This window comes from Camelus ferus, chromosome 34 (assembly GCF_009834535.1).
Source record: "Camelus ferus isolate YT-003-E chromosome 34, BCGSAC_Cfer_1.0, whole genome shotgun sequence".
Classification (NCBI taxonomy): domain Eukaryota; kingdom Metazoa; phylum Chordata; class Mammalia; order Artiodactyla; family Camelidae; genus Camelus; species Camelus ferus.
The window spans coordinates 6,050,725-7,204,157 of NC_045729.1; the positions used below are offsets into that span (position 1 = coordinate 6,050,725).

Below are 1,153,433 nucleotides of genomic sequence, written 5' to 3' on the forward strand. Positions count from 1 at the left end.
TGTTAAGGTGTGTTGGTGACTCTTTTTATGACATCTCTAGGTCCTTCCACAAGTCATTGGATCTCTAACTTTCCCTATATTTTTATTTCCCCCTGCTTATTTTTATTTTCCCAATATATATGTATATATATTTTTTTATGTTCCTCACACTTAAGTAGCCATAAAACTGCAAAGCATTTTAGGCTCTTTATTATAAATTTGTAATGCAGATACCTAAAATTTCCCTTTAAACATACTATTTTCCCCTTAAACACCTATTTCTTATTATTGTAAGGGGTTTGATCAGTAGATTTCAGCGTAAAAAAGGACTCTCTACTGTTTCTATAACACAACAGGACTGGACATTGGGATGTTGACTCCGAGGACCTCCAATAGTTGTCATTATGAACAGCACTTAAACGTTAACTTTTTCATAGGTGAGTCCCATGTTAAATGAGATGAAATATATTCTATTGAGTATTTGATTCCATAAAGAGCTACATGGGTTGCTAATACTTTAAAAGAACTCACACATAAATAAAAATCTAAAACTGTTTTTAAATAGGTGAGTTCATATGGTTTTGGAGTCTCACTGGGCTATACAAACTCTGGGCCTTAGTCTCCTTGTAAAACAAGATGACTGACAAACCTCAAGTTTTATTAGTTTATTTTATTTATATATTTTCTGAAATTAATTGTACTATCTTTAGCAAGTCACATGAAATTCGATTCCTCTTTCTTTGCGATTGGTCATAGAGAGAATTATAAAAGGCCTCAGATTTTAAAAATATGCATAAATTAAAACTGTACGCATTTTTTAAAGTTATCTAAAATGTATTGACAAATTGTATTCTAATATGTCTGGTTGTGATTTAATTAGGTGATATTTTGTTATACTTAAAAATATAAAAATTGCTACCTATCCACTTCTATTAAACACATTTTAAATATAAATATAAACAGAGTGCTATACATAGCTTTGTGAGTTATAAGCCCCACATGTTAGTTTACTGTTCACACTTTGTCATTTTTTGTGACTAGCAAATCTAGACTTCTACATATTTGGCTACTAATATTCTATGCATAGATTTTTTAAAAAAGATATGAACTTAACTATTTAACCAAGAATATGAGTGATAAGAATCAGAGAGTCACCTAGGGAATGCCATGACAATCTGACATAACTAACAGCAAAATTTCATTCTAATTCTTCAGTGATTCAGAACACTTGGTTAAAGTTCTTTCCGTCCTCTCGACAGTGTTTCCTGGCCACAAGCAGAAGCACCAAAAACTCTGAGAAAAGCCATTGTTGAAAAGGGCTGGAAACCGAGCCATCCTCCCAAAACTTCAAATTCAAAATGAGAGGGACTCAGAGATAGGGAAATCCCTGTTCACTAGAACTGTGTTTCCAAATACTTATTATGTGTCTATCCATCACTGATGATAAGAAATGTAACTAAAATGGTTTATAGGAAAGCAATAAAAATCAGTGACCATGAATATTATAATTTATTTTTATGTACGGTGCTACTAACAGCACTTGAAATTTGGTTCCATTTTTAGTCAAGGCTTTCTCCTCAATGACTAACTCAAGCAACCGAAGCTGAAATTAAATCATCATATTCATGGTCCCTGGCTGTGCAACTTGGCAGCTCGGACAAGGGGGGCCTCCCGGCATACTGTGTAGACAGGATAAAACCACATTCACATTCAACTTGACGCTCCAGTTGCCTGTTATAAGAAGGGCTGCAAAATGAGAGTAGAGCCATGTTTTAGGCCTAGGTTGTGGTAATGAAGGCTACCCGTCACACAGAACTTTTTTCTTGTGTCCTGTAATTTCATTTCACCAACAGTTGCTAAAGAGTAGGGTGGCAACCAAAAATGAGAACCACTGTCAGAAGGGGCCAATTTTATGTGCGGATGACTGTTTTTATCATCTGATGTAAAGTTGTAAGTGGAAGTCCTTGTTCTCAAATTCAGTCTCCACTGTTGTCTGAAGTCTATCAGCAATCATTCCTTCCACTGGAGAACATAAACACTTCTCTGGATTGTTCCATTTCAGTGGAAATAATTTAGAGGAGGGAAGCTCTCGTTGAATACCCAAAAATCTTAGAGGGAATAAATTTGTCGGGTATTTTATTTATTCATTAATTCTTCCAATCATTCATTCATTCATCTCACTGGTTCCTACAACTGGTAGAGCACTGTTTACCCGTCAAGCACTCTTCTACGTGGTGGAAATCTTGAGGGGAGCCCTTGAGTAGCTTATCCCCAGCTGGCAGCAGACCCTGAGCTGATGGGAGTAACCAAAGTGGGGGGAGAGGCAGGGCAAAGGGAAAAGAGAGTCACCAAATCTGCTCTGCTCCTTCACAGTTTTGCCTGACGCTGGCACTGGCCATGCCCACAGGTGTCCAACCTCAACCACAACTGGCGAAGCATGCAAAAAGCTGCCTTGAAAAAGGGAAGTTGACTTCGGAAATAGAGGATTCCCTAGAGTCCACGATTTCATTGGTTGAGAACAGGTTTTCCTTAGCATTAAAAAAATGTTATACTGTAAATGCTTTAGTGGCAGAATCCAGCTAGTCTCCCACAGAAGCTGCTCAGCATATGAAGATGTGTATGTTCAGCAGATCTAAAATTGAAAGCCTCATCTTCCTGATCAAACTAACTCCTCTATTATTGTAAATAGGACTGACCAGACACAAGACCTGAAATCACAAAATCACCTTGGACTACACATTCCAATGCTCTTTCTCACCACCCTATATTCCATGTTGGCCGTGTTCTTTTCATTCTCCTTTTACCATCCCCTCCTTCTTCCTTAAGTTCTACCTCAATCTGAGCTAATGTGTCAATAGTCTGACTCATCTCTCTGCTGTCAGCATTCCTCTCCCTTCTTTTCTCTCCATCCTGAAAACTGCCACTGTAGCATCATTTTGATCATATTGTTCATGCTTTTGGTGCAATGTAAACACTCCTAAAATTTAGTTTCAGGCCCTTGTTGTATCTCAGTTTGTGCTACAACAGACCCTGAACCTTGCTGAGCTTCAGATAAAATCTGGACCCCTTAGCTTGGTATGAAATTTGTCCTCAACCTATCTTTACTATCTTAGGTATAAGCACACATTCTAAGGCTCCTTTTTCAGTCTGAATGGTTTACTCTTCACTTTTCCACTTTCATATATTTACTTGTAATGGTTTCACAAGCAGAGAGAGAGAGAAAGAAAGGGGAAGGGGAGAGAGAACCAGAGATTCAAGTTTTATGCTGCCCTCGATCATTCTTGGAATGTCTCTTGAGTCTGACTGTCAACTGTAAGTGAAGTGTTAAATATCTAACTTCTCAACCTTATAGGCTCTTTCTGAGTATCAAAGGAACTAATATTTACTGACTCCTTGTTATGTGCCAAACATTTGGCAAGATTTAATAAGGTAACCCATTCTCTTATTAGAATCTTCCAACGATTCTGCGATTATAGGTAGGTCTTATTTTCATTTTGCAGGAAAGGGAACTGAGGCAATAACTTGTGTGCAAATACTTTCCAAACTGAGAAACAGCTACAGAAATGTGGATTTTTGTCTGCGACCTCCTATTAAATCTTCTGTTTAATGCCATCTAAATTTCTTTTTTCTGCAACTACATTTTAAGGTGTTCTAAGGGATTGAATGATTTTATGTATTTCTTTAGAGTGTATATCTTCTCATGATAGTTACTAGACTTAGTAATTGGCTGGTAAGTATTTTCAGGTTTATTTTGACAGACAGCTTATGTGATGGTTGACTGATTTTACTTTTCCATTGGAGGAGCTAAAAATTTTCTTTCCTCTATTTTTGCCTATTAGGCGGCAGCCACATATCTGACATTAAGGAGGCCTTGGAGGGGTTACTGAGGAAAAGAGATAAACTTCACTTATTTGGGCTGCCTCAGGGTGTTACATGTAAGTATAAATAAGATTTGTCCTGTTTGCAAATATTTCACAACATATCTAAATGAGCCAATGCGATCTGACCTAATGAAGGGGGAAATATTAAGAGTAATTCAAAACTATGTGCAGCATAATTTTAAAAGATTTTTTAAGTGATGAGGCAACTGAGAATAACATCACCTCACTGGTGCTCAATACAACAGACAAGATAATGTAGATACTCATCAGGCCCTACCTTTGAACCTGGCTTTGATGATTTAAATAGAGAAAGTAAAACTAGTTAATGCTTTATGCTGTGCACCAGAAACTGACACAACACTGTAAACTGACTCTCCTTCAATAAAAAAGAAGGCAAATTAAAAAATAACTAGTTGATGTTTGAGCAGGTATTTGTTTATTCTGTTTATATGAGGTGTAGCTCACAGATGAATTTCAGGAAATAAACCAGCTCCCAAGTTTGTGTGTGTATCTGTGTGTGTGTGTGGGTATACCATATGTATCATATACCATGCTACTCAACTCTAAAAACAAATGCATTTCTTTTGTAGAAAATTTTAAATGATATGTTCTAAAAATTTCCATATAAATAAAGATGTTAGATTCAAAAGGCTGGCCCATTCAACCTAATTGTTAAAAATGTACCTTAGGTAAATGTAATGATTAAACCTTCTTGGTTAAATAAATGGGTTTGATTTCTACTATTTTTTTTTAACATTCTCTAATTAGAAAGAACATGTTTTCATGGTGCTTTGCTCAAACAGTTTAGACTGGCTCCCTCTAAACCCATTTTTTTCACTATGAAACAGGATGCCTGGCACTGAACAACATTTCCTTTATTGCACCATGTTAAATTCCAAACACTGTTATACATCTTAATATAAGAAATATGTGTGACACAGCACCTTTTCCAAGACAATATGCTTGAAATGAAGTATGAACTAGGGAAATTAATCCATCAACATATTAGATGACGATGGTTTAAGGAAATCCAGTCTTATCTTTTCCACCCATCAAGGCCATGTGTTTTGCCTTTATCCACTAGAGGGGGTAATGTTCTTCCATCCTAAAAGGACATGGAATTATCCCAATGAGATTTAAACGCATACAGTGACCTTATTTCTTTTGAAACCAGGTTAATTAAATAATATAACACAATAGATGCCAAAAATATCAATGAAAGTTGCTTCAAAAACATTTGTGACACAAAAGTCAGAAATAGTTACTGTTTCTGTCCATCCTAAAATTTTGCAAAATGTGTGACTGTAAGAATGCGTAAATGTATTTCTTAGCAGAGAGAGGAAATTTTTGCATAAAGTAATGCTTTCTATGACCATTCCAAAAAGTACTGTGTGATTAATTTCAGCTTATTAGAGTTGATAATTGGATTATTGTCTGTTTTGTTCAGCAAGGAAGCAAATCACCTCTTTACTTCTAAGAATGCATTTAAGAAATAATTGGAGAATTAAATAGATGTATAGAGGTTTATAATAAACATTGTAAATACATGAATTAGACAAGGTATAATATGGCTGAATAAAGATACAAGATTTGGACTTGAAGATCAATAACATATATAGAGAATTGGGTTTTTTACGTTAAAAATGTACAATTGTCACTATCGTGCTAACAATTCTCTTTTAATAAATTCCAAGTCAATAAGACAGGAATTTTTTTCTTTAAACCTACTGAAAAATAGTTTGAATTGCAGAATAGCCAATCATATTTGGTTGTTAAAAGATAATCAAAATAATTGGTTAGAAATAACTAGTTGCCAAACTGATGAGATGTCATAATTATAATTAACTGTGCTATTAGGTCAGTTGTTTAGTTATTTCTATGAATAAGAAAAAGCCTAATCAAAATGCAGAATAATTAGTTCAGTTGAAAAAGAGAGATACAATTTGTGAAAAGCAAGTATATTACATCAACCGTATTTTTTGTAATTCTAATCATTTTCTAAAATAAAATATATTTCTGTTTCCTGGAGATTATTCCCCTTGAATAATAGCTACAATAGCGGTTTCGAATGGTGGGTGAATATCATACTTACCATGTAACTTTTGAAAATATTCATGCCCAGAACCCCCTGCAGGAATGCTGATTCAGCAGATCTAGGATGGGCTCTCAGCATAGAGACTATGTTAAATCTCCAGATTTTAATCTGCAGGCCCGGCTGAGTGTCACTGCACTGCCCAAAGTACTAAATGCACCTGACTAGGTTTTGCTCCTTGCTTTCTGACCCCTAGAAGGTATAGAATTAAAAAGTGTTTGGAGGCAAAAGAAGAAAATCATAGTGAATTATTATAACTTTTTGCAGGAAAATCTATTGTATGAGTGAAAGTAAAGGCCTCAAAATACCTATGTGTGATAGGGAATTCCACATTATAATGCAAATAAACATGCTTTTGAAGTCCTGTATTGTTCCTTAGTAATTTGCACTGCCTGGAGATCTTCCAAATGCAACTAACAAAGGCTTGTAGAAAGGACTTACAGCATCATGGAAAAATTTTTGCTATAGACAAGAACAAATATTTACAAACAATAGTTCCAAATAGACCCCAAACGCTATAAATAACTATTGTGTTCTTATAAATATATTACCATAAAAATACAGTTATTTTAAAAGTAAGCAATATATTTATCTATGTTACACATTAAAACAAATTACAATAAAGTCACATCTCAAATGGAGATCTCATAATGATGGGAAGTTAAATTGTATGCATCTAAAAAGAGTTCAGCCTGTTTCACAATGGACTTTGTGCCACCTCTAATTTATTTTACTATAAATAAGATTTTCCATATATATTATAAATAGTTATTATTAATTCACAGTACCTGATTTACTTTAATCAATATAAGAACAAACTGTAAAACAGAGGAAGATTCATTTTTTTTCCTCCTGGAAAGTCTTTTTTACGTTTACTAAAAAAGCACTGTGGCTACAAAGAACAACAGGGCATAGCTCACAGGCCAGTGGAAGGAATTAATATGTATCCAAATGCAATGTTGTAGCCTGTTCTGTGTGTATTAAAGATGCTAGGAGTTATGGGTGCCCAGAAGAAAAAGTGTCCAACTCTGCCTTTAAGAAGTCCGTCCCGATGTGGGGAAGGTGGTAGTTGTGGACCATTGTTGAAGAGTCAGAAACACTTCCAAGACTCATTCATTTGTTTCATCAAAGTATGTGGAGTACATACTCTGCACAGACATGGCTTTTTTTTGTTTGTTTTGTTTTTCCCAAAAAGTAGATAGTCCTTAAGAGATATGTCCAAAATTAGCCAGAACAACAATGCAGAGTATGACAAAGGCCGATCGGGGTGCAAAGTGCTACAGCGGGTTTAAAGAAGGAAAGCTCTTCGAGAGTATGTGGCATTCGCCAGGCCTTGAAGTCCAGGTAAGATTGTTTCTGGAGAAAGGAACACAGTACCTAGAAGGCAGAGGCAGGAAAACACGGGGACAACCTGGGGAACAATCTCTGTTTCTCTAGTTTGCTTGGAGAGTGTGTTTTGTCCTTTAAACCCTGATTACATCCTCCTCTATTCCGGGAACAATTGCTGAGCAGTTCTGTTCAGATCAACACTCGAGCTTGTACTGGAATTATTGGAACCAGTTAAATAATTAATTGTGTGCTATTTTGCATCATTTTCTAATTATTTATTATACTGTTAAACTTCTTAGCTCTTTACATTGTGAATTCTTTGAAGGTAGAGATTGATTTTGTACACATGCAACAACTTCCATGTAATTTTTTGTATATATATATTTTTTATTGAAGTACACATTGTTTACTATACTATTTAGACACATAGTTTGAATTCAGTATTTGTTTATTAACTGATAATATAACCATATGTAGTAGTGATAGACTTGCCAGCTAAGGTGTAGGAGAATTAGTTAAATTTGAATTTCAGATAAACAATAAAAATATTGATGGGTCTTACCTGTACTAAAAATAACATTCACTGTTTATTTGAAATTGAAAATAAATTAAACTATATGTGTATGTGTGTGTATGTGTGTGTGTGTGTGTGTGTGTGTATTCTTACATGCATATTCTTCCTAAATCTGGAAGCCTTAGGTAGTGGTGTACTTTTTATGGCTTTGTCAAAATTTCCAACATACTGAATGTCACTTCCTGACTTTTCATCCAAGACTAAACTCACCTATTTTGTTTGGAGGCTGGTTCTGCCCAGAATAATTGAAGTGCATAAAATAAGAAGAATAAAAGAATCAAAGACATTTTTCAACCAAAGACTAGTGATTGAAGATGAAAGAATAAGTAAAATCCAATGGTTGAATCAGAATGAACAGAGTCTACCCAGAGGATGGGAGTGATGCAGATTAGAGGAAAAAGTTGTCTGAAGGCATAGATGGGGAGATAGGATGGGAAATAAATAAAAAACAAGAGGAGACAGGAGACCCAAGGTTTTTAAAAAAAAAAAAAAAAAACAGCAAAAAGGGAATAAAAAGAGAAAAAGGGGTAGGAACAAAAAGTTGATGAAAGTAGAAGAGAAAAAAAGCAGGAGATTAAGAAATAGAATGAGACTTGAGGAAGTAAGAAAAGTAACAGACATGCGCATGTGCTCGCACACACACACACACATACAGGAGGGGAAAAGCCTGATTATTGGAATGGAGTGGCAGAGATAAGTTCTAGGGAGGAAACATGGGCTAAGAATAAAAATCTTTTAAAAATGAATTAATATTACATACAATGGATTATTATTCAACCTTAAAAAAGAAGGAGATTCTGCAACACGGCTCATCCCAGATGAACCTTGAGGACATTACGCTAAGTGAAATAAGCCTGTCACAGAAAGACAAATGCTTCACGAGTCCACTTATACGAGGCATCTAATACAGTCAAATTCATAGAATCAAAGAGTGGAATGGAGATTGCCAGAGGCTGGCAGAAGGGAGAAAAGGGGAGTTGCTGATCAACAGGCATAAAGTTTCAGTCAAACAAGATGAGTAAGTTCTAGACATTGGCTAAACTACATGGTGCCTATAGTCAACAAGACAATATTGTGCACTTCATAACTTGTTAAAAGTGTAGATCCCTTTACCAAAATAAAGTAAAATAGATAATGTTATGTATCATGAAAATTATAGGCTGTGAGGAAAATGTTTCAAATGGATGACAAATAATTCGTTTTTGTACGGTAGAGCTCTCTGAGTTGGTCCAGCCTTTTTCTTCCCTGTCTACACAGGCGAGGATGAAGACGAGTAAATGTCATCTCACTGGCTTTTTTGTGGACTGGGAGCCTTGTTTTTCCTTCCTATAGAAAATGTTGAGCATCAGCCGACCATGAGACAGACGTAGTTAAGTAACACTTTTAATTCATCTGCTTCAAAATCCTGTGACGTTTACCCCAAATCTTGGACAACTGTTTGATGGGTAGTTTTATAAGCCAACAACAAGTTCTCTTGCCTGCGTTGGTGGCTTCTTGGTCATGCCACATTGGCAAACGGGATGAATTTTTTTTTTTTAATTGAGAATATACTGAAAACAAATTTTCCTTATAACTCTGATTCTTAACATGTATTTGGTACATGTGTGGGAGGGACAGGGCGAGGGAGTTCACTGAAAAATTTTATTGTTTCCAAAACTAATGAAAAGCAAAGAAAATCTTCCCTGATGGTCCACGTTTGTTTTCAGTTCAACTTCAAAGAGGGAAAACCTGCTTTTCTAGGAAACTACAGGAGGGCTGCTCAACTGTCCTGCCTTGAAAACCTGCCTCCCGCATAAATCAGCTGTGCTGGCAGTGCACTTCCCTGAAAGAAACCGCCGTCTCTTCCTCTGTCTCCTGCTTATCTTGAATGCATAGCACTTATCAAAGCCAGATAGGATGAAGAATTATGGGCTACGTATCCTTGTATTTATATACATTATTCGCTGTATGTCCAAAAAAATAGGGCTGAACTTCCTAGGTTAACCTAGAGGATGAGCTCTAGAGGAAAGCCACAGGGCTCTGTCTCGTCCAGTTAATCTTTTCTGGTCAGAGACTTAGATGACGACATGAAAATACTTGTCACATTTGCATGTGAGCATAATGTTAGGAGTTGAGAAATTCCATGTATGATGGAGTTAAGATCCACAAAAACAAAAACAAAAACAAAAAACTTCAACTTGTGCGAAAAGGGTCAAATCTAAGGACATGAAACTTAATATGGGTAAATTGGGAACTTAACACTGAGGGGGGGTCCCTTTTCTTCCCTCCTTTCCCTTCTCTCTGTCTCTCTCTTTCTCTCTGTCTCTGTTTCTCTGTCTCTCTCTCTCTCTCACACACATACACAAACACAAACAACAAAATGGCATTTCTATCATCTGCAGGGAGCATGGCTTATTGGCAATTGTGTAACAAAGATTTACGGATTTTATTTCAATGAGAGCCAGCAGTTTGATGTGGCTGACAAGAAAGTTAATGCACCTTTTGAGTGTGGTAATAGACCTATAATGGTTTGAATGAGGGAAGTGACTGTCCTGCTCAGGGAGCTGGTATGAACAGTCTTGGTGTGTTACGCTCAGCTCTGAGGATCTGGGAGACGTAGACAAATTAGACTATATTCAAAGGGGAATAATTCTTGGATAAGGAAACTCAAAATAAATTTCCATGTGTTTCATCTGAACGAATGGAAATATTAGCCTAGAGAAGAGAATGTTCTTGGGCAACAGTAGTAAGCTTCCAGTTATTTATTCATCAGATATCTGAGAGGGTATTAAAAGGAAAAGAAATCAGACATGTTCTCACGAACAGAAGAGCTAGAGCTAATAAGCTTATGTTGCAAGGAGATAAATATTGGCTTAATATAAAGAAATACTGGCTGCCTGAACTTAGAGTAGTTAGTTTTAGAGGAGTTCTCCACTTGAGGAAAATCAAGGAGAGGCTGGAAAACCACTTGGATGTTAAAGAATTCAACATCAGAAGAATCAATATATTAGATAATATTTAAGGCCTGGGACACAGTATAAAATAGCCAGTGAAGTTATATTCTCTGAAGTCAAACAAATCAGATCCAACATTTAGAGTCTATGTGATGCTGACAAAGTACACAACTTCTTTGATCTCCCATCTTTCTTCTTCTCTCTCTTTGTTCTTTCTATAACATAAAAAATAACAGAAATTAACTCAGGATTATTGGGAAGATTAAATGAGAAATGCATGTACAGTGATTAGTACAGAGTCATTATTTAAAACATGATGTATTGTTTTATTTTAAGATTTAGGTCCATTCCAACTCTGGCAGTTGGAAAACATTTGTAACAAAAATTTGTGTTTGACTTGGAAAATCTTTGCATTGGGTCCTCTTCCAATATTCTCTGCTGCTACCATGCTTGGTTCTCTCTCTCTCTCTCTCTCCACCCACCGCCCCACCCCCGACCCCTCTTGCCCCAATCTCTCTCACTTAGCATGATATGGAAGGTGTGTAGCAGTCCTAGGACTCATTCGCACTCTGCTGGCTGGGACTATGGTTACAGCTTATTAAGTGCCTAGAAAGTTTTTATTTCTTGAGCATATTAATGTTACCTTGGGAAAATGCAGAAGAGAAAGAAGACATTTATAGGTCTTGATTTCAACCTTATGACAAACTCCTCACATGTAATTTGCACCCCGTTAATTAACAGAGTGCTTTTTTTTTTTTTATCATTGCTTCTGATGTGTCCTATTAAAACATAAGGAGAACTACATGGAGGAGCCAGAACTCGCAAATGGTGTGGTACAGGCAACAGGAAGAGGCGTCCGGATAAGAAGACAGGGACAGGTGATGCATCCAAGTCAGTGGGCAAGGAAGGAGTGCAAAGCGGATTGGACCCCAGGGCATCTTAGCATTCAAGAATCAAACCACACTTTATATGAAGCACCATCTTCATCTCTAAGGATACAATCCTTGAATTAAAAGAAAAAGAGTGTATGTATGCATGGGTATGTGTGTATGTGTGTATGTATGTATACAGAACCAGCTTCATGAATGAGCATCCTGTATAGTTTTACAGGGTTCCATGCTTAGGTGAGTCTGCACTTGGTTTAATGCTCTGCTATTGCAGTATTAAAAGTCTTAATATTTTAACATAGAGTGTACATTTCCATTTTGTATTGGGTCATGCCAACTTGTTTCACTTGATATGCATTAGAGACCTATGTATATGCACACATCAGTTGTCATGGATTTCTAAAGATGACTAGTACTAGTTTAGGAGGCCATCAATTAGTTCTTGCAGTACTCTGGGCTGGATTTATTGGGACCAGAAGAGCTGGATTACTTTGATACATTACTTTCTGCATATTTTGGCTCCAGCTGTCTTTTGGCTATGTTTACCTTATTCTTTCCAGATTTTAAAGATTATTCTTTTTAATAAAATAATAAAAGCAATATAGAAATGATGCCATTCTCCTCCCATTCTCTCATTTGTTAGAATAATATTGTCTTGAGCAAGAAACCTAATTCTTCCTTTTTATTTTTCTGCTCAGTAGCTAAAAATATCATTTGGTTGCCTTCAAGATTTTTTTCCTTTCCTGGTATTTTCAGTTTATTCTGGACTTTCAATTTTTCTAATGCTATTTTTAAAAATGCATGCCATTCTTTTGTATTATCTCGCCTTCTTTGTGATTTTTGTTTATCTTCTTCAAATCTAAGCTCATCAGACAGTTCCCTGGGTTACATTACATGCCTCCCCTGCTTCATCCTCATTGAAAAGGTTAAGGCAATACTGATTAAGGTAATACTTTTAGAGAATCCTCCTTCCCAACCCACCCCCAAATATTCTATTAGGATCTCTGACAACTGATCATAACTTGATTTTCTTTGACCTTTAAAAAATGTGTTTTAATTTTTGACTCGCATACTTAAAATAAGCATAAATGCAATTTTGAAGAGATATTTGTGGTCTAGGCATGTATAAAGTAACTACATGCATCCATCTCAGAGCAAGACCTAAGCAATAGTGCTCGTGGAATGCATGAATGAATGAATACCTATATACATGAGTTTAAAACCAGGACCGCAGAGGGTGGGAAGGGATAGATGGGATTTCAAAATTGTAGAATAGATAAACAAGATTACACTGTATAGCACAGGGGAATACACACAAGATCTTATGGTAGCTCACAGAGAAAAAAATTTGACAATGAATATATATATGTTCATGAATAAGTGAAAAATTGTGCTCTACACTGGAATTTGACACAACATTGTGAAATGATTATAAACCAATAAAAAATGTTAAAAAAATACATGCAGATCAATAATAGCCATGCCTGAAAAACTGATTAAAAAATATTGAAAGAAAAAAAAAAGGCATGTCTCAATTTAGCTACTGTCTGTTTAACAAAGTGAAAATGTAGTCTTAACAAAGCAAGAAAGTTCTGTTTAATGGCAAAAAAAAAAAAGGACCAAATAATATTTGCTCCATTAGTAAAATTTATAATTAGCTAAACTTTATAGTTGTTATTGTAGAGTTCCTTCCTGTTACGGTTCCTCTTCTGTATTTCAACCTTGATCAATCTATGGAGGAAAATACTAAATTAGATGTAAAATTCTTCCTTTTTGGGGAAAAGAATATTATTCTTTTTTTACAACATTGGGTTCACCTTCCTAATATTTTGTTGAGGATTTTTTGCGTCTATGTTTATGAGAGATATTGGTCCAGTTTCTTTTCTTGTAACGCCTTTGTCTGATGTAGAATTAGGGCAATGCTGGGCACATAGATTGAGCTGGGAAGTGTTCCCTCTGCTTCTATTTTCTGGAGATTGTAGGAATTGGTCTTACTTCTTCTTTCAGTGTTTGGTAGAAGTTGTCAATGAAACCGTCTGGGCCTGGTGCTTTGTTTTTTGGAAGGTGCATTATTGATCAATTTCTTTAGCAGGTACAGGGCCATTCAGGTAATCTGTGTTTCCTTGTGTGTGTTTTGGTCCTCCTTTGCTGTCCTTTTCTTGTCCATGAGATCAGTAGTGATGATCCCACTTTCATTTCTCATACTGATCATTTACATTTTCTCTTTTTTTCATAGTTAGCTAGGGCAGAGGTTTATCGCTATTATTGATCTTTCCAAAGAACCAGGTTCGGGTTTTGTTGATTTTCTCTATTGTTTTCTGGTTTCAGTTTCATTGATTTCTGCTTTAATCTTTTTTTTTTTTTTCCTGCTTGCTTTAGACTTTTTCCTATTTCCTAAAGCAAGCTGAAGCATTCATTTTTAGCTATTTTTCTTTTTATAATATATGCACTATATGCTATAAATTTCCCTCTAAGCATTTTTTTTTTTTTTGCTACATCCCACAAATATCAGTAAGTTGCAATTTCAGTTTCACTTATTTCAAAATGTTTTTAATTTCTCTTGAAATAACCTATGGGTTATTTACAAGTGTCTTGATTAACATTTATATTTCCAAATACTTGGAATTTTCCCGCTATTTTTCCTCTTACTGATTTCTACTTAAATTGTGGTGTGAGAGCAATACTTTTTTAAAATGTTTTTTATTTATTTATGGGGGGTAGGCAATTAGGTTTATTAACTTCTTTATTTTTAGAGGAGGTACTGGGGATTGAACCCAGTACCTTACGCATGCTAAGCATGTGCTCTACCACTTGAGCTAAACCCTTCCTATTGACAGCAATACTTCATATAATTTTTATACTTTTAAATTTGTTGAGGTGTGCTTAAGGGTCAAAATGTGGTCTATCTTGGTGACTGTTCTATATGAGCCTGAGATGAATGCATATGCTGCTGGGTTGTCGGTTGGAATGTGTTATGAATGTCAATCAGATCGAATTATTGATAGCTATTCAGGACACCTATGTCATGGCTGATTTTCTGCCTTCATGGAATAACCCGTTACTAACAGAGGGCTGGGGAAGTCTGCAACTGTAATAGTAGATTGCTCTAGTTTTTCCAGCTCTATCAGTTTTTGACTCAGGTATTTGACACTCTGTTATTAAGTGCTTACATGCTTAGGATCATTATGCCTTCCTGGAGAATGTAGCCCCTTTATCATCATGTAGTGCCCCTCTTTACTCCTGACAATCTTGCTTGTTCTGGGGTTGACTTTGTCCGAAATTAGCATAGCTACTCCAGTTTCCTTTTGATTAGTTTTAGCATGGCGTTTCTTTCTCCATTCCTTTACTCTTAGCCTGAGTCGTTATATTTAAGTTGGGTTTCTTGCAGATAACATACAGTTGTATCTTTTTTTATCCATTCTGACTGTACATCTTTTAATCGGTGTATTTAAACCATTAACAGTTAAGGGATTATTGATATAATTGGATTAATACCGATCATATCTGCAACTGTTTTCCTTTTGTTTTGTTTCTTTGTTCCCTTTACCCCTGAATTCTCTGGTTTCATTGAGCATTGTACATGACTCCATTTTATCTTTTCTTTTAGAGTATTAATTATACTTAAAAAATAATTTTAATGGTTTTTTCTAGAGTTTGAATATCTTTTAAACTAACCTAAGTCTGTCTTCAGATAACACAATACCACGTCACATATCATGCATTTTCCTTAGAACAAAGTGTTCCCAATTCTTCCCTCTTGTCCATTGTGACATTGCCCACCACATTGATCGATTTGCTCTAATCACCTAATACATTGTGACTATTATTACTATATACAGCTATTTTTTAGGTCAATTAAAAATAAGAAAACTAAGACTTTATTTTACTTTTATTTGTTCCTTCTCTAACTCTCTCTTGACCTGTATTATTTTCCTTCCACTGGAATAATTTCTTTTAGCATTTCTTGTAAGCCAGGTCTGCTGGCAATGAATTCCTCAGTTTTTGTTTGTCTCAGAAAGTCCTTATTTCTCCTTCACCTTTGAGGAATAAACTTTGCTGGATATAAGATTCTAGGATGGTGAATTTTTTTTCTTTCAGTGCTTTTAAATTTTCACTTCATTTTCTTGTTTTGCCTGGTTTCCGCTGAGAAACCCAAGATAATTCTTATCCTTGCTCCTCTGTGGGTAAGGTTTATGTTTTCCCCTCTGACTTCTTTCAAGATTTTCTCTTTGACTTTGGTTTTCTGAAGTTTGAATATGGTATGCCTATGGGTGGATGGGTTTTCTGTTTATTTGTTTGTTTTATTAATCTGCTTGGTGTTTATGTGCTTCCTGTGTTTAGGGTTTGACGTCTACTAAGTTTAAGTTTCTGGAGTTGCCATAACAAATGACCATAAACTGGGTTGGTGATAAGACAGAAATTTATTCTCTCCCAATTCTAGAAGCTAGAAGCCTGAAATCAAGGTGTCAGCATGGCCATGCTCCCTCTGAAGGCTCCAGGGAAGAATTCTTTCTTGCTTCTTCCTGGCTTCTGGTGATGGCTGGTACTCTTCAGCATTCTTTGGCTTGCAGATACATCACTCCAATTTCTGTCTCCATCTTCAGGTGGCTACTTTTCCCCTGTGTATGTCTGTGTCTTCACATGAACTTTTTATAAGGACAGCAGTCATTGGATTTAGGGCACAACCAAATTCAGTATAATTTCCTCTTGGTGAATTACATCCGCCAAGAATCTATTTCCAAATAAGATCACATTCTGGGGTTCTGGGTGGAAATAAATTTTGAAGGAAGACTGTTCAACCCAGTACAGTGTCTATAATTAAATTTGGAAAGTTATTGACCAACATTACTTCAAATATTTTCTCTGCCTGTTCTTTCTGCTCTTTCTGGTATTCTAATTATGCACACGCAACACCTTTTGAAATGATCCCACAGTTCTTGGATATTTTGTTATATGTTTTATTCTATCTTCTGTTTTCCTTCTTTTTTCCCTCTCTCTCTCTTCATATTTCACTTTGGGAAGTTTTTATTGACTTAAGTTCAAGCTCCCTGATTCTTTCCTCAGACATTCCAATTACTGATGAGCACATCAAAGACATTTTTCATTTCTGTTACAGCATATTTTATTTCTAACATTTCCGTCTGATTCCTGCTTATAGTTTCCACCTTTCTGTTTACATTACCCATCTGTTCTTGCATGTTGTCTACTCTTTCCATTAGAGCCCTTAACATACCAATCATAGTTATACAGGTTTCCCCTGCTCTCCAAAAGCAGAGAATTCCTACGAAACCTTTCATAAGCTGAAATGGTGTAAAGCAAGGGAACAATTATCTTAGGACACAGCTTGCTAACAGATGCACAGAATAAACTGAGATTAAAGCACAGATGCTCGTGGACACAGTTCAAAGCTATGGTAGCTGGATGCTGAGATACTGAGTGTGGTTCCTGGGGAGGGAGCCCAGCACTGACACTCTCACTGCTCAGGGTGTGCATCCTCTATAATGATTCACTGAAAAACAAACACTGAACACCATTTTCACTCTTCTCCTTTTTCCATAAAAAGGGAAAATCCTCTTTGGATTTCTTTTGGCTAGTGAAAGCAGAGACTAATATGGGTGTTTCAGAAAAGTGAAGTGGCATATAGCCAACATTCAAAAAGCAAAGGCTACCCGTATTAATTTCAGTCTGAAAATTCTAACAACGCTAATATCTGAGTCTGATGATTGCTTTTTCTCTTCAGACTGTTTTTTCTGGTCTTTTGGCACGCCTTGTAATTTTTGTTGTTGTTGAAAGCTGGACATGTTGTATGAGATATTAGAAATTGGGGTAAATAGTGCCTTAGGGTGAGGCTATTTATCAATGTCATTATGATTCAGGCTAGGTTTATGTTTGCTGTAGCTGTAGGTGCCACAGGCTTTAAATGCTTCTAGCGTCTTTGTTTTTATCCCCCCTTCTTCCTTTGGGCTTCCCTAAGGACTCCTTCTCAGAGGGAATCCGTGTCTTGCAATTCTTTCAGCTCTGAGTCACTGCCATTATTCTAAAGCCCTGCCGTGGTCATGGTAAGGTGGAGGGAAGGGGAAACAATCATACTCTGATTAAATCTTAGTTAGTTAGCGGGCCTGTGTCTTGGGCTGGGCTATGACCTTCACAAGTGTTTCTCCTGCGGTACAGCTTTTCCTCCCAGCTCCCTTCCCTGGCTGCAGGGCTCCCCATCTGTTTCCTTGAAGTCCTGTTGACTGTATTTTCTCCCTCTTAGGTGAGCCAGGTGAGACAAGAAGGCCAGAGGAGATCAGTGGGAGGAATGCCTTTCTTCTAGCTGGAATAAATCTCTGGTAAAGTCTTTCCCCCTGGAGAATTCGTTATGGCGAAGGCACCAGGTGTATTATTTCACAATGATTACTCATTTCCTTCCCCTGCCAGACCCATGAGGCAATAGATCTACATGGTGAGAACTTTACCTGGAGGTAAAGTCCCCCAAAGTGGGGTGGGTGCTATTTAGGATAGGAGTTCCTCACTCTCACACCAGTTCACATACAGCCTCCAGCAAGTCATCTAAACGACCACGGAAGTGCTCCTGCAAGTTAATAGCTCCAGCACCTTCTGAGCCACAGAAGCAGATCCGGACTGTGATTCCTGGGATGTGCCCATCTCCCCAGGTTTTGGAGTGACAGGTTTACCTTATGATCTCAGTTCCCTGATGGGTCCAAGAAAAGTCATTAAATTCCAGTTTGCTCAGCATTTTCTTGTCTTAAGAATGTTAGGAGTGATGACTTCCAAGCCCTTTACATGTCAGAGCTAAAACCAGACATCCATTTGGAATATATTGAATACTTTATTCCTAGTCTAAATTTCTTTTTAGTTTTTTCTAATAGCAAAGTCTAAAGTCTTCAAAAATATAAAATGAAAATTTAACATTTTTTCCCACACATTTGGCCCCGTTTTGGATACCAATGCACACTGCTAGGGTTTGTTGATGTTTTTGCGTTTCCCAGTATTTCTAGGAGGCAGATATTACCTGGGTGACCTTGGAAAAGTTCTCTCTTTGTGCCCCAGTTTTCTCATGGGTAAGACAGAGTCTGAATGATATATGTCTTTGAGGATTATTATGGAGATTAAATGAAATAATGTACATATGGAGGCTTGGCACAGTGAATAGCTGGCATTAAAATGTCCTCAATAAACATTAACCTGTTATTAACAATTTTTTTGTCATTATCATTCTCCAGATAGAGAAGATAAATTTTTTTTAATTTAATGCAATTCTCACTTCTGGATTTTTTGTTTTAGAGTCTTCTGCACTTTGCCTTACAGCTGGTGGTGGAGCTGCGGTAGCCACAGACTTGGCCAGATGAAGTGCCATCACCCTGATTGTGTGCCCACAGTTCACTGAATTAGTTCCTCTGAACTCTCCTGTCACCACCCACATGCTGGCAGCGTAATACAGCAAAGACTATAGTTTCAGATCAATCCAACGGGTAAGTGGCCCCTGGAGAAAGGCACTAAGTATTCTTTGCTAGTCTTTTGTAAAACTTTGAAAAAAAAAGGAAGTTTTTAAGACTTCAATTATGATATAAATGTTATATTTTATAAGATTTCAACTGGTTTATTTTAATTTTATTTTCCTAGGAAGTCACCTGTTCTTTCTCAGTTTTGCTAGTATTATACTGAGGTATTGGTGGGGGAAGGAAAATGGGGTGAGCAATTTCAAAAAAGATCTTGCATGATTCAGAACTGTATCACCATAAGCTCATTTCTAAAACTCCATTTACAGCAGGGGCCAAGGCTGGAAGTTCTGACAATGCCTTAGGGGAGGATTCTCCCTGGAAAACTGTGGCATTGAATAATGATGAACTCCAGTACAAACCAGGGCACATTTAAAGAAATTCAACTTTAAAGAATGCTTGAATCTTAAAAAGTCTTTACATGAACTTTCAATAGGCAGGTTTTCTGCATTTATATGTAGACGAGAGAAGAAATCTAGCCTCTGTGTCATAATTTCTTACCTTTTTGGGTACATTTGATTCTTTTAATCTGTTTCATTTTTAAAACAATGCTATCATTTCATTTACAAAAATGACAGTAAATTTTTATACACATATAAATATTTTAGTATTTAATATTTTTATACTATTAGTGGGACACTTGAAGGGGCAGCAAAGATTTGTGTAGCCCAGATCCTAGTATGTTCTAATCTAATAGTTTATCAAAGGCTGATGGATTTATAGGCTTTCTTTTAAGATAAACAAAATGGAATTCTATAACCTCTTTATTATTTTGACAAGTGTATAGATCTTTTATGTTGTCAGATTATTTTTATAATCCGATAATACTTGATGTAATTATATTTGAAGGCTACAAAATACATTTGTAACCATCATCTTATTTGATCTTTATAACAACACGTGAACAAGGGAGGTCAAGGAGCTGTTGCTAGAATTCTGATGTAACCAAATCTGCATGCGCATCTCGGACCCTTGGGGTATTTAAGCAGTCTTCTAGGAATAGTTTCTACATAAGGGCCTGACGTTCCCTGGCGAGATACAGAGAGGATTTGCATTATAGGTCTCTAGGATTCTCATTCCCAAAGAGGAAAAGACAAAGTTTGCCTCTAATTTCTAGTATTGGGCATGTGTGAAGATAGTTGGATGTGGGGTATCTAGAAAGCAGGGAACTCTCTAGAGTCTCTTTCATAAAGGGCCCTAAATCTCATTCACAAAGGGTCCATCCTCAGGACCTAATCACCTCCCAAAGCCCACCTCCTAATAACATCACATCTGAGGCTAGGATTTCAAAGGATGAATTTTGAGGAGACATAAGCACTCAGTCTACTATAGGGAGATTGCTCTAATTCCTGCATTAGTTACTACACTTTTACATAAGACAGAAATTAAACTTAAACCAACTGAAGCAAAATAAAATTCATGAAATAAATCGGAAAGATACTAGAGTGGATCAAAATTAGAAGAACCGAAAGAGTGAACAATAGAAACTAGGATGGCTCAGATGACCTCTCAGGTTGGAATAATGGCCTCAAATGTGCTCAGAACCTTTCTCAGTCTCTTTCTGTGTTTTTACTTTATTCTTTCAAGTTGGTTGCCACCATACATTTGGATTCAGGGCTGAAAGCAGCTCCTGGGCTTAAATTCTCACAAATGAAGCCTGAGGGAAAAAAGGGCCATTTCACCCAGCTATGCAGGTCTCCAAGGATGAAAGAAAAGGACCATATAACTAAAGTAGTGGGAAGACCTGCTCACATAGAGAATGGAGAACAATTTCCAGAAGATGAGAAAAGATGCTGGACCCAGAGAAAAATGTTTACTTTGTAACTGTACTCAATTCCAAGTAACAGAAGACAGCAAAATTGTGGCATAAAAATAAAGATCTTTTTTTTTTTTTGTCTCAGACAATGAGAAACCCAGAGGTAGGCAGTCATGTGGTTTTGGAAAACTTCCTAATTACTTCTAGAACCCAAATCACTTCCTTATTTCTTCTGAGCCATCCTTGGTATGTACTTGTCACTCATGGTCACAAAATGGCTGCTGTAACCTCTAACATCATGCCCATGTTCCAGGTCACTCCAGTCAGAGATGTGCTGTGACACTTGGTTTGGGTCACCATTACATTGTTTTGTTTATGGCCACATGAGCAGTGTCAGCAAGTAGTTGCAGCCTTGATATTATACATGACATAACCCAAGGAAGCCAGGATATCAGAAGAAGCATTTGATTTGTATGGGTTAGAGTGAAACAAGGTTGTGTCCACATGTTTGTTTGTACTTATTTGAGAGGAGTTACACTTGAGGTACTTTTGATGGCCTCAGGTGCAGCAGAAGAGTAGTGTGGGGCCAGCCAGGTCCACATGAGGTTTTCCATATTCATAGCATGTAGATGGAGATGATGAGTCAGATTGCCAGCTCCGGGTGACTCTTGCCAGACTGCAGTGCTGGATCTAGGAGACAAGAAGGGCATTAATTGTTCCCCACACCATCCTTAACACCTGCCCAAGTCTTGGGGGTTCCCTCTTCAGTGGCCAGGACTGTTGTTCTCCTTCCACAGCCATGAAATTGGTGTGTTCACACCAATAGCCATAAATTCACCCTTCTCTAATCATCTCTGACTTAGACCTAGACCTTTTTCTATAAAGGTGAGGTGCACATGAAACAAGGCATTTTTACAAAATTTGCAGAGATTCATTATGTCCCCTACTTTGACACGTGGAGGCCATGTAGGGGAGCTTGATGAGCAATGTACTAAATAACGTGGTTGTCATCTTTAGGATCTAGGACCTCATCATTCCCAAGAGACATTCTGGGTAGTTGAACCCAGAATTTGAATTTTTTAGATCCACTTTTGTCCAGGGCTACCATCCAAAGAGGGGGCCAACCAGAGTAGCCCAGGATTGCTGTTGGGGGAAGAAGACTTCACATGCCTAGGAACGGTCAGGGTCAGATGCATGCAGTGGATTTGTATGGAAGATGAGAAACACTGAGCTTGGAGAATCCACAGCTTTTATAAAAACCACCAAGTAAACTTACTCTTTGTTTTGGAGGGAGCCATTATCTCACCCCCTAAAGTTTGCTTATTGTAAACATAACCCTGAGATGATGACCTGTGTAGAGAGTGGCCAAGGCATTCTTGGCCTATGTTGCGTGGCCTGTAGGAGTATGAGAGACCCGTGGAGGAGTGTTTCTCCCAACAGAACTATAGAAAACAATCCTCTGAAACTCATTACTGTCTTGACCCAGAGGAAGTATGTCTAAACATTCCTCAGCGTCACTAGGATGAAGACCATCTCTCCTCCCCTAGGAAAATTTTCTGTTTAGTCTTTTTTTTTCATTTTTCAGTTTTACTTTGTAGAATTGTTACAATTTGACTGCACATATACATTGTATTGCCTATAAATACATACATGCAATATACTGCACAAATTTTTTTTGGTTTACATATATGTACTGATCATTGTTTCTAAGAACAATTTAGAGCCTTAGCTTTTTAAACTTACATAGTTATCAAAGGAATAAAGCCAACCACAAAATAAGAGTCAACAGAATGTGGTAATCCAATCGTAAAGGACAGTCAAATGTGCTTACACATATTCAAGAAATCAGTCATCTAAGTTATAAATAATAAGTAGTTCCTTTGTGTCCCCCTTATATTTTTGATTCCACATATAAGTGATATCATGTGGCATTTTTTCTTTCTCTTGATGTCAGGAATAATCAGGCTTCTCTCTAACAATTGTAAATATGGAAATGGACCCTTTTTCTTCCTTTTTGGCTGCTGGAGAGGTTGAATGTAGTCTCAATATGTAGCTCAATTCTAGCACCATCTCTGGCACAAGGAGGTCTGCAATAAACAAAGTTAATAAAGGACATAGATCTGTAAAGTGAGATTTGCCTTTTGTGGTGAAATCACTCCTGGTTGCGTTTTTATTCCTCTGCTCTTTTTTATCTCTTTCTCTCATTTTTCTTAATTTAAAATTACAGCAAAGATCCACAGCTCTTATTTTTAATAAACTGGACTTCAAATCCAGGTTTTCTAATGCCAATGCTCTCCATTGTGTCTAATTCTATTCTCTTTGAAGTCAGAAAACAGGTAGTCAATATTTTTATCTTAAAAAATTCGTGAAGGAAGTTCTTCAGTATCCCATTATCTGTCTACTCCCCTGTCACTACCTGGTTGGTTCTGTTTTGAATAGTTTGGTCAATTTTGTCATTTTTCTATGTAGTCCAGATTCTCTCATTTTCTACATGTAGATCCAGACCCTCTGATGTTAATTTGAAGATTTCTTCTCAATTTCCCCCAAGCCCCTTCAACATTCCCAGACCTGTTAGCTACTTATATTACTGGATAACCATCTTAAGACTAATTTTTTTCCCTACAAGCAATACCACACTTATTTATATCTATTGCCCTTTATCTGGTTTCGGACAAATCATCTATTTCTTTATTTTTGGATTGAAACATTTATGAGGCTTTATATGGTGTGATTTCCTGCTATAGGAAGGCAGAAAAGCGCACTGTGGGCCCCAGCTATGTCCAGGTAAACACTCAGCATTCAGAAGCTGCCTACATAAAGTGAATATTTTTTTTGTATAAAATCTTAATCATTTACTTGTTTATGCAGCAAAAATTAAATGTAGCTGAAAATTAATAAATTATATTGCACAATCATTTGTATTGAAATAACTGGAAGCGGCATGTGACCAAATCTGAACCACTGGGGTAATGATCAGTTGATTATTCTGTCCTGGAGCAAACTTACCTGGAAAGCAGTCATTTTGAGCATACAAAACAGTTTAGGGTGAAATACCTTAACATATTTTTGAAAAAAAATCAACCTATGAATTACGTTCTAAATTTAAGTGCATTAGCATTAATGAGAAGATGGAGGGTAAAAGCTACCTCAAGATTAAAATTTTATTTACTTTCTTCAAATAATTTATTGGAATTCAAATACCAAAGACATTTTTTTAGTGATGAGTTTTAACCACCCGCCTGGTTTTATGTGCTTTTGTTGACCTTTCTCTTTGTTCTTTCATTTGTCCACCGTATTTCATATTACATGATGCATTCAGTAATACAGTATCCAAAATCTGAAAGAAGTAACAGCAATGGGAGTAATCATGAATTCATAGACTCAAATACCTAAAACTTACTGGGACTCAAGCTTAAGATATTATTGCCTTGCTTGATAATTTGCTCTGTTACCAGTTCTAAATCAGCAAAATATATTAGTCGTTATCCTTTTCCTTATAAATCAAATCAATCTATCTCATTGCATGTAAGCCTTTATATAATTTTGAAACAAAATTTGTAGCAATAGCAAAGACAGACTATATTGTAAAACCTAAACCTGAAAGAAATCCACACATTAAAAAAATAATTTTTTACATGTTTAAGTCCTCTCACATTGTATAGTCATTATTTAAAATTAAAGGACAGAAGTCAAATTGAGAAACAGTAAAATTAAGAGACAAGATGTGGGGACTACAAGCTGTTCCACTTGAATAGAACCAGTCTTGTTCTCTCTGGTTTTTCCTCCCAGGGAAGGAAAATTTAACAATCAGAATAATAAACACACTTCACTAATAAGAGCAATGCAGTTGTGGTTTTGGTTGTGTCAAGTATCTGGGTTTTATACATTATTTCCCCTTTTCAAAACTGTGGCTGAAATTAAAAAAAAAAAAAAAGCTCATTACAAATACTTACCAAAATGAGAAAGTTTAAAAAATTAGAATTCACTTTTAAATGTATATGCTGCCTCACATTTCAGTCATCTTCGGCAACTAAACCAGTGTTGGCAGTTTTACCAACTGTCTTTAACCAGTTGGGTCTGGTTCTCAGTTAATATAGTACTACTGATCCTTAATTCGTAGAACCACAGGGGAATGTTTAAATAAAAGAGCACTCGATTTCATAGTAGTTTTTAAATGAAAACATATGTATCTGTAATAGGGCTTTAAAAGTTTTTTTCAGTAAGAGCTTAATGTGTGGCATCTGTTAGGTACAGGGTGTCTTTTTCAGTGTTTCTGAAGAGGCACATAAGGCCCAGTACAGTTAATAGTTTAGATGTCAGTATCTCGGGAGTTACCAGGAGTAAGTGTGCCCAAGGATGGGAAGATTGTATCAGTTATTATTCCTTCTATAGAGAATCCCTTACTGTATTGAGGGAGAGAAAAAGAGAGAGAAGGTCTCACAATAGTTTCTCGAAGCTGGTTGATTTGGAGAAGCTTATTTTTTCACATTTGATATGCATATTGTGTTTGGCGAGACAGTTAAAAATAAACATGACATAAACCACTCATATATCTGCAATCCTTATCAAATATTTCAAGGTTCCTTTGAGCAGTGTCAACATTTGAGTCCATAATTGCTAAATTGAAATCATCATTTTATAATGCAGTCTTGTTAATGGAGTGAAAGTTGATAAACCATCTCAATTTTTCTTTCTTTTTTTTTTTTTTACTTGTAACACAATTTTATTACCAATAATTCTTTCTTTTTTTTTTTTTTTTTTTTTAACACTGACTGAGGTCCAGGTTTTAGGCTAAGGGCTTTATGAGAATGATACCATTTGATCCTTGCTACAAAGCACTACTATTATATCCATTTTACAGATAGGGAAACTGAGGCTTTGAGAATTTAAATGCTTTGCCAAAGGTTACCCACAGAAGCAGGTGTCAGCATGGTACTTGAACCCAGGTCTGTGAGACTCCAAGGCTCATGTGCCAAACCACTGCCACAGCAGAGTGCATCCACTGGCATCACTTTAGAGTAACATAGTGCTTCCCCTAGTTTTGTTTTATTTTGTTTATGTTCTCCAGGAACCTCTGGGCTCCCCTTTAAAACTTAGATGGAGCAATCTCCACTCTCAGCATATACTCTCCTACGAGCTCAGGGCCTGGCTCCTTCCCCCTGAGGAAGACACCAGAGGGCAATCTCTCAGCTCTCTTTAATTTTTAAAGACAATAAAAATGCATAATTCATAGTTATTAAGATGGCATGACATTTGGTTTCTTGCCTCATCTAATTCCCCTCTACTTCTCAGGTCACAGATTTTCATTATCGATTAGTATCCCTCACTCTCTTATTTAGGATTCCCAAGTACCCTATCTCTGCTATTTTTAACATACAGGCCAAATAAATCCAAAATGAACTCTGTACATGTCAACCAGACACCCAAATAGTGTATCCTCCTCATATGTATTCACTAGCATTCCCCTAATGCCTCCAGATATGTTGGGGGGCTTGAGGTTGCCTCAAAAATTTTTAGAGAATCTTTAACATTTTGGACAAATGTAAAGATCTCTTCCAATAATATTTCTAGAGCTTCTAGAGGCAATTAGAATACAGGGATGCAGATTGATACAAATCTCAGTTGATATGCCTTTATTTTCCTCCAAATTTTGAGGGTTACATCTATACAGTTGTCCCTGGGTATCTGCAGGGAATTGGTTCCAGGACCTGCTCCATATCCAAATCTGAAGATTCTCAAACCCCACGGTCCACCCTATACATCTGGGGATTCAACTAACCACGGATTGGGTAGTATTTATTGAAAAAAATCTGCACGTAAGTGGGCCTGTGCAGTTCAAACTCATGTTAATCAAGGAACAACTGTAGTACATATCTGTCTATGAGTCTGTGTACGTTCACTGCATATACAGCTCAGTAGATACACTGAAAGGTAGTGTAACAAAATGAATAAAGGGCTTAACACTGAAGTACTTTGGTTTGAGTCCAGGCTCCATTACCTGCTAATAGTGTAACCTTGGACAAATTATGAAACCTCTCTGTGCTTCAGTTTCCTGAACTGCAAAATGATATAATAAAATTATGTACCTTATAGGGTGGTCGTGAGGATTAAATGAGTTTATACATGTAAAGTGTTTAGAACAATGCTTGTAAAATTACACAGTTCAAAAACTTTAGCTATTTTTATTATATACATTATATGGAAATATACATACATCAATATAATATATAGTTGCTCAGCCTAGAAAATAAGATAACTTCATATATATTGCTAAATGTCTTTTATAGTTAATATATATATGGATACTCCTTTATCTGGCACATTTAGATTTTATTACAAATTTCCTGGTTACCTAATAACCAATGTGAGTATACCAATGTGGCTTATGTCTGAACTGTACAGAGTGTACATTTGGTATTTTTAAATCTATGCATTTAATGAAAATAACATTTCCCACTGAAAAAACTGGCCTAATAAAAACTGCAAGTGCATCAAGACGAAGTGGAAGAGCTTGAAGCGGGAGCGTCTGGACTGGCATCCTGGCACAACCACTTTGAAATGGTATGATTTTGGGCAAGTCATTTAACCTTTCTGAGCTTTAGTTTTCTCATCTGCAAAGCAGGGATGTAACTTTTTTTTTTTTTTTTTTTTTGCAAGTATGTGGTAAAAAATAGAGACAAAATCCATAAAAAGAGCACTTGGCCAAGAGCCCGGCACACAGTAAATGCTTGATAAATGGAAACACTGATCTTTCATGTGTCAGTCCCACTTCAAATATGGGTATTTTTTTTTTAAGCCCTACACAAACAAACATTCCACTGGAGGTTTTTGATCAGCTCTGTCGTTGCTGTATAATGATCATGGGTTAGTCTTAAGGCCATGTGGTTTCAATAACCATAAATGGTTGGAAGTTCTGCTGCCTGTAGGGGCAAAGAAAGAAGAGGTTGGTGTAATTCAAGTTTCACCAATATCTCACCAGGCAGCTTGCAACTTTGCCCCTTCTTCCCTCTGCTCAGCCTCCCATCTCCTGCAAGTAGGAAGCCTGCTGATTCCAGAAGCTGTTACCCTGCTTGGTGTGGTGGGGTTAGGCCAGCCATATACGTTTATTACCCATTGGCTAGAGAGCTGGGGGAAAAAGACTCACTGTCCCTTTATTTTCACTGAGTAGGGGCTGAGAGGAAGTGGAAGTTCACTGTAAACAACAACCCCTTGTCAAATGTTACTTATTTTTATATAATTGGTAGTGAGAGGCCTTTTTTTTTCCAGTTGGCCTGATTTGCCTCTTGCACATTATATAAGGGCCTGGGTAGTAACAGCTCACTGTGAAAAGCAACTTCATATGTGTGTCGTGAGAATAAATCATTTAATGTGTGCCAAGGACTCTTTAGAAAAAAATTACACTTAAATTCAAGGTACAGTACAATTATTAATGGACTCTTCTATTTTTACACGAGTGGCTCAGACTTGAAGCTTGCATGATACAGGAAATCCGAGGAAAAGTAATGTATAGGAACAATGTTTCATTCACACACGCAGAGAATTTTTTCACAGTTGGTGAGGCCACATTGATCCAGCAATTTGAATGTTATTATTATCCATGGTCTCTCTCATTAAATTCTTAAGAAAACATAGTAAAATTGTTTAAGGATACACATTTAGAATGCTATATCCAGAGCTACATCCAAGTTGGCAAATGATTGTGCTGCTTATAAATTCTAGGCAGATGATAATTTAGAGTCCCCATGAAAGCCTTGAGTTTATTTGATTGTTCTCTTAATTACTGGGCTCTCTGCTATCAAATATTTGTGGAAGAGGAAGCTTTTCTTTGTGGGAGTGGATAATAACTGTGCTTACACTTTGAAATTTTTGCCTTGAGTTATTAAGATTTGCATTTCTTACTTTTGTTCCAAGGAAAGGTGTTTAGCCATTTTTAGAAAGCAGGTACCAAATAATCAATCGTCCAACACCCTAGAAAGTTTCCACTCCAGACAAGTGCAAAAATCTCAGGTATTAGCAATCCACTTCCAGAGACAAATCTACAAAGGGTGGAAAGGGGGAGGAAGGATGTATCACTTTTCTAGGTGAATTTATTGTGGTCGGTATGTGTCGCGTGCATTAAGTAACTGTATATATGCTTGCTGGTTGCCGTTTAGAAATCAGCTAGAAAAAGTCTGCGAGAGATCGCAAACAGGCAAGCCCGGAGCCTCCCTCCCATGCTTCTTCAGTGCCCTGCTCCTCCAGGCGCGTGGAGAATAAACAGACTGGTCATTGATCTCCTGGTGGTGTTGTTGCACTCTGGGAAATGCTGGGGGTGCCGAGGGACGCGGCTCAGTCGATGGATGCGCGCCTGAAGGAAATCGCCGAGATGAGGACAGAGAACATGCAAATCAGCATCAAGCTAGAGAACGGGAAGGGAACAGAGAAAAAGAAACGTGTTGCTCGTATTGTGTCTAAGTCCCCTTCTCCGTCAGCCTCCTCCAGACCCGTTGCCTCCCTCGAGGGCCCTCCCTCCCTGCCCCTTTCTGGACACCAGATCTAGGAAGATGGGTCAGGATTCCCCCGCTCCACCCTAGTTCGGACATTTAATAGGATTCCCCTCCCCCACGCCACCACACCCCACGCCACCCCCACCCCCCACCCCGGGCAAACCGGCAGCTGTTTTAAGTCAATGGAAGTAAGATTGGTGGAGATAAGCGCCGGAGCAGCCCGGGAGCTGTCAGAGCACACACAAATCAGCCCCACAGCTTCTGCTCCGGGCATTACCTACGGAGTTTCCTCGGATGGTGATGCAACTCCGAGGGTCTCTCTCTCTCTCGCCTTCCTGCGCTGACTCGTGTCGCAGCCCAAGGAGCCGAAGCCCAGCGCCGAGCCTTTTTAGATCCCTAAGCACCATCCCCTAATTCCTGGGCATTGGGATTTTCGGCTTCACCCACACAGAACAAAACCAGTTCAACCACCCTGGAGGCAGAGATGAGAACGCCTCAAAACTTTTCTCCCCCCTACCCGCCCAGGAGTAGGTGGGTGCACAGTGCCGGCGGCGGGGACCCGGGGCGCGGAGCCGCTCTCGGGGAGGCAGTGGTCGCTTTAAAAACCCAACCTCTCGCCGCTCCAGCCTTGGCGCTGGGCGGACGGCGGCTCGCCTCCCAGAAGGTTCCGTGGCCACCCGCAGACCCCCGCGCGCGCCCTCCCGGCCGGCTTCACCGGGTGCAAACGGGGGTGGGGGGCGCGGAGGGGCCCAGGTAATGGTTACAAGGCAGCGGGTGAGGTTCCAGCGCAGGGAAGAAGTTGAAAAAGGGGACTTGACTGAACATGAATGCGTATTTATAGACGCGGGCTCCATCGAGATCTAGAGATAGCCCCCTCTCCCTGCCTCCTTCCCCTCCTGCCATTTCATTTTATCGCTCCTTTAAGTGGAGGGCAGATTTTTTTTTTTAAACATTCCTGCACGGTGTGGGTCATCGCCGCGTTATTTACAATCTAGTTACTCTGCCGCAGACGGGGAAGCAAACTCTGGGGCTCCTTCCCTTCGGATGGACAGAGAGGGCGGCCGGCCGGCTAGCGGCAGGAAGGAGGTCAGGGTGGGTTTGCGGGAGCCCGGGGGCGACCTGGAGGCAGCGCGAGCCCCCGGCGCCGCCCCCGCGCCCGCCCCCGCCCCTGCCGCACCCCCCGGGGCGGGCGCCGGGCCGCGCTGACCCACGGCGGGTGCGCTGCCCTCGCCTCCCCCATTGTTCCGACTGTCTTTTTGCCTTTTGTTATTTGCACTCGCATTGTGTTGTTTGTCTCTGAAGCCGCCTCATGACCAGCAAAGGGATTTCACCTCGTCCTTGAGAGCTACACGGGGAGCGCGAGCGAGCGAGCGACGGGGGCAGAGGGACACGCGCGCGCGCGCACACACAGACACACACACACACACAGACACACACACACACACACACACACACACACACACACACACACACACACACACACACACACACAGAGTGAAAAAGGCGAGCCACCAAAACCCATCTCCAGTCTCCTCCCGGGGGCCCCCAGCCCGCCACTGTGCCACTTTGCATCCCACGCCTGAGGAGACGCGGAGGAGAGCCGGTAAGGTGCGTGAATCGCTGCGTTTTAACTTTGTTGTTCGTCCCGACGTGGTTGCGGGCAGCCCTCCAAGGCGCAGAGCTCCCCTCTGCCGCTCGCCGTGCCCGCCGCGCAGCGCTCGTTCGCGGCTCCAGCTGGAGAGCCGGCGGAGGAGGGAGGGAGGGAGGGGGCCGCCGCCGCCGCCGGAGTTTCCTCAAGTACGGAGGGAGGGGGACGGGGTGGGGGCGAGGGGAGGCGGCGGGCGGCTCGGGGCTGGAAGCGGCCCTGGCGCCCTCGGGGGGCGGCCGTCCGGGGGCAGCCTGGCGCGCGGGCTTGGACCCCGTTCAGGAAACGGGGTAACTTTATATTTGGGCTGGGGAGCCTGCGTGCTGTGGCCGGTATTGTTTTGCAAGTGGTGGCGGTGGAGGTGGTGATGAGCGAGGAGGGCAGGAGCGCAGGGAAAATCCTAGGCTCGCTCGTGCATCTCTGCTGTCGCCGAACGGCAGCCCCTCAAAGTTGGACGAAGCCCCTTACCCTTCCTAGGACAGCAGCGCGACCCCCGGCCCGCCCCAGAACCCGAGGGGACCCCCCTTCTCGCCTTTTTGTTTCGCTTTCTGCAGTCCTTCCCACCACTCCCCCGCCCGGAATTTCGGAAACGAGTCTCATCCTTCAGGATTCTAGGGGTTTCAGAGACCGGAAGCTTTAATTTTTAATTGCAGCTACTTTCCCCCCCACCCCACTGCGTGGACGAAGTGGAGACCGCTCACGTGTTGTGTGACTTTAAGCGCGGGGTTTGGGAAATCTCGCCTGCACTTTCGGGCTACAGTGGTAATAAACCAGGGGAAAAGGTTATGAGAGTTGAAATCAAATTGGATTTGGAAATGTTTGCTTTTGATAGCAGCAGTTTGTCGAGTATTGATCTGCTGGCATCGGATGCACGCGAAGCACTGTTTACATATTTTAATAGTAATTTTCCTTACACTTTGCAAAGCGAATATATTAACAAATAGTTTGACCCTGGTGAAGATCTGAAGACGTTGGCCTCTGTGACTAAATTCAGAGTGTGGTGAATGTGAATTCACTTTGATGTCTTTTCCCTTCTCAACTAAAGCCGGTTAAAATGAGGAATTCCGTGAACATGCAGACCAACGTTCTCTGTGTCAGCCAGCCCAGGCACTCTGGGTGGCAGTCAGCTGTATGTACTTCTTGAGAAAAGTTTAGGGATTTGTTCTAACCCAGTTGAGGGCCTCACAATATCCAAAGTAGTTTGTCAAGAAAGTCATGAACCCATTTCCCCAGACTCCCTTCAGGCCTAGCACAGTTCTTCAGCCAAGGGCAAGACCAAGGAAGATCTGTGGGACTTCGGGTAGTAAGTGTGGGAATCTGCAAAGGGACGCAGCAGAGTGATTTGTTTCCTTGCTGTTCATAAGTAATGGCCCCTGCTATCCTTAAAAACCAACCAACCAAACAAACAAAAACCCCCCAAACCGACCCGAACAAAACAGGCCAATGAAGTAGGTGGGTGGGAGATTTGCAGGCAATGGACATTTCAATCAGAAAATCCGGAGGAGAGTTTTTGATCAGGATTACGGGAGTGAGGCTCAATTGCCCAGAGTGATTAGGTGAAGGGCCAGATGGTTTTAAAGTATACGGAAATGTTTTTAAGTTGGACTTTTATAGCATTTAAAAGGAGAACGATTTCTTAGAGTCTTTACAGAACTGCTAAATTTTGATCTGTCTAATTTTGAAGGAATTCAGCTGTAAGTGAACTGCTGTTAGCTCTGATAGGGAAGGAATCTGGTTTCAAATAAAGATACATAGGACAGAGTTTTTTTGGGGGGGGTGCTTCTTTCTGATTTAAATATAGCTCTGAGGCTGAAGCGTAGATAAATGCAGCCACAATGATTTAAAAATCATAAATACTTACACTGAAAGTTCTCTTAGGCCTTGTGTAAAGTTCTCCTGTAGATTATGTCATCAACTGTTTATTCCTCAGAAGTATACAAGATAACAATCATAAGCATCACTTAAAACTGATGCAACACAGCATCAGTGAAATCCTTCAACTGGTAGGGGTTGCTTTTGTTTGCCTAAAAGGTAGATCTTTCATCACATGAGTTGTTTAAAAACATTTAATTGTGGGGGTGGGAAGGGATGTGCATAATTATTTAGTTATTTGTGTTAATTATATAGTAGCATACTCGCTTGAAATTCTTCCTTTTTTCTTTCTTTCCAGTGGTCTTCTAACAACTTTGTACGTGAAGAAATAACAGTTTTTGTTTGTGTGTGGGTTTTAAAAAAATCTCTTTTTGTAGCCTTTTTGAATGGGCAATATTGAACCTTAAAATAGGGGAAAAAAAAGCTTCAACTATTAATACAGAAACCCAGTATTTGTTTTGTTGTTGAGATTAAACTGTTCTGGTTGAATGGCAAACAGAATTCAAAACTCAAATTTATTTGGTAAATAACCAGGCATTTGACATACAGTGGTTATTTCAAGTTAACTTAGTTCTATACATGTAAATGCACATCCTGTTTAGACTGACACATGGTTTTGTAAAAGAGAAAAATGAATGAACGCTTATAAAGATGTTATCTGTGGCATATATGGGGTAAATAGTAAGTAACAAAAGAATGAAGTTTATACTCAAGCATGGCTGCTTCCTTTTTTTTTTTTTTTTTTTTTTGTCCTTGTTGGGGGTAAGGCATGAACTGTGGGGAGAGTTTAAAATTTCATTTTCCAGCTAAAAGACTGAATTTGAATGCTTGGAGAATTTTTTCCATTATAAAGCAAATGAAAAATATAATGATTAAAAGAATATACTGTCTTCTTGAAAAACTCTCGCCCTTTATTGAGTGATAGGCAGTCATTGTTTTGAAAGTATGTCCAGATTATATTAAAAATGTAATATGCAGGGCAGGACAAAACTTATTTTTATTAATCTTTTAAAATACACTGTATTTCAAATAACTTAGAAGTCTAATGTTGAACACTATTTAGATTTCCAGCAGGTAAAATTGTTGGATACGATTGATTGGCGTAACCTGGATGATTCACCCAATATCTGATCATCTCCAGTGGTAGAGAATGCTATAATTAGAGTTCTGAGAGTAACCTGGAGAACTTATTTGTCTAGGCCTGAATTCAGTGCATTCCCTCACACACTCAGTCACAATTTTTTAGCCTTAGAAATGTAGCTTTATTTTAAAGGCAAAGAAAGTGCTTGGCTATTTCAAATAAACTATACCCTGAACTTAGATTTGTAGATAGTTAATAAGATAAAAGTCCAATTTTGTTCCAAACGTTGTTTTAAAACACCCATTTGTAAATTGTCTACATTTGGTTTTCATATGTTAATGATTTGGGATCTGAAACTTCTTTCAAAAAGGCATTTTGGTTTATCTTTAAAAACACCATGCAAAACTGTCTAAACAGCTCTGTAAATAAACTGTTCCAAATGCCTCAATTTGATGAATGAATTAAAGAATTATAGTTCCTAATCCAATTACGATCAGTCTTGTTATTCCATTTCCCATTCCAGGGTGCTTGGGGAGTGGGGATGGTAAATGATTCTCAAATGTGAGTGGGTCCTTGTTTGTTTTCCGTGTGTGATATAACAAAAACACTTGTCCCTAACATTTAGGAGAAGGACTTTAGACGTAGAAGCGTTCCTTACTGACGTTCAGTTGAACCAACAGTTCATTTCCATGTAAAGTTGCTCATAAAGGAAGAGTCAAATGAAAATTTTAAGAATATGAAGGAAGGATTTAACCTTCTGCTTAAAAATAATAAATTTTTACATTGAAAGGGGGAGAAATGGAGCCCGTGAGGCTCACAGCTGGGCAGACACTCGGGCCCTTTTAGAAGCCGCTTTCAGTAGGGCCATATTGGGCCATTTCCACGGTACTTCTTAATAAACTGGGCTACGTGCAGTGTTCCTATTTTTAATAAAAGGGAATATGCTTTTTGGGTTGTTTCCTCCAAACCCCTACCCCTTTAGCTACCTACTTGGGTGCTTTTGAATGCTCCCCTGATCAGGGGCCTAAACTTCAGGATGAACCCTTGATATCAGCCCAGGTTGCTTTAATGGACTCTTCTGAATTCCTGCCCATTTGCCCAGTTTAACCACTGGCTCATAAACTAATGAATTCAAAGGTGGTAATAACTCATTATGATTTAATTATCTAAGTATTATTATTATTGTTGTTGTTGTTATTATTATTATTATTATTTATTACTGAAGTTTATTATGACCAGCTAATTCCTTAGAGAAAGACATGGAGTTTCAAGTGAAGCTCCCAGGAAGAAATACTTATAAACATAGGGATTTTTTTTCGTTGTACCTCTCAAATCATACCTTATAGGAAAGTAATTACTCTGCTTACGAGTAAGGATGACAATCAGTTCAGGGCAGCATACTGATAAAAATTAGGGGGAAAAGGAATGAGTTGAAAGAATATATGAAATCACCACCCTTTAAAAATCAAGCCTTAAAAAAAAAAAAACCCAGAAAAAAAATGCATCTCCAGAAAGTGGCAGTGATGGTGGCAGTGGTGATATTGAATTCTACAGGTAGAGGTCCGTTCATTCTTTATAGTTTAAAGTCCAGTATAAGTTAAAAAAAAAAACCTCACCTGATTATATGTTCGATGCTCAATTACTTGTCATTCAGTTACTGCATGATTATGTGCTACCCCATGTCCAAAGGGGACAAATAGTGCAGTAGTCAGAGGGATGGGCGGGCTCTGGTTTGATGTCCGGGTGGCATTCCCTGGAAGCTCAGGCACGACAGTGTTGTCACTGCAGCACCAGTTAAAGTCTTGGAGGTAGGGAAGTCGGGGGAAAGCACGATGTGGAAGAAGACATCCCAGTAGCTTTGGGAGCCTTTCAGTTTAGGTCTATTTATACATTCTTCTGAGACTTCACTTGGAGTTCTGAACACTCAGTACTGTGCCCCTTTTCTCAGCCTCTGAAGCTGGAGATTATAATCCCTTTTCTTGTAGGGATATTGCATGGATTACACTAGAAATTGTATGGCAGATTCCTAGAGCCTAGGATCTGTCATGAACTAGGTGCTCAGTAAATGTTAACTACACTCTCCTCTCTCTTCAGTCAAGTCTGCCTTCTGATCATTAATAATGTTTGAAGCTTCATTTTGTGCTTGCTTTGAACTTATTTGAATCCACGAAGAAAAATATATCACTTTCTTGAGGCTGAGATCAACACTTTAAAATAGTGATTCAGCTAACATCTATATATGATCTCCGACAGTGTGGCTTTATTAAGATGCTGTATTTGGTGCAAGTGTGAATTCTATCTTTTATTCATATAAATGTTCCTTCAGTGATTTTATCCTACATTATAGGTAAAGGCAAACAAAAACTTTAGGACCTAACTCTCATTATCATTTTTGATTTCCTATTACAGATATAAACTAGTGAAAATTTATTGTGATTTTATCCATTGCTAGTCATTCATCTCTGGGTTTTATTAAGTTTAGTAGATGCAGAAAGAGAGAAATTCCACTTGGAAAAAGAAATAAGTCTGACTTTGTAATGTTTTGCCCCACAGAGTCAACAGTTCTTTCAAAGAGAATCTCATAGGTTTGTTTGTTTAAATTGGATGCGAGGACAAAGGCACAGTCATTGTACCATTGCCTGTTTGAAGAGATGATGTATAGGAACATGGAGAAATCGTGGTTGTTTTCTTTCCCCAATGATTTAGAGATTTTCTCTGCAAGTACAGCTGACCAAAGGAAGGGCTTTTTCAAAAAGCAAATACATGACTTGATTGTTGCGTCAGTTTGGGTCCCTCTAGAAGCAGATGCCAAGATGGGATTAGACATGTAAAAAGTTTTTTGAGGAAGGGTGCAGGAGAAGCCTGGGAAAGCCTTTCAGCCCTGCTCCAGGTTTGACACTTGGGCAGGGAGGGAGGGAAAGAAAGAGGATTCAGTAGGAAGAAGCTTGACTGTCCTGCACTCCGAGAAAGGTTTGGTCAGGTGGATGAGTGTCAGACGTTGAAGGAGCCCTCTGTCTTGGAAGAGTGGCCTGCATTCACTCCCCCCGCCCCCCACCGGCTCTGCTCAGCCCTTGGCTGGGAGCAGCCCCCTGAAAGCAGGGCCTAGGTGCACCAATGATGCTAGAGGCAGGGTGGGGGCGGCAGATGCAGCACTGAGTCCGTTAAGTTCTGGCCACAGGAGATCTGAGCGGTGGGGTTGCGGTTTGGCAGTATAGCCCAGAGCACTCACTCTGGTGGGGTGGACTTCCCACTTAAAAAAAAAGACCTGGCACTTCTCTGAGTTCTGATGCTTCGTTTTTCCTCCATTATAAAGTGGGAATGATGATAGTATTGCCTAACAGAGTGCTTGCTAGCCAAGATTAAATGAGGTTATATGAGATCCTATGTACATCCATAGTACCGTGCATGGCACAGAGGAAATGCTCAGCATATATGTCTCTGTTTTTAATATACTCATAAAATACCACGGAGAGGGATAGCTGAATTGTATCAGGTGATCGAAAATACATTGAAACAATAGGTTTTTCACGTAATTGGAAGGTATTATTTATGCACGCAAGCATCCCTAACGTTTGTCTGTGAAAAATAACTCGGTTTAGTTCTCATGTTCCAATCCTTGTTTTTATGAGGCTGTAAACCGTGCAGCAGATAGACCCACTGACCTTGACCATCTTCAGGTAATTTGCCCTGAAGCGTGAGGTAGACAGAGTGCTCTCTTCATTTCCTTACCCCTCTAGGCTTCCTATTCAGTTGAGAAGCAACTTGCACTGTAAGTCTGCATTTTATCTTGAGCCTCAAACACCTTGCGAGTCTTTGCTCCCCTATGTGACTGTTCCTAAACCAACTCGCCAAGCGCCACAAAGCACTGAACTCAAGTGGCCCTCAGCGCGAGCTCCTGCTGTGATGAGTCACAGAGCCACCAGCACTTTGTTGCGTTAGATTTGATCACTGCCATGAGCAGTCCTTCGATTGTCAGCTAAGAGACCCTTCAGGGAGTTGTCCCTTAATAGAAAGTCTCTTTTCTTCCCTCCTGTTGTAACTTTAAATTAAAAGAAACTGCAGAGGAGCTGGTGGCCTTGCAGCAGTTCATTCTTCTACCCACTGGGAGAACAACATCTGAGAAAAGACGTTATTGGACTGAGAATTGAGTTGTTGCCTTTTTTTTTTTTGGGCCAGCGTTGGGGGTGGGGCGGTTGCGAGGGAGGATGAAGACTGGACCCCAGTAATGTCAGGGTCGGGGGCGATCCTTCCGTATGTGATGGGGAGCATTTGGGGGATGTAAGACCTCGACTTAGCATGCTGGAATACGTGAGATCACTGGTATTTTGCCCCTGATTTGTAGGTGGTTCTCTGTGTTGGACTGTGGGAAACTGGCACCGGGACAACTTCAGAATCCAAGGAGGATGGGAGGCAGGAAGAGAGAGCTAATTTTTGACACATTCCTCAGACAAGTGCCCCCTCTGGGGAATCTGTGCCCAGGAGAAGGACTGCTTACTGTGAGGCTTTTGGCATAGTTTTCCCCAAATAGTGACTGCTGGTTGCTTCAATGTCACTAGTTAAAAAGGTCGCCAACTTTAACATTTGGAGCGGCTCTCTGCTGCGCCAGGCGTTATATCCTCTGTAGTCTCTGGTCCGTCCCCACTCTGGGTTAGAGCCTGCCCTCACATCTGATGTCGGCCAAGATCCCCTGGTGTACCTCGGGGCTGCTGAGAGCTGAAGTTGTTTGATGTGTGGTATCAGGAGCCGCCTGAGGTTTGCGTGGAAGTTCTTGCGATGCTCGGGGTTACTCCGCGGCACTGGCAGTCTTTCACGTGCGTCTGGCACAGTCAGTCTCATTAATTTACTCTTGCACTGGGAGCTGCTTTGGAACAAGTGCATACCATGTCTTCTAATTCTGTCTTGACTTTCCCTGCTTCGCTTTCTCAGCCTCGTCTCCCCTGTACCTTTACCACCAGCAGGATAGTAGTGCCTTTTCTCCATGAACTGAGGAAATAAAGTGATCATTTTAATGCACCCTAACCAACCAACCAAACAAATCTGTAAGTTTGTAAAGAAACTTAATGGCCCCGCTGTTTCTTTCTAGGGACTTCCTCAGCCCCACAACATGCCTCCCTTTCTCTGTCACTGCCCGTTGGGCTTTTCTTAACGTTTCTCTTCCCACAAGGTCTTTCTCTTCCTGGCACCGTCACTACCGGGCATTGAGTTCATCTCACCAGAGGAAGTGAGATTTGGAGGGTGTTGCTCAGTACACTGCTGCTGGGTTTGGAAGGGGTGGCCATGGGTGACAGACATGTGGAAGGGAAGTTCCTTGAGGATACCGCGTTGTATCCACAATCACAATGCCTGGAACAGGGCAGCCACAGAATAAATATGATTGCTGAACCAACTTGTCTTGCAAACTGAGCTTTATTCTGATTCAAGGCAGCCCTGCATGATGGGGAAGTAGGAAAACTAACAGTGGTTGAGCATCGACCATGTTGCAGGCACGTGCTAGGTGCTTTACATGGATAATCCCAGTTTAATCCTCGCAGCCCACAGATTAGGTGGCTATTATCCCCTTTTCACAGAGGGCCGAACAAAGTCCAGGGGGTCAGGTGCTTGCTCATTTTCCTCGACTAGTGAACAGACTCACTGCCTGGACGTCAGTCATTTTGACTCCACCCCTTATGTCCTTTCCATCATGCTGTGGCCAAGATCCTGGTGTGGGCTTCCTATCCATGAAATGGGAGCACTAACCATACCTGTCCGTCTGCCACGGGGTAGTTAGGAACAGGTGAGAAGCGGTTACTGAAAGTGATGCCTGAGCTGCAAAATAATTTTTTTGTTGTTTTTTGGGGGGCAGGTAATTAGGTTTGCTTATTTATTTTGGTGGAGGTACTGGGACTTGAACCCAGGCCCTTGGGCATGCTAGGCATGCACCCTACCTCTGAGCTCTACCCTCTCCCACCAAAATAATTTCTAAATATTGGTTATTAATATCAAGTATCTGCCACTGATCCGTTTATTGACCAAAAGAATATTTATTGAACATATAGATGGATGTTGCTTAAACTATACCTAAGAGGAAATATTTCCTGATTTGAAGCAGGGATTCCAAATGCATTAAAACTGACATCAAAGGAGTTTATAGGACAGTGTGTCTCGAAGGTGGTCACTCAGTCACCTCGCTGAAAACCACCTGGGTTGTTTTTGAAAATTGATCTTTCTGGCCCCTACCCAGACGTAGGGAACTTGAATCTCTTTGGCTGAAGCCCTGTAACCCAGAATTCTTAATAATTGTGGCTGGCGATTCTTTTGCACATAAAAGTTTGAGAACCAGTGATAAAAATTTGTGTTGGTTTAGCTTGATGGTCAGTTATATATATGGCACACGGAGGTAAAGTGAGATGCTCAGAGAGTAGCAGCAGTGCCAAGATAAAGCACAGCTGATTGCCAGAAAGGCTTTTTTAGTTGTTGTTGATTTGGTTTTAGGAGTTTTGAAATAAAATGTAAAGACCGAAGTAAATTTCAGTATAGAGAACACTGGCATGCTTAAGGTCAGGACTGAGGGGGCCTGACACGGGGGAGGGGTTGGGGTTGGGGTTGGGGGGAAAGGGTGGCGGTGATGTGCATGCAGGCTTGGAAGGATCTTTCTGAGACAACAGGTGATTAGGTAAACTGAAGACCAGGGGTTGACTTGTTTATTCAGCTCTGTATCCCAAATATTTAGGAGAGTGTCTGGAACATAATACGTGCTTGAAGACCTCTGCTTAATGCATGGAATGAATAAAAATAGATGGAGGGAGAGGGTAATATGTGGAAAATAAATTAGAAGAGTTTGATTATGGTGATGTGGTTAAGGAAGTCGAGAGTGTGCTGAAAAGGCATCCTGGTGAGACAAGACAAGGACAGGGTTGTCATTAGACTGATATGGTCCTTGCAGGAGAGTGCCTTCCTGCAAACAAACAAACAGTGCAGAAACAAACCTGAGGCTTTCATGGGATCCAATCGTCAGGCGACTGTTTGTGTGTATTATCTTGGGAGCAGCAATTACTACATGAGGATAGGGACCAAGTCTGTTTTGTTCTCCATATGATCATAGTACTTAGTAAATATTTATTGAATAAATGACCTGGTTTCCACATGGGTTAGAAAAGAAAGCTTTTGAATGATGCAAAAAATATCTTGTAAAAAGAGAAAAAAAAAATCTTTACAAATGCTAACCAATAGGTTGGTGATCATGAAAATAGCAAATCTGCATAAAACTGCAAGTTCTTGGTCTGTTTGGAGTTTAGAAGAATCTCCATCAGTGCTTTGCTGTTCATGTCACATTTATTTCACTGTTTTGAAAATCCGCCGTGGTGCCTAGCCCAGTGCCTTGCCGATACTGGCTACTGAATACGAGTATTTGCTGCAGAGTGCGGTCAGCGAATGAGGAATATTGACTTGGGCCTGGGTAAGGGGTGGGGGTGGGAAATTGAAAGTAGATGGAGAGAGTTGCCTTCCTTCACTGAGAATTCCCAGAGCGACGTGATCCAGCGACCTTTAAGTAGGCATATTTCCCATACAACTCAAAGCCTGGTTATTGGAGTCTTGAGGGGAAGGATGCGTGCTAAGTTAATGACTGCAAAGGTGGCTTCAGCACTGCTAGAGGAGACAACTATTCATTTGATCTGGAAAGTCAGGCTGGAAAATGTATTGGGGGAAAAAACGGTAAAAAGTAATTCTAAACCGAACAGGAGTTTCAGTAGAAAAATGGCTCTAATTCAAGCAGTATAATGTTAACATCAATGCGCGTCTCGTGGCTCAAGCCCCGCATACTGCTTTGGAAATAAAAGGAGATTGTGTAAAGAATTAGCAATACAAGGCATTTTTAAGTGCTTTATTGCAGAGGCCTGTGATACTTTGTGAAATCTATGCAGGCTTTTTCTTCCTGCTGTGCTTAATTTCAGAATCTGATGCTATTACCTATCCTTGGAGAAAAAAAAAAATCACTCTCTGTTAACTCTTAAAAACCGAGTTTAACATTGCAGTTGCTTTCAGCATAATCTTTCTGACATTTCTCAGGAAGAGAGAAGACATGTGTTTATCTCCGGAGGGTTTTTGCCTCCAAGGTTGATATCCAGGATTGCTTCTAGGGGGCGGCATTAGAGTAAGAGGGCAAGTTGGAAATAAAATGTCAAAAGCATAAGTTTAGAAATGGCTCAAGCAGCTTGAAGAATAAGGTCCCTGAAAGAGTCGGCAGAGATTGTGTTTGGCGTGAATCCAGATCAGAAGCCAGAAAGGCAGATGTGTTATAAAGATTAGGCAGAAGCCAGGACAAGAGTTAACTCTTTACAATACAGATGACTGTTTTCTTGTGATATAAAGACAGGCTCCCCAAAATAAGTTCCCTGGCATGCCATCAGTGCCCCTTCGCCTGCCTGGCTTGAAATAACAGTCAGTGTTGATGGATTGTTTACTGTTGCCAGGCATTTTGCTAAGCAGTTTATTTTCACTTTAATGATTCTTCCCAGCAATTCTCTGGTGTAGATACAACTGTTGCCCCATTATACAGATGAGGAAACTGTGCTGGCCCAAAGTAGCATAGCTGGTGTGTGGTGGAGCTGAGACTTGAATTGAGAATGTCTGATTCTGAAGCCTGGACTGTTACCCTTTGTAATTTAGAAAGTGTATTTTAAGTCCTGTTGAGTCATTCCTCAAAATGATGCCTCTGTTCCACCCCGCTTTTATATGTACTTCTATCACTCTAAGATGGGCTCTTTTCAGCTTATTTCTGAACTTTTGCAAAGTTCCCCAAACGACGACCTCTCCTTAGCACCTGCTCTGTTTACCGCTGCCGAGTCGGTCTTCCTGACATGCCAGGTAGACCATGTTGCCCCTTTGTTAAACACTCAGAGTGCCTGGATACGACACTCAGATGGGACCCAGACTCTCAAGTCTGGTTTTTAAGGGCCTTGCAACCTACCTCCAAATCTTCTACCTTCCCAGGCTCATATTTGAAACGTTCCTTTTGAGAACAGTTTGCTTCTGATCTGGACTCAAGCCGAACTCAGTCTGAACACAGTTTCTCAGATGACGCCCCAGCTGTCTGCAACACGTCAGTCTCATCAACCCTTTCCAGAATGCTCATGCCAGTGGCCTTCCATGGGCATCATATGAAAAGCTGATGCTGGAATCTGAACCCTGTAGGACTCAGGGACTTCTTCCAAAGTTGCTGTTTCCATTTGCTTTATTTTTTTTTAAAATTTTATTGAAGTATAGTCAGTTTACAATGTTGTGTCAGTTTCTGGTGTACAGCACAATACTTCAGTCATAGCATACAGGAACATACATATATTCATTTTCATATTCTTTTTCACCATAAGTTACTATAAGATATTGAATATAGTTCCCTGTGTATAGAGTATGAACTTGTTGTTTATCTGCTTTATGTATATTAGTTAGCATCTGCAAATCTAGAACTCTCAATTTATGCCTTCCCACCCCCCTCCCCTCTAGTAACCATGTTTGTTTTCTACATCTGTGAGTCTGTTTCTGTTTTGTTAAATAAGTTCATTTGTTTTTTTCTTTTCTTTTCTTTTTCTTTTTAGATTCCACATATAAGTGATATCATACGGTGTTTTTCTTTCTCTTTCTGGCTTACTTCACTTAGTATGACAATCTCCAGGTCCATCCATGTTGCTGCAGATGGCATTATTTTATTCTTTTTTATGGCTGAGTAGTATTCCATTGTGTAAATATACCACAGCTTCTTAACCAGTCATCTGTTGATGGACATTTAAGTTGTTTCAATGTCTTGGCTCCTGTAAATAGTGTGCCTGTGAACTTTGGGGTGCATGTGTCTTTTTGAATTAGAGTTCCCTCTGGATATATGCCCAGGAGTGGGATTGCTGGATCATATGGTAAGTCTGTTTTTAGTTTTTTTGAGAAATCTCCATACTGTTTTCCATAATGACTGCACCAAAACTATATTCCCACCAGCAGTGCAGGAGAGTTCCCCTTTTTCCACACCCTCTCCTCCATTTGCTTTCATGCCTCCTCTTCATTTGACGTTCCTTGGTTCCCAGTCCACGTGACTCTGTACTTCAACTGTCTTTTTTTGTTTTTCTCCCTCATTCATTCAGTAACTAATATATATTTACGGAGCACCTACTCTTAGCCAGATACCACAGTAACCGCTAGAGAGTCTGTGACATGGGGAACAGGCACACACTTGTATGCAAGGACTTAAATTCTTTTAGGGAAAATTAACTTTGATTAAAAAAAATCATCTGCATTTATGATTTCAAATTGTGGAACTGTATTTCAGAGAAGTATGTACAACACCTATCGGAAGTCTCTGATATTTTGGCCGGACAGTCAGAGGAGGCTGGCGTGAGGAAGTCACATCTGAAGGATGGTTAATGAGGTAAAGAGGAAAAGAGAAAAAACAAAAACAAAACCTTTTGAGGCATACGGAGTAGCATATGCAAAGGTCCCAAAGAGAGAGAGAGAAGGGTGTGTTGTTGGCAGTAGAACAACAAGGGTGTGTGGCTGGAACAGAGTGACTGGGAAACGGGTATAGATGGGGCTGTAAAGGTAAGTCTTCATAATAAGGGTGATAAGAAGCCCACGGAATACTTTTAAGCAAGAGATGAATAGAATTTGTGGCCAGAGCACGTAGACCAAATGTAAGAGAGGAGGGAGTGGATTTGGTAGGCTAATGAGTGATTTACGCAACAGAGATGGTGGCTTGGATTTTGAACTTTAGCAGTACTGTTAGAGATGGAGACAAGAGGAAGGGTTTCACAAATACACATGGAGGGACAATCACCCAGTTTTAGGGGCTTTGTTCCCCATTCCCCCATCACTAGCCTAATGGGATATTTTGCCTGGTAATTTACCCACTGTTTCCACGTTTCATAGGTTTAGAATAGAGACCCCTAAGTCAGTATACCTCCCAGGGGCTCTCCTGGCTGGATCTGTACCTGCTTTAGCCCCCCCCTTTTTTAATAGCTTTATGTTTTATTTATTATTGTATCACTTAATTATTTTATTTTGGTAGGGGGAGGTAGCTAGGTTTATTCATTTTTAGGTACTGGGGATTGAACCCAGGACCTGATGCGTGCTGAGCAAGCCCTCTACCGCCTGAGCTACCCCCTCCCCCACCTGCTTTAGACCTTGAGTATTCAAGCAGAGAGACTTGACACAAAACACGCAGTGCCTCCTGTCTGTACTTACGCATTTGCCTCCACATTTCTGTGCTTCCCTTTTGTACATTATCATCCCTTCATACAGATTTCCTGAAACCCTACCCAACCCTTAATTTTCACTTTGAATTTTGCTCTTTCACAGCATCCTCCTAGAATATACTGAGTGAAGAGGTCTCCTTCTGATCTTGTGGTATTTACGTCTGTGACCACTTTTTAAGCTTTATAGGTCATGCCAGATTGTAAGCATGTTATGAACATGTCTTGTCCTTTGGGAGAGATTGTGAGTTGCTGCCCAGGCACGTGGATGCTGTAGTTCAGTGTTATACTCCTGTATTGGATCACTGTTTATGTCTTCCTGGCATGGCAATCTCTTAACCTCTCTCAGTCTGTGATTCTTCATCTGCAGAATGGGGATAATTATATGTACTTCATAAAGCAGTTGTGCGGAACCAGTAAGAGAATGAGTACAAATTACGTAAAACAGTCCTTGGCCCTAATGAGTTTTACCATCTGATGACATTTTAATTAAGTTCATAAAAATTTTTCTTTGAAATCAGAAACCTGTATCTTATTACTACTTTTGTCTACTTGGAGCTCTGTAAATATTTACTGAATTCAGATTTGAATTTAAGTGTATGTATCATTTCTGGCAGGGGATACAAATATAAGTAAATCTTGGTTCTTATCTGCACAAACCTCTGTTTGATAGGGAAGCTAGTAACATAAACTGGTGATTATATATCAAGTGTGATAGGCATAGTGATAGAGTATTTTGAGAACACAGAATAGAGGTTGGGGAAGGTTTTCTAAATGAATTAATGTGTGAGCTGAGCATTTTATCAGCCAATTGAATACATATTAAAATAATGTGTTTACATTGTATAAAACTCAAAGTTACATAATAAAAGTGCACTCCTGGCTTACTGACGATCATGCCCACTCGATTCGTACCACTTCCAATTCTGTATTTCTAAATAAAATGTTCACTCCTTATTTTTCTTTTTTTTCAATAAAATGTTAGTTATTGATTGCCCTCCTACTAGTTGGCTTTGTTATACTGCTCTTCCCCGACCCCTTCTTCCAAAGATCGTATGTATTCCTTTCCCCATTGTCCCAATGTAATCTCATCATTTTTTTTAGGGTTAAATCAGTTCCGTAAACAGTTACTTGACTCCATAAATGTTATCACTGAGAATATTATGTATTGATTACTTTTACTTTTTATACAACATTTTTTTGTTTTCCTGGAGCTACTAATGGCTTATGTTCAAACCTGTAAATTTTATTAGGAGTGTTCAAAGTTTACTGGAATTTCTGAGTCAGGCTTAAAAAGAAGCAGTGGCACATCCAGGGTAAGTCTTGGGGGGCAGTCAATCCTGGTTGCAAGGAGCATTTTATCCCTGACATAATTTACAATTATGCCTTAGAATTAAGTAATAAAAAGCCCCTTGACTTTTAGTCAGTTACATTATACTTCCTAAAATTTCTGCAGTCACTGCACCCTCTTATTGCCTGCACTTGGGCATGCTGTGCCCATCTTACACCTTGGGGAGGTTCTGAGTTAAGCTAAGTGTAGGGTAGGGGGAAGTGCTCTGAGAAGGGAGGAGGGTATTCCAAGCACACAGGACAAGATGAATAAAAAGGCAAGGAAGTGAGAAATAGCATGGTGTGTTTGTGAAATGACAGAGTCTGGTGTTGGTAGAACATTAAGTACATGCTAGGAACCAGCTGAGATGAGGCAGTGATGGTATTGGCAGTATCAGATCAGGGTGATCTTTTTATCATAGGCCTGTATGCCCCACATTCTGTCTTGCAGGCTGTGGGGGATCATACAATGTTCGGTAACATGATGTGCTTCGCTTGTGAATGGACTGCTGACACATTAGCCCCCAAACGAAGAACCAGCTCCTTAGGCCAGCAGTTAAAATGCACATTTGGTGACATGTTAATACTTTAGGGGTACCCTGCCAGTACAGTTTTTGGAGCACGTAATCTTCTAGAATGTGTGCATGTGTGCGCACACACACACACATATTCATCATTTCTGTATGCGTGTTGTCCTTGAGCCAATATTCAGGGCACAGTAACACCGAGAGCAAGGTTCAGTTTAGATGATAAGCCAAAGTAATGGTGGTATTGCATCAGGGCTCCCCAGACGCCGACGCTGACATGTAGATTTGCATCAGTTGATTTACTGGGCGGGATCTTGGGGACAACACCTGCGAGGGGCTGAGAGAAGAAGCAGGATGGGCCTGAGGAGAAGCTGACTGTGATGCAGCTGAGGCTTTAGCTAACTGCCGAGGAGCTCTGGAGCTGGATGGCTCCTCAGAGATGTCCTGAACTGAGGCGAGGGGCCAGGACTTTGCAACCAGACATCGGTGCTGGACATGGGCCCCCCTGGGGAGCCAGGGGAACTTTGGATGAGGGCAGCTCTTGAGAAGGGCTTTAGATGTGAGTCTCTAGATGCTAACATCTTGGCAGCTGGGAACTGAGTGCCGCTGGGTAGTGCACCACAGCATCCACTAAATACAGGCTTCACAAGGCTCTCTCTCTAGTTTCTTGAATTCGCATAGATTGTCCTTGAATTACGGCCAACGAAGAACTAGCAGTGAGTCTAAGAGATACAGTTCTACCGTTTTCCCATGTTCACTTATGTTTGCATTATTAGTATTACTTGAACAGCCCCAGATTTTTGTTTTGTAGGAAACCTTTTTAAACCACTTGTCTGCTTTATGAGGGTTAATTTAGCTAAAAAAGAGACAGTGCAGTCCATAAGCCACTTCCTCAGGCATATGAAAACTGTAATGTGTGACAAAATGGTGAAATGAGAGAGAGGGAAGGGCATTCAGTCGTTCCTGTTGTGAAATGAAGGCCCCTGTGGGAATCTATTAGTAGTTAGATTAAAAAAAGAAACACATGGATCATCTTGAACTTCCAGCTTTGGAGAAAATGTCTTTATGGAATGAGGCCCAGGGAACATTTTAATTGGAGGTAGGACAGCTGATCGGACGTAGACATATGGTGGTGGAGATGGTGTCTCTGTGTATTGATGAAGGAAGAATTCTTGCCCAGTATGTGGACAAGAGTGTAGGCCTCTGTTTTTCAGATTCCCAGATGGGCATCTAAGTCACTCCCTCCTTACTTTTCTTCCCATGTGTGTTCGCCAGCAATGGAAAAGAAACTATTACTTTACTAATGGTCAATACACAAAGGCATGAGATAAAGAAGGAATAAAGGATATCTGCAGAATAAGAAACGTTGGTAGAAGTTGTAACATTTTTTTTTAGCATACCAGTGGCACCCACCTTGAAGACTTTTTGAGCTAGTTTTCTAGAGCGTAAGTTACATACTAAATAGGGGAGAAAGTGCATTGGCAACAAATTTTGGTAATTGTATGAGTTTGACCTATGCAACTATTTAAATGAGATAGTGTCAGCTACACGAATTAAAGATAATTAAGATTTTAGAACACAGTTGTGATACTTTAAGATATTTTAAAAATCATGAAGGGAGTGTGTGTGTGTGTGTGTGTGTGTGTGTGTGTGTGTGTGTATACACATGTGTATGTCTGTGTGTTTGTGCTAGCCAGGGTCATAATGACTTAGCAGTTTTTCCTGTTTAGCAATTCCTCATAATTAACTAAAAGGTTGGGGCCACAGTGACACCATTACCCCTCGGTATATCTGGCTGTAGTTTTATGAGCTGTATCCTGTCTTCTATTCCAGAATGCTTTTGAAAGTTCTCTCACTGCTTATTTTTCCTCTGATTCATACATTTACAAATCAGTTGCTTGCAGTAATTAAAAGATACTTTTATTTGTGTCATCTCAGCAATAGGGATCCTGAAAAGACAGAAATCTTTCATAAATGTACTAAGTTTCTTCATGCCCTTTTGGAATTTTAGATGTTTTAAAGTATTTTTATGGCAAAACTCAGCCTGGCTTTAAAGAATTATTTCAGATTCATCTTGTGCCTGAACTTTACATGGCTTGGCTTCCTTATTAAGAACTCTTATTTTGCTGGTAAAAGTTCATTTCGGTTGTGTTTTCATTTTTATATTTAACAGTGTCTGCTAACAAGGTGTTGGTTGCTTTGAATTTCTTGGAAGGAAGGGGATAAATACATTTCATGTAGCATTATTATTTTCATTACAGGTAAAATTAAAGGTAGCCAGATTTGGAACCAGTATATAGAAATCTTAATAAGGATATGGTAATCATGGTTGAATTCCTAAGGAGACCTAATCACATAATCCTAAATAGTTCTTAAGTTAAAAGGCAGAAATCTCATTATACTAGAGAGTGACATTTTTAAAAAATAATAAAAAGCAAGATTCCTTTTTTATATACAGAGACATGGTCTTTCCATTACTGAGTAAAGGACATATACTGTCTCTCAAAAAATACTGTGCCTTGAAATCTTCAGGTGATTCCATACATATTTGTTCTTATTCTCTTTATGACCATTTGTATATTGATCTTAACAGTAATTTTAAATGCACAGTGTTGTTGTATTTGACTGTGAATTAACTCATATTCATTCATATAAAACATTTTTATTGTGAGTCTGTTCTTTGCCTCATAGGACCAGCGTGGAGGAGTGAGGTCACACAATGGTAGTAAAAAGAGAATCGGCTCCTGCCCTTATGGAGTTTCCAATCTGGTGAGAAAGATGGAGGTTAATCAGCTTATTCATGCTGGACAGACGTTCTCTCCTCCAGTGTAATTGTGACTGGTAGCTGGATCGTTAATTTAAAAAAATCGCTAAAGGATACACTCTCAAAGGAATGGCACTACCCTTAAATATTTTAGGATTTTAAACATAATGTGCTTAATCAATTTGCTTATCGATGTTTCATTGATTATCAGTATTCATCAATTTGCCAATCAATCGCTGGGTAGTTGAGGCTTTGGAGGCCGAATCTCTTGAGTGACATTCTCCTTGTCATCTTCCTGGGTAAGTCACACCCAAAATGTATAATCTATGGTTTTTACTTTTGATTTGCTAAAAATGGCAGGAGAACTTAAAAGCATTTGGCAAGCAATCTGAGTGCAGGGTTCGTCTAGGTTTTTAACAACATTTTTATTCTAATTTTCTGAAGCTGTTTGACACCTAATTTAGTGGTTTTAAAAAACAATTTACCTTTATTCTTTCCAAAGCTTTCACTCTAGTGTCACTAACGTTCTTTTACCCTCATATTTTATTACTTATGTAATATTTAATGAATTTACCCCATTACAATAACAAATAGAAATGATCTAAACAGGCTTGGATGGAGCAGTTAAGTAAAGTAGTTTAGAGTGGGAGTGTGTGGTGTGCAGAGGAGGTTTTTGCCAGTAGGGTGCCTCTGCTGAGAGTGTGCTCTGCAGCGGGAACGGAGCACACCAGTTACTCCGGTGACCTGGTGAGTGTAAGTTGGCTGTGAAAGTTGTGCTCTGGGACTGGCGATGAGTGCTGTGGAGAGTCTTATGGAGGAAGCGTACAGGGAGCTATAAAGAGGTATTACAGAGTAGCCTGATTTATTCTAGAAGTCACAGCAGGCTTTCAGGACCATGAGACATTTGGGCTGGGATATGAAGAGCAGTAAACTCTGGTTGGAGTAAAGAACAATACATGAAAAGCTCTGAAGTGGGTTTAAAGTTGGGATATTGAGGAACCAAAGGAGACCAGAGTGGCTGGGGCACAGGAAGAAAAAGGCAAAAGCTGCGAAGAATGAGGCTGGAGGAGGAGGCAGGAGTCCTGTCATGCAGGGTCTTGTAGATGCTGCTAAGGTTCTGGGTTTTCATCCAAGTGTAGGGGCAAGTAATGAAAGGATTCAGATTTGCATTTGGAAAAGGTCATTCTGGCTGTTGTTTGGAAAATGGAGTGAATGGGGCATCAGTTATGTAGTGATTAGAGTAGCCTAAATAAGAAACCTTGTCCTTGTCCCCAAAACTACTCTACCGTTTTTCAGGGCCTTATCCTGCTACAGGTCTAAACGGGTCCTTGAAATACTTGAGGAAAAGCAGAACCTAAATTCATCACAGGTATAAATATTTTCAATACCCAGAAAGACCTGGAATGGTATTTTCTATAGCACACTTTGCTTACCACTTCCTCCTTTTATATTTGTATTTATATTCATGATTTCAGCACATCATGTTTTCAAGACAACAACAACAGCAACAAAAAAAAGGAAAAGTCATTCTTTTAAGCTTGTACCATGCAATTGATTTTCTTTGAAAGGACAACAAGTGTGTTTATTTTATCACTATAGGTCTAAAAATTAACCATGAAACATCATTCTCTGCTTCTAAACTATGTGTAACAAAGAAATGCTTTATTGCAACTTCATCAATAATTCAAATGCAACTTAAAAGAAAGTAGGGCAGCTTACGGGAAAAAACACACTTGTTCCATAATTGAGTCGATTAAATATTATTGAGCCCCATTGTCATATTCATATTGATGACACAACTTTTATAACGGCAAGGAGTCTAATAAGAAATAAGACCTCAGAATTACAAGACAGTGTGATAGACATTTCTGGGTTTTTTTTTCTATTGTGAAATGCAAGTAGTGAAAGAAAACTTTTACCTGTGTGTGATAATGAAGGAACAGCTTGTGAAAGGTGCTCTTATCGGGATTTTGGTGGTTTTCAAGGCTGTGCAGTAATAGCCAAGCTATTTTGGAGCTGTGCATACATTAGCGTTCTGGTGACGCATAATACAATAACGTGTGAAAAAGTATACGATCACACCTTGTTTAAATGTGCAGTTTTTGTGCCTAAGCCCACAGTGAGCTCTTGTCAGGTGCTGAATGTATATAAGAGAGACAAGTTTATAGAAGCTTGCAGATTGGGGCTGCATGCAAATATCTGACTATGAAAATAATAATTTTTGAAAATTGTGCTTTTTCGAAAGATCAGAAGAGTTCAGTTTATATTGTACGTAATATTTTGCAAATCAACCTATGGTTAGTTTCACCCAGTGGAAGCTTCAGAATGTACATAAATAACCATCTGAATGAAAACGTATATCTGCTCTATTTTGTATTTGCACAGTTTGAGTGAAAAGCACAGGGTTTGATTTTTAAAGACAACGATCGCAGTATAATTTATGCATTCATATTAATGTGGCTTTTCAGAATTGTCACCCAAAGAAGCAGAACCCTGGTTCCATTGATGCCCTTGTTCAAAACATTTCAGAAAACTTCCTCTCAGAATTGTCTTTTGAATCATTTGCAAGCCTGACTAAAACATCCATCTCATTACTTTCTATTCGCATTTTATACCAAGATTCATCATGCTTTTTTTTTTAATTCGCCTGAGTTGGCTATAAATGTCTCTCTGAAATGATGAAAATGGCTAAAATTGACTTTCAAATTATGAAATTTGTCACCATTGAGGATATTTAGAAATGTGTATGCATGTGTGTGGTGCAGACTTAGAAAGCAGTTTCAAAAAGGAGGTAGAAATCCTGTGAGTAATGGCTGATCTTTAGTGAGTGAGTGGTGTTCTAAGGCGATCGCTAGGAACGGAAAAGCACGTTTGGATGACATGGTCTGTTTGCTTAAAAACCAGTCACATTACTTTTTAATGACACTGTGTACCAGTTTTTGCAATGTATACAAAGAAAAATGCAAATACATCTTTTGGAATGCAAGGCCAAAATATCTTACACAATTAGTAGCGTATTTTATTAGTAAGACAATTAAAAGATTTAAGCAACTACAATGCTAATCCTGTGTTGGCAGATTCTTCAGATAATGGTCTTTACTTGGGAATGTCTCTGTATAATTTTATTTTATTTAGATACTGTCTTTTACTGTCTGATCTATATCTTTGTATATTTCCATTGGCATCGTATGTAATTCGTACCTATTTTCATGTCATTTGAAGGTACTAGTTGGTAGCATTTGAAACGTTCATTTCAGTTGACCTTTTCCTATGAGTAACAGACCCAGTTATCAGACTATTAATGCTTGTTTTCTTAACTATCAGTAAAGAACCCAAATAGTTACATGTGTTTCAAATGTAAAATAACTGGATTAAATTCTAAGTATTTTCTTAGATATCTGTGGTCATTCGGTACAACTCACACAATGTTTATGTGTTGAATGATTTATGAATAAAATGAAATGAAGTACTAATGTACGTATCTTAAGTGCTCACCGTTTATCTCCAGTTTGAACATTTGTGTTGTGTTCTTTTTAAATGGGTAGGAAATGAAAGAAATGGTTGCCAGAGAGACTCAGCTGAGAAGTTTTTATTTTCCAAGTATTAGAACTGGTTTTAGTGCTGTCTGATAGAAGGAGAACAAACAATCAAATACAATTTTGTGGTCAGTTTTTGTGATCCTGTAAGATTAGTGAAGATGAGGAGCCCACAGATCTTAGATATTTTAGGACTTCTTTCTGAGGCAGAGGATGGCAGGTTATAGCCCTTAGGCAGGACTCTTATTCGGCGAATAAAGTTTTATTGGAACACGGCCATGCTCATTCATTAGCGTATCATCTGGGGCTACTTTCAAGCTTCAAGAGCGGAGTTGAATAGTTTTGGCGGAGAACGTACAGCCCACAATGCGAAAATATCTAGCGGTCCTTTAAGAAAAAAAATTGCTGGACCTGTAAGATAAAAAGTTATACCTGACATACCCATCTCTATGAAAAATCCAAAGCATTTAGAGAGACTTTTTGGAAATTAGAGGCAGCATACAACATATTTGGAAGCATGGCTATAATCCATTTGTCAGAGGGTATAAAAAGACTCAAGGTTTAAGAGGAGCTCAGAACAAGAGTGGGACCTCCCGCAGGTCTGGGCTGCAGTCAGTGCAGACCGTCCTGCCCCTTGGGCCGTCAGGGTAGGCAAAAGACCTAGAGGTGGTCTCTGACTTCAGCTTGGGGCATTAACAACAGAAATCAAATACCTATGGTTTAAGCACGTCATTGGTAGCTCTTTGAAAACGGATAGATGACAAGTGCAAACCAGTGTTTGAATGTGAAGATCTGGCATATACTTTCGCACCGCTTTTCAGTATAACCACACACACCCTTCGGTGACAATAAAAGACTTCTTGTTTAACATGGTGTGTAATTTGTGCAGACTAATTTGTGTCATAGTAATTCTTTTATCCCGGTTAACTGTGTTCATGTTTCTTTTTTTCTGGTTTTGTAGTGCTAAATGGGTTTTTTTCCCCCCTGAATGCCTTTGTCCTTGACTATTCTAAATATTTTAAAGTACAAAGTTTATGCAGGAATTGTTCCAGACTAATAGCTACTTCCTTCATATTAACACCTTAGTTTGCATTAATGAAATTGGGTGCTGTTTCGTTCCTTTTCCTAACAGGGGGAACAGTTTTGGGGGACTAAGTCAAACTGAACATATACTATACCTTTAGTTCTTTAGTAACTTTATTTTACCTGTTAACTGACATGGATTTTTGACAACAAATGTCATATTTGAAATTCCACAGAATGAAACTAGAACATTGTGATAATGTTCATTTACAATCTAACCTTTCATTGACAGTTTCTAAAATCTGTAATAGATTAGAAAATAAAATCCCGGCAGCTTTTTGTCCCCCATTAAGAAAAGTAGATTCAGAAAGCTTATATTATAAGTGGATCATGGTACCGCTTACCAAAAGGTAGGAGTTTTATTCTTGTAGGAGTTAGGCCAGTAAGTAATGTTTATATCCTCCTGATAAACATTTCTCCATGACTGAATTTTGAGCGGAAAACTTTTTTTCCTAATAGGCTCTGAGTGAAAAAAAAAGAGGCTTGTCCTCTGACTCTGTGTGTGTGTGTGTGTGTGTGTGTGTGTGTGTAGATCCATCTTAATACCAACTAATGCCAACATCTGGCAAAGAGATGGAGATCTGGGAATTTGTTTCTTGAAACCCTGGGACAGAGTGTTCTGCTCTGACCAGCAAACATAGCTGTGGACTTGAACTGGAATCTTCAGGGGCAGAAACGTCTTAAGTGTCTGGAAAATTGGCCTGTTGAGTCACCATGAAGGCACTAAAACAAAACTAATTTTAAGCAGGTCAAAGTTCAGTGTTTCCCTCTGGAATTCAGACTTTTTAAAAAGAGTCTCATGTTTAAGTGAAAAGGGTCAAAGTTGATGCACTGTTACAATGTTTTGAATGCTTTCCCTTAAGAACAGCCACCCAAGCTGGGATTAGCATGAGGAACTGCAAGGCTGGCACTTCAGCGTCTGGGTTAAAAATATTTTAAAGCAGTAAATGCAGTCAGTACAGAGAGATCCCTGGGAGCCTTTCTATTCAAAAGTGTGTGAGCTCAGGGCAGTGACTGCAATGTAATTTAGGGCAGTGTATGCTTCATAGCTTTGGAGAATATTGCTTCCCGCTAATGTTCCATCGGAGGATGGTAGGATAGTAGTAATTTTAGAAGGTGGTATTCCTGTTTGTCTTACATCGAAAACTTCAGAATAAATAAAAGGACCCATCAACTGAACGAGAAATGTAACTATGGAAAAGTACCAATGAATCTAAATTCAAACTGAACAGATGCAAAATCAGCATGGGTGTAGGAATATTTTTAAGGCGGAAGCTACGGCGAAAGCAACTTCGCAGGGAATGAACTGCACAGGTACGTAAGGTATGTGGCAAATGACCTGCAGAAAGTTTCGAGAAAGTGCCTTATCAACACCGAGGTGCTTTAACTCTGACCAGATGTGATGCTGTTGAACATCTGAACTGAGGAATTCTTTTAGAAAATGGAAACACAGGAGGTTTAATTTCAGTAGCTGGCATGCAGATGATATCCAGGTATCCGGAGGATGCCAGAGAATCAGCCAGTCAGAATTCCTTGAATGAGATTGTACTGGGATCATATGGTGGCCTTGCCCCGAAGTGTCTGGTTCCAGCACTTTTGATGTTACAATGTTATACACTGCCGCTTAATGCGATTGACTAGGTATTTTCTCAGTCTGAAGATCTTGTTACTGACTGGAAGGAGACCTAAACAGCCTTCTTAGACATTGAAAAGAGCTTGTTATTTTATGGTTTGTGTCTAGGAAAGAGGAGAGGAACATTTACTCTGCCTTCAAATTTAGAGACTCAGCTAAAAACTGCATGGCTACGAAATTTGGCTGGTATCCATAGTCTCCTAAACTTCCTACGAAACTTGGGTTCTTCTTATTAGCTGTTTTCTTTTTCTGTGATACAATTGCAGAATAATTCTGTTGCTATTCATCGTAAACCTTTGATACTCACTTTGAAGAGGCTTTACTTACTTAGTTATTTATGCAATAAATATCAGTTATTCCAGTTTGAGGAATTACATTTTGCATGGTGTTTACTGTCTCAAGAGATATGAACTCAGTCGTGTCTGTTTACTTTAATGAGATAAGCCTGTCTCACGTGGTAATTTTTGCCAAAACACAGAATGGAAATGCATGAGGAAGAAGGAAAAGCCAAGTTACTATATGGCATGATGACTCTCTCATACGGTTTTTAATTGGAACATGACCTGAGTTGGGCTGAAAGATGAGAAGATGTCACACAGCTCTTTGTGTTTCCTTCACCAATACAGGTTGATAGAAAGTGGTCTTTGATTTGGATCCTTGAATTCAGTTATGTTTATACATGTTAACATTATGAAAGCTGCTTATTTTAACGTAGTGATGCAGAAAGAAGGATAAGAGAGAATGAAACACTACCAAGGTTAAATTAGGAGAAGTAAAATGATAAATGATAAACGTGTTTAGGAATTGGTACTAGGATTATAACGCAGGGGTAGTTTCAGTGTAAGTTCTTAGATTTCTCTGAATCTTAATTATGGACCAGCAATTTAAATTTTTGAGCAGGGAATTTCCAGAACAAAATTTATTTACCGCCTGAACTATATAAAGAACTAGTTAGAAACATCGGTCTACTCAATATTCTAATTTATTATCTCAACATGACTGGTTAACAGTTTTATTACAGATGACCTTTAAAAAAATAGTTGTTGCTCTGAACTTTCTGCCCCTCAACGTGTCTTTGCAAGGAGAGCCTTGGAAGGGAAGAGTGTTAAATCTGTCTGATAGTAAAACACCCTGATTCTTTTTCCTTTCCCGGCATCTCCAGGCTCTGTCAGCTGTTAAACCTGTGCTCGCCGCCGACCGCTGGCTCTGCATGCTGTGTGGATCCTTTCGTTTAACTGGCCTTGCTCTTAGCTTCCCCACTTAAACCAGCTATCAGGCTCCTCCAGGTCAGCCAGATAGTTTGCCTCATAGCAAGCTCACCTGAAAACATCTCCTGGGCGAGGGCCTGTGATTTCATGATGAATAGTCACCTCAATGGGGAGCTGCAGAGCTCACCTCTATCTTCCAAGGGTTAACAGTAACCTATAATAATAATTTGGTGCCACAAAATGCTTCTTTTATGCATTACCTGTTTCCAGAGGCCTAATTTAGGTTTGTATCAAAATGGATATCACAAACAGTACAGCTTCCTGCTGAGAAGCAAAGTGCTACCGAGAGACTTTCTGTTATTCTTTTGGTGGCATCTGGGAGGGGTGAGGAGACACTCGGGGGGAAGGAAGCAATCGTCGGATGCTTACAGTGTCGCCCGGGCAAGCCTTGGTGGAGAACGGTTTTCAGAGGCAGAATAGCTTGATGGAATTGTTATATCAGAAACTGAACTTTGTTCTATTGCACTTGATAGGAGGCAAATTTTAGAACAAGGCAAACAGCAGAAGTGGTTATAGCAGATAGCTTATTTTTCTGTATGATTTTCATACTTCATGCTCTGGCAACAGTGACAGTGCTTACTCAGGTGTAAATACAAACAATAAGACAGTGCCGAGAAAGGTTTAAACTTCAGAGCGTCCATTGAAAGCCTTATTTCCTCCTCACGGAATCCCTGGCTGTGCTAGAGTCAGTCCAGCAAAGTTAATCCATCAGCGGGTCCCATCTTTCACTTTGTACCCTATTTTTAAATCGCCCAATGCAAAACCCCAAACATGCAAGGCTCCTCTGTTGTCCTCGTTCTTCAAGCAAACAGAAATTTATCATAATTTTTCTAACGTAACTATACCCTGGAGTATTTGCACTTTAAATAGAAACTTGTGCAGAGTTGTTTTTCATAAATGTTTAGAGTTAGAATTTCTGGCTGTGCTGGTAGTGAGAGATGGAAAAACATGGCAATATTATTTCACAGACGGGGTCTTCCAGGGAGCCCTCAGTTCACACCAAATAGGCTACATTACCATCATAGCTCAAGCCAGGAGCTGATTTTAGCCCAAATACATGACGGTAGGTGACCTGTGTCCTGGAATTCAGTGGTGGAGGCACTGATGCGCTTCCATGCTTTAGTCCCTGTGGCAGCCTCTGGACTGCACCCGGCCCTCGGTCCTCATACCTGGAAAAGGGATGGGAAAACCTCCAGGAGCTGGGCACATTGTCAAGAACTCCATCCCAGAACTTTAAGTCTGGCTCCCGCTTCAACATTTTGCTCTTGGATGTTTTCTGAGAGCGCAGGGTTTTTCTTGGCCTGCCGCTTCCCCAAGTGGCCAGCCCTCGCCTCTTCTCTGTGTGGTACCCTGGGGATGTGTTCTCAGAATGCCCGTTTCCCACCCGCCCCTGGGAGCACCGGGAAGGAGCAGCTGTCCTCGCTTCCCCACTCCCACTCCAAGGAGAGGCTTGGGTGCACAGGCTTCTGTCACATGCTTAATTTGTGCATCTCAAACACAGCTTGCTCTGCTCTGCATTTTGGCTCAGTGCACATGTTGATCGTGTTCGTATAGAAGTTCATCTTGGGGTATACTCATGAAGGGATAATCAATATGATTTCTCTTTCTAGGGACTCAGTTTTTAAGAGTATTTAATGGCTATTGGAAAAAAAGGTTAATTTTCTTAATACACTGCAATAACATAGTCATGACATTCTTTTTGATTCTTTGAAAAGCTGTGTAAAAACTAGATTTTTAAAGAGTTTCTATTATAAAGGCTGCTTTCCGACACGTTATGTGTTTCCTTATTTAATGGGCCGTAATTCATTTTGTAAATGTTACTCTTTCAAAGTGGGAAGACTTTCTACCACCGTAGTCTGAGAGTTTGGTCACTATTCTTAGGGATGGCTCAGATCTTCCTTGTAATAGCAGCTCCCTGAAGAAACCAGAGAAAAGAAATAACATCCAACCTTCAACTGCAGCTTTTGTCCCATTTAAATTGCAGTGGATAATTTTGAAAAACTGTAAGTGGGGTGATGATGTAAGATGGACTTTTAACTCTCTTTTCAAAGTTTCTTCCAATTTTTGTGCTTATTTCAAAACCTTTACCTAGAATGAGAGTGCATTCATGTAGTTTAATGTCCTTTGTTTTCATTTTTTTTTTTTATAATGATTGGTGGGTAGAAATGTGCCAGGGCTTTGGGATCTGCGCCTCCTTTGGACCCCATAGGATGTCAATGGACTCATTAGGATTTAGCCAAGTTTTATGCATTATTCATAATATACATTCACAGCGTGTGCACTGACGACCGTCTCCTGTGTCTGCTTAGTCAGAACCATTTGCATGCTATATTATGGAACCATAATACAGAATGCATTTAGCCACATTTTCTGTATTATCCTTAATACATATTGTCATCATATTCTGTTATGGGGTACGTGGTGAATGTGTTTAAACAATAGCACGCACTTGTGCATTATGACTCCATAAAAACAAATGTATAATAAAAGTCTTGATGGAAGTAATTATTGCATATGTGCAATAATAGTTTCTAAAAAAGCCTTCATATTATTTCTAGTTTGCTTTTATTGTTTGATTATCTAGTTATTTGTTTTATGTTGCTTTATGCCTGCTGGACTGATGTCCTGAAAATTTTAATTTTGAAAACAACATACCTTCTTTATCCCTCTCATATCCTTCCTCGTTAGTTTCCCTAAATGAGTATTTTAAAGTGTAATATTTAAAAGGGACTCGATGATTAGGAAGAGCATGTTTCCTAGCTACCAATTAAAGATCTGTAGGGTATTTGTTATAAAGAGCCTGTGTTCCATGTAGCAGCAAGAACTGTTATGTATGTGAGAAATTAACATCAAATTATTAACATCAAGTTATCTTCCATATCCAGGACAGAGAAGCTCTGAGTTCTAAAGTCAACAATGACTCTCCTTTATTTAAGGAATTGGCACCTTTATCTTTTTATTTTGGACATCTTGCTTGCAAAATGGAAATGACCACTATTTAATTGCAATAGGATATCAGATTCATTATGTCTTTTTAAAAAGATATTAATTTGGATCAGAGAGAAAAAAATCTAGAAATATAGCTATGTGTCACAGGTGTGAGGAAAACAAATTCTTCAAAACTCTAAATGATAATTTGTTGAAAAGTTAAGCTATGATGGAAATTTTAGGTACAGGATATATTAAAATGATTCACTGAAATGATAAGTCTTTTCTTTTGAGAGGGGTGTTGGTGGTTTTTCAATAGTTTGAAGTCATCCCCTCTTGGTTAGTTACTAGAGAACTCATTTTAGAATGTTCATGTTGAACACCCTACAGTTCATTCAGTGTCCTCCAAATCTAGTGCTTTTACACGTGACCACTTCCTATTTCATTATGAAACCATTTGTAGGAACAGATTTGGAGTTAGAAGCCAGTAAAAGATGGTAGTCTTAGTTTGAAGGGCATTCAGTCTTTTTATTGATAATGATGCTTTTATCAGCAATCTGTTTACCTTGCAATCAGTCTTATGAAATTTACCTTTTAGTTTTGTTAGACAATATTGATGAATTTTTTTTTCAGATAAATGACCTCACTGAACATTTGAAGTGTACCCACTTGATAATGTTGTAAACCATCCTCCAATGTCTTCTCTTTTCAGCAAGTTTGATATTTTGCATCCAGATAAAATGGCTCTTTCAGTAGTGTCCATATTCCTTGGCAATCTGGGGGAAAAATAGATTTGATGCAAAATCTGATTGATATCTTTTCTGCCAGTCTCAGTATATTATTCTGTTTCTCCATTGACTTTCACATAGTTGTCTGCATGCTGAGAAGGCAGTAGATTCAGATCTTCTGGCTTTGGATATAGTTCCAAATGTGATGGATTGAAAGAGAGAAGGATATGGTATTCACCAAAACCTAGATAATTTGGTTATATGGTATAATATGATTTTGTCAGAGAAAGAGAGATCGATTATTAGAGAAATAGGTAAAAGGGTGTGCCTTGTTAGATGGATGCTTTTGTGCCGTAGAGGAGGAAAAGGATCTCACTGACTCCTGTTTTAACAAGCTGTATTCTTTCTACTCTTATTTGATATTTCCTTCCAGTGGGCTTACTTAACAAAGTTGATTGCTTTGTCCAAGTTTTACTGTCAGTTGAAATAGTGCCTCTGCACAAAAATGTCCTCATGTTAATTTTGGTGTTTTATTTTTTCAAGTTTTTAGGAAAGTCATTGACCCACAGTCTATATGTCGATGAAATGAAATGCCTAAAATGTTTTGTTTATATTTTTTACTAATTAAGATACATTTATAAATGAGACGGCTAGAAACAAATTCAATTTTTTAAAATAAAACTCTCAATGTAAAGGAGTGCTGAATCTAATTCAGCATAGTTACTTTCAAGGCTGTATACATACCTCTTTGAACGGTACTGAAATTGCTCAGAATATTTCAAGAACGCCTCCTTGAGAGTTGCCATAGAGCCTGAGGCAGACTCTTTTGATAACCTCAGTGGGCAGATTTTCTAACTTTGAAGAAAGGCTTTATCTTTCAAAATAGTCAAAAGATATATTTGAGCCAAGTCTGGAGAATAAAACAGGCAGTTAGTCAAAAGGGGAGTGGGAGGGGAGGGCAGCACAAATTGTGGAACTGAAGTGACTGGTCTGTTTTCTTGGGTCAGTCATAAATTGGAGGATTACAAAACAGGGCCGCCAAAGTGTTTTAAGCAATAGCCACAGGGAGATGAGAATATAGTTTCTTAAGCTGAATTCTTTGAAGAACTACACTTTTTTTTTTTTTTGTCTGCAAAAGTTTAAAGTATGGTTTAAAATAGATTTAAAATATGTTATGTTACTTTGTAGTTATACCTTACACAGTCACAATAGATTTCGTGTCTTTTTTGTGTTCATCTGTTATAACTGACATGCAAAAATGTATCCATTTTTAGATTGGTGTGCCTGTTCTTTCCAAATTATGAGAAATGCAGAGTTTTTCAAAACCGTTAATTCTGAGCTAAGATGAAGTATCCAAATGGAAAAATAATTTGTCTGCCTTTTTGGTTTTTCAGATTATTTTTTCATATAAGTATTTTCCAGATTTAAGTAAGTATGTATACATATATATATATGATCTTTTTCACTTTATTTTCCATTATAGGTTATTACAAGATATTGAGTATTGTTCCCTGTGTTAAACAGTAAATCCTTGTTTATTTATTTTATATATGGTAGTATATATCTGCTAATCCCATACTCCTAATTTATTCATCTCCCTCCCTATCCCCTTTGGTAATTGTAAGTTTGTTTTCTATGTCTGTAAGTTTGTTTCTATTTTGTAAATAGATTTGCTTGTATTATTTTTTTATATTCCACATATATGATACCATATAATACTTGTCTTTATCTTGCTTACTTCACTTAGTGTGATTTCTCTAGGTTAGATTTTAAAATTTTAAATGTAGATTTAATTTTTTCTGCTTAATTTGGGTGAGAGGCTGCTTTAATTTTCATAATAATATTTATTTCAGGGAGTTTCTTCGTTTACGTTTACTTGTGGCTCTTCATGACCAGCTCAGCCGCTTGTAGACTGGCACAGTGACTTGCAAACAGATCGCTTCCATAGATAAGCAGTAGGAAGCACATACAATTATATACACACAGGGAGTTTCATGGCTAACTTCCATAGTAATACATGTGAAGAGATCATGATTTTGGAGATTTAATAACAAGGTAAATATTCAGCAGATGATCTTACTTTTCATTTTGGAGTGAATCTCAGCTATCACCATGTCCAAATCCCTCATTTTGATACCCTCAAAACTTCTCGAAATGCCTCACTGCCATGAATAATGTTAGAAGGGTTGGTATAAGGAAGAGCAAATTCAACAAAGAATGTTGCACTAAGAGAAAATAATTGAGCCCTATTTTATTTTATTGTAGATAATTACAAAACTCAAATTACTTAGGGAATCGCCATGTTCTCGAGGAGAGTTAAGACATGGAACAGTTTTTCTTGTAAGGTGACCAAAGGCGGATGTTCAAATTAACGTGTATACTAAACGTAAGGTTTGGATGAGTTTGGACTAGGTATCACTTTTTCTTTTAAATTGGAATTAAGTTCGATTTGGCTTTGTAAATATTTGTTACCTCCATAATAATGCAGTGAGTTTACCATAGATAACTTTTTTTTTTTTTAAGTACCATGGAATCCTAGCAGTGTTAAGAGATTTTAACAGTTTTCTTTATTTTAGTAGTTCTGTCTAAATTTCAATTACATATTTTTGGGTCTGTTAAAAAAAGACCTCACTCTTTGATCTACTCTGTACAATTGCATATTGCCATTACAATCCCTAGTCCAGAGAAGAGAATACATTCATTTAGCTTCGTTGGGAAATGTCCTCTCCCTCTGTTTCTCCCTCTGTCCCTGTGTGCTTCCTTTCTCCCTTCTTTCTGTTGTTGTGGTTTTTTTGGTACCTTACATCCCTAAGTTAGTTCTTATTGCATACTGGATGTGAGTAGAGAAGGGCAGTAAAAACTGACTTTCTAGTACAGTTCTATATGTTATGTTTGTGAGAGTTCTCCTAGTTCTTAATGGCTTAAATATGTTTGCACATGAGTCCCATAACATGCCCCTCCCGCCGTTGTGTTGTTGCTTCAGAAAGAGCCTGGCAGAGAGGGGATCTAAAGCCATCATCTGGGTTTTCTGTACTCAGGCCACTTCATTTCTCTGCATTTCTCTCTCCTCACCTGTAAACTTGCGTGTAACTTACAGGATTTTTGCAAGAATTTAAATGAGTCAATGGCATGAACTTTTTGCATTTTGTGAATTGGTGATATTCAGATAGATGTCAGGTGTTCGTTCCTTGATTTGCTGGAAATGCAGAGCAGCAAGCTGCAGCTGGATCTGCCGTTGTTTTTGTTGATGATTTCTTTAAAAAAATATGTTGCATGCTTTTTCGATGAAGCTCAGACTTCATCACTTTTCAACTGGAATGGCACTAGTCCTCCAAGTTCTACTTCTTGGTTTTTTCTTTCTCTTGAGTGATGTCAATATAAATTTTAGTTCAGGCCTGGGGATGATGTGTGTATTTTCTTTTTGTTAATAGGTATGTGGTATATAAGTTGAGTATTTATAGCTCATTATTTTGATAACATGCTACAAAGATCCCAGTAGTCAGATTTAATATTTGTTTTAGGAAAGAATTTGCCACTGCAGACAAATTTATTTTAGACTGACTTTTCTGAAGAACAGCAAATTTAAATGGTTGGGGAAAAAAAACCAACGTGATAAAGTAATGTGATATATTATCTGAGTTCGTGGGAACCATTTGTAATCTTTCTGTACTCAGAGGATATTAAAAAAATTCTCTCCATCTTCATTGCTTTATTTTTTGTGTAGTAGTAACTGGCCTCTCGACATGGGCTTGTACTGTTAAGTTACAATTCCAAGTGAAGCAATAAAGACAAACAATTCTGGGTGTTGGCTGTAGCATCTCCATTCTGACTTTAGCCTTCATCTCTTATCTCCTTAATTCTCTTTTTTTCTTCCCTTGTCAAGAGAACAGTGATAATATATTTTGCAAGATTGCTCAGATGACTAAATGAAGTAATATATACATAAAATCTCAAATATTCTGAAATTGAAAAGTGGCATATCAGCTACTAAAATACTGAGTATTTGCCTATGAAAGAGACAAACTGTAATGCCCAGACTTTCAGGAGTGATTTGCAAAATCTTTCTTTAATATTTAAAATTCTCTGGTGGAAGCGCATTTTCAGAACTGGCATACTCATTCACAACCTGTCATTCTTCCTACAAACCCAGTGAAGGAAACTGAGGTCCAGGGATGCAAGACGAGACTTTCAAGGTCACATGGAGAAATAGGAGAATTGATCATAGAACCCAGGTCTTGTGACGCCGTTCCTGGGCTCTGTTCTCCACTCGGCACAAGGCCGGGTCTACCATTTGGCCTGCTTTGGTGGTAAGATGTCTTTCAAGTGAGAGTGACGTCGTATCAGCAGCCTTCACCCTTCTCTCGGAAATGAAGACTCTGGAGAGGCATTTTCCTTTTGCTTTCCTTTCCCCCTTGTGGTTATTGACAAAGCTTGGATCATGTTGAAACTTGTTGCAACCACCAGGGAACTCTTTCAACTTTTAATAGTTATCACCCGGCTCCTGATTAACAAGTAACCAGCATGATTATGCTCCAGTAAGTTGGAAAGACTTGTCAGAATGTAATATTCAGATGAGGATTGGACCTCCAGCCATGAAAAAAAAAAATCCCTGTTGATATTTTCCGTAAAAGGGGACGTCCAGTTCAAAACCAGCAGAGCTGACTGCCACTTTGAGTAAATGAGATCCTGAGAAATGGCTCTGAAGAGAGCTCGTTAGTCACGGCTCACATTAACACAGTGTCCCCTCAAATTTGTTGGCGTCTTTCTCATGAAAATGCTGTGTAAGGAGCCCTCAGGAGGTTGTTCTTTCCCTATGTTTTGCCCTGAAATAAAACAAAAGTAGTAAAAATTTTGACACTTGCGTTTGTGGAAGTGTGTGACAAAGACAGCTTTTGGTAAAGGAATGTTTGACAAGTGTTGTCCATTTAAATCAAAGAAGCAATGTGCTCCAAAGGCGAAAGGAACTTTTAAAAAGTCATGTAAACTTAATTCACCATTTCTAAAGTAATTGACATTTATATTCATTACAACCTGTGATGACTCACTCTCTCTCAAGAATAAAAAAAAGAAGTGTCTTTCTTAAGAAATCAGTGGGACATTTATCTCCCCTGAGAAACGAGTTGGTGAAGTGATCCTGTCTGTGTGCCCCCACCTGCTCCCAGGTGAAGAGCTGGCCCTCGATGACTGAATACGCTTCTTGCAGAATGTCAGAAAATTCCCTTTATTTTCTTTAGATTCTATTCAGCAACGTTTAAGGAGACAAAAAAAAAAAATCTTCAAGAGAAACAGTAAAAAGAGAAATAGAAGTAGAGTCTCCATTAACAATTGTGTTTTTCTGTGGATTTCGAAGACTGAATTGTTGTCTCAGTGCCAGATCTAGAGGTTGGTTCCGGTCATGTCCCGAACCAGGTTATCACTAATGTCAGTGCTCACAGATAGTCTTAGCAAGGACACTGATGCGGCAAGTTTTAACTTTGTTATTTAAGTGCTAATAACAAAAACACAACTAGGTTTACTGTTTCACCTCTCTCCTCAGAGCCTGTGTTTATGTGGCTTCGAGATGTCACATGAAGACATTTCTCTGGGGAGGTTAGGATCTCCAAAATGTAGTCCGTGGTAGCTGTAACTGAATACTTCCCATGTGCCAGGCGTTGTCTTTGGCACTGGGGATAAAGCAGTGGACAAAACAGACAGCCCTGGCCGTGGAGGAGCTTAACATCTAGTGTGCACGATAGAAAATGAACTAGAAAGAAAGAAATGTGATAATTTCAAAAATATGTAAATGAATATATGTATGTATATGCAAGACTGGGACACTGTGGTGTACACCAGGGATTGACACATTGTAATTGACTTTACTTCCATTAAAAAAAAAAAAAGAAAGAAGATAATTTCATATGAAGAAGAATAAAGAGCATACTAGGATAGAAAGTGGTTCCCAGGATCTGCTTTGGAAGAAGCAGTCAGGGAAGAGGATGGCATAAGAGTTGAGATCTGTGTGATGATCCAGGAGGACAGATTTCTCAGGAAAAGGAACAGCACACAGTGGGGCTCAGCGACGAGGAAGAGACTAGCTCACTCTGGGTGGGGGAGCCCCCTCTTTCCCTCACTTCTCATACCTGTTACACGTGCATCCTCAGTCATGATCTGCCTTCCTATTTCTTCTAGAGATTAAAGGCATGAGAAGAGGACTACTTGAAACTTCCGTCGCCTGGCTGTGCACCTACCTGCACAGATTCTGCCTTCTCCTTGTTCACATGTATAAACCGTAGGGGATCCTAGGAAAGGCTGATTCCTCCACTTGTGCACAACATCCTCTAGTCTGTCTCCTCTGCCTGCTCAGACGGTCCTCCACTCGTGCTTCTCTTTCTCTCCTCCTCATCAACTTTTCCCTCTCTGCTGTGTCTTTCCCATCCACTTGCCATCAACATTTTCCTCTTAAAATGTTATTTCTTCCATTTGAAGAGGAAAATCATTCTCTTGATGCCACGCCTTTCCAGCGACTCCGCCGTTGTCTCCATCTGTTTAAAGAATTCCTTGAAAAGTTGTGTAAATTTTTTGCCTTCAAACTCTTCCCTTCCCCTTTCCCTTGGAACCACTCCAGAGAGGCACCCGTCTTCATCACACCACCGAAAGCAGTCAACAGTGGCCTCCAAGTTGCCGTGCCAGTGATTAATTGTCAGTCCTCACCTTTCTCGCCCCGCCTGCAACACTGGGAGCTGCTGTTCACTCTTGCTGCCTCATAGCATGCTTTGACTTGGCTTCCATTTCCTTGATTTTCCTTCTACCTACTAGCTGCTCCTTTTCTGTTCTTTATTTGATCTCTTCACCACTGTAATCTCTCAATATTGGTGTGCCCTAGGGCTTAGTTCTTGGACCTCTTTAATATCTAAACAAAAATTTTTAGTTAGTCTTTATCCAGTCTAATGGCTCCAAATGCCATCATGTACTGATGACTTTGAAATATATATATCTGGAGCCCAGAGCTCTCTCCTGGACTTTAAAGTCATATTTACAATGGCCTACTTGACATCTCTTTCTGAATGGCTAATATAATAGGTACGAATGTGAGCTCCTGATCTCTCCCCACCCCAGACTCCTTGCTTCTTCTGCGGTCTTTCCCATCTCGGTTACAGCAATGCCATTCTTTCAGTGGCTCAGGCCAAATCCTTGAAGTCATCCGCATACAACTCTTTCTTTCATGTCTAAGCCTCTCGGGAAGACTGTCTTCTCTACCTTCAAAATATATCCGGATTCTGACTTCTTAGCACTTCCTTAGCTGCCACCGTAGTTCAAGCTTTCCGCATCTCTCATCTGGATGACTTTACTAGCCTCCTGACTGGCATCCCCGCTCCCACCATTGCCCATCTGTAGCCAGTTTTTGTTGCACAGCTGGTGTGATCATGTTAAAGTGTAGGTAGATCCTCTTACTCTGCTGTTCAAAGCCTGCAGTGGTTCCATTTCCCTTACAAATCAATAGCCGTGTTATTACAGTGGCTGACAAGGCCCTAATGATTTGTTATTCCCCTACCACTTGGACATCATAGCCCAATACCTTCCCTTTTGCTTACTCTGCTCCGTCCACACGTGTGTTCCTCAAACACTCCTCGTCTTCTCCCACCCCAGGGCTTTGGCGCTGGCGTCTCCTGTCTTTAGGAGCACTCTTCCTCCAGATACCTGCATGGTTTGCTCTCTCTCCTTCTTTAGGTCTTTACTCAAATGCATTTTCTTAGTGAGTTTTTCCCTGGCCACCCCATCTAAAATGTCACCGCCCTTTCCACCCCTCCCCAGGAACGCACATATAATCCCTTTTTCTGTCTGCTGCTTCCTGCTTTATTTTTCTTCTTAGCTCTTATTACCATTTTGAATTTTCCTATACATTCTCTCAATTTTTCTTGCCTCCCTCAACTAGAATGTAAGCTCACCAAGGAGAGAGATATTTGTATGTTCTGTCCATTGCTGTATGCCGAGAACTGAGAAGAGGGCTCAATAAATAGTTCTAAACGAATGAGTGAATGATTCAATAGAAGAGCATACTAAACCAGAGAAAGATTAAGGGAGCAAACGTTGAACGATGATTTAGTGAGACAGAATTTTGTTTCTAGGGCTCTAGGATGCCATGCCATGTTCAATTTTCCAGCTCAGCATTGTTTCCTGGGCATAAAACCAGTTTAATTTTAAAAGAATAAATTTTTTTAAAAAGAATGAAGATTTTTAAAAAAAGAATGAAGATTTTTAGATTCTCTTGGAAGTATAATGATCATGCAAATCCTACATATTCATATCTTATTTAAAGAAGTTAGAAAATATACAGAAGAACTATAGAAGATTGCTGTACAGGCTGCAGAAGTTTTGTTTCCTAAATATTAATACAAATATCATGTTAAGGAAGTAAAACAATTTCAAGTAATGGTTTTTTAAAAAAAAAACTCACAGGTGTAAAAGAGAAGCATATGGTTGAACAGAGATTGCCAATGAAATTGACAGATGATTAACATTCATTAAAACTTTTAATTAACACCTTGGAAAATTCCATAAAAATGATACTGTATGTAAATGACGATGTGTGATATCTTGGAGCATTCTCTTACCTGTTTCACAGAGGGGGAAGAAACGGATCACAAAGCTGCTTATGGTAACGATTTTCCCTCGCCTGGGGTTTGTTTCGCGTGTCATCTACTTGTGTCAATCATGCAGGTTGGAGCTGCCAATATTCTAAATATGTTTGTCTGACATATAAGTGATTCTCTGGAGGAAAGAAAAACTACCTTTTAGTTTCTTATCACTTCTTTTCAACATTTCATGGTTAAGTAACTGCGGGAGAATTTGAGCTTTTAACGTGGAACTTTTCCAAGCTGATTTAAAATCTGGTTCATTCAAAACATGGTAAATAAGATTTGGGATCAATAAATCATATGTAATGTAACACTGAGGGTTGTGAGAAGCTGACTTTGTGAGGGATCCAAAACCCTAAATTGCACTTTATTTTGTATGTTGAGAATACATTTTCTGTTCACCGTTTGTGGTGAAATGGGAGTGTTTTCTGCTTGAAGATAGTGGTGATGGGTGTATGTAATATTTCAAAACTTTTTACAAAAGATATAGTTACTATAGGATTTTGTTACTAATTTTTGAATTCTGCCAAAAGATGGCTTTTTAGTGTTTTGCTCGGAGAATTATGGTACAAATATAAGCTTACCTACCTGTTGCTGATTTCAAAACCTGGGAAGGGGGGAATGGTAAAAGACATAGAAATATGTTTTTTTTGGACAGAAATGTGTTTTAGTTGTTAGTAGATGACATATTTGGTTATGGTTAAACATACATGGATGGTCTAGGATAATCATTAATGACATGAATTATTCTCCCAAACTGTCATCTCTTAAGAGTCTCAAGGACCACAGAGAGTATATGTCTCTCTCTCCCTTTTTTCCTTGTACTATCTGCGTACAGTTATGGCATTTAACTTCCTCCCCATCTCTCTTCTGCTGCTTCTCTCCTCTCCCACCTCCCCTACCTTATCTTCTCTCTGCCTTTCTCCTGAGTTTTCCATGCTTCTGGGCTAAGTGCCTATTGACTTGACCATTAGACCCACAACCAACAAGCGATGGTCCTCTTCTTACGAGCTGCATGGTCATGTTGAGTTGAATGATGTTAGGTCTTCTTGGAGAGTTCTGTTCTTAAAAGCTATTGAGAATCTATTAATTTGCTGCTCGAGCTGTTTCCTCTTTGGTCAAAGGGCAGCAGGTCAAGAGGAGATAGAATTGGGTGTCACAGCAGTTTCAGAAGGCTGATGTTTGCAGAAAGGTAGCTACGTAAGTGAGGCATTATTATAATTTAAATTACTCAGTGTGATTTTAAAGGATCAGTTATCATATGCCTGCTTTGGAAAGCTAATGTGTATTTTAGGTTCAGTATTTAAGTTCCTTGCAATAATTTTTTTTATTCTCTTGTTTATTATTTAGGAAGTATTAAGATTTTAAGTCATTCTACAGATTAATTGAAGGAGTTAAAGCAATGGAACTGAGATATAAAAGCTTTAAATCACAAAAGAACAAATTTATATTATTATTTTTATCTTCCCGAGTGTTAAGAACCTAAATGTTTTGTAGCTGAAACATAAAGAATGGAGGAAGAAACAAAAAATTACACTGAAAATACTAATTAAGCATGAATGTTGCCTGATTTGTAATTCCATGTACAGAGATTATAAAGAAGAAATGTGGCTCAAGAAGGATGAGAGGTTCTAAATCTGTGATTCTGACTCTATAATTGAGAATAATCCTGCTGAGAAAGAAAAGGCATTAAATAAAAGTGTAACTATATCAGGAACTCTTTGATACGCTCAGAATCGAAAGGGTAAGTATCAAAGATAGAGCAGGGGGTACGAAGCTAGGGCTTGTAAGAAACAGGAACTTGAGGAGAGTTAATGGTCTTGGCCATTCATTCATTCCATCCACGTTTGTTGGGAACATTTATTATGCCAGATTATTTTGTTTGCACTGTGGATACTAGAATGTAATGAGGTCTTTGCTCTCAAAAATCTACTGTGATAACATTGGGCTATGTAATTAATAATGGACATAGCAAAGGAAGAACTCTTCAACCCCTGTTTTCTTTCCAGAAGGGAAAGTGTTGATTTCATACACCTCAGTGGAAATTCAAGCCTGGGCAGGATAAAGAATGGAGTGAGAACTTCTTGAAATGAGTTCAAGGTTCTAGTCCTAGATAAACATATATTTGCAAAAGAACTTGCTCATGTAATTTTGAGAAAAAAAAATGTTGGGTAGACCATAGTTTGAGATTACTTAGGTAGATTTTTGGCAAGTAGAACAACTGAACTCATTGATAACTGATCAATGGAGGAGTGTTAACGGGATGTGGACTGTGACCTCGCTCTTGTCTTTGAATATTTGTTGACAACTTCAGTAAAAGCCTGCTTACCAGATCTTTAGATGACAGATATCTGAGAGGGGTGGCTTAGATGTTTAATCAAATAATTATGACTCTATATTCAGGTAAATGTAAAAGTAGTATATAAAATTCAGATAGTAGGGACTCTCTTGAGAGAGATTCCTTATTAAAAAAAGAACGCAGAGTTTAAATGGTTAATAAACCAGAGGTTTGATGGTACTATTAAAAAAAGAAATAATTGGCTAATTGTTACAAGCCTTATTGATAAACTTGAGTAGCTCCGAAGGCCTAACTAGGGTCATCACAGCTGTCTTCAGAAATCTGAAGATTTGGCACGTGGAAGAGACAGCGTAGTGGCTTTGTGTTGCTCTCAAAAAAAAAAAAAAAAAAAAATGCAGGAGATAACTGGAGATCATTTTAGTGCTACAAAATGGAAAACCTCTGACAAACCAGAGCTGTCCAGCAACGGAAAGGACTACCTTGTAAGGCAGTGAAAGTCTTGTTATGAAGAAAGAAGCAGGCCATTGGTATCAGGACAAGAATTGTGTTAGGAAATCTCTAAGGTTTCCTATCTTTAGAATTGTGTAGTTCTACAGTTTCACAAACTTGTCACGACAGTTTGAAAAGATAAGAGGAATTTACGCCAGGGGAAATACTATGCATGTGAGTTGGGGGCATTTCAAAGAAAATATCAAATTAGTGGCAATCCTGAAGACTAGAAATTAAAGTCAGAATGGGGAGTGGCTATAGCATTTCTCCTTCAAACACTTTGGGGCTGGTCTCAGGTAAATACAAAAGTATGTAAAGCAACACAGTGGTCTGAACTTGACCCCTAGTTTATTGGAGAGCTGAAGCATAGACACATATTGGTGATCCCTTTAATTATTTCCTAGTGTTCTGCCTCTCCTTTGATTAGAAGACATGCTTGCCAGGTAACAAACAAGAGGTTTCATTCGGGAAACCAACAATCCTTGCGTTTGTATTGAATTAAATATGGAGGTTTCATGAAACCATGTTGGATTCCTAAGTACCTAAAAACCACTTTAATGTTGCTCAAATTAACTTCATTAGGCCTACCTGATATTTTTTATTCTGTCAAGTTAACACAAAAGACTCTGGATGGATTATAGTCCATGGTCAAACAGATTCTACTTGAATTTAGAGACAACTCTGCATATACACTGAGATCCTGGATTTGAGAAAGCCCTGAAAGGTAACCTAATGCGAAGTTCCCTATTTTACTGATGCAGAAATTGAGTCCTAGAGCTATTGACTGACTTGCCTAAGGCAATTCTGTTTAGTCAGAATCAAAGTTAAGATGAGAACCCAGCTCTTATGACTTCCAGTGAATTCACATCTCTTTTATTGTACCATACTCTCTCTTTTAAACTAAATGGAATGTTTGCAGGGTCTCAAGATGCAGAACAAGAAAGGAACATATATCCACATTGCCTTCATTAAGTTAAAGGTGTTATATTTAAGTCTTAGGTATTTTTCAGTTTTATTAAACTTTGATCTCTGGAAATAAAATAAGAGTCATTTGTTAAACTTCTGTTCTGGTGCAAATGGAAGGGATGGAGGTAGGATTCTGTGGTTCATTTCAAAAAGGATTTAGAGCTTATGATAGCCTTAGCAACTTCCCTAAATTATGTAGATTTCTATTCCAGTGGTAGATAGATCAAATATCTGTGTTTAGGACAGCTTTTAAGCTGGTCAAATCTAAGATGCCTGAACAGAATATCACTTTACCTATATAGTTAATTCAGGTTTCTGAACTTCTGGCAGAGAGGAAGGTCAGCATGTTTGAGCACTTTGCTACAAAGTCTTTAAGAGTTTTTACTTTTTTTTTTTTTTGGATATTTATTCAAAGTCTTTAAGAGTTAAACAATCTTTTTATTGTGATTCTTTTGTGTATTCTCCTGTGTGACTGGAACATAGATTTAAGTAGTGGTGCTTCACTGTTTGCAACAATAATCAACTCAACATTGGATTTAACCATGATAATGACTTATCAGTTAAAATGTATTGCAGTGATCATTTCAATGCAGTTTTTATTGAGCAAACTCCTAAATGAGTATCTGACTCACTAAAATTTATAATAAACGTTAAGATGTGCTCAATATATGTTTGTTGAATTAATTCCATTAAGATTTTGAATAATCAACCGATACATGTTTCTAAGTATCTGTCTTTAGAAATAATCAAATTTATGCAATTTGAAGTGACTAAATGTTTTTGGACAATTCTCGATCAGTCATTCTTGTGTTTATAAATACCATGTAAATTGGCATAGAGATTTAGCATAATCATGAAACCTTGGGTATTGTGGGGGAAAGATGTTGGAATAGGGTTAGGGGAAAGTGAACAGATTACCAAATTAAAGTTGATTTAGAAAATTTAAATCAGATATGAATTTAAAAGTTGAATAAATAAATATTTGAGAGTAAAAAAAATCAAAAGAGAAAAAATTTTTCCAGCCCATGTGACTTCAGGAGGAAGACAGAGAGCTAAGGCAGGGGGAGTGGTTTAGAGATTTCCTTGCAACAAAGTAGTCATAGTAAGTTATTGCATGTCTTCTGTATACTGAGCCTGTTCCAATAACGTGTAAGTCACAGTCCCTGGTCCTGCGGAATTTGCTTCCTTTGGGTAAGACACTCATATATGAAGCAGATTGTTACAACTGCCTCAGATTCGCACGATGGTGAAAATAAGTGGAATACACCCTAAAGATTGTCCTCGGCTTCCTTCCTTCATTGCCCCTTCCAGCCAGGAACACATCCTTGCCGTGCGCCATGAGCACAGTCTATCCTGGGACAGAGCTTCATGGCATAAGAAATCCTTCTTGAGGCCAGGTCCTCACCTCAGAATCATGTTCACACTTGGCATGTGTTCCCTCTGGTCAGACTTCTTACCTTGTGCTTTAGACCCCTTGGTTCCAACCCTAGCTCGTCATCAGAGTCACCTGTGCAGTTTTAAAATTCAGGCATTAGCAGAATCTCCGGGGCTGTGGCTCCGGCAAGCGTGTTTTTAAAAAGTCCTGTACATGTGTTTCTGATAACTTTCAGCTACTCTGGTGCCAGAGATCTGCATGCTGTTTGCTTATCTACCTGGTCTTGACTTCTGCCTGGTTATTCTCTTCCTGCCTATGTAATGGCCCCTCCTTTAGGTGTTTAATTTGATTTGTCTTAATCAACATTTGAGGAGGGGCATAACTCTTTTAAGATCATTAAAAATTTGAAAATTGGAACCAGTTGATTGAGTTATAGAGAACCAGACCTCAGTTAAAAATCTCTGCCATATGCATTGTATCTCCTCTGGTCAGTGGTTATGTGTTTATTCACTCCATCATCTTTGTGTGGAATATCCTATTTTCCGTGTCTTCATTTTGTGTTCTGTAATTGCTTCCAAAACACACTGTGCTCACCTGTGTGTTGATTGTAGACTAGCAAGATGAACACATGTCTATTTTGAGCCTGAAAATATACTTGTTTCTGTAGCTACCTGATTGTGAGATTAATTTGAGAAAAGTGATTCCAGTCTATTTAAATAACTACTCTGATGTAGTAAACATAAAGCGTCTTATTCAGATGACAAGTTTCTTCTTATTTATTCTTAAAATGGTTTGTGAAGCCATTAATGCAGATAAAATGAAATCAGATCATTTTAATCTAAATTTTGTGGTTGATACGCTCAACATTTATCAATAAAAGTAAGATTGGGAGTGTCAGATTCATTGCCTGGCCTTTATGACTATAAATGGATTTCTGGTTCCAATGTTAAAGTACAATCTGTCTGACATGATTTAAATATTTAGTGTAGATAAGACCCAAGTTAACAGATTTGCTGGAGTAACATGAACTAATTTTCTAGTTATTTGCTGGGCCAAGAGCATGACAACCACATATAAGTGTGGATCAAATAAAAATGAGGGCCTTTTTATAGCTTGCTGACGGGAGGCCAGTACATTCCACATTAGCACATCTCTCACTTCCCATAGGGTAGGAGGTTAGTGCTGTGTGCTTTCCTGATTACTTACTGGGTGGATGGCATTCTGGCTATGACTATTAGTTACTCTCTATCCCCAAAGAATATTTTAGGAATTCATCTATTAATATTTCTTATATTTGTGAATTGCTGGCTTAAGTAAATAAGTCTGGGCCTGACGTATCCCTTCATCTGTCATCTTTTGTTTGTGGCCATAAATGTCATGGCCATTTTTATGATCATATAAGATCCATCGCTTTTACCCTGAAGCAATTTTAAGACCAGGAGAAAAAAAAAAAAAAAAAGATGGGAGGGAAAATGAGGATGAAGCAAAGGAAAGAGTGACTAGGGCAGAAGTCCAGCATCAAATGTGAGGGGCACCAGTGGGCGCTTGGCTCTTACTGTCTTTGGAACACTTTAAACCAAAGGATTCGCTTTTGTAGAATTTTAGAACTGAATGTAACCTTAGAGATAATATAGTTCATAGGCTTCATTTTCAAAATAAGAAAAGAATAAGAAAGGTTAAATGACACGGTCATGGTCACACAAATGGTGACGTTGTCTACCGACTGGCCATCATGCTGCCATTCATCTTTATTTTTAGGGTGAGCAAAGTAGGTCATTTGCCTCAGAGGTTCAGGAAGGCTAAGATCATCAGCTGCCTCAATTTTGCCCAGTGAAATGGGCATTTTTCCAAACCTGATTTTCTTCACTCCTTGTGTTTGACAATGTTCCACTCCTCATCCTTTCTTGAAATTCTCTGTCCTTTCAGTTTCTGTGGCTGTGTGGTCTCTATCCTCCGTCTAGCCTGAGCTTTATTATTTTTTCCTTCGGGGGCACCTTTAGGCTCTCACTCCTTAATGCTAGTTCTCCAGAGTTCTGCCCTTGGCCCACTGTTCTCACTCTTCATGCTCTCCTTGGACAATCTCATTTACCACTTATTTAGTACTTTAATTAGAGGCCCCACAGCGTGATAAATACTGGATACTGGATAATGACAGACCTGACCCCTGGACTGTGGAGTGGGTCATCTTATCTGTTGTTGGGGTTTCTCATGCTGCCTGTATTCTGAGGAGTCTTGAATTTGTAGTTCTCATGGTGATGGACGCCCTGAGCTCTGCGTGTATAACTAGCTTGGCTGTTTCACGGAGATTTGAGATGCTTCATGTGGACGTTATCATTTCCTTTTTTTCATCGTTCCTTTCTTCAAAATACGCGTTTCCTCCGAGATTCCATATTTCACTGTCAAAGACACGCAGCTACTTCTGCAGAAAGTTGAAAGTCAGCTGTGACACTTGTTCCTCCTTTCCCGTCCAAGGACTGATTCCTGGCCGCTCTGTCTTCCTCCTCCTCTACTCTCTCTTACTCCTTTGTCGTCCCTTGTCTCCAGTTTTGGAGTAGGCTCCTAACAGGGCTTCATGTCTCCAGCCTTGCTTCCTTTTCCACCACTTTCCTGAAATCCGCTCTGCACAGGGTCGCTGGAGTGATGGTTTAGACCAGAGGGTAATTGAATCAGGTCAGTCTCTGCTTAAAGCCCTTGTTTGTTTCCCCATATTCTACAAGGTGAAGCCCAGCTCCCTAGCCTGGCACACAAGGCCATCTGTGACCGGGTCCCACCTGGGCTGCCCTGCCCTTCATACTCAACTCTCTGCTGCTCTCTGATGACAATACAGTGTTTGTTGAGTCAGCGTTCTTGCTTATGGCATTTTTCTCTGCCTGGTAGTAACACCCCAGCTCATGGTTTCCTGCTCTGTATCCCTTGGCTAAGCTTAAAAAAAGTTATTATGAATAATTTCAAATAATCACAGAAGGAGAGGGAAACATACAAAGAATACATATATTTAAGGTTAAGATTTTGACATGCTGATTCATTTATTCTTCCCCTACCCCGTCCCCTTTTTTCTTTTACAAAAGTATTTAAAAGCAAATCCAAGATGCCATATAATTTCACCCCTTCTTCAATATACATCTTCAAATGTATGGACATTTTCATACATAACAACAATTATGAAACCTAACAAAATTGACAGTAATTCCTTGGGATCATCTAATAATCTGTGCATAATGAAAATTTCCAAGTTGTTGCAAAAAAAAAAATCTTTTTACAGTTAGATTGTTTGAATCATGACTGGAATAAGTACTACATACTAAATTTGGTTAAGACTCTAATTCTCTTTTAATCGGAAACAGTTCCCACCCTCCTCTTTTATTAATGCTGTTTTCTTGTTGCAGAAACCAAGTCAGTGGTCATATAGAATGTTCCACGGTCTGTATTTATTTGCCTTCTTCTGGTGTTACTTAACTTGTTTCTATATCCATTGTACTTCCTATCAGTAGAAATTAGCTCTAGAGGCTTGGTTAGATTCAGTCCCCATTATCTGTCTGTCTTTTAGGGTAAGACTGATCGGTGGGTTCAAGTGGTGACAGCCTCATCCTTTCCTTATAAAAGTCACCATCAATCATTGTGCAACTAATGGTTTAATCCATTGATGATCACTGCCTGAATCAATTATTTCATTAAGGGTTGCAAGATGTTAATTGCATAATTCCATAATTTCTTCCACATTCACTGGCTGGAACTCTTCTAGAAAGGAGGATTTTACCACATCAACTAAGAACATTTTGGTTACCCTGAGATAGGAGTTGTATAGGCAGGACAGAAAAAAATACTAATACTTTGTTTGGATTACCTGGTTAACTCTTAATCATCCTTCAAGGCTCCGTTCAGGGGATTTCATCTGTAGGTAGCCATTGTTAATCCTGCAGAGCCACACTAAATGTTACTTTACTCTTGCATGAAGTTCTGTACTTACCTCTGTCATTAGCTTTCTCACAATGAAAGTATCTTAGGTTTTTAACTGGAAATTCATTTCACCGTGGATGACATGGCCTAAAGCAATGCTACTGAAAGCAATTTGGTAGAACACAAACTACCCAAATAATTTGTTCAAAATCATTATTGCATCTCATTTTTCTCTGAGGCAGTTTTTGTAAACTTGTATATATCTTGGAGCGTTTTTGTCTATTTCAGAGTCTTTAACTTGTTTTTTCTTTTAAATTTTGAATTGCTTGTCAGCCAGCTGTGCTTACTTCATAGATCTGTAATAGTTACAAGTTGAAGACAATATACATGTTTAAAAATGGGACATTGCTTAAGTAAAAGATAGTATCCCAAACAGTGGAGTAGTATACAGTCATTAAAAATAAGATTGCAAAAATATTGGCATGTGAAGATTTTTATATTCTATTATGCAGTGACAGAAAAGATTACAAAAATATGCTATGGTCTTATTAATTTTTTTTTTGTTGTCACACACAGAAGTGTTGTCATCTTATTATGTTGTTGTTTTTATTGGTATACCATGAGGAAAAGTTTCAAAGTTTATTTACAAGGCAAAAATAGCCTAGAGTCAAATTACTCTCAGAATTCCCATAAATACTCAAAAATACAGGATGCTGGCACCAGGAGGACCCCCCTCAGGAGGCTGCACTGATTGGAGGAGCACTAGACCCACATCTTCTGCCCCCGTAGCTCTGTGCACAAGTCCTCCAGGTGGTCAGCAGGCAGGAGAGGTGAAGGCATCCTCGTGCTGTTCCTTGTCTGCATATCAGGTATCCAGAAGGAGACACCCTGTGGGGAGCACAGTGTTTCCTTGGGTGGGCTGGCCTTTAGATCCCAATTGGAAGGTGGAATAAATTTTACATGTGAATAAACTGTAAATGATTGGCTGTCTAGAAAGTACCACTAAGGCTAGACTTGGGACATTGTCCTGATGAAATCATCATTATTAAAAATTATATCTGTGAAGAATTGTGCTCTATATTGGATTACTACAATTGTGATATACAGATGAACATTGGCAGTGCTGTCCTTTTGAGGTCTGTGCTTTTGTATTCTGTGTGTGTCTTGAATGAGGGTCCTTAAACTACAGATCCATGGATGACTTTCAGGAGTTTATGGATTCTGCGAATTGGGTGTAAAATTTTAGATATATATACTTTTTTGTGTAGAGAAATCAGATTCTCAAAGGTGTCCATTACTCAACGTAAGGCCCTTAGTTTTTGTGCCCAGAACTGGGATAAAACAAATTTCTGCTTATATGAAATTTTGGAAACATCTGTCTGACCTGAAATCTAATTAGTAGGTCAGCCTCACGCATGAAGTAAGATATATTCTGATTTCTCATAACTTCCGCTTATGGTGATAGTCAGAAGTCTACTGTGAGAGTACCATCCCAACACACCCTAGCTTTACATCCTTTCATGTGCACGTGAAATATGATATACACGTTTAGAAAACATATTTTATGTGTTTGCTGCTTGAAGTAATTAAACTACTTCAATTAACACTTCAATTTTTTTAATGGTTCTGAGCTTTCCAGTGAGTAATAAGTGGCTCTTTGTTTCCTTATATAAGTTATATTACTTTAATTATGCAGAGGAACTAAGCAGATGGGGTAAGAAAAATAGCACACTAACTTGGGGATCTGGGAGATAGAAATAGGGGGCTCCGTCCTCGGGCAGGGGAACCGCAGAGGCAGGAAAGGGCCTAACGAACCAGAAGTGGCAGCGAATCAAAGGCTCCGAGCCCAGAGGTCTAGGGACTGCAATGGGTTTTTTTTTTTGTTTTTTTTTTTTATGACAGAGAAACAAAGTGGGAAAGGCTGTTAGAGCTTTAAATTCATGTCGGGTTAAATGAGTCATGTGTTAGTACCATTCATTTACTCCAAAAGATAACATTTAGAAATTTCCCAAATTACTACAGACAGTCGAGACTGAAGAATATCAGATGTGGAACCAAAATCCCCAAATTCTCTCTCAGCTTGACCGTTTTCCTTGGATGATTTGCTTCACTCTGCCTCTCAGTTTCCTCATCTGTAATAATTGACTGATCTCATTCTTTTGAGGAGTAAGTTAGTGAATACGTACGCAGTGCATAGAACAGAGTGCAGTAAATGTGTGCATCTGCTGAACTGAACAGGGCCCTGGAAAGGAGCTGAGAAAAGAGAAGGTTGGGAATGGCTGTGAAGACAGTGGAGTATGTTTGGGGGAGAAAGAACCCCCCCATCCCCGCTTGCTGTCCCCCACCCCAACATGCACACCTGTAGACACCCAACCGTTGGCCTTCTAGGTATGGGAGTGGTAAAAGCTTCATCTTAATGACATATGCTCTTAGGTCAGTGTTTTATATAAAATTGGTGGACTCATGGTGCATGTGTGTTTGAGAAGTTGTGTGATAATTACCTGTAAACTAAAGAAAAAATACTGCTGTTTGACTCACTTGGCTGGTGGTTTGCCTTGACGAACTTATCTGTGTAACAGTGGTGAACAGTGGTGAGCAGTGGTGGGACACACCACTAAATAGTTTCTTGTTATCAGAACACCTGTTTTCTCTGGGTGTGTGTTTACAAAGTTCTTATGGTTAGATTTATCCATCGTATGGCTAAATATGGACATATTCAAAAGAAGTTCCATGCTAAAAGCATGACATGTACTGACTCTTCTTTTTTTTTTTTTAATTGTTACATAATTCAGTAACATCTCAAGAAAACACCACCGTTTTTCTTATTTTTAATTTCCAGTGACATCTGTTCTGTTATATTGATCGTGTTCCTCCAACAAGCTTCCATTTCACTGTCTCTTTTGTTTCTATGGCTTCTTTCTTTGTTCCAGATATAACCCAGGTTATTCCACATTGTAACTTTCAGTTCAAGACTGATGCTGGCATTACACAGGTATTGATCTCATTTAGCTGTTGAAGCCGTTGTTTCTGAAGCTCTGGAAGAAGAAAAAAAATCAACAACACACTGAGCACAGTGGGGCTTCCTTATCTTTTCTAGATTTGGGCACATTTACAACATGGTCAGATCTCAGGACTGTTTTACTAGTGCTACAAGTAAATCCTAAAGTCTCCCGCAAAGATTCTGGTTTTTAGTCTCTCTTTATCGGTACCACCTCCTCTCTGTGCACCATTTGCAAACCCCAGGATTGAGAGCTAATACTTTAAATAGTTTTGATCTTTTTTTTCTCACCTGCACCTCATCTTATCTTAAATGCAGCATGAAAAAAAAAAAAAAAAGTGAGAGCAGCCAGGGTGGTTGGAAGAATTGTAATTGCACCTTGTTGGATTAGCTTGAGGCTCAGTTTGCTAGACTTTTTAATCCACTCATCAAGGTAGATAGGAATTCAAAGGAGATCAGATTTTGCTTAATAAAGAAAGAAAACTAGAGTTAGAATGCATTATCATTAGCCATCATGGGCAAGAAGAAGGAAGGGTATGTTCTATTTGAATGTTTATATGTACAATTTATTTATTTAGTTCTCCACTATTTTTGCATTTGACATCAATTTTGGAAACATGGTAGATAGTTTGAAAATAATGTATACATATGCTTTAAATTTTAGGTTATGAGAGTGGCATGCTTGTATTTTTGTGGAATATTATTAATTCTTGAAGTGATTACATTTGCATATTTTGTTAACTGCTTTTACTCTTTAAATGTATATCTGTACATTAGGTATAGGCTTAAGTGAAAAGCTTTTTAGTGACCTGTGATTTAAATGTTCATCTCTATATTTCAGGGACATTCTTTTCATGACCCTAAAGTTTGTCATGGAGTTCATATTCAGAAGACTAATCACTTAGTCTTGTAAGAATAAGCACAGTGGAACTGTTCTCATGGCCTCAAGTCTGATAAATTCATAGTTTAAAGCATAAGTGTTGAAATTATTAAACTGTACAATAATGATCAGAATAGTTCTCTAAGAAAATTAGACTATAAAATAGCCAAATTAACTGAACTAGCTATTAATTAAATTAAAAAAGGCTGCTGTGAAGCAGAGTCACAGGGAAATAGCCCTGGAGTTACAGAAAAGAGACACTACTGTATGTTCCTGTATAATTTGATTGGAAAAAACTTTGAATTTCTAATCCGAGAAACTCAAAATGTGATTGTTCAGTCTTGATGTCTGTTCGCGTCGACGGGTGGTTCTGCAGTAAGTTTTATCAGCTTTACTGTAAAATGCCTCACACTACCTTCTCTTACTTTTGACCTGGGTTAAAAAAAAAATACTTTAAAGTGATTTTAGACTTAGAGAAAAGTTACAGAAATAATACAGAGTTTACTTAACATCCCTCATCCAGCTTCTGCTAATGTGGACAATTAGTGCAATGCTCAAATCCAGGAAATTAACACTGATACAATACTATTAGTATTACTAAACACAGACCTTATTCTAATTTCACTAGTTATCCCATTAGTGGTATTTTTCTGATCCAAGACCCAATCCAGCATCCCACGTTATATTTAGCTGTTGTATCTCCTTGGTCTCTTCCAATCTGTGACAGTTCTTAAGCCTTTCCTTGTCTTTCATGACCTTGACAACTTTGATGGGTGCTGGTCAGTTATTTTACCAAATGTCTCTTGATTTGGCTTTGACTTCCCGTGATCGAGTTGATATATATGTATTTTGGCCAGAATATCGCAAAAGTGATGTGTTTTCCTCAGGGCCTCCTATGAGGGAGTACATCATGTTTTATAACAGTATGGTTATGTTAATCTTGATCAATTGGTTAATACGATGTTTGTGTTTCTTCACTGTAAACTTACTGTATTTCCCATTGAATTAGTAAATATCTTGGGGGAGACATGTAAGACTATGCAAATATCTTGCTTCTTGAGCTTTTCCCAATGATTGTAGCACCTATTGGTGGATCTTACTTGCAGCAATTAATACTTTAAGAGTTCACGGGGTGTTTTTGTGTTTCCCTCTCTTCTCTTGCATTTATTTACGATTTTTCTGTAAGGAAGAGCTGTTCCTTCTCCCTCATTTATTTATTTACCTATTCAAGGATTAGTGTTCATCATTAGTAAGTGTCATTAATCCCATCATTGTGAACTCACGGGTGTTTATTTTTATTTTATGGTTTATGATCTAATACCATCTTTATTTATTGCTCAGGTTGTTTCTTTTCTGGCCATTGGGAGCACTTCACGTTGACTCCTGTGTCCCTTTGAGATGCCCTTATCTGTTTTCCAGCACTTTCTCATTTTCTGGCACCGCAAGATGTTCCGGGCTCACCTTGGGCTTTCCCTGCCACCCCACTGGCATCAGCTAGTTCAGAGTGTCTCCTTATTTGTAACCACATACCGCTGGATTGCGGTATTTAAAAGCTAATATCTTGCCCCATGAATTTATGAAGAAGACTCGTGCTTTTTAAGAGGTTATATAAAAAGAAAGAAATAGCAAATAAATAAATCAGAATATTTAGAGGTGTGTAACTGCAACCAGAAAGGCTGTTTCCAAGTGTTAGGTCTGGGCAAGGTACGGCATCCTTTTGAGGATGTGAAGACATTGAAAAGCATCACATCTGTGTCTTCTACCAAGAGGACCAAGAGGCATTTGTAATAATCTTTACTTTTTACAAACATTCTGTTTTCTTTTTTTTTTTTTTCTATTTTATTTCTGTCTACCATATCAAGTAAGAATTATACAGCACCAGGGAGGAAATGTATTTGTTTTTCACGACTACTTGAAAGTATGGAACATGTAACAAAAGCAAAAACAAAATATAATCTGTCTATTAAAATGAACACTTAGGTTAAAAGTCTTGTCTGTGCCGGTCTGGGCTGTGGGAACCTAGAGCCTTTTCACGTGACTCCTCCCTGCTCGAGGTCTTCCGAGTACACACAGGCATTTGTCCTGCCCCTATCCTGGCCCCTCAGCCCTGACAGCTAAGTGGGCATCTTTGTGGAAAATAACGCAGACTCAACAAGATCACAACCTTAGTGCTAAAACTGCTCTTAATGAGGTGCTGTGTATGAATTAATTAAATTAGCTTGCCCCTTGTGTGGCAAGCTCTGTTTAGTGTTTGTCTGGTTGACTAATTTATGAGGATAAAATTATGGTACAGTCTCTGCCTTGCTTGTTTTCATCAAAGAGATGGGCTAATTTGTAATGAAACTTTATCAATCAGATCATGCAGTTGGGTCCACCCTCCCAGCTCTGACTAATGAATTAAGGCTGTTTGTGTTCTTTCATAGGGGGCACATCCTGTGGCAGCCGAGAGGGGAGGATGCGTCGGCTATAGATTGATTGGAAGATGGATTGTTTCTTTTCTAGCAAACAGATAACGAACTTTCCTGTTTTCTGTTCCTTGGCATGTTTATGGCTTTATGATTATCTTTCTTTTATGCAGGGTATGAATTTAAAGTGGAAAGTGTGCAGCTTAGATTTGCTTGGCAGAAACCAAAGGTTGTGCATTTAGTACTGGAACTGCGGTAGCTAAGAACTCGCAACAATGGGAGAAGGAGTAATAGTCACAACCGGCAGAGAAATGGAGAGTTTTGAAAGGCAATATTCTTCAATGTTGGGAAAGTAATGAAAGGTCAAAATGAAGCTCAATAGAAAAGCCATTATGAAAGGAAGGAGGAGAATTTGGCTTTTATGTTGCTGTCAGGATTTGGGATTTGTTTTCTTTTTATTCTGACAAAACTCTTTTGGGGTGTGTTTTTTTTCTCTTCAATTCAAACAGTTTATACAAGTGTTATTTTAAACTTCCTTGTGTTTACATCATCATGTCTTTTGAAAAGAAACTTTTTTCTTCACTTTTGTTATCTGGGAGTTTTTAAGGACAGAGCCACTGTTTGTAAGACCTACACACTCTCATGTATATGCATTAATGTGAATATTTCCACTTACCCTGCCTGATTAAGAAATAAATACGAGATAATTCAAGAATACTTGTAAGAGATTCTGTAAGTCTATATGTATTTCAATGTATTAATGTTATTATTTTGAAATATATATTACTTCCCAGTATCTAATTATTTAATTTGTAAAATGCTGGCCATAGGAAGAAATTTTGCAAATACAAAAATAACATAAAGCTCCATGTCAGACAGCAAGTCAGTGGCAGAGGTGGATTTAGGATTTCGAGTTCTGACTTCTGTCCTGTCATCAGGCTACTAATCTGCTTGATTTTCTGAAAGAATTTGAGGCCTGAGGAAAGAAGATGCCAGAGACGCATTTCCAAAGAGATGAGTCACTTTGGGTGGTTTGATATAATAAAATCTGTGTTTATTTTGCAAAAGGCTTTTGAACAGATATTAGAGAAACAAATTTCATCATTATGTTCAACTTTATACTTCGTAACATTGTACTTTCTGTTCCAGTAGTTAACAACACTAAGTTCATAGTTCTTCTCTTCCTGTTCTCTCTTGAGAGTTTTCTTTTAAAAAGAAAAAAAAGACAGAGATTTTAGTGTTTTATCAGAGTGGCTTAAAATGTTATTAGTATCCTTTGCCTGGGCTATTAAATCAGCCTTTCATCTTCCTAATGCTATGCTATGCCTGTGTCATTTCCTTGCTAAGAAACCTTCTGTGGCTCCCCACTACCCACATAATTCTTCCTCCTGACACCGAAGACCTTCCATGATGTTAACTCAGTCTCCTTTTCCTGTGTTTGGATGGGTACCATCCAGACTAGACTATTCCGTCTTTCCTGAACATGCTCCAGATTCCCGTCCTCACGTATTTGCTCGTGTTTTTCCCTTTCCTTGCAGAGCCCAGAGCATCCGTCTCGGCTAAGTTCCCACATCTCTTTTGAAGTCCATATCTCATGCTCTTGACCTTGTGAAAGCTTTTCTGTCTAGGAGGGGCAAGAACAAGGCCCCTGGTCTCATGAGGCTTGCCTTCTGGTTGAGGATGGGGGAACGGACCATAAGCAAGAAAATAAAATGGGAAAATACTTAATTTCTAGTGGTAATGCATGCTGTGAATACAGTGAGCTAATTATGATAGAACTGTACTCGGCGAGTGGGCAGGTGGAGGATATAGGCCAGATTAGATTGAGTGGTTCAGGTTGGGCCTCTTTTGAGAAAGTGGTTTTAGACTGTGGCTTGAATGCAAAGTAGGAGCCAGCCATGGGGAGATGTAAGAGAAGAGGGGAAAGGCACAGAGGTCTCGAGACAGGAGAAATCTTGGTGAGTTCCCAGAATGAGAAGATCAAGTGTCTGCAGCACACTGAGCAAGGATGCAGGAGTAAGAGATGCTCTCATAGAAATGGGGAGAAGCCAGGTCATGTACGGATTTGTGAACCAGCATGTTCAATGTGCGCTGATTTTAAGATCTTGGTAAAGATTTAGGCAGAAGGGTGTGATGATCTGATTCTTTGCAATTCATTCCATTTATTTCAGTTATTTGTAGAGTCCTTTTTAAGTAATGGAATAGAAACTCTTCTTGGGTAGGAATTATGTACTAGTCAATTTTGCTCATAGGTTAGAGGCCGTAAGTAAAATACTGGTCAAAATGTTGAATGAATGAAACTTGGGGGATTTTGAGAAATTATTGTTGTGTGTGTTTGGACTTAATGTTTTACTGAAATAGAAAGAATCAAGATCATCCTTGGCTCTTCACTGGTGGCCATGCTCACGATCCTGAGGAAGAAGTATGTGGAAAGAGCATAGGCTGATATGGTGGGGCTATGCCACAGAGGGGCTGAGAGTGTGAATTTGGGAGTCAGATTGTCTGAATAGTTGTCTTAGCTCTATCACCGACTTGCTGGATCTATGGAAAGTTACTAGTCTGTTTCTGCACCAGTAAAATGGATAATAATATTATCTACCTTATTAGTCTGTTGTGAGTCTTAACTGAAATCATCCATCTAGAACACTGAGAAGGATGCCTTACATTTGACCAAGACCCCATAAGTAAATCCCCCAGATTGTTAGGACAGAGGCTCTGCACAGTGTCACTGCTGGAGGGCCCTTGCTGAAATTCTTTCAGGCTTTCAAACCAATCCTTAACCTCCTTGCCCACTTTATCTGGGATTTTTTAGGATGATTCTATTGGTAGTTAATAAGGTAAAACGGATGAACTGCATTTTTATTTACTGTTTTTCTGGGTTTTTTTGTTGTTTATTTCTTTAATTAATTTATTTCTTCTTTTCATTGAAGTATACTCAGTTTACAATGTTGCATCTGTTTCCTGTGTACAGAATAACGTTTCAAGGAACTTCATTTTTAAAAAATAAACACTCAACTAAAGACTTCTACTTTTTTTTTTCTCTTGTGGCAGCTGGGAAATGTATCTTCAAATAATGTTTTGGAGAGAGGTGTTACAGCCATTTGGTCAACAGCAATGATCTAATTTTTATTAATTTTCTTTCGTGATGGATTCCACTACAAAGTGGTATGAGCAGCTGTAGCCTGGCTTTGGCTTTGATGGTACCTTGTTCTATACCTTGTATCATTATATATGTTTGTAGATACGCCCTGCCGTGGCTTCGTAGTACTGTCCTCGGTGTCTCTGCTAAAGGACTGTGTTATAGGTGAGATCATACTTTAGCAGCTTCCTCTGGTATGAAGTCCAGGGCAGCTCTGTGTCATAGCAAATTCCATGCTTAGTGGTGCTTGTAAAAAGCACAAATAGCGGGAGACATGAGCTTCTTTTTTCACTTTGAGAAGAAGCCAGTAGAACTTGTATACCCGTAAAGCGTAAGGTGTAAAGCAATAACTTTAGTCTATGCTCTTTAACCAAGTTGTATTTTAGAAGTTTGACTTCTGGCAAGCTCAAGTTACATCAGTACAATTCTGGGGTGCTCTTTTTTTTTTTTTTAAACTTTCATTAATACACTGAAATTTTGGATTGGAAAACAATAAAGTAATGGTGGAATTCAGGCTGGAGCTCTTCGAGGGTGTGGTTTATTGTTCCTTTTCCAACTCTTAAATAATTCTGAACATTTTAACCAGCCAAACACGAAAATCCCTCAAGGCTTTTTGCACAGTTGTTTTGTTTCTCTTCTGCTGCTCCCAGTAACATTACATAAGTTACCTGGAAATTGTGAAGCTTGGCACCCTGAGCCAGACAGCCAAAATGCCTGGGATTCTCACTTCCTTCCAACAGAAGAGTGAAGCTGGATAATTTGGGGACGATAAGGAAGGATTTGGGAGAAGCGTTAAAAACGAAAGATACTTTTTCTAGTTATTGTTCTTTTCCATCTAGTCAAAGCCAAAAAGGACAGAGGCAAACTGTGTCTCCAGGGATTTGTAGCCCAATTTGGCTTTGTTTCAAAAAGTTTGGGGAAACTTTCAGTAACCTCTCAATGTTTAGGCATTACTCTTCTTTATAGGTACTTTTGTGTGTGTGTGTGTGTGTGTGTGTGTGTGTGTGTGTGTGTGTGTGTGTGTGTAGGAGTTGTTTGAAAAGGAGCAAAAGTTACAGTTATTAAGATGCTGGAATTCTACCACCACCACTTCCCCGGCTAAAACACACACTTTTTGGATCAAGGACTATGGAGGCTACTGTAAAACTTCAACACTCTTTGGTTATAAGATTAGACCCTTTCAAGTTTGTTCTCCCTTGAATAGTTTAGATCCTCGTGGCAGTTTCAAGTGAATTTATTGTCACGGAATAAAGTTACAGGATTCACTTCATGTTTAATTCTCAGATATAGTTTAAAAACCTAGAGTGATTTATAACACTTAGAAATTATCCAGAGTCAGATCCCAACTTTGTCTTTGACTTGGCCAGGGAAGGGCTCTCAAGGAACTTTGCTCTAGATGTGGGCCTGCGTTCTTTGCCCCAACCACACACGCCCTGCCCCGCCAAACCCTATGGTTCTTTTAATTTTTATTCTCAAATCTACACCTTCTCTGGTTACACTAGTTAATTAGTCATTCTTAAGTGGTACAGTTTTGGATGTTAGCGTGTCATGAGATCTACTTCATAACTTAAAACATTTTCTTTTATCAGATTCTTGAACCTCAACTAGAAATGACTTGTATCTTTTTGATGTTGTTGTCCTGGAAGTGGTCCTCAAAGTAACCACTGGTCTCAAATATTCACTCAAACGGAAAAGAAACCAGCATCCAGATTCATTATTAGAACCAGGTTAAATTATCTGAAATTATGTTCCCAAGAATCTTGTGAATTATCTTTTCTAAATAACTTTCCTAGTATTTTATAACTACCTTTTGGGCTCATTTATAGTTAAGTGGAGGAAGGAAAACAAAACAAAACAAACAAAACAAACAAGAGCAAGAGGGTTTCTTACATTCCCTTCAAGTCTTCTGATTCTGCACCTAGTTATGCTGGCTTCCCTTGATTGAAATACGTTCCCACTACCCTGGATATTGCATTATTCATGTTAGGTCCATATTCTAGTGCAGTGCCCACAGCAGACACCCAGAATGACTAAATCACTGTGATACATTTTTAGTTGTAGCCAAATTGAACAGGAACTAAACCTCACCATTTCTTGAGTAAATGTCAGGTTATCACTAGATAACCTTACTTTGGCAATGGTTCAATGGAAAACAAGATGGACCGGAGCAATTTTATAACAGAGCTGGCGGTCCATGGTAGATTAGAAGTGATTGTTCCAAGTGGCCATACTATCATGGTATCAGATAATAAAATTATTTTTTAAAGCAAAGATGATATAATATGCAATAGTCAGATCCAGCATTAATGGCACTCTAGTCACTTTGGTGATAAACTTGTTGAATTCTTTGCATAATAAATTCTGTACTTAATTATTGAAGCGATACGACTTTTCAGTATTTGTTTTCATTACACTGAGGGAAAGAACAATCAGTTTTCTTTTAGGCTATTGTGGCTTTTTCATTTTATTTGTATTTTTGTTTTACAGGAAATTGTGATACATTGGAACTGCCTCAACATAGACTCCTGTTACTCTTAGAATGCTATGCATTACACTGTAAAACACAACATTAAGATAAGAAGTCCTTTTCTTGAAAGCGTATTATTCCCAGGTATGAGTTAAAGTGGGAGGTAGAAGTTGGGAGAGTTGGATCCTCATTTGAATTCAGTCACATGTTTATGATGTTTCAAGTAAGTTTTATAACCTCTCCATGTGTTTGTGTTTTCCATAAGCCCTGATAATAATAATCTATGCTATCTGTTTCATATAGTTGTTGTGAGGATAAAATGAAATAATAAGTGTGAAGCACTTTGAAACTTTCAAAGGCATTATTATCTGCTGTCATTTTTATTGGATGGCCTGGATTAGAAAATATATTCCAGTTTCTTGCTTGGCAACTGATCTACAGGGAGCAGTGAACCCATCAGGTCCCACAATTATCTTGTCTTTATACACTTGCTAAGTGCAGGAGGAGCTGTGTCTGTATTTTTTATTACCCTGTGTTGTCCTATCTGCTGGAGGTGGAAGAGAAGGGAGTGGAGTGGCTTCCCTACCCAGCCATTCCTTGTGCATGTTCTACACATCAGAATGATTTATCCAAACATTTTTCCTCTTTCTGAAGCATGAAAACCTTGAAGTTATTTTCACTGTAGGCAGGGAATCTCAATAGATATCATTATTTCTAAAGAGCTTGTGTCAATTTTTTCAGTTCTTCCACATCACCCAATGCATTCCACAGTTGAAGTTATCATTTGGTGCAAGTACTTCTGCATTTAAAGAGGGCTCAGTTGCATCATTACTGACACTCACTTTTTAAAACCACACTTTTTATTTTAGAAGAATTTTAGATAAACAAACAAGTTGCAGTACAGCGTCCCCATATACCCTTCTCTCCAGCTTCCTTTATTATTAACATCTTCTATGAGGATGGCACATTAATTACAGTTAATGAACTAGTATTGATGCATTATTATTAACTAAAGCCCATACTTTATTCCCGTTCCTTTACTTTTTTGTAATATCTTTTCTCTTCTCTTCTAGGACTCCTTCCAGGATACCACATTACGTTTAATATCATATCTCCTTAGACTTCTCTTGAATGTGACTATTTCGTAGACTTTCCTTGCATTTGATGATCTTGACAAGTTTGAGTACAGCTGACACTGACTTTTAACCAGGGAGTTCAAGCTTACTCATTAGAAGGAAATAAGAGAGCCACTTCCGACCTACAAATAAAACCTCACTGCGTGAAGAAGGCTCTAATTGATGGGGAGCTGTAGGATAGGCGAGGCTTACAAAGTCCAAGCAGGGTACTAACAAAGGTGATATCCGTTTATCTACTTTACATGCTTGTTTGCCAAAAGGGCATGATTTCCTGAAGGAATACCATCTTTGTTATATCATCAGTTGTGCTCACGGCAAGAAAAATATTTTACTTAATGAAGCAGGGAGAAAGAAGACATCAGGAGGCTTGAATAGTGCTCATATATATTTGAATTTTCTTACCTCAGTGTATTCTGTCTTAAAATTTTTTAATACACACATAAAACTTCACATCTTAACCTTAACATCTGAGCCCTTGCATATAGCAATAAATCTAAACTATTTTACCCTCTAGTCTTTCATGAGAGGTCAATTTTCATCAGAGCTATCAGGAACAAAATACATAAGTATCACTTGTAGATTCCAAGAAGTGACTCAGTTACAGTAACATTTTTTAGCACCACTTGCCAATGACAAGATGGCTTTAAGTGTTTATTATAACCCTGAGTCTCTGTTTCTATTAATACTTGAGGGGATTGAATCGTTGACTTTTGAAGGCAACTTTACTAAAGTCTATGAAATGATTACTTTTTATCATTTCAGGATCATTACTGGTCTTGTACCTTATGGGCCAGAACCCGTTCTTCACTTTTTGCAGTTGTCCGGTTTTACTAAACATTCTGAGATAGTCAATAAAAATGCATCAATACTAGTTATACTAATTGTAATGGTATGCAATGTATTTAACTTAGGCAAGATATTTCCTTTGGGGGGAAATGTTATTTTTAATTTCATACCAAAAAGGGTGAGACTTTTCAGGGATTTTTAAATCAGGGGAAATGAGGCTAAGTAGTCAATCTGAAGGCATTTGTGTCCTTTATTATCTGACTTTTGTTAGCTACCAAAATCAACAGTTTTTTCAGTGGTCAAGGATTCATTAGTGCTACATTTGGACTTTGACTTGTGAAGCCTTTTTTAACCAGTCTGAAATGTGTGAATCTAACAGGCTAGTGTGAGCGGGAGACAGATGGTGGTTCTTCCTTCCTCTTTTGATTGGTTTGGGCTTAAGAATTTCATTATGACCAAGAATTTGGTGAGTATACGTGTCTGCTTGTAGTTCTTGCTTTAACCAAAGCTGTTTATACTTGATTGCCTCAAAGCAATTAAATGGAGCAAAGATGTTGGGTTCTTAATTCGGCAAATGCATTTGAACATGTAGTGACTTGCTGGCTCATAATTTACCTTAATTTTTTTTTTCTTTTTAACTAGGAGTGTGAAACAGCAAATCTCTGTAATGTGAAAGGCAAACCATTTTCTTATGCCATGAGGGAAAACAGTGCAGGAAGGAAGAAAGGAAGGAAGGTAGACCGAGATCCATTACTTACACACTTTTAAAGTGAGCGTTAATTGCACTGGACTCCAGTCCTGGACTTGAAATGTGATTCCAGTGTTTATCAGAATTTCCTATTCTTTATCCTTTCATCAGTCCCTTATCCCTTATCCCCTGTTCTCCTTTTTGGTTTCCTGTATTGGTCAGTTCAGTACGGTTTGGTTATTACTGTACTTCAAAGGGCTTTTGTGTGTCTTTACTTTATTTATTTATTTATTTATTTATTTATTTATTTATTTATTTATTTTCACTTTTAAAAATTTGGCTCAAATATTATGTCTAACTTTCAGAACCCCCAATTTATCATTTTGCATTGCCTGGGAATTTTTTTTTGTTTTGTTTTTTGAACCAGACACCAGCATGTGACTCTAAACTTTGCTCTGGTGATGGTTGTGGGAGGGATGTTCAGGACACTCATGATTGGTGTAATAAAGGAGGTTAAAATACTCTGGCAAAGGGCTACCATAGCAAGAGGAGGCTCTTGAACCCTTCCCAGAAAGCCTTTTAGGTGCTGCCACAGGCTGGAAAAATTTCCATGTAAGGGCCCGATTCAGCTCAGAGTTACAGATCAGTTGCTTTGGGTTTTACCACAAACGTAAATCAGAGAACCCACCACACAGAGTCATCTGTAATTTCCCCATTAGCTAGCCCCTTCCCTCCAAGTGCACACAAGCCAGCGTGAATGGCTGCCACCCAGGCAGCAACCCTGGCCTGAGGAGAGAAAGGAAGAAAGACACGTTAGGTTTTTGTTTGTCGGTTTGTTTGTCTATCTTGGTTGGCTTCGGGATGGAAAGAATAAGGGGAAGCTTGTCTTACTTCTTGCTGTTTTGAATGTGGCCGCTTCTTTTGGTTTTTGTTATTTTTAAAAATCTTTTTTGAGGGGGGGTGATATCGTTTTTAGCCATGTGTTTTAAAGGTCTGGTGCTAATGTTTACGTTAAAATAGGCATAAAGGAATATTAGAGTATCATGCTACAAGTAAGTCTGCAAATGAGCAATAGAGAAGAAGAAGGAAATGAGAGAGTTTCTCCATGCCCATTTTGGATATTTATATGGATTTTGGAGCTCTTCATGTGCCTCCAACCCACCCACACAACACCATTAAAAAATATGATGTGTGTATCAAATACAGCCTGAATTTCCATGAAAGCATTCCAAAAGAAACTGTGAGTTGCCCATGTAACCAATTTTCCCCTGAATTTTCCTGTGTAAGTGGAAAAAAAAGAACTGTTCGGGTTTCAGCCACACTCGGGTACACTGGCTTCATACCTGTTTCCACATGGGCTTGCATAGTGCTAACGGTCATCTTTACAGAAAATGCTTCGTCAAAAAGGACAACAGGCTGGTTTATAGTGAATAGAAGGAAAACGGTACCAAATGTACTTTCAAGCAATCTGCCTCTTTCTCCCCTCCCCTCTTTGAAGGTTCAATGCCCACTTCACGAACAAGCTTGGGAAACCACAGGGCAAAATTCCAGGAAACAATTCTTTTCTTTAATTAAGAACTCCATACAAGTTCAAACTAAAATGCGAGTCTGTTCTCGGTGCTTTTCTTGCCGCGCATAGTGATTGGCTATGTAACCTGAAAACGACGACAACAACAACAACAACAACAACAACAACAAAAAACCGAACAGTAGAATAAGTAGTTTCTTTTCTACTCATCGCAGCGTCTGTCCTGCGCCGCTCTTTGGCCACCCAGAGGTGGCAGAGCCACACGCTGAATGTGTGAAGTCGGCTGTAAACGTGTAAACGGCAGCAGGACCTGTGAACCCAAGAGACGGTTGCTGTTAGGGCTTCAACATCCATTTTGCCTTCTGTCTCTGTGGGCAGTGCAGAGTGAGCTCGGATCTTGGAGCCTTTATACATGACGTGGAAAGTTAGAACATGTTTTAGGTGCATTTGTGGGTTGTTTTTCATAGACAGACACCTTGATGTGTGGTTAGCAAAGCCTGAGAGAAAAATCTGCCCCAGCTGATCTGGAAGAGACAGTGAAAACATACACCTCCCTCTGTCTCCATCAGCCTTATTTTTTGGGTCCCTCTTTGGGATGACAAGAAAAGTGGCCAGCTTGACCCTGAGAATGGGTGAATGCTCACTGGATAGTTGTTACGCGTTTTGACCACTTGACAGTGCTGAGTTTTACTGAAAGCTCTGGAGGCAAGAATTCCTAAACGCTCCCAACTGTTTGGAGGCAAGGTTTTCTGTCGAGTGAATTAGCCTACCACCTTCGCTGTAGGTCTTACTTCTTTTCTCTTTATTCCTCGTCCCTTAGATTCTTACTCCGCAGGAGGATGCCCGCTCTGGCTAGGCCTCCTCGGGCTTCTGCCAGGCCCTGTGTGGGGTGACGGTCCAGCCTCCCAGAAGCCCACTCAGACCCCGGGGAATGGAAGCAGCCCCCCTTCCCCCAAACAGATTTCACCATGTGCCCCTCTCTCCCACAGTCTCCCTCTCACTTGCCTAATGTAGGCTTGAGAACCTGCCCCTCTTCAGGCCGCCATTCCACTTTGGTCCCTGGCCCTGAGAGTTGATCAGGTCCACTGAGGTCTACAAGCAGGAAGTGATTCTAACTCCTCCATCAGAGGCATTTAGGACGAAGGAGTTGAAGTAACTGGAAATCAGAGTGCAAACATCACTGCTTCCCTCTTTAAAAGATTTGGACATCTGTGTGGCATAAAAAGGTCATTTTAGACCTGAGGGGTTTCACATTGTTCCTTTAAGTTAGACCTTCGATGTAAACTATTTTCAACACTTGCCATGAAGAACAAATGACCTTTAGTTACTTGCCCAGAAGACAAATGGTACATTAACACAATAAATATAGTTTGCTGGGATCTCATCTCACCCTGGCTTTAACTTTCTACTAGAATATGTTAAAACTGTAGAATCCTTGACATCTCTAAATGGATTAAAATTAATCTGTGATACTTTACCTTTTGAATTCTGTGTAGATTTGTGATAATGCCAGTTCATGGAAATGGTCCAATATCACCTGTGTACTTCAGAGCACATTCTGGACTTGGTTATTTGGAGGGGATCTGGGGAAGAATGGGGCTGGTGTTACAGAAGGATTTTTAAGTGTAGACAATTCTTATGGCAAAATAAAAGATTTAATATTGAATATCTGCAAAATGAAATGCAAAATTTTCTAGTCAGATCTAACTGCAGATTTAATGATACTGTAGGTCTTTTTGTAACACATTGATCAGACTTGTATCATATCTGGGAACTTGGCAACTTATTGTGACAAATAAGCAATAGGCCAATCCTGTAGCGTTAAGGGGCTGAGGAATTTTTTTTTAACCTTAAGTGAAAGCAAACATTTTTAGTCATGCTTGAGTAGAACCATGACAAATCATCCAATTATCTGCATTTATCTCCTCTTCTTAAAGTCCATACCTTTGACAGTTTGACAAACGAAAAACTAAATATTTTTAGTTTTGCTCCAGGGAAATAAGACTTAGTTTTCCTCTGTTGTGTTTTAATTGCGGGAGAAAGGTGTTCCCCATCCTGCTACGGGAGAAGGATGAGAGCCAAACTCTCACTATCTTCTATGCCCTGGGTATGGAATGGACTGAATCCTAATGTCTCCCTGATTCTAAAATGCCACTGAAAGTTTTCCTCTTTGGTAAAGAAAGAGGACCCTGGCTGCTGTGAGCCTGATGGGCAGAAGCATTTATTTACCTCCCGGAGCTGCTGCTTTTTTTTTTTTTTATTGAGTCATAGTCATTTTACAACGTTGTGTCAAATTCCAGTGTAGAGCTCAATTTTTCACTTATACATGAACATACATATATTCATTGTCACATCTTTTTTTTCTGCTGTGAGCTGCTTCTTTAGTAAAGCAGACATTAGAATTTGTGATGATGACAACCTTTTTGAATGGGATCCTGAACTCAATACTGTCTTTCCTTGGATGAAATAGCTGTAGAAGTAGAGTGTTGCTAATGACAGAGGTAATTTTTGTTGCTCTGGAGTAACTTCCTGGAATATTAAGGAGGATTGCACATTTTTAAATGAAGAAATGGGCTATGTCAAATATTCAAAGAAATAGCAGGGAAACATTCTGGCTTTTTCTTGCAGATTTAGTTTCCTTATGTACCTGCCTTGTGTCCCTTTCAATGAATATTCATAAAATATTCTGTGCTGTGCAGATTTCTCATGTGTAAGGCCTCCTTTTGATTTTTGTAAAGAAACATTGAGGATATCTGAGTGGGTGGGGGTTGAAAGTTAAAATATTATAAGCAACATTTATATAAAATAAAGATTTAAAATATTATGACATATATAAAATGTTACAAAGAAAGATTTTCTGAACATTTTTTAAGTTTGAATTTTGTTCTCAGATAAGTAAAGCAAGGCGTAAATCTTTCTTTGGCTCTAATGATGGATTAGTTAGAAATTTATGATGTTTTCGACTTATCTTAGGTGGGGGTGCTGGGAGCTGGGATGGTAAGAGATAGGCTTTGGTTAGCTTTGTTTTTTTGATGAACTCCTGATTTAAGCAAATGCCTGTGGCACAGAAGTTTGTTTACTGTTCTTTCCTAGGTGGAAATTGGCAATTATACCTAGTTTTCTTTTCTTTTCTTTTCTTTTTTTTTTTTTTTAGATGCCAAGGCATCCTACAAAATGTTTCGTGTTTCTTTTGTTAATTAAAAAACGAAACAAAACAGACATAGGTGATGAAGGGAACACATTAAATGTAATGTTTTTAGATACCAGCAAGGTATCTGTTTATAACACTGAAGACAGTGGCATTAGAGTGAAACAAATGCTGATCATGTGGATCTATGTAACAGGGAAACCTTCCAGTATCTTTCCTGAGGGCTCTGCCCCTAATCATGGTATATAACTTACTTAATCAATAAGCATCTTGCTGGTAGGAGGATCAAATTCGAGGAGTCTTCAGGAGTGGTATAAATTAACCTGTTGATTGACAAAATTAAGGTTCAGATTCATCTCAGCAGAATGGAATAGATCGTTGGGATCAATACAAAGTCTCAATACCCAAGGAGATAATAAAGGAGTGATTTCCTGGTTTTGTGAGAGAAAGGGATTAATATTGTTGATACTGTTTGGGTTCCCTCCCAGACCAGCATGGTGTTGGGTTGCAGTAACAGAAGTCGAGCATCCGTTCGAGAGCAGTAACACCGACATGGAACCGAAACTACTCTGTGACATTCCAGGGGTCTTATTTTTTCACTAATTTTACGTGCTTCCTTTAAAAAATTAAAGGGGATGCAGCCAGGATGATGAGGGAACTTGGGGAAGAGACAGGAGAAGAGAGGCTCTCAGAGTCAAGGAGGCTCACAAATGATCTTTGGACACAGGATCCTTAGACTTTCTTTCTTGTTCAGCCATTAAGGGGACGGAGGTGTGGGCTCAGTCAAAAGAAGAGCCTTTTGTTACCACTGCTTCAGATTGAAATGGGCTATCATTAGCAATAGTGGACTTCCTGAACATACTCCACTGAGGTTGAATTCATCATTTGTTACGCTGTTAGAGAAGAAACTCATACATCTGGTCACAGTTGGACCAGGTAACTTCTAAGTCTCCTTTAGGTTCTGAGATTCTTGAGTTACACATTATTTATTGAAAGGAAAATGATTTGTGAGTTAATCTATTTATATATATTCCATCTCAAAATAATTACAGAAATTGAAAAGGCTGTTAGGGAAAAGTATTATCAGGAAGCATATAGTGGATACGTTTAAAATGTAGTGGATTGTGTATAAAAATGCCATAATAGTAGCTACCTGAAAGACATGCATTTTTGACAGGTGGAGAAGGAAAGACAGGCATTTCAGGGATGTGGGGAGGAGTGATAAAAAGTATCTAATCATCATATACAAAGAGGCCGTAGGGTGGGAAAGTAAATAATAGTAATAGTTGCCAATTATTGCTACCTATTCTATGTCAGACTTTTTGTAGGTGTTTTTGGATACATTTTACTAGTCTTCATAACAAACAGGAAGGTTTCGTATACACATATTACACATGAAAAAATCAAGTGCAGAATGGCTGCCACGTAGAAAGCCAGTGGCCGAGACACAGAGGAGTCATTCCGGTCCAGTCTTCAGCCCTAAAAAGTCTTGCTAACAATTGTTTGGATAAGTCTATGCACTTGTATGCTAATCTGAACTACTGGTTAAGTTATTTTTTTTTAATCGCCTCCAAGATTGGAGTTTTGGTTACGAAGGCTGGAAAAACCTTGGAATTGTTTATACCATTTGAAGCCAAGTACCTCCCAAATGTTGTTTGGATGATCTGGCCTCTGTTCTCATCATTATTTGTTGGGATTTGGTGTTCACATTCTGCAGTCTTCATTCTGCTGTGAAATATTATTAGTGTTCTGTTGAATAACTTGTGTTTACTTCCTTCTACTATTTTACTCCAACCCATATCAGTTTTTTTCTGGTATAGGTCATTTCCCCAGAACCTAAATGCTGTTATCTCCTTCTCCATCTGTCAGAATCTTGCGACTCCTCCTTAAAATCCAATTCCTGAATCTGCTTTAAATTTTTCTGTCTCTCAGAGTTTCTCATCCCTCTGCACACAAAAGCATTCTTCCCTGTATGTTTTAAAAATTAACTTCAGTTAGGGGTCTTGTATTATTTTATCATTTGCTTATTTTTTCCACCTCTAGATTTAAACTTTTTGGATTCAGTCTTACACAAAGCAGTGGGTTGAGGAGAATACAAGTTATTTATGGCTATAATCATTTGATGGGTAAAATGGCATCTACTTAGGGGAAAAGCTCCTGCATGTTCATTGGAAACTGATTTCAGAAATCTTATTTTAAATAATTTTTTAAAGAAATACAAGGACCATTTGTGATGATGCATGCATAATGTTAATTCCCACGGGGAAAATATAATTCATTTTCTTTAGGAGAATCATTTTATCACAGGGCAGTCAGTGGTAGCAAGTAATTCCAACACACATGGGCACGTGCGTGCACACACATACACACACACCCCTCTAGTCTAAAAATCTGAAGGTGCTCAGCTGTGATTCAGTCTTTCCTAGAAGAAGCAAGCAAAAAAAAAAAAAAAAAAAAAAAAGGAAAAAAGCAGCTTTTCTAATTAATAAGATTTAAAACATTGTCAGCTAGCCAAAGGCAAGGGGATTCAAGATTATCTCCAGTAAGGCATCTTATTTCTGTAACTCATTTTTAATTCAAGAAAACATGGTCCTTGCCCTCAAGAAGTTTATAATCCTTTGAAAAGAAATTAAGAGGAGGGGGAAGTCTTTAGTAAGAGGCTACCTTCCTAGTAAACCAAATGGAAACAGTCAGAGACAAGGGGCAAGAAAGATGAATGAGTTGAAGGGATTGACTTATGAGAAAAGATTAGAATAACTAAATACAGATAGTTTGGCTAAGTGAATACTATGGTAAGAGACATGATAAATAGCCAAACTTAGTCCTTTGTAAGGCTTTTGAGAACAAAGAGTCTCCATACAGGCAAGATGATGTTTATCAGTGCTATAAACTTTGTACATTTCTTGCTTCTCTTTTAAGTCAGCAGCATACACAGACTTGAAATGTAATGGACAGTGCAAACCTAAATTAATCTCTGCCTTTGTGACATGATATGTATCTGATTCAGTACACTCCTCTTACCCAAAAAATGAATTATTTTTTAAAAAATTTTGCAAAAGCACTTGAGGACTTCATGTGTTGTTTGGGGACGGAACTAATAAAGAAAATACAAAAGTTTGATTATAAAATGAATTTTATGTGTGGAGTTTAGAAGATGAAAACTGCTGAGAAAACCAGTTTATAGCCAATTTAGGCTCTTTGTGGCTAAACTGTCACCTGGTAGCTAAATGAAAGTGTAGATAATTTGGGTGTTGGTCCCAGAAGCTTACCACTGTCAGAGTAAAACGATCTGTGGGCAGACGCCTGCGAAAAGAGGCTGAGATGCTGTACATGATGATTTGTGCATCCTTGAAACAAAGAAGTTCCTCTGCCCTTGCAAGCCGAAGTGATGGTAAAATACACAAGTCCTCATTTGCTTTTCAGTTTTGACTGAGAAGACAGCCTCTGTGATGAGCCTCTCATCTGAGAGGAAAACTTGTGGTGCATTTAAATAACTGAATTAAAGTGACCAGGAATGGGGATGCCCAAAACACAAGTTTAGTTTCTGTGGTGAGTGATTCAGAAAAGCCCGTTAAGAACTTTCTCTGAAAAAGTTTGCTGTGGAGCTAAGTTAATTCACCCGCTGTTTCCACTTTCTGGAGAAATGCTGCGTGTCGTTACTTTCTTCTGTCTTGGGTAAAAGAAAAAGAAACATTATCTTCAACACATAGTTTTATTCTTGAAGATTAGAAAAGCCTGGTGCTTTTTAAAGGGAAATTGAGAAATCTATCTAAAATGTCTCTCTCATTAGTTGATAAACTGAGGAAATATGTCTCTTTGTAACTGAATTTGAGTTGCCTTAAACATTGTTTGAAGTCTGCATTTTCACTGTGGTGCTCTGTATTTTCACTCTAGTTGCTACATTATTGTGATAATAGGGAAATATGTATATGTGTGTATATATATTTGCACACATGTAAGTTAAGTAACAAAAATATCCAAAATTGATTTTCCATTAAAGAACAAGTATCAACATAAGTAACATATATCAATGATATAATTTTGAGCAACCTTTTATTAACAATACTCTTACCGTGAATTTTCAAGTGTGTGTACGTAATGTGTCAGTAATCCACATTTATGTGGTTTCTTCTGCTCTGTATGGTCCTTCAGGGATACAATTTATACATATTTAAAAGTGGTATAATAAAATGAGATCACAAGAATGAAAAATTATCCTGAAATACAAACTTTCTAGAATGAAGAACTTAGGAATGTCTGCTTTTTGGACACACTTGGTTCCTGTACTCTCGGTAGGAGGCTTGGACATACTGAAATTGAATTTCAATGAAAAAGTGGGGAGATTTTCATTTCTTAAGAGATCTAACGTTGCACACTGATGGATTACTTATCTTTACTCTGGTGTATGTTGATATGTATAATAGTACCAGTAGTGGGGAGAATGTAATTTCTGGTAATACTGAGTGTCAGCGTTTCAAAGACTGAAAAATCTGTGAGTAAAATTGTTCTTAATATGTTATCATTGCCAAATGAAAGCTGTCCTGATTTCCCCATTCTCTCCTCTGGGGAATCATACTTATCTTTCATTCTGTGTCAGGAGAAACTGTCATTTAGGGGCAATTTCTGTTCCTGTGCTGGCATATTTCTTCTGTTTATGTTCTTTCTTTTCCCATATGGGAATCTTCCTCTGTGTGTTGAGTGTATGGTTTATCCACGCGTAAGTGGCGGCACTGGGGGCTCCTCCTGTTGTCTTAGGAGTTGTTGCTGTTGAGAGGTGCTGCGTAGGATGGATGCTGAGGGGAGTGGCAATTTTCTTCTAGTGTCTGAAGTTAAAGATGGTTCTTCTGTTTGCATGTTTTGTTTTTCTACTTAAAATCTCTCAACGTGTAAGGCTGTATGTGACTATATTCATTAGGATGGTTTTGAATAATCAAGTATTCTCCCAGATCATATTAGACAGATTTATCTAAGATATTTTGAGAATTTCAAAATATTTCTGAATTCAGGTAAATGGTTCCATACTACGTACTAGATAATCCAGGCTGTACTGAGGTCCTGGAGGGCAGACACAATCCCAGTTGGAGAAAGCAGTGTGGCACCTGCTTCATTGTGCAGCGTTTAGGGCCAGACCACCTCAGTCCAGATTCTTCCTCTAGATCCTTGCTAGCTTGTGGGAACTTGGGCACATTAGTTAGTTGTGCCTTAGTACTTAAACTATTCTCTTCTAAATAGGAGGTGTGTGACTCTCAGAATTAAAAAGAGTTAATCCTGGCCAAGTTCTTAGAACTCTGCCTGTGGTAGTAGGTATCCAATAAGCATTCGTTATTATGATTTTTTTTTAAATGAATTCTTCAGCCCCTAGCACAGACCTAGCTCATACTAGGTAAGCATATAATAAGTACATATACACAAAATTGAATAAATAATGGAATATCCCTTTAGTATTTCCCTGTGCACAATTTTATGGAACTTCTTTTTCATTTTATATACATGGATCTTTGCTGAATTTATAATATGTGCAGATACTGTCTTAAGCACTTCTGAGTTGGTGATACATTATACATGCTATTAAAGGAATGCATGCTCTTGGGTAAGTTCTTTAACTTTTCTGTAGCTCATTTTCCTCAACTGGGAAAGGGTTGTTGCAAAAAGTAGAGGAGACTTTCTATATAGAAATATATATGTAGAGTACTTAGGTAGTGCCTGGTCAGAGTAAACCCTTAACAGATGTGAGTGCATTTTCTAGTATAGGAGGTAAAATGTGTAGAAAACAAATATGCAGGGTAGGAAATGACACGCACAATAAGAGAGATTAAAGTGTTACCATGCATATTTCCAATGGGGCCGCGGTCGGGGTAGAGAGGAGTGGTCAAGCAAAGTTAGGAGGAGTGGGCATTTGATTGGTCCATTGAATAACGTGTAGAATTTGGACATCCTGTGTGCAGAGAAATGGCATTTCAGGTAGAGGGAACAACATGAATGAAAAAATCGGGTGCTTTAATGGGAACAATGAGAGATGCTTCTTGTTTAGACCACAGGAGGTGTCCATTCATACTAACAGCAGGGGAAAAGTGAGGATGAGGGTTGGAAAGGTAGATTGGAACCAGGGAATAGAAGTTCTTGTGTAAGTTGAATGTTACTTGTCTGGCATTTGAAAGATGTGTAAGATTTCTGAGCAGAGGAATTGCGTGATTGGAACTTTTCTGAATTCATTCAGGAAATTTTCATTTTGTATTTATAAGTTGGATGGAATAGAGATGGAGATGTTGGAAGCAAAGCCATTTACAAGTAAGATGGAACGGAGAAGATATTGGGTGATGGTACAAGCAAGAGATAATGAAGTCCTGAGCAAGTGCCAGTGGGAATGCATTGGAAGGAACGGACGGAAAAAGATTTCTGGGGAAGAATTGTCAAGACTTGGCAACTGGATATGGAAGAAAAAGCAAGAGGATGGTCAGAACTTCTAGTTTTAGGTAACTAAGAGGCTGATGCTGCCATAAACAGAAATAGGGAACACCGGTCATGGAGCAGGTTGAACAGGAACAGTAGCGAGCTCCATTCAGAATTTATTGAGCTTGAGATACTGGCCTCCGTCCTGGTCACCTGTGTGGAGAGGTCTTTCTTTAAGTAGGTGGGAAGAACTACAGTTCTATTTATAAACTGTGAAATTTGTGGATGGAAGGTAAACATTGCACCATTCTGATAAAGCTATTGAATTACAGTGTTTTAGGAGAGTACCTTTGTTTCTTTTCCTTCTTTCAAGAAAATAATAAAATGAGAGACATATAAACAGAAGAATGTAGATGTGTTCTTTAGTGATCTTAATGGATAAGTGGTAATCTGAACCTTTATGAACTTGTGATTTTACTATTAAATATAATAAACTATGTGTAAATAATAGTAAGGTTTTATTAGTCAGAGTGAAAGAAGAAAATTCAAGATTAATTCTGATACCTCAGTAGTAATTTAAAAAGCTCTTTCAATATACTGCCAAAAATGTATTTTGTGGTGTGATAGTCTTGGATTCCCTAAGTATTAGACAAATTCACTTTTTATTAATGCTTTATTGTATTTATTTTGAGGGTTCTGTGTTTTTTTGGAAAGTTTTTCTGGCTTTTGAAAACCTAACAAATTTGTTAAGTTAATAAAATATATGATTCTTAGACAAGTTATTAACTGGTAGCTTCATTTAAAGTTAATTTAGCTGTTTTTTTTTTTTTAAATAGAGTTCAAGAGGCAGATGAACTGTGCTGACCAGTTGGCATCTAGTATACTTATATCTACATGACTAATCCTTGTATCTAAAGAAGTGTAACTATAAATAATAATAAATACATAATAGATAAATACTTTCAGCTGAACAGTGTTTACCAAGCTCTTCAGTTTATAATAGCATTTGACACAAGTGTAATGACAATATTCATCTTGTTCCAGAGAGAACCTGAAACCTAGAGAACTTAGGGAGTTGTCTATTTTTTGAAAAGTAGTTCCTTATAATTAAACTGAGACTGTCATTCATGTACAGTAGTGAAGAATTTATCCTTTCAATATTTGTCCTTCATACCTAGGGCATTTAGTGTTTCTAAAAACTGCTGAACAGTGGTCATTTTCAACATTTTGGTGGTGAAATTTTGATTGTTAAGTCATAAAATTCTTTCACTAAATCGAATATAGCAATATATTAAAAATGTGAAATCTTCATCCTAGATCTTAAGTATGAGTTTACAAATAGAAATGATATTGGAAGCTATAAACCCATTAATTTTGGAATGTTTAACCTTATTTTTGAAATGTGTCATGAAATTTTCTCATGTTGGAATTCTCATTCTTATCAGTCACTGAATCACAGACTAGATCTTCAATATTAATTTATTCAATTTCAGTGGCAGAGATTTATTTTTGCATTAAGCTTTGCGAGCCTCACTGTGTTCAGGGACCAAACAAAGATGAATAAAACATCGTCCTCGCCATCAAGGAACCTCCAGTCTTTTGGGGAGGATGCACAAAGTGCAGTGGGGTGGTACCCGAGAAGAGGGAAGCAGAGAGAGCCCTGGGAGCAGGCTGGAGGAGGAGTCGCAGCCTCGGTCATCCAGCATCCTCTTGGACAATTACAACAATGGTTGGTTCCCTGCATCTTAGGCCAGCCACTTCTGCTCTTGGTCAGTTTTCATTGTTGAAAGGCTCCTTTGCTTTATTTTGTTTTGCTTTAATGGTTGACCAAAACTGACCACCTTGGAACGTCTGTTTATGGGTCTGAGCTGAATTCTCCCCAGCAGCCCTGCACTCTACACCAGTGCTTTGCCAACTGTGATGAGGACCATTCCACTTTTTTTTTTTTCATTCCGACTTCTACTCTGTCATGAACTGGTGCTGCAATAAAACACTAAGATTGGATTTGTAACATGGGAAAAAGAAAACCAAAGACATACAAATCCCAAGCCTTGATTTTTTTCATTGTTAGATTCACAACAGACATTAAAGGACCCTGTCAAATTTTTATGTGTTTCTGCTATGTCTTACTCTTAGGTGCGATATCCCTTTCCTTGCAAACCAGTGACAGTTTTTGAAGGGACAGCGACCCTCAGAGCACACACTGGGCAGTGCTGCTCAGCACATATTTTAGGCTGTCTTTCCGGAGAGTTGATTGTAAAATTTTCTCTTCTGCTTTTAATTAAAGTTTAGAATTAGCCTGTTGACGTTACTCTAATAAAATTCATTCTTTCTTTATTTTATGAAATAAAGTCTATCTCTTGCAAGGTACTCATTGTTCCAGTACTCTTGATAATACACAGGGTGGCCAGAGCCAGGAAAACAAGGAGAGGTGACAGCACTGGTCCTCATAGGCGGTTCAGAGTGACTCTCACTCCTTTCCACATCGCACTCATCACTGCTGGCTTTAGCTCAGTTCACAAACATTTTCGTGTGCCTACTTTTTACAAGATATTATGCTAGATGCCAGGAGTGTAAAGATGAATAGCTCATGGTTCTTACCCTCAAAGTGCTTATGGTCCTATGGGAGAGACTCTGACCAAGTTCTGTTTTGACATATGTTCAATATACCACATTTTGATACATAAGTTATGTAAAATAAATGTTAATAGTTTCCTGAATTTTACTGCTTCTCATCTCAAATGAGTTGATTTATTTTTTTTTTGAATGTAGATATAGGATAAAGCACATGGAAATAGAAGTTAATCCATACAGAATCCTCATTAATAATTTTCATACTGCAATTATTTAAAATATTTAAAATAATGATATAGTAGTCTTGTCAATTTTTCTTGTAGACCAGATTTTCCCCATGATAGCTATGAAGACTTAAAATGACATTACATTGGGTGTGTCATCCAGATGGAGTTATTCAAACAGGATTTTAAGGCACCAAATAAAGGCAACCAGTTTTCTTACTTTGTAAACTAAGTTATTTTTGTTAGATAAGTCGTTCTAGAAGGGTTCTGTGTAATAAGCCTTGTTAAACCAAGCATCTGTCTAAGGCAAAATTAAATATATTAATATAGAATTATTTATGTAACAAAGTACTTATAAAGCCTCATTGTTTTATTTCAAATTTAAAAATGATCCTTCAAGTCTGACAACTTCATTTCTCCAACATCTACTTGACATCTTCCAGTCATTTAGTCCTTAAGAAACAATAATTTTTAGCATTCTTTATACAAGTAAAATATACTTATGTAAGTGTTCACTCCATTTTGCTATTCTGGTTGGAGAAGGATGTGGGAGGCTTGGAGCACCCCAGCCTCAGCCTCCCCAGGATCACTGCACAAGGCCCCTGGGCCCTGTAGAGCGCAGTTGGAGGGTTAGTAATCACAACATCCATTTTAATGGTTGAGTTGCATTTCATTGATAGATGAGCCATAACTTTCCAAAAGTATTTCCTTTGTAGGATGTATCATTTATGTTCAGGTTTTCATTCTTTGGGTCTTTTTTTTTTTTAAGCCATTTTTTAAAAACTTTGCTGATTGTATTTATTTTATTTTTTATTTATTTAAATGGTCAACCTTTATTGGACAAAGTTTTGATTACTCAGGATTTTTATCACATATTAAATGCTTTTCTAGTTTTCCTGAGCATGGCTCGCTTTGCATGTTTTCCGTATCCAGACACAGTAGTCAGATACGCAGAGTTGCTTGATACACTAGCACTAAAACCACCGAACTCTTTTTTAGGTTTGTGTTTCTCAATCTGAGAATTTAGAGCATACATAGGGCATTTGGTAGGAACTAGAAAGGCTAGACCTTTGTGGACTTCTTTCTGGCTAAAGGTCGACTCTCATCATTTGTGGGAGGCTCCGTCTTACACCTGTGCTCACTCTCAAGAGATGACTATGGTTGGGATTTGTTCAAGAGCAGTTAGACTATGTATTTTGGTTGTTTGATCTGGGGAAGAAAACCTAAGAACACTCTGCTGGTTTTGTGAGATCTGAAGGCAAAGATTTAAATGTTTAAATGTAAGTAGTGGGGCTTCAGAGATGATTGAAAACACCATAGTCAGTTGGTCTCTTTGCTGGGAGTCTGCTGCTGTTCATTTGAAGAGTTCAGCCAGTGGTGTGACCTCGCTGGCTCTTGCGGGTTTGCACCAGCTCCTGTGAGCCAGGGTGCGCCTCTCTTCCCAGCCCCACGTTCAGTGACTTCATGGAGGGGTGGTAGCTGAAATCGGCCGTCAGGAGGTAGTTCACCATGAAATTTGCAGAAGCTTCAAGTCAGGGCTTTTTTTTTTCCCTCCTGGAGAGTTGATTGTTAAATATATGCCAGCACAGCACTGGTTTTGGCTTCAGTCTTGTTCTGAATGCAGGTAATAGCGTGTGCTGATCATAGTTGCTTAGTTTTAAAAGTACTTCCCCTAGTTGCTTTGAAAGGGTCCCCCCTCTGCATGGTGCTGTTCTAGGAACAGCGGATATGTATCGTAGAAAGACAACTGTTTTTGAGTAGTCAGTACTCTGTGACTAACCAGAGGGGGAAAATTCTTGGCAAAGGTTTAAAATCAGGTAATACTTAAAAAAAAATTATATCATATACTCACTGGTATTATGCATTGCAGAATGACTTGCCTATTATATTAGTTTATGTACCAAAATAATTCACCATAGCTGATGCCATAGGTACTGTTTTTAAATTATGTTTTGTTCATGGCTTATGTTACCTCACATAGAACATTATATGTGGGTGTACATATATATATAGTAATCCTTAATTAGTATATTACTTCTTTTTTAACATTTTTTTTGAGTTATAGTCATTTTGCAATGCTGTGTCAATTTCCAGCGTAGAGCGCGATTTTTCAGTTATACGTGAACATACATATATTCATTGTCACATTTTTTTTCGCTGTGAGCTACCACAAGATCTTGCACGCACTTCCCTGTGCTACACAGTATAATCTTGTTTATCTATTCTACATATGCCTGTCAAATATTTATTTCTTAATTATGATAAGGCAGTGTATGTTCTTATTAAAGGCTCTGGCAACTGGAGCCTTCTCTGAGTGTCTCCAGGAATTGCTTTTACAGGCTAGGAGGTGAAAATTCAGCGTGCACACAAACTCAACTCTTGGTATATAAACCAAAATAGATTCCAAGTACAATCACCTTTATATTAATGACCATTTGAGGACCTTAGAAAACACAAGGCTACTGATAGAGAGGTTTATTGTTTGGACATGATATTTAAATAAAACATCTGAAACTTAGTGAACAATGTATCTTTGCAGTTTTATTGCACCGTGTCCTCTACTGGCAGTACGTGCTAGGGTAGAAGGAGTTACTTGTCCAGAATCAGAGGTTTCTCCTAATTAGGATTATCAGTCCTGCTACTGCTTACCGCATTATAAATGAAGGTACAGTCCTTTGAGAAGGGATGTGATGAAAGGATGGGTAGTTTTGGACCATGCCCTCCCGATTCCCTGTAACCTTTCTGAGTGGCTGTTCCCTTAGCTCTACTGTGCTGTCAATCAAAGAACAGCCCGACTTCCTCTGGTTCCTTTCACACGCAACTTATCTGTTGGAGTGGCGTTTGTCTGATCTTTTTCTTTTCTTTTTTGGGGAGGGGGCATGTTTTTACTTTTAAGATCTTCTCTTTCTTATGTAAAAAAGGCAATTAGACTCGTATCTGTTTATTTTAGACAAAATGGCTGTTAATTAGTGTGATCAAAAACCCTGCCATTGAAGACCATGGGTTCCACTTTGTAGGTGCACTAAATTGAGTGTGCTTTGGTGCCAGTTGACATGATAACAACTCAAAGTCTGGCTTTTTAAAAATTAATGAACAAACACATTTAGGAGGCTTTGTTTTGTCTGGTTTAGATCTATAGGCTCTGAATGCACCAGAGTTCTTGTTTTTTACTGACTAGTGCTATTGCTTATTAAAAGTGCATAAACTTACTGAAAAACTTTTTGATAACTTCATATAACTGATGTGTGAAAGCTACACCATTTTCATTTAATTGGTTCATTTATGATTTTATAAGTTGGAGTACAAAGCATGCTTATTTATTCTATCAGTAACACACACTAACATTTCTTTTTGTTAAGTTGTCTGCTTACCAGAACTCTAGAAACGTCTTAAATTGTCAGCCCCCTGGGCACCTGCCCCCCCCATCTTCATGCCCCACATTTAACATTTAGAAGAATCAGGCAGATCTAGTGTTTATTTAATATAAACAAAGTCAAAAGCATGGGTCAGTTTGAGACAACTCAATCTCACACATCTTTACCATCCTCAGTGCCTTATGGTGATAATTAATGTTCAGAATTACGACAGTAGGAGAATTTTGAGAGTCTCCTCTATGGAAAGATTAGATTACATCCATGATGTACTACTTCTAAGGCAGAAAGCCATAAAATATATACCAACAACTTTTTATATTGAGGCTTTAGACACAAATAAATTTCTAGTTAGGTAGTCAGAAAATTCAATCAAAATCAAACACGATTGACCACAACATCCCCGCTCTTTATCATTCTGGTTAAATGAAGTTTAAAATTCATTGTTTGTCACACTGAAGAGGAGAAGAATAGAATGACAAGAGTATTAGGGAGCGAAAGACCCAGCTCTTTGGATGTGTGCAAACTTTATGTTAAGATAGAAGCACTAGTCATAACCTGATTTCGCTAATGTCTGGGAAAACTGGATTTAAAGCTGATGCCCCAGATTATCTGTGAAACAGCAGTGAAACTTGAGTTTTGATTGACTACTTTGGGAAAAGAAATGCATATTTGTGAATGGTAATAGGTCCAAATGCCTCACTAAAGTTATTTAGAATTAAAAATCTAACAATAATAGCTACTATTTATGTCATGTTTAGAGTATTCCAAGCAGTATTCTGTGCTCAACAGTGAATTAATGCTTGAATTCATTTATATGTTATTGTATTTAAATTTTACAGTAACCCTGCAAAGCAGGCTTTTGTATACTTATTTTCAGTTCTGGAAACTGAGGCTCTGAAAAGTTAAATTTCTTCCTAATAAGTTCAGTCAGTTGGTAAATGACAAAGGTGAGATTTGAAGTCAGATCATTCTGACTCCAAATGCTTTCCACGGCCCTGTTTCCCAGTGTTTCTTAATGATAGGTTATTTGGTAAACGCGTGTTTTCCTATTCTGTGAGAAAATCACAGCATCACCCTGTTTTCTTTATGTTTAACTTTTCCAAGCTAAAAACACAGAGTTCTCCCATTTCTAGTTCTCTCACTGTTTAGAATCCTTTATCAAACACCCTTACGAATGAAAAGCTGTTCCTAATGGATTTGAACATTTCAGTGATCTTCACCACTTACCTTGGAAGGTTCCTGCCGTCATCTGTCCTCACTGTTGAACATTCTTTCTTGGTATTTAGCTTAAATTTACTTGTCTTGATTATACTCATTACTCCCAGTTACCTCCCTTATTGTGGATGTGTCAGTAATGATCCATCTTTAGCCAACTGGACTTTGTTTACAGTTCTTCCCACAAGATTGAGGCTGATGTTGTAATGATGCTTAGAGATGATATAATATAGATGTGGGTAATTGGGCAATCAAATTCAAAGTACAGTCTAAACCTAGAATTAGTAGGAAAGTAATAAATGGCCCTCAGTGTTGGTTTTCCGTGTCATCTGCGCTTTGGTTTGCATTTGAAGACATCTGTGCTTGATACCTTAAGCTTATTCATACACAGTGACTTTCAGCATGCGCGTACACCAGCTTAATTACCAGTTTAAAAGTGTATTTTATGTATATATATATTATTGGGTATGACATCAATCTTTTATTTTTTAAATTATTTTACACTAAATCAGCATCTCCTACAGCATAACCTTTGATCATATTTGCTTACAGCTTCCTGCCCTCCAGTCCTTGATTTCCATTTCCTTTTCAGTAGTAATGAGACAAATTATCAAACCAGCTCATTTGAGGAAACTCCAATTGTAATCAGTTAGCTTGATGGAGGGAAGGGTTTTTGGTATGCAGCGTTCATCCTCCCCTGTGGATACCCAGTGTAGTAATTGAGAGCTTAGTTTAGTGTACTGGGCACCCACAAAGCGAGCTTTGCAAAATAAAACCAGATTTCTTCATTCCACGCAGAACAGATATCTGTTCATACGCTGCGTGTGTCTAAGGATTTTTGTTTTGTTTTGTTTTGTTTAACATTTTCATAATGTGGTAACCTGGGGCATCACGGAGAGTGGTCCTTTATGGGCTTCTGTACAGAATTGAAGCTCTAAAGGCACGAGTTAAATAAAAAGCGTCACGAAGTTGTGAATCTAGAACATGAGTGTGCAAGGGTGAGAGACCCAACCCAGCAACAGAGATCCATCAAAAAGAGTAGCCAGTAAGAGAACCCTAAAATAAAAATCAGGAACCAAAGCAGAAATAAAGGAAAGAAAGGTGGAAATGGGCCAGGCCTTTACAAGCTCAATAGAGAAATAATTCATCTTTTTTGAAAACATTGTTAAAATCCCCAAAGGCCAAGAAAATGGAAGCCCAGGAAGAGAAATGTGAGTATTTAAAAATAAAGCAGTTAATGCTATAGATGATGGACAGTAGAAACCTGATAAAGACTTTAAGTGCTGAGAGACTAGACAGACAGGAAGCCATGAAAAACAGTAACAGTGGGAAGAGGAGAGGACACCCTGAGAACTATTTTGTGGGGTTGTGTTTGACTAGACACACATGGGAAGTTTCTGTATTCTCTGAGGTCTAGGATCAGTCGATAATGGCAAATACAAAAGCTAGCACTAACAGAGTACTTACTATGCTCCAAACTGTTCTAAATACTTTGTATGTTGTATATTAAGTAATAGAATCTTCGTAATAACCGGACGGGGAAGGTGTACTGTGGTGCATCCCCATTTCACAGGAGCAGGTGCCAGAGAGATTAAGTAACTTGTCTAAGTTTACCCAACAAGAAAATGGCAGTACCGGGCTTTGCAAGCAGGTTGGGCCAGAACCCCTTCTCTAACCACTGCACTGCCTCAGCCCTTTTCAGGGACCTGAGGCTTTATGATGTTTGATTCCCTTCACCTGCTCTATCCAGTCAGTCACCACATCCTGACAACTCCAGCTCTCAAATATCTGTACAATTAATTGCTTTCTCATCAACCAGTTCTCATGATCTCAATGGCTCCAGTGTCACCCCCTTCCAAACCTCCTGCTCACTGCATCGGTCTGACTTTTCTAAAATGTAAATCTGACCGTAAAAACTCCTTCCATTAAGATTGTTCAGTGGTCTCCGTCACATCCAGGGTAAAATCCAACCTTCCAATGTGGTGTAAAAGGCCATTTTGATCTGATCACGGGCCCTTTTTTCCCCTTGTGTACCCCAACAAAACTCCTGCTGCAGAGGGAGTTGATCATTTGTGGTTGCCTGCACACAGCCATTGTTCTCTGCCTCCCTGTGTGTACACCTGTCATTTCTCTGCCCACAGGTTCCTTCTTCCTTTCTTGGTCTGGCTAACTTCTTCTCGTTTTTCATCATTCACTTTGGGCAACATGTCTTCCTGGAAGCCTTGCCTGATCCTGCAGAATGAGTTAATGCTCTGCTTCTGTTTTCGAATTTTATGCTGTCTGCAGTTCTGTCATAACGTGTGCACTGAAATGTGCTCAGTGGTTTCTGTTTTCCTCGCCAAGTGGTTAAACTGCTGGAGTACAGGGTTCGTGTGCCTATGGCTCTCATGCAGACTGACACAGAGTAGATGCTCAATAAATGCTTGTTGAATGAACAAGTGGAGAAATGAGTGACAGTCTCTGACAAGTATTTTGACTTTTGCCTTTGGAGTTTCAAGTGAGGATATGATTTAGTATCAGACCTTACTCAAATCTTAATTCCTGTGTGTTCTTCTGAAAATGAGAATGAGGGCCAGCTTCTTACCTTTACTGAGGAGATAAATACAGGGAATGGGTTTATATTACATATGAGAGCATACAGTGGAGGAAGTAAGACTTCCCTGGCAGTTTTGGTAACCAGAATTCATTTAAAAATGGACTGAATGTTTTTGGTGCACTTAAAAAGAAAAGGGGATGCATTTACTTTTGACTTGTGGAAAAGCCAGCATTGTGGAATATCCTAGGACAGAGGCTCCATGTGACTGCATCACATTAGCTGGGGAAGTTTAAAAATCAGAGATTTCTTGGACTTCATCCTCAAAGATTTGGTTTCATGGGTGTTGTATAGGAGCCCACATACTGTGTTTTTTATGAAGCATCGTGGCTAATTCTTATGTCCAGCTCACACTGGAAGCTTTCCCGGGGGTCGGGGTGGAATACTGCTATTTGGTGTGGCAAGAAGGTACCTGGTGCTGGTCCACAGGGATTAATTACTTCTACTCCTTGCCTTTAACCAGGAGGCTCCTTCATGGCTGTCCAGACCTCTAGTGGAAGCTAACCAATCTGTGTTTTACAGATGTGTGCCTATGCCAGGATCCTTGGAGGACCAAGGTAACTTCGTAATTAATGAGAATTTCAAGTGGGAAAGGTGGTTCCAAACTGCTTTTAAAAAGAATTTTGGAGTAAGCCGTGCCATCTCAGAGGTCTTAATTACTAACTATATTGCTCCTTCCTCCCTCTTTCCCTTTCTTCCTTCCTCCTTCCCTCCCTCTCTCGAGGTACAGAAACAGTATGGAAAAAAGATCCAGGTCTTAAAAAGTAACCTTTTTCCTGGCACATGGTATAATTCGAATAGTACTATTGGAGTACATGCTGTTACAATATCATAGTATCGTAAGTATAGGGAAGTGAAAGGACATAACATACGGGGATGTTTCCCATCTCTGGGGCAGTGCTGTAATGCATCACTTCTGTTTTTGTGTTGGGAGGTCTCCTGAAAGCCCTCAAAGAGTTTCTGTGGGGATGGGATGATGAGCCGCGAATGATTTGCAGTCAACACTTAACCTGTTGCAACCAGCATTTTGGTTGATGTTTGCCAAATTGATCTATATCTTACATTCATTTGACCCCTGCCTGATGTAATTTAGTTTTGTAGTTGAATTGTTTGCCTGAAGTTTCCTTTACTCCTGTTGCAATGATGCAGCTTTGCTGAAAAGATACATGATTAGCAGTCTGTCTGGGTTCAGGTCCCAGATGTGACAGTTACCTGTTCTGTGACTTGTGCAAGTTAACTGTCCTCCCTGGCCTCGGTTTCTCATTGGACAGGAACCAAGGTTGTATTTTCTCACTCTTATATTTTCAGTAATCAACACAGAACCTGGACTGCTTGATGTGCCCAATAAAAGGGTTGATTGAATGAATAAATAAATCTCTAAATCTCTAAGTTGGAATAAAATACAATGTAGTTTTTTTTTTAAAGAAAATAAAATAATGGGTAAAGGCACATAGAACAGTGCCTAGCATGTAAGTGCTCAGTAAGTGTTAGCAATGATTGTTAATTTGAAAGCAGAGCGCTGTAACCATTAGGAGTGAGAGTGTTGGAGTTAAAAGTTTGTGTTTAATTCTGCCTCTGTCGTTTATTAGTGTATAACTCTGAGTCAGCTCGTTAGCCTCTCTGAACTTCAGTTTTCCCATCAAGGGGAGAAGGATGAGGGCACTACCAGCCTCATAGCATTGTTGAGCATTAAATGAGATATAAACCTCTTGGCACAATTACTGGCACAAGGTGCTCATTCAATAAGAGATAGGATCATTGTTATCAGTACCATCACCAAAATGTCTATCAATACTGTGACCATTGCCACTATTTGTAAGATTACCTTAGAATTATCAGTGGTGCTCCGTAACCTAAATGCTTCACTGACTAGAAGACCAGAAGAGGAATATTTTCCGAATGCTTCTCATTTCAGTCTTCATGTCAACATGATTCCCTTTGAAAGCACCCACATTACTAGCCCATTTTACTAGCTAGACATGGACAAGTAATTTAAACTCTGCACCTCAGTTTCCTCCTATATAAAGTGGGGCTAATAATATTTTCTATCTCATAGCATTTTTATTAATACACGTAACTAGAAGAGTGCCTGCGTGTAATAAGTTCTCCAAAAAATGTTAACTTTTACTAGAAGTAGCAGTAGTAGTAAAAGGCAAAACAAACCAAACACAAGCTCCACATCCCAAAAGACTGAATATAATAAGTACGTAGAAGCATATGCCCACATATTGTGTAAGTACATACAGACACACATCTGTATGTATATTTCTGCAAATACTGACTTTCTGTCATTTCCCAGGGTACAGATTCCACGTTCCATCAGAGGAAAGCCAAAAATCTAAACCTTTTATCTGAAACTGTCCCTAATGTGTCCATGACTGCCAAATAGGTAACCCCTATTCGCCAACACGCTTTAAACTGATGAAATTTCAGATCCGTTTTACATTTTTTAAATTTATTTCAAAAAGCCAGTAAATACGTGAGCAAATCCAGAGTGACGTATTTGATTTCAGTGGCGTGAACGAGGAGAGAAAGGTTTGTGTTTCTGGTCATGTCAGGAAAAAGATAGCTGAAGAGTATAGATTTCAGTGTTCTGAAATAAAAAATGACGCCTGACCAGGACTGGAAGCTTCAGATCAAAAGGGCAATTTTAGAAAATTGTGGTGAGCGAGTGAGAGCACTAGTTTATTGAAGAAATCAATTTGCCATCTTAACCAATGGCACCGGTGCCATCCCTATAATCTCTGAAAATAGACAGGACACTGTGCGGTTCACCAATCCGCAGATCGCATCTGCTTCCTTCCACCTGGCAAGCTCACACCCTTTTCAAATCAGATGCTATCGCCGGAGCTTTGTGGGTTTGCAAAGCCACAAGTTTATTAGTTAGATAAAATCTCTGAGCGTTGAGAAGTTTAAAGCTGTGTTGTCAAACCGCATTTCAGTTATAATGGCAATTTCCAAAGTAAATATGACATAGTAACTTTTAAATCTTGTCGTTCTGTTTCCTTGAGAGTGTGTGATGTGTGATAATCTACAGCACGGCTTCCTGTCTTTGTTTTCAAATTCAGCTGTACGTAGAGGGTAGCAATTGAAATACTTAGACTCTGCAATTGATGAAAACACCTCCAGCAGCCCCATGTGCTTCTATGGCTGAAGGTGGGGCAAAAGTGTTACAAAGGAAAATAAAATTGGGCTTTATTTAAAAAAAATTAGATGTAATTGACATATAACATTATATTAGTTTCAGATATACAACGTGATGATTCACTATTTATATGTATTGTGAAATGATCACCACAATAAGTCTTATGAACAGCCATCATTATACATTGTTATAAATTTTTTTTCTTGTGATTAAAACATTTAAGATATACTCTCTTAGCAAGTTTCAAATATGCAGCAACAGTGTGATTAGCTATAGTCACCATGCTGTACATCACACCCTCCTGACTTCCTTTATAGCTGGAAATCTGTACTTTTTAACCCCCTTCACTCCCTTCTCCCCACTTCTAGCAACCACCAATCATTCTCTGTATCCACGAGCTCATTTTTGTTTGTTTGTTTGCGTGGTTTTTTGGTTTGTCTTGTGGATTCCACATATAAGTGAGATATTACGGTATTTGTCTTTCTCTGTCTGATTTCTTTCACTTAGCATAATGTCCTCAAGGTCCATCCATGTTGTCACAAATGGCAAGATTTCATTCCTTTTTTATGACTCAATAATAATAATATTCTCTCTCTCTCTCTCTCTCTCTCTCTCTCTCTCTCTCTATATATATATATATATATATCACATTTTCTTTATCCATTCATCCATAGCTTAGCTATTGTGAATAATGCTGCAGTGAACAAAGGGATGCATATATCTTTTTGAGTTAGTGTTTTAATTTTCTTCAGATAAATACCCAGAAGTAGAATTGCTGGATTATATTATAGCTCTATTTTAAATTTTCTGAGGAACCTCCGTGCTGTTTTCCACAGTGGCTGCACCAACTTACATTCCTGCCAGCAGTGCACAAGGGCTGCCTTCGCTCCACATCCTCCCCAGCACTTATTGTTTCTTTTCTTTTTGATGATGGCCATTCTAACAGGTGTGAGGTGCTATCTCATTGTGGTTTTGATTTGCATTTCCCTAATGATTAATGACTTTGAGCACCTTTTCATGTACCTGTTGGCCATCTGTTTGTCTTCTTTGGGAAAAATGTAAATATGGCTTGAAATGTTTAAGGCAGTAGTCAAGAGGAGAAAACAACCTTAGGGCAGGGAGGGGTCCTCTTTCATATATTATTCTGTCTCATTTAATGATCAGAAAGGTCTAATGCAACAAAAACTTACCAGAACTCAGTATTCAAAGACCCCAATAAGCCTTTTTTCTTCTTTGTTAATATTTGACTTTAGGAATAGACACTAATCCTAAGGAAATAGCCTGATACCAGGTAACAATTTTGGGAAAGTGCATTGCATGGTGTTCATTTAGGTTATTACATTTTCTTTCAAATTTTATACATGGAATTACTAAATGAGAATTAATTTTGACTGGGAACTATATACAGTTAGGAAAATGGAAGTTCTCAGTTGATCCCAGGCTTACTCTGTTACCAAAATGTAGATATGGGTAGTTGGCTATATTTTTAACATTACAAAAAATGGTCACTGTGAAAGAGTAACAATGTCTTTCCAATATAATAACATGGTGATAGATAGCTTGTATATTGTTGGATACTGTCCAGAGCTCTTCTACACGTATTACCTCACTGTATCCTCAGGTAATCCTATGAGGTAAGAAGGGCCAGTAGGATAAGCTTCATTTTACATCTGAGGGTGTTGGCAAGAGAGAGGTCAATGGCATAACCCAAAATACTCTTAATAACTGAGCTGGGTTAGAGTCTCCAAGAGCAGAGACTATTCCATATTAAACTGAAGTGTAATCTTATGAGGATGATAATATGAAATAAAATTGGGTTGTGCTTATTATAAACCTTAAAACATTGGTGCTACATGATAGAAAGCTATCTCAAAGAGAAACAGGCTTTTTTTTTTTTTTTTTTTTTGGCTTGGCTATTATTACTGTCAGAATTAGTGTTCAGTGAAAGTCAGGTCTTATTGTTATTATTACATAGATTTTGGAAAATTACTAGCCATACCACCCAAACTGAAGTAAATTAGTGCTACTGTAAAAAGATGATAATTTATGATACATTTATGGTAAAGTACTGTTGTTATCTTAAGTTAGCAACATTGTTGCTGTTTTCACCACCAATCAGAAAGCAGAAATTAGTTTCTTTTGTGTAGTAGAGGGAACTATGTTCAATATCTTCTAATAATCTTTAATGGAAAAAAATATGAAAATGAATATGCATGACTGGGACACTGTGCTGTACACTAGAGATTGACACATTGTAATCGACTGTACTTCAATTTAAAAAAAATTTTTTTAAAAAGCAGAAATTTCTTATTTGAAATTAGAGTGAATTGCTGTTTCAATGGAGACAGAATGTAATGGCCCATGGTTTTATGCATTTGAGCAAAAACTGTCACTTCATATCAAACTGTCAGCCTCGCATTTCTCTTACCTAAGGTATAAATCTGTGGACATCTTTCATATTGTACAGTGACAGCATCACGAGCGAACTCCAGATTCAGTGTGTTCAAAGCAAGAATCACAGAGGCCGCTTTTATGGCTTACTTAAATGACCAGCTCAGAGCACATTAGCCTTAGTGCAGTGAGTCTTTCTGCACAATAACACCTTTTGTTGTACAGCTCATACAGTGAATTCAGTACGTATCCCTGGTACCACTGGGCCAATGTGGTATACTTAAGATGTTTATCCTTATTCTTTCTTTTGTAAATGTATTGACATTTAGTAGAGGGAACCCAAATCTTAAGCCAAACATACACAGATGCCTGAACATTCATGCTTTTTTAGGAGAGCAAGCCTCTAATGCGTATACACAATATAGGGCAAGTGTATTTGGTGGTGTCAGTGTACTGTCTCCAACAAAATGTGGCCTGCAACAGGAGGCCAATCCCAGGTTTACCTGGGTCAGTTTGGATTGGTCACATGGTACCCCATAAATTACCTAGGGGCATACAGGGATGAGTTGAAGTCTTCTGGAAGAGCCTGTGCTTCCAGAATAAGTCCACGAAGACCTATTCCCACTGCTCTTGTCCTGCCAGGACTAGTACAGTGTTGCTTTCTCGCAACCCTGACATCCATCTGCTCTTAACACGTCCTCAGAAAAAGAGGGGAAAATGCATCTCCGAGGGAGTACTGGAGAAAAGAAAAAGGAATGTTCAGGTGTAACCCCATACAAATTATCCCTCATGATGTGAGAGAGCTTTTGTGAGGACCAGGGAGATTTCTGAACTGAATAAATCCAAGTAAAAACAGTCCTGGAAAACACTGCCATTTGAACCTAATCCACTTAACTTGGGCAGTCTTTAAGTTGCCCACTTACTTAGAGGTCCTTCTTTCAGAAGTTGAGCACCCCTGTCACTGAGGAGTGGTCAGATTAATTGTGCTGTCCTCCGTGCTGGCTGGCTGGAGTCCTTTTTGTTACTTCTAATGTAAGCTTTTAGAAAGCTACAAAGTACAGTGACAGACGCTATCATATTCAATTGGACATGCTTTCTGCAGATTTGTTAAGGATTTACTCTACACATTTGTAGCATTTAGTTGCCATGGAGATGACCTCAGTGGTAAGAGGAACAGCCTTTAGGTTGGACCTCCGATTTTCCTTTCATTTCCATTTAATTTGATTTGACTGCAAAATGTCACTTCCATTGCATTGATTAAGCTTCACTGCTGCCACCAGCCCTGTTAGAAAGGTGAAAGGGCGGGCCAGCTGCTGTCATTTTGCACCCCTACCCTTTTCTGATATCAATACAGATAGGCTTTTGAGATGAGAAACTCCTTCACTACATTGATGCAGACAAAATTCCTCTTGTTCACTTCATGAAATAAAATAAAACTAAAATTATGCTCAGAAATCTTTATTCACTCAAAAGCACCCTTTATGTAACCTCAGTTTTTCTTTCAGCTCCATGCTCCTGTAAGTATGATATGTAGTGTATGAAAACTAAAAATTACTATGTCTTGTGTTTCCCTTAAAACTTTTTTAAAGATTAAACTCAGCAGTTGGTTACCCTCTTGAAATAGTTCTTCTTTCATAGTTCAAATGAATTAGAAATGAATTACAAAATGAAATTGCATATATAAACGTAAAGCATTCTTTTTTGGGGGGGAGGTTAGTTAGGTTTGCTTACTCTTTTATTTGTTTATTATTATCATTATTATTAACAGAGGGACCAGGGATTGAACCCAGGAACTCGTGCACGCTAAGCACTGCACTCTACCACTGAGCTGTATGCTCCTCGCCGAAGCATTAATTCTGGCTCATCTGGGATGGAAGTGCAGTCCTTTGGTATTAGTCAAGGCAGAGTAGGAAGCAAAATGATGCTGCAAAGTTTTTCTTTGGTTTTCTATCCTACTCTGCCTGCTTCTTTCTGTGTTCTCTCCCCTTTCAAGTAACCCAGAACTCATTCATCTCACCTTTTAGGTTAAAAAAAGAACCTAATTTGATAAATTAATTCAACATTAAGATTTGAGAAAATAAACGAGTTATCATCTTATGAGTACAGCATTTTTATTTATCTGGAGAAGCAGAGGACATTACTTAACACAAAAACTTACTGCTAATCAGAGAACTCCAGTTACAAGTGGGGAAGACAGTTTGACAGGAAGCCTTCTGGACACTTTTCAAATCACAGCACCTAGATTCCAGCCTCAAAATGGATACTTGGTTCTGCTGTGTTTAGGAGGTTACTTCATTTGGCTTCTTTAAAGGCACTTTCATTTGGAAAAAGCACTCAGTTGCTTGATGTAACATATACAAAAAACCTGTGAATTCATGGCTGGAAAAAATACACGTCAGTGATCACTAAAGACACACCAGCACTTTGGAGGCAAAGGACCTTCACTAGGGCATAGTGATTGCCTGTTTCTATAAGAAAGATAGCTTTATTGAATAGAGTTGAGATTGGCCGAAAAGGAAGCAGTATGGCTATTTAGATACTGGTTTCTTGGTTTGTGGGGTTATGGCTGGCATCACTTCTGCTGTCCTTAGGGAAGTGATACCAACATTCTAATCAGGGTCCCTTTGGATGGTTCATATGATTTCTGTTGGACGTCTAAAGTGATGTGCATTGGGAGAGGACTGATGGTTTCTTTCTGGCCCCTGCCACAGTAATTGCACTTAACCAGACAAGTTTTGCTATGTTGGAATATTCTAGAATTCCAGTTCCTAACACAGTGAAAGTTATGAGTGGCCCTGTTTAGTTGTTATCTCTAAATGATTCAGAGTAGTGTCTGTCAGACTGTAACGTGCAAATGAATCATCCGGATAGCTTGTTAAAATGCAGGTTCTGATTCAGAAGGCCCAGGGTGGGGCCTGAGATTCTGTGTTTCTAACAAGTTGCCAGTGGAGCCTGATGTGGCTGGTTCCCAGACCACACTCTGTATAGTAGGGACTTAGGGCAGGTTCTCAATTTTGGCTGGACTTGGGAATCACCGGGAAAGATTAAAAACATCTCTGGCTGGGTCCCCTTGGGCCCCAGAGATTAGCATTTAATTGAGTAGAGTGTGGCTGGGTATCAGGATTTTTAAAAGGTCTCTAGGTGATTTTGATGTTCAGCCAAGGTTGAATACCACTGATTAGATAATGGACCTATGAAGATGGGGAAAAAATACACAGATGATAATGTTATAAATAATATTTTCAAAACCCTCCTCAGGGTTTTAATTTTTGCTATTAATCTGGAGTTTCTAGAGACAACACAGAACCAGAATAGGTAAATAAAAACAAATTCATCATTCCAAATTCATTAATTGCAAATATTAGTCCACCAATGAGCATTTAACACTATTATCTTCAGCAGTTTCTTCTCTTGGAAAGTAATTTAGGAGAGGTTGCCAGATTTAGCAAATAAAAATACAGACCTTGAGGCACCATTGCAGGCCTGCTGAATCAGAACTTGCATTTTAACAAAGATGCTCAGGTGATTCATATGCACAATACAGATATTGCCTGGGACACACTTAAAAAAATTGTTTATCTGAAATTCAAATTTACTGGGGGTGTGTTGTATTTTATCTCGCAACCTTATTTAAGAAGGAATTAAAATTTATTTCAGTGTAGAATACAAGCGGAAAGTAGTATTCTGGAGTTTAGAGAACTCTTTTAATATCTTAGCTCTCGTTTCACCTTGTCTTCCTGTGTGTGTAAAAGCCTCCTGATTTTTAAGCCTAACATAAAATAAAACCAGCTGATAAACCTCAAGATGTCATGCTGTGTTGGAAACAAATAAGACACATTGTTCTGTGTTGCAGGAATGAGAGTCAACTGTAACACTTTTACGGTAATAATTAGTTTGCATTAAACCTGCTTTATTTTTTCTTAGGCTTATTTATTTTAAAAATTGTTAGATTTAAAATCCTTTTGTTATGGAATTCAGAAGCCACCTCATTAAACTAAAGTGTAAAAATTGGTTGTGCTCATAAAACTACATATACCAGAATTCTGCAGAAATAGAATTATGCAAAGGCTTATCTTACTATGAAAACACAGTCCCACAAGGCTAAATGTGCTGTGTCTTTATACACAAATAAGAAATGCTAATCTTTGAAAAAATTGCTCAGATTAACTAAAATGTCAAAGCCTAGCACTGTTAAAAACAATATCCATTGTTATAAATGCACATTTAACTGGGCTCCTGTTGACTAGCATTCTCCAGTAAATCACAGATGTTGAAAAAAACAGGTTATAAAAGTGTAATCACAAAAATTAATTTTCGGGTTAAGGTAAAAAAATAAATCATTGACATTATGGGATTTTTCTTTTAACTGTCACCCCTTTTGGAGTCTTTGTCACACATCTGGTATTCTATTAAGAAGAAGACATTCATATGCTGATATTGGATACAGTGATTTGCGCTTTAAAATGTAGTGTTGAGAACTCTATTTGGAATGTGTTGCTGTGTATAAGATTGAGCTTTAATAGTGTTATATTTCAATCTATAAATAACTTTTGCCTCCTCTCTGACATTAAAACAATGTATGGCATTTGGCAAAAAGTAAACTGCCAAATGATTTCTTAAGTGCCTAGTTAAGGGATGTCATTGTAAATTTTTTTATACTGGTGAAAACACTATAAGAATGCGTCTTAGCTTTGCTAATCCTTCAATATAAATGATGTCTTTTGGCACTCTGAAATCATAAATGCTAATCAGCATTCTGAAAAATGTGGCATTATTGATTTTTATTTATGATGAGTCAAGTTAACAGGTATACTATGTAATGATGCTGTGCTTAAATTAGTAAGAATCAGGAAGGTAAATAATAATGGAGGTGTCACACTTACAAACACGGGAACCAAGAGGAAGATAGACCTTGTTTATTTGTAGTACCAGTGAGGCGCTGGGGTGAAGGGACACACCAGTGGCTTCGTAGTCAAATCTCACGTGACCTCACTGGACTGCCTTTTAGGAGTTTCTGTCGTTTGTAAAATGAAGAAAAGAATATTCCTTCACAACAAAGAATGTTGTTGTGAACATTAAGTAAGGTACCGTGTTAAGCTCCTAGCATGGTGCCTGTAGATATTTGGGAAAGAGTTTCCACCTCAATCACCGTGATCCCCTAAGTCCCTCCAACTCATTGAGACCATTCTCCTTCTTTCGTAGGGTGTCTAGAAATACAAAACTGCATGTAGGATGCTGAAAAGAGAAAAACTGTTAACTCTTACTTGGCCAGATTTAAGCTCAGCTGTGATTTTGTTATGTGAAGTCTAGTTAAAAGTCTGTTTAGGAAAACAATTTCTGATAAAAAACGAACACACGCTTGTAAGCCAAAAGATAGAGGATCTGGTCCTGGGACTAACTAGATAGTTGATTCAATGCAAATTATTTAATTGTTCTTGGTTGACGTTTCCTCGCTTTTACAAAAGAAGTAAAGTTGAATTGTACTATTTCTTTGTTGCCTTCTTCCTCCTTTTACCATGTTTCTGGGGGGTCGAGTTTCCTGCCGTGCTGGGTCAGGGAATGGGAGTGTGTTCAGGATCAACACCCAGGAGTAGGCAGAGGGAGGGGCTGGACTGAGATACAGTTACAACCCAGGCCTCAGCTGGTCCACCGGCTGATCCACATGCAGGCTTGGGCGCTGCAGGGCCCCTTAGAATGTTCTCCACTGAGGCAAGAGTGCTAGTTCTCTGACTCCCCAGATGCTTTCTAGGGGCACAACTTTGGGCAAGGCAGCCCCCTTCCTTCTCATGGGGTCAGGTCCTGAGGAGGAATCACTTGGGAGTTAGCAGCAGCCAGACTTCCTGGCAGCTAGAATGAGTGCCTCGGTCTTGGAGGGGGATCTGACACAGCCTCTACTGCCCGAGGTTAGATAATTTTTCCAGCATCCCAGAGTCATGGACTCATGCTCAGTGGAACAGTAGTCTTTATTGGAGTGCTGTCTTTTTCAGAGATGTTTTTGGGGACCTGCTAAACTTTAGAATCTCTGGGTGTATTCGAGGGTGTTATTTTCAGTGCAGGCTCTGCTTATGCATTTTCTGACATGAAATTTATCACAACATTCTGATAAATCCTCGCTGAACCTCACAGAAGGACGGACTTTTGGTACTATTTTCAAGGGCTCTCTCTTGTACAAAGCTCTCCAAAGGCACCATGCAGAACAGCCTTGGCTTTTGGAGTTTCATTTGTAGTTGTGACCAAGACAAAAAAATGCTCAGGTACAGTGGGAGACATTTAAAAAATGGTAATAGTCTTACAAGTGACTGAGAAAATCAGCCTGCTTTGGAAGTTTTTGATTCTGCTCAGGTTATATTATAGTTTGGAATAGGAGAATTCTTCCTGCCTCAGTACTGTTCACCCATCTTTAATTAGCTGATCATTTCTCAAGTTTTAGGATGGTGTATTTCACAGATGATGTGCTGTGGATCAGACCTCTGGACTGAGAGGTATTTTTATGTTCGTTGAAACAGAAGGGGCTGAATGCATATGACCATCAAGGAGGTAAAGCTAACTTTACTATCTAAAGAAATTCAGTGTGTTCAAACATGCCAGCGCATTCTTGCATTGGTCTTGCAGTGGTCTTATTTGGTGGAACAGATATAGTGTGAACCTCTGTATCCTCTTAGCTGGCCTGAAAATGGGATGTCAAACAGCATATAATCATCTTTCTTGTTTAAAAAAAGGAGAATGAGAGAAAGTGATTTCTATTTGTGTCAGATTTTAGATGTCTTAATATTTTCTTCCTGTCTAATTTTGCAGAAAGTGATAATAGAGTTCCTGTCAAATTAGAGGCTGCAGACTTTTAACCTATGTTGTGAAAAAAAAGTTAGTTATTATTACCATAAACATAATTCAGATAAAAATTTAGTTGTAATACCATTTATGTTGAAGGGTACATTCCAAGCATATAATTTTACTCATTAGAAACATTAACAATTCAGAATGACAGTACATTGGAGAAGAGATTAAAAACCATGAAGGTTTTTGAATTAAGTCTTTTGCTTCCAAAGATAGAGCAGATTTAAAACTGGAAAGATTAGAGTGAAAGTGATTCCCTTAAAAATGTGTGCGTCTCTGTTCTTACGGAACGCGAAATCACTTTTTAAAATACCGTAACTGGCCACATGTTTGTATATTTGAGGCAGAGGACAAAGTGAATCGTGTGGAGTGAGGGATAAAAGTGAGATAGGAAAGAAGCAAGTGGAAAACTCACACTGTGTCCAACTTCATGGCAAGACCTACAAGCAAGTAACATTCCTCATTCTGATGAACCAACAGTTGAATCTGTTTTATTAGTCACCTGAGAATTACCTGCTTGAGTTGGACTGTTAAATGTGAAAATGACCCTGGATCAGTCTTTAGAATTTTTCAGACCTTTATGGAGACTTGTGACAATGTCTCTCATCCTTACCTTTTCCACGGGCTGGTAGACAGAGCACGCTTTCTCAGTAGTTCAAGTATAGGTACAAAATACCTAAGCAGGTGCATTTTTGGTGTGAAAGGGTTTTTTTTCCTCATCCAAATTAATAAAACAACAGACTGACTGAGAAAACGAAGTGCATATTCTCTCACATGGCTTTTAGCAGTGTTATCAAATTGGGTCACAGATAATTAGATTAGTTTGACTACCCTATGGTTTTATTTGGGGCAATGTAATGTGGCGACTCCCTTTGCTCTTGAATGTATATAGGATACAAGAAAATGGAAACACTCAGCCTTCAAAAATGAGGGAGCTATTATGTCAGACTCAGTCAGAGAGATGTAGACACTGACAGTGTATGAGTACCTGAAGCCACTCTGTTAACACTCCTTTGGTCCTGCAAGCAGGAGTCACAGAAAATTGGCTCATGGTTCTCCATCTAAGCTTGCTACCGGTTGATTTCCTTTAATTGGCTGTCATGTCCTTTTGCCAGAAATTGGCTCTATTTCCTCGCTGCTAGAAGGAGGACTGATCTACTCTTGTGAGTGTGCTGAGGCTTACACCTGTAGGAATATAGTTTCAAACCTAGTTTTCCTTTGGAAGATGTCTAACCATGTGTATCTGAGTATGCAACCGCAAAGGAATTACAAAACCTAGAACCAGAGAGGCTTTTCAAAGAGTCTGGCTTTTCCTAAAGACAGTATTGCAGTAGAGGGGTCATGAAAGCCTCTGGGTGGGCCCTGATCTGTAAGGTATTATTAAGGACAATTTAAGGATAGTATCAAAGAAATTTAAAAATAAATAGCATAGCACAATGCTTGGTGTAAGTATTTTTCTTAATCTATGGATAACTTATAAACCCACATCTAAATGACACTCTGAGTAGATTGCTCTCATGTTTAGAGCATAGCCACTTAAGCGTGCACTTTTGCTCAACTTCTTAAGAAATCAGGCTTTTTTTCTTATTTGAAATCATACTGTCTTTTTTTTAGAAAAAAAAATTCCAGCATTTAACTTTGCTTTTCTGAACTAACAGGCATTTTTGGTTATTTAATTACTCTAACCACATATTTCCTGAAATGTGGTTGTCTACTAATAGTTTTAACCACAAATACAGATGCTCTAATTTCTACTCTTTTAAAGATTTTTTTGAATTAGGTCCACTCCCATCATCAGGGGGAAGGTTAATGTAAATCTAGAATAAATATTTTAAAAATGTAAGAAGTGGGTACTTCAAATGTAAAGGAAAATAAATGTAACTTTTTTTTTTTGTCTGAAACATGTCTAGCAAGGATTTTAAGTTTTTAAGACTTTCTATTTAATTACTTTGCATTGAAGCCAGCTGGTTTGGTAACTTTCATGACCTTATATTCCCTGAATGTTCTCATAAATCAAAGGAAGAATATGCTCAATTGTAACATTAGTCCTGGGGAAAATTCCATATCTGAAAACAAAAGAAAGAAAGGTAGAATCAAGGTTGCCTTGGGAATTTTGAGGTCCTGGGTGAGGTTAATTGGGAGGGCACGAATTCCTTTATCCTCAGATTTTTCTTTTCCTTTCTCTTCTCTCCCCCCAAGCTTTCCTGCCCTCTAACCCATCAATTTCTCTTGCAGCTTGAGCCTTCACACTTTAACGTCGAACCTGGAAATAGAAAAATATTGTAACAGGCAAGGGGATGGCCTTGATGGTCTGTTGAAGTTCTTTTTAGTGGTCTGTTTTAAATTCCAAAGACTTCATAGAAACTCAAGGGTGAAGTGGCCCTCTCGAGGTCATCAGTGCGGCTCCCTCCATGTAAGAAAGCCTCCCACATTCCGGGAGCTGGTATTAACAGATGGTACCAAGGAACCTCTTCTTTCTCTGGGCTTCTTCTGCCCTGTGGACTATCTCGCTGGCCAAGCAAGGGAATGAGGTGCATATCAGACTGGAGAATTTTTAAAATTGTACATTTTTACCTTCTTTCCAACCGAGATAAGTCATTTCTTTAGTGAGCCACTCTTTTGAAAGAGATCTATGTTAAATGTCTAGGTATTGGTTTGAGGCGGAATGGGGTTTCTGGTGGATGAGAAATTTTAGGAAGTCAGAATCCCACTGAGAGCAAGCAATTCAATGAACATTAATTGAGGACTTCTGTCCAGGCATTTACAAACTTGAATGCCTTAGAGGACAAGGCTGGTAACATCACTCTATGATTTGAGCCCTATATAGGGCAATAGGGATGGTGTGAGGCCGGAAGCAGTCAGGACCCGTGCTAGCCAGTCGTAGCATGTGCTTGGGCCACATTCTGCCCAAAGCATTCTGTTGGCGAACCTTTCAGTCTCTTTGCATGATGTCTGCCGGATCTTGTGGAAGGTTCACAAGTGAACACCTAAGATTCCTGACCTCACTGAGGTACAACAGTAATAGAAATTATTAATATTCTAATGGCAGAAATCCTTATAGAGTGGCTGCTAGGTACCAGGTGCCATGCCACTATGATTCAATCCTTATACTAATCTTAGGCGGTGGTCATATTTAAGTCCCATTTAAAGATGGAGAAGTGGAGGCCCATAGAGGATCAGTTACTTACTCACGGTCTCTCCTGTAATAACTGTTGGAGCCCAGGTTAGAACTGCATTCCTCCAACTCGTTAACTTCGAAAACCCATGCTCTTAAGCCGCCATGCAGGTGAATCTCAAGCTATCTTCTGTGTAAAGTTAATAGATATGTTTCCTTAAGAAAATGACAATTGGTTCTATAACCAAATAATGGAAAACGAAACTGAGCTACAGAAAGTTAAACCCCACACGTTACTTACCGGGGAACTCTTTTCATTGTCTTGAATAGTACTGTGTATTGTGAATCCTCTAAAGTGGGTGTATTTTGCAATGTTTCCCAAGCTAGTGGGAACTCTACAAATTATCTCAGGACCTAGTGTACTGTGGAACGAACTTCGGGAAATTCTTCTCTATAATACCCAGACCCCTCACTGAGATAAGTGTTGTCATTAAGGAGCAAAGTATTTGGGGTACACACAAGATAGATACCAATTGCGTGGTCAGAGAGTGCATCCAAAGGCAGGTAGCATTTGGGACTGGGTCTTAAAAGTGGATAATATTTTCACAGATGATGATATTTACACAGATTGTATTGAAGGTTAGAAAACATTCCAGGAGAAATGATTTCAGTCAGAGGAGCAGGGCAAATGTACGCATGGAGACAGGAATGTGCAGTGGTGAATTTATTCGGGGAACGTAGAAGACTGGTAGATGAGTGTCATTTGGTGTTTATCATGTGTTAATCTTATCATGAATTATATTTTATTATATTGGTCTTATTCAAATATTAGAAAAGCTCCCTTTCAGATTTCAAGTCAGATGACAGAGGATGTCATCTTCACTTGTGTTTTTAAAATTATTAATTCACTGAACGACTATTTACTGACTGCTTATTAGAGTCCAGACCCTGTTTTGGGTGCTGAGGCTACAGCCGAAAATGAGGTATACAAGGTTTCTGTTCTTAGACAACTCGCAGACAAAAGCAATATAAACGTAAACAACACAACAAGAAAATGTCAACTGATGATAAGTGCTCTGCAGAGAGAGCAAACAGGCCGGCTGTGATGAAGAGCGCATTCATGGCTGTTTTAGAGTAGCAAGAGGTGCCAGACATTTGAAGATCGTGGGGAACACGTATTAAGCAGAGAGAGCAGCTGGTGCACTGTACCCCTCTGGGGAAACGAACTCGAGGTTATGGGAACAGAGAGGAGGCCACTGTGGTTGGAGCCTTGGCAAGGAGGAAAATGGTAAGAAGAGTTCACAGAGAGACTGGTAAGAACCAGGCCACCGAGTAAGGAGTTAGAATTTTTTTCTAAGCGTGTCGGTTAGCTATTGGAGGCATGCAAGAAAGGGCTTGGCCAAGTGTGCGTGCCTGTGTGTGCATGCGTGTGGTCTCTCTGGCTGCTTGGTGGAGACTAAATTGCAATGAGAAAGAGTAGTAGCAGGGAGGCCAGTTAGGAAGCAATTGCAACGGTCTAGGAAGGACTGCTTTGGATGAGGGGAGGTAGCCGTGGTGGAGAGATGGAGACATTTCAACATATAGTTTTTAAGGATGTGCTAATGAAATGGATGTAGGGGTTATTTGGAAGGAAGTTAGGTGTAGGTTGGTGGTATTTGCTGATGAGGAAGACTGAGGGAGGTGCAGGTCTGCATGGAAAATCCAAAGTTTTGTTTTGAACACATTAAGTTGGAAATGCCTATTAAACATTCAAGTGGGAGAGGTCAAATTAGCCATTGAAAAGGTGAGTCTTGACTTCAAGAGTGAGGTCTGGGCTGGAGAGGTAGGGGTACGTTCTTCCACATTCTTCCATTAACAGAGTTGAGAAGGTCTCCAACAGTTAAAATACATTTTAAAAGGTTAAAAAAACAAGTATATAAAACATTTATAATTTATAAAAAATTTAAAGTGAATGCAATATACACATTACCATAGTGGAGCCTGGATTTTGGGCACAACCAGTTTTCTCATCATTTATTAAGTACCGGTAGAGAAGCGAGAAAGCATTAAATTGTAGTGTTTAATACCTGGAAGGTCTCCTGGAGTTCAGATACGCACGTCCTCGACAGTGTTCTGGACAATGTCTTTCTAGCAGAGTCCGTTCTGCTCAGGACTGGAATGGCACGCTGCTGCCTCCCAGGGCGAGTGACTCTAGGTTTATAATAGGTTCTTTGTTTTCTTCAATAGGTAATTTCCCACTTGTAATCTTACCTCCATTTTTACCAAATGCTACAACTTGAGACTTGGAAGAGCAAATCCTCAATCTGTGTGACAGTCCCTCATGTATTTTGAGATAGTTATTGTGTCTTTTGTGTTTTCTAGGTTAAGCATATCCTTGGAGTACTTTGAGTTGCTTCCCATGCACTCGACTTCAGTCCCTCTGTCCGTTCTGGTTACTTCGTTTCCAGATCATTTTTTCTGCATCCCTCTCCAGCATGGCCCTGGCATTCGTGCGTTCCCCACGCCACCATGGCTCCGTTCCAGCAGAGCTGAGTGGAGTGGCTTAGGCTTCAGTGTTCTAGATATACTATGCTTCTGTTGATGGGAGCCAATCCAAAGACCCTCTCCACCACCTTTTTAAATAAAGCAAATCTTTATTTTTACAATCGTTTTGGATTGTAAAGGTGAAGATAGCACAGAGTTACAATAGACTTCCCATTCGGTTTCCCCTGTTGTTAACATTTTATAATACTGTGACGTGTTCGGCACAACTAATGAACCAACCATTGGTGCATTGCTTTTAACTCAAGTCTATGCTTCATTTGGATTTCCTTAGTTTTTAGGGAACATGCCCTTTTTTCTGTTCCAGGATCCCATCCAGGGGGCACATTTCATTTAGTTGTCACGTCTCATTAGCCTCTCCTGGGCTGTCACAGCTTCTCAGATTTTCCTTGTTTTCTGTGACCTTGACAGTCAGATGTTTCGTTGACTATCCCTCAATTTGTGTTCGTCTGATGTTTTTCTTGTGGTTGGGCAGGGGTATGGGTTTTGGGGAGAAAGATCCCAAAGGTGAAGTACCGTTCTCGTCACATCACGTCAAGGACACATGCTGTCAACCTGACTTATCACCGATGACACTAACCTGGATCACCTGGTTGAGGTTTCCCATTGTCAATTTACTGCTCTTCTCCCTTTCCATGCTGTAGTCTTTGGAAGAACAGCCCACACTCAGAAAGTAAGGAGTTAAACTCCACCTCCTTGGGGAGGAGCACATATGTAAATTATTTGAAATTCGATACCAGAGATTTGTTTCTTTTCCCCATTTATTTATCTATTCAGTCATTTACTTATATCAGCGTGGACTCATGGATATTTATTTGATACTTTGGATTATAATCCAATAGTACATGATTTATTTTGTTGCACAAATTGCTCCAGCTCTGTAGGTAAGAGCCTTTTCAAGTTGGCTCCCACGTCTCTTTGACGTACCCAGATCATTTTGTTTTGCCTTGTGCTTTAAAATCTGTGCGACTGCTAATGCATGAATCTCCAACCTTATATTGTGCTGTTGTTTTGGGGGGGTGGTTATGGGTATAAAAACAGATCTTATGATTCTCCTTATTAAATTTCATCTTCTTAGAGTTTCCCATTAGCATCATCTCTTGCCGACTAGAGCCGTAGCCTCTCACCTGGTCTCTAAACTTCCATTCTGGCCACCACCCCCTGCACTATATTTGGTTTTTTGAACAGCAGCCAGAGTGATCTTTCTAAACGAACCAATTATGTCACTGTTCCTATATCAGTCCATGATTACACGCTTCTCTCTTTGATCTCCACTCTTAGCCTTCCTCTCACTCCGTATGTTTTAGTGACACGGTTGTCCTTTCTGTTCCTCAGAGATGTCAGGCTTTCCCGCAGGAGGCTTCCCTGACGCTGGGCCTCTCTGCCAGGATGTTCTTTCCTCATATCTTCAAATGGCTGATTTTCCCTCGCTGTTCAGATCTTAGCTCAAATGACACCTCCTCAGGGAGGCCTTTTTTGGAATCGTTTCAGTCTTTCCTTATGGTATTGCCATGTTTTATTTATCTTATAGCAATCATCATAATGGGATATTTTCTTAAGAATTTATTAGCTTATTTGTTACCTTCTGCTTCTCCCACCTGTTAGAATGTACCAGGGTGTTGGATCTCTTGTTCATAGCTGTATCTCCAGTACACAGAGCAGTTCCTGGCACACAGAAGATGCTCAGTAAATATTTACTAAATATCGATGGCTGAAGGCCCAGTTACTTCTTCTGAGTCACACTTCTCTCTGGGGTCTTCATAATCTGCTAGGCTTTGTGTTATGATTCCTTTGTAACTTCATGGTGTTGTCTTTTATAGGATTGCATTGTCCAATTTTGATGATAATTCTTCGGGTAACATGTTGTGCCTGCCATACTGCATTTGCTCCTTAGAAAAGAAAGCGAACCCTGTTTCCATGAGCGCTTGCTGGAAACCTAAGACGTCCTGGAAACCCAAGCTCTCCCTGCGTGCCCCCTTCCCTTTGCCGATCACCAGGCCAAGATAGAAGACATAGAAACAGAACTTGAAGCCACCAAAATTTTTCTGTCCAACTAATATCAATTAAAGTAGAAGTTCTTTCTGGATATGGTGGTTCAACATTTTATAACCTCAGATTTATTTTCTTATCCAGCTTATATCTCTGTCTTGACCTCAACAAAATCAGCATGAAGTCAGCATCTTAACTGAAGCCCAGATATGGCATATCTGATATGCTCTTTGAATTACCACCTTAACCCATTCTGACTCCTTATGATCCCTGTTTCCTGATCTTAATGCTCAAAAGCCATCTCTTTAACAATCCATGTCTCTCTTTGGATCTACACAAAACTGGGTAGTCTGTTGCTATGAAATTTACTTTTTCCTGTTGCCATTGTTTTTTACTCTCCTTGGACTCATAAGTAATTACATAATTTAAAAAAATTTAACAAGATTCTCAAGCATAATGTGTTACCATGTTAAGGAGTAAGTTAATCAGACATGTCTGATCCCACACAGGTTTGGCCACCATCTAGCCTGCCTGGGCTGCGTGGCACCTTACAGTCACTATAAAATGACTAATTGACAATTCCTCACTTACTCCAGTGAGTCATAGTCGTTCTGACTTACAGATAAGCTCTTCGCAGCAGTGTGAGTACTTGTGACTTGCTTCCTGTTATAATAAGAATTGCATTTGAAACTAACATTAGTCCATGGTGATGGGCCCCAACAGTAGAATCAGCTGCTGCCTTTCAGTCTCTCTTCTTTCAGATACTATGAAACATATCATCTAGTATTTATTCTCGCTGTGGTGCTGTCTTTGGTCAGCTTCCTTTGGGGACACACTCTGAGCCCCTGTTATTCGCGTCATGGAGGTTTACTGTTGTTACCAATTGTTCTTGGGAACAATGCCTACAAGGAGTGCAGGAAGCAGGATGGGCAGATGGAGAGGCTGAACTGAGATGCAGTGGCAACAGGGGCCTCAGCCAGTCCTACGGGGAGCTCTGGACCTGGGCTGGCCCTTCAGAGCCGTCCTGAAATGAGTCTGCGCTGTCCTTTGTACTTCCTCGTTGAGCAGTCATTAGACATTTGCTGCCTCTGGGGAGGAGTGGAGCCTTTGGCAAGGCAGCTCTGAGGGAGGGCCCAGAGAGGGGCTCAGCTGTGAGCTGTTCGTGCTCGGTACTGCTGGCAGCTGGGACAGCAAGTGGTACTGAAGCGAAGACTTTCAGTTGTGTGGACCGAACACAGCAGCATCTCCTGCAGGTGAATTCAGGTAGATTTCATGTTCCACTCCTAACTTCCTATTCCTATACCATCTGTGTTCACCTCAAATTATGATACTGCTGTTCTTGCCTAAGGTTCTGTATCTTCCCTGAATATCACCTTCTTCAGTTTCCTCATCTATAGAGTGTGGATGATAATACACACATATGTGCACACACACACACACATAGAGTGGCCTGACATACATAGTTGAAAGCTTAGTAGATGTTAGTTTCTTCTTGCAGACTTATGAAATGCATCTTTAACTGGGCTAAGGCCATAACAATTGGGTTTCACAGACCTCTGTTCCTCCCTTTGAAACAAAACAGCTTCCTCTTCTTGCATCCTGCAGGCATTTAAAGAAGGGTGTAGCATTGAAATATGAAATGTGTTTAGAGAACTTAAAAAAAATCATCAACCCCCTATCCAGAACTCATTCAGCCCCTCCTACCTCCTTCACATCAGCCTCCTTGTTAAACACCTGTTTAAAGGCTACAGGTTTCTGGAAGCTTCTCAAACTTCTGAACATTAAGCATTTAATGGAGTGATAATCTGAGGGTTTACTGACCAAGTCCTTTATTTATAGCTGACCAGAAAGCAGCGTATTTTTGCAGCTATTACCTGTAGTACTGCAGTCGAATGGGTGTTGAAAAAGCCACTTTTCCTTGCTCTTTCGGAACAGGTTTTTCCTGCAAAGGAAACTCAAGTCTTAGTCTGTGACATTGATCATTCACAAGAACACCTGATTTGAGTCAATGCTGATTATTGTGCAGCTTAGCTATCGGGATGTCGTCCTTCCTCCAGGCACCCAGTCTCAGTGCTTCTTTATCAAACATCTCTAAAACCGCGACAACGCATTCTTGTTCTAGCATCTTATATGTGCGGAGCAAAACAGACCCTCTGCTGATGTCAACAATGCACGTCCTTTTTTCCTTTGTATGAACTTAGTTTACGTAAAGAAGTGAATTGTCTCTCTAAGATATGAGAGAATCACACTGGTTTGGTGCGCTGAACAGTTTACACTTACTGGCACCGTGAAGTCAATCAGTGATTTTCAGCAGATCACGATATGAAAGTCACCAAATTCACGTAGCATCTTAGGTGTTCACTGAAATTGAGTGAAGTCATGGTAACCCTGTTTCAGTAATCTCATTTTCAGCTTTACTTCCTGGGCCCATCTTATCATTTTAGGTTTTGAGGCTTACACGATTTTTTTTTTTTAAAGTACCATAATACTTAAAAGTTTCTAAAACTTACATGTTATAACTACTTCTGAAAAGAAATGGTTAGCATGTGATGTCTCAGATTACGCCAGGTTGTAGAAAACTGTGGTTCCTGTACCTCCCTTGAAATAAGAACTAATGTCCTTACGATGCCTAGGTTGCCCTGGTCTTTCCGGTTGCCTGGTTACCCCTTTAACACATTATGAACTATCCCACCTCTTGTTCCCTCCCCACCAGCCACACTAGCCTTCTCCATATTTGTCTGAGCTACTGGGCCAGCCCCCACCTCAGGACCTTTGAGTTTGCTCTTTTCTCGCACACTCTTCAGATAAATCAATGATTTGTTCTCTTACCTCCTTCAAGTCTGGTCAAATGCAGCCTTCTCATTAATGCCTCCTCTGACGACTTTTAAACTCTGATACAGCAGACCCCTTCCCGAGCACCATCTCTTTGCTTGGCTTTGTTTTTCTCCTTGGTGTGCACCGTCTTCCAGGATACCATGTGTGTACCTCTTGTTTTGTCTTCTCCGCTCACCAGACTATGGTATGCATGGGTGCAGAAAGTTGTGAGTGTTCCGTCCACCCACGAGTTGCTAGTGCCTAAAATAATGCCTGAAACTAAATACATATTTTTGTCCCATGAATGAGTGCAAATAAGATGAAAGCATGTAATCTACACTGAAACACACTTGACAAGACATCAGATACAGAGTGAGCTATGACTGAGGTAGCACTGCATTCTAACAGGATAATAATATCGTCTCTTTTATGAACCTCAGCAGCTCAAGTTGTTTTTCAGAAGTACCTTCAGAAAGTGTATCTATAAAGTGTTTTCCTTCCTCTGTTAGCTGCTTTTCTTTGACTTCTGGCTTTGCCTGTCGGGGCATATAGTCCAGTTTTTCACACCTTGTTTAGACTTCCGTGTTTACTGTAATTCTACTGTTTTAAGTTTCCTACCTCCTTAAATCCACAAGGCACTTTTAGAAAGGATTTCCACGTATTATATTTGGTTCAGAAAGCCTTATCTCGGGCAGACATATTTGCCCATTTTCTTTTTTATTAAGAAAAAGTTTTATAATCATTATACATGCAGAGTGTTGTTCCTACAGACTGGGTTAGGATCTCTCCATGAAACCACACACAATAAAACAGTTTCCTAAAAAAAGTTAACAATGCATAATATGCTGATGCGGTGCTTCGGAACACTTCATTATTTCTTTTCCCCCCATTGTTTATCATTGTTTTGTCAACTTTCCATATCACTACCCACAATGCTTTGGGCTCGGTTTTCTCTGAACATTCCTTTCCTCTGAACTTACCATGAACTTGTGGCTGTAGAATGCTGTCACAGAATGCCATAGCCACTTTAGAAAGGGGGAAAAAAGTCAACATTTTTGTTGTAAAAGGTGCAAAAAGAAGCTCAGATAATATAAAATAGTGATTTCACTTGTCCAGTAGCTGTTTTAGGCTGAAGTCTGATGCTTTCGCTGAAAGGTGGTTAGTGTAACAGTTTGAACATACGTCGGGAGAATCAGGAATTGAGTTTGTGGAGAGAGGAGGAAGAGGAAAAAGAGTTATGTTTCATCAGATTAGGTAGACTGGAGGATGAGAAGGATTACACAAACGCCAGATATGATAAAAGAGAGGATGGAAGCCCTCATCACACGTGCAGTGAGGGGTGACGCAGAGGATTGTTTGTTTTATACAGAAATACAGGAGGAGGGTTTTTTTTTTTTCATTTCTGATTATTTCTCTGCTTACAAGGTTATATTAGGGAATTATTGTTTCTTCTGTCAAAGTGTCATGAGAGGGGCTTTGGACTGGGAAATAAATCCTGGGTTCTCATCCCAGCCCTACCAGCGGGTAGAAGTGAATGGGAGTGTCCCACGATATGCAGTCTTGCCCGACTTGCCACCCCCGGTGATTATTTGGTAGAAGGAACATCCATGAATTCTGTATGTGGGATGTGGCCCAGGTCATAGCAAAATCATGTTTTTTTTTTTTAAATGAGGATATTAAATATTTTCCCTTATGTGGGAGGTTGTTACATTTACTGTGTTGCATCAGAGCTGTGGCAGGACTCCAGAGACCAAGAGTAATGTGGATCAATCCATCTATTCAGGATTTGGTAGGAGATGGAGAAATCTCATTTTTCGTTTGTTTCCTTGTTTGACCTCTTGGTGAGTGAGAGACCAGGGAAGGCAGGCCATAATAAGGTTGATGAATCCTGTATGGTAGTAGAATCCTGTGGAGAGAATTACGAGTGCCGAGGTGTTTCTCTTTGTCTCCACCCCCCCCCCCCCCCCCCCGCAAAGTGCATGTGGACAGGAAGTCAGAGAACCCCTCGGGGAGCTTGGTGGGTGGGTGGAGCCTGGCCCCTGGGGCGTAGGTGCTGGTACTTGACAGAAGCATGCAGAAGTGAGAAGTCAGAAGGCCATGGCAAAGAGGCAGATGCATTGGGAATAAGCCCTATTTCCACAACCAGGAGGAAAAAGATGTTGTTTTCTGGAGGTCTACTGGATCCCATAGAAGAGAGCCAAGTATGACGTCTCTCGCCACTTCTCCCTCTCCACCCCACCCGTACACTGAAGATTTTCCTGTTGGGAGCAAGACAGCCTGGGCAGAAAGAGACTAGAGTCTGATGATCTGATGTAGAAATTGAGCGGGGTTCTTCAGTTAGCATTTATGGCCAGTGCCCAAGAATGGCAATCTGAGGATCTCAGCAAGGCGAATCTCTGAGGAACCCCTAAAAACTCAAACTGTGAGAAAGACATTGGTTAGTGGCAGAATATGACTGTCCCAGCCAAGGAGGACCTTTTTTAAAAAAAAATCTCTTACGTCTTCCTCTTCTCATCCTCTACTCAATCAGACATCAAAATTTGACTCAGATTTGTACTGACTAAAATTTCAAATTGTCCCCAACTAAGATGTTGGCTTATTTAGTAAACTGTTTATAGAACAGGTGGTATGTGGAGGGCATCGAGCTAGGTTATGTTATTTCCTGACCCCAAAGCTTATGTTTAGCAGTGAGTTCAGTTTTCGTCTTTTTCTTAATGCAATTTTAGTCTTCTCAGAAATAATTGACAATTGCATTGATAGATAATTTCCAGGTCTGTAAACACAGTTTATTATATGAATACTCCACTTCCACTTGAGTGAGCAAGGTGAGAAAGAGATTGAGCTGAGAAGACTGGGACAGGAATAAGCATGCTTAGGACGGTCTCTTTAGACAGATGGGAGGGAAACCAGAGCAGCCAACCACATAACTATATATTATTCATTGTTTTCGTCTCATTCAGTTGCTGAGTTGTTTAATTTTAGCTCTTGGTGTTAGGAAGGAAAGAACTTCTTTTGCTCATTTGCTTCTTAAGTAAATATTTACTGGACAGGTACTATGTATAAGGTATTGTGGTAGACATATGTCTTTCCTGCCCTCAAGAAATGTGTAATGGAGTAGGGTAGAGAGATTTTATTAGGACACATTACTGCAATATTCAGAAACATTTAGTTGGTGAGATGTGAATGGTATTAAGAATCTTTTATTGCAAATGATAAAGACCCAATTGGAAATAACTTGGACAAAGAGGAGATTTATCGGCTCATGTAACTGGAAAATTCAGGGAATGACACTTACATCATGCACAGCTAGAACCGTCAGAACAGGGAACACTGCCCTCTTCCCGTTACTCTGCTCCGCTCATTAGCTTCATGCGCTGGAAGCTTTCTTCTTACAGAAGCAGCTCTAGGCTACCCACTCTTAGCTAGTATCCCAAAGGGAAGAGAATGCATACCTTTCTCCCCCCATCTCCTGACCATCCCACAGAGTTTCTTGTGGTTGGCACATTTTGGATTCCGTGTGATTCCTCAGTCACTCACCGCGGCCCAGGGAGATGGAGCTGCCCTTGGTTAAATGCCTCCTTTTTTGGGAGTGGAGGTGGAAGGCGTGTTCTTTCACCAGGAGAGAGCAGGGGAGGAAGCATGCAGGCAACACTGCCCTCTCTGTTAGCTGGCTGAGGGACAGTGCTGGGGAGGGAGGGTTCACTCTGGTGATTGCAGAAGATGTACAGGAAGTGGCGGTCCCCACAGCTGTGCTTTTGAGATTGCAGTAGGGAGTTTGGTGGGACGTGGAGGACGGCTTCCCTCTCAGGCAGAGGAGCCAAACCATGGCATTTACAAAACTCAAAAAAATTCGAACAATGCCCTGTGACTCTCTTTCTATACATAGCGTAGCACCTTGAAGGTAATCCATTTTCTATAACATTGTCCTTGGTTTATCACTTTCCCTTCCCTCCCACTGTGGCCACCAGTTCACTCGTGCCATGTCATTTCTGTTGCCCTGGCAAAGGTCGCTCGTGACTTCCTAATCTGCAAATCCTGTGTCCTCCTAACAGCACTATCTGACTTGGTATCTCTGAGTGTTTGACACTGTGATTCATACTTCTGGAAAATTTCCCCTCTCTTGACTTCTGAGACAGGAAGCAGCTCTCTCCTGGCTCTTTTCTCTCCCCCTGAAATTCTTTCTGAGTCACTGCTGTTGGCCCCTTACTTTCTGACCTCTCCTCAGTGTCTCTTTTCACCAGAACTCAAGCCTGGCTCTCTTCCCATTGTACAAGTTCTTCTCTGGTCAACCCATTCATTCTCATCATGCATCTGCAACCACCTCTCTGCTCATCTGTACCAAGAGCCCTACCAGAATTCTGATCCTGCACTGTGTATCCCAAACTCCGGGATCCACAAAGGTCACAGATTGAACGTTTACCTTATGATGTTTTTATATCTAACTTATTCTTACCATTCTCACTATTGTTGCTCCAAATCTTAATTTGTAATTCATATCTTGCCAATGATTAAGGAAGATTTGATGTGGCTCCAAGCTCTGCTTTGGCCTTGGTACTGCCAGTATTCCTGGATAATCTCATTTTGTCAGTGACGTTGCACATCGTAAATTATGCCCTATCTACATTTAAGGGGCAAGTAGTTAGTATTTCAGATTTGGTTTGCATTTTAGATAGGAAACAGCACAGGTTAGTAATGAGAGAAGTAAACCTTGGCGGGAAGTATATGAAGAGGCATGCAGCCTGGTCTGCATATTCCCAGAGAAGGTGTAATGCAGGCAGAGCTACAGAGAGGTTACTGAGGTTCAGGAAGATGATGAGGTGTACCGCTCGCTATGTTTTCAAGCCAATGGCTACAAAAGGGACTTTAGTTCCCTCTAAAGCTGCGATTCCCTGCCTCAGTTTTCTCTGCATAGTTATCCTTACATTTGAAACATCAAAGAATTCATTTGATGACCACCTTGCTATCTTTAAACAGATGTCCATCCTTCACACTCCATAATGACCAAGTCCGGACAAGCATAGCTCATCTTCACTCAAGTGGGTGCTCTGATCAAGTTAACTTCTGCTATTTTCGTCAAAAAGTCTATCACTAGTTGACTGCTTCAGAAAGCAGGTTTTAGAGGCCCACCTAACATTACTTTGCCTTCAGTACAACTGACAACAATTTCAGTAATTTTTCCAACTTATTTTTGTAGGAACATTTCACTATGGCCAACTTCTTAAATAGATAATAAGGCGTACGTGAATGAGTGTGTGCTGCAAACCAAAGAGTACATTTTTGGGTGCTAAAAGATAAGTTTGTAATATTTTACCCATATGAAGATCATTAGAAGCTAATGAATGTTGAATATTAAAAAGCATTGTAGATTTGTCCAGGATATTAAAAATATTTAGTGTCATCATCAGAGTGTTATGTTTTATCATCTATTTTGCTTAAGAGAAAGGTGTAAACATCATTTTGACATCTGAGAAGAATCACCTCGATTCTCAGCCCTCCTTTACTTAAACAGCAAGTCATACAGTCATATCAGGGCATAATATTTTAGTACCTGATGTTCTATCTTCATGCAGGTTGGTTTTCATTTTATTTTAATTTTGGAAGCATGACCGTAGTCCCTCTTTTAATAAAATAAAATAAATACAGTGAAATATTTATTTTAGTACAAAACACAGGATCATTGTAGAAGATTTAGAAAACACTGGTGAGTGAAAAAGAAGCCAATACAATTTTATTCACAGATAACCAGTGTTAAATGCATCTAGACTGTCCAGGCTTTTATTTAGGACTATAATTAAAAGAATAATAATTGGATCAGTGTGTGTGTGTGTGTGTGTGTGTGTGTATTTTCTCCCTTTAAGAAAATACCATGCGTACTCTGGATTTTGTATGTAGCTTGTTAGAGTGTAACTTTTTCCTATCAAGTAATAATTACTACTAGGAACAGTATCCTATCATCAGGGTTGCTATAAGAAATATGCGTTCTTATATTCTGTTGCCTTTTGATAATAATAGTAACAGCTGACTTTTATTGGGAGTGTCTCACATGACAGGCACTGTGCTCAGTGCTTGCCATACATTGTTTGACTCCTACAACAATTCCCTGAGCTTCCTGGCAGTGTCCATCTTTAATGGACAAGGACCTGGATCACAGACAGATTTATTACTTTGACCACTCGTAGCACTAGTAAGTGGCAGCACCAGAATTCAAATCTAGGTCTTTGGACATCAGCCTGTGTTGAAAACTACAACACAATACAGTGAGGACATTTAGAATATGTATAGTAAGATGTCACACTGGGCGGGCTTGCTCACTCAGTGTCCAGTCGATCTGCCAGTCATTGAGATTCCCGAGGTGGGGTAACATTGTTACCAATGGAAAGAATAGAATGATTTTCCTCTAGTAATTCATAGAGGAGATCCTGAAGTCCTGTTCGAAAAGCACTCCAAAGTACGTTTTCTGTTTCTTCTCCCTGCTTGGGCACTGTCATCAAAGTCTATATAACCTCTCTGACTAATTTTCAAGAGGTGCCATTATCATCAAGAAATGCATTGTCAACTACCAAGTCACTTACCTTAATTGCTGTCTCTGAGCCAGCCATCAGCAGCTTGCATGGAATACTTGCATTTTACTTCCCTGTTAAAGATACAAGCTCCCTTCTTGGGTACCAAGCAATGGATAGAACTTGCATATGCGTGATGGAGACTTTAGCATCAGTAAACTATTTAATAGATTCAGCACTAGAGTTGCCTCTCACTTGTCATAGTTCTCCATGAACTTGTTGCTGAGATGGGGTGAGTACAAGCCTCATAGTCAGAAAGGTCTGACGTCAAACCCCAGTTTTACCACTTATTAGTGCCATGATTTTGGGTATACTGCTTAATCTCCCTGAGCCTCTGGTTTGCCATCTGAGACACAGATATAGAGACAGGTGGATGTACACTGTCTGGTCCACAGTGGATGACCGACGAGTATGAAGTCTTTCGTAAGAATTATGAAGACGACCTTCTGCTTGTATCTACTCTCCTGTGGGATGAGCACATTGTGACCATCTCTTGTTCAGTAAGCTGAATTTGGTTAAATTCCTGTATGGAAAAGAACAACTTAATTGTGCAATTTTCAAGCATAAAGAGACGTCAGATATAATCCAGTTCAACATTCTGATTTTAAAGATGAGTAGATTTGAGGGCCAGAACTGGGAAATCAGCTGATCGGTGGCAGAACCAAGTCTCCATCATCTTGCCCAGTATCTTGGCATGAACAGTAAAGTTACTGCTGATGGCTGACAATGGAGATACATTTTACAAAGTTTTATTTTGGGAGCAGTCCTTGAAAATAAGGTGTATGCAAGATTGACCTCTGTAATCCAAATGAAAATTTGAGTCTTGGCAATGGAGTTGCTAATGAATCAACAAGGAGAACACAGTAAAGTCAGAAAGTGGTCTCTGAACTCCTAGGACTCGGATCTTTATAATGAAGCACAGTTGTGCTCAACAGAGCATCATAACTGTACGTATGTGTGTGGTATTTTTTTCCTGCTTTACCTCATAGAGTGAATATTCACTTTAATTTTACATACTTTTAGAATTTCCTTAAATATAATTATTTGATGATTTTGACACCTTGCAAAAATTATGCATTAGGCTTTCTTTAAAGATGCATAACATGTATTTCCCACATTCAGTTCTTTAAATTTTAGCTCATGTTTCAAATAGACTGTTGGTGCATCCTTAAATTGCTTCTCCGAGATTTCCAAAAATGACTTGATGAATGATGATAATGTAAATTTTAGAGTAAAACACGTAGTTAAAAGAAACTGTATTAATGGATTTGGCTTTTTGGAATAACATTGATTTGTCTTTAAAAAATTTAAATTTCATATCAGTGAAAATTTGGTAATTATGATTTTACTTGACCTAACTTGTGGAGTAGATGAAAATGCCAATGGCAGATAAAGGGTGTGAGTGTCTCATTACCATCCTTATCTTCTTTATTGAGCTGCCATTTGTCAAAGTGTGATCATTAGATGTAACCCATTGTGCTGGACTTTGTTCTGATGATTCTTTAGCTTTTTGTTTGTTTGTTTAATCAAATAAAAATAATTCAGAGGTTGACTGACAGAAAAAGATTTGTGTATTTACCTGCTGTAGGCATTGTTAAAAAATGTACTGAATGACCTACAAAGCATGCCTTTTTATAAAGATTCAAATTTTGAAATGGAAGGATTTGTGCCATATATGTTTTGTTCCAAGAGAATAGCTTGATGAGAAAGTAACACCTAGTGAATAAATCATTGTAGTTTCTTTCATAGAAGCTCTTCTTGTATGCGTCTTCTCCACCTCTGTCCCTACTTGAGAAATGTTGCTGAAACCAATTAATTTATCTTTGAGTTTTGAGCATTTGCTGAATGTCAGGGACTATGCTAACAATAAAAATAAGTAACATTGAGTTTTCACTGCATGGCATGTACGATTCCACCAACTTTATACATGCTAACTCAACTATTCCTCAAAACCACACAGATAAGGCACAGAAGGTTATTTCTCTTGTCCAAGGTCAAACGGATAGTAAATGTAGCATTGGTATTCGAACCCAGGCTCCACCCCCACCCCACCCCCCATACTATTAACCAGTTCACTATATTGCTTCGGTGAGTTAGAAAATACGTTTAAAATGATGGCTTTTATACTTACAAGGGCAGTGACATGATAAGAAAATTAGCTTCTTAAAGGAAGGATTTAAATGAACTTTTACTTTTTCTCCACGTCTGTTTGATCCTTACCACTCAAAGACTGCTCTCTTGTCTTGTCATGTGTAGTTGCTACATTGATTTTGAAAATGCACTTGAAGCTTGGTAAAGACGAAGAGTTTGTGTCTTTGACATTTTTGGTAAAAGAGTGATGAAAAGATTTTAAAATTTCCCAAGTTGTTCAGATTGGTCAGGATGGTCAGCGCGATAAGTTTCTGTGTGAAGCCCGATTTTCGCCTCTCCTGTTAATAGCTGTCGGTGAAGTTAACAGAGGATTTGTGACATGGAGAGTTACAATAAATCATTAGCATGGCCACAGCTTTCCTCCCCCACCCCACAACGACTGAAAGATTAATTTTAACTTTCTCAAAAAAAAAAATGGGATCTGATATAGTATTTGGAAGGGTTATCAAAACACGCCTCTGCTGTTTGGTTTTCAGCCTATGTTCAAAATCTCTGCAGTCAGCAACAAAGCCCTAAAAAATCAATATTTTGGCTCCTTGACTCCTGGTAGGGGTGTAAGGGCAGGGTTTTCGACTTTAAAATTTGCCGCCCGATGTTTTCTGGTTTCCTTGCCCTAGCTTTTCTTGAGATAGGGAGAGGAGGAAAGTTTTATCAGCCCCTGCGGCTGATTCCACCGTTGCGGATTTCTGCCTGTTAGTCTTTTGCTGTTACACACAATCACACCTCATATATTTTGCTCTAAAAGCAGAACATCTGAGATGATTCTGTGGTTGAAAAAGATCTCAGAGAGATGGGAGATGGATTTAATGTTGCCATTTTTAGATAATGCTGTAAATAGAAAGGCAGCTGTCCTCGGACGCATAGCAGATATATAGTACATATGCTGAATAGAAACAGATAAAAGATTGCACTCAATTAATCCTCAAGAAAAGTAGCATTTTAGCCACGGACGCAGTCATTGCGTTTTTAACTAGTGCCCTTGTTCTATACCCTCCTTTGATAAAATCCCATGCTTTGAAGGTGACTCAGGAAGGGAAAATTTCCTATTATCCTCAACTGGCTTTAAAGCAGTCTGTTTTTAGTTAATTGCTCTTCCTTCTCCCATTTTTAATCTTGTAAGCAATTCAAATCTACAGATATTACTGGAACACCTGTTAATGTATAAAGCACTCTAAGTGTGGTGAGGGGAACAAGTCATGAAGTATCTCTTGTTATAGAAAACACATAAGTAGAAATTCATCACGCAAGATAGAATACGATAGTTGTTATAAATGAATTGGTATCTTCAGTTCAATAACAGTTGAATATTTATAGAACACCTCTGTTTCAGATACATTAGGTACTATGGATATTAAGATGAATTAATAAACCCAGTCCTCAAGGAGCCTTCCTCAAGAGAGGTGGCAACAAATGAAAAACTACATTCAGTGATTAAATATAGAGTTTAAACGTTCAGAAGTAGCAGAGGGAGGGAAGATGAACTCTGAACTCTCCCGGAAGGTGCTGGGTCGTAAGGCAAGACTTCATAGCAGAGTTACTGAGTAAGCAGGATTTTGAGGCACGAATAAGAGTTTAGTAAATAAATAATGAGCAATAAAGGCAATAGAAGGTGAAGGCAGTACAGAAAAAAGGAAATATCGTGCCCAAAGTTAAGGTGGCATGACACTGTGTGATATTCTGGAGACTGAATTATCTGAGGTCACCGTTGGCCTGTGCAACCTCTCTGCACTAGGGGAATGGTGTCTGGAAGACAGGGTTAGGAAAGTCTGGGCCAAAAGCAAAGTAGATTGTACATGTAAACTTTGTTTTTATGACAACAATTTATATGCTTTCTCTTTAAGATAGATCTGGTTTCGACTCCTGACTCTGGAACTTGTTGTTTTGTGATCTTGAGCAGTTTTCTGTACCCTTCCGACCTCAGCCTTTCAACAGTAAATGGGGGTTCTGATACTTAACATAAGACAGTACGTTGTCTGATACCGCGTATATAATGATGACTTACACTGTCAACCTTTGGTGTTTTGGTTGACCATCTTTTGGTAGCGTTCCTTGCCGAGAGGCAAAAAGATAACTATGTTGAGTCAATGCAGTGTGGCTGTGATTCTTCCCCTGAAGTCTGGGATTTAAATGATGTGGGACAGGACCTGAGTTCTAGTCCTTCCTTAGCCACAAACTGAGACTCGTGGTCTTGACTCAGAATGTGCCTGTGAGTTGATTCCTCTCTGACTGGGGGCGGGGTGGGTTGTCCTAAATATCTGTCTGACTCATGTCCCTATTGCTCTGAGTGGTTTCTGAGGAGCAGTCTAGTGACTTGAAAGAGATAAACCACACAACCTAATTCCAGTAAAGCCTCACTGCATCAGAAGTTTGCTTTGACAGTTTCTATATGGGGGGAAACATTGTCTACAGCAACTAAGCTCCTTTTAAAGAATGGTGGTGTCCCCACTGTTGTAAAAAATGACAAAAGGCGGAGTTAGTACCCCCTAAAACTCATTAAACATGCAGAAAGGTGTTGGGCCAGCTCTGCTATTTCATTCAGAGGTAAGTGGGAAATACGGAGCGTGGTTTGAAGGTTTGGGTCTGCGGTGGTGAGAGTGTGGTTAGGCGGGCTCTCAGGAAGGTGGAAGCCTGTTGAATTTCCGTGCATCAGTATATAGAGGAAGTACCGGTGAATCGTGTTATTGGTTGCTGAAGTTTACATCTTGAGAAAACTTGGTTGGTATTGACTAAGGAATACAGTCCTTACTTCTATAAATTAATTGTTATGCTCACGGATAACGAGCGCTCATTCACAAAGTACAGAGAGATTAAGAAGAACATGCAGTCGGTAGGGCCACAGTCAGGGAGTGTTAACTCCAGATTCCAAACCACAGCCCTTTGATATGACTTCCTCTCATGACAAAATCTAACTGCTCTTTTCACCGTACATTAATTTTGATATCATTTTGAAGTAATAGCATGTATGGCTCTGTAGTCTCTTAATGTAGACAGTCCTCTCTCTCTCCCTTCTGTTTCCCTTGCTTTGGTCCCACTGTTAATCTAGTAACCAGCCACTTATTGTCCTGATTGTCTTGTAATTGAAACTGTAAAAGCCCATGGCAGGTAAACCTATGGCAGGCAGATGGTCTCCCCAGTGTGTCAGCTGTCTCGGATGTGGGTGGTTTTTATTTTTTTTTTTGAGGGTACTACAATGTGGTCTGGGGAAAAAAAAAAAAAAACCACACACACACACACACACACAAAGAAAAGAGCCCAGATCATACAATTTGAAATTTAACAGAATGTATTTGCTAACACTTTTCAAAGTTGCCTGAAGACCAGAATGCATTCTGGAAGTGTCTTTTGTGGAGCATGCAGTGAAAGAGAAGGAGAGGGAACTGCCATTCAGGGAAGAGTGTAGAGGTGGTCACAGCAGATTTTCATCAGTGGTGTTTGTAGCTTTGGTCTTTTGGTGGCTGTACTTCTTTTTTGGGTGGCGGGGAGGGAGGGCAGAAGTACCCCCATGTTGTTGCTTGCTTCTGCTTGTTCTCATAGCAGCCTGAGGGGAAAAGTGCTTGTTTAAACACTGATATATTCCATAAAAACCAACAATTATGGCAAGGTTTTTAAAAAAGAAAATTACATTAAAGATGAATGAGAGTATATTGAAATAATTATGTTTTAAGGTGGTATAACATTAAAAGATATTGAATGGAATATTGACTGTTTTGTGGAAATAGCAATAATGAGATTCCTGTCACCTAATCTTACAATAATTGGGTTATTACTATGCAAATGAAGGTATTACTTTAAAAAAGTAAGGAAGCAAGACAGATCCTTGAGGCAGTCCTTTATCTATTCTTAAAGCTGTGCTGTCAATTCTCTTTAGACTGAAGATCCTTTTCCAAACAATTTGGAGATGCTCATTTCACTCTGTGCCCCTGAAATTCCATTATAATATTTTTCAGCTGCCACAGGTAGCAGATCAGTGGCTGGTAATCTTACATTTTTTTTAGCTCTTTGTGGAACCCAAAGGAATAATTAAACTGTGTAATTATTGCCCACTGTCTTTTTTTCAAATGAAATGTTGTGAATTTTCCTGGCAAAGATGCATGCTGGAGCTCTTATCTCCACTTTCCACACAGCTCTATCATTATTGTGCCATGTCAGGTGGTACCAACGCCTCTGAAAAGCCACCAGGTCATTTTGGGCTAGCAGACCTCCTAGGACACCTATACGGCTGAGGAAGTGATTCCATTAGTCTTCAGTCATCCTCAAATCAATGGCCTAGCCATTGCTGTCACCATCATGTCCATTTAAGCTCCTATGGCACCCATCAAATGGATAGAAATATTTGGGACAGTTGCCATTGTGGTTCATGACCCAGGTAAATACCCGTGTGTTCAGCAGGGAATGTTATTTCAAACTGTTGATTGCTGAGGCTTTGGGTAAAAGGCGATTATATTTCCTGGGAATGTTGTATGATTTTTTTTTTTTAACTTGGTTTATGAAGTGCTCTCTGGATAAGGAAAGATACAAATTTCCACTTTTAAAGTTCTCTAGTCTTCCTCCATAGGGAAAGCATCAAACAGAAGTCTTGGGCTGAGCTTTATTGAAATTTCACAATGGACTTTTTGTGGTTTTCCTATTCTTTGGTAGTATATACTAGATTAGTCAGAGCAAGTAGATTTGAGGACATCATGAAAGGAAAATTTCATTTACCAAGTACTTTTGGTTCCAAGGATTAGGAGGTCAAGAAAATATAAGCCTTATCAGTTTATTTCAGAATCAGCTGAGACCTGAGAGACTTCATAAATGTCATCAGCAACTGCTCTTTGCTTTATGTCCTGCCGTAGTTCTTAAGGTAGAACTGGGGCTCAGAGTGGCTCCTGCGCATCACGTTTGCACCGTTCTCCGTTTAGTAGGGAAATCTGAGTCAGCTTCTATTTACATGAGTACAGTTCTGCTGCTTTATTGTTATAAGGCATGATTTATCAAGTATAGGTAACATTTTCAAACAGTTCACAATCCTGAAAATATTCATTCTAAATCCATACATTTCTATTATCCAGCTAATTTGATTGGCTTCAATAAATGCAAGAATATGGGTAATTTTTATCAACTGTCTGTGAAAAGGATGTTTGGGGAAAATGCAGCATTCTAGCACATCATTTGGGTTAGAATCAGGCATGTTGCTGTTACAAACAACCCTAACATCTCACGTGCAAGCTCTGCTGTGAGTTTAGGTCATTGTGCAGGTCAGTCATCCACCTGGTTTAGCTTTTGAAACTTCAACTTTATGGCACCTTTATGTATACCTGCTTCCATGAACTCCCAGGCCAGGGAAGCACTGACAATTAAATACTTTATTCCAGAATGACAAACATCACTTCTCATATTTCTTTCCTAGAACTAATCATATGGTCACACCTAATTTCATTGTGATGGGAAGTAATAGAGGAGAGCCAGATATTAATCAGTATTAGTACACTGAGCATATCCAGTATTTATGTATTCGACTTCTTGAGAATACCTTTGAAATATGAAATGCCACTCATGATGTGTGGGTGAAACTACAGCAAAGAGTGTAATGAATGATTTTTGTTAAAAGCAATAAACATTTCCCTCCTATTCATTGATGTATCCATTTGTCTAGACTTCCATGGGCCTTATTATTCTCGGGTTTTCTGGAACAGGTTTTACCTTGACTAAGGTCACTGTGCAGTCAACCTTTACAGATAGGATTATAGTCAGCTTTTAAATTGTAGCTGTGACCAACCTGCAATAATGATAAACATTATAAAAGAAAACCCTTTGTCCAGGTATGATGAGGGTTGGTGGCATTAAGGCAGCCAACAGTTTCTCAGGTTGGAAATGGGGTTATTTGATTTGTAAAGGAAAGAAACATTAGAATCAGAACATTCTTCCGTTCATCCTGATGAGATCTACAAAGAAAAGAGACAGAAACTAACACAACATTGTAAATTAACTATACTTCACTTAGAAAAAGAAAAGAAGAAAAGAAAACAAAATATAATGAATGCCTCATTATCTTTATATACAAAGCAGAATGTTTGGAGCTAATAGGTGGTTGCCAACAGTAACAAAATCTTGTATCTTATTTTTAACTTTTTTGGGTAGCAAACAAAAAGTGAACAGGAGTCCGTTTGACCTGAGGGTGGGGAATATATTACTACTTAGGTGGAACAGCTTTCTGTCATCCTCAGAAGGTAACCAAGTAATTTCTTTAAACATCATCATGAACTCAAGAATTTAAGCATATCTGATGAGTTTGATCTATTATAATTCTTATCCTTTTTGAATCTCAAATGGTCTCATCTTTGACCAATGGAAACCTCCCCTAGTTGGCTTCTGCGTACTTTTGACATGAGTACTATGGCCGTCTTTGACAGCTTCCTTGGTATCTGGTGTGTCAAGATGTTCTGGACTCATTTTGTACGTATCCTGCCCCGTGTGCTCCTCCAGGCAGTCTTGTGCTTTGAACACTAGGTATGCTCATTTCTACTGACTTGGTCACTATTTAGAGGCCTAAACAGACAGTGCCATTTTGTATATACATATTTTTATTGAAATATAGTCAGTTGAACAGTGCCATTTTATGGGCTTAGATTTTTCACTGCCGGTGCTTAAGTATTAATTTTGGGTTATCAAATTTCATGTCAAAATACATTTTAAATTGTTCTAATGTATGTGTGAGGTCTGTCAGAAGTCCTACTGTTTTTAGAGAACCATATTTCAGACATAGAAGACAGTCTGTAACATCTTCTAGCTACCAATCATATGTGTACATTTTAAATGTCTGATCTTATTAGTTCTGTGGCTTAATACTGTGGGCAGAGTCTGCTTTCATGATTTGTGTTCATTTTTGGCTCTCTTTTGGCTAGTGGTGATCAAATCTGCTACAAGTTCCTGTCTGTACAGCCTTTCCATGTAGATTTCTAATTTCGTTTTTTAGCTTGATTGCTCCACCTTGATCACCATTTACCAATGCTTATTTGCTGCTGTAACTTCCTCAGAAGTTGTCATATATGTTCTGTTTCTTATATATTTCTGTAAACATTTAAAAACAGTTTTTAAATGAGGGGGTGAAGAAAATAAGGGAGTAAACAGCACAATTATCCTCATTTTACTTAGTGAATATAGCCCATATCATAGTTGGCTTAAACGATTAATTGCAATTCTAGACACTGCACCCCAAAGAGAGTTTGGCAATGAGACATGGAAAGTTACAGAGTCTATAACATTTGCTTGCCCAGAGAACCCTTTCCAGGCTGGGCCGCATCTGTAAGGAGCTCTTTTTGCTAATAGGACCAGGGAATAAAATGCCCCTACTTGTAGCAGCTGTGCAGGAGGAAGGAGGAAGGGTGGAGTTGTAAGATCTAAAGTTTTTGCATTTATTAGAACCTTGGTTATGTGTAATTTTGGAGTGCCCTCATCTGACAAGAATACCTGGACCGGTTTGGGTGACTCTGCCAACTGACTCCTCCATCTTTTCAAAGGGCGATGTTCTGCTCATCTGACACGGATCTCCTGGACTAGTGCTTTCAGATACAAATAGCTCCCCTCTTCCTCATGTTTACTCGTCCTGATTCCACTTTCTCGCGTCTTCTGGAGGCTCTAAGACTATCCAGAGGGCCATTTGCAAATGATACACAGTGTACTGGATCATTGGAGTATTTTTTGGTAAAGAAATTAGGATTAGTTTTTTTTTAAGAACCCAACCAGATTTAATAATAAGAAAGATGGTATCTCACATAGTCAGACCTTAGAGGTTGGGCAGATTATTGGGTTGAATTTGCCCAGTGCTTTCAGCACCTTATCTCTGCAATTCCCTGAGCCCTACCCTCCTCTGGATGTTAGCTCTGTTCTTAAATTGAAAGCAGATTGCATCAGCCGCTCCGTGTCTGACAACCATAGTTTGAGAGAGAGACCATCTCTTTCAGTGGCTCTGTCTTGAATGCGAGGAAGTGTTTTCCTAGTGGCAAATCTCATTTATGTTTCATTGGCCCACGTTGTGTCGTATGTCCATTCCGGGATCCAAAACGTGTTTCCAGGGGAATGGCATTCATAGGTTCCTGTGGGCCTGGGTTCACCAAGCAGTCACTGGAAAGGCGGATGGGATTGCCTTAAAGTTAGCAGGACCCACCACAGAAGTTGGCCTCGGTCCCTCAAACCGCACAGCTCTTGCAGGCTGAGGAAGGGGTACCGAGGAGAAAACCACAGTATCTGTTACATTATGTCTTAGGGCTTATTTGTTCCTTCATATGTTCATGTCTTTAGCTATAGAATGTGTGAGTAAGATAATGAGCAATTATAGCTGGAATAAGAAAGAGGGAAAAAACCCCAACATGATACCATGTATCCAAAGATGTATGATTTGGTTGTAAAATTATTTCGAAAATTTTCACCCGGTGTGAATTTCATGAGCAACCTAATGGTATATCCCTTTGTACGTCTCGTGAGCTCAGTGAAAACCAACTTCTGTGAAATGCGATTAAATTTGCCCTTAGGAGCTATCATCTGCATTGAGGTTTTTTATTCTAACCATCCTTCCATGACTTCTCCTCACAACCCTCTGCTGTAGGTCAAAGAGAGTCCCATGCTTGCACACCACCACCCATATTTTTCTAGACCCATGCCTAGAATATTATCTGTTCTCCCCTCCAACTTTCCAGATCTTTCCTGTTCCTCAAAACCCTTTCGGTGACCAGCCCAGTTTGAGGTTCTTCTTTTACACTTTCCTGTGAAAACTTTAACTATTTTTTTCTATTCAGGTCAAATCATCTGCTGTCTTTTGAGACTTCCATGTGTTTGAGCTATTATTAACATCCTTTATTATTGATTATGACCTTTTTGAAAATAGAAACCCTTGATATCTTAATGAGTCCCATGAAAATTGTTTCTTTTCATGTGGTCATCTTGGAAAGGCAAGCTTAAAGAAGCTCTCATTCTGGGCATAAAAATAGCTCACGATTATTAAGCATTTACTGTATGCCCAGCACAGTAACAAACACGTTATGGGTGTCATCTCATTTCTTCCTCACATACACATGCACAAACTCCAGGTCGTAGGTTAGACACAAAACTATCTCAAAATAGGTGAAGCAACAGAGAATAGAGTGTTACTCTAACAGAAAATAACCTTTGTGCTCACAGATTTATCTCCAGGTACCCCTCTCTCCCTCGGTCCTCCCAGGCCTTAGCTTTGCGTTCCCCTCAGTTGACATTTTTAGGTTTGAATGGTCCTCAGTAATGTCAGTCACAGAAAGAGAGAGAGAGAGAGGGTGCAAATGAGCAAAAGGGAGAGAGAAGGAGTCTTCCAGCAATTGTTGGGGTGATGGGGATCCCCACATGGCTTCCCGGAACTGGTCAGTGATTACTCAGGCCTGAGCAGTCAAACCTAAAGTGCAGTGAGAGAGGGTATGGGGCCAGTCCTACTTGAACTGTGAAGCCTGAGAATTGGGGCAGCATAGTTTTTCAATGAGATGCTGAGTAGCTGATTACTCTGGTAAGTATTATTTCTAATTTCTGGGCTTAGAGAGATTCAGTAACTTGCCTGAGATCACCCAAATAGGAAGATTCAATCCAGCAGAGTTTATGCTAGTAATCACTTTGCCATATTGTAATTTTTTTATTAAATTGTGTTTGAGTATCAGTGCTTAAAATAAAACATAGCCTCTTCTGTATGGGTCTTATTTTATGTATCTTCAGGAGCAGTCCTTTTCAGATACTCAGTGCCTCTACTGCCTCGTAGAAGCTTTTTTTTTTTTTTATACCAAGTCAGCAAATGAACCATTATCTGGTTATTACATGCCAGTTGAGTAACTGGATTTGCTTTCCTAAGGCCATGTTTCAGTCACCATGGTTTTTTTTTTTTTTTGCCCAGATCTTTGCATTAGAATACTTTCATAGCTTTTTATGGCTTCAGAGACGCCACACCTGGCAAAGAAATTTCAGAAATTGTTGGTGGGGAGTAATTTGCAGGGGCAAAGCGTGCTGGCTGCTGAAATCTCCTTCCATTGCCTGGGGAGGTGCCTGGGTATAAGGTGGGGACTCATGAGGATATTACATGGGTTCGCCCAGGATCTGTCAATAGAAGGACACTTGGCCATGCTGTAGACAAGAAACCAGGACAGATGCAGCTGTGGATGCTGGAACCCTGGTTCTCAGAGCTCCTGAGATGAAAGTGTGCTACTCCTGTTTTCTGTGGCTCCTTTTAAAATCCAGCGCCTGCCCTGCTCTTGCTTGGGCCCGCCAGCGGGCCCTGTTTGTCAGGTTTTTCCTGGCCTCTCAGATCCTGGAAGAGACCACCCACCTTTTACTGCAACTCTAACTTCCCGTGTGTCTCCCTCTCACCCAAGAATTTCAGATGCGTTTCCTATAAGTTTTGACATTATTGTATTTTAGGTGCTATTTAATTTTTATGTGTATTGACACACAAGCATACGTTTTGTTGAAACAACCCCTTTCCTGACGTTCTGGAATGCATCCCTCATTCTACTTTTTTCTCTGCTAATGACTTTTCCAACTTTGAAGTAGTTAGATCACAGCTTCTTTATTAATACGTTTTAATGACTTTGTTTTCTCCCCATCATCTAACAAAGTACGTTGCAGATATTGCTCAACAATATATTTATTTAATTTGACTGAGTCCTCAGAGATGGGTTGAACTGTCTATGACGCTGACATGAGGACCAGAAGTTTCCTCATTTCGTAGAGATGGCCTGAATGCTGTGCTCGCTCTGCACTGGCAGCTTGGGTTAAGAACAGTTTACCAGCCTTATCCACAGATGGGTATGTAGTTCTTACCGTCTTTATTCAGTCTTTAGCATATCAGCTGAGGGGATCATTTGGGATTGCTCTCTGTTTTCAGATTTGAGAATTCAGTGTATTCTCAGGAACTTGCTTCTAAACAGGAGTAATGGCTTTGTGTTGTAAAAAGCATTAAAATACTATATGCTGTCTGATCCAAGCTAGATGTTAGTTCTTTTATAGTTTACATTTGGTCCATGATGGTGCTGTGACTGGAAAGGAAACTAGTCTTCTTATGTAGAAATGTGGCCTATTAGCAATGAAAAATGTATTTATAGGTTGTCTTTCTATTAACAGTTCATAGTCTATATTGAAGGTGTTTGGTCTGTTCATCCACTGATTTTTCACTGGTAAAAGGTTAACTTCACCTTCAGTCCGTGAATTTCAACATAGGAGTTTACCTGTTTAACTTTTTCATGTTAAAAACCACAAAGGCTTTTCTAAATTAGCAGGGGGCATTTACACAACAAATTAGCGAAAAATGTTATGAGCTTTCTTCAGCTGGTTTGGTTTTAGCTGCCACTTTGGAGCTTTTACACTTCCTTCCCTTTCCCACCCCATCTCCAGGAGATAAAGAAATATAATTTGCATCAGCGATAGAAATGCCTCTGAGATCACTGCTCTAAGTGTGCTGGGGATTTGGAGTAGAAATCCTGAAAAAGAGAAAAAAGGCAAGGGTAAAAGCTCTGTTGACTAGGGAGTTTCATAGGCATGTGGTGAGAGCACAACATTGGACGTGTGAATACAAATTCTGCAAGCTTCCTCTCTGCTCGTAAAAAAAAAGAAGGCTAGGTGTGTGGAAGTTCTGTCTGGTTAAAGAGCTGGACACCGCGGCAGCTGTATCGCTTAGGTTTTGTTTCTGATTGCAAACACTTCCCTGTTGAAGTGTTTAGCACGTGCACTTCTTGCCCTGCTCCTCAGCACATGTGGGCACCATTGGTTGAGAGGAAGGCACATGGCTCTCTCTGTACATGATGCTGAACGGTGCTCTATCATTTGGCCAGTCCACTGGGCTTGAATGGAAGGGCATCTGAATTCTCACTTTGGTGCAGACCATTAGCACGTTCACCCTCTGCTGGCATCAGGCCACGGAACTCAAGGTGGCTTGTGCACCAAGTTTTTCCCTGAAGTAAACTTAATACTTGTACTTGGCGAGGAGGTCAGCTGTTAAAGGATGATTGTTTTTTTTTCAGTAGGATCAGGTATTTGTTCAAATGTATATAGCAAGTGGAGGCAATTTAGACAATTAATCAAAGTGAAATCTATTCTAAAAAAATAGGAAGACCTATTATAGATTCACGGATCTGTGTATTTGTGGGCTCAAGGATAATAATAATAATGGGATATGTTTCAGAGAAAAGAGACGAGTAAAAATAAGAAAGAAAATTAATGGATTTGAGCCCAAGTAAATGAAACTGTATTATTTAATTATAGTATCTGACTGTGAATATAAATGGGAGAAGTAGAGCAAGAATTTTTTTTAAAGTTTGGATCATAGAAGATTTTATGACTAAAATAGGAAATCTGCCACTCAGAGCTACAAACTGGAAGTTTGATCTCTCACCAAATGAATCAGGGAGTATAAAAAATATTTTGGGAATTGAGGATTGTCCCTTTTGTACATATTCAAGTGTTTTTTACACCTAAAGGGAATGAAAACTGCATAATGTCAGAAATATGTCAACATCCTTCAGATCTGCCACTCTTTGGTAGCCTGGGTACATGGGAAAAAACTCATCAATACACAATGGAAAAGGACATGCTAACTCTTGCAGCTTTATGTCGGGACACCGTGTGAGACAGTGCCTACGAAATATCTGTGGTTGGGCCATTTATTTGCTATCAGTTGCTACTTTTGGCAGGTGGCTACATTTAAAACCCAGCATTCTGGTTAAATTCCGATGTAGATGAGTGATGATGTTCCATCTGCCACATTCTTATTTTGCTTTCCTTAAGGAAATGAAGCATAACTGTATTCCCAAGCAGAGTATTGATACCCTTCAGATAAAAATTTAATATTTTTATTCCTCATTGTGCAGTTCAGTGTCATCAGACCTCAGTTCTAGGCTCATCTCTTTCACTGACTCACTCATGACCTTGTGCAAGTTTGTTTCATCTCTCAGAAATGAATTTCCTATAAAAGGTGAGCAATAGTCTAGGTAATTGTTCAGCTTATTTACAGTTGTAACAGATTATGAATTGTTGATGGCCCATATCCTTGATTAATAAAAGGAAAATTTTGTCCAGACTTCAGAAACTTTTCAGACTTCTATTTACTTTAGTGTGTTAGAAAACACATTCTCTTAGGCAACGTCTTTAAAATCATCTATCCAAACAAGTATACGTCAACTGACAGAAATCTTGGTGTTTCAAATCAGTGTCAAGTATTTTTTGCTCCCTCACTAATCCCAATTCACATCCCGGTTATATTTTTAGTGGAGGTATGAATGTGTATGTAGTTTTGTGTGGGGGAAACCAGGACAGTATCTCACATAGCTACATTTATTGTGATGTTCAGATTTTGATTTATGAAATCTGACATTTTTGCAGAAATACTCAGTAGAACATGATTCATGACACCCTTCATTCAAACTGGTAATATGATGACACCATCAGACTGTGATAAATTATGTATATTTGATGTCATACCTAACCAGTAAAAAGCTATATAAAGAGGTACTAAAAAATGTTATACATAAAGCAAAATTGAATTTTAAGAAATGTTGAAGGAGGGCAGGAAAAAGAAACCAGAGAAATGAAAAATAGAGAAAAACAGAAAACAGAAAATAAAATTGCAGGCTTCAGCCCTAACATATCAATAATTACATTAAATATAAATGGTCTAATACAGCAAATAAAAGACAAGATATGTGAGAGTTTATTAAAAATGGCATCCAACTGTAATGCTGTCTCTTTATAAATTCTCATCAAATATAATGATATTGGCAGGTTGAAAGTAAAGAAAGGATAAAAATATATCATTCTAACATTAATAAAAATGAAGCAGGAGTTTCTATATAAGTAATAGATAGAGTAGACTTTGAAGCAAAGTAAATTACTAGTGACAGAGAGGGATATAATATGATGATAAAAGAATTGATCTGTCAAAAAGACATGAGAATCATAAATGTATATACACCAAATTACTGAACTGCAAAAAAATGACATATTTGAAAAAAGAATAGACAAATTCACAAATGTAGTTGAAGATCTCAACACCCCTAACTCATCAGTTGATAGAAAACTGGACAGGAAATCAACAGGGATATAGAATACCCTACAGTATCGGTAACCAACAATCTCTAATTGACATTCACAGAACACTCCACTTGACAGCAACAGAACACACATTCTTTTCATGTGATGATGGAACATATACCATGGTGGACCATGTCTACTATCAGAAAACAAGTTTTGGCAAATTTAAAAGAATTAAAATCATGAAGAATGTATCCTTTGACTACCATGAAGTCAAATTAGAAGTCAGTACCATAAAAATAACATGTAAATCTCTGAACACTTGAAAATTCAGCAACATACATTATAAATAATCTGTGGGTCACAGAGGAAGTCTCAAGGAACATAAAAATACATTGAACTGAATGAAAATTAAAAAAAAAAATGTGTGGGTCACAGACATAGAAGTGCTGAGAGGCATGTTTATAGCACTAAATGCATACATTAGGGAAAAGGAAAAGTCTCTAATCAATAATCAAACCTCCCACTTCAAGAATCTAGAAAAAGAAGAACTGAATATACCCAAAGCAAGCAGAAGGGAGGAAACTACCTGCCAACATCAAAAGGGCAATTTGAGTTTACTGGAAACATCTCTACGCACATAAATTTGACAACTTAGATTAAAAAGGACCAATTCTTCAAATCACACAGACTACCACAACTCACCCAATATTAAATAGATAATTTGAATAGCTGCAACTGTTAAGGAAATTGAATAAGTAATTTTAACATTTCAGAAAAAAATCCAGTTCCAGATGGCTTCACTAGAGAATTCTAACGAACACTTAAAGAAGTAACATTTCTACACCATCTTTTCTGGAAAACCATTCATTTTATAATAGTGGGATTATCCAGTGGTATTACCAAAACCTAGCAAAGATAGTTCAAAAAAAAAAAAAAAAAAAAGAAAACTAGAGACAAATATCCCTTACAAACACAGACACAGCAATCTTTAACAAAATATTAGCAAATGGAATTCAACAATATCTAAAAAGACGTATATACTTTTACCAAGTAGGGTTTATTCTAGGCATACGTGGTTGGTTCAATACTTGTAAAACTATCAGTGCAATTCAACATGTTAACAGGCTAAGAAGAAACATCACATGATCCTGTCAATTCATGGAGAAAAGTATTTGGTAAAATTCAACACCCATTTATGACAAAAACTCAGAAAATTGAGAATAGACAACTTCAGTTTGGTATAAAGCATCTGAAAAAAACCTCTATAAATTCTGTAACTAACATTAAACATTACTCTTAATGATAAAAGACTGAATTGTTTCCCCTCAGATCAGGAACAAGGTCAAGAATGTCTGCACTCACCACCTTTACTTAATATAATGCTAGAATCTCCAGCCAGTGAGGAGAAAAAAGGAAATTAAAAGCATAGAGATTAGAATGGAAAAAATAAAATTGTCCCTATTTGCAGGTGACACGATTGTTTATGTAGAAAATCCCAAGGAACTTTAAAAAAACTCCCCAAACTAATAGCAAAGTAGTAAGATATAAGATAAATATATAAAAATCACTTGTATTTCTATATAAAAGCAATGAACACTTGGACACTAAAATTAAAAATGCAATACCATTTACAATCGCTCAAAAAATTAAATACTTATGTATAAATCTAACAAAACGTGTATAGGACTTGTATGCTGAAAGCCACGTAGTACTGATGAAAAGTCTAAATAAATACATACATCATGTTTATGGATTGGAAGACTCACCCTAACAAACATATCAATTCTCTACAAACTGATATGCAAGTTTAATACAATTTCTATCAAAATTCCAGCAAGATTTTTTTTGTAGATATAGACTAGATTATTCTAAAATTTTTATGGAAAGGCAAAGGAATCAGTAAAGCTATACAAATTTTTAAATAATGACCTCTCCCCCAAATATATATATATATAAAAGAATTTTTAAATAGAAGAATTAAGTGGGAAGAATTAATCTACCAATTTCAGGATTTATCATATAGGTACAGTAATCCAGACCATGTGATCTTGGCAGAGGGATACACACATATAACAATGGAATGGAACAGAGAACCCAGAAATTGTCCCACATGAATATATCTGATTGATTTTCTTGGCAGAGGTGCAAGATAAATTCAATAGAGGAAACAACCTTTTCAATAAATGTTGAAGCAGTTGGATATCCATAACCAAAAAAAAAAAAACAAAACCTTGACCTAAGTTTTACAACTTATACAAAAATTAACTCAAAATATTTCAATAACTTAAATTAAAAATTTTACAACAAAATTTTTATGAAAAAATGGAAAATCTTCAAGATCCAAGGCTAGGCAACACATTTTTAGATTTCATTCCAAAAGCATGATTCATAAAAGGAAAAATTGATAAATTGGACTTTGTCAAAATTAAAAACTTTTGCTCTGTGAAAGTCTCTGTTAGGAAGATGAAAAGACAAACTTCAGACTGGAGAAAACATTTGAAAACTATATATTTTCACTGTTATTAAGGATTAGTATTAAGAATATGGTCTTTCAAAACTCTACAATAAAAATGAAACAGTCCAGCTAGAAAACAGACAAAAGATGTGAAGAAACATTTTCATGGGAGAGGATATATAAAATAATATATAAGCACATGAAAAGATGTTTGACATCATTAATCATTAGAGAAAAGCAGAATGGCTAAAAAAAAAAAAAAAGGAAAAAGAAATGGTGACAACACCAAATGCTGGCATGGACTGCAGAAATGGGCTCACTCATGCATTGCTGATGGGGATGTAAAATGGTACAACCATTTTGCAAAACAGTCTGACAGGTCTTTAAAGAAGACTTAACATACAGCTACCATAAAACCCCTAACAGTTGTGCTCCTGGGCATTTATCTCAGAGAAAGGAACACTTACGTTCACACACACACAATGTATACAAATGATTATAGCGGCTTTACTTTTTAGAAAAATTAACTTTTGTTGAAGTATACTTGATTTACATTGTTATGCTCATTTCTGGTGTACAGAAAGTGATATGTATGTCTATATTCTTTTTCATATTCTTTTTCATCCTGGTTTATGACAAGTTATTGAATATAGTTTCCTGTGCTTTACAGTAGAACCTTACCATTGATCTATTTTATATATAGTAGTTTGTATCTGCTAATCCCAAACTCCTAATTTATCCCTCTCTGCCCTCTTTCCCCTTTGGTAACCGTAAGTTTGTTTTCTATGTCTGTGGTCTGTTTCTGTTTTGTAAATAAGTTCATTTGTATCATATGTTAGATTCCACATATAAGTGATATCATGTTGTATTTGTCTTTCTCTGACTTAGTATGATAATGTCTAGGTCCATCCATGTTGCTGCAAATGGCATTATTTCACTCTTTTTTATGGCTAAGTAGTATTCCATTGTGTATATACCATATGTTCTTTATCCACTCATCTGTTGATGGACATTTAGATTGCTTCCATGTCTTGACTTTTGTAAATAGTGCTACTCTGAACATTGGGGTGCATGTATCTTTTCAAATTAGAGTTTTCTCTGGATATATGCCCAGGAATGCCAGGAATGGGATTGTTGGATCACATGAGAACTCTAATTCTAGTTTTTTTAAGGAAACCCCATACTGTTTTCTGTAGTGGCATAGCAGCTTTACGTATAATAACCCCAAACTAGAAACAATGCAGTGCCCTTCAGTGGGTGAGTGGTTAGATGATTTATACCATAGAACACTGCTCAGTAATAAAAATAAACGGCTATTGATATACACACCAACTTAGATGAAGCTCCAGAGAATTGTGTTGAGTATATAATTTCATTTATATAATATTCTTGAAATGACAAAATTATAGAAATTTTATGTTAGTGGTTTCCAGGGTTTAAGGAGGAGGTGGGGTGGGAGGGCTATAAAAATGCATCCTGAGGGACTCATGGTGATGGAAATGTTCTGTATCTTGGCTTTGCAAGATGCCACCATGGGGGGAAATGGGGTAAAAGATATAGGGGATTTTCTGTCTTGTTTCTGACAACTGTATGTGATTCTACAGTGATCTCAAACTAAAATATTTAATTAAAGAAAAAGGCAACCCACTAATGACTTCTACATTAAAAAGTCTTGACTTGATCCTTTTCAACCTCCTCCTTTCCTGCTTGCTCACTTTATCCTCGTCTCTGCTCAAATGCCACCTTATCAGAGAAGTTTTTCCTTAGTTTCTCTAAAGTAGCCCCACTCCCATCACAGTCTATTTTCTTACTTGGATTTATTTTACTTCTCTCTTTAGAAACAGGCTTGATGCTTTTAAAAATTCCAAGGTTTTAGGATAGGAACCTTAAATTCCCTACTATGCCTCCTTGTTTCCGTGTGTTCTTCTGAAATTTGGTGCATTTGATTTTAAAAAACAAACCAAACAAGCTGATTCATTCTGTTTTCTTTCCGTCTGCTGATGGCTCAGTGTCTGTCTCGACAGAATTTAAGGGTTCCATAGTAGGAGATGTTCTGTATTGTGTTAGGCTCAAGTTTACCACAATCTACTGATACTTCCCCAAACAGCTAAGATTTGAGAGTCGACCTCCTCGCACCATGATTCTGCCTCTAAGTGACTTAGCTCTAATTCTCTTCTAGGCTTTTTCATCTGTCCACGGCGTAAAGACACACTTCAAGAGGATCCTCAGACGTCTTGGACAAGCTTCCCGGCGTGTGGCAGGTATGTGTCCACACACTGAGTGTGCAAGAAGTGTAAGTTGTTTTATTCTTCTATAGCTAAATCTAAATCCTCCATTTAACCATGTGGAAGCAATCTGAGGTCCATCTGAGCTCCTGGTCAGGTTATGAGGGTGAGGCTGATGTATCCGCTCCTGGGTGGTCATCTCTCCCTTAGTCACGTGTGTCCTTCCATCCCTTGTCAGTGCTTGTGAGCCATTGCTGAGGGACACCTTGATCTTCCTTCCAGGGGCTTCTGCTCTCCTCTTGGCTTCTTCCAGATACTTCTTGGGCATGCAAAAATATGCTCCTGCTGAACTAGAAGAAACTCTCTGGGGTGGCATAGAGCTCTTTGCTCCTTGGATGCCACTCTGAAGCATGAGGTCCTTGTTCTGTTGCTCCTGACTCATGCTATTGCATGAGGTCCTTTGCAAAACTGATCTGGTCCATCTCTCTGGACATACCACTTCATCATCTCTAAGGTCCAGCTCAGTCTAAGAAAGACGACCCTTTCCCTCAACCATTATCTTCCAACAACATATTTGGAATTTCTCTCTGTTAACAGTATTTTGAACAAGCACAACTGAGGAAGTCAATCAAAACATGGTTTACTCTTTTTTTCTTGTTATTTCTTTAAAATGAATAGGAGAAGGGGGGTGGGTATTCCCCTCCCTCTGGACAAAACGTAGGTCTCAGGGAGGCTCTTTACCTAATAGGATTACTCTTAGATTAAAAAAAAAAAATTCTCTCCACACTTTAAATCACAAATGTAGTCTGCATTCAGAAATCAGTGTGTCCAATCTTAGACCATCATCATAGCTTGAAAGTTAATGTATCAGATCGTCTCTCCTGCCCTGTCTGAGACCTGTTCTTGGATTGGGCTGTTGCAGTGGGAGAGGGTGTGCTGTCTTCTCTCTCCACCTGTCACCTCCTCGCCAGTGTGCTGGCTGCTAGGGCGAAATGCTGAAGGTTTGAAACATGGGAAAAAAGAGGAAATGAGCGGCTTAGGGATTTTTTTACTTGAACTGGTACTATGTGAAGCCAGCTCCAACTTTCCGGGCCTGGCAGGTGTTTAAAACTGATAATCACTTGGCCGCTTTGGGGGGACTTTAGTGGCTTCCCTGCTGGACCCATCTGGCTTCAACTCTCCTGACTAAGACAGGGCTTCTCCTTCAGCTGTCCACTCCCCACTCAGCTCCTGGTTTTCGGCCAGTCCATTCCATGTGAACTCATATTCAGTGTCTCAGGAATATTTCCAGATGGTCTTCTTGGGCTTCAGGCTGGCTCTCTCATCTGTGGCTCACACCTGCTTCATGAAAATGTGAATCTCATGACCCTCTGAGGGCAGGAGTGGGTGTGGGTACTTCTCAGATTCCAGAGCTGCTCCTGGCCTGACCCTCTTGTCTTCCAGATCTCTAAGGGAGAAGCCAGTCCATTCAGTTTTCCCAACTCCAGGGGACACATCCAAGCTGTCTAAATGATTCTTTTGAAGCCTCTCTAAAGACATAAGAGAGCAGAACTAGCCCCTTCCACCCCTCTTGCTTGGGGTGAGGTGGGACTTGACAGAGGGTAGCAGCTCAGTACAGGAACCTCTTCATAAAGCTTCTCCTCACTTTTGTTCTTTGGTCCTTTACATTCTTTTGTTGGGTTTTAGAACCATCCCACCAGTTCTTATAATTTTTTTAAAAATCTTGATTCTGGTCTGGCTCTTTACTTTGGAATTTCATGCCTGTTCAACAAAGGTGCCTCAGTTGAATCTTCCAATCTAATATCTGGTCACTCCAGTGCCACTAGGAAGAGTTAGGGTGATGCAGGGGAGGGGTAAAGGTTCAGCCACCGCACCCCCAACTTGCTCCTAGATTCACTAATGTCTGTATGGCCTTGACTACCTTATTTTCCACCGAGGTATCTAAATCTCCCCTCAGCTTAGTAAATAAACAGGAGGGTCTCTTCTAAGTCTGTTTTCAGTGCATGAGAATCATTCTGATTTCCCAGAGGGTCTTAGGCTTTTGAAATTCAAAACCCAATAATTGACACTCCTCTATCCCCCGTGCTCCCCTCCTCTGCCAGCTTGTCCTGGTGAAAATCCAAGTGTGGAGTATAGCAATTTGGCTGACTGAATGGAGAAAGAAGCAAGACTCAAGGAAATAAAATAAAATATTATATCCTATATGATAGAAAGTATTGCCTGCCCTCTTTTGAGTATGTACCATGTGATTTTTTAAATCCAGATAATGGCACTGCAGCCTTTATATTAAGGATTTGACATTTGAGGGAACCAGATGTGTTAGTTTGCCAAGGCTCCCCCTGTAACCAAGTACAACAGCTGGGGTGGCTTAAACAATTTATTTGCATTTAGAGGAACTTATTGTCTTGCGTCTGGAAGATGGAAGGCCGAAATTGAGGCATTGGCAGGTTTGGTTCTCTCCTCTCCTTGGCTTGTAGACGGCATCTTCCTCTCTCTTCACATCATCTTTCCTCTATGAGTGGCTGCTCTGTGTTCAAGTTTCCCTTTTACATAAGAACATCAGTTATATCAGACTAGGGCCCACGCTAATGACCTCATCTTAACATAACTAATTCTATCTGCAATGACCCTATTGTTAAACGTCACATTCTGAGATGGTGGGGGTTAGGACTTCAACATGTGAATTTGGAGTGGGGGTGGGCACAATTCAACCCATAACACCAGGGTTCAAAGAGACTCAATAATTTGATCGTCACGCAGACCTTGAAATGCTGTTGAGAAGAGTCCGCACCACGACAGTGTGACTCTGAAGCTGCGTTCTGTCTGCGTTCCGTGACTACACTTCATCTCAGGCGACTCTTGCAGGCAGCCCTGTGCGGCGGGGAGAGCGCTGTCTTTCCTTTATTAAGCAGCCAGACCTGGACTGGCTGAGGCATGGCTCCATCCAGGAAAGGAGCTCAGACTCAGACCTAGGTCGTACCATCACGTGGACTCAGAATAGCGCACCTACACAAAGGAGGAACAGGAACGTGCTTGTGGAGAGTTTCAGTCTAGCACCATGGTACCACAGGCCAGAAAATGAATTTACACCTGAACTACAGGTACAGATTGTGCAGAATTCAGAAGGCTCTGTAACTACTTAAAATGGTATCAGTGTGACTTTGGTCACCTTAATCCTATGACCTGTGCTTTGCATTTTTGATATTCTTGACCTGTATTCATATCTAAATATGCCGTGTGTGTGTGTGATCTGCTTCATGGAGAACATACTTAAACAATGTGTAATAAAATGACATATTTAAATCATGCAAAAGAAAAAGGATAAAGGGTTTGCTGTAAAGTTCCTGCAGGCATTTACTGGATAATGGTAATGATAGCTTTACAAAAGAAGGATAAAATATGTTTAGCTTCAATGAGGATTATATTTAGGAGAATTATCAGATTCTTTTGGATATTTTCCTTATAAAAACAATTCTTTAGTGCTTCGTTGGTGGAAGATAGGAATTATAATAGTGATTCTGAAATGTGGCTTCATGCATAAGAACGTAATTTGAGTCTTAATGGTATCCATCACTGTTTTATTCCAGATGGCAAAACATTTTTTTTTATTCCTTTCAGTTAGTGCTTGAAATATGTACCTATGGAAATAAGTCCATTATAAGATTTTTCTTGCCAAAACTAATAGATGCTCACTTACTGAGAAATATGTGTATTGAGAAATATTTAAGAAAAATACACTTTAATGAAGCTGCACTAATGATATTTATTTAGCTAATTGTGTACAGGAATCTAAACATGATTTCAAGTAGACTGTTGGCCATGTAAATAAGCCTGGCACAGGTGTGCAGAGTTTTAAGAGAATTAGATAGCAGATCTAATGAAAATTGGAGTAAGCCTCAAAGAAATGTTTTATTATGAATTAGATTTCCCACTTATAAAGCAAATAATAGCCACCTAACAAAAATATTTTTAAATAAGGGTAAAAAATTGCTAACAATACCAATAACCAAAAGCAGTAACAGTAACCTCTTGATTTATTTGCATCTCTGCCTTTTCCATTCATTTGTCTTCTGAGGATTACTGAGCACTTAATGCAGGCACTTGGGAAATGAAGATGGTGAGGACAAGGTTTCTGCCTTGAAGGAGATTTTTATTTATCAGGGGAAACAGACAGAGTCCGTGTAATGGGTGATAAGTACAATTCTGGAGGAGAGGGGGCCAAAGAACTTGCTGTCAACTCTATTGTCAGGTCTGGGAAGACTTCAACAGGTAAGTTGGGACAGAAATATGAGAAGAAATCCGTTAGCCAGAAAAGAGAAGAAAATACATTTCAGTTGGAGGAAAGAACACCTGCTAAGGTATGGGATGACTGAAATGACATCATACCGAACTGTAAATAATGCAGCAGGTCTGGAGCCATGGTAAATGAAGTTGGAGAAGTAGGTGGAGGTGACATCATGGGAGGATTTGTGCCAATTATCCTGTTGGCATGAAGGTTTTCACATAGGGGAAGGAATATGATTAGAATTTCATTTTAGGAAAATTGATCTTCAGTAATATGATTGCACGGATGGCTTAGAAACTTCAAACCTCTAAAGGTTTGATAGGGAGTCAGATATACAAAAAAGCGGAAATGAAGCTTAAATTAAAAAATGCTTGGCTTGCGTGGGCCTCGAAGAATATTTCAGTAGGGACTCTAAAATGTGTTCTTGTGGTCATGTTTTTATAAAATTTGCCAAAAGTATGAGTTTTTAACTTCAGTTATATATGAGTGCTTTTTCTATATTACTGCCCCCCTGTTGTGCTTCTCTTAATGTTGGGTGGCACTGATGACCCACATTTTGTATTCACAACTTTATCTTTTTCTTTAAAGGGCCCCCAAGTTGTATCAGCTTAGGCGTCACTTTTTAGATCTAGTCCCAAGATGATAAAAGTGCAGGAATCCAGAAGAGAAACGGTGGGTTCTTAAACCAAGACAGTGCTATAGAGTTGAAGTAGAAAAAGATGTGGAAGATTAAGGGGGAGGAATTACTATTAAGTAAAATCAGCGCCTCCTTTTCATTTTACTGTGAGATAAATGTTACCTCCATAGGAATCTGTTTTTCAGGAGGAGTTATTGTGGTCTTTTCCTGGTAGTGATTTAGGAAGTGTTAGGAGGTAATTATAATTCTTTTGTGAAAGTAGTTGTACTACACACTCTAAATGCACGCTTACATACCTATATTCTAAGAGCTCGAAATAAGTGAGGCTAAAACAATTTTATAGATCAGATTGTTTTAGACTAGGTGGTAGCAAACTTTCTGATAAGGACCAGATAGCAAATATTTTAGGCTTTGCAGCCTAGGAGGCAAAATTGAGGATATTATGTAAGTACTTTTAAGAGAGCGAAAAGTTGTCCACAAAATTTTTATCGACATAGTTTAAAATACAGTAATAATACAGTAAATTTTGAAAAACAGAAGTCTCATATTGAGAAAAATTGAGTTCTTTTTTGGGAGGTAAGACATTTCACTTAATTGTAGTTCGGTGTTAGTGTTCTCTGTCATCAGATTGATTATAAATGTTCATCCATTAAACCATTCTTATTTCATAGGGAGTGAGCTGGATTTGGATCACAGGCCACACCCCTGTTTTAGCTAATGACATTTATGTCATTTTTTCTGTTAGGCTTTGTCAAAATATTTTGTATGATAATAAGTTTAATTTGTGTTGCATACTTCATTGGAAATTATGACCATCAACAACTTGCAAAATACTCATCAAAATGTGCGTGCGCATGTGTGTGTGTGGTGTGTTACATGTGTGTGGTATGGGCCATTTTACTCTGCATAGCCAGTGGAATTTGGGGTGTATCTGGGGTATCAGCACTGTTACAATGAAGCATTTTGTCTCTTTAGATTAAGAGAGTGGATAAGTGAAACAGGAAACTAGACTTGGCAGGTCCAAGTTGGTCTGTTGGTATCCATATTTGAATGACTTCGACTGTTCCCTGTTGTTGACTTCGAGTTGACTGTAATTGGTTCTGTTCATTAACATCTGTTTCTTCTAAAATTTTTTAACTTTTTTTAATTGAGTTGTAGTCATTTTACAATGTTGTGTCAAATTCCAGTGTAGAGCACAATTTTTCAGTTATACATAAACATATATACATTCATTGTCACATTCTCTTTCACTGTGAGCCACCACAAGATCCTGTATATTTCCCTATGCTTGCTTCTTCCAGCTTTTGAGGCTTTGGTTTTAGCTTTGCTGTTGCTCAGCAACTTTCCAAAAAGTCTTAATTCTTCCCCTATCCTCCCTCAGAAACTTCATGTCTTGAAATATTTTTTATAATTCACATTTCATTCTTTAAGGATTTTTGTGGCAAGGCCACCCAGTTGCAACAGTTCCAAGAAAGTAAAGGAGGAAGAAAGAAGGAAAGAAACAAAAGGAAAAGATATGAAAATTTAAAAAGCTAAGAAGCAGATTATTTCACCCACTTTAGAGACTGGAACATCTATCTCGAAAGTTTCAACTGGAATTTGATTCCTAAATCAAAGACCAATTTTTCCTTTAAACTCTTAATGAACAGTTTGAGAAGTCTATTAAAACTTGGGTGAATTTAGCTACTTTCATAAAGATTGGGTTTAAGAACTGACCATTGGACTGCAAGTATATGTTTTATCTTTTTAGTCAATATGGGTGCAAAGAATTAGTATCTTTCTAATGTATATTCAAAGATAATTCAAATAAGTGAACTCAATATGAAAACCTTATCTTATTGGGGGGGATGGCTCAGTGGTAGAGCACATGCTTGGTGTGCACAAGGTCCTGGGTTCAATCACTAGTGCCTCTGTTAAGGAGAAAAAAATATATATATATATAAAAAGAAAACCTTATTTTAAAAAATACAGAAAACTTTTCTTACATTATGAGTACATAGAATATTTTGATTGAATGTTGTGTTTAGTGGAGAAATGTGCTACACGTGTTTATACAACACGCATAAGCTATGTATAATTTTTAGAGATAATGTGTTACTAGACTGCAATTTGTATGTTTCTGAGAGTCAGCACAGGAGAAAAATTCCATCAAAATTAAAGTTTGGTATTACTTTCTTCTCTTATTTACTTCCATAGGCTCTTTGGAAAGCAAGGTTCCAAATGTGTATTTCCACAGTCTTAGTGTGCTCTTCTCAACAATTATCTTGTTTTTTAGCTGCTGAAATATGTGACAATTAAAAAAATTTTGTTTAATTCCACATTTTGTTTATACTTTAGATGCAGAAGGCCTTTGCTTTTTTAGAAAATTGGTACTAACAATTTTATAATTCCAAAAACATAATTTGCTCCAAAACAGCATTCTTTTGTATTTTTTACTGCATTCTTCAATTATTGTTAATTACCAATTGGACTCACTGTGTCTTAAAATAAAATTCCTTTAATAGATATTTATAATCACAATTATTGACAAATATCTGATATTTGTTATTCAAAAAACATTTGTTCAAACAGAAAATAAGTAAATTATTTCACCAGAGGCAAAAATGAGCCTCAGGGCCCTTCCTTCTATGAGTTCTTTCGAGGTTTGGGGAAAAGCTGTAGGCAGTGTGTTCAGATAATCATACGTTTTGTAAAATGTGCGATCTAAACTATTTTAACTGCAGTCGTTTTTGACCAGTGCCTCCACTTTCGTCTCCGTCCATTCCTTTTCTGTTTTGTGGTGGCATTGGCGAGACCGTGGCTTTGTTTTGGTGGTAGTGTGGGAGGTCTACCAAAGGGCAGTCAAACTGGTGATACAGTGATTTTAAATTAAATGAGATATAGTTATGTTGTTGGCATGGACTTCCAAGTATAGTGAAGTTACTGGTGACAGTCCGCTTTATCAATTTACTGGAGCCTTGTGACACTCAGGTGAGGAGCCAGAGGCCACATTGTCCTATGGATACGTCGGTCCTGCAGCACTGACCCCTGATGTGGGTCGGGGGGAGAGGAGAAATGAGGTTTGAAATATACAGAGACTTCTCTGTGGAAAACCTTTCTTGTTGTTAGATGTGTAATGTTATAAACAGAGGCTATGGTTTGTATCAATGCCCAGTCACAATAGAAGTTCTCTTCTGTTAGGAATTTAATGAATAATGCACTTCATACTATTATTAAATCATTGTGTAATTTTTATTTTTTGATGACTATTTCATAAGTAGAATTTCTCAAATATCTGTGTTTTTAGGGCACAAATTCATAGCAGTAATACAGGCAGCAAGGATCACTGTGTTGTGCAGTTGCGTGTTTTCTGAATCCCAGTTATGACTAGTTAAGAACACAATTTGATTAAACATACTAGATAGAAGAATGGATTTTGAAAGTGATACATTTACAAAGAGGCAGTCAAAGAGTGTGCAGCCAATGACTGGAGGGAAAAAGCATTAGAGAGGTGTGGTCAGGGAGCTAATTAATATGAATATAATTTTTTTCCAGCTTTTGTGATGTTTGTGACACTTCTCAACACTTTAAAGTAGTAATTTCTTGGGATTTTTCCACTGTAAATCAATATTCACTTTCTTGTTAAATCAAACATTTTAATTTGTGTTCTGTATCTAAAACTGCATAAGCTTTAGGCCCCCACAAAAGCTGAATCTACAGAATAAATATTTATTAAGTACTTAGATGTCATGAAGGTAAGGATTGCTTTTAACCCAGCATAGAGCCCAGCATATATTTGTCACTTATTATGTGTTTGGAGTTGAACACGTCTCCGTAATAACAATTAGTTATTTTTGTTCAGTGATGACTGGTACTTTATGTGGACATTAGGTAATATCTGTAAGCTGTAGCTAAGAAGCATTTCTACCTTCTCAGGATCTTAAGGTGATGAAATCATCCATTCTCCAAAGCATTTTCTTAGGGGTGAAAAACTGCTAAAAGTGCTTTATTTAAGCAGGGATTTGAGGTATGAAAATAATATTTACTTTATCATTTCCCTCAATCACCTTTTCTGGTTTAACTTGTCAAAAAAAAGGAATGAAGGAGAGGGGAGGGAGGAATGAGGAGGGGGAGAAAGAGAGAGAGAGAGACTCTCAGAAGTCCAAAGACTCTGTGGTTGCATTGGATTATAATGTAATGGTAGGAGAGCCTTTGGCCAGGACACAATTAGCACTCTCAGGAAAGGAGCATAGTACTATTACGGCTTTCTGTACAGAAGTCCTTCCAAATAGTAAGTTTCAAACAAGAATTTATGTAGCCAGTGCATTTGTTTTGGGACAATGGTGTCTACCTGTTTTCAACAACTCCTTGTCACAACAGGGCAGTACTTACAATGTTTCAAGGAGTTAAGCCCAACATCTTCCTTTGGAAAACACATTTTACATTTGATCATTTTAGCTCCCTGACAAAAACCTTGTGTGCTTAGCATCTCTGTGCTCTACCATCTTCCAGTGGTACCTGGAGATTTAGGCATACTCTACACAACATACAGCCCCTTCTGAAAGCATCCATTTAGGGGACACAAATAGGCAGGTCTTCACAAAGATGCGTCTAGGGTGACTGTTCCTCCGTCGTTCACCTGATGGCTTCTGGGTGTATTGTTGGATGACTTAAAAAGCGTTAGCTGGAGGAATCCTGAGCGTGGATGCGTGGGCAAGCAGTGTGTGCCAGCACCAACAGGGTTAACCAGACTTGCCAGCATGAACAATGGAGACCGGGCAGCTCTAAATGAAATGAGCTGAATATTTCATTCGGCCACTCAGCTGCCTGCTCCAATTGCCTCCTTTACTAAAATAAGAGCTTAATCTAAAGTGACAACAACATCAGTTTCTGTGTGCTCCAGTCACACTGAACATGACTTCCTTAACATAAACACTATTTACATGGACCGTCTGGATGTAGCAGGGAAGCAGGAGCGTGCCCAGCTAAGACACAGGGTACAATGAAGGACGAGAAGCAGGCAGCTGAGAATTAACATCCGCAAATGAAAGCCTGACCCTCAGAGGGCATGTCCCTGATACGTTTTAAAATGAGAGAGCATTGCACCAGTAACCTTAGCCTTTGTAAAGACTATGCCATTTAAAATAAAATAGCACCTTTTCAGTTTAGATACTTAACCAAATGCATTATGTCTGACCCATTTTCCAACTTAGGTGACACGAAAGGATGGATCCCTTGCTGCAATTATTAGAATCTTTCAAACCATTGCAACCAATAACCTCCCTCTCCAGACTCCTTCTCATAGCAGCCTGACTTCTTTGAGATAAAGAGGGCATCTCGCTCAGTGAGGGCAGGGCAGGCAGAGATGGCAGGGGAGTGGGAGGGAAGATGTGACCTTTGAACTCAGGGCTTGATGTCAGTGCTATAGCAGTGCCAAAGAAATCCCTGTTTGAGAGTAGTTTTCAGCTTGAAGGTTCTGGAAGATTAGAAGCAGGGGTGTGACAGGGTCCACAAAATAACACAAGTTCCTTCTTTCGAGTACCCCAGACTGGGTAACGAGGGAGATAGAAATCCTGAATATGCATTATTGATGGTTTATTTCCGCAAGGAGGATGCTGTGGCATTGTTTCATCATGCTAGCCACCCTCTGTGAATTTTAAGGGTCACAAAATGTAGACATATTTAACTTAACCTTATTAAAATTATTGACAGTCAGTGGAGTTTGGTGGTTTTTCCATCAGCTTCATAGATAAGGGAAGTAAGGCACAGAGAACTTGCTCCTACACCTGAAGTCACACAGAGGATCAGAGAGCAAGAGGGAAAGAATTTTGGGGGGGGGCCAGTTATTTCTACTTCCTTTAGTTTAACATTAGTATTCTCATTTGTCTTAAAACTTTCCTTGACTGAGCCTTATAGAAGGCTGGTACCAGGCATTGATTTGTGGCTTCTGGGCTCCATAGACCTGAGGCTGCTGACAAAATGGTAGCTTTTTTTTTTTTTTTTCAAATACAGTTCTGTGTTATCTGTTCGCATCGTCCAGGATGTGCCTGAGTGAGCATCCCTGCGGTCCCCACCCCTGTGGTGGTACATTTTAGATAAAGCTCTTATTCTCTGCAGAAGAAAGAGAATGATCATTTGAAACAAGTTTCTTTTTTAAGAAAGGTATCATGAGTGACAGGAAGAAAAGTGGGAGGGTCATCCATACCGTGCTGGCCTTAGCAGAATGCTCATTAATCAGCAGGCATTTATCGAGAATCTGTGAGGTCATCAATCATTATTTTAGGGGAGAGAAAATTGTCTCTGGCCTCTCGAAGCCCACCATCTAGGGAAAAGGTTTGTCATAATTTAGGGGTAGAAAAAGACTTTTAGACTTCTGTAGAAAGCCTGTAAGAATATCATGGTTGTGAAACCATATAAATACTGTTTTTTGTGGTTTGAAATAATGCATAACTACTGTGCTTTCATCTTCATTTTTAACTTAAGGGAAACGTGAACAAGGTGATGCCTTTTGGCTCATCCCTTAATGAGCGCTGACCAGCTCTCTCAGGTGCTACTGTAGATGTGTCCCCAAAAGGGTTACACATGTTTTCACACAGTCTGACGGGGAATCTGACCCTTGTACAAATATCAATCGCACAACTTGGTGAGTGCCTTAATAAGGGACGTACCAAATGCCTGAGAGCAGAGGAGAGGTGGAGATAACCACACCTGCCCTGCGACAGGGCACAGGAGGAGGCTTCTCCAGATGACAAGGACCTTGACAGCTGTCCTCAGTAGTAGCCAGCTCTTCAGCTTGGTCTGGACAGTCAACAGATGTCAGCTGGGAATGGCAACACCCATGGGAATGGGGTTCCTGCACAACTTAGGCTTTGAGGCAGCCACTGCACAGGCTAGTAAAATCAGTAGCATTTGCTGAAGACCAGTGGGAAGCTGATCTGTGCTCGGCACGTCTCTGTCCTGTGCCTTGGCTTCTCTCAGCTACAGTAAAGGTCTCGACGACCTCTTTTTCTTTCTCATGTGAGGGTAGACTTGCCTTCTCTTGGGCTGTCTCTACCCTTTGTTGCCTCTTAGTATGAAGGGGCGTGATTCGTCAGAGAGAGATGCAGAGTTTCTCTTGTTGTAAGTGATAAAACCCATATTGTAGAATTTCAGGGTTTTAATGAGAAGGAGATAGACTCAGGCAGTCAACTATCTCTTCCATTTTCTTTTAGTCACCCTTCTCCCAATTAATTAATGGTGGTCAGAGGCTCAGTTCTGAAATACTATTGTATATCATTGACTAAGCCACTCATAGTTGTATGTCTTCCCAGTGCAGGACATTTTAAGAATATTTTGCCACTCTTAACTTCATGTAGGTGCATGTAAACCATTGCCTGTAAATTAATCATAAAACCCTTTCCTCCTTTTCTATTTTCATTTTAAACTTTTAGGGAAAGATGAATTTGTTGCAAATGTTGGATTTGGTCTTATCTCTTCTTTCTTCTTTTGAAGATGAGGGACAAAATTTCTTTTATGCTATAGTACAAGACAGTACTGTGTCATAATTTTTTAAAGAATGGGAGATTTTTGCCATTTTGAAATACGATCTCCATACTGAGTTATCAGTTTTCGTGAAGACGATCATGTTTTAAAACATAATCCAGGTATAAGTTTATGTATCTCAGAAGTTGCTGTTTAATCATGTAGTGCTTTTATTGTAAGTTTTACATGGTTAATTACTAGCCCAGGAAGGAACTTTTCACATCCCATCATTCAGACATCTAGTCATTGGGGGAGGGGCAGGGGCGAGTGGTAGATTCAGTAGGTGACCCTCAAGCTGTTTATCCTCCAAGCCCTTCCAACACTGTTTTCTATAATATCGGGTTGTCATTCTGTTATCTCTGACCTTTATTGCCCTGTAAATGCATCCCATTGGCAAGACCACAACCCCAAAAGTCAGCGTCATGATTTTGCAGCAGCTGTTGCTGCAGAAGGTAAATGCCGTGCAAATATTGATGAGCTTGCTAATTTGTTTAGGAGACAGAATTTAGAATGGGGAACAGGATTTGTCTGCTAGCTGTCATCATCCATCAGCCCCAGGCTGCCCCAGGCAGTGGGTTTGCTTTTTGCCAGCTTCTAATTTTGCTTTATTTTTCCTTAGCTTCAATCTACTTTATTCATTTATTGTAATTGGGAGAGTGGTGGCTGAGATAGGGGAAAAAAATACTCATAGCCCACACTCGAGATTGAAGGCTCTCATCTGCTGTGGTTCCCTGATATCAGCGGATTCAGGCTGGACCTGTTGGTCTGTTGATTGATCGAGTTAGTGAATGAAGACTGTGCTCTCACACGGGGGTCCTGTAGCACAGTGTGACTGGAAGACTTGACAAAACTGCCCTCAGTCCTATGTGTTTCTCCCTGTTTCCATCAAGATCAGAATTTATATGATTAGATTTGTTTCTTGGGGGTTCTCATTCAATTTATTAAAAAAAATTGTTTTGAGTGCTCACAGTGTGTTGGTTATTATTATAGATGGCTGCATATATAATGGTGAACAAGACAGAAAAAACCTTGCTCTGAAAGTGTTCAGATTCTAGGGGTGAAGATAGAAATAAGCAAATAAATGTGCAGTACTTCCTGATAGTGATAAACTGAACGAAGGAAGTAGAGTCGAGTCATTAGTAGGGTCGAAAGTGCTATTCTTGATGATACCTGAGACCTGAGGGATGACAAGTCACGCGAAGGTCTATGGAGAGAGTCGGTCTGGAGAGAAGTCGCAGAAGAGAAAGAAAGAAGCCTGTCATCAAAGAAGACGTAGGATTCAGAGAAATAAAATTTGCCTACTTAATTTTACTGACTGTGGATATTAGCCTGACTTTCCTTCTTAGTTTAAGAGGACAGTAAAAAAAAAGATGGCACTTTAATATTCTTTCTAAGAAAATTAGAGTTGGCTTTCATGACACAGGAAACATGTTGAAAAAGTGTGTGTTCTCTCCCCTGTGTGTTCCACCAGGACCCCATTCTGGGGTGAGAGGGGGAGTGATGCAGCCCCCACGTAACCCATCTGACTCTGTGCCTGTCCAGAAGGCAGGCTTTGTGCCACATCTCACTCTGTTTGTGGAGACGGGATCTGCAGGGATGGGATGAACAAGATGATGAACAAGGCGTGAAAAGAGAGTGAAAGGTCCCTAGAAGGACCATATAATGGAGGGGCTGTATTCAGCAACCCCATGGGTTGCAGGCTACTTAGACTGGTGACTTTAGAGAGGTTACTTGATAAGTTGTGGTTTTCAAAGATTGGTACTTTTACTTGGGTCCATGCTCTATATCTACTACATTAAATATATAGCAATATAATCATTTACATGGTCCAGTGTCAAAATACAGAAATGAAGATGCTCGTCTACAACTGTGGACAACATCCAAGCACACCACCAATATGCCCTGCCATCTTAAATGGATGGAGAATTTGGAAGAAATGTTCAAGGCTGTGGAAGTATATTTTTCTATTTATTTTGATTTATTTCTGGACATCCAGACTGTATTTGATAAATACTTGATGAAAGTCTTCTTGGATTTTTCAGAAATTACCTTATTTTTCTCCCCTCAGTATTTTGTACAGTGAATCTTACTGTTTACCAAGGGCCAATAGTTTTAGATTATTTGTTCTTTATTTCTGCAAGTACTATTTTAATTTTTATTAACTTGCAACTCAGATTATTGTGAGTTCATTGTAATGGATGGCATTGTACGGGTGTAGGCTGTTGATTTTGGTGTAAGACACTTGGTATGAGATTATGGTTCAGGTAGGCATTTCCTAATTAGGTTACAAGTATGCAGGACTTTATCAGTTTTTTCCAATTCAAACCTTGTTTTAGTCTTTGCTGTTGCTTTTAGGTTTCACATTGAAGGAGAAGAAATTTCTCTATTTATATAGTTTTTTCTTCCAGGAGACATTTGGCTTTAGCATAAGAAATATTTATGAATAACATAGGGTTGACGCTAGGATTAAATTATTTGGTAAGTGTAAAACATTATGCAGGGCCTGGTGCAGTGTAAAACTAATACACGAGGCCTACCGCACAGTTAAGTCTTAATAACAAATAGCTGTGGTCGTGGTGATGCTGATACTGATTGTAAAGTACTGTACCCAAAGTCAGTTTTACCTAATGAATTAGGGGGAAAGTCAGTATTTGGTAAGTAGTTTAAAACCTTTTATCTTTCTAATTTGTTTTTTGAATTCTACATGCTTCTTAAAGATAAAACATGAAACTTTTAAAATGTACTCATGAGGTCTCATCAACAGACCCTCAGAAACACGTGTGTGTAAGTTTCCTTGTCATTCCTGAAAAAAAGTGAGATGTCATATATCCAAGGATGGTGTTTCATATTTGTTCTTCTGGATCATCTAAACTCTAGTCATACATCAAGTCAGACCACCAAACCTGAGGCTATTACTTTAGCATTCGTTACATATGTTGACTGTATGAATTTAGCTGCTTGTGGTTTATCAGTGTATGAGGAACTTTAAGGAATTGTCTCTATTTAAAAATCAAGTGGCCATATGCAAATTTCTGTACTTTTTGAAAGCGTTATTAAAGATACTGCAAATTCTGTCATACCTTTCAAATAAGGACTATGCAACCACAAAAAAAGAATGAAGTAATGCCATTTGCTGCAACATGGATGAACCTAGAGATGATCATACTAAGTGAAGTAAGTCGTAGAAAGAACACTTATATGTGGAATCTAAAAAGTGACACAAATGAATTTATTTACCAAATAGAAACAGAGACATAGACATAGAAAACAAACATGGTTACCAAGGGGGAAGTGGGGGAGGGATAAATTAGGAGTTTGGGATTTTCAAATATTAACTACTGTATGTAAAATAGATAAACAATAAGGTCCTACTGTATAGCACAGGGAACTATGTTCAATATCTTGTAATAACATATAATGAAAAGAATATATATATATATATATATAAAATGAATCACTTAGCTGTACACCAGAAACTGACACAACATTGTAAATCAACAGTACTTTAATTTAAAAAAGACTTTTAAAACAAACCCCTTTTAGTGGTAAGAGCTAGGAAAATTTGGTTTGGGAATATAGTTTTTTTTTTTTTTTTAACATTGTAAACGTCTTTCCTGAGCTCCATACACACGTATCCGAATGGCGGTTCTCCTTGGCACATGTGCATGAGCTCCTCGCACCTGCTCCCCTTGGAGCCTTCCCAGTAAAAGGAAAATCCATCCTTCCCATTGCTCAGACCCCAAATCTCTCATCATCATTGATTCTTCTCTTTCACTTATAGTCCGCCTAACCCCTGGGCAAAATTCTGTCAGCACTACCTTCAAGATAGTTCCAGGATCGGAGCCCCTCTCCTCATCTCCACTTTCCACTCTGGTCCAAGCCACCATCACTTCTGCTTGTGGCCGAAGACTCCTAACTGGGCTCCTGACTTTGTTCTCCTTCCGTCCGTTTGCCTGTGGCAGCCAGGGTGAGCCTGGACTGTGCAAAGCACCGGAGTCAGGTTGTCTGCTCCGGACCCTGCAGTGGCGTCTTTCCTCAGGGCAGTCCTCACTGTGCCCTGCAAGGAGTAGAGCAGCGCCTCCCCCCTCCTTGCTGACTTGTCCTTGTGCTGCAGCCTCCTCGCCCCGCCCCGCCCCGCCCCACCCCACCCCGCCCACTGCTCTTTCTCCGACACGCTGGGCACCGCCCCTCGTGGGGCCTTTCACCCCGCGGGGCTCCCTCTGCCTGCAGGGCTCTTGCTCAGGACACCGACGGACACCAGGTGACTCATCCCAGGACTTCCTGCAGGTCTTGCTTGACTCAAATGGCACCTTCTAGGTTGGGCCTTTCTTCCCTTCTATCTGAAGTTTCCTATAGTCCTCCCCTAAACACTTTCTGTCGTCCCTGGCTTTCCTTTTTCTCCTCAGCATCTCCCTAACTAACACTGTGTCTCCGTATTCATGTATTTGGCCTGTCGTTTGTCTGTATGACTAGACTGTTAGCTGCACGAGGGCAAGGAGCTTGATCTGCCTTGTCCCCTGCTCTGTATCTAGAGCCCAACATAGCTCCTGGCAAGTGGAGACATTCAATAAGTATATGTTGAATAAATGAATAATTTAAGGTGGATTTTGGCTGGTGCTCTGTATTGATGGCTGGAGACGGCATAAATAACGCACAGTGTTTTCTTCTTGAATTCCATGTAGACAGCTTTGGGGTTAAAGTCAAGTTATTTTAAAATTATTTGTTTTCATTTCTGCTCTCCCTGAAGTACGTGTCTGCTTTGATAACTATCTATCTTGTCCCTGTTAATTAAACACATGTCTTTTAAATGTATTTATCCAACTTTTTTGAATACCACACTGTGCAGGACAGTGTATCAGGCTCTTAAGAGACATGGTCCACCTTTTGAAGGACACTTTAATTTAGTTAGTGGGGCAAGACTAGCAAATAATCCAGATAGAAGGGCTATTTTCAAATATCAGAGAGGGCTGTTTAAGGAGGATTCATAGAATCCCAGTTGAGATTTTTGAGAAAAATATGTTCTCCTTCCTCGCACAGGCTCTACAAATTGGGGTACATGACTTGATTATATTAAACAGGATTCTCCAAGTGAATTCATTAATTCACACAACTGCCCACTAAGAACCATGAATTTAATAGTCTTGTGTGTGTGTATTGTGCTTTCGAACAAACACACCTGACACGTTTATCAGGGCTTCCCTAGTACACTTTTACTGTAATTTTAAAGTTCCCCAACTTAATTAAAGAAACATTCCTGAATCTATCAACTTCAGGGTAATGATCTATATTAGTATTAAAAATAAACACACATATTTAATTATACCAGTTTGCTCTTTAAGAGATGGGATGTTTTGGTTGCTTGTCCGGGACAAGCACTTGCAAATCAGTTAGTTTAATTTTCAGGTTGTCAGCGAATAAAAACTGCTATCTGATCTGCAACAGTGTCTGGCTTTTGGGGCATCAGTTGTGGCCAGACTGCCCTTTACCATTTGTACCTGAATGGGTGTTTATGTGCTTCCTGAGGTACGGTTCTCACACCGGTAATGCATGCCTTCCAGAGGCTGGACTGCTCTTGTGCATTTGTGTGTGTGTGTGTGTGTGTGTGTGTGTGTTTGTGTGTGATGGCCATCTCAAGTATAAATTACACTAGTGCAGAGTCTGAAGACTAATTTTTCTCAGCCTGTTGCATACTGCCCTATAGATGTCCGCCTCCTTGGAAGTTTTACTTGTTTCAAACTTTGCTGGAAATTCAGGGATTTTCTGATGAGTTGCCTGTTACTGAACAGACTTAGAAATGCAAAACTCTTAGTGTATTTTCCTTGTTCATCTTTATATTTGGGGAAAGCTGGGTGTATAAACGATGCAGTGTAAACAATTTGATATCATTATCATTTTGGCTGTGCCCATCAAATTCTTTGGTTGCCTCAGTTTACTTTCTTGTCCATTCAGCTTTCCTTTTAAGAAAATGTCAAGAGGATGGGACGATTAAACTACTCACCCTTAAATATAAAAACTTCATGAGTCGCTGGTAGGGCACGGGGTTTGTCTCTGGGTTCTACGAGCTAGATGCACACTAATTTACTAGCGCTGGAACCAAATGGGTTGAAAATCCTTGTTTTCCCACCAGATGGGTTATTTTAAAATATCACAAAACTTCTGAGGTTATTTACATTACAAATGTGCTGCTTCACACACATCAAGAATTGAGTACCATGTTTTGACAGTAACTCCTTTATGAAATTATATGTTGCGCAAGTGGAGTAAAATTCAAGTCATTCTCAAGGGAGCAGGCTTATGAATCTGGATGAGGTCACACCTCTTTAAAGATGCAGTTTGATAATCCGACATCAAAACAAAGGAATTCTGTTAATCCTCTCACAAAAGTGCAAATTGCTAATCAGATCCCTGGGCTGGGCTGGCAGCTTGGTAAACAATGAGCTTGGCAGAAGAGCAACTTTGGGCGGATAGATAGCTGAGAAGCTTGGGGTACCAGCGTAGCCCCTGCGTTAGCCCAGTTGGGCCCGTTGTTTCGAAACAATCGCGGACGTCAGTGGGGGAGGTTCTTGTGGTTCTTGTGTGCCCCTGCTTTTCTCCTTCCATGTTAATGATGATGCAAATCAATCTTCCTGCCTCTAATTTCACTTCACGGGTGTAGAGGCTACTGTGCCCCTATATTCTTTTCACTTGGATGCATGTGTCTTTTGAATTTCATTACGCATTCCTCTACAAGCCCAGAGGGTTTTCCTTCCTTCCCATAAATAGTGTGGTGGTATTTGAAAAGGAAAGAATAAATCCTAACCCAACTGAAAAAAGAATCTTCTTCTGGAAGGTGCAATAGGATTCTTCTTTTCTTTTTTTTTTTTCTTTTTTTTTGTAAGTGATAAAACCCAATTTGAGGCAGCCTAAGGGAAATTTTTAAAAAGCTGGAATTTGTCGGGGAAGGGAATACAAGGAAAGCAGATAACCAAGTTGAGGGGAGGCAAGAGTGTAGATGGGCCTCAGGAACAGTTGGAACCAGGGAATCATCCTCTGTCGGGGCTTGAGCCCCCTCTCCTGTCTGCATGATGCTTTGGATGTTGGCTTTGCCCTTTTTTGCTTCAATACAGATTTCTCCATATGGGAGGAAATGCCACCATTGATGGCAGCTCGGGAATTTTACAGCTGCCTACTTTTCCCATTTTACTTAAACTATCTCAGGGAAGGACTGTGATTGGAGTCTCTTACTTAGATCAGGTGCTTGTCCTGGACTAATCAACCCTGTGCATCTCACCTCGTATTCGCCGGAGTGTAGAAGGTGCTTGCTGTGTGTCTTCGACTCTGTCTCCTTTGGGCTTAATGAAATATGTGACCAGCCAGTCTGAGACATTTTAAAACCCGATGATGGTGTGAAATGATTTTGCACATCTCAGCATCGCTCTTCTCACTTTCAGTGTATTTGACCTTCTTGGCTTTTCCAGCTTTCACCCAAACATGATTAAGAGTTAATTTGAAAGTGAAAAATGTAACTTCTTTATTCTAAAAGGGGCTTTTATTAAGGGAGTGCACTATTTTGAATACTTCCAGCTAGTTATGTATCTCCTATTAAGAGAGTGTAAATTATTTAGGTGCAGTGTGTGTGTTGGGAAAGAGTGAAAATTCTAGTCTTGGTGGTGGACCCATCTTCCAGCAGGTAAGGGCGGTATGCTTCTGCTGCAGGACAGGATGGGTTGCCGTTGGCATATTGGTCTTTGGTCAGAGGAATGATGTGGAACTCCACAAATCGACGTCTGAAAGAGGAAAACTGAGTCAAATGTAGAGGCTGCCCTTGGTGGGGCCATGCTACCCACAGCCAAAGCTTTCTGAATAAGGGCACTGTCTTTTTAAAAGCAATAGGGGGTAAGGATTGAGGGAGTGCTCACAGCGGTAAGTATAACACAGCTGTGCTCTGTTTATGCTTCGGCTACAATAAAAAAGCTATAAAATGTGAGATGTCATAGCTCCACTTTGCTTTATTTATACTATTTCCTCTGAGCTCTGTCACACTGCACATTCATCTGCTAAGTTGCAGCAAGAATGGAGATTAAAATATCACAGCTCAAAATAGGAGTCAAGCGGAAGGAGATTCATCATAGCCCTATTAAAAATATGTAAATACGGGAATGAAGTCATTTTAAAGCTGTACCGTGCTCCTCCTTTAAGAGCTGAGATCCCTTGAGCAAGTGGTGGGCACTGCAAGGGCTGGAGCTGGGGGAACTTGTTCCCCATTTCCTCCACCCATGGAAATTCTTTTAAGATGAAAGACTGAATTGCAGATTATACTGTTTTCCTATAATCATGCCTAAGTTCATAATGGCAGGAAACCTGATGCAAAACAAGAAAACAAAAGGTTTGGTAATTAAAGGTGATACATTGTTAACTGGGCTAGAGTTATTAAAGTTCGGATCAGAAGTCTCCTTGTTGGCCTCAGCTATTAATGAAGCCTTGAGAACCACCCCCACCTTCACCAAGAAGGATCCTTCAATAGGAAAGTTCCAAGAAGGAAACAGACTTGGAGAGCTGAGGTGGCTTTCCAGAATCCTGTTGCAAACGACCGGCAAGCTAAGGGGTTCTCCCTAGAACTTTGCTGGTAAATTACTTCTTTTAGCATTTCCTGTATCTCTAGTCATGACAGAAATGGACTCCCTGTTGTCTATATGGTGTGCCTGGGAGAGCAGGGAATAGAAATTTTAGAGGGAAAGACTGGGATCTCTCAGATGGTGTTAACACACCTTTTCTGCTCCCTTCCATGTGCTCGTGGGTGGCTGCCGCTGTTCCTTTTTTGCAGTGATACTAAAGACCGACACTGAAGTGCTTACTGGGTACCAGCAATGGCTCTACGTGTGTTATGTATTAATTACTTTAATTCTCACAACAGCCCTATACGGTCGGCATGACTACGCATATTTTACGGGTGTGGAAAGTGAGGCAGAAGTTCACACCACTAGCAATGAAGAACAGGAATTCAGACAGAGCGATCTGGCTTCACAGCCTGCACTCTCGACCACTGTTGCCTTTCCCAAAGGATTAGGAACACACTAGAAAGAGCACCGGGCTGGAAAAGAGGAGATCTGGGTTCCAGGCGCAGTCCTGCCATGCCCCCTAAACTGATTTCCCTCGCCTGTGATATGAATGAAAAAATGATGTGTCTTTCCGGTTCCAACTTGGCATGCGTCTGTGTACGACTACCTCATGAAAATAAATTTTTTGAGTAATAACTTTTCCATACTCTTATTTAGCTTTAGTTTCAGAAATGATTATGTTAAACATTTCTCACATGCAAGTGATTCTAGAATTTCTTTTGTCTTCCGCTGTTCACTGTGTTTTGGGTGAGTTCTTTGGGTTGCAACTAATCAGCGCATCATAGTTAACTAAAGACTTTCTAGCTTTGTGACCTTGAGCACATTTCTTAATCTCTTGTGCCAGTTTTCTCATCTCTAAAGTGAGTGAAATGAAAGTATCTGTCCCGTAGAGCTGTTGTAAGAATTAAGCCAGGTACTCCCTGTGAAGCACTTAGCATGGCGTCTGCTCAGAGGAACTATTAGAAAATACCAATGTTTGATTATGATTACTGTTGATCACTCAAGTCTCATTTCATCTCTGTCTCTTGCTCCTCATGCTTGTGATTGACAACTCAGTTAATGTTTTTTTGTGATTGCATTCATGAAATAGAAGGGCTAATAAGATGCCATCAGAAGTTACTGTCTGCTTGTGGTAGAAATATTAGAGCAGGATGGAACTTTGGAAAATGTGTAGGCTACCCTTTAATGTGATGAATAGAATATGTGAAAGATCAAGTGACTTTTCCTAGCGCACTCAGCCAGCAGCAGCCCATAGAGTGTGGAGGTAAAGCCTTCGGATCCTAGCTGCAGTTTCCAACGTCGTGCTGCTACCGATGGAATTGTTAAATGGAACACGTGAAAGTTCTCGAAATTTGTAAGAGGAAGTGCAACACATATCTCAAGGATTTAAATTAGAAAAATTACCTTAGTATCTCAGATTTATAGCAATGTAAGATTTTAGATCATGTGTCCTTTGGGCAGACTTCACAAGAAGACACTAGGAAAGATGCTTGAGGCTGGCAGGGGTGTGCAAGTGATCATCTTTCTTACTGACTCTTAAAAAATTGATGTTCTTGGTCTTCTTTATGTTGAGTGAGGTAACATGTGACTTTCAATAGTATGGGAAGGAGTCCATGTGATATACTTACAGAAGGTATAAAGGAATAAAGAAAAAAAGATTTTTTTTTTTGTTAACCATTTAAGTAATTTAAATAGGAAAATAACCTGGGAAGGCATTGTAATAATTTTTGGGACACATCTAACTGGGTCAGAATTTATCCGCTTCTACTCTAATATGCAGCAAAAATGGAGCTGTTTCTGTAATGTATGCTTGCTCCTGAGTCCCTCCCCTCCTGGGCAGATTGAAAAGTAAGGCAGGGTGAACTCAACATAGCACAAAATAATGCAGCGTCCTTACTATCAAATCACCTCTTTCTGTCTGCTAGTTTCTCTATTTCGCTGTCCAGGTCCAGGACGAGGGTGGGGTGAAAGGGGAACCTTGGGTTTAAAATGTATGGAAGCGTCCCTCTCAGGTGGGAACATTGTACTTACATGACCTTGAGAGGGTGGCTCTTCGTGCTGGTCCTGCCCCTGAACCCACTGAAGGAACCATCTTTGGGGAGTTTGTGTATCATTGTGGCTGGCAGGGGAGTGCGGAGCGTCACAGGTGTGTGTGCTGGCTCTGGGGCTGCACTGGGGTTGTCCTCTGTATCCTTCTGGCTTCTGCTGTCTGCTCGTGTCCCCACCGCTGGGGGCCTCTGTCCTCGCTGATGTAATCACCCCCCTCCCCGATCTGAGCCAGAGCGGCTGCTGCTGACCTACTGTTGCCTTGAATTTGAGGTCCCTCTTCCTTTCTCCATCCCAGCACTTTCTCAGCTTTCTCCTGTGTTGTGTGTGTGTGTGTATGTGTGTGTCTCTGTGTGTGTGTTTGTTGGGGCCGGAGAGGTGCTGGAACAGAGCACAGAAAATTTGGAGTTCATTGAACACGCACACACCCTGTGAGGTATAATAACTAATTTTAACTCAGTCTTTCTGTGCACCTTCCTTCACCTGTGTTTTCTCATTTCGCCCTCACCAACCTGGTGATGGGTGCAAAGCTTACAACAGGGATTCACTGAGGAAAATTTGGCATCTCCCAGCTCCTCCCTAACAAGTAATGTCTGTGAAACAGGACTGTCAGCCCCTAGGCCCTTGGGTTCTTCTTCTCCAGCTGACATTCTCCTGCCCCAGCTCCTTATAGGTTAAATATCAAGATATGGAGAGAGCCTGGTCCCTGCCTCAGAGTTCTGCCTCTCTCCTCGCCCTGGACTTCTCTCTGCTTCCTCTCTGGGTACCCGAGAGTTCCCATACTGACTCGATCTGTTTAGGGTGCACATTTTGCTTCTGCTTTTTCACAGAGACCAGTTTGGAAATTTTTTAACTGCTTTTCACCCTCGAGTTCTGTCATTCAGGATTGTCGTCTTGCTAAGTGAGCTGTTTAATAGCCCCTTTGTTCTAACTAGTAGCTGATCTCCCAGCCTACATTCTGGAGTGTCTACTCTGGGCCAAACCTCCGGGGACCCATACTTGAGATGGAGGATGCGAGAGCAAGGGAGAATCACCATCGCAGCACACCTGGGATGTGTGGGGTGGCGCAGGCCAGTCCCTGCTTCCCAGCCTTGCTCCTGCTCTCCCACCTCGTGTATATAGCACGTGGATTTTACCCTACAGGAGGGATTAAGTCCAGTTTCGGCTTCTCTCAAGAGGACCTACCCATTCGTAATTTACTGACAAGGAATTCGGAGTGTACCTGCTTCCTGAATTTGATAAATTTTCTTATATGATTAGGTACTTTGTTTTATGGGGGCACAGAGAAGGAAGGGGTGCCTCATTATGCCCGAGAGGGTCAAAGAGGGCTTCCCAGAGGGATGAAGCTGAGCCAGGGATTAAAGATTAATCATAGTTTTCTAATTGAACAAGATGGGAAGGAAATTTTTGGAAGTGCAAATCTCAGAGAAGAGCAGGACCTTATCATTGTGCCCCTATCACATAGTACAGAACTTGGCATGTTGTACACACTTAAATATTTAGTGAATTAGTGAGCTAATGACTTTATCTTGAAGATCGTTGAAATTGATCATTTTCAGTAGAAGAACATAATAAGGTTTGCGTTTTATAAAAAAAAATAATGTGATCGCGTTGTAGCAAATGAATAAAAAGGGAATGAGACAAGGAGCAATTGTAGTATGTTCTACAAAGACTCCTGGGAGAGATTCTTTTTAAGTGACCCCCACTCAGGTGCTTAGAGATTCTGTGTACTCTGCACTGAGCATATGGTGGTTTCCCACATATGCCTCAAGAAGACACAATCACTGCCTACTCCTACCCTTAAAATGGCCCAAGAAAATGTGGAGATAATTCACAGTATATTTAAGAGTTACCTTCTTAACGCCTTCCATATAGGAGACAGAGTTGAGTTTTCAAAATGATCTACTGAAGAGGCAATAAGTACATTTTTGTCTTTGTCCATATGGGATGCTATAACAAAAATACCATAAATGGGTGGCGCAACACAATAGAAGTTTATTTCTCACAGTTACGGGGGCTGGGAAGCCCATGAGCAAGCACCCTCAGTGTCTGGGGAGAGCCTCTTCCTAAATGGCTTTTTGCTGTGACTTCGCTTGGCGAAAGGGGATGGGGAGCCCCCCAGGTCTCTTTTACAAGATTACTAATCCCACTGACGAGGGCTCCACTCTCATGAACCAGGCACCAACAAAAGGCCCCACTTCCTCATACCATCATACTGGGTGTTGGGTTTCACCATAGGAATGTGGTGAGGACACAAATATTCGGTCTGTAGCAGATGGCATAGTACCTCTTCTGTGTTTCTGGTTCAGAGTGGGTCCATGACTTTTCAGTGTTGGCAGTGGTAACTGGGGTTTATGTGGTTAATGAAACCCGGCACGTACCTGATAAGGTTTCCAGAGTGAAGGACTGAAGAGAGGTCAGTAAAATATATGCAGAACCCTCAGCTCCTGGGTGTGTTCGCTTTCTCTTGGTGTGTATCGTATTATCAGAAACTTAGCGGCTTAACACGATTCCCATTTATTAGCTCAGTTCTGAAGGTCAGGAGTCAGTGGCTTGACTAGGTGTGTCAGATCACAAGGTGTGACAAGGCTTAAATCAGGGTTGGCCAGGCTGAATTCTTACCTGTACAGTCTTGGGGGGGAAAATCTATTTCTAAACTCATTCTTATTAGAATTCAGTGCTTTGTGTGTAGGACTGAGGACCCCTTTCCTTGGTGGCTGTCAGGTAGGGGTCTCCCGCATGCCTAGAGGCTGTGTGTGTTCCTTGCTGTGTGGCCCCCTCCATCCCGGAGCCAGCAGTGGTGTGTCAGATCCTTCCTATGTTTCAAATCCCCATCTTCTTCAGTCTTTGACCTCTCGACCTAGATTTAAAAGGTTTATGTGGTTAGGTTAGGCCCACTTAGAGAATCTCCCTGTTTGAAAGTCAACTGTTAGATAATATAACCTATTCATGGGAGTAAAACCCATCTCATTCACATCTCTAGAGATTCTCAGAAGGAGCATATTCACAAATTGGGAGCAATTTGGGGACCATCTTAAAATTCTGCCTACCAAACTATTATTTGTAAAAGTTTTTTTTTTTTTTAAACAAGGTTACAAACAGCCTCTTACATGCTGCATTAGGAGAAGCAAAAAAAGCATATGATTTAATTAATATTTTGTTTGAAATCCAGTGTTAGTAGCTTAAGAGATTGAAGTTAATAACTTAATTTTCAATATCTGAACTTGACAGATCTATTACTAATTTTTAGACCATTACTAATTTTTAGAAATTTTACTTGTATGTGAGTCATTTATGTCTAAGTAGTACAACTGTTCATATTCCTTAAACAAAATATTTCTTTCTCTATTACGAGGGGTGATGGGGATTATATTGTTTGTACACGGAAAAATAAAACAGTAATATACAATCTATACATAAACACCATCAATTCAAAGTGATTTTCACTATTAAGTGAGAATTTTGTGAAGTTCACTAACGTGGTAAGTTAGATATTTTTCAAAGCTTTTGGGCTTTCTAGATTTAAAGAAGGAAGTTGTGAGAGTTTAACCAACTGTACAGTTAGTCAGCTGCAGAGTTCGAGGGAGCTGGTCTTCCACACAAGACCGCTCTCATTTCTGACACCAGTTGCACGTTTGAGGGGTTTCCAAAACCACCCTCAGGTTTGGAAGTTCGCTGGAAGTACTCACAGAACTCAGTGAAAGTATTTACAGTTTATTATGGGAAAAAGATACACATTAAAACCACCCAAGGAGAGAAGTATATAAGGCTGAGTTTGAGACCAGAAGAACCAACCACATAGAGCTTCCATTGTCCTCCCCTGTGGAGTTGGGATGTGTTACTTCCCCAGCGTTGGTAGTGACAATGCGCATGGAACCTTGCCAGCTAGAGGTGCGCACTGAGCCTTGGGTGTTCAGAGTTCCTTCTGGGATGGGACCACATACTGCTCGTATGGATGACCCTTCATCTCCAGCCCCTCCTGGATGTCAGCGTTGGGTTCATACTTTTAGTCTCCAGGTAGTTTTGGGGGCAAAATTGATACTACATGGCCCAAAGCCCCCAGGGTAAGTCACATTGTTAGACTATGCTGTGGCCAAAGCCCTCAGTCAAAGGCACTTCTATCAGGCATGACACTTGGAGGCCCTAGAGATCACCTCCCAGTAGCCAAAGGCAAAGGCCGACCTCTTCTGGGGTGAAGGTTAACTCATCAGAAGAGGAAGGAAGGAAAGAGGAAAGAATACCAGTAGTAGTTATTTCTTGAGGGCACACTGTGTGTCAGGCAATGTGCTAAGTATTGTTTCCTTTAATCCTTTGAATATTATTAGAAAGATAATAAAATTATCTTTATTTTGAAGACAAACTAAGATTTAGAGAGATTAAGTGGCTTCTTCAAAAAAAAAAAAAAACCGTGTACATTGGTGGAACCAGGATTTGAACCTGTGTCAGCCTGACTGCAAAACCAAAGACAATAAGAATACTTAACGTCATAAGCATTTAGGAACAATTATTTTTGAGAATTGAGTTTTCAGAATAAAGTTGTCATTCAAATGTAGAAGAGTATGCCCTGTTACTTTAATAATGTGGGATGTAGAGGGAGAAGGTTGGTAGATAGGATGGTTACTTCATTGAACTGGTACCTTCCAAGTGGATTCCAGTCAACACTGCATCATCTAATTCATTCAATCACATTTATGGGTGTGCGTTATATCTTAGGTGCTGTGCTGGACTCCGGTGACCCAAAGATGGTGACAAATATGTTCCTGTCCACAAGGAGCTAGCGGTCCACTGGGGTATGTAAACTGCTTATTGTGTTTTATTTTTAATATTGCTTTTGTTTAAAGCAGAGTACAGAGCACTCAATGCGTAAGAAATTTTTGCATAGAAATTTCACAAGCGATTGAAACAATTTTTTTTTTGGACCGGATGAGCTAACGTTAAAAGTTGCAATTTGGAGATCGTTGTTCGTATAACTAAGTCAAGTAATTAAACTCAGGTTGATCAGATTCTATAGTAATAGGATAGATTTTTTAAAAAGTCAAACTACTGTAGAAAACCCCACAGCACTGAGATTTGTATGTTTCCCCCTCACGGTAGTGAATGATGGCAGGTGAAGGAGGAGTAGGAAAGACACCAGAACACATCACACCCAGGAACAACGTGCATTTCTTCTCCACACCTGGAACACTGACTGCGCTGCTTTTCGCTGGTTACTTTAGTGATAATCATTATCTTTCACCTTCTCTTCATTGATTTTTTCCAATTGAGCAAAGTCTATATTGGGATAAAGCAGGACTCCTTATTAAGTTAATGTTGATTTTTGGTCAACATGTATTTTATTTAAGTAATTTTATTGAATTTATAGTTTGCAATAGTCTATGTTTACAATAAACCATGCAGTTTGCTGGGAGTAAGTAGTTCTAAAAAATTAAATACAGTCCGTGCAGTAAATACAAATAAGGAATATTATATTCTAAGGATAGTTTATATATTTTGTAGGTTATTACAGAAGGATAGAATTAGAAAATAAAGTAATAAAGTAAAGTGAACTTGATGCCCAGGAGCTCATACTGATGCTACACAGCCCCAACAACTATATATTTGGACATATTTAATAAATATATTAAAACGCTATCTAGATTAAGCATTGTAACTGCTGAGAGTGCAGTTATAATCATTCAAAAATGTGAATAAACCAGGAAAGAACGTGTCCTTTTACTTGGCAATATGATTTTAATTTTTGAAAGTATTTAATTTCATAAACCATATCCATCATCTTTGTGTAGATAAATGTTGTGGCAGTTTTTTGAATGAACCTCTTGGTTCCCTAAAGAAATTATGGATACACTATAAATTTACAAATGAAAGGCCATTTATCAGAGTTATAAATATGAGTGTTGATGCCTGTGCAAACTTGAAGTGGTTTAATATCTATCGGCTTTTGTGTATAGTTATGGCGAAAGAATATAGATATCGTAATACTTAGACGGTGTCGTAACATTGGCAAAGTGGTGAGAATGACATGCAATATTTTTGGAATAGCATGGCATTTTCTTGAATTACTGCCAGCAAGAGAACATAAATCAACCTTAATAATGGATATTCCAAAGGTGTTTATTAATCTATTCATTTAATCTAAAATACTCTCTCTTGGCATTTATAGAGCCAGTTCAAAGGAAGTGGCAAGTGTTTCCAAACTTCAGCAGTTACTTTTAGGGGCCCCGTAATTTTAACTAAGCCTGGTTGGAACGGAGGTCAAAATGCATAAAAATCCGTTCCTCCTAATCTGTGCTAGAGGTATTTGCTTAACTAAACTATATTTCCTTTCTGTATCTGATCAAAATCTTAATTTCTTCCAACTTTGATGAAACTGACTACACGGCCCTCTATTTGAATCTTGTTTTTAAAGTCTGTTCCCCTCCCTCCATCTCTCTCTGTCTTTCTCTCTGTCTGTCTCTGTCTCTCACTGTTTCTCTTCCTGTCTCTTTCTTTCTCCAGGAAAATAATCCTGCACTGTGTAGACTTTGAAAAGGACTAGAAATTGACCAACTTCCTGTGTATCAAATTAAGAAATAGCATGTGGCGTATGATTTTGACAATATGTAGTGAGATTAAAGACAGGTAGGGTGGACAGGCGTAGAGTACAGAGTGGGGAATTTATGTATTAGATAGGAAAGGTCAGAGAAAGCCAGTAGTGGTTACGCCGAAGGAGTCAGCTATGCAAATGTTGTGGAGTAAGATGGTCTGAATGTGTGCGTGTGTGTGTATGTGTTATTTATTAAAATATGGAAAGTCTCAGCACAGAGCTAACTTCTGGATTAAAATAATGTAAGCAAGACATTTCTTTCCCCCATGTCTCGGTTTCTGCTGATGCGGCTTCAGTCGCTGGCTTCATTCGAGGGCAAGGTGGTGGCTGTAGCATTGTGTCGGCGGGAACATCCTCTCAGGCCTCAGGCTTCCGCTCGAACAGGAGAAAGAGAGAATCGCTTTGCTAGAAGCCCTATCAAAGTCTCTTAGCTCTAATTCACTTTAACAAGGTGAGGATAATCCTGTGCATCTCTCTTGGAGCAGGAGATGGTGTCAGCTTCATCATTTTCCGTGGACTAGGTGTTAGGATTGTATCGCAAAGGGAGATGGGGTACTGTTAACAGAAGGAGGGTGCATGCATGGTAGGCAGCAAAAAAGAATGGTCTTAATGGTATATACACGTGAAATTTCACATATAATTCCAGAAATCAGTAGATTTCATAGCAATCCATGGACTCTAGGTTAAGACACTCTTAAAGTGACATTGAATCAATGCCTTCTGAATACCACCCCACAAAACCCAGCATTGATATCCATAGTCATACAGGAAAATTAGTTGTTACTGGAATTGTTTCCTGAATAAAGAAACAAAATATATTCATTTTCTTTGTGCACAAACCTCAAATAACTGTCTAAATGATTATATCAAATTAAGAAGAAAAAAGAAGTTATAGTTTCTTATTACTGAAGTGAAAACGTAGTGGTTCAGCCTGAAGCTATTTCTTTAACTATTATTTCATATAAGGGAAAGAGGAAAAATCTTTTAGTCAGGGTGAAAGCTTTATAATGGCAATATTTGAAGACTTCCATTAGGGAAGAAAAAGAACTTTTTCAATGTTGGTTCAACAATTTTTATTGCTATGAGAGTCTGTGTTTATTTGCATCCTAAATCCCTTCAATTTAGTTTCATTCAAAAATATGAATCAGGTCTATGAAAGTAATTTGTAAAGGAAATCTTTTTTGATAACTGGCCCAAATTACCTTTCGATTCGCTGATTTTTTTTTCTTTTTAGGGTTTTTTTTTTTTTTTTTTTGCTAAACATGTTGGTAAAGTCATTTATTTTCTTAAAAACTATTTTTAAGTGAAAAATCTAGTGAGAATTGGTAGAAAATATAGGTAGATCAATCAAAGCAAATATGAATACTGTAAAGATACCTACAGAGTGATTGTGTATTTTTCATTAATATTGGGAAGAAAACCACCTCATAACAACATGGAGACTAAAGCAGCAACCATCCAGATGGCAGTCATAATTACGCTTTATTTTACATAGATTTCTCAGTTTATTGACAAGAAGAAGGGGTTAGCCTGGGATTTTAAATTGCTTCACTGAGCATCAGAAGAGTTTTTCTTCTTAAGGGAATCAAAATACCACTCAAAAACGGGAAGGGATTCCATGATCACCAGGTAATTTTGAAGGATAAACGTGTTGAGAAAGGTTCACCATCTCACCTTTTGTGTCTTCACAAAAGCAAAAACCCTCTGAAGTTTTAACGCTCTTCCTCATAAATGGATTAGCTTTTTAACCCAAATCTTCTGTTTATGACTAAAGTGAGTTGTCACTGCTCCTTGTTAAGCTGGATACTCTCAGTTGTGAAAAAGTACATTTATATTTTTTCCCTACTCATTAATGCCAGTGAAATACAACTGTTTTGGAGGCTGGCCGGCTTTCAGAATATTTCCACAAAGGCTGTGGTGTGTCTGGCTTTCCAGATTAACACGTTGTTTTTAAAAACCGTCTTCTGGAAACCTCAGTTTACCATCAGTTCTTATTTCGATTGAGAAGTAGATGGATCTGTTACCATCCTCGCTGTGGTTTTTGTTTTGTTTTGCTTTCTAGATTACAGCATATCTTTACACAGTGTCAATTACCTATGAACAGGAAACAGCAGGCAGTTCATTCACTGAAAACTGATGTATGGATTTGGTCACTATACATTTATCTCTGTTTTTCAGATTCAGCTTTAATTTTAACCAAGATAGGGACTTGCTTCTCTCCATAGTAATATTAGGCATCAGTAGAGTTTGGAGGAGAAGTGAGTTTTTTAAAGAACCGACTTACTTTTACATATAAGAAAAATGTTGTTATTCTTCCATTTTGGCTAAGACAAATCAGTGGGTATTTTTAAGGCTGTGAGTTAAGGCAGGAATAAGGTATAACTCCTGTAATCCTTTCTGAAGACAGAAGATAGGGAACCAAAAAACTGCAAGAGAGATTCAAACTATTTTTTGTACATGATGTCCAATTCAGCTGTGTAGGTGGGAAGTTTCAGATAAGATTAAATGCTTTTACAGATGTGAGCAGTCAAAACATTCCGTACTATTTATTTTAAAGGCTTTTTAGGGAGAAGGAATGGGTTTCATTCAAGACCCCAAAGCATAGATTTCTGAAGACAGCTGCCTGTCTGAAGGGGATGAACTAGGGAGAGAGCAGAGAGGGAAAATCCACGTGTATATTTGAGTTTCACTTTAGGACTCTGGTTAGCTTTGGCCACTGGTAGGGATTTTTCTCCAATTAGGAGTCAAAAGACAAAGCAGGTAATCTGAATACTCTTTCCCAGGTTTTCTAAAAGTGCCTGTGGAACAAAACATGTCAGACAAGTGGTCAAATAGGGCCTATAACATGTTCTCTGTTTATTGTTTTCATTCTGTTCTTTACCGAGAAGGAAATAAAAGAAAGCTTGAGGTTCATGACAGACTTGGGTTCTTGCTACACTTCCAGCTCACTTCACGAATAGCTCTCTACTTCAGAGAAGGTTAATATTTTCCAGAGATGTTCCATAGGTATTCTAAATCATGCTACAGACACCTGCTCCTTTATATGGAGATGTTATCCGCCTAGGATGAATCAGAGCGAGGTTTTTTTTTTTTTTTTTTTTTTTTTTTTTTTGGTGTGCTTCCTTTCAAAAACCTCATTAATCTCAGTGTGCAGAATTTAGGGGGAAAGTTGTATTTTTCTAGTTGACACTGTTTAATGTAAATGATTTACGATTATTCCTTATGTATACACAATAGGCACTTTATAAATTGGATTGTTCTAGGAGTAACACGATACATAAATGTTATTGCTATAAATTCTGAAGTTGGCTATATATTTTTGTATCACATAACCAGCTGACTTATAAATGCTGACTATTCCGACCTGCACTTTCTACTCAATATTGTAAATGGTGATTTAGGTAAGCCTCGCTGAGATATACACAGAGGCACTCAAACTGCACAAGATCAGGACACCTGGCACCCCTCCAGCGTGGCTTCTGGCTGTTTTCCAGGGGTGATGGCAAACAGAAGGAAGAGTGAGAGGGGAAAATGAAACTGTATGTAGCAGAAAGATGAACCTAAATTATTATTAATTTTTGCCCAAGAAAGTCAAGACACAAGTGAGAGAGAAGAGGGGAAAAAGCAGAGCGAACAGGAGAAAAGCATTAGTCAAACCAATTCAGTGAAATATAGGTAGATACCATTTCACAGGCAAATTTTTATTATTTATATAATATTAAATAAAGGTAAGAGTAGAATAACAGCTGTGTAATTATATATGTATAACAGTTTGTTTATTAGTTTATTTATTTGCTTTAGTGCAATTACCTTTTTTATTAAAATAAAGTCAGTTTACAATGCTGTGTTAATTTCTGGTGTACAGCATAGTGTTTTAATTATACACATATATATATATTTTCCTTTTCATATTCTTTTTCATTACAGGCTATTACAAGGTATTGAATATAGTTCCCTGTGATATACAGTAGGACCTTATTGTTTCTCTATTTTATATATAGTAGTTAGTATCTGCAAATCCTGAACTCCCAGTTTATCCTTCCAACCCCACCACTTCCCCCACTGGTAACCATAAGTTTGTTTTCTATGTCCGTATATCTGTTCCTGTAACAATATATTTATATTATTTTCAGTGTGTAATATAAATAATATTTAATTACTGTTTCTTGCATTTATGTGAATGAAGTATTTGAGGAATGGAGTTTTGCAAATCACTTGATTCTGCTGGTGGATCAGGACGTTTTATTATATGTATAATGCTATTATACTAATAGCCCTCATTTTTCACCATGATAACTTACTAGTGATTTTCTTTCTGAGATCCTAAAGAATTAAAAAAAAATCTCTGAATAATTGGTCATTTTAGATCCAAGTAATTGCTAAATACCGAGGTCATCTAAAATGCTGAGTTAGAAGGCAAGAGTGATGCTGATATTCCTGCCCAGCCCTCTTCATAGCAGCTTTCTGTTACTCCTGGTGTGAAGTCCTTACCTGATCACACAGTCCTCACACCAGGGCTGATTTGAATTGTTCTCTGCCCTAATTTGTGTAAAGAAGAACTGGGCCGTGAAGAATTCTATTGTGTTCATAGTGTCTATTCTGACAGTGATTTTATAGTGCATTTCATAGGCTAAGTGTTCCAGTTGATTCCCTTCCCTCATGCCCTCTTAACTATATTGGTGTCTACACAATTGATCTGGTTACCCATGAAGTCAGTCCAAATCAGCTGTTACAGTGTCTGAAGATACAAGATCAGTAATTTTAAAACCTAGAGGTTGCTGTCCTGCAATAAAGGACTAAATCTCATCAGGCAATCCCCAATTGAAAAGATTATGAGACTGAAACTGTGTGTGTGTGTGTGTGTGTGTGTGTGTGTGTGTGTGTGTGAAAGAGAGAGAGAGAGGGAGAGAGAGACTTGTAATAACAAACATTATTTATTTGGCTGTTACAGTAAAGGAAACATCCTAATGTGTTCCTTTATAATTTCTGAAATAGGCTCTAATTGTCGTGCTTTCTGGAGCTATCCTGGTGCATGCATGGGAAAGAATATACATATGCATAAATCTCTATATTTGTAGGCACTATAGTCAAAACAACTGATTTGCCTAACTGGCTTAGCGGCAAAGCTGACTTACCCTTACCCACCCACGAGCAAACTCCCGAGGGGAAATAGGGCAAAAAGGTCACAGAGAAGCACTGAGCCAACGATCTTTTACAAAAAGTTACTTGAGAAGTTCCCAGGCGCACTGCTCCTCTTCTGGAAGGGAGATCACTTCATTCTCTGCCCATCCTGTGTCAGCAGCAGTAGCTTTGGATTCGCTGTAGAGGAAGAAAGCCTGTTTCTTCCTTGCCCCTGCACTGCACTCAGGTAAGCACAGACTGAAATCCCAGAGACTGCTGTACCGGACTAGGCTATGGGGGGAACTCTCGTGCTGAGAGAGGGCTTGGCAAACCTCAGTTCACTTACCCTGTTGAATTTTAACCACCATTTAAAATCCTGCTTTTTCTTATAAGAGGTTCAATTTAAATGCAAAACCTCCTGATTTAAATACACACGTACACACACATGCAAAATCAGAAAAAGCCTCCTAACTTTTTGTTACAGAATGCTTATAATAACTGTAATTTACTGAGGATTTTTTCCCCCAAGGCATTTTTCTTGGCCTTTGCATGTAGTATCTAATTTAAGCTAAGTACTTTGTGAAGTGAGTACTATTATTATACCCATTTTTTCAGCTGAGGGAATTGAGACAGAGAGAGAGAGAGGGAGAAACTGAGTCACTTGCCGTGAGTCAGCAGCTAGTAAGAGGTGGAGCCAATTTTCAAACCCAGGCTGAGTGACCACAGGGCTGAAGCACATACTCCCCTGGGTTGATTTGTAAACAATGTTCAGTGCTTCGTGTGTGAAAAGGATGCACTGGGGCTATCACTTCGTAGGAAATAAAATTTGGGTGTTTTCCCCTTAGTATTAAAGGTCACTCTCTCCCTCTCAGACACTGTTGTGACCAATGGCAAACCTTATTTGAGACAGCCAGTTAGAATGAGTGTAATGGTTGGCGGCCACAGAAGAGAAAGGAACGTACTGGTTAATATGAGGCTCTGCCCTGAAGACCTTGCTTTCACGGTTACCGCAGTAAACAGGGAGCTAATGAATCATAGATGTTAGTGTCATCAGTGTCTTGCAGTTTTGTCCTCCTGGGTAGCCACCATCAAGAAGGACAGAGTGCCCTCTATGAATATGTATTTAGTACTAGATATGGCAATTTATTCTTTGGAAGAGCACTTTATCATTTTGGTTTTGATAAATATACAAGCAATAATCAGTAGTTAGGAGTTTCAGGCTAAAATGGATGCCATTATTAGTGATTTAACAACTTTTCCTGTGAATTCCATGTATGTCCCCAAGACTGGGTCATGCTACCCAGAGCTACATATATTCAGCTTTCAGAAAAGCTCGCTTTAAAAACCTCTTGTGCTGCGAACCCTTTGGTTCTCAGAACTACTGGCGTCACTCATTTCCAAACTCTGAATATGCAAAATAAAGTATTCGCACAAAAAACCTAGGAGGCTGCAGAGGTCAGAACATTTGTTTAAACTGTTATAGAATTAGCTTTTTCAGTTCCAGCTCCCTTTTCCCTGTCGATTTGCCTTGCTAATAAGGTCTTACTTACTCCTGTTCAGTTACTTTCTGCCACGATACCTCTTCTGTTTGGATTTTTCTCTTCTGATTTGAGCAGACCTTCCTAGTTCCATAGAGAACTTCCATGATAATAATAAAACATAAAGGCTGTTCAATAAATAAGGATGATGACAACAGTGAAATTTAAGCCAAACTGGGCAAAATGGTATCTCACAGCATGAAATTCTATTCTATTTTGGAATTTGGTCTTTACAGATATTTTTCTCTGCCTGAAACATGTGTGCTGGTTCTATTTATATAAGAGAATAGTGACATCCTGTGTGTAGCTAGACTAATTGCTTCTGTAATTAACCTATTTGAGAAGGAAGTGACATAGAAATAGAATATCATTGAGCACTAAAAGAGGCAATTTTGTCTTAAAGCAAACCTCTAACTTCACTAGAGGGTGTGGACCAAACAAAAAGATTCGGTCTCCATCCCTAATTTTTTTCAGCATCTCTCTTCCATCTTCCTTCCCTGCCTTTCTTTTTCCCTTCCTTCTTTTTTCTCGTCTCTGTACAATTCCACTAGTCTGCTCCATTTTTCACTCTGCTACCTTCATTTTCCATATTATCAGGTAAAGATCTAATGTTATTATGAGTGAATATTCCGTTTTTAAAATAGAATTAAGGAAAGATGTAAATATGGTAAAAGGAGACAGTCTTTTTGTTTCAACGCTATTGAAATGTCTTTTCTCAGGTCAAGGGTATAATATGCATAGAATCGTTTTGGTGTCTTAGCAGCTGAGGACAAATATCTTAGGCTTCTTTTTGTCCTTTGATCAAATATATGTTAATTACCTTTAGAAAAGAGTCTGCGAGCATGGCAAAAACAGGGTTTCTTTTGACTCTTAAAACCAGAAGAAACTACTGGAAGTCAGTATATTACAACGGAAAGAGTGCAGTTTGGGGGCTCAGAATTATTCATATCTCACCCCAAATGTATGGCTAAGGAAGAGCATTTTTTTTTCCCCTGAAAGTACCCTTTTCAAAATTTTAAAAGGTAATATGTTGATATCTTGTTAAGACATTTGAAACAACAGTGGGAGAAAGCCAGACCGAGAGGCATGTAGGAGAAGTTAGCCAATAGTGTCCCGAGGCCCGTGTCCTGACTCACCCACTTCTCGGTGCTCCCGCCAGCCCTAGCCTCCGGCGCCATCCTCCACCCTATAATCAAAGTGGTATTTTGAATCAGATGGCTTGTTTAAGATGGTTTTCATGAGATAACAAATGTTATAATTGATATATTTTTCAAGCCAGGTAACTAAGTTTGTATTTTGTGTGCTACAGTGATTTGAAAGAGCTTAGGTTAAAGTTATGACCACTACTGAGAAGAAGTTCTTGTGAAATATTTGAGAATTTTAAGCCAAAGTAAACACAATCGCCACATTATATAATGATTGCTAAGTGCAGAATAGTTGAAATAGACGTGGTTTGGGGCTTTAGACCATGGTGGACTTGGATTCCTTGACTTCAGGGATAGTCTTTCCATGCCTCAGTTTCTTTATCTGTGATGGAGGGGTAAAAATTACTCTTTTATAAGGTAATTGTGAGACTTTAGTGAAGAAACATTCGTGTAACACCATGCCTAGTGCCTACAAGTAAATGCTTAACCAACAGCTAATATTTCAGATAACATTTGATAAAACGAAATGATTTGGATACAAAATAGTTTATTGTCAAAGAATTTCATCTTACCTGGTTGAGCTGTTTCCAAATGGATTTGCTGAATGCCTTGTCTTTGCATTTATTGTTTCCTAATCTTCACTGTAATAACCTTTCACTTCTATTGATAATGTGTATTAGCAATAACTCGATGACCATTCTTGGATGGAGGGGTAAGGACTTTTTTTTTTTTAGAAAGTATTATTCCTTGGGAAAAATATGAAGCAAAAGAGGAGAAAGAAACAGAGAGAGGTATCCTGTGCATCACCTGGGTGATTCATCCTGCAATCACTAATGATTGTCAGATTGCAAAAGAGGCTCGTTATGAGTAAAAGGAAACCCTCGGCTCTATGAAAATGGTCATGTGGTCATAACTATGTTTTGGCAATTGTGCTAGTTAAATAGAGTACCTATAAACACTGGGGTGCCCAGCAGTTTTACATACGTCTCCCATCTCGGTGACTATATTAGTGATCTTCAGTAAGATAGGGGATTATGTGAACCAGAATCTCAGAAAACCGTCCTCAGAAGATTCAGATTCAGCCACTATGTATTATCACAAGAACATTTACTCATCCAGTCAACAGAACTTTGTTGGGGGCATATTGTATGCCACCCACTGTGTCCGTCTTGGAAATACAGTCACATACAAATTAGACAAGGCACAGAGCCCCACAGATTTTACAGTCTGACAGAGAAGGTACGTAGCAAAGTAATTACAGTAAAATATGTAAGTCTTAGAATAGAGGAAATTTTTTGATCCTTTGGCCAGACTGAGGTGTGAATTCCTAATTGTGGGTGGTGAGGGTGGGGATGTTCCTTTGTCCTTTGAACTTCCATAGCATTTTATTTGTAGCTCCATTTGGAAACATCTTGCACCTTGTTCCTTTTGATTGTGGCATCTCTTCTAGACTGCAGATTCCTTAGGCACCAGGCAGGAGACCTGTGGGACTGTCCTGAGCATCTTTTAGAGAACATACGCTTGTACACTGCATGGAGTAGGCACTAAGTAAATGCAGCTGAGAGAATGAAGCAAAGAAAAAGTCTTAGCGGCTTACTTCCATTATCTTTCTTGTTCTAAATTCTTGAGGATTGCACTTCGAAATTCCTTCTTCTTCATGTTAATGGTGGTTAGAAGGAGGTAAATAACCAACTGAAAGTCATTACCTCTCCTCAAATTCCTCCCTGTCACCTACTATTCTCTCAAAATTTAATCCGCAGCAGACACCTCTGGAAGAAGTTAATTATTATTTGTAGGACTTTCAGTGTTCGCTGGGCAGAAGGTTGGCTTTAGTTGCCACATGAAATAGTTGCAAATAATAATGGAAGAAATGTCTGTTTTTTGTGGTGTGGCCCATGTGGGGATGTTCAAGCAGGAGCAGCCTTTTTTTCTATCACGGGACCTGTCAAGAGAATCAGTGTTAGGTTAATTAGTATCTAGTTTTAAAAAGTCGAAACTCTTCATTGGTTCTGAGAAAGATCAACCGTTTAGCCGGGTTTAGTATTCACTTGCCATTTGCTTGAATGAAAGCACTCTAAAAAATAAAGCTGAATTCTGACAGCTTTTAAAAAGTAGGAAAATCATCAACCCTTAGACAGAAATGCAACCCGTAGCTTAAGAAAATTCAGGATTGAAAATGATAAAGGAAGGATTTCGGCAAAGAAGACGGAAGCCCTTGCATATTCTTCTGGAAGGAATGGAGCTGCGCTGAGATTGAGGCCTGAGAGCTGGGGTGTAATTTAGTGAGCTGACAGGAGGAGTGAAGTATCTCCTCAATATCTGTGTTTGGCAGAAGAGATGAATGCATACATCAGGAAACAATGTTTAAGTGTTTTATTTCCTTATTTCAGCCTGTCAAACTGTCAGTATAGTTAATGGCCACCAAGAGAGAAAGAGAGAGGGAGGGAGGAGGAGAAACAAAGGTACTATGGAATCCGAAAAGAAAGAAACCAGGCAAGCATTTGCATGTTTCTGTGGCATGATGGTCAGTCAGACAGAAATAGCCCGCCATATCCATCTCTCTACCGAAGCCAGAGGTGCAGGCTCCTCCCTGCCACCCCTGAGCCCTGCTTCTGCCTTCATCTATGTCCCGCAGAATCGCTTCCCTGCACTTTGATTTCTGCGACTCCTTTCACTGAAGTCTAGATTGATTATCAATACTTAAGGGATGATTTTATGTTACATTGGTAGCATCTAATTTTGCTCAATTTTCCAAGTTTACTATCTTGTTTCTATTGTTAATAAAATCTGGTATTAATGCTGTTTATGCAGAAATGTTAGGTCGTGTCTATAAAACATCCCTTTTTAGTAGTTTTGAGTGTTTGATGGTCCTCAAAGAATCATTGGGCTTGATTTGGACTTACTGTATCTTTCTTTAAAAAAAAAAAAAAACCCAAAACATGCTTAAAATGCTGAAATTAGACATTTACCCCTAGGAGTACACAACTATTTTAAATTTCTAGAAGACTCTTAGCACAGCCAAGGGATTTTTGTTTTATAAAAGAGCAGTATTTATATTGGATCACTTTTGTACTGGAAATAGTTATTTTTCCACAGAAATGGAAAAACCTCTTATCATTCACGTCTACGTCAAAATGGATTTAAAATCTTCAAATTCACTCCAGTGATGAGTACTTTTCATAATGAACAGTTTTCCTTGCCTTAGAAACTGAAAGCATTTACTTAGGGGAAAAAAAAGACAATTTGTTTTTTAAATATCAATTTAAAATTCTTATAAAATGGTCTAAGGAGAGCTGGTATGGGATATGAAATACACTGGGTCCTGAACTGGCCAATCATCAAATCACCTGGAAGGCATTTAAAAGTACAGACCCTGGGTGGGGCCCCGCTCCAGATTGGCTGGAAGGGAATTTCAGGGATGGGGGCCCAGCATGTGTGTGTGTGTAGGATTCATCCCTTGCTGGCTACTTACAACCCTCAGGTGATGTAGGATCAGCCAGGCTGGGAACCACACTGTCCTTGTCCTGGAAGTAGCCCTGCTCTGAATTTCCCTAGACTTTTGGCTTCTTTCTCCCATTGTCATTCACTCAATGAGTAATTTTGAGGCAAATTGCAAGCTTTCAGGGAGCATGTTTTTCAGCTCTGTACAATTGGTAATGAGCTTTTCCAGCTTTAAAGTCTTGTAACTTCATTTCGCCAAGGAGTTTTTAAAAATTTAAACTTAAAAACTGAGTGAAAATGCACACACACAGGGTTACTAGTTTTTATTCTTAGTTTAAGTGACTAGAGGCAAGCAAACAATAATGAAGAGTCAAGGATTCTCCCCTCTCGCCCTCCGTTTGATGTATGAGTTCTTGATTGGACCTTTCTTTTCATGCTATCAGTCGTGAATGTGAAAATTTACCACACTGTCCTTCGGCTCTTCTGATGCAAAACTGAGCTCTTCCCCACACACCCAAACTTCACCAGTGCTCATTTCTTAATTTACAGCACCACCATGCACGTGGTGTTAGCCAGAAACCAAGTCACTTGCCCTCTTATTTAGTTTTGATATCCTAGGTTGGTTTTACCTCCTAAATGTTGTTCACCTGCCAACTTCTTTTTAGCTCCACCACCATCCATCCTGGGTACTGCGGTAACCTCTCAGTGGAGAGTCTTTCTTTACCGTTCTTGCCATCTTGTGCTCTAGTCAATGCTGAGTGCTTTGAAGAGATTAAAAATGTGAATCCAATCAGAAGTCTTTCCTAGTGCAGACTTGATAGGCTCTCCATTGTACTTAGAATAAAGACCAACATTTGTACACTGGCCTGCAAAGACCTGCATGACATAGTCTATCCTTCCCCCCTTACTTTCTGTACTCTCGGCACACTGGCCATCCTTCAGTTCCTCACAGAGAATGCACTCCCTTCCCATCTTGGGGCCACTGAGTTTTCTTTTCCTTTTGTCTGTGAAGCTCTTTGCTTCCAACTCATCCTTTTCAGATCATCTGAAATGACATTTCTTCAAGAGAACTTTTTCTGATGCCCGAGATATGATCAAGTCCACTTGTAATATGCTTATGTAGAATAACTTGCATTCCCCTCCAGAACACTGTTCACAGTTTATAATTTATATTACTACAGTAGTTTGGCTGATTTTTATCTAATCTATAAAAAAAAAGGCTTGGTAAGAGTAGGGACCTTGACTATTTTGCTCACCATTGATTCCCTAATTCGCCGGTGTGTAGCATATAGGAGGTTCTGAAGAAATGTTTGTTGAGTGGAAGAATAAATTAATCAACAGAAGAAAATTGCTCACTTAGGCAGGAGCACCTCCCCCGCCCCCACATGTACTCTTTCCAGTTCTACTGGTATATGTAGAGCTTTGTCGTTTTTCTTAACAGTGCTCCTTTCCATAGAAAGGAATGATAATCTCTCAACCTGCCACCACATCTCATTCATTGTTCCAGGAGCATCTGAACGTCCGGCTTCAACCCTGTTCTGTGCTGTACCTGAGGTCAAAGAGGCATGAAAAGGAGTTGCTCTGGGTGTGTCTGCATTCTTGGGATGAGATCTAAAACTGTGCATAGCTCAGTGCAAGAAATATGGGTAGAGAAGAAGTCCCTCTAAAGGTTCTTTACAGGAAGTGGAGACTGTGTTTTCTGGACCTCCCCCTCCTTGTTTGTTCAGGTAAAGAGGTTGCCCCATGGAGGGTACACAAATTTCAGCTCTGACTTGCTGAATCAGGGTGGCAGATTCCTGTCTTGACATTACGTGTCGACACAGATTATTGCAAGGACAGCTTTTGGAGATGGAGAAGGTTTAAGGCGTGGAGTTTAGTTAAGGCAAGGTGTTTAGTGTTGTCTGCTTTTCAACGGTGATCTATTTTCTATAAGATGTGATTTGGGAAACTGGAGCCCCTGCCATGCACCTCATGCATTTGAGGGCCCTCTCTCTTCCTTACCCTCCTCTGCCTGTGCCCCTCACACCCAGTGGGTGAGAAATCCACTAGGCTCTATTCTTGACATGCTCCAGGAACCTCATTCCTTGCAATTCTCCACCCGAAGACCTCACATCTGTCGACAAGGCCTGTGCAGTCTTCTTCCGTGGTCTGACCTTCAGGGGTCATACTCCACCACTGGTCTGTGCGATCCAGGGTCCAGCTGTTTGGGAGGGGCTGGCCTCAGACAAGGCGTACCTCCATTCATTCTCTTGTCCTGGGTCCCCAGATGTTAGGGAGCTGCTGGAGAGTAGATGAGTACTGCAGGAAGAAGGCATATAAGCAAGAAGAGAGGACAGAGGATAAAGTCTAAGGAGAATCCTGGCATAGTCCAGACAAGTTAATGCTTGACTCGCGAGCAGATAAACCAATGAGTGAGCAAGATAACTTATAAAAAGAGAAGCCAACTAGAAAAACTAGAATTAGTAAAGTCAGGCCCTTGGTTTGTACAGCATGACTCTCACATCTAGTCAGCACCGAGCCATGAAGAGTGGGACGATTTGTTCTGGAGAGAAGGCTCATGAAAATGTCCGTGTCGTGAACCTAGACCCAGTTATCATGGCCCCACTGGAGCTCAGTCCGTTATTCACTTTTTTTTTTTTTAAAAGAGAATTGAGGGTTGATTTTGTTTCAATGTTTGTTTCTCATCATCTAATGAATACATATTATTTTCCCAGAATTTTCAAGAGTGAGGTAGAGAGAACCTGTTATTCTAATTATTGAGGGGAAGTACTAGCAGCCCAGTCTGGAAGCTGATAGCATAGTTAGAATTTACTGTCACGAAAACACCTGCCCATTCATCGCCGTCCTAAGCAAGCAGAATGGCAGTGATGACTGCCAGAGGAGATCAGGCAGGAACGAAGGGTGGGACTTCTTTAAGCTTTAAGATGATGACGCAATTTCATTCAACAGGCAGCTCTTTTTTCCTTAAGCCAGCAGCTTTCTCTTTCCTAGTACCTTCAGAATCTTTTCGCAAAGTTGAGAGAGCTGTAATTTTAATGTAACTATTATATTCAAGACATTAATGACCTGAATCACTGAAAATAACCATGGTAACAGGTGAGAAATCAAAGATAGTTAATTTAATTGCCACAGAAAGAAAATAAGTGCAAATAATCTATAATTCTTCATTCCCAATATGTACATGTTATTTTCTTACTGCATTAATTACCCAATAGTTAGACAGAAATTATCTAGTTGTTGCTCCGTGACTCCCCATTGCATTCATGTAATGGTTTTCATTCTAATAACTAATCATTATAATTTCTTACCTCAGCAGTTTAGGCTGCTGCGAACTGGGTAACATGTTCATTCAGTTGACATTAGCAATTTTTAATAACAATAAAAATGATACTTTAAGTATAGTGGAAAGGAATTAAGCAGTTCTTTCAACCTAGTTACCTAAAGGCCACTCTAATTCAGTGCGTCTCCATAAACTGCTGATGATCTGGGACTACTTCTTAGAAAGAGTTCAAAATTCCTCTCCATTTCTTAACTCTTTTTCTAGGAGTTGCTGGAATAGTTCCACAGAACCCTGCTCGGAAGTGAGGACAAATTGTGGAATCCTAACTAGGGGTCACATTTAGAATCACTGCCAAGGATATTAAATATTAGGTTGTGTGTCTTTTATGGTCCAATCTTTTGCTGGGCCTGGGAGTACGATGGAAATTCAAACAGGGTTAGAGGTACAGGTGGTAAAGCAGGAAATCGTGACTGATGGGCAAGTTTACAGAGTTTTTAAGTTCTCATTTAACTCATACACCATAAAAGATGTAATAGATGGTATTAAAATTTCATGACTGTGTGCAAGACTCTTGTAGTATAGTAATGTGGGGGATAATCAGTTGTATAATTAAAAATAATATCTACTATTTACTGAATGCTTTTTGTGTCCCGGATAAGGTCATTTAATACTTACGTAAATACACACCCCAGCTCCTTAAGTGAATTCTTTTATCTCCTGTTTTCATATAAGGAAACTAAGGTTAAGTAGCAGACTGAAGGTTATCTGAGCTAGTACGTGAGACAGCAGACCCTAGGCTGCGGTCCACTAAGTTCTAAGGTTTCTACAGAAAGAATAAGCAGGAGCCATTTCAGCTCTGGCACTCATAGCCAGGGCTCCCTGAGTAGAGTATTCAATTTTAATTGATCCTGTTTCTATTTTAACTCTAAACTATACCAAAGCCATTTCAGAAAGAATCTGTCCCATCTTTTAGATTGCTTTCTCCATCTCCTTGGGCAATGATATCTCAAAAACTGTTTCAGTCAGTAATCTAAAAAATAAATAATGAACGAAGGTAGATACATGCTAAAAAAGGGAAACACAGAGCCACCTCACTTCCATTAGGACGACTGCTGTCAAAAAACCCCAGAAAATAACAAGAGTCAGTGAAGATGAAGAGAAATTAGAACATTTGTGGAAATGTCAAATGGTATATAGTTGCTATGAAAAACAGTATGGCAGTTCCTTGGACAATTAAACGTATGATTTACAGTATGATCCAACAACCCCACTTCTGGGTGTATATCCAGAAGAGCTGAGAGTAGGGTCTTGTAGATAGATTTGTAAACCCATGTTTATAGCAGCAATAAACACAACAGCCAGAGATGGAAGCCAACCAAGTGACTGCCAGTAGATGAACGGATAAATAAAGTGTGGCATATACACATGAGTTATTATCAGCTTTAAAAAAGGAGGGAGATTTTGACATTTGCTCCAACCTGGATGATCCCTGAGGCCGTTATGCTAAATGGAATAAACCAGTAACAAACAGATGAATCCTGTATGATTCCACTTATGTGACATACCTAGGGTAGTTAAGCACATAGAGACAGAGAGTAGAACTGGTGGTTGCCAGGCTGGCGCAAGGGGGAAGGGGACTTGTTGTTCAGTGGGTATAGAGTTTCAGTTTTGCAAGATGCAAAGGGTTCTGGAAATGGCACGTGCAACATCGTGAATGTATTTAACACTGCTGAGCCACATGCTGAAAAATCCTTAAGGTGGTCACTTTTATGTTATATGTACTTTACCACATTAAACTGTAAAACAAACTATGAAGAATCTGAAAAAGAATATATATATATGTGTGTGTGTGTGTGTGTGTGTTACTGGGTCACTTTGCTGTACACTTGAAACTAACACAACATTGTAAGTCAACTATACTTCAGTTGACATCAAAAAAAAAAAAAAAAAAAGGAAAGAAAACTATGAAGGTTTTGTGATGTTGTGAGAGAGAGGACCTGGGGTCAGGGGAGGACCTCGTTAGGTAAGTTGTTCAGCAGAGACATGTCTGGGACGTGGGCAGCACTGTGGGGGTAGTTCTGCACAGAGCCGAGGAGAGAACTCTCCAGGCAGAGGGAGCTGCACGTGCAAATCCCTTGGCTGAGGAAGAGGTCAGCGTATTTGAATGAAAAGGAAGTCGATGTGACAGAACATAGTGGCAGGTGTTTGGAGAGAGGTAGGAGGGGCTGGTCACAGAAGGACCAGCGGACACGGAAGGGCTGTGGACTGCGTTTTTATCGTTATGTTTTAGCTTCATTTACAAGGGCTGTTTGTACCTTAGGAGATCACAAACTTTGAAGTGCTCACTTTGTTTCGGAAATAGCAGTTGGCGTACTTATTGGTGTCATGATTCAAGGATCTCTTATTGCACCATTTAAAAAAATCAGCAGCGGTGGTGTGTTAACTTGGTGAGGATTCATTTTTATTTATTAACCATATTATTTCTGGGGCAACTGCAACCTGAAAAGAATTTCTCTTTGTATCTGTCTACCTTGGAAAACACCAGTGAACTACTGCTTAAAACAGTGCATTCATTTTAGACTTGAAAGCACTTCAAAGTGTCTCTGGAAGTTTTCGGGGGCCAGGTCAGTCCATCAATCCTTCCTACAGTGATTTTGGGGACTCTGGAAGCCCTAGTTTAAGCAATTAGTGTTGCTAACTTCTCTGGAGATTGTTCAGCACAATCTCCAGCAAAGTTATTCATGACAAATAGTTTAATACTGTAGTCACATCCTAGAAATTACTTTAAATTTTTATCGCCTTTAAAGTTTATCACAATGGCAGCTGTCATCATTTAAATACATTTTCTTAAGTAAAAGCCAAAGTTGCTACAATTAAAACGTGCGTTTTATTGTTAAATGCCCCTTATACATTGACTTTCTTTGATGGAGAAGCCATTGTTTGAAGTATTCATAAGCCTAAAAAAGTTGTAGATCCACTTTAATAAAGTAACACATTCATGCTATGTTCTGCATCATATATATTTTTTTCTATTTCAAGTAAGTCTGGAAATTGTGTCCTACTTTAGAATATTGTTCTCTACTAGTCATGGTTCAAATGGCAAAGCAGTACTGAAAGTTCTTCTCTGACCTTTCCTACCCACTTCCCACCTGACATTTGTCTCAGATTATCAGGAATGTGGAAGGATTCTGGGAAAATACCCCCAAATGCACTGATGACGTTCATTCCTCCACATTTTCCTAGAGGAGCTGAATCTGGGAGATTGGAAATGTGACTTTGAAGAGAAGCAGAAATATATTTGTACTGGGATGACTTGTCTGCTGAAACTTAAAGGTGATGAAGTGTGTGTGTGTGTTTGGCCCAAACACCGAGACAGGGCAGTGTGAGTGATTTATGGGGCTGAATGAGAGGGATACCTGGCCGGGCTGCCGTGTTTACACTAAATGTGCAGGAGTAGAGGAGAAGGGACAGGCATGCTTAACGAGCAACAGAACAGGGTGCAGCTATTGTGAATAAGCCCCACATCAAGCCAGGAGTACCTGAGGGTTATACATCCTCCTTCGTGACAATTCCATTAATGCCTGCAGTGAAGTAGGGGTAAACTTCATAGTTTATCCATTTGCAATTTAAGAATTTCAAGAGAAGAGAATGGGGATGAAAATATTTAACATTTTAAAGGACTCTGAGATCCTAGGTTGGATATGGCAGTAATCACTGTCATAATTCTTTAGAGTATCGACCTTAATTTTGTGCCTTTTTATTTGGAACATCAATATTATAGTTTTATTATTGAAAGTACTTCTGGTAACAATTCATGTAATCAATAGCAAGTAAAGGGCTGTAAAGAGCAGGACCCTGTTCTCAATGAGATTTTTAATAGCTTGGATGAGCCAGCTGAAATTTGAAATAATAGAACCAGGAAGTGCTTTTTGGGGTGGCTGCACACTGGAAAGCCAGCTGAGGAACAGGGCTCAGTGGTGGATCCCTGGAGAGGGGTCAGGCACTTGGAACTTGAGCTGGGCCTTGCAGCTTGTGTGGTCAGAGGTAGTGGACCTTAAAGATTAGGTCCCCTAAAGTCTTGGAAAGAAAGTAGAAGTTCTGTGGACCTTCGGTATTTAGGATAACTTATCTGTGAATTTTGTATTCTGTCTCGCAGTATAGCTGTGTTCATGCTCAAATAAAATAATGTTTGCATTACATTCAGATTGTTTAAGGTTGTTTTCCTGGTCTGATATATCAGGAAGTGATGGCCTGTTTCCACACACGGTATTCCCTTACACCATCACAAATCCGCACATCCTCAGGACTAAGACTTACACTCCGGTTTGAGCAGCGAGGCTGTGCAGGATCACAGCGCATTTAAACAGAAGGGCCTTTTCTTGGCCATTAGCATGTAATCAGGCTGAGTAAATAAGAGTTTCTTCAGTCACTAAAAGACTCTCCTACCATATGGTATGTGTACACATTCTTTTGTACAAGTTTGATGGGCTTTATAAGCCGCCCAGGTTTCCTTTTTATAAGTATAACTGGGGCCCAGATGGTTCCATTTGCTGATAAGAGTACTTTTCAATAATATGCTGTATGATTGGGTGCAAAATCAACATCCTCCAAGTTTCGCTTTTAAAGTACAAGCCTTTGTTTTGTATTTCCGCCTGCAGCCTTTTTGACCTTTGTCAAAAATATTTTTCAGTTATTCAGAGCACACTGATGTGCTCTAAAAAAAGACCACCCAAGCACATCCCTTTCAGTTGACTAATTCCACTTAGAATGAGAAGCAGAGGGGCATTCTGTCACTGCTGCGGATTCTAGAGGACGAGTCTCTTTCGTCAGCTCACAGCTCTCTGGCTTTGTGTCATCGTGTGAAACGGCATGACACCGTGGTCATCTGCATGCATCTCCAGTTTGGAAACTTGGCCAAGTGCTGTTCGCAGGAAGCAGTAGCCCTTGGTGATACCCAATGTACACCCTCCCTTAGTTTCTGTTTGTTTCAAATTCCAAGTGGCAATGAGGATGGAAAGGATAAGGAACATAAAAGGGGTTTTAAAGGTACCGCTGAGTCCTGATTGATGAACATGACAACTTACTCTCCAGTGCCTACATACTAAAATTCTCCAAAGTTATAAAAAGTGGTACTATAACTGTTTTGCCAACAATGCCCAAGTTAACAATTTTAACACAACCTACAGTTGGCTTTCTGGCCACAGCACTGCTTCCCCTGCCCCCACCAAATAGTTCCATTTCTGCCATTGCCTATTTCTCCTGTGGATCGTTCAGAGCAGCCCCTCCAACTTTTTACCTGCAACTCGACCAGACCAGCTTGTTTTTAGGCAGAAAGATTCATTCAATTATGTGTTTGGTAAATATTAAGTATCTGCTGTGTGCTCATATTGTCCTTAAGATTGGGGGTATAACCGTGAATAAGACATAATCTACCAAATGTGAAGCTGAGAGCAGATTAAAGACATAGACAAGAGACACAGGCTGAGTGTTGTGATACCCTAGCTCAGCTCTAGCTCAAAGGTATGGGTCCCTTTTGTGTCCTCATGTTGTCCTCTCCCAATGGACTACAGTTCCGATAGAGGAAGGCATGAGATGGGGTAGGGAGCCCCAAGGAGCAAGCTGATTTATCCTGCATCCTTTTCCTTATGTTACCATAACCTTGATTCAAAGATTATATAATATAAGAGACAGATTGTGGAGAGAAGAACCAGGAGAGAAGTGGTGCAGGCAGATGTATCTTAGGGAGTAGAAGAACACAAAGATGGTGAGTAGGAAGCCAGTCTGGACCTCTGGGAGACTCTACAAGCCATTTTGTCTCGCATTTATTGCATATGACACTTTACATCCATAATGTTAACCCCTTACTTCCCTACATTTTACTTGTGAAATGAGAGTGGATGACTATTAAACCTGCTTTCTAGAACAATTGAATTACTAGTTTGAAAAGGTGGCTGTGGGCATTCTAAGCCACAGGCATCAATGATGTTAGGTAGGTATTAGGTGAACACATGAGATGGAATGAGTTTGATGTGGGTAGAAGGAAGTGTAGATGTGGGGAAGTGATAAGGCTAGAGAATTAGGTAAAACGTAGATAAAGAAGCCTTGTTATATGCCATTAGTACTTTATTCTGAATGCTATGGGGATCCTTTAAATAAATACAAATCATTTGAATGACATAGTCAGATTTATAATTTAGATCTCTCTCTCTGGTTGCATTATGGGGCCGAATGGAAGGATGGAAAGACAAAGGTCAGGGAGGTCAGGGAGGCTGTTGAAGGGACCCAGACAAGAGGAGATGAGTTTGTAAACTAAAGCAGTGGCAGGAGGAGTAGATGATAGGGGAGATACATAAGAGATATTACATACTACAGATCTATAATCCGTAAGACTTAGTGACTAACTGGATGTGAAGGAAAGGGGAAGGCCCTAAGATTATTTCAAAGTTCCTGATCTTGGTAACTACGAGTATTTTCATAGCAAATAAAGAGACAAGTTTGACACAATCATAAAACTGGTTCAGCTGGGGACAGAGTAAATCTGTGGTGCATGCAGGACATCCAGTTGGAGTTAATCTAGTATGCAAATGGAGGTGTATAATCTGGGTCTCAGCAGAGAGGTCTAGGCTTGGAGGGGTAGATTTGGTTAGAAATTGGTGATTAGAGAGTTTGGATGAGGTCACTAAGAGTGACTGCAAGGAGTGAGAAAAGAAGAGAATCAACCCTGGAGACCCAAGGAATATTACCTTCCAGGTATGTTAAGAATATAAGATGAATAAGGCTTGAAGACCTAATGTGACTATAGTTGATAATAACACTGTATTGATAATAGAAATCTGCTGGAAGAGTAGAACTTAAATGTTCTCACCAGAGGAAATAAAAGAGGTAAATATATGAGATGATGCATGTGTTAATTAACTTGATGGTGGAATTCTCTCACAATGTATACGTATATCAAATCATGACATTGTACACTTTAAGTATCTTATACTTTTATTTGCCATTTAGTACTTTACTCAATTGTACCTCAGTAAAGCTGAAAAATAAAAAATACAATAAAAATAGTGAGAGAAAAATTTTAAAGAAGAGAATCAAGCAAGGTTTATGGGCTGCTATGAGAGCTTGATCACAGTGTTTGATGTTTATAATTTGAGAGTGCCAACAAGTTCTGAGTGGAAAGAATTAAAAACAAATGTTATACATATAGCCAGTGTTTTATAACAATTACAAGTGGAGAATAACCTTTAAAAACTGAATCACTGTTGGACACCTGAAACTTACATAATATTGTACATCAACTATACCTCAATTAAGAAAGATAGAAAAAAGCCAAAAAGCAAACTTGAGAACAATATAAGGCAGTAATTTAGAACCTGGTTTTAACATAATTTGGGATAGTCTGTGGCAGTTGGGGAAAGCAGAGTCCATGTCAGATGGTTCTATAGAGGGAATTCACAGAGTGAACTAGGCAAGATTGGAGATTAACAGTAACAGGAAGCAACTACTACCTTTAGAGCTGGAGGAACCAAGGGAGGAGGTGATGGTACCAGAAGTCAGAAGCCAAGGCTGCCCAGTGGGAACTGGACCCAAAGCAGCAGCGGCCCTCAGAGAGAGGGACTGTCCTGTGGGAACCAGACCCCTTTCCTGCCCCCAGGGAGGGTGGCTATTGGTGGAGATGCTTCCTGAAGCAGAGAGAGAAGGCTTCTGTCTCCTCCCACTTAACTTCATTCTGCCCGTTCCTCTGGTTGGATGAATCTGACTTCATTCTGCCCGTTCCTCTCACTGGATGAATCTGATTTAAAGCTAGCTAGCAGTGGCGCCTGGAGAAGCACTATGTGTGAAATTTAACCCCCTGAGATACACAGCAGGGTCGGGGTTTGCCTGATCTGAGACCAAATTGACAGGCCTATCTCTAAATGGATTTTTTTTAAAAATCAAGATTATAAAAGTAGAAAACCAATAAGATAAGATGTTTAATTTTCTTAAATTATTAATCAGATGCTTTTTGCTCCTACTTATCAAAACTAAAACTCTATTGCAAGTAGATTACTAGTCATCTTTTAAAATTACCTTACAACACAAGAACTTTTATACTGTGACATTTCTATAAGACTGTGTCTTTTTCCTAGATTAGTAGGGACTAACTGAATAAAAAAAAAAAAGCAAAAACTGGTATTTGGTTGCCTAAATGGCTGTTAGTGCTAGAACCACTAGGTACACTGCATTTGTACAATGGATCAGTGTTCTCACTGAGTCTTCTCCCCAGATTCAGCTGCCTCGGTGGGGATGTGCACTTCGTCAAAATGAACTAATAAAAAAATCTTTCCGACAATTAGGCTTCCCTTGCTGGGCTTAAAATAAGGGAGTGTGTCGCTCTGTATTAAAAGGTGTGCTCTTGATAGAGTCTTTTTTGAGGTCCTCAATCAAAGGCCTCTGCTTTTTAGTAAGACCTTTAAACAGCATCAGCCTTTCCCTCAAAAGAGAAAGGCTAAAAAGAGTGCCAGACTCAATTGAACTTAACAGAAAATCCATTGGTGACCGATGAAGCAGAAAGGCTGTGCTCACATCGCTGGGTTGAACGCTCTGTTGTATAGATCAGACAAGCCCATTTAGTGTCTGCTGGTTCACACAGAGTCAGATACTTGTTCACCAGCTTTAGCTCCCAGATATTTTAATGGTAGTGTTTACCAGTTAGGGTGGGAAACCAATGAACGAAAAATCTCTGGGTGGATTAACTGGGTCAAGCTAGTTTCTTGCTTGGATTTTAATTCCCTGGGTAGTGAATCGAGTGCCAAAGCTTTGCTATAATGTTATCATACTGAGCAGCGTTTATTGGATTCAATGTAATATTAGATCTAGGATGATCTTAAAATATTCATCCTATGAATACACTCCTTTTCAAAGAAATTTAGTCAATAATATGTATTACTATTAAATAAATTGTGTGAAATAACTTATATGATTTTAAAACAAGCAGAGAAGCCCGTTGAATGCTGTCTCAGGCTGGGTTCCCCAGAAAAAGACTCCGGGAGGAAGATTCTGCATAGGCAGTTGATGGAAGAGGGTCCTGGGAACATCTGTAAGAGATGAGGCAAAGGGGCTTGGACAGCAGGTGGTGGTGGTCTGCCAGGTCATCCTTCCATCCTTATCCCTAATTGTGGTGAGCAGGCTGAAAACGGTACCACCCTGAGCCACCCCTTCTCATCGAGACATTGGGTATTGGCTCATTACTATTAATTGGCTTATTATTATTACCTTGGGGAAGGCAGTTCCTTCAGCTGAGGGAAATTTCCATTTTCCAGAAGTGACTCAGTTGTGAGCTCTCTGCTGCCAGCTTTTCCCACAGTTGGGCAGTTGCCCGGATCTTGAAGAGGGGGACCTTTGTGGCACACCATAGCATGCCCTACATCTGATTACTACCTTGTTCCCAGTGTCCACTTGTCATGTCCACCACTGTCATTTCTGTGTGAGTTACCAGCATCGAGGGGCTGTACTGACACAGTTGCCACATAATGGTGTCCTTTTTGTGCAATTATTTCTGTGCTCCATTTTCCTCATTTTATCCAGTGATCTTTGGAAAATGCAAATTGAATTCTCCCACTCCTTTAAAGAACTCTTCCATGGCTCTCAGTGCACTCACAGTAAACACCCAGTTCCCTAGTAAGGCTTAACATTTCCTGCCCTGGCTGTCTCTGTGGCTTCACGTCTGAACATTTTCATTTTTTGCACTTTGTATGATAGCCGCCATGTCCTCACCTCAGGGCCTTTGCACATATTGTACCTTCTGCCCAGATTGCTCCAGGCTGTCTCTGCTGGTCCCCATCATACTTATGTCCCGTTAGCTCCTATTTCAACATCAGCTCAAGGGTCTTGCCATGAGTCCTTGCCTGATTCTCCAGAGGGGCTTGATTTCTGGTCACATACCCTCCATACTTTCTACTGCATTGTGTCCTGTCCTGTACTTTTTCTTAGCGCTCTGTGTGTGTGTGTGTGTGTGTGTGTGTGCGCGCGCGCATGTGTGTGCAGACAGACACTGAGAGAGGCAGAGACAGAGGAAGAAAGAGATGGGATATTTGCATAATGTCTGTTTCTGAGTTCCAGGAGAGCAGGGAAGCTGACCGCCTTGTTCAGCACCACACTGTGCCCTGAGCAAACTGCCTGGCACACAGTACATGACCATTCAAACCTTGTGGAGTAAATAAGAATGAATAATCAGTCTGAAAAGAAAATCTGGGCAGGACTCTGGTCAACCTGAAAAGTACAATGTGACGTACAACTGCCAACTCAAGCATTAAACTCCAGATTTTATTTTCTGATTAGAGGGCCAAAGTGTAATGTATTTATTTCCCTTTTCTTCTTTTCACTGTATTCCTGGTGTCCCTCATTCTCTTTAGAATATATACATACATACACACACACACACACACACACACACACACACACACAAGCATAAATATGCATAAGTATGTATATATTCTATATACATAATATGGAACGTGTTTTACATGAACAGATAACCCACTCATTTGCTCTGGTCTTGTTTTATATGTATCTTGACCTTTTCGCATTTTAACACATCATAGCATATATGTGTGTATATATATATGTATATATGTATAAATATATATATATATTCCTACTAAAATTTAAATAACGTGTGTAAAGTATAGAAAATAATTGAATTATCCAAGTAAACCAGCAATAAAGTAAAATATTTATAACAATTAGAAAATAAAATTTATAAGTGTGAATGCTTAATGTAAGCCTTGATATTAAATAATATTAGGAATGAGTCAATGGTACTGGGTTTTACAGGATTTATATTCAGCTAGGTAAATAAAGTTTCCATTATTTATATTTGCATTTCAAAAACCAGGGAAAAGAAAGCTCTTTGACATCCCTTAAATAAATGACTAAAATGTTATATCCTTTTAATTTTTCCATTTAAAAATAACATGGAGTGCATCTCAGTCTAGTTGAAACAACTCATCTTTTTGTGCAAAAAAAAATTTTTGTTGTTGTGTTACCTTCTGAGTACATGTGATTCCAGAAAGCTCTTACATCATTGCTTAATACCAAATAATTCTAAATACAGTTTATATTGTGTGATCTATTTACAGTTTGTTTGATAAAAAGCCATGTTTAATAAAGTTTTGGTGCCTTACAGGTTTACCCATTAGCAAAAGTTGCCTGTCCTGCTCTATGATAATGTCATTTTTAAGAATTCAAGTAATATGTGTCTCTCAAACTAAAGAGGCAATATGAGAGCCACATCTTTTCAGTCAAGTTCAGACGTAGAAAGCCACTGGATAACTGAGTTAATCCATCTGAGAACTGTGAACTGAGAACAGTGTCTGATTAGAGAACTTAGCAGTAAGGTAACTGTTGTCCATGTGCTCAGGTTCTGAAAGCCGTGGAGAGAAAAGAAACTTGGCTGATGGTCTCTCTGGAGATGTTACTCTCTTTGATTTTTCCAAAAACACAAAGTAGGTGATTATTGGTTAATAAGCTTCGCCATTGTGACAGTTTCCTTGTCATCTAAGTCATTAACTGCAGCAGAGAATTCTGAGATCTCAGACCCTTTGCGTCTCCTTTCAGTAAATAACCAAGTGCAGCTTAAACTTACGTTGCACGCATTTGGTGGGTAACTCCACAAAAAAAATTTTTTTATTTTGGCTAATACAGTTCCTTTTACCAAGTTTATTTGCCTGGAAAGTGCCCAGACGTTTTCATTTGACTGTGAAATGTCTGGGCCCCATCTTCATTCTCTGCTCAACTTGGTTTCTTGTTAATAAAAACTGATGGTACTCACTGCTCTGTACTGACGGCTGTGCCTACAGGTTGTTCTCTCTTCTTTCTTACACTGCTTCTCCAATATTTTAGTTTTATTCTTATTTCTTATGCCTCTAACAAGGAGGAAGGATTTTCTTTCTTTTTCTTTCTTTCTTTCTTTCTTTCTTTCTTTCTTTCTTTCTTTCTTTCTTTCTTTCTTTCTTTCTTTCTTTCTTTCTTTCTTTCTTTCTTTCTTTCTTTCTTCCTTCCTTCCTTCCGTCCTTCCTTCCTTCCTTCCTTCCTTCCTTCCTTCCTTCCTTTTCTTTCCTTTCTTTCCTTTCTTTCTTTCTTTCTTTAGCATACTATATTTAGATAGTAAAGCAAGATGATTTATATTATACATACTTGATGGAAGTAAGAATTACTACCATATGAGATTTTTGAAAGTGTTTGAATACTAGTTGCACTTGAGTTTTCATGCAAAAATTTCCTCTTTGATTTTCTTACCTCTTAGCGGATGCCGTGAATGGGAGTTCTTCAGTAGCTTGGACAGAGCCTTAACTGATGTTTCCCCCTTGATTTCAGAACAGTTCTTGATACAGATTTGAATGATTGCCTGAATCATTTCACATAAAAAAATTCCATCCCCATATTTTATTTCCAAGTCTAAATTTAAGAAATAATAGTCAATTTCATGTTAGTGCCAAAAGAAATTTAATTTTATGTATGCATAAAAGGTAATGTTCCTAAACTGGAACCAGCAGCTATTGAAAATATACTTGATAAAATATTCTAATTCCTAAGCCTTGAAATTATATCGAAAATTTGGCTAAAGAAAGCAGACAATTGTAAATAGCACCTACAGAGAATGTGCCTAATCTGAACCCTTTTTACACGTGGAGTTAAGGACAGGTTTATATTCAGTATCACAATTTAACTTTGCTATACATTTCCTGGTGTCACCTGCCTATCCTTCAAAATGCCGGCACTAAGAGCTCTGCCTCGTTAGAACCTGCCCCTAAAAAAGGATAAGCCTTTCATACCTTAATGTAAGTTTGGGTAAATACTTTAATTCCTGCAAGGACATATTCTGTACAGCATAGTAGTGAAGAGAATAGGACTTGGAGCCAGATTGCCTGGGTTTGAATCCCAGTAACTCAGTTACTCTCTGAGTGACCTCAAATAGGTAGCTTAACCTCTCCCATCCTCAGTTTCCTCAGATGTAAAATGGGGCTAATAATAGTTGTTGGGAGGGTTAAGTAAATTAATGTCTATAATGCACTGATAACAGTGCCTAGCACATGCTAAATGCTCAATTAAGTCTATTGTTATGATGTATAAAATGAGAATGAAAGACAATGCCCTCTTTTTAGAGACTTGTGGAATCATATGACGGATGGAGAATGATTTGGGAAGGAAGAAGGGCTCCCCTACTCCTCCCGCTGCCCAATCTCTGTAATAGCTACAAGGTGCAACCGCTGCATGTTGTAGAGCTATGTTTGCTGGATCTCAGAGAATCTGGAGATGGCGGGAAAAGGAATTTTTCTTTCATGATACTAAGTTCATTGCTGTGGTTTGTAATGGAGACAAAAGAGCTAAGATCTAATGAGCGTTTTATTTTTTTTCAAAATAGTTATCATGTTTACTGTTTTAGAATGGAGGAACTATTTTCACATTTTAGACAGTTTGGGAAATAAAGAACAATGTGAAAATAAAATTACCTTATTATCTCAAGAGCCAGGGAAAGGTCTCTAACTTTTTTTATGTATATTTAATCCAGATCTCTCTTTTTTACGTAGTTGGGATCATAATTGTAAATATGGTGTTATAATTGGATTTATCACTTACTTTGAACAACTTTCAATGAGAGGGAATATTCTTAATTAATGAGACTTAATGATTTGCCATCATGTAGATATATTCCAGTGAATATGGTGTGCTCTTATTTATGTGAACATTCTCTTACAGGTGGGCCTTTAGGTTGTCTGTTCTAAACTACATCTTTGTGCACAAAACTTTGCTTATGTCTTTGATTGTTTACTATAGACAGAGCCTCAGAACTGGAGCTACTAAATGAAAAGGGCACATGCATTGTTCCTCAGGCTTTGGTACCTTTCCATGAGCAGCATAAAGCAGTGCCAGGCTCACGGTCCCCTTGCCAAGATTTAGCGTTTGCAAAATGATAAGCACTATGAGATATCCCTTTTTTTTTTAAATTTGACACTTCTTTGATTTTTAGTGAAGCTGAATCTTTTTTATGTATTTTATTTCCACTTGTACTTCTTAGTCTGCAAGTTTTCTGTTCACTTCCTTTGTCCATTTTTCTCTTGAGATATATTTTCTATGTGATTATAAATCCTCAATATATTAAAATTTTCCTTCTATTTATTATAAATATATTCTTAGTCTTTAGCCTGCTTTTTACTTTTTAATGTACTCAATGTTAATTTTTGTTTATGTGTTGAAATCTGTAATTTTATTTCTTTTATTTCTTCTTTTTATATTCAGAAATATTGCTTTTATATTCAGAAAATATAACTACTTACATATACTTTCTTCTAATTCTGTTTTAATGCTTTTTTCTTATTGCTTAATTTGGAACACAGTATAATTTTCCCCCCAAATAGCTGTATTCCCCAATCCATTAAATAATCTTTCTATTAAATTATTACATATACTAGGGTTTGTTTCAGGCTTATACTGTTGTGTTAAATTGATTCCATTTTATTTCATTCAATTTATGTTATTGTTTATTCTTATACCAATACTATTACTCAGTTAGTTGATTTAGCTTCTTAATGCACTTATTAAGGATGCTTTCCTTTATTTTCTTTCTAGATGACCATTAGATACATTTTGAAATATCCAACAATGTCAGTTTGTATTATTATTAAAACAACATTAACAGCAACCAAAGGAGTTAACTAACAATATTAAAAGCTGGCAATCTCATTTTGCTAATAATTAGTGGTATGGTGTATCTTTTAGTGGTCCCTTTTTTTGTTAGCGTATGTGATTGAGACAAATTTCATCATGTTCAGGCATCATATACTTCTATTTTTAATTTACTAAGAGTTAATTTTTTGTTGTTAAACATTGAGTGGATTTTTAAAAATATTAAAATGCCATTTTGTCTTCTGGTAAGAGGATCATATTAGTGTGAATTCTTTTATCAATAGATATAATAGCAGTAAACTCTTCTTGGGTTAATGGATAAATCTTTTAAGATACCATTGAGTTTATTTTATTTAGATTTTTTCCGTATGTATTCATGAATAAGCTTGGTCTACGTGCCATTCCTTTGAGCAAAACTTTTCTATGTTAATGTTTCACATGTTAAGCTTCCATAAAAAATTTATTCTAAGGAAGTATTGTAGTTAGAAATTTATTTAAAATGTGCAGTATGTTTATTCTATACATATTTTTTGCTGATAACTTTGTCCAGTTTAGTATCAGTTGTAAACTAACATAATATGAATATGGTAGCTTCCTTTATCTTCATTCTTGGAAAGTTTGGAAGAACTTATTGGTGGAAAAAATACGACTCTAATGCATACTGTGGTAACTCTTCTGATGTTTTTCATAGTTGTTCTTGTTATTTTAAATCTATTTCAGTTTTCTTTTCATTGGTTGAATTTTGATAGGTTTTCGTTTCCCAGTGACTTCAAACAGATCACTCCATTTCTTGTCAAATCAAGAACAGACAGCTTATCTAATTATCAGTTTGCAGGATCAGCATATTCCTGTTTCCATCTTTTTATCCACATCTCTCTTAAAGTCTCTTCCACCTCCCAACTTCTGTTATTTCTGTCAACACTTCTATTTTATTCCAGTTGACACATCTCTCTGTATGGTTGCCATACTTAAGTCTCTGAGCTTTGTTTGTAGGTTGACTCTGAAACATAAAAACAGTTCTCAATTGAGAGTATTTGGGATATTATTGTTCTCTGGGTTCCAGAATCAATGGAGAATATTTCTAGTGTACATTTCAGGTGGTCACTACATTCTTACACTTGTGTCCTCTCACTGTACAAATCCTCAGTCAGATTATCTACACTAATCATTCCCCTTTTCCCTGGGGACCTGTTTAAATCCAGATTGTCTTACTACTACTTAGCTTTTCTCCTGGGTCAGATCTCACTTCCTGAGCTTCGTATCTTCTTCTTTCTTGGTTTCTCTCAATTATTCCCTAAATTTGATCGGGGGGACCACCTTTAGGAACTTTCTAAGTTACATGCCATTTAAACCTTCACAGACCCCATTTATCTGAAAGTGTCATTATTCTCTCTCGCATCTGAGTAACAGTGTGGCTGGGCTTAAATTTCAAAGTGGAAAAGGTTTTTCTTTCAGAGTTTTTAAGCTGTGTTCTTTTATCATCTAGTATACACTATTGCTATAATTCAGATGCCAGGCTAATTCGTGTTCCTTTGAAGACATGCTTCCCTCCTGCCTTTAGGTTTTTTTGGATCTTTACTTAATCCCCTGTTCGGAAATTTGATGTGGATGTTCTAGGTGTGGATGTTTGTTCATTCATAAGATTTATTTTCTTGTTGTGTTCTGGGAAATTCTGTGTTATTTTTTATGGAGTAGTATTTTTCCTTTTACATTTTTTTGGAGATGATATTGGCTAGCTCTTAGACTCTGTTTTGGTCATCTATGTTAACTTTTATCTCTTCTGTCAAATATTCTGGCCCTTTCTATTTGTTCTATAGTCTCAGATACATTCACACCATTTACTTCAGACAGTTTCTATTAATTTTTTTTCAGCAGTTATATTTTAATTTCCTAGTGTTCGTTTGATTTTTCCAAGTATTCTTTTTTTCATAAACTTGCTATGTGGGTGCCGTATATTCTTGAGACTAATGAGTGGATTCTACATCAAATATTTTGAAGATCTCATCCTTTCTATTAATAAATTCCAGAGGGCTTTTGTTGTTCATCTTTTATATTGTAGACTTTTCTCAGACACTTAGTGATCCATTGCTGCCCATCATATTTAAGAGCAAGGCAATAAAAAACTCATTTCAAAGGTTAGTTACAAATGTGGGTTGACTTAGTGCTGAAAATAGCAGGTGAGTTACCTGCATTACCTTGGAAGACTGCTGAGATGCTGACTTCCATACTAGCTGGATTAATTCTTTTTTGACTGTTCGGACAATTTCTTTGGTTAAGGACTTAATTTTTTTTAACATGGAAATAATATAAGACTTGAGGTGTCAGCTGTTCCATATAGGGCAGATCTGTGAGAACCCCTTTTCTGCCCCACTTCTACTTCTCCATGGTACCTAATATTGGGGCTCTGATGGAGAACTGGTCCCCTTTCCAGCTGCAGCCCTGTGTATTTATCTTCTAGCGGATGGCTGCTTCATCAGTCACTGCCTCTCTGTCTGCTTTCCATCTCCCAGAAACTTGGTGAAACCTCATGACAGCTGATGGTCTTCCTCTCTTATTCTTCAGTGTTTGGGTTTGTGACTCTTAAAAAATGCTTTTACTCATGTCAGTGGAATTTTGAGAGAGGAAATGAGTATAATCAAATGATTGTATTTAGGTGTCTAGCATGCTGTGTACACACATACTCATTTATTTTTTCATTCATTCATTCATTCATTCATTCATTTATTCAAAACATATGCTTGCCATGTCTACCGGGTGTCAACTGCTTTCAAAGATAGAGCCTTGAACTGAACTTACCAGAACCCCTGCCCTCATGAAGATTTTGTCTGAGTGGAGCCTCGTGGATTAGAAATTAGGAGGCTTGCTCTATAGTGAAGGTGAAGCAAAATGTCATGGCCACGTATTATTGAGAAAAATAAAGGAGAGCCAGGAAGGACTGATCGCAGAGCAATGAAGGTATTGACAGGCTTCACATACGCTGCCTGAACAGGCTTACCCTGTCCCTCTTTCACCGTCTTTGGAAGCAGCATTCTTCCTGCCCTGAGGGCCCAGATCATGTCCTTGTGTACGTATGGTCCAGCCCTTCTCATTCTTTTTATTGAACATTCCTTTTAGGTATACCTCTTCTGGACACATCATCTTCTATTTGTTTCTTAAGCCAACCTGAATTATTTTTTTCCCCACAGCGGAATTTAACGTTTCATTTATTGTCATAATTATGTGTTAATCTTACTTGTCATGACTTTGTTTAGACCTGCATTTTCTGTTTTTCATACCTTTCTTGCTTTCTTTTCTTTTTTGTCCTTTGTGACACTGAGTATGTTTATTTAATGTTTTCTTCAGTGATTTGGGAGTTCTGTATCTTGTTTATAAAGAGTTTTTAAATAAATATTTGCGATAGTATTTTCTCCTGTGTTAAAAGTTAAGAACGCACCACCAATGTTTGAATTCTACTCTCAGAAAATGAGCAATTTGACATGCTTTCTACTCCCCTGATCTACTTCTAAACCTTTGTCAATATAGAACCAGATGCCAGTCATTTTTAATTTCTTAATTTGAGTCATGCTAAACAACTAGATTGGAGAGTGAGTGGGGGAAATTCCTGTTTTATTGTAGTGAACTAATGATTCTTAATTAGTCATTCACTAGTGACTTTTTTTGCTATGTAAATTTTGGTAACATTTTAGTATGTAACAATATAAGAACATGGCAATATCTGGGTTTATCTCTTTCTTTTGAAAAGATGAGAGAAACCTTAAGAGTTAAATATATTTCTTAGTCTTAACTCTTTGGAAATAAAATTTAATATTAATAGAAATATTTTTGTATAATTTTTAAGGATGTTTCTGCAGTACTGCAGAGTCAAATATTAAGGTTTCTAAAAACGTTTTTAAAAGAAAATCAACTTGAAATTTGGGTTTGTTTTTTGAACCAAGTGAGAAGGCTTTAAAGAAAACAGTTGTATTAAAGCAACAGATAGAACATAGTTTAATAGATTTTAGGCAAAATGTAATGATAATAAAGGTACTTTGTATCTTCCACACCTCCAAAATTTGTTTTATTCGTTGCTTGTGTGCCTTTAAGATTAATTTTAAGCTTCTGCCATATCCTGACAAGAGGGAAAGAGTTAAATAATTTTCCTTCCTACCCACTTTCTGTGTAAATCTGAGTAGCAGCTCCACTACAGGGAGATGTGTGGAGGTAGAGAAATATCAAACCAAGCTTTTGCTCTCTGTGGATAATAAAAATTACCCACTTTCTCACAGATGTCAAATCTGGCAGATTTCCATAGAAAATTTGGATTGAATGTCAACTACCCAAATTATTTTAGTATCTGCTGGAGTGTGTGCTTGGCAGGGGTTTCAGTAGGAAAATAGGAAGTGGGTTTGAAAACATTAATAATATCTGAATACAACTCCTTAAGCTGATTGTTCCATAGATGAGCCAAAGCATATATTGTCCCTGCAAACCAGAGCCCTCCAGGAAGTCCAGGTGGACACATTGTTAATGTTTCAAATATAGATGTTGAGAAGAGGGCTTATTTAGGGAACAGGATTTGCTATCATGGGTAGATCTTTGCCTTCTCTTTGAGTAGTTTCGATTGCTAATTAACAACTAAACATAGTCTAAATGATACAAATACCATGTAGGCAATGAAGAAAAGTTAGATTTTATTAGTTATAAATTATTTCTGGAAAGATAGATTTTTTTTTTTCAAAGTGTACTAAGGTTTGGTTAGAAGATCTGAGTTCCAGTACTGACGTTGACATTCAGAAGGCTCTGTCTTTCCAACTCACAGTGTCCTTGTCTGTAAACCAAACAAAGATGTGCTGCATTATCTTTAGTCTTTAGGGATACTTTCAGCATATTTTTGATCTGTGTTGATAAGGAAAATTTGAGATAACTTAATACCAGATAAATTTAGTTAGTTAGTTTCCCATGAGAAGAAACAAAGTTCTTTTGCTTGAGGAAGAAATTAAAACTGCAGTATATCAAGTAACATAAGATGAGTTCTGAGCAGTATTTCAATATCAAGGGATTAGCTTCATCATCACGTAAATCTTACATTTCTATAAATGTGTCTATTGTTATTCATCAGAAGTACTCATCTTTCCTCTTCCAAATGACATTTCACTGTGAAATTTATTCATTCATTTGACAAATACTTTTGGAGCACCTGGTATGTACCAGATGCTGTGCTAAATGTTAGTTAATGAACAAAAAAGGACAAAACACCTTGCCTTCATGAGGTTTGCACTCATACTATGCCAGTGATAGATGTGGGAAGTGGAGACGATGTGCGTTTTGTGGGTAGAGTGGGTAGCAAAGGCTTTGCTGACAAAGTGAAATTTGAGATAACAACTGAAAAAGGAGAGGGAGTCACGCCAGTATGTGAGAGAGGAGAGAGGAGCGTTCCAGGTAGAGAACACAGCGAATGCAAACCCCTGAGGCAGGAGCGTGCTGGACGTTGTACAGACTAACACAACACTGCTTCATGCTCTCATTCAAAACTAGGTACTATTCACCAATTATATGCCAGATATCCTCCCTTTTCTCATGAAGTAGAGATAGATAAGCATGTAAACACAAGCACTAGGATAAAAATATGTAGGAATCATGAGAATTTGTTAAGGGCACAGTGAGCCCTCAAGGAGCAAGTGGTCAGTTCTGTATGGAAGGTCAGGGAAGAATTCATATCAGATATGTTCCTCCAAATTGTACCATAGATTGCTCTTAATCCTTTTCCTCTGTGCAGATGCTAAGGAGAACTGTTGTATGTGTATATAAGGAATGGCATGAATATGATGGAGGATTTTCCTCTAGTTTCTGCGGGAGAAAGTAAGAAGCAGGTGGGGGTAACATGGGATTGTAGACTCTTGGGACTGGAATTGCCTAAACTTAGGAGGCTTGAATTAAAATTTTTCTGACAAATCTTAATAATGACAGATAGCAAATGCCAAGTACTAAACACAGACGCATACACACATACATATACTTAACAACTATTTCTGAGGTGGACACTACTATTAACCTTACATAAAGTGCTCTATTATTTAATCCTCATGACAAGACTGTGAAGATTTTATTGCCTCCAGTTGGGTGATGGTTTTCTCCACCTCATTCTGGAGCCCCGATTCTTACCAGTCACAGGGTGGGATTTATTTCGGTATGTAATAACCCACATCACTGAGAATGTCCTTTTTTATGTGCTATCTAAAATACATCTTCTCATTGTCATGAAAACACATGCTTCTCCCTCTGCAGACACAGGATAAAGTTATTCCGCACTGTTCTTTGTATATTATGGTACCCTTATAGTTGGCTAGAGTCCTCGTTGAAGGAAAGACGTTGAGGTTTTATTGGCAGTGTCCTGTCTTCTTCTACATCAAGACCCATTGTGTGTCCTGCCCGCTGGGTCTTCCTGTTGCTTCTTTCAGTGATTCTTCTCCATCTGATTTATGTGACTATCTGGGATAGCTCTAACATAGTGTATTTAAAATATTGTAAATATTGATTTGTTTGAAAATGCTGTAGGTGTTTAAATCTGCCTTAAATCAATTGTGAAATATTATAGTCATATTTTATATCTATGGATATATAACTTTCAAAAATTTTATGTAGAAGTCCCACTGAAAGCCTAGTTTTTACCCTCACAGCCAATAGTCTTAGCGTGTATAACATTGTGTTCTGTTCAATTAATACTCTAATTTTAAGGGTCAACTTTGCAATTTCATTTTTTTACAAATAAGTATTGAAAACTGATATGTGATGAGATTAAGTAACTTTTCCAAGGTTACACAATTATATGACTGCTAGAACTGGAAATATCTTCCCCTTCATTCAGGACCACAGTATGTCCAAAATCAGCTATTTACCTCACTCTTGCTACCTCAAATGTTTATTAATTTGTGGTTTGTATTAAAGGAGAAAGGAAGAAATAAATATTTTCATTATCACATGTGAGAAATAGGAGGCTTAAAAAGATTAAACAACTTTTCTAATGTGAAATGTACTAACTAAATAATAACTAACCTTTATTGACTATTTCCCAGGAGCTAGACATTGTAGTAAGTCTTCTGCGTATTTGTTGGAAGTTCACAATAGCCCTAAAAGCTAGATATTGTTATTTTAATTTTACATACATAGCAAAAAGCCCCTGAGGGGCAGAGAATTTAGGTATCATGCCTAGAGACATACTACTAAATGTAGAAAAGATTATGTAGGTAATTTGGCTTCACCATGTGGGCTTTTAAATACTGTGCTATATATTTGTCACAATAAGAGAGGATATAGAGTTTTAAAATAATGATTTAAAAACAGGTGGAATTTGGAACTGCTAATATATGTATCGCAAAAACTTTTCTTTGTTAACAAAAATGAATGACACAACTACCTATAGAATTACCCGTGCAAAATAGTCTTTTCTTGCATTTAGCTATGCATAGGAAAACTAATACACATAGTTATTAAAGACGAGTTTCAAGATCAAATAAGAGAAATAGTTTGAGAAAACCCTAATAAGAGATAGAAACTCGCTTACCATGGAATCAGTTTAATATATTTGTCCATCTTTTCTACTAAAGACAATTTATGGAAATGTTTGAACCTTCATTTCGCATCCAGAAAGGTAGAGCACTTTGAAGATGATTGGGATTTTTCCCAAACAAAAGATTTAATGAGTTAATATCATGAATAAAGCTTAATTACTAATTGCTACATTTCAAAACCAACTTCAGGCAAAATGACACTTGAAATAAAATTTGAAAAAATGTAAGACCCGAGTCCCAGATTATTGCTTCTTTTCTACTTGTTAAAGCATAGAATCTGAGCACCTGATGGTGATGCAGGAAAACAGATGTGGGGCGCGAGGAGGGCCGTGTCCCAGGCTTCGGATGAGCCCCTGGGACGTGCCCCGCCAAGTGTGGGTCCTTGGCTTCGCGCAGGAAAGAATTCAAGAGCGAGCCACAGCTGAGTAAAGGTAGACTTATTCAGAGAGATACACTGAAAGGCAAGAGAAAGGCCACGAAGTGTAGGGATTGAGTGCTCAGATTAAAAGTAGGTACACGCTCCATAGACAAGAGTTCAGGCTGTCTCTGAAGAGGAAGAGAGAGGCAGCCTCGAGGTGCCCTGTTGCTAGTTTTTATGGGCTTGGTGGCTTCATATGCTAATAAGTGGAAGGACCAGTCTAAGTAGCCTGGGGCGGGGGCTGGGATTCCCAGGAAGTTGGCCATTTCCCACTCTTTGACCTTTTGTGGCTAGCCTTGGGACTGCCATGGTGCCTGTGGGCGTGTTATTCACCATGTTAATATATTACAGTGAGCGTATAATGAAGCTCAAGATCTGCTAGAAGTTAAATCTCCCACCATCTTGAGCCTCAAAGACCCCTGGGGGTTGAAGCTTTTACGATTTTGATGTTAACTCTATAGCATTCCTTGAATGGCTGTGCCCTGCCCCCTTCCTGTCTCAACAGCAAAGGACTGTCCAGCCCACTTCAGTGTTACCTAAGTGTTCTCTGGGTCCTAAGGTCATCATCTTTCCTTCAATGGGAAAAGTCTGTGATACACCAATTCATGGCAGCCATTATTCATACATAATAATTTAATAACAGACATACCTCTCTGTTAATTGAACATTTTCCTGTAGTCATTTTGCAGTCTTTATCAAAAAATTCCAGGAACTGAGCTAAGGCAAGTGAAACTCACTCTTCTTTTTAAAATTTTGACTCTTCCTCCCATCTGAAGTGTAAATAAACTTTATTTATCCCCCTTCCCAAACACAATTAAACATGGTGTGGCAGGCACAGTCCTTCACTGTCACCTCCCAACACCAGGGATCAGGTGTAGCTCGGCTCATGACCTTTCACCCAGTCTTTAATAATTCAGGAGACCGTTTACATTTTTCTAATATTTAAAACTGTAAAAAAGCACCTCAAACTTGATAGCAATTAGAAAGGACATTTTTCTTTTCCTCATGAATATTTAAACTATAACAGCGATTTTTTAAATTATTTGGGATATTCTCCTTAATATATTAACATTTAGACACGTTATCATTTAGAGTAATATTACTCTATTATAAAAATCTACTTTTTTTGTTGTTTTAGAATTTATTGATTTATTTACATCAGACATTTGACCATTCAATTTTTTTAACGGAAATACTGGGGATTGAACCCAGGACCTCATGCATGCTAAGCATGCACTCTACTACTGAGCTATTTCTCTCCCTTAATCTCCTGAACTTTTAAACATTTTACCTTAATGAAAAAGTATGCTCAAGTTACAGAAAGTCAATATGATTTGTATCTGGAGTTTTGAACCTTATTTCTATCACTACTCTGTCACTAGTTAATTTAATAATACGTGTATTTCTATCCTACAGTTTTGTCTCCTTACCTGTTAGTTTCACTCTGCAGCTTCACTGAACTGATCTGAGGATGAATGGAGTAATTCATTATTACAAGAATTAATACATGTATTACAATGGTACACACTTACTTGGACGGCTTCTTGAAACAGATTAATGAGCTGACCCATTGTTTCTGAACCTGTAGATTTGTGTGAGGTCTGTGAATGTGCAGACCTGAGACGTTCCCAAATGATACTGACGTTGCTGGATCAGATCACACTGCCTTATAAAACTGATTGAGTTAAAAAAAAAAAACTTAGTCACATAGTAGTAACACATGATTTATGTTGGAATGGGAGAAAGGGCTTGATCTTGACATTGTTTGAGTCTTTGGAGGTACTAATGACTAGAAACCACGACAGAAACCCTTGTCCTCCACTGCTCCAGCTCACACTCTCACCCCATCCTTTTGTGAGTAGGAGTCTGGTTTCTTCCCCAAGCGAAAATGTTGACTATGCAATGCAGAATGTCATTAACAGGGGTTTCTTGTTTGCAGGTAGTTTTTTTTTTTTTTTTTAACTTCTTACACTTTTAACTCATTATCAAAGGTATAATGCAGAGAAAATGTGAGACAATTCAGTATAGTCTCTGTGAGAAACGTCAGCTCAATGAGACACTAGCATAATGGTTTCAGATTTTTTACCGGAAAGAAAATTTAAGTCAGTCTTAAAGAGGAACCTTAACTGAAATGGATAACTGGGGACACACACACCACACACACGAGCATGCTCACACATGTACAGTGTTGTTTTTTTTTTTTTTTGGAAGGTGCCATTCTTTCCATCACCTCTATCCGTATACCTCTTATTATGATAAACATTGTTTATTGGCAATAGTTGTTACTGCAGGCTTTATCTTGTTTCGTTCTTAATGCTTTTTAAATGCCTGTCCCCATCTTGGGGTGGGGAGCGGTGACCTTTTTGACTTTTCATAAAGAACATCAAAAGTAGTACTTAAGCAACTCTTAAGTACACTTTGCTGGCAGTGACAAGGTGTGGCAGATAATGAGGAGCAAAACATAGGTACATCTAATTTGAATCTACTGTCGCTGTGACATAGGTTGCTACCTGGACCTCTCCATCTTATGAATGAGATTCCTAAAAGGCCATGATCAAGTGTATAACTAATAAACAGCCTGAGAAATTGAATGATGGATTTGCTCTCACTGCTGTTTGGTTGACAGATGGGAATCAAACAGACATAAACTCTGTACTTCCAATTTATTGCTGGGAAGGGAAATTGTGTGCCCAAAATGCCATAAGACAGGTTGTTCTTCCAGCATTTATAGTCTGGTGGGAAGGAGAAAATAAAGGTCCTGTAGTCTTTCAAAAAAGACAGTTTTAAGCCATTTTCAACATAATATCTCAGACTTCCAGTTTGGATGAGAAGTGGGACTATCAGGGCCAAACTTCTGAACCTTTTGAAGTTCATTCACATAATATAACTTATTTTTCCCCCCAGTTTCTGTTCTAATTCAAGGTTGACGTAAATGAAAGATTCTTTAAACAGCCTGCTGCAGGTCCTGAGTAAATATTCTACTTATAGTAACCCTAAAGAGGCTGCTTTGAAATGTTAAAAAAATTTTTATAAGTATATATTTTGATTTTTCTATGTTCTGTTTAGATGGTCCAAATAATTACTTGTTCAAATGTGTTGAGTCAACACTGTAAAACTAAGATAGTCTCTGGTAAGGTATGAATATGAAATGAGAATGTGATATTCATGGACCTGAAATTTAAAAAATATGTATCTAGAGGCTTATTTCCAGATTTAACGTGTTGTTTTCTTTGGCTCTTATGTGATAGGCTTTTAAACACTGCGATGTGAAAAATTTCTAATGTTCACCTTTGGGGGCTTTGTCTTTGGGAAGATACCAATATTGTAGTTCATGTGTCTCTTTAATTGTAATTATTTAATGTTTAATCTTCAAATTTCATGCAAATACAATTAGTAAGAATTCTATCAGTATAATTACCCACTTGAGATTTTTCTGCTCAAACATAAATTGGAGTAGCTATGTCTTAAATACATGGAAATTTATTAGTTAATGAAGAAATTTATTAATTCATGAACACTGGTTCCTCACCTATCATGTGTGGATATCAGAACTGGATTCTTAGACATTTCTCATCCGTAGATGAAACAGTGAGCTTTGCAGGGAGTGAATCTGTCAGACATTCTGGATATGACATTAACTCTGGCTAACGTTTTCTCATAAATAAGCCTGCTAAGAAGGGGATGGGGAAAGGGAATGTGGATGACTTAGTACAACACAGACAGGAAAAAAAAGCTAAGCTCGCATTCTATAGATGGCGCACTGAGTAGAAAATTTGGAATCTGAAGACTGCTGTGTTAGGTTGGTCACAGAAAAAAGTTTCATGACTTTATGGTAAGTTGGTTTGGTTGTATAGTCAAAACATACCCATACTTGAGCAAGAGGAGATAAAATCTGCCTTTGTATTATTCAGAGAAAAAGTTAAACCTATGAGCAAAGACACTAGATAAGACTTAATTCTAAAGAATAGAAATAGAAATTGGAGAGATCTGCTCCAGTACAACCACTTAAGCAAAATCACTGAGAGCATAAATAGTGAGATCAGATTAGCCAGGGTTCCAGGTTAAAGACTTGAAAGTTTAAGACCTATAAAGGAAAAATTAATAGAAAAGAACACTATTGAAGTAAATTGTTTGGAGCAATCAGGAGGAAATATTTTATGAAATGATTTTTAACTTGATTGTATGAAAACCAAAAGAGCCAAAAATAAGAGGGAGGAAAGGAATCCTTGTTTGTTAAAGTCATAATTGGTCCACCTTTCATGCTTTTGTGCAACTTGTAATAATTTTTTCCAGACATTTTCTATATATTTATGTGCTCATGCTAGAGTTTTATCACTGTGAATGCAAAGTGAAGGGAAGCCTGTACCTGCCTCCAAGAAGTTTAGCAGTCTAATAAAAACATAAACAGATGACCACAGGAGTGATGTCAGCGGCATGGCTGAATAAGACATTTCTCCTCACGTACCCCCTCAACAACAATCTGGCATTCATCCATGGATCAAGTGCCTTTGTAGGAGCTGTGGATCCAGCACCATACGCCAAGGAAGCTGGGAGGAGTCCCTCCTCCTTGTGCATCTGGTAATAGGCATAGAGCCCTTGGTCCCAGCTGTAGACCTAGCAGTGGCCCATGAACTGACTCTAGCCCTCTTGGCGGTGGTCCAGGAGCCCCTGAAGAAACCGTTTCATTCAGTTACCCATGGACCAGAGAGCCTTTGTGGAAGTACAGGTTTCCATAGCAAGAAGTTTCAGCACACCATTGGAGCAAAAGTCACAAGTTTGAATACTTTATTTTTTAAAAATTTTTAAAAATTGAAGTACAGTCAGTTACAGTGTGTTAGTTTCTGGTGTATAGCACAATATCCCAGTCATGCATATACATACATATAGCTGTTTTCATATTGTTTTTCATTAAAGGTTATTACAAGATATTGAATATAGTTCCCTGTGCTGTATAGAAGAAATTTTTCTTAAATCTATTTTTATATATAGTGGCTAACATTTGCAAATCTCAGACTCCCAAATTTATCCCTTCCCACCCCCTTTCCCCAGTAACATAAGATTGTTTACTACATCTGCGAGTCTGTTTCTATTTTGTAGATGAGTTCATAGTGTCTTTTTTTTTTAGGATTCTGTATGTAAATGATATTATATGGGATTTTTCTTTCTCTTTCTGTCCTACTTCACTTAGAATGATGATCTCTAGGTCCATCCATGTTGCTGCAAATGACATTATCTTATTATTTTTTTATGGCTGAGAAGTATTTCATTGTATAAATATACCACAACTTCTTTATCCAGTCATCTGTTGTTGGACATTTAGGTTGCTTCCATGTCTTGGCTATTGTTTATAGTGCTGTTATGAACATTGCACTGCACGTATCTTTTTGAATTAGAGTTCCCCCCAGATATATGCCCAGGAGTGGGATTGCTGGATCATATGGTAAGTCTATTTTTAGGTTTTTGAGGAATCTCCATACTGTTTTCCATAACGGCTACACCAAACTACATTCGTACCAATAGTGTGGTAGGATTCCCTTTTCTCCATAGCCTCTCCAGCATTTATTGTTCATGGACTTTTGAATGATGGCCATTCTGACTGGTATGAGGTGATACCTCATTGTAGTTTTGATTTGCGTTTCTCTGATAATTAGTGATATTGAGCACTTTTTCATCTGCCTTTTGGCCATTTGTATGTCTTCACTGGAGAATTGTTTGTTTAGGTCTTCTGCCCATTTTTGGATTGGATTTTTTTTTTTGTTATTAAGTTATATGAGCTGTTTATATATTCTGGAAATTAAGCCTTTGTCAATTGCATCGTTTGCAAATATTTTCTCCCATTCTGTAAGTTGTTATGTTTTGTTTATGGTTTCCTTTCCTATGCAAAAGCTTATAAGTTTAATTAGGTCCTATTTGTTTATTTTTGCTTTTATTTCTATTGCCTAGGTAACTACCCTAGGAGAACATTACTGAGATTGATTTCAGATAATATTTTGCCTATGTTTTCTTCTAAGAGATTTATAGTGTCTTGTCTTATGTTTAAGTCTTTAAGCCATTTTGAGTTTATCTGTGAGTATGGTGGGAGGGAGTATTCTAACTTCATTGATTTACGTACAGCTCTCCATTTTTTCCAACACTATTTGCTGAAGAGACGGTCTTTTCTCCATTGTATATTCCTGCCTCCATTGTCAAATATTAATTGACCATAGGTCTGTGGGCTTATTTATGGGCTCTCTGTTCTGTTCCATTGATCCATGTGTCTGTTTTTATGCCAATACCATGCTGTTTTGATGACTGTAGCTCTGTAGTATTGTCTACAATTTGGGAGGGTTATTCCTCCACCTTCGTTCTTTTTCTTCAATATTGCTTTGGCAATTCTGGGTATTTTGTGATTCCATATAAATTTTAGGATTGTTTGTTTTAGTTCTGTGAGAAATGTCCTGGGTTGAATACTTTAAGAGAGGAGCACTGAATCATGAGCCACATGACTAAGGATGGGAAGTGGCTGGGAAAATATCAGGTAGGGCTCTCGGAGGGCATTAAAAGGATGTGTATCCTACTAACTGTGATGTGGATTTTATCAAAAAACCTACCCAGGACTTTTAGGTTGCTTCCATGTCTTGGCTATTGTTTATAGTGCTGTTATGAACATTGCGGTGCATGTATCTTTTTGAATTAGAGTTCCCCCCAGATATATGCCCAGGAGTGGGATTGCTGGGGAATCCCACTGGGGAAGCTCACCTGCAGTCTCCTCAACTGGCCCATGAGCACCCTCAGGCTTTGTGTGCCTCACCCACCACCTCCTAAACCTTGTGGCTGGTGCCCTGTGTGTGCTCCTGAGGGAAGTGGTGAGAGTCAGTTTTGGCAGAGAGCCAGTAAACACATGCAGAAGGTTGGCCGAAACCTGTGGGCCAGGGAGAGACCACAAAATTGAGCCCTAGGATTACCTTTGAGAAAGCAGCAGGGAAGCTGTCAGCACATGCTGCAGGACTGAGAGAGGGGGTGGAAGTGTAAGGATTCTGCAGCAAGAGGGAAGAAGAAGCATGGAGCAATCGTAGCCATAGAAGGTCTGAGAAAGCCTCGAATCCCTAGCAGGGAGATGTGAAGTATTTCTTTCCCAAAAGCAGTCAGTAAACACTGGAGGAGGTGACTGCTACTTCATATGTGAAGACAGCAATATAAAACTTCAAGGAACATGAAAAATCAAGGAAATATGACACCACCAAAGGATCTCAGGTAATTGAACTCATAGACATGCAGATCTGCAGTTTACCTAATAGACAATTCAAAATAGCTGTTTAAGGAAGCTCAATGAGCCGTAAGAAGACAGAGAAAGAAAATTCAGTGAAATCAGGAAAACAGTATCTGAACAAAATAAGAAGTTTAGCAAAGTGACAGAAATTATAAAAAAAAAAAAAAAAAAAAGAACCAAACAAATTCTGGAGGTGAAGAATACAATGAATGAAATGAAAAAAATGCAATAGAGAGCCACAACAGCAAAATGAATGAAGCAAAAGCAAGAATCTGTGAAGCAGAAGACATGGACTTTGAAATTATCCAGTCAGATGAGAACAAAGGAAAAGAATGAAAAAGAGTGAAGAAAGCCTACATGATTTGATGGATACCATCAAAAGAAGCAATTTGTGAATTAACAGAGTTCCAAAGGGAGAACAGAGGGAGACGGGGGTAGAAAGCTTATTTAAAGAAGTAATGGCTGAGAACTCCCCAAATCTGGGGAGAGATTTGGATATCCAAGTTCATGAGGACACATTCTTCTCTAAGACATATTATAATAAAAACTGTCAAAAGTCAAAGACAAAGAGGTAATCTTAAAAGCAGCAAGAGAAAAGAAGGCTGTAACTCACAAGGGGTCGGCACCCATTCCCCTCATAAGGCGATCAGCAGATTTTTTAGTAGAAGCTTTACAGTCTGGGAAAGACTGGGATGATATATTCAAAATGCAGAAAGAAATAAGCTACCAACCAAGAATACCCTACCCAGCAATGTTGGCCTTCAGAAATAAAGGAGACGAAAACTTTTGCATATGAAAAAAATCAGAGAGTGTTCATTACCACTTGACCTGCTTTATTAGAAATTCTGAAATGAGAGGATGCTATTTTATTTAGTATCATGAAAACATAAGAAAATCTACAACACACTGGGGAAAGGTAAGTGTATAGTCAAATTCAGATTACTCTAATACTATAGTATGATAATGTGCTAACAACTTAACTCTAGTATAAAGATTAAAGGACCAAAGTATATAATGCTTATAATACACAATATAAAAACTGTATATTGTGACATCAAAAACATAAAAGGAAGGTGGGAGGGCGCATGCTTAGCATGCACAAGGTCCTGGGTTCAATCCCCAGTACCTCCTCTAAAAATAAGTGAATAGACCTAATTACCCACCCCAAATAAATAAAATTTAAAGAAAACGTAAAAGGAGAAGTAAACGGATATAGTTTTTGTATGTGATTGAAGTTTTTATCAGTGTAAAAATTGGATTATTATATCTGTAGGATGGATGCCTCCTGGTATCCACAAATTTTACCATAGATTGACGAACGATAAAGAGAGGGAAACACAGCTAATCACTGAGAAATCATCAGTTCATAAAGGAAGGCAGTAAAAGATAAGAGAAAGGAACAAAGGAATTACAAAACAGAAAACAGTAAGATGGCATTATTAGGGACTGCCTATCAATAAGTACTCTAGATGTAAATGGATTAAATTGCCCAGTCAAAAGATAGAGAGTGCCTGGAAGGATTAAAAAGAACACAAGACCCAACTATATGCTGCCTATGAGAGACTCACTTCAGCTTTAAGGGCAAACATAGGGTTGACCTGAAGGGATGGAAAAGCCGTTCTGTGAGAGTGGAAACCAAAAGAGAGCAGCAGTTGCTGTACTTTAGTAAGACAAAATAGACTTCTAGCCAAACCTTTAGCAAGAGATAAAGAAGGTCATCTTATAATGATAAGGGCTCAATTCATCAAGAGAATATAACATTGAGAATATGTATACATCCTACATCAGAGAACCTAAATATATTCAGCAAATATTGACAGATCTGATGGGAGAATAGACAACAATACAACAACAGTAGGAGATTTCAACACTCAGCTTTCAACAAGGGACAGGTTATCCAGGCTGAAAATCAATAAGGAAACACTGGGCTTGAACTATACTTTAACCTAACAGACACATACAGAACATTCCATCCAACAGAATACACGTTCTTCTCAAGTGTACACAGAACATTCTCTAGAAGTGATCATGTAGTAGGTCACCAAAAAAAAAAAAAAAAATCTTGGAAAAATCTAAGAAAATTGAAATCATGCCAAGTATCTTTTCAACAACAATGGTATAAAACTAGAAACTCATAACAAGAGAAACACTGGAAAATTCACAAATATGTAGAGATTAAACAACATACTCCTAGACAGTCAGTGAGTCGGAGAAGAAATTAAAAGGGAAATGAAAATATCTTGAGACAAATGAAAGTGGAAGCACAACATACCAAAACAGACAGGGTAAAGCAAACGCAGTTCTAAGAGGAATGTTTACAGCAATAAATACCTGCATTAAGAAAAAAGAAAGATCTCAAATAAACAACTTAACATCACACCTCAAAGAACTAGAAAAAGAAGACATTAAGCCCAAAGTTAACAGAAGGATGGAAATTACAAAGACCAGAGTAGAAAGAAATCAAACAGAGACCAGAAAAACAATGGAAAAGACCAATGAAAATATGAGCTAATTTTTAAGCAATAAGCAAAAATTACAAGCCTTTAGCTAGATTAAGGGAAAAAAAAAAAAAGGGAAGAGTCAAATAAATGAAATCAGAAACAAAAAAAGGAGACATACAGCTGATACTACAGAAGTGCAAAAGATCATAAGAGACTACTATAAACAATTACATGCCAAGAGAACTGGACATCCTGGAAGAAATGGATAAACTCCCAGAAACCTGCAACCTACCAAGACCAAGTCAGAAGATTTCAGTGGACCAATAAAGAGTGAGGAGATTGAATTCTTTGATGAATGAATATACAATCATTATCTGTCACATTGACAGGCACTAGATTGTTCCCATATTTTCGTGATGGTGAATAATGCTGCAGTAAACATGGGAGTGTGCATATCTCTTTGAGATCTTGATTGCATTTCTTTGGATAGATAACCAGAAGTGGGATCACTGGTTCATAGGGTAGTTGTATTTTTAATTTATATGTGTATATATAATTTATATATGTACATATACACACAGGCATACCTCATTTTATTACGCTTTGTTTTACTACACTTTGCAGATACTGCATTTGTTACAAATTGAAGATTTGTGGCAACTACTCTATCAGCACCATTTTTCCAACAGCATTATTTTAAAATTTAGATATGTACATTTTTTAAGACATAATGCTATTGCATCCTTAACAGACCACAGTAGAGTGTAAGCATAACTTTCATATGCAGTGGGAAACCTGCTTTATTGCAGTAGTCGCTTTATTGCGGTGGTCTAGAACTGAACCAACAGTATCTTCAAGGTATGCTTGTGTACGCACATACACACAGACGCAGACATATACACAATGAGATACTATTTGGCCTTGAGAAAGAAGGAAGTCCTGTCATTTGTGACAATGTGGATGGATGTTGAGGGCATTATGCTAAGTAAAATAAGTCAGTCAGAGAAAGACAAAAATACTGTATTGCATCACTGACATGGCGAACCTAAAAACAAACAAAAAATACTGAATTCTTAGAAACATAGAGTAGAATGGCAGTTGCCACAGTCTGAGGGGTGGAGGAAATGGGGAGATGTTGGTCAAAAGGTGCAGGCTTTCAATTATCAGATTAGTAAGTTCTGGGGATCTAATGCATAACATGGTGATTATAGTTAACAATACTGTATTATAAACCTGAACGTTGCTAAGAGTAGATCTTAAATGTTTATACTACAAAGAAAAAAAATGGTAATTATGTGAGGTGATGGAGGTTTTAACTAAATGTGATACTCATTTTGCAAGGTGTAAGTATATCAAGTCATCATATTGTACACCTTAAACTTACATGATGTTACATGTCAAGTATCTCTCAATAAAGCTAGAAAAAGACAAAACAAAAGTAGATCACCACAATGAACCATGACGTGAGTGATATAAACACGCACAACCTACCGGGTTACTACACAGAAGAAGAAATTGTTTACTTTGTCAGGAAAGGTTGCCATTCATGGAAGGCATCGGAGAAGGGGTGACATTGGAGTGAGGTTTGAAGAATGAACTTTTGTTCAAAGAAAGATGAAACTGCGTATCATGGCATTAATTTAATAGTGCAAGATGTTGCTATTGGAGATAAAAAAAAGGGAATCTAATTTGATTCTCCATAATGAAGGATTTTCTACAGCATATTATATGGTTTGTATTTTATTCTGAAGGAAAATCATATAATTTGATTTGTAGTTTAGGAAGTTCGCCTGCTAACCATGTGTGGAATGGAGTTTAAGGGGAGAAAACAATTATTTCACGAATTCAGATACGATGTGAAGAAAGCTAAAACACAGAAAATAGCATTAGGGACAGAAAAAGAAGAGTAACTTTCAAAGATATTTTAAAAGGTAAAATCAATACTTAGTGATTGATTATGGGTCATAAGGGAGAAGTATAGTCCAAAGTAACCCCCAGCTTTTTGGCTTGGAAGAATTGGTGACTAGTTATCAAGTAACATAAGGACAGGATTGGGACACAAAGAAATAAGTCATAACTTTGTTGATGGGGGTTTAGAGTGCAGTGGTGATTTACCAGATGTACAAATGAACAGGGGAAGGGAGAGGGGGAGGTTCATGAATATTCATGCTAATATTGGTAGAAACTGGGGCATGTTTTTGACAAGTGGGAGAGAGTCGGTAGGAAAACAAAAGTTGAATATACCAGAGAGGGATGGAATATAAAAACGGGAGAGTGTGGCGTGCAGAGCCAGGCAGAAGGATGAGCCTGGACAAAAGGGACCTCCTTCTCAGGGATGGCTGGAGACAAAGAGGCAGCATGAGTGAGGAGGCAGAAGGGTGGAGGCCAGTCACTCTGTATGGAGGGAGCTGGACGCCTGGTGGCCTCAGTTTTGTAGTACAGGATGTCATCTAGTGAGATGGAGCCTGGGTAACAGGGGTAAGGACCGAGGAGGGTGTTAGTGTGCAGGATAATAATTGAAGGAAATGTGTTAGGAGGTTACTAAAAGCAAATGAGAAGTCATTGCTATCACTGAAGCCTCAATATTAGTACAAATCCTTGCAGTTTTGCAGAGTTCCCCAACAATGCCGGGTTGCACAGGGTATTACTAATGATCATAACCAACATTTTTGATTGTTTATTATGTACTAGGCACATTAAGTCCTCAATCTTCACCACAAATTTATGAGCTAAGTATCATTATTATTCTCATTTTAACACAAGAGGAAACCAAGGCATTGAGAAATCTAAAAGTGGAGAAGACAGATAGCAGCATATTTAGTTAGGCTTGGGTTCAACATCCAGGAATAGGACAACTAAAAATAGCAGAGGCTTAAACAGGGTAAAGGTTTCTTTCCTTGTTTAAAATGTCCCTAGGTGGTCAGTCTAGGGCTAACGTGACCCTCCATGGTTTCAGGGACATGAGCTTTTCTGTGTGATTGCTGTTCTATTTCCAGGCCTGCCTCACAATACAACGTGTATGTGTGATACGATATGGAACACTGCTGATGCTCCAGTCATGAATCAGACACTGAGAAACAGGAGGACAAGGAAAGGATGCCTCCTCTCTTTCAGTTAATGACCCATCTAAAAAATTACACACACCACTTTTGCCTACACCCTTAGAAGCTGGTTGTGTGGCTACATCCTGCTCCAAAGAAGGCTGTTAAATATTTTTATGTAGAATAAATAAAATTTGGAATAAGGGCAGAGCAAATAGTGGGGAGGTCTCTTACTTTGTTTAATCTACATTTTGACAATTTCAGATTATTTTGCATGGAAAGAGAAAAGAACGAAGAATTGAGAGTGCTAACAAAGAGAATCGTTAAGTGATGAATTACAGCAAAGATAAGATGTGAAGCCAAGAGGTGGCTGATGGATGGAAGGAAAAAGAGGGTAGAATGGCCTTGAATAACTTGGTGAAGTCAAAGAGGAGGTTTCAGCATTACTGAGTGAGAGAACTTCATGAATATTTCCTTAAGATGGAGATTGTGTAAAAATCTCGTATGAGAGTTGACGATTTCGAAGTTGAAGAAGGAGTTTAGAAAACTGCTTCTTATTACTGGGATAATGATTACACTGTTTCATTTTGTACAAATAACTTAGTCAAAGTTCAAGTTTGATTTACAGAGTCAAGTTCAAAATGACATTTGTTACGTTCAAAATTGCGAGTATTTAAAATAAATAATGTTTCAGATAACTGAATCTTTTCATTCAGTGCAAACCACTGAGATGGAAAAGTTCCTAAAATTGCTTTCTTTAAATAATACGTGGAACGTATTTTATGATTGACATTCATTGTTAAATACAACTGTCAGTTATTGTCCTGGAGTGAAATAAAATGCTCTCAGCTCCTTTTCATCTTGTTACAGGAGTTTCTTCGTGATACGTTGAAGTTCTCTGATTCTAGAAAACTGGCTTCATCTTGCTCATTTTAACAATTTGGTTGCTCCTTCATTCCCTAGAATTAGAGGTTATGAAATGCTGACCCCAGGGCAAAAGGTTACTATAATTAAAAAAAACTAAAACTTATAAAAAAAACTTTCCATTTTTAAAATCTTGTCTTAGGAATCAAATTGTCTCGTAGCACCACTAGTTTCTTACTTCCAGACTAGAGGGGGTTTGTACAAATGGAAACCCTATTATACTTTCAGGAAAAAAAAAATGAAAATGAAGACTCTCCTACCTAATAAGGAATGCTTTTTAAAGCAAGCTTTATTTTTAACTTAAAAATTTTTAATTTCTCTCTAGATATGTTCTGAAACGATGTGTGGAATGTAAATATAATTGGCACAGCCCTATGTCATTATTCCTGTATACATGCTAAGAGATGTTCAAGCTTGTGAATTTCTGTGCACTAATTTGTATTTTTGCAGATTTTCTGCTTCCTTCCTACTTTCACATCCAAAAGTTAGAGGGCCAGAATAGGGAATTCCAGTCACTTCTAATGAGGGAGCTAAGAGAGTACTGAAAATTTTACCAACTGTATGGAAATTTGGTGAATTTTGAAAAAGTACTGTCATGAGAAATCATTCAGATAAATTGTGTCAATGTCGAGTCTGTTGTTAAATGTCAGAAGGGGGCAAACGAATGTATGTCTTTCATTAGGTGAAGTTTCATAGGGGCGGCAGAGGTGGTGATGCCTCTGGACTTCTGGTTGGTAGGTATGACTGGGTGCCAAGACAGACCTTCCCTGCCTTCCAGCTCGCCTCCCCCTCTGCCCGTCTGCTTATTCCAAAAACATAGCAAACAAGTAAACTAGTCATTTTAAGTCATCTTGAGAGAATTCTGCCTCCTGGTACTTCCTTCACGTAAGACTCCAGTGATTTCTACTCTGTAATTGCCACCTAAGAGGATACCGCAGGTGACACAGGTGGCTGTCCCCAACATGGCTGTCCCTGCAGAGGCTACAAAGCTTCCGAGGTAACGCAGGCAGCGTCACAGTGGTCTGATCACTGGTGGGCCCCTAGTGATGTCAAGGAGAAGCCTGCGGCTGAAGATCCTTAGCTTTGAAGGCAGGTTCAAAAAGGAGCCACGAGCCGCTGCTTTCTGAAGGCTGAGTTAGATGAACAGATGTTTGGCACTTTCAAAATTTCTTTGTGGGACTTCAAGTTTCACTTTCATTGGCGCCCAAGGCCTTGAGAAGAAAGAAGACCACATGCTGGAAAGGTGCAGAAAGGATGGTTTTGATCTGAACTCGTTTCCCCTTTGTATTTGAAACTAGAGGAAATTAGTCAAGCCTCCTAAATGATTTGCCGAATGGTAATTTTGAAAGAAACGTTTATATTTTATTTTGATTTTTCTATTCTTGATTCTGATAATGAAAGTCATAAAAAAAAAGCCAATAAGGGATGAGCAAGAATCAAGTTAGTCATACCCTATATATGAATTAATTTGAAACTTTGAAGAAGAGTTGTCTTTACACGTTTTACATAATAATGCAAATTATTATGATGTTCAAACAGCCTTTTAAATATAGAAAACTTGTGTTTTCTTAAAATACTCATACTTGAAGAATTAAATGTTTCCTCTTTTTTTGCTTTTTAATGTCAATCTTCTTAACTTTTATTAACTAAATAACAAGTAATATATGTTAATTCCAAAAGGTTTTACCATTTAATAGATGGATATAAACAAGAAGATAAAATAGAAAAAGCATTCTTACTTCAATTCAGCTATTCCATAGCTAAAAATGCTTAGGCAGACCTAGTTAGTAAGAGCACAGAAGATGAGTTAAAATAAAAGGAAAATTGAAGAAATCCTTGTCAAGGTGAAGAGGGAAGACGAATGCTAGCTAGTGGATAGATAGGTAATTCACATGAGTTCAAGGAGGTTCCTTTATGTTGAAGCTTTGTTCCTTGCTAAAGTGTTTCATTAGTTCTTTAATTAACCCATTAACTTATTAATTAGTTAGCATTTATTGAATATTTATTAGGGACCAGGAACTGTGTTTGACACTGAAGGAGCATTAATAAATAAAACAAATAACTTACAGCTAGTAGAGGGACTCAGCCAACTTAGCATCCAGCAACAAGTAAGTACTGAACACCTGCTATGTTCTGGGTGTGTTTCCAGGTACTAAGGATATAATAATGAACAAAGCATATAAAAAATCTCTGCCTTCCTGGGGGATGGCAGATAATGAACACAATAAAATCGGGAATCGCATGTGGGAGCGTGTCTGTAAGGAAGAGCCAGGGGGCCCGGGCAGCTGGAGAAGAGTGCACGGAGGACTGAGTAGCAGGACATGAGGTCAGAGAACAATTGGGAGCCAGATCATTCAGGTCTTGTAGGACATTGTGAGGACTTCGGCTTTCCTTCTGAATGAGATGAGGAACTTTGATAGGGTTTTGAACAGAGAGAACTGAATTGCGTTTCAAAAAGATCATTGTGGTGTAGTACGGAAAAAAAATTGGTTGAGGAATAGAAACTGGGAGGCCAGTTGGGAGGCTATGGAGATAAGTCAGACAAGAAATCCTGGTGGATTGAATCAGGGTGGTAGCAGTGGAGGTGGTTCAGAAGGGGTCCAAACCTCGATTTAGGGTAGTTTAAAAATGAACAAGATTTGTCGACCCAAATGAAAATGGGGTATTCAAGAAAGAGAGCAGCCACAAGCTGACTTGAGGATTATGGTCAGAGTAACAGGGAAGTGGGCATTTTCCTTAACTGAGGTTTGAAGAGGGGAAGAGCAGGTGTGAGGATAAAGAAGAGATCAGTTTTCAGTTCTGAACATAAGTTTGCAATTCCTATTATATATCCAAGCAGAAATATTGAACAGAAGTGTGGGCTGGAAATATAAATGTGAGAGTCATCGGCAAGAAAATTAACGTAGACAAAAATGGAAAGAGAGAGAAGGAATGTGAATATGGCTACAAAGTCTAAACCCTGAAGCACAAATTAATGCAATAAACTGTTAGACAGTGAAAATAAACCCAGACTAGAGGTCCTCTAGGAGCAGCTAACCCAGGGAAAAGGTTTTAAATTTTATTGCAAATTATGGGGAACTCTTGGAACATTTTGAAGAAGGGAGCCACATAATCATGAGACCTAGAGATGGAAAAGTTGAGAATAAAAATTTAGCAGAAACCTCATAAAATTTCTACTCATACTGCTCATATCCTTTATATTGTGATTTAAATCCAATTCCCATATATCTACCATCAGTGAGTGGGCAAAGACCAATGATCCCAACTTAAGTGGAAAAGTTTTTTTTCATCCTATTCATTACATAAACCAAAGTCTTTAGTTTCTTTTCTCAAGTACCAGTTTCTTTGAGCTAAATGTATATAGTATTTTTTTTTATCTCTTGTTTTAAAGGGAATTTTGTGAAACCCTTAAGTTTTATATACATTTTTGGAGAGTTTATGACTTTTATCCCCTGCTAAATATTTGCCTGGGGCAAAACATGTATTTTTGTTATCGCTGGTTTATATATTTTAAAGGATCTTCCCAGACATCATACTCCTAATCACAGCTTCATTATAAAAAAAAGAGGCAGGTAGTCACTTCATGATGGAAGGAAGGCACTGATTTCTGGGATTCTGTAAGGGGCCAGGTATCCAATAGGAACCTCTTCAGCCTTTAGAAAAATACTAAATGATGTGAAGTGTTAAAGAAATGTGAACTTTCATCTTCAAAATTTCTGCTAACAGTCTGACTTGAAAATGATTCCAATCTACTTACATAAAATAGTTAAAATTATTCTCTGGTGATGATTGACTAAATTATACTTATTTTGCCTTAAGACATCAGGTTTGACATAAACCGAAAATCATTTGTGTAATTATTATGTTCAGTCCTACTCCTAAAATATTCCACATGCAAAATCTGATTTTTTTTTTCCAAAATTGGTTCAACAAACGTGGCACAGAGTAGATGTTTGATAAAAAGTTCATGAAATGCAGTAGTGTATGTCTGCTGTCTCAGAACCATTAATAAATTTGAAAGTGTATATTTTTTTAAAGTAGAAAAAGAAAAAAAGAGAGGGAAGAAAAAGAAAACACTGAAAGCCCTTTGTAGCCACTTAAACTATTGAGTCTGATCTGTTTCCCTGACCTGTTCTTTGATAGGATTGAATTATTTGCATGTAGAATTAATTCCTTGCATTGTTAAAACTCAGCTCTTCATTACTTCACTTATTCTTTGTACTCAATGACTTCTTCTTCTACTTGATATATTATCATTTTTTTCCTGCCTTTTCACCCAAAATAGATTTAGCTTGATCAGTATCATAGATTTCACGAAAAAGGAATGTGTAACAGTATTAAGAGGCATTGTACAGTGGGTTCACATATAAAATGTATGTATGTATAATGTGTGTGTAAGACACAAATATCCCGGGGTCGAGAATAGGTTGAATTGAGGAAGTTGATTACAATGTTAAATTTTCTCCTCAAGGTGTTGATACTTTCAAGAAAGCTTTTAAATATTTATAATGTAAGGTTATATTGTTAAGTGGCTGCTTCTTGGAGTGATGACATGGTGTAGGAGCAAGCCCACAGACAGTAATAAATAACGCATGGAACAGTTGTACTTACAAAGCGCTTTGCAGACAAGTTAAATACAGTGTCTTTGTTACTGATTGATAAATATTGTTTACCTGTGATTTTGTACTTGAGAAATAAAAGTTGGGGAGCACAAATAGAGCTTACCCCTCTCAAATCCTTTTAGGAAAAAGGTAGAATATAAATAAATTTAGTAAATTAAAACTGCTTGTGACATGTGAAGTCATTTTCTTAGCAACAGAAATGGCCTTTAAAGATCCTCGCTTGGATGTAAGGGGAAGTGATCACTTGATCATTTTAAACACCACCTCCCTCAGTTCCAAAGCTTGAGAGTTACCATTTAATATTTGAGTTTGTATTTTATGTCTAACAATCAGATAGGGAAAAGGTTGCAGTGGATTAAAAATACCTGCTTTGACAAGCATATCAAAAAAGATCATATCATTCCGAATCAAGTACTGGAAACTAGTGCTGATAAGGTCATGTTAAGAACTTTTAGTTCTCCAAGTTACTACTTGTAAACACAAGTGTAAGGAATAATCTTTATCTTATTTGTATTCCTTTTCCTAATATGTTCTTTACAACTTTTATTTCCCTCTTGTCTGTTACTTTGTAAAATGGATTTTTGGCTTTACTTACTAGATTTTTTATGCTATCTGTGTACCAGAAGAACGGGAAGGAAGGAATATTTGTCAAATCATCTATTTAATATAAAAGTCTAAGATCTCCTCGTGAAATTTTGCCTTAATTAATTTCTAATTTTTCACAACTATCAATAACTGGTGCTTTAAATAACATTTTGTCTAAATGTTTATTGGAAAAGCAAAAGTTTTTTTTTTTTTCCTAAAGAAAAAGTGGTTAAAATAAGAGCTTAACTAGTTTTCATAAAATCAACTTTAAGATCTAAGGTGTAATTAAGTAGAGGAAAATAGAGAGTAACAACAATAACATACTTTTTAGCAAACTGCATTTCTGTGGGAAGTGTTTATAATATTTATTAACATACAGAGTTAGTCTTAACCTGCTAGAAAGAAGAGAAAATGCAACACCTTTCAAAGATGCAAATTGACAATTAACAAAACAATAGAATTCTAGGCCTTCCTTTGCCAGAGGTGCAAATTGATAATCAGGCTCTGCTGAAAAGCTGGTTGTTTCTATTTAAAAGTTATCTTGAGATGAAGGCTCCCCAAGGAAGAAGAAAATAAGAATATGACCATTTTTGTTAAGTAGAACATCCAGTCTATGATGGCATCATCATTCTGCTGCTCTCTGCAGTGTGTATTTGAAAAATCACAGCCAAAAGGGAGAGGAATGTGTGAATTCGGTTTCTCTATGTATCTAACAGCACTGCTTTGCACATTGATTGGTGATTCTATGCACTGTTCTGACCTTTACATTTAACGTATTGAATGGTATGGGCCCTGGGTACCTGAAGATCTAAGAATACTTAACTGTGTCTCTGTAGGGCTCTACTGTGCTGAGTATGTGTTTGTGAGTTCCTGCCACGGCAGTGGGTCTGTACACTCACCAGTCAATTTTCCATAGGTGAACACTTCAGTTTCTCTGATTTTCTGTTCCATTTGATTTTATCTGCTTCTTTGTAGTTGTTGACTTGATCATCAACTTATGTTTACTTCGCCTTTGGAAATCTCTTGCTGTACTGAAAAGTTGTTGTTGTGTGTGTGTGTGTGTGTGTGTTTAATTTGTGATTCTACAGCCAGTCTGAATTTATTGAGTGCCTCTGAGTACCAGGCGCTGTGCTAGATTGTAAATAGAAAGATAATAGAGAAATAGTCTAGCACTCTTCTAAGCTCAGAAGAGAGTGAAGTTTGAAGAACTACCCCCTCCCTGATTCCCTCTCTTCCTTCTTTCACAACTGTTTATTGAGCATCTAGCTAGATCGTGGTAGACAAGAAAGACATGACTGTTCCTGCCAGATCCTACTTCCTCCACTTTGTCCACTTATTACTCAACATTTATTGAGACAGACTCTGTGTATACAAGCATAAAAATGTATGCAAATATATACATGAAAAAAAAAGCATGATCTGTGTACTTAAAGAGTGTGATATTTTGGCTAAATCCCTGAATTTTCCTAAGCTTCAGTTTCTTCGCTAGTTAAAAGGAAATATGATATTATAAGATAAATCTGTCAGAGGGCCCTGGTGGGGATGATGGTGAGATGATGTGTATGAAAATTCTTAAGGACAGTTGGTACTTAGACAGTTTGTGCTTCAGAAGTTAATTGAACTCTCCTGTTCCAGGAAAGTTGTCTACGGTGAATATTACAATTTTATAAAAGATGGCAAAGTTAAGGAAGAGGTTAGTTATGTCACACAATAGATATTTTATTTTATTAACATTCATAGTTTTAACTTTTCCCATTAGTCTCTGGAGCTCTATGATGTAGTGTGTAGTTTTACAGAGGCAAACACCTGCAGCGTGAGGTCTTTGGGAGTCTCCGAGGCTGTAACTAGTGGGGATGTGGTATATAGCACAGTGGTCACCGATCTGGGCTTTGGTGTCAGAAGGACCTGGTTTGAGTCCTTCACCACACACTTGGACAGTCTATTCAAGCTTCAGCCTCTTCATCTGAAATGGGGATGATGAAACCTGTCTCAAAAAATTATGAGGATCGTTGTAACATAAACAGTGATGGCATCAGTAATGTTATTAACTTATAAAGCGTCTGGTACACAGTCAGCCTTCAGTCACTGGAATCGACCAGTAGTATTATAAGCTCGATTGCCAGCTAGAGAGGAATCCTAACAGGCTGCCCAGCGTTTGCATCCCAAAGGCAAGGCTTTAGGATTCTGCCCTTGCTTCCCTCCACGGTGACCGTCAAGTGAGAAACTGAACTTCACTGAAAGCCGGGAAGGCTGCTAATTTGTGGAATTAAACTCAGGCAATACCACCTTCTTAACGGAATTGTGATTCATGAACAACAAGGATTTGTGTAAAGATATCTCTATTTGCAAATTTGAAAATTATAAAAGAACTTAGGACGTCATCCCATAGGGTTAAACAAAGGTCTGGTATACATTTGTGAACTGAAGCTGGGAGCAAAAAGAAGTGAAATTCAGACTGGCGATTGGGAGGGATGGTACGTAAAAGTTGCTGCTTAGCTCTGTGATATTTGTTTGTTTTTTCATTCATTCATTCTAATTACTGTGGATTTGCAGAAAATCACACATGCTTATATGAATATGTAAATACACTATCATACTTCAAAAACTTGTTTTGAAGATTATCTTCTCATGGACAAATATATGACTATACTTTATGTTTGTCCTTGAAGACAAAAATCACAAATCCTTTGTTTCCTTTGTAGATATATGTAGCAGTTACTTGGTGAACTGACCACGTTTCAATAAATATTGATTAATTTTAAAAACTTTTTCACATGCAGACTTACAAGGTGGTACCCGGTGGTGTTTATACCTGTGAGAGGAGATCTTGCCAACCAAGAGCTTCTGAGCATGGCAGTTCGCTTCAGAGTAGTCTTCCCACAGCTGAATCCATAAGGAAACTGAGCACCGTTTGAACCATTGCTGCCGTCTTGTCTTTAATCAGTCCTCAGATCTTTGGGAGGTGAGCATTGGTCTTTAGCAGAAGGTGGAGGACATAACGTAATTTGGTGGATGTCACACAGGCTGCCTGTTATCTCCAGCTGTGTTCTCTTTTTTCTCAGAGTCTTTGTCTTGCCCTGAGTCTGGGAGTAGAGCTGAGAATTGGGCACCTTTCTGACATTTTTCCACCTTGAAGTGTGAGAGTGGAAGGGTAGTTAGCATCCACAGCTCACCTTCTCACTGGGAATGTCTCCAACAAGATTTCCCCCCCTTTCCCTTCCCTCCCTGGGTTTCAGCTATCCTAAATGTGAGGGGGAGATACTCTGCTCTCTGAGCCCCCTAAAGGTCCTAGAGTATCGCCCCTCCAAGCATCTTTATTTTTCTCCCCGCTGGTTGCGGCTTCTCTTCACAGGCGCCATTTTGGTACAACAAACATTCGTCTTCCCCTCAAGCAAAGCCAGGAGAGTGCTTCCTAACTGCTGTAGTGCATCTAAGACATTTGCCTTCTGTGAGGCTGGCCAGGACTCTCTGCTTGTCTTGTGGGATATGATCGAGCTCTACAAACCACAATTTTTGCATGGTCCTAAGGCTACTACTTCAGTGGAAGAATCATAGGGATGATTCATGATGAATGAAGGGGTGTTTCCCCTTGATCCTTTTGGGGTGACTTTGCTACTGATATTCTAAAACACTACAATGAGCTTTGAGCTGCTGTGCCAAGCCCCATCTTCTTATCTCCGGGATCTGAGCTGGTGGTGCAGGCATTACCCGATCTGTGCCTGGCTCCTTGGCTCCCCATGCTCCTCAGGGGTGAGAGGCAAATGCCAACCTTCCCCACCCTCCTCATCTCTTGCCAGCCCTGAATTCTAGCTTCAAGAGTATTTTTGATGGGTGTGGAACTCAGTTCTACAGTGCCTTAAGCAGAGCATGGTACTCAGTTCACACCTGCCAGAACCTGTCCTAAACAGGTCAGATTTACACAGAAAGATTCTAAATTTCCTTGGGCAGAGCCCATCCCTTTCCAGGAAGTGTTCTGATCTGGATTTTTTTTTTTTTGGTCTTGTTTTGTTTTTTAAGAAATTTGGAGTTTGAGGTGGAGGTATGAAAAATGTCTTTCCCCACCTCTCCCTCTCCTAGGTATGCACTTAGGAATTGCAGGAAGATTCATCTCTTGAGCCAGATTTAACAAGGCTGCGTCACCCTCCCTCTCTCCTTCCAGTCACTCTTTATCTGCTTATGGAATTTAAAGCAGAAGTCATTTTCATCACAAGCCACTGATATTTCAGACATGATATGTGACCCCCCCATCTCTGTATACCAAGTGTCCAACAGAATCATAATCACTGTCACAAAACATATTGTGTTCAGTTCTAAGGATTGACATCACTCTTTGTCACAGTCATGCATGTTCAAGGACTTCTGGCAATCCCTAAGGAGGTCCCCATGCATACTGTGGATACACATCAGAACGCAGTCTCCTGTGTTTGAGCAGGGTCATTCCCTTTATTTTCTACTATTTAACATAATTATTGACATCATTATCTTATAATAACATAATTAGTTGTAATAACATAATTATTGACTCTCAGGCCACCATTCTACCAGACTGTTAGGAAATCTAACATCAGTTGTTCATGGGTCTTCTGAACTCTCATCCCTTTGATTTGATTGTCAGAATTCTTCCAGGATCTTCAAGTCAGTTGGGGTGGAAGATGCCCCCAGGTTATTCGATTATCTTTACACTGGTAGCAAGACTCTGTGAAGACCTGATATAAGCCAGGGATATTGGGAATGGAAGGTAAGAGGTAGGTCTGCAGTGGTGGTGGCGGGCTGACTGAAAGGTAGGGGTGAGGGAGGTTGAGGGTCTAGACGGCCCTGTCTCTGCCTTGGGGCACTGAATCAGAAATGGCACTGATAGCAATGAGGAGGAATATGAGAGGAGAGCAGGCTGGAGAGGAGGGGTCCTAAGTAAATTGGGAGACATTTGAATGGACATACTGGAAATGTGGGTCAGGAGAGAGATTTGAGCTAAAAATAGCAAGTAGAGAGCACGGCCAAAGAGGGAGGTCTGCGGAACCCCAGTGCTGTGGAGTGTGCGCTCCTTTCTGTCCTGGCAGCTACCACCCTCCGTCAGACCAAGTGGCTGCCAGACTGCTCCGCCTGTCTCCAGCCGTCCAGCACTGAGCTCATCTTATGGCCACCAAGTGTTTATTTCTGAATCTCAGCTCTGCAGATGGTCTCGCTTCACTCAGAGACCCTCTGTGGCTCCTCTTTGTTCCATTTAGTTCAGTCTCTTTGGTTTGGAATTCATGATCCTCTCTGCTCTAACCCAGTCTTCCATGGCAGCTTCATTTCCCCCTCTTCCTCTGCTAGGCATATCCTTAGTCTAAAACTGAGACTATTTTCAGTGCTTTAACAAGACCTTATACTTTCCTACCCCCGTGCTTTTCTTCTTTGCTCATGCTGTCCCTTTCACATGGAATTCTCTTTACTCCAACATCTGCCTGTCAAAACCTTATTCCTTTACTCTTTCCTATATGATATGTTATTTTTCTCCTTTGGACTCCTGCACTTAATCATGCCTGTTTAAACACATGTATTAAATTCTGACATATTTTTGTCTGGTGTATGCCGTAGGTTCATAGAGTCTCTGTTCGTTAGGATTGGAAGGAACTTCAGAGTTCCATTAGTTCCCGACATTATGTTTTAGTGGAATGTACAACTGAATGATTGCCAACGTTTCCAGCTTTTCAAAAACTAAAAAGTTAATAAGTGGAACTTACTGAGTTGTAAGTTTACCTGTGAGGATAGGCAGCCTTCAAGATATCTCTCCGCCCCCCATCCCATGATCCCCACTTCCTGGCTTTCACACCTCTGCGTAACCCTCTCTCCTTGGCTGTGGGCTGGCTTACTGACTTGCTTATAACAAATCAAATGCAGCAGAAGGGATGAGATGTTCCTCATTTGCTTACACGGGATGTTACTTACCAGTGCTGGAAGCACAGCCACTTAGTACAAATAATAAAATAAATTGTTCGAGCTTTCTTAAACTATAGGAGTAACGTCTGAAAGATCCATATTATGGTATTTACTATTCAGGTAAGTGTCTTCATATGATTTGCTGTATTTCAAGAAAAGCTAGCTGTAATATGACCTTCTATTTTTTTTAGACACTGTAGTAGGTAAGTGGAATCCCTATTCCCAATGACTAAGAACACTTTTGTTCATATCAGGGGCAGAATGTGTCTTAATTGACATTCTTCAGTGGGCAGATAGACATGTGCTTTTGACCTTCTGTTAGCGTCACATCTAATGTCTTACTTTTCCTCCTCTACTTTATACTATTAATATACTGTGGTATTAACTTTGAGGTAAAAAATGTCATCTCAAGGAATATCTGAATTTTACTGGATATGTATAGATTTCATATATTTTTGGTGATACTAAAAAAAGTGTATGTGGCTACAAAATTTGGCTGGGAATTATACTTTATACCCGTCCTTCCCTTTAGCTCATATATTCGTTGTGCCCAATGCTTTTTGGTGGCCTTTCTTGAATAACAGTAAATATAAAAGTGGCCTCTTTTGTAAACTTTGTCTCATGTTATGCATGCACTTTCCTTTGGCCCTTCTGGTTCGTAGTAAATCTTGTACTTCTGGATTTGGTGCAGATTTTTTGAGTGTGTGTTGTTTTTAGAAATGTAGCTCTTTGTTGTTGTTTTTCCCCCATAACTAATGTGAAGTCAGCAATTTCATTTTCCCTACTCTGAGCGCTGTTGTCATCAGCTGTCCCTATATAATGGCTTTTGATATGTCCCATTGTGACACATTGGACCCTGTCCCTAGTTAATCAATCATTTTAGGAGACTGATTCTGGGCAACAATGATTATATTCTCTCTTCATTTCCAGTGTTAAAGTCCTTGGCAGTTCATTTCACTCAACCGTTTTCTGTGGGCTGCAGCTTGAACACCCAGCTACGTTAAAACTCTTAGCAGAGTGCACAGAGTGCACAAAGCCTCGTTCCTGATTATCCTGAGGGAATTCTCTTAACTGCACCAATGGCCTGGGACCTTGGGATGCTTAGAAAAAAATGTAAAGCTGCAATATGACCTGTCTTTATACTGTTTTAGAACCTGCTTTTCCCATGTCTTGTAAGAAAAGCAGCAACACCTTGAAGTTCTTTGAAAACATTTTCCAAGTTCTTACTTACAAAGCACTTTTAGTATAAATTATAGTGAAATTACTTGTGTAAGACTGTTCTCCATGGGCCTTTGCAGCTGTAGTCAGCAGTCCCAGAAATCAAGATACTCATGAATAAATTAAAAAATGAGACTAAATTTATATAAACAAAGACATGTTATTATTTTGTTATATCTTCTTTTAATCAAACAAAGCCTATGGAGATACCTATGTAGGAGTGTGTGTGTGTGTGTGTGTGTGTGTGTGAGGTGGAGAGAGAGAGAGGTGTGGGAAAGGGCTGGAATGCACACATATGACATAGAAATAGCTTAATGGGTATTTTATGACATCTGTGAATCCTCTTGCATCTGGATGGAATCGTGTCAAAAAAATGAGAACTTTCTACCAGTCAGATTTTAATATTTTATTTTGTGGCTGAAATAACAAAGAGAAACCTAACAGAGGAAAAAAATCATTATGCTAAAGTTACTGAGATTTTATAAAGACCTTACTGATGCATATTTATGTATGTGAATATGACTGATATAATTGGTAGCAAAACTACTCTTGCTTCTTGTTTTACCAAAACTGATCCAGTGGATGTATATGGCCCAAAGAGCAGAACTGAGGAAAAACATTTCTGATGTGTTAAAATCAGCTTTGATCACAGTCATTTTGTCCCTGATATCTGTAGGCTTATTGACTTCCTGTAGTCAGAGACAGAGAATGCCTTTCTCCATCCTCCACCTAGGACGGCACAAGTAATACATTTGCCCACTCACATTGGTTTAAAAAAAATAACAGAAAAAGGGTAACTCCAGAAATAAATGTTTTGGTAAGAACCATACATCGTGAGAAACTGTAATAAGGGACTGGAGAATTTGGAATTTTTTTTTTTTTGCTTTGTTTTATACGAATATTTTATTAACTAGCTAGTCGTTCTAGCGTCTGGAAACTTTCTCCAAAGTTACATTTTGTTCCCTGCTCTTTTTGCTTAATTGTGGAGATGTGGAATGTGCATAATTCATGGTTAGCATAATATATCATAAGATACATTCATTATCATAAGATGTATTCGTAGTTATTATAAGATATATCCACTGAGATTGATGCTTTCTGTGAATAATCCAGACGCTTAAGGCATTTGGGGCGACTCTCTAAGACAGCTGTCATGGCATTTCAGTACAAAGTGGACTAGGTCTCAGAGAATTAAATTGCCCCTTGAAGGGGAGTACTTTTTTCAATAACGAATATTGGCATTAGAGTGCTAGGGTGAGCAGTGACTTCATGCATTCAGTTGGAGACAAATTAGGAAGCAGAGCTTGCAGGTTTCATGTGTCTGGGTCTTCCGCATGGCAGAAGGTGGGGCAGCTGCTGGCTCGTGGCAGGAAGCACCAAGGCCACCTCAGAGCCTGGAGACTCTGCCATCTTGTTACTCGTGGCATTTTATAGTGGCAGTGATGGAGGAGGACAGATTTCTAAATAAAACTATGCAAGGATCATTTGGAATACGGAGGTCAGCATTCTAGATAAACGCAGATAAGATTTCAGTTAATGTACACATATATAAAATATGCACAGAGACAAGATGGTATCACAGAAAGGAATTTAAAAAAATGAGTGCCTGATCCCCCCCAGCATTAAAATCCCGACTCTGGGTTCTCACAACTTGTGGTGACGTGGAGCCTCTCAGTTACCCAGGGATTTGGGACTATATGAATAGGAAATAGACTGTTTTTAAGACACAAAGTATGAAAGTTGAAGAAAGATTATAGTTTTGGAAGAACTATTACTGGATGGCTTCCTAGAAGAAAGAAATTGTAAGGAGAGATTAACAGAAGGAATAAAAAGTCTCTTGGTTCACAGACTGAAATCCATTATGCTGTAGGATCTTTACCACAATTTCAGTGGTCTGTTTTACTGCTCAATGGATGTGTTGCTTAGTGAATATTGGTCTTGTTGCAAGGATAATGTCCTATTTGAGTCCAAAATAGCTCACACATCTCTCTTGTGTTTAGTAATAAATTGCCACTAACCATCAGGTAAAAGTTCATTTTACAGGATTCCAGATGGTGCATTTAACACCATTTTTAAGGCTTCCTGTAACTAGCTAACGTGCAGAGTTAATGCAGATATATCTGAATTCCAGTAGACTTTAATTCTTATATAGAGGGTCTCCTCTCCATCTTTCCTCAGGTTTTTCCCTTTTTGGCATGTTTTTCTATTTTTCTGAACCCAGAAGTTACCACTGGCAGGATTTCAGTCTCAGAATTCTGTCAGCCTTTAAAGATATAGCATTGTGGCGTTTGAAAAAGTTATTTTAAAATAAGTTTTAAATTGTTCACAACAGCAGTGTTTACTCGGTTCGCAGGTATCCTCTCAATTCCAGGTTTATTTCTTTCTCGTTGAAATGCTTAAGGAAAAGTTTTTACTTCCCTTTGTGCCTTTAGGAAAGTGCCTCTAGAATTCTCTTTACCTTTGAGATTGTCTTGGGAAAATGAAGGGTTATTGTGCCCTCTTTAGTCTTAGCAAATTAAATACTCTGTAGAAAGCAGAATAAGAGGTCATAGAATCAAGGGAGGTAAAGATGATAAACATCCCATCAGAGGAGATAAATTTTTGCCACTAAAAATAAACCTTTGTTTGAAGCAGAACTTTGGAAGCACTTGGTTGACATAGTAGGAAACAATGACATTCACCAGGGATAAATTCATTTTCTTTTTTTCTGAAATTAATTTATTAAATGAATTCATGTCCATGAACCAGTTGGGAAGGCATATCGGAAAAAATCAAAAATGCTACCACATAAACGGTCTAGGATTTGTTTATTTTGAATTTATATTGAGTCTTTTCTCCAGAGATTTGAAGACGCTGGGCAGAAAATTTTCAATCTCTCAAACAATAGACAGTAAGTCGTAAAATGTGAACCCCTGCCTGGATGGGTTATAATCTCCAAGGCTTTTTAATGTACCCAGATATAAGCACTTGCAGTTATAAAGGAAAAATACTTAAAATACGAGATTCTCACCTGGCTGGATACCAACAATGAGAGATCCTTTGTATAAATCTTCATTTTTTGAGACTTAGGTCTGTTTTTTTCCACTTATTCTGATATTTGAAGTTAGGGGTTTAACCTCAAATATGAAGCATGCTGTAAATTACTAACTATTCTTTCATATTCGTGAGGAATTCAGAGTCAGAGCTACTTGGGCCAATCATGGAAATGTGATTTCCTCCAGGACCATGGCGGGAGAATGTTGGGATAGCACGAGGCTAAAGGCTTACCAGAAACACACGTTAACACTGCGCCTTGTGTGGGGTAATAAAAAGTAAGTGAGTTAACACACTCCCCTCATAGTTTTTTTCTGAGATTTAAATGAACAAAAAAAATGCTATATACTAGAAATAGTGTGTAACACATAGCAACTGCTCAACTAGTACCATTAACACTATTGCTACTAGTACAACTACAGAATATTTCAATATATCATTTCTACTTAGCTGATTTTTCACTTAAATTACTCACCTCCATGGAATAAAATACCTTGACTTGATTTTTAAAATTTTAAGAATATGTATACATTTCAACAGACTTGAAATTAGAATAGAACTTTCATCTTTCAAAATCCAGTTTCTTAAGGGAATCCTCCTACACTGCTGGTGGGAATGTAGTTTGGTGCAGCCTTTATGGAAAACAGTATGGAGAGTCTTCAAAAGACTAAAAATAGACATATCATATGATCCAGAAATCTGGATCTCCTGGGCATATATCTGGAGGGAGGGAACTCTAGTTTGAAAAGATAAATGTACCCCAGTGTTCATAGCAGCACTATATACAATAGCCAAGACATGGAAGCAACCTAAATGTCCATCAACAGATGACTAGATGAAGAAGCTGTGGTATATTTATAAAATGGAATACTATTCAGCCATAAAAAAGAATGCGATAATGCTTTTTGTATCAACATGGATGGACCTGGACATCATCATTCTAAGTGAACTAAGCCAGAAAAAGAAAGAAAAATACCATAAGATAACACTTATATGTGGAATCTAAAAAAAAAAAAAAAGAGAGAGGACATTAATGAAATCAATCTACAAAACAGAAACAGACTCTCAGACATATTAAACAATGTAATAGTTACTGTGGAAAGGGATAAATTTGGGTGTTTGAGATTTGCAAATGTTAGTCACTATATATAAAAATAGATTAAAAAAACCAAATTTCTTCTGTACAGCAGAGAGAACTATATTCAGTATCTTATAATAACCTATAATGAAAAAGAATATGAAAACGAATGTATGTATGTATATGCCTGACTGGGACACTATGCTGTACACAAGAAATTGACATATTGTAACTGACTATAATTTTAAAAAAAAGTTTAAAAAAAATCCAGTTTCTTTTAACTTAAAATTGCCACTGTTGAAAAAATTGTCATTTTGAAAATGGTAGGAATGATTATGGCAGGGTGGTGGTTAATGACTTTTTATTGAGAGTTAATGGGCCTGTATATTCAAAGCTGTCATCCAGAATTTCTGTGGAAGTGAGAATCTGAAGAAGTAGGAGTGGCCAAGGGAGAGGACAGTGGCAGCTGGCTGAGCAGTACCTCTGAGGTACTGTCAGAAGAAGCATCACCCCCACTGAGCTCACGGGGCTGGTGCTGAGTCAGCAGCTGGCACCCTGTGCTCTCATGCAGTTCTCCTCCTTAGGAAGGTGTTCCGAGCAGTCACATACAGTTCCAGATGCACAGATGCTACGTTTCTCAGTGCCCTGGCTGCTGAAGTTCTTGCCCTGACCTGAAGCACTGGGAATGCAGTGAGAATACGAAAGACAGTCTTAAAAGGAATCGTACCTTCTTGGCTTGTTGAGTCATTTGCCTGTAATGAAGGATCTGTTCCTTGTGCTGAGCAATATTAGAGCGTTAGCAGTGTTTAAGGGAGAGTGTAGAAATTTTTCCTCTTTTGGTTAATTGGTTGAGCCTGGGCAGTAGTTAATGAAATCCCATTTGCAGATACCCATGCTGCAGTCTTGGGCTGCTTTTCAGCACGTGATATGTGGAGAAAGGAAAGAACAGCTTGTTTTATTGGAAAGAAAGAAAAAAAAAAGCTTTTTGCGACTTGGGAGAGCTGCAGAAGATGAAGCTGAGCCCTGATTATTTGGAACAGACAGACCCAGTGACTTAAAAGCCTTAAGTGCTGTCCTCTGAGACAGGCATCGTGTTAGACGAGCCTCCTTGGTAGTGAGCATCAGTCACTGTTCAAGATTTTGACCGAATTACAGATTAGATCCTCAGTTTTAATTAGGAGGAAGAAAACGTCATGCAGATGAATAAGACTCTAAACTATATTGTAGTCTCCTCTGAGTAAAAACTGTGAACCGCTTTCCATCACTACCTTTATGACTGTGACTGTTAAATATTAAAAATGATCTTTAATTTAATGCATTGTCTGCAAGTTGGGGTGATGAGTAGATTAGGGATTAACAGCAGGGCCGTGCTGGTGTTACGTGTTTGTCTGTGTTTCTGTCTGCGTAAGCCTGTGTGGGGTGGAAGGGTGTCCAGGTGGCAGAAATTACACTTTCTCAGTAATAAAGTTTAGCCTTTTTAAAACTACTCTTTCTTAAGATCACAATATCTGATGGGTACAGATTTGTCTTCTAGAAATGTGAAGTGATGATGCCCTAGCTAGGAGGAGTGATCTAGAGAACACAGCTGCATAGGAGAGTTGATTTGATGTTGCTTTTACTACCCTGTTGCTACAGTGAGAAGGTTGAATCATCAAAAATCAGCATGAGAATACTGCAACTGTTGCTTCTCCAACCTTCAGAAGATATTTTCCTTACTTATTCATGAGTTTGACAGAATAAATATGTAAATATCCAGGTTGTGCTTATACCTGACAACTGTGTCAAAGGTGAAGGGAGAAGCTAGCAAGAAGAGCACCTGTGTAGTCCTGATTATTGTAAAGCACAGCTGGGTCTGTTCAGGACCCTGTCCTCACGCCCTGACCCAGGACACAGAGCTGTGGAAGGGGGCACGGGAGGAGGGGCGTTGTCGCCGCAGTTGTAAACTAGTCTTAAATGTTTGTGACTTCCCTAATTTATCAGTGAGGAGATCTCCCAGTCATGGGGTAACAGAGTTACTTTTCCAATGAAGTTATTTTGCAGCATTGCTACTGAAAAACTCATGAGAAAAAGATGAGGCAGGTGAATGTTGTTGATCATACCTTAAATAAAACCAGCTTATAAAGAGATATGTCTGCTAATTTAGAATTAGGCTTCTGTGATGGAGCCTGAGATAAACTTTTGTTTGGTGTTCTAGTGAAAGATATTACGAAGTTTCTCCACCATCCTTTTAGGAAGTGTTATTTCTCAGATTTAATTTTCCTTTATTCTTTTTCATGAGTGGCTCAGATTTCAAAGATGAGATGTATTCCAAAATAATACAGTAGGTAAAAGGAGGTTTAAATGTAATGTCCATTAACAAAAGTCAGTCTGCTTGATACCACACACAGTTCATGATTCATTATAGTCTAAAGGCTGCATTTTAGATGCACCAAATGAAAAGTACCATGTAAAGAACAGTATTAGTATCACAGAGCAGAATGTCCGTTGGTGAACATAAACGATGCAGAGAAAGGAGTGTAGTGTTCACACTTGCCCTTTGAATTTCTTCAGGCAAGAAACATCGTGCGTGAAGTTTTAAATTTTAGGATTTAGGTATTTGGGGGGTGCCTGAGATAGCCAGTCCATGTATCGTTCTTCCACTTAATTTCCTACATTGCAACAAAGGCTTTGAATAGATGAGTGTGTTTAAACAAGAGGGAATTGGAGGAAAAGTGTTAAGTTGAAGGGGGGATACTGAGTTCTAAGGTCCTCCAGCAATAAAGCGAGTAATTAGTACAGAAAAAAATTTGCTGCCAATGAAAGAAACTAAATAGAAGTGTGAGTGGGTATGTGTCTTATATATGTGTATATACATATTGTTTCTTTGATTTATAAGTTCATACATATATATGATTAAATATATATCTGTATTATATTTCATCATTTTATATTTTATCATATATCTGTGCTGTAGATTTATCATTATTAAATGTAAAATCCTGCACACTTGGGGATGCTTAGCTGTTTGCCATACTACCTTGTGTCAGTGGATTTCCATATTTTAACTTTCATGGCTGTGAAGACCTAACGTGTATTCTGGGAGAGGAAGGAGCCCGGGAAATGCAGTAACAAGCCAATTGCAGGACCAGCAGCAGTGCAGCCTCCAGTTTCCATATATCAGATCTCCCTACTTGACTGCGGCCGGCTTCATCCCTCTGTGCGGTTGGAGCTACTATGTGTGCAGGAAGTTCACTTTATTTTCAGGGGAACGTGGTTGCCTTCAGTAAGACACAGCTACCAAAACAATTTAGCCCATCCACAGATAAGGGTTACAGTGTACTGTTGTTTCCCTCGGAGACCTTGTTAGAGGTGTCAACAGTGTAGACTGTTTGAAACGGTTGGATACTGTGCATCAATGACTGCATTTTCTGAGCCACACATGTGCCGGGTAGAAAGTGGGAGAGGCTCAGCTTCTCGGGGCGTGAGCACTTGCTTGGAGGTGTGTGTTCACATTTGCTTATGAAACGGTCCCCTTGGGGTTCAAGAAGCAGAAATGAGAAGCCAAAGGGGCTTTCTTGAAATGTTTCCATGCTTCCATGAAGAGGGCATTACACTGGATACGCATATTAGTCACTGAGGCAGAATTCAGGTGGAGGGAGGAGAACTAGAGAAACAGCTTTTTCCTGGTGCTGTTTCTTTAGGATGCTGTTTGAGTGTTTAGGAGAAAACCCCATGAGTCGCAGATGAGGCAGGTGTCAACAGGGGAAGTGTCATGAAAGTCTCAGGGCCTGTCCTAGGGAGGTCCCAGCCCTGGCTGTGTGAGCATTATTTACATGAAGGCAAACGGATATGTTTGATCAAATTCTGTCGGGTCCCTACATCAGAATTATGTTCAGCGTTTTAAATCTGCAATTACAGACACATGTATTTCTGATGCTTTTACAGGAGCAACTTCCATATATTTTTTTTCCTGTGGGACTTAAGATGGTTGGAATAATGTTAAAAATGGCACTTTACTATTTAATGTAGCTGTTTCTATTCTGTTACTATTTATGGTTGTGTCATGGTGATTTATGTCACTAGACATACTGTAAGACAATCAAAAGAGTTAAATTAAATTTGATAATGTATGCCATTTTGGGAGGACGCATGTTGCAGAAGTTAATAAACAATCCAGTTTTCATAGTCAAGTAGAAAAGTATAATTCAGTTTTCGGGAACTTGGATCAATATGCTGTGTCAGCAGGGTGGTCGTGGTATTCCTCTTGGCTTAAAAAAAAGTTGGAATGAAAGTGGAAAATCAGTAATGTTTCGCAGTCCCGCCAGCCCATTTTCTGGAATATTAATGTATGTCTCTAAAATACAGAATCCATGAAGTTTCTTTTCCTCAAATTTTTTGGTTCATAATTGTTTTAGCTTCTTTTTTTTTTTTTTTTTTTTTTGCCACTAGCAGCCCTTGATGTGTTCACACTATTCTTTGATCTCTGATGATGTGTCCAAAGGTATTTGTATGTTTTGCTGAAGATTCATTTTGTAGATACAGCCATGACTGTGTAAATTTTAAAAGAATTGTTGTAATAGATTTATAATAGTTTTTGGTTAACTGATATAACTGATGGCCAGTGCTACTACCTGAAGTTTCAGGTCTCAAAAATGTAAAAGCTTTGACAAGAACCAGAAGCAGTTTTACCTTGAAGAAAGGGAAGCTTAAGTTCATTGCATGGCCCTGGTTGAGTTCCAGTAAAGTGATCACATGAGCATACGTTTTTGTTAAATTTGCAAAATGATTAGTATTACTATCTATTTGTGCTTCCAACTTCCTCTCCATCACTCTTCGCCTTTATGCATAGTGTTGGAATGATGGGGGCTTTTGGGGGATCATGTAAAGGAAAACTGACCTGGAGATACACTTTGTTAAATTGGGTGGGGTATATTTACACCATCCACAGTCATCTTCATCTGTGTTGTGTTATTAGTAGCTGTTCCACGAGGAGCATGGCTCCTAAGGAGTCCTACTGCTGGCTCGCCTGACAGTGTAACTGCAAGTTTTAGGGCCAGAGTCACACCATGTTATGAACATCTACTCTGTCACCAGATACTGGAAACTTGAAGGCTGTCGAAGAGAAACTGGGTTTGAATGTATGGAGCCAGAGGCTAGCCTGTGCAAAATTCTTCCAAATCCTGTCTCTCGTAAGAAATTTGATAGAGGTTTTCTCAAATTTGATATAGTCTGAAAATTTTACGTGGCCTTACCAAAAACAAGTTGTAAAGATGAAAGAATCTTTTCTCAACTACCAATAACAACAGAAGAACAACAAAATTCTATTAACCCTGCTATTGGAAAGACTCAGTTATCTTTCTCCTATACCTATAATTCTGTCTGTGAAATTATTTCTGTAAAATTCTACTCTGTGCATAAAATTCTCTCTGTGAAATTATGGTTGATATGAAGAAATCATAATTTTGTATTTATTTTTTAAAGAAGGCATCCTAAATTATATAAATTTCAGGCTCACAAAACTTGCATCCTCCCGGAATGAGGACACATTTTGCAACAGTTGGATAAATGCTACATAGCTAAAAATCATTATTTTGGTTTAAAACTGTGATGGATCAACCATATCCTCAGATATTCTTTAAATATTGAAAAGCACTTACCACATGACTAGGGATTTGTTTGAATTCATAAGAGTATCCTAAGTGTGATTTTTGAGTATTTTTTTTAAAATCCGGGTCAAAATTTTATTTATGCAATCTTGGGTGTTTTTTCAAGTAATTAAACCTCAAGTATTAGTCTCCTTTTTAGTAAAATACTGTTGAACAACGTCCATTTTTTCACACTTAAAATAATCCCTCAATATGACATCATATTGATGATGATGATATTGATATTGATATTGATAATTGGTAATATTGATGTCAGCAGTTGTGATCCTGGGCCATCACTGATCTTGGTACCCTGTCCTGATTGCTTACTTCTGGCTCAGGTAAGAGCTGGAAACAACTGTATTTGAAGTGCAAGAAGGTAGCACCTTTTCTTAGCTTTCTTTTCCTTAGTTCCCATCCTTACTTGCACCTCTCCCTTAGATTTCTTTGTCAGTCTATCGCAGTGCCTTGCTCAGAGCAGGCACTCCGTAAATGTTTGTTGGGTAAATTAAAGTGGTTATTTTATTTAGCTGTGTGTTGCTGCTACCTTCGCCTCCACTAGCCCGCTGGCGGCTTTTTTCTCCGTTTTCCCAGCAACCATCCTAGTATCTTTCGTGTAATGACACTAAATACACATGGTGGTGGTGATGGTGCTAGTGGTGGTGGTGTGTTTATGTCCTAAGAGAATCAGAGTCTAACCGACCAGGAATATTGTGGTAATATTTTTGCTCTTTTGATAAATAAGCTCCTTGCTACCTCACTTCCTAATCCTGAGTGTTGTCCACTAAACCATATTGAGTTGCTGTTAACATTTATATGCCTGTAACTGGCAGGGGCTGCAGCTGGGTTCAAATCTTGGGCATAAGTTTCCTGAATTTCTTGCTTCTGATTTCTGTCCCTGTGTGCACATTTTATGTGAATAAGATAAACATTAGCAGATTTATCTACATCTCTTCATTTCTATTCTACAGCAATAGCTCCTTAAAGTAATATCTGAAGTTATAGTAATTTTCTTCATATCAGAGACTTTCTAACTATGTTAATAGAAGTTAGCCTGGTTGCAGAGACATTCGTGAGAACTACCTATGCTGTAACATTTAAACAATTTATTTGATCTCTCTTTAGCTTACCTGCTCATGCCTTTGGAACATTGGTGTTGACCTTGTTGGAACTTTGTCTATAATCATGATAAGTCCTTCAATAAACTCTACCGGAAAATGACATTTAAATTTCCAAGTGATTTATTAACCCTTTAAATACTTGATGACATGCCATGGCCCTCTTAGCAGAGATACTCTTGTGAAACTGTTTTCCTACATTATGTCCTCAAATGCCCAAAGCTGAATGACTTCAGATTTTTTTTTTAATAATAAAAGTATAAACATGAGATGATACTAGCATTGTCTCTTGCCTGATAAAAAGTGAGGAGTAGTCTTTGAGAGCAGCAGGGGTAGTGAAAGTTTTCAGCCATCAAGCTGCATCCTTGTATTTTTTCCAAGCAGCTGTATGACTTTGGCCTGGTGTCTGGGCTTCCGTTTCCTCACGTGTGAAAATCAGGAAGTGCATTATCCCTGCTTCTCCACCTGGCCTGCTCCTCCTAAGCATCCTGCAGGACTCCTTGCCATCATCCTTTTGTTTGGAAAGCTCCTGCTGACTCCCAGGGGAGGCTGAGTTCCATCAAAGCCCTTACGGCATTCTGTTCAAGTTGTCTGTTTACTCCCTTCTCTCCCTCTTTAAAGCATGAGTCTCTCAGGGCCAGGGACCATCCCTTTGTACCATCAACGTGTGGCTCAGAGTGGGACGGCCAATGGAAAGTTGATTAGAAAGACATGCCGAGTTCACGTTCCAGCTCTAAACCTAGATCTTGGCTCCAGCAACAACTGGTTATTAATTGTGACTTAATTTACGTAGGTCTTTGTTTCCTCCTGTGGAATGAGAGTAATACGGGCTGCCTCATAGGGTCACTGTCAGAATAAACGAACTAGTACTTGTTCAGCTGCTAACAAAGTGCCTGGCATGTAGAAAACACTCAGTTAATGCTATTCCTATTATTAGTCAAATACATTTTTGTTGAAATAAACTTAGCATTGTATCATATGATTTTCATGGCATGGTCATTCCATTCTGTTTACTGACTAAGAAGTAAAACCAGATCCTTTTAGCCTTCCGAATTTGGACAGGGGGCAAAGCGGCCATCTGTTGAAAAACTATGCTTACTGTTGTCTGTGTGCACTGTTAAGGACTGTGAAAGGTCTGAGATTTGCACCCAGTTTGCAAGCTAATGCATCAGCCTGCCACAGTTTCATGGATGTTGGCAGAAGACACCGAAATCCTGCATCAGAGACAAAGGGCAATGTATCACTCACAGCCAGAGGAGCAGCCGGAGTATCAGCATTTGTACCAGTTGCCTGAACCCTGATTCCCACACAGTGATTCAAAGAGAGCCTGGTAATGCCTACACTTCAAGGGGAGAAAACCTGAGCTTAGGGAACCCGACTCTTTTATATCAGGCAGTAAGCACACCTAACCTTTGTCATTAAGTAAACATTACCCCTGTTACACTGGACAGTGGACAAACCTGCCCCTTCCTCTGGAGGGAAGCTAGCTTCTAAGGCTTTCTCTATGCAAATGTCCTTGAAAAGTTTCTTCTGAAGAAAGGTAGTTGGTGCCTTCACTCGCAAGAAGTACAGAAACACAAAAGACCCAGAGAGAATGGTCTCGCCACAGGGAAATCTGTGTTTCTATAGAGTGGGCTTGTAGCTGTCTTCAGATTCTTCAAGGGATGCATGAACGGAAAAAGCTTACATTTCTGTATCGCTAATTCATTGTTCAGCCACCAAAGCTTAAAGACTGAGGAAGCAAAATACTACGAAGGAGATAACATGATGTGTCTTTATGATTGAGGCAACTTGCCCAATCAAAAACCCAGAATCAAGGCTTTTATTTGGGTCACATTAAGACTGAAACTACATCCAGAGAAAGCACCCTGGACACTGTCCATGGGAAACAGAGTCAGGAGCCCTTGTTTCAGAGAAGAATACAATAGGGCAAGGGCAAAGAGCAACAGCCTTTTATATAAAGAGGATATTATTTCTTATTAGAATGCTTATTGAAATAATTCAGCACATAAAAAGGTGACCAAATTAATTTTTAAGATTGAACGTGCATTGTTGTGAATTTTTTGATGGAAGCTGTACATCACGGGAAAGTCAAAGGTTACTCCCTTAACTGAAATAAATTTCCATTTTCATTTCATATTATTGAAATGTATGCTTTGACTTTCCCCATTTGCTTAGCTTTATTTTCAACAGTCTTATAAGCAAAGTGGTATAAATACCATGACGAATGATTTTCTGATCCATTTATCTCAGTAATGGTGACCTCTGTCACTTGAACCACTGTTCAACATATTGCCAAGCGGCAAAGATTAAGGCATAGGGCATTTTGTGGAATTAGTGACTATCCAAGAGCTGATAGCCTAATGCCAAACCAGTCATTAGTACTCTGCAAATGTTACCATCTGAAAGCATTATTGTGATTATGTAACAAAAGAGAGACAAAAGCAGATGGCTTAAATAAAAATAGTGCTAAACCAGGGTTTCTCAACCCCAGCACTATTTACATTTCAGACTGGATAACCCTTTGTTGCGGGGAGCTGTCCTGTGGACTGCGTGATGTTTAGAAGCATCCCTGGCTCCTATGCACTAGATACCAGTAGTACCCCCGCAGTGTTACAATCAAAAATGTCTACAGAGCGGGTGTGTATAGCTCAGGGGTAGAACACATGCTTAGCATGCAAGAGGTCCTGGGTTCAATCCCTAGTACCTCCATTAAAAAAAAGTCTGCAGATATTACCAAATGTCCCTCAGGGGGCAAAATCACCTTCAGTTGAGAACCACTGTGCTATTTCCATTTTTAAAAATAGGAACATTCTATCAGTGAATGAGAAGGTAGAGGGTGTAGCATAATCCTGGTAAATGTTCACAGCTCCAGAAGTAAATGATGCTTTCATAGTCTGAGGGCTTCCTCTACCAGTTCTGCATGTGATTACAGAGCATGGTGGAAAGGAAAGGAGACTGGGCTTGGGTTTTTGACTTTTTTAGGCTGCTTTATAGTTTTGTGATTTGGGGATCACGTCCTAACTTCTTCTGAGTTATTTTTGAGTCTGTAAGAGAGGGCTCATCCCCTGTCATACCTGCCTTCAAGAATTGCTGCGAGAATCTGACCTGGTGGTTTAAGTGAAAATGCCTTGAAAAGTCGAAGGAGCTCCATAATTGTTAGGATGAGAAAAAGCAAAATGATTTTGTTTTAAGAATTTTTTGAAAATTTTAGAGCATTCCTTGAAATAACTAGAGGAACCCCAGGGCATCACAAAAAAAGGATTTGAGAATCACTCCTTTTGATGCTGCCCTTTAGCCCTGCTTAGCTCACTTTTCTGTGTTCTTGGTTGCCGTGTGCTCAGTGGCTATGACAGAAGGCATGGGTGAAGGAATAGTGGAAAGGCTCAGCTGACAGCAGCAAGGAAGCACCGCTCAGTATTCAGAAAGCATAAGTACTTTGTTCATATTTCCTCGGTATCCAAGAAGTAACTATAAATCGAGAAATGAGGGACTTTAAAAAGGAGACTATAATGTAAATATTGTAAATTTATTCACAATGGATATTGCTCAAGTCAGTAATCATATACCTGACTTATGATATTATGTGTCTTGTATTAACTAAAAATACCTTGTGAATTTTATTTAATAGCTTTATCTTTGGTCAAAAATGATTATCCTTTCTCTATCTGATGCTGAAACCTTTTTAATAATGCAGAATTGCCACAATTTCCCCCTTTTAAATAGTCAGTGCTACCCTTCCTTGCCTGAAATTGTGTGAAAATATATGCCTGAACTTTGAGAAATAGAATAATTTTGTCTTGGGTTAGAATGGATCTTAAAAGCTGGTTGAGCCAATATACCGTTCTGTTCAGAAATCCTATTCTCCGACCTCTAAGGGATGATCCTGTTTGATCTTCTACCCTTTTTTTTTCAGTTTAGAATGTATTTGGAAGATTTTTGCAGGTGAGAAGACTGCGGCAAAAGTAGGTTAAGTGACTGTGTCTTATCCAAGATCCTATTCAAGATTATTTGGGTAGTATGTAGCAAAGCCAGAGGGTGACCTATTCTCCCTTGATTTAAACCCTAAACCGTGTGGCTTCTGTTCAACCAATCCTATTACTGGACAACTCAATAAAAAGTTGTTTTTCACGATGCACTGAAATCTACCTCCTCGTAACTCTGCCATCAACACAGAAACAGAAACAGTACTTTGTTCTTCATGTGGAGCATGGGACAATATATCTAGTCTCTACTTTTCCAGGTGGCAACCCTTCAAATGTCTGATTGAACTTCATGATCGGACCCCTTCCTTACTCTTATGTTTGATCTTTTTCAGGTTGAATGTATCTTCTTCTAATTATACCTGCTTTAGCACATTTGTCATGCCCACTGTGTTCCCAGTTGACTTTTTCTGGGTGCTGAATGCTCATCCAGTTTCCTGCCTATAGGATGAAAGCCAGTTCTGGAACCAGTATTTGAAACAGTGCCTTACCATGGAGCACTGGCTGTCCCTAACTTTGATGTGGACACCCTACTGTTATTACCTGCATTCTTTTCTTTCCATTGCCACATCTCATCTTTGCTCGCATTGTGCTTGCTGCTCTTAAAAATGACAGTCTTTTGAACGATCCTTGAAGCAGATCTATTTATCTTGGTATTTTTATAAAGAAAACATTCTACTTAAGTAGGTGAAAGTTTCAGTGTGTGGATTTAAGTCTGCTTTTTCAATTTTAAGATCCTTTTATGTTTTAAAGTTTCCTCACAGATGAGAGTTCAGATCTGGTAAGTATGTCTTCATCTAGCTATATGATTACTGCATAATTATTTGAGTGTTTTGGGTAAGATAAAATCATAAATATTATTTGTATCCTTTCCCATTAATTATTAAGCACATGTCTGTTTCAGAGAAATTTAATCTATACGTTTGATTCATAGTCCCATAATTTTTCAAAATGTAATTTTATAAGAGCCATCTAACATCAGTCATTTTTATGAGGTGTGTGTGTGTGCGTGCATTCCTAACACCAAAAGGTCATGTTCCGTTACGAATAAACAAATGCCTACATGTTAAACAAGTCTTGTCTAAGACATCAACTTGGTTAACTAGTCTCTGCCATCTACCATTGGGAACATGCATTTTTACGACAAAGCGGGATTTCCTTAAAACAGACTGGCCAGACTCCCATAATGTTATGTCCTGGAGTAGAATTTCCAGGAGCAGTAATAAGTCTCTGTTACTCCTTCACTGACCCAAGGATTAAAGTCAATTAAAGAAAAAAAAAACAAACAAAAAAACAGGATATACGCATTTGACAAAAGGTATGGAAGAAGAAGAGATTGTCTGGTACATAAATAGATTATGAATATTATACATAGGGAACCGCATTTCAGGCACGGACAATATTGGACCAGCATGCGGGGCTCCATGCTGTTGAAAGGGTCCTACACTTCAGGTGGCCCTGACCTGTTTCAAGGGAACTCTGAATAAAGGATAAGCGATGTTTCTGCCAGTAAGTGCTAAAAAGTGAAATAAAATAAGCGCTCTATGTGGTGAGGGTCCAAGCAGGAACACAGAAGCCACTGTGACTATTTTTAAAAGGGGCATATACTATTGGAAAATTGCTACACATCGACAGTAATAAACCGTAAAAGAGGAGCCCAGATGTCAGGCGCGTAAGAAGTTACTAGCATCTTTATGCTGGGAGACAGGTGGAGGGGGCAGAGGTCCCAGGGTCCCTGGACAGAAGCTGGAACCATGCGGGCCTGTCTGGCAGGAGGTAGAGCCGGGTGAAGACGGAGCTGCTGCCTGAGACACCTGGCAAAGAAAGAGGGGAGAAATTCGATTTGCGGCAGGTTGATAGGTGTTGAACTTGGAGATGGTTGATGGGGGTTTTACTAACGTCTCTGTTTTGAATATCCAATTGTCTGGAATAAAATGTTTTAAGACAATAAATGAGAGCGGGCCTGCTGTGCCCGCGCACGCACGCGCCCCCCGCACGCGCCCCCCGCACGCGCCCCCCGCACGCGCCCCCCGCACGCGCCCCCCGCACGCGCGTGCTTACCCTGCGCTCCAGGCTCCGCCCAGTAGCGGGGCGCACCTGCAAGCCGACTGCGGGGGGAGCCCGGGAAACTTGGCCCACAGGGGTCGTCCCCTGTCGCGGGTCAGAAGAGCAGGAGACAGACGAAGAAAAAAAAAAAACGAAGGCAGAGAGGCTGGCGGACACTCGTGGGACAAATGAGGCAGTGTCTCTCCTCCTGCACGAAAGTTCTAGTCCTGGCTCGAACTTTCTGTTGCTCTCTGTGACTTTCGGAACCCCTCAAAAGGTACCCTCCAGCTAAACCTGATTTTGTTGCTATAAAGGTGGGATTGGGAGGACACAGTGTCATTGTCTGACCTGCTCTCTGCCACATTGAGCTTTTGGATACTGGTGTGCCCATGTAACACACCAAGCCTTTTGCACACTTCCTGTGCACGTCCATTTACACGCATCCTACGTAGACTGCACGCGCTTTGGCAAATTTCTGACTACTGATTAGTTGGAATGTTCATGGTGTGAGTTTGAAATCTTTCCCTTGCATAGAGAGTGAGGAATTGGGCAAGGAATGATGATAATGAAAATTTGGATAGTTACACAGGAATGCCCTTCAGCACACGTGTATTGCATTTAGTTGATAAAGAAAAACCATACTCAAGTTTTTACATGTTCGGCTATGAAGGATGAAAATTAAAACAGAACATAGCAAAATGGGAGTATGCTAACCAAGTAAGTATTTGAATTAATATATAAAATATTACCATCATATTGGAATCCATCTGTACTGATTCTGTGATAATAAGCGGGTACTTGGTTCTCAAAAATCTTTAACTGTAAAAAATTGGCATTTAATACTAGAAATAATACTTTTCTATCCAAGAAAAGTATGAGGTCTCTTCCAGGGCCATACTGTATGGTTGTGCGGGTAACATACCTAACGGGCATCTTCTGTTACTCACACAAAAGCACTTTATGTGCTAGCAACTAGGGGAGGTACTGCCAGGAGAAGTTTCACAGCCTTCTCTAAAGAGTGAGTTTGAAGAATATTTTGGCTCTGAATGGGACAGAGCTACTTGCTGGTTTCAGATTTTCAGGTTTACCTGTTTGCATTTGAGCTAAGAATACTTTACTTATCTTTGCTAGTTTCTGGTTAATACCGATTAATCCTTTGTGTGATAGTAAAACCTCTAATTATATTAAGATGAAGATAGGGATCACGAAGTCTGTTCCTGTTCTCAAATGGTCATTGAGACCATGGCATGGTCTCAGTGTATAGATACCAGTGTACCTTCCTACTAAGATACAAAATAGTCTTTGTATATTTTATGAAAGCTGAAATATTTTAATCACTTAGCTTTAAGAATTCACGTAAGTCCTGAATTTAAATTTTTAAAAATACAGTTTGACTTATTTGTATAAAGTCGGAGCCACCAACACACTGAAGAAGAGATTTTTCAGTTGGGTCAAAGTGGGTGAGTGACTGGCAGTGTTGGGCAGTAGTGAAGTTTGCGGGGGCTGTCATTAGACTGGGTCAGAGCTCAGATCTAGCACAACCTTAAGTAACTCATCCAGTTTCCAGACCTCCCTGTGCCTCCCTCTACCATTATGAAACGTACCAAAATGTAGCAAACTGTAAACATTTCTGTTGAGATCTAAGCATAATGGTACATGGTAGAGAGCACCAAAAAACAAACAAAACCCTCTTATTAATTCATTTTTTATTAAAAATACCAACTTTCTTGAGCTATGATTCACTTTTCACGTTCAAGTTAGGTAACACTTTCCCCCTCAGTCTTTCTTACCCCTGTTTCCTCTTTCCTTATTAGCCACTTACCTGTCTATCCTTATGCCCCATACTATTCTTTTTTTAATTTTTTTTTTTTTTTTGCAGGGGGTAGGTAATTATGTTTCTTTAGTTAGTTTTTCAATGGAGGTACTGGGGATTGAACCCAGGACCTCGTGCATGCTAAACACACACTCTACTACTTGAGGTATTCCCTTCCCCCACCCATACTATCCTTGAATTGTTCTGAGATAAAAAGTTTTTGATACTAAACATCTGGATATGTACATATTTTGTGAGATGCTTTTAATCTCTTATTTGTATGGTCCTCATTTACTCCTCTTCCTCATGCCCCTAAAAATATGCTACTTATTGATCACGTATAGATAGCCCCTTCGTCTCATGTGTACGATATCAGAAAACAGCAACGTGACAAAAGTGCAGTGGAATTGAGATTTGGCTCTGTGTGTGTGTAGTGCCTCGCAGTTAAAAAAATTCTTTGAATCTCTGAAATTGAAAAAGCAGAAATTTGAAGAGGTGATGCCTTTGAAATCACATAGGAATAGTTTTTCCCAGACCTCCTTTTTGAGGGTGTGTGTGCGTGTGCGTGTGCGTGTGTGTGTGTGTGTGTGTGTATCGATTCAACATGTGTATATTTCCTATTTTTCCCATCTGGCATCTACTTTAGCACCGGCCTAGCTACTAGCTGTTCTGTGTCAAGAGGGCTTTAGCCTTTTCACTGTGAAAGAGAGAGAAATGAAATAATAATAAAAAAGAAAATCCTTCCACCATTCCTCCCCCCTACTTTTTGTTTAGTTGTTTCTGAGCAAGTTTCTTGCCATTTACCTTTGCATTTGCATTGCTTATTGATTGGCAATTTTAAAATTGTTTATTGTGCTCTTTTGTTTCGCTGTTCAAGAGCTAAAACAAAAGCTACCAGGCCCTGCGAGGTACACATTTGCATGCGGTGAGCGTTGCCCGAGGAAAAAGTAATTGCTAATGCATATTTATGTGGCACAAATTTGCCATTTGTTTATGCATAAAATTATCAATAGTGCAGGGCGGCCCAGCCGTAGAAAATGGTGACCTTTTTAGCTTAATAAATAGAAATCAGCTGTTATTGTGAAGGGATCAGCCATTTATTCTGTGTTGAGGGACATTGCCGGGAAAATGCAGATTGGGGCGGGCAATATCATTAAATGGAAGGCCAGTGACCCTTTCGGTAGAGTCTATCATACCTTATCTAATAGGGGATAAATGACTCTGGTTGGCAAATGGAATAATGAACAACAGTTATTTTTTTTCTTTTTTCTTTTGTAGTTTTATAACTCTATGCATTTTAAGCTAGTAAAACTGGTCGAGAAACCTCATGCTGACCTGTTGCTAGAATTCTCTCAAAAATATGTTTTAAAGTTGCCTTCCTTATTCATCATTCTCTGTGTCAACTTGTACCCAATGAAACAAAAAGCAAGTCAAATGATATTTTCTCAGGAAAATAGATCCTTCTCCAGTTTTTAGCTTTCTTTTTCTTCTCCTTCTTTTTTTTGGCCATACCTTTATCTTTGCATTGCATGTACCTCTGCATTTTACAGGGTAGCTCCGTGTTTGATAACTTGAAAATATTAAAAGTGGAAGAAAATAATCTCAGAATTAAATTACCAGTGGATTGCAAACTGAAGTTTTCTTTGTAAAACTAAGCACAATACTTTGTAAGTGATAAGAATGGCTTCTGAAGTAAGTATGTGGGTCCTTTGGAGTAAAAAAATATTATGAATAATTATTTGGATTAAAGTATTATGAAAATTAATATATTATAAAACCTTCTCATCAGCATATTTTCTTAATATGTAAAAAAAAAACACATAGTCATTACAGATTTTGGTTGTTTCACGGAGTTGAAATGCCGTCAGTCTCCCCAGATCTCACTCATGACTGTGGTTTAATGTGGTGTGATCTCACACTATACATTTATTTGGCTAGTATCTTTTTGGTATGTTGGTGAGCATTTGTGCCTTTTAGGATTTTTTAATTAAGTTTCTTCAATCCCAGGATTCACTATTAAATGGAAATTGTGTTTGTATTTTCAATATTGTAATGTAGTATTGGATGCACTGAAAATGTTACGTAAGTTATAAAACAAGATAATAAAACAGAGACATGTAAATCCACCTCTGAACATGGTGAAACTCTTGGAAGCTACCTGCATGCTCCTCCCTGATTGCATTTCTTAACAAAGGTGCACCACCAGGTTTAAAGTTTCTACAGTGGTGTGTTTGCAGCCACCAGTCTTTCCCTCATGCTGTACTTTGTACGACAGTGCCTTCTGCAGCATGTCACCAGAGTGACTGAGTAACGTTTTACTGGCAAAAATGGGTCTGTTGTTCCATTTTAAAGTAGAGGGTGTAAATAGGATTCAGACACTAGGGTACATTAGTCCATAAAATGAATATATTTTTTATGTCACTTATAAGGTATTGATTTTAGGTCCATTAGATTCACAATCCCTAGTGGGAGAAAAAACAATGATTTAATAGGTAGGTTGGAATTCCAGAAGGAATAGCAGCAGTGATTAACCCCTTCTTCCTCCACTCCCTGCCCCTGTTGTATAATACTGCCAAGGAGCTGAGAAGAGGACTCCGGGGAAAAGGGACAATTTATCATCTGTCTTTCTTGCACTTTAGAAGGGATCACTAAACAAATTTCAACTGGATTATTTCTATGTCTTGTGATAGAACAGATCACTCTCAGTTGATAAAGAGTTGCCCAAATTACTTTCTATAAGGTAGTTTTAAGGTGATGAATGCATTTTATTTTTACAAAACCCAGAGCATATTTATTGAGAGTCTTAGTAATTTAAGATGTTGTTTAGGGAGATGATAGGATATGAAGGAATAAAGCTTAGATTTTTTTTTTTTTAATAAAAAGATCTTTTTCTCAACTCTAAGAAGGCAAAGTTCACCCTGGTGTCACGCCGGTTTATACCCTTTCATAGGCAAGTTTTAAGTGACATTTGTGAGATTGGCCACTGTAATTTTTAAAATAGGTGTTTCCTGTTCCATAAATATGTAGAAAATTATTGGTTTATATAAGCCTCTTTTCTGATAAGAAGATGACTGATGTATCATTTCACTTCTATATAATTAAATTTGGATATAGAGCACTCATTGTAATTCTAATTTCACCCAACTAATGCCACTACCACCTAAAAGGAATTTTCTTAGGCTGCTGTGGCCGTTACGTCTTCATTATTATAGCTCAGAAAACCTGATTACAACATACGCAGGAAAAATTTTGAAATTCCAATTGTCATTCCACTCTTCTGACATATCGACATGTCATGGTTGAATAAAAATATGCCAGCTGAAATCTGACTCTTTGAAAATTTGACCTGACACTGAGGTTATGGTATCAACAAACTTTTTCTTTTAGAATTTCATCTTCTAATTCAAGGTTTCAAAGTTTGGTGATAAAAAAATATAAAAATACAGGCTCCCTCTTGTGGGTAATATTACCACCTGTTTATTTCTCTGTTGCCCACATATAGGATATGGAAAAATTTTTCTGTTTCACTTTAAGTAAATTCTACTGTGGCAATCTTTTTATCGTTGGTCAGATGTAATATTTTGCTTAACTGAAAAAACAGAGTTTGGGGTACATTTTTAGTACAGTTTTTAATGAAGATAAAAAAGTATTTTTTTATTGGCAGTCTATGTGTAGACAGCCTTTATTTAACTGCAGCAGCATGATTTCTGATGTTCAAAATTTTTAATAACTTTTTTCATTTTAGAATACTTTCCATTGTAGTAATTAGTGAATTAATCAAATAATGTGGAGTAGTCTCTGTCAGTGTGGTGACTTTTGGATTTCTGTGCTTATGGACAAAGATCTGATATTGAAGTGAAGTAAACTACCCCCTCCTCAATCACGGTCCAGATAGATAACAATACGGTAATAAAACAGCTCAAATACCATAAACTTTTCATCAAAATTGTGAATAATCAATGGTATAATAAGAATAAACATTGAAGAATTACTCAGTTCTTCATAGACTGAACTGAGTGGGAAGAGACTGAGTGGATACCGAGGCTGTTGCTGCCACCATGTACTGGTTTCCTGCTTTCAAAAGTCTGATTCTTGGGAATTTCAACTGATTGCCAGCCTTGGGAACTGGTAACAAAGCCAGAGTTCTATTCACTGATGAAAGTGGTAACAGCAGTGTTTTTGAGGTTGAGCTGGGTAGTGTAGTCATGGAGATCTATAGCAAGAATTGTGAATATAGAGGTAGCTGAGTGACTCCAGCTGGGCGGTTACTGTGTTGACCATTGCTGTCATACATTTGAATGGAATCAAGGAAAGGACCTGTGAGGACACCTGTAAATCTGTCGTAACTCACTCCAAGAAGGAAGAATTTACCTTAATAAGTTGCCAGTCCTAAAGTATATTCAGGATGTTTATATCAAAATTATACAAAATGAACAACTTCTGAGGTTAACATACATGTCTGTATGCATATAATGTAACTTATATGCTTATAGGTTTTTAGATTAATTCTGGTGGCATTATAATGTCAAATTAATGCCTGTTTTTCTATAAATAATAACTTTATTATATTTATATATCTATATAAATTTATTTTGAAAACCATCAACATTTGCTTCTTAAGAGTCATATCTTGATATATTTACTAAAAAGGAACAAAGCATTGGTAAAGGTCTACTTTCATTTTTTTCTAGCGTTCCTCTTGCTGATGACACAAGTCCTGTTTGAATCTACTTACAAGATTCTGAAGACTGAACAGAGAACTCTGGCACTGCCCTGGGTAGGAAAAAGATATATTCATGAAACACATAATACACATCTTTGAAAAAATTGATTCCTATAAAAATGGAAGTTTTTGTGCCTTCTCTTATTTTTAATTTATAATAAGATACATGACATATGAATATAAGCTATAATACATAGTCTTTTATGTTTAGATGACAACTAAATTTGTAATTATAATTTGCAAACTCATTTTGAAGGTAATGTTTCTAAACTGGCAGATGATAGCACCATTTCTTTTCATTTTCTTAATGAGATACACAGTTCTTGAAGTTGCAAAAGTTTATTTTTCCTCATTGAAAAATGTTTTTTTTTAAACATTATTTGCTGCTTTTTTGTTGTTGCTGCAAAAAAACTATTTGGGGTCACTATAGGTAGGTCATACATTTCCCAAAATTTCTAAAGGCTATTTTGTTTTTTCAAGGTATGTTTTTGTAAACAAATACAAAAATACAGTTTTCCTGAGGCCAAACATATTTTCCAGTTTGCTTCGTAGAAAAATTTAGTGGGCATCTATCTGTGAGTGCATGTAAAATGCTTGTAAAAGTTATACTCTTGGAACAGGAACTGAAAGTTTGACCACAAACCTAGAGTTGAAAATCCTTTTATAGTCCCATGGTTGACTGCTGTAAGGATGACAGCAGAAAAGGTAGGAGATGTGGGATCTTATTGTTCAGGATTTTGTCACTAGTAAGATGGAAAAGACATTCTCTTTCTGTTTAGTTCTAAGAAGAATAGTGAAAAAGCAGTCTTCTTGCAGAGTGAACTAAAACTTACTTACTCACTAATGCACTCTAAAAGTCATATGACATATTTCTAGAACTTCAAGATACAAATTTACTTGTAAAAACCCTTAGATTCAATGGTAGTTGTTATCGTCTTTAAAAGCTGTGTTGTTTTTAAACCCTAAAATATTGTTTAACTCTTTATACAGAAGACTTCCATATATTCACAAATGAATCAATGTAATATGGAAGAAAGCATTGTGAATAATGGTTTTTAATGACAACAGAACTGGAATAAGTCACAGATTATTGCAAATATGAAAATTTTATAGTTTAACAAGTTAAAACACAAGTATAAATAAAATTAAAAGGCAATTGGAAAGCTGGGCCTACTTCTAATAAATATGGCAAACATCCCATGTAAAGAGCTATTATTATAAGAAAGGCACTAACATCTTAATTTAAAAGATAACAAGATATAAGAACAAATAATTAATGACAAATGCAATTCTAATGCAAAAATCTAGTACAAGAAATGCAAAGTTATGTTCCATTTATTATCTAACTAGTAAGTAGTAGTTTGGAATAATGTTGTGATAAGAATGTGGGGCATTAGGTGCTCTCAGTTAATGCTGGAAAAAGGTTATATTTGTTTAGCTTTCTATAAAGTGACTTGACCATCTCTAGTAAGAGAATTAAATGTTTCCAAAGCATTCTGTGCAACATTTTCACTCTCTTAGTTTGGAGAAGGTTTGGTTGCAAATAGTCCAAATTATTTTTAAAAGCTAGAACTTCATATTTTCTTATGTGAAGTCTGTGTAGGCAGTTAAGAGCTAATTAGGTTATATGGTCATTAGGGACCCAGATCCTTCATCTTTTACTTTGTTTTTCTGAACATGTAACCTTTACCAGTGTTTTAGAATATCCAGTATTGGTATCCAGCAAGCATGTCCATATTCTAGTAACAGGAAGGAAATATTTCTAGAAGATTCATGTTCCCTCCCTGTAAAGGACATCTTTTGAAAGTTGTCCACACTCCTTCCATGTACATTCCGTTGGCTAGGACACAGTCACATGACCACGTGACCATGACACAGTTAAAAAGAGCTTGAAAGATATAGTTTTTATTGTGGAAGATAAATCTGGGGGAGTTATTACTGTGGGTGAATAAAAAACTAGATATTAGGGCCCAACTAACTGGCAATTTTGCTTTCAAGAATCTAACTTAAAGAAATAATTAAAGCAGATACCATATATGTAAATATGATCATTTTCATATATTTATAATGGAAATAATCTGAGATTGACTAAATTGTTCAGCAAAGAGCAATAGTTTCATAAATCTGGTTACATTCATATTATACAGTCAGTAAAATATTTTTAAAGAATTTTGAAAGGCATGATATTATGTGTGATGCAGAGTTAAATGAAACAAGTCAGAATCCATGCTAGAGATACAGTGTATCTCCAAATTTATGTGTGTACACCCATACACATATGCACACATATACATACATTCAAGTATACATATATATTACAAATACATTTAAAAACCAGGAAAAATAGCTGAAAGTAAATATGTTAAGTATTATTAGTGCTGGATTATGGAATCATGAGCAACTTTAATTTCTTTTACAGTTTATACATTTTTTTAACAAGTATGATTTAGTATTAAAATTTGAGAAATACAAAAAGTATGTGATTCCAAATGATTTCATAAGAGGCTTAGTGCCTTTGTTTAAAATACTATGTATGTGGTCTATTCAAGGAAAGATGAAACAGCTTATCACCCATCCTTTTCGACTGCTTTTCCTGAAGTTGGGTTGGAATAAGCTTTCCTTCTCAGTAGAGCCATGCAGCCACTTAGAAGTCTTGATCATTTTTCAGCCTGGCTACCTCTTTTAGGTTAGGGCAGATTGAGATCCTGTTCAGTGGCGTTTGACAAGCACATGAAGGTTGCTTTTAGTAATCACACTAGTTTCAAAGGCAAAAAGCAAAATTTTAATGACTTCTTGTGTGTAAGTGAAAGAGGCTGAGTACTGCAGTTCTGGATTGAGTGTGTTCTTTTTTTTTTTTAAAGGATTTTCTACAGTATTATGCTGCCTTAGAACATTAAAGGAGTGAGAATTCAATTCAAAGCTAGGTGAAAAATCACAGTTAGGTAACAGTCTGTGAGAAATTCTTTGGAGAAATTAGAATGAGAGCATTCTTTCCCCCTGAACCTAAGCTCTCTTTGGAACTTGTAAGAGAAGCGTAGTGTAGACAAGCATCAACTTTGGAGACACACTGTTTGAGTTCAGTTCCTGGCTGTATCACCACCTTTGGGTCTGTTCCATAACCACTGATTCCTCACGTGTGAAGCATAATAATAATGGAAAATAGATGGATAAATCATACCATGCAAATACCACATGGACACTGGTGTAACTACACTGATTAAACAAAACAGACTTTAAAGCCCAGACTATTACTGGAGATAGTTTTATAAATGATTGACATTTCAATTCAATAGGAAGATAGAATAATATTAAATCTAAATGCCCCAAATAGCATAACTTCAAAACAGATTAAAGAAAATTTGACAGTATAGCAGGGGGAAATAAACACATCCACCATAGCTGTGGATATTAACTCACTTCTCTTGGTAATTGATGGAATAAAATAGAAAAAAATTAGTAAAGCACTAAAGTTGAAAGACAAAATTAAGAAACTTGGCCTCATAGACATATATAGAACCTAACATACAACTGCAGAATTCACGTTATTTTGAAGAAGTGGAGTCATACCAGTAAAATTAAGCTACAAATGAATAACAAAAATATAGCTAGAAAAAGTTTCAAAATTAAAAAGAAATCACAATAATTATTATAAATATTTTAGGCTTAATAAAAATGAACATGTTACACAGAACAATTATAGAATGCATATAAGAAGTATTTACTGGGAAATTTATACATAAATAAATGCGTTAGAAAAAAAGGGTGAAAATTAATAAGCCAATAATTTATTACAAAAATAACAAAATAAATTCAAAGTAGTAAAAGGAAGAAATAAATTAAACTAAGAGCAAAATTAATGAAATGAGAAACAAACATGTGATGAAGAAGAGAACCAAGAAAGCCAAAAATTGATTGTTGCAAAAGGTGAATAAAGTTTCCAATCCCCTGATGAGACCGAGCAAGAGAACAAGTGACAAGAGGCAAATAACCTGTATCAGAAGCGACAAAGGTGATGTCACAACAGATGTGCAGACACTAATCAGCTACTGACGAATGTCATGAACTTACATTACCAAGTTTATGTTCGGAAATACGAAGGGTTGAATGACTTGGCAAATTGCTAGAAAAAGAATATAACTTAGCAATTTTTACTCAAAAAATGAGATAGGGAACCTGAATACTTCTATAAACATTAAGGGAATTTAATTTTGGTAATAAAAAAGAAAATTCCACACTGAGATTTCTTCAGAGGCAAATGTAAGGAAGAAATAAGTCTAATCCTGCATAAGGTTTTTTTTTTTTTCCAAAAAACAGAAGAGGAGGTAATAATCCCCAATTATTTTGTAAGATTATATAATCTTGGTACCAAATCTGACAAGAATAGTATGAAAAAGGACATTCAGATGCAAATTCCTCTCATGAATATATGGAAAAACTGTCAACCAAGTGTTAGCAAACCAAATTCAGCAATATCTGAAAAGGATTATTAATCATGAGCAAGTTTTTTTAGTTCAGAAAATCAAAGTTTGCTAGCATGTAAAAAAATCAGCCGGTGTAATATAGATAAAAGGACAGTATCACATGATCATTTCAATGAATGCAGAAAAAGGATTTAATAAAGTTTATCATCTATATCTTATTTTAAGAAGTTGTTAGAAAATTGAAAACAGAGGACTTCCTTAGTGTGCTATGAAATACCTATAGCAAACATAAATTATAATAGTGAAACGTTTAAAGCTTCCTACTGTGGTCAAGAACAACATCAGGATATTTGCTATCATCCCTGCTATTTAGCATTTTTGGGAGATCCTAGCCAATACAATAAAGCAAGTTAAATAAAATAATTAGGATTGAAAAGATAATATGAATTAATACGAGCATTTAACAAGGTTGATGTATACACTATACACAAATCAACCCTATTTCTATATATCAGCATCGATTTTTGCCTAGTGTTCAATAACAAGAAGTATTTATTACCTCTATGGGGAAAATTGTGAAATTTTAAGAAATATTTTTCATTCTGAAATAAAGGATGAGATATACCATGTTCACGTACTGAAAGATCCCATATTGTAGAGGTATTCCTTACTCCCAAGTAGATTTATAAGTACAGTGTAATCACAGTCAAAATGCCAACTCATTGTTTTGTCTGTGTTTGTTCTTTGAATAGTTTTGTCTGTGTGTACGTGTGTGTGTGTGTATGTGAGTGTGTGAGTGTGCATGTGTGTGTGATGTGCCAAGTTGATTCTAAAATGGAAAAGACAAGAATAATCAGGACATTCTTGAAAAGGGAGCAGTGTGTAGGATGACTTGCTCTATTGTTACTATAAAGCTCTGTTAGTTCAGAAAGTGTGGCTTTGCTACAGGGTAGACAAGTACACAAACGAGAGAAACTAGAGAGCTCAGAAATGTCTCTTGCATATATGGACTTTTTTTAAATAATAGGGGTGGTACTTTAAAGCAGTAGGGAAATAACAGACATTTTAACATATGGTATGGGGAAAATTGATTATTTATGGAAAAAAATGAAATTGGATCCCTGCACCACACCACATAAAAAATCAATTTCAGCTGCTGAAAAACTAAGTGCAAGAGGTAAAAACAATAAGAAAATCTCTTATAAGGAATTCTCCTATAAGAGAATCTAGGAAAATAACTTAATGATCTGGGAGTAGAGATTAATTCCTTAGATGAAAAAAAGCACACATTCTACGTTACTTTTTTTAAACAGACTTTATCCTTTTCTCCCCAACTCCCCCCAACACATGGCCTTCTTCAAAATCAACATCCCCCACCAGAGTGGTACATTTTTTATAACTTTTAACTGACACATCATTGTCACCCAGAGTTCATCATTTACATTAGGTGCTACATTATTTTATTGTTTACTGGGGGAAAAAAACCATAAAAGAGTGAAAAGACAGGACATGGAGTGGGAGAATAAATTTGCAAAGCATCATTGACACAAGTGATATCCAGAATAGATTTTTTTTGAAGTACAAATCAGTGTAAAAATTTACATAATCCAGTAGAAAAATGGACTAAAGAAGAAATACGAATGGCCTATAATGTATCCAAGTGTCCAAACATGAAAAAATGGTTCACCTCAGTAACAGTCAAGGAAACAAAAAGTAAATTCATAATGAGATTCCACACATGCTTCAGAATGGGGAAAAATAAAATGGCTAGCAGGTCCAGCATTGGCAACAACAACAACGCTTATCCAGTGTTGGTCAGAATGTAAATTGGAACAACTGCTTTTGGATATAGTAATAAAATTTATAGCCCCTGTTTAAACATAGCAACCCTAGATATATATTTCCCAGAGAAATATGGGCATACATGTATCAGGAAATATGTACAAGAATGTTCACAGGAGAAATATTTGTATTTGCCAGAAATTGGAAGTAACTCAATTGTCATCAACATGATGGACAGTTTATAGAATAGTCATACAATGAAATACGGAGCAATGAAAATGCGAGGCTTTTAGTGATCTGATTACTATTAAGTGGAGGAAAGCAAACGGGGAAGAACACCTACAGGGTGATCCCAGGCAAGCAGTTCTATTTTTCAGAGACGCATTATAGATGGTAGAAGTATAAAGAAAATCAAGGGAACACTACTGTAAGTCAGGAAGCGTTGAGCTCTAGGAATGCGGAAAGAGGCTGAGCTGAAGGAGGGAGAATTGGGGTCAGGAAGCACTTCTGACGAAAGGGAGCGTGTCACCAGCGTCCTGCGTGGTGGTTACAGGGGTGTGTGCTTTTGTACCATGTGTTGAACTGAACATATTATGGAAATATTTTCAGAATAGGTGTTAAAATAGTACAGCAGATAGTTCAGATCTGTTCCATTTATTTCTTTAGTAGTGTATTATGTTTCAGGTGGGAGAAATATGGTTGCAAATAGTGTAAATTAAACTGACACATCTTTCAAAATTTAGGTAAAGTAATACAAGATGTTAGTAAAGAATTTCCCGCATTGGAAATGAAGCACAATAGAATAGTGAAATAAGCATTTATTCTTCCCAGGGTTCTTTTTCTAAGAAGTGTGATAAAGGACATTAGACACTGCCATTTCATTGAATAGAAGCAGAATGTTTTGAGGGCTCTAAAATTATGGATATATTATTTACATATGTATTGACGTGCATTGCCAAGTTAAAGCATCTTTGCCCATATCAACAGTATCCACAGAAAGGCTTAGCTGAATATCAGATTTTGTACTGCATTGACCAAAAATAACACAACAAAAAAAAGTACTTCACACAGGTTTGTAAATCGAAGGTAAATTGAGAAGAGTGATGAGTTATACCATTGTTGGCAGTTATTTTTGTTTTGCTTATCTCCTTCTATGTTAACATTCTTTTAAAATGTCACTGCATTTATAGTTATTTGCTTTAACCATTTAGCCAGTTAATAATTTGTGATCCTAAGTGGTTGTTATTTGTACACGCCTTTTGGTCACCTCTCTTTTTTTACTTGCAAATAAGCAAGCTCTTTGCTTTCACTATTTATCAACTCCAATCAGTTTTTTCCCCCTCAGTCACCCTTATCTAGAAAGTAAAACTCTTTGCTGCTTGAAAAAGGAGAATAATCCCAATATATTGTAAATTGTCAAGTGAGTTCTTTATAATTAAAGATTACTCTGCAGTATACAATTTTTAAGGCATTTATCCTGACAGGGTTCAGTGGCCTTTGAGAATGAGCCACTTTGTTGACAAATCTATCATCTAAATTGTGCAACATTAATGAGAACTCCGAGCAGCACACTCTTACATTTTAATGTGGGTGGCAGTTTTAAGGGAGAAAAAAAAAACCCCACCAAAACAAAATACTGAATATGATTGAAGTTGATTTAAAAAAGGTCTGCCACCTGTGGATAAAAATGTGCATTACTCTGAACACACAATAATTAACAAGACTGAAAGGCCATGGCAAAATCCAATGACTCTCTGAAATCAAAACCCTGGTTATTATTTTCAAAAATGAAAAAGAAAGCACTGATTTTCACAGTTACGCAAATACCAGCTTGTGATGCTCCTTACCTGTGCAATGGGCTTTCCGAGCTCTGTAGCTTAATCCGCAGCTCTTCACTAATACACGGCAGAATCGATCCCTGAAAGTACAGTCTTGGTTTGAGTCCCTCATTTCTTAGTTAATAACTCATTATGTGATAGTATATTTCCTGGACAGTATACAATTTCTGTATCCCTTTCTTTTCATAAGCATTTATAAATCATTGTAGATCATCTTTTATTGTTGCACCTCAATCTCTTGAATAAGACTCTTTTTTAAAAATATACGTTCAGCTTAGTTTTCTCAAGTTAACCTTACAAGTGAAAGCACCATACATATTTAAATCTAATGCCACTATCCTCATAATTTCTTCTCAACTCAAAATTATTTGTTTAAATGCCTGATTATGTTTGATTGTCTTTATGCTCTACCTACAAATATCTAATCTCCATCTGAAAAGTTTAGCATAAACTTATTAAGCGTATTTTCTGGATGTTTCAAGTGTATGTACGTATAATGCACCAGGGGAATTTTATTAGCACAATTTGAATTGCAGGGTTAATTTCAAAATGTACATCAGCCTGAGTAACATAATGCAGCCATTGTAGAGATGCTGCCTCGTACTGGTCTTGGAACGAGATACTGCTACTTGAGTAGCCGATGCTGATCCACTTGAAGCAGTCCTAAAACACTAGCCTGGCAGAAAATAATGGTCTATGTAGAATTCCTTTGGCTGTGGCTCTCAGCTTCTTGATTGATAAGGAACAATGAGAGAGAGTCATTCAAAAATCGTAGAAAACTTAGAGCTTTATTACTTTTTAAATGTCAAATGATAATATGTCTTAATACTTTAATAACAACTGCTTGAGCATTTTCTATTATTCAGCAGTTGTTTGTAATTAAGAGGGTTTTTCCTTCCAAATAAAATAATGCATGAACCGTTGACCAAAAGGCTTTAAAATAATGTATGTGAGCAAGCAATTGCTTATTTTTGTGTCTTTCTTTAGGATACTAAGCAAGAAAGAAGCAGTTCTAACAATAATAATTTAATTTGAGAAAAAAACCTTGAACCCAAACTGTCTCCATAGAACTTTTTGCATAATTAGGTTGTACATGCTCTCAGAGGAAGAAGTCTTGCCCACAGTCATGTTCCATAAATGAAAATACATTTTGCATAAATTAGTTAAGTTGAACTGCTGAGATTCATTATAAAAGGTAATAAATATTTCCTAATTTTTAAATTGTTTAAGAACCATAATTGTTTATTTTCTTAGGTGATGTACTTGTGCATATTTTAGAGACTTTAAGAAACAACTTATATTTTACAGTGAATAATTGGTGTTTTGTCATATAATATGATACGACATGACGTGAACATGTTTGACCTGTAATTAGGAAATTTCATTCCTTCTTAGCATGATAAAGCTTTTTGATACAGTGTCATTTTAGGCATTTCGAATCTGTGTGAAAGGACTGGATAATTTTCTAGGTGTTTAGAGAAAAGTTAAATTAAATGTCTTTACCATGGCCAATATAAATTCTAGGTGGATTAAAATTTTTCATTTTTAATAAAAGAAGCTATAGAGTATTAAGAGATAGTGTTGGTGAGTATTCGTTTAAGTAGAGGGAGAGGTGGAAGTTAACTTTAAGCATTAACATCAAAGGCAGAAATCACTAAAGAAAAATTTTGCTAGGTTTGATCACAAAGATGTAAAAGTTTCTTTGCATCTTAAATCATAAGACCGACAAATGAGGACCTGAGAAATATATTTGTAACATATTGGGTTTAATTATATAAATTGCCATTTTTGTTAAAACTGGCTATTGGCAATTTAATATATTCCTACCTAATTAAAATATAATTTAAACTACTTACAAATTAAAGGAAAAGTAGGGAAATTGTGTGAATATTCAGTTAATAGGAGGGAATCAGATGGGGGCTAAACATATAAAAAGTTTGATTGTTACAATAATTTTGGACATCCAAATTAATCGTGAGAGCCTAGTTCATTTAGCAAATTGGCAAAGTTTAAAAATGCCACAGTAACCAATGCTGAAGAGATTGCAGTGAGATGAGGCCTCTCATTTACCAAGGCTCATAATGTTGGTTATAGTACTGCACCAAAGATTCATTTCACACAATACACATTAAAATTTGTTAATGTCGATGCTTGTACTTCTTAGGAAGTTACCTAATATTACATGTATGTACGTAGTAACACAGAACTTAAAACAATAATATATTTTGAAAAAAGTCTCTTCTTTAAAAATATTGTAGTATTTATATATGATGAAATACTAATTTCATGTAAAAATAGTGTTGTAATGACATGGGAAACCAGAATCTATGTTGTCATACATATTTAAGAAATACCTGTTGAATGGATATTGGGTGTGTGCACACACACAGAGGCGTGTATCCTGCATGGAACAAAAATACTGATAGAATATGTGATGAAATAAATAAAGTGCTAAAAGGCTTGATTACAGGATTATATCCAATTTTTTAAAATTTTCACCTTTTTGATTGCATGTATTAGCTACTTTTCTTTAATGAGTATATATTAGTTGCATTTTAAGGAAAAAATACATATTATTTTTTAAACTAGAAACGTCAGTGTAGTAATCCATGTATCAAAGGAACTTTTCTCCTGTGTTTTATTCTAGTTTTATGGCTTCAGGTCTTATATTCAAGTCTTTAATCCATTTCATGTAAATTTTTGTGAGTAGCATAAGATAGGGGTTCAATTTCCTTTTTCTGCATGTGGCTATGTAGTTTTCTTAGGTGATGTACTTGTGCATATTTTTGAGAATTTAAGAAACAACTTATATTTTACAGTGAATAATTGGTGTTCTTAACATCATTTGTGAAAGAGACTGTCCTTTCCCCAGTGAGTATTCTTAGCTCCCTTGTCAAATATTAGTTGACCTTGTATGCAAGGGTTTATTTCCAGACTCTCAATTCTATTCCACTGATTTATGTGTCTATTTTATGCCAGTACCATACTGTTTTGATTATTATAGCTCTGTAGTGTTATACTAGCTTGAAATCAGGAAATGTGATGCCTCCAGCTTTATTCTTCTTTCTCATGATTGCTCTGGCTATTTGGGTTCTTTTTTGCTTCCATACAGATTTTAGGGCTGTTGTTTCTATTTCTGTGAAAAATGCTGTTGGAATTTTGATAGAGATTGCATTAGTAATCTAGGCATAATTTTTCTAATGATAGCATTTCTGTATACCTAGATTGCTATATAAACATATCTAAATTCTTCATTCTAATTTTTAATTAGAGAAAAATTCAAGAGGAACAAAATTTTTCAGAATTTTCAATACGTGAAAGTCTGCACAGCTCGGATGATTTGCTGTAACACTGCCAACAAGTTTATCCAGGATTTACTCAGAAGATCCCAGTGATAGGTGGGGTCGTACTGTTTCACATTGATCTGTGTCAGGTTATTGGGTAGTTCTTCTCCTTGTGCCAAGTTTTGCCTTCATTTACATTCCCCTTGACACCACTGTCACTGAGAGCAATACCCCAGATGTAAGATTTTGGAATACTTTGAAAGTAAGTTCTGGATCGAGTATAATGGACAATAGATACGATTCCTTATTAAGACATTCACCTTTTGAAAACCATCGTTAAATTCTTCGACCATTCAGCTAGCATTTCCATAGTTCCTTTTTTTAAAAAATTAAGCAGCTACCTCATTTTTGTGAGCATAATTCATGTGTATGAATTCACAGATGTAACTGCAGTTGGATTTTTAAAAATATCTGCATTTCTCCCTTTTTCTCACTTTCATAACTGAACTCACCATCAATAAAAAAGTGATTATTACCATAAAATGATCCAGAAGATGAAACAACTTATTAAAATAAAGCAGAGTATACTTGATAGATTGTTCAAATGAACTCATCTTTTTGGATTTAAAGAAATTCTTTTACAGAATGAATTCTGTGTTTGACCACTATCTGACAAACCTCAGAGGGATACAGGAATTCTGGTGCATGACCATTTATTCTATCTTTAAACTTTATCTGTACTGATATTAAAAAACATAAACAAATGGTTTAATTTTAGGAATAGGAATAACTTTTCAACAGTAAATAATGTAACTTTAAAAGAAAACATATACATTAAGACCGGCAATTTTAGAAAGGGGTAACATTTATTGAAACGCAATAGAACCCAAGATGTTGATTGACCCTTAAATAGCAAATATCGAAGTATTTACATAATGCCATTGAAATATAGAACTATAAGTAAACTAAACAGAAAAGGAAGGTCAAAGCTAATTTTAACCTTTGCATTTATTTAACAAACCATTTTATTTATTATCTTTACTTTTCCCTTTATCTCTCCCTTTTGTTTTAAGAGTAATATTATTTAAAAGCAAGAAACACTCATGTCAGAATACCCAAATTACACTAAAAATCAGACTTCAAGACTGTCTATGAGGCAGAAATAATCCAACTATTATTTCTGGTATAAAAAGTTTTTTGAATAACATCATTTGCCCGGAAGCTGTTTTCCAACCTAATAACTCCTGGAATTATGATCTAAAATTTCAAGAGGGTTAAGGCTGCAAAACTACTACAAAGTATAAATGTGTGGGAATGTGACCAGAGGTGGAATCTGATTTAAAATTTCTTTGAGGATGCTCTGGCTTGAAAACAGTAGCCCTGAGAAAGTTAAAAATACATGCATAAATGTTGCTCAGCAAGCTTGTCTTAGTTAAACATATACTACTACTTGCACAGCAATCTCCAAGACATTCATTAGCTAGGGTTTTAATCTGTTTTCTTGATTTTAACCAATTGCTTCAATTCTCTTTGAGTAAAATTACTTAATGGACAGAAAATAAGGTTCAACACATTCTATATGGGTTCGTCTTTTTTTTTTTTTTTTTTTTTTTTTTTTTTTTTTTTTTTGCAATTTCTTTTTTATGGGACATTTTGCAGGTGACATGTAATGCGCATGGAGTCTGTTAATGGTAAAACAATTTTGAGCGTGCCTGCCATCTATCCACTCCAGCATTTTGTCAGGAATTGTGTCAAGAGTTGGATGGAAAAGAAGGGGCAGGAGGCATCGTCTCTGTGTAGCAGTTATTTCTTTAACGTGCCAAGCATGGTGCTGGTTGTTGCAGAGGACATGGTGATACGTAAAATGGGGTCCTGGGCTTCGAAAATGTTCTGATGTTCAGGGGTGTGGTCAAGGGTGAGGATGGCGAAAGTACGTCGGTCCCTCTATTGAAAGGCAGAACACAAAGATTCATAGCTCACCTCTGAGTGCTTCGCCTCTGGATCTGTCTTGGCTGTGCGTGCTAGTTTTTGATGGGGTCAGCTTGCCACTGGTTTAATCATAGGCATTTAATTTAATGTGTGGCCATGTAGAGTACCTGAACTCTTCTTTCACAGACAATACTTTCAAATTTGTTGTCCCACAATGTCTAGGACAATGGTGACAATCTTTAGCAAACATAGTTTGAGGGATATACAGTTCTTCTGAAAAGCCCCGACATCTATCACTGAGCTAGGCCAGTTGTGTTCCAGAATGCCTTCTAAAGACCCCAAGTAAGTGGCTTTTATGACCTATGCTTTAATGTGGTGTCATTGGCCCTGGGTGAGGGCTGCTCTACGAAAGAGCCCCACAAAACTCATTACTCCCACCAAGAATTGCAGAAACATTTCACTGCAAACTACAGTATCCACTCTATAAGACTATGGAAATTTCTAACTCCTTTTTCAGACGCTGCCCCAATATATATATATTTATTTCTAGAAAGAATTAACTGCTACATATCTAAAACAAGAGTGCATTTTAAACTCTCTTCTTATTCTTTTGTCATTCATCCTCTGCAATGCTTAAATCAGTGCAACTAAAATTTTTAGCAGAAAAGTTAGCTGAAGGGGGTCCAAAGGTATTAGCTTACAGTTATAAAATAAATAGGTCCTGGCAATGTAATGTACAGCATGGTGACTATAGTTACACTATTGTTATCTAATGATGCCTGTGTATATATAACTGACCACCAGTGTTTCTTTTGTCACTCACTACTAAAAGGCTTAGTGCCAAATTTGGAGTCTCCATAACCTGAGGTATAGACATCTATGGGATATGTTTACCATAATTATATCCCTCTTCTTGTTTTTATTTTCACCATCTCGTATAATTTTAACAGATGTTTCCTGTTATGTTTCATGTATTAGAGAAGGAACGGTTTTCATGAGCAGGGGATGAAGGAGGGAAAGGCTGTGGAGAAGTGAGAATCCAAAAAGGCATAGCCAAGACAATGATATTTGTGGTGGTTCTTGAGTGGTGGAAATGAGGAGAGACTGAGACAACATGAGCAGAGGTGCAGAGAACAACTGTGTGGTTCCATTTGGCTCAGAAATATTAAGGCAGCAGTGACTCATCAGTCAGTCAATTTCAGATTGATAAACCCAACCTGAGGAGTTTATGCATAATCTTGTCTAATTTGATAACTAATAAGGTTCCACTGATTTTTTTTTCATAAGAGAAATGTCAGTATTTAGCATGCTTTGTCCACTGCAATGAAGCTTTCTCTAGTATGTGGTACGGGATGGATTTTGGGAGAGAGGGAGAAATATTGGAATTCAAGAGACCAAATACGACATGTAATGTAAGTTCCCCAACAGAAACTGTGTAAATGCATTTAATGAGAGTGGGCATTGGTAACCATGACAAATCCAGGTAATTCGTTTGAATGATACTTTGCTATAGAGTCTATTTCTAAATTGAAGTATAGTTGATTTACAGTGTTCTGTTAGTTTCTGGTATACAAATGACCTTATTTACAAAACAGAAACAGACATATAGATATAGAAAACAAACCTATGGTAAGCAAAGGGGAAAGGGGGGGAGGAGGAATAAATTAGGAATTTGGGATTAACAGATACACACTACTGTTATACAGAGTAGAGTCCCTTATAGCTTATGTGCTACCAAACTGTTTAGGCTGAGTCCCTCAGCTAATTTTTTTTTTCTTTTCTATTCTTTCCTTTCCTTTTCTTTTTTCTTTTTCTTTTTGGCTAACCGTGATGTCATAATAAGTAGATACTGTCATTGTATTGAGTACGCTTTTTCAAAAAATTGAGGTATGATTGGCATGTGACATTTTATTAGTTTCAAGTGTACAACAGAATGATTCCATATTTTTATATATTGTGAAGTGATCAACACAAAAATCCTAGTTAATATCTGTCCCCATATGTAGTTACATTTTTTTCACATGATGAGGACTTTTAAGATCTACTGTCTCAGCAACTTTCAAACATACAATACAGCGTTATGTACCAGCTATAGTCACCATGCTGTACATCACATCCTCAGGACTTACTTCTTTATAACTATAAGTTAATACCTTTGGACCCCCTTCAGCTAACTCTTTTGCTAAAAATTGTAGTCACATTGATTTAAGCATTACAGAGGGTGAATCGTAGAAGTATAATAAGAGAGTTTATAAATGTACTCTTGCTTTAGATATACAGCAGTTAATTTTTTCTCTAAACTTTGGTATTTCCTATTTTTTTCATATTCTATATTTTAAATCTCAGTGACAAGAATATAGCTAACATATGTTGAACACTCATAAGCACTTTATAAGCACTTTACATGTATCAGCTATTTCAGCTCTCAGAAAAATTCTGTGAGATAAGTTTTAATATTATCTCAATTTTACATTTGGGGAAACTGAGGAACAGAAAAGTTTGGAAGTTTTGCTCAAGCTTGCACAAGAGAGTTAAAAGGCACCATCTGGATTTGGGTCTGACGATCTTGTTCTAGCGCTTATACTCTTAATAGTATACTGTTCATGAACCCAAAGTTGAAGGAAATTATTCCCTAAGTTTCATTTCTCTCCAAGGACTAAAAATACGGATTTTTTTTATTAACTTTCTAGATTCACTGTCACTTAGAACTTCAGCTCTTTAGAAAGAGAAGGGATCTAAGAGGCATGTGATCCACCTTCCTGTTCATTGCAGAAAACTTCTTTACAACAGGGTGATAGATAATTTCCCTTTCCCATCAAAGATACTTTAAATTTTTTTAAAAAATGAATGCATTCCCAAGAAAGTTTATTCTACTTCGGAGCAGCTCTGTTAGGAAAGCGTACCGTCCTAAATCATCTCTCCACCTCTTTACCATATTTTTTCTACCAATTAGACATGAATTAAAATATATTGGTCAGAAGGAAGCATATTGTAATAATAGTCACAGCTCACAGTTACCCAGTGCTCACTACGTGCTGACACTTTTCTAAATGCTTTCCCAGGATTAACTCTTTTACCCTCATTAACAAGCCACTGGTATGGATACTCAGTTAGGGGGAGGTCAAGTAATTTGCCTAAGGTCACAATTAGTAGTGGAAACCAGATTCTTATCCCAGTACAACTCAGTGCCAAACTCCAGCTGTCTCTTGAGTCACCTTTTGTCCATCATGCTCTTTTTCCTCAAATCAACCCCATCTCTTACCAGTGAATCAATGGAGAAAACCTCTTGATCATGCCTTTTGGGAGTTTGCGTCCTTTCTGCTGCGACAGCTTTTATTCTGCTACCTCCCACCCACTCTTCTCTCACTATCCCCACCACCTCTGCTCCCCCAAGTTGCTGTTTGTGTCAATGAGCTAGGTGTTTTTCCCCTAAGTTTTTGTTATTTCTACTTCTCTGTCTTTGAACTTGGAATTCTACTTGGAATTCTTTTTCTTCCTTTTTTTTTTTTTTTTAACTCTCTTCACTACTTTTTGACCTCCAATTCATCTTTCAAAGTCAAATTTAAGTCTAAACTTCTTGAGAGTGATTTCTCTGTAAAGAACAAGCAAAATAAAGTTTCCCTTCCTTGCAAAAAACTTATTTTGTGGGATATGGAATCTAAAGCATGCAAGATTACGTTAGACGGTATGTAGGCTGGTTCAACTTCACAACCATTCCAGAAATTCTTTTATGTCACGTATAGATCATCACTCATCTTGAATGTTTTTAGTGATGGGTATTTCATTACTTTTCAAACCAGTAGATTCATTGTTGGACACCTCTGATACTTAGAAACTTTTTCTTTTAATAAGTCCCTCATTTTACCTCCCTGTAACGGCTTGTCATTGATCATAGCTCTTGCATTTAATCTGTTTTATCGATTGTATTCCATTTAGCCCTTTGCAGTATGTTAATTGCATGGTTCTCGAAATCTGTCTCTTCAATAAGTCTGAAAATCTTATTTAGTTGGGAATCATAATTTATGCTTTTCTATTTCCCTCAGTGCCGTACATACGTCTCAGCATAGACTAGGTCTATAGTAAATGCTCAGTAAACAATGCATTGAACTCTGCTAATAGTTCAGTACATGTGCGTGTGTATATGTGTGCATGCATTATATATGTATAAATATATAAATCAAAGTGGATTTTGTTTTTTGTGTAAATATTTATTGAAGTATGATCAGTTTACACTATTGTGTCAATTTCTGGTGTACAGCACAATGCTTCAGTCATACACGAACATACATATGTTCATTTTCATATTCTTTTTCATCATAAGTTACTAAAAGATATTGAATATAGTTCCCTGCGCTATACAGCATGAACTTGTTGTTTTCCAGATTTTGTGAAAATCCTCCTGTATTTCGAAGTGAGAGACACTCAACTGGAGTTCAGTCAGTGTTCTGTGAGGTTCAGTGGGTTTGTAGATGCAATTCTCTGTATATTTGTGGGAGAAGGTGAGCTGTGTCTCTCTGCTCTGCCATCTTGGCTCCTCCCCTGAAGAAAAGTGGGTTTTTATATTAAGCTAGCATTTACTCACAGTAATAATAGTACCCAGGGATAGCTGGAATAATGCCCAACATTTGTGAAACTCATTTTCTCTGTCTCCCTCTGTCTCTAACACACACATACACACACACACACACACACACACACACACACACACGGTTCCACTTTGAATATATGGAATACTAATTGCCTATGATGTCCAGCACATTTTTATGTCATACTTTTATGACAAATATTTCAGATATGCTAATCTACTTTGCTCTTTACGAAATAGTGCCAGGAATTTAGATCCGTTACATATTGGATGGAAACTTGAAGAGGACAGTGTCTTAGCTCCTGGGGAGGTGGACTCTAAGAGTGGTTAAGAGTGGAGCCTTTGGGCTCACTGGTCCCTGACTGCCACTGACTAGCTGTGAGATCCTGGACAACTTCCTCAATTACTCTTTGCTCGGTTTTCCCATTTCTAAAATTGAGATAATAGTACCTATTTCATAGAGATTTGAGCATTAAATGGATTGATGTGAGAAGTACATAGAGCACATATCTGGACTTTAATAAAAGTTATTATTGCTAAAAAGCACTCACCTGGTATCTGAAAGAAATCTTGTAGCTAAGCTTGTAATCAAATTTAGTTCATTTTCCAAAACTCCATAGATCTTACATTTTTTTGTTTTGTTTTGTTTTTTTGGTGGAGGGAGGTAATTAGGTTTATTTATTCTTGGAGGAGGTACTGGGGATTGAACCCAGGACCTCATGCATGTTAGCCATGTGCTCTGCCACTTGAGCTATACAGTCCCCGCTCCAGATCTTACTTTTTAAAGAGACATTCTTACGATTTTTCTTTTCAGTGAAACAGCTAGTTCAAGAAACTTCACTGTTTAAATAAATAATATGTAACTTTTTATATCATTATTAACAGTGCTATTATTAGAAAAGGGCTAAAGAATCCTCATCCTCGACTTATTTCTGACTGCTGAAGAATTTAAAGCCACTAATAAATTTAGCAGTGTCAAAAGAGTTTAGTTTTATAAGCCAATAATGATAAAATACTAGTATGACATTTTATAGCTCTTTACAGTTTTAAAAATGCTTTCTTACGCTTTATGCCATTTAAAATGATAACATAGTAATTTTTATTTATAGTTACTACTCAGATGTAAACCACGCAGCCCCTTTTTCCTTTTGTCACCCGAGTCTAGCTAAATTCAGGGAACTTAAAGAGGCCATGGGGCTTTTAAAATTAAAAAATGTATTCAGAGCTTCCAGTTGTACAATTAAAAGCACTGTGAACCTACTCCTTGTGTGAGAGTCTGAAAAAAGGACTAAATAAAAACGAACTTTGATCTTGTCATGCTAAAATTTAGAATCTAAATTATGTCATAGAGAAACCAAAAGTTTCTGGAAAAACTTTGTGCATAATTCATATGTACGTATATATATGTAGTATATGTTAATATATACAATAAGCATAGGAAATATTATTTTGAAAAATATGGCATTTCCAAAATACAATGCATAAGGTCAAATGAGAAAATGATTAAAAATTCAAAGGTGCTAGTCTGAAAATTTTGTTTTCCTAAGGACTTTCTCTGACTTTTCAAATTAACTTGAGTAGCCCTTCTCAGCAGGAAAGAAATACCTAGAATATGGTTCCAGGTGTAAGGTAGCTGACCATGATTTGATGTACCCACAAAGCCAAGCTGCCCACCCAAACTTGTGAAATTCCTTTCCCTTCTCCTCACGCCTCCAAAGGGTTAACTGAGGAGTGCTCTATTGTATTCCTGATGGTTTTCTCTGCGGAAAGCCCAGTGGGCTCTTCCAAGGGACTCTAAACAATGAGCTCAGTGAGGCTGTTCTGTCTAATTACTCAAAGACAGGGATGCTAAAGAGGAATTAATGACAGTTGACAAGTGCAATTAATAATTATAGCAAAGCCGGGAGTCATGCAGCAGGCGGATGACAATAACGGGGTAACTGTACATGGCAGCTTTCATCCGTGTGTGCTCTGTGTGTGTGTTTAAAGTGAGAGGCTTTGTGCACCATGGGCCACACTTCATGCTGACAGGGTAGGAACTGTAATTCAGCAACTCAAATGGATAGTCAGTCATATTCTCATTCATCCTCTCCCCCTCTGTCTCTCTCTCCACTTTTTTTCCCCTCTCTCCTCCCTCCTTGCTTGCAGCTCTTCCAATTTGGTGAAAGAAACATAGTGCAACTTAAACAAAACTTAACAGGAAAGAGCTACAGTTAGCTTGCACGATCCGCTGGTGACAAAGCTACTTAAAATTCCTGGTGGGCAACTGAGAGGAGAAGGGCCGGGAAAAGGCGGTCGCAGAAGTGGGATTTCCATATCAAAGGGCAAGCCTTTGGCTCTGAATGGTAATTAAAGTCCCCTGATTTCATCTTCGTGGTCAAGTCATGAAAGGGGAAAAAAATTAGAGAGAAGAATTTTTCACTCCCTTCAGACTACAGAAAGGAAAGCCGTAAGCTAAATGAAAGTTGAGCTAAAAGGTATCTAACACTTCAATCTTTGCATCTAATAGAAGCTATGATTTTTCCCAAGCATTTATTCAGTTCACATCTTCGTTCTGTCCTGATTATGAAGGATGTAAGATCTGCTTACACTTACTGGGCACACATCTTGGACTTCCCGAGTTTGCAAAGGATACCCGTTTTCATTACCTTGCCTTGGTGGCCCGGTCACTGGGGAAGGGTTTGTACACTTTGAGCAAAACTAACCTGAGAATTACTTCTTCAGGTAACGAAAAAAACATACACTGACTGTTCCATTTTAGATAGCTGTTGCCACGACTGAACAAAAACTTGTATCTCAGAATGCTGCAGGTTTGACTTGCATTTGCTGTAAACTGTGCCTCTTCAGTCTCACTGGTTGCTGGAGCTGTTTTGCTGTCTCTTCAACACTCCCATTTCCAAGGTCACTGCTTTATGAAATAATTATTTCATAAAGTATGGGACATATAAGCAGTTTCAGATTTCTTAAAGAAGAATGCCACTTATGTTCCGGGAAAGAAGGACTTAAAAATCATATTTCATTTTTTTGGATGAGATGTTAAACTTGGACCTACCTCTCTATTCATTAAAGATCACAGAGGTTTTTTTTGTTTTTTTTTTTTTTTTCTTTTCCAAAAGAGCCCAGAAGCCTGGCCAAACTCCAATGCAGATAATTACATTCCACCTACCTAATTCCCTAGCTGCCTTAATTGGAAACAATTCCACTCTATTCTCCATCCCCATTACTTCTTATTCTTAAACTGTTTGGTATCTTTTTAGGCATCTTTCACAAACTACGGTAGATCTTCCGCCCTCAAAGTACTGTTTTGGATTTGCGGTAAGATAAATTATACAACCATGAATTAATACTTAAAAGTTTGTTAAGAACAAAACAAACCACAAACACACAACTATGACTGAATTTCAGCTCACTGTCTACAGTTATGTTGGACCCCCGGTGCTAAGTGGAAAGCTGTTTTCATAAGAAGCATTAGTCCATGCGTTTTCAGAAGGTGATATTGTCACTAAAAGGTCAAAAATTAGTTTTTAGGAAGTAAAAATAATGCAAGAAGCACAGATACCTAGCAGTAAATATACAGTATATTTGGTGAATTAAAATTTCACAAGGCAGCTATTAGGGAAAATTTTATACAAAGGTATAAAAATTTTATACAAATGGGGAAGATGATAGTGAAAAAATATTGAAAGACACTGATTTAGTCCTATATCCATCTGTGTTTTTTGAAGATACAAGAGAGAAAAGAATGGCAGAAGTCAAATGGACCTACCACCATTCTTTTTGTCTTGCTTTCTTTTCTTGTTTCTCTTCATTTGTTATTGAAGTCTGTGATACAGATGAAGAACCAGTGTGATCTGTTCCTGTATTTCTTACCTCTTGTTAAGGAATAAAATGGACCAATGGAGTACAATAATGAATGACTGAAGAGGTGTACACTAATGAAAGCACTTAAAAGAATGAAGGGTAATCAAATTAAAGCCCCAAAAAGAAAGATCACAAATAACATTAAGAGTATAATATAGTAAATTCTGACTTAGAATTATCATTGAAAAGACAGGAAATATTAGTTACATTTATTTTTAAAAAGGAAATTTTATACGTTATTTTCTAGAGCCCAGTAATTTTAAAAAATTTAAAGAACACAAATGCATTGGATATAGTGATACATTGTCTAACCTGCTCTTCCAAGAGAGTATATTGTTTCTGGGATACCACAAAACAGTTAAGAATGTTTGAAAAGAAACTGTGGCCAGATGAGACCCTTAGTTCTTCTAGTTCAGTACTGTGCAGTGGTGCCAAGAATGTGTTGTATGAATACATTCTTACCCTGTAGGTCAAACGGAAAATACTGACAACACCCGAACTGTAGCTTGGGAAGCAGTGGAAGATGATGGAGATGATGGGGATGTTGATCACATTTCTGTAGTGTTAACTCTGAGTCAGAAACTGTTTAAGCATTTTACTTCTACTAAATAATTCAGTTCTTTCTAATACCTTGAGGTACTTACTATTAACCATCATCCCCATTTTTACTGATGGGGAGATTATGGCCCAGATAGTTGAATAACTTGCCCAAGAATTAATTTTGAGTTTAAGGATTACAATAGCATATCATCTATACAGCTTTATTAAGACTTAGAATTCTCTCATTTTTACTTCTGTTGCCTCGTTAAATACCATGGTAAATAACGGTATATATACTATCTCTTCATAGGAAATACTGGATTTTCAAGGTTTTATGAAGTAGTTTTTTTATTTTCCCTCCAAACATGAAATATCTTCAAATTTTTTACTCTAAAATGTACTACATTCCTTTTACATGATAACCCATTCAATTATTTTGGGACTTAGAAAATCAATCTGAAAAAATACCTATGTAGGAATTTCCCATTCCTCTTATGAATAGTCACTGCGTTCTTGCTTCTCTTTTGTTTTGCCCTTTCCATCTTTGCCCTAAAGGCAGTATAAACAAATGACTTGAGGGGGCTTCCAGAGATGAATAAGGATCAATTGTGTCTTTTCTACCATTTCTAGTTCTGGGTTTTCTAGCGAAGTTTTCATATGTGGATCCTATGTTGACATCAATAATTAATCAGTCGGAGAAAGGTAAGATCTTAGATCCTTTTCAAATTACCTGTAACCTTACAGAATACAGAAGTAAAAAAAGAAAAAAAAAGGAGGTACCTGTTTTTCCCCAATCCTATCTGTGAGGAGCTGGGCAGGAATTCAAATAATAATCTTACTCTCAAACAAAAGTTTGTGTCTGGACTGCTTGGTAGGGACACACTTGTCTCTTGTCTCCTGACTTTCTCTTTGTTCTCATTTCTTTCCTTTTTTTTTTTTTTTTTTGTCTTTCTTTCCTTATCTCAATGTCTCTGTGTATCTCTCTTGTTTCCTAGCTCAAGTGCATCATTTTCTGCTATTGTGCTTAAGAAACTTGGCTGCAGGGGCTCTGAAATGAATAAAAATGTAATCCTCGCTGTGCCCATTGTGTGTTCTCATTTGTTTTTGCTGTATCGATTTATCAGCGGAGGGAAATTACTTGCTGGAAGAGAGGATGCCAGTCAGAATGACATTTATTTCATAGTACAAGGAGGCTCTCCAGCGTGTTTCCATGTAACCCAGATATTGGAGCTGTAAAAGGGCCTGTAACAAGGTTTAGTGCTATGATTAGATCGTGTGGAGCACCTTGCTTTCATAACAACAGGCACTCTGCAGGAGCGAGGGCCTCGGGTTATGGTCAACCCTTTTTTTTTTTTTTTTCAACATAGATACAGAATTCAACAATTCCCTCTCCACCTAAACTGTTTCTATTCCAAAAGCCAAATTTTGTAGACTTACAAGAATAAAAGGTATATTTTTAGATGCCTAAAGCTTTCATAACATCAAATTAAATGCAAAAAAATAGATGAAACACTTGCCTATTAATCCCCTTAACTTTATTTTTGGCCTTTTCCCCTTTATTTTGGAGAAATTGTTCCGTTTTAATTCACCAAAGCAAATCTTTTCATTCAGTGATTGTAAGTTACATGTGCTCAAGGCTACCAATTACCTGTGAAACCAAACACATTCTCTGTGTGAAAACTAAGGCAAGTGTGGCAAATTGTAACAGCAGCTGTTTCTGGCTTAGATACTTAGGGGTAACATTTTGTAGGTCTTTGCTAATATTCTTGTAAGCCTGGAATTTAGGAAATTAACTTGTTTCATTGTCTTCCGAATTTTCCATGGAGCTGATACAATTGGAATTTGTAATAGCCATTTTTTTTTTTTCCTCTATGGACTGAGAGAAATGAGTCTATTTTCTAGGGAGTGTGATCTTTTTTATGAGTAGATAAGAGTGTTTTCTTTTCTCTCCCTTCTTTCCTCAGTTTGGAGATTTGTTCATTTTGCAATGTTGGCAAGGGCAAAAAAGGTTGAGATTTGTAGAATGAAAAACAAATACTAAACTTAACTTGGTAAATTAAACAAAAACCTGTACTTCTATTTTTTTAGCAGTACTTTCTTGAATAACTAGATTTGTGATACTGAGGTGTATTATGTGTATGTGTGTGTGTTGATTCCTTTTTAAATATTAGACCATCCCAGTTCAGTAAGGACTGGGACCTCTCCTGATAGAAGACTGGAACTTCCACTCAAATTTACATGTAGGAAATAACATAGACTGTCAGACCAGAAGAGACAAAGCAATAAGTGTTGTAGCTATTTTATTACATTTTATTAAATATAGAGCGTATTTGCTTTTTGGAATTCAAGGGGGTCATTTAAACATTGAGTGAGGGAATGGAAGAACCTCCTGCTGTTCTGAGTCGTATCTCTGACATATAGTTTGAGGCTGCTGTTGTTCAACCTGTGCGTGCTTTTGGCTGTTAATTGAACAAACATTAAAATTTTATCAGCTCCACAAAAAATTAGGATAAGAATGAACCACGTTCATTTCCTAAATAGCAGGTTTATAAGACTAATAGCTAAGACCTGTTATTTATCTTGAAGAAGCACAGTATGTTTAATTATACAAATCTAAGTAGAAGTAACTTTTTGTGTTACTCTCAGCTGACTCACTCAGCCTGTGTCTGCTACCCCAACAGTGTACGCTTTTCTTTTTGAGTCTTCCAATGCAGAACAGTATAGCTGCCAACTCCAGGAGATTTAGTCCTGGGTGTTGGTTTTTACTGTAATACTCAGATGTGAAGTTTAACTGGAAAAGATTACAGGAATTGTAAAGGACAAGTGATCTGGAATCTGATTTTCCACATTTTGAATGGAAAAGACCTTCAGTATGCGAACCAGTATACAATACTCCGAATCGGGGGCCTGCCTGTGTTAAGTGCCTTTCAATTAGAATTGTTGGGAATGCCCAGGGGAAAGGTGGGACATTAAATTAAACGTATCAGACCTTGGCATACATGCTCGCAATTGGAAACCTATTTGGATACCTTCAGTGATAATTCTTAATGAACTTACTTTGTACCTTTGAATGAGCTGACACCCTAAATGACCAGGCACAATATTTTAAAAGCTAAATTAAAATGGAGTTTTGAAAAACCCGTTTGTCCGTGTTATTCTTTGTTGAGCTTTTTGAATTCCAAGATGTTTTAGAACTTCAAAGTGAAATGCTGCTGCCTTTAGATTTTTAACAAAATCCTACAATGGCTGAACCTTTCAGCAAATCTGTCAGCTTCTCTGTTCCAAGGACAACTGCAGTGTCATTTTCTACTCCTGCTGATATTAATGGGAAGCCAACCTTTTGTCATTGTTTAGGCTGTGTCTCAAAAGTTCTCTGTCTCTTCCTGGGGTAATAAAGGTTAGAAATCACTCGCTGCAGGTGATTTGTGTCTTGACTAAAATCGCTTTCACAGGACCTGCTTGGAGTAGCTAGGCGTAAATACTGCAGTGATGATGTAGAATGTGCTAGGTAAATAAATTATATTGGTGAAGATGCTGCCTCATACATTTATATGTATACACATAGAACAAAACTTCACCATCACCGACTTTCAACTTTCAATTTGTGATACTGACAGCAACTTTATTCCACCGCACTTCAAAAGAGAAGTGGTTTTGAAAATAGGCAGTTTAGATAGATTTTTGAAGTCTTAGATCTTTGTGATTTAACTGTTGTTTCCTAACTCCTGTGATCTCTCATTCACTGAATTTAAAGGCAGTGCTCGGTCAAGTTCAAAGTGGACATATGCCTACTTCTCTATCTTAAGGAGAAGGTTTCCTCGTGGTCTGAATACCACAATACCATTTCCCTTTTTTTCTTAGGAAATTAACTTGAATAGAAAGGGAAGAAAAACACTAGTATCAGAAGTAAGTACCAGAACAAAAGTGCTCTAAGAGTGCTGAGTGAAGTAAAAGACCATTTAATTTAAATGTGGTGGTCATTTTTTTTTTTAATGGTGAGATACTGAAGTTAAATGTACAAGTGTGGGATCTGTTCTATTTCAGTGAGGTGGTTTCCAGCTGCAGTGGTTTATCCGGCCGATCAATGGCATGTTGGCCCGCGCTCTCACCCCACTCTTCACGATGCCATGTGATTGTGAAGCAACGTATGTGAACTTGCCTGGTTGACAGCTGTCAACTGTAAATGGCCATATGCAATGATGAGCAAAGTTGTTGTCAACTGTCAATAGGCCATATGCAATGATGAGTAAAGTTACAGGCTGCTGTCTGATTAGATGTAAGAATAGAAATAAGAAACATCATTAAAGCCTGTCCCTCAAAGGTCTAAAACAGGTACGATTTTTTTTTTTTTTTGAAAAAGGCTTGTGTTATGCATCACTAATGTACTTCTGTTTCTCTATAGACCCCACTTCTCTATCGATACACAAGGTCAATCTTGCTGGTCAACACTGACTCTCGGCTGCATGGAATAAGTCTTATCCACCTTATAAATCAAAGGCTAGGACCCGTGATTTCACAGGGGAATGTTCAGGTGGGAGGGCGTTTGGTTAGCAGAGTAAATACAAGCCTGTGAAAGACCTCTTTGTATTCACGCTCTCCTCCTCAGTACAGAGAAGACATTTCATTCGAGACTAAGCATGTACTAAGCACCGTTCTGTGCAGGGTAATGTGATGGGCAAGTGGGAAAGTGTTGCTTTGGGACATGTATTATTGTCAGTCCAGAGAGATGATCCACGGCCGAGGCAGCATGGACCCACACGTCTGTGCAAGCCGTTCTTTGGCATCTTTTGTAAAAAGGGGACATGTTTTTGACCATAAGCTCCACAAATGATCACTGCTGTGTGATTTCTTAGCTTTTCTCTGAGGACCACCTTCCTTTGCTTATTTTACTGGAAAGATCCTCTTCTTTATCTCCTTTGTGACTGTTATACATTCAAACCCAGTACGAAATATTCGGGAAAACATAAACAAGCAACCTTAACCAACTTAGAAAGAAAGGCACTGGAGAGAGAGACAGACAGGCAGACGTAAAGAAGCTACAGTTAAATGATAGCCATGAAGGACAGAGGATGAGAAGATGAGTCTAGCAAGGCTAAACAAAAGAAAAGAAGAGAGAAGAAAATAAATCAGCTTTATATTTCTTCCTTCTAACACAACAAAGCAGCGGGTTCAGACTCTTTGGTCCTCAGCCCCTCGGTAGCTACAATCTATTACCTCAGTAATATTGGCTCTCTGAGCCTGGTGTCTGGGGGAGCCACTCTAAGAATTTGCTCTCCAAAGGCAGATCACCGCATGCCAAACCTGGGTCCCCTCTGCAGGCCTCCCGTTTAAGTCTCCCAAAGTGCACTTCCAGAAAATTCTCTTCCTCCTCTTTCTTCTCCCCTGAAAAGGTAGGATCAGCACAGTCCCTTCTCAAACATTTATTTTCTGACAAGTTCAGTAAAACCTTATCTTGAACAGTTAGCTCCAGAAAGGCCTTTCCCAGACCCTACACTTGAAGAGAGAGTATGGGACATAGTTTTCAGAAATTGTCTCTTGCTTCTGTTTTTTTTTGTTTTTTTGAAATGCCATCAAGAGCTCCTTACTGCTTTCGGGTAAAGATTTAATATATCCACACGACTCTGCTTCTCTGGTCCCTGTAGAACTCCCCCAGCCTTACAGGGCTCCCTGCTTCAGTTACTCTGACATTCCCTTCCAGTCTCCAAGGGTCCCAAGCTCTTTCCTGCCCCCGGGCCTTAGCACAGACCCTCTGTCTCTGTCTCTGTCTCTGTCTCTGTTTCTCTCTTTCTCTCTTTCTCTCTCCTTCATGCTTTCTAACCTCACTTGGTTCTGAGTGAACTCTTAGTCATCAAACAGGTTTCATTTTGAGCCTAACGTGAAGCCTTTCCTCAGTCTTCCTAGGGTTTTCTCATTACCCACCCTCATTCTACCTTCCTTTCCACCAGAGCCATCTTACTCTGGAATTGCATACTCGTCTTCCTGTGGTTAGTGGATGAGTGTTCGTCTCCCTTCCTTGGAACTGTGAGTTCCAAGCAGAGGCCAAGGCTTTTTTCCTCCCCTTGGTGTCCCTACCCTCCAGCATAGTGTTTGGCACACAGGAGACACTCAGGAAATATTTCTTGTCCAAATGACTGCCCCTTCTGTGGCATCTCTGAAAATAAATCACTCTTGTTGTTGAGAGCTGGTCCAGTTCTCTTTTCTTGAGGATCAGGCACACTTCTGTTTGTTATTTTTAATGTGATCTTTATGTGCCATCATATTTCTACTTTGAAAATGATTGATTAGGAACCTTGTAATTTTATTCCCAGTTGCTAGAGCTTGTCTTAGGTTTTGGTACGACAGTTTTATAAATCCTCTCTTCTTTTCTCACTTGCCTGTGGTCTTTTTACATCGTATTTCATTATAAGCTATTTCAAAGCTTTTTGGAAGTATTTGGGGCTATATAATAATAAATAAATGAGATGAATCAATCCCAGGCAAGCCCATTTCCCTACAATTACAGTGGTGTTGGAATACTTTAGTCTTTTGTAAACATGGCCCAAGAAGAATTTTATGTCCCCCCCCCATTTGTGGGAAACATTTAAAAAATATCTTTTACTTTGCACCTGTACACTCCTTCTCTTCCAAGAATATTTAAGCTTTAAGCACTTTCCAATCATTACTTGATTAGGTGCCAACATGTCAGTGTTTGTAATATGGAGGAACTGAGGCAAAAGAGCCAAAATTTCAGAACTAAAAAAAGAAAGTTGATAACATGAGAATGTGTTCCTGCCTCTTAGTCTCTTGCAAGTTTCACTCAGGTGGTATGATGCTAGTTTGATAATCGATGATGTGGAATTATTATTTTAATTTCCTTGAACCCTTCTTCTTAGTTTGAAACATTGACGTTTATATGACTGACAATGACTGATATGATCGTCATAAAATATTTTATTTCAAGTGCCGTTTTTGAAAAATCAGTGTTTATAAATGATTTGAGAAAACCAACAGGAAAAAATGATACCCAAAAAAGTTGAAATAGGCAATTTTTAATAGTCAATGTGATGTGACACCTAAGTAGACATTTTGTGAGACATTATTAAAATACAAGGTTCAATAAGACTAAAATCAAAATTTTTAATGTATATGTACACCAACTGTGTGTAATATTGAAGGTATAGATTTCATGGCGAAAGACTGACCTTGGCCCATGTCTGAAATGGTCGCTTGATGCTGGACAATGATATTAGTGTTCAGCAGACGAGCTCATAAACACAAAATACTTGATACATATACAATTCTACGTTGAAGCCATTTTCTCTTTTGGATAAGTAGAATGTAGAATTTTTCATAGGGTAAGACAGAAATATCTGAAAGGGATATTTCCCTGTCTCTGTCACTTAAGGCCGAGGAAGCCGGCAGAGTATAGAGTTCCACCTTTGGCTTTATGTGTATCTCTGGACTCCGTTACTGCTTCCCCCATCACCCATGGGAAGCCTTCTCTATTTAGGCTCTAGCAGATCACCTCGGGCTGTATTTCTACCCAGATCTACTCTGAATTGTGTGGCAAACCACGTAGCCTCAAGGTTAGGGAAGTACAATGCAACAAGCAAGGGGGAGAGCTTTCTTCTTCCCCCGTTTATCCCTCCAAACGTGGAAAACAACGATTGGTATAAAACTACCAAGATTTATATCAGCTTGGCTACATTCAGAATTTAAATCTGTCCCATATGGTAGATAGTCACCTTGGTCAGTTTGCAGATTGATAAAGTAAACTATTTGACCAGAGACTAACTTCAGAACTATTATAGAAGAGATAGATCGTGAGTGGAATAAAAACATGGTTGGTATTTTTGGCTTTTTCAAAATTAGGAGTATTTCTAATCAGGTAGAAGCTTCAAGTGTAGTTAGAGAAAGTATTATAAAATAATACTGGGACTGAACTCTCCGGGGTTGTGTTAAGGGACTTTCAGTATATACAGTTACAATAATAATTACAGATATAATTTAAAAGTATATAATAACCACATTATAGTTAATGAAAAATCCTGTTGTTCTTTTGTTAAGTGGTTAGTCAGTTAAATCATTCTATAATATCACTATTCTACAAGGCAACTTAGGGTTTTTAGAATGACTTTATTTAATATTATATGCAAACAATACATAAAGAGTAATACTTACATGGACTGGCTGTATGCAAAGAAAGACCTTTCATAGAAAATGAAAAATTAAATTTAAGAAATACACAAGTTAAAATCATATAGTTCATATTTGGAATAATGGCTTTAGTGTTAATTATTTTTCTCTTTGAATTACTAAGGAGCATGTTATTGAGCATTTCCTACTTTTTAACATCTTGGTTACAGTCAAAAAAATATGAGATAGAAATTACTGTTATTACTTTAAATTGGAATATTATTTATGTATTCATAATATATTAAATATAATAAACATATTCAGAAAATATATTTTACACAGAAAACATTATAAACTGAAACAAAGAAAATATTAGAGATTATAAGCTGGCAACAGAGAAATATAGCTTTGGTTGTTAAAACCTTTGTAACATGCCTCTAGTAAATCATGCATTTATCTGAATAATACATGTTTTATGATACGAAAGTGAATGTGCTAGAGTTCCAAGTTCACAGGGGTGTATATATATTTTTCTTTATTCTTGTTACTTTCTTTCTGATTATAAAAGAAAAACTTGTAAAAAAAAATTGAAAGTAATGGAATTACAAAGGAGAAAGCAAAGCCTCCCCAGTTGCATTTTCCCGTCACTTTAATTGTTCATGTCCTCTTACTACATATAAAGATGCCTTCCCATTTCCAATCCCCAAAATGGTGTTGGTAAAATCTTAATTCCATGGTAAAACGGTAAAAGTCTTAATTCCATGTTGATGGGCATTAGGGTTGTTTCCCACTGTTTACTTTGGCAAATTATGCTACCAGTGATTTTATGCACGTGTTCTAGTACACTTAAGTGATTATTTAGATAGGATAAATTACTACAAGTAGAATTCCTGGGCTTAAACTCATGCACATTTAGAATTTTCCCACATACTGCCAAGTTGCCCTCAGAAAGTGTACAAATGTATATACTCCCATAACTGTATATGAGGATTTGTTTCCCTCCCAGCTATTAGCACTGGGTATGATCTTCTTTTAAAATTGTATCTAGAAAAGTGGTATCTCATTGCAGTTTTAATTTGCATTCCTTTGATTGTTACTGTACATGCATGTTTGGAATAGAATAGGATGGCATAAGAAGAGGAAACATACAACATTTGAGTAGCTCAGTGGAAATACAGATCAGGTTGGTATAGAAAGTTGAAAATGGACCTTTCATATTAGTCTATTTCATATCTTTCAGTGTTTTCAGAATGCCCTTTTTTTGGTAAAAACAGTTTGCATGTCATCACACATACATTGAACCATTTGCTTTAGTGGAGGAATGTGCATAACTGTAGCAAAACCTTCTTTATAATGAAATTATTTTAATACCTTTCAGGCAAGAAATTAGTTTCATCAAGAAAACTGATTTAATTTAAAAGAGATGCAGTATTTATAGCCGTAACCAGGTTAAACATTTTTCTTCGCTTCTGTATCAGAAAATAGCTTCTAACCAGTATATAGCTCCAAATCAATTAGTTCAGTTTAAGGTCTCCAAATTTTGTTAATACTCCTCCCATGGCACTTATTCTTCTGTGCAAATCTTTGAGGCCCTTCACAGAACTTTAAAAAATAGGCAAAATAACTTTTGATGGCCAGCTGACTGGCCCAAGAAAAATTTGCAGTAGTGACAACAATGAATCATTTTGATTCACAGAGCTGGATAGTAATAAATGATTTTAACAAACCCTTTAGGTCTTCTTAAAGCTATTTTTTTTTCTGTTTCCAAGTGCCCAAACTCAATAAAAAATTAAAACTGTCTACAATAAGAAAACATACTTTATTTCCAATGGCTTTAATAACAGCCAGAAATTTTAGTAGCTGATTAATTTTCATGAATCATCCAAAACTTACTGTACTTTAGAAACGTAATTGAAGGGAAATCCAGAATACTGATATCCTATACATGTAACTTTGCTGTTTGCCAGACCTGCATGCTGTAGATCTTAAAATCTTAACTGCACAGTTTTTGAATGGCAGCCTAATAGGCTTGAATATCCTGTAGAGACAGAAAGCAAAGTAAATTTTTCCCAGTATCTTCTTCAGAGGTGTCTTTGGTCATCTGAATGCTGAAAACTGGACTTGAAGCTTTGATCTGCAGAGCACACCTTTTACAGCAATAGTGAAAATAGAGGATGGATTTTATTTTTCATTGAGTTGGTTTTTAGGTCATCTCTGGATGCGAACTTCAGTTCTGATTTAAGAGACCCTCCTGCCATAGTCATGGCCAGTAACAGAGTGAGAGGTTGTTTTCAGTTGTCCTGAATTTTGTTCTTATTGTGAAAAATTATTCTGTGTTTTAAATTTTCACTGAAAGTATTTTTAAATCATAAAACAGGAACAAAGAGGCTTTTCTAATCAAACTAGGCAAAGCTACTCCTGTATTTAAAGTATAATTATCTATATTGAAATTATTTTAATTTGTGCCGAAATCTACATTTATTTAACTAGTAGGAAAATATCTTGTTATTTTAGATGTATTGCTATATCCTGCTATTCCACTTTATTTTTAAATATGAAATAATGTGGCTTAATTATAAATAAGGGAAATATTGACTATGAGCCTTAAGTTCTTTGCAATGATGTCCAGGCATGCTTGGGCATCCCCTACTGTTACAGAAGGAGAGAATTCAGAGTACATATAATCAATTCTTCTATTTCATAGTACCACACATAAACTTTTATACTCAAGTGAAACTCTGTTTAGTGACCTATTCTCATACTTGAGTTAGACATTGTTTTTACACCATGCCGTTAAGAACAATTGGTGCAGTAATAACCGTCTCAAGTTGAAAAATTACATTATGTACTAATTTCTGTGTAAAAATAGAATAGACTAAGAAAAACAACACAGTCATATAGACCTTGTTTAATAGTAACAAGCACTTGGTGGAATCACTTTATTTTACATGTAAGTATCCTTTACTTGCCACCAAGGTAAGTGCTCTGGAGTGAACTTCAGCTGTCAGTCTTGCCAGTCTTGAAATATGAGTTAGACATTGGGATGGAAAGTGAAAGTTATTTTTCTACTGATTTTATTGGAGGAGAGAAAGGGTAACTAATTTATTATCTAAATAGGCATTTGGCCAATAAAACAGTAATGTGTAAGATAAGGAATTTGAATACTTGCACATGTTTAAGATTTAATTTTGTCATCTGAAAATCTTGGCATTTGACTCCGAGATACAACACCGCCGAATCACCATACATTGCGTTTTTGTACAGAAAACTGGTTGTTCTTTTGGGAAATGTGGTTTTATAGAGTATGGTACAACCTGATACAATGAATTCTCAGCAACAGCACTGACGAGTGAAGAGCAGGAAGGAAACAGTAGCAAGTGAGGTGTTAACCGCAGACAGAGTAGTGAGACCTCCGGTTTGGGGTCTTAACATCAGCTTCTTTGATCTGCCGTTCAATCAGTGTGACCTCATACTAAAATCAGAATTTTAATTTCAGGTGTGTGATTTGGTTGTATCTTACAAAATAAAGCAAACACCTTAGATCAACTAAAATGAATTTTTGAGGCAGCTTAATATGACTACAACCACCCCTTGGAGTTTTTGTTTTTTAAAATGGATAGTCAGGCAGTAAATAGGATTTCAGTGTATGTCACATTTAAGGATCTCTTTATATAGTACCATAACTTTACGTATATAAAAAGATACATACATTTTGCTAAAATTAGCATAAGGCCTCAAATCTGGAGCTGTGTATTCCCTCTGTGGCAATGCAGTTTTATTCCTTATGTCTGCTAAACCCTCATCAAACATATATACTTGGGTCATTGGCTGGAAAGGGAATGGTCAGGTTAAATCTCCTTTTTAAATAAAAGTTTAGAAAATGGCATAAAAATAAATTGCAGAAATATCTTCAGACATTTAGAACCATCTACTGGCTCTAAGATGAGACTCTTTCTAGTAGAATACTTTGTTTTCTTGTCTTTAACCACTTTCTCTTCTGAGTATAAACTGGCAGTTTAGACATTTCCAAGGGCTTGTTCAGTGTGAAGTTTTTCAGGTGATTTCAGTTTAATGCAACCAGATAATTGTAGCTCCAGGGCTTAGTTAGGTTGTAAAGCTGCTAATCCAGAGAATATTACCTCATCACATGTTGTGCTTATAGGAGACACCTCTGCCTTTAATGGCTTCTCCCCATGCTGGTGATTTCCAGTTTCAGAAGTCCTATAAAAATGAAGCACACCAGGCCAAGATTAAGTCTGGGGAAAAAATCAGAATATGCAGGTTGGGGCAGCAATGTGAAACCTTCAATCTTTTACCGAAGATAAAATTTAATATTTCTGTGGTGTTAGCTTCTACTTTATCTTTTATCATCCATAAGAAAATGTAGTACTGAATTAGAAAGCTGTGTCTTCTTTTGTGTGTGTTTGTTTGTTTAAATGAGCTACTGCCAAAGCATTTATAAATTGTTTAATCAATTACTGCAGTTATCATTTGGAGGGGTCTTCCCTTTCAGTGGAGTGCAGTAATTCACTTTCCATATTTATTCCACTCAGAACCTCTTCTGAAGAGCAATTGTAATGCCATATTGAATAATGATAATGTCAGGATTCTGAAGGTCGTTACTTTTTTCTCTCACCCTGACCAAAATTTGGTATTTCTATTGTAGTGAATATAAAAACAGATGCTTATAAATAAAAGGCAGATCTCTTCATTTGTCAAACCTTTGTTAGCTCCTGTGGCCCACACGCTGAGGAACAATTGGGAAATAAAACAACATTGGGGAGAGGCAGTTTATATGTGATTAAGCCTTTCTGTTCTGTCATTGAATGTTAGAGATGAGCAGAAGTCCTTCTTTAGAGGACACTTCAGTGTGGATGTACAGGTGGGAATTAGGCTTCTGTTGTGTCTAAGGCTAGGTTCAGGATCTGGACAATGCAAAATACGTTGGATCTAAGAGGACAGAAAAGAAGGTAGAAAGTGAGAACCCAGGCACTGGGGCTCGTGCAGGGTAACGGGCCACCTCACGCGGTGAGACTGTGCTCCGTAAAGCGCTCAGCGCAGAGTTAGCCCCTGTAGACGCATCTTTGATTTTTGCCTTCCTCTTCCTTTTCACTCCCTTTCTTCTCTTCCTCCTGCCTCCCTCTGCCTCTCTGCTGTCTATCATGGGAGGGAGGCATGTCCTGTTTTATTCTTAATGGGTCCTCATCTGTCATCTCTTCTTCTACTAAATTTATGTTTTCCAAAAAATTCATGTGTTGGTGTCAGGGCTATTAATTATACATAATTATCTTTGTTATCCTAGAAGGAGTCTGACAATAAGGAAATGGGCAGTTCTGTTTCCACTTGTCTTTTATTCTTCATACCTCAGATTGCAGGGACAGTTGTTCCTCTCCAGCTGAGGTGGCCAACATGAGGACCCTTGTGTGTCTTCTTAGCTGTTATGGCTCCACAAGGTCCCCTCTGGGCTGTGAAGGGAAAGGACCAGGGGAGCCTAGAAACTGTGCTGGCCACACCATTTCCCCTGCCCTGGTCACTTACCTTCACAGTCTCAAAAGCTGCCTGTGTCCTCAGTGGTACAAACCATGAACATAACGTCCCAGTAGAGGTAGGGGTAGCAGAGCGGGAGGGGAGGGGAAGAGGGAAAAGGAAGTAAGAGAAAAAAGATTACCTTTTTTCCTTTATTTTTAACATGTGGAAATACTCCATTCCATTTCATTTAAAAATATATAGCTGCATTGACTTTGTTATCCTAGATTCGAATTAGGGTGGATTTACTTGTTGATATCTTCTGATCACCATTCCGATCCAAAGCAATTCTGTTAATGAATGGAAAAACATTCTCAATTTACCTAAAAACATATAATTTAACTTTAACTATATAACTTACCAGATGATCATCATTTGTACTTGGTTCTATGCAGAATTATTGGCAATGCTAGGCAAAGATAGTCCCAAATGACTTGCAGGGTAACTGTGTGAACAAGATTTTTCTATATGAAATAGATAATTAAATAAATAGTAAATGAGTTTTAAATAGATTATTCATGTTTTGAAAAGTACAGCTTGATTTTTTTCAAATATATAAGAATTATTATTTGTCCTTAATTTGTTTACTTGCTAAAAAAAAACCAAAGTTTAAGAAAGATTTCTAGGCTTGGAGTTTAAATTATTCAAATTGTAAGATAATTTGAAGGAAATTACAAAATAAAGTTGACTTCTAATTGTTAAAATGTTTATTTTTAGTATCCAATAATCTACATGCATGAATTAAACTTGCTTTATTGATGACTTTGGTATTGACCAATTAAAGTTCAATTAATCAATTACAGTTCATTTGGTTCCACTTCAGAGTAATTTTGCTAGCTTTTTTTTTTTTTAATTGTAGAATACGGGAGTATCACAGTGCCCCAGATCTTGGATAGTCAGGACCCAGGGCAGCTCTGCTGAACTCTGCAGGGTTAATAGACACTTCAATAACTCCATCCTGAGCCCACACGTATGAAGTGATTCAGCCACCCTGAATTCAAGAGGATGCCTGAAATTAAAACATTTATTCAGACCCAATAACATGCTAAGCTGAGAACATACATGAGTCATCAAGAGCTATACTCTGGAGTTATTGCAAGAATTTCTACAGAAAGTAAATAATTTCTTGGCAGCCATCTAGTTTTCCAATAGATATTTGCATGTCTAATGATCAAGAGATTTTGGCCAAGTTCCTTAATCCTTTTCCCAAGTGATGCCCTGTTTTAAGCTCCCGGACTCACTGAGCGTTCTAGATCTGCATAGTTTTTCTGAGTTGTAGGTATTGACCTTTTTTTCTTTTTGGCGGAGATTGACCTTTCCCGGAACCCCCCAGTGTGTTTATTACTTTCACCTGCTTTAATGCCCTCATGGCACTCTACCTGAATAAGTACAGAAATACAGGCTGCAGTCCTTATGGTTAGAGGCTGAAAACTTCCAAACAAGACATGGCGCCTGGTAAATGTCTCTTATTGCCAGTCAAGTGCTTGGCAAACTTCTTCAACTTTGCCTCTTATATTCCTCCCCTGGTTTCCACTACTGCCTTTCAGATCTTTCTAATTAGAAGATAAGGAAACTGTAACCAAGTAGCGCTGTGTACATACATCAGGCAAAGACCTACTGAGGTGGTGGCAGCGGCAGTGAGTCGGAATTGAGTTCTTTGTGCTCCTGGCTCAGTTTTTCCGCAGCTAGCCTGCAGCGATCTGAAGTTTTAATATTCTTCCTGTGGAATTTCTAAATTTCATTTTCACAGTTTCTCAGATTTATGGCTGGTAACTCTTTTATCATTAAGTTAATTAATTTTATGTGTCGCCTGATGGATGTATTAGGTTAGAACAGCAACCGGCAATGCTCCTTAGCACTGGCTCTACAGGTTAGCAGAGTATGAGAACAGCACACATCCTGCCATCTGAGTACAGTTCTTTATTACTTTATTACTCCCAGGATGGGTCATGCTAAGTCATCCTTTAGTTTTAGTTTCACAATTTTTGATCAATTAAAGGAAGTCTTGTATATAAGTGAACTTAGTTTTAAAAATCAGTTGTTTTACTCCTGAGTACTTTAAATACCTGAATTTGACTAACTATGGAAACTTAGATCTAGATGAAAATTATGTCATTAGCATTTGAAAGTATCAACCTAAATCTCAAGTTATAATTAAATACATAAAAAATTAAACGCATACAATAAAAGGTACTCTTAAAAAGGTAAACAGTCTGCCCTTCCTCTCCCACGTCTTGTTTATGATTCATTTGGTTACAATAATTCTGTTACTCAGGGTAAAAGGCACATTTTAGATCAGCTTTTTCCAAGATATTATCAATTCTGTATCAGTAGAGTACAAATTAATACAGTGTTTCTATTGTTATTTTGTTTTATGTGTTTTTCATTTGTTTATTGGTTCTGAGTTTTGAATAAACCACAGAAATTCTTCACGTATTTGAAGTCTGGTGATTTCTAGCATTAGAATGGATATGAACCAAAAATAAGCTTAGAAAATTAAAAATTATTTAATTATACCTCTGAGCTACCAAGTTTTACTCAGAAGATAGTTCTAAAGCCTTCTTTTTCTAGGCTATGTGGTTGTTATAAGCCTGAAAAAAATATTTTCCAAGCTTACAGAAGAATGACATAGCAAATGAGAAAGATCTTCAGATGGCTGTTCAGAGGGCCTCATAGAGTGAGGCAGTGCAGGGGAGGAGACAAAAATAGCACAACAAACAAAGCATAAAAATTAGGTGCAAGCACTGCGATCATAATGGAGTGATCCCATTTAGTGTAGTGCAAGGTTTCTCATCCTCGGCATTGTTGACGTTTTGGGCTGGTTAATTCGTTTTGGGGGTGGGGGAAGGAGGTGTGTCTGAAGGAGGAGGTGTTCTGTGCGCTTTGTCTTAGGATGTGTAGCAGCAATCTTGGCTTCTGTCCTCTAGATGCCGGTAGCACCTCCCCCCTCCCCTACTCCCCACAGGGTTGTGAAAGCAAAATTGTCTCCTGACTTTGCCAAAGGTCCCTTGGGGGATAAAACTGACTCCTATTGAGAACCACTGATGTAGCATTTAACAACTGCATAAACCTTGATAATCCTTCAAAGTATAATTATGTTATTTCTTACTAAAACTCTTAAGCCATCAAAAAGTTTGTCTTTAGCACTCTGTCTTTATGACAGGTAAATATCGGATATATTTTAGAAAGCTCTATATTCTAGTGATTGGGATATTTTTTAAAATTTGGTATTGCTTACGTGGTAAATGTCAGTGATTTCAGAAATTCAGGAACAAGGCATTCTTTATATTCCTGTGACACTGGAAAAAAATAAATGATCAAGTATTATGTTGTGAAATATTTGCCTGCATAATTATGCAGTCAAATATTATAGATCTTCTGGCATGACTCCTTAAGCCAATACTAAAATTATCTTTGGTTTCCTGAGCACACATTATAGGACAGTAGACGGAAACGGCGCTAGCACAGTAGGAAGTGCGAGGAAGTTGGCCGCGGATTCCATATTTAGATTTGGACAGCTAAAATTGGCTATGAATAAAGAGCCCATGAAACAAAGAAAGTCTCCTTAACTATTATTCTTGGTAGTTTGGAAAGCAAATTGTACCTTTCCTTCATTCGTCTGAGTATATTTTCCTAAATAAAAATCATGACACAAGCACCAGTCTTTGATCCGTTCATGATTGAACATATTGGAAAAGATTGCTTATATTCTCCAGCCTGTTCTTCCTAGGGATCTATTTTAAAAATCTATCTGGTTATTTAATGCCAAATATGCATATAGGCCTTCCTTGTGCTGGCTACGCCGTATCCAAATGGGATCAAATAGCATAGTTGACAGTTCCGTCTATTGCATTTATATTTTGAACGTCTCAAATTCTGAGAACTCTCAGACCTTACCGACTAGGTGGTCCCTTCAGGAAAACCTAGCTTTAGGGGAGACTGACTGCCTGTCTACACCTACCTCAGATTAAAGTTTGCTTAGGTAATGAAATGTTAAACTTTGGGTTCTGCACTGCCAACTTAAATTTATCGTTTTCATTTTACTGCATTTTCACTCTTACTCTTTGATCCTTTAGTTCTGTAGTTTGTACCTGCATTTCCTGTTGATACATTTTAGTTTATGATGTTAATCTATATTTTTGTGGTATGCTTTGGGTATACTGATTTTTCTTGATAATTTTTGTCTTCATAATTGTATACAATTCTTTTTCTGTTTCATCATTTTTGTTTTTGATTATAATTTCTTGGTGTATTTTATGTATTGTAATTCACATATTCATTAGTGTGGTCTATAAAACTTTTTTATCCTGTCCCATTTTCTTTGCATTTATTTTAAACACTATTCATTTACTCATGTCTTTTGTGTGAATATTATCTTGTATTTTTCCATTGGTTTTCACATATTTGTCTTTTGTAATAAGGCTAGATGTAAGAGGAACAGCTATAAAATCTGTGTTCTGAGAAAAAGGTTTTGAGTATTTTACTCCTCCAATCTTCTAAAGCCTACTTTAAAATCTCAAGTGTCAAAAACTCAACTGACTACAGGAACCAGATAGAACTGATGAGAACTGGGATTAACCCCCCGAGTAAGTGTCTCTATCACACGGGCAGCTTCCATTTAGTATTGGGAGGTTACTGCCATGTGGGAGGGTGGGCATAGCTTTGTCAGACCCTCCAAGTTTTGGAAGGGTGTCAGAAATCTGGATTCTCTCAATTTCTAAAACTGGAAAATACTTTTAAAAAATGTTAACACAGAGTACGTCAAACAGAACACCCGACCGTGGTATCTAGATGCTTCTCGAAGTTATTACAGGGGCCATTGAAGTCAGGTTGTACTGCTAGCCAACAGAATAATTAAATCAAGAGGTTCACTCTTAGTGTCGGTCTTAGGGTTAGAAGTGAGCGGTGTTAGCCTGCCTTTCTGTCCTGTGACACATCTCTAGCAATTACAATCTCAATGATCGGGATTCTCGCCTCTAGGAATAGATTCATTTTATATATTTGGGTTACTTGAATTTTGAAGATATTATGTATTAGCAGATTTCTCTTTGTGTGAAGAAATCGCCCTTAAACATTAACAGCCATCCTGTGTGGTCCTGTCTTATTGTTCTTTGTTATCTGGACTTTAATAACTACCTATAAAATTCTTGTTAAGTGTAAAGGAAATTTCTAGAATTCTCCCTAAATTATCATAAGGACAGTAAAATTAGCAAAAGGTATTAAGAATTTTAGAGACTATTGCATAAATGGAATTTTGTATAAATAGTTGAAAATCGTTGAATGAAGTAGAAATTAGGTATGTCATTGCTGTCTTTGGAAAAATAATACAATGTTGCTTACAGCACATCATAGTAAATTGACAGAAAAAAAATCATACGAAATGAATGTAAACAGGATGAAGTTAACTGGAATAAATTACAGAAAGTCGTTGTTCCTAGATCGATCCCAAACTTTTCAGAAAGTTTGAAGAGAATTATCAAATCCAAAAGGTAATGGTAATCCGATTGTAGATCCCTAGGGCCTAAATATCTTGTGTTTTGGACCTAGCGCTGTTCTAGGAACGGTGGAGGTCAGTCAGAGTGGTCAAAGTGAAAGCAAATTGATGGGTTTTTTTTTAATATTTGATGGACGTTGTCTCATTGGACATGTAAAAAAACCCTATGGCATAATCAGGAGAATTATTATCCCCATGGAAACTAAGATTAAGGAGAATAAATTACATTTCCTAAGACACAGTTAGTTGTTAGATGTCACAAATACAACTGTAGGTCCGTTCATGCCTAGTCCGTCATGCCGTTCTGCTGTTCTGCCATATGATCTTTGGTAAAAGACATCGTTATACCAATCATAAAACATACTGGGGAATCCCTTGCTCTTTGTGGGTTTCTATGTGGGGACACTAGATAAGATTCTCAGTAATTGACAATGTGTCTTTCACTTTAAAGTAGAGATGTGTGTGTGTGTGTGTGTGTGTGTGTGTGTGTGTGTGTGTAATACTGGTTAGAATGTACAAGCAGCGAATGGTGATAACTTCTAACCTATACTCCCTTCTGATTATGTAGTATTTTCAGTTGGTTGAACTATATGCTTAAGACTTTTTCTTCCTGGAGTTAAGCTTATGATTGAGCTTATTAAATCTAAACCCTTCATATTAAATAAATGAGAAGAGAAGCAGTCTCAAAACATAATCCTGGGGTGGAGGGGGGAGGGGGTTCAGTGTTCTTGTTTCATCCAGGTGCGGTTTCCACTGATTGTTATAAACATGTGGCTTGAAAACAGAAAAGTAAGCTTTGTCACTGAGCTTTAAAAAGAGAAGAATTCTGGGATGACCACTTTCAACTGAAATCTGAAGAGAGGGAGCAGTCCCTCTGAATAATGGCTCCCTTCGTCCCTACTGGTCCTTCCCAAAGCGAGAGCTTCTGCTTGACGCAGAGAGACCCAAGGCATCCTCTGTGTGCACCTTATTGATGGTATTGTTGTTGTCTGAGTCCTGTGGATGTCTTGCATGTGAGATACATGGGAAAACTCCAGATTTGAAATCTGCAGAAATGTAGAATGCAAAATGAGCATGAGGTCTTTTGGTAGTTCTCTCGATTTTCAGTATAATTTTTTCTCTTTATATTTTCTCAAGAAACAATAGATCAATATCATGACTGTGTGCTTTTGCTGTTGATGTAATATTTGTGTATATGGGAGTTATCCAGGGGACCTCTGAAAAATGGCAAAATTGAGCTCAGGGTCAGAGCATAGTTCCTGTCTTTTCCTGAGATCCAGAACCAACCTGGGTGGATTTATTACTCCTGGGACAGTCTTGCTTTGTTTCTTTTGTTTGTATCATCTTCCAGATTGAACCCTGATCCTAGGAGTGAGAGTTCAGTCCAACAATTTGTCCTTTTTCATTCATTACATCCTGTGTTCTGTCTCTCCTTCCTCAGCTTCTGTCTCTCCCCCAGAAGGTTGCACTTCCCCTGGAAGTAAACAGTAGATCTTACATATATTAACACTGTGCTCCAGTACTGTGCGTTTGGGTGTGTTCTCTGTGCAATTCCCTGGCAGTCATAAATTAATTAAAAGTAGACAGGAGAGCCACAGAAAAAGAAAGTTCTCTCTTCTTCTCCCCCCTGCCCCCCTTCCTTTCTTTTTCTGCGGGTAAATAGCTAGTTCCTTTGTTCCTGGCTGCACTATTTCATTTCTGCCATCATTGTCCTCATTGTTCTCTGAAACAGGAGGGGTCTGGGCCAGGAGCAGCAAGGTCTCAGCTAATGACGGGAAGTCTTTAAAGTTTGCGCTGCATTTCATCTTCTCTGTGGGAGTTTTAGGACGTATCCAGTGTTTGATCCCCACCGCGCAACTTTGCTTCTAGTTAATTAACAGATCCCCCATTACACACTCTCATCTAGAAGCACATGGGAGGCCTGTTGGGAGGTAATTCAAGGCCAATCTGAATGATGGCAGGAATTAGAGAAATCAGTTGTTTTAGGGCTAATGCTCAGGAAATAAAGATGTCCCATTTTAGAGATCTCATTTGAAATTTTTGATTATTTCTCTTTTCTATGAAAGAAAACATGATAAGAGAATTTTTGTCCACATAACCTTACCATGACTATGCAGGGCAGTTTGAACTTAGAACTCTTTATAACTGCCTGGAAGAAAAATAAAAAGGAATGAAAGAAAGCAGACAATGTTATGAGATGTAGCAACGCTAACAAGAATTTTGGTCTCCCTTTTATTGCTAGCAGTTTCTTTCCTGCCCAGCCTATTAGCCAGGTCACAACTGTCCACAGCAACTTTTCCAGGGCACAGGAGGCAGGCTGGCTGGCAACGACAGCTCAGGAGTGGCTCATTTTGCAGCCAAGGCGAAATCATATTTGGGTCTTGTTGTCATTGCTTTTGTTCCAGGAGTGTCAGGGTGATTTACAAATAATAAACAATAGCTGCAGTGTTAGGGCCCCTTCCCCTTCTAGCTGCCTTCTAGGTGAACGCAAAATAAAGCCAGCCCGCCCAGAGGTAGGAGCTGGCATGTGTGTGTCTGGAACAGATCCCTCGCGTTCAGCGACTTTGCGGTCCCAGATCACAGGTAGCCCAGGTTTTGATGGCAGTTGAAAGGGGGCTGCCATGTTCAATTTCTTGTCCTTGTACAGTTTCCCCAGCCCTATGAGCAATGACCCCCTTTATCTAATGAATTAGGAGCTACTCCTGCCTTGCAATTCTCAGTTCGACACTTGGCAATGAGAATCAAAGCGGGGCTATTTAGTGCAGCAGTAAATGGTCTGCCACGTTAGCCCCCTGGCATGCTAAGCTATTAGGTTGTTTTACTGTTGTTAAAGTTACATTTGTTAGGTGGAGTTGCTGCCCTTCCACACAAACTCAAGCAGTGCCTGGTACTGGTGGGGGCAGCACGTGTGGGAAATGTGTGCCATCCAGGCCCCCACGGGTCAGGCAGCGTGGCCAGGCTGCAGATAAGAAGTGTTCATCTGTCTGAAAAAAGCAGGGGCAGGGATTATTATGATGGAAAGAAAGAAAGAAAGAAAAAGGAGACCCCTGGACAATCGTGGTTTGCACACTTTGCTGTGACTAAACTAATTATATGGGCTCGATTAACCATTAATTTATAGCAGTTCTTAAGTGAACTTCTAATTGTCCCAGTGCCATGGAGAAGGAGGGCCAGGGGGCGAGAGGCACCGAGTAAGCTGGTGGGGTGCTGCACTGACCAGCAGCCAGTGCCCACACACACACACACTGGAGCTGGCAGAATCCCGAGGAACCAAGAGGTTAGCATGGAAATGAAGGAGAAATATATATTCAGGGGGCTTCAGTGGTGTGTGTGTGTGTGTGTGTGTGTGTGTGTGTGTGTGTATAAAAGAAAGAGAGAGAGAATATTTCTGCAAAGAAAGGAAAATGCCAGTACTATATAGCTCCACGCAGCCAGCTTGCAGGGTTGAGTTGGCATTTGGTAACTTGGTAGCGGCTGCCAGTGTGTGTGTGGTGGGAGAGGAGGGAATAGACAACAAGAAAAACACATAGAGCTTAAAAAAAGATGTAAAATGATTCACTTCATGCCATATGGACAAAAATGTTGTCACAAAAATAAGGCCAAAAAATAGTGCCAGGTTAGACTTTTAGTTCAAAAACATATGTATAATCATCCCCATGAACATGAATTTTAATTAGTATTTTGATAGAGAGAAACCAGATATTTTTTTAACCTGCTCTGTTCTTGTTTTCTGTTCCTCTCCCAGTTTTAGCCTCCATTAAACATTCATATACTGTGTGTTTTGTGTCTGTATGAGGAAAATGCCTTATCCCTGGATTGGTGGGAGTGCAAACATCTTAGTTTTCTGTGGCATGCAAAATCTCTTCCCAGCGGCGCTCGCAGGCAGGGACTTGTCACGGGGAGATCCAGAGCGCTGTCCGAGCCCCAGGCACACCAGCAAGGAAGGAAGCCATATGCCTTTCCCCTTTGTCGGTGGCGGCATCTGCACCCATTTGGTTCCCCAGATCCACTCTTCACAACCATCCACATCTCGTCTCTCTGGGATGCCTTTTCCAAATGAAATGAGTTGAGTGTGTATACATATCACGATGTGACAGGGCAGTTTTAGAGAAAAATCGATACATTATGACTTCAGAACCTTTTACAAATGGGACATATAAAGTATTGATAAAGTTAATAACCGCTCACCTTTTACTTATTTGGTTACACTCCACCTACTTCTCAAAAGGATTTGAGATGACAGTGCTCATCAGAAGACACTGTGCTGAATCATCTCTCTTCAGCGAAGTTCTTTCCCACCTTAAATAAGGTGTTTCGATTAATGCCCTGCATGTGATAATGAGATGATGATAACAAATGAAATGCTTACATTAGCAGTGATTTTGCTGCTTAGGGGCCATCCATCCATATCCCAGGGTTTTTTTTTTTTTTTTTTCCTCTTTAAAGGAATACAAGGGAGTCCGATATTTTAATTAAAAATGATGCAATAAAAAACCCGGTATTAAAAATCTATCAAATCTTGGTGCAAAAGCATTAATGTATTTCCTAATATTTACTAGAACCCTCGGGTTGTTCTCTGAGCATTAGCAGCGCTTCATTCTACTCCAAGGGCAAAGATAAAATCAAGGACTATCTTAGGACAGGCAAATTTTATTGCCCTCTTGGGTTCCCTCAGGGATTTCTCAGACTTTTACATTTTGGCAAACACTAACACCAACTTTTTTTTCTCTCCTCTTCCCCTTCTCCCCTGAGGAACCTCTGGTCCCTTCAGCGAGAGTGTGGTGCCTCGCAGGCACTTGTTGAGTACATCTTGGTGCTGGCAGTTTTCTCTGGACTTACTATCTAACGTCTACTCTTCCTCAGAGCCATTAGTCATCATTCTTTAAAGGTTATGACAACAGCAGGGAATGTGTTATTGGACACAGTGTGACCTCAAGCGACAACTCGAGATTCATGTCCATCCATTACATCAGGACTACAGCAAAGATGGTCTTGGCATTATTTATAGGCTGCCTTATTTTTGGAAGAGTGGAAAGAGCTATTGCTAAACTCACTTGCCTGCCTTCAGAACATTAACTCAGGCTTATATTTCCTGGAAGCTATTTCTAAGCTTTCATGTCAGACTTCTGCTAGATTCAGTAGATTCATTCACTCATTTGTTCAATCACTATTTTCAATACCCTAATATGAGTACTAAATTTAAAGAAAATTGAGAGTTGCTCCTTGCTACAAAGATGTTTGTGCATTGGAGAATATTATCTGGCTCATGTGTTTTTAGGACTTCTGTTGGGTTTAGGTTAGTTTAGCGTATCAAAAAATCTTGTGAAATGAAAAATTTAGAAAAGTTCTAAAATGCATTTTCTCTCCCTTAATATCAACCAAAAGCATTTCATAATTGCTTTACTCACAGAGATTTACTATCAAAACTAGGAATACATTTGAGCCCAGTAAAAGCATCAAAGGTAATTCAGGCTTCCCAAGTCTACTTTGTCCTCTTCCGTATCAGAAATGTGGAGTCAGCTCACACCAGTAGACTAAGGCAACGTCCTTACCCACCAGTGTTTTTCTGAGAATTATATGAGGACCTGAAAAAATTATTGCAGGTTATTAATTGTAACATTACTTACAATTGCAGAATATTGGAAATAACCTAAATCCTCATTCATAAAAGACATGTTGAATAAATTAAAGTATGTCCATACAAGGATCATGCAGTTATAAAAAATAATGAGGAAGATCTCTATGCACTAATATGGAGACACTTCCAGAATACATTTACACGAAAGTTTTTAGAAACTTCAAAGAGTAGAGACAATATGCTGTCTTTTGCATTAGAAAGAAGGGCAAATAAGAATAAATACATATATTAGCTTATTTTTACAAAAAGAAGTACATGAAGAATAAGCCAGAATTAATGAAAATAATTACATATATAATGTGTGTGTGGGGATGAATAGAAGGGCTAGAGAGGGAAATAAATCTCTTGAGAGTTACCTTTATATATAGTTTTTGATTTGAACTATGCAAATGTCATATATATTTGAGAAATAAAATTTGATCAACAAGGATGGGGACATACCTGTGATGTTAGTTACTCCCACTGATGGAACACTGAATGGTCGTCATTGTTGGCGGTACCAATACTCTGCTAAATACTCTACCAAAGTCTAGTCTACTGAATACCAATACTCTACTAATACTGATGGTCTAGTAAATACCAATACTCTACTCAATAACAAAGAGAAAGGGAAGGGGGTGCATTTAAGAGATTGATGCCTACTGAGTTGTGTATGTTACTGGTACTTTCCTATTAAGTCTGATATTCACTCTTTATTTTTCTTTAATTTCTACAACTAACTGGACTCCCTTTTCCCTCTCTCATGCTACTCTTCTTGTCAAGCAAGGAGAATAAATGAAACTATTAATAGTTTTCTAAACCTTGGCAATAATTTGAGTCAATGATGTGAATTCATACCATGAGTCAGTGCATATTCTTTGCCAGTTTCTAAGTCATTATAATTATTAAAAACATAATACATTATAGGAAAATTTTCTTGCTTCCTGGGCCATAGTGTTTTTTCTCTTTAATTTTTGTTCACTACACAAACAATGCCAATAGTGTACCATTTCCTACTAATACATAAATAGCTCCCTGAGAATGTAACTTGCTTTAGGAGTTAACCCTTTAGGAGGCAAGAAAGTAGCACTTATTAAAATTATTTTGTGAAAATGAAATATGTCTATGGAAAGGAAGAAGAGAAAAAGGTAATAGATAATTTCTAATTTATTCAACTAGTGGGTTTTCCAGTGGCCCAAAGTATTAAAGTTTAAAATTTTCTCCTAGCTTCTGCCCTGGATGACCCTGATTCAGTATCTTCCCATGGCTTTTTTTTTGTAAAACTAAGATGTGAAGATGTATGTCATTGTAAAATTGGTTTGCATTGGGCTACTTTAGGCAATTGAATTAAAAAAAAATTGCCCTCCTTGCCATTTTGGCAATAGATAAGGTATAGCTCCAGATTCACATTCTCAAAGGAAGAAAGGGTGGGTGGGAGTAATCCTGAGGTTCACTTTCTGTCTCTGTGTAGAATCTGTGTTCAATTTAATACAATTTTAAGGACACCTACTGTGTGTCTTGGGTAATTCCTTGAGGACATGAGTCACTCCTCTTACCTAAAGACTTTCTGATTAAAAAGGCAAAATTTCATAGAATTTCACAGAGTGCAAGCAATCAGATGATTAAACACACTGAGTAGATAAAAAGCTAGAAGACTAGAGTGATGTAGGGAGTGAGCACGCTGTCTGTTTCTCATGAGAACGAAGGAAATTCAGTGATCCTAAATAGCCTCTGTGTGGGTAAGGTTTTAGTTATGAGATAAGCCAAAGATCACATTATTAAAGAAAGCTGTACCATTGCACTCATCAGTGCTTTTCATCCTGCAGTGACATAGTGAAAAAAATAATAGAGTGGAAAAAAGTCAGTTCCCCTATCAAAAGCTATGAAATATAAGTGTTCCCAGCCAAAGAAGGCAAGATATGGAATTTTTTAAAGAAATGTGGATATATAGAATAAATATGCAACCCTCCTGATAATGTTGGCTGATGAAATGAAATTCACCAACTGTAATTCTGGCACAGAGAGACACACACAGCGCCTGCACACACACACACACACACACACACACACACACCCTCAGCATATCCTTAATCATTTGCTATCTTATTTACATTTCATTTACTAGAGTAAATTCTATCATTTGAACTTTAAAAAAATATATTTCAATATTACTTAGGGGAAAAATAAGAAATAATGTGATTGGCTTTCAAATAGCTTATTACCATTCAAATACTCTCAAGTTAAATTATATTTAAAAAAAAAAAGAAAGAAAGAAAGAAACCGTGTTTCAGCTTCCAAAACATTCTAAATGGAGACTTAGCTCTAAGTAATCAAAATTGCTTTAGTTGTGCAGAGCGGCATTAAAAGCCTTGTCCACTAATTGAGTGAAGCGGGCTACTGAAGCAGCCTCGTCCCCTCATTAGATGATCTTGCAGGCACTGTTTGTCATCTTGCATTGCTGGGCTCAGTCTAACAGTACTGCTGGCTCAAATTAATGGTAATTCATTATGACACACCATGTCCTTCCAGTGAAACAACAATGTGAAGCCCGTAGGGCATCTGTCTGCCACTAGTGCTTCTTTATCGCGTCCCTTCCCACTTTAGTTCAAGCGACCACCTTTGTTTGAGCCTTCTAACTTCTTTAGTTAACTGCTGATCGGAGACAGCAACTTGACTGAACAGTTGCATCCAGTTCCCCTCCACTAATGTTATCAAGGGAGAGAGGGTATCAGACAATAGACCAAGTCAGCCTGGAAACTGATGCCACATTCTGAAGGAAGCAAAGTGCATTCATTTGTAGGGCTTCTTTTCAAGTGCAGATACCTCCCATGTAATAAATCACAGGGAATAGGAATAGAAAATATGAAATGTTCGTAGGTGTGCTGTAAATCCAAAGAGAATGAAAGTGTTCTGACTGTATGAGTTTGGTTATTCAACACATTTGGGAAGACATTTCAGGTTTATGCGATGAGCATTGCTGTTCAGAATGCTGCTTTTCTACTCTGATGAGCACGCAGAATGCGACTGCGAGGGAAACGGTTCCAGCAGTGATGCAACTGCACACTCCTCCCAGCAACTCTCAATTGTATGTTTGTATCTATCAGTTCATTGTGTTGATTCAGATAATTTGTTCTGTCCATGGAAGAATGACTCAACTGCCCGTAAAAGGTGTCTACACAATATCTGGATGCGGCTTTTCTCAGAAACCCTTAAATTGCCCAGGACTGTAGAAAAGGCTGCATGTATTGACCAGTTGACGCCAGTGTTGGAGTTGGTGCTTAGTCAGTGTGAGGTACAGGACAGTTGTAGCACTCAGTGTTTTGCCAAGGCTGAGCCGCATCTCACTGTAGGACATCCGCTCCAAGCAATGTGGGCCTGGTGGGATTTTAACAACATTAAAAGCCTGCCTTCTTACACACCATTTATTGTTTGAAATCCTACAATTAGATTCATTCCTTTGGGTTATATGAAAAAAAAAAAAAAACACTTTTCTTGACATATTCTAATTGTTTAGACTAATTAATAAACTACTGTTAGTTGTTAATCATTTATTCATTTATTTATCTAATGTTTATTTTTGTTAACCCTGTCCCTTCATAAAATACACTCTTACAGAATTCATCAGTTCAAAACTAGTGCTCATTACCTCATTTCACAAAATTCTTGCATAAAATGTAGACATATTTGCCTTTACATGGTAGTTCTTAACGTCTCTTGAGTGAGCGCCTGCTTTCTTCACCAAATCTGCTCCATCCACATGCAGTCTCCATCCACCATTCCGTGAACAGCAACTCCGTCCTTCTGTTTGCTCATTTCAAACACCTGGGAGTCTTCCTTGACTCCTGGCTTTCACTGACACCCAGGTCCAATCCATTTGCAAATCCTATCTCTAAAAAAAATGTATATTCTGAATTCACCACTGCCACTCTGGCTCAAGATGACATAAGTTTTGTCTGGATATTAAAATAGATTCTATCTTTATGCCTACCATTGTCTATTCTTAACATAGTTCTGGAAATAAATGGGGGCATTTTTCTTCATCAGAAGGTCTGGGGATTACTGCTGGCATTTAGTGGGCCGAGTTTGGAGATGCTAAATGACCTGCCATGTGCTTGATGGTCAGGACAAGGAGAAGCTGCCCACCCAAAATGCCAATAGCAACTCTATTGAGAAACACTGAGCCCATGTAAAACTTAAGTCTCAGAATTTCCTACTTCTGCTCAAACCCTCCCAATGGCTGCTGATTTAGCCAGTATCCTTACAGTGGTGTATAGGTCTTACACAATCTGTCCTTCCCCCTCCCTTGCTTGTCTGATCTCAGTTCTTATTACTCTCTCATTCACTGAATGCATTGCACCCAGTCTGAAAATACATGCCTGCATGCTATGCCTGCTGCCTGAAAAGTTTTCCCTGATATGCACGTCTCACTCCCTCACTTCCTTACTCAAATGTCCTTTCTCAGTTGCCCTGCTTAAGATCGCAGATCCTCCTCTCAGATTCCTATCCTCAAGCTGTTTTGTCTCCAAAATACCTGTCACCGTCTAACACATTACGTTACATTCTTGTCTTTCTTCAGTCACCAGATTATAAGCTGCAAAAGAGATTTTTATCTGTTCCCTGCCTCTGTCACATCGCTTAGAACAATATCTAGCATAGAGTAGATGCTCAATAAGTAGTTTTTGTTATTTTTTAATTGAAATGTAGTTGATATATAGTATAAATTACAGGTGTGCAATATAGTGATTCAAATGTTTAAAGGTTATACTCCATTTATAATTATTATAAAATATTTGTTATATTCCTCATGTTGTAAAATATATCCTCATAGCTTATTTGATACATAATAGTTTGTACGTCTTTATCCCCGACCCCTATATTGCTAGTTTTTGAATGAATGAATTTAAACTCATAACAACCTTAGGTAGCATTGAATTGAAGAAATGGAGATTTAAAAGCTGAGAGGCCAGTAGATTTGTCAAGAAACACATGGCTGAGTAAAGAGAGGAATTTACCCCTGTTCTCATGAGTACATTCATTTATTTATCTGCTATTTATTAAATAAACTCCAGTTTAAATCAGGCAATGTTCTAGGTGCTATACGTAAGATGAAACAGTGGACAAAACAGGCGAAGTCACATAACAAACTGGTTTTACAGACGCTAAGTGGGACGCAGGGAGTCAAGGAAAAGGAGGAAGGGGTGGTGACGGGGGGCGTGAGGAGGCCTCCAGTTCTTGTACTTTCCCCACTGTACCCTGACTAGCTGGTTTCCACATTAGTAACAATTATTTTATTTGATATATTTGCATACACCTGAAAAGAAAACAAAATGGGGAATTGACACATGGTCAAGTATCTTTTTTTTTCATATTTATAATGTGTTTTCCTTAACCCCGTATATCCAAAACATTACCATTTCAACACTTAATTGATATGGAAAATAATCAGTGATATAGTTTACATTCTTTTTATCACAACAAATCTTCAAAGTCTGATAGATATTTTTATATTTACACATTTCAACTCAAGAGACCAAAGTTTCATCAGAAATATTTGACCTAGGCTGAGCATTTACAAAATTTCAAGAATCTTTTGAAGTGATTGATCTACGTGGTCCATTGGAAAGGAAATGGATTTTGATGTCAGGCCATCTTGGGTTCACATCCCAGCTTTGCCACATGAAGACTATCTGACCCTGGGCAACTAAGTTCAAGTATCCTCATTTGTTACATGTCAATAACACACACTTCATACGGTGGTTGTGAAGTAAAGAGCCAGTGTAGATAAGGTGTGTAATACATAATAAAATAAGGTCAGTAAGTGGTTTTTAAAAAGAATTTTGGCTACTGCACAGGAAGTGGACCTGAATAGGTTACCCGAGGGGGTGTCTTGAGTGCTGAGGGATATGTAGAGGAAGATGGGGTTATCGGGAGGGCACTAGGTGCCAACTCAGAACATTTGCAAAAACCCCTTTGTGTCCCGCACCCAAATCTCAATATACAGTTTGTATAAAAGTTTTGTTGTTCTGTTTAATAATATTTTGTTATTATGGAAGTTATATAATTTATTGGAGAAATATTTAGAAAATGTAGATTAGGAAAAGAAGAAAATAAGACATTTTTGTAATACTAAAATTAACATTGTTAACATTTTGGCATTTATCCTTTGAGTCATTTTTGTATCTTGTGTGTGTGTGTGTGTGTGTGTGTGTGTGTGTGTGTGTATTATTGGTTATATAAACTATAGCTCTTTTGCCAATTAACCAAATTAATATTTTGGAACCAAATTAGTGTTTAGGAATTTAGGCAACTGGAGTCACAGGAATGTGTGTTTGGATCAGAGCTCTGTTAATTTCCTTAGCAGATTAGGTGATCTGTATTTTATTTAACCAATGCCCTGTCATTAGCCATTTGAAGTCATTTCTCTTTAATTTTATTTATATTTTTAGGTAAATGTATTTGTGCATAAATTTTTCTTGTTTTTAGAAGTATTTCCTCAGGATATGTTTTTCAGAAATGAAATTATATATGAATACGTGTAAGATTGCTGTTATATGTGATCCGAATTTTTTTTTAAAAAATTGAACCACTTTTAACTTTCATTAGCCATGTATGAAAGGCCCCACTTTATCATACCTTTTCAGCATGGGGTATTATAATAAAAACTTGTGCATGTTAACTTGACATAACCCATAAATGGATACTTCTATGTCTATGCTAAGTTACTACCTGTAAGTCCCGTGAAATGAGAAGTTCCTCAGTATCCCTTAGAGGGTTAGGAGGACTTTGCTGAGAAGGTATAATGATTGGATTGAATCTGGAGGGAAGAGTAGGTAGAGAAGAATGACAGAACATGATCACGTTGTCTCCTGCATAGGGTTTGAGACTTGAGCAAGGAGAACAGTCAAGGAAAGGATCACTCATCATGGTCCAGGTAAGAGAAGAACATTAATGTGGAGGAGGGCAGTAGCTACTGGAAATGGAGAGGAAAGGACCGATTTTAGAAATATTTAAGAGATGGGGTGAGGTTGAGTCAGTGGCCAATTAGATGCAAAAAGTGAGGGAAAGGAGACTGCCTCCAGTCTTTTCCTGAGGAGTTCTTAATTTAAGAGTTCTAAATTTATATATACATCACTCATTTATTTACCATATTCTGAGTTCAGTGAACTTAGAAAACCTGAATTACAGCAAACAAAGACTATCCCCGTTCACTTGTTAGACAACTTGTTAGGCAACTGTTGTTTTGTCTTGCAGCACGCCTTACCACCCTCCTTCTAGAAAGAGCACCCCCTACACACACACATACACCCTTTCTTCTGGGAGAACTGTTTCTTCATTATCTGGCCATCACAAAGTCATGTGATACAGTCTTGGGCAGTCCTGGAGCTTCATTCTGCTGGCCATCATGAGTGACATAGAGAAAGCACTCTAGTTTTTCCAATGTGTATACAAACACATTTTCACCTGTGACATTTCACTTCCCATTGAATACTCATTAAAATTTAAAGTACCTGTACATGCTCTTGCTATGGCATGAAAAGATTATGATAAGAATAATAAGACAAGCTAACATTGAGTACCTACAAGTGGTACTCGGTGGACCGAGCACTCATGCTCTTGACATGCGTTAACTTATTTGGTTCTGTTAACCACCCGTAAGGCATGGATTATTGTAATTCTCATTTAACAGATGAGGAAATGGAGGAACCAAGACATAACGTCACTTCCTAGTGGCCATGCGTATGCGCTGGAGCTGGGATAGACGGAGTCAACACATTCTTGAGGAGATGTGACATTTTCATTCATTATCATAAAAACCAATACCAATAAGTAAGCATATCTTCTATAATGTTAAACTGCACTTGCAATTACTCAGAATTTCCTCAGAACAAACTAAGTTTGTTAATCTTCTATTTTTACTTGGTAATTAGTTAATTAGTGTGGTAATCAACTCTATAAATGCTATTTCTATTTAGTGATAATGATGATGCCATGTTATGTGTATCCGGTATGGATCATCTCACTTCCTATGTTACCACTGGAAATTTCTACCTTATGTAATTTTCACCTTACTTAATTTATTTATACATATTATAATGTCTACTGTACTGTTAATTCCTAAAATGCAGAATTTATATGTGATTAATCTTCTTAGCCTTCAAAGGAGGCAGAAAAAAGAAATTAACTTTTATTATTGGGTTCTGTAACATTTATTTATTTAATTAATTCTCACTCTAAAAGTGAGAAAACTAAGGTTCAGAAAGGTTTTACAACCTGTAATAAGTCAAGGCCTGAACTCAATCTCAAGTCTAGATGGTCTCAAAACACGTGTTCTTTTTATTTCTCCATTCTGCCTTGTTACAGATATAGTATCTTATGATAAACACTCAGTAACTTTTTGCTGAATAAATGATTAGATAAATAGATAGATGGTTGCCATTCAGCAGATCCCCAGCTTAACTCAAAGCAACATGCACACAGTTCAGAGCAGAAGGGAGCAGACCTTATTTTAATTTCAATAGCAGAAAATATACCTGAGTAGTCAAACTTGTATTAAATAACAAAGAGTCTGGGCATTGTGGTTTGTGTAACTGGAATTGATCAGATTGCTTAATCATGTAACTCTTACCATCATGAAATTGGGTACATATGAGGTAGTCCCATAGGATAATGTAGCCTCTGAGTATTTGTTTAAATGAATTGGGAAAGTTCAAGTTTATGTCACTGAAACTTGATATTTTCAAAGTATATGTTTTCTCATATGCTTATCTAGTTTTGTTTGGCAGCTAAAGTATTCTTTTATAACAGTCATTCTTAAATAGAGACACCTACAATCACTAAAAAATGTCTATATGATTTACAGCTTTTAACAAATTGTATTCTAAACTATCACCATATTTTGGATTAAAAATTTTTTTCTATACTACCAGCCCTGGAAAAATGAAAATTATACTTGGATTGTATTATAATACTTGAGTTCTTTTGAAAGGCTAATCTCTGAAGACTAGTTTAAAAGTAGAGCATCTTCCTATGATTTTATTATTGGTGTTTAATCTTGTCATGCCATGAATGTTACCTGTCAAAGAATAATCCATCAAAATATAAAATTTCTTTCTATTATCTTAACATGAACTTTTTCATGCAGATATGGGTACTTTTCCTTGTAAAAATGGGAATAATATCTTAATGTGTCTTTATTTATGTACTTTTTAAAAAAACGGCTTTTTTGAGTTATCATTTATATGGTGTATAATCCACTCATTTAAAGCTTGCAATTCAGTGTTTTTGAGTAAATTCAAGGAGTTGTTCAGTGTCACCACGGTATAGTTTTAGGACATTTTCATCTAACAAAAAGAAGCTGCATATTCACTAACGGTAATGCCCCATTACCCCACGTTTCCTTTCCCTGTAATTCTAAGTAACCAATAATCTGCTCTATGTCTCTATAGATTCACCTATCCTGGACATTTCTTATAAATGAAGAGATACAATATATGATCTTTTGTTACTGGCTTCTTTCATTTGGGCTAATATTTTCAAGGTTCATCCATGTTGTAACATGTACTTCATTCCTTTTTATAGCTGAATAACGTCTCATTGTATGGATGTATTACATTTTGTTTATCCGTTCATAGAGAGACATGTTGATAGACATTTAGATTGTTACGCATTTTGGCTATTATAATTACTGCTGCCAAGGACATTCAGATACCCCTTTTTGTATGGGCATTTGTTTCATTTTTCTGGTGTGTGTACAGAGGGGTGGAATTGCTGGGTCATATGGTAACTCTGTATGTAACCTTTAAGGAACTGCTGAACTATTTTCCAAAGCACCTGCAGAATTTCACATTCTTTCCAGTGATGTACAAGGGCAAATTTCTCTACATCGTCACCAGCACTTGTTATTATCGTTTCTTTTTAATAGCCATCCTAGTGGATGTGAAGTGGTATTGTGGTTTTGACTTGGTTTACCTAATGGATAATGTTGTTGAGTATATTTCATGTGCTAATTGACCATTTTAATATCTTCTCTGTTAAAACATCTATTCAGATTCTTTGCCCATTTTTATTGGGTTTCTTGACTTTTTAATATAGAGTTGTAAGAGTTCTTCTATATTTTGGATATAAGTCCTTTATCAGATCTATGATTTGCAAATATTTTCTCCCATTCTATATGTTGTCTTTTCACATTCTTGATGGTATACTTTGAAACACAAAGGTTTTGTATTTTGAGTCCAATTTATCTCTTTTTGTTTGTTTTTGTTACTCGTTTTTATCTGTTGGTGTTGTATTTGAGAAACCATTGCCAAACTCAAGGTTACAAATATTTATGCTTTCTTCTAAGAGTTTTATAGTTTCAGCTCTTACATTCAATTGTATGTTCCATTTTGAGTTAATTTCTAATTTTTTATTGAAGTATAGTTGATCTATAGTGTTGTGTTAATTTCTGGTATACAGCATACTGATTCTGTTATATATAAATATATATATTCTTTTTCATTACAGGTTATTGCAAGGTATTGAATATAGTTCCCTGTACTATACAATAGGACTTTGTTGTTTATCTGTTTTATATTTTTTGTATCTGCTAATCCCAAACTCCTAATTTATTCCCCCTCCCTGTTCCCCTTTGGTAGCCATAAGTTCATTTTCTATGTCTGTAAGTCTGTATCTGTTTTGTAAATAAGTTCATTTGTATCATTTTTTTTTGGATTCTGCATATAAGTGATACATGATATTTGTCTTTCTCTGTCTGCCTTACTTAGTGTGATAATCTCCAGGTATATCCAGGTTGCAGTAAATAACATTATTTCATTCTTTTTTGTGGCTGAGTAGTAGTCCATTATATATGTATATACCACGTCTTCTTTATCCACTCATCTGTCAATGGACATTTAGATTGCTTCCATGTCTTGGCTATTGTAAATAGTGCAGCTGTGAACACTGAGGTACATGTATCTTTTCGAATTAGAGTTTTCTCAGGACATATGCCCAGGAGTGGGATTGTTGGATCATGTGGTAAGTCTATTTTTAGTCTTTTGAGGAGTCTCCATACTGTTTTCCATAATGGCTGCACCAAACTACATTCCCACCAGCAGTTTAGGGGGGTTCCCTTTTCTCCACACCCTCTCCAGCATTTATCGTTTGTGGACTTTTGAATGATGGCCATTCTGCCTGGTGTAAGGTGATACCTCACTGCAGTTTTGATTTGCATTTCTCCGATAGTTAGTGATATTGAGCATTTTATCATGTGCCTGTTGACCATTTGTATGTTTTCATTGGAGAATTGCTTGTTTAGGTCCTCTGCCCATTTTTGGATTGGGTTGTTTGTTTTTTTAAATTATTAAGTTACATGAGCTGTTTATCTATTCTGGAAATTAAACCCTTGTCAGTCTCATCTTTTGCAAATATTTTCTCCCATTCCATAGGTTGTCCTTTTGTTTTGCTTATGGTTTTCTTTGCTGTGCAAAAGCTTGTAAGTATAGGCCCTATTTGTTTATTTTTGCTTTTATTTCTATTTCCTGGTTAGACTGCCCTAGGAGAACATTGATTACCGTAGCTTTGTCTTCAGTTTAGAAGCTGTGAAGGGTGCATTCCTCCACTTTTTTCCTTTCTCAGGATTGTTGTAGCTATATTGGATCCCTTGCATTTCCAAATGAATTTTAGGAGCAGCTTGCCAGTTTTTACCAAAAATGCCAGCTGAAATTTTGATAGGAATTGTGTTGAATCTGTAGATCGACTTGGGGAGTATTGTCATATTAAGAATATTAAGTTTTCGGATCAATGAATGTGAAATGCCTATTCACCTTTTAAGATATTCCTTCATTTCCTTCAATGGTGTTTTAGTTTTTAATGTATAAGTCTTCACTTACTAAATTTATGCTCAAGTATTTTGGGTTTTTTTCCCATTCTATTGTAAATAGAATTGTTTTCTTAATTTTATTTTGGGGAAGTTTATTGCTAGTATTTTTATATGTTGATCAAATATCCTATAACCCTACTTGTTCATTAGTTTTAGTAGTTTTTTTAGTGAATTATGTAGGATTTTCTAAATAAAAATAACATTATCTACACATAGAGTTTTACTTCTTCCTTTCCAACCTGGATGTATTTTATTTCTTTTCTTTCCTAATAAACCTGGTTATAACCTCCAGTACAATGTTGGGTAGAAGTGGTATGTGTGGAGACCCTTGTCTTACTCCTGATCATAAGGGGAAAGCAGTCAGTCTTTTACTACTAAATATGATAGTTGTGGGGGTTTCATAGATGCCTTTTATAGGGTTGAGGAAGTTCCCTTTTATTGCTAGTTTTTGAATGTTTATATCATGAAAGGGTGTTGGATTGTGTCAGATCTATTGAGATGATTGTATGGCTTTGTCTTTTACTTTATTAGTATGGTATGTTATGTTACTTGATATTTAGATGTTATGCCAACTTTTCATTCTTAGGATAAATCCTGCTTGGCCTTGGTGTAATAATTCCTTTTACTATTTGATATCTGTTCAGAGAATTTATGTACCCTAGAATTCAACACAAATTATTGAGATTTTTAAGAATGAAAAGTCTTATATAAACTAATAACCAAGAGTAATACAAGTGAGTTGGCCCTAGATCACCTCTAAATCTCTGGCTCTAGTGTGTTAGAACAATATCCCAGAGGTAGAATTGTATTATTTAAGTTTTGAAGTCTTATTTAAAATGCTGATCACATAATCTGGTTGATGATACGGATAACTAACTCTCCCATCCTAGAGCAGAACATTTTATATGTTATATTTGTACAAATTTGGTAATCATGTTGCAAGATAACAAAAATCATTAATACGTGTTAAAGCATTTTGAAACCATAGAATTTAATCATTTTGGGGTCAAAACTTAAAAACCTCTCCTCATAAAAGTTGTTCTACATTCATAAATAAATAAAATAAATTGTGATAAAATAGTTATATGTATTGAAAATTTTTTGAGTTTTTGGATTCTTGTCAAGCCTGTGGTACCATTTTACAGATCAAGAAGATAAACCTTCAAAGAGGTTAGATAAATTTCTAAAGACATAAAGCTCTTCTGCCACGAGACCAGTGATTAAACTGTGGTCTTTATGACACTGGAGTCTGGCTCACATAAAGTGACTGAGTATAAATACGATGTTTCTGTTTTTATTTTGCTGTTTTTGTTGTTATTGTTTTAACCAAGAAATTATCCAGGGAGTTTGTAAACCCTTTATTTTTGAACAACTTAGTATCTAGTATAATGTAGTACTGTCCTTTGATAAGTGTTCATCTGTAAATACATTTTAATGCCCACTAACAAGTTATCCATACAGTATTTCAGTTGTAAGTAATATCACATTATAAGTATATTTTAAGTCAACCGTCATGGACCATAAGGATGGCTGGAATTGTTTCTTTCAATAGAACTGGGCCTGCGGGGATTGTAGGCTACATGCACACAAATGTGCTTACATTAGCAAATTAATAATATAAAGATTTAAAAAAGTGATTTAATTGATACAGCTTCAGTATAACTAGTTCACATTTTTTTTTACAAAATTCGACTGTCACTATAACTTGACTGTCATCTATAAATGTTTGTTTTTTCAGTTATTCAATTATTACATTCATTATTCATTTTTCAGCAATTAACTCGCATTATCTTAGGAGTCTGATACTGTTGTGTGGCTATGAATCTGGTCTAGAAAAAATTTTACAGTGAAATTACTTAATATTTCTTCCAAAGTTATATAGTAGAAATCTTATTTTAACTCTTTTCATAATGTTTCATTTTTTTCACCAATTTTGGAGTTACTTCAGTTTCTCATTAAATACTTTTCTTTCATTTTTTTCCTTAGCATTGTGAGAAATAGATAATATCGAGGACAGCAGGAGTGGGAGAGATTGGACCGGAAGACTCTAGCAGGTCAGGACGTTGCATTCTCATTTGCTTATCATTCTTTTGTCATTAATTCTGGAGTTCTCAGTCTTTCGCTGCTTGTTTATTTCTTGTTCGTGCTTCCTTGGTGTGGATTTCAGTTTTGCAAATAACAAATGGAACCTTTATATAATAAGTTCATCGTTTGGGTATTCTCTTTTTAGGATTTGAGATGAAAAAATAATTTGAAGAGATTTTCAGGAATAGAAGAAAATTTCCTACCTAATAAGATACGTAGTTAACTTGATTTCTCTTTTTCTTTTTATTATATAAACTGTTTTAAAATGAAGACTTTTTGATGACTTTTCCAGAATCAAAACCTTCAAACGTGCAACGTGTTATTATTAATTATGTAATTGTAGTGGAACAACACTTGGGTCATGAACGTCAAGTTTCCTTTTTCTCTGCTTTGTTCTCTGGACGCAGAGGTACCTCTGAAAGCCCTTGATACTCTTCAGAGTCCATCTGTTTAATGCTGCTTTTAACTACTCAGTGTTGACTACCATGTGTAAAATGAAGGTTAATTAAGACAGACGGTTTCTATGTAGACAGAGAAATGCCAACAGTCGAAGGGTCTGCTGTGAGCCTGTGTCAGTCACTGTGGGAGGGTCCGTGTTAGTCACACTCCTCAGTGAGCTGGAGCCACACGGGCCTTTGCAGTCTCCATTGCCCTGAGTGTCACCATGAGGGACTGACGGCTCTGTGTTCATCTCCTGCTTCAGAGAAGTGTCCCAGCTGTCTTACAGGATGATGACAACTCTCACTACTATTGGTTAGTTATTTATGGTAGCTTCGGGATCCTCTCCATTTCTGTTACCCCTCCAGTGTTACCACTTCCACAGTTCTCCTGGGGTTTGGCTTAGCTCCCCCGCATTCAGGCCTCCTGGAGAGCACCTACTAGTGTTTTTTTTTTTTTTTTTTCTCCAGTTTTCATCACATAGAGAGATAAATGGCTTTGTCCTTCTGATCGCATCTTGTCAAGTGATATGGCTTATTCAGAACGGAACTAAGCTAAGTTCTCTGCCTGGATGCTTCAGGGATTTAGCTATTTCCTAGCATTAGGGACTAGACAGATTATTATTGTTATGTATCTTGAGAGACCACTACCCTCCAGCTTAAAAGAAAGATAATTTCAAGTATCTTGATGATGCATTGCATATGCTTAGGTCTCTGCTCTCAGCTAAATTAGGTAAGCGTCCTGCAAAAAGCTGTGTTTACAAAGATACGCCCAGGTAATTGCGTTTGTCAGTATGTCTGCACTGATTCTTGCAGAGTTGAGAACCACTTTTGTGTGATACTTTCATAAAGAGTTTTCTGATAGTAAACATCCCTCAGTTTTCAGTTTACAAATGTAATTGAACTAAACATTAAAAAGAAATAGTTAGAGGCCAAAAGAGGTAGATTTTCTTGGCATTCTGCTGTTGTGTGTATGTTGATCTTAAACTGAATGCAACTGTTTATGTTTTGCAAGTTCGGAAGCAAAATCAAGAAGGAAGAGACAAACATCTCAGAGACCCCATGCAGTTGTGAGGGACAGAAGGAACCTCAATCCAGTCCACATACTTTACAAACCCAAATTGCCTCCCACTGTCACACGAAGTATTAGTTAACAGAGATAAATCTGTGTTTCTTGATGCCCCGTGTGCTATGGAACACAAACAGCTCTGCACACAACATTATACGCATACGTAAAAATTCTCATCATTTGCCATCTTCACCGGTTTATAATTTGATAAAGAATATCGTCGATACTAGTACTTTATTCTGGATTGTACTGATATTCAAAGAAATCAGGAACTTTAAGTTTCTTTTTTACTATTGTTTATCTGGAGAAGTTTCCTGCTGAGCTGGATGAAATGAAAAGATGATTATTCCTTCATTCATTTATTCAACAGAAGTTCCTACTCTCCTGGAACTTTCATTCTAGTGGAGGAAAACATAATTGAAGATTTTAATATATAGATGTTAAGGGGGATACATATTAAGGAAAGAATAAAGCAGAATAAATCAAGAAGGATGGGAGACTGTGTCCGATACCATGTCTAGGGGAGGTCTTTCTGATAGAGAGAGAATGGACCACAGACCTGAATGGAGTGAGAGAGGGAACCATTTAGATATATGGGCAGAGACAGGTACATTCAGTGGGAAGAACAAGGGTAAGGAGTGTGCTTGTTGCCTTAAAGGAGTTTCAGGAAGTGCGTTGTGCTGGAAGCAAGTCAGGAGTGGACAAGTAAGAGATGAGAATGAGGAGGGGAATGTGGTGTCCATCACACAGAGCCTGGGGGACCACGGTGGGACCTTGACTGTTATTCTGAGTGAGAAGGGAGTCGTTGAAGGGATTTTAGCCAGTAAGGGGCATGATGTAACTCATGTGTTTTAAGGATCACTTCGGCTTATAGGTTGAGTAAAAATGTTTAAAATTTTTTCTTTATATACAGAATATAAACTATAAACGAAAATAGACTTAAATTAATAATGGTTAGGGCAACATTATCTGACTAGGATTTTGACTGGTGATTGTGTTCAAGGAGCTATTGTTAAATAGGACCTGCTTTCATTTTTTTTGTATCCTTCATTCACCAAATTCTTTTGAGTTTGAATCATATTCTTTGGTTTTGTATAATAACTTACTGTTTCTTATTGGCACATTAATGACAAGAGTATGTAATATTTAGAAATTTGTGTGTCTGATTAGTTGCTTTGCATATTTGAATTTCCCATTTGTTTGTCATTTATAATTTCAACCAAAACTGTGTGACTTTGTGTAAGTCCACAAACAGGTCGTGAATTTTATCTTCTAGTTGTAAGGGAGAATGTTTGAAAATTATGTTATGGTTTATTGTAATGATTATGTGATCCATAAGACTATTTATGAGAAGGAAACATGGAGTAGAAAAAAAGAAACAGCTTCGTAGGACTTAGGGGGCCTGAATTCTGGAACCAGCTCTGAAACTTACCAACCGGATGACTTGGGGTCTTCAACCTGTTTGCCTGCTAAACGCCCAGCACTGCTTCTCTCATGAGGAGAAGTGCACTGCTCCTGTTACCTCTGCAGTTCCTTTACGTCTGTTAAGCCAGCGTGCACACGTGTAAATAAAATTGGTTGTATTAGGGGTCACCTACATTAGAAGTGACCATTTTCAATGTAAAGGAAAACATAGGTGATACTCTTTCATATAAATGAAAGAGGAAAATATTCATATTTATTTCAGAAAAATTAGCAGGTTAGAGAAGGCATCATTGATATTTGGAAGGAAGGCTTGTTTCTAAAATTACCAATACTATCATGTCAAAGAATCGAAGTAACCATTAATAAAGGAATTTAGGAAGTAGAGGTACCTTCTCCTGGCAGTCTTGGGGCAGCAGTTTCCAATTGCCAAATAATTGTTTATCACAAATGTTTCAAACTTTTAAATCAGTACATTGAAAAACTAGTTTAAAACTATAATGTGGTATATAAGGTTAGGTTTTCATTATTTGGCTATCAGAATATACATGCAATAAATACTTGTTTTTTCATGAACAAATATATAAAAGTCTGTTTATGAATACTTAGTATGATTTCCTTGAAGATACTTGTGTATTCTAAATTATTTCCTTTTTAGTCATGAGAATAGGAATCAGGTTTACGTTTAAACAGAGAAAGAAGGAAGTTACTCTTTGACATTAGTTTTTGAAGGAGAAGATATGTGACTTCAGCTTCACATACACACTGAAAACTTTCTTGGCTCTGCTGTGATTCCAGTCCTTTTTCACTGGGAGGTTCTCCTTTTCCTGAAAGGGGCAGTCCCTCCCGCGTGCTCAAACTCTGCTTACTCCAGAAGTTCCAGGAGCGCTGATTCTTCAATCCAGTGTCTTCAACTTCTTTACTGAAACCTTTACTTTTTAAACATGCTCAAGTTTCCTATCTTAAATAAATAAAAAAAACCCCAAAACTTCCTTTTGATTCGGCTTTTTCCTCTCGGTACCACTCCCTACATACACATTTCCCTAAAGTTTTAACTTACTGTCTCCACTTTCTTTCTTCCCTCTCACTCCTCTGTCTCTTCCAGGTCTATCTTGCCAGCCCTTGGGGCTACAGCCATCAGTAGTCACACTAAATATATCCGGTAGTTCCAGTCATTATCTTATTTGGCTCTTGAGTTCATTCACCTGCTTGAATGACATTCCACCTTCCACTCCACTTTAAGAAAAAGATTTTTTTTCTCTATGCTTTTTGCCGAGAGTGAACCTGTCTTGTTCTCCACTGATCCCTAACATACTTTTCAAAGTACTTTGCTTACAGCATGTGCTAAGTGAATTGAGTTTGGAGATCCAAAACTAAGTATTATGTGAGGTATAATGTCCTCAGGGCTGGAAAAGAGATGCAACGTGGCAGTCTGTGAAGGTTCAACAAAATTTCATAGACAAAACAGTATTTTAGCTGGATCTTAATGGATGCATATGATTTTCCTATCAACGATGTTAGATACTGGTGGGGAGTACCTAGTATATATTTAAGGTCCTCATGTCTTAAGTGTCTTTTTCAGCTTGGGTAAGTTTGGATACAGCACAGGATATACAAAAAGGGGACACAGTGACTGTAAAGATATGGTGGGCTGTTGACAACATAAAGAGACTACAATTCATAGTCTGTAAAGAGGACTCTGGACTTCATGCTAGTGATTAAACTTAGTTCAACAAGGCTTGGGGAGCCACTAAAAATCTTTGTTTGTTTAGGGAATATGGTGTTGACTAGGTCTGTGCTTTGGATTAATTAATTAATATGGTTGGCAGTATGAGGTTAATTGAAAGGGGAGAAGCTAAAAGGGGGAGGTGGGAGACCGGTGCAATCATTAAGCAAGAGATCCAGAACATTAGCGCCAAGATAGTGCCAAGATGGTAACACCTTGGGACAGATACTAGCAGGAATTTGAAGATGCAGTCAATAGGGCTAGACTTTCTGGAGCAGTAAGGGATAAATTTTAAATTTGAGTAATTGAAATAAAAGCCATGCAATGCTCAGATATAGGAAATTAGGAAAAATTGTTGTTTTATTCATTTACTTTTTTTTTTTTAACTGGTGAGGGGTAATGAGTTGTTTTGAGAGTCTTCACATTTGAGATGCCAATGCTGATATATTGAAGAAGCATTCCACGCAGAGATTCTGGTACTGGACAGGGGAGTTGACGATGCCTCTGTATGAGATTAAACTTGATAGTGGAAGTTGCCTCGTTATTGGAAGAAGAGCAGTCCAGTCTGACGGAACACCCTGAGAGACCAAGAGTCTCAATGCCATGTGGAACTTTGGAAAGACCAAATGGAACAGTCAAAGCAGAAGAAATTCTGAAATTTGTATTGTAGTTTTGCTGCTTGACAGGCTCTGTGGTCCTAAAGTAGGCTTTGATTTATGTATGCATTTATTTCTTTTTAATCTCTGCACAAGTCCTGCCTGAGTGGTCTGCAAATAGTAACCACTGAGTGCAGACTCAGTTGGCTCCGTGGAATATAGTCATTTCTGGATAGCAGAATTTTTTTGAAGTATTGAAAATTGTTTAGGTGTTCCTTCATTTGTTGGATCATTCATTCATTCATGCATTCAATTATTCATTCATTCACATAGTCTTACTAAGCCTTCACCTGTGGCAGGGACTCTTTTAATTATATTGCGTGACTTTTTCTCCATCCGTTCTTGAGTAGAATTTTCACGGGTTCCATTAGCATATTATTCTCAGTTAGCTATAGGAAAAATGCTGATTGATTGAGATCTTGTCCATGTATGGAATCATGCAGCCCACATCTCAGACTACGTCTCCTGTTCCTTAGGTTGGTTGGAGGAAGTGAGGGAGAATGTTACTTTTACATTTACAGTAACATAAAGTACATTTATTACGCTAATTCTCTTTTAAGTGCTTGTAGTGGAATACTTAACTCACGAATGATTTAAATCATCCTCCTCAACAGTGGTTAAACACGCTGATGTTATAGAGATCTGACAAACCTAACTATTATCGTAGGACTACTGAGAAGTTCTTGGACAGCAGTGCCAGTTAGAAGAGGGGCGCCCTATCCCTGAACGCTGAATGAGTGCTTGCCTGGGGTGTCCCCAGGAACAGGAGCTGACACAGGTGTTCAGCACAGTTGCTTACTGTTTCCCATCAAGAAGGATGGGGGTTCTTAGCGCTGCTGGTTTGCGGCACTCAGCATATTTGGCAAGCAGTCAGCCCTGGCTGTGGATTTCCCCGGGGAAAATAAAAGCCACAGGAAAGTCATCAGTGTGACCTTCTGCCGGGTAGCTGGCACACGGCTGCTCCACGGGAAGGCTTTCAGTTGTCATTTTCTGAACGGGTGGATATCAGGTGCTGATGGAAGCCCCCCATTCAAGGTGGGAAGTGGAGAAGGAGGAAAAATATTGAGCAGAAGCTTACCAAATAATTCCCAGTCATGAAGCTTAACACCAGCTGATCTGCTGATAAAAGGGATTTTTTTGTCGCTGGGGGGAGGGAGTTTCTTTTTGGTTCTGTAAGCACAATTACAAGCTTTCCTATTCAAGTCTGACCCATCACATTGAAATGCTGTCACTAGTATCATTAGCAAGTAAAGTGTTGAAAACATAGTCAAATGCACAGCAGAGTTCTGGCTCTTAAGTGTCTGGACTAACTCCCAATATTAGGAATAGGAGTCAAACTGCCATCGCTTTTCCTGTGCTAACAGACGCCCTGCCATTAGCAGTCTGAAGGCAATTTTAATAAAATACATAGCCCTGCTGAGTTGGTCTCAAAAGATAAATAAGCAATGTAGAAAAGAAGCTTTTGTTTAAAAGTAATTATTTAAACTATGCATTACAGGTAATTTTCTTTTACCAGTAAGGCAAATGCTATCAGAATTTCAATAATGACTTGGTGGCACTTATCTAAATAATGTGATATTGTCATTTCAAAGACTTAAAGCATCGCTTTATTTTCACTTATATACAGAATGAGGGCAAATTGGATCCAGGCATCAAGTGCATGTGTTTTACAGTTGATACTGCATTTTTTGGGTGGACAGTGTTGTATTCTTGGACAGATATATGGAAATGTAACAAGACAGAGTTCTGGGAACTGCAGACTCGACTTCCAAACACAGTATAGAACAGGAGGGCAAAGAACATCTTTTTATTTTTCCTTTGCTGTCAGAAAGGAAATCACATTTCAGTTTTTAAAAACTCTTTTAATAGGATGCTTGTATGTAAAGCACAGTCACAAGGGTACAATAAATGTGTGCTAGTATCAGAGGAGCCAAAGCTTTGTTTGCCAGAAAGTGAAAATCTCAGAAAGCTTTTTTAGAGTCTGTTTGGAAACCATTAGATACCCACCTTTCTTTCCCTTTTTAGTAGTGATGCACTGGCCTGAAGTCCATAATGTAGAACTAGCTCCGGCCTTACAGTAGGCAGAGTGAAAACTTGCCTACGTAAGTGTGACGTCAGGGGCATCAAGAATGCTTCTATTTCCAAGTGTTATTCAGGGAGAAGCGACCAAGCCGCACGTGCTTTGGAATGAGACAGACTTCAGTTCAAATCCTGACCTTTTTTTTTTTTTTTTTCATGATTATCTCATTTTAGGCAAGTTGTGTGTCTTCTCTAAGTCTTTGTTTTTTCATCTATAAATTGGGAATGATAACAAAACCAACTTTGTATGCTTGTTCTGCAGATGTAATGGGAAAATATGTGTAAAACTTTTGGGATGGTGTCTGGCTCAGAGTGAGCACCCAGAAAATGTTTGTTTTTATACCAATGAACTTCTAACACATTTTAATCAGGAAAGTTATATATTGAATATTGTGCTAGGATTTGGGATAATTATGTTGATCAACATACAGTCTCCACTTGAAAATTAAATGTCTAATGCAAGACAGACATTTTATCAGTTAGCCCTGGTAGTGTGTGCCACTTGTACTGGTACGGGTCTTGTGCATGAAGGAGGCAGGACTTAATCTTGGCCATAAGAAAAATTACCATAAAATTTTGGTTTATTAAACCCTCAAAGGGAAGATGCTGAGCTCTGTGTCTCCACCTGAGCTGTTGTGATCACGGCCAGCTGAGAGTGATTTTCCCAGCTCCTTGTTTTCTCTGTTCTTCCTCTTTTACACTTATGTAAACCTTTTCTTCGATTGTTCGCACCATGGTTAGATGGCATCTGTAGTCAGAAAGAAGAGGTGAATAGGACTTAGCACTCAGATGCTGCTCAGCATTTCTGCTAAAATGATTTGGGGAAAGAGTTGAAAACACAGGTATTATTCTCATGCACTGCTGATGGGAATGAAATTAGAACAAGCATTTTGGACAGGAATTGGACAATAGCTAACAGATCTACATATACACACCATTTGACCCAGCAATCCCATTTTAAGGAATTTATACCGAAGACGTATCTTTAAGAATATGAGAATTACATGCCCATGGTTAATCATTGTGGCATTGTTTATAGTTGTAAAATATTAAAAACTATCTAAATGCTCATGCATAGGGGAAGAGTTGAATACACCAAAACACTGTGGCATCACCACATAGTGAGGTACCATGCAACTGTAAAAAGAATGAATGGATATAGAGTAATTTCCAGGCTATGCTGCGAAGTGGGAAAAATATAGAATAATAATATCTAGAATGTAAGGGATATATAGAAAATACACATGTATCTGCTAGTTGGGACAAAACAATAGGAAAAATAGACCAAAAACTCTTGAAATTGGTTGTTACTTACAGGGGCTGGGTCCGTGAATAGCTATTGAGAGAATGGAAAGGAGGTAGAAACAGTGACGGGGAAGGTGACACTTACCTGAATATCCTGGGGTTTTTTGGGGGGTGGTATAATTCTGATTTTTGGAATTGTGTTAATGTTTCACATACTCAAAAATAAGTAGTTAACTTAAATGAACTGGGGTGTTCAGGGAGCCCCACAGGAAAAACAAAAACATAACAAATTTAATTGTATTTGAATGAATTACAAATGAAGAGGGTGGGGGAAAAAGAGCTCGTTTAAGTGACTTCGCCAGAGTTTTGACTTTAAGACTTTTTAAGAAAGGAACTGTTGTATTCTTGTCAGAAAATCTGTTTTTCCACATAAAATGGGTTAATGTTTCTGTTTTTCATAGGAATGTGAGTGTGTATTTCTGAAACTGCTTTGAATGTATCCTAGGATTGTGGGTAATGAGAGCCATTTTCCTCCCTGTAAAGAAATAGAGAGGGCTGGAATGAACCGTGTGATGTTGGATTGCAATCTGAGACAGCAATAAAACCTCATGGTGTGTTCTCCAGCATGAAATAGAAAGAATTTGCTGTGTAAGAGAGTAATGTCACTATATATACATCAATACAAGTAAGTAGCTGTGAGTGTGTGTGTGTGTGTGTGTGTGTGTGTGTGTGTCCATGTATGAGTTTCTAGCTCTGTCTGCAGAGAGGGCCTAAAAGCAAGAATACCTCAACCCTGATGAGCACCCCTAGTGCCTAGATCTTGGTTTCTGAATATCATTCTCCAGTAGAAGAAACCAAGAAGCCGTGTAGAAATGGATGATTCTACAGAAAGAATATGATGAAAACCTGGCATATCTTGTGGTTCAAGAAAGTAAGGAATGGCTGAAAAAGGGTGGAAACATGTTGGAAGGACACAGGAGCTAATTTGAAGAGGCTCCCCATGGCCACATCTGGGACATTTGAGGAAGGAAATAGTGACAGGAATGGATTATACTCAATGTCGTCCATGGTGTTATAAAAAGTATTGAAAAAATAATGAATGGGAGAGAAAGGAAAGCTCTTTTATCACAGTAGAATACCAATTAATAACTGTTCAGGGAATGATGGAAACAGAGAATGACCATTTGATAAAGACTAGAGTAATAATTTTTTCAGGCAAGAATCATGACTGGATGCTAAATTAGTGGTGACAATATGATGATAAATGGGATGCCTACATAGTGTCCAAGTAGCTCTTCTCAGAATGCTTGTTAATTACAAAGGAGACAGTAGGAACTTCACAATGGACTAACCTGGCAGATACCACCTAAAACAAGGGACGAAAGTTAGCATCACTAGTGATGAAATGTACCAGCATCATGGGCCGCTCTAGTGACTCACTGAGGAGACACAAAAATCATTTCTGTCATGTCCTTGCCCCAAATGCATAACATGAATTTTATCATGAGGAAATATCAGACAACTCAAATTGAAGGACATACTACAAAATCATTGTGTTTTATTCTTAAAAAGTGTCAAGTTCATAAAAAACAGAGACTGAGGAATTGTCCTACATGGAAAGGGACCAAGAAGACATGATAAATTAATATTGGCTCATGGTCCAATAAAAGGAGACGAGTAGGACGATTGTTGAAATTTGAATAAGGTCTTTACATCAGTCCATTGTATTTGATCTGTTCATTTCTTGGTTTTGTTCATTCTGCTGTGGTTTTGAAGATGTTAATATGGAAGAAAGCTGGGAATTCTGTACTATTTTTGCAATTTGTTGTAAGTCTGAAGTTATTTCAAAATGAAATGTTAAATAGAAAAAGAAAAAATTAAAATGTGTGCCTTGAATAAGATGTATGGATGGATGTATCCATTCTTTTTCTATTGTCATAAAGGAAAGAGTTTGCTGTAAAGAAGGTAATATTACTGGGCTCTTGGAAGGAAAAGAATTGTGAAAGAGTGGCAAGTATATCGCATTGTGAATTGAGTCTTATAATGTTAACTGGCTCTGTCAGACACTGTGTAAGCCTTGAGGGTACTTACTATACCTTTGCATTTGCTAGTCCGTTTGCCAATAAAATAGGGATAGTGATCTTAGCACTATGGTTTCTAATTATTCACATCAGCGGAGGGGAGCAGAGGTGTTGACTGTGGAGCCTAACAACAATAATTTGAAGTACTCAAGCGAGGATCAAGATTCAGTGCCAGTATAGGACCAAGTATCTCCTAGTAGGTGTAAAACTCCAGATGATAAAAAGTATTTCCAGAGAGGGAAGATAGAGCTAGTACATTTAGTTTCGTAGATGCATGTGGAGAGATGAGTAATCACACAAAAGCTAAGAAGGATGTATGGGCGCAGTACACAGTGTAGCCAGTCGGTGGGTCTTTGAGAGTCCAGATTCTTAAGTTAAAAACAAGGTCTGGTGGCTCACGTTTTGCCAAGCTGGATGGTGCCAGTGGGGCAGGGTGGTGCTTGTGAAAGTTGTGCGACAGCGTTAAAGGACTAGGGTAAAGGGACAGTAGCAACTTGGAGTTGCATGGCATTCTGTGTACCAGCTTGGTTTCACATTTGTTCATATTCAGAAATTTCATGTTTAATGTAGTTGTAAGATGTAGGTGGAGAGATTCATTCATTACCTATGTTTTTATAGATGAGGAATCTCAGATTCAGCATTTCCAAAATCCTGTAGCTAATAAGTACAGAATGGATTTGTACTCTAGACCAGGACATTCACTTGAGTTTGCTAGACTCTTTCTAGCATCAGAGAACCCCCTCAATTTTCATGAAATTTTTGTGTATAAGATTGCTCAGGAACATTTCTTTCCCCTGAGGAAAGGAGTGATTCTATCAGATTCTTCCAAGGGATCTATGACTTAAAAGAGGGTAAAATATAGATTTTTCTTTACACACTAGTGCACAATATGGAGTGGAAGTATTTTTACCAGACTTGGGAATACATAACTCTTATAGTGCATGTACTCAAGAAGCATCATTATCAATAGCATTTAACAGAGAGATTGTAGGAGTTGCCCAGAATCCCAAGAGTTAGTGCCAGAAATAAAACGGGAGCTACAGTTGCCGATAGTCAGGGCAGAGATTAGCCTATTGGCCACATTGTGAATTGTCTTCAGTGCAGATGGTTCTTTGATAGTCCAGCACCAACCGGGGAGGCTGGAGGTCTGTTTCCCAGGCTGGGTACCACCCACTGGAGGAGGCTGTGTCCAAAGGAGCCTTGAGTAGTAGTGGAGTTCTGATGCCCTGTGGAGACACTAATTAGCGTTTTGAGCATTATGGTGATTTGAAGAAAATTCTGTAGATTGCTTGAGAATCCTGGGAGTGAAGTTAGGGGCAGTAGTATAATTCTCTTACTTATGTAGAATGAAAAGCAGTTTAAATCTGGTAGAGGCCTTGGGTGACTGTTCTAAGTGTATTATCTTTTCAGCACCTGAAACTCTCCCCAAGTTTTAACTTTCTGCATTACTCTAGGGCATTGGAGAAGTTCCTTCATCCAATAGCAGTATACTCTTTCCTTCGAAGAATACTTTGAATGATGTCGGACATTTGATATTTGCCTAAAAGATTATGAGATCTGCTAAGACACACGAATATTGTCAGTACCTGTGAGTGTGTGTATTGCCATGACAGAGTAGATCAAATTAAAAAAAATATCAAACAAACACTTTAATTCTTTACAATTAGAACTAGAGTGCCTTATCTATTATATATATTTGACTTCCAATCTCAGGATTTATTAAAGACTTAATATCAAAATATGTTGTAAAGATCATATAAAATTTAAAATTTAATCTACTCACTAATGATTTACAGAGTAAAACAGAATCTGAGAGCTAGGTAATGCTTATCTGAGCCACTGATTTTGTAGACAGGGAACTGAGGCTCAGTGAGGTTAAATTTTGCATCATTTTACACAGTTAATAAGAGACAGAGCCAGAAAAAGAACCCAGATTTCTTGATTCCTGGCCCAGTTTTCTTTCCATCATGGCATGATGCCTTATGACATGTATGAGATTAGAACAAAATTACATTTGTTGAAATGCATGAAAAGTGTTGTGGGTCTTTTGATGATGTTTTTAGAGGGAGAGAGGTCATGCTATCCTTGATTTTTCTTTTATTTTTTAACTACAATTAATAAATGAATAATATCCTCTTTCTAGCTCATATTAATATGGTTCTACCCATTTTTTTATTTTTAGTGATCTCCCTATAGTTTTAGAAAATACCTTCCTATCTCAGAATAAATGTATGCATCCCTCTGAGTTGCTAATACTTGAGCTGATGATCCATTAAGTGACTAATCTGAGAAATCACCTCTCTTATTAGGTGCGCTGGATTGCAAGTGTCTTTTGATAGTACTGCAGTGGTAGTGTAGGGATTTGCAACTGGCAAGCAGGAATCGAATTGCCATCATTTGGCTTTAGCAAGAGTTAGAGTCTTGTCTCCAACATAAGCATGAGCCAAGGTACTGTCTCCTTTTTTCTAATTTTAGTTGGAACCATTGGCACTGCTCTTACCTAGACAGACTAGTGTTATTTCTACCCAGCACAATCTGCTGGCATGGGCTTCATTCCAAGCCATGCAGTTGAACTTCAACTTCTCCCCCTGGTTTACCAAACAGAGAGAAACATGATTGGATGTAGAGGACAGGAACTTTCACCTTTTTCATTAGAAGGCATCCTTTCAGGCATAGAGATTCTAAGTTTAATTGGTTCCATGTCTGACTCAGAGAATTGGCTCTTATGACTGAAAATTGCAGAGTGCCTTAATTGTGGGTCATGAAATAATTATACTCCAATGTTTTGATTCTGGGACATGGGTATTGTTACATTTAACTGCTCAAGGGTGGGAAGAAAGGTGAGATGTGTCTGTTTTCCAGCCCTCACCTATTCTTTCCTGGAGCAGAGGAGTCGTGCAGTTGTCCTGTCATGTGCTCTAGTCATGGGCATCCATCCCTGCGGGCATCTCTCACGATCTCAGTCCCACCAGCCATGCTGTGGCTTCCATCTGCATTCCTGTATCACAACCCTTAGAGAGACCCCTTCATACCATCAGCGCTCTCCCTCAGCTAACTCCCATACCTTGCAGAGTCAAGAGGGGACGTCACAGCCTCTCCATCCTTGACCCTCTGTGCAGCCATACCTGTCACCTCTCTCCCTACTTCCATTTGTCGTGGGATGTCTGCAATGCTGCTGTCTCCTAGAGTGCCATTCGGGAAGCAGGCCACCTAAACAGAGGCATTTATACGATTTCCCATCCCACCCCACCTACTCTGAGCTCGCGCTGCAGGAGCAGGACCATGGAGACCTCACGTTAGCATTTGAGGTCTCTTCTCCCTGGCGACTCTTCCTTCTGAATTATATGTATCCAAAACACTCAAAATCTTTCGCTGTTTCACATAAGCAGTGGTTTTCCCTGTGTAAAAACAGAAGAATTTTTCCTCTGGTTCCCTGTGACCCAAATGAGTAAGACTGTCCGTGGACTGGGGACACAATGCCTGGGGTTATTTCTTGTACCACCACGCAGGGAACTCAATGGTAAACAGAAAAGACACAGACTGTCCTCGTGGGGTGCACGGTGATGTCACAGAGTTTATTAGTTTTTGTTGTTCTTCAAAACAATAGATATAAACGTGTCCACAAATAGGACATTCTGATAAACAGCTAGAGAGTATGTTTAAATTTTATGGACAGGACGGCTTTGAAGTGTATATCACATCCTGCTGGTTGACTTTGACCTAATTTTCAAACATGGATGAGCTGCCCTCTTATAGTGTGATAGCCTGATAAGATTAATAATAATAATAATCATTGAACACTTAGGCTTTGGTTTACGGTGTTAGATGAATTATGTCGTTTAGTTATCAGAGCAGCCCTTTGGGAAGGGTATGCCTATTGTCCTCATTTTACAGATGAGCACGTTGATGCAAAGAGAGCAGGCCATCCGGAAGTGCAGGTGGGCACAGAAGGATTTCATCTGCCACCAAATTCTGAGTCCTTGTCACTTAGGGATTGTATTCAGTTTCAAGTAACAGAAACCCGAGTGATGGTGGTTTGAACGAGACAGGAGTTTGTTTTTCTTCCATCATGCAGGAGGGTCAGACGCAGTCCGAGCTGCTCCACCACGCTCCGAGCGATCCAGGCTCCCTCCAGCTTTCTCTTCCCCTGCACTCAGGGTACATCCTTGTTCCAGTGCTCACGGGAGGCCTGGTGGGGCTCCAGCAGTCCAGCTCCAGCTCACGTCAAGGCAGGAAGTTAGAGAAGCACAAAGAGCAGAAAGGCTGAAGCAGTCAGAGCTGTCCCCTCCTAAAGCGTTTTCATGGAATCTCCCACCCGCTTCCATGTCTGTCTCAGTGCTCTTGGCCGGGCTCTGTCTATACATTCCACAGCTCTGCTTTATTATTGTGAAGGGGTCTTGACACTGAGTAGCCAGTTAGCATTCTCTGCTATCGCTCTTAATCCCTCTGCCTCACTGCCTTCTCCAGTCACAGCACAAGAATAGATTAGGGAATGTTTTAGTTATTTAAAATAGACCATAAATTTTCCTTTGCTGAGGATCTCCTCCATGATAATGCTTATTAAAATGCACACACATACATACACACAATGTACGCTCTTGGACGGAAAGATATCCTTCTTCTGATGGGATATTCTCTCTAGAATCTTCAGTGAGTCTTTAGCACACGCCTGCTTATAAAGAGATCATAAATCGATCTGGAAATGGGGAACTGAGGCAACATTACCTAAGTTGAGAGAACCTGTCAGGTGATTAAGCCCTGTCTCCACCTCCCAAAATGCTAACTGACAAATCGCTAGTTCTTGGGATAGAATAGAAATGTTTTCCCGTAGGATAGACCATTCTGAGTTTTTTGTTTTCCTCTTCAAGCATGATGGAAGAAAAATCGCCAATCAGAGTATTATCTTCAGGAATCAGTGTTTTCTACTTCAAGAGACTAAAATTCCATGAACTTATTTACTTCTTTATTCCAACATTTGAATAAAAACAAGAGGTTTACATTAAGCTGTGAGAGTCTTGGTTGAAGACTGCAGTAAAATATAACGTGGAGTCCTCTTATCTGATCCACCTTTCTTTGACAAAAACTTAACCTGTGTCTTCTCTGCTACTTTGGTTTTTCCTTTTAGAAAATGTTGTCGTATATACAGGACTTATCTGGGGATTTTATGTCAGTAAAATATATTACAATAGACTGATAATTCACAGGAATTCTGACTAGCTCAGTGCTAATGCAATGCTATTACTTTTTTACACACCTCTATCGCACCCAGCTGTTACATTGTCATTGTGAATGTGGTTAATACATAATAGTGTTTTGATAACAGATTGATCTTCAGTTGCTTTATATGTAAGAACTATGTGCTTCAAAGCTGGTAGGAAAAAGCTGGGCCAAACCAAATAAACACTTATCAGTGTCTTTAAGTATGGAAAACATATAAACAATTAGGGAGACTACACTCACTCCAAGATATTTCTTGGGAATTTCAGGTTTGTTCTTAATAAATCCTTAACCTCAGTGTATTTTCTAATTGATTGAGGGTGTTGGTTGATTGAATTCTTTTTAAACAGGGAATTATAGACTTTTAACATTGAAATAAATTGGATTATTTAGGTGTATAACTTTGCCTCTTACTCATGAACTGTTTTTAATTTTAATTAGGCAGGTATATTGCATTCTTCTCTTTTTTTCATGTCAAACTCGCCTAAGATTATTATATGCACAGAGAATAAATATGTATGATAAAGATAATTAATATAGAATCTTTTGCTCTAATTATTTGACTATCTCATGTGAAAGTATTAAATGGGCCTAAATTAGCTGAATAATTGTCTTAGTTCCTCTTAGTTTAAATGTTGAAATTATGGCTTTAGACTAAGAATTTTTCAACAACAGGAAGTGAACCTTTTTTTTTTTCAAATTGGTGATTGTGAACAAGTTGGTGATTTCCAAAAATGTGAATTTACTTATTTTGAGAAGATGACTATTTCAATATAGGATTTCATGTGATAATGCTTTTCATCAGTATTTGTGATCTGATCACATAAATATTTTAGTGTTGTTTTTCATAAAACAATTTATTGTAGACTGCAGCTGGTGGATAATTGGTTTGTGTTTTAGAGATAAGGATCACTTAACTCTTATAATTGCCCAAAACTCAGTACTGAAGCCTGTACCCATGCACATTTCTTTTGTTGTTTTGTTTTGTTTTGTTTTTTTTGAGGGGGGGATAATTAGGTTTGTTTGTTTGTTTGTTATTATTACTTTTTATTTAACTGACTTACTGGGACTCGAACCCAGGACCTCATGCAGGCTTAGGCATGTGCTCCACCCCTGAGCTACACCCACACCCCGCTCCATGCCTGTTTCTAATGCCAGCCCTTCGGTATAGCTGAAGCCTGCCCTCAAGGCTACTATTTAAGGAATCTCAGTCTTTTTTTCTATTCTATGAACTTCTATAGCTGACAAAAGGGATTTCTTAAAAGATAATTGCATTGATTAATTCAATTTCTGGGTTGAGCTTAAGGTTGTAAATTGGGGATTTCTCATAGAAATTGAATACAAAGAGAAAATCTTTTTCAGTCTTTTTTTTTTTTTTTTTTTTTTTGGTGTATTGAGTGATGCTGAACTCCTAAAAGCTTTCCAACCTCACAGAGCTTCAATAGACTTCTAATGGAGTCCTGAATGCCAGCTCTATTTTTGTTGCTTGTACAGTAGGTGGGAAACCTTTAACTAGTAGGATGAGTCTTCCTTTTCGTTTCTATTGAAAAACTCATGTACTTAACACTTAGGGACCTCTAATGTCTTACTGAAAAGTTTTCTGGTGTAACATAGTATAGGTATATTTGTACAAGTTTAAGTATATATATTGATATGTTGTTCCTGAAGTATGAGTATGTATTTTTATATAAGTATATTTAACCGAACCCAATTTTTATTCATGCGTGTGTTATATGTGAGCGGATATTTCCACGTGTGTATGTATAGTGTCCATATTTATTGTATGTTAGTTAGCCTGTTGAGTATTTCACCAGATAATAGGTTTTCTAATGCAGAAACTGTTTTATCCACATTCCGTCACCCCCAACAGAGTATAATACAGTGTCTTTTACACAATGGATGCTAAATTAATGGTTGTAGGGAATGGTGACCAAAAGAGTACACATTTAATCAGAGAAAAACGTACCATTTGATTTTGATTCAGGTACATGGCAAAGATGTCACTTAAAGAAAGTCCCCTTAATTGTCAATTAGAACTGTTCTATTCTTATCTACTTAGATGGAAGCTAAGCTCTGCCATTTTTATATAGTTTTATTTGTAATTGTGAACATGCAGAACGACATGAGGCCATCAATCAGTGGAGAGATGAGGGCCCAACAGAATTATTTCTGTAGGTGGCCAATTTTTTTTCAATCAAGGACAACTGAAAGGTCATGATTAAAACAGTGATTTTCCTGAAATTGTAAGTAACTGTTAGTGACTGTTTTGCAACAAAGATGTCAAAACTACTTTTTCCTCTGAAAAAGAAAATTATAAGTTCTTGAAAATGTTGGCAGTTTTCCAAATTTCACTTGCACTATTGTAATGTATTTTAATTACTGCATTTGAGTCAGTTTCTTAAAAAGTATGAGGCAAAAATAAGTTAGTGTGATAGTGAGCATACATAGATTAAACAATAGGCATCTAATGTCTCACTGACGGGTACATCCTCATTACTCAGTGTTAGCCAAGGAGTAGGGTTTAATAATTTTTACCCAAGGAGTGTGCATAGCATTATTTCATAATTCTATACAGAGATGAGGAATGATATCACTATGTATTTCTATTAAAACATGGCAGTGATCTTGAGATATTTAAGTAATTTGCTTCACACAGATTGGTTAGCAAAGGCAGCCAAGGATAACAAATGATGCTAGTGACTTCTGTAGGTGGCCCTTTATTCTGCTAGGTCAAAATTGACACCGGTCCCTGGGTAGCGGCAGGAAGGACTAACTGCTGGTTGTCATCTTTCAGATGAGGTGTGGACATGAAGTCCTGACCATTTGTAGTCATTAAAGATTCCTCAGAACCTTTGTAGCAGAGAGAGTTTTAACCACAGTGTCCTGGTCAGTTTCCAATTCCAGTGATTACATTCTGCCTTCTAATGTCTTCCTGCAGGTTCTGTTTTTGTTTATTTGTTTGTCTGGGGTTTTTATTGTTGCTGCTTGCATATGTGGGGCTGTAGTGTCTTGGGGGGATGTATCTCTCCTTGGTTTTAAGCTTTGTATGCTTTTAATCTTCTTTAGGCTATACTAGAATAGAACTGAAGAATTTTGTTAGATGCATATTATTTTAGCCTGCGTTAGTCATTTGTGTTCCATCCTTTTGCACTCTGTTTTAATTTAATTTATCAATTAAGACACATACAAAAGAACAAATGACAAGAAATAATGGCAGGAGGAACAGCAGATATGGTGACAGACATGGGCTGCTCTTCGGGATGCAGTCCAAATGTACCTCCTTTACCTTGGAGGAAGACCCCGGGAGGCAGAAAAGATGAATGACACTTGCTGGGTTTGAGGAGGGAATCACAGGAGAATATTCAAAGTGTTATTTAGTTCACTTAGAATTAGAAACTGGTAAAGTTCCATTTGAGCCCACGAATGACATGGTTCGTTTCCATGTTAAATGTCAATCTTTTTTTTTCTTCATCGATAAGCATGTTAAATTTGGATTTGTAAGGCAGAAGGATATGTATCTGATTTTAAGAGCAATATTTTGATATGTCATAATTTTGATGGCCATGTTTTGAATTAGATATTTCACTCATGATCATTTCTTGTAATCTACAGGAAGAGAAAATTCTATCAAATCAACATTTATTGGATGCCAACCATATTAAAAGAACTGCATTTGATGTATTACTCTTGAAGCTACTTTATTTGGTCCAAAAAACACTGTACCAAGTATTTATCATATTATATCCCTACTGGATTGAAAAAAAAATTTTTTTTTTTTAGTTTTGTTGTTATTTTATTTTTTCAACAAGGACAATGATAAAACAAAATTCAGGATAATTTAGTCCTAACCCAAGCATAAATTTCATCCATTAATCTCAAAGCCTACTCTGCCAACAGCAGTACATAGCAGAAAAAGCATAAACCCATGTGTCATAAGAGCTGTTTCTTAATGCTGGCTTTTACAGTAAAGTCTATGATTTCCAAATGGGTGAGTTTCTTAACTTCCTTGTCCTACTTTTTTCATTGTGAATAGGAGTGATTGTAGTATTTTGACCTACCTACCTAAACAGTTTTAACCAAATGGAGGAAAATACATTTCCTTTTGAAGTAAACTAATTCTGTAATATAGTACTTTCCTCACTAATGTATTATCTTTCATCAGATTGGTTTTACATATAATCCCCAATTAGAAATTACTCTTCATAAATTTTCTGGAATCTTAGCTTGAGATTAAACCAGTTCTGGGTTCCGTGCGGTGGAGCTTTTCTCTCCCCACCGTGTCACCGCCTCTGAAATGTTCTCTTTCCGGTACTGGGTAGTTTTGCTTCTTCTCTAACTCACCTTTTTGCCTTACCTAAGACGTATAAACAAAGGCTTACCACCTCCTTGCCATGCCTGGTGAATCTGAAAATATCTGTATCTGACAGAATCAGGACCTGATTGTCCCTGGGACTACAGAAGGCTGAAAACTGAGTAGTGGAGAAAAATCACCAACAAGGAGTTGGTGGTTAGAGAGGATCTTAACAAATATGGGGAAGCTTCTACACAAAGCATCAGCGATCTCAGGGTAGGGAGAATATCGTGTTGGATGGACAGGCACTGAGTATGGGCAGTGTGCCCACTGGCGGTGGGCAGCGGGGTGTTCCTGGGGATAAGGATGGACTGCCCTGAGTGGAGACTCTATCAGCAAATAGTAAGAAACATCCAGTGACGCACTGGCTGTGAGTAGCAGAGAGGCTTGGCAGAAGTAACAGACAACCACAGGAGACCATATTTTCAACCAAGATAACCTGATGACAGAGACCTGAGGTAAAAATCATGGGAATTAAGTGTGGCCTCAGTAAGGGAGCAAAGCACAAAGTTACCGAAATTATACTAAACCAGCGGGATCCTGGCTGCTGGAACGATGAGGTCTGCCTGACTTTGAGACCAGATAGTGAAGTAACTCAAATCGTTATCATCCTCTGTGGCTTCCTTACCCTAAGATCTTCTGCTGGCCACCTCCTGTCTCACTCCCAGATTCACACAGGCCAGAAGAGGAGAGAATTTATATAAATTCTGAGAACATGAATCTCATTGTCTTCTCTCTTTTCTTCACTTTTGTCTCAATCAAAGGAAGGTCATTTCCTACTTTGTTTGGATCTGTTTTCTTGTAACCATCAGCTTTTTCTCCTCAAAGTTTCTGTAATCTTTATGCAGAAGTTACACCAAAATTCATTGGTTTAAGACACATTTTAGCACTTTTTAAATATATGAGTTTGCAATGCTCCTTAAGTCTGTGGTCTGTCATAATTCAATTGCCAAAGGAATTTTTCTTGATGGTGTATAAAATATTGGGATGCCCTCAAATTAATGGCGCCTTGGATGAAAAACAGAGCTTACCTAAGAGTCTATTGCTGCCAACAGTGGCTTCAGATACAACCTGAATTATGAAGACGTATGATATTGCTGATAGCACATGACGTCACTGACACTCTCTGTCACTGGGGCTTGGTAGAGTCCCAGTAATTTGTAAAATCCCCTGAGCTACTAAGCCACACTTACCCCATCTTGTCACATTCTCATTATAGAGGCAAAAGGCAATCAGAGAGGAGACTCTCATACAAGTTTTTAGGAACTGTCTTCAGAGTAGGAATACATTTATTGCATCTGACATCTCCTTTCTTCTAATAGAATGTTATGAATCAGAGTTTAAGTAGCACCTGTCTTCTCTACTTATTTACATATATGCACGTGTCCAAAAGTTTGGAGATAAAAACAGAATCTCCTTTCTTTAGTGGATTCTATCCCAGTATAGGAACCATGTTTTCACAATCCTGTTTGATTTCTTGAAACTGAGGCTTAATTCTGCATTTTCAATATTGACTCCTTTGGTCACAGTATCCTCCCCAAATTCCTATCTTTATCTCCCTAAAAGAAGCACAGATTTGTAACTGAGACACTTGAATAATACATGGAACTGAAAATTTTTTCTCATTGCCCACCTAATAGATATCTGCAAGGTAATTACATCATTGCTTAAATTTCCTGTTTTGAATTAATGTGTCTTTTGTTCTGTCATAAGTGGAAGCCTTTCTTCTCCTATTGTCAGAGCTGTAGGATATCTGCCGTTGGTAAGCTGAGTATTTGGAATGTGTACCAGTATTGGAGCTTGTCTCTATGTCTTAATATTTGGCCAATATCTTGATTTCATGATTTTATAAAGTACATATACGTAAAACGCTTTACATAAAGTTTTCATGGGAAGAAAATACTGTACAGGGTCAGTGAGAAAGAAAGTACAATATGACTTGACTTGAAAATGAAATGAAAGGATTGTGGGTAAGAACTAGAAATACAGACTGGGGAAGAACAGCTATTTATAATAAGGAGTCATGGGTTTTGATATACTGCTTTTCTCAAAGACGAAGACCTCATTTGAAGGCAATACCAAGCTTCCAGTGAGGGAGAATTGGGCATTAGGATTAGACCCCTCAGGTAAGACTTGAGAATACCCTTACCTACTCGGGGCCCTTACCTGGAAACTACCCACTTATTCAGCTCTACATTTGTGGTCGGTGCACTGTTAGCAGATGGTATTTGATATCACCTGTCAGCAACACCCCACGGAGGAGTGTATTTTCTGAATATTGCTGATTACGTGAATGTAAGAAAGTGCTCTCTTACAAAAAATAAATTCCACAGAATTTCAAACTTATGAATTTAAAAGATAAGAAAGGGTTTGTTTAATATGAGTGGATCTCTGGCTCTCAGGCCTTTGAAGTACTCTCTAGTTTGTCATGCTTTCATCATGTACTTCAGCAATGAGAAGTCAGGAGAGACCTTGGATGCTGGACGTCTGTGCTATAAGAGTTAAGGGTCTAGCAGCCATCTCAAAGCTCTGACGACTGAGGAAGTTTCCAGTGACTGCTAATGAGTGAGAGGAAACTTTGAAACACCTATGGGGAAAAGGTATTGGAGCAAAAATGAGATGGGCTATGATATATACTCAACTCAGAGGAGGCATTCTGTTTAGGTTCTCTGTCCTCGGAGGTAGTAGTTCTGGTGGAATATAACTCATACAATAACATCGACACTAATGGAATATCATTTTCAACAAATCATTTTTGGAGAACACTTTTCCTGTGACTATGCATCTCCTTCGTTTGAAGAGACTGCGTAGGTCATGGTCACTTCTGACCAGCAGAGTTTTATTAACCTCTAAGCTGGTTTCTTTGCCTCCAGGCTCTTCCTATAATAATCTGTTGTACACACTACAAGTGGATTAGTCCTCCTAAATCACAGCTCTGGTCCTGTTACCCCCTGCTCAGATATGGGGAAGGCTCCCTGGATGACATCTAACTTACTAGCCTGATACTCAAGCCCCTGCGCACTCAGGCTCTGTCTCAGATGCTTAGCCAACTATTGGCCACCCTGTAAGGCCCCGGTCAGATGTCTTCCGTTTATAAAATCTTCATTCGTTGTTCTGGAAATAGTATTTTCTTTTCCCACTTTTAAGTATTAAATATTTGTTAGTTGAATGATCTTGTTTCTCCATGTAATCTATATATAATGGATGCATTTGCTATTCAAAAGAACAAAAGTACGTTGGGTACATTGTTAACAATGCTTGGGTATAACTGCTTCAAAGTATCGATCATTCAGAGAGCTCTTTGTTGCTTGTGAGTTTTCCAAAACTTGCTTTTCTTGCTCCATCTCATCCTGCATTACTCAGGCTTTTTGCCTCATTCATTCAAATTCTAGTTTAGGAAGTGCACAGGAAGAAATGAATCATTCAGATCATTTGAAAAGAGGAGAGAGACATTCAGCCTTTGTTCACTCCTGGCTGTTGATCATAACTATAATTCTTCTGTAAGCAATCCAATAAAACTTCCCATTGAGTTGCACTTGTGTTTCTTTTGAGCTCGAATTTACAGCTTACAGTTGGTAGATTAAAAATCCATTAAAATCTATAAGAACAGCAGAAGTTACTTACTCCTTTTTGCTGTAATAAAGATTTTTCTAAAAGATTTTATATTAAAACTCTGTTGCTAAGTAGTGATATTAATAGGCCATTTTAAGTCAAACTTGGCTTGTCCTTAAGGCATGGAAGATTGCACAGGGGTAGCTTCCCATATTCCATGCAATCGCATTTTGGACAGATGACTGAGACACAGCTGATTCTTTTCTCTTGTCAGAAAGACAATGCTAGACTCCATTAACAAACAGCAGACAACCTCAAGGATAAGTGGTAATGAGGACAGTTGGCAAAGAACATGCTCGGAAGGGGTGATAATAGATTCAGAGAAAGAGTGCCCAAGTAATTGTCCTGCAGATAGTGAGAAAAATGAAACAGGAGGAGGGGTGAGAGGTCAAGGATACAGATGTAAATTTAAACTAATATATAGATTAAGAGTAACCCCCAAATCACAATGACCGATCTTATTAATACACTCAGATAAAGTGCAGATATGAAGAAAATGTATTTCTCTCTGCGCCTTTTCAAATTGATGCTTTTCTTTGAATGTGATGCTTTGTACTCTTTGGTATAAATTAGCATGCTCTCAATATCTTTAAAATATCTTTGCAGATGTTTAAGAATTAAATTGAATTTTGAGATGTCATATTTGTAGTTCAGAACACACCAAGACTTTGGTGGGTTAGAATACTATCTTTTCCCTTATTCTCTCAGGTGATTCTTCATCACCAAGTCTCAGATCAATCAGTTACACTAATAAAATATGATACCATTAAATATTTGCTCTGGAGTTGTCTTTCTCCTAGGTGTGGTACCCAAACTCTTCTGAGGTACCCATAGTAAAAGTCCTGGATATAATATAGTTGGATGGGATTTATTTATTTATTTACTTAGCCAGAGTTTATTTCTATTTAAAACTGCTTGAGAGTCTTTAAAATGTCCAAAGCCCCAGGGATATCTTAGTTGAATATGATATTACAGTCAGGTTGTGACTGTTGGTTTATTCATTGCTAAAGCCTCAGAAGGATCCTGGGCAATTATACAGCTTAAAATTTGTTCTTGTATTCTTGTGTCTGGTGAGGTCTGATGTGCTTCATACAAGTCTATTAATCCAGTGATGAAGAAAAGCAATGCTGGTAACAATCATTGTCTTTCCAAGGGAGAGAGGTGTATCATCAGAGAACCAAGCCGCAAAGCAGGAAGACTCCTGCCGCGGAAGAGTGCTGCTGTGTAGAGCACACTGATCCTGCTCCGTGTCTTTCCTGGCTCCGTGGCCTGGGCTCCTGGTCATGCTGAGAGCTACTTGGAACCCTCTCCCCTTTCCCCTTCTCCTCCCCCTACAGTGGTCCTATCTGTTTCCAAGTTTTGATGCTTCTAATTCCTAGAATTTCTGTTGGAATTTTCCCCTGCTTTTACTTTCTATCAGTAAGTTTTATCATGTTTTCTCTTTTTACAAAAGCATTCCATATTCACTGGAGAAAAATACTAGGGCAAAAAGAGCGAGAGGAAGAAAATCAAATTGAAAATACAGCGCTTATCCTGCTACCCAGAGATGACTAGTAAGATTTTTGGCAGACTGTCTTCTATTTTAAAAATTAAATTTTATAATGGTCAAGATACAGTGTAAGTGTATATGAACGATATACATGTTTTATAGAAACTGAGTTATACTGTAATGTTTTTACAGCCTACTTTTTAATGATATGAACATCTTTTCCTGCAGCTAAATATTCTACATGTGTCACTTTAATGATTGCATTGTGTTCTATATTGGACTGTGTGAATGTACCAGGGTTAATGCATCAAATCCCTTGCTTTGGAGCAATTAGTTTTTCTTTCTCTTTCCTACTTTCTATTCCTATCACCACTCCTAGAGTCAAGGCTCTCATCTTACCTTACTTGGACTAGTTTAACATTAGTTCAGATGTGTTTGTGCTTGATGAACTAATCCTTCCATTAGTAAGTTAAAAAAAAAAAACTAAAACTGAAAAAAAAAAAAGAACAACTCATAAGATTGTGGCTTAAATAAAGGCATTGATGACTTTCAATTTTCTTCAGAATAAAGTGCACATTCCTTAGCATTTATGTTTGATTCTTCTCTAATTTAGTCGTGATTTAACCCACATTGACTTGCCCATTACTATTCTTGATTCCCTGAATACTTTGCTACTTCCATGTCTTTGCCAGTGTTGTTTCTTTTGCCAAGAACACCTTTTACTTTGGTTTCTTCCTGGCAATATCCCACTTATTGTTTAAACGTGGGCTCAGCGTCTCCTCCCTCTTTCTCCCGGTCAGATCAGTTGCTCCTTCCTCTGTGCTCCTGAAGCAGTTTGTTCTTGCCCCTGCTGTGTAGTCTAGTGGGAGGAAATAATAGAATAAGAAGCACATAGTTTTGGGACTGACAGTCCTAGTTGTGAAGGCAAGATTCATCTCTTATAATTTCTCCATCTCAGTTTCATCATTTATCTATTCATTCAACAAGACTGTGAAGTATTTACTAGTATTTGTGTGTAGCAACAGTGGTCAGTAGTATCTGGTCATCCTGTGTGCCAGGCCCTGGGTGGATCTCTGGGATACAACAGCAAACAAATAATATTAATAGTGGGAAATATTTTTTGTACAGCACCTATGTGCCAGACAGTGTTCCAAGTGGTTTTCATGTGTGAACTCATTTAATCCTCACAACAGGTTCCATTACCAACCACCTTTTATGAATGAGGAAACGATGGTACCCAGCAGTTAAGCACCTGTGAAGGTCACACAGCTAGTAAGTAGCAAAACAGGGGTTTAAACCCAGGTGGTCTGATTGCAGAATCTGTTCTCACAGTCACTAAGCTTTACTGCCTCCTCAAACAAACAAAATTAGACGGAGACTCTGCCTTTCTGCAACTTTTAGCAAGCAGGGGAGACGTATATCAAATAACTAGCAACACAAAGATAAAATTACAAGATGATAAGTGCTGTGAAGAGGCTGTGCTAAGTATTATGAGAAAAAATAATTAATTTTATATACTTGTGGGCGTTAGGTTGTGTTTCCTAACTTCCTTGCTAACAATGTGCCATTTGGTAAGGAAGGGAGGGAAGAGTGCCACTGGGTCTAGGAAGCAGAACGTGCGAACGCGCTGCGGTCGGAGGGAATGTGGCCTGTGGGAGAACCTGAGAAGGTGAGGCTGCAGGGAGGTGGGACCCAGAGTCCTTTAAGCTGTGTTAGGTCTTATTTATTGTAGGAGCAATGGGGAGTGATTAAATGTTTTTCAGGAAAGGATTTCATGAGCATGGCTTCATAGACATGCTGTGCTGCAGTGCAGAGGAGGCTTTGCAGGAGAGATGGTGCTGTATGATACTCCACAGTACCTGTGGAGGGGGGTCAGATGATGTATTTGAAAGTGTCTAGCACAGTATCAAGCTTGCAGTGAGCACTTAATAAATGCTGCTGTCCTTCTTCACTCATTATTTTATCCACCAGATCCGATACACTACTTTGCAAAACGTAACAAAACAGTAAATGCTTGTTGATTGACTGAATGATTGATAAGTCGTTACAGAGACTTTTCTTGAAGATTTTCAGAAACAAGGAACTGTGGCTACACAATCAGTCCATTAGACGGCTTTATATGTGAGAATATTTTTTTTTTCCATTTTGAGCCAAAAAGCGAACTTCCTGTAGTTGTACTTAGTCTTGCCTTCTGGGCTCGTATGGAGTAAGTGTCAGTCCTCTCCTGGGATAATCCTGCAACGAATCGAAGGTAGTTATTTGAAATATTTCTGTTCCAGATCCTTCAGCCACACAGTGTATCACCCAGACTCTGCCTCATTCTCCTTGCCACCCTGAGGCCCCTGTCTTTCTTTAGCTGTGGAGCTAAGAGTCAGAGCATTCCATGTGTTCCACCCAGTTCCGAAGAAGTGAGGCCATGCATGTCTTTACTTGAGGTGACTATTCTAATTAACTCAGCTCAGAATCACAGTAACTATTTTCAGAGTGATGTATCCCATGCTTAGGCTGTGATTGAGCTTATCTTGGCTGCTTTACATTTATCAATATTTAATTTAAATGTCATTGTTTAGGTTGAAATATTCTTGGACAGTGGTTCTGTCATCTAGTATAATAGTTACTTCTCCAAGATTCTTGTTTTCTATGTATTTGCCTAAAATTTTTTACAACTTCAGTTTTGTTGTTGATAATACCGTCAAATAAGATAGACTTCATGTGAGAGCTCTCATTTAACTAAAGATGTCTCTCCACTTTCCACTGACTTTGCTAGCTGCCATTTGATTAGTGATAAATCTATGTAATTGTACACTTGTCTCTCATGTAATTTTGCATCTTACCTTTAATGCCCTGCCAGAAGTCAGAATCAAATCATTTTGCTGATTTGTTGATTGTTAAATAAACCTTTTGAACGAAGGCAGTGAAGACAGTATGAAATTATGTATTGTGAGTAAATAAAACAGCCACCACATAAAGAGTCCTACCTCTGTGCCAGGCACTCTTCTGAGTGCTTTGATACATTGACTCAGTTAATTCTCACACACACACAAAAACAATAAAATAAGTACTACCGTTATCCACATTTTGCAAATGAGAGTACACCGAGGCACAGGAATAAAATCACCTGCCAACCTCACAGAGCTGGAAAGTGGTGGAGGCAGGACTCCAAGCCTTGCAGTTTGGCTCCAGATGCTGCGTGCCAGCCATGTTGACTCAGGCATCACCATTTCTTATGTGCTATAGAAAACCAAAATCAGAACAGTGAAACAACGTGGTACTTTAGTAAGAATTACTTGGAAACTTTTTATAATTTGGATTTTTTCCTTAATATTCCTTAGGAAAAATATTGCTTGATGCCTGAAATAATGCATATGCTATATATTTAAAATGAATTCCTAGGTATGTAGTGTCTAGTGAGAACGTAAATGAGGAAACTCTGACTCAGACAGATTACACGTGGGGACAGCTTAGTTCTGTTCCTTGTGGTGCACTGGTAACATGATAGTAAACGCAAAATAAATTTGGCTGTAGGGAAAGACAGGGAGGCCTTTGCGATCATTTATTGGATACGAGAAAGCTCATGCATACTGTTTTCAAAATTGTGGTAATATTACTGTTTGTGAAAGGGAAAGAAAATTAGGACTCAAAGTATTTTTCCAGTATTAGACTAGTATAGTTTTATTGGAACGTTTTAAAAAATAGCCTAAGTATGGCCTAAAAGAGATACATAATCTAGAAGAGGAATACCGGTAGCAAATATGTATGTGGTTGTTCTGCATTGGCACTGGAATGAGATTCTTAGCTTCTTTGTTGAAGAAATGTCATAATTGACAAAAATGACAATCTTGGTTGATGCAACACTATCTCCATAAGAATTAACCACTTGGAAATTTGGACTTTTTTTCTAGTCATATATTTAGGACTTTCCCAATGAATTGTAACTATATCAAATAATCTGTCATTAAGCTATGCTGAGGAAGTTTTACTTTCATTGAAAGTACCCTGTAGGTGAAAATAAAATAATCTCCACAGCATGTATTTTTCTTTTTGGCTCCATCGACAATAACCAAATCCTAATTTGGACAACTAATATGCTTAAGTATTCTCTGAAAAGAGCTATAATATATTTGCTCTGTTTAGTTGCTCCCACAAATCATTTTGCTTACAGCTTTGATCTTGAAATATGTGCACTGATGTCTGATTTATACTCGTGGTCTTTCTTGTAGATAATGTTATTAAATAAGCCCAAAGCTGCAAATGGGCCTCTTGGACTCGGGGCATTTGAAAGAGACCTTTCCTTTTAAACTATGTACCTTGTCCATTTGGTTCATTTTGTTGTGCTCCGCTGATGCCTTTTGTCCTCTAGGAAAGCCTTTGTTCACCGTCATTTCACTTGTCATGGCCTGAAATCCCCTTGACTTATAACTATTATCTCTAACAATTTGCGTAACAAATATTCAAAGAAGGTTATTTGACTGAAAAATCTTGTGCTTTTATAACCTATAAACTGTCTTCTAATTTAGTTCTAAATAGAAGGTACTTTACAGAAAACAAATGTGGTTCCACATAAGAATCAAAAGTTGGATTTAGTTTGCATTGTACATACATAAAGCTGAAAACTCAGGAGGTTGTAAACGTATCCATTTGAAAGCTCCAGACCAAATTCCAGGAAGGTGTATATAGAAGGCTATTTTGAATTAGGATTATTCAATTTTATTTTTCCTTACCCCTGAACTTGAGTTGTCTAAGGGTAAGAGCTTACCCATCTTTGCCCCCAGAACCTAGAACAATATTCAGTACATTTAAAAAATAGAATAATAATAATGATAATATGTAATGTTTTTTAAATTGCCTACCATGTGCCAGGCATTAGACTGGATTCCTCCCGTGTGTTGTATCATCCAGTTGTCATAACAAGGCAGACCATATTATGTCTCATTTACATAAGAGGAAATTGAGGCACAGGGAGCTTAAATATCTTGCTCATGATTGCATAGTGAATAGAAATGTATAGACTAACAAATATAAATAGGTAAAAAGAATCTGTGTCTGATATTTCTGTGTTATTAGTAAGCTATATTTATTACTGTCATTAATTTAGTGTATTAATTTTGCTCTGGTTATCCTTGGTGAATGAAAATTGAGGTGGGATTTGTTTACAGAATATTGAGCAACAGGGTAAGATGATCAAACTTACAAAGGTAGAGAAGAGAGTGGAACCATAATTAAGTAGGTGCTGTCTAATTTGCATGGCAGTGGAATCAAACCCGAATGGAGGAGCTGGGGTCATAGAGTCGGTGTTTAAGATGAGTATCTGGTATCGCGAATTCTTGACAAACCCCAGCAAGTCCTATCATGGAGACCAACACCCATCCGTCTGTGCAGTGCAGTACGCCCTTCAGCATGGGAACGTGCTGTTGCCCCTCCAGGTGAGAAGGCAGGGAAGGAGCCAGCTTGTGCTGAGAGCCATGCACTGTGAAAAATACTTCTCTCTAAACACTGGAATCTCCCTAATGATCAGGGGCTTACACCACGAGAGACACGGGACATCTGAGACCTAGAATGTGGCAGATTCACGTCTCCCCGTTTCACGTCTCCCGTTTCATGCTTACTCTGGGCCACGAGTGAGCTGAGTAGAGTGGTGTACCGCTGACGTTAAGAACGAACTTTCCCCTATTTCTGATATATTAAAATGGTTGAAATTCTCATAAGAAAATGCATGTATGATGTGGCACTGAAATATAATCCATGTGATTTGAAATATATATACATATAAAGGAAATCTTATCATTTGTAACATAAGCATTGCTTTAACTTCTATGAAGTTTGACTTTATGCTCCATAAAATTTTGGGTGGAGGATAAGGATGAAGAGGGACCCCAAAGGAATACTGACTGAGAGAACGGATTAGGGGGTGTAGTGATGCCAGGCGGAGAAGGGCCTCTGGCAGGCCCCCGATGCTGAGGGATGCGGACGGGTCTGTACAGTCCCTGCGGGTCCTTAGACCTAAGGTTTAGGAACTTATTTGCAGCAGCTCTTCTAGGAGTGATTGGATCGTGGCGATTAATTCCTGTTAACCACAGTTATGAGAAATTGATATATACAGTTAAGCAGAGACATTTAAGTACCAAGATAACTAGAAATCTCAGTAGAAAAATTTCCTTGGGCCACTTGTTAATACATTTCTGAAGATTGTTTCATGGACTTGGACGGAGGGTAGAGACAGTAAGATGGTTTAAACCAAAGTCACTGGGCTTTGAGGCCTGATAACCCTCTTCTCAGTGATTAACTCATTGATTCACTAAGCAGCCCAAAATACTCAGCTTAGCTGTCAAGGTAGCGTAACAAGAAACCTTTTCTATGGAAAGTGCTAAAAAAAATAAATAGTTCTTTCCCTTTGGCTTCTTTGCGTTTTGCTTTTCCAGATACCAGTTGGTGTTGTAGATTCCTCTGTACTGTTAAATGTTTATTGAACTCACTGTCTAAATAACTTGCATTGCTTATGTGTTAGATTCCTTGATAACGCTTGAGGTATTTAATTAGATTTAAGAAGCACTCTGACACCATTTATAGTTACAAACCATTTCTGCAAGTCATTTTTTTTTCTGCAGATGGTAAAATAAAACTGGTCCATTTTACATTGATTTTTATTAAAGTTCATTTCAGAAGGTTATATGCTTTGAGCTTACCCTCAAATTCTCTTCCTATTTGGGGGCCTGACTATCAGCAGTGGGTGTAGTGGGGGAAACAGATGTTTTGAAGTTAGGTAGGTTTAGATGAAAACCACTAGCTGTATAATCTTAGGGATCTTGCTTGATCTGTCTCATAGTTTCTCCATCTGTAAAGTAGGATTAAGTAAACCTATTCTGTAGGGTTGCTTATAGTACAATACCTGGCACATAGTAGGTGCTGAATAACTGGCTTTCTTTTCTGTATAAAAAGTTCTTAGAAGGAAAGCAAGATGAAACAAAAATTCCTAAGATAGTGTTAGCAAGAGTTTTTACCAAAGGGCCATATCTGGCCTACACAGCTTTCTAAAAACCATTTTTGGAGTAATTGTCAACTTTAAGCATCAGTGGCTGTCATATAAAAATCTGTATTTCTCACTTTTCCTGAAAAAGTATATCTTTGGAGATGCAGCATCCCAATTTCTGTACTGAAAAAGAGCCGGAAGCTGAGTGGCAGCTGCCACTCAGACCAGTGTTTACTGGAGTTCACTGCAGACCCACCAGCCCATTTCAGTCATTCAGATGACCTCTCCAGGCCTTTATATTTGGGGCTCCTTCAGAACATCATCCTCTTCCTAATAGCTCTTCATTTCATGATATTTTGACCGAAGAAGAAAAAAATAAGGTGGGTAGAAATAGATATTTCAGTGCTTAAATTAAAAAGAACAAAAAGAAAACAAAAAAAACAAAAACAGAAAAAAACCCTCAAAAAACCTCCCCCCCCCAAAAAAAAACCAAAAACAAAAAACCCAAGCTCTTGTTTTGATGCTATGTCTAAGGTGATCATGCTTTCCAAATTGAAAACTAACCTGACTCAGGATCTGAAGATAACACTGAATATTCAAAAGTGAGGCTTTTGTAAAGAAACTGTTACTGTGGCTGAGAACCACATGGATGCCCAGTTAATGCTGTTGACTGATGACTGCGGATTTGCAAGGTGGTGTTCAGTTTTATTGCCCTTGTCTGGATGCCCTGGAATCTGGTGGCAACTACACCCCATTTGTAAAATTAAAGTGCTATGTTCATCCTTGAAACAAATGGCAAAGCTATTTAGGATTGGTTTTAATCTGATATTCTGGCAAGGATCCCATTGGGACACACAAATTAAAACATAGTCCTCGGTCAATTATAGTAGTGTATCTTTTGAATGAGAAAGATTCAATGACTGGTTTGACAAGAGTCTAGTGACCCTGCTGAGTGTTATTAATTTTATAGTCCCAAGAGAATAATGAAAGTAGGACCTGTTGTTTAGCCCTTGGGCTACAGTTGCACCATTATCTATAGAAACACCATCTGAAATATCCCCCACAGAATATACTTAAGGGGGACCGAGGTAAGCACAATCATATCATTAATATAGAAACAACCATTAATATAAAAATACTGACATGGCTATAAATGCAAAATGTAGACTATATGGAAGAGACTATTCTGGAGACAGAATCCTTGAGTCTTATTTCTGGATTATTCTGACACTCATTGCCCCTGTGATCTTCTATTGAGGAAATAACCATGAAATGTAACAGTGAATTTGACAAAACATAAAATATTTGCATTTTTCTAGGTTCTCTATTCCGAATTTTCTGCGTGTATTATCTAGAGAGACACAACAGTGCCATGGTTAAAAGAGGTCTTTGGAATCATGAATGTGAGATGAAGAGGAGGGATATTTAATTGCCATGTAAAGTGTTTAAAGTATAGTTCTAAATATTACTAGCAAAGGTTGAGGGTATTTGCATCCTTTCTTTTAGTTTTTGGACAGCTGTGGGCTGTGGACTTCTGGGTGTTTAGGCGGGGATGCCAAGGAGTGCTTCATAATCAAAGTAGCTCATAGTCCCTGCACGCGTACTTCCCGAAGTGTGCAAGTCCGAAAAGGCTGGTGCAGTGCCTGCTCTGCGTTCTGCAGTCTTCTTCTTCTTAATCCGTAATCTTCATAGGTTCCATGGTGATTATTTTCTCCACTGAGTTGTGTCTTCTTTTAAGGAAGGAAACATTTATTTCTTCCTGTTTTGTGTTGTGTTTCCCCTGTTTTCTTTCCACTGGTACCTGGAATGGTAATTTGACGTGGTCCCACCGACCATCCCCAGGCCCCTCGGGGCTCCTCAAATGATGGTAGTATCTGTTGGAATTGACATAGCTGTTGGTAATTCCCCCAAAGTTGTTCTCAAAAGTTTGGTTCATCTAAATTTCATCTAAGAAGCCTATCACAACTCAGAATTTGGGTCCTGCTTCCCAAGATTCTGATTCCATAGGTGTTAGTGGCTCCTGAGAATCTGCATTTTGGCATGTGTCCCTGGTGAGGCATTGCTTGATGGATCCTTCATTTCCACAACTGGTGGAAACTGGGGGTACATTGCTGATACCTTCTCATTCTTAATTATGACTGAGCATCAGAATTTATAGTGGGTGTTTATAAAAATGCCTGGACCTCACACCCAGAAATTGTGATTTAGTGGGTTTGGCGTGAAGCCCGAGCATCTATATCAGAATATTAAAGTGTCCGTCCTCCCCCAACAACCAGACTCCACAGGTGACTTTTTTCTGTGCAGCCAAGATTGATACCCACCGCCTTAGCCCCTAACCTCGCCCTGTCGTTATTTGCATACTTCTCAGTGATTACCAGGTAGAAAGCTGGAAAAAGTGGTCTTCCTTGTGAATAACTAACACAGGGTAGAAAAGGCTGTTTTATCAGCTGCCCCTCGTTTATGCATCGATTTGGTCTCAAAATATGACAAGCTGGACTTAATTGTTAGGGAAAGAGTAAGTGAGACCAGTAGATAGCTGGAAAATAGAGCCCTCTTAGTTTACTTCTGAAGTGTCACATCAATCTGCCCAGCTCAGTGATTAAAGGAGAGGCTCTAAACTGCACCGGGAACCCGGCTCTGATTTGTTCAGGGTCAGGAGCAATGGCTCGAAACCATCTTGTTTGCAGATACTCCTTTCATGTTATTAGGCTGTCAGTTGACAGACTTTGCAAGATTTATGGCTCAAAACTCAAGTGTCCACATGTGTGCGAAAGGGTGGGATGGTGCAGTGGGTCAGATCAGGTTAGATGAGCTGGGAGGAGAGGAAAGGCAGCCCCGTGGGATCCCAGGCGCTGGCCTGTTTGGGGGATTCAACCTCACAATCCCTCTTTCTCTGTTTTTTTCCTCCTTCTCATCCCAGTGAACTTTATTTTTAGTTTCTGGAATTTCTGCTATAGGAAATTAAAATAGAAAGTGAGACTTCAAAGGGAAGCACCTAATTTTTATGGAAAGATTCCTAGGGTGCTTTTAATAAAGTTCTATTGAGGGTGTAATAATGAAGATTGAGGGTCCCTGTTCCCAGCAACTTGATAGAACTGTGCTTTCAAAGCTGAATGAACTGCACTTTATTGGACCTGTTTGCTTCCTTCTAACTTGTTTGAATTGAAATTTCTGATATTTAAAGTCTCACATTCTCTTCACAGTAGGGACAGTAACCTCCTGCACCGTTCTGCTTTTCCCTCAGGTACTTTCCTCTTTCCTGCCAAGATAGACCCTGCTGCCTGTTTCTGTGAACTCCCCTCCTCCCTGGTTTCCCTCCTTCACTTCCTCCATTCCAAACTGAAACTTTCTAAGAGGAAATGTTACCATGTTACTCCTCTGCTTGAAATCCTTCTGTGATTCTCCAGGATGCGTTACATGCAAACTTAGAGCAGCATACAAGGCATGTTTGGGGTCTAGAATTTGTTCCCACTTCCAACCTCCAACTCTGTGCACGCGTGTGCACACACACACACACGCACACACACTCATACTCACATTCAGTAAATTGTTGTCATGCCTCACAATGCCATGTTCTCATATTCTTCCATGTCTGTCCACATTCTCTTCCTTTTTTCTTAGATTTGTCTCTCTCTTTAGAAGACCCCATCAACTCTAACCCTAACTTAAAGACTTTGTATAAATACCTCTCTGTAAAAATGGAAAATTTCCCCCTCCATCAAAGCATGTCAGGGCTGTCTCCTTATACACTCCGTGGGGCACTGTGCAGAGGCTGCCATTGTTAGTGTGTTACACAGTTGTGTCCCCTGGAGGTGGTATCTGAAGGCAGGTTTGGGGCCTTACTTGTTTTTCCCCATTGCCTCATAAAATGTTGAGCAAATCACAATCGAATCTTTAAAAACTGTCTATTGGCTGACTACATAAGAGAAACACAATTAAAACTAGGGCTAGGAATTGCCCCAGAAATATGTTTTGGGGGCAAAGGAAAAGGCTTACTGGTTAAAATATATGAGGAATAAACTATCAAGTTTCAATTTTGTCCTTTTTCTAAGGCCCTTTAATTTAGTAACCAGATTTACCAAGGATCACTGTATTCTGGAACCTCACTGGAATAAACAGAGCTGAAAATAAACAGATAGCTATTTGCCAAGCCACAATTCTTCATGATGGTAGTTCAGGAGGAGGGGTGATGGTCCCCAGATTCTACATGAATGCATATGGTGTTGCAGGTGAAGTAGCGTGGGTGCAGCGACTTGGCAAAGGCTTCTCTTTAGTGGTATCCCAACATGCCATGTCCTCCAAATTCAGAGCATCACTTTGTCTAATAGATTAGCTTCATGAGTGAAAGCCAAGTTGTATTGTTTTTGATTATCGAGAAGAGCATTTTGTGTCATATGTATTCATAATGTGCTTGATAATTTATGTATAAAAAATGCACAGAAACATTTTGTTTAAATGCAAACCAAGCAGTATAAATCTTCATTGATTTTCAAGTTTTACTGCTCGTATTCAAATGTGTACATGTGTGAGGAGATGGGATTTGCCATGGGCTGAGAAATGACACCAGAAAAACGACACATGATGCAGGTCCCAAGAGCCAGTGTTAAGTCTCCATCTCCTACTGCTGTGCACATCTGAAGATAAAGAATTTCCTTATCTGAGAAGACAGAGTGACTCCCGCCCTTTCTCCTGGCTTCTTCCCACCTGAGAATGTCTCACATGTGCTTGTAAATATGGCACCTGGCCATATGTGGTGTTTGCCCTGGTTCCCCTCTTTTGCTCTGAAGCAGAGATGTCACCTCTACGGTCTGATCTCCTCGCAGTACGGCACGAGTTCCCCATCCTCGCATGGGTGCTGCCTGCCGTTCCGTGGGCTGCAAAGGAGAGCTGCCTTGTGATTTGAGTGTTTCTCATGAATTTTGTGAAACAACTCTTTTAGTTCATTTTTGGCTGTTTCTTTCCCCAGGACTCTGCCATCAGCCCCTGAGAGAAATGATGGGGTCAGGAATCAATCTTAAGCCGCATGACCCACCGCACTTAAAAGCTTCAGTTTCCTCTGAAACTAACTCATTGTCCTTAGACTTGGTTTATGAGCCTCTGTTATCTAACGTTTTCTCCTGGGCACCCCTTGTGGTTCAGGTGAATATACACCTTATGGGCACAGTCTCTCTGCCCTCCAGACAGCTGGATATGTGTGCATTTGGGCAGCAGTGGGACCGTGGGGGTGAGTGTGGCTTGGGTCAGTCAGGCCTATGGTTTCCTGTATCTGTAGTGACAGTTATACAGACATAGGGCTAGAAGGCCGCCAAAGTCCGTGAGGAGAGTAATTTGCCCAAGGCTACAGTTAATGCAGTGTCACATCTGGGGCTCTAGTCTAGGTCTCCAACTCCGGGGTCCTACAGCTTTACCATTTCTCATTTCTTGTCTTTCGCCTGGTTGCAGACATAGAGTAGGTGCACAATAAATGCTGAGTGAACAAATGAATGCTGCGTTTCTATCAGCATCAAATGCATCATGCGACAGGATGCTCACCTGTGGAAGCACTGTGAGGGCAATGCACAAGTAACACAATGTGTGTTACGTGTTTATTTTAAAATATCACTTATTGAAAACTACTTCTGAGGAACCGATTTTGAGTGCGAATTTACTATAAAAGCTTAAATTTTTTTTAAAACAGCATAACTCAGAATCTCTATGATTCTGCCTTAGAGTTGATGATTTCTGACAATAGTAATTATTATTGAAGTAGAGTTGACTTACAACATTGTGTTAATTTCTGGTGTACAGCAAAGGGATTCAATTTATTCATATATATATAATTTTTCAGATTCTTTTAACCCCAAACTCCTAATTTATTCCCTCACCTACCTTTCCCCTTTTGGTAACCATAAGATTATTTTCTGTGTCTGTGAGTCTATTTCTGTTTTGTAAAGAAGTTCATTTATATCATTTTTATTTTTAGATTCCACATATAAGTGATATCATGTGATATTTGTCTTCCTCTGTCTGACTGACTTAATTTAGTATGATAATCTCTAGGTCCATCCGTGTTGCTGCAACTGACAGTATTCCAGTCTTTTTTATGGCTGAGTACTATTCCAGTGTGTGTGTGTGTGTGTGTGTGTGTGTGTGTATACCACAACTTCTTTTTCCAGTCATCTGTCAATGGACACATAGGTTGCTTCCGTGCTTTGGCTATTGTAAATAGGGCTGCTATGAACATTTGGGGTACATGCATATTTTTGAATTAGAGTTTACATCTTTTCTGGATATATGTCCAGGAGTGGGATTGCTGGTACTTTTGTTTTAGTTTTCTGACAGTAATTATTTAAAAATTTTTTTTTTCCCCTGGAGAATTTAAACACTACCTCATGATGTTTTTTATAAGATGTCTCTTTTAGGTGTACATATTTTAAAACAATACATTTTATAAGTCAGTATGATTTTTTTTAAGTGAGACTGTAATAAAAATTGAGAACCTTATATCGTAATAAAAATGACTTTTATTTACTTGAGAAGGAATTTTTAATCCTGAAGGACCCTTAGTTTTTATATGGTTGTACTATTCATTATAAGAATCACTTTACTTTCCTCTAAAATTCAGTTTCATTTTTTGAAAGCAGGTGATTGTCTACATGGACAATGTTACATTACATTCAAAAGCTGCACATAGTCTCTTTTTTTCATGGAAATTCAGATTGTAGTAGTAATGTTTATTTGCTGTTATTCACAACAGTGATAGCCTATTAGGCTCTGCATAGAATAATATGCATGAACACATTTGCATCCATCTACATAAATACATAACAAGGATGAGTCCTTAGTACCTATAGGCAAAGCCCACCTGCCCTTCTTCTCATAGATGTATAAGATTTTCCTCCCTCCCTGAGAACTTGATTTACACAATGATGGGACTTCTTTTATACTTGCTAATTCTATTCTCTATTATATTCCAAAAGCATCATATTATCTGCCTTGTCCGATTTGTGTCTGTGCCTCATTAAAGCGGCCTGCTGTGAAGCTAATTTTTCTTGCTCATTTTATTGATATTTTGGGAGAGTGAGATTTTTTTTCCCAAGCAGTTCCTGTTTTAGTATAGGGTTGTAGTAGCTGTCAAAAGAAGGCTTTAAAAACCGTCCTCTAAAATGAATCAAAAATAAAAGCAGCTTATTTTAGTATCTCTATTGAAATATAAATTACAGGTCATTGGTCTTTTCCCCCACTTCCTTGCAATTATTATTGAATTTTTTAAAAAGCAAGACAATGCACTGTATTAAAAAAGGCAAATAAACCTCAACGATAAGAATAGAACAAATGGTTTGTAAATAGCAACAACACACATTTTGTAGGAGAAAAGCATAATAAACCTAGCTTTGTTGTTATTTACTGCAATAGAAACTAAATAAAGTGTAGCAGCAATTAGGTTAGTACAATTCTAAGTCAATCTAAAGTCTCATCATGGAGGGCCAGTTTAATTCTAAAAGTTCAGACTCTATTCTTCTCAGGTCAACTACTTTATGTATATCTATGTTGACATAGATATAGATACAAAGATACCTAAAATATATAACTAGTATACAAACATATATACAATAGGTATCTATAATATATATAAGCTATAAATATATGCACATTGGAATGTATAATTTAAATAATATATATTTATATATACATAATAATATAATATGTAGTTTAAATAATACATAACAGTGGCAGAAAACAGAAATGAGGTGATGCCAATACAAGCAATATCCTTTATTTCTAAGAGATGACAGTCAGGTGCTTTGCCTGAGAGGCGGATGGCAAGTGACATCGTGGAATAGCCAGGACTGCCTGGTTTTGAACCCTGGCTCTTTTGCTTCCCTTCATCTCTCTGAGCCTCAGTTTGCCCTTTTCTAAGGATAGAGTGCTTTCACCATAGCGTCTTTTGGGGGCTTAAGTGAATTTACATTTGTAAAGCACTTAGAAAATAGTGCCTGTCACATCGTAAGCAGTGTTTCATGTTTGTTAAATAAATAAAGATCTCAGTAGCTGGAGCTGATCAGAAACAAAATAAATATTATTTAGAATAACAAGTTGCTATTTTTAGTGAAACAGAAAATGTATACCTTTTACGGATCCATCTAGGATTTAGCATTTTGAGACACAAAAAATTGTTTTCCTTTACAGTATATTCTTAACTAGACCAGGTGAGGTGGAGGGTCAGGGCAGTAGCGAGGGGAGAAAGTCAACATCGTATTCCCCCGGGGCAAGTCCAGGGGCCCGCAGGGACCACAGTGCTGCTTCTGAAGGGCTGATCAGCCCAGCAGTGAGCACTGAGTTAAGCTTACCTCTTCCAGCCTGTTCCACCGGCCACTAGTTGTATAAATTGTTAATAGATGTTCATGGAAGACGTTCCTAAGTAAAATAAATTTGCCAAACACTGGGGTAAACACACTTAAAATAACAATCTTTACAGCTTTTAAAATATTTAATATACATTCAGTACTGAAAGAAACACATGTATTATGGATCAGATCCCAAATTTATTTCACCATGATTTCCTTCTTTTTTTTTTTAACCTTTTTAACATACAATTATTGTTATCTTCCAAAGGAAGAAGATAGAACATCATTAGTGAAATTGTAGTTATTTTTTGGTCCTTATAGTTCGTGAAGAAGAACTGGCTAAAACAATATTAGCTTAGAAAATTGTTAAAAGTTAACAACTGCATAACATTTTGCAGCTTAAGCATATTGTCATATCTATTATTTTCTTCAGTAGCATATTTTCCCCCTTTTCCTCATTTTCTAACCCTCTACCTAATTTCTCATCTCCTGAAATCAAAAGGATGGGTGCAGCATAAGAACCTAGCCATTCCAGTTCCAAGTAAATATCTCCTCATCTCCTCAAAAAGCGCTTTGCTTATCTGAGTTAAATGCCATTCACTGCAACATTATTTTTAGGAGCAAAAAAAGTAGAAATCATCTAATGTCTACCAAAGGGGGAAATGAGTAAACAAAGTTCATGCAGAACTTGTTAGTTAAAATACATGTTAGTTAAAATACGTGTTAGTTAAAATAAATGTTAGTTAAAATAAGTACCTGTTAGTTAAAATAAATGTACGTGTAACTTTGGATAAGTCTTAAAAACGTAATTTTCAGTGAAAATGAATAAAACAGATTTAAAAAAGCAAAATGTGATTGACTTAAAAAAATCTTTCACAATTAGTAATGAGAAAGAAGAGTTATTGCAGGTAACAGTGACATAAGTGAATTAATTGCTCATCAAAATGTAGGTAATCTGATCGTTAACAAAAAAGTTTAAGAAATGAGGAGAATGACAGGCGTGTAAATGCTCTCTCCTTTGCTGTTTCTTGTGTTGTTCTGTACTTACTGAGAATCTCATTCACACTGAAGATTTCATTTATTAACCTAAGTACTAATGACACGTTTATATTTCCATTTCACGCTTCTCTCTTGAAGAGTAATCCTGTATGTTCATTGGCTCCTGGTCATCTTCGCTTGCACATCTCACAGACAACTCAAGTGCCCAGTCCCAAGTGATTCGTTACTGCACTCTACCCTCTTCCTCTTCCACAAACAGACAAATACAAAAAGTTACTCCTCTTTTTGGCTATTCCATATCTTCCTTTCAAATGACACTCAAGTCAAAACCTGCTTGTCATTCCCAGCTCACTACCCTCTTCCCCAGAAACAGCATCATCGGATCCTTTCAGTTCTTTCTCCAAAGTTTCTAGCCCCTTCTCTTGATCTCTTCTCCCACTGCCCCAGTTCATTTACTCTAACAATTTTTTCCCATATTGTTGTAAATTTCTCCTTAAATGTCTCTGTGCCTCTAGTCCTGCTGTTCTCTGAAAGTATCTTCTACACATTCATCAGATCATGTATAGTATCTCTGCTTTCCATAAAATCATTTGATGGCTTCCCTTCAATTTTGCATTAAATCTGTACTCCTTAGCATGGCTTCAGAAGTCTTCCTTGGTTAGACACTGCTTACCCCTTGAATTATTCCTTCCAACCACCTATTTTTTCTCTTTTTCTTCTTCCTTTCTCCACCCTTGGCTCTCCCAGACCCCAACTATATCAACCCACACATCTTTTCCTTTGTGTTTCTGTCTCCCCAGAGTGCCCTTCATACCCCTGGTCCCCTGGTGTACACCTTCATATACGGTTATCTTGTATTTCTTTGTAAATCAAAACCTATACAAATGAAGTGGCACTCAACACTTCTTACAGCTGTTTTGATCCATTAAGATGAAAGCAGTGAAAATTCATGTACTGAATTTCTAAAAGCAGTGTTATAAACCCACTGGATGAGCAAATCTAAATAATCTAGAGTAGTCTACGGAATGGAATGGAATTTCATAGCAAAATAGGAATTTTTATGATTTATGAGATATTCATGGGATTTGTAAATGCAGATAAGCTATCTTTTCTGTTTTTTAAGCTATTTGAGGGCAGGAGCTGTGTGTTTTCATTTTGTAAGCTCCTTAGCCCATACTTCCACATTTTATACACACTTGGCATTCAACAATAAGCGTTCACTCTAAAGAATTCTTTATTTGAAGGCAGTTGAACAAAATGATGTATTAGCTGTCTTTTATGAATAACTTCTACAGATCTAAAATGGAAAAGTAGGGGGCGAAGCACTAGCATTTCGAGGTAGGAAGCCGTCAGGTAACACAGGTGAAAAGTAACCTTTAAATGTTCTCCCTTTGTTTCCCCAGTTTTCACTTTCTTGTCGTAAATAAAGGCACACAGAAGTGGTGGCGTGCTAGTTAGCACATTGATAGTGACTTAGTATGAATTAACCACTTGTTTCCATTCATGGACACCTGGAATAATTAGCAACTGGGACATGTGAATCTAATTTGCAATTTATCCTGTAACAGAATTTCATAGGACACGTGGTTAAATAGAAAACATTATTATTTTTCTTCTTGATAAATATGTTAAATCATCATTTTGTTTTCAAAAGTGAGTATTATATGCCTAGGAGTGAGAAGTTACATAAAAATATTTATGTGTATTGGAGCTTTTTTAATTAAAAAGGAAAGCATATATTATTGTAATGTTTAAATTTGACAGTAATTTAAGGAAGAAAGTTTTAAGTTTATATGCGCTGAAGTAATGCATTGAATTGATGGATATTACTTCTATCTCATAATAGCTAGCATCTTCTGCGTCATAGAAAACGGTATTATTGTGTGCCAGGGGACTCACCGAAGCAAATAGAGTGAAAGGTACAAACTTGTGGAATATTTCCTCATAGAGATCATTCTTTGAGGCCACATGTAGAAAAGGATTAGTCACCCCATGGGCAAAGATATGTGTTTATTTTTGTAATAAACCACTCAAGTAATCTATAACATACACTATACGATTTAATTTCTACTATATCATTTTTATTCTGTTGAAATAACTTTATCTCGATGAATGATTTGAATCATGTCTGTCATTTTGCAGACCCAGGGCTTCCTGCTGCTTTTCTCTGCCTGGGGATAAGGTGAGAGGAGAGAGAGAGAGAGACAGAGACAGAGAGAGAGACAGAGAGAGACAAGAGAGGCAGAGAGTCAGAGAGACAGAGGGGATGGTGATTGATAGATGATAGGCATCCATATTTATGTTTTAAAAATTAGGAAACATTATAGACAAAAGCATTTTGCTGAACAAGAAGTTAAAGATAATTGTTTCTGCCTTTTCATTGACTGTCACTAACTTTTTAGAGGACCACATCATTATTATCCGAAAAACATTTTGAAGACTCCTGCTGCGTTTACACTCTTTAGAGCTGTTTAGACTAATAGAATTCTTGTATTCTAGGTGCTTATAACCCAAACCAAGTAATGCTGACATGAGTCTACAAGGCAGAGATTTTATAACTGAATAAATACAGAAAAAGGAAATTAATTTAGGAGACGTCCCAGATACAAGAGAGTGATGAGTAGACAAAAAAGCATTGCTGAAGTTTGATATTCTCAAATGTAGCGTCTGCAGATGCTCTGGCCCCAAGATCTCCCAGAACCTGGATCAGAAAGCTTGCTGTTTATTAAGATAAACGTGGATTTGTCTGCAAGGGAGCCCTTCAAAGTAACAGACCTCCTTAATGCCATGTGACTAGTTTGGAATGTTCTTAATCATTTGCTTTATCATCTGCTTTAGATCATTTCTGAGAACTGTATTGTGTCAGTAACTAGATTTTGCTATGATTTAAGCTTATTTCTTCATATTTAAAAAGGTTTCCAGGGCTAGCCTTCTCTGGTTTGCACTTAAGTGAAATTAAAAGTCTGACTGTTAGGTATTGCCTTTAGACTAGCTAAAACAGCTCCTCCAGCTTACATCCTTGGGGCCTCATTAGGAAGAGGCTCACAGCACGCCTGACACTGGTTAATATTTGCAGAGCTCATTTACCTACATTGGAAACAAACCCAAAAAAAGGCCAGACAAATCCTCCTGAAGTGAGGAAGGCTGAGGGCATCAGTGCCCATCATCTGGGTCACCCTTCTCTGTCGGAAGCAGATGACCCACCAGGCAGTGACTTCTTCTTTCATCTAAGCTGAACAGAGACCTGTTGAGAATGTCTTCAAATACCTTTGTTGTTAAAGATTCCACAGGACAAAATAGGGAACCCATAACCTTGAGAGAGAAAGGGAGTTAAGGAAAGGATTCCTTTCCAAAACAAAATGTGTTCTTCACATAAACCTAGTTAGCCAGAGGGTTTATCTTCCAAGAGGATGAGGGACAGTCTCCCCACTGCCTCTTCCCTGTTAATTTTCCCTTCTCAGAAATGCAGGGCAGGGTGATCTGCAGTTTCTCTGAGAAAACTGGCCAACCCTTTCTTCACTCCTGTTTCTCTGGATTATTTTAAAAGCTCCGCTTTGTGGTATTGTCGGATAGATGCCGTTTAGATTAATGTATTCATGTGAGGAAATCTGGTGTGAGTAATTATGGGTAAAAAATCCTCAGCAGTTGAACTCTTGTCTTCTCATTATCTCAAACTTATTTAGGAACCACTGTGTGTGTTCATTTATGAGGGTGATTTTGGCTAAATCTAGATGAGTGTGCTTAAATCATAGGCGCTAGCTGGTTAATCCAGGAAGCATCCTCAGCCTTTGGGCTAGCTGTATCGTTGGGCTAGCTGGAGACAATGAAGGAGCTGGTCTGTTTACTGAGGAAGGCCTGGTCTATTATACATCATTCGATAAAAGCCTTCTGGAGAGCATGTGTCAAAAGCTCTTAAACTCTAGTAGGCACTTTTTTTAACTTAATTACTGTCAAAGATTGGCAATGATCAGCTCTAGGTTCAGGATTTTTCTGTTTCCTCTACTTATCCTTTTCCTTCTGTTTACTGCCAGTGTCATTTAAGGCATGAAGCGCCTGCACATTGCACAGCAGTTTCCTCACCAGTGGTTTCCATTAAATTCTCATGTAAACCATAATTTTTTTTTTCAAAACCATATTTGATATTCTTAGGTTGTTTGTGGAATTCTGATTGTTTTTAAATGGGAAAAGTTGTAGAATTTGAAATTGTTGAGAAAGAGTGATACACATTTGGGGGCTCTTGTTACTTAATAATCCAGTTACATTCCAAAGAGCCTAGTGTGACTTTCCCCTTTCCCAGGACCCTAACAACGGTGTGTTAATTTTATTTTTAACTTTGGGGACGTTTCTGGACGATAGTTTTTATTATTATGAGAAATAACTTCTTAAATTGTCAAACTCAGCGAAGCGTTATTAGTAGTCACTCTCCTTTTCCTCTTTGGAACATTTGCTTCTGTTGGGTATAGTAATTACTTGAAACTCTCATCTCCTTACATTTTACACTCCTCTTAATTGGCGTTTACCTTACTGTTCTTATTTGTTCTCCTTAGCTAATGCTCATTAATAGTAAACATACAGGCCCTGGCACTGACTCTCTAATATTTATATTCTCTGCTTCGGGAAGCAGATCCTGTGGGTATATTCGGAGTTTACCTCTGTGTACTTTACAACTGAGCTATGAAACGTGGCCCGTGTGACGTTGCTGCTGGAAATAGTAGCTATCCTCAGGTACTTGACAGAGGGTGGGATTTAGAATACCGGTCAGTGCCAGAGGCACTTTAAATACATGATTTTATTATATTGTCACAACAGCTGAGGCTTAGCAAGAAGTAGCTTTCTTGGCCAAGAGTTTATGGTTAATAAATGGAAGATTCAAGACTTTGTAGAAAAGGTCCTCTGGAGGATTATCTAGAAATCTGCCACTTTCTTTCAGGCAGGAATAAAACCACACTAGGATAACAACATCTCAGAGTAGGAAGGTGTGGAGTTAAGCCCCCCATATCACAATTGAATGAGCCCATAAAAATGGAGTCATCTCTGTGTTTCAGTTTTCTCAACTGCAAAGTGGGGATAATGAAACCTGTTTCAACAAAGTTGTTGAGATCATTAAGGAATGCATATGAAAGCGCTTTATTAACTCCAAAGCCCTGTAGCTGGGGAGTGTGTATGTTTATGTGTGTTGTTACTGTTTGTGCCTGGAGCTGCGTAAGTGAGTCATCTCCTGAAAAGTAACTTTTACAACTTCCCTTTAAGACACGTCATGTCTTCGCCGTCTAGAACTTTTTATATTAAGCTACTCTTCTCACAGATGTTGACATTTAGTCAGTTCAGTTTGGGCCATAAACATATAGAGAAAGAAACACTTCAGTGAGGTTGAACCTAGTATATTAGTCAGAAGTGTCTCTCATGTCCCTCCCTCCCTTTAAGCGTCACTAGGATTCAGTTTCACACCTTTTTCATCCTTTTATGTTGTAGACTTTTAGCTAATCTCCCTTCATCCAATCCCCTCTCTTGCATCAGTCTTCCATGCTGCCAGTGGAGTGATCTTTCTAACAACAGAAATTTGATCACTTCACTTCATTGATTATAAACATTTAATGTTCATCATCGCTCACAGCATGCCATGAAAATGTCCTGAGGGCTTATAAAGCTCATCTGCCCTCCTCTGGTCACCTGCCATTCTTCTCTTTTTTACCACGAGCATCAAGATAGAGTTCAAGAAAGAAGATGACTTAGGGTAATGCTCTTCCTTGCTCTAGAAATATAATCATTAAAACCTCAGGAATGTTATAACATTTAACATGTCTAACTACATTTGATTCATTTCTTGTATATTTTGTTTTTCTTTGTTAAACTTACCAACCTTTTTCTAGACAGACTTACATTTGATTTTTTTTCCCTTTCATCATCTTCATAGTAGGAAAATAGTGGCCTGTAAAGCTAAAGGCTAAGAATTTAATTTTTGTCTCTTGATTGAAGGAGCAATGTGTATGGCAGTAATCAGTAGACGTTGCTTGTACTTTTCTAGATGTAATTGTTATTGACATTAAAACTTTGACTGTTAAAACAACTTTGATTATTGGATTATGAGGGATAGGAATCTTTGCCTAAAGTCATATCCTGGTTAAAAATACTTTATTATAAAATAAACAAAAGTTATAAAAATACTATAAAGACATTTTATTTATAATAGTCTGTTGTTGAAAACATTGGAGTGAATATACTTTTCTGTCCAAGTACAATATTCTGAATAATGTTACATCCATAAGGATTGCAGATCTTCCCAGTCTGTTGGCATCCTGTTTCTGCATAATTATTCACCTTGTCAATTACTTGGATGTGAGTGTTGAATGAGTAGAGTGTTAGTTTGAATGATACTGATCCCAGAATATTCCTCGGAATCTGTTCCTTAAAATAACTGATAATATGAATTTGTTTTATTATCATATGCTATCTTCTAAAATTAGGATTAGAGAATGAGAATATTATATGATTAAGAGCTGTTAATGAGATACTGGGTGATTAAGTAATTTCTGTGCCTGAATAATGGATAGTGAGTTCATTGGGGGAAATTTATTGAGTTTCAAAACCAACTGACAGGTTATTCTAAGTTGTTGGCAGTAACAGGGAAAACACAAGAATCTCAAAGTCAATAAATTCATTGAGTATTTTCTCTTAGAATAGACTTTGTTACAAAATAAATGTTTCCTTAAGATTCAGATTATTTTAAGCGATTTCCTATTTAGGAACAGATAATTGAATTTGCAATGTTTGCGGGGAAAATCCAAGAACATAAAAGAGTAATAGGGACTGTCTTACTTATCTTGTGCCCTTGGGTTTAGCCTGGTATGTTGTAATAGTTCACAAGTGTTTGATTAATAAATCAATGAATGGTTAAAGGGATGGATGGATGCATGAGAGAATGACATAAAGACTTTTGGAGAAGTCAGGGGATTAGACATAATAAATGTAAACAATGATTTTATCAAACCCATATATATATATAATCTACCTAAGAATGATTTCTCACCCCAACACATCATATCCCTTCAAATGAATGTCACTTTATTACTTTGGTCTGTAATTGCTACTGTTTGAAGTAATTTTGAAAATATTTTATATTTAATTTCATAGTAATTTAGAAGTTATGTGGTGCGACAGTCCCCATGCTTCATTATTTATAAGAACGTCACAAAACTTTACCCAAATGTGTTACCAGGTATTTTCACCCAATTCAGTAGACAAAAACAGGTTTTGCTTATCAAGAAGGATCTCAAAAAATACGTTGCAGTTTCTAAATGACAATTCCAGAAACAGAGCAATGGAATTACTGGAATAAGTTTGTTGTTTCCAAGGAGACTTCTTTGAAGGGCAAAATTCATTTCCAAATGTAAAAAGCAGTGCTATTAAATTGTTATCTGCACCGCAAAGCTGTGTTTAATGACAGAAAGATAATGTGACTTGACCCACTAAGGAAGTTACACATATGTATCAATGATTTTCCATAAAGTCAGTATTTTTTCTAAATACATACTCATTCTGGGTAAATGTGAGTTGTTCCTGTGGCATCTTGGCCAACGATAATTCAGTTTGATTCCTTCTATAAAATATTTTCCTCTATAGAAGGAAATTCTGAAATTTTAGACTGTAGTATTAGTGGCTTGTTGATTCCAAGAGGATCAAGGATTTTTATTTCGTTAGATAAACATTTTTATTCTGTTAGTTATTGTGGAGTAAAGCAGTGAAATGATATGCTGCCTTTTCTACCACGTTGTCTTCTTTTGTGGGAGTGTTAATATGACCTACATGCTAATTAATAGAGTAAAATCATTTGAAAGGTTTTGGTTTTCCAAATGTGTTAGACTTTTTGTTTGGAGAAACTGACCTTAGTAAAACTACCTTGAATAATTAGTTCACCTATAACCTGAGTCTTAAAAACTCTCCTTTTGTAAGGAACAGAAGTAAAATATAAGTAAGGTTTGCTGAATTGATAATTACTCAAACAAATTACATACACCATTTTATTTTGAAACACTCAGGATTATTGTATAGAACACAGACGAATTAAGTATAAAAGAAGAATAAGAGAAGAAGCCTGCTTAATGAGTACTGGAGCCCGTGTAACTGCCATACTGTCAGCCTCTTTATTTACTCTTGAATTGTACATTTTTGTGCACTAAACATTGGTGCTTCACTTCATGTGACTGAGAGATTCAAGGGGAATGTCTTAGCTGACTAATTTTTTCGTCTCCGTAATATCAAAGCAGTGTTTGTTAGATTTCTATCAGGACAGGTCATCTTAAAAGAATTCATTTGCAAACCAGTCATTGAAATTCAGAGTGCTGTTGCCCATAGGATTACTGCTATGAACTGGATCTGCAATTCTACTCAACCAAATCCCATCCAGATAGCTAGTTAACACGTTTAGTTTTGTTGCCCTAGACTTGTTAAATTGATCAACCAGTGAACAAATGGTTCAATGAAGATTAAATGAAATTAAATGAAAAAATACGCCCTCTAAGTTATATCTGTTGACATTAAAAACGTGAGAAGAAACTTGACTATAAGAGTTGCATTTGTTTCTGTGCATTTAATTATTGTTTTAATTAGGCTTATAGTTTCTACAGTGTAATGTTAAATATATTTCACCTATTTTGAACTTAGTACAGTATTTAAATGTGTTATAATAATTGCGTGCAATCCTAAGCAGTAATTTAGTTCAATGAAGAATTTTGTTTTGAATTTATATTTATTTAATGAAATATTTATACATTTTAAGAAGTTTTAAAAAGGCTTAACTATATATAAGAATGCCAAAGTGCCATAGATATGCTAATTAAACAAAATGGAGATCGAATAGCTTATGAAGGTAAAATGAAACTCCATTGCAATGAAAATGGAAAGAGAACACGGAAGGTGAAAAATTAGAAATGAGAAGGAAAGTAGGATGTTCTTAGGCTAATCAAAGAGAAATAATGAATATTAAACAGAAATAATTTGTAATTATCACAGACAAATGTAAGATAGAATATATCTTATAACTTGGAACACTGCAGAGAACTTGAGTAATGTTTTCATACCACACATACCTCTCATTTCATGTGATCAAACACTGTTATTTACAAAAGCACATTTTCCCACAAATTTACAGCTTCTTATGAACTATTCATCAATAGATTTTTAAGTCCATGGACAGAATATGGTAATACCTTTAGAATCCTATATTTCCTTTGTTGTGGATAACTTTTGCTGTTCCTTTGGGAATCGGTCATGGAACTCATTAATTGCTGTATCTAAGAAAAATAAGTTTCTAAATTGTTCTTGCAATGAAGTCTTTGAATATATGACTTAATTGCATAATATTTTATGAAGTGCTAAGTTCTCTTAGAATTTTACTTGGTTCAGCTGGTTTAATATATCTAGGACAGATAAACTAGGAATAATGATCTGGCATGAGTTCTGGGGACTGAAGTCAGGAAGGGGTGAATTCAGGAGGGTAGAACAGGAGGAAGGTGAGGAGGAGGAGGGAGGAAGGAAAAATGGTGATGTGTTCCACTTTCTGAGATGTACAGTAGTATAGTTCCCCAGAAGCAGACCCTGAGACAAGGATTCATGTGCAAGTTATTGATTAAGGAAGTGCTCCCAAGAGAAACCAATAAGAGAGTGGAGGGAGCAGGACAGAGAAGGCTGGAAGCCAAACAGGGTATGATTCCAGACCTAGTCTTGTGGAGGGCTTGGAATGTAAATTACACCTTAGAGTTTTTATCATCTCAAGGCAAAGGAGTTGGTTGTCATCCTGCCAGGGACTGTCAGCTGTCATCCCTACCAGGCAGTCTTAGATTATAAGCCCACAGGACCAGGCAGGAGGGGATAAAACCCACATTGCCAGGCACTTCCAGCCCCTGCTCTTACAGTGCAACGGGCCCCAGTAGCCTAAGGGGAGTCCTCAAAAGAAAAGTTGCAAGTGCCAAGGGGGAGAAACAAAGCCTACAGAAGCTGGGAGTTGGGTCCTCAGAATCACTGAAGATGGGATCTGATCTGAGGGGATAGTTGTCCATCCTATTCATGTCCATTCAAAATATAAGCTCTGTTTTTGTTGCATTTCCTCCCTCTCTTTCTACATCTACTTTTTACCTCCTGTTGCTTTTTTGAGTTTCAAGTACCTGACACCCTACAGATGCCATCCAGCTGCCTGCATCCAGGTCCGAACTCCTTCCTCAGACAGATACACCTGTTTTCTTTCCACGCTTGAATGAAAGTCTCGTTTTCTTAGCTCAGCTCAGCTAAGCATTGAGAAGAGACAGGTTCAAATTCACTTGCCTTACTTTATCTTTTGTTTTCAACCCCTATTTATTAACAACCTAAGTGAACATCCTGGTCATATTGTTTTAGACAATTTAGTGAAGAGAACCTGACACTGTACAAGGGAAGAGGTTTTTCAGGACGGAGGCCACCGCATGGGCAGAACATAGCCGTAGGTTGCTAGACTTGCTTTCTGCACCTCTGAACCCAAAAGTTTTTCAATAGCTGCAACTTTTGGGGTTTGTTTCAGAATAACTTCATGTCATGATTGTAGCATTAAGGAAGCAATGTCTTCCGAAATAAGAGAGTTTGATAAGGATGTTTGGAACCTCTTTCAAAATACCCCAAATAATTCAACAAACTAAATGATGAATCAAGAAAAATATCTAAAACCAACGTTTTTCATCTGTCTTGGAAAGCAAGAATCTATTTTCTCTATTCCCATGACTACCAGTAGAGGATGATTAACTAAATTCTCCTGTCTTATCTAGGTTTGACATACATGTAATTTATTTGCAAGAAAACGGTGGACTTCATATGTATCGGGAGTGATCATTATATTAATTCTTTAGATATTTATAAAGAAGCTTCAGTATGAGGAGACCACCCTGAGCAGTGCTCAGGAACAAGAATTCCTGTTCTCAAGGAAGATACACTCATTTATATTTAATTTCAAGTTCTTAGCAGAGCCTAGAGGTTCAAATAAAAATAAGAAAGAAAATATTCCCAAAGTATGAATTTGTTCCTGATTATAAGGCATAATTTACTTCTACAACTAACTCATGATAAGTTTAGATTTTCTTCTAATGAAAAAAATTAAGCTTACACTAATTTTCAGTATGAAGCAGCATGTTATTTTGTTATTATTATCATCAAATATAATATACTAATTATAATTATTATATTATGAAAAATAAGGGCAGAAGAAAGAAAAGAAACATAAATGCATTTTACCCACTACCATAAGATAACCACTTTAAATGCTTTTTTTCTGTCCAAATATTTTATTCTTTATATGTCCAAACAATTTTTGTATCCTAGTTTTTTTCTCTGAACTTTGAACATGTCTTTCTGTTGTTGTAAACGCTTCATAAATCTTTTTCAATGCTTCCCAAGCATTTTATTGAATAGATTATTAGGCTAACAATTCCCTGATTGTTGGGCATCTAACTTGTTTACAAATTTTTCTCTTTTCCCCTTTCAAAAGGGTAATCTGCCAGACGCTAAGTGATCAGACCGCTCCGTGTAGCTGTGCAGAAGGTGCATTAACACTTTAAAGTCCTTTGTTGTATAGGGAGCCTCCACGATACTCTCATGTTTCCTCCTCCTGCCATCTATTTGGAATAAAACTTTCCATGTATGAACAGGCCCTCGACAGGGCTGATTAGGCCTGGAGCCCTGACCGCCATCCAAAGTCAAGCAACCTCGGTCTGAATGACCCTAAAGGGCTTACACTTTAGAGATGTATCCACAGGCCGAGACCCTCCAGTCGCAAAAGGAAGCTGTGTATTTTGAGATCAGAAGGAACCTTGAGGGATGCTCTTGGGTAACGTGGAAGTGACTGCAATTCTTCTGGTTTACCCGGGCAATCTCCTAGAGGAAGAGGATTCTCTTGAGCTGTTTGCATAAAAGAAAGCATGTTGAATTGGAGGTTGGGTGTTCCGGGCATGAGTTAGTCTGGTTGGCTGAATGTTCCTTCCCAGTCTCTCAATTCCAGGGACTTAGGGCCTCAGGAACTAGGGAGGCAAGAGTCCTCTGGAGAAAAGCACGACTGTGGGGGTGGTGTGTGTGTGAGTGTGTGTGTAGGCTTTTAAATGAGAATATTTATTTTTGTTAAAAGGCCTGACTAGGCTTTGAAGCTGATACAATCCCTTGTACTTTTCAAAGACCAGGATAATCTCTTTGGTAAGAATTTAGGGCAACAATTAGCCCTGTGCTGATGTCTACACCAGAACCTTTATGTATGTTTAATGTCTTAGACTCACTTAAGTTTTATTGTAAAGTTACCTCTTGCCATGATTTCAGCAAGGTGTGCAAGAACAAAGGTAAAGTGACAAGGATCCAGGGAAGATGTTGTGCGTGAAACTGTGAAAACAGGATCATAGGTAGGAGGGGTCAGAGCCAGGATAAGTTTACTTGTTCCAATAGTCTGAGCTTTTCTAGAAAACTGTTTTAGAAAGCACATATTACTTGAAACAGCAGTAGGCAAAGCAAGACCAAATTGTGATGTAATCATCAAGAAAACCATATTTGTAATAAGGTTAATTAAATTTGCTGCAATCTTGAGACAAGCATCCTGTCAGCCTGCCAGTAAATCTGGTCTAGCTTTATCAAGCTGAAGGGCACCCCCTCCTTCTCCTGGAACGAGGAGCTCATTGCCAGGGGACACACACAGGCTGGCAACAATAACTAATACGTTATGAGAGGTTAGACAAGTTTAAATAGAATTCGTCTCTGAACTGAAGGGCAAATTGTAAGAAATTTCTTTGTCTGCTGGTGATGCTGTTAAATTGAAAGCTCACTGGGAGGTTTGGTAGAAGCAACAATGGTTGAAATGACGGCCTGCTGTTCGGAGCAAGCATCCTGGCTCCACCGATGGTCCAGACATCTGCTAACAGCTCCTTGTCAGGTTCTGCCCCACACAGGGCACAAGAGCACTTTGCAACATTTAACTCATCAGAGTCTTCGAGCTCTACCCTGCGCTCTATATCAAGAATGTTTATGTAATAAAACCACGCTAATTAAACATTTCAAAGGGAAACATTATTTTAGCACTAATTAGATATGATTACTGTTTTTTTTTTTTCCCTATGCCATGGCTGGGCTGCACTAAGCACCTTCATTTTCTTCCTGCAATTTTATAACCAAGTCTTACCAAATAATGCGTGCTATCCTGTCTGATGGTATTCATTCCAGTATGTTGACAAGTTCAAAAACCTTTGCCAAATTTAAGAAGATTTAAACAAAGAACAACAACAACAACAACAACAGTATATTGAATGTATTTGTCTTGATAGAAGAGCATGTTGAGTTATGTCCCACTTACGATTTTTTGAGACACTTTACAGGTGATGTTCTGTTATTTTTTGTTTCAGACCTGTAAGTTTGGTAGAGGCCACCTGTATCTCTATTTCACAGGTGAGGGAATCCAAGGCACGGATAGGATGAGCAGGTCTGGGGCAGAGCAAGACTGGCTCACATGTGCAGCTCAGCGCTTCCTTTCTGGGAGGCATCCCTTTACAAGAGCTACCAAAGTACTTTTGCCCAAGGTAGTTAAATTCCGCCAGATAAAAACTCATAAAATGTACGTGAAAGTCATGCTGGATTGGTAATAAATACAAGACTTTTAAAATCAATGACATATGACATGCTGTGATACACTTTTAGCTAATGACCACAACAATCTTTGAAATCTGAAAAAAACTGGTTTTACCCAGGCGTATGACAACTTACATCTTTATTTATGTATGTAGTATATTAATGGAAGCCTAAAGAAATTTAAAAACATTCAAGAGAAGATTTTTACAGAGTACAAAATGCTTGTATGTTGAGAAACAGGTCAGTTGAAAGCCTTTCAGTGATAGAGGAAAACTGAGAGTTTTAAATGTTAGAATATTTCTCAATGTATTCAATGAGATGATACATTTCCTAGCTTCTTAAAGCTATTTATGATTAAGAATAAAGCACAGGGGAATATATATCAACCGGTATTATGATAGAATGAATATATATTATTTTGTGTGGTCTTGAGTAATGGTAAGCTTATTTTTTACCTCTTTCCTCAAGTTCTATGAAATCATACTTTTTTAAGAAATACAGAAATTGATTCTCAGCAGTCCTAATTAAAGAGAACTTCAATGAGAAACTTCAGCCCAAGCTTGAGGGCATAGCAGTAGCTGGAGAGCATTGTGTTCCTTCCGCTGTTTGAGTAGCTCAGGAAGGAGTTGCCTTTCAAACAGCAAGCAGCTCACATGATGCCCTCAGGATACCACTGTCATGTCAGAACTTTCTTACCACACAGCGCATATCGTCGTCATCACCACCAAGGAGCTAAAGTTTTAACAAATATATCAGATGTATTTTTCCTCAATTATAATTACACAGTTGAAATTATGGCTATGATTTTTACCAATAACACCCCAATAAAAATAGGTGAGGCACTACCTCATTAAGTCAGTATACCTAAATTTAATGACAATTTCCACAACTGTAGGATTTCTTTTTCATGAATTATGGATTCGTTATGTACACCTTCACAGATATCTTTAAAACTTGGAATAGGAAACTACAGAAAGATAAAAATACTTTCTAGATTAGAATGTTCCTCTCTCCTCCACCAATCAGGTCTCATTCCCGATTTTTTCATTGCTATTAATATCCCTATCTTTCCAATCTGCCATGACTCTAAACATGGCATCTCCTTTTAGTTCTCAATGTCCTTTGACATTTGCATCTAATACATTACTAAATTATATGATTTTTTTCTCTGTGATGTTGTACAGTGATCTCCCCTGCTATTCCACTGACACTACTTTTATACAGACCCTGTTCACCTCCCTCCAGTACATTGTGTTACAAATAGTCTTCCTTCTTAATTCTCTTTACATTCGTCTCTCATGCAGGATATTTCATGATATCTTCCTAAAACAAGACCGTTGCTTTGTTGATTTTTTTTGTTCGAGAACTTTCTTCCTTCCCACTAAGACCTTGCCTTTACCAACAAGCTTGCCACAACTCTGTTTCAGCCATGGCTCCAGAGCCTCTCAGTTACTGTGTCCAGAAGCTATGTATGATTCAGCCCTGATTTTACTTAGTGTCTGTGCTTCATGCTAGATGTTGACTATTTCTCTTTTTTAAATTTTTCATTTCTTTTGGCTTTTGAGACAACATTAAACTGACTTTTCCTCCATCTTTTTACCTACCCAGTATTAATATCCTTAATAGCATCGTCTTCCCCTGCCCATCCCTGAAATGGTGGCTTTCTTGTAGCTTATTTGGCATTTTCCCTCTTAGTCAGCTTTCTTTGAGTCATTTTGTTGACATCAATGGCTTTGACTATCACCTAAATGTCGGTGGTCACTAAATTTTTATCTTTAGCCCATGAACTCGTCTATTACAACTACTTACTGAACATCTGCCCTTGAAGGTACCATGAATACCTCAGTTTTACATTTGCAAGTTGACATCATTTTCCCCAGATCTTTTCTTGCTTCTGTAGTATACATCGTTGTGAATGAACTCATTACTTCTGCATTAGGGTGAGTCAGAACCCGAGAATCTTCCTAGATTGCTCATCACACAAATATTTATTTAGCACCTACTGTCAGGTGGGCATTGCTTTAGGCATTGAGGATACAACAGTGGAGTAAACAGACAAAAATTCATGGTTGCATGAAGTATTCACTCTTCATGTAGAAGAAGAACCTAAAATAACAGACATATACAGTATAATAATAATAATTACAATAGTTTCTAAGTTTATTGGGATATAATTGATATATATTTGCACATACTCAAAGTGTACAATTTGGTAAGTATTGATATATGTATACGTCCCCCAAACAGTCACCCCAATCAAGATAGTGAATATGCCATCACCCCCCAAAGTTTTCTCATGTCTTTATCTACTGTCATTATAAATTAGTTTGCATCATACAGAATTTTATACAAATGGAATCATCCATTATATACACTTTTTTCTTTGGTCTGGTTTCTTTAACTTGTCATAATTATTTAGATTTATCCATGTTATCATGTGTATCAACAGTTCACTCCTTATTATTACTGAGTAGTATTCATTGTACGTATATACATAGTTTATTTAGTCACCTGTTGATAGATGCTGAATTGTTGCCAGTTTGACTGTTACCTGTAAGGCTGCTATTAGCATTCATGTCTATGTATTTTATGGCCATTTTTAATGTGTCTGGAGTAAACACCTTGAAGTGGAATGACTGGATCACAGGGTAGATGTGTATTTAACTTTTTAAGAAACTAGCATTGTTTTCCCACCAGCAGCGTAGAGGAGCCCCACTTCCTGCACATCCTCACCACAACTTGGTGTGGTTGGTCTTTTTAATGTTAGTAGCTACATCTCACAGTGGTTTTAATTTATGTTTACCAAATGACTAATGATATGAGGAATATTTTCATGTGCCTGTTTACTATCTTCATATCTTCATGGCGAAATGTCTGTTCATATCTCTTGACCATGTTTAAACTGGGTTATCTGATTTTTTTATTATTGAGTTTCGAGAGTCTCATATATTCTGGATACAGATCCTTCATCAGTATATTGATTTGGAAATATTTTCTTGTGGCGTATGACTTGACTGTTTATTCTTTAAAAAGTGTATTTTGAAGAATTAAAATTTTTTATTTTTGATGAAGTCAGCCTATTTTTTTCTTCTGTGGATTATGCTTTTGGTTTTGTACCTAAGGAATATTTGCCTAACCCAAAGTCATAAAGATTTTTTTTCTATGTATTCTTCTAGAAGTTCTATAGATTTAAGGTTTATGTTTAGGTCTGTGGCCCATTTTGAGTTGATACTGTAAATGGTGCAAGTTATGGACTAAAGTTTTTTTCCCACATGGATGTCCACTTGTTCTAGCACCAATCTTTGAAAAGGCTATATACTTTCTCCACTGAATTTCCATTTTGCACTTCTGTCAAAAATCAGTTTTCCGTATATCTGTAGGTCAATTTCCAAACTCCCTGTGATGTTCCATTGATCTATTTGTCCCTCGTTGTGCCAGTACCATACTTTTTTTTTTTTTTAATTGCTGTCGCTTTATAGTATGACTTGAAGTCAGGTCAGGTTAGTACACAAACTTTGTAAGTTTTTTCCTTTAAGGTGTATGACTATTCCAGTACCTTGCATTTCTTCTCAATTTTAGAAGGAATTGGTCCATTTCTACAAAAAAAAAAAAAAAGCTTTCTGGGATTTTGATTGAAATTATGTTGCAATTGTTCTTTGTAATCTGTAGAATGATTTGAGAAGAACTGACATCTTAACGATATTGGGTTTTTAGCAATGAATGAAGTATATACCTTTCCATTTATGCGCATCTTCTTTATCTTGGGAATGATTATAATATTCAGTGTGTAGGTACTGCAGTTACTTTTCAGGTGAATCCATATTTTATCATTTTGATGCTATTATAAATGATATTGTATTTTAAATTTCAATTTCTGAATTTTCATTTTTGGTATAGCATACAATTGATTTTTGTGTATTGCTTTTATATTCTGCAACCCTCCCAACTCATTAGTTTTAGTAACTTTATTGGGAATTCAATTAGATTTTCTAATATATACAATTATATTGTCAGTGAATAAAGACAGTATTGCTTATCGCTTTCATATCTAGCTGCCTTTTATTGCTTTTTCTGCTTGTTGCACTCCAGTACAACCTCCAATACAAGGTTGAAAGAAATTGTGATAGTGGACGCCTTGTCTTATTCCTGATCTTAGGAATTTACTCTTTCTTATTTAAGTATGATGCTACCTCCTAGTTTTTTTTGGTAAATGTTCTTTATCATGTTGAGAAAGTCCTTTGTATTTCTAGTATACTGAGCATCTTCATGAAGAGTAGATGTTGGACTTTTAAATACATTTTCTCTATCTACTGATATGATCACATAGTTTGTTACAATTTTTGTATTTTGTATTTTGTATTCTGTATGTTTCTTGTAAGTCTTTGTCTGGTTTAATATCAGGATATGTTGCCCTCATAGAATGACTTGAGAGGTATTCTTTCCTTTTCAACTTTGTGTAAGAGCTTGCAGAGAAATTAATTTATCTATATAATGTTTGGTAGAATTTACCAGTGAAGCAAGATGGGCCTAGATTTTTCTTTGTGGAAAGGGTTTCATTTTGTTTTGTTTTTGTAACTACAATCTCATTTAAAAAATAAACATAAAGTTATTTGTGTTACCTATTTTTTTCTTGAGTGAGCATTGGTAATTTGTATGTTTTAGTGAGTATGTCTGTTTTGTACAAGTTGTGAAATTTGTTGCCATAAAGTTGATTATAATATAATCATTTTAACATTTGAAGACTCTCAAGTGATGTCATTTTTCTCATTCCTCATATTGGTTATTTGTGTCTTCTTTCTCTCTCTTTTCTTTTTCTGATCAGACAGCTAAAGATTTATCAATTTTATTGGTCTTCTCAAAGAACCAGATTTTGTTCACATTAATTTTATCTACTGATATTTTATTTTTTATCTCATTTAAATAATCCTTCTGCTTGAATGGTTTCCTTTAAAATTTCTGTGTGGTGTATCCTCTAGTGATTTTATTGTATTTTATTTTTTTACTTTTGTAATAGTATTTTCTACTTTCTATTTTACTTTTCTTTTTGAAAGATATTTTTGCTGGGTATAGAATTCAAGGTTGTCAATTATTTTCTTTCTTTTATCTGTAGGTTTATACTTTTCATCAATTCAAAATTTTTCATACCATTATTTCTTCAAACATTGTTTTCCTGTCCTCACCTGCTTTACCCCATGTGCACATATATCAGAATGTGCAGTTCCTGGAGTTGTCCCACAACTCACTGATTCTCTGTTGTTCCCTAGAAACATTGTAGTTTTATTATCTAGAAGGTAGGTTTGGATCTTTTTTGTATTTTCCATGTCTTTGGTTAATATTTTCTATCTTTCACCTAGGTTTTTGATTGTACAGAATGAAATTAAATAACTAACAATTATTATTCAACATTTCTGCTATTTCTAACATCTCTGTCAGTTTGGGGTCAGTTTTGAGTGATTGACTTTTCTTCTAATTGTGGTTCATATTTTCCTGCTTCTTTATGTACCTGGTAATTTTTTATAGGATGCCAAATTTTGTAAAGTTTACCTCATTGGATCCTGGATATTTTTGTACTCCTATAAATACTTTTTAGCTATTTTCTAGAACTCAGTGGAAACAGATCAATACTTTTAGGTCTTGCTTTTATGGTTTATTAGGTGGGAACCAAACTGGCATTTTTTTCTAGAGTCACTTTTTCCCTACTCTGAAGGCAAGGCACTTCTGAGTACTTAACATAGTTCTGTGAATTGTGAGTCTTTCCTTCCCAGTGAGGGTGATGAAAATAGGCCCTATGCCTAGCTTGTGTGAAACTTAAGTTACGATTTCCTCTAATTTTGGTTCTTTTTCTAGCTATGGGCAGTTTCCTCACACATATACTGATCTCTGCTGAATGCTTGAGGGGAACCCTCTAAATCTCCCAAATTCTCTGTGCAGCTCTTTTCTCTAAGAATTGGTCATATGAATCCTGACTGCCTTTGTCTTCTTGGATTCATTTCTGTCTCGTTAACTCAGGGAATCTGTCAGACCCACCTGAACTCCCTTTTCCTGAGCAACAGCCTGCAAAATCTCTCAAGAGAGTAACCTAATTTTACTTGTTTCTCAATAATCAATATCCTCTGTTGCCTGGTGTCTAATATTTTACAAAGTATTGTTTCACGTATTTTGCTAATTTTTTGTTGTTGTTTCTGGTAGAATAGTAAATCCAGTCCCTCCTACTCCACCTTGGCCCCAGTGATGTGTGTTTTAAATGAAAAATACAAATACATAAGTGAGTAGATAAAGTGAATGTTGATGAGAATCAAAGTTAATAGATTTGTCAAGGATTAGAGAAGGTGTCTTTATCAAGCACCCTCTCCACCAGCTTCCCATTATAGAGGAGAAAAAGGAAATAAAGAAGATGATATTTCTGTATACCCCTATTAATACTACTAGCAACAAACCTTTGGACATAGTCTGGAACAGATCTACTGTAATCCGTATTTTATACCTCATTAGAGGCTTGCCACTTTAGCTCATGTGTGCAGCAACCAGTACCCTGCATCTCCTTTCTGTATTTTGGGGGCTCAGTGTTACAGGTATCCTTGGCTTAATTTCAGTCCCAAGAGCTGGAATGGAGAAAGCAGCTGGAGAGGAGAGGCAGCTCTGTGTATTCTGTCCCCTGGCTTCTTCTCTCCGACCCTGTACTAGCGAGCACCTGCTGTACATTTAATGTCTCTCTGTTCCTGGGAAAAGCCTCCTTTTGTTGAGCGTGGTAGTTCCTTTTTCTAAGTGGGAAATAGTAGAATAAGGAGAAATTTTCTATATTTCTCAAAATTTAATTCAAAGGGGAGTGCGTAAAAGGGGAAATATAAAGTCAAATCTGGTTAATTTGATCCCAGATATTTTACTATTAAGAAAATTCTAGCAGATTTTGGCGGGGAGTGATAGAATGTGCATTTAGCATGCATGAGGTATTGGGTTCAATCCCCAGCACCTCCATTAAAAAAATAAATAAATAAACTTAATTACCTACCCCCTTCCCACAAAAAGAAACTTCTAACAGACTTTAAATGCTTACCTCATTTTATAATTGAGAATTCCTTTCCATTCAAAAAATCCACCATACCTAAATATAAACATGATTCAGCCAGTGATTAATTCAACAGTTTGGGTAATTACATTCCCCAGCCTCCTGAAAACTATACTAACTTGTCTTTTATCAGATTTCAGACCCTAATAACCCACATTTTTATTACCACCTGTTTACATTGTTACTAGAATTTGGGGCATATGGCACATTGATGTATTCATGTAAATAATAAATAATCAAACAGACCAGTTTATAGTATTTGAGAAAAAAAAGACTCTGTTATTCAAATAGGTTTTATAAAATCTGTTCCATTTGTTTGTATTAGCATTAACTAGTGTTACAGAAGGGAGTTGTCCTTTGGGACAGTGAGTGTCCTTTCTCAATGGGCAGGGGGTCATTTGGCTCCTGAAGAATTATTCCAACCATTTTACAATAAAAGAGACCGTACTGGACAAAAGAGATGGTATAATCTAGTATTCTTTCTTAGTCAGAATCTTTCTTTGTAACCACAGGTAATATTATTAATAAACTTGTGTACTTGTTATCAACCTATGCACATATTTAGATGTGAAAACCTTCTAATTCTCTTTCAATATATCCACCATCTTTCATTACCTGAGTACAGTCCCCAGCCGTTTTTTCCTTAAAACTTCTTGCTGACAGATTTTTCCTTCATTTAATAATACTTTGCAACACTTTGGATATAAATATGTTTCACCTGGTAAGCCATTTTAATAGCAACCTGAATTAAATCATGTAGGAGAAGAAAGATTTCAAAGGAGGTTTAAAACACTCCATATATACCTTGTTTTTTAGCGTTGAAGAGAAATCTTTGCAGAAAGGTTTCAGAGTCATTTATAAAGTTTTGGCAAGGTGTATCTTTTTTCCCAGAACATTCTGATGGGTTTATATTTATTCTTCTATTTCTGATCTGGAAATACTTAATGCATATGCTCTGTCCTTTCTTTTGAGGATTAGTGATTAAAAAAAAACTGTCTTTAAAAAATATGGGTGATTTGATAGAAATATAGTTATCTGCTACTCAGAGTGTTAGGATATTTAGTTCAGTTTTTCTACAAATTTAACTGAAAATTTTGAAGCTGATTTCAGTTGGTATTAAGCAACCTCAGTTTTTTAAAAAAGAGATTTTGGTTGCATCTGTGCATTTTTTGGAAAGGTAGAAGAGTTATTCTGACTTTCTGTTAAATATCAGCAATGAATTATAGACTATTTAGTAGTGGGTACTCACATTGTTGAAAAAATTTTAAGATCTTTTATTATTAAGGAGGAAGAGTTTGTTACCTGTCTTTGTGGTGCAGATTACGAGGTTTAATCTTTTTTCTCAAAACAGAAAACTCTCAAACCAATAACTTTTTTTGATAATATCTGAATATGTATAAAAACATCTCATGATTCAGAACTGGGCTATAAAATGAAACTATACTGAAATGGCATTGGTTTCTTAGTTAAGAGAAATCATTGGGATAAGCATTACCTATATGATCGCAGTCTATCTATAAGGGTAAATATGATCAAATCTACATGCCATTTTTGGAAAAATGCTTTTTTTTCTCATTTCCATTCTTAGTGCATGCCAGTTCTCTAGGCATGTGTTACTCATCACCCCTTTATGAAAAAAGCTTTGGCCAATTCACATATCCTTCTTAACAAAACCTTTTTTTCTGAACACCACTCCCTCTCTTACTCTCTGCTAACATGCTCACTGCATCCCTAACCCTACAGCTTCCCATCAATGACAGCATCTGTATGATTAGGACCAGAAATGCCAACCAGCCAGCACTGACCTGCGCTGTAAGACCATCCATTACTTTGGACTCTTTATCCTTGAAAAGCACTTAAGTAATGTGCATTATGGTATAGGTTTTTCTATATTTTGTTTTCACAACCAGGGTGAATTTGCTCATAGAAGTTAAGAAGTAAGTTGTTTATTCAGAAAACAAACCCTGTTAAATGGAATTTACATCACCTCAGTAATGGTCTGAAGGCTGTGGTGTTTTCTTTTCAGTTTGGATTCTAATTGTGGAGCATGTATTCATTTATGTTTCCAAAGGAAAGCATTCTCTGATCCAGGCAGAGGCAGGCAGGCAGTGCACTCCTGTGTCCCACAAGGGTTGCCTTAGACCTCACTTCTTAGCACCCGAAGCAGTCTCCCTAAGGCACATTCCATTGGCTAAAAAGAATCACCCTTTGAGCCGAATTTGAAATGCTCCAACTTCAAATATGGGCGCATAGAGAGCCAGTGTCCTCTAAAAGATGAAAAATTACAGTGTGTCTTTAAATATAAAATTGTTCAAAACAGCAAGATTGAGATGGTCCTTTTTTTTTCTTTTTTTTTTTTTTTTTGAAAAACCAACAAACAAGAAACAGTTTTGTGGGCTAACCACAGAAACAGGTTCTAAATACATTAAAATATTTTATCCCATTATTTGTTTTGACCAATTGACCACAATATTAAAAATTCAATCATGGAGCAGCTGACAAGTGCAGTTGCCTAATTTTATTTAAGAGTTTTTTTCCTTTTTCCATTTTTCCATCCTGTTAACGCTGCTGCCTGTGCCCAGACAGTAATGGGCTTCTTGTATGCCCACGACTGTTATGATCATGTAAATTTATTGGTGCTTAGAAGAAGCGAGCTATTAAAACATTACAACAGCCATTACAGCCGGGCTCGTGTTGGCTTTCGCTCCCAATGAACATATGCTTCCGAGTGAATGCCTAAACTCTTATTTATGGATTTAATTTAATATGCGGAAAGAATTCAAAATTAAATTTTGTGTCTGCCTCCAGAGAGTGTCAGTGTATAATAACATGGTAATTTTTACACATCTTTATGAGAAATGGGAAAATTAATTCTTTCTGACAAGTTGTAATTATTCGACTTGGAACAGTTGCAGCTGAGCAGTTTGCATGCCTGTTGTCGGGTGTTTCGCAGTGTAAGGGGAAAACTCAGGGATGGAGATATATTGTGCATCTGAGAGTTTCTAATAGCTTCTGACATTCTAGCCTTGCATATTATCAGGGTGCTCTTTAAGGAGTCGAGGTATAATCTATTACATTGCCTGGGACACACACAGATGCAATAGCTGGGACATCCTACAGCAGCTCTTTAAATGTGGGGAGTATCTCTGGGATCATCCCGTGGATGTAAGCGGCTGAAACTGATGTGACACACTTTTATGTGTCTTAAGTGTTCCTCTTATTGTCTGCTCTTTCCCCTGCGCGTACTTAGAACAGAAGGTCATTTCCTACAAGCAGAATTTTAGACCGGTGTTTTTAAGAGGGAATGTTTAAAATGAAAATGTATGTTTTCTTACCTGTCCTGCAAACAGGTTTCCCCACCCCAACCCCCCACGCACACAAATGCTTCCATAACGAATGCCCACTATCCACCTACTCTTTAGATTCGATGTTTAAGAGTTCGTGAAATTGTATGACTAATTTAACGCACAACTAAACCCAAACACCACTGGCTACGTTAGCTAAGAAAATATGGAACATGCTGTATGTGAAGAGACAGTACTCTGATTGACAGGCCAGCCTGGAGGGGAGCGGTGTCATCTCTGTGTGTAGGATCAGTGTAGTCTCTGTAAAATAAATGCAGACTTACAGTGTAAGGAAGTGTTAGCAGATGAACATGAGAAAAACTCAATTGTCAAAAGCAAGCACATTTCCTTTTTTGCTTTGGTACTTCTGCTCCAGAACACAGGGATAAACAAATGGTATGCCTCTGTGGTCTCAGTTGTTATACTGAAACTTACTCTGACATTATTTTAAGTGGCAAGGCTATACTAAAGGTATATATTTAAGAATGAGATGTAAAGCAGTTGCCTCCAGAATAACATGATGCCTTTCGCATGTCCAGGCGAGAGTCCTGTCAAGCTTCTAAGCGGGCGATTGCATTGTCCTGTGCACGTATTTCTTACAGGTGCCACTAGCTACCAGTCTCTCTGCTGTCCATCCAGAGCTGCCCAGGAGTGGGCAATCTCTCATCCAAGAGATGCTGCATCCCACCATTGGTGGTGAATTTGATCTTCTCTAGTTAAAAGGCACAAACCACATCATGATCCTGGATGGAGACAACTTTGGAATTTACACATTTTCTTTTCACTCATTCTTGCAAATCTGCACTCGTGCATTCTCACATTGTGATGTAAGATCAAGAAATATGATGTTTGCGGGTTGGAAATTTATGCATGATAGTTTGTCAGGACTGATGTTACAAAGCTCTAGAACAGAGTTTCCCGACTTGTTGAAGGGAGATTGATACCGGATTCCTCCTCCAGACTTCCCGCACCTCCTCACTACAAGGCGCAGCAGAATCTCAGGAGAGGAGGTGCCCGGCGTAGACATGTTATTTTGCTTTGTTAGACCACATATGCCACTTATAATTGTCAGTAATGACTGCACTTATTTTGGGGTTTATTTAATAAATTAGCTTTCTTTTTCTATGTACTACAAACCCATAAAAAGAAGTTGGGTTTTGGAAACTGGAAGATCACTTTGAAATGCAAATAGTACACTTCATTCTTATCTGTTCTTATAAGACCCAGATACTTTAAAGTTCCAGACCTTTATTAGCCCTTTCAGGAGTAAATGGTATTTTTGAAGTATAATGTAAGATTTTGAGTGAAAACAGATCTAAAAGGATATTTATAGCAAAATAGACTTATTAAAACTCTAATTTATTTGAGGTAGAGTAACAAATTAAAGGCCCTCAGTCCATCTGAACGCGTCAGATAACACCCACATTTAGAAACAACCCCCAACAAACCAAAAGCAACTCTAGAAGCATAAGTAGGGGTTCTTTCCAAGCGTGGGCTTTGATGCTAAAGCAACTTTTTGAAAACAGGTATAGCAAGTCACGCCTTGTGGATACGCTCACAGAGGGCCAGAGGGAGCCCCTGACCCGTCAGAGCTGTAGTCCCCACCTCCTCCCACTGCCGCGGGGGCTGAATCCCACTTGCAAGCTAGCAGCCCTTGGCCAAGCACTCTGCTTCCCCCACTCGTTTAATTTAGTCATTCACTGCCCCTCTCTAAGACAGGCACTGTTAGAATTCCCTTTGCACAGAGGAAGACTTTCAGGGTTAGAGTGGTTAATAATTGCCAAGATCACAGAGCCAGTAATGGCTGAAAGTGAAACTGAAACCCATGTTTCACTGTAAGTCGCTCACTTCCTTTAGTTGAAAATGCTGCCCTGCTCTCTCTCTAGGATAGCTATTAAAACAGAACGGAGAAGGGGTGAGAATCTGGACCTCTGTGGAGTGGACTGAAACAGAACGTACACCCAGGACTCTCCTCCACTGCGTCATCTCCCCTCTGATTTCCCCACTTCTTTTAAGGGTCTTCAGTCTCCCAGCCACCCAGGCTCCGCCCCTCAGCCCTCCCTGGTCCCTCTCTCTGGATCCCCCTGTTCTGTTCTGTCCTGTCCGTCACCGCCCTCTGATACTTCACCTTCCGTGTTTGTCTTAGGTGCTTCTTTCCTTTCCGCTCTTGTTTCTCCATCCTGCTTGGAACCCTGGTTAACTCCCACTAGGACTGTTTAAAATAGCCTTCTGTCTGCCAACAGTCTCTCCTCGACCAAGCTTTGGTCAGGCTTCTCTGAACACTCTTCTCCACCAGGCTCTGACGTTTGTGCTTCCATCTCTGCCTCTGCCTTGCCCAGGTTTAGCAAGATATCTTGCGGAGTCGGTTTAGCTGGAATCCCGCATCCTCGATATCTGCTCACCCTCCGTGTCTGCTCAGGGGCTTCCTCTCCCTCCATCCCCTACGCGACGTCTGACCACCTGCCTGCATCCAGCAAGAGTCTTGTTGGGTTAGGTTGGTTTAGCCAGAAATCCCTCCTCACCTCTGATGTTTCCTCTCAGGAATTTTCCGTTCACTGACCCCCGACCCCTACCCAACTCCTTGGCTGTAAAGTCCCACTTTTCCTTTCTGTATTACGTCGGGTCCCATCTCTCCCTAATGCAAAATCCGGTTGTAGCACTGCGGTCCCTAGTCCTGCTGCCGTAGTTCCTGTGTGTGAAGTCAGCCTGCCGTTTAACAAGTGTAAGAATGAGTACTTTTTTTCTATAACACTTTCCAGTCTCTCATGACATTATTGGATAAACCATCCTCAAGTATACCTCTGACAGAGCCATTGCCTTTTTCAGAGACCTTTCGTGCTTCCACATCACCTACCAAATAAAATATATGTTTTAGTGTCAGATTTCAGGCTGACTTCCCAGTAATCTGAACTGTGTACTTTGTGTTCTGACTATAGGAGACTGCCATTCTCTGGTCACACGTGGTTCATCCCAGTCTCTGCACCTTGGTTCCTCTTTTCCCCTCCACGGGGACTGCCTGTTTTCAGGCTCAGGAAATCTCTTTTAAGGTCCAGGCCATCTGCTGCTTTCTCTCTAAGCATCCCCAGATCCCATCCTGACGTCTGCCCTTCTGTCCTCTGAACCTCCAGACTACTGTTCTGTTGTAATGATTATTTGTGGTGTTTATTCACATTGTTATAAATCTCTGTCCTACCTCTCCAAGGTTAGTGGGACCTCAGGAAAGCAAGAAATGGTACTAATTTTCATTTATCTTTCCCAGAACACCAATGCATTCCACATGGTAGAAACTCAGTAATTGCTTACTGAATGTATAAAAACCTAATTCGCTAAAGGCCAACAACAGCAAGCCTGTGGTCCGACCAGATCGGATATATTGACTCATAGTGAGGGAGGGAATTTCAGAGAACCATGGAATTCCCTTGACGAGAGTTAGGAGGGAGCAGCTTTTGAGGCTCGGTTCTGCTGGAGGATTCTGAGGAGAATCTCAGGGAAGGAGGGGACGGTTTTGGACTGATTACTGTTTCTAAAGTGGGATTAGAAGCGGAAATTAACTAGGAGTTGGATGTTGTTAGGTTTTGACCAGCGCGGTTTAGCAGCAGTTGGGTACTCCTAATAAGAGATGAAAATAGCCAAGGGGATCTGGGGTGACTTCGGTAAAAATGAGAGGGGTTCTAATGGCGTTTTGCAGCTACTACATGGCCTTGGAAGAAAGAGTGTTTTGTGTTTTAAATATTTGGCTTTTTCTGTGTCTGTCCTCCAAGCCTGATTCATGGCAAGGCTTCCTTTCTCCTTTTCAGTCAGAGCTGATTTTCAGTCTTTCTGTTCAGGAGAGATTTTTTGACACTTATAAATAAATAAATTAACTAAAAAATACAGAGGAAAGATAATCTTATTTTTCTGGATTATTACTTAAATAGCTAGAACCTGAAACTAAAATTTTGGAAGAGTTGGGAGACTGGCACCCCCCCTGTGGTTGATAGTTAAAAGTGACTCTTACACACGTGTCTCACGCCAAGTGTTTGCACTTCTTACTTTTCCTTTGAGTGACTTTCGTTTTCTTGCACCACCAGATAATTCTGTATTTTTATTCAACTCTCCCATCTCTGGCTCATTGTTTATTCTTTAATTACAGATACGGAGCTATAGAAATGTGCTAAGAACCTTTTCACGATTTCTTCACTTTCTTGTCCATCTCCCTCCCTCTCAAGTGCCTTTGGTTTAATGGATCAGAAGTCAGCTTCTGTTATGTGTGTTTGTGGGTGTGTGGTGTGCATGACAAACATGCCAAACACACACACATACACACACGAAAAAGGGGATATGAGACAATTTTTATTAAGGTTTTCTCTAGAGCAGAAACAAGTACAATCAATGTTAGAAATTCTTAAGCCATTTCTTCTGATCCTGCAATCTTTAAAATTAGGTTAGAACTCTCTATGGCGGGCTTTTTCATGTCGTCAGACACTGTACTCTGTGCTGTAGAATTTCTCATGGTGGTGAGTTTTAAAAGGTACCAGATTCCATCCATTCCAGTATACTTTCCCTCATTCCTTCTGAGTGAACCCACTAATAAAACCCTAAAAATTTATTATTTTTTCTTTAAATGGATACCACAGCTGAAATCATGTATTATTTGGCTCAATTTAAACATTAATGTTTCTTCACCTGCATTTATCAACCTGTCTACAACCACAATGTTTAGAAGCAACAATCTTAAAAAAAAAAAAAAAAAAAGTGACCTCACCATGCTAGAATTCACAAGGAGAGGTGTGCCATGAGCAGACTGCTCAATTTCAGATTCAACAGAACAAAGTAATTTGTCTTCAAGTAGAACCCTCCCTTCCCAGTTTTGTTGAATGCTACCTGGTCACAAGACAGAGAGAGAGCATGTCAATATTTTGGGTGTGCGCTGTATATCAGATGCGATTATAATCATTATGTCCCTCTTTGCATTTCTCTGGCTCTCTGTTTCCTTTTTAATTGGGTTATAAAACAATTAGTTAACACCATGTCTTCTCAGAACTCCCCGAGTGGGCCAGGAGCTGTTTGTTCTCCCCGGACCTAAGGGGGAGGGAGCCCTCAGGAATCTCATTTTATTTGCAGCAGGGTGAAGGTCAGAGAGAAACCGTTTTTGTTCTTGTGCTGTTGCTTTCTGTCTTGACCTCTCTCGCATTGTTTGGCTTCCCTGCACCCCCCCTCGTGCTTTGAAGAGCCGCACACCAGGTGTTCCTGTTCTGAATTACACATGAAAGAACCTCATCCCTGGACTAATTAACTAGTAAACTGTACCCGCCTCCCCTGGGTTTAATTGATGCTCTTAAAAGGGAAAGGCAGTGCCCCCTCCCACCCTGGATTTCACACCACAGTCATCTCTTCTTTATCTTTCTTAAATGTAGAGGATGGTCCAGATGATTTTGGCATCTACGTAAGGCACCGGGGCCACTAGCATAGTTCATAAAACGATTACCCCGGATGAAAGGAAACTACTGTGGACTTTTCTTCATGACTTTTTAAAGCTGTGCATGTGTCTGTTTCTCCAGGGAGCGTCATGTCCTGGGTGATCTACTTGCTCACAGTAGCAAGACCCAGAATCTCATCAGTAGCTTTCCGCATTTCTGCATTTGCTTTTCCTTCTTCTCAAAGCAGAGCAGGAAGCCAGTATGCCAACCAGTGTTTTCTGGCTTTTTATTTTATGGTGGTATTGGAAATAATAGAGAAATGTTCACATTTGTAGAATCACATAGTATATCATCTTGTCTTCCAGGACCCCAAAGCTAGGTTGCTTTTATTTTTCACCTGCAGGGATCCTGGTCTCCTGATGCAGTGGACCTACTTACACTGTGGGCAAGTCTTTTTAGTCATTGCCCTGTATTCCAGGCAAGTGCAGTCAGTACTGGGTGCCTGTGTAATGCAACAGCCTAGCCTTTCCTTTCTTCTGGACCTCACCTTTAAAGTGTCTGATTCTATTGTTTTTAATGTCAGGATTTAAAACTTAGTGTATGAATTCTGTAACTTGTTCCATCATCATTCAGCTGTGATTATATTATTTGTTGGCTTTGTTTGATTTTAAAACTAGAATCAAAATACTTAGAATAAGTTTTTGTGTGTGAGGGCATTTAAAATGCTCTCTTTAAGAAAAATTTCTTATATAACCTCTTATGTAATTTCTTGAACTATGAATATAGTTACCGGTGATGTACTATATATTTGAAAGTACTTTATTGTGGTGATCATTTCACAATATATAGCAAATAAAAGGGAAAGGTATTTCTGTATAAATTTTCTGTATAAATTTTCCTCGGACTGCTTCTTAAAATTCCAGCCCAAGTATATAGCTATTCTTGGTGCAGTTTCCTCTGGAGTAACTTAACTTTAAGAGCCCTTCTTGTCTTTTCTTGTTTTCCTCTTCATTTGAGCACTGATGGACGTTTATTCTGGTACTGCCTTCCAGAACAGGGCATGAAAAATACAATTAAGAAAAAAACATCATATGTATAATTATTTCTCTAACATGTTAGTAAGAAAATCATTGTTTTTGTTTTTGTAAAAGGCATTAAACCTTAAAAAAAATTGATCATCCTATTGGAAAACTCTGCTCTGTGACTGAAGAGTTTACTTATTAGATTGCACACTAGGTAGGCATGATAAGATTAGAGAGTTTAAACACTTTTGTTCTGAACTTTTTAGTCTGCTTAATTGAAAGCTACTTGAGAATGGGTGTGGTCTGAATATATCATTTCTGTATCCCAGTCCATAGCAGAATGCTTTGGTGTATGTGTGATCAATACATGTTTGTTGAATGTAACTGAATTAACTAAGTAAATTTTTACTTGGTACTGGGTATTGGAGAGAGCCAAGAATGGGAACTTGACAGAATGGTAGAGCAAACAATCTCTCTTAAATTATTAACAAGATGATAACAAAGCTGTGGTCATGCTCCCTGAGTCCTTTAGGAGTTCAGTGAGTCTGAATTAGCCTCTGACATGAGGGGGGGGGGGGAAGTAAAGGGAAAACATGCTGAGAATCTAGTTCAGTGTAGACCAAATGTGGAGGTAGCGGATTTGTACCCAGTGATCCTGTGAAGTCTGAAAATACTTGTTTTAAACATAGACACAGTTTTAATAACACAGATGTGTACCACTCTGTCTCCGTCTCTTTCTCACATATCCTGCACACTGCAGGCACATGCATTTATACTATATGCCGTTACTCATATAGTTCGTAATTCTGAAAGTGTAAATAATGGCAGCGGCAGATCTAAAGTCATCCACCTGATACTCACTTCTGTTGTCCGTTTTCATCCTCTGCATGTTCTTACAGTCAGGTTATAAATATACGTTAAGTTAGTGCAGCATGTTTAAGATGTCAGGTTAGTAATGCATTTCGGCAGAAAACGATTAATTACTCTGTGAAATGGGGTCAAGTGGTTTAAATAAATGAATCCAGTGAACAATAGCTGAGCTTTTATTTATGTGATAGATACAGTATGATAGATACGGCAGATACGATAGATTGAAAAATGCCTTAGATAAATCTCTGGCCATCTAGAAACTTGTAGTCTAATGTCAAAGGATGTCATATGCAGAAAACCATGCCATACAGTATTATCAATGCTAGAATGTAGACATTTTAAAAAACTACAGCTGTGCTCAGAAATGTTAGTAACTCTGAGGAGGTTGATAAGTTTCAGAGGAAATACCACTGGAGCTGAATCTTGAAGGATGAATTTTTGAGGGCAGTTCAGAGATTTTTTCTAGTTTGGATACTTAGATGAATGGGATGCTCTGGGGACGAGAAGAAGGTATAGGTTTGAGGAATGGAGGAATGGACTCTAAGAAATCACTTGTGGATATGTTTGATGTTAGTGGCTTGAACCGCCTAAAGAGAGAGCTCTCTGTAAAAATATGGAGCTGGCACTTAGGGTAGGAATGAGAGCTGAGCATGTGTGTACGCACGTACACACTTGGTTGTCTTTGAGGTGTAGGTGCTCGTTGAAGAAAGCCAGGTGTTGAGTGGCTTTGCCCACTCAGGTGTGGAGGGAGAGGAGGAACGTCTGCAGGGAAAGCGCCCCAGAGGTGGGGAGGAGCCACACCGGCCAGTGTCGTGAACTCCTGAGGCAACTGCATTCTCTGCCTCCTTTCTGTTCCCCTGGAGGACCTGGGCCGTGTGCTGCCATGGCTTGTTTCTTTTCCTCTTCTCTGTCTCCCCCGTTTCCGCGGTCCTCAGTCTAGGAAAATACACGTCTCTTCCAGCAGACCAGCTTCGGCCAGTGAAATGAAACATCCACACAGTGAAGACGTTACAGATTGTGAATTCCGAAGTCCAGCGGATTGGAGCTGCTTCAGGCTTCCGGGAGAGGCGCACAGAACGGGAGTTTTTCCCTCTGCCCCCGTCCCGTTCAGATGAGCAGGCTGTCCTTACTCTTTCACGTGCTCTCCCAGTGTGTATCTTACTCACTGGAGCTGAACACACTTTCCGAAGACACACTGGCCACACACATTATTCACCCTAGACTCCGTTTTCGTCAGTAGTGCTCTCATGTAACCGTTTATCGAAGCATCTGGATGTATAAGCTGCATGTATGTTCACACCACTTCTTCCAAATACGTTGTTTCAGATCTACCTTTCCTTCTCCCTGGTTGTACTCAGCTTTCACCTTTAAAAGCTTTTACCCCGTATCTTTTGGGTTCTTTTTATTAAATGTATTTCCCTCTCTATGAGTTAGGACTCTCAGTTGTAGTAAAATTCACTCAGCTCAGATTAACTTAAACTGGCTTGATTTTAGAAACTTCCTTTCCTCCCCTCCTTTTCTAGTATCTTCTAATTGATTCTGCTCTGATTTACTACTGCGGCTCAGGCCGAACTCGGGGGTCCTCCGTACTGACAGCTCCAGCTCTCAATTAGGGAGGGAGCACCACCCACTATGTGCAATTCAGAAAAACCCAGAGAAAGCCTGATTTGGGTACATCCCCATTCCTGCACAGTTTTTTTTTTTTTTTTTTTTTTTTTTTTTGGTCTGGCCACAGAGGTCAGGTACAGAGCCAGGGATGGGCCAAGTGCACAAACCCAAGCCACAAGTATGAAAGAGGAACACCCCCAAAGAAAAATGGATGAGGAATGGGATAGCATGCTGGGCCAGTGAAATGTGTAGCTAACACAGTCCACAGCATCTCTTTTAAATAATTAGTAAAAGGTACATTAGCCATGGGAAAAGTAATATTCCTGTTGTACTGAACTTTTTAACAGACATAGACTAAAGCCCTTAATATGTTGCTAATGACTATAAATGGCTTATTCAACTGAAAAGGTGTTTAACATTCCTTCAAAGGGACCTTCATTATGGATATATTTTCAAGATTCTCTCTAAATTATTCTTCGCTTTAAGTTAGTATCATCCATCCACCTGATTATGGAATCACAATGGAAGTTAACTCATGACTGAATGTTTGTATAGATTTGTGGTAGTCAGATATTCTGGTAAAGGTATGTAATTATGTTTAAATCTATTAGCAAATCCCAGTTTTCCTATTTGCAGATTCTGTCTTGACACTTTCCTCATCTGTTCTTTTCTCCATTGCCACCTTCCTACTTTACCCTTTTTCTTCTGGACTTAGCAGTGGTGTTCCAGTTGGTCACTCTGCTTACCCTCTTGTCCCTCTCCCACAAATCTGTTTCTCACACAGCCCTAGTGATCCCTTTAAAATATAAATCAGGTTATAAGATATAAATCATACCATGTTATTCTCCTATTTAATGCCCTCCAATGGCTTCTCATTATAACTGGAATTAAATCCAAATTTTTTGCCATGACCAATAGTCTTTGCAGGATATGGCTTCTGTTCTCTACTGGGACTTCAGTTTGAGCCATTACTCTCTTATTTATGAAGTTCAAATCACACTACCGTTCAGTTTGGCAAACATGGCAAAAGCTATCCCCAAATTAGGACCTTTGCATGCACTGTTCCCACTCAGTAGAACTGCCCCCTCCCCTCCCCTCCCTCCCCCCCGGCTTTTTCTTATCCTTCCGGGCTCTGCCAAAATGTCAAGTTTCTTCCTTGCTTTCCTATCTAAATTCGTATCCTGCCCTTTTTTTTCTGGCTTTTCATCATGTTTGTTTTTCTTCATATGCTTACAATTATAGAATTTTATGTCATTATGTTTACTTATTTACTGCCTTTCTCCCCCACGACGTTGTCAGCTTCCTGAGAGAGGAGTAAAGGTCGATGCCTGTTTCTTCACAGTGTACTGTTAATATTTAGCACAGTGGTCGGCACAGAAGTTTTGCTCAGAACGTCCTTATCAGATATCTAACAGAATGCATTTAATAATCTCATTGAAAAATCCATTCATCTGAGAATTAATTTAAAATATTGCTCTATATGCTAATAAAAATAACAAAAAACTCAACAGCAGCAGCATACACTGCTAAAAAGAGAAAGGAAGTTTGTTATAGCTGAGGGACAAAAAACCCAAGAAACCCTCCAGAGAAAGTAGCCAAGGCTGGCTGGATGCTTATAGAAGGAAAAAAAAAATGATCCGTAGGGTAAAAATTATCCATGAGAAAGCATTTTTTACCAAATCACAGGAGATTATGCTATGTATCTACCAGAGTGGATCTGCCATGGGGGCTGTGGGCTAACCTGAGGGCTGCAGGGAAGCAACTGATATAAAAATTAGACCAAACTAGATGGTGTTACTGTAATGTGCTCACTTTTCTATGTGTTTGGTTTGGGGCTCAAGCTTCCCAAGTTAGAGTCCAGGATGTTTCATCCTCATCCAAAGGGAGTACTGGTTTGTTGTCTCATTGGAGAGGAGACTTAAGAATTTAATGCCTTGCCAAGGCTGTAGGATAAAGGAGGGTCTCCAATTTTATTCCTACCCTGTGGCAGCAAGAATGATGGCAAAAGTATGGAGGGGAAGCTTAGGAACTTTCTTAATCTCTGCTTTCAAGTTGCTTATAAGTGAATCTAGGGATACAGAAATTTAGAACTGTCCTGGCAGAGACTCGATGGCATTAGTAAGGTAATGAGCTAACCTCAGTACCCAACTTAATTTATTGTATTTGGTCTTCATTTAAAAATAAGATATTTATTTATCATGTGCAATCGTCTGTTAAATCCATTTGTAATATATACCAGTCATATGATAGTTAATACGAGCACAGAACCATAACACTAGTTTGTTGAGCTTCAGGGAAGGCATCCCTGAGAAGCCAAGATCAGACCTGAAGCAGGGTGTAATTAAGTGAAGGGTGGGAGGAAAGGAAAGAATTCCACTGAAGGAGCAGTTTGTATGAAGGTGGGTGCTGGGATGAGTCAAGTCATCATGGGCAGTGACTCCAGAGAGCATAGGGACAGAGACGTGCTGAATTATAAGATAGAGGGCTATGTCCAGCTAGATGAGGAAGGATTCTGTACACAGGTGTTGGATTTTGACAGAAGGAAGCCAAGGAACTTATTTCATCTGGACAATGACAGGGTAGATTTGCACTATAAAACAGTGTTACTGTAGCCTGTTTCATCAGTCCAGACAAAAGATGCTTGTGGGCTGAATGGATGTTGTGGAGAAGCAGGGAAGCTCAGATTAAAGACCTGTTCAGTCATGTAGACTTTCCAGGGCATAGTTGTTTACTATTTGAGTAAGTGAGTTATGAGCATATTGTAAGGGTCTAGGAAGGAGAGCCAGATTTTTGAAGGCATTGGCATGTAGGTGGGAGTTTAACCTACGGGAGCGGACAGGATTGTATCGTGACTCAAAAGAGGACCTGGAATGTAGCTCTGAGGAACTCTTACCTTCAAGGGTTGGGCTGTGGAGGAAAGAGGGTTTAGAGAGAAGGTAGAGAGTGTCCTGAAAACCCAGAGAAGAGAGCGGGCGTGAGGAGGGAAGTGGCCGTGCTGGTTGAAGTCCTGCGGAGACGTCAGGCGCAGTGCGGCTCTAAAAGCGCCCCTCAGATGCAGCGCTGTGGGGGCCACTGGAGGCCTCGTGGGGGCCACTGGAGGCCTTGCGCTGGCAGCCTTGGGAGAGCGGTGGTGAGAAGCCAACGAGGTGTGAGTAGAGAAGAGAGTGAAAAGTGAGGGAATGCCGAAAAAAGAAAGTCCCAGACTTTTCTCTCTTTGGAGGTAAAGTGATGTCTACGGAAGGTTTTTTGGGTTTTTTTAATTTTTTTTGATTTTATGTCTTTAAGATGAGAGAGACTTCAGTTGGTTTAAATGCTTGTTGGAAGGAAAGGAAGGGGTTCAAGTACAGGTATTGAAAATGTACATTATTTTAAGTTCAGTGCATCTATTAGACACACAGCGAGACAGTCTTTAAATGTTTTCTGAGTTTTCTTTTTCTTAGTACTCAGAGATCACGGTCCGAAGAGAGTGAGGAAAATAGAAGAGGCTGAGAGGCATTTTGCAGCGATGGGGAAGCCTGATGTTAGTTAGTTGCTCTGCGCTGTTTGTAGTTTTGTTGACACGGAGTCCGTGGGTGCTCAGTAACTATTTGCTGAATGACTGAGTACATGTTGTGTCTGTCATGCTATGAGAGATGGAGGTGAGGGGAGGAAGACGGATGGGGAGGAATAAGTCCGCCACTGGTGTTTCCTCATGGGGGTCTGTGTTCATGTCTTCCAAACCTTTACATCCCTCATGAAATTGCTCTGAGATTCCTCCTTCAGGAAAGTTTGACCTATATAATAAATCCAAGAAAAGAACTTTTTCAATGGGGAATTGTATTTGCATTCAAAAATCAGGGTTTTTATATATTTTTGACCCAGGATTAAAAGTCAATCTAATTTTAATGTAATTCATCATTCTCTCTTTTTGAAAAATAAGCTATATTTATCATCATCAGAAAATGTCTCTCATCTTCCCTTCCACAGAGATTCTCTTTGTGCTTAGAGTTTGAGGAGATCTATGATATCACTACATTATTCAGAATGGAATCTGGCGGAAAACAAAACCCTGCTTTACACTTACCAGTGTATCTGAATATGTATCACAAATACTGCCATCATGTATTTATGGTTACTCTTCATTTCTTATATGCTGAATGACTAAATTATAATAAAGGCTGAATAACCTCTTTTAGATTTAAAAAGGATAGTGGCTATCTTTGAGAAATATTTTATTCCAATTAGTCCATTAGTTTCCAGTGGAGACCAGTGGTGAATGTAGCTCACTGGACCCTAATTCTTCTTTTCTGAGAACTCTTGACCAGATTTGTATCACGATGGAGTCTTGCAGATCCATTCAAAATGCATTTCTTTTCTTTTCTTTCTTTCTTTTTCTTTTTTTTTTTCGGTCATATTTCATGATATTGCCAGAAGCGATTTATGCAAGGACATTTGCATAACGGAAGGTGGTTTTGACGTATGCTATTTACAATGAAACCTGCCTTCCTTGTTGCTGGAGTAATTACTGGAGTGTCCCAGAAGATTGACTTTCACTCTCTTCTGTGAACTAATCAGTGAATGGTTTTGTCGGGTAAAGCCATCCTCCAAATTTCCAAGGTCTGTTGTTAGAACAGACCTGTTGTATGCATTGTATGATTTTGGTTTCCAAGTAATTTCTGTGCAGGAGGTACAAAGAAATTTTTCCTACCTTACTTTAAAATCTACATTAGCCAATAAGAACGGCTTGCCGCTGAGCAAACACCTTAATGAAAGATTATTACAAAGGAGAAGAAAGTACAATTACAAAGTGGATTGGGGCAGCAGGAGGGGATCAAGGGAGGATAGAAAGACTCTTTAATTAAAAAAAGAAAAACGGCATACAGTATTTAACATGAGTCTCTGACTGTTCTAGATTTCCCTACAAGATGAAGCTTTACACAAATATTTTTCCAGCCATTTGATTTCACTTAAATAATCAAACTTTTTGTCACAAAGAGGGTGGGATTGTCCTTTCAGGGAGAGGCGAGACTCCTAAAGTTAGTGCACAGCTTCTGGAAGGACACATCGAGAATGAGAGGGGATGGGGTCACTCACCCAGCTGGGAGTGCCAGCTTCTCAGCCCTGGTCCTCAATGGGATGAGGCTGTTTTAGAAAGAACATCTTTATATTATGCATGTCAGTAATGCGATGCTGTTTGGTTTTGTATGCACAGTTGTAACTACTTCTCTTTTTTGGAATATGCCTAATATTTATGTCAAATGGTTTATAGTCAACTCCTGATTGAATCTGGAGGTTGGTACAAGGAATAAAAGGAAAGATGTGTATCTTATTGTAAGTTAAATTGCTTTGGAGGTATGCCCTTTGACTTACTGCAGCATACACAATTTCCTTATAATGCTTAGTGAAATTATCCATCTATTTGAATTTCAGCCTCATTATGGTTGGGGAATGAAAAGCAGCCTGCAAGTAAGCTTTGATGAAGGGAAAGGGTTTGCAGGAGGCACAAGTTGAAGTTGCTTTTCTGTGGAAACTTGCCTGTTAATAATCGAGAGAAGGACTGTTTATCTTGCTAGTTAGTATGTTTATTCCGTGTAATTCAGGGAATTTAAAAAGGAGAGAAGGTGTTTTTCTAACTAGGTCTCTTAGATGTATCGATGCACTTTGTGGTGTTATTGGCTATTTGAATTAGTTACCTTTTTTTTTTTTAATAGTATTGGTCAATGGAATTTTTCCTATGCCAATACTTCTTTTCAACAGAGAAACAAAAGAAGCGTCTATGAGGATGCTAGTGGATTAGAAGAAATGGGCAGTGAGGAAGGCGCTCTGAAGATGATGCTGTAGCAAGTAGTTGTCTCTTCACCTGCGTGAGGCCAGGTGAAGTGCACAGTCAGTGGGGGACCTGGCCATGACTGCTCTGCTCGCTTTCAGTAATGATTTTAATGAAAACACGCTGGTCAAATCTTGGCTTTTGTTGGCGAACTTTATGCGTAACCTCTCACCTTGGTTGACATTGAACTTGCCTCTAATGGCTTCACAGCAGCCCAGCAGCAGTTTCTCAGCTCCTTAAGTAAACATCACATTACTTCAAGTTAACATCACATTGTGTCCTTCAAACACTTTTTCCGTCGAGTTATGTTCTGCTGACCTCTAATTCACTTATAGAAATTGCTTTTGAGAAACTTTCTTTTTCATATTTTTCAGCAAAGCGATGGAAACAAACAGCAGCAAAACAAAAATATAATAGCTTATATAAAAATATAACAGTGTACTGTTTCAGGGGTTATTATGCCTTATAATGTAAACTAAATATCCACTAGGAGTACATTCATTTTACTAAATAGCTTAAAACCTTATTTGTCATACTCTGGTATATTTTTAGGATATACATTACCTTTTAATATTCTGATCTGTGTTCACTTTTGTCTTATGGACAAAATATCAAAAGGTTGTGTAACATTCTGTGAAGGGACTACTCTGCTTGGGGTGATAACTTGTTTTAATCTGTGATGGCACTTTGTCTTGAATCATAACCTTCCCCTTCTTAATGAACCAGACTTTGATCTTGGACAGATACTTCTGATGCCACTGTCAAGCAATTTAGAATTTCATAACCCTTAAAAGTGGAGGAGGAACTTCCATCTGAGGAAAGATCCCCAGAACCCAGTGTCCCAGTGTCCTACCTGGCCTGTAAGTCAGTTCCTCCCCTGTGCTATATCTTTATGATTCTGTAGTCATTGTCAGTTGTCATAAAAACGTATATAATCTGGAGCCATTTTCTAAAATTCTCAAAGTCCTTGATAGCGTCGTTATAAAATGTTGATGCTCCAAAATTGTGTCTGTTTTGTAAGCATTTTAACCCCAGATGAGGAAGGTAATGCAGTGGGTGAAATGGGCCTCGTGTAAGAATTCAACTGTCCCAAAATTTGCTTCGTCGGAACTCAGTTCTGCTCTGGGCCCAGACCTCATGTTAGGGATAATTGGAAATAAAATAGATACCTTGGAAAACTCGGAGAGCACCAGCTTCAACCAAAGGGGGATGTTACTATTTTTCTTTTTGCTGAGTGTGTTAGGTTTGTTGTTACCTAGTCTTATTTTTTTCCAGCAAAGTCAGAAGTGTAGATGCTTGTGTAAAATGTCCCGACTTTTAAATCTTTCTCAAAAAAGGGGGACAAAATCATACTGAAGGCTAAATAAAACATAATTCTTGAATCAGATCAGAGCCTTAAATAATCCATTTGAGTCTTCTGCCATAAGGAAAAGCTACAGGTACACTGTATTTCTTTGTCTGTCAATAAATAGATTATCTCTTTACTTAGTCTTAAATGACTCATAGGCCGGTAGACTTCATGATATTTCTTAGGAGAAGGGTTGTTCAACTCTGTTTTTGAAGGCCATGTCACCATTTCTAATGGTATCTTCCTTTTCTTATTCTAAATAAAATCATTTTTCTTTGTGTTGGTTAGGTGATGGAGGGTTGGATAGTTCTGAAATAATAGTTTGAAAAGGTATTTTATATAATAAAAGATTTTGCTCTCTGGATCTTTACCACTTGTGATATTTAGAAAAGTAACCTATTTAAAGTGGCTAACTTTAGTAAGTATAGTATGACTATTCACTAAATTAAAAGTAAGATTTTTTTTTAAACAAAATACTTAGTGTTGGGATAGAGAAAAACCAGAGCTCTAATACTCTGCTGGTGAGAATGTAAATTGGCATAACCACTTACGAAACTGTTTAGTATGTACTAATGTTGAACATATGAGTGAATACCTGTAATTCCAATTCCGCCTCTATGTGTACATCCAGCAAATACACACATATACATGTTCCCTGAAAGATATGTACTAGAATGTTCAGAGTAGCGCTGTTACAATAGCCCGAACCAAGAAACCACACAGATGCCTAAAGAATATAGAATGTATAAATAAATTGTTGTTTATTTTTGAAGTGGGAAGCTATACAGTAATGAAAATGTGTGGTCTACAACAGCACACAGCTATATATGAATTCCACAAGCATAATGCTGAGTGTGTGAGCCAAACACAAACTAGTATACATATATGATTCCACTTATATAAAGTATATATATAAATTGATGAAGCTGACTTATGCTGCTTCTAAAGTGAGAGTAGTTGTTACCCCGGGAATATTTGGAAACGGCTACAAAGGGAAGGCCTTTTGGGGTGCTGGTGATGTTTTATTTCTTGATTTAGGTGCAGGATTTCACAGATAAGTTTAATTGTTACAGATACTGAGCTGGACACTATGTGCACTTTTTCCATGTATATTACTCTTTAATAACACATTAAATGAAAAAGAGTAAAAGATCTTTTTAATTCAGTGAAATAATTATTTGTATTGGAAGGACATGTATTTATTTTTAATATTCTCCAATATCTTATTACCTATTTTAGTTTCACATTAAGATAGAGTGGAGTGGATTGTTAAATGGAGGTGCTCTATAAATTATGGTTTTACATAGTTACATTTAAAATGTGATTCTTGCCAAGTTCAGAGATATTTTTAAGAATCTGCATTCATTTACAAAATTTAAAAAGTAAAATGTAACCTCAAGTGTAAATCAGCTAGTCATGTATACAGCATGCCCAATATAATGCCTTTCATTTTTCAGTGATTTCTTACAATTGCTAGTGAATAGTTCTAATGATGCAAAAAAATTTATAAAATGGGAAACCTCTGTTTACATTTTGTTCACTATGGAGGTTAAGGAATTTTAGATTTGTTTTATAAAGAATCAAACCCAGAGGAAGTTAAGGAATATTTTTTTTTCAAACAACCAGATTCTTAATGTGTAGTGTCTAATACCAATAAGAAAAAATACCAGTTTAAATTTAAATCATAGATTAAATTCAAAATCTTTAGAATTGTGTAGGACCAAATACTGTTTCAGAATAATCCCTCTTTACTTTTTTGCATGAGCAGACAGTCTCAGAAAGGTTAAGGGGTATGTCTAAAGACAACATCATTAATACTTCTTCTATTGAGATCAGAACTCTCCTGTATTTCTCAACGCCTGTCTTTTCAGTCTGCAGAGAACATTCACATGCATAATCTCAGTTACTGCTAGGTTTCATAGGAACACATTTGTGTAATTTAAAGTCGTTCTCATATTATCTTCCAGATGCCTGTTTACAATAACCCTACTGTGGTATTGGTTGTATTTTTCTGTTATGCTGTTCTCCTTGAAGCTGTCGATGCCTTGATTAAGAAGTAACACAGGTCAATTAGATTCTATTTCACTTGAAGCTTTTTCACGTTTGACCAAGACTATGATGCCTGCTTTCATCTGCAGATGCATTTTCCTGCCTACAATTGAATAAATACAATTACTGATGAATAGGGATTTCCTAGGGTTTTAAAAAATGATCTGTGACCATGTCAAGTAACCTCATCTAATTGTTTGATAGTATCAAGATATTTAATGACCTTTGATAGTTTTTTTTTTTTTTTATTGAGGCTTTGAGAACTGTCTCTGCCAATGATTTCAAGGTAAATAAGGGCTTAGGAATTTTTCATTTTTAGATAATTATCAGGTTTGAGAAATATAAGGCCCAGCATATTATATTATTATATCATATATTATATACATACATGTATTGCATTACATATGAACATTTTTTTAAGTAAAGTGTTTTAAATATTGTTACCAAAGTAATACATACATGTGCTTAAAAAAAAACCAAACAGTACCTAGCAGTGGTTCTGTACTTTATCACATCCATTAGCCCTACAGCATTTTCCAGAGGCAAGCATTCTTATTTTATTTTAATTTCTTCTCCATTCTTCTAAGTCAGGCATTTTTAACCTGGAGTCAATGAATAGAATTCATGAAGTCTGTGTGCTTGGATGGGGGGAAAAGTTACATCCAAATTGAAATTTAGCTTAGGCAACTGTCCACAGTAGTGTTCCCAGAACTGTGACTTTAATCAGTGATCGAATTCAGAAGTATTTTCATATGACATTAAGTAGTTGCAGAATCTATCTTGAAATATTATTTACACTCGTCTCTACTTCCAAAATTAGACCTTGTTATTTAATGCATTAGTGAAGAAGCATGTCTGTTGCTCTATCACGTATTTGTTCAGTATTTTTTATTTCAGTATAATTGATTTCCTTTGCATTTCTATGTATTTTATTTTCTGCATTTGAAATATTATTTTGTGAGTAGTTCCATAGTCTTCACCAGACTGCTAGTGGAATCCATGCCAAGTATATGTTGAAAGTCTATGTTGTCGATACTATGTATACAGCACTGTTTCTTGATTTATCAAATTCAGGCGTTTGAGGGATCCGCTGCTGTGACAGAAAAGGATTCAGCTCACTTACAACATTCTCTCACCCTTTCTCCTATCCTTTGATAGAGTTATAGTGCTCGACTTTGCTTCTCTTTTGGTTGTCTTTTAAATTTAGGAATCTACTCATACTTTTAATTAATATTGCTACTTACTGTATCTCTTGATGTTCCGTTTTACTAAGGGAAGACATTAGCATTCTTATCCTTTTTTTTTTTTTTTTGGCTTTCATTTCCACCCTCCTCCTTCACAATTTCTGTCATCTACACTTCTGTATTAACAATGTCAAAGATAATAGCATTTGCGTTCTGTTCTAAAAGCATCATGATGTTCTGAAAGCATCATTAAATCCCCAATTATTTATCTATATGTTGATTCTAAAAGTTAAAGATCAGTATACAGTATTTACCTTGTTATGACTATGCAAATTTTTACTGTACATCTAACAAGCAAACTATGATTATATGTCCTTTATGGGCAGCTCTTTGTTTTTCATGTTGAAGTTTCTAATTGCCTTCCTTTCTTTTTATTTATTTATTTCTTTGCAATATTTGCCTTTATCATATCCTCAATTTTTCAGACTCTGGCATATCCCTTATTTTACTGCATACCTTCCTCCCACTTAGGGTTTTTTTGGTTTGTTTGTTCGTTTTTTTCCCTCTTATTTCTTCCTGGAGACTTTATTTTCTGAATGCTCTTTGGACTGTTCTCATTATTTTTTGGACTTGCTTCAGAGCTTATCAGGGTCTATCCCCCAATAACTTACTAAGAAACTTTGCATAAGAACAGAAATTTCTGAGACTCCACATGTCTGAACATGATTTTACTCCACTCAAACACTTGACTTCCATAGTTCTATGAGACACAGAAGTCTAAGTTTTCTAAACCATTTCAGTTTTTCAAAATTTCACAAAAGATATGTCAAGATGAGTAATTTATTTAATTGATACTTTGCTTTTTAAAAAACAGCTTATTTTTTGACTAATAAGATTAGGTTATCTGTCGGTCCTTTTATGAAGAATAGTAATGTCTTCTGGATTTGAATAATCTTTAATTTCTGTCACTTCCTTTTATCTTTTTTTATATATTAAAACTTTTTGTGTTGATTCTTCGTGGCTATTTTCTTATATATTCCATTTATATTTTTGTTCCATTTCAATCTCTGTCTTGGAGTTAAAAAAATTCAGCCCACCCATTTAAAATTTTTAAGTGTACTTTTTCCTTTTCTGATACTTCACTATTCATAGAATCTTATCATTTTATAATTCAATGTCTTTTCAAGTCTCTCTGAAGATTTTGAGATTTATTTTAAAAAAAATTTCTCTGCCCTGAGTTATTTGCTTTCCCTGGAATCTTTTTTTTTTTTTTTTTTTTTTTTTTTTAATTTGGTTGTTCCTTTTCAGGCTGCAAACTTTTCTCAAATGTTTACTGATTCTTTCTTCCTTCCTTTCTTTCTTTCTTCCTTCTTTCTTTCTTTCTTTCCTTCCTTCCTTTCTTCTTCTTCTTCTTTCTTCTTTCTTTCTTTCTTTCTTTCTTTCTTTCTTCCTTCCTTCCTTCCTTCCTTCCTTCCTTTCCTTTCTTTCCTTTCTTTCTTTGTATATATATTTTTATTGAAGTATAGTCAGTTTACAATATTGTGTCAATTTCTGTGTACAGCATAAATGCTTCGTACACGAACATGCATATATTTGTTTTCATAAAATGTTTGCGGATTTTTATTTGCCTGTATGAAATTGTAAAGAGAAGGAATAGACTCAGGTCTATATCCGAACAGAAATTGTCAATAAGTAAGCTTTACTTGAGGTGAGGTGGTGGTCAGAAGTCCAGCCACAGTTCTAATCTCCTCAGTCCTTCAAACCAGAGAGGGCTTTTCTTAGAGGATTGTCAATCTCTTTAGCAAAAATTCTTCCTTTTGTTTTTCCTTCACAGGATTTTTGTGTATTGCTGAATTTTGAGCAATATGCACACAGACATGAAGCTACTGAGTGGAATTTTGAGTTCCTTAATGGTCAAGTTTTCCATTTCACTTTCCCTTCCTGCTCTCCGAGTTGGCCCTAATTTCCAAGTGCTGAGCCTTCCTGAAGTGTAGCAGGGTACCTAGTTACATTGTCATTTGTGCTCCCTTCCCGGCTCTTCCAGATTGTGGTTTTCCCCTTTCTATTTTATCAGTCATTCTTTCTCTCATTCCTTTAGATTGTCCAGAAATCTGTTGAAAATTCTTATCCACTGATCATTTCATCCCATGTTTTTTATTGTTGTTGTGTTTTATATCTCTTTACACTTTATTATTATATCTAAGAGATTGGAGAGGAATGCCCACAATCCTAAATCAGAAGCTCTGTATATCACAGCATAGTAATAAAAAATTTATATGGTTTACAATTATTTGAGCCAGAGATCTAATTTTGTATTACATATCAAAACAAAGTATTTTTGTATAGTTTAATATACATTAATTTTTTTCAGACATGCAACCCAAAAATGGTAAAACAAAGAGAGATTATATTTCATTTTGTTCCATGCTTCACTTACGTGTTCATTATTTAAAATGTTAGGTCACCTTGTGATACGTGAGTTACCAAGTAACAGCCCAACTGTATTGATCTGTACTTTTACCTCTGGATTTTTAGCGATTTACACATAGTTGCAAATATATGACTTGATCATTTTTCCTTCCAGCGTAGACATATTGAGAATTTACATATTTTAATACATATCAATTTAATTTAAATTACTCCTTTTTATTTTCTCCTTTATATTATAGCTAGGACATTATATTGATTTTGTTGTAATCTGTGCCCAAGTAATTTATATTATTTATGACTTTCATTTCAGAGTAATAAGGGGACAATGAAAATCTTTATTTAAAAATATGTCTTGGGTCTGATAAGATTGAGAATCAGTAATCGATAAGTCATAGGAATAATTTTTTTTTTTTTTGCTTTTCAGTCTTTATAAGGAATATGAGAATAAACTTCTAAATATTGAAGGAGAAAAAGGAATTCTAGAAAAATTCTTTCCATTGATGCTTTCTGAAAGCAATGATTCAGATACAAGGACCAGGCAGTGTTCTGTGTGCCTGCACCTCAGAGGAAATCAACCACATTCCGTCTGTTTGTTTTCTACTTGATGACTCTTATTTGATGTTCTGCAGAAAAGGCCAACAAACCTTTTCTGTAAAGGGCCAAAGAGTACACACTTTAGGCTTCAAGCACTAGATAGCCTCTGTTACAACTTAACTCTGCCATATTAGCATGGAAGCAGCTGTACACAATTCACCAACATAGAGTGTGGCTGTGTTCCAATAAATCTTTATTGAAAAAAATAATGGCAGCCTGAATTTGGCATACAGGCTGTGGTTTACCAATCACTGGTCTTTGAGATGATCAGATCTCTCGGTATCAGTGAACTGTCATTAGTGATGACGTCATTATCCCTTCCAATGACAAAACCATTTAAACATCTTGAAATATTTGACTACCAAATTTTGGTAGTGAAGCCGTAGTAAAATGGCTTTAGGAGTCTCTTATTTTTGTTAAAGCTTTGTTCCTCCCTATTTGGCTATTTGTTGTGACGATTGATAAGCTTAGCTACTTTATATATAGAGAAAAAAAAAAAAAAACCAGTACTGTTAATCTCTCACCATTCTTGGTGATGGCAAGACACTTTACAGAAGCTGAACCAAAAAGAGATTGTTCCATTAAGAAGGAATGTAGAGAAAGGGGAAAATATCTACAGTGGATTAACCTAAAATAATTAAAGGTCAAGGAAAAATACTTTATGAGTAATGATTGAAGTTGTGATTAGTAAAGAAAAGGGGAAGCTTTTGAGGGCCTCCGATGAGTCATCACATATTTGAAGAATTACCATCAAGAAGAATTCTGAGTTTTAATGGTAGTTTTTTTTTTTCAGCTTTGAGATTTTTAACAAGAAAAGCTTTTTAAAAGAAACCCCACTTCATTAGAAGTTTACATATGAGAAATCTCATGGTTGTAAAGATCAGTAGATTTCAAGTCATCTTACAATCTGAATTATTGGAATTTCCAATTTTAAGAGATGTATATTCAATAAATATTGATTTTGAGCTAAACCAGACAGATAACGGATTTGTTTCTCAATGATGTACACAGATTTGTTAGGCATTAAAACAACCAATACATTAATATATTACAATGCTCTTATTAGTGATACTATCATATGACTTCTATTTCTGGTAATTGTTTTAATTAGACTTGGTAAGACCCAAGAGCTGACAGGGTTGGCTAGTCTAATATATCACTCATGGACTGCATTGTACACACTCTTCATTCCCTGCAGCCCAAACAGAGATGGTGACTTTGCCCTTTGATAGACATTATCTGATGTTTAAAATAATCCATGAAGCCTTTTCTAGATTCCTCTTGGTGATTTCACATTTAGAAATGTGATATGCTTAGTGCAGTATTCTCAACTGGGGGTGATTTTAACCCCCAGGGGACATTTGGCAATGTCAGGAGACATGTTTGCTTGTCACAATCAAGGGCTGCTATTGGGATGTAGGTAGCAGAAGCTTAGGGTGCTTCTAGATGTCCCGTAATGCACAGCAGTCTTCCATGTTTGACCCAGACTGTCAATAATGCTGAGGTTGAGTAACTCTGACCTAGTGTAAAATTTGGGAAATAGGCCTTAGGACCTCTTAAATTCACTCCACCTTGATGCTCATCAATCAGGCACTTTATGTATTTTTTATAGAGATATTTGAAAATGCAGCATTTTCCTATATACATTTGAATCACAGGGAAATCATTGGTTGTCATTGTTTCTTCCTAGATCAGTCATCCATTTGTTTATCAAATATTTAATGTCTTTGATGTAAGACCTAGGCTGACCATCTAAAACTGAGTAAGAGAAGGTCTTAATCTATATTACTGCTAGGCTGTTAAAATGGTCTGAGACCAATTCCAACATGGGGATGGGGATTTCCTCGTACTTCCAACAAGCAATTCTTGGACAGCAGCAGGGTGTTCAGGAATTCATCTCAGTTATGAAACAGTCTATCTGGAAATAGCACCAGCTTCCATAGGTTAAGGGTTCAGTCCTACAAGACTGCTCCCCAGGCCCCACTGCAGATGCCCATCTCAAACCAAATTTACTACCTGTGCTTCTGACTGACTGACTATAGTTTGGAGATTTTTATGACCCCCTTCTTGGGTTCCATCAGTTTGCTAGAGCAACTCAGAGAACTCAGAGAAACACTTGATGAACTAGATCACCAGTTTATTGAGAAAGGATGTAACCCAACAACCACCAAACCAAGGATGCAGAGGTCTCTGTAAGTGTGTCACTCTCCCAGTGCCTCCACATGTTCACCAACCTGGGGGCTCCCCAAACCCTATCCTTTGGGGTTTTTACAGAGGCTTCATGACATAGGCAGGATTGATTAAATCATCAGCAGTTGGTGATTGATTCCATCGCCAACTCCTCTCCCCTCCCTGGAAGTAGGAGGCGAGACTGAAAGTTCCAACCTAGTACTCAGTTCAAACTTGTTCTGCTTGCTGCGTGACAGGCCAGTAAATTGGTAAACGAGGTGCAGGAGCAAGGAATAATGACCTTATTCGGAAAGCCAGCAGACTGAGAAGATGGGTACTTATTTCCTAGAGAACCGTTTTCCCCAAGTCAGAATTCTAGCTCCTTTTATACTGAAAAGGGCTGGGGAGGGGGTGTAGTTGGTTGTTGCAAACTTCTTGATGTCGGAGTCATTTGTTCTTGTAGCTGTCCACGTGGGTCAGGTCACGATGTTCCTGTAAACCTCCAACAAGACAAATGTTAATCTCTGTTCTGCAAGTTTTTATCTCCACTTGAATGGGAAATGACCTTATACCCTTAAGGTCAGAGCCTTGAGAAAGGACTGTCCTGTGTATTTCAAGGTATAGGCAACATTCTTTTACAAAAGATGCAGATCCAGTATGACTAAGCCCAGGAAACAGAGCACAAGGCTAGAACCAAAGGAGCAGATCTAATATGGAGTCAGATTTGTTCTTCCCTATTACAAACATTCTAATCACATGATTGGCTCCTCTGGCAACCAGCTCCTGTCCCTAACCTGCTTTTCAGAAGTCACCACATTAACATTAAAAAAGACACCTTGATCACTCTCAACACTCAGGAAATTCTAAGGGTTTGTGGGAGCTGTGAGGCAGGAAGGCCAAATATATATATTTTTCTTTTAGTTCACAATATCTCAGCCATAAAGGTGCCTGCGTTATTGTTGTGTTGTTTCCTATGAGTTTTGTAACATTTGGTTAGATGATAGCTAATCTTTGGACTTTATTAAAAGCAAGACTAGGTTTGTCATGAATTTTTGGAAGCTTTATTTGCATTGGGAAGAGGATGGGGCAAGATAGTTGATTTACAGAATCTTTAGTTCTATGTTTTTGCTTAAGGAGTCCGTAGACCAAACCTGTTGAAGAACCACTGGTGAGTGGTGATACTTCACTCATCGATTTGGGGCAGAGGGATGCAGTCGATGACTTTTGTAAGTTTCTTTAAAAATATGAACATCGTTATTCCATAATGTATCATCAGACAAAAGTTTCAATGACTTTAGCATTAAAGTAAGTTTGTGTTATAGCAGAGTTGAACTTGTGGATGTATGCTTCCCAGGGACTCTGCTTCTGCCTTTATTTTTTGGAAACTAGGAATATGCACTGTACGCTTAGTTTCCAAATGTGGATTTTAAAATAGTAGCTTTATTTAAAAATAAACAGGAATATTTTTCAGCATCCAGTTTTATTGAAATCTTTACCATTAGTTCTGTTGAAGTGATTTTTGTCATTGTTGTTGAAAACTTATTTTCTCCTTCGTGCTATTAAGTGAGAAAGTAAGGAAGCACCTATGAAGAGCCCAGCCTATTTTTACTGTGTAATGAGCCCCCTAGTGGATATGAGAAGCAGCTAGATTCAGGATTTGCATAAAGAGGCAGGTGATTGTGGGTGAGACTTCACGACTTGTTTCTCACTTTCAAAGTGTTTTATTACAGGATCAGTTCTGTCTCTACTATTTTAATAAAGGAACTCCCCATGATTAAATTGCCTATTTAGAAAGCTTTAATGAGGCAGGAAGTGATTGAAGTGCATAATTCTTTAAAATTAGAAAAAGATAAATATCTTAAACAAAAGTAGGAGTGATGCTTTTGTAGTTTTTCAAAACACTACTTGAAAAGGATTTTACTGATTATTTTGGGCTCTTTGAATTGGCTATTTTCAAATTGTCATAATGCAGCCTAGTGCTGCTATGTGTCTGACCTGGAATTAGAAGATTTTTTAAAGCAAGAATAAATGTGAAGGAAAATTGATCATATAAAAGTTGGTTACTTACAATGAAAGTGCTGTCAAAGTAAGATGTGGAAGGCAACTATTTGTAGTAGCAGTGTAATAAAACTTACAAAAGATTCACTTTGATTGCGTATGAAGTGTTATTGCAATATTAAACCTACAGCTTTCAAATATGCTACTATTCAGAACATTGGAAATAAGACCAGGAGAATAGAGAGAAATGCCCTGGGGGGGTGGAGAAGATTTAAAACACTGCTAGCTCAAAGAACTTTACTGTGTTTAAGTAAAAGTAATGTTAATGATGACCATGTAAGGAACTTGATATCAGTAGAACATTGTACTGCCTGAGTGAACAGTGCTATTCCATCCCTCCCTGAGATACCTTGCTGGCTCATGGAAATGCAACTATTCTGAGAAAGGTAATTTGAGTTGCAAAATAGCCTGTTTCTTTGTAAAGGGCTTAAATAGCGGTAGAGGATAGTACTGTGTTAAACAAGATGCATTTTGCAAATGCAGTATATAAGAAAGTCGGATTTGGTAATCATTTCTGTTACAATAGCTATGTAAAATATAGAGCAAACGTGTCTAATATTCTTGTAAATTTTGTAATGGCCATCAGTAATGTGATTTTAAACTTTTTACTATTTTTTTAATTATAGAAAGGTATCTGTAGGACAAATAACTAAATAGCTAACTTGTTGACAGAGTGAATGATACAGAGTGTGTGTGATATTACAATAAATGACATATAACATCATTCAGGTAATGAGAAGTTCTACAAGTTTTGCTTGATTATTGAAAAGAAAACCACATTTTTTCCAGTGATGAACATTCTTTGATGACAGTAATGATGATGCAGGAATTGGATGAGGAGATAGGAAACGAGAAGATAAAAGGATGGAAAATCTATAATTAACAAAAACCATACACAAACAATAATTAGTGTAAGTGAAATATATTTCTGCAGAATAAAAATGGAACAAAATGAACAATGAAAATCATAGACAATTAGGGTGGATGTAGCTTGGATCATAGAAATGGTGAAAAGCAAAAGATAATGTAATACAACTTGCATAGAGAAACAATAGATTCTGTTCAAAAGCTCTTTTAAAAGGCCTCCCCCTCACGCATGTCGTATCCTGTTCTGCCTTTTCATTAGCATGTTTTCTTTAATGTTTCTAACTTAGAAGATGCCTGAGGAAAATAAACACTTGGCTTGATTTTAAAACTTTGTAGCTTGGCCACAGCATATTTTACATAAGCCTATATATTCTACGGATTGACTTAAACGTGTGCTGGGCTTTGCTTTTGAGTGGCCTGCTGCTCCAAACTGCCTGATGTGTAAATGTTACCATAGCGATGAGTAGTGGACACTGTCATCTTTCTCTTTTTAATTAAGGAACAGATGCAGGTAATGCTGATCTCTCAGTGACCCTCTTTAAGCTGGCATCAACACATTGATTGTTTCAGTTCCTTTCTCTCCCCTGCAATCTTAGCTTTGTCCTTCCTTCATATCAAGGTCTTCATCCTCTTAGGTTAAAGATGCAGGAATCCCTTTTAAACCCTTCCTTTGGGAGCTTTAGCTTAGAAGGAATAAAACACACTTCCACTAAACACCAGTGAAACACTAATGCATTTTTTTTTCCAGCAAGAAACCCTGGCTTTCTCCACTTTAAACTTCAGTCATGTGTGAGTGGTAGTTTGTTAAAATTCTCTGTAGCCTGCGAGGACCATAAATATTTCTACTTCCACAACTTTTTTGAGGAAACAAACATGCCCTTTCACATTTAGTATATTTGGAAAGTTTAAATGGTGTTATCAATGCAATCATTCTTCCTTAAGCTATCATCTCCTAAACCACACTGGTACCATGATTACGTGCATGGCGCTGTTTTAGATGTTTTTTTCAACTAAAAAGAGTTGGTGCCTCAAAGATGCTCACACAGTTTGCTTGTATGTAAAGCAAACAGTAGTGAGTATCGTACCTCAGTCATAATGTGCTCTGGTGGAAGAAACAGTATTTTCTGGAGAGATTAGAAAAGAGGATTGCTAGGTAGCCAGTAGTCAGAGATACAGGGAGGTGCAGAGGAAATGGCATATGCCAATAAAAGTCTGTCCTAACCAATTTTCATTCATTCCACTTAGGACTATTAATGTTAACTCAATACTTTTAGGGTTCTTCTCTATCTCACCTCAATTTTGAGGCAGTTTTGTCTCATTTGAGTTTTGTATTAGATTTCATTGATATTGGAGACTGGATAATCAAATTTCTTATCCCTTTTAAGATATTTCTGATTTCTTTTATGCATGTTAAACAGCATGGGTTCCAATGCATTTTTCTTTTTATTTTCAACCCTTTTGACTTTACTTGTTTTTGTAATCATTAGCAGACACATTTCATGAATTACTTCACACTTTACATTGCATCTAGGGGCCATATGTACTTTTGAATGCTTTCCTAATAGATAGATGGTCTGTAAGTGTGCACAATCATATTTATTTTCAGTTTTCAAACAATGACCAAAAGAGGTTACTTCTTTTTTAACAATCAACTTTATTGAAGCTTAATTTACATTTGACTAACTGTACTCATTAAAAGTATATGATTCAGTGAATTTTGACAGATGGGTAAACCCATGAAGTCACTGTCACCATCAAGTTACAGAGCACTTCCATCCCCCGTATTTGCCGATGCCCCTTTGTGTTCAGTCACTTCCTTTACCTCTGGCCCCAGACAGTCATTGATCTGCTTTCCCTAGACTTGTTTGCCTTCTCTAGAATTTCAGATGAAAGGAATCATACAACATGAACTGTTTCTGTCCTTTCGCCAGCATGTTTTTGAGATTCAGCACGTTATTGTATATGTCAATAGTTTGTTCCTTTTTATTATGTATTTCATTATACGGCCATATAACCTTTTGTTTATCCCTTCTTCTGATGAACATTGGAGGATTTTGTTTTTTTCTTTTTTTCTTTTTTGCTATTCTGAATAAAGATGCTGAACGTTTGTGTGCAAGTGTTTGTCTGACATACATTTTTCTCTCTGGGACAGTTACCTAGGCGTGCAATGCTGACTCATATATTTAGTGAATGTATATAAAAAAACTGGCAGTGTTCCAAAGTAGATGTGACATTTTTATATTTCCATCAGCCGTGTATGAGTGTTCCAGTTTCTCCATATCCTCTCCAACACTCAGCATTGTCAGTCTTTTAAATTGTAGTTATTTAAAGAGGTAGAGAGTGGTATCTTATTGTGCTTTTAACTTATCTTCCCCTATTCCTAATGAAGTTAATTGTCTTTTTGTGAGTTAATTGATCATTCATATTTTTTTAATAAAAAAAATCTGTTCAAATACTTAGCCCATTTTTTATTGGATTGTTTGCTTAATTATAGGCTTGTAAGAGATTTTTTCTTTTTCTTGATACAAGTTGTCAGATACTTCCATTGAAAACATACTTTCCCCAATTCTTTCTGCTTGCCTTCATTTTTTAACATTGTCTTTTTAATTTGCAAATATTTGTGATTTTTATACAATCCAATTTTTACCATTTTTTTCTTTTATGCTTTGTGCTTTTTATGTCTCATTTGAGAAATCTTTGTATATTCCAAGGGCAAAAGTTTGCTCCTATTTCTTTTAACATTTTTAAGATTAAGAAGTACGCAGTAGTTTGGTAGACTAAACTCTTTTCTTACTGAGGGAGGGTATTCCCCACTATTAAGGAAGAGAGTGAAACATGATTTCCTAAATTGTGAAAAAAGGGTGCTTCTTGAATTGTCTGTGGTTGTACTAAAGCTTTTTTCTGTCCTTTTTATCTCTGAGCAAAGCTTACTCTGAATGCTTTCCCTATCAGAAAATTCTCTTTTACTCACATACTCTGAATATAGTAACATTAGATGATCAAGTCATTGATGATAAAAAGGATTGTCTTAGAGTTGAGGAAATATTTCATATTCTTTATGTGCAAATTGAAATTGAATGAAATTGTATTATATTTTTACCAAATCTTTAGTTTACAGATTACAGATTTGTCATGGTTCCATCTAAATGTTCTGAGAAGCAAATGGAATTAAATAGTTTACTTTTTTTTTCAACAAGAGGATTTGGATGAAAAACTGATAGTATAAACTCTAAGTGTGCTTTAGGGATGAGTTCGTCTTTGACATAGTTGGCAGTAGGGAAACAAGTTAAGAGGCTGCAAAAAAGTTTTGAGTCTCTGTTTTGCAACCAAGTTTTGAATCTCTTTGTTTTTTAAATGTTATAATTTCACATACATCCTGATAATAAGCAGTGAATAAATAAAGTAAGAGAGAGGCATTGAGATGAATTTATCAGCTGCCAATCATGTAGCAGATGTCATCAGGAGGACCAAACTAATGGCTGCCTTCATTCTGCACTGAATAATATGTAGTGTCTCTTCTTCTAATGATCTTCTAGCAATCATTCTAAAGTAGTGATCTGAACAACTCAAAATAATAAGTCAAATCTGATTGGACTATATGTGGCTTGAGCGAAACAACAGTAGTCTGAGGCTTTACTTACTGGTGAACAAGGCCACAGCTGTACTGCTGTTCTGGAATAAAGCAATTGCACAAAAAACCCAACTGTTGTGTTGGGACCATACTGTTGTCAGTCCCATTCAAGATAGGCCAGCGCTCTGAATTAATCTGCGTTTATCTGCAAAGAGCTCCTTTGTTGGAGACACTTCTGCAGGAGTACTGCTCCTGGCACTGCTCGCTGGTCTGTGTTGACGGTGTATTGGATTGGAAGGTATTACATCATGGTGAGCTCTGAGTTAACCTTTTGCAGTGACACTGTATCAGGAGTAATGATGATGGTGTCAGTAAGCATTCTCTATGTATCTTAGATATTATAGTTATTTAAATTTTTCTTTAAAAATCATTACTTTAATGGAAAATTTTCAGAGGTTGCTTAAATTAAATCCATAAAGTCTCCAAATTGTATGACCTCATAGAGATGTGCATTTGGTTTCCCAGAAGTTATCCTTAGATTATAAAAGTATCCCTTACCGAGAGCAAATTTTTTTTGGCCTTTGGAGAAATAAAATCTGTAGATGGTGTTTCCTACTGCTTAACATAAATCATCAGTTGAAGCTAACGGTAGTCATTTCAGTATAGAATTTGTGAACTCATTTTATTGTGATAATCTTTTCTGATTTCTCTGTTTCTCAACATGTTGGTTTTCCAATTTCAGTATTAACGTACATTCAATAAACTTACTTTTGTGTATGTTCACATTGAATTGACCAAAGACACAGGTAAAATTATATTCACTATTTATATCAGGATGCATGTGAAATTATAACATTTAAAAAACAAAGAGATTCAAAGCTTGGTTGCAAAATAGAGACTCAGTATTTTTTTGTACCCTCCTGACTTGTTCTGGAAAAACATCACTTGCAACAACAGTTTTATTCCTTCCAGCTTTAAACCTCCAAGACTGTCCTTAATGATTTTTTTCTCATCAGAAGACACATTTGCTGGCTAGGAGGGAAACACTGGCATTGTTTTTCAGGAAGAAGATAATGTTAATGAGCTACAATAAGGTCATATCTCCTCTCCATCTTGCACGTAGTCTTTTATCCCCTATTTGAGAAATACTACTTGAATCATCGTCAGAGCATAACTTTGACACAGAACGTTGGCTTGTTCATATGATGTTATATAAAGTTCCATTCACAATTCTTTCTTAGGTTAGACTATCTTAAGATGTTTTTATATTTTATTCTTTAGAGTCCAAGTGAGAATTAAGATAATGATGTTGAGGGGAAAATTAGTATTGAAGATTTTTGAGTTCCTAAAAACCAAGAAGGCTGAGGTATTCGTAAAATATAAAGCAAAGATTTTAGCATTTTCTCAAACAAACAGAAAAAGCTTCTTCAATAACAACAGTTTACTCTTAATGCTTCTAAACTTGCTCCTTGTATATGAACCTCTTGTGCAGCCTCTAACAATTAGAGGCCGACTTGAATTTGCTTTGCAGTTTGAACTTTGCAGTAACAGGGTGTATGCATTATGGCTCCTTAGAGGAGCCTCTGGCTTCGGCCCGAGATTGTTCTCCTTCACATCCTCACCCTTCCTCTGCTGGCCGGGCCTATTAGTCAGGGATTTCATTTCACCACCTCAAAACTCCTAAGGCAACCTTGTCATTGTAATTTTCACGCCCGTTTCTTTTTCTTTGTTCTATGTGTCAGTGAAATCTTATCTTCACAGTCTTCTGTCATAGGTTAATAGCTTGGAACAAAGTTCAATTAGAGTCTCTGGCATAATAAAACAATATGCGCAGATGAAAAAATTAGTAGCCACTGCCCTTCCCTGTGCTTTGTTCAAGCCCTGCTTGTTGAATTTTGCCCGTCAGTGAAACTGAATTAGTGGATTTGGGTGGAATATTGTCAAATGTGTACATAACGTGTGGATCTGGGAGACTTCAGTGCAACTGTGTTCTCGAAGATGTCCCAATGACACTACAGTGCCCTGGAAATGTTCTTGATGTCGATTGTATTCTCTTGACGGCATGGTATTTAATCATATTGTTAAATCCCAAAACTCTAAATAATGGAAATTGAACATCCGAACACCATCTTAACATTTTTATGCTTTTTGAAAAGAAGTATTGGTTCATTTGCAAATACTGCATTTATTCAATTCAAATCACCTTTGCTAACTGGTTAAAGTCATGGGTCATTGCACTTATTCTCCTCATGCTGCTCTCTGCTCAAGGTCATTTGGAAATGATGTGGCAGATAAATTTTCCAAAGAAATAAGTGACATTAGTGCAAATTTACTAGCTAGATTATTTGAAAAGAAATATGTTGACACCATTGAACATTATCAACAATCCACTGCCATCACGTCCTCCTCCTCCTCCACTCAGTGAGCTGTTAAAAGACACAATTTGTTGTACTATGCAGCTAACAAGAACTAAATAACACGCAGCAGGGGCTACACAGGAAGGCACTGAGTGCCACTGTACTAACTGCCTGACTAATTCTAGCCAGAACAACAACTCTGTATTCACTAAAGGAGGAGAACAGATAATTTAACGGAGATTTGGAGCCTACTTGTTTGTAGTGTCGGGGCTATACTTGGAAAATAGAACCAGGTGAGAGATACGGCCAGAGGAAATCCTTAGCTCCAGAGACCTCATACTCAACTCATGAGAATCCAATTCAATGGACAATAAATGGTATGCAGATGATTTAAAATACTGGATAATCCAAGTTTTTTCTATATGTTTTGAAAAAGAACTACGTGATTATTTTGGCATGGAGCTACCCTCTACATAATACTTCTTTTAAATTAATGTTAAAAGTAACTTGTGTTCCCTGAGCATGTCGACCCAGTTTATACTAAAGGAAGGGAAGGTGAGGGGCACAGCATATAGTAAAGGGAAGGAAAGCTAGAAGTAACATTTTGCCATTAATAATCTGCAGAGGGAATAGAAAATTTTGAGTGATACAGATACTCGTTTTCTCTCTCCTCCCAGTGAGTTGATGTATATTGTTCTGATCACTCATTTATTCAGTAAGCATCAATTATTACACATAGCACCTACTGTATGTTAGGAACTGTGGACAGAGCAAAACACAAGACAGATGAGATCCTGCTTGTGTAGTGCCTGTATTCCAGGGGAGGTAGACAATTATTAAGTTAAAAGGGCAATTATAGATTGAAATGGATGTTATTTCTGAAGGAAATAAGGAATGTGCAGTCACTCGGAGAGCTCCTATAGGAAGATTTCCTTTAAACTTCAAGGTGAAAGATGGAAAGGGGCCAAAGATGCAGAAATTGAGAGGAAGATTTTCCTGGACAAGGAACGGCAAGGGAAATGTCTTGGAAGGGAGCAAAGTATTGCCAAGTTCAAGGAACAGTGAGGAAGCAGGTGTGGTTAGAGCATCATAACTGGTGAGGAGCATAATTTTAGGAGAGGGAAATTAGAGAGGTGGGCAAGAGCCAGATCAAGGGAGGGCCTCTTAGGCAGTGGTTTGAAGTTTTCATTCTGTGAATAATAGAACCTATTGAAGCATTTAAAGAAGGGAGGGACTTGAGCTGATTGAGTTTTCTAAGAAAGACCACTGTCCTCTCTGTGGAGAGGGGGTTGGAGAGGGGAAGGGTAGAATGGAAGGATTTGTTAGGAGGTTATTGCAAATAGAATTGATAAATTGCAGACTAGGATGGTGATTGCAGAGGTGAAGAGGAACGTGGGGTTTGATGCACGCAGCCTTTACATTCAAGACTACCATCATCATTCCAAGGAAGGAGGCTTTACTTATAAATGATTTACTTGGGGAAGCAAAAGAAAGGCGGAAGTAATTTTGGAGAAGTACAGATTTGGGGGTGAATTTCTTGAAAAATCTCATTGCATATTATAAAACCCAAAAATGTAGACATTGTGGAACTGGCATTAAGTCCATCCTATAGACCAGAGAGGGAAGAATTGAGAGTGTAGGAACAGTTAAATTCATATATGAAAGCATGATACCTGACAGGGGTGGCATTAAAAATCAGTAGGGAAAGTATGGGCTCTTCGGTGTATGGTGCTAGGACAATTGCTTATCCATATGGAAAAAAGTAAAATTAGATCCTGGTGACAGAATAAATTCCAGGTGGCTTAAAAAACTGTAAGAGGAAAGCAAAAGTTTAAAAATTCTACAGTCAAAAATAGGAGTATTTTTATGACCTCAGGTGAAGGAAGGATTTCATACAGGAAATTTTACCTCATTAAAATTGCATTTTCTATACATCAAAAGAGTCCATTAAAAAAAACAACAACAACAGAAAAACAAGCCATTGACAGAGGGCAGATATTGGAGAATCTACAACCACTGAAGGATAAACATTTAGGACTTTAGCTGTAGGAGACAGACAAACAACCTAATAGTAAAATGGGCAAAGGAAATACGCAGGCATTTTACAGAAGAAGAACTATAAATGTCCAGTCAAATGATCTACACTTTCACTGGTTGTGATAGAAATTTAAATGAAAATAATATACCATTTCAAGCTCATCAGATTGCCAAAACCGAATGACAATACCAATAGCAGTGAGATGAAGAGCAATGGGAACTCTCCTACAATTTTAGTGGCAGTGGAAATTGGTATAGTATGGAGAGTAATTTGGCAATATTCAACTGGAAAAAAATGAACAACTGAAATATCTTCAACAGACACAAAATAAATTATAGTGTTTATGCATGCAATAGTTACAATGAATGAAACAGGATGACAGGTATCAATATAGATGAATATGAAAATATTACAATCTTTTGATATAATGAATCCTTTTTGGACAAAATGGAGAAAGGTTGCTTTGAAAGTGTTGATTATGGAATGCACAGTTCAGTGATACTTCAGCTGGTTGGATAGTACTAACTGCAAAGTATTGATCAGTGGATTGGGTGCGGTATGACATCCAGTAGCATTTCTGATAATTAACAAACCACCCCAAAACTTAGTCGCTTAAAACAGCTACCATCTTATTTAGCTCACGATCTGGTGGGTTGGCCGGGGTGGTGGAGGCAGCTTGGACGGTTGCAGCCTCTCACCATGTGGTCCTACATCTTCCAGTAGATGAGTCCAGCCTTCATGTGGCGATCTCTGGTTTCTGAAGACTAGCAAGAGAGGACACGTCCCAGAGGACAGGTACTTTCTAGGACCACTGCTAATCTTCAGTGTTCCAAAGCAAGTCACACCTCCAAGCCCAGATTTAGGGGTGGAGGAATAGACTCCACCTTTTAAGTAGGAGCTGTAAAGTTACACTGCAAAAGGGTACTTGTACAGGTGTGGGGAGAATTTGTGGACATTTTTGCAATCTCGTGCAGGTGTCTTTGTATAGGTATCTGTACTTGGTCTGTAAAACTTTGATCAGTTACTTGGATGATGGGCCTTCCCTTAGGGCCAGCTGGAGATGCAGCTTTTAGTAGAATATCTTTACCTGCATTTTAGTACCCAGGACCACTGTTTCTAATGACTCTCTGCCACAGAGGCTGTAAACTTTCTGGGCTTGACCATCTCTAGTGGAGTGGGACTTAACTGCTGAAGCAGCCGACTTCAGGGGTTGTCGTGTAGTTCAGCCTCTAAAGGTTAAGACAGACATTACTTCCCAAGACTGGTTACGAAATATAATGTCTTGCTTCCTCAGTGATGTCTAGGCCCTCTTTGTGAGGAGAGAGTTTCCCTTGGGTGGGATCTTTAAAGTAGATCCAAGAAGATAATTGAAAAAAAAAAATCAACAGCATTTGGCTCAAGTCCTTCTTTAGAGATTTATTCTCCAGAATCGCAGAGAGGGCAAGGAATGAATCAGACATTCAGCCTCATCCCTGTTTCTATAACCTGAGAACTTTCTTCAGGAATGGAGGTGGGATGAGGACCCAGGCCCTTGGGGTCCAGTGAGCTTCCCTTCTCTTTGTCACCAACGTTCTAGGTGGGCTCTGGTTGAAAGTATGTAGCGGTAACCAGCTAAGCAGTGACCAGCTTAGCTTCTAGCTGTGATAAAAGGTATCAGGGGTGGGGGCCGTGAGGGTGGGGGTGAGGGCACAGGGTGGAGGGTGCAGACCAGAAGGAGGTATGCCAGAAACCTTCATAGTGACCCTCCCCTTGGCAACTGAGTCATGAGTCATCGATATTTTCTTCTTTATGTTTCCTGAAGTTCTCTATATCTGTATGAGCACATATTATGTTAAAAATCGGGTTTAGGGGGTAACTGTCACAGAGCCAGGATTTAAATGCAGGCCAGAAACTATACATCATTCAAATGTATACCTCATGCCTACTTTCATCCTGTATAGGTAGATATGGTGCCCACTCTCCGAACATTTGAATGTAGGTTAAAATAATAGGGAGGTCAGTTTGGCTCACTGAAAGAAAGAATTTTCTCGCATGTAAAGTTGTTAAAAAATGAAGCCCTCTGTCCAGCAGTAAACTCCGTCCCTGAAAGCATCCACATGGAAACTGGATTAAATAAGCAATATTTTGGGAAGAGTTAATAGTCTGATTGCAGATTTTAGGGAAGACATCATGGGGAAACTTGCATTAAATGGATGAGTAGGATTTCAGTAGATGAAAAAAGAGAAAGGGTAGGTAGAAATGAAAGAATAGTTAGTAAAAAGAAATGATTGGATAAATCCACAAGCCCCCACCTCACTGGGATTTTCATATGTCACAGCTTGAATGGTTGGAGTCTTTTAATGAAAAGTACTATTTTACCAATCTTAGCATGGATTTCCTGTGTCCTAGAAAGGAATATCTGCCATTTGCCTCTATCTCACTCAATATGGGACCATCTTATTAAATTATTATAAAATAGTGTCCTCTGTTTACTTTATACTTCTTTTGGGGGGGACTAGTTTTTATTTTTTACTTTTAGAAACTTGTCAGATTTGAAATTTTGCCACTGGCTTTAACCAGTAAAACACCATTGACTGATAGTGTGGATGATCATAATGTATCATAGTTTTGTTATGATAGAGAATTGTATTTCATTCATATTCTATATCCTCTTCATCATGTGTCAGTTTAAATACAAGACCTGTGATATTTAAAAACATCAGTGCTCGGTGTGTATTCCTCTCAGAAGTCAAGCGTCTCTGAAATACTGTGATTTCTGGTCAGGCAGTGTCACAAAGCAAGATTATTTTTTGAATCGGTGAACAAAGAACCAAACTTAAGAATGCACTTGGTCTTTGTTCTCCCAAAGTTGTTCTGAATGACAATTAAAAGAAAGAAAGTAAAGAAAATATAGCAGCAGAACGCTTGCTTACTGAAATGTTTTTCTGGTTTCTCCCATAAGGTGTCGACAGTTCTCTGTCAACTTGTAGGCTTGAAAAACCAAAAGCAGTCTTGTTTGTCAGGTGTTCTGCGGCGTCCCTCCTCACATTCTCCCAAGTGCTCAGAGCTCGGGTTCAGATGTTTCAGTGTTACGTAATTTATTCTGTCTCTAAATGTCGTTTCCCCACCATCGCATAATTTGCTTTCAGAAATTTGCTTTCAGATTGGATGCCTACAGCACACCGCCAGTTGCCCTGAAAGTGCTTATGGTACAAGACTTCCTCTATCTTACGCTGATAGTGTGTTGGTAAAATTATCAACTTTGTTTGGTTGTTAGCAAAAATTATGAAAACGCTTATAGTAAAATATGTGTATATTTTGGATATATTTAATCCAAATATTTTTACTTATCCAAATACTTACCCAGTATTTTGATACATTATTTTCACTGAGGGAACTCCTTGACCATACAGTTGTTTTCGTATTTTATCTATTTTTGTTTACAGAGACTCATACTAATATATAATTTTATCATTTCACTTACTGGCATTATATATGTCTCCTTGAAGTCTTGGAGTGATTCAGTCTGTGGTCTTTGACCGAACAGTAAGAAAGAACACTTTATAATTCCAGAAGTCTTCTTCGTGGTCGCACAGAAATGTAGTGAATGTGAGTTTTTGCTTCCCTTTTGTTAGCCAACTATCATTCATTCCAAAATGAGGTAAATGATTACTTTCACTGAGTTTAAAGTCAAGGATTTGGAAAGGGCCCTTGTAAACTGTAGATCTGCTGTTTCTCTTAAAATCAAGATCTAAGTAAATGAAACGTGATGAAAAATATTTCAACAAGGCTTTTCATAAAAGTACATTTTTAAAAAATGAGGTGATCTCCATTTTCTGGGGATTTCAAGGTATTTTTAAATCACCTATTCTGATTCCGTTAAACATCTAAAATGTTTAATCCTTAAATGTCCATCTGGAGCATAACTGGTTCATTATCCATAAATTAGTCTATCTGGTCTTAGGTATCATTTCCTTTCAATGGAGGAAAAAAATACGTGTATACTTTCCTATTTCCTATATAACAGAGGTGGTTAGTAACTACAAAAAGCCATTAGAACTGCCTTATAAGGTTTATTATACCAAACGCTCGTGGAGAGCCAACTAACTTCCCAGAAATGAAGGAGAAGAAATAGTATCTGAGAATCCCCATATTCAGAACACATCTCTCATTCACTTTAACTATTCAGGTCTCATCGTAAAGAATCCCTTATAGGAATCTCTATGGCAATCTGGTGTTTAGACCAGAGAGGCAAGCACATAAGGCATGGCATTTTACCAGTCTTTCTGCTCTTTGTCATATGCTGTTTGGTTATCACCTAGAGGGTACTTCTGTGCCTCAATTTCCCACATTTATCAAAGATGACAATATAGCTCTGTAGTATATACATTAAAAATTATAACCGAAGTGAAATTTTCTACTTGGTTAAATTTTTTTCTATGCATGAATATTATAAAGTATGTATAGTCATAAATCAAGTCTTAATATTCATATATAAATACAAACCTAAAGCTTATCCTTTAGAATGTCAGGGCATTTAAATATTCATGCCAGGTTTCCAATATATCAATTTGTGGGACTGGATCTGGCAAAGCTATCATTTGTAATGATGACTGGAATGCAGATGGATTTTAGTGACTGTATATAGAAACTGGGGGGAAGGGAGTAGCGATCGTTCTTTGTTTTTTAGGATGAAGCAGAAAAATCTGCTCTCTCCTATATATGGAGGAATTTGTTAGAAGCAAGGACTAAAATAAGGAATTACCGATCAGCTAGAAATTACATTTCTTTTATCTTCCCACTTAACTAATATTTTTACCCTCTGAAAAATGTATGGATATTTTTACAGAGATACATGACTGACTTTTGGATGAATACCAGTATTTTTCACTTGCAACTAGGAGTATATTACTGGTGTTATCTAAATACTCCTTAACGAGTCATCAGCAATTTTATTATAGGCATCTCAGGCAGTAAAAACTGATAATTAAACATTTTGTTCCATTCTTAAGTAAGTTGGCAATGAATCTCAACCATAGGACACAGCATTTCTATGGGGTGCGATTCAGAAGGCCGGATAAGGAAGGCACTTTTAAAAATACTTCTAATTTTAAATGTATGTCCTTAAATAAGATTTACTGCTGTAATTGGCCACTGTTGCCAATAGGATTGCATAACGTTTCTCCAGTGGGTTGAGACAGAGAAGTTCACGAATGACTGATTTAGGGGATAAGATGATGTTTGATCAATATAAGACTACAGTCATATTCAAGTGGCAACGTCAGATCACCTGAAATAGTAGTGATTAGAGGGTAGGTAGACAGAAGGAAGGCTGAAATTAGCCCTTAGTGTTTAATAAGTCACTCAAAATATCTTCTTTAACATTAGATGGCCGAGTTACGCACTTCCATTCAAGTAATCAAATCCGTATCTGTGTCTCCTCTTCGTGCTCTCCCTGTTCACCAGCTAGTACCTTAGTATCTTTTCACAATTCAGCAGGTAGTGCGTGGGGAGGTTTTGTAGTTCAGTGTCTCTGCAAACCTCATCAAGGCAGCTTTTAGTAGCGGAAGTAGTGATACAATACTGTTCTTATTATATAAATGGAAGAAAATCGTTGCCTCATATAAATGAAAACAGTAGACAACTGCTAAGACAGCTTATTCAGAAATCATAATTACAAGGAATAGGGAGAATTCCATCTTCAGAATGAACCCTTTTCCCCTAAAATCTACGCTCACCATTAGATTGATGTTGAAAATATGTAAGATCAACATGTTTGTGATTCAGTAGCCCTGTGTTCATACAGCCTTGACTATTTTTGAAGGTGAGATTTATGGACAGGGGTAGCTATACTTCTAGTATTTCTGAAAATACGAGGGCAGAGATTCTTATCCATTGCTCACAGCTTTCCTGGGGGATGGAAGTGTCTCCTGCTTTTTGGCCCATTTCTGACATATCAGGAGAGACTCACTAGTTAGAACAATGGTGAGAACTAAAGACCCCTGTCTCTCTTCTTCCCTACGCTGAGACCCTGTTAGTTCTGGTAGTAGGGGAGGGAAACAAGAGTTGCTTTTATTTTTGCCTGTTGTTCAAATAAATGGAGGCTGTGAATATTTAGAACAGCCTATTTTTAAATACTAGCTCCTTTCAATATTTTAAAAGGAAGATTTCCAGTGGAGGGGGAAAGTATTTAAGAATCATCTCCTAGAAAATGTGATTTTTCCCACAGATTCTGAATGTATGATAGTAAATTAAATGATCTCATAATTTATAATCGGGGGTCACACCTTAACTTGAAGTTCATTGCTCCCCGGTATATCACATTCATAATTATTTTTCAGAGTATTTGCTCTTAGCTGAAACAAAAAGCATATAATCTGCCATTTTAATCATTTTATCAAAGATAAAATAAATTCATCCTTCCCGCCTAGACCTTTACACCCTGGTAACCAAGTAAATTTGCCTGACACTTGTAGGCAAAGCACACGGTTAGTTTTACCCTGTACACTTTCATAAACACACAAGGTAAAAATAGAAATAAGAGAAGATGAGTGATAAAGATAAATATTTATTGCCTCACAGTACTCTTTTATATATACGTGCAGGGGGGGTGTTGCAATTAAAGCATAACATCTCCCTGAAAATGTGTCAATATTGCCTTTTGTCTTAATTCATTTCACTCATAAATTATTAAAATTTTAGTAATTTATGGGAAAATAATTATGATGAATTATTATGAGTAGTGATTGTATAATTAAAACAGTTCTAAAACGCTATATGTATATGTAGACACACATATGAAAAATAGATACGGTAGCGAGGGAGAGAGAAACAGTTGATAGTTCTTTAAACACGGGGCTGTGGTGTGGCTACCCGGGCAGCGTCCAACATGTAGAAACATGCAGGAGCCCTTGGCTCTAAGTTAATTAAATGTATATTTAAATAATTAAGAAAACAGGTCACTGTAAATTTTGCAAAAGAAACATGATTTTTGTACATCATTTTTGTTTAATAATCTTGAAACTCTGTCTTTAATTGGTACTTTCTAAAGTATTCTTAAAATATATTGTGACAGGAATAAAGATTCATGGAACGTATGAATTACAACTTTCTAAATCTTGAATATTCGATTGTGTTGTCGCATTTTACAGCTGTGTGTTGACTGAGTCTGGAACTTCTCACCAGCCTTAGTGAATTTGTATCTAGTGACTAATTTAAAGAAAGGACAGTTTGAAAGCATCGTGGTTTTCTTGAATTTTTGACTCTCCTGGGTCTATCAGGCCACTCAGATTCTACAGAGAGAACTGTGGATACTAGAAATGAAATGATAACGTGATGTCTGAAGTTTGGTTTTGTGGATGAAACATCTGTACCTGGGAATTCATTTCTGAGGTTTTCTCCTCTGAGTAGCTCCATCACTGGTATATTTTGAAAGGAGTGTTTCCTGAGGCATGGCAGTGTGCTTTTCCTCCTCCTCCTGTCCCTCTGCTACTTGTTTGCTAAGTCCTGTAATCCAAAGTCTACACGTTTAAGATTTACTTTAAAAACAAGCAGATAGGTTTCCTATTCTTGCGGCAGCTCTGCAAACACTGTAGGAAGTTAGCACTGCACCCCAGCTGTTTCCTGAATCATTTCTTACGGGAAAAACACACTAAGAGTCTATGTAGTCTGCAGTATATACTGATTTTACCCGGTGCTTCAGAGGGTTTACACTATTTCCGACGAGGACTTTCTTAACTAAGAGTTTATTTTGACAATGAAAGAAAAAAAAAAAAAAACCTGCTCAGTATTTGCTCTCCCTTAACAGCCAAATTGTGTTTGCCAATCCTTCCTTTGGAGACATGGATAGTAATAGGTAAAATGGTTTTAAAATCGTTTTGGATACGCTTGGCTTTCTTAACCACCCAAAAGAAAACTTTTCATTTGGAAAAACTATTTTGAGTTGAGAAATACTTTGAGAAGTATTTTACTACCAAGTAAAATATTTGAAGTGTAATTTAAATTCTTTTTTTTGGGGGGGGGGGCTATTCTTTCTTGTGTGGACAGCTTTCACTGTTTACCTAACTTTGGGTTTGTTTTTTTTTTTTTTAACTAATTTACATATGCTGACTTAAAGCTTTTGTTTTGAAGAGGGTGTCAGAGAGAGGGATATTTTCAGAATTAATTTCTTTACCCATTTAAAAATTAGTAGTTTTTTTTCTTTTCTGTTAATAACAAGGTGGTTTTTCTTTTTTCAAAATGAAGACTCTTTTCTTCTTTCAAATATGACAAATTTGAAACCATTGTACCCCTCCCTCCCGTTTATTAGGAAGTAGTTGCGTAAGGAAAGAGCAGACTAAAGTGTGTTTGTGCGACTTATTCAGCCCATGACCACTATAATAGCCAAGTAATTAATGAACTATAGTTATATAAAAAATGAAATAAACTCCTGGTTTAAGGTAATAATACTTGCAATAATTTATTGTGCATTTAAGGGCTGTGAAGTCAGAATGCCTATCCAACAACCTAGATGCTTCCACTGACTGGCTGTGACCTTTTTTTAAATTAATTTTAAAAATGAGGACCATTTTTAAAATTAATGATGGTAATTGATAATGACTGCAAAGTTATTGTAACAGGTAGGATGGACAGATGGATGTTTGGGTAGGTAATGTGTACCATATTTATATTTTACTTTCAATATTTTTTCTGAAGTTCATAATGAACTCTGTAGTTAAATGTATAGAAGAATGTTTTTAACCTGAAATTTTATTTTAAGAGGGTAGAGCTCAGTGTTAGCATATATGCTTAGCATGTACGAGGTCCTGGGTTCAATCCCCAGTACCTCCATTTAAAAACAAACAAACAAACAAACAAACAAATAAATAAATAAATAAATAAATAAATAAACTACCTCCCAAAGAAACAAACAACAAAAAATTCAAAATAAGTCAACTTGAGAACTGTAATCAAAAAGTACTTTTCTTTAAAAAGTCACACATGGGTTTTTAATGAAAGGACAATGAAGGGGCAGAAAAGTGAGTTAAGAATCTTGGGTCTTGGAGAGACACACAAAATGTGAAATCTCTTTTATTTTGAAGCTAACACTGGAGGAAAAACCCAGGCACTCTCCCGTGTTTTCAGTAATACGAAGGAAGTTAAGTGTGAATCCAAATTCTGTGAGGAGACTGTCTCAAGTAACCATTTTACTGACTCCATCTCACCCTCTGCTTCCTGAATCTAGACACAAACCATATTTTTCTCCTTGGCCCTCTCTTCTCTCTCTCTACCCTCCCCACTCCCCATTCAGGTATATCACTTAGATGTATTAGGTTGACAGTTTGACATAATTCAATCATACAGATACAGCCAGCCTGGTGTAAAACCTTCGAGATCACATTAACCCACTTCCACTTCTCAGCCACCATGTCCGGCTTCCAAAGCACACAGATTTTTCTCTCTCTTTAATGCATTTCTCCTTTCCTTTGGCACAACAGATACCATACCCTCATCTCTTCTCAGCTGAAATCCTGAAGTAACCTTGAAATTCTTTTTCTGGCTTCCTGTCTCTTCCTAGACCAGTCAGCTGTCTTAAGGGTAGCACTTAAAAACCGTTGACTGTGCTATGGCCCCAGTCCTGGTTTCTAGATCTATCCCACATAAATAGCCTCCTTAGAGACATAACGGGCCACTAAATATTTTCTCGTTATGATCCACGTGTTTCTGTTTCCTTTGTGTTAGTGTTTTGTTCCTTCTTTTTCCTCCTCTACTCCTTCTCCAGTGTAAACTCTGTATTTCAACCCTGTCCTGAACCCTAATGTGATGCTTTTCAGATGAGTACTCAGTAACTGCCGTGAATTACCCTCAGGCTGTGTGCCATAGTTCTGGAGAATTTGTAAAATTCTTTCAACTTGTAATGAAAGAAATCTTGTACCTCCTTTGTGTTATCTACAGCCCTTCACACAATGTGAGTGATTACATTGGTTTAGTTGTTTGTCTTTCCAGTAGACTGTAAGCTGCATGAAGACATCTTTCAGTGTGTACTTTTCTGTTGTTTGATACAGTGCCTAGCAGACAGCATATGCTGAATAAATACGGTAGAATAGACGTCGCTGAATTTTGGTGCTCAATACACATTTTAAACCGCATGCATGTAATTATATATATTTGGTCTTTATAATTCACAGCGTAATATCTGATGATAGTCACTATTAATATTTTTCTATCTGCTGTAGGAAGGAGTTGTCTTAGTACACTTTGTAATGTTTAACCTTATAGAGTATGGAAAGGAAAAATGAAAATTTTGTTATAAAGTTAATTGAATAGAACTGAGAAATTACCAGTCGTTTGATTAGTAAATGTGTTTTTAATTTTCATAATACATGAACATGTATATGTTCATGTTGTATAGGGAATGGTCATTAAATGGTCATTCTAGCAGTAAGTGATTATACAAATTCTGTTCTATAATAGGAGAAGAAGCCCTATTTTTAGTGTTAGGGCAGCTGAGAATATCCAAAATAATTGAGAATTCTGTTATCTTTGTCATCATTATGTATATGTATATATATTACAGTTTTGTAAATTACTCAAATAAGCTGAGATATGTTCCTAATAATCAGAATAATCAGAATAACTGTGAAAAAATAACTTATAAAGTGTATTAATGATAAGAGAATTACCTGATTGAAAACTCAACAACACAGGTATCTATGACTTAAGTTCAAAAGAAAATTAAGGGGGGAAAAGGCAATATTTATATTCCTGCATTTCCGGTGAGGTATCTACATTTTCCTTGTATTTTTTTCTTCTCATTAACTGTCGAAACCCATAGAAATAAGTCTCTGTGCAGCTCCAAATGTCCCCATTTCAGTTTAGATGGTATTTCCAATAAGGGCACTGTTTCTTGCAAAGAATATTACATCTCACTAATTGTCCTACAAATCCCATTCTTAATTAAAATTAAAATCTTCATCATAACAACTTTACTATATAGTTTGCAAATATGTGTTCTTCTTGTCTGTGTGGAAGATGATGCTCTGGATACATCTCCCCCCACCACCCCTTCAAAAAGGAGCAGCCCTGGTGAGAAACATTTACAGCAGTTGATTTTGTTTGTTTGTGGCTGCAGCCATAAAAACTCCCATGCTTGTGGGGCACGGGTCTGGTGGTTCAAGGGCAAACAGTAAGTTTCATAATACTGCTAATGCTAGACAGTAAGACAAGGTATAATCATTCTGATTTCATCATCTGCCTCTGTTTTGTACTAAATTGTGCACTCCATCACGCATATGCTGGTTATAATGTGGCATATTTAATTCTGCATTTAGTCTCTGCTTTGCTACCCATGCACGAATATAGCTAGTCCGCTTCTCAAATGTCATGTACCAGCCCTCTAAGAACAACGACAGAAAAATTAAATCCAAAATAAGTTTGAATAACAGTAATGGTGGGAAAATCTATCCCAGGGTTCATTCTTTTTACAGGGAGTTGGCGAACGAGGAAGAATAGACTTTGTCATGTGCAAATATGGTGACCATAAATGGTGCTGGAGGCTTTTCCATTGTCCTCTGAGTTTGCCATGAGAGAAAGCGGGTGAGAGAAAGAAAGACACGTTTGATAGAGTTGTGGAGAATGTTTGAATGGCTACCGGGTGTTGGTCATTGTCTTGCAGTGACCTCAATTCGGTACAGTAGAGACCCTTGAAAGCGCTGCCTGAAGTCACAATACCACTATTCTCCTCCATTTACTAAAAGGGACTAGTTAAAAGGGTGACGTTCCGTGCAGAGAGTTCCAAGTATTCCATGAAACAAAAGGCTCTGAAATGTTTTTGAAGTTATTTTTAATTGAGTTGAACTAATTTAATAAAGGTCCTAAGGAGGAAAAAAAAAAATAAAGGAATGTGATTGTTTTATGATTCCTCACAGATGGAATGGACATTTATAGCATACTTTTCCTTTAGTGTTCCAGAGAACAGTAGCTCCATTTACAGCTACTGTTAGCAATTTAAAACTGCTCCAAAATGAAGTCTTTCAAGAAGTTGACAGCTTATAAATAAATCTGTCTGATAAAATTGAACATAAACTGCATCTGTGGTTAGTTTGCCAAAATTAATTCTACATTTAATTAGAGATAGCAGTCAAACATATTTAATAAAAAACAGTCTTGGAGAGTAAATCAAATGAAGTCAGATTTTAGCAGACGTTTTGCATTTTTTTTGCAAGGAGTGATGAAATGACCTCACCTCTCTGATTCCCGGTTATATGGCAGCTCTGTAGAGTTATGAGGAAGCCAATGAGTTCACACTGTTTGGAAAGGTTCCTTGCTCAGCTTAGGGTAAAGAGAGAAAACGATCATTTTGTGATTTTGCTTGATTTCATCATTGGGTTTTACTTTGATGCCATGTGTATTAAACTAACAAGTTAATAAGCATATTACTGCTAATGATTACAGAGACCAGCTAAGATAATCCTAATTTTTATATAGTAGATAGTACATAGAATTATATATATACACATAATTACAAATACATAGAATTGCCCTTAAATTTTTTTTTTTTTTGCTTTCTTGGAAATCTTTTTTTTTTTTTCTATTTTAAGTTCAGCCATTGCAGTGAGAAGTATTAAAATCATATACTAGATACAATGCTATTTCTTCCCCCTCAAAGACTTCAAAAAATCAGCTTTGCTTATCAAATATTTGTGCTCTCTCTGCATGGTTTAAGCAATGTGGCATAGCTCTGGAATCTCGGGGAAGATGTGAAAACACACAGATCAATCAGAATGCAGCAAACAATATTTTGGGACAAGAGTGACTTACAGTTCAAAGGACAGAGAAGCAGATCTTCAAACATTGGAAGTTTCAACACACAGTCCATAGTCCTAGGTGAAGTATACAGACAGACAATAGAAACTAGCATTAGCAATAACAGTTTCAAATATGTGTAAAAATTATATGTGTCTGCAGTAATACATACAAAAATTAATACCAATTAAGCCAAATTTTATTTTGATCTTTTATAGTGTGATGTTACTTTCCAGCAATGTGGAAGAATTTAAGAAATATTGTGGTGATAACAGTGTTGTACTTAGTTAATATAATATTTGGATTAAAGGTTTATTTTTGAGCTCCTCTATACTCTTAACATTGCAATCATAGAGATAGTTAATCTAAACTAAATATTTTTCTAAAGTATCTACATATTTTGGTGTCATGTACTTACTTATTCATGCAATTTCTGACTGAAATATGCAAAGACTTTATTTTTTCAATTCTTCAGGTTTCCTTTAGCTGTTTTGTCCTTTCAGAAGAGCATTTTTATTTTACATACATGAATTTGCACCCCCTCAAGTAGCTTTATCAAAATTTTGGTAAAATTTTTTTGAATGGTAGGAAGGAAAAGTAGTACATCTTTATTCCTGAACTGAAACAATATATCATTGTTTTGAGATGTGATTTGTGAGCCTTACATTACCTGTATTCCGAATAAATAAATCAGTGGTAAATGTATACAACACAAAAATTCTATCTCCTGGTCACTTTCAGATCTGTCTTGGAATAATTATGCTGTTTTAAAACTCACAGGTAGACTTAGGTGTTAATGCATTATAGTTACTTGATCATTTATCAAAATACAAACACGCTATAGGCTATACATTTTTTTTAAGTATTAAAAATTAGTTTATCTCAAAAAGAGGAGTCAACCAGTTCAGTCATGCTGTAGCGTCTAAATCATTGATGGACATATCTCAAAGGAGTGGCTGATCTCCTTAACAATTCACATATTGGTCAGTTTACAATCATTTTAAGTAACTGTTTCAAACTAGGTATATGTGTCTCAGTACCATTTCAGGATTATCCCATTTTGTGGGATAAATACTAAATGTCTCTCTCATTTAATAAAAAATATAACTAAAACATTGTCCTTAATTTAGGAAACATGTAGAAATATATTTTTTATTCTCATCATGTATTTTTGTCAGTCCTTAGAAAGTAACTTTTAAAAAAAAATTTCCTTAACTTTGTTATCACGTAAAATAAACAGCTTCAGAAATATGGGTTAACAGTTACGTGGTGTCTGTGGTCTTGTTAGAAAAGCCCTTTCAGCAATTGATTTTATCTTGGGCAAATCACTTAATCTCGCTGGATCAAAGTTTCTTCATCTTCAAAATGAAAATATTGACTAAATAAATTCTTATGCAGCTTCTTTGTATTTAATTCCTATGCATTCTACTTTTTCTCTAATTTCAAGTAAATGCCATGTCTTTTCATCATTTTGGCTGGCTTCATGAGGTGACATTGAACAGCCCAAAACTCATGGGGAAGGGAGACAGTTTGCAACTGACAGAGCTGTAGTTTTTGCTTTGTCATCAGGTGTAAAAGAATTAATGACAGATGGAGAAGCAGGTCAGTTGATGTTCTCAAGACACTGGTGTAGAGGTGCTAAGTCCTAGTAATAATATTTTTATTAAAAAATTCAGCAGTGAGAGTAAACTTGTCATTCTTTCATTGCTAAGTAGGTTGAGAGGTTTGGTTAGGAAATACCTAAAAAGGTGCTCTGCAAAGTTTTTTAAAGCCTTGTAGTTCCTTGTAATCAATACCTTGGCTCTGTAAGGTTAGGACTTTATGGAGAGCAGAGAGAAAATTGCTCTCAGACGTCAGTGCTCCCACCATATTTGAGGTTCTCACCATCTGTCAGTGTATCACAGAATCCTCCTGAGTGGGCTACTCGCCTCCTGTCTCTTGTTACAGGTCCATTTATCTCACTGATAATGCCAGTTATGTTTTGAAAATGCAGATCTGGTTATGCCATCTTCCTGACTGAAAACCTCTAGTGACTTCCAGTTACCTACTGGGTAAAGTCTCAACACCCAAGCCAGGTAAACAAGACCCTCAGCTGTCTTACCACTACACAGCTTTCCATCCTTTTTGCTTAAGGTGGTCCAGGATGTGTGCCCTTTCATTCACAGCCTTCAAAAACTGTGCATCATCTTCTAAAGCCAAAACAAATATCATCCCTTCTGCCATGCTGTCCTTTTCTCAGGCACCTCTCTGATTTGGGGTTCTCTCTGTGTATCTCTCTCTCTCTGTGTCTCCCCTCTTCCATACTTAGTGTGCCTCTTAGTCATCTTTTTTATTTCTAATCTGCTTTTTAAAAAATATCCATTACCAAGCACAACATAAATATTTAAGAATAAATAATTGAAAGCTAACTCTGTGGGACAGTGAAATTCAAATAAATGAGATTTATTTTGTTGCCATGTCTTTTATGGAGGTCATTTTATCTATGTACATATTGTAAATATAAAATTTATGTCTTTTCCCAAATTTGAATAATATGTCTATGCCTTGTGTTTCAATGAAAATATAAGTTGCAGTTTTCTATAGTTTTTAATATTATTTAAATATTTCCAAATTATTCTTAAGGTTTTTCAAAAGTGATGTATTTCATGTAACATTCATAATTGTTATGGGTATGTTGTTTAGATGTTAAATTGCCATTTTGAAGCCCAAAGTGAGATTTCAGTTTATACATATATGTGTGTGCATATATATATGTATGAAAATACCTTTCAAAGAGAAGTACCACCTTATATAAATTAGTAATTTCTTTTAATTGCCTCAAATGTTTCAGTCTCATGTGGGTTTTTGAAGTTGCATGCAGCTTTGATGTTTTATTAATTATTTTCAAGGTGGCTTTCTTTCCAGAGCGAAGCATACATATTGATTTTGTGTATGGTGAAGACTGAAATTTCTATCTTGGCACTGATACTTCTTGCAATCAGATCTAGAAAGGGTTTGATCGTTTTTAAGCAACTCTCCAACAGTTAACTGTTGGCTGCCAAAGTTCAATTTAGATAAGTGAAGGGGAAGAGTTTAGAAATTTCACACATTAAATGTGTGATGGGAAAAACCCAATATAATGTATTAAAAATGCAGCCTTTGGAAGGAAAACATGGAGCATCGTGAGAATTGTGTGCCAGTCTCCAAAGGTTTTCAGTCAGGTTTGGTTCAGAAAAGCCCTTGAATATGTTGGAAGCAGATCTTGGAAGGGACTGTGTGGTGTGTCGGGGAAAGCACCAGAGTAAGTCTTGGTTACACATAGTCTGTAAAATCGACTGGGGTAGCATGACAAAACTTGGTCTGTGTAGTTTGCCACTGCCAATCTTCATGATTGATACAGATTGTTGGAGCCATATCTATCATATGGTGCTCCATATTGATTGTTAAAATCTGCAAAAATGAATTATTTGGAGTGTATTTTTCCATCTCATTGGCTAATTTTTCCTGTGTCAAAGAGTTGAAAAGCATTTGACCTTTGCTCTGAATTCCTAGTTGTTACCATGACTAGAAGGAAACGGTATCACCATTCCTTTAACTACTATACTTGAAAAATGATACTGTAATCGAATTCTTAAGAAATATGGTAAACGGTGGCTGCACATTTGAAAAGTCATTGTGTGAAGGTTCTCAGTAAGTGAGTTAATTCTATTTTTAGGGATGGTTTAGATATTTTGTTTTCAAAAATTGCCATCTAGACTTTAGAGAATTAGAAGTCTCATGCCAAATAAACTCTTTTGGAAGAGCTTTTGGTCTTACCAACCTTACCCCAAACAAAGCAAAAATGGCTTTGAATCTTTTTTAGTATTGGGATTGGTCCTATTTATCTATAGAATTCAAATGTAATCAACATGAATATGAAAATACTCCAGACTTCTTCAAATTGAAAAGATTCTGCATATTTGCAAGAGGCAAGTGGCATAGAAGAGTTTCCTTTAAATCACCTATAATGTCAGGATCATTATAAGTAAGCAACCAGAATGCTGAGTTGTACAGCTGGAAAGAACCCACATAAGAATGAAAACAGATGGTATTATCATTCTGTCCCAGGCAGTGTGTGGATTTTTTTGGTCGGGGTCTGATTAAGGTTTCTGAAATTATTAAGTGGATAGATAATAGAGAATACGAACATGCGAGCACAGAGGGCTTGCCAAGTCTTTAATGCTCACTTAAACGGCACCGCCTGCAGGTTCAACAAACCCGTGCCTGGGTTTTGTGGGTTTACAAGGTCCCTCTCCAGAAAAGTTGTTTTGGGTGATGGTCACCATTTTAATTAAAGGAATATCAAACTATATGTTTAGAAAGATAATAATAAGCCACCCAAACCCAGATGCTAAATGCCACACATGTTGGGGAAGGGCTGAAGGAGAAGGAAAACCAAAAAAGACAAAGAGCAAAAGCAAAACCCCAAACCCTCCCTCATTCTACAGGCTGGATTTAAGTTAAACCAATGGGGATAAAGTTACGACCATTTTCATTTTCCATCTCCTGCGACCTTCCTCCCCAGTTTCCTCACTCCCTTACTGCACATCTGATTGTCGGCTCTTGCTGTTTCTTACTCTCCAGTGAGCGTCTGTACGTTCTGAGTGTTTCCTTTGCATCACATTGCACCGTAGTGTAATTTTACTTTGGCCTCCTTGGCTCCTTTGAAAAATAGTTATGAATTAAACAGTTTAGCAAAAAATCAAACAAGCAAACAAAACTCAAGCCATGAGTTTCTGTGATTACTTTCAGTTTGATTCCAACTGAGGCATACTCAAATTTTGAGTTTGCTTATTTCAGCCACTTAAAAAAAAACCAAAAAACAAAAAACAAAACTGTGGTTTAGCCATTGTCTTTTAAAAGTATAATTATCTTAATTAAAATAATAAAAAGTTTCTCAAATTCAGGTGGGCCACTTTGGATAATGGCTCCATCCCTGTATCTGTCTGCAGTTTTACTGTAACCACTTTTAAAAGGAAATATTTTTTCTTTCTTTCTACATACAGTTGACTTAGATCATAGCCCTCTGATGGGAAAAATAGAATTTTTAACTGACATACTTGTCTCTCGAAAGAAGAGTTTAACCAATGTATTCTTGACTTTCCATTTAAGTCTTACATAGTATAAATTTAGGAAAACTCACAGGTCAAGTTTCAGAATGTCAGTACTTGTTAATGAAGTAAAGTCTTTCTATCAGCAGGACGGTAGCAAATTTATTTGCGAAGGATAAAAAGTAAAGCAATCCAAAAAGTAGAAACCAAATTTCTCAGGTCATACAGTACTTTAAAGTTAAGATTTCTGAGTAGGACACAGAACTTTTCAGAGAGGTGTGATAAATGCTTCTGATAAATACTGAAAGCAAATTCAAAAGTGTGGTTTGAAAGGCTTTGGGATTTTCTTTTTCATGCACAAGTTTTGTTCATGTGAAAAAAAAAGTAAGACTTCTTAAATTGAATATTGAGCTTTATTTGGTAATTTACAGAAATAAACATTGAGCATGACACCAGGTTTGTGTGGGAGTAAGGTAAATTTGGGTAAATGACTGATGTACTGTTTGGGTATAAACATTAGATTCCATATTGCAACTGTCTGTCACTACTCTTGTCATTAATCAAATAGGTACTAAAATGTACAGGAATGTTTAACTGTATTTAATGTAGTTAGTTTTTATAATCATTGCTGGTAGCTATCCAGGTGCAGGTGGTAGCTGCTTCTTTTTTTTTTTTCTTCCCGATCTGAGATTGTGAGATCATTCACTGTCTTTCTATAGAATTAGAATCTGAATGTACAGGTTTGATCTGATTTGTGGAGTTTGGTATCGTCCATGGTCCTGTGGCAATGCAGGGCTTAACAATCGTGAACGTTACTGAAGTGTTGGGAGAAGAGGAAGTAAACTCACTTGATTTTTGTGTGTGGCCTGATAGATCAAGCACATCTATATTCTCATATGGAAAAAACTCTATGAATTTGCAAATAAAAAGTATATTTGGAAAAAAAAACCCTGAAAGCAGTGTAGTTCCATTGAACTTAACTCTGTATATGTCTACATTGAACTTTGATAGAAACAAAGGTAAACATATTTTGAGTGTGAATTAACATATTCAGTATCTTTATAGTAAATAGTAGTGTTTAATTTCCAGTGAACCAATTTTAATTTAAGACTTAAGGTAGCTTTTAAAGACAAGATGTCTTAAGTATCCATGCTAACATTATTTTAATTGGCTCACTGTTTAAAGTCATGTTAAAAGGGACTAAAAAAAAAAGCAGTGAAATTTATAGATTATCCAAAAAAGTTACCTTGTTAGACCACTTTATTAGAAATTTATCAAGAAGTTTGATAAAGGTTTCACTTCTCCTCTAAGTTCAAGTTTATTTTTCGTACATTGCCTATGAAATAGCCAAAAGCTGGGAGCACAAGTAAAGTAGAAACCAATAAATAAATAAAAATTATAGTCTATTCTTTCTGCATGGGCATGGTTTTATACAACTGCTTAAATTCATTGTATATATATATATTTCTTTTTCTTCTAAGAAGATATCAGAAGTGTGTAATTGGAGCACTTTCTAGGTAGAAGGTCTAAATTTGAATCACTATGGAAAAACTCTGTTTTCTAATACAGATGTTCATCTGAAAATGATAGATGGTCCTTCAGGGACCCTGAAGTGTTTTCATAGATTCTTATGCCTGGTTGGCAGTTTTATTGAAAATGGCTGTAAATCAGGAAAGAGAGCTGAAAATACATTTCATGTCATCTTTAAAGCAACTGTAAGTTATTGTCCCAGAAAATGAAGAGACCATTTTTACAGAAGATAGCAAGATAAGGTGTTGAAATGGATATAAAGAAAAAAACAAAACAAAACAAAACAAAACAAAACTATGTTCCCACAGAAGTATCCCCAACAGTTACTCATTAGTTCCAGTATATATGGGAGGAGTACGGGAGATTAAAATCAAGATTGTCCAGGGAGGCTAACTTGTAAATTATCAGAGTCCAGTGAGTTTGTTTGTTTGTTTGTTTTGGTTTTCTTTTTTTTTTTTTTTTCTTTTTTTTTTGGTCATGGTGGTTGTTCTTTTACAAGATGTTTATTCACTAGCAAATTGAATTTGAGCTCATATGCTATATAAACCAGGTGAACTCACATTCTCCAAATGCATCTGTTGTTTGCTTCTTCTAAAATAAATATTACAATTCTTGATGAACAACAGCTGGAAGGCTTGCATGTGGTTGCATTCCTCAAGGGTTCACAGGAGGAAATCCCTTGTGCACCATTGGCAATTTTAAATGGAGAAGAAAAGTATATTCCATCATAAGATGTCAGAGCAAAATCTTTTAGAAAATGTATTTTTCATTTTTGAGCTATATATTTTCGCATAGTGAATGAGTCAGAGCATCTATTTTGTACTCCCCCACAATTCTCTGTGACCTATCTATGCATGTCTTTTTAAGTAATCTTTTAGCAATTAATGTGTTGTTAGTGCCGAAGTCCAGTGTGACAATGCATTCAAAATAGAAGCGATTGGATGATTATACTGCTAAGTGGTATTTGTATGGATATCTTTCAAGGCATGTGAGCTACTTTACTAATATTAATGTTTTAATTTATTTTACTTTCTCGGGTGAGGAGCGGGTTTTCTCTGTCAATGTCTCATGGAGAGAGAAGTGGGTAAAACGGTGCTAATGGACAGAATCCTGGATTGAAAGTGAGTGGCTGTGACCACACTGTTGCTTCCAGGGAGCTTTGTGGCCCCGGGAGAGACTTTCATCTCCTTGTGCCCACTTCCTCCTGTATAAAACTAGGGGGTTGGCATTCTTGATTTGTCTTTTCAAACCTGTGAGCCTACAGTGACTTCTAAACAGGTCTCAAGCTTCTTGATATTTGCTGCCAACACTGATCTCATCCCTTTCTGACTTTCACTGTGGGTACTCTCTGTTCCATATATTGTGGGAGTTGAGTAAGTTTAATTATATACTTTATCATGCAGATCTTTTATATTGCAATCTGTTTTTCTTTCAGCAGCACACATTTTTATAACAGTCATGTCTCATAAGGTTAATTCTTATCTTGACAATGAACTATCTAAGCATCTCAAGACAAGTAACCTTGCTGTTTCCTCTTTTTTCCCTTTCTCCTCTGGACACATTACAGAATAGTTGTCGCAGCTGTTTGAAGTGTTGATAAACTTAACAAATTCTGTTGTATATGTATTTAGAACCCATGTAGCATGCTTGATTCAGAACCAAAGAAATGGAACATAGCTGACACTTTAGTGGGAATCCAGAAACCGAAATTCCCATCTGAGGATCAACATTATCTGACTTTGGACCCTTGAACAAGTCACTTTGTGTCTCAGTACACTCACGTCTAAAATGAGGGGAAAAAGACTAAGTAATGTCTAAGATCCATATAATTTTCAAATTCTGTATTTTTTTCCTGTAAATGCTACCACGCAAGTGAACAACTTTGCTTTTAGCATTCTCAAAACATAGTCTACTATTCCTGAAGCATTTTTATTCCTCCATTAATTTAGTGATTCAACACATACTTACTGAGCACTTACTATGAACTAAGCACTTGGAGTCAGAAAGTACAAGATTTGAGTCCAGTTATTATTTAAATGTAGGCAAATCTTTTCACCTTCCTGAGCCATCTGTGAAATGGAGACAGCAAGAGCTGCCTTCCAGGGTTGATGCGAGGATTAAATGAGGCAATAAAGACAATCATTGAGCCCAGTACCTACCAAATAGAATGGGACTGATACTCTCATTAACACTGTTTTATGTGATGCATTTAATTTTTAAAGCATTAATTGTGGGGCATTTTAATGGTCTGTACAATATAAATACAGCATAACTGATTATGTGAGTGTAATGGATTTAGAATTTTAGATGCAGTTTTATGTTGAGCAAGTTACCTATCCTCTTGGAAACTTGGGACAGAAATACTTGTCTCCTCTTGTTCTTAGGATTAAATGAGTTTAAAATGAGATAATGTCCAGGAAATTTGCAGCATAATATTTGGCATGTCAGGTTCAAAGATCTTTGTTTTAGGTAAAACTAACCTGTGGTGATTAGGCAAAGCTAGCCTATTTTTTTTCTAGGCAAACTTAATCTCTGGAGGCTACTTCTGGTGGAGAATTGACTCAGAAAGGGCATGAATAAACTATCTGGGGTGACAGAAATATGCTGTAACTTAATCTGAGTGTTATCACACAGATACTACATAGGTAAAGATTCTTTGAGCTGTACAGTTAAGACTTTTCATTTTGCTAAATGTAAATTATGCCTAAGAATGTTTTCTTCCCTAAACATAAATACCATGTGACATTTGATAACTAGGAAAAAAAATCTCAATTCATAATTTTATTTTTCTAATGTCACAGCTAAAATGTTACCTCCATACAATTTTTTTTTCAACAGTACATAAAAATGAAAAAGGATGCCATGATTCCTTGAACCCCTTGATGTCTGAAAGCAGTTGGAGGAACACTCTGTGGTTCTGTATATTTCACCACCCAATTGTTTCAATTTGGCACACCATATTTTAGAATATTTATTGCCTGCCTAGTTCTTGAATCTACTCTTTTCCCTGGTGCAAACGAAACCATACATTATGGAGTATTATTTTTACGAGGGTCTGGTCAAAAGGACCTGATCAGTTCTATTGCCTCTTTCTTCAAGTATTTGTCTGAGATGAGGAATAGCTTCTGATTTATTCCAATCAAGCTTTATTTAGGATCGGGTCTGTAGGAAGGGGTGGAAATGGCGGAGGAGGGAGTGGAGGGGACAGCACAAATATATACATACAGTGTGTGAAAATAAAGAAAGGCATCTTTTGTTACAGCCAGTTGCAGAAGAAGTTTCTGCTTGCACTGCTCAAGACAGTATGAGATTAGTGGAGTTGTAGCAGAGTCAGGACAAAGACGGGCTGTGTGAGGGGGATCAGTGTGTTTGCTCAGCAGAGCTTTCTCTCCAGTTGTTGACAGATTTAACTAGTGTAATGTTAGGCCTGGCTAGCTCCTCCCCACGATTGTCAAGAGGCAATCTTTGCAGTAGTAATGGCCATGTGGAGTATACCATGAATTCCCTATTTGTATAGTAGCTGTAGCTTAGGGTGGGGATTTAATATTGAATGGACTCCAGATTGTCTAAATTGCAATCACAGTGTTTATTTAAATAGCCTATGGGGACCATTAAAGCATTTTAACTTTTGCTCCTATGTTTCTCATGTTATGAAATCCTGAAGCACATTGGGGAGAAAAGAAAAATCCAGCCTTGTAAAAGCATTAGGATGCTAAAAGTTCTCCCTGCTGCCAAAAATGCTTCAAGAGTTTTAGTTCTCTGAACTAACATGTGATGTGATGGATGGGATCCTGCTGTGGTCCCTAACTAGGGGATTTTCCTTATGCAGATACACTCATCTGTCACAGTGTAATCACTGCTTTCTCAGCTCAGGAGATCCTTTCCAGTTTCGGATCTTCACTTGTAAAGCTGCTCTGTTCTGCTCACAATAATTTTTTATAATGCTGTAGCTTTAAAACTATGCAAAACTCTGGTTTAATCACGTAGATGCTATGAAATTATTAAGACTTTAGCTTTACATACAGAAACGCTGTTTCTTTTACCCTACTGGGCAAGCCAGGGTAATGGTGAAACTTCCATTTGGTGTGCGAGGTCATAAACTTGAGCTACAGAGGAAACAGATACATCGTACATCTATTTCTAAGGCAGGACTTCTGAACAGAAAGCATGAGTTTGGTTTCCATGCTCTGATTTAAAACAAAGTCTAAAAATTCACCAATCATTGTCACTTCAAATACTAACAGAAATTTCTACAGTTGGTTCCCTTCTTCAGGAAGACTTGCCTATTGTTTCGAAGACCCTAAATCTAGATTCCGTTTGATGATGCTGAACATTCTTTTCTATTTTATATAAATTACTTTATTTTAGCTTTTTTTGCGGGAGGAGGTAATTGGGCTTACTTATTTATTTTTAACGGGGTGCTGGGCATTGAACCCAGGACCTCGTGCATGCTAAGCACAGTCTACCACTGAGCTAAAACCTCCCAGTCTAAACACTATTTTCTGATATGGTAGCAGCCTCGTCCCAGAGATCTTTCTGAATCGCTGAGCTCAATTTTCAACTTAAAAAAGATTCCTACTTAGTTTCTAGGGCTGTTCTAACTGCTTGGGAGCTGTACTGAAACAGCTTCCTGTTCTTGAAGCTCCGGCTCTGGGTGAGAGGACAAGGTATGCCTCGTTAGACTTGTTCAGGGCACTCCCAGGGCTCCCTCAGGCAACCCTCCTGTGTCTTTTTGCCATATGTTTATCATGTTGATAATAATACCTCTCTACCTCAGAAATAAACTGGAGGCTAAGGTGCTAATGTATATAAAAAGCTTTGTCCTTTCCTGAAATAAAGATACTATGAGAGTTGTTTTGCTGAGGGCATGAGAAAATCCATAATAGCATTTTGCAGCTGGACAGTGGCCATTTACTTTGACTCAGACCATACACAACTGAAGGTTCTTTTCCATCACAAGTTTTCTGCAATATCGCTTTATTTATCATCCTAATATACAACTAGAGGGTTAATTACTTCCAAATGCATCATGATCTAGGAGTAGTTATTTTTTCTTAAAATTTGCTACATTGCTCTGTGTTTCATATTAGAATCAAAAGTTTCAAATTCCTTTTGATTCAGTGTTCCAAATTCCTGGAACAGTATCATCTGTATTTCCCACTATCCTGTTGTGTACTTGCCTCTCTAATTCTTTTTCTGGGAAACATTGTTGACAAAAATCCATAAATTTTATAGAAACCTCACTTACTCTATGAAATTCCTTTTCCTTATCACCATAAAAGTTGTCTCAAGAGTTGACCCATTGCTTGTTAAGTTTCCCTTTCTTGCTATTCACCTACCTCCTTTCCTCCCCACCTTCTCTTCCCTTCTTTCCTGACTATCTAAAGAAAATGTAAACTATACAGAGGGAACTGAAAAGTATGTTTAATCCATAAAACTGATGATCAGTCTCAGAAATAACAAGGAGTTGACCATATGTCTCCTACTGTTTAACGGGGAGCGATAAAGTATATGAGACTGATTAGAAGAGCCTCTGCTTGTTCTAAGAGTTATACTAGGTAATACTATCTATCTTTCTTTTATCTGCTATCCCTCTAATTTCTAGGAATACTCTTTCTAGGACTGCCACCCTCCAGAAGGGATGTTTAACTAAATTGGTGAAAGGCGCTAGAGTTTGGGACTACAAGGGAATCTGAATTATTTTATTTTTCTGGAGCAAACTCTTGGTACTAATGCTGTTGATGGTTGTTTTGACTGTATTACATTTTGCTGAGCCTCGGGACTGCTTTTGGAAGGTTTAGAAGTATCCAGGGAGGCGCCTGCCACTTTGATTATTCATACCCAGCTCTTTATTTTTATTTGAGACATTAAATAAAAACACACCCTGGCTTCTGCTCAACCTCAACTGGCGTTCATTTTAAAAACAAACCCCAAACTGACCAAATGGCAGCAATACAAGTTTTTCTGTGAGTGAGTCATCGTTCATGTCAATCAGAGTTCATTTATGGAAGCATTAAATTCTGGTGCTGGCCAGGCCACCTTTAGACAATTTAAAATGGGTTGGGATTTGGTAGGCTTGGAATAGAGGACTGAAAGGAAAACCAGGGTGATATTATGACTCAGAAAGTGACTCTTTTCCTTCTGAATCAGAATTGAGCCACTAGTCGAATTAGTTCTCTCAGGAAGATGGCAAGTTTTAGGTGAAAGGTTAAATGGAATCTCTGACCACCAATGTTCATCTTGTTGTTGGTTCAACTCTCTGCCATTTTGGATAATTACTTACTCTTCACCTTTTCCCCTGTTGCTTAGTTGCAGATAGGAGTAACGTTTTCCTTTCTGCATGTCTTAAAACATTTTTCAGGGTGACTATGCACTTTTAACCACTGGTTTTGTTTCAGGAATGTGTTAACTAATTTCTGCAGAGATGTACCACATTTTTTTCTACTCTGCTTTTCTGATAAACACTGGAAAATACCTCTCTAGGTATTTACCTTCTGGAATTTGCTGCTTACCTTACTCTGTTTGTGTACAAACAACATCAGTTCTAGTTTTCACCAATTTTTGTTCAATCTTTGTCTTAGTGTTTGTATCTTTATACTTCTAAAAATGATCTTTCCAAGGATTCATTCTTTCAGCAGACACTTACTGATCACCTATTATGTGTGGCCGTTTCACCTTTTTCACTGTGTCTCCATCAGAAGTTGTTTAGAGTATTTTCATTTTCTTAATTGATTGATTTCTACTTCATACCATCTGAACGTTCAGGATGTTATTAAACCTTACAAATACCTACATGGGTCATACTCGTGTGTGTGTGTGTGTGTGTGTGTGTGTGTGTGTGTGTATTTGTATCGACTTTTGTTAGTTTAACAGTAAGAGCACATTTTAAGTCCTCTGTACATTTCTCAGCCTCCGTATCAACTGATAATCAAGAGAAGGGTTTATATCTTTTTAGCAAATGTACATGGTTGGTCCATTACAGAATAACCTATTTAAATCCCCGGCATATTTGTTCATTCTGTATTTATTTATTTAATGCAGAATTCTTGACATCTTACTATATATCATTAAATTATAAGTTCCTTGAGGCACTATACTACTTTTGGAAGGAAAGAATAAAGGAATACATAGATTGATAAGCATGGTCCCTTCTCAAGAACTTGAAGAACTTGTAGTGAAGTTGCCTTTGTCTTCCCCCTACTCCAAATTAATTCAGGATTTATGTGGTTTTGTATTTATGGGTACTTAGCCTTTGTGTTATTTGTAAAGCAGAGACTGAAAAGGTAAGAATTAATGCTTCATGGAGACCAAGGGCCTAGGTATGACATGAAGAGGTGGGAAGGTTGACAGTGGTCGTTGCAGGCAATTGACAAATAAAAATCATGAACTTTAGCATTCAACCCACTTAGTGATTATTTATTTTGGAGGTATCTGTTCCCCAACCCTTACCTTATTAGCGCATATATTCTCAAATCCATCTTCATTCAGCCCAAGAGGTGATTAGAACCAAATGGCTTCCCTGTGGAAACTGGATTGTTGCCCTTTGATTAGTAAGGACATCATTGCCAAACAACATCCACATGGTTCTCTTGTGTTCTTCTTATCACTGTTGTTAATACCTGCAACTAGTTACCCTTCCTTCATCTTTGAGGGGTTGGAGAACACAGAATAATCAGACAAGACCTGGAGCCCAGGGTACAGCAGCTAGTCAGGACCAGGCTTTTGTTAACATCTCTGCCAGCCCATTGTCATCATTCGGGTAACTGTAGGAGAATCTGGCTATTACACACCCTCCGATCCCAAAATTATTATATCCTTTTGCCCCTTAATGCAAAACAAAGTGTCATTCTTCATCAGGAAGGCTTCTGTATGCAACTGGGTTTAATTTTAAAATAAAAGCATTTGGAAATTGAGGATAATGATCTTCCAATTTGCATTTTCAACCTCAGCTTAAAAATTAGTATCTCAGAGGAATATACATGAAATTTCTTTAGCTGATAACCAATATTTGTGCCCTGTGTCCTTGCATTCTTCTGAGAAAGAGAACTTGGGCTATTAACTCTGTCATATGTACTCATCCTTATGTATTAAAAGACATATTTTAAGCCAAGGACTCTTCTAAGACATGGGTTCATGAGACATGAGTACGTCATGAACTGTGAGCAAGGTCACTCTTATGTATATATGACTGTATGTGTGTGCGTGCATGTGTGTGTGTGTGTGTGTGTGTGTGTGTGTGTGTGTATAGAGCCATTGTTCTGTTCAACAAATATTTATTAAACGTCTACTATGTGCCAGACCCTTTTTGAGGCCAGGATACAGCAGGGAGCAAAGCAAGGTCCAGAACCATGTAGAGCACAGTCTCACAGGGAGACAAAGACAATAACTATATAATGTTTCAAGGAAATACTGACCACATTTAAACTTATTATGGATGCAACTGTATTTTTTAATTACATTACCTTACATTTGTGATTACTATAAATTTTTAACGATTTCTCATTGTTTTTGATGCTGTATTGCATGTATTTGAAAGCAGTTAGTAAACTGTAAAAAGCTGGATGTGTAAAACAGACGAGTTGAGAGCACATCCCCGCTCTGATGGAGCTGATCTTGTGCACAGCTACTGGATGTTCAGAAGTAAATTTCAAGCCTACTGTACCAGTGTGTACAAGCATTATCTCGGGTGCTCGAAAATACTGTGTTACAGTCTCCTTGGATGAATTTTGGGAGCCTGTGTTTTTAACAAACAAACTAGCCAAATCTACTGATGGCTGTGGGAGGACCACACTTTGAAGAATGCCATATTAGAGAGTTTATCAGAGGGGAGCTTGGAAGGGCCTTTCTGAGAACTGAATGCACATATCTTGTTGGTGCCTCCGATTCAGGTGACTGACATTGGTGGTTCATGTGAATTAGTTTAGGCCACGTGCTAGGTGCACAAACCACAGAGATGAGTAAGTCATGAACCCGGCACTGGAAGATCTCACAGTTGACTTACACCATAGACTTCTCTGCTACTTTACAGCTAGTTGTCATGTGATCATGTGGCATTTTCCATTAATATACTACTTATATACTTACATATTATTTGACTTTTTAAATTGTCTCATTGATCCTAGATGCATGAGTTTTAAAAAATTGTTTGTAGTTGTCTTTACAGATGAAAACAGAGGCTCAGAGGAAACTGGTTATATGGAAAACTTCTGGTTATGTAAAGCAAGTATGGGGTGAGGCTAGATGCTATGATGCCAAGGACTGAGTTTTTTCCGTTTCAAGACCTTGGTGTGCCTTATGGTAATATTAGTTCAGAATTTAGAGTGTTTCTTCACCTGTTGCAGGTATATTATTAATATTCAAGAGATTCTTCAGTCCGCCTAAAGGTTGTCATGTACCATGTTCCCAGCCATTGAGAAATGAAATCATTCGTCACCCTTAAGTAAAGCCAGATGCCTCCACTGCGAATGGCAAGGATCTCTTGTAATAGGATTACTTGTACATTCCAGAAAGTTATGACAAGTGGCAAATGAACTAATACGAGGAAATAACATATAGACTTGCTGGGAAGAAGCCAATCTTTGACCGCCTCCGCCTTGAGTGTTTCTTGCATTAGAGGCTCTTCTTAGTCTAGGCAGTGCCATGACTAAGTTTTATTCTTTGATTTACTGTGTCTGACTATTACCTGTTTGTTCTTTCATTCATTCATTCATTCAATAAACATTTCCTGAGGACTAATTGTATACGAGAACAGGCCAAGTCACTAGTTATAAAATTATGAATTAGACATGCTCCCTACCCAAGTATGAAGCATACTGTATGTAATTACCACAGAGACATGAATAAGTATCTATTCTATGATTTCTCAATTCTGACAGTTACCAGTGGAAATACTGGTTGGAGAAGCGAGTGTGTGGGTGAATTCTTCAGTAAGGGTTGAAATTTGTTATAGCTACACATCTGGCAGTACTTAAGAATTATGACTGATTTCATGTTTCCATGGGCACACGGTACATTGTAACACATTAGGTAATATGCTGGTTGATAAAGCACTTTCTAACAGTGTAACATGGTGCCTTTATTCCTTCATCCTTAAGTCACCGTACACCCCATCAGTTCTCACAATATTGTTCCTAGGAGCTGTTGTCAGGATGTTTCTATTATCAGTAATAGCTGCAGTAACAACAGTCTATAGGTGAAGACAGTGGGACATAGAAGAACTTGCCCGGGGCCACTCCACAAAAGACTGGCGGCCTCCCATCTCGTGATACTCTGTTCAGTTTCTAAGCCTCAAAATTGCTTTGAAAGAATTGCTAGCCTGGATATTTTGCTCTTTTATTTTCCTATAACTTAGTGTGATGCTTCATATATGCAGCAGGATTTTCCATGGGTGGCCCACTGGCAGGCTCTAACTCTTCCCGGCCTTGTCTTTAGAAAGCTGTCAGAAAGCCCCACCCTCCACTTTTTCTACAGAGAAACCATAGTTGAAGAGCTCTGGTCTGTACTCACGGTATGAGTCTGCTGGCTTGAATGTAAGACACTGTGCTACATCCACTCATCGGTCTCTGCCACCCACGAACACTCAGAGCTACTGATATTTAATCAGTGGTCCAGTTAGTTTCTTTTCGGCGAACATCTGCGTTCTTCATACGTCATATAGACAGACCACAGACTGACAGTGTGGAAGATCCACTTTGCTGACACCAGAAAGAGAAGTCAAAACTAAAAGTGAAAATCTTTTCAGACTTGATTCCACTCAATACTTACTAGCTCTGCAGTAGAGAGGCCTGGAGGAAAACACAGCATTTCAGAGCCAGAGAAGGATTTTCTTTGCTTGGGCAGGTCAGGTCAGATGCTTGTCCCTTTCTTGTGGTGTGACACGTCAGTTTGCCACGTGTGCTGTCGGGATGTGAGTTTGCCTCTTGGGTCTAGGAGCCTACGGTGTATGACTCTATGCAAATATGAGGGTACCATTTTATGACAGTTAGTTGATTCAACTATTTTAATATTGGTTTGTTTCTTGAATATATCTTAAAAAATTTTTATTCTCTCTCTCAAATTGCTATTTTAAAGAAGAACGAAACTCCCGTTCGAACACAACAATTATTTGAAACCATTTTCCACAGAGCAGGAGAATACTTTACACAGTAATGACTAGCAAGCCGCGTTTTAATGTTCACGTGGCTGCTGCGGTGTCACAACAGCTCCTCTGGAACCATTCCTGCTTCTTACATTATCAGGCCTGTTCAGAGAAGGGAGCAGAAGAGAGAAAGTTTCTTTTCTGTCAAATGGATGCAATGGGTATATGGTGACCGTATAAACCTCAAGTGACTCAGTTATTACTAGGGACCTAATTACTGACCTTAGACTTTTAGGTGACATGGAAGGAGGTTCTCAGAACCAGACTGCTTGGCTTTTTGCAAAAACTCTAGAGTTTTGTACAAAAGTTAGCACTGACACTGCAGTAGTAGCAAAATAAAGTGGGGCCTTGGTTTTCAGAAAATGTTATTTCTGTCTGAATAACCATTTGGACATATGACTGAACATCATGACTATAACGTGGGAGCATGGTAATAATTGGTTCTGGCTCCTCTAGAGACACCGGGGGGCCAGTGGGAATGCTGACGCTGGCTGGGAGGCAATGCAGGCTGACTTCTGGTGTTCCTTAGTGCTTAGTACTTAGGACCCCTTAAAGACTTGTCCCTCTGTTCTTTGATTACACCTGCTATAGGGAGACTGAACCATGGTCATTTCTTTTTTTCCCCCAACCCTGGTTTTCATCCAAGTGTCCCCCTTTTGGTATGGAAACCTGACAGCAGTAATAACTAAAATCTCAAGGAAACAGCCAACGTTCGGTGAGTACTTACCCATTACAAGCATCTTTTGAGTTTTTCACGTACGTTGTCTCTGTGAGGCGATCAATGAGCCTTGGCTCTCTTGGTCGTGAGTGACAGAAACCCAACTGAAATGTGCTTGAACGTAAAAGGGGAGGGCGTGTTGTTGGCTCACGTAAATGGACATTTCAGGAGCTGCCTAGCGTTTGGTGTGACAATCCCAGGGCTCATTCGCTCTCTTTCTCTGTGTTGGCTTTTTTTGACAGGCTTTCTGCATACGGCCTCTGCCCAAGCAACTCCAGTCCTTTATCCTAAAATTAAAAAGTTAGGGCTTCTTTCTTTATAACTCGATCAAAGGGTCCCACATAAGTCATCTGTTGGTTTGGCCTATGTATTGGGTCCATACCTGAACCCATCCTTGTGGCTAAGAAGATAAAATGCTTTTTTTTTTTTTTTTTTTTGGCCAGGGCATGGTTTGAGAGTGAGGGACGAATTGTTTCCTACAGAAAAAGATGGACTTTTTTAAGAGAAGATGCCAGGCAGGTCAAAACAATTAATCTCCATAACAACAGAACAGCGTTATTTTTCCTAGTTTACAAATGTGAGAACTTTGCCTCAGGTCCTAGCAATTGCACAGGAGGATGTGGATTATAACCCCATCTGTCTGATTCCAAAGCGCACATACCCACAAGAGAGGGATCAAGGTTAAGTGTGTAAGGCTAGAGTCAGACTGTCTAGGTGTGATTCCTGGCTCCACCAGTCACTTCCTAGCACTGCGCTTTGAGGAAGTATGTAATCTTTACAAGCCTTAGCTTCATTACCTGTAAAATGGGGATAATAATTGTATCTGCTTCACAGGGTAACTGTGAAGATTAAGTGACATCAGTGTATGTGGACTGCTTTGCACAGTTCCTAACACATTGTAATTGCTGGCTCTTGTTATAGTGTTCTGTTTTGTAGTTTTAATTACCACAAAACTATGATTCAGATCACCAGTTGTTCTGACTTCACTTTTATTTGCTAATTTACTCTAGGTTAAACACTGGATTTATAAACCCAAACCATCACCTGATAAAAATTCCCAGTTTCTTCAACATGGCCGATTCCATGCATTTAATTTATTATTTTTAATATTTCAAATATTATTTTTATAGTCTAATATGATTAACTTTTTTATTATTACTTAATGAAGCTGTAGGTTTGTACCGAAAGGGAGCCCCATTTTCCCCTGTTATATCATTCGCAGCACTTAGAGCTACCTCGTGTATACTGTATATTTTGTAAATATTTATTGATTTCTTTTTTCTTTTCTATTTTAATACTTTGAACATGGTTGTGTCTTGAAATACCATTCATAGGGAATTAGGGGAGATGTGATTCCTTTTTCTTGAGCTGTGTAGGTGAATCCAACTTTGAGGGGGAAGCTGGAAATCAGATACCAGACACCAGAGGAAGTATGCCCCACCCCACCTTAGGTGGGGGGCTGGGCAGCAGGGAGGACCCCGTCCTGGGCTCCTAGGGAGCTGTCCTTTCTTGTTTGCCTCATTTTCAGATAAAGTCAAGGCAGCATGGTGAGAATAGAATTTTCTTTAGCAAATCAATTAAAAACCAAACTTTGAACTAGGACAGTAGTTTTCTAAATTATTTCAGTGCTTCGCAATGCCTCAGTGCTAAATGCTGATCTTATTTACCTGAGATGAAGAAAGCTAGCTATTCAGCAAGTATCACTCTCCTAACCACCAATCTAGCCTATTTCCTTTTAAGGTAATTAAAGATTTTGGTATAAGGGGAGTGTTTTGAATATGGATTTACTATCAAGAACACACAGGAGAGCTGTTTTCAGAGTAAGGTGGAATTTAATGCCAGAATTTCAGTATTTAAATGTCTTAGAGATTAGACTATAGTGATAAAGATGAAATGTGATACGCATATAGTGTATGTGTATATGTATGTATAAAACACTGTATATAATTACAGAGAGAACACCTCTCTAGCAAGTGATAATTTTAAACTCCTTAAATGTTACAATAACGTGAAACAGCATAGTTAGAATAATGCAGTCTTTCCTGAGTGTTGGTTATAGACTATTCAAAAAGGAAACATATATTTGAGAGATCTCCTCATAGGAATTGTGAACGGCTCCTTGACATTTTGTGTTCACCTTATTTAATCCTCCCACCAGGAGAAGGGGCTTGAACAGAGTCTTATACAAAGCTATTTAAGCAGCCTTTATTTACTTATTTTTTAAGGGACTCATTACAGCAACCCAGTCAAGGTTCAAGGTCATTTACTTTTCATGTGGTAAAATAGTGTGACCACTTCTAAACAGTAGCACTTGGACTGGCAGCCTAAAGGCTAAAAAGCCTGTATCTTTTAGCCAACCGAAGACAGTAACTATTCTCTCTGTATTTACAGATTTTTTATTTTCTTTGCAGAAGTAATAACACTCAGTAAACAAGAAAGCGCTTCTAGCATTTTGGAGTTTTCAACTAATTTCTCAGCAAAGAAGATAAACTGTTGTATTTAGTGTAAAAATAGGAGGAACATCCTAGAGACGGAAGTGATTTTTCTAGTGTGTTACCTGCAAGGGGATGTATTGATTTCTATGGGTGGTGCTCTGTTTCTGCCTCAGATGTACATTGTATCCAGGGGTTTAGAAAACAGAGCTTTTAATTCTTTGTAAATAGTAGCATTGTATAAAAGGGGATTTTTTTTTCAACTGCAACTACAAAAAATATTGTGCACATCGGTTTAAAATGAATTGACCTTTTGTTTCAATGAGGGTGGTGTGTTACTTGTTATGGAGTGACTCCATTTGCCCATGCAAATAAGCACAAAGCCAGGATATTATCAGGCAATGGCAAAATTAAGAGGTAGGTCAGATTTAATGGAAACATCTGTCATTAACCCTTTTACAGAAACTGCCTCGGGGAATCCTTGCAGATAAAAGCTATGCTAAGCTATCTTACCTTGCTTTGCAGAGCTGCAAAGGGGTGGCAATCGTAATGCAAAAATTCTGCTCAGAGGATTTACTTTTAAAGAATGGCACATTTTAGAATATGGAAGAAAACTACAAGGCTTATGTTGTGTATCGTTCTCTTTATAAAAAATTTAAAGACTGTGGAACATTTAAGGCTGCTATTAATTTTTAGATTTTACACCAGCAGATTTATTCCCTGCTGTTGGCTACATTATGCCATTCCAGTGAGTGCCATCTTATTAATACCTGTAATCGAAAATGAAATATTTACATGCTGTTTTCTGAAATTACGTAAAACATAAAATTAGAAATAAAAAGGTATCCATAGCTGCACACAGTAATACATTTTTGCCTGTGTTTTGCAATGGTACGAAGAAAAGTTAATTTTACTGAGCATTTATTAAAGATAATTCAATTTATAAACATTTAACAGTCACTTGGATGCCATTTATTTTTGCTGCTTTAAATGATCAGTTACTAATAACAAAAGTACGTATCAGTTGAATTGCATTTGCAGTGAAATTTAAAACACCAGCTTTAAAAGATTACAGTCGTGCAATACACTGTATTCAAAAATAGTTTTAAAAGATTACAGTTGTGCAATACACTGTATTTGAAAATAGTTTATTTTTTAAATTTAGGTAAGTGAACACAAAAGTGTTCATATCAATTTGTTAGGAGGAAAAGAGGGCAGGGGTAAGTCCCTGATTATCTCCGGAGGCAGGAGAAAGTCCAAAACAATGATTCTGGTATTTTAGTTATGTTTATTCACAATATAGTTGTTCTTAAAATTATTTTGCCCCTCTTTTCTCTTAATATTGTTATTTCCACACTTGCCTTCATCATAATATCTTGTTAATTCTTTCTTTACATGCTCTTTTGTGTCTTTTCTCTTTTAACCTTCTTTGTCTTCATAACATTCTTTTTTTGATATTTACATTTATTAATTCAGTCATTCAACAAGCACTTGTATAGTTTCAATGATATGCAAAGCATTGTTAAACTGAGATAGAGAGATTTTAAAACATAACATTGTGAAATCAGTGTATCCTGGCCTTTTCTTTCTTTTACCTTCTTGAAAGTAGGAAGCACAGATTAAAACGCACCTCTCTTTTGCTTACTTCTTCTTCTAAATAAGAGTTTAAACTTATCTAACTAGAAAAGCATTGTAAAATGAATAGAGAGGCCATTCACTTTCTCTTTCTTGGGGACTGTTTATACAATGTCTGATCCCCTTTCTTTGAGTAGCGGGACCTACAAAGATTTGTGCCAGCAGCTGAATGATGACCCATTTTTAACACATACCCAGACTCCTCAAAGTCATGGGACCCAATTGTGTAGAATTATTCCAAATATTACTTTGGGCAGATGAAGGAGGTATGGCATGAAAGAGAGTTAGTGCAACCATGGATATTTATCTTCTCTAAAAATGACAATATTCATTTTGTAAATTTAAGCATTATAATGTCTGAAAACTATTGTTGGACTTTAGGGGGAAAAAAAAAGCCAAGTAATCTTAAGCTCCAAATGTAGAATTAAAAGGACTTGAAATGATTTTGTGCTGTTTCAGAATTCACCTATTTAGAAGTTAGCATTTTATTTCAAAATATAAGTCACCTCTTTTGCTTTCTGTGGTTGTGTGAGCATGTATTCCTATCAGTGGGCCTGTCCCTTGTGGACCGTGAACTGCTCAGAGGTGGAAACAAGTCTATCCACACTGATCGTTGCAAAGTAAAGCATTTATTTCAACCACATACACAATTAGGCACCTAATTAGTGTGGTTCTTTACTGACAAATGCTTTCATACACGAATACTTGATTTCAGTGTGTAACTCTGCTGTGTACAGGAAGGAATGGCATAAGAACGATCAAAAAAGTGGCAGCACACATGACCCTCGACTTGTTAAAGACGGAGAACCTTCAATGTCACCCCTCCCTCTCTGTCATAGTGTTGTAGGCTCTTGGTCCCAGAGGCAAAGCTGACCTGCTTAGTTAGTTGGTTAAGTGCAGGCTTCATGGAGTGCCAGCTACCTTCCAACAGCTCACAGAAGCATGATCTGAGAAGATCTTGCCTTTTTACCTGGTTAATAAACCATGGTATCTCCTAGGTGTCATTGTATTTTGTTCTTATTTCTTCACTCTTAATATCCTTTGCATCTAATGATAGGATAAGATTTTTAGGGATACTGAAATTTAGCTGAAATGCCTGTTTATTTTGAAAGAATTTTTACTTTTGAAAATTTTATCAGGTTTTAATGATTCTCTTCTAAGAACCCTTTTGATGACTAAATGCTCAGAGCAAGACCTGTCAGTCAAAAAACATCTGGTTCCTGGTTCACAGGGGAAAACACTATATTGAAAAGAGGGTATAGGTCATTTAAGGTGGTAAAGATTTGTCTTTTTCTATGTACTTTTTTTTTGTTACAAAGAGAGAGCTGTGAAATTCTGTCTCTGATTTTTAATTTGAGGCAAGACACTGTCTTTTTCCTTCCATATCCCATGGACGGTTGACCTGTAGCTAGAAGACCCCTGTCAGTTAACTGGGCTGTTGGGAAGCCTTGCCTCCTTGTCTCTCTCTTTGATAATCAGGACATGAATCTCTGACTTCTGTCAATAGGTACCTCTTTCTTGAAGGAGTTATCGCAAGTAGAAGAAGCAGTGTTCCTGACTGATTAACCTGCTTTGCCTAAATCTTAGGATGAAATTTTCCCCCTAAGCCAAAACACAACATATTGTTATACTAATAAGATACTCAGAATAGTCTGTTGGAATTATCTTTTTATCCTCATTTGGGGAAAATTGCAATTCACTTACTGCTTTTTTGAATATAGTCACATGGTTCAAAATTCAAAAAGTATAAAAGATGTGTCCCACGAAAATATTTCCCCATTCCCTTCCTCCATTTGCCCAGTGTCTACTCCCTTTGCTCCCTGGAAGTAACAGCTGTGACTGGTAGTTTGCGTGTTCTTCTACACTTTGTCTACTTGCTGATCCTTTTTAATGGGTCATACCTATTCCCAGTCTCAGATTTTATACATGTCCATGTTCACTTGACGTTCATAAAGTGCCTTTCTATGAAGTGACATTTAACAATGTGCACGTTAAATCTGGGTGCTTTTTGCTTGGCTTTGCATTCATCTTTCCACTTATGTTTTGAAGAGGAATTTCATATTTTCTTTGCTCTAATTCTGGTTGCCAGGATGGCTGAATGCCATTCCTGGAAGGGGTGTGTGTTAGAGTTGGCACAGACGGAACAGCTGGCACAGGAAAAGGAAACCATTCCTGTGTCAAGGAGATTTATCTATTCATTATTTTAAAAATTGTGATTGTTACCATCATTGACCATTTGTTGTGTGCGACCCATGTTCTGGGTACCATTTTAAACAAAGAACAAGGCATGTTCTTGGGTAGTGTCCAAGGAACTCCCAGCTGGGCATGTTGGGACTCTGTCTATGGTAAGATTACGATTTTGGTAGCCAGATCGTTAGCAGTGAGTAGAAAATAGTCTAGTACAATTGTTTCAAACTGTACTCGGAGGAGGGCTGTAGGTTTTTTAACACGTAACCCTGGGGCCAGTTAGTGAAGGGAAGGGAAAGGACATAATCCTGTTACTTTTATCTGTTTTTCAAATTGTGCCCTTGTAAGATTTCTATTGGAGGAATATTTCAATGGCTTTAAAAAAGTTTGAAATCCGCTGCTCTAGAAAAGTTAATGCTGGAGTCAAGGAATTGTGTTCTGTAAGTCTGGCTGTGCCTCATTTTCAACTCCACATTGCATGAGGTGCAACAATCTGATGCGAACAAGTTGCAGCCCACTCTGCAAAATGGATCTGATTTTGGAAAAGTTGACTACACGTTATTTAATTGAGTTATGCTTTTCACGCGCTAGAGAAAATCACTATTTACAAGGATTGTGTAGGCAATTTTTTGTAAAGTTAAGGACCTCTTTGTAGAGTGAATAATGCCCTATTTAATGTTGTCCAGGTTTGAGATTTTTATTTATATTTTCTTTGAGGGAGGAACGTCTATCAAATGAGAGCACAGTTGCACTGACTTCCTAAATTATCCAAAAGGTATAACATTAAGGGATATGCATACCAGAGGAAGGAAAAGAAGAAGCAAAGTATGGAGAGGAGTTTTATTTACAAATAATGTGTGAAGTGGCTTCCCAGTTTACAGTGGCAGGGGAGGAGAACAGAGCAGCAGAAAATGATGTGGCAGTAATTTGAAGATGAGAGAATGGAGAAAGATGATCTAGTTTGCTAGAGTGTTTTATTGAGAGACTGACGACTGTGTAATGACTTTAAAGATACCTATGTAATTCACTGCGATATTTTTGTTTAATTTTACTATTTGGTTAAAAATTAGGGAAAGAAGGTTATTTCAGAGTTGACATGATTAAAACGTCAGCACTTTCTTAAAGTTGTGACTGTGTGTTTTGAAGTCAGTCAGTCAGTCAGTCAGTTTCATTTATGTAACGTCTGGTTGAAGTTTGTACATTCAGGATGACTGTAACAACAGCGTTTCACATGCCACCGGCATTCAGTAAATGACTGCTCAAGTCTATTAAATTACGTTCAGATACATCCCAGTAATTCTAACAACACTAACTGCCTTTCAGTTAAATAAGCTGTGAAAGGTTAAAAATCAAGATAATGCAAAATTAGAAAACTCCTATTTTTTTCATTTAAATTGGTTAATTCATTATAGATGTCAATATTTAAGACAATTGAGTAATACCAGAAAAGAGATTCATTATGTTAAATATTAAAAACTGTTCTTTATAGTTAGTAGGATTGTAGTAAACATATTGAAGGTAATATAAGTCGAGATTGTCCACGTTGTAAAAAAAAATCTATTTCACTTAAACTGTAACCTGAAAAGTTGAAAGTTGTGTGTATTTGTTTGTTTAATGCAGTCTTCTGTTTACTTTGTTTATCAATAGTTTCCTGGTTCTGTCATTCCTTTTTAACTTTGATCTACATGCTTTAGGCAGGGCACGAATTAAAGGGGCGAACATAGACTCTGAGGATCCCTCTTGTCAAGGCGCAGGTGGAGGAGAATGAGGAGTAGGAGCTGAGAAAGGCCAAGCAAAGAGGCAGGAGAGGCAAGCCAGAGGCACTCCCAGGCGGAGGGAGGCCATGAGCTGAGGGGTTTGCTATGATGGGCTTAAATGCTGAAAAGAGGTTACAGAGGATGAGGCCAGCGACGAGGCCACGGGACTTGGAAGTTAAGTGGTTATCGGTCACCTTTGAGAAGAGAGCTTCTGGAAGAGCGTAGGAGCAGAAGCGTTTGCAGTGGGTTGAAAAGTGTGCAGATGAGTCGGAAGAGGCCGGGGACAGGGCCAAGCTCACAGGCAGTGCGGCTGTTGGTGAAAAGAAAAAGGAAGCAAAAAAGAAGGGAAGCTGGGTCAACAAAAGAAAACTTGACTATTTTACCAGGAACCGTGGGTCTGATTGCTGTTCATTACAAATGAACTCCCTCAGAAGGCAGTTTTCTTATCTTCCTGACATGCACTAAACAGCTCCGGAATGGTTGGCGCCTTTTTTCAAAGACTTTTAACAATTTGCTTGTGGGTTTTCACTTGTCTACTTTTTTAAATGGAAAACATTACTTGAGAAGATATTTTTGTATTGAATCAGCATTCCACCCTTGCAATGAACGCCCTGTGGTTATGTTGCATTATTCTTTAATTCACTCTTGATATCTATTCACTAGAATTTTGCTTCTTCAGTTTCAGATGAGTTTGGCCTGTAGTTGTGTGTGTGTGTGTGTGTGTGTGTGTGCATGCACACTATACTGTCTTGGTCATGACTTGGTATCAGGCTTGTGCTAATGCTGCAAAAGAATTTTGAGTCTTTTAATCACTTTAATATTTTGAGACTGTTTAAACAAGAACAAAAATCTCTTCAACTTAGTTTTGTTAGAACTAACATAAAACTACCCAGCTAAGGGGAAAAAATCTACTTGTGTCTGGCGTTTTTTAGAAATGGATCTTTAATACTCTTTTCAGTTTCTTCTGTGGTCAGTTGTCCTATTTACGCTTTCTGTCTCTTCTGTTACTCAGTAATTTCTCTTTAAGAAAATTATTTTAGGTTGGGGAAAATGAGTATATTTTAGGCTAAGGAGAAGGAACTAGTGGATGAGAAGGAATTTATGATAAAAACAGACAGAGGAATCATGTAATTAAGGAGAAAATTATTCTGGTGGAAGGAGTGATGGAATAAAAATACAGTTGGAAGGGTCAGAAGGAAGTAGAGGCATTTGAGAGAAGCAGGTAAGGATGGGCAAAAATAGACTAAATTTAGAGGCGGGGGAAACTTAGCAATTAAAGAGGAAGGAAAAGGAAGCAAAAATTTATTCATTGTTCTCTGCCAGGCATTGTACAATGTGTTACATAGAAATAATCTCACTTAATCTTCATACAACCCTATGAAGCAGGTTTTTTTCCCCTCTATTCTGTAGCTAAGGACACAGACAGGTTCAGTAATTTACCCAAAGTATTGCTTCAGGAAACCGTGAAAAGCTTTTATTAGTATTTGCTTAATGTGATCATAGGAGCTTTAAGTCAAAATACTCATTTTTGTTTCCTGTGATTGGACAGATCACATCTACTATTAATCATATATGCTTGTATTTGTGTATATTTGCATAAATGTGCACAACAGCATGTAGGTCTTATGTGCATCTAAATATACAAATATATAAGGCTAGGTGTATATTTACGTAACTCATGTGAGCAAATTCCCCAGTTAGGGATTTAACCTAGAAGGAGCCCTTGCCAGATAATGTCAGTATTAACAACAGCTTCATTTATTGAGCAACTATATACTTGCTAACGGTTTGCATTTTTTCATATTTCTAATCTCACTACCTTCATAAAAGGTAGACTTGTTATCACCATTTTAATAGATGAGCTTATTGAAGCTTGGAGAATTGCAGAAACTTGCCTGGTATCTCGTTGCTGGAATGTGCCCAGCAGGCATATAAACCTAACTTTAAAGAACTATACGTCAATATATATCAGGCACTCCCTCTTTTTTGATATTCACTTATTATCCGTCAGAATTGTTCAGGATGCTCTTTTCTGTTCACAGAAGCCACTCATTACCACTTCCCAGAATCAACGCTGTGAACTTCCATTGTTAGGACTCTGCTAGGTAGGTCTTCTTTGCCTATGATAGTCTATTTGAATAAGCAAAATAAAACTAAACAGACCGTCACTTTTATTTCACTGAAATGGCCAGCCCAGTTCCAAGCACAGGGTAGACCGTTACCAAATGTTTGTTGATGACGTCTGTGACCCTCTGGGTAAGGCATGCCTACTCAACACGACTAAAGAAACTGTACACCTGTTTATCTGTACAGAAATGAAAAATGAAACATTTACAAAGAAATCCTGTGACCACATGACTGGTGATTTTTCTACTTGGTAGAAATTAATCAACGTAGACGTTGGAAAATTCACATTTCAGGACACTTCAAAGACATTTGTAGTGATCGTACGCTGTCACTTACTTATCCACTCCCTTTTGCTTTTTCCCTTTTACTTTTATACCTCTGTGCCCACAGCATGTGAAAGCATTGAAAGAAAATAAGAATCTTAAACTCATAAACATACCTGCTTACCATCTGGCAGGCATCCCAGCAGTCTGGTGATCTCCTTAGTTATCCAGCAGATAGTAGAAAAACAAGAGTCCTGTGAAGATTTCACATGTTGCCATATCCCTGCCAGATGGTGATTTGTAAAACATGGACAAATTGCACTGGCTCCACTTCCCTCCGACAATCACAACAGAAACACTGCAGCAATGGTGTTTAATTTGAAGGCAACTGCAACTGAATAACTTTTAAGGCATAAACATCTAAAGATTATCAGAATAAAATGTGTCCTTATCTCCAGAGAGCTGGTCCTTCATAAACCTGCCATCCTGTGCACTGCTACTTCTAAGATTCTCCCTGGGGGGGAAAAATCTATGGAGGGCTGTGAAGTGTCAATATCATGGGACATCTGATTACTACCTACTGATTCTTTGCCACAACATGATGTTTTTCTGTCACCCAGTGATGGGCTGTGGGACTAAAAATTATATTGATAAATTTGCCATTTGGGCAACTTACTTCACATTGAAACACGAAGAACTGAGTCTACGTAGAAGCAGGGAATTCTCTAAATGTTAATAAAACAGTAAGGAGTTTTACAATAATATTTTCCCACTGTTTCCGTTGTTCTTTGTGGTTGTCTACACAATACTCAAATCACTGGTCAGTTTGGATGAAAAATGTCAAACAAGCGGTTTAGCATTGGGTAAACAAACTACCAGTTTGTGGTTTTCAAACTTTTTCAACCAGCTTTGGTCTTACAGCATACTTGGCCAGGGAGGGGTATCTTTTCAGGTCTTTCAGTGATTCAGAAGTCCACCTGGACATAGCAGACCAGAACTTGTGTGGTCTCGAGGGAAAAGGATAGAAGATAACCAGCTCTTCTTCCCCGCGGCAGTAGCTGGATTTGCTCAGCAGTTTCTCTTCTCTGTAGGGAGTACGCTGCCTGTTTCTTCTTGAGGATATAGATGCCAAGGTTTTATGTCAACATTTTCATCACCCAGAAAGAAATCCCAAGCATATCAATAGTCGCTCCTAATTTCTCCCCAAAATCCACAGCCACAGGCAACCGCTGATCTACTTTCTGTCTTTCTAGAGTTGCCTATTCTGGACATTTAAGTTAAATGGAATCATATAGTGTGTGTGGTCTTTTTGAGTGGCTTCTTTGACCTGATGTTTTCAAGGTTCACTCATGTTGTGTGTCAGTACTTCATCTTTTTATTGTCAAATAATACTCCCTTGTATGGATATACCACCTTTTATTTATCCATTTATCAGTTGATGGACATCAGGGTTATGCCCACTTTTTGTGGAAATGTGGCCATGTACAATAGGGTACAAGTTTTTGTGTGAATGTGTTTTATTTTTCTTGAGTGTGGAAACCTGTGGGTGGATTGCTGTTGTCTGTTGGTAACTCTATTTTTAACCATCTGAAGAGCACAAGGGCTGCTTTTGTCTGTAACTCCCTATTCCATACAGGCAAGGAACACAGTTGGACTTTAAACACATGGAATGTCTGTAATCTAGCATTTTAATTCCCATTCCACAGTAGTCTAATAGAATTAGACAAACCTAAATTTGAATCCTAATCTCACCACCCACAACCTCTATGATCTTGGACATATTACTTAGTATCTCTTAAATTTCATTCCATCATCTGTAAAATGAGGATCATAACACTCACTTTGCCTGGAGTTTGTGTGCATGGAGTGTGGTGACGTGCAGAAAGCAGCTAGCACAGTGCTGATTACACAGCAGCTTTCCAGTAAATGTTGTTTGCTTTTGAGTTTTTGCTTTTGAGTTAATCTGAGATGTATCAACAGACTTAAGGAAAAGTTTTGGGAGTTGATTTAGGTGTTCAGGTGAGGCTCTTCTTGGCTGATTTATCGGCTCCTTGGAGGAAAAAACATCACATTTTTATGTTTACTCTTTAGGATTATATTAGAATTTAATGATCAGAAAACATTAAAAACAATGTATCCAAAACATTGTTTGCTATAAACTTTTAAGAACTTAGTGTTTAAAAATGAGACTTTATTGCAATTCTTATGTAGTTGTGTCTACCATATTTTACTATCTGGGGGCTCATTCCACATGTAGACCATCTCATAAGGAACTGAATAATACTTCCTTAGTATGATCTGAGGAATATTTGGGGGGGGTGTTTACTGAAATATAGTTGACATATAATAATGTGTAAGGTGTACTGAGGAATAATTTCTAGTTGGAGTTTCAAGGTGAGACTTTTCTATAAAGACCTTTCAAATCATTTATAATTTGCAGACAGCGGGCCCTTGGCTGCCACAGTCTGGTGATGTCCACGCAGTTCCATAGAGATGAGTATGGCTTCCTAAAGGAGGTGTTATAAGCCATAAACATGTAAAATCTTTTAGATGTCTTTAGGGCTGTCTTCCTGACTTCATCATAAACCATACTTACCACACACAGAACAATGTGAGTGTTGAAAGATCATGAGCAAAGGGGATTTCATCATCTTTCCCAAGAATGGAATACCCATGTGAAATAATTTTCTGCATGCCTCACGTGTAACTTAAATCCTTTTTGCTTCATTTAAAGTCCATTTCCATTAAATCCATTTTTTCCTGAGGCCAAAGGATTATTAAATGGCATGACAGTCTGTTAAAAGAACAGGAAAGTATTTCTCTAGATTAGCAAGTTTTCTCCATGTCCCCCAATCTTTTAAACTATCCCAGAGAGGTTCAGTTCAGCATAAACGGTGTGACCAGTGAAACTGAGATGTTTCCTTTCTCCAGTCTTTGGGTGGCCATCCTGCTGACCCTTTGAAACTCTAGAGGTATTAGAAGAAACCAAGAAAGTTTTATTCACGCCTCCGAAGCGGGGGACAGGGGGGAAGAAGGAAAGGCAAAGTGTAAATGGATTAGGAGATGTGGCTCAGATATATTCTTGTTTATACTTAAATTCAGACAAAATTTTAAACCCTTTTTTATGGCTTCAGGTATTATTTGTTACATTTAACTTTTTAAAATACTGAATTTGACTTTATTAATTTATGCACATTATCATAATAATAATTATTATTATATTTATTAATTATGTATAGTATCTCCTATATTTTTATATCAAACCAAACAGGAATATTTGAATTCCAAAAATTATTCCAATTTAACTGATTAGAAACACACTCAACTTAGGCTACCAGAGATATTAATAAGCTTCGTTAAACCTTTCTCAACAGACAGCGCGTGCTCTCTTTTAAAGCCAAATTTGAATTTCAAGCCTAGATTACTTCACAGTGTCATTTTAAATCGATAACATCTGGAGGGGGGCGTGGGGAGAAAAGTTCCCCTTTCAGCTCTTCAGAACAGATTCCATTTCAAGCCCGCCAGAAAATTTAGACCTGCTGCAAGTTTAACTTTTTTTTTTTTTTTTTTTTTTTTTTAATTCTCTCCTTGCGCACTCCTCCCCTCTGATTATCCTCTCCTCCCCGGCTCTTAAATGTGTCTATTACCCTCAGGCTTTGACCTTGGGCAGACTGTGAGCACAAAGTCATGTTATTTAGAGTGAAGTAACACCAGTAGTCAGGAAGGAACAATGTAGCTCAAGCCAGATAAAATAAATCTCTCATTTCCTGTCAAGGGACTGAGCCAAAAGCAGTGATGAGAGACAGAGGGGGCAAACCGCGCAAGGCGAAACACAGACACTGGGGGTAGACGTGACCACAGGCCTCCTTTGAATACAGACAACAAAACCAAAACCAGCCAGAGTGACAGGAGACACATGATAGTGATGGAATAAACCAACACACATGAAACAGAGGGGGATCTTGGCATCGCCCTGGCCACAGAAACGACATATTTGAATTGCTGGAGTAGAGAATTCTAAGCACAGGACTGACACGTGTGAGGGATTCCTCTGAGAAGACTGGGAGTTTCGTAAACTTTGAAACACACCTGTGTAGCTGCCACTTTGGACCAAGACAGCTTTAGAATGAGAACCAACCATCGATCTCTGAGTCCTGCGGGCTGCACATTAAATATGTAAATAGCCGTGGGAAGGAGGGACCTCCCATACTCAGCAGAGTGACACAGTGGTGATCACTGACCCATCATTAAGAATTTTGCCTTCTTAATGACTGCTCAATTATTACACGAGCATCAATAGAGTGGCTGCTATCTGCAGGTGCTGTCTCAAGTTATTTCAAGTTTTTTATACCTCTCATCCTTGAAACAACCCTTAGAGGAGGTATCATTGTTCTTTTATTTTTTAATTGAGAAGCCTGAGGCCCTGGGAGGTGAAGTAACTTACTTAGTCGAGAGGGATGGAAGCTTGATCTGAACGCCAGCACTGGTGTCCAGAGTCCACTCCCTTAATTGCTGCACTTTGCTGAATACGTGACCATGCTCTGCTAACATGACGTGTTACTTACCCTACTTGTTGGCAAGCCCTGCTCAGATCTTTCTGAAATCCACTCTTGTTTCAGTAACACATTGAGACTTCTGAATGCTCATGTCAGGGCCAAAAGAAATAGGAGAAAGAGTGAGAGCATGCTACGTTCATTAACAAATGCCGAGTATTTCACTTCTACCCAAAGCTCATCCAAGATGGTAAGGGACTGAGAGTTCATTCATTCATTCAGTTGCTTCTTCAACAAATGCTCATCATTGAGTGCTTACTACATGTTAGGCACTCTGTTGCGCGATGCAGTAGTCTCCTGGCTGACACGTAGTCAGTCAAGGCTACATTTTAGATCCAGTTTGGTGCAGGATATACGGTGTAAGAAATCTTTATGGAGACAGCAGAATTCTTCAAGATGAATATTAGTTTACATTTGGAGATAGTTAGGAATTTTTTTTAAGATGAAATACCATTTAACCTTTTGAATCAAACATTATACGGAAACATTCTTTAAGACTATGCACCCAAAGACTGTCCGCTTAGTGCCAAAATGACAGTGGATATCCGTACTTTAGAAAAATCATGCCTCATTGTGAAAATGTTTCTAAGAAGGTTACAAATCTTAATTTGTAGGCTTCTGTAATCCCCTCTGCACCTCTGAGACCAGAAAAGGTAGCAGTATTTTGGCTCTAACATATAGACTGTGCGTAATTCTCGTTTCTCCTATTATATTACACTTATGTATTAGATGCAACAGCTTTATACTTACCTGATAAACTAAGCTTTCTGAGGGGGGTATTGTGTTTTTCATCTTTGTGTCCCACTGACTGTCATAGTATCTGGAATATAGACGGTATTCAGTATATGACTGTTACATGAATGGGTAAATACATTTTGCCAACACATAATCAGAGGCATGCACACACACACCTTTGTATGTGTAATATTATGCAAATAGTGGATGGTTCAAGATAAATTGTGCTACTAAAGGCAATGATTATTCCTTTTATAAAATAATAACCATAATGATGTAATAGATAATTTATTTGAATGTTTACTCTACAAGGCCTAGTAACACCTGCCTCTGTGTGTTTAGCATGGGCTATTTAATTTAATCCTTACCCTGATTCTGTGAAACAAGGGTATGCTTTGTTTTAAGGTTAAATTGAAAATGATCATAAAATGATGTATCTTTTGGCTTTAAGTATTATTTGATTAAATTTACTGTATTACTATTAAAATTGGAAAAAAGACCGAGGAAAATAAAAAATATTAATCCCGCTGCCCCTTTCTAAGAAATAATATAGTAGTCCGAGTTCAAGAGGCAATGGTAGCTCGCATTTATATTTTGGGGGCAATCTCATACATTTTTGCACATCCACAGAGAGGAAAACTCATGGTGACATGTGCGTGGGTAGAGCAAGAGATTGCTCCAGCTCTGACACACTTTCATTTGAATCAGAAAGAGGCCGTTTATAGACTTTGAACTTTACTTGAAAAGGCAGGCCTTTATATTTATTGTATGTTTAGTAACCTGTTCATTTATGATGGTGACACGGAATGCAGAATATTCTAACAAGATTAGAAAATAAAATCAGACATTTCAGATATCTTCGTTTCCTAATACTTGCACATCCAGGTACCCCATAAATCCTGGCTAGTCTTTTTCTTTCCGATATTTATTGACCTTTTTACCTCTCTGCTTTGTCTTCTGTTGACAGAAAATGGGACTTTTGCTTAATCCAACCCAGGATGTTTCCTTTAAACAAAAACAATTACTTCCTTTCTGCAGGAAATTTATGAATCAGTAAGTCTGTGGAGACAACTCATCTCTTCTTTTGGTGGTTCGCAGCCCAGCGTGCACCTAAGGTCGTCTCAGGCTCTGGCAGGGAGTGATAGCAGTTATTTTTAGGTGCCCCAACTTAGGCTATTGGTTCTAGTTTCTCCTCTCCAAAAATTCATATTTTGGGTATGACAGTTAAGCTTTGATAAATAGTGCATAATACATACTTGGAGAAGCATGTTTGCTGAAGGTTCTGCGTGCTTCACAAAAGGAGAAAATGAAATCGTTGAGAAACGAGGAATTACAAACACCAGCACTGACTATATTGTAACCATAAGTAAAAGACAAAACTCAAATAAAAATTACTCTCGGTAAGGACTGAAAGTGATCATGAAAAATACTTATCTCTTGGTGGATATCATTAGCTTTCCTCATGAAACACCCAATGAGATCAAATATCATGACCCAGACAGTTAAAAGGAAGTGTATCTTATGCAATATACAGCTAAACCATAGAATCCATTGCTGCTGGCGATCACTGAAGTGAATGGCACAGTGAGTATAGTTTGTGAAAAAGTCAGTCATTGTTATGAATGGGGAGAACATTGTAATTACATTATCGAGAGAAACTTTAAGAGACTGCAGTCAGTTACACTTCAGAGCAGATCAATAGCTTGGTCAGGAAGACATATGTCCATATTTTGTTGGGATAGCACACTTGATATATTACTGATCTCTAGGCTCTACTGTGAATACCGGGCAATATTCAAGACAGAGTCCAGTTTAGGATAAAATTTGTAAATCTGTTTTATCAATTGTAACTGCTTTCTTACTACTATTTTGTGTATATGATACTATGAAGGTACATACTGACATTACTGTGCAAAAATTAATGCATAATTACTAGGACCAATAATACCAAGGCTTCCTAAAACTTGTATTCTTTGTTTATTTGTGTCTTTAGTTCTTTACTTTTGTAATAAAAAATTAATGTTTATCCAGTTCTACCTTAACTTTTTCATGGTATATGAAGACTTCTCTTAAAAAGGGTTAAGTGCAGTGTTGGTTAATCACTTTAAAATACAGTTAAAGTGCTCAGTACTGTCTCTTGTCCATGGTAGATATTAAGCAAACAAACAACTTTAATGATTGATTTGGGGCTTTTACAAGTGGACCTGGTATTATTTAATGTACCCTTAATGTTCGGTTTTAAGTGCAGTTCAAAACAACGGTTATAGTTTATTATTAACCAATATATTAAATAAGGCAGATCTTATCCAAATTTATTAATTTGTCATTTATCACAAGGACATTCTCAAATTCAGGGTTTTTTTTTTTTTAATTACTGATTATTTCTTTACAGACAGGCACAGAAATTGTTACCTATTAGTGTTATCAAATTTTCACTCAGGCATTTTGATGTTTCCTGAAATGGGAAACCAATTTTTGTTTCACTTGTGTTTTAATTTTTATGAAGATCTTTTACTGATTTTGTTCATCATTAGGCTCCTCTCATATGAACAGTTTGGAAAGAGATTTTTTTTCCTTGCAGTTATAAATTCACAAGAGGAGCTCAACTTTGATAAAGAGATAAAAATCATTGGTTTAAGGACTTTAACATATGTGGTTCTGGTATTCTGTTCTATATATGCAGTCTTTAATCAAAGGAACTCCAAACACTTCAACATCCTCATAAAATTCTTTTTTGTAACTGACAGTTTTTATTAAATCCCAGATTGAGTCCTGTCTCCACCTTCTGAATCCAAGAATTTGTCACTTTTCTTGCACATGGTATCACCAGTAAGCAGTTCTCTGGAGCTTATAACTTCAGCATCCTCATCTTGACAAACATGTTTACCGTTTAGGACAGAGGGAGTGAAAGTGTACACATATCCAAAATAGGTTTCACTCAGTTCACAAGTATTCAGGGAGCCTAATGATATGCAAAGCTCTTCCATAGGATTCAGAAGATAGAGGAAGCCCCCTTACTGATCCCCCCCAGGACCATCAAAACTGAGTTTTGGGATTATTCAGTGCTGGTGTCTCCAGTCCCTTTGTAGAAAAATTAGTTTTCCTAGATGTCCAGATTTTCTAGTTTAAGAAATATTAGTGTATTTTGATTATTGATAAGGGGGAAATATTCTTTAAAAGTTATACTTAATTAATATATGATTGGGGTTCTTTATAAATTTCTCCCAATTCACAAGATATTCCAAATGGTTAAAGGAGTTTTTAATAAGCATTGCAGATATATAGCTCAAGTACATATTTAATATTTGTAGGGAAACATCGAAAACATTTATGTTTTTCAGTTATCAGCAAATTCATGTAGATTAAGAGCGAATTGCATAATGTTTTCTGACAATATATTAATAATATTGCTACAATTATTTCCTTTCTACCATGAGCAAGTATTTACTAAGAATTTATGTGGGGAAAATCTGTGATCTTTTTTACTTGATAGAATTTTATCACAAACCATTTTAGAGTTTAGAATGTGAGACTCAGGGTTGTACAATAGTGTGTCCATGGACAGACAGTGATAAAGTTAGGACTGTGGTTACTTTCAACTCTAATTTCTGTTCATTTGTCTAACTGCTAAAAGGGTAACATTTTAGAACTAAAATTTTTAATATGCTGATCCTTTGAAATTATCTCAGATATTTCTACAGTTTTGTATTAAACATCACCATACATTCACTGGAGTCCTAGGTTTCACACACACATGGCACAGAAGTTATGTCCCATCTTCCTGGGAAAATAATGCTAACATAATTGAACCAGGACAATGCAATAGACTGGCCTGTCAGAGCACACTGGCACGAATTGAATTTTTATTTTAAAAAATTGATATGTCTACCTGGTTTCCATAATAAGATTAAGATCAGCAAAATTAGGAAATAAGTGTTCACTTCTATTGTATCTGCATAGTTTAGCTTCCTGCAGGACTGAGCCACTTCCGATTGGATACAATAGGCAGTTGATAAGTTTCTTGATTAAATGAATGGCTTTTCCTTGGTTAAGTTTTTAATTGAATGTGTTTAATACATTATCTTCCTTGTATTTCTGTCATTAGAAAACATGAAAAATATCAAAGGAGTGGGGGAAATTCCCAGGTATATATTGTAGGATTTGGATAAAATTTTCACTGGTAAGAAAATGCTGAGACTGTTCTATTGTCATTATACCAAGAAAACAATTTTACCCTTTTCGCAATCATTTGAGCTTTAGCTACTCAAGTGTATATGCTTTCCCTTTTGTTATTAAATGTGAACCATGTCAGATTTGTTAATATGCAAGCAAGAATATTTTACTTTTAATTGACTTTTTTGGTTGCAACAACATTGCAGAGGGTTTTTGTTTGTTTGTTTCTATAATCAATGAATTCAAGAATAGCCCTTTGCATCTAACTCATCTCCGTATTATCTATCCTGTGTTGACTTTAGTGAGACCTTGAACAGTCACCGCTACACAATACACTTTAAAGTTTTAAAAGCTGTTTGTTTTGGCTTGTTTTAGTCTAGCAATTGAGAAATTTATTTAGTCATAGCCGATCTTACTTAGACACAGGAAAAACCATAAAATCATCATCTCTGAATCTCTGTGTTTTTTCAGAAGGCTTCATTACTTCTGGGGATATAAGTGACTCATATGTGTTGGGAAAACTCACATTTTCCATGATTGCTCACATTTTTTGACTTTAGTATTTACCATTAGAAATGACATTTTATCCTGCCAGGGATGTGGGAAAGGGGTCGAGCTCCGGAAGTCTATTTCCTAATAAAACTCTGGTTGGATAGCCTATGCAATAAACGCAGGTAATTTTTCTCATGTTGATGCTAGGAATCAGAAGAAAATATATACATAAACTAGTTTTTAAAAGCAGTGATAATTGTGAGAGTAACAATTTATAACAATATATAATTTTTAATGAGGACATTTACAGGAAAATGCTAGGGAGCTCTGCAGCTAAGTTGAGTCTGATGTAATACACATCTGTAAACAGGAGTGAGACATGGTAAATATTGATGGAAGTATTACAGCTTAGGAAGAAGACTGAGAAATAGCAGGCATTCTCTATCACGTACCACTCAAGTGAATGGCACCAAGTTGAATTATTTTCGATTGGGCTTCAAATCTAAAATATGTAACTTCCCGCCATGGGTAGTGAATAAAAACATCTTCTGTCTTTTTTATCTTCCTTTACTCGAATTATATTGGGACTCCACCTGGATCTCTTTTTACTCCTTTGCAAAAATACAAAGCAAAGTGGGGGGATGAGGTTCCCATTATGTCAATAGGTCTCAAGAATGTGGCAATATTTGGTTGTGTAATTAATTTGTTTCACAAAGGGAAGAGCCCTCCTTAGGATTTTGGAGCTGTCACTGGAACTCCCAGACCTAATCACATGTCACAGGACTGTGGTGAAATCCGGCTCTCTGGGTCACTGGGAATCACAACAGAGCGATTCCCTCTTGACCTCTGGTTTCTAGAGCTGGCATTGTCACTACTCCAGAGGGCAACAGGAAAGCTTGGGTGCGGTGACTATTCAGGACCACTGAGTTCCACGTCCCCGCCACCGACAGAGCTGCCTGCGAGCTCAAGGCACATGTTTCGCTCTGAAGACACCTCCACATCCACTTGGTTTCTGGCTGAAAGAAAGGTTTATTTGGATGACTCATTTATCTCTACCTACCTCTATTAATTTTAGTAGGGTTTTGTTTTTCCTTCTAGAAACTGTATGATGAAAGCTCTCTAAACATTAAGAAAATACACAGGATAGTTTTGTCAGATTTCAAATCTCCATTTCTAGTCTTTCCTCCTTTTTGGATTTCGTTTTAGGGGATGGGGAGTGAGTGGCTTCAGAAAGCATCCTTAAAGTATTTACAGCATCATGCATGAGTCTTTATGCATCTCACTGTCACGTTTGGGCTACTCCTTTTATCACTACTCTGTGTAACAATTTGCAGGAGACCCAGTAATACTAGCATTAAATGTACATTTAAAACTGTAGCACGTAGTGCCATGAAAGTGGAGAAATAGCACTGGAAACTGCTAGACAGACACCAATTAGTCTCTATTTTGAGGAAATATTTTAGTAAAAATGAATAAATAATTCTTGTAACTATAGATATGTACAAGTGCACATTCATGAGATGTAACATCTTTTCAGAAAATTTTATATTTAACTTTGGAATAGAAATAAGTTTGACTGGAATATTTTGAACTTTTTAAGCTAAATGTCACTTAAATGATGTATTTCATCATATACTTCTCACTGCATTTTATATTTGCCAGCTTCCTTGACACTCCCCCAGTATAACTACGATCGTATATTGAAAAATTCTAAGTCAACATGGGGACAAGGTGGCTCTCCTTTTTTCTTAACTCACTCAGTGTTTTAGCTGTAGTTGCTTCACAGCAAATTTATATCCCGACGCACAGGATTATTGATTAACATCATGAAATGTTACCATTCATAAACGGAAGTTCTTTGCCGTCAGTGACAACGCCAAGAAGCAGGCTTCAAGAGGGTTAATTTCTAGGTATCAACCTAGAACCGCTTTATCAGGATTCTCTCCTTTACTATCTATATTTCTGCTCTATGTATGTGTATATACGTTATTTATTTGAATTGTCTTAAGTGCATACTTGAATAGCTTGCGAGGGTCAAAGAGAGTTCAAATGATAGAAAAATGCTTTGTTATTTTCTCCCTCCCCCGCCCCCCTATTGCTAATGCTAACTGATGAAGAGTGCAAGGGAGTGTCCTTCCATTTAAAGAGACAGCCTTGTTCATTTGGAGGGTGTGAATGCCATTCTTGTGAAATACTGTAAATAGTAATTCACAAGAGGGTGACTTTTTTATTGCTTTTACATTGATAGCATGCTTTGTGAAGACTTACAGTTATGCTGCTGAATTTAAGACAGATAAGAATGGAATGTGTGTGTTAATTTAAACATCTGTACATACAATAAAAGAATCCTTTATTATCAGGAAATCAGATCCTTTTATATGTTTACCAATATTAAATAGCTTCTAAAGTTGTTATCCAATATGTAAATAGTTTATTACTTTACTCAATTTTTCCCCCCACACTGCCTTCCTGAAATATTTAGTGAAGGGCTGTGATCATAATATAAATCACCGAATCTACAGTTTCTAAACATGAATTTGCGGCACATCGAGAAGCAGTGTGACTTGCCACAGTAGCATCAGAGCAAACCACAAGGACTGAGAGTCTGTGGCGACAGAAATAGGGGTGCAGCTTACTGTGTGTTCATTTGCATAGAGCTTATTCTTCAGCTTGATGAAAACATAAAGCCCACATATAAAGGTGGCTGGTGAACATTAAAATTACAGACTGATTCAGGTCTCAAAAGAAGGGCCAGAGTAATCCCAGTCAGTTACCGTGCAGATTAACCCTGTGTACCTTCACAGTATTTAATTATTTGGTAAGGTACTACAGTAGAAGCATTTGAGAATTTGAATGCCAAAAGCTGTTAAGTAAGTGTAATGTTGGAATGTTTAATGGTATTAATTATCATTTATACATGGACCGACTCCTCCTTAAGGCCCAGGAGGCAGTGACTCACTGGGTTGTCATTAACTGTCATTATTGCTAGTAAAGTCAACTTCCTATTCATAAAAATAAAGAACAAAATAATGTTGAAAACCACGTCATTCTATAATACACTATTTGTGTTGCTAACTCACTTCTGTATTTTAGAATTTTTCTGGCATTTTGAAATGTAGATGAATCTCAGTATTTTTATCACTGCAGTTAAAGCCTTTTAAAAATATGTGTGTGTGTGTGTGTGTGTGTGATTTTTCCTTTCCCAAGGTTCTCCTGGTATGGGGAAAAAAAAACACCTTACAAAAGATCTGCAGAGGAGTTTTGTTTTTGTTTTAACTTGATCATTTCTAAGAGGGACAGAGATCGTTTTGGAAGGATAACCATCTAGAGATGGGAGCAAACAGCTGGCCAGCTCAGGGCCAAACCTCCTCTAGTCTGAGGCTCTGACACTGTATAGTTAAACCATTCACATTTTGTAATGAACCAGGGGCACGTAGTAGGGTAAATAGTCGTAGAAATTTAAGTTGCATAAAGTTAAAATACTTTCAGTTATACATAGTGAGGAAGATGCTTTTCTTTCTTTCATTAAAAAATTATTTATGCATAATGGCCAATGAGTTTAAGGGCTGTGATTCACTTATTTTTTGACCTAATATGCTTATTACATTTTATTTATGATCACATGATCACTGTTCCTGGATGTGATATCATTTAGTTTTGGTTTCTGGTAAAAGAAGAAAAAATATTCCCCTTCTATGCTGCTTGTTGGTGCACTTCTTTGTTTCAGAGATGCTCCTTGGTTTGACTTATACATTGTCATAGCTTCAGACGATCCATTAAGAAAGCCAGTTTTTATTTCCGATTGTGAGTTTTTATCTGTAAATGTTTATTTATCACTTAATAGTTACAGGGGTTCATGTGCCGACTGTGTGTATGTAAGAGTGTAATACAGGCTGAAATGTGAGCTGTGGTTGTTATCATTGGTTATCATTTACTGAGAACACTGCATATTCTACGACCAGAGTTGGTGAAATTAAAAAGTACATGGCCTTAGGATAAGATATAGGTACAAGTTGCCAAAATAATTATATTACGTTTTCCACCCTCGGAGTCACTTAGAATCTTCTCACAAAGGCTGTTCCTGCCATCATACCGTATTTAGTGAGAACTCGTAATTTGCTAACTACAGGAAAAAAAGCATTGGAAGGAAAGAACCGTGATTTCAGACAGAAATGTGAAACAGGATTTGGGAGACTTTGAGCTTACATTGTCAGGAGACGCTGGGGTTTAGCGTTCTGTTTCATGTGGAGACCCGCAGTTAATATGGTCCTTGCTGAAACTTAAAACAGCTCTATTAGTAGCTTGATTGAGAAGTGGGGGGAGAGGCCTAGAGTAAACAAAAGTGTGCTTTTTCAAGACAGCCTAATTGTATACAGTACTTTTGCTTCCGCGGTTCCTTCTAATCCATCCAATGGTAAAACACACAAGTTTATTCTAATAAAGTAGATAAAATTGTTAGGTAAGTAGGATGCCTGGACCAAAGGGGGAAACGGCGTCTGTTTAACAATCCTCTATTGTTCAGAGGATCACAGAAGTACTGTGGCCTGCCTGTCGCCTTCAATCAGCTTGGGTAAAACGCTGCTTTGGAGGAAAGGAAGGAAGGAAACTTTGAAAGTATTTGCTTACACCTTTTTTCAAAAACTCCTCCAGAGCGGTAGTGATGAGAGTCCCAGGGGCAGGGAGAGATGGGGTTTGTGAAGGGAAGGAGTTCCTGGCTCCCCCGCACCCCCACGCCGGTCTCTTACTTTGGTACTGCCCAGGAAGGCGGCTCGGCAGTCGGAACTAATTGTAACTCACTCAGGAAAGTCTTCATTAGCACTGCCACACATGGTCACCAGATGTGCCACCCGCCGGCCGGGCAGAGGAGGGCTGAGGCATCCGCCGACCGGAGAGGAACAAGTAGCTTCGCTTGAAAACTTCATAATCTGCCCTTTGTTTCCAAGTGTATTGTGTTAGCGAAATGAGAGAGAAGGGAGCTTGGGAAGATGAAATGCCGTCTTGGTCACTCCTTCTCCGGAAGCTGAATGGAATTCTTTGTCTCCTCCCAAACATCAGAACTTTGTGTGACTCTCAGTGTGTCAGGAATGTTTTAGTCTCTTCATCAGAAGTGAGCATTACCTGGATTATCAAGAGGGTAATGTTTTTCTCCTGGCTGAGATGGATAGTCCTAAATTTGGGATCTTTGAATAGAGAGACTGGACTTACAAACTCTGTGAATGACATGTAAAAACTGTTATCTCCTGATTACCATTCCAAAGACACATCCTTGCCAACCAGAGAACAGGGTTCTCATCTCTTCCCAACCCTCATCCGAGTCTGGTAGACGAGGGTGGCATTACAACTTCTTTTGTACAACTGTGCTACTTTTGGCAGAAAAAGAGTACTGATTACAGACCTCTGAGATTCTGTTTTTTATTTGCACTACTTATAGGTAAATTCCCTGGGAATTTGGATTTATTCCTCCTCACTGTGCGCCACAGGAGATTAAATGCAGTCACAGAATTTCTACTGTTCCTTAAAATGTATTCACCATCTTCTTACTTAACTGTATACATCCATCTATAGACACGGATTATTTTGGAAGGCCAGGAAGAAATATCCTATCTAGATGAAACCTCACCTCTGGTTCTCAAAACAGAACCTTTTGGCCCTGCAGGAAATTATGGCATTAAAAAAAATTGTGCCGTGATTTGGATTCTCATAAAAAACATAGAAACTTTGCTATTTATTTATTTATTTTGCACCTGAATTGATTATTTTATTTTTATTTTTTAATTTCACTTTGCAACAACCCTGGAGTTTCAGAGTAATTTTTAAAGTTAGATGTCAAAAACCCTGAGTAAATGACTTGTAAAAATCTTGATTTCTACAACTGAAAATTTCAAGATGGGCTACATGTTTTACTAGCAATTTTAGGGCAGTGCCTTTCTGGGTGGTGTTTTATCATTTCTATTCCTAATCCTGCAGTAGAATCATTAAGATACTTAGAAAAAAAATATAGCAAGTTAGAAGAGAAGAGTTACTTCAATTGGTCTTGGAAAAACACAGTTTAGTTTCATTTTGTATTTAGATAAACGACCCAATGATTATTAACCTGTTGGGTGTCATGGAACCATTTGAAATTTTGATGAAATTTATGGACCTTTTTCTCACAAATGCGCTTATACACAGATTTTAATGTAATTTAGGACCTTCCAAAATCCCATTTCTGTTTGAGATATCTAGCTTAGAGCCTTCCAATATCCACAGTGCCCCACCACCACCAACAAAAAATACCCACAAAGTTCAAGTGTTACAAAGTGTGAAATAAATGACCTGCTCTATTTAGTCCTGATGAGCAGCAGAAGAGAGTACAGGCTGAAGGAAATTCCATTGAAAATGAAATGTTCTTCACCAACATGTTTAGTTACTACTATTAAAAGGGATGCACCTATATTTAGTTTCCTTAGGGAAGTTTTAAGTTTCTTTCAGATAGTAATCACGCTTTCTTTCCCAGTGAGATGTCCCAGAGAGCTTAGCGTAGCTTTACCCATCCAGTACCTTCTGGAATGGTCTGACTGAGTAATTGAATGAATGAATGAGTTAATTTTCAAGGTCATTTCTTGGTAGTTGCTATAGTTAATAAGCAGAAAATGCTACCACATTTTATTAATTCTTAATACTAAAATTGCCATGAGAATGTTGCCTGTAATTGTAGTTTTTATAATGCAACGAGAAAAATATATTCAATCTTCAATTTTTAGTGTATTTATATCAAAGCCTTACTATACCAAATATACTGGCCAATGCTAGCTGATTTTGTTATAGGTAAAATTACAAAAAATGCCGGTATTTTCTGGAAGTAAATTACTTGAAGTGATATTTAAAAATACAGATTTAAAAAAATTTTCAATGCTAGAATAGTGTATAACAAAACTAATATTTATAGTGCTAGCTCTTTTTTTTCTGCCACATCTTATGTATCATTCTTGGGTTGACTATGATTTTTTGTGGAAAATCAGACACTGATATTTATGTAATATTAGCTGTTGCCATAATTTCCCCATAATTTATTAGCTCATCAACAGCCCCAGTGTTATCAGTTACCAACTCAAATTTATCCACTGTCTCCGTGTCGATTTTTTGTGCAGTCTTCTTCTTCCCCACTCTGAATACTTTAACTTAAACTTCGTCATTGCTTATAAACACTAACCTCACTTTACATAACTTCCTGGTTTCCAATTTCTATTTAATATTTCCCCTGTTATGATCCTTCTAGGGCTAAAGTCACTTTTGGTATCCTCAGTCCCTTATGGGTAAAATCGGGAAGTCACAGTTGGCACCGTAGTTCATTGTAAGGCAGCCCCTGCCTTAGCTTCTGCTGCTCTCCCCACACTGTGATCTCCAACCATATTGTGTTACTCTTTTTCCCTTTTTTATGTTGTGTGCCAGCAATTCTCTTCTTCGAGATGTGTAAAAATGGGGCATTATATAATCTTTTATGGCTTAATGTGGTCAGAATGCTAAGCTGATAATTTATAAATGACTTTTAAGAAGACTAGTGCATAATTTGTAAGTTAGAAACTAGCACACATAAGAACATCATAGTCTGAGAACACTTTTGTCAGTGAACTATGCAGAAATTACCACTGTTTGTGTTTTACGGAACTGGCACAATACAGCCACACGGACACTAGAAGTCAACTGGCTAAGTTCTCTCCCAAGCCCTTTCCTTCACTCACCTTGTGACCCAGCACGTGACTTCACCCCCGTGGGCTTGTTTCCCATCAGTAAAGGAGGGGTGAAAACACCTACCTCAAAGGCTGTTATAAGAATTAAATGTGTTAATACATATAAAGCAGTTAGAACCAAGCCTGGCACATATGAGGTGCTGCACTGATGTGGTACATTTGGGCTACCGATATGCCTCAGTTCTTTAATTAAATAGAGCTCTCCACACATACCTTATGAAACACAATGTTAAAAGTTGATTGTCCTCCTATGAAGAAATATTTTATCCTTAAATTACTATGTTTTGAATTATTAGGGCTTCTTTCCTAATTTCTTCTTCATTCAGAAACTTAAAGAAGCATAAGAACTTAGAAGAGAAATAATACTAGAAAACAATGGTCAACATTAAAAAAATATATATATATATATAAATACAAAAGCATCAACCTAATTAAAGAAATATTCACTGGTCAACAAAGCAAAAGCAAAATGGAGTCTATCTAAAAACAGAAGTGTTGGGAAGGTTTTGGCTCTTGGTAAATATTTCATTGAGGTACGTTTAACTGTGGTATAAAACTGATGAGGAGAACGCTCAATTTTAAAATCATTATGAACAGTTGCTAAGCAATATAGAAAACAGAAAACAATGTAAATTAGCTACTAAAATGTCATCATTGCGTGGGAAAAAGTACATTTTAAAATTTCTTCCTGTGTATCCATATATGAGTATATTAAGTCATTATTTCTCATAAAAATAAAATACAGTTATTTATTTTTGAAATACGATTGCTTTTGCTTCTTCGTGGCACCAACTTATTGACTTAGGTCCTTGCAGTTCTTATCTTTGGGTAAAGTGTTTTTCCTCTTATTTGTTTTTAGAAACAAATAAAAACATATATTTTAAACTCACTAAATAATATTACATAGATGCTTGCAGCTAATTAGTGTATGGTTTGAATTATAATTATGTCATCCAAAGGGACTTTATAAATGTAGTCTAGTTAAAATGTGATTCAATCTTCAATCATTCACAGAGGCATACATTCATTATTATGCATTTAGTGCTCTATGATTTGAGCTCTAAATGTAATCCAAGAAAAGATGGAGGGATTTTACTTTTATTGTCATGATTTAATATAGCAGATCCCTTAGTTATCATCCTGTACTAATCCAGGGATTGTTACAACTTCTTAGAGTCTGTTATTTGATTTTTAAATCAGGCTGTTTATCATACCAGCAGAGCAACATGTAAATTCAAGAGGTTAGAGGAAGATAACCCATCTCAGTTATGAGACAATCAGCATATATTTTTCTACTGTCCAAATTTTAGTTTACCTTCAGACAAACCTTCGTTTCAGCTATTTGATATATTACTACTTTAAAACTCTTACCTGTGGCTTCGGTTAATCTAAATTATAAAGAAACTACCAACTTCATTTATCCAACAGTATTTAGTAAGTCCCTGCTGTGTGACAGGCATGGTGCAAAGTGCTAGGAATTTTGCACTGAATAGGACAGTTGTGATCTCCTGTGCTGAGGGATCTTGCAGAATAGAAGAGAACATGGTCATTGAAAAAGTACTGTTATTATGAAAGTGTTGACTGCTATAGAATCTTTGATTGCACAGGGTGCTTAAGAGTAAAGGAGACCAGGGAAACTCATCTCACCCCCAAACCCTGGAAGTCATAGAATAGCATTTTCTAAGACGAAGAAGTGAGAGAAAGCATGATGAAATTAAGAAACCACAAGGTAAGAGAATGGTGAACAAGTATTTAACAGGAACCAGACTGCGGAGGCCCCTGGAAGCTTGTTTAAAAATGTTGGAATGTTCTTAGATTTGTGGTGGTGATGGAAAGTTTGATGTGATTGGCTCTGCATTTTTAAGACGTGAGTTTAGATGTGGGGTGGAAGATGTGTTGGAGGGGAACAGGACTAGTGACAGAGAGATAAGAGTGGCATGCAGGAGTGGTCTGGAGAGAGAGCATGGTAACCTAAAGTTAAAGGCAGAGCCAGGTTCTAAAATGGGGGAACTTGAGGGCAGGAAGATGATTTTGACTGGAGGAAGCGTAGGCACATGAAGAAGGAGCTTCCACATGAGGGCCTCTGTGTATGTCCCAGCCTTGCTTTCGCATTGCCCTGCTTATGACTTTTCATCCTGGTCTTAAATAATACTGTATTATATTACCCTCAAATAACAAACTTAAATAACCTCTCAACAGAAAGGACACTGCTTGTGAAATCAGTGTTGAAGGTGAGTTACCATCCACTGATCCATGTCTTAACCGTGCTGTGCTTCTGCTCAATATAGAGTGAAGTGATGATGGAGTCAAACTTGACAGGTGTTCAGGAGGATAGATAAATATGACCTAATCATTTTCTGGATGTTAGGGATTATTCCTAAATTTCTAGCTCTGGAGTTCAGAGAATGATGGGGTTGTTTAGAAAATATTGGGGGGAAACAGGGGAGATAAGGAATTTAATTTGCTGAACTTTAGATCCCTTCAAGACATCCAAATAAAGACATGGAGGGCAGGACCGTATGGTAGTCTGGAGTGCAGAGAGCCAATTTGCGTGTCCTTTTCACATAGATGGTGCTTGAAGTCATGTGAGTATATAACATATAAAGCAAATAAAGAAAGTGGCCTCATGGAAGATCATGAAGAATTTCAAATTTTGAAGTTCTGAAATCTCAAAAGCCAAGGAACAAGCTGTTTTGAGGAAACAGGATTATTCAGTAGTGATAGATGTGTTGTGGATTTAAGCAAGTGAAGGGATATGTGAATCGGTGTCCACTAGTTTTGTCAATATAAATGAAGGGTTTTAGTGGATTAGAATGGGCCGAGTGGTAGGTAAATTAGAGGCAAGCTGAGATGTTCTGCTACAAAAAATTCATGTTAAGCAATGAGAGTATAGCCATACCAATATGATATGAAGCTTTGTGTGCTCACCTGGCTTTCAAATTAAGGTTTAAAAGTTTACCTATGTATAAATCTTCCTTAAATGCTTCATTGCTGCTGAAGCATGGGGTTTTATATTTATATTCACAGTCTCTGCAATGTCCTTGGAGCTCGGTGTGAGTTTGTGATGGCGATACACTATTCCCTTGGTGGCTTTCTCTTCTCCTGAGTGGATGAGTTTGCATTAACTCTGTTGCCGATGTGCAGTGGGGAACTTTAAAGGACTCTTTGCACGCAATTTAACATCCATCCAAAGTTAGCAGCTCCTCTGTAGTCAAGGCCCCATCAGCTCTACCCACAATACTAATTGGGATTTTCCCAGCCACTGTTTATTCACAATCAGTGATTTTTTTTGGAAGATTTTTTTTCCTCAAATTTCTCTCTTTTGTGATAAGAAATCTTTTATACTCAAAACATCTAATATAGATTTGAAGAGACTTTTTGCATGTTAAAAGTATGTCATCTCCTGTAGTCCAGGAAGTAAGTATCATTGAAACCTTCTCTCCCTTGGTTATCCCGTCAAAATCACTTTCTTTAGGAAGCAAATGCCAAGGCCAACTTTAATTTTCCTTTGCTTTCTTTTTCGTTATGTTTACCCTAAATATCATGAGACATTTTGCTTCTTAATGTTTTGAAGAGTGTAGCTATGTTGAATCTGGCTATGCAGAGAGAATTGAGTGTGTTCCGATTGTAAGATTTTATTTGCAGACAGTAATCCAGTCTGTTATAGGGATGTGGGTTAGAAAGAAAATCTGGTCTCCAGGAGCTAATTGTTGAGTATACAGAGCTCCTATGTTTATTATTCTATTCCTACTAATCTTAATATTCACCTTAATGAAAGCCAGTTCACTTTTCTGATTTATTTGAGAAGAAAATTGGGTGTCCATAAAAGAGTATTGTTATTTATTCCATGGAATTTTTTTTCAGTAATTACAGTCACTGGTATTTTTTTAAGTGTGCTGTTTTATTTTGTGAGTAATTTTGAAAGTTTCTTTTGGTATTTTACCATCTCCGACTTGTTTATTAGCTGTCGACTAATTTGGGGGATTTGAGAGGAATATTTTACTCTTCCCTGTAATAAGCATCAGGTTCCACTAGGTAGGGGTAGAGAGTGTCTACAAGCCTGAGATGGACTCACTTCTGTGTATATTGAAAGGCCAGACAGAGTCAGGTTTTTGTATCTAAAATAATATTTTCTTTTGGAAAACTGCTAGCCAATGTATTATGAACTAGTATCTTTGAATTCCTTCTCTCTAGATTGGGTTCCTGTCATTGTCTTTGTAATCTTCAGATTTTTTGGTATGAATTCTGAAAAATAGGTTGCATTCCTTTAGAGACATGCTGAGTTTACCATCGTCTCAGATTCCTGGCTGCCACACTCTGGGTTACAGTCTTTATAGCCCTGTCTTTCCATTTCTCATTTGAGTGTTAGCCTTTAAGTACAAAGGCTCATCCTCTCCAACTTTGCCCAGATTCCTCTATTTGGGGGCTTTCTGTTTTGTTTCTTTTTTTATTTTCCCTCTCTTTCTTTTTTTGTATTTTACACCCTAATAGTTAACATTTAAAAAATATTTTCCACAGGTTTCTTTACATGATTAGTAAAGACTTCTTTCAAGAAGCTGCAAATTTAAAATTTAGTAAAGGGAGGGATTTTAGTAATCATATTATGAATATACATATATTATGTTCAGAGCGTGTGTCATGTTCAGAGAAACCATTTCTAGATGATGGAATTCCCTAGATGATGCAGAAATTCAGTGTGGATTATCAATCGTACTCTACTTTGCTCAGTGAAAATCTAAGTGCTTAAAATTAGGCTTTATAATCTTTTCATAATTAGGTCAAATAACATTCTGAACACTGAGAGTTACAGACCGGGTATGCTGCGGGGATTAAGAGTTGTCCTTTTTGGTGCATTCTGTCCAACCCTAACACGTGATGGACCCCTTCCGCTTGCTACTTTGTCAGCATCTGTGAGGGTAATAATTTGGAATTAATGTTTGAAAATTATTACATATATTTAGAAATGTCTGAAATGTAGTCAAATTTAGTCAGCTCAACTTGTTTTGAAGCAAAATATTCATGTTGAACAAATGCCTACGAATTCTCATATTTTCTGAATTCTGGTGGCTATTTTTAAGCTCTACTCCTTACTTTTCATAACTGGCATATAGCAGTTGTTTAAGAGGTTAAATCTAAATTGATTTTTATTGCTCTAAAATTTGGTTTTGTTTGGTTAATGTAATATGGTACGATGTAGATGGAAACAGACTGAGTTCATTCTCTTAATATAAAATTAAGTTGATATTTTGATTGGGTGAACGAGATACACTTTATAATATGGCAATAGAGATTGTTTTGTAGTTAAAACAAGGTAGACCTTGACAAGTTATAAAATAGAAGTCTGCCATCTTGGAAAGCATAATTAATTAGCTTATTCTAACCATTACATTCCATTACTGTTGTATTCCAGAATGCTGAAGCGATAAAGAATATTCTCAAAGTACTTACTTTAGTCTAAGGTAGTTTCTGACATGAGGGAATCTGGCTCGATGCTTATTACAAGGTCACATTATTTTAAGAAAAGCATAGCAGAATGGTCAAAACCTAACACTCTGTATTTCAGAAACATGGGTTTGCCACTTGCTTAGGTAAACCCAGTGCAATTTACATATTGCCCTAAGCCACAATGTCCTTACCTGTCAAAAAGGTAATTAAAGCACCTGGAGGGCAGGGATTGTATCTGTTGTAGTCACTGCTGTGTTCACAGTGCCTGGCATATAACAAGCATTCAGTAAATACTAAATGAATTAACAAGTGGATACCTGTACCTCATGGCTCTTACAAAGATTCACTCAAAAAATAAATACTTAAAAAGTAAAATAAATAAACAGATAAATAAATACATGTATATATATATATATAGCTAAGCATATGATACATTTAATTGCTCAACTAATGGACCTTATTTTTATGATCCTTCCATGTCAATTCTAAGGATACGTATTTTACATGGCCCCAAATGTTGGACTGTGTATGCCAATGTCACAGTTAAGTAACAGGAACAATCAGGATTAGCAATTAATTTGGTTGTTTATCTTGTTGAGTATCATTTGAAGTAATGTTTACAAACTGTCTAAAACAGTCAACAAGTTCTGTACTGAGTTAAATTTTCCTCTTCCAAATCAGACCCCATAAGACTTAAAATGCCTACAAGATAATTGTACATTTTATATCTGGGATTTGGACAGCTTTTCTGGATTTCAGACTAATATGAAAAATTTAACATTCATCCAATTTCAGAGGTTTGTCTTAACTATGCAGATCAAGTAATAGCGCTTTTTCAGAAAGGAAATGAAGTGGCTTTAAGAGAAACTTGAGGAATAATCCTCAAAAAGCTCTCGATGCAGCTGTTGTATCATGTGAAACAAACATCTGAATGTGCTCATTATTTGATAGTTGTATGTCACATAAGGAGCATAGCTTGCCTGAATGCTCCCTGGGAATTATGACTCACAGATACATTTATAACTTTTTTGATATCCATTACATTGAAATATAGAACTTTAGTTTTCATATTTGGGGGTTAATTTGCCAAAAGCAATGCCCCTACACCTTTGGATATCTTAGAAGGCAGAAATTGTCATCTTCCCTGGAGAAGACACCAATCCAAACAACAGCAATCAGTTTCAAGGAGGCAAGCACGCCACTTCTTTACTCGTGGTCAGAAGTTTCGTGGAGAGTGCTGACTGCCATCTTCAGTGGTACGGCTAAGTTAAAAGCCATTCATTCATTCAGTGGCAATGAACAAACATCATATTAAAATGCTTTTAAATTTAACTGCATTGAAATTATCTTTCATCAAGGAGTGGTTCTCTTTCTGAGAAGACCATCCCCTTCGATCAGGCTCATGGCTTACACGTGGGAGCACCTTTGGGGCTGTGATCTCAACTGACTCAGCATTGACAGTCCTTGAGAGGGAGGTGCCACTCTACTATGCAGAAGCATTGGGCTAGGCACTGGGAAAGGACAACGGTGAGTCACTCAGCCACTAGATATCTCGTAGAATGGGGGGCAGATTACAACAGCTGCACAATCCTGATTGCATCTTGACCACTTAAAGAATTTCAGAAGTTTCTTTCTATTTTTTAGGATGACTCACCAGAATTCTTGACATGGCCTAAGGTTGCTTTTTATGTTTTAAGGTCCACCTACTCCTGGAGACTCAGCTCACACTCCTCTCTTTTTTGCTGCCTGAGGTCTGGCCCTCTTCAGACCAATTCACTTGTCATGCTGTCTCTGACAGTGAAGACTCTGCCTCTGCCTTCTCTCTTTCCACAAAGTTCAATCCACATTTTTACTTCACATCTGAGAAAAAAAAGTGTCTATTCCTCAGGGAATCTTCCCTTGATAGAACTTAAAACTTCATTATACCATGCACCTCCTTTGTGGCCCATACCACATTTAAATTTTACATTTATGTAAGCATTTGTTTGATTATTTGTCCCATTGGCTAAACTATGAAGACCAGGAGAGCAAGGATAGTGTCTGCTTTTAGTGATCCTTCTCTCTCCAGTGCCTTGCACAGTGCCTGACACATACTTAAAAAATGTTTGATCAATGAGTAAAGGGGTAAATGAATGAATGGCTAATATACATGGGAAAATGCTATGTTCAGTAAAAGAAGTCCTGCCCAAACACTATGGGACTTTAGAGAAATAAACGAATTTCCCAAATGACTAGTCTAGAACACGTGAAGGTAACAACTGTTACTGCATTCTGTAAAGGTAGAGGCTGAAAATCTTGCCATGTCAGATAGGGCGATACAAACCCTGACAGGCCACAATTACTGAGCATCTGTCCTGTAAAGGGCACTTTATTAAGCACTTCAGCAAATCCCTCAGATAAGAATTATATTCACCGTCATTACCTTGAGACACTGGTGCTGATTCCATTAGTCCAAAAGTCTACCTGGGAATTCTCATTAAAATCTCCCTGAAATCATCCTTTTGTCATTTGGAAGAACTCCTCAACTTGCTGTTTCATTTGAGGAGCTTTGGGCCTTGATTATGGTAGGACAATGGTATAATGGTCCTGAGAAGTTACCATTAGTAACTCTTCGGCGTTGACAGGGCGAGAAGTGTTAACACTGCAGGGTAAGCCGTCACATCTTCAGAGCACTTAAACCGTCTTGCTAATGAGAGTCTGCCGTTCTCAGCCTACCTCTGTCCTTAGTGCCGGCTCTGGGAGCAAGAAACCCCGAATGTGGATGAACTCCAGAACTGCTGGGGAAGGGTTGGGGGTGCCTGGCTGTGCCCCTCAGGTCTCCTGAGGCACTGAGACCCCTGTCCCCACCTCGCTCAGAGATTCTAATGTAGCCGGAGGAGACAGCTGCCTTCCGATACCTGCAGCCTAAGGTAATGATGGACTTTGCTTTTCATTCACTTTCCTTTTAGTTAATAGGCAGACCTTACCTATTTTTCTCATCATCTTTTGATGAATGTCCTGTAGTCACAACCCTGCCAGTGTTCTGCCGGTGACATCACCCCCTGGTGGTTGTAACTTCGTCACTGCGGGTGAAGACCTTTCTCTGGAAAGGGAACAGGCCCTGTAGGCTTGGTGCCAGCAGTGTCCAGCTCCCTCCATAAAACAGCAGTTGTTGGGATGTTTTCAGCAGGGCAATCTCTTCTTTAATCCCTGGTAAGAATGAAGTTTTTGTCATATTAAAGGGGAAAGAAGAGAAGCGATTGAGAATCGCTTGAGAGGATGGCTGTGCCGTCCCTCAGGTCCAGCGACAAGAGGACTACAATGGGTAGCTTTCAGAACTACATATGGTCTTCCTTCTGAGGGACTTGATTAAGCGACTCCGGATGAAATTGAAATCCTGTGATTTGACCTTTGTCTGGCCTGGGAGGGCTGCAATTCGCATAACAATTTCCTTTTGTTCTTTGTTTGGCGTTATTAATCCAACATGAGCCTCGAATTAATCAGGGGTAGTGCGTAGCTACACTTCTAATTCACAGCTCCTCTCCTTGTGTCTTTTTTAATTAAGGCCGAATGATAGCAGGCCTTCGCCCTGATTGCCACACTTGCTAACACACGTTGAGGGATGAACAGTCTAAACAGGCGGAATGAGATTACTTCAAGGTTTTCACTTAATTGTTTTCTTCCTTTAAAGAGCACTGACAGAACGTCGTTAATTCCTGGCTGGGAGAGCTTCTTGTACATTTGTTGCTTGTGTTGACTTTGGGATGGGGTGGAGAGAAATTCAGAAGCTTGTGAGTACCCTCAGGTGTAATGACTAAAGGGATTATTACCCAAGTCACAGTTTCAGTCATGGATTGGAACTGTGCCTCACATCTTCATGGGGAATGCTAGGTTGACTAGTATTGGGACCCTCGTCAAAGAACCTCGACGCTTGGTTACCTTACGTTGGGTAGGGTTTGGCGCCTTTGGGGTGCTAAGGACTGCTCAGCATTGCTCAGTCAAAACTTTGCGAGAGTGAATCAGTTGGAAATGCACTCTAATGTGACTCTCGTTGTTCTAGAATTCAGGCTCACACGGTTCTGTCTGCTACTTGGTTCAAAGGGGTGTAATTACTAGAAGGACCTAATGGCAGATGGACTTTACCAGCCAGGCTCTGCCGAATGGCGTGGAACCCAGGATGTAGCATGTGGGGTTTTAGTAACAACTTTCTTCCCTTTGGTATAAAGTTATTCATTGCCTTCATTCCTTCAACTGCTTCTTGTAGTTTAGAAGGGAAATACGACATACAGATAAAGATCAAACGATGTTAAGTAAAACTGAACTCCAACTTACTGAGTTACTTTGCCTCTCCCTGAAAGAAAATCAGCTCTGAGACACCGGGGACCATTAATTAACCACTGTTGCAGCAGGCTTATTAGGGGCTTTACACAACTCCACTGGTACCTCGCTCTTCCCCTCAAATGTCTGACTGACCTAGAAGACATGGACTGTTCGTTACCATTTAGTTCAGGCTTGGACAAAGGTGTAGAGTGGAATAAACACAGCAGTTCATAAGTTTACAATCTTTTCCTTTCTGAGACTCAGGTTTAAAATAAACGAACAAATAACCGGAAGTTGGGCCAGACAATATATGTGGTTCCTTTCATCTTGAAAACTATCATTCCATGTTTACATGTTCCATTTCAGATCCTAGATTTGGTCATTTGTTTCTCTAATCTATGTTATGTCTCTGTCTGTGAAAATAGTGGGCTTCCATTGGCTGGAGATGTCTGTATATTTTCCACAGAACTAAAGGCTGGAAAACACTTTAATTTAAATATGCTATTGTATTTCCAATTGTCCTCCTCTTATGGTTGTGCTCAATGTTATATTTGTTAATATTTGAATAAGAATTATATGTGAATAGGAATATTTTAAGAATAGAATCGATTTGTAGAGGAAGGAGCACTGAACTGGGCGTCAGGGGATCTGACGCGAGGTCAGAGCTCTGCTCTTAACTTGCTGTATGACCTTAAGTGTTTAGGTCTCATTTCTAACTCAGGAAGAATAAACCAAAGATGTCTTCCAACTCCGACTTTCTATGATTCTGATAGTTTCACTATGATTTAGGTCTTTGATGCATTAGATGGGTTGAATATTGTGTTTTTCATTGTAGGATATTTTCAGCTCTTTATTGATAGATGCATAAAAGTATAGGTAACATTTCTAAGCAAATGATAAAAACAGAAATAAACTTCAAGGAAAAATATATTTCTGCCTGCATTTTACTTTGTTTTTAATTTAAAAAAAAATTTTTTTTTGGGCTGGGGGAAGTAATTAGGTTTAATTAGTAATTAGGTACTAGGGATTGAACCCAGGACTTCTTGCATGGCATGCGCTCTACTACTTGAGCTATAGCTCCCCCTTTGCCTGCATTTTAAAATCTAAGTTTTACTTTTAGAATAACAGGCTGCAAAAGTGACCAATGAGGTTGGGCTGAAAAGAAGAATCTTTGAGAAAGAGGACAGGGTGGCAGGTAAAGGGAGACAGGGGTGTGAAGGAAGGTTTAACAGGATGAGAATGATTTGAGTGTGTTTATAGGTTTAGAAGAATGAGTTGATAGAACAGAAGATTATACTCAGGATGGGGAAAAGTGATGAAGCAAGGTCCTGGGGTGATGTGAGCAGAGTGGATCCCAACTGTTAGTGTGGGGTTGACCTCAAGCAGAGGGGAGAGATGCCGCATCCTCTGACTCTGAGGAGAAGTTGACTAGATGGGTTGCAGACAATGATGTGTGTGTGTGTGGATGGGGCAGGCAGTGCATACTTAAGGGAAGTGAGGTCATCTGAAAGTGAGAGGGTGGTTTATTAAAGAGAGTGGTGAAGGTTTAAGACCACTACTACTGGGAGTGAGAGGAGGTGGGAAAGGCAACTGAAAGGATTCTTGAATGGAGTTAGAGTACAGGTGTGGGTGGGGTAGTGGCAAGGATCTGTGCTGTTCTGTGATTTTCCTCAGCTGTGTTTGGCTGCACCAGCTGGGGATTGTGGAGTTCATTCAGAGGGGAGCTCTGGCGGAAGGGATGAGCTGGGATAAGGGGGAGTTCATATGCCTTGGTGAACTGATCTTTTCATACCTCAAACAACCCTAAAAGATAAACACAATTATGGACAGTTTAGAGAGAGGGGAACAGAGGCTACGAGAAGTTAGATAATGCATTGAAGTCAGACATTCTTGTCCCTACACCATAAACTGTCATTTAATAGTTCAACACTCTCCTGGTCATTATTGCCACCAAAATCATTGAGTCGTTAAGTGAATTATATGGACGAGAACATTTCTTGTAAGGATGACATGAAAGTCAAAAGTAAACCTTGTTTGGTGAGTAGATTCCATTTTACGGTAAATGTCAAGTCCATGGAAAATCTAAAAGCGGAAGCCCAGACTTTGATGACCACCAGTCTCTGGCTTTCAGCACTGTGTCCCAGCCTTTGCTCTCTTTTTCTCTTGGCTGAGGTTCAAAAAATAATTTTTTTTCATCTTTGGGAAAGGTTGATAGCCCTATGCAAGTCAAGATATTATTGCCACATTTCCAAAATGTGGATGCCAAACTCTTTGGGGTTGTGATACACCCAGATGGTCTTCATTTTTTGCATTTTTGCAAATGTTATTACCAAATACAACAGTTTTTCCTCCAAAGTCATTAGAGCCCATTTGGCACCTTCTCTAATCTGTCCTACTTGTTACCTTTTAATTACTTTGTGAGGGGATCTAGTTGTCTTGTTGTTGCTGAGGGCCAAATGACCAAGGGGTTAATGGTTTTTCTGTCCCTGGCCAATTGGTTTTTAGTCAGCAGTTATTTATGGGGAAGTCCAGGGGCCATTAGTTTTCAAGTATGTGCAGCTGTACTCTTCACAATTACTAGTCCATAAGCAAACGTGGCCTTACTTTTTTGTGTACGATTGTTTTTTTTCCCCCTGATTGGTTAGACAATCTGTTGCCATTTATGAGTGATTGTTGTTGATGCAAAACATGGTATTGGATTCTATCTTATTATTTGGATTCCATGTTTCATAGGATGCTGTAATCTTGATTCAGACAAGGCACAGGATACGTGCCTCCTGTCACTAGTGACAAATTGCTCCTGCGTAGCAAAATGTCAAGCCTTGCCCACCGCCTGTTAGCTGTACTGTTCTCCATAAATCGGCATCGGCATAGGTGCTGTTGATCCTCATTGTGAGATCAGTGACCAGTTGGCCTTGGCCTTTTTTTTTTTTTTTTTTTTTTTTTTTTTGCTCGTGCTCTGTTCTTTTGGACATAAGGTAGAGATTACTATTAATGGTTCTTTCAGTTCCTAGGAGCTCCTCCCTCTGTGCTGTCTTACTGTGATTTTTTTTTTTCTGCCCTCATTGAATGGTAGTCTTTGATGTCACACAAGAGAATACTGTTGGCTAACAGTCTGGAGACTGCTTCATTTGAGCTAACCACCACATGAAAACAAATGTGATCCATCATATTTCATTAACTAGCTGTCCTCCTTTTGGGTGCCCTTTTTTGATGTCAGAGTGCATCCTGACAGGAATCAGAAAGATATGTGTGATTAAGAACAGTAATAATGCTTATTGCATTGTATTGTAAATTACCTTCCTGAGCCCTGCTACTTTATCAGCCCCACTGGCATTGGCTCCCGTACATTTTTGACTACTCAGTATATACAGTGTATTAGCGCAATGGAGATCATTATGTGGCCTGTATTTGAGTCATTTTTATTTAAGATGCCAAACAATAAGCTGTTGATTGGGGGAACAAGAGGCGAACAATAATGTTCTGTGTCACATAATACACCACCATTTTCCAGCTTTGCTTTAGAAGGGCCCTCTTTATTGTTTTTGTATAAAAATGGTTCTTAGGAGGAGGAATATTTTGCTGAGGTATGTCATTATTTTGCAAATTTCTATTATCTCATCATGTTGTCTTCATTGTAAATTGCAGCTAATTAGGAACCTAGTTAGAGCCCCAGCTTTGAGGCTGGCTTTTTTGTGAAAAGAGCCCACCGATTACCGCACTACAAGAGAGGAAGGGAGAGAAAAAGGAGATTAATCTGGTTACCTAGGCGACACTCGCTTCCATCTGCGAGGAACAATACATTTTTGTTTCCTTGGCTCAGTTCAGATCTGTTTTGTTTAGAGGGGAAAAAAAGAGAGAGAGAGAAAGAGAGAGAGAGAAAGAGAGAGAAAGAGAGGGAGAGAGGGAACCTAGGTCCACAACAATGCTGAATTCTGTCTAGCCCAGGCGTACAGGCTTGATTCCTCTGCAAGTTAGGGGTCTCAGGGGAGTGAGAAGATGAAAGAGATAAGCTCCAAAGTTGTCAAAGGTCATGACCTTGCCACACAAAGCCAGCAGTTTTACCTCTAAATCCCCTTCTCCCAAAAAGCACTTAAGGAAATAATATACTGTGCTTCTCAACACCCCGTAGTCTATATTAAGGGACAAGGTCCCCAAATTTGTGCCTTGAAGGAGTCATTTAAAATTTCATACTAAATAATCAGTGACTCTGAAAGCTACTTATGGGCCCAGTTTTTGTCCTGGCAAGTTAACTTTGACTTTCCTACTTTTTTTTTTTTCCAAGTGGCTTTCCCCAAACCTACCATTTTATTGTGGTGACACATAATGTTTCAGTTATGATTTTACTTTCCAGTGAATCAAACAAATCTATTGAATCAATCCAAGATTGGCGCTTATTAACTACTTGCTTCCACTTACTTTTGTTGTACATCAAACTTTTAAGTCTTTAGAATAGGATGGCCATTTATTTCCCTCAGGGGTAATGTGTGGGTGTTGCCAGGCTGTTTGCTGCTTCATAGATGGTCGCCAGAGAAAGGGCTGAGAATGGCAAGAAGCTGAAAAGAGTCAGGCTAAAAGGCTCGGAAATCTCAGGGCTTCTTTGGGAGAATTGGTTAAACCCACAGCCTCTGATGAGCATAATGCTTTCGGCATCATGTTCTCACTGGTTGGTGTGCCATCCTGCATAATGAGTAGTTACCCAGGAAGGTTATGTGTGATGACATACAGTTAAAGGAGGCTCCAAGAGAGGAGTGCTGGCTTATCTGAGCTTTCCAGTCATAAAATGCATTGATTAAGTCGGAGCAACTGGCTTCTTTGAAAATACCCTGCAGAATCCACTGCTTCAGGCCCCTGGATGTCTCCTCATCAGTCCTCTTTCCAAAATGCATTCTTAATAAAGAGAACATGAATCTTTTCATAACAACTACAAGATACTACTGGTTCTCTCAGTGTGCTGTATACACTAATAGACACTTCTCCTCCAAGGGGATTACCCATCTCTCTTGTTTTATTTGCAAACAGGAAAAAGGTACTTACCCCAATTATTCTGTGCTTATCACTTATCCAGCCCTCTAGAGCATCTGCACTCTTTCTTATTCCCAGTATAGCATTTGGGCAACTCCAAATGATACATCTCATAGGGTTTATAAGGAGTCCTAGAAAACTATGGGGAAAGAAAGGAAACTCATGCAATTCTAATTCATTCTAATACTAATAGATTTTATGGATAAAAACAAAGCAAGCTCTTGCTTCTTATCCCAAACTTAAGCCCTCAAAATGGTACTCTGTTTTCTGAGCCTTTGCAGGAAATCAGATAAGCTTTCCAATTTACCCATGAGTACCTCAAATACGACAAGATACAAATTAGTTTCCGTGGCAAACCCTCCACAAGAGTCTTCTCTCCATAACCTTCCACTATATAAGGACAAATGATCAAATACCACGTTGTTATTCAAAGCTGGAACATCTCACTGAAGTTTGTGAAACCACGGTTACTCTGGGCAATGGCAGAGACTAAATGTGCAATTGTATCTTGGAAATCTACTTTTAAACAGACAAACGAAGTTGTCTCTTGTTATCTGAAAATGAACTTTTTGATTAAAATTATGAAACCTTTTTAAGTTTTGAGAGAACATGATCTCAGTACCTTTTTTTTTTTTTTGAGTGAAAAACTTTAGTAGGGTGCATAGTTATGCGGAGAAGTAGTTGTAACAAGTCAGTCAACGCAGCTCTGAATAGTTTTCTTTACAGAATATATTTGAGCTCGAACGAGCCCTCACTAGGACTCCCATGTCCTTTCCTCATGTGTCTGCAGTCAGTCCATCCAATTCCTGTTCTCAGCTGACTGGAGTCACATAGGGAAACTAATCTCTTTATAAGGCTTTGATTGATTATATGCTGGGAAGGTGGAGAAATTAAAACAAGACAACTGTTTAGTATGTGCAGAAACATATTTTTGTTCATGTTGGATAAGACAGGATTCTTTAACCACAAAATGTGTTAATCTAGTGTGGGAATGTGATTATCACCAGATGAGATGGCAGTGGCCACTCACTCACCTCTGTGACTGGTGTTAAGAGACAGTGAAGAAGGGCGCATGTACCTGATGGATTTAGGAAGTATTTGGTAGTTCTCTAATGTGTAAGTGTCTCTTGTATTCAGTGCTGACTTATTGTTGCTCTCTCAAGACTTTAGGTTCCCCCCACTTAGGAAGTAACTTCTAATATTCTGCCCTGAAAAAGTGGTTCAAAATAGATGCAGAGGAAAGAGTGCCACCTGCTGATTTCTCATCCTAAAGCAATTCTGATTTCCATGGAGATTTCTCAGACCAGATCTAGTAATGCCTGGTACTGTTTATTAAGTCATAAATGACAAGCACAAAGCTTAGAGTTGTGGGGCTACAGTTTGGTGAGTTACAAAGTAGATTTCAGAGGAACTCAAGGATTGATTACAAAAGGTTACCATTTGGTTCAAAGTTCTCTACGTAATTTTGTGGGTTTCAAAAAAAATTTAAATCCATCATTTCATCAGTTTTTCAGATTTTTCTTCTTATTAGTTACAGGGAAAATTGTGGACAAGAGGAAAGTGACTTCCTTGTCAGATGAAATTTCTTTGTCCTGAATTTCTTCTGGGTTCTTCTCAGAGTTAAAAAAAAAAAAGAAGTCTAATGAAAGCCACTTTGTGATGTTGACCTGGAAGTTGCTCTCATGAACATGACTTTTTCTTCATTCTGTCTTGCAAGGGAACATGTGTCTTTCTGGTTGCCTGTGACACTATGCAAGAAAATTGTTTACAGCAAAATAAAAAAATATATTAAGCTGGCTCCTAAATGGCTCATTTGCAAATTAAGATTGTAGAAATTCATCATTTCTGTTTTTCCTGCTGAAGTTTGCAATTCAGGGAAATTTTATAACTTTTTAAACAATTATTAAGGTATCACAAAATACTGGGAAGTTAGGAGAAGTAATGTATATCTAAGAAAGACAGCAACTTTTAGCTGATGAATAAAAAAATTTGAAGTAACCCCTAAGAAGAACTTTTAACTGAGCGTGATTCTGCCATCATATATATCAGTGTAACTTTTGGGGGGGGGGCACGCTTGTCTCACCAATTAATAGGAGAAAACACTGTTTTTCTTAGTCAAATGGCAAAGAGAATGGTCCATACTAATACTCATTCTTTAAAAAATGACTCCCAATTAAGTATAATTTTCAAAGTTAACGAAAATAATGGGTGGGCTAATCCCTGCTTATCCAAAGTGAAACTCATCACCTATTGTAGTTTATTTATCCTTAATTGTTACTTTAAAACAGTTACCATTAACCTCTGCCTCCAGTCTTAAGGTAGTTTTATCTCTCATCAACTCAGGCATGAATCAGGTTGCAGGCACAGCACGAAGAATGAGCAACAAAGGAGTTGTTACCACAAAGGAACAACTCTAGAAATGGGCCAGAGCTGTCAGTATCTCTTCCTACTCTGCAAAGTAAAAGTTAACCACAAAAGATGGAATCCTCTTCTTTTGGAGACATTAAAAAGAGAATAGATGGAAAGAAAAAAAATAAGGAAAATACAGTCACAAAGCATTTATTTATAATGTTAGTAAAATAAAACGTATTTTCCAATCCTTAGAAAATAGAAAACGGTTAGCATATGATGGGTATGCGTGACCACGGTGGCCATTTGTATTTAGGTGAGATCAAGCTGAGTGTGTGTGTATGCGTGCATATGTGTGTGTGTTTGTACACATGTGCATTGTAAGGAACACTTTGCTGTTTTTCAATTTGATTATTTTCTGTAGACATTTTGCAAATAAGCAATCCTACTTATATGTAAGTAACCCTACTATATTATAAACAGTTTCCTAAATAGAACATTTTATTGCTCCTTCCATGTTATGATTTCTCCATTGATATGTCTATTTACTTTTTAAAATGGGAAAAAATGTGGTTAGTAATTATATGTCATTTGGAATTTAGTCCATTAGTGTATTTGGCACCAACAGACTATTAATATTTTAGAACATTATTCTAATTTCTAAAGAAGGATTCTCCAAGAAAGACACAGCCACTGGTAATAATGGCAGTTTTCATGTAAGTCATGAGGTCTCTTCATTCCTCTTTCCTGGGTGCTGGTTGTTAGTCCTTTGGTTTAACTTCTTGTGTTAACTATTTAGGCAGAAGGACTGCTACCTCCCTTTTCTGTCTCCATCTATAACTTTTTTCTTACAGGGACCATACCTCTCAGGATGCATTGACATAACTAGCATTACTGCTAGTTATGTCAATGCCTTTCTTGTATTTCTCCCAAAACACACACACACAGTCATTCATTTGTTTTACACATATTTATTAAGGACTTGCATGTGCTAGCATTGTTCCAGGATATACCTTGGGATATATTGTGTATCCAGGAAAACAAAAACTGACAAAGATCACTGCCCCTGTGGAACTACATTCTAGTAGGAGAGAGGTCAAAAAGTAGTAAGTGCATCTTGACTCTGAAACTTTGACAAATGCACTGAGTAATGAAAAGTAGAATGCTTCCTGGCACATAGTAGTTGTTCAATACTTTTGATTGTTTCCATTGAGAAGTTGTTTTATTGTGAGGAAATGCATGGGAAATAGTTCTATGTCTGCAGTGGTAAAATAAATCCAAGGCTTAGACTAGATTTTGATGGTTGAATGAAGCGAAGAAAATTCCAGGTAATGGGGACCATACAAGAGATTGAATGATATCTTCTTTGGAAGAATGCAAGAGCCACAAAATAATTCCAGAAAGAAATATCAAACTTTGCTCATTTTTCCTTCTGTAACTCTTCAAAACCTGTATCTTAATTTGGAAGATTTTTCTGGTGAAATATTGGGGGAGGGTATTAAAGATGAGTGGGAACACAGTATTACTTTGACCAAACAAATATTATGAGGCAGTCTTAAATAAAATGAGACCTGATATCTTTGGCTTATAAAATTCTAAATGCAAAAAAATTCTTGATTAACTACTGCAGGCTATCTTTAAGCTTCCATTTTCTTTTTGATTTTCATACAGTCATGGAAGTTTCTAGCTGAAGGCTATAGAGATACTCTGGTGTTATTATTCACCTCTTGGGGTTTAGTATCCCTTTGAAAATCTGCTGAAAACCATAGACCCTGTCATTCCAAAATTTAATATATGTACATAAAATGCTGCTTTAAAGTTCAGGTAATTTACAGATACTATGAATTCATTCAGTGGTCCTCAGATTTGACCTAGATCTAGTCAGTCTGTTTAGTTTATAGATAAGAATATAGAGATGCAAGTAGTTAGGATTTACTTAAGACCACACAAGTAGTGAATGTCAGCCTAAAAATAAAGTTTTCTGATTCCTACCATATGAATTATTTCCACTTTACGTCCCAGTCTGGATATTTATAGCTGTATTATAACCCATCCCACAACTTTTAAACTTACACTGTATTATTGCCTCTCATCATTCTGAGACTTGATTGGATTTTTCTGGATGGTTCTCACTTGGGGTCTGTCCTATAGTTGCAGTCAAATCACAGCTTGGGCTGGAGTCATCTGATGGCCTAACTGGCTGGATATCTAAGATGATTTCTTCGCCTAAATGTCTGATACAACAGCTGGGATGGCTGGAACAACAGGAAATATGGCATGGTTCTCCCTCCATGCTGTCTCTTCATATGCCTAACTCTTATGAAGCATGGCAGTCTCTTATGTGGTAACTGGCTTCCTCCAGGAGACCTAGCTGGAGGCTGCAAGATTCATCATGACCTAGCCTTAGAAATCAAGGAGCATCACTTCTGCTTCATTCTGTTGATCAAAAAGCAAATCCCAGGGCCCATTCCAGGTTAAAAGCAAGTGAACTTGCTTGGGTATGAATATCGAAAGCATGGTGCATTGGGGGACCATCTTTGGAAACTGGTTACCATCATCCTTCTTTTATTAGCTAAATCTGACTTTTTGGAAGGAACTTCTAAATAACATAGAAATTTACCAGTAAGTTATTCAAAATTTAAATTTTTAAGTTAGCCTCTTGAAAATGACATATTTTAATAGAGTACTTTTTTCAGTTCATATTACAAAGGAGGGTCATAATACCTTAGAAAAAATGACAAGGAATTGAGAACTTAGATTTCTTTTCTATTTGAAACCAGATCTTAAAAATATATGTGCAGATTTAATCCAAGCTCTGTATCTAGGGTGTCCATCCGTTCCTCCTGGTAATTGAATTCCACTGACTGACATAATTAGGCCCTATCTGTTAAACCTGTTGTGTCAAAATCTTCTTGAAGTGTCTTCATTTACATATTTCTAACGTTGCAGAAACAATCATAATAGTTGTTTCTGTCAAGGCCTGTTGTAGAATGCTTTCATTCTCTGATTGACAGTGATAATAGTTGATACTATGGGTCCTTTATATTAGAGTAGTTGTTTATTTGACATAATATTCTAGAAAACGTGCACCGAAAAATCCTTAAAAAGTGTTTTGGTAAAAGTAGCTTCATCAATTTTTCATCCACTTTTCACTCCTGTCATCTCAAATGGTGTGGATCAAACTGTCCCTAAATTAGTAGACTGGAAAAAGAGCAGTCTTAGTTTCTTATTTCAGGTATTTTCTGGTCTCTATAGTCATTCCTCTCTATAATCATTTACCATTTACTGAGTGGCAGATATACTTAAAATATTTAAGGGGTTTATACCAAAGAAGATATCATTTTTATCTTACCCATTCCTTAAATTTAATTAGGAAGACTTTGCAAGACCATTTAGTAACTAAGGAAATGGACACATTATAAAATAATTCAAAAATATGGAGCATTAGGGACTTAAGTACTCCCTAACTCTTACTGCCTGCTCCCTAATTCTTGCTGCCTCTGTTTTTTCATTTAAAATATTAACACTGGTTAGCTAAGACCTATTTGGAGTTATTTGAGGTGGACTAATACAAAAATCTTTTCTGCCTGATTAAAAACAAAACAAAACAAAACCCAGTCATTCTACAAAGTAGTGAGATAAATGAGAGCTAAAAGTTTACCTTTATTGCTGATAAATAAAGGCGATATCAGAGAAGGTGGGCAGGACTTCTTGCTAATACTGAGTGCCAGGGTTAGTCAGATTTGCCCATCCAGTCATGGAAGGAGTGGACAGGAACATGCCTTGTTTCACAGGGACAGAACCAAGCAGAACTTGTGATCTCTGCAAGCATCTAGCTCCCAAGAGAAAAAAGAGGAAGGAGCTGAGCAACTTATGTTCAGTGTCTCCTACCAAAGCCACTTACACACAGACACACACACACACACACACACACACACACACACACACACACAAGTTACTGCCTCTCCCTTAAAAAGCAGTAATAGAGGGGACAGTGAGAAACCAGGAGTACAGGATAATGGGAGTGACTCCATAAGTTAGGACAACAAAAGCAAAAGCATATTGCCACTCATTTTCCCTGGTTTTTTGTTCTCTTAACATCTTAGGTTTAATCATTAAACCATTAACAAGATAATATATGAAAAGAGTCCTTTTCAAGACAATCTCTTATTTTAATATTCTTTCTGTTCTACTGTCCTGATGAAAAGATGGGGATTCTCTTTATGTGCATAAGAGTGACCATGGGATGCTCTGACAAAAGCTTTCCTATTCACTGACTGGGTCAGGATAATAATTCTTTTCCATTGATGATTACTACAAAGGCCTTTGGCATCAATAGCCCATTTAAATAAGCCAGTGATAAACCTAGCCAAAGGAATGAATCCAGAATGGCTATCAATGCAAAACAATTCCAGATGCAAATGGAGAGTTCAAGCACCATTTAGGGGAACTTTTTCCTATGTGTTCTTTATTTCCTATATTTTCTATATTTCCTATATTTTGTTCCATTAGAAATTTTCCTGAAATGATTGTATAATCAATCTGTCCAAGCTTTGATAATTTATGTTATAGCTGATGAAACAAATACACATTTTTGCTTATGTTTGACTTCTCTGTATTTTATAAAAGATTTCTAAAAGATAGTTTCAAGTTCTCTTGTTCAGTGGTGATAGTTCTTTCTGTGACATGATTCATTCTTTCAGCAAATATTTGTTGAGATTCTGATATATACCAGATACTATTCCAGGGCACTTCTGTTATTTAATAATAGATTTCAAAGAAATATAATGAGGGAAAATATGTTAAGTAAAGGGGATGTGAGGATAGAGGGCTGATTTCAGATAGAGAAGTTCTCTTCAAAAAGGGGTTAGCTGATCAGAGTGCTTAACGAAGTGAAGGAATGAGCCATGAGGATGTCATACTAATTATGGAATTGCATGCCACGCAGAGGATTGTAAATGCAAGAGCTCTGAGGCAGAAATGTGCTCAGCAGGCAACTTGCATGAACATGTGGCCAGATATGACAAAAAGGGCTGCATTTTCAACATGAATTTAATATTTAGTAGTAAGGAAAAAACCAGAATATTTTATTTAAAAAAAATGTGTTCTATCCCATGGATGCCTCTTTTCCAATAATCATGTGGTTAAAGGTCATTCAAGTTGCTCTTCTTCAATCATTTGTGACGGCTTCCTTGAGATGCCTTTTACATCATTTAAAGTTTACCTCTTAAGTACATAATTCAGTGACCATCTAAAATAAATTTATAGAGCTGTGCAACTATCACCACAATCCAGTTTTAGAACATTTCCATCATCCTCAAAAGATCCCTCATACTTTCAAAAGATCTCCCAGTGGGAGTCTCTTTCCCACTCCCAGCTCTAGGCAACCAATGGTCTACTTTAGAGATTCGCTTTTTTGGACATTTTTGTGTAATTGGAATTAAAATGTGTGGTTTTCTGTATGTGGCTTCTTGCGCGTAGTGTAGCGTTTTTGAGGTTACTCCCTAGGCGAGCATGGATCAGCTATTTGTTACTTATTATTGCCAAATAATACTCCATTGAATGGATACACGTTTTGTTTTTCTTTCACCTGTTGGTGGAAATCTGTACTTTTTTTTTACTCATTGGATATCATGAAAAATGCTGCTATCACATTCACATTGAAGTCATTGTATGGACATATGTTTTCATTTCTTTGGTTGGACACCTAAAAGTGGAATTGCTGGTTTTATGGTAAATTTGTCCTTAACTGTTAACAAAATTGCCAAGCTGTTTTCCAAAGTGGCTTCATGGTTTTATGTATAAAACCAACAATGCATGCCTTTTCCTGTTTCTCCACATCTAGACAGCATTTGTTATTGTGTGTCTTTTTGAATATAGTCATCATTGTGGGTTTGAAGTGGCATCTCATTGTGGTTTTAATTTGCATCACTAATGATCAATGTTTTTGAGCACATGTCCATATGTATTTATCTTCTTTGGTGAAATGTACATTCAGATCTCTAACGTGTTTTTGACTGGGCTATTTGTTTTATTGAATTCTTTACTTATTCTAGATACAAGTTCTTTATCTTAAATATAATTTATAGGTATTTTTTTTTCCAGTCTGTGACTTATATTTTCATATTCCTTATGGTGTCTTTTGAGGATCAAGAGTTTTAATTTTGATAAAGTTTATCATTTTTTTCTTTTATGTATATTTGAGAAAGGAAGTTTTTTTCTGAACATTATATAGCTGTGATTTTTACATTTAGGTCTATGATCAATTATGAGTGCTTTTAAATTTTTGATGCCAGTAAGGGTCTTTTAGCACATGGGACATCTAATTATTTCAGCACTATTAGTAGTTGTTGTAGAGATTATATATGCATTTTAAATGATCACAATCTAGATTAGATTAATACTAACCTAATTCTTATAAAATACACTCTGCTCTAATATACTTATATCTTCCCCTCTTTGTGCAAGTATTATAATATCCATTATGTATATATGTTTTTCACTCCATGATACAATAGTATAATTATTGATTCATGCAATCTATGCCTCTTAAAGAAGCTTGGAGGAAAAAGGACAAAAATATATTACATATGTTTAATGTCAACTCACATATTTACCTTTTCTGGTACTCTTCATTTTTTTCATTTTTGTTCCTGTGTATTGAGTAACTATCTTCAATCTGCTCTAATTTTCTTGCTCCATTACAGCTCAATTTCCTCCACCTTCTTTTTGCTGATACATATATATGTTATGTATGTATAATATTGTAAGTAATATTTATGTATAGAAGTGATTTTCATTTGATATGAGGCCAACAATACAGTTTTACAATTATTTTATAATTATTATTTTATGAAATTACTTTCATAAACATCTGTTAAAGGATGATGAGAAAAAATACATATGTTTATACTGACTTTACACAGCTCTTTACTTCTTTATGTGGAATCAGGGTACCATTTGTTGTAATTTACTTTCAGCCTGTGTTTCTTTAGTGTTTCTTGTAAGAAAGGTATAGTAATAATTAGTTCTTTCATTTTATGTTAATCTGGAAATATCTTTTATTTCTCTTTCATTTTTTAAAATTGAAATATAGTTGATGTATAATATGATGGTAGTTTTAGGTGTACTCCATAGTGATTTGACAGTTGGGTGATTATGAAATGATCATCATGATAAGTCTAGTAACCATCTGTCCCCAGACAAAGTTATATTGTTGACTGTATTTCTCATGCTGTATATTACATTCCTGTGACTTATTTATTATACAGCTGGAGGTTTGTGCCTCTTAATCCCCTTCACCTATTTCACTTCCCTTCCTGCTCCTCTCTGGTAACCACCTGCTTTTTTTCTCTGTATCTATGAGTCTGTTTTCATATGTTTGTTTGTTTTGTTTATTTAGATTCCACATAGCAAGGTCACATAGGATTTATCTTTCTCTCTGACTTATTTTACTTAGCATTTCTTCTACATCCATCCATGTTGTGACAATTAGCAAGATTTCATTTTTTATGGCTGAATGATATTCCATTATATATATTATATATATGTATGTATATAATGTCTTCTTTATCCATTTATCTATTGATGGACACTTAAGTTTCTTCCATATCTTGGCCGTTGTAAATTATTCTGCAGTGAACATTGGTTGTGCATATATCTTTTTGAATTAGTGTTTTTGTTTTCTTTGGGTAAATGCTATTTCTCCTTTAACCTTGAAAGATAATTTTGCTGGATATAAAATTCTTAATCAACAGAGATTTTTTCCCCCTCCTGGCATTTTAATTATAGTATAGTTTTGTACTTACTGCTTTATCAAATTGTGTTTTTAATCACTTAAGAAAAGCAAAGATGTTTTTGCATGCACACACATACACTCTTGTATATTTGCAATTATAAATATCCTGTCCCACTTCCTTCAGGACCCTAAGGTTTCTTTGGAGAATTTGTTGTTAAATTTACTGTGATTCCCTTGAATATGATGAATCATTTCCCCATTGCTGCTTTCAAATTTTTCTGATGTTCTTTAGTTCTTAATAACTTCATTGTTAGATTTCTAAATGTGGATCTGTTTCATTTATCTTGAGGTTTGTTGAACTTCTTGGACATGCACTTTATGTTTTTCAGCACAGTTTGGAAGTTTGTGATCATTATTTTTTCTAATATTTTTTAAGCCCCTTTCTTTTTCTGCTTTCCTTCTAGGACCCCTATTATGCATATGTTGTTGTACTTAAGGTTTTCCCTTATGTTTCTATGCTTTATTAATCTTCCTTCAACTTTTTCCTTCCTTCTTTTTAAGATTAGATAAGCTTGATTGGTCTGTCTTCAATTTAGGTGATGCTTTTTTCTGCTACTCAGATTTGCTGTTGAGTCCCCTCCAGTACGTTTTTCATTTTATTCACTATATTTTTCCAACTCTAAAATATCCATTTCAAAAAAAATTAACCTTTTGATTTATATTCTATATTTGATGGCTTATTGCTGTCAAGTTTTCCTTCCTTCTAAAGCATATTTTAAAAATATTTTTTGGACATAATTATGACAGTTGCTTGAAGCTTTTGCCTGCCAAGTCCAACATCTGGGGCCCCTCAGAGGCAGTTTCTAGTAACTGATTTTCCCAGTGTGTGGATTACAATTTCCTGTTTCTTTTATGTTATTGCTGAAAACTGAACAATCTGCCAGCATACTGCAGTCACTGTCATGTCTGATCTACCCCTCCCCCGCCTCAGGAGTTGTTGCTGCTGCTGCTGCTATATTTACTTGCTTAGCAACTTGCCTGGACTCATTTTGTGGATTTTATCTTGCCCTCAGTGTGCCATCATTGATGTCTCTTCCTTGTGTTTTTAATTTATTTCTTCTTTTTTTTTTTTAAAGTCTAGCTTCCTATATTTCCCCTGGATCAGTTTAACAGTCAGACAATGATTAGTCAGAGGTTGTGCTTACATTTCTGAGCCAGTAATATTTTCACCCTTTGCTCATGGGTCAGTGTGTGAGTTGAGAAACACAAAATTCAGGCAGTTAATGAATCTGCCCCAGCTTTTACTTTTTGCATGCACAAGGCCTCACGGTCAGGAAAGCATGAGTAAATAGCTAGAGCTGTCTCCGGGATCTTATAATTATATTCATAGCCTTTCTGACCCCGGGGGTACGTGGGACTCTGTCAAGGCCCACAAGGGCTGTCTCTTTCACTGGATCTCCTGTAAAACTCCTGATGTTTGTCTGAAAGTCTGTTGCTAACTCCAAACAGTATTGCAGCCTCCTGTAAACTATAATATTCGCTTTTCCTGATTGTTTGCCTCAGAGCTTGCTGTTGTTTTTGACAGAGCACCTCAAGGCATGAGCCTTTTCAAGCACTGCTCCAACTCAGTTCTTCCCTGTCTGGCAGAAAAGCTGATGTTCCTTCTAGCTTGTCCTGCCCTGGGAAATACAGCAACAAGGAGCTGGGAGCTAGTGAAGAGGGTCGTAGCAGCTCCACGACAAAATGCTACACAGACTCCCATTGTTTCTTGGAGATTTAGTAGTTTTTATTGGATAAACATTTCGCTACATTTTTGTACACCTGTGGTCAGTTTTCAGAGCTCTGAAATGGTGGTTCTTGGCAGTGTTATCCAGTTTTATTGTGGTTTTGTGTGGAGAAAATTTGCTGAGCTTTTCACATGGACATTTAGGAAAGCTCTTCAGGTTTTTTTTGTTTTTGTTGTTTTGTTGTTGTTGAAATTTGCATAACAAAATAATTAGCTATCTCAAAGTGTAAAATTCAGAGTCGTAGTCATTCACAATGTTGTGCAATCACCACTTCTATATGGCTGCAAACATTTTCATCACCCTAAAGAAAACTGTTCCCATTCAATAATGACTCCCTGTTCTCCCCTATTCTCTCATTACACCAGCCTCCAGTAACCACAGATCTGCTTTCTAGCTTATGGATTTACCTGCTGTAAATATTTCATATAAATGGAATCATTTTGTGTCTTTTGTGTCTGTGTTCTTTCACTTAGCATATTGGTTTGAGACCCATTCACATAACAGTGTGTGTTAGTACTTTATTCTTTTTTATGGTTAAGTAATATTCGTATATTTATACCAAATTTTGTTTATGTACTCATCTGTTGGTAGACATTTGGGTTATTTCCATCTTTCATCTATTGTGAATAGTGCTGCTGTGAACATTTGTGTTCAGATATTTGTTTGAGCACCATATTCAATTCCTTTGGGTGTATACACAGAAGTAGGATTGCTGGCTAACTCTGTTTAACTTTTTTGAGGAACTGCCAAATTGTTTTCTGTGGCAGCTCTACCATTTTATATTCTCATCAGAAATGTATGTGTGTTCCAGTTTCTCCCCATTCTTACCAACACTTATTGTCCTTTTTTTTTTTATTACTATAGCCATCCTAGTGAATGTGAAGCAGTATCTCATTGTGGTTTTCATTTAGATTTCTCTAATGACTACTAACGTTGAACATCTTTTTATTCTTCTTCAATTTTAAACTAAAATTAGAAATTTCCACGAATTATCTTTCAGATCTCTGGAATTTAAGTTCAGCGATCTTTTCCCAGTATAACATCTTTTACTTCATGTTGTATGATATCATTTAATGTCCTGAGTTTGCCTTGCCCTTATTCGTTTTACTCAAGCAGCCAATCATGCAGATCTATCTTTCTTGAATTAAATAGAGTCATTCTAACAACCAAAATGAATCAAATAAGTCAACTTCTCTATATATATTTTAGTCTTACATTCCATAGATGACGTGCATATATCTTGGGATATAAGATGTATTGAAAGAGCTTTTGTGCTTAAAAACTTTACAGTGAATTTTGTTCCAATAAAAGATTTAACTTGCTATTGAAAATGTCCACTTTGTTTCAGTTATACAAGGTGAACAAGTTCTAGAGATCCTACTAATGGCATAGTGCCTATAGTTAGTACCAAAATTAATACTGTACTGTATACTTAGATTTTTGCTAAAAGGATAGGTCTTATGTTGTGTCCTTATTATAAAAAGTGATAATAGTACTAATAAGTAAGAGGGATGGAGGAAGCCTTTGAAGGTGCTAGACAAGTTTATGGCTTAGATTGTAGTGATGGTTTCACAGGTGTATACTTATCTCCAAACACATCAAGTCGTATATCTTAAATATAAACAGCTTTTTGCATGTCAAAAAACAGTCAGTAATAAGAATATAAATAATCCAATTAAAATATGGGCAAAATATTTTGAACAGACACTTCATCAAGTAAGATGGACAGATGGCAAATAGCACATGAAAAGATGGTCAACATTACTGTCCATTAGGGATGTGATTATTAAAACCACATTAGGATACCACTACATATCTATTAAAATATCAGAAATTAAGTAGATGCATATCTGTTGTGTGCTCTTCGGGATATATTAAGTTAAAAAAAAACAAAAAAAGCAAGATGAAGAAATTTTGTGTAGCAAGATGAAGAAATTTTGTGTAGATGAAGAAATTTTGTGTAAGGCAAAGGGGAAGAATAAAAGGAAAACCATATTTTGTGATTTTCTTTGTAAAGGAGAGGGCCCCTAGACAGGGGTAGAAGTTAGACTTTTCTAATATACTTTGTTTTGTAGGTTTGCCTTTAATATCGTGTAAATACATGTATTTTTCAGACAAAATTACACAAAAACTTCAAAAAAGGAGTTGTTAATCAATCAAAGCAAAATTAAAAAATGAAAAGTTAAAAAAAATCTACTTCAGGATCCAGAGCTGGGCAGTTTTATTAGGTGAGTAATGTGGAACTACCACGAGCAGAGGATTAGCCTGTGATGTCACTTAGCCACTATCCTTGTAGCTGGGAATTCTGAAATCAGATCTGGTCCCCCTTGGATCTCAAGTAGTCAGCAGCATTGCTGTTTTTCTTTCATATTTGAAGATGCTATTATCTTTTTTCTTCTAGCAATTTGACACCATACATCTATTAGTAACTCTAAATTATTACTTACTCTAAACATGCTTTTTTTGTTTAAACCTGTTTTTGTTTGTTTAAAGACTGTGGATTTAAATTTTCTTCAGTTGATTTCCATTATTTTTAGTCCACTGAAAGCCACAAGAAAAGATAATTTTCTAAAGGGCTGACAATAAGTCTTGAAAATAAGTACTCTTTGGCTATTTATTATGAAAAGCATATGTTATCAGTGATGATCAGGAAGATAGTGAGTGTACTGTCTCATTCATTTCATTCATTTGTTCATTCATTTGGTCATTTAAGTCGTGTATCTTGTGTACCTAATATGTGCCAAGTGTTCTACTGGCCTTAAAAACACATTGAGAGAGTGATCTTCCCTTCATTCATGGAATTTTCATCTTAATGGGGAGTGTGTTCATATATAATCATACAAACTAATAAAATGCAGCTGTAATAAAGTGCTATGAAGCAGAGTTTCACTGAGTTGTGGCTCTGCGGGGAAGAGCCAGGCAGGCTTCTCTGGGGAATTATATTTGAAACCTTCAAGGAGTCAGTGAAGCAATGAGAGGGCAGGAAGATCTTTCCAGATAGAGGAGACAGTATTTGCAAAAACCCCATAGCAGGAGGAGTACGGTGAATTCGGAGACCATTATGAAGACTCATGTGAATGTTGTAGAGAATAAGAGAGAACATGGTACAAGATCCAACGGGAGAGGTACGGGGTAAAGACCATGCTTTGCCTTGTAGATTTTCATCCAACAATATGGTGTAGGTGATCCTGGATGAAATGGTCAACTTCACTTTTGAAAAATAATTCTAGTTGCTGTGTGGATAACCAAGAAAGTTGGAGCATCATTAGATAAGAATAGACAAACTAATAGACTATTACAGTGTTTCAAACAAGTTGTCATGGTACCTGGAGCTAGATAGAGAGGATGGAGAGGTGCATTTGGAATGGAGATTTTTTTAAGAGGTAAATTGTCCACCCTTGGATTTCTTAGAATATACACTTATATAACAGATTCCGTCTGAATTGGTTCAGGTGAGCAAATAAGGAGTAATGACAAGTTAATTTCCATCTTTCTCCTAAGCATTTATTATCCCATCAATATTTATATTCATAATCTTTCTTGCTAAATGTCAGATGTATATATTTAAATACCATGTTCTCTGTTTCGTTTACTATAGGGCTAGTAAAAACTTAATAGACACTAATTGTTATCAAATTTGCCAAGAAAAGACTCTCACAAATCTTGTTAGTTTTTAACATTCTGTTCATTTTGGAGCCTATAATGTATCCCCAGCAGGGACTGTGCTTGGAAGCACCAGGGACTTCTTGGAAGAAAATATACTTGACAGATCTTGGGTCAAACCACAATCATCCCTCACGAAGATTGATTCTGGCCATAATGCAGTGATAGATATATTTTTGTACCGTCGGGATTTATGTCATTTTGTTGTCTCATTGTTCTAGACATTTTGCCCATCAAATCATGAGCATCTACAGAGATGTATACAATAACAGCTTGTTTTCTTACATTAAACCACCGGCACAAAAATGCTCATTCCAACTTTTCCATAGATCTCTATGAGAGTTTGGAAAATTTGTTACTGAATCTCATCTAGTGACCATAAGTGTGGATAATATTAGCCTATAAAGAAAATAAATCTCATTATTTCTTTAATTTAGACATCTCCTCTCTCCTTCCTCCAGCAAGCCCCCTTCTCCTGCCCCTCATCATGCCAGGCTCACACTGGAGTTTTCTCTCCTGGAAGAACGAGTACAGACAATAAGAAGTTAGAGCAAAACCTCAGAGAAAACAGATTGGTAGTATGTGCTCAAATACGGGAATAATTTAGAGAAAATACAGCCAGGTATTTAGACATAGATACAGACACAGTTGTAGACACAGGTTTCTATATCCGTATCTGTGTTTGTTAATCAGTCTCTCTTGATCCACAGCACACATTTATACACCTTTTTCTGCAGAGGGAATTCAGATTATTTTGTCATGTTTACATTGTAAAATGGATAATTTATTACTGTTCTCTAAAATTTAAAAGTTACTTGGGAAGTTTTTTTTCATATAAGGAAAATTCAAGTAATAATTCCTCTTATTTCTTTACTGCTATTCTTCCGTCATTTTGCTCTAAAATTCCTTCCCTTTACTATCTCACTTTTTTCTTTATTCCCATATGTCTTTACTCATTCATTTCAGATTCCTTCCTTATGCTGTATCTTTGTACAGATACTCTTTTATGTCCATTGCTTCTTAAAGTTTCTCTCACTATTCTTTACTTCAAGTAATAACTTAAAAGAATGTTTTTAACCAAAAGACTCCTGGAAAAAGTCTTTCTCGTTTTGGATCCCTTGTGGCTTTGGGACAACGAGGGAGTAGGTGGGGGGTTGCAAGTGGAAAGGGTACTGCATCTGCACCACAGAGGTATCTGGGAGAAATGTGTGGCATGTTGACAGTCTGAGATGAAGTTGTCATGATGACAATTTGGAGTCTTGTCTGATCTGACAGCATTTACTTGCTTTGCTGCTCCAACTGAAAAAATAAACATTGTGTCTGGGGACTAAATCTACTTGTGTATTCTTGAACTGGATTAAAGGCAGATGCTAAAGTGTCTATTTGGGGGGTTTTTGTTCGTTTTTTTTTTTTTTTTTTGTATTAATACTCTGATTTACCAAAGTTCTATTTTTGTTCTATTTAAAAGGAAGTGATTTGAAATATACATTGGTGTCACTGTGAAGTCAGCTCGTTAAAACTGAAATTCTGTATTATATTGATCATATATTTATTGTTCTGAATAGTGCCCATAAATGTGAAGTGACTTATGGGGTGTTTTAATTCTGTATTGTCTGTGACATCTAACTTATGGACCCAGAGTGTGGATTAGCACAAATTCTGAGTACGAAATGTCCAGCAAAGGAATGGAGTTAACTCTTTGCAGAATTGTCCCAGTCCCCCCGGTAGGATTATTTGTCAATATGCCTGATGATAAGGAAGGGACAGAGAAGAGCAGAATGAGAAGTAATTTGTTATTATCATTTTGTTATCATTCTTCTTTCTTCCACATCCTACTGTGCAGAGGGGTTTAGTAGAAGTGTTACCAGCATGGAGTTGTCTCATGCTTTCATGATTGTGACACAGAGCTCTCTAACCAAATTTTCAGTGGACCTAAAGAAAGGTCATGCTGGCTTTGAGTAATCTGTTGTATAATGAAAGGAGGGTTTCCTTTCTCTTTTTGATCTAAATGGTACTGTGTTGTATACCATGGGCTTTAAAGAAGAAATTATGAAAAATACATATATATTTAAATGGTTTTCCATACCTGCATTCTTAAGAGTCCCAAAGACAATTGCTTCTTAACAATCTATAGGATGATTATTGGACAGTGGATGAGAACTCATGGAAATTTTTTTTTCTGAAAATAAGATACATTTATGGAATAGATAAAGAAAAGATATTAAACTTCTGAGTGACTATAATTATTTTAATGGTTCATATTATAAAAAATGGTTATTGATGACTGTTTTGCAAATACTGTATTAAATATTTTAATAGTTTATTTATGTAATTTGACTTTGAAACAATGACAATACATATATTCAAATTAATAAGTTGATTAGGAAAGGAATTTTTTTGTGGCACATCATTTTCTGTGCAGATTTACTGAAGTAATATTCTAACTGAGGACAAGAAGGTGAACAACCCAGCTTTCCAAAATGTCTCCTTGCCACACCAAGCGTCAACGCTCTTCAGAAAATATTTATAAGCTTTTAAGATACAGATTTTAAGGAAACTTATTAAAGAAGGGATTTTCTTCTTTAATAAGCTCCAACCAGCACTGATCAGAGTTTTCCTAGAACTGCAAATTTATTATTTTCGCTTTTGCTGTTAATGACAATGAAGGCTGATAACATTATATATGTGCAAAGAATATGATTTTGGGAAAGCTGCACAGTAGAAAATAGGTTTTATATTGTCTCTGTCTTTAAAGAGCTAAAGACATTTTAGCAAGTAATACCTGGAAATTATTGACAAGATGGTCTTGAAACCTGTCAAAAGTGTTACCAGAGAAATATGGATCCATCCAGGATGCGATGATTTGGGCTGTATTATTTGTGTTCTATTCTTTTAAATACTCCAACAACATAATTATAGAAAAAGTTTAAAAATATTTCCTGTATTCATTTCTCTGGTTACTGCATTTGATCTATTATGTTAATACAACATTTTATTATCACATGAAGAAAATTGAAGTAGTTATAGTAGTAACTGCCTATGACAGTATTGACTATGAATTTTTTAGTATCTACAAAATAGCATTTTAATACAGGTTTACAATTCCTTATTTGTAGTTTTAAAATTTTTTTGTAAGTCACTTTGCACTTGGAAATTTAGGAATTATTATACAATTTTTGGTAATTCATTTAGAGGAAAACCTAAGTGGACCTGACATGAGGCTGTCTGTTGAGTGTGGGTATTTGTATATGTCATGGCAGAAATATTAACATGTTTGATTATGGGATATTGCCCAGACCTCATTAATAGTGCTGTGTAATATACAATATATGCACCGTATTGTATTGTGATCCAATTTTTTTCAGTACTCTAAAGCTTATTTGGCCTCTGGGGTTTGGGATAAGAATATTCACCTATATTAACAGTTACATTTAAGTCTACCAGTATCATAGAAAAATGTAAAAAAAGTTCTAGTCCTATCTGATTGCTGTTCAAACCTTCCGCCTTATATTATACAGCATCTTTCATTAATTCTTTTTCTAGCCTTCCACCTTATATTAAATAACATCTATTCGGCAGACTACTGAGCACCTACTGTGTAATAGGCATTTTGCTAGGTCCTAAGGAAATAGACAATGTCAGTGCCCCTGAGACGGTTAGAGACCTTGCTAAAAATAATGTGAGGGAATGTATGGAATAATAGAAGCGAAGTGCAGAAGTGCAGTGTAGAGTAGGAAGTGATAGGGTGATGGTTCTTTCTTGGCACTGAGATGTCGGGAAATGGACAATGGGACAGGTGGAGAATTAGAGGAGTCATAGAGAACATGATGCAATTTTCAGAGTACATCAGAGTTAAAGGGAATAGCCTGAGCATAACACAGATGTGAGAAGTGACATGGTTTTTTTCATGGAAGGAAAAGTAATTGTATTGCAAGGAAATTATGGGGAATGTGGTGGAAATGTGTCTGGAGGAATAGGCAGTGATCAGATCATCAAGGTCCTTGATTGCCACACTAAGGAGCTTGGACATTATTCTGTGGATAATGAATGGGAAGCTATTGAAGGGTTTATGGAGGTGAGTGCTATAATCCATTTTGCATTTTAAAAAGCTCTCTTGTGAAGCCTTGTAAAGATGGACCAGATGGGAACAAGACAGAGACCGTTTAAGAGAATAATGCAATTAATGGGACAGATGCCATAGTCTGTAGCACAGTCTTTTGGTCCTGATTTGTCAAAACCTATCTTCCTTACTTTCTTTTTATTCCTTTGTTCTTCCCTCCCTCCCTCCATTTCACTCTCCCTTCTTCCTATCTTCCTTTTTTCCCTTCTAGAATTATATTATGGTTAATTATGACACTCTCTTCACATGGTTTTTAAATGTAATTAATGTTTGTTTACATTTTCCTTTGTATCTCAATATCTTCTCTTTCTAAAGTTAAACCCTTATGATTTTTTAATGTCATCTGTTGTGGCAGTTTTCATGCCTCTTTCTTAGAAGACTTTAATGTTCATGAACTGTCTGTTCAATATCCTACACTCAGTCTGTCTTACTAACAGTCTATGAAGTCACTTATTCACATGACCAAACTCCATTTCTTGTCATTAGAAATGTCCCATATCTGCAATGATCACTTCCTAGTCAATACTCTAACTACGAACTTCGATTTCTCCAGCTCTCCTCTAAGGGTGCCACATAGGATGACCCTAGGAAACTGTTCACATTGTTCCTTCTGTGAGTACAGTGCTAGGAATTTGATAGGAATGACTCCTCCTGGAATTGTGCAGAGGAAGCTCGAACTTCCCTGCTTCACCTGTTGTACTTCAGTCTTACCAAATTTCAACCCTTTGAGTCTTCTCTTTCTCTTTATCTACAGTCCCTCCAACTCCACGTTACTCCCTGTTAATTCCAGACCATTTGGGTGTCACTTCTTTTGCTCTCATGAGAGCGTCAAAGTCTGACTTCAATCTTTTATTACATCCTCTTTGATTTAAACAACCTTCGCTGTTTTTATATGCGACTGTGAAGCATTTCTGAAGGGAATCATATAATTTTATTAATGCTTGCTGATTTTTGGTCTTCTTCCTTAACTAGGACCTTCCTATACCTCTCTCCCACATCACTCTCAAATTTGCTTCACCGGACACACTTGTATCTCTCATGATCCAAAGAAGCTAATCCAAAATACAGAATGCAACCAACATTAATTTCCTCCAATCCCCAAACACTTGTCTATGTCTCAGGCTCTCTTCTCTTCATAGCTACTCTTCCTAGGTGACCTCATACAGCCTTGTATACCAAAACCTATCAGTAGTCTGATGACGTTAAAACTTTTATTGTCAGTCCAGGTCTCTTCCTGGAATTCCCAGGTTTATACATTCAATTGATTACTTGACATTCCTACCCCAATGTCTGGTAAGCATCTGAAACCTAATGCAGGTGAAATAGAACTCTTCATTCCCCTCCAAACCCTGCTCTTCTCTTTGTCTTCTCTGTTATTGTAAATAGCATGATCTTCCAACTACTTTTTCAACTCAAAAACCCGTGAGTTATTACTGATTCTTTTCTTTATCTCTTCCACATCCAGTCACCAACTCTTTTATACTACCTCCCAAAAATAACACAAAGCCAGTCATTTTTTTCTTATTTCTGGTACAGTATTTTAGTCAAATCACCATCACCTCTCACTTGGATTACTGTAATACAATCCTGTTTGGTTTTTTTCTACTTCCAGTTTTACCCCCTAATAAAATTGATTGTCCTCTCACACAGCAGCCAGGATAATCTTTTCACAATGTATATCAATGATATCCTCTTCTTGCTTTAAGCCTATTGATCAATTCCCGTCATTTGTTTTACTATGGCTTTCAGAATCCTCTATGATGTGGTTGTGAATGCCTCTTTAAGATCATTTTGTACTCTTGTTCTTCTAGCCTGCTAGTCTACTGTGTTCCAGCTCCACTGATCTTCGGTACCTCAAACACACCAAGTTTGCATTAATGCTCACTTCCATTAGTGCTCCCACTGGACCACTGGAGTGCACCTCTACCAATCGGTGCATGCTTGGCTTCTCCTTGTTATTTTGGTCTCAGCTTAAATGTCATCCTTTGAGGGATTCATCTCTGACCACACAGCCTGGACACGCAGTCACTCTAGACCACATCATTCATTTGAATTCTCTGCATAGCAGTTATCACCATTTGATCTTTTTCTCTGGCTTATTTATGGATTTTTTTTGTCTCTCCTTGTCTGTCTCATTTTCTGCTGCATCCACACCTTCTAGAATAGTACTGACAGTAGTCAGTCAATACCATGTTAAATAAATCATTGAAGTTCAGCCTTATTAACGGTAATAGCAAGTAAAATCTGCACATTTTCTGAACTGTGCTACATTTGAACTTGAGAGAAGAAAATAATCATTCTTTTCTAACAAAAAGTTAAGGAATAACTTTATATATAATATATATATATATATATTTTAAATAGACAACTACATTCAAAGAATGAAAGGAATAATATTTTTAGGTGAGTCTTTGATTAGCACAAAAAGAAGAGAAACTCCAAGTAGGATTTTAAGCTTTTTTTTTTTTTTTTTCCTGGAAGAGAATGGAGTATAAAGAAGAAGTTTGGCTAACTTGATAAAGTCTGTAACACAAATCTTTGAAGGATCATAAATGAGAATTATGATCCCCAAACTATTTTTTTTCCTTCTTAGACCATTAAAAGTAGGTATTCATTGATACTTTAATAGTCTGGTGCCACCCATACTTGATACTATCTTGGTCTGTCACTTCAATGAAAAAAAAAAATCATTCATGCTGGTGAAATAAAAGATCATTCAAATCAGTTGTTTAGAATCATGTAGCTTAGTCAGTTGATTGACTCAATTTTTTACTTTCTCCACAGACCTATGAATCACCCAAGTGATGAAAAACACATTTTTTTCTTCTAATATTAAATTATGATTCATGTAATGAAATATAATTGTTATTATTGCTGCATTATCTAATTAATTTGATTGATGTTGGTAAACAACTTTTTTTTTTTACTTAACAGGTACTTAAAGTGATGAAAGGTCCTCGTCCCAAAAGATTTTTATTTTGTTCATGTGTATTTATATTTTCTCTCTGCAAAATTCATGAGGACAGGGATTTTGCCTTATTTATTCTTTGAGATTGCATGAAAGCCTGGCAACATGTTCCAATCAAATTTTACTGGACAAAAACAAAATAGAGTTAATATCCAGTATAGGTTAAAAGTTTTCTTACCCTGATAGTTTCTGTGGTAGGCAGAATAATGCCTCTGCCCAAAGATACCCACATGTTAATCCCTGCAACCTGTAAAAAATTATGTTATATTACATAATAAATGGGAATTATAGTTGCAAATGAAATTGCCAATGAGTTCAAATAGGAGATCATCCTGGATTACCCAGATGGGCCCAATATAATCATAAAGTCCCTTCAGTGGGGAAGAAGGAGGCAGAGAGATGGCGCTCTGAGAAAGACTCAACTTAATGTTGCTGATTTTGACTTTTTTTAATTGAAATATAATCAGTTTACAATGTTGTGTCAATTTCTGTTGTACAGCAGAATGTCTCAGTCATACATAGACATGCGTACATTCCTTTTCATATTCTTTTTCGTTATAGATTACTACAAGGTATTGACTGTAGTTCCCTGTGCTCTACAGTAGAAACTTGTTGTTTATCTATTTTATACATAGTAGTTAGTATCTGCTAATCCCAAACTCACGCTTTATCCCTCCTCACCCCCTTTCCTCCCATGGTAACCATAAGTTTGTTTTCTATGTCTGTGAGTCTGTTTCTGTTTTGTAAATAAGTTCATTTGTGTCTTAATGTTGCTGACTTTGAACATGGATGAGGCCATGCGGCAAATAATGCAGGCAGCCTTAAGAAGTAAAAAAGGTGAGGAAACAAATTACCTCCAAGATCCTCCAGAAGGGAATGTAGCCTTGCCAAGACCTTGATTTTAGCCCATTGAGAACCCCTTTTGGAATTCTGACCTCCAAAACTATAAAATAATAAATTTATGTTGTTTTAAGCCACTAAGCTTATGATAATTTGTTAAAACAGCAGCAGGAAACTAATACAGGTTCCCTCAGAAACAAAAAATGAAAGCATTTCAAGGAAGGGGTGGATTGTTTCTTTGTGTATCTATGAAGGCTTTTCACTTAGCAATGGTATTTCAATTTTTTTTCAAGTTCTTTTTGTTCACTGCACACATTCTGTAGGTCATGTATTGTGAGGAACCAAAAACCCAACTTGGCCATTGTAATTTAATTACAAACTACGTTGTCTGTTTTTAGTATGTATGTCAACTTAATATCAGTTAGAGAAGGAAGTGTATAAAAACAAAAATATAGCAAAAAACTAATCATCTTGATTTCACCAGTTTACATACACACATCTTTTTTACAAATACTGGGCAGTAGTTTTTCTCGTCAACAACAGCAAAAAGGTGATGCAAATAAAGTTTGTAATATAGGAGCCTACAGAGGGAGTGCTTAAAATGCTTAAGAGAACAAATGATTTTAAAGCATTTTCCAGTACTTTAAAGACACATATTTACAGAGAAACAATTGCTATACTAATTACAGTTATTCTTATCTGTCCATTATATCAAATACCCACTCACTATTTACTACGCAACATTTTCGAACTTTGATTTGCTGGATCTATAGCAAAGTCTAATTCAATCATTTAGGGCCAATTTAATGGAAGCAATAGGTTTCCAGAATGAAAATGTGTAGTGTTTGAAATTTACCCTACTTTGGCATTTTCAACTGTTGACTCATTCAAATAATTCCTATGGATTTCCTCCTGTATCAGACAGTGAGGATGAGAACCCGGATTCAACATTCCTATCCTGTCTCTCTTCACTATTTCACTAAGTCGGTGATCCAGCCGTACGAGGCACCCTGTTATTCCCCACAGTGGGCCACATTCTCTCTCATTTCTGGGATTGTGAGCATGATGTTCCTTTGCAGGAAACATGCCGATCTCTGCAGCCAGCCTCTACGTCCACCGCGTGATGGGTTTCTGAATCACCCAGGGCTCAGCTGCAGCTGAAAAGTCCCTTCCCTAGAAAGCTTCCCCTCACTGATCCAAGACTGAGCGAAATGTTTCTCCTCTTCTCCCTTGTGCATCTTGTAGGCCCTTGTAATCCAAGTTTGCTCCACACCTAGCTTAGGCAGCATGTTGAAATTGCCTTTTCACTTGTCTGTCTCCCTCAGTTTCTGCAAGCTTCCCAGTGTTCTCTCTCTGAGGCTTAGAACAGAACTGGCCTATAATAGGTTTTTAATTAGTAGTTACTAAATAAATGAACCAATGGCTATGAACCGATGGCTATGGAAAGAAGTATTGAGAAAAATCAAAAGAGGAGAGGTGGTTCTTTTGAAAAAAATTTTTCTGGAGTCTGTAGTCTCAGAGTTGGAAAACAATTTAGAAATCAGGCTGTTTCTGTGGTTGTCTCAGATCCTTCTTGAGGATTCTAATTTCCCAAGCTACACAGGGAGCTTTACTTTGCTTTTTAATATTGTTTAAATTTCTGTTTTAATTCATTTTGTCTTAAAATACATTTAAAGGACACTACAGTAAACTTTGATCTCTAAAAATCCCATCCCTTGCTCCACAGGAAATACTTTGACAAATTGTGAATTGGGACAAAATTTAAGGGAAATCTGGTGAGTAAGTAAGTTCTCTCCTTGGTCAACATCTATCCCCTAGAAATTTCATTTTCTGTTAAAAAAAAATAAAAAACCTTTTTTTCTGCAATAACATTTTGTAAATTCAGCTTTTCATAGATTAGAAGGTACTTACTGTGATTCTTAATTAATAAGGTTTGAGTGCATTTGGTAAATGATTTTAGATTTATGCCTTTCTGATATTTACTTAATTGAAATAGTAATCATATAATTTAGCAGAGGAAGGAACTTCGCAGCTCATCTAGCCCAACTTAGTTTTACAGATGAGGAGTAAATCATTTCACTATCTTTGGGGAAGCTGAACATCTACTTAGAAAGCATGACTTGAGCGTTGGAGCCACCCAGCAGAAGCTGGAGAGAGAGGGAAGCGGGGGATGCTTAGACACCGCCCAAGAACCACACAGTCTGTTCCAGTGTCCCACTACTGGTATAAAGTAGTGAAGAGGACACCGTGGGCCCATTTTTAAACACAGATGTATAAGGCTTCCGTTAGGGACCCTGGGTATCAGGCCTTGGTTCAGCACAATGGGCGCCAGATCCCAGTGACTGGCTAGCCTGAATCTTTTCTGCTACTTGCCCTCCAAGATTAGCTCAGGTTCTTGAGCGTGCTGAGCTGGTGGTTTGCAGAAACCTGAAAAGGGCTGACAAAGGCATAAAATGACACATCTGCTGAGCTGTCCCACAGGGTAACCATTGGATGTGGCTACTGAACACCTGAAATTCAGCTAGTCCAAATTAAGATGTGCTAAATGTGCACTGAATTCAAAGGCTTAGTAAGAAAATGTGAATTTAAAATATATTATTTTTTAATATAATTACATGTTGAATTGAATTTTGAATATATTGAGTTAAGTAAATTATTCAGATTATTTTTACCTTTTTCTTTATAACTTTAAAAAGTGTGGCTACTTAGAAAACATATATTTTATATATGTGATTCATACATATCTTTCCACTGGAAAGCGGTCCTTTAAGGGTAGAGTAGGTAATGTTAAAAACTACAGTTTCAATGGCTGGTACCAAGACTCTCAGTCACCAAACCATGATCACTCTCAACTGTATAAATTGTAGCATCCCCGATCTATTCTGAATGGATGTTCACTGTAGGGCTCTAGACACAGTCATACACATCTCTGAATGGAGAGTTAGGAGAATTGTTGGCTTACGAATAAAAGCAGCAATGATTCTACATCCTGCCCCCTGCCTAGTTCTCTGTAGGAAGTGGGAAAAGTTTCACCCACTTGAAGGTTATGAGCATTCCAGTTCTTTCCTACTTCAAAGGTGGATGTGGCATCTCTCCTGGCTTGAGGGTGAAAACTGTGAGGTAGGGAGAGGAATTGTTCTGTAGGTCATAAAAATGAGCTTTTATGAAAAGCAGGCAGTTTATGGTTGTGTTCATGCAAAAGACTTTTTCCAAATACATTTCCCAAGGCTTAGAATTAGAGTTCAAGTTCAAAATGTTCTGTAGTGCTCACTTCCTTCTCAGGGAGATCATTCTATGTACAAATCCCCATCAGTCATACTTCACTGAATATTCTGGACGCTGATCACATACAGAAAAAGACATGGTCTCTACCCTCTAGGTAGTACACTACAGGACTTCGTAAATTATTAAATCAATATCATATATTACAATACAGTATTGCCATAAATATTCTAGTGACATAGGCAATATTTTCACATATCAGCATGTAAGGAACTCAAGTTAATTTTCCTAGCAATCATTGAGTACACTTGTAGAAAACAAGGAACTATATTTATGAATTGGGAAGAATAACTGTTGGCTATTAAGTGACAATTTAGGAAAATGAATATCAATTTGATAACATTTCTGAGCTTCTTGAAGAAATATGTCTAAGAACTTATATCTTGGAAAAGAAACAAAACAAAAACAAGCAAATGAATCTTATCCTCTATTTAAGAATTCTTCATTCAGAAATCATTTGTTTAATGCCCATATTCAATGATTTTCTTTTAAAAAAAAGTAAGTGAACTAAATCAATCAGAAATGAAAACCAAACTACTCACAACTGTGTGTATGTGTGTGTGTATTTGTGCATATAAAATGTATGTAGAAAAATAATACATTGTGATGATAGCCAAGGTGTAGTTAGTCACTGTCAAGGAACTTTTGATTAGTATCAAGGCCATATATTGACTAAAATGTTGGCCATTAAAGATTAGGAAACACAATTTAACACATTTTAAAGAATTCAAAGAAAGCATGTAGGTAGTGAAATTAGCCTTAGAGGTCTCTTAGTAGATCCTGGCTACTGGCTGAGAACCCCTACCATACAGACATAATTTAAAAGTGTTACAAAATCTCTTAAAATCTGTAGCTTCTCAGTAGCTTCAGACTCAGACTACACTACCATTTAGAGGGACTCTTGTTGCCCCTGTTCTGATGATGACATGCTTCCCAAAAAGAAGAATGTAAGAGGCCAAGGTGTATGCCCAAGCAGACCCAAGACTCCATCTCTTGCTCTTCTATTCCGTACCTCAAGGACGCAGAGCCAGGCTTTCTTGTCCAGAGAACACAAGCCACTGCCAAGGTCTCCCCAGACCTTCTCCAGCCCAGCCTCCGAGGGGTGACCTTGTTACTAGGCACTCACTCTTGGGCCCAAGCCGTCGTTCAGGAGCCATGTGGTTCCCTGGAAGAGAGGAGGAGAAAGAGCAGATACAGCACGGCGTCTGGGGGGTGAGGGTGAGGAGGAAAGAAGGAGAATGCCCTCTCTTTTTCTGTCAGAAAAAATAAATAGGGATAGGCCAGAAGTGTTGCCATTTTGGCATATTGTTTAGATATGTTAGGAAGAAGACAACCACAAAATGGAAATTGTTAAAAGAATAGCATGTTGAAACATCTCCCCTAATATGGCTTAGGGTTCTTTGTTGATGTTACCTCTCCGTATTGCTGGTAGTCATTTCATAAACAGGGGCTATTAAGGATAGTTCCGCCCCTCAGCACATTCTGTTCAGATTTTAGAACTCATCTCCTTCCCAGAATTTTATATTCATAATGTATATATGACATGTCACATGGATTGAAAGCATATATATGTGCATATACATATATAAGGAGATATACTACATTTAAAGGAGTGAGACTTTTATTGAAGTTAAAATGTCACCAGTGATTATATAAAGAAAATGAAGCAATGTCTTCAAAGTTGGAAGGAAAAGAAGATATTTAACTGTATTTTATATTATGCAAGACACTTTCAATCATGCAATAACTTAGGTTATTATTTACTTGCCTTGTATGAAAAGATTGGTCAAGATGATAAACTAGAAAAAAAAAGAAATCTTAGAAAAATGCATATGCAAAATACAGGCAGTTAAGTATGACTGTAAGAAAGGAAGGAAGCCAAAAAGTAAGTGAAAAAGAATTTGTTAGATACTGATGCTTGGGAGATTCTCCTTCAAAAATAAAAAATTAAGATATAAGATTGCATTTTTTATAAGGCCAATAATATATCTCAGTCTATAATTAAAAACAATGTTGTAAGTGTTAATTACCATTTTTTGATTTTTCAAATCTATAGTTGTCATGTGACAAAAATGATATGAATGATAAAACTTTATAATATAAAAATAGAATTATAGCTAATTCTTTTGAGGTGAGGGAGAAGAGATAGAGAAAAGGTTCACTAATTACCGAATCTTTCATAGGATGAATTAAATAGATATAGCCTTAATTGACAACTTTTAAAAATTGTTATTAAGTATATTACTTAAATTCAGAAAGGCAGTGATTAAAAGAACTAAAGAAAAAATGGATCTAAAAACTTGAAGGAGGAAAGAAGAGATGTGATAGTTTATTTCCTGAATACTCAGTTTTAATATGTGTTATCTAAAGGTGGTATATTATTTAGTACAGTAAATGAGAACAGTTATTTAATTCTTTTATAGGGATGCAAAAATCAGACAGTTATTTGGTAACTCTCTGTTAATGCTGACCAATCTTAATTTTCAAATAAATGAGCAACATAATCTATATCTAGGTGGTATGGAACCCAGATTGAGACAGATCTACAGGTTCTCACTGACGTGGCTGTATATTCACTTATGATAAAGGCAGCAGACTTTGTATCATATAGATTGAAAGCAAATATTTCACATTATTTCTAATGTTTATTGTGAAGAATTGGATAATGATGGCAATGGCCATTGAACAGCTGAGAAAGTTATTTATAGCAATAGCAAGTGATATATATGAGGAAGCTTGGTATCACATCTAGTCTCATGATTTAGTTTTTGTGTGTGATTAATCTGTGCATGTTTTCTATTATTAATTCCAAAGTTTTGTTTCCTATTAAAAATAGATCAAATGAAACCATTTTAAACTTCGATGTTCTTGATTGGTTCATGTTTGTTATTGGCTACATTTAGACTTCATTTTTATTTAAGATTGAAGACATAAGTGTTGAAATGTGCAACATGGTATTCTTTAGTTTATGACGGAAAGACAAATTTTTGGACATTGAAAATATCATGAGTCAATCTGCTCTTGGAAAATTACCAACCAAACCTTGCAGAGGTTTAAATTAAGTTAGCACACCTTTGGGTACTTACTTCAGCAGAATTTACTGAAGATTAATAATAGTTGTATGAATCACATGTCATAATAAATTTTTATCCAGTAAGGTGTCGTTTAACTTTCTAAATCCAAAACACACAGTGTGCAAGCTGTCCCAAACTTGTGAACAGGTTGTTTCAAGTAGTTTGTTTGGAATTTGAAATTCACAACACATTTTCCTACAGAAATAAGGTTATGAATTGTGTTTGGATAACTGGACCAGCCCACAAAACTTACTTAATCCACAAATTAGTACCTGGGCTACTGGTAGTCAAGGGAAGCTTGTGGATCAAGAGGGACAAGAAAAGTATTTTTTTTTTTCTTTTCTTAGGTGCAGGGGTAGCCTAGATAAAATAATGAGATAAATTTTGTCTTCAACACTTTCAGCTTCTTTTTACACATCTTCCTCTTTTTCTATTAAATCACGTTCTGTTTATTCAAACGTCAGTCGGATTGACTCTACTTTTTTGGGGAGTTGGAAGGTGGGAAAGTGGTAGAGTAACACAGCATCATTTTATAGCATATTTCAAATTCCAGAATTATCTCTTACTACCTCCCTCTGAGATCCTCCATATTGTGTTGATGAACTCAATGAGATGTTGGAAGAAATTAATCTTTACTAAATTAATTCATATTAAGTAACAGATGATAGTCTCAATGCAAACCTTATTTCCTTGCTGTTGTCTCTGTTTCTCATCCCCAAGTAGTTTTTATGCAAGTATGAACTTAATGGTAGTTCAGAGAAAGTAATGAGGTTAAATACAAAGTTCAGTCTCAGTGAAGTGGGGTATTTTACTATATTTGAGAAAAGGGTCCATCTTATAGAATCTGAATTCTCTTCTAATTTCCTCCTTCCCTGTCTTTGCCTCCTGTATTTGCTGTTGACAACTTACTTTCTTCTTCTAATTCTAAACCAACAGATTTCTATGAGAGTTGGTATTTTGTTTTGTTCTTTAAACAGGTGGTGGGTTGACAGTGAATATGAGGTCTTGGAAAGAGGAGTTATCAGTGGTTTTTGATATTCTTTGTACAATCTAGACATATGAAAGGGACTCAGTGTATTACCATAACAATAGACATAGTTTACTGATTTTTGTGACAGCTATAAATCTGCCTTCAAATGAATGTCTAATGGACTTCCGAGTCACCTCCTAAGTAACATTCCTTTTATTATCCAAATCTATTTATAATCATGTGATTTTCCAGTCTTAGCATTATGTTCATCTGCTCTTCAATAAAATTACTGTAAGTGTGCCTATCCCTAGATTTGTTTCTTGGTTTCTGCTAACTTGTACTATTTTCCCTTTCTTTTCCTGCATTTACCCCCTTCCTCTCTCTCTCTCTCTCTCTCTCTTTTTTTCTTTAATGAGCTCATAGAAATGAATGTGAAACTAGACAGTTGACCTCTTTAAAACCTCTTCATAACATCACACTGCCCCACTGGAAGGAAACATAGCACCTCCCAAAGTTTCTGTAACACAAACAGATGATTCATAGCAGGTCACTAAATGACTGTAATAAAGACAAAAGTAGCCACACTTCAGAGTAACCAACCAACCAACCAACCAACCAACACAAATGACCAAAAAAAAAAAAAAGAGTTAGATTTGGATACATGAAGAATCAATAGTACCCTAATCAATGAACTTGGTGTTTGTTGGTATTTGGTCTTTCGTGTTTTATTTATTTATTTTTTAAAGTAAGTACATAGGATTCATCTTAAAAATTGGGGTCTGGTTTGCCTCTCTTGTTACTGTACTAAGTTGTCAATGAGAAAAGAAACCAGTAAAGGGATATTTAGCTGGCACTCTTTCATTGTCTATCTATGTAACATTTCTAGATTTTTGCAGATCTAATTTTGTTTAATAAAGTATTTGAACATTTTCCATTGCCATATGCCTATTTCTAGTGATCAGGAGTCTAGAATGCCTACATATAAATAAAAAAGACTAATAGAAATTAATTTATTTTAATTCTTGTAACTGACAAATTTAATATGAGGCCGAGGTATAGTGAAATAAAAGTGATTGCTTTAACATAATCTTCAAGTAGAAATGATTTACTTTTAGATTGATATTTTAGGTCCTTTTTGTCAAATCTGCTTTTATAGTTTTTTCTCCAGACATATCTGGAAGATTGTCTTCCTTCATATTTTATCTTTTCCTTTCATTTCAAAATTTCCTTTTATTAATTTCTTCTAATTTTTCTATTTTTTTCTCTGAGTTTTCCTTTATTTTCCTATCACCAAAACTTTATCCTTAATCTTTTGTTTTTCCTTTTCTGTATCAATCCACTCATTTTAAAATTATGATTTCACAAATTACTTTTATGTTTCATTGTCTTGCAAAATGATTCGTTCTCATCCCATACTGTCTTCCTGCCATTCCTGCCCAGAGCCTACTGGTTTCAGAGAACTAAAGCATGGACATAATTGTTTACAGGAAGCTCATAATCCAGATTGTGAAAAGAAAAGATAGGCTGGTTAGGAATTTATCTATCTTTAATGATTCTTCTCCCCATAATCCCTTTATCTTTTAATACTAGCTCATGTCTAGGTGATTTGTTTTTCCTCTGATGTGGAATAAGATTGTAGAATTATGTTTGAGTCAGTAAGATAAACAATGTTATTGTCAATAACTACAGCCAAAACATAAAATGTTTTAAAAGAGAGAGAAAAGAAAAGAAAAAAAAGTTGGGACTCTGTCCAGGAAATGTTTAATGTCTTAGCTTTTTCATTTTGTAATCTGTGTTATCCTGAGGTGTCTATGCTTTGTTTCTGACTCCTATGTAAAAATACTCAACTGATGTTACAGCTTGAAGACCACTGGTCTCATCCAGTCTTTTTCTATGTCAGTCTGCAGACATATGTGCATCCTTGGTGTACAAGGTCTCAGGGTGCATCTCCTAGCGTTTTCCCATCTTTTAATCAAAGCTGTATAATTTTTCTCTCTTTTGCATTTGGAGATGCTATGCAAGACTTTATTAAATCCCTAATTTATATTTATTTAATTCAGAGATGAGTGACTGTGGTAAAATTTTGAGAACCATTAAGTTATTGTAGTTCTGCTCTTTTTGTAAATACAGTTCTTTTAGAGCTGAAGCTCCTTCATTTATAAAATGGAAAGATAATAACTACTTATTATTATCTATTTTGAGGAATATACAATATAGTGGGTATAAAAGTGCTTGCACAGTATTTAGCACTAAGTACCTCTCGATCTTTGTTGATTTTTCCCCTCCTCAAATCTCTTAACTGGCAAAATGTAATTAACAGACTTGGAAAAAATAAAGGATTTAACAGACATTCTAGTTCTCTCTCCAAAATATGAGAATTATTGAAAAGACATTCAACTGATTATTCTTTATTTTGTATTTCCTAGTCTTAAGGAAATCTGGAAAAAAAAAAAACTACACAGCTCTACTATCGGTGACTCAGTTATGTAGTTTACGTGTTTAATTTGTATTTATTTAAAGCTAAATCTCTACACTGTAGAATAAGGGACAGCGGTTAATTATGGTGGTAATCTCCCTGGATAAATCTGTATTAGGTGCACAAAAATAAGTTGTACTAAAAAACAAAGCACACGAAACAGAAGAAATGGAAAATAATAAATGTTGACAAGGATGTGGAGAAATTGGAAACCTCTTAATGTTGCTTGTGGGAATGCTCTAGAAAAGACTTTGGTGGTTCTTCAGAAGCTAAACAGAATTACCATATGATCCAGAAATTCTATTCTGTTATGTACCCAAAGGAATTGAAAACAGAGACTCTAACACGTACTTGTTGTATATCAGTGTTCACTGTAGCACTATCACAATGGGCAAGACGTGGAGACAGCCTACGTATCCATTAATTGGTATATTCATACAATGGAATATTGTTTAGCTAGAAAAGGAATCATATATGCTACAATACGTATGAACCTTGAAAACATTATGCTAAGTGCAATAAGCCAGACACAAAGGGGTAAATATTGTATGATTTCATTTATATTAAATACCTATAATAGGCAAATTCATAGAGACAGAAAGTAGATTAGGGGTTACCAGAGGCTGGAGCAGAAAGGAGGATGGGGAATACAGAGTCTCTGTTTAGGGCAATGAAAGCATTTTGGAGATAGAAAGTGATGATAGTTGTACAACATTGTGAATGTCATTAATACCACTGAATTGTACACTTTAAATAGTACATTACATATATATATATATATTTATCTCCATAGTTTTAAAAATTAATAATAGCTCACAAACCATTAAATTGTACATTTTAAATGGGTGAATTGCATGGTAGGTGAATTATATCTCTGTGAAGTTGATAAAAAGCTGAAAGTCTGTGAGATCTTCCTTTGTTAGGCAGAAAGGAGTCATTCCTTTTCTGTTCACATGATAGGCTGTGGGCTAGGCCAGACTAATTAATGTCACAGTGTAAAAGAGAACGCTACTGTGATTAACTGTTCCGCAGCAACAATGTGGTCTGTGTTGACCGTGAACCTGTGCATGCTGAACATGCTAGTAGGCTATTAGAGGCTTCTGGGCTTCTCCTGCTTGGTGAATAGGTCACTCATCTGTGGGAGGGAACTGTTGACCACAGAACTTCAAAGTCCTGCTTCTTAGAAAGTCATTGTGGAGCTTTGTCCTCATGTGTGTATCCTTGAACTCAGGTAAAATATTTGTACTGTTTGCTAGTTTGATAATAAACCAAAAAAATACAAGCTGGAAGCATACCCAGCTGTCTTTGAAATGATGCTGACTCGAGCTCTAATATTGTTTCAGACATTTTAAACTTTTATACCGTGTGAAACTATCACTTTTCACCCTGAAAATAAGTGGAACATCAACAACTGATGCTCCAGCGATGAAAACTAGCTTGAGCTAGCTTAGTTCGGAGCTAAAGAAAAGTCATGCTGCACCAGTGGAAATTAAATTGAAATAAAGTGTAAATAGACATGAGCCACATCAAAGTTTGGATAAACGTTATTTTAAACAGAGAAAATAGTAGAGGATGGAAGCCTTAGTTTCAGAGATGACTTAGTATTTCCTGATGACAGAGGCAAAACTGCTGTGAATGGAGCTTGGTAGGAATAAAAAGGTGTCCTATAGACCACAGTAAGGGTGATGGATTTTATTCTAAGTGAAAATGTGAAGACTGAAGGATTATAAGCATGAGAAATGACTTGATTTTTGCTGGAAGACCATCAGTTTGGGTATTATGTGGGGGAAACGAGAGTGGGTAGAGACAGACAGAGGAAATTGTGTTACTTTAGCAGGAGATGATACGCTTTGGACTACTGTGGTGATAGTGGCTTTAGAGACAATGAAATAATTCAAGACACATTTAGGACAGAACTAGAAAGACTTGGAGACAAAACAGATTTGGGAGCCTGAAGGAAAGGAAAGTGTCAAGAATAACTGAATCCTAGTTTTGGGGCCCAAACAATTGGGTGGCTGATAGAAAAACATGGGGTTGACAGTAGAGAGGTGATGAGTTTACTTTTGGGACATGTGGAGTTTGAGATGCCTATGAGACATCCAGGTACAGATATGAAATAAGAAGAGGGATCTGAGATAGAAATATTATTTTGGAGTCTTGACATATAGATGTTATCAAAATTGAGAGATTAAATGAAATTGTCCAGTGGGAGAGAGAAGAGTGAGAATTGATGCACAAAGCAAGTAGCCACAACATCCAAATGCTGAGCATAGCAGGAACAACACTCAAAGAAGTCCAAGAAGGGACAGATGGAGAAGGATGATGAAAAACAGGGGTCCTGCTCTAATGGACATAATGAGAAGAGAATGTTAAAGAGAGGAAGGCTTGGCCAAGGTCAAGTAGTATGAGGATTGACGTTTTCATTAGATTTAGTAATAAGGTCAGTGTTAATCGTAGACATAATAGTTCTGGTAGTGCTGTGGGTAGGTGAGAGCCATACTGTGTTTCACTGAGATGTAAATGTAAGGTGGTTAAATGGTAACAGCAAGAGAAGACACTCTTTTGAGGAAGATTAGCTGAAAAGAGTTCAAGAACCAGTACTAGAGAGGCATGTAGAACCCAGTTCTGCCACCCACTGTTTGTCTGACCATTGGCAAATTATTTAATATATATGATTTTGTATGGTCCTGGGGATGATGCTAACAAGGTGCCTACCTCAAAGGGTTGGTCGAAGAGTGTTTATGGCAATGCTTTACTACTTAGTAAGCACTTCAAAAATGTAAGCTATGATTATCTGGCTATTATAACCATGCTATTATAGGGATCTGCTCAGCCACAAAACTAAACTTTATATTCTTCAAAAGATTTCCAACTGGGAATTCCAAAGCCAGGCCAATCAGAAGACAAAAACAGATAGGAAAATTAAGCTCTGTTTATCCTAAATAATCATTTTAATTTCTTATTACTAATAATTGGTTTAAAAGTCTTTCCAGGTTCCCATTTTCTTATATCCAATTTTTTTTATGTGTTTCCTACTGTCCTACAATGTTCTGTTGCAGATAAAAATGCAGTGCTTCTGTTACAGCTATTGGCTTAAGATTATTTTGAATTTATAAGAATTTTTTAAAATTACTGTTTTTAATCAGAAAAGACATTTATCAAGGGAATTGTTATTCTAAATAACTTAGGGACTGTACATTATCTTCGTATTTCTACTCCATGTTGCATATTGTCACTATAATTTTATGAAAATAAACTGTTTTGGTAGATCCTAAGTCACTAAATTAAAAAATAATTTAGACTATCCTACATATTTACTTTTTATATTTCATCTCCATATAATATGCCTTTAAAAATACCAGTTGAACTTTTCAAATTACTCTATTTCAGTTGGTTTTTTTTGAGCTGTAATGCATCTATTTTAAACAGAGAGATTTCTCACATTTCGATTTAAAATGTTCAGTTCATTACTATGGACCCACCTAGTGTCGACTTCTTAAATTCATTTCCTTACTGTGTGTATGCATGCTTATGCTATACATCATATAAACTGTATAATAAATGAAATGCTTAAGTAATCTTAACTTTTAAAAAAACTCATTTCCAGAATCTTAATGTTTTTCTTTCCTTTCTTATGGTATGCATTGTGTACAACATAAACAATCTGAAAATAATTGACTATGGGTTAAACATACAGCTGCTAGAAAGCATCTTATTTGCTCTTTTCAGCATCATTCACTCAACAGGAAAATGTAATCACTAGTATGAAGAGTAGTATTATTGAAAGAGGTCATTTTACATAGGAATTTGTTTGATTTACTTTATGCACTAGAGTTACTTTTCTAAGTTTATAAACAATACCTTACTGGCTGAAACACTGGCTGCTAACACTTACACTGCATTTCACAGTTTACAAAGCATTTTTCATGTATAGTATGCTATTAAATATTTATAACATCTTTGCAAGACAGGTATTGTTATCATCCCCAGTTTACAAGTGAGGCAGCTGAGGATCAGAGAGTTATGAGGGCAGAATAATGACTTGAACCTAGGTTCTCTGAATTAACATAATAAATGTTTGTGTTTATTCACTATATTATATTGCTTCTGAGATTTTGGTATATAACCAAATCAATGCATTATCTATTATAGCTAACTATGGGCTCAGTATGCATATTACATAAAACTTGGCCAGGCTAACATGTACATAAAATGTCCAGAAACTGGCCTATTTGGTAATTACATTAATAAGATTTCATTAACATTAGTGGGCAGTTGAATATATTTTTCTTCACTGCATTTTTATAATCTTACTTTTGGTCAAATAAAATAATTTATTTACATCAACTTAATTTTAATGTGTTTATTTTCAATATATACAATATATTGAAATATAAAACTTACTAAATTTTTATGTCAATCACTGCACAAAATTTCCTGCCTTTCAGTTACTGCTAAAATAGAAACAAACTTGTTTCTTTCCCTTGTCTGGGAGGAAAAAAAGTCCAGTACAGGCCATTTACCCACTCAAACCTCTTAAAGCATTCACTTACTTTTTATTTTTATTTTTTATTTTTGAATGTTGTGTTTGAAGGGAGGAGAAGGGAAAAAAAGAGTTGGATTCTCATCCCTTCTTACCCTACACTACTGCTCCTTAACTGAGAAGACTGACTATGCAATGGGACTTTCTACAACTTCTTTCAAATCGAATAAATAAGGAAATAATCTGCATCAGGTAATAGACAACCCAGAGCTTCTAAGGCTGCATGTTACTGTGGTCTGAAAGTCTCCAAGTGCTACAAAGCCAATTGTAAGAATGCAAAAATATGTGTCACTTACATCTGATGCAAAAACATGTGTCCAAAAACATGTATCACTTAAGTCTGCATGTCTGCCTAGAGATCATGGTTGTTAAAACACTCAGATAATCACAAGAAGATTGTAAGCCCCTATGCGGAGGGTCAGCCCACAATTGGTCCAGGAAGTTGTCCAGTGCTGGGGTGCTTTACTTCTGGTCTTCGTGCCTGAGGTCCCCACCACCAGCTGTGGTGGCCAGTGTTTTGCAGGCAGGATCTGACAATAGTACAACATACTCTGGTGACTAGTGCCAAACCCGAAACTGTCAGTAAAACCAAAGGACACACTGATAGGCGGATAGGTCATCTCCGCACATACGGCGGCACAGGCCCCCAGAGACTGATCAGACATCGGCAACGCCTAGTGTTCAGGCCGCACATGCCCCTGGACCACCTGTGCTGGACCCTGGACATAGACAAGTTGCACCGGCTCCGCGAGAAGGGCAGTGGGTGGACAGCGCCGCCGCCTTCGCAACAGCCCTGCCACTGTAGGTGGTGCCTACGCAGGGCACGTTGGTGACGTCGTTGTGCACGCCTGGCACGTTCCCCTCATGCCCTGCCCGCGCACGGGCTGCCGGGAATGCCGTGGCCCCCCCTCCCCGCCGCCGCTGCCGCCGCCGCCATTGCCAAGGTCCGCGGCCCAAGTGGCTGCTGCTTCAGGTTGAGTTCTTTTGCGAGCACAGCCGTCCAGCTTTCCGGTGTTATGGGTGACTGTCAAACATTCGTTTCTCAAGGTGGGCCAAAACTTAGTATAAACATGTAAATATACTTTTAATTTTCTAGACATGTTGATACCCACATATGAACAACCATACATTTGTATTTAAAATAATCAAACAAAGCCTTTTTGGCTCTAGTTGAGGTGCTTGAAGTGTTTGAAAGACACTAAGGTAAATGGTTGTACCGAGTTAGCTGGTGTATTACATATTTGTGTGTGTATGACGTACATATGTAATACGCATATATTAATCAGTAATACAGTCTATATGGCCAGTGCTTCGGGAGCTATTTATTGTTATGCTGCGCTTTACACATTCAGACAGTTCAGTCTCCTCTAGAAGACTACGCACGCTACTTTTTCAAGGGTGGCCTGGAAGGAGATGTGAACGTGTATTCTTGTGGACATCCTGGATTGGAGCCTCTCACTAACAGGACAGCATTGTATCTTTCTGGGAGAAGTAAAATTCTTACTAATTTAGGTATGTCTTTTCTGCCCCAGGATTAGCTGCAAAGTAAATAAAGGGAATATAGTAAAAGAGTGATTCTGAGGAATACATGGAATTGTGGGAGATATGATGACAATTATAGTTGTATAGTATTTTGGGATAGTGAAAAAATAAGAGGGAAAAAAACAAACTTGAGGTGAAATAAGGCATTTTATGGTACATGATTTAAGATGTTTACAAGTATCTAATTTAAATTCTTTTAATATTTATCTCCCATAATATATCTTAATTTGTTTCTGCAGACCTAATTATTTTGGTGTGATACTTTTCGATCTATACTTCAAGGGGAGAGAGGTTTAGTGAAATACTCTTCAATCCCAATTCTGCTCCAAAACCCCCATCACACAAACTCACTCCTGTTCTGTAATTTAGTATTTCTATTCTCTGTTGGTTTTGGATTTTTGTTTTTGTTTGTCTTTAAGGAAGTGTTCCAAGGCTGAAATGTTTGAAGACTACTGCTTTAGATCTTTACTAAACAGTCATAACTCGTTTATTAGCAGCCTCGTTTTATTTGCAGAATGCTTATTTAAATATTATACACTTCAAATGCAATAACTATCCATGGAATTGAATTTGTTGTCTTCCAACTTTTTGTACTTCATTCATTTATGCATGTGGGCATGCTCGACTCGGGATGTAGTCAATTGTTATAATTCTGTTAAACATATCTCTGAAAGCTCTGTGAGGTCAGGTCATTAAATTAACCAGTCTAGTTCTCCCTGATACTGAATTTTGCTTTTATATGGATATGTCAGATTAAGGAATCAAGGACAATTCCTTGAATTCTGCATCTGCTTTTGTAATTTCTGAGACTGTAGGTATGAAGACAGAGCTGCATAGATGTGACAGAAAAGCATGATTATATTTATTTGACAGAAATTACAGAAAAATAGAAATGAGATAAATGTATTGCTTTTGAACTAATAGAATGTAAGTGATTTCTCATTTGCGTTTTTCATAACTAGTCTTATGTTTAGGCAGCAATTCCTACTTTCTCCTGTGCTTCCTCAATATGGTAATAAGATAGCTTCCTATTTGTTTAATTGGCTTAAGGATTTATTTAAATATGTTTTAATTTAGAAGGTCGTTTGCCCTTTTCTTTGTACTTAGATGCATCCGTTAGAATGTCCTTTATGTAATAGTGTAGTTTACTTTTAAAAGACTTTGCTTGCTTTACTTAAACTAAAAAGAGTGGGCATCTTTAACATATGTGTTGGTATTTATCGTTCCCCTGCCATGCTTCCAGAATATCAGAATGATAAGGGGAAATCATTAGATTCTCTCCATTTAATTCAACAGTTTTAATTGGACAGGCTCATTACTGCATTTTCTTTCAGTGAATTGTGGGTTGCTTTTCCAGTGAATCAAACTGTTCAGGTTGCTTATGAGGTTCAGCCCTTGGCATAATGTCACTAATGATTTCTACAGAACCTAGAAATGAAGGGACAGGAAAATCTATCAACAAAGAGATATAAATGGAATATTTTAAGATCAAAACTATGATTCAAATCTTTATACTGGAAGAAAAGGACAACAGTGGGCAATTGCATCCTTGATCACTGTAAATGCAGTCAAAATGGCAGTGCCTGCCTAATTGCCAAAATAGCATCTGGGCACCTGGAAAAATGGAACGGCAGTTGTATTTGACAGGGATTATTGCCATTAGGAAATTAATAAAGAAGTCCATTATGTTACGAAAGCAGTGGCTAGTCCATTATTTTTCCCTCAAAAACTTCAGACGTTTTAAATTTTATGCAGTTTTTTCTCTCACTGGTATATTTTTCCTAGAGTATACCTTCAGTTGATGCTTTTCTCTTTCTGATGCGGTGTTTAATATGGAGACCCCGTGTTGTTTCTAGAATCTTTTCTAATGGAAGGGAATAAAGTGTGTGTGTGTGTGTGTGTGTGTGTGTGTGTGTGTGTGTGTGTGTGTGTGTGTGTAGGCATGGAATTTATGGTTTCATTTTACCAGAGGTGAACTCTGTTCTTCTGGTATTTCAAGAGCATCTCTCACCAGTCACTGCCTAAATGCCAGAATCAAAGGCTTTTTAAATAGGCCTCTTAAAAAATTGTCATTATGTTGTTTGTCCTTTCTTGAAACTTTATTTTTTTCTGGTTTAGTACTTTACTCATCTTATTAAACAGCCTTTCATACTTATGAAATAAAATCTACGTTTCCTGTATCTTTACACACTTCAGTATAATATTTCCATCTCTAAGTTAGAAACTGCTACTCAGATGTTCTACCATTATGTCAAATTCACTTTTCCCCACAAAAAATCCTATCTTTCAAACGTCTGTTAATACCACCACTGTTGTCTGTGGACTTTGATGCTCCACAATATGTTGTTTCTTACACTTCAGTCCTGGTCTAGGGAAGGCTTCTTTGAGAGAGTAATATTTAAACGTGGTGTAAAGGTGATGAGAGCATGTACCAGTCTTGGGAAACAGATTATACAGTGGCCTGGTACCAGGACACACAAAATAAGGTCCCAAAGTCTCTGAAGGAATTTTTTCCTTCAGATAAAGAATGCTGTGGATACCACAGAACACTGAAATGGTCTGGAGGATACAATAATAAGACAGAGCATCTATCTTTTTAGAGGTTAAAGTTAAATAGTGGAAATTTACGTTCTACCTGGTGTTATGGGAGTCCCAGGAAGGACAACAGGTGGGGGACCAACATGGGATTCCAGTGGAGTCTGCTGCTTCAACAGATCTCGAAGGATGAGTAGAAACTAGCCTGATAAAAGGGGGTAAGGTAGTATGGAAGGTATTCTAGGAAGAATGTACATTTCACACAAAAGCATTGAAAGAAGAATCAACAGGCTGTTTGCTGGCACCTTTACCAGGCTGGTCAGGAGCATGAAGTTCATGGCGTTTAGGGAGAGCTGTGGCTGGATGAGGAGGCCATGCCAGAGCATGAAGAGTCAAATATGACATGTTAAGGACTTTTTACTTGTAGTTAAGCTATCATCTCTCAGATTCTTCAAGCTATATACAAGCCACCTTGAAAGAAAAAAATTATATACCCCTAAGGATATATTCACTGGGGTCTTTGAATTTCAGTTAAAAAATGTTTATTTCAGAAACTAAAATCATACTATATGAAAATATCATTAAATTGAGGGTTATTATTAAAAGTGAGAATTTTGGGCTTTCTAGCAGGTAAAATACTTTTTAATGACAAAAATTACATATTAATGACAGGCTTCTAAAAATAGGGTGTGTGGGGTCTGCTGATATGAGTTTGTGAAATATTGTGTAGAGCTGATGAGTAGCCTTTAGAGAGAGTTTTTAGTTTAATTAGATGTGTATGTAACTAATTTAATTTATGTATATTTAACTATTTTTGAAAAAGTAATGGATTCTCATTCAAAATAAAGAAAAAATATAAAAAGTTTACAAAAGCACCCAGCAAAAAGGCTGTAATCTCATACCCGTCTTCCTTCTGTCCAGTTCTGACCTCCCTCTGCCACCACCATTATAACATTTTTGTTTCATTTTCTGATATATTCTTCCAAAGTTTTCTTATGTACATATAAGCAAAAAGAAACTTGATGTCTTACTTTCATACATTTTGTAGCACATTGTACTCAGTTCCCAGATATGTACCTTGCTTTTTTCACCTTAGATATATATCAACAATTTATATATTGATGATGTTTTCATGTCAGTGTGTAGTTACATCCTTTTTGCTTTTATTAATAGATTTATAATATACCATTGTTTTGTTGTATCCCTGATCAGTGGACCTTTGGGCTGTTAACAATTGTGTGCTATTATGGGCTGTTCTTCAGTGACTAACTTTGAATACATAGCATTCTTCACATTTGAAAGTATGTCTCTAATAAATTCCTAGAAGTGGAATTGCATTCATAGTTTTGGTAGATATTTCCAAATTGCTGTTCATAAGAGTTATATTGATACACTTTTCTACTAGTAATATACAAGAGCACATATTTCCTTAAGTCACAGACAGACTGTTAGTAAGCTTTTGCTGTGTTAACAAACAACCCCACTTTCTCTGTGTATTAGTTTTTTTAAAAGAATTTTTTCTTGCATGTGTAACATGAGGTCTCTGTGTGTCAGCTGCATATTGACTTGATTGGACTGGGCTGGGGTCCACTTGGCTCCATGTCTCTTTCATTCCGGGTAGACTAGCCCTTGTCTGGGATATGCTGTTTTCATGGTGGATGGCAAAAATAACATAAAGAAGCTGAGACATTCACAGAGAAAGCCCTCTGTTCCATTGGCCAAAGCAAGTAACATGTTTAAAACAAAGTCAGTGGGCTAGGAAGTAAATTCTATTACAGAGAAGTTTAGCAAGGTAGAGGACAAATTATTTATACATGAATAATGCAGTCTAACATAAAACGTTGAAATTACTATTTTTTGCCAAGCTGATAGGTTAAAAAATAGTAATCACATTGTAGTTGTAAACTACATTTAAGTTAAAAGATATTGAGCATCTTTCCTTTGTTTAAGAACCATTTTATTTCCTTTTCTTTGAACAAGTCATATTATTTGCCTGTTTTACTATTGGACTGTTGATTTTTTTCTTGTTGATTTCAGATAACTCTTTACATATCATGGAGACTGGCTCTTTCCTTTGATATGGATTGAATATATTGTTTTTCTAAACTTTTGATTTGTTTATGGTACCTTTTGTAACTCAGAAGTTGTTAGTGTTTATATGGTTGGATTTATTACTTTTATGGCTTCTAAATTTTGATCCATTGTTAGTAAGATTTCTCTACTCCAAGATTATATTGCAGTTTTCTCATGTTCTCTTCTGGTAGATTTATATTTTTTTCTTTATGGCTAAATTTTTATCTGTTTGGAATTTATGTTCCTGTTTGATTAGTCATGAGGTAATCATAGAGCATTTGTTGAACGCCACCTATATCATTTACTAAATAGATTGTATTGAATTTCCTCTCTGGGTTTTTTCTATACCTTCTTTTCTATTCCTTTGGCCTTTCAATCCATTCAGTATACATTGTTTTAATCATCAAGACTCTACATTACATTTTAATATCTGGTAAGCTGAGCCCTTATTCTTTTTCAGTTTTTTTTTTTTTGATTATTTTAATTTACTTATTTCAGGTAAGCTTTTGAATTAGTTTTCTGGTGTTTTAAGCAGATACTGGTATTTTAATTTGAGCTTATTAAATGTATACATTCATTTAGAAAGAAATTATATTGATGCTACCTATCCAGGAACATGGTATGTCTTTCTATATTGTGTCAAGCTTTTTTCATATAGGTCTTTATGTGAGTGATTTTATTCTTGGATACTTTATCTTTTGTGTCCCTAATGCTGATGGGGTCTTTTTTTCCCATTATCTTTTGATAACTGAATGTAATCATATATATGAAAGCTATTGATTTCTACATATTACATTGTTCTCCACTGTAATTTGAATTCTCATAGTGCTTCTGAGATTTTCAATTGATTCTCTAATCTATATTTTATCAGCTTCAACAAATTAATTCTAAGTTGTTGAAGTTCAGAAAATGGTTATCTTGCTTCAAAATCAGTTGTCACTTAAACTCCAACAGAATTTTGTTTGACTAAATACCACTTTTATCATTTTATCTTATATTGTGATAACTTTTGGAAGCAGCTCTCTGGTAGTGGAACAGGCACTAGGTTTGTAATTGGAAGACTTGGGCTCAAATTGTGGTTCTGCCTATTACTAGTTGTGTGATCAGACACTAGTTAATTTTTGTTCCTGAACTTTACGTTTTCTGTGACGTGGAACTAATATTCATAACTGACATTTCAGATTTGTTTTGAAAAATAAATGAATTAATGTGTGAAAATTGTAGATTTCTAGTTAATAATAACTTGATAATTGCTTTTATTGGAGCAAGGAAGAATGCCCACATTTTGCACTAGGTCATAATTTCTTGAAAAAAAAGTTTATCTTTGTGTCCTCACCTTTTATCAGTGTTCTCTGGTTAGAAAAGATGCTCATAGAAAGCATAATATGTATTGATTTGTTTTTTTTTCCTTTAATATGTCTAGTGAAATTCAAGGAACACATTCAATACTAGAACAATGCTTATTAAGTTGACTTGTTCATTAAAATTAAAAACAATTGTCCACCTTTACAGACTGAGTAAATCTGAAGTTTGGTCCCGAAACCAGGAAGAACATGTTTTACCTTAGATACTTTTTTTTTTTTAAGATGTGCCTAGGATGCTGGCGTATCTTACAAATGCTTATAGTTTTTTAGTCTGTGCTTTGACTTTAAGCAAAACTTAAAAATAAGTATTTCAGATTACAAACCCATGATTTGTTTAGAGTTAATTAACATTTGAGTGTTTTTAAATACTGAATATACCATTTGATACCTAAATAGTTCTTCAGCTTCAGGGAAATTTACAAGTATCAATTTCTCCTTTTTCCTGTTTATGAAAAAGTATACATTATAAACAATACAGTCTTAATATATAGATGATTTACAATACAAGTGTAAATTAAACATTGTATACATACTGAGTAATCGAATGAATACATTCTTTTGATAATGTCTGTTTTCTTACATTTTTCGTTCTGTGCATAGTTTGACTGAATTATTTTCTAAATTATGGCAGTAAGTCATTTTTGTTAACAATAACATGAAAAAAAAAGAAGCTGTGTATTTGGCAGGAGTTCTACAGAGTGTCCACGAAATTCGTTTTAAAAACTAGGTTTTCTTGAACACAATTTGCCTGTCAGGATTTCTAACATTTCAACTTTTTAGTTTGTCTTTGAGTTTCTCATTTGATGTTTTGAAATTTTGGATAAAAGCAGAATCCCTTGTATTTATTTCTCCCTACAGTACTGGTCACTGCCATCACACGCACATGACGTACTCAGTATAGTAATAAACTGCTTTTACTTCTCTCATTGAATTAGGTAATGCCATTCAATGTAGTTGTACTTATCAGAAAAAATGAAAACTGTGTTTTGAAAATTCAAGCACAGAAATTTTCAGAATCATAAATAGGTTAATTTAGTCATAATATTAGTTCTTTTGAAAATGTGGTCACTTTTTCGTGACCAGTTAAGTTCTCCTGGTTGTTTTAACTTAATTGAATTTAGATGAACTAACTTTAATTAATAAAATATTTTTCCTTCAGTCTTATATTGATATGTGAATATAGAGTTATGCTGTGCTTTAAAGGGTTAAAACAAACTACAAGGATTATTCTTAAAACATTTTTTAAAGGATATATAACTGGGACAAAATAAGAAGGGTAAGAAATTTTATGTAAATTATAAATTGATTTATTGAAAAAAAGATTACAGAGTCAGAATTTGAGAGTGGAGAGGGACCTTAAAAATTGTCTTCCTTGAGTAGTTAAAGATGTACGTAGAACCGCTAATAAGGAAGGAATCGTGGCTCTCTTGGAGCACAGGCCTCCTAACTTTCAGCTTAGCCATAATTCTTTCCTCTGTGCTGTCCTAGATATAAGCAGACTGAACATTGTTAATAGGTAACATTTTCATTTACTGTGAATAAACATGCAATCAAAGAAGAATATAGGGAATAGACGAGTAGAATCAACTTAAAAATGAAGCTGAGTGTTCAAATGTTTTCATACTTTACTCAGTTTCCTTCTTATTTCTACTCTGATTAGTTAATATCAAGAAATACATACCACGACTACAGTGCCAAAATTCCCCTGAAAGATGTGCACTAAAATACTTTGCAGAAATTATCTAATGATTAAGAACCCAAGCCCCAGTGCAGTAATGTTATGGTGCTACTTTTCACTTTGCTGCTGCCTGTGGGTAAAGGGTCAGTGCAGTGTGTTCCCTGAATTTCTTTCCAGGTTGAGAAATTAAATAACAAAGTTTTGTGGTCAAGAGCACTTTTTAAGATATGGTGCCATTTGAATGACTTCTTTTCTCATGAGTTGTATGGTTTTTTTTTTTTTAAATCAGTAGAAGTCTTTTGATTTTTACCACCAGAGTGATTGGTTCATGTCTTTTTCAACATCATGAACTGACAACAATGAGACAACACCACTTATCACAAATAGAGATGATTGTGTAATGAGTAAAACCTTTTGCCTGACATGATTCTTTATATAAGACAGAAATTTCATTGCAAAGTAGTTACATGGCGACCGGAAGATTGGCGCCTGTGCAGTAGTAGTTCCCCTTTATCCACGGTTTCATTTTCTGTGCTTTCAGTAACCCGTGGTCAGCCATGGTCTGAAAACATTAAATGGAAAATTCCAGAAATAAACATTTCATAAGTTTTAAATTACACGTCCACTCTGAGTAGGGTGATGAAATCTCATGCCATTCCGCTTCATTCTGCCCATGATCCCCATCCATCGACCTCGTTATGGCTCCATGATCCAAGATCACCTAAGGAGATGATCCTCCTTCTGACATATCATAAGGAGGTCAATAGTAGCTTAATGCTGTGTCACAGTGCCTGCGTCATTCACCTCACTTCATCTCATTATGTGGACATGTTATCATCCCATATTATCACGAAAAGAAGGGTGAGTACAGTACAATGATATTTTGAGACCGAGAGAGACAACACTCACCTAACTTGTATTATAGTATTTTGTTATAATTATTTTACTTTAGTTATTGCTAATCTCTTACTGTGTCCAATTTAGAAATTAAACTTCATCACATGTAGGTATGGGAAAAACGTACTATGTAAAGGTTTAGTATGGTTTGCAGTTTTAGGCATCCACTGGGGGCCTTGAAACATATCCCCCACAGAAAAGGGGGGACTACTGTATTTTCCATTGGATTTCAAAAATGGAAACTATTTTTAAAAAGAGAGCTAGATTTTATGATGAGTGTGCTAATTCTGTTTATTATACCATAAATAGGATGAGCATACTATTCTTTAACTGTTCTCAATTCTTGTATAAATAACTATCATTTATATCAACTTTTGTGAGTATGGGGTAATCATTGCTCAACCTAACTTAGTCTAATGTTTAAACACTCAGCATTAAAACATGTTTATTAAGCGCTTGCCTGTGCACTTGGTATTTAGTGGCTGTTAGGGTATATTTGAGATACATTAGTATATGGTGCCTTTTGAGAACTCTGGAGGAAAGTTGTCATAACTTTGGTGTTCCCCATCTCTGCACTTCCTAGTTTTGAGACCTCAGACAGGTACTTCTCTTCATAGGCCGTGGTTCCTTCATTTGTAGTTGGGATGATACAACTACGTATCTCATATTGTTGCTTTGAATATTAAATGAGATAACTTATTTTTATATGCATTGCAGTGACTGGTGCAAAGTCCTCAAACAATAAAATCTATCATTTTAAGATTACTTCAGATTATTCTGAAGGAAGTAAATAGTAAGATATCAAACAGTGGGAGCTGTAATGAGGCATGGCATCATCTCTTTGAGGGAAGTATGAGACTAGAGTTTCTACAGTGAACATATTCTCAAAGAATGTATTGTTGAAGAGCACTAGTTGGTCAAAAATCTGATCTGAGGACAATTCGTGTGTATATTCTAACTAACCAATTGACAATACAGAAGAGTATGAAGGTAGAAAAACCTTGAACTTATATAAAGCTCCTACATGCCAATTCCCTTGCATGAGTGTATTATGAGGAATTGAATTTTAGGTCTTTAAAAAGGAGGAGGGGCTATTAAGTTTCTTAGGAGTTTTTCTAAAGAGGTCCAGTTAAAAGGCTCTAAGTCCGAGTTTTAAGCTACATGGGACAGGGCAATGGTGCGCTTGTCAGGCGTTTGGTGAATGGCTCGCAGATGCACATGGCTTGGAATTTCTTTTTTTTTTTTTTGAAAGAGGAATTTTTTTTTTTTTTTTTTACATTTTTGTGACAAAGTAAATAACTGCAGGGAAAAAAGTAGCTGAACTTTTTCTTCATGCTTTTTGTGTCAGCTGAAGTCTATATATTGATACTGTCTGACACTGGTATTAAATTCATTGTGGATATAATGCTAAAATTTTCATTTCTCAACACTAACCTTTCACATTCCATAAAATGTGAAAACTATAGCTTGATGATAGGAACATATATCAGATATTAATGTATAATCCGTACCTGTGACTACATATTTCAATTTCAGTTATTAAAAGTAAAGATGTTTAACAATTCTATCTTAGAATAGGGGAATGGAAAAATCTTCCCTTTAAATTGATAAGAGGGTATTAGAAAAACTTGCTTGAAACAGTGTCTGAAAGGGGTTAAATTTGGAAATAACTTGTTTATGATCTTAAAAGTTTTTGATATTCTCTTTGAGAATTTTCTAGTAGTGTTCACTAGCATATCTTATATTTCCTTAGCCTGTGTGAGTCTCCTTTGTATATTTGCAATGGAAACAACATAAACTCAAAAGCACACTTTCAGGTTCATCCTATTTTCCATAATACTTTTGCAGCAATATAAAAGTTTGTGGTTTGTGCTCTCATCCTCTCTGAAGATACATTTATATTTGTATATCTATGTTTATAGATCATTTTTGTATTTCCCACAATTCAATTAATGTTCAGTAAGTTCTTGTCATTGCTTTTTGTTCACTTACTTATTTATTTTGGTTTTAACTTTTCTTACTATATTTACCTAGAGGACTTGAATATGAAACAGTTAGCTTGAATTTTGGTCACACGTATTTTTTAAAATTAGACTTGTTACAAATTTTTGTTGAATTATTCTCTTAAAGTCATAGTACTTAATATGTTGTTAAGCATTTAATAGATGTTCAGTGAATGCTGTAGTGTGTCTCAATCTACATATATTGTGAAGCCTTCTGGAGACCTGCTTATAATAGTAGAACAAATCTTACTGGAGTGTTAGTTTTGAGGAAGGGAATATCAGATATATAGCCAATTGAATATTTGAGTATATTAAAATTTTCAGGTAATTGATAAAGAATATAGATTTATTTAGCATGTATTATGTATTAATCATTAACACATGTTTAACATTTAAATATTTTAACATTTAATGTAAAATAAAAAGATTTATAATAGTAATTTACTGTTAAGCATTGCATTGATTGGATTGATTCAGTTATTTTATAAAACTGTCAACAACAGGATTTGATGAGGACATTTTGGAACTGCCTTCTCTTTTGCTGACTTCTAAAATCTTGCAGAAATGCTAATTTGCAACATAGAGTTCATATGAAAGAAAACTTTTACAACCTAGAGAGGTACATTTAGAAATATTTATTTCATCCAACTATCAATACAGTACTAACTTGGTGACAATGAGATTATATCAAATTTAAATTCATTAGCAGTTACTCGAAAGCTTTTGCATTCACTTAGAAAGTGAGTACCATCTTGGGATTTTTTATTCAACTATAAATACTGTTATTTTATTCTGTATTATTGTATCACAAGTGAAATAAGATCTGTCTTCAAGTAACAAATGGGCCACTAACCAGTTGTGTGACTTTAAATTTGCCCAAGTTTAAACCCTGAGAAATGAGGGATGTACCTAGCTGTTCTTTTCTGTGCTGCATGTGATCCGTGAGCTAATCTGTGTGAACAAAATTTTTTATGAGCTAGGAGTTCCATTAGTTCAGATTATCATTATTAGGATGATCATTATTATATTTGGCAAATTTTCAAATTATTTCCTAGTCTGTTTCAATTCCTGCAGCAGGGATGATTTTGCAAGAAATAATTTGTTTTTGAATGGCTACAGGAATGTTTATAGAAATGTTGAGATCTTAAACTAACTTCCAAACCATTTAACATTTTCCTATATGTTCTTTGTGTTTATTTGGCATATGTATACTTACACATGCATATATTACATGTCCATAAAAACAAATCCAAAGACAAGGAAGATTCTGATATGAGCATCCTTCCCTTACAGAATAGTTGACCTCAAAAACTCATGCTCTCTCTCTTACCTGCTCTGGTGACCTTCTGGATTAGAGTTTCAGAGAAACAACCAGAGGTAGTAGCTGTAGCAAGACAGCAGCTGGGACCATACGGATCTCAGCATCCTGCCTTATGGCCATTATCTCTGTTTCTATCTTTATGCTGCTACTATGTCTCCTCTTGTGCTCTCTCCGCATCCTCTCCTTGCTGCCTCCTCCTCTTCCTGACTCCAGCTCCCACTGCCCCTTGTAACTTACCCTTCCTCTTTCATTTTTCTCTATTAATACAAGATGAAACAAGATTCTCTAATTAGGAGAAAATTTAAAAACTATTTTTTAAAGTGTATGTAGCCAGGCAGCTACCATTCCCTAAATCCCATAACCACCGTTAACAATAGAAAAAATTATTTTTGTATACTTTATCAATTAGAGTGTATTAGATTGTAGGTCTCTTTAAGTGCTGAAATAAAGATATTTAAAAGAAATGGCACAGTTTTTCTCATTTTTCTATGAAGGAATGGGTTGTTGCTGTAATAAAAAATAATTTGAGGCTAACGACAAGAAAGAATAGTGAGTAATAGCCTTTCCCCTTCCCCAACTGCTGAAAACGAAAATCATGTCAGCATCAAGTCATTTTTGCCACATCCCTTGTTAACAGCTTTTTCAGGGTGGGTCATAATTCTGTGTTTTGTTAGTCTCTTAACTCCATAGTGACATGCTTAAATCTTCTTCCACATTGATTTTGTAAGTATACGTACGTTTATTTTTAGGATACCCTGTGAATGATGGATCTCACTATTAAGTTATTATCAACTTTGGCAAAAAATGTATAACCTTTGAAGAATAAATTTACTAATATGATAATGTTAATCACTGATTTTGCTATTTGGAATTTGTGTGTGGTGTCTCATTGTGTATGTCTAAAAAAGTAAACTTACTGTCTGCCTGTCGCCAGGGAAAAAAAAGTGGGACCTAATCAAACTGCTGTGGGGTCAACCCTTGTGGTTTTAAAGGCCCTTAATGTTGTCCAGCTGCAAAATAAAAGGAATTGGGAGGGGAAGTTGGAAGGAGTGGAGGGGGCTGGGGGGGAATGTGTGGAAAAGAACAGGGAGTCTGGCTTTTATTTTTTTTTTAAAGTGAGTTCAGTGCCAGCCTGGACATTGGCTGTGCAGACTGTTGAGCCATTGTCTGCTCCATTTCCAGAATAGCCCCCAGTTAATCACTTCGGCTTTGAAGGGAATTTCCTCGTGGAATTCTCCACAGAAAATCTAATCAACTGACCTGCCCTCTCAACAATGGAAGGCTTTTTTTTCTCTCTTTCCCTTATTGGGGCGGGCTCTGTAATGTAGCCTTTTGTGCAGAATGAACCCTCCCAGTAGGAGTGGAGAGCGTGTGTGAGTGACTGAGAGTGTGTGTGTGTGTGTGTGTGTGTGTGTGTGTGTGTGTGTGAAGAATGCACACTATCTCGTGTTGGTGAGTGTGTGCTTACTCCCTGACCAGATGCTGCGGTGCACGGGGCAGCCACCATCTCTGCATGCGTGTCTGTGTAAGTGTCTCTCTCTGTGTGTGTATGTGCCTCTGTCATTTCATGTCAAAGGTACATTACCTGATTACCTTCCTTGCCTGCCAGATTTTTATCTAGATAATTGGAACTGCTATGGAGGCTGTGCCTTGCCAGCTAGCTTAGGAGCTGTAAAGCCAGAGTTTGTCCACCTTGTTATCTGTGGCTGCCTGGGCAGAGGAAATTAAAGAGATCCCCAGCCAGGGGAGCGCCTCCCGCCCCGACCTCCCCCGCAATCCCAAACAGGACAGTTTGTTAGTGCCCTCTTTTTGTTTTCATTTTTTGGTTTGGCTTGTGGTTTTGTTCCCTCGAGTGTGCGTTATTTTGGCATGTGGATACCTATTCCCTTCCACATCGCACATCGGGTTTTATGGAGTTTGGAGCCGAGGAAACTTTGGTTGGGTTGCCAGGACGTTCGCACCACTTTGTGGAAAGCACGAGCTAACAGTGAGACCGACAGAGTGAGTGACAAGTTGTTTACAGGTTTCCTTGAAGGGGCCTCTGCTATATTTCAATCTGTCAAAGTTGCTTTTCTTCCCTCAGAACAATGCCTGATTGTTGCGTGTGAGTGTGTGTGTGTGTGTGTGTGCGTGTGTTTCCGTGTGCGCACGGAGGGAGAGAGCCTAGAAGAGGGTGAGAAGGCATAACAATTCTTTGTGTGAAAATGCTATTACTAACATTAAATCTTTTTGCCTAATTAGTTAATACATGCAGTTTAATCGGGGTTCTGTCAGTGTACAGATTTCTCTTTTAATCAGTAGCAAATGCATTTAAAAAATCATATTGTGTGTGAGTGTGTGTGCATGCATGTGCATGTGTGTGACTTTTATTATTTAGAGGAGAGAGAGTATGGGAGATGCGTCAAATGAGTTGACTTCTCACATTCGGTGATGTCTAGAAGGGAGAATTAAAAGGAAAGGACAGGCACCCTGAGGTTGTCTAGTGCCTTGCAGCCCAAGCGCGGCTGGGCTGGCGGAGGGGGGAGCGGCCAGACCCCGCTGCTGGAAGTGCGCTACCCCTTTAAGAGACTGGTCAAGGAGTCCTAGGAGAGGGAGGGGGAGAGGGGGAGAGGGGGGAGAGAGAGATTGAGAGAGAGAGAGAGAGAGAGAGAGAGAGAGAGAGACAGAGAGAGAGAGAGAGAAAGAGAGAGAGAGAGAGGGAGAGAGAGAGAATCAATTGGTTTAGAAGGTTTGGACTCACTTGACAGGTTCAGTTGGAGACGATCATAGGTGGCTGCTGTGACAAAGGGAAATTGTGCTTTTCCAGCATGCTTACTGACCCTGATTTACCTCAGGAGTTTGAAAGGTGAGTACAGTTTTTCCCCCCTAATATATTGAAGTACAACTCTCCCATTTTACAGTAGTCTCTGGCTCAGTTGAAAGATGCTCCCTTAAAACGTGTTTGTTAGAGAAGCTTTTAGCTAGTGCTTCTGCAATCTTGTTAGCTGATTTTTGTTGTGATTGCCCAGACCAAATGGAAATGATTTGCAAAGTCTCCGAGATTTCTGCTAATGTTTGTAGGTTGCGTCCTATAACAGGAAATTAAATGAACATTAAGCATCTCTCTCTCCCACTCGCTGCTTTTCTCTTTCTCATTCGCTCTCTTACTTTCTTCCTTCATTGATATTTTTCTCCCCTTCTGCACCTTTTAAAACGCTTTTGTGTGCAGAGTGTTACCGTTTTCAACATCTCTGTCTCGTAATTTCTGGGGTGACAGAAGGTTTTTAGTGGTGGTTAAAACGGAGGCTATAAGTTCTTATTTGATCCTTCTGTAAAACTTTGGAAGCTGCTCAGTAAAGCACATGACCTTTTGTTGATATAAGAGAGCGGATTTTTTTTTAAAGAAAATTTAATATCACAGTAGTCTGTTAGTAGATTACTCTTGAAATGTCAAAAAAAGGGAAATGGGGATGATCTCTTTTTAAGTTTTAGTGGCCACTTTTTATGCTGTCTTAAGCTGAATTTTGATTTACTATATTTTTCCTTTTGCTATGATGGGAATAAGTGTATTTGTAATTAAGTAGTTCCTATTAGAGAAATATGTGCAATATCCTTCCATTTGATGTTGTTGCAAGTAAAGCAGGGCTTTGAAAGAATTCTAGCCTTCTTCGTGCTCCTGTAAGTACACATTGCAATTTTTAAATTTGAGTTCTTATCCCAGCATAAGTTCATTTTTTGGAACTATAAATAGAATTTTGTTTGCCATTAAAAAGAATTCAAACTTTGTATTCTGTATGGTGAATTAGAAAAAAAAAAAAGCTAAAAAAAGCCAGGATGCATGATACCCAGGCTTTTTTTTTTTTTCATTTTCATGAAAGCTACCTTCTGTATAAACATTTGTTGTATCTGACTATGCAATGCAAGCTAGGTGCTAGACCAGCTGGTTAAAAATATGCTAAGTCAAGCTGTTCATCGCTCAAAAGACTGAATTTGATATGAAAAGACGAAAAAAGAAAGGACAAAGATTAAAACATTCTAGAAGTGAAGCAGTGGAAGAGAAGGGTATTGAGAATAAAATAATGCTTGAATGTGGTCAGATATTGGAGAAGCCAATATCAGATCAGGGAAGAAAGTAAAATAGCCAACATGTATACTTCAGTGCTGTCTTCTTTCTTTCATTTCCTCCTCTTCTTTTTTTTTTTTTAATTTAAGGTGCATCCTCACTAGATAATTCCAGTGAATGGTTGAGCTTTCTTGACAGTTTTGAATAATTTTTTCAAAGTTCTATATATTAACTCTTTAAAATACTTAGCTTTTGTTTGCAAACATAGCGTGTCTCTTATGTAGATATTGAAGTTATTTATATTGGAACGTGCTATTGCTTAATACCACAGGAAGTTTTCAGTATGTACAGAGCAGCACTTAAATGATAGTATTCTTCAACTCTATACTTTTTGAAAATAAAACTCTGAGTCTGATTTGTAAGCCTGTTAACCGACTATTCTTATAAAAAGGTAGTTACATATTAACAGGCTGTAGCCTATTTCTTTATATAGGCAAGCTTTCCTGCTGTGAACTTTATTTGTATTTTTTTCAATTATCTCTTTTTAAACTAAACTTTTCCCTTTCCTATTCTGATGCTCAAATTTCTTAATATTTTTTTTCCTCCTGGTGAGAATTTCATTTTTTGTCACCCAGAGGCATGCTTTTCTAACTGGCTAATTAAATAAGCAAGTGATAATCAATAGAGTTGTTAGTACAGACAGCATACTTGGAAATATTAGTAGCTAAAACAATTTTGAAAAATGTCCTACAATATAAAATTTCTTAATAATTTCCCCTGTGGTTGTAGTGGGGACATACAAAAATCTCAGTAAATCATTACTATTTGTTTACATTGAATTTGTATGGGTGACTGTATCTGTACTCTCATACAGTATATATCATGCAGACTCAATATTTAATATGTATATTCTCCAAAGGAGGTATATATGCAGTAATTACAGTGTCACATATAGTCGGCTTTTTTTTTTTTTTGTCTTTTCAGCTATCTGCAACTTTCATTGAATAAGTAGTTCATTTCTATTGAGTGTTAATTTTTATTCTATTTGCTCACCTGCTATAGATGAGTTATTCACTCAAACTTAGTCAGAAATCTGAAAAGAAGACTTCTAAATTTCTTTATGAAATGGAGAACATTGCTTTAGGGGATATTAATAAGTTGCTTGGGGTTTATGTGTTTCTGAAGTTTATGTGATTTTTTTTCTAGTTTCCTCGGTAGAGTCTTGTCTATCTTCTATTATTGTTTCCAACCTGTAGACTAGTTGGAACTTTAAGGCATATTCAAAACTTAAATATCAGGATCACAGTTTGGATATAGATTTGTCATGTCTGTATTACCAGCCCTAGAAATGAACATGGTCAATACTGTCAGACTGATAAACAGTTGTTTAGTAATTCAGAAGTAGCAACAATTTCATTGTCTGCCAAAAAATATTTAGGAGGTAAAGAAAATTGAACAGTGATTCTAAAAAGCAAGCAGGTTGAAATATATTATTTTTATTTTCAAGCATTCCTAACATAGTTGATTATGATTAATGAAAACACAGTTCTCAGGTGGGAGGTGAATAGACAAAGTATGTTGTAAGGAATTATTTGTAAGCAGAGTCTTGTGCATCATATTATTTAGAGAGAACATAACTGGCAACATGGTCTAAGTGTTAGTAAAGTGTCATTAGAATGAACACTTGAACTCTTCTAGAATTTTTACAATGAAGATGGTCGATTTATATATTTACCTGAAAATAAATAATAAAAAATTATGACAAGATTTTTCCTTTCAGAATACCATTTTTTTATGTTCCTAGAATGAAAATATTTAAAATATTGGTCTTAATTGTCAATATCAGTTTATTTCTGATGAATGGAAAAAAAGCAGTTTTTGTTACTATCAATAATAGTATGTGTTCTATTTCTTTTCTTCTGTTTATATTTATCCTATTTAATTGTAGCATTATAGTTTTATGACTAAGCTACTTGTTACACTTTCTGATTGCTTTATCTTAGAGACATCATTAAAAAGCAAGTGTAAGATGATTACTTGAGAAGACAGTCTGATAAAGTCTAGAAAGAAAAAAAGTTGGACGTGAAGGTAGTGGGATGAAGCAAATGCAGCTTATAATAGTACCTATTTGATTGCTTCTCTCAAAACGGGTGCAGACAACACACTGCCTCTTTTCTACATGTTGAAGAGATTACAAGAGTAAAACCTTCTGCAGTAAAAATTTAACTTTTTATTTACTTTATATGCCCATCAAATTTACTTATGGTCGTATTGACTAAAGAAATGCTTTTTTCACAGTAAGAAACTTTTAAGTTTTTCTGAAGAAAGAAATATATATCAGGTACTGTGAAAAACTATTTTGTAAAATTACCATGAAAAATTGCTATTAGTGGGCTGCAAGAATATTTCTGACATTAGCAGTACTTTAGTTACCTAAAGTTTGGCCATAGTAATAAAATATTTATTCCCTGGACAGATTGATTTAGCTTAATTAAAAACTTTTTTTTTTTTTTAACCATTGTGCTCATGAGTGATAAATACTTCCAGTTAGCAGGTCACCTCTAGGTGTCAATCAAAGGGAGGTTATCTGTTCACATTCTGTCACCTTATGGTAACTGTAAACCTGTAAGTTTGATACTGTTTTGGGGATGTTCTGATACTGCCTTTGTTCATTTTTTAAGTTTATTTTTTATTTATTATTACTTTGTAGAGGAAAAGGTGCCTGATTATAGATTTTAATTACCACCCCAATAATTGGTAAGTTAACTGAGCTAAGGGATTAGTTTGGAGCGCAGCTTGCCTGAAGCAGTGGGCAAACTATACTTCTCTCCCGCTCCCGCTGGAGTACTGTCCTGTAGACTTAGCGGGTGACCCGGCTGATTACCAGGAACAATTAAGGGTTAGAAGTCAGGTAGCTCAGTGTTCAGTAGGTTGATAGGTTGATGGAGAAATGTGCGGGTGTTATAATCACTTCACGCGTTGGTGGGCTCTCACCTTATGTTTCTCAAATATAGTAAGCATACAATAAAGTGTTTACCTGTGCTTAGGGAGCTTTTAACTAAAGTCTGAATATGCATCGTACCTGGGAGGCAGGTAATAAGGCCTGTTCTGATACTTTAGCACATTACTCCTCCATAGAGTTGGAAGCTATTTCAAATGGATTACATTCATAATGCATTTTAAAAAACAAAATTACATTCGTGGATAAAGTCTGATTTTTATTGTCTGTTCTTTTCACTATCAATTCTTCAGCCACTAATGAGTATATGTATAATGCAGATGTGTATTATGTATGTTGAATACCTCCCTTTCTATAGACTAGTTAAATAAATAAAATTGATGGATTTTTTTGTTTTCTTCCATAATTTGTTACTCATGTATAGTTTCAGTGAGGTTAACTAACAGCATGGGAAATAAACCAAGCTTGATGCTTCCCTTCTTCTGGCTTACATGTAGCTTAATATGTGAGGTCTCTGACTCTAATGATGGCAGTCAGATGGAAAGATGTTCAAAGATTTAACCAAAACGTGAAACATCTTCCTTTTAATGGAAAAATTTTGTTCAACAAGAAATAGACTAAAACGTAGCCAGGTCTTTCTTGCTTCATTCATGCTGTCCTTTTTTTTTTTCTTTTTCTTTTCATTGATTGAGAGCATCATCATTTATATTAAATGTAAGACGTGAATGTCATATAGGTGAACAGGATTAAGTAATATTGCTAGAGAAGGAAAAAATGTGAAGACTATGTTCACTGAAGGAACAACATTTATCTGGGCATTCTGTAAGAGAATGCCTCATATTCCTTCATTTTAATCAGAAACTGGTAATGGTTCAGGAGACCTTTTCATCCCTTCTGACTTCTCTGTTTTCTCCTGCAGTTTGGAAGCTGCACTCCTGTCTCCTTAGCATTATCTGTTCTCCTCTTCACTTACTAGTTGAGAGTTCATACATCTCTGGAGATACTGTGGCGTATGGTTCTGCTTGTCCAATGGGGGGTGTTGCATGCTCCACGTTCAGTATCCCTTTCCCTTGGAGCCTGAGAGGAAACCTCAGCAGTACTCCCTGCCTTTGCCAGCCTGAGGAGGCAGAGGCTCAAAGTTGTTCCCAGCTCTTGCGCCTTCACTGTAGAGCTGCATTCTGCTCAGTGGGCTGCCGAGAAGGACCAGACCGAAACAAGATTTAGAAGAATTCTGGTGAGAACTGTTTATAGGGATATGGTATTTTAAAAGAATGTAGTAAACAAACAGAATTGTGGCATAAACAAAGATAATTAGCATAAACAATGTCGTTTTAGGACAGGTGGTTTAAAAAAACAAACAAAACAAAAAACCCAAATATGAACCCAACTTGAATGCTGCCAGTTTGGAACCACTGAACCTTAATCTGTACTTCATGAGAATTACCCAGGTTTGGTGATAAACCTATTAACCTGCTTTTTCTGTTTCTTTTGTATCATTTTCCAGTCATTATGCCCTTTTGTCACCCAGCCTGAAAGTAATTAATCTATTACAAGGCAGGTTAAGGACTTTTTACCCATAAAATATGACAGAAGGAAAATTAAAAACAAAAGCTTGTGGTTGTTCATAGACATTTGAAATCAGTGTTGAAGCTGAAATCAATTCAAATCTGAACTCAGCTCGTTGTATTTCAAATCTCTTTCTTTTTATCGAAGTGACATTTCAGTCTCTTGGCTCTTTAGTGTTAATACACCGACTTTTGTCTTGCCTTAGAATTCAGAGATACTTGCTCTGGCTGAATCATCACTTATGTTATATGCTTATTTCTAAGTTCTGCTTATATCTGCTTCCTATTTTTCTCTTTATCTTTGTGAAGGTGGTACAGCAGGATCTAACTGTAGCTGGTGATCATGCAATGTGAGGACGCTAACTATCGTGAACCATGTTATCTAAACCTCTTGTGCCGTTATGAATTTTTATCTGGAGACATTTAGGTTTATTACTAAATGGCATTTTTTTCTTAATGCCTCGTACTGGAATATTTTGACTTAGATGGAATGTGGAGTGTGGCGAACAGAAAGCTGTTTATTTTTCTTGCATTAAGGACCGAAGTTCTTTATTGAAATTAAAACGCTTTTTTTCTCTTCATTTTCTCGTGGAGAAAGGGGACTAGGAATTCGAAATAGGCAGTTCTGGTATGCTGTAGCCTTTCCCTTCTCTGAAATGAAAGCATTTGTGAATGAGTTTTGGTTTCTTGGAGTTATAAAGATGTGTGTAAACTAGTAAACCATGTCTCATTCATGTGCTATGGAGATTTCTCCTACTTCAGGGACAAAAATAATTTGGCTACTAACGAATTGGGGCTACCTGCCAGTGCCAACACATACTGTAGGTAAGAGGAACACTATAAAGAAAAGCTGCTGGCAGCAAATCCTTTGAAACTTTCATATGTAACAGTGTTTCTATTTCTGCTCTTCACATCTTTGAAAGAATGTGTTCTTTAGAAAAGAAAATGTTAAAAAACAGAAGATATGATCTTTCTTAAAAATGTATTAGTAGCTTCATTGTTAATACTTCTCATTGTGGAGATGCATAGGGTTTTATCATGTCCTATGCACATGAGCCTCCCCTCTTATCCCAACCATTTCTGTCACATTGAAGCCTAAGAATCAGATACATTGAGAGGAGATGTAATATGAAGAAATGAAATTCACTGCATAGGGCCAAAAAAAGGCACCCTCAAAACCTTATAAGGTTTTTATATTGGCAGTTTAAGAGAGTTAGATCAGTTGGGACACTGAGCAGCAATTTCATAAAGAATGTGTCTTCTCCTTTAGGGCTTCGGGAGCATTATTGAGAAAAGAAAGGAAAGAGTTAACCAGCTTTGCTTGTTGACAATTATTTAATCTAGTAGTAAAAGAAGACACAGGCCTGAATCCTGTTTTCTTGGCATATTTTTAATCAAAATTTACTTTAAATGTGGTAAATGATTTACTTTAGTACAGATTTTGGTTTTGTTTTCTGTTTTTATATTAATTAGGATGACGATACCAAGGCTTAGGCTGTTTGAGAATTGGTTTGTGGCCCTTCCACATGTGATCTGTTGATTTGTCATGTTAAGCAATTTTCATCTAGTAAAAGAGCATCCTAATGAAAAAGAAACACCAACACTGAAAGTTAAAAAGTATCCCTTCACATAAGAGGGCACACGATGAAAAAGTAAGGCTTTATTTATGCTATTAATTTTTCATTCACAGTTAGTATAGGTTGCTTTACAAAGTTTGAAAACATTTTTATTCTAATTCTGGAGTCAAGATATTACTTGTTTGCTTATAATTCTTCATTTGGGTTATTTGCCCTGAGCCAAAAGTCCAAAGCCTTTTTTAAAACTCATTTTCTGATGTCCTTTTGTTTGAACCCCCTATTTAAAAAATTTGCTATTGAATTTCATAATACGTTTGAGAAGACTTTGCAGGGAGATGTCATAAAATTAATGTTAATATTACCTCTTTTTTATCTGCACTACAAGAGGTCTTTGTTGCAGATTTGTTAGAATAATGTATAGTATTCTTGTTCTTTAATAGAAAAAGGAATGAACTGGTAGTCAAACTTCAATTTCTGATTCATTCACTAATTCCACTTTGACCTTGAATAAGTGATAGCTGAACGTACAGTCATCGCCCCCATAGTATCATCAGGACGTGGAGAAAACTTACGTAATATGCAAAGTACCATTAATCAAACAGAGCACCTTGGAATGGAAAAACAAAGATAACAATGAATGCTATTTCTGAGACAAGAACTTCTATTTCTCTCCAGTGCTAAACATAGTTAGAATTTGGGAAACAGAGGAAAATGTATTGTTTTTAGAGCCCTAAGGATTATGGGATATAAATATGGTGGTGTAATTGTTTCTAAAATTTTTAGCATTACCGGAAAAATAAAATGGATCTCATTTGACCTATAAACAGTTTAGGAATATTTAATGCTTTAAAAGCATTCTTCCAGAGAAAAAAAGCATATCCAAAAGCTCCTGATAGCAATTTAAGGAAGAAAAGTGAAGGAGCAGAATGTAAAGACTTTTAAAAGTAAATTAAAAGATAATTGGGAGTCACTAGCAATTATGTGAAGAATTTGCTTTTGAGAAGTGTAATAGTTGCACACATATATGCGTATGAAAAATTGAAATTCAGGAGAAGGTTTTTCTCTTAAGTGTAATATAATTTTCAATAAATTGATTTTGATTAAATCACTCCAAATCTTGAAGAAACTGCAGTTTTAGGGAGAAAAATCTTGAAGAAATAGTTCATAAGACTAGAAATAAGGTCCATTTGCACTTCCTCATGTGCAGCACAGAATCCTGTGATCGGAGTTTTAGGGACCTATAATGACATTCCAGCTTTAAAAATCTGAAGGTGGTATTGTAGTCCATATTTAGTGGAAAATTTGCATTCAAGAAGTTGACTAAATCAAGGTATGCTCGAGTAACATTTGGGGCTATTTGAGATTTCGGGTTGAGGTTAGAAATTTAAGTGTTAGAAGGTTAAGGCACACACACAAAATAGACAGGTTGTGTATGTGTGTGTGTGTGTGTTTTGTATTTCTCCTGAAGCATAGAACAATTTCCTCTTTTTCAGTAAAGATTTACATTTGTCAGTGTCTTCACTGACTTGTTTTTGGAAGTATAGCATAACAGGAAGTGTTACTAGCTGGGTTCGGATCTCAAGTTCTAGTTCTTCCCCACAGACTGAGAAGAGATTTGGGGTCTTAACATATTCATCTGTAAAATATGAAGATGGGCTGGATAATTTCTAAAATCTCTCAACTCTAAAATTTCATCACTTTGAACTAAATTTGAAAGATTCCTAGCTCCTAGCTTCCTAGTGGTCAGAATTCTTGCATTTGTGCATCTACTTGGAGGCAGAATATTTCATACCACTAGCCTTTAACATGTGGAATCACTTCTCAATTTACTTGTCAGTTGAGTGGTGATGTGCAAGAGCAAGGACCCATAGTATATTTTAGGAGTTTTAAATCTAAGTACTGTGTATAATTCTTACTCAGGATTAAGTGCTCAAATCTACTGTGAACTATTTTGAAGCTAAATATTTCAAAAGATACAGTTCACGTTCTATGTGTTTGAAACTCTTAGGTGCGTCAGGTCACTATCTTCAACTATCACAAATACTGTGAAAATAAATTATATATAGGTTACTAAACAAGGCATTGTGGGGGAATATGAAAAGCCAGAGAGTGGCATTTTACGTCAAAGAACTGAAAGTCTATTTGTAAGGATGAGATAAAAGAAAAAAAAAAAAAGACTAGACTAGATAGTACTTCATTAGGACAACACCGGGGCTCTGGACAGGATTCTTTATATGAGTAAATAAAACATTGGCCTGGAAAGTGGCAAGATCAGCTAAGATTACAAACAGGTAGTCCAAAGAAAGATTTTAAGTAGTTCTCAAAATAAATTGGGCAACTATTAGCTAATGCAGCAGGCCAGTCAACCTAATATGCATTAATTGGTATTTGGCAATTTCAAGAAAAATGTTAAACCCTGTGAAGCAAGAGTAGAGCAGTGTAAGATGCACTTAAAAAGCTATGCGATCTGAGAGGGCAAGCTTCGCATACTGTTAATATCTTACATTCGGCAGATTGCGTGCTTTTATTTTTAACACAGTGTTTAAAAAAAAAGTACAGTTATACCATCACTAGCTTAATCTTTGACTACATATCTAGGGACCTTCCGTATTATGTGTACTTTGAAAATATGACTATGGTATCAGAAAGTTCTTGTACAAATTAGTTGTGAATGTTAAATATAGATTTGTATGTTTGAGATAACACAGGAATGGGCTATATATGTTAAAATTAATTATTTGCTTAATAATCATGATGCTGAATTTTTTAATTCTATTCCTGCCACTTTTAATTTAGGAATAAAGAATGGATATTATTCTCTACTTATCCTGGTTACAGGTATGAATATTATTAAAAAAAATAAGCAGAAAAGAACATTATTGAACCAGAATTACATTTAGAGGGAGGGAACTGTGCATATTTCCTACTGTTAAACAAGAAAGAAAATCTGGAAATCATCCCAGTTGGGCAACTTACTGCTAATATATTTTATAATCCAGCATTTAGTGATATACGAAGTTGGCATATGTTCCTACAGTTTCTAAATCAAGAATTAAAACTTTGTGATGTATAAGTCACTTAAATTCTTTGGGTTTCAGCCATGCGTCTATAAAATGGGCTTTAAAATGAGTATAAAATTATTTATCCTCTGATGCTCATGAGGCGTCTTAAACTTATGAAAATTTATAAAAATATTTGGATAGCTCTGAACACAAACCACTGAATTCAAACTTTGAAAACAAGTTTAATTTTTGACAAATGTAATATAGTCAGAACTTCAATAAAAATTATGTATTTTGTTTGATATTTGAAAATTATTGTAGCATATGAAGTAATACCTGTAAGAAATTTATTGACTTATTTTTTAAATCTGTAGTTAATACAACTACAATTGTTTAAAATGCACTTATGATTATTGATCCCAGGTAACTTGTACCTGCATACCAGCAATATAGCTATAGTTCCTTCTGACTGCTTACTGCTAACAGTGAAATATCCTTAAAACACATCTCTTTTCCATTGTAGATGTAGGAAATCTGATACATCATAGGTTACGTTTGCATATGCCCATGTAACAAGTATTTAAGTAATGAATTTGCTGATTTAACATACTCCTATGCTTCAACCTATGCAAGTTAAAATTCATTTATTTGTGTATGATCATAAAAATGAATCATTTTATAGAACAAATTATTGGACAACAAAAAAGAGTGACTTTATGTTAAATTAAAAACGTCACACTCTATATTGCTTTTTAAAGTATTATTTGTACAAATATTTTGAAAATTAGAAAATATTAAATAGCTTGAAGAAACTTATCTATGAAAATACAGTATACCATAGATTTTCATAGTAAAAGTAGTATGACTTGTTTTGCATCAGCTACCCAGTCCTTAGACAGGAGGTAAAGCTTGGGGAAATTTATAGATTTATTTTTATGGGCAGCTGTATAGCAAGCAAACAAAACACCCCAGAAACAGAACCCTTATTTTTGATATAAAATTGTTTTCCACTGATATAATCTTTTGAAAGCCAGAAGCCATCCAAAGTGCTGATACCAATTTAAGAAGATGATCTTTTGCCTTAATTATACATCTGGGAAATATTAGCTGAACATTTTGTGGAGAACAGTGAATACCTTATTTGCCAGTTGTCTAAAATGCTGCTAATGATCGACATAGTGCCAGTGTTTTGATGGCTCAAACCTAGGCTGAATATGAATACAAAGAACACAGTTGGGGGAAAAAAGCGCACATTTTATACAAAACAGATTTCAACCATCTGCTTGGCACTTAAGTTTGCGACTATAGGCGATATATGAAAGAGACCACTGTCCACGTTATGAATGGTATCACTTTTATTGGTACCTTAGAAAAACCATAGGGTTTTGAAAGCGAATATAACCGATGATTTTCTTCAGCTAAATAATGAAAACAAGGGCCTCAGCCAAAATTTTGTTCTCTCTATAATCTCTTCTATGTCAGTTGTCTTTTCCTAGCAAAATGGGTTTCACTAAAGTAGGTCTTGGTATATTAAAATACACCAGATAGCACTATGCAAGTGGCCCTTAGGAGGAGAACCCCAGATGGTTATGAGATAAAATACTGTTTGCTTTAGGAATAGGTTGTATGCCTGAGTCTGTTGCCTGAATACTATGGTGCGTGTCAAATCAGCATGGAAGTTAATGGTCCAGAAGCACTTCTGATTTTAATGCTTTCCCATTTGTTCTGAATTTATAGTATTAAGTCAGACCAGGGCTGTTTCATCACTAGTTCAGGAAGAGAAAATCATGCTCTAGACAGTAAATTATAAGCAAAATCTAATTATTTGACCCATTTCATTTACTTTAAAGGTATGAGAGAAACTCTCAATACTGGAATATTGGCAAATATTACATACCAGAAATTTGTAAATTTATAGAGTAGGTGGTAAGAGTATATAGTTTGTCACTTAGGACATTGTAAGCAAAAAATGAATTTTTGACTCAGTAATTTGACCTATCTGACCTCAGTTTTTTCCTTATCTGAAGTATATTTTGTATTATAAATATTAGGAAAATCAAGCTATTGGTGTGTGTTATCTTATTGATTTGTCTACATTGTATGAAATACCATGGGTACATTGAGACCTTAGCTTGTAGGGAAGAAGTACGTGATTTAGTTAAAAAAAAGAAGTGTAAATAAATGTTCTCAGAATCTTTCTATATCTGTACTTTCCAGTATGGTAGCCACTGGCCACTTGCCACTATTGAGTACTTGGAATGAGGCTAATCTGAATTGAGATTTGCTGTAAGTATAAAATACAGACTGAATTTTGAAGACTTAGTTTGAAAGAAAGGGTGTAAAATACCTTATGAAGGATTTTAGAATATCGATTATGTGTTGAAATGATAATATTTGGATATATTGGCTTAAAAAATATGTTGCTATTTTCACCTGGTTCTTTTCACTTTATTAATGTGACACCTTGAAAATTTCAAATTATCTATGTGGCTTGTATTTGTGGCTCAGATTATATTTCTGTTAGATGGCGCTATGTTATCCCTTTCTGTGGAGGAAGGAAGATTAAAACTTCTATCTTTGTCTAGATTCTAGCAGTTCACAGCTCAGTAGAGTAGCAATGACTCAGAAAAACTTAGGTTTTTATTAACTGTCTTCCTTTTTAGCTTTCTTCTACAAGATGGTGAAATTTTATCACTTTTAAAAAAAGCCCTAATAGTAACACTGACTTGCACAGATGTTTATATCATTTACCCAGTGAATATTGTCAGTTTCTCAAAACTTCCATGGAGTTACAGCGGAAAAACGATGTTTGCTAAGGATTGTCTAGATTATTTTAGAGATTATATGTTGGAAGGTACAACTGTATTTGCTTTTATGAAATCTATTATATCTGTCATTTCTTCACTGGGTTTAAAGAAGTTTGTGGTTGGGTAGGAATACCTTCTCCTTTTGCATCCCAGCTGATACTACACAGTTTCTAAACCTGACCCGCTAGTTGAGATCCAAGCTCTTTCTCTGTGGATATAAAGGACAGCACTAACAGTCAGTATGTACTTAATATGTGCCGGACTTAGACTCACAAAAAACTTGTTTGTTACCCTGATTTCGTGAATGAAGAAAATGAAACAGAGAGAATTGCCTCATTTCTGACAGGTAGTAAGTGGCAGAACTGCAGTACCAGCCGAAACAGTCCGCTTGCAGAGACCTCGCTCTTAACCATCAAACTGTAGTACTGATCTTGATAATAAAGTGCTTCCAGAACTTTATAATTATTATTCATTTTAGTGTCAGAAATTTCTTTATTCATTCCACAAATGTATTGCATATACCTGCTATGCCAGGAATTACTTTTGTTGCTGAATAACTATTATAAAAGTGCAGACACTATAAATCAATAACATACAATGACTGCGATATAAACTTCTAACTTTTCTTCTCTGAATGAATTCGTTCGTTCATGGCACAAGGTGAATGAAGTGCTAGGTGGTGGATATCCAGATACCTGGATAAGTATACAAAGGGTTTCTTGGTAAAGGCTACCTGAAACTGTTTTTGAGAGATACCAATTTCCAATTCACATTGTAGATGGACACTCCTTATTGTGAGAAGTGTGACTGTATAAAATTTCTCAAATATCTCTTTCTTAAGTCCTTTGCAGGGACTACCTGTCGAAATAATATCTGTATGGACAGGCAGTGCCTTTTCTCAGGAACTTTGCCTCATTAGTTTTTGCTGTCTTAATTGAGCAGGAAGCATCTTTACAGTACAGTAAATTTTAAGTATGTCAGTGTTCACATCTTACATGGTGATTTTGTATGGAAAACTTTCTGATGAATTAGTAAATAGTGATATAATTAATATGATATTAATCTTTCGATCTAACTTGCAGCCATGACATACCTGTTTTATTGGGTAGCAGGCAGGAGTGTTAGTAATTTTGAGTAGAAAACTTAACTAGGTATGTGACAGGTAAAAATCTGCAGATTCCTGGGAACAATAGGGTATTTGGGAATAGAGATGAACCTTGTGATTTTAATTCCACAGATTTCTCCATTTTACTATTAAATAAGTATATATAGATAAGGTTTGAATTGTTCTGTGAATCTGTTTTAAGTCTTGATCTTTTAAGTGTTTTTTCCATGTAGATATGGCTGAGGTTTCTGGGGCTTTCTTTGATTTCTTGATACCTTGCTAAGGAGAGGTTACTGATGGGCCTTGGAGTTAGACTGCTTAAATTTATTCTTCACCACTTATTAGCCATTTGATTTTTGCAAATTACATGAACTCTCCATGCCTTAATTTTTTCATCTGTGGAATGGAGATTATACTATTTCCCACCATTTTGATCAGTTTTCTGCTTAAATAAGAAAGCATATATAACTTAGTATGCTCAAGAAGTGGATTTAATTTCTTCAAAAAGATTTTAATCATATAGAAAAAATTCCAAGAATATTTCACATAAAATGGCAAATGACATTGGACTGTATACATATATATTAAATACTTAGTAAATAATGGTGAAGCCAATGATTTGCACAGGATTTATTAGTATTTCAAGTATTTCCTAAAAGGATTAAAAATATTAAAAATAAAAATAAAATCTTCCTGTCATAGAATCACTTATATTTTACATATTATACAAATAAATATATTTGTTCTATATAATATATACATTTATACAGTTATATATTATGCATGTATAAAGCATACCATATATGTTTATGTAAGTGTGCATATTGATAGATAAAATAAGGGAAGAGAATTATTTCTAAAATCTTGTCTAAGGATAACTATTACTTGACAATCATAATGGAGTTATAGTTATCATATTGTGATTTTTTTTTTAAAGCTTACCATTTTATCAGTGACTGTGATTGTTTTAGGGGGCCCTGATGTCTGTGGGGGTAATCTATTTTATAAATCCTTAAATCGTCTTTAATAGAAGCACTGAAGAAGATTTGTAAGGCATTCTTCACACTGCCGTTTTCAGTGGAGACCAGATAAGAGAGAGAATGTTGAAAGATAACTAACTTAGTGAAGGAAGGCATTTCTATAAGTAGCTAAACTAACGTTTGCCAGGTATGTAGATTTCCTGGTGAAAGGATACTGGCAGAGATCTAAGAAAAGGCTAACGTGTCCCTTAAACTATCTCCTTTAAATAACAGTTGTTACATCCAGGCTGTTGCTAAGAGATGAGGAACAATCACTTCTTGACTGAGTTGTATTCTTGCCTAGATTGAGGGCACTCCCACCTCCTTCCTTAAAGTGACTCCTAAGTTTAGGGGTACAGTGAGACAGAGCGAGAATGTTCCTCAGGAAGCAGTCTTGGACCTGCTCGAGTGCCTGAAGACCATCAAGCTGAGACCCTAGAGTTTGGTATAGTACAGCAATTAGGGGTTACTGTCATTTGAAGCTCGTTAAGGCTGTCTGTTACTAACTGTCCACTCTGGTGAATGTTTTGTTTCTCCAGATTTTGAACAATACAGCATCTCATTGGGCCCTCTAGGTTGACTTAACTTTAAAAATCATTCTAGATTAACTAAATGAAATAAATTAGCAGATAGTTTTTATGCTTTCATGTGACTTAGTAGGACATGTACAATTTAGAGTGATGTAGACACAGAAACATTACCATCTTGACTTATTCATTTAAAAATCTTTGGTGAGTACTTACTATGTGAATAATTTGGCAACAGGAAAGTACACATCAGTGTGAGAAAAGGAATGGGAAGGAGTGGCAACAGCAGAAAGAGTGTAGAATCAGAAAAGATATCTACAATTTATCACACTTTTTATCAATACAAGAGTATCATTTAGAAGTACTGCTTTTTTTTTTTCCATGTGCAAACTAAAGCATTGCCAAAACTGATGGTTTTGGTTTAGGCATAATGATTTTAAAACTGTTCTTCATGATAGCATTTAGGCATTTATAGATCATGATGGCAAATCTAAGCCATAAGCCTGGAAGATTTTTGACTACATTTGTTACAACTGAAAATATGCTGGTCATCTAAAAAAAAAATGCCACAATTATTTAGAGATACAGAGCTCTTCTTAGTGTTTCCCTTTCTTTATTTCAGTAACTTTAAATCTACAAAAAAGTTGAAAGAGTAACGCAATAAACATCTGTATACTTTTCACCTCGTTTTGCAAATTACTAACTTTTGGCCCCCTCTGCTTTTCTTTTTATTTTTTTCCCTTTTGAAAAGAAAGCAAGTTTCAGGCTAACAGGGTTAAGAACTAGGACTTTCTCCTCCATAGCCACGGTAACATCAGCACAACCAAGAAAGTAACATTAATACAGTAATGTTATAATCCATATTTGATATAATCCATATTCACATTTTCTGATTGTCCCAATAATGATGTTTTAAGCTTTTTTTTCTCTTTAAATCCAGGATCGAGTCAAGCATCAGGTGCTGCATTTACTTGTCATGTCTCTCTGGGCGTCTTCTGATTGTAAATAGTACCTGCCATCTTATTGTCTTGACATTAACGTTTGGCTTTTATAATGTCTCACAATTGAATTTGTGTGGTTGTATCCTCATGATTAGATTCAGATTACATACAGATTTTAAAGACTGGTATTAGAATATTGTCCTTTTTGAAATCACTTAAGATTATAATTAGATCTCTCGGAAGTGGTTACCTCCAAGTTCAAATTTTGTGTACCAAATTCATGGAGACTTTCTTTTTCCTTGGCTTAGATTTTAAGAGATATAATCTGTCATCAGAAAGCTGTCCAAGCCATGGTGATTTGTCTCATAGAGGGCTGTTTGGTACTAGTTGGTACTAGCTGGGAAAAATAGGACTTCTTTAATCCAAGAAACCATCACAATTTATCCATAAAGTCTGCTCTGAAGATGGCCGTAAATATCAAAGCTTTTGCTGGTAATCATCTAAAAATATTGATCACAAAGTCTGTGTAATAGCATTGTAAAAGTGTATTTTGTTAGATTGGAATTCATACTTATAACTACAATGTTTGCTCTTTATGACAAAACATTAGAAGTCAACTACCTCAATCAAAACAAATTCAACTCTTTTCCTCATTCTTCATTCACCATTCCCACATCTTGAAAGTCAGAATAATCTTCTTAAGGTTTCTAAAGTATTTTTTTAATTTTTGGAAAAAATTTAGAGGCAAGTATGGGCTATTCTTTTCTGTTTATCTCTACCACTCTACTATTTAATAAATATGTTAAGATTATGGAATGGAGATCTTTTTTGTTAGCAGTATTTTCCAATTCTCCTAGCTGCTTTATGGCGCAAAGCAGTTACTCAGACAGGGAATTTAAGAATTTGGAAATTGCACCTCTGTACATTTAGCGGAAGGCTCAGCCTCTGGAGTTGGATGCCTGCGTTCGGATCCTGGCTGTATGGTTCACTAACTTTGATGTGCGGCTGGCTGCTTGACTTACCTGAATTTCATTTTCCTCTTATGTAAAAAAGGTTGTGTAGCTATTAAGTAATTGAATATAAATAAAGTGCTTAGAGTGGACCTAAGACAGTAAGCACTAAATACATATTAGCTATTATTATTGATGAATTGTCAATTTTTGTAGTTCCCAACAGAAATTTCAGAATGGCACTTGGGAGAACAGATTTTTAAAGCAACAGTAAAATGTGCATGCCTTCATGAAATACTCAGTGAACACGCTGTATATACAGACAGTTCTGGCTTCTGGAGATTTCATAATGAACAAGACACGTCTGACTCTTGTCCTCATCAGGCTTATAGTCTGATAAGGAGACTGACGTTAAGCAAACAGTTGCAATAAATAAAGGCAAAGATTGTGAGTGGAGAAGTTAGTAGGAGGTGTTGTGGGAACCAGTTCTGTTCTGTGTGTTGGAGCTTTTGTGAGGATGAGCAACTTTTCAAAGCTGAATGGTAGAATTTTCCATACCTGACATTCATGTGGGGCACTAGTGTGGCTGTACAATAAGACTGCCTAGTCTACAAACTTGTTGCAATTTTATGCAAAAGAGTCCCTTGGGTAAGTCGTTTAGCCTGTCTGCTCAGCCTCAGTTTCTTCACTTGTGAAGTGGAGTAGAAATAATGCCTACATCATAGAGCTGTTCTGAAGATGAAAAGAGATGAATCATGGACAACTCAAAGCTGTCCTTTTGACATTGTATGTAACCAATAAACGTTGGCTTATGTTATCAGAGGATTCAGTTTATACTAAGTCCTGATAACACCAGTATAATTAATTAACTGAAGGACCTCAAGTGCCTTAATGTATTCCTTGCATGTGACTGTGCCGTGATCCTGTGTTGCAGATTTCCTTCAGCTTTCTTCTTCCTGCCCCTGTAAATGGTTACAGAGCCTTCTTTTTGTAGATGTATAGTAGTTTGATCTGCAGAACGTAAGTCAGAATATCAAGTTGAACATATTTATATTTGTCCTTGGTGTGTCGATAAAAATGGCACTTTGTGAGAGCAAAAAATAACCCAGTCAAATTACTGCAGTCAGGTAAATTTTAAATGGATTTGAATGAATTAAAGATGAAATATTCCACCAGTGTTCTTGGAAAGTTAATGGAACAAAGTCGGCTTTACCAGTGTGAACAACTGAGCCATTTTCTCTGGGTGTTGCCCTGCTCCCCACATGACTCAGTAACATAGTGACAGTTACTGGTTGTTTACCTACTTCTAATGCCCTTCATTCCACTCAGGTTTGTGAGGGGCGAGAAGACGAGTTCCAGTTGGATGGTTTGAATTGAAAAGAGACGTTGTATGGTCAGAGGGAGGATGAGTGGAGAAACTGTAGGGAAGTGTTGGTTTTGAACAGTCTGTTGATTGTCTCTTTTTATTAAGTGGAAATGCTGAAGAATGATTTAATTTGACGAAGCTATTGACTTGTTATTATCCTGCTAATTGATGGAATCATAAACTTCAGTGCTTTTTTTTAAGCTGTAAAATTTCTAAACATAATATTTTCAGTTGCTTCAGTACAAGCTGTCATGTTATGTTAGGGGTCAATAAATAGTAGTTCTAAAAATTGTTTTCAGAGGTATTCGATTTCCTCAGGTGAAAACATGTATGTTTATAAAAATTAAAATTGTTATACAATTATAGGTTATGTTTATCCTGATATCATTTATATCAGCAATTTAATTATATTCTCTGTTGTGACCTTACTATGTATGATCAGTTAGATTTTGTGTTTTTAGAAAAGTTGGGGTTTTTTTTCTTTCACACTGGTCTTTAATTTCACTTTTTCTGTATTTGATATTTATTGTCAAATGCTCAGATAAAGGCCATACCCATGATATGTGAACCTTGACTTATACTTTGAAGACCCCTTAATTTAGTTGGCTATCAAGCATTATTCAGCTCACAATGAAGAATTTAAACTTTTTTTTATTACTAAGGAAAGAACATTAAGGACAGGAGATAAAAGAAGAACATTTATTACTTTTTTAACAGTTTTTCGACTAATGCTTCTGCTTTTTTTTCTTTTTCATTTATATCATGGTCAAATATGTAACTTTTGCTTGTTTCCACAATGTAACCGTATTATATGATTTTTATAAGATTTTTTATTAGTTCGTTGATTTTACAGATTTTAAGGTGAGAGTAATCCATATTTGGGGAAAATTGACCACTTTATCTAAGGAGGTGCGCTCTGTACGATGGTATCAAATTCTCTGTTTATTGTTTCACTTTAAATTTATGCATCTCTCTGAAATGTGTTTTTTAATGTTAAGCTTTTCTACTTTTATATTTTATAGAAACAGATTTTTAAAATATTATCAGAAAAGCTAACTAACTTATGATTTCTATTGGATATTAATTTAATATTTATATTTATTTACGTAAATTATTAACACAGCTAATTGATTATGAATAGGCTATTTAACATAGTGGTGGCTAACACAAATTAAGGCATTTATATAATAGACAGTTTTCTTTTGAGTTCCTGATTTTTAAGAGTCCAAATTTTCACTTATCAGCTCTTGCTTGCTACTTTTATTAGGTATAAGACCTAGGATGCTTAAAGATCATTGTCAGAAAGACAGCTACAGTTTTTTTAATTGAAAGTCAAGCAAATGAAAGAGCTGTCTGTACTACTGTACCTGTGAACAGCCAACATTGATTTCCTTATTTATGAGTGACTATTTTGCATATGGAGTGAATGTTGAAAAGTCAAAGAACAGTGTTTATATTGCTTTATAATAAATATATATATAAATTTTTCTATACTTAAGTTAACTTAGAGATTAATAAAAATGCATCAGAGTGTTTTTTAAAGGTTTAGAAATTCAGATGTCTATTAAGTTATATTAAAGGGAAAAAGTTTTATGTATCCGCCTAATGTCAGTTTGATAGACTTCAGTATTTTAAAGCGTTCTGTTTCAGTTAAATGTGACTTGTTGATTGCCATAAAATTCCTTGGCCACACACATACTGAGCTCCATTCAGGACAGAAAAGAAAATTCACATATGTGCCTCAAAAGGGCCTTCTGCTAATAGATATTGAATCTCTGAGATCTCAGTTTTCTTGGCTGCTTGGACTCAATGCAGGACAATCCTGTGTTTTTCCTGGTGCCTGGCCCTACTCAGAGTTCTTGGCTTTTGCTCTGTATTTTCTTGGGCTGATCTGGCTTCCCTTCAGGTTTTCCTTCTTCTCCTGGGAGTCATGCTACAACCCAGTGTCCTTTCTCATTTGCCCAATGGGTTTTCACTGGGGAGCTCCATGACTGTTAGATGCCCTGCTTCCATCATCCTGTTACTTTGGAGTGCATTCCACAGCCATCTAATGGACACTAAATCTTTGGGGCTCTGGAAAATGTAACACCCTTCGAAGACAAATGAATTTCAAGGTGAGCTTCTTTCTGAAATCAAGTGAAATCAAACAGAAGCACTATTTTGCATATTTGTCAAAGATGAATTTTTACATCATAGTTTTTTTTCTTTGCAACAAAATATAGATGGTATAACTTGTCATTAAACATGATGGAGAGTGATTTGTAGGTATTATATAGCCTGGGTGTAAAATGGAAAGGTAGAACAGCTGTTCGTGGTGATCATCATCATTTTAATAAGGTGAAGTGTTTTCCACTAATTATGCAAAATACACTGTCTCAGACTTTTGAGTCTTGTAGCCCTGCTTGTATGTATGTGTGTATATGTATGCATACAAAGCAAGACTGAAAGAGAGTAAGAGCAGGAGAGAGAGAGAGAGAGAGGGAGGGAGGGAGAGGTGGCAACTTGGAGACAAATAGAGAAAGCAATGAAAAATGAGAGGGAGTGCCTTTAGTAAAATACCATGAATTCTTCACTGAAGTGATATACTTGCAGTGGAAAGGATAACCCTACTTTCTCTCACACGTAGAAGTTATCATAGGACCAAGAACCTCTCCCGAAGAGCTTATGCAGCTTATTTCAGGTGAATTTGAATAGTTGCTATAATTAGGGACAGTGAAAAGGGACTTTGCCTATTTGTAAGAATTTTTGATATAGTTCATACATGTAATCCAGACTACTAACCTTTTAGAAAAACAAAGCAAGGGATGTTCAGTTTTTAAAATCCGGTTCTCGAATTAATTGTGATTATTCTGATTTTATTTTTATTTGTGTAAGATAGATCCTTTGCTTCTTGTTCATTTTTTGTACTGAAAATAATAGAGAAGAATTGTGGGGTCCTTCATGGCATGCAGCAAAAAGTTCTTTATCGTAGTGACTAATGCAGGGCTATGTTAAGTCCTCTTTGAAATAGGCTTCTTGACATCTCCCTCTCTTCTGAGGTTGGTGAACCTTCCAGTCTGAGTTTCTGAGAATTGTGCTTCCAATAAAGAGACCTCATGAGCAGCCTTACACATCATCTTTAATACTGTTCTTTAAAAAATCACTCAAATCTGTCATCAAAATGATGCCTTTTTTTTATTATAGGACAGAAATGGATGTGATAATGCTTTAGAACCAAGAAACAAAGTGCCATTGGAAAAAAGCATAGAATTTTGACTGTACTGAATATAATCCATAAGTTGAGTTATCCACATTGGGATATTGATCAAAAGTGGATTTAAACCTATGAATTGAGAATGTTTTATGTCTTTAATAATATTGACTTTTACCATGTAGATGATTCTTTACCTGAAAAACACAGTTTATTTTTATTTTCTCCTCCCATTGCATACATTACAGGCTCAGACAAGTCCTTCAGTAAAGAAAAAGAAAGAAAACTTGTTTAATGTGGCTTTCTCCTGATTTATTTGAAAGGAACTTTCTTCTTACAACACCGATGTACTTCTTGGAAGATGCATCACCGAAAACAATACTGAAAATGCCTATGTAAAGATAATCTATAAATATGAGAGTAAGGAATACAACTCCTGATTTAACCAAATCCAATAATACAGAAATATCATCATAAATAAATATAAGTCAACTATTAATTAAGATATCAAGTCATCCTGGTGTTGTGGAAATATTGATTATGGATATAGAACACTCTGGCGTGTTCCTTATCCTTACTAAATCTGTATTATCATCCAGCATCTTGCAGGGCGGATATGTAGTTGCTATAAACCAGGGTCACTGTATTGGTTATTGATAACCAGCATCCACGCTGCTTGGTCGGTGCCACACTATACTCCCTGGTGGGATATGTTAATTATCATCTTTTAACACAGTTTGTTGTGAGGATTAAATGCAATAAAATATTACATACAATATTGTCAGAGCAGTATACACAAATATAACCTTTGCCAGGTTGCTTCCAAGATGCAGTTATTTATGGGAAAATTGGGATAAGCAAATAGATTTTATATCATCTAAAAAAATGTTATTGAATTTAAAATATTTGTTTTGGTGACATCATTTATGGCATTGAATATTTACCTGCAAATAATGTAATGTGGTTATAAACCTCTCAAAATTTAAAACTAGCACTGTAATTAGTTTCCTGTGTACAAATTACTATTCATACTTGTGAATGTATGGAAAATACTTGTGGCACCTATCACTAAATTACCAATTATATTATGAAATTGCATGTGAAGTTTTTCTTGTATTTCTTACAAGAGGAGTATTACAAAAGATTCTGACATGGACCAACTATGAACCACTCTACGATAATGTGAATATTAAGGAGATGCTAAAAATCACACTAATGTAGCACTTGCTTTCCACTAACATTAAATCTGTTCAATAAATTAATTCAAACATAACACATAGAATTATCAGAGCATTGTGAATATTCTTGGTCTGTGAGAGAAATTCCATTGAATTTTACCTGTAATAGAGAGCCAAAGTATTGTGCTGATGTGTGAGGTTATAATTGGGATCTGTGGCTATATTATGAAAACAGTATATAACTATGATAATTGCAAAAATTCAAATCCATGGTAACATATTTGTGATAATTTATTGGTATGATACATGGAAAATAGACCATGGTTTGAATTTTCTATTTACTTATTTCATGAGACAAGAATAAGAGAAATTTAAAATTAAAACAATATGAATTTAACTATAGCTTAGCCAAGCTTTTGTTAGGCTGAAAATGTTGACCGTGTTGCAGTGTCAATTATTAGATGTCCTGAAGTCAATAATAATAATTTGAATATCTTAAAAAACCTCCTTGTTATATTCATTCTGTGAATTCCTTAATACATTTTTCCAGAAATTTTTCCTTATATTTAACATTTTAGTGAATATTCACTTATCCTTTAAGATTATATCAAATAGATGTTTAGGATATTAATAGCCTATTTGCTTATTTCTAGGATAATTTATAGGATATTGTAGACCTTACAAATGTTGTAATATTTCTCCATTGCACCGGATTGAAAAATGTATAGTTTTTATTTGTAACTGAGTAACATCTGATTTAAAAAGAAGAAAACATTACCTCAGTGTTTTTGGTGGTTTCACTAAAATTTCACCTTCATTTGTCAAATTGTATAAGATTTGTAAATTTAGCTTCCAAATATTTTATTCTACATATTGCCTTATATAATTTTTTGATGTTAAGTCTGATTCTGGGTAAAAAAGAAAAATTCAAGAAGGCTTCCCACCAGAGTTGCACAAGCTAAAGAAGTAGTGACTGCGTAGGACTTATTGTAAGGAAGGAGCGGTGGTGTGACGTGCTGCACGTGGCTTCACCGCTGATGGTGAATTCCTATCAGATGTTTGATATTTCTATTACCTTTATACATTCTTAACATCACTTTAAAAAAATACAAATGCACCCATATATTTTAGGTGCAACTCAATAAGTATTCTTTGGACATACTCTAAATCTAAAATCTTTTTATTCAACATTGAGGGAAAAAAAATCTTACCTCAGTAGCCTTCATTGGGATGGTAGAGAAGTTCGTGTAAACATCCCAAAACTACATTATATAACAGCTGCAATAGATAATTCACAGAATACCACGGGAACTCAAGTAGGGAAACAACAGTTCAAACCCTGAAGATAGAAGAGAGTTTTATAAAGGTGCTGACGTTAGAGATGGATCCTGGAGGTTGTCTGGGCTCTTGGAGCACCTGAGTTCATTGCATGAAGCGAATCGTATAATCATACTTAGCTATGGACTTGACAAGAATCTTGTGCGACTCAAGTCCGGGGGGAGAATGTTTGGTGGGGGACAGCCTGTGGAGGGCCCCAGAGGACAGGCTTGGCTGTTACTCTGCAGGTAGTGGAGAAGTGTTGCGTTTTGAGCTTGGGGCAGGGATTGCATGATGGGCTTTATGTGACTTACCTTTTGTGCATGGCACTTCTCAATTTAATAGCTTCTGATAACTCTGCGGCATGCTCATGCCCCAGTGGTAGGTACGTTATTGGTATTCAGGGGATGTTCATTAAATAATCAGCCCTTCTGGCCGTTTATTCCGCGACCTATCTAGCTATTCAGCTACCCATTCCATCTGTGCCCCAGGCCCTAGCCACTCTGTATCACTCTAACCACTTGAACTTCTTTCAGTTCTGTGCTTTTTTTGAGGGGGGAGGTACAACCTCCTCCTTTAAGTATCCCTTTGGATGCTATCTCCTTTCTGAAGCGTCTTTTGTCTGAGGAAGTCCCTGTTCTCCCTCCATGACTTTCACAGCGTCTTCTTTCTACCTCTGTTTATAGCGTTTCTCACAGTTGTGTCTCCTTACCAGATTGTGATGTCACTAGATTGTGAGTGCACCAGCGAAGATCTGTTCATCTTTATTTCCTCACACCAAGCATGGTGTCAACATTCAAGAAATGCTTGTTGAATTGGATTGAACTTTCAAACAATATAGATTTAATGGACGTTCAATTTATATATTTTTATTGTAGGATATACCTGACACATGTTACATATGAATATTGTATGAAAAATAGAATTTTTTTGGACACAAAACCCTGGGTTTATTTTGTGTGTTTTTAATTCTCAATTTAAAGGGGAAAACCAGGAGCACCGTGTGTGAGTAGAGTTTCGAAACTGGTATCTTTTGAAGAATCTTAGTAATAGTCTTGTATTCTGAATGATATATTAATAAGCAGTGGCAGCATGACATTAGACATTTTGTCTTATTCTTTTCTTTTCTTTTTTTTTCTTCTTTTTTTAATCAAGACTGAACAGGAAGCTGTGTTGGCAACCACCACATTGGGTGGAATTCAGGAGGAGGTATACTAGAAAGGAGTGAAAACAAAGATTGCTTTGGTCATTTTTAAGGAGGAACACACTGGCTGGTTTATAGTCTTCTTCCTCTCTTAAAAAAGTGGGAGCCCAAGGAGAGACTGTCCGGTGTGCCGACTGGTCCATTTTTCAGCCCTGCAGATTGTAATCACTTCTGTGTTCTCTTCGCCCCTACTGAAATAATTGTTCTATTCTGGAAGTTAGTGATTGCTGTTTGGGTAGAATGAAGGAGTTTCACTTTGGAAAAAAAATAAATTAGTAATGGAGTGGCAGGGAAGAAAAGACAGAACAGCTTTTCTGTTTTCCGGTTTGGATTCTGCTAGTGGCTTTGCTGCCTTGCCTGCAGTGATGGGTATTGCCAGAACTTAGGGAAAAACAAAGCTAAAATGGCAACATCTCTTAGGAAAATCTGTAAGATTGTAAGAAGGCTGGGTGGTTGTGGGGAGTGTGAGTTGGAGAGCAGATGCCTTTGGTCTGAGTTTCAGTCCTCACAGTCTGTTTGCTTTCTTGCTTTGAAATATTTTTTGTTTCTACCTCCTTGGTTTACAGGGAGCTGGGGAGGCTCGTTTTTGTTGTTGTTTTGAAATGTAAGTTTGCCAACAAGTGAAACAGAAAATAACTGCTGTGACAGACATGTCCCCTAAGACCTTTGCTTCTAAGGGAAACACCTCTGCTTCGTGTCTACAAACAGAGGCCCCAACATTGGAATACCAGATTCTTTTTGTCTGCAGTGCAGTATGAAAATGTAAAATTGTCCCTTTGGATTTTTACTTTTTTTTTTTTAAGGTCATATCAACTTTGAGGTCTTCAAGCAATAGTTTCTCTGCTGACTTGATCTGCTTTTTTTTTTTTTTTCTTTTCTTTTTTAAGTCTTAGGGCAGACATTGTGCTAGTTGTGTACTAGTGGTGAACAGCTGCTTTAAATTCTGCTTATGAACGGAAATTTGAGGTTTTTAAAATGCTCTTATTTAATCATGATCAGACCTCCTCTGAGTGATGCTCTGCTCCTGTTGGTGATTTGTGTGCTTCCCTGGTAGTGCAGAGCCCACTGTGGGTTAGATTTCCTTCGAAAAGGGAGTGTTAGGTGGATTGTGTACCAGTAATTGTTTAAACGGTGTAGATGGAAGAATTATGTTATATATTTGGACAGTCACTCAAAAAATATTTTATGTGTCAGACACTGTGTTAACCCTAGCAGAAATGAAGAAAATGTACATGGTTTCTGTCCTTATAAAGTTGCCAATCTAAATAGTAGTTCTACCTAGTTACCTATTAATTTTTTAATGTGTTCTTTTCACAATGTTATTAGCCTTTATCAGTATTGTTCATAGACAGTGTCTTAATAAGATACTTCTATTTTGAATCATGCTATTGTACATCTTTGACAGATTTTTTTTTTTTTGAGACCCTCGAAGTCACTATGGAAATTTAGATCTAGGTAAGATTTTTTTTTTTCCAGATTTGCCCACTAATAGTCTTCTTTTCTCCTATGTACAGTTTTTGGCAAGCGTATCTTGTAAGGGGTAGGTCCATGGGTCAAACCAGTAACAGTCTTCTTTTCTTTTTAACCTTCATGAGGTGATTTCATGGAGACAATGCCGAGAAGCTTCTACTTCCAATCCGTATATAATCTGTGACAGTTACGATTCTTGGAGTCAAGTAAGACCTGAGGTCAAATGGGAAGTGGGATACGCGAAGCAGAAATGTTACTGATCCAGACTGGGAGCTATGTCTTCAAAGTAGTTTGCTACTAATCTCGAGAACCACCTGGTGAGGGCTGCGAGGTTCTCTTGAAGACTAGACCAGGCAGTATTAAAGTTTGTCTCTTGAAATACACACCGAGGGTAATCTCCCAAGTGAAATGCAAACAACATCTGGGAATTAGGGGATTGTTTTTGAGACAGATTAAATTGAATAATGGCAAATTATTAACACAACTTCTTTTCTATTGGTTTGGCATTATATTAGAAAATTTCTATTTAGGGGTTTATTAAAACTACTATTTTTAAACCTTTTATTTATTTATTTATTTTGCAGCAGAGATGAGAAAAACTATTTCAGAGGAGACAATATGCCATATGTGAAGAGACTTTAGGCAAAAGAATTGCTGATTAAATGAATGCTGATATTTGGCAACAGGGCTACAGACAATAGATTAGATTTATAATGGAATCTACTAATCATGTGTACAGCATTTTCTGGGACAATTGTAATGTCAAATATAATAAACCATCCATATTATCCAAAGGTTTCAGCATTTTGGAATCTAAGTTATATTGTCCAGACTGTCTGACTCATTCATAAATGGTACAAATATGTTTGCCAGAAGATATTTCATTTGGGGGGGGGGGTTAGGCTTGTTTTGTTGTAAAAGTTTGTGTATTTCCTGCACATCATAGAAATAGGCAGTAGAAACAGTGTAGTGGATAAAAGCATACGTTCTGGGACCAAAGGCTCAGAATTGAATTCTGCGCTGCAGCCTACTGATTGTGTGACTTTGGGCAAGTCATTTCGCCTCTGTCCCTTGGCTTCCTTAGCCATAAATAGGGACAGAAGTAGTGACTACTTGTAGGGTGGTAAAGATTAGATAAGCAGGTAGGTCAGTAGATAGGTAGGGAGATAGGTAATAGAGGTATATTTCACTTAGTGTGATATGTTAGGTGTTGTGTAGACATTTTGTTGTTACCGCATTTAAGTGAGAGAACTATAGCTAAAGTGGCAGTGGATGCGGGATAGTTCTAATATCAGATACTCTTCACTGTTAGATTTGCATTGAACAGAAGGTCACAAACTGATGGACTGGCTGTGGGTATTTGTTGTTTTTCTTTTGATTTTAGTAACATTAAAATTTTGAAAATTTCTTAACAACAGTTCAGATTTTGGATTTTCCTCATAATTGGATGTTGTGACCACATTGAGCCATCAATCCCCCTGAAAACCGTGAACCTGGGCTAAGTCACAGCGGCCACTCTAGTCTGGGCAAATGCTCTGCAAATTCTACAGTACCTGCCACCAGCATCCCCACAGATGGGGGCATTTGCACAGTCATATTCTTAACTCATTAATATTACCTGCCCAGTGCCTGTCAGTCTCTGGATTTTTTATGACTTCCTACAGTGTGCATCCTGATTTTTAATTGAATTTTTTAAATAATGTCACCTGTTTTAGACAAAATGTTAAAATGGATGATTTAGAGAGCGTTGTTCTCTTTATGTATAAGTTCTTGAAATGTAAGTAGACATACATTTGAAAGCTGTGATCAAGTATAGCAGAACTTTAGTATGTGCAAATACTTACACCTAGGAATATTGTCAGCAAAAAAAGAACCAGATTCATTCCTGAATGAGTTATAGGGTAAAATTTTTATTCTTAGTTTTTGGTTGATCCTAAGATGTTGATGATTACTAACTTCAGGTATTTTAACTGGTAATTTAATACAGTATTAGTTCTTCCTTTGTGGTAGATTACATGACACTTGGAGGAAAGAGAGGATGTTAAAATTGCATGCCCATGTTACCTCAAATTAGAAATCTCTAAGAACCATGTGCTTTGAAATACTTTGAGTAAGAAAAAAGTTCTAGATAAAAGACCCTAAAAATTAATTAGGAAATGGAAAAACAGAAAGTCAAGGAAGGTACTAGAGTTGTATTGTTAGTAAGCATAAAGCATACATAAAATATATATGTGCTTTATTTATATTAAACATGAATGCAATGGCTTGAAAGAAGAAAGAGGAAAGATCAGTCTTTTCAAACCTACCGTCAGTCTTAGAGTATAACTCATGTAGTAGGTGTTCAGTTGATTGGTTCTCATGAAACTAATTAAGACTATTATAATGTCCATTTTCCAACATTTTATATTTTGACCTTAGACCCGTTAAATTCTGTTGCTCACCACAATATATACTCTCTATATATGTTATACCATATGCCATATATAGAAATATATCTATACACACACACACACACACACACACACACACATACCATATACCATATGGTGTACCACTCTTACCCATTCTCCCCATTCTTTTTAAGAATTAAATCTCAGCTTTGGAAGGGAGCCGTAAAGGTCAACTTGTCCAGCCTGTTAGTGGTAGGCGTGAATCCTCGCAGTAGCATTTCTGATATGTGATCTGTCTTCTGTTTGGATACTTAAAGTGTTGTGATGTTCAGTATCTCATGAGACAAGCAATTACATTTTTGATTGGCTTCGACAGTTAGAAGGATCTTTTTAACACTGAGCTTAAATCTTAAATGTACCTTCTTATAACTTCTGCTTTTAACTCTTCTTTCATTCTCTCATCACTGTTTGTAAATCTTTTGTATATTATATAGCATTATAATTATCTGTGTATATGCTAGGATCCATAAGATAGGGCATACTGGCTCAAAGCAGACACTCAGTAAATATTAAGTGAATGAATTAATAGTTCTGACTGTCCTCTAAACCCACACAAAATAAATCCAAAAAATGTTTTTGCCACATCAGAAGGTTACCTTTCAGCAGTTTTCTTTGATCTATATAGTGAGCTATGTGTGCTTGTATATAGCACAAAAAAATCTATGTGTAAGCTTTTAGAAGTTAATACTTCTTTAGGTATTCAAAAATCCCTGACAGAAATTCCCATTGGCAAATATTGCCACACAAGTTGGTAAAAACGTTTAAGACCTGAACTTCAGTGGTGGCTCCAGGAATGATGCCCATGTTAATACAGAAGTGGGAATTCTGATAGTACATTCCTTGGTAATGCTCTGTGGGTTTCCAAGAATCAGGAAGGCTACCTTGATTATTATAAAACATCTTTTACGCAGTGTTAGCAATTAAAACAATGCTGCTAACATTGAGGTTCAACAAATGATATGATTTAAATGTGTTAATTTCCCTTAGATTATAATTCTGTGCTGTTTCTTGTATTGCCCACAGCCCCCACATGTGAAAGAGAGTTTACAGTTCTTGGCAGTACTGTGACAGCAGTGCTTATTAATTCTGAATAGTTTCTAAATACTCCATGAGCTGAGGGGATATAGTCCATATGGCAAGTAATTGGTGATGTTTAAACTGTCTTGACATAACTCCATTTTGAAGTAGCTATTATTTTGGTCGGCTTTTTGTTGATAGCCAGCAGACATCTACCTGGAACTGAAATTCTATTGGTTTTCTCTTGCCAAATGATGGACCGAGCATTCTAACCCAGCTGTTTTCTCTTGGCGTTTTTGTGGTTATATTAATTTGTTTTAAAACATTTATTAAAAGAACAAAATGTTTTTTAGGTGAACCACATGGTCATTTTGAGAATGAATATGGCTAAAATTATTGATAATAATTTATAGGAAAAGGGCACTATTAATCAACTGTTTCAGCAGCTAAATCGTTGCAAAGATTGAAAAGGAAATTCTTACTAGTTTTTTTTTCTTTGACTCCTTTGTGATAGCTGGATTTCTCAGGTTGAAAGTCATCCTTTTTGGGTTTAGCCTCATGGTCCTCAGATGGCCGTACAAAATGCTAGGTATTGGTCTAAGCCAAACTCTTGAGTTCTTACAGTGCTAGTGCAGCAAGTCCCCTGATACGATATACCTGTGTTCCACATTTACTCTTCACAATAGAAACTCATGTTTTTGGATCTGAAATTCTTAAGTCCTGTACACAGAATGGGGAAACTGTTCACGTAAATAGCAATTTCTAATGGAACTTTTACAATGTGTAAATTTTATAATAATATATCCTACTCTTCCTTTATCCTAAGAGGATTCAGCTTACCTTCAAGAAGGGGTAGAAGGAACCTATTTTACATAAGTTGTTTGGAAATAAATGTCATGTATGTGGCAAAAACCATATTCTGAATTCCTAGCAATGGGGTGAGGTTTCCAGTACATCAGTAGTAGGAAGACTGCCAGCATAGCTCTTGGTGTCACTCATGAGTGATTTCTTTTAACTTAGTTTGAGGCTAAAATTATTTAAAGGTGCAAAGTGCTGCAGTGCCAGATAGTAGAACGTGATTACTCACTTTTCCAGCAAGATTCAGAAATCTTAGCCTTGCACAGTGAGTTCTAAATCTTACTTTTTAAATTCAGAAATAAAAATTTTGGCTGTATGGATATATTAAAATAAACTTTGGCTCTTTAGCAGTAAGTCCAAATGTATTAAACACAGATGGATTCTCATAGTTAATTAGTTGTGTTGTTCCTTAACCTTAACTGTGCTTTACAAGGTAGTGGTTTAAATTAGATTCAATTCAAGTCAATTCAATTCCAAATAACAACAACAATAATAAATAACGTTTATTCAGTGCATATATTGTGTTTGGTCCAGTGCTACTTGCTTTCATATGTACTCATTTACTTCCCTCAAAATGCATAACTAGTACTTCCTATAGCAAGAAAATGGAGACTTAGAGAGGGTAAGTAACATGGTCAAGGTCACGGAGCTAGGAAATAGCATAACTAAGACTCAGCCTAGGTTTTGTCTATTAAAGTTCATGCTCTTAAATATTACCCTCGTGCCTTTAATCTGGTTTGTTGTACCCTGTGCTACATCTTACATTAGACTGAAAAATGAGTAATATTGATTGTGGCTCAAAGAGTTTATAGTTCTAAGTGAGTAACTCACAGAATAACTCATGAAATTGAAAATCCAGAGTGAATAAACTCACTTTGATTTTGGTTAAAAAGCTTTCTTGGGATGCAAAAGTCTATTAGGTGGGTTTCAGTATTGGAGATAAAGACCAGAGTGTGAGATTTTTATATTTAAATCTAGAATTTTCAAGTGGATTACTTACTGTAGTACAAAAGTTGTGCTAAATTTGAACAAAGATAAAAATGAATAAATGTGAACTACCAGCACAGATTAATTTTTTTAATTAGTAATGATAATAGTAATTGATTATTTAAATGTCTGGGTCCTTGGAAATCAATAAATTCCTGTGCTTTATTGCTCTTCTTACATGTTGTGTAGTTGTTGTTGTTGTTACCCCAGTGTCTGGGCCTCTTCTCTCTAGTTCATTTTTCGTTCTCCACCATGATAGAGTGTAAATTATTTTTAAAGAAATGAAAATAGAAACACTTGCTTCTAGATATGCCTCTCGGAAATCCTGAGTTCTAAATTGGTTTCAAGTTACTTATTTAGGCAAATCAATGTCTATTCAATTAAACCTATGTTGAGTTGACCTAAATTAAATCAAACTACTAAAGCATCTTGTAATGTATCATGGAATAGTAATAATTGAGGATTATATTTTACTTTTATAATGGTGAAAATTTATTGTGAATGCACTACTAAGAAAAACATTTAAACTTACCTTATCTATTCTACTTCCTCTCTGTAATTTGTAAAAAGAGTTTATGATACAGCTAACACCAACAATAGTTGATTTCATAGGAGATGAATTAATCTTGAGCTCTCTTGAAGAGACATGTCAACAGCTAATGATAATTATTTTGGAGATTGTTTCACAAATTATTTACAAAAGTTGTGGTTCCTTGAGAAATTTCCTTGGATAAACTGGAGGTTAAGTTACCTTTCCAAAGCTTCACCTGTCTTAACAAGATTGAAACCCTGGATCAGACTGCTCCAGATTGAACTATTTTGGCTGTAATATAACACATGCTATCTTTTGTAAGCATTTAAATAGAGAATTAGTAAGAACCGAAATAAAAATTGACAGCCTACCACTGGGAACATATCCTGGAGGAACAAGACATCGTCTGCCCGTGTGTACATTAGGCATGAGTTGTGATTCTATACAGTGTTTTCTTTTAGAACAGTCATTAAATGCTTGCTTATCATGGTTCCAAGAAGATGACAGTGCAAAGAGGGTGTTAAAAACAAAACAAAACAAAACAAAAAAACTAATGAGAAGTTAGAAGGAAAAAAAAGAACATTTACTTAGTGTAGGTCTAAGAAGAATGTTCAATAAAAGCTTGTCAAATAAAAGCAACAGAAATTATAAAAATGCTTCTAATTCTTGGGAGAAAAAATCAATTTCAAAGTGTATATTTATGTGTCTTCATAAGAAGATGTTCCATAATGAAAATGCGACAGTACTTGGATCAGGTCCAGCTCCAAATTCTAGTTCAGCTGCCTTTAACTGCCAGGACTTTTATCAACTTAGGTAATGACTCTAAGCCAGTTTCTGTAGGTAAAATGGAAGCAATAATGACTACTTTGTCGAGTTTTGAAAAATTCTTGATTGAGATATAATTCATAGACCATTAAGATCAACCCATTTAGTGTACTGTTCAATGATTTCTAGTGTATTCACAGTTATGCAGCTATCACAATTGAATCTTGGAATATTTTCATCATTCTAAAAGCCATCTTGTACCCATTAGTGATCATTTCCCATTCTCTTCAATCTCCACCACACCTCCATCTTAGGCAACCACTAATCTACTTTCCTTATAAATAGATTTATTTATTATTGACATTTCATATAAATGTAATTATACAATATATATCCTTTCTAAACTGGCTTCTTTCACTTGGCATAATATTTTCAAGATTCATCTATGATGTGCTGTGCATCAGTATTTCATTTCTTTTTATTACCAAATTTTGTTTCATTGTATGGATATACCAGAGTTTGTTTTTCCATCCATTATTTGGCAAATAGCTGCAGTATTTCTACTTTTTTGGCCACTAGGAATAATACTTCTGTGTGCATTTGTGTACAAGTTTCTGTGTGGATATGTTTTCATTTCTCTTGGGTATAGACCTAGGGGGGTGAGTTACTGGGTCTTATGGTTACTCTGTGTTTAACATTTTAGAAACTGCCAAAGTTTTCCAAAGAAGCCACGCTATTTTGTATTCCTGCCAGCAGTCTAGGATGATTCCAGTGTCTCCACATCCTCTCCAACACTTGTTATTGTCTGTCTTTTTTAACTTTAGCTGTCTTAGTGGATGAGAGCTATTGTATTGTGGTTTTGGTTTGTGCTCTTGTGATGGCTAATAATGTTATAAAGTATCATATGTGCTTGTTGGTCATTTGTGTATCTTCTTTGAAGAAATGTCTATTCATATCTTTCATCCATTTTTAAAATGGATTATTTGTCCTTTTATTTCAAGAGTTGTACAGTAGTTCTTTATATATTTATATATATACTTGAGTTGCTAAAATTCTTTATATAGTCTAGATACAATTCCCTTATCAGATATAAGATTTGTCAGATTTATCAGTCCCTTATCAGGTATCCAAATATTTTCTCAGATTCTTTGGATTGTCTTTTCACTTTCTTTATACTATCATGTCCAGCACAAAAGTTTTTAATTTTGAGGGAGAACAATTAATCTATTTTTTTCTTCTGTCACTTGTGGTTTTGGTGTCAAATCTAAGAAACCGTTGCCTAACCCATGGCCATGAAGATTTACTCCTGTGTTTCTTTCTAAGAAGTTAATGATTTAAGTTTAAAGTCAAAGCGAGAGTAGTTACGATGACCAGAAGAAGTCCACGTCAGGCATCTGGCACGTATCGGGGCACAGTTAGTGAGAGTCACCCATACCTCTCAGAAACCAGAGTAAATAAGTATGTCCTAGAAAATTTCTTTAGGTCCCTCTCACAATAATGTTGTTACTACTGGTTATATATAACAAGAGGTCTACATTATTTAAAAAAAAACATTTCCATAGAGATTTGAATCATTATTGGTTTTTACTGGTGTCATTTAAAATACCAAGAATGCAAGGAGGTGGAATAAAAAAACTATCGAACAGGTTGGAGCAGATTAAGAGTCTGTTGCTCATTTATGAAAAGTTTGTAAACATGAAGACATGTCATAGTCTAATCAAAATGTTCTCTTTGGGAAATGTATTGAAACTGAGGAAATTTGGTTTATATGTAATGATTATTTAAATTAATATTAATTTTCTTAAGATGTCACAGAACTGTGCTATATTTAGTGGCTTCATTTTCCTTTTTAAAATAATATTTTAGTGGGTGTTGTGAATGTCTGACAGATATCCACAAATGTTTCTGGAGGGTTTAGTAAGTATTTTAAGGAAAGGCAAGGTGAGAAGTCCATGATGGTAAAGAAGTGAGTTTTTAAACGCTGCTCCCCTTAGCACTGGAGTATAGAACTTTTTTTCTCTATTCTACTTTCTTCTGTGTGATGATTTGAATATGACATTGGCTGGTATTGTTTTGATGCGCTTGGATATTCTCAGCTTGTTTCATAAGACCCAAATGTTTATCAGAGGGGAATTATGTAATTATTTCTAAAGGTAGACGACGGCACGAAGCAGGTTGGAATATGCATGGCTATTGCTCTAGAACCGGCTCCAGCTGTGGGTATGGCAAGAGGTAGACTCTGAAAGCGACTGTAGTTCATAGTTTACTCTGAAAACCCATGTTTTGTATTCTGAATGTACATTTTCTGTTGAATGGAAAAGTGTACTGATTGGTGAAGGAATCGCATTTTACCTCATCTCAAAAAGGCTAATCCTTTTAGGTCAGGAGCAGGGCAGTGTGAAGAAGCCTTGCGCTGCAGCTGCGGCGGTCTTTGGATAAACAGAGGTTTTAATAACATTCAAATCATTCAAATATTTGTCCCAACCTCAAAGGACATCCCGAAATAGAACTAAGTCACAGATGATGCAGCTCCCTCTACACAGGTTCTGGGGGCCCTCGCCCAGGGATTTCCTTGGGCATTTAATGTGTGCCACTGACTCTTCATCCAGTGAAGTTACGGTAGCTCTCTGAGCGAGGCTGGCTTTAGTCCTGTGTGAAAAATGTCAGCATAGTATAAGAATGACAAACTTGAAAATAGGAAATGCGTATTTAAATCTCTGGAAAATCTTCCCCTTGATTTGATATTCTTAGATACACACGAGAAGTAGGTTTTTAAAGGATTCATTGGCTCGGTCTAAATTTCCTTCAGACTTCAGAACCATTTCTCACAGTTGTTACAGACTCTTAAGTGTGCATGTAGCTGACTCCCTTCATATTCTATGGAAAACACATTGTTTAAAATAAAAGATACCTACCCATGATTTCAGCATTTATTTTATCTCGATAAAATATGCTTTACTCTCTCTTAATTAAGTGTGTCATTTTCTAAAGTCCTAGGCAGAAATAACTGTCTTGCAGTTAAAAGCAGTTGATAATGTTTTAGTAACAAGGAATCCAAAGCAAGTAAGTTTATGTAGCCCTTAAAAATGTTTTCAGGGAACTGTGTGTGTGGATGGTTTCACAGAGAGGAAACTAGTATTTTAAGAAGTCTTTAAATGATTTTACCTCCATAAAATTGCCATCAGCAAAAAACCAAAAACAAAACAAAACAAAAAAAAGAGGAGGGAAGGGAAGGTTGAGAAGGATTCCGTCCCCTTTGGAACACAAAGGTCTTTCAGTTGTGGGTGATTGGAATGGGGGTGTTTGGGTAGTGGAAAAAAAAATGTTCTAGCATGTGGTAATGAGGTTTAAAAAAAAAGCCAGCAATGGATGATTACTTTTCTCCATCAAGGCTCCTTTATCCTCATAAGCTCAGACAGTGGTCAACATGTTAGACACCCCTCCCTGTTTTATCCATCCCTTAACTGTGTTCTTTGACAGGACTGGTTTATACAGCTGGGCCTTTGTTAAGCTTTGGGGGAAGTACTACAGAGTAGCAGAAAATGTGGCAGAGCACCTACAAAATGGTAAACGGTAAGCACTCTATTGAAGTGCAGGATTCCACCTCTAAAGTTTTGCTTTTGTTTGATTTGTAAAGTGAACACCTTGAAAATCTTTGGTTTCTGTACTGACAGGTTTTGTGGCGATGTGGGGATAATGACTGTGTTAATCAGTAAAATTCCTTTATCAGCGACATTTTAATAAACAAAATAGAAAAGAACTCATCTCTCTTACTGACTAAAATTACAATCTAAAATTGGGCATTTCTATGATAGCAACATAGTATTTTAAAGAACATCTCCCTTGTGCTTAGCCATAGAACTGATTAAAAAGAGAGAGCAATTAGGAAAAGCTATTGATTTCAAAAAGTTTATGTAACATAGTTTGAAATTTTTTTAAATGGGCATTTGTTAGTGACATTACTGTCAGCCCCGTTTGAAACCTAGTGCAAACCTTATACTGAGATCTTACTGTGTCTTTATCCTCGTCATACCTTCATAGGCATTTGATGATTTACTTCTCTACAGTATATGCCATATCCTTTGAATTTTTATTTCACGGACAGGAAGCTGATAGCCTTTAAGTTCTTGCTAAAGAGTCCGTACCCATTTATAGAAAAGAACTAACATTCCTAACTAGTGCACAGTGGCAGTATGGACCATACTTTTAAAGTTTTTTTTTTTCCTAAAAACAACAAGGAATGTGCTAAAACCAGAAAGATTAATGGGGGAAGAAGATAAACAGTTAAGACGTAAAATGAGTTTAGAGGTCAAGCTAGAAAAATAAGAAAGCTTATGGATTTAATTCATATTCATCCAAGCAAAGAAGCTTTGGCATGAAAGGAACCAATGAAGAGGCTCAGCATTCTTACAACACCAACCAGAGCTGCATCCCGCTGTTTTGGAGTTTGGGTTGATAGATGCTCATCGTCTTTGGCACTGCACCCTTGCTTTTGGATTTTTCATGATTATAATGGCAGATTCTTCATTTTGCTGAGAAGTTCAGAGAATTTGTCTTTACTTAGTATGCCTGTCCCTCACATCAAAAGCTGTTGTCCCAGGAGAGATTTGTGCACTGTGTATATGTTCTTTGCTGTCTATTTTGAATATAACATAAATATTTTCTACTTTGTTCATTTTTCAACAGCTGTTGTAGAAACAGGCTGGAACCAAGTCTGTATGGGGCATGGAAAGAAAGAGTGAGTCCCCTAAATTGGCCAGAAGTTAGAAATGTGTAAACTTTTCCTTGTCAGGATTATTTGGATTCCAAAGAGGGGTAGGGGCCATAATATTTTTCGTCATTGGACTACTTAGACAGTCATTCTCAACAAATCTGATGCTGATGCTCAGTACTCCTTTTAGCTGTGAGCCTCCTTTCTCGTTTCTGCTAGGGGAAAAAAAAAAAACCAAAACAAAAGCCTTACACCATTCTCTAGAGGTTTGCTTTTGAAGGCTTAACTTGCTTGATTTCACAATGACCTTTGAAAACAAAAGAAATTAAAACTCGACTGGTTACTTAATTACTTTTGTCATCATTATTAGATCCTAAATAAATTAAACATGCCACAGATTTTATTTCAAGACATACACCATGCTAAGAATAAGTCACTTTTGATTATGGAGCAATTGGCTATTTATTTAGACTTAGCCAGTAATGCGAGAGAGGAGAGAGAGAGAAAGAGTGGGGGTGGCACCGTAAGAGGACGCTCAGATAAGGAGACAGGGAGGGAGGCTCAAAACAAGTACTTAGCTGTATTATTTCGGGAAAAAAATGATATCCTATTTGCAGTTCTGCCGTAGGGAGATTCTCCTGGGAGAGTCAAGATGACCAAGTCATTAGAGTAAGTGAAATGGTATTTCAGAGGGGTCAGTATCACTAAGTAGATATTCCTTTCTATTTCAAACTCTGTTTTTTGTTTTGACGTATGCACCTTACCTGACCAGTGATGTTCATGAATGAAAAGCTGTCTTTCCATTGTGAATATGAGTATGGTGAACTCTTTTTGTAAGTTATGACAAACATGTCCTCATATATATGTGCACGTGAACACATGTGGACACTCATACATCCTCATGAGGTAAACATGAAAAAAACCAAATGGCAGTATTTTAGAAAACAATAATTAACAGATTAGTATTATTCACTGTAATGATAGTATTTAGAAATTATATTTCCTTTGGCTTTTTTCTTTATTTTTTATAGGCTAACAAATTGGAAGGAGTTTTATACTTACTCATTTTTTCCTTCAAAATACATACAACTTTCAACCAAATAGTTTTGAATTATATAGTAAATGAAAGTCGTTAGCCTATGATTGTGATGAAATTAAGGTGGTCCTGTCTAACCTTTCACAGAGAGGTTCCATAAAAAAGAAAAAATATTAATGCTTATTAATATATAATTTGACAGTGAATGTCTTTTCTTTCTTCCCTTCCTCCTCCTCCTCTCCTTCTTTTCTCTGTCTGTCTGTCTGTCTCTCTCTCTCACACACACACACACACACACACACACACACAGACACGACTGCATAAATACGCAAGACACAGACACCTCTCAAACTTCTCTAAAAGGTCAAGGATAGAACAACAGAAATTGAATTAATCCCTGTTTCACTAGCAGTTGTTCTGCTCGAGAGCAGAGAAGATTGTCCCTTTGCAGGTAGTCTACAGACAGCTTTTAAAGATATGTTTTTAGAGATCTTGAGAATGGATATACATTTCATACATTATTCTTTGACGATGCCATCCAGCTGACTATAACCTGAAATTTATACATGTGGCAACCATGTGTCTCAGAAACATCCAAAAGGCTTCTGATTTTTTTAGACTTTATTTCTTTAAGTCGAAGCACAGAATTACTTGCTGAACAGTTTGTCCCAACTTTTGAGTCAGAAAAATGGTACCTATATATTTTTGTTGTTGTTACTTCTTATTATGAATTAAAGAGTTTTACAGCATGTATAGGAAGAGATAGTTTTTGTTAAATTTTCCCCTTCAGTCCTCTGTCTGTCCCAGGAATGGAGTGTGTGGCTACTCAGTGCTCAGCTTTCAGACTCACAAGGAGCCGAGCATCTGGGGAAACTCAGGAGGTGAGCACTTTCACGCTGACTCAGAGACCAGCCGTGTGACTCCAGTCTGGCGCTGTCACGCCTGGTTATGGAAAGGCAAGAACAATGCCTCCCTTGAGAAAGGGGAAAAAAGTCTAGTGCAGTCACAATTTTGATGTAAAATTTAAATCATCCTTCCACATCCTGTGGACTTAGAGCTGTCAGAAAGGCAAAACCCATGCTCAAATGGAAAAAAGCTTTTTATTTCCTTAAAAAGTATACCCTCTCTAACTGTAATAACAAGTTTCAGAACCACAAATCTTAATGCTAGATTATTCCAAGTAATTTATAATAATCAGAACAAAAGGACTTTGACATTTTTAACCTGTAAATAGCTGAAGGTTAAACATCCTTTTTCTCCTCATTTCTGATTAATGACAGATGCATAACAACATGTGAATTAAATAATTGACAGCAAGTTAGTACTTATGTTTTTTTTCTCATCCAAGCTCATACATTTGGTCATTTTACCTACACCTTAAAAGAAATTTCTCTTCAACATTTAAAGGTCTTAATCATTTCTGTTATGTTTTCTTCAAGTAGACTGGCTGAAATTTAGTGTATTTGGTGATTAGAAAGAATCAGATCAAATGTTCAATAACTCCAACACAGGTGTTACTATTTTTGAGATAAGGAAATGAAATTTTAACAACTATTAAATAAGTCAAAGTTAGGTTATTTTTTAAGTACAAAATACTTATTCCCATTTTCTTGTGCTGTAAAGGATGAGAACAGTTTTGATGAATTTTTTCAAAAGAATCTAGAATTCTGTAAAAACATTTACTCACTCTTCTCTTTATGAAAATGACTGTCTATGAGACCTAAAGTTCCCCTAACCAGCTTTTCTTCAGTCTTGTCAGCCTTGTAATGAACTCTGTCTTTTCTGAGTATTTGAATGTTGCATTAACGACTAGCGTTTAATTAAATTTAATACTCTTTCTGCCTTTTTATTTTTCAGGAATACTTTTGCTTTAGGCACTTAGTAAGTGTGGATTAATTTTAAAGTAAGACAATAAAGCATACAGATGAGAAATTTTAGCTGGCAGATACATTCATTTAGGTAAGCTTTGGTTCCAGAAGCCAGGTTACTCATAATAAAGCCATCTTCTTATTTAGAAAATTGTCTTGGAGTCTTCATCCAATAACATATGGTCTAACTTTGGAGTCAGTTTTTAGTGATTTACAATTATTAGTCAGACAGTAAGAGAAGAAAGTAGACAAGGAATCCAGTTTTGAATTCTGAATCATTGTAACCTGAAATTTTGCTATCATAAACTGTTGCTAAACGCTTATGTTTGGTATTTGTCTCCCTTGTTTAGAAAAAAAAAGAAAGACATTTTAAAGTTAATTTTACTGCATAGTTTAGGTGCATTAATTCAGTTCTGAAACATCCTGTGTCCAGCTAATAGGGAGGAACTCACTTCTTTCAGGCACTGACAAGCGTTAAGTTCTGTTTTTGAGTCTTTCCTTACTTCTCGCTAACTTTTGATTTATTTTTCCTTTTCCTTTTCCTTTTCCACACCTTCCTTGGAGAACTCTGTGCCTCTTCACTTTTTGCTCTTCTTATGCTACCCCTCTTTCTCTGACTCTTTCCTGGGCTGGACACGGCTGGGGAAAGCTATTTGGTAGGAGACAGATGTTAGTAAAGAGAAGGGCAAAAAGGTGTTGGAAAAGTTCAAAGTGGTGCTGTTCTTACCGGAGAGAAGGGATGGCAGAATGAACTGCCTGATCTCAGTACAGGAGATTCTCAGAAACTAAACATATGACAAGGTAAACACAGGAACAGCCTTGGTGAAGGTCACTTTGAAAGTTCTTGGTGACTACAACAATCTTAATTAACACGGTCTTAAATAGAGTTTAAACTTTCATAACATTTATTAAATTTTTCCATAAATTCAGGTTCTATTTCAGAACAGAGTAACAAATTTATTGTTACTGTGTGTGGCTCAAAATTACTTTTCTTTAGATTTCCATGTCATGGTATATTTTGTTTTTAAATATTAGTAGAGATAAGTTTCTACTCTGGTGAAATGTATAGTAAGGAATACAAGGGAAATCTAGTCTTATGTATTACTTTATGTTTTCTGTTTTTATATTTCTATGAAATCTGTGTTTCTACTTCCATTTATAGTGTATACCAGGACCTGATGAACTTGTTCATGCCTCGAAATAACAATATAATGAATGAGGTCTTTGTATGTGGGAGCAATGGATAGAGTACTGTGTTCTGTATGAGAAACTGATGGTCAAGAGGATTTATAGAAAAGAGAAGACAAATGTAAACATTTGAAAGACTACATATTTACCCAAGTAAATTTTCTATCTAAAAGACTTCTGAATATTACATAAGACAGGTTTGGTTAAAACGTTTGCATAGAATTCACAGGGTAAACACAAAGCTGATTCTAAATTTAGTGGGAAAATGAAGATGTTCAAAACATGGAAGAGGGAAAAAGAAAGACTAACCCTGAAAATGTAAATAGTAATAATTGAGATTTATAGATTAAAAGTAATGAAACTGATTTTTTCTTTAATTAAATGATATGCGAAGTTTGTGTAATTCTCTATTTATAAGTCACAAAGAGATGTTGGTTTTTTCATTCATTTGAATCAACACCATACATTCACGCTAAATGTCTACGTTGATTCCCATATTGGATAGTTACTATTCAATTGTGAAAAAATCTTTGATAAACAGTAGAGTTTAATTCCTAATATTGATTAATCTTCTCACAACAACTTTAATTACAAAGATAACCAGACAAGTAAATGTAAATGTCCTGAAGTAGTTTTATTACTAGAAAAACTTGAGGAACATAACTTCCAGAAAAATAGTACACTTTTTGGATATGAAGGGTTGCCAGTTTTTATTTTATTTTGTTATATCCCATGTTTGTTGTTCTCTTAAAAGAAGACACATCCTTTCAAGTATTTTTAATTACTTTTAAAATATATTCTGCCATATTTAAGATTTAACATGAGAGATGGAATGTTAAAATTGAGTATTTAGGAAAGCAATCAATGGAAGTTCTAAGTTAAATAAACATCATGGTCCAGAATTTTTAAAGTTTATATTCAGAATGTTTCATTTTACAGAGCTGTTTAGAGAGTAATTATGCTTCCTCGCATATCACTTTGACTTCTCTTTATATGTCTTTGCTCAATCCTTTTCATACACTGTTCTCCCAAAATTGGATGGACTGCAAAACTCAAAATTTCCCCACCTTTGCTCTGTTTTCTTCCTATGACTCTCTTGGAGAGACAGTTCTGTTGTTGAACTGCTGTTTATTATAATGCGAAGACCAAGCAGTGTAACGAAAGATACTTAACCACTTTATGACTCAGTTTCCTTTTTTATAAATTAAGGATAATAAAAACAGTGATACAGAACATTGTGGAAGAAGTCAATGAAATTTAATTACGATTATTGGTTAACTCTACATGTGTTTAAAAGACTACACTGCCTTAGTTACTTCTACGGAAGTCCTGCATTTCCTGATTAGCTGCTATTTCTTTTTTAAAATTCTCCAATCAACAAAGATCTATTTCTAAAACTGAATTTCATATTTGTCTCCAAGTTGGCCTTTCTTTCTATCTTATGAATTTCTCTTATCAGCAGTATTGTTCTCTAAAGTATACAATCAAGTAATCTGCTTACCTTTGAATTGTCTCACCTACTCATTCTCCTTCTCTGGTTCCCACCCTCCATCTTCTATCACTAATTTCTGAGGGCTTTTCTTCCGAACATACAATTCTGACTGTTACTGTGTCACCCGGAAACTGTCTCCAGTTCCCTCTGCCTGCAGTGTCAGTTTCACGTTTTGGCTCAGCCATTCACAATTGTTAGGATTTAACCAGAATCACTATCATCTGGTCCCTAGTTTTCATTCTTATCTGCATTTACTTCTAGAATCTCCTCCTTTTTTAAAATTTTTTTTATTGAGGTATAATAAGTTTACAATGTTGTGTCAATTTCTGGCCTACAGCACAATTCTTCAGTCAGACATAGAATCTACTTCTTGAACCAAACCATTCTACTCATGATCCTGTGTCATTTTATGAATTTCTTTAATTTGCTAATTTCATTTCTCCTGTCTGGAATCTTACCTTCTTTGTGTCTGTTGACATCTGGTCCATCTTTCACTGCCCTGTTGAATTCTCATGATTTGTAGGAAGCATTCTTTGATTATTTTGAGTGAGACATTACATCTCTATTATTGGTCCCCCTTAGTACTCATAGTTTATAACAAGTCATTTGCCTTAAAATATTCTACCTTGGTTTCTTAATTATGTTGCTATCTCAAGGCACAGTAGTCGTTCCATGAATGTTTTTCCATTGGTGAATGACTGAGTGGATATATTTCTTCTATTTCCATCTAGAGTGTTTTCTGTTTCAATCTAGACAGTACTTCCTTAAGGGTAAACCAAAAAGGTTTTCATATCTAAGTTGCCTTTTTCTTCTGTAACACTGAAGGTAATTTGCCTGGCACAAAATAAACACTCATGCATGCAATTCATTCATTTATTTGTAGAAAAAATACATTGAGTGCCAGCTATGTGGTAGGAATTAATTATAACTCTTTCAGCATAGAGGATCAGACTATTTAGAGGAAAAATACGGAGCAATTTGGAAAGACTTTTATCATGCAGTCATAGCTTTAGTGTTAAATCTTGGAAAAATCAGGTAAAATGGTCAAAAATAGACCTGTACTTATTAAAATCCTGTGTCCTAGTTTTAAATACTAATAATAGGAAAAACTAAGCTATGAATAAATGTCTTAGGTTATAATGATGTTCAGTTTTTTTCATCTGGGCAACAAACAAGAGTTGATATATTTTGAGTGGGGCAAAGCCACTTCAACTATGGTGGTTAGGGAAGAAAAGCTGGGACTTTTAGTTTGCTGTATATAAATAGTTTTTATAATTTTTGTTTTTTTAAAAATATGGAACTGCAATCCTTAAAGGAAATATTATCATTCCAAAAGACAGACCAGTAGAAGGTACTACTTCCTAGGACTTTATCTCTGAATTAATAGTCAGAAGTTAAGGGATTTAGAGAAAGACAAAAGCTTTAAAAAGAAACTATTATATACAGAAAGCAGTTTCTATTCTGTGCCTTCCATTTTTTGCTTGTTCCACATACAAATTTCTTTGACTTTGTACTGTTGTCATTTTCCAGAATAACTGCAGCAAAGGAAAGACATATCCTAAGCAGACAGTAGTCAAGTTTAAAGCTGTGAGTAGATGATTCCTTAGTAACAGACCTATTACTAATTAACTGCAGCATTTTATATAAAGTTACTTCGCTTTTATAGTCTTTTACTTATTACATTTTTAAAAGAACTGTAGGATTGTTCACAAATACTTAAAAAACCTTGATTAAACAAGGCTTACCAGTTGCTTTATATAGAAATTATTAAAAAGAAGGATAGTGCTGTCACTGAGCTGAATTTCCTTTTTCTGACAATATTGAGGCATTTTCTAAGCATACTTGTCCTGTAAGACTTGATCTTGCAACTATCTACAGTTAGAGAATAGTTAAAAATTGCTGGTTTTAACTAGTAGCTCTCGTTTAACACATACTGATTGAAAGACTACTATTTTCAGAATGGATTTCAAGTACTGGGTAAGTAGCTCTGGATAAAAATAAAGCCTGCCCTCTTGGATCTTAAAGTTGGAGAGAAATACAAAGAAAGAAAGAATATAAAATATGTCAGGTGAAAAGTGCTGGGAAATGATGTTGGAGCAGAAAATTAAATGAAGTGAGGGAACTGGCAAATGTATGTCTGGGGTGGGATTTCAGATTGAGAAAATACCAGTTGTGAAAGAAAGATGTTTAAGTTAGTGGTAAATTAGTTTCCTGTTGCTGTTGTGACAGATTATCACAAGTTTAGTGCCTTAAGCAATACAAATGTGTTCACTTACAGTTCTGGAGGTCAGAAATCTTACAGTCAAGGTGTTGGCCAAGCTCATTATTTCTAGAGGTTCTAGGGGACAGTCTGTTTCACTGCCTTTTCTAGCTTCTAGAGGTCGACTACATTCCTTGGCCCATGGCCCCTTCTTCCATTTTCCAAGCCAGCTGCATAGTGTCATCCAGCCTCTTTCTCTAACTCTGGTCCTCTTCCCTCCCTCCCTTACAAGGAGCTTTATGATTACTTTGGGCCCACCCAAAATACCCAGAACAATCTCCTCATCTTAAGATCCTTAACTTAATCATGTTTGCAAAGTCCCTTTGGCCTTGTAAGGTAATAAGGTCACAGGTTTCAGGGGTTAGGATTTGACATCTTGGATGAGGGGCATTAGTCTGACTAACACAAAAGATTTGCAACCTTAATTGTAGATTAGAATCAACTGGGAGCTTTAAAAAATTCTGATACCCTGCCTGCACTCCAAAACCAAAAACATCAGAATATCTGGCGGTGGGACCCGGGCAGCAGTATTTTCAAACCAGTTCCAATGTGTATTCAAATATAAGAAAGAACCACTGGTTTAGATTTCTGCTGCAGTCTCACACCCTCTACCCTTATCTCTAAGTTTGCTATGTATATCCGAATACAACTGGGGACATCCTATTTATATAAAGTTACTTCACTTTTATAGTCTTCAGCCTTCACCCAGTAGCAAAGAACTCCAGTAGTTTTAAAATTACTTTCACGTATAGACTAGAGTAGCCTGATTGTGCAGACTTCTGTGCAGAAAACTAAAGGAAAAGTGACTCTTGGCAAAAGCAAGTTGCCCCTTACAAGGGACTCTCTTTCTTATCTTATATTATTGCCATTTATGTAGCTCAGCAACTCCAGGAATGTTATAGACTAGAAATGAGATTTGGTCCATATTCCTCTGTCTCCCCTTTTCCTAAGTAAGCTTGAAACTAATTTATAATTGTATGTTCTAGAAGGATCTCTGCATCTTTTCTTTCATCATGACTCCTACAAGAGATATACTCTCCATGTACCCTGAGGTTTCCATTTGTTCTTTTTTTTCCCTCAAAAATCCAACTGGTCAGCCATTCCCTGAAGCATTCCATGATCCTCTGACTCTCTTGAAGCCCTCAGGTGCTTAACTATCGTGTCATTTGGCCCTTAACCTGGACTGTCTTTCATCATTATTTCTCCTTTTGTTTTAAATCTTCTCAAGCAGTTCATAAGCTTAAAGCAGAGAACGTGAATCACGTTTTAAAATTCCTTTTAGATTAGTGTCTTGCACATAGTAAGTGGTCAGTAGAGGGCTGTTGATGATTTAAAGAGTCCTTTTTGTCTTGGAATTAGATATCGATACTTTCAAGATTTTCTTGTCCACACACAAAAAAGTGAGTTAAAGACTACTGTTATGTTAACTAACAACACAAGTTAGTTTCACACTAAATTGTATTTGTCTGCCTCATGTCAGTTTCTTTGAAGTCTGAGTTTTGCTCATTGGTAGGTCTGGCATCTACCACAGGAATGACAAAAATCATCTCTGAAGAACACATAGAGCACCCCCCAGCCTCGATACTCAAGGTATTCTCAGGTGTCCTTGCAATGAAGCACAGCCATGTAGTTTGAGCTGCAGAAATTGGAACCCTGCATATCCCAGACAGACAATATATCAAAACTTGCAGTGCTTCCTTAATGCTTTTTTAAAATTAATGAGACTTTCTTCTGTCCAAAAGGAAACCTGTTGGTAGACAAATAAAAGTCCAAGAATCTAATGGTATTGATAATCTCATTATCAATATTTTTAGAAGTACAGTGAGTCAGACTAAACATGGATAATGTAACCAACAGATTACTAGCTCTACATAATTTGTTATGTGCTGTACTTTTTTTTCTCATTTTTGTAGCCTATTGATATGGTCATAGTTATTTTATTGTAATAATTTAAAAATTCTTTAAGAAATCTTTTACCTGAACTGCATAAAAATATTATCAAGTCTAACATATTAAGGACATTCTGTAAGTCTCAGAAAATGGAATTGAAATAAACATGAAATACATAATATTCTAGGCCAACAGTTGCCTTCTGACACTGTAACTCCTTCATTTTCAGTGTTTTAGACCTTATACTTTTTTCACCATAGAATGACATGCATTTGGAGAGAATGTTTATTCACTGGACTATAGTGATAATTTAGATATTGAAAGAACCAAAAGTTTTGAGAAGAGTAGTGATGTCTTATCTGTCTTCCTTATCTACCTTATGCCTACTTTTAGACTTTCAATTTTCATAGTCAGTACTGATAATGATACTAATAAAGTAGAAGTCAACAAAAAGGTCATGCCTTCTGAAAGTCATAGAATTATATTCGCTTAAGAAAGGCCAGCTGGTCTAACTTCCTCCTTTGATAACCCAGAAACTGGCTCTTGCCAGTAGCCTGGAGTTTTCAGACAATTAAGCAATTGATTGTACAAAAGACTGAGGTAGACGCTGAAATACCAATTTATTAATTATGGCAAGGATAGTAATGCCCACAAAGACCATAAATGTTACGGTTTATGTAATAAATGAGTAATCTCCTTGTAGGCAAGCTTCATGTAAAACCAAGAAATAATGAAAAGTCTCTTTATTGATTTAATATGTCAAATCACAAAGACTTTATATATTTTCGCTCTGTTCTGTCAACCTATTCTCTTTAAGGGAATCAGAAGTTTGCTTGAAGAGCATAGAAACAGAACAGTGGAAATTAAATATCTCTAGAGTTGAGTTCTTACCTATAGTTTAATCTATCAGCTTGGTGATAGATATGGTGTTCCCAATGAAACTAAGACCACTCTGTTAACTCCAGCCCCTGACGTCTTTTCTACGTATTTGGAGTATACTTGGAGGAAACCTTGGTAACGAGACCAGAAATAGTTAAAGATACCTGAAATGTGATGGCCCATTCTGCTTCTCCTTTAAACACTGCTTACGTGGTAACACTAACATTTCCTCTTCCTCTGTTCTTCTCCTCTGATCAAGATCCCTATTAACATTTCTTTTTAACATGTGCTAATATATTTGATGGGTTTACTGTCAAGTGTGACTGGCCAGGGAGCATTTCTCTACTGTGAGACTGTGTATTTCATGTTGATTTTACAGTTTAACTCTTAGAAGGCAATCTGCTTTCCACATTTTGGGATTTTTTTTTATGTTTTTGAGGAGAGAAGGTCACATTGTAGTTTTAAAGTTTGTAAAATAGACAACAGCTATTGTTTATGGAGTGTCTACTCTGAGCTAAATGCTCCACAAGTCATTTTTCATATGTACAGTTCATTCTTAAAAAGCACTGCAAGTAAATATTACATCTCACTTTAAAGATGAGTAAATTTAAGTAGAGAGTAAAGTAAACCTCACATCTAGTAAGTAGCAGAATCAGGGTTTTAATTCATGCTTGTCTGATTCCGCAGCCCTTAGTTTTTCTACTCTGCCATTATACCTTAATCGAATATCTTTAGTACTCGAATGCACTTTTCTTTTGAAACTTCTAACACTAAGAATAGTATTATTCAGCAGTGATTAGAGGCCTCTCTTTCGGTAGTACACTTTAAATTTAAAAATCAGTGATACATAGGAAAGAAGTGATACCACAGTTAGTTAATGCTTCCCTGCCTCCTGTTCCACTGGTCTAGAATAAGAATGGATGATTCTGTAAATACTCTTTGTTTGTTGAACAAAAATTAGGGCATTTTCAAGGGCAGACCAAGTTGGAAATAAAAGAGAGTTTTTTTCTGAATTAAACATTTTACCTCTGTACTGCTTCTTTATAAAAGCTTTTAATGAAAAGAAAAGGATGTCTTCTATTTAACAAAAAATATTTGCCACATATTTTTAACCTCTGGTAATATTCTCAATCAGACTCAAGTACAAAAAATATTTAATTTTTGTTCAGTTATCTAAGTGTATTGTCATATAGGCATTCGCTAGTCAAAGCAAAACACTTTTTCTTTTGCTTTTTTTTCCTTTCACTTAGGTATTCTAAAGAAGTAAATAAGTCTGAGAATCCACATCTAAATAGTTTTTGGAACTGTGGAAAACAATTAAAATATTTTTATATTCTTACCTTTTTTTTAAACTACTTTGCAAATTTTATATTAGAACTGAATGCCAAAACTGAGTGATTTGGGGAGGCAAGAGAGAAAAATTCTCAAACGTTTCAAGATTAAAAGTGATTGTAAAACTTATTCAATTCTTAATAAGTTTTAAACAAATACCAAACTTCTTATTTTGTGGTCTGAGGTTTGCTTATAACCAGTATTTCTACATTTCACAATAATCTTAATAAAATGCAAATTTGTTATGATGGCAATTATTCAGTTACTTTGTTTATTTTTTGATGAAAGAAATTTTAGTTATTTCCCTTCTTTTAACTGCCAACAGTATTTGCTATTCATAGATGGTCTGTCTTCAATAAGGTCTATCAAAGTGTAAAACGAGATGGGTATTTTTCTTTCCCTTAAAATGGAATAGTCTTTCATTATGCAGTGTTCTTAGGTGAATTCTCTTGTTTAAGAAGCCAGAATACAAGAGAGTGCTATATTAGTGTATTATTCTCACAACAAACAAGCACTGTTCTGCTGCTACCTGCTTGGCCATTGTTTCTGATTGTGTGTGCTTTGCAGTGGTATTTGGATGGTTTCCTGCTCTCTGCCAGCACAAAAAGGCATTTCTGTTACAATGGCCCCTAACCACACAATGACGGCATTAAGGATTTATGTGGAGGTTTCATTATTTTCTCCTCTTTTGTTCCTTCCAGGATGTCTTCCAAGCGACCAGCCTCTCCGTATGGGGAAGCAGATGGAGAGGTAGCCATGGTGACAAGCAGACAGAAAGTGGAAGAAGAGGAGAGTGACGGGCTCCCAGCCTTTCACCTTCCCTTGCATGTGAGTTTTCCCAACAAGCCTCACTCTGAGGAATTTCAGCCAGTTTCTCTGCTGACGCAAGAGACTTGTGGCCATAGGACTCCCACTTCCCAGCACAATACAATGGTAGGTTTCTCATGGTCTGTTGTGCCTACACTCACTTTGTGACCCGTCTACTCCTCTAATAGTTTGGCTTCAGTCCTTTGCTTCGTAATTATCATCCACTTAACAGCCGTACACAAGATTCACCCCTAGCATGTTAGAATTCTTGACAAGTAAATTGATCCCAGTAGGGAGAGCAAGATGAACTATTTTTGTTTATTTGTTTTATTTTTCAAGAACTCTGCTTTTGAGACAATTTAATTAGAGGAAAAAACAAAAATAATATTAAAGTAACACATTTAAAATTAGTACATATGAAAGTTAGGGGTCATGCTATGTCTAGTAGAGGACTTTTCCAGTTAGAGTTGCAATATAGTTTGAACGTTTCTATCATGATAAATCAGTGTTTCCCACTCCCCCACAATTTTGCTTTGCCCAGATTGGATTCCAGTATTTCTTACAGTACTGGGAATATTACAGAATATTATTTCATGGAGATGATAGTTTTCTAATGTGATTATACTAATTTCTAACTCAGTCCCATTCACTCTGTTGCTTTGATAAATAATAATTCCCTGGTATATCTTATTCCAGAATTTGCAACCCAGGATATTTATCTGGCCCCTTATCCTGGGGTCTGCATCACTACAGAAGAGTAGGAAGCTGTGGTTTCATGGATGAGAGGGATGAAGGCAGCATAGCATCTTTGGCTGAAGTTTAAATGGCAGACGGACACACAAACAAATAAAGCTTTTAGGCCCTTCTTAAGAACTTAAATACATAGAATCGGCATGCTGGCGAGGTAGCAGGGCACTTAGCTGCCAGTAAAGTCACCTTCGCCTTTTCAGCATGGCTGCTTGGATGGATGTTGCGTTTTTGTGGCCCCTCTTCTACTTCAAGGATGCCAGGTGATGTTAATTTTAACCAAATCACACCAACAAAAATGTTTCATCACACATTCCCATACCTTAGAAAACAGCTCTGATTCTGTTAAATCCTCTTTTTTTTCTTGGCCTTCTCTAGGAAGTTATTACACATCATAAGTGTACTTGGTACTGAAATATGCCCACTTGTTTATGTCCTTGCATTGCTGTATGTAGAATTAAATCAATAAGAAACAGATTGTTCCCTAATGTCTGTGAAATAAACACTATTCTTTGATAATTCACATTAGATTTAAATATTCCCGTTCAACATTTTAAGCCTTGCAAGTCAAAATTTCTCTGGGTATTTTCTGCTGTGTGGTAGAATTTTCTTACCCAAGAGTAACGTTTTAGCTAACACTTGTGTAGCGCTTTTATAGATGTATTTTAAGCACATGACATGTATTAACTCATTTAACCTTCACCATAATTCAGGGAGGTGTTATCATTAATCTCATTTTACAGGTGAGGAAACTGAGGCACAGAGAGGTTAAATAATTTGCTCCAGCTTACAGCTAGTAAGTGGAGAACCAGGTTTTCCTGGGCAGTCTGGCTTTGGATTCCACGCTTATAAACATTATAGCTCTTCACAAGGGCACACTCAGATGTAATTTTCTAACGACCTTTCACTCATCAAGCTAAATCACACTATCCATCATTCCTTCCTTCTCCCCCTGCTATGAGTTCATGTTCGTTATGTGCAACAACATAACTCCTTGGCCTCCTCTCACAAAGGGTAAATGAGGAAAAGAAAGGGGGCAGTGGTGCTTCGCAGCTTAGCAGGGTAAGAAGGCCAGGCTCTCCATTTGACACTGCGCCAGTGCTAATGCCTTTTCCTGCTCAGTATTTTGACCACAGGGCATACCCTGTTGAGAGGGCTTTGTGGCTTGGTTTTCCTGTGATACTGCTATAAATATAAACACAAATTTAAAACAGTGAATGTAAACAGTTATGACTAGAAGAATACAACAGAGATAAAGGGGAGATTATTTTAAGTATCCTCAAGGATGGGTGTGAGAAATGTACATTAAATTACACACTGCGGTTGGCATGAATGGAGGCTGCGATGCAGCATGTTCGTGAAAATGTAACTACTCGGCCTGTAATGGAGACTCCAGTCCAACCAAATAGAAGCTATGAACTGCTTGCTTTGCACCACACTTCTTGTTGTGCACTGTGGAAGGAGATTCGCACGAGGCATAGCTCCTCTCCTCAGGCAGCTTCATGTGGGGGAGCAGTTCTTAACTGGGGTCTGTGGGTCTTCTGAAGACGAATGGAGAGTTGTGTATTTGCACACGTGTGAGTAGGATTATGGTTTTCCTCAGACTCTCGAGTAGATCTGTAACCCCAAAGGGTTCAGACCTGCTGTTCTGAAAGCCGCTGCAGTTGGTATACAAGTGGTTTAACTTAACTGTAGCGGCTCCAGCGCTGGCGTTTTCTTTTACTGTGGCTCTAGCTGACTACTAAACTTGTTTCTGCCTTGGATGTTTCCTGATTCCACCAGCTTTTCATCTTTGACGGTTGGAAGAGTCTCCTGTATGATCTCAAATTTCCAGCCTCTCTTTGCTCCTGTCTTTCAAGTTCCACTAGGTTTATTTCCCTGGGAAATGAGTTGGATTGTTTACCCGACTTTGGAAACTAATGTGTGTCCTTGTTGCTTACACGATTTAGTCTAAAACTCTTTATCTTAGCACAGAACTCCCTATAGATTAGCACCAAAATATGGCTTTTGTCTCCTCGCGGCTGCAGCCTGCCTCACACCCAGTGTTTCAGTCACGTGGAGATCTTCATACATGTTCATAAAGATACCAGGTGATCTCAAATGACACAGACACTCTTTCTGCCTGGAAAACTGTCTTTTTCATATTTCACCTTCCTGGTGAATTGTGTTTCTCCCACAAGACTGAGTTCAAAACTGCTTTTTAGATACTTTTACTGACATCCCAAGGCAGAATGGTTGCTGCATTATTCTTTTATCCATGGTACTTGTTTGTATCTTTTCTCATGGCCTATGTTATAATTTATGTGTTTACCTGTCTGCCTTTCCATGAAGGCATACATATACAAATACATACACAGGTATCTGGTTGTCACCTAGCATGTAATATACTCAGTTTATGAGTAAATGCAGAGTTTATATGGATGTTTAACTAGTAACTATGTTTCGGGCAAAGTTGTCAAGATGTTATTCATGGTAAGTATGCTGATAGAAATAAAGTAGAAATGTATTATATTCAGAAAACAGAGAGTATATTACAATAGTCATGATATATTCAGCTATTAAGCTGATTAAGATATATTTTACTCATTTATCAGAATGATTGAATATATTCATAGAATTGTTCAACACAAATTAGTTATATTTTCTTCTGGATACTAGGCCATTGTCATAGTCACATAACACGTCCTCTTATTTCAAAAGTGAAATATAATATTTTTTCCTTTTTTAGTATCTTTGAAAAACAGAGACTTTCATGGTGTTTATCATAAACCTCAATTTAAGGAAAAACACCAGATTTCATTGTCAATTTATGTGTGACTTTCATACTCCATTCTTTAATAAAAAGAGAGGTGTTGAGAGATCTACATTTTGTATTGCCCACGTGGTTTAGAGTCTAAGTAATCTCTGTAATGCTAGCTTGAAGTTACAGAGAAATGCTTTCAGATAACATTTAGGTTGGAAGATATTTCCTGAGATAGAAGTTCTGACACCTCATGACTATTACCATATAAAGATTTTTGGAAATTAGGGTTCTGTGTTCATGTTCAGGGTATACAAGTGTTAAAGTTTGGAATTGGATCAGATAAAGATGGAATTCTTTCTTTCTGAAGCTGTGTCTTTTGCCATAATATTTTGGAAAAAATAACCAAGTGGCTGACGAAGAGCAACTCCCCAGACGACTGTAACTGGTTTAAATGCTGCCGGTTCCTCTGTTCTTCAAGGGTGTTGCTCACTGTTGAGAGTGCACTGTGGGTGAGCTGTCTTAAGCAGGGTGTACGCATACATTTATAAAATTCTGTCGAACTTCTGATCAGTGTAAGAGTGAGGCACTGATGACTGTAAGTATGAAAAAGACTGAGTCTGTGGGTTTCTTCTCTGAAGATCTCATCATCTTGCCAAGGAATTAATAGCAAAATTTGTTTCCCATATAATTGTGAAAAAGGTAAAAGGCAAGGTTGGCAAGTCTGGTTCTGACATGAGTGGAAAGGCAGTCCTGGACTTTTTTTTTTTATGAGGGTTTGATCTACCCTTCTTATCCCCTCTGCTCCCTTTTTTAACATGGGTTTAGAAGCTGTCACTTCAGAGTTTCAGAGACAAGCAAGAGACACTATAATTGCTGGCTCATTTTTGATAATAGTTCTTATAGATGGATTTATTTCATGATGCATAGAACTAGCCAGAAGATGTCCTCACGGCGGTCAGCGTAATCATTTATGAGTACCAGAAGGGAAGAGAGTAAGTTTGAAGAGAAACCAGGTAGCAGCCTGAGAGGCAGCCGGGGGGCTCCACGGCGGCCATGTTGGCGGCTTGTTTTCATCTGGCTGCCTCCTCCTCCTGTCCGTTAGATGGTTGTTCTGGTGTCAAACGTGTTGTGAAACGAAAGTCTTGACCACCTGTGGTTACTGAATAATCAGTTGTCTTCTTTTTTTCCCTACTAAATGTTTACTGTAATCTTAGCCAAACTCTATTTTGACTCAAGTTCCTCTAGAGTTGAGTGAATAGTTTTGTATACCTGTAGAATGGCTGCTTCCCATATTGACTGTTAAAATACATAATTATTTATTGTAACAATACAGTATTCTATTAAAAATAATTTGAGTTGCTTTCTATAGATAGCTGAGTATCATATGAAATAAAGATACATTTGTGTGTAACATTTTAACATTTAAATATCCAATAGATTTGGAAATACGATGTTATATGTTTTGGTATCTCATTTTTTACTTGTAACGATAACATTTTCCTGGAATTGTTAAAACAACTCTGGGCATATGGTAGACTGATTAGATTGAATAATTTGATGTATCTCAATGTTAATGTGACAATAGTTATCATAAAGCAACATTCAGGGTGAGTCAGTTTCTTCCTGAAGTCCATCATGAAAAGAAAAAGCTTTCTGTTTAAGTTGATCTTCTATAGAAGTTGGATATACAGCTGAGAATGGAGTATAAAATTATAGCACGGCTCCAACACATGAAATGCAGCCTTAAACACTGAAAGAATTCATTCGATGCACAGAGAGGCTTTTACTTACTCAGGCTCAACCTCAACTCCTGGGATTCTTTATTTACCCAATATAATTTTAATTGCTATATGATAGCTGTATCTTGAAATACCCTTTATATAAATTTTGCTTATAATCTCAACAGTTGTTAGAAATGTATTTTTGATGTTTGACTAGGATAATTTTATGTGAGAAGTACTGTTCAAAACTTAAGAAGGAAAAGAGAAAACTACATATGTGTTATTTAAAAATAAGTCACAGAATAAGACCTTAATTATGATATGATAGAGATTCCTATTTTTATATGGTGGTTTTTATAAGCTTTTAAATGTCTGGTTACCTTTGTACATCAGAATTGCATAAGTTATTGTGATGGCATAATGCATACTGTTGTTAACACCAGTACGGTTATTGTGCCAGTTCTAATAATGAGAATTTCATTGTTTAGGGAGAGCAGTCTCCTACACTCTAGACAAAAGTGTAATTACTTTTGAACGATGTGGAATGTGCTCAGTTTAATAGCATGGAGAATAGATTCAGAAAGATTCAGATAAAGTAAGCTTGGAAGCCATATGTGCAGTGTGGCAGTATAAAATTATGAGAGTAGGCAGTATAATTCGACGCACACATACCCAGTTTCACACACTTTATCTATAAACTGTTGTTTCTGTAAGAGAGAGTCTTGCTTATCTGAACAAGGCCAGTTCAGCTGAAACAAGGTGAAAATGGTGACAAGTTTGTATTTGTTTTTTGTACTAAATTGATGTTTATCATACAATGAAATTACATTGTTACAAACATTATTCTGTAAATGTTGTCAGAAAATACCACACAGAGCTATTTATCTAGATAAAATCCTAGGCTTGTGTTTGAATGTAAGTGGTTCAATCTTTATTCTTGCATTGTTTCCGAAAATTACCCCCAGGGCTAGAAGGAATGAGGACATGTGAAAAACAATCACATGTTTGGGGTCCACCAGAGCCTCTGGATTAAGTTGTGCAATAGATCTAGTTTTGTCCAGTTGCCATCAACTCCATGCCCGGGGTTGGGAGAGAGTCTGATATGAAATGGAGAAAACCTTGAGCCATGTGATGTCCACAGTATTTGAAGTGCTACTGTTGAGTTGAAACTTAACTGGGCCTTGAGAAATTAATGAATGTGCTCTCACATGGAAAAAGAAAAACCGCTACGTGGGAATTGTCAGATAGTTCAGGACACTTAATGAGGGTCTGCTGTGAGCTTCTTCACAGCGTGCTGTGCGGTGACAGGGGAGTGAATAAAAACTTCTAATGCTAAGGTAATGGGGGAAAGTGTGTTTGCTTAGGAAGATTTGGCCTAATGGAATTTAATGACCTTCATTTAATAGGTGGTGTTTTGGAAAGACTCAGCTCAAATATATGCAGTGAGCACTTACCAGCAGAGACAGAGAAGTGGGGAAGAACTAGCCTCTTCCCTCATGTAGCTTTTTGTTTAGTATGGAGGTAAGACAAGCACAAAAATCACCAGACTGTAATATGAAATCTTAGAACCCTGATGCAAGCCAGCAGGTGCTAAGGAGAGTCACAGCTGAAAGATGTCTCATTCGTGTGGATCAGAAACATCAATTTGAAATTGTTTCCACAATAAAATTGCTGGATGCCAAGATATTAAAAATATATACACATTGGATCATTACCATTAACGCAAGGACTTTATACTTGTGTACGGTTTTGCTTTTGCCATAAACATTTTGTTCCCAGAAGAAATGACCAAGTAAGGGAAAAGAGCAAATTAGAAAAATACACTAAAGACAAAATGCCCTGTGAGGCTCTTAATGTAAAATGTAGGGAAGTTAGTAAAATATTTGCCTTGTATTAATAGGAATAAGAGCAACTACTTTAGTTATTAGTGTTTTGAATGTTTCCTGTCTTTAATCTGGGTCGCCACCTTGACTGGAGTGGAAAGAATGATGGGACACTTGGCTAGGGTATTGAAAACAGCAAGGACACTAGTGAGCTATGCTGGGAAAATACTTGAATTGTGTTCCTGATTTTGTTGAAGGGATAGGCGTTCATCTTCATCTCATTTGTTACTCTCTGACCTGCATGGTAGGATCGTTTGTAATTGGAAGTTAAAAATAATGAAAAATTTGGGAACCATCCTTCATTCTGTATCTTAGATGTTTGTTTTAAATTCTTCCTCATTTTCTTCCTTTGACTCCTTTCCTCGTTTGTTCCTCCTCTTCCTCTCTCTTTCAGTTTGCCTCTATCAGAAAACATTCTTAATGGAGCCTCTTGTGGATCAATGGAGCCATTATCAGGAAGGGCGAGGGGAGAGAATCAACACCATTGTGCTCAGATACATACTTCCTTCTTATTTACATATACTGCCTCTTGGGGGGTTGCCAAACCTTCCTGCAGTCAGGCCAGGTTTCTCTGAGGGTATGTGATTAATAAAGATCAGATGGTTCTATGATACAGTTTTTACTGACTTTTTTAGTAAACAGAGACAGTGTAGTTAGTTTTTCACAAAACTATATGATGTATTTCTTCCATTTATTTAGAGATTATATTCTGTAAGTTTTTTTCTCATGATTCAGTGTTGATAGTAGTGATCATTTTATTTTTAACATCCTTATTTGGCAAACAAACAAAAAAAACAATAAATACTTAGAACCTTATGTTGGTTTGCAATTTATTTTTTGAAATTGTACTTACCGGTGAGTCCAGATGTCTGATACCTAGTGCCATGGCGGATGCCTGTGCTCTCTGTGTGCCGCTGACCGCTTCCATTTGAGATTATTTAACGGCCTCTGTCACTATTTTCATTCAGTCCTAGATTGTTCTTTAACTCAATTAATTTTTTGTTTTCTTACTTATTTCCAAAATTTGAGATTTTATAGAGACGTAAAAATGAGAAATAGGGAATGGAGATCATTCACCTACCTAGAAAGTAGTTTTGATGTTAGTGTCACTATATTAACTTAATATGAGTGATAATAGCAATGAGTTTGTCATCATTTCTTATTTTATACTTGAAAAAGACAGTTACCTGAGGGAATCCAAAATAAGTAAGAATTTTGCAGTGTTGAATGCTAGGAATTGGAATGAAATCTGTAAGACTTGCTAACTAAATTACTAATGGGAACTCAAAATATTTCAAATAATACACCATACTTCATGTTGGCTATATTGGTTATATACAACTATCCACTATATCTGGAAAGGACAAATGGTTTTTGTATAATAGTCTCTTATAAAAGCACAACCATTAGGACTTAATTTGGATCTTAAGAAAGTAAAGTCGTAACAATAATGTAACGTAGAATTGGGCTTTCATCGTAATTTCTTTTTCTCATGTATTTCGGCAGTTAGATTCACGCAGTTTTCTCTTTTAAAAATACAGACAAAGACAAATACCTAGATCTGGAGGTGATAAGCTAAAAGGTAGAAGGAAATTCCATAATATAGGATTAATAGGAAGATTGGGGGGAGCACTTTCAAGAGAAATGATTTTTTAAGAAGTGACAATCTGAATTCAAAATGCTCAGAAAACTTAATGCCACATTAGGTGCTTGTAAAAGCACTAAATGTATTTAAATTTTTACTTCCTCCACAAGATCTGAGATGCCTATAATTTGTACTGGTATTAAAACCAAATTCATGATAATATTTTAATGTGCCAGCAGTTTTGATCATTGTGTGCCATTTTTTCTCCATTTCTTGTTAGAAAGTAAATTTTACGTTTTTCTCTATTCTACTAGATACGGGGAGCAAGTTTTTTGTTATTTGAAATGGGAAATAAGTGTAAAGCTAACCTTGGTTGACAACTGTAATCTATCCCTTTGGTAACATGTCTTCTTTATACAAAGACAAAACACTTTAAGAAATATTTTTCCCGTAGACCATTTTTAGGAAGGCTCCATGTGAGCAGATGAGGTGTGAATGTAAGGAGAGCAGCCTTGGCCGGCTCTGTGACACTGACATCACATGATGAAGTAAATGAACACAAGTGACTGGATTTTGTGTCTTATTTAGTCAAGGCTGCTTCTGTGGCAGCAGAGCAAACAATGTTATCATTATATAGAGAAGCAGTGTTTACTTCAGTGTCTCTTCTTAGCTCTTAAAAATCCAGCCTGACTCCAGATAAAACAGTTAATCTTGTTGGTCGATATCCCTAAATGAGAAAAATAATATTCTAAGGGTTAACAAAACACTTAAAATGGAGGCAGGATGTGAAAAGGGAATATAATTGCAAAGCTCCCATTTAGTAGCTTCGTATTTATGTTCAAATATAAAATATGTACCATGAAAAAAGCCAAAACCTGTATTGATGAGTAACAGAAAACGAATTCCAGTAACTTAAAGCGTTACATTTGAAGACGCACTAAGCCTGGTAACCGCCTCTCCTGCGCCTCCTGGACCCTCCGCGCTGTGTCAGCCTACGGCTCGGTGGAGGAGAGTGCCGGGCTGCTGTCAGGATCCGTCTTTTAGGCCTTGTAGCTGAGGCTGGCGTGCTTTGCACACCAGGGACGCAGCAGTCAGAGAACACGTTTCTTGTATGTCTGAGATTATGATTTTCCCAGGGTCATCAGCAGAACATAAGAAGCAACTTTGAAAGTCTTGTGTGAGTATATTTTACAGCCTGTCTACAGTCTGATCATTGCAGCCCAAATATGGGAGACTTCAAACAGTCAATGCCCTTTAAAATATGATATCTAATTATTAATAATAATAGGAATATATAATGTTTCAATGTTTTCTGTTTACCGGTTGCCCTACATTCATTATCTTAGCCAATTTTGTCAGCCTGGCGAGTTCAGCAACTGCGATTATCCCCATTTTACAAACAAGTAGCCTCCCTACATAAAGCGGTTTGCCCGACGAGTAAGTGGTGGGGTTTGGAGTCATAAGTTCAGAACTTGACCACTCTGCTCATTGTCTCCACTCATACAAACATTAAAATAATTTTTGTAGTTTATCAGAATAAATAATTTTAAAAGCCTTTAGAAAGACTCGTGTGAAAATGCAGGCGGAACAATGGCTGCTTGATTATCTACCTTCACTCAGAGGTAACTTGATTTTTAAACTTTTTTAGCTGGCTTTAAGTGGACCAACAGATTTAACTATTGCAGAATGTGTACTAGAAGTTCTGCATAGACCGTTGGGCAGTATACGGATCTTCAAAGGATTATTTGCTAAACCTTTCACATAAAGATTGGTATCAGTTTGTGCTCTGGCTATAAGGCTGTTGGCATAACATAGTGCTTATTAGCACGAGGCCTCTAGTGACAAAATTACTGAGTAAATTCCAAGTTCCAGTGGTATTTGGCAAGTTATGGAAATTCTCTGTACCTTATTTTTGCCATCTGTAAAATGGGGGTGATTATACTAGCATCTCATTTAGAGGGTGCTTATAATATTTAAAGCAGTCAATTCACACAAAGCAATCTGGTGCTTGGAAGATAGCAGGAATTTAGTAAATGTTAGTGATTAGTTGAGTGAGTACTTAAAGAAACATTTAAGTTTTGTGATCCTGGAGAAAAATATTACATTGTATTAAATATCAGATTCCTGTCAATTAAGTAATCTAGAAAAAAACTCTAAGATAAGGAAAAACAGTTTTAAAATGAGAAATGCAATAGAAATCTTAAGTTCTTGTCATTAAAAGGTTTCTTTTATTGGGGTTTTTTTTTTGTATTTTATCCATTAAAAAAGACCATTCATTCAATCTGAGATACTGTCCCGCAGTCAAATATTTTTGACAGATTCAGTTGCCGTAAATACTGTTCATTGGCAGTTAAATTTTTGCTTAATGTTGTTAATGTTGTTCATCAACTGCAACCACCATCACGGCAAAAATCTAAGTAAACCAAGTCAGAACTGCATTTTAATAAGATAATGAGATACAGAGTAGAGTGGTAAGGAGCCCGCACTCTCCCTTAAACAGTTGGGTTTCAGTCATAATTCCGTGTTTTATGAGGCATTTGAGCTTGTCTCAGTTTTGTGGCATCTCACTGTGCCTTTGTTTTCTCATCTGAAAATGGGGATAATAATAATAATAATAATAATAATAATAATAATAATAATAATAATAATAATAATAATAATAATACCTCCCAACAGATACCGGACTTGAAAGGGTTAGATAGTAGAATTCTCCGAAGTGGCTTTGACCACGCCTGTCATTTAGGAAGCACTTAGCAGAAGCGATAGTTCTTGAGTAGTTTGTACTCTGTTGACCAGTTGCTATTAATTACCAAACCAAAACACTGTGCTTTCTATTGGTCTCCCAATAGTCATGCTTCCGTTTGGAAACCTAGAGGAATGTTACCCACATTCCTCTCCCATCCTAAGTGGGTCAGTAGTCTTTCCAGTGAGCTCTGTCAGTATCTTTGGTTGTAATTCACCTTGAACATGAGATGCAGATTCATTTAAGGAGAACGAGCTATGGACCCCATGGGTAAAAGACCCCCTAGAGTCTGACACAGCAAGTATCTCAGGAGACTTGAAAGGCTGAGTCTCCAAAGCCTGTGCTCACAGAAGATATTCTGAGTGCAACTTTCCGTATCTACATGTTGAAATAAGGGGTTGATATAATAATTAAATGAAATAATTGCCTAGCACAGTGCTTGTCATAGAGAGAGTGCTCAGTTAATGTGAACTCCCTTTCCATCACCCTTCGGAGTCTCTCAGCCCAGTTACTCTAAATCCTGATAGAAATCACAGCATTCTTCTGTAACTTCATATATTATACCTCTCTCTAAGTAGTTTACCACAGGGAAGCAACATCAAGGCAAAACAAAACAACAAAAAATATTTTGGAACAGATTATATTTAAAAATTGCTTCCATTTTCTTGCATGAACATTAAAAAAGCTACATACTGATCTTCTTTTAGGACATGGTTAATGAGGTTCAAGTATATTACTATGGTTTTATTAGCATATTCACTTTCTGTTTTGATTTTTAAGTTTCAGTATATTTTAAAATTCCTTTTTGATTTCAGGAAACTTAGAGGTATTGTAGGGGATTTGGCTTTTTTTAAATTAGTATTGTGTTTATTGCTTTTTTAGTCCTTTAATCTCTCATTTCTGTTTACCCATGAGGGCAGCTTGAGATGATGTAAAAAGGATGTGATACAGATAAGAGGCACAATATCAATGAATTTTTGTAATATAACAGCTTGATCTGTCAGAATTCTGACATGTTCTATCTGTTAAAAAACAAAGTTCAACTGAGTAGATTTTAAAGATCTCATTGCCTTTATTCAGTGATTGATGAATCGGACAGCATCCCATCTAGCAAACAGAAAGGCGCTCTGAGGACCTGTACAAAATGGAAGCCTTTTAAAGACTGAAGGGAGCAGGACAAGGAAGTTACGCTAGCAAGAAAGCAGATTGGCTGTGACAAGGTCACTTTGCTTTAGGGGACTGCAGTGGTCTAACAGGCAGATTACCTCACAGTGATTCCTGATTGACTGGTTTAAGATTTCATTTCTGGGAGAAGCCAAAACTGTAATTAACTCTCAGTTTGGTGACATGAGGCTTAGCATAAGTGACTCCATTTTGGGCCTACTGTCTTGCTTTTTAACACATCTAAAACTGACACACCTAACCAAAATAAGTGTATCTCCAGCTGGTAATTCTTGATGGTTAAACATATTAATTCTTAGTGATTAATCTCCGTCCTTGTTTTATTAGGTAAAATGTTGGCTCATCACTTTCCTAATGTGTTCCCTGTGCTCTTTTTATTTCCTATCATATAAATTCTTCTGTTCACTTATGTCCTCTTCAGTGATTTCTATGATTATTTTTGTTTTACATGGATAAAAACATGGTTTACCCCCCTTTTTTACATATGGTATTTTTGCTTCATGTGGAGAGAACTACAGATGACATTTTTAAAAAATACAAATTTTATTCAGTTTTACATTCTTACGTTTACAACCCTGAATATCTCCAAAATGTCCTTACCTAAAACGCTTTATAGTGTTATTACTAGATTTATACCAGTAAAGATACATCAGCTTTCTTAGGGATAATCTCTAAGCAGAATTTACTAAGACAAGCTTTGAAAACTATCATTCCTAGGGAAGTAAATCTCGAATCATGAAACATCAGTTTAATCGCTCCCCTTGACAACTTAACACGACAGATTGAAATATAAAAGCCAATGCAAGTGGGATCAATGGATTATCTAAGTCCCTGAACATCTCCTCTTAAACTGGGGACTTGACAGAGTGGTTGTGAGGGGGTGTGTATTGTGTGTCCCTTGTCATGTTCAGAGCATTAAGTTTTCAGAGATTAGTGCTGAGTAGATGTGGTCTACCTGGACGTGAAGCAGGGAGAGAAGAATTGGGAAGGAATGAAACAGAAAAGAGGGGGCTACAGGGAGAGCAGGCTGGAGAGATTTACATGTGAGAACTCAGGGGGCTTTGTCATGGCAATTGTATAGAGTGATATACAGTGCAAATTGACTTGAGCCTGTCCCCGGATAGCAGGCGGTTTACAGCCTCCATGAGCTGAGATTACTGCTTTATCTTGTCATACTAAATTAACATGGCAACACACTGTTAAACAGTGGTGACCTCTTCATCTGGGGAAATTGCTGCCTAGAAGAGAGATGGTATTTAACGCTCTCTCTCTATCTGTCTCTCCCCCCACCCCTTTCTCTCTCGCCTTATACCCTTAAAGCAATTTGAGGTTAGACTATAGCCATTTTAAAATTATTATCAAAAAATATTTTTTACATTAAGATGACAGTAGATAGGATGCAATTAGATCAAATGGCCACTTTGGGTAGAATAATACGATTTTTTCATTCAATATTCTAAAAATGACATGTTATTTTTATACATTGGAATTTAGAATATATTTGTTGTATTTTCATTTTAGTCCCTTGTTATTCTACAGATAGGCCATTTGTGTAAGAGTTAATTTTCATACTTTCCATAAGAATTGGTTGGTGGTGAAGAGATAGCGGGAAATAAGGTTTATGCTTTAGTTCCCCCACTAGTCAAGGAGAGGGATAGCTCAAGAGAACTAGCAAAGGGACTATGCCCTAAATAGAAGCACCCAAGTTATTTCTTCATCCAGAGCTTACGAGGTACTGCTTCATTCTTCAGGCTCTTTTTAATTTCTTTATTAAAAGGAGAGAGAGAGAGAGAAGGTCATAAGATTAATTTGCCTCATCCTTCTGCCAGCCTACAGCTATTCCCTGCATGTGTTTTCTAAGTTCTACATATAGGAAATATCCTCTTTTTCTCCTGTCGTAAAATGTTGATAAATCAGCCAAAATCCAGTGCTCATTTTTCTGTGCTCAGTACATGCTATTGGAATTTGAGTCAAAGAAGGGGCAAAGCTTCGAAATACCATGTGAGTGTGTATTCCTCTGTGTCCCCAGCTGAAGGCTCTTCATCCCTGAAGTGTAGCTCTGAGAATTGCTTCCTCACTAACCTCTAGAGCAAGTGTTTTAAACCTAGTGTTAAATCACATTAAGGATTGTGGGATGACCTTTATCTAATCTTTGAACCCCCAGGAACTGTGTGACACACCCACAAATTTTTCCTGAGAGTGTCCATAGCTTGCCCCAAGGAGCCTGAGCCACCAAAACAGATGATGACTTTTCTCCAGTGTTCGCATGTCGTAGGGCGTTACTGGGGTGCCTCCTCACCCGGGGGCTATATGTCTAGCAAGAGAGATACTGACTTCCAGACACAGTTATCATCCTGCTTACTTTGTAATCAGGAAGTGTGTTCACCAGGCCTGCCTTGGAGCGCTTTCAGAGGGCTGCCGTGCTGGGAGTGGTCCTGTAGTCCACGCACTGCTCCTGAGCACGTAAGACTGTTTCTCTTAACATCCTTTCCCTGGGTCCACTTTTTGAGCGTAGATTGGCTGTAATTCCAGTATAAGGTTGTGGTTCAGTTCTCCAGGGCCCTGGGTAGAGTCCAGACCCCTGAATCAAAAAGATCATTTAACTTGCAAGAGATGTAGAACAGGGGCAATGTGTTTTTGTGTTTTTATTTTTTCTTTTTTCTTGGACTTCCTTCTGCCCACTTAACCCCAAGTCAGTATGTTACCAGAACTAGGAAGAAGAAAACACACTTTAACTTGGTAGAAGGCGGGGCCTGACTAGTTAAATCCTTCCTGAGATGCCCTGAAATTGTACTGTTTGACTAACACAGGATTTTTAGTGTCAAGGAAGTTTGCTTATGTTCAATATTGTCACAAACGTGATGTTTTTCAAAGAAAAGTAAATGAAAAAATTTTCTAAAGCTCATGATCTGTATTGTTTGAGAGGTGATATTAAAGAGTGACTTTTGAACTCAGTCTTTTTCTTCTTTTTCTCCCTGTTGGTAATTTCTTCTTCACGAGTGTATATTTTTGTTAGATAAGAGGCATTAGCAACTTTTTTTTAGTTGAAATAAAAAGTCACTAAGTAGCCACTCTCTCCTACGTTTAAGTATTTCTAACATTGAGAAGTAAATTTTTACTTAAGCTCAGGCCTTCGAGGTAAGTTGATACGGTGTTATCAAAAATATTAAGCTTTCCCTTACCCCTTACTTCCCATTCCCCTTTACTTATTTAATAAATATGTTTAATGAGCACTCTCTGTGCACTTAGATATTAAAACTTTGAAGGATTTTCTCAGGTAAATTGTGAATTTGATACAGAAAGCCATGGAAGACAGATGCCATTCTGTGTTATATGAAACAGCAATATGAGAAAAAAATAACAGGAAACAGACCCTGGCAAACTTCACTGTCACCTCTTCATTCAGAGCCATGGGGGTTGGGGGAGAACAGCCTGAAGGGCAGGCAGCTGTAATCGCCAGAAACATGGAATGGTAGCCTTATTCTAGGACTGGAGGCTTGCAATAAATAGAATAATAGAATACCCGAGATGATTTTTGAGGAGATTTTTAATATTTAGAAAGTCAGTATGACATAGTATTTTCCACAATATGCAGAAAAACTAAGAGAAAGAAAAAAATACAAACAGAAAGAGAAAGCCTATAAAACAAGAAGTAAAAAAGTTGTCAGTTATCACAGTAAATGTAAATGGGTAAACTTTCCTTTTAAAAGGTTGATATTTCCTGGATTTGTTTAAGTCTATTTTAGACTCCTTAAAAATGATAGACATATGACAAAATAATGCGGCAGTATTAAAAGGAAGGGTAAAAATATAATGAGCATCCACAGATGGAAGTCAGAGGTGTCATTATTATTTTCTGACCAGGTTGAATCAAATGCCTGGTATAGAGCACTTTTTTGTTGTTGTATAGAAATAAAATGTCCTGTATTATGTATTAAATGAACCTTTATAAAGGAGAAAGTTACCTTTAATATATTAAACTACAGAAAGGGGAAAATATTAGGAATATGAGATGTTGACAGAAACATACAATTTTAAGTATTCTTTTCTCTTTCATAGGTTTATTAAATAGAACACAAACATGTGAAGCATTTGATGTATATAAGTTTGATTTAATAGCTATATGTAGATTACTTAAAATTTTTAAGAAAATGTGCTATTCAAAAATTCTTCTGTTAAAATAAAAAGAAAATAAGTCCAATCTCATTTTGAATATCTATGCAGAAATTCTAAATAAAATATTAGAGAAGGTTATCAGTGCCTTTTACTAGACTTCATAGACCATGCCTTAAACAAGTTACTTGGGAAAATGCAAGCAGAGTTTGATAAACAGAAATCTGTATTAGCATAATCTATGTTAGAGGTCAGCACACCACAGCTCGCTGGCTGACTGGCTAAACCTGGCTCGTTGGCAGTATCTGCCCACTAATTGTACTTGTTAAAAAAAACAGAAAAGTTTTATTGCACTGCTTTTAAAAAGCCTTTGTAAATAATCAATAGAGTGATGCTAGTACAATCTCGAAATAACAGGTGCTTCAAATTTAATGGTAAAATCTCTAGTTTCCTTTAAAATCAGGAACAAATCAGGTTCATTCATTCTCACTACTTTTATTTAGTATTATTTTATCAGGTTTATCCCTGTCTCGTTTCCTCCTTCCTCTGTCCTTTTTACTCTCCCTTCCTTCTTTCCTTCCCTGTTTCTCCTCCTCCTTCCTTCATTCCTTTATTTCCATTAAAAAAAAAAAAAGTGGAACTTTTTACTCAAGAAAACTCAGTGGGGAATTTTTCCAAAATTATGAGAAATTTTAATTAGGAAGAAAAGGGTAGGGGAATTTTTGTAGAATTATAGAACCTAAAATGAACTTCTGAAGTCCTTAGGTATCCTAATGAAAACGTTTTAGCAGACAGCTTTCTTAATGCTACAGAACAAATGATTTTCTCTGTGCGCTTTGATTTCTATTTTTTTTTTTAACAAAATTAGTTGACAGTGTATTTTGATAATGTCTCTTTGTGTTTTATTGTTTTTAAGTCAAAAGATTCTACTTCATGATTACTGAATATAAGCATCCTGCTCTGTTTTAAGGTTCCTTACTTTTATGGACAACGAAAAACTTCCTCTTAGTTTGTTACTGGTTTGACATCAGTTAACCTACACATTCTCAATTTAAAACTACACAGTCTCAAATTAAAATATGCCAAGAAAACTCACTGTCCTGTGGTCATAGCCTTGAGTCAGGACCCTGAGATAGAAGGGAGGTTGATGGCTTACTCTTAAGCTCTTTATTGGTCCTAGAAATTGTCTATTAAAAGCTTCAGGGTTTTTGAGCTGTAAGTGAGTATGCATCCAGCAAATTCTATTGCCTTTCCCTCTTTCTTTTGACACTCAGTGGTTTGAGTTGGGAAATGGTATGAATACAAGACTTCAGGGAGTTTGTTTTAGGTACAGTCTGTCTTTCAGAGCATTTTCTCATGATTTATAGGGCTATTCCTTTCCCTTGAGACTTCCTCAGTTTTGATTCTGGCTCTGTCTCCCTGCAGAGTTTACTGATGCTCAGCAGAGCCCTGGACTCACCTTGTGCCTCTTCAAGTTCACCTCGGGTGGGGATCTAGATCATTTTCAGATCATTTTTTCATTCTGTCTCCCATCCTGTAAATCTAGCTTTTGGTTACATTCTAAGTTGCTACTTATAATATTTCAAATTTCTTTTCTACATGGTTTTCAACTACTGAATGAAACCTGTCATGTCTTTACCAAATGCTCTCTTCTTGTTTCCTCTCCCCTTAGGGGAATTTTTAAAAGACAGTAGTTTTATGAGGCCCCTCTCAAATGTCTGGAGATTTCTGCGAGCCGCTAGATTATCGTGTTGTCTGTTACAGCGCTTCACTGAACTTGATTGCCTCACTGCTGCCAGGAGTCCACGACCAGCAGTGGGAACCCAAGGACAAAATGAGGCACTGGGACTGATTTCCTCTTTGAATAGCTATGGTGTCAATCTATTAAACATAAATAAACCAATATTAAAATACCATTTCATAAGATTGTTCCCCTAAGAATTTAGATGAAGAAACATCATTTTGAACCTTACTGGAAATGAATTGTCTTCAGTTTTCTAGGGCAGAGAAAAATTATCCTCATCTTTCCCTTTTCTTTCTGATATGATTTGGCCTTATATACATATTTTTATGCCTATTTATAATTCTTCGATTTATTACACAACACAATGTAGTTTTGTGAATTACCATCATTCAAGTACCTAAAATTCAACATTTTTTCAAGTCAGAAAATCCACTGAAGAGTCTCACAGTTAACCGTGCTTGTACCAAAGCCTTCTGCTCAGTAGTAAAGTCCATCCAGTGCAAGTCTTTTATAAAGTTCTTTATTTAATAATAAGTTAAATGTTGGTAGCACAATGACCGGTAAACACGTGTAACTCTTTTAACTTGCTTCATGAATCTCTTAAATAAAATTCATCCTCATGTGCTTTCTTTCCATAGTGGTAGTAATCCTTTACTCATAGGATCCCATCTATCCTTTGTGGAGAAGAAAAGATATGATATAATCTAAAGCAGAAATAAGAGACTGTTTTGATTTAATAACAAATATAGTATGGAAATTAAATTATACGCAGAGAATTTGCAGTTGAGGTGTGCATGACAATGAACACCTTGGCTGGCAGACTTATACACTGGTATTTTATAATAAAGCTTCATTAGCATGTAAACAAGTGGGTTATTTTTGGTGTCAGCAGTGATATTGCCCTTAATTCTTGGCCCTGGAATCAAATGCTCAGGTATATTGATTTAATGAATAACACAAATATCAAGTTTGAGTTACAGTGGGGAAAAAAACATTTTTGTTTATTAGCTAAACATAATACAACTTTTAAAAATGGTTCCTTTTTCATTTGCTAGAGCTGCCTCATGTGAGGAAAGTAAGGTATTAAACTAAACTTTGCTAATATTTTACAGGTTTAGAGAGTTTGAGAGCAAAGGTCATTTTAACTGTCTATGAATTTGGTGAAAACATTTTCTTCCACTGGTTTAGCTTTCTTTGATTTCCAGGGTGCACTAGCTAACATGGCTGGCAATATTTATGCCTCCTTTTCTTGCACAGTTCCATAGGCAGCCTTTAGAATTTTTTTGAATATAGCCATTTTCCTAGTGTTCTAAAATCAAGGGTATATTCATAACTTATATGATATAACTCTCAAGCTCTATTGCAAACTAGTTACTCAATAGTCCAGTTAAGTAGCAATGTGATCATAGAAGTGTGTACTAAGAACTGTGATTTCATAGTTCAAGAAAAGTATGGAAAAATAAAACTTAAATGTAAACCAATTAATGGAATTTTAATAGTTCTACTGTCATTCTGTACCCAAAACAAATATACAGTTCCAATGTTATTTATTTTAAAATTTTTATTGAGATATAATTGACATATAACATTGCGTTAAGTTTAAGGTGTACAGCATGCTGATGTGATACGTAAGTATTGCAATACGAATACTACTGTAGTGTTAGCTGACAAACACCTCTGTCACATCACAAGATTATCAGTTCTTTTTTATGGTGGGAACAATTAAGATCTACTCTCTTAGCAACTTTGAATTTTATGATACAATATTGTCTGTATAGTTCTCAAATTTTTTGAATGCTTTGTCTCATATCAAACCATGAGAGACTGTATTTTCAGGTCTTTCAATGACAGATAGTATACCTTCTAGAAGAAGAGAAGCAGTCTGCCTATATGTGCATTTGTGCTTGTGGTTTTGAGTATTTAAGTTGAAGGCTCATAAAATCATCAGTCAACAAGTTGAAGGTATAGAAGTAGAGAAATGTAATATACAAAAGATTCATTGAGAATAAATGTAACATAATACTTGTGTTAAATCTATCTTTGCAAAAATGTTACATTATTAAATATTCTTAGACTAATAAGAAGAAAGAAAAGGTACTTGGTGAGAAAACCTATTGTCATAGGCAGGGCCATTTTTCCCATTAGGCACTGCAGGCACAGTACTTTCAGGGCCCCTGAGAATCCCTGTATTCATCTACTGTCTAGTCCAAAACAAAGATGAAGTTATTATTCACTTCAGACCCGTGTTAATTTGTGTGTTATATGGATGTCGCTGTAATATGTATGTATCAGGTAGAAATTTTCAGTAACCCTGTGTAATACAATTAATAATAAGAAAACAAATTTAATAAAAAGTGAAACAAACAAAACAGGTGTTACTTTAGTACTATTTTTCCATATTTTATTTCTTTTTTACTTGTTGGGTAGTTCATTATGTAAGGAAACAGTCAAAGCTGACATCAAAAATAAAACTTTTGATTATTTGTAATTGAGATGCTTTTAGTTCAATATGTGAGCTATACACAGGCATTTTGTTTCTTTTAAACATTTCTCTGAAAGATATTGTTCATTACTTTTGAGGAAAATATATAATATGATTTCAGATTTTTATTTTATAAGTTAAGAAAGACACAATAGTCCCTTCATCAAATTTTGAATAGTTAAGTATTTTTGTTACATTCAGATAGCTACCAGATTTCCATGGTGGCTAAGGGGATTTTTATATGATCTTTGTAATTATAAAGAGATTTCCTTAGTGAGTGAAGTGCCTCATTTATGCACCTCTACTGAAAAAAAAAAAAAAAAAGACTATATCATAGTAAATCATTTACACAAGTAGCAATAGTGAAAAAATCGAAAGATCAGTACAACCAGAAATAGTATTAAGTAATATGAGCACTGGGGGTGGCACAAATCCAGTTTAGAATAAAATTTAGCAGAGTTCTGTTGTCGTGTTCGAACACTTAGTCTGTATAGCTGAAGGGGAAACATAGGTTGAGTAGTTACTGTGGGGTTGCGATGAGAACCTCACACCTTGTAGCTTAGCTGCAGAGAGGCCTGGCAGCAGTGCTGGGCCACACAAGTGCATCTGTGTCGGTTTTCTAGTGTAGCCTAAGTAGCTTGAAATACTGCATTTTTTAATTTTATAAGCTATATGTGAAGTTTTAAATCTATGTATTTTTTCATATATATATATACATTCAAGGTTATCTTAATTTTCATTACTTTTTAAAATTTGCATTTACATGCTTTCTTGTCTGGAGAAGAATGGGTAGAGTTTAGATTTGCTGAGGAAATGTTTTAAGCATTTGAAAGGCCTCTAGGTTTACAGTGCAGAGCACAAACAAACAAACAAATGAACCTTTGCTGTAGGGAAGAAGTTTGGAATGAGGTTTAATCTTCCCTGTACTTTTGCTTCTGTCCCATTCCTCCATCTCCATAATCTAGTTGAGTTCCGGATGGTTTCTCAATACTCGGTTACATCTGTGAGAAATACTTCAATTATCCTTGTACTTATGACCTGAAGTTCTACATACTACTCTTTTCTTCTTCATTTTGCTTTCAATTACTTCTCTTCCCCAGTCTTTGTTTCATTCTAAGCACCTTCTACATTTAGCCTTTACTTCAATTCTGTACTCTCTAATGCTGCAGTATAGGTATAGAATGAGTGCCAGTATGATGGGAGAAAATTGTCACAGAGAAGGAGGCTTGCTTTTATCTAACTTGTAAATGCTTCATCCTTCTGTGTAATGATAGGGGAGAGAAGTCATCTCAATTAAACTAACATTTATGGGCTATCTCTTATATATTAATTATATTGGATGCAAACATGAAAATGGCACATTTTTATCCTGAAAATTCGCAATCTCAGAAAATGGATACACATGTAAATCCTGATCAAGGCTTTGAAGGTATTCTGGTGAGTGTTACGGATGGAGGGGTTTATGATATGTTATGAGGGAAGAGTAACATTTTCTGACTAAAGGAGAAAAGGAAACTGCTGAGCAAATGGTTCTAGAGCAGTGCTTCTCAAAGTGTGGTCTGTGCTGCTTCCTTCATCAGGAAAGACTCGCTATGAATAGAGCATCCGTTGAGTTAAGGATGCTTAGTGGTATGTTCGGCTTCTGTTCCAGGGAAGCTCATTATCTTGTTGTGGACTGAGATTTTGAGGGCCACTCCTCTAACGCATGCGATATACACGTACAAATCACAGCACGTCAGAGGCGCATTGGGTCAGTTTCACATGTGGGGAAGCAGAGTGGTTCTCGGAGGGATCTCACCGAGAGGGTGAAAGTGAAGAGAGACTTTCTAAAAACCGTAAGATGATTAAGCTGAGGCTTGAAGGGTAGCTTTGGTTTGAAAATGCAAGATGAAATGGAGAGAACTTGAGAGGAAAAAGGTATCCCAAGTAAGACTAAGAGAAAAGAGCTCACAAAAAGGAGCGAATCCAGGTGTAGTTGTGAAAATTGTATAATGTACAGTGTACTACTGTTTGTGTCTTTTCAGGGAATTTCTAGGTATTTGTGCGGAACAATAGGCAATTTAGGTTATTTGATTAGAGTATGCTTTCAAGGAATCTGTAAAAAGGAAGTAACATTTATCAAAAAGTAAATATGGACTAGGAATTGTGCTGAACATTTATATTTGTCAAGTCATGTAATGTTCACAACCTCTGCAAAGAAAATATCAGTGTTCCCATTTTACTGATATGGATACCAAAGTGGAGAGAATAGAAGTCACAAGTCCAGTAAGAAGGGGACTGACTCAAAAGACCATGTTTTAATGGAATAAAGTCAAAAAGGTGGATTAATGGCAGATGTTGTAAAGAGTCTTGAATAATATTAGAAGTTTGGAGTTTATAATCTGTAATTGTTGGGGACCCATGAAAAGTTGTAGGTGCATAAATGGCTTTATCAACATCCTATTTCATGAATTAAACATTAATTTATGATTTAGTTTAGACTCTAAATAGGTACCTTAGGGAAAAAAAGTAAAAAAGTCGAATCCTGATTTGTTTCCAGACCAAATCTGTGCAAGCAAAAGTGGAACTAGGGTTTAGTCTGTGATGGAGTGGGAATGAGGGGAGATGGGTGCTCTGTTTAAGCAAAGCCTTCAAATATTTTGGCTAGTAATTGGCTAATTTGTAGTTAGAGAAACACGTAAAGTGTCAAGTAAGACTTTTTTTTTTTTTTTGTCTGTTCTGTAGCAGGAAAAAAAAATTTACATGTAATTGAGAGTTGGATTATGGTGAGATTGCAGTCGGCCATGTGAAAGGTATGAGCAACGATCAGGAGTGTCTGTATTTACTTTTCTTGCTCAAATATGAAAAAACAAAATTTTATTTGCTTCAAAGTGCTTCTAATATATTTTCTTCCCGGCCTTAAGATCATTCTACCAGGCCAGTCAAAATGTGGTAAAAATCAGATAAGTAATTGAGCATTTTAGAGAGATTAGCAAAAAGAAATCTTAATTGTCTTGTTCCTAGAAATACTGAGTAGGGTCATGGAACAGAACAGTTTACTGCAAGCAGGAATGGCAACATGTGAAATTGGGGTTAAACCAGTTAATAAGAAAATTAGTTGAAGTTTTATCACATCTGTTGAAAAACCAGAAAAAGGAAAGGAAAGAGAAAAGGAGAGAAGAAAGGAAGAGAAAGAAATTAAAGTTATGTACCTCGATTTTTATCATTTCACATTTTCTTCAAAATGTCATTTTCTTTTCAATTGAAGGTAAGACTACCTGACTAGTATTTAGTTTAAAAAGAATATATATATAAAATATATATACACACATATAAATTATGTATACATATTATTAGCAACAAAATCATAATTTTATATTAACTATGTATGTAGAATTTATTTGTAGTGTCTCCTTTGTTATTTACACCCAGCTAGAGCTTAATTCACAGATCTGCTTTTCACAGTGAGAGGCACACTGTCCATTTGGTGGTGGCATAGTGCCTAGGAACAGCCCATTCTTTTGCATAGGGACAGACTTAGGCCATTTAATTCATCTCAGTGGTGGCAAATAATAAAAATTCCTAGTTTACCTTACTGTAAATCCGTATTTTTTATTTAAAGAAAGATGAGATAGGAAAATTAAAGTTCACAGAGGTTAGCAGACTCACTTATGATCAAAAGTAGTGACTTTTTTTGCTACACTCCTGTGTGATTGGGAGAATTTTGCTATGAATTTGAGGAGGGAAAACAAAAGTGAGCCAAGAGCAGTAGCTAGTTTGGGTGACAAAATCTGGAATTCACATTTTTATTTATGTATGTTGGATCTGAGGTACTGAGATATTTAGGTGGAAAACAGACTATTGGGAATGTATGATTGAAACTTCCCTGCAAGGAGATAGAAATGTGAAAATTACCTGTGTTGACATAAGATTTGAAATTGTGAATGTAAGAAGAGCCATTTATTTCACAAGTTGTTATTGAGAATTTACAATTTCCCAAGAGAGTAAACCTAAGTCAAATTTCAAGGGTTGAAGTTAGTTCAAATGAGGCAGGGAAGTGAGAAAATAAGGACTGTGTGGCCTTGGGAAGGCAAGGAGTTAAATTGTGGTTGGATTACTAAGTGGAGTGGAGAGTGATGATCAATAAGTCTGTTTGTCATCTGGAGGAGTTCTTAAGTTATTTTTCTGAAAGCTGGGTGGAAGCAACTGAAAGATCTTGAGTACACAATGTGAAGATCATATCCCTAAGAGAGAAGGCTTAGAAAGAATAGCAGGAAATTTTTATGGCTGTTGAATACGTAGCAGAGGATGTGAGGTCATAGCGTGCAGTGCCTGGGATAAGAATGAACGGCAGAGGGTGAACCATCAGAAATCTAGGAAAAGAACTGTCAGTAGTCTCAGATATTTTGAGGAAGCCATGAAAGATGTTGGATTTGACTATTGGAAGATTATTTGTATTCCCTCTAGGACCCAGAATAATGTTTTCAAAAGTGGTTAATAAATTATGTGTGCATGCTTCATTGGTGTGTATGTGGCAGGAGGTGGAGAAGTATTTAAAATGTTATTCAGAAGTTTGACAAAACTTCTTAAATTCACGTGGAACTGCAAGTCAAGGAAATTTAAATGTAAGAGGTGGCTGATTAAAAATAGTAAGGAAAATGGAATATGTTAATAAAGTACATTATGAAATTATACTGGCATGTTAGAAACATTGTATGGGACTGAGAGATGACATACATGGAGATAAAACAAACTTTGAATAGAAAATTAGAAATTAGTAAAGTTAGAGCAATTGGGCCTTTTCAGCCCAGTGAGAAGCTATATAGCATAATGGTTAAAAGCACAGTCGAAGGAAGCAAAGAGATATGAGTTCAAGATATTTGTTAAAAAAAAAACAAAAACAGAAAACAAAATACTTGTGATTGAAGTGAGGTGCGCGGCTTAAACTCAGTTTCTATACGTGTGAAAGCAGTGATAGTAACACTTACTTCATAGGTCTATTAGGAAGGATCAAAGTAATAGCCTACTAAAAACCCCAGTGTAGTTATTGGCACATTAATAAGTTTAATAAATGGTACTTTTATTACTTTGCTAAGAATACACCCTTAGGTTCTGAATGAAATCTGAGGTTAATTATGATAAAGAATATTATAGTACAAATATATTAAATGGAAGTATCAAAAGAACATTCTAACACAAATAAATTAAATGGAAGAATCATCCTCACGCATCTTGCAATCAGAGTGGTATGTAAGATGGCCATAGAAAAATTCGCAGTTACTCAGATGGTCCAGTTTTGGAATTGACACCTAGGTGAAGTGGTGAAAGCTTCATCATCTGAGTCATTCTAAACTTGATTCTACCACACTCAAGAAATCCTGTGGTCAAATTCTTATCCTTTCCACCAGTTGTATGGCTTGTCCAGGCACAGACCTGCTATTGACTCCCCTGTTTCCATGCACAAAGCTGCTATTCACTTCCAGGAAGATCGGTGGCTCTGTGGAATTGGATAAGAATTTGGCCTACAATGAGTGATTTGAATGAATGAATTTGGAATTGGCAAGAAAATACAAACATATGCCACATTTACTTGGTACATTCACGCTTCAAGAGAACTCAGGTAGCACATAAATTCTGTGTAAAAAGCCAGAGATTTTCAGCAAGAGCCTATTACAAAAGAAGCCTAAATCTTATCAGTGTATTTTCGCCCTATTTAAAGGACAAGGCAGAAATACCATATTTAATTACTACTTATTGGAATATCTCTTCTGATAAAGGAGTTTCTTCTGTTAAAGCCGTGTGTCGCACCTACTATTTATAATACTGCTATCAGAGGACAAGACTAACTGTCGTGTTATAGGCAATCTAATATGTGGATTTATTAACTTTTTTTTTTTGATGCATTTTTTTTTAAGCTGGTCTTCATTGGCTTGATTGGTACTGGACTACTTGCAAATTGAACGTTATTTTTTGCTTTTTGTATGGTATATGGGGTAACCAAGGTGGATGGTATATGGTGAATCCAAGGTATATGGGGACCCACTTATGTGCTGGCATGAAGTTGGAGTGAGTCTGAACCTTCTCCTGTTTCCAGTAGAGGCAGATTTCTTCCCTTGATATTATTGCTCATGCAGTTTTCAGTACCAGAGACACTGGGCGTTTATAAAGGAAGAGATGTTACGTTTTTGAGAGCTTCTCCCTTCCGCTGACTGAAACAATAAAAATAAACATGAAGCTGTCGGAATGGCCTCGCGTATAATGTCATTTGCATGTGATTTCCTTTGCTTCTCTAGATAATTGAATTTATTCAGGCAATTTATTTTTTAAATGTGTAGTCTCTATGAATGGAAACATCTTAACTAAAGACAATCCTTTTATTTCCTCTTAATGAAATATATACATGTATGTGTATACTTCTGTTAGAACCAAGGGAGAAGAAGAATAAATGGAAACACCAAAAATGTACCATAAAAAATTAATTAAAAGAGTGAAGTGTGACTCTTGTAACCAAATATTCTTTCTTTGTGTTCACCCCCTATCTATGTTCAAGGTCTCTAGGTGCTCAATGGGAGCTTTTTAATTATTTTTCCCTGTTTGATGTTGCTAAGTATAATGAATGGAGAGCAAAGGACTTCTGTAAGAAGCCACTACATTTGTATCATCTTAGAGCTGGCAAGCACAGCAATACCTGGTTGGTTCCCATCCTGAGACTCAGTCTTAATAAATTTCAGGCTTAAAGAGAATGACTATTTAAATTGAGCTCTATTAGTCAAACAGTGTAGCTTTCTTGGTGTGAGGAATAGAAAGAATACATGCTATTACTTTGGATTGGCATTTTTGTGGGTTATTGAGCACCAAGCCAGAATCACTTGGGATATCAGAAATATCCAGGGATATTCAGAAGCCAGGAATTCAAGTAGAATTGTAGAAGAGAATGCAGTCTGTCCAAAATTCAGAATTATTTGTCACCTGTTTATACTCTCTCAGATTTAATATAATACAATTTTTTTTATACAATATACCCCCAAATACCCCTTGACGGGATATTTTATTAAAGGGGCAAAAACACCATCACTTCTTATTTTTCACCTGTGATCACAACTCTATCATAAAGTACTCATGGCAATAGATTCCTGCAGAACTTTTTGGTTGTTGGATAAATTTCATTTTTGTTTTTAAGTTATTCTGACATCTATATGGCAGGAATTTTGGAGGTTGAACATGCAGTATCAAGAACTCAGAATTCTGAGAGCCCATTCATTGTAAATAAGGGAAAATGTGTCAGCTTCTCATTTTCTTCTTATTTTTACAGTGCTTTTTGTCTTCCTAGAAGGACAATAATCCTTATTCTGATGTTTTTATTCTAGAGTCTTTTCATTTTCCAGTTTCTGTTTTGCATGTTCTATTGGTGCTCATTATTATTTCCAGGTACCTGTTTCGCTTTACAAAGCATTGTTTATTTTTCAGCATCTAATTATAAATAACAATAAAATTTTGAAAACTTACATGGTAAACCCGAGTCACTGAGAAGGTGATACTGACCTTTAACTGCCATTTTTAGACATACGTGAAGAGGACTGGGCCATTTGCTCTTCTACCTGGGTGGACATTTTCTGGGAGTTCATGAACTAAAATGTATTTAACCATTCACTGGAAAATTATGATTCGTAAGTCACTGTTCTACAACCTTTATTTTTTAACATGAATCTTGTATTTTGAGGTGCATCTACATTTAGATAGTTCATATACAAATTTAAAGATCTCAAACAATAAATTCTTCATTTGAATTCCAAGAGAGATTATATGACATCTGCTATTTATAGTACGGGGGTCAGAAGTTAGGGCTAATGCTCAAATTATAGAGTAATTTTCTTATATTAAATTTATTAATTTTTAAAGATATATTGATTCTATTTTAATAATCAGCTCTGTTTGCTAACCATTTTGTTTTTGTCAATACTGTTATCATTACTTCAACCTCCCAAGCAACAACTCTGTTTATTTGGACTGAATTTGTCTCTAGGAGTTGGAAACAAATAGTTCTTTCAACTCCTACAGCTACAATCTAGGGGAAGGCTTTTTATCATCACATATATGGCATGGTAACAGCTTCCTATTCAGTAAAGATCTTTCTCTTCTACTCAGTCCATCCTCCCTACCACTCCTAGGCTAAACTTCCAAACATTCTACTTTAAGAGTAAATGCCCAGTGTAGAGTCTAGAATAGTTTTCCTTTGCCTGTTAGGTCAAATGTAAATAATTCTTTTTGGTTTACATGACCCTTCATAAAATGACCCCCCTATGATAGTCACTCTTATTTATTATTCTCCATTTCTTTGGTTTAAGCCGCTACCTTCTTGTGTGTGTGTGTGTGTGTGTGTGTGTGTGTGTACACTATAAAATTTTCTGGATGATGCTTCTGGGGAGCAATTGTCTAACTCTTTCCCTCTACCTATTCTTTCTAAAGTTCGACCGAAGGACTATATATATGTAACACTTTAATAAACCAATTAATATATTTATGAAGCACTAATAATAAGGTCTGTGGTACATGTCTGTGAATAATCAGACATATTCCCTGCCTTCATGGTATAGAAAGAAAATTAAATAAGTGATCCCAAAACAGTGTGCTAAGTGCTAGTTATCGATAAAGAAGTTTCCTCCTTCCTTTGATTTCCAATGTTCTCTCTTTAAACTACTTCTGAGTGTATAATTTCCTATTATACAACTTAGTATTTATTATAGTTGTTATGATTACTAATTATTTCTTGTGTATTTATTTTTTATTTATTCATTTTAATTCAAGTATGGTCAGTCACAATGTGTCAGTTTCTGGTGTACAGCACAGTGTCCCAGTCATGCATATACATACATATGTTTGTTTTCATATTCTTTTTCATTAAAGGTTATTACAAGATATTGAATATAACTCCATGTGCTATACAGAAGAAATTTGTTTTTTTAACCTATTTTTACATATAGTGGCTAACATTTGCAAATCTCAAACTCTCAAATTTATCCCTTCCCACCCCCTTTCCTCTGGTAACCATAAGATTGTTTACTATGTCTGAGAGTCTGTTTTTGTTTTGTAGATGAGTTCATTAGCGTCCTCTATTTTCTCTTTTTTTAAATTCCACATAAGAGTGATATCATATGATATTTTTCTTTCTCTTTCTGGCTTACTTCACTTAGAATGACAATCTCTAGGTCCATCCTTCTTGCTGCAAATGGCACTATTTATTCTTTTATTATGGCTGAGAAGTATTCCATTGCGTATATATACCACAACTTCTTTATCCAGTCATCTGTCGATGGACATGCTTCCATGTCTTGGCTATTGTAAATAGTGCTGCTGTGAACACTGGGGTGCATGTGTCTTTAAAAATTAAAGTTCCCTCCAGGTATATGCCCAGGAGTGGGGTTGCTGAATCATATGGTAAGTCTATTACTAATTGTTTCTTGTATATTTAAATAACTCTCAAACTTCATTTTCAGCTCTCTGAGGAGCGAGAACTAGCTTGATTTTTTTTCATACTTTCGGCACCTCTTACCACACCTGAATCAGTTGAGTAAGGCAGTATAATTTCATGATGACCAGCGTGGATGTTAAAGTTAGATGATCTTGGGTGTAATTCCCCAATTTACCATTTCCTACTATTACCTTGGGTAAATTACTCTTACAGTCTTAATATCCTCATCTGTTAAATAGGAAAAACAGTCTTTCTGCAATTTCTCTGAGAATTATTAAATGTAATGTCCATAAAACTTTTAGAACAGTGCGTTTAAGAACTCCAAGTATAGTAGCTTTATTTTTACTTAAACATTAGTAAATTTTAACAGATTTTATATACGTGGTCAGGAAAATGCCTAATAGTTTAGAAACATTTTTTAGATTCTTCAAAACTATGACCAAAATAAAATTTATATGTAACATTACTCATATTAACTGCAAAAAATAATCTTTGCTGAGAACCCAGTGTTTTACGTAAAGAAACCAGGGCCTCAGTGATTGTGGATGCTACAAGATGGTCCTTATACAGCTGCTAAAATAGGCTCAAGAAATTCTGATTTATATGATGAGTAAATAGCTTGGCTTGTTGGTGAATTTCGTTAAGTGTGCGTGGACTGCTTAATGGCTCATTAATGAGAACTGCAGCTTGTACTTCTTATGTCTCAGATCACTGGTTAATGTTAATTCGTGCTAAAAGCCCCTTCCAAAGAAAAAGTACTGCTTTTTGCTATAAACAGAATGCTCTATTGAAAGTCTTACTCAGTATAGAAAAATACTTCTGTAACTTTTTTTTAATAGGAAGATGGGATTAGTACAGTACCCTGACATGTGACTGACACTGGGCTATGAAATCAGTCTGATCTAGTGAGGAGACATGCTGCTGGTGAGGGCCTCTAACTCAGGCGCTAAGGGAGCACAGACGAGGACGGCTGGCAAAATTAGAGCCAGTCCTTAATCCGCCTTTCCTCACATTGCCTCTGCTGCTGCTTTGTATTTATAATGTGAAGAAACCTAAACATTTATCTGCAGGAGAATGTAGTGGGGCTGATATTCTCACGAAGAAAGAACAATTTTGATATGTCTGTATAAAGTAAAGAAGAAAGAGGAATATGAAAGTAGAAATGTGGCATAAGTAATTGGTATCATGTATTTATAAAAAGTAATTCATTACTCTATTTTTTTTCAGACTTTGACTTTAAAAAAGTTTTATTTCGTAATGAGGAGTAATTGAACGTTCTTTCTTTGATCACTTTCTGGAGTTATCACTTTGTAGAGAACCATGAAACTGTGAAATTTGAAAATTGAGTATGCAACAGAGTTAAAAGCACACTAATATCGCCTGATATTTTGAGAACTACTTTTTTTTTCCTTAAAAAAAGTTTTTATTAGTTTGATGTTTAAAAATGGGCCACCTAACAAATATTTAAATTATCCTTAAAAAAAGATTCCATGAGTGCAGTTTGATTTCAGCAGAAAGAACTGTGAAACTACATATATAAGCTTTGTGTGTGTGTTGGGGGGGGTGAGTAGGGAAAGGGGTTTGCCTTCTCTTCTCCACTTTCCTGGTAAAGGGCCTGACTTTTTCTTTATGTATTTGTATATATTCTGTGTTTTGTTCATTGTTATATCCCAATATGATGGCCTGAAGTGTACTTATTTTAACAAATACTTAAGTAGCTCTTGCCATTTCTCAGTTACCATTTTATGAGTTTTACAATTTGTAACACATATATTAACTCATGTAATCCCTTAACTAATATAACTCATTATTTCATGACTTACGATCCACTAACAACCCAATGAGGTGGATAATTGTATTATCCCCATTTTACAGATGAAGAAACTTAGAAAGATTAAATGACCTGCCTGGGGTCACACAACTAGTAAATGTGGAACCAGGATTTGAACCAAATCTATTTGGCTTCAAATTCTCTGCACTTAATTGTGAACATAATTATGCTGCTTCACAAGTTAGCAGTCAAATTGTTTTTATTACACTGAGAGAGAAAACTGAGTGAAATATTTCTTTTTAATAATTGTTTTCACTACTACTAAGTTTTAGAGGTCAGCGGTAATATATAATAGCAAGTATGAGTTATGTGTCACTTATTATCCTGTTTTATAGATGAGGAAACTGTGGTTTCAAAAGTTTAAATAACTTGTCCAAGATTACTAAAGGACAGACTTTGCATTTGAACCCTAACATCCTGACTCCTGACTCCAGTTTGCTTAACCATTGCTGCTTTGCTGATGCCGTATTTTACTACATGAGGGATCATAGTTTATTTCACTTATCCCTGAACATGTAGTTAGTTTCCAATTATAAGTGACGCTAGCAAACACTTAGCTTACTGGCATTACCAAGTATGTATTCTGTGTAAGAAACTGTGCTCATTGCTCTGTGGGATAAAAAGAATTCATTTCCCAAACAGATCACAATTTGAGGAATTACTCAAGTATCATTTCTTTCTTCCAACTCAGAGTGAATGGTAGATGAATTATTTTAATTAGTGGCTAGTTTTTCTTTATTTCTTAAAATATTGTTATATAGCCCACAGTGCTAGTGTTAAATGGAAGTGTTTTGATGTGTAGTCTAATATTTGTTTAGAAACATCTTATTGTTGACCTTTGAGTGCTCAGGGAAGAGATTATCGAATGTCTTAAAAGTGTTCTTGCTAGATGTTTAAACGTAAGTAAGACGCAGCACACAGATCATCAGCAGGAAGATAATGAGGCTGTCACAGCACAAAATGTTCTTTGTTTTTACAGGTTCTATTAGTTAATGTATTAGAATTCTCTAAATGCCACTTTTGCTTATTAAGTGGTTTTGAGAGCACATGAAAACATACGTTTTATTCTTGAATGGAGTGTTTCTAAGATTCTTAGCAAATGTGATTCTGGAAAAAAACAACCATTAGACATTTCTGCCTATGTAGCATCCACATGCAAATGAAGATATTTTCCAAAACCTCTTCCTATTTGTACAATCCTTTATTAAGTCAGAAAATTTGCCTTTAAATTTCTGTTTCATTCAATGAAATGAAATTAGGTGGCAAATATTGTATTGGTTTAAAAAAATGGAGACATACTATCATTGTTCTATTTTTATATTATAAGTGAGATTAAACTATTAATAAATTCAAACCAAAGTTTTTAGTGTATTTCTAGAATTAAGCTCTTTCCACAGTGCAGTTTTGACCTAAATCTCAGATTCTTTAATCTGTACAGTTAGTATGAAATCAGTAAACATAAGCCTGTTTCAATATGTACCCAAATGGCTATTAAAAAAATTGTCAGTGTCATTTTCCTCCAACATGTATTGGTCAGTTTTACCTCTGCATGTTTGCTAACTCTTCTACCTCTCCCCCCACCCCTGGAATATGTTACCTTTTGGCTTATCGCTCAGATCCAGTAAGTCCCATCACTTTATGACATCTGTCTTCACCGCTGCGGATTTTAGTCCTCTCTTTCCTCCGCTCCCTCTTTTCCTCCGTTAACTGTTAACAGTTTTTCCTATACCAGTACTTCTCTAGCTTTAAGGTGTATCAGTCTTCCCTGGAAGACTTGTTAAATCACATTTTGGGGCTTCATCTTTTGAGTTTCTGATTTAGGAAGTCTGGGTTGAGGCCTGAGAAAAATGTATAAAGTATTTCCAGGTCATGCCAATGGCGTTGTTCACTAACCACGTTTGAAAACCTTATTTGTACAAATCACCTGTCTTTTATTGTTTAATACCATGTGACTGCATTTTAAGAAAGAATGCACTTTTAAGTGTTTATTTAGTCTTCTGATCAATAATGAAGTTTGAGCCTAAGCTAACATTTCATCTCAATGCTTGGCAAAAAACTGCAAACCAAATTAGACTTTTGCTTAATTTCCATTCTATCGCACAGGAAGGGAGTTTTTTAAAGATTCTATGTTTTAGGCTTTGAAAAAACATCAAATAGCTTTCACGTCTTCTATTTTTATTGTCCAAAATACATTTAAAAATCTTTGAAGTATGACTAGATCCTATATTTGAAATATAATGGAACCATTTTTATAAAATAATAATAATTTAATTAATAAACTTGATGAGAGCTGTCACTGTTTAGGATATTAGATCTGTCCCAAGAGTGGGTTGTGTCTGCATTACAGTTGCAGATGAACCGCTTAAGCTTGCTACAGCATTCTTTAAAAATTAGAACTGAGCAGGTTATGGAATATGGAACTTTCTGTAGATCATAGAGAAAAAAATGTACAGTACATGTTTGAATATTTTGGAATTTCTATCCACTTTTTTATATTGTGATTGAATGACTATAAGAATTTAGAGTACCAATATTCAGGGAATTTCTGTAATCTTATAAAATTTTAAAATATGTAAAATATAAACTTTCCTTAAAACCTGACTTTGGATTCCTATGACTGTCTTGTGAACAGTCTAGAGGAGGCCAGTGCATCCAAGCCTAGCGTCTGAAAAAAAACGCATGTACATAACTTGCTGGTCCTGTCCCTAGACAGATTTATGAACCACTCATCTAATATCTGGAACCTCAGTTAGTTTGCCTTGTAGTAGTTTAAACAATAAGAGTTGTTGATCTTACAAAACTAAGTGAGTTTTACAAATCTGTTTTGGTGGTTTTTTCCAATACAGAAAGGTAACCAGTTATGGTGAGCTTTGTATGTAGATGACTGAATATAGCCCAAGCAAAACTGTCTCTGTCAATTTTTCATTTATTTGAACCACTGAATCTAAGTACACATTAGACAGCTCTTATTTAGACAGAAGTTTAGAGAAGATTTTAAATTGATGGCATTAACACCAACAGTAATCACAAGCATAACAGACACCCTTCATAGATCTGCGTGTAAGTGCTGACTTTTGTTTTATAGGTCTTGGGAGCTGACCTGTATCGTGTTCCCAGAATACTGGATTTGGTCATATTAACCAAAGAAAGACTCTTAGTGTTTGCTGCTGAGCTTTTTTAAGTGTTGGCTTTTGACTCAGTACATCCTTCTTCATATGTTTCCATCCTCTTTCCAGGAAAATTCCTATTTGAAATTTAACTGGTATGACTTCTTAACATGGTAACATTCACTTTATAAAAGTTAACAACTTGTTCTGCCTTCCATTTCAAATTTATGTGTGCGTTATCACAAGGTGACTGCTGAGCAAGAAGATGGCGATTGCCCTTAGTGATGTACTCTTTTCTTCAATGTATTTATTAAAGTATAATTAAAATGTTGATCTCTTTCTAAATGCTTTTCTTAGGAGCAGTAAAATTTCAGGTTATTGACACATATGCTTTTATATTTATCTGAAATAAAATCAATAGTTTGAGGCTCTTTTTCCAATAATAACTAGTCCTTTAAAAATCATCTAATTGTATATATTGATGAGCTTGTAGTGCTTTTCTGGAAAGATACACGTTTAGGTCAGAGCTTCTCAACCTGGAACCCATGGTTTATAAGAGTTCCTACAGGAATTCATGGAAGAAGTTCATAGTTGGAACCATGGGAGTAGAAAATTAACTCTCTAAAACTGTATGTGAAATCCTGTGTGCAGTTGCATGCGTGTGTGTCTGCCTGTATGTATGCCTGAGCATGTGTGTTAGGAGAGCATCTATAGCTATCATCAAGAGGTCTGTCATCCAAAAGGAGGAAGCACTACTGGTTTGGAGTATCATATAGAAGTACAATGAAAAATTTCTTAACCAAAAAACTTCAAAAAGTTAAGTTTTTTACACAATTTTTTATTATTAAATTAATTTTGACATCTAATTAGACAGAATAGGTTACAAATAGTGCAATTTAGTTTCAGAATAAACCTTTGTGATAATGTATTTTTATCCAATTTTTAAAGAATGTAAAGAATAGCTAAATAATATAGCTCTTTTAAAAAACTGAGGTATAATTGACGTAATAGTTTCAGAAATACAACATAATGATTTGCTATCTGTATATATTCCAAAATGATCACCACAGTAAGTCTGATCAATGTTCATCACCTGAGTTACAATTTTTTTTTTCTTGTGATAAGAACTTTTAAGATCTACCCTCTTAGCAACTTTCAAATATAGTATACAGTATTATTAACTGTGGTCATCATGCTGTACATTACTTTCCAGGATTTATTTTAAAACAAATGTTGTGCCTTTTGACCATCTTCACCCTTTTCAACCAAATCATACAGATTTTAAGATATTTTTCAAAGTTTTGTTTTGTCCTGTCCTGGTAATATTTACAAGAACAGCCTATTGCTGGAAGAAGAACATGGCCATGTCAAAACTTGTTCAGCACAAAAGCACTTTATCTGTGTACCTGTGGTTCATTTTATGCTATGTTTATGCAATACCAAAATTAATGAACTTGCATTAATGAGACTCTAATTAAAGATCATCCAAATTTTCTGTACTGTTTTTTCTAAGTTCAAAACTTTGAAAAACTAGAAAGAATGCTAAAGATGCCCACACATTTCATAAAGATAGACTGAAAAAATCAAAAGCTACCAGGAACCATTATTTTGGTTAACCACTGAGAGCTCAAATTTATGTGTTTAGTTTAAATAATCATTTAAACGTTAAAGTTCATATTTTTGAATATGACATCAGCTAGTTTCTGTTTAGGTGGAGAGAACTTTATAAGTCTACAATATAGTTGGATTAACTAATTTCAGTGCATTTATATCATTTCTTTAGAAGTTGAACATATTGGGACAGAAACCTCTCCTTTTCGTGCTTAGTTATTGAGAAGCATATCTTGTTCACCTATAAAATTGATAGATACAGACATCTTAAGGGATTTTGCCTTTGTTTTGAGACAGAGGGGATTAGAACTGGTTGCGAACCAGGGTTCTGCAGGCCAAGAGGCTGGGGTTGATTATCTGTTTCATGTTTTACTAGTTATATGATCTCAGGCATTTACTTGAGTCTGTGTGTCTCAGTTTCTCTGAAATGCAAATCATAATTAGGCTTGCCATGATAATTAACTGAGTTAAGGCATAGAAGGCACTTTAAACAATGCTTGACACAAATTAAATATTTCAGTAAATATTGGTTATTCTTTTTAGTAATTATAGTCTGTTAAGACTATTAAATGCAGTGTTTTTACTACCTTATATGGATTTAATTTTATAGGACCAAAAAATAAGCATGATAATGTTTTTCTTGAGGCCAGAAGTCAAGGATGAAATGTCATTTGGACAATAAAAGTAACACGTATCTGGCTGAGTCTATATATATAATCTCTCTTTTTCAAGTAAATTAGTTTTTCTTAAGCACCAATTTGTCTATACTAAAATTTGAATCTTAAGGTTAAAATATTTTTCTCAAAGAGTTCATAGGAAAATATTGTCTCTAGAATTAATAAGAATGCATTTTTAACAGCTATTTCAGTGAGGATAGGTACATAGATACATTAGGCAGACCTTTCCTTTTGTCTCATGGCTGCAAAGGTGCAAAGAGGGCAAGATTAAGTAGTTTGTTCAAGAATAATGAATACTATTAACCTCATTCTAAAAGTTTAGAACACTCTTTTATCATTATACTTTATTTTCTTGGGATGGGGCTAAATCTTTTTATTTAGTTTTTAATGGAGGTTCTGGGGATGGAACCTGGGACCTCGTGCATGCTAAGCACATGCTTTACCACTGAGCTGTACCTTCCCCCTATTCTTAGACTTTAGAAGTCATACATCACAGTGCTGAGAGCTCATCTGTAAAATACTGAAGCTTGTCCTTGTTATTCATAAAATTTGATTAAATATGTATTGCTGGCTGAGGCCACGAATGCATTTGTTAGTGGCCTCTCTGGTTGTTCACCTTGTTCAGCAAAGTGAAGGGAAACATGCAGTCAATACTTCAGGTAAATGCAGTCCCAGGGCAGAAACGGAAAACTATGGGACTTCTGTGACTGAAGGCTGTGCCGGCACTCCTTAACTGGCCACACACCATGCGCGTGAACAGTGGAGCCCCACACTGAAACCTCTGGTAACTGTGTAAAACTGTTACAGGGAGTAACAGTGCCAGAGGCTGAATCCGACAGGTGACATAGCATTAAGATAAATATGCCTGCATGAAACAGCAGTGACGTTTGATTAATTTTTTTTTATATTGCTGTGATAACTGAGTCTATATACTTGGGAAATATATTAAACTCTTTACAATACGTCCTCCCTCTTTGCAAGGGGCAGAAAGTTTAGAGACATGCAAAATGGGATGTCATTTTATTTCATTTTAATTTGAAATGTCGTCTGATATTTTAATAGATGTCACTGTGTACAATTTGGGTGCCATTCTCTGTATTGATGCAGCCAGAAGATATGTGTGATTTTCAGTTATGGCAAGTGAAGTTCAGCTCCCAAGTTCTCATTTGTAAAGTTTATTATCATCATATAATGTACAAATAGAGTATAAAATAGAAATGTTTGAAGTGAAACTAAAACTGGGTGTCCCTGCTTTTGATCCTAGATATAAATGGGAAGAAAGATGTGTGAAAAGTAAATACAGCAGTTTTGCTATATTCCAGTTTGCGCATTAAACTGTTTATGATGGGTCATTCATAAAAACATTCCTTAGTTTAATGATTGAATTTGTCATTTCCCTTCTCAGAGGTGCCTATGTGTGTGTATCTGTGTTTATATGTTTGCTTGTATTTATGTGTCAGTTTTAAATAAATAATTACAGAGGTATCTCTTCACTTAGCCTGCAGGGGCTTGTAATTATTACATTACGCGTATTGATTTCTAAATCCAAGTACATTATAAGCTAAGATTCTTCTATTAATGTGCTGTCTTTAGAACATTCAGTCAAGACATAGTAATCATCAGAGGCATTTTGCTTGTAAGTAATGGAAACCATTTTTGGGTTTAGAATTATAATTTTGAAGATTCTGTTAGCACATGTTTTTTACCTTTACTTACCCTGCATTGCCTTGGACACACCCCACACACTGATGTCTGTATCATAGCTAATGTCCTGGTACTCACTAATTTTCACAGACAAAAAAAATCATATGAACAGATTATGATTATATTTGTGTTGAAAACTGTATTTTAATATATTTTTAAAAATGAGAATTACAGTTTTATCATGTATTTTTAATATATATTTTAAGCTAGTCAAAAATATTAGCATTAATTTATTAAAGATTAGATATCAACTCAATGTGATTTATCATTTTTCTGGGGTCAGCAGATCCTTATTACCATGTCTTAAATGAAAGACAGATGTATAAACATGGGTCTAAGCTATTGCCCTGAAGATTAAACATGCACACACTCAAATATATTTTAATGGAAACTTTTAATGCTGTAGAATTAAGAAATACACCTAGGGGGAGTCGAACTTCCTCAAAGATGTTAGGATACAGATTTATTTTTAAGAAAAGCTCTACTTTGTGGAAAGGTAAAGGGTTATGGAAGTAAGAGATTATGCAAGGAAAACTTTTAAGTTAGAAAATAAATTTTTCTTTGTCATTTCAACATCCGTTCTCTTGAAAATTTCAAAAAAAAATCAATTTAGTGCCTTTTATACAAAATATACCCCAAACATTATACAGATTGTTAAAGTTTTGCTAGAAATTGTGGAGGAAATAATGACAAAAGAAACACCAAAAATATGCTTACATTTTAAAATTATAGAATAATTTGTTTCATACACATACACAATTATGAAGAGGCAAAGACTGCAAGAAACTTTATTTTGTAGGGCAAATGAGGCTTAAAGTGCAAAATAGCAAAGAGTATCATCAGAAGCAGTGCTTCAGGTAACGGTTGCGGTTGGAAATATCTTCCACATAAGCAGAAATGGATTTGCACTATTCCTATCTGATGTCAGAATAAGCTATGTGACTGATGTCTTCTTAAAAGCATGAGAGGGAGGTGGAGAACTGAAAGAGGAGTTAATTAGGAGTACCAGCAAGAAGAGGCAGCTGCTTAAAAAGAAAATTAAATATATGGAATGTTATTTGTTTAAAAATTATAAGGTCTTCAGAAAGTTCATTACAGATGACCACTACATTTAATGTTCATAGGAAAATCTAAGACTGTCAAACGCAGGAAAATAGACGAATCTAATCAATACAGGCTCAGTAGAAGGCTGAATTGCCATGTATACTGCGTCTAAGGGAGAGAATCTTCGTATTTTTATTTCTCCTATGAATTGATCTTTGTCTCACTCTAGTGCCAGCCTGTAAAGTTAATGTATTCTTTTTTGAAATTTCTTTATTCTTTTTGCTCTTGCAGAGTGCCATTTCACTGTATAATGTTTCAGCTGAATAAGCCACATAACCGATTAAAATGAAAAATTTAAAATGTTTTTAAAACTGAATTTTAAGCAAATGTATATATACTTTTTTCCTTTGCTTGCTCTTTCAGGAAGTTGATGGCAATAAAGTTATGTCTTCATTTGCCCCACACAACTCATCTACCTCACCTCAGAAGGCAGAAGAAGGTGGGCGACAGAGTGGCGAGTCCTTGTCCAGCACGGCCCTGGGAACCCCTGAGCGGCGCAAAGGCAGCTTAGCTGACGTCGTTGACACCTTGAAGCAGAGGAAAATGGAAGAGCTCATCAAAAATGAGCCAGAAGGTAAAGAATGAAAAAGAAAACAAAGTTATTGTCTATAGATTTTAGGGGTTTGATTTGAACCTCCAGTTCTGGTTTTCTCTTTCTCAGAGTTAAATACAGGAAATAGAAACCTAACACTATGAAGATAGTATTTTTTTCTGAAACATGTAAATATATCTACCCCCGGTTTTTAAATCATTAATTTCTGTTGTGATGTCTTAATTTTCACGCATGAGTAAGTTGTAGTTGAGTAAAAACTTACAGAGGCAAGAATAGAATGTGGCAGCCGAGTCCAGGGTAGTCACCGCCTGTGGGCCAGACAGCTGCAGTCTTGTTGCTGCATCTCTAGTTTTCCCCTTCAGGCCATTTTTACAGCTTTGCTACTTTTTATAACCTTTATACAAATGAATGCGTCTTAGGCTACCTTGACATGTCTGTTCTCTGTGTAGCCCACCATTCGTAGGGTTAGCCCTGTCGTGTATGTGAAAAGCAGTGATTCTCTAACGTCTGCTAGGTCTGCTGAAGTTCTGGTTTTTTCACCTTCCGGGATGTCTTTCTTTTAAGATTTCATTTTCTAAATCTCTTCAGTAGTTACTGATAGTGTCCTACAGGTGATATGCTCATGGACTAATCTTAAAGCAAACAAACTAGTGAAACAGTTGACGCAGATGTTATAATTTCTGGTAACTGGGTCACCCTTTATGTGACGGAGGTTTGCTAACTCCTGTTTAAACCTTTGTCCATCCTAAGCGTGGGTGCCACATTGCACACACGCCTCCTATTTCTGAGTCAGATGGAAAATTAAAACAAAACAAACAAACATAAAACAGTGACATAAAAAGACACACTTTACACCAAAAATATACTGCATTTATACTGTTTTACACTGAGTTGGGCTCATTTCTAGTCTGTTGTTAGGACACTGGTAAATTATGAGTATATCTGGCACAAAATGTATGTTAACCAGTATTGGGAGTCATGTGGTAATTAAATATTTCTGGGTCCTTACCAGACGCATAGCTGGGACATGGATTTTAGTTAAAATTTATGTAATTCATATGATCTTACAGTTGGAAGGAATTTTAGAGATAATCTAGTCAGCCAAAGAGTTTTTGGCTCTAATCTGCATGGAGATAAAAATGGGGTTTTGAGGAGAACCCAGACAACCTTTTTTTGTTAACATGCTGCAGTTTTTCCTGATATTAAAACTGTTTTCCTACTATAAGAATTGTTAAAAAAAAAAAAACAGAACAATTAAAAGGGAGATGGTAAAATCACCCAGAATTTTTGCTTTCTCATATAACATCTCTTAACTTTATGATGTAGTTCCTTTTCCTTGTTTTTATATACTCTGTTCATTTTATACGAGTAACTTCCTGCTTTTAAAATTATTTTGCATCTATTATGTTGCGATACATTATTATTAACTAAAGTCCATAGTTTATTCAGATTTCTTTAGTTTTCACCAAGTGTGATTTTTCTGTTCCAGGATGCCATCAAATCACAGGTTAGATTTAGCTGCTTAGTTGTCATGTCTTCTTGGGCTCTTTTTGGCTATGACAGTTTTTCAGACTGTTCTTGTTTTTGATAACCTTGAAAATTTGAGGAATATTGTTCAGGTATATTGTAGAATGCCCTTCTATTGGAATTTGTCTAGTGGTTTTCTCTTAAACTGGGATTATGGGTTTTGGAAGAAGGACCACAGAAACCAAGTACATTTTGTCACATCATATTAAGAGTGCATACTTTCTGTGTGATTTATGAATGTTGCTGTTGACTTTGATCATCTGGCTGATACAGTGTTTGTCAGGCTTCTCCACCGTAAGTCCCCCTGCTCCCTTTCTGTACCATGCTCTTTGAAGGAAGGTGCTGTGTGCAACCCACATTTAAGGAGTAGGGAGTCTTGCTCCCCACCTTCAGAGTGGAGTGTCTGCATGATTTATTTGGAATTCTTCTCCATGGGAGATTTTTCTCTTCTCTACTTTATTTTGTTCAGTCACTTATTTATGTCAGTATGACTCATGGATGTTTATTTTATGCTTTGAGTTATAAAACAGTTCTTTACTTATTTTGTTGATCAAATTGTTCATTGGAAATACCTTCTATGTGACTTTGGCATACTACTGTGATTGTGTGTGTGTGTTTTTTTTTTTTCTGTTGAGCACTTACTTACTTTCTAGCACTATATGATGCTGCAGATTCATCCTGTATATGTCCTTCTTCTAGTCCTAGAATCAGCCATATCTCTAAGAAGTCTTGTTTCCTTCTGTGGAAGAATGATGTTAGAAAGCAAGACCTGGGTATGAAGTGTGCTCTTTGCTACTGAGGTGCCATTATTTTAGGGTCTCTCAACTGACAAAAAAAGAAATTTATGTATATGTATTAACCTGTATAGTTACATATTTTAAAATATTTCTGTGTTTAACTATCTCTGTCTATACTAAAGTAAACATGGGTTCTTACTAATATCTCCAACTCTAATCCGTTTCCACACGAATCATTCTAACCTCATTCCTTGTTGTTACGTACATCCTTTCCCCACCACCAACTGAGAAATTTAGATCCTACCATCTGTCATCCATTTACTTACCATCAAGTTCCAGTATACATGTACAGCAGTATCAGAATTATTAGCTGGTACCACCATGGAAAACATCTTTACCAGTGGAATACAGTACTTTTGTGCAGTTCATTTTGCCTTTAATTTTAGATTCCATTCATTTCCAAAGGTAACTTAGATAACTTACTTTTTCCCCATCCCAGTCAGCGAGGTTGTTCCATGCATTTGTAAACAATTACATTTTTCTTATTTTTTCCTGGTGTGTCTCAAATTCCTAATTTGTTTTATTTGCTTGCATTGTTTTAATCTTTGTGCTGTACATTCCTTTGTGTTTTGATAAGTACATATTGTCACTTATCCAGCATTGTAGTATCATCCGGAATAGCTTCATCACCATAAAAATCCCCTGTGTTTCACCTGTTCATCTCTCCCACCTTCTCTGCAATCCTAGGCAATCACTGATTTTTCTGCAGTCTCTATATTTTCATCTTTTCTAGTCTGTTCTTGCCTTGATAGCTCATTTCTGTTTGGTGCAAAATAATACTGTTATTGTATAAATGGATCACATTTGTTTGTCCATTCACCTATCAAAGAACATCTTAGTTGTTTTTTAGTTTTCTATTATTATGTATAAAGCTTCTATAAATATTTTTTGCAGATTTTTGTATGCACATACATTTTTAACTCAGTTGGATAAATACCTAGGAATGTGATTGCTAAAATGTATGGTAAGATTATGCTTAGCCTTGTAAGTAACTGCCAAACTGTCTTCCAAAATGTCTGTAAGATTTTATATTCCCACCAGAAACGAATATGTTTCTGTTACTCCACATCCTCACCAGCATTTGATATTGTCAGTCTTTCTAAACTTTATCTATTCAAACTGGTTTGTAGTGGTATCTCCTTGTTTTAATTTGTAACTCTCTGTTGATAAGTGATGTTTATCATCTTATATGTCATCTCTTGGTCTGTTTAGATCTTTTGCCCAGTTACTGAGGGTTTTTTTTTTTGAATTTTAGGAATTCTTTGTATATTTTAGACATAAATCCTTTATCAGCGATGTGTTTTGCAGCTATTTTCTCTCAGGCTGTGGCTTTTCTTTGCATTCTCTTAACATTGTCTTTGAGGAACTAAAGTTTTTAATTTTCATGAAATCCAGTTTGTCCATTTTTTTGGTATGGGTCACACTTCTGATGCTGTATCTAAACACACATGGCCTAAGCCAACATCATTTAGATTTTCTCTTTTGTTATCTTTTAGAAGCCTTTGTAATTTTGAATTTTGGAGTTTAGTTCAATCATCTGTTTTGAGTTAATTTTTGTAAAAAGTATAGGTTCTGAATCTAGTTCATTTTTTGCATGTATGTGTCCATTTTTTCCAGCACCATTTGTTGAAAAGACTCTTCTTTCTCCATTGACTTGCCTTTGTTCCTTCACCAAAGATTAGTTGATTATACCTCTGTGGGTCTGTTTCTACCCTTAGTATTTTGCTCATTGATCAGTTGCCTATTCTTGTGCCAGTATGTTGCTGTCTTGATCACTGTAACTTGATAGTTAGTCTTGATGCTGAGTAGTGCAGTCCTCCAGCTTTTTCCCTTTCTTCAGTATTGTGTTGGTTATCCTGTGTCTTTTGCCTTTCTTTGTAAAATCTAGAACCAGTCTTTTGATATCTATAAGATAGCTTGCTGGGATTCTGATTGAGATTGCATTGAATCTGTAGATCAAATCGGAAAGAACTGACATTTTAGCAGTAGTCTTCCTATCCATGAATACAAGCTTTCCATTTATTAAGATCTTTGATTTATCTCAAGTTTTATAGATTCTCTGCATATTGATTCTGAATATTAATTGATTTTATTACATTTATATCCAATATTTTATCTTTTTAGAGTGTTAATATAAATTACATTGTGTTTTTTAATTTCAGATTCCTATTGTTCATTGCTGGTATACAGAAAAGCAGGTGACTTTGGTATATTAACCTGTTCCTGTGACTTTGCTATATTTGTATTAGCTCCAGGAGTTTTTGTCAGTTCTTTAATATTTTCTATGTAGATAATCATGTCATCTGCAAATGAAGACAGTTTTATTTCTGCCTTCCCAAGCTGTCTACCTTTGGTTTCCCTATCTCGTCTTACTGCATTAGCTGACTTCCAGTACAGTGTTGAATAAGTTGGTAAGAGGAGACATCCTTGTCTTGTTATTGATTATAAAGGGAAAGCATCTACTTCTTACCATTAAGTACGATTCTAGCTGTAGATTTTTATAGATGTTCTTTATCAAGTTGAGAAAGTTCCCTCTATTGCAAGTTTGATGAAAATTTTGATCATGAATGATTGTTAGAATTTGTCAAATTTTTTTCTGCATCAATTGATATCATGTATGATTTTTCTCCTTTAGCCTGGTAATGTGGTTTGATTTTCAAATACAGAACAAGTCTTGCATACTTGGAATAAATCCTACTTGGTTGTGTGTTATAATTCTTTTTATATACTGTTAGAATTGAATTTAGTAATATTTCACTGAGGATTTTGCATCTATGTTACTGAGAGATAATGCTCTATAGTTTTTTTTCCATGGAATGTATTTATCTGATTTCATAGATAATGCTGGCTTCATAACATGAGTTAGATAGTATTTCTCTCATGTTAATGTTTAACTTTTATTTGAGGTGTGTTCATGGTCTAGGGGTAAGGTCTAGGAGTCAGCATTACTGTGGTATGTACTGTTCTGCAAAGTAGTTTTGGTGGATTTATCTTTAGATAATATCTTCTATGGAAATCTGTTAGGTACATAAGACCTTGCTAGTCCCTCAGTGTATCATGTTGAGTTCCTTCCAAGGGGGTGCACAGACCTTTTATTTGGAAGTGTATGATGGACCGAAGTAAATAATTCCCAACAGAAAGAGGCCATGAGACAGTGCCCTCCAATTTGCTTAGCAGGAAACATTCAGAGATGTTGAGAATTAGGATAAAATTATAATATCTGGTAACAACTACATAGGCAAAAGAGCAGAGGTAGAACTTCCATGGCAGGAAGTGCTGACAGGAAGAACCATCACTCTTGCATGTGGATCTTAGACTGTGTTCATTATTGTATTGCCCACAGCTTTTTTAAAAATACTTTTCTCCCTATAAATATATTAAAAGCTCAGCTCAAGTGACATGTTATTGAATAATATAAAGACATTGAGAAAATACAGAGATAGTCTTTGTAGAATAATGAGATATAGATTGAACATGGCAAACATCTAAGGCATTCTCAGTTCCAGAAAGATAATTTCTGTATGAATACCTGACCACCAAGAGGGATTTATGTTTATGTACACAAGATTCTTAGACATGCTTTGAGTACACCAGAATGTAAATAGAATCACTGTTATCGGTAAAGAAATTTGCCAAGGCAGGAACGTTTAATAACTGCAGTTGTTGGGAGATTTATCAAGGAGCAACTTATGTATTTGAATAAAGTGATGATCTTAATCACCAAGAAAAAAAAATAACAGGAAGGCATAAAATTGTAACATAGAAAAGGAATAGAATGTTGAAGGAAATTTCTGTCTATCTTTTTAACTGCAGAGAGAGAAAAGTGGAGAAATTTATCTAGGGAGATGTGTGAAAGGCTCAACAGCAAGTGGAAAGTGACTTCCTAAATATTCTGATTCTGATGATTGCTATTTTCAGATTAGGAAACTGATGGTTAAGTATGTCACAGAATGACTGTCAGGGTCAGTATTCAAACTGGTTAAAAATGCCACTAGTCAGAGGTATGGTTGGACATGAGAATGGACACCAACACCTGACATCATCCAAGCATCAGGGCAAGTGACACTGTGCATTACAGTGATCTGTGGTTCTGTAATGTATGATAGCATCAAAAGACTGAAATACCTTGGAACAAATTTAATGAAAGAACTGCAAAACCTCGTTACAGCTCTGTGGTGAGTGCAGCAATACGGGATGAGAAGAGAGGAGATCAGGTGAAGGGAACTAACTGTGAAGCTCACAGGTCTCTGCCACAGAATAATCTTTTCTTCCCTCAAGCGGTTTTTTCCATTGTTTTTCAAAGGCCATTAAAATGTACAGCAGGTTGTGATGAAAATTTCATTAAGCCCGAGCTACATCATTATGAGGGGGCCATATTCATGCCTTTGCTTCCTCTCATTGAGCGGGGGGATGCAGATTTCAGTAGAAAGTCCGTTTTATTCCACCCTTATCCGTGCCCACAGCAGACTAACGAAATTCAGAAGTTAGAAGAGAATGACATGTCGTACAAAAGGAGGCCGCCAAGATGAAGTGATTAGAAAGGAAGTTAGATTTGCATATGGGTTGAAGAAAAAAAAAGGCTTTTTTATTCCAGTTAGCTTATCTTTTCAAATAATTAATTAAAATATTTTAAAAGTTATAATAGGAGAAAATATATTGATGTATTTTTGTTTGTATCCTTTTCCTCCATCAGAATTTTTGCCGGTCATTACTCAGAAAGTTCTGGTGCTAAAGATTCTCATTTGCCCAGTGACACTTTAACTGATGTGCAGCTTACCAAAGTTCATAGTAAATTCTCAGCTCAAACTGTCTGGCCTATGTAATATATAGATATTTTATATTTGGTAGTAACTCTGCTCTATCTGTTGGTTTTTAACTCTTAGACTTAGAAGTTAAGAATGGCAACGAGAAAAAAAAAAAGAATGGCAATGAGGTTTAACATAGTAATGTGTGATACATAGTTCCTATAACAGGGCATTGAATAAAAATATGTATTTGGGGAAGAAAAGGTAGCACGTATTAAGTGCATATCATGTTAACAATAGTGCTAAGTAATTCATATAAAACTCTTCATTTAATCCTTACATAAACCTAATAACCAGGGCTATTCCAAGTTCAGGAAATGCCATACACGTGAACTAAATATTCTGATTCTTATGATCTCCATTTTTGGATGAGGAAACTGATGATTAAATATGTCACAGAGTAACTGTCAGGATCATTATTCAAACTGAAGTCAACCTAAAACTAGAATTCATGCCCTTAATCACTAGCTGTACTGTTCCTCCTAATTAGGAATTTTGCAGTAATAATTTAATGTTACACATTAGCACATGTGTCCCTAAGTCCCTTTGGAATATTGATTAATAAAACAGTATTCAGTAATTTTCTACTAAAGTAAATTTCTGATTCCTCAAATGATGATCAAATTTCCAGAGTTTCTAATGGAAAATCAGCTCAGTTTAAACTGTTTGAGTTTAAAGTGCTCCCTGCTCCCCCCAACAAGAATGCCTTGAAAGACATCTAAAGAAAAAAATTGTTTTAGAAAAATGTCTGGGAGAAAATTAGTTGGAATAATAGAAATTCAGAATTGGAATGAAATGTAGACACATTTCAGCCCTCTGTCGTCATTTTGAGAGAGACAACTGAGGCAGAGATGTACTTGAAATCACCCAGCAAGTTAGTGTTAAAGCCGGAGCAGAAATCCAGTTCACACCCTACAGGACCAGGCACACCCCCCCACCTTTTTTCCTGTTCAGTTTACATCATACATTCTGGTATTCTTTACTGTCTTTGTTTTGGTTTTTTTTTGCAAGTAAGGTCATCACCTCATCTTAGTTTGAAAGAGTATATCACTGTTCACTAAATTTGAACAAACTAAGGTAACCAGTTGTCTCAACTTGGCTGACAAAGTCAAGATAGATGGGTATCTGAAATGTCTTTTGTTCTGAAGTTCCAGGTAGCTAGGGATGGTCTATAAATATAAATCAGCATTAAATTTAGGGATCGGATCCAGATTTTAACTTGATTTTCATTGAAATCTTCGGCTTATTAACAGTGCAGGTGAGCGTAATTTTTCCCTTGATGAGAACTTTATATATCATTTAAAATAGAGTCCTTTTAGATAGAAGTTTATAACAAGCTTCATGTTTTAACTTTCTTATATTAATGTCTGTGTTACCTCCTATGGCTCTTTGGAATGGCCATTTCAGCTTATTTACATCTCTTCCTCCTAGAAACACTCACTTTTTCTTGATTCCCATCTCCTCTATCTGTTATCCTGCTCCTCCAAGTTGCTAGGAGGAGTTATTTACTGCATTCTCTGCATTAGTTTTTTCATCTTTTTAAGACCTGTTACTTGCCTCCCCTCATTGTTCCAGTGACTCCATTGTATTATGATTGTCCATTTATTTTTCAGTTTCTTTCTCTGTGTTAAGCTCCTTAAGGGTGAGGATAGTACACATACTAAATATTTGAAATATTTGTTGAGAGGACATTTATACAGCTTCAGTGCTGCCCAACTGCTGTCTTGGGAAAATGAGAAGAAAGACCTTAATAAATATATGACTCTTCTGCCAAATGTTACGTGAGCTACCTCGTTTAATCCTCAGACTCTGAAGTTAGTATTATTTCTTATCTTAAAAATGAAAAATGTAGGCTTAGTAACTTGTTCGTGTTCCTGTTATATGGACGAACTAGAATTAGAACAAATTTATTATCCTCTGCAAAACTACTTGGCATTGAACACAAGACCATATATAAACTGACCCGACCCTTTTTTCCCCTTCACCTTACTTTCCACCACTCTCTAAGGTGCATGCTCTCATGCTGTCTCATTAAATAAACTGCTTGCAGTGCTCTTAGCACTGTATTTTTAATACTGCTCTGCCTTTTCATACGCTCCTTCCTCTGCCTTAAATACCATTCCTCGTCATATTGACCTAATGAATTTATATTCACGTTTTAAGAGTCACCACCTTCTCTGAACACTTTTGTGAGAATTTGGCTCCATCTGCACTGCTAACACTAACTCATCTCTATTAGTCTGACTACATTACCATCATTGTTTATTTTCCCTCCATCTTCCACGGTTTTAAGTGTGCGAATGTTGAAATGAAAAGTTCTTGATTCAATTATCTGTGCCTCTCTGCTTCCTGATAATTAACTTGGCACATAGTAGGTAATTGTTTGTGTTAGCCATGGATGACAGTCAGCCCACTAATTGACATGCTATAGCCTTTGCTAACCATTCCCTAAAACTTGAATAGATTTCATTGGTTTTCTTGTTTTTACCAACCTCTTTTTTTCATTTCTGATTCAGTTAATCTCCTTACTGTTTATCTCATTCATCCAGTCTTCTCCATCCTTCTCATCATTATTGAATCTTTGAGATCATTACTTTCAATTCTTTCTGTGATTTAGAGGTTAAAGTATTGTCCCAGGTCACAAAACTAGATATTGGATCCAGCATAGAAAACTAAAATACATGCATAACAAAACTTTATATGCTTTGTCTTCACATTAATCTTTTTAAATAACTCCAATATTGCTAATATATTGGCATTATCTATGAATTTGTAGCCATAGGTTATTATAATTTTTTCCCACTACTATAGGCAAAGTGAAAAGTGAATTGGATTGATATATGAATAATTTTCCGGAATACAAAACTGTACTTGTTTCTTTAGTAGTGTTTCAACATGATGGAGACCACCACCCTTTTCTAGGAAAGAGCTGGACATGGCAGAAAGAGTTACTATTTCTAATGCTGGGTTCAGGATGGGGGCAGCGTAGAGCTGGATCTGTCGCCCCACAATCCCCACCCTGCCGCACACACAGTTCATCTCAGAAGGCCTGTGGTCAGAGAAAAATAACTGATTTCCTTTCTGCATCTTTCTTGTTCCCTCCGGTCTTTCAAGGACTCTCACGTATTCCCTCAAGGGTAGAGTTTCCAAACTCAAGATTCATGAATTCCTTCAGAGGACTTATAAATTCTGGAAATTTTATGCAGAAAGCAAAATGGTGAAAAAATATGTGTATTTGTGCTTTTGAGGGGACCTACTTCATAATTCTTATCTGACTTTCAAATCAATTCATAATGAAAAAGAGTAACTACACTGTGAGTCAGCATTTGAGTTTTAGTCCTGATTCTGCCATTGATTACTGTGTGATTGTGGTATAAGATATTTATCCATATAGTTTAGTCTCTGATCAATTTTGAGGCAATAACTTATATGTATTTAACAATATTTGGGAATGTCATTTTATCATCTTGCCCCATTTTGGGGAAATGCAGCTTTTAATTTTAAACAAGGCTTTCTCTGAGTAAAGTACCTGCCTTATAATTTGCATTGTAAAAACATGATATTTACTTGCCTTTAAGTTGCTTTAATAACCGTGTTAATATAATGCATATCTGCCCTCGATTGGCTATGCTGACTGCCCTACTTTCATCGGAGGGTTGTTGAAGGAAACAAATGAGGTAATACACATGAAAGTACTTTATAAATTACCACCAACTTGAAATTGTACGTTATTGTCATTATCACATGCTGACTGGTTAGCAGCGTCGTGTAGGCACACCGGAAACGTTACACAGCCTGCGGTGCTGCTTTCTAAGGATGCTTCCGGGTACTGGCAGCTCTGATTCAGACCTGCAGGATTCTGGAAATTTAGGGTGTGTTATCCACAAACCCAACATTCATGAAAATCCTGGGATAGGTAGTTGCTCTGAAGTTTATTTATATAAATTTCCCTGAATAAAATGTGGTTAGGCAAGTTTCTACCTGAAGAATTACCTTTCAGAAAGAAAGATTTTGCTAAACTGACAAAGATAAAGTTGCAAAATACGATTACCACGAAACTGGGAGAAGCACTTTAATATTGGATTTGTGGATCTCTTGTATTCGTATTTTTATGATAAGTGTGACTTTGTCCTGAAGACAAATATAATTGAGGGCTCCCTTGGACAAGAGTTTCTTAATTTTCTAAGATTTTAGCCTTCTCTTGTTTGGTCTGTTTGTTCTTTCTTTCCTCCCCTATTTTGATTTTTTTTCTTTTCATTGCTTTTGTACGTACACGTGCGTATGTGTGTCATCCTCCTTTCAGATCCCACATATGCTTGGGTTTATTTAGCATCTGTATCTGACAGTGTTCTTCCTTCTCAGTGTGACGCCCACACCTCCAGAGTTGCTGCTCCATGATGAGTGTCTTCCTTGTGTGTGAGGTACTGCAGTTATTTGTGAAATTTTGTTTCTTCTCAAACTAGACTTTATCATTATGTACACAACTGGGACTTTTTTTCTGAGCTTTTTCAGAAAATCTTTGCTCACAGTTTTGTATCACAAGACCCTAAAGGCACAACCTATTACCTTACCACAGTCACCCAGTGTTACATGAAACAGTTCATTGCTTTCAGTATAGACCTCACAAAAAAGTTAGTTCTCTTTTTGTAAGAATTAATAAAATAATGGAATGATTTTGGAAAAGTATATATTGTGATAGATAACAAGTCTTCACCCTCAGAGTCATCTACAAACCGTAGACCATCATTGGGAGAGGGAAATACCGCAAATTTGATTCTCACTCATTCTCTTTCCCTGTCTGTCTCTCTCTCTCTAGCAAATACAATGGGAAATATTGTTCTCTTAGGTAGAAAAATTTCCATGGATATGACTCTGACACCACCCAGGCAGTGTACTACCAATTCTCAGTGGCAAATGTCAGAAATTTCCACTTAACTTTGTTTGCGCCATTTCTAGGATTGGATTGGACATTTTGTAGTTTATAACCAAACAAAAAAGTGAGATTTGTTGGTCATGAATTATACTCTCTTAAAACTTAAAAATACGTATGGATATTATTGCATAATGTATCTTTTCGATGTTTGCTTCTGTCACACCTATTGAAAATAATGCAGTTTAGTTTCTTGTACCTTCTATATTTTACTTGTGCCTTTTTTCCCAAAATAATTATGTGTTAATGGCCTTTTAATTTTTATTGCAAATATGTTGACATATAGAACTGGTTGATTCTCTAAATTCATATAAATCCTTCCCCTTGTTTTAAGACTTCTTCCAGAGGCCCTGAAGAAGATGTTAGCAGCAGCACATTTTCGTCTGGGCTGTGCTGCCGCGTTATATGTAATTACTCTGCGGAGAGGACAGGCCCCTAGTGCGTGATATTTGGCCCTGTGAACATCCCTACAGGCACTGAGTGTTTGATGTGCGAGTTTACATTATAAATCACAATGGCTGCTCTTACACTTTAAATGTCTGTTGTTGAGCAGCCCTTCAGAATTTAAATTGAACCGTATTACATTAACAGACAGGTTGAAATAGAAATTCAAAATTATCGCCTAATTTTACCAACGTTTTAATTATTATTTTATAGGGAAGTTACATAGATATTGGCTTTCCTAAATTCAGAATCCCAAAGCCTTCTTCCATTAAATTAAGAATACTGAAATTCACTTTGAAATTCACTCTTGTTTTAAAACCACATCTGATGAGGTGGGAAAAATAAAAAGTGAACGGATCTGGGGAGAGCCTAAAGATACTTTTTTAAAAAGATACTTTAATTGGCAGAGGTTTGAGTTGCTTTTGTTTAGTTACTCACTGTCCTTTTGACAAAGTACATGTTGAAGAGGCTTTGTAAGTGCTGTTCCACTGAAGGACAAACAAGGGTACTTTTCAATTGAGCCCTTTTAAGTTGTGTTCCTCACACTCCGCTGCTGTTGGAGGCTGCTCCTAATGCATTGTGGCTCCGTGCTCTTCTGTGCCGTCTGTCACTGGAAACCGTCTCTCTTCTTGTTGAGCGTGCTGGAGTCTAACCTGCAGGCACCCTTTTCAAAGGCACCACTGTATGGAAATCGACACTCATAAAAGGATGATAAAGAAAAGAGTTTACTTTTTAAAGGTCAGGACAAGAAGACACCCTCAAATGCTGTAGAGCCTATTTCTTCAGGGATAAGTGTTTTAACTTCAGCACCGAATACGCTGAGTTTGACGCCTTGTAATTTTTCAACACTGAAGTGAAACTTACTCACAGTCATCTCCTTTTCAAGTGGCGTCCGTCATAGCGGTTTATCTTGATACTGTTGATTCCATTAAGTGTTATAGAAAATTAGTTTATATTTCCTTGAAAGACCTTCTGCCTTGGATTGTGAAGGCTCAGGGTTTGCTTTCAGGATCTTCCTTAGAGTGGCAGGTCCCTGAGCTAAGGTACAGGGTTGTTTGTACAAGAAGCCCATTTGGCCAAGAAAGCTTCTATTTTCTTGTTAACCAGAACTTGTACTTTTGTTAATAAAATGTAATAGTATTTAAGACTGTGTCCTTAGTGTTCATCCTCCTGTGAACAATCAGGCCAGCATTCTTTTTTCCGGTGGCTGTTTGTCTGTTACAGGGAGTTCAGTTTGGTTCCAGCTCCTCCGTGAGTTTGTCTACCGACAGGACTGTATAAATCAATCCAAACATCTCTTGACCCAGATGTTTCTAATATTTCCTAAACCTCTCAGATAAGTAAGGTACCCCTGTTTTCCTGGTCCATAACTAAAACCGTCAGCTCCAGACTTTGAGTTATGATGCATGGAGCACTTGAAAGTGACCCGCCGACCCAGGCCACAGCCTGACATGAGGGGAGTGTGCCAGCCTCCTTGCTGCTCGTGGCCCACGGCTTCTGGAGACATGACTTATTCAAGAGTGCAAAGCCAGCCACCTGTTTCAGAGAGGTCCAGGCCCTTGCTGAATAGTAACAGTCTCGTCTGGGGAACACACAGCGTTTGCTGAGCCTGGTGTGTCAGACCGGACTAACCTGGAGGGTTTTGTGGGTTTGCGCACGCTTGTGTTTTGCACTCAGTTACCCTGGGGGCACTTGTCACGACCGTGCATATTAAAATTAATCAGACCTCCTAGGCCTGTGTGGCTGTGTGTTTAACATGAAGAAGTGGATATCAAGCAAATGCCCTCATTAAATAGGCTGCTTGGTTTTGTTCTAGTGGATGCTTGGTCTTTTTTTTTAATAAGAGTTGCTTACGGGGAAGGCACGGACAGCGCTAGCGTTGGTGGAGAGCTCACTCAGAGTTTCCTTTGCCACCTGCTCCCAGAGTCCTGAGACCTCAAGGACTCCCAGTGTGCCCTCCTCAACTACCCTTCACGTGGAGAAGAAATATGGCCAGGATCGTGAGGGAGCAGGGAGGCTAGGGCAGAACAGGATGAGCATATGACCTGGACATCTGGGTTGATTAAGATCGTCCCTCTCATATGTTGATTCCAGATTGTGCTCTGTGCTCCCATTTTTGAAAGATGAACTTTGACACTGAGGAGAAGATCTTGTGTGAAATTCAGAACAAATGATCTTTCTTATATGTCCTGAATTTGAAAGCCAACTTTTATTCATATATCTTTTCAATCAATACTTCTTAGGTCATCTGCATATCATATAGAAACCATTTATGAGGCAATAGGTGAAAAAAAAATATATATATAGTGTGTGTGTCCACTTCTGCCCTGATAGCTTTTGGGCCTTAGCCTGTTTTTCATTTTTCATTTCATTTCAGTGAGACTCTTCTCATCGCTTTAGGGAAGACTGTCACGGGACATTTGGAGACAAGCTTTAATAAAGAGTAAGCTCAAAACACTGAAAATGTCTCAGGCTGACAAAACATAGTAGATTTCTTGTTAGAGTATTTGATGTCATAAATGAGGTAAACTTTTAACACCCTGATCACTGAGCCGATGGATTTTAGTTCCAGTTCATGTGTACTATTTGGCCTTTTATTTTTTCATATTTCAGAAGACAGAAACAGAAAGTTTTATTCAGAATACTTCAAATTTGATCTGAATTTATATATTTGGAATAAAGCATGGAGCCAACATTTGGAAAGCAATTGGAAAAATAATGAAAATCTCTTAAATGTTAAAGAGTTTGGAGTTACAGATTAGCAGATTTCCAAATAACCACAGCAAGTTATCTGGTAAAAGATTACTCTGGCAGGACATGGTCCATAAAATTGATTTGTTCCTTCCCAAATAGAAAGGGTTGGACAATTCCAAAAAAACTAACCATTGCATTCCAGCCTTCCTTCCTTTCCTCCCATTGTATCTAAGAGGTGAAAGGATCCATCCATTAACCTATAAGCTCCCTTCTCTCTGTGGGCGTGTAACTTCCACGTCGAGCACTATATCAGCAGTGCCAAGCAACTGTCTGGTACCTGACAGCATCATAGAAACCCCTCCTCTGTTCACTCAGGTTGCTGCTGGTTATTTATTAACAATGCAGACTGTTCAGTGTGGGTGTATATGAAACAGAAAGGAAAATAAAGGCCCTGAACAAGTAAACACATCTTTCATCATTTCTTTTGTTTGGTGTGTTTACTGTGTGCTATTCTTGGTCGATAGAAGTTGTTTGACAGTTCTGCAAAAGGGTGAGGAAATTTTTCTTGAACTTTATCCTTTTGTTTTGTCTGTAGGAAGAGTTTTCTATTTGCCATTCTCTTTTATTTCCAACCTGTCTACGTAGAATGTTTTTCTTGAAGATTGTTATTGCTTTTAATATGACAAGTACAGGTGATTATGAAACATGATAGACAGTTTTATCTACTTTGTTTGAAATGGACAGTTAAGAGACTAGAATTCTTAGATTGATTTCATTTCTAAATTTTTAACGAGAAGTTAAGAAATAAGGTATTATACAAATCACCTTTTTTACCTTTTTCTAAGAAACAAACCATTGTTCTCAGGCCTTACATAAGCGTCACTGAAATACTGAGCCTTGATTTAATTTGCATTTAAGTTCTATCCTCCCTGCATGTTAACGCAATACGAGTGCAGCCCTTAGTGTATGACAGAATTGCTGGAGAGGTGGTGGCTGGGAGAGCACATCGTAACTGAGCGTATCTGTTTGTTATACAGGACAGTGCGCTTCTGCGCTGGTATGTCGTGTGTTAATAGGTAAGAATTGATTTGCTGTTTTGAGATGAATTAGATCTCTGTTTCATTAGGCCTTTCTTTTCTGAGAAGTTACGCTTTGTAGAAATTTGTGTGAAAGGTTCATGCATCATCGTGTGATGTTAGTCATGTGGAAGACTTAGGAGCAGAAAGCTGTAGAAATGAACAAAATGCACCCTTCTCCCTTTGGAGTTTTGTTTTCTTTCTCTCTCTCTCTTTTTTTTAACCCTAGTGTTTTCTGCTTCAGTCCTCGCTCTGGCGCTCTTACTATTTTTCATCTGTGTCGAGATACCACCTGTAAGGAAACAAAAGCACATAAACAGGGATGTTGCACCACTGAGAGCGGTACCATGTGAATCGGAGAGGTCAGTCCTCCGTCTTCACATGGAGGATCGCACTCCAACCTCCGGGGGGAGCCACTCCCGGTAACAAAGTTAAATGGATAGGAGTTAGACGTGTTTTACGTCAGTGCAGCTTAGCTGTCCTTGTTCTGCGTTGTGGCAGGACAGCCACCTTGCTGTTTTACTTCGTCTTTTCTCCTTTCAGTTCATGAGGATCATTGAGAAGGAACCATCAGAGCTGAAGATGAATTGAAGTTGTGTATGTTTTTAGGACATCTTTTTCACTTAAAGAACATTGTAATTAGGGATTAAAAAAGAGTATTAAGTCAAAAAGCATAGTGAACGTCAGAGTCCTTATTTTTTATTTCCAGGATTCTTTTCTTTTGTTTTCTAAATTTAAAATATTCAAATTAAAGATATTTGCAAATTTCAAAGTATATCCTATTAAATAGAATAGTATTACCTTTTGAGATGGTTTATCTAAACTCCAAGCAACGTGAAACCTTTTGAAATAATGTATAATAATTGGTTTTGAAGACTTATAATAAATCTCTGTATCAGTTATTTTTATCTACGTTTTTCTGGATGTGACATACACAGGGCAAAATCTTCCCAACTTGGTTAGATTTCCAAAATTTCCTTATAATTAATGAATACAGACACACACACACAAATAAATATAATAAATTATAATTAGATTCCCATACACGTATAAAATAAATATAATATATTCTAATTAGGTTTTAGGAGATTTATCTTACTTCAATCTATGAACTAAAAATTTTGGCCAAGAAAAAATTTGGACAAGAAAGTACACAGGTCAGGCTCTCAGTACAGAACAGAACCGCCCATTCTAGTCTCTGTTTCAGTTTTTCATTACCTTTGGACTCCTGTTAACGTCCTGTGTGAAGTCTCTCTTGATGCCCAGGAGAGAGTCAATACCTCCTTTCTCTGTAGCACATTTGTTTTTTGTTCGCTCACCTATTCACTCATTCTCTCATTCTGACAGAAAAACAGTTATTGAGATCCTTTTATATGCTAGTTATTTTATAGCTTAATGAGAACAGAAATCAAAGATATAGTTCCTGTCCTTAAGTTGGTCATGATCTTTTAGGTGAAACAAACCATGCGACTTCTTGGTGAAAGGTGCCATTAAGGATGAGATAAAGGAGGCTCTGTAAGTGGTGGGGGAGGTGGGCTTATACAAAAAGTGAACATATAATCAGTGGGTGTGATAATTTATCCTCTAAACTGAATTGATATTTACATACTGATGGACATATTTTTTATGCCACCTATGGAGGGCACATGGCTATTATGACTACTCTAGCCAATTCTGTTTACATGCTTATGTACAAAGCTGTTACAATACTCACTGAATCTATCTCTCTATGACATAACGTCTTTTAACGTAGTTTCACTCATCATCGCATCTTTTCTGGGTATTTTCAGGTTACTGATTTCTGCTTATCCACAGCCTTCTGAGAAAAATTTACAGCCCTAAGGAAATATTCTAATTACCTGCACTCAGGTTTTCTAGCTAATGAGGCTATACAGATAATGTACTATTTCTCCTTTATCCATCTTTAACCTTTGCTCAGTAAAATAGTAGAAGATTTTATCTTTGAACTCTCGTTTTAGCAGGATGGTGTTTGGAAAGTTGAGTCAAAAATCATATTATAATAGTAATGAGTACCCAACCTAAATCTTCGAGAGCTAAAGTACACTTAGCTTTGTAAACTCTTAATTCATGTGCTGATCCATTATCAAAATTTAAATGTTTAGCCAAAACTTAAAAGATTGTTTGCCCTGTGATTATAACCTCAATTGTAAACAAAACTTTGAACTCTAATGCATGTAAGTATATAACAGATACATATAGGGCAAAGTATTACAACATTTTTTTCTGACAGGCTTACATGTCATGCTGGCAGTTAATAAAATGCAGTCCTTTTTTTTTTAATTCTTTGCCCAAGGAAAAGAGACAGTGATGGAGCAGCCTCAGGGATATGAAAGTAGCCTTAACTTAATTTCTTCCCAAGAGTGGAAAAAGAGCCTCAGTTGGCATTTGATGTGGTCCTTGTGCCATCCTACATATTTTATTGGGTCTCCCAGAGACCTCTATTAAACTGGGTGGGTAGGTCGGCCTGCAGCTGCAGTGAGCTCACTTCCTGTCTTACTCTCCAGCCTCATTTCTTATTTCCTGCCATTCCCTGCATCACCCTTTATGACTTTTGTTCTAGTGAGGCCGAATTGCCTGTGGCTTTTCACAGCTGCCATGTTGTTCTTTGCTTATGATGTCTGTTTGCAATGCCTTTTACCTTACTTTGTACCTGGATGATGGCCATTCGTTCTTAATATTGAGTTTGTTTCACCTCTACCAGAAATTCTCTGCTAATTCTAATCACCCCCATTCTCCCTCCCTTAAGAAATTTTGTCATGTCTCCCTTCATTGGATTTTGACTTCCTAAAGCAGTGGTCAGCCAACTGTGGCCCGTACACCAAATCTAGGCTCTGCCTGGTTTTGTATGACCTATGAAATAAGAATTTTTTTTCCATTTTTAAATTGTTGGGAAAAAATCAAAAGAAAAAAATACTTTACTACACATGAGTATTATATTAAACTCAAATATTTGTCTATAAATGACATTTTGTTGGAACAGTGCCATGTCCACGCATTTACGTACCAAGGTAGTATCCTGTCATGTGATATAATTTAGTGATGTGATGGTGGAGTTGATGAGTACAGCCTATGCAAAGCCTGAAATATTCACCACCTGGCCCTTTACAACAAAGCCCGCCAGCCCCTGTCCCAGAGGTGAGGACAGAGTCCCAGTCTCCCACTATCAAGAGTTCCCAGCGCAGTGACTCCTGATTCAGTAAGTTATAACTAGGTGGTCGAATAAGCAACCTCTGACTTGAACCAAGGCATCCACCCCAGGGTTTCTAGCTCTCTGTGTCATAAAGGAAGTTTAATAAAGGAAATACTGAATTGTGAAGACCTGCATGCTTGTTTTGCTCTATCATTATCTGTGTAATCTTGGACAAGTGCTTTGTTTTCCTTTATTTGAAAATTAAATAATTTTATAGTTCTTTCTAGACACAAAATTCTAGAGATATGTTAATGTTTTTGCTAAGTCAATATGCAAAAGAAGAGAAAAACAGCCAATTGGAGAACTCTTTATTAAGAAATATGAGCAAAAAAAAAAACGCAACAGTGAACTGTCACAGATCTGTTATATACCAGCTCAATCATTGGTGCCAATTAGGTGCTCTGTAGTAATCCAAATAAAAATAAAGTTTGCCATGGGTTTCAGCTATGAATCTCTGGTACTTTAGTATGTTGGAATAGAAGATAAGATCTTTTGTTGTAAGATTTGTGGCTTATAATTTATCTACATCTCTTTGAGTGACAATTTTGTTCAAATAATGAAAGACACTTTTAATGTTAGTTTTTGCTAGAATCCAGAATTGTTCTGTGTTTTCTTCTCTTTTTTTTTAAGTCACGCTCTTCTCTCTCATATGAACCTGATTCCCCAGAGATATTGCAAGCTAGATGAAGGCTAGTGTTGATAACCAACCTGTATATCTTATTTTATAGATTATGAGAATTATGGAGTTCTTACATCTCTAAAGTGACTTCTTTAATTCTAATGGAGGTGCCTGCTGTCATCTTGGACAGTCATATAGGTACTTTGAATGAAAATATTGCAACATAATTTAGTTTCTTTGGATGAAAACCTTTTTTGCGATTTATACCTATTCCTAACCTATTTTAAAAGGCAATCAAAACAGTAAACAAAATTATACTTTTGTTTTAAAATACTCTTACTTCCATGAGAATATTCTTGAGTAAAATTGGTCGTCACCAAAACCTGTAAAAATAATACAGGTGTAAAAGAACTAAAATGGAAAGAGAATTCTAAAAATATTTTTAAATGGATAATTGTATATATTTCTACCTTTTGCTTTGTATGGCATTAAAATTTAAAATAATGTGTCCTGCAGTGTTTTCTAAAAAGCCTAACAGGTTATTTGGAATGCTCAGAATAGGAATGGCCTCCAAATTCACCTTTCCCAGTTTTCCCGAATGTAGGACTTCTATCTTAAAGTTGATGTAGTAGGAAAAATGCTTTCAGTAATTTAAAAGCTGCTAAAGAAAGTGAAAAACTTATGTATATCCAGGAAGAATTTCAGAAAAAAATATTTTTAGAAGTTCTGTGTCAATTTTTATGCAATGACTTCAAGAAATAACTTAATAAATAGACCATTTTGCATAGTCTCCTAGCATTAAGGTCCCGCTGCTGAGCTGTACCACCCCTTCCGTTGCATTCTGCAGGTAGCTCTTATACCGAAGCCTGCAACCCTCCAGTGCGGGGCCCCTCATTGTGGAAGAGAATACATTTCCTATGAATCCACTTGCTTCAGGGTTTGCTATTGTCGATCATTGAATCAGGTCAGCTACTAGCAAGTATGTAAAGGGCAATTCAAGAGGAACAGCTTCAGTGAGATCAGAGCATTTTATGTGTAAAACACTTTTAATTCTACAGGGAATATATGTTGGGGAAAATTAGTATTATTGCTACTACTTTCAGGTTTCTTTTTCTGTTTTTCACTCAACAAGTATTTGCCAAGCACCTATTGCTCTATTTGGAATTCTGAATGTTACAAAAAACATAGCTGTTGCGCATCTATGAATGAATATTCTTTTACTTTAAAAAATGAAAAGCATTTTAACACTCTTACATTCCCATTTGGAATTTTTTTTCTGAAAATTCATTATTGCATTAATGTCAAGATCCACTTTGTGATTTTAAAGGAAAAATACTGCCCTTATTTTGCTGCTTTTGATATAATCATAGCCTAACTAAATGTCAAAATATTGGTAGCATTATTTGTTAAATGTATGAAATTATTTCAGTGAGAATAATTTACCAATTATGCCTTATTACATTCATAAACTATAAGGAGATTATTTTAATAATTGTTAAGATTATACACTTTCCAGAATGCCGAAATAAGTTCCTTAAGAAAAGTCAGATTTGCATGCTTTTTCTTCTGGAGCACAAATGGTACATGGATGAGAAGTGACAGTTAAAAAAAATACATAATTTGTGTGTAAAACAAAATAAGCATTTACTTGGCTGAAGACAGGTTTCTACCTGGGATGGTGATTACAGAACAACGTGTGCTTTTACAAAAAGACATCTGAAACACCTTTCTGCATATTCACTTTTTGGCTTCCTGGAAACATTTACTGTTTAGGAACGTGCTGATCAAATCCTGTGATTTTTATGTAGATGAATGAGCTGATGCTTCTGCTCCCTTCCTTTCCTTGTCTTCTCTGGGTCTCCCTGAGCTCTCCCCAGGCTGGGACAGATGGCTGCTGGTTTAGTTATGTGCGTGGGAGAGAGGGACTTCCACATGTGATTTTTACCATTTGGTAGTAATTAGTTTGTTGTATAAATTAACATTAACTGAACCGTTCTTCAGGCATTGTTTGTAATTATCTTCTTTGAGTCTCTGAGTTGTGTAAAGAGATAAAAAGCAGGGAAGAAATTGTTCTCTATTTTACAAAAGCTGAAGAATCTAGCATTAGGCTGAATAAGACCACCAATTACTGTTTGTATGCCCAGTAGGCCAAAAACTTTGAAATAACTGTAAAACAGAAAAACAAACAAACAAAAAATGGCAACTTAACGGTTTAGAAATAGTTAGAGTTCCTGAAATTGTGTGATTTTTATTTTAAGACAGAACTGAATGTAAGAGAAAAATGAAATATAGTTTGAGATATTTTTCTTCACATTATTTAGCCAATAATTGTTTTAGTTCTCACAAGAACTTCCACTTGAATGTCTGTCTGTCTTAATCTTTTTTCTTCTTTATATGTTACGTACTTGGTTTCGATGCTTTAGATGCTTCAAATAGAAGTATTTTGAGATTAGTATGTCAATATTCATCTGTTCAGGCATAGCTGTTCATTAATAAATGGGCCTTTGATAATTCAGGTTTTAAACTTGGTGGAGTCACAGTTCCCTCTCCCCCCATCCCAGATAAAGGTATTGGGCATGAAGGAAACAAACAATAAACAACCTATGTTTAAAATTCCCCTTCAGTTTGGTTTTGGCCTTTCTCGTATTATTTCTGGGTTTGAAATTTTCTTCTTGTGTCTTTCTCTAAAGAGATCTAATAAGTAATATCATATAACAGATTGTCCTTTAAAGCATAAATGTTTCTTTCTGAAAAAAAAATTCCCATCTGTGTTTTTTCTTTGGAAATTGCTCTAAGAAACTATCAAGAAGAACAAATTATTGCTAGACATATTTTGACCCAAAGTATTTAAAGTATGTCATTGCACTTTTACTGTCCATAACGCAGTCATAACTTTGATGTTGACAAGAAAATATGATGGGCATTATTCTACCAAGAGCTTCTTTACTGCAGCCCATAAGGTGATAAAACCTCAGTCACACCAGAATTAGTATTTGTGTTACCCTGTTATTAGATTATTAATAAAAATGCATACCACAAATAGCTATTTTCTATCATACAACCTTCAGATATTGATCAGATGTTCCTTCTAGAAACTGTAACTAACAGATGTAATTCTTCGCTTTTTAAAAAAAATGTTGTTGCATTTAATTTCATGGAGTTCAATTATTTAATGAGTCTGAAAGATTTAAAAATATTCCAACACCATTGCAAACTACTTGGAATAGTAAGAACAGTTTCCCCTTTTTTAGAATAACTGCACTTAACTGAGCTTTTTTTTTTTTTCAGTGAATGAACAAAACTAAGGTCCCCCCCACCTTTTTTTTTTACCATAAGTAGGAGGTTTATTTCTGAAATGCAAGATGGCATTTTGTATGACGGTAATACACCTTATTAACAGAATGAAGGAAAACTTTTAAAGAATAGAAAATATATGAAGTATGTCCTCAGGCAACAATGAAATTAAACTAGAAAACAGTAAGAGAGAGATGCCTAGAAAATTCCTAAATATGTGGAAATTACACAGCTCACTTTTATTAAAATTAAGGCACTTTAAAAGCTTTTTTGTTTTGAGTTGTTGGATGAACCATTCACATATCTATATTATTCTGAGGTTAACAGAGATATGCCTTTTTTTCTTTTATAATGGGAGTGTTTTAAGAAGAGTTTGTGGATTACAATAAATGAGGTGTATTTTTAAAGTACTTCTAACACAGAACTTATTTTTATGAAATAGGAAAACTAGAAGTACTGTATGCCTAGAAGTTGGCCTCCGGTGAAGTGTATCATCTTGCATCTCCCATAATTAACCAAGATTCTAAATCATGCTTCTCCTTTAAATGTAATCACTATTGACAATTTTAAAAGCTCCAGAGTTTCTGAATTTTCAAAAATTTTTCCTCCTCAAAATAGCTTATGCACATGTATTTTCCCCAAATGAGAAAAAATCCTTATTGTCTTATATCTTTATTTTGGCTGTAAATCAAATAGACATAAAAACCTTATGCGCTGTGCTTTTCAAAACCTAGAGCTGGCAAAGAAGGAAGCAGCCTTAATCCTGAAGATATTTCCTTTCCCTGCTTTACCAGATAGTAGTGTATTTTCTTCTAAATTGGACAGGTATAAAATTTGGTAAAATTTTGAAGGGCAAAATTTGTGTCTGCTCAAAATCATTCCATATACTATATGCTCTCTGTAAACGACATGAGTATAATTTTGGCAAAATATTTCATTAGGATAGTTTTTGATTTGTACATATTAGGATTCTTAATATTAGGCCAAAATATGGCTCTGTGTGAGGGAAAATAGACTTTATGTTCTTCAAGTAAATGTAGATCCTCTTTCCTGAAAGTGAGGCAAGATAAACACTTCTGCTTCCAGACTGTTTGATTTTGTTTCATTTATGTACTTGTGTTCATAAGAATACATAAATCTAGGCTTACCTGCACCTTTTGAGGAAGTTACAATATCCCAGCTTCCCCACCCACACAAGCCTAAACCATTTTTTCATTACTCCCCAATTCAGAAATTTTTATTTAGTATTTCTTGTTTGTTTGTTTTTAGATTAAAACAATCAATTGTTGACAAATACTCTACACAAAACCCAACTCTGAAAAATATTTTTGGCCACCATTTGAAATGCAGACTCCTGTATGACATGCTATATTTTGGATCCAGAGATAAGAAGGAAAGGGGAGAAAATAAAAGCAGCTCCTCTGTGGCTGTGGCTGTGGCTGTGAAGCTCAAAGAGAATGCATTAATTAACCCAAGAGAATTTCTAGGAAGCTGTAGTGAGAAACTGTAGCTTTGAAATCTAGTGATCTTTATCCACTGTTGGGTTTGGGTCAAAGACCTTGGACAGAGAAGGAAAAAGGGAAGGAGGTACATTATAGGAACCAGATGTTAAAAACTGATAAAGGCTGACCAGCCCCCTGCTGCTGAAATCTACCCCCACCTCCATCAAAAAGGTGACATTCTCCTCTGAAGCCCCTCTGTCCTTAGAGGAGAGAAGGAGACACAATTCTGGCTCTGCATTTTTCCTTTGGCCTACCTTGTCGAATGGCCCGAGAAGACTAAACAGGTGTTATCTACTTTTGATTTCAGTGCATTTAAATTAATCCTGTCAGCTCAGCTGTTAAAACAACTGTCATCTCCAGCTGTTAGTAATTTTCAACTGGGCACTTTCACAGGTTGCCAAGATCTGAGCCTGCATCGTGCGTCTCTCTGAATGCAGTAGAGTAACAGTTGTGGGTTTTTTTAAAGGGGCTTGTATTGTAATGCTGCACACATGAAATGGTCGTAATAACAATAATTTCTGAAGATTCTCTGGTGCCATGTTGTGTGGTATATAAATAAACCATGTGCTAAATGCCACTTCTATCTATATTCTGGGATGTGTTACATAACATTTTGGGATATTTAATTTGATGACCAGTAAGTCAACTTGGAAAGGGTAAAAGAGGGAGGTCTGATAAAGACCTTAGGAGACAGAGAGCGTACAGCACCTGCTTATGATGATTTTTTGTTTCCAGAAACAGTAGCTGCTTCTGGTAGATTTACGGTTTTTCTTTCACTGAAATATTCAGTAAAATACATTGTTATTTTTTAACAGTTTGAGTAACTGCACTTTCAAGCCAAATATGAGGTTTCTGGCTAGATCTCTTCCTACTGAAATTTTAAATCATAAGAGACCTTTCTTGGATAATTTCAAAGTTATTTGTTTATTTAGGGGAGGTAATTAGGCTTATTTATTTACTTTTAGTGGAGGTACTGGAGATTGAACCCAGGACCTTGCTCATGCTAAGCACGCACTCTACCACTGAGTTGTACCCTCCCTCTCTTGCATAATTTCAGTATTTGGGATCTATTTCAGTCAGTATGCATCCAAAGCTGATATAGTGGAGAGGAGGAAAGGCTATCAGGAAGTGCAGTCTATTATTAACAATTGGATCCCACTGAAAATGTACAGTAATCTCAACTCTTATCAAGGAGGACCTTCATTTGCCATGGATGTGACCACCTGGAACCAATGAGTTGTCCTCCTGTCCTAACCATACACATTGTACAATGGGAAAATTATAATAGATTTTCTGTTCCTTTTACACAGTATGAATCTGAGTGTTAGCTTTTTACTATAAAAGTATGTTTCAAAAGAAAAATAAATATACAAGTGACAAATTAATTTTAAATCGTTTATGTTTAAGAATAATATCAGATCAATAATGAAAATGATTTTCAATAAAATGTACTAGTCATAAAATTTCTGGCTAACTTAAAATATTTTATTTGAATTTATGTGATACTGATGTTGGATAAATTTGTATTGATTAGTTTGACTATGGTCTACACTGATTAATTTCTAAGGAATTTCTGATTCTGTATTTATTTTAATTTATAAAAATATGCCTAATTTTTAGGAGGCTATTACATGCACAAAGTAAACAGTAATAAAATGTGTATAATGAAAGTATCTCTCCTTCCTAACCCTGTTCTTCACTTGTTAAACATTAGGGAAGTTTATGCATAGAAATATGGAAAGATATCTATGATTTATATTTAAAGTTTAAAAAGTTGCATAATAGTAAATATAGGATTATCTTATTTTTAAAAAGTATGTATGTGTGTTTGTATGCACATTTAAGTATTAGATATTCATCTAAAATATATGTTATTAATACATATTTTACCTTGGATATTTACTTTTGGTGTTTTCTGTTAACGTGTGGCTAGTTACTAGGGATTAGATATTTTGAAAAATGAACAATCTTCAGTAATGCTAATAAGAATCGGTTACTGATGGATTTTGTTTCTAGTTTCTATAAACGTTAATTTACATAACAAGAATGAGCTGTTAAAAACTAATGTAATATAGGAAATATGTATGTGTAGGCACTAAATCAGAGACGATAGGGTGTAGATGGGGGTAATACAGAGGATCATAGGAAGGGCATGCAAAGGGGTATTACTATAGAGTTAGCTTTGCTTCCTTTATTTTCAAAGCTATATTTGCTGAAGTATCTACCTTTAAAAAATTGATGAAAAAAAGGAAAAAGCAGAGTATGCTTGCTCAGACGAGCATACAAACATCGAGTCTGAATGGGAAACAGGTATAATGAAAAACATGTTCTGCAACCATTCTTGTAAAGACTAATATGTTTAATTAATGAGATACTCTGTATTGGTTTCCTGGGGCTGCTGTAACAAAGTAACACAAACTAGATGTCTTAAAACAATGAAAATTTATTCTTTCACAATTCTAGAGGCTAGAAATCTGAAGTCAGGGTGTTGGCCAAGCCATGCTCCCTCTGAGACCCTCGGTAGAATCCTCCTCGCCCTCGCCTCTTAGCTTCTTGTGCTGGCCCTCAAGCCTTGTGTTCCTTGGCTTTCAACTGCATGACTCTCATCTCTGCCTCAGTTGTCACATGGTTTTCTTTCTGTGTCTATGTTCTTACACGGCCGTCTTCTTATAAGGACCCCAGTCATACTGAATTAGGGCCCACCCTTACAACTTCATCTTAACTTGATTAAATCTACAAAGATTCTATTTCCAAATAAGGTTAGATTCACAGGCACTAGATGTTAGGACTTCAGAATAACTTTCTTGTGGACAACAGTTCAACTCATAACACTCTTTGAAATATAAACACAAATGGGATAGATAAACCAACTAACTATTCATAGATATCTATGAATTTATTTAATCACAGTATAAGTTTAAATTGGTATGTAAGAATACACTTTGGAGTATAAAAGAGGAATACTAACTTCAGAGCTTACACAGGCATTGATACAGGGCACTCCACCTACGTGAACTCTTGTGTTGGAAGTCTGAACATCTAACAGTTGACCTGAAGATGTTGGGTAGATACCTAGAAGTGGAGAAAAGGGAGGAAATTGTGCTGAAAGGAAGATGAGAAGATTACAGAATAAAACAGACACATTTATTTTCCTTGTAGCAGAAAATGCTCATTTATGTGCCCTTGAAAGCCACCTTGTTGTCCAAAGCTGCAGATCCTGGCCCGGGTGTAGTCATTCACAGGGTTACAGTACCTTGTGACTGCAAAGGCTGTGTATAGAGTTTTTGGATGTTTTATTGTAACTTACATTCCATTGTCACTGGGGTTGTGACTACTTTGCCAAACACACTATTGTTTAAAAAACAAAGTCAACAATTGCTGCAGTGCACTAAATAAAACCCTGTCTTTCCCTCCATGCCACTATTCTTACTATAGGAAAAGTTTTTGTGGTTTTTTTTTTTTCTTTTAATGGAACAAGGGTAAGTTTTACATCGTAATAGCACCTCAGTTTTTGGTTTACATTTTACATTGATTCCGATGTTATAAACCAAGATCAAAAGAAATATTTGAGTAAAGCTGACTCAGTGAACCTCTTTGTAGTTATGCCAGAGTTAAACATGTCTCTACCACCTATTAGGAGCCGAGTGTTGCAGTCAAAGCCAATCCTCCCATCTGAGTGCTCAAGATGGAGAGGAGAAGACGTGGGTGCATCTGCTCGACCTTTCCTCTGGGAAACAAGGATGCCTTCTGTATTCCTGCCCTGTGCTTTCTCACAGCATTCTTAGGAGCAGTGCTGAGAAATATTAGGTCTAAGTGTAGAAGACTGATTTTCCACTGAACTATGGAAGGTTAATGGAAGATGAAAAAAAAAAAAAAACAGGAGGGAAAATGGAAGACTTTTACTTTTCCTTGGCTCTGTAAGGCTGTTACTGTAAGTCAGGGCAGCGGAAGAATGGAAATGATGGCCACTTGCCTTTTTTCATATGCATTTTGCCAGAAAGAAATACAATTAGTCATAAAGTTAATTATCTAGACTTTAAAATATTCCCAATTTCATAAATTCGAAGAACATATTACAGGGATGTGTTCTATCTGTATCTGCAGTCCCCTCAGAGGAGTGGTGAGCAAATGCTTTACACAGCATTCACTGTCTGATGAGGCACATTTCAAAATTTAACTGCATGCACAGTAAATTATTCAGTCAAAATATTATATTTCAAGCTTAATAGGAAGTGACAGCAGTATATAGAAAATTTGCAGATAGCTAAAACTTTGGCTTAGATGATAATCTTGACTTTGTTCTGAATTATCATGTTGGGTTGTATATATTTATATAGACCAGTCAGATTCTTGTCTATCAGATTCCTAAGATGTTGTGTTGAGGTTATATAAGATGGATAAACAGATTTCTCTTTTAATGGTAGAAAATGGAAACAACAACAACAAAGCTTTGATTAGCTTGAAAGATTATACTAACCTTAGTAATGCTACTTTTTAATAACAGATAACATTTATTAAGCGTATAGTTTTTTCTCAGGCATCAACGTACTTTATATGTTTTCTCTACCTACCCACCTACCTATATGCCACTATAGATGAGGAAACTGAAATCCAGATGGACTAAACACATTGACTAAAAAGTTAGTAAAAGCAGGGCTTGAACTTGGAGATGTCTGGTGGAAAACATCATCCATTATATTATCCATTATCATTTCCTGTAGGGTCACATATGATGCACACAGTTAGTATGAGAGCAGTTGTGAAGTAACGAATAAGTTAATCATTCCCTCATTCATTTCACAGATTTTTTTTTTTGAACAGTCGGGCTTACAGAATACTCTGACATACAGCAAAACAAATGGCATGCCAACCTTGTCACACAGAACGTTATGTTCTCTTGGTGAATACTTTTTTCCAGATGTGTGAATATGGATATGCAGTGACAGGTAGCTAAGAGAAAAAGTCAGATATCAGGAAATGATAAATTTCATTTAAAAAGGCAGAGATATCCTGATGGGGGATAAAAAGTGGATTTTTTGATGACAGGGTGATATCATTGAAGATGGCCAGTGTCTGTCTAGGCAGAGATGGGGGAAGACACTCTAGGGCTTTGGCAAGGGTGTTTGAGCGGGGTGAATGCTTTAATAGTTCAAAGCACAGAGCTTAAAATGCATTGGGTATCATCAGGGGTGATAAATAAATAAACTAGTTTATTGGGAATAACAGACAAATGAATTGAGAAAAGCAAAACAAATTAGATTCTAAATGTAGTTTAGGATCAGGTTGGAGAAGCCCTCAATGCCACACTAAGGAGTTGAAATATATTGAAAATCTATTGATGATTTTCCAGCAAAGGAATATTCTGATCAAAATTCCATTCTCAGAAACCATTTTCTTCATTGATTATTCTGCCTTAGTACACACTTTCTTGAGTTGCTTTGGGCAGCAACAATAACCAAACAGTGGTGCCAAGGATGTGCTGATATAGATCAATATCTATGGACTTGTTTTCCATCTTAGGATTTTAGGTTCCATAGATAGCGGTGGTACACAGAGAGTGTAATCAGTTAGGCCCAAGTTCAGATGATGTATCCAGTCTGGATTTTATGTTACTTTTTAATAGAACCTGTATTTTACTGTAATCCTTGCAGTACTTATTTCTGCCATGAGATTTTAAGTATCTTGAGGTCCAGAAACTTGTTTATTTACTAAATAGCATGTGTTGAAGCAGACTATAGTACATCATAGTTGTTTAATTATTGTATATTGAAATAAGGGCCTTGATGAGATGCTGGATGTTTTGTAAAATAATTACTTACTAAATGGATAAAATTTAAACAAACAGAGTCAAAATCGTACGGCTCTGTAGCTCTGAACAGACATTCATACCTGAGGTTTTGTGACCATATCATAGTTTTCACATTGCTGAGATAGCATTCATGTCGTTCCATCTTTATGAAAGCTTTCAGCCCTTCATTTTCCAGGATAATGTTTATATGTCTTTTCAAATTCAGCTGAACAGTACTTCTTTGAAAAAGGATTTCCTTAACGTCTTGTCTGGCTGGTTAGAAGTACAGCCTTTGTGCTCGTTTTTTCTTCTTACATTAGATTTACTGTTCATACCCGATCACACTTAATCAGTCTATTTCACACTTTCTCCACCAGACTGTAAATGTCTTGAGGGCAGGGAGGATGTCATTTCATTTTTGTGTTCCAAGGCTAATCCAGTATTTGGTAGGTAGCAAATTAGTGTTAAATATTTGATGGAAGGGTGATGGATTCAAGGTTGGAAGGTTAGTTAGAAGGCTATCAAGAGGGCTCTATGATAGAGGTAGTTGAGACCTAAACAATTTTTATCTTTACAAGTGGAGAGGAGAGTAAGAATTTCAGAGATATTGAAGGGTAAAAATTAATGAGACTTGGTGGCAAGTAGTATGTGATGATAAAAAGTTAAAGATGCAGAGTGACTTGCACTATGAAGGTGCCATTAAAGGAGGTTGAGGAGGCAAGAGTAGGACCTGATTTCTTGCTGAGACAGTTGATGGGTCTTCTTCTGGATGTAATAATTTTGAGACACCATTGGGCAATACTGAGATGTTTAGGAAGAAGTTAGTAAGAAATTGAAATCTGAATGAGATCAGGAAAGGACATAAGAATTTGCAAACCATCCACATAATGATGACATAGTGATGAAGTGTGTTGGTGAAAGAGATATTAATGGAGACTTTAGAGGAGAGAGGGATGACTGAACCTGGTAAGACCTACTTGAGGCACATTCGGAAAAGAGTCCTGGAAAATAAATAGTGAGAGAAGAAAGCAAGGAGAGGACGATTTCAGGAAAGTTAAATTTGAATTGAACGTAATTTTCTGTGGGATTTTTTTTCCAGCTCTGCAGGTATAATTGACAAAATTGGTAAAATATTTAAAGATTGGATATACTTACACATTGTGAAAGGATTCCCTCATTTAGTTAATTATGTAGTTTCAAGAATATTAGGGAAGAATGGCTGGAGTCGTAATTGTTAACAGAATAATATTCCATAGTGTGATTTATAAACAGATAATTACTGATCTAGTCAGAAGCCAGATTTCAAGAATACAAAAAGGAAAGCAAGTAAGGCGATAAATTACGTGAGCAGCAGATTTAAGGTAAATAATTGTTTATTGGACATTTCTATTTCCACCTAAAATAGCATACAGACCCATGGAGGATGCTTACGTCGATTGTACTGAAGTGCATTGTAGAAACACACGTTTCACGAACTCTTACAGTTGTCAGTTATCTTCCCTGTGTATCTGGGAAGGTATAAAAGTTACAGTAGACTCTTTTTGACGATCCTACTTTTTTGTATTAAGGATAAGCACACAGCCAAACCACGTCAATTTCCATGAGTAAACCATGTTTTATGAATGTGTTGTATTTTGAGGTATGACGCCAGAGTTAGTACATACATGAGGAATCGGAATGGCTGGTGTTTTTAATCTAAGTCACATGGTGCATATCCATTGACTTGTCCCTTTATAAAACTATGCATCAGGTCTCATGTTTAAAAAGTAAAAAGAGAATTAAATGTCCCTAAAGTTTGTTCTGTGTCTAATATTTTGCATTTTATATTTGTAGCATGTGTTTCCTGAAAAGGGTTTTCTTCTTATGGTAGCTGAAAAGTGGGTTTCTGAAGACCATCATCTTCTTTACCAGGATTGCAAGGACATGGTAGTAGCAGAGAGAGTGAGATTAACTAAAATACCTGATCTGCTTCTCCCTAACAACAGAATTTTGTCAGTAATACTGAAAGCATGAAAGCCATTTACGTTTGAAGGCAGCAATAGGAGTGAAATTTAAATCCAAGTACTGCTGTAATTTAATAAATAGTAATCAACTGAAAAACACGTTTAAGTAAAATTTTGGTATGAAAGTAAATAATGTTTAAAAGTGTGGAGAAAAACCTAGGTGTAAGAATTCAAGCTTTGCTAAAAAGTGAAAAAGTAAAAATTCTGTACATAAAATACGGGAAATATTATGACCTAATATTTAACTGCATCAAGATAATTTTTCACATTTCACCAACAGAAGTTCTGTTGTTGTTGTTTTAGTGGAAGTACTGGGGATTGAACCCAGGACCTCGTGCATGCTAATAAGCACATGCTCTACCACTGAGCTATACTCCCCCACCCTCACCCCCAAAAGGTATGTTTTTTAAGGAATCATTCCGGTAGAAATGTGTGCTCTACTGTCCTGAGCTTTAGCTTGATAGATAATCCACTGGACTAGCCAGAGGTTGACTGTGGTTGAATTACTGCCTTATGTTGACAACCCAAAATTCTGTAGGCTACATGGGGTTTGGAAGATTGAAGGAAGGCATTAATGCTGCCACACTGTTTTCTTATTCCTTGTTCATATTCTCTCTTCCTCCCTCTCTCCTTCTCTTGTTTTTCCCCTTTTCCTTTCTCTTTCTTCTTCTTAACCACTGTTTCATAATTAAACCAGGTCCCCAGTTCTATCATGGCCAGCAGGTCATCTCCACTGGGTTTTGCTGATAGGCTGTCACTGGGTTTGGGTGCTGTAAAGCTGCCCCAGGAGCCAAGGGAAATGGGTCACAAGACTGTTCCTGGCGAGGCTTCTCATCTGTTTTTTAGGACAGTAAGTCCAGAGACGAAGGGGATGCCCCAGTGATGGCTATTTCCTAAACGAGTGTTTCTCAAAGTGTGGCCCAGTGCCCTCCTAACTGCTTCTCACACGGAGTGCTTTTTAATATGCCTACCTTTTAACGAGGTCTCCAAAGAACTAAATGCTTTGCATTATTATCTAATTTAATTTTATAATCCTACAAGGCAGGATTATCCCAATTTTACAAATAAGGAAATGGTCATAAAGACTGTATACGATACTCTTAAAGAAATTCTAATGAAGATGCTTGCTTGTTTTATGATATACTTTCCTCTTCCAGGGCTGTTGCTTTTGTCAGCATAGTTTCCCAGGTGGGCAGCTGCAGTGATCTTTTCCTCCAAATGCAGTGATTTAGATGAGTATTTAGAGGAGTAGGACAGATACGAAGGGAAACGGGAAGAATAAACTTTTCTGCTCTCCATTTGTGTTAGTGGATTAATGGTGTAGATATTTAACCCTATGATTGTGTATTCAGAAGTTTTGTTTTGTAAAGAAAAGTGATAGCTAAACATTATATTATGTCCTAATTTTGACATATTGCCATATTCTACTTACCATTAATGTGTATATTTTAAACATTCTTTTCTCACTGTGTTTATTCCTTTGGTTCATCCATCTGACAGTGACTCATTCACATGTTAGCAAATATTTGTGGAGTTCTTAGTATGTTTGAGAACTGGGTTGACACAATTTCATGAAAGTCTTCTCAGCATTTTATATCAGGATTCAGTAAGTGTTAAGACGTCTTCCATTATTCTCACTGACATTTTGGATCTCTCAGAATATTTCATGTCTTTCAAGTGCACTGTCATTTATGCTAGTGACAAATTTTTAAAAACTGTACATTTATATTCAATACTTTTAGAAGATTGTCAATGAAATTACATCATTGAAAATTAATCTAGGTTATTATTATTGTGAAATGCATTATATCCAACTTTGGATTATATCCAGAGATAAAATAAGTTGTTAAACTTTATATAATTGTTTCAGGCAGAAGCAGCTATAGTTATGAAATATAGTTTGATTAATCTTATCTCTAGAATATTGTCTATAATTTTCTGTTGGATAAACTTTGTTCAGATTAATAATATTGAAAAGGTTTTCTTTATTATGTACTTTATAAACAAAAGTGTTAGTTGAGACAGGCTGAACTGATTTACCTTGTTGAATAAACAGTTTAGTAGCTGGAATATGAACCCTGCCTCTGATTCTAATAAGAGTATGAATTCTTAATTTGCAGTATTTCAAAATGGCAACCATGAGAATGAGAAAGACAATAATCTTGTATTTTTTTGGAGGTAGCACAGATCTTTAGAACCTTAGATTTAATTCAGTCAAACATATATTTACTGAATGCTTCTTATATCCAAGTCAGTGTTCTCAATACAGGAAATACAGCAGAGGACGAGACAGAAAGCCCTAAATGTATGGATCTCCAATGAGAAGAGTCAGATTATAAATGTAATGAATAGATAAAGCAAATCATTTTGTATCACATACAAATAAGTGATATGGGGAAATGTGGTGTGGAGATTGGGAAATGTAAGGGATGATAACTTTATAAATTCTTCCTGAGGAAATGACATTTGAGCAGACTTGAAGGAGATGAGGGAGAGAGCTAAGTGGGTAACTGGGGGGCAGATCATTGTGTTAGAGAGCAGAGTACAAAAGGCCTGGTATGTTTGAAGGACAGCAAGGAGCCCAGTGTGGCTGGAATGAAGTGGGCTGAGGAGGCCAGGTGGAAGTGAGTTCAGAGAGGTGAGGGACCCTGGACGATGGAATGCTGGAGGCTACTTAGGGGACTTAGGATTTTACTGAAAGGAGTGAAAGCTGTCAGAGGGGTCTGAGCAGAGGAGTGCTGTGAAACGTCTTAGCCATCAAATATTTCTTATACTTCCAGACGTCTCTGGAATAGTGCCATAGTTTTAGAGGTTTCCGGAGTTTTGCCAGAACTTTTAATTCCAAATCATTTAGGTACAGGGAATTTGCTGTCACTACTGGACCTTTTTTTTTTTTTTTTTTTCCAAGCACCCATTACGACCTGCTCTAAGATTTGGATTTCTTGTATTTGAACCAAATAAACAGAATTTCAGTTTTCAGTCTTTTATTCAGAAATATTTATAGCCAAAAACTCAAATGAAGGCTGACTCAGTGGTCCTATCATGACTTCATAATTCAGAAATTTGGCCAGGTGACCCACATGTCCTGATGCTTTCAATAAAAGCATGTTCTGTGGCCAAGAGGTACCTGTCTATGTCCTCAACACTTTAAAAGCAGATTTCTGAAACGCTGCCCTAAATATTAAAGACAAAACTTATAAATATCTTGTAATCTGGTTGTGCCAGTACCTAGTCTGAGAAAAAAAATACTGCTTTCCTTTTAGAAGAGTTCAAACAATTAGGTACCAAAGGCGGGCATCAGAAGTCCATTGCAGCAATATGACTTAAACTAATTACGCATCTGATGGTGGTTAAGACCGCTTTGAAGCTGTATTTTTCAGGTTTGGCATTCAAGTTAGACTCATGTTTTGCTTTTTTTTAAGATATATAAAATACGGTAGCTAATTTCTCCTGAAGTAAAAAATATCTCTTGTGAAATAGTACAGAGATAAGCATGCACGCTTAGTTAGCTCCACCTTCTCTCATGTGGTTATAATAAATATGCTTTACCCTAAAGCTTTGGCAGTGTGGGAGATGTTTAAGTGCAGACGTATAATGTTATGTAAGAATGAATAAGCACAGTAAGTTAGAATGGAACTTACTATATTGCTGATCTCGAGGTAGTCTTTTGTTAGTTCTTTCACGCAGTGGAATTGTAAAACTCTACTGTCTTGCAGTTAGGAACAGTTGGTCTTCAATTAGGAGATCCAGTTTAGGAGCTAAATACAGTTTGAGAGTTTAATCCAGATTTAATCCCTCCTACCTAGTTCCTAGTAGAATATAAAAATTTCACCACCACTGATAACCATTTTTTTTCTTTTTTGCCTGTCTATTCTCCAGCTTCCACTGTCATTAAACTCCTTGATACAATTTTAAGCGTTAGTGCTGCAACTCAGCTATGAATATGTGCTCTTTGCTGGTAACTTATGAAATTCCAACTACGCATTCAAATCTACTTTACTTGTACCCTCTCTCTGAAGTTTATCCCCCAGGGATACTTAAAAGTCTTTAGAATAGTGATACATTTACTTTCCCTTCTTTTCTCCATTGACCATCGTGATCTTATTGGGTTCTGAGGGGCTTTGTTCAATGTTGCATCACACTTCCTACTAAGAAAGAAAGAATTCAGCTGCCAGGCAAGACTTTAGACAAAAGGACTGTGGATGGAATGGCAGTATGTAATTTGAGTTGTAAGCACCGTGGATTCATTGTAGTTTAGAAGTTTTCATCATAAGTGAGTTGTAGTTAAAAGGATTTGGTAGACGATTGGGTATCGATAGGTAACAGTTAGGGTTTTCCAGACTCCCTTTTATGTGGCGGAATGGGAGCTGTGTATCAGTCAGGTTCAGACTCTTAAATTACACTCTCCCTCTTGACCTTGTCTTCCAGACTCCAGAGTATTTTTTAGTTTATTAGTTAAGTACTACCCGGTCATTTAAATACCAGAAAGCTCCATTTTGGGGGAAGATTGTTTCCAGCAAGGGAAAATGGTAATCAATAGAGACGTTGCAGATACTTTTATATTTTGCACACACACATGTGTGCACACAAACACACACATTCCTGAGGGTGGCCTTCTGTAAACTGTAGCTTCATTGTATGGCAGCAACTTTTGGAAATTCACTAACTAATAATGCACAGCAAAAGCTCTGTTCTATGGCTAGTTCTACCCACAGAACTCCCATTCAGCATTTTTTCTGTTTTCCTGGATTATTTGAACAGTTAATAGGCACATACACATGAGCACACACTCAAACATACATGCTTCTCCCACATCACAAAAACCACCCTCGCATTTGGCTCTCATCTGATCCTCAATTTAGCCACAAGGCAAAACTTTTAACAAGCTTGTGTTAACTCTATTAAAAAGGTATCCAAAAGTAGTCTCAAAAAGTAATATTTGAGGAACGTAGTTGAGGTAAGGAAAGGGGAAATTATATTTAAAATCATAATATAACTTTTCTGTACTAACAGAATAAAATCTCTGGGGCATCTCTTGCTAGTGTTTTTCATCAGCTCTCTGTCCTTTGAAAAATCTCAAGCGAAGTCCATCCTTTAAACATAAAGGATAGTAGCTCTAGATACTTGATGGTATTGCAGTTTATTCTTGAGGGTCTCTTATTTATATATTTTTTTAATACATTAGCTGGGTTATCAGAAATCATCTTTCTAATCTAAGTTAAATGGTACAGTTTAAAAACTGTTATTAAGAGATAATTAGCATTTGTAGGAGAGTCTAAATTTTGTTTGACTAAGAAGCAATACTATTTTAAAGCTGATACTCTAAAAATGAGATATTCTTTTGTAAACTAAATAAATGAGCCCTAACTTAATCAGTATTTTTATCAGGTGAATAGATGAACATATATAGCTGACAGTCATAGTTTTATGAAAAAGGCTAAATTCAAAACAATCTGTCTTTTGCAGAAATATTGTTCTTAAATGTCCTTATTGCCAGGAACACAAAATATTTCCAGTAAGAATTATGTTTTTGTTTTTCTTACAGTTATTAAATGGCTACTCTGTGAAAGACATTATCCTTTCAATGCAGGGAATGCTTAAATAAATAAGACCTGACCTCTGAGTACCAAGGGAGAAATGAAGAATAGCCCTAGCATTTCATGGCAGTTTTCTTATGGCATCTCATTTAATCCAGTAGTTCATAATCTCCCAGGAGACAGTGATACCTGTATCTGTAACTGTTAGACTGCAGAACTTGTGAAAAAGTATTCTGACATCAACTATATGATTGTATCCTTGGAAACTCTCATAGTAAGAGAGTTTAAGACCGAGGTAATTAGAATTTATAAGTCAGCCTCTATAAATGTATATTTAGGTAAATACTGGCAAATACATATATATAATGCTTACTTTTATACTCACTAAAATAAACTAGTGAGAACAGCATATCAAAGAGAAAGTCAATAAAGTTTTTCATATCATATATGAGTATATTAAAATAGAAGGTCATTCCTTTTTAGACAAAACTTTTCCAATATTCTTCCCCTGTGGTTTCAATGAAATGCTTAATTCATTTTACACCAATCATTTCAATGAAGAATCAAACAGAAAGCACATGCATCTTTATAGGTTTATCTTTAACAAAACGAACAGCCATAGTCACCATACCCTGTGAAAGTAAGCAGACTGGAGAACCATTGCCTCTCAGGAAAGTTGACAGAAAATATATCCAGGTCACAAACTGTAAGAAGGCACACAGTCTGTGTCCTGCGATGCGGAGTCAGCAGTGAGAATCTCTTCAGGTTCTGCCCCCTGGGTGCCTCTTGCCTCATCCTTACCCAGCTCCGAAGGCAGAACCCAGGTTTATCTTGCTTCTGGCTCCACCATGTAGTCGCAACATACGTGAAGGTACTAAATTCAGAATGTTACTCCCTACAGCTTCACGTGATTTTGCTTAATCCTCCTACAACATTATCTTGCTTAACCTAAACATGCATCGAGCAGTTGAGTAAATTCTGCAGAAAGACAGGAACCTTTTAAAACTCTCTGTTCCCCATTCTTAGATCAGGGATTTGATGGGTTTCCTAAACACAGAATGTTTTTAGTGTTTATGTAGGCATTCTGTTTGTTTTTCCTTTAGTCTAATTTAGTTGATTCTTAAACAGTAACTTTTAAGCATATGAATGTTTAGGATTGGGTATCACAAAATGCTTACTGTACCTTCTGGGCAAATAAAAAGATTTTCCAGGGTTATTTTCTTTATAAGCTACTTTTGACTAATGTACTGATTTTAGTCTGTCCCTCAACCCAGGAGTGTAGCAGGGTACAGGGCATTGAGTAGGCACTTAATGTCTATTGAAAAAATGACTTATACTGTAACTACCAATTTTTTACTTTAAAACGTGGAGTCACTTGTGATTCACGTGTATTTCATCAAGAATGCTTGCAGCGGTGAAAAAAGTATACAAATATATATCCACTTATTTTCACATGAGGAGAATTTACAGTTAGGGGAAGATTACTGTAATTTCAGTGGAAGTTCTAAAACCGCTAGGTGAAAGTCTTGTAAGGGGAAAGTTTCAAGTTTTTCCCATATTTGCCTGGTTTTGTCTTTGAATTTTTTTGCCTTGATAATTGGGTTTAAATTTCAGAAACCTTAATTAAGATCTCAGTGGCTTTCTTTACAAGAGCCCATATTACATACATAATTTTCATACATAAAAATCCAGACTCATAAGTACAATTAATTTTTTTTCTGATTAGGAGTAAACTGATAAAGAGCTGTGGGATGATTTTACCCCATATCCTCTACTAATTTTTGCTAGACTCTCTTGTCTACAGACATATTTGAAACAGATAAACCTTTTATTTTGCTATTTGTCAAACTGTGGGAGCATCAGTATTTCAGTTAATCTGTGCTGTTTGCAAAGAGCCACATTAGCCACCACTTACAAGTTAGTTACTGGGTCCCAGTAACTCATATAAACAAACCACTCTAAATGGATGGCCAACATTCACAGTTCAGATCATCTTGTTTTTTGTTTTTTGTTTTTTCAAATTGGCTGAATTTGTAGTCGAATTCATCCAAACTTTAGGATTTGTTGTACTTTCACAAGAACACAGATTGTGGATAAGGAACTTGTAATAAAGTTTCAATAGAACGTAGTAGTCTTTATAAGGCTCAAAATAGCTGTCAATGGCCAATTCATTAAACACTGCAGATGAAACACAGTGTTTTACCCCAGTAAAAACAACTGGAAATTCAAGCATGCTTCCACATTTAGGCAAACCATGTCTTAGAGAACAGAGAATAGAACTGGAACACAAAATGCTTTATTACTCTGTATTTGTAAGTTGAACCCTAGAACATTTTTTTGTCTGTGTAGCATGAGTATTAATGGCATTGCACACCTATGGTAATAGCCACTTTGTCTTAAAAAAAAAAAAAAGAAAAGAAGTGCTTCTGTGTAATTAATGTGTGATGTCGGGTAGATGGGTTGAAAAAAAAATAGAAGTTTGCGTTGAAATTTTGATCCTCAACAGCTGGAAATTGGTAACATGGCTTATTGAGATAGGGAACACTGGAAGCATTGAAAAATATAGGGTTTTGCCAAGTCCAAATGGCAATTTAGCTAATTACTTACTGTAAGAATATAGGCAACTTTTCCTTCATTATAAAGGAATACTAATTACCCCACTCATAGAGCAGGTGTAAGGATTAAATGAGATTACACACGGAAATCTTGGTCCTTGGGATGTACTCAGTATTTGGATATTGTTCACAGAACTTTCCTATGTGTTTGTGTGTGTGTGTGTGTGTGTGTGAGAGAGAGAGAGAGAGAGAGAAAGGGTAGGGGACAGGTCTAGAAGAAGAGACAGTGAAGTTGTTGTAAGAGAAATACTAGAACTGAGTGTAATATCATAAAAATTGCTGTTGAGTTATTTATTGCATGCATCATAGCCAGCTCTTGATAAAATTTTTCTTTCTTAAAGCAATACTTTTCCTAAAAACTTTATCCAGATTTAAGAGATGCTCATGTATATTTTGCAAATCATGAGATGATTATGAAATAATAAAACTCACAGAAACATAGAAAAATTATTTACATGAAGAGAAATAATACCTTCTGGCAATTAAGTAGAATGCATAAACTGGGACAATTAAAGCAAATGTTACTCTATTATGTACTTTTGTTCTCCAGTTTTATAGTTATAGTGATTAACGCCCGAACTGGTGGGTGCATTCTCTATGAATGTATTTTCTTATTTGATGATCTTGTGCACAGATTAAAGATTTGTTACTAGTTTACCTTACATGGTTAGTTCTCTTAAGAATACTTACAGCAAACATTTAATTCATTCAAAGAATGACTCGTGGGGTTGAGCTTGATAAAGCTGAAGTGTTAAATTTTACTGAAAGACATAGATTTGTTGTTTTTGAAAAGTATGGAACGTATCAATGTTTATATATATATATATAATCTTTTAATTTTCCTCTTCACATATGTCTAGTAATATCCAGACCAAGAAGATTTGCTTTGCTTTGTTGTATTCAAACAATAGTAAAAGTGATTTTGTGTTCTATTACCTTTTTCTCTGATCTCCTTGTAGACCTTGAAATTGAAGTTGGCATATTTGTAAATATTTTTTTCCCTAGGTCTTTTTAAAGTTTATTTACTTGGCATATAAATTATTTTGAGAATTCAGTGGTAACTTTGGCTATATTGACACAATAGTTGATTAGCTTTCAGAGATCTAGGTTACTGGTTCTCTATGTGCTACTACTATGTAGGCAATTGGTTCCAACATTGTAACTTAAAAATTGAGGCTCTCAGTGCATAACTGAGAAATAGGTTAGGCAAGAAAGTTGAAGTGTATAACACAAATATAAATCCTGTCTGTAGCAGTTTTAAATTTGAAACAGCTAGCCAGGCACAATCTATATTGAAACCAACACTTAAGAAGGGTGTTTGAATGGACAGATGAACACCCCTACCCCGTTATAGAAAAACAGTAGGGAAAGCTGGCTTACTTAGGAATCTTTCCCAGTCGTAGTGATATATTTGCACTGGTTAATTCTCATATTCTGGGCTTCTTGTAATTAATAGCATGTGGCCAAAGAACAGTTTAAAACTCTCTGGCTTGCATAGATATTTAACCCTGACTTTGCCCTTATATACATGATGCTTTAATTTAGAGAGTAATCTAAAAAGAAACATTGTATTCTCCTTTAAGAATAGACTAAAGGCAGAATAAGGAAAAATCACAAGTAATGTTTAACCTTCTCCTTGATATCACATTTACTAGAAAGGGTATTTTTTGTTTTATCACTGCTGGTAAGAATAGGAAAAAACATGTTTTCATTGACTGTTATCGCAAATAAGTATTATTACTGGTGGACTTAAAATATATGTTAGTGACAGGGTAAGACAGCCTTTGAAAATATTAATGTAATTTAATGTTTTCTGTTAGAAAAAATGATCATAGTTAAATTATGAAAATGGATAATCTTTGATTGCATTATGATTCAGTCATCTATTTAATTCTTTCTCTTTCTTTTCTTTCTCTTTCTTTTCTTTCCCTTTCTTTTCTTTCTCTCTCTTTGTTGCATTCCTTCCCTCCCTCCCTCCTTCCTTCCTTCCCTCCCTCCCTCCCCTTCCTCTGTTTCAGAGATGGTCTATGTCATATATCATATTAGATGCCAGGTAGAAAGGATACAAGAACTACTGATACATAAGAACTGTGAATCACTACATTATACACCTGTAATAATATTGTAAAACAACATACTTACTTAAAATTACTGCTATAATTCCTACCTGGTAATAGGAGACCCCAAAATTCCCATTCAGCATTCTTTGTGTTGTAAATGTTTTGGGAGACAAGGAAGGACGTCTGAGAAACAGGCGAGGAGAACAGTCAGAAAAGAAAGCTGGTTTCATCTACCACCTCATGCCTTTCTCCTTTACACATAGTAATTTGTGTACCTTTCTTATACAACTAAATTTCTTGGACATATTTTTTTCTTATATTAGCCATGGAGATTTATGATTTTATACTTAAGGTTTTGAGAACATTTGTACTTAAATGTGTACGTTCTCCAATCTGAAGAAAAGATTCATGGACAGACCTTAGGGGATAGGTTACAAATATTCTCTATGGTCTTTAATATACTTATTTTTATCTCATATGGGACTTCTGCAGCTACAGTAAACACAGAAACAGAGCAGTTTATTGGTACTTAATTCATTTCTTTTTTTAAACTCAGTACTATTCTCCATTTCCAATGAATGATACCTGGCCTGCATTATATGCTCAATAAATATTTATTGAAATCAATCTAGTAAGCAATAATGATTTCTACATTCCATGTTCTTGTTAAATTGTGTAAAACCATACTCTGTTGTTTAATTATTGTCAAAAGCCCAGTTGCAAAATAGAGTATTCATATCTGATTACTCTTAGTCTAAGAGTAATTTTCTAAATGTTTCAAAATTTTATCCCTAGATGAAACAGAATTTTATGTTCCATTCTTAGGCCATTGTACAATTGCTTTTATTAAACTGTGCTTCGGCATTATATCATTAGTCTGAATTGAAGAATTTAAAAAGAAACGTTCATAAAAGACATGCTATGGCAAGGATATAGTTCACTAAATCAAATCAGGTGTTTCATTAATGAGGACCCACGGGAAGATTTTCACTCAGATTTGTGCAGCAGGAGAAGCTTATTTATACGTAGCAGCTGATTTGTTTGTCGCTGATGGACATCATAAAACTGTAAACTGGTTTGTACATGCTGTTCTGTGAGCTGACCCCGGCAGTTCATTTTATTTCAAATCTTTCTTTTTCTACATTTTCTCACTTATTTTTATTGTTGCATTTTATGTCTACCTATAACTCCAATTCTTTTTTTTTTCTTTTTTTAATAAGCAGAGGGCATAAAAACAAGAATGAATATTTCAGTTCTTTCAAGACACTTTCACATCTATTTTGGCTATCAATCATACTTTTTATTACACCTACTAAAGTACCCATAGAAATAGCAATATTAAATAAATATATGAGCTGTTATCCTTTTCGCTGTGTTCACATGATAAGACAACTTTCCATCTTCTCAGCTTGTTATTTCTTCTGCTGTGTCTCAGATCCAAACAAGAGCACTTTCTCATTCCCCCCTTATTTCTACCCTGCTGATGTTGGTGAGACATGGTTGAACCTTGAACCATAGTATCATGAATTTGTATCCTTGAAATCTTATTTTACTTTACAATAAGCCAAAGTATCTTCGATTGACTAGAAGGTAGCTTGCAGTATGGTTTGTTTCTCGAGTTATGCAGTGTTACATACAGTACTGTGTTCTCATAATAACAACTTAAAATTCCCATGTTAGCAATGAGTTTTTCTAATAAGAAATATAATTATAATTATAATTAGGTTGGTATTGATATGTTTCATATGGCAGTGTTCATCATATGTGCAAACCTTTGATCAAAGCAAATGTGTAATTCTCTTTAACCAATAATAAGGAAAAGAAATTTTTAATTGCCCTTCAGTGTAATATAGTATAAAACATTTGGGGCTAGAATTCAGGAGGCAGAGTCTAGTCCATGCACTTCTGCTGACTCAACGTAAAATCTAAATATCAAATTACTTTGTCATTTCTGTTTCCCATTTGTGTCACATTTAAAACTACCCTGAACAATACCTTACAATGACATTTTTAGGATCAATAAGATTTTAGAGTCTCATTGCTCTCTATTCAAAACTCATTGATACAAAATTTGTTTTCTTAAGAACACAGAAGCATTTTAACTCCAATACCTTGTAAAATTACATGACCACTATATTATACCCTTGATATTTTTAAGAAGTTAAATGTACTGTAGAGTAGACTTATATAACCTTAAATTGCCAAAGCCATTTAGTTCAGCTCTAAATTGATTTGTGGAATTTTATATATTAACCAATATTTACTGTGTGCCCACTTTGTCTTAGGCACTGTTCTAACTCTTGGGGATACAAAGAAAATAGGGAAATAAGATATAGTCCCTTCTCTCAGAGACCGTACTGTCTCCCAACAGAGACAGAAAAAAAAGTGTGTAAATTATAGCACACTTTTACAGATGTTTTGGTAAGACAGAGCTGATATTCAGCATGTACACATTAGTAACATTGAAATTACTCTGTATCATTGATTACTAGTCAGTGTCTCAAGGCCCTGAATGCCCCGTTACTACCCGAGATGTCTCTGCCCTTCCCAGGACCACCTTGGCCTCTCTAAAATCCAAGGATTCCATGCCTGACCATTAAAATGGGGTTTCCATGAACATGCTTTAGTTAGTGGGTCTGCAGTACTCGTTGTTAAGTGTTTTAGTTCTTTTTTTTTTTAAACAAATTTTGAATATAAGCCCAGGATACAGATTGCATAGTGATATCCAAATCAAACTGGGGTCTCAGAGAGAGCTTCCTGAAGGAGGATGTGCTTAAGCTGACTTTAAAAAAACAAGTGAGCATTAGTTAGAGGAAAAGAGAACGGTGGCTCTTTATAGCATCCCCAGTAATTGGTTCATCATTCAGTCCTTATTTGTACAAGTCTTGAGTCATGAGGCAACTGAGTTTGTGACGGGATACCTTCAGTTCTCAAAAACTTCTTTCCCTTATGGGGCTGGATTCAGTTAAAAGTATACTTTCCACACCTTCATCCTTGTTTCATCCTAAGCTTAAAATAATTGCCAAATATGAATTCTGTTTTGTGCTTAGTGAGTTTGAGCTCCTTTTTGAATATAATTATGAAAGAATTGATAATGGGAAAAAAGTGAACTGAAAATTCTTTGGTATTTCCTAAAATAGCATGTTTATACTACCGACAGCATTGGTACTTTAGAATCAGATCTCTTCCTGATCCATATATTCAAAATCTTAGGTACTTTACCATATGATTAACTTTCATGTATCATGAGTACTTGCTTATCAATTATTTGTACTGAGATAAACCTGAATGAATAGTTAATTTTAAAAATATATAGCTTGAAGATATGTAGTTTTGTGGTTCTAGTTCATCCTCTACCTCTCCACCCCAGTACTTGGGACGGAAAGAAGTTCTGGTTTACCTAAAGCTAAGTAACTTTGGCAGAGAACCCATGGGAGAAATAGTTTATCCTGACCTTTGTTGTTCTGCCTTACAAGAACTACATGGGCAGTATTAGTGATTCTCAAACTGTCATCATGGTGAACCCTGCCTTTCGCTACTAAAATCAAAAGAACAATCTTACTAAATCATAAAAAAAGAAGACAAGAACATGTTAATAGAAATTATTTGCTTAATTGTGTTTTTCTTTTATAATTTTTCTTTTAAACCTTTGATGCTATTCCTTGCTTATCTGATACAAGACAAATGAAGAATGGTGCAGGTAAATATCAATACAAATGTGAAAACAGTAGAAGTTACTTAGCATAACATGTATTTTATTCATGGATTTGGCATACTTTGAAGTTCTAGTTACATATCTACTCTACTGATAAAATTTCTTCTAGAAAAATAATTCCTGAATGATAGGAGCATTGGCCTCCTATAGGCACACTGTGAGGTCTAGGTTTTTGCCACTAGAAAAATAGGTGTTTATTAAATATTTATTAAATTGAAATAAATTTGTTATTTCCAAAATAGTATTTTATTCCATTCATGTCATCATTTTCCCAGAATTTTCTTAAAATTTCTTATTTACCAATCAGGATATAAGCATTAATTATTGTCATTGAAAAGAAAAATGTGTGTTAAAATAAGGACATTTTATAATTTAAATAACTATATACAGTGGTTTGAACTTATTGCCTAAAACCTGTTACCAAGAGTGTAGAATCTACCTTTCAATATTCCAAGTGGGAGGATGTCTTTCTGGTATGACTGGAACACCAGCTGTTGTGGGATAAACCAGTGATTTCTTAAGATCTTTATCCTATTATACTAAGACTACATTATCCTTGGGAAAAGAATTGGGTGAGTATCAGAAAAAGAACGGTCTAATGGTTCTTTTTCAAATAAAAGACACTGAATTTATAACAGAAAAATTGTTCTTATTTTAAATTCAAAGACGCTTAGATAACTTGTTTTCACTTCTATTTTAAATATCTTCTTAGTCTGCTTTCCTGTTTGTAATTCTGGTCCAAACAAGAAAAAGAAATGCCAACAATAATGGGAGAAAAAAATTTAATTTAACAACACCATGAAAAATACCTATAATTCTTCTGTTCTCATTTAATTTTAGAGAAATTAAGTAGATTTAAGTGGACTTATTAAAGTTAAGGAATCATATGTTTTCTTTACATCAAAAGGTATTCCCAGTTCATTCTAGTGTTTATATTTTTCAAACTGTAAATCACTTCGTGTTTTATGAACACTTTTTAAAAATACATAGTGTTAATTAACATTATTATCCATATAAGTGATTTATTCTTGGGTTTTTAATGAGTGAAATTGGAATTGATAAAAAACAAAACAAAAATTTTGTTCAGCTATGTATTTTGTTCATAGAATTCTTTCTTAGGAAAGCAATTAGATAAAAAAATAACCTTTGGAAATAAACATCAAAATTTACTAAATATTTGTAATGATTTAGACTTTTCATTGAAATGTTTTTATTTTATTTTGCAACCTTCATCCACTTTAATTTTTTCCACAAATAATTCAATGTTTCGTTTAAACACAAATGACACCAGTTCAGCATTTATACTAATCCTATAACAACAAATGGGTAAAAATGGAAAAATCAGGTATTTAGAAAGTAAATTTTGATGTACAAATTCTAACAGTGAAACATGAATTCTATGGCTGTCCAAATGTCTAAATTCTCAATAAAAGCTGTCAGGTTGGAAAACAATCACCTCATAAAATTTACCTTATGGAACTCATGTTATAAATGTTTTTTTTTAAAAATGTGTATCAAAGGAACTTGTCAGTTGTTGTGATCTTTCCCAAAGAGGAAGTGCAAAGCTTTGACTAAATAGATGACAGGGCTTTTTTTTAATGCCATGAAGAAAGCACTGCAATACTTCTTCAAAGCTGAAATAATCAGTAGACCTTTGGAGAAGTCTCTGTACGCCACAGGATCATTTTTTGTTCCATGTCCCCATTTTATTTCTGTTTATATGTGAATGTATGTATTAATCAGAGAAATCAGAAAGCTATCCATGGATCTAGATGGAACTTAAGAGGTTCTCTCATCCAGTCCATCTCACCAAGGAGCAGCCTCCAAGGGTAACATTTTACTTAAAGCTATTCAGTGACTAACAGAAGAGCCAGGGAAGCAACCAGGTCCTTCGTGCACAAGCATGTGCTTCCTCCACTGCTCCTTGTTTACTAGTTAAAAAACCTAAAATAACCAGGTCACAGAAGTTTAATTTATTTCTTATAGCAATCCTCCGGGTTATTAACTCCATGGAAGTGACAGTATTCAATTTGTTGTTCATCGCTGAATTTCCAGATGTTTGTCCAATGTCTGGTTCATAGTAGGATCTCTATAAATGTTTGTTGAATGAAGTAGCAGTGAACTTTAATGGCCTCTGTGGAGTCTCTCAGTTCCATGTCAACCGAACATTAACAAAATACATGACAAATTTTGTATAAAATTTGGGTAAATTTACTATAAAGACAAAAATAAAATGAAAATTTATTTGTCCTTGATGGTTTTCATATGCTAGTCATTTAATCTGTGGATTAATATCTTCCTGTGCGCTCTTGCAGCAGTATTATTAGTATTAGTATCATTTTCTATTTGCTAGAATAAGGACAAAAGCAAAGTCTAGACAGAGAGTAGTTTTTAAATTAAATTCATGTTTGGCTAAATGAAGTGAACTTCACTTTCACTCAGTTACTCATCATTTGGTCCTATCGCTAACTACTTAAAAATTTTTGCGTAATCCTATCTGATCAAACAAAATCATTTGATCATCCCCTAACCTCCCCAAATGGGTAGATCTTTCAGGATTATACAGTGACTAAGGGCCTGTTCATTGCATCAAATTACTATTTCTTACACTTACAGAAGCTGAGCATACTTCCTCTAACTTTCATTTATTTGACATTTATTTAACATTTAAAAGTTGTTTTGTATAATTTGCACATTGATTAGCAAGGTAGACTCTCATAGAACTTACATTCTAGTAGATGGAGATCATTTCCTATAATGTACGCTATGAAGAAAATATATCCCTGTAATAAGCAGTGACTGATGAGCTAATTTAGATAATGGTCAGAAAAGGTTGGCAAAGGAAGTGGCATTTGCATTGAGAACTAACAAGGACAGTAGAGTGTTTTTTTTGTTTTTTTGTTTTTTTTTCATAAGAAAGGCTTTCAAGGTATCTTATGGAAGAGCATTCATTAATTTGGTGATCAGATAGCTTACAGGCTTGTAAATCTGATTTTACCAGCACAGTGAGAGCAGATTCGTCTTCCTGCAGTAGATTCACTTTATCTAAGCTCAAGAGATTAATTTATTTAACCAAAATGCAAAAATATACTTTCGGAATAAAGAATAACTACTACAAAGTTCAGAGTACTGAAAATCCTTACGGAAAATCTTTTTCTTTTCCTGTAGATAGCTTCATGAGGAAAGCCAAATAATTGTCTTAAAGATGCTGGTAAGCATATTATTGGAACAAGGGAGTTACATGAGTTTGTTATTTATAGCTAATGTACCTACAACAATAAAGATGTTTTTGCTGATGGGACTGACTTAGGTTGGCTCTAAGTTTAGGTGTCCATCTCAGCCTTAGGGATGGTCTAGCCAATGTGGTTGTTTTGGTTGAATCTTTCATTCTCTTTCGCTCTATACATCCAGCCTCAGTCTTTACCTGCCCAACCCCCACCCCCACCCCCAATTTTTGGATGCCCAGAACTTTCTCTCTGACTGACATTTTGTTTTTAGATATGTTAATCCCTTCAAACTAAGTACTTTAGGACCTGAAGAGACATTCTTCTTTTACGTATCTCTGATTTTGTCCATTATGTTTTGATTCTGAGTTTTTAAGCTCTCTATTAGAGAGTTGTACTTTTTACTACCAAATAGTAAAAGCTGCATATATTCACAGTCTTTATGTCTGTCTAGTTGAAGATGACTGAAGATAAAAGCTTATATATAGAAGAGTGTGATTCTCAACTATTACTAAAAAAATATATAATACACAATATAAAAATATAAAATATATATATAATAGAGATATTTTTAGCTCTATACTTCTATCCATTCTAAACCTTTCCTTAGGGTTGAAAACTGAAAACATGCTAGGATACCTCATGATATGATAATTGAGATTAGAATGAAGTACATGTCTGTTGCATGCCTCAAATGTGCCAGATACAATGCCATGGAAATGTCTCGTCCACTAAAAAAAAAAACATATATATATATATACATATATATATGTATTCAATTTCATCATGAAATCTCAATCTTTTTAAGTTCCCTTTAGTTTCTTTTAACCTTAAAAAGTTATTTTCTGTCAGTTTAACAATCATCATGACTCATTGTTCCAGTTTAACTCAGCCTAAATAAAAGTAGTGTCTGGATTTGGCCTTTAATTTGGCTGCAGTTTTCCAAATTCTTTCAACTGTGTTGGTTTAGGAATAAAGAAAAAACATACTCTCCAAAGAAAGACTGATTGTATTCTGAAGAACGGACAGGGAAGAACACAGAGGGAGGTAGAAAGAGGAGGAGAGAGAGCGGTAGAGGGAGAGGGAGAGAGAGAGAGAGGAAATAGAACATATTTAAGTATGTTTTAAGTTTTACTTTGTGTCCAGTTTTCTTTGGTTGGTATCTTTCTTCAGATAGAGTATTAAAAAATAGCTTTTTAAAAAATAGGTTTTTAAAAACTGAAATATTTTAGATAGTCTACCTGAAACCTTTTTCCCTTCTTTTACTTTTAATAATGTAAAAGTAATTTTTGAATTATTTTAAATGCAGGAGGATAGTGGGTAATAAAATTAAACTATGTTTTGTTTTCCCTTACTTTCTTTTCAAAAAGGACAGTCACAGCTGTTTTTAACAATCAGACCTTGTGTGCATGCATGTTTTCTTTATTTCTGTGTTTTTTTGCAATTATCTATTACTAGCAGTCATCTGTTAGCAGTATCATAACACATAGATTAGAAAGGAGGCAGCTTTAGCCTTGTGGGTAGTTGGCCAGAGTGGAGATGAGAGATTTAGAAAAAATAAATCCTCCAAAGCAGCAGCAGACATTTCTATTAAAAACACGAAAGAAAGGATGTACAGAAAAGTCGAGCTCCTACTTCTCGCGTAGGTAAGAAATCTTACCTTTGGTGCCTTGCCCTCTATCCAAAATATGAGTACTGTTATCACAGTCTTCATAGAACATTTAAGCTCTGGGGTGAGGCGTGGGAATCACCAGGGAACGTGACTGCCAAAACAAGCAAATGAAATAAAAGTGGTTAATAATGACAAAGCGAGCTCCCCTGTTTCAGAGCCGCAGGGCCGCCATGCTCCCCCGACTCTTCCCTCCCTTCCCGAAGGACTTCACTCTGACACCCAAGCCTCGGTCTCTCCACATGTAGGTTTAGAGAGGAGCTTTTTATCTCTCTGCCACTCTCCTGCTCTGTACTGAGACACACTATCTTATCATGCTGGACTCAAGTTTTAAAACACCACTTTTCGTATTTTACAGTCCCGTTTAAAACACTCCTATGGCTGTATAATATCCACTCCATCAAAAGCAAACTCTTACCACCTTCCCACGGCCTCCCAAATCTGATCAAATTAATTGCTCATTTTACATCAAACACCTACCAATAATGACAAGTAGAAATTCTCTGCTTATTCTACATGCTTGCTCATTCTATCCCCTGCTTTTGTTCTCTTGCTTTAATCTCCTCTGCTGGTTTAAAATAAATTGTGTGTCATTCAAGAAGTTTTGACTAACTTTAGCTCTGCAGGATCACCTCTGTAGTACTTATTTTTTCCTTTTGCTCTATACACACCAGCACACTTCAGTTTTTTCCTCTGGCTTTATTGTGAGACCCTTGAAAGCAGGGATTCATCTCTTAAAATCTTGCTTTTTAATGCACAAAATACCCAACAAAGTGTTGAACGTGTAACTTAATTTTTTCATTTATTGACATAATCTGCAGTATTTTCATAGGAAAACTCAAAATTTACTTTCAAAATTAAGGAAAAATGACTCTGCTAATTCTTCTGACATAAAGCCATTAGGGTTAACCAGATGTTAAGTAAATAATGGAATGTATAAAGTGTATTACCTCTATTTAATATATAAAATATACAGTATCCAAATTTTTTAGGCAGTTCTAATATGACATTATGAATCTTTATTAGAAATAAAAACTTTAAAAATTTTGTCCAGAGATTTTAAACAAATAAATATTGATTAGGGGAAAACTGCTTGGGTCAGCGTGATTACCTACTAACAATCTGATCCAGCATCATCCGTTAGACTGGAACGTGCGCGCACACACATACACACGTGCACACAGCCACACACGCACACAGACACACATGCACACAGAACTTTTATCTAATTAAAACACAACATATTGGGTTATTAGGTTATTTATCACTATGCACATATATACTTATGTAAGTATATATTCATATTTATTTTGTGTGTGCATGTACATGTATATCTGTGTGTATATGTATGATCATATATTAAAGAGACAAGGAAAACTTTTGGGAAATTTCCCAAAGCTATATGTTTGAGATCAAAAATTGCCAGAGAACTGAAATTAACAAGAAATCCCCATGCAGTTAATTTTAGGCCAGTATGTCTTATTCATAATGCACTTTGCTTCAAACCCTGAAAAAAAAATTAATTTCATCAGAAGAACTACAAATAGTTTTAGCAGAGATATGCTAATACAATAATAGAATATTTCAATACAAATCACTGCACAGGCCCATACAGTGCAGTTTGGGTTTCTCAGCCCTTTCTTCTAAAGAGGCGGAAATTGCCAATCTGATTATGTCAATTCCCTGCATAAATTCAAAGCCTTGAGATCTCTTTATTATGGTATTCAAGATTCATCATGGTCTATTTCTCCCTGCCTTTCTAGTTTTAGCTCTGTCCACTTTCTGATACCTATCTTGTGCCCTAAACATGTCTAACTTCTTTTGGTTTCTTAAACATGCTGTGCTGGCCCTCTTGTGTTACCATCCCTTTTTCCATGTTGCCTTCCCTGCCTGGGTGATACTGTCCTCTTCATTCACATGAAAAACTCCTCTTAGGTCTCAAAACTTAGCTCGGGTAACCTAGTTGTCCTTTGTAGACCTTCCTGCATTAATGCCCTTCCTTCCCTAAGCTGGGAAGCCTCATTCTGTGTTCAGAGTGTCGTGAGCATTCTTCTGTCACTGCTTCTGGTACAGTGGTAATTTGTGTGTCTAACTTGTAAGCATTTTTAGGTCAGGGAATATATCTTTCATCTTTGTATCTACAGTGCATGGCATAGTGACTGACACACAATGGGAATAAATGAATATTTGTTATATAAATTAGTTAATGAACAGTAGGCATTAATGTTCTCAGTCAGCTCATGTCGATTTTTGAAGCGTTTATAAAGATTTGCAATATTATGCCCAAAAATCTTTTTTAAAAAGTGAAAACGTGGAAAAATGTGACTTACTCTCACCTATACATTCATAGTAAAGTAGAGATTCAATATATAATTGATCTTTTATTTGAAATACAGTAGCATCGCATTTAAAGTGGGTTTAGATTCTAAAGTCAGTGGGAAGGACAGAATTACACTCGGAGATACCTCAGAACTTGCCACGGTGGAGACCGTCCTACCATTATCATGTGGTCAGTCCACCAAACATTGCAACATGTCGCATTTCCTTTGGTTCAGCCTCCAGTAAAGTTGTTGACCTGAGTTTCATATTGAATGAAAAGTTTGTGCCTTCAGACATGAAACCCACCTTTGGCAGAATGACACGCTCACACTGGGAGAGGCAAACAGGACCTGAGGCCAGTGAGGGAACAGCAGCCTCAAATCATGTGTCATGTATCAACTCACTCAGTGACGTTTATTGGTATCGGTGACAAACAAAATCATCTGCCCTACCTAGATTGTTATTTTTTTAACTTTTAATTTATCTTACAAATGAATGTAGTTAAATTTAAGTGAATTAAATATTTGTAAAATCTGACTCCATAGTAAAGGAATGAAAGGGGATTTTTTGCTCCATTTACTCTAATAATCGTTACAGTTTTATAGATCCTTCAGAGAACACACTTGTAGATATAAGTTAAATGTATGTGCAGTAAGAAGTTAATGTGTATTTTATGTATATACAGAAATCTGGGAACAGAGGCAGATGTCATGGTTGCCAGTTATATCTCTCTGATATAATCAGTGCATCCAGAAAGAGCCTAAACTCATCCAAAATTAGGGAAAATGTGAGCCCAGAATCTTTTAAAGGACAAGGAAATTATATAGCTGTTAGTTTCCTGTCACCTATGCTTTTCTGATTACTTTATCACTTAATGTATTTAATTAGAGATAACAGATATAGCTTTGCCTATATCCACAGTAAAACTCTTTTGATGTATAGCATCTATGAGAGATAGTTAAGAAACCTGGGTGATGCAAATTTATCATTTTATACTCTAATTACGGGTAACTCAAAGAGTGGTTTGCCCACAGCAGGAATGACTTTCAGTTTATACATAACCTTGAGTCATCTTAAAGCAAAGAGGATCTCTAAGAATCTGGCAGAAATTCATATATACACTCATTCATTCATTCAACAAATATTTTTGTGTGTGTCTGATATATGCAGGGCTTCATTTTAGGAAATGAAAGTACATAATGAACAAGACAGATAAGTCCTCAGTTTTCTTCATATTTTAGTGGAAAGGAAGAGTGGATAAATAAGATGATTTCCATTAGAGATAAGTGCTATAAAAAATAAAGGAAATTGGACAGAAATTGGCTGGAAGTGATAGCAGGGCTATATTGCTGTAGATGGTCTGTCAGAGAAAGCCTTTCTGAAAAGATGTGAGTAAGAGGAGTCAGTCATGTGAAGTTTTTGGAGAAGAGTCTCCAAAATAAAGTGAACAGACAGTGCAGACACACAGAAGTGAGGGTGAACATAGCTAACTGAAGTGTAAAGGTGGCCACAGTGGCCACTGCATGATGGGGAGAGTAGCGGAAAGTGACTGGAGAAACAAAGGAGGCCGAAGCTCATAGAACCCTGTAGACCTTGGTGAGAGGTTTGCATTTTATTCTAAGTCCCCAGACAAGGATTCCCTTGAAAATTCAGAACCATCACCAGGAGGATCTCAGCACAGGACTGATATCTTATGCCCTCCATTCTGTTTGCAGTATATCACCTATTGTTAACTGTTAGCAGGCTTGGTGAGTCAGTACGGTTACTGGCTAAGAGAACAAACTTGGAAATCCAACAGACATGAGTTTGAATTCTGGTTTATTTCCTCACGAGGTTTCTGTTCTTGAGAAATGACCTAACCTTTCCAAGCCCTGGTTTCCTCTGTAAAATACGTGATAATAGTAGTACCTACTTCTTAAGGTTGTTTTAAGAATTAAATGGGATAATTGCATAAACTACCTACATGGTACATAGTAAACACTCAATAAACATTAACGATTTCACTATTATCATAATCATTTGGCTCCAAAATGTGCAATATGCATGACATTTAGAGCATTTGTTTAGTTGATTTGGGGTTACAAAGTTGTCTTTTTGTTTTTGAAATTTTTATTGTTTGTCAAGCTATGTAAGTTTGTCATAGCTATTACAAATGAGAGTCTAAAGGTAAATTCTGTTTTGCATGTACACAGAAGGAGATAGGTCCTGAATTTTGCATTCTTAAATTGAAGTATAGTCAATTTACAATGTTGCATTAATTTTTAGTGTACAGTATAGTGAGTTAGTTATGTGTGTATATATATATATATATATATATATATTCCTTTTCCTATTCTTTTTCATTCTAGGCTGTTACAAGGTATTGAATATAGTTGGCTGTGCTATACAGTTGGACCTTATTGTTTATCTATTTTATTTATAGATAGGTAGTATTCCAGTATTTTAAAAGAGCATCACTGCAGAAAATCTCCTTAAAAGTCCTGGATTCAAATTAAAGGTGTATCTCAGAACAGAAATTTGAATAGTTGAATACTTACCTGTGTAGATTGTATAATATTACTTTCTTCAGTTTTTCTCCAGGTATCTGGTATAATATTCCAGCATTAGTTAACTATTTTTTCTTCCTTCAGAGAAAATGACCAAAAGAACAAGACTCAGTGTGAAAATAGAGGACTTCTTAGTGCACAATTGCTCTTTTCCTCAGGGTGACAGAATATGAAGGATTTCTCATCTGCCTTCACTTTTTCTCTTTGCTATACTGATAATACTGGAGTATAATTATAATAGGAGTCAAAACATTAATAATTTGGAGAACTGAAAGAAAAAAAATACTACTTTTCAATGCCAGCCTTTCATATTATTCCAAAATTTGAATGAAACTCATTATATAAATATTTTGACTAATTATATTTATAATTATAGCCAAAATATGTAAAGGAGTAGAGGGTTTTTTTTTTTTTTCCTCTCTTCCTTACCATTGTCCAGTTTTAGGCCCCAGATCAGAACATCAGTTTACTTTAGAAAGCATACATTTAAACAAATAACTGCTTGGAGTCACTAGTTCTGGAATACTGCTTAGTAAGAAAATTGCTCCACTTACAGATATATTCACAGTGGCGGTAAAAGGGTAACACGTTGATGAAGATGAGGAAGATGCAGGTAGCAGCCATCCTCTATTAAGCACTTAATGTGTGTTAGACACTGTAATGGTCTCTCTCTCTCTCTCTGTCCCTCTCTCTTCTTCCTGTAAGGCAAGCAGGCATCTCAACTTCCCTTTTAAAAATGAACAAACTGAAATTGGTTAAATAACCTTGCCTGAAACCACTTGTTAGTAAAGAACAGAACCAAGATTCAGGATTCAAACCGAGTTCTGACTCTGAAGTTTTCTTCTCCCTATACTGTACTCCTTTTGATAAAGTAATGAAACTGATTTTTTTTTTCAGCCACCTGCAAATGTTAGCCTTATTCCACTTGATTCTTATTAACATTTTAATGTTTCATGTTGATGGTAAGGTTTCATATGGGCTTCCATGGCTTTTTTTTTTAAAGAGATACATCTTCCTATCTTTAAAACCTGCCAAAATGTTGAAACTTTTTTTTTTTTTTTTTGCCTTTTTCAAAGATGAGCAACGAGTTCTGACTTAGCGAATGTCCTGGTAACAGTGAAAGGTTTACGCCGAGTCTTTATGTTGACAGTTCACAGTTCTGTGTTTCTGAATAGATTCTGCCCCTCCTATCCACACTGCCCCTGGATTTAGTGATCAAATTATTTCTAGTTGCAGATGAGGGTCAAGAAATTAGAAGTATTTATGCTTTTACAGAGAACATAACCAAAGCAATCATGCTTAAAACCTTTAGCTAGAATTAATAATGATTCAAAGGAAGCCTATGGTAGAATTCAGAATCTTGGGTATTTATATCACACCCAGGAGTTGCAAAAATAAGATTAGACCTCTTTATTAGAATAGTCTTTCTGCTACTTTTGCTTTGCAAATAGCTAAACATAGAAATGTTCTATAAATGAAGACTGATGTTATTATTAATAAGCGACCCAAACGTAAAATTCTCACAGATACTGAATTGCTTCCAGAAGCAAAATTTGTTATGAGCCTCGTCACTCACTGTGCTGCTTGAGATTTGGTTATTTGAGCAGTAAATTACTTTTAAGGATGGAGATTATGATGAGGAAGAAGAGGAGAGGGAGGAGGAGGGGGAGAAGCAGAGCAATGATGACAAACACCTAAAAATACTGTATTGAGACATTTCACTTCGAGAAAGTCATTTAATGCCTTCAGTAGCCCATATGGTAGGTGTATTAGGTTTATGCTAATTTTACAATACTGAGGCGCAGGAGGTTAAGTAATTTTATAAGATGTCTAAGCTCTTAAAAGAAGGAGGAAGACTCTGGCTGCAAAGGCCCTGCTCTTAACAGTTACAAATGGGATTTTGCAAGAATTAAAAAGAATTACATGTAAAGCATTTAAAAATTAACACCACTTAAGCTCTCCATTAGTTGTTAGCAGTTGCCTAGCTACTATTATTATCATTACACTATACGATTATATGAAAAGTTAGTTTTCATTGTGGACTTCGAGGAGACTTTTCCTCTTTTAATTACAAGTGAAAAAAGACCTTCTGATATTTGAAGACGTAGATGGTATTTCATAATATTGGTCATTTTTGTTTTTAACCAGTTTTGTTACTAAATGTTGATGTGGTTTTTTATATAATCCAAGTGATATCGCTTACATCTCTAGAAGGAATCTGTATTATTGATTTTAAAGTAAAAAAGCCTCTGGAGAAGATAAGCCCACACCCTATAAAGTGCCAGTTAGCACCAAGCGTGGAGTGAAAATAAAAGGGCAAAGACCAAGGCATCAAAAAAAAAAAAAAAAAAAAAAGCCAGCTCCTTCATAGCCACTTGATATTTCTACCATTTCTCTTACTCTGTTTATTGAGTTGGAAGGTAGTCATTCAGGAATTTCAGGTTTGTAGAGATTTAGGAAAAGTACTTGAAATTCTATTTCTATTTTTTATTTCCATCGCAACCACTTTGTATAAAGGCAGGCATGCAAATATGCTGGAAAAAAAGTGGAGATCTTGAACTTTGAGAGAGACGTCCATTTTGGCAAAGGGGGAGGCACACATTTGGATAAATGTATGTGTGCTCCTCAAATTTGGGTGCTAGTCCGAACCACCAGAGCTCAGAATTTTCCCATTTTTAATATACCAAGGTGGGTTAAAGCAGCCTATTAGTAAAGAGAGTATTTTTAAAACTGTTGACATTTGGCTACTGTTCTTTCATCCACTGTTCTGTAGTCTTGACAGAAACTTGGTTTAGCCTGCAGAGCGAAAGTGAAAGACAGAGAAAGGTGTCTATACGAAGTGCCCCAGAGAGCAGCAGAACTCCTGTATGGCAGTATTTAGGCATTGAGTGTGACACTGTATTAACCTTTTTAATGGATGTATGCAATAAAGTGACATGTAAATGGAGCACAAGGGGAGATATGACACTATATCTGGAAAAGGATAAAACAGTTGGTTGAATACTGGGCTATTATAGCAGTTTGCAAACCTTGGATAAACTCAGTCAGCGGTTGTATAATTGGTTATTCAATCCCGACCCTTGTTCACAGCTCAAAGCCAGGAACACTGAGACCTGTTGCCAATTTGAGTGAATATAGTGACTGTACTCGGCCGGGGCCTAACTTTGGAGCCAGGCCTTTTCCTGTGGGCTGGTTTCCACCATGTCTGGGACTGGCTCAGTGACAGTGGGTCTTTTGTTGTGAAAGGCTGGCTGGTACTCCCCTCCTTTGCAAAATGTCTAACAGCTACACAAATATAAGAAAATAGGAAAAGAGACTTACTGTAGCTTTTCTCTTAGTAAGTTAATGTAGAGTTATTAGTTTTCCTTTCATTTTCTTTCTTTTCTTTCTTTTTCTTTTTTTTTTTTTTTGCTCCTTTTTGAGGAAAGTCTGAGTTAAATAAATAAACTTAAAGAGTGATAGAAAAATCTGCTTCTAGATAAGAACTGAACCTTGGAAGTCTCTGATTAGAATATGATACGTATGGAAAATTTTATAATAATTCGATTCACAAAGATAGGTTTCTAAATAAGATATTTTTACTTTTCCTCCTTTCCTCTACGAACATGCATGTACGGAGAAGATTGTTTTTCTTGAATATCTCCTCCATGACTGAAAGATATCGCATGTTTATAAACCTGTTATGTATTTGACTTTAGGAAACAAGCACCCCGCCTTCTCTGCCCAGATTCACTGGACAGAGGCCAACAGACTAACCACTTACTGTTTCTAGTCTAGTAAAATTTGAGAAATAAATCAGTGAAGATTTTGAGTTGAGTGTGTGGTATAAAGCATGCCCGGTCTTACAGTGCCCAGTTCAGAAGGGAATCTGTAACAGGCTCACAGTATTTGCCAGGTAGGTGCTGCTTGCTGATGGGGTGACAGTTCCCAGCTGCAATCAATTATGCTTCCATTATTTCTGTTGTTTAAACATGCCTCGGAATACCAGTTAAGAGGATTTTACAAAATGTATCTAAGTTCCAAAACAAAGTAAAGAGCATGTTAAAAAAAAAAAAAAAAAACCAAATGCATTCTGAATCAAGGATTTTTTTTTCTGAGAGTGGTTGTGATCTCTTTGCTACCCCCTCACCTCCCTGTTTCCACCTCACACACCCAGCATTTAGAAAATCACACACATAGCACATAGTGGCTGATTTAATGCAGGGTTGCAATTCAATCAAGAGGCTGCTGAGGTCATATCATATAAATGGCTACAGTATTTCTTGGCTCAGTTATAGCCTTGATCATTCAGGGCTTTGTTTTTGTTAATTGAGTAGCCTCCTGCTGGGGGGAGCTCCTAAATATTTTGGACTATGTGTCACTAAAGAGAAATTTGGAGGCCAGAGGGTAGTTGGTCCTCGGGGGTGGGAGGTGGGGGCGAGTGTGAGTTTCTGCAATGGATGAGGGAAAAGGAAAGAGGGTGTTCTGAAACCATGACAGGACAAAGGAAAAAAAAAAAGCAAATTGTTTTTGAATAGAAAATTAATCATTGAAAAGGGACTGGCTATTGTGAAGCCAACATAAAAATAGAGGGAGCATTTAACTTGAAATATATGAGAAAAAGCACTATAGAAACTCCAGCGGAGGCCTTTAATGGAAAATACACCCGGCCATCTCATTATAAGTACATCCCTGGGAGCCAAGTGTTACGAGCATTAGTAAGAAGGTGGTATTATAAAAAAAAATTGATTATAACCAAGCTTAATGTATTTGCAGCTTAATAAAAGTATTGCATGGAGGTAGTGAGTGTCATGGCATAATACAGACCTCTTAGTATTGGATTGTTCATAAGTATTGTTCGTAAGTGTTAATCTGTGGAGGCCTTTACTTACTGATGGGAAAATGGAAACTTGTATTGGTAAAGAGATCACAGAATTGTAGACCGGCCCCTATTAACCCCAGAAAATACAGTTCAACATATATCTTATCATCTTAATCTCCCAAATATTTTTCTAGTTTATATTATAATACAATATTGTATATAACAAACAGATGTCTCCCTGAGGTCACTGTTTGTAATTTAGTAAATTGTAGGTGTCCAACTGGAGAGCCTAGAGCTGCTGGTGAGGGATGAAAGCTTGAGATGCCTCATTAATTTAATGTAGGTAAGAGGCTGGTGGGCTTAAAGGATTTGGTAGTAGCCCCATAGAGAACTACCTAAATGAATTCAAATAGTGTGGAATAAACTTTTTTTTTTCCTATTATTTTTCCCCCCTCCATGCTGTGAAACCTCACTGATCATTATTTTTTAGTCACTTCATGTGTCACCACAAAAACAGAAAGGCTGAAATATGTATGAAAACAAGAGTTTCAATTAAACTCAAACCAAGTATTTTTTAAAGGTGTTGGTTTTTAGTTTTTATGCAGCTTTGTTTGGCACATAACTCTTTACGTGTTTTGAGATTTGGCTTTGCTGCCTTATAATTTTGAGGGTACTGCACTATAAGCTGAACAATTTGCTGAGAAGAAAAGACAGAGAAATAAGTAAGCCAGGGTTTTTGTCTAGAACTATGAGCTAAAATAATAAATTGGCACCTACTATATAAAACGAAAACCTGCTAGATTATGTATCTACTTTAATATACCTTATAAATTTTGGAAATAGTCTTGTAAATAATGTAATCCCCTAATTAATCTGAGTAATTTCTTGTTCTTCAGTAGCTGCCATAGAACAATGAGGTTTTTCTCTTTCTCTCTTTACAAATGGAACCCTCTCTTTTATTTTTAATTTCATAAACATATATTTTAAGAAGATAATGTGCCTTTTTATATTTACCCCCATCAAGTAATAAAGGTCAGTTTTGATGTTTGCTAATTTATTGCAATGACTTAAAAGTTTAGTTTACCAAATTCCTTGCAATAAGTTATTTCCTTTCTGCAAATAAGAGTATAGGCAGCTACCTCACTTGAATGATTTATTTGGAATGCTTGTAATTTAACTAAGGATCTCAACTCCTATTATTGGAGCCCCTTAATTTATGAGAATGATTAAATATATGTTTCTAATTTATCATAATTTTTAACAATGTTTTATCTGAATCTTCTTCCTAGAATGATTACTAGCTTTTTGCAAGTAGTTGAGGGCAGTGAAGGCTTTTGAAACCACCTTCAGTGTCTGTCCCAGAGTTCACTTTGGACAGGAGATCTAATGTCCAACAACAGAGACCCTGCAGGGCTTAAATATGCTCTGCACCGTTTTGTGAGAACTAAGATAGCAGGTTCCTGGGGGATTTCAATTCCCTCAGGGAAAATTCTCAGAGATATAAACACTTTCAAATTTCTGACATGTGGAACACAGATCTTTGTGGCTTTTGAAAGACCATTCCCAAGTTTATAAAAGCTTGCTCTCTGACCCCCAGGTCAGAAAATTGGGTGGTCTGTCATTTTACTGGATTCATCCATCCTTTTGTGATAAAATTCTGACCTTTATCTTAAGTTTTAGACTGCTGGTGTTTCATTGTACTTCACCAAAATCTCTATAAACAGTTTTAAATAAGCTTTTCCCTGTCTTTTTTATTTCATTCTTTTATTTCAGAAAATTATTAGGAAAGGATGGGATACATGGCTTAAATATGATGGACATCCATTGAGCCCTTTCTACCTCCACCCACTTTTTCTCCTCAGATATACTTCTAATGAGATAAATGAGTTCAAATTATATTAAATATTACATAGTTAATTTTACTAAATATGTATGTGAAAAGATTTTAGGTGATACATATTTCTATCATTTCTTACATATATGAGAGTGAAGTTCAATGATTAATTCTGATTGCTAAGCACAGGAGAAAGAAGACTGTTCAGTCCACCTCTCTCTCTTCCCTCCTCTTCTCTCTCTCCCCGCATATTTCATTGTTCTTTAAAAAATCTGTGTATCATGTTTGTCTCTCAGTTATTAGATTGGAGACACAGGCTATAGACGTTACTGACTGGTGTTTTTAAGAATATGGAAAGAATAGGCAAGCAAAGTGCTGCTGTGCTATAGGAATCCAAGTTAATTGTATTCAAAGTATAGATTATTTTCATTTTCTACCATTAACACCCTTTCCAGGATTTGTGATTTGTTGTCCTGCCATTCCTTTAAATGAATAATGAGGATTGTATCCCATTGATTCTTCTCTGATTTACCAAATTACTAGTAACATTATTCCGCCATTCCTCCCTGAACCTGCCCCCCTCAGTTCTCAATCATCCCGGGAGGATGCCATCTTCATTTGGCTGACATCTCAGGAGTCTCTCTTTTATCTTTGCCACTTACATAAGCGTATGTGTATCTCTTATATTATGTGTGTACTGCATTACTGGTGAAGGATACATAGGTATTTCTAGCATGTGATCACATGATTCATGGTCCCTTATTTCAGATTTTTTTTTTTTAATGGAGGTACTGGGGATTGAACCAGGACCTCATGCATGCTAAGCATTAATTATTAGCTCTACCACTGAGCTATACCCACCCTCTTAAGATTTTTAAACAAAATTTTTTTTTCACAGTTCTTCACTAAGAATTCTTCATTTTCCCCCTTTTTAATAAATAAAATATATATCATCAGCTCCTGACAGTTCATTATTGCATTTTACTGTGAGTTTTTTTTTTAAATTTGAAATGCTGCATTTCACTGAGTTGTAGAATAGAAAAGTATTGAAATGTATTTGAATGCTTTTAGTTGATAATTTTAAATTACCACTTAAAGGACATTTTGGTGATAGTAAAATTCTTTTACCTTTCTAAAAAGAATTCAGCAGATTCTACTTCAAGTCTTATGCACTTGAAAAAAGTTTTTAATTCAAGTTTCTGAAGGTTTAATAGAATGTTTTTATACATATTTTTATACCCTGATGTGTGTTTACTCATCAAAAAATTACCTCAGGGCTTGGAAAAGTACAGATTCCTGGGATTCCACAAAAACATTATGAGCCGGACTCTCCAGTGGCCTTGGAATTTTGCACTTTAAAGAAGTTTCTCGGTAACTGTGAACTCTAGATGGATAGGGTCCACTTTTGTTCTGCTTCTGTTAATATCCTTCATACCTGGACAAATACGTAGTACACACTGTTGAATTAGTCCACTCTATTATTCTCAATATACTTATCTTTTAATTTACCCTTATATTGCTAGCATGATTTAATTCATGTTATTTTCCTAGTTATGGACAAGATGACAAATTGGCCCCACTTCTGGAAATTATTGCCTAGTATAATCTTTTTTTTTTTTTTACAGCAGGTTCAATTGATAAACAGAAGACTATTTTAGAACTTTTTATGGCAATGCTACGATAGTAACATTTAGGAAAAAAAAATCTATCAGCACATTTATTTACTATTCATTAATCTAGTGCTTGAAGTCAGGCATTATTGTCTTTACCTTTATTTCAATAAATAAAACAATAGGGGAGCAACTCAGATGACGCTGTAGCAATTTGAGTCAAAGGTTTATTGTCTGATCACTGTTAGTCTATACATTTAACAGTGTATGCTGAGTTTATTGAAGTTCAGAGGCCATGTCTCAGTTACTATCACAGTGCCACAGTAGTGGCTTAACAGAAAACTGTTAGATAAAAGAATGAATAAATGGATAGAGTATGAGGCCTTCTAATCTTGTGTGTGTGTGCGTGTGTGTGCCCTCGTGTGTGTGAATTGTGCAAAATAAAGAAAATGTAAGTGTCCATGTTTGACGTACATTTCTTAAAGTAGTCTGATAACTCAGGACATTATGCCGCTAAAAGCAAAGACAATGTTTTTGTACAGTCATTTCAATTCAAATTAAATGAATAAACGAATAGACTGTACCTGCTTGATTTTATACCCACTGCCTACAGTGAGATCGGTTAAGTTGCTGATATAAGAAAATTGAAAATCAAATTGTGCTTTTCTCTTTTGCTATTTTTCCAGAGTTGTTTTTTTTTTTTCGTTTTCTTTGCTTCCTTTTTGTCTTCTTTCACTTGTCTCTTTTTAAATGAGAATGCTTCTTAGAGGTTGATTTTTTTTGCTGTTCTGCATTTTTGGGGTTCACAGCAAGTCTTTCCTAACACACAACTTTAAATTTCGTTGTTGATTAGATTGTGTCTAAGCTTGTGAACATTAAATGCCATTTGCAAATAAAACTATTGTATTTTCTCATCTAAAATTACTGTAAAGATGACACGATCCAAAATCCATGAAAGGTTATGAGAGACCAAATATAACAAGTTGTTAAGGCAGATGGACTACTTCGGTTGAGAAGGCTAAGTGCAAATTTAGATATATGATTTTAAGCAAACCAGAGGGATTTTTTTTTCCTAATTTTAAAATCTAATGCTATGTATTAGAACATAAACTATAATTTGAATTCTAAGTAGTTTTTCAGCTCAACTGTTCAGCTACCTGCAAATCACAATCTCTGATTTATCATATGAATCATGTCAGCTTTTATTGTTCATATCTTTTCAGGCATCTGGCAAGCTGAGATTGCGATTTGTTTTCACATATGTTGTGATAGAGAAGATTCAGGATGTGTCGTGCTTTAGCATCAGGCTGTATGCACTTTAATTCTCACTTCCAGTGGTAAAACATTCTGTCATATTTTTAAAGTATTGGAATTCTTATTCTAATGTATGTTAAGTGGTTTTCTATTTCTATGCTTTTTGTATCTCCTTTATCATCTCTACCACCCACCTTCGTAATTTTAAACAACCACAACAGAATTCTACAATTATGATCATTAATTTTTGTTTTCAGCATGGTCTTGATATCTAATTAAATGGATGATTGTGTGAATACACTCTTATAGTACGATAATTGCTTCATTTATAATTCCAATACATATTTAGGTAATTCTTTCCTTAAGTATATCAATAGGCATATATATTTTGCTTAGAACTATTCATTCTCTTTACTAAGCTATATTAAACTTTCCCTGTTTGTCTATAAATTTGTCTTATGAAATTAAGACTTTGTTTTAAATATGCCATATACTCATATACCTTTTGCTATAATTTCATTCTTATGGCTTGTCTTTTGTTTTTCCTTCTTGTTCTATCTCATATGTACACAATTGAGAAAATACTGTTTCAAATAAAATATATGGAAAATAACAGATATGTATTATAATTTGTCTTTGAGAAGGTTGGTTATTTGCTGGGTGAAATAACAAAAACAGTCATGGAATTCTTTTATGAGAAATAGTTCAAGTGTTACAAATCGACCATTAACTGCTGCCATCATGAGCATCTTCTCCCCAGTTTTCTTTCAAGTTCCCTTAGCTTTTCTGTTCCACCCCTCTTGCCTTAGTAGCCCCTTTGCTTCCTCCTACTCTTCACTCTCACCCCTCTCATCGTGACTAATGGCTAGGACTTAATTCACGTTTCACCACCCACACTTTGCTGACATCATAAATTATTTGGGTACAGATGGACAATATTCATTAGCCATGCACTTTACTGAAAGCCTTCCACAGGAGTGCCTCACTCTCCCATTTTTATTAAAAGTTAAAATGCTTTTCCTGTCATGGGGGTTGGAGTGAGTTAGCCATGAGAGAGGACAGCGCTACGGCGCTAATAAATAAAAATAGTAAATGTTCCCGTTGGTTGAGTGACCCTGGGAAAGGAGCACTACAGAGCTGTTTGTTGTTCCCTCTCACTTGTCAACAGCACTGGCTGAAAAGCTTTAGCCATTGTTGAGGACCTAATAGAACCCTTGGAAAGTTAGAAAGACAACTGTCAAAAAAAAAAAAAAAAAAAAAAACACTCAGGCAAAGATGAGTTGAGTACTTTTGTATTTCTGTGCAATTTGGGGACAATTCCTACATTAACCTAATGGAAATGACACCTGTCTTTGTCCCCCTTAACCACTACATCTCTTCCTGTGTCATCTTTATTGACATGAACCAACTGAAAAATTCATAGGAATGACAGATAAACCAGTGAAACTACAGCTTATCAATCAGTATCATAAAAATATGTAGAGATAGAACCTTTGATGAGGTGTTTGAGTTCTGGGTAGTTTCTGGGCAAAGTGAAGCATATGTGTATATATTTCATTTGATCTTTGAAGGCGTTCTCTTAGGTTGTTGTATATGTTGTAGTTGTAATGTTAGTCAACCTTTTTAAATGTTACTGTGTGCCCAGAACTGTTTTAAACACTTAATTACATAAATTATTTCATTTAATTATTTTGACAATCATACAAGTAGAGTTATTATCCCCTTTTACCGATGAATAAATTGAAGCATAGAGAGGTTGAATTACCTGCCAAAGGCCACAAAACTAGTTATGGTAAGTGATGGAGTCACGTTGTATAATTTTTTTACATTCAGTAGCAAGACATAAGAGAGATTTTGTACATGAAGAATAACTCTGCAATTTCTTTCTGAAATGCTGCCCTCAAATTACTTACGTTATTTTTGCTGGGACCTAATATTTAAAACAAGAAAAAAATAAAGTGTTGTAGTCTAAGCCAGGAAATGTACTTATCTTTCTTGAGTGATGGAGTGAATAAAACTATGAGAGTTTTATAAGTCCATCTCTTAATGGTTACTTTGTGTAGAAGACATAGAGCCATCTTTTGAGGAGTAAACCCAAGTTTATTGATGTGTAGCAATTATGTCATATGGATTATGGTATATTTAATCATGTGATAAAAAATTCTTCTAAAATGTGGTAGAAGATCGAGTATAATTAAACAGATAGGTGAATAGTTTTAGCCTATACATTCAGAAAATTAAAGCCTGTGGGTAATGATTTAAATATTGCAATATTCCCAAAACTGATTACACATTAGAATTTTCCAAACTTGAGTCAGCAGGCCAAAGGTTTTTTTTTTTCCCCCCTGTTAACCAAGCTCTTATTAAATTTCAAGTGGAAACAAAGAAGTATTTTGGCACCACTAAAAGTAAAGTATTTCTAGAGCTTAATTCACTTCAGGGTAATTACATGTAAAAATGAGGCATTTTGAAATCCTAATGCTTTGGAATTTCAGATGTGTTTCTATTGTGCCTTGTGGTGTGTGTTATTTTTTAACATTTCCTCGAAGAACTTGACATTTCCAGTAGCAGACTAGCTGTAGCGCTTGGCTAATGGGACTGTTACAAGGCCTTCTGGTCTTCGGTGCACAGATACTTTCCAGATATGTAAAAGTCGTTATATTACTTCCATTGTGTTGTTTAATATTTGCCCCAAAATGTTGTCTAGACATGCAGCTGTTGTCAACATGAATTGAACTCTTACTGGTACATGATTTCCAGATTTAGCCCAATCTTCCCCTCAAAAATAATCCTATTATCAGTAATTGAATAACCAAATAACAACATATTGAACTGTAATTAGCTTTTGAAGAAAAATATAGTTGGCCAAATGCACTAACTTGCGTTTGTTCTTTAATTTCATGGGGGCCATCAGTGAAAACTTCCAAGGGGAGAATATTGAATTAACAGACCCTAATTCTAACAGATGTTCACCACTCAGACGACCTATCATCTAATTAATTATTGTCTAAAACTGGATGAGGTGAATAAAACTGGACTAACATTTCATTTCTGAAAAGTTTGACTCTTTCTTAAAAGAGTTGTTGGGGTGTGTAGTATATGGAAAAGAATACCAAACTAGGAGTTAACCTTCAAGTTCTGCTCTATCATTAACTAGGTGTATGATCTTAGTTAAGCTTTATCCTTAATTGATAATTTTCAGTCTGTAAAATGAAGAGGCTAGTCTAGACTTGTTATTACCCAGTTTATATTGATAAGACAAGTTATCTCCCAACACTAATGTCCTTGATCGAATAAAGAATCCTGTATAATCCATAAATCAGTTCAAGATTAACAGTCAGACAGCACATAAATAGATCTAAATCTTGTAAAAAGAAATGTAAATTTGTTTAGTGTTAATTAGATTTACATAACAATGGAATGCTTATTTTATGTTTGTTTCAGTTTTACTTTTAAGTAACCAAGAAATTTTTGTTCCATTAATTTCCAGTATGTATTGTAGCAAATTACTTTTGTAAAATACTTCTCTAAATGTTATCTAAAGATCCTTCCAGGTTTAAAATGCTGATTCTGTGACATGAATAATCTACATATGCTTTTACTTCTTGACTTTGAAGGAGGTATTGGTATATTTTGACATTCAGCCATATTGTTGTTCCTTCCAAAAGACAGCTTTCACCCCTAAATATGCACCGTATCAAATGTCAGGAATAACACAGCTTAGTTTAAGCCACAAAATTAAAGTATAAACGGTAGTAGATTTGGTCTGATCTAAACTCCTGAGACTTTGTTTAAAAAGTCAAATATTACACGTACATATTTTTTTGCTTGTTCGATTTTTCAATGAGCTCTGCCACTGCAGCTCGAGGGAGATTAAGGGGGAAAAAAACCCTACATAAACACAAAGCAAAAACCTGAGCTTGTGTGTAAAGCTACTGCACTGGAGCGAATGTGGTTTAATTCTTGGCACTGGGAGCTTGTTGGAGAATTACAATATGTTGGCATGAGTCTCCAGGTCTCATTGTTCCAGATGAGGGAGTCGGTCTTAAGAGTGTTTGGCGCTGAAGGGAAAAAGGAGTGAGAGTTATAGGGAATGAACGGGCTCTAAAGAGGCAGGATGCTGTTGTAACAATGGCTGGCACAGTTAGGGGGGCCATTCACTAGTGGGGATTGCAATAGGCATTGATGTGCAGAAGCATATGTGAGCAAAACAGAGGCAAGGGTGAGAAGGGAAATGCAAGCAAACATAGCAAAAGGATCCTGATGGCAGGAGACGAGTAATCCAGGTACAGTCCCCTTACTATTAATGGGGTGACTGATAAGGATGACTTTCATTTCTCTCTAATGTATCTTCCTGCTTACCTCTTAACGTTTATTTTATTTTCTCTTTTAAAGTATACATGCATTTACCTTTCCCCTAAAAAACAGATCCTTGAATCAGATCCTTGAATTAAGAGGCCATGGTTTTGTATTCCGTCTGTTCTACTTTCTTGCTAGGTGATCCTGGGCCTTGGCTTTCTCTCTGAGTCTTAGTTTTCTCATCTGCAAAATGGATATAATAATGGTCTGTAACATTGACAGAGTTATTGTATCTGACAGCATTCTGTAAACTGAAATGCAATGCAGTTAATAGCAACAATTACTATCTGTCATACTTATTTTAGTATAGAGAGCCCTAGCTTTAATTTTGATGATAATCATGGTACTCCAGTGCTTGAGAAAAGTAAATCTTAGGAGAAACTTTAAAGCGTTTAAGTAAAAGTATGACATATCTTAACACAAATGTAATGGATAATCCAGAATTTGAACATTTGGAAATAACTCTATGTCCACAGACATACCATACGCACAATATAAAATACGACTCTACATGTATTTTTTTTAATCACATTGTAGAGAATGGAATATTTAATAGATAACTGCTATCTCTTTTGCTCCATGAGCGCTGAAGTTACATAATTGTGTCACATTTCACTTTAATTATATTCACACATTAATGGACCAATGTATTATAAATATTGAGATTTTGCCTTTGGTCTTTTGTAGTTGTAATCATTTATATCCTATGGAATCTTTACCATTTTCAGAGAAATTCAGTCATTGTTTTCTGTCCATTTATTGTGCTCGTTATTGTGAGATCATTTTTTACCACTTCTTCATGAACTACCAGTGGAAGCAGATTGTATCATTGCACTTGGTAGAATACTGAACATGAATTTACTTAATTCAGATACAGAGGTGAAGTGGGTGAAATGGGACACTTTAGAACCCCTTGAGCTAGATAGTGTCGAAGTTATGGTGAGAACCCAGGTTGCTTGTCTTTTAACCCAGTAGTCCTTCCATCAAATGTATACATTTTCATTTCGTGACCACTATGTGTTCATAAGTTTTCCTTAAATCGAATTCTAAAGTTCAGAGCCATATAGTGGCTTCACTACATCCTGAACATATGAAAACCATAAGGAATCTTTGCTTTTAATCTCATCATGCTGCTAATAGGTGCATGTTACCCTGGGATATTCAATTTATTCTTTCAAATTTTTACTTCATCCAGCCAATCGAGTTAATAACAATAGTCTTTCCAACTCTCCAAGACTATTTTGCAGGTGAAATGAAGTCGTGTGTGTATACCAGAGAGAACAAAAGACTCTGGGATCCAGTAGGTTGAATTTAGCTCCAGTATTGGGCAAGTCATGATTTTTCCTAAAGCTTTGGTTTCTTAGTGGTGAAACAGATGTACCAATATCTAATTCAGGAGATTATTAGGAAACAGTTGAGATACCACATATAAAGGGCCTGATACACTGTTTAGCACTGAACCCTCAAAATAGTAGCTGTCATTATCATTTTGTTGTCAACAAGAGAGTTAGGAATTTTATGGGGAAATAAATCCTTGGTTCAAGATTCAGCTCTGCCCGTCAGGTATTGTGAAACCCCAGACAAGTCTTTTTCTTCTTCGTCTTCATCTTTTTTTTTTTTTTAAAGCTGGAAGATGGACGTAATAACACAATCTGAGTCTTCAGGTCTTCGCTCTGATTAAATGAGAAAATACAGGTGAAAGCATCTAGCATAGTTCCTGGCACATAGGCTGCTCAATGAATGTTTATTGAATCTTATTTTAAAGTATATACCTCATCGAAATTGCAAATATTATTATCTTTATTCATCCACAGGCATGACAGCCCCGAGTTAGATATATTTCTGATTTTACATCTTCCAAATTACTTGGTTTTAAAGAAGTTATTCATTTTTCTGTAGTGTATGTTACAAATCAAGTACTTGAAAAGAGTGGCATGGTATAGGAGCCTTCTATCTTTATGCAAGTTAATAAAGAGGCCAAGAATGTTCTGCAGGTTTCAGAAATCTGGCGGCTGTTTCTTTAACTCTGCGACTTAGACAGAAGACTTCTGTTTCTTTACGAGCACACTACAGTGAATATTTTGTCTAGCTTCAGGGAAAAAGCTTTGTCATGGACTTTGCAGACAATAGCCTTAAAAGTAAAATGGTCTGCTTTTGGTGCCGGGAGGTTCAGGGGCCTATTGTTAGTGCACAATGGGTTTCTATTGCTGCATTCCTGCTTCGCAAAGGTTTGTTAGCTTTTAATGACTGACAGTGCTCTATTGCAAATACCATATTGGCTGTGCCCTGTTTACATGCTACTCAAGAATTTTTGTAGAGTGCTGGAAAAAAGAAACAGTGGTGTTTGTTTGACCTACTCTGATAAGGTTTAAAAAATGATTTCACTCACGAAGTGTTTACTGGGAATGTAGAAACATTGGAAATCCCTGCAGAAATATTTTAAAGTTACTTTTAAAGCCTCAGTGAACAGAAGTATTGATTACAATCAGAAGAGATTGAATGCATTTTATTACTCAGAATTGTCATTACCATTGTCAACACAGTGGTGTAGAAATAGGGATATTTTAAGAAAAAGTAAAAGTAAAATCTTTAGACTCTTGTTTTCCTTAAATGTGAAAAATGGAGAGATATATTTTGTCATGAAGGAAAAAAAATAGCATTTCACACATTCTGTAGTCAATGTGCACACAGCAGTTGTAGGGGTGTGTGTGTGTGTGTGTGTGTGTGTGTGTGTATGTATACACTATATATACAGGCTATATAAAGAAGTAATCATTCAGAGCTTTTCACCATTTTATTTTCTTCAAGTTATTGACATCTGAAAGAGAAGCATTCCATGTTGTCAGTTTTTCCAAGGAAAATTTCGTCTCCACTTAGTTGAAAACGCCACACAGGCTTTTGTGACTCCGATAGCTGATAACTTTAAGATGCGGGCCTAAGAAAAGTAGATAGCATTAGCTAAGATGATGCAGAAGACGCTTTAATAGGCATTTTACTGTGGAGAGAATTAACCCGTTTCCAATAATCTTATGGTCTCTAGGCCAGACGGTCCCTTTGATAAGTTAACATGTACTCCCTTTATGCTCCTAGTAGGGGGTAAACAAATGTCTGAACAAACACAAATACACATAAACACCAATGTGGAGAATGGCGGTGTGGGTCTTAGATCTGGATAATAAGTGTGGGTATTGTTATTTAGATGGAACATACTGGGACACTTATCTTTTAGTACACACCATTTTCTAACTGAATGCAGTGCTAATCGTGGGATTGAAAGCCATTGTAATTGTGTACCCATCAAAATGCTGACAAGAATATACAATTACATTATTTGGAACTGAGTTTAATGTTTGGGAGTTTTATTAGCATTTATATTTACTTACACATTAAAGTTCAACACAGAAGAAGAGATCAAAACCATATGATGCACAAAAACAAATCTCAGATGAACACATAACCCTGCTCTCTAAGTATCCGTGCCCTGTCTTAATACGAGGCATTGTAAAAGAGTGCGCTGCAAATCTGAAATAAGCAAATAATGTTTCCGTTTTAGGCATTACTCACTTCTCTAGATTTTGCAATCTTTGTAAAGCTTCTTTTATGCGAACTTTTTAAAAAAAAATGTTCACGGTACTGGCAAATCTTTCCACAGTGTGCTTACCACCACACGATGTTAAACACATATTATAAAGTGGATGTAATTGTAAACACACAGAGGGATATAATTACATGTAGCAGATTTAAGAGCTAATTCTTTGCCTTTTTTTACTCTGTATTTTATCAACATAATTATTTTTTGACTGCAGACTAACACCCTGAAATTGACAAGCATCCATTATAGCAGGAATTTGTTCACCAAATTGAAAAACAATGAACTGCAGGTTTATATGTACCCATTGTCATAAAGAATTAGTATGGCTTTGTTCCACAAGACGGAAAAGCTAATGATTTTGAAACAGCAGGTGACAAAATACATTCTTTTTTTCCCTGCCCTGTTATCAGTTTGTTGATGAAGTCATTATGAACTGGGGCTGGGATAGGGATGGCCTTATTTTTAGTGGGTAGATTTTTAATGAGCTACATTATAAAGATAGTCATGTTGATTTCCTTGCATTTTTTTTCTACTTAGAAACCCCCAGTATTGAAAAGCTACTCTCAAAGGACTGGAAAGACAAGCTTCTTGCAATGGGATCAGGGAATTTCGGTGAAATAAAAGGTAATACGTTCGCAATTATTTTGATCCAAAATGTACCAAAATGAATTTGATATTCAAGACTATTAATGGTGATAACATACTTCTGCCCCCACGCATTCTTTGTCTTGGGTGTTTCTTTTTTCCATCTTGAAAAGGGGATGAACCAGGGCTCTTATTTTTCCTCTTTGTGTGTCCACTGTATCTTTACAGTCTTGATTTACATCACTTTTTAAAAATTCAAAGGACTTACTTTATAAGTACTAATCAAAATGATAGGGTTAAAAACTGCATATTTTGAGATGATTTTGTACAGTCTATGTATGGGAAGTATGAATGCACATAATCATTTAAAATCAGAACTAAGGGGATGAGATTTAATTTCTCATATAAAAATAAAATCAAATGATCCTTTCAATTAATTAAAAAGTGTGGTTTCTCAGGGCATAGTAGGCAATCTGTAGTTTTTCTATTCGTTGCCAATAGGACACTTGATTCTGAGTTCTAAAGGATTAATTTTAAGGAAAAAATACTTATTCATCAATATTAAATTATTTACTTATATATTACTGTGTATATTTTTGATAGAGGCTGAATATATATTTAAAATATCACCAGATTTATATTAATATACATGTAGAAATGTGTGTAAAAATAACTTTTTTTTGCATATGTGTGTACATGCACGTGTTCTCCCAGTGAGAGAGGCAATTGTCTTAAGTCTCTTAAGACTCTACTACATAAGAGCATCCTGGAGAAAGGCAGAGCATACATCAGTCTTCTCAAATGTTTGACCTTCTTGACAGTAGCATCTCCATTCTGGAAACTTCCAGAAAATGTTTGCCTGAATATTTCATTTTTCATCCATCTATTTGGAGTTTACATATATTCAGGCTGTGATTAGGATGTGACTGGGTGGGGAAAGAATGAATTCCTGCTAACCAGCAAATTAAGTAACCAAACTCTGGAATGGAATGAAATTCAAGCAAATAATGATCAATATCGGTTGAAGAGCTCGAAGGCAAAGTTTAGAGAGAACAGAGGAGTTTCTGTTTCTTGATTTTGTTGGATTTTAACCCATTTGCACCTGAGATACAGGGTGTCTTCTCCAAGGTTCTTTATTCTCCTCCAACCTAGGTGATAACTGACAGCAAAGCAGGCGGGACCGCCCGCTCCAGGCCGTGTGATCTCATTCCGTTGGAGGACAGACATTTTTCCCTCCCTGGCTTTCCTCACAAGTCTGACTTAAAAGCAGCAACAGCAGTGATGATAAGCACAGAGGAAAGAAGCTCAGCTGTCCTTTCAGGCTTGCCTGTGGGGTTAGTTCAGGAAGCTGCAGTACCGTCACAAAAGAAGTTTCTGTCTTTAATTTTGAGTTTTTTAAGCTTCACATTCAGAGCACAAGTTTGGTTATTGTCCTCTGGTTCTGTTCGAAAAAGCTGTTTTCTGATGCGTTTTAAAAGCAACTGTAGATCTTTCTTCTGTGTTAGGTGCTCGGATCAGGTTTGGCAGAAAACTGGGGGAAAAAGCAGCTGGGTGACTTTTCCTACCTACTGCCCGTGACAGTTACAATTACTGCCCATTGTTCACAGGTGGACTGGAGAGGGGAGAGGATACAATAGCATGTTGCCCTCTGGGGGTAAATGAATTCTTCTTGATGGTTCTTGGAGGGTCGGAGGCGATGATTAGGTACTGCCCAGGAATGTGGTTTTCACGCCACCTCAGAAGTTAGTCCAGAACAATGGCCCGACTGTTTGGCAGCTTTTTTTTTTTTTAAATGAGGCAAGTAAAGATGGAAGTCTCCTGTCTGTGTACAGTTTTCAGTCAGGGTAAGGAAGGATAAGCATGACCTTTTTTTAAAAAAAAAATGAAAATGTGAACTTACTCAATTCTCAGATGATTTATTGGTGATAATTTGGAACAATGTATTTGAGTAGAACCTTTGCATATATTAGGATGTTTACAGTTTTTACCAAGTTTTCGTGTGGATTGAAACTTTTCTCCTCCATTTTTACTGGGTCAGTTTTCATTTAACTTTTAATTTGTTCCAGGAGACATTTGAGTGAGTGAATGAGTGTGTATGTGTGTGCGCGCACGCGCGTGCACACACATGCCCATTCTGAAATCTCTAAGACAGGTGAGGACAGAACTCAGTTCCTGAGGGCTGCCTTCAAGTTTCTGTAAGTGAATTACTTCCAAGGCATTTGGACAAAGAATAAACTTACAGCTCGGCAAAGTTCAAAGAAGTGTTTCTTACTATTAGTATTGAAAAAGTAAAAATGATAAGCCTTTAGAAATAGGAGAAATAAATAGCATTTGGTTTGGGTAGTTTAGCCATCAATAAGTAGTTGTCATACCCACTTAAAATCAATCTCATTTTTCAAGAAACAACGTGAGTTAGTAAAGGAAACCCACTTCTAAAAGCATAAAATTATCTTTCATGTTGGGTGATCTTGCCTGTTAGAATGTATATACCATTTTATAAAATGGTCTGGCACTTTGGAAATGTGAAGTAATTAGGTTTTAAAGTTACATTAGAAACAATCCTCTAAAAAACACACAAAAAGAACACTAGATTCCGTTTTGCAGAACAAAACAATTTGACTAAAAAGCTCTACCGACAGCAGTCAGTCAGTATATGTTATGAACGGATTAGCTGCCTGAACACATGGGTTATTCCTTCTTCTCCAATCAGCCACGTAGTGGAACTGGCCAGTTTACAGAGGTGTCTTGCCCTTACCTGTAGCAGAAGCACTGAGTACTGGCCGTGTGAAAGGTGAAGGAATGTATTTCTGTAGCCTCACAGTTACTGAGAAGAGGAAAGAACAGTGCCTGCATTCCAGTTGGCAGCCAGGACTGTCACACATTGTCTCAGCTAGCACGAAATGCCATTACACTGAAGGTCACTGCATTGGCACCTCACCTGAGGACAGTAGCTGGGGATCCATGGCAGCTTTGACTAAACGAAACATCGTTTGTTTTTCAACAGAGTCATTGCAAAATGTGTATTTTACTGACTTAAATTTATTTATAGAATTATAGCAAAAATATTGGCATACAAAATTCTCTCAAATATTTCTGTTTTAGTCTAAAAGCAGGACATTGTTTGAGAGGTCTTCTGACTAGGTCACTCAGAAAAGCCTAGCTCAGTTTCTCCACCTGCCTTGTGTGAAGAATTCTTTAGAGCCGGGTTTGTTTCCTGTTGGTATCCCTGGTGGACCCTTCTCATCCGCTCAGAGGGTATTAACTGGGGCCAGGAAAGTGTTGTAGCTGGTATTAAGGAAAATGCCAGCTGCAGTTGGTATAATAAAACATTGGCTCTCCTTGAAAGCTATAATTTTGTTCTTTCTAGAAGATGGGGCATAAAGGCTTTCTAGAATGCCAGTATAATGGATTCAAGGAAAGAACCCACTCAGCAAGGTAGTGGCCTTTCAGAACTTGTGAATCAAAGACATGCTGTGTAGATTCAACCCGTGAATTAAAGTAGAGCCTCTCTCAGGTGACATGAAACTTTGAGAGAAAAAGAGATATGTTGATTCAGTGTATGGCTTGAAAGAGATAAGTCTATTGGACTAACATCAGAGGATTTGAAAATAAGCAGGCTTGGAATGGGAATCAGGCCCCAGGTAGTAAATCTAGTAAGGTATCCTTGGAGTTTTGGAAATTTAAAACACGGACACTAAAATCTCAGCATTTAGATATGTAAGCGTTTGTATAACTTTGAAAGTTGTTTTATCCCCATTCTTTAAAAATCCAGTAACTATTGAAAAAACATGTGGTTTGCTAATTACCTTGTGACTCTTTCATTCGTACATAAAATATATGTCTTCACATTTTTCCAGCGGGGTTGGAAATGTTGATTATTTTCTGAGAGAACTGTTGGATCTGGAACTTGTTTAACATAAGAGTCAGCCATAAGGAAGGTACATAATATATAGTCATTTACTTCTAAATAAAGTAAATGTTTAATGTTTTTAATCTACTAAGCTTGTTTTATAGTCCCTTGTAGTTGCTTGTGAGTAATGTTCTCACTTTTTCTAAAAACCGGATCATAAGAACTGAAGAAAGACTACCAGTGCACAGAATATAGATCTTTAAAATAAGTTTGGCATTGTCTATCAAGTAGAAAGTGACTTTATGTTTTCGGCAAATCAATTAGTTGCTCTGTCTTAGAAAGCCACAGTCCCTGTGCCAGTGTGTAAACACAGCCAGTGACAGGGAAAGTGGTTAGCTGCTGGATCGCGTCAATCTGCATATCAATAATCCAGTTCACCTGTTAAGAAGTTTCATATACCTTTTCCAATGGGTACTTAAAAATGCATGCTTTAAGAAGATACTCTTACATATTTAATCTGGATTTCATATTTGAAAACAAAAATATCCTCTCCTCAACATTTTTCTCATTTAATAAACATTCATTAATTTAACAAGTATTCATTTGTGTGAGGGGTGTGAAGATTCTAAAATTAAAATAATTATAAGAACATTATTTTTTCTTGTAGATGCAGGCTTCAGAGCTTACGCCATCCAGATCATCGGATAACAGAATTAACCTAAAACCTTTTCCTCTTTGAAATTAACATTTCCGTCACTCAGGAAGCATGGTGTAGTCAAAAAGATGAGGTGTCACGTTGCCCTGATACTTTCAAGCAGTTGTGGAAATCAGGCTACCTCTTTTGGTTTATTTCCCCATCCCCTCATTTAAGCACAGTTGCAGATTACTATTGATTACATGCCCATTTATGTATCAGCGCTTTGTTAACATCTCCCTTAAAAGATTACTGTAACAAAGCCTTTTGTTCCCAAAACCATGTACTTTAGTTGTGACGGGGTCAACTTGTAAAACTAATTCTGTCTGTCTCTAAAGCCTGAGCTTTTTAAATGATGCTTGGTAGTCTGTCTTCAGTAAAGTTGGAATGGGTGATCTCGCAAATCCTTTAAAACTTGAAAACATCCAGACCCACTACAGCTAGATGATGAGTCCCTCTGAGATGCACCCATCGTTAGCCTGCTTACTTGGTGAAATTTCCTGGTGGACTATCTTGCTTACTGTTGGCCCAAAGTTTGGAACCCAGTATGTATTTGATGAATGAATGACCAAAAGTGCCATGTTTTGAGATGGCTGTTTTTGACTACATTCTAGTCTGTAAATGCAGCAAATTTAATGTGATTTTTTAAAAATGTTTTTTACATTTTACATACAGTATCCAAGTAAGTGAATGGAATGATTTTGGGGAAAGTGTGTAAAATTACAATCTGCATTAAAAAGTAGCCATTTGTAAAAGACATTGTATAGAACCATACTTAAAAAAAAAAAAAAAAGAATGACCCTTGCATTCACTACACCACTGATATTGCAAACATCTTGTTCATATTGTCCCAGAAGCACAGCATCCAGCCCTGGAGTAACAACGGTAAAGATTATAGGTGCTTTTCAAGTGTTCCATTTTACTCTTATGATAGTCACCCTTAAAGCTGAAGCTATATAGTACATATATTTTAAATTCCAAGCCAAAGGCCACCTTTTAAGATATTGAAGCAAAAAGAATTAAACTATTTTTTTTCAAAACACATTATAGAAATCTGGAAGAAGGTAAGAATATTTTTAATATTAACAGTGTACATTGGAATATTAATTTACATTGTCATGTAATAAATGACAGTATTTCCTATGTAATTTTAATTGATTCCAACTTCTGAGGGTATCTATATTTCCATCAAGGCTATGTAACTAAATTTTATTAAAGTTTGACTTCATTTATTAGCAACAAAAAAAGACCAATTCACAGATGTTTTTAAGTTGGATAACTTAACAGTTACTCCTTTCTGTTGATTTTGAAAAATGCCATTCACACCTTCTGATGAGGGGTCTAACTTTTTTCCTCTTGTTGGATATAAGATTGTCATTGGAAAAAAAAAAAAAAAGACCGTCATTGAAAAAAGCTTTAGATGTAAATTTAGAATAACTTAAGTTAGTTTCTAGTTGTTATATTCATTCAACAAATTCTGCTGTCTGTCTTGCCACATGCTGTGTTCTGGGGATGCAGTGGTAGCAAGTGGAGTAGACACACTGCTGCCCTCCTGGGGCTTACGGTCTCGTAGAGGCTCTTTCATTAGGCAGAATTTTAAAGGCAACACAGCAAATGACTTTTAGATCCCTCAAATCGAATACCAGTTGAAAATAACATTTCCATAAAAAAATTAAACCAAGTAAAGACCTATTCAAATTATGACACTGCTAATCTAAGGAATACCAACAGTAAAAGAAAAAAAAAAAAGATTGTGGCTAAGATTCACTGTTGTTTTGAAACAAAGAATTAAATGTGTGTTAATTTTTTTGAGGAAAGAAACAATCTTCAGTTTACTCTTAGCCTCAAAATTCTAGGACTTTTCCTTTCCTGAGTGATTCTTCCTTCCTTTTACTTTTCCTTTAGTTGGGACAAAACTGCTCCAGATTTACAGTGATTTTGATTGTTTATTTCAATTTGATTGTTTATATACATTTCATTTTGGTAGAATAAAACAATATTGGGGAAGTATCAGCTTCCAAAATTTTTTAAATTATTATTTCAAATGTATTTGAGACCATCCTTAATATAAGAAATCTTGATGAATGGTTATTTATCCATTTTCATGGAATTGTACATTACCAGTCAGGTAAGGACTTTTGTCTGTTGTTAAGAAGGCTATTTTCTTCATTTAATAAAAGGTTTTTGGGGTGTCTGCTTTGTGCTAGGCATTACTCCAGGGATATAGTATTGAACAAAACAGACAAGCCAGTATTCTACTATCATTGAGCTTATGCTCTGCTGGGAGGGTCAAAAAATAAGTAACTGTGTCAGTAACAGTACAACATACAGTGCTAACTACTATGTGCAGAATGAAAATGGAGTGACATGATAGAATGTGAGATGGTGGCCTCTGTAATTTCACTGTTTGAGGAAAGCGTTCGGAGTAGTTGGAATCTAAGTTGCCATCTGGTTGGATCTGAATCTGTGTATTATCTCCTCCACTTAAATATAAGCTCTGTGAGGCATGTTCTTGTCTGGCTTGTACCGTGTAGTCTCCCCAACCCCTAGGACAGTGTGAAACATACAGGAGGAACTCTGTGACTGTGTGTTGAATGAATGAAAGGAAAAAGCTAGTCATTTGAAGTAGTTCTCTAGCAGGAGAAACCTGGCGATGTCGGAGTCGTCTGGGGCATTAAGGCAAGGCGGGGAGTGCTGCCAGCATGTACGCAGCACGGCTCCCCGGCAAGAGAACGTGCAGCCTGCAGCGTCAGCGATGCGGGGCTGGAGAAGCCCTGGTCCAGGGGAGGGCCTTCCAGAGGGAAAGAGTTGAGGTGCAGAGGCCCTGAAGTGGGAGCGAGTTTGCATGTGGGTATCAGAGAAACTCAAAAGAGGCCACGTGCCTGAAGCATTTTGGCAAAGAGAAAATGGGAGGAGATGGTGCCAAGAAGGCAAAGGTCTGACCATTCAGGACTTGGGAGGGGAGGGAGTTTGGCTGTTACTCTGTACAACATAAAGCTGTTAAGTGGTTTTCTACAGGCGTGTGGCGCGATCTGATGTGCCTTCTAATGAGCACCCTGAACTGCTGCCTGGAGAATGGGCTCTAGGAGGAGAAGGAGTGCAGGAAGGTAGAACGTTTAGAAACTGTCGTAGTGGTCAAGGCAAGAGAGAGAGCTGGCGGCTTCCTGGATTAAGAGGCTTCAAGTGGAGATGCGGACACATGGGCTGGTTTATGGTATGTTCTAGGGTTGATAGGATTACCAGTGAATTCGGCGTGGAAGATGAGGCAGATAAAAGACTATAAACAGCGTATGCCCGGTGAGATCTCTTGCTCAGATGGTGACTCAAGCTCAGTCCCTCCCTCATGAGTTCTGTCACTCTGTGTTAAGGAGTGTCCTCACTGACCTACACATCCTCTGTGGAACCTGCAGAACTATAAGAATCACTCAAATGATAACCATTCCTGTAGTTACTGGGAAGTAGAAAGGAGCGAAACAGGGCATTTCTGTCTCTTAAGCAGTCCTTCACTCTTAGGGGATCAGAGCAGGTCTAGCATAGACTAAAACACATGAGAGTGCACATAATGGAAACGTGAAAGTTGAGGGGAGGTGGGCTAAAGGTTCAAAGAGTTTGAATTGAACCCAGACAGTAAAATTAGATTTCAAGTACATCTTATTGATGTCTGTATGACTAAGTGGAAACAACGGGCTTTTGTTAATATTTTATATACTGGATGGGAAAACGGTATCTGTTTATATTCATCATCAAATAAATGTCTTTACACGTTGGTATTACATCAGTTATTAAAATGGATAATGTCATCTTAAGCTTTTAAATTATACTTCCACATACTTACCTGAAAAACATTTTTCTGATTATGCAGTTGATAATAATAGTGATCATGTTCATTGTAGAAAAGTTTCTAAGCATAAAAAGATGAAGAAAACATTAAAATGACCCATATCCCACCACCTAGAAATAGTCACTATTAATATATAGATAAACTTTCTTCTAGTGTTTTTTTAAATGTAGATATGTGCATGCATTGAGGTATTAATGCAAATATTTCATTTTTGTCCAGCTTTTCACCTAGCTTTATATCATGAACAAGTTTCCATATCATTAAATGTTCTTAAAAAAGCCTTTTCTCATGGATGCAAAATACTCTACCATGTGGATGTCTCATCATTTTTTGATTATTCCTATTCGACATTTAGGTGGTTTCTAATATTTTATTTAAAATACTTATTAATAGTTCATTTCCTACAGTTTTCCTTGGCTGGATTTTTAGGAGTGAAACTACCTCCTTGAAGTTCATGAGGGTCACGAGACGTGATCTGTATTACAGCTCCTAGTGTGTATTTATAGGACCATGGTAGCAGTTTACTCCTCTGCTGAGGATGTATGAAGATGCGCATTTTACTGTCATTTGAATATTTTCACTAAAACATCTTTCCAGTGTATATTCAGATTATTTAATATTAAGATTCTAATTATAGTAATCATATAGTTATTAGTCTGAGAATAAATGTTCTTCTGTTTGGTGGACCCCAAATATCTGAGGTATAATAAATTATTAGCGATGATTTATTGAGCACCTACCCTGAATAAGGCTAAGAATTGATAATAAGGAGTATAAGGCAAGATTCTTGCCTTGTATTCCACTCAGAATTTCTTTTCTGGTTGTTTGTTCTCTAACTATGTAAATTACTTCAGAAACTTTATCTCCCTTCCAAACGGACACATGAAAATTATAAGCCACTAACTATAGCTCGTACTTCCAAAAAAAAAGCACTTGCTTTTTCAGCATAAATTGGGGGGGGGGGGGCGGAGAAATGCAGTGGGATGGGGAAGGGTGACTGAGTTATAACAGAGCCTTCTATCTAATTACACATACAGGTGGCAAATGCATTATTGAAACAGTGCTTAGTGTCTCATGTTTGAAGTGAAAATTGTAATTAAAAAGCGTGTTCTCTCCTACTGCTCGCACTTTACCATAGGGGTCTTGTCTATCTGGTGAATCTTAAAAGAACAATTAAAAGTGATACTGTTTCTATTTCAGTGAACTGCTCACATTTCCGGTGTATCAAATAAGTGTTTTAACCTGACTTGGAAGATTCGCTGGCATGTTTTAAGTATCTTGAGCATACTGTTTATTTTAAATGACTGTGTGACTTGTTCTCCAAATCTTGAATTTAACTGTAATCTTGAGTGGCCATAATGCGATCTGTTAGTTTTCCAGCTACATTTCATTCTTTCATGATAGCCTAAATTTATATTCTCAAACTTGAATATTTTTTTCTGCTACCTATATTCTATTTTTGAAGAAAGCCTTGTGAAAGGCATATGAGAAAATAATCTAAAACACAACTGGCTAACAGATATTTTTCCTTTTTAAATGTAGGATTCCTTAGTTCTGATTCTTCAAGATTCTCTTTTTTAAGAAAAGGAGAATCATATCACTGATAATAAAACTTCAATCTCAATAATTATGGTTATTAAACTTTCATATTTTTGTCTTCTTTAATTTGGTTTAACAAAAACTACCTAGGGCCAAGGACTGTGCTCTAAACCTCTTTTTATTTCCATCAGGCCCCAGCATAGACCATTAAGAATAATAAATGCTCAGTTTATGATTTACTTGTAAAATAAGGTTTTTTATTTACTTATATAATAAAAGAGGAAAAAGCTATAGATTATAGCTTTTCATTAAAAAAAGAAAATATTTGTACATTCTGATATTTTGTAATAGGTAAATAGCCATCACTTTTACTGTTGAGTTCCAATCTAAAAGAAAGTAACTACATGTTTGGGTGTCAAACCATATATTTCTAATAGTTCTCTATACACCAGAGTCATTGTCCTTGAAAAGCCACTGTCTTCTCATTTCTCTTTTCTTACATGTTTTACTACCATCTTACTTTCAGGGACTCCCGAAAGCCTCGCTGAGAAGGAGAGGCAGCTCATGGGTATGATCAATCAGCTCACCAGTCTGCGAGAGCAGCTGTTGGCTGCCCACGATGAGCAGAAGAAACTGGCTGCATCTCAGATTGAGAAACAGCGTCAGCAAATGGAGCTGGCCAAGCAGCAGCAAGAGCAGGTGAGCGGGCGCTGGAGACGCGCTCGGATTCCGCAGGCAGCACTCTGCCTGCAGTGTCACTCTTCGAGGCAAACGAAGATCAGTAAAAGCCTCTTCCCCCAACCCAACCCCGCCTCACAGAAGTAAATGAAAAGGCAAAATACCAAAACAAGTATCTAAACTAGATAGGGTAATGACCCTGGGAGAAGAGACAGAATAAACAGGTGGAAGAATTATGGTTAGCTGAATTTTTTAAAGTGGGCTAAAGAGAAAAAGTATTGAGCCCGGGCAATAGGAAAAGTCAAGAGGAGGGCAGATTTGGAAAAATTACGTGTTTTATTATGTTGAATTAGAGCTATTGTCAGATTGTCCATCTGAAAGTATGTGAGAGGCAGGTAGAAATACCAATTAACGGTTTTGAAGAGAGGGCTGAGCTAAGTATCTTTGACTAGCTACGTATGGGTGGTCGTTTAAACCGCTGGAGAAGATAAGATTCATTTCTTTATTCCAGAGAAAAAGTAATCAAGGGCTTCTTGTTTGCCAGACGCTGTGCCACAGTCACCTCGATTACCCAGAAAGACAAAGCCCTTAAAAGCTAATGGGAAGAGAAAGACAGTTAACACAGGAAAACAAAAATTAGCAAAATAACTTCAGAGAGTGATAAGTAGCTGGAAGAGGTGTGAGCGGGGTGATTTGAGAGACACTGACTGATAGGGCAGTGCAGTGCTTCTCAGTTTGGGAGGCTGGATCTGGTGATTAAGCCCAGATCTAAATATCCAGGGCCAAGGTGTTTCCTGCAGAGGAGCGGCAGGTGTACAGGCCTTAAGTCAGAGTAGTGGTGATAATTATGAGAAAATAGAACGTAAGTAAGGGTAGATAGCTGGTAGAGAGAGGAAAGTGAACGTATCCAAAAGCAAGAAGCTACTAGATTTGTCATTTAGATTCTTATTGTTGGTGTTTAAGCCTGTGGCCTCTAAGGAACTTTAGTAGCAGAAATCAGATGATGTGAATAGACACGTCGAAGAATGATGTGTAGTGGGCAAATGGAGGTGATGCATAAGGACTGTTACTTAAAGGAAAACTGGCAGCAGTGGGAATGGAAGATAGAAGGTGTCGTGGGGGCTTATATATAAAGACAGCACATCTGTTCTCAGACTGACTCATTTTTCTGTCCCGTCTTCTGGGTTCAGTCCACTCACCATCTGAAGTGGAAGGGGGTGGTCATGATTTTAGTCAAGTAGATTTTTGTGTCTACACAAATACTGCCAAACCTTCTAAACAGTTTTCAAAGTGTAAACTAGCAGAGATGAAAGAGGTGAAGAAGTACTCAGATTATATTTGAGGAGACCTCTTTTTTTCCCATTTACTCTTCTCTACTTAGTGGTTCATCTCTGCTCGAAAGATGATATTTTTGTTTTCCATGAAACACCTCCACGTTTTCCTTAAGGATATGTTTGGCTTATTACTGGAGATGGCCCATAGCCCTCTTGGTTTACCCCTGTGATGAAACAGGTCAGAATGATTGCCTATGAGAGTCTAGAAAGAACACCATTCTTTTTTTGTTCATAACTCTCAGTATCTTCAGACATCTGAATTCTAAAAAATCCTAGGAGCCTCTGAAACTGAAGCCCAGATGGAGATACTTCTTTGTAGAGAACCCCTACTTTGATGGGCCTGAGGGCATGCTTGTCCTAAACAACCTGAGCCCTTATGAATGGAGAGAAAAGTTCCTTTCTTTCTCTTTCACATTCTGGCCCATCCTCAGGTATCATCAGCAGATTCTAGAATTTTTCTTACTCTGACATTCTCCTTAGAACTTCAGAAACCCTTGGGCTCCTCCAGAATTCTCCCCGTATTGCAGAGATGCCAGGCAACAGCGATGCCTCCGCAGCCTGAGAGAAGACCCCTCCCGAGAGCCACAGGTCAGGCTCCTGAAGCGCATTGTGCTCTCCCAAACCCCCCGCCATGCACATGGTCACCGCCTCTGCGGCCACGAACCCTTTCATCAGGACACAGGGACATTTCTGAAGGTCATTTAGGACTTATTCCCTAAGATTCAAGTTTGGTTTATCTCCTCTTGAGAATTCCTTTTGTGACCCTGCTCCCAACAGCCCCTACTCAGTGTAGCGCGTCCCTACTCTGTGCTCACTAATACTACTGTTCCAGTCCTTCCAGCTGCTAGTGAACCTGTTTGAGCTCCAGTCCACATTCGCCTATTCAACAGGTATCTGGTATATCTGAGCACCAGTTTTATGCCAGGTTCTGTTCTACTTACTGGATGCAGCGATGAATAAAACAGATAAAAGCCCTCATGTATCGAATTCTAGCTGGGAAGAGGTAGACAATACACAGGAAAATATAGTGTGTGTTGATAAGGATTATGCTGAAAAATAAAGCAGAGAAATGGGGATGAGGGGGCCAGGTAGAGAGACTCCTTTAAAATGAGTGCTCAGAGAAGACCTCATTGACAGGGTAACAGATAAGCAGAGACTTGCAGGAGGTGAGGGGGCAAGCAGTGCAGTTATCTAGGGAAAGAGTGGAGGGGAAAGCAAGTGCCAAGGCCCAGCGGCAGGAGTATCCCTGGGAAATAGGCATGTCCTTGGTACGTTCAAGAGACAGGGGAGCAGCATGGCAAGAGTGGAGTGACAAAGGAGGGAGTGGGGGAGATGAAATCAGAGAGGGAGCAGGAAGCCAGATCATGCAGGGCCTTGCAGGCTTGGTGTGGAAACTGGCTCTTACTCTGCATGAGACAGAGGGTTTGGAAAACACTTAACATGACACAGCTTATATTCTAACGGGATCCCTCCTGAGGCTGGTTTATAATAGGCTGCCTGGAGCAAGGGCAGAAGCAGAAAGAGCGAATAGGAGGGTCTTAACAGCCGTCTAGGCAAGAAGCAACAGTGACTTCGAACAGGAGGAAGTGAGGAGGGCTGTGGAGCGGCCAGTTACTTGATAAAATCTTTAAGGTGCTTATAAAAGGGTTTAAATATCAGCTGAGATATTGATATGTGGGAGGTAAGAACTAGACTTGAGGAAAAGAGTGTTATTTCTTTTTCTACCCTTTTCTTTCCTACTCTTCTTCAAGAAAAAAAAAAAAAAGGAATATTTTAAGTGAATTCCTAAGACAAAATGAAGGCATGAAAGTAACTATAATCATACCGCTGTACACAGGGGAAATTAAAAATCCACTGTGCAGCCCTGCAGCCCCATCCTCACCATGTAGATTCTTTACTTTCATTCATAGCAGTGGACTCTGCATGTATCAGTTTTTTCCTGATTTTTTAGCTTTCTGATACAAAGGTTAAGGGATAGACTTTTGTAATGACCATAGTGATTAAATCATTGAGAATAAGAAATAGAGCTTATTTATAAGAGAGCGATACGTTTCATGAGGTTAGAAGTTACAGCCTTCTGAGAAATGGGAGAAAGTTTCCTACTCTGGCTCATGTAATGAAGTGTTTAAAATTTTCTTCTCACCTATTCATTTATACATTCTTCATTGAATATTCATTTTGTACTCCTTTTGCACCAGGCATGTGCAAATGGTGAGAACAAAATCTACATGGTCCCTGACCTCACTGTATTTATGGATCTCGAACTAGAAGATAGAAACCTGTTAATTAAAGCAAAAAAAAAATAAATATAAAATCACAGAATGTGGTATAGAAGTAAGTATGTCGAGGAAGGTATCAGAGTAGGTCACAGGGTGACTGTGGCATCTGGCTTAGGAGGCACTTAGGATGACCACACTGAGGACTAACTCCTGAGTTCAGTTTTGAATCTGTTGAATCTGAAGTGCCTTTGAGCATGTCATTTACATGGGTCTGAAGCTTAAAGCAAAGGTCTAGGCTAGAGAAATAAATTTGTAATCACTTGGCATCCTGTGGACGTAGGTATAGAGGGAAAAGAATGGAGTCTAAAACTGAGCCTACAGCACTGAGTGGCTGGCAGAGCCGCTGGCGGTGAGCAAGAAGGAGCAGACTGAGAGGTAGGAGCAAGTCCAGGAAGACGGGATGTCGGAGGAGCCCAGGAGGGAAGTTCAAGATCAAGGGAAAGCATTGGAGTATTGAATTCTGACGAACGGAGAGGACTAGGAAACACTTCAGAATTTAAAAAACTGGAAGTGACTGGTGACTTTATTAAGGATCCCTTTAGTGGAGAGTGGGGGCAGAGACCAGAATTGAGTGTGCTGAGGAGCTGGCAGTTAGGAGTTTGTGGGAGGGAGAAATGACAGTATTTACCAAAACACAGAGACATACCAAAACCTCACTAAGGAGTACGGCATCTTAAAAATACCTTGTGCTGCTCTGAACTTCTTTGTCACAACACCCTCCTGTGTATGAAATACAACCTTTCTTTTCTAAGGACTGAAAATGTCAGAGGCAGTACTTTCTTAACATGTTGCCAGGAAGAGGGATTTTTGAAACCCTAACATTTCACACCGGATTGGATCACGATTGTCATGTCTAGGCTTCATTTATTTGGGCCAAAAGAAACAGAACTGTTCCTGCAGTCTGAATACCTTGTTTGATCTGACTTCAGGACGCATTGCTGGTACGGAGGGGCGCAGGCACATCTATTTTCATAAATGTAATCAGTGTCAAACCTTGAGGCGTAGAACCCTGGTGATTTCCCCCCGGGAATACAGTATACTTTTAAATGTTTCATGTGCAATTTCTCCGCAGATTGCAAGACAGCAGCAGCAGCTTCTGCAGCAACAACACAAAATCAATTTGCTCCAACAGCAGATCCAGGTCAGAAATCATAATTTCATACGTACTTCCGATTAAGAAATAGATTTTTTTTTTGGTTCTCATTTTTAGATGCCCTAACTGGAATGAGGCCCCAAAATAAAAATTACTTTCAGCCTAACTATGACACGTGGCCCCCCATGCCATGGGAATCTTGCACATGGTGGCTCTATCACTGGCCCCGCTGTGTTGGTTTCAGGCGAAGCAAGCTGACAGTAATTTTTAATCCTATACTGAAAGGAAATTATTGTGGAGAATTGTTAGAAATGTTTCATTTTTCTCTGTTCTTTAATGTTGAAAATATGCCTGTAAATGTTCTTGATGAGGGAGGTGTGGGGGAACCAAAGCAGAAAGGAGCCGTGGGTTTTCAGTGAGATGGCAGAGGCAGAGGGACCTTTCTGTGGTATGCTCCGGAGCACGTGTGAGCAAGGTGGAAGCTAGGGAAGGTGGGTCGGCGTCAGGTCAAATTTCACTCTTCATATTGCCTAGAGAAAGCAAGATTGAGGGCTTTCTAACCTCCATATTTTTCTTATGTGGAAATCTGCAATGAGAAGCCAAGTTCCCAGGGATATCCCGTCTCCACCACCTGCTAGCAACATACACTTTGACAACATTTGTTTCCCTTTCTGAAAATTCCCTTTCTTATCTGAGCATTTGTGAGGATTTAATAAAGTCATGGATGGAGAGCTCTAGCGTGGTGTCAAGGCACGTAGTAAGTGCTCAATACATGCTTGCTGTGACTAACAAGAAAAGAAATCTAGTTCATGGAGCACTGAATCCAGCCTGACTTGACATCATCCATCTGGAAGCAACTGTTGGATTTGCAATCACCTTATCTGGGGAGAAATTCATCATTCTCTTGAAGTTATAGCTTGAGAAGCCTATATATTTTATTAAGTGTAAATATCATAAATGACAGAAGCAAACATGTCAAAATTACTTCATTTGAATGTTAATCATGTTTAGACTTCTTTGCCAACAAAGTTTATCCCATTTTGTCTAACGGGTCAGGTACCCTTAATTTCTTTACTTCGGATTATGTAGCCCAGGCAAGGTTTACTCATTTTTGTTCTACCTGAGATTTTAGTGAGTTGGTCACAGCTTCAGTGCAACAGAGAAACATCAGTGAAATGTTCCAGCCAGGACTCCTAGCCTTCCTTAATTATGAGCAGTACATTCCTAATAGGAAATTTCTATCTATTCATATCCAGAGGGTGGTTATTCAGTTCAGTGGTTAAAAACTGTTTATTGGATTTCTTGTTTAGCCTAAGCATGCTGACTTTGAATATAGTTTTAGTTGATGGTACCAGGTTATCGTCACTTAAAATGTTTTTAATTATTGAAAACTGAAGATAATAGTTATGGCAATTATCATTATAAATAAGAATAAATTCCATGAGTGAGGTGGACCTTTGCAAGTTGTTTGGTTTCCTTTAATTTGATGAGGATATCAGTGGTTTTAAGTTGGTATAATTTTTAGGAGACTGAGATCTTCTGTTAAACAGAATTGCAAAAATATATCTAAACGCGTATCATAAATAGGTAGAAGACTCGATCAGCTGTGTTTTCTGACCATTTAAATTGAGCCAACACCTTCAGTACTTTTTTGGGAATTATTCCACATCTGTGGCCACTGCATTCATAATGTGGATTTAAAGCTCTGTCATAATGACAAAATGTTGAAATTGGTGGATTTCTTGCTCCAGAGCATGGAGCATTGTAATTTATAAGTCAGAGCATTTTTTAAATGAAGTGCCTTAAAAATTATCTGTTCGAGAATTGACATGACTATAGAAACTACTCCAGCCAAGTTTAATGACTTAACTCGAGATCACACACTATTTACAGGCAAAACTAGGATCGGAAGCAAAGCTTTCTGACTGTTAATAGAAATTTTGCTGAGTGTGAGAATTTTAAAAGCTTCGAATTTCTATTTGATCAAAATATTATGCTTCTGGTCTCCACTAGTTCACAGAGTAGAAAAGAAAAATAGTCCCTAAAGGAAAGAATGTCATACTGATAGTAATTTAGGGGAAACATTAAGAGATGTTGAGATATTATATCTATGTATTTGTCCTCTTTCTAGTGTTAGTACAGATAAATGATACCGAAACAGTCAAAATTCATCGAGCTATTATTATAAAAAAAAAACTCTGGGAATGTTTCAGGCACAAAATAAGTATTGAGCAAGAGTGACAATCTGAAAGGAATTAATTTTCACAGCTTCTAGTATATTCATTATCTAAAAGTATAGTTCTAAAGTATAAATTGTTAATTTGAAGCAGTCTTAAAAACACTTAATAGTTATGAAAATCACAATATGTTTTAATTAGTCTATTGAGAGATTGTTCATACAGTTATGGGAAGCCCTGATTTAGTGGCATGTGTAAGAAATAGTAGAATAAAAGAAAAAGAAGAGATCCTTTTTCTCCCCCCACATAAATCTCCTATTTCTTTTTTAGAATGTTTTCTCTCCCTTTTCTTCTTTCTACTTCCTCCTTTTCTTTGGTAGCATAAGCGCAGGAGGAAAAAGATGAAAAACCAAACCTGCTATAGTGGAAGGCAAATTAAATTTATAAAAATTTATTATGAAATTAAGTTTTTTCAATGCATACATAATCAATGTTCACATAAGAATTTACCATAGATTAAATTATCTTTGATATCTGGAAATCCTTATATAGTGTATTTTTAATTTGATCTACTTTTTTTCTTTCTTAAATATGGGGCCTTAAGACCCTGTAGAAATAAGCATATCACTACTTTTTTTCCCAGAAATTCCCAGTTTTATTGACCATTAATTAGAAATGTATTTTTCTTTTTTTAAACTTTTTGAATTGAAGTACAGTTAGTGACAATGTGTCAATTTCTGGTGTACAGCACAATGTCCCAGTCATGTGTATACTTACATACATTCATTTTCATATTCTTTTTCATTAAAGAATATACCACTTACATTATTCACCTTGATTGCATTTTTTTATGTTTTGTGCCATTGTTCCTTTGAACCATAGAAAACAATGCATTCCAGTTCCTTCACTGATACTAGTCCACGATTAAGGCTGTCTTAAAAATTTTTGTTTCAACTATAAATACACAAAACATTACCTTGGTTCAGATATTGGGAAAGGCATGCAATGCATTAGATGGATTAAGCAGATCCGCTAGATGGATTAGGTTGGTAGGTCAGAGAACACAACAGATTCTCATGCTAGATATGTTAAATGACAGGAGGGTGATGCTCCCCAACATTTCCTCGTCATTTTACTGATGTCTTTTTAAAGGAGGGGTTAGTTTAGCCATCTTTATTCCATTTGAAGTATATGTCATTCAACTTTAAAAACATATGAACAACTTTGTACATATGTGTTTGAACAAACATTCATATATTCTAATGACCCAGGTTATTTAAAATTTCTCTTGACCTGTTAATTCTATCTACTTTCAACTCCAGATGAAAAGAGTGGCAGGTTTGACTCTTTATTTATTCAAGGAGAAAAATGCCATAAAAATTAGCAGTTAACCAGTTTTTATTCAATCACTTAGAATCAATTCTTTATGAACTGTTCTTATCTCTTTAAAAAGCAACCTTAGCTCTCAAATTGCATGATTCTAATTGAATTGAAAACTTAATCTACATTACTTCTTTATAAAGACTTTATAGAGCTATAGTCTTCTTCCAGGTTTATTCACTTAACTCATTAGAATTAAAAGAAGAAGTAGGAAAGTTTTCTGTCATTCTTGGGAGATCATAAATTAGTTCATTCTGCAAATGAAACCATGCGTAATACCAGAAACATCTCATCTGCCATCAAGAATTTGTTCATTTCTTAATGAGAGTCTTAATTTTAGGAACCATAAGAAGTTTTAGTCTTTTTCTACTATTCAGTAGCATTTTCCTTTAATATTTTTGTTTATTGTCCTTAAAAATAAAAAAATTTTTGCATTTCTACTTACTGTATCCAGCTAACTTTTAATGCACATTAGTACGTGAGGGTGAAATTTATAAATATTTCAGAGAAAAATATCCTAGATTTTTCTTGAAGGTAATCTTTTATGTTTTAATTTAACCCTCTTGATTGTGCTATGATGCACATCTTTAGCAGTTTTATTTCCTGACTAATCTCTTTTTTATATTAAGTCAACCTGTTTCTAATACTGTTAGATGGTTTATGTTTCCAATAATAATCCTAGACCGATGGTTCGTCTTGACCTGATTCACTGTTACCAAAACTTTTTAAAGTAAATGAATGAGTGACCTCTACTTAGCAACAAACTGAATGTTCCTGAAGACTCAGGTTCCTTGTATCTTGAAGCTTTGTGCAAGATGCGGTTTCTGGAACTCTGGGTGTGTAGGGGAAGCATGTCCTAGTTTTACATTTCTTACCAGATTTTTAAGAATACTTAAGGGAATTTAAGATTCTCACTAGCATCTTATAGGGTCAATACAACAACATAGTCTAGTATGAAATTGACTTAAATATTCTTAAGGGCAAATTTAAAGATACTGTACTTTTCAAATGCATATTTTCATGATTTCCATACTGGAAGGGCAGTGTTTGAACTTTCAAAAGAGATTCCAAAAATTTGTTGCATTCGCTCTTCTGATAAACTGTTCCAACGGTTTCCATCGTGTTCTCCTGGGGGCAAAGAATGGGTATTTAATAAGCCCCGTCATTGTTTCTGATTCATAAGGGAAGCACGTGCAGGCCTGATAGTAGGTTGGGGTCGTTAATTCCGTCTGGTGCTAAGGGTTGAGCAAAGGACAAATATCTGTTCCTTTGTATTCTTGGCTGTGCAGTGTGCATTTCATAGTATGTAGGAAAGAGGTTGGTTCTTTAATAGGATTATATGTATCTGTATGGAATTTGTATTAAACAATTAAGCAAAAAGATAGCAGGCTCTCTGGATTTAGACATACTCATATTCAGTTTCTGCGTCTTTACACCTCATCTGCTGTGTGATCTTGGGACAACTGCTAAATCCCTCTGAGTTTCATTATTCCCATCTATTAAATGAGAACTATAATGCCAAAGTCACAGCTGATTAGTCTAAGGATTAAATGGGGTCATCCCTGGCATGTAGTGGGAACACAGTGCTAAAATATTTTTGCCTAAGTCATTAGAGAAAAAAACTTCTTTCTATATTTCTGATGATGGACAATTTAATGAGCATTTCCAACAAAAAGAGAATTTCTGGGGTGGGGGGAAAGAATATAATCTATATGGCAGTAACTAGTGAAAACTGTTAAGTTCAGTGTTCCAAATCTATGATTTTAGAACAACAGATTTTTAGAAAACCTTTATTTAGACCTATCTCTCATTTTGACATTTGTAAACTGAAACCAAGTAGGGTTAGAAGATTTTCCCGATGTCGTGTAAGTTGTTACTGTGGAACGATGGCTGGATTCCAAGTTTCCCAAGTCTTGGCCCAGTTCATTTTTATTTCACCGATGTTCTACCATTTAAGGCTTAATGGCCCAAAGTTTCAAAATGAGTTTTCTTTCCCTGGGAACTTATCCCTACACAGTAAAAATACATCTTGACTTATGTACAATTGAATGATTAAGTTGCAGTCATGGGCTCAACCAATTTGTGATAAAGGTTTCATTTTATTGGAGCCAAAGTTCTCTGAGCTCATTAAGAGTTTTGGTAATTCTTGATAAATTATTATGCAGAATGAAATCCATTGAAATATCGTATTAAAAACATAATAACGTTAAAGGTGAAATAATAGTACCTGACTGACCTGCTGATTTATGATTTCTTTCTCTGAGTGTGGTAAGTTGGAAGCATTTTACCCGCCTCAACAAGACCCCACACACATACATGAACACAAAGAGGTTGCAGAGTAACCTTGTCTCTTTATGAAACTGGAAATGCCAAGAATAAACACCATATAATTAAGGTAGCATTTCAACCTGAGAAGGAAATGTGTTAACTCCTTGAGATCCAACTTATGTTTGGCTGCATGAAATAAAATAGACCACAACTGGAAGGATATAGTTCCTGGCATTCAGATAGATTATTAGGGGAGAAAGTGTGGAGATACAGAGTAACGGCTTTAGAAATGACTGTCCTCTCCTCCTTGTACTTCGTGGAAGGAGAACTTCCTATTGAGAAGATGGGTGGCCTCTCCTGAAAAAACAGTGATGGTAACTGTAGGTCTGTCCTTTACCCAGAGGGAGCCACTTTGAAATCCTATAAGCATTCTTTTTTTTTTTCTAAGTATATCTCCTCGCGATCACCTAATGATAGAATTTCCGTCACTTATAGTATTTCTCTTTCTAGACAAGTCTGTATTTGTAGGTAAGAGATACAGATAAATTCATATGCATATATATTTTAATTTTTATTGATATGACACATGGCTGAAAGAGAACAGGGGAGCAATGAAAGCAACCATCCTCTGTACTATGCCCAGTCAGAAAGAGCCTCCTTAAAATCTGTTTTTATTTTTAATAGCCTCCTAGTGTTTACTTCCGTATATCAAAAATATAATTATAGTGCTATTTCTGACTTATTAACTTGAAATATCATTAACTTGGAAACTGGAAGACTTACTTAGTCCCAGTGTTGCCACCCCAACATCTTCTCCTATTCCCCTCCCTCACCTCACAGTATAGTTACGTAAGTCATTTAAGTTCTTCCAACAGGTACTTTTAAACTTCAGTTTACTTACACCTCTTTTCCTGTTCAATCAACTGTAAATAGTGTCTCTTAACACTCGCCTTGTCAGATGAGGATGGCATCTCTCTTCTCTCACAGCCAGCCGCCAATTTCTGTTATCTGTATGTTTGAATATGTCATAATGCATGTCGGATGGGTGGATGGATGGATGGATATATGTACATATACATACACATACCTGTTGTGCTTTACCTGTTGTTCAATCCTAAGAAATTGAAAATCAACAACGGGTGTTTACATTAAAATATAAGTCTATGTAGTGTTTTCTGGGCAGTCTAATAGGGTACTTCTTATCTCCTTTCTGGTAGCATTGAGCTTTCCAATTGCCTTTTCTTTAATTTTTCTTCCTTGTGCTATTTGCCTTATTATCTCCATAAACTCTCAAGAATAAATCACATCTCCAGAATCTGCCTTCCCTGGATACTGACTTCCTAGTCCTCCGTTCTCCTACTTTCTTTTAGTTTGGTTGGTCCAGCCGACATTTAGGATGTCTGTTCATGGCTCTCCAGAATCAGAATCACTGTTTCCTATATTGTCCTCCTCCTTGGTTTAGCTTCTTGTTTTGCTCTAGAACCACACCAAGGGACTTCCTGAAAGAAAAGGAGGGGCAGAGAATGCATAGGATATAAAGTTTCTGGTATTAAAAAGTTCTAAGTGTATGTGTATGTAATAATGTTCCATTTTACCCTCCATTTGATTGATAGTTTGGCTGCAAATAAAATAAGCTGGAAATCATTTTCCATATATTTTAAATCCATTGATTCATCATCTTCTAGCATCTAAGAGAAATAAGATGCTGACCTGATTTTTTTGTTATGGTGATCAGTCTTTCCTTTCTGAAAGCTTTTAGTGTTTTCTATTTACTGTGACATTTCACTAGGATATATACTGATGTTTTTATTTTGTAAGCACCATGGATCTTTTATTTTAAAGAGTTAACTGTCTTTCTCTCTGGGAAATTATCTTGTCTTTTTTCTCTGGCCATTTTATCCCCTTTGTTTTCTAGTTCTTTCTGGATCTCCTGTTAGGCAGACATTATATTTTCTGGGTTAATAACTATGTTTCTTATTGGTTGTATTTTTCTGTTTCTGTTTCTTGATTCTTCTTTTTAGGGTACTACCTAAACTTTATCTTCTAAACTTTTCATTGAATCTTATTTGAGAAATAACCTTATTAATTTTAATGAGCTGCTTCTTGTTCTCTGATAAGTTTTTTTCAGGTTATCATATTCTTGTTTAATGGGTCATTTCTCCTTGAATATCTCAGGTAATACAAATTTGATGGTGTTTTTAAAAAATTAAATTCTCATTTCCTTTAAAGTGTTTTTTACCTCCTTGTTTATCTTGATTTTTTTCTTCCAGCTTGAAGTTCTAATCAAATTAAAAATGATTGGTTACCCATTCATATTTAAGAAAGAGATAAAGAAAAGTAGGTTAGGAGCTCCAAGCTATGAATAAGACTATCAACAGTTAGGCACTACTTTAGTGAGGACAGAAACCTGGCCATGCACTACATGAATCTTATATATCAGTACAGATAGGTGTTTGATCTGGGATTCCAGTGATCATGCTAGTGATCTTAAGTTCCCTTAGACTGTTGAGTTTCTGTTGAGGGAGTGCAGTGTAGCTGGGTTAGGGATGGACTGATGGGAGCCATTCCAACTAATGCTGCTGTTTCCAACCCAGGTCTTACCACTGTTCTGTCTCATACTTGGGATTTCAGGTCCTAAGACTTCTCAGCAGTTTGGAGGGCAAATTAAGCCCCATTTTCACTTACCCCCCTTCGTGTATACTTTAGTCTGTTTTTACCATCTCCATCAGTTAACATTCTACAGTTGCTTTTCATCTTTCAAAACTTTGGTCAAATTTTCTACCTGTGCATGCCTCTTATTCTTAATTATCTTATGTGACATGGCTTTATACATTTTAAAAATCATTTTAATGGTGTTTCAAGAAAGAATGGAGATAAATGCACGTGGCCAGTCTATCTTGGATTGTAAATCAGGACATTTAAAAAAATTATTTCTTTTTAAATAGGAGAAAATATTGAAGACAATAACTGGGAGTGAAGGAGTTCTTGTAAAGTAGATAAGTTATTGCAGGAAGGTGAAGCTTTAGGATCCAAAACCAAAATTTACAGTTCTAATGTTTGTATAATGTGTAATATATTTTTTTTAGATTCATTGGGGGAAATAGTGGTGACAAGGAACATAGATATGGAGAGTTTCACTATCTTTTTTCCTTTTTTGTTAAAATTTATCAAACAATATGCGTTTATATTTATGTATAATATTAAATTATGACCTCAATATTTTAAACTGATTAATATCATTATGGAGCCCCTAGTTGAAAGGACAACTATATTTGATGATTATACTGAATTGCCCGTGACGACAAGTTTTGAAAGTTGTAATCCTGGTTCTGTAATTCGTTCATCCTGACTTGAGCTCCTCACTAAAAACATAAACAATGCATTTCCTGGAGGGAGTTTTTTTTTTCCTTAATTTTTGTATGTGGAATCTCAATCTTCCTTTTTCTGTTATCCCATTTATGTGTTTCTTCTTCTCCATTCTTTGCAGTATGATTTCTGAAGTGAATCCTGGTTTCATTTAACCCAGTATGGCCATTTTGGAATCACTGAGACTGGCCCAGAAAGCAGACTGAAAGCAGTGTTTCCCATGACTTTCGCCACCTTTTCCAGAATAGCCCAAACAATATATTGTTTTTAATATTATATTTGGTTTTTATCGTAGAGCACACGTATCAGGGCAAAGTGCTACACACACAACTACAAGTCATTTTTGGGAAGAAAGCTGTAAAAAAAAAAAAAAAACTGCAACTGCGTTAGTTACGCAGTCCCGACCTTTGGGAAGAGTTGACCAGTGTTCTCCCCTGAGTTCTGCAGGCCACAGCTTCCCAGTTAACAAAGCAGCGTCCGTCAGTGCCCAGGTAACACCCTGGGAGTGTGATGATCAGATAGTGGGAAACAGAAGAAGGTACCACAAGTAGCTTTGAGGAATATAGGTTGGAAGTCAATATCTTGGCCTAAAATGAACTTCTTTTATTTCGCCTTAGTTTATACAGTTAGTGTGGTAAATAAATGCTTCAGCAGGCAGTGCTCACAGAGTCTTTCGAAAGAATTTCTGTCTCCTGTCTTTGAAGAGAGTTGTTAAATAGGTAGAAAATTCGATGCCAATGAAATTAGCAGAGTGTTTACATAAAATGAATTCATCTATGAAGAGTACTTACTCCATGTGTTGAGGCTTACATTCCAGGCACCTGTGGCACGTGGCAGGTTTCCTTCAGCTCTCTAGCCAGGGTACTGATTCCTACTCAAAAGTTGATACACTTTTATGTAACTTACAATGAGAAACTGACTGACTTTTTAATCTGTGTATATGTGTATTATTTGTCTGTTTTTCTTCAAAAAAGAGGGACTAACAGTTGAATAAAATGAGAAAGGGAAGATAGAACACAAAATACCTTTATGATACTAAGATGGTCCTGAGTTTTTCCTTGAAGGAGAAACAAAAGGAAAAACTAGAGTTGCTTCTTCTGCAATGAATATTGTGTAAATGGAATTCTCAGTCTTAATTACAGTAGAACTCACAGCAGCTTTGTTAAAGCCGATAACTTCTACTTTCTGGCACACTCTTCAGTTGGCCTCCAGAGGACCACAATCTGCTTTTCTTCTCTATCCTCAGTTTCATTTGGTAGATTCTTTCCTATCCTTAAAATGCTGATTTTGCTGTGATTCTCTGACATCTGACTTCTTTATCCTCACTTATTTTTTTAAATGACCTCATCTAATAGCTTTATATACTGTCCTATAGATAATACTCCAGAATTTCTCTCTCTTGCCTCTCTCTCTCACCTAATATTTAGCTGTCTACTCAGCCTGTTTATATGGGTAACTAATAGGCACTTTAAATTTCATATTTTTAAAACAGAACCTTTAATCATCTCCCCAAAACTAATTGTTGACTGACTTAACCCACTATGAATATACCATTTGTCTACCTTATTGCCAGAGACCTAGGAGCTATCTGTGCATCCTCCCATCAGAACTGGCTTTTACCCTCAACAATCTGTCAGTTGATCAGCTTCTTCCACAACTGCTCTAGTCTAGGTCACCATCATTCCTCACCTGGATTACTGTAGGAGGCCCCTAACCAAACTGGCCACCCTCTTCCTCTGTTGACCCGCTAAGTAGATTTTTCACGTAGCTGCTAGAGTGATCTTTTAAATTTAGTTGTGCTGTAACCATGCTCAAAATCATGTCATTTAAGGTAAATTCACTCTCCTTTTCTTAGTCTATTGGGCTGAGCTTGATTGCATCACTGCCAGCCTCCAACTTTCCCCTTATTTCTTCCATTTTAGAAACCTGTCCTTCCTGGTTTCAGGGAATATGCCAACAATATTTCAGCATCAGAATATTTGTATATGTCATTCTCTTGGCCTGGAATGCTTTCTTTAGCCCATCACATAACTCAGACCCTCACTTCATTCAGGTCTCTGTTCAAATGCCATCCTCCTTAGGGAGACCGTCTCTGACAACCAGAATAGTCCCTGCATCCTCCATCAAGCCTCTGATCTCTTTTCCTGCTTGCTTGTCTTTACAGCACTGTTACCCCCTTAAATTTACTTGGCTTTTGCTGTGTCCCTGCCACCGTCAAATACACACCCAGCGAAAAGTTCTGTGGGGTCATGGCTTTTATCTGTCTTGATCACTGCTGTATCCAGAGTATCTGTAATTGTTCTTGGCATTTGATAAGGACTTAAAAATTTGGATTGAAGGCATGAGTGGATGAATGAATACAGTGGGGGCACATTATCCATTCTGTAGTGTACATAAAAATAAGTGAGATGGTAATTTTCTCAAGGGATTAAAATAGCTGCTTTGGGAGCCATCACAAACAGATAACCGACATTCCCAGCACTGTACGTGATTTGTAAAATCATTCTGTACTTTGCACTATACTGGTAAGAAAGAGAGGCCCACTGCTTATTAAGTGGTTGGCACTTTGTGGAAGTCATTTCAAATGATTATCACAAGAATTCAGATAGGACATGGCATTATCTCAGTTTTATAGACAATGGAACTGAGGGATGTGTGTGTGTGTGTATGTGAGATTCAGGGACCCTGACACTTGGGTACTATGTAGTCTAAAAGGTGCCTTCTTCCTGTCTCTGCTTGTTAGGATAGCGATGAGGGAATTAACTCAGATAATCCCTAGAAAATAAGAGTAGTTGATCTTATCAAACTGAGTTAAATCTATTAAACTAGCAAATGTGGCAGGATTTTTTTTTTAAGTAATTTAGTTGTGCTTTCTACAATAGACCAGGTAGAGGGTGCCCTTTTATAAATAGAGGAAATAAATATTTATAAATGGAGGAAAGATAAGTTTCACAGAAGTAAATATTGCCTATAACTAAATCTTCACTTGTAAATGAAAACAGAAGACTGGTTACCATGTTTATAAAAGATAAATATCTTTTAAAATAATTGTTTGATGTGGACAATTTTGTTATACCTCAAAAGGAAATTAGAAGGGAGGAACTAATGATCTTCCATAGCATACACATATGTTTAACTTAAAGAGGTAAACTACTGAGCTAATTTTGATATCGTACACATATATTTAATTAGAGATTTATATTAATATAGCTCGGTATACACAAGTATCTGTACATACATCTTTTTGAATCATTGTTTTCCCTTTTTTTTCTGCTTATTGCCACAATATATATTAAGTTTTTTTCTTCTCCCATAACCATCATCTAATTCTGAACACATTTCTTGCTGCCTGTCTACCTCTGTGTTCCTTTCCATGACTGTGCCAATATCTGTCTCCGTACCTGCTGCCTGACCATCTGACGTAGCCACTAGTCATTCCTTTTACTGTTTTTATGTAATTTTCTCTTCCCCCAAATTCCTTTCTCTGGCTAACTTCTCTCCTCTCTCTTCTTGTTATTGAATTGGATCTTATGTTTCCATTGAATCAAAATCTGTTCACTAATAAACCAAGTGAGTCTAAAAGGTTGTTTTAATTTTAAAAGTTAATTATCTGAATTACTACAGGGTGATTTAAGAGGGAGGGAGCAAAAGAAAACATGAACAGGCTCCAACAGAGGTTTCGCAGGGCGTGAGTATAATATATTGCTGCAATCTTTTCGTGATAGAGGGTGTGTTGTCATGAGTGCCCGTGTCAAGCAGCCAGAAAACGAGGGAGGGAGGGGGCTGGCATAAGGTAAATCAAGAGATAACAATAAAATTCTTCTGTTGCCTGGTGGAGGTGTTTAGGATGTGTTTTCTTTGTATCTTCATCCGCCCCTAATTGAGAATGCTTTAAAATTGAATGACTAGCAGTCAAAACGTGTTTGCTTCAAGCTGAGAAGAAAAATGCTGGTGTCTCCGCTTCCAAACTGATGGCGCTTTGTACACAACTGACAGCTACAGTCACTTTGAGTGACTGATAAGTGGGAAGCTTTGCCACTTATCAAGGAATGCAGGCTGAAAAGAAAAGACTGGAGCCGTTTAGATGCTTTGGCAAGTTCAAAATAACATCTTACATCAGTCAGATTCAGAAGCCCTAAAAGACATTTAAAATGAAGTAATGTATATAGAAATGTGGTACATGAGTATGTGTATATGGAGAGAGGCAAAAATTACTCAACAAACAAGCTGCAAAGCAGTGAAAGAGAAAGCATGGTGGTTAGGGGTCAACATTTGTGAAATGAATCAGTGGTTAAAAAATTTACACATTTGGTGAAATTTACCGTTAGTTTGAAACAAACATTTAAAAATATGTAACTATAGAGTGCCACCATTATTTATATTAGCAACTAGCTTTGACCAAATGGATGCCTTGAAGCACCTGAATAATAAAAATTCATCCACTTTGTAGATAGTAATTTTTACCCTGAGGAAGAATCCCAATTCTCATTCCCCCGCTCTTCTCTTGTGTAAATATTTAGTTTTTAAAATAAATGTTTAAAATATTCTGTTCTATCTGACTAAATAATATGACTATGTAATAAAATAGAATAGGGATATGTTGTAATTTTAAACATAATTTTGAGGCTATGCTAGTGAAAGAACATACAGATTCACTGGACTGCAATTTCCACAAATAGAAACTTTCGAAAGTGACAATTTTTGGTGCTCAGCTATTGGGCTTATATGTACAGCTCATGTATGACCTGCTCTGAGTTTTCTAGGACATTCGTATTTCAGATATTTTCTCTGTTCACATGAGTTATTCGTTCTTCTATACTCTTTGGATCCCTAATAAGAAAGATGCACTATACCTCAATGATTTTAACCCTTTTGCAAACACCATGCTGTCTATGTGAATAACTTGCTTAACTAACTTGCCTGAGTTTGAAAAACCCATAAATACATTTGTTTTTGTCAGGCCATGTGTCCCACTTTAAGGTTGGAGGAAAAAGTCACAGTAACCGTAGCCATGCTTAAGTCCTCAAGCTTGTTTGGCTTGAGCCTGTGTCTTACGAGGCTAAATTTAATGTATAGTCTCTTAATTATTTAAGGAACAGCCAACTGCATGCTTGAGGGGTATACTTATGAAACCTGCAAATTATTTTACTCTTTTCAATTGCTCTAGGACTGAAGACTGCTAATGTTTACATCACTATAGAAACTTTTGGGTATGCTGGAAGATAATCATTTGAGTGAGCAGGAATAAGAATGTTTGGGCACATTATGGCCCTCAGACCAGTCTGTGAACTACTTCTGCAAGTCCTCCTTTGGGTCAGGAGCTTGCTAAACCCATTTTAATTCAGCTATCATTCTTTTTCACTGCAAGCATTTCTTGATGAAGGAAGCAGTTTGATGGTTTAATCCTAGTAACAAGCTCCTGACCTCATCACAGACCAGCACCTTGAATGATACCGAACTAGAACTCTTTGATCAACAAAATGTTATTATAGAAAAATAGACTTTAGAGATAATTTAGTTCAACTTTTGCTTCTATAGATGGAGAAAATGTGGTCCAGAAAAGATAAGGGCTATGCCCAAGTGCCATATTAATTAGGTATAGACCCTGTTCTCTTAGTCCTGGTTAATCATATTACATTACCAGGATCCAAAGCATTACTGAGCACAGAATGAACAGCAGTCCTGCAGAGGCCATCAAATTGTGTTTATTACTTCATCGGGAATCTGACACAGATATTAAATCTTTTGCTAAAGAAATTTGGAACAGTATTTAAATGGTTCCATAAAAATTGTAAATGACACATCACTTTAGGAGAGAACAATTAGGAAATGTTCATCAAATTCTGATTCACTAGAATTATCAGTATATCATTTTGGAAGGCATACGTACAAAACTTTCTTAACGTGTATTTCATTGTTTCATGATGATTTTTGTATTTTAAAAAATTATCATTTTTGCAGTGAGCTAGTGTCTATGCTTGATCCATTTTGGATCAAAATTTATAACATTATATTTTCAGAGTATGTAAACTAAAGAAAAAAAAACAATGTTCTAGTAGGAAAATAATGTCTGATTTCTTCTCTAAGAAAAATGTTCTTTTGATAAACAGTAGCTGAAGCTCTTTCCAGAGTAAAACTAAAATATTTTAAAGGGCCTCTTTGATTTCTAGATATGTTTTAAAAACCTAAATTAGGAAATGAATATTTTGACAAAGGAAAATATTTTCCCATCATGCAATTGACTTTTCTTTTTCTCCCACTGAAAATGAAGCCCATTCCTCAGCCTCCCTATTTAGGGCATTTGATATACTTCTCTCATTTATTGAATGCTTTATCTTTCAGTCTCCTATTATTTTAAAAACATCCTCTTTTTGTCCTATAAAGTGCTTCATTCATGTAAGGGAACAGGAAAGATGATCTTTCTCTAAAATCTTTATCCCTTGAGACATTGAGTGAAATCTCTTTTGTGATTAAAAAAGGCTTCTGCTCTTAAACGTGTTACAAGCACAATCTTGAGGTGTACAAATACTTCCATCAACGTGTCGTTACTTTAACCTGTCTTCTTCTACCTCATATCCTTTTTTTTTTCCTCTTTTTTTTCCTCTTTTTAACTCCGTCTCTTACTCAGTTGCTTTCTCTTCAGTTATTCTCATGTTCGTGACACAAACTCATTCCTAGACAACAGATCATCTCAGTGAAAATTTAGGAGAAAGAACACAATGCAGAAATAAGTATCCATTGGAAGTTATTTTGTAAATACCTCCTTAAAAAAATTAGTCTCCCGTTAGCATGAAAATACTAGTAATCCTTAAAATCATAGGAAAGTTTAGTTATCTGTGCATCTCACTTCTCGCAGTAGTATCATTATATTTTATTTCTCTTATGTGGCCACTAGAAGATACAGTGTTAATACAAGTAAACAAGATTCCACTTTGAGTAATGTAGCCATTAGATTTTAACTCACTTGATATATGTGTGTTCATCCATGTCATGACACAGTTCACGTATCTGACAATTTTCTTCTTTCATACAGTCATGACCATGGAAATGATGCACGAGTCTATTGCAGGAAAAAAGTAAATGATGAAGCCAATCAATGGACATTCTCTGCTTATTTCTAAATTAAAGAAAATCATGATCACAGCACTTACGAGACATACTGCTGAAGTTCTCAAATGCATGTATGCTATTATTTTGCCCACATTTCAAGGATTATTAATTATTAATGGATTCTGATGCTAAGATATGATAATATCCTCATTTCCTTCTTTTTCTGATTAAATCCTCAGAACTTTATGTTTTGTCTAGAATGGAAAGGAAGTGCTCTTCTGTAATCTTTTTAGTACCATGTTCAGAGCCACGCTGAATTAATACTCTCTTTTAGCCCATCTTCTCCATATATCTTTATTTAACAGCCAGTTTTTGCATCTTTCTTTTCCTTTTTCTTTCTTTTTTAAAATCATTTGATTTTCTTCACCTTGAGACTTGATCAGGGAAAGTAGAAAAGAAATATGGAAAAAAATTCTTACAAATTAATACTAAGTTTGATGTTTTATGAGGTTTCATACACAGACTAATACACAATGACATAAATAATATCTGGAAAATGGAGACAGGAAGACTTAGAAAATTCAAAATTATTTGAGTTTTCACCAGAAAAGATGAAAGGATTAAATGTTGCTTGTGAAAACATTGTGTTTTACAACCATCCCAGTCCAATTTAGATCAGCCTTCTGTCATATAATTCTGACAAGTTCCTGAAATTATGGACCCTAAGACGTTGAATGTCTTTGTCCAATCTCCTGGATGTAAAGATTATGATAGGGGGTTTTGCCCTTATATTTAAGGGTTTTACAGCCTCAGAATGAAACTGAAATGCCTATGCGGAGAAATAATTTCTGATTTTTTAAATATATTTTCACTGAGAGCATTCTAGAAAGCTCAAAGAATGTGTCTACCCCAGGATAATTATTCCAATTTATTTTTTTAACTTCTATAAATAGTGACTTCTAGTTTTAAATTAGTATCAAGAAGTGATAATATGCTAAAATTTTCATATTTTTGTTTCAAATCTCTATCCCATAAATGCATATTTATGACTTGGTTCCTTTTATTGATTCCTTTGCATAAAGATTAAAAATATTAAATATCTTGCACTTGGATTGTGCCTTCTATTTTTAGATGTTTTAAGGATGCTAATGACATGTTTATGAAATTTTAATCTTTTCCCTTTATAACAACCATGTGGACAGTAAGGCAAACATTATAATTTACCTATTGAAATCATAAAGGAAAAACTCATCAAGGAAAGATGTACAAAGTTAGGTAGGTATCTTCCCCCAGTGCCACTGACTGTTCGGATAACTCGAAAATAGTCATGAGCCTTTTCTCCTTATGGTACTGCTTTAACTTAAAGGAGAAACAGAAAATAATGTCAGGATGTGCTATACTTATTTCATTACTACTTGTCCCTTCTCTCCACCTTGACCACTGTTAAGTTTTATTCCATCCTGTCTGTGTTAAGCTGCACTAAATGTCAGTGGGATATCTGCCCACATCATCTGTTATAATGATCTGTTCCTGCTCCCGGGGACTCATTCATTGATGCTCTCTTTTTATAATCCTGCATACCCACCTGCTTGCGTAGGAAATGTAATTCTCCCCTTATGCAGTCCTGAGCTGGTCCTAATAAACATGGTGGTGAGAAACGCTATAGGCCTCTTTTCACTATTTAATAGCTTGCTAAAAGTAAAAGAGAAGTTAAAAAAAAAAAAGTCAAAGAGGAGTAATTAAGTAAGGATGTAAATGTTTCTCACTGGTGTTTGGTTACTGAGGCAAAAGAAAAAAAATCAAGGTTGAGGATTGACTAAAACTTATGAAATATAGATTATATTTTCAAAGTATTTTAATACATAGTTTATAACTCATTGCAATGTATAAAGCAAAGTCAGTTGGATTTTTTTGGCCTTTTACAGTCTAGATCAGGATGTTTACATACCTTTATGCAAAATATAAAGGACCTCAAAGTACTACCAATTAGGTAGCGATCACATATCCCAGATACTCTGCTCAACTATAATGAATATATTTTTATCTTCCTTTAAACAATGCTCACACATTATCAAGATTTTCAAAATCCTGTGGGAAAAAGCCAATGATATAGTTTCATTTATTACAAGAGTAAACTGAGACAGTATTTGTAGCTGTTTTAAATCTTGAATGGCCAAAGTAAACTAGGGATAAGAAATGTGAGCAAAAAGGCAACAGGAAATCCAAAGGACTTGGAAGAGCTAAGCGCAGAAGTGCAGAGGCGTTTCTTAGAGTTTGGGGATGGTGGCCATATATTTAAGGAAGAGGGGGCCTTTGGGGACACAGAGAACAGACTGGAGGAAGAATGGTGGTCTATTCCTTGAAAGGCTATATGCACTGTACGTAGAACATAAGGTTTAGAAACTGAAGAGACTTCGCTATTTTCTAGTTGTATGACTTTGGACAAGTTATTTAAAGTCATTGGTTTTCAGCTTCTTAATCTGTAGGTTGGAAATTTGAGTAACTCTCACATAATAATCAGGATAAAATAGTCAAATGCCATATAATGCAAGTGTGCCTTAAAATTTGTGGAGCACTAGCACAAATGCTTGGTGGTGGTAGTGATCTGTCTTTCCCTTCCTCTGCTTCTTATCATGACTCTGAACCTGAATTTTGAGTAACCAGCATCCTAGAAAGGTTTTTGTATGTTTCTTGGTTGCTTTTATCCCCCTGCGCCCCACCCCCACCCCAAGGGAACAGCAGGAAAGAAAAAGCAGAATTTGAATTTACTTTACAGTTGCTATAAATTAGCTTTAATTTGTCAGATACATAGTAGCATGTACGTTAATATTGTGTCTAAAGGAATTGGCTTGATCACAACCCCATCTCCCAGTGTTATCCCTTACACAGTTCATTATCATACATACAAAATAATAAACATTTCTGCCTATTGTCCAAAACAGTGGAAAAGACAGTTATCTGACAAAATCATTGATGATTCTAAGGCTCTTTTCTTTTTCTTTTCCTTCATTAATAATAGTGAATGCTGGATTTCTGTATTTTGATTTACACCTCTGAATTAACTTTGTCCTTTATCTGACTGAATTCAAGTATCAGCCTATTTTCTACGTCTTTAAAGTGATTAATTTATATGTAAGCACACTAAATCATATGAGTTACCAAAATTTAATTCTAGTTTCACAGTGGATCACAGTATCTCCTGAGTGTGCCAGAACTTAAGGTTCATTCATATCTTTTGATTCAAATTTTTGGTAAACTTGAAAATCTCAGAATCATCTGTATGAAGAATTTAAATCAGTTATTTATCAAGTCTCTGGAGACCAGGAAATATTTAAGCTGAGTTCACATTTCAGAAGAGGTGTCACTAAAGGTAATCATGCTTAGATGCTAGATGGTGAGATTAAAGTTCTTTGGTTGTTAACTGAATTGTTAACTATTCTTTGAGGCCAAGCATTTCTTTGGAGAAATGACTACTCTTTCCATTTAACATCCCTTAATGGACTCAGTGCTAAGTTGCTGCATGCCTTACCACTGATATTTCTGTGTCGAATTCATTCTTTAGAAGGACCATATGGGAGCAGTTGATTGCTTCATCACAACTGGCACTTGCCTCCAGCTGTGTCCAATAACCTGGCATAGCCATATTTAGTGGATAACTACTGATGTTGTTATTGGTCATAAAAATTAGGTACTTAGAGTAATAATGAGATTTCTGCAGAGTAGAAACAAGAATATAATTTCTGTCTGACCTTTTAAATGTTACTAACCTATCATGTAATATAAAATTAATATAAGTGTAAGTGATAACCATTTTATTTCATTTTAAATATTGTTTCTGAATTTGTTAGGGTTTACTACATCCTATGTCACTAGTCAGATGATAGGAAATGAAGAGACTCACATTTAGCTTTAAATTCCAGAAAAATTAACTTTACCAGTGCCATCATGGGTTGCATTTTTTTAAAAAATAGGAAACCTTATGATTCTCAAAGAGATAGTTACCAGTTGCAAACAATTCCATGAAATTTCACTATATATTAATTTTTGATGTAAAATTAACATTGATTTCTCCCTACTGACATATGCATAGATATTTGAACAAATCTTTATAAATAAATAGTTTTAATAAAAATGACACTTTAAAATTTGAATGGAGCATTTAAAGACTTACATTGATTTAGTCTTTTGAAAAGCAATTTTCTTCAAATATAGATTGTTTCTCACTATATTTTTTTTGCAGTTGGATTTTTATGTATAATAAGTCAAATTATCATAAAGCCAGACATACTTAGATAACAAATGATATACAACTGAAGCCATACAGTTAAAAATTGCTTTAAATATTTCTAACTTCAGTGAGAACTTATGGTATAAAATAAGGATGGGCAAATATATCAACCAGAAAACATGACCAGTATATATTGTTAAGTTATGGAACAAAATGTAGACTGTTCATCCCAAATAATTTAAATACAGAAAGAGAGAGACAGACAAACAAAAAATGTATCAATCCCTAATGCTGTTAGTGGAGCATGAAACCTGTAGGACAACATAATGCCCCAGCCTTCGTGATCAGACAATACTGATAAAACCAACAGCCTCGAAATCCTCTTGGGCTAAATTAATAATGTTAGAATCTGTATCATCCACGACTGCAAGGAATTTTGCGTACTTCAGTACCATACATTAGGGAAGTAAATCTTTCATCCATTCATTTTAGAGCTGCTGCTAGTATCATAGCCTTGCTATAACAAACGCCCACAAACTTGGTGGTCTACAACAGAAATGTATTCTCTCACAGTTCTGGAGGCCAGAGTCTGATATCAAGATGTTACGTTGGTTCCTTCTGCGGCTCTGAGGGAGAATCTGTGGCGTGCCTCTCCCCTGGCTTCTGTCAGCTGCCGGGCATCCTTGGGGTTCCTTGGCTTCCTGTAGGTGCATCATTCCAGTCTCTGCCTCCGTCTTCACATCCTCTTCTCCCCTCCGTCTCTGTATGTCTCAGACATCCCTCTCTCTTCTTTTATAAGTACACTAGTGTTTGGATTAAGGTCTAGCCTGAATCCAGGATGATCTCATCTCTAGAGTCTTAATTTAATTATATCAACATAGACCCTAATTCCAAAAAAGCCATATTCACAAGCACCAGGGGTTAGGACTTGAACATCTTTTTGAGGGACACAATTCAACCTACTACAGCTGTTAAGATTGTTTATACATTGTGCTATAATTATTTTGACTATTAGGTATCTTGTTTCTTTGAGAGGGTGTTGAGTATTGAGAAGAATAAGTACATGACTGCCAGGAACACTCTCAACACACAAAACTGCTTTATCATTCCAGATATATTTACATTTTAACTTTCGATCAGACTGCAGAGTTGTTTTTCAGTGTGGCTGTAACTTGCAAAGACACTGTATTATCACTGAGTGATGCAGTTGATAGTATTATGAAGTTAGCTTCAGAGGACTTTCTGTTTAAGCCTTGGCTCCGTCACTTAGTCATTGCATAAACTTAGAAAGCTGTTTAATCTTTTCGAGTTCCAACTTATTCATCTGTAAATTCTAGGTAATACTAGCGTGTGTAAAGTTTATAATTAATGACGGTTATTGTAATCATATGTTTCCTCCAGGTGGACCCTGGCTGCTTGGTTTGTCCTGAGGTTACAATCAATAGAAGTCTCTTACAGCTCGACGCTGAGCATGTGGGCACAGCCTAAGGGTCATTTGTATCTAATCCATATTTGTTCAGCTGATGAAACCTGTAAAAATTGCCTTCATCATTAAGAAATGTTACAGTATCAGTTTTACATATTTTTCACTACTCTTATCATCATACACTAGACTCCTGACCATCTGGAAAGAGAATTATAGATCACTTTTGGGCTGTGTCTAATATGATGCCAAAATACTTGATGAATTCAGGCAGATCTTTAAACAAGCGGTTGTGATTAAGTTTTTTTTGAGTTAACAGCAGTGCCTGGTGTATTAGCATCATTCTGACACGGTTATATCACAGGAGAGGTATAGGGGAAATAGTGAGGACTCCAGGCAGATAGAACAGAGTTTGAAAAGGCTGCATTGCTTGTCTCTAGTGTAGGACCTGAACAGTTTACTCCCTCTCCTCCTGTCTAAAACACAAACGATACATCTTTATTTCAGTTTTGTTACACTCATTAGGAGTAAATTCAAGCACCGAGTTAGTACCTAGCTACCAGAAGGTGCTTAGTAAATGGTAATTAAAAAGAAAATATTCTTAGCGTCTGTGTGGTGAAGATGATGATGATGAAGAAATAGAATTTTCCAGTGAAGTGATTTGTTTCGTTTTGAAGTAAGAACCAGGATTTGTCATCTTGTGTTAGGACAATTGCTTTATCACTGTAGTATTTTAAAGCCTTCCAATCCTGCTTTCCCATTGGAATTACTTCAGGTTCCTACTAACATTTTTCTGTTTAGTTTTGTAGACACATAACTAATACTCCATCTTTTGTTTTAAAGGCTATATCAAGTTGATTAGCATATTTTTTCATAAATTGCATTTATATACAGAAATGTATCTAATACATCAGAAGATACAGAAATATGCTTTTAATCTCAAATTTATTAATAATACATTTTTGCCTCAAAGATTTACAGCAGATGTGTGCCAACACTGTTGATTTGTTATAAATACATATTCAAATGCATAATTGTTTTCTTTGTATACCTACACATGCACACACACTTTGTTGCCTGTATTTCAAAGTTTGACAAATATCATACCAAAAACAAGACACAAGTTGTGTTTGGTAAATATTAACTGTTGATGCTAAAGTTTAAAATCATATGAAACTATCCAGCTGTATTATGTATGTACATTGTCTTATTTATTTTCTGTTTGGGAGGTATCAAGGAACAGAGTTTTCTTAAAGTGACACATGATTACATGTCACATTTTAAAGTAAACATGACAAAAAGGCAAAATAGAAATAGACTCTTTGAAAATGAAATACCTCTTTGCTTTTGTTATGAGAATAGCACATTTATAATTAAGGGAATATAGAACTGCATACTTTGTACATTTATAATTTCAAGGACTCCCAGAACTGGTGGATCTATATTGAAAATATTGTTTTTAATATCATATGATGCACTGAAAATGTCCCAGGCACATTTCTGTACCACATATAACAAACTGTCTAATCCAATAGAGGACTCATTTTTCCTCCATATATGAGTGTGTGTATCAGAGAGAGAGGGCGTGTGTGTTTATGTGTAACTTCTTATCCTGTAATAAAACCAGGTATTTTTTTGAGTAAGTGACTTTATCCATCAAAATACTATAGAAATAATACTTTTCAGAAAAGTAGACCTTCCTATTACCAAAATTACAAGAGAAAGAGCTGAAATATTTTATTCTTTCTTAGCTTCAAACTGTTGAAATATTGGACTATTCAAAAGTTCAATGTAAATGTATTAGTACTAATAACAATACAACGAATATGCTGTAATAAAATTTCCAAAACTCATCCAATTTCCCATGTCAACCTTATATCCAAAATACTGCTATGTGACTATATTGATACTATAGAGATTTAGTATTTTGCATACTGATTTAGTCCCTAATATAGGTCACAAACATACACAGAAACACATTTACTATCCACTTCTAAACCGGTAGAAGTGTCATTACATTAGGAATAGTGTTTGAATTAGTGATATAGGAATGATGTCTTCACTCCTTAACTCCTGCACTGTCTGCATTTACTTCCACTGGAGTAGAATTAAAGTTGTCTTAGGATTTTGATCTTTCTCAGGGTACTTATTAATGGATCTGGACCATAAGAATACTGCTGTTTGAATACATTTTTTCATTTTCTTTTTTTGTAAAACCTCAAAAGTCTGGATGTGCACTAAAGGTTTCTTCTATAATTAGGCTTTTGATAGTTCTGAACCTATTTTTTTAAATACCTAACCCCATACTCCATGGGAAATAGTTCTGGACTTAGCAAAAAAAAGATTCTTAGGCAAGGCAAAAGGGCTTCTAGCTCTATGAAATGATTTCCATGTTGTCGGTATATGCTGAAGTGGAATGTGATGTATGAGACAGACAAGCCATGTATATTAACACTCTATCACTGAAGCATCAGTCAAGGGTTATATGAAGTTACAGTTTTACAGATTTGTTTTCTGGAAATAGCTACTGATGTTATCTGCAGCCTCCTAATTACTAAACTTAAACACTTTGAATTTATTTTTGATATCTTCTTCCTCACATTCTGCTTTGTATAAAGTTGTGGGTATACTGATTTGCCTTTAAGATGTCCCTTACATCTTTTCTTGTTTCCTTTTTCCTGCCTCAAATTCAAGTTCTCATTCCACTCATCTCTTCAGTGGCTACCTCCCTGTCCTGTTTGACTCTAGTAGCTTTACTCTCCAGTTGGCTTTCTGCACTGCTGTCAAATCCGCCTCCTTGAAGAAAAACTCTCCTGATGCCCATCCCTTGTTCAAAAGTCTTTGACAGGACCCAACTATCTGCAAGATTAAATGGTTTGTTATTAGCCTGTCATTCACCCTCTGCCATATGGTGCTAGCTTGCTTGTCTAACTTTACTTTCACTTATTTCCTTTTGTGAACTTGATGATTCAGCTAACTTAACTATTCTTCACAATTTCACACTTTGTGGCTTCTGTGTTTTTACTCATGTGGATTCCTGAAATAGTATCCTCTATTCTCTTCATGTCAAGAATAATATACTAAGACCAAATTCATATGTCCTCTGATCCATAAATAGCTCCCTAATCTTCCTAGAAAAAAGAAATTCTTCTGAACGCCTCTCTTTCACCATTTTATTCTTCTTTTGTTGTCTTACTCCTTTCTACCTTGTGTTACACTTATTTGAGTGATTTATTTTCTCTCAGTGAAAAGAGAATTTCAATAGAATTTATCTTTATATTTTCATGACATATATTTGATTATCTTATGAAATGGATATTAATTGCTCGATAAAGACATCAATTAAAAAGAATTAAAAGTCCTCAGCTTCCTCTTTTATAAAAGGCTGCTATAGATAACAAAACTTCAGTCTTTAAAACTCAGTGATGCTTTAATCAAATCGAGAGTCTTTTTTTATCAGCAGCATTATCAAACTGGCTTTTGAAATCTGTATATGTACAAATTAATATTTTAGCCAATTCCTGAAGAACAAGGAAATAAGTGCCTATTTTTAAATACTAGTGTCATTATGTTTATGAAGTCCCTAAAAGGAAAATGTAACCTTAAAATGAATAAATGTTCAATTATTTTAATTTTAGGTCTAAAAAAGAAGCCCAAAGCTAAAACTCAGTCTGCAAATGTGAAATGATCCTACAGTTTATGAGACTTTTTAAAAAAAAGTTAAATTGTAGCACATAATTATTGCTTTCTATGTATTCTGCTCTCATCTCTAGTGTAAAAGACCCTAGTCTATTCAGGATGCAGATTTTTATAACACTGAGTTCTTCTCAAAGCCAACCTAAAGCCATGCACATTTAATCTGACTCATGCTCCTGAAACCTGGACCAGTTCACTCAGAGTGGCTAGGACTAAGGTGACCTACAGACAGGAATTTCTGTAGTTTGCTTTGGTGTTTAGAAGTCGTCTTATAAATCTGCTTCTAAGCTGGGCCTCTCTTGATGTCTAGTGCCTGCTAAAGATTGGGTGACCTAAAGCACCAGGTTGGAAGCAAAATAAACCCCTCTCCATGAGTCATGGTCACCAAGACAGTGAAGAGACTTTTTTATTAGGACTTTTTTATTAGGAGGAGAAAGGTTCAAGATGGTGTCTAAGGCAGTAGTTTCCATAGCATAAGACTTAAATCTGGTCCTATAACATTACCCAGGTTAATGATTTAATTATTTATTTTAGAATTGCACATATAGAAAATCTAGCTTCTATTTCTGGCCGTTTGGACAGCATAGAGAATTTTTTAAAACTGTGAACTAAGTAAAAAATGTCTTAAAATACATGTATTTTAAGCATAGATATACAGTCTAAAGTGTGATTTGTAACCATAGCAATTGTGAATTATGTAGATATAGGTATATCCTCTATTCCGTTCTGCAGGGATTTCAAATATATCAATAATTACGTTGGATTAAGACTAAAATATCATAACATCCACATAATAAGTAGTTTATATTGACATAAAATGCGAATGTAACACTTTATTAATAAAACCTCCCGATTTTTAATTTTTTAGACTTTTAAACAGAATTTTCAACAAAAAGGAAATTTAAAAATACTGTTTACTTGAACTTTTGTATATTGACCTTATGTGTTTTAACTTAAAAAGTTTAGCCCTATTGTGAATAAATGTGCTTTTCTTTATTACTAAAAATATTTGGAGTAATTTGTAATTATACAATTTAAGTTTTTTCACTTATCATAAAGTGCAGTTTATTTTGTTCCTCTGAAGTAGCGACTTCCTGCTTTTTTATTAGTACTTGGAGTTATGTTGTTCCTGGGGCCAGGCAGTATGCATGGTTTCACTTTTAATCCATGCTACCCAGTCCTGTGAGAATTTATCTGCATAACTAGGTAGAACTTACCCAGCAGTTGACTAAATATCTAATTTGTGGAATTTATGTGCGTCCTAATAACGTTTGGTCTTTAGTTTCAACAGTGTGTATAAATACCAATCATATTATTTCATACCAGAGCCAGTAATTGGGAAAGATCATCACATGACCATAATTTATACTCTTTTATCTACTTTTATGGCTGACTCATATAATTTTTTTTCCTCTTTGCCTTTGTTTACTATATTCCAAATTGTTTTTAAACTGTTACACAGGGGATTATGTCCCTTGGGAATGGTCCATTACATTGTGAATATCAGTGCCATTCCAAGTTATTTCAACCATGGCATTAATCTCACTTAAAGCAATAAAAAGCAAATAGTAGTAAGAGGCAAGATGCATAAAGCATTACTTTAAACAGTTAAAAAAAAGATGTTAAATGTTCCCTCTGTAGGAGCTCCTGCCGCTCTTGATACATTTGTGTGCAGCTGAGCAAGAGAAGAGTAGCAGTGGGATTATTAGCGGAGAGAGAAGCTTACAAGGAACATGAAAAGGGGACGCTCCACATTCTGGCTCCTTTCTTCCCGCATGCCGTTAAAAAGAGAGAATCATTTAAACGAGCTCCTGTAGAACTCCCTTTTATTGGTTTCTTTTCTTACGTAAAGTTACCAACAGGTTCATTCATAAGGTGATCTTGAAGGTTGTTTCACTGTCACTGAGCCACAGTTAAGGTGGTTTGTAAAGGGTACCACCCAAGTATAAAGATGCCTGGTAGGAAAATAAGGCCTTTATACAAAAAGAGCAGCAGCCCATCAGATCTTTGCTTTTCAAACCAGGCAGGTTCCCCCTTACAAAGATTAATTACAGTCAGGTTGAGAAGACAGCCTTGCTCTGGGTGTGTGTGTATGTGTGTTTCCCCCTCTAACATTAGAAAGATAAAGGGTGTGATTAGTGTGCACAAAGCCTCTGATCAAACCAGCTCAGAGGTTTGCGACAGGCGGTTCAAACACTTTCTGGATCACTGGTGCTGACAGGTAGATCACACAGGCCTTAAACAGATGTTTAATGAGAAGATGAATGTGTGAGATCTCAAAGGTGCAGCGCCCTTTTACTTGGCCATTTTAGTCTGTGAAGTATTCGACATTGCTAAAGCAAGCCTACTCCTTTAAAAAGGGCAAAAAAGTTACTAACAAGCTTTCATTAAATCTCAACCTTTCTCTTATCAAGATTTAGTATGGCTTAGATTAGAAAGTTCTCAAACTTTCTGCAGGAACTGATGAACGTGACCACACTTTATCTTATAGTTTATGAAATGCTTACTGATGAGTTTATGAGTGTTCTGTCTCATAAACTGTATGTGAGAAGTTTAGTTGGAATAGACAGGAGATGTTCAAAGTAAATCACATTTAGCCAAAAACCAGAGATGTTCAAGGAGCATGTCTTTCCTATTCTTATATACAATTTTGAGATAATATTGGATGAAAAAATTTCATAGTCATGAAAATATACCAAATGTATATGTTTAACTGAATTTCCATAGTGCATTGTATGTCATTAATAATTCTTTAAAAGTATATGTAACTAGGAAATGTTATGAATGTTTTCATTTTCCTTCTTTGACAATAAGTAAAATATATATGTGTGCATGTATGTGTATATATACGTACATGTAAATATAGATTCCACAGATAAATATGTAGTATTACCAATTATTGTATTTCATTACTATCACATGGGAATGTGGATTCGAGATTTCTGTGAGTTGTAGTAATATGTCTGGCTGGTGGTAACTTTGCTAAGTGTCACCAAGCATCACCTTCACATTATTATTGGAGAATCATACAAACTGATAGGAAAGAATATTCAACTGATCTCAGTACTTTTGAAACCTTAAGGCCACAGGTTGATGAGAATGGCCATGATTGACAAAATAAGGGAGAAGTTTCTGCATATTTTGCAGTAGAAAGCGCAGTAGTCATTACAAGCTAACAGTGTTTCAACTCTTTCAATATTAAATTCAAGCTAAACAAAATATGGCTGTGAATCCTAACACCACTGATAGAAAGATTAATGAACCAAAAGAAAGATTAGAGAGCTTGTAGGCACAGAAAATTATTGAGAAATATCGTTTATGAGAGTACTTTATAAAAACTTCATACAGATGCAAACTATTGAAAAGGAGGAAGAGCGGGGTGAAGGAAGGAGAAGAAGAAAATAAAAAGTGGAAAGGGAAAGACAGTGATGACTGTTGAATGGAAAGAGCCCTGTAGTTCTGTCTGCTGTGTCTATTGCGGTTGTATCTAAGGCTGCCTCTCAGAAAACACACGGTATGAATCTGCTTCTCCCATTGCCCCTGTCTGTTTTCAGTAGTGGTGCCCAAATCATTGAGAATCCCAAAGTATCTTCTACATTTAACCAATATTTACTAAAGATAGTATGTGCAGGGTTCTGTTAACACTCACAGACAATAAAAAGGTGAATATGATGCAGTCCCAGTGGCTGAAAAGTTTAGGTTAGGGGCAAAATGTGCTTAAGAGTATTGGAACTTAAAATTGTTTTGAAGTATTTTTCAAACTGTATCGATGTGTGTGTGTTTCCCATGGAAATTAGGGGGAAGCATTCGGTATATAGCTCAAAAATTTCACGTGAAAAATTACTTTGTCTATCCCCTAATTTAATCTGCCCAGATCTGCGCTGAATTTCAGTCACCTTGAAGGATCCCGTTGTGTGGTGGTTGGATCCTTAGTGCCTGGGGTGTCAGAAGGGAAGCAGCTTTACCTCATCTCCTTCTGCTCTTCAGCTTTTTCACTCACTGATTATTTCTTTTCTTAAAAAAAAAAAATAATAAAGATGTAAGAGTTGTTTGTAAGCAACTTTCACAATTATTTCTTACCCAGAGTGTGGGACTGCCTGTTTGAATGTTTCCAAGAAAGTATTGTTCTTATGTGACAACAGGTCAGAAAGACTCTGCATTAATTACACTAACATATGGTTATTAACAGATTCTAGCTCAGGGAGCAATACTTTACAATGTTATCTTCCACATAGTCAGATGTGAGCCATATTGTCAGTGCTGGCAGCTATTGTTTCACTCATTTACTTCACAGAGCTAATTACTCCCTAATAATAACTTTACCTTGGAGTTTTTCACTTGCTTGTGCCAGCAAACCTGTTCACACTACATATGCTAATTATTGGCACTTACTCATTATGTTAAGATAGCTTTAAGTTCAAGCTGTGCAGCCTGGCTTTCGGTATGGAGCCAGCTGGCTGCAAAGTTCCACCTTTTTTTACTAAAGTCATTAAAAGTTTTAATATGGGCCCATCTTGTTCTCTTTACAAGATTCAGTCTTTCAGGAATTCAAATGAATGTGCAGCTACCCGTGGACAATTACAAATTATAATAAGAAGGTCTTTGGTTTCTGTGAGAAATCCTTCCAGCTTGCACTCATTGTGGCCTTTTCTGTTAGATTAGCAAAGATGAGCAAATTCTTTTACATTTAAACTATATGGTCGCTTTATCAGTTTGAGTCCTCTCTACACAAACACACACGTGTGCATACATACATGTACACAAACGTTCGCTCCCTTTTTGATTCATTTTCTTTCAGGATGAATTTAACTCACGGTGCTGTTTAATTGATGAATGTCTAAATGGTAGAAAATCTGGTATTTTACTATTTGTGTAACATCCTTTCTCACGTTTTTTTCTTATCATTTCAAGAGACGTAGGATTACTGCCAGGGCCAGACACTGTCCTTGAATTCTGCTCAGGATTCCCATTGATGTCAGCAGGAGTTAATACTTAAGTGTTGTTTCAGTCAAAGTAAAATATGGTCCTCTAGTTTTAATGAACAAGTAGCTTCATTTGGTTCACATCCAAATATAATTAGTAACTTCTACCACTCAATTAACTAACCCAACTTTGATGTGTGTGAATTTGACCTTTTTAGGTGGTAAATTTGGGGAGGAATCTTTTGAGACTTAGAAATGAATATATACTCAGCCATAAACTTCATCTAACGAAGGTTTTTATCTTGAAAAGATAACTTTTAAAAGATTCAACCTTCTGATCTTTGCCTTAGATACAGTGAGTCTCCTTAATTTTTTATATTACTTATATTGTAAAATAGGCACTAAACTTAGGAATCCTGAGTCTACAGATACTTAATAAAATCCGGTTGAGGCATATAATGTGTGTAAAAGAGAACATTGGAGGATATGAATATTTCAGCCACAGGCAAAGGCGAGAGGCTTGGGTTATGCTTTCAGCTTTCCATTCCATGAGGTAAATCATTCTTCATTTTTTTTCCTCCTTATATTTTCTATATTTTGTTACTCAGTGATTTTCTTTTTTTTTCTTCTTAAATTAATAGATTTTATTTTTTTTCTTTTGGAGCAGTTTCAGGTTTACAGCAGAATTGAGCAGAAAATACAGGGTTTCCACATAGCCCTCCCCGCCCACACATACATGCTCCCCTACCCGCAACACCCCTCATCCGTGTGGCATGTTTGGTACTCAGTGATTTTCTACTAGGGTACTCATGGATAGTGTTCATTTTAGTCTATGAAATGCTTACCTCCAAGTTTCCGGTATTTTTAAGGATTGTTGTAATTTAGTGTGTGTTAGAGGTGGGGAGGGGATATTTGACAACACAGAATTAGAAGAGGAATGAAAGAGAATGTAAGCATCTTTTGCTTTCTACCTACCAGGCGCTCCCCGTGAGTGGTGATAATGGTTGGAGAGAGTCAGTACCAGTTACCAGGATGTTGAGAAGTGGGTTGCATGTCCATACAAATTTACCCTTGTGAGAGGCCTAAAAATGTTTCCTGGAACAAAACCTCTATTAAGTGTCTTATTTACATGTTAAATAATTATATGATAACATGGTTGGCTGATGAGAAAAACAGGTAGTCATTGTTGAAAGAATTATTAATTAACTGCTGGTTCTAATACTCACCCGAGTTGGGAAAGTGCATTTGAACTTACTATTATGTTTATAAAGATTAACAATCACTTGTTGGTTTAATTCTTTAATATGTGAGTTACCCATTGCTATATTCATGATGGAAAAAGAAAGAGTTTGGGGGAAGAGGTAAACAATGCTAATAAAACTAACACATTTAGCTCTGACTTAAGAAAACGATACTTTTTATTTTAAAAAAAAAGTTTTCAGCAGACTCTAAAATTCCAATTTGTATGTATCATTGCCCAAAAGATGTTTTTGTGATTTCTGATTATGCTGGGTCTGTGTGAGATAAGAAGACAGGGTTGCAGTGCCACACGTGTGGGCACACACTGAGAATTACCACAGGTTCTATTCAGAGTGGCTAGAAAGTTTGATCAAGATAAAATAAAATAAAAGACTAATTGCAGTTTTTTTTTTACTCTAAAATGGTCTAAATAGGTATTTAAAAATCTGTATGGAGTGAATTACAGATTAAATAATGAAACTAGCTCAATGAAAATAGTAAACTTTAATTTTTAAACCATTAAATTCTCCATAAAAAGCTCTCAGACTGGGATACATGTTGTATGTTTCTATTTGAAGATTTTGAAACTTTTATTAGCTATCAACCTAATAAAAACATTTAATGATACCTAAGTAGCCACAGGGGACTGAGGAAGACCTCGTTAGGCACTCTATCTTCTGGGTCATCTGGTTTAGTGCTTTTTTATTTAGCTTGAGTAATTTTTGTCACCTTGATTCTTCTCTGCATGCTTATAGAAGCTCTGAACCCAGTCTCTATTTCAGAAAGGAAAGGGGGTTGATAATTTTTTACCCTCTCTTCCACATTTTAACATTTAAAGTTACAGTGGTCACCACCCAAGGGAAGAGAGTGTTTTGGAGCCCTTATGAGCAGGAGAGGATGCTCAACTTTTGCTCCCCTCCCTCCATTCACCCCAAATTGTGAGACTTTTACCTGTGGCTGTTTGAAGGAACAACTGTTCAAAGGCTTTATGCTACAAAAGAACTTGTTTCTGGGTAAAAATACCTTTGAATGTATTTCAGTGCTTATGGGAATTAAAGGAAAAATCTCAAGAAATTAATGTAAGAAAAAATATTTAAGATGAGTTCAGAACATAGAGGACTGTGCTATAAGCTATTATAAAAGCTGGACTTCCCCTGGGGCCAAATACCAACACCAACATTAGGGTCGGAAAATAAACTTTAGATCACCCAGAAGGTGGTGGAACTTAACCTGAGACTCCCTCATTAAGCTTATGCGAACTTAAAACAGTAGCATAACCAAACCGATACAAAACAAAAATCAAAAAAGAAAAAAACCCAAACCTCGGAGATGGGAATTTCACTCATCTTTCTGTCCATTGTGTGTCAGCAGCAGCTTTGCTCCGCATTCTCTTCAATCCAAAGTGAAGGCTTAAGGAGCATCACTCTGGTTTGGGACATGATAGTCCAATAACAAAGGGGAAAAGTTAAGCAGAAAAATTCAAGAGCTCTTACAGAGTGTTGCTCAGAGTTGCACCCATGATTCCCTCTCATGTTTTATGGGCCAAAGCAAGTCACATGGCCAAGCCTGACATCAGTGGTATGAGAAGTAAAAATCTCCTTCAGGAATCCTGTAAATAGGTCATCAGCTATTTTTAAAATGACTCTACCATAGGACCTTAGGTGTTCGAGTTCAGCAGTGCTCCTGAAAACCTAGCAGAATAAAACAATGCTCTCTGGAGGAAAAGCATCTCTAATTTAGTTCCCCAAGATTCCCACAAAGGCAGGTTAAAGAAACATATATTAAGATTAAAAATTGCAGCGCACACAAGCAGCAATCCAGAAAGAATGAGTCAGCAGAAATACTGAAGAATGTAGCCCTACCACTTCATTAATTCAGATATTAGAATTATCGTACAGTGTAAAATAAATATGCACAAAATGCGTAGGCAAATAAATACTGAAATCACAAAAAAGAACAGAAATTAACAGAAATATCTGAAAAAATTCAGTAGAAATTAAAATGATGATAATGGAATTAAAAATTCAATTAAATGGGCAGGTTCTGGCTTTTCCTTCCAAGGACCAGACTCGTCATCGCACCTCAAACAACTAGAAAACCAGACAGAAAACAAAACAAAAGTATGCAGTGGTGGTTCAGTGTTCCCAGAGAGGAAAGGCAGTGAGTGAGGGGAGCCCTGGGAGTGTCACAGCTTTCTGTCTGCAGAGAGGGGTGCCCGGGCAGAGCCTTGACAGTCTTTCTGATTTGAAGAGACAGACAGCAGGTTTAAAGAGCACCAAGACAGGTAAATACAGATATATTTGCAGGACAGAGCACTGGGGAGGATAGCTTTGCAGAGGGGAGAAAATGAGAGAGACAGACTGACTCTTACTCTCTGGAAATCTACAGAGGGTGTTTCCGTCAGATCTTTGCTGAATAGTGAGCAGTGCATATGTATGCAGACTACTGAAGTCAGGTAAAGAACCTTTGAGAAAGAGCTGGAAGAAATGGAAACCCCCAGTTCTCACATGTGGCTAGTATATTTAGCCTTTACCTGCCAAAATAGAGAAACTAGCACATGGGGAATTGAGTCGAGCCTTCAAGAAGGATGTTACCTTAGTAGTGGAACCAAATTAACTTTAGGCTGACAGCTATTCTAAAGCTAACTTCAAAAAAGTAAGTGACTTGAAAGGATCAAATTGTTTCAAAGTGCATCCCAGAATTACCCCCAGAATGATACTTGATGAGATTACAAAAAAGGGCAAAATTTAGAACATTTGTTATCCAATCAAAAATTAGCATGCATGTAAAGAAGCAATAAAATATAACACATAATCAGGAGAAAAATCAATCAATAAAAACCAAACCCAAAGTGGCACAGATGTTAGAGTTAGTAGACAAAGATGTTGAAACAGCTATAACAAATACTCTCCATATGTTCAAGATCATGATGAGAAAATGCATGAAAGATAGTTTTTAAAAAGTGCAAGATTGTACTCTTAGAGATGAAAAGTGCAGTGTCTGAGACAAAAATATGCTGAATGAGATTAGAAACTGCAGAAAATTAGTGCTTTTAAAGACAGCAGTAGAAACTATTCAGCAATAATAAGGAAAAAAATTTAAAAATAGAGTATCAGTGATCTCTGAGTCATGGGAGGGGGTGAAAGAAAAATATTTGAAGAAATAATGTCCAGAATTTGTCAAAATCAATTATAAGTTATAAGCCCACGTATCTAAGAACTTCAGTGAACCCCAAGCAGAAGAAAAATGACCAAATTGGTGAACAGCAGTGATGAAGAGGTAGCCTTAAAAAAGCAGCCAGAGATAAAAATTACAATCCACACAGAGGAAGTAAATTGAGAGATGCTCTTCTTATGCTGTACATGAAGTGGCATAACAGTATTTGAAGGAGACAGTGATAAATTTAAAAAGTATACTGTAAATCGTGGAGCATCCACTAAAAACCAGGCAGAAAATAGTATCTAATAAGGAAGGCAGTAATGGAGATAAAATGGAATCATGGAAGACAATTCTGCAGAAGGGAAAAAGTGATAAAAAAAGAACAACAAAAAAAAATTAGATAAGTAGAAAACAGCAAGATTGTAGACTTATTCCCAATCATATAATTAATCGCAGTAAATATAAATGATCTAAACAAACTAAGTAAAATCAGAGATTGCCATATTAGTTTTTTTGAAAATAAAAGCAAGACCCACCTACATGTTGTCTGCAGGAAATCGCTGTAAATGTAAAGAGCAGCAGGTTAAGATGGAATTAGGAAATGATATAGTAAGTTCACACTAAAAAAAAAAAAAAAGAAGAAGAAGAGAATGGCTATACTCATATAAAGTCGATTCCAGAGCAAAGATACTAACATATCAGGGATATTGAGATTCATTTCATAATGATGAAGTAGTTAGTTTATCAGGAAGATGCAAGTTGGATATTTCAATAACTCTCCTTCTCAATAATTGAACAAGTTGGAAAATTAGTAAGAGTCCCAACCTGACCTAATTGACATTTACTGAACACTCAACAAGAACAAAATAATTATTCTTTTAGCATACACATAGAAAATTTAACAATCAAATCATATTCTGGACCATGAAAATCTTAATGTATGTAAAATGATTGAAATAATTTAAGTATATTCTCAGATTAAAATGGAATTAAATTAGAAATTAGTAGGCAAATGGTATCTATAAAATTCCAAGTTATTTGGAAACTAAATAACACACTTCTAAATAACCTGTGGGGCAAAGAAGCCACCAGAAAATCAGGAAATACTTTTAACTGAATGAAAATCAAATCACATATTCCAAATCTATGACACATAGCTAAAGCAGTGTTTAGAGGGAATTGTATAGCATTGAATGTTTATACTAGAAAAGAAGAAAGGTTTAAAAATCAGTTACCTAACTTTCCCCTTAAAAAACTTGAAATAGAAGAGCAAGAGAAAATTTAACCCAAATTATGCAAAAGAAGAGAAAAAATAGAGTAGCAATCACTGTAATGTAAAATAGAAAAACAAGAGAGAAAAAAGTGAATTTAAAAGCTGATTCTTTGAGTGAACAAAATTGATAAACTTCTAATTAAATTGCTGTGGAAAATAAGTAGACACAAATTAGAAATACCAGGAATGAGAAAAAAATCACTGCAGATTCTGCAGACTGTAAAACAGCAAGGAGTTATAATAAAAACAGTTCTATGTCCATACATTTGACAGCTTAGAGATAAAGGAAACATTCCTTGAAAGACAAACTACTGAAGGTTACTCAAAAAGAAACACATACCCTGAATATGTCTACATTATCAAAGAATTTGAATTTTCAGTTAAAAATCTTCTCACAAAGAAAATTCCAGGCCCAGATGGCTTCACTGGTGAATTGTACCAAATATTTAAGGAATGAAAAATAATGCCAATTCTATACAAACTTTCTTCAAAAAATAGATGAGGAGTGATGTTTCCCAAAACCAAATGAAGGTATGTCACGGAGAGAAATCTGTAAACCAGTGTCCCTCAGAGACGTAGATCTGAAACCTCACAGTTTTAGCAAACCTAATCTAACAACATATTAAAAGGATAATACGTTATGATTAAGTGGTGTTTTTATTCAGAGTGCAAGGTTGATTTCGCATCAAAAATTAAATTAATGTAATTTACCAGATTAATGAAATTATCTATTATAAATTGGTTATTAATTGAATAATCATCTAAATGATACAGAAAGAGCAACTGACAAACATTAAAACCTACTCATGATCAAATCATCTCAGCAAATTAAGAATAGAAGGAAATTTCTCAATTGGCTAAAGAATTTCCACAAAGAACATTACTACTTTCAAATGTTGAACATTGAACATTTTTCTCGTAAGGTTGACTCATTTTTATTCATCGTTTTATAGGAGGTCCAATCCTCCACTGCAGTAAGTCAGCAAAAATAAATAAAAGGCATGCAGATTGGAAAGGAAGAAATTAAACTGTATTTATTCACAAATAACATGATTATCTATGTGGAATATCCTAAGGAATCTATTAAAATGATACTAGTGTTTTAGCAAGGACATAAGGTACAGTGTCAACACACAAAATACTAGAAACAAACCATCAGAAATTGAAATGTGTAAAAAGGATTTAAAAATTCATCAAAAAATGAAATGTGTGGAAATAAATTTGAACAAAACTATGCAAGACCTGTATGAGGTAAATCACAAAAATTTTGCTGAGTGAGTTAAAAAGACCTAAAGAAGAGATATGCCACGTTCATGGACTGGAAAACTCAATAATTCAAGATATTACTTTTTCATAACTTTATTAGTAGATTCAGTGTCATCTGAATCAAAATCTTAGGTTTTGTTGTCATAGTTGATAAGCCAATACTAAATTTCTTATTGACATTAAAAACATTTTCAAAAAAGATGAACAAAGTAGAGTATTTACACTTCCTGATTTTGGCTTATTTTCAAGCTACCCTGAACAATGTGTGATATTGGCATAATGGCAGATACATAGATAAGTAGAACAGACTAGAGAGTCCAGAAATATACACACACAAATGTGTCTTCAATCAATATTTGATAAAAGTATTCAGGCAGTTCAATGGAAAAAAATAATAACTTTTTAAATGAATGGTGTAGGGACAATTATATATTGATATGCAAACAAATGGATATCAATTATTCTATTCTCTCATACCATATGCAAAAACTAATTCAAAATTGATCTACAGATGTAAATATAAGCAATAAAACCATACACTATCTAGAAAACATAGGAGAAGTATTTTTAGTTACCTTGGTTTGGGCCAAGATTATTAAATAGCAACCCCCCCAAAAGAAAAAAATGACATGATGGGAAAATGCACTGATTAAGTTTTATCTGACAGTAAAAGCATGAAAATAGATGGGAAGAGGTGGTCAGAACTCCAGAGATGGAAATAAAATGCAGAATGATGGGTCAGTTGGAGAAGTATGGTCAATAAAAATGAAAATAGAATAGCAGTGCATGTCCAGGGGAAAAGTGAACAGGAAATGTTTGAATGCTGGTCTGTGAATGAGAACAGAAGAAGCGTCCCTGAGCCATTAGAGATAACCAGTTCGACAGCAGATAACCATCAAGTCTGCCAAGTTCTCTAAAAGTTGGTTTTAAAAGCATGTATGGCAATACAACCTAATTAAGAATATACAGCTTCGGTATCTAAACCACAAACTCCTCTGTATGAATTTAGTTAGACCTGTAGAAGAATGCGGTAGCCAATCTGATTGTAGAGGAGAAAACAAAGAATGCTCATATATTAGGAGAGGCTAGATAAATTAGATCCAAATGGCTTGGGGGAAAATAGTACTGATACTGACTTGGTAACAAACATCAAATCTATGAAGGAGCTGTTTCAGTTTGCATGGAAAGGAAAACAGAGAAAATGAGTTTATACCACAGCTTAGGGGTTTCTTCAGATAATTTTCTGAAAGACGTGCTTATGAAATATTGTAATAGATGGGGAAATTATACAAAATTTCCTGGTCTTTAAAAAGGGCATATGCAGTCATCCCTCGGTATCCCTGGGGGATTTGTTTCCGATCTCACTGTGGATACCAAAATCCATGGATGATCAGGTCTCATAATCGGCCATCTGTATCTGCCTTTTCATATCTTTGGATTCAACCAATCATCGATCATATTGTGCTGTAGTATTTATTGAAAAAAATTCCACCTGTAAGTGAATCTGAACAATTCAAACCCATGTTGTTCAAGGATCAGCTGAGCTCTCATCCTTTTTATTATTCATTTATTGAATACCTAATGTTTCAGACAGTCCCTCTGCCTGACTGGTGAAAATAAAAACAGTAAACAAGAACTATGCAATCCCTGCCCCGTAGACCATACAATCTAGTTAATATATGTGATACTGTTTGCATGATTGTGAGTATATTGAGATGTGGTTTTTTTTTTTTAGTTAACGATGGAGTTATTCACACAAAAATGAAAATGTGAGACCCGTTGATGGCAATTACTTAGATAGCATTTAGCAGAGGATCTCTGAAAACTTGCTAAACCACTGGAAGTGAATAAGGGGAGGCAGAGGTATAGAATGTAAGTGAAGCACGAGAAAGCACTAGCTACACGGACTGGTTAGACCATTCGTATAACTTTATAGCCACTCCCATTATGCACTTAAATCTTTATTATTATTACGTAGCCATATGAATCTGATGAAATTATTTTACAGTGGAAGTACAGGTTACTAAGCTGTTCGTAAAAACTGCTTGAGTAAAATGTAAGGTTTGCAGTGTTTCCAGTTCTGAGAGTATATCAAAACCATTTGATTAACCGAAGATGTTACTTCCTGATTATTTAATAGCACAGTATAGTTGGAAGCTTGTCATTAATGTTGTCATATGTCTAAAAACTAATTTTCTAAGTGCCGCTCAGTATGAGAGGTGACTAAATATCACATTATAATTAAGATGAGAACTGTATCATTGTATTGTTGAATTAGTGATGGCAGGCCATTCTGCTCCACAGCCCCAAAGGACCGTACAAAAGGCATTTGCAAGCAAGATGTACGTACAGCATCAGCATAATTGTAGCCGAACGGACCTACCGGGAGTTTGCATGTATGGGGCCCAAAGGTCCAGCTGTTCTTGAAGGATTACCAGGATTTAATGGAAAGCACAGATGGAACCAATGCCGTTGTCTAGAGTATTCCAGGGCAGAGGCTAGTATGTGAAAGGTGATCAGTGGCAGGCTGATTTTAACACAAAACAAAACTTTCTTGTTAAGATGGAAAAAATTTGAACTGATGCTACTGAAATAACACTGATTCAGAGGAAATAGTCCCCATGTTTGCTTCATTTTAGCCGTTGTAAAGATGTCTTATGTGGTGTGCAGCTGTAAGTGGCTTTTTCTGAGTTATTAGAGACTGAGCCATTATTCTGGGTGTTTAGGCAGTTTTACTGGATATGGACCATCGCAATCGTATAAGCTCTCTATTGTGTGACTACTAATTTAGAGTGCTACCATTAGCCGGTAGTTGGCTTCTGTGGGTGAAGGAGTCAAACTGACTCTGAATGTGCATTCTCGGATTTATTATTTAAGAGTTTAGATGTGTTTAAAATTCTGTGAATTCCTTGTCAGAAGTTTAGTTGGGTTAAGTCAATAAACACATTGGTTTCATCCAAAAAAGTGCCTTTTGAAAATAATATTGTCGTTTTTTTCTTACACTAAGTATAACACACTTCTATGCTAAGTGTGATATATATGTATAATATTATATATATATATACATATATATATATACACATACACACACACACACACACACACACACACACACTTCCAAATGTTGTTGGACATCAGCATGCATTTCAGAAGCCCCAGTCATGATCATAAAATATTTTGCCTTAGGTTTACAAAATTCTATCTTGGAAAAACCACTGTTGTTCCTTAAGACCACACATGTAGGCCTAGACACTTTTTTGAGGTTAAGGGGCATTACTATGACTAGTGCCTATTTATAATATATATGAAAACATAAAATGTCATAATGCTGTCTCATCGAACCTCAACACAGTCATCTTCACCCATACTCAATACCAAAGCGTAAAGTAAATCTTCAGTAACAAATCGCTGGTTCGCAATGGTTCATGTATAATTTGACACTAAATTCATACTAAAGGCCCTCTGTTTTTAGAAAGGCTGCCTGTCCGTAGAAGCGACTTTGTAAATACCCCTGGAATTAGTTCTAATGGAAAAGCACCTGGCATAGTGAACTGTTTCACTCAGTGTTATTGTCTCTTCCCGTTTTCAATAGTAAATAGATCTCTTTTCACATTTTTCTACTCTGTACCAATAAAACGCAACTTTTGAGAGGCATAATGTAGCCTTGAGGACTGCAGAAGGGAAACTCCCCTTTCTGCCACTGCCCTACTCAAAAAAAAAAAAACCAGCTGAGCAGGTAATTACTGCAATGTTACAGGATAAAGAAAAGATATGTCATATGCTTCTCTTAAAAGAGAATTTGTATTTCTGTGAAAGCAATTGATACTTGAACCATTTCCTAGTTTTCTTTTGAATAATTAAAATCAGTTTGAGAGCCCAGTATTTGTGAAGTTTGAATGGCATTAGCGAGTCGCCAATTGGCATTGCTTGGTAGTTCTACTATTTGTTTCAGTTTTGAGTTGGGGAATATTTTTGTATTCTGGGAGAAGCTGTTCTAAAATATGTCATCCATTTCACATTTTCCCTTCTTAAGCTGATGTTTTTATGCAGTACAAAAATAAATAAATAAAACACTTACTGGGGCTACAGGATGGTCATAATATTCGAAAAATGGCCCTTGGCCAAATTAACCAGGAAGTGGCAAGGATATAGCCAATTTTTTTTTCATTCTGAATTTAATATCTGGCTCCTTTTTAAGCATAAATTTTGCGCTAAGTTGAGTTATTTTCATTCAGAAGAACCTGATACTATTTTGGCATTCTCTTTTTATAGACTGTACTCTATTCTGCAAATGTTTGGTCTCTAATTATAGCTCACTTCAGTACCTGGATTAAAGAATTAGCAACTATACCAGGGGTTTATACTATAAGTGAATTTCATGCCTAAGGGAAAATTAATTCTGTGACTATTGTATAGAAGATATTGTGCTTAACTTTTATTTAGAAGCTGTAAAGACTCAAAGTGGGAACAGGCCTGTGTATTAGAAGTTACAGTTTGTGTTACACGAAAATAATTGAGCCCATGATCCTGTTATGTAGGCACAGTGTTACATACTGTGTCATCTGTGTCATTAGATTTTGGTATTAATCTAATGGTAGGAAAAGTGTTAAGTCAGAGGAAGTGTTAAACCAGTACTTTTCAAATTGTGGTGACGGGACCCGTAGAGTTCCTTCAGTGGACACCTGGGGTTGGATCGTGGTATTGAGGAAGAGAGCGCCAGGCGGGTGTTTCATAATTACAGTTCCACACTGGGTTTGTCCAGGAAAAAATAAAAAAGATTGTTCTGGCTTGAAAAAAATATTTGAAACCAACAAACTTAAGATTCTCCTCACAGACTAACATAATTCAGTGAGTGAGTGATCTAGGCACAAGGAATCCATTGTCTTCATTACGTTATTCTTATTTGCTAATCCAAATATATAGACAGACACAATTAAAATTTTAAGCTGCTGGCATTCTCAAGTCCACTTTTGTTTTCACTTCTCGATAAAGGAGCTATCTTTGAGCTCTTTTCTGGTTTTCAGGGTATCTTGGCCATAAGTTAGAGTGTTTCTAACCATGAAGTTATAATTTTTCTACCCTCTTCCTTGTCCACTTTTTAAAATAAAAGTGGGAAAATTTTAAAAAGAAGAAAACAAAGGAAAAGACTAGAAAAAAGAACATGGGAAGAGAAAAGGAGATCTCTTTCAGCCGTTTTCATTGACACTGCACTTTCCTGCTCACTGGCCCAGTTCACCATCGACTACCTTGTTTCTTAGTAGGTCTCAAGACCTATGAAGTGTGATTCAGAGCTAGTCTGACTGATAGCTGGCTGTGCCTATGAGAAATAGTCAAGGGAGGTGACCGTTTCTGCATGCACCTATATTTACACAGGTGCAGAAACTGCTTCTGTACCTCTAAATATTTTTACAGTAATATGCTTAGGCTCCTACTTTTTGGTCATGATAAATTAAAATTAATATTAAAGAATAACAAAGAAGACTTTGATGGCCATGATTATGTGAATTGCCTCCATTTTTGTTTTAAAAATTAAAACTATAGAAAGAAGCCAGTTGTACTGTTAAGAAGTCATGTAATTTAAATGACAGATGAGATAACCCACAGTTCAGAAGCCTTTACCATCACTTTAGGCACCACCGGGTAGCTGTGAGGAAGCATTTTTGAACTTACACTTTTGAATTTGCAGTCCTTTGTATTAACTATCATTATATTAAATGTTTTTAAGGTACATTTATCTATAGGCCTATATTCCAGACACACAAAATCTCATGTTCTTTTAAGAATATGCAAATACATAATTAAAATAACTGAACAAATAGCAAGTCCATAAAGGAAAACCTGCAGTTTGTCATTTGCATCAGGACAGATAAGTGAAGGATCCTGAAAAGAAACACTGAGCAGAGCAATACTAGAAAGTTCCAGCTGATCTAGTAGCTGCCTTTATGTAGGACAATAGATCTTGTGAATATTCCTCTTTCTCTCCAGGCAGCTAGCTAGTCTGGTTAACCAAAATTGTTGAGTAATTGTTCTGTGGTTGAGAACAAAATGCTGAATTAAACTGTTCCCAGCACAATAATTGTGTGATTATAGCATTTATGTTGCTGGCCAAAGGAACAGTCATTAGGTTTGGAAGACTTACCAAAACCACAAGTACAAAAAAAATGCAAATCACATGTAAATTGCTGTTTAATACCTATAGTGGCTTAGAAATGGAACGAAGAGTAGAGCACTTTTCTAGTTAAAAAAGATGAACCTGGAAATCTTGTTTATACAGTTAGTATTCTGCTGAAAGTAGAAAGATGTTGAAGTACATCTTCCGTGTCTTTTTCCCCTGTCTACACTGCTTTTATTCTCAGTCATGCATTTGTTTCTCTTGCATCACCCTCTCCCCTTTTCCTGCACTCCCAGGCCCATCTTTCTTAACCCCTTAGTTAATTTCAATACTTATAACTCTGTTGTCTCAATTTTTTTTTCTTTTCTTTTGTTCCTTTTCAAAATTATACAGTGAAAAGAACTTACGAACCAATGGGGTGTGAGGGCCAGTGCAGAGAAGGATTTAATAAGAAAACTGTCAGCGAATACATACAAAATGTCAGATAAAAACCAGTTGCTACTAAAATTGAAATACTGTTATTTCTTTTCATTCTGAACTGTTGTACTTTCCATTGCTGATAAATACAGGTACTGAAACATTGGAGATTTTTCCTGTTGTCCCAGCATTCTTCCAAGGGAACCATTAACAGACTATGAAGTCTCCCTTGAAGAGGATCAGGTCTTGCTAAATACATGTATAACGTTGAAAACCAGTCATGAGCTTTGGGGGTGGTAGGGATGGAAGCAGTGTTCATGGAGTTAAGACTAATGAATAAGAAACAGCTGTTTTGAAAGATGAATGACCCAATAAGAACGAATGATAGGCACACTGACATCTTTCTAGATCAGTTCTGAACTTAGTTCAAGGAAGTGAATAGATGACTTTACAAAAGTTTTCAGGCTTCTGATACATTTCACTTTTAAAAATATACAATGAAATGCATTGAAGAATAATCCCACTGGCCGTGAGGACAGTCACACACACGAAGTAGAATAACTGAAAGGCTGAAAATTCTTTGCTCTGCATGTCCCTCTTCTGCAATTAGAAATACGTTCAATGTTGAGATTTACACCAAAATTAGGATTTAGTGTTCCTATATACTTGCATATCTCATTGGAGAATTTACTTCCTTTTATAAATTTGTGTAGAAGATACAATCATTATTTAAAATTAGTCTTTGTAAGCTATTTCATATTGATACAAATATGGCCTTAATGGACATCAAAATATACAGTTATAGTTTTTCCTGTATTACACATGTTTTTATTCTTTTGAAGTGTATTGCACTCAAGAAGTCAATTTAAAATATGGAGATTTGGTGAAAATTTTAAAGATTTCAGATTTATTAGAGTCTATACTCAGCATGTTAAATGTCATTTTATTTTACAGGATTAGATCACCTTTCACTTTCTTTACTGCTGATATCTCAATAATTTCCTTGCCAAGATTTTCTTCAAATTTTTGAAAAACGTGGTCATTCATACCATGTATATATTTTTCAAACATCTACAGTGTTTTTAGTCCATTTTGTTATTTCAGTGCACAAAATGTTTTACACACAGCTTAAAATATATGTTCAGAGTTTAGAAACTTTGTGTGACTTAAAAAAAACATTGTGTCTTTAAATTTATTCTTCTTGATTGTTTTCCCCAATGGTGCAATCTTCAAACTGTACAGGTTTTGAATTGCTAACCACTACATGATATTAAGTAACCTCTAATTCCTGCCAATCACCCACACATTAATTAGAACAAACACAGAAGTTTTAATGATCCCACTTGTCAATTGTAAAGCACATTTAGAAAATAAGGATCATATTTCAGTAATCAAATTGTACTTTTCATAGAAACATAGAGTCAGTTCCCAGGTAAATATTGCAGTCTGTTCTAAAATATACCTCATAAACCTGAAGCTAGACAAAATCACTCATTCAAAAAGAGAAGTTGTTATTTTTGGAGTTCATATTTAAAAACTAACATTTTTCCCTCCATCTAAAACCAAATGCTTTCATCACAGCTTTGCACAGTACTAAATCTCTGAAATCTGGCTTAGTGTGTGGACAATTTTTGTAAAGGTTCTGTCTGTCTTGAAAATGTTTGTATTCTGTTATTATCAGGTGCAGAACTCTGTATATGTCCATTAGACTAAGCTTTCTAATTGTGTTGTCCAAATTACCTATGTCTTAACTAATTTATTTTTGTCGACTTGAGCTGCTACTAATTAAGAAAGTTGTGCTAAAATGGCCCATGGTAATAAGGGTTTATTAATTTCTCCTTGTAGCTCTCTCAATTTTTGTTTTGTAAACTATGAGACTCTTCTATTAGTTGCCTGTAACTTTAGAATTATTGTATCTTCCACATGAATTGAAACTGTTACTGTTATTTATGGGACCTCTGTATCCATAATAATTCTTTTTTGTGTCAAAGTCTACTTTGATACTAAAATAGGTACGTTAGGCTTTTTTGTTTAATTTTTTGGCAAATATTTGCCAGATGTATCTCTTTGTCATGATGATTTAAGTATCTCTTGTAAACTAGATATAGCTAGATTTTCTTAAAAATTTAATTTGTTGGTCTCTTTTTTGTAACTTATGATTTAGTCCCCTTAACACTTGTTGTGATTAAACTTAAGTGTGTCTTTATTCATGCTTTCTATTTGTACCATATTTTGTATGTTTTTTTTTACTTTTTAATTTTTTAAGTATTAATTTTTAGTTTTGTCATATTATTTTTTTCTCTTTATTGGTCTGGACATTATCTACTCTATTTTTATCTTTTATGGGCTGCCTTTCTTTGATAATTAAAAAATGTCTTCTTATGGTAAGAGAGCTTAAAATTGACAAATATTGTATTCCTCCTCTTGAATTATAAGGTAATCTTAGAACTCCTAACTGAACATTTCTCTTTTGTTTTATATATTATTTTTGTTTGATTTAGCCCTGTCTGAATTTTTTAACCAAATATTGGACATTATTTTCATTGAACAAAATTTTTTAAACTTATTCACATATTCACTAATTTCTTCTTCTATCTCCCCATTCTCTACCATTTAGAAGTTCATTGTCAAACTAATTGTCATTGGTTGATGGCTTCTGTCTTGCTGCTTTTAAGATTTCTCTGTGCCTTTATTTTTCTGCAATTTTGTTACGAGTATGAAGTGATACCTTCTTCTCATTTATTCTGATTGTGTATATTTTGCTTATTGAGTCTATGAGCCTGTATCTTTCAAATTCAGAAAAAATTCTTAACCTGATTTTTTCTTCATTCTAATTTTTAGAATTGTGGCTATCTCTGTTTTTTGTTGTTGTTGTTTTCTTCTATTCTCTCCTAAAATTTTGACTAGGCATTGGTTGGAGCATCTCATTCTAGCCTCCATGACACTTAACTAGAATTTTACATGTTCCATTTCTTCATCTCCTTGTGACTGAAATCTAGCTGATTTCTTCAGATATCTTTTCCAATTAATGATGTTTTTCATCACCTGTGTCTAATTTTCTATATATCTATTCAATGAATTTTAAATTCAGTCATTTTCATTCCTCAAAATTGTATTCAAGTATTTTTCAAATCTTCCTGAACATCTGTGATCATTTTTAAATTTGTTTTAATAAGTTTTATTCTATCTTTTTCTTAAGTAAACATTTTAAGCATATTATTTTATTTGTCATCTGATAATTGAATACTTGAATGTCTTTGGGTGTCCAAAGACACTGGATTATTCTGCATGGATTTGTTGAACTTTTTATTGTGAGCTTATATTTGGAAGAACTTAATCTGTGGGAAATCAAAGTATTTAAATTGGTGATGCTTGTCTACTGGACTGGATTTTTCTGCCAGGATCCAGGTGGAAGCACAATCCAGAGAACCCTTACTTCTAATTTTGTAGCTTTGGTTTTCACTGGCCAAATAGAAAATTTGATATGAATTCCAGGCCCAAGTGATGTAAGGTCTGTGGTTGTATAGTGAAGTATATTATTATCATCAGTATTTCATAGTACTAGAATGTAAACTCCATGAAATCAGGAATTTTAATCTGTTTTTTTTTTTCCTTTTTTTTTTTTTTTTTTTTGTCACTGTCGTTATTTCAAGTACCTGGGAGAATGTCTGGTTACTCTGTAGGCACTCCATAAATATTTGTCAAAGAACCATCATCATCATCAGTGGTTTTCCACCACTGCTGTTGTAGAAACATCCTAGCATGCTTACCTTAATTGCAATATTTTCTTTTTAGTCATCTTTTATTAGTGTTATTTCCCCTCACTGATTGTCTTAGGTCAGTGCAGAAGTCTGGAGTTTAGCTTTTTAGGGACCCAAGGCTACATCATGAGTTTCGAGTGCTGTTACCTACATGTGCCACGAAGTTAACCCTCATTCTCCCCACCTACTTTCAACTCACTAGTCCTTCCTTTCTTCCATGTGCAACTTTCTTGGAGGCTCTTCATCAAAAGGTTTGTTGGTAATTATCTAACCAGGGATCTACTTGTATTGTAGCAACAGGCATTTCTAGGATATCTAATATTTAAAACTGTTCTATTATACTTTTTTAAAAGTATGTGTTGGAATAATTATTTTAAAGCTGTGTCACTCTGTGTGTATCCCTTGAAAAAATTTTCAAGTTTTTGTCATTTAAAAAATTGTCATGCAGGTTATAATTTATTTTGATGTGGTGAGATATACTTATAAGTATTGCATCATTATTCAAGGGACTGTAAAGCATAGTGGTTAAAAGCCTACTTTGTAGCTAAGCTGCATGGATTTGAATTCCAGCTCTTTTACTTTACTTTCTAATTGTCTGACTTGAGGAGTGCCTCAGTTTCCTCATCTGTAAAATAGGGGTGATGGAAGAATCTATCTCTTTTTGTGAGTCTGGTTGAGTTAAAATAAAAGTTAACATGAAAAACATGCATGATGAGAGAAGCTTGAGGAAATAGAATATTTATTAATATTAACAATCATTTATCAAATACTTCTGGTAAAAGGCAGGAAGAAGGAAAGAATTCATGTAGTCAGTCCATGTTTTCATATATGGACGTTTTATTGGATGAAAAGAGACACAATTTAGTCACAAAATTATTATAATTTTGATGACTTAAAGGAAAATTCTTTCTAAGCAGCAGTCTGTGGATTTAGCAAAATACCCACCCATGGTGTTGCATCATTCATGTTAATTTAAATGATGTCATTATGTGTAGGCAAGTTGCAGTGTTTTTTACTGGAAAGTATCAAGTAAATTTGCCAAGTATTACAATTAGCCATACTTACATAGATTATTGCAAGTAATAGAAAAGTCCCTGTTTTTGAAGGTACTTACAGTGATGTATTGTATAGTAATCCTTCTTGACTGGAAGATTTAAAAACTCTTGATTATATAAATGACACTGTGTTCAATGGATTGTCCAGTTACAAAAATATTTCACATTTTCAGCTTCAGAAACATCTAGCATGCCCTTTCTGGTAATTTCACACATGTTTTATTTTCAGTGACAAATGTTCTAGTGAGGGCTCACTGCTAGAGTGTCCGAGCTGCAGTGGAGTGAGACGAGCATCTGAGCGCTGAGTTCCACCAGCGACTGGAGGCAGCTTCCATTATTGCTCGGAGTGTGGATTTTTTACGTCCTCAGGAAGGGAACTGAACGTTAACTCTCCCCTACTATGGTTGCATTTGGGGGAGATGTTTGCAATGTTATTTTTGGTTTTGTTTGCAGGAACATGGCCTCAAAGGCATCTTCCCATACATCTAACAGTGTTCCTTACTGACTCAGTCTGCTCTTTGCATGCTGCAAACAAATCCCCATACACTAGCCATTCACCCCAGTCTAGCAACTGCTAGCCAGAAATTTGAAATTACTCATTGGGAAGAGTTTGAACAGAAGGTAAGCAGTATAATCACATTTGTTTTCTTAAAGAAAACAAGAATAATGTATAAAGTTTGAGGATGCAGCTGTTTACTGTTTACTTGAATTTTTAGTTGAGAGGTTTTAGGTCTGCGGGTGTTTTTGGTTTTTTTTTTTTTTTTTTTTTTTTTAAGCATATACAAGATCATGTTTACAAACCCAGCTCAGTATTCTTTATATGTTTCCATAGCTTTAAGTTACATTACTTTATATATTGATGACTGAGATAGCAAAAAGTTCAAGTGTATTTAACAGCACACAGTGTCTCATATTTGAAATTATGATCTAATCTTTTTTTATGTGAGTGTGTATAGTTTTATCATGAACATCACCTAACTGCATTTCTTGGGTTATTTCTGTAAGGACACATCAGAGTTCTCATTTCTCTAATCTTCTAAAAAATAATGAAATACCCAAAACCAAACTGTTCATGTTACTGACACTAAAACTGGGATCTGAAAAGGATGATGGATTGGGTAGTAAACAGTGGCATCAGTTATTTGCCATGTTTTGAGGCATTACTTTGAGGAAAAGTCTTGAATCCTGAATGAAAGTTAAACAAAGCGTAAGACCCACTGTGTAAAAGGAATGTTTTAATAAACTGGTTATTGTTATAAGAAGAAACCAAAGCTAAAACATGAGTAGACATTTCTAGCAGCGTATTGCTTCTTAAATAATCAGTGCGGTTGATATGTGTTGAGCACCTACTACGTGCTAGGCCTTGAGCTGGGTATTGTGGATACCGGTATGAGTGAGCTAGGCCTTTCCCTTAATGCAGCTTAGCCATGGAACTAGGCACAATTTCAATCTAATGGGATAGTCCTATGGCGTACAGACAGGAGAAGGAAACATTATTTGTTGAACACAGCATGTGTACTCTTACCTTAGGTTTTTAGCATCTCCTCTTCCATTTGCCTGGAGTACTTTTTCCCCAGACAACTGAGACGTTTATTGTCTCACTTATTCCAGGTCTTTATTTGTCACCGTCTCATTGATTCCACATTTAAACTTGTAGCCTCCACCCCAGCATTCCTTTTCCACTGCGCTCGCTCTAAGTTTTCCACAGTACTTGCCTGCCTTATTTATTACAATGCTCCTAGGGACTGTAACAGTGCCTAGCAAGAGTGGGCCCTCAGTAAATGAATGAATGTATTTTGCTTGGAGTGTTTGGTTAGTCTTTATAGAGGCAGTGATGCTTAAGCTGGATTTTGAAGAAAAAGTAATTCTTGAGTCTAAGTCAGGTGAAGTTTTCAGCTACACCTCCTAGTCTCCAATTTGAGAAGAGGTCAGTGAATAAAAGGTCTCTTGTCTGGAAAGAATCATAAGTCTAGTGAGGAAGTGTAAACTAACACAGGCAAGACAGAAAATGTTGAAAGATTTCATAATCCAGTGCGCACTGCATAGAATAAATACTAGTGGTGTAGGATATTTCAGCAAGAAGTAAACCAACAGAGGTCAAAGTCATTGGTAATGATTTCAGGAAATTCTGAAGTAAATGTTAATATCATATACTTTTTATGAAAATCAGAGTGGAAGTTTTACATTTTACTTTCATTCCTTCTTTAGTCAAATATCAAGGAATTTTTTTCTACCAAAATAGGCAGTGAAGACTCATAATTTAGGATCTTTAGAATAAGGTCTATCAAGCAGTTACTGTAGGGTAGGAATTTCTGTGTTAATTACCCTTCTGTTATATGCTGGGCATTTGATGTTCTATTGCATCTCTGTTTTTCTAAGCAATTTTCAGATTATTAAAGTAATATACATACACACGGAAAATTTGGAAACATTTTGTTCAGAAAACATGAAGTAAAATAAAATGCAATATAAAAGTGAAAAAGTCCAAAACGCCACCCTTGCTATAAAGATCTTTTAAATAAATCATAATAGAATTTTATTTTTAAAAGATAGTTTAAATATGATAAATTTTATGCTGATAAATATATGGAAATTAATTTTGTCACAATGTTTCTGTATTTATTTAAATCAGTATTTTTATTTCAGAAAGTTACTGTATCTTTGTTTTATAATTTTTTTGAGAAGAATCAAAGAGTTTAAGTCCTAGACTTATTGTTTTGGCTAGCTATGTGATAATGTGTAAGTCTCCAAATTATTTGTTTTTCTATCAGTTTTGCTCATTAATTAGAATTGGAAATGACAACACCTGACCTGCTGATCTCCAAGAGGCTGGATAAAGTATAAACGAACTAATACATGTACAAGTGCTTTATAAAAATACAGGACAATATTCTACTAATATAATATCTAATATGAGTATTTCAAAGCACGTTCAGTCCTGCTTCAGGCAGTCGTGAAGTTATACATATTTTAAGGTGGTCTTCATTTTTTGCTTTGGTTATTTTTTTAAGTTGAAATATAGTTTACATACTATAAAATTTACCCTTTCAAAAGTGTACAATTCAGTGGGTTTTAGTATAGTCACAGTGTTTTGTAGCCATCACTACTAATTCTAGAACATTTTCATCATATTTTTTAAAAAAGCCCTTACCCGTTAGCAGTCATTCCTAACTTAACCTTCTCCACAAAGTGATAATTTTTTGAGGCATAATATTTTTAAGCACTTATGTTGAACCGAGATTTATATTGTGTGAGAAAAAAATCACTAATAATCTATTATAAACCATTGAGCAAAACATCATAAATCAGGAATCAATAAACAGTGAATTGTATTAAGTTTTCTAATCATGGACTCCTGAGAGATATAATTGGAAAAAAGTTATATTTCATGTTGACCATTATAGTTGTCTTTCATTTGCGTGTAAATGACAATTGACATAACAGGGTATGGCATAAAATAAGATTGTATTAGTATTTACAAAGTCTAATTCTGCTCACGTGAGCAGAGAACCATGCATACGCCTATGAACTAGGCTGGTTTGTCATCAAAAACCATGATAAGTAATACAAATAATCACACACGTTTGAGGAAACAAATAGCTTTTCATTATAAAGACAGACTTCCATTTTATCAAGTAACAGCTGTCAAGCTATGTAAAACATTACCTTTAATAAATAGATGATAATCTGACCACAAATAATGCATCATTTGAGATATTTTAATCATTGCCTTTTAAAATTCTTTTATTCAGCTCAAAATTGTCCTTGGCCAATAAAATAGCTGTGTTTTTCCCTTACTCTTTCATGACTGCTTTCTTACTTTACACCTTATTTTTGCCATGCTCAAGTTTCTTTGATTACCAACTTTTAAAACAGATTTTTTTCCCTGAAGTCAGCAAATATGCTTTGTTTCAGCATGTGTTATGTTTACAGTGTGTCATCATTGTGGTTGACATGAGTTTAATATATATTAAAATGGTGCTTTATAATAACGTGATGCTTAAGTTCTGAAAATAAAGGCTCCTGTTAGGCACGAACACTGAAGTCAACCTGCATCGTGTTAAGAATGAAATTTCACCGCCCTTAAGTGACAGAGGTCTTAATTCTATGCCATTTGAAAATGGCCGTATCCTAGTAACAATACCAACAATAAACACATCACGCGAAAGTAAAAGTGCAGTAGTGAAATGAGCCATTGAAAGGAAGAGTCAGTGACCATATAATATTTCAGCTTCTATTGTATCTAGTAGCAATCTGGTTAAAAAGAAATGACAGTTGCCCTGAAGGAAATAAAGTGGAGGTATTATTGTAGTAGTAGTTTGGGAAGAAAATTGCGCTGTGTCTTGACTGGATTATTTCTCTATCCTGGCAAACTGTCCCCACCTCTCTGTAGTGCTGCTTCTTCCCTTCTTTATACAAATTGAGTTTGTATCATCTAAACTCATAGAGCCCAGGGGCCCTTTGGTGACAGGGAGGGAGGAGGAAAAGGGGAATTAGAAAAAGAAAATGTGACAGGCAGTTTTGAAAAGAAAAGCAATTTTCCTTGTGGGTCTGTTTCTAAATAGGAGTTCCTCGATGCAGTATTTCGCTTCTGCAGAGCAGTCGCAATCAAGTGCATGCTTGTGCTGTTTGGTGGGGCTTGGCACTGACAGGTTTTATTTAGGAGGGGTGGGAATGTAGGGGGATCGGATGTGAGGAAGTTAGTATTTTGGCTGTATCAGCCCAGGAGGCAGAGCTAGCACTTGCTTTGGGACAAAAGTATTTGTAGTCATCAGATAACTTTGCAGTCAGCTTCAATAGCATCACTCTTTTTTTTTTTTTTCCTAGGTTTGTGGGGTTTTTTTTCTTCTTCTTTTTTTTTTTTTTTTTTTGGCAGCCAAGCTCTTAGTAGAACCATCTGTCTTTCTATTAGTATTTTTGAGGCCTGTTTTGAAGCCACTTTGCTTGGCAAAGTCATTTTCATCCTTGGAAACGATTTTTTTAAAAAAAAGTTCTGTGGCTTTTTGCCGAAGAAGACTACTATGTAAAAAATCCACATGGCTGTTCATTTTTGTTCTAAAAGAATATGGCTACTTTGTCTTTGTCTTGAATCAAATGAAATTAGAGGTGCTACAACTCCAGCGTGACTGTTGGGGAGTGAGAGGCAGAGATTGTAATTTTAGCAGTGTTCTTATGTTCCCGTATCTCTCAATGAGATTTTCTTTAGTCTTCCTAGTAGAGTAACTGGAAGATAAATTGACTCCTCTATTCTAAATGTTAGTGTAGTTTTGTTTTGTTTTGTTTTTTCGTTTTCTAAATGCCATTGCTTTGGGTAGGATAAACTTACAAATTGACTTTCTGGTGTATGAAATGAGAAAACACAGACTATTAGTGGTCACTGCAGATCCCATACCTCTTCTTGCTAATGGTGGAAAGTCAGCTTTGTTTTCCTGGTTACTCCAGCTTGGGTAATTATATCCTGCCTACCTAAACCCCGCTTGTCATCTCATTTGGATATTATATTTTCCATTTTCTCAAAAACTGCTGTATAGCATCGCTGTGTGCTTCTAAACAGCCGCTGTGTTCCCCATCGAAGGCGGTTGAATTTCAGTTGTAGGTGAACTGATCCCTGGAGATGATGTGTGCTTGAATTCTATGGTACTCATCAGACTAAACTCTTCAGGAACATTTGAAAAGTTTCAGATTTTACATTTTGTTTGTAATTGTGCTGACTTCAGTCACATAGCTGCCTTTCGTTTTCACATTTGTGTATGTGGTTTAAACTAGTCTTACACCGTAGCTTCCGGTTTTTTGAGCTGTCACACAAACTGCTGCCTGGTATCATGCAGTCCCTCTGGTTTTCTGATTCCTCTGTTTCCCAGTCTAGTAGTGCCTTCCAGTCCTCGCTTCCTGGAGTGAAGTCTAAAGCTCATTGTTCAGAAGCAACTTTGATTTCCTCATAAGCCCCCCTTACTGAGGCCTCCCGGATTTCCTTCCTTTCCCCTGTTTGAATGCTAGAACTCATCTTCTCTGAGCCTCACAGTGGGTCAGGAACTCAGAAAAGTCACAGAAAAGGAAAGACTGACAGCATCATAATTCATTTGGTCTCTTCCAAGGCCTTAGCGTTTTCCATCATCCTTTTTAATTGTCCATGGTTACTTTCTTTTTCATTTCCCGCAATGACCATCCAAAACTTCTACACATTTGCTGAACTCCCTTCCTCAATCCGCACGTCTCTCGCTTTCAGGATATGACCTTGCCTTCAACATCGAGAAAATTTCTGCCATCAGGCCTGATTTTCCTCACCTCCTCATTCCCCTACCTGTAAAACGTACCCGCTTATTATGCCCAGTCTAGAGTTCTGTTCCTCAGGGCCCAGAGCATGCGATGTCATTCCCCGTCGAAGCTGATCCCTACACCTCTGCCTTGCCTTGCAGCGTCCTCTGCAGTTTTGGTCCACCAGCTAATGTCTCTCTTTCCTACATGTCAAATTTTGAATTTCCATTTGCTCCTTACAGCCAGTAAATGAGCAGCTGCCCTTCAGACCCCGTGCCTGCTGTGCCTGTCTCCAGGAGACCTGCCTTGACCTCTGGCTGTGTTGAGTCTCTTGCTTGTGCCTCTGTAGTATCCTGCACACGTCTCTGTTGTTGAGTTAACGGCAGTGTATTATAGTTATCCATCCATTTGCCCCACCAGACTTAGAGCTCCTGGAGAGCAGGTGTTGCACATGAATTCATCTTTGTATCCCTAGTTACCAAAAAAGCTCACATTTCTATTTAGTAAAAATGTTGATTGAATGAATAAACTAATAAACAGACCCACGGGAGTGGAAACTAAATTAATAATCTTAAGTATCTACTTGATATATTAGTTTCAGGGAACCACTGAAGGGTTTTGCAATAGAATATTTACATAAAACATAAAATATTTAATAATGAATAATTGATAAGTATTTACTTGTCTTTTTTTTTTTTTTTTACAAGTGTGGTTGTGTTGGACTCATAAGATTTTAGATGGCGAGACTACATGGAGTATCTATGTGGTAGAATTGTAAAAAGTGTTCAAATGTAATATTTCATCTTAAAGTTTAAAAAATATAGGAAGTAGCCTCTTAAATTTATTACGAATTATTCTCATAATAACATGTCCCCTATTAAAAAGACCAAAATTTTGTGACAAAAGTACTTTACCAAAGTTTGATTATAAATGTCACAAATCTTAAACTTTAATTAGGAGCTTTAGGGACATTTAATCCATTAAATAAAAGAAAATGAATGAAGTCAGCAGTGAAAAGGATTTGGAAATATTCAAAACTGGCAAATATATAAGAATGGATTACCCTAGAACAAATTTGTTTTAGAACTTATCCAGGAAACATGATACTAGTTTGATGTAAGTTGTCCTTTTCTCCCAAACATTGGCTAAATTGCAGCAGCAAGGGACTGAAAATTAGTTAAGATACAGCAGTAATTCCGTTAGTGCTCATCATTTGTGCTCGTTACGTTCTATAAAGTTGCCATGAACACTGAATTAGCAAATACTGAACAAATGCTCCTAGAGGAAATGCAGAGTTAGGTTCCTGAGAGCCTTGGGTCACACCGTTTTCATCAACTGACTAATACGTAGGCTTGTTTTATGTGTGTTTCTGTTTAGACATCTTATTAATGTTTATTATTGATTCTATGTGCATTTTAAACAGCAAAATCTCCAAAAATTTCTTGCTACTTTGCACAGGTCTGTGCGTGACAGCAAAGGCACTAGTGCAAGTGAATTTTAGTGAGTAGGCAAATTGGCAAATAACAGAATCTGCAAATAGTGAGGATCAACTGTATTTGAAATGGGTGTTTAGTTGCGTACATGAATTAACCACACATTTCGGATTGTATTTATTTTACTGTTTACTTTCTTCTGAATATTACTACAGTGCTCTTTAATCTTCCCTCGGATAGTCTAAGGAAAACACATCATTGGAATTATGAAATTAGGCTTATTTTTTGTCTTAGTTCTTCCTCTCCTTTGTAGTTCCTCCTGCACCCTTCTCCTGATTTTCGTAAGTGTTGGAAAAGAGTACTAGATTAAGTGTTAGGAGATGTGCTTTCAGGTAATTCAAGTAATTGTTCAAGATCCCGCATTTAGGTTACTCTGCTTGTACCTAAATGCGGGATCTTGAACAACTTATTTGGCCAAGTTAAGTCTCATTTCTTTATCAGCACAGTGATTGTGTTGGGCCAGATAATCCCTAGGCTCTTTCTCAGCCTTAAAACTGGTATCCTGTGTATGTGGATCTTGGAAAATTCAGGCACTAAAACAAATGATAATACTAAAACAAAATGTATTTCAATAATCATAATAGGATAAAAGTTTAAAGTACACAGACTTTGAAAAGCCCCAGAATTTATTGCAATTTGTCTTTAAAATACTAAATTTTCACCTGAAGCATAATTATAAATTATTGGACTATAAATGCATTACCTGGGTGAAAACTGTCACACACAAGTAGATAGAAATATATGTGCAACAACCAGCTAAGCAATATAGCAGGAAAACTTTAACTTTACAATATTAATAAAATATTTTTAAAACCTTAAAAATAAAATTACTGAGAAGTATGTGAAGCAAAAGAACATTTAAATAAATTGAAAGCAATAATCTGCTATTGGCCATCAAGCCATTAGGTTAATAAATTCAAAGAGAAATTCTGTATCCTACAATTAATGTGGAAAAATAAATGTAAAAACAGCCAGGAAATATTTGAAAAAGAAAATAGTAATGACAGAGTAGTAACATATTGCAAAGCTGCAATAATGAAAAAACATCATGTTATTAAAACACGATAGATAGGCATGTCTGTCCATTACAGAAGTATGTAATAAATTTCCAGTATTTCTGTATTACTTTTCTATTTCTTCATGCATGCATAATTTCAGAAATCATGGATTTATCATAATGACGTTTTATCTGTATCTTAAGAGTAGAAACACAAAGCGGCTGGTACTTTGTGCTGCCATTCTTCTGTGGTGAAATTGAATTCCTCTCTGGTCATTAAATAACTTTGTCATCCATAGGCCTTTTGTGGACATTTGGAGTTGGTGCACAAAGATGTAATTACAAAGCTGGGACTATATAATATATTCTTCTTTATTTATGAATTGCCAATTCATATGTAATTTCAGGGGGGAGGGTATAGCTCAGTGGTAGAGCACATACTTAGCATGCACAGGGTCCTGGGTTCAATCTCCAGTACCTCCTCTAAAAATAAATAATAAAACCTAATCACCTCCCCCCATCAAAAAAAAATAACAATGCAATAATAATTAGTTAAAAAAATAATTTCAGCTGGTGCTCTAAAGTCTCAAGTTACAATAGTAAGTAAATTACAACCCCTTTACTAAAGAAGCTCATAGGTCATAAGGGAGACTCAAGCTATACAAGTAACTGTTATTCAAAACAGTAAGTATTGTATTAGTTTTATGAGGTTAAAGAAGTAACAGTTCTTTCTCCCTGAAAATTGGCACCGTAAGAAAGAAGTGCTTCACAGGCAGAGACATTATGTGGATCTCAAAAGCCTTTGAAAAATAAGTAGAATTTTGCCAAGATAAAAAGGAAAAGAGAAATTACTCAAAACAGAGGAGAAAACACTTTAGAGCATTTTCAAGCATGGAAAAATACCGAGTATGCAAGGAAGTCTTCATGATGCATTGAGACGAGCACAGGATATCCGAAAGAGGGCGGCAGAAAAGCCTGGAATGATGGGCTAGAGACAGATTGTGAAGAATCCTGAATGCCATGTGGAGAGATCTGGTCGTTATTCTTCAGGTGAAAGCAAACCATCAAAAGTTTTTCACAAGAGGGGCATATGAAATTCAGATACGAGACCCATTTAGAAGGAATTTATGAGGAATATGATTTAATATCCCGTGGGCACCAGACTTGTAAAAGTCAGGCAGAATCTCCCTTTCAATTACTTATATACCTGAAAAGTCCTTTGTAACTCAAGGCAAAATATGAAGAAGGCAAAAAGTTTTGAGAGTGACCTCAGCATTGTTGAAGATGGCACTTCTTAAACGTGGATGCACATTGGAATCATCAGGGGAACGTTAAAAAATGCTGATGGCTGGGTCTCACCCCTATAGATTCAGATTTCATTGGTCTGAGAAACAGTCTGGGCACTGAGAGTTTTTCAAAGCTTGCTAAGTGATTCATTCTAAAATACACCTTCGAGTTTAAGAACTACTGCAGTAAAACAAGAACCTACCATTTCTGCAAGTCGAGAAATTATTTCCCAAATTTTAAGGTATCTGAAATTTGGATGCCTCTTTCTAAACCTTGTATGTGTTTCATTTGAAGATCCTTTCTTCTTCCCTCTAAAATACTCTTGTTAAATTTATAACAATCGTATACATCTTATAGCAAATGGCTTCTTAGAAAGGAGAGGGCTTACTATATAAAATAGAGTAACTTACAAACAATGAAATAGAAAGGATGCAGAGTAGCTGGTGGTAACCCTTAACCAGTGTGGCCAGTTTGTTGTTCGTTTTGTTTGTTTATTTGTTTGCTAACTATTCTGGTCAGTAACCTATTCTTACACAGAACTAGCACCCATGCTGTTTTGCCTTCAAATGTACCGCTTGTTTCAGGCCACATATTCCCACATATTTGCTCAATATGCAATCTCTGATTTTTGAGAATTAAATCAATTGTTTTCTATTGGTTTCTACATAAAGTTTAATCTTAAACCATTGTCTTTTTGTTTCCCTGGTTGTGCTGTTTGCTTTTAGTTTTACTCTGTTGGCATTGATAGTTTAAAAATTATTTTGGCTGAAAAAAATGCTTTCCAATTTGGAGACATTGCTGAAAACAGATCCCTCATTCATATAATGCTTATTTCTCTGTCTGCCTGTCTGTCTGTCTCTCACTGTGTCTTTCTCTCCCTGCACCCTTCCTCCTCCCCTCTCTCTCTCTCTCCCACCCTTCCCCCGGGACACCCACACTCACCAACCTAAATTTCAGAAATAGCTCAGAGGTTTACTGTGAAAGATGAAATGAAGGAGAAACTGAAAGTAGACCTTTAATGTAAGAAATTATGAGAATTACAAGAATCGTAAGTGTCTTCCTAAAATGTGCAATGCCAGTGAGAGGAGGGGAAAGCAAGTCTGAAGGTTATTTCAGAGTTGCTGTTAAGGTTAGCAACTGAGTTATTATTTTTTTTTTTTTTTTGGTATATGTGTTTGTTTTACTTTTTGCCATTTCCCCCACTGTAACGTAAGCTCCATGAGCATAGGATCTGATTTTCTTGTTCACTGTTGTGTTTACACTGCCTCGCTCATTTTCTTGTACATAATATATGTGCATTCAGTGTTTTCCAAATAACTGAATTAATGTGAAGAAGGAGAAATATAGGAGAATAAAGTGTCAGATGTGTGATTTCTAGCAGGATCCTAAATTCTTATTCATATGTTCATTGGCAGACACTAACCAATAACCATGTCCACCAGGGAAATCTTGCTTAAATCTTTGGGAAAGATCCTAAGTACTTTAGTTAATGACATCCTCTGCATTAGTCACTAATGTGACATGGCTGCAGAAATGACAGCATTAGGTTATATTTCTAGAAATTACTGTTCAATACAAAGATAGCGATTCCACTGTATTAGATTATTTAATGATATGAACTCTGTATTCTGAGAATCACACCAAAAAATTAAAGTGTATTCCAAAGATGGCAACCAAAACAGAGGCCATGTGGTTTGAGGAATGGTTCAATTGCTTGAAAAAGGGTAGATGAAGACAAAACTATAGCTCAGAGCAGGATCCAAGGGACTAGATTCCAGACAGTTTTGACTACCCCATTCCATGGCCATGGGCAAGTCAGTTCTCTGGCCCAGTCACCTCTGTTATAAAGAAAGGGGAAAGGCTTAATTACCCTCTAAGCTATCTTCCAGCTCTTTTCTTCAAGAATTTAAAATTTTCAATATTATGCGTGAACGTGGGAATCATCTTCAAGTGATGAAGAACTGTTCATGTATAAAATTATACCCATGTAGTTAGTTTTGTTTCAGAAATCAGAATTAGTTCTAACAAGTGGGATTTACAGAAGAAGATTGTAGTTCAACCTAAGGGCAAAGTTTTTAATTGTTACATTAATGCAATAAAAAAAGATTTGCAGTGTGAAGTATTGATGCTTCATCACTGTCAAGGATATCATGTAGGGAAATTATTCATCAAGTTAAAAAGTGAACTTGATAATACCTTCCAATTATAGTATTCAGTATTCTGATTTTCCTGTCTAAAGTAGTCCTAAGCATAGCCTCATGTCCAGTGTTCTAGCAAGCTTATATGCCAGTATATTGAACTGAGTAATTTTTTTTCTTTTATCATAAAATAAGGGAGGGTTGGAAGCATAGAGCACCAAAACTTCTTCTCTTTGATTCGCTCTAATACGTTCAGCAGGTTCAAGGTCAACTGCCGCCATTAATGATTCCCGTATTCCCTCCTGATCAACGGACACTGGCCGCAGCCGCCCAGCAAGGATTCCTCCTTCCTCCAGGCTTCAGCTATAAGGCTGGATGTAGTAAGTACCATTGATTTTTCATTTGGGAGTGGGTGGAGGGCATGGCTTTAGGCAATTTAATATTCCTGCCACACCAAGAAATGAGATCACCCGTATAGCATTTTTATTTTAAAGAGGAAACACAGAAAGTGTAGAAAGGGATTTATGTTGGTATTTAAGAGTGTAGATTATTTCTGTGCTTCTGAAGGCAATATTTGCTTTTTATAATTCAGTTTCATAACTTTTATTCCCAGTGTATTCTTAAAATAGGGGTATAATTTTTAGGTTCTATTTATTTTTGCATAGGTAAGATAAGAATCTGCATTTTAATAGCTTTCCATAGCCCTTTAATTGACAAACCCAAGTTTCCCAATATGCGTTAGTCGGCCTTCCATTTTCAGTCTCCTCTCTGTATTTACAGCCTAATTTCTCACTAGTCTTCTTTAAGTTCTTAGACCAAACCAAGCTCTTTCTTGACTTTGGACTTGAATTGTATGTGTTCACTCTCCTTGAACCTCTTCCAACTCAGATCAGGGAGAACTGTCCTGAGCTAGGTAGATCCCTGTCTCCACGTTCCCTTGGATCTTGTGTATTTTCTCTTTGACGTTAATTGTAAACTCTATAAGGGCAAGTGCTGATTCTGTCTTATTTATTGTTACATCTAAACGTTTAGTACAACATTCAACTGCTTGTTGAATGAATGACTATACAAATGAATGAGCACTCATTACAAACAATACAAGGGCATTTTTGCACTAAATGATGTTACATCAAGATAACTGTTTATATTACTTATTAACTTTAGCTGCCTATGATTTTATAACTTTTTTACCAAAATCAAGATAATGTACTTATTAATTTTGGAAACAATACTTCATTTTCTAAAATTCAAATAACCACAATGCCGACTACAATCTGTTAGATAAAAATAGCAACAAATTCCAAAGAGGGGCTAGACTTCTGAGCTAAGTATCTTCCAGAACATCATGACTATGGCCAGAAAAAAATATAGAGAAAGCAAGTATATTGAAATATTTTCATTGATCAAAGTAGAATACCATTGAAAACAGTTAGTGAAATACTATCATATTAGATATTTATAGAGAATATTACTTTGTAAATTCCAGTAGATTTTGGTTCATTTATATGTTAATAAATTGTCCCATTAGCATCTTGCTATGCTTCAGTACTTATCGTATTTGAGAAACTCTATCCAACATTACAAGAAATCAGATGTTTCCTGTAAATAATGTCTTGAATTTTCATATTTTAACATGTATTCCTACTCTTTAAACCTTTCTTTGTATAATAATGAAGAAATGCGATGTCATTTTTTAAAAATACAAAGTCATTTGAGGGAGGTGGCTCCAACCGTCGAGTCTAGGTAAAAGTGAACTGAACTCAGGACTATAAAAATTCACTGCTCTTTGCAGTTTTTAATACAGTTCTTGCACATCTTTCTCTTGACTTTGGTTTCCTGTGTTTTAAGATGGTGTTCTCACTCTGGACCTTAATTTATTCATGTAATAATTTATTTGTCACATAATTCTATCTTTGTAGATTGATTCATCCAGAAACACCAACTTCTTTTTAGAATTGAGGACTATATATTCTAAATATTTAAAATCTAAGAATAATTTAAACTTTAAGATTTTTAAATTCTGTTTTTACAGTAACTTTTGAGTTTTTAATTATAAAAGATTTTTTGTTTTGTTCCCATTTTTCCTGAGGAATTAGTATTCACATTAAACACATGTTGCCAATGTGTTTTTGGTAGCCTTGGTTACTAAAATGAAAAAAAAAGGACACTTTTAAAAATCATCATCAGTTGCCTCAGACTGCACCTGCAGTGTATTCATATAGACTAGTTCTGTTTTCCAAAAGGAAAATTTTTAAGCAACTATAGAAATAAATCCCATTAGCAAATATTGTGCTGAAGAGAAAACCACATTCAGTTTGAACAATAGCATAACTGTAGGCCTGGAAAAGGTCAAGAACACCACTGCCTCACTCCCACTTGACAGAGTTGGCATACTAAATTTATTCAGTGTTAATGTAACGTGGCTTGGAGAAATTTTTCCCTTCCTCAGGTTGTTAGTGTATTAACCATTTGATATTCATGCCTTCAGTGCGCAGAGTTATAAATGATACCACTTACGTGTCCTTGGAAATAAAATAGAAAAAAAGCTTCTGCAGCTGCTGGCAAGCTTGAGACTAGCGTCAGGCCAAACTCAAACCAAGAAGCAGCCCATAGCAAAAGAAAGTGCCTCCCTGTTGACACTCACTCTGAGTCAGTTTGAATGGGGCGCTGGGTGGAAGCGATAAACAGTCCGGACTATTTTCTTCATGATCGTATTGCAGGAAAGGAATGGAAGTGGGGAAAGAAATCTTATCATCTTCTCTCTTCAGGGGGACTTCCTATTTTACTCCCGTATAATTGTCAGGCACACGTGACTTCTCTGCTTGACACGTGTTCTAATTTGAGTAACATTCCGCAATTCTCAATGAAGGAGACTCTGACCAACCCATCTTGATTTGAGTTTCACGTAAACATGAAAGAGATACTATTTTTTGTTATCAAAAACTCAAGTGCTTTTCATCAATCCATTCAAAGAAAGTATTGATGATAAGTTTTTCTGTTTAGACTATGTGTCTTGATAAGTAAAATAAAAATCTCTGAAACTACATAAGGAAGTTAAAATGTTCTCAATGGGGTAAGAAAGAAAAACACACGTTGAGCAAACTAACCATTGTAGGTTGAGTTAGTATTTCCTGTTTTCCAAAATAAAGATGCTTTTATTTGGACATAAAGGTATTTTCCCTTTAAGAAATAAAATGATAGATGTACAGTGTGAAATGGATATCTACAGAATATAGTTGCTGGAATTTCTCTCAACAGCTAGAAAGCCTGTCATTAAACAATATAAGAGCAAATGAATAGCGCAGTCAGACTTTAGAGCAAACTGGCTACACAGAAGAGAAGCTTTGAGAATGTTGTAGTCCACTCTTATCTGTGAATATGTAGCTCAGTTTACAAGCATTGATATATTAATATCAGTATCTCAATTGTGTTTGGGCATTTGCTGTTAGTGAAATCAAGCATGAAGCACTCTTCTTCATGGATTTGTATCTAGTTATTGCTTTTCCTACCTGCTTCTTAAAATCTAAAAATACTTCCAAACTTCTAAGGAGGTAAAAATAGCAGTGTGTTATTAAATTGAATGGGTTTAATATATAAGAGTAATTTGAAAGCAATTATGTAAATACACTGGTTTGATCAATCAACTCAATTCAGAGGCTGTTCCACTTATGGAAAAAAATAATCCAATAATCTGTATTTTTAACTTGTCAGTTCTATGAAAACTGTCAATTCAGTTGCTATATGTAAACATACCCCAGATTTTATATTGCATAATTAAAAATCTCAAGTTTAAATTACATTTGTGGATACTAGTTCATTTTAATCAGAAAAAAAGTCATTAAAGTCCTTGAATTAAATTTGAAAAACTAAATAAGGTTCCAATTCTGAAATTATAAAATAAATGTATGTACAAATGAACTGGTTCAAGTACATTTTGGATGGTTGAAGAATCCAAGGACACAGTCCATTTGCTTCTGCTAGAAAGGCTGAGTGGAATCCTAGGCTCTTAACCAAAGACTTGAACCTGTGAACTGCAAAGCTTGTATCAGGTAGATATTTTTTGAAATAACATGTACACAGCATTGACGCCTGCAGAACAATTCTAGATTGTTTGCTCATCATAGAAAAAAGTCTACCAAAATTAAAAAGAATCTTGAATATGTATGTTGGTTTTAGCCCAACATTTTAGACTTGAGAGAGAAGTTTGCAATAAGGTGGTTGAAGGTCATAAGTTTGGTCAATACCAGTTTCTCTGACCTCAACTTTCAGTTCTCTTCCCACAACACACAGCTTCCTCACATGCCCTCCCGCAATCAGGTTAAGTGCTGTTCCTTCAGAGCACATCTTTTATAGGCAGAAATGAAAGGAGTAGGTGCTTCTCTTTTTACTAATGACTGCAGTCCTCTGGCCCTCTCCTCACTGTTAGGGTGTAAAATTTCTAGACCCATATTCTAATCGATGCTTCAGAAATTTTTGACAGATATTTTATGTGGAAATTAAAAAAAATCTACAGGAAGGCAAAATCTAATAAAATAATTCATTTTCTATATACAGTAGAAAGCAAACAGTTGTGAAAGAGTTGGGTTGATAGTTTGGCCCAGTGTCAAGTTGAACGGATCACGCACCTGCCGGTGTGGTCTCTCTCCCCAGAGGTGGGCTGCAGTTCCCAAACCATTGGGCTCTTAGTCCCAAACTTGTGTGCTAAGGTACCAGGATGGGGTAGCTGATTCACAGGGTCACACACAATGTTGTAAAATTTCAAGGAAAATAGAGAGGCATCTGTCAGACACTGCATAAAACTGCCTTAGTTGTTTGGGACTCACTACTTAATAAAATGAAGCTGCTGGGCATTTCTTTTGTCCTAAGGGTGCCATGAGAGAATTATTGAGCCACTGATGGTGTCTGAATCCAAGAAGTTTAGGAACTTGTGGCCTAGTCTATTATATATTCATTTTTTAAATGTTATGACCTTTTTTACTTGGAAGTTACTGTCGCCGACCTATCACATTACAACCACAGGGCAGAATGTTATAACAAGATTTATCTTGCACTTACAGAGATATGTGTAATATTATACAGATAAGCAATTGATTCATTTATCTGTACCAATGGGCTATTTTGTCTGTATGATTTCAAACATTCCGTTGTTTTGTTTGTTTTGATTTAATTCGATCTCCAAGAGGCAATTACAAATTGAGAGGTGCTTAGAATGAGAGAACACTGACTGGGGAGCCCTTCACCTCAGCGTGCTTTGTTTAATTGTCCTCGTGCACTTTTCTGAGCTTCAGTTTCCTGACCTGCAAGATGGATTAATGACACCCATTTTACTGACTTGCTACAGAGATTAAATAGGATTATACATGGAAGAGTGCCTAGCAGTGTGTCTGTCTTACTAGGTTTATTTATAAATGATAAATACTGAGTATAATACCAGCAAAACACGAATCCTGTGTCCACTCCCCCCCTAAAAAAAGATTTTAGAACCACACCCAGCGTGAATTACGTTTCACATCCTATGTAGACTCAAGTTCATTCTGCCACGCCTAAATGAGGCTTCCTCTGACTGGGAAAAGTATAATTGTTGAGAGAAAAGTATTATAGTGCCGATGGAAACATTTGTCTCATGTAGTTGCAGTCTTAACCTCAACTATTTTATTTCTAATCACCAAGTTTTAAACTTTTTTTATTATCATTTTCCACTTGTCTGTTTATCAGAGCTTATGTTGGAAAAGATCATGTGGTTTTCTGAAAATGTATTTAGTCATTGTTTTGGCTGTATGAAACCAGAAATATATTCATAAACTCATTCTGCATTTTAACACATTGATTAATTTTTCAGAAATGTGGTAAATAAAATAGCCATATAAAGTTACTGATTGAAATATTTAATTGCCTTATGAGATTAGCTTAAATAAATAGAAGTTGATGAGCCAAGCTTAATAAACTTAAAATATGCTGTATTTACTCTTCATCAGTTTTCTGAACAGTATTTCCGCTTCCAATAAAAAAAGGAAACTCTCAGTTAATTAGTTCCTCATATACCACGATAAAATTAATGTTTAGGAGTTAAATACCATAAACTTCCTCAGGCACATTTGCTGATGTGTTCCTGTTTTCAGTTAATGTCACATGTTTCGTTGTTTAATGGGGGCATCACGTGCGTTCCATTATACTCTTCGGTGCAGCGGGTCCATGTGTCCGGCATTTTCGGAGACTGCATGCTAATTTCTGATGTAACTGTGTTAGCTGACAGACAGGTCATTGAAACAATCAGTGCTGAAACAATCACCAAATCACAAGCTAAAAACCATTGACGTGGTTTGCTTTTATGGAACTGACAAAATGGGAAACATGTGTTGTCAGGATCACATACTGTAGGTTCTTTGTAAATAAGCAGAGAGAAGATGTAATCGTATCTGCAGGCTTCTGTGTTGTGTGTTAGAATTATTATGACCAGCTCTTCCCCTTACCTGCTCTCCCCTCCCCATATCTTAGAAACCAGTGACTTTGGGTGAACCTGACTTAGTTCAGAGCTTTGTAAATATTTATTTTTGTAAAGAAGAACTTTGGTACCTAAACAGCCAATCATTTCAAGTCGCATCTTAGATCAGTGGCATGAAAATATAAAATGATAAAAAGTAAAGAGAATTGAGTACAAGAAAGTAGATAACATTCCACAATTATATGGTGACAGCCACACTCCAGTTCTCAGGGGAGAGATGTTTGAAGGTCAATAAAATGTGTTTGTTTTTTTTTTTTTTGCTAAAAAATGGAGTTTATATTTTTCAGTATTCATCACTGAGAAAAGGAACTATATATGTCTGTATTGTAGACTTAGTATAAAAATGATAGCTTATTTTGTGCCTTATTGTTTATAAAACATAGAGACATCATTAAATTGAAGCGCTGTAACTCTGTGAGGCGATAACTGTGCTATGTGAGTAACCAGTGTTTGATCGTCCCCCCGCACATACACACAGTACCACCACCAAAACACACACGTACAACACAACAAAAAAAGCGAAAGCCTTTTCTTTGATAAAGTCCTCAGATTTTATTAGACTAAAACTATAATCTTTTAATCCGTCTTGCTTGCTTTTTAACATTAAGAATATTAAGAATGCCATTCAACTTAAATATAAACCCACTGAGCTCAGTATTTTCTTTTTGACAGAGTTCTCTTTCTTGATAATGTAGATGTTTCAGATGGAAAGAGTGTTTGGCTACTTACACTCTGTGCTTTCAGCCAAGAGGCCTCAAAGTGTGGCATTACTGTATGAGTTTGCCTAACCCTCAGAATTCTAGGTTTGTATTTTTGTTGCCACAGCAAACACGGAATCTCATCTTAGTATTAAATTCATACTCACTAAGGTCATCAAGCTGAAGTGTAAGCCCAGAGGAGCAATATCTTATTTTATTTGAATAGATGTAACTGTTAACAATACTGGACAACTCTATCGTCCAATAAGCGTGCTCTTTACTGTAGAAAGCTCCACTAGAAGGCAGACTTCAATCATAAGGTCAATAGAAGAGTATGGAAGCAGAAAAAGCATTTAATAAAATAGGCTAAGGTAGTGTCTTGCTTCTAACGCTACCATAGATGTCAGTCTTCCGTGAGGATCGAACAAGTCATGCTCTGGGAATATCGCGTGACTCAGATACGGTGTTAAACTTAACTCTGCTATAACAAGCCAAAATAATACCAGCTTAAACGTGGAAAAAAAGAATATTTCTCACTCACGTAATAGTCCAAGCATTGCTCATGTGGTGGCCCCATGGTATCAGGCCCATGGCTTGTTCTTTTCTTGATTCCATCCGCAGGCTACGGCTCCATCCCATGCTCTACACATCGTCTCCAGCTCCCACGTCCCCACCCCCACCAGTGGAAGAGGCCCAAGCCCAGGGAACTACAACTACTTTTAAAACTTACTGTTTTAAACTGTTTCCCTAATAATTTATTTTGGTCCTATTTTTGAAGAATATATTTAAACCTTTCTTAAACCTGTTTATATAGCCAGCTGAAAACAACGCTTCACATTTTTTTTTTCAAATATATTAAAAGATAGCACTTGCTGACTGTACAGACCTCAGCGAGAAAGTATATGGAACGGAAACTGAAAGTTAGCTGCCTGCACTCGTGCACCCCTGTCATCCCATCCCCGGCAGTAATTACTGTTAACAAGTGGGAATGTATTTCTCTAGAACTAGTTATAGATATAACTATATTATATATTCATACATAAATATGTATATACATCTATTTATATCTAGTCTAAATATGTAATATGCAGGGTGTGAACATGCTTGTATATTATAATATAAGCTATGATTTTATATATGTATATACACTGTATATGATGTGTACTATATAATATAGAATGTGTGGGATGGTAAATATTATATATATGATATTCTACTTACAAATATAAGAATATCATGACCATCTTTCTTCCACACTTTTAGACTTAGATTATCCTGCAATACACTTCATTAAACTGGATGCACCATATTTTATTTGCATTCCCCTCTAAGGAACATTTAAGTTTGTCTATAATACTTAACAGTTTTAGGCAATATGACAATAAACATTTTTGGATGCACATATTTGTCCCAAATGAATTATCCATGGAAAAAATTCCATTCTTGTGTGATATTTTACTTTCATTTATTTTGTTCCCTTTTGAATGTTTTTCACCAGAGAGATCACCTCTACACTCTGATGCTCTCTGAGTTGATTAATGGAGGGTTTAAAACTTTAAAGGGGACTCATCTGAATTAAGCTATGAATAAGCATCAGTGAGCTTTGTAATCGGAAACTATTAATTATTTCAATTTAGTAAATCTGTCAGAAAAAAGTTACTCACAAGGTGTCAGAAGACCTTGGTAGTCACAGTCCCATTTTGTGTTATTCTGTGCCCTTGGGCAAATCATCCTCCTCTTTGTGCCTTAGCTTTTTACTCTTTAAGGTAGCTCCAGTAATGTCTGCCCCACTCACTTCATAAGGAGGTTGTAAAAGTTAGATGGGATGAGTCTGTGCATTTCTAAAGAAGTTACATCATTGTATAATACACCATTATTATTTATTAATTGTATATGCCCATTTTGAAAATTGAATCTGTGATGTAATGAAAAAGATTTCAGGAGTTACCTATTTTAGGTCGCTATATTTCTGACCAGTAAAGACATTTGCATTAATTGTTTTTCACGTTTTAGGGGGAGGGAAAATTTCATAGCATTTCTTAATTTCCAGAGGTTTAAAATGTACCATTAGAGTAGAAAGCTCTAGGCCAGGAGTCTTCCCAAATGTATATTTTGCAGGCTTCTTGTTACAGTGGTTTAGGAAGCCTCGTGTTCTCACTCTACAGATCACAGACTCTGGACGCACCCTAGGAGGAAGGCTGTCTATCAAAAGGCCTGATAGACAGAAAAGTGGAGAGGCTGTAAGACTGTTAAAAAATAAAATACTTTTAAAAAATGAAATGCTTGGTAAATGAAATGAAAAACTTTAATATTAAAAGTGGAAAATAAAAGGGAAATAGCATTTGAATTGGTCTTAAGTAGCTTAAATGAATACCTCTCTTCCAAACCCCTACTTCTGATCCCTTAATCATTTTGGATGCTTTTCTGTACCTTTCATTTCTTCATAAGACACAGAGGCGAAATTTAGACATCATACTCTGGTATAGATGTACATATAGAAGCAATTTCTTAATTAATTAATGATTCTCTTCGAACAGCTTAAAATGAGTTATTATGCAGTAGTTAAACGAGGCCTTGGTTGTAATGCTGGAATGCAGAAGGAAAAGGAGACTTGTTTGATTCTTGTCACCTTTTCAGGGATACTCAGATTTCTTAAGATCATCAGTCCAAGAATTTTCATTGGTACTAGGATTCATTAGTTTTATGGGCAAAGAAGTGAAGAAAAAAAATGCTGTATTTTTTATAAGCAGAAATGTCTTCCCATTTTGAAAGTGTTTCTTAAAGCATTTATAAGGTAATCTATTTTGAAACTAGCCAATTAGGCAACTATTAAATTAAGTAGAATAAAGTTTTCAGTTGCAATGCTACATTAAGAAGGCAAAAAAAGTTTTTTATTTTTAAAAAATCTCTTACTGAAAAAATTTAGCCTGTAACAAAGCAGTTAAGAACTAAAAATCACCTCAAAATAGCTTCTTTTAAAAGAGCTGTATAAAAAAATAGAAAAATGAAAAAATAGCTGCTTAGTCAAACAAGAGATAATTTATTAATTTTACTTTCTCAAAATTCTTATGAAATATTTATTTCATTATTTATTTTATGAGAGTTACTACAAAATATTAGCATTTCTCATAAAAAGTTTGCAATATTAAAGTCACATCATGCTATTCTAGCAAATCTAGAAAGGCTTTACAGACTTTTCTGCAGTTAGAAACCCTTCACCTTTGTTGGGCAAAAAACCGACATCAGTTGTTTCGAACTTCTTTTGTTCCACAAGATGATTTAGGAGAATGGTTTTAAATTTAACTACTTAAAATGGGGGATGAAATGTAGCTGAACTTACTGCTATTTGAGGGCAAAGTTCAACTTGCTTTGGTTTCAGAAAGTCTAAGGTGATTTGAAACAGTCGCTGTGAGGAAGGATTTTGTTTTTATCATTTGCTTATATATAAAGTGTCTTTCCTAGTAAGCACCTTGACCGTGCTCAGGTGCTTTAATGGCATAATACTAGAGGATTCTTGTTAGTGAACAGAAATTATTGTAAGGCTTTGGAAATTCATATTATTTTTCATACCCAAGGGGATATAAATTGCTTTTAAAATCAAAGTTTATGAGATAAACTATGAGATATTAAAAATTGATGTGTAAAAATATGTTACAAAAGATTCTTTCACCATCTGCTTCAGGTCCTCATTTCCTCATATCCTGAAAGTCTATTAAAGTCTAAGCTTCTCTCTCCCCTTCATTTTCTATCCTTCTTTGGTATCATTGGCAGCTGATCTTAAACACCATTATTGTTTGCATTAAACCATGTGCAAAAAACTAATTTGTTCCTTATTTGTATAATTATTTGCTTACAATCTATTTCTTCTGCTAAACCCAAGCTTTAATATGGGAAAATTGTTCTCCTGTGTTTGAAATTTGTTAATTTCTTATTTAAATAAAATATTGTTTTCTTTATTCAGTTAATAAATATTTAACAGTCCTAAGTGGGCAAGGCACTATGCTGGGAACTGGGAATTAAAGATGATAAAATACAGCCCTGCCTTTAGGATGCTCACAGTCTAGCTGGGGAGGAAGCGCTGTAAGCAGGTGTAATAGAGACATGCACAGCATTTTAACAGAAGTGAATGGGAAGGGAATGAGTTCAGTTCAAGACTGACAGGAGGGATCAGGGAAGGCGTCTTGTAGTAGGGATTCCCGAAGTCAGATCCTACAGGATGAAGTGCAGCTGAACAATTGAAGAAGTTGTTGGGGTGGAAGTATCCAGCAACAACATTCCCGGCAAAAAGAAATGGCCTTGATAACAGCTGGGAAACAGGAGATGGAATAAGGTATACATGGACCTATAAACAGTTCGGTGTTGAGAGTATACTTTAAGACGTGAAATGACAGGTGAATAGTTTGAAGACATAAGTGGGTACCAATTCAAGGAAATATTTATAGACCTTATATGCTGGAGGAACTGAAAAACCATTTAAGGGCTGAAACTCGGGGTTGAGGTCACACTGGCGTTTATCTATCCATTCATCCATTTATCGATTCATCCCTGTCAAGACATACTTTCCTTGCTCACTTTTGAACTTTTCAGTCCTTAACACATAGTATACAATCAATAAAGATTTATTATACTTCAAATACAACAGTGAGTATTTATTGTGTACCTGTAATGAGTGCCACTGGAGACTGAGTGGAGAAGTTGTTTCTTTAGCACAGGACTGGAGCCTTGGAGACTAATTGGTAGGTTCTTCCAGTGGTAAGAAATGAAAACCTGAGAGTTAAAAAAGCAGAGCTTGTGATGGATTGGCCACGGAGGATGAAAGAGGGGGAGAAATCAAGGATCCTTTAGATGTACAGGCCTAGGTGACTGGGTATCACCCAAAAAAGATAGAAATACCAGGAGTAGAAGCAGGTTTTTCAAGAAAGATGATGAATTAAGTTTTGCACCTGTGAAGACTGAACTTCCTATGACACAGCTTGGGCAGGTGGAGTGGGATTGTCCAAAAACAACGTGAGAGGCCTAGGCTGGAGTCACTGATTTCGAATATGTTAGTTTGTATATGGTCGTGGAACAAGACACTGGATAAGATCATTCAGATTAAGGGGATCGCATGAGAAAAGCCAAGCACCAAGGATTAGACCCGAAGGAGTACCAGTACTTAGGGAAAGAGTGGAGACAGGTGGAACAGCCTACTGCAGCAGTAACAGCAAGGTGTGAGGAGAACCAGAAGAGCATGTTGTAAGAAAACTCGGGGTGTAGATGTAGTTAGATGTAGAAGAGGGGGTCCTTAACAGGATCAGCTGTTGCAAAACGGTATTCATTGAAGTGTGGCAATTCAGAGGTCGCTAGTAAGTGTGCAGAGTATTTCCAGGGAAGCTCATGAATTGAGAACTAAAGTGTAGGAGGCTTTAGGATTATCACTGAAGACTAGTTTCTATCAATTCGGATGAGAATAAGATGGAAAGAAAATAAATTGCTCCATATTAAACACTAAAAAAAGTGTTTTAGAGAGATTTTGGAATCTAGACAGTTGGTTGTTTTTTTAGGATCGGAGGTAGTTGTATGTATGTTTAGGGACATGCTGTGAACAGATTCTTACCTTGGCATCTGAGTTACTCAGTGTGCTCTAACCGACCTTCTGAGTATTTCTTGCTGCTGTATGAAATGGGTCCAAATGCAGGCTAGTCCACAAAGACATTCTGCTCACCTGTTTGTCCCATCCTTACTTTTAGGCTCAACTATCTATTCATTAAGCAGGTGTTAATCGAACATCTACTGTGCACTAGGCTTTGCAGTTTTAGACTTCTTTCCTCATTTCTAGTTTCGTTTTATTCAAGGCCTAACTCAAGCCCAGCCCTCCTCTGATTCTTTTGCCAATGACTTCAGCTCGAATAAATTCCTCCTTTCTTTGGTAATTACTCCCTTTCTTATTCATGTGATTTTAATTGTGTGGCTTTGATTCATTTCACTTTCCATATTTATCCTATTTCCATATTATTTCACTTTCCATATTCTTATTTTTGTAACTGAAAGTGTCATGAAGACAAGGACTGCACCTTTTATTTCTCTGTGTCCTGCATGTAGTGTTTGACACATGTTAATTGAATGAACGTTAAATGAATTTATCTGTTTTGAAAATTTAAGTATATATTTATATTATGCTTTAAAAATAGTCTGTGATGTTTTCTAAGGCTTAATACTTTCCTTACTATAATAGTAAGGACTGTAGTATTTACTATTTGTGAGATCCTGAATATCTTTTTTAAATTTGTGAATGAGAATAGTAATCGACCCTACTGAATTGTTACCAAGATTAAATGAGATTTTAAACGCAGACCAGTAAATATTTTTATATCTGTGTGAATCTGTATATGTGTATTTATATGTATACATATGCAAAATATTTTAGCAGAGTGCCAACAGTCAACAAGCATTAGTGGTCCACATTTCACATCAGTGGGCGCATAAATGAATTATTAAAAAATGATATTGGAACAATTGATATTGGAACTGTTTGTGTAAAAAATGATTTTTTTTCTCTAAAACACATATGAAAATAAAATATAAGCCCAACTATGATTTTTTCCTTTTTCTCCCAGTATCTCTTTTTCTCCCATCACATTGGCCGACAAATCTGTCTTCCCCATATGTTCCTTTCTCTGTTTCCCTTGTGATTAGTTTAGGCCATTATCATTTCCCACCTGATTTACTGCAGTAATTTTTAACGTGTCTATTTGTCTCCAGTCTCTCCCTCTTCCAGTCGATTCTCTCCCTTGCCACAAAATTGATCTATCTAAAACACAAATCAGACTGTCACTTTCCTGCTTAAAACCTTTTGGTAAAGGTTTAACGTTGCCTTCAAAGTAATGCACAGGGCTTTGCAAGATGTGTGTTCTACCTGCTTCTTTAGCTGTATAGTTTAATGTTCCCTTTCTGCATCAGATACACTGGGAACATTAAAATATCCCTGGAAGTAGGGGCCAATAAAGGATAATGGTCACTGTTAGCACTGTCCTGTGAGTGGCGAGGGGCTCCTTCCAAGCAGAAGGAACCCACCAGTTCATCTGTTGGCCTATGAAACAAAAGAAAGCAACTTCTTTCAAAAGTACCATTTGTAGTGTCCTTTTAAACTTCATTTTGTCTTAGACTCCTACAGAACTCCCTCCACTGGGAAGTTAGAATGCTGAGAGCAAGGTGTTTTAAGTACCAGTCTGAGAAGATGATTAATAAGAGCATCCTTGTTGCACTAAGTGGTGGAGGCTTCCTGTGTGACTCTTCAACAGTCACAAGACATGGAAGGTCCCTACGTAAAGATAATTTGGTGGAGAAGTACCATTTTTAAGAGATACTTTGCAGATACTTACTACTATATATAAAATAGATAACAAGGTCCTCACTGTATAGCACAGGGAACTATATTCAATACCTTGTAATAGCCTACACTAAAAAGGAATATGAAAAGGAATATACATGTATAACTGAATCACTACCAGACATTAACACAACATTGTAAACTGACTATATTTCAATAATAATAATAATAATAACAATAATAATAATAATAATAATAATAATAATAATAATAATAACCTTCCTTGATGCTCTTTCCAGGTAAAGTTCTTTTCTGGAGGTTTCTGGACTACCTTCTCCACTGGTCTGCTTTGCTCATTGTATTACTGGATCTGTTTATCTCCCTTGCTTTATTAGGAACTCTTCCTAGGCAGGGATTGTAGATGTGGATACATTTTAGTTTTTATAGTGCCACAACATTTTCCAGATCCTTTATATTGGTTCAGTGGATGAAAAGATTTGTGAAGTTGACCCTGGATAAGAACATACTTGCTTTTGACTATCTTCCTCAGCTTAAATAACCTTACTGGAAAATGTTGTTTTTCTTATTCCGTGTATAACAACAACAACAAAAAAAAACAGAGAGAGACTCTTCAGTGTCACTAGAGATTATCGTTATCTAAATATTCATTACTTTACTACTAATATAAGTAACATGCTTTCCAAGGGGTTATTGGGTTATTTAATATTAGCTATATCATTTGTATCAACAGATACTATGTACCTCAGTTTATTTTTCAACTTCTTGAAAAGTTTTAGTTTTGAGCTAGAATTTTCCATACTTGGCTTGAAATAAGAAGCAAATTAATTTTGGAAAGGTTTAGGGAAAAACTGTTCAAATGGTTAAAACCTAGGAAAGAGCAAAAGAAATTACTCTAACTAGTTGAAAGTCAATTTGAATAGCTTACACATGTTTGAACTTTTTAAAAGTCCGAATTTTCCATTATCTACTTTTTACTAAGTAAGTATCTCATGAAGTATTTACAAAATAAAACTGTTGTAATATTTTTAGTGCAGTTAACTGAGGGATGGTGTAAATAGATGACAGTATTTACTTCAATGAAAGATCTATTTTTATCCCCAGCTGTTTCTGAATTTCTCTTTTGCCATTAAGAACTACCTCTGACCTGGTCTTGAAGTCTTATATATTCTATGTCCACTTTGGAACACATGCATATATTTTTCATTTCTTTAATTAATAATTAAATTTCTGTATTGGCCATTTTCACAGTTACTGTATTTGTACTTACTGAGTAACTGGGGCAAATTTCAGTCGAACTAGTTCTGGATATTCTAGACCCTAAAAATTGATAGTAAGGTAGATACACTTCAATTTATGTATGTCTGTATGTTGGGTGGAGATGGTTGCATTAATATGGTGCCTTAGGCACAAACCTTTGAAATTAGTTGATATTTATATCTTGGAAACTATAAATGATTCCAGGTACATAATAGCAGTAGTACTTTTTAAAATTCCTGCTGCCAGCCTTTTGTTTTCTCCAGTTCACTTAATCATCAAACACATTGATATGAAACAGTATATGGCAAACACATTGTATTAGTTTGCAAGGGCTGCCATGACCAGAAACCACAAATTGGATGGTTTAAGCAACAGAAGTTTTTTTTTTTTTTTTTCACAGTTCTGGGAGCTAGAAATGTAAGATCAAGGTGTCAGACTGCGTGGATTTCATTCTGAGGCCTTTCCCTGACTTCTATCCTCACATGGTTGTCCCTTCTTATAAGAACACTGGTTATACTGGATTATAGCCCACTCAGATGACCTCATTTTGCCCTAATTGCCTCTTAAACACACTATCTCCAAATACAGTTATATTCTGAGATTCTAGGGTTTGGGACTTCAACATATAAAACTTGGTGGGGAGGGCACAATTCAGCCCATAACACACATATAAATTATTTGTAACATTATATTATGCGTATGTATACATATTCAAAAGAAAGACAACTATATTCATTTCATTAATATACATCCATGAATGCAGGAGATGAAAAATGATAAGATTCTAATAATGAGGGTGAAAGTACAGCTCAGTGGTAGAGTGTGTGCCTAGCACGCGTGAGGTCCTGGGTTCAATCCCTAGTACCGCCACTAAAAATAAATAAACATAATTACCTCCCCGCAAAAAAATAACAGCCAAAACATAAAAATTTTTAAAAAGATTCTAACATGTACATGCATTTTAAAAATGTTATGGAATAGTCTCACTTTTAACTAATGACCTTTAATGCCCATATAATACAAATTTTGTTGTTAATTGGATGCTAGTAATTGGAAAGTACCCAAAACACCTTTGTGGGTGTTTGCCATCAGTCCAAATTTATGAGTGAATCTGTATCTCTAGGTTTGAATCCGGGGTCTTCTTTAAGACCTCCTATTACTTAAACTCTTTAATTAAAATTGTAAATATTGTAAAACTTCATTTCATATCCATCACCTTTTATGTCCAAATATCCTCAGGTCTGGAGTATGAACACTCTCCCAGCTTCCTGCTTTCTCTCTTCCCTGTACCTTCTTCTATCACCTGTGAGTTAAACTGGTTTTCCCTCCATGTCTTCAGCACGTCACACTCATGCTATGTTGCGTTTCACCCTACCTGAAACAGCTCGCCCCTCCTCACCTGTCAGATCTTCCAGGCCAAACTCCCTCTTAATTTCCATCTTCATTCTCTAAAGACTGAAGCCTGGAATTAGTTCTTCCTTAGCTCCTACAGCGCCCACTCATGGGCACTACTGCCCAGACAGGTGCTTTCCTTGGAGAAGCCAGGCAGGTAGCAGATGGCTGGAGACCAAGTTCTGTGCGTTTCCTTGTTTTTGTCTCCTATGGCACCTGGCAGAGTTCTGATCACGTGGTAGATGATATGAGTGCTTATTAATTGATTTTCAACAGGGGAAATAAATTATATAAATGGATTATCACTGTGAAGACACCACAGTCTCTTACTTTTGCTGTAATTTTAACATTATATTCATTAAATAAGGAATATTAATGAACTACAGAATTTCAAGTATTTAAGTTGGCAATTCTAATAGGCATACTGTAATATTTGCTATTTCAGCTAGTTTGCATAAATTCAAATTCAGCTTTTAAACATTTAAACTTTTCTTTATAAAACCAGATAGAGTGTTTTCTGGATTAAATGACGAGTAAAGCCTCCCAGGTAACATCAGTTGTCTCCTCTCCTGTATAACCAATGTTTTTTTTCCCTGTATACTAGATCTGTCTCACTGGCATACAAGCATGCTCCAATTTTTACCAGTGTATACTTCTGTAGTAAAGTTTTCTTAACCACTCATCCTTCATTAGCAACACACCTCACTGAAACTGTCTGTTTCAGTACTTCTCAAACGCATACAGATAGTCTGGGAATCTTGTTACAATTTAAATTCTAATTCAGAAGGTGTATGCTCACTGCCTTAACAAATTGTCCCAAAGCCTAGTGGCTTAAAGTAACAATTATCTGGACACAGCCCCACTCAGGCTCAGAATCTTTCACATCACTGAGACCAGGGTGCTGGCCTGGACTCTGGTCATCTCTAGGCTTGGCTTGGGGAGGAGTCTGCTTCCAAGCTCCCTCCTTGGGTTGTTGGCAGGCCTTGTGTGTTTGCTTGCTGTTGGCCTGAGGACATCAGTCTTTTGCAGTGTGAGCCTCTCCATAGGGCAGCTCACAACATAGCTGCTAGCTGGGGTGAGGGGGACGGGGGAGCAAGCAGGACAGAGTCGGAGTCTTTTTGTAACCTAATCTCAAAAGTAACATCACAGCACTTTTGCCTTATTCTGTTGATGACAAGGCAGTTACTAGGCCCAGCCCACAGGGCAGAGAACTGAACTGCACAAGGACGAAACACCAAGAAGTGAGAGTCATCTGAGAGCCTGCCTTCCACGTTAAATTTGGGGTGGGGTCTGAAATTCTGTGTTTCTAACAAACTTTTAGGTGATGCCAGAGCTGCGCTTGAGAACTTCACTTTGGAAAGCAAGGATTTACATTTACTGCCTCCAGTTCCTTTCTTTTAGTCATTCTCTATTGATCACACTCACTCCAATTAACACCCTCCCCTACTCCAGTGAAACAGTCCTTGCTGAAATTACCAGTGACTTCATTACTCAGTCCCGAATTTGATAAAACTGATCATTCTTACTGAAAATCTTTCTTCACCATTTACAGTTCTTCCCAGTTTTTCTGCTAATTACCTATCTCCCTAACTCTAAATGTTGGTATAGCCCATAATCCAATCCTGGGACCTCTTTTTTATCTACAGTTCACTTCTAAATGGTCTCATGAAGGCTTAGAGCTTAAACTCCAGATATCTGCTGACCACTTTCAAATTTATGTCTCCTATGTAGATTTCTGCCCTAACATTCTAACATGTTTATCAGGTGCCTCAGTGAACACCTCTATTTGGATATCTGATAGTAATACCAAACTTAACACGTCTCAAACAGAACTCTTTATTCCTTCCCCTTTACCTCCCCACCCTGACAGGCTCAACCTGGCAATCTTGCTTCTCATCCATATTTGCAAACCCAACAAATAGTTCCACTCTCCAGTCAGCTGTTCAAGTGAAAAATCTTGGGAGTCATCTTTGAGTCTTTTCTTACTCTCATATGTAAACAGCCATTAAGTTTTGCCAGTTTTGTCTCTTAAGTTATCACTTGACTTTCTCCATCATTCTTCCTTCCAACATCACCACCCTAACCTAGGCCATCGTTACATACTATACAGAGTTTTGCATCTTTTTAGTATAGATTACAGCTTCCAACCAAGTGATTTTACTCAACCCATCTTTTTCCCATGTTCGTAGTTACCTTTATCCCATAAGATACACTTTATCTGCTTTATGTCGTTTATAAGCAATACATAATCTGGCTCCTGATTCCCTCTCCAGCCTGATTTATCTCTGCTTTCCCACCTGAACTCTATCTGTACTTGAGCATTTCAGGGACTGGGCTGTGATATAACACTCGCATTTGACACTGAGTCTTAACAAAAATTATTTTCTTTCCTGCAACATTCGTCCTTTTTTCTTTACCTGGCTAACTTTCATTTAATTCAAGTTTCAGCTTAACCATGAGTTCATCCTAGAGGCCATCTTTGACCTTTTAGACCAGGTTTGGGGCACTCTCAGTGTAGTCCATGGCATTATATACTCCCCTGTCCTACTAGTCATTATATTTTATACTAGTCATTGAATTATCTCCATCTTTTTCTCCTATTAAGCTGTAAGGCCCGATCAGCAGAGGTAGATTCATGTATTTTGAAGCCTGAAACATACAATTTGGGGGACCTTATTTAAGAATAAAAATATGATAACTGTATATATGTGATTTTCATATATATATATAAAGTGTAAAAGAGGATATTCATTTATAAGAAGAAATCACAACAGAGTTAAAAATTGAGGAAGTTTACGAATATAAAAACATATGACCCTGTGAACACACTGTTGGGGACCCTTCCCAGAACCCCAAAGAAAGCTTCAGTAAATTCCCACTAAATCTACCTCTGAACATGAGTCTTCTTTAAACCTCTCTTTCTAGTATCAACAGCAGTGCTTGACACATAGTGGGTGCTCAATAAATATTTTTGAGTGAATATATTAATGAGTTATTTTCAGTTATATTTCCATACATTTGACATTCAACAAGCTTTCACAAATTAGAATTCTAAAAAAACCTTTGTATGTTAGAAAGTTGCTCTTACAGTTATTAAATTCCATTATTTGCTATGGTTATATTTCAAATAACATGTCACTGGGTTCTGTGCAAAAAGTCTGTTGCATCTCTTTACTAAGTGGGAAAAAATTTTTATTTGCATCAAAAACATACGTCTTCTGTATGTGTATATATGTTTGTGTGTGTCTCTATATGTATATAGATCATATATATAGAACTTTAATTTGAATTACTAAAATTTTATTTTTTCCAACATTCCCACAAACAGAAGTCCCTTGAGGGAGAAACTATGTTCTGTTTTCTTTACAGTTTATTTTATAAACATTTGTCTCTGGAATAATAAAGATAACCAATATTTTATATAACTTTTAAAGATGCATTAAATATTTTCTTTATGATGAATTTGTCCTGAAGACAAATTTAAGAGGTTATTTGAATCGAGGCAGTAACGTAGCATTCACAAGATAAGCTCCTTGGCCTAAATTTTCAGCGTCTAGTTTGTTAAAATAGATTAAAGTTTAGTTAAGTTCCCTGTCTAATAACATTTTAACTTCGCTAAGGAGTCGGTGTGTCTTATCAGGATTATCGGGGGGGGGGTGTGTGTGTGTAATAAAGTGCAGCCCTCTGATCAGTGTGCACTTTTTCCTCCCATTTTCCTAAATACATCATGAAAAAAGGATGAGGTTTCCGCCTTAATTGCTTGTGCCTTTTATTCACATTCCTCTCTCAGCCAGAATTGTGAAAAGAGTGTTAGTAAAAAGCTGCACAATAGCGCTTTTCATTAGGCCTCAGCAAGGCGCACAAAAGCAGGCTTTTGGAAGGAGTGAATGCGTGAGTTTAATTTGCAGGTGGAGAGTAGATAAAAGGTGCTGACGCTTCTGTGATTCTCTTCCGTAGGTGACCCTTACCCTGTTCAGCTGATCCCAACGACCATGGCAGCTGCTGCCGCCGCAACGCCGGGCTTAGGTCCGCTCCAGCTGCAGGTAAGTCAGCGGACGCTACGCCAGAGACAAAGGTTAAGTAAACATCGAAAACAGCTATTATCCTGCTAAAGCAAAATAAAACTCACGCGTGATATTTGTCTCACACTCTTTTGTTTTTGAATTTGTGTGTACTGATTCTCCAACCAGAAGTTGATTCTTTTAATTTTTAGCCCCGTTTTCCATGCTAAAGATAGCTTATTGTAATTTTTTTATTGCCTGGTATGATTTAACAAAATGAGCTGTGGTTTTGCTTTGATTACTGTATGCCATAATTTCATCACAGAATGGTCCTCATCAAGATAGAACAACAAAAAACTACAAAAGAGATTCAGATGCTTGTGGATCAAGACAACTTAACAAAAATTACGTTTAAAATTGTGCAAGATGCCCAGTATTTTTGAAGCACTCTGTAGATCTCTTTATTCTCCTGCTAATACCAGCTCAGTTGGATAAGCATGGATAAGTAGACCAAAAAAGCAGGTGCCTAAATGAGCTCAACTGTATCCAGACATCCTCATTAAGACCTTTTTCAGCCCTGCAGAAGATATATATCCATGTATCCGTGAATGTCAGTGACAGCTTTACCAGACATCCAAGTGACTTTAGACATTTTGTCTCTGGAGTTGGAAGGAATATCAAGGAAATTATATTAAAGGTATCTTTTCATCAACTGTTTAAATCCTGGAATCAACATCCTATTCCCCTAGTGTCTGTTGTTACGGACTTTTTATAGTTACACAATTATTTAATAGGAATAACAGGTCATCTAATAGTAGGGTTAATCTCTCCTTGTGAGAAGGTTTGTATTTTCCTTTGCCTAAAAGACACAGTATGCTGTTGAGGCCAGATATAAAGCACTGGTGCTTAATAAAATAAAATTGTATTCATGAAGATGCACTGTCATGATAGATGACCTCAGTCAATAAGCAAAATACAGCTTTATATTGTAGCATCAAGAGACAGGTACATCTGGTCGGCACAGGGAATTGTGGGAAGACCTGGTGGGTTTCTGAGAAGCCGGTTGAGTCTCATGGGAGGAGCTGAGGCATATGTGTTCTGTAGAGGTTAACAACAGTCACTCCTATTCTGCCTTTTCTCTGAATGGCTACAGTGTATCTGTTTCTTTGAGCTGGAAATACCTTGGGAAGTGTTGGAGCCATGGGGACAATAAAAGTAACAATATTTGTAATCCTTTGAAATCTGGGAAATACCTGCAGTACGGAGAAGTGGTTGTCATCAGTGAAGCTAAAACGAGACGTGGAATTATAGGAAGAGGGAGGAATATCCAGCAAAAGATTTGAATGTGGAAAATCGGAGTTTTAGGGATTGAGGCTGTCAGTTTTCAAAGCAAATGAAACATTCTCATTTCCTTTCACCACCGGATTAGTGATGAGCGTGGGAGAGTTGGAGGCTCTATGTTTCATTGCAGGGTTCTGGTAGGCAGTAGCTTCATTAGACAGCAATCCAAACCTCTTTTCCTAGAAAGATAGTATTAGAATATTAGGCACAAATTTTTATCTCCAGCCTTATGATACCACATTCCCTTAAAATTTAAAGATACCAAAAAATTTGTTTATCAGAAAACAAGAAAAGGACACCAAATGTATTAACTCTTACTTCAACTAAAATTGATCTATAAATGGGATAAAGATCTTTTTATGTAAGTGGCATCTACCCATTAAAATATATGACTTTTATAGAATCTCAGTAAATCAACACTGTAGTATAATAAGAGAATTAATAATCTAAAACTCTTTGATGATAGGCCATTAGCACATATACATAAGCAACACACACGTTTTGCTCATGATTTTAAAATAGTACTCAAATCCAAGCATGTGTTTAAACGCGTGTCATGACAGAGAATCTGGCTTTTCTTTGAAGTAGACCGACTCTCGTCTTTGGTGGGGCGCCTACACCAACCTACTGTTCTCCTCATAAACCCAACACTATGTTCATCGATTCTGGACCTTGACTTCAGCTCTCTCCAGAGCTGCAAAGGAGACCTTGTAATACTCTCCCTCCCTTTGCATTAAAATAGCATCCAGATTCTTTTCTTCTCCACAAACCTGCCCAGATGGATCAGAGACAGGCTAACTGCAATGCCTCGTCAGAAGTCACATCTCAGCCCGCACCTAACATTCTCCCCAGTCTTGTGAACCTGCATCTGAGGAGTTCTGTCGTGGTGGAGTATAATGCATGAGCCAGTTTTAATTTTCTCCAAACTCTGCTTTTAATTACACTCTGATAAGTCTCCATTTTCCATCCCTTTATAATACCTGGAGTAGACTTCATCACTTCTGACTCCCTTTCAGTTACTAAGAGTCTCTTTTAAGTTATTAAGATTCAGTCCTAGATTCTAATACTGGGTTCTCTGGTAAGACTTTCACAAGGATTATCTCATTTAATTCTTACTACAGTACTCTGTGTTATGTATTAATAATAACTCCATTTAACAAGGAAGAAAACTGGGTCACAGAGTCCAAAATCCATGGTTTTGAAACAATTATATTTGCTTTTTCCAAGTACAGGCGATTTTGTTTTAAACTTTGGAAACATTGCCCTTCTTAGGACATTTGCTAACTCAGTAACCTGCTAATAAACTTATACAATAATACTGATTAATTGGTACTAATATAAATTTCTTTATGCACTGTGATACTGAAGGAGGTAGAAGGGCTCATAATGACAGCCATCTGCTTCGGACTTTGCGTGTTCAATTTCATGCCTCTTTACACAGGCTTATGTTAATCCAGGCTTCTCTTTTTGAACATCTACATCTAAGAAGGGACACTATAAATTTATTTCTACTCATGGTTGCCTTTGTTTAGCTACCCTTTGTGTTTTCTTTTGAAATAACCTTCTGCATGTAATTGTTCGCACTCGGATAATATTATCTTAAGTAAAACCAATAACCAGGGCCTTTATTAAATAAAGAGGGAATAATGATGAGTACAGTTGTTTTAAAAGACCAGCAAAATGAAAAAAGCATGTTTTAAGCTAAACCACTGTTTACTACTTACATATCATTTTATATTCCTGGATGAAATAATGAAAAAATTACCATGGAATAAAATATAATTTACATTTTAAAAATCATCTTACTGTGTACTTTTAGGAGCAGTTAAAATGGTCTAAATGTTGTCAAATATTTATTTTCTTTCTTTATAGAGAAAAAATGGCTTAATCTGAATTATGCATATAAAGCATACAAATTAACATGTTGTGCCAAGGCACCAATTTATTTATTTCTCTTCTAATGAAATATCTGTCCTTGTCTCCTCTGAGCTTTTTCTGTGCTTTTAAGTCTCTTCTGAGCTTCAGATTCATACAGACAACTGTGTGTTGGCTAGCGGGAGGAAGCACAGGTGTTTACAGACACAATAAACCAACTATAACACGGACCTTGCCAGTTCTCTTCCTTGCTCCCAGACCAGCTCATTGTCTGGCCTTAGCAAATGGCTCCATTCCATCTATTGGTCAACCCCAGAAACCATGAGCGCTGTTATTAACTTCTCTTCTTCCCTCTTCCTCTACACCTATTCATTCATTACCTATTCATTCCACCTGCTAACTACATCAGGAATCCATCTGTTTCTTTCCGTATTAACTGTCACTCTGTGGGTCAGGCCTCCCTCACTGCCTGCGCGATTTACCACAGTAGCCCCTGAACTGGTCTTTCTGTCTCCATCTTGCTCCTGTCAACACACTCTCTACATTTGTCAGAATGGTCTTCCTGATTTTAGAAAACCTGATCATGCCCTTCTGCTAATTAAAGGGGAGATGATCCCCATGACCCTCTCTCTCCCCTCCGATCTTTACAGGTGGCATTTGCTCTTCCAGAAAACTTGCTACCCACCGTCTTTTACCAAGCCAGCTCCCACCTGTCCCTGACATTGCAAGTGAAAACCTCACTTTTTCAGTGAAGTTTTCATTGTCCCCAAGTCTGGATTACCAACTCTTAAGGATTTCCAGAGCACACTGTATTTCCCCCCTCATAGCACTTGTAGAATATGTTTTAAATCCTACTTTCTGGCTTCTACCAGATGATAAAATCTATGAAGTCATTGACTCACCATCGTTTGCACTTAACTAAGTGCTTGAAATATTTTATGAACTCAATAAATATTCACTAAATGAAAGGGTGAAGAATTAATCTTATCATTACACTTAAAATAAATTATGTATCTGTTTTTGTTAGTTAGCTATTCTTCTTTATAACATTGGAATTAAGCTGAATATTAATGATTAGTTTCCTATGTAAATTGATTTTCATCCTTGTGAAAACACTATGCCTAGTACCATGCTTGGCACTACAGTGTTTTAAAAATTATGTGTATAAATGCTCCCACTACCGTATTCAGTGTGCTCCAACTCTTTGCTGTCCCTTGACTTGCCAAGGTACGCTCCCACCTTAGAGTTTTTTTTTTTTTTCAGTTGGTTAGCTACCATGTGATGAATGGATTTTTTTTAATTGAAGTATAGTCGATTTACAATGTTGTATTAATTTCTGTTGTACAGCATAGTGATTCATTTACACATATATTCCTTTTCATATCTTATTCATTATGGGTTATATAAGATATTGGGTATAGTTCCCTGTGCTGTCAAGTAGAGCCTTATTGTTTATCTGTTTTAATAAAGCCACCTTAGAGTTTTTATTACCTGTGCCTCTACCTGCAAGACTCTTCTCTCTACCTGGAAGGCTAATTCTTATCTCAACCTCATTCAAGAATTTGCTCTGACATCATCTCTCCGAGGCTTACTCTAACCCCTGAAATCATAAAATTACCCTCCCAGAGATAACGCATTTCCTGTTTCCCTTATTCTGCTTGTTTCCTATAGCACTAGTCATCTTCAGACATACTGCATAACTTCCTTATCATGTTCCTTATTTATTGTCTGTCTGTTTCAAGTATCCTCTAAGCTCCACCAGAGCAGGAACTATCCTCTTGCTGTTATTCAGTAATGTCTCTCACGTGCTCAGGAGAAGGCTGAACAACTTGCTGGTGCTCAGTACATAAGTATAAAATAAAAACCTATCATGAGCTAATGCTCATAATCACTTTTAATAAAATAACAGATCAGCATATGATTAATTTCTGGAATAAATGATGTTAATTTTGAAGACCAGGGAACATTATATATTTTTTTCAACCCCTATTAGAGGATTCTTAGTATATGAGAAAATTGTAGCTCTCTCTCTTGTGCTCCTCCCTCCCTTTATCTTATTATAACCGTGGACTGCTGCATAAAAAAATGTGTTTTAGCATTTATTACAGTTTGTATAGTTCTTTTAAAGTCATAATTTGAAAGAGAGAGAGAGAGACCAAACACTGCAACATTAGTTTAACTTGTACATCATTTGTTAGTGTGTGTACCGAAGTATGCAGAAGCGTGAGCTGCTGGAGGTGCTTTGACTCAGTCTGACTCACCTTGCCAATACAACACTAAAGTAAGCGGTTTCTATGTAACAGAAGGATGCATTATCAAAATAGTAACTAGCCAATTAGCAGTTTCATTTACTGAGTTTACCCCTTTCTCTTTGTTCTTTCCCCTTCCTCTTCAAACTACTTTCTTCTTCCAAGAACCAGGGATACTTTCTGATATATGTTCTCCTGATATTGTCTCTTTTCAAAGGAGGGAGATTATCTTATATGGAAATTTAATCTAGCTTCATTTCAATATTAAGAAGTGAGTATAATTATTTAAGCAAGAGAGCGTACACTTTGAATCTTTTGGACATTTGTGACTAGATAAAATCAGCTAAGGAAATCGTCTGTTTCTAATTAATGAAACCAAATGATGGCAACAGTCCATCTAACATTTATTTCTCATATTCATTGTCTTTAATTTGCATTTTACTTAATAGGCATCATGAACTTTTTAATAGTAGAAACTATAGTGCAGTATTCGATTTCTATTTTGTAACTAGACTTCTAAGATTTGAAATTAGAAGGAAATATTTATCCACTTATTTCTCAGTTTATAAATACTGTATTCGTGTTGGCCAAAAGATTGTTGCCACCTGTTCTACCTATAGGAAGCCAAAAATGTTGACTCCAACCAATGATTAATAGTGATAAGCGGGGAAAAAAAAGAGACTGAAATCTTCCTGGATAGTTGTATTTTACTCAAATAAGCAAGTAGCATTCATTCAAGAATTTTTATTGAGTTAATTCACCTTTTACTGATTGTTGGTAGGATTATTTTTTAAATGCATAATAATATTTTTGCAATAAAGACTCAGTCACAAATTGTCATAAATGAAATCACATAAGGCTACACTTCCAGCAGCCAGTAACATCAGTAACATGCATTCTCTGGGATGAAGAAAATGATGGATGACGTGTGATAACAGTAGAGAATGAATTACACAAAATATCAACTAAAATCCATCTTTTTTCCTATCTGTCAAGGGTACTGGTAGTCATAGTGGGAATGGCTTCAGTTTTTATCTTATACAGAGTAACATCAAGGTAGATGTGGATGAAAAAATGAAGTTCATCTTTTTATCAGTCTTCTGCCAGTCTCTGAAGGAGGTCAATAATTATGACAGGCCACAGATGAATGTTTCATATTTCCCAGAGCACTGTGAGTGACTGAGCGTGGCTTTCGTGTCTGACCAAGAGAAACCCCCAGAAAATCAATAAGGAGGAAGTAACCATATGGAGAGGTCTAGGTGTGAGGCTTTTTACCTCCTTATTGAAGGAATTACTTACAGGGATGAATACTTGCAAAGATTCTCCACTATTCAGTGTAACTTTTAGGTCACAGTCATTGCCATGCCAGGTGACAAATGATCAGCTGCTCTTCATTTCAGTCGCAGCCCTGGTGTGTGGTTTGCTGCCGTACTTCTGTCTGCATGAGTGAGTTTTCTCGCAGGTTAGAAGAATGAATTCCCTCTTTTCCTCTCCCTTCGACCCTGAGCCTACAGGGCAGACAGACAGAAGCGCACGTATGATTAATACAGCACAGCTGCAAGTGTGAGTCATTTGCATATGTATTAATAGAGGCAAAAAAAAACCCCAACAACAATTAAATTATACACAGAGACATTCTGCATACTAAAGAACATATGCAAATAGGCCTGAGAAAGTGCAGCCAACATTTTCTCTGACTTTTCCCAGCCCACACGGACCAGAGTCAGAACCCAGCAGTGTTCGAGGGGCTCCTTTAGGGAGGAACCTGGTAGGAACCGCTTCCACAGCTGTTACCGCCCCTAGGGTTCCCGGGGGCTGTGTGACACTTGGACAGTGGAGAAAGTGCAGGCAGTGTCTTCTTCACGCTATTTCCGTATTTCCTTGTTTCTAGCAGCTTCATGGTGTCTTGTTACACGCTAACAGAAGCCTCGGTACACATGCACTTCTCCACAGAGTACCCATTTTTATTGTAATGACCGATCAAATGGTAAACTTTAAAACTGTATTTGAAGTTCTGTCATTGCCTACACTTAAATTAATACAGACTATTTATCAACGCCAGACTTCCTGCTCACCAGTCCATGCCCATTCCTCGATGGCGTTCTGTGTTCTCTTAATCAAAACATGGTTAGGTTACTCGAAAATGTTTCTAGGCTAATTACCATACATAAGAGGTTTGCTAGGCTCAAGGCCAATAGTAGGTGCAATGTTAGGAACAATACCGATTTGTCATAATTTTTAAAGTATACAGCTTTTTTATTTTATCAAGAAAAACGGAGCTACTCAATTCTCTAGTCTTGGCTATATTTAAGTAGGGAGAGAAACTAATATTCCTTAGAGTACCAGATTGTGTTGTGGGGGGTGGGTATAGCTCAGTGGTAGAGCGCAAGCTTAGCATGCATGAGGTCTTGGGTTCAATCCCCAGTACCTCCACTTAAAAAAAAAAAAAAAACAGATTATATTTATATTAGAAATTTGTTCTTCAACCCAATTGTCAATTTAGTTTATATTACTAGTATCTTTCAGTTTGTTCAAGGAATGTTTTATGAAGATAAATTCAACCTTAGGAGTAAAATTCTACATAAGTAAAAGTTATCACCTTAATAGAACCAGTAAGAATCTTGAGCCTAAAGAACCCAACTGAGGACAGATTCTCCTTAAGAGGATCAGACTCTGGTCTTAGTACCAGAAAATTGTTGAATATTTTCCACGAATATGATCCATTATTTGTACGGCTAAATCACAAAGCGTGCAGCTGGAATATGTACATTATATTATACGCAACTGGCAAACATAGGGCAGAAGTCTTCATAGTTAATTAATTACATACAGAAAAACTTAGTCTCTCAGCAGGAGATAATTAGAGGGAAAATAACAGACTAAAGCAAAATTTTGTATTATTGTATTAAGGCATTATCTTCAGATAAATATTTTAAGAGGCACTATTACTTAATGAGAGGCAGGATAACATAATGGTTAAAAGTGTGGTACCTGCAGCCGTCTGTTCCTTAAATCCTGGTGCCATCCACAGGCTCTGTGATTTGGGGCAAGTCACTTAACCTCTCCATGCCTTAGTTTTCTAGTCTGTAAAAGGTGGGTATAAATGATACCTTGTTGTGAGGATTAAATGCGATAATATACATAAGGCGTTTAGAGCAACAGAAGTATTAATTACCGTTTATCAAATGCTATGTCCTAGGTAATAATAAATGCTTGGTATTCTTAGTTGATTAATAACTGTTATTAGCTAGTAGTAAAACTAAGTTTTTCTTGCTTAAAGTAAGGCAGTCTCACAAACTTGGACACGGCAGACTTTTCTTACATGGATTTATTTCACAGGGCAACATCTAAAGCAAGTTAGTAAAATTGAGGCACATTGTCTTATTGATGAGGAAATAAGTTTTCCTCCATGTGGTATAATTTTAAGGCCCATCACAAAAATCTTTAGGAAGCAATGAGTTTACTTATCCAGAAAAAAAAAATCTGAGTAGTTACTTGGAGGATCGTGTTCTATGTTTTGCTGTGGCTCACTCTTTATCTCAATATTTATACCTATAAAATGAAAATAATGCCTCCTGTCAGGCCTGTTTCCCCATGGGTATAATGCAGATGAATTGTCTCTATGAGCTGCCAGCAACTACTCTGAACAAATAACTTATACAATTTAAAATGAGTTAGTTACATACATGCTTTTAATGTAATAATGCATTTCTAAATAAATAATATTTTAAAAAAGATTTTCTGATATAACCCTTCAAAGCTTACTTTTTTCTAGATATGTTAGTAGAATATATGCTAAGACACCTTATCTCTTATTCTGCTCCTTTATTGTCTGGGGCTAAACTCTTTCTCATATAAACCTGAGAAAATTTATAAACTTTTTATTACTTCCTTTAAAGAAATAGTTCCTATGTTTTCAAACTTGAATGTGGAAGCGATGGAGTGTGAAAGTAGGGTAGAATCTGAAGAAAGTCATACAGCCTCGTGTCCTAACAAGTGTGTCTGACGTAAAAAGGACCTCAGAGACCATTAAAAGCAGTTGTTCCAAACTATTCACAGGAATCTGAGTGGCTTTCCTACCCCTGAACAGCAGCATTCAGTTTTATTTGTTTTATAGATTGAGTTCTACCGGCTGAGAGTGTTTCAATTAAAGATTCTGCTACTAAAACAAAATTTTAAAAATCATTTTTCTATTCCAATCCTGAATTTTATTGATGAAGCAATTTAGACTTTAAGTAGTGACCTGGCTAAATCAGATAGTAACAGAAGTGTGCCTGGAATCCTAATGGCTAAAAGCTAAATTTACCTTCTTCCCGTTTCATCACAGTATTCTTAAAAATAAATGTGTATATTCGTATATATTATTTTTATGTTTTTCTGTGTAAAAGGAGGGGAAAAAATTGCTATTTTTGCATTTAGGCTATTAAATTAAGAATGAATAAAACAATGGGTAGGATTTGCATATTAGTAACAATGGCAACCTTCTGATTGCTTTCATTTTGCTGAGTTCAACGATTGTGCTCTGTGAATTAATTCTTTTGTGAAAACCTATTGAAAGATCAAGGAATTCAGAAAACAAAACAACAGAGAAGCGTGCAGTTTCATATCTATTTGTTCATAAAAGGTTCAAAGTGAGATTGTTTACATCACAAGTCTTGTTGATATTTTATTTGCTTCTTAGAAGAAAGATAGTATTCAAAGATGATTATATAATCATGCAGATAAGATTTTGCAACCATGAATGAAATGTTCTGAGAGAAGGGCTAAGGAGAAAAACCATGTTACAGTTTTGAGCTATGTTTGGTTGGCACGTGCCTTCATGAGAATTGAAAATAGAGCTCTATTCAGTTCTTTCAGATAAAAAGCTTACACCAGTCCAGCGTATTTCAAATTTGCTGTTTCCTGTGAAAGTTTCTTAGTACCGTCCTGCCAAACTGAGGGCGTTTTTGAAAAGAAAAGGGAGGAGGGAAACGAGCCCTTAATTATTCCATCTTTCTTAATCCTGACCTTTTCTTTAATGCCATCCTCCTTTTTCTGACCCAGCTGCTTCTTGGATTAAGGAAGCAGACAGGAAGCGATGGAGGAACAGACTGGCAGTGTGCTCCCAGCTAGCACAGGGCCAGCAGACTCAGTGCCTCCAGCGGGGCAATTCCAACAGTCTTCTCTCCTGCTTCTGCCATCACTAGACCTCTTCAACTTGGAGTGAAAAAAAGTAATAGCAATAGTTGAAATTACAGTTACTTCCTTTTTGAGATGAGGCAGAACTACAGAAAACATTGGCCCTCCATCTATAGTAAGTAATTAAAATAACACTTTTTCATCGAAAATTTGACAATACTGTGCTCTGCATGCAACCCCTGCTGCTTCAAGTATGTGCCCTAAATAATTTTCATATGGCTAGTTTTCCCCTGAATTGAGTTCTTCAGTTTTAAAGGAACTTCAAATTGTTAGAAATAGGACAGTGAAAACATTTGGTTAACATATAGAAGATAAGCCAGGACATTTAACTAAACAATAAAAGAAAAAGAAAAGCAAAAGTCCTTAAGGGTTCTTCATTTTTATTCTCATCTTAATTTGATTCTTCTTGCATCTGGTGTCCTTCCTGAGAAATTTTAGGTTTTGATGTTTTAGTGTCACCTTAAACACAAGGTACCATTAAATACAGTATGAAACTATAAAGTATCAAGTTTCCTAGGCTCAGTCTTCGCACTGTAACCATTTAGTAGTTTACTGGCATCGTGGTGTACAATCAGTTAGGTGACCTGATGACTTAAGGGTTTTTTTCTTCTTTCCTTAAAAAATGTTCCCCAAATTTTATTTAAACATCTTAAAAACTATTTTTAAGTAAATATTTTATTATAAAATAAATCTCACAAATAAATGATATTTATATGACACATATAGTATGATGAGTTAGGAGTTTGAGCTCTAGGGACTCAGTTTCTTCCCCTGCGAAATGTCACAGCATTGTTCCTACATGATAAAGCCATTGCGAGGATTATATGAGAGAGTTCATACAAAATGCTTAGCATAGCATAAGCATTCAGCCATCATTAGTGGCTATCATCCTCGCCATTATATCCTGTATTCAAGGATCTTCCACTGTCAGAAATGAACTTAACAAATTAATCCGTATTTCAAGTTAGCAGGTCAATTTCTATGATATAGAAATGATGTTCTATAGTACAGAGGTGTATGAGAGAATGGAGAAATCTGTCTTAATTTAATCTGGGGCTGAACATCTTCTTTGGGAGCCATGTACCCCTATGTAACGCAAGCAGAAAGTTTTTATGAAAATAAATTGTCCTTTCATTATAAAAATTTTTCTTCTACATATAAGACTACAGAAAAACCTGAATTCTTCCTAAAAATATAAGAAATGTATCTCTGTTCTTTTCCATTCCATAAGAGGTACTAGAGCATCTTTGTTTTTATGACACTGATAATTATTTGTGAAAGGAACAAACTTTTCCCTTTGAAGGGAAAGCTGTGTGTTATTGGAAAGTTACAGTGTTTTGTTATAATGGGGGGAGATGTACAGCAGACTCAATAGTTGGGGGATAATAAAGACAAGCCAAAGCAGTTGGTCTGTCTTGATCCCTCTAACCTCCCAAACTGCTCTCACCCTACTTCTGAAGTGGTATGTGAGTCAGGTCTCAAGTCATTTAACCTGGCGAGAACTCAAGTCTTCTTATTTCCAAAATACATAGAAAACCTACCTATATATCATGGAAGAAGGGGAAAATGAAGCAAATGAAGCATTAATGAAAGTAGCTGTGAGACCCAGAAATCCCCAGAAGGAGTCTTTGCACCTGACCAGTGGACTTCTCTGGTTCGTGATACGTTTATTCATGTGCTGTCAAGGAAAGCATGAGAGAAGGGGTGCTGAGGCAGTCATTGATCTGAGGCATTCCCCACCAACGCTTTAGAAACTCGACAATAGTCAAGCGAGCCCTGAAGATCTCATTTGGCAAGAAAGTGTATATTGTTTCCGTTACATCTCCATGGAATGAGAAGGAAAACCAGCAGATCAGACCAGTGCTAGACTACCCGATAGACAACCTAACAGCGTGCGTGCGTGCAGCAAAAGGAGGGCCGCGGAGACAGAAGGAAGTAGAGATTTGATACGAAACAGCTTCATGCTAGTCATCAGAGGGCTGGGTTGTTCTGAATTCCACAGCCAGCTGCTTGGGCACTGTAAACTTTCTGATCCTTAGGACTGCTAAAGATTTTAAAATAGGAACTTATGTCCAAAACTAAACCTGTTTCTATTGACAGTCTTTCTCTGTCTCTTTTTTAACATTATGTCTTCCTTCTCCCCTCCCCTGTCTTTCTTCATTTAACTTTTCCTCTACATTTTTAGCTGCCCTCCGCTGTTAATCCTGCTCTGCCTTTCTTCCCCTTTTCTCTGTTCTTCGGTTTTTCCCTTCTCTCTCTTGTTCATCAAGATCTGGGATTCTAGCCACTTTCTTATTCCCCTGCAATTGTGAAAAAACGGAGGAACTATCTCCTTTAGAACTGTTTGCTTGTTGTCTAAACAATTACAATAGCACTCCAGGTTTGAGCAGACGAGTCGGGGTTTTATTTGGGAATACCGAAGGGCAAGGATGGAGGCTGTCAGAGGAAAAAGTATCTGGGCCTCTTTTTTTGGTCTAAATAGATTTGATAACATTCTAAATGATCTTAGAAGATCCTAGCCCAGAGATATTTTCATCCATAATTCATCTCTGTTAAGAAAGCCAGACAACATCGTGCACGCATCAGTGACAGAGGCTTCCATTTAGACTGTAACACCAGTAACGGTCCTGGTTTCACCCACTGTCCAGAGATTGGGAAAGAAGAGTGAGTTCTCTTGGAGAAGAAAAACATAAAGGTAGAAGCACAGTTCATTATTTTTATACTAAGAAAGTACCGCACAGCTGGTCTCTTAGCATCGGCTGAAATGGAAAGAACTGCTTTTCACCTTGTTTATTTACTAATCGGCTATCAGTACTTAATACTCCTGTTACCTCAGACGGTGGGTAGTGACCCCTGGCTGCCTGCTCCCCTGCACACTCAAACCATTTATTATTCATTCTTTATACACCAATAGACATATTAAAGATACAGAGAGATTAAGTCTAAATTTTGTAGTTTTTAAAAATCTTTACAATCTGCAGTGTTAGCAAGTTTGCATTTTTCTGGATTTCTTCTTGGGAAGAAAGATCAGAATGTTTAAGAATTATTAGTTACCAATGTTAAATAAGATTTTTTTCATATGTATGCTTGTGTTTTTTACTTCTTAATTTAAAAAAATAACATACTTAAATTTGATTGTATTTTGGTTATACAGTTCTGTAAGTTTTCACTACCACCACAGTCAAGATGCAACACAGTTCTGTTATACCCCCAAAATTCCCTTGGTCTCTTTGACCACCTAGGAAAGGAATTCTCTCGTCTCTTGCCCAGGAAGTCTCAGCGTGGCTGACAGGACAGCTGAAACTAAGAGAAGCCAGCTGTCTTACAGTTCGATAGGTGTTCTTTAAGTCCCCCCATTTTAATACAGTTTTCAGCTCTGTCTGCTATCCTTGACTCCAACATTTCTTTGTTCACACTCGAGAGTAAACATTTGGTTTTTTCTTTATATTAATTTCTCATCTTATTTTGTTGGAGCAATGACTTAAGTATTTAATATCTGCTTTTAATTTAATTTTTAAACCTTTGTTTTTGTGATCCAAAGCTTTGCCAATTTTTATTAATCTTATGTATACTTGTTTTTCATCATAGTAAAATATACATGACATAAAATTTGCTGTTTGAACCATTTTTAAGTGTGTAGTTTCGTGGCATTAAGCATATTGACACTATCGTGCAACCATCACCACTGCCCGTCTCCAAAACCTTTTCATCATTTCAGTCTGAAAGTCCATACCCATTAAATAATAACTTCTAATTTTTGTCACACACCCCCAGCCCCTGGTAACCACTACTCTAATTTTTGTCTCTGTGAATTATCTGTTCAAGAGACTGCCTATAAATGGCTTTTACAAAATCTGACTTCTGGGTTATTCATTTAACACAGTGTCTTCAGCGTTCATCCAGGTAGTAGCATGTGTCAGAGTTTTCTTCCTTTTTAAGGCTGGATAATACTCTGCTGTTTGTGTGTGCTACCTTTTGTTTATCAGTCCATCTGTCAGTAGATACTCGGGCTGCTTCTGCCTTTTGGCTGTTGGGAATAATGTCGCTGTGAACATGGATGTGCAAATATCTGTTCTAGTCCCTGCTTTCAAGTATGTTGGGCGTGTCACCAGAAGTGGGATTGCCGGATTATGTAGTAATTCTGTTTAATTTTTTGAGGGACTCGCATGATGTTTTCCAGAGACTTCACTGTTTTATGTTTCTTCCAGCAATGCACAAGGGCTCCAATTTTTCCATATCCTCGCCAACATTTGTTATGTTCTATGTGATAGTTTGTTGTCTGTTTTGATAATAGCCATCCTAATGGGTCTGAGATGGTACCTCACTGTGATTTTGGTTTGTACTTCCCTGTAGGTAGTAATGTTGAGCATCTTTTCCATGCTTTATTAGCCATTTCTATATCCTCTTTGGAGAAATGGGAGTAAGATTCTTTTTAACAGAACTCCTGATAATTGATTCCTGGATAATGTTTACTTTTTAATTTTTCTCACCTTGGGTAGGGTCTTTACTTAATATTTTTGACTTAAAGAGGGATAAATAAATGACTGAATGAAAGATTAAGTGCTGCCTCCCATTACCATCCGGAGCATTTCGGTTTCAGTAACCACTGGATTTGGTGCCTGGGCAGGTTCCTTAACTTTACCAGGCTACATTTTCATAATCTATAAATGGGTGTAGCAGTATTGCCCCACTGCATTGTTATGCAGATTAAATATTCTGTAAAATAATTTTGAAACAATGACATATCAACATGAAATTAAAAATTGCTAACAAAAATGGTAATTAATATTTATACTTAGATGTTCAAGTTTTATCATACTTAAATGCTGACTCTTTGTGTTTCTGTGCTGTTCATATGTTAGGATCGCCCTCAAAATAATTCTAAAAATGTTTCAAATATAAACTTTACAGGAACTAGCTCAATATCTTTTAAGAGGTGTATGTTGACTCAGTTGAAGAATGATGAACAAATGCACACACACACACACACACACACAATTTTAAGTTGTGTTTGAGCTCCGTGGATTGTAAGTTTCACTGGGTGACTTTTCTCATTACCAGCAGTGAATCCAAAATATTGTGTTGCCTCAAACTCTGTTGGATTGATATTTAAAGAACTATTAAGTCTCTGGTAAAAGTATTGAGTTAAAGGGAAAGAGCAAGAGTTGGGTTTGGTTTGGTTTGGTTTTGATGGCTTAAAATAATAAACTATAGGTGACTTTATCTGAATTTTGTATCTGAGTTTTCTTCTGATTAATTCTACTGCTTTAGTAACATTCTCCTTCTTATTCTCTGTTAATAAAGTAATAGTAATAAGATTCAGTAATTAAGTTGATAAGGCTATGGTGTGGCATTTAAGAGGATTTTGTGAACCTTTCATTTAAGTTTGTGGAAGTGTGATGTACCAGAAAAATGCAGGATCAATGGTAAGTCAATTTCGTGTTGCTGTACTTTAATGGGTAAATTTCCCCAGTTATGTGGGAGGAGACGCTCCTGAAAAATAGGTGTTCTTGTACTAAAATATTTTCACTTTAAATCAGATTGACTTTATCTTCATTTTTCAAATCATTCTTTTTATTTTCAAACTGGCTGAGATCTGAGGTTGGTGTTCACATACTGATTTAAACCACACGTCAAAGTGTAGGATCAGAAGAGGAATAAAAGACGGTCCAAATAAAAAAGAGAAATGTTAGATTTTTTTAAAAAAGCTAATTTGTCACTTCACTCATTGAGTATGAACTGAATAGACTTCTAACCCTTAAAATACTTTTTTTCCCCTCTTTTTATTGCCTGGAATCTTAAGAGCTTTATCATTTGCAGTCATAAAATGAAAATATACACCAAACCCTCAAAGGGCAAGTATGAAATTAAATTATATTTGGGCAGCTGTAACCTTTTAAAACGATCAGATTCCAGTTAATGTATTTCTTCCTGTTCCAAGTGCTGCCATGGTGTTTGATGGTGGGAAGCAGTCCAAAGGGCATTGGGAGATAATAAATTCACTGTAAATTTCACCCCAAGGCATGTCTCGATACACCAAGGCCCCCATTTAGCAAGGCTGACCTAAAACTCTTGTCACATCCAAAGGTCATTTAGGTTGGGGTTGGTGTGTCCCATCTATCTTTCCTTGATGTAAAGAGTGACAGTTGAAACAGGAATGAGCTCATAAACAGTCATCTGAATATGAAAAAGAAGCTAGCTTTGGAGTAGGTGGGGAAAGTGAAGAGAGAACTCTTTTACAGTAGGACTGGCAAATACTGTGCTTTTTGCAGTGTCAGGGAGGGGTCGGCATGATCTCTTAGCTTCTGTTTCAGAGCAACTATTAGTTTGAAAGGGGCATTACTGGGTTGGGTTGATTTAGAATCAGGTGCTCTTTCTTTTTGCTTTTATTTATATTCGTTTCCCAATGCCGAGGGCAATTTTTAGTAAGTATTTTTAAAAGAATCTAATGTTTCTAACTTCCTTTTACTTTCAAATAATACTCCTTCCCCCATTTAAATCTGTTCTCTTCCGTTAATTTACAAGAGGAACATGTGAACAAATTAGGAGAAAAATTGTTTAAAAAAATAAAGCTTAATGTGGTACTGGAAAATAACAATTTTTCTCCCTATTGTCCACATAATCATAATTTTTTTTTATTGTGGTGAAATATGCATGAAATAAAATTTATCATTTTAACCATTTTAAAGTATAAATTCAGTCACATTAAATTTCTTCACAGTGTTGTATAACCATCACCAGTATTTATTTCCAGAACCTTTTAATCACCCCAAATGGAAACTCTATACCCCTTAAATAACTCCCCGTCCCCCAAGACCCCCTCCCCCCACCCCTGGTGACTTCAGCGCCACTTTCTGTCTCTATAAGTTTGCCTACTCTTGGTGTGTCGTATAAGTGAATCGTACAATATTTGTCCATTTGTGTCTGGCTTATTTCGCTTAGCGTAATGTTTTCCAGGTTCATCAGTGTTGTAGCATGTATCTCTCAATCAGACGCTTTTAAGAATGACCCCAGTTCTTTCAAAAACAATATTCATTTTAAAATATTAAGAATCATAGATATATAAATTACTCATTATAATAGTCATAAGTAATATATAGTGTCACATGGAGAAATAATAGACAACTACTCGATAGATATAAAAAAGATTGAGGTCTTAAAATTCTTCTTGGGGAAGAACATTAAAAATCCTTCCGTTAAGGCAGAGTTCTCTGTTTATCGATATGTTCTAAGTGTTTAGAACAGTGCTTGGTACATAATAGGTAACCAATAAATAAATACTGAGTGAATCAATCAATTTAAGTCAGGAAAGCAGAAGTTACAATTGATTATTTGTCAGACAGCCTGGGTGATGTATGAGAAATATGTTCTGTGCAATTAGAAAGGAAACCTTTGGTGATCAGAGGAGCTAATGCAAGTCAAAACACATTGTAAATGCAAGGTATATTTTTGTTAATTTAATTGATTTAAGAGTAATGTGTGATTTTTGTAGTATAAATGGCTTATTTTAAATATATCTTTCTTATCTTTTTAAAATAATTTAGAAAAATCAAGGTTAGTGACTATGAATCTTAGCAAAATACAAAGTTTTTAAAATATGATTACATTCTTACTATAAATTATACAGGAAAGAATAAATATTTAAATAAGGATGAGACTCAGAATGTTGAAAGTTATATGTCCACATTTACTTACTAATTGATTTTAAGTCATATAAAAAAGTGATTAGGTGAATATCATTCTAATTAAAAGTGGATTATAGGCGAACCAAACCGTTTCAACCAGTTCTTCATATTATATCTAGACTAACCTTGTGGAAACGCAAGTCTAGTTACGTCATTCCTCTTCTTAAACTGTACTGGCTTCGCATCTACTTTTCCAAACAGCTCTCCCAGCGCCCTGGAGCCTCACTACCCTTCTTCCAATACCCAGCACTTGCCGTGTTCTCTCCTCCCATGAGGTCGTTCTGCCAGTGCTTTGTCCTGCTCCTTGTGCGTAGCTACACTAGCTCTTCTGTCTGACCTCCCAGTAATAATCATATTTATAGGAAGCCTTTCCTTGTCTGTCTGACCATGTTATAACTCTCTCTTAAATGTTCTTACAGCACCATGAATTGAGAAGAAAACCAAACTAAAGCATTTTTTACTGTCAGTGGCCAAGAGGAAGGGGCAGGATGAGACTACTGTGAAAAATGCCCTCTTGGGTTCTTCTCACTTCCTTCCCGGCATCTGCAGTAGAGCAGTTATTATCAGAAGAGTGCAGTCTGTCAGAAGTCCTGTGAGATTTGCCCTCCCCAGGCTTGTCCAACTCTTTGCTGCAAAGCCCCAGCCCCTACCACAGTGTTAAAATGACCAGAAAAGAGGTTCTTAAGGGATAGAGGTTAAGAGTTACAAGCACTATTAAAAGACAGATTCTCACCACACCTGTGCCTCCTACCTATGTGACTTTGGGCAGATGACATCTTTCTCTGCGCTTCAGTGTCCTCTGCCACAAATAATAATAGTATCTGTTTTCCTAAGGTTGTTGAGAAGGTTCAGAGAGAGATGGCCTGGGCCTGGCATCCAATCCAGTAAGCATCCTGTCAACTCAAGTTAATGTCTATGATTCCTGCTGCTGCTGTTACCATTCTGTATCCAGATTTCTCTTGAACTTTAGATTAATTCATCTTAATTTATGTACTCAACCAATACTGTTAGCAATATACAATATTTTCTTAATCTCAAAGGTTTAACAATGGAAAAAATGAAGGAAAAACTTAAGGGGGAAATCTGTTGGAAGAAGTCTTTCATTTTAACCCTTTGTACGTGTTGTCTGTTATTACCATCAGTAGAACAAAACAGCTAGAGAAATCTTTAATGGCTGTGGGCTTTCTTTAGGGAGAGTAGAGTTCTGTAGAGTTCCATCACCAGCGATTCAAGAATTTTTTTACTCTTGAAGCCTTGTAACCCTTGGTCTTGGAAACTATCATTAACTCAGAGCTTAGGCAAAATCTCTGTCACTACTGACCAGCCCAGTAGGGGAATCCCGCTGCAGGGGTGGGAGATATCGTCATCGCGCAGAGTCTAAGCTGGGAGAGCACTTTCTTGCAGCGGTGGTACTACGTGTGTGGCTAGTCTGTGTGGCACATGATAGAGAGGGAGCTTTCAGGGACACTCAGACTTCTGAGCCTAGTGGTTATTTATCCTTTGCCAACTGACTGAACTGTTGTGAGCTTTCACTTTCCCCATCAAGCACACAGAATTGTTCTGGTGATTCCTGAAATAGCATGCAGACTTCTAGCAAAGTGGGGGAGTTCACCACAGTCACTGAGAAAATTGTGCACGTCCCCTCCCTATGTGCGCCGAGTATTTTCAAGCATCCAGTATGTATGCATTCCGGGAGTCTGTTTTTTATAATATACAAAATAATACATAAAATCTGATTTAATATGAACTAACACATTTTCTTTTCATATTGAGTTAAAATGCCCACTATTTTTAGTGTTTTGATGACTGTTATACAGCCCCCCAAGTCTACTGGGATAGCATGAACAGTGAGTTCACAGTTACGAACTTAGCCAAAGATAAATGTTTGCTTTAAAAATTTCTCCTGTAATACTCAGCTTTTCTATATATAATGAATATTTGGTAACAAAAGATTCTCCCCCCTGGTAAACAAGTATTCCTGTCTTATTGTTTCTTTGAATGGAATTTCAGTAGTTTTTTTTTTAACCATAAATTAAAGTAATTAAAGATATGAGTATAGTCATGGATACGTAAAAGATTCGAAGAGCTTTCCAGCCAGTGTCCTCCTTACCTTGCCAAATGGAGATGCATTTACTGGTTGGTGACCTCGGGAATAGATGCAGAGTGTTCATCCTCCCACAGTAATGAACAGAAAGTCTGGAGCGGCATAAAAAGGGTCAATCGAATAGGTCATACATCATATGGGGAGGCAGATGTTGGAACATATTGTAATGGATTACTGTGCAGTACATGAAGATGGCTCGTGGAGGAGAAAAAACGAGGAGGGAGTGAGAGAGAAAGAGATAAACTATCAGTTGGTTTTTTCTTGCATGACTCTCACGAATATATCTGGTTCTTTAAGGGGCTTCTTCAATTAGAAAAGTCAAAATGTTTTTCAAGCTATGTGCAATTTATTGGTGTGTAATAAAATGAAGAAAGCCCTTTAAAATCCAGTGCATTTGAAGTGTTTCTTATTTATATGCTTCAGTATCTGCAGTGTGACAGAAGCAGCGTGAGAGCATCATACCTGTGAAAAAGGTCTTAAGATTTAAGTAAGTTCAAATGTATTCTTTCATTTTTAGCAGGATGCCATCTTCACACCCTCTCAACACCGCATCCCTCTTTGATAGTTCTGTATTCCACCCAAGTATCACACTGAGTGGGACTGAATTTGGAATAAAAATATAAAGATTGTCTATGTATTATTAATACTTGGTGATAGCAGCTTTACATGGAAAATATAGCTTTTGTACCTGAATTCACTGTGGCCAGACATAATATTTTACTTTTGTATTCTAGCTTTTCTAAGACATACCACCCAGGAGTAATATCTTTAAGGAGATTTTCATAATGGTGGTAGTGTCTGCCTTGAAGCCCCTACCAGGCAGCCCCATATACCCTTAGGCATATCTTCCAAGTGGCTCACCAGTTTTCTCTGAAGACAGAACGTTCCTTTTCTGAAGTGGATAACATTTATTTGCCCCTTGTGGCTTGTCCTCTTGCCATCTTGAGCTCACCTCTGCATGTCGGCTGACCATCCAGCCTTTCCACTCAGGTCGTTTCCTTGCTTTAACCCTCTGTTGAAACTCATATTCCAACAGTTTCAACCTGTTCGTTTTTTAAATTGTGCACCATGGTTGTAGTGACTATTAGTTATCCTCCATCTTGACAAACCTGTACTGTTTACTTACTTTTTCAGTTTGATACAGTTTTTTCTTTTCCTCGAATCTCTTTAGGAATTGTGTCCAAATGCAAAAGATCCTGCATCCCCCACGTTGTGTGTACTTCCTTGAACTTGCTTGTCCAGGTGACTCTTGTCCCTTGTATACTCAATTCCCTTCGCTCCCTTGAGAACAGCTCCCCAGTTGGAACTCTAGACAGGAGGTGAAGTGAAAATCCTTCCCAAATTCCCCCAGGCACCTTTCCCCTTCTCCCGTAGTCTGTGGAGGATCTGGTGCAGCAGCAGGAGAAACACTTGACTCCCTAGCCCCGCCCCACTTACATGGGTTAGCCACCAAGGAGATTAGGGGAGAACTCTAACCATCTACCCCCTACCCCAAGCCTTTCACCCTCACACAGTCAAGACTTTGACTTGACAGAGAGTCTCAGTCTTAAGAGCTGGCTGTCAGCCCTAACTGTCTGGCTTTCTTTTTTTTCCCAGCAGTCCTCTTAGTAGTTAATAAAAATCATCAACTCAGAGCTCACTTTGATATGCTGGTATTCTTTGATGGATACCAAAAGCACATAGTCCTTTACAAACCTCCATTGCACTTCTCTGCTAGGATTTTTGGAAATTAAACAATATAAAATTTATTATTGTGTAATTATATAAAAATTATACAAGAGGAAAATATGTTTATTTGTATTACTTTTTATTGTCATTATATTTGTATCATTATGAACCTTTTGATAAAAACTATGCACTGCTATTAAATTGGACCCTCACACAGTTTTTCTAATAGGTTTTACTCTTTAAAATTAAATTTGAAAATCAAGACCTCTTACAACTCAATAATAAAATAACCCAGTTTTTTTTTAAAAAGCAAAAGATTTGAATGGACATTTTACCAAAGAAGACAGAGAAATGGCTAATGAGCACATGAAAAGATGCTCAATGTCATCAGTCATTAGGGAGATGCAAATTAAAACTACAATGAGATACCACGTTACTTCTACTAGAATAGTTATAATCAAAAAGTATTGTTGATAATACACTGCTAGTAGGAACGCCAAATGGTTCAGCCACTTTTGAAAGTTTGGCAGTTTCTTAAAAAAGTAAACATGAACTTACCATATGACCCGGCAGGTCCAATCCTAGGAATTGGGTAGCCAAGAGAAATGAAAGCACACAAAGATTTGTACTGGAGTATTCATAGCAGGATTATTCATAATAGCCTAAAATTGGAAACAATCCAAACATCCATCAACTGGATAAATGGATAAACAAATATGGTATATGCATACCAATGAACACTATTCAGCAATGCAACAGAGCAGATTACTGATACGTGCTACAATATGGTGGAACCTCGAAAACATGCTAAGTAAAAGAAGTCAGATCTCTGCTTCTTCGGTCTCTTACAGCACTGCCCCAGTAGTGTTGACTGCAAAAGAAAATAACCTCACAGCTAATCTAGAAGAAGTAGGAGGAACTCATTCTTTTGTTTTAAAAAGAAAAGGGGAGAGTTTTTTTTTTTTTTTAAGTTTCTTCTGTGATATACAGGAAAATCTTCAATACGTATAAACATGTTTTGATGGTTGATTCAAAAGTTAACTGTTCATTGGCACTAAGTACATTCACGTTGTTGTGCAACCATCATCACCATCCATCACCAGAACATTTTCATCTTCCCAAATGAAATTTTGTTCCTATTAAACAATCACATCCCTTCCTGCTCCCCACCCCTTGCCCAACTCCTGGACCCACCATTCTTTCTGTCTCAATAAAACTGGCTACTCTAGATACTTCATATAAGAGAAATCATGCCATATTTGGCCTTTTATCATTGGCTTCTTTCACTTAGCACAGTGTCTTCAAGATTCATCCATGTTGTAGCAAGTGTCAGAATTTCCTTGCTTTTTAAGGCTGAATAATACTCCACTGTACATATCTGACACACTTTGCTTCTCCATTTCTCCCTTGATGGCCACTTTGGTTTCTCCCACCGTTTGGCTGTTGGGACAAATGCTTCTCTGAACATGGGCATACAGGTATCTGTTTCAGTCCCTGCATTCAATTATTTTGGATATACACCCAGAAGAGGGATTGTTGGATCGTATGGTAATTCTGTTTCCTTTTTCGAGGAATTGTCAATAGCAGCTACACCATTTTACATTCCCAGCAGAAAAGCTTATGAATTCAAGGGTTCTAATGTTTCCACATCTTTGACAATATTTGTTATTATTTATTTCTTTTATTAATAGCTGTCCTAGTGGGGTTGAAGGGGTATCTCATTGTGGTATTCATTTGTGCCCAGCGATTTTTAAGGTATGTTTGCCCAGCTGGGAGAATGAACTGTATTTATTAAATACTTCATTAGCTTGATTTTTAAATTGTAAATTTTTATATGTTTATCACGAGTAAGTTTCTGTTTGCACTTTTGCCCTGGAATTGAGCAAATTTAAGGCCTATCCTGTTTTTCATACAGTATACTTGAATAACACCAAAAACAAAAGCTGACAATATTAGAGAAAGAAGTCCATGTTTAAACTCAAGTTGCTCTGATAATTTTCTGTGAAGAAACATTATGAAAAATAATGTGCAAAGCAAATTTATTCACATTGAAACATGCTGATATGTTTTGAAAGATTTTCTTCAGTACATTAGTTTCTCTTTAAACTCCACATTTAAGTTACATTAAGAAGCTGAAATTAAGCTATAAAGATAACACTTACGGAGCCTTGAAATTGCTTTCTGAATTTTTTCCTCACAAATGTTATTCCTTGCCCCTTCCCTTTAAAAAAAAAATGCTTTTCATACACATCATATCTAACATAAATCTTTCTGGTTGGATTTAAGCTTTAGAAGTACACATTTATCAATTTTTAAAATCATAGTAGAAAATAAAGGCAGTATGACCCAGAATTTATTAAAGTTATAATAAAATACTTTTCAATGCATATAAACAATAATAAAAAAAAATCATAGTATACTACAACACACAGATTTTTAAATCTCTAATCAAAATGGTTAACACATTATATGTATGTTAACTTTTGTTGCCAGATTTTGATCCCTGCACTTAAAAAAAATCACCTGCCATTTCTGTGCATACATTTGAACTTCAAGATGCTATTAATCAGGGAGTTTTTAGCTCCATCGTGTTCTTTTTGAAGATTTACATCTATCTGTGTTTGCTTGTGTAAGAGTTTAGAAGTGACTACTACTTATTTCTGAGTGAGAGAGCTTTCTTGATCACCAGGTGTGATAAAGCACTTCAGCTTTCATCCCTATATCTATTTAAGGGCCGATTAAAACAACCTCCTTGGTCTCATTTGGCTAAATATTAAAAATATGTCAAATTCATTTATGGTGATAGTATATCTCTTTTTTCTCTCTTTTAAGTATTGGTGTTTGATATGAGATTTTATTCAGAGAAGATGATTTTACCTATAAAAATTATAAACAATCTAGCAAAAAGAATATTAAATGGTTGCACAGTATATTAGCACTCGCCATCCAGATCTTGGAATCATTTTTTTCCCTTTTCATTTTCACAACTGTTCTTTCAACTCAAGTTATCTATTCAAATGATTGCTACTAAATTTTGATAACCTCATAACTGATATTACTACTCGTATGTTTTTTCTAGTTTAAAACACTATATATATTGCTCTCAGACATTCAGTGGCTTTCTCTTGCCTCCATATTAAATTTAAACTATTTTGCTTATATTTCAAGATTTCCTGTAAGGTGAAGTTAGCCTCCAAACCCAGTACTGTTTTGTCCTTTTCAGGGTTTGTACCTAATTAGGTGATGGTTCACTGTTCTACACCATCCTCTCTATTCCTTTTCCGACAGCCAACTCATTCCTGCTTCTGTGCCTTGCTTTAAAATGTACTTCTTTCCTAGAAGGCCACATCCTTTTTTATGCTCAGCTTGGCTACACCTCTGTAAGGAAAACGTATCAGGATGCACTGACACATCTCCTTTTTCACTGTGCATTTAACAGTGGCGTACAGTTATAGTACACTACGGTCTCGATATTTTATGTTTATCAGTCTTAACTTAGGGAAGAAACTATACTTATACATTTTCTGTATCCTCCACTGTGCCTCGCACAGTCCAGATTATAGAGTAGGAGATCAAGATATATATATTGCCTAGTTTCTTACTTGGTATAATTAATCCATTAATAATTAAAACTATTATTTATTCATCAAGCATTCTTTACCATGTGTTTTTCTGAGTATTTTATATACATTATGTGATTTATTTCTCACAGCAATCATGTAAGGTCAGTTTTATTTATCCCCGAATTTGCAGGTATAAAGGAATTGTGGTTCGGATTAATCACTCAAGGTCACTAGTCAGATCTGAGATTAGAACTGTGGTTTACCTTACTTTTAACTCTTCCTCTAAAAGTAGAAACCATAGTCCTTGAAGGAGCTTAAAATGATGAAGACACAAAAATGTAGCTTTAAGGAACAATTTGAGACAAAAGTGAGGGTCACTGATATGTATAGATAGATATATATAAACATACTTATGAACACATGAGCGCCAAACACTAAGTAACCAATGGATAGATTCCAGCCTAATTGTATGTGACTGTCTCCATTAAAAAAAAAAAAAATCATTGTCTGAAGTAAGTGTAGGGATCAGGGAAGGAAAAGGGAATAAGAATGTAATATTTTAAATAATATAAAGAATGGAAGACCTAATGCTCTGTGGAGTCGGGGAGTTTTTAAGAGATCAAACCAAATCCCTAACATGGTCGTTTCAAGATCAGGGTCAAGTTATTCTGCACAGCAGAAGTGTGACTCTGTTAGCTTGGATAACTTCACATCCCAAGTGTTCTCATTAAGCTTTAGCTTTTTATGTTTAGGTCCCTCAGTGTCTTTCTGATGTGAACAACTTAATTGTTTTTCATATAAGTACATTTATCATGATACACCTTATTTTTAACTCCAGGTTTTATCTGCCATCCTTTAAAGAAAAATGTTAGCCAGGTTTTCTTTGAACCATTTTATTTGCATATAATTACATATGAATGTAATTATATAGGAACATAATATGTAAATGAGTTATGCAGTCCACAGGCTGCTTGTCACTTCAGGTGGCTTTCCAGTGTCCATAGATTCCAAGCCCCTTCCCTCCCAACAAGGCCACCGGTGAGTCTGTGATTGTAGACCACCCCCAGCACAGACACCTGTTATTGTTCTTGATTTTGCTTTAAGAACATTTAGTAAATGAAATAAAATATTAATCGTCTGTTGACTTTCTTGTTTTAAAATCAGTTCCCTCCCAACAGACCCATGTTAATGAATAGACAGATGGACTTAATTTTTTGAAAGAATGAATTAAAATAAGTCTCAGTAGCGTTTATTTTTTAAGTTGCTCACCCTTACGCGTATAACCAGGTACGTAAGCCACGGTCAGCTTTTTTGAATCTCCTGAAGAATTTTTTTTAGCTTTTGAATGGCCAAATTAGGGCTAAGCTGTATTAAAATTTTCATTTTATTTGTGCAGACCCAAAGTAAGTTAGATTCTTTAAGGCGTGAGGCCTTTTTATGCTCCCGTCTTATAATGTAAATTTAAGGAACACGTATATTTGACACAAAATAAAATGTCTTGGAAATAGTTATTTCCTACTTCCAAACCTTGGCAAACTAGGAAAATCAGATATGCTTGGTGGCAAATGTAATGATCTGAGAATAGTGAAAAGTTGATCAGAATTGGGGAAAAGCAGGTCTATATTTCGTTCCCTTGCATAAAGAAAGCCGAGTATGAGGAAAAGGATATGGAAGATTGAGGGGGATGAAGTGCTTGCTACCTAATAGTAGCCACAGTGAGCGAGCAGTAAGCCTGTGACTTTTCTTGTCACTAATTACTCTAAATCTCTGTTTTCTGTAAAAGTATCAGTCAGGTGGATGATAGTATACTGTTTAGGAAAAAATATGCATTTAAATGGGTTAAATATATCTAAGTGAGTTTCATGTATTTTACCAATTTATCTTCTTTTCTACTCAAAAGAATTTTTTAGGACTTAATTCCATATTTAGAAGTTTAAAATAATGCATTTATCTGAATGAGGGAAGAGCATGTATAATTTTTTAATTCCAAGCATGTACCATCTCCTACCTTTAAATTCAGTAAAGTATTTCAGAATATATTTATACTTGTTTTTGTTTTTGTTTTTTTTTTTTTAGCTTCTTTGGGGGTGGGTAGGGAGGTAATTAGATTTATTTATTTATTTACTTTTTAGAGGAGGTACCAGGGATTGAACCCAGGACCCTCGTGCATGCTAAGCATGAGCTATACCCTGCCCCCTATGCTTGTATTTTTAATATTAGTTCTAATACTTCTTGAAAGTTGTGAATCTGTTTATAGTGGTTGATATTTAAACATCTTTTATGAGTAATTGGTCCATATATTTAACTAATAGTGAATTTTTAAAAAATTTTTGAAATAATTCTTTAACAATCAAATTTGAGTTTTGAATAACCACTTTGTTCACATTTTTCTTTTTAGCTACAGGTGTTACGATATCCCATGTCATCTTTAGTATTTATGAAGCAATCTTAGATTTTGTGTGTACTAAACCAGTAATATGTGTTATTTTCCAGGAATAATAGCCACTAGAATCACTTTTAAAGAAAAGGATGTAATTTATACTGCAATATGAAATTTATGAGATGTAATATATTTATCCAGACAGTATTTAAAAATACATATATTTAAAAAATTCAGTCTCAGTACATTGGACAAAATTTTAATTTGCAAAGTGATATCCTGGGATATTGGTTATTTCTTAATGGCTTCATTAACAGTTCAGGATGATGACAAAAAATTACTTTGTGAATTGCAGAATTTAATACTTAGGTTTTTAATACAAGTGTGGGAAATGAATCATCTCTGACGCTTTGAAAGTGACAAACTCTCAGGCATCATATTTGACACCATATCCTCTTACTTTTCATGTGGTCTGAGACTTATAAATTAAATCTTATTCTTCTTTCTGATTGACTGGGATAAGAAATAATACAATTCTAAAATATGCAAAAAAAAATTGGGGGCAAGGGAGGGACAGTCATTATTGATGGTATAAATATGTTTCTTTAGTGTTTCTTTTTTAGTTTGGAGTGTATCTTGCATTTGTTGACATTAAAAAAATAAGCCATAATTTTTATCAATAATTTTAATGTCCCGTTTTCATTTAGATCCAAGTATCTGAAAACCGTGAAAAGTGTGAATGTATTTTTATGTACATATGTGCCGGTCTTCAGTGTTCATTGTTTCATCTTCAGAGACCCCGCTCGCCAGGGCCTCTGGCTTGTCCTGAGTAGCTTCATCCTTTGCGATTTCTCTTCCCAAGAAAAACCGAGATAATCCAGACAGCTATTTCACAGGACTTTTCCTTGAGAGCTTTTCTCTTTAACACCAGTCTTTTTATTACAGAAGTTCTAGCTTGCGTAATAAGATCAGACAAATGAGAAATAGGAAATTGGGTTGTATTTTACATATTATATACTCTTATGTATTTATATTTATATATATATATATTGCTTCCTCAGATTTTTAAATTTTTCCAAACTGCCAAATAGAGATGAAAGAGTATTAATCTAAACATTTGAAGTGACTGAATCTAAAGCAGCCTCTTTGTTTTAAGATACTACATGATATGACTGTCATTATCAAAGTAAAATTTTCCTCTGTTATTATCAAATTACTAAATTAAATTATTATTGATTTGTTGAGTACTTTTTTGGTTATTTAGTAAGAATGGTGATGTGATGACTTAGTCTAAGAGTGTGTGTTTTAAATCGTATTCCTTAAAACTCTAATCCTCAAGTTTATTTCAGGGTTGTCTGTGTTTATATATCATGAGGTAAAGTGGAGTTCTGGCAAGTATCCAGTTAACTTTTATCAATGGAGGTAGACTGATCAGATAATGTTCTTCAGATTTCCTCCTTCCATTTCCTCCCAGTTGCTTTTTGATTGTATTTCTACACAACTAATAATCAGAAAAAAATTGTTACCGATGCACATTTCTGCACATCAAAGAAAGGAAGTACACAGAGCTTGAACCAAAATGGATAGTAAGAAAATTACTTTGTATATAAAACTGCATTCTTGTGTAACACAATGTGTAAATTTTAAAATAGTGGGGAAAATAGGTCTTAGCCAGATAATATGATCTACTTTTCCTCCATTGATATTGGCAAAGAGTAAGTATGGATGGCTGTTATTTGCTCTGAGTCCCTGGATCTGCTGAAGCAAAGTGGTATTTGTCATTTCTCCGCTGAGAAGTCAGTCATGAAAGTTGAGATGACAGCTTCTTTAAATATTCTAGGGCACTAAGCAGAAATACCCATAGGAAAAACACCACATCTGATTAGAGGTACTTTCTGAGAGGTGCATTTATTTTGTTGATGATAGTCCTGTTTTTTCTTTCCCCCCCTCTCTCCTGTAGCAGTTGTATGCTGCCCAGCTAGCTGCCATGCAGGTGTCTCCAGGAGGGAAGCTCGCAGGCATACCCCAAGGCAACCTTGGTGCTGCTGTGTCTCCTACCAGCATTCACACAGACAAGAGCACAAACAGCCCACCACCCAAAAGCAAGGTACCCTTTTGAAGTAGCTACATGTTTGGACACGTAGACTTTTACTTTTCATTCAGTCATATTTATTGAATATTTGTTATGTGCCAGCAACTGGGCTTAACTCTAGATCTTCAAGGAACTAATAGTCCAGTAGGATCAGGAAAGAGTGCCTATAAAGGCGTTTAGTCATTCATTTTTTCAACAGACTTGCACTGATAGCTGTAGTAGGAAGGGTGAGTAATGCAAAGATTCGTAAGATAGGTGTGCTGTCACCAAGTATCTTACAGTCATAAAATAGATACATGTACTCTGTGATGTAAAGTCTTATAAAGACTTAGAGATAAAGTGCGTTGGACGTTATTAGGACCAAGAGATTATTACCTTAAGTGAGAGTTCCTGGGAAGAATTTCCCAAAGGAGGGGCAGCTGAAATAGACCATAAAATATGAAAATAATTAGGGCCTACTAAAAATGTTTTATTTAAATATCAGTAACTTACTATGTGGTACAATATAGATGTAATTTTAGATGTATCATTCATCCAGTGAAATGACTGTGTGAAAATATGAAGATAACAGTAACAGCAGAAGTAAGACTGTTTAGAGGCAGTTTTGTTTTTAGAGCTACAGAAACACTTCCTGAGAGAACATGGAAATGGATCAGTGGAGTTTCAGATAATTCATTTCTTGGCTTAGAAGAAAAGAGAATCTGCAGAAAAATTAATTTTAATTTGTGGTTTTCAGTATCTTACCTAGATGATAATATATGAATGTATTAAACCTTCTATAGAAGTGAGAAGAAGAACCATAAATAATTTTTGTGATGTCACTCAGGGAAATAATCACATATTTTCTGACAACTAGAAAATACAAAGTAGAAAGCTGACACAATTTACCCACAAAATAATACTGTTTTGTCTTTTGCCAAATTACCTAGAAAATTGCTCCTGTTCTTCACTTCATGAAATCATGTTGAGATGTCTAAAGCGTAATAGGGTAAAAGTAGTCACAACAGTTGAAAGAAATGCACAGAGAAAAAAATTAGGACTGAGAGTGGGAAAACTCCAAGAACTTTTTTTAATCCTTCTGTAGTGCCCTGGCAGATGCTTCTCACTGTCGATGTATTAATCCAGGGTAGGAATCAGGAGAGAGAAAGGGATTGGTTGGTGAAATGCACTCTCGCCACCATCTTCTCAAAGCCCCCAAGTCCTGTTTTATATGTTAAGAGATGAAGGCATTTAGAATTGCAGCTTAACCTGGACAAGGAACTTAGACCATGGTTGACCAGAACACGTGCAAATAAATAGTGCAAAATACAGTACTTACTGCTGTGACATTAGGAAATAAACATCTCCCACCTTTAAGAGTTCTTCCAGCGTGTGAATGGACCGTGTATGTTCTGTGCTTGATCTGTACCTAAGGCCTGGTCGGCTTTTCTTTATATTCACAGCAGAACATACATTTTTAAAACTTGGTAGTAACTAACATTTATTAAATATAATTTAATTTCAAAGCAGTGATATTTTGGTGTCTCTGTGGACCAGCGGTTTCAGTGTAGCACATGGACAGCTAACTTTGACTAAAATAAAAATCTGCATTGTCATACACAAATAACTCTGTGAGGTATTATCTGCTGTTTTTCCGTGATTTATTAATCTGATTTCACATCATGTTTCATAATGATGCTTTTACATTAGGACATTTCATTTTATGATTTTAGAGTATATAGTTCACTTATAAATGACTAGCAGGTGTTTTTCTTGCCCCTAGAATAACTTTCATCCTTAATGTCTTCTCCCCAGATCACTTACGCAGATAGTCATGAAGCTTTTGAAGGCAGTCAGCCTCATCTGTGTGTGCATCTGTTTATTTGTTCATTCATTCACTCATCCATTCTAAAGTTTATAGAGCAGTAGCTGCAGTGATGCTTCCTTAGGTGACCGTGACAGGTGTAAAAGCGCCTGAAAGCTTGCTTTGCCACGATCGGAACACTGCTTTATGAGCTGTATGGTTCCAGACCCTCAGAGAACCCCACAGATGAGGTGCCAAGACTGATTATTTCAGTAATGTTAGAATTCTGCCGTATTCTGTGGTTTCATATACCTCCATTTATTTAGTACTAGTGAAAAAGCAGATTGTATTTCTATAGCTATGTTTTTATACAATTTAAAAAATATGTTTATAGTTTGTCTTTAAAGTTTGGTTACTTTTTAAATATTAGCCTTCATGAATTTTCTATCATATAAAGTTTAAGCAAACTGTAGATGTTGTTTTTCTTCCCATCTGCAATTATTGTAAAATACATAAAAAGTTTAACCAAGAATAAAGTGCCTCTTTTTAAAGTAATAGCCATAATTTAATAATAAAAAAAAGTCCTTTCTTTGCTCAGGGTCCTCTAGCACACTGTCTACAACCAATTTTGTTGTCAGAAAAAAATGTCTAAAATGTCTTTGTGTTTTGGCTCAGCAGTGAAGTTGAGTGGGTTAAAAATAGCCAGACCAATAAATATTACCATTGTCAGTTTAATGAAGAATAGGGCTTAAAAAATACAACCAACAGTAAATAAGGAGGACTCATTTCAGTACATAAATTCAGTTGCTTATAGGCTGGAATTGATATTCGTACATAGCGTGATGAACATTTTGCCCTTACAGAGCCATTTTTACTTATATGTAATAGTTATTATTTATTCTTATATTTATATTTTTAAATAGTCAATTCTCTGTGTCCTGGGGGGGGCATTTTCTATGTGTTTTATTGGTGGATTTTCACATCTATCTGACTATAAAATAGAATTCTTTTACTAAATGGCTTTGTGTTATCTGCCTACCTACCTGGCACAAACGAAGCTGATGATTTGTATTAAAAGTACGTTTATTGTTTGGAACAATGGAATCGTAAGCCACATCCAGGTGATGATTAAGGAAAACGATCTCATTGGCAGCTGTCAAAAATCAGCTGTGTTCTCTGGGTTTTCTTGCGTACCCTTCTTCCGAGGTGTGCCTTTGCCTTTGCCTCACGACTCTAGAGAAGGACACAAACAAAACTTATTTGCAATTTGCAAAAAAAAATGGAAGGGGGGAATCAAAAGGAAGGGGCTCCAAAAGACTGTAAAATTGTACAGCATGAGTCCTCTGATGCATGCTGTTTTCAATCTGCTGTGTGCCAGTTGGAGGCTCGGGGAGTGTGTGCGCGGGTGAGAAAGGATAATGCTGAGAAATGATAGAGTGGCTGTGACCTCCAAGCTCAGCCTGGAAATCCAAGACATTGATTTCACTTAGCATTCCTGCTGAGAAATCTGGCGGAGTTCAGTTGTAATAAAAGAACAAGATTCTGTTCTAATGGTAATGGCGTATGACAGACATATCACTTTGTCTGTCCTCAGCACCAGAGAGAGGAGAATTGGAGAAAGGTCACCTGACCTTCCTGTGGTGTTGTACGAGTGCTGGACTGAGCTTTGAACCGCTGCCTAGGAACATAATTATTTATAATATTAAATGATAAAGAAACCCTTAGAGGACTCACAGTGACCCTCCAAAAACCGCAGACAGGAATTGTGCCCTGTAAATGCGAAAACACGGAAAGAAATCTGCTCTCTTCCAAATCTGCACTGGAGAACGTGGGTAGCGTCACTTGTTGAGTGATGCGTCTTTAAACTTACTATTTTGAACTGTTTTCCTTAATGCCTGGCATGCTGTCATTGGTTAATTTTTCTTTTTTATGCCTTGATTTTATTATGCACAAAGACAAGAAATTTTTTTCATACTCTGTTTTGCCAAAGAGTGAAAAATCAAGGCCATCATTTCTCAAGTGTGACATAAAATCTTTCTTAATACATATACACTTGTCTCTTTGCCACTTACTTAATTTTTTGTCCTCTGGATCCTACTCCAAGAGTAATTTTGTCATTGACCAACAAAAGGAAATATATTTAGTTCTTCAGAGGTATTCTCGTAGCTCATGTGTGTCCTCGCAGCAGAGTTCATGGCTAAATATTGGTAATAAACTTTGAATGGAAGTATGAAATGTTGAACTTCCATGCACAAGAGATCCTGCTTAAAGGAAATTTTAGAAATCATTCTACTTCTTACATTATGGAGAATGATTTAGTTAAAGTATCGTTTAGCAGTATTGGTCCTTGAATCTCATAGACAATATTGCTGCTCTGAATCTGCTTATATTCCTTAACAAATGTTTAAACTGATTTGTTTATAGCTTAGCATTCTGCTGCAGGATGGACGCAATTTACTCAGTGACTTTCATTTTGCACCACGTATTTCTTTATTTAAATGGTTTTCTGCATTGTTTGCTGCAATCTTTTAAAAAACCTAGAAAGCCCTTACGTTGTGATAGTAGTTAACTCTCTTAATAATATTTGTTTGATAAGAATAAATTATTTCTTTTAAAAATAATAGAATCAATATCAGCCTTAAGATAGTTAGGAGGAGGAGGCTTTTTATTTGGTTTCACACACAACTCAGGCAGTTGTTAGTAAAGAATAAGCTTATAATTTCGTGTGACCAAGAAATCCTCACATGTTGTAGATGTGCTAACCATCTGAACTTCAGATTTTAAGTGTTTTGCCTTTGCGAAAGTAACCACCTTTTGGGAAAATTTTAAGTGCAACTTATAAATACTATGAAACATCTCTTGGTATTTGAGGAAAACTTAAACATTGCCTGCAGCTAACCAAAGAGTAGTTAGTTTGAAAAGCTGATGACAAGAGAGAATTCCTGGGTGCTTTTCTTTTAACCTTCCTATGACCCCAGTCATACCCCTGGTCACAGTTGTGTCTCTGTCAATGACAGAAGCACATAGATTGTCCAAATCAATTTTTTTTTGTTGTTCTTTTCAAATACTTCTGGCCATGATGTTCCCATTTGCTCAGCAGTAGCACCTGGGAGGTATGACAAGGAAAAGAAATATTTTTCCAACAAGCCAGAAGAAGCCCAAGCCAGCTGACCAGACACAGTCAGATAGTTTCAGGGGCCGTATCGCTTCAAATTCAGAAGCAGGAAGTGAAGCTGTGTTGTTTTATCTGATGCTCTTTCACAGACGCAGAAGTGAAGATCTCCTCTGATTTTGTAGCCAGGTGCTTACGTTAGTAATGTCAGGTGTGACTCCTAGTAAAGCACTTATTTTTTGCTGTAATGGTACCAATCACATAGTTTCATGCTATCAAGGAATTACTTTAGCAGTCACACTGATCTCCAGGGTAGAACTGTGTAGTGTAGTACCATGAGTCACAAAGTGTGGTACACATACACACAAATTAGCAATTTCTGTTGGCGGTATGAACAATCAGAGGATAATCATGATTCATCTTAATTGAAAATTAGTTCCAACAGGAGAGTTAGGAAAAGAAGCTTTTTTTGCTCACTTTGAGACAGTTATAATGCCAATTATAATGCTATGCCGGTGCCAGTTGGGGCGAAAGGTTGACTAAAAAAAGTGCACGTCCAGTATGACCACTACCCAGTCAGACCGGCATCACACTGACTATAAAAACACTATTTTTAATATTTGACAGAAACATCCTTTCAAGATAAAGCAAAAGACATCAAAGAGATTTCGTAAATTTGAAATGGACCAGGAAATGCTAAGGTCTCCACAGTAATATTTTCATTATGAAAAGTTCAGAAAGCAAGAAAGCACTGCTCAATACGATCACAACTTCATTTAGCATTTTCACATTTCACCTGGCCGTGGAAAATGTTTAGTAGTAGTAACTGCTGGAGATGTGATTTCCAGCATGTAAAAATTCCTGGACTATTACTACTTGACTTATTCTTAAAGCTTTTCAGGTCAAGAACTCAAATAATCGTTACTCACTACACAGAGCTAGCACTGGTCTCCGAATGTAGTGCTTCTGAGTAATCCACAGTGCTTGAATAGCGTTAATCAAAGAGGGGCGTCCATTTGTCTGTGTATGTAAGATCAAATAAAATCACTGATCCATCCTGAAACTATTGGACCTAGTACTTTTGTAGATCTCCTTTCTCCTAAAACTTCGAAACAGAATGGAATGTTGGTCTCAGCTAATAATAACCACATTTAAATTGGCTGCTTTCTAGTCCTCTGCTTGAAACACTGTCCGGCATACCAATTAAATGCCAGAATCTTCCGAACACCTTGCCCTGTTCAGCTGCTCTGTGCTTTGTTGAATAGCTTTTGAACACCCCTCCTTCCCCCATATTTCAATATCTATGAAATAACAATTTTGTGAGCCTTTGAGATGCGATATGGATGTGTCGGACTCAAGAGGTGAAATGTGGCCACTATCGTTGTCATCTCTTCCTGGGTGGGACATGTTTACAGTAGGTATCACATAGTAGCCCTGTCATTTTAAATAAAATAGTTTTCTTTTTGTGGTCCCATGTTGCTAAACTGAAATATGTTAAATGAAGTGTTATCAGCAGAACCCCTGTGATGAGCCTCCTCCTTTCCTTTTCATCTGTATTCAGTTAACAGGAATCTCAAACAGCTAGGTACTTAAACAGCAGCTTGTCTGAGCGCAGTGGTATTAAATGTCCAAGTACGTCATTTGGTGATACATTGTTATGCCCCGAAAGAGGGGGATGGGTCACATTTGTAACATTAAAAACAATAAAAAATTATACAGCAAAGAGACAGACTAGTTATAATTTTGGCAATTTTTTTTTTTTTTAAAAGGCAAAATACACAGAGGGATTTAGGTAGTTTCCCCTGAATTTAGCTGGCCTGGCCTGTGTTCCCCAGTATACTGATTCTGTTTTGACAGGAACCTGTCTAGAACACGGCAGCCAGCTCTGATGAGCCATGTCAGAGCTTTTTAATAATGCAAACCATGGGGAAAGCCAGAGGAGGTTGAGCCTGTGCAGACATGGGAAGAGTCACAGAATCACATTTTTTAAAGTGGAAGTTGTCATCAAAAATAGGTCTAACCCAAAACAGATTTACCATCCAAAAAGCTAAGCATCTAACTCATTTTGCTGTTAAACCCTAAATAGTGTAGGGAAGAAAGACCGAACAATGTGAAGGGATGTCCCTGTACAGGAGGGCTGGCTGGTACAGCACCAAGAAACATCGTGGCTAAACTGAGTCATTAACACGTCAGAGACTGAGACAGCGAAAGTGCACTTCTGTGGTCTTCTTTCCTTTTAGGGAATCATTTATAATTCGAGCTTCCTAAAACAGTCTTCAAATCAATTAAAGTGTTTAATTTGCCGTCTTAAATTATTGATCATTTGAACTATTGATTCACCCCCTTCCCTCCTTTAGCCTTGACCTGTGCTAGAACTGATGAATAGATTGAGAAGTGAAACCGTGGATGACTGCCCGCTCTAAAGCTCGGGTCTGAGTCTCTCTCTCCATGTAATTGAGCACATTCTGCTTACTCATTCTCTCCTGTTCGTAAAACAGGAAGAATTTTAGTAGTCTCTTTCACAGAGCTGCCCCGAAGTATAGATTCATTCTCTACATGACAACACATATTAATACCTTAATAGATTGATGGGAAATAGAATATATGCATATTTATTTGTTAAATTTCATCAGTAGATTTTTCTCTAGAGAGAGCAAAGCATTCTAATATTTTTAAGTATTATGAAATAAAGAATGGAAAGAAAGCAATACAGTAAACAGATGTGAATGTAAGAGTCAAAGAGATGTTACCTAAGACAGATGCAAAACTCAAAGTATTCAGAAGTTTTATTTATATAACAAAATGTATCAGATGTTTTGTTTATAGAATTATGGAAGTTTAAGAAAGAAGGAAATTCAGGAAGTATTCCATCCAACACACAGTAACTCAGTCACAAGGTCACTTTGCCTCTGCCTAGTCTCCATCAACGACGCAGGGAGTCCACCACTCCATGAAGTGGCGTCATTATTCAGAGTAACTCAGTGTCAACAATATTCTTATTTAAATGGAACTGTAATCAGCTTTCCTGGATTTCAAATTACGGCTTCACTTAAATGACTACTGTATTTGTTAGTAAAGTAGTAGAAAACGCAACCCAAACTGGATTAAGCTGAAAGGAAACATATTCAGTCACAGTAAAAAAAAAAAAAAGTTTTATTTCTTTATTAAACATTCATTATTAATTAATATAAATAACTTTATTTTAAAAAGGTATTCTGATTTCAGGTGTGGTTTAATAGAGAGACAGGCAGTATCACTGGGAATTGATTTCCGGCTCTCAGCTCTGTTCTTCTCTCGTTCTCCGAGGCACTGTCCTTTCCGGTGCTCTGGCGCCCTATGCTTACATCCTCCGTTCACTGATTAATGCGTGCCCGTTGTGTACCAAGTTCAGTTCAGGACAGTAGAACCACAGCTCCTACAGCTGTGAACAGGACAGTTTGTCTTAAGATCTTGCAGTCTAATGGGAAGTGATAAACTGTGAGCAGTTAAACAGATAATTTCAGATATTAGTAAGTGCTATGAAGGAAATAAAACGTGGTGAGAGTGCCGAGGACAGGCATGGGACTCTCCCTGAGACAGAGTACGAGGGAAGCCCTCTCTGAGACGGCAGTCGTGCACAGGAAAGTACCTGCAGAGGTCTGAGGAAAAGATACTCCAAACAGGAGGACCCGCTATTGCAGAGACCCTCGCATGTGGGCGAGGTGACAGATTCCAGGCTTAGAAAACAGGCTGGGGTAGCTGAAATGCAGTGAGCATGAGGGAGAATCAGAAATGAAGTTAGGAATGAGAAAGACCACATCATATAGGGCTGTTACATGTTAAGGAGTTTGAATTCTATTCTAAGTGCATTCACTTTTTAAGAGAAATTTTATCTTTTCCGTGTGTCATACCACTTGTTAAACTCTTGCAATTATCTACTCATTGTCTTCCTTTCTTAGGGTGTTAGTCTTTTCCTTTTATCCTTTGGATCAATCAATTAATACTTTAAGCATGTCTGCATTACTTCCCTAGAAGCACCCTGGAATCTGAGCCCTAATGACATATCCTGGACCTTGCCATTAGAGAGACAAAATTTAATTCAACAAATATCTATTAATCTATGTGTCTGTCAGAGTCCTAGCACCTGAGGATACTGGTGAACGGGGTAGACAGATCTCCGTCCTCATGGAGCACTGTGTAGGTGGTGAGGCATGTGGTGAGGGATCCAGACAGAAAAAGACAGTCACCTACAGTCTGTTAAGAGCAGCAAGTAAGGGCCTGCAGTATGGATTTAACCTAGAATATTTCCTGGGTTTTCTTTGGATTCACTTTATCAGCTTTTTTCATTAGTAATATAAGAAAACACTCACAATTGATAGTACCTGTCACCACCTATATGAAGCAAATTGCGTGGTTGAGTTTTTGGAGTGAGTGTTTTGGTACTAAAAAAAATTGTTGATTTTTAAATCGTCACCTTAAAAAATAATTGCTATATATTAGTACTCATGAGTTTTAGAATTCTTATTTTCCTTAACGTCTTTTGAGTAGATTAACAAGTCACATAAGAAAACAGACCCTAATTTCTAATCAGATTTTTAGTTTTGATACTAGTTTTTTAATTTTTGATTTTTACCCCAAACTTTGTAACCCAGTGTGATTTCAGTGGATCTGCCCAAGTGCAGCAGACTTTTAGCTGTCTTTAAAAACAATTACTGAAAAGTGTGCTGCAAACTTAAAACAGTTACAACAGGGTAGTTTTAAAGTTATGAATAACATTATTTTTGTCATTGGGATAAACCTGCAGTGTCCTGAACTGAGCATTTTGGACAGGACAGCATTCTTGCAAAGTGAATCACACGCTCTCTCTTACTCTCCGTCTCTCTCTCCCACCTCCCTTCTCCCTTCCTCCAGTTATAAGCTTTATTAAAGTCACACCTTTTGTCCTATAAACATGGAATGCCACTCACTTAAAAAAAAACTTTTCTTAAGTTTATGTAAAACTTGTATAAATAATGTGTTTATTTTCTTGTTAAAAATTCAGTATATGGTTTATTTAAGCATGTACATTCATAATGCACTTAAAATTCTATTTATTATACTTACATTGAGTTTATACACAAACTTCTAATGTATCTATTTTATTGTATTATATTCTATAAAGTGAGATTCTTTTTTAGTTATGCCTCTTTTCACATTTTCTCATGCACATACGATATGGTAGTGGCATTAATTGCACAAAGTTAACTTAAGTTAATCCAGAGCCTGTCCAAAAAGTTGTAGTGAACTTCTCCATCATCATTCCTGCAGTTACTCATTTCTTCTAATAATCAACTAAAGCAGACAGTCATTCTTCATCGTAGTTTTTTAAACAAAGACCAGAAAAGTTGTGTAACTTGATTAGCGTTAAATGTGGGGGGAAATGCCTTCGAGAGATGGACAGTAAGTGGTGTAATTCACCTTGACGGTGAGTTATTGCTAGGGTCTGCTTAATATGATCAGGGAAGTTTGCAAGCACACGTTCCTTATGTCACGTATCTTAAAGTTTGAGAGCAAAGGAGATACAAAATAACATTCAAAATGCAGAAAAGCTCTTTTTTTTTTTTTTTGAAATAGAGAATAATTTTATAGTCCTCTAGTTTTACTTAAAAATAGATTTGAAATTTTTTCTGTACTAAAGAAAGGATTTTGCTCATGGAAATTTTAATCATAAATATTAAATTTGAAAATTGCATTCTTAATGGCTCAGAATATTGAATATTGCTCAGAACTTGTTTAACAGAGTGCTGCTGGGAAAGCAGCATGCCTGAAAATGCAAGTGGCAAAGTATCATAGCTGTTTTCTTTAACCTGAATCGAACTTATATGTCCTCAGATTCTCAGGGAAAGAATGTACCCGTTTCCTAGTCCTGGACATCCTTGTAGATAATATAATTGAATGCTTCTTAGAATTACACTTCCCTCCCCTTGTGAGTTGCAAGACTTACAATATTGCAATTACAAAGTTGCAATATCCTATAGCTTTTGGCCCTTGCAACTTACAGCTATGGACTAGCTGATTCCATTGGGTGACTTTTTCAGAACCCAGCAGTTCATCCTTTATGATTATGGTTTCTCAAACCAAAGGATAAGGATGAGCTCACTAAATTTAGAGAAAATGAGGACCAGAATTTTCGTTTTACAGGTTTTCCATTACCAAAACAGTATGAAGAGAAAAAATGTATACTTAAATAGGAAAAAAATTGTATCCCCCCCACCCCATTGTTTCCCAATACCAGAAAAGATGAAAAACCTTACATTTTCATAAAACCACGAAATACTTTTTATTAAAGTTCTGTTAGAGTTCTTTGCAGGACCAGTGATCAGTACTGAGACTCCATACGAGACTTTCATTTAAATACCAGGCCTTTCAATAACCAACAAATTTTCTTTTTTTCTATTTTATTATATAATTTGAGCTGGTATGGTTTGTTGAGTAATTTTGATGACTTTTGATAGTGTAGATATTTCATAAATAGGAGAAAAAGAAATTGAGACCAAAAATAGAAGGGATGAAATACTGCAAAAAATTTTCTCTTGTGGTATTTCCAGTAGCACCTAAAATAACATAAGGAAAAATTGCTGTTGTGAAGTATGTATAAAAGCCTTGTGACAGCAATAGGAATGTCCTTAAATAGGTACTGATTTTTGTTTTCTAAACTTCTCCATGCAACTCTTCTGAGGATCAAAGTTTCATTTTAAGTCTGCGGGAGCTCAATATTCAGGTCAACCCTATATAAATACAGGGCAAGAAAAGAATTTTGGGTCAAATGGTGGAATTTTTAGTGCCAGTTTTCATGCACATAGTGCTGTCATTTATCTAAAAAAGATGGTTCTGATCCAATTTTAAGAGAACCTCTGGTAATTTTTGTTTGATTTGGTTTTGCTTGTCTTTTTCTATTAGCATTCATAGATTCGCAGTGAGCTGGAATTCTGATCTGCTATATATGGGACTATAATTTATGGACTTGCAACAAACTAAATGAAGGAAAGATCAATTCCATAAGATTGATTATATTAGGAACACTTCCTTTACCCATTGAATTTAAGTGGCTGGCCCATAATACGAGCTCAATAAATGTTTACTAAATGAAATGTTTATATTACACAACTCAATCTTAATAATAGGAATTGAAACCTTAGTTATCACTGTGACATAATTTTCACTGTTTGTTTTTGTGGTTAAATTTATTAATGCAACATTATCTAAGAGAATGTATCTGTATAATTTTTTAAATTCAATAATATATTTTTTAGCTATTGTCAGGTAAGCTTTTGGGCCTTTGGTGTAACCATGTTATTTTCTACAATTCTAGGCATATACAATAAAACACTGAGGAATTTAATGAGCAAAAAGAAATATTTTTAAATTTTTTAAAAATATTCCTTCAAAATGTATTTGAATCCTGTTTGTACAAACAAGATTCACTTCGAATGCACAGTTAATAAAATAGGGAGGAAAGGAAGAAAGTTCCCAACACAGCCGGGGAAGAAATAGGGTAAGGAAAGACTTCCAGGAGATGTGTCGTGTAGAAGGTTTTCAAAGGAAAGTCAGACAGCCTGTGCAAAGACACGTAGGTTGAATTTCCTCTGAATTTTAAAGAAACAAATAGGTTGACTGTAATGCATCTCTAGAACTTTGGGAATGAACTTAAGAAGAATGAAAACGTAAAGTTAAAAATGTCTAGAGGATGAAATCTAACCGCCCTACCGTGGCCTTCTGTGATCTGGCCGCAGTCAGCTCACTAGCCTCATTTATTACTTCTGCCTTTCTCCCAGTCCCAGCAATTTGATCTCCAAATGGAATCGCTTCCTCATACATCATTTTATTTCACCTCTTTTTGCCCGTGTTTGTGCCATTCTACCTCTCTGGAATGCTTTTGCCATCTTCGTTCCACGTTTCTCTCCTGCCTGGCACCAACTCATAAGATCTATCTCAATATCATCTCTATGTAGAATTGGTGATTCCATCATATGTGACCACACTGCACAGATACACTCTCCTTGTGTAATATCACAGCACCCTTACAACACCCTTATAACACTTCCCTTGAATGACTGTGAGTCCCTTGAGGGCAGGTGTTATATCTCATTCACCCTTACTACCCAGCGTAATACTTGACATGTAACCATTTGCTGTAGTTCTGTTGAAAGAATAAACAAACAAACAAATAAGCAAACCCTCTGTGGAAGTAAGCTAAAATATTATGTCCAAAAATATGACTGAGTTTAGGACCCCTTAGGTCAAAGATCAGTATCTTGGATCATCGGAGGCAATTCTCAGTGCAGGATGAACAGAATATGATTGTACCTAAGAAAAGTGAAATAGTACTATTGTACTACGTAGAAAGACCTTGCATACAGAACAGTCATGGAACAAGAAAGTAAGATTTCTTATTGCTTATCCCGTCAGTCTAGATGAGATATACTAGATTTAGGAAATATGAGTGTTCTGATCATTTGAGGGATACCATGAAGCAAAAAATGCATCATTTACCAGCCCTAACTATGGTCTGAGTGAAGTACAGTCAGTCTTCCCTTGGTATCTGTGGGGGATTGGTTCCAGGACCTCCCTGGCCACCCAAAATCCATGGATGTTCGACTGCCCTATGTAAAATGGTATAGGACAGTCGGTCCTCTGTGTCAGCTATAGTTGGCTGAATCTGTGGATGTGGAACCCGCGGATCTGGAGGGCAGGCTATACTCACTGCTGCTTTTTGCCCTGATTCTGATAGTGAAATTTGCTTTTTGAGGTTTCTTCAAATTAGAAAAAGGGTACCTTAAAAAACTCAGCAATATTCTGGTCAGGTCTAAACTAATTAATTAGCACTCTGGCCTACGCATTTACTATGAATACATCTTCAAGTGAATTTCCTCCCTTATGCATGTTGAAGATTTAACTGTGCACTGAAATGAGAGACACAGACTTACACCAATACAGGCTGCTTTTGTTATATTGTTTAACTGACAGTTCAAACAAAGTTTTAGGAGGGAAACTTTTGGTTTTCCCTCATATTTTTAAGATTATCTTTCTCTGCTTCCTTCTTATGCCAGTCTAACTCAAATATGGCAGAGAAATATTTCACCAATACATACTCACACATTTGTTTATATTATATATAAACATTATGGATATTACATACAAACATATATATACATATGTTCATTCTTTACTATTATAATCAAGAATACAGGTTCATTTTATTTGGCAATCTAATGACCCAAAGCAACATTCAAAATAAAGTCGAATGTAAGGTAAATATGCTTGTTCTTCCTCCTTAATTCAGTTTAAAAGATATCATCGAAACTCATGTAATGATACCATTAAACAGTTGCTGTAAAAAAAATCTTTTATGCCATCCAGACCATGAAATGTATTATTCTTTTAATGTTATGGGTTGGGAAAAATTAAACATGAGGCATTACAGCTGAGTTTCACTACACATTAATTATTATAATTGACTATTTCTTAAATGAATATCTGATAAATCAATCTTGCAATTCCTCATGCTTCATGATATGCTTAACTCAATACAGACACTTAAGAATCATTATGCTGTGAGAGCTTTAACACAAATTTGAGATCATTATAATTAAAATCAGACTCTTACCTGATGCTCAGTTCTAAGCCTTTTCATCTGTATTGAATTTTCTTTGGCCTATACCTTGAATTTAATATTATAACAAAGATAGGCAGAATATATAATCAAGCTAAGCATCTTCAATATGTTGAGAAAAAAATTTCTTGTCTCCAGGGTGCAACATAAAAACTGTCCTTAACTGACATTCTATATAAATAGTCATCACCCTTAGAATTTTTTAAAGACATCAGTTCCCTTCTGGTCACTGCCGTGAAGACAAAGAATGCCTTAATGACTTTATTGAGGTTACCATTAAAATAAAAGGAGATTTGCAGACATCAGCTATAAATCACTATAAAATGGCCTGTGGGTAACCTTTGACACAACTCATTTGAAATAAACCTGAGACAGATTCAGAGCCTTTGGCCAAGCCAGTAGGTGGGCTAAAGGTCTTTACCATCCTCTCCTTCATTTCTTGCAATATTAGTTCGTCTCTAAGTGACTGCACAGCACTTGGATATATATATAAATTGACATGTGTTTTGTGTTGAAACAAAATAGATCCACTTGGATAGTGTTGAGGATGTTTATGGCATTTACTTGAATATGGGTACTCTTTTGATGCACTTATGATATATGAATCCATTTGGAATTTACTTTTAGCTGTTTTGTTAAAATATTTCATAATTAGGTGTCACATACTTTTTGCAAGGGTCCAGACTAATAATTCCCTGAATTGAGCTCTTGATGGTTTCTATGATAATGAGGTAAAAACGTTTCTTCAGAATTAAGAAAAATTGCAAAACTTCAGATGTTACTTTGATTTTCAAAGAAATTATTGCTAAACTTTTTTTTTTTTTTCTGTTGGCGTTTAGATGAGAGAGAGGCAGCTCTGAAAAGTTGCCTAGGCTTGTAGGCTTTTGAGTCCCAAGCTTAATAAAGTTACAGCTATTTACAAATCTCTAACCTTAGTGTCTTTATCTGTGAAGTGAGATTGATAATATCTCACACTCTTGCTATAAGACTTAAAATAAAATATGTAAGGATGCTCTATAACTTGAAAGTTTAGATGTCAGGGAGTAAATTGAATGGTATTGGAAAAATCAGCCTTAAAATTGAACAGATGTAAAAGTATTCAAATTATTTTAAAAATTTATTAATATTTGGATTACTAAACTTATTAAATGTACTTTTATATGTCTTGCAATATTTTGACTGATTCCCTCAAATACTTACATAGCAAATTGTGTACAGAACTATTACCATTTTCTTCTTTGGAAGCTAGCTCCCTTTTTAACAATATTGCATTATAAAATCAGCATTTCTTTTGGAGTTGGTAGAAGTTCCCAGGTAAAATTTGTATAACTTTTGTATTCAGTTAGGCATATACAATGCCTTTTGTCTTATTCACTCTCTAATAGGTCAATTATGAGAGAAGGACAAAGGAAGAAAACACTTTGTCAGTCATAATTGGAAAGCAGTTATTTTTGATGAATATCTCTGGAAAGGGAAAATAATCTTTATTTCTAATAAAAATCATCTAATCCCAAATAGCAAATTTTATAGGACTTAATGTTCCAGGAGCCCGTGCTCTTCATAGCTTTCTGTGGTTTCAGACTCTTCAGAAAAAGAGGTGTGAGGGTCAACAGAAAAAGGAAATTATAACCTCTTGGAAATTCTGAAAATTGAATTTTAATTAAACATCTAAGATCCAAAATCCAAATCCCAGTCCTAGTCCAGTTAGTCAGCTGCATTTGTGACAGAGAATTAGGTCTAAATAATCCAGACTAAATAAAATACAAATTTTTTTTTCAAGAGAACTTTTATGATACTTTTAGATTCATCACCGTGATATTTCTCTTAAGTGCAGCTGGACCCTTAAACAGCATGGGTTTGAGCTACATGGGTCCACTTACTACACAAGGCTTTTTTTCAGCAAATATATTGGAAAGTTTTTTGGAGATTTGTGACAGTTTGAAAAAATTTACAAACAAATTGCGTAGACTAGAAATATCAAAAAAAATTAAGAAAAAGTTATGTCATGAATGCATAAAAATATATGTAGATATGTATACAACATACAGACTATGTGTTAGTCAACTGTTTATGTTAGTAAGGCTTCCAGCCAACAGTAGGCTATTAGTAGTTAAATTTGGGAGTATCAAAAGTTATGCTCAGATTTTGGTCAGTGCCCCAAATCTCAGCATTGGTCAAGGGTCAACTCTATTAAAATTTCCTAGCAAGTTACACAGCCTTAAACTGTTGTATCATTTAGTGTCTGTTTATTGCTTCACCAACTGGAATATAAATTCCTTTTCCCCCATGACTAGCACTGTTGGAAATGAGGCCTAAAAGATGCTTTTGGAACAAATTAAAGAATAAACCTATCACAAGAGGAAAAAAAAAAAAGTGAGGCCAGGGCAGATGGGACAATTCTTCTAAATCTATATTCGGAAAGAAAAATCACCAATACCACCCTTCATCTGAAGGGTAAAAATCAGTCTGGGTTAAAACAAGTGGGAGTAAGAAAAGTGAGTTTTGCATTTACATTTTATTTTTACTTATCTTTGGACTTTCTGACCCTTTGTCTTCAATGACTGCCCCTCTTTCTCTGTCTGCAATGAACGGAGTGAAAAGAGTTGAAGTTTGAATGTACTAACCTAATAAAGTTTCAAGTTAAATTAATAGGAAGCCTGTCACGAAGGAGTTCCTAACAATGGCTCTGTTAGCTGACATCTTTGAGTAGAAATCAGTGAGGTCCCAGAGATGTCAAGCTTTCAACCCTAAGGGAGAAAGCAAGAAGAAAAGGGAGCAGAGTTCTGAAGACAGGGAAGAACTATGGAATTCAAGTGGTGAGAAGAATTCATTTGAAGAGATTTAAATGTGGAGGGACCCAGGGCAGTGCGTATGCCCCTTTTTTGTTATTCACGAGTCAAAATGACATTTGCATTGTATGTAGATGTAAAGAATTTTTAAAACACTTTATGAGAAAACGATAGAAAAAAACTTAGAATTTATCAAGAGTTAGCCATTGATTAATCTTAACAATCCATGTAGTTAATATTTACTAGTTAATAATTAGTGTTCTTTCTATTCAAAGTGTATGTGGGTAATAAAAACCAATAGACTAATGTCTACCCTCGAGAAAGTTGTACCGTAAAGGGTGGGAGTATCAGCTAATCTGTAAAGATCCCTTTAAAGAGTAAAGTCTTCTTAAGCTATTTAAAATCTGATTATTTTGCTACCAACCATTCTGGAAAATAACTAATGCAATAAAATGCAATACAATGATACGATTGTTATAGTCACGAATAGTAGAGTGCCACCTTAATCTTCCCTGACCTTCTTGCTTTATGTCTCATTCTCCCTCAAATTTGTCATATGCTTGCATGCGACACATACGCATACATTATACATGCCCATCCTTCCCCAAGGTTCTGTGCCTTAGACAATTTGGCCCTAACTCAAGTCTCCAAAATACACCAGTACACTGGCTATCTGTCGTAACTGTATTAAACATTAAACAGTCAGTCACAGTGGGCTCACCAGACTATTGGGGTTGGATCTGTGCCTGTTAGAACCTATACATGCATGTGGGGGAATTGGAAATGAGGTCTTTGATTTAATTAATTAGTATTAAGTGACTTATGTATGATTGTGCCTTCTATTTCTTCTTCTTCTTTCTCCTGGGTTAGCTATTTATGACCTATCTGCTTATAACTCAGACCAAAGTTTCCCCAGGATCTAGGACAGTTTCAACCCCTTAAAGAGCTCTAGATATTTTTTAAAGAAATGTTTTTAGCCCTCTGTGGATCTTCCAAGTATTTGATTTTGTTGTGTTTCAAGATCCACTCATTATTTTTACATTTTTATGACTGTTTACCCATCCCCACCCCTGAATAAAGGTTTGCAAGTGGTATATTTACCTCTTCTTTCTATGACCCCAGTGGGACAGAGTCTACACTCATTTGTATTGATACTATTTATATTGTTCTGCTGTTCTTTGATATTAAATCCTTTTGTAAATTCAGGTAGAGAGATTGCTGTGTTGGTTTTGCACAATCAGGTGCAGGTAGAGGTGCCGTCTCCAGCATAGAGGTGGGAATAGGATTTGATCTGTTGTAGTGTCTATTTCCTTAAATTTTATTTTGTGAATCTGCATTGCCCTGAGAGCTTCTGCTTTTTTGTATGTGAATCTGTTCCATCGTTTGGTAACTTTGTAGTTCTCGATTTTTTTTTCCACATTATCTTCAAGTGAAACTAACAGAAAAATAACAGTGACAAATGCTTTTTAATTATGAATCTAAGGACTGATCGGGTGGTGCCAAGAAAACGTTAAATTCTTGTATGTGGAATGATCAACTCTTTAATTTCTCTAAAGCACTTTTTAAAAGCTTTTGGAGATATACATTTAGAGGTTAATAAGAGGAACTGGTATGATTATTAACATCAGCTCTTACTGCTCTATGCTTTCTTTTAGCCTCTTGGTAGAACTGTTAATCATTTTAAAAGATAATAGCAATCGTCTGGATGTAATGAACACCATAGGACAAAATAACGCTTATTGTTAGGAATTTGAAGTTGTCTGGGGACCGGAGGTTAAACAAAGTTGAATCTGAAACACCATACATTTGATACTATTTCTTGTTATAATTTCTCATCAGATATTATTGTTGACACTTGTATTCCTCCTGTTCTCCTTTTCAAATAGTTCAAAAACTTTACTCTGCAGAATTTCTGTGAGTGGGTTTTCATTTGGTATTGTGAGCTAAAGGTCTTCTCATATGACATTCTTCTAAGTAAATATATAGAAACAAATATTTTCCCAGGAGTTAAAATGAGATCTTGGTTAAAAAAAAATGCTTTGGAATCATGTAACAACTTAAGTTAGGGTTATATATGTTAACGTATATTGACTACACTCTTTTCTATAGAGGATAGATTAGGTATCACTGCCTAACAAAATAACCCCAAATTTAGAGACTGTAGATAAATAAATACTTGTCTCACACAGTTTCTGTGGGTCATAAATTTGAGAGTAGCTTACTTGGGTGGATCTGGCCAAGAGCCTCATGTGGTTGCAGTCAAGTTGTCAGCAGGGGTTGCAGTCATTTGAAAGCTTGACTGGTGCTGGTCTATCTACTTACAAAGTGGCTCACTCGCATGCCTAACAAGTAAGTACTGGTTATCGGCGGGAGGCCTCACTTCCTTTCCAGGTGCATCTCCCCATTGGTTGTTTGAGTGTCCTCATGACATGGCAGCTGGCTTCTCCCTGAGGGTGATTTTGTCCCCCAAGAAACAGTTGGCAATGTCTGGAGACATTCTGGTTACTGCAGCTTGGGCAGGAATGTTACAAGCATCTGAGGGTAGAGGGCAGGGATACTGCTAAACACTCTACCACGCACAGGACAATCACTCACGACAAAGAATTATTCAGCTGAAAATCAGTCGTGCTGAAGTTGAGAAATCCTGCCCCAGAGCAACTGACCCACAAAAGCAGAAGGTAGAAGTTGCAGTATCTTTTATAACTTAGCATCAGGAGTCAAACTGACATTTTTGCACTGTCCTGTTGGTTACGTAGGTCAGTCCTGTCCATTGAGGTAGGAACGTAAGTGCCAGGAGGCAAGAATTATTGGGGGCCATCTTGGAGGCTGGCTATTCCTGAGAACTTTGTGTTGAAAGAAAGAATGACTTTTTTTTTTGCATTCTTTTTTATTGAAGTATAGTCATTTTACAATGTTGTGTCAATTTCTGGTGTACAGCATAATGTTTCAGTCATACATATACATACATATTTTCATATTCTTTTTCATTTTAGGTTACTACAAGATACTGGATTTAGTTCCCTGTGCTATACAGCAGAAACTTGTTGTTTATTTTATACGTAGCAGTTAGTATCTGCAAATTTCAAACTCCCAATTTATCCCTTCCTACCCCCTTTACCTTCCGGTAACTGTAAGTTCTCTATGAAGAATGACATTATTTGGTTTACATATTTCAAAGAAATTTTTTAATTAAAAAATGAATGTAAAATATTATTGATCTTCCAGAAGCTACAGTTTTCCTCTCCTTGTTTTCAAATATGTATGTGTGTGTTTGTGGGTATAATTTACAGTTTTGAGTCATTAAATCAACAAAGTCAGAACACAAGGAAAATAATCTATTAAAGTATTAACAGGGAAAGAATAGGGAACATTTAAAATAACAAATTAAATGATGAATGCTATTTGAATACCTTTAAATTAATTAAGGGCCAACAATATAAAAGTAAAAGCAATGTGTAATTACCACACTGAAGCTAATGTTCCCCTAACTACACTGCTAGCATCCACTTTTAAAAGAAGCAGGTGTACATTAAGGGAAAGTGTAAAATGGCAGAATGAGGAACTAGAACATATTACCCTCAGCTAAATAACTTAAGACTTGAATTTAAATGGCAATCAAGTCTAATGATAGCATTAACACAGCAAAAGCATACCTATCAGAGAATTCCTGGAGCTCTGTCTGCCTGGTTAACAAGGCATCTTGCAATCTGTAAGTCCAACATCAAGTTCATGAAAAGGGCTTTAGGGCTATGTGCTCTCTAAGATGACAGGCTTGGTTTTTAGGTAACAGGAAGCTGGTAATTAAGGATGGAGCTGGGGTGGCCACCTAGTAGGAGTCCTAATTTTTCAGGAATTTTCTAAGAAAATAATTTTAAGATTGTTAGTTTTGTATTATATTGCCTTGACTCTTGTGTATAAATGTAAACCCCTTCTCATCTAAGTTCTTCATGAAGGATGGATCAGGGATACACCAGTCTTTTTGGGGATCTCTGATACTTGTTTTGTTTCTCTCTCTTAAACCTCAACTAAACTGTAGGGGGAAAATGCTTTTATGTGGGTGGGAAATCCAGGTGAAAGAGGGCTCTTACAGTGAACAGTAAGGCTAGAAGAAGAAAAAGATGAATATGAACACAAGCTAGGGAAGAGGAGTGTGCCCACAGCGCACGTTATGCAGTCCAGCCTGCTGTGTAACTTCCCCACTTTAATTTAATACGATTATTTCATCAGAGGGGATATCAGCAGCATCATGATTAATTTTGAACATGTTTCATGAATGGGTCCATTCCTCCCCATGTGTTATGACTGCTACTTCCTTTACGTGAGTATTTATAATAGATAGGAGACAACCACAGTTGTCAAATTGTGCAGAGGAGATAGCTTGAAATTATATATATTTTGTATTAAATCACTGCATGGTTATCAAAGAATCAAAGCATATTTATAAATGAAACAGTATATTAAATGCACAGGCAACCTGTCCTCAAAGAGTTCAGTTTAATAAAACACAATTCCACATGACTGTATACCTAGGGCTTGAATAAAAAGTAAATGCACCTCTTTGTTCCTTTATTACTGACCATACAAAACTAAAGTCTCAAAGCCACATGCCTAGATGTCAAGTGATTTGCATTTCTCTAAGGCCTGACATAAAACAGCCATTACTAAATAGCTGAAATTCCACTCAGTAAACAATGAATAAATGGGTGGATGATTGAATAAATGTGTATGTTCTTGATCTTTGCCATTAGAATGCTCTAAAGTTGTTAACTACCAAATAAACGTTTGGTTTTCAATAGCTACTTTAGGTAAATATTTAAGGAAGTGGAATTTGGGGACAACTGTGATGTGGCATGAACTAGACCATCGATTATATAACGAGAATGAATAAAGATGTAAATAAAGATGAAATGTTTATTCTGGAGGGTATAGTCATTTGCACATCCTTAATGACACATCTTGTGGTCCAAGGTCCAGCATGTAGGTATAGGTCCCTGTTGTGAAGGCCAAGAGGGCAGCAGGAAGAAAGGAGTGGGCTTCTCTAGAATACTGGCATCTCTGTTCTCTAGTTCTCTATTGAAATTCCTTAGCAAAAAGTGATGGAAGGTTGAGGAGTGGGGACAGAGAAATAACCCTCCAAGATTCTGGAGAACAACTTTTCCTTTGATAAATTGTTTGACTTCTGTAACTAATTTGGTCTCTGCACATTATATAGTTATGAATATTATAAAGTTCTAATAGAGTAACATGTTCTTCCTAAAATGAACTTATGATTTGAAAACCATGTAAATGAAATATATTTTAATTTTATATAGCTTTTTCTATGGTGTTTGTTAAGTTTGTGCGGAATACCCCCGTGTTCATGATCACAATTGGTCTTTCCTCAGTGCATCTGAGGCCATATATTTGTGTCAAATTCTTTCCTTTATCTAATTTATAATTTATGTGTGGAGGGGGTTTTCATTGGCTGGGATGAAAATTCATTAGGATCTCCACAGTATTTCCAGTGCTGTGACCACAGGCCGATGGTTACGTGAAGTGTTTTCTTCCCGACAAGTCATAGTAACTGTAAGTAAGTGGAACATGCCTGATTGCACTTGCTTTGCATTCTAGCCCAGACAGTGAAGATTAGGTGATTCTTTATGAGGGAAAGTTATAATCATGAAGAGGTTCCTCAAACTTGTATTGGCATGTACAAAATAGTACGTATTATACATGAACTCTTAGTATTTTTCTCAAAGAATAGTCTAACTTAACAAGTGTTTAGTATTACTGAAGGAAATTTTCAGCGCTATATAGTGTAGAGAACAGAGAAGCATTAAAAAAAATCACCAAAATAAGTTCACAATTTGTGCTTTAACTTTTAAACTAATATGTAAAATACCAAATGTGTGCAGTAGTTCATTTTATTGCGTGCGTACTGACCTTTATGTGGTTTATTATGTGATAGAATTATATAATTAGGGCTGAACTCCAGAAAATACATTTCATCAACATCTTTTTAAATTTAAGTTTAAATTCGTCATGTAAATGAAAAGAGTATTGTATGCCGAGTCCAAAAACCTGGGTTTCATTAGACCTTTCTGAGCCTGATTTCCTCTCTGAAGTTATTAATTACTTTACAGTATTAAAGATTAAATAAATGATTTGAAATATTTATAATGAATTCTATAAATATGTGGAGAATAGCCTTCTGTTAGTTGAAACCTGCTTACCTTGGCTTACGCATTTACTTGAACTTAAATGCTTGCTTTATAATTGCCATATACAAGATTAGGGCTCTCAGCAGCTGCAGAGGATTCTTCTTAACTATTACTTTATGTAAAAATAAAATAACTATGAAATACGCTATTTTCAAGTTTTAACTGACAGCGTCGTTTAACAGTTGGACAAGTAATTAAAAGGAAATTGCTTTCCTCACTGTTTGATGGTGTACTTGATAGAAATGCTCTCTTTTGCAATGCTTTCCTGACCTTGAAAATTACTTATATTCTTTTATATGTAAATGGTTTATTTATTATTTTAAAATGTATGTTTTATTTGTTAAGAACATAGGTTAATCATGCTCAGCTTTCACATTTCTCCTAAATAATAGGATATTGCAAATGAAAAACAAAGTAGAAAAAGCCTTACCTTTGGTGTTTATTGTGTATATTCATAATCTGGAAGTGCATGTCATAAATAAATAGTTCACTTCCATTTTATAGTTAGATTTTTTAATTTTTCACTTAGTCAAATGAAAAATAATTAATAGAAAATGGGAAACTACTGTAATTTTTGTATTATTCATGAATAATAGGCATGTGGTATAGTAGCTCAGTGGTAAATTATTAAAAGAACCAAATTGTGAAATAATATCATATAATGGGTCAAAATTATTTATATAGTTACCAGTATGAGGATCAAGTGTGTGAGTTCTTATTAATATACCATTAGCCTGGTCAGAGAATGAAAGGGCAATTTTGAATGACATTTCTATCAACTTTGGAACTGTCAACCTCTATTATGTCCTTGGGGCTTTGCACTTTTTGGCTTTCAGACATCTGTGCTGCCTTGAATGGAGGAGAATATTAAGATTTCCAGTGGGTCTCTTGCTCTAATAAATGCTTTGGGTAGTCATTTTTTAGTATGCGCATGTAATAGTTCCTAGTGCTTAAAGCCAAGCATAGGACATTTTATCCCATCAGCGCCCAGGTCTGCATCATCTTCATAGACACCACCTTTCCCCCAATATGGACACTCACACTCTGTTTTCTCTTTGCTCATAAATCTCTGTTGCAACTCAGGGAATACGTTCCTTTCTTTCTGCACAGTCAAGTGAAGCAGCCACCTTTAATTTCTGCAGGTATCCCCTCGAAACTTGTACAAGAGTTGTGATGCTGTCAAAAGCAGTTTTCAGGCCATCGTGACAAAAGCCAGTAGTTTCATACAGAAAGTAGTGAGCAGGTACAACTTTTGACAGGGAGGAAAGTGCCGAGAATATTTATAGTTGCGTAGTAAACAGTTTATAAAACTCCTCTATGACGGGATATTTGGGCTGAATGGCGGGGAGACAATGTGAATTCTAACCCTTATTGGCCCACCGCGTCTCAGGAACGTTTGGCTTGTTACACAGATTCACGTTTTCACTTGTTATTGGTAGCATGTGATGTGTTCTGATAAAATTTTGAAGTTTGAGATAGCACTACATATTTTTAATGTTACCTCCTTATATTGAGGAAGCTTTTCAAAGGGTTTTGAAGCCTAATAAATTTTTTTTAATAATCTCCCTTTATAAGGCAGTATCTCTCAAATGTTAGTGTCCACCAGAATCACCTGGGAGTGCTTATTAAAACTCTACCTCCTAAGTTTCTACAGAGGAGAGAGAATTTGCCTTTCTAACAACTTTCCAGGTGGTGCTGATGGCACTAGTGCAAGGACCGCCTTTTGAGAAGTTCCCATCCATGCTGGAGGGAGAAAAGACACGTGTGTACTCCTGGGCCCTGCCGCCTTCTATAAGAATTACGGCTGACCAGCTCAAGTAGTATGGGAAGACCTAGGAATGATTTCTGCCCTGTAGTTTTTAAAATGCTTAAGTAAACTTTTCAAAATCATATATTGAGCCAGTCATGGAATTATCTGATTTTACTTCCTTCCAAGATTCTGTGAATCCATATAAATTTGGTATCATGGTCAATAATTTATTATGCATCTAGCATGAATCCCAGATTGCCACTTGAATTATCTCATGGATTTTCAAATAAATGTTATTTTCTCTGAAACAGAAAACAGAATGGAAAAAAATGTGTAAGAGTAAATTTCCCTAGCCTGTTTATGGGTTTCCTAAGTGAAGCTAACCATGGAATCAAATAACAGTAAGCCATTTTTAAAACTATAAACTTGAAATGTCATACTATACCATTTTTACCATTTTTGTTAAGTGATTTTTAAGCGTTTTGGAGTAGAAATATACATAAACTTTTGTACACATTAATTAATACATGCTTCCGTGTCACCAGGTCACACCATTTGATTCTAAATTGTCCCAATTTCAATAAATATCCTGCTACTACGGGTAGATAGTTCATGTTCTTAATTCGTGAAGATGAAACAGCAGCTAACTGGAAACTAAATTTTTCTACAATAGTACCTAAGTAAAGTTGGATATAATGTAAACAATAAAGCACAAATAAATGACACAGTATTCCAATTTTAGAGCACAGGAAACTTTCTCAAGTTTGCAGTAAAAAAAAAAAAGTAATACAATGTTAAGTTTTCTGATTCTTATATATTGTGATAGAAGTTTTAGTGATAATTGTATCCATAAATTTTACACATGAACTTACATAAAAGCTAATATAGAAGGGTATAAAATAGAATGTAAAGTATGTAAACTTGACCTACTCGAGTATAAAACAATTGGAAATTGCCATCCGTGCTGAACTGACCACATGCAGATCTGTATACCGCCATGTAGTCCACTGTAAAGAGAACCTGGGAAACAAATCGGATCTTAACAAATGTAACATTCATTGTTTAGAACAGTGTTGCATATAAACAAATAGTACATATTAGTATAATGTTAATTGTGTTTATTTTCATTTTTAGGTCAAACCCAAAAGTGTTTGTGTGAACCTTAGGAGAAAAGATTATTTCCTAGGAAAGTTAGAAAGTTTTCTTCCTTTTTGTATTTCCTATGGAGAACAGTTCTGATCGGGGTACACACCATTTAACTCCCCCATCAGGGATGTTCCAGGTACTCTAAGCACCTGGGTACAAAGATGCTTGGGATTCAACACCTGTTCTTCGGAGGTTGAAAAAAGCTATCTGCATCATAATTTTATGTGAATTGTACACTGTCTCTCAATAAAGATGAATAGTACAAATAATATCTTTTTAAAGAATATTTCTAGGTGACATCACTTACATGCTTTTTGGATAGTTGAGTGCATATGTACTTTCTCTTATACAGAAGGTTTTTCATTGTATGTAGTTGGAAGTGTCATTGTTGACAGCTAACCAAACACGGTAATGTTCAGACTGAATGTTTAGATCACTGATTGGTGGAGTATTTGATGGGAAATGACAGGCAGTGTACCTGTGTTTTTCTAGGCATTTTTAATCAGCCTTTCCTTATCACAGCTCATGTTCTAATGATCATTGCAGGATGAAGTGGCACAGCCACTGAACCTATCAGCTAAACCCAAGACCTCTGATGGCAAATCACCCACATCACCCACCTCTCCCCATATGCCAGCTCTGAGAATAAACAGTGGGGCAGCCCCCCTCAAAGCCTCTGTCCCAGCAGCATTAGCTAGTCCTTCAGCCAGAGTTAGCACAATAGGTAAGTTCTGTTTCTTTTGTTCTTGCTGATTTTCTGTTTATGGCAATTGAATGAAAGCATCTTTTAATGGTAAATCACGCATACCCTGTGCATGGCTTTAGTTCCGTCGGAGAGTTGCATACAATGAACCTCATAGATCTGTTTTAAACATGCAATTGAAGTTTGTAACCGCAGTCCAAGTTATAATGTCCCCCCGAAAATCTAATTGAACTGAACATGTTTGTTGATGTAACTGATGTTCTTAAGTTTATGAAAAAGAGGCTTAACTGACTAATCACAGACAACAGTGGTTTCTGGTTGTTGTTAGGTGACTTGCCTGTTCAGTCACTGAAATTTATTTCCATTTTTTTTATGATGTGTGCAAAGTATACATTATGATGAAGCGCATTCTGCCTGGGTCAGCAGTCAACCATCAGGATGTCAAGTTCCTTTCCGTTCCATACTGCTTGAGATTTACTTGAACACACCAAAGTATTATAAAAAGTTGATCGCTTCATTTCTCCATAATTGTTATCTCAATAGAGTAAGCAAACATTAGAAAATGGCATTAAAAAAAAATCCCATGAATTTGATTTTAGTAACACACAAATTAAACTATAAATACTTCAACCCACATTTATTGATGTGTGTATTATTTGCATGCAGTTATGAGGAGGCTAGCACAGATCAGCCCTCAAGGAGCTAGGGTGTAGTTGGGGCAGAGTCTTACAGTACAAAGCAGCTATAGCGAGGGCTACTCCAGAGCACAGGTAACAGTCCTGCAGTCAGGAAGAGGAGGGTGTTGGAGTCTGTCTGGAAGGATCAGGAAGCCTGAGCTGGGGACAGGCTAATTCAGATGGAGCCTTGAAGAAGAGACATTTCAAGCTGTAAGACAAAACCTGGCATGAAATAGCATATTTTTTGAGAAATGCACTGATTTGGCTAGAATATAGAACGAGTGTGCAGTGGACAGTGATCAGAGTTAAAGCCAGAAGGGGCTGATGGAATCTGTTTGAATGTTATCCTAAGAAATTTTTGACTTTTTTTCCAGAGAGCAATCTCATCAGAACTTTAAGAAGAGTGTTATATTAACAGCAGAAAGAGATTGGAATCAGGGGGATCATCGATTTAGTGCAGGACAAGAGTAAGTTACATGACATAGGAATAAGCAATGATAAAGCAAAGGAGGGAATACATTGAAGACATACTATTAAAGAAGAATTGATATAACTTATCCACAATAGAGTGTACCTGGTGAGGTTCAAATTGGAGACAGAAGAGTCTAGGATTTTGAATTTATAAAATAGAAAGGCTAGTGCCTTCCTTAACTGTGAAAGAGAAGACAAGAAGCGGGTTTGGCAGAAGACATAAATATGAAAATTTTTAAAGTATTGAATTTGAAACATAAGGAGCCATGTAGGTGGAGAAGTTCAGGGGGAAATGGTCAAAGTAAATGTAATATGTGAAAGGAGTACTAGAGTTTTAAACATGGAAATTATTCCTTAAGGATGTTCTTGTATCCATCAGAGTAAACGAGTTCACCCAGAAAGCGTGTGTATGGCAGGAAGAGAAGTGAGATAAAGCATCTTAGGTATTACCTGTTGCATTAGTTATCTCTTACTGTGTAGCAAACTGGCCTAAATCTCACCAGCTTAAAACAACCAGCAGTGATTATCTCTTGGCTTCTCAGGATCAAGAGTCTGGAAGCACCTTAGCTGGGTGGTTCTGGCTTGGGCTCTGTCTTAAGGTTGCAGTCAAGCCGGGTTCCAGGACTTTACTGGAGATGGATGATCCTTTTCCAAGATGATTTACTCACATGGCTTTTGGTTACAGACCCCAGTTCTTTTCTCCATGGGTCTTTCTGTAGAGCTGCTCACAGCATGACAGCCAGCTTTCCCCAGAGTGAGTGGTCCAAGAGGCAGAGCAAAGAGAAGGCCACGGTGCATTTTATGATCTGGTCTCCAGAGTCACACACAGCCAGTTCTGCTTTATTCTTTTCATTGTAAGACGGTCACTAAGTCCAGCCCCACTCAAGGAAAGGGGAATGAGACTCCAGCTCTGAAGAAAGTATATCAAAGTGTCTTTGGACGTATTTTTAAAGCACCACACTTCTTTTTTTTTCCAGAGGAAAACTGATAAAGAGCAAGTGAGTGTCTTAGACTAGAATGAAGATAAGGCAGTGTCCTCCTTGCCGAGGACAAATTAAAGTTTGGAATTGGAGGAGTTATTTAAATGGTCTCGCATTCTGTAGAGAAGTTAAAGAACGTGGAGAAGAGCCTTGGGTTTAGCTGGAGCTCGTGGATGGTGGGGAGGTAGACTTGCTGGAGAGGCTTCAGTAGGATGGTAGAGCAGAACTCCAGTCATAAGGATTCGGAGAACATGAGGGCAGCAAATGCATCTGATACGTGACCAGCCTTTCTGTAAGCGCGGTGTTGAGAAGTGATTTTACTTTGAGAAGGCTGAGTAGAGCCAGGCTTTAGAATAGGAAATCTTATGTCTGTATATAAACAAAGACAAGTTGCAGAGACCTAGCAAGAAGAAATGAGAGAGGATTATCTTTGGAAAGAAGAAATGCCTCTTCTTTTCTCTAAGGCTGAAGGAAATGAGGGAAAAGGGGGTAAAGTTAGAGAAGTTGTGGAATAGACAGCCAGAAAGTGGAAGGGGTATATATTCAAATGCTTCAATCTCTACAAAGTTGAATTCCAGACTCTTTGCCAAGAGGAAGTCAGTCTGGGGCAGGGGCGGTGGTAAGGGGACAGCAGTGAGAAGAGAAACAGTGAAGCCTGAAGTTTTGAGAAGTTTGAGAAGAGCTTGGGGTATACGTGTTCTTTTTATCATTGTGCACCATCCTGTTATGATCTCTCAGTCACTCTTCTCAGCATCCTAAATGGACACCAAGATAAGATTTGCTTTCATGTCTTAAGCATGTAACAGAGAAAAATGTTTTATTTGGCAAGAATGATTCACTTCTGTACTAGACATAGAGGCCCATAAATATCATAGAGTTGGTACACGAGCTCCTTTTGCAGTGTCGCCAGAACTGGAGTATTTCACTAAAGGGATAACTAATATATTTGCATGTTTATCATGTGAGGATTTTTCACTTCAGCATTCCAAGGGTTTAAGTATGACAAAATATTTTAGAAAGGCAAGAATGTATTTAACGACATTTATCATCTGACTTTTTCCACTACTAAAACTTCTCTTATTTTTTTTCCCCTGAAAAGTCCCTTCAGCACATACACATTGCTCATATTTTCCAAGGATTTGATGCCACTACAATTTACTTTTCTCTTTTCAACACATGCAGATGTTGAAAGCTGAAACTGTAATGAGTAATAATGTAGTTGGATAAAAGCTGTGAGCATTAATGGTGTTGTAAAGGTCACCCCTGAAAGAAGAATTAATGTGTTATGCCATTAATAAACCATGGAAAATTGTGAACCAAAAGATAACTTAAGTTATCGTTAATGACATGGGGCTCTTTGCTATATATCTATTAGCTACAAATATAGAAAGTGAGTTTTTGAGGCTGGTGACCAGTATTACAGTGTATTCTGTAAGAATGCTTTTGATAAGGTATGCAGGTGATGGGCAGTTCCAATGAAAAGGGATCCTTAAAAAGCATGAATAGTTCAGAAGAATGATGGATAATTTTAGAATCTTGTGACCAGATGTTATCTTTCCCTTACTGGCCGTTTCCCCCCAGGCTGTGCCATACGTGTAACACTTCAGACTTTTCTCAAAGCAGGTTTAATCTATTTTCTCACTGCAGCTCATTTTCAAATTATGGATCTTTAACTAGATAGAGCAAATATCCATACCATCTCTTGAAAACGTATTATTTTCCAGATAAGGAGCTGAGGCCTAAAGGGGCCAAGTGCTTACCCAGGGCTTCTCAGGAGGCCCCTGGCCCAGTGTAGACAGTCCTGGGAGTCTGAGGTTATTGCCTTTGTTTTAATTTCAAGGAGACACGTGTACATGAAGACCTGGTAACCGGCCCAGTGGGGGTCGAGGCCTCACGGTCGTGGTCCCTGGGCTCCATGCTTTCATTTCATTAGTCGTTGCCTAGCGACAGCCTCTCTGTACCGGTTGTTGTTCTCAATCACCTGTTTTCCTTTCCCTCATCCATCCCATAAATGAGTGTTGAATGTCTTCTCTCTGCCATACAATTGCTAACTCTGGAGGGTAAGTAGATAAATGTCTTGGACTGGGGCTTCAGAGGCCTGTAGTCTTTGTTCTGTCCTGTCTTTGGAAGACATTAAAACATATTCTTACCCTTCATTCCTCAGAGGCAGTAACGCATGAAAATTAAAACTTTACTGAGCAAATGTAGTAGATGCACACTGATTCAATGAAATGAGGGGAAGTACCTTCAAGTCTGTTAATTTGGTATTTTATTTCTACAACTTGCTAATTTAAAATACGATGGTAGGAAGGAGGTTAAACTTTCATTAGTTTGCATTTCTAAGGGAAAAAACTTCTATGAGGGAAAGGTATTAAACAAGAGTAGTATAAGAGTTTCATAGAAAGCCATTGGATTCTCAGGAAGTTAGGGATATTATTTAACATCAGACAGTTAATATTTGCATAGCACTTTACAGTTTACAAATTGCTTTCACATTTATTATCTAATTCTCATGAATTTTCACAGACAAAGAAATAGCTACATATCAGGCTGCCAAAAATTTGATAACTGACCTCAAAAATAGAAAAAAAAGTATTTGTTGAAAGTAACTTGAAACATATGTGCCCTTACTTTTGCCTATAGCTAAAAAGTTCTACGTAAGATAATTAAATGTAGTAAAAAAAGAACTTGTATTACCCAGATAGCACCCGTGAAATCTATGAATTTTAACAAATCTGTGTCATATGGTACAGGCTTCTATTGATAGGGTGACAGAGATAATCAATGAACTTGGAATTCTAAAGGTAGATACTTTCAACTTGGAAATACGCATTTACTCCTTCAACAGGCTGTGGGCCAAAGGAATAAAAAACTGAAAGAAAAGAAATACTCTCAAATAGTTCATAGATTTATGTGCAGTACAAACTTAGAAAAACAAAAGCATTGTGAACAGTGAAAGCATCTCCAAGGTTTTGCATTAGCATGGAGGTGGGAAGTACTAATGATGTGAAGGAGTGTGTCTGGGGTATGTCAGGAAAGTCCTTACAAAAGGGGTGATGTTTGAGTAGATTTCAAAACACACCAGAAAGAAAGTATTTCAGTGTAAGAGAAAAGCTCCAGAGACAGGAGTGAGGGTGGGACAAGGAAGGCCTGTCCTTGGAACAGGAAATAGTTCGGTACAGCTTAAGCACAGAACTCTTGAGAGACCAGCAGGAAATGACGCGGGAAGGATAAGTAGAGTTGATACCGTGAAGAGACTTAAAGTATTTGGAATTTATCCCAGAATGATGTTTTGGGGAAAACATTAAAGAGTTTCGTGTTTCAAGATATTTGGGAAATGCTGCCTACTGCTTTTATCTCTTGAAGATTTGCAATGCACATTAACAGAGTCAAGATTCTGAGAATTCATGCAATGGAGAAACTGTTTTAACTATAACTAAGTATTTCCCACATTTCTTTGAACATGGAGTTTTTTTTTACAGTATATGTAGGTCAGCAGTTTAGGAAATGGCTCCTCTAATAGGCACAGTGAGAGATGAGTGTTTAATCAGGTAAAGTGAAGTGAACCAAATTCCCTTTTTTGGAATATTTCAGAATGCTGCATCTGGGAGCAGAGTAGGAAACAGATTCAAGGAGCGTAAGCTTGAAGACTGGGAAACCAGTTAAAGAGGTTAAGGCATTAGCCCAAGTGAGAGATGAGGTGGCTTCAGCGAAAGCAGGGGCCAGTGGGGATGGAGAAAAGGCACGTTTGAGAGCAGAGGAGGAGGCACAGCTCCTGCGCGTGGTTGCCGTTCATACACGTGGGGTACAGGAGCGCTCTGAGGTGGCTCCCGAGCGACTGGATGCGCAACCGGAAAGGGATTTGGGATATGGAAAAAACAGCCTGAGGGAGGATGATGACTTCTGTGCTAGACACTGCTGCATGGGACGTTGCAGTGGAGGAGCCTGGGAGACAGGTGTGTCTGTCTGGAAGGCATGAGAGGTCTGAGGCAGGCAGTCGGTATTTTACAGCCATTGCGATCACCCCGCGAGTCTCGCGAGCGCACTTAAGACCAATTGCGGTATATTGGTTTGGAAAGCCGCCACAACAAATTACTATAAACTGGGCCACTTAAAACAAATTCATTCTCTCACCGTTTGGAAGCTAGAAATCCAAAGTCAGGGTATCCGTGGGGTGAGTTCCTTCTGGAGGCTGTTTGGGGGAGCCTGTCCCAGGCCTGTCGCCCAGCTCCCAGGGGCTCTGGCAGCCCTTGGTGTCTTTGGCTTGTAGATGCGTAACTCCAGCCTCTGCCTCCATCGTCACCTGGCCTTCCCTCCCCGTGTCTCTGTGTGTCAAATCTCCCTCTCTTTTCTCTCGTAAGAACACCAGTCATTGCACTTAATGCCTACCCAAAACCTGGGGTATCTCATTTCAAGATCTGTAATTTAAACATCTGCAAAGGCGCCCTTTCCAAATAAGGTCACTTCGCAGATTCAGGGGTGAGGACACAGACATACCTCTTTGAGAGCCACAGTTCAACCCCCTACAGGCAGCTTACTCCTTTTCGTCTGCCTTTTGTGGGCTCTTCCTGGCGGAGCAGCCGTGTACTCACTCCTTCTGTTTAGATCTTACCCCATCTACGATTGGACTTTCTAGTTTTTCCCTTTTTTTTTTTAACCCCTAAAAATATATAACAGGGGCCTTTTTTAATTGTGAGAATTTTGTTAGTTATGGTTAAGAAGAAACGCCAAGGTACAAAAAAAACAAATTGTGGTCAATTTAACAAGGTTATAGAATCTCACATTTCTTACATTTACAATTCCTAACCTGCATTTCCCAAATCTCACTTGAGGGGCCAACTGGCCTTTCCCCTGACATTTTCCTTCTAAGATGCTCACCAAACCTCTCCTTAAGACACACCCTTCCTTCTGGTCCTCTCCTAAAATGTAAATTGCTGCCGGAATATATACTGAAGGCAGAATAAGATGCATCAGATGATGATTTGGGGCCTTTTGACCTCTGATGGGTGACTGCCATTTCACTGGACCTCGGTACCAATGGGAAATTGTGTCCCCTCGCAGGTTTTATCACACTAGTCAAAGCCGTGCAACAGGACTGCTGGGGATGAGTACACAGGGAAAATGAAAGAGGGAAAAAAGAAAAGAATTAACATCTTTTACCACCTCCTCAGGTGTACCAAGTGTTATCTACATGTGTTATTTCATTTAATTCTTCCATCAACCTTATGTTCATTTTACAGTTGAGAGAAATGGAAACGCAGTGGAATTAACTGTTATAATTTGGCATATATCACACTTCCTAAGGAGTAGAAACCCAGATCCATTTGAATCCAATGCCCACATTCTACCTAAGTCACTCTGCCATTTTGTGAATAATCTGACAGTTACTAAACAACTGTCATTTATTATGTGAAGAGACCATATTAACTCATTTAATCTTTACAAATTCATGTTTTTATCTAGTGAGGTTGTTTCTGTTTAACCAGTAAGACAGTTGAGATTTATAGACGTAAAACAACATGTATAATTTATATAGCTAGGAAGTAGCAAAGTTAGGATTTTAATTAAGGCTTGTCCAACTCCAAAATGTTAATATTTTTACTGGTGATTGAGACCTTAGACCAAATCTAAGGGGCAGATTAAGAAAGGATCCCAGGCGAGGATATGAAGATGGAGGAATCAGATATGGGAACCAGGGCTAAGATGAGAAACAAGGAAGGAAGGAGTTTCAGTAACAAAGGAACTGTCAGTGCCTGGAATGGGAAGCGTCCCTTGGTTTGGAATTTGAAAGAGCAATGGAGTGGAAACAAGACTATAGCAGGAGTGGGAGCGTGAGGGAGGGAGTGGGGAGTACGAGCTAAAGCTTTGAGAAGCTTGGCTTGGAAGGTGAAGAGACAGGATTGGAAAGACAGGGCAACACAAGTGGAGAGAGACTTTATTTGCTTGTTTAAGGAGGAGAATCTTAAGCACTTACAAGTTGAGGTGGTAGAGATGGGAGAGAAGCTCAAGGGGATGATGTAAATGTGAAAGAGAATGACTGGTAGAGAGTTACAGAAACCCAGAGCACGGATTTAGGGGATTTGCCCGGAATAAAAGGGTGGGCACCATTTTCACTGAAACAAGAGGAGACAATGGGCATAAATGGAGATAGATTTGAAGCTAGCCTGGTGTAGGAGTTGGGATGGGGCCGGAAGGTGAGAGTTCAGCCTTCTCGATCTTTCCAAAATCAGAGGTGAGACCATTTACTGAGAGAGGGAATCAGCAAGGCTGGGAATTTGGTGACTGTGATAAGAATAAAATGTTAAGAACCAGCAAACAATCCAATTATGATCCAACCCTGTAATATATAAATGGCTTTATGATTTAAGCAGATACAAATGTTAGAATTTCAGATAGCATTTTAACTAAAGCTCCAGTCTCTGAAAGCAAGAATGTCTATTTTAAAGTGAACACCTATTTCCACCTGCACGGGAACACACACCTCAAATTGGAACTAGCCAGTACAGAACATATGTGTGTCTGTCAGTTGTTCACCCCCGTCATAATTTGCATCCTTTTTGCATCTATATTAATCATTTTTCCTACACAGTGTCATCTTGGCAGTGCCTAAAAAGCATAAAGAATTCATACTTTTGTTCAGTGCCAGGTGCCAACCCACTTCAAATATACTTGTGCTCTGGAGAAGCCAAAGAGGCTACAAAAACGCTTGGTACCAGGTTGTACATGAACAGGGGTTAGAGGAGAAGGAAACCAGGCTGGTTCTCAGAAGGATCGTAGACCAAGACCATCACTGTCATTTAAGACCGCATTTATTTCTAGAGGAGCAGTGTTCATGAACAGAGTAAGTTCAAGGCTGTTCAAGATAACTGTCAAGTCAAGGATGTGGAGGATAAAGATGAGGTTAAAAACAACCAAAAGCTAAAGTAAATATTAACCCTAAAGTTCTGACCTAGGTTTAAATAGTTGTTTATGATTCATATTGTACTTCTAATGAGCAAGGATGTTTTGTTTTGTTTTCTAATAAGTTCCACTGAGTTTAGCATGGAAAAGCAAAATGTGTAGTAGCTCTCAAGACTCTCCTTTCTATTGGCTGCCCTGGGACTTACCTTTCTGCCTCAAGATTAGAGGTCTAATCTGTATGTAATAAAGGGGAAAAGACACACGGACCACTTAGAAGCATTCCAGCACTGGAGCACTGCACTCATCTGACATCAGCTTCTTCGATAGAAATGTTTAAGCAGCAAGAAAGTAGTCTATGTTTTTTGGCAATCAGCAGATCAGATAGAAGAGTCTCGCAGTACGACGAGGATGTGTAATCTGACATGATTAGACAAGGCTCTTTAGTACCAGAACATTCATAATTGAGACAAAGAAAGAGTATTAATAACACTTTCCTAACACGGCAGTTAGCCATTTTATATTTCCTTTCTTTAATCTTAGTGTTTTTCAACAAATCATGGGATTTAATAGCGTGTTTTGGCAGATTAGAGGATTTATGGCCCAGATGTTTTTTGTTCTAAAAATGGATTAGGGTGTAAAGTTTGCTGGAATCCAGGGAACATGTTGAGGCAAGCCGGTCATTTTATGTGTGATTAGTGCCTGCCTTCTGTCTCACAGTCCCTCCATCTGTCACAATTCACCAATGGATCTGGTTAGATTTAGCCTCATGTCACAAACAAGTCCCTTTTCTGGGCAATTTCATATTATAGATTCAGTTTATGCCATTTTATGCCCTAGTTAAAATATAGGGAGAGTGAAAGATGATATATTAGCTTTCCTTTTAATATTTGCAAAACAATCCCTTCCCATCGGGTTGCTACCCAAAAATCATGCAGATTATCATCAGAATGTGCATCAAAGAAATAAATGACCAGTGTTAAAACTAAAATTAAGTTAAAATTAGTTTGTCTCCTTACACCTGTTATTCTTTAAAAGACATTTTTTGGCTTTTTTTTTTTTTTTTTTTTTTTTTTACCAACTCCGGATTGTGGGGTTGCGGACACAAGTTGGTCATTTGACCATCTTATTAAAAGTGTGAATCAAGTGTGATTATATTTACCCAGTAGCCACAATATCTTACCAGGCAATTACAGGTGCTGGGGTTACTGTCTGTGCTTGAAATTTAGCCTCTTGACTGTTGCAGGTTTGTGTCTGTGACAAGCCACTGCCACCTGTGGTTTATTTCATCATAGATGAACGCAGGGGGGAAATGCTCTTCTTTCACTCAGTTAATGATGATTTGTTCCTTCTGTATAGAACAAACCAAACAGTGCCATTTTCAAACTCTAAATTGACCTTTCCAATACTAAGAGAGTGTCAATGATTAATAGTGATAATTATCAATAACTGTAACCTATGGTAACATTCAAATGATCCTTATAGGAAAAAAAAATCAAAGATAGTTTGTATTTTTGCACTACAAAATATTCAAATAACTAAAAAAGTTTATTCAAAAATTATATTTTAAATGTCTTTCCAAACATGTGGGAACAACTGTATTTCACTTAACTATGATTGATGTTTTGATAACAGATCATGGCACCATGTTGGTATATGACTGTGTGAATCAGTTGTCACTGGTCCTTCATTCATTCATTGTAGATTGATTCCACTGAGAAATTATTAAATGCCAGACACTAGCCATTCCCAAAAAAGAAGCGATTTTTATGTTTAAAAGTTAACCGATCCATGCATTTGTACAAAACATATCCTTCGTTCTGTTACATCTTCAGGTTACTTAAATGACCATGATGCTGTCACCAAGGCAATCCAGGAGGCTCGGCAGATGAAGGAGCAGCTGCGGCGGGAGCAGCAGGTGCTGGATGGGAAGGTGGCGGTTGTGAACAGTCTAGGTCTTAACAACTGCCGGACGGAAAAGGTTGGTTCATAAAATGACTGACTTTCCCAAAATACTTAAAGTGCCAGAATGTTTTTCTTCTTAATCTTTTTATCTTCTCCTCATCCTCAGAAGGATGGTTCTTCCTCCCTTTTTCCTTCTGTCAGTCCGGAACTCCTCATGCCCATGGGGAGAGTTGTAATTCTCTTCTGTCCATCGCCAAACCTTATGGGCAAGTAACACCCCCTTTTTGGCCATGACTTTGTATTAAAATGAAAGGGCATCTGAAGTATCTGAGTCTGAGGGAGAATTTTGCTTTGCAGAGATGGCTCAACTTGTATTTGGGGTTGAGCTGGATTTGAAAATGTTGAATCTTCTTTAATCAGCATAAGCTTGGATGATACTCATGCTCGTCGTCAAAGTATCTAGGATCCTGAGCTTGTCAGAACATGTTTCCACTGCAAAGCACTGTCAAGTTTTAGGTGACTGTGACTTTATTATAAAACGAATTTTGCTCTTTAAAAATGCGGACATCATTATCATACCTGTTATTAAACCTATGCCTTGAAACGTCTGCATTTATCAGAGATATAATAATTTCAAACTATTTTTTCTAAATTACATTGTGTCTTATTCAGAAAAATATTATGCTATTGTAGAATGCTCAGAGTGGTGTACTTCTTTCCCTAATATTTGATATTATTAATTGAAATTTTCAAGTGTTCCTGAATCTCCTTTTCTCACAATCCTGTGGCTAAATAGATAAAGTAGAGAAGAGAAAAAATGATCAGCTACTTAGTGATAACTTGAAAGTTAATCATCGTGGGAAGCTTTCAAGTCAGTCTTGTCCAGGATGAACAGATTGCTAATTTGGATGGCTTTCTAGTTTCCCAGGTTTTGTATGGAATTTTGCATATAATCTCTAAGAAACTAGCAATTTGCACAGTGAAGGGGAAATGTATGTGTGATTCTGTCACAACTGTACTTTTCCTCTGGTCCCAACATGGGTCAAAAGGATGGAGAAATGATTTCCATTCTGTTCTGTTCCTGGAGGGGAGAGCAAAGCATGGTCAAGTTATCCATCCCTCGCAGTCTCACGGCGTAAGAAGAGCGACATTGGTCTGCTCGAAGGGCACACAAATCTTCTAGCTAAGCACCAGAAGGGAAGGGAGAAAGCAAAGTGACAGCTCTGAGAAGGAATGATAGCAAGCATAAAGGAATTTATATTCAAATATTTAAACATTCTTGAAAGGATGCTTGAACAGAAATTCCTTTTCTCTGCACCCCATGTAGAAATGAGTTTAACACTCAGCCAGATGCTAATGCAAAGTGACTCAAGCTATTCCTCGCAAGCATAGCTAAATTGCCGTTATTTGCTAAGCGCATTGAATTCAGCTGTGGATACAGCAGTTGGTTGCATTCAGCAAGCATCTGTACCCCCTTTTTTTTTTTTTTTTAATCCTCTAAAGCAGAGACAACTCTACCTATCTCCCCCCTCTCCTCCCCTGTGCTGGCTGGGAATTGTCAAGTGACAACCGACCAAATCCTTTTGGACAGGAAGCCTTCATCCCGAGTTCTATATACTTGCAAAACAGACCTTGTGGTTGGATCAGGGAGCCCATTAAAAGCACTTTGATGGTATGGAAATTCATCTTCATGAAGCTCCTAGGCCCCTAAGCAGCATGCTGTTTAGCTGTGGTTACAGATCAGTCATTCACATCGGAGGGCAATAATTGTGCTGACGGCTTGTAAGGCAGTGGAAGTACATAAAATAATCCCGGGCCCTCCACCACGGCACTGCGAGTTAATCTTCTCTAATACAGATCAGCTGTTGTTCTAACACATGACTTCATGCCGGCTCCAGTGACTCTGCTCAGCCTTTTGATTAAGTAACAAGAGTGGAACCATCTGCATTCATTTTAGTCCATCGATGTCCATTGTTAGGGGCCTTATTTCCACCTCTCGTTCCACCTCCGCGATCGGGCTGTCTTTGATTTCTCTGATTAGCACCTCCTATTTGGGTTGCAGGAGTGAGAGTCGCCTCTGTGGAAAACTACTGCTTTCAATCTGCCTTTCTCTTTTGTAGAATTATAATAACTTTGAAAAAATCTGTTTTGGGAGTAATACCTGCCAAAATCTTTTGGCCAATTGAGATGTCTCTGTGTTCAAGAAGTTTATGTTCCTAATCTCTTCACCATGCACTTTCAGAGCAGTTGAGTTACATCTTCAACTATAATCTTCTATTTTTATGCATTTTTAAGTGAAAAATCTTAAAATATGATATTGTACCATTGTAATGGTAAAATATAAAAATGTCTAAATCATTGTTGGAATAGTCTGGCAAAATTCTTGGAATGTGTAAGTAAACCTTCTCAGCAGAAGGATTCGAATTAATTCGTCCCTATTACCCTTGATACTTGAGTTTGAAGCTCTTCCAGAAGCAGGTATTACTGTGGTTGCCTTTTCCTGTTGAATGAGCTTAGCTGACATTTCTGCAGAATTAATGATCAATCTATGTCTGTGCAACTCATGGGAATGAAATAATGTCAAATTTATATCTTTTAATTGGTAATGATTCAACATTAGCGCCCTTATGTATTAGGGACGGTGCTGTGCACTTGAGGTGCTGTATTGAACAAGAAAATATGTCATCTGCCTTTATAGAGCTTCCAGTTTAGATCAAACTATGATTTTGACTGTTAATCATGGCATATTTATGTGTGTGAGTTCCTATGGGGGCTGAATTCAGACCCGACGTTGCTGAGCTTATCAGTTATATACCTGCTTATCCTTCCACACAAAGTGACATCACTAGACATATTGCATTGTTACCTTCCTCATACCTACCTTTTTAATAGATTTTCATAATCGTCCAACTTTATCCATAGCCAAGGCATAGTTATAGTTAGATCAGTAGTTGGTTTGAAATTTTGCTCCACAGTTTCTAACGAAAGACATAAACGCAATATATGAAAAGTTCCCCTTATAGTTTGCACAGTCACCTTCTCATATCATTTGAATCCCCAAAGAAGGACATGTTTTCTCTCTTAAAACAATACTCCCAACTTCCTAAACCCTGCAAGTGTATGAAATGAGTGTAAGGAGTCGGGGAGATGAAGGAGAGAGAAAGAAAGGAACTGGGAGAAAGGAAAGGAGGAAAGAAAAAAGCAGAGTAATTCCGCCAGCTGCCTCCCATCAGTCTAAAAGGGGGTAACGTGGCCCTCAAGCCAGGTGACTGGAAACCTGTAGAGGAGATCTGTTTTCTTGAGTACGCAAGCCTTACATGTATTCACTTTTCTCCACATTTCAAATGACCAACATACTTGTCTCAACTCGAATGTCTTAATTCTGAAAAGCTGTAATTGGGCAGCGAGAACAATTAGAGGTGTGAAGATAGGGACAAATGTTTTCCAGTCATATGTACCAAAACACATAATGAAAGTCATTTTTACTGAAACACATTTTAATTGAAGACTTTGAAAAGATTTTTCATTTCTTTACTTTTCTTGGAAGTGTTTCAGCATACCCAGGAACTGTGTATGTCAGGTTTCTTGGAAACTCTGGGACGCAGTGTTATTTATAATTGTCATCTCTGGTTAATTATAGCCTGATTGTATATTCAAATAATGTTATCTTTTATCACCCAGCTTTGTTACAGATTAGTGTTATGGATGAATAAGTAAGCTTCTCAGGTAGGAAGAATCAGAAGAACCTCATGTATTTGCTTTGTAAAAACCACCTCCTTTGCTTCAGTAACACCCAAATGGCAGATGGCACCGTGTTGCCCAGCTATATACTCAGGATCTGACTCTGTGTCTGAAGGTATCCATATCTAATAGGAGGCGATAAAAACCTCCGTTTTTGTCCTGATCCCACCAGGCAACAGTAATACAATAGAGACCCCGTGCTCCGAAATGAGGAGCAGACCAGAAGTTTCCCTGATTACTTGCCTCACTCCCAAGTAGCCGTCCTGGGAAGAGGAGGTCTGCGCTGTAGTATCTGTTAGAAATGGTTTTCATCACATGTATTAGGATCTCTAAGTACAGTAGCTTCCAACAACTAATGATTCATTTTGAGCACATCATGAAATTTAGGAGCAGGGGGCTGGGTGGCATTAGTTTATCAGCTCAGTGATGTCAGCGTGATTATCCCTTAGAGTCACAAAATGTTGCTGCAAGTACGACTGTCCCATAGAGGCGGGTCGATTCAGAAAGAAGTTATATTTTCCCTTGGCTGAAGTTCATTCCTCATTCATGTGGGGATGTTTCACTGCCCCCCTCAAGCCGACTTCCACACACGTCTCACTTGTGTAGAGCTGGGCCATCGCACATCTTTGCGGCAGTTACCGGCCCAGGAAGGGGGCTGCTTGAAATTGATGAGGAGTTGTTTTCGGGGACTGAGTTAGAGATCTTGTCCCGTCCCTCCAGAGATCAAAGGCCATCTTTTGCTGTAAGAAAGGCAGGCTGCCACTTGCAGCACCTCGTTTGGATGTGTCTGGACTTCTGGAAGCTTGATTACCGTACTTTCTTCTACAAATGGACCTTGAGAGCGTGTTGGGAAGTTCTGGTAGGGAAGCATAGCTACACGTGTACCCTTGACTGACGAAGGGCCGTCCTCTATGGGGGAAGGTCATCCTCTATGGGGGAAGGTCATCCTCTTCAGCGAGTGTGCAGCTCTGGGAGGGACGCACATGGAGCGGTGGGGGAGGAGGAGGGCACCTGTCTGACTAGCCAGATCAGCCAGTCAACCCTGGTGATCAGTGAGTGGCAGACGTGGCAGCCAGATCGCACTCACATCTAGGGGATATCTTAAGAGCAAAGATGATATTGGCAGAGACAAAAAGAAGGACCAGAATGGCTATTGGGTAGGAAAAGGCCATTGTCAGCCACAGCTACATTATAAAAGTGGCATCAGAACTCTCAAATATTTCTTTCGTAAAGCTGGTTAGTTTTGATTGGATTCTATTTGTTGTCATCTGTCTAACTCCTTAGGTCTTCACTGTTACATGTCCAGGTCTTCTACCTTGTCTGTGTTACAGAGAGTTAAATTACATACAAGCACGTGTACAGGAAAACATTGCGTGGCGCCAGGTTAAATCAGTAAATATGTGGGTTCACATATGTGCTCTCTGCATGTTGAAGCCAACTTCTCTATTGCTTTTGTATATAAAATAGGCATCAGAGATATACACATACCAATGCATACATGTAATTTTCAAGGCAGAGAATGTATTCATCGAACATTAGATGCCTGCAGTATACCTGAAATCTAAAGAGCTACACATGCTATGAATTCATCAGTAACTGCACAGAATAGCTGGGGAAATATCTCACATCCTTGTGAGATTCGGTTAAAATTCTTTGCAAATTTCCACAGCATAAGATGAAAATTTGGTGAATAATATATATTTTTTAAATAATGAAAGCAGTTTCTCTTTCCGGGGTCAGTCACGTTCATAAGAAGCCTTGCCCCGTACTATGTAGATGGACTTGTACACCAAGCTTAGTTTGCTTCCCGTGGCACTTGGAAATTCTTCCTTTACAACCTTCTCTTCTCTGCCATTGTCAGCCCTTTCCTCTCCCTTTAACAGAGTGCCAAACATGAAATGACAGTGACCAATGTTGATTTAATGTGGATGTTTAATAATGAAAAAAAGTGTGTCAGTCCCAGCATTAGTTACAAATGGCAGTAAGTGTATCGGATGGCAGCCCTGTAATAATTTTACATCCATCATTCTTTCCTGATGCTTCGCTGGCCATCTGATGGATGGAGCCGGCAGTGTTAACTCTTCAGAAACTGACAGTGTATCTAGTTCAGCATTACCGAACACGTGCTCCTTCCCCTCGACAAGGAGAAGGCATGTGAGGAATTGTGAATTACAGGTTTGCTTTGAGAAAGTGAATGTGAAGGAACTCAGACCTTTGCATTCAGTGGCAGATACTACAATTAATTAATGATTTATGGATGGCTTTGTAGTTGTTGCTGTTCGCTAAAATGAATTAGAGAAGTCAGACCAGACCTAGACATTTCAGTGGTTAGAGGAAAAACTCCGTGAAGGAGGAAGGCATGTTAGGTAGATCATTCAGGAGGAAAGGAGTTAGATCATTGCCACAGTGTGACAAAACAGGAGCTTTTTCTAGGGGTGCTGTGTGTGTCCCCAGACTTTTAAATCCTTTGGTTAGAATTTACCTAGGAACAAATTAAAATAACACAAATGATTAAGATTTTCTCTCTATAAAAAGGAATATATAATATTTTTTAATCTCTACATTTACATGTAATTATTTATTTCGTGACTTTAATGAAAAGATACACAAAATCTGAAGTTGAGTATTTGCCTTTTTATTCCTGGAGTCTCTGTACTCCGAAAATGTATATACAATGGACGGAGAACTGCTTTCTAGGCAACTGATTATTAGAAAATCTAGACCAGCTTCTTATGTGCAAGTTGGCATTTGCTCCTTAGGTTTTCTTTTCCTTTGTTTTTCATTCATACAACCTTCTTAATTCTGAGTGTCTTAGCTAGGGAACACTTCTTATGGGACAGGAGGGGCGAGGAAAGCCCCTTAGTGAATATTATCAGCACAGAGCAGCCAGTTTTCAAAGACCACGACAAAAAGGCAAATAGGTATTATGTCATCACCCATCCATCACTCTGTATGTCAGCCTTTCAATAATTCCAATCGACATTCTCGACAGGCTGGTGCAAGTTAAAGGGGCTGTTTGTTTCTAGAAATTGAGTATAGGCTGTCTATAGCCTTTTGTTCCAGATGGTTTTCTTCTGTGTCTTTTCATTTCTTTCTTTTTCTTTCTTTTCTTTTTGGGGGTATTTAATTGAAATACATGCCGAGTTTGCAGACTGCAAAGATCAGAGCTGTTTTCGTCCAGCAGTGGTAACTATGCATTAAACATTTTGATTTGTTTGAGCTTGAAGTTTAGTCCTTTTTTGCCATTTGCTTCATGGAGTTTGTGTATATTTACAGCCTCTGCATTTAATGGCCACATGCCTTATTTTCACAGATGGCCAGTGGAAGACTTTTTCTTTCTCTTAGTATAGCCTGCTTTCAGCTTTGCTACACTTGTCACAGTGCCACTACTTACAGCTAGCAAGTGCCCACGCTTGGTGGGGAGCAATTATGGTGTGAGTTTTTAAGGAGCTTTTTAAAGGTTTTTTTTTTTTCCCCAGTAAACTTTTTATGGTTTAATTTTCTAGCCTTGAAAAGCTGTGCATGTTTTCAAACAGAGAGTCTTGTGTTCTTTACATCATTCTGGTGGAGGGGTTAGTGCAGGATGGTCCAATAAAATGAGACACACAGGGCATGCCAAATTGAGCTTTCAGATAAGACACCCACAGGCCTCTCCGATGATTGAAATTGTCTATTCATCTAAAGATATAAGGATATGCTCACAATAGTACTTCTGAAGAGAGCAAGTTTGAAAACACCGTGTGGAGAACGATCTAGATATTTTTAAAGCACATTTCCATGGAGCGTAGATAACAGGCTAGAAGAATAAAACCATGACTATGCCAAGGTGATGGTGCTGTACATTTACATGTATGTCCCACACTTCAGATTTTTTTCAAAGTTTCTATAAGTAACACAAGAATCACTTTTGTTGTTGGAGCAGAAGTGCGATTTTTAAAACCCTAGTCTAGTAAGAATGGTCTTTCCTTCCCTCTCCCCTTGTTCCCTGCCTCAACGCCAAGGTCAGATGGCTGTCTTCAAGACAGGTAAACATGGAGGCAATGAAGGAGTCAAAGGGACATTTGTTTTTCAGTTACCCTCTCATATTTAGTAGGTATGTTGTATTCTCCAGTGTCATTTACTGCAGGTGACTTTAACAATATGGATTAAAATTATGAGGAAAATGTCCTGAATTTAGCATTTGCTTCAAAGAACCTCATTGAACCTTCCTCTTTTACGAATGGGAAAGGCTGGCTTATGCGTCATAGGAGTAATAACAGCTATTGATCCTTATTTTGTATCTTACCTTTTCAAAGTGCTTTTACATCAAATGTCAGTCTTGTAATATAAGCAAAATAGTATTCATATCTTCATTTTAAAAATAAATACAACTTGAGACGTGAGATTGTTACAGGAATTCAAGTGGTGGGTCAGTTTCTAAACCAAAGTCTTCTGGCTCCAATTTCAGTCTCTTTTCTAAAGGACCACACTTAAAGAAGTTAAAGTAACCAGTGCCTGTTTGATTAACTTGTACCCCAGAGTTGGTCGTATGTTAAGTAATACATAGTAAGTAATGTACATTTTTGAGGGTTTATCACAGAAATCTCCTTTAATCAGTCAGCATCTCCACAGTTTGTGTAACCCTTTTCCCATTATTTTCCCTGTTTCTGCCCCTGCCTCGGTCTCCCTCTCCTCACCCCAACCCAGCCCCTTCACTAGAGAATGAGCTAGAAAACAGAAAGAATATGTTCAGTCTTATTTACTTAGCTTCTCACAGCAGCTCTCATAAAACATGTGAAGTTTTAGCTGTTCATTAAGATGAGATTTTAAATGTCTATTCTAATCTAAATTTTTTTGCCTTAAAACTACCACGGATAATTGAAAAGTGAACTATACCCCTGGTCTTCCTGTTTCTACTAGTCAGGTCCAGCGTTTCTGAACCAAACCATTTCTCCTTAAAATAGTCCAATTACATTTATTTAACTGAGGCAACTACTGGCTACTGAGGCTCCATTCATACGAATGCAGGCGGTTTTATAGCTTTTATTCCATGGAAAGGAAAACTTAGACTGAAAAATAATTCCGTACAGTCCTGTAGCTCAGCAGCTGAGTTCGCCATGGTTTATAGAACAGTTGTCATCAGACAACATCCAGTTTTGTGTTTACATCTGTGCCGCCCTCCCACCTATCGGACATCCTGTGTGGGTTGTGAATTCTGTTATTTTTCTTTGTTGGCCTCCTATTTTTCTCACATTAAGCCCTCTGATTTGACTTGGTGTGCACAGGACCTACCTCTGCCCTGGTGTGAAATAACAAAGTCTTTTTTCGTTTCTAGACTTTGGCTAAATGCTGAACATATATACAGACATCTGAAAACACAGGTTTTTAGTTTTTCCCTCTTCTTCCTTCCCTCTTCCACAGGTACACGCCATAAGCACCACTGTGACAAGTAAGCAAGGGCCAGTATTTTACCACGATATCACTCACGTGTACCTTCTTTGTGAATGGTGTGTTTTCTGCAGACTCCTTTGAGTGGCTGTTCTGTGCATTACACCCCAGACCTCAGTGACTTCTCCCTCTCCGTGGCAGTAGTGTTGAATTTGGTCCTGTAACTGTGTGTTTCACAATGTCCCTATATCTGTAATTCTGATTGTTATTGGACAATCTTTTCACAAATATATTTCAAGAATCATTATTTCTTGGGTTTTGTTTCATAATTGGAAAGATCTTCCTTGAATTTAAGAAAATTATTATAGACTTCTCAATTACAAATGGAGTCCTTTACATTTTGGAGCATAATTAACGACTCCGGAGGACATTATCATCCTGGATAGAGAAACATGTATAGTTTCACACATTTGTCAGAATATTTAGTTTTGCTGGAGGGACTCCAGTCAAGTGGGACATAGAACTGAGACAAAATGAAGAGGGCCTTTAATTCAGCCTGCCATCTGACATTGAATTGCCAGGCAGGTAGTCATGGGGCCAATACCTGAAAACCTCCAGGAAGGGGAACCTTTTGCATCCTGAGATAGCCCACTCAGTGGGGAGGCAGCTCTTTTAGATAGCTCTTCCTTCAGGGATTCATTAGCTTTCACCTGATGACTTACAGCCATTGGTCAGTGTTCTGTCTCTTGACAACATATGGCTAAATTCTATCTCTTTTTCACAAATAATGAGGCTTGATCCTTTTTAAACATTAGAGGTTCTTAAGACACTTAAAGACAGATTGTTGGTCTCCTCTTCAACTCTCTCTTCCAAGGTCCTGTGCAATTTCTCCATTAGGACAATGAGGATATTGATAGGAGCATAACCCAAAGTTGAATGAAGTCCGAAGCATTATGGCCGTCAAGCTCCCCTGGTCTGCATTCCAATTTTTGCAGGAAAAGAAACTAGACCATTACAACATAGATTTTTCTTAATGAATCCACACTAGCTGCTTCTTGTTACCACATCCTCTACTTGGTGCTCTCAGCTGATCCTTCAACAACCAGCTCTGTCTTTTCTGGAGCATACATTAAGGGCTCAGGTCAAATTCTCTTTTCATTCATGAAAATCAGAATTTATCATCTTTCTAATATTTCTCCCACTTTAAAATCAATTCTTTAAAAAAAAAAATCACAGAGATTCATCAATTTTTATCCAGAAGTCATTTTCCTATCTTGGGAAGTTTTTCATCCAAAGTAAGACTTGAATTCATAGAAGCTGTGTGTTTCCTTTGAAACAATTCCATCTATCTTCAGTCACATAATACTTCTTAAGAAAACTTGATCTTCCAATACATTTCACTTTGATCAGATTGCCTGATGAAACTAAGTTTCTATGAAATTTAGCAAGAATTGCACTTCAAGGAACATTTCATGAAGCTGGCTACCAACATTCACAAAAGGAAATAAGATTGTGAAACAAAGTTATGGGTTCTAAATTCATTATTTTCACCATTAGGGGAATCTCTGAATTTAGAAGGGGAAAAAAATAGGATCAGATAAGGCTTTTTAAAATAGATAACTAGACCAAAGGGTGTTTATGGACCTTTCCAACCTGTGAGCTCACAGATCCATACGATTCTCCGATGGAGAAAATGAATGGGAAATACTCCTAAGGCGTACTAGACTTCGGCGTACCAGAGTGTCTGCAAATACCCTAATGGACAGATTCACATTTGATCAGAATAAAATTAGTAAAAGACTTCTTTAGCTTGCATTTTTGAGGGTGTTGTTTGTGTGTGTTTGTGTGTGTTTGTGTGTATTTGTGTGTAATTTATAAACAATTTACAAGAAAGCTTTCTCTACCATGTGTGTTGTTAGATTATGTGGGTGGGTGCTTATTTTTAACAAAATGGCCATCTTGGTAAATGGGGGTGAAACCGAGAGGTTGAGGGGGGTCTTAGACACAGCCCTTGTTTCTTTATAATTTGCTTTACTTTGCTGATGAAAAAAAAATCTCCAACTGATCAATCTTACGACATTATAAATAATCTTTCATCTTCTTTGGTGGTCTGTGAGGTTCACATAATCGGAGGGTTAAAAACCTCTTTTGTTTCTTTCTTCTTCCCGTGTCATTAGTATAGAAGGAGATCATAAAAAAGTGCAGCCAGGAGGGGTGTGACTGTAAGTGAGTCAACATTTGACAGTCACACTCTATTCTGTCATTTCATGGATGTGCTTTTTATGAGTTTTACAGCTTTGTGAGCTTCATTTCAGGGGTGTCCATTATGACAGCTAATCCACAGCTCATCTCTCTCTCTGTGTATGTGTGTCTGGTAGGGAGCAAAGCTCATCACTTACATGAATCCCATTTTCAAGAAGTGATAAAGGAACCATCTACTCGTGCGCTGTTTGACTTAGGCTTCGATAACTAAGGAAATACCTACTTTCTATGAAGTACAATTTTTGTTTGTTTTGACTGCTCTATGAAATATTAACAAAGGATGTGCATCTGAGTCTTTATGAACACAGTGACGTTTTAGTTGTTTTCCGTAGAAGGTAAAGTAATAGACTAGGAGAACTTTTCAATTTAAATTTGTACTAAACATGGCGCTGTAAACCATCATGCTTGAGCATTGAATGGAAAATTTAAAAAGATTAAATACATCGTCAGAGATGATGGACAAGAGGAAAGAAAAAAATCTCAACAATTTTAGAATTGTTACCAACATTCTCCTTTTTAATGCATATTTGTCCACTACTTGGCCATGGACCATAAAGGCTCATAACCACAGTAGGATACTTAATACTCATATCTGAACTAATTATTCCTGTGATTCTTGTATATTGGAAAGAATTTTTATCTTTTCTATTTCCTCCATTTACGTTTTCCCCTCATAATAAAGGCATCCTTTTCATTGTTTAAATTAATGAGAAGCTATCATATATTTAAACCCCAGTTTACAAGTTAGGATTCTGAAACTCAGGGAGGTTAATTGATTGGAGGTTAATATACCTAATATGTATGGCAGAGTTTGGTTAAAATGTCACATTCCTGATCCCAAAGCCCTTATTTTCTGTATTTTCAGGTATGTCCTTTTCCCATTAATCTCTGTGGTCTTGTGCCATTCAGAGCAGAAAGCACAGGTTTTACTGACCACTTCTAATCAGCTAAGTACCCACATCTCTTTAGATATTTCTGAGCTCTCCTTGTTGATTCCCACCACCGCCTGGTGTCATGTGCGAACAATACACATGCTGTTTTTCATTACACACGTCATTGGATAAGCCACAGAGCCCAAGACCAGTTGCCAAATTCCCTAAGTGAATATTAACACATTAATAATAGTTCTTTGAATGTTGAGTTCTAGAGTTACTCACTTGACCCCAAGAAATTATATTGTCTAAAACTTTCTTGTCTTCTGTAGATGAGATACAGTTCACTTGAGTGTTTGTTCAAGTCTGCATAGGATCACAAAAATTTTCAAATAAAAACAGACTTTACCCAGTGTTTCCCCTTGATCTTAGTAAACCTGCAGAATTGTGTAAGACCTGGTTAGCCAGCTGGGACTCAGGGAATTCTGGTTGTTATCCAATAGCTAGTTTGGGATTTATTTTTTTTTTCCCCAAGAGAGAAAGCATACAGATCATCTTGTTTGGTCCTTATTTATAAATCCTCAGGACTATTTCATTTTGGTTACTTTGTAGTGATTAATCTGTTTGCACTCTTTGATGTTCCTCAGAGCAGTTCAGAATTTTGGCCAATATTTCTTTAAATGTGTATTTTGTTTTTTTCATTTCTAAATAGAAAAAAAAAAAAGTAGAGGAGAGAAGACGGGTGAACCTTGGAAGTTTCAGTCCTGCTTTGGGACACGGTCAAGTGTAGGTGCCGTACTGGGTTTGTGCTCAAGAACACTGACCTTAAACTGGGGGCCAGGGGAGGGGGTCTTTTTTTGTACAAATTCTTGACTAATGTGCTTTTGATCAGTTGGAACTAAGAGTGTATACGTTTGGTAAAAAATTGTCACTTGTGCCCAAGATTTTTTCTGTTTCCACAAGCTCAATTTCTTTGGTGTTTCTTATTTTCAACATCTTCCCATTTACCACCTCCCCACCTGATATTTTTTTGCTCTCATTTTGTTTCAGCTGCCTCTGTTTAGAAAGGATTAATTTAATGATAAGAACTCTGAAAATGAAAGTATTGCCTTTTCAGTAATATTCGCACATTTGAAAAGAGGCTTTGGAAAGGGAAATATTCGACCCAGGGTGCAGAACCACAAATGGTCTTGTTTTAGACGTGGTAGGGCATAGGGGGCCCTTTGGGGAGGATGACAGCCAGGGCTGGGCGGGCTTAGAAGAAGTAGGGTGCGAGGGGTCTCCAGTGTATCAGCGTTTGTGCTTTGTAACGCTTGGCTGATTCTCCTCCTGTACGCCTGAGTAGATTCCAATTTAAACTTCTGAGAACTATTCTTAAAGCCAACTCATTGTTTTGGTGGTTCAGTATATTATCTAGAATCCTAATCCCACATAGATCTGTGTCTACCTCTGTACATAAGAATTTAATATGAGCCTTTTTACTATGGGATCAGTTTTCATATGGAATTATACAGCTAATGGTTTACCACATAAGCACAATATTTGTATATACCATGTATTTACCATATAACATTTGAGTTTTACGATATATCCCCTCACCGCGATTCCATTATGTGTTCAGAATTTATCATCAGCCAGTGTTCGGAAATTGTGGCAATGTTACCACTTTGATTTACGTGCTGTTGTAAAGTGTCTTAATTAAAGGCACACCGTGCATTCTCCAGTTCCTACAGTCACCTCTCATTTTCCCTGTTCACACGTCTGAGAATTAGCCTAAATGACTATGCAAAAGGTCACAAAAGAAGGGCAGCTTACTGTGTTTACTCCCGCTGTCTTCCACTGACATCCTCTTAAGAAGTAGCGTAAATTCCACTTTTGGATAACTAATTGAACCATCTTATTATACTATGTGCTTTAGAGGTAGCTGATTTGAGGTTACTTATTGTAAAACAACAACAACAACAACAACAACAACAACAACAACAACAACAGCAACAACAAAACTACTTGTGACTTTCCAGCTCGTCGTTTGCTAGTTTTAGCTTCTTGTAGGATGGCACAGGATCCATACAGCTGAGCTCAGAACCTTCAGAGACATTTAACATTTCATTTGTTTTCTACTCCAATGGCCTTCATTTTGTTTTTTTCTCCTCGAAAGACTTTACTTCAAAATGGAAAACCCTAGAAAATATGTAGCACTATTGTCCTGTCCGCTGTTAAATCGGAACCTGAGAGACTGTCTGTGCTGGGTGCCTTCCCCCAGGACAGTAAAGTCTTCATTGACCCGTGGACTATCAGATCATGTTGATGGAATGTGGGGTTTTTTTTTAATGTAACTGTCTTCTATTTCAACAGCTACATTTACTATAAAGAGAGCCTGTTAAGCTGGTGTCTGTGGTGCTTCTGGGCTCAGCTGAATATATATAGCAGACTCTCTCGGCAAAAGAAATTCAGAACATAGAAAGCAACTGAAAATACAATTTCATACATAAAACAAATTGAGTGAGGGTCTACATTTTTAAATATATCATTTCTTTCAACTTTAGTACTACATAATCCTATAGAACTAAAGTTGATGTAAAGTATTTTGTTTCCAGTTTCCTTACTTTATTTTATAGTGACTGACAGCTTTAAAATATTTTTTCCATTAAATCATGTTTAGACTTTGATGAACAGAGACGTGGGTTCCAGGGCAACTAAATTAAGTGACTTTTTCATCACGTGTGTACAATTGTAACACTGTTGGAGAGTTTTGTAGAGATAAAGTCTATACTTACTCTATGAGGAATTTCCATGCCCTCTTGGCTCTTGGTGGGAACGTTTGTTGGGCCCTTTACCTGTGATACTATCTTAAATAGTTGATTATTTTCTGTGAACATTTTATTGTGTTAATAGCTACTCCACAATTACTGTGGTTCACTTGTGTGATTCATGACTGTGTCCCTTCAAAAATGAGGTGCATAATTATAAAGAAACATGAGCAAATTTTATGAAATCCAATAGGTGCTTTCCTTAAAGCTGTTTGGAACCACATCATCCTCAGGGCAATGATGGGGAGTGCTAAAGAAAGTTGTAAACCTTTTACTGTATGCTTTTCTGTTCTTAAAATTACCCAATTACTTAATTTGAAAGTAGTTTAAAATCTCATGGGGTTTAGATTAAGCATTAGATTTTTCTTGAAAATAATTTGGTTTGTAGTGCCATGTTCTCCATGCATGAATTCAAATCATGCACTGCATGCTTTCAAATGACTTGATGTCTTTGCAGATCTAATTTTGGTATATTTGTATCTCAAATAATTCGCCAACTCAATATTTTGGCTTAGCAATCCAAATCAAATTGTAGTCCAAGTAGCAGGCACTCACATTGAATGTACAGAGACTTGACAAGCAATTAGCAATGAATATTTAAACGTCTTCATTACCCTTGCATGAGGAATGCAGATGGCATGTAGGGAGATGGCAACAAGAGGGCACTACTGCGAATTATGGTTCTATCATTTGGTCACCTGACTATTGGAAGACTTTCTCTGGGCCCCATGCCACTTCTATACTTTTACTGTCTGGCTAAAAATAAAGCAGGCCTTCCAAATGTTGTAAAAACAGGTTGCTTCCATGAAATTTCTATGCACATTTTGTGATTTGGGAAGGTTGTCTCCAAGAATCCCAGCATACCTCCTTCAGGCTTATCAAAGCCAAATGCCAAGACCATATAGGGGCTTCTAAGTTCCTTCAAAACTCCTACTGATCATTTGCTTCAATTACCTCAGTATCATGGGCTGAACGTGCAAAGGTGAATAAATCGACATCTCACCCCTTCCAGAAGCGAATGTATTTATTATATGCGGCCCAGGGAAAAAAAAATGTCTTTGAATAATTACAATTTCCAGATTGAGTCCTCATTATAAATTTCTTTTTTAAAGGAAAAAACAACACTGGAGAGTCTGACTCAGCAACTGGCAGTTAAACAGAACGAAGAAGGAAAATTTAGCCATGCCATGATGGATTTCAATATGAGTGGAGATTCTGATGGTTTGTGAAATTTTTCGCATATATTCCTATAGCATGCAGAAGTGTCTATTTAGTGCCAATTAAAAGTAATAAAAACAACATACAAGACAGCCACCTCATACCCGATTATTACAATAAGAGCTCACATGGACTGGGGGGTTCCCCTGTGCCAAGCACTCTGCCGGGTGCTTTGCATAAATCACCTCATTACTCCCCAGCACAACCTGTGAGATGAGTAAGTACTATTACTGAGAAAGAGATTGGCCCTTAGGAATTTGGAGTCATTTTTCCCCAAGACTTCCGGGCCGTAAGTGCCAAAGGCAGGTCTTGGATTCAAGATCACGTGGTTCTAAAGCAAATGCTCTCAGTCACCATCTTCCCCATCTTTCTCTGCCCTGTTTTTCACACCTGAAACAAACCTTTCAGAAATGTGTCCCTGTAAGCTCAGCTTTAAGTTTTCATTGTCAAATCTGGACGAGAGCACATGGCTCAGAGGACATTTTCAGGATGGTTTCTTGCACTTGGGAGCCCTTCCCTCTTATCCCATGTGCCATGCAGTCCGGTGCCCTGCCTTCCCTCTGCACCCCGTCTGGGACTCCAGCTGTGCAGCCGCGTGCTTCCCTCCTGTGCCTCGAGACTGCAGTCGTCTGCAGCATCTCCGAACATTCTAAGCATCCACAAGGACAACAGGAAAAATAGATGCTCTAATTCGAATAGCATAGCAAAGAGGGAAAAAGGAGGTGCGAGTCCTCTTATGCTGAGTCCTAACGAGGGGACCTCATTCCAGTGTCAGGTGACATGCACGCATCTTAAGAGCACAGCCCTCAACTTTGTTACTATGGCAGAAGCTCCCTGCATACAGCAAAGCCTGCACGAGGGCACACCAGTGAGAAGCATACTTTAGGACAGAGGGACTTCTGTGAATCCCCCAAAATACACACCTGTCTACTCTGTGCCTGGGGCCAACTCTGCTTTTAAGTCCAGTTCTGAGCTAGCCAAGGGACTAGCCAGACTTGAGCATGTAACCCGGTAATTCTATCGAGACCAAGTTTTACTGAATTGGATATCCAAGCGAAATCTGTGTTCTTCTAGCCCATTATATCCAAACATTTCCTTCTATTTTCTGCTTTGCTTAGGCTAATTTAAAGCTGGCCTAAGTTTATCTTACATACAAAGAGCTTGTTTAGCTTTGATGAAGTCACATAATGTTCATTTTATTGCTTCTGTTGCTGTAAGGTGTAAGAACAAGGAAAGACAGATGTGCAAATGATCATTTGCTAGTTACAAACCCATTTTAGAAAGATGTCACCATATATTAGCACTCATTTTTGTCAATAAAAAGACAATTACTGGTAATAACACATTTCATAAATTTTAAGTTGTATTAGCATGATAAAATATACCCATGGTAATCAGCATTAAAACATCAACACTTCTGTTGCTGTTATTTGTTAAATTCAGTCATGCTTGTATGCAAAATATTTTCTAATCTTTGTCAGACCAAAGAGCATATTATTGAAAGGGAAATAATGAGAAGCTCCTAATATGCTGTGTTTTTTGTTTGCTGCTACAGGGTCTTCAAGTCTGGGTAATTTGGGTTAATTTCTATTCCTTCAAATTAAGAAAGGAAAAGGAGTATGGAGGAAGAAAAGCAGTGCTTTTATTGATTATATAAGCCCCAAACCCCAAAAATATTTTACATTTTTACACACTACAGAAGTATATCTCTCTCATCTTCTGAAATGAAAACCCTGGACAACTTGGTGTCAGAGTTCTACATTTTATTCTGTTTCTCCTTATCTGCTGTGCTTAAATTCAAGTATCTCTGGAAGCAGTTTAATCTGCTGAATCCAATGTACAAAGTCAGATAAAGCCTGGAGGAGTGACTGCGGCTCCCACAGGATCCATGTGACTCTTGCTTGCATTTCATCACCCTGAGTCTTGCTGAATGGAATGTGACTATCAGTGGGTCTCTTTGGATAACTCAGATGTCAGGGAGAAAACTAAGGGGAATGAATTCATTATATTATTTTTCACCTTAAATATGTGACTGTGCACTTCCTAAGAAGCCATAGTAATGTAACTATTCATTTGTTCTTTTTCTGCCATTTTCAAACATCTTTCAGGGACCAGACTGTCACTGCTTTATCAGCATATTTCATGCAGTTATTAGCACATAATTTCAAAGAAAAGCCAAACATATTACAGGAAATATCTATATTGTGTTTTGACCTCAAACATTTATTTAGCAGTGTTTTTTATTTATACAACCTCAGAGAGAGAAAAGGGCATGAGTAGGCTATGTCCTAACAGTCTTTAGATAGCAGAGACACATCCTTATCTGTTGTCCATTCTGCTGAACAGATTGGTGCTTCACAATTTTGTGAGCTCTTTGACTTATTTAATATTTCAACAGCAGCGGTATACCTATGGATCAATCCAACTGTTCTCTTTCCAGTTTGCATCAAAGATCACATACTCAAGTTCCTGGTGTCCTCTTGAAAGTAAGTGGTGAAACAGTCCATAGTCCATTGAAAGAAAGGAAAAATATATTAGAAATGGATTAAAAAATATAAATAAAACACTTGCCACCACAAGGCTTATCACAGAAACGTCCTAAGCAGGCATGTGCCCCAAGAACTGGAAGTACCAGTATCAAATGTACTTTTTGTCTTCAGGTATCTTAGACTGAGAACAAATCACAAAAGAAGAGAATTGCCAGAAGTGTTGACACTAATGTGAAGCCATGTTGCCTGTTTTTAGGAAGTGCTGGAGTCTCAGAATCAAGAATTTACAGAGAATCCAGGGGGCGTGGTAGCAACGAACCCCACATAAAGCGTCCAATGAATGCCTTCATGGTGTGGGCTAAAGATGAACGAAGGAAAATCCTTCAAGCCTTTCCTGACATGCACAACTCCAACATCAGCAAGATACTGGGTAAGAAAAGTATTGAGGGCCAAGTGAAGTATGAAGGAAAGGTACGGTTCTGTTTTCTGCATTTGTTGAAAGACATGGGGTTTGGAAGCCCGACAGCTCGTGTTTTCTGCTTATCTAAGCAGTAAGCGCCATCACTGAGCATTTTCTTCTGATGATGAAGCAGTCCATGTTCGTCAAGAAATTATGCCCAAGTTCTGTAGCTAATTTAGCTGTGTGTTTCTATACTAGTTGTTGTAATATTTTCTCTTCTTTAAAAATCTAAAAATATTTGTACTAAGAGTAGGAAAAATATTCTTTTCCTATAAACCAACATTGGTATTGACCGTATTTATTCTTTTTCTTTGCAGACTATAGAATTCAGCGTGTTGTCTGGGTGGGGGTGGGCTGTCCTAGTACTACCACTGAAAACCAGTTTAGATTGTCAAGACACAGAAGATGTCAAATATGCATTTTTTAATTTTTACTTTTAGTTACCCATGTTTTCAGTATCATAAACTTATTTCATATTTTAATGTTAGTTGTTCTCAAATTAGAAGTCCCCAAATGTCAAAATAAATTTTAAAAAAACAAACTAAAAGTTAAGATTGTTTAACCTGTCTTTAAATCATTCAATTTATGTGTCTGAATTCTAAAAAAAATAATAATAATCACTGATTAAAACTCCATCCTAAGTATAAGAGAAGTATCTGTTTGATTACATGAAGTATTTTAGGAAATAGAGCAAAAGCCTTCATGGAAAAAGAGGACTAAAAGAATGTCTTTCTGGTTTGAAGGAGAGAATATTAGAATGATCATATGATTGTATCATAATAGGCTACATGAAAGAGAATGCTGCCTAATTTAATTAAGATTTTCCAGTGAAATTGTATTAATTAAAGATATAGCAGGGAAAAAGCCCACTGAGGTGTTCCGGGCCTCAGTATTTAGTCATAGCTTCAAATAAATGAGTGATCTTCAAATACCCGCAAGATCATTCTAAATGGCTCATTTCATATAAAAGTACAAAGAAAGCTTGATGTTTTCCTTTTTCCTGATTGTTTTGGATAACAGCCTCCGACAGCACGCCGCTAATTCATTCTGCTTAAAACAGGCGCCTGAGCTGGGCTGACATTTTACGTGGTCTCTGGGGATCCTAGTTGACATTTTAAAGGGCTTCTAAGCATTTTATAATACCCTAAAATCTGGTTTTAATAAGCCATTCTGCTGAAATTGTTAACATAAGGAATCACCTTTTACTGTTTGGCGCTAGATCAGGGGATGGGGGACATCTTTTTCTGATTAGATATACAGTAGTTGGAGGAAAATGTGCAAATTCATTACAGACCCCGTGGAGATGACACTGTTGCTCAGCTCAAACTCTCCATTTTTATTGTATTGCCAGATTTAGAAAGGAAAAGAGCACTTCCAAGACCAATTTTTTTTTCTTATTTTGAACATCGCATCTTTTTGACTGAATCTTCCGTTTCATCATCAGGAGAAGCACCTAAATGTATACTTCACTCTTTTTTTTATTGTAGAAGCCCAGTCCTTTGAACAGAACAGGGAACTTACTCCCTGTACGTGGTCCAGGGTGAGCAACCAGCCACACCCAAATCGAGGAGATGTTTTCACCTCTTCTGGAGACACCTAAAGCACTGTCCTGCCATTCTCATTTAGTGTCTTTCAGGGCTTTACATCACAGTTACAGACGGTGGTTGTACCTGCAGAGCTATTAAAACCAAAACCACACCTGTCATTTGGTGAAGGGGTTACCCTTCAAAAGTTATTAATAAAAAAAGTAAACTGTTTGCCACCAAATCAAACCACTGTTCTGCTCTGTCATAAAATGGAGTAAGTAGCTTAAGTATTAACTGGGTCAAAATGGTACCTTAATTCTTAATTTTGAACAGACGTGTAACAATGATATGACCATATTTTTTAAAAAACCATTTTTTATTTATGTATTTATTTTATAATATCATATTTTTAAATTGAAGTGTAGTGATGTACAGTGTATGTCTGATATGACCATATTTTAAAATGTAGCATAGAATTCAGGGATACTTCCAGAGAAATTATATTATCCAGTATCAAAATATTTTGATTCCAATTCATGCCAGAGTTAGAAGCCAACTTATTTGAGAATTTACACATCTTTTATCATCCTTTTCTCCTGTGCATTTTAGCCAGAACAACTTTCCTTAAGTTCCTCCAGGCCCCCTTAGCACTGCGAGGCCTGGACCATTCTACTTTTCCTCTGTGAGATGCTCTTCTCTTTCCCAGCCCTAGAGGAGTCCTCTTTGCAGCAATGCCTTCCTGACCTACTGAAGACTGGTCCCACCTCCTTATCATATGTCCTCATACCTTCCCGTACTTTGCACATTATAATTAAAATAATATATTTTGTACTTAGCTATTTAATAAATTTCTTCTCCACTGGCATAAGAGCTCCAAAGAAATAAGAACCATAAGAATTCACCCCTGCATATCCAGTAGTTAATGCAGCATCATGCACATAGTAGGAAATCTAAAAATAGCTCTTACATTCCAAGCAGGCTACTATGAGGCAAAAACATCCTTTTTACTTAGAGAAACATATTCTTTTTTGAGCTTATAGAAAAGTTGGACTTAGGGAAGACTCTTTGGCAGCTCCTATACTAGCTAAGAATGCTAGTTTCTTTGTTCTCTGTGGTGATAAAAAGAGCCAGTGAACTTAAGTCAACCATTCTTGATCCACTGTTCAATTTCTGTAATAATTCAGCAAGTTGTTTCTTTTCCACTCCCTATTATGAGATCCAGAATTCTGAAATACATACCTATAAGAAACTCCACAAGAAGAATTGATCCAATTCAACACTATTATAGCTTTACCTGTGTTTATATTGGCCCTGAGAACAACATAATGATTTTTCGGGTACCTCTGGAGAATGATGTTGGGCAGTAAGGAGTGTGAGATTGTACAAATGATACGGCCCGACCAGCTGACTCAATGTTGGACACAGCATTGAAATACAAGTTTGAGAAAGGAATAGAAAAATCGACTCTATTATTTCAACTGTAACCTAAGTTTCTGTTGTTAATATAATAACATCATATTGGCTGTCTAGATTGGAAAAAAAATCTGTTTATAAATCTTTGTGACACCTACGTGGAGATACCCCCCCCCCCGCCACCCCAGCCAACATCTGTTCCAATAGGAAACAGTTCTAAGGGAAGAGATGCTCTTCGCGTTCCTTTAACAGATATAACTGCCAGTATTGAGCAATTCTCTGCATCTGTAGGAAAGCGCTGTTCACCAGTAAGCTGGTTTGCATTTGAGATTCGGAGTTAAGGCTGAGCAATGAGCTCATGCGGAAGGCTGAAGAGCTTGCTCAGGTGACTTTGGAAGGCAGGTAGAGGCAGCAGTGCTAGGACGTCTTTGGCAGGGATCTCCTCATTCCAGTGATTTTGGTCTTTGTGGATCTGGCTAGAGTTGAGCTGATTACTTGCAGATAAACACATTTCATCTGCGAATGGATTTTCCTCACATGCTTAGTGGAAAATAAACATTATTACTACTTCTATTACCCCCTACACATAGCCATATGATAGAATCAAAACTTTAAATCATATCTATATTGAAAACTAGCATAAACTATTCTAATTAAGATTCAAACAGTTGTTTCTCACCATCGTAGTTGAATCCAAACCAGAATTAAATGTGAAAAGAAAGGGAAAACCAATTTGGGTTAACATCAGTAATGCATACTACAGCACAGGAAGTGACATTTTAACAGATGACTGCAGGTGATTTACAAGGGAAAAATACTGCTGAACACACACTTCTTATTGTAAGTTTTGACCTCTGCTGGGTCATATGTAGTAGGTGGGGGCAGGGCTATAGGGACATACATGGTACCACACTTCCACTTCCATCAAACCTGAGTTTGAGTCACTGATCTACAATTTAATAGTTGTGTGACCTTGGGTAAGTTACTTCATCTATTTGAACTTCAGTTTTATCACTGGAAAATAATTGCTGTGTTATAAGGTTATGGTGAAAAGTAAAAATGAAACAACTTACGTAAAGTTTTTAGCACAGGATCTAACACACAGTCGTTACCCAGTGCATGTTCATTAATATGCTTTTTATAATTAAAATTTTAATGAAATGAATTTTTAACTGTAATCATGTAAGGATCCTTAAACATTTGGTGGAGAATGAGAATTATATGTAATACATGTAAGAGATATTTGTAGTAAGTAATGTACCCCCATATAAAAATACTCAGTAACTAGACAGTTCCCCTCAGATTCAAAATATGTTAAAAGTTTGTGCATCACTCTTTAGTTCACAGTTGGGTTACACCATGGTCTAATGTAGAAATGAAAGGTATCTCCATTATATCATCTGTGAACTTCTCAGTACATAATGTACAAGTTTGGCTAAATTGTTCATTCAAGACAGAAAAAAATATTGCTCAGTGTTTTGTCTCTGGGTACACAGTTTCTTTGCAGACACGGCCACCAACACCTCTGCGCTGGTGGGATCTCACCTCCCATGTCAGAGCTCATGAATCATACTCTTTTTATGTATTTCTGGGATTTGGCCAGCGTTTTCACTTGAGATGTTCATGTTCTCAGTTCTATTTTTTTTCTTTAGGCTCCTCAGCTGCTGGGCAAATGGGAACGCTAACCTTCTCTTCCCCCTAGGATCTCGCTGGAAAGCTATGACAAACCTAGAGAAACAGCCATATTATGAGGAGCAAGCCCGTCTCAGCAAGCAGCACCTGGAGAAGTACCCGGACTACAAGTACAAGCCGCGGCCCAAGCGCACGTGCCTCGTGGACGGCAAGAAGCTGCGCATCGGCGAGTACAAGGCCATCATGCGGAACCGGCGGCAGGAGATGCGGCAGTACTTCAACGTTGGGTACGGCCGGCGGCCGCGCGCCCTTCGGGAGCACTTCCTGTTACACTTAGCGGGATGTGAAACGTGTTTGCTCAGTTGCGCAGCAGCATTTTGAGAAAGAACTTGAGCACTGTATTTACAGAGACTAACCCCCCCCCCCATATAGTCCCGAGAAAGAACACTTCCAGGTGAATCCACTCCACGCTCCTAGAACAGTGGCTCCAACGTGAGCTTTGCTCATGGCTGGTTTGAAAATAAAACATCTGGAAGGAAACAATCTTGAAGTTTGCTGTTAGACACTTAAGGAGTCTTCCTGGTTCTTTTCCTTGCTGCTTTTCCTGACTTGCAGGATTGCCCAGTGATAAGTTCCACAGCCCCTAAGAACTTAGTTATGTTGAGACAATACAACATAAAAGTGATTCCAGAAGCAAGAAGCACTTGTTTCTGAATATCGAGGGGACTCTGGGCTCTCAAGGCACATGTGTGGCCTTAGAAGATTACACACAGTAGGGGTTCTGTTTAGGGCGCAGCGTTGTGAATGGGGAAGTTTCCTTCTGAATTACAGGTGCCTCTCTCACTGTGTCTTTCCCTGCTGCTTAAGGCGCGACCTGCAGCCACGTTGCTTCTGCAGAATTTTGTCGATCGATCGATCGATAGATAGATAAGATAGATAGATCCATCCTGGGAGCTTCTTAGAATAATAAACACTGTTCTGAAAATGGCCAGAGGATACCTTAGAAAAAAGCCTTTTCCAGTCTGCCCTGTCCCCTCCATTCCCCTGAAAGTATCCCTTGCTCTGTCCAAAGGATCTGTGATTTACATCCCAGTGCATGACTCTTCTCAATGCTGAGCGCAAAATCCAGCACTCCTTGGGGAAACAGTAAACATGAATGAATGAAAGAAGCATAAATGGACATCTTCTATTAATCCCTTCCCCCTCAGACCAGCCACGGAATTTGTAGAGCCCAGGGTAAAACGAAAACGTGGGGTCTTTGTTACAGAGTTTCCAAGAATTTCAAGATTGTGACAACAGAACTTTAAATCAAGTGTAAGGTCTTTCTAAGCCCCGGGGTCTGTACAACTGCAGGGGTGGTTCACCCGTGAGGCTGGCCCTACTTCCTCGCCCCACCAAAACTTATTTCAAGGAAGAGGTGATATTACTCAGTTTCAGTGAGTTTTAGGCAGTCAAGTTTCACTTGGGAAGTTCTAATACTTTAGGAGCTTTCCATTAAAATTGAATCTTTAGATTCAGTTCTTTTTAAAAGCTGTTTTGATGTGTCACAGTGAAGTGACCCTTAACTTGGGGTCAAGGACTTGAGTTCATCTGCTTTATCTTTCTGCACCTCAGTTTCTTTTCATACAATAGATTGGTAACAACACAGAATCATTTTAAGAATCAATGGGTAACCCACGCAAAGGCCTTGTACTTTACAAAGCACTGCATTGAAGTAAGGCATTGGGGTCAAAGGAGGATCCAGTTTTGAAAATGTCAGGTGAAACCCACTACCTTGGAGTTGAACAAGCAGAGCAAATTAGTTATGCAGCCAGACGTGCACCCAACTGTCCGCTCACCCATGGTTTCCTCTCTGACAGGCAACAAGCACAGATCCCCATCGCCACCGCTGGAGTTGTGTACCCTGGAGCCATCGCCATGGCCGGGATGCCCTCCCCTCACCTGCCCTCTGAGCACTCAAGCGTGTCGAGCAGCCCGGAGCCTGGGATGCCTGTCATCCAGAGCACTTACGGTGTGAAAGGAGAGGAGCCACATATCAAAGAAGAGATACAGGCTGAGGACATCAACGGAGAGATTTATGATGAGTACGATGAGGAAGAGGATGATCCCGATGTAGATTATGGGAGTGACAGTGAAAACCATATTGCAGGACAAGCCAACTGATAAGGGTCGAAAGATGGTTGTGACCTTAGGACTTAAAGAAGCCCTAGCTGGTTCATCCTTACCAGTGGCCAAGCACATTAACTTTCTCATACACTGACTGTTACTTTAACTGTTAGTCTTAAATAGTTGGGACATCAGCTGACTAATAGACCTTAGCCTCAAAAGGCTTGGAAAGGAAATAAAAATACAACAAGCAAACAACAATATCAACAACAAGAGATTGAAATAAGCTATGGGTAAAATAATGCCAGTAATTCAGCTGCTACATCCAAGCACTGAAGTCTTACCCGTCAACTTTTTTTTTTAATAAACTTTATGGCTGTTTGTTCTACAATGTTCTAGAAATTCTCACTCAGGTACACAGTGCCAACAAGTGGCTTGTGAATGTGTTTTGTTGTTTTGTGCTACAATTTTTAAAAAGAAATAAGTTTTGTTTTGTTTTGGGGGGGGTTCTGGGTTTTTTCCTTTCCTTCCTTTCCTTTTTTTTTTTTTTTTTTTTTTTTTTTTTGGTAATGCACCTGACAGAAAAAAAAAAAAGAAAGATGATGAATTTCTCTTTACTTCTCTCCACTTTCTCCATCTCTATACTTTAAAGATGGAAGTCTGTGCATGGGGGGGAAAGAGGGAAAAAGAGCCTGTTTTTAACTTCCTTGCTATCCACCGCAAAGTAAGCAATCATTTTCTTTAGAGGACTTTGTCTATTGCACACCACACTACATCTTTGAGCAAGTGCCAAATTTGTACTGAAGTGTTGACCCAGTTGATTTTCTTCCCTTTCCTTTTCCCTGTTCCTTCTTAAATTAGGACAGTGTTATATCTTAGACAATCCCTTGAAAAACCTGAAATACCAGCAGCTGGTGAGATTTGACTTTTTTTTTTTTAATGGAAACTGTAGGTGCTGTTCTCAGGTGAAAAAGAGAGAGAGAAAGAGAGACATTAAGAAATTTAGAGAAAAAAATATTTTCTGATCTTGGATTTTTGTGTGTATGTATGTGTGTGATTATGGTACTAATAGGAATAACAGTGGACCATTGCGAGTTAAACCCACATCTGGGGATGAAAGCCCACATCCCCCCAAGTGACTGGTCTGGAAGCAGCCTTGACCTTGACTTTGCACTTCAAGTGACAGCTTAATGACTACAGGGCTCAGAAATTATATCTTTAAACCTCTGCTATGATGACGATTGGATGAATCAGGTGGCCCTGTGTAATGGGTGCATGAGTAACACGGACGCTGCCATCAGTCTGCTCCCAGATGTCCCTTCTCCCTGGTCAGTTGGTTCCACTAACGTTTGCTTCTTAATGATTTCTGTTTGTTTTTCCTGTTGATAACTTCGAGCAAAACAATCCTTGTTTTCCTTGAATATATCTGCCCATTTTCCAGAAACATAGAATTAGCTTGTTTCTTCAACATTCCATCCTTTCCTGAACAGGAAATGGAACCGATGATCTTTACAAGGTATTTTTCATCTCTCCATGAAATGAGGTGGAGGCCATTTACGTTTCAGAATTGTGGGCCATATGCATCTCATGCTATAAAAAGCAGGATTTGATCAAAAGTCATTGCACCCCAACAAGATGGAGCCTGGCCAAGCCCAGCAATCTTTGCCACTACTCTACTCTTGCTGTAAGATGAATCCGCTGACGTCTGCTTGGTTGATTCCAGCAGAGTATGTGCCGAGAGCCACAGCTGATGGTGATGGGACTTAGATTTTGCCAGCCGAGTGCCAGGGCAGTTGTAGGGCTCATACAGGTAGATGCAAAATCACTTAAAGTCAGTCACCATGGTCTTTGCTGAAGCATCAGACAGTAAATACTCCCACCAGTGGCTTGGATGTGCTATGGTTTTCACTCCAGTCATCATTTTCCTATCCCATCCCCCAAACCTGACCCTAAAGTTTGATTTTTCTTTTTTTTACATAGAAAGAAGAAAAAAATTCTTTTTTATTTTTCTCTCTCTCAAAAGACTTGCTCTGGGGTTTTGCTTGGAGGAGCTGATCATAACCTGCATGTCAGAGATTTTGTTTTGTTTGTTTTTCTGTTTGTTTCTGATGACTGTATTTTCATTTGATCTGCCTCTTTTTGCTAGTGTTGTAATAATGATGATGATGATAAAATAATAATAATAATAATAGTAATAATAATAATAATGGTCAGCTGTTCCCAGATTAGTAAGTTATGTATAATTTATTTCTCCCTTTCTATTTTATTCTGCTCTGATTTGGAAGTGCAGCCAATAAGTTGTTAGGTATTTAAAACAAATTTTCATCTCCAACATATATGTATATATATATATATACATATATATACACACACACGCACACATACACATATGTTCACTCACACAATTTCACGTCTCCTTCCATAAGTCTTCTCCTTTTTAAAAATTTGGCCCCAACAATGTCAGGTTCTGATGTTTAATACGTAACGACTGAATTGATAGGAGGGTCGTGTTCAGTCTTAATTAACTTATGCTCTCATCACTCATTTTAGTTATTTAATTGCCACAGTTATCTAGAGCCAATTTCTTTTTGTTTTTGTTTGTTTTGTTTTTAAGCACTCTGGATTAAAAAAAATAGACACTTGTTTTTATATCGTTATTATGTACAATGTGAAAACAGATTTTTAAAACTTTGTTCTGTCTTTGTTAAATGCTTTCTGACTCATGTGGGTTCACCCCTCACGTTTGCTGGATACTTACCTTACACCACGTTATAAGGACGCTTCGTTTTCATTTCATGGCTTTGGGCTACAAGAATACTTTGTTTTAGCTCCAGGTAGATGCCACTGAGGGCGTTCATGGCTGAAACCAGTTCTAACGCACTTACCCGTGAATTGACAAAACACTTCTGTTTGGTCTTTTTTTGTTTGTTTCTTATTTTGTTTTACTTGAAGGGGAACGTAAAAATTGTTCATGGTGACCTTTACCTACGAAATTCAGAAGTTAGTTTTAATTTTATTTAGTTAGGTTTCTATCAGAGAGACAAAGCTGTGCATGGACTGAAACAGACAGCAGATCCATAGCCCTGCATTATGTTTTCTTGTTCTGATAGCTAATTTCTCGGACTGCCACAATTTCTTTGCCTTAATTTTCCCTAAAAGAAAACAAACAAAAAGAATCATATTAATGTTTAAAGTACTTTGAAGTCATTTGATAAAAGGTGCTATGAATGGTAACCTAACTGGGTTAGCACATTGCCTTTTTGGCATTTGATTGGTTTATACCTTTTGTAAAGGATCCTAAAACCTTGTATTCTTTTTTGGTGCCCCATGATGACAAAAAAAGATAAGGGAGAGGAAAGGAGAGTAAGATCAAACTAGAATGAACGTAAATTCTCCCTCCCCACCCCCGTTCCTACTCGCATTTCACGTTTTCTTTCTCTCTCTCTCTCTCTCACACACACACACACAGACACACACACACACACACACACACACACACACACACACACACACACGGGCTCAACCCAGTACTGAGGGATAATCTTGCCAGAATTCTGGGGTTTTTTTTAATGGTTATTGAAATCAGTTCCTCTAAAAGTAGTCATGTTTTAATACGAATCTAAGCATCACTGGAGAGAATAGGTTAAAGTTACACACTTATAAGTCACTAATAATTTGGCTCGTTACCACAATTGAATCAAATGCAAAACCGTTCTTCAGTACACTTGTACCTAAATTAGTCAAGTCAATGTTTAACATTTATTTGGCATCTGCAGCTAAGAGTTAACCATGTATAAAATCCCTCCCAAAGAACATAATCATTATTGAAACCAAATCCTCTTAGAAGGGACAAATAGGAAAGAATTTCTTTGATGAACCTATTTCATAGGTTTGATTTTGGAGTAGACTTTTTACCTTTAATTCATTTAAAAATTTTATCTTTAACTCTTTCATGGTCCGATTTCAGATATTTTCTTAAGCCAGAAGATGTTACTGTTCCCAAAAGAAACCTCTCATACCACATTTAAAACATCAGAAGCAGTTACGTTCTTATTCATTCCATTGGGTAAATTATTTGAATTGTAATAAACAATTGTATATTTACAAACAGGTTTATAAAATATTTGTCTATCAAGTTAATAGTAAAATAAAAATGGGGTCTGCAAGGAAAAATTTGAAGCCCACTTAAAGTGGTTCAGAGATCTCTTTTGTCTTATAGGGCATAGGGTTTCGTTTAGACAGGCTTTTACAGTATTTAATTTTAAAGTTTCCTGTAACTATCAGTTTCCCAGGTTGAAGATGATGTTTTTTCTACTGACTGATTCCTGTCCTCCCCAGTGTTTCTGTCACTGGTTCACTAAAACAGTATTTATATAGCTCCACTGGCTCTAAAGCTCTTAGTCCTTCTAACAGTTTGGATTTTATGAGTAAAAATGGGAAAAAAGTAGAAAAAAAAAAGACAATCAAATGCCTGGAGCTTAAAACAAAGTATGTGCAACCTACCATCTCACTTGAAATTTAATAAAATAAATAATTATGTAAATATAACATAGAGTTATAGATTTATATTTTGTTCATAACACATAGTGTAATATAAGTTGTATATTTTCATGTTTTTGGTTTTATGTTATCATTCATGCCACAATAAAAATAAAACAGGAGTTTATGTACTCTTAAAAAAAAAGATGTGGGTTGCCACCAACCTGTTTTTTGTTTGTTTGTTTTTTGTTTTTTGTTTTTGCATTCTCTTTTTTCAGTATTACTGCCATGCAAGGCACCAATAAAAACAGCAAATGTGCTCTTTACCTATTATACTGTGTTTCTTTTCACAATTCTTCTTATGGAGTTTTAATCATTAGTTTTCTTACGAAAAGAGCAAAAGTATGAACAATAATTTTGCTTTCTGTATAAATAACCCCACTTCCTGAAGTTGACTTTGAATTGAGAACTAAGGGTTGAAATCTTAAAGTGGGACATTCTAGAAAGCCCTGTTAGACTGCGTCTCTTCACACAGCTTCGCCATCAAGTCAAAAGACACCCTTCAAGTATGCAGCTGTCTAACACACTAAAAACACCTGCAGCCCGAAGCACCCTTCATCTTTTCCCAAGCCTGACACTACCATTGGGGCTGGGTTTCTGTGCTTTGGAATTGAATTTCATTCTGTGGTTGTACAGAAAAATTTCTATATTTTGATTTGTGAGATTCTTAAGAACTATCATTTTCACCTGAGTGGTATCTAATTTAGAAGAATGGATATTTTATTTCATTGTTTAACTTTCTGGCATTAACCTCTGGAGTCTCCCTTCAACTTTTTAAGCCAAATGTTGAAACAGATTTCCTTTCCTTCCAATGGCCATTTTTGCTTGCCTTCCACCATAGTGTGTGTTCCTGTCTTGATAGTTCTGTGTTTAATAGTTTCCCAGAAGAGCTTTTGTTTGGTCGGTTGGTTAGTTGGTTTTTAAATGAGTATCAAGACGCTGGGTCAGATAACATCTGGCTCAAATGAATACGAAGTGTATAAAGAGGCCATCTCCTGCTGACGCATTGCCCACTGACTCCCTTAACAGAAGTAGTTCACAATGTCTGGTCCATGGGCTACCTGCTTTAGAATTAACTGTTAAAAATGTAGATCCCTCGGCCCGACTTCTGATGCAGTGAATCAGAATCTCTAGGGGCAGAGAGAAAGCTCTTGCAATTAACCAGCTCCGAATTATTCTGCATGCGCTGGTGTTTCCAAACAGCCAGGAGGTGGGGCTGTTTTCCCGTTAGCTGCCTTGTTTGCATGTCAAATTCTGCAGATTATTGCCTGCCATGCTTTAACCCTCGACCTCTATAAACACCTCTATGAAATTGAGGGGCAGTGGGTAGGCAAACATTGGAGGTTGAAAGGAGCTCTCAGTCTGTCTCTTCATAGACTGTTGTTGAGGGCCTTGGATCCACCAGTACCATGTCCATCTTTTTCCTTGTTTCTGTGCTTCTCATGTTGTTCATCATGGCAAAGCAGTTGGCTTCAGAGACTCCAGACCACTGGAACACTGAAAATACAACTGATATGATACCTACTTAATATTTGCCAAAAAAAAAAAAAAAATGAGATTCTTTTGGAAGGAAAATATTCATTGTAGAAGTGGAGAAATAATCATTCCATGTAGTGTTTTTAATAGACCACCTATGGCTATGTTGGTCAGAGTCCATCCTGTTCCTTCAGGAAACAGCATCGTCAGGATGTGTGAAGTGGGTGTGGGTGGGAAAATCTTGTCTGCTGATGGAAACGTGGCTCACTCAAGGTGCGAAGTCCCACCTTTGCTCTCTCCTACCAAATAAAGCGCACTGAGTTTTGTCCTGTCATACTCTATTTTAGAAACATTCTGTTCCTGGCCTTCATTTTTTTTAATATCTTATGGAATATTTAGGACTAGCATGCAATAATAGATTGATTTCTTACTGCCAATGCCTTGAACAACCAAAAAAAAAAAAAAAAATACTGGCAACAGTGAAAAGAAACCCATTCTTTTTTTTTTTTAATCTCAATTTTGACAGTTTTAGTTGTTGGTGTTTGAGGAAGTTCCCACATGTATTTTTTAAAAAATCAGGATACTCTTTTCATTCTTATCAAATGTTAAAGTTCAGAAGTCATCCCTATTTATAACTTGACATCATCATTGGAACCTCAGCTTTAACAATAGAGGTGAAGGGAAGCATGAATTAGTTCAATGTCTGAGTTAAAGAATATTTACGAAAAAAAATCCAGTTTATTTTTCTTGAGTTTCTAAAGCAACCTAATAATTAGCTGAGAAGAACTGGTTTATAAGTAGGCATTGTAATTAGTATGTAAAGTGTGTGCAACAGTATTGCTAAAAGTTCTTAAAAACAGCTATGTTTTATTAAACAGGCTGAACAGTTGCCCTACAATTTTGTTTGTTCTACCAATTTGCTTAGCAAACTATTTTTACCACCAGGAATGAACCAGTTCAGCTCTGATCACAATAGTTCATCATTTTTCAATTAGTCAGGTCCAGATATATATTTTACTCTCCCTATTTACTACCATTTCCTAAATATACAAGGGAATATGGAACGGAACGGTACTTTGTTCGTATTCAAAATATAACCAAGGGGGTGAAAGTTTTATCATTAATGTCTCTACTGATTCAATTTAAAAAGGGAAAATAAAATTACCAGAACAATCGTAGGAATTCAATTGTAGGCCTAAGTAAACACCACCATTTTGTACATTGCCTGTTCAATTTAGTATTAAATTTCAGAGTCTGGAAAGCAATCCTAATTACACACAAACTGTAAAATATATTTGAAATAAAGTCTTGTTTATACAAATCACGGCTGTGATAACTTTTTTTAGATAAATTCATGTAGTCCTGGTAGAAAGTTGGAGAAACCATAGGAAATATTTAGACAATTACTTACCCAGAAGACTGGCTTCATTCAGCTTGCGCTAACACTGGCCTTCACTAAGCATTTTGCCTTACATTCCAAACCTGCAACTGACTACAGTTCACAAGTTCATAAATAGTGCTTGCATGAACTGAAGTTTGATTCAGGGCTACAATCATTATTAGTAGGCCCCAAATAATTACACAAATTGTTCTTTTTATTTGGAAATGATCTTTCAAGCCACATTGTCTTCTATTGGGTTAACATGCACAAGAGGAGTTAACCTGGCTTCTTACGGGTAGGGCTGATTTGACATCTGGAAAATGAATGAAATTGCCAGTGGTATAACATTTGGGCACAAATGCTAACTACAGATATTGAAGAGAAAATCTTGGACTGTCCTCATTAAAAAGTTACCCACTTCCCTGTAACCCATTGGTTTTACAGATTTATAAGCTTTGATATTATAGCCTCTTATGTTACCTATATCTTAGACCCTTTCTTATAAAATCCTCTGCTGTAGCTTTATCTTTGTTTCCTGTGTTAGAGTAAAAATTTTCAAAGGTGACTTAATTTTTCAGATACTTCAAGATTCCTGAAGTTTATGTCGGCAAACTTTGATAACATTTTACAAATTTTGCACTTTTCATGTAAATTTTAAACACAGAGAGCCCAAGTTTGTATCATGGAAAAATATTTAGACATTTTTATGAGTAAAAAATTTAAGTCAGGGAAAATGATAAAAAATCATAAAAGATGGTATGGTTTTCTTCCCTTGTCTTCAGGATTTCATATTTAGCAGATATTAAATTAATGATGCTAACCTGGTCCTTCTTGCAATAAAAAGCCAAACTTCTGTCAAAGTTGATGGATCTCTGTTCCCTAGTGCATCATGTTGGCTTTATATCAGTTCATAGGCTCTCCCACCCACTTTCAAAATTTGGAATGGCTTACAATAAATACACAAGTACAAAAATGCCAGCACAATTAGCATATAGCAATTAAAGAGACAAAAGGTAGAGAGTAAGGAATAAAAAGGAATCACACGTATGTTCACACACTGTAGAAACACACACATAGTCCTCTTTACTTCTTACTGTTTGTGTTTCATCTCTCCAAAGGAGACGTGTGTGTGTAGACACTGTCTGAGGAAGACAACTCTAATCACTAAACAGAAAACAGCTCTTATTTTCTTAGCAGCCAGGGTAAAGAAGAAACTACATGGATTAAAGAATTCTCATTGCTTAATTGAAGGAAGCATGCAAGTTTATCACGAGAAATAAACCTTCATTGCCCTAAATTGTCAGATGGATTTCACACTTAAGGGATAAGAAACAATGCAAAGAGCCACTTTTATGTAAGCAGATTTACAAATGCTGTAGATTTGTTTAATATATACTTACTCTTTCAGTCTTTGAACAGTGTTTTATAAAGACAATTTGCAGGGGGTCAGAGAGAAAGATGGTATACATATGAATAGATAACTGGATATATGGATTAAACAAGGATTTACAAGGATAAAGCAGGAAGAATCCTTATTGTGATGAATTATTTATCATGTCTCATAGACTAGCTTTTTTCAGCTATCAGATGTTTCAAATTGGCTTTTAATTATACTATGTTCAGTGTTATGATAGGTTTATACAAGATACAATGCAACTAAGACTAGCACATGTTAAGCAATAAAACAATATAAGAATATGATTAATGAACCAGACTGATAAAGGATTTCAAATCAGAACAAAAATTATTTTAATATTTACTGAGACTTCAGCTTCTAGGTAAATGTAATGAGTGGTAAATGGGCAACCTCCCATTGGAACAACCAGAAAAAGCTGGAAAATTACATTTTAGGGCATTAGACAGCTGTGGAACATATGAGGGTTAGATGAATCATAATTTCAGGAAAGCAGAATTCATCCAAGGTGAAGCTGATGATTGCTAGCCATTCCTATTTAGTGAAAACATTATCAAATTCTGGGCTTTACTATAAAAGACTTGGCAACTTCTAGGTAAAAGAGAAACCAGCAAAATAGTTGTGTGGATCCAAACTGCCTAAGTGGAAACTTAAAGGACCTCAAATGCAAGACTGGTTTTTACTAATGGCATGTTTGCTGAGTTCTAGGGCTGTGTGGAATGTTGGAGATTTATGGTTAAATCTTCCAAAAGAAAGATTGAAATGACAATATTGAGTCTCTATCCATGAACATGGAATATCTCCCTCTTTATTTAGTTCTTTGATTTTATTCATCAGAGTTTTATAGTTTTCCTCATATAGATTTTATATATATATTTCAGATAATATCTAAATGTTTCATTTTGGGGGGTGAGTTTCATTGAGTTTTTAAATGTTGTTGCTATCTATGGCATTGTTTAGGAATGAAGTTTGTAACATTTCACTAATCAGCAGACTTTCTTTTAAAACTGTATCTTCTTGAATGGGGCTGGGAACACAACAAAAAATCTCCAGTATACAAATAATCTGATTGATACTCTACAGCCACAGACTTGGGAGTGCATTATCAAAGCCTAAGAACATCAAGGAATCTTCATAAGGGAGACACAAAAATATCTAATATAAGTGACATATGACAATGATACATAAGCTAACCATAATTTAAGAGTCAAAGAATAAAAGATGAAAGCAAAAAAAAAAAAAAAAGAAGAAGAAGAAATGCTTGAAGGAAATGATTAAAATTCAAAATGACAAATTCACTTTTGGGTTCTCTAAAATGTGTAAAACTGTACTACCCTATTACTCATCATCACATACAAATGAGTAGAAAAGATGATCAGTTTTATAAAATGTATATCTTATTTTTCAATGTAATAATCAAAAGTCATTTAAGAATTGTTTGTATAGGGACATCATTACGATATTCTGGGGGAAAAAAACTTCAATTTTCTGTTCCCCACGTCAGTTGCACCGCTTACTGCAACGGCTGCTGGGTTACTTTGCTAGGGCTGCCGTACAGCAGGCTGCTTCACAAGGCAAGAGAAAGGCCCTGAGGTGTGGGGTTAGGTTCTCAGTTTAAAGTAAAAGTAGACAGAGTACAGTCTGTCTCACTCAGAATGGAAAGCGGCCTCGAGGCGTGGGGGCTGTTAGTTTTTAATGGGCTCAATAGCTTTGTAAGCTAGCAAGTGGGAGGATTATTCCAACCACTTTTGGGGAAGGGGCAGGGATTGCCAAGAATTGGGCTACCGCCCACTTTTTGATTTTTTATGGTCAGCGTCAGAACTGTCAAGGCGCCTGTGGGCGTGCCATTTACCATGTTAATATATTACAACAAGTGTCTAATAAAGCTCAAGGCCTCCTGGGAGTTGAATCATCCACCATCTTGGTGTTAATCGCTGCGTCATTCCTTGAATGACTGTGCCCTGCCCTCTTCCTTCCTGTCTCACTTCTGGTTGCTCCAGCAGCAGCCCCTCCTCCAGCCTCATTGCCTCAGGCTGGGCTCTGTGTCCCACTGCAGCATCACGCAAGTCCCCGCCTTTTCTTGATAAAAGTGATGCAGACCGAGCACTAGAAACACACCTTCCCCTGCCCCATTTCCCTGGGATAAGACCACAGTCTGTGTAAATTTCTATTCTTTGCCCCATAAAGTATCAACTGAACTGCTTGTGCTCCAATCACAAGGAGTAAAATGCTTATTAGTCAAACTTTGATTAAGTTTCTCTCCCCGGCTCTCCGAACTTGACCCATCCTCTGTTTGAACCAGCCAGTGCACAGCCCCTTCTGAGAAAAGGCTGGCCTCAGAGTCAAGCATTCTCTGACCTACTGTCCCATCAGGCCCACTTCTTCACACTTGGTTCTTTCTATTGTTTATTCCTCCCTATGAAAAGAAAACCATTTGTGCCCAACCCTTAAGACTCTTGCGGATGTTATGGTCAGAGTTCTAACTATTATAATGGTCCGTCTTCTTCCACTGCAACAGTTCCCTCACCCCTCATTCTCTTGCTGTGATGTTATCCGAAAACTGGGTTTGTCTATTGGTGGGTGTGGAGCCAAAAGATGCAATCAAGCCAAGGATCAGGACAAGGAAGGATTTATCACTTGCAGCAAGGAGGGAGAACACCTGGGATCTTTCCCAAAATTGTGTTTTCCCAAACAGCAAAATTGGGGGAAGTTTTAAGCTAAGGATACATGCATATTCATGAAGGGTCTTGGGTGGTTGAGAGTCCAAGCTTAATTGAACTGAAGTCGGGAGGGTCAGAAAAGGTCAACACCATCATCCCTTAGGGTCCAGTTGATCCAGTAGGTGAACATTTCAAGCTAATCTTTACCACTGAAATAGAACTGGGAGCCTTTACAACTGGTATATTATCTTTGATATGTTACTTTTCTGGCTTGATAACAATCTGCATTCTTTTATTCCTTTAAGATCATTAATTACTGAGACCTGTTCGAGGGCAAGCATTGCAGCCAGGCTTAGACCACAGAATGGCTTAGGACCAAAATGGCTTCCCTTATGTCAAGAAAGCCATGTCTGGTTTTCTTTCTCTGGTAACCCCTACCCTATCTGCTTACAATAATCCTCTCTCGAGTTAGTATCTCCTTACAAAATCCGGATTTGCTTTTTATTTCACAACATAAACCCCCAAATGAATGTAATTCCTTTTCCTTCATTTCCAAACTGCAAGGTATTGATGCCTATGGTAGGTTTTCCTGAAAGTTGAAGAAGACAAAGAGGGTTCAACTTGCAGCCAAGCAACTACATTAAAATGCCAGTTATGCTTCCTTAAATGCTCTCAGACCTTGACAAATTGGGGCTCCAGCTTGAAGGCTCTGCTTTTTGATTCTCTTCTTACTCCACACCCAAGCCTCTTTACATTTCTTATTCTGAACAGTTGTTCATTTCGTTCTTACATTTCACTCATGTCCTCTAGGGTTCCCACTCCCATACCCTTAGCGTATTTTTTGAGGACACAAAGAAGAAAGCAAGTTCTTTCCCTCAAATTATCAACTGGAGATGGACCTTGGATATTGTGACCACCCAGAGAAGGGACAATTTAGACATAAGGGGCAATGCCTGGACCAGGTGGTCCTAGAGCTACTCTGCAGCTAACTAGCTTTATAATTTCCTAGAGTCACTTAATGTCTCTAGCACCATTTTTTTTTTCTCCTGTTGTGAAAGAACAATGTTGAATTAATGGCTTCAAAGATCTCTTTCATTTCCAAAATTCCCATTGTTCATTGACCCTAAATAAAATGAAGTTTGAAAAAAGGAAGAAATATCTTGAATAACGATGGTCTTGAAAACAAGTAAGCAGAGTATGAGAGAAGTGTTTACAGGGGGCTCCTGGACCAGGAGTCGGGGGAGTGAGTGGTGCTGTGTAGTGGAACCAGCATGGGTTTAAGGAGAGTTAATGGCTTGGATTCAAAATCTGACGGGACTTCTAGTCACTAAGCAACTTCAGGCAAGTTAACTAATCTCCTTAAACTCCAATTCTAATAGGAAATGGTAACTCTTCTTTTTTTTTTTTTTTTTTTTTTGGATAAGGAGTCAAGATAAGAGTAATTTATATCATTTTAATATAACCTTGCCATGTTTCTCTGCTTAAGTGTCTTCCATGATATCTTTTTTGATATTCCTTATTTGTAATGGAATTTACAATTTTTGTGTGTGTCTCCCTGTGAGCTGCACATACCTTAAAAATAATATTTAAAATACAAATTGTATTTATTACCTTGCAAACCTGTTTTGCTAATTAGATTGTGAACTCCTTGAGGAAAGGGAATATATCACTTTTGGTTGTATATTCTCAGGGCCTCAGATGGTGAATGACACTTGACAAGAAGTTTTGTAAGATAAATAAGATAATAAAATGATGGTTGGACAGATGATGGACATGGGGGCTTCGCTAATGGGTCTTGTGCATAATTTCATATCAATCATTCTTCTATTCGTATCTGCAAAAGCAGTTGCCTGAAAAATTAACTTAAAATAAGTAAAGGAGTTTAGTGACATCAGTGGGATTGTAATTAAATTTTGAAGAATAACAGTCATTGACACTTGATAACTTGTCCCCAAGGCTGCTCAAGCTATATCTCAACCTTCAGGCACTGGACTTACTAATGCCTGAGAGGTCATTTTTATTAAATGTATTAACCTAATCTGAGTAAATAATTTGCTTTATATTCATTACTCTTTCCTCCTAATTATGGGAGCATACTCTAATCCTTAACACTCTGGAAAACTAAATTAAATAAGTAAAACATGATTTTAACCGTCTTAGCAATAACACACACACAAAACAAAAACCTACTCGCAGAAACCATGTCTTTATAGCGTCCATAATACACATATTTTCTTCCTTAGGAATAAAAGAAGAGGCGGATTAGAGCTGCCACTGCTCCTGGCTTCTCTGTTGAGCACGTTCTATCTCTGAATTTTCAGAAACTATTTTTTCTGATTTTTCCTTTCTCTCTCTCATTAGAAAGCGGGACAACTTATGAATGGGTTGATTTTGAGCGGAAGTTTGCAAATCTTTAAACCTTGATCAGTGTTCAACCTCAGTTTCCAAATTCCACCTGAAAAGCATACTGGGGAAATGAAGTAGAAGTGATTGTGATTCTCAAAGGTTCTTTTGTCTCTTTCCTGATAGAAAGCGAAGTTATATGTGGGAGGTGGGTAGCGTCATCCTAACCTACTTTATTCTGCCTGAATGAGGAGGGTCAACATATTATCCTATCAGGGAGTAGGTAATTGCATAGACGACTCCCAGAATGACAATAAAGACGTCCTTGACAGCGTGTTGAAAAGATAGGCAAAACTTTTTTTTTCCCCATAGAGAAAAAAGATCAGTATTTAAATGACAGATAAAGGTAGATGATGGACAAAATGCATTATTCTGAAAGTGTCTCCCAGTTTTTCTGAAAGAATTGTTGAATTTTGAAGACAGAATTCAAACGGTTTTAATAATAATACATCAGCTTATCAATAAGACAGTGGAGCTATTCTTTGAAGCCATGTTTTCAAAATTTCTAGTGTTAGCTTTGTCTCCAAGCTTCTAGTGCCATAAAAACATCTGAGAAACAGAAAAAAAAAACCCTTTTAATTTATTTTAATATAGGAATTTTAAAATAGAGTTCACAGTTTATGGATTTTAACTTCAGAAATAACAAACTGTTAGGTAGTTTAGATAGAAACAAGCACTGGGCAGGGGGAGAGGAAGGGGAAAGGAACAACCCAGAAAATGGCATGTGTCTGCATTCAGGGAAAGGGACTCCAGAAATTTTTACTTTTTCTAAATGAGGGCCAGTAAAAGAAGCCAGTTAAAATCAAAGCACTGCAGCTGCTCATGGAAGGGGGTCCTGGGATAACTTGACCCAATGAACCTGCCCCAAAGGGGATGGGCGTGCCAGAGTGCAGGGAACCTGAGCTGTCAATCAATCAATCAATCAATTAGTCAACCAATTTCAAAACCAGGCTATAAAAACAGGAAAAAGGGGGACCGGCGCCATGTTTCCTCTCTTGGATTCGCCCGCTCCCAGTTCTCGGGAGTGTACTATTTTTTATTATCTCTTTACTTTAATAATAAAAATCTTGCTTGTATCACGCTTTCTGTCTCTCGTTAAAAATTCTTTTTTTTCAAGTGATTAAGAACTGAGGTAATTCTTATTTTCCCTTTTCCCAGTAACAAAATGATAGAGGTTTTGAAAATGTCAATGACTATTCTCTTGAGGGGTTTAGCCAAACAGAAACCGCCTTCACTTGAGCCAGTATTTTGGGCAGCTTAATAATTCATGTTTATAATATGTGGTGATTCAGCAAATCGCCAAAATGACAGTGCAGTTGGGTTGGTCTTGATTTCAACTAGCAAAGCTGATAAGTTACCATTTTCATTCTATTCTATCAGGATGGGCTTAACCCAAACAAGAGATTCACAATGTAAAGAAATCTCAATTTAAGATATTATGATCTCATAACTTAATAATCCAAAAGGAACAGTATGGGTGAGCACCATTGGAAAAAATATATATGTATGTCTTTTTAGTTTTAAAAGAAATGCATTGAAAAATGTGAGAAGTATAAAATAGGAAAACATTTAAGAAATAGTCATTTTGGAGTTTTTAACCTCAGGAGGCTGTTTTTAAAAGTTGAGACTACACATATGACACATCTCCCTCCACTTATGTTGGGACTACACCTGAAATAAACCCAGGGTGAAACTGAAAATATCTTGAGTCAAAAATGCATTTAATACACCTGATTTACCAAACATCCTAGCTTAGCCTAGCCTACCCTGCACCTGCTCAGAACACTTACATCAGCTGACAGTTGGGCAAAATCAGCTAACACTAAATGTATTTGATAATGAAGTGTTGACTGTCTCTTGTAATCCACTGAATATTGTACGGAAAGTGAAAAGCAGAATGGGTGTACGTGACTCCCTTGTGGTGGTGAGGCTGCCATGCTCCTGCGGCTCTTCGCTGCTGCCCAGTATCGGGAAGAGCAGAGGGTATCACCACGTATCACTAGACCTGGAAAAGATCAAAATTCAGAGCACTGTTTCTACTGAAATGCATAGCACCTTCACACCATCATAAAGTCAAAAAATCATAAGTCAAACTGCTGTAAGTCAAGGACCTTCTATATAATAAATGTAATATTATCCTTTTGTTTAAAATCTGAACTTTCTAATGAAACATATAGATCATTTTGAATTTTTGTTTTATAAATAATGCTGTGAGCATTTACATATTATAAATCTTTGTTAGTACTTTTTTATTCCTTATAGATATTAATACAGGTCAAAATATTTGAAATATTTCTGGCCAAATTTCTTTCCAGTAAATTTCCTTTTTGCTTCTAGTCAGTTTTGTACCATCTTCACTTTGAGGCAATTGGATCTCCACTCCAAACCTCAGTTCATTTTGCCTCAGAAAAGATTTCTCTTGTTTTGAATAGAAGGAGCCTAGCATCTTCATGGAAGGAATAACTGACCTGCATTTGTGATAAAGGACTCCTTTTCACACCCAATTCTTACATCATGAGTCAAGTAAAACCCCTCACTTTTTTTTAAACCCCTCATTTCTGCCTGGGACATCCTGCTAGATAGAAATTGCAAAAAGAAGTGAGAAGTTTAGAGTATCCACATTCTAGGATGGAATGATGCCCCACTTTACCACCAGCTGTATACATGACTTGGGGGTGTGCAGACCAGTCTTTACCCCTGTAAAATAATGTCATTGGATCTTCTCGAGTTTTCTTCCAGTTTCAAAATTTTTCATGAATCACCTTCTTGAAGCCCTCTGTGATCACCTCAGTCAGAATCAAATTCTCCTTCTTCTCACCTCCAGTGGTAACCTGTTTACTGCCCAAGTGCCTTGATCAACATAGGTGCTGGGGAAAACCATTCCCAAGTTAACACATTAATTTAATTTTTAAATTATTTAATAAATATCATCATCATATCCATGAAATAACCAGATCACATGGCTTGGAAATAATAGATCTTTTCATTTTGAAAATATCTCAATCAGCCAAAACCACTTATTTAAAAAAAAAAAAAGATGTGAGGTAGTACGTAGTGTCTTATCATTTTTATAAAACTTACTTAGCTGTTTTGAATACAGAACACAGGCTTTAGGTCATCTCCTATATGTTTAAGAATTGTTAGAATTATTAATTGTTCACTTCATGCTACAGTGAGAAATTCAAAATAATAATTGTTATTTTAATTAAAACTTCACACAGGTTACAATGACTATTATCAAAAAGACAAAAGATAACAAGTATTGGCAAAGATGTGGAGAAAAGGGAAACTGCGTACACTGTGGGTGGGAATGTAAATTGGTGCAGCCACTGTGGAAAACGGTGTGAAGGTTCCTCGAAGCGTTCAAATCTGGAACTACCATATAATCCTGGAATCCCAAGTCTGGGTATATATCCAGAAAAACTGAAATCAGGATCTCGAAGATATATCTGTATGCCCACATTCATTGCAGCATTACTCATAATTGCTGTGTAAAGGAAGCAGCTTAAATGTCCATCGACAGATGAATAGAAAAAGGGAATGTATACACACATTCCTTTAAAAAGAAGAAAACCCTGTCATTTGTTACAGCATGGGTGAACCTGGAGGACATTGTGCTTATTTTAGCAGGGGCGGGATTAGGTTTATTTATTTACTTTTTAATGGATGTGCTGGGGATTGAACCCAGGACCATGTGCGTGCTAAGCAAGTGCTCTACCACCGAGTCATACCCGCCCCCCGCGAGGGCGCCATGCTGAGTGAAACAAGCCAGACACAGGAAGGTGGCTGCTACCTGACCTCACTTACCTGAGGCATCTAAACTCGTCAAGCTCATACGTGCAGAGAGTAGAGTGGCGGTTGCCAGGGTCTGGAAAAAGGAAAAATGGGAAGCTGTGGGTCAAAGAGCACAGAAGTTTTAGTTATGCGAGGTGAGGACATTCTGGAGGTCTAGTGGGCTGCATGGTGACCACAGTTAACAAAACTGTATTACATACTTGAAATTTGCTGAGGTAGATTTTAAGTATTTTCACCACACAAAAAAGAGAGAGAGAGAGAGAGAGAAAGAAAGAAAATGGTACCTGTGTGAGGTGATGGACTGTTAATTAGCTTGACTGGGATCATTTCACAACGCATATGTATAACAAAACTTCAAGTTGTACACCTGCCCTACATAAAGGTTTTATTTGTTAATTATACCCTGATAAAGCTGAAAAAAAAAATGAAGCTGCTTTTGCTAGAAGATTGTCTCTCCCTTGCGGGCTTTAAAGAAACAAGCTGTGGGGTCCTATTGGGAGCTGCCCAAGCAGAGGGCCAAGTGGCAAGGCTCACAGGGCAGATTCTGGCCAAGAGTTGGCAAGAAAGTAGGCCTCCGAGGCCCTACAAAGATCTGAGCCCTACCAACTACCACACGAGTTTGGAACTGGATCCTAGCCAAGCCTCAGAGGAGACCACAGACCCCGCTCTTGTCTTGACTGCAACTTCGTGAGACCTTGAACCAGAGAACCCAGCTAGGCTCTGCTCAGACTCCCACCAGTAGCAACTGTGAGGTAATGAATGGGTGTCATTTTAGGGGCTCTATTTGTGGCAATAGTGTGACAGCAACAGATAACCACTACAATGGGGAAACAGAACCTTAGCGTGAGGTCCGTGAATGGGCTGAAGGGACATCTCAATGAGCACCCACTAGTCCATTCTTCATGGGGGAGCAACCCTAACTTCCCTCAGTTCCTCAAAATTCTCCAGAACCAAGCAGCTAATGGATACTGTTGTGTATCACTGAGAACGGTTACGGTGTTCATTACACCTGGACGCAGTGATATTTCATAGTTACCAGAGAAGCTGTTGAGTCAAACCACCTGCCAAACATAAATCACAACACAAAAAAGAGGGAGAAACCAACCGAATTGTGACTGCCCTCTTACGAGGCAGTAATTAATTATTACACTAGAAAAGGCTTCCAATAAAATGGACAGAGAAGTCCCAGGAAAAGTTCCTACCAAAAAAGTGGGAGCCATTCCACACCTTACAATTAAGAAATCACCACCTTAGCGCACACACTATTTTATTTCTTCTCCTCGCGTATCTTAGCCTCATCCACGAATACAAGTTAAATCATTCCGAAAATCTTCGCGTCTGCAGCTCTAGGTATTTGAAAATATTCAAAAGAAGATCTCACAACTTCTAAAGGGCATTATGGTCATTTTTGCTAAATAAAAATGAGCCCTCAAGAAAATACTATTTTGGGGTGACAAAGTGATAATGAAAGAAATGTGCTTAAAATGGACAACAAATATGCTTTCAAACTGAAATGATTAAATAAAGATATGCCTGTGGAAGTGATTGAAACTGGAGAAGTGCTGAAATTCAGGGCTGTGCTCAGAACATCTAAACTGGAATAGCTTTAGCAATGTCTGCCAGGAAAATCAAACTTCATTTAAAATTTTCTCTTAGAATTTCTTCATGTCAGTGACATTCTGTGTGTGAGGGCTCCGTTAACATACAATCTAACAGAAGCTGTGTACAGCTGATTGGGGGAAGAATACCATGGTTTACTCTGGTATTTTAAAATGTGCTATCCTCTCCTTGTGTTCTGAATATTTCTGTTCATGGAAATGTGATTTTTTTAACAAGAGCATTTCTTTATGACATTTTAGATCTCAGACACTCAACTCGCCTCACTGAGCCCAAGCAAAGGGCTTTTCAAAGGATAAAGCAAAAGGAAAGTGTAGCTCCGGAGTCATGTGACTGGAAGTGGTTTCTAACCTTGACATTTTTCTTTGACAATGAAGGGGTAGGATCAAGGGGTCACAATTACTTCGTGAACATAAAGGCGAAAGGAATGAAGGAAAAAATGTGTCCGTGGGCGAGACTTCATCTCCATCTCATAGTTTCCTTTAATGCTATAGATTTCTATGATTACTTTTATCATGATTTTAAGTCTCTAGTTACTTTTTATAGTTACATTTTTCCTAGGAGCGTAAGTGATGAATTTCACACAGCTTGATCCGTTCCTGGGTAAACCCAGCCTGGTTAAGGCTTCTCTTCTTTACAATGTGATGGTGGATGTTCATTTCCTTACAGAATCTCGAGAGGCTGTTATGGTGATCTCATTGACCTGTTTTTACAAGAAATGAACAATGGGGGGAAAAATGACAAGAAGATTTTTACTATTGGCTGAAATATTACTGAGAAACCAAAAATTTAGAGGTTGTGCCCTTATTCATTTGTAAGAAATTAAAACACAGCCCTATCTTATACTGTATGGGTCAGTGTTCTGCCAAAATGTTTGTTTGAATTAATCTAGTATTGCTATTATGAATTTACCTCTCAACTCATACCCGCAATTTATTACTTCCCTTAACATGAATAATATCCTGATAGATTAAATATTTAAGCTTTAGCAGTGCAGTAAAGTTACTCATAAAAATGTGGGAGACTACATGCACATGTAAGGGGAGAATTTTTAACCATGATGGTATATGAGAAACCATCAGAGGAAAAAATATTTTTTTATATATTTATATAAATATTTTTACAGGAAGGATATTTACAGGAAAAGATACTACAAATGCCATAAAGAGAAAATGACTGATTTGGAAAAAATAATCTGTGACTTAGAGGTTAATAACTATAACAAAGCTCTTACAAACTGATAAAGCAACAGAAACCTCAGTTATAAATTGGGCAGAGCACACAAAGTAGAAATTCACAGAGAAGTAAATCCAAGTGGCTTGCAGACATTTGAAAAGTTGTTTGAATTTATTTGTTGTCAGAAAAACAAATGCAAGTTACATTTTGAAAAAAGATCACTGTAAAATCGTCATAGTGTCAGAGTTAAAATGATCTATAACACCTATGTTCAGCCATGAAGGCATGTGAAGTTACATGCCTTCAAGTTTTCGAAAAGCAAAGTACTGCTGTTTAGCTACACACACACACACACACACACACACACACACACACACACATCGATAGTGCCCACTGCTCTCCAAAATTGATTTTTCTCTATTTCCTTGACATGGGTATAGATTACATTTCCCCACCTCACTTGCCTGAATTCTGGCCAATGACTAAGCAAGATTGGTATGTTGTCTGGTCTTTCTTCCTCTTTTTATAAGGACACTAATGCCGTCATGGAGGCCCCACCCTGAGGATCTCATCTAAACCTAATTACAACTCTAAATGCCATCTTACTGGAAGTTAGTAATTCATCTTCATCATATGAATGTCAAGGGTGGGATACAAGCATTCAATCCATAACAGTTTCCCCACTGGGCGGGGCCCATATGAACCTCCCGCATCGAATGTGCTCTTCTATGCTCTTGTCTCCTTCCAGCTGATCAGGAGGCTGGGCTGGGCAGCCAAGAAGATGGCAGAGCGCGAGTCACACCATCCAGCCTGAAGTAACTGATACAGTATGCCTTGACCTAGTAATTCTTCTCTGGGGCGTCTACTCTAAAGAATTGACAGCACCAGTGTGCATGGAAATATGTACATGGATAATTATTGCAGAATTGTTCATAGTTATTAGAGTTTTAAAAAAAATTGGAAACAGATGGAATGACTGTGATGAGGGATATGATTGGACAAATTATAGTAAAGCCATACTTTGGAATGTTTTGTGGTCATTCAAAATAATAAATTAAAATCACACTACTTGACTGGAAAGGATTTCCAAGAACTTCTGCTGAAGAAGAGCAAGATATAAAAGGTGTATTTACTATCATGCCATCTTTGTAGACTAATCTAAGGCTTAAAAATCTCACGTGTGTGTCTGTGTTTGTATAGACAGATACATATATTCATTTAATAGAATTACATAAGCAGGGACAACATAACTATCAACATACTGAACTGTAAGATGGTTTCCCTGTGTCAGTATTTGTGGAAGGTGGTGGCAATATTAGAATAAGAGAGGAGAAGGTTTTGCTTAATTCTTGAGTAAAAAGAGGAAATTAAAAAGAGAGCACACTCAAAAAGCATATATGGGGTATGCATTATATCATTGTATGTATGCATTTATGTAAATTATAGTCAATGCATTTCATTAAAAAATTTGATCAATAACAAAGTTGGGACTTGTTGATATACATTTACAAAATAGTTCTCTCTGTGCTACCTAAGAACCCCTTCCTTTCTCCCTCACTAGGTCTCTATTTAATTTTATTAAAATGAGATTCGTACAGGAAACTAACACTTGGCATTAGAATATTACTCACTTAATCAAGAATTATGGAAGTTACCCTTTATGCATAAATAAATGAGAAGAACCAGTAGAAGAAGAAATACAAATACACAAGTAATACATTATAAAGAATTCTATTCACCTCCCATGTTCTCACCTGAAGGATTTTTATGAAGGAATATTTGGCATCAGTTTCGTGGAGGAGTTTCTTCATCTCAAAAGAAACCTGAGTGAGTAAGCATTTGCCAAGAACAGATACAATTCTGCCATATACAAATTATTCACCACGACAAAGAGCTTAGGGCCAGAGGCAGTGATGTGAGTGAGTTTTTTTGTTTTAGTTGTTTCACTTGGGCACATGCCCAGACAGTAGTGGTCAAAGTTTTAATGAACTTCGGATGTAACTTTGATTGAACGTATTACTTGGGACGCTCAAGTGTCCTCCGTTAGAATTTTTACCAGCTACTGCTGCAGAGTTAAACAAGTTTCCTTTAACAAAGAGAGGGAAGATGAACTTGCTGGCCCCAAACTCCACTGGCAACACCAAAAGCCCCCAAACAGCATGATATTAAGGCAAGACCAAAGCATCAACAGACGCTAAGGATGGTGGCCAATTTGTCACCAGTGTCCTACCTACTGTTTTCTCTTTCATTAAGTTTTGGGGACAGTGGAACCAAGCTAGAAACAAAATCACACGCCTGTCCTACTATTTTTTTCTCTTCTACCTTGATTCAGTCTTCCAAAGTTTATAGGGCTGTCTCAGTTAATTCAAGGTGCTGTAACAAAAATACCATACACTGGATGGCTTAAATAACAAACATTTATTTCTCACAGTTCTGGAGGCTGGAAAGCCCAAGATCAAGTTGCTTGTAGATTTAGTGTCTGATGAGGACTTTCTTCCTAACTTCCAGAGGGCTGTCATATTGTGTCCTCATGTGCTTGAGAGAGCTCTATATTCTTTCTCTTTTTAGGAGGACACTAATCCCATTATTGGGGCTTCACCCTCATAACCTGATCTAAACCTAAGTACCTCCCAAATTCTCCACCTCCTAATATCAGATGTTTGGAGGTTAGAGTTTCAACATAAGACTTTGGGCAGGAGGTGGAGAACACAAACATGCAGTTCATTACAAGGGCTTTAATTGGGCTCTAGGAATTATTGTTTGGGAACTTGAGTTTGGAGAAAATTTCCTGCTTCTTGTTTTTTTTTTTTTCACCAAGTAACTTATAACATTGAAATTAATTTGACTACTGATTCTCTTGAGGATGAAGACGTGATTATTCTATGGTGAAACCAGTTGGATGTTTGAGAACTATTCATTTTCAAAAAAAAAAGGTAAATCATAATACTTGTCCTTCAGAGATGCTGTAAGTTTGTGGCTAATTCAGTAAAGTGTCTGACACATTGTGTGGAGTCAGTCAGTATTAGTTAAATGCCATTTGCACCTGTGCAGTCTTGGTCACGTTTCTTATGTTCCTAAGTCTTAAGGTTCTCATACATGAAAGCACTATTGATAAATTCTGCCTTAATAAATCATTGTGAAGTATCTATTAAGATATGTGAAAAATACAAGTAATTTTGCGTCTCAACAATTAAGGATAATAAAAACAAAATTCTGGTAATGCATCACCTCAGGTTTTTTCCGCTCTGGGTATAAGAATCTTGAGTGAAAGTTATCACTCACCAGTAAAAAATGTGTTATTTATTTTAGCATGTACTTTATGACTCATTCCTGGCTTAACATGCCCACCTTCTTTTTTTTTTCTTCAGTCATTTCACTTTTACTTTTCACTATCAATTTGAGTTATGTATGTCCTTGTAAAATATTTAAAATTACCCTGGATAAATGAGGAAAGAAACCTATATTCATACATTCCCAATTACCATACTAGTCATCAATATGCTTAGGCTCAAATATTATCCACCTTCTAGTAATATTTTTAAATGTATTTGGCTGGATATTAATATCTATCATCTAAAAGTAGAAAAAAATTTTCAAAATTTGAGAAAATATATGACTAAACAAAATGAAACAGTTTCTTTACTAAGAGACTTTACATGTTACTATCAATTATATACAAAGACAAAGAATACAGCATTTTTCAAAATTGGTTTTCTTAACTCAGAATGTTATTGAAGAAAACACAAGGATTAGTTGAGAGTAATTAACCCTACACTTGTTTCCTATTCTTTTCAGAGTGGCATGAGGCTGAGTAGCTAGACCACTGCTTTTTGGGTTTTGATAGAATGTAAAGCAGCCTCACTGCACTTAGGAAACAAAGATGCAGAGGGAAAGTGCCTACGTCAAGCCACGACCTTTTTCTCCTCAGGGTATTTGCTAGATTTTGAAGTTGCCAAAAGTGGAATGCTAGAAAACTGAGCTGGGAAACTCTTAAGGACAAAGCAGTCTTTCCTAAAGTATCATACAGTGAGCAAGACAAAGATCCAAGAGCTTCTAAATCAAAAGCCCAGGAAGCCATGCTCTACAAATAGAAGGAAACCAGAGGTAGACTGAGTCTTTTACTAAAATTCAATCCTTCCAGATCCAGCTGAATTCCTGATTGAAATTAGCAACCCCTCAATGATCTCTTTAAAAGAAAAAAGGGACAAGATCTTCGGAACAAAATATTATTATGTGGGAGTCTCTATGTGTCTTTTATCCATAACTTATCATTGAGTGAAATATTACTAAATGTGAATAGAGAAAACAACAATAATGACAAAACAATGAGCAAGAGGAAAAAAAAACCAAAATAAATGGTTCAGTCACTGGAATTAACACATAAAGATTTTAAAATAACTGTGATTATTATATTCGAAAAAGGGAATAAAAATGAACAAACTGATGAGAGTAGAGAACTTTGGCATTCATAAGAATCATCCAGTGGATGCTCTAGATCTGAATATCTGAAATTAAAAATTCAGTGAATGTATTTTGTAACAGATTGGAATCATTAGAACACAAGATTGGGAAACTAGGAAGCAGAAAAATGGGTAATACACAAACTAAATCAAAGAGAAAAAAAGAAAAAATATATCAGTAATCCTTACATTTCTGGTGAATTGATTTCAACAAAGATACCAAGACAATTAAATGGGAAAGAATAGTCTTATCAGCAAAGGTTGCTGGAACAACTAGGTAGCTATGCGAAGAATGCAGTTGGGCCCACATATACAAAAATTAACTCAAAATTGATCAGAGATCTAAATGTAAGACCTAAAATTATAAAGCTGTTGGTCACTTTGGTAAACAGTTTGGCACTTCCTCAAAAGTTAAACATGAAGTTACATTCCCAAGAGAACTGAAATCATGTCCCCACTAGACCTTGTACACATATATTAATAGCAACTTTATTCAGAATATCCAAAAAAGGAGAAACAACACAAATTTTCATTAATTGCTGAATGCATAAACAAAATATGGTACATCCATACAATGGAATATTATTCAACCATAAAAATGAAGTATACTTATACATACCTCAACATGGGTGAACCTTAGAAACATTCTGCTAAGTAAAAGAAGTCAGTGACAAAAGATCACATATTGTATGATGTCAATTATTTGTAACGTCCAGAGCAGATAAATTTACAGAAAAAAAATTAGATTAGTGGTTGCCAGTCCTGGTGGAAAGACAATGGGGTGGAGATGCTAATGTGTACAGGGTTTGGGGATGATGAAAATATTCGGAACTTAAATAGCGGTAAAGGCTGCACAGCTCTAAGGAGAGAGTGAAAAAAATAAACAATGAATTATACACTTTAAAAGAGTGATTTTTAAATTGTACCAAAATATGCAAAACATAAAGTTGATCATTTAAGCCATTTTTAGATGTAAAGTTCCATGTACACCTAAACACTGTACATTCATAGTAAGTACACGCATACTATCACCAGAACCATCTCTGTCACCATCACCAGAACTTTCTTTATTTTGAGAGATGGAAACTCTATGCCCATTAAACAATAGTCTCTTATTCCTCCCTCCCCCTGCCCTCTGTAAAATACCATACTACTTTCTATCTCTATGAACCTATATATAATAAAAGTATAGTTTGTTGATATTATGAACCAATACATCGTGAAAATATTATATATTAACCTATATAATATATAATGTTATACATTGATAAAATATGTTAAATATACAACACACCTCATTTTATTGCACTTTATTTTATTGCACTTTGTAGATAAAGTGCTTTTTACAAACTGAAAGATTGTGGCAACTCTGCATTGAGCAACAGTATAGGTGCCATTTTTCCAACAGCATTGGCACACTTCATGTCTCTGTGTCACATTTTGGTAATTCTTATAATATCTCAAACCCTCCACCAGCAAAAAGATTAGGAACTGCTGAAGGCTCAGATGATGGTTAGCATTTTTTTTTAGCAATGAAGTTTTTTTAAATTAAGGTATGCACATTAGTTTAGATCACTTAATAGACTATACTATGGTTTAAAATAACTTCTGGATGCACTGGGAAACCAAAATCTCATGTGACTTGTTCTATTGAGATATTTGCTTTATTGTGGTGGTCTGGAACTGAGCCTGCAGTAACTTCAAGCTTTGCCTGTCTATTAGAACATATAAGACATATTCAAATATATAAATAGAGAAATAAAATCTTATTACAATATATTGTTTGACAATAATAATAAACTACCCTTTTAATATTACCTTTTTTCTCTTTTTATAACAGCTTTATGGAGATATAATTTATAGACTGTAAAATCCACCCTTCTAAAGCATACAATGCAGTGGGTTTTACAATAGTCACAGAAATGTGTAAACAATACCACGATCTAATTTTTGAACATGATCATCCCACCCAAAGTGAACTTTATACCCATCATCAGAGTCTGTTTTTCCTTTTTAAAGAAAACCTCTGAAAGTTTTAGTATAACCGCATCACAAAAAATGATTTACTTTTTATTGACATGGTCACTTATTATGATTTTAAAATACATAGAGGATGATAAAACACACAGAATAACTTATGATTTGGGGAAATTCCCAAGAATCCACAGGAATTCTGATTTCTTTTTCTCAGATCCGGAAGATTCGTGTCTGTCGGGAATATGGACATCCTATCCCTGAGAAAAGAGATGGAGCAGAGATTCCAGTTGACCTGTGATGAACACACAGCATGAGTAAGGGGAAAACCTTTTCTTGAGCCATTAAGATTTATGGTTGCTTGTTATCCAGCTTAACTAAGTTCTCCTGATCACTCTGGTCATAAACCATGGTTTATGGTTTATGGTTTTATAAACCATAAAAACAATAGCTCAGCTAACAAAAATGAGGGAAGGAGAGGAAATGGGAGGCAACTCCCATGGGCTGAGAAAGGAAGACATAGAATTTATTTAAACATGAAATTGTAGTTGAAAACGAAGCCACCAATTTTTAAGTTTTTCATCATTATTTAAAAATCACTGTATCAGTTAATGATTTTTCACAATAAGCAACAGAAACAAACTCTGTTAAAGCTTCAGAAAAAAAAAGATATTTAATAGAAAGTTAATAGAGTAGGTCACAAAATCCAAAAGAAAGAAAGAATTGGCATCAGAAGGATAGTCATTTAGAAAAGATTTGGGGAACTAGAGAGCTGGAGTTAATGAATAATTTCTTGCGAGCACCACACTCATTGAATCAGCTTTCACTATTTCCTGTCCTAGCATTACTCCACTCAAGATTCAAATATCTTGGGGAATACAATGATTTGTGTCTGCAAAATAAGCATATATCTCTTGACTAAGATTTGTCAGGGCATCTTGATTGACACTCCTACCCAGAGCGCATGCACTGGGGCTAGATCATTCCCCAATTTAGAATGCCAGCAAAAGGGGGGGCTTAAAGAATAGAAATTTACAGCTTTAATAAGAAGAGTCTTCTACAACCAACTATTTCATGTGAAAAATAAAATTTTCTCTGTTCAGCAAACCTTTCCGTTTCATTTCAATTAACTTTCTTGAAGGAATTAAATAATTTTAAGGAACAATTTTATGTGTAGTAAGATCTCATTAAGAGAACATATTTGCAGTAGAGGAATCTGACAAATACTCTCAGCAAGTGATTGGGATCAATATGAACAATGATAAATCACGTTGATAGTAGGTATCTAGATGTGATGTGATGAAAATAACACTTTACATCTACGGTCATTCTCCCCAAAACCCAGAGCCCTAGATTAATCATGAGAAAAACAGACAGATCCCATTAAAGGTGTTGGCGGAGAATAGGTTCTTGTCTCATGCAGGAAAGAACTCAAGAGCAAGGCATAGTAAAGAGAAGGTAAGTTTATTTAGAGACAGAGGTACACACTCCATAGACAGAGTGTAGGCATCTCAGAAGACAAGGGTGAGAGTGACCGAAGGTGCAGGTGGTAGTTTTCATGGCCTTAGTAATTTCACACACTAACAAGTGGATGGATTATTCCAACTATGTTGGGGAAGAGGCAGGGATTTCCAGGAATTGGGCCCTTGCCCATTTTTGGATCTTTTATGGTCAGTCTAGGAACTATCATGGTGCCTGTGGGTGTGCCATGAGACTCAAGGTCTACTGGAAATCTAATCTTCTGCCATCTTGGTTCTAACCAGTTTTCCTGTTCTCATTTGCTGTGTCATTCCTTCAGTGGTTATGCCCTGCTCCCTTCCCTCCTGTCTCAAAGGGACATGCTACAAAATACCTGATCAGTTTTTCTCAAAACTGTCAAGGTCATCTAAAACAAGGAAAGCCATAACCAAGAGGACCCTAAGGAGACATAAGGCCTAAAATGTAATATAATATCTTGGATGGGACCCTGAACAGAAAAAGTGTTAGGAGAAAAACTAAGGAAATGTGAATAAAGTTAATGGACTATTTTTCAGTAAATATAAAGATGCTCTAAAAATTAAAGCTTATTTTTAAAAAGACTATTTTAATCACTCTATTATTTACCTATACTTACCCATTGATGATGTCTGAAAATAAGTTCACCAACCTTGCCTAATGATAATTCTCACATCATTATTTTTAGCTCATATTTTTCCTTGACCTACACATACACACACACACCAATATATACATTATATATGCATGTGTGAATGTGTGTATACATTGTCAGACAAATGTCTTGATTTGGACATCTTTCAAATCTCTGTGGTTGATTGCTAGTTTCATGCCCTTGTGGTCAGAGAAGATGCTTGAAATAATTTCCATCCTGGTAAATTTGTTGAGGCTTCTATTGTGCCTGAGTATGTGGTCTATCCTAGAGAATGTTCTGTGAGCACTTGAAAAGAATGTGTATCATGGTTTGAGGGGATGAAAAGTCCTAAAAATGTCAACCAGGTCCAACTGTTCTACTGTGTCATTTAGTATCTCCGTTGCCTTATTGATTTTCTGTCTGGAAAACCTGTCCAGTGATGTTAGTGGGGTGTTAAAATCTTTGTATTTTATCTTATAAAATCTTTGTATGGAAATTATTGCATTTCCATCAAATTCTCCCTTTATGTCTGTTAGTATTTGTTTTATATATTTAGGCGCTCCTATATTGGGTGCGTATGTGTTAACGAGTGTAATATCCTTACCTTGTATTGCTCCTTTGATCATTATATAGTATCCTTTATCTTTCTTTGTGGCCTTTGTTTTAAAGTCTATTTTGTCCAATGTGAGTATTTCTATTCCCACTTTCTTGTCATTTCCATTTGCATGAAGTATCTTTTTCCATCCTCTCACTTTCAACCTATGCGTAACCTGCACTTTAAAGTGCGTCTCTTATAGGCAGCATATTGGAGGCTTTTGTTTTATTATCCAATCGGCGGCTCTGTGTCTTTTGATTGGAGCATTTAGTCCATTGACATTTATAGTAATTAGTGATAGATGTGTGTTTATTGCTATTTTGAACTTCGTTTCCCAGTTGATTTGGTATTTCTTCTGATTTCCTTTTTCTTTTTTTCTCTTACCGTATTTTGTGAGGAATCCTCCTGTATTTTGAAGTGAGAGACACTGTCAGAGTTCAGGGGGTGTTCTGTGTGATTCAGTGGGTTTGTAGATGAAATTCTTGGTGTATTTGTGGGAGAGGGTGAGCTGTGAGTCTCTCTGCTCTGCCATTGTGGCACCCCATCTTTCAGATCTCAACATACCTCTTGGTAAGTAACAGTTAATTGATGTTACTATGACAGTGTGCTGTAGGAACATACTTTTAATGTCATATAACAATTTATGTAATAAATGTTTACACAGTGGCTATTATATGGCATTGCTGTAGATACTGTAGATTTATAAGTGAAGAAGAGACACACATGTCCTGTTGTCAAGGAGTTTACAATCTATTGAGGGATACAGACCTTAGCAAGTCTTAACACAATGAGCTCTGAAATAAACCAAAGTTCATCCACAACCATACCTCACCTTCCCTTTTACTGTAGCACCTCTCACACTTCATTCCACTCATGGAGTCACGAGTGAGTCATGTCACTTACATCGTGCGCATGATAGATCTTCAATAAAAGTTTGTGGAAACAACTAGTTCCTTTTTTGTTCAGTTTCCTTTGTTGAGTAATTACAGGCAGGAGAGGACTGCACTACTTGCTGAGTCATGTTTATGACACTGAGGGATAAATGGTCGAGAAAAAAGCATACAGTTGGTTTTGATTCTTTTCCAGAGTCCAGCTAACTTTTGGCACAGTTCTCACTCACTAGGTCTTCATGGCTCCTGAGTAAAAGCTATGGTGACAACCATCGCAGTTTGCCAAGGACTCTTCTCTTAGCACTGAATGTCCTACATCCTTGAAAAATTCCAGTCCTGGACCAAACTGGATGGTGGGTCACCCTCACAGCAGTCCTATGAGGGAAGGAGCTGATGGCTCACCTCCACTTGACAGATACTGAAAATAAGCACAGATTTTTAAGACTTGGAACTGGATTCCAAACCCAGGGTTTTCCAAATCTGAGCTTAAGTCCTTGTTCAAGATGTTTAAATGCAGTGAAATAGCAAGTCATGTTGTTACTGGGTTTTTTTTTCCAACTCTCAGAAACTCCCAAGTCCACCCCAGGTCAACTACACTTTTTAGGTTCTCCTGCCTCTAAAACAAACAAACAAAAATTAGCCTGGGTAAACTCTGCAGATTTGTCTTGAAAAATTAGTTTTCTTAGAACAAGTATGTGTGAAGCTTCTTCAGTTTAATTGTCCTGAAAGTCAACCCATTTGGAAAAAAACTGACCATTGCACTCTTGGAAGGATTGCTTGTTTGTTTGCGTAGCTTACAGTTAGCTTGCCCCTGTGGAATGTTTCTAGCTGAAGTCGCTTTCTCCAAGCATCTGATTTAAACATTTATAGTCCCTCAGATTCCATGGGCTTGGGTGAGCTTTTCCAGACAGGTTAGTGATTTCGAGTTTGGCAAGCTCTTTGGCTTTTCAGTCTGTTTTGAGTGAAAATCAATTTACACTCTTTGCAAACATGTGACAGCATAAATCAGGCAATTGAGTTCACTCTTAAAACACAATAGGGGCTTGTTTCATTTTGCTGAGGAGATGGACAAAACACTTTCTACAAGTTTCAAGCATATCCCTTGTCATACCATGGCAATTTGACAAGCATAGTGTTCCACCATCCTGAATTCAATAGATGATAAAAACAGAAGCAAGAGAGGTTAGATTCTCTGTCAAGGGCAGCACACAGGAAGGCAGGAATGGAGTCAGGTTCAGAATTCACAGGTTCTAAATATACTGACCATTCTGGGCTGTTTAATGCCTCTCTGTAGCCCCCTGATATTTGATGTTGAGATTTGGCAGCGTCCATTGTCCTAAAGAACCTATTCAGAAAGGTTTCCCATTCAGATATCTTTTAATTAAAGATGGTCTAAAGAAAAGTGGAGCTTTCAATCAAAACTCCCAAACAGTTGGGTGCTATAAAACTAATTTAAAATGGAATAAAGTGGAAGAGAAAAAGCCGGTTACAATTACACTTCTAGGCTTTAAATGGCAAGTAATTCTAGTGATTAAGAAACTATTGAGGTAATGTGGTTTTTTTTTTTTTTAAAAACATAAAGCAAGAAGGAGTTGAAATTGGGAGTGGATCATTTTTCACATCTGTCCTGGGAGCACTGATAGTAGACTTAAGAGAATATTCTGTTGTAGAAAACTAACAATCACTAAAAATATAACTTTTTTGTTCTCTCCAGTTTCACTTGCAAATTCTAACTTTGTTTATGTCATCTCTTTGCTAAATATACACATTCCGGAACATTCAGCTATCAGCTTTTCAATATTTTGGAAAGAAATTATCCTGATTTTCTTGCCTCAGTTGCTTAGCTAGGTTTTATCAAAGTAGGCTTTGTGTTTTTCATGACAGTAGACTGAATTTCTGGTAGTGTTAAATGATTTACCCCACCCTCAAATGTCTGGAGACTTACAGGAAAGTTCTGTAAGTTTTTAAAGAAATTTTTAATTAAAAAAGTTTTTTCCCTTTAATGGAGGCACTGGGGATTGAACCCAGGACCTCATGCACGCTAAGCCCATACTCTACCACTGAGCTATACCCTCCCTGCCAAAAGTTCTGTAAGTTTTGTGTGGATTTTTTTTCTTTCTGTTTTGTTTGTGTTTCAACCTGTAAGCACGTTCAGTATGAAGAATTGTGAGGTGAGCTTTTCTTTGGGGAAAACCTCTTAAATTTGAGCTAAACTAGAGAGCAGTTTTGCCTGGAAATAGGGCCTTCAGCTAAGGGTGGACACTTCACAGATTTTAGCTGTGAGGCTGAATCACTGTGGCCATCGTCTCCAAGACGAAAACCAAGGACTTAAAAGTGGGCGAGTCTAGTGTTCAGGGCTACCCCAGTGATGGGCCGGCGCCGACTCTCCTGCTGTCTAAATCATTTTGAGAACCTGTGACTGAGTTCGTGCTACATAAAAGCCGGTCAATTCTGCGGCAGCTATGCTGTGGTGACCCCGAGTAATGCAGTAGAAATCAAAAGCATTTTCAGTTGATTTGGGGAGCCTGATGGCAGACGCAAGTTCATAAACTTCATAAAGGGCAGTGGTGTTTAGTTTAGAGCAATGTTTTACTTTATCCACTTGGACCCGAGTCTGGGTCTCTTTGTACTTTCATCTTCATCACTACAGCCTGATTCCCAAAGTCAGACTTACTGAGACGTAGTACGGTGAACGCCAAAGCGGGCAAGGGCTTTTGTAATTAATCAGAGGGTCAACCTTGAATGAGATGGTTGAGGCCGGTTTAAAATACCACCACACATTTTCTAAACATGAGTTCCCCGGGAGTATTTCCCAGATGTAGCCGATCTGGGTAAATTTATGTCAGCCTAGAAGCCTTTGAAGACTATTTCTATATTTTAAGGCAGCTTTCTGCATTACAATTTTCTCTTCTCCAAGTCTGAGGCTAAGACCTCACCGTTCTGTCTCCATTGCAGGTGAGGCACAGGGCCCAACAATCCGATGGAACGAAGAAGGTGACTTCCCTGTAGCAGAGAGGAATGAGACGTGGGCAGCATCCATTTTGCTGACATGTGCAGAGGAGAATGGCCCAGGGACCCTGAACTCTCAGGTGTAGCAGGGACAGAGGTCCTAGACATAACTCTCCAAGTTTCTATGCTCATCTTCCCAGGGAAGTGATATGACGCCTGCAAGCATTCCAGTGACATATTTGGATTTTTTCTTTTTCCTGTAGCTAGTGAGCCTGATTTGCTGGACCTTATGCAGATTATGTGAACTCCAGAGTGTGATTTAAAAGATTTGTTTCCTGCTTAGTTGGAGTAAGAGTCTGGTTTTGCTTTGTTTTGTTTTGCAGTTAAGACCCTCACCAATGCAGAAGTTGGGATCAGAAGTGACTGCAAACAATGAACCTTCAAGGAAATAAAATCTGTGGATTTACTGTCAGGTCTGATTGGTTTGGCAAACAAAAAACAGTGATAATCCACTTGTTAGTAGTGAATAGAGCACTGGCAGCCCATGTTGAAAAGTGGCAAAACCCTTGAGAAAATTATTACTCTGGTCACCTCGAATTAGGTGTCCGTGGAGGGAAAATTACTGCACTTTGAAACATTATCAAGGCCACAAGGAATACTAAATCTGCAGGTTGGGAAGAGGCTTTAAACTCTACTAGGGAATGAAGGAAAGAGAATGATGGTCTCAGACTACAAGATTCCAGGCTCAAAATGTGATCAGACCAACAGAATACTCCAAAAAAAAAAAAAAATCCTTCAACTGGTACATTTGGAAAAGGCTACTTTTTACTGACATTGGGTTTCTCTTGATATCATAAACACACTGATCACTAATGATATCACAAATAAACTAATTGATATTCATAACACTTTTCACTCTCAGCTACAACAGTGCAGTAGAAATTATCTTTAAGATACGTGTCTGCCTCCATCTAACAAGAACTAAACAAATTTCACAAAATTAGACTTTGTTTCAAGCTTGTGGTCTTCTATATTCCTTTTCCCTTAAAGCCTGTTTTCTCATTATTCCAATAGTCAGAAAGCAGACTTGCAAAGTTATGTCTTTGTGGACTTAAAACTTAATAATGTGATAAGAGAAGAAATCTTTTCGTTAAACAGGTGTCTGCTTTGGTAAGTGCTAGATGGTCAAGCTGACTCCTTTTTTAAGAAAATCGTGTTGTGACCTGTCAGTCTGAATTGACAATATGGACCAAACATTGACTTTTCTTCCAAACAGCTATTTTTTGACTCTGAAAATGAATGTTTTTGCAAGCACTAAATACAGTTTATCGATTGTGTGTTTCTGTTTTGTGTCTATGTCTTGGCTCTTAAGGGAGGATGCTTTCACCCTTAATAAAATAACAGAGTCATTTATTAGGGTTCAAAGGGAAGAGTGCCAAGAAGTGGCAGTGATCTATTAATGTGAACCTGAGTCCTTGTAGGGCTCTCAAGTTTCTACACTATTTATAAAATAAATTAATCTACATGATGTAATTTTATATTCTATTTATATCATTATTCTTTATACAACATAAACAGAACTCTGTGATGTTATTACATGTCATAAATGTCATCATAATTTGTCTTTACACATCATAAATATCTTACTTTGTGACATTATTACACCTTCGGGTGTCTCTTTCCATATTTATGGTAATTACATCAAAGTATTTACTGTAATTATGTCATTTGATGAAATTACAGTAATTACTTCGAAAAATGATAGCCCATGACTAATGAATTAAAATAGCATGGAAATTCACATTAAAAATGACATTAAAAAATGCTAAGGATCTAAGATAACCCACAAGAACAAGAACAGTCATCACTGAGTTTTTAACCTCCAAACTTGACTCTACAGGTTTTCCCTTGTTGAAAATTTTATCTTTATTGAGGACAGGAAAATGCTTTGTAATGGTGTGGTAACCATCAAGACATTTAAAAAAAAAAATTGAAACCTAGTTGCTGACGTTATTTTTGGCAAGTTGGTAAAAGCAAAATATAACTTAAAAAATAACTTACTAACCCTCATAGAAGATAATTTAAATCCTCTACAGTCTCACTTATCCTCTCTCTATTATTTACAGTCCATCAAAAATGGGCTTTTCTGATCAATGTTTTATATATATAAAACTGGGTACATGCTGACTCATGAGGGATTGGTTTTCATGCTGAAATTCATATTTGCATATCACAAGACAGAAATCATTTCATTCATTCTGCCTCCAGCTAGACCAACTTAACAATGGCTGAGAAATGGCTCTCTATTTTTAGCAGTCTGCATGGAAAGAGACCGCATCACATCCCACGAAAGTCTTTTTTGAGGCCACGGTTGATTACTGTGGAGAACGTGTCCATCTACTGCTCTGCTGTATTAACACACTGCCTGTCAGGCTTTGCTCACACTTAACATCTTGCCTCCTCCCCTTTACCCATCTTTGTCTTTTTAGCCTCACCAGGGACATTTTCCGCTCCTTCTTGATGCCACACCTCTCAGATTTTGATATAAATATTTAGACATTAAACAAACATTTGAGTGCCTACTGGGTACACTATGTATTCTGAAACCTGGGAATACGTGGATCAGTGAATAAAGCAAACACTGTCCTTATGGAGCATATGCACAAAGAAAATGAGCAAAATTGGTGCCCAAGGGAAAGAAACAAATTACAAGTTATATAATAAATATGTAATTTTTGAATATGTAATGTATGCTATAATATGATCATATGGTGGCTAGAAGTAGGCAAGAAAGTGGTAGGAAAAAGTGAGGAGCAGAGATTTAAAATTTTATTTTATTTTTTTAATTTTTTTAACTTTTTTATTGATTTATAATCATTTTACAATGTTGTGTCAAATTCCGGTGTTCAGCACAATTTTTCAGTCATTCATGGACATATACACACTCATTGTCACATTTTTAAAATTTTAATATGTCTTGCAGTGTTTAAACAGGTCTGACTGAAAAAGTGCCATCAGAGCAAGGATTAAATAAGAAGGGATCCGCTGGTGCATTTGGAGGAAGAGCACTGTAGGTGGAGAGAAGAGCTGTTAAAAGGATTCAAGGCAGGAGCTTGGGTGCTGCGTTGGACGAAGGCATAGGAGACTGGTCAGTAAGGTGGGGTAGGGTTTGCTTGTAGGCTTATGAATTATGAGCTTCTTACTGGCCATCTAAGAAGATATGCAAAGCAGGCAGCTGGTTATTCAAGTTTAGGGGTGCAATGTTGGGGTTTGTCAGCACAGAGATGCTATTTATGGCCATGAGATGGGATGAGGTGGTTAGGGAGGAGTGTAGATGAAGTGGAGAAGAGGGACAAGGCTAGTGCCCTGGGGAGAAGCGTGGAGACAGCAGAGACAACTGAGGAAGAGTGGCAGGTAACAAAACGGGGAGCAGTCTTCCCATAAAGAGAAGTGTTTAAAGGGAGAGAGATGGATAAACAGCGTCAAATATTTCAGCAGGGCAAGTATGATGAGGACTAAAGTGTCACTAGACATAGTGCTGAAGCAGAACATGTCCATTCTCTCTCGTCTAGGCATCCACACGCTAATTATCCTTTGAATCTCAATTCAAGATGCTACTAAACAAAAGTAATAGTGAGCATAAAAAGCTTTATATCTCACAAAGCCTTTATATATATACTAGCTCATTACATTCTCATAGCAACCTTGGATAGTGCAGACAATGAAACTGAAATGCAGAAAGGTTTAAATGACTCATGAAGTCTCAAATCCAAGTCTTTAAACTTGAACTTGTTCCAGTATAGACACTTCAATATATGTCCTATTCAAGGTTTTCCCACTCTTCCAGCTTTATCACTGCCTCTCCTCTCTCAGACTTCCTATGCCAGAGAGCCCCACACTGTGGCCCAGTGAGCCCCAGGGACCCCACATCCTCTCAGGGGATCAGTGGTGAGATCAAAAGTATTTTCGTAATCAGACTAAGATATTATTGGCCTTTCTCTCTTATCTTCTCAGGAGTATGGTGTGGAATTTTCCAGAGGCTACTTGACATGTAGAATCTTGAGAAAATGAACACAGAAGCAAACATAAGAATCCAGCTGACTTCTAGTAAGTCGGCTAGTGAAGAGACTTGAAACAAGTCAGTGTGACTCTTCTTATTTTTTATGTTTTGATAAATACAGCTAGTTTTCCTCAAAGTAAATATTACTGTTAACATGAAATGAATTTTCACTGCTGTTTTAAAGCTGAATTAATGAATTCTTTAAAATCTTGTCTTAACTGTCAATATGGCAAATATCAATAGATTAGCTTACATTTAAATAAAACTCTTTGGGGTCCTTAATAACTTTGCTAACTGCTGTCTGCAGTATTTGAGTCCATGCCTCTCCACTTTGGGGTCTCTAATGTAGGGGTTGTTACTTTTTTGGTTTCCCTTATATAATCCTCATTTATTCTTCTACAATATTGGCCTTTCAGATTGGACCATCTTTTTAATTTTTATTTTTTGGGGGGGTTATTAAGCACTTTCCAACTAACACTTAGTGGTTTTTCATAGATTGGTTGATTTCCTAAATCCCTTTTCTAGTTAGTTAAAAAAAATAAGCCAAATCTGCTTGTAACTTCCCCATTTTTGAAGATAACTTCTTCCCTTAGGAATTCAGTTATTTAACAGATATTTATTGAACAATGTTGTGTAGAAGGGCCTGTGGAAAACACTGAGATAGGTGAGACACAGTTCTTTCCTTTGAGGCGTTTATAATCCAGTAGGAGAGATAAGATGGGATATATTATCATAGACATGGTATATCTGTGATTCAAAGCATGTAGTGTATATCCAGGTAATTGTGCCACCATTTTCCTCAAAGCTGTTTCTTCACAGATTCCATTATTTTAAAATTTGATGTCATTTAATTTACTTTTATGTTATTTCCTTATTACCTTACAATATGGAGCCTTCAAACCAGCATTTCAAACTGAGCCTTTGTCAAGACTTCTAAAGCTGAACACTGAGAAAGAATTGCTTGCCAGAGATGCTCCATAATTTGTCAAGAAAGAGATTTTCCATAGGCCTTACCTGCTGTGTAGAAGAAATGGCCTGGGGTCCTCATATTTGGACAATATGTTAAAAAGAAAGTACCTAACAAGTGAGAATTTTATACTTTGTCCACCATATTCTTTCTGCACAGTTCCTACCAAGATCCCAGGTAATTTACCATATGGATTTATATACAGAAAGTGAGTTCAGAGATCGTAGAGTTACCATTACAATAACACTCAATTCAGCAGTTAACTAGCTGAAACTGATTAGTTGGATACCAGCTAATCATGGCCATAAATGAGCTAATATTTTTTCTCTTCTCATTTTTGGGAGAAAGAGAAAAAAATACAGGAATTCAATCACATACTAGTGTGAGCAAAACCAGGTCACGTATAAAGCCAGTCTAGTTTCTTCTACCATCTAAATGAAGATTCCTTATTAGGGTCATAAGACACTATAAAAAATTCCGTAGTCATTTTCGTTTACTGTATTATTGAGGTAGTACTTATACATATGCAAAAGTTAGTGAGACTTGAACTAAAGCAAAAGCAAAAACAAAAATAAAACAAATAAACAATGTTTTGTTTATTAGAAAATTAAATTTGTCTTAAGAAAACACTCTATTCTTTGGCTATAATCCTGGCATCATTTTGTTATACATTGATCTGACTGTTGTGAGTGAGACAATAATTATAATAATATTTTCTATTTTGGAGTTAACCAAACAGGAAAACAAATGTGGCAAATTTTCATTATTCTTGTTTCTGGCTCTCTCAGATGAAAGAAAGAAGCATAAAGTTTTGCAAAAAACACCTATTATTTGGTTCAGTATCTGTTGAAGCATTTGATTTTGGCCACGATTTCCAAATTAGTTACCTTAATGCTGCTCCATGGCTTCAAGTTTGTTTCTACATTAATGTTGCATGTGTAATCATATCTTGGAAGGAGTGGTTAGCTTGAAAGAATTAGAAATAAGATATGGAATCTGGTCCCCTTAGGTCATTTGTTTGTATCCAGCTGAAGTCAGCAGTGGCTAAAATTCATTACCATCTGGCAGTTTTTCCATGGCCTCTGTGACAGAACCTGTGGTCCTAGCCTAGTACATACTAGACAGATGTCCAGGTCATAAAAATCACAACGATACTTGGCATTCTGTCACCCCCTTGTTGACAGTACCATCACACAGGCCAGAGATCGAAGTGGAATAAAGAATGAGCTGTCTTCATCCCATCCAGTGGTCTGTTGGCAAACAGATACTCAGGCCTTATGTATTCTGTGTAGGGGGATGAAACTCTTGGCTATAGTCAAAGGAAATGCAAATAATGCTAACAAGTACAGCATCTCACTGCACAACATGGTCAGGTGTTCTGATTTATCTCCTTGCACAAACACAAAATTAGATGACTTGGTTAAACTTTCAAATCTTTCCTTTTGGATGGCAAGTGATGTTTCATGTACTCCTGTTGTTTTAAGGTTTCCAAATTACTGGATGAAGTGTGGAGGGCCAGCCACATCCGTGGTTATAACCATAGCCTGTAAACTTGAGCGAGTTATGCGAACTGTGCTTCTTTACAAGCTCTGTATATAGTCAGCCCTCCTTATCCACAGGTTTAGCATCCAAGGATTCAATCAAGTAAGCTTAGATTGCACGATCCATCGTTACCCATCATTGTCATTTCTCTTGTATAGACCCCTTCTTTCTTGTCTCTCTCTCCCTCTGTCATATATAACTGATAAAAATCCAACTTTGTTAAACCCCAGCTCCTCTCTTGCTATGAGCTTACTGTCAAGGAATAGGATGTGACAATCACAATCAAACAGCTACAATGTCTGGCCTCAAACTGGATTCATGATCCTTCAAATGGACCCCCGATAGTGACTGTCAGTTCTATTAAGTTTTCTTAGTCGTTTTTTTCTATTCGGTTCACTCTCATTGTCCAGGAGAGGGTTTCGCATCTAAAACTTTCAATATGCCTTCCTCCTCTTAACTCACAGCTTAGAACCAGGTTTCATATTCCATTGATTAAAAACAGAAGCAACTCAATGTAGGCTCACCAACTGTAACAAAGGTAACACGCTGGTGGGGGAAGCTGATAACGGGGGAAGCTATGCATGTGTGGGGGTTGGAGGTGGGTGAAAAATCTCTGTACCTTTGCCAATTTTGTTGTGAACCTAAAACTGCTCTAAAAAAAAGTCTTTAAAAAATCCTACAAGATGGAAAACAACCAAAAAACTAAAAGTAACCAGAAGAGAACTCCTATACCTTCCCACCGCTGTATACATCAACTTTATCCCACACTGTCATTTCTCCAGTGTCACTAGATTTTTCCATTAGTGGTCTATAGACCATAAGAACATACATTAAAAAAAAAGGTACCACACACACAAAAATACAAAAGCGTAGCCTTGATCACATATTCTCTCCAGCTTCTGCAGCATTTCTAAATTTCTCTTTGGGGTAAAAAGTCTCTAGAAGATTGGTCAGAGCTTGTCCTAACTATCTCTCCTTTCCCATTTAACCTCTAACTCAATCCAACCATTTCACTCAAAGAACTCTGTTAAGGACAATTTATTGAAAGATCCAATGGTCAATTTTCAACCTTATTTTTATTCAAACTCTCACCATCATTTAACAGAGTTCGTCATTCTTATTTTTTTTATTGAAGTGTAGTTGATTTACAGTATTGTCTTAGTTTCAGGTGTAAGCAAAGTGATTCAGCTGTATGTATATATATATATTACAAGATACTGAATATAGTTCCCTGTGCTGTACATTAAGTCCTGGCTGCTTACCTATTTTACATATAGCAGATTGTACCTAGTAGTAGTTTAATCCCATACTCCTAATTACCCTCTTTGCTCCCATTTCCCCTTTGGTAACTGTAAGTTTGTTTTCTATGTCTGGGAGTCGGTTTTTGTTTTGTAAATAAGATCATTTGTACTATTTTTAAAATTCCACATATAAGCAATACCATTTGTCTTTCTCTATCTGACTAACTTCACTTAATATCATATTCTCTAGGTCCATCCATGTTGCTGCAAATGGAAATATTTCATTCTTTCTTACAGCTGAATAATATTTCACTGTATGTGTGTGTGTGTGTGTGTGTGTGTATGTATCACATCTTCTTAAGCCAGTCATCTGTTGATAGACACTTCAGTTGCTTCCATGTGTTGGTTATTGTAAGTAGTGCTTCTATGGACATTGGAGTGCAAGTTAGTCATTCTTTTTTCCTTAAAATACTTTCTTCACTGGCTTTCAGTGCTCTATTTTCTCCTTGTTAGCCTCTTACCTGATTGACTTCTCCATTTTATCTCCATATAATGGAATATTTAAGTACTTAAAATCAGCTTATTATTTTTTGCAAAGGATTGAGATTGACAACCAGAGGAACAATGTCTATCTGAGAGGAGAGAAGAAAAAATTTGAGACAGATAAGAGGCTATGTCCTAGTGATTCATGTTATTCTCACTACCTGTAGAGCAGTGAAGACATCACTCATACACACAAATGAAAGAAGAATGAATTGTTCACTAGCTTTCTACTGATGCTTTTCAGTAAGATGGGGAATATCCCAGTTGGAGTTTAAATTGATTCATTTCTCTAAATCTCAAGCTTATCAGTTTTATCATAGGAGATAATTTGTATAATGTATGCAAAACCCACTAGTAATGTAAGAAATAAAATAATTTAAGATGAGACTGCATATGGCAGGAAGAACGATTTCTTGTGGGTCTTAATAAAATTTCCAGTATGAGTAATTAGGAAGACATGGAATCCGACTTGTCCACCATATTTGGCATCAACTATTTAAAGCACCCTTACATAACCTCGTATTTCATCATATTCAGTGACATAATTTCAGAAGGCAAACAACTTGTTTGACAAGTTTTTAAAAATAATGAGTTGATGCATCTTGTATTCCAGAAGTTTTGACAGCTCTTGCTGCAGCTTGCCTATAACCTTTCCTTTCAATCTCTAATTTGTTACTTAATCTCCATCCTGAAGATAATTTGTAGACAGGGTAGCTGTCTTTCAATTTCGATCTACAGTGCCTAACCCAGTGCCATGTGACAGTGGGTGAGTATTGAATAATAATAATAATAATAATAATAATAATAATAATAATAATAATAATAATAATAATAATAAAAAATATATACTAGTAATAAATGCTTACTGAATACATGAATGACTCTTAAGGCATTCTTATAAGTAAGAGACAAAAAAAAAGTGACTGGTTGAGCTTCACAAATTTTGTTTTGAAGTAGACAAGTTGAAATGAACAGCAAAATATAATCTAGGTAACTGAAAAAGAGGATCTGAGGAAGAGGATCATAGCTTCACTCCATTCTCAACTATCTTGCTATACATTTCAGAGTCAGAGAATGAAATGGCAAGAGATGAGTGGCAAGGGTGACACAGAACAGTTACTTACACTGCATGTAGTCAAATGTTTTCTATTGCAGATCTTAGCAGTTGTCACTCCTTTCACATTTCAATTTCCCAACTGTAATAAGGCTACAAATATGCAATCTTCCCATTCAGATGAGACTGAGTTCCTATTCATATAATCACAACCCAAGTTATCATGAATTAAGTCATGTGCCATTCAAGAATGCGATGTTCACATTTACGAAAGAATTAATATGTGCAGCTACATTGCTTTTAACAAATTATTATTAGGCAGGGTATGAAATGCATTGGTAAGAAATACTTAACAGATGATGCTGTGACAATGTGCTATTAAGCATGTTACTGTAATGTCAATATTATTAAACCTATGTACCCAGCTAATCCATGAATATAAATTACTTTTGTATCAGACACACTTTATTATTTATTAGGATCGGTGTAATAGCTATGACTATTCCATTGAGGCAACCTAAGGGCATGTCTCCATCAAAACTGGAGCCTAGAGAACCATTGAATTCAGATATTATCTAATGGTGCATCCCTTAGGCACTGTTTCTCCAGACCATTTTGTTGAATCAGATGTGACTAAAAGATGTGGTTGTTTTCCAGTGCAAATCAAGATAGCCACAATAACTATTGCCATAATTTGTTGAGGTCTTTTAGCTACCTGCACGGTAGCCAAGTATCTTCACACATTGTTGCAAATTATCTCTCAATTTCTGTAAGGCATTATTCCCAAATGCAGGAAAAACAAATTATGACTAAAAGAGAGTAGAAAGTACCCTGCCTAAAGTGTTGAAGCTTCAGTGTGAAATCTTGGGTCCAAACTCAGTTGTCTTTTTTATACCAGACACAGATTTTTATATAGGTCTGAGTTACATGATAAGCCATGGGCATGTGAAATAATTGGAAAAATTGGAAAATTCGGAATAACTTTTATTTGAGTTCGCTGCCAGCTGATGATACTATGTTTTTTTTTTCCCCTCAGCTTCTCTCTTTGCAAAACAGAGATGGCACTTTATTATAAAAATTGTTGTATGCCATAAGTGTGAAATTATTTTAAAAGGTTTTCCACAAAATCACTGCTATTTCTGAAGTACAATTGGACATTTGGTTTTATTATCCCCATTAGGAAAGTCTGGTGTAATGCACAAGATTATTTCCTTCCTTTCAGCCCTTCTTCCATCCAGTTTAATGCTTAGTTTTGAGATTCAGAATCAGTCTTTACTGAGGCTGTCTTCTATTTCCCAATATTATCTTTGTCAGTAATTTTCCCCACTTTTAGGTATTTTGGGTAATTAAATAAGTATGTATATGTGTTCCCACAAAACTTTCTTCTCTTTTGCACCGTCATCAAAGGCTGAGGGCTGGTAAAGTCAGCACAGGATGTAGAGAGGATGGGGTTAGGGGAGAGAGATCATTTGCTGAGATGAGGGAGAAGTGGCCCGGAGTCTGCAGATCTTCTTGTCTTCATAACCTGCTAAGTACAAGTAACAGACATTGCAACTCAAACTCTGATCTTTCCTCCAAAAAGTGCCATCTCCCTGAAAACAAATACGTCTGTAAGACTCATTAGCAATTACACATATCCCAAACACCACCACAGTCCTTTAATATTTGGATTCATTTTCACAGCTCTCAAGAACAAGATGTAGGCTGCAAGTTTCTTGGAAAGGATGTTAAGTCAACAGCTGGCCATTTCTCTCTTCCTCTTTCTATTTTTCTTGCATGGAAATTTCTATGTTGTGTGATGCTTCTGCTCTAAAATAAAATCTGGGGATGAACTTATGACACTCTCAGAGATGACTGAAATCTACCCTATGTTGTTGCCCTATCTCTTCATCATTTTAATTTAATTTTTATTTTTGCAGTCCAGCTCTTTACTTATTTAAAAGTGTAAACCAGAGGACAGAACCAATGAGTTGGTCTGTGAAGGTCAGTAAAAGCTCCATGGAGGATGTAACAAGTAGAACTGAATTTTGAATTTGGCTATATGTGTTTACTTCATCTATGGAATGGACAGACAACTGAATTCCACATGCTATGCTTCCAGAATGGTGTAAAAGGACAACCTCCTTTGAGTAATTAAAATTAAGCAGATTACACTCGCTTAATAGCTGTTGCTGAAAACCACTGTTTCAGTTTCAAAGTTTTCGTTTTTTAGATCAGGTCCTTATTGTTAGGTTGCCTTATGTCTTTTAGTTGAGAAAAAAAAATCTTCTGGAATGTTAATATCCCTCTCACAGGGTTAAAAATTGAATCAGATTTTAGTAAATCCCAAATTAACCTCAATTAGGGCATCATCATTGTCAAGACTTTAATATCCTTAATTGCTGAGCTGAATGTTTACCACTTTCAGCAGAGAAAAAATAGGGCTCAGATGAATGGAATGAAATAGTTGGATATGAATTTACAGGTACTTGAAATACACATAAGTTTAAGAGTTTGAATTCTATTTTTTATTACATAGTCTCTATTACAAAGATGCAGAAAATTCAGTCTTACAGACATTTGTTTAATGTTTACTTAACATCAATTCATTTAATAAATACCTATTGTATGGACTGCTCCTTATCAGTTACTTCGTGTGCTGTGCTAGGTGCCAGGAAAGGGAACATTTATAAAACCCAGGCTCATTGAAATCTGCGTTGGCTATAAATTAACGATCTTCTACAGTTTTGATCTATTTTTTCCTTTACTAAGATGGCATTTTAAGGATATTGTGGAAATGCAAACAATTCTGTTTAATGTCTTCTAGGATTATTAAAAATTTAACAGATGTCACATGCGAAGCACCTAGTACTTTGTCTTGTGTATTGTAAGTTCTCAACACTTTAAAACGTACGATGCTGCTACTGCTCCTTCTATTACTACTGATACAACTGCTATATTTAAGCTGCATGACTGAGGCTCGAATTTCCTGGATCCTGGATGCAGAGGAATTTAAATCATCTGAGAATGTTGGCATACAAGAAAATAGAAAAGTAGAGAGTTTGCAGCAATGATTTTTAAAAAATGTGCTACAAATTTTGTTACAAGTTTAAATAGAGTCTTGAAATTCCTTGGGTAGTTTGGCGAAAAATTTTCTCAGCCAGATTAAATAAAATTTTAACCTTGAATATAGTTTTGATCAATAGGATAGTAGGAATTGGTCAATTTAATTAACATGGTTTATATATATATATATACACACACACACACATATATATATATAAAATCTTGCTTATATATATATATATGTAAAATCTTGATTATACATATATAATCTTGCTTGAGCAAGACATAGTCTTTCTTATTCAAGCCAAATTGTAAATTTGAGGTCTTCTTGAATCACACTTATTCCTCCTCCAATCAACATGTTGACCCTTTTATTACTGAATAAACCAGATTAAGTAGAAGCCAGCCAATCAAAAAATAATCTTACTCTTTCCTATTGCTCCATTTCTTCTGCTGAATCTCCTTTCCTTACCTCTTGAGATATTTTGAGCTGATCCTTAATCCTTCCTCATCATTTTCAAATATGAACTAGTTAATTCATTTTCTAATTGTAGTAAAAGGTACAGTCCAATCTAATAATTAAATGTTAAATCTCTCATCCAATTAAAACTTATTTTTTCTCCCACAGCTCAGAAATTTTATCATCAGCCCCACCTTTCTCTTCCACTCTTCCTCTCCCATTCACGACCTGGTCTCCGGGCTCCCTCTGGGGGTGCCATGGGAAGAGGGAATAGAGACAAAGGGTACCGGGGTATAACTTGACTGGTAAACGTGCAATCTGGCATGGGAGCAGCTATCCAGTTGCTGATCCTGTCTCTGACGGGTTCCCTAGAGACTACCCCACTGGGAACTCTGGCTTCAGTTCCCAGAGCACATTCTTTATATCTCCCAAGTGATCCCTGGGTTCCGTAAGTCCACTTTTCCTTGTTTAAAACTTGTATAGAGTTTCAACGCAATTCAAGGTCACATTCCTTCATCATCAGAGTCCACATACGGCTTCAGGAAACAAACTTTTACTCCACCATTGGTAAGAACGTGGCACGTTCTTTTTAACATTCCAGCAAAGATTCAGCCAGCCTTTTACCTTTAGACTACTTTTCAGACAAGAATCAGATACCGGTTCCTGAATTTCTCAAGTTTGAGAAGGCACCGGAGTAGGTCCCAGTAAGGTTCTCCTGACGTCCCCTCCCTCCCATATCCCTGTGTGCTTTCAAGGTGAGTGATGACTAAGTGTTGCCTGATATATTTTGATTCATCTCTTAGAAAGTTCTGCAAGGATGATCTAACACATCTTTATTATTGTGAAAGGATATTAATATCCTTTGTTCTCAGATTTTGGGACCTCAGCCAAAACTGAGACAACAGGAATCATCAGAATAGAGAGAGTAACTAATGACATTTCGCCCTTTGTTTAAATGTTCTCTTGAGGTGAGGGGTCGTGTCTTGAGCAGAGGGTTCCTGTCACAACATTATAGCTGTTATAGAAAAGATCACAGTGCCTTACATATATTTTCAATATACATTTACTGATTGATTGTATGGTTAGGAACAGTTTGGCTACTCCCCTATTTTTCCAAAACAGAGCCAAAAATCTCTTCATTATTAAATTCAGTCTGGTTCTTGGGAGGAATGAAACAGCATAGTCAAAGGTTTTAGCTAGAGAGAGGTCGGTGAAGGAACTAATTAGAGTAGTGGGACAGGGTCAAGGAAGCCAAGAGCGTAAAGCCCCTTGAAGTCAGCAGCAGTGGGGAGACATTGCCACCCTTACGTCTGAGGGAATAAGAGGAGAGTGTGATGTTCTTGAAGCAGGAGGAAGCTGGACTTGTCTGCTGGGCTCCAAGGTCACAGTGGAGCACATTGGCTGTCAGACCAATGGCAAGGCAGGAAGGGAGCAGATATACGGGCCCAGGGTGATACACACCCAATCTTTATCCTTCTCCACCCTTCAGCCTCCCGTGGGTGCCTGCCATTGGCTGAATCCAACTGCACACCAGATGGCAAGGGGACCTGAGCAATGCTGCTCCGGAGGTCACCCCTGAGGGACAGAAAAATACAGATAATGGATCAGGGAAGGAGGGGGTGGCAGAGAACAAGAGCATGTTCATTATAGTTTATAAAAATCAAACTGGTGTATATAAGCCATTAGAAAAGATATTATATATAGTCTTTCTTATAAATATAAGAATATTACATAATATAAAACATCATTATATAATGATCTATGTACTATATTTTACATGCACTCTGTAAGGAACCTAAAATACACCACAAAACAAGTAATTAACTATATCTAATATCATATAAATAGTAAAGTATATGATGCATAGCATCATATATAATACATAGCATAATATGTAATGTATAATATATCATATGTATATTTGAATACTTGTTTTGTGGTGTACTCAGGTTCATTTCAGAGTAAACGTATTTGGGGGAATAACCTGAAATCTAAACTTACTTTGACTTTTTGTTCATTTGTTTATTTGTACGCTGTCTTACGCCAAAAATAGTTTGGACAATTCACTTAGATACATACAACATAGTGAGATGAAGTCAGATAATGAGCAGAAAAATAAAGGGATAAATGTTGGAAGAATTGAAGTTGGTTCACAAAATGCAGGCCATATTGTAGGCCAAAAATTTGGTTCAAAGATTTCTTGCAGTCAGTTCCAAAAATACTTCTCTCATATAATATTTACTGAGTCCCTGTGATGTTTGTAGGTGCTGGGGATATAATGCAGTGAGCACAAAAACAAAGTCACAAGGAATTTACATTTTCTTGGAAGATACAGAAACAAAAAGAAAGCAAACATTTAAGATAATGTCAGATTGAGATAAAGGCTATGAAGAAAATAAAATAGGGTTATGAGATAGTGCCAGGGGCAACTTTAGATATTGTAATGAGAGAAAAAAGCCTCTGTGAGGAATAATACTTATACTGAAATTTCAATGATGAAATTATTGCAGTCAAGGGAGGTGGGAGCAGAGAACAGAATACAAAAAGATCTGACCCAGCTAAATTCAACTAGCAAGTATCACATTTTTTCCTAAAGGGAAATATCTTCAATTAACACATACAGAGTATTTGGATGTAAAAACTTCCTACTTACACATAGCTGGGAATATCTTATTTTATTCATCATTGCATATGCTGCTGCTTTTTCATAACTTTAGATGCTTTCATCTTTATTTTTTAACTCTAATTAGTTTGACAAAACATTAATAATTACCACATGCCCAAATATATGCTGTGTATCAGTGTGATAGTCTGCTAGGGTTACTGTAACAGAGGACCATGCACTGGGTGTCTTAAACAATAAACCATTGTTTTCTCACCCTTCTGGAGACTGTAAGCACAAGATCGAGGTGCTCTCAGGGTTGGTTTTGGGTAAGAACTCTCCTCCTGTCTCTTTCTCACTGTGTCTTCCACGTGGCCTTTCCTCTGTGTGTGTGTAGAGAGAGAGATCTAATGTTCTCTTCTCGGAAGAACACCAGTCTTAGTGGATTAGGGCCCCACCCTTATGGCCTCATTTAACCTTTATTACCTTCAAAGGCCGGTCTCCAAGCAGTCAGACAGGGGGTTAAGGCTTCAACATACGGGTTTTGGGAAGACATAATTCAGTCTGTAACAGTCACAAAGAACTTATATGTGAGGACTTAAAACAGTTTTGAAAACAATCTATCAGGTATCTGATTGTGTGACACAAAATGTTCTAAAGGGAACATTAAAGAAGCCTCAAGTTGTTAAAAAGTCATTTACAGAGAAGAAGCAGTAGGACCTGAACGTCAATGATCAGTGAACCAGGAGAGGCTTTCCTTGCTCCTCTGGCAGTTGATCATAAGGAATACTCTATCAGGCCATAGGTGTGAGCTGAGAAAGAGAAATATGTGCACCAGAGATGGATGGCATGGGGTCTAGGTCATGTGATTTACCTGTGGCCAGTATGCATGTGTTCTGTTCCCATGCCAAATCCAGAATTATGACTTTGTGAGTTTGACAATGCCCAGCTTGTGATGAGCATCTCTGGGTGCATAGTCATTTGATGCTTCATGGTAATGTTCTTTGTGTCTACTAGCACTCAGTAGCATCCAGGAGATGCTTTTTGAATGGTTAATATTTCTCTGTTGCAGATGGCATGACCTTGCTAAAGGATGGGTTCAGGAACCCACTGGGTCTGCTGTGGGATGGATCTGAGCCTTGACCTCCATAACTCACCACTCAGATGTTCTCATGTTGAAGGATCAGGACATCTGGCTCTTGGTCTTGGCTCCTGTTCTGTCTGGCTCTGTGATCTTTGTGCCTTATCCAAACATATACCCACAGCACAGCACCGTAGATGCTTTATTGTGCATCATTTTTACACATTAACACTCTCTACCAAAAGGTATGCCCCCTGAGAGCAGCCACTCTGTTTTGGTTGTCTTTGTATCTGCAGTACTCCTGACAGTACTTGACAGTGGTGCTTAGTAAATAATTATGAAGTCCGTTATCTTGGGGTTCTTAATGTTTATAGGAGTCATTTTTATCATCTGTAGTGTGACAGTGTAGACTCAGAAACTATCTCAGATATAGATCTACAACCTCTTATCTGCAGTTCTGAAATCTATAAGGCTCTGGAAACAGAAAGTTTGTGTTTATAACTCACTTGGCAGTAATATCTGACCCAACCTGAGTTCCTTTGGCTGCAAACCTGATCTGAAGTGACACAAGGCTACTTGTCATCTTTATTTATCAGACTTAAAATAAATATTAATCCATATCCCTGCAGGAGTCATGTACTTTGGCTTTCTGCCCCAGACTCCATCAGGGATGTTACCAAAACATTTGTGAATTTGAGAGAGGAGGGAAGGGGGCAGGGCGCAGCCATTCAAGGAATGAAGCAGCAATTAACACCAAAGTGGTGGCAGATTCAACTTCCAGGAGGTCTTGAGGACAAAAAGGCAGGAGATTTGACTTCCAGTAGACCTTGGGCTTCTATGCTCTTTGTAATATATTAGCATGATAAATAACATGCCCACAGGCACCATGACAGTTCCAAGGTTAGCCACAAAAGGTCAAAGAGTAGACAGTGGCCCAGTTCCTGGGAATTGCAGCCCCTTGCCCAGGGTAGATGGAATGGTCCTCCCACTTGTTGGCATGTGAAGCTACCGAGCCCATAAAAGCTGGGAACACTGTGCCTCACAGCTGCCTCTCTAGCTCCTTCATCCTTGGAGATAGCCTACACTGTCTGTGGAGTGTGTACCTACTTTTACTTCAACCTGAGAGCACCCAAGCCCCGCACCTTGTGGCCTTTCTCTTGCCTTCTGAAATAGCATGTACTCTATGAAGCACGTATCTCTCTAAACCTATCTTTACTCAACTGTGGCTCCCTCTTGAATTCTTTCCCGTGCGAAGCCAAGGACTCACAATTGGTGGGGCACATCTCTGGGACTCAACCGAGACCTGGGACATGACACTCGTCTTGCCCCCACATTCGTTTTTTTCCTGTGTCAAATTCCCTTATGCATCGGTCTCTTTTGGCTAAGGGAGCATGACCTGTGCTTTCTGGTGGGCCCTAACCTCTTGTGCCCTGCTCCTTGCTTTAACCACTCAGTGCCCCCCCTTCATCCTCCTTCTATGAATCTAATCAGTCAGATCTTTGGACATGGTGGGGGGGGCACAATTTTAATGGTAGGGAGATTTTTGTTTAAGTTATTTATTGAAGAAAAGCAATGAGATGATTACTATTGAATGTTATATGATACAAGGATTTCAGTTGTAAAGCACTGAGTGTCCAGGTAAGGTCTTGATGGTATCACGATGGGACGAAGCCAGAGAACGAGGCATATATGAACTCTGCCTTGTCAATTACCCACTTCCCTTTGAGGTTTTGAACTGAGGGAGCCAGACTCAACCTGCACTAAGCTACACGAAAAGGCTTTCAGATCAAGGCTTAAACCCACAGTTCACGTAACTGGCTGCACATTAGAATTATCTGGTAGAACGTCTAAAAAATCCTGTAGCCCTGGTCTCATCCCACAGATTCTAATTTAATGGGTCTAGATTAGGGTCTCAGAGTTGGAAATGTCTTAAAAGTGCACCCGATGACTTTCAGGTGCATTCAGCTCAAGCACCCCTGGACCGAACAGCCTGGGTCGTCTTTCCTGTTATTAACGATGATATTGTTTCATCTGAAGATGGTTGTGGTGGGTTGTATAAAAGACACTAATTCAAGGATCTTTTATATCCATACTGTTTGCAATATGACATCACATTTTTCCTGCCATGGCCAATAAAATCAGGTGGCAGTGAGGGTTTGCCAGCTCTGAGACTGGGCTTTAAGGAGACTCTCTCTGCCTGTCCCTTTTGCAGTGGCCTGCTATTACCATACGCGTAGCGTCCTCCACTTAGCTGCTGCCCTGTCAAATCGGGGCAAGAATAAAAACACACGAAGTAAATCTAAGCACAAACCTATTCAAGAAGTGGAGCCCAACTTGAAGTGGAGGCATGAGTTGAGCCCAGCCTAGGGCAGCACACTTCCCACCTGCGCACAGACGTATCACCTAAATAAATGTTCATAATAATCTTTCGGTTTATGATGCAGTCTGGCTGTGGCAATAGCTGGCGAATACGGCAGTGAATACAGAGATTTTATAACAACTCATGATTAAACCCTTCTGATTATTTTTATTGTACATAAAACGATTTTAAATATATTTATTAATACACACATTGCAGAATGTTATCTGGCAGGTAATGTTTTTCAAATTTAAGTTTTTTCTTAAGGTCAAGTTTTTAGAGTGAAAATCTTGAATTAAATGACACCAATATCCATTTAGTATCACAGGGTTTCAAATTAAAAGTGTATTCTTACTTTAAAGTATATTTTTCTTTTTTTAGACCAAAGATTTTACATCACTGACTTTTTAAAAATGTATCAGGTCAATGTGACTATTGGATTGTGTTGAGAGAGTTCTTACAGTTTTGACTGTTTCAAGCAATATAAAGCAATGACACCTTTCACTTTAGGGCTACTGGTAACCACGCCCATCATTTAAAAAATATCCTTTCTTGATTCAAATCCTTGATTCATGCAGTGGGTAAAAGAGTGATCATCTCATATGATAAAGACATCTTTGATGCAATGCAGTTGGTGGTGAATAGTTTGTCTGGTTTTGCAAAGAAATTGTTTTGTCAACATTGTACTAGAGTCTAGGAGTGTGAAATTGTGGTTTCTACAAAGTATAAACAAGTCTCATAGCTTGAAAGTCAAGTAAATTAATTTTAGTACTTGACTTAAACTACGGCTAGGAAGTACTTTGTTTCCTGATTCTTCCTTCTCTAAATAGATTAAGGGTTACATGAAAGTCAAGTTGTGCTCATTTGTCCTCCTTCCAGAGAGATTTTAATTGACTGCTTATTTATCAGTTTCTCTTTAACACAACTGGTTTCTGAAATTTCTCTCTCTCTCTGCTCCCCAGGCCCCTCTCAATTCCTTCCTTCTTTTTTTCCCCCCACCTTCTTCCCTGCTTTCTGTTGCTGTTATCCTCTCTCTTTTCTTTCCTTCTTTCCTTCCTTCCTTCCTTTCTCTCTCTCCCTTCCTTCCTTACTTCCTCTCTCTCTCTTTTTTTCTTTCTCTCCTTCTTCCTATCTTCATTATTTTGATTGACCAAAATGAAAAATCCAAGGCAAAGAGTCTTAATCCTTTAAGAAGGAAAACAAAACAAAGCAAAACTGTTTAGAATAAAACTATTTAATAATTTTATCTCATGGGATTATTACAAAAATTAGGACATGAATCTTTCTTGTACCTTTTTTTGATTCAATTCATGGTGCCTATGCTGTACTCAGTTTATCTGGTGTTCAAGAAGTCCTTATTGATCAATAAATTATGTTTGGAATGATGCTTTGACTTATAATAAGAACAAAAATTATAAAGTAGAGAGGAATGACAATAATGGCTAGTTTCTCTGGAAGATTATTACGATCATAAACCAGAACTTGGCTTTCCTAAATATGCAAAAAATTCTCTTCAAGAAGAATTGTTCAGATTTATTGATCACTTTTGTTGTGCCAGTCACTGTACATATACACAAAAAAATCCTTATTCTCACAGAGGAATCTACAGAACAGAAAAGTTAAGAATCTTGCTAATTCACAGATCCAGGAAGTGATGGACATGGATCAGTCCTAGGTCTTCATTACTCTGGAGTCGGCATCTTTATTTTCTCTTCCAAAACTGCTTAGACCTAGAAAATTAAAAAATAGAGAGATTCAATTCAAATCAAAGGAATTTCTAGTAAATTCATCCAACCACAGATCCGTATGTAAAACAACTTAGCATTCTTAACAGGCAGGAAAGATTAAAAAAGTTTATCAGAAAAACTTGAATTTACATGAATTATACCCAAAAATATTTCAAAAAATAATTATCCTCAAATTTTTTTACAGGTAGCTTTAAACATTTAAATATTTGTTTGGCTAATAGCTATTTGGAAGGAATTTATCTGTACTCACTTCTAGTGGAAACGAACGTGTTGTGTACCTCTGTCTGAAGTTGCTTTAGAGAAGTACATGTGGTAAGAATTATACAAAGGGGGAGGACCCCATGCCCCAACCTTGTGTCAGCTCATCTCAGAAAGGAGAAAATATGGACAAGCAAACTTCTCTAACTCAAATAAATCACACCCACCTAGTGAGCACTTAACATACGCAGGGCATTAGGTTTGGAAAAGTAGTCGGTACCAAAGGCTGATGGGCCATCAGAACATGAATTCTATCTGGAGGAAAGATACTTACACAGTAGAAAAGGGATGGCACATAGTCATTTTGCAAAAGTGTTACAGAAAATACGTTCTATAATAATTGACAAGAAGAGCTCTCCAGTTAGAAGTGATGAAGAAAAGGAAGATATCAAGGGGGGGAAAAAAATCTCACCTGGGGCAAGTAAGGCAGACAAAATACCTGCTCTTGAAAACACTATCTGCAACAGAATGTATTAATGTGGGATAGACAGACAGGGCTATGTCATCCTATAGGGATGAGATCAGTATTAAGCCGCCACTGGACGCTGTGTAATAATCATACATAACGCTTGTTTAATCCTTACCACGTGCCAGTCACTTTAATGAATCCTTGTTACTCTAAGTATGAGTCACAGAACAACACCTTAAGTATTACCTAGCACACGTCAGAAATGCAGTATTTCCATCTCCTCCCCAGACTTCCTAAAACAGAACTGGCATCTTAGCAAGATTCCCAGGTGGTTCACGTGCACATGCATGTTACAGTTTGAGAAGCACTGTATCAGAATGCTTTACTTGGGTAATCCTTCCGGCAACAAAATGGGAAAGATGCCATTAATATCCCCATTTTATAGATGACAGAACTGAGGCACAGAGAAGATAAATAAATTGAGTTAACTAAGTGCCCGCAATTAGTGGCAGAGCAAGGTTCAGACCCATGGATCCAGAGCTCACATCTTACCAACTGCATTTTCAGTTCCCGAGATCAGCTCACAGTGGGCATAAGAAACTTAATGGCGATTGCCAATTAGATTTGCTGAATATTATCCTTCAAGAGCATTTCAATTTATTCTTTTGATTCAGGGCTAAGGGATAATTTCAGAGTCTCCACTGAGATCAGAGGTAGCCTGAGTCTGAAATGAGAACTAAATTCTGGCTACTATTCAAGATATTTAAAAAGAAATGAATATGCATGTGATTGCAAATAGTAAATAGTGCGGTTCTATTTAATTTCTCCTTCCTAGGAAGAGGGAGCGTGGCTAAAGCAGGTGTCTCCTCTCTGGATGCAGGTTCAGCTTTGTTCCTCCTCTTTGCTTCCCAAATCAGCTTGCACAGAGATGGCCTCTTTTTTCTTACAGAAAGCAGAATTCCAATCGCAGAGAACCTCTGTCTCTCCATCTACAGTTGCGCACAATTCAAACTCTGAGTTCTGAGTCTATGCTTTTAATTATACCTAAATCAGAATGACGGACTTCTGTTTTAAGTGTATTCCAGAAAAGTCCCATCCCCTCCCACTACCCCCCCCCCCGGAAGTAGGCTTTCCTTTGTGTGACGCCACTGTGTCTCCATCTCTCTAAAGACTCTCATTGACTTTCCTGTTACAGTCATGGTGGCGCCGCATCCTAATTCTGGATCTTTGGGTAATGAAACATCTCCATGTTGAACTGTCATGAAAAGGCTCTGAAAGAAGACAGAGACTCTTGAAGCAAAGGGTAATTTCTGGGCATTCCATTTATTGTCCATCTTGACTCCTTGCAACCCCCTGGAACTTTAAAGTCAACCATTTGCTTGCTGTCATGCAGGCTGCATATGTTCCAAATGAGTCTAGCAAGTAATGAGACCACAATCTTTTGTACAATGTGTGTAGATACTAGTAAGATTATGTCAATCTCTCGAGACCTGTTTTCCTATTGATTCTGAAAATCATCTTGTAAGCTTAGAGTTAACAAGAATGAAAATATACCAAATAAATAATCAAATGAAAATGGGGCAATTCTTGTAGGCATCTTATATGAATCTAAACACACAAGTCAAAGACAACTGGCTAAATTTTTTTTCATAAGTAAATTCTTTTCAACGTTGTAAAATAAGGCACTGGCAAATTAATGGAAATAACTTTATTTCTAAATATAAACATCATTGTTTTTGTTCTTCAGAGAAATAAGACCTTTAAAATTTTTTTAATTGAAATATAGTCGATTTACAACGTGTTAATTTCTGGTGTACAGCATAAGAAAGGTTTTTATTGGTTGTTATAGAAGGAAGCTAAAGGTCTCAAGAGTTATATTTTGAGGTTCTAAGAAACACTTCGTATGTAAAATGCAAAAGGAAAAGACAAGAGGCCAGCTCTATCTACATTGGAGTACACCAGAGTGTGCGGAAGTTGGGGAGACCGAGATTCTATTGTTACAATGTTACTATTATTTGTTTCTGTACCTTTTTTTGTGTGACCTGAGATCGATTCCCTGCTCAGCTCTGTACCTCAAGAGGCTGACACCTGCAAACTATAATCCAGCTAAGAACCACCAATCTGGGGGGGGAGGTTGGAGGACGGGAGTAAGGATGTCAGAGTATCGCTTTCCTTTTCTGTGTCAGGCTCACCAAAGTGGTGACATCCCTTCCCAGGTCTCTCTGGACATCCCTTTCCACAGAGGTCCCTGATGGGCTGCTTCTGACTGCTGAAAATGCCACCGCCTCCTTATGGATGGTAGCAGCGTCCTTCTGCTGCTAATCTTGAGGCTGTCTCTCTGCACCGTGTTTGGCTTCTTAGCCCTTCTGACACCGTCCAGTAGCTCCTTGTATTGGTGGGGCTTCAGGATGGTGGAAAGAAGTATTTCTTTGTATCAGATTCCTTTTACTGAATTACTGGAGGTCAGCTCAGTTTTCCCAGTGAAATCTTAAGTATACTAAATCTGTTTGAATCCTAGTTTCTTCGTCTAAAAAGTAAATTTAGCAATAGCTTTCTGATGTTTGTTCTAATGACTACAGACAATGGTATATATCAGAGGTCAGTGACCTATGGCTTTCCAGCCATATGTAGGCCACTGTTGGTTTTTATAAAGAAAATGTTATTTGGAACACAGCTAAGCTCACTTATTTGCTGCTTTCCTGATGCTGCTTTTGGGCTGCAATGGCAGGGTTGAGGAGTTTCTACAGAGACCACAAAGCTTTTAATGCCTAAAATATTTACTATTTGGCCCTTGGCAGAAAATCTTTGCTGATCCCTGGCATAGAGCATAATGCCTGTCTCATAGTGGATGTTCCATAATTGGTAGCTTTTATTTTCTTTGTATATTGTACAGGGATATTTCTAGTTACACAGTCCTAATTATGATGGTGCATAGAGAAATATTCTCAAGGTGCTATTAAATAATCCCTGTAAATTAAAATTGGTAAGGGACATTAGAAATTATCTAAGCCTTTCCTCCCAATTTCAATTGATGCCTGTAGTCTATTTCCACACTCAGAGTCTTTGACGGTAGATCAGATCCAGTACATGGAAGAGTAGCTTGCCACGGCTGATCCACGCAATCTGTGAAAGAGTTTACATCATCCAGGTCATATATCAACTGCATACTGAAGTGATGAATTTATCCCACAAAGTACTTTTCAAGTCCTTGCTTGTGTACGTGATGCAGTTCCCACAGACTATATGAAACTGTAATAACTACAGTCAATAAAAAATCAGTGGAAGAAAAATGGCTTAATCTACTCTATAAAGCAAAAGTGAACTCTTATTTTTGAAAGAATTGGCAGGTTAATTAAGAAGTCCGTTAGTGATTATGCTAAGAACATCGACTCATTTTAAATTTAGCTTGATGTTCCTTGACATGGAGATGCAACTGACGTTTGTGTGAGAAGTTTAAAATCAGGCATACGGGAAATTTGTCATACATTTTGCAGGTGACATTTGCCCAAAAGTTAAGCGTGATTTCATAATTGAAAGACAGACAAATAAATTCAAGGAATTCCATAAGGATGTACTTGAAAAAGCATGAAAATCTTGCCCCAAACACTCTATAAAGTTTATTTTCTATAATTATAAAATGGAAATTATTATATGATCTTTTATGGGAAGTAAGTGGGTAGAAAGATGTAATGTTCCTAGAACATAGTAATCACTCAGACAATTGTAATTTCCTTCTGCATTTCTTCAGGACACAAAATAAAGCCAGTTGATTCTCATTTAAAACATATTTATCTTGTTCTAATTGATTTATATCACACACTACATTCCAAATATGAGAGACTCACTCTTCGTATTTCTCAGAATATTTGATTGATGGAAATCCAAATATCAAAGTATAAAACAGTGGATTGGCATTATGACAAAACAGGAATCTAATCAAGGTTTTTGCATCCTTTATATGCATCACATCTTTTAAATAAAGAAATATTAGAAAAGACGTGATCTCAATAAACTGTAAGTTTCATTTCATTTCGCAAAGAATAAAGAATGAATATTTTGCATTCACGTTGTCCTAACCATTATTAGAGAAACACCATTGTTCTAGTCTATAAAGGAAGTTAAGGGAAATTATTTGAGTACTCTTAATTCAATTCTACTATAATTAATATAGTTAAATATGTTTCCTACAGAGTTTATTAGCCATAGACAAGGCTCAGTTATTATTAGCACACACTCGAGGTAGAGACTATAAAATTATTGAAATATTTTCTTAAGACTCAGGACATGAATATCACTTAAAAATGATGGCAGAGAAATGATGTGGTCTTATTATCAGCCCTGTGGATGATTTCAGATCATTCAAAATATTGCATGCTGAATCAAGTGCTTTTAAAGGTACTCTTGTGTGTGAAAAAATCCTTACTGGGTAGACAAGTTAAGAAATCAATACTATGAGCATCTACAACTCAGGAAAAATGCTTTCAATTCACATTTACCAGAAAATGCTGGGGCTAATCAAAACCCCACAGACCCATTAAAAATCCATTCACATCCTGCGACTTACAGCATATTTTGATCAAAGGACCCCCAGGTTTGGTCAAAGTGAACAACTGGGTAGATGAAGAGCCAAAAAAATATATTTTTTTTTGTTTTAGGGACTAGAGTCAGTGTGATGATTAAGACAATGAGATCAAACCTCTGTTAGTCTGGCAACCATATTTTAGGCTACTTGGAAAACTGCTTGGTCATTTAAAAACCTAATATTCTGAGTGCTGTGAACCTGGACTTTATTTCAGAAAATTAATTAAAACATGCCTGACTTTGTAAAACCCAATAACCTAACAACCAGAACTTTTCAGCTGCAAGATCACATTTCAGAATTTCTCAGTTCTGATCACAATGAATATCAAATGAATGAGGTGGAAAGAAAAGCAGCAGGCAGCATATTTAAAACCCTCAGTGCTGCAAAAATAATAACAATAATGTTATTTATGCACAAATATATCGTATTGTCAATTTAAAAGCCATGCACACTCTGTAACAATGTTTCTGAGTTCATCTGATCATGCATTGAACTTCTGCACTCCAATTTCATAATATTTTTACTCTTACAAACCGATTTTATGCAAAAGATGCTTTCCTTTTTTAGTTTTCTAAAAACTAGCCTTAAAATGAGACTCACTGAAGAGCAATACTCTGGAATCTTCTTTCCAATAAGCTTGGAAAATCGGCAAGACAATATGTTGATTTTGTATTTCTACTTCTTGAACGAAAAGGAATTCCACTTCCTAGAGAGAGGTACAGAAATGCAGTTCATCATAATTAGGACTGTGTAATGAGAAATGTGAGGCATAAACATATTTACTACAAAATGTAAATATTGCACCAAAGTGGATTGGGCACCTGGGTCTCATCTGGATTTCCCTAGAACCAGTTCTAGTGCACAGGTAAACACAGGTGTGGATCTTTTCAAATTTGCAGTATGCGATTCTAAAATTATGTGCTAAATCATCTTGTAATGGCCACTTTAATTAACAGCTGCACAAGACTCAAAAATTAACTAGCATGCAATAACTTTTGGCAGTAGCTGAGGAAGTTTGTATATTCACCCACATCCAGGTATATATGTAAAATAAAAATATGTACCTGGAGAGAAAAATTTTTTTAGAATATTATGATAATAGATGGAAGTAGATAAACCTAAATGGAATCGAGGTATGGCAGGGTATCTGGGGACGAGAAATAACTTCTAGATAATGATTTAAAGATAAAGTGGTGAAAAATAGAAATGTGAAGTGGTTGCTTAACTTTGTTTACTTACTCAGGAAGGATGCTTGTCTAAAACTAAGATGCCTCTTTATTAGCTCAGAGGAGAGTGAGTGCTTGATGGTACCAGGGACCACTTCTTTCCTGGCCCTCTTCCCGTGACTCTCTGCGGTGCATCAGAGAACGGAGCTGTGATCTCAGCCTTTCAGGGGAGGCTAAGTTCCAAGGTTTTTGCTACCTACTTTCCAGATTTTGCTTCTCATGGAGCCCACTGCATACAAGAATGCTTAAAGATTTGAAAAGCCATTGCGAGGTAGGACTGGCGCTTTCCCAAGTGAAGCTTCTAACTGAATTATGACACCTAATTGACTGGTAACTCAGGACTTGATCTAGGAAAATCGACAGTAGTCTTAACATTTTAATACTGACTGCTGCAGATAAGAGCGATACAAATTTGGGGATGATGGATGTTGAAATTCCACAGTGAGCACTGAGAGATGGAAACAGTACATAGTCCAACTCTTTGCATGCTCGATGCCGTTTAAATAAATAACTACACCTAATGCCAACATTGGGAAGGGCTTGCGGGAAAGAGGCTGGAGGTGAAGGTGAAGGTTCCAAAGGATGTTCAAAGTGAATTGATACTATTTAATGATTCTGTAGTCTCCCATGCCAGTCTCCTATCATATCTTAATACAGTGTTCACACATCCTTTATGTGAAGTAACAAAAAGTTGGCAATTTTAATGAGCTGGGGCTTCCTGTGACCCCTGGCAGGGTGCAGGGTGGCGGGAGACCACTGCCCCAAGAATGCTGCATATTTAAAACAAGTATCCCAAAGCATTCCAGTCCATGAGTTTTAGAATAAGTAAAACTCAAAACCTCTGTTTTGAGTATAGACTGATGACCAAGCCCTTTGCTCACCCTTGACAGTCTTGTTCAGTTAGATCTGATAGGACCTCGTGGTGTCTCAGATACACTCAGGAATAATGCTGTAATGTTCTGAGGCTCCCACCCGCAGCCCCTCACATCTGCTACTTAGAAGCCTGCTTGAGAATGGCAACTAGTCACTTGCTACTTTTTACCACCAGTGAGGGATGGGGCTTCCAATACCATCAATGTTTCTGGGGCCAATTAGAGGCATTTCCTACACCATCACTGAACTGAAGTCACTCTGTCTTCCACCCAGAAGCGGGGAGAACTTTGTCCCCTATGCCTCAGAGAAGTCCTGCTGGTGACCCCAAGACTAACAAACATTCTTTATTAAAATAGCTCCTTTGGCCCCAGCCAGCAGCCTTGCTGTGAGGGTGCCCAGCAATAGTCCTAGGGGAGGACCAGGAGTTGGACACTTGCAGCCTTCTCCAGGTTTTGCTAACACACCAAGCTCTTCTTTGGGGATCCCTTGGCTCCATGAAAGTCTACTGAAAAAAAAAATCAGTGAGTCCACCTATCAATTCCTCAGACATGCCCAGCTTTCTTAGAATTCTCTTAGCTCCTGCTTTCCTGTATTTTACTGAAGTAAATGGAAGATTAGTGGCATTTTGGATTTTGGATTTTCACTCACATTGTACCAGATGCCTCTCACTCCCTCCATGACTTCCTCCAGCTTCTGTTTTTATTTCTAGGTAAATTACAAAAATGGGTTGTTTTTATGGTTATTGTCCCTCCAACTCCCCGCCCCTCGTCCAAAGTCAAATATAAAAGTCCTGAACTCGGACACTCTGCCACCCCTCATTTTACTGGAAATGTAGTCTGTTTCCTGTTAAAACAACATGGTAGCAGTTTTTGACTCATCAAAATGGTCAGGATCTCATAAAATAATTTTAAATGAGAAGTAGAGATCTGTGTTCTAGCCATTCCTCTACCAATGAGGGGTTCCATGACCTTTGGCAAGATATTCAATTTTCCCTTGAACTGATTCTATAAAATACAAATTGTGATAGGCATTAGTTCATGATGTCATAGAAATATCCATATATACATATTTGGATATCAAATCTGTGATAATACTTTAAATAATTTAAACTAAGTGAATGCCTTTCAAACTACAGACCTCTCAATTCACCAAACGATTTAGCCTTTAAAAAATGGCTTTATTTTTATTTTTTGAAGATACAGATTGCATCTTGCTTTTCCTAAGTATGTCGAAGTTAGTTTGTGAACAGATAAATCTTATGCACCCCATACACTATAATCAAAAAACAAAACATTTGCAATAAGTTGGTATTGAAACCTGCTGTTCTCTTTCCCAGTTTTTCCAATTTAGTTCAAATGTTCCACTGTTTAGCAGGCTCAGATAACTTAATCAATGAAGCTCTTATTTTTGGCATTCTCACATTCCAAATTAAAATTACATTATATTTTTTGGGGAAAACCCCCCACCAGTACCATCTGTGAATTGAATGGTGTCATTACATCAAAGTACTGCAATTAGAACAATAGGGTAAAATTAATGCCAATGTTAAGTACAGATGTGCCAAATATGATGGGTAGTTGATACACAATTCAAATTGACAACCACGTGCAACGTGGAAAGTATCCAGGCATAACCCCGGATCCAGTTGGCCAATGGATGTCATGATTGCCTCACAGAGAACATATTTAAAAGAGATTTATTTGGCAGTAAGAAAAAGTTAGCTTCAAAAGAACATAGTCTATCCTAGGTTACTCATGCAAAGCTTTCATTATCCCAGGATGAAAAAGGGTCCAGGGAAGATAATCCAAAGGGAACATAACATTCCATAGCCACAGAGCAAAATTCCCATTTTTTTCCTTCGGGAATATAACACTTGGGATTTGCATTATATGGCAGATCATTTGGCATTATTAGTCTAATGGCGCTGCTTTTCCAATTTTATAGCTATGACAAGCTATTAGATTTAGCAGGCAACGGGGGTTTCTTAGTATAGGTTAATAGGATAATCCATTTTATTATTTAGGTTCACCATCTGTAAAATCAGATTTTTAGAATGTGTGGTCATGGGCTAGAGTTCCATTCAGTTTAGGATGTTCTGATGTTTGGAATGACTGCTCATGCTAAAACAGTGGCTTTACTTGCAAAATCACGAGATGTTTAATCTCTGCCATTTTAAGTTGACAAAGTGTGGTATTAACAAAGAGCTGTAAGTTGTTCGAGGTGTAAGAGTGTGGATGAGTCAGTGGCAGATATCACTATCAGCCCTTAATATAATAAGTGGTAAATAGCATTTCCCTATGTTAAAATAATTTTGCTTTACTAGATCCAGAAATTTTTAGCAACAAATTTAAAGCAAACTTTTTGTGTGTGTGAATAGGCATAATTAACCGATAAGCCTCATAGCAGCAGCTTTTATTTAAGCAAATAAGTTTCACAAATGAGACAATATTTATAAAGCAAGGAGATCAGTTGCTAGGTCAACAATTATACGGAGATATCAACTGATGCGTTTCTGCTCACGAAGGCTATCTTGAACTGAGGTCATAATGATATTTCTCTATAGAACAAAAAATTGCAGCCCAAGGATAATGTCATATTCATGTTCTTTTCTGAAATGCCACATTTCCACATTCCTTGCTTTCATTATTGCTCAATTTTCTCAGTCTTAAGCAAAGTTTAGAGTGGAAAAGGGAACAAAAATAATGTAAATATAGGGTACTAAGAGGCATAAATTCTCATCTGTTTATCACTCATCATTACTAATCTTAAAATTTACCCAAAATTCCTTTATAGGTAGTAGTAGAGTATCTCTTAATATTTCCCTCAAGGACACTTATCTCAATAATAAAAAGCTAGGTTACTTTTTAATAACTTAGCCTAATAAATACTTACTCAGAACATAGGATATATGAGGTGTTGCAGATAAACAGTGTTGACTAAAACTGCTCTCGATACGATTATCATCTTGTAAGAGGTCCCATATAACTACAAACAAAGCAAAAATGAAAAAATCACAGAAGAAAAGGAGTTTTAATGAGGGAGAAGTCACTTCAGTTTGGAGGGATCAGTGGCGATGACGTAGGAATTCTGAAATTATTTTTTGTGAGTTGTGGGAATAAGGAAATGAGTAAATATGTTGATATTGTTAGCAACTAATATTCTCACTGTGGCTGAAGGGAGATTTTAATAAACTGGGGATTGCAAGGAAGAATTCTGTGGTGTTGGATTGAAATTATGGTTAGTAATGTGAACCCATGATATATATTCATGATACATATCAGATATCTATGTTTCATGATCTGTATGTAACTCATAGTGTATGTGTACATATATATGAAATTCACTACACACACACACACACACACACACACACACACACACACACACACACACACAAGTATGTATTTTTTGTTTTAAATTCTGGCCACTGAATGTTCCTGGCAACAGTGACATCACTATAAGCAATGAGCTGATTTAACACCCAAGTCTTGGTTTCTAAATACCTTTTCCCATTGAAAGGAACAAGAGCACCTTATAGAAATGGTTGGTTACAGAGCTAAGAAAAAGAAAGGACAAGTTGAGCTTAAAACACTTTGTTGTACCAGAAAACGAGAGAATGCTCAGAAACTAAGGGGGAGCATACCAAAAGGAGACAGGAGCCAGCTTGTGGGACTCCCATTGGCCAAATCTGGGTTAGTTTGATTATTACACATTGAACTAAAAAAAAATCTAATAAAGGCAGGAAGGAGGAAGAAAGACGACTGGAAAGGATTTTATGATAGAAAGTCAACAACACATGTTAAAGGAATGACAGACTTGAGAAATCACTGTTTAAAACCATAGAATAATTGATCCAGTGCATGCTAAAACAATGGGAGGATGGTTTGGGGGGAACAGAATATTTTATACAGTCTCATGTTTTTTCAGGTGTAATTTATTAATTATACAAATTAAATAAATGTACCTTAATGGTACAAAAATTCGATGGCCACCGTAAGCCAAGTGATCAGATTTAACAACAATAATGTGACAAAGTGCCATGCTGTGACTCCTGTGGTGATGCTTGAGAAGCACAACATTGGTCACGTAGAATCCCTTCCCCAAATGCATAGCCTCAATCTAATTGCAAACAGTCAGATGAACCCAAAACGTGTGACACTTTATAAAATGTCACTGTCATAGAAGAGGAGAGGAAGTAACGCTTGTGGAATACAAGCGTTACATACATACATACATACACTGTTGTATGTAGAAATTCAGACGTGTCTTGTGGTGCACGATTAACTTGGCCTTGGATAAAGTTTACTTCAAATGGACTCAGCTCTTCTGCGACTGTGATGAAGAAAACTGATGCGTGGTGACAGCACTCGGGGCTGGGAAGTGACACAGGGATTCTCTGTTTTTCTTTCCCTTCTCCTTTCATCTCTTCTTTTTTTAAAAAAAAAATTTCTCCGTATGTTTGAGCAATTACAGTGCTAATGTCACCCAAATAAATGCATGATTAAATCATAAAATTTGAGGTAGTTCATGGCAAAGTTTGCATTCAAATCCTCAAGTTACTTCACTTATGTGTGCTTTAGCTTTCTCATCTATAAAATAGGCATGATAATACTACCTATCTTGCAAGGATGGTAAGGACTAAGTGAGTTAAAAATACTTAAGAAGAACGGTGGTGGTATAGGGTAAGTATTCAACAAGTCATAGCTATTGTTAAAGAATGAAATAATTTATTGTCTGAAGCATGATACTTTTGAGAACAACTTGAATACTTAGGCTGGGATAGCAGGTGTAAATAAGGACTTTTCCAGGAAAACCAGGATGTGGACTAGTCGGGGTTCTCCAGAGAAACAGAGCCAATAGGAGATATATATATACACACACATATAGGAAAATTTATCATGCAAATAGGCTCATGCAATTATAGAAGCCAAGAAGTCCCCACGATCTGCTATCTGAAAGTTGGAGAGCCAAGAAAGCTGGTGGTGTAACTCGTAAGTCCAAAGGCCCAAGAACCAGGGGAGCCAATGGTGTAAGTCTCAGTCTTAGTCCAAAGGCCCAAGAACTAAGGGGCCAATGATGTAAGTACCCCCCTGAGTCCAAAGGCCTGAGAATCAGGAGCACTAATGTCTGAGGCCAGGAAAAAATTTTTATCCCAACTCAGGAAGAGAGGAAATTTGTCCTTTCTCTGCTTTTTTGTTCTATTCTGGCCCTCAGCAGATTGGATCCTGCCCACCCGCACTGGTGAGGGTAATCTATACTCAGTCTACAGATTCAAAATTCTAATCTCTTCTGGAAACATCTTCACCGACACACCCTGAGATCATGTTTCACCAGCTCTCTGGATATCACTTAGCCTGGTCAAATTGACACATAAAATTAACCACCACATATGGCCACCTCAGCTATTATGGTTGTGCTCCTCAGAGTAATTGCTATGTCTTTTGAATGAGAATTTATTATGTCTATGGCACTGAGTAAGTTATGATTTTATTTAATCTGATCAAACTATGTTTAGGGAAATGTTCATTGTCCTCTTATTCTGGATAGGGAAACCAAGTGACAGAAATTTTAATTGACTTCCCATGGTCACATGTCTAGAAAAGGCTTAACTGGGATTGAGAGAGGCTGTCTCTGATTTCAAGACCCATATTCTTAGCAACTATTCTGTATGCTTACCCCACTCAAATGAATCCATGATCTCTCACTGCACTGATGCACGGAGTATTTATTTGCCTCCAGACTTCAGACCATCCATTTCGTCTAGCCTTAATACTTGCTCTTGGTGTATAGGAACATGCGGTCTTTTTCATAAATATTTGACTTCTGCTTCCATCTGTCCATAGTACCCTCTATGGTAAGTAATGGTATCTGATTTAGCACTCAGTTATATGTTGTGGTCTTTTTAAAAGCACTGCGATAAGGGGGCAGTGTAACAGAGTGGCTTTTGGTTGGACAGCCTGGATGAAAGTCCTCATTCCACACGTATTGTCCATCCGACACCATCGCAGTCCTTCAATGAATGTGTTCAGATTTGAGGAGATAAGGGAAGATGGCAGCCTTAAAGAGGGTCAAGTTCAGGGTACAGTGCTCTCATCAATCAAACCATCACCGTTTCTGAATACGTCTGCTTACCTGCAAGTCACCACAGCAATTCTAAAAGGTACCCTCCCCCCCCCCCCATAAGGCTTAGGTCTCCCATAACCACATGCCCTCTTTGCTGTATTGCTTCCTTTCTCTCTTTTCTTCACTCATCTATTTTAAAAAGTCCATTTTCACTTCTGCCCCCTGTTTCCTCCCACCAGATCTCTCATACTCCGCTATGCGTGCTTCCGCTATGAATAACACATCAAACACTGGAATAATGGGTGATTTAACTAATATCCTATAATGCAATACCCATTAGTGCAATACAAAATAATATTATGAGATTTTATTAGCTCATATTAGTAAACACAGATTGCATTGAAAGCTGTTCTTGTTTTATTTTTGAAATGCTTGAATACGATAGACTAATATAAAATACCCAAATTATGCTGTTCTGAAACTGTAAAGTTGAGTTTCCTGCTGAGCAGGTTATGTTAAATCTTTTCCTTTTTCTTTATTCTTATGAAGAATAAGGAAATGGTGGCTACGGGGTTTCTCTTTGTTCGCCTTCCCTGCTGCCGAGGAAACAGTTGAAGAGCACTTCCCAGGAAACTGTGTCTGACCTCCTGTCCCTTGCTTTCCACCAAATACTAGTAACAACATCAAATGCCACTTCTTAGCATTAAAAATTGGATATTATCTAACATTAGCGTCTACATAGCACAAGGTAAAGGGGCTTTTTGGCAGAGAGCCAGGTAATTAGTTCAGTGCAGACCAAACAAGACCATTCGAAGCCTCATTGGAGAGTCCTGGCTATGCTTCTAAAGTCTCTCTCTCATCCTTGCTATAGGAAAACCTGTCAAAGGGTGAATTTAATATTTTCACTTTAAGTATTCCTCTTTTGAATTTTTACCACCCCCTACAATTATACCAGCTCTTTCATTGAACAAAGCCACTATCACATCAAGGTGATGGCTATATAGGAAAAAAAAAATCTCACTCAAAATAATAATGCCATATCTATATCTTCTTATGCGAATAATTTTGAGGATGAGAATAGAGTGACACCAAATGACCATTTCTGAAGTCTGTCAGTCAAAAGGCTTTTCTCCTATTAAGCAAGGAAAGGATCGTGCGTTGGTAATAGAATCAATGTTGCTAAATCTAACTGAAATATTACAATTTTTACTTTGTGAGTAATGGATCTTTAATGTCTGTAAACAGGGTATGGAATGCTTCAAAGTTCTTTGGCTTGAACTATCATGAATGTCTCAGTGATACTCACAGATTATAGATCATAGAAAAACATTTTACCCCATGGTTGGCTACTTCTTGAACATAAGCTGAGTTATTTTTACCAGAAGTATTAATTAATCAATAAAGAAGAAAGGGATCCTCTACTGATAATACACAAGCCATACACAAAATTCTCCAGTAAGCGTCTCCTCCATGCTAACGTTTAGTTAGCGTGGCTTCTTACTTGGCTAAACCCTTGAACTGCTGCCTTATCTCTCTCCTTACCGATAAATTTCTCAGAAAAATTCTTATAGTTATTTCCTCTATTTCCTCATCATCTAGTTTATTCTTAGTCCATTAACATTCAAATATTACCTATGGCCTTTCTGAAACTGTTCTTCGTAGGTTGACTTATTGGCCACTTAATTATAGGTAAATACTTTCTGGGTTCCGACAGGAGCAAGAGGAAGGAGGATTGCAGTGTTTTCCCCTGGTCAATGGTTCCTCCTTTCTAGACTTCCCAGCTGCTACGTTCTGGGACTTCCCGTCCGGTCTCTTTCAGGATGGAGGAAATGCTGGTAGATGAATCTAATGGACAATGAGTGGCAAACAGACAGGAGTTATCAAAGATACATTTCCAATGTAGAGACTCTCAGGGGGAAAACAAAATACTTTTATATAGTTTTCAGTGATCACAATTGCCAAGGAAGAAATCATGACTGATCACATTGCTGATTTCTGAAGCTTTTTTAATTTCTCTCATTTTCCAAGTAGTTTTCATTCCAAAAACATTGGAGGCATAACCTCCTGCCCTTATGATTATATCTTAATATTTAAAGACAATACATTTCATTGGCTTTCACCTTCATTAGCCACCTTTCATTTTTTTTTAACATTTTTTATTGATTTATAATCATTTTACAATGTTGTGTCAAATTCCAGTGTTCAGCACAATTTTTCAGTCATTTATGGACATATACACACTCATTGTCGCATTTTTTTCTCTGTGAGTTATCATAACATTTTGTGTATATTTCCCTGTGCTATACAGTGTAATCTTGTTTATCTATTCTACAATTTTGAAATCCCAGCCACCTTTCATTTTTAAACATTGCTGACTAACTCCATTTCCTCTTTGACTTGCTTTCTCGCTCGTTTGCTTTTCCTGGTATAGCAAACTGGTTTCTCTTCTTCTCCCTCTTTGCAGGTCTTCCTCTTCTCCACGTTGAGATCTTATAGTTTATTCTGACCCTTTCATTGGAAAAACATAACTTTTCAGGCTGAGTACAGCCAGAAAACCAATCCCCGTCAGCTCTTGGACATGTCTCCTATCATGTGATCAAATATCCCTCTGTCTAGAGCAGTCATCCGTTTTGTGTCTCTCTTGTTTAAGCTAAACAGAGTAAAAGCAATCCAAGAGAGGGGACAAGGCTATTAAACAATTCCTTTCTATTCATACAGAGCAAATTGTATCATATATCTATAATATGCATGAGGGCATAGCATAGCCCCAACTTTTCCTAAAATAGAAGTTAGCAGTGGAAAGTAAGAGACTTACAAACTTTTAAAGAGAATAAAGAGGTGCATAGATAATCATTGATATACACACCATTGATTTAATTATGTGAAATGAAAGTCCTGATTTCTAAGAATGACATCCTTGGTGGCAATGATTAGGTAGTTTTTGATATGGTAATGGATAGACCATAGAGAATGGATTGATCCAATGTATTTCTTCTGTTCTTATGAACTTCAATTTACATTTAAAATAAATTATAACTCTTCTCCTCTGACCTATCTGTGCACGAATAATTGGGGGAGGAAGCTTTAGACTTGATACACTTTTTACTCCTCTTCATATATCATCATTACTTTAAATTATAAAAACAAATCTTGTCCATGTTTTTTCTTAGAAGTGGGCAAAGGAAAAAAAGGTTATGCATAACAATGGACTGAAGATTTACATGTTTCTAAAAGACATCTCAATTGCAATTTTCTGATCCCACTGCCCAGGGATTGTACCTTCCCATAGAACCATAGCTAATAACTGAGCCCTCAGATTACCAGTGGTGTAAATGACAAGCTTTCATTTTGCTGCAGTTGATCACATTGCCTCAAATTGTGTTTCATTTTATGGGAACATACACACCTTTATGAGTGGAATATTTTTGATTCTACAGCCTGTGGAATGGGATAGCTAGCACCCAGTCATGCAATTTATTACAACACAGTCATTCCTCATCTTGAAAACTTACATTTCTAGGTTCTTAGCAACACACAAGGTAATCTTTTTTTTTTTTCTTTGCTGGAACTTTACTCACAAATAGACAGGGTTTTTTTTGTTTTTGTTTTTGTTTTTTTGAGAAGGCAGTTAGAGCACAGTACTTGATAAAGCCCCTTGAGTCTTTAATAGCAAAGTGGAAGCCAAAAGTTGTGTCTCTGTGGAGAAAAGCTACAGTGTTCAACAGTGAGGCATAGACAATGGAATTATGCATTCCTTTCTTGTTTTTTTTTTCTCCGTAATATTTTCCTTGAACTGTTCGCTTGTTATTATTTTAATTGAAGGCATTCTTTCTCAGGGCTGAGGTTGTCGCAAATGAGTCAGAGCAGTTTAACTTGTCAAAACATTGAGGGATCTAGATAAAATAATTAAAAATTGTATGGAAGACTACTACATGAGCAAATGCCAAACAATGTTACAGAGAGATATTATGATCAAAAAGTAGGCAAAATAAAGGCCCAACATGGCAACAAAATTCTGTAATTGATGCTATGATTCTTGAAAAGGAAAATTCTATACAGACACAAAAAGACAATATTAACATGGCAATTTATGTCAGACCAAAAAAAAAGAAATTCTTAATGTAAGCCATAGAATGTTGCAGGCAGAATATTATTTGGCTGAAGAGATGGGAGTTTAACAGGGTAGAGATTTTATGACTGACCTGCACTTAATCTTTCCCCTGATGAACATGACTTGTCTCTTTCTCCAACCCTGAGCTCTGTCAACTAAGGTGCAAAATAAAGGGTGACAATCCTTGGCATGTCAGCTGGCTCTTCATGTAGCTCATGACATGGACAGTCCCATCCCAGTGTTCTCAAGGAATCAAATGTCAACTCCCCAAGGTCCGCAGGGCAGCATCAAAAGGAATTAACTCTCAATTTTACTTTTTTTATTTTTTCAAATGGAATGTTTCCCAATGAAACAGCGAGGCCCCTGCTGGTGGAGATGTTTTTTTAAATTTATTTTCTCTCTTTTTCTTTTGAATGGAGGTACTGGGGATTGAACCCAGGACCTCATGCATGTTAAGCACATGCTCTACCACTGAGTTACACCCACCCCCTCAATTTTACTTTGTTGTTAATTTACAAATTTCTTCTTTGGAGATGAGTCTGCTCCTTGGATTGGCTGTCATCCAATCTTATTCTGCCCAGTAACAGAAATAAGCAACATGTGTCCCTGCTTAATATTTTAAATACCTTTACTCCCACTAAACAACACGTAAGACTAGAAAGTTCATGAGGACAATTCTACATGAACCCAGACCCCTGTATCTCATCTTAGACAGATAAACCAGGTACAGAGAGTCCAAAGTGATTCAATCAAGATGAATCTTGAATCTCAAAAGAGCATAACATTGCTGTGGTTTTTAAATTGTCTATTTCTTTGGGCAACTAGAGAGAATGCCCTCTTCATTACTGTATTGCAGCAACTACCACAGGTCTTATTCATGGTAGGTGGGCATCCAATAACCGTTTGCTGAGAGACGGATTGGGTGTATTAAAAGTTCATAACATACCAAGAATAAAACTAATATTTCTAGAATGCGTGTTTTAACATAATACACTATATGCAGGCTTGAAGGCTGTGTGGAGTGGGATTCATTCACATAAACTGGACACTTTAACGTTAATACAACCTACTACTAGACTAGCTTTTCTTGGTGGCCACATCACTCTATAGCGATAACATCATAAACAGGAAAAAAAAAAATCACAGCGCTATCCTGTACTACTTATACCAGAATTTATAGTAACTGACATATATTTATGAATAGAATGGTCTCCCAGTTTCAAAGTGTAACTCAGATTATAGAACACAATGAACTTCACTTAAAATTTCTTAGATTTTTTTCTATCTTGCATGTCAACTTTTATATTGTTTTAAAAATTCCTTTATGCTTAATTTGCTGCTTCATTTGGATTATGCTAATGGGCTGTTATTGACTAATGTCTCCAGTTCAGTTCATCGCGCACTGGGCAGTATTCATCAAATGCTCCTTATATGCCAGCTGAAATTGGTAGTGGTTTGAAGGCAGAGAGCCAAATTCATCAAAAGGATAATGGCTAAATATATTTTGTTTTGTTTTCTGAATTTTAATGACTGAATGGAAGATTTATTCATTATTTATCTATTTTTGAATTTTATCAAATAGTTCTTGTGGTAATTACCCTATCTCTGTATTTATAGAAAAGTGGCACATTATCCAGATAATAGCCTGATTCCATATTTATGAAGTTTCTGTTAAAATTATAAATATAGATACATGGAACGATGTGGTTAATGCCAAGGAAAGCCACTTATAGGTTAAAAATGGGGGAAAACTACAACTAGCTAGCACCTTTTGGTGAAATTAGTATTCTGCATTTGAATTCCATGGGGAAAAAATTATTCTCCTTTAAAACACAATTTATTTTAAAGGGAAATGTTCATTTATTCTTATTGATCAATAACATCAAATTAAAAAAATAAAAAATAAAATTTAATTATACATTAAAGATTAAATTACATTGAACCTGACTTTTTTTTTTCTTTTAGTGTAAAAAACACTAAATTAAACAGTGGGCATGGGTGTCAGTGATGTCATATAGCTACACTTTTAGTTATCATATTTCTGAAAACTCATATTGATATTTATCCCTTTAAAGGGAAACACCAAGAGAACCCTACTTTTATTGAGAAGGAATTTAAAAATAAAGACAAAACAACTTTTAAAAGAGAGTGGTTTAGAAATAGGGAATATAGAATAATAAATTTCCAAGGCATCTGAATTTTCTGCATTGGAAATAAAATTGTATAAAATTATTATTTTAAATTCATATTTGCAAGTTGGAAATTGATAACTTTGCAAAATTCTCTATTTACATTTTTTGACTGAAATTTGACAGATTTAGGTTACTCGGAAGTCTCTCAACTTCATTTTTTCTTCTAGATATATACAATATACATATCTAAGTGTGTGTATTATGCTTTTTCCACTGATTAAAAGTAGACTGAATTGGAAGTGAGTTTTTCTCCCCAAAATAAATGGAATTGAACTTCACTTAAATTCCCAGAGTAAGGCAGACTGGGCTTCCATCAAATTTGGTGGCTTGAATCCCTGACAATCGTTTTCCCTATTCAGAGATTATTCTGTGAAGGCGTGTTATCTGTGATTCACCAGAAAAACAAAGACCACTGAATCTCTGCAATTTGACACCTAAATACAGGACTTCAAAAACTCAGCTAAAGGAATGAATATAGAAGAATGAAGTTCACTATTAAATAAATTTTGAACAATTCATTTAACTGTATTCTCTATAGTAACTTATAAGTACACAGTAACTGTAAATCCCTATGTATTAGGGTGTTAGTAGAAACAGCCTGGGTTCTGAGTGTCCAGAGTAGTGTCTGCTGGGGTTCTGGTGTAGGCCTTTTCCCTTTCTTTGCTTTGTTTATCCTCACTCTCTTATCAATTTCTGTGTCCTATGATATGGACATCCTAATCTGGTGATAATCCTGTGTCAGAGCTGACACAACTTACAAATTAATAAACTGCAGAGGTGATTATAACAAAAGCTTTACTTTAAAATATTTTATTGATTTTTGAAAGGCTCACAAACTTATAAAAAGTTGCAAATATGGTGCAGAGATCATTTCTTTTTCCAGAACCATTGAAGAGTAAGTGGTTAACCTAAGCCTCATTACTTTTAAATACTTTAGTTTGTTACTTCCTACAAATAAGGACATTCTCCTATATAAACACAAAACAACCATCAAAATCAGGAAGTCAGCACTGATGCATTGTCACCATTTGATCCTCAGACCCCATTCATGATTTGCCAGGCATTGCAATGAGATCCTTTATAACAAAGGATTCAACCCAAAATCTCGAGTTGCATTTATTTGTCATGTCTCTTTAGTTCCTTTATTCTGGAACGGTTCCTTAGTCTTACCCTTCATGCTGTTTATACTTTTCATGATAAGAAGCCAGACAGAACAGCTCTTAAACTGAATTTGTCTGATGTTCCTCATGACTATAAAATGGGGGTGATCACCATATCCACCTCATAGGATTACATGAGGTAACAAGTGCAAATTATTTCATGCCTTAAGAGTAAGGAACCAAGAATGTTATTTATGATCAACATTAATATTGTCATTGTCACAATTCAAGCATTGATGAGTCAATGTTTCCCCTCTAACTAAGAAGGAACTAAGCATAATGATTTCTTCTTATTTGAACAAGGCTTGACTTATCTTAATAATTTCTCTTGATCTTCTGTATATCACTGAACTGGAGCCATTCAGAGGGTTTCCAGGGGGTGGTTATTTGATGGTGTACATTACGCCTGCAAGTTTAGAAATAGTGATAAAGACCACTGCTCACAGTTAGAATAGAAATTCAGAAAAGCATTTAGATATGTTCTATGTCAAAGTCTCACTTTGTCCCAAGAGATTTCAGCTAGAGTTATCCAAACGGATGTCCCAGGAGCGTACCATTAGTCCCCTTCAGCCCACATCAGGCGTGCTGCTTCGGCATTTCTTGGGATGGAATCCATTTCAGGCAGGACAGAGATTCAGCTCTTAGGCAAAGCAGGGGACTCTAGGAATTTAATTCACACGGGGACACATCCCTCGTGGCATATTTAATTTCACATAGGCTAAAAGCAACTCAAAAATTCCTCATATTCTTTGACAACATACCCACTCAGTGGGCAAGCTGTAAGAGTTGTATCCTAGAGAAACTTTAAAAAATTTTATTTACATAAAGGATGGAACAATTCATTACAGGAAAAGAAATCCACTTTTAACACAAAGTCCATCTTATGCCCATATGGTTTTCCTTTTCTTTGAGTTTGAGGATTCCACCCACCAGTCATCTTTGGAAAAAGGAAAGCATCTAATGTCATGTGTTACTTACTTTCTCTGAGGCATGTGAAAGTCGCAGGGTAAATTTAGATAGTTTTGCCCACCTTGCTGCCTGTAAGCAAATCTGATTGTGAGAGATTCCACTGAAAGCCTCACATGCTCCTTGGGAAGACAAGGGGTCATTTTTGGCTTCCAGAGATCCTGGACACTGCTTGTACCCCAAGAACAAAACTGGGGATATAATATAGATGGCATGTTGCGTGCTGCCCACTCTATTCCAAGTTCCTGAGCTTGGCTGACAAGGATAATATATTGGAGAATTCAAATAAATACCCGTAACACCACTATTATTACTTAGAAACTTTTTAATAATTAAAAATCAAATATAATCTCTAAGCAATAACGGAAACAAGTAAGAAAAATGGAAACCCTATTGAACAAAATAAAGGAGATGCGTACGCAGTAATTGCATTCATCAAATACATCTTGAGAAATAATGTATCAGTAACTCATATGCTGAGGGAATAGAGCCGGCTTTCCCAGTCCAGCCTGAATGGAGGGGTTTTCCAGGATGTGGGACCTCCAGTGATAAAACTGGGATGTGCTGGTACGCTAAGCGCACCAGGTTGGTTAACAGAGATAAGGCAGTGAACTTGGCTTAGTATGCGGTATTGGTGGGTAAGATGCTGTCACGTGCTCCTTCACCCCAGCCATGCAACCTCTGAAACATATAACTTATTGGATATTCCAGAGCCTCTTACACAGACTTGTTTGCCAGAATGAGTAGTAGGAGGTGTAATTAATAGAAGACCTGCAGCAGACATCACGTTAACTACAAGTACTATAGTTTTTTTTTAATATGCAACTAAGAGTATCAATTAATCACCTTCTGAGGGAAGGTGTTACCTGAGGGAATTCTCCATTTTGTGATTCCTGAGTTTGAGGCACTATGCTCAGACGCCCCACCCTAGCCCCAGGCTGTCTTCACAATGGCAGTTTTGTCCTGGAGAACGTTTGCTCCCTCAGGCAGTCTCCGTGATTTCTACTGATCAGCTGGGTCCATATCTTCTTTTGGAAAACAGAGACTTTTTTTTTTTTTTTCAGTCAACCTTTGGCATCCTTGACTTTAGAAGAGAAAATCTCAGAAATTTGTTTTTTATTCACTCATTTGTTCATTCACTCATCTCTTTAACAAATATTTCTTCAGCAACTACTCTGTGCCAGATCACGTGCCAGGTACTAAGAATTCAGCCGAAGACTCTCTAACATTGTCTCCACCATCACTGAGTTTTCAGTCTAGGAAAGGATGTAACAATAAATAGGCTTCACCTAAATGACCCCAGATAGCATCAGCCCCAGAGCACAAATGTGATTGTATTATCATTAAACAATCAGATTTCCCATTGTCCCTGCCGACCCACTCTCCATCCTCATCCACCCTGCTCTATGACCAGCGGGGAATAAATCCATGGGTTCCATGCCCCCTGCCTTCTGCTTCTCCTGCACCCACTCCTTTGCAAATTCTACCTCTGCAGATAAACCCTCCAGGCACTCCCCTATTGCGTGTTCCCTCTGTTTCCTGTTGGGACATTGATGATCGCACAAAGTAACCTTTGTCTATTTCTGGGGCTCAGAAGAGACAATTTCGCCAGCCTCCAAGAACATATTCATGCCCTTTGGGCTACTGTTCTCCTACCAGTCTCCCTTTGGCATCTCTAGTGTCCACGGGGTATTTGGAGCATCTGCTTTCTCCCATAGGTGTCCTGCCATTTCTGTAACCACCCCTCCATCTGGGGCATTCGAGAGCTGCAGAACACTCGAGATGCCACACCAGCATCAGAGGAGCTTCAGTCTGGGCTGACTCAGGTAGACACAGCACACAGGACTCACAATACTTTCAAGTCCCCATGAAAATTCTTTAATTCCTTTTAGGATCAGAGAAAGAAGAACTTTCAGGTTGAAGAAAATGCTTTCTTATGGAATATTAATATATTCATCTTGATGCCAAATTATTCAAACATATTTCTTAATGTGTGTGTGTGTGTGTGTGTGTGTGTGTGTGTGTGTAGGAAGTAGGCTATGGAGATAAAAGTGCCTAGAGCCCACAAAAGTCATAATGTAACCCTGCCTCACCTTATGCATGAATCCCACAGGGAATTGGATGCAATCATACCTCTTATTCTTAATATCCTACTTTTATTCAAGCATTCAAGAGCCCTTCTTTTCTCATCCTTCAGCAGAAAGTCACTCATGCTCAACTCATACATAAATATGTCTTGCAAGGCTACCAATGACATTACACCCTCTGACTTACCCAGCCAAATCAAGACCCTCTCTCTGACGTAGCAACCGCCGTATCGTGTGAAACGAGCTGTGCTATTGAAAAAGTTGACCTGAGTCCTGACATCGCCTAACCCAACGTCCTGGGGATGGGGAAGGGCTGGCAGAGGTGGCTTCTAAGCTGAGACCTGGAGGAAATGGGTCAGGAAAGATAGCCCAGACAGAGGGAAGGGCGTGTTTAAATTCCCCTCAACCAGTGAAAGCAGGTAGTAGGACAGAGTGCGGCTGAATGGATACGGCGAACTCATTAAAGGATTCAGAATTACTTGAACTTTAATCTGAGTGCAAACTGAATGCAGTTGGTTTTGCATTTTAGAAAGAGAACTCCAGCTGCCCTGCAGGGAACTAGAGAACCAATTGGAAAGGGGGCAGGAGCAGGCCCAGGCAGGGCTAATGGCAGGTTGCTGGAGGAAAAGGGAAGCTGGTCGTCTGAACTTACAGTGGCAGAAGATATTTGGTAGAAATATTACCTGGTATTTGGTAGAAAAAAATCAATAGAAATTGTTAATAGATTAAAAGGAAAACTGAGGAGAGTGGAGTTTTAATTCCTCACGGACTTACTGAGAGGCCTTAGAAACTATGGAGCTGAAACAGAGCAGGAAAGAGGATCATTTCAGTCCATCCAGACAAGGGACTTCATATCCTGTGGCACAAACTCCCTCATTCAATAGGTATTTTTGAGGACCTCCATACTCGGCATCTGGGATATATTATGAATTAGGGCAGATAAGAGTCCTTGCTCTTTGGAGCTTACAGTGGAACAGGAGAGAGAAACCTTAATCCAATGTAAAGCATCCACGTTGTAAATGTTACCCAAGATGGGTACCTGGCTCTGTGGCAATGTATTTCAGGGGAATTTGCAATAGTGAAGAAGATGAGGGGTGATTCCTGTAGTAAAGTCATGGTTGAGCTGACCTATGAAAAACATGTATGTGTTAGCAGGGCTGAGAGTGGACAGGTCTCTTCAAACTGATGGAGCATCACATATAAAGGTTTGGTGGAAAGATAGACCATGATGCCCTCATGAACTTGAAAGGCACCCAGGGTGGCAGGGGCGCAGAGAGTAAAGGAACCATCACACCGGATTAAGCAGAGAAGTATACGGAAGCAACTGCTGGCAGAATCCAGACCAGTTAGTTCAGGCATCCAAATTCACAGTAAGGAGTCTTGTTCTCCCAGGTTTGCCTTAAACATGGACAGTGGTGGAGAGATGCCAGTTTGTATTTCTAAAGCTCTCTCTGCCTGTTGGATGAAGAATAAACTTGAGGGCTGAAGAATCGACAGGGGGTATCCGTGAGCGGGCTGTTGCAGCGGTCCAGACGAGAGATGATAATTGCTTGAACTGTGTGATGGCGGTGGAGATGGGGAATTTCGACAGATTGGAGAGATGTTTAGAAGGAAAATAAGCAGGACTTGGTGATGGACTGGTTCTGGGAGGTGAGGGAAAGGAAGGTGCCTGCATTGATAACTGGGGTTGATGGGAGTGTCAGGAATGGAGATAAAGACCACTGGGAGGGGCCAGATGGACGCAGGTGGTGATGGGAGGGTGGGAAAGTGGGATGCGCGGGTCTGATTTTGGGCAGGTTGAGTTTGAGTGAGCTTTAGAACCCAAGTGAAGGTGGAGAGCATGTGCCTAGTTGCTCACTTGTGGCCTGGTCCTTAATCAGAGCATTAGTCCTTTGAGGACACAGTCCATGTTTTTCTCAGTCATAAGGGAGTGATCTCATAACTTTGCAAATAGTTGAAACTGTAGTTCTTGGCGACAAATAGAGTTGGCTTGCCCCGAAGGGAAGCTGTCAATAATTCTTCTTTAAAAGGATGAGTGACACACTCTTCCCTCTTCTGGGCTCTCCATCCCAGCATTAGCTCAATGAATCTCTCATTCTGGATCCCTGAGGAAGAAAGCCTCTTGTTACTCCAAAGGTAATGTGCTGTCTGTTCCTGGAACTGACTTTCAACATTATTAACCCTTCAACGTCTTCCCAGTGCACTTCCAATAAAGCCCAGACTCTTTGTGATTTGGCCTTGCCTGTCCCTTGGCCCCCTTCCACATTCTGATCCCTTTTCTCACTCTCGTTTTCGCTGTACTGACCTATTTCCAATTCCTTCCACAAGCTCGTTCCCACTCAGACCTCTGCACATGCCCTTTCTCACCCTTTGCTTGGCTACTTCCTACCCATCCTTCAGATCCCAACTGAAATGCCACACATTCAGAGATACCTTCTCTGCCCCTCTGCTCTTCCCTCCCTTCCTTACTCTCTGTCTTGTCCTCTGCCCTTTTCTGTGAAAGCACACATCACAGACCATAGCTGAATATTCATTTGTGTATTTGACTAGTGTCTCTCTCCCTGACTAAATTATACCCTGTGACAGCAGAGACCGTGTGTAATATGTTTTTCAATATTAAGCCAGCAAAGATGCCATGTTTATTCAACGCATGAATGAATGAATGACTAACTGAAGTGCTTCCTCTGTGCCAGGGAGAAATCTAGACAGAAAGATGCCTAAGGTACCAGCTCCACGCTCAGTGTCCAGTGGAGAGAGCAATGCAGGGCGGTATTTCGCTCTAGCAGGTGCACAGACGGGGTGGGGTTGAAGCTGCAGCAGGTGAATACTAACTCTCCCTGTGAGTTTTGGGAAAGGCTCCCAGGAAGGCAGCATTTAATGTGGGTCTTCAAGGATAAGCCGGAGTTCAGTGGGAGGAGAAGGGGAGGAAGGGCAGACAGACAGAGCACCGTTTGTGGAGAGGCTGAGAGGTGTGAGAGAACGTGATGCTTTTTGGGCAGCACTGAAATGTCTGGCCCATGAGCAGGAGTTCACAGAAAGGAAAGGGCAGAGATTAGGCTGGTAAGGGGTGTTGGAACAGATCAGAAAGCCCATGCTGTTTTGTTTAGATTTCATCCAACAGGGAATGGCAAATCATTGGAGATTTCTAAGCCAGGGAATAATTTGGTCAGGATTGTGTCTCAGTAAGGCTACTTCGGCAGCAGATGCACACACGTTTGTGTGTTTGTGTGTGTGTGTGTGTGTGTGTGTGTGTGTGTGTGAGAGAGAGAGAGAGAGAGAGATGCCTGGAGTTCAGGATGTGGGCGAGAAGTTGGTAGCCCACAGGGAAGATGATGTCACAGACTCGGAGGCAGTGGCTGTGAAGAAAGACAGTGGAAGATGGATTTTGAGGGATCTCGAGGAGGAAGAATCGTTAGAACTTGGACTCTATACTCTCTGACCTCATTTTTACTCCTAAGATTCTGTGACCGATATATTAACTCCTACTCGGGCCTCAGAATTTGGGAGAAATATATTCTTAAAGTGTTTCTGCTTTTCCAAAAATAAACTCAAGGAACTTGGATCTCTTAGATGAAAACACAACAGAACTATACATTATACAGCAGTATGGGTTCCCTGGGGTGGAGTCAGAGATGCACGTATGAGAAAAGTGGTCTGACTGGGTCACTTTGGTTAGGATAGCAGAGCGGACAATCTGTGTAGACCTTGGGCCAAACATCCCAATAAACCTCTCCTGCTTCCTTCTCATGACGTGGCCTTAGATGAATACATTGCAAGTTAAAAAAAATGCCCCAGACGTAATTTGAGGCAGTAGGAGGAATTGATATTTCCACATCCCTACTTTTTCACTGTCACTAATGTGTATTTTTGATTTATCAATTTATAGGAGTTTAATAGCAATCAATAGATGAATTTAGATATAGTAGACTTAAGAATTGCCAGAAGGCTGGGGTGGAGTAGGGGATAATATAAACCAAATGGTGGCTGATATTAAGTTTGGGTGAAACTGAGAACCACAGAGAGAGGGCAGATCTGAGGAATACTAATCAAATTAACCAATCTTTGAGTGAAATGAGCACACGTGAATTTGCAGAAACTGTTCAGATCAGTGTTTATTAGGTCTATGTTAAATTCATTTCCTAATTGTCCTTAATGTATGGCATCAGGAAAACACAGAAGATGGAAGAAATACCTTCGCAGTCCCCAGGGATGGTTCCCCGGGGGTGCTGTCCAACAAAAGCCAGCAGCTAACACGGGGGAGAGTGTGACCAGCCAAACTGGAACTGTTCAGTGGCTTCAAAGAAAAGTTTCATATCCTGGCCAATGTGGTATTTTTCTCCTTGCAGTGAAAATTAGTGGAAAAAAATATCCAGAGCCATAACAAGTCATTTGAAAAACTTGAGGGGAAGGGGATTACTCACATTCTTTAAATAGTAATTTGTTGATTTATTTCACTCTTGGGAGAAGAAACAGTTCTGTGAATAGTTTTCCTTATTTCCAGAAAAGCCTTTATGTAAACTTCAGGTGTCTCGAGGACCTTATCTTGTACCCCCAACACAAACATTGCATTAAAAACAGTTTCAAAACTATTTAGTTAAAGTTTGTAGCACATGATCCTCACCTAACATTTCTCTGCAGAGGTTTTAACTAAAATAGATACAAAACAAGAGATTAATCCTGTTACGGAGAGCCTGACCTCAGAATGATGGCCTTCCGAACAATTTTAACCTGTGCCATATGCCCAGTTCCTTCAGCTAATTAATTACTAGCTACTCGTTTCTAGCAGTTTCTACATTTGATTCAAGTGCTAGCTTTGCTGGGTTGAGTCATTTACTACGAACATTTTAGTCTTCCTCACTTGTAAAACAGAATTTATATTAGGGCCTCCGTACAATTTGTGTTGTAAGAGTTAACTAAACACAAAAATGTGTTTTTCAGTATGTGTGTGTGTGATCATAGGGCCACAAATTATTTTCAAGATGGTTAACTTATCCTTTCCCCAAGCCATTCTCCTGGAGCTACACCACTACTGAAAATATGACTTATTTACAAATTATCTGTCACACAAACAATTCAAGGGTGTATACTATGCTTTCAAAAAACCTTTAAGTCTTTGCAATCATTGTTTGCATTCAGATCTTTACATATTGTGGGGATCGGGGGCCATCATTCCTAGTACAGTGTCATGGTTAAGACTTCTCCACTTACTACTAGTTCTGTGTGTACTAGCAGGTTATAAACTACCTGCGTCTAACCTAACTGTGTCTTACTTTCCTCATCTGAAAAATGGGGATCATAATAGTAATAGGACTTTGCATCATAGGATTGTTATGACTCACTGATTGGGAGATATTATTGACAAGAGGATTCAAGAATGGTTTCCAGATTTCTGACAAGGACAACTGGGAGTACAGAGAGCCATCATTTGAAATATGGACTCCAGGGGGAGGAGAAGATATAAGAGGAAAGCCATGGTTAAGATGTTCTCAGTTTGTGCTGCTCACCAATTCTCTTAGATGTGAGGAAGGGTCAGTGTGGATTTGAAAATAAGCCTAAGGTTGTATGGGTTTGGGAGTCCGTTTTCCTGAAATATTATACCGTATTGAATGGCTCAGGGAGCTCTGGACTATTAAAGGTAGACTTTAATCTAGAGCAACCTCTTCATTCGACGGTTCTTCAGGTCACACTACTTGTGATAAAGTAGCGTGTTATGTTGGTGGTCCCCAAAGAACCACACCTGCTGATAGCCACACACCTGCGTGGTCCTCTCCTCTTGACTCTACAATTCACTATAATGAGTAGAATCCAGCAAAAGCAACACTGTACTAATTTCAAGTCTAAAGCTTAAGATGATGTGGGTGCTTCTGCTTTTGTGTTCTTGGAATCCCTAAGCCCCACTGAGAAGTCTGGCTGTTCTGTAGGAGAGGCGATGTGGATAGGGAGATAACCTGACACACTGGGGAGAGAGACAGTCCAGCTGACCCAGTGTCCTGATACCAGGTGTCACTCCCCACGAGCTGAATGCAGCTCCTGGGTGATCACCCTCAAGACTGGGCTTAGCTAAGTACAGCCAACCCACACCATCATTAGAGATATGTATTTTTTAAGCTACTAAGTTTTAGGGTGGTGTGTTATGTATTAATAGCTTATCAAAACAACTGCAGAACCAGGACAAGAATCTAGGTCTTCTGAGTTCTAAGGTCGTCTAGGTAAGAAATTTGTTCTGTTAGAGTTTCCTCTCAACTTTCCCAAAAACTTAATAAAGAATGCAGGTTGAATAACTCTACTTCTTTTTTCCTAGTTGGCTCAAGTGCAAAATTTGTGTAATGATTAACTTCTTGACGTAAATAAACTATATATCCTGAGATTAATGAAAGTTACCTGTCAATTAACCATGAGATAGATCTATCTAGCCATCTATCCATCCATCCATCCATCCATCCATCCATCCATCCATCCATTTATTATCTATTAATTTATATCAAAGAACTAGATGGAAGCTCTCTATCAAACATCTGTGGCTTTCTGAGTCATCATGAAGTACAAGAGAGGTGGAATGAGAAAGCCACTTTTTCTTTCTTGTCACTTCAATTTTAAATCTTTATAATTCTCATGGGGGAATATCAATGGTGGCAGGTTTTACTTTGTTGAATGTTTAAAACTTTGATTGAATTTTAACTGTTCATGAAATATGATTGCTTGAGAAAAATCACCAGAACTTCAAGACCATAGACACCATCTTCTGAAAACAAACTACTCTCCAAGTAAATGAAGTTTAGAGGATGACCACATGTCATCTCTCAAGGAGGCAACATAGATCTGGCATGGGTCTGTAAAAGAAAGCATCTTCTTTTTATTTATTTAGTTTTTTTAGCATGCAGTCTTCTGTTTGTGGGTTCAAATATTAGATATCACTGTAGAACGGCAGGAATCCTATCCATTTCTAAATTAGAATTACATTTGTTTGGGAACTGCTCAGAAGTCTGTCTCATGGCATCTGACAGCTTGACAAGGCTTGTTGCCATGGAAAACGTTTGTGATGTTATATAAATATACTCCCAGGTCATGAGCTGCCGTGTATTTTTTGGACATTGCTGCTGAGAGGGAAATGACTAAACATCTTTTTTAGAAAGGAAGAATAACATAGTAAACAAACAATAATAACAAGTAATAAATATGTGTGTATCCAGTAAATTGGTGCTCTGTTTTCCTAAGAATTAGACTTATGTTCTAAGAACCATTTTAGCTATAAAAGTTCATTTATTGCAAAGGCTTTCCCCCACTTAAAATATTCTTATTACCAGTAATTTTGCAGTATTAATGGTTCCACTATTAATAGACTGAGAGACAAGGGACCTATTCTTCTTGTTCTCTATCTGTTATTCCATTAAGTAAGACTGCCAACCTCGGACTGCAGCTCTATAATGAACCGTGTGCTCAAGCCACAGGGTATATCCTCAGTGAAGGTTGTCCTCACATGTTGTTTTTGGTGCATGTTACGACTAGACAGGAAAAAAGTACAACAACAAGATGCAAGGGGGAAACACTCAATTCAGGTTAGGATCTAAAATAGCCGTTTTCTTTGGAATTGGTGGGAGGTGAAGAAGTGTTGGGGAAATGATGTGGAAAGTCATGGGTGACATCTCTGTAATTTGGCCCCTTCTTATGACTGATGCCCTTTGTGTGAGCTCCCGTGGTACCTACAGTCTGACACACACAAGCCTGTCCTCCACCCTCGCTTTCTCTGACACACTATCATTTATTCAGCCATGAATGCGACCTGCCAGATTCTTATGCTTGGGCAAACAGTGCCTACCTTAGGAGTCAGTGCTGACTGCCCGTGGGGATGCTGCCTTTGCTGTTGCCACGGTGGCCTCTGCTGCTGTTCACCCCTTAAGTCAATAAGGGATGTTACAAATACCACCTGCCTTACGCCACAGTGGAGCGGGAACATGGCCTCCTCATCTGTAAGTACGCCATCTTTCTCTTAAGCAGATGCCGAAGTCACTTTCTACCACAGTCTGGACCCTCTGAAGAAGAGTAATGCCACTCGTGTTTTACAAGTCCACGTATTTGAAAACTACTTATTTTTTTTAATGGATTTGCAGGCGTTCCGCAATAGGAGCAATACCACTCCTATTGACTTATGCTGTGCGTCGTTGAGAGCGGGTTGGGATGGAATGGGACACAGCTATCTATTACACCAGGGTGTCGGGCCTCACCGAGCCGCATCACCCCGTGTGTATAGAAAGAAAAATGGACAGAGGTCGAGGGCACATTGATGGAGAAAACATAACCAGACATTTATCTGATTTTTCACCCTGGCAGATCACTTTTACCAGCATCACATGCTTTGATTCTCTCTTAAGCCCAGCAAGGTGTAGATGCAAGTGATATTTCATCACTGTACAAACGAGGAAACGGGGGTTTGGAGAGCTTTAGGGGTTGGCTCAAGCTGCACATCATGTACGTGACAGAGGTGGGCTTCTCACTGAGCAGTAGCACCTTGCTGACAAGGCATACGGGGCTCACTGCGCGCTGAAGTCGCTCTGGCATGCTTTCTCCACACTACACTGAGCACACTTTTTCATGAAGAAGTCCTCAGCCCAGGGTGGAGCCAGGAGAGGGGTGAGGGGGCGGAGATTCACTTCTCCTTGACTCCTCTGGCTCCCTTCACCGCCCGTGGAGGCTGCTGTCTTGGGGTGAGATGCCCTGTTGTTTTTCTCTCTACAGGACTGACGCTCTCTTTGCACTGGAAACTGAAGGCACAGAAACAGAAGGAATCTGATGTCATCCAAACGAAGGAAAGCAACTCATTTTATTTTTAAACACTGCACCTCTGACTGTTTTTGCTGTAATCTATCCAGGTAGCTCTGTCTGCAGGAAAAATGAAGCAAAATTAACAGTTGCTTGAATTATCTCCATTCTTGAATTTACTCCATGGATACAAACACAACTCACAAGGAGATTAAAAAAAAACAAAAACAAAAACAGGTCCGTATATACTGGTAAATTTGAAACAAAAAGTTTTTCAATTTTTAAAATTTATTTATTTAAAGTTAACATTCTTAATTTTTTAAATAAAAATTTTAAACTTTGGAAACTGAAACATGGATCTTAGTTTTTCTATTTTTAAATTATTTTTACTTTAATTTTTTTTTTTTTTTTTTTTGCCAATGGATATACTGGGTAATAAATCCAGGATCTCATGCATGTTAAGCAGAAGCTCTACCACTGAGCTATATCCTCACCCAGTGTACCTTAATTTTTTTAAATAGAGTTGTTTTGTACTTTTTGACAGCCTCAAGCATCCTCACAGTCTTTGTACATGATAATCTTGTAAAATTATAATAAGATCTGAAGTTTCCATATGATTAAGCCTATTAAGGTATTCTATGTCATACGGTACCGTTCTTAGAATATTTAGTTTCTTTTACTTTAAAAATAAATACAAACAAAATACAGTCATTGATTAAGCATGTTGTATTCCAAGTATTTTCAAGTAAGTAATTTTATTTATTCTAGAGAGTAATAGTACTATTAATAAACAGTCTAGTTTTTCTCCTTTCAGGCATATGATAGGATTGCACTTCCTCACTCCTTTGTAGCTGGATATAGACACATGACTTGCTTTAACTAATGAAATTTAATCAGAAGTGACATATATCACTTACGTGCAGAAACACTTAATTGCTGGAGCAACTTTTCTTCTCTCGTGGCAATCATGAAGGCACAGAATATAGCCTCCATAAGCCTGGGTTCTTGAGTTACTGCCATGAAGAATCACTACATTTTGGTGATTATTTGTTACTGCAGCATAGCCTAGCCCATTCTGACTAATATAGCATTTAACAGATGAGGAAACAAAGACTAGGAGAAATGAAGGGACTCACTCAAATTGGCATAACAGAGTTACAGACCGACTTCACTGGTTCTTCTGGTCCAGATTTGCAACGTCATTCCAGGCTCGAATAATACGTTCTCCAAGAATCTCAAAATTAAAAACACCTGATTTAGCAAACATGTGCTATGTGTCCACGTTCAAATTAACTGGTTCTTTTAATTGAATGGGAAAATTACATCAGTTAAAGGAATAGTGGTATCGGATATTTAAATGAACAAAGATTGAACCTACTAACACAAGTCATTTTATGGATAAACACAAAACTGCTATGCTGTGGTCTTAAAAATATTTAGAAAAGTGACATCTCTGAGTTACTTAAACCTTCTAGCTTTTTCATTCAGACAGGCGACTTCCAAATAGTTAATTCTACCTACTTATTATAAGAGATTGAGAAAGGGAATATCAGCCAGGAAGACAGTCCCTAAACTACTCTGAGTACATGAGACTTCTAACATAGTTGTAAGAAGCTTAGAAAATTCACTTGCCATTTCCACTAATACTCACGGATCCCTGTCATCTGAACACACTGATCTATGTTCAAGTGAAAATGCACTTTGCAAACAGGCTTTTGGTTGAAAATATATTTTTGCAAGATTTCATGACTTGGCAGCCCAATTTCTTCTTTTATACTAAAGAGATTTTTGAAAGATGAATATCTTGGCCACTTCAAAGTCACACAAATTTCACTCAGTTTTCACTTCGTGTTTGCTCTTACTAGTGATATTTTAATATCCCTTGTTTAACTGCTTTTGATGTCGTTTATTTGCTGTATTTTTTGGCAGCCCGTGCCCCACTTCCTTTCAGCTTTCACCAATGCCAGTTACTTTATTTCTTTACCTGATGTTTTTGCACATTTCCTCCAGAATCTAATCTACCAGGATTTATGAGAGAGATATGATTTCTTATTCAAAATAGTCTTAGAAGCAGTAGAGCTCAAACTCCACAGGAAACATTTTTTAAAAATAATATTCAGTCTACTTTTATGTGTCAGATTGGTCTGTCACAACTCACTTAACCCTTCAATTCCTTAGTTTCCCCATCTACTAAGTATGAATAACTGCCATCTTCCTCAGCTTAAACTCCAAGACTGTTTTGAGAAAAATTATGTTTCTAAAGCTTTCTCAGCCTTATATAAAGAACTAGGTATACCTAAAACATATGAATCAAACCTCTAGACATTTGGGACAGAGGCATTTTAAAACAATTACGCTAAAACCTTTGGAATGAGCTGGCATGTTCAAAGTTCAACAGAATTGGTGTTTCCAAGTATCAAAGCCGATCACAAGTTGATTTCACAAAGAACTTAGCAGACTTGCATCATTTTAGACTTCAGTGTCTGAAAAACAGATGTTCCAATATTTCAAATAAACATAACCAAAAAAAGGAACTTGATTACCTGAATAAAGCATCATGCTAATTACCATGACTGGAAGTATTCTTGGTGTTAATAGAAACAGCTAACAGTTCTAACAGTGCTTACTGTATTTCTGTTCCTATGTGGGTTGTTTACTACCTTATCTAATTTACTGTAAATTTCTAACAACAACCAAATAAGATTCCCCATTTTACAAACTCAGAAAGAGTCTTAAGAAGTCAATCAGTTGGTTCAAGTTTACAGAGCCAGTTATCAGCAGTGCTCAGATTTGGAGACGGGAAGTCTAATTCCTGAGCCACACTTTAACTACTACCATATAAGCTTTAGTGATTATTGATCAAATTATTTTAGGAAACTTATGGTAAGATTCCAGGTTAATAGACAAAACAGGAAGTAATATGGAAGAGTTCCTACCACAGAAGTTTCGTCAGGAACATCTTGCCAGAGTAGAGGAATGTGGAGTTACCTGTATTGGCTCAGAGACAAGCAGATGACAAGAATGTGGGAAAATCTCTGAACCACATCAAGCGATGCGTGTTTTCTTAAGATTTGATGGGTTTAGTTCACAGGAGATCGGAGGAGCATTACCACTGTGTTAAAACATTTTAAAAGCTGTCTTATGTTAAAGGAAGGAGGCTGACTCTGGGTTGATCCAAAGACACAAATAAGGGCCCTTCAATAAAAGTTACAGTGTGGAGACAGATTTGGAGTTAATTTGTTAAACAGCCGTCCTTCTGGGAACATCCTATCATCCTATCATCCAGCTTCTCTGGAGGGCAGTTCACAAATGGAGAACCAGATGAGAGCCTGCATCAGAAGCCTCTGATTTGTTCTCAATGAACATCAATGAACATTTTTTTCAATGAACATTTTCAATGTGCATCTGCAGTTGGGGGAACTCTTTTTTAAGAAACTTTTAAATAGATTAATTTACTTTATCTTTATTTCACTTGTATTTTTGAAGTGGGGATGTAATCAGGTTTATTTATTTACTTACTTTTTAATGGAGGTACTGCGGATTGAACCCAGAACCTCATGCATGCTAAGCATGCACTCTACCACTGAGCTATGCCCTCTCCTGCTGCTCAGGGGAACTCTTAAAGGGTGAAGAGCAGCACTGGCATTTGGAAGAAGCCAGAACTCCTGAAACCTATCCAGGGAGACTTCCACAGAAGTTCTGCACATCTAGCATCCTCAGCATGCATATATAGGAAAAGCACTTAATTGTCACTCCCTCTCATTCAAGTTGTAACATTTGGAGTGTTCTTAATTATAAGAGCATGAGGAAGGCTGATCAATTGTTTAAAATGAGAAAGCCCATGTCAGGCTTCTATCGGATTTACTGAAATAATAAAATTGCTTTGGAGACTACATGCATATACACTTTTTCCCCCAAGTCATCTAATCACCTGGAAGTTGAAAGCACTTAGACTGGAAATCCCACGCAGTCAGGGAGTTGAGGTTTGTTGCTGAATTCTCAGCACCCAGCACAGAACCTCGCACCTCGCAGGTCCTCACTAGATAGTCACTGAGTAAAGCAAAGGGAATGCAATAGGCAGTCCCAGGAATTGTATAAACGTGATGATCAGGAGTGAACTGAGATTCAGTTACAGAGCTTCTGGAAATATTTTTAATCTTTCCTGCTGCTTTATGCTTTGACTCCAAAGGCCTGAGTTCAGAACTTAAGAAAATCAGAGAAAAGTGGTCTAGACAGTTCTGGTTAAAACAACAGAGCATCTCATCCATTCTAAAGAAAGAGCCTTTCTTTTGTCGTTAGACTGAGCTTAGCTGTATTTCCAGAAAGCCCTATTTTCATAAAAAGCGGTTTGTATCCACTGCAACTTAAACAGTGAGCAGACTTCTGGATTTAACAGCTTTCTTAAAAATTAAGAACACAGAACCAGACAGCCTGCAGGATAGCACTGAAAAAATTTTTCATTATATTTAAACAATTGAATGTCAACACTAATCACTGATTCCTGCTGGGTTCTATTCTTTCTCAACAAAAAAGGAAACCATTTATTCACACTGTAATGCGTCCTTTGTGTGAAACATTCTAAGTTGTATTCATGTGTAACAGATGATCTTGTCAAGAACGGCTCCTGACCCTGGAAGGGCTACTGAGCAACTTGGGAGTTGGTTATCCTGCCTTGATTCTCTTCCTTTCCGGGAACACTTGATGTGTTTCTAGCCACTGGAGAAAGTGTGCACACAATAGAATCAAACCATGTACGATGAAGGGAACTGAGAGACTGCAGTTGGGAGGGTAATGGTCTGGAGTCTGCAGTCAGAGATGTTCTTTCCTATTATTTTCTCTCCTCTGTTGGAGTTTTGAACAAGTTACATTTTAGAGAATGAAACGTTGTATGTCTCATTCACATGAACGCGGGATCGCTATGAACAGGAGTATTCTTTAACTCATGTTATTTCTGTTTTGGAAGTTATGAATAAGAAAATGCGGGCCCCCCCCCCCCCGCCCCCGGAGCATTAATTACTGCCATGTACATTCTTAGGTTGTTCGCAAACTTTTCCACAGTTATATGTTTAACCACTAAAGGGTAAAAAACTAAAAGAAAAATTCGAGTGAAGAAACTAGATCGATGAGACCCCCTATGACCTACCTCCCATATCGTGAAAAGGACAGAGTATCCTTATGAAACCTCAAAAGCTCCCTGTTTCATTTCTTTGAGGATAAACAGATTAATCAGTCAACAACTAATTATTGAATTATCTACCAGACACATAGAGGCACAGCCCTACGCCAAATCTAGGCAAGCCATGCCAAGATAAATACCTTCATTTGTTTTAAAATTAACCCCATGGCTCTAATAATGTAGTTTGACAGAATACATAAACCCAAATCAGTGATTGATTTTCCGGCATGAGAATGTGAAAGCTTTGACTGAAAATGTTCTAAACATTTTTTAATCTCTCTTTCTTCCTACCCATAATAGTAAAACTGAAAATAAGCACTTACACAACCTGGCCAAATATTTAGATAAAGAATGAGTCCGTAACCAGCAATATCTTAAAATGCGTTTGAGTTATTCTATATGCTACTTAAATAGTTAAACTGTCAGCCTGGGATTTTGTATATATTCCTCATTAGGTTGCCTCAAAGACCCCAGGGTAGGTATATCTGCATTTTAAAATTTTGTATTTTTCCATGGTTTATATACCCCATAAAATGCCTTGAGAACTTTATGAGGGATGTTACATTAATATGTGTTATTATAAATATGATTTAAATATCTAAAGCATTACGGAGTGATTACTGTTCAATAAGGCAGCATGCATAAAAGGGTTATCTCCATGCTGTGCTTAGGTTTCCACAGTATAATATAATGAATTGTTCAATATAGTTTGCATGCTATTTGTCTCTGTTTCTTCCTGGGCTCGAGGGAAGCTGATGTGCAGTCCTCTAACAAGGCGATCATAAATTGCAGAACAATAAACAGCCCTTGAGATTTTTAGATAGTATGTGGTTAGCATGCAATCCATCTTGGGAAACTTGATTTAATACCTCAAAGGAACCTCCCTGACAATGCTCAACATTGTTTTAAACTGCTGCTAAATCAATTAGTGCATTGCAGAATCCTAATGCCTCTGCCTCCTTCATAGCCCACCCCAAGAACTCCAGCTGGTCATTCTGTAAGGCAAAAGATTTAGGGAGCCACTGCATGGATGCACTTGCGTTCCCCTGGAAAACATTAAAGGTAATCCGGCATGAAAGGAAGGATGAACCAGCTTCCCTAAATCATCAAGATCAATGAGGGTGTCATCTTCAAAATTCATTTCAATTTTTCTGAATTACCCTTCTTGCGGCCAAGAAGAATAAATTTAGATAAAAGGTAACACTTATTCTAAAGTCAAGACTATAAGTTTAAGTACCCCTTCTCCTCCAAAATGTATATATTTTTGCTTTAATTTGCACATTTCCTTTGGTGTATATAATGTATTCTGCAACTATGATATTGAAGGATCTCAAGACATTTATAGAAATTAACTCATCCTCACATATCTATTAACTTGTAAAGTAGAAACAAAAGTTAAAAAACAATGATAAACAAAACCCTCCCAGTGGTAAAAGAGATAATGTCAACAATTTCTTAGTTCATGATAGATTATTCAATCTTTTTTCCTACGGCACTAAATGCAATAATTAGAGTGACCCTTGCTGTGAGAGGAGGAGGATCATGACCTCCCTTTAAGGTTTATGGTACTGCCTCCTTTTCTTAAATGGTGTCCTTTTATTTTTCCACATTAATTTATTGAAGACAATTCTCTGGCAATCCCTCGCCTTTCCTTCCATCTTTTGTCATAGTGCAATAGTCTTGCTTTTTCAATATCTCACAGTCCCAGCTAGGTTCCCGTTGCCTACAGGGTGAAGCCACAGATTGTGCTAAGGAGAGAGCCTCAGTCATACCCCAATCACAAGAGTTCTTTCCTTCTAAGGCAAGTTCACTCAACTTGTGCAACTGGGACTAATTGGCTGGATTAGGAAACAAAGCGAAGTGAAACAAAGCAGTTAAATCAGTCCAACTAAAAGAAACTTCTTTTTGTTTTTCCTTAAACAAGACTAAGTACTTGTTTTACTTGATTTAAAAAAAGAAAAGCAGCAGCCTGTTCTGGTGATGTGTAAACACAATCAATGCTTTCCTCAGTCCAAGGATAGTTTCCTCTGACCAAGCGATAATTTCAACGTTTTATGTCTCTGCTCTTTCCTTTAAAGATGCGCAAGGCGTGATTTTCTGCAAGCCATCTAAACTTAATATTAACTCCCATATATAATGGGAATCCTTACCATATTAGTTCCCATACGTAATAGGAAGCTGAAAGATAAAGGCTTTCCCCACCCCCCCACCTCTCCAAATAAATGAAAGAGTATTTAAAAAACCTGATTCATAATTTAGAGCCAGGATAAAGCTCATTTTTCTAACTCATAAGAGCTATGGACATTGCTATATTTCCCTTTCTTTATAATGTTATTTCTAGACAAAGTGAGAAATAATTGCATATTCTCCGAATTACTTATATCTCTGGCTTCATTCTGTGGCTCCTTCTTGGGGTCGTTAAATAATAAATTACCATATAACTGACAATAATTGTTTGCGTGTTTTTAAAATTTATCAGTCCTGTATGTGTATTTGTTTAGTCTCACTATAATGCTACGATACAGCTTGGCAGATTATCCTCATTTTATTTTTTAATGGAGGCACTGGGGATGGAACCCGGGACCTCGTGCATGCTAAGCATGCGCTCTACTGCTGAGCTATTCCTTCCCCACCGCTCCTCATTTTATAGAAGTGAAAATGGAGGCATAAAATGGAAAAGTAGCAAAAGGAACGAGGAAAAACCAAGACCAAAGTCAGGCAATTTAAATGTTTTAATAACTTTTGTAGTGTTTTGATTGGAAAGGAGGCTTATAGTAAAAATTGAGAGAATGTTTTGGTACTAGGTGTCTTTTAAAAATTATCCAAGAGTTCATTCTCACACTTTCTCTCTTTGTCCTCTTAGGTATCAATGAAACTTTATTACACACTGGCGCTTGCCAAAGGCAGCTGTATTTAGTTTAGCAGTCCTTAATAAAAGAAGTGATTCTGATCACAGAATTGGTTTCAATAAATCCTATTCCCGTGTTATCTTTCACAGAACCTAAATAACATCTTCCTCGTAGTCAAACCTTTCAGTGATTTCAAAACCGAACAGGACCTGCCACACAGCAGGGGCTCAATAGTTCGTACCTGTTTCATTGATTGTTATAGAAACCACTCTTGTTCAAAACATGAACTCCCAAGATATAAGGGAAAAAATGACATAGTAGAGCTTCTTTCTTGTCATTTCCTTTCTGGAGTGATCCTATTCAAGTGTCTTTTCTACAATTTTCTCCTTTCACCTCATTCAGATGTATCTCTGTAGTACAGTCTGACCACATTTTTAAGTAATCAGAGGCTCATGGGGCAGTTTGTAGGTTATTCTGGCACACTGTTATTATTGTTTCCTGAAGCTTTTGGATGCCGCATGACCACTTCTTTTCTTGTTAGTGTCTTTATCAGAAAGTGAAAACAAAAAGGTGTTGAACTGAAATCAGTTTGGTTTGTGAATTTCTATTTCTATAGAGCCTCCCCAAAGAGAATGGTTGAAAGATACATTCTCTTCATTGGAGTAATCCAAACTCTCTATACCATTAACACAGACAGTCAGGAGTTAGGTTTTTATATAATCATATCTTCAAAAATGCTTTCTAGCTACTCATTTCTAATTGTTATTCAACAAACAGTTCTTGGTCTTTTTGTTGTGTTAGTTGCTGTACATAAACATTGAAAAAGCGGAGACAATGCAGAATGCTCTAATACAAGGTAGTTTTATTGAGTATTGTAAAAAATATGTTAATTAAATGTGCCAAAGAGGGCAGAGAAAATGAATTCTCTGGGAGAATCCAGGAGGCCTTTATGGGAGAGGTGGCTTTGAGTTTGGTGTTGAATGGTGGAGTTAGATTGTAGGCTTAAATACTCAGCTAGGACATAGATTTTATTCTGTAAGAGGAAGGAGTCATCAGTCATTTTTAAAGCTAGAAAAGAACAGGATCCAAAAGCTTGATTCGTAATATTTAAGCTTTTCTCTAATTGCTTTCTATTCTTAAATTTCCTGCAACCACTTGATATTTAGCTCATCTTTTATTTAGATTATCTTTTATTGTCCTCTAACAGCAAATTTCCGATCCTTTGCCTTCTCTTTCAAGTCAAAACTGGAACTTGAAAATCAGGGTAACCTAATGTTGCTTCTGAAAAGCAAAGCAATCAAAAGCATTGGAAATTAGTCTCATTCACTTTAAATGGATGGTTTTTAAAAATGGATCTTAATAAACGATCTGAGGGTGATAGATGTATTAAACTTAAGAGTCCTGGTCATCTCAGCGACCCCCACGCAGAGACCGCCTCTTCACCAATTCAAATGCCTTTCTCAGGTGCTCCACAGGCTTCTCAAGATGAGTTATTGTGTTAATTACTTCATTCTTACCCCCAGTATTTTCTGAATCTGTAGTAGCTTCCGATGACTGTGCCAGGAGTTGAGGATCGGAGGATAGAAAGTGCATGATCCATCTTCAATAATCATAATTTTTAAATGAGATTTTGCTGAAATGAACATTTTTGAAGGTAAGAAGCATGTTTTACATGTCTGTATACCCCCAAGCGTTATGAGTACTAGCAAGTTACCTAACTTCTATAGATCTCATGTTGATTTTTTTGGAGGGTTATTTTGGGGATTAAATGAGTTGTGTATCCAAAACTCATCATAAAAACTCAAATATTACACCGGCACACCTCGTTTTATTGGGCTTTGCTTTACTGTGCTTCACAGACACTGCGTTTTTTACAAGTGGGACGTTTGCAGTAATCCTGCATTAAGCAAGGCTCTCCACACCACTTTCCCAAAGGCATTTGCTCCCTTCATGCCTCTGTGTCACATTGTGGTTCTTCTCACAATATTTCAAACTTTATTATTATTGTTATTATGTTTGCTATGGTGACCTGTGGTCAGTTTTCCTTGATGTTACTGCTGTGGCTTGCTGAGGGCTCAGGTGATGAACAGCATTTTTTAGCAATAAAGTATTTTTTAAATTAAGGTGCATATACATTGTTTTTCAAAGCCACAATGCTAGTGAGCAATTAATAGACGACAGTACAGTGGAAGTGGGACTTTTATATGCACTGGGAAACCAAATAACTTGTGTGACTCTATTGCGATGGGTCTGGAACAGAATCCACAACATCTTTGAGGTATGCCTGTGTTTATTACACAAAGTAGATGTTCTATCAAAAATTAGTAAATGAATGGCTAATTTAATTGGGGCCTCCCTCCTTTGCACTTCCCAGATTGAGAATTAACTTCTTACTTCTTACAAACTCATTTTATAATGAAAGGCAACTTACTAATGTCACATCTCATTGACACTGAAGTGCAGATATGTTGCAGTCATTATAGTTAACTTGGCTTCAAAGTAGTTATGTTGTTTTCAGGAAATTGTACTTTGTGGCTTTATCTCCCCATGTCGCTTCTGAACTCCAGCAAGAAAACAATGAGGGGTAACATTACAGTAAAAGGGACTGTCTCTTCTATTGCTTATGTTAGTCTCTAGAACCCCACCTGCAGCAGGGATTTGATACCATGTGGAAGGATGGTATTCCTGGCTGTCAGGATATGGACCTGTGATGTTGTACATAGCTCCCTTTTCCTCATTAAAGGCCTACAAAAGTCTAGAAATTAATCTTCTTCTCTTTCATCCTTCTTTCTTTTTTTTTTTTTTTAGCAAACCTCTGGGGACGACTGCCGGCCAGCCAGTTCAGGTGAGGAAAGCAAAGTTGAAGTATTCAGAGGGCAAAGCAGGGAGGCAGAAAACTCAAGCTACAGGATCAGAATTAAAGGTAGGGTGGGGTCAAGAACTTGCTAGTAAGATTCTGACCTTCATGCTTCACATTAGGTTAGTCCTGGAGGATTTTATACCCCAAAACTCTAAGAAGGTTGAGATAGCTAGTCAGTCACCTGGGCTGTTGCTGTTGTGTAAGGACTTGGAATAACAGCAAAAACAATAGGCGGGGAGTGTTGAGGGGGGGTGGTGAGGGTTGGCAAGTCTAGCCTTGTCTCAAGGCCCAGCGTCTGTGCAAAAACTGTGACTCCTGTTGTTCTGATTTCATAGGCACTGAAACTCTTGCCCCCAAATGCCTCCTCACTTGTCTTGCCATCGTGCCTAAAATCTCTGCGGTACTCAGCCTCTGGTTGTTACAGACAGGCCATCTTGGAAGAACATCAGATAAAACCATTCTGAGCCAATCAAATTTCAAATCCAGTTAATGTATCGGTTTAGTTTTGTCTTCCAGGAGAACTCAAAGGGATTTAGACATAGAACTGGCAACTTTCAAAGAGGGGAGCTCTCCTTGAGGAAGACAAGAGCAAAATCTGGATCACTGGACTGTCCATGAAGAGCACTCTAGCAGTGCTAAGCGGGAGGTGTGCACACAGGAAGTGATGGATGGTGCTGAAGACCACCCTGACCACGTCAGCAAAGTGCCCAAAGGCTCCCTCTACCCTCTCCTTACTCTCTGTGGAACTGTATCACTTCGGGTCTATGGCTTAGAGCATTTAATGAACAGCAAATAAATTGTGGGATTTTTAATTTTACAGTAAGGTTTGTATCTTTGTTCCCACACAGATAAAAATACTGAATTCCAAAATAGTCATTTGGAGTATCTGTCTCTTAAAATGATATCCAATTAAGATTATCTTTTGCTTTTTTCCCCAGTTTTGTTCCATATGACCTAAGGAATATCTAGAAAAAAAAAAAAGACAATTCTATCTTCAACTCAAACCCATAGATTCTTGAAATTCTCAGTATTGTTTTATTCATTTTCTTTATTTTGAATCCTCAGACGTCTTGGTTTCTTTCTCATTAAAAAAATCAGAATATTCTATAAGTGGTAAGACTTTATTAAGGGAAATTCTGCTTCCATTTGCATTGGGCTCTGGTAGACTTGATAAAAGCAAACATTGTTATTGCAGGAAAAAAATCATAGTTTAACTTTGATTTTACTTTAACTTAACCATCTTTTTGGACTAAGTTTTATCAAATGAAGAACTGAGCTTAGGTAGTCTTGAAGGTAATATTTACATCAGAGCCTGGATTTTTAAAGAGTCTACAGACACTGTGAGTTAAATCAAATAATTTACACTGTGAGTTAAGTCAAATAATTTATCTGCATACAGTCTGAATATTCTATTTGCCAGAGCTTCAGAACATTTTTTTCTATATTATTCCCTTTAGAAATCCATATGTTCAGAATCTCAAGAAATATAGATGGATAGATAGACATAGATATAATTTTTCCTACATACGTACTTTTTCTTTCCAAAATGTCTTTTGCTTGATCTGATTTAACTGGTATTGGGAGACGGCTGAGATCCCTGGGCATATATGGGGTATTTTTGTAATGTTTTGTTCAATTTCAAATATTTCTGTGTTTTCACTCTTTCTTTCAGACTGTTTGATCTTTTAACTATATCAAACATCTTGCTAGGTTTAAGATTTCAGAAAGTGCTTTCTTCTCTTCCATTTTTAAACTAACATGAATCCATTTATTCAAGGGAATTTTATTGAACACAGAAGTTTGAAAGACTACTTATAAAACAGCATTATGAAATAAGATCAGGGACAACTAAATTGTTAACTTTATGGATTGACTATGTAAAGCAGTCTAAACTCACTCAGAGAGAAGCGCTGAGGGGCTAAGTTCATTGCAGGGCAATTAAACAGAAATTTCATGCAATGTGAACTCAGCTTTCAACCTAGAATTAAAGGGCTTCAGGAATCATACATTGCAGCTTGCACTAGATGTGGAAAAGACATATATATGTGCACTTGCAAAGGTAAAAAAAAAAAAAAAGAAATGTTTTTAAATTGTTTGATATATCCCTTAGAATTTCTTGTTCCAGGTCTCAAGAAAGAATGCTAACATTCATAAACATAAAATATAGATATATATAATCACCACTTTAGGGACTCCTGCATAAAGACATATTGCAACCTCTTCTATTAATTACCCAAAAGATTCCTCAGTTTTCTGGTTGGTAGGAAGGAAGCTGACAACAAATGTATAAATCAAGAACAAAACCAAAACCCCACACCAGGCACATAGAAAGCAATCAACATGCCAAGTCGCTCCTGTTAACTCATGTGTGCACATACCAAGAAGCAATGACAAACACATGACTGTAGGCACAGAAGGAGTCTAAAACATAGGGTACAGGACATATAAATATAACAAGATTCTCTGTTTTGATAAGAAGCTCTAAGTATGATCGCTAGGACAAGACGTATCTATGAAACACTGAGATAACCTGTTTAAGGGCTAAATGAAGGACCCAGCTCATGCATGGGGTGGAAATTGCACATTCCAACCCGCAAATATCCCATTAGAGAGCATTCTTCTCCTCTTTTCTTCTGCCTCTGTATCTTGACATACACTTCGCTGTTGCGTATTCCCTGTGTTTTTCCTCTCCCCATAGCCTTCCTCACTTTACATATTTGGGGGGGGTCTACAGTCTCCCTCCTCCTCTCTCCCTTTTGGTTGCATGTGGTATCTGCAGATGCAGCCCGCACAGTTCTCTCTATGAACGTCCACTGATAGACAGGTGCAGAGATTGATCATGGCTCCGTAACAGTGCTGGAAATGGCCGCCAGTTGTGAAGAAGAATAACAGCTGGCAGCCGTTCTGATTGGTGCTGGCACCGAGGCTTTCTTACGAGATCCAAATGCCTTGAGAACCAAATGTTCCTGGGATTCAGGCTTTCTGCAGCCAACAAAGCTTAGGTCAAAAAGCTAATTGGCTACTTGAAACTTTCCTTAGATATCTTCAAGAGAAACAAAAAGGGTTGCTTCTGCTAACTCACGTACGCATATACCGAGGAGCGATGGCTAAAGAGATAGACGAGAAAAAGCCAAATGCTTCTTTGGGAGAGCTTTTCTTTCGGGGTAAGATGAGGAAAGGTTTTGAAATAACAATGCAAGATACATTTTCTATAGAAACCAAACTGTTATTTCTCACCTTCACCGTGTCATTGTGTCTTTAGTGATATAAAATCTTCTCCATTGTAATTGTTCAAAGCTGAATGGGTCTAGGGAAAGAAAGAAGGAAAGGAAGAAAGAAAGGAAGAAAGAAAGACCCTTTTCAGAAGAGAGTTTGGTGCGGTTCAAATAGAAATCACAAGTCCACACCAATAAAACACCACGACCTAAATCTTCTGTATCATTGCCTATGTGAAAAATTGGTATTCTCTCTCCTTTGCCCCCCACTCAAATGCCAGGGCCACTGTAGGGCATGACACAAAGCATGAAATAGTACTGTGGCATTCTGATTAGACTCTAACAAAAGCATTTTCCAAAATGCCCTTTCACTAGTAGACAGTTCAATAAAAGAGGGAACTGGAAAGGCAGAACCTCCTGGCCAGTGTCATTAATGAACATCCCGTCTGCACTGACCTCTGTGTAGTGCCGTGCTGGACACCATACGGAGCGGTTCACAGACACGCTCCCTGCTGCTCTTTAAAGTTTACAATTGAAAACAGATGACAATAGGCGGAGACAACTGATAACAAGCCAGCACAAGATCAGGTACTGAAATTAAAGCACCAAGCAAACAGAAAGGGAAAAAAAAATTAAGAGTTGTACAATAGATTAGGATACAAAAAGTTACTCTGGGTCATTCCTTGAGAAGGATCTTCGTTTTTATTTCATGAGAAAAAGTCTCATCATGGAAATCAAGCTTGAATAGGTCTTCCCATAAAGAAATCAGCTAAGTAATGTTGGCAAACTAGGGGAAGGATGGAGCCCCAGATGTGGGGCTCGTCGATGGACCGGGTCAAGCATCGTGCAAGGGAGCAGAGGACAGACCAGCACTGGCCAAGTGGAAGACGTGGACTGACATAGTGAGAAAGGAGACTGTAGCTAGACACCACTGGATACAAAATTAAAGCTCCTCCTTTATTTGCTCCAGAATGTTATTATATAACATGAATGAATATGTCCATTGCCTACGGTTATTTCTCACCTTGGAGTAGGCAGCTGTCTGGTGCCTCTTTGCCATTCTGCCTCAGGAAAGGGAGAAAAGTGGGACCTGGATGGGGACCGGAACTGAATTTGACCGGTTCCTTTGACGGTGCGTCAGTGGTAGGCTCTGAGCAGAGAGAGGATCTTGAGTGAGAAGGAAAGAATACAAAAACCACACAGGGAAGAGAGAACATTCATTCATTCTGTTTCTTCCTCCAATTTATTACTAGAGTTACTTGTGGGTTTAATGAATGCTTTGTTTCTGTGTATGAATGTAGAAAGTATCTCATGTTCAAGATTTGCAAATATTAACTATCATATATAAAATAGATACACAACAAGTTTCTTCTGTATAGCACAGGGAACTATATTCAATTTCTTGTAGTAAACTATAATGGAAAAGAATATGCAAATGATTATATGTATGTATATGTTTGACTGAAACATTATGCTGTACACCAGAAGCTGACACATTGTAACTGACTATACTTCAATTTTAAAAAAAAAGGAAGAAAAAAAAAGAAAGTATCCCATGAACTCTCTTCTATTTATTTGCAGTGTTACCTCATTTGGGCTAAGGTGAATTTTTATTTTCTGAAGGGGATCCTCTTCCCCAGGTAGCGTGGTCTACTAACCAGCCATCATGGATATGGTCCAGCCCGTGTTAAGGGAGTTGCATTTAACCAGCAATGTAGCCCTCTTGAATAAACAAGACCCAAACGCATAATTGTGGGGAGTTGCTTGCTCTGTGAATAGTGCCCTGAGCCTTTTCACGGTACAGTATCATCGCTTTGTAAATGTCTAAGTTTCCAAACCATGAGAGCCTATGAAAGTTGGGGTGGCTTAGACAAGAACAATCAGAGAAAGGCTACAAGGGCTCTGAAGAAAATTCATAGGAATTAGCACTATTTTGTCCGGGGAAGAGAAAATTAAAGAGCGACTGCAAAGACCAGCCTCACTTAACTGAGAAAACATGGTTGATTTGTGTATGTAAATGCTTCGGTTAGACTAAAGGGAGAACTCCTAGAGTAGGAAGGTACGATGGAGAAGATTTTGGAGTTGTAACAATGGTGATCTTTGAAACTGGGATGGACACACTTGCCTAATTGCAGTAATTCACTTTTCTGGGGACACCTGGGGCTTGATTCAGACCCTCTCTTTCAAAGCTGTCATTTTTGATGTTACTTCCTGCCTAATGCATATGTAAAACAATGTGAAAAGATGAGGTGTTGCTGTAAATCTTTATTAGCGACCTCACATTCACTGTTGTAAAGAACCAGGAGGGTGAATGTCATCTCCTTCTGACTCAAATCTGGTAACTGTTCTCTCATCTTGTACCCAAATTCAGATTCACTTTCTTTTCATCAGAATTTTCTTGGGAAAATTCAAGGATAATATAGAAGCGTGTATTTGGTTCACTACTCATATATTTTCTCATTACTGTGTTTCTTTCACTCAGCAGAGTTTTTTTATCAATATAAACAGTACCTTTTTTTTTAAGATTTCCATTTTCATAGTGTCATTACTGACACTGACAGCTGCCTAACAGTCATGTGAAATATATAATTGCCTAAGGAAGAACATTCCATGACCGAGTCTTTCTCTTTTATATTAAAAAGAAGTTAGACAGGCTTGCTAAGCCTCGGGCTTCTGAACTTCATGTCAGCTCAGGAATTCTTTTTATTTTCCAGATACTGTATTCATACATTTTTCTACATATATATCAAATGAATTTCTCTGGAATAAGTTTAGCAATTTATGTCTTCTCTGCTTTGTCCCAGGGATTGCCTTCTTGCATTTGTTCTAGATCTTTCTCTATAGCACCTCTCACAGGTCCAGTGCGACAGAATTAATTCCTGCTCTTACTATGTCTCTAGTAATGGTATAATCCTCTCCCCCCATTTCAAATATTATCTAATCTGCTTTCTAAATTTTGAGTCTGAATTTAATGTCATTTTTTAAAGATGAACTACGGTACTTATATTTTATTTTCTTTCTGATGGTGCTTTGATTAATTTTTCACCGTTTGCTCGAAAGAACCATCCTTCGAGGCACCCCCCACCTCCAACTGCAGGAACATTCCTTCGCTTCCCCACTCTGTATCCCTTTAACCTCATCAAAAACTCTCACTGGGGACTGAAAAGGAAATGCCTGAACTTTTTATGACGGCATCTTTACTTTTTTCAAGGACACATCACTCGGATTCCTTTAACATTTTCTAACTGCTCATTTTAACACCTTGATCATTTTTGTGATGAGCCTTTGGACCCTTTCCAAGCAATCCCTAAGAATGACATTCCTTTGTCTTTGCAAACTGGTAGGGGAAAGATGACATTATATCAATGGCAGAGAGTGATTCCCCAAGGAATAAAATCTTGAGGAGAGTTAGAGAATCGAGGGCCGAGAAATTAATACACACTGTGCAATTTATGTCAGACTGCATGTCCGTCTTAGACTTCAGGCTACTGTCATTTTAAGTTACTTTCTTTATGCCTTGGTACATTTCCCCTAGCCACAGCCAACTTTAAGTAAGAAAGAGATAGTATTTCCTTGTTTCTTTCTTACCACCCTCCGAATACTACAAGTCTTCAAGGCCCTGTCCCGTACTCTCCCCGTGTATTTTTGGGGTCCCAGGAAGACGTCACAGGTGTATTCATGAACACATTCACTTGGCTACTCTTCATTTTCTCCGCTAACCACCAGGAGTACGTATGCATATTTTCATTCCTGCTCTTGCTGGTTCCTGTTATCAAGAGAAACGAGGCCACTTCGGAGTACTGAAGCCTCTGCTCTGTCCAACTTTTTTATGCAGGCACTCTTCTGAGGTCCCGGACGTGGCCATGACACTGCCAGCCTGGTTGGTGCCACTGCTTTGCCGGCGCTCCAGGATTTCCGTGTAAGTAATGTTCGGGCACAGCAGTTGGGGAGGAGAAGGAGCTTGGCGGGATTTGTTCTGAGGCTTTGTTCCTATTATTTATTTACATTTCGGGTTTCCTTGCATACCTTTAGAGGAGAAGGCATTGATGGATCTGAGCTAACTCATCACCGAGCTCACGTCCATCCATCAGAGAGTGCCCGGTGCTGTGGTGGCATCTCAGGACTCCTTCAGGGCTTCAGTCGGCTCCGGTGTACCATTTTGGGGGGTCAAGATTAGCTCCCGACATGAAGTCATCACTCAGGGCTGTTTTGCAAACACTCGCGCCTCTAAATTCACTCTATTCCTAGAAACTCAAGGTGGGAAAGAAGATGGGGACAGGGAAGCAGGGCTGGCATTCCTGGTGGCAAATTCCTCTTGGCAGTGACAATGTGGTTCGTCCTCTCAGGGGCACCTTGGTAAGGACTTGCCTCTTCTGCTCCCACCGTTTTTCCTTTCATACAGAATCCAAAGGTTGGTGGGGAGTTGAGGCAGATGGCAATGTAGTGGCAGGTTGGGGTGCTCAATTTGGATAGAAACTTTGTTTGTTCAGGCAGGTCTGTGCCCACTGGAGAACCAACGTGACAACCCCTCTTGTGCATCTGGGGCTGGCAAGAACCCTGGAAAGAATGGAAGGCACTCGTAAAGCTAAGAGGAGAGCACAATCGTCTTTTTCCCACCAAGACGGTGCCGACAGGGAAATATTCTGACTCAGGAGATGGAGAACAAGAGGAAGTGTCTCTGAGTGCCGAAAACAAACTTTGGCTTTTCAAATACTTACCTCCTCAATTTATTTTTTGTTCTCCTTCTTTGAGTTTGTAATTTCATTTTTTCTTTTACTATAGTTATTGCTTTTGAATTATTGTTAATGTGTATCCTTTGAAATTTTTTTCAAGATTTTAGAGTTTGATTTTGCTCTGGAATAGAATCCTGCTGTTTTCTTTCCATTTGTTTTATTCCTCAACTTTTTAAAATGTGAACTACTTTTCTACTTATTTTATTTTATTCCATAAGTTATGTTTCTTTTATTTTGGTAGGGGGGTCAGCTTTGTTTAATCATCTTTATTTATTTATTTCACCTCAATTATTCCTTTCTCATTAGATACTTCTCTTTTAAAATTGCTTCTATGTCTTCTTTGTAGAAGTCAGGAAGCAGGCGTGGTCATGGATGCAGACAAAGTCACCAAAAACAGGAAAGCCTTGAAAATGGCAGCATTTCTGTACTCCCTTAATGGTTCCCAAATCCCTTTTAATGTTGAATCTGCTAAAACTTTAACTTGAGTGACTCAGGAGACCACCAAGTTTCAAATTTCCTTCCAGGATAATGCTAATATCACCTGCGCTAGGAGCACATTCGAACTGCCGGAATGGCGGTGTTTTCTCAGCTCCCTTGTGAAGGGAAACATTATTTAAAATCCACAGTCTCTGGCATATATGACTGTAGACACTGGGCAGAGCTCCAGGTTCAGAGCTGGGCAAAGTCACACGAAATAGAGGGAGGTAAGAAAGAGATTCCTTTCAGGCAAAGAACGTTAACAAAATCTCCCTAGTTTGACTTCAACCAGGACTTAGGCTGTCTGTACATTTTTACTAAGACACTCAGAAAGGTGACATTGGAGAGTCCTCTTGATGGGTACATTACAAGGAATTATGAAGGGTAAACAAAAGCTAACATGCTTTTTGGGGTTTTTTGGCTACTAGTGACTGTAGAGGAAGAATAGAGCGTCTTCCCCTCCAGAAGACGAGATCGACATGGTTTTGTCGTAAAGGGCTGAATGTTAAAAACAAAAACAAAACTCCAAATTAATGAAACTTTAGAAAGAAAGCCCTCAGGAAAGGGGAGTTGGAAGAAGGGAAATGCCTTGAGCAGGAGGGAGCATGGACACCCAGCCTCAGGGATGGCAAAGCTTTAAGAGGGTGGTGAGATCCATGCCCCACCCTCCTGACCCTTTGCTGGAGTGTGAAATGCTTGGGGGAAATGACCCTCAAGGCTGAAGCCTTGAAAACAGTGGCAACTGGTCACTTATGTCTGTGAGCAAAGTCCGAGAGACCAGAAAGCCATTTTTATAGGCATGAATACTATGAATTTGTATAACTTGCTGGGTTGTATTTAAAAGATTATCTTGATTTGTCTTCATGGCTTAAGTCATCATTATGACTTACTAAATTTAATAGTGCTCATCCCTCCTTAAGTCCCTTAATTTCCTCCCCTTTGAGAGAGAAAACTACTCCTTTAGTGGTGCTGCCAGCATTCCTCCCCACATTTAATCCTGTGTTAGGATACTATCCTAAATCTTTTTCTTACTGAAGGCTTATATTCCCAGATTTCCCCTTATCAATATCCAGCTTCTTTCTCTCCAGAAGCAAAAAAAATGTATCTGAAGTTTTTAAACCATTAACTTTAACAGCAAAAAATGAAAAGCAAGCTAAAGTCTAATATTAGAAGGATGATTATATAAATTATGGAACAAGGCATTATGGAATATTATATGACCAAATCATGATTACAATGAAAGGAATATTATTATTGGGGTAAAAAGAAACATGTAAAACTTCAAGGTTTTTGCAGAAAACTCATTAATTAACCAATAAACCTGCCTTTTTGGAAACTAAAAAGCACATTTATAAATCACTTCTGGGTTGAAAAGGAAATCTAAATAGAAATGATAAACATTTATAACTGAATGACCATGAAAACACCATGTATCAAACTTCTGCATAAATTAGAAAGATTAAAAATATGAAAATATATGTATGTATATGTATGACTGAAACATTATGCTGTACACCAGAAATAGACACAACATTGTAAACTGACTATACTTCAATAAAGTTTCTTACCTGAAAAAAAGTTACTTGATCTACATAAATAAATAAGTAAAGAAAGAAAGAAAGAATGGATGAAAGAAAGAAAGAAAGAAAGAAAGAAAGAAAGAAAGAAAGAAAGAAAGAAAGAAAGAAAGAAAGAAATTCAGCTCAAGAAAACTTCCTTGCAGAAGGAAAAGAAAATAAATCTAAATAAAATGGGGGGAAGTAAATATAAGACAGGAATAATGAAAAAGTGGTGGTAATACAACTCCTACAACCAGTGGTGGTAATAAAAAATCCAAAAGATCATTCTTTAAAAGAGCTGACAAAGTAGACAGGCTCCCCCTGCCAAATTCATCAAGAGAGAAAGTAAAAATAACATTAAGAATGGAAAAGAAGAAAAAACTACAGAGACAGTAAGGATATTAAACTCTGTAAGAGACCATTGTAAATAAATCTACTTAATAAAAATTTAGAAATCTTGGTATAGTGAAAGTGAAAAAATTAGAGATATAAATTAATAAAAAATGTTTGAATAGACCAATTACAGTAAGAGAAGATAAAATGCTGGTAAAGATATCCTTCTGCAAAAGGTAGCAGACAAAGATGATTTTATGAGAGATCTACTAACCTATCAAGGGACAGATCATTCCTATTTTTAATCATTTGTTACATAATATGAAATATGACAGTAAATTATGCAACTAATTGTTTGAGGTTGGTAATTCTTGATACAAAATCAGGCAAAAACTTCACAGAAAAGATCAACTGGTGGATAATTTCATTATGGAGATAGACACAAATTATATATGTTAATACAGCAGCCCACTCCAAGAATAATGCATCATGACCAAATCTGGTTAACCCCTGGAATGCAAAGTTAGTTCAATATCAGAAAACCTAGTATTGTAAAGCATTGTAATTAGTTTTTAATAGATCTGGGGTTAAAATAAAAATTGAGGTATAAGAGTTACCCTGAAACAAATGAAAATTTCCCACAATCATACTGGAGCAAAAACTGAGATGGACTTCCATGTTCTGGGGCCCAAAGAGAACTGGGCCTGCACTTTACAGTGTGGATATAACTGAAGATCCTGGTGGCGGGAGGGCAATGACTCTGCTATGGGAAGTTCTGACAATGGCAGTAAACCTGGCTTTAAATATGGGAGTCCTAAGAAAAGACACAGTTAAAGGGGTATATGCTAGTGGGTGTGTCTCTTTTCTCAAGCCTTCACAGGTCTTGTTTACTTTCTCCCTTTTGTGTGAGTTATACTATGGCCAGTTGAAAGATCAGTGCTTCTTTTCCATGGCCAGAGTGGGGCCCCACAGGGCGTCCATCCCATGAAGGTCCGTGGCAGTGACCACAATGTGACATTGAGACACAAAGCCTGGAGTGATATAAACTGAGGGGTACGGTTTGGGGGTGATGGTGTTAGCAAATATATCATAATCAGTTTATGTATTAAAAGGGTGGAGAATCTCATTCTTTAGCCATAATCTGAAAAGTCCAGGAGGTATGAATTTCTCATTTGCTCCTAAACTCTAGTATTCCCTAAGGTGTTTTTTCATTCTTTAGAATTTTTTCTTTTTCCCATATTTTGTAGTTTTCTACCAGTTTCACTTAGTAGAAGTACAATATGTTAATATTTACCACTTTTGGAGTTTCAGGCTTAGTAAATATTAATTCATTATTGAATTTAATTCTCACACTACAGGTAGGTATTATCTTCCACGTACTAGAGCTGTGGACACAAATTCAGAAAAAAGGGACTTGCCCAGGTGATTTGAACCATTATTTACCTGGATCTGAAACCTATGCCCTTAGTCACTAAACTCTATTGCCTGTTCTCTATCCTTTTGATCTCAAAAATTACAAATGATAGCTTTCTCATTCACCTCGCCTTCCAGCTCTCCTTAGCAATGTTTGGTTATAATCAGACTTTGCAGTGATGATCTACAGGAGGGCCATGAATTGCGCTTCATTTTAATTAACGTGTATCTGTTGTATCCATCAATGTTCAGTGCAGGAAAAATGCAAGACTCTCTAGGTCTATTGAGAAGGAAGAGATTAATAGAGAATTGGGGAATTTACAAAATTATTGGAAGAGCTGGGGGAGGAGCCTTTAGGCCAATCCTCCAAAGTAACACAAGAGCGAAGGAGAATGGCCCTTTTTGTAAAACTACCAATTCTGAGGCTACCTTGGGAAATCATGGGTTGGAAAGCCACTGCTGCCAGTCAGCGACCAGAAAGTCCCTTCCACTGCCGTGTCTGCTGCAAATACTTCACACAACCCGGGCAGCTAGGGAATGGGTGGTGGTGGCTGCATGCTGGCCAAGACAGGGGCCGGGAAAAACGGACCCCTCCTCTCCACACCTCGTGAAACACCACGAGTACACCCAACAGACAAGACCTAATTTCCATCTGGAATCCTCAGAGATAGAGGGTCTAGAAATATATTTTTAGCTTTCTCTACTTTCCAAATAGGACAGGAAGCGTGGAACCCACACTCCCAACTGCACCCAAGGAATCCTGAAGTCGAGAACCTTCCAAACGTTTGTTGGGCCCATGAATTTTTTTCTCCTGTGCATTTAAATGTTCACATCCATTGCTGACTTTTCTTTTCAGCTGGCTGCATTTTCCTTATGATTTATAGACATTGACATATGAATTTAATCTGAACACTAAACATGGTGGGTTGCATGCAGTGCAGGTATCTTTTTTCAGTCTGTGGTTTTTTTTTTTCCTGTCATGAAACAACTTTTATTGTAATGGCATCAAATTTATCAGTGCTTTTCCTTATGATTTGGGCTTCTTGTGCAATTTTTCAGAAGTTATCCTCTAACCTGAAGTCAGAAGCCAAATCTGCCCATTTTCTTCTCAATGCTTTAAAATTTGACTCTTCACATTTAGATTTTCATCCATCTGGGATGTATTTCTGAGAATTGTAAGTTTTATTTTATATAATGATGGACAAATAATTGTGCAATTTCACCATTTGTTATTTCATCCTTTCCCTCACTGATGCGTGATGCCCCTCGTCTCATGAACTCGGTTCCCTTTTCTGCCTGGGGCTCTTCCACAGCCCTTTACTTTGGTCCAATTATCTTTTTGTCTATTTCTATTGCAATTCCACAGTTTTATTTACCATAATTTCATAATATATTTTTACGACTCAGAATGGTGCCAAGTTATTATTACCTTTTTTTTAGATCACTGGCTCTTCTTGACCCTTTACCATCCCATAAGGATTTTAGAATCAGTAAATTCCCATTAAAAAAAGTTGGAGTTTTGTTTAGAATTATATTACATTTACAGATTCATTTGGAGGTGATGTACACTGTTGAAATATCTAGCATTCACATCTCCATGCATGATCCATTTTATTTGAGTGGATCTTCTTTGATGTCTTTCAATAAATTTTGTAAATGTCTTCGTAAAGTCCTTCATGTATTTTGTTGAACTTAGTAATAGGTATATTATTGCTTTTTGAATGGAAACATCTTACTCAGTTTTTTGTTTATTGATGATGTATAGAAAGACCATCAATCTTGCAGTCTAGCTAAACTTGTATTTGTTCTTAAAGCTTCATTTGGATTTTCTCCCTATGGCTAATCGTAGCTTCTGAGAATACTGACAGTTCTGTTGTTTCTTTCCCAATTCTTACACCTCCTATTCCTTGTCTCATGTGCTAAGAAGTCCAGCACAACGTTGAATAGCAAATGCACTCTGAGTGAGGGACAAGTGGATTAAGGGCCAGCTGGTTCTCACCAGGGGTGCTAATCTGTAAGGGGCGCTAAAACTTCAGTGGAATAAATCAAATATACGGTGCCAAAAAACTCAGGTTTCCACAAGCAATTCCTTACATTATTGGCAAAATGAATATTGGTCCTGCTCCCACCAAAGTGGCGATGCCCTGAATGGAAATTTATTAAAAAAACCATTCCTTGCCAGCCAACTCTGAAGCTAGTTCGTAGACAGTCACCTGAAATTAGCAGTCAGCAGCAGCTTAAGTTCTGAAGCAAAATAATGATTGCATAGTGCTATGTCCAGGGAACAAGTGACTTTCTTTATTATCTAAACTTTAATCACTTGACAATGATGTTTCCCAAAGGTACCTGATTCAGGAAAAGAAAAAACAAAAAACAAAAAACAAAAAACAGAAAAACTGAAGATGGAATGTAAACCTCAAGAATTAGAAAGCATTTCGCCCTTTTTACTTCAGTCCTTGGAAGCAAATCAGTAAGCAAATTTATGTGTGAATATAATACTTATTAATAGAAAATTGGTGTCTCTCCATCTTCATGAAATCAATTTGAATGAAAATTGCTTAAAGATCATTTTCAAAGGGCACCAAATTATTAGCTTGTTCAATTTAGGTACTGAGTGAGGGCCTACCAACTTGCCCCATGAAAAAAGATCTGAGCATTACACATCTTTGAGAATGTTTTGATTACCAGTTACCTAAATCCACCACTTTCCAGGTAGTAGAAATCGTCAGAAAGTCACGCACAATTGTGCTTGCGTGCACGCGCGCGCACACACACACACACACACACACACACACACTGAAATGTATAAATTTAGAACAGAGGTTCCGGACATTTGTCCATCTGCCTTTTGGGAAGAGAAGATCCTTTGATATACATTTGACATATCCTTGGTTTTCCTTCCTCCTTTAATTCACAGCCAAACATTTATATTATTTTGGTCTTTGTTTTCGGACAGTTTTTTGGATCTATGCCAGCATCTCCTAATTCAGCCCTGCCACTCACTCATTTCATTTTTGCTTCAAGTTTTTCTTTTTCTTTTTTTTTTTTTTTTTTTCTATATCCATGTCATCCTTTCTTTTGGTCTTTGTTAGATTTTTTTTTGTTTGTTTTTTTGCTTTTTCCTGTCACTCACTCTGTAGCAGCTCAGAAGCTCTGCACCATATACATACTTGTGCAGAAAGATGCTAACCCAGACGGGGTGTGTGTTTGAGTGTGTGTGTGTAGAGATTTGAAGAACAAAAAGGAGACTTTTCTGAGGATCAACAAAACTTGTGTACATCAGCTACCAAGTAGGTCTGAGATACACACAGCAAGTTACAAATTTAGAACAGGCCACTGTGCCTGTTGCCAAGTAATAAGTGTATTTTTCACTTACAGACACACAAAAAGTTTTAAAACACACACAGTGTGTTTATTAAAGATGAAAGTGAAGTAATGACAATTAGGATAAGAATGGATATGACGAGAACTAAACAAACAGCAGAGGAAATCCCCAGTTGAGCATAATATACACATAGAATCATTTTGTTCCTAAGAGAGCAAATATTTATCATCTGACTCCACTTAAAAGTTTATTTGAATACCTGACACGGGCCCCCTACCTCCCGTGATGTTTAGAGACACGTATTTGTTCAGAGGATCTGGCTGGTACCCTCCCAGCTGTTGTTGAATATTCACGCCACAAGGGATCCCTTCCAAACGGTCCTGCCATTCTCTGTCAAAATCATCTCAAGGATGGAAACAGAAGCAGAAACAGAAGTGCTACCGACTGCACTGCTTTTCCACAGGAGCCCGCTTTCTAGTGGAGAGATGCAGACATAAAAAGAGGTTACAGCGTGATGATGGGACAACAGTGAAGAACACGGTGCTGCTTGGAAGAGGGGGTGGGCAGCTCCACTGGAGAAGGACGAAGGTCAGGAAGAGCTTCTAGCAGAGGGCTCACCCAGGAAGGAGGTCTGGGAGGCTGTGAGATATCAAAATCCCATGAGACGTTAGCGCTCTTCTGCAAACTAAGTTTTGTGAGCAGAGGGCGGAAGTGAGGGTGGACAGGTGGGTGGCATTCACTTAGGATCTTTATGACTTGCTAGGGAACTTGGAATTCTTCCTGGGTGAGACGGGAAGCCCTTGGAGGCTGGGGAAGGGAGGAGGAGTCGGGAGGCTTAGATGCTAGGACTGACTGCCGTCACTGACTGGATGACAGTAGGTAAATTACCTAACTTGGTGGGTTTCCATTTCACACCTATGAGAAGAGAAGGAGCAGACAGAGTCTTATCAATTTTGACCCATACTATTGATAAGAGTTATTATTTATGAGTACTTACGATGTACCAGACACTTCATTTGCTTTGTCTCATTTAATCCTTACAAAATCCGGAGACAGATACGACCACCCTTCATTTATTAACAAGAGGTTGAGTAATATTGACACACTCAGTAAGTGAAGAACCTAGATTTGAACGTACATGTATCTTCCCAAAGCCAATTGAGGTTTTCACAGGTTTTTTTTTTTTTTCTTGGTGCTTCCTTAATTCTAAACCTTTTAAGGACATTTTTAATATCTTAATAAAATTTTAAAAATTTAATTAAAAATGTATTTTAAATTTTAATTAAAAATTGAATAAAGTGAGGTGTGACATAGATCTTATTTGAAAGATGGTGACCAATTCTATCGCCTATGAAGATAGCATAAAAAGAAATGGGTTGCAAAGGCAGTATGTCAACAGTGATTCCATTTAAGAGTAAGGAGAGTTTTTAGATAGCGGAGGCTATTAGCCTTGGTTATGTTTATAGGCATGTTTTTGCTAGAGTTTTTTCATGAATGGAAGTTTTGACTGTCTGAATTTTTTAAAGCATTGTTCTGAGCAGATGTAAGCAGTTGAGTGGGACATAGACTTATGGTTCTTTTTGACTTACAGTCTAATCTGGAAACGTTGCCTAATAACCAAATGGGCTCCCCCTACTGGAAGGGATAGAAATTGTTTGTCTAACATGATAATTCTTAAATTATCCCAATATCATAACATACACTTAGGAATTGTTTTATGAAATGGAGAGCTCAGTTGTTCTAAATTAATTTTTAAAAATTCTCTTTGAATTAAATTATTATTGTAATCAAGCTATGTGTCTATGTATATACATACATATATATCTTATGCATACATATGCTTGAAGGAAAAAAAAAGACCTGTGGAAATTCAAACTTAACGATAGTCATAATTAAGTAATTTATTTAAATCAGTGTTTCTGAACTTGTAAAGATACTTGTCCCTTTAGATAAAACTGAAAATTCCATACACATGCCTTGCAGTATTCTGATATAAGAGTGTTTCTTTTCCAAGAGACTCAGTATCTCCTAAGTGTGTCTCCTGGTCCGTACGGTTTTACTAAGCTTCATTCTATACAGTATCTCTTACAAAGAAGAGTAATTTTTCCTCTTTTAGTATACAATCATAACATAGCATGTGTTTTTAAAATTACATCTTTTCAGCCCACCTCTTCTAAAAATTCGAATTTGCCACTACAGTCTAACCTCTTTGTGAATCTCAAATTTAAATGTATACTTGAATGATTTTGCATAATCTTGGCCCACTTATTCAGGGGAGCTGGGCGAAAACAGGGAAGAAAACCTTAAAGCTAAAATAGAAGAAATAATTCCCAAATAACTAGGCATGAAGGTTTTGGAATTGTGATATGCTCCACAACAATGCAGTAAGAAGCTGACTTTTCAGCTGCCTTAAAGTGAAATGCACTTGTCTGCAGTCTCACTGGTTTCCCCTTTTTGATTATGAGATGCTCTTTTCAAACAGGTACCGAAACAACTTTGCTAGACTTCAGTTGAATTATGCTTGTATTTTTCAGGCAAATTAATTAAAGCACAGTTGAAATTCTATTAGAAAACTCTTCAGCATTTCTACGTAGAGGGAACAGCCCTAAGAGGACCTCCTCCCATGCTGCTCAGCTGACATTTCAGATGTGTCTACTGCTCTTGGAAGCTGTCCTTGAGGAAACAATATGCCATAAACGAACGCAAAATACTAGCTTCCCCATGGTTATAAAAATAAAAATTACTCAATGCCTAACTACCCTCTTAGATACAGTGACACATTTGTAAATAGTCATGAATGAAAAAGAGAAATGATTATGTTTGAAATTTGGTCACTGACGTTACTAATAATCTGGTTAATTCCATTTTCCCCATGCTCCAGCATCAAACGCCAAAAATCTCACTCATTGGGTGGTTGCCACGGCATAGAAAACCCCAATAAAGAATGTTAACAGAGTTATTAAGTTATTACTTTTCTGATAACTCCCTGTCTTCTTCTCTCTTCTGCTTTTCTTTCCTCTACTCCCCAAATAGGCACATTGTCTACAGATGGGCTAATCATGTCTTTGATGCTTTCAAAGTCAATGGAAACAGCATTGTAGCCATCCCCACAGAAAAGTGAGGTATCTACAGTGCACATGTATTAGAAACTACAACTATGATACCTGCAGTAGAAAGGTACTCATTAGAAGTACTGAATAAGACATTTGAGATTTGGAAAAAAGAATTCACTTTGATGAATCAGCAAAGTGATGAAAGTCACTGAGCCCTGTTTACGTCTTCTTACCACTCTGATAGTTTGTATCTATTCCCTTGTGTGCAAATGCCTATCAAATTAATATTTACAGCTAGGAACTTGGCATCTTCAGTTGGATGTTAAAGGGATCTCTGCTCCAATATTTTCAAACAGCTTTACTGAGATATAATTCACATATCCACTTACAGAGTACTACTCATTGCTTTTTTTTTTTTTTTAGTAAGTTCACAGAGTTGTGCAACCATCAGCATGATCCAGTTTTATATTTTCTTCTCTATACCCATAAGCAGTCATCTACTACCCACCCCCAGCCCTAGGCAACCATTAATTTACTTTCTGTAAATTAGATATGCTTATTATAGACAATTCATATAAATAGAATCATAAAATACATGGTCCTTTACGGCTGGCTTCTTTCACTTAACATAATATTTCTAAGTTTCATCCATGTTGTGGTATTTTATTTCTTCTTATGGCTTAATAATATTCCATTCTATAGGTGTAGCACATTTTGTTCATTTATTCACCAATAGATGGACGTTTGGGTTGTTTCCACCTTTTGGCTTATGAATAATGGTGCCATGGACTTGAGGTGGTGGCATCTCATTGTGGTTTTGATTTGCATTTTCCTAATAACTAATGATGTTGAGCATTCTTTCTTTTTTTAATTTGTATTTTTTACTGAAGTGTAGTCAATTTACAATGTTAGTTTCAGGTATACAGCAAAGCAATTCAGTTGTACATATACATACATAAATATATATTTTTTTGGATTCTTTTCCATTACAGCTCATTACGAGAAATTGTATATCATTCTTTTTACTTGTTGCTGAATTTGCAAACTAGCATTTTTTTTAGGATTTTTGTGTGTCTCTTCATAAGGAATATTCATTTGTAGTTTTCTTGTGATATCCTTGTCTGGTTTTGATATCAGGTTAATACTGGTCTCATTGAGTGAGTTGCGAAGTATTACCTCCTCTCTATTCCTTAGGAGAGTTTGTGGTGTTAATTCTTTAAATGTTTGGTAGAATTCACCAGGGAAACCATCTGGTCTTTGAGTTTTTTTGTGGGAAGTTTTGTTTTTTTTTTTAATTACAAATTCAGTCTGTGTACTTGTTATAGGTACATTCAGGCTTTCTGTTTCTTCTTGATCTGCTTCCGTAGTCCGTGTCTTTTCAAGAATTTGTCCATTTCACCTGAATCACCTAGTTTGTCGGCATACAGGTATTCACAGTATTCCCTTACAATTCTTCTTCATTTCTGTACGGCTCGTGGTGATGTCCTCTTCGTCATCCTTGCGTTTACTAATTTGAAACTTCTCTCTTTTTCTCTTGGTCAGTATAGCTAAAACTTCTTCAATTTTGTTGATCTTTTAAAAAAGCAACTTTTGGATTTGATATTCACTATTAGTTTTCTATTCTCTACTTCATTTATTTTCATTCTACCCTTAATTATTTCTTTCCTCCTCCTTGGTATAAGGATAGTTCGTGTTGCCTTTTCTAGGTGCTTAAGATAGACTACCATGGCCTTGATCTAAGATCTTTTTTAAGACATTTGCAGCTTCCAGTTTCTCTCTAAACTTTAGCTGCAATTCCATAGATTTTGGAATGAATATCATGTTCTCATTTTTATTCATATCAAAGTATTTCCTAGTTTCTTTTTGATTCTTCTTTGACCCATTTGTTATTAAGATCATGTTAATTTCCATGTATTTCTGAATTTTCCAAATTTCCTTCCATTGATTTTGATTTTATTCTATTCTGGTTAGAGAGTATCCTGGGTGTGATTTCAGTCCTTTTAAATTTATTGAGGCTTATTTTATAGCCTACCATATGGTCTATCTTGGAGAATATTCCATGTGTAATTAAGAAGAGTTTGTGTTCTGCTGTTGTTAGGTGGAATTTTCTATAGATGTCGGTAGATCTGGTTGGTTTATAGTTGTTCAAGTCTTCAATGTCCTTGTTGATCCTCTGTGTAGTCATTCTATCCCTTATTGAAAGTGAGGTATTGACATTCTCAACTGCTGTTGTTGAATCTCTGTTTCTCCCTTTGATTCTGTTAGTTGCTTCATGCATTTTACAACTGTGTTGTTAAGTGCATATGTTTTTATATAATTGCTTTATCTTCCTGATGGATTAACCCTTTTGTCATGGTGAATTGGCCCTATTTATTTCTAGCAACATTTCTTTTTTAGTTTTAAACCTACAGTCACTCTTCTGTCATTGTAAATCACCTATATGTTAAAGGTAATGCTTACGTTCCCTTTCCCAGTTAGATTTTAACTCTTTACTGTGAATGCACGTATGGTTTGGAGGCGGCTAGCACAGAATAGGGAGTTTACATTTTTTGCCCCATGTCCAGTTAGACACTGTTAACTTAGAGTTTCCTTCTCTGGTCCTTTCTGAGGGGGTGCAGCCTTGAGCATTCACACAGTCTTTCAGACTGCCCGGATGACTGTGATTTTATTTTTAATCCTGGATTTCTAGGAATCACCCCTTGGCTAGAGTAGTTTACTAATTTAGTGTTAAGTTAGAGAGTGTGCTTAAGCCATTTGTACCAGTGAGGCTTCTACTCTGCTTTGATCAGACTGCGCATGGCTTGGGAGAAACTTTTATGTCCACCCCACGTTCTGCTCTGAGTGATTCTGAGTGGAGGCAGCCTAGGGCGTGCGCGTACCCTTCTCAACCCTCGGAGTTGTCTGTGGTCCCAAAAGGGCTCTTCTTGGTTGTTTCTTCCTCTGGTTCTTTCTGTTAAACTTTTGGCTACTCCAGGTTTTACTGGTATCACAGAGCTACCAGCCTCCTCTTAATTGCTCTCTACAAAGATGTCTGTTGATAAGACGATGCCTTTAGGCATGGAATCTCCTTGCTCCATTCCAAATCAAGTTGGTTCCCTCAGGTAGAACTCTAGAATCTTTAGTCGGATGGCCTGCCTTTGCCTTTGGGCAGAATCCATGCAGCACTGCATCAGAGCTGGGGGAGGAAGCTGAGGTAGGGACAAATGTGGACCAAGTATTTTCAGCCTGCCACCCTTGGAGAAGTACTTCCATCCTAAAAGTGGGGACTGAAGTAAGAAAGGGAGATCCAGTCCTCTACTATACTTGCCCTTAACAGACCTCCTGCTATATGAGACTGGGGGTAGGAGTCGGGGAATGAAAAATGCTGTTGGTCTGACCCTCCTAGGGTAAATCTGTAGCTCCAGACTTGGAGATGGGAAGACAGGGAGCCCCATCTTCTTGGCTGCTCCTGCTTGGGGTGGTGCTTCCCTAGCACAGAACTAAAGAGAGTTGTTAAGGGAGCAGCCATGACTCTTGCTTTTCTCACTGAGAGCTGGTAGATTGTCCTGAATGCTTCTTTCTTCACTCACTGTATGCCCTTAGGACAATCTCCAGAGGTCTTAATGGTTTTTTTGAAAAAAAAATTATCAGCTAAACTATTGTTTTCTGGGAGATGCTCCGAAGAGGTTATTATACTGCATTCTGAAAGTTCTGCCTCCTTCTCCTCAACCAATATTTCTTATCTCATTAAATGGATCCATCATCCTTGCTTTCAGTAGACTTAAAGGGAGACTCAAATTTCCACTATCACCCTTATCTAATACAAGTCATTATTAGCTCCTTCATTAAATATTGCCATGACTTCATTATTAGTAATAGCAGAAAATTAAACTATTGCAATAAAGAAATCCTCAAATGCTTATGGCAGCTCAGAGAGAAAAAATGTGACAATGAATATATATATATGTTCATGTATAACTGAAAATTTGTGCTCTACACTGGAATTTGACACAACATTGTAAAATGATTATAAATCAATAATAATAATAAAAAAAGAAATCCTCAAATGCAATGAACTGAAGAATGCAACTCTGCTCTCTTTTTTCCTTATTCTTTCTTTGGCTGTGTTGAGTCTACTTATAGGTTCATTGAAGGAAATCTTCATCTCTGTTATTGTATTTTTCATTTATAGCATTTTCATTTGATTCTTTTTTATAGTTTATATCTCTATGCTGAAATAATTTAGCTTATTTTTGTTTTCCGCCTTGTCCATTAGAGCATTAAAAATATTAACCACAGTTCTTTTAAATTCCCTGTCTTGATAGTTCCAACATCTGTGTCATGTCTGAGTCTGGTTCAAATCCAAGAGATTGCTTTGTCTTTTGCCATTGTGTTGTTTTTCCTTGACTTTTTTTTTTTTAACGCCTTATGGTTTTTTTCATTGAAATTTGAACATCATATTTAGGATAGCAGAGGCTGAGATTTTATGACTGGAATTAGGCATGCCTTTTCTTGTTCTAGGCCATTAGTGTGAGATTTAGAGTCTGTTTTTCCGGAGTTGAGCAGGATTTGGGATTTGTTACTGCTATGGTTATTGTAAGTGTACAACTGGCTTCAAATTCCTTTAAACTTTGTATTTAGGGTGGCAGCTGGTTTGCTAGAGAGTTTCTCTAGTATCTGTTGCAATCTTAGTTGTGGTCTTCCCTTTGATCTATCGTTCAGGGAGGGTCTCTCTACACGCTCCTGTCCATTAGACATACTCTTACACTGACATACTGCTGTTACTTGTTACTCTAAATTCTAGCCTGGGGGTAGGAAGGAGTATGGAGTTCTCCGTTTTTCTGATTAAGTCTCCGCCGTAGGAAGCACTGTCCCTGGACTTCAGTTATGTGAACTTATTGGTGCCCCTGCCCTTTTCCAGCTTTACTTCTTGGCACAACACATATTCCTGCCACTACCCCAGGAGTAGAGGAATTTTTTTTTTCTGTTGCCCTCCCCCAGCTGCAGTGGGCTGTTTTTAAATCTTATGAATAGTCAGCTTGTGTTTTTAGAACATATTTCTACAAGTCATAAATAGTTCATTTTAACCAGAAATCCATTATAATCACATATTTGGTCTCTCAACATTCCCACCAACGATAAAATTACAATCTCATCAACTCATTATTGGAATGACTTTTTAACAGTGCCCTAAGAGGGGGTATTATTTGTTGTCTGTCTCACAATTTAAGAACTTTATTCAATAAAGAAGATGGGGGAGGAGGACCAGCGTGGTGGTGGGAGGGAGAAATGTTCACGACTTTCTCATGGTGCCTGCTCTTTCCCTCTTCCCACAGTACCACCGACAAGTAATGTTTCCTCTGGACTTTTCCCCCATATACCTGTACCCCTCGAGTTCAATCCCTGTGTTAGCCCACACTCAGCTTTTACCAATTTCTTAGAAATTTTTAGCTGAATCATTTTGACCATTGCTCTGTGGCATCTGCTTCAAATAAGGGAGTGTTAATGTCACATCTCTCTTTGCATGCACCTGACTGCTTTGGACTTCAGGTTAGTTGCTTATCCTGTGATCCTTGCTATATAAATAGTTCAAGAAAACATGTGCATTTGTAGATGGTTCAGTGTTTTTGTTTTTGTAAGGATGGGAGTGATTTTCCTTTCAGTTTTCTCCATCCTAAGCAGAAAAACGAAATCTATAACGTATGACATAATTTTAAGGTTGCAGTGTGGCAAATAAATGCGGCATTACAAGAAAATGGATGCCAGAAAACCAAGGAGCCGGTCTTTAATAGCTCAGAAGGAAGCTGATGATTGATTAGACTAAAGTAGTGATGGTAGACATAGAGATGAATTAACCTACTCAAGAGATAGGCAAGAAGTAAAATTAACATGTTTGATTACACATTAGATAAGGGAGAGGAGGAAGATGGGCCCTGATTTTCTGGTCTTTAAGGTAAGATAACAGAAAGGGAACATTAGAAGGGGATGTTTTTCAAAGGAAGTTAACAGTCTGATTGTGTACATTTGGAATTTGAGAAGCCTTTGAGGCAGTCAGTTGGAGACCTTGAGTAGACTTCTATATAACTATGCAGAGTTCAGAAGAGATGACTGATTTACAGAAATAAAATTGTAAACTATTTTCTTGTAAATCATAATAAAAGTCATGGTCCACTGAGGTCACAGACACAGTATATATACAATGAGAAGAAAAGAGGGCTTAGAACAGAGATTCAAGGAACCCTCCTTAAGAAACACCTTATTTGTTCTCAGTGCTCCAGTCATATTAACTCTTAGTTCGTGGACAGCAGTAGACTCTTCCTGTGTTTTCTCTGCTGCGATTGTTGTTCTTTTTTTTTTTTTTTTTTTTTTTTTTTTGGAAGTGTAGTCAATTTACAATGTTAGTTTCAGGTGTATAGCAAAATGATTCACATGTATATATGTATATATATACACACACATACACACATATATATTTGCAGCTTCTTTGGGATTGTTGTTTTAATCTCCATCAACTCCCCTTTCTCACGCCCAAACATTTTTACTAACTTCTGTAAGGCTTCAGCAATTCATTTAAAATTGTCTTCTACCAGGATGCCTTTCTTCACTTTCTCGGAATCAACTGGTCCCATTCCAGAATAGTTCGGGTCTCCACTGCCTAATTCTATCCTGTCCTTCTTCTTTATGAGATTTTCACTTTAATTTCTTAATCAGAGCCTGTCTATTCCCAGACTATCAGCTTCATGATTGCATGGATTTCTAGCTCTCCTTCTCACCAGTAAATTTGTTGTCCCAGACCAGAGCATTCAATAAGTCTTTGAAAAAATGAATTATTGTATTACCAGGTTTTTTTCTGTTTATTGATCACCTGTGGTTGAGAACTAGGACTCATCTGAAATTGATGTAATAATACTGAATGATTCCTGAACTATTATAGAGAAGGTTTGAGATGACATCTTATAACCTTTGGTCTTTAACTCACTGAAATGTAAAAGAAAGAAGAACTGAAAATTGGGAGATGGAGAGGACAACATGGATAGTAGGCAGTTTTTTTGATGATCTGCTTGGGTGAAAGCCAAACTTTCGGACAGTAAGAAAGTGAGAATATGGAGTGAAAATGACGTTCTTCTCCTGATTCAAATCTCTCTTTCTCCTGAACACTTCTTTGTTCAATGCCTTCCTGTTAAAAGTGTCTGTGTCCTGGAGATGAAGAAGGAAGAAATCTGGAGGGACCTGGATATATTACCTGTACTTTTGTCATCAGTTTAATTATATTAATCATAATCAGTGCTTTTATTTGGAACCACTCCTGTCAACATTCGCTGTTAGTCCTGCGTCATATCCCATCCTCTTTGCTAATAAGGTAACAGAGAAGAGTGTATAATACTAAAGCAATAAGGTGTAACAAGGTGTGCAATTATTGTACAATAACTTTCTCTTGGGGAGCAAAAAAAAAAAAAGATATTGAACAAAGGGCAAGATGCTTGGAAACCCTTGCTGTGCAGTTATTATAACCTAGCTGTGCAGCATTTATATCACTTTTGTGAAGATTTTTTTAAATTATAATGTAAATTGTTAAAAAAAAAAAGGAAAGAAAAACACTGGGAAGAATTGTAAAGAAAATGCCAATTTATGAAATAAGTTTTTCTATTTTTAACTTCATTCCAGTTAATGTTGCAGCAGATGATAATTTCCTTGCCTGTTGGAGACTAGTTTTTAAAAAAAAAAAAAAGTCTTCCAAGATTAGGTGAAATGTTATAACAGAACTTACTTTTCTGGAGCAAAGAGTTGAAATGATGGTTTATGAAAAGTGCTTATTAAACAAAGTAGAAATACAAAGTTCATAATTTCAAGCTCTTGGAGACACCAGCATTCAAACTTTTCAGAGCAGAAACTGAACAGTTCATAAGGCTGTCAGTAAGGGACATAAAGAACCCCAAATTAAACTAAATATGACTATGTGGCTTAATATCTGTATTTAACTGCATGTAGGTGGTTCAGTAGGGGAGGCAGTCTATTGACGCTGGGGTATCTTTAGGCTAGCATTGTCCTCTTGCTGCCCTAGAGAATATTATTCCAGCCGTGGGTCTTTTATCATTTCCTTCAGATTCAAACATTTTAGAGACACGAGAGAAGCCTTAACTAAATGAGTGGTGAACATTTCTGTAACCGCCAATGCTCTCGGGACAGAACTGTGCCTCTTGGATCTTTCCATCGCCTTATTCCTAAAACAATGCTGCAGAAATTGTGAGAGCTCAAAAAATACTTGTTGAGTCAACTAAATATACTGAGATAAAATTAATTGGAGAAGCTAGTGTTTTTAAACTGAAGTATAGTTGATGTAAAATATAAAAATATTATATGTTTTAGGTGTACAACACTGTGATTCACAATTTTCAAAGGTTATATTCCATTTATAGTTGTTATAAAATATAAGCTCTATTCCCTGGGTTGTACAATACATCTTTGTAGCTTATTTATTTTATACATAGTAGTGTGTACCTCTTAATCTCCAGCTCCTATCTTGACTCTCCCCTCTGGTAAGCAATGGCTTGCTCTCTGTATCTGTGAGTCTGTTTCTTACTTGTTATGTTCACTAGTTTGTTTCATTTTTTAGATTCCACCTGTAAGTGAAATCACACATTATTTGTCTTTCTCCATCTGGCTTATTTCACTGAGCCTAATACCCTCCAAGTCCTGTTCTGGTCCTGTTTCTAGAACATCTTCTACATGTGGACTGAAGGCACGGCCAGACTATTAGTCATTAGCCAGGAATGACTATACAACCTAACCTTGATTTATCCTTCCTTTATTTCTAAGGGAAGAAATCTTAGACAGGAAGGAAGGTTTCAGGGTCATGCTGAATGGCGCTGGGTACCACAGCAGTCCACTTCAGTTTATGTTAACGTATCAAGAAAAGCTAATAAATTAGACTTGAAGTTGCTTCACTCTCAGCCAGCTGATCATGGGAAACTCTCCAGAAAGCCATACTAACCTGAGAAGAGGAAGCAACATAGCACTAGAAAAGCTAAGAGTGTGAGTAATTGGCGTATGCAACTAACTTTTACTCTCAGGATCAGCTTATTTTTTTCCCACGGACACTATTTCCATTTGACTGCTGCTGTATGTGTTCAACTTCATAGCCAGAAGGAGAAAGAGTAGCCAGCTCATGATGGTAACTTAAAAACGATGAAGGGTCTAAGGTTTTACCCTGCTTGCGGCTGAGAAGTGAGCTTGCCACAGTTTCATACCGATGCTGGCAGAAGACCCCTGGGTCAGGACTTTTATCACTCATGGCCCAGCAGGTAGCCTGTCTTTATCAGCCACAAGGGGAAGATGTGGAGGTCCACCCAAATGGGTGCTGCATACACAGTGCATTTGTGTTTCAAGGAGGTAAGCAAATAAATGTCTGGCTTCCACAAAAGAAGCCCAGTCCTGAGGGTACTCTTTGAAGGAAAGTGTTCACAAGCGTTGGGGCATTCAGTGGGACTTACACCAGTTGGTGGCAAGGGTTGACAGATCTTCCTAAATGGCCTCTTGTCTGACCTGTTGGAGGGACTGTCTGAGGGCAGCCAGTCCAATCTCTCCTGTTCATCCAGGACCCCAGTTAATTTACCACATTACATGACTGAGAATAAGGATGGGGGGCAGCGTCTGGAGATAGATGCTCTGTCTGAGAGGAACAGGAGCTCAGACCATGCCCAGCTGCCTCTGATAGGCTTCACTGTAAGACTGAAGGAAGCAGTGATCAAATCATAGTCAAAGCCACCTGGCGAGGAATGGTAGACCAGCAGTCTGATTGTTGAAAGCACTTGCAGCAGTTTGGGAGAGCTACGTCAGGATGCTATCCATCTGGAGGAAGCAGCCAAAATTGTCACTGTCCCTTCCTGCCTTTATGTCTCAGGGTATGAGGTGGCCCCTCCCCAAGTTCCAGGCTGTTGCCCTCCCTCCCCCATCACAAAATCACTGGACCCAACGTCACCTTTTTCCCAGCCGCACTTTACTTGCACCCAGTCTCTTCACTTGGAATGGTCATGTGCAAGACAGCCAAGGTCACTTTTGTAAAACTTAACCGGAATTAAGCTTGATTCCTTTTGACCCCCTTCTGGCTAGGCACCCACCAGCAGGTTGTATGGACCAAGCCACCCTGGGATACAGTCAGGGAGGAAAAAGATCCATTATCCCCCATAACGTTCAAAATGGAACCCCAAATTTTCAAAATAAATCTGTTTGACCTCCAACATTTTCATCCTGAAAATCACCCTGAAGCAGATGAAAGAGGATTGTGCCTTTCTGGGCACTATCGCATCCAATGACCAAATTTCGTTGATAAGGTATGTGGCCTAGGGGAAGGGGAGGGAGCTGGGGGAGGGAGTTTGTGTGATCAAAGACGCATCCTTGTCAGATGGCAAAAGGCCTGGGAAGCCAAAGACGTGACATTGGCTAGTTTTCAAGGGCTACTATGGAGTCAGCTGATCAGGAGCCCAAAAAAGTGTCAACACTGGTGAGCCTGGCCCAGGCATTTTGGAGAATCTCTGTGCATCAGGGTCTCGATTGAGCCAGTAGCTTAGTTTCACACAGAGGAGTAAGAGATAAAGTTTCCCCTAGAAGGAGAGCTGCCACCTCTCCATGTAAAACTGAGATGCCACCGGGGCTAGGCAGGGTACCTTCTCGAATACATCATCACACTTGATAAACGATGCTTTTTGATCCCTTCCCACTGTTAGTTATTGGGTCCAAATTAAACCACCTAAAAATGGAATGTCAGGTCAGAGTGTCATAAGATCTCTATGGGCCAGATATTAAGTTTTGATAAGAGCTCAGTAACAAGCTGGCAGCTGCTTTTCTAAAAGTGCACACCTGGTAGACATGTCAGGGAAGATACAAGTTTAAAACCCAAGGGCTGCTTCCAGGTGGAGGCCAGCTCCCTTTGCTAGACGTTCCAACTGGCAAAAGCATCAGTTCCAGAGACTTGGACCATCTCTGATACCCAGTGTGTCGCATAAGGTGCTGGACCTCCTTTCTGGTGACGAGGTTGCCAAAGACACAGCAGTTGTTCTTTGGCTGGTGGGTGGACTGAGCGTTGTGAACTCATCCTTGTAGTCCCCAAAAGATTTACTTAGCAAACATGAGTTTTCTCAAAGTTTACCCCTGTTGGCAGAAATAGAGCGTCCTCACTGGGGCTGTTGAGACTAAGACTTCTGACTTGTTGAACAAAAAGGCATCTTCTCTATAAGGAAAGCTCTGAATATCAGAGGCAAGAATTATACTGATATTCGATCCTGAAGCCCCTCTGGTGGCAAATGGCAGTGGAAGTGCCACTAGTAATTCTCTGTACCTGCAGCTCTTCCCAGATTGGGATAATCTTTTTGGGCACGTTTACGACAAGGAAGTACAAGCATATAGCACATCCCTTTGCAGAGGCAGCAAACTCAATACTTAAAATTGGCCACAGGGTCCTACTCAACAGGCCTTGCTTGCTTCTCTCCCCCATTTGATCCCTGCTGAAAAATCCTATCAGTGGGATCCAGGCACTTCTTCTCTCCTGGGTCTGTGTAGGATGGAGACTTGACTCTCATATCCAACAGAGCCAAAGCAGATGGGGTCCTTCCTTTTCCAGTATTCCCCCGCATACTAAGGAAGTAGCTGAGGTCGGGGTCGAGCACAGGGAGGGAACAGGGTTGGAGAGAGAGAGAGAGACGCCAGAGCAGTAAGGAAGGCATATTGACTTTGGTGCCAGTAAGCAAGGCATTTCCAGGTTTAGTGACTCATGATTCAGCCGAATGAACTTCTGATGTTTCGTTCCACCCAGAGCTCTGTGTCAGATCTGGAGCTTCTTGACTCTCCCCCACCTGCCTGGAGGAACGTGAACAACAACAAACACTCCATCCAGGCATCTTGTTTCTACTCTGCATCCTGGTGCTCAGCCTCACTGAAACGTGAGACAGCTGGAGACCCTTACCCTCCCATCTCACCCACTACTTGAGTAAGAGCATTTGCTGCTGGACCCTGAGAAGGCTTTGCAGATCCCCTAACCCAGTCTGCAAAGAGCCCTTGTCCTTTCCTCTTCCAGAAAGCCATGTCTGTCTCTGTCGGCATCCCATCCTTGTCACCATAACTGTCATAGACTTTGATGAGTCTGAGGTTTCACTCTTCTGACGAGCTAACAAGTTAGCCTGCTATGGTTTCACAGAAGCTAGAAAAAGACCCACAATTCCTGGGTTAAATACAAAGGACTTTACGACTCACGGCAGAGTAGAAAGACAAAGTTTCATGTTGGCATCAGTCCTTTTGTCCCCCAAATCCCACAGGGCCCAGGTGGATGCTGCACACACCTGACTGGTTTGTGTCACAGCTGAGGAACCCTGCACTTTGGAAACCCCAGTCTTTCAAAGGGGCTGTTAGCAAACCCGCCCAACCTTTGCACCGATGGGACACACGACCTCTATATTTCCAGGCTGTTTGTTATGCAAACATCCACAAAAATAGAGTCCACAACATGGACCTAAAAACAAGATGTGCAGAAACCTGACAGATTTATGGAGAATTGTCTTCCAGCACATTTTTACCTGTTGTTCTGTGATTAAGGATTCATTCTCCATCAGAATTCAATAACAAGTTAAACCATTAGCTATTTCCCAAAAGGAGAACAAACACTTAACAAAGATGAAACGGCTTCATTTCAAAACCCTAAGGAATTCTGCTGCGATTCTTTTATTTGGGCTTGTTACAAGCCCCATATAACCTGCCTTAGACCCTGTGGAGGTAGAATAACCCCCCCAAAGATGTGTCTGTACACCCTAACCCCTAGAACCCGTGACCGTGTAACCTCACACGGCAAAGGGGCATCCAGGTTGCTCATCCCCTAAGCTCTGCACTCCGTGTCCTGCTTCTTCAATTTTGATGTACTCCGGGCACCGTGGCACAAAAGAAAAGAGTATCAGCTTTGGATCGGGAAAACCAGGGTTTAGAATTCTATTTCTACAGTTTGGACAGGTTATTTAACCTGAGTCTCAATTCACTCCTGTGTATATTAAGGATGAGAAGACCTGTGTTACAGAAATGTGATATTTAAATGAGATGATATTACCAAAAATGCTTAAGAGATGCTCATTTCCAACTTCTCATTCTTATGTTCAAAGATGACTAGATAATCAGTGTAATCTTCACTCAGAGACCTAAGTATTAGTCTGCTAGGTCTGATGCACCACAAACGGAACGGCTTAAATAACAGAAATAAACTGTTGCATGATTCTAGAGGTTCAAAGTCCAACATCAAGGTGTCAGCAGAGTTTGTTCCTTCTGAAGGCTGTGTGGAGACTCTGTTCTATGCCTCTTGTCCATCTTCTGGTGATTTTCTGGAAACCTTTGACATCCCTTGGCTTGCAAAAGCATCCTCTGTATCTCTGCCTTCATCCTCACATGACATTCCCCCTGTGTGTAACCAAATTTCCCTTCTTTATAAGGACATCAGTCTATTGGATTAGGGACTCACCCTACTCCAGTATGACTTCATCTTATCTAATTATATCTACAATGACCCTACTTCCAAATAAGGCCACATTCTGAGATACTGGGGGTTAGAACTCCAATGTATAAGATGAGGGGGAACAGAATTCAATCCATAAGAGTATTCTAAGTCATCTTCACTAGTGACAGCTTTTTGTAAATCCAGGGATTTAATGTTATTAATTGTCAATTCAATATCATTTTCTTCCACTAAAGAGTGCAAGTTTGTCAGATTGTCAGGTAATAATGTCTAATATAATAATCTGTGCGGAATGTTTAATGAAAGCAATTACTGAAACATTTCTTTAGCTAAACATCATATAATTGTCTTCCCACAACAAGGCAGTCTAACCAGAGAAGTTCAAATCGTTATCCATGAAAAAGCCTCTATAATTCAGAGCACTGTAGTACTTAGTACTATCAGACTAAGTTCAACAATATTGCTTGATTTTCATATTATAATACCGCATTTTTCATGGGCTTGGATTAATGGTGATAAATAGTACATGCATTATGTATTGATTACCATTCCTTAAGTGGCTTTGTAGGCAGCCTTGCTTCAAGATAAGTATTGGAGAGTTCAGTCTTGTGTTTACAGTGTCCTGGGGATCCCTGGAGAAGATGTAAGGGTCCATTGAATTGTTTCTTTCTTTCTCACTTTTGTCTAAAAACCCCACTGAGAAAGTACTATGTGTAAAACACAGCACTGCACTGGGCACTAGAAATGCAAAGCCCTACTATTAAGGACCTCGCAGTTTAGCAAGGGGAAATACAGTCCTACATTAATAATTACAATCTAATCTGGCATTTCCACTTCTGAGCAAGATGAAATAACAGGGAGTTAGCCTCCTGCTGAAACAACTTAAAAAAGGACAGATATCTATAAATCAATGAGTCTTAAGACATTGAACATCCAGCAACAAAGGACAGTGATTTCTGGGAGATAAGACATAAGTTAGGTGAGCCTTAAGAGTGCCCCATACTGTCTGGAGAGAGTTTCCAGGACATTGTGCCAAGAAGAGGTAGGCAGTCAGAGCTCAGTGGATTCTTTGAGCTGAGGAGTTGGAGCTGAGAATTCTGGGAGATCAAGCAGCTGGAGTTATGGCAGGAAGAAGAGAACCACACACTGCACGGAGAGAGCCGTGGGGGCCCAAGGCAGCACCCCTTCCATCGTCAAGTGAGCACTGAGGGGACCACCCAAGGCCAAGGGAAGAGCCACCTGAATGGATTGAAGAAATACTTGGCGCTCACACAGGGTTGAGAATAGCTTGTTTTCCCACCAGCCAGAGTGGAAAACTTCATAATTCCCAGAGCATCAAGCTGACTATTTAGTCGTGGGCCAAAATTAGCCATAGACTAAAGACTGCTCTTTTCCAGTTTAGCAAAGCTTAAAACCGAGACCCCAAAGGGGTCAAACTATTTTCAAGTAACTTAAATGTGTCTCAGAACCAAGCAATACAAAAATATCCATACCTAACAAGGTAAATTTACAGTGCCTGGTGTCCAATCCCATATTGTCAGGCATATAAAGAAACTGGAAAGTGTGACCCATGTGAGAAAAATTTCATAATGTGGGTTGTAATATTGGGGATATTCATAAGCAATTATGAGAGGACAGAGGGAAGGACAGTTAACTCTGCCTGGTCAGTATGCCTGAGGCAGGTCGTCAAAGAAATCTTCCTGGAGGAGAAGAGAGTTGATACGAAAATTAAAGACTGAGTAGGTGTCAGCCAGCTGAAGATAAGAGGAAAGGCACCTGGGATGCACCACACACAAAGGCATGGGATTACAGATTCTCTGTGACTAAACAACAAAGATGTGGTTCAGTGTGGCTGAAGGGAGGGAGGGGCAATAAAAAACTCAGGAGAGCTGTGTGCGGGTCAGGACTTGGAGGCTGTCCTGCCAGGCAAACGTTTTCTGTCAAGGTCCAGAGAGTAAAAATATTTTAGACTTTACAGACCACAGACAGTCTGTTGCACACTTTTTTTTTTTTTTTTTGTGGTCCTTGAACTATAGATTGCAGATCCTGAGTAGATGATGGGGCATGATGGATGCTTTTCCAAAGGGAAAGACACATTAGAGCTGCATTTTAAGAGGATGATTTTGCCACATGTGTGGAGGATGCATTTGAGAGGATAAGGCAGGCAGACTGTTTAGAGGCTACGGTGTTAGCCCAATTGAGAGAGAATGGGGCCGGGGGGTGGGGGGGAGTGGACAGGCTTCATGAGTCTGAGACACGGAAGAGAAGTATTTATTATAGGGCTGTATCATAGATTTGGAAATTACCTGCATCTACCTCAGTCTAAACCCCAAGCATGGATGAGATCGTGCAAGAACAGGCTGAGGGAGAAGCGTTTGGATTGAAAGACTGGTATGTGCCAGACACATTTACTGGTAGAGCATTTGTCCTTAATATAACCCCGTGTAGACAGATTTCATGACCCCCATTTTACAGATGGTGAACTAAGGCTCTGAGAAGTTAAGCAGCTTACCCAGAGCCACCAATTAGAAAGACAAGCTTGGAATGTAAAACCAGTCCATTTCATCTGAAACCTCCTATTCTGTTCTCTGTGGACACTTTCTTGGCTCTCCTTACAGCATGGAGCTGGTGGCCTCCAGCCACCACGGTGGCTTCTGTCCACAGCGCTCTCCTCCTCAGTGCATGGGTCTCGCAGCACTTTGCCTTCACCTATTTGCCTGTGATCCAGAGTCACAAGACCTGGCCAAGATGCTCACAAAGAAAGAGACCCTCTATTGCAGCCGAACACCTATCAGGCGGCCACTTCTGAACAGTGTGCCACCCCTCTTTGCCACCTATTCTGCCTCCCTGCCCTTGAATTTCAACCAACCCTGCTGCCCTGCCACTAATCCTTCCAAACTTAAAAATTCATACAGTTCACACGCACAAAACTCACATGATCCTTGAGACACTCTACTGTAGTGAGGAATTTCTAAAAGTCAGTCCTAGCACTGCAACTGTTCGCAAAGAGAAACTGGCCAATATTCATAATTCTACAAACATATGGTAAGGCAGAGCATATTTTAAATATCAAGAACATTTACTCGAGACCTTCCCAAATGGTTTCAAATTTTTATTTGGGGTTTGGACACGTATCAAAATCTGTATTTACCTGCAAGATCGTGGTCTGCCTAAACCTTTGGGGTGTGCATATTTCTCATGCCGTGATACTGAACATACAAATTAATTAAATTTTGTATTCAATTTTGCACCCAAACTGGGAACGGCTTTGATAGATAGGCAGTACTTCACTAAAGTAACTCTAACATACTTCTCTTAACATGAGTTTCCCCTTTTTATTTGTTCAGCACGAAAAACAAACACTGAGCATATGGAAGAATAACAGGGAGGGCTGAAAACTTGGAAAAATATTTTCTGTAGGTTTAATTTTGGTTACACAGGACTTAATGTTTTGAAGGATTTAGTGCAAATTTTTCTTCAATCCTAGGGAATTTGCCGATAGGAGAAAAATAGAATTGTGTTTGTCCTTGAACAAGTACAAGCTTTGGGAAGGAGGCAGCACCTCCTTTTAGATTCATTTGACTAACGGGAAGCTGAAAAACAGAGACGAGGGCAGATTTCACAGATTTTTATCAATATTGTAAGAAAACCTGAAAAGACCCCTACTTTTTAATTTTCCTAATATTTCACAGATCTGCCCTTCTAAAACTAGAAGTGAATAGAAATACTAAAGAGAAATACTTTTTGAATGTATTAAGATTGAATCTCTCTATCAGAAATCTTTAGTAACATGATCCTGAAACAATGAGGTTACATAAATGCGATAGAAGCATGCTACCAGTTTAATGACAAAACATTTCCAACTCCACGGATTGCTTTAAAGTGCTCAGTTCTAATTTCCCGAATTCTTAGCTTCTCCCCATCCCTATTTCTGCTACAGGTCCTGTATCGTTTCTTTCATATCATCACTTTGTTTCCACTGAGTGGTGTTCCTCTGTCCAAAGTATCTAAAATTCTGCTTTTCCTAAGATCTGCTTTGATTACAGGGCGGGCGGGGGGATGCAGAGATGGGAAAATGAAAATGTTCTCCTTCTTTCCAGCAGACTCATAAACATCTGGCTGTTCTTTGGCTTTGATTTCAAGTAAAATCAAATGTAAAGCATCCCTTAGACAAACCCCTTACTATGTCCTGTTGCACCTTTTCATACCTTTCTAAGAATGTGGCTTATTGATAAGCATTCCTATAATATTAAATCCATGGACATATTTATTCCTTTTCATTAAAAGATCCAAAAGACAGTGATGTTTTCTTCCATATGAAAGTAAGTAATACTTGTATGGATACATATATGTGTGTAGATATATATGTATATATATTTACACTATTATTTTCCTTGTTTAAATGTAGCATTTAGATTCCTTTTTTAACAGCAAACATAATAGCATATTTTGTCTTTGGAACGGGATTGTTTCTGTGAAACATGAGATCTCTTGTAGATTTATAAGCTGTGAGAAATATGAATATAATAAAAGAGGCCAGTGTCACTGACATATCATGAACACCCACCACTTGTTTTTAAATAGTAAATGCAAAACACATTCTAATTAGTAGCTATAATCCTGTTGCTTGAAAGATTTATCATGTTGACTCCATTGCAAGTGTACCACCTTACAGATCAGAAATTTCCAGAGAAGTGGAGATTTGCTCTACAAATAAAAGAAGACATGGCTGCATATAAATCTGGGTGTGTGCATAACTGAAGAGCTATAGAAACGAAAATGGGGAGGGAACTAGCAATTCCTGGAATTGATGCCCATTGAATCTCTGCCCATTTCTAAAAAAGAACCTTGAAAAAAAAAAAAAACATATCCTGGCAAAATACTGGTTTCCATTACTTTTCATTTTCTCTTGCCAGGATCAGAACCAGATGTTCTGTAATATAGCAAAGTCTGTTCTATTGGCATTTTTGGTTGTATTAACTTCAGGAACTACTGGAAATTTTATGTGAGAAGATTCACAGGTGATTAGCGTCCAAATTTCCTGAGACTTCAGGGGTTTTGATGGGGTTGGGGAAGAGATGGCATGCAGTGAAAGTGTTCAAATATCCTGTGTTCTCTTCTTGGTGTGCTCACATTCATAATGAAATACATATGCTCAGATAACTTATCTTACAACATATGGTGCAATATAATTGAAGAAAGTCTATGCAATTATTTCACCCCTCCAAAAAAAGAAAACCGTTCTACATCATTAATGAAAATGAATCAGGGCTTTGGTGTGTGCTAGAGATACAGATCTCCAATCTAGCCTACGTGAATATCTCACAAGTTGAAGTGCAAATAAGAATGGGACACTGAGTGACCAGGTTACAGTTCGGGTAAGTGTCATTTCCCTCCCCTCCCCCCCCCCCCAGCTCTTAACATCTAACCTGACTATCAAGGAAATGATTTCAAAACTGACTGTTCAGTCATTTAGAACTTGAACTATGTGCGTAATCATACTTAAAATTAGGTCCATGGCTTTCATTCTCTGCAAATTTTGTCATCTCAGTTAATGGTGGGAATGCGTCTGAAAAGGCAATACCGTATTTAGAAGTACTCCCCCCATCTGCCCAAAGCACACACATACTATATTTGAAGGGCTGATCAAAGTGCTTTCATTTAATAAAAACTCTGGGATATTCAGGCAATTGCTACAATAGTCTGGCTGCCGCAAGAGGCTTACCACCCCTGGAGGCTCTCTCCTGATGGTCTAGCTAGCCTCATAGCATTGACTACGTGAGTAAGTTTCAGTCGGATACACTTATTTTTAATTCTGTAATGGATATTGAGTAAGGCAGTGAAAGGCATGTGTGCTGCTAAAGAAAAACAGGAAAATGTAGAGAATAATATTCTGCTTTAGTGAAATAACCTCTCTGAAGAGGCTCTCAAGCCTTCATTCTTTTTGCTACCTCAACTGTGTTGTGGAAACAAATGTGGTAAGACAGAGCCAGTCCTCTGCAAGAGTGGGAGGGGTCTTACATTTAGATTTTTAATCCATTTCAAATTTGTCATTGTATCTGGTGTTAGAGAGTGTTCTAACTTCATTCTTTGACATGTAGCTGTCCAGTTTTCTCAGCACCGCTTATGAAAGAGACTGTCTTTTCTCAATTTGTCATAGACTAATTGCCTTTTTTTTTTGGTCATAGATTAATTGGTCACAAGTATTTGGGTTTATTTCTGGGCTCTCTGTTCTGTTCCATTGATCTATATGTCTGTTTCTGTGCCAGTACCATATTGTTTGGATTACTGTAGCTTTGTAGGATAGTCTGAAGTCAGGACGCATGATTCCTCCAGCTCTGTTCTTCTTTTTCAAGATTCTTTTGGCTGCTTGGGGTCTTCTGTGTTTGCATACAAATTTTAAAATTATTTGTTTTATTTCTATGAAAAATGCCATAGGTATTTTGATAGGGATTTCATTGAATATGTAGATTGTCTTGAGTACTATGGTCATTTTAACAACACTTATCCTCTCAATCCACGAACATGGTATATTTTCCCATCTGTGCTCTCTTAAAGTTCTGTCATCAGTGTCTTACAGTCTTCCAAGCACAGGGTTTTTACCTCCTTAGGTAGATTTATTCCTAGGTATTTTATTCTTTCTGATGTGATGGTAAATGAGGCTGTTTCCTTAATTTCTTTCTGATAGTTTGTTATCAGTGTATAGAAGTGCAACAGATTTCTGTACATTAATTTTGTATCCTGCAACTTTACTGAATTCATTGATAAACTCTAGTAGTTTTCTGGTGGCGTCTTTAGGTTTTTCTATGTAAAGTATCATGTTATCTGCAAACAGTTGACAGTTAAACTTCCAGCGGAAAACATAAGTGGGACACTCTTTGACATAAAACGTAGCAATATTTTTTGGATCTGTCATCCTAAAGCAAAGGAAATAAAAGCAAAAATAAACAAATGGGATCTAATTAAATTCAAAACTTTTCCATAGCAAAGGAAACCAGTGACAAAACAAAAAGAGGAACCTACTGAATAGGAGAAAATATTTGCAAGTGGTATGACTGATAAGGGGTTAAAAAAAAAAACCAATTAAAAAATGGGAAGAGAACTTAACAGATATTTTTTCCAAGGATGAAATGCAGATGACCAACAGGCACTTGAAAAGACTTTTAGCATTGCTAATTATCAGGGAAATGCAAACCTAAACCATGATGAGACATCACCTCACACCTGTCATTATGGCTATCATCAAAAATAACACCAATAACAAATGTCGGCAAGGATAGGGAGAAAAGGGAACCCTCATGTACTATTGGTGGGAATGTAAATTGGTGCAGCCACTGTAGAAAACAGTATGGAGCGTTCTCAAAAACTAAAAATAGAACTACCATATGACCCAGCAATTCTACACCTGGGTATATACCCAAAAACAAAACAAAACAAAAAACCCAAAATACTAATTCTAAAAGATACATGCACCCCAGGGTTCATAGTATCATTGTTTACAATAGCCAATACATGGAAGCAACATGTGTCCATCAACAGATGACTGGATAAAGAAGGTGTGGTGGATATATACAATGGAATACTACTCAGCCAAATAAAAGAATGAAAATTTGCCATTTGCAGCAACATGGATGGACTTGGAGGGTATTATGCTCAGTGAAATAAGTCAGACAAAGAAAGACAAATACTGCATTATATCACTTATATGAAAAATCAAAAAAAAAAAAACCCCAAAACCAAAAACCACCAAAGTATTGAATATAACATAAAAGAAGTAGACTCACAATTATAAAGAACAAACTAGTGGTTACCAATGGGGAGATGGAAGAGGGTGGGGCAATTTAGGGGTAGGGGAGTAAGTATGAACTATTAGGTATAAAATAAGCTACAAGGATATTTTACAAGACAGAGAGTATAGCCAATATTTTAAATAACTATAAATGGAGTAGAACATTTCAAAATTGTGAATCACTCTATTGTACACCTATACCTTATATGATATTGCACAGCAACTATACATCAATTAAAAAAAAGAGTAGGAAGGGAAGAGGATCACTGAAGTGTCAAACTCCCCAACTCCACCCCATCCCACACACAAAGACGGTGTTATGGGTGAGTTTCCAGCACATATTTCATTTCCTGTGGGAAGAACGAGGATCAGAAAAGGTTGTTGATGAAATCAGGCAGGCTAGTACAAGATGTGCAGGGAATCCCTCATCACAAGGCTGAGAGGCTGAGCTGTGGGACCTGACATTTTCCAAAAACCCCTGTAGCAGGGCTTCTGTGACCAGGTCAATGCAAAATATTAGACAATACTCCCGCAGACATATGCAACCTATAATGTATCAAAAGACCCAGCAAAGCCAATGCTCCTTGCACAGAATTTCCCCTTACTATTTACTAGTGAACTTCACCTTAGTTACTAGTTAAAGCCTTAGCAGGAATTAGTTGATAACTCCCTGAAAGAAAGGGAAGCACACATCTGCGAGGTCCTTCCTGAGGGCTTGAGTGTTAAAATTGTAGGGACTAGGAGAAACAGAATGGGAAACGGAACTGATGAGGTAGAGGGCAAGGTGTTAACGTTTGGTCTCTATCTGTTTCACAATTTTCCCTCAAATTGGCTTTGAGAATGAGACTCAAAATGAAATTCAGACATGTCATAGCTTGCCAATGCTGTGGACGATGCTTTGTTTTTCTCCATTCATGCCGCCCAGGGATGGATTACAAGTGTGTAGTACTATCCTAATTCCTAAAATGGTAAATTACCTTTGGAAAGAGGCTGAGGCACTTCCAAAAGGTGGGTTTTGGGATCTCTGAAAGTATCAGGAGATGTTTTTCTTAAAAAGTTGGCAAAGTGCCCCATTGCCTGAGGAAAGGGTTTGTTATCATATTTGCCAGAGTATAAAATATAATTATCCCCTCTGTACCCATATGCTTCAAGCTGCTCCCAAACAGAGAATCAGAGTTGATCTCAGTTACTCTCCTTACCTTCCCAGATGAAAGAGACTTTCAAACCTTGACACCAGGGGACTTCTAGGTGGCCTTCTTGACTGTCTGACATTCCCCTGGGGTGATGAGAGGGTTTGCAAAGAGACCCAGCCTGGAGGAGAGTAGGAGGGCAGTACTTAAAAGCATTAAAATGTAAATTAAGATATGTCAGATGCAGATGTGTCTTACAGTCAATGGATATGATGATCAGACACTTTATGTTCTGAAAGTTTAGAAGAAAGCAGCCCACTCACTCTCTGTAGGTGAGTGCTATGAAGGGAAGAACATGGTGGTTCCGGTTCAGAATGATGGCAAACACTGTAACAAATCACGTCCTCATCCTGGTTGGGCACCTGGAGAAAGTTGAGTTTAGGATTCAAAGACCTGAGAACTAATTGTTCTCAGCCCAAGAGCTGCCCAAACTGACACAAGTGATCGTCTTTTTCTGTTCTTTGTTTTTTATTGAAGTGTAGTTGATTTACAATATTGTGTACACTATACGTACAGCACAGTGATTCAACTGTAGACTTATATACATATTCTTTTTCATTATAGGTTATTACAAGATATTGGAATATAGTTCCTTGTGCTAGACAGTAAGACCTTGCTGTTTATCTATTTTACATTTAGTAGTTTGTATCTGCTAACCCAAACTCCTAATTTATCCCTCCCCTCCTCCTTTCCCCTTTGGTAACCATAAGTTTGTTTTCTATGTCTGAGAGTGTGTTTCTGTTCTGTAAATAAGTTCATTTGTATCATTTCTTTAGATTCCCCCTAATTAGTGGTATCATCTCTTCACCCTGGTGATTTAGCCTCCTTCCTTATTCTTCCCTCTTCCTGTCTTCTCTCAAACTTACATTCCCTTTCCCTTCAGAGGAAGACAAAAATTGATAGAGAGACTTTTAAGTGCTTTCACCTAGGTGCTCTAGCAGAAATCAGAGCATTAGAATAAACGAATTCCTAGCAGAATTTAAACCCAAGTAGTACCATAGCTGGACGGTCAAGGATGGGTCGCAGGAGGTAGAGCATAAGGAAACATTTCAACAGTATTGGATCCTTCTGGGCTCTGAGTCTCAGAGTTGGGGGATCACAACCGTTGATGCCATTTTGGTTAGTATTCAAGTGCTTTTTATTACATAGATAATACATTATGAAATCTAAACTGATATTCAGAAGTTTGAGCTATTTTAAGGTATTAAATCTTATCATTTTTGCTATTGCTTATTAGCAAACCATTAGCTCATACTTGTTCACAGATTTAGAAATTGTCAACAATATATCAAGTATTTTTTATTAGATATGAGTTTATGTAGCTCAAGCACATAATTCATAGGCACTGTATTTTTCTAAAAATATCAAAACATGTACATATTTAAACTGACCTTATCTTTAATCCTACATGTAGATGTTGAAAAATCCCATCGTCAAAAAACCTACAGGAGACGAGAGACAACAGAAAAATGAAAACTCACAAATATTAATACCACAGAAAGAAAGACAGACGTACACCAGAATCTTGAAGAAATCCCACCAACTATAAGGCAGACGAAATTTGACACAGGAAAAGCTTTTCCCAGACTTCACCTTTGAGTGGATATTGCCTGAAAAAAACATTTTAAGATATATTGTACTTCTCATTAACTCAGAGACCCAAGCTTATGCCAGCTTAAGTCTGCCCACAAGGTGCTGATTTGGGAGAAGCCTGAAGACTGTTTCTGTCCTTGTTTCTTCAATCCCAGCTATCTGCATCCACTCAGATTTAACCAAATTACAAAAGCCAAGAGAGCAGTAAATTAACAACACGCTTGCTGCGCCATGTGAGAGGGACAGTCTTTAGGTGGAAAGTGCATTAGGTTAAATAGAGATTTAAAAAAAATCCCAAAGCAGTGCCAACTTAGTGCTGTAACACTTCATATGCTCCACTAGTTATTAAATAATACATTAATGCATGCAAAAATTAAGACAATTAGGTAGGTGCTGTGCAACTTGAACTCCAGCTAAGAAAAATAATAGGAGAAATTTGATTATGTCTCAGTGTTAGGCAACCTACACTCACATTCATTAGTAAATATTAAGTCTGGAAACATTCTGCCTCATTTGAGTAAAATCAAAGTAAAAAAAAAAGAAAAAATATATATATACAGCTTTTGAAAAAGATATTTGTAAATAATGAAGTAACAAATTCTAAAAAGAAATCTCTAAAAATAGGTTTGGAAATGAGAAGAAAAGTTTCAGACAACAAATTGGCACACAATAATTTAAGACGATATGGCTACTGTAATGCTGTTACACTGTTGAGAGACAAAATCTAATAGGAAAATCAATAGGATGGACCATAAAAGGTTATAAATAGGAAACAGTTGCAGGAAACACATATGCAACAACAGGAGGTAGTAAAGTACAGAAAAGACAAAGAAGCAAATTTAATTAGTCATTTGGTGGACGGACTTGTAAATTATCTCACAGCTTAGAGTGAAAAGATAAAGACACTGAAGACTAGTACTGAGAAAGTGAGAGACTTGGACAACAGAGAATAAAAATTTTTAAGTGTAAGCAATGCATCTGAGGAAGAAGCAAGAGCCGTTGGTCGCAATCAAAGACATCATTGGAGAAACTATTCTGAACTAAAAAGGATTCATGCTAGCAAACGCATAGGGTTCCCAGATTTTGTGTTAAATAACTGGGAGAAAGACACGTCATTAAACATTCCCAGAAGAAATGTTTAAAGCCGGAGAAGTATGAAAATCTCAAGCATTGTGACTGTGTCACAGTGGCACTGACTTTCCTTCACAATGCTACTCAAAGGCAATGTAGCTAGATACGCAGAGATCCGAGGGGAAACTTTTGTAAAATGAGATGCCAGAAAAGTTCTCTTTCATATGTGAATTACATTTCATATGTAAAATATATTCTCAGATATTCAAGAACATGGAAAATACTCTGCCTTGTATTTAATTTGCAACTGAAGACCTCAGAAAACAGACATAAGGTAAGATAAAAAATGTGAAATTTAAGCACATGCAATAAGTAATGAAAGAAGTTAAGCATAAGTTTATTTTAAATAATTATTTTATACATGACTTTAGATTACAAGTTACAATGTCAAAATTTTTCAGGAAGCAGTAAGTATAACATAAATTTTAATAAATGACTGATCTTATTCTAATATTGGTATACGTACGTGTAAAGAAGAGCATGATTAAGTTAGATGAAAGTATAATTATGATTAATAATGTATCTTGAAGAGAAATTAAGAGTTACGATTTCAGCTTATGTTCAGCTAAATGGAAAATTACAGTTAATATTTTTTTGCAAAACATAAGATAACCACTAACAGATACACAATTTATACCTCTTAGAATAACAGACTTTTAGATAAATGCAGAAAAAAATAATCTATTTAACAAAGATAAAAATAAATTAGCAAACAATATAATGTGTAAGATGGCATAACTAAAGTTGACTATGTCAAAAATAATGATAAATACAAATAGGCCATATTTTTATGAAAGAAAAAAGATTCTTAGATTGGTTTGATAAATTAGATGATATTGCATGGTGTCTATACAAGATTCACTTATTCCTAGTGAAATAAAAAGATTAAAAGTTAAAAGATCAGCAAGACATCATACAAATGTAAATACAAAATAGAAGTGGGTCATGAAGACTAATTCAAAGAAAATACTGAAACAAAGATTATTTCATATTGACTAAAGTGCACACTGAAGACAGAACTGCTAAATATACGACTGTACACAACAAGAAATATTTAGATATATGAAAAAAAGTACAAAGTTACCAATGATAATGAAAGAAGACTTTATTAGAAAGTTATACAATAATCTTGGTAGAAAGACTCAGTAATGTATAAAATATCAAAGTTCTCAAAATTAATCTTTATATTTAATAACACTATGAATTGAAAGTAGCAATTTTTAAAACAAAATTACTTCACTCATCAATAAGCATAGTATATAAATATTTTTAGAAAAGATAGCAAAGCAAGATTTACTTAACCAAATATTAAAATATAATAAAACAATGATATGAAAATAGATAAAAATAAAACAGAAGTCAGGTCAGTGAAAAGGATATAGAAATCCCATCAAAATCCCATCAAAATTCCATAATATCTATTAAATGTATATAAAATAACATGGCATTTCAAGTTAGCAAATAATAAATGGATTGTTTGACAAATGAATCTAAGATAAATGGTTAAGTACTTCAAACAAAATATATATTACAACCATCTCATGCTACCAAAAAAAAAAAAAAAATCCCAGAGTAATAATAGTTAAGTAACAAAGTAGGTAAAAATTGATCTAATTATAGCAAAGGAATGACTCTATTAAACATAAAAAAAAAAAACCAATAAAATTAAAAGAAATGTTGCCAGAAAATGAAAGGATTGCTAGATGTTGCTAAACCAAATATGAAAATATATGTATATTAAAACTATAAATAAAACAAATAGACAAATTAAAGATTAAAAAACAATGTCTATCATATATGAAAGACAATGGGTTAATGTTGCTAATATGGAAAAAACTCTTAAAAATTAAAAATAGCATCCCACAAGTGGGTAAGGTCTGTGAAGAAATTATTTATAAACAGCTAATACAAACGATAAAAATGTTCAAACTCAACTGCTAAATAAATAAAAAATTCAAACTATTAGGGAGACATTATTTTTATCTATTCAATTCACACTCTTTAAAAAATAAAAGCTCTCAAGCTCTCAAGTTTGGAGAGAGAGTACTGGTATATGTTGATATAAACATTTGTAGGGCTGTTTTGAAATGTATATTAAAATATATGAATATATTCATACCCATTATCTAACATCTCACTTCTAAGGCTAAATCCACAGGAAATGATGAAATATTTTCCTAAGTAAATTTTATCATAGATTCATAAGATGAACTTAATTGCAGCCGTTAAACTTATTTACTAGTAGATGACAATAATAAATAAAAAAGGATACAAGGTGATCAATGTTAAATTTCATAGAGCATATGTTCTATTTTAATTATATAATTATTATATGCATATTCAATAATTCAAAAATATTTACTGGGTACCTAATATAGACTGAAGATGACAGCAATAAACTAAACAAGGTAAAAATAAATCCCTACCCTAATGGAGCTTATGTTCAGCTTGATACAATACATAATAGTAGATATAATATAGTACATAATATTACATACAATACAGGCAAATATGTAGTCATTTCTGCATGGTGAAATTATGGATGGCTTTCAAAAATAGTTTTTTATTTTAATTCTCTCCCATAATCATATATTGTTTTTATACAAAAAATACATTTTAAAATGACTTCTCAATCAGATTTCTTATTGTAAGTTGTACTTCCATAGAACTTTTTAATGTTAATATAGTATTTAGCTGTTTTTTATATTGTTGGACATACCTTGTATTCATGATCCAAAATTAAAATCAGAAGCATTATTTTCATTCTGGTTACCTACTTAAAATTCCAAATAGAGGCATTTCTCTAGCCTACTTTTCCTAGAAACCGCCTCCTTATGTACCCCAGTGGAATTTATAGGCATGGCAAGTATTTCCCAGGCACTTTTGATGCCCTAATTCCAGTTATTTATTTTAAATAATTTAATTTTGTTTGTATTGCATTCCTTTCCTCCTGCACTGAGTTTCTGTCTAACACTAGCGGAAACAAATTGCAAAACAGCACAACAAAGGTTTTCCTCACAGCTGCTTCAACCAGATGGTAGATCTGAGCTTCTGGAAACATATTAGGAAAGCCTATTCCCATATAAAGTCTGTCTCAAGCTTAGACATTCCTAAGGCCCTTGCAAGACAGAGAGGACTGCTAAGTTTGAGGCGTTTTTCTGTACAGTAATTTCTATATTTGTGCTATTCAACTGTCATGAGCACACAGGTTATCTCTGACTCCCTCACCACCATAGAAGACCTTATATAACACCACGAACTCAAACACATATAGTAGGTAATCCTGTTTGTGCCTTTCCCCCTATCCAGACTCCTTATATTTCAAGACGCCGTTTCAGAGAACCATTATAATCTATGATAATCCTTTTCCCTGATGAGATGATCTTTTTGAAGAACAAGACATGAAGATACTGTTAAGAGCCAGCTATAATCTATTCAAATGTTGCTACAAGCAGTCTCAGAAACTCATCAAGGTTTAAGAAACAAGTGGTCCCACTCTTCCGGCCACTCATCTCTGCATTTTCTTTGTATGGATAAGCAAGAAACAGACGAATCTAATTACTTGATTATAGGGTGACATTTTATTACACATAGTGGCAGTGACCATTGCAAGCTTTTCTTGTTTTTAAACACACACAATTTGTGTTCCTGGGTTGGCAGTTTGCCACATGGAAACCAGTGAGCCGAAGAATTGCTGACTTGGTGTTCGATATCCAGATAGCAAGCCCAGAGCCTAATTTCTTCCACCTCTGGGTAAGAATTTGAGTAAAATTATTGTCTGATTTGTTACCCTAAGGAGCAGCTCCAATCAATTAATTTCAACGGACAAAGATTTCCCATGGCACTCAACACCTACAGAAAGATGTCCTTAGTCTAGTACTTAAGAAGGTATCCAATATGATCTAACTGTTTTCCTGTTTAGTCTTTCTTAGACTTATGCATCCCAGCATTTCTCAAAACATGAATGGTGCACATCTTGAGAATAACCATATCAAAATAAAACTTGTCAGTCTGTTTGTCACTCGAATTCCCAGTTTCACCCCCAAACATCAGCTCACACTACTTCCTCACTCTTCTTTCTTCAAGACTCGGCTCTAATGCTTATTATTTATTGAGGTCTTTCTTACCTAAGCGGAGAAGGACTCTTTTCCACCTCTTATTCTACATGGATAATCCACTGGAAAGGTCACTGGATTTGGGAACTGGAAGCCACTAGTATAATTTGGACAAGTCTCCAAACTTTCCACAAACTTCCATTTCTCGATTCATAAGATGGACCATTCATTTATTTGTCCACCCATCCGGCAAGGTTTTATTAAATATTTCTATACATTAAGCACTTTCCTAAGAACTCAAGATATGTAAATGAGCCAACATTCATGGCTCCCCAGTATAGTGGCTGGTTTAGACCTCCACAGTCCTATGTGCTTTGGGAAAGCACCAGATATTACAGCTTCCTGGTTTTGAAGTATTAAAGAAGCGTTTCTCAAAGTGGTCCCTGGAACAGCTGCAGTAAGATCACCTGGGATTGTGTCAGAAATGAAAATTCTCAGGTCTCACTCTAGATTACTGAGGAAGAAATTCTGGAGGTGAGACCTGCCTATCTGGGCACTAACAAACCTTCTGGATGATACAAATGCACGCAGATGTTTGAGAAATACTGTCTTAGGCAAAATAAGGCTAAAATAAAATCCTCACTGACTTCTCAAAACACTGTTAATTCTTCTTCTAGTCTCTTCTCTAGCCATCCAAATGTATTCAATTACCCATCATCCAGGCACTCCCGTTTCTGCACTGCTGTCTCCATCACGTCTGAGCCTTATTCTCATCTTACCCTTTAAAAACTTCCCACTGTACCCTGATTCATTCAGCTTGCCACTTTCTAATCTTACATCAGCCCCTTCCTGTGCTCTCCTTCTGGACCTCAGAGCAAGAGCCTTAATCATATTAATCATATTGTTTGGTTTGTTACACAATGCCATCTTTGTTCCACCTAATATTTCTCTTTAAAAAAAATTGTTTTCATTTCTCTCAGTCCACTCCCATTTTCTCCCCTCCCCATAGGCCACCTCTGTACTGTGTTTGCTATTTATCCATGAGTATATGTTTTAGTTTTATGCGACCAGAATTATACTTTATAAACTCTTTGGTTTATTAGCATTCTCACTCAGCACTGTGCGATCGTGTGTGCCTGTGTGTCTGTGATGGTGTATTCTGGTTTCTAATTGATGCATAATATTAGATTTTTCCATTTTTCCATTCCACTTTAATTAGCTCTTCTACCAATGGTGGACTAGAAGTGCGTGTCTAATTCCCTGCTAACAAAAACAAGTCTTCAGTGAACAGATTAGCACACATCTCTCTGTAGTCCTGTGAGGGAGAATTGCTGGGTCAGCTTGACTGAGGACTGTCAGATTGCCCTCTGGGAGGCCTGCACCATTTACATGACCATTTTCAAAATTATAATGATAGGGATAATATTAAGTGTAAACACACTGGCTTTATGTAATTCACAAGTTTTACTATGTCTCTAAACAAACTGTGGTTAAGCTGACTTTTTCTTTTTGTAGTAAGACTTCCTCAGTGACGGAAGAGGCGCATCGATTCGCTTTCTGGTACAAACGCCTTCATCTGCTTAATCACTCCACAACGTTTCCCTGTCATTTCAGCTACTCCATGGAACACATTCCTACACAGAACTTGAACTCTAAACCAAATTTGTTGGTAGTGCAATCTTTTGTAACAGTAGACAGTTCAAAGATTGTTGTTTGTCCTCAGTAAAGTGAAAAAAATTTTCCTTCACAGTATCATGCTCAAATTGCTTATATACTAAAAAAAAAAAAAAAAAGTCATATTAGGAATATTTGTGCATTCATCAAGTTGCAATACAAAAATTTGCTAGCATTATTTGTTCTGTGACCTGGTCCTCCACCTCAATAAGCTAATTCCTGAATATTCTTAAAAATTGTATCATGGGAGAGTGATACCTGAGTTATTGTATCTTCCATGGTGCAGATTTGCCCAACAATTCTGAGCAAATCTATTTAATGCAGACTTAACTAATGTTTTGACAATTATCTTCGAGTTTTTTACTTATATATACCTGCAAGGTATATATATACCTACAAGGTATATATCAATGCACTATGAAATAATGATATCTGCTTCTGAGGTTTCAAATCAATAGTTTTTCCTTTGGTATAGTTTTAAAAATTTATTTCTTTATGTCATTTTCAAATGTAAATACTGCTTCCCTTACAACAGTTCCATTGTTTCAATACCTCATGTATCTCTGTAAACAACACACCTGAGTTTTGTACTTTGGCATCAGTTATAGCCACAAAATTGAACTCAACATGAGGAGATCTGTCCTTCCGAGTAAAATTCATATGAACTCTTTTGGTTTTCATGTATTTGAAATCACTTTCATAACCATCATTTAACTTGTCACTATTAATGCAATAAAATTTTTTTACAAGAACTTTCAGATGAAGCTTGTTTGCCATCCTCCAATTAGGGTTAAAGCATGTAAATTATACTTTCCTAATATAGTAAATAATGCTAAACTATAAATTAAAAAACAGTTTTGGCTGAAAATTAAAGTGATTGCTAAAATAGTAAGTTACAAGAATAAATAAATGCTTTCTTTTTCTAGAATTTTACCCTTGAAGGTTACCGCTGTGAAACTGACCTTAATGCATTAGCGTTGTAATGTGGTGCCATGTGCATGACCAGTATGCCTTGTCCCACGTGGGACTTACCACAAGAGTTCAACAGTATGCAACGTGATCTATGTCCTGTACCATGAACAAGCCCACCAATCAGGTGCTTGGACGCTGACACAATGTCACATTTCTATGAAATTTTCTAAGCACTCTAGATTTCTCTATTTATCACAGACTGATAACAAATAGTTCCCAAACCAGTTCCAGGGAAGCTGGCTAGGACCTGACTTTGGGCTGTGAGTTTGGGGGCAAACACTTGACGATCTACAAACTGGTAGAACTATTCTTTTTTAGGTTTCTCTCAGTTTCTAAAAATTATGTTTCATAAATTGACCTCCGAGGGGTAAAGTGGAACTGGTGTTATTTTTCCAAGGCAGTTTTATTTCCCTAATAGTCCCAGACGTGGCTCCTACATAACAGATCTTTTATTTTGATGCTGACTAGAATTTTTATCCTTTTTTGTTTCATTCAAATGTGTAGTTTGAGAAGCTGTGTCAGGTGCTGTAAACCAAAACTGGTTGGCATATCATTTTTATTGTTGTCAGAGGTTAAAAAGAAAAACCCTGAAATTTTGAGGAAGGATATTGAGCCAAAATCACCCTAAGTCAATGTGTGGCTATCAGTGATGGGATTAATTTATTATGCTGCTCATTAAATAAACTCTGAAGTCAATTTCAACAAGGGAGTTTGAAAACTGCTTTGAATAATGACAATATCATTGCAAACAGTGATCTTCCTAAAATAGAGATTGATTATGTTAAAATCTGTCAAAAATTTTCTGGATAAACTTCTTGGTTTATTAATAAGATCTTTATAATCTAGGTAATGTCTAGTATTGCTTCTTTTGCCCACATAATATCATTCACTTCCAACCTCCCCCAATTTTTGTAATTCTCTAATTATACAGATTAAACTGTCTGAAAGTCACAGCACTCACTATATTTTACACACTTGTCGATCTTGTCTTCTTAGTGTCTGGCACCATCGCTAGCACATTGTAGGCAATGAGATGTTTGTTAAATGACTGAATTAGTATAAAACCTCCCAAGCTAATTCTCTTTAAAAAAAAAAAAAAGGATGTATTTGATTTTATAAATCCTAGTATTTTTAAAAGGAGTTATTGTTACATTATAATCAATAGCAATATAATGTTTTGGCACAATTTTTACGTTTAAGGTTAATGCTTGCAAGCTCATCTCTTGATTTTTTTTTTTTAATTTTCTCCAGAATACCTTCCTATATTTAGGAAAATGATGCTTCAGTTATGGATTTCTGGGTTGCACAGCCAGAGCACCATGGAAATGGATAACTCAGAAGATTAACATATTTTCCCACTCAAGAGCTCTTTTGTGAAAATGAAAACAAATATTTTCTTAATAGCTAAGCTTGGTATTAACGATTTTGCACCCACCTGCATACACAAATAAAAAGCACAATTCAGTCCTGTTCTTGCTCACATTTCCCTGCTATTTCAACTTAAGTATCACCATGGTGGTTAACTCCAGGTAAACTTAGAAAGTTAATTTTAATCTATCTGAATTTCTTCCTTATGCCTTTCTGTAGGACGTGGATGGTCCTGGATTCCTGGATTCCTGGATTTTGAAGCAGTGTAATGTGATGGAAAGAGCCCTACATCATATTTAGGGCACCAGATCCTGCTCTTTTTCTCACTCACATATTAACTGGACTATATCTGATTAATTTCCCTATATCCTTCGTTTCTTCAAATAAAACATACCCTCAGGTGTCGACTCAAGCTCTGATGATCTGTGAATCAAGCAAGAGGACCTCTGAGCTTCTCCTGACCTCTAGCATCCTAAGGTCCTCTTTTGTTTTCATCTTTAGTGGAAAACTTCTCCCTCTAGAGAGCTCCTGGTAAGACATTGTTTGTTTTCCCCTAATGAATTACAAAATTTCCTTTTTCCTATGCATCTGCAAAAATAAAGTGATTGTTAGCATTGAGTGTCCTCATATGTTTCTTTTTTAATAATGTGTTTTTGTTCTTCATCTGATGACCTTGCCATCTTTGTTTTTTGCAAAAGATTCTCGTTAAGCATTTGTTCTTTTATTAGGCATTTGGTTAATACCAATGACCATCAATTGTAATTATACCTTAAAAATGTATGGGGAATTTTCTAAAATATTGGTACCAGGCCTCATTCAAAGCCAATTATTTAAAACTAGAGGTCAGACCTGCACATGAGAATATTTAAAGATCTACAGGTGATTCTAATTTTAGCCAAGACTGAAAACTTCACACTAACATGCATTAGTCTCCTTAGAAACTCATAGGATTACTTATCCTTTCTAGATATATATCATTTTTCGAATGGCTTTAGCTAAAAGTACAGAGTTTAAGCTGTAGGTTTAAAAACCATATTTAAAAAGAAAAGAGAGTTTCAAAATATTTTAGCCACAATATAGTCCCATGAAAAATAACCATATGTTAAATATGTGAATATTAAAGAAAGGGATTATCAAAAATTATCTTGGGATAAGTAGAGGTAATGTGTTTACTGTGTATCAGATAGAATAACTAAAGGTTGAGAAAGAACCAATCAAAAGTAAAAAAAAAAACGGGTTGCCAATCACCTAGTTACAGAAGACAATCTTGTTTATATCAGTGCCCCACGCTCTTTTCAATTTTTTAAGCAGCTGTTTCTTAAAATGATCAGGCAGCCTTTGATAGTGATGATTGCTGACACCCCATCTCTTTCTCTGCCACATCTTAATATAAATCTTACATTATCAGATGAAAAGCAAGACTTTCCTTGGTGGCATTTGGAGAAAGTACAATGCAGCAATCCTGGACGCAATCTAGCTCAAGGCAACACAGTCAAGATGGCTGTGAAAAACATGACTTTCCTGAACAGCATCAGTGGTTGAGATCCTGGTGGATGGAAAGTGAGAGGCCCCCAGATCCTAAACTAAGGATGTCTCTTTAGGATTAGAAGCTTAGTCAACCTGTTTCTTACCTTTAATAAACCTGAAAAAGAACTCAAGGATATAACTTTCTGATGCTTTACCGTCTTGTGAATTGCCTTAAAATAAGAATTCTTTTTTTTTCCCCTTTGAAAATAACTTAAAAAAACTTACCTAGATATACATTTTCCTCTCAACTAAAGATCTAAAGGACCACTAACTATTTAGCCAGATGGCATTGTCGTGATGGGACATGTAGATACTCTTGGAAAGTTTGATTTGAGCATCATTTGTACTTTGAGAGAACACCATTGTGGGAAATACGGCAGCACTAAGTGAGCGTGACTATAAATTCAGATCAATCTGTGACGGTGATAGAAAATGCAGGGCATACCTAATCCAGCTAACTATACCCCTGACAAATGCAGTGTGAGCAGTGTGTCACCGGTGCCTTTCCTTTCTTTATTTGCATTATCCATCAGGACGGCCCATGAGGGAACGCCTGGGAAGCATGGAGCTCTCTGTAATAAGCCACAGCACTAATGAGCCATAACAAATTTAGCAAGTATCATGTATAATCTTGATCTTTCATTGACACTATTACCCATATACATTACACGTTGCCATTTGTTATCTGCCTAATGCAGATGAAATGGGAGGGTGTCGCTGGAGTTACTCCTTCTGTAGTTAAACAATTTTTAGCGAATTGTCATCCTCCGAGACAAAAAACTCCATAGTCCTGGCCTCTGTTTTCGCTGCTGCTGCCTCTCAGCAGGGTTGGCTGGTTGTTTTTGCAGAAGGTCAGCCAGATTTTGTCTTTCTCACAGTTTCAGTTTCCTCCTGGGAGTGAGGGTCTAATATATTTCTGTAACACACCAACTGAACCCAAGATAAACAAGTGCCCAGAGAAACATGGCCCTAGTATATATATGCCTCTCTTTAGTTCAGCGATCTAGAAATCAGATGTCTGCAGTGATCTTTGTTTGTAGGAATTGTTGAGCCTCAGCCAAGAGAAGGAGGTTGCGGTGAGGCCATGTGTCAGTGATGAGACTTTTGAATTAAAGCTGCAATAATAACTTTTAAAGAATTTCTGTGTATTATTATTTCACAGAACTTTTTAAAAAAGGTTGATTCATTGTCCCTCAAAAGACCTCTTGGGATGAACCTAAAGTTTGTTCCATTTTACAAATGAATGCATTTTCTAAACAGAGGAGTCATTACAGCAGAAGGGAAACATTCTCTGCATCCTGGTGTTCAGCTCTGAAGTTTTCTGTAAAATGGGAAATAATCCTAAATGTACCCACATATGAAATACACTTGAGAACAGTTTAAGGGATCATGAAAATGTACAGGACCCCTTATTTCTCTCCTTTTTTATTCTAATTCAAATCTCTGGAATGAATTTTGCACTTATCTCTACCAAGTTCTCTATAAAAAGAAATTTGCGCTGGCTAAAGTGTTTCACATAAATGCAGACCCAGAAATGACAAAACTGTAACCCGCATCTTCATTCCCTCCAAATCCTAAATTTTTAAAATCAAAAAAAGGAAAACAGATTTTAGTTCATCACAAATCAGTCTTATTTGATACCATTAAACTAACTGAAATGGGTCAGACTAGGGAAAAAGACAAAGGGAAGAAATGGAAGGTACTACCCGCTTTATTCATAAGTAAACACTTACGAAGTTTCCCTTAATGAGCCATGTACCCGGAAAGCTTGCTACCTTCCACCTTTCAACTACTGAATCGGTCCAGTGAAAATTCTTGTTCGGGAGTTCTAGGTGTTCAGGGTGGGGTAGGAGGAAGAGAAGACAGGGCGGAAGTTTACGGACATTAACATTGCCGACTGCCCAGTTTTACCTGGTACTAGATCTAGGTTCATAGGCTAAAATCTCCGTCATCTTGTTCCTGTTGATGCATAATTTCTGCATCTCTCTTGCCTTCTTAATGTACTTTTGATCAGACTTTGTCACTGATGCCTTACAGCCTTTTTCTATGTTTGTTTATTTTCCATGTTATGGAAATTTGTGTGCGGTGGCACTAATCAAAACCACAAGGGGACACTACCATGCACCTGTGAGAACTGCGGTCATCAAAAAGCTTAGAAACAGCGGTGGGTGAAGACATGGAGAAAACGGAACCTTCTTGTATTGTTGGTAGGAGTGTAAATTGGCGCAGCCACTGTGGAAACAGCATGGAGTTTCCTCAAGAAACTGAAAAACAGAACCATCATATGATCCAGCAATCCCACTTCTGGGTATTTATCTGAAGGAAAGGAAAATACTAATTTGAAAAGGTGAATGTACCTCTGTGTTCACTGCAGCACTATTTACAACAGTCAGGCTATGGAAGCATCCTAAGTGTCCGTCGATAGTGACAAAGCTGAATGGATAAAGACGATGTGGTGATAGCACATTACTCAGCCATGAAAAGAATGGAATCTTGCCATTTGAGACAACATAGATGGACCCTGAGTGCATTATGCTGTTACGCTAAGTGGAATAAATCAGACAGAGAAAGACAAATACTGTATGAATGGAATTACTTCTGCAGAAATGAAGATTCAAGTGCTATGTAAGTGCAGCTGCTTCCAAAGCAGAAGTACTGTGGGTGCAAGATTCATTATCCTTCAGTCAATAAACTGGCAAGTCATTGTTGAGGTCCACCACGTCGGGCAAAGGACTGGAACAGGGTCTAGTGAATTCAGAAAGTAACATGAATTGTGTTAGCATCTAATGACAGAAGCCAGCATGGGTAGCTATTTTAAAAATAACTTTGAGAAAATAATGTGAGTCCTAGCTAAAAAAAAAAAAGAAGAAAATTCATATTCTGTTTTTCTTTTCTAGACTAGTATTTTTTGTGACTATGGTAGTTTGTTAAGAAGCATTTCTGCACATGTTATGTGTATATTTCTAGGGAGAAAGCAGACTAACTTAATAGAATAAATAAACATAAGCAGAAATTTGGAAAGTCTCAAATATTTGAGTTAAGGCTTCACCTTTGTTTCAGGTTTATCATCAAATTCCTGTTTGCTTTTATATGTCTATTAAGTGCTATTCCATTGAATATTTTATCACCGAGACATGTTGGATAGAATAATTTGCCTGCTAGCTATGAACAGACAAATTGGAAGATCTGTTTGCTTTGGTATTAGCAAAACATTATTGCATTCTGACCGAGAAACATGTTTCCTCCACCAATTTGACTACGAGATAAGCTTTTAGTTTCAAGATTTTTTATTTAAGTATACTTACTTAGGTTTCTTTTTTAAGAAAAATATAAAAGTTTTCTTTTACCCTCATTTATTCTTTCTTTGATGATCTTCCTTACTTTACTTAGGTGCCTGCTTTTTACCTATATTATTTTTCTTCTCTCTAAAGAACTTCCTTTAACACTTCTTCTTGCACAGCCAGGTTCACTGGGAACAAATACCCTCTATTTATTTTGTTTGTCCAAGGAAGTCTTTATTTCTCCTTCACTTTTTTTTTGGAAATTTGAACGCTGATAGATTTATTGTCAATTTCAGATGTAAACCTGGTATTTTCCCCGTTTCTTAAAAAGAGCTCTTATAGTTTACATATATATTGAAATATTTATGGATGAAACAATAGAACATCAAGGGTATGATGGAAAATCATCAGGTGAGGGGAAAGGAAGAGGTTATAGAAAACAAGACTGGTTATGAGTTAAAACTATGGAAGCTGAGTGATGGTTACAGGCAGGTTCATTAGAGTGGCCCCTTACTTTTGTATCTGAACACTTTCCATAATAAAAAGAAAAAAAAAAATAGAGCATGAGACTTCCTTGGATGTAGGTTCCCTGGGTTCCACACCAGCTCCTGCAGAAAGCTTTGCAGAGCCTCTGAAACAGGGGCCATGCCTCCTCCGGTGGGTTCAGGCCCAAGGGGCCTGAAAACCAACCAACCATCCCTCAGAGGTAAAACAGGAAAAGGATAAGAGGATGAAGGAGGAATCCCAAAGACGGTATTTGTCCTGGCAAGGGACATGCTTTCCGCCTGCCAGTGCCTAAGCAGTACCTGACTGCAGAGTCAGACATCCTGGGTTCCAGAGCTGCCCCACCACCTACCAGCTGTGTGACCTTGGGCAGGTTTCTTAACGTCTCTGTTTCCTCACCTATAAAATGGGGATAACAGTATCAATTTCATAAGGTTCTTGTGAGGATTCGCGTTAATGCCTGGCACAGAGTAAGTGCTAAATAAATGTTAGCTGGTATTATTATCATCATCGTCTTAATCTGTGGCAAAGTGCACGTGGGGGTAAAGCGCAGCGCTGAGGAAATGCAGAGCTGGGACTTCTGTCCTGCAAAGCCTCCGCAGGAAGGCTCACTCCGCTGCGCTGACCATCTGCAGCAACCAGACCCCGAAAGGCTCCCACGGCCGCTGATGGGACGCTGATGGGACGCTATTTTTATCCCCAGACTGTGCCGAAGGGTGGGGAGCTGAGGATTGCTCCACACCGCAGGCCCCCCGGGACCTCCCCTGACAGAAGGGACTCACTGGGCGTGTGGATGCACGCAGCCCTCTCCGGGAAGCGGATTTCCTTGGATGGGGCGGGTGGCCCTGCCCCGAGGCCCGTCACCGACCTGTGCTGCACGCGGCTTCTGAGGGCTGACAGACGGCGGCGGCGGCGGAGGAGGGTGGGGACCCCGTGGAAGAGCTGGCTGGCTCCTTCCCTTCCAGCGTGGCCGCAGGCAGAAAGCAGCAGGTTCTGCGCCAGGTGGCTGGGTTGCGGGTGAGGGCTGGCGGGGATGCCTGCGGTTCAGCAGCAGGAAGTCATCCAGGCCCGGGTACTCCAGTTGCAAGACTCGCCATCACATGAGATGGTCTTGTCAGGTGCGCCACATGAGGGTGGCTGAGAGGGGGCCGCGTTGCTGGGCTGAGGCCTCCTCCTCCTCCAGCTTTTCCTTCCCCTTTTCCCTATTGAGGGGCGGGTCTCACAGCGGGGGTGGGGGGAGGGGGAGTTCTCCATCACCTTCTTCAGGACCAGAAGGACGGAGGCCTGCAGGCCCCTCTCCCCAGCTGCCCCCAGGGTTCCGATTCTCCAGATGGGATGAAAACACTCTCCTTCACTTCTGAAGGCTAATTTCTAGGGTACCAGAATTCTAGGTCAGTGAGGTTTTTTCCCTTTCACCAGATTAAATGTCTCACTCCACTCTCTTCTTGGCTTGAATGGCTTCCGAGAAGTTCGATGTAATTTTGATCTTTGTTCCTCTATAGGTAAGGTGCATTTTTCCTTTGAATTGTTTTAGGACTTTTCCCCCTTTAATTTAGATATATATTCAAAATTCAGAAAGCCAATGTATAAAACTTGGGTTTTTAAAAACTGAATTAACTGAAACTCAGCTAAAGTTATTTCAATAAGCACAGATTCTTTTAGAATTTTACACTTCAAATGTTTATCAGAACCCTAAGTCTTAATTAGAATCAATAGCTTTCCACATTTTTATGAATGAATGTTACTTTTTATGGAATAAAGAGCCATATGAATTAAAATGTAGCAGCCTTCTATAATTGAGGATACTAATTTTTTTGAAATGGAAGTACTATTTTTTTAAAAAAAATGGATTACTTTCTGAAAAAAAAACTCTCAAGGATGTACAGATAATGTATTTTTCTTTGAAATATGTATTAACAGAAGCAATAACAAAAATATTGTTCAGAAACAAAGTCTCAGGTTTTAGATGTGTGTTCAACTGAAATCTTTTCTGTGTGCTGTCTAAATAAAATATTCTGAAGAATTACCTGAAAAACTACGAGAGAATTTACTTAAAATAGATTTGAATTTTGCTGAAAACCAGGATTTAAAAAATAAGACAAAACAACAGTTTGAACACACTGGAACCCCTGTCCGTTTATATTCTAAAAACGCACCGTGGTTTATTTCAGCTCAGTTTCCCAAGCAGCCGTTGAGTGTTTACTGCTGTATGTTAGCTCAAGAGAGGGCTCCTTTTGGATCTTTCAACACGTTTTGCATTCCTTTGTATTAATTAGGGAAGAGCCTGTTTATTCAAACCTGGGAACCCAAGAACAACAATGATATTTTGGTCAGTAATTCAATAGATGTATGCTTCTCAATTTACTTATTTTAAACAGTATTTAGTGCAAGAAAATTCAAGTATACTTACACAATTTTGTCACTCTTTTGTGCTGAAGACTTGCGGGCAAGCATTTGTCTTGGCATCAGATGTCAGAATCTTGAGGCGAGTCTCTACCTAAGTCTTTGACTGTAGGTTGGCACTGCAGCTGGTCTTAAGGGTCTGTCAGGTTCTATGGGTCTGGGACGACAGGGTGACAAATGAGGACTGTGTCCATGCCTGAGTGTTCTGTACTGTACTGTCCTCTATAGGCATGCTGTGTGCTGCATAATTCCAAGACTGATGAGGTCCACCTGGTTGCCTGAGGGGGTCTCTAGGACATTTCCTGATGACCGTAAGTGCAGGGGTGCTAGAGTCCTACGAATGTCAAGCTGGTCTGTGTCTGACTGAAAAGAGCGAAGGATTAAAGCGAAAGGCCCAGGTCCTCTCCTTAGACTTCCTGGGGTCTGACTCTGGAATACTAGGTGTGTTGAGCTTTGCAAAATGATTCCAGATATTTCTGGATTCATAAATTCAGCTGCTTCCAAGTTGTCCACTGTGTAGCCTCTGGCCTGAGAGCAAGGAGATGGTCCCCACCCAACATTTAGTAATCAAATTTATGAACAGGCAATCCAGTTTTCTCTCATTTGACAATGAAGATTACATTTAATAAAATTACAATATTGGCTTAAGCAATGACTTCAGACAACTCTAAATACATTATAAAAACCTGTCCCCTTGGCAGTCATTCTTTACAGTTAGTTTAGTGCCTTTGAAAGCAGTTCAAAGTTTTTGAGATAGTCTCATGAAGTTCTGAATCAAAACCCATACAGATCCCTATGTGAAGATGCAGAGTGATTCATAATACCTCAGTAGAATGAGCACATAAGAAATGACCTTAAATATATACTGATGAAATAAACTTACTCCAAAATCTGAAGTACAAAGAACACAGTTATAGAAGCCTTTGGAATTTACTTTGCCTTTTGTGTCTGTTTCCTCATCTATAAAATGGGAATAATAATGGTACCTACCTCATTAGGTCGTTTCTTAATATGCTGAAGTATATAGTAGAAAAAGATGGAAAACATGCATAACAGGTAAGACATTTCAGCAGAAAGACAGAATCTGTAAAAAAGAGACAAATGGAAATCACAGGAATGAACACAGTATCAGAGACAAAAAGTTCCCTCTGTAAGCGGAGCAGCTACTGGACATGGAGAGAAAAGATCAGTGAACTGAAAGTTCAGTTAATAGAAATCACCTGAACTGAAATGCAATGAGGAAAAATTTGGAAAGGAAAAATAACCCAGGGCACCCAAGATCTGTTAAAAAAATCAAAGGGTTTAACATGCATCTAATTGAAGTACCAGATATAGAAGAGAGTGAATTGGGCATAAAAATATATATGAAGACCAACAGGACCTGCAGACACTACGGGATAAAAAGAAAGTTTTATGACTAATGTTTTACCATTAAGTTAGACAATTTAGGGCAGACTACTCAAAAGACACAGATATCACCTGTATAGTTCTATACTTATTAAATTTGTAATTATAAATTTCTCACAAACAAACGATGGGCTCAGATGACTTAACTGGTAAATTCTACTAAATGGTCAAAAAAGAAAGAAAACAAATTGTACACAAACTCTTTCAAAAAAAGAGAAAAACAAGGATCACTTCCCAGCACATTTCATGATGCCAGGATTACCCTGATTAAAAAAAAAAAAAAAACATAAAGAGAAGGAAACTATAGAAAAATGGCCCTTATTGACATAGGCACAAAAGTCTATAACACAATTTTATGCAACTGAATGCAGCCATATATATATATTAAAGGGTAATACAACATGATCAAGTTGGTTTATCTCCAGAATACAACGCTGATTTAACATCTGGAAATAATTCAATGTAATTAATCTATTAGCGAACTGAAAAACAAAAACAAAATATCAAAAAACAAAAACCACCATTATCTCAATAGATGCAGAAAAAGCATTAGACAAAATAGAGCATCCATTCACTTGGAAATTCTCAGCAAACTAAAATAGAAGGGAACTTCCCTGACCTGTGCATCTAAGGAAAACCAGCTATCATGATACTTAATTAGGGAGGATTGAAGATTATCCCTTTGTGGTTGAAAAAAGGAAAGCAAAATCATTTTCCATCTGGAGAGGGCTGGAATGAGAAAAAAAGCTATTTTTGAACCCAGTAAGCCCTGACACATTTATATTATATTTAACAATTAATTTTTTAGCTCAATTCTCTTCTCTCTCATTTTCTAATAGGCAGCTAGAAGAAGCTAGGAGGCAGCTTCAACATTCTGCTTGGAAATCTCTTGAGAAAATTTTTTTTTGAAAACAGACTTTATTTTTTCACAGCAGTTTTAGATTTACAAAAATATTGAGAAGATAGTACCAAGAGTACTCCAATGACCCACACTCAGTTTTCCCTCTTTATTTAATTGAAGTATAGTCAGTTTGCAATGCATCAGTTATTTCTGGTGTACAGCATAACGTTTCAGTCATACATATACATACATATATTTGTCTTCATATTCTTTTTCATTACAGGTTACTATAAGATACTGAATATAGTTTGAAGTGCTACACAGAAGAAACTTGTCATTTATCTATTTTATATATACTAGTTAATATTCGCAACTCTCAAACTCCCAATTTATTCCTTCTCACCCGCCATCCCCCTGATAATCATAAGATTGTTTACTATGTCTATGAATATGTTCCTATTTTGTAGATGTGTTCATTAGTGTCTTTTTTCCCCTCTTTTTAAAGATTCTACATATGAGTGATATCATATGGTATTTTTCTTTCACTTTCTGGCTTACTTCACTTAGAATGACCATCTCCAGGTTGATCCACATTGCTGCAAAGGGCATTATTTTATTCTTTTTTATGGCTGAGTAGTATTCCATTTTATAAATATACCACAGCTTCTTTATCTTGTCATCTGTTGATGGACATTTAGATTGTTTCCATGACTTGGCTATTGTAAATAGTGCTGCTATGAATATCGGGGTGCATGTGTCTTTTCAAATTAGAGTTCCCTCCTGGTATATGCCCAGGAGTGGGATTGCTGGATCATAGGGTAAGTCTGTTTTTAGTTTTTTGAGGAATCCCCGTACTGTTTTCCATAATGGCTGCACCAAACTGCATTCCCACCAACAGTGTAGGAGGGTTCCCCTTTTCTCCACAGCCTCTCCAGCATTTATTGTTTGTGGACTTTTGAATGATGATCATTCTGACTGGTGTGGGGTGATACCTCATTGGTCTTCTGACTTGCATTTCTCTGCTAATTAGCGATATTGAGCATTTTTTCATGTGCCTATGGGACATTTGTATGTTTTCATTGGAGAATTGCTTGTTTAGGTCTTCTGCCCATTTTGGGATTGGGTTGGTTGTTTTTTTCTTCTTAAGTTGTATGAGCTGTTTATATATTCTGGAGATTAAACCTTTGTCTTTGCATCATTTGCACATGCGTTCTCCCATTCTGTAGGTTGTCGTTTTGTTTTGCTCATGGTTCTGGAAATCTCTTTAACTAAATCATCCAGTTTATCAGAAAACTGCAAACAACAATGTTAAAATTCCTCCACCTCTTGACAGAAAGAGTATAAAAGAGTTTGAGAACACTTTGAAAAAGAATCACCCAGCAGCATAAATTATATGGGTACCAACTAGAGAACCGTACTGGGAATATGAACACTAAGCACAGGGTCCTCCAAATTCTTAGGCATTCCACTGCACCTACTGCAGCAAACCTGGGGTCCTGAAAGCATCAGGACACTACTGCATTGGAGAAGGTTCTATAGGGACTTCCTCATGACTCGAGCTCCCGTCCCAGGTCCAGTTTAGTTCTGTGAATACTGCCAGACTCCCTACCTCTTGCCTCTTCCAGCTCTGTGTCTGGAGCCTCTTAACTATTTTTTTTCTCCCTGTAACTCCACAGGCTCTCGCAGCCCAAATGTGCATCTTGCCGTGGTCTCTGTGATCACTGGATATAAGGTAGATCAACGTCTCCAGTACCGAGGCTTTGCATCATGTGTGCCTCCTTTCTGGTCTCTTTCTGACTGTATTTCTTTCTTGTTTCCCAGGGTCTAGGCTAAGCTTTTGCGCCCTGGCTGGAGGAAGTAGGTCCTTGTCAACCCTCTCATCTCTTGCCGATTTTCCTGCCTGCCAGCCCCAATTGTTTTAAAGACAAAAGTCTCCACCTGAGCCCCATTCCTCACGGCTGGGACCCTATCTGCTGCTGCCAACTCGCCCTTGTCCTGTGCTCTGCCCACCTGCCAGGGAGACATCCAGTGCTCACCTCTGGATATCCTCCATGCCAACCACCTGCCTGCCTGGACTTCCAGCTCCTACCTGTTGCCAAAGCCCTGGACAGCAGATTCTGCTGTCTTTTTGGACTTCCCAGCTGCCGGGCCCTTCTCCAAAAGACTATTTATTCTCCAGGTCTGGCCCTCTCCCACTATATCTAGTTCCTAGACCTGACATGTACCAAGGAGCAACTGACTTTCTCTCTGGCTGCCACTGCCTCCTTTTCACGCCTCTGATCCACGCCCAGTGAAATCTATGGAAACAATTAGCGAGGGAAAAATTCATCGTGTGAAGATCTGTCCAATTTTGCTACTTCAGTTAAAAATTTACATGGGATCAAACTCCCTCACCTTCTCTACTGCTTCATCTCTAGGAAAACTGCTCCAACCTTCCCTGACTGGTTCTTACGCTTCCTCCCCTTGGCTTCCAAGACCTGAAAACTCCATGCCTATGGCGGGCTGCCCTGGATTTCAAATTCCTGGCACCTTCCCCATTCAGCAGTCATCTGGCCCTCAACACTCAGGCCACACATTGTACGCTCAGCTTTCTGGCCCCTGCATAACCAGCCCTACTAGCTGCCACCCACATTTGGTTAGGTTTGCTTATTATATCTGGAGAAGTGGGAGCAAATGAAATTATTTTGCTTCTATAGTACCAGACTTTATTTCTGCCACTTGTACATATTTTAGACTTTTAAATGCATAACAGACAAGAGAGCCTTTGCTAAGTTTTCCTTGACCTTGCCCCACTTAATGGAAGCTTGAGAGTTTGATTCTACATTTGTGATATGTGTGTTTTTCCCCCCTCTTAGATTGCTCAAAACTGGCATGAATTTTTGATGGGAAGAATAATATGGTTAGCATGTTTATAAATTAACAGTCAAGGAGGTGTACAAACCCAAAATTATTCCCACAGGAAACAAGTTGCTGGCTCTGACATCCCCTCTCTTTCTTTGCTTGCCAGAAACAGATGTTGACAGTTCTCTCATTTGGGGAATATATCCAGAAGGATGAATATTACCCTTGAGAAACACAATATACTGTACACAGCTTCTTATAAGCAAAGAAGTAGTTTATCTAAGCTTAGGGAAAGTACATACTGACAACCTGTGCAAAGAAAAGAAAGAATGCCATAAAGCAGTCTAAAAGCTGAGCCAGCCCTCAACTTCGTGAAAGTTTCTAGGCTAGTTGAAAGGGGCAATTGATAGCGCCAGAGGGTTGCAGATGGAATCAGACCTAAGAGACCAAAGTCTTCTCCACACAAAGCCAGAATTCTCTGAGAAGTGAAAAATATCAGCCATCCAGCTGGCAGTTTTGCCCACATTTCACAAAGAAATCCAACTTCTTTTAACACATAAAAAACTATAATTAACCTGTTTTCACTTAAATCAAATGGTCTTTATAAGGAGCTTCTCGTATCCCAAACACTATACATGCTAATATGTTTGCACGTATGCATGGAAATTGTCTATGACAGTCCCTGTTCTCAAAGACTTCAAAATATAAATTGTCAGATTCTGAAAAGTAAGAAGTCTGGTGAAAAACAAAAATGAATCTAGTTTATTTTGTCTAGTGGCGCCTGGAAAATCAAGCCTACATTTTAAGTGTTAGGCATTCATAGCAAAAATAGTTTTTCTTTTTGTTTTTTAATGAAGCATGCCTGATTTTGCTGCGGGAGGTGGGGTGGGGTGTCGGAACTGACATGCAACTCACAGAAATGCGTCTGCATTGTGAAATGAATGAAACCATATATTGGGGAAGAAATGGAATAGCTCAGAGATTCCACTAGACGGGGAAAGTGTTGAAGCCACCAGAGCCCATTGGTGTGCGGCAATCAGAGATGGATGACTCCCTTTGAACAAAAATGTCATGCTGACCTGGTGGAAAAGATGGCAGGATGTAAACCCTGCAAGTGGTCTCTGTCAGCTGCTATCAAAAGGACAGAGTCAATGTATAATCAGGGTGACCTGAAACCGCCAATCACACACCACTGTCTTCGGGGACTCAAGGCTCTGGTTCTTTCAGATATGCAGTACTCCCGTCTCCGCTCATCAAGCAGGAAGCACGTGTGCATCCTGGGGTCGGCAGACCTCTTCACACAACAGGTGCAGGGACACTGAGCTGCTGGTCTGTGTGACTTTGATGTCCGTGGACAGAGCCCTACCTGGCATTTGGTCTGGACATTGAATGGTCATTAAAATGTGTCATATTTGTTCCAAATGTCAATACATTGTATACTGAAAGTTCACGATCTTCTTACGACCAGAAGTTTTGACAATTTTGTTGGTTCACAAAGCATTGACTGATTTAAGAGTATAATGTACCTAATATTTATAGCTGCTGATGACTTAGTTCAGGGTCAGTGTTGTTGGTTGGTGCTTGTCAAAATATCTAAAAAAAGGAAAGTCTTATTTTATAAAATCATGGATATGATTTAAGCCAATATTTCTATTTCTGTGAATCCGTGTTAGGAAATGATCATAATGCGGCAGAAATTTATGTAAAAAGAAGTGTGTGAAAAATTATGAAGTCGAAAAATTACATAAACTATAAATGGTGATACAGATCAGGCACATTTGTACCTTGGAGGATAAGGACATTAGAATAGAATAGAAGGTTAAATTTCTAGGCTAGTTGAAATGATAAAAGCACGTCACAAATATTCATTCAACAAATATTTATTGATTGCCAGGCATGAAACGAGAATTGTTTCAAGTCTAGAGGTATTACTAGAGACCAAAAAAAAAAAAAAAAAAAAAAGCAAAACCCTCTTCCTTTGTGGTGATTACATTCTGGTGTATCTTATAGGTAAACAAACAACCAAGCAAGCAAACAAAATAAGTAAGCATAGAAAAAAAAAAGTGGGAGGGAACAGTAGCGGACGCTCCATCCTCCATCCGTATCCCTTGGATCTCTTAACCATCTTTGTGCACAGCGTCACCCATGTGCTCACCCTCCCAAAGCCAGCACCTGCGTCTCTCTTGAAAGACAGCTCGCCAGCCTGCTACAGAGCCTGCTTTGCTAGAGGTGTCTGGGAAGGCACAGGCCCCCGGGGCAGCCCTCAGCCAAGGACTGAAGGAAGCACCATGTCATTACTGCATCTCCTTTGCTCCAACTGGGACATACTCTCCAGGGATCAAGCCAGAACTACTCCACGTATGACCTAGCTCGCTATCACCCTTTTACTGCTGGGGAGCCCATCAAAGACCATTTGAACAGACACGACAGGCTACAAATAGGCATAGCTTAGATTCACTGAGTGCCTCTTATGTCTCAGATTTCAACATGGATTATCTTAATTTTCACAGCAACACTTTGAGATGAATACTACTATTATACTTGGAGTACAGGTGAATACAAGGCCGTGGGCATTTTCTTTTCCTTCCGCATACTTCTGTCGCCTTTCCAATGTTCTACCAAGATATGTTTGCTTTTACCAGCATATAAGACATGAGCCCGCGTTTTCTGGGGTGCTGGCTTTAGAAGCTGCAGAGCGTTACTGCTTGTATTTGACTGCATTTCTTTGTCAATCAACACACGGTAAAATAATTGCATCATCGCCAAGGATGTCTCTTAATCTTTATCAATTAATTCCTTTATGAAAGGGAACAAAAAGTGCACACATTAGAGTGGATTTCTGCTATTGCCCCCCTAAAACTTGCTTCATTACCTGGGAATTCTTGTTCAGCCTAACTTACTGTAAATTTTCAGAACCACCTGTATTTAAAAATATTATCCTTTTACTTATTCTTTTAATTTACTCTAAAATGCCACAATTTTATAATCTCAGTTAATAAGGAGTCACTCAGGTCTTAATGCTACACTTACATTTAGTTTAACATTTTTTTCTAAGCTAATGCCATTTTCACATGAAGTTTCTGATGCAATCTGCATTTGTCTAAGCGCCTCACGTGCCACTTCCTAAGCAAAATCTACTTTATTCTTCACCTGTTCCAGAAGACCAAAAGGAAGAAAGACCACAACTGAAGCTGAATCACACACATCAACATGTACGATTCCTCTGTGCTGACCGAAAATAAGAAACCAGCCAACTAGGAGAGTGGCTCTCTACATCATTCCACAGTAGAAGAGGCCATCTTGGACCAGAGCAATTCTCTTCTTGTTAGAGCCGTTAACCCTTATGGGTAGTAATTCCTAAAGATCGATGTTACTTGGATGTTGGTCATATGGGACGAGCTCAAACTAAATAGCTGAGACAAAAGGCGAATTTAAAGACTGGTGAAATCTGAGGAAGTTTGAAGCTGTCAAGCCAAAGGGGTAGCAGAGATGTGCTGGGCTTCAGCAATGCCCCTTGACCAGGAGTGAAATCTTTAATAGTGTCCAGCTTTCCTATGAGTAGTGTTTGCTTTGTTTTCATTTTGTTTTGTTTTTTGTTTGTTTGTATCTTTGGTGGGGAGGGGGGAGTTGGGAGGTAATTAGGTTTATTTATTTTATACTAATTTTTTTAAAATAGGGGTACTGGGGATTGAACCCAGGACCTCATGCATGCTAAGCATTCACTCTACCACTGAGCTATACCCTTCCCCCGTTTTGTTTTTTTTTTTTTTTTACATATTTAGTTGTATGAGTACTTAATCCTTTTAAGATTAGATGAGAAGGGAGAAACATCAAGAAATTGTTTGCGTCTTAGCTGAATTTTGAAGGAAAACAATAAAAACGACAGGAGCATGATGGAGAAAGTGGCTCTTGGCACAGGGCAAGGCAGTTGCGTCGTCTGTGAGGAGCTGGAAGCAATCTATTTTACGCCAGAGCAAAAGGTGCCTACAGGGAAGTAGAAACAGAAAATAAAGGTACTTATGGAGAAATAGAAAAATAGAAAGTGAAAGTACATAGGAAGGGAATACAATATTGATTACACTAGAGTGTTTGAATACTTTGCAGAGTGCAAGCAATGAGAATAAGCTAATTTTTGGATATTTCATATTTTGCTTGTAGATAGAGATGTTGGAGAGGCTATCAGAATAACTTACCTGCAGCTCAGAAGAGGCTTGGGCTAGAGATATTACTTCAAGAGAATGGGTACAAAAAGAAGAAAAGAGAGGAAGAAAGCTTCAGCTGGGTTGGTTTTATTATCAAGAGCCTTAAGAAAGAATTATGAAGGCCTAGGTCGTTCGTGCCATGGCCCAGGAGTGCTATGCTGAAGTTTGTGAACCCTAAGAGGGTTCACTCAGAAGTAATGCCATCAGTCAGGCCTCAACAGGGGTCCCTGACTCATGGAGGGGGCAGGAGTGGGGAGGGGACTTCACCCTTCCTAACACCTGAGTTCTCTTCTGCACCCCGGCTGTCCTCTGGAGCAGGTCAGGGGACTGACATCTGGATCTGTCAACACCACGCCGGGCGTAGATTTACAGGAAATAGCTTCACCCCGGACTTCAGCGGAGGTCCTGCACTGATAACGAGGGATTCAGATTAAAGACTCTTGTTCCAAAGGTGGATTCTCCTTGCGTTTGACACTGTTACTAGGTTGCTTTCCTCGGGATTGTAAAATGACTTTATATAGGTCATCTAGGGGAAGTGAGTTTTCAGGGTGTTGTCTCAGGAGCTAAAAATAAAATTAGCTTAGCAGTAATTAGTGAAGTGGGTGTAATTTCATACCTTTGACTGTAATCATTTCCCAAAGGGGCTTTCTCTTGAGTTTTGCTTTCCAGTGCGTTATATCCTTTGTTGAAAGGAAATATCCCCTGGAAGGGCAATTTTAAGGAAAGTACAGTAAACATAAACTAATGTAATGATGGGCTGCAGAGAATGTTCTTTTGTCGTGAAATAAACCACCAAAAATACTTCTTGCGACAACAATTCGAAAGTAGTAATATTGTAGTGCAAAACAATTCCAAGCTATTATTTTATTTTGCAAGATGTTGTTGGCAGAATTGAGTCTCAATAATTACTTTTTTAAGAAGACAGAAAAAAACAATTTAATGCACTCCAATGCTGACTCTAAAAATATCAGAGAACCAAGTATACAGGGATCAAGCTATTAATAGCTTGAAACACTGTCAGTTGGTGGGATGGGACACACTTTTTTTTAAGATTGTGAGCCAAAATCTAAATTTTACTGCAGAGATATGTTCTTTGAATCTGTAGCACGCTTTGAAGGTGAGAAAAGGCTGTAAGTGATTAAAACCTCTTGTTTTGCAACACCCTGCGGGACACATTCATTGTTTCAAGAGACGCAGAAATTCTCAAACGTGATTGAGTCAGCTATAATTAATTTAAAATGAAACCTATAATATGGCACTTTTACAAAATTGGTAAGAATCATATGCAAACTAAGTTATGATTTATTGTCACAATTCCAAAAATCTAGGATATCTTACACTGAGCATCAGTACCAGTTCCAGTAAATGTAGTAGCAGATGAGACGAAAGTTCAGCAAACAGTCTCCTTTCAGCTGCTGTGGGTACTGGGGCAGCTGTCACCTTCTACAGTTTACTCAGACCCACATTCTGGGGAACGACTTCACCTGTGGTCATTTCCCTGACCTGGTCTTTCATTGCAAAACTGTATAACTCCAAACACCGTGAATCTGATATTATGACTAAAAAGGTTGAAAGGACTTTATTTATGCCTATGAAGAGAAGACAAGTGACTTCATGGAAAAGTAGGGAACTCAGGTGTTAGCCTCAGAAAGGGAAGACAGCTGGAATTCTGTCCATGGAGATGATTTGGGAAAAGGTACTGAAGTACATAATAGCTCAGCAAACCTGTATAAATAGTCCTGCAGCAACAGCAAATAGCAGCGTTCATTTGCCTCAAGCTGAAAAAAGCATCTATTTTATTTTTCTTTTCTATGGAGATATAGCTTACATATATATAGTACAGTGTATACATCTTAATTGTACAACTCAATGAATTTTTGAACATATGCTCATATCCAAATTAAGATATGGAACATATCTAGCATCTTAGCCGACTTGCACGTGCCTCTTCCCTATCGACAGTCCCATTATTCTGACAGCACCCTCAGGAGAGCCTCCATTATTTCACATTGTCCCCAATACTTGTATTGTCAGTTTCAATATCTTAATATTAACCCTTCTGGTTGCAGTGTTGTGATATCACATTGTAATTTTAATTTACATTCCTCTGGTGGCTAATAATGTGGAACACCTTTTTGTGTGCTTATTGGCTGCTAGGATATCTTCTTTTGCAAAATCCTTGTAAATGTCCTTTGCCCAATGTTTAGGATGGGCAAGATTTTAAAAATCACTAAGCATAAAAGACAAGACTGACACCATATTTTTATTAAAATTATGAACTTCTCTTCATCAAACAACAAAGTTAAAAGGGTGAAAAGGCAAGGAGAGGAGAAGAAATTTTATATCTGAAATTTCAAAGTGACTAGGGTTAAACATGCCTTCATTTCCATGAACATTGAAGACAAGGGTGCTACCTGAAGCTTTCTGGGTGCTGCATACGGTGCTTGGCGTAGAGTAGGTGATGAGTGAATATATGTGAATGAATGCGTGAATGCCTGAGCGAATGAATAAAGGGAGTAGTCCCCATTTAAAGATATACAGATTATGACAATCTGATGCACTATTTGTTTTCCCTAAAGGCTAAGAGAAGGGCCAGTATTAGCAGGAACAGGGACTCTGAATATGATTCTATTCCTGGAGTGATATCAACCTGGGAGCTGGCTCAGATGACAGCCAGTCCCTAGAGCTGATGTACAGATTCCAGTTGAGGGCTGTCAGACCCCCAGCCATACTTCAGTGGTGCCCTGGGTCATGGTAGATATCCGACCAAAGAGCACCCTCTCCTCTGCAGAGCAGCAGGGGTGGAGACCACCCGAGAGGCTTCCTGGTCTTCTAGAAAGATAATGATGCTGAAGTCTGAATACTTACGCACTGCCACAAATGGACCACAAATAAATGATTTCCCATTTTTGGTTTCAGTGTCCCAAACTGTAAAATAAAAGAGATCCCCTATGAGCTCTCTAGACCCTCCTTGCTGCGACATTCTGTCACTGGAGAGTCCAGGGGAAACAGCTTTTATGGGAGAAACAGTACTAGATGCCCTGGAGGTCAAGATGACCTGAACGGTGAACTCAAGTCCCAGAAGACCCACAGAACCTTTATACTTGAGCCCAAAAGGCAGTCTTTCAAGTTGTCCCAGCACCTAGCTACTCTCTTCTGTAGGCTGAGATGAAAAAACTTCCAGAATTCTCTGGAAAGGGAGCCCAAACTCAAAACAACAATGCTCCTTGGATACAAGAAACATTTTCTTCTAGAAATAGAAAATGTCCTCCAGCTTAGTTATAATTTCTGCAATCTGTTCTGCCAATTTTTTTTTTGGTTTGCATAACTGCTATTCAGAGTTCTTTTGGCAAAAATAAAAATCTAGCTTATTTCTAATAGCCTGATAATTTTCATGGGATGTCCCATTTAAGAACAGATAAAAAAGTCACCAGAGAAGTCTTGTTATAAAGAAGTTAACCCTAGGTGTTTATTATTGAGAAATGATGTATTTGAAGAAGAGATGCTTCTTTTTGAAATAAAAATACTGAAAGATTTCACCCTGTTATAAACATTATTTCCTCCTTTCTCACTTGAAAACAAATCTTTATTTTCAGCTTAAAGAGCAGTTATTCTAGAACACATTATGGGTCATAGAGCATGTTAATTATTTTGCCTTTTAAAAAAGTAGCTTATTCTGAATCACCAAATTCAGTAGTAGAAGAGATTGCTGGCTTGCCTGAAAAACCAGTTTGGACTCCAGGGAAGAAGACAGGAAAGAAAGATATAGGAATGATATGCCACTAACCAATCAAAAGCAAGGTAGCGAATCCTAGTCTATGGAGAAAGCATTTATGTAACTGACTTAAGATGTGATTCACAGCAGTCATCATGGGAGGGAAGAGGAGGTTTGATGCCTAGTCCTTCAAATGAATTTGGAATTTGGGCTTAATGGATATACACTACTATACATAAAATAGATGAACAACAAGGATCTACTGTATAGCACATTTAAATGTATGTTTTTTCTTAAATCTATATTAACCATAATTAGGGGTATAAAACAGAATTGTGTAGCAAAAATGGGAGAGACAAAAGGAGATTTTTTTTGATTGCTGAATAACATGGTAGACACAAGAGGAGAATGAGCATAAAGACAATACTATGGGCGTTTGTATTTTTCATCATGTAGCATCCATTTACCTTTTCCCAGAAAAGAAATGGGTACCAACCGTCTCTGCTACAATCTACCCTCCGGTCACTAAGTATCGTTTTTGTTCATACTCCTCATATGCTAACCACACTCATTCCCCTGCAAAAGGAAACAGTCACTGCATCCACTCCAGGACCTCCTGCTGATGCCCAGTGACATCCGTCAAGCCTCAGTTTGATTAACTACTTTGGCCTAATGACCTGTAAACTCAAAAGACAAGGAATCCAGCTTCTCCTTCTCCATACAGACTTGGTTTACAAATTGTGGAAAGGGAGGCTGGAAGCTGACAGTAACTCCCATTTACAGAGTGAAAGAGTGGGAAACATTTGAAGGTCCGTGACATAAAGGTGCGGAAATTTCTCTGAATAGACCTTAATTCTGCTCTCTGGGAAGAACTCCCATGCCATTTTTTGTGTGTGTGACCTCTTGATCCACCCGCCTCCATAAAGTTGCTCCTTGTCTATCAAACAGCTCAGTCACGTCTCAAGTGGATATTGAGGAGTGTATCCCAGCGGGGAGGAGTAGGGTGTACCAGTCAGTATCTCCCCAGAAAAGAGATGGCATGCTCAAATTAGGATAATTTAAGAGGGTTTATTTACAAAAGGACCATTATCAGAGGTGAGGGAAGGGGAAGGAGAGCAACAAAGAATAATGCAGTCATCCCAGGTTTAGTAAGCATCATAGAGGGGTATTTACCCCATGAAAACATTAATTCAAAAAGACATATGCACTCCATGTTCATTGCAGCATTAGGTACAATAGCCAAGATAGAGAAGCAACCTAAGTATTCATTGATGGATGAATGGATAAAGAAGTTGTGGCGTATACACAATGGAATATTACTCAGCCATAAAAAATGAAATCCTGCCATTTGTGATAACATGGATGAATCTAGAGAGTATTATGCTAAGTGAAATGTTAGATAGAGGAAGGCAAAAACCATATGATCTCACTTATATGTGGAATCTAAAAACAAAACCAATCAACCAAAGCAAACTATATAAAAATAAACTCAGAGGACAAATGAGTGATGAACAGAAGGGAGGTGGGATGGAGTGTGGAGGAAATAGGTGAAGGAGATTAGGGGGTACAAATCTTCAGTTATGTGACAACTAAGTCATGGAGATGTGATACACAGCATAAGGAACTTGGTTAACAATATTGTAATGACTTTGTATGGGGACAGATAGTTACTAGACTTATTGTGCTGATCATTTTATAATGTATGCAAATGTCAAATCACTATGTAGTCCACCTGAAACTAACATAATATTGTATGTCAACTATATTTTAATGAAAATAATTTTTAAATAAGTAAATAAAATAAAATGCCAATCTTATTCTTGCTTTTAAAAAGATTGGATAAATATAAAATGTAAAGAAATACGGGTTAAATGAAGAAAAAAAAAAAAAAGGTACAGTAGTCCAGAATTGACTGTATTAAGAAAATACGGTGTAAACCGAGGTGGTCAAAAGGAGAAGCTGAGAATTTGTAGACAGGGCTTCTTTTTGAGACATGCTGAATGGACCTCCAACTAATTGTTTTAATCATGCTTCTGTTTCGTTAGCTACACACAGTTCAGATCACACCTAACCTCTCACAGAAAAAGGCACCGATTAAGATTCATCTACTTCCAATTAGCATATTTATTTCTGCTAACTGAAACACTTCTGACACCCTGTGAAAAGGAAATTCTTGAAAAATCTTTGCACACAGCAAGTCTGTCCACTTGGAAACGCACTTGTGTACTTCACGCTTCTGTAGGTTTTTCAATTTAAAGTGCTTATACATGTAATTTCAATTAATCTTCCCAAATATAACGTTGTTAGTATTTATTTCCATTTGTACTTAAAAAAAAAAAAAAGTGAGGCTCAAAGCAGTTAAATTACCTGCCGGAGGATGGGGGAAGGGGGTTACAGATCAGGTCTTTCGTGCACTTTAGTTTCGCGATACTGACCTTCACCTGTAAGCAGTAAACACTTCAGTCTCGTTGTCCAGAATGCATGATGTCTCATAGGATGCAGAGACGTTCCTGGAATTAGGGTACCAGGTGGCATTACAGCACTCTGATCACAGGAGGTTTGCTCACACTCTCCTGTCCTGATTCTTACCTCTGTAATGCTTCTACGCTCATGCTGCCTGGTTTCCCTGTCCCCACACAAGTCATAGTGTGCCATGCACCGTATTCTTTCAGTAAATGTCTATTCAACTGAATTTGCCATTCCCATAAGAAAGTTAGCACAGGGCAACATTTTTTGCAAAGAGCGTCTCCCCACTCCCCTCACACCTTAATCACTGAACTCAGCAAAAAAACTTTTACGCTCATTTGTTGTATAAAAGATAGTTCAAAATTTTAGCTTTGTATTCACTGTTCTCCCAAATCTGATTCAAATCTTTCAACTTTTATTTTTACTACCTCCAAGAATGTCTTCTACTCTAGACAAATATCCTCCAATCATACAACTTACATCCCTGACTCCAGGACCTAGCTCAGTCCATGCCTCCTGCAGGAATGGGTCCCCCATCTAAATTCTACCAGAATGCCCCGATCTTTCCAGTGGCTAAGGACAACTATTGTTTTGGCTCTTTGCATCAGTCAGAGTCCAGCCCGGGAAACAGAAACTACCCCAGGTATTTCAAGCAGAAGTAGATTTACCCCAGGTGTTTCAATGCAGGAAGATAGTTGGAAGAGCTGGAAGGTCAGGATGCTGCCCCTTTGGGAGGTCGCACTGTTTTAGTTGCAACCCAGCAGTGAGGAAGTTGTTATTATTATAGCCTCTGATACCTACTGAGCTGATGACCACACATTCAAATGCAAAACCCAGCCATCACAAAACTCACAACTCTTGAAACTTGCCTTAACCTCTTTCCCATTCCTGGCATCCAAATCTCATTAGGAGAACCCAGTTTGGCAGAACCTAATTTGAATCCACAGTTCTAGTTGCAAAGGAGCCTGGCAATGCATTTTTAGCCTTCCTTTCTCCCCAAATACAAGGAGAGTAAAATGCAGGTAAGGAGTATTTATTAAAGGCATCTAGCTCGCTGATTCTTGTTGTAATTTGTTAACATGACTTTGATCTGTATTTTGTTTTATGTCCTATCCATTTATTTATGAGACTATAAGTTTCCTGAGCCAAATGCCTTTCACATATTTATTTTGTCTAATGAACGCTGATAGAGTGCTACCATGTGTTGTAGGTGCTCTGCAAATATTAGCTCATTTAATTCTAGTAACAACCCCAGGAGGTAGGTGCTATTATTACCATCATACTAGAGATGATAAATCTGAGATACGGAGATGTTCAAGTAACTCACTCAAGGCCACACAGTTAGAAAGTGTTGGGACTAGGATTTGATCACAAGCAGCCTGTCTCGAGTCCATCTCCTTATCCATGGTGTTTTGTCCCTTACAATGAACACAAGGACGGACCAAAGCAAATCAAATGATTGTGTGTTAAGTTAGCCGTGGACCTAACAGCAAGCCATTCTACAGAGACGGCTTAAGGACCGCTTTGATGAAATCAATGGGCAAATGCCATCAAGTTTTGCAGACTAAGTATGCATTGGCTCGTTTCAGAGAATCTCCGACTTCAATTCTTTGTACTAGAAAATATTTTAAGTAACAAAAATAGTGTATTCTAAACTGAGAAATGCTCAAATGGTATGGAAATTAGTAATCTGAGGACTTCTCCCACCAAAGCTCATGCCCCAGAGGTAATTACTGTGCATAGCTGATCTCTAGCTTTCAAACCTTTTCGTGGTATTATACTACACACACACACACACACACACACAGTACTTTTTCCCCAAAATGCAATCATATTATGCACATGACATTGACAACTGGCCTTTCCACTTAATTACATATGACTTCTGTCTGTTTCAGCTTATGCTCTTTTTCAGGGCAGTGAAATATTCCATTCCATGCAATGTTTTACATGCAATTTCTCCCCTTGGATCATCATTTAAAGTTTGCAAAGCATCTTCATGTTCATCACCTCATGGCCAAAAAAGCTTTGGTTCACCAGATCTATACTCATTTTAATAAAAAGAAGGAATCTGCAGTCGTTTTTCACATTAGTACTCTCTATCAACATGAGCTAAGAACACAAAAGGAGCTTGTTAGTGTGGTCTGAATTTGTTGGTATTGTAAAATATTTTTATGAATGACTACATCAATAAGAGACCAAATGGAAATGAAGATTGGATGTGTTTCTGCTTTTGTTGTGATCTCAGTGAGTTCCTGAGCACTGGTGAGGAGGGGTAAATTGCATTAGTCAGCGTGTGACCAGAGGACTAAGTCCCACCCAGGGACTTCATCTGAGCTGTGACATTTACCCTGATTTCATAGGATACCCCTTAGGGGCTCAGAGGGACTTGAAAAACAGACTCAGTGTTGGCTGGAAGTGAATCTACTTTATCCGGCAGCCATACGGGGGAGGAGAATGTTATTCTAACACTTGTACTCGGCACACCAGTGGACGGCCCAGCGTCCCTGCCTCTCTGCGCACAACGTAAGCAGGCATTTTATTCTGCACTAGGACGACATCTCCTGTAGCAAAGAGCAATCCCTGCATTGCTGCAAAGTACAGAGTTGTCAGCTCAGTGCCATTTGACCCTCTTTCAGACACCTCGGTGTTCAATTTCAACCCATCCAACGTGACTTGAGATTTACACCGTTACACCGTGAGACTAGGCAGAGACCCTGAAACGCTTCTGTCATACTTTTTAAAACATTGATCCAATAATGGGTATTAGTGATACCCAACCCTGGCCAAATTATGGCTCCTCCAAGATACGCTCTGACACTAAGTTTCTCAGGATATTTTATTTTCATTAAGAAAAACACAGAGTTTGAACTTCAGCATAGATATTTATTATAGAATCAAAGGTGAGATTCAGCATAGATATTTATTAAAGAATCAAAAGGGAAGCAGAAAATACAGTGTCGTCAAAGCTCATCATAAGATAGTCTAGACTTCACAGTGGGAGGAAGGGCAAGGCCACCACTTAGACGGGTTCAAAGAGACAGAAGGAAAAGAATATGAATTCTGGTGGCAGCTTTGACTGTGGTCTTACCATCCCCAAGACTGCGTGTGTGTGTGTATCTGTGTGTGTTTGTGTGTGAGATATCTCTGTTAGAAAGAACAGAACTGTGTGTGAAACTTCCAGTTTCAGTCTTTCCAGTGACAGTACGAGGTCTCAGGATGGTAGGACTTGAATTGTTTCCCTTCGACTAAGCGGGCGAAAGAGAAAGCTGCTTGGAGAATATTGTATTACGCACAGCAGCGAGGACGGCCTGCGCAGGAAGGCGGGGAGCGTGATAGATGGCCAAAGCGCTGGTGGCACCCTGCCAGCTCGCGACACAGATCTGGCACATCGGCAGCATCGCCGAGTGGTCCCTGCTTTAGCAGAAGCATCATAAAGATATTCGGTGTCGTCAAAGTACCACTTTATTTAACCTTCCTGTACAAACTTTAGAAGCATTAATCTGTCACAGTGGGCTCTATCTTGTACATGTAAATGGATGAGATTCTGTAATCAAATCCTAAATGTGTATTTGTAGCAATGCGGCTTTTCAGAAGAATGTTTGATGGGAAGTAACGGACGGAGCAGGGGACAATTAAAGGGAGGGCACCACACTCAGTGAGAATTCTTACTGCCCGAATGGAGTTTCCCAGGACCACACTGATTTCTGAATTTCCATCTTTATTTACCAGCTAGCACACCTTTATTGGGACCCCCACAAAGCCTCTCCTACTCTTATCGCTGGCAATGAGGACTCATTTAGGAGGAGAGAAACCTTGCGTGGATGTGATTCAAGGCACATTCTAATTTCCTTTCAATACCAACTCCAATTATGGGTTGCAGCTCTGTGTTCAGAATATTTGGAGTCTGAGAACAGTCCGAAAGAGCAAAAGCTTTGTGAGTCTCAGACTTGAAAAGGGCAGGCTGTGGCTTCAGGTCTGGGGATCTGGACTCAATGCTGCTCCCACCCAGCTTGTCCCAGAGAGGAAGGAGGCCTTCGGAGACACTGCCAGGCCCCCTGGATACTTGCCAGCAAGTTTGCAGTTTGTGATTTATTGAACCTTACATTTCAGCCATCAGAAACAAATTCCTCTTGACCCAAAACAAAAATCTGAGACTGCTTTTGTATAAACTATTCATTGTCAGGGGTGGAGGCAGAGGAGGAAGGCAATGATTTGAATTTGACTTCAGATCAGAGCAAGGATGCAATTAAATGATATTAATATGAATAATATCAGCACATTTTTCTCCTTCAAAATCTTTGCAAGATTTGCATACGTGTTTATTGTGCAAAATATGTGCATCTTGCCTGGAATATATTTCATTGTGTAGCATATGGTTCCTTTCAGCAAAGGATCTTAAATGACTTTAACAGAAAGAGCTCCTCCTTTCATTCACTCCCGGAGAGTAAGGTGCTATTTAAGAGGCAATCACTCTTTCCTGCGGGGTCCACTTAGGCCCTTGTAACCGCCTTGTATGTTCCACGTGCATCAGTTTCTCCCCCGTCACTCTCTCTTGGCAGGGCAGGCTGCGCTTAACCGCCCTGGGCGACCCAGGCCCTGCAAATTCATAATAGGAAGCAGAAGTGTCTCTTGCTCAGAGTCTAGATGTGGGATTCCTGAAGGGAAAACCAGAGGAATTATAACCCAGGGCCACGTTGTCCAACAGAACTACCATAGGAGCCACACCTGCAAGTCACAGACAGAATTTTGAATTTTCTACTAACCACATTTTAAAATGTATGAAGAAACAGGAGAAATTAATTTTATATATTTTATGCATTCAGCTGTATTAAAGATATTGTCATTTCAACCCGTACTCGACATAAACGTTATTGATGAGAAATTTCACATACTTTTTTTTTGTACCACGTCTTCTAAATCCAGCATGTCTTTTATCTTCCTGGCATCTCTCCACTTGAACGAGCTACATTTCAAGTACTCAGTAGCCACATGTGGCTAGTGGCTACCATGTTGCATAGCACAGTTCTAGGGAGAATGCGGAGGGTAAGCCAAAGAATTACAGCCAAGGGAATTTTATTCTGTAGCACGACAGGCAAGGACCAGGGGCTGAGACAATGATAATGATGACGATGATGATGGCGGTGCTAGTGATGATGTTAACAGCTTATACCTACTGTCACTGTTTCACATTGTACTGCTATTGTATTTATTTTTATTACTTTATACATTTATTTATTATTTACTACTGCTAATACTATTGTGGGCTTTTTTTTTCTTTTTAAAATTTATTTATTTTTAGTGAAGTATAGCTGATTTACAATGTTGCGTTAGTTTCAGGTGTACAGCATAGTGATTCAGTCATATGTATACATATATTTATTCGTTTTCAGATTCTTTTCCGTTATAGGTTATTACAAGATACTGAATATAATTCTCTGTGCTATCCAGTAGGTCCTATTTTATACAGAGTAATGCACATAATTTAATTATCATGGGCTCTTTTAAATGCTTTATGTGTCTTTACTCAATTCTCGGAAGATCCTATAGAGTGCATGATATTATTATTCCCCTTTATAGATGAAGAGACTGAGGCACAGATATGACACTGAGAGAGTCTGGACGACCCTGGAGGAGGATGAGGGCAAGGAGCAGGTGACAGTGACAGGTGAACGGGGGACAGTCCAAACAAGGTTGATGGCAGTGTATTTTCAGGCACTCCTTTTGTGGGGTCGAGGGGAAAGTTAGGGCCACTGCATCAGCTCTGTGATGCTCTGGGGCCTCCGAGCCACCATAAAACTAATGCAATTCCCCAGGCACCTAATTTACTGCCATAAAAGGCAAGTTGAGAGAGAAACTGAAGATGAAAAGTGTTGAGAGCCAGTTTTTACAAGTGAAGGGAAAAGTACATTGGGAGAGAATCCACTGTCCTTCATCACCAGAGTAAATATTCTGTGACAACCTGTGTGCAGGTCACTGGAGGGCAGATTTCTGGCGTGGTTCCTGATGGAATTGTGCCCCTAGGGACCCTGCCCCGTGTTCATTTCCAGATTGTTCTGCTCTAGAATAATAAGGATTATCCAAAACGAATAATGCATAGACCCAAAGTGGCCCCATTTATTGGAGAAGACTGAATTTTGCTACATAATTCTAAGACTATGCAGTAAAGTCTGTGTAAGCCCCACAAGCAAGAGAGAGGAGGCAGTCAGGGAAAAGTTGTGGAGGGGCAGGAGCTGTGTCTGGGGACCTGGCAAGGCAAGAGTTAACACTGAGCAGAAATTCAGAAGGTTGAGGAGAGCTCCCAGAGGGAAAGTGGGAGAGGCATCCCGGAGATGTAAGTCCTCCTTATTCATCTTATAAATCGTGCTGACAGCACACCCTCACTTTTTAACGGAGCAACAGGAACACACATCCAGTCAGAAAACTGAGTCACTTGGCATTAGCAACATGCTCACATGCCAAAACATGGCCTGACCCACATCCCTCTTCAGCACACCGAATAGAATATATATTCATTTGAAGAAGTGATGAGAAGCAGTTTTTTTTCCTCTTCTTTCCATGGCTGCGCTTCTGGGCCACACCCAGTGTTCTGTGCAATTCACACGTGGGAAAGACCGGAAAGGTCATGTGACATCAGCTCAGCCCACACATGGGAATGGAAATCTGCTGGCCCACGGCAGGCTCTTGGTCCTGCGGAATTAATGGAGATGGGAACGCTGACCTGTGAGAACACGGTTTCTTTGGTGTGTGCTTATTTTTGCAACACCATTTAGGAAAATGACACGAATATCCCAAAGCATGTATTTTTGAATGTGAATGAAACTCAGTGGAGAAGAAGGGAAAGAAACAGGTAGAGCAGAGGAAAGCAAAAGACAGCCTATCATTTTTCAAGATGTGACTCTAAGCACCTCTTTTTTTCTGCCCAGAAAGCACTGAATGTTGATAACGATCGTGACGCCTCGGAGGCGGCCTCCCGGTATTTTGGAGAACATTTCACAAAGCAAACTTTAGTCATGTAAAATGGGTAAACATGATGTGAAATGTATTAACACATTTGGTGAATTCTGCAAATATATTTTTACACAATTAGCTTAATTATTTAGATACATATTAAACCTTGCTTGCCTCAAGCAATTTAACATGAAATGCAATTTCACATATTATCACAAGAAAAACACATTTATAGAAAATCTGTGTCTCTCCTTTCATAATAACACTTCAACCCATCATTATTTGAGATATAAATAGATAGCTTGTATTTCAAGGATGGTGAACACCGCGTTTCCAGGGAAAGTGTCTCCTAACCCAGTGAAAAGGAGACCCTCTAAATCCTGCCCTGTTCACTTGCTGTATTGAAATAAATCCTGGTACTGCTCCATCGGTGATACTACAAGATACAAAACAGGGTGCCCCCACCGCATTCTGAACAGAAAGCATTTGTTACCATTTATTTTGAGGGGCTTTAAAGGCAAAGACAAACCAACAACAACAACAAAAGAGTCGCAAAGGATGACCGTATTTCTTCATATTCTCACGCTTGCAAAGCATAAGTAGTTACTTCAACTTTGAAAAGCCTGCTTAATAGTCATCATTTACTGTCTTTCCATTAATATTTTCAAGAGACAGTGGGGAGCATTACTTCCTGAGAGGGAAAATTATTTTGGGGAATCTGTTGTGTCAGTCACCTTTGCAACAGGAAAAAAAAAAAAGGGAGCATTAATGATAAGAAGTACTTTATGTCTGGATGGTGATTAAAAGATTTTTAAAGAGTGTCCACATCCACTATTTTATTACTTCATTGTGAAGTAAATTGGCCATCTAGGCAGTTTTTAGTATTGGCCCCCTACCTTTGGAGACACTCCATTTTACGAAGGGAGAAAATAAATTATTGAAGAGAGGTGACATGCCAGAGTCACCAAAACTGTGGCCACACAGGCAGAATTATTTTTATCAAATATGTTTTTGGCATTTTGTTACATGACAGGCAACAGCATTTTGCAGTGAAGGCGAATATATAGATATATCTGTATCTGTATCAACTCATACGTCTTCTAAAAATCCTTTTAACTCCCAGTTAGGTAGATCTGAGCTCCAGAACAATTGTCTTTACTACATTTTGTAATCGAAAAGCTTCTGGAGGCCGGAATACGAGGAAATTTTCCGCTGGAGGGAGGGACCAGCGAAGAAGGAGAACAGAACAGTAACAACAAGGGCTGAGACCACTGTGCACCGAACTGGCACCTGCTTGTCTTGAAAGAATGTTCTTTTGGGGTAGAAACAGTCACCCAGGAAGAAAGAGTCCTTGATTCCATTTGCGTTGCTTTTCATGCAGAGGGTTGGGGACTGTCTCCGGAGCCAGTCTGAGTATGTAGCAGGCAGTGACTCCAGGGGTCCAAGGCAGGACTTGATGAGGGAGACTGGCGGAGACCCAGGGCGGCAGGATGGAGAGACTTCCCTCGCAGACGTGTGTCTGCACAACTCAGGTGGGTGTTAATGTCAGTTTAAATCCTTTTCCACTCAACAGCGGAGCCTGGAGCGGGGCCTAGGGCTGCCAGTCTGACTGAGGGTTGATGCCTCCATTAGAAAAGCTGAAAGAAAGTTCAGAGAAGGCCCAGGAATGCAAGAATGAGGCCGCCATCCACTGACGTCACACACCCAGAAAAGGCCAGCCCAGCGTTCCCGGGGAGGACAGGACCATGCAGCTGACCTTTGACCTTCTCGTTTTCACTGTGTTCATTCTCTACGAAGCTGAGGGTCCCTGGCTGAGCTGTCGGTAAGGCTGAAGCTCGATTTTAAATCCTGTTTATCAGAAGGAAAAATTTCCTTAGTCAGTGAAGGAGCCCAGCTAACAACCCGGGACCCACCTCTCACTGTGGGTCCTTCACTCTCCCCTCCTCCTCCAGCACGTTATCTTAGAGGAAGATTTTTTTTTAATGCCTCTATGGGAAAAGTGGTCACTGTGTGTGTGGCAGGGACTGCAATACCCCCCAGATGGTCCACTTGCTCCTCGCAGGTAGGCTGGGGCCATGCGACGGAAACCTTGACACGCGTGCGCAAAGACTACGTCGCTTCCAGGCTGCACCGCAAAACCCCCCCGTGTGACCCTCAATTCTCCCTTTCCTGCAGCGGCAGGTGCGGAAGGCGCGTGTGTTCCAGCGCAGCGGCTGCACGGCCGGCTGAGCCTCCAGGGGGCTGGTTCCCCGAGGGACTGCGTGGAGCTGGCTCCTCGCTCACTCACGCTGAGGATGGCGCAGAAGTGCGAGGAAAGGCAGGCGGGATTAAGCCGCGGGGGTTTCACCACTGCTACCCCAGTGTCGTCCTAGCCCTTCCTAACTAACGCAGCGGGAGAGCTCCCACGTTGGCAAATAATCTAAAGCAATTAAATCCTGAAATGAAGACCCACTTCAGGAGCCTAAAAAAATATGCCCATGTTCGCAGAATTGAGGTTTGTCTTTCTCTGTTACAGCTCCTGATGTAAAGAATTTAGCAATAGAAGCTGAAATAAGATGTTCAGTAGCAGGGCCTTTTGGAAGATTCACATCTGATCGGCTGCCAAGTTTGCTCTTTTACCTACGAAACACACCCCACATTTGTCTGTTCTCTCCACATCTCCAGGCATGAAGTAGAAGCCATGCTGGTCCTCGGTACCCTCTAATCCTCTGGCCTCATTTTGTCCCAAGTCCCTCTGACTCCCCGAGTGAGAACTCCTCCATAGGTTCTCATTGCTAGTAAAATAAATTCCAAAATGCTAGACTATGGCTCCGAAGGCCAGGCGTGAGTGGATGACAAGGGTGACAGGCGTGGAAGGTCATCCCACTTAAGCTACCCTGAGCGTCCCACGGGCTCCTAGGGCCAGCTTGTCTGTGGCCTGATCAGCTAGTGGAGATTTATCTCTGGGTTCAACAGGGTGTTTGGCAAACAGCTATTCTGTGTTAGCAGCATCCGTTTCCAAAACTGAGGATGGGGGAAGGGAGGGAGATAACGATATGGTTATAATAAAATGGATTAGCATTTCTCTAAGTCACATGCCTCCGTAAAATTTAGCTTTTTGATAAAAGTTATTTTCTTAAAACTCATTTGGATCTTGGGACCTCCCTCTGAAGGCTCTCTGCTAGTCCTTACATAACATTCAAGGCCCTGCATGCTTCTCCTTGTCCCCAAGATGCACCATGCCTTTTCACAACTTTATGATTTATAGGCACATTTATAGGGGGAGGGTGGCTGAAAGAAAAGGTTCTCCTTTTCATGTTCTCCTCCCTTCATCACTTTCAAGACCTGATGGGAAACACCTTCTTGGGAACACCTCTCTTAATCTCTCAGAGTTAACTGAGTTCTCCTGGCAATGGCTCTGCACGAGGGTCCACTGTGGGTGTTAAGATTCTCACTGTTGCTACATCATGTAAGTATCATTATGTGGGTATCATATCATTGCATGTTTCTTTCTCCCTAGATTGTAAGCTGCATGAGGACAGGGACACCACATCGTCTCAGAACCTCTCCCACTTCCTCAAATCCACAGACCAGTTCTAACATCTAATGTACACCACAAGCTCTCAAAAAACGCTCTTTTACCTTCGTTCCTTTTGGATATTGCAAGAGGAGGAAATATAAACCACTGGGAGATATACATATCCATATTTCTTTTTTTTTTTTTTATTGTTATCCTGAGTGATTACAACACAAAGCCTTATTAATAGATATCACTTATAAATGATGTATTCTTTAAAAAAAAAAAAAAGATGTTGTTGCTTCACTCAAGGTGCTATTTCTGTGGTTCCCCCAAGATCCTTGACGGCCAGGAGGAGGCAAAGGGCAAAGTGCTGCTGGGGACCACGCGGAGCGATAAAAATGGTGCATCTGCCATCTAGTGGTAATGATGAGTAAATGCACTTGGACTTGCTAAGGAAATCTGGAGGGTCAGTCTAGGGTGAACACGAAGTAAAAATAACGCCTCACATGTACTGAGCTCCGACTATGTCTCACGTGCTGTGATAAGTGCTTTATATGGCTTATTTCATTTACTATTCAAAACAATCATAAGCAGTATACCCTCTCTTCACACCCATTCTAGAGATGAAAAGTTTGAGGCACTGAAATGTTATGGTTTCTAACCCTTATAAGCCTGGCTTGGGAGCCCATATTCTTAACAATTACAGTGTAATAAATGATGGCCAGCTGAGCTAAGCTCCACGTGAAAGCACTAATTTCTGTGTTAATATCTATAATGATATTAAAATGTGTTTATAATTTTAGAGTTGGAAGAATACATTCACATTTGTTTTATCTTTACAACGACCCAATTTCAACCCACCCTTGTGTTACAGGTGGGAAAACTAGCTCAGGAGAAATGAAATAATCACGAAGGTCTCACAGCCAGGAACTGACTGAAGCAGGACGCAAGCTTGGGTCTTCGTTTCCAAACTCCCCATCGCATCCACTGCATTTCATTTCAAGTAGAGAGATGACAAAAATGTCACGAAGGGTTCTTACAAGCCTGTTTTTCTAAAGATAGGTTTTCACTCTTCAAATGTTTAGTGACCCAGTTTCCGTGAAGGTTGAGTGCATTGAGGGTTTGAAGGAGGGCTGGGAACGATCAGAGAACAAACGGCACGAGTCACCGATTCTCTTCTATCCCAGAGCCTGTACCATGCCCTGTGCTCCATCTGCCAGGACATTCATCCACCAACGAATCAAGTAACCAGCACCAGCTTCCAGACCCAAAAATGCCTCACTCTCTGACCATGACTGACTTTAACACATTATGTTTTCGTTGTGTCGATAAACACCAAATAACTGATTGCTGCTTCTTACCAACATCCCACACCTCTAGGACGTCTGCTCAGACACTGCTCCAGGCTGTCAGTCAGTAGGGAAGCGCCAACCAGCTCCTGTACCTCCTGGTGCTCAGATCAGGGCTACGTGTAACTTTACGACACAGATCTCAGCTTCTGATGATAGAATGTTTTTTCCCCCTTCATTGAAGTGCTCTCTCTGTTCATTTTGGCCATAATTCAAGCTTTTGTATCTTTTGTCTATTCAATACTCCATTTTAGTTCTTTTTTAAAATAGGGATTAAGTGCCTGTTTTGTAGTCCCTAACCTCAAGGAGCTTGCAGTCTGGTAGAAAGATAGACACAAATTAAATTTATAGATAAGATAATTACAGTTTGTACCAAGAGACAGGGAAGAAAATAAACAGCTGATGGATGGAGAATAAGAGTGCACTTGTATGTCTGGGCGTTTGAGCTGAGACCCGGATGACTAAAGGGCCAGGGCCAGGCGGGAGTTACCATAGAGGGAATGGTTGTTCGAGCTCCTTTCAGACTTAAACGTCCACAGACGATTGTTACTGCAGTCACACCTCCAGTCTCCTTCCTACCTTCTCACTGTCCCATCTGTCCTCTGAGCTCGTGGCATTTGCAGTCTATCAGCTCACATCCTTACGCAGGTCTGTGCATCCCTGCCCCTTACATTTGGGCTTCATACTTACACGCAAACTCCTTAAAAGCCTGTTTTCAAAGTTCTTCATGTTTATAACTCTCTTGACTGCCTTGGGGTGGAGGAGTGAGTAAGAGACAGTAACAGGCAGATTTTGGTGGTAAGAGAAAGGAAATGGGAAAAGAAATGACTCTGGATGGACAATGGGTTTGATTATGGAAGGCTCAGGGCAGATGAGAGTTACATGACCACAACACTGGCAAGAATTTCACATGATATAAAACTAGCTGTTCTCTTAGCACATGGATGATTTTGAATTACTTGCATTTTGTGACATCAGATGAGAATTAAACTCTTAAATATTTTGCTGCCCACAGAAATCATCTCTTTATCACAGCAGTGACAAGTGTGTGGGTTGTTCTTCGGTGAGATGCAGAGAGCCTCAATTACCATCCCTTCATAAAGGCTACATTACATGGAGGAAAATTCAAAGTATCTCTATAAAAGTAGAATTGTCAATAATTTTGTGCTCTGTATTTTCACATCCTACCTCCTCACTTTCTTAATCCCTGCCATGATCTACAAACAAACATAAAAACAATGACCAAAAAAAAAAAAAAAAAAAAAGGAAACCCTCATTTTTCTGTATTCTTCGGCTAGCAGAGCCAGGAAATCCTTCACAGAAGAGACAAGTTAGATTATATTCAACCTCACGCACCATCAACACAGTTGTCAGCCACGTAGCGTGTTCATCATGGTGACAGTATAAGACTCAAAGTGAACACAGCTGGATTTTGAGATCCCAGGTTGAATCTGCAGGGCTGACTGGTAGAAATCTCATCTTCTCACTTAGACACTGAGAAAATTTGACCTGGAAGTCACTGGGGGGAGAATACGGAAGTCCCATGATGTCACTCTTCCAGAGTGACTTCTATTTCTGGGCGCTGGTTGAACACAGGCAAAGGGCAACCTAAAGCAAGGGATTATTAAAATACTATTGATAGGTATACGATGACCTGATGTTTGGGATTTTGTAACAGATACGTTTCTTTCAGATAATTCATAATCCCAAAGTATTTTTTCAAAATAATGAATCCCACACTTTAAAAACTGTATTTATTCTTTCCTCTCATTTCTATCCCCCAAAGCCATTCTTCCGCTTTGCTAGAAAACTACCGAAGGCAAACCAGACTCACCAGGAAAGAAATGCAATGAATAGTTAAAGTAACAGTAGTGAAAGAATTACTCTGATTGTGTGTCTTTTATGGATCTTTGGTTGAGGATTGAATTTTCATTGTGTTTGTTTTTAAATGTCATATTTAGAATTATTTTGTTTGAGCTCTTAAACAAGTGGACCTTTGTTTCTCTTCCAGACGTTATCGAAATGCAAGCCAAGGTATTCCATATGCTCTCTTTTTACTGAACTGCTTAATCAACCATCTCCTGGAGGAAAGAAGATCCCTTTATTCATTCTTCACCGCCCATTTAATTAATCGATTTTCTTCATAGAGGACATAAAATTGATGTTTGGGACGAGGTCCCTGAAAAAAAGAATGAATCTAATATCTGCGTATGTGTGTCTTTTTCACCATTCACACATCCTCTCTCCCGACCATCACGGAATGTCGCAAACAGCTGGCATTTACCTGGCAATGTCGCAAAACACACCTGTTGCCTTCCGGACACAGATCAAAGTAGAGTGCCTACTTTGTTTCTTGCATTCTTTGAATGTCTCAAGACTCCCTTGGATGGTGTAGACTTTTCACATCCTCTAAAACTTGCAGTTCCCTGCAATGGAAACATTCTTGGAGAAACAGATTCTAAAACATTCCTGCTTACTTCTCATACAACAGGCCACTAACCCCGTCTTGAGCTACTCTATCCAATTCAGCTATTTTCATTTTATCAAAAGTAAAGATGTATTTAACATGTTACCAATCTCCTGACGCAGTCTATTATCCTTTTTCTTCCTTGAGCTCTTTCTTGTATTTGTGCAAATCGTGATGAACCTTAGTTAGGGCATTAAAATTCTCCACAACGATCCTCTTTTGTCACTGGAATAGAAGGGCTATCTTTTGGCACGTCCCCCACACTGTCCTTTAAAATATTTAAAGGCAAAAAAAAAAAAAAAAATCACAAGCTCAGCTTATGTAATGCGCTTTATCTTTGCTGAATCACAATATAAAGGGCCAAACCTTCAAATACTGCAAACTGTTATGGTATCTGGTAGGTCCACATGTGTCAGTTGTCTATTTTAGAAGTTTGGAATGAAGATGCCTTTATCATTTTAAAATACTCAGCCATGCATCGCCAGAAAATTACGAAAAAAAGGACTCAAAGAAATGTACCGTATCAGACAAGATATGCAGCCCTTCTGATTTCAATCAGGCCTAGTGTTCTGTCCATGTGGTTTTACCACCTGGGAATGGCTGGCTGGCTGCCTCTGTGTCTCTGTCTCTGTCTCTCTCCTGTGTCTCTCAGTCACAGCCTCATGCCCCAAGTGCTTGGCTACCTGCCAATTCTCAATTATGTGGAATCTGTGTCCCAAGTTGTCACTAAAAAGGCCAGATGCTGTTGCAACCCAGAAGCTCAAGGGAATTACTCCTCATATGTGAACTCTGACCGATGGCTTAGGAGATGGAGAGCTGGATAAGTCCCCTCTGTCCTTTATCCAATTCATGAACTGCTCTGAGGTCTTGTCACCTGGTTGTCCAGAGAAGTATCACGTGTCCCACTACTAAGTGACCTTCTAGGTCTTCGCAGCTCATCACGAAGCCCAGGTGAAGTCCACTTTGCATCACTTCCTATCTTTTTCTGCTTCATTTCCTCTCTATCGTTCTCATTTCCTTGGGTTGGTGCCTCCAAGTGAAGTATCTGCACTTAATTCTAGCCTCATCTTCTGCTTTCTAGGGAGCTCAGTCAAAGGCAAATGCAATGACAACAAAAGGCTTGTTTCTCTTTTTTTCAATTTGAGAAGCTATGAAGATTACTGAGAAACATTAGCTTCAATGTTGGAATCTCCAGTGGCACATTTACCCTCTATTTATGACTTTCAAAGTTTGACTTCATACTCTAGCTGAAATGTGAGTGTCCTTACATAAATTATTTAGTTCCTGATTCCTTTAAATATTCATATTTGGAATGTTAAAAGATCTATGCTTTTGTTTATGTTTTTAACCTAGAAGTTATTATTTGAAATATTTACTTTTTTAAGATGATATCACCTGGTTAACTTTACCGTAGAGAACCCTGGCAGACATTAGTCTAATCAGATGATCAAACTTAACAACATTAACACTGAGATAATCCAACATCACGCTCTGCCTAATGTAGAGAAGAACAGGCCATCACTAGTGTGTCAGGATACACTGCCTGTACTGGTAGGAGTCCTGACCAGAATACACTGTATAAATCTAACCATGAGAAAACAACAGGCAAGCCCAAAAGGAGGGATAGATTCTAAAAAGAAACTGGACTGTAGTCTTCAAAAATACAAGGTCAAGAAAGACGAGAAAGGCTGAGGACTCATTCCTTATTTGAGGAGGCTAAAATGATGTGACAAATAAATTCAGTGCACGCTCTTTGATTGGACTCTGGAGCAGGAAGAAAATAACTCTAAAAGATAACATTGGAGCAACTGATGAAATTTCCATATCAACTGTGGATGCTCTAATATAATTGTATCAACATTAAATGATACCCAAGGGGAGAAACTTGGGTAGAGCAGTTCTTAGGAGAGGCAAAGGGTTGAAGAAAGGGTGTCTGTGTGTGTGTGTGTTTATTGCTTAGTGTAATACGAATGATTGATAACAAACAAACCTGAAGTTTCCAGAGACATACAAAAGACTAGTTTATTTCTTGCTCATGTAACAATGATGAGCAGCTTTCCTCCGCCCAATGATTCAGGCACCTACTTCTTTCCATCTCATGGCTCCATTATCCCTTAGCATTTCACAGAGATCTGTATCCGGCAGAGGGGAAGAGAGAATGGATAAGACATGACCGCTTCTACCGACTTTGGCCTGCGACATATCAGTTCCCTTCACATTGTGTTGGGAATAATTAGCACATGACCTCACCTAGAAGCAAGTCGGGGTGGGGCTGAGAAACAGGGTGACCGTGTGGGCAACCGCCTCCTCCTGATAACAAAACTATGAAGAATGGAGCATAGATTCATTTGCGGATGGGTCAGCAGGGGGCAAAGACCTTCCGGTGTTATGTAATTGGCAACAAAATGACTGCTATTTATTGAGCACTTACTGTGTGTCATGAGTAATGCTAAAAGTTTTACATGTCATTCACTCAAAGTTCCTAAGAAATAAGAATCATTGTCTCCATTCTAAAGATAAAGAGCCAGAAGCTTTCTGAAATGAGAAGCAACTTGCCCAAGGGCACACAACTGGCTGATGGTTTTCTGAGGTTTGCCTGGCTCTCCATCTCCCGTAGTGGTTACACGCGTAAACGTAGGATGGAGAGTCTGATTCACATCTTGGCTCTGACTTTTTCATTCCATGACCTTTGGCAAGTTACTTCAGCTTTTTAAGCTGTAATTTTACCGTCTATAAATGGGAATAACGCTGATGTCACAGAGTATTTTTTTTAAGAAAAAAAGATAATGCTTATAAAGTTCTGATACTGGTATTCCACCACGTGCGAGGATCTCACTAGGCAAACCCCCCCTGAGTCCCAGGACCAGCATTGATTAGCCCTGGAACCCTCAGTCTCTCCCACCGCCTGCTTCCTCACCTGTCAAAATCAAAGAATCGTTAAAATTCAATGGCTTCATATGTAAAGAGATTAGCTCGGTTTATGTTGCACAGTAAGCATTTCATAAGTATTTGCATTAGTTTCTGCAGTGACCACAAATTTATTAGCTTAAAACAATACATACTTGTTATCTTACAATTCTTGTGGTCAGAGGTCCAAATCAGTGTCACTGAGCTAAAGCCAAAATGTCAGCATTCTTTCTGGAGGTATCCAGGTTCTAGAGGTCGCCTGTATTCCTCAGCTTGTGGTCCTTCCCTCCATCTCCAAGCCATCAGTGTACTTCTCTTTTCTCCATCCTTTGCTTCTGTCCTTACACCTACCTTCCCGGACCCTAACCTCCTGCCTATGTCTTAGAAGGACCAATGTGATCACATTAGGCCCAGCCAGATCATACCACCCCTTGGAGTCGCCCATCCCAAATTCCTTCACTTAATTACATCCGCAAAGTTCTTTTTGCCCTAGAAGGTAACATACTCACAATTTCTGAGGATTGGGATGTGAACAGCTTCGGGGACCATTATTCAACCTGCCATGTTGTTAGCAGTAATATTTGTATAATTGGAAGTTATTCCACATTAAACGAGATAATTCACAAATGAGTATGATGCCTGGCATTCAGGAAGAACTCGATAAGGCTTGGCTCTCTCATCTCTCAAAAGATCCTTAATAACCTCTGGTACTTAAAGAGGCCATTTTGGTTCCCCAGATAGAATAAGAAGAATCAAAGAAATTATCCAGCCTATTCAATCCAAGAGAGAAAAAACTGACAAGACAATAAGCAAATAAACAGAGCTGATTCTGAGTTGGTATAAAAATTCTGGAGGAAGTGGAGGGATTTTGTTTTGTTTTGTTTAATTGCTTCCTTCGGGAAAATCGGAATATTTTAGGCTTCGTCTATTTTGTGACGAAGACCTGGCTCAAGTGTCCTTTCTATTTTCTTATAGTTTAGCTAGCACTATTATCTTCTTAGCTTTTCCTCTTGTGACATGGGCCTCCTGCAGGATCCTGGAAGACTGTGTGCTTTGCCAGGCCCTAAGGAGAGTTCATCTTTGGGCTTCCAATGGGAGAAGTCGTCACAGACACGGCAGGGCTAGACATTTTTAGAAACTTCCGCATCCATGGGAAGCTTAAAAAGGAATAATTGTTTAAAAAAGCCAAATTGCCTGACTAAACCTATAGATGATCTGGCTTTCAATTAGTTTAAGGTATATTTTGTGACACTAGAAACACGAGAACATGGTTATCCAGCCTGGGATGTAAAGCAGCTCCCCTACATTCTAATCATTTATTTCACCATCCAAAGGAAATCTCTTAAGGCTTTAAAAGGTTGGGTTAACAACACTGAAAATATTTTTATTTTTCACACTCCTCTGCTTTTCTTGGTTCCATCTGGGACCAGAAGCCAGCACGTTGAAATACCAGGAGAAAGGCGGTCCTCAAACAGTTCCAGCCTGACGAGAGGCAGGAAATAGCAGAAAGCTCAGAAGGGCAGATTTTTTCTTCTGCTAACAAGATTTCCAGGCTAATTTAATATATTAACAAGTGTGTATATGTATTACTTAATGTGACTTGGGACTACCCAAGGCTTGAAACCTGTTAGGGTTTTTTTGTGTTCCCCAAAATGGAGATTCATCTTTATTGTCATTGTGTTATTAATTGTTAATATGTGACATCATTTTTATTTATGTAACAGCTTTCTTTGTGGGAATTCCAACATCTTTAAATAACACAACTAGGGCAATTATTTGCTCTCAAAAGGTCTCAGCAGATCAGAGTTGAGATGGAAAGTTATGAGTTTTTAAGAGGCAAGCATGATGTTGGTTTCAGTTCACTGACAAATGCAGTTAAATCTTTATTTAGTTATATGAATAAATGCAAGAAAAAGTGGGAGGAATACCAATTGTTTAAGAAAACCAAAATGATTTAGCAAAGAATGTAAAAAAAAAAAACCTCAATATTTTCTGCACATAAGTAAACTCACCGACTCAAAGTTCTCCAAATATGGCTTCAGAGTGCTTTGGAGGAGCCAGAGCCAATTCTCATGAGTCAACAAAATAAAAATACCTTAAGGGAATGATTTAATAGCTACTTCCCATTCCTGGTTGTAATAGATAGGCCTAATTTTTTTTTTTTTTAATCTACAAGACATTGCGAATTTGGGCTTGGTTTGATGCTTGGACCTTTTTATATATGCATCTGGAATAACATGAGAGACTCTAGGGGAAGGAATAATTAGCTTTTGGTCCCAAGGGACTTAACAGATCATCGTGATCAATGAGACCAAGTTTCACACTTTCCCCAAACAGTGCAAAAACAATGGATTGAATTCACACCAAGCGTACATTCATCTGAGACTTGTTTGCACTGGGTCCTTTTGATTTTATTTTTTTTTAATCTTTTTTTTTTTATTATTGAAGTACAGTCAGTTACAATGTGTCAGTTTCTGATCTGCAGCACAATGTCCCCATCATGCATCTACATACATATATTCATTTTCATATTCTTTTTCATTAAAGGTTATTACAAGATATTGAATATAGTTCCCTGGGCTATACAGAAGAAATCTGTTTTTTTAAAACCTATTTTTATATATAGTGGTTAACATTAGCAAATCTCCAACTCCCAGATTTATCCCCCTCCTATCCTCTCCCTCCTGGTAACCATAGATTGCTTACTATGTCTGTGAGTCTGTTTCTGTTTTGTAGATGAGTTCATCAGTGTCCTTTTTTCTCTTTTTTTATATTCCACATATAAGTGATATCATGTGGTATTTTTCTTTCTCTTTCTGGCTTACTTCACTTAGAATGACGATCTCTAGGTCCATCCATGTTGCAAATGGCATTATTTTATATTTTTATGGCTGAGTAGTATTCCATTGTATAAATATACCACAATTTCCTCATCCAGTCATCTGTTGGTGAACATGTAGATTGCTTCCACATCCTGGCTATTGTATATAGTGCTGATATGAACATTGAGGTGCATGTATCTTTTTGAATTAGAGTTCCCTTTGGATATATGTGTACTGGGTCCTTTCTGATCATTAACATTCTGAAGACAGGACTTATCTCCGTATTGTGTCTCATATAACATCTCTAGTAGGTCTTCATCACCATTCAACGAGTATGGGGCAGCCAGCCCTAGATATCAGAAACTGGGTTCTCTTAGACCAGAACCGTGGCTTCCTAACCATCTTTGATAAAATGATTAATTTATGTATCTTGTCATTAAACATTTATTAGCTGTCTACTATATGCCTTAGATGAGACAATGCCTTTGATATTCAGAAACCTCTGTCTTTAGGGAGCTTACAGTGTCACGAGAGAACACAGACAATAAGTGGGTTCACAAACATGAAGTTACAAATTCAGAAATCTGCTGAAAAAGAACAAAATGGAATGGGAGAGGAGGGTTCAGGAAAATCCTATAGTAATTAACGTGTAATATGGATTCATTAAAAGAACCAAAGAAGAGCATTCCAAGGAACTGCAGGTGGTACCCATGTTACAGGATAGTGTGTGATGTGGTCAAGTGAGCCCGTGTCTTATCTATCAGCCAAAGTGTGTCATCTGTCTTCTGGCCTGACCCCATTTGGCTTCGTCAAGAACATTTTTTGACCCCCCTTAACTCAACCTTGCTATGGCTCACTCTTTTTCTTATCTACTTATGGTCCCACCACTGCTGGGGAAAAGTTAAGCTAAGGGTTCTAGCCAGCATTAAGTGCCTTCCCCATTGTCCCAGCAATGTGGCTTCCCAAGCCCACGATTCTCTGATACCATCTTTACCCATCATTTCTAAGTCTCCTCACAATTTTGTTCAGTATGAAGACTCTGCTGGAACATATGGTACTAGTGTTGGAGAGAAGCGGACGTTGAAGCCAACACAGACCAAGGCAACGGGATGGAGAGAAGGTCTGTGGTATCTGTAGGAGCTGGTGACCGGCTGCATGCAATGTTAAGAGAGTCAGAGAAATCTAAGGTGCCTCCTGGAAGCTTTTGAGTTGACTTGGATGCAGAAGAACATGGAGTGATTTGTCAGTGGCTGCAATCTGTACTGGGGCCGAAGTGGATAATTAGAGCAATGCCCAAGCTGCTCTCTGCCAGCTTACAGTAATAGTTAACAGGCCGTGTGGGCTGGCTCTGCCCCAGGCGCTGGTCTTAGCATGTTCCATGTGCACAGCATAAGGATAGAGAGCACTGACTCAGGATCCAGAGGGAGTTCAAGCCTACCTTTGCCACTAACTGACTGTACGGTCTCTGGCAAGTTACTTACTCTACACCTCAGTTTCCTCATCTGTAAAGTGGGGGTGATAATAATAAAACTGACCTCATGATATGGTTATAAGGATTAAACAGTTTAAGTAATTCGCTTAGATGGCTAAATGGCATCTGAAACATTTTTACTGACCGTTTTTATTATTGTTATCACATGTACTAATTTATGCAAACTCACAAAATCTACAGAGATAGGCATTATTATCTTTCTCAGAAGGAAATTGTGGCGCTGAAGAATGGTAAAGCTAGGACATCGAACCAAGCAGTAAGACTCAGGAGCCTTTACTCTGCTTCACCAGAGTCCTCTGTATGGTGCCTTGGGAGGCAAATTCAGGGTACTAACTGAAAGGGACTGTTCCGGGTAGAGGCAGGTAGAGGTCGCCATGGTCCAAGGAAGGAGGTCCCAACATTCACCATTGTATTCAAAGCAAACTCACTATGAAAATGAATACATGTATAGCTATATGTATGACTGGGACATTGTGCTGTACACCAGAAACTGACACATTGTAACTGACTATACTTCAATTAAAAAAAAAAAAAAGCAAACCTGAATTTGATACTTTTCTGGAAGCCATAATAGTCATGTCACCATGCTGACCTCATGACAAGCACTCAATACCTCTTAGTAGGGAGGCCAACATCTCCCCACGCTGCTCTCAGACTGTTCAATGAGTTCTGCTTTCCTCCACCTTATTCTAGGACTGCAACACAGACAAAAGAAATGCCTGTCACACCACTGCTATAAATTAGCTTAATTTGTTCCACTTTCAGTGCTATTTTTTTCTGTCTGAATAAGCAATAGCTTTTTGTTAAATTGGGGGTTTTCAAACTTTATTTTTATGGAAAGAGGCAGTTTAGTGTAGTGGTTAAGAGTTTTAGCTTGGGAATCAGAAAGACTTGTTTGACTCTGCCAATAATAACTAGCCAAATTTAACAAATAAAAATGCGGGATGCTCAGTTAAATTTGAATTTCAGACAAACAATGGATATGTATTTTTTTAGTATATTGGTATATGTTTCCTGGGCTATGCTGATACTAAAAAAAAAAAATCCATTGTTTATTTGAAGTTCAAATTTAACTAGGCATCTTGTCATTTATCTGGCAATTCTAGGTGGGGCTTAATTTCCCAGTGTCTCTATTTTCTCACCTACAACATAAGGATAATAAAAAGACAGTGATTATGATTGATAATTTGCTATAAAGGTTAAATGAGATAATATGTGTTAGGCACATAGGAAATATTCAATATATGTTGACTGTTGTCACTGTTATTCTGGGATGATGATGGTAGGCTTGCAAAGGATGGGAAATTTTCCAGCCCTGAGTCTTCTGATAACATTTAAGAAGCTTTAGAATTGAGAATGAAGGATGTTCTGCCCAAGCTACCTGTGTGCATCTCAAGAATGGAAATATAAATCCAACTTCATTTTTCTGTTTTTTTCCCCAAGGGGACCTGGTTAAATAGCTCTGATTTCCCAACATAATTTGCATATTTTCTCCTAACTCTTCTGACCATCAACTGCCTGCCAAGCTAACTTTTATAAAGAAGGAGAGGTTCCAGACACTTAGGCTTTTATTATTAAAAATAAAGTGGAAAGAAGATGAGGTGGTGCTCATTAGTCTTCCCCTATTTCCTTGGGAAAATGTGGTCAAAACAGATCCTACAAACTCAGCCAGCCATCTTTGAAGGCTATTTGCCCTGGGCCAATTATATATCACACAATAAGTATACCCAATAATTAACTAATGAATTGGTTTCTTTGGGAAATGGTCAGAAGTGTCAGGGATTGAAGAATATTTAGATTGCTTCTCTGAGCCCTGCTGAAGAAACATCTGGTTCTTTTTTCTTCAATCAACATGCACCCTGAAGGGTCCCAAATTCAAAAATGATTATATTTCATGTCATTTATGTGCCTTACAGTTTGACAAATTTAACTTGTAAGAATAAGTGATTCCATGTTCAATTTACGTTGATCCGATTTTCATCCAAACATCCAAAGAGAGAGAAGCATTATAGATTGATAAAAGCTGCTGATTGATCTATTGATTTCCAGACCTTAAATCTCCTGGGGAAGTCTTTGTAAAGTTCGTGTTCATAAAATTCTTGTTCTGCCACAAAAGCTCCCAGTGGATTGTGTTTCTCAACTACAAGGAAAATCATCAGGGACAAACCCAGAAAGTGTTTCTTTAGTATACACCAGGCAGGAGGGCCTTCCAAATTCAGTCTCAATCTGGGTTCTTCAAAGGTTTATTTTTATTTCATTTTTGAAAACTTTTAATTTGAAGAGGGGGGAAAAAGCCCTTTAAAGCGTAACAACCCGCAGTGATGTAAGTGCCTTTCTGTCTCATATATAATCACGTCTGTTTGGACGTGCTGGGTGTCATGTCCAGGGCTATGGTGCCACGTTGAGAACAATATTGAACTAAATAGTTTTGACAGAACAGCCAGACCTTTTCTTGGGGCTCCTGCTATATTGCATATCTGCTTCTTTGTACACAACGGGGTGAGCGAGCGATGGAAAGCCGCGAGTTCAATTGTGGCGAGAGTCGGAAAAGAGCCATCAATGGAAACTCTTTACTGATTTGCACTAACACCTGGGGGACAGAGGACAGATGACTGTATTTTCCAGGTTATCAGGTAGTAGGAAGAGGAAAATCATTTTTCTAAAACGTGTGCTCTAGTGCAATAAATGCCGTGGGTTTTATCCATGCAGATTTATGTCTCCGGTGGGGGCTGGACTGAAAGAACTTCGTTAATCCCAGCTCCTCCCTTCCATTACTTTATGGAGGTACTTTATGGGTATTGGGTTGTATGGGTGAACTCGAGACGCATTTAGCTCTTCGCAGAGTGTGGTGTGTATTTATTGAAAACCAGCTCGTTTTTCTGACTGTATAGTTTCCTGAGATAATTTATTGAGATTTTTAACTCCATAATATTGGGTTAATGCCACCCTCCCAGACCCCCACCCTTATCCCAGAAGGTAGCCCAGCTTGTAGTTAGTTCTGCATGCCCCAGGGTGGCGATAACAGGCTTTGTTTTCAAAAAGAGTTGAATTGACCAAAGGAAAAGGAGAAACTCTGAGTGGGGAGGCAGGATCTACCAAACTGGTAGATATTTTCCAAGAGGCAGAGAAGGAGATTGGGTTCTGGGGCCTTCACAAGGGATAGGACACCTGTATCAAGCTGCCAAGCAGCATTCAGTTGGATGACAACCATCTAATGGGGCAAGAGGCGAATGCTGATGGGACCTCACTCTAAGGGCACTGACCTTTTGAGTCTTGCTAGAGGATCATGGTGACCATTGTGTTGGCCACAAAGGTTTGTTCAGTGAACACATGGGGTTACTCAATTACTCCAATGGACTAAAGACTGAATCTCATTCAACTGCTAGTAATGGTGATCTTCCCTCAAAGGTTATTTTGACTGTCACCTTTTTCAGAAGATTTATTTATCATCACCAGGAAATTTGGAATCCCTTCATCCTGGGGTTGAGGTCATCCTAGCACGTATGGTGGCTAAAAACTTTTAAAAGTTGCAATTTAGCAACTCATGGCTAAATTCAGCCAGTAGATTAACTTTATTTAATTAACACGGTGTTATTCAAATTTGAGCAGCACTTAATCCTTTAATCAGAAGATTTCTTATAAAAATCTGGATTTCTGGCTTCTTAAAAAAAAAAACCAGATAATCTGGCATCATTTGGCCCACATTCCCACTGTATCCATCTCTCAGGTCAGATATTGAATGTAACGGAAGCTCTCCAGCTACCTGCAACCCCTTCTACTCTCTTGTCTCCCTTCCTGGGTCAGCTTCCTTTGTTTGCACGTTTTACATGGTCTTTGGAGGCATATTTATTTGTTTCTTTACATTGAACAGAAATGGACAGGTTAACTGGAAACAAGGGTGAAGTTCAAGGACTGAAATGTGAAGAATCCAACTCTCAAACAAAAGTGATAAGTTGAATATAGTTTACTAACTGGGGAATCCTACGTGGGAGATGCAGCCAGGTATTAATAATGTATGAATATATTAGTCTCTTGCTAGGTAACAAATTACCCCAATGCTGAGCGACTTGAATTGACGACAGTTTTCATCTCTCATGGTTCCTGTGGGTCAGGAATGTGACAGTGGCCTGACTGGTCAGTTCTGGCTGGGGTTTCTCACGAGAGTGCGGTCACACAGCAGCTGGGGGAGGGGCCCTCACGAAGGCCTCTTCACCTTGGGTCTGCAGCCTGGGGGCATTCTCTCAGCTGGGAGAGCTGGGGTTCCTCGGCATGGGTGTCCACTCCTCTGTGATCTCTCTACCTGGTCTCCCCAGCCTAGCAGTCAGGGCTCCAAGGTCAAGCGCCTCAAGGGAGAGAACCAGGTGATGGTTGCATCCTTTTTATGACAGCCTCAGATATCCCATGTCTGCCTCATTTTAGAGTTGGAACCGTCATAAGCCCCCACCCAGATGTGAGGGACAGGAACAGTCAGACCGGCCTCTTGGTGACAGGGGCACCAGTCACATTGGAAGTAGAGCAGGTGGGATGGGACCCATAGGGTGGTGGCATCCACCTTTGCAAAATGCAGTCTGCCACAAAATAAACAAACAAACAAAAAACAGAAAGTAAGGCCAGAACCCAGAAAATCTGAATGATATAAAAGCAAATAAGAATTCAGTTTTCTTAGCCAGAACAAGAAATAGAAGAGATAGTCTGGAGACCGAAAATCCTGCTTGCAAGTGTTGGTTTGGTTTTTCTCCACCAGACTGTAGCTCAGAGAATAACTCGAGCATGCCCAGACCACTTAACATCACTAGGTTCTGAAGCTGTCTCTCAGCCCCACCCCGGCCAGTATCATTTGCTATTACCCAGTTTCCCACTTCGGCCCAGCGCCCTGCCTCACTGTCTCCGGCGCCCAGCTAGCCTCTCAGTCGCTGCCTGCCTCCTTTGATCTGGGTTTCTCTCCCCTTTGTTCAATCTGGGCCCCTTTCTGCCTTCAGAATTCAGGGCCAGATTCTCCAGGCGACCTTTCAGCTTCTGCAGGACACTCCCATCAGGAACCACCACGTAGGGTACAGATTATTCAACATGGCAACCAGTCCTTTACTATTTTTATACCTTTTAAAAAACGTGGGTGGATTTTAAAAATCATTTCGCCCCTTTCTCTCCATTTGAATAGAATATTAGACATATAAGGAGCTTCCATGTTTTCATTTTGCAGACGGGGAAACAGAAGCCAGGATGGGTGAGACTGCCCGCGCTTACGGAGCTGCAGCTTGGCAGAGAACGGGCCACAGCCTGCACCTTCTGACCTGTGGTTTGGAACTCTTTTTGCTACTCAGGGGTCAAAACCGATAGGCAGCCCATAGGCCTGGATGAGCCTGGCCCAAAGACGTGTCTTGATTGGCTGGTACACAGGGTTGTGTTTTCATTTAAGCTTTTAAGTGGGACATCTACTTTGCAGTTCTCTGCAGACTCCACGAATCTCTACCAACAAGTCACTCACATAGCTCATTGCCTGCCTGGCCTCTGAAGGCATCTGAGTTTCTGCACCCCTGCACCCCCAGTACAACTTCCCGTCCTAAAGGGAGGACTTTTACTCAATAGTAATAGTAACAGCTGATGCTTGCTGCCCTTCTACTAAGTGCCAGACGATTTACATGCATTAACCTGTTTGATTCTCACAGCCCCCCTCTGTTGTTACCCCCATTTTATGGATGAGAAAACTGAGACACTGAGAGGTTGAGCAATTTGCCCACATTCTAGCACACAGCAAGGGTGGAGAACTGGAATTTGAACCCCTGCACCTGGACAGCAAAACTCATAATTTCAACCACTCTGCGAAAGAAAGTCTAAATAGACAAAAGGCCACTATAATAAATTTAGGTGGATCTAATCAACACTTTTAAAGTAGTCATTATATTTTCAGATTTCTATCTGTAGGTTTATATTTGAAAGAATTGGATGGCAGGGCATAAATGCTTTAATATGGCTCATCTGCTAAATGAGATATATATTTGTCCATGCATCATGCAAGGTGAATTTCACTACCTCAGAAATGCCTACCATCTGGGTTTGATTTTTCAGGCTAAATCTCAGATTTTAAGCATTTTAACCAAATCACCATCTAAATCTTTATTTTAGTCCCTAAATGCTTTTGTGGCGAGTGTAAAGATGAATGGAATTCGAAAGTGGCCATTAAGATCACAACCGCATGATGGAAACTAAAATCTACTATATAAATCTAAATCCCTCCAATAAATTAAAAAAAAAAAGATTTACTGCTCAAAAATAAAAATATAAATCATTCTCATTTTCTAAATCATTGCTGTTGCTGATCATACTCAGCGTGGGGAGAGATCACTATATTATCCTGAACATAGTACTACACCTAAATTTTCCAAGTAGCCTCAACTGCCCAGGGGATTTACTGCTTCATGTACTTGCCAGGATAGAAGGTATTTCTGCATAATTCCTGTAGCTGAACATTATTGATGCTCTAAATGCATGGAACATTTAATATGTGAGACTAGTCCAGCAGGATCAGTTATTGACATGAATTATGATTTTTACACAAAACCATTGAAGGCTCAATTAGAAAATTGATCACTTTTGAAGAGTCTGTCTCCTTAATCTCTCTTATTTACAGAACAGGATTTGGCAGCGGGAGCAATTCACCATAGGATCAGATGGTGACGAGCCCTGAACGCCAAACTAAAGCATTTGAACCCCTACCGAGAACAGAGGGCCATTTAAGGGTATTTCTTTTTTATTTTGAACAAACTGAGTGACAGGATCAAAGAAGTGTTTGGGGGAAGGTTAACCTGGCAGCCGTGTGTAGAATGTTCTCCATCATGCAATGACAAGAAAATGGGGGTGTGGCAGAGCACAGTGAATTAACTCATGTCAGCCTACAAAGAACAAACCAAGTTCAGGAGCTATCAATCCAGACCAACGTTCAGGTCCCTTATCATGAACGCTTGGATCACTTTCAAGCCAGAGCTTTAAAACTCTGGGTCAGAAGGACTTTGCAAGACTGCATTTGGAGGTCTGGGGAGAAAGACAGGAGGAAGGAAACCTGAGAAGCTGTGACACAGTGAGAGGAATACCTCGGGTGTCACACCAGTTGAACAGACGAGAACCAGCGAGCCACAGTAAGTCTAACTTCATGGGCGAGCTTTTCATGGGTCCTGGGATTATTTCTGATTTCCTGTTGCTTCCCTGAGCTGCTTTGTTCCTTTCCAGATTATTGTTTTTCTTGTTCCTTCTGCAGCAGACGCCCAGACATCCAAGCACTTTTGATCGCTTTGTACACTGGTACAGTCTGGGGAAGTTTCCACTCTCTCTAGCGCTGAGTGGGTGGGAAGGACTTTCTCAAATAACCCATTACCATTATCTAAAGACATAAGAGCAGGCATCTTCTACCATGCCAGTGCTAAATCACTGACCACACACTCTCATCCAAAATCTTTTCCTAGCTTATTTAGATGATAATGTTTTATGGTTGTATTGTTTCAGGAAACTCACCAGAATGGGGAACGGCTCTCACATGAAAAATCCCTGCTTTTGTTACTTACAGTCTGGCACGCAGCCAGATCTGTCTCAAATCAGGGGTGAGGGAACTTGTCCTCAGGGAAGCCCCGTCTTAAGACTTTTTGCCGTGCCCCAGTTCTGCTGCATGGCCTGTCTAGAGACATGAATCAATCAGCTGGAAAATAAACAGGCTAGGCAGCTGAGCGACTTCTGAGCTAATGCTTATCTCGGAACGAGATGGCCTCTCCCATCATGTTTTTTCCTTTGGACTTCCCCTCTCTTGTTTATCCGTTCAGCAAATAGCCATTGGGCATCAGTGGTATGCCCATGCTGCACTAAATGTCTGGAAATACAGAGGAAAAAAGACGGGATGGTACCTGCCTCACGGGGCTTATATACCGAGGGAAAGCAGATAGTAAACAAATGAACAATCAACTGGATATAGAATTAAAAATCATGATAAGTGCTATGAAGGAAAAGAAACTGGGTGGATGGATAAGAGAGAACTTGGCAGGGTATATCTACTTGAGATAAATTGATCAGGGGAAAATCTCTCTGAAGAAGTGATGTTACCCCAAAAGCATTAACAAGCACTGGGCATGTAAAGGGGTTTGCAGGAAAGGGCATGACAGCATAGGACACAGGAGGTGCAAAGGCCCCGGGGCAGGAAAGAGATGCTGGTAAGTTCAAGGAACTAAGTGACAGAGTCTCTCTCTATTACTCTTCCTCTCTCAGTTTTTCCATCTCTCTCTTTCCTTATCCTTCATAATTTCTGTTTTTCTCCTATTACCTCTCTTTCATCATATTCTTCTTGTTACTACTATTTCTCCATAAATTAGTATATAAAATACAAACACAGTTTCAGGGTGGGCTAGAATTCCAACCTGTATTTTGCTACTGAGAAGTTAAACAACACTTCTTAAAGGTCATCTGTGTTATCTAGGACTTTAAATACCACTGTGGGGAAAGATAATCCCCTGATTTTAAGAGTTCCAGAACCTCATAGGAAAAGACATAAATCCACAGACAGGGATCTACTGACATATCTGAGAAACAGAGCCTTGATAGAAGCCACATTGCAAGGAAGAACAATGGAGCTTCTGAAAGAAAACCAACAAAAGAGAAGAGGGATGAACTGGTCCCCTAAATGTAGAATCTAAATGCTAGAAAAAATTGTGACTTAACATAAAGCATAAGACTAACTGAGATCTTGCTTTAAATCAGGTATCTGTGATGCCTCCCGGCCCTGGGAGGACAGGGCTGGCTTCAGAGACTGCTAGTAATTTTGCTTGGAGAGTTGCTGTGGCCAGCTAAAAGACTAAGTATCTCAGCTTCCTTTGCAACAAGGTGTGGTCGTGTGACTAAATTCTGGCCCCGTGGTAATGCTGTATGGGCCTACCAGAAAGACTCCTTAAAGGGAGCTGATTCAGCCAGGAGACATGCCTCTTTGGCTCTTTTCTCACTTTTCTTCCTGCTGGCTGGAATATAGCTATGATAGCTGGAGCTCTAGCCGCTGTCTTAGGTCATGAGGTTGAGATAGGAAGGAAGGGGGCAGGGCACAGCCGTTCAAGAAATAACAGCAACTAACACCAAGGTGGTGGAAAATTCAACTCCCAACAGGCCTTGAGGCCCAAGATGTTGGGCGATTTGACTTCCAGTAGACCTTGAACTTCATTATACATTCATTGTAATATATTAGCATGGTAAATTGCACTTCCACAGGCGCCATGACAGTTCCAAGGTTAACCATAAAAAGTCAAAAAGTGGGCATTGTCCCAGTTCCTGGGCATCCCAGCCCCTTCCCCAAAGTCATTGGAATAATCCTCCCACTTGTTAGCATATAAAGTTACTGAGCCTATAAAAATTAACAACCCCCACACCTCGTGGCCTCTCTGCCTTCTGAGTGAGACGGACTGCACCCTGTCTATGGAGTATGTATCTACTGAGTGCCCAACCCCCGCGCCTCGTGGCCTTTCTCTTGCCTTTCAGTGTATCTCTCTGAATAGGTCCACCTTTACTCAACTCTGGCTCGCTCTTGAATTCTTTCCTGCATGAAGCCAAGGATCTGCACTTTGCAGGGCATACCCCAGGGACTCAACTGAGACCTGGGACATGGCCAACCTCTCGCCCCACATTCACTTTTCCTATATCAAGGTGACCTTAGAATGAAAACGTATGTTAAGACCACAGAGCAGAATGAAGTAGCTTTAGGGCCTGATGACAATAAAACTTCCATATTAGCCCTAAATTGTTCACCTTGACATTTATGTTATATGCACAAGAAATACACCTCTGTGTTGTGGGAGGTAGTGCTTTGCTTATGATTTCTTCTGTTTTATGCATAAAAGATAATTTCTAAAATATGCAACCAAACCTAGCCTTAATTCAAGGCTGCATGTTTGATTCAGTTATCTATTATGGACAACCATGATTTGTTAGTTCTCATGATTCTGTGGGTCAGGGATTTGGGAAGGATCCCACACAGGAGGGCCATTCTCAGGTTCCATGTGGTGCTAGAGTCACTCATGCAGCTGCATTCATCTCAGAGCTTGGCTAAGCCCGGGACAGCCAGGATGGCCTCTCCATCTCCAGGACCTCTTTCCACGCAGCCTCTAGGCATTCAGGAGTTTTCGTTGAACTTCTAGAATGCCAGCTCAGTCTCAAGAAGGAAGAGAGAACTGACAGTTCTTTTCAACCTGTTCTCAGAAGTCCCAGAATATCAACTCTACCACCTTCTATGATCAGAACAAGTCTCAAGCCCAACCAAGATTCAAGAAGAGGGAAATTAAGTCTCCTCTCTAGGTTGGGAGCAGCATGCATAAACAAGAATGGCAGGAATAACTGGCAGTTTATTCAAGGACTACTTTACCCAATTAGTTAAAATAAAATAATAACGTGTCACCAGCCATTCTGAGCTCCTCTCCTACAAAACTGTCCGCTGAGGACTAGGTGGAGAAACTGAAAACCTACCCTGAGGATGCTGTAAGGCTGGTGATGCGGGATATGATGGGGGAGATGAGAGACAGGTCACCACCACCGACGGTGTGGCCGAGGGGTTGCGATGACATCGGTGTGGAACAGCATGCAGCAACAGTGAGAGCAGAATGATTCCAGGTCACAGGGACTGGTTCAAATGACATGTGAGAGCTTCCTCCTCTGCCTCCCCTCTCCTCTCACTCTAGTCTCAGCACAGACCCCTAAAGAGACTCCCCCCCCCCCTCAATTTGGAAGATGAGTCAATGGATCAGATGGACCGTGGTATCAACTGTTAAAGTGACTTTTCTAGGGTGCACAAACTGGTGATGTCCGAGGGACATTTAAGTTACATAAGGATATAATACTTGCATATTCTTCCTTCTTAATTTAAACGTAAGTTTATTTACATATTTTTTTTCCATATATGTCGGCACATAGGAAAAGTTCAGAAAGGTATACACAAAATTTTAATTGTTATTCTCATTAAGTTATGAGATTACTAAGTGAGTTTACTTATCTGTATACTTTTTATCTTTCTAAAATGAATGTGTATTATTTGCCTAATTTTTTACATGTAATTTTAGTAAAGATGTGAAATTAACTATTTCATGTTTCCCAGAGGGAAAAGTAACTTATAAGTTACTTCGCACTTATAAGTGGCCTTTAATTGATCATTTTTCAGCAAGTTGGCAGTCGTCATCGCTAGGAAAGGTCCCCAGCCTTGTCTCAGATCTGCTCGGTGTAATGTAACACTCTTGCACAAAGATTCACAGTCCCATGACATACATCTTAGGTGTTTCAGTGCCAAAGATTAAAGAAATTTCAAAGGAACTACTAGAAGGTTGAATTATTGAAATGCTAATGAAGACGTGCCCTCAGAGAACATTGCAGGGAGTCTTCACAGTTTTTAAGGCTTCCTCCGAAAGACCTTTGCACAATAAACACGGTATTCAATTTATGTTTCTCAAAAGGGCTGTTGGAATTTGAACTGGTGCTCCCAGAGCGTACTTAAGGCGCCAGTTAGATCACTGCTTGGTATTTTACTTTCTGTTTGGCATCCATTTGATCCATGCGTCTGAAATAAAATTTTTTATTTAATTTCAAAACAAATGAATCTACACAGTGGGTCTACAGATGTATGAAATGCTGAATGGAGTAGGCTGGCCTGGGCCGGACGAGTTACATAATGCTAGGAAGTGTTGCACTATATTTACATAAAAAGTTGTCATGTCTACGTGTTTTAAATGAGAGTCCTTTTAAAAGATGGCACCTCCCAATGAAGTAAAGATTTTGTAGGTTTACTGTTCACCTCTTAAACGTCCCTGTGGTACAGATATTAAACATCTCCTTTCTTGTGAAAAAACCTACAGAGAACAACCAGACATAAGTAGCCTTAATGACTGTAATGTTGCCTCTAGAAATATTTTGAGTATGATATATTATATGTATATGAATGTGTGTATATGTAGATAGATGGAAGGAAAGGTGGATTGATAAATAGATAAATAAATAAATGCCAATTTAGATAGTTAGATGATAGATATAGTTATTCCATATATAATATGCATTATGTATATACCATATGTATATAGTGTGTGTGTATAGATGGAAGGAAAGAGGGATAGATGGATAGATAGGTAGATAGATAGATAGATAGATATGATAGATAATATATAAATATTCCATAAACAATATACACTATGCATAGATGTACATAGTGTAATAAGAAGCATATTTATCAGGTCAAAAATATCACCCATAATCATAATTAAAATATCTCTTCATAGATTAAAAATTATGCAGATTTTTAAAATATTCTCTTATTAGTTTGACCTGTAAAATTATTTGAATACCATGATATAACAGAGAAAAATTCCACATTTTGTGTCACTCCTGGAACACCAGAGAAGAGAGATCAAATACCGTGGCCCTCATTACTGACAGTTTTTCGTACACGATTCAATTATTTTTAAAAGTCCTCCTGCTTAGGAATGTGAATGTGGCACTCTAATTCCCATGAATGGGGTGTTGCCTGGACTAGTGCCTGACACTTTGGGGCATTTAATAGATGTTTGTTGAATGAGAGGATGATCCCACGGTGTCGAGTGTTGACATGTAAATATCTTCTGGCTCCATTCCTGGGGAATATGCTCATTTTTATACAGAAGGGATTATAAACTCAAAAGATACATGTATGGAGAGAAAGACAGAGAGAAAGAGAGACACACACACAGACTGATTTAGACCAAAAGACTAAAGGAATGAGACCAACAGTGGAGCTTCAGTTCCACTGCTCCTGCTCAGCACTGATGGCCGTGGCTGCATCTGAAAAAGTGGAGAATAAAAACAGCAGCTAAGGAGTGACAAAGTGACAGAAATGATGAAAGCCAGGAGGCATAGGACCAGCAGGGCCTTTAGCAGCAGTCAAGCCACACAGCAGATTTTCAGGGTCGATTGCGAGCTGTAGGTGTCCCCACGTTGGGAATGTCCATGGAGATGGGGAAAGAGAAGGTAGGAATTCAGGAATAACGCTGCAGTAGTGGGTGAGGACTCAGGGAACATTGTTAGCATCCTTCTTACTCACGGCTTTGAGCTGAAACTGCTGGCATGGTTCAGGGAAACAAGGGTTACACACACGTTCACAAGGACCCGAATCTACTACCCTCCAGCTGTACCAACACAGAGCTAGGGAAACGGGCCATAGCATGGAAAATATAGTGTGTGATTTACTTCTGTCAACTTGTAAAGCTGAGACAGATTTCTGCAGCTGCATTGGGCATGCAGAGATCCACTGAGCTCATTAAGATGTCAAAAGCCCATCATGTGCACCATGTTTTCCTAGGTCCACGGCTCTGCCCACAATTTTCAAGTCCGGGATCTTCTGAAAGTGCACATTTTAAATTGTTTATAAATTTGATGATTGAACAGATATAAGGCTACTTTCAATTTTTGTCTCATTTACTGTGAATAGTCACTCCTTGGCTGCTGAAACTTAACGATTGTGGGCTGCCCCAGATACTGCTGGAGGCATTGCATCATGGAAGGGACACGCACCACATTACCTTCCTAAAACCCTAAACTTTCTGTATTCTGATGCCCATCTGGCCTCAGAGACTTCAGATAAAGGATTGTACACCTGTATTCTACTTTTTTCTTTCATAGGAACAGTTTTATTTTGGATTTAGAAGCATTTCATAGCAATTCTTTTTATTGACCCTGTCCAAAAAGAGAGTTGTTTCTATTTTTCAACTTGTAATTGCCCATTTCCATGCCTTCCAAAATGAAAAAAAACAGTAATAATAATAATAATAATAATAATAATAATAATAATAATAATAATAATAATAATAACTAACCTTAAGTGCTTACTATATGCTGGACCCTGTGCTAAAAGCTTTAGATTTGTTCTCTCTTAAGACACGTGGCTGGGTCTAGCCCCTGGCACCTTGTAAATATCAATGACACGTGTTTGCATTCCTTTTGGCTCCTTGTGACCATTGTCACTGAATCTTCTTTAGACCTCTGCCCTAATGCTGCCAAATAACTCCAGCAGCACCTGTAGACAGCTCCAGCTTGACCCTGTGGGGTCCCTGAGCTCGTCACATTGCCTTGTTCCTTCTCTTCATAGAACTGATCCCATTTGTCATTGTATTTTTCTTTCTCTGTCTAATGTGGTTTTCTCCACCAGGAAGTGAGGACCATGTCTATTTTAGTGACCATGGTTTCTGGTGCATAATAATGGGTTTCATAAACACTTAATTATTGCTACATAATAATACAGCATCCCCAGATGTAATTGCTTAAGAAGGAAAACAAAATATTGCTTTCACAATCCTGTGGCTTTCTGGGCAGCTCTTCCACTGGTTTCACTGGAGCTCACTAATTTGGTACACGGTTGTGTGGACTAGAAGGTCTGGGATGGCCACACTGACACGTCTGGTAGTCGGTACTGGATACTGACAAGACTGGCTTCCTTGAGTGGACGTCTTGGGGTTTCAACAGAAAAATGGTAGAAGCATGAAGGCTTCTTACTGCACAAACTTCAGCGCTCACAAGTTGTCACTTTTGCCACATTCTGTTTGTCAAAGCAAGTCACAAGGCCAGTCCAGATTGAAAGGGATGGAAAAATATAGTCCATTTCCAGATGAAAAGAGCAGCAAGGGGGCATGCACACTGGAACTGGGTGGAATTCATGGCTATGAAGCAATTTGCCATCTTCTACCTTCAGGTCACAAGTTTCTCACAATCCTCCCACGTGTAAAACAGGTGTGCTCCTGTCCCAGTACCTGCAAAGGTCTCAGTCCAGCTATTGCATCAGGCTGGAAATTCACTAGCTTGTGCTTTACTTCTGGTCCACGTGAGATGAGTTTTCTCTGTGGGCCCCTCTGCTCTCTAGAGACCTGTGAGCCAAAACTGTAAGGGATCTGCCCTCTCCCACCCAAATACCTAAGATCTACCGGTGAGCAAAGAAGAGATAATCACACTCTTTCCTTAAAAAGAGAAAGAACTGGAAGCGCGTAGTCACTGGTCTGTAGCAATTGTGAGATCCCAACAGACACATGTCCAGCGACAGGAATGTTCTCTGATCAGGGCCCATTTCTTCTCCTTCGGCATGGTCCTCCGATCCCTTTTGTTCCTACACAGGGGACTGTTTGCTTAGCCCTCTGAGGGGGTCTTCCTCTTTCTGTAAGAAATAGTCCATGCCTGCACCTCTCAGTCCACTTTGAAGGAAGTTGTAGGAAGTTGACGGCCCAGTTAAACTCCTTCTGTCCTCTTTAATCCAAATCGATACAGCACCTTTAAAAATCTTTGTGGGATTTCTATGGGTCAGACTAAAGTCTACTCTATTCAACCACACCCAGGCTCACTATTCTTATCAAGACAGGCTTCTCTCTACTTTGAGAGACGTGTCAACTTGTAAAGAATTTGGGTGACACGTCTAGATTCATAGAAGATCTTTTGTTTAGGTGCGAGATCTACCAGGTACCACTTTAAATCATTCTGAGGTTTTATGAAAGGGTCGTATTGCCACACCTTTCATTTGCTCTTGCCCCTGAGGCCTCATTTTATTGACTGTAGCCTGGCATTAATTTTTATGAACATTTTACTTTTCTTTGATTATCTTTTCCAACCCAGCACATCCTCAGTCTTCTATATTTTCTTCAAGTTCTACTTGCAAACTGAAAGGTTCTTTCTTTAGTTAATCTCTCCCTTCCTGCATTTTATTATGCACAGCTATAAAAAGCCAACTCACACTTCTAACATTCTGCCTGGAAATCTCCTAGCCAGATCCATGAGTTCATTAGAAAAAAATCCTAGCTTCCAAGTGTAGCAGGCGGCACCGGCCAGTTGTTTGGCTACTGTATAACAAGGGTGTTTTTTTTCTTTTTTTCTCCACCCTCCAATAACAATTTCCTTATTAGTCTCCCAGCGTCTCTCGACACCAATCATTTTCTCACCTTCTCTAGACACCAGTCTTCCCCATTACCAAAGCCAATGCCACACGGTTTAGATTTTTCTTATGACAGCATCCCCCCAGCCACCACCACGTACCAACTTCTGTTCTAGGGAACTACTTCTGTGTAACAAACTGCCCTAAAACCCAGGGGCTTAGACATGACTTCTTACTCCCTGGGTAGTTCCCCAGGTTGGCTGGGATGCTCCTCTGCTGGTTTCACGTGCTTGCTGGTGCTGGAGAGCTGTCTGAGCTGGGAGGCTCAACATGGCCTCGCTCTCAGGTCTGATGATTGGTGCTGACTATGGCTGGGGAGTCTTCATTCTCTTTGACGTGGTGTCTCATCTCCTGGCAGACTCGGCTGGCTTTCTTAAATAGTGACCTCAAGGCATCATTCTAGGGAGATGAGGGCAGAATCTCCAAGACATCACGAGCCCCAGGCTCTGGCACCTGTGTAATGTCACTGCTGCCACATGCTTTTGTCAAACAGACTCACAGAGCCGGTTTCCCAAATGACTGTTTATCCTCTGACCTCCCCACATTCTCAGGCCTGCCTGTCTTCTCTCTGCTGTTCTCTGGGTCATATTCTAGACTTGTCTGGAGGAACAGAGAGATCCGATTTCGAATCTTGGCTTTATCACTTATTCATTGCGTGACCTTGAGCAGGTTATTTAAATTATTTGAAATAACCTGCCTCATCCTATTTGTAAGATAAAATGGCACGTTGAATTAAAGTTCCTAGCGCATCGTAGTACATAAATGAATGTCAGTTTTCTTCCTTTGTCTATGTCACTAGATAGTAAAGGACATTTAATACAAGATTAGGGCTATGGATTTAAAGGAAAAAAGTTAGCCATTGACAGCTTGTAAACCAGGAAGTTACAAAAAGGGGTTGGGAATTAAATTCTCAGCTATGTGCGACTTTTATATTATATTATATTCTTCCACATTATTCTGCATTGTACATATAATTTCAGAGATCGTAAAGAAGTGTATTACTATAATCCCCATCCAGTAATAGATTATCCAATTAATCCCTAAAGATACAGTTAAGACACTAGAAAATCAGGGCATTGAGCAAAAATTAGAGAATTATAATAAGTGGTATTTCACGATTTTTAAAAAGGCTATGAAACAGTTACCAAGGGAAAACCTAAAACTTTGTCAGGCCTTCCTACACAAACGTATTTTAAAATTTTGTTTTGTTTTCATTTTTAAACACATGGTGTAGAAGTTACCATAGTCTTATCTGTCCTACATGTCTCTAATCTAGCTTTTCCTTCACATAATGTATAAAATCTGAGCCTTAGAACAGTGTTATTAGAAATAAAATGGAGACTAAATATGAAACCCATTTCATAATAAGAATAAATAATAAATCTTAGTTGCTGGTGGATTGTAAAGATTGATGGCAGGAGAAAGGTCAAAGATCTCACTGCAATCCTACTATGACGTACTCAAGAAAATTCTATAAAATGAAAAATCAGCAGTTATGACCCTGGTGTGCCTAGAATTCCATAGATAAAATATTCTGTTTGACTTTCTGTAACGTACTTCATCCACATGAAGTATGTCCAGCTTGGTCCCCAGTTTGAGCTGAGAATGTTCAGTCAAATATTTGTGACCTCACCTGAGTTTATATCATCAAAGGGATATTTTTCTTCTTTTACACATTTTTGAGTCCAGGAAACCTTTCCACTGTGTTTTTAATGCCCCAGAACTCTTAGACCTGTGGGACCTGAAGGTAATGGAGTAGATACAAATGAAACATGTCCGTCACAACCATACTTTTCTTCCAAAGACCCGCCGAGATTTGAAACAGTTTGAAAACCTGTAGACCAAGACAATGAATTAAAATATCTTCTCTTTTCTCTTGTGACATAGGTTTAACTTCAGTGTAGAAATCCAAGGGAGACAGTGTCAACACTGTCTTCTGATTTTTTTTCCTGACAGATTTCTATTTTTCCAAAGGACAGATGAGTTTATTGAAAAGCCACAGAGTCATAGCATCTAAACTCCACAAAGGTGCTTATATCTGGTAAACGGGATCTTACCTCTGGTGAACTGTTTGCAATTCAAATAAAAGTTACCACATGAGCCGAAGCCATGTAACATACACACACACACACACTTTCATCTCAGGAATGATAAACTCTTATGTTGTCTATCTTTTTTAAAGGACTGATCATTATTTTATTCTTCAGCCTCCAAATGTCTCTTTTGGGATGCAGGTGGTATTCTGAGGCATATCAGAAATAACCCAAGTAGCACAGACAAATTTCTTCTCTGGCAGGAAGCGGCGCCTTGGGTTCCAACAGTAAGTCAGCAGCAAGAATCCAGTATGAGTTATTAAGTGGACCATAGAAACCTCCTCTCGGTAATTGCGACCTCTTCTTCCTCCAGCCCTTGAATAGAAGAGCACGAGACGGTCCTACGCTTTGTGATTGGAAGCAATCAATGTATATTATTACCTATTTAACCGTGAATTTAAAACACTATTAAACATTGTCTTCCTAAGGCTTTATTTCCAGATATATGAGCACTTTTTAGTTGATCTTATGAAACTCAACAAAAGCTATTATGCTTGTTTAAAAAAAAAAAAAAGAAAAAGAAAATCCTCTAGTGAACATGTAATAGTGAGTTCTAGTAAGCCAGATAATTTCTTTGCTTAATAACAGTTTTCTTCCCTCTTGGCTGCGGATTCTCATAACTAGCACCATGCCAAACATTCGAAGATTGGATTATGGCCTGTCGTCCTTGATTATTTTTGTCAGCATGCTGACCCGGGGTGCCCTTTTCTTGTGTTGTTCCTTCTGTTTCCATTTTTCATGTCATCCAGCTTTTCATCTTGTCAATCAGCTTTTGACTTCCTGATTAAAGTGTCTGTCACAGGAGCAGCCTGGTCTCCAGTCAGTTGTTTAATTTGTTCCTCATGGCATCCAATTGAGTTATTCATCTGGCCCAGCTGTTCCCAAGTGCTTCCAGCATCACTTTTTCATGTGTTTGGGTTTAACCTCTATATCTATGTACAACAGTGTGAATTGTTCCATTCATACTGTTGACTGTGTGTTGCTCTGCCTTCCGAATGCCTTGACACTACTAGGCTGGCTGCTAGGCTGTGGCCAAACTGATGGAGAGAGGCACATATTTCAATCTGATGTTATGGTAACGACTGCAACTAAACAGACTAGTTTTCAAGAATTATAGCCTCCCCCTTCCCTTTTTTTTTTTTTTTAAACAATTAGGACAATGTAATGGAAACTCTGGACTATTCGGATTCAGATCCACCCAAAAATAATGTTGATGGTGCTTGGCAGAGGAAAGGAAACCTTAGTCTGCCAACACTGGATATTGCCATGAGTGCTCCAGGACGTATTTGTTGCATTTGGTGACATGAGATACTCTCTAGTCCTGAATGGGTGCCGATATCCAACTGGAAAAATGAAATTAAGTAAATATGCTGAGTCCGCAAGCTAAAACTTGTCTTCTAGTGGTAAGATGATTTATATTATGCAACATTCAAGAAGCCACATAATGCCACAGGAAATTGGAGGGAAAGAAAACTAGGGTACATTTCCCCATGCTCCCTGTTAGCGACTCAAACCTAATCAATCCAAAATTTCAGGAGACTGTTCATGAGCAAGCCATTCCTTCCTGCTATTCCTGTCAAGTTTCTCCTCCACCCCCTACAAACCTGAAATGGTAATTCCATCATAGCAGTCGGGGAAATAACCAGAGACTATGTGCCTAGGACTTAAAAGAATGTAGAACAAGTCTAATAAGAATCAGGCAGCAGGTTAACACAACTTCACAACCTACTTCCCATTTTGGTTTGATTTCATGGAAATATTTGCAAGGGATTCAGTTCCTCCTATAAGAATATGTATTTGTTTCCTTAGGCTAATAATACAGAATATGGTAAAGTGATGTAGAAATCCTGAACACAATAAAAAGTTAGTACCATGACATGTGGGGAAGGCTATTGCCAACTGAACAGAGGAAATAAAATTATTTTTGTGACTATGGACTTTTACAAAATATTTTGAATTTTCTCTGAGAAGTACTGTCTATATACTAACTTATATCATTAACAATAATATTGCAACTTATTGACAGAGGCTTTACATATTTCATTTTTAATTAGAAAAACTATCATCAAGTAAATTTGGTTTCAAGTGGTAAAAATAAATTGTTGGAGGGGTCATAAATCGTGGAGAAAAATGTACTTTGAAATGTGCATTTCTGGTTTTATTCTGGGTGAATAAATCCCACAGGCTCCCCAGGGGAGGTTTTCCATGACGTATTTCTCAGGAAAATAGTGCTTTCAGTCTCTTCCCTGGAACGTTTTCCTTGTTGTCTTCAGTAGATTCCATTTCTCCGTACACGTTTCTGGAAGAATATCCCCCATGAGTCTTTCTCATTATTATCCCCAAGAAAGTGAATATAATGAATTGATACTCAGTATTCATTCCATTCTTCTAGTGTGTCTTTCTGTGCTGCAGAGGCTACAGAGGTAAAAATCACACTTGCTAGACTCCCTTGCAGCTATGGTTCCAGATACGCTTTTGATCTGTCCCATTAGATACACTTGTGAAATATTTGGATAGGGGAAATGAAGGCAAGGCCACTCTTTTACCATTTGTGTTGACTATGTTGGGAAGCACATCTCTGAAATGACTGAGTTTGGCTGTAGTAGTGCTAGCAGATGCCCCTGGTGTCAAAAGGCAAGATGAGGGAGGAGACTGTTTCCAGGGGAGAGATCTGATAGGCAAAGCATGCCTATGATGCCACCAGTTGTAAATGCAGCACTCTAAGTGTATCATACCCAGTGTGCCCTTGGAGCTTACAGTACAGGTGATGGCTTCCGGGTCCCCTGCCTTTCTGACTGTGGCTCCCCTGGTGGGCCAGTTCTGTGTTATTCCTCTAGGAGATATTCCTGGACTTCTAACCCAGAGACTGCTCTTCTGGTCCTTCTAATGGACTGACATCCTTATTCCCTGTATCAAATCCCTCTCTGATTTAGTAAGAGTAATTTTTTAACTGCAAATTCATCCTGATTGGTACAGTTTATCTTTTCCTCTTTACTGTCAACGTCAAAGAGCAGATGCTTTGAAGTCAGATGCATCATTATCAGTTATGCCACCTTGGAAAAATTTATGAGCTTATCCAAGCTTCAGTTCCCTCATCTTACAAAATGAGAAGTAATACCTAAGTGCATAGTTGATATAGAGATAAAGTGAGATAATAAATGTTTAGTGTCTGGAACCCAGATGCAAAAGCTTTCAATAAATGTCAGTACTCTTCTTCAATGTTTAAATTTGAACAGTCAGTTTCCAGTATGGTAGTTTTCCCCACTAAGTTAATCAAGGATCACATTTAGTGAGGCGAACAAAAGGCTATGAAACAACATTGTCTATTTGTTTAAAAGCACATTCCTGGGTCAGTGTGTGTCAGTCATCCGGTGAGTCAATGACTTGGGGATAACAGTACTGAGTTATATACAGAGAGCCAGACCCACTGAGATTTCCAGGTGGCTATACTTAATTCTTTGGAAAATCAAATAAAATAAATTTTATATACATTCCACGGAAGGAAAGAGGACCAGGTGCTACTTAGATACATGCTTGCTTAATGCCATTGAAAAAAAAAATGAAGCAATTGACCCTTAATCCAAGAAGACTGTTAAAGGTGATAGTATAATTTTAACCCTGCCTCCTTACCTAAGCCTAGGGACATTTCCAACTAGTAACACAATAAAACAGCATTCTCATTCTTTCAGACAAAATAACACTGGGTTGTCAGCAGTCATTTTCTTTGAAAAGGAATCATCTTAGCCGCATGAGGCACTAAGACACTCTAGAATCCTTCTTGACCTTCCAGCCAGATTTAGGAATTTTACTATATCCCATATTATTAACCTAACAAGTGCACATTCTTCTAGGAATAATGGGATAAAATAGAAAGATGCACTCGAAGAAAAAAAGAGATGTACCCAGATGCCAAAGTAAAAGTGGACCTAAAATTCAGCAGCTGCATTTGTTAGAAAATACTGTGGTCACCTGGAAATAGGCTCTAACATTTACAGGTTTAAGTTTAAAACTCAGTAAATGTCACAAAAAGAGAGGAAGCTTTGAGCACATGTGAATAGGAAGGTAGAAATGAGGACCCTATAAGCCAGCACCATCAATGGCTTCATCCTCAGTTAAAAGAGATATTGGACACACACACACTGGGCCAGGGATTTCCAGGGATTTGGCAAGAAATTTTGCCATCGCCTGGGGATCTGGGTCAAAAAGGAAAAAAAAAAAAAACAAAACGGAAATTTGATATATGAACTACGAGCAAATGAGGTCTGGATTGCAGGTTTTGGGGGACACAAGAATTATCAAGAAACAACTGGTATCAGGCACTTTACATCAGCAAATGCAAATTCAAAACTCTTTTGGAGAAACACTTCCACAGCTAAAGCTCATTTAGGACCCTCTCTGTCTCAGACACACACACACACACACACACACCCCCAAGCACACACAATGCCCACTGCTAATGACTTCCCAATAAAACACTTCAAAAAACACACAAGGAAACAATACTTCACTGGCAAGATTAAATACACATAATCCTCAAGTATGAGATTACAGAAAAATTTGGAAAATCTATAGCTGCTTAACATGATAACATAAGGAGTAGAAACCATATGGCAAGAATAAAGCACTATCAAAAAGGCAAATTTAAAAAGAACCAATGACATAAAAATAATAGAGCTTTTGAAATTAAAAACTCATTGGACATATTAAAAAGCAGATTAGCTATGAGCACAAAAATAGTTAAATGGAACTAGGTCTTAGGATCTCATGTAGAATATGCCCAGACATACAAAAGGGTAGGAATTGCAAAGTGTTAAGAGATATGAAGGATAAATTAAGGTAAAATAAAAAGGCAACTAACAGAAGTTCTGGGTCAGATATTAGACCATGGTAATAACACATCAAAAAGAAAAAGAAAAAAACGAGTTGAGACCTTTCCCTAAATGACATGTATCTTCAGATTCAACAATCATGATGACTGAAGAGAAATACGGTAACAACCCCCTTTTGTACGAGATGATGTCCGATGCTCTGTACACATTCCCTTGATCTCTTCCTTCCTCCCTCCCCTCAGTATTGGCTCCAGGTGTGTCTTCATTCTCAGCTCTAAGACCTGCATCTCTTTGGCAAGAGTTCCCTTTACTGCACATCCTCACCAATACTTGTTATCTCTGGTCTTTTTGATAAGAGCCATTCTAAGAGATGTGAGGTGAGACCTCATCATGGCGTTGTTGATTTGTATTTCTCCAGTGATTAGTGATGTTGAGCACCTTTTCATGTACCTGTTGGTCATTTGTATGTCTTCTTTAGAAAAATGTCTTTTTGGGTTCTTTGCCCATTTTTAATTGGATTCATTTTTTGATTTTGCTATTGAGTTAGCAAATAAGTTTCTTTTTTTTTTCTTTAAGATGTGCACTTTATTGAACTGGTCTCAAGTCAGTGTACAAGTGTCTTACATATTTTGATATTAACCCTAATCAGATGGATGATTTGCAAATATTTTCTTCCAGTCTATAGGTTTCTTTTTCATTTTGTTGATTCTTTCTTTTGCTGTTCAGTACTTTCTAGTTTGATGTAGTTCTATTTATTTATGTTTGTTTTTGTTGCTTGTGCTTTTGGTGTCGTGTCCAAAAATTATTGCCAAGACCAATGTTAAAGAGCTTCGCCCCCATGTTTTCTTGTAGGAGTTTTATGAGTGGTATAAAAAAGGGGTACACTTTCATTTTCCTGCAAGTGATTTCCAGTTTCCCCAGCACCATTTATTAAAGAGACTATGCTCTCCCCATTGAGTATTCTTGGCTCCCTTTTCAAATATTAGCTGACTGTATTTTTGAGGGTCCATTACTGGGCTCTGTATTCTGTTCATTGTTCTATGTGTTTATTTTTATGCAAACATCATCCTGTTTTGATTACTACAGCTTTGAAATATAGTTTGAAGTCAGAAAACATGATGCTTCCAGATTTGTTCTTCTTTTTCAAGATTTCTTTAGCTATTCAGGGTTTGTGATTCCATTATGAACGTTAGGAAATTTTTTTCTATTTCTGTGAAAAAATACCATTGGAATTTGGTAGGGATTGCATTGACTTTACAGATAGCCTGGAGTGCTAGAGGTAATTTAGCAACATTAATTTTTCTGATTCATGAACATGGGAAATCTTTCCATTTGTTTTTGTCTTCTTCAGTTTCATTTGCCAAAGTCTTATAGCTTTCAGTGCAAAGATATTTCTCCAACTTGTTTAAAAATTTACTCCAAGCATTTTATTGCTTGTAATGCTAATATTATTACTGTCTTTGTAGGTGAAAAGCATTGCATAATAAAACATAATTAACATAGTGTGTCAAGCTGCACATAAACCCAAGAGGTCAGAAACGAGCCCAAAATATCATTATTCCCTATGACCCAAATATTTGTTAATTGAAATAATTACAATAAGATTCATTTCTCGGATGTTTTTGTAGGACTGTGTCACAAAGGTTCTCACCCCTTTTAGTTTGTCTTGTTTATATTAATAGGCAGAAAAACAGCAGGTTGCATTAAAGGACACTTAAGAGTCCCCTTCTGTTCTACTTGATGCATTCATGTCATAAAACCATTACATCTTGAAGAGCAAATTTATTGCAGAGCGTGCCAGAATAGAGCGGAAGCAGGCCTGAAGGCGTGGATTTGCACATGCTGAGTGGTGGTACCCTTCTGATTCACCCAGATGTATAGGAAGTCCCCAAGAAATTGCTGGGACTGTTTTTAGTTACTTCTGCTTGGTGATCAGACAGGCATGTAACCAGAGTCTTCAGATTATTTGGGAGGGCCAGAAAGTTATAAATATTCTTAGGAGATCAGCCAGTAGGAGCATCTCAAAAAGCCTGACAGTACCGTCTCCAAATCAGATGGCATCATTGACAGGGACCCTGGGGGACTCTGAGCGGGACAGAAGCTTGCCCACCTGACCTGGAGTGCTGCTGGGTCCCTGGTACTAAGTAGCCACCTTACTTACTCGAAAGCAAGTTGACCCTTGGCTTCGTCTGTTGGTGCCTTTGTATCGATCACATCACCCGCGCCCTTAGCCAGCCATTCACGGGGCTACCATGAGATCGGACATAAGCTCCATCACCATTAAGGTCACCCATCTAAAAGCATGTAGGAGAAGCCTAGCAGCAGATGAACGATTGTAAAAATATTTAGATCATGTTATGTACAGTGACATAGAAGACACAGAAATCTCTTTTTCTCTTCTTTCAGAGAGATAGGAACAGTGCAGCTGAACCCCAGAAAAGTTCCTTGGCTTTCTTATCTGTTGCCCTTCTCCCCAGTGGCAAGAGTCCATTTCCCCCTTTCATTCATCAAACACTTACCCAATATTTATGGAGTACCCACTAAGTGCCAAGCCCCTTGGCCTATCAGGCTTATGTTGTCCCCTCAGCCTGAAATATTCTTCCCGTGTTCTTCTTTCTTGGATAAATCCTTCCTCAGCCTTTAAATACCATCTGTAAGTGCCCCTCTGCGAGGGTTTCCCCTCCGCTGTGCTACGAGAGCATCACTTCCCACTCCTGGTGCAAACCTCATCATGTCTGTTGTTCTCATTCATCTGTGTACTTCAGGAGAGCGACGGTCATGCCTTCTTCTTCTTTGTGTCTTTCATTAAACTTGGTACAACTTTAGTGAGCACATAGCTCAATATTATTTTTCACTCAAGGTATAAGTAAATATATGAGCGAGAGCTGGGTGATATTTTCCACACATTGGATTTTACATGGAAATTTGGGCAAGTCACTAAATCACCTTTTTGGTTCTGGCTGCTTCTTTGTACAATGAAATGATAACGCTTGCCCTCTCTCCTTCTGTCAGCTGTCACAATGCTTTAGAACTTTTAAGTGTGGAACCCTAGAAGCCTTATTGTTGCTCTTGGATCCATTGTCACCTTGCAGTTGATTTTGTGGCCTCAGTGCAAATCGATGTTGGATCCAATGATTTAGAACAGCAGATAGTAACAATAGAGTTTATATGCTCTGCATCACATTTATTATGTAGTTAACTTCCTCAATGACTGCTTATTAAGCAAGATCAGTTTTAGTGGATTTCTAGGGCAGCAAGAAAAACTGAAGCAATTTGAGGAGTAAGTGAGAGATGAGGAAATAATGGCATCGTGTCTAGATAACTCTTTGACAAATTGATTCTGAGGTTAAAGAAATTGAGTGGTGTCTGGTGAGGAGTAAGGCCAGACCCACTTTGTTAAGCAGCCAATTGGGGACACAGATAGAAGGATGCTCATTGCAGCATCATTTGTCACAGTGAAGAGAATGGAAGGACACATTCATATATTCACATGATGAAATAGTATGTATAAGAAAACTAGCATGAACTAAAACTGTATGTATCAATATAGATTTCAGGACATAGTATTGAATAAAATATCAGAATGACATATATATAGCATGATACTATTTATGAAAAAGATTTAAACTCACAAAGCAGTGATATACATGGCTTATGTGTACACAGATTTGTTGTAAACATATAAAGATTGGGATTGCAAAGCAAGGGTGTTCATCAAATTCACGAGGATGGTTGCTTTTGCGCAAAAATAGAAGGAGAACTAAGATGGAAAAAAAGAACAAAGTGTGTTTGTTTTACAATTTCTGTATAATTATAAATTGTTCTATGTAGTGCAACTCTAAGGCGTAAACTGGAAAACATTAACCATTTATTAATACGAATGAGCATTTGTAATGTTATTTTCTTAAACGTTCTATGTTGTTTAAACAGACAATCGAAGAAAAGCAAAAGTCAATAGGAAAGATCCAGTTGAAAGAGGGAGCTATTGAATCAACAGAAGCAAGGAAGGCTAAATAAAGGTAGAGTTTCTCCAAAGCAAGAAAGGAATGCAGAAAAAAAATTGGAAAAGAAAGCTGAATTCTTAACATTAGGAGAGGGAGTATCAGGAGATGATGGGGGCGTATTTGGGTAGGATATTTGTTTGATTTTGGAGTAGCAAGGGGTTCCTTCATGCTAGGGAGTGGCAAGATATAAGAAATATAAGTTTGAAGACAATAGAGGATATCATTAAAAATGATTTGGGGGAGTAACTGTGAGTTGCCTTAAAAAAGGTTGCAAAGCTGCCATGTAAGGGGGTTTCCTTTTTTGGAGAGCACGAATTTCTAGTGAAACCAGTCTGTCCTATTGTGTGAATTTCTTTAGCAGGGTGCAGGCCCAAAGAAAGCAGGGTTACCTTATTTTAGGATTTTTTTTTTGGACATATGTGACAAAGAGTTAGAGGGGCAAATAAATTCAGGTTTTAAGGAATATTATAACTCAGTGATGTATAAGGGAATCTAATCTGGATACAAGAGAGATGAATAAAGAGAGAACTTACGAACTGGGAGAAAGCAGAGAATTCATGAGACAGGAAGTCTCACTGAGGTCACAGAATGATGATGGTGGTCAAAACGGAACTAACTGTGTAATTACTGATTTTGGAGGTAGAACAGTTCTGGGTGATGACATGAAAGAGTGATTTGGACCAAAGGAGGGAATAGCTAAAGTATGGCCAAGGGAAGCTCATGGAGATGGGACATTCAAGGGTTTAAGAGGATTCTTGGCCACAGGGTCAACGAATGTGAACATCTAAATCATACTGGTTGAAGACAGAGTTTGGTTTCTCTCTCACTGGGAAGATGACAGCTCCCTGCTGTCTCTGTTTCTAATTTATCTGCCACTGTTAACATGTTTTCTGTTCTCCCATTTTTTTTTTTTTTAAAGAGAATCTATCTGGTTCCATCAGTCATCATTCAGTTTGAGGTTCTTTGTTGGGATTCTCAGGTTGTCTCTGAGTCATTCTTGGCCTCGTCTGTCCAGAGTAGATTTTAGAAACCATGAAGACCAGTGCAAGGTTTTCAGAAGAAAGCTGTGCGTTGGGTGAATGTAATAAGCACTGGGTTTGTGTGTGTGTGTGTGCGTGTGTGTGTGTGTGAGAGAGAGAGAGAGAGAGAGATTTCATCACATGCCATTTCTCCATATACACTCATGTGTATATGCCTTAATTCAACCAAGTAAAATTCTTCCCGGCGCTACTTACCAATATTTTTCCACTGGAAGAGCCAGGGAAGGAGATAAAGCAGCGTGCGCTGTCTGCAAGGCATAGGAATCACCAGTCAGCAAGCACACAAAGCAAGCACACCTTCTTTTCAAAGATGTCCAGGATCCAGGAACTGTGGGGGCATTGAGGAGTAGAGGGCTAGGGCCGGCAAAACAAGGGGCGCTATGTGCAGTTGGCCAGGGCTGTGGTTAGATGCCCAGGGGCACTTATTCCGGGCTTGGAAGCAAGCACCTCCTATACGTGTGACTGATTTAACTACTATAAAAAAATTATTTCTTATTTTTGCACCTTGAAGACCAGGGAAAAAGAAGGAGGGGCTGGCAAAAGAAATCCAAAATAAATGAATAAAATCAATATATTTTTTGCTGGAAAATGCGAGCGAACAGTACAGTAAACTCTCACAATATTTCCATCTGCTAGGTAGATGAATCCAGAATGGTTTTACATTTATAATTACAGAGGGAACGTGTGAAAGACCCTTATTCCTTATTTCCCTTCTCTTAAAAAAAAATGGTGAATAGGGCCTTTAATACCCAATCTTAAATGAATGTTGTATACTTTGGCAGGGTGTCAAAGTGTTAACAGAACTCATACTATGGTCTTCTAAAGGGAAAAAACAAATAGTTTAACACTGAGGTATTTTGAAGCAGGTGCTCTGGACAATTAAAGACCTTTGTGGCTTTTGAAGGCACCCTTCCAAGAACTAGAAATCTGAAAAATGAATACCACACTGTCACTTTGATAAAATATCTGGTTTTTGCTTCTAGGGGGGAAAGAAACCAGAACTCAACGAGCACAAAGTTATGCTTTTTAAGGTGTAAGACACAAGACACTGCTTGAAAGCTGCCAATGACTCAAGAAAAAACATAGACTCCTTGGTTATTTAGATCCAATAACAAAACACCAACAGTTCAGTTACTCTTAGATTTTTGACTGAACTTATGGTCATCATGATATAGACAGAAAGGTATAAAAACTACAATTTAAGATAGACAGGACTGCGACTGAGAACGGAATTTTGCAATATAAAGCAAAGGGAAAAGATGTGTAAGAGAACAAACTACAAATAACACGGGATTAAAGGAAAATAAGAGAAGAAAAAGAGAACGAAAGAGAAATTGTGGCGGAGTGGGATGGGTGGTGAGGACAAGGAAACTGCAGCGCAAAATGCAAATGCAAGAAAATGAAAAGAAAAATCACCTGGACTGCTGAACAAAACCTGAGTTCTAGACCCGGATATTTTCAACAGAAGTAGGACTGTTACTAGCCATTAGTAGTGATGTCAAGTAGCGCTGTGACATGAGGGAACTGACTCAATGTTTTTGAGTTTTCAATCTGTTTTTAGCATCCGTAAGTGGAAAATATAACCTCTGCTCTGTGAACGTTATGGGATTTTAGTGAGTTTCAAATGAGAAAATGGTTCTTCAAGCATCATAGTGATATCTAGTGGGTATTTCTGTGAAGGTTCAACCTAGAATCCTATAAAGGGAAACCAATAATCTAGAAGAACATGCCATCAAAACCTTGGTGACCTATGACCTAAGTGAAGGAGAAGAAAAACAGCCAAGCAAACAATGCCCAGGTGCCCTGCGGGGGAAGATCTGAGTTGGGATTCTTTCTTAGAAGAAGGAAATGATGACCTCAGGCTACGAATACTTCCCCATTAACTTGGAGGACCACACAATTGTTCTAGTAATTCACACTGCGGCCAAAAGCCAGTCTTGTTCCTATGGGTACACAGATTGTCCTTAGCTGAAGAAACAATTGTCTAAATCTTTATTTACATTGACGTATAGATAAAGCCTTTAAAACAGGTTATTTAACCCCACTGGGCTTTCAATAATTACTGCAACCATTAGAGGATTAAAAAAACTTGTTTACCTTAGAAATTTCATTATCTGTACTCTTGAATAAAACTTGGGGGCACGTACTCAATTCACTGCTAAAATTCATCTGGAAGTTAGAGTTTAAATGTATTTCCCCAGACACATACTTTATTATTTTTTTTATTACTCTTTAATTCCTAAGAAGCTTTCTCAAGGTCTATTTCATTTTGTATCTTATTCTCTATTTTTTCAATTAAGTATTTGCATATTTATCTTCATTACCAAATAACTATATTATATAACATTTATAAGTTTAAATTTTCTCTGTGAAACTCAAAGAAGTTAATGGGTTTTGTGTAATTTATCCTCCTCCCACCCCACTGAACCAAAGAATCAGAAAGCACCATGGCCCTCATTTCTGACCAGGGGTCAGTCTATTTCTGTCTCACACGCGGGTCAAGGCTTCGTTTTACTAGGTCATATTTCCCAGGTCTACTGGTTCTTAAGAAGTACCTAGTGAGCATTGGAAAAATAGCCATGCCCAACCCTTAAGTCAAACCAATTGAATCG

General features: G+C 37.4%; 1 protein-coding gene, 3 long non-coding RNA genes and 1 other non-coding gene across 15 annotated transcripts; 2 read left to right on the forward strand and 3 right to left on the reverse strand.

The window, feature by feature from the left end:
• Positions 1–27,099: 27,099 nt before the first annotated feature.
• On the reverse strand, positions 27,100–29,840 carry LOC116661291. Its single transcript, XR_004317142.1, has 2 exons — positions 29,697–29,840; positions 27,100–29,331 (listed from the first exon to the last, which is right to left on the reverse strand). It is a non-coding gene; the product is annotated as an uncharacterized LOC116661291 (long non-coding RNA).
• A 923-nt stretch (positions 29,841–30,763) lies between these two features.
• SOX5 (SRY-box transcription factor 5) lies at positions 30,764–933,980 on the forward strand. Of its 11 annotated transcripts, none has more exons than XM_032473064.1 (19): positions 30,764–31,027; positions 164,397–164,510; positions 192,221–192,297; positions 280,630–280,715; positions 341,500–341,567; positions 622,150–622,381; positions 663,044–663,254; positions 737,596–737,682; positions 748,094–748,266; positions 752,931–752,999; positions 814,170–814,293; positions 835,050–835,135; positions 865,097–865,243; positions 892,186–892,363; positions 903,203–903,348; positions 919,437–919,545; positions 922,288–922,461; positions 927,133–927,349; positions 928,922–933,980. In XM_032473064.1, exons 6-19 carry the CDS (start codon positions 622,151–622,153, stop codon positions 929,223–929,225), a joined length of 2,256 nt encoding a protein of 751 aa, XP_032328955.1. In that variant the 5' UTR covers positions 30,764–31,027; positions 164,397–164,510; positions 192,221–192,297; positions 280,630–280,715; positions 341,500–341,567; position 622,150; the 3' UTR covers positions 929,226–933,980. The 11 variants fall into 11 exon arrangements, with proteins under 11 accessions (XP_032328955.1, XP_032328952.1, XP_032328953.1 ...); XM_032473061.1 differs by having other exon boundaries at positions 164,397–164,478; XM_032473062.1 differs by having other exon boundaries at positions 30,764–31,022; positions 164,397–164,478.
• On the reverse strand, positions 397,356–409,931 carry LOC116661293. The gene is made up of 3 exons (XR_004317144.1): positions 409,431–409,931; positions 403,947–403,994; positions 397,356–398,998 (listed from the first exon to the last, which is right to left on the reverse strand). It is a non-coding gene; the product is annotated as an uncharacterized LOC116661293 (long non-coding RNA).
• Positions 665,572–674,134, forward strand: LOC116661292. The gene is made up of 4 exons (XR_004317143.1): positions 665,572–665,758; positions 669,764–669,771; positions 670,039–670,040; positions 674,122–674,134. It is a non-coding gene; the product is annotated as an uncharacterized LOC116661292 (long non-coding RNA).
• TRNAN-AUU lies at positions 696,227–696,301 on the reverse strand. The gene has a single exon. It is a non-coding gene; the product is annotated as a tRNA-Asn (tRNA).
• Positions 933,981–1,153,433: the final 219,453 nt, after the last annotated feature.

Excerpts from the sequence above, each read along its gene's own strand:
- SOX5 (XM_014559144.2), top strand. The coding sequence starts at position 570,772 with ATGCTTACTGACCCTGATTTACCTCAGGAGTTTGAAAG. Across the intron at positions 737,683-748,093 it reads GAATTTCGGTGAAATAAAAG|GGACTCCCGAAAGCCTCGCT; the intron begins GTAATACGTTCG and ends TCTTACTTTCAG. Across the intron at positions 814,294-835,049 it reads CAGCTATAAGGCTGGATGTA|GTGACCCTTACCCTGTTCAG; the intron begins GTAAGTACCATT and ends TCTCTTCCGTAG.